At 35.8% G+C, this 990,000-nt stretch overlaps 25 protein-coding genes and 1 long non-coding RNA gene across 57 annotated transcripts in view; 14 read left to right on the top strand and 12 right to left on the bottom strand.

The window, feature by feature from the left end:
- The window catches only part of LOC105145055 (uncharacterized), a 108,618-nt gene extending 89,455 nt beyond the window's left edge, over positions 1 to 19,163 (top strand). For 5 of the 7 annotated variants that reach the window (XM_011054380.2, XM_011054382.2, XM_011054381.2 and 2 more), the window contains 9 exons: positions 1,696 to 2,071; positions 4,978 to 5,238; positions 5,702 to 5,852; positions 6,204 to 6,321; positions 6,486 to 7,539; positions 12,274 to 12,327; positions 12,408 to 12,448; positions 12,555 to 12,698; positions 12,775 to 19,163. In XM_011054380.2, coding sequence (XP_011052682.1) covers positions 1,696 to 2,071; positions 4,978 to 5,238; positions 5,702 to 5,852; positions 6,204 to 6,321; positions 6,486 to 7,539; positions 12,274 to 12,327; positions 12,408 to 12,448; positions 12,555 to 12,698; positions 12,775 to 12,867 — 2,292 coding nt within the window. In that variant the 3' untranslated portion in view covers positions 12,868 to 19,163. Of the gene's footprint in view, positions 1 to 1,695; positions 2,072 to 4,977; positions 5,239 to 5,701; positions 5,853 to 6,203; positions 6,322 to 6,485; positions 7,540 to 7,969; positions 8,707 to 11,241; positions 11,350 to 12,273; positions 12,449 to 12,554; positions 12,699 to 12,774 lie in introns of those variants that run through there. The other 2 variants (XR_846036.2, XM_087414009.1) reach the window with 2 other exon arrangements.
- A 194-nt stretch (positions 19,164 to 19,357) lies between these two features.
- On the bottom strand, positions 19,358 to 30,286 carry Aplip1 (JNK-interacting protein Aplip1). 4 transcript variants are annotated; one of them, XM_011054378.2, is made up of 8 exons: positions 30,063 to 30,286; positions 27,265 to 27,477; positions 25,670 to 25,890; positions 24,466 to 24,741; positions 23,805 to 23,957; positions 23,063 to 23,346; positions 22,420 to 22,598; positions 19,358 to 22,026 (listed from the first exon to the last, which is right to left on the bottom strand). In XM_011054378.2, exons 1-8 carry the CDS (start codon positions 30,143 to 30,145, stop codon positions 21,954 to 21,956), a joined length of 1,482 nt encoding a protein of 493 aa, XP_011052680.1. In that variant the 5' UTR covers positions 30,146 to 30,286; the 3' UTR covers positions 19,358 to 21,953. The 4 variants fall into 4 exon arrangements, with proteins under 4 accessions (XP_011052680.1, XP_011052679.1, XP_011052677.1 ...); XM_011054377.2 differs by having other exon boundaries at positions 27,253 to 27,477; XM_011054375.2 differs by having other exon boundaries at positions 25,670 to 25,911; positions 27,253 to 27,477.
- A 4,176-nt stretch (positions 30,287 to 34,462) lies between these two features.
- Trhn (tryptophan hydroxylase) lies at positions 34,463 to 41,188 on the top strand. Its single transcript, XM_011054374.2, has 12 exons — positions 34,463 to 35,098; positions 36,237 to 36,338; positions 36,678 to 36,891; positions 38,093 to 38,196; positions 38,293 to 38,360; positions 38,428 to 38,478; positions 39,394 to 39,492; positions 39,685 to 39,731; positions 39,815 to 39,950; positions 40,111 to 40,237; positions 40,303 to 40,532; positions 40,672 to 41,188. The coding sequence occupies exons 1-12, from the start codon at positions 35,000 to 35,002 to the stop codon at positions 41,009 to 41,011; spliced, it is 1,617 nt and encodes a 538-aa protein (XP_011052676.2). The 5' UTR covers positions 34,463 to 34,999; the 3' UTR covers positions 41,012 to 41,188.
- Positions 41,189 to 42,729: 1,541 nt separating this feature from the next.
- LOC105145052 (suppressor APC domain-containing protein 2) lies at positions 42,730 to 45,609 on the top strand. 2 transcript variants are annotated; one of them, XM_011054372.2, is made up of 5 exons: positions 42,730 to 43,871; positions 44,361 to 44,507; positions 44,583 to 44,795; positions 44,907 to 45,054; positions 45,131 to 45,609. In XM_011054372.2, exons 1-4 carry the CDS (start codon positions 43,035 to 43,037, stop codon positions 45,051 to 45,053), a joined length of 1,344 nt encoding a protein of 447 aa, XP_011052674.2. In that variant the 5' UTR covers positions 42,730 to 43,034; the 3' UTR covers position 45,054; positions 45,131 to 45,609. The 2 variants fall into 2 exon arrangements, with proteins under 2 accessions (XP_011052674.2, XP_011052673.2); XM_011054371.2 differs by having other exon boundaries at positions 42,731 to 43,871; positions 44,907 to 45,049.
- A 926-nt stretch (positions 45,610 to 46,535) lies between these two features.
- Positions 46,536 to 50,097, top strand: LOC105145050 (uncharacterized). The gene is made up of 4 exons (XM_011054368.2): positions 46,536 to 47,060; positions 49,228 to 49,368; positions 49,485 to 49,616; positions 49,891 to 50,097. Exons 1-4 carry the CDS (start codon positions 47,015 to 47,017, stop codon positions 49,953 to 49,955), a joined length of 384 nt encoding a protein of 127 aa, XP_011052670.1. The 5' UTR covers positions 46,536 to 47,014; the 3' UTR covers positions 49,956 to 50,097.
- A 550-nt stretch (positions 50,098 to 50,647) lies between these two features.
- On the bottom strand, positions 50,648 to 57,543 carry Unr (cold shock domain-containing Unr). 2 transcript variants are annotated; one of them, XM_087413767.1, is made up of 12 exons: positions 57,434 to 57,543; positions 55,973 to 56,228; positions 54,882 to 55,775; positions 54,612 to 54,788; positions 54,344 to 54,531; positions 54,031 to 54,241; positions 53,503 to 53,732; positions 53,149 to 53,410; positions 52,816 to 53,043; positions 52,511 to 52,716; positions 51,772 to 52,359; positions 50,648 to 51,699 (listed from the first exon to the last, which is right to left on the bottom strand). In XM_087413767.1, exons 3-12 carry the CDS (start codon positions 55,266 to 55,268, stop codon positions 51,531 to 51,533), a joined length of 2,646 nt encoding a protein of 881 aa, XP_087269893.1. In that variant the 5' UTR covers positions 55,269 to 55,775; positions 55,973 to 56,228; positions 57,434 to 57,543; the 3' UTR covers positions 50,648 to 51,530. The 2 variants fall into 2 exon arrangements, with proteins under 2 accessions (XP_087269893.1, XP_011052671.1); XM_011054369.2 differs by having other exon boundaries at positions 54,882 to 55,828.
- Positions 57,544 to 59,231: 1,688 nt separating this feature from the next.
- On the bottom strand, positions 59,232 to 61,521 carry LOC105145049 (ataxin-3 homolog). Of its 3 annotated transcripts, none has more exons than XM_011054367.2 (5): positions 61,271 to 61,521; positions 61,018 to 61,182; positions 60,667 to 60,803; positions 60,198 to 60,352; positions 59,232 to 60,074 (listed from the first exon to the last, which is right to left on the bottom strand). In XM_011054367.2, the coding sequence occupies exons 1-5, from the start codon at positions 61,292 to 61,294 to the stop codon at positions 59,497 to 59,499; spliced, it is 1,059 nt and encodes a 352-aa protein (XP_011052669.1). In that variant the 5' UTR covers positions 61,295 to 61,521; the 3' UTR covers positions 59,232 to 59,496. The 3 variants fall into 3 exon arrangements, with proteins under 3 accessions (XP_011052669.1, XP_011052667.1, XP_087269894.1); XM_011054365.2 differs by having other exon boundaries at positions 59,232 to 60,125; positions 61,271 to 61,512; XM_087413768.1 differs by having other exon boundaries at positions 59,232 to 60,125; positions 61,018 to 61,201; positions 61,271 to 61,512.
- A 147-nt stretch (positions 61,522 to 61,668) lies between these two features.
- On the top strand, positions 61,669 to 63,494 carry LOC105145048 (uncharacterized). 2 transcript variants are annotated; one of them, XM_087413770.1, is made up of 5 exons: positions 61,669 to 62,143; positions 62,249 to 62,385; positions 62,467 to 62,799; positions 62,883 to 63,147; positions 63,244 to 63,494. In XM_087413770.1, exons 1-5 carry the CDS (start codon positions 62,097 to 62,099, stop codon positions 63,323 to 63,325), a joined length of 864 nt encoding a protein of 287 aa, XP_087269896.1. In that variant the 5' UTR covers positions 61,669 to 62,096; the 3' UTR covers positions 63,326 to 63,494. The 2 variants fall into 2 exon arrangements, with proteins under 2 accessions (XP_087269896.1, XP_087269895.1); XM_087413769.1 differs by having other exon boundaries at positions 61,673 to 62,143; positions 62,880 to 63,147.
- A 1,542-nt stretch (positions 63,495 to 65,036) lies between these two features.
- Positions 65,037 to 68,411, top strand: LOC105145047 (ubiquitin-conjugating enzyme E2 W). Its single transcript, XM_011054363.2, has 4 exons — positions 65,037 to 65,383; positions 66,273 to 66,623; positions 66,694 to 66,769; positions 66,929 to 68,411. The coding sequence occupies exons 1-4, from the start codon at positions 65,339 to 65,341 to the stop codon at positions 66,940 to 66,942; spliced, it is 486 nt and encodes a 161-aa protein (XP_011052665.1). The 5' UTR covers positions 65,037 to 65,338; the 3' UTR covers positions 66,943 to 68,411.
- A 2,217-nt stretch (positions 68,412 to 70,628) lies between these two features.
- LOC105145045 (peptidoglycan-recognition protein LC) lies at positions 70,629 to 76,707 on the top strand. Its single transcript, XM_011054361.2, has 4 exons — positions 70,629 to 71,457; positions 73,549 to 74,158; positions 75,688 to 75,837; positions 76,143 to 76,707. The coding sequence occupies exons 2-4, from the start codon at positions 73,558 to 73,560 to the stop codon at positions 76,655 to 76,657; spliced, it is 1,266 nt and encodes a 421-aa protein (XP_011052663.1). The 5' UTR covers positions 70,629 to 71,457; positions 73,549 to 73,557; the 3' UTR covers positions 76,658 to 76,707.
- LOC147907207 (uncharacterized) lies at positions 74,175 to 79,869 on the bottom strand. Its single transcript, XR_015547536.1, has 2 exons — positions 79,195 to 79,869; positions 74,175 to 75,847 (listed from the first exon to the last, which is right to left on the bottom strand). It is a non-coding gene; the product is annotated as an uncharacterized LOC147907207 (long non-coding RNA).
- Positions 79,870 to 79,928: 59 nt separating this feature from the next.
- Positions 79,929 to 87,470, top strand: LOC105145046 (TBP-associated factor 4). Of its 2 annotated transcripts, none has more exons than XM_087413740.1 (10): positions 79,929 to 81,177; positions 81,542 to 81,820; positions 83,716 to 83,832; positions 84,005 to 84,337; positions 84,550 to 84,726; positions 85,006 to 85,271; positions 85,430 to 85,596; positions 85,686 to 85,816; positions 86,023 to 86,205; positions 86,340 to 87,470. In XM_087413740.1, the coding sequence occupies exons 1-10, from the start codon at positions 80,161 to 80,163 to the stop codon at positions 86,607 to 86,609; spliced, it is 2,940 nt and encodes a 979-aa protein (XP_087269866.1). In that variant the 5' UTR covers positions 79,929 to 80,160; the 3' UTR covers positions 86,610 to 87,470. The 2 variants fall into 2 exon arrangements, with proteins under 2 accessions (XP_087269866.1, XP_087269867.1); XM_087413741.1 differs by having other exon boundaries at positions 81,542 to 81,757.
- Positions 87,471 to 91,897: 4,427 nt separating this feature from the next.
- Positions 91,898 to 123,815, bottom strand: twz (BTB/POZ domain-containing protein twz). Its single transcript, XM_087413742.1, has 5 exons — positions 123,169 to 123,815; positions 110,029 to 110,115; positions 109,286 to 109,489; positions 98,637 to 98,842; positions 91,898 to 97,934 (listed from the first exon to the last, which is right to left on the bottom strand). The coding sequence occupies exons 2-5, from the start codon at positions 110,055 to 110,057 to the stop codon at positions 97,438 to 97,440; spliced, it is 936 nt and encodes a 311-aa protein (XP_087269868.1). The 5' UTR covers positions 110,058 to 110,115; positions 123,169 to 123,815; the 3' UTR covers positions 91,898 to 97,437.
- Positions 123,816 to 136,129: 12,314 nt separating this feature from the next.
- LOC105145044 (hypothetical protein) lies at positions 136,130 to 138,237 on the bottom strand. Its single transcript, XM_011054360.2, has 3 exons — positions 138,090 to 138,237; positions 137,200 to 137,319; positions 136,130 to 136,410 (listed from the first exon to the last, which is right to left on the bottom strand). Exons 1-3 carry the CDS (start codon positions 138,220 to 138,222, stop codon positions 136,286 to 136,288), a joined length of 378 nt encoding a protein of 125 aa, XP_011052662.1. The 5' UTR covers positions 138,223 to 138,237; the 3' UTR covers positions 136,130 to 136,285.
- Positions 138,238 to 140,143: 1,906 nt separating this feature from the next.
- On the bottom strand, positions 140,144 to 181,610 carry LOC105145043 (discoidin domain-containing receptor 2). 2 transcript variants are annotated; one of them, XM_011054359.2, is made up of 16 exons: positions 181,476 to 181,610; positions 162,997 to 163,099; positions 160,452 to 160,683; positions 157,700 to 157,847; positions 152,053 to 152,217; positions 151,466 to 151,599; positions 150,230 to 150,437; positions 149,337 to 149,432; positions 145,286 to 145,461; positions 145,033 to 145,207; positions 144,651 to 144,913; positions 144,255 to 144,392; positions 143,048 to 143,355; positions 142,693 to 142,927; positions 141,992 to 142,141; positions 140,144 to 141,534 (listed from the first exon to the last, which is right to left on the bottom strand). In XM_011054359.2, the coding sequence occupies exons 1-16, from the start codon at positions 181,564 to 181,566 to the stop codon at positions 141,385 to 141,387; spliced, it is 2,772 nt and encodes a 923-aa protein (XP_011052661.2). In that variant the 5' UTR covers positions 181,567 to 181,610; the 3' UTR covers positions 140,144 to 141,384. The 2 variants fall into 2 exon arrangements, with proteins under 2 accessions (XP_011052661.2, XP_087269912.1); XM_087413786.1 differs by lacking the exon at positions 181,476 to 181,610 and adding an exon at positions 164,864 to 166,948.
- Ddr (discoidin domain-containing receptor 2) lies at positions 175,520 to 488,351 on the bottom strand. Of its 5 annotated transcripts, none has more exons than XM_087413785.1 (21): positions 487,203 to 488,351; positions 486,247 to 486,286; positions 398,093 to 398,153; positions 341,942 to 342,187; positions 337,150 to 337,252; positions 321,549 to 321,780; positions 308,249 to 308,396; positions 305,888 to 306,067; positions 301,278 to 301,417; positions 300,361 to 300,568; positions 296,862 to 297,017; positions 293,726 to 293,901; positions 285,412 to 285,535; positions 284,078 to 284,229; positions 282,661 to 282,974; positions 279,552 to 279,743; positions 274,127 to 274,219; positions 271,140 to 271,281; positions 266,674 to 266,823; positions 265,547 to 265,688; positions 175,520 to 181,610 (listed from the first exon to the last, which is right to left on the bottom strand). In XM_087413785.1, the coding sequence occupies exons 4-21, from the start codon at positions 342,120 to 342,122 to the stop codon at positions 181,591 to 181,593; spliced, it is 2,853 nt and encodes a 950-aa protein (XP_087269911.1). In that variant the 5' UTR covers positions 342,123 to 342,187; positions 398,093 to 398,153; positions 486,247 to 486,286; positions 487,203 to 488,351; the 3' UTR covers positions 175,520 to 181,590. The 5 variants fall into 5 exon arrangements, with proteins under 5 accessions (XP_087269911.1, XP_087269909.1, XP_087269907.1 ...); XM_087413783.1 differs by lacking the exon at positions 175,520 to 181,610 and adding an exon at positions 257,865 to 257,987; XM_087413781.1 differs by lacking the exon at positions 175,520 to 181,610 and adding an exon at positions 258,032 to 259,211.
- On the top strand, positions 488,299 to 672,725 carry LOC105145040 (discoidin domain-containing receptor 2). 6 transcript variants are annotated; one of them, XM_087413789.1, is made up of 12 exons: positions 489,446 to 489,591; positions 490,355 to 490,437; positions 494,651 to 494,733; positions 641,536 to 641,663; positions 651,442 to 651,547; positions 654,810 to 655,041; positions 661,254 to 661,712; positions 664,538 to 664,745; positions 665,205 to 665,756; positions 665,974 to 666,071; positions 666,374 to 666,590; positions 669,683 to 672,725. In XM_087413789.1, exons 4-11 carry the CDS (start codon positions 641,555 to 641,557, stop codon positions 666,539 to 666,541), a joined length of 1,932 nt encoding a protein of 643 aa, XP_087269915.1. In that variant the 5' UTR covers positions 489,446 to 489,591; positions 490,355 to 490,437; positions 494,651 to 494,733; positions 641,536 to 641,554; the 3' UTR covers positions 666,542 to 666,590; positions 669,683 to 672,725. The 6 variants fall into 6 exon arrangements, with proteins under 6 accessions (XP_087269914.1, XP_087269913.1, XP_087269916.1 ...); XM_087413788.1 differs by lacking the exon at positions 489,446 to 489,591 and adding an exon at positions 488,299 to 488,366 and having other exon boundaries at positions 666,374 to 672,725; XM_087413787.1 differs by lacking the exon at positions 489,446 to 489,591 and adding an exon at positions 488,573 to 488,674 and having other exon boundaries at positions 666,374 to 672,725.
- A 13,485-nt stretch (positions 672,726 to 686,210) lies between these two features.
- On the bottom strand, positions 686,211 to 965,133 carry LOC147907208 (uncharacterized). Its single transcript, XM_087413991.1, has 6 exons — positions 965,060 to 965,133; positions 962,500 to 962,701; positions 962,094 to 962,140; positions 796,445 to 796,488; positions 753,347 to 753,420; positions 686,211 to 686,871 (listed from the first exon to the last, which is right to left on the bottom strand). Exons 1-5 carry the CDS (start codon positions 965,082 to 965,084, stop codon positions 753,403 to 753,405), a joined length of 336 nt encoding a protein of 111 aa, XP_087270117.1. The 5' UTR covers positions 965,085 to 965,133; the 3' UTR covers positions 686,211 to 686,871; positions 753,347 to 753,402.
- On the top strand, positions 790,053 to 944,607 carry LOC105145036 (discoidin domain-containing receptor 2). 2 transcript variants are annotated; one of them, XM_011054345.2, is made up of 16 exons: positions 790,053 to 790,557; positions 861,560 to 861,741; positions 866,777 to 866,882; positions 876,213 to 876,444; positions 891,458 to 891,605; positions 892,519 to 892,823; positions 901,722 to 901,929; positions 915,596 to 915,935; positions 917,427 to 917,611; positions 917,896 to 918,074; positions 922,221 to 922,343; positions 924,920 to 925,029; positions 929,635 to 929,835; positions 931,669 to 931,761; positions 938,630 to 938,771; positions 938,898 to 944,607. In XM_011054345.2, the coding sequence occupies exons 2-16, from the start codon at positions 861,639 to 861,641 to the stop codon at positions 939,243 to 939,245; spliced, it is 2,823 nt and encodes a 940-aa protein (XP_011052647.2). In that variant the 5' UTR covers positions 790,053 to 790,557; positions 861,560 to 861,638; the 3' UTR covers positions 939,246 to 944,607. The 2 variants fall into 2 exon arrangements, with proteins under 2 accessions (XP_011052647.2, XP_087270115.1); XM_087413989.1 differs by having other exon boundaries at positions 917,899 to 918,074.
- Positions 945,561 to 947,693, top strand: LOC105145037 (uncharacterized). The gene is made up of 4 exons (XM_011054346.2): positions 945,561 to 946,103; positions 946,282 to 946,544; positions 946,615 to 947,180; positions 947,274 to 947,693. Exons 1-4 carry the CDS (start codon positions 945,904 to 945,906, stop codon positions 947,514 to 947,516), a joined length of 1,272 nt encoding a protein of 423 aa, XP_011052648.2. The 5' UTR covers positions 945,561 to 945,903; the 3' UTR covers positions 947,517 to 947,693.
- LOC105145038 (magnesium-dependent phosphatase 1) lies at positions 947,208 to 948,639 on the bottom strand. The gene is made up of 4 exons (XM_011054348.2): positions 948,427 to 948,639; positions 948,231 to 948,288; positions 947,933 to 948,154; positions 947,208 to 947,859 (listed from the first exon to the last, which is right to left on the bottom strand). Exons 1-4 carry the CDS (start codon positions 948,461 to 948,463, stop codon positions 947,694 to 947,696), a joined length of 483 nt encoding a protein of 160 aa, XP_011052650.2. The 5' UTR covers positions 948,464 to 948,639; the 3' UTR covers positions 947,208 to 947,693.
- Positions 951,206 to 956,698, top strand: LOC105145039 (uncharacterized). 2 transcript variants are annotated; one of them, XM_011054351.2, is made up of 6 exons: positions 951,206 to 951,530; positions 953,013 to 953,281; positions 953,393 to 955,306; positions 955,792 to 955,993; positions 956,081 to 956,245; positions 956,319 to 956,698. In XM_011054351.2, the coding sequence occupies exons 1-6, from the start codon at positions 951,356 to 951,358 to the stop codon at positions 956,360 to 956,362; spliced, it is 2,769 nt and encodes a 922-aa protein (XP_011052653.1). In that variant the 5' UTR covers positions 951,206 to 951,355; the 3' UTR covers positions 956,363 to 956,698. The 2 variants fall into 2 exon arrangements, with proteins under 2 accessions (XP_011052653.1, XP_011052651.1); XM_011054349.2 differs by having other exon boundaries at positions 953,013 to 955,306.
- A 1,918-nt stretch (positions 965,134 to 967,051) lies between the features above and the next one.
- On the top strand, positions 967,052 to 969,831 carry Pabp2 (poly(A) binding protein nuclear 1). Of its 2 annotated transcripts, none has more exons than XM_011054343.2 (7): positions 967,052 to 967,203; positions 968,442 to 968,578; positions 968,672 to 968,786; positions 968,914 to 968,981; positions 969,104 to 969,345; positions 969,504 to 969,596; positions 969,758 to 969,831. In XM_011054343.2, exons 2-7 carry the CDS (start codon positions 968,444 to 968,446, stop codon positions 969,789 to 969,791), a joined length of 687 nt encoding a protein of 228 aa, XP_011052645.1. In that variant the 5' UTR covers positions 967,052 to 967,203; positions 968,442 to 968,443; the 3' UTR covers positions 969,792 to 969,831. The 2 variants fall into 2 exon arrangements, with proteins under 2 accessions (XP_011052645.1, XP_011052644.1); XM_011054342.2 differs by lacking the exon at positions 967,052 to 967,203 and adding an exon at positions 967,210 to 967,484.
- Positions 969,832 to 972,611: 2,780 nt separating this feature from the next.
- LOC105145033 (protein zyg-11 homolog B) lies at positions 972,612 to 981,432 on the bottom strand. Of its 3 annotated transcripts, none has more exons than XM_011054339.2 (10): positions 979,590 to 981,432; positions 979,179 to 979,411; positions 978,874 to 979,048; positions 978,601 to 978,795; positions 978,116 to 978,513; positions 977,829 to 977,974; positions 976,618 to 977,006; positions 975,393 to 975,762; positions 974,933 to 975,272; positions 972,612 to 974,721 (listed from the first exon to the last, which is right to left on the bottom strand). In XM_011054339.2, the coding sequence occupies exons 2-10, from the start codon at positions 979,312 to 979,314 to the stop codon at positions 974,576 to 974,578; spliced, it is 2,295 nt and encodes a 764-aa protein (XP_011052641.1). In that variant the 5' UTR covers positions 979,315 to 979,411; positions 979,590 to 981,432; the 3' UTR covers positions 972,612 to 974,575. The 3 variants fall into 3 exon arrangements, with proteins under 3 accessions (XP_011052641.1, XP_011052639.1, XP_011052640.1); XM_011054337.2 differs by having other exon boundaries at positions 978,874 to 979,117; XM_011054338.2 differs by having other exon boundaries at positions 978,874 to 979,111; positions 979,590 to 981,431.
- A 422-nt stretch (positions 981,433 to 981,854) lies between these two features.
- Positions 981,855 to 987,490, top strand: U2af50 (U2 small nuclear riboprotein auxiliary factor 50). 2 transcript variants are annotated; one of them, XM_011054335.2, is made up of 8 exons: positions 981,855 to 982,014; positions 982,496 to 982,725; positions 983,182 to 983,442; positions 983,606 to 983,756; positions 983,873 to 983,928; positions 986,417 to 986,698; positions 986,787 to 986,951; positions 987,011 to 987,490. In XM_011054335.2, exons 1-8 carry the CDS (start codon positions 981,993 to 981,995, stop codon positions 987,140 to 987,142), a joined length of 1,299 nt encoding a protein of 432 aa, XP_011052637.1. In that variant the 5' UTR covers positions 981,855 to 981,992; the 3' UTR covers positions 987,143 to 987,490. The 2 variants fall into 2 exon arrangements, with proteins under 2 accessions (XP_011052637.1, XP_011052638.1); XM_011054336.2 differs by having other exon boundaries at positions 983,606 to 983,744.
- A 92-nt stretch (positions 987,491 to 987,582) lies between these two features.
- The window catches only part of hoka (membrane protein hoka), a 3,677-nt gene continuing 1,259 nt past the window's right edge, over positions 987,583 to 990,000 (bottom strand). The window contains exons 1-3 of the mRNA XM_011054333.2: positions 989,675 to 990,000; positions 987,942 to 988,025; positions 987,583 to 987,881 (exon numbers count right to left, since the gene is read on the bottom strand). The exon at positions 989,675 to 990,000 is cut by the window's right edge and continues 1,259 nt beyond it. Of these exons, the coding sequence (XP_011052635.1) occupies positions 987,718 to 987,881; positions 987,942 to 988,025; positions 989,675 to 989,717 (291 nt within the window). The 5' untranslated portion in view covers positions 989,718 to 990,000 and the 3' untranslated portion in view covers positions 987,583 to 987,717. The remainder of the gene's footprint in view (positions 987,882 to 987,941; positions 988,026 to 989,674) is intronic.

Here is a 990,000-nt window from a genome sequence, read left to right on the forward strand (position 1 = left end):
TCGTTTCAAATTCTCGCTTGAATTTCACGAGATTGCAGTTTGCAACGAGGGTGGAAGTTCCGCGAACGTGCGATATCGCTTCTTATCCCGGCTCCCCGCAACTCCTGAAGGTTTCCTCCATGTTTCTGCGAGAAAACAACGAGACGGATGATAGTGGGACGATCGTGGGTAAAATGTAAAAAATGTCCCTTGCGCTGTATCGATCGTTCGCTGGTGGCGCTCCAGATTCAGGCGTAACGATAATTCGCCATTCTACCATAACGAACGGCGGCTCTTGGAAGACGACCAAGTGCCACCTCTCTCTCTCTCTTTCTCTTTCTCTTTCTGTCTCTCTCTCTCTCTCTCTCTCTCTCTCTCTCTCTCTCTCTCTCTCTCTCTCTCTCTCTCTCTCTCTCTCTCTCTCTCTCTCTCTCTCTCTCTCTCTCTCTCTCTCTCTCTCTCTCTCTCTCTCTCTCTTGGTTCTACTTGTGCAAGAGATACCAGAACTGACGACGATAGAGAAGGAACAAGAAAGGTGTAGGTGAAAGAAAGGCAGACAGGACGAGAGTTGTTTGCGAGCGCAGTCTCTCGTTTGCGTCTTGCTCTCGTTTTTTAAGAAGGCACTCGCAATCAGGCTGTATTGTTCTCAAGGAGAAACCGCCTGCCGTGAAAATGAGCTTCGTCGCCAACATGGTGCACCGCCGCCGTCATCGTCGTCGTCGTTGTCGTCGTCGTCGTCGCCGTCGTCGTCGCCGTCGTCGCCATCGTCGTCGCCGTCGTCGTCGTCGTCGTCGTCGTCGTCGTCGTCGTCGTCGTCGTCGTCGTCGTCGTCGCCGTCGCCGTCGCCGTCGTCGCCGTCGTCGTCGTCGTCGTCGTCGTCGTCGTCGTCGTCGTCGTCGTCGTCGTCGTCGTCGTCGTCGTCGTCGTCGTCGTCGTCGTCGTCGTCGTCGTCGTCGTCGTCGTCGTCGCCGTCGTCGTCGTCGTCGTCGTCGTCGCCGTCGTCGTCGTCGCCGTCGTCGTCGTCGCCGTCGTCGTCGTCGCCGTCGTCGTCGTCGTCGTCGTCGTCGTCGTCGTCGTCGTCGTCGTCGTCGTCGTCGTCGTCGTCGTCGTCGTTGACGTATCGCGACGCGATTCGCTGCACGAAAGATATTATTCAGTCTGACGTGTGTAGAGTTCTTCACGAACGGAACCTTAAAGTATCTCTATTCGAGGAATAAACACGAAGGTACTCTATATATATGGAAAATGGATAAAATTAAATACATCAATCGCGCTACATTTTAACTTTAAGAAATCATGATAATAATTTCCACTATGATAGCGAAAATTAATGAACAATATTTAATTATATTTTTTATAAAAAATTTAAATGCACTTGTACAAAAATCATGAAAGACACCATGTTGTTTTCGAAGGTGAGAAAGGAACATCGATTCTCCTCGCATTCCAAAGTATCGTATTATTTATCCTGAAAATAAAATGGCTCAATGATGAAAACAAGAAGACTAAAGTTTAACGTATGCTCGCAACTTCTCTTGTAATTCTAACTAATTTTTTTCTTAATATAATCCCTATTGGGAGACTATTGCATAACTGTATCATTACCGATATACAAGTCACGAGTTAACAAAGGTCATCACCGGTAGTACGAGGTAACTTCATCTAAACTTCGGAATTAGACTCTCTCATCTGAACTTCGGAAATTGTGTTTCGCAGAACGAATTGCTGGGTCAGTGCCTGTTCAATTTCATCTATCCCGATGACCTTGATGAGCTCAAGCGTAATCTTTTGCCCGATGGGCAGTCGATGTCATCGTCGACACCGTCGCCGATGAGCATCTCGCAGGTGTCCGAGTTGACACATGATAACAGTTCCAACTCTTCTGAGGAATCCTCGACGTCAAGTCAACGGTCGAACGAGAAGCCGAAACGCTTCTTCGAGCAGAGACGGAATTTCAAAATCCGCATAGCGCAACGCACTAATTCCAGGCGTGATCATACGCAGTATGAGTGTTTCGACGTTTCGGGTCTTCTCCGGCTCGCAGAAGCCTGCAAAAACGTGGACATTCACGGGCACAGAGGAAGACAACGAGGTAAGTTTTAACCGTCCTTATATACATAACTATCATCTTGTAACAGCTTGAAATAACTATCATCTTGTAACAGCTTGAAATAACTATCATCTTGAAATAGCTCTTTTGCAAAATTGGAATTCAACATCGGGTAAATTAATTTTAGAAGATAAATCTGAAAAAAATTTAACGTTAAGAGAGCGCCAACTAAAATATGAACTTAACTTGTATCATATTTTTTACTTCGTTCTTGTATTATTTTATTTATTGTGCCGTAGTCCATTATCGTAATTAATTTGCATAATTTAAAACATAAACTATACATGTTGAATATGATACATAAAAAGTGTAATGACTGCACTTCAGAGCGATTGTACAAAGAACATTTTGACATGCTGATTCAGATACAGATCTTATTGTTAGTTCTGATTTCAAGCCTTTGTTATTCTCCTTCAAATTACATTTACTCTCTGATTTATCCATTGTATGCAGTTGTCAAATAAGATGTTTTATTGAAATATTGGGGGAATAGAATAATTGCACTATAAATTTTAAGGAATTACTATGAATTTAGAAAATTGATTCATAAATCAGTTTGATAAAAAAAGTAAATTGGCTGTTAAATAATGTAGATCCTGATTTTAATAGCTTTTAATAGTAATTCACGGACTGATTGCGAACAAATATCTTGCTTACATTACTATTTATATGGCATTTAATTCAGTTACGATTCGACAATCAAGTTTTTCGATTACACCGTTTTATTGTGTGGCATAGCTAACAACAAGTTTCCACCGCGAATCGAATAATCCTATCGTGACTATATATTATATATTATGTGTGTCGACAATCGCATACTCTCTTTTATGAAGGACTTCGGAGCAATTATCACAGTTCTTTAACAATTTTTTGTAAAATTTTAATGTTATGTACATTATAATATACCTACATTCCTAAGATATTAAAAAATTTTAAAAATATTACTTTTTAATACATCATATATCGTATAAATAAGTTATTTAATTTTAAATAAAATTGCGAAAATGTGACAATTAATTCCATACTCAAAATTGATTGACACGTTCCAGGATTAAGTGACATATTTTATGGATTTAGTGACATATTTTTTATAGATAAAATACATGAAAAATATATTTTTATTAATGTCAGTTTTATATTTCAGGAAATAATAGTAATTACATATACGAGTAAAACAATTATTTTAATCATAAAATACACAATAGTTTCTATAGTACGAAAATTTAAAAAATATATATGTCTATTTGAAATATTATATTTGTACGTATATTTGTAAACATATTCTTTAAAGGCATATAAAGAGATTTGAATCAACTGTTAAAACCTTAATCCGACTCATTAATCTACTTCACATAACCGTTTTTAAAAAGTGATTGTATTCACATACTTTGTTGCAATATAACGACTAAATACAATAAAAATTATCTAGAGACGTATCATTTTCTATGATTACAGAGAAATCGCAATTAATAATTCCAAAAACTAATGAAAAAATAAAGAAACTAAGAAAAATTTCCTTACTAGCTTCATTTTCTTGCAAATCGTTGTAAGTAAAATATATGACGTTTCTAGCGTAAATCATTTTACGCAACACTTTATTAAGTCAGAAATCTACAATAAAAAGAAGAGAATTTTCTGTCACTAGTTGAGTGAGTTATTAACTTGAGTTATTAACTTTTTGACAATCAACCCCGTATGACAACGGTTTTCTCTACAAATCAGCCATATCGAACTTCATTATGTATTCCATGTCGAATGGTTCATGTAGTGAGTTACTCTCTCGCGCGTATATTCCTCGGATCGATGGTCTCGTTTTATCGCGCGACACGGCTGAAAACCTGTAGTGCTGGTTTCGAAACGAGTATCGCAAATATTTACGCTACTCCTGTATTTAAATTTAGACCTTCGCCATCGCGGACGAAAATATGTAGGCGCGCAGCGTCACGAGTGTTTAGCGTAGATTTCTTTTTCTTTTTTTTTTTTTTTTTGCTCGTCTCTAAGATGAGAATCGAACAGCGAAAAATACCGTTTAAAAAGACGTGTTCAAAGAAATGGACCCGATGAGGGTGGGCTTCAACCGTGCCCAACGATCCTTATTATACAGGATATTCAGATCTGTCGCGCCACTTTTCTGTTCGCGAATTCTTTGATGTATGTATTTTGAATTTTTCTCTGCCTGAATATTTAATAGAAAACCAACATCCGACGTAACTTTTCGCTTTTCGGCATTAAATAAGTAAACTGGTTGAAATTATATTTTCGTCATGATAGAGCTTTCTCAGGGGAAATAAAATATGATTTATGTATTTGCATTTTGAACCTTTCACCTTCTCAGTAACTTATCTTACGATTCAAGACTGATTAAAAGACTGATAAAATCCCAAAATCAAATATCAATTACTTTTTCATTGATTTATTCAATAAGATGAAAATTTAAATATTCACTGAGAGAAAAAAAGTTAAATTTAGCAGCTATAAATTAACAACTCTAAAGTATTTGAAACTAATTATACAAAGTAGTAAAGAACTAAAGTAATACTGAATAGTATAAAAATATAGTATTTAGTATTACTTTAGTTTTTGTACTTTGTAAAACTGTTGTTACAATTTTAGAATTGTTAATTTATAATTGTTAAATATTTTTTTTCTCAGTGCAAGTAATAAATTGACATTTCGTGATCATTTCGACATCAAAATACTATTAAAAATCTCTTTTTGATGTCAGTTTGTTATTCGAGTATCGCTTCTCCTTGAACATTTATTCTTAAGTTTTTATGATTGCCGCTATCTAAATTCTCTTGGAACAATCGAGTTTCACCTTCGATTTTACCTTCGTGCAATTGCTGATTGTTTTGCTAATAATAATACATTTGAAATGGCTTCAACAGAGGCGACGAGCACAACCAACGACATCGTTTTTGCCGGCATAGCGACCCTGCCACAGAAACGGCCCATCACCGAATTGTCGATAATGGACGCCAATAAAGACGAATATGTGACGCGGCATCTGGTCGACGGGCGTATCATTTATTGCGACCATAGGGTATCGGTCATTGCCGGGTACCTGTCGGAGGAGATATCGGGCCTGAACGCGTTCGGTTTTATGCACAAGGACGATTGTAGGTGGACGATGATCGGCCTACGGCAAAGTAAGCATTTAAATGTAACTAGCGTTAAATTTTCGCATTGATGACAATATTTATCGCATCACTTGACAGCCATTACGTTTTACAACGATACCAATATCTTTTCTCTTTCCTCCCTTTCCCTCTAGAATTCAACGAAAAATATCTAAATTATTCGAATAATATTTATGTATATTTTATCATGTTCGATGATTAAATTATTAAAGTTATATCGTATATTTACGTTGTATCGTATATTTACAAGTCAGTTTAATAATGTTATATTATGCATTATTTGCCAACATTATTTTAATGCATTCAAGCTTTACGACACGAGCGCTTATGAGATATTTTGCATGCTATTTCCATAACGAATTGTAATTTAGATGTGGCAACAAAGTATATGTAAAACGACTATTTTGAATTTGTGATGGGTCAAATATCGTTTTGCTTTCGTAATTAATCATAATTTGTTTTACATTCATAGTGTACGACCGTGCCGAAATGTGCGGCTCATCGTGCTACAGGCTACTCACAAAGAACGGTGAGTTCATCTACTTACGGACCCACGGTTATTTGGAAATTGACAGAGATATGAATACGGTGGAATCCTTCGTTTGTGTTAACACCATGGTGACGTAAGTATAGTTTCGCTATTTAGGATAGATTGGAGCAAGTGACAAGGCGGTTTTGATGGATCCGAATAGAAATATTAACGAGCAATAAAACACTAAATGATTCAATTATTTTTTTCAAATACTTGTACATTTGTATCACCATACAAAAGTCACTTTGTTCAGCAATTAGTTGAGACCGTGAGACAATTCTTGAAGTAAAATCTCCCTTATACACACTTGCCCTGCTTTTCCACTTGCTCCAGCCTAAAAAAAACTGTTCTTTTTGTTCTCCAAGTGCTAAAACAAACACATCGGTTACGGTCATGCAACATATATATACAATATATAACAATAGGAAAATTTTGTATGTAGGGAAGAGGAGGGCATTCAACTAATAAAAGAAATGAAAATGAGATTCTCCGCGACCGTGTCTGCAAGTAGTAAAAGTCTAATTCCAGATATCGGCAATAATGCACTACCAATCGACATGGTAAGTCAAACTATATATATATATATATATATATACATACATATACACACACATATATATATATATATATATATATATGTATGTAGATCTAACGCAATGCGCTTTCGTTTACATTATGAAACTACAAGCAAAAAGGTTGTTTAATGAAAAAAATGATTTATTAGAACACTCAGTCGTCGAATTCAAAAGCCAACGTCGAAGATCCATCGCAGCTCGAAGTTGCTATTAATCACCTAATCAGCGACTTACCCTCGTCGGTTATAACGGAGGATTGTTTGTCTCCCTCACCGATACCGCATACACAATACGTAAAGGCTGCTATATTCTCTTCTCGTATGCCTCCAGTTTCCGCACAAGCCAATAAGATCGGCATCAATAAAATCAACCGTTGCATTGTCATCCAAGGCAAAGGCAAAGGCAAAGTATCTCCGAAGCAAGAGTCCAAACAAACCATTGGAAAATTGATTAATTCCAGTAGCGCGGAGCAAAGCCCAATATCAGATTCAGAAAGCGTGATGCCGTCCGGCAAGCCTTTGTCAATGTTTGAAATGATGAACGCTAGCCATAGCAGCCATGACAATATCCAAAACGTTGACATGTCTGCACAATCGAAAGTTCTTGCTACTCGCAAGTCTGGTAAGAGTTCCCGCGCGCCTCGTAATCATACATCATGTTTGGATAGTTCTCCAAGTGCAAGTGTTTTGAACGAAGGCACCGCATGCAATATTAAGGTGGAACGTGGCACCGAGGAAACGTTCAATTGTGTGAAAAAGCAGGAGGTACAATACTTTGATGACAGCGCGAGTGATAATTCTATCGCCTCGTCGGGGATTGAAATGCATAATCGATGTCCATTGAAAAGGATATGTAGCGATGAGGATCTTCTGGTGATGCATAGCAAAAAGAGATCTAACGATGTGTACACATCGACGAATATAAACAACGAACAACAGCACATCTACTTGAAATGCAGATCTTTCGCATCTGAGTATCCGACATTTTCAGATGAATTTAATCAATACAATGATGTCAATTCGCAATCACTGACAGTGGCGGAGTCGCCTAATTCAAGTTTACATGAAGTCGGAACTGATTATCAACAGTTGGTAGATCCCGCCGTGCCGTTAGGCGTAACAAATCACGACGAAGAACAGTTTGTTGATTTGCAGGATCTGAAAGAGGACACGTTGCTAAGTTCGGAACTTGACGCAAGTCCAGGTAAATTACAGTAGTAATATCTTTGGCACTATTATATCCCGAATTAAATCTTTGTTTTCTAGAAAGTTCTACGTAAACCTTAATCTCTTAATTTCATTATAATTGCAATTTTTATAGTCATGAGAAGAGACTATAAACATCTTATTTTTTACTTTAGAAGATCGAGCTTTATTTTTGAAGACGATTTATTATTGTTATTGTAATTGAAAGTTGTCTATGGGACGAATCGAATATTGCTTTGTTTATTCTTAGTTGAAATTAAATATGTTTTGGATATTTTGTTTCACAGTGTAGTATGTATTTTCCCACTGAAAATTTCTAAATATATACGCGGTAATGATTTCTGGAATAATTGGTTAAGAAACTGACAAGTGTACACGTACAAAATTGCCATGGGAAGAGACTATAAACTTCTTACTCTTTGCTTTAGAATAGTGATCGCAAAGATTTGCACATTTTGGGCTGATTCCGGCGAGCGACTCCCACCATCGTTCGAGGCTCAGCAGGCGAGCCGCCGATGCTCACGCCGAATGCGCTCTGGCTCAAGAGCGTCCCTATACCAGAAATATACTGGAAACGCATCTTCCGCCAAATTATAATTAAAACATGTTTTTTATTAAATAATTTATTTCTATTAACATAAAATTTTCTATTGTTAATTTATTCATTGTTCCTGAGGGATCCTGAGCGTCACGTGAGCGCTGAGTCTTGAGCGATGAGTCGCTCGCCGAAATCAGCCCGAAATATGCAAATCTTTGCGAGCACTGCTTTAGAAGATCGAAGCTATTTGAAAAATTATTTTTGTTATTGTAATTGGAAGTTTTCGATTTTACACGGTGACGAGTATTACTTTGTTTATTCATCATAACACTTATAAGAAAATGACCGAGCGACAAACAATTTAAGTTAGGATCTGACGATATCACAGTCAACAGCCTAAAATTTAATATTGCCTCTATCTGAATCACCAATGCGACTTCTTCAAAAATCTCCGACGCTATTTTATAAAAATAGTTTTTAAATAATTTTATCGCGGACTCTCACAATCCAAAATGTGACTCGCGCTAATATGAAGTGCTATTTTATCCCTTCATTTATAATTTTTAGCCTTTTTGTCTCTTGATGAAAAATCCCACTAAACTCCGCCCACGATTAGTCCCTACAAAATTAATGCCATTACCTAAAAATAAATCCGTTGGCCTATATCTACGACCGATAAAGTGCTTAAGTGTCCCAAAAAACGCGTCCTTAATTATATCTGATACCATTTCCAAATGGATCGCTTTAGTGACCATGCATATAAACAATGCGAGTAAGACTTCATTCGTCTAGCATTCTTTTACCGACCTTCACACACGTAAATCGGCCCACAAAAGTTCACTCCTGTCTTACTGAACGGCTTTGTCGGTATCACCCGTCCACTCGGCAGACTCTCCCCATGATTTGCTCCACGTGGCTTTGCTCTGAGACAGATAATACATCATCGAAGTACCCGATGCACACTACACGTCCTGAGAGGCCAATACCGCTGGCGTACGGCTGCAAGCGTAGTCTCAGCCCCCACATGTAAATTTCTCCTATGTTTATGCTCTATAATCAACTTCTTGAACCGTGCGGGAACGCCAGCGGATGTCTCGCACCATGCAGCTCCCCATGTCTCAATCTGCTTTCCACACGAATTAGTCCTTCTTTATCAAACCATGAATCAAGATACCTCAAGCTGCTTTCTTTTGAGACCGGCTTGCCACTCAGGGTCATTTCATCACAAGTGGGCTGTTTGCAGTTCCTCCGGACCACAACCTCTCGATACGAGATCAGCAGGGTTCTCGTTGGATCCAACATGGCACTAATCTTCGACCGCCGCCTATTTCTGATCTCACCAACTCTATGAGCGACGAAAACCGACAACTTTTTGTTTGTTGCCTTGATCCAATGCAGGACTATAATAGATAAATCTGTCCAATAATGGACCTTGTTAATATTCATCTCCAATGCCGCCTTGACTCTGCCAACCAGCTGCGCCAACAACTGTGCTCCAACCTTGATAGTACCTTGAGCGGTGTGACTCTCGATTTTGCACGCAGCAGCCTCACTTGAATCGAACCCATCCGATCGCTACTGCGCAAATAGATGCAAGCGCCGTAAGCAGCTCGCTGGCGTCGCAAAATCCATAAAGGTGGACCTCCGAATTCAGTCCTCAGCTACGTATGAAGCCATCGCTCTCAGTTCACTAACCGAAACATGCGTCGGACAATGCTTGAAGCCCAACGTTCTCAATACATTCCCTGGTTATAAAACACGATTGTAATTCGCCATCCAGCGCACGACAGGATCTTCCAATGCCCTTGCTATCCAATACCTGTACTCCGTCGCGAGAAGCACATGCCTATTTCGAATAATGCGTGACTTACGCTCGTCGTCATCATTCAGTCCGCATCCGAACCTACCATGCTTGTTGCAGCAATCACTGTTCGATCCTCGTGCAATAATGTGTTATGGCGCCTGTGACACCTGCGACATGATCTGTCATGTACGACCCGAGAGCCGATCCGGAGACAATTCAAACATAATCTACGTGACTTCGCTTTCTTTGTTCTATCCTTCACACTTAGCTGTAGATAACTCAGTAAGAATTCGAACACTTGTGACTCTTGTCTCTGCAATATGTGTACGATGAAGTCACGATGGCCGCGCAAGTCACCGTACTCCTAATTCGCCTTGAGTTTTCCTGATTGCAGTAACCGGCCGCTGATTATGGGAAGATGCCTCCAACGCTTTACAATGCTGAGTCAAAAAATCAGTTAAATCGCCAAATGTAGCATTTTCCTCCTGCTTAGAGGCCACTTCCCATGTTCGGTTTATTTTTGGATCCAACCAACTCGTCAGCAAATGCATTATCAAATCATCCCAGTGCTCCGTGGGCCTCTTCATAGCCTTCAGGGCATGCAAATGCTTCATGGCCAACAATCGTCGCAATGCCACATGATCCTCTTTTACCAATGTTGGTAATTCGAATAATGCCTTTATATGTTTCTGTTTTATTGCCTTTGTATCGTCGTATCCTTGAGAAACTCCCAGATTTCCATATAATTCTCTTCAGATGCCTCCAGAGAAACAATCACGTCGTCGCGAGCCTCTCCCTTTAGGACCAACATCAAATATTGAATTTTTTGAATAACTTCGAAATATGTTTCGAATCAACCAGTGGAATCCACTGGTCAAAGATTCCTGAAAATACTAACAGATTAACTCTAGGCAGTTTTAAATGTTTGCTTGAAGAGCCACTTATCTGATTGCTAGCTAATTCCTAACGCCTGAAAGCTCGATCCGTCATTCAATGTAACCATTGGCTGCGTATGACCTGCTTATGTCGCCACCGCCTTTTCTTCTATCAAGGTCTCCAGTTTCGATGCAATGAAGAAATATCTGCTTTCGAATGCAGTCCTCTCCTCCTCATGCTGCTCATGCTGATTCTCGTCATCAATTCGTATCTTAATTTCGGATTGCACGGCATTGAAGAAGCTGTTCCATATTTCCTGAGCTTTCTGCATTTTCTGTCAAAGTTCAAATATCGTTACTGCCTTTTTAATAATTCTCTAATATATTAAGATAATTAAAACGAAACCTCGTAAATTGACTTTTTATCTGAGCTTGTTTGACTTTTAATGGTTTAATTTGAGCCGCATCAGCTACTGCCCGTAGGTTGCACTTGTCTTTGCATCGCGCCAGAATTACTACATCCCGGCTGAATATCCAACTCCTTTGCGGGAACGAACGGCAATTCTCAACGCAGTAAATTAATATACTAAAGTAAGTAATCACGGATTTAGACTTTCGAAAAATCGATCGTGACCTCTATTGAGAGCTCGCAGATTCGCGTTTTTAGAATGTACGATATGACATTCAGTATCGACCTTGTCAAGTTACGCTGCTGTTGTTACGGAAATTCAAATGTAATCCATTACCTCTTATCGTATTATGATGCCAGCAATCAGAATCATCCAGGCTCAGAATATATGCTGACTTTGTTCTGTTATGCCTTATGCATGATTTATGCGCCGATGACGATCACTGGTTGCGCCTCTTTCACTCTCTTGCTATGTGTCCAAATTCCTTTAGCTTCCACCACATGTCTCACGTTACTCATTTTAATAGATTTTCGATCTTAATTCTCTTTCATCGTCGATCCGACTCGAAGGATCAAAAAATGGCTAAGAAACTGAAAAGTGTACACAAAAAGAATCACAAGTTTATTGAATTTCGACTTTTACAATTCGAAACGCTCTCAGAAAGAATGTCTGTTCACGTCGCTACCTAGTCACGAAGTAAACATTTGCGACAATTGATACCATTGTTTGCGAGTCGAGCAACGACCTAGGCGTTTTTGAGTCGCGTATCAAAACAATAAATACTCAGCGGTTTAGAGCAATCGCGCCTAATATAAATTGATCGTCATAAGTGCGCTATTATTATCAGTCATTTATATTAACAATAATCAATCATTTATATTAACAAACATCGTTAACGAAGAAGTAAAATATCCAAACTTATTTTATAATCTTTGAATAGTACATGATATAATCTATATTGAATATATATTGTATTATATACATATCTCAGCTATTTTATTTAATTTTTCTATTCTCATTTAAAATCACATTGTATGTGATGTTATCAAATTAATTTATAATAATTGATGTATTCTTGAACATATTCTTTTCTTTTTGTTCGCAGAACTTATGATGAAGATATTTGGCGGTCTACGTAATGGAACTACAGGTTTCGAAGGTGAGTTTATATTTTATATAGCATTTATAAATATTTTTGGAAACGTATTCGTGGAATTCATTCCGGTTTAATTATTTCAGATTTTGACGAAGCAAAAATACAGCAACTAACACCTGATGATGTAAGTATATAATGTGATAGATTTATTATAAATTAAAATAGTTTTAAACGCGCTTATGCAGCTTAGAGTGATCAAGGAGGAATTAAATTACATATTACATTTATAGCAAGTGGTGAATGACGAGTTAAATCGCACATATTACCAATTAGCAGACAGCATGGCATTGCATGAGTCCCAAATCAACGTACTGGCACGTGATCTCAAGAACCCAGCTCTCCGTATTCAAAGGAAAAACCTGTCACAGTTACAGGTACATAACATAGGTTGATACAAAAGAAATATAGCACAATGTATTGAGATATTACTTTTTGTTCGTCATTTTCCAGGCTGAGCATAATATGCAGAAGCAAATGCTTAAAACCTTACAACAGGATCACTGTAAAATGCAAGTGAGCGCCAAGCAAAAGCTTGGAATCTGAGAAACGGAATGGTCTCCGAGTCACTTCGCGAAAGCCACTTTCAAGAAGCGAACTTAATATGATACATCCCGGAAATTGTTGTAATTGTTGTAATTAATAAGAAATAAGCTTTAAAAGTTATCCTTTCCTCGAAGGATTAGAACAAAGCTTTTGACATACGCGCAAGTTGCATAATATTTCTCGATTTGTGTTGCGATATCGTATTCTGAGATTGCTCTGTTTTGGAATTACTGATATCATCAAGATTTATGACGAAGATAAGATCTGGATAATCATTATCAGTGCAGCAATGGAAATTTGCGGGCACCATATGTAAAACTGCTCAGCTTACGAAGAAGAAGGTATTGGTTAAGTTGACCGCAAGTGATTTATCTATTACTAAGTCTGTTCACTTCGATCCACATTTTCCCTCGATCGAGTGGAAAAGAAACGAAATGGAAAGACAGTGAGACAAAGAACTCACACAATATAATTGAGCGATTAACACATGTAAATTATTCTTTTTCTTTCCTTGTCGTTTTCTTAATTGTGGGATTAAGATTGACTTTAATTGACTTTAATTGCGCGCTGTGTAAAAGGTTGCGCGCTTTGCTCACTAACTGATTATACAAAGATCGTACAAAATCGCATTGAATACTGTTATTTAAAACGTTGATACATTATAAATAACAGTCGTTACTCAGGCAGATTTCCTGCGGCGATCGAGTGTTATGCAGTTGGCAATTTTCAAATTTTATGATATAATAAACTTGTATATATGATATACATTCGATTTTAATACAGCACGGCCGCATGCGGCACTTCCTCGTGCTAACTCGCTCGCCGCGAATTCGGTCGAGCTTAAATACTACCTCTGCGATTACGTATTTGTATCGGATGGATACAGAACCAGTCTCACTTATTTCTTTATTCTATTGGTTGTAATTGCGAACCTATGATGTTAAATATTAATAATACTCATAGTACTGACATCTTTTTATAATTATAAAAGGACGTCACTGAAAATATGAAAAGACAATTTGGTAATTTTAACGAATGTGAGATATTTTAACTTATCGCGTCTCGTGTAAATTTCATTGCGTATTTATGTGGAAGAACAAAAAACTAAATTTAGGGATATGTCTATAAGGTTGCCACACTATAGACCAGACTTGCTCTATTTTTAGTGAGACAGTTTAATAACTGCATGTACCTGAATTTCATTTATGTTTAAATGTTCTGTAATGTTTGAAAATTGGTAGTTCAATCACGTGTTATTAAAAAGCGATGCAAATATAAAATTAGTCATTAAAAATAAATCTCATTTTTTACTTGGTTATCCCTTCCTCGTTACCACGATTATTTGCTTTATACACGATTCTGCTCTTTTTATAATATATATTCTACTTTTAAATTGTGGTAACCCTAAATATATCTCTAAATTTTATTAAATTTCCATAAGTGCAATAAAGAACCTCTGAGAATATATTTTAATTTTACAACATAGAAACATTAAATATAATATAAAATAAATATAAACGATACATTTTTAAACCTACTCGTATTATTATTTAATTAAATTTCTTATAAAAACATATCCAGCTGTACAATTTCATTATATATGAAATTTTAATACGTTTTTTTTTATAATTTTCTTGAATGACTTTTTATGTCCCACTGGCCTTGCTATCCATCCAATATCATGTTACTACGCAAACATATATATTAATAAACGATATTTTTATTCCGCTGTTAATTGACTTCCGCATTAATGATTATAGTTGCGTGGAAGTTGACACGGTTGACGTATATGTGTGTTAATTATTGAGATAAATACATATTAGCCAATCGTGTTGCTACAATTACTTAAGCGGGTCAGCGTGAATATAAACAAATTGTATATCATAAAAATGTTTAAAATATAAAAGATATTAATATAAGAGAGTGACGGAAACAGTACACTTGTCAACATATTCAGCACTGGCACTTAACAGATTTACAAATTTGTTTGAATCCTACATGTATAGATAATGTAAAAGGCGGGTCTGTAAATAAAGATGTTAAATCTGATCTCAGATCGCAACAGCATTTTAAACATTTCTTTTTTTTTTAATAAGAATTACTCATCGAGCATATAAATCTAGAATGTACATATGTTACTTGCAATCACATGCTGTTTTTCGTATATTAGGTTAATAAAGAAATTAATTTTTTTCTACTCTAAAAAGACGCACTAATCTGAAATATACAAATTTGTTTATTAACTTAATACATGTAGAACGAAGATGTTGAGTTAGGATTGTTTTTCGACTAAAATGAAAAAGTTTCGAGATGTACAAATGATTTATCATACTAAAGGATTACTTAAGAAGAATTGAGTGATGCATCGTTTATCTTAGAGAAAAATTGGTAACATGAAAGAAATCGTGATGAAAAGTTAGTAAAGCTAATGTTATCACATTTATTAATAAAAAATGGATAATTGAGATTGATCGGGAATAAAGCAACAAATGTTATTGTTACTTAAACATATATAATTTAGAGGAGAATTTTCAATATTAATTTTCTGATACAAAATAATCATTTGATTTCGAATTCTAATTTTGAATAATAAACATGCTTAAATTATGCTATTAAATTGCCGTATTTAAATAATAATAATATAGTTTTTGTTTCTTAATTCGCAGAATATATTGACATCTTATTTAACAATTTTTTAATTTTATTGTCTTTAACAACGATTTTTGCCGACGTTTTTAATGTTTCTTCAAGATAAGCTGTGTACCACTCGACTGCTTAAGTCTGTAACACAACATATAATTTGTACATCTGAAAACTTTTTCATTTTAACCGAGAAATAACCTAACTTAACATCCTCCTTTTTCATGCTCCTGAGTTCTATTATTGTCTTAATATATATATTTATCTTAATATATAAATTTTTCATGCTCTTGCGTTCTGTTATCATGCATCTACCTGTGGGACTTGGAATTTCATTGTCACTTGTAAAAAATGCAATGTAACAACATATATACATACATATGTATGTATGCATGTACGCATACACACAAATGCCATGTATATATATATAAGCATATTATATTCATTGTAAAAAGTTTTGTTAATTTGTTTTTAACAAATTACATTGATGTCGAGTGAGAAAGTCAAGATTATTAATCAGTAAAGGCCTCATAATTACGATCGTGTGTAATACTAGCATTGTGAAGTTTAGAGTATAGCCTACTTCTCTTGTCAGTTTTATCAGCAAAAGAACTTGACTATCTCCTCGTACCGAGCACTCGTCATTGATGTGAGAATCTACGTTTTTATGCGGAAATCCACCGCTGGAAAAAAAGGAGTATCTAATCGACCTGTATGTACGAAATTGACATTCGCATAATTGATGACCGTATCGTAAAACGAACATCAAGTCGGCTTAACATCGCCCTTGATGCCCAATTTTTCTTGCGGTCTTATAGTACAAAGGACAAATTTAAACTGTCTGTGTTCAGTGTACCTCATCCTCTTCTCTCTTTCTCTCAAACTAACTCTCCATACTGTCATCAGTCGTACCGATAATAACTGGTATTAATGTCGTATGGCTTTGAATATATCAGCTTGGTTGTGAATATACATGATGGGATATTTGAAACAAAATCTGTTTAAATATGGATTTTAATTGCATACAGTTATGAACATACGAGAAAGTAATAGCAAAAGTTGGTCCACTCAAATAGGAAAAATGACAACTATATGAAAAAAAATTCTGATTGAAAATGAATGAATCAGATATTTCTGATTAAATTTATTGAAATTCTAATTGAGATAATTGAAATTCTGATGTAATATTTCTAATAAAATTTACTGGAATTCTTATTTTTGCCAGAATATCAATCAGAATTCTAGTAGATTTAACTAGAAAATTCGCCCATTTTTCATCAGATTATTTAATTCAACCAGACCGTTTTTCTTAGTATAAAGATAATATTTTTGGAAATCAATATTTGTTATTTTCTGTACGTTTATAAAGAGAAATATCACTCAAAAGATATTATTGACAAAAAGTCATTGGAAAAAATCGAATATTATAATCATTAATTTTTACAATATACGCCATACTATTCTACAGTACCTATTATAAGTTCTGAAAAGACAACCAAGCGTCACTGCACTATTTGTACGGCACATTGTGCATTGTAGCCATTTAAGAATTCATTCATTCTTACGGAATGGAGTAGAGGCATCTAAATCTTTCCGGAATAAAATTATGCACATAATTTTATCTCGGATATGTATACCGAAAAAAATTAAATTATGTGATTATGATCGCATATGTCAAAAGGTATTATTATTACAGTGATTGAGAAGAAAACAGATTTGATCCTCTAAACTCCTTTATATTAAGATAACTAAGAAAGAGATATAAAACGGACGGCTGCTCGATATTTACTGGAAAGAAGTGGATACTAATGCAACACAGACGGCTCTACAGTTCATTATACGCTAAGATAAAGTTCAACTTTATATACCGCTGTAAATATATATATTGCGTTATTATATTTTATACTCTGCTGATTGCACATAAGTGGCTTTTCGATTTCTTTCTATAAGAAGCAAAAGCAAAGGCGATTAAGTGTGGTTGTGTACCTTCCTCTCATACGCCTCCATACATGTATAGATATATTAAATACAGAATGTGTGGTATGCGTCAGTGTCATTTAAACTTTCATAGAATCGAATTGTATAATTCGACTGTTATTGCTTTTTAAAAAACGAAAATTTTGGAGATTCTTACTTGGAGACGAGAAGTATCTCTCTCGTACTATTTTTAATAGTTGTTATAAATTACATCGAGAGTCCAAATGTGCTTTTTTATCTCTTTAATTTATGTTAATTTGCAGCATTCGGGCAAGATATACGTGCAGGATAAGCTATATGATTATTCGTTCAATTACAAAGATGAGATAATTAATGTTATATTGTAAATGCCCAGATACTAATCATACTTGCACTAAGCATACCGACACAAGGATTAAATTTTCACGTGTATGGCTCGTTGAAAATTGCGCACAATAAAAGAGTTGCGTTTTTCATAAAATAATAGGACAACAAAAAACAGTTTATACTTACCTCTCCTGCAGATTGCTCACACATTATTAGTTAACATTTCTTACACATTAGCTTTATTATTTTTAATGGAACGACCCATATATGAGCACGTGAATTATTTCGAATGAGTCTCAGCCGGCCGATAATTGTAATGAGCGAAAACGTTTGTAAAAAATTTTCTAATGTATAATCTCAGTGTTTTTTGCTGTTAAGCACTATGTAAATTCCGATAGAAAAACGTCGAACGTAATTTGCGTTGCGAACTACTCCGGTAAGAAATCCACCGCCAAATTATTTTATAATTTCATCATCGCCTTCATGTAGCTTTCATTTTTCATTTTATGTTATCTTGGATTTTATTTTATTATTTTATTTTTGTAATATTTGTATATGTATATTATATATAAAAATAATACATCTCACCCTGATCTTATCATGGTTCTATATATTGTATTTTAAGTTTGGCATTTTTTTATTTTATATTGTAGTATATTCTGCCAGAAGGCACACAGGTTCAGAATATTTTAATATATTTAGAATTTTTTATAAAGAGTGGATTGTATTAAAATGTAAAAATAGATTTATAATATTATTCGATTATCGTTGGCTTATGACGTCGTAACACAATGTATATGGGTTAAAAACAGGTATTCTATTTCTCTTTTTTCTACTTTACCTTGGAGGTGGATAATTCTTGCCAAGAGAAAATGTAAGATAACGAAAATCATAAAATATACATATGTTGCGGACGAGTTCAAAGAAATCGCGCAGAGATTTATAAAAATGTTTACGGTCGAGTCGCTTAGGAATGGTACAGGTATTTATTTGGCTCAGGAAATATTAATTGCGCATGATAAAACTCGTCAAAGAAAATTGTAAATAAAAAATAATTTGTTTTTCAATTGGATGAATTTTTCGTTTTTGATAAACGAAGGGAATTAATAACTTAACATATAATTTGCATAAATTCGGCTAACTTATTCTATATTTAATATATAGCAAAAAAAAGTATGCGTGCATACATGAAAAAGAGAAAAATATATAATTGTAACAAATAAAGGAATATAATGATGGGGGACGATCATGTACATGTACAGTTATTATGTCAAGACTGAATTATTAAGACTTCAGGAAGGTGGAACATTTTTGTAAATAATACTGTCTCTGGAAGAAATATATGTAGAAATTATATGAATATTGTGAAAGTATCGATCATCGTTTAATTTATATTTAACCCTTCTTGTCTTCGCTTACAAATCTACAAAAGAATCACACCGTGTTTCAAAATATTAACGTCACAAGTTTTTCTTTTCTTTTCATTAAATTAACAGACTTGCAAAAAAATAATTATAAATTATTGTATAAATAATTGCAGATTAATTTATATAATCGCCGAAACAACTTCTTCCGTTAGATTCAAATTTTTATTATGCTAAAAAGATAAAAAAATTATAATCAATCAATATTTCTAATATGTTTATGTAATCGCTATCATTAATTATTTAATGGACAAAAAACTTGGACATAAATTTATTAAAAATTCTCGTTCGTTTCCATCGCATACCTTTTTTATTCCATTCAGTGATGTGCCTTAAGAGATTTGAAAGGAATTGCTGTCAGAGTAGTGGTGATTTGTGAGTGATAGTGATATCGTAGCTCTATGAGAAAATAATCGGAAAGGCACAGCATTTCGAGGCATATTTAAACGTTTTGTATACCGCAACAAATAAAAGCTTCCTAAAATGAGAAATCACTGTAATTTGTCTCTCAATTTTTATTCAATATACCGTATAATCGAGGCGTGTGAGTCGTACTTATCTAACATGCACCAAATCCCAAGTAAGACATCGCACAGAGCTCATATTGTCAAGGAGATATTCATAAATTGACAAGACCCTGCCGCGCGGATAGGAGATCCCAGTTATGAAATCGCAAAATTTTATTGCAAAATGATTCTAATGATTATTTTAATTCATTAATCTCTAAAATATGCCGTATTGGTGATAATAAAAAAAAACTAACATGGAATCCATAAGTCCTTTCGGAATAACTAAATATTTGAGAATGAAAAAACATTTTAGAGAGTATCAATGTTTTGCTAAATTATTGAAACAGTTCATGCAGCGATTTAAAATTAATTGTAATACCATCGATCGATTCTGTCAATGAACTGCGCTTTAATATTAAAAATTTAACATTAATGAACGTTGATAATAGATAATTCATGCTGGATATTCGACTGGGACATCGTATACGCGCTCTGCGTACGCAACGTCCTGATAAAGGCAGTGTGAAATAGCAAACCGAATTAAAATGGATATCGAAAGCGGTAGGGCATCGGTTATGATACTGCTCGTCTCTATTGCACGTAGGCGATATCGCTTTCCGTTTCTACTTTCCTATCGTCTCGCATTTCCGGCAATGAAGCTGTACGTACTTGCAATTTGGTTCATATTCTGTATAAGTCGCTAGAAACGTTGCGATGCAGCGCAATAATGATACTTCAAATGCAGAGGCCCATGTGCGTTTTTCGATAATATTATAATTTTTTTTTCCTTTTTTTCGCGCGGAGAGATTCGAGAGTATAAACTTTGAGGGATTCGTCTCGTACACTGAAACTTATTATGATCGGTGAGTCTCTGCCGCAAAGAAAGATAGAAAAATATACGAGTTTCTAAATAACGGCGTGTCCACGTCGTTTTCTAACAATAAGAACAATACAGTTGGAGATCGTTCTAGATGACTATTCGTTGCTACGGTGAAGAATGTCATCAGCAAAAAGCACATCCGCGACGAAAGTTAAGCATCACTTCTTTTCCCAAATCGCTCATATCTAACTACGATTTGTCGATTTTTCGCTAAACTCCGAATAATACAACACTCTCTCATTTTCTATTGTCATTCCCGTCTTCCTATGCATCACTAAGCGGATTAACTTGGTCGTGGGATCGGGATTTTAGGAATTAATTCGCTATTGATTACCAAATCTACTTATTAGAGAGTCTTTAACGAAGTCTTCTTTGGGCACTATGATTATATGTATCATGCTCTCTTCCGATCTTAAACAGGAACGAGGTCTAATCAAAAAGGTATAATACCTTTCGATTATGCGATGGATATTTAACACGTCATATTTAACCGTCTAATTGCCAAACTATTGTTGAAATTAAAATTAGTTTTACACCTCCCAATTTCTTCATATTTACTTTCGACTAACGATTGTTTCGATAAAACTTAGGTATTTTAAATATTAATTTTTATAATATTTTTATTATTTTCATTATTTTAAAAATTAATATATACAAGTATATGCACTTTGAACAAGTATATAGTAAAAAATAATATTTTATACTTAGGTTTATATCAGAAATGATATCCTTGGAAACATTGGCGGTTAAACGGTTAAAATAATTTGCGGAAGTCGCTCTGTTTTCAATTGTGAAAAAATATAATTTCGGCAATGAAACTTCGCAATTGAAAATAGATCAATTCTCAACTATTAAAGCGTCAACATTTATCTTCATTCACTTAGATAATTTTGTTTTCGATCTACCACTGTTCGTTAACATAAAGGCAGACATTAAAAAGATATTATATTTTAATTCAATATTTCACCAATTTAATTGATACGATGTTCGTAAAATAAAAGTAAATTTTGTAATTAATATTATATTATTTGATAAAAATCATTTCTTCTCGCTGTTTAATATATGTAGAATTCATATTGAATTACACGCACAAAATTGAAAAGGATCGCTAATGAATGGCGAATAAAAAAATGATAACAAGATAATGCTATTAATGGAGGCTCATCGTGGCACTCCCAATATGTTCCGTACACATAGATATACATATGTTCAATATATGTATAAATTGGGTGTTTGATTCGCATTTATTATTTTATATCTACAACTAGCGGGCGATATATACAGGGGTTAAAAGGGGAAGTGAGAGTTAACATTTTCTTCGCAGCCACTATAAATGAGACTGAGAGTAATTTATTCAATGTAGATGTCCTCTATCGGAAAAGCAGTCTCGATGAATTTCGTGTAGAACCGATGAAAAGCACGTCTAAAAGAAGAGAATCTCGAGTTATCATCCACATAATATGAACAGTGAATTATTCGTACTTCTAGAATTTTTTTAGAAATTTAGAGAAAGATATTTAAAATATTTAATTTTATTTAAATTTATTTAAATAAATTATAAATTTATAATTAAAAAAATTTATTTAAATTTAAAATTTAATATATTACTAACTTTTAATTACAATACAATATTCAAATATAATAAAATGATAATATATGTATATAATATTGCAATAATATAATATTGATTATAATTTTAAAAGTTTACCATAAAATAATCGGAAACTTTAACATTAATGATTTTGCGCAAAGTGACATAAGAATATGTCAAGTTTTATCGATGATAATGAAAAAGTTTTTGGAGAAAAGAACTCACCCGACAGCTTCGGCAACGGGTCTCGTGGATTCTTGACCAATGAACACGTGGCAAGCGAACCTCTGCAGAGTGGGGTGCTTCGTGATGAAGCCGAGGTAGCGATGATCGCGAGGATGAAACGCACAAAACGATACATTCTTCAGCGAGTAGAAATAATCGTGACAAGGACCCTGATTTTTCTAAAAATATATTGGCAATTAAAAACTTGTTAACGACTTCCTTATTTTTCTTTCAGTATTCATGTCTTCTTTCATCTCTTAATGCATATTAAATATTTAAAAAATTAATAAATTAATAACTAATTGTATAAATATATATATATATATATAAACTCTATTTAAAAAAAAACTTATCACATTTTTTAATAAAAAATTTATAAAAAAATTATGTATATATATAAATATATATATATATAAATAATTAGTCATGATTAAATAATGTTTTGCGCATAAGATATAGTGCTTTATACATAATTTTTTTATAAATTTTTTATTAAAAAATGTGATAAGTTTTTTTTTAAATAGAGTTTATCGAAAGCTTATTTGTTACAGTTGGAAGCTCTTGCTGAGATTAAAAAAAAAGTTAATTAAATAATATATTGCACATGTGAGTAAATTTCTATCGATCGCAAAGAGACACTTACTCGCGATTTGCTTCTATCGACCATTCGAAGACCCTGATCGGATACTTCCAAAATGCAACTCTGTGAAACAGGTGGATCCTGCAAGGAGTTGCGAAGGATTCTCCGCACCGCCTGACAAACCACTCCCGTACCCTTATGTGCCAAGGTTTCCACCGAACCTAGGTAACCTAGGAGATATCTTTCTCTCTTCACTTTAGGCGCGGTGGGATCAAAATCACTGTAATCCATGTCGACTGCGTAAGCTGACGGAAAGATACCTTGCCGGCCTGTCCTTAGATTCACACCTAATCGCGAAGAACAGAAGGATAGAATTTGTCGGTACTAATTCGAGTATAGCGTTAATTTCATATATTTCTCTATTTTATTTTATTTTCACTTACTTTAACATATTTAAAAAATTGACAGCTACATAGAATAAAAATTCAGAATATGTTTAAATATATTTATAAAATAGCTGAAAAATGAAGGCTTCCTCTTTTAAATATCTATATTTTCTAGACATTTACTGTTTGAGAATAGTTATCTTTAATGTGTAATATTGAATAATTAGTAATTAGTAATATTATATTATGAAATAAATCCTTACATACGTATACACGTAAAATATAATTAGATTGTCATTGTTAAAAATCCGAAGAAATTGTCTCAATTTTTTTAAACAAGAAAAGGAAGTATATACCGATTATTGCTGAGTCAAGCTGAGTCAAGTTCGACATCTTGTGAAATAAATATGTTTACGCACCTTCGCACCAAAGGTCATCAGCCTCTTTTTGCACATATATGGGGTCTCCAATTTCAAGATCAATTTCGTCGTGATGCCGCGATATGAATTTGTGCAGACCTCGATGCGTTGCCTCGAGCAGTTCCAGTTGGGTGAATGGTACGCCTCCGCTTCCTTTGGAATGAAAAAGCGAGCTAGTATTGATTCTTCTTCGAGAGTTACTCCGATTAGAAAATTATGACATGAACAACAATTCCTGACTTTCATAACTTTTCTGAACTGAGACAATAGAATCATCAGATCTTAATTTCTAAAATAAAGAAGACATCGATCCAATATCTGATTATTGATTATTCAAATCAATAATAATAATTGTGCCGTTTATCATTGCTAACACTCGTTAACCTACTATATTTATCTTTTTATATTGATTTGTTTCAATTATTCTGCATATAAAAAAGTACTAAAATAGAGATATATCAAAAAATTAATAATTTACAAGATATTTATAAATCTAGCAATTATAATTGTAATATAATTTCTTTAATTTAGTAATTACAATATTGATATTAATACTTTGTCTAAGAAATGTGTATTCTGTGTCGTAACTACGTTTGAATCAGTTAATTTGTAAATTGACATAAAGATGAAAATACAATTTCTCGAGGATAATCGTAATTACCTGGGGTGCTGCTGGGCGACACTGAGTCTGTATTCTGCAGGGTATTACATGGTATGGGCGACACACTCTTGGGGCCATTGTCAGGAGAATGAGCGGTAGAATGACCGCTGTCTGTGGCCATCCTCTCGCTGTCGGGCGAGCTGTCCTCGTGACGGAGTCTGGGATGACATTTCCTTAAGACAAGATGAGGCCGGGTCGATGTCGAGCCAGTGGCGGCACTCAACTCGTCTGCTAGCGAAGACGACGTCTGTATGGACGTCTGACATACGGGCACAGCTGAAACAGTAGGAGAATATCAATGTGCATTTTGCACGCAAAGGTGATATTTTTTTCCTTTTTCAAAAAATTCTAACACTACGTGAACACATAAACGTTAACACGTTTATGAAATAATATTTAGATAAAAAGTATCTCTCAATCTCCATGAAATAGAACGGTTTATCGAAATCGCAAATGAAAAATGCTACTCTATTACGTATACTTTTTGTAGAGTTGACATGATGCAAGCAGACATCTGGATTTTTTTCTCTGCAGTTGCGACAAGGTGAACAGTTTCTTGGTTTCATTTGTATATGCAAAATGCATGCGCGACCCGATAACAGATGCGACAGATAAAAATGATACAGCTGTTATCATACTACTATTCATTATATATATAAATGATTTCGCGTCAAATCAAATTCTCAGATATATCGTGAAAGTTATGATTACTTCATTTTATTATAATTAAGGTAGATCATACATTTAATATTAAAATTATGTGGATATAACTTTACATAAAATATGAATATTTTGTACATAATCCGTGCAAATCAAGATAAATTATGTAACATAATATCTAAAAATTATAAAATACTAATAGAGAGATTTCTAATAACGGAATAAAGTTTTTAATGTATGATAAAAATCTAATCGATCTCTGTGATTTTTAAAAAATTTCATTAATAATTCGACAATACATCGTTGAAGGATTCTTATTAATAAATTTTTCATTATTATTATTATCATCATTAGTAAATTATCATATGAATTGTTCTCTTTCACGTTTCGTATTTTTCTAAAAATTGTAGTGATTAAGTTACAACAGTTCAGTCATCGAAACTGTCGAATGTAAGATCGAAATGTAATGCAAAGGAATTCTGTATCGGTCAAATCTCTTGTTATCAATATCATTAAATAAGTTATGCATTCGAGCTTTCCTTACATTTTTTGTTTTTAGGAATTTCCGGCAGTCTTCGACGTCTACGTTCGGTGCCGCCACTTCCAGGTCGATTCGATGGCACGTGCTCCGGCGTAGGCCAGGAGCTCAAACTGGAACACGAATCCCCAACATCGCTGACGACACTATCTCGACCTCCGTTACCAGACATAGTAGTACCACCCCCGCCCGGTCCTGGTCCGCCACCGCCTACCGATCGACCCCTGCTGCTCAGTCCACCGAACAAGCTAATGTCATCCAAGGTTAATTGTACAGTGAGCTAAACTATTATTTTCCATGCTGCCTATTTTAATTCTTCGAAAAAATACATAAAAAATAATTCTTATACTCTTCATTGAGGTGGTGATAAAAAATTTATCTCGTGCGTAACACGCTAAACCACGTCAAGAATTTTTATGACTAAATTAAGAAAAGAAGCAATAAAATATAAATGTGTTATTTGCATACAAGGTTTTACTACTGTGTTTCATATACTTAAAATTATTTTAATAAGTTAATTATGATTAATAGAGAAAAAGAGAGAGAGATTTAATTTAATAATTAAATAAAAATTAAATTGTTTACTGCGAAAAATTAATAATATATGTTTTAACAATAAACGTTGAATAATACAAATTATCGTATTAAAATTATAAGTATCGTATATATAAAATTGTAGGATGCATGCAACGTGCAATCTGGATTCTTTGCTATACAACAGTATTATTTATTTTAATAAAGATAATCAAAAGATTTAAATTTTCTTAGTATGTACATAATTGTTATGTAATATAGAATAGAAGACTTTAAATTAATGTATATTGACGCAGCAATAGATAAGATAGATACGAAAACCCACGCATAATTAGAACCCTCCGAAAGTATTAAAAGTTCAAAAAGTGCCATATTAATGCGCGTCAACTATCCTCCGCATGCAACACAGTTTCCAACCGCTATGGTTGGGCGACGTTTAATTAATAATTACGAGCAACGCTGCACGTCGCGAACTCTCCCGGAGACTATTTCTGAAAGCTTCAGTTATTTTTAACAAGGTCAGACCGATGAGATTACGACGATACTATACTGTAGATTATTATGGATGCGATGATGCACGTCGCTCTGTGTGTGGGTGATACCGACGCGCAAATTAATGATGCAGTACAATTGCATCTGAAAACTTATAATATAAGCGAAACATAGTCTAAATTATAATAACTGTACTTGTCATAAAAAAAATTCTTATGAAAAAAGTTCCCTCCCTCCGCAAAAAATATAATTCTGTTCTCGGCGAGAACTTAAATTGCCGCGAATATTCTATCCCTTTTAATAAATCTGTGAACTCATTTTTTTTATCTCATGCTCTAAATCTTTTAAATATTTTTTGTCTTCTTTCCTCGAATTCGTGGAAATCTTTTATCAAAATGCAATATTCAAGGTATTACAAATTTTATACAAGTTATATAATATTCAACGTATTACAAGTTTTATACAAGTTAGTTATCAATAAAAAATAAAACTCTTCGCTAATCTTTCCTTCGTATTAAAAGTTTACAAAGGTAATAATTAGTGATAAAGAAATAAACACTTACGACGTTACCAACCTAAAATCGCTGTCAGCTATGATAGAGCAATGATGATCCAGCTCCTCACTGTCATCAGGAGTGGTGTGCCCGCTTTGGTTGTCGTGACGATGGATGACGACGACTTCTTCGTCCTCGGAATCGCCGGTGACGACGTCGCAAGATCTGCCGACCTCTCCATCGCTTCCTTGCGAGGATGTCGGCGAGTCATCGATCATCACATCATGTACGAGCCTATTCAAATGTTAAATACGCGAAAGTTACATGAAAATTATGAACAGCCATATAGAGATAATAAAAAATACATGAACTGTATCTGACAAGTCGTTTTTCTAATTATACGAGAAGGCAAAATACTCGCATAATAACAAATAATGATTTATTTATTTTCTATAAATAATATGTGCAATTATTGCAAATCAATAGTAAATCTTAGTATTTAAATCTTTTTTAATTTTCAATAAAAAATAATAATGAATCAAAATCTTACCAATAATATAATATCAATAGTCACAACATATAAAATAGAACTAATGAATTGACTTCTTCTCGGTTTGACAATAATAGTACAAAAAAAATTATTTATCAAAATTAATTTATGAATTTATGAATATTTTTTCTTATTATATCTTTTTATTTTTGTCTATTGCTCTATTTATTATGTAAATAAGTATATGTATAAATACAAATAATTCTATATCATGTTCGTGATAATTAATTCATTATTATTAAAAAGTGAAAATTACAAGTAACACTTGTATCTCATTCATACAACAGAATAAAATTTCATTTGTGAAAGAATGATTCAAAAGCATTGTAATGTCGAAACTCTCATTAGGAACACGTCTATTTTTTCAAACACTCTTCAGAAGAAAGGGAATGTTTGCGTTACATTGACAAATGAGTACATTTCGCATTCAGTTACATTAATGTTATGAATCATAAAAGTTGCATTTAAATAAATTTTGCAGATATTAATTAAGAGAAGGCCCCCTATTAATTTCTCACTATGTTTATAAATGTAATCAAACTAGATTGAAAATTAAACCGGAAATAGTTGTAAATGCGAGACTGTCGCTTATTGATTTTGCTTTATTTTTATAGAATCAACTGCGGACAGTGACACGTCTAATTTATTGCAAACATATTGCAATCAGAATATGAAATTGTTAGGAATGGATTCGATTAGAATTATTCAATTATTCCTTAGATTCTATTATATTTTTTCTTCTATTATATTTTTTCTATTATATTTTCTCTCTCTCTCTCTCTCTCTTCCCTCCCCCTCTCCCTTCCCCCTTTCTCTCTAGAAAAACGGAATAATTCCTATTGGAATCCATTCTGAATAATTCTATAATACGTGTGCTATCACACGATTTAATGTAAAGAGACTATACAAAAATGTGAATAATATGGAAAGATCTTTGTTATCAATTATATTACCACATTTTTTTGAATGATAGAAAATGCATTCGTAATTACGCGTATTGTTTATGTTATTTTTCTATTTATGAATCTGAAATATATATTTTCATTAGGATGATCTAAATCTCATGTTTAATGCGATCAAAGTACGTAACTATGTTATGTTGTAACAGCAATTGCTATAAGCAAAGTTATGCAATTACATCTTATGCAGATATAACGCTCTAATATACAACCTAAATAGGATTATCAGTTGTTTGCGGTAATAGAAGTAACATGTATGTACGCATACATCTACGAAAGCTGTAGATCACACCCGTCAAAATTGTCTATACATACATCGCATTGCAGTCTCATGTCGTATTCGTATTCTTATGTCACTTATGTTCCAGGATCAATAATTTTAAAGACATAATGCCGATGCGCGACTTGGCGATTTTATGACTTTTTCGGCCTGGTAGTGCATCGGATGCATTCACGAATTCTCATTTTACTATGCTATTTTATGAGTCCCTTGAGTAGTGACACGAATGTACATATCAGAAATGTTTGTGCACTTTGTAACACTATATGCATAGTGCAGCGTTTTATCATTATTCTAAATAGAAATAGGAAACGATCAGACGATAACGTTGCTCTTGTATAGCCTCACATTCTTTAATACTCTATAGTTGTCTCATATATTCTATATATATATATATATATATATATATATATATATATATATAAGACGTCTTATCTAAGAAGAAAATTCTAGACTGCTATATTTATATAAAAACATATAATATTCCTTAAATCAAAATATTTTATGATAATACAAAAGTAGGAACATTAAAGGATGTCACATTAAGTTACTTAGTGACGTGGGAAATTCCTATTTAAAATGACTCATCTTTAAACGACATTTAAGTTATCTTATTAATTCTATTAATAAGAAGTTATGACTCCTTGAATTATCAATTTCGATTGAAGATTCTATCTTATCACTTATTAAAGTCAGTCCATTAAATTAATTTTAGTCAGATTATTTAATTTCGTCAATTTTATAACATATCTGGAATTAAAAATATTTTTCAAACATTAGTCCCGTTTATCAACTTTCGATCTTATCAACATGATTTGCTATCTACAATCTACATTATCACACCTTTCATGTTTCGCCAAGTCTACACGGTCAAGATTTGATCTGCGATACATTTTTTTCAGTTTCTAATGAGTTCCTAAACTGATCTTCATAATTCGTACTCCTGATTTTCCGTCCAAATTATCTTCTCGGCCTGATTCTCGACCGCCGTCTTTCTTGTCGCGACCTATGTGTGTCACCGTTGTGGTTCTTATCATATCGCATATCGTGTCATCTGTTCCGAAGGCAGATCCGCTACGGGGGTACTCACGTGTAGTTGGACAGCGGTGCTTTCAGATGTTGGGGTAGCCTCTCGAAGTAGTGCCGGAATTCCTCAAATTCGCTGTCAGCCATCGCGATGTTCGCAAAGATGAGCGAGGTTCAGAACAGGGGTCGGTTCCGAGGGCGGCCGTGACGGCCTGCAGGAGAGCTCGTCACAACCCCCAGGAAATACAAGATGAGATGTCGCTTACGTCGTCGCCGACGTCGCTTCGACGCCGCGCGAACCCGACGCAACCCCTATTGATTCCTGCGTGGTGAACGTCGCGCGCCTGCTCATTCGCGAGGGTGGACGGGGGTTGATCCTGAGTGAGAAAGAAAGAGACAGAGAGAGAGAGAGAATTGGAGGGTGAATGTTTGGCTGCGTATTCTCGTCTTGCATTTACTTCTAAATGCAGCGTCCACAATATATAAAACATGATTTATACATTAAACAAATAGAAGTTAAAATCCAACGGTTGTTAAATAAAAGTTATATATATGCAAATCAATTAAAAGATTTAATTGTTCTGAATTCTGAATCATTATATTCAAACTGAGATAATTAAAACACGATTATTTAATCAATATATTCCATTTTTGAAACGAGAATTTTATTACAAAATTATATGTTTTAGTGTGATAAAAAGATTCTTTAATTAATTTTCGAATATTTATGAAAAGCATTGTAGAAATTATGAGGTGACTACATGTATTCTATGAAAATGTACCAAAATAGGTCTCTGTCCGAACATTTGTGGGTCTAGCGCGTCGCTGGTTGATAATGAAACATTGCGCAATGAAACATTTATCAGCTGGGCACATAAACTCTCGGCAGTTTACACTCGTATCTTCTGGAGTAGCTTGGAATTCGCATCGGAGAACACGCGGAGCCACTATATAAAATACCGGAGAGGCGGCTAAATATTTTACAACCATCTCGCAATCGATGTTTTGCGCTTATACATTCATGCTGCAGTAAAGATTCATCTTCTACTAGCATTCGGATTGATCGGAAATATCCGTTTTTAATGTATTCAATTGATATTTTTCAAAACATCAATCAATAAACTCATGTTATACATTAATCCCAAAACTCTTTACGATTAAAATAAATCAAACTGTTAAACTAGATTGGAATAAAATCAATTTCATTTCACAGGTACATTTTATAGGTATTTTTAACAATCATTATATATAACAACATTTTGGCAGCAATAAATTTGTTGCTGTTAAAAATGCCCATGAAATATTGACATAAAATTCTATGTTAAAGTAAAAATACTTATTATTTTTTAATTATCAATTTTATTGAAATAATTAAAATATTGTAGCTGAGTTAATTCCAATGGAGTTGAACAGTTTAAGCAACGTTTAGATTCAATGAAGTTGAATGTCTCGCTCTTTTGAATCGCAGTTGAATACATAGTGACGTATCAAAACGAAATAGAAATATTGTTAATTGTAATTATATTAATTATTGATACTGCTGAGGATGGCTTGAATTGGTGGCTGAAACAAATGTGATTTGTATAAATCACTGTTTATTGCACTGATCCTTTTATTATTGATATTTTCATTTGTTAAGAGACAATAGAGGTATCCTTTGCGTAAAGATATTTTTATTTATTTTATTGTTTGATATTTAATTTATTTTGTAATTGTAGAAAATTCCGAGACAAGAATTGAAGTAATCGACGTATCACCAAAATCAAATTACATTATGATTACATTTTTCGCATGTCTGTTCGCAATTCCACCAGCTGCGTCGTTTTACAATCCCTCACAACTATTTTTCTTACATCCGCTCTTGGAGAATCTAGAATCATCGATCATTTCTCTTATTATTTGTACTGAGAGGCCGTTCGGAAAAGGTCTTACTGTTTGCTGTTCGAAATAGTCATTATATTTTCCTTCGCGAGAACTTTCTGTGCGCTTGGCCATTTCGATCGATTAAAAAATTTCAGCCGATTTTCTCGAAGAGACATATCCTTGGAAAGCTTTAAGGAAGAACGCGTCTCGCGAAAGTGAAGCAACAGGCTATCGATGTCAAAAGACAGCAATATAATGAAAATGTAATAAAAACGTAGGACAGAAAATACCAAGAATAGAAAGCATGTTAAAAACCTTCAGATTGTATGTTGAAGATATAATATGAATGTGTAACAGATTGTATAATAAATAATAAATAATAATAATAATAATAATAATAATAAATAATAAAATGTAATTATACGAGGAACAAAAGAAATTATAAAATAATAATTTGGAATACACATCGCAAATATAATTGTATGTCTTTTTAATAAATAATATTTCCATTTGTAGCTTCTAACCTAATTATTAGATTATAAATATTTAAAAGGAGAGATCAATGTATATCTGGGTCACATGAGTTGGAACAAAAGTTCGTAGCGCTATACGAATTTCAAAATTCAAGTAACTGTAATTTTATTGAAAATAAAAGAACCATGCCTATTTTGGGTCCCGCTTGAATAGCCATGAGTCATATATTAATCGACAGAAGAGTGAGACATTCACTGAATAATAAATGTTTTAACTGCTAAATTGAATTCTGGCGAAGATATGAACTTTATCTCTCCTTAGCTTCCTATTCCTTATTGAAGCTTTCCAAAACTGGAAAAACATTATTAACTGCTCTTGTTGGCACATTGTTGTCTTCATCAAGATACTGGACATAATCCGGATATGTTCATCTTTCGCGAACTTCAAAAGCATCTTCATTATCACAATCATTCATTTTTTTAATATAACGGCTGAAACTTTGTTTTATCAAATGGTATATTGTTAATTTTTTTTTTAAACATATAGGTCTGTATTCACATAGTCAGGTCTTATATTTAAGGCTTCCTTAAATTTATCTTTAGATGCTCAGTAGTAAAAAAAAATAATTCGTTGAACGCATCTGAAGATAAATTTAAGGAAGCCTTAAATATAAGATCTGACTATGAATACGGACAATAGACATAATGCAAATGAAATAGGGTTACGAACTTTTATTTCGACCCAATATATAGATATAATTTGAAGCTGCAGCAATTAAGTTTTTATTACACAATAAATAAAATAACTTTGTTAATATACCCTCAAGGAAAAATTCAGATAATACGAGACAAAAAAATTAATAGTATCGACTGCTTTGACTTGATCTAGTGCCCTTTGTAACAGGATAGGAGATAGAGACTAAATTAGTGTTATCTGGCATATCCCATTACAAATTTTCTGTTTGATTCTATAAGCGATCTCTTGTCGTCAACATATTGCAGCTAATAACTATGTCGTACTCTTTCAACTTCATTGTCATCGCGGCAGTAAAGGATATCTCGTGTCATCAGTGTCACGAAATGCGGGTGACGTAAGATTGCGTTATGCAGACCGGTCTTGCAGTTTCACGAGGACCGAGGCTCTCCGAATCTCTCAATTCTTAAATACTAGCTATCTTTGTAGCGTTGTCATTGATGAGAACAAAAAATTTCACAACGCATTCGGCAATAGGGTTAACAAAATCGTTGGTGAATTAAATTGATTGAATAATAAATGATTACCAGTGCCAAAAAGCGTCCCCTCTCGCGAAAAACATCTTCTAGAAATCAACCGTCTGCAAACGCATTTCGATAAAGGAGTATCACAAGCCAGGATCGAACGATACTCTCAATCTCGCTTAATGCCGGTGAAACACTTGGTATAATTTTCCGAGGGTGGAACTGCGTTGCGGCAGCTGATAGTGGTAAGTGATGGACCACTCGTAATGTGCCGCATCTACTTTTCTCGAGTGGGAGTACTCCTCGAACGTTTGAGCTTTTATTAAACAGTCTCTTTGTTTCGGAACAGAATCTGAAGAATGAGAAATTACCGTCGAAAAAGCTTCTTCCCTGGATAGGAAGTCTGTCCCTCGACAGCTTTCTATTTGATATTACGATTTTTTTATTGCGGCATGTATAATTTTGCTCTGCATGCATTAAATATATTTTAATGACAGAAACGTCAATGCACTATAATTTCCACACAATATTTTAAAAAGAAGGCGCTCTTATTAATGTTCTGTTTATAATATGATGAAATCTATATTTTAAATATTTCTGAAATATGCAATGTATAGTTTTTATAGCAAATGTAGGTATAATTGAATATTTTTTAAATAATTTTAAAATATAAAAATAATTTACAACTATAATATATAGATACATAAAATATTTCGTTCATCAATATGTAATCGGAATTACATTGTCAATGTAATAATAAAAACGTAATATTTAAAATAAATAAAATTCTATGGTTGTATTTTATATAAATTATATAATTAATAATTATAATTAATAAGTATATTTCTCAATGTTAAATGTTTTTTCGGTATCAACTTATTGTTAATGAAATATATATCTCATTCTTTTCTATCTGTTAAGTAAACGAGAAGAACGCTACTTCTTGTTTCTTGAGTAAAAATTCATTGTAAAAATAGAAACGTATTGTGTTGCATTTCATTTATTGGAAACTTTGCAATTCTTGCGCGCTTATTACCGGTGCTCGCATCGTCCGCCCCGTAGGCTCCAGTGACGTCACTCATGAAGAATACATTTGAAGATGGGCACCACTTACTAAACGGGGGTGAGCCAACACTTGTCTTCAACCCCATGAGAAGTTTTATCCGACCAATGAGAATCGCTGATGCCGCCGTGCGCCGCCCAGCCACGGCGAGATCGTCATTGAGAAGGACAAGCGCAAACGGGGAGACCGAGGTCTTAAGAGGATCTTAGAGATGGTACCGGCACACTGTTGCTCGTTTCTTTAAAGACAGCGAATCGTTAATCGCGAAACTATCTATCGCGTCATCAGAGCTAAACATAAGAGCTAAATCTTATTCATAAACGAACATCGACAAAAAGTATCCTCTCTCGGTGATTCATAAATTCATTTGTCACAAAAGTCATTATGAGTGGATCAGGGAAAAGTCTTCTCGGGGTGTGGCTATACAGAAGAGGCGAAAGTTGGGCTGTCAAGGAAGGAAGTCCGCTACACAAATCGCGCGACGTATGTTGTATATTTATTGAGAAAATATAGATTGACAACTAGTGATTTCAATTAAAGTTACAAACATTACGACAAGTGAAATCGTGTATAAGAATAATTTAAAAATTATCTTCGTTTTTTTACAATTAATCTTAAACTCTTATATAGTTTGATTTTCCATGCCATTTTTAATGTTCAAGCCATTTATTTGTTTCTCCATGAAATGATTTTTATCTTGAACATTAAAAACGATACAGTATTTTGACTCTATATATTTTTGAATTTATTTATAAGGATTTGATGCTTCTCTTTTCTTATCATCTTTGTCAGTATCTAGTTTTCAATTGCGTCTTTTACATGAGTGCGATAGAACTGTTGCGTTTATTGAGCGACTTGTTCTTGCGTCTGTCATGTAAGTCTAATCATTTACAATAAAAGGAGACTTTATTTATTTGCATTTGCAATTTTCAGGAATTTATTTCTATTGTTAATCGTCTAATCACTTATTATTAATTATTTATTATAAATTGTTCAATTTGTTGAAAAATTTTTCATAGTTAACTTAATAATTAAAATGAAAATGCTCTTAGACATTATACTTTTAATACGTTTACATTTCATAAGACACGTACCTACATGTCGCAGAATTCGTTTCCTCTTTTTTATGTGCTTTAAATTTGTATTTTTAAATTCTAAATAATTTTTTGCGATATTGAGAATAATCCGCAATATAGGATCGAAACGTCTGTTAATTGATTGAATAAATTCACGCGTACATCCTGTATTTGGCTCTATAAACATTATTATTCTGATTTACATAGTCTCTTACATAGTCTTTAAATGTGATTAGAATATTTTCTTACTTTTGAAGAAAATTGTATATGCAAAAGTAAATATAATAAATATTAATTAATCTTAGAAGAAAAACATTAATTCATTTATAATTATGATTATATATATTTCTTATAAATACTGATTGTAAATTTAATATATATTTTTTTTTGCCGATACTTCTCAATTTTTTTCGGAACAATTAATTCAATTGGAATTAACCCAAAAAATTGAATTTTATAAAAGTCCTAAAATCAATTTTATAAAAATAAACGTAAAAATTCAGACAAACAACTTATTAAACAGATACGGTCTCTCGTTCGTTTAGATCCCTGAGAATGAGAATAAAACTGGTGACAACAAGAATTCAGTGATATTTTCCTTAAAGAATCAAGTCGGTGGTTTGGCGCGAGCACTTCAAGTATTTCAGGTATGTTTTATATTTTATGTTTTTAATAGGTTTACACCTACATCAAAATTATATTATCCGCCTTAGTTTTTTTTTTATAAGTGTTAAGTTTAATAAATTTAACCGAGTGAACAATCGGAAATCTGATGATTAAAAAATACTGTAAAGTTCGCTAAAAAAATTTTTTTGATTGCCTTGTTGATCTTCCTCCTTTCTATCTCATTAATATGAGATAGATTATAAATTTGCGACAGTTAGTACAATGGGAAAAAGTTTCTAAAATTTCAAATCGTTTATGATACCACATCTACGCACGTTTTGATTATTGAATAGAGACTATCTTTCCCTTATCGCATAAAGGATTTAGGTATAAACGTTGTGCACATTGAATCGAGGAAGTCACTGCGCCGCGGGTCCGAATATGATATTCTCGTGGATGTCGAGTGCGATCCGAAGAGAATGGAACAATTGATGAAGATGCTGAACCGCGAAGTAGCGGCTATTAATCTCGCTCATTACGAACAGATTGGAAATATATCACGCGCGCCTTCTCTTTCGACTGCGACAAGCTTCGGTGAGTCCTCCACAATATGTGCACAGTAACATTGATCAAATTCATCGAGCCAAGTTAAACGCAATTGCAATAACCGCGTGTCACTGTAAATGTATTGTTATACGTACATCTTAATATACTTAAATTCCGATACGACAAACTGCAGCTTTGGTCAGAAAAATATTTTAACTTTAATCGCATTAGAAAAAATTTCATTATATTTGGATTCATTTATGTTTCTTTTCGTAAATTGAGAGTCACAGCTTTCAATTTTAAATACCTAAATAAGTAATGGAAAGAGAGTCACATTGATACTAACATAGATCTTTTAAAAAAATATCCTTTTATTTTTCGGAAAAATTAATTATTGCACTTTATTAATACTGATAAAAAAACCAATTATCTGTTTAGGTATTAAAAAAAAATAAAAACTTATAATTTATATATTTGTGGCTTGTTTCTATACAAAATCAGCTAAAAATGAATTCTACAAACGCGAAAAACAAAATTCTTACAATTTTCTTTTGCAAATTGAGTAGTAGTTTAAATAACAGTAGTTATATTATTGATGGTATTACATATTTTACATGTTTATAATTTCTTAAATCAGTTTTATTTACATTTTTTTTTCTTTCTTATTTTTTCATAATACAATTTTAAATATAAAATCGAAATGTAGCATAAATTGACACAACTGCCTGTAAAACAGATCGTAAGTTAATTTAGTAACAAAATATTACTAAATTTATAATAGAATAAATTAATAAAAACTAATTTAATAATAAAATATAATTTATTTATTTGCTACTCTATTTTAAGTCAAATACTTAGTTACTTAACAATTTAATAATTTATTAAATTTTTTCATCGTATTTTCATTAATATAATATTTATGACACTCTAAGAATTTTAGAGATTTTCTTTATTTTAAATCCCTTCTTCTCGTTTATTTTAAAGTTTCTAAAATAAAGTATTTGGTTGTACGTACGATCTCTCTTTCGCAAAAGAGGAATCAAAAAGAATATCAAATTTCTTCGAGTGTTATCAGTTTATTGTTACAACTTACACTTCAAAATATTTCATCCCTTTAGCAAAAGTTAAAATTGCAAGTCCGGTAGAATTTCAAAGTTTTATTATGATATGCCTTTATCGCTTCTATCTTTCCTCAAGATTTTTGTTGATGGAATATTATATAAGCAACACGCTTATATCGGATTTAAAGATTTTAGCGATGTAGACATGCCCTGGTTTCCGCGGAAGATATCCGACCTCGATCGGGCGCAAAAAGTTCTCATGTATGGCTCGGAATTGGATGCGGACCATCCCGTAAGTTTACCGCATGTTTTCGTAAACATGTTACTGCAATTACTCCTTCTTGTGCTCTCGACTGCGTGCTTTAACAAAACTATTCGACAATTGTAGGGTTTCAAGGATACCGTGTATCGTAAACGCCGCGAGGAGTTCGCCGACATCGCTTACAATTACAGATAGTAAGTAAAGTAAAAGGATTTCTCCCTTCCCTTTTTCCTACAATTACAAGCAATATGATGATTTTAGTGGTCAACCAATACCGAGAGTGCAATACACGTCGGAGGAGATCAGAACCTGGTACGTTTGCAAAATTCTTCGTAAAAAGGAAAATACTTTTCATCAAATCGCCATTTTAAATTATCATAAAGATTTGAAAAGTATCGTATTGGAATATAAAAGATTTATAAAAGTTTTCAAAAATTAAATGTTTAACATTTTTTGAAGAAAAGATGAGAGACTAACAGTAAGCAAAACAATTAACGAAAACATCGTGCAATCGTATAAAAATCGTTTATGATATATTTTAAGTCGCGCGAATCAATTCTATTCTCTTTCGAGATACCATATATAACTTTTTCTCATTAAGCTACGGACAGAACTGCAAACGTGCCTCCGTGTACATGAAGGCAATTGACACAGATAGAAGAATCATTTCTATTTCTCGATACTTAAGTTATACATTTGCTCAGTATCTTCCTTGCAAACTCCCACCTTTTGAAACCTCATTGAAACGAGAAAGTCAGTTTATCTTTTTCTTCCTTCCTCTTCCACATCTCTCTCTCTCTCTCTCTCTCTCTCTCTCTTCCTTCATGTGTCTCTTTGTAAAGTACGAATCGAAGTAAGATTGGCACATGTTGAATGCACCCTTAATTGCGTCAATTTGATTTACCCTCGGCGTGAGAAGAGATCGAGGAGCAACTCAGCTAATGCAATCTCTCTGACTTAAATGCAGCGACGCATATAGCAAACATCATCACACTTCAGCAAACTTAATTAAAACGAAAGCTTTTCGGTAAAAGCCAAACGTTTGAACAATTTAATATAATTCATTAATTTATCGTTTAACAATGCTTTAATAATAATAATAATCAACTAATTATAAAAAAAGTATACTGAAATATATTGCAAAGATAAACAAATTAAACGTAACAATATTATCGAAATGTAAAAAGATTGCAAAATATAACAAAATTGCTATTTTATGTATCTTAGGGGAATCGTTTTCCGCGAACTGCACCAACTCTATCAAAAATACGCGTGCAAGGAGTATCTGGAAAATTGGCCGAAGCTAGTCAAGTATTGTGGATACAGGTACATCTAGCAAATATTTAACACGAAATTTGTCCATAATTAGATTTAAAAAATTAATAATTATCCAAAAAGTGCACGTACATTTTCAAGAATAACTTATATTTAAAAATATCTTTTTTTAAATAAATAAAGAGAAATATCAATTTACAGAAGTAACATAAAAGATATTCGATATTTTTATCTTTTAATTAGAGAAGACAACATACCACAACTGCAGGATATAAACATTTTCCTGAAACGTGAGTAAAACTATTACATAGTTAATCTATTATTTCACGGAAATAATAGTAACTTGTGTAAACAAGAATCGATATATTTGCAGGAACGACAGGATTTCAACTTCGCCCAGTCGCAGGTTATCTGACACCGCGGGATTTCCTCTCCGGCCTCGCTTTCCGAGTGTTTCATTGCACGCAATACATTCGACACTCTTCCGATCCATTTTATACGCCGGAGCCGTAAGCTTCTCTATAAGCGTTCTTTATAAAAAAGGTCAAACAATGTACTATAAGACCAAAATACAAACATTGATGATGAAATACCATAAAATTCTTAAACCATTCTTTCCTTCACTGCTATCGACATTTTAAAACAATTGCAATATTCCACAATTTGCAGAGATTGCTGCCATGAATTACTGGGCCACATGCCGCTGCTTGCGAATCCAAGCTTCGCACAATTCTCTCAAGAACTCGGTCTGGCTTCTCTCGGCGCGTCCGATGAAGATATAGACAAACTGGCAACCGTAAGTCTTCAAACATAGAAAAATATTTCTTTTCTCTTCCATGCATTCGACTTCTGTCTTTCCAGCTGTATTTCTTCACGGTGGAGTTCGGTTTGTGTAAGCAAGATGGTATGTTACGCGTTTACGGAGCCGGATTACTATCATCGGTGGCGGAATTAAGGCATGCTGTCACCACCCCCGAGAAGACCATGAGATTCGAACCGGACATCACTTGCAAGCAGGAATGTATCATCACAGCATTTCAGAATGCGTATTACTATACGGATAGCATAGAAGAGGCAAAGGAAAAGATGCGGTGATTATCTTCTTTTTTTACATCTTTACATTTCACTGGTTTCCGCCTTATCATTCTCCTTCTCTTTACATTCAAAGATTTCAAAGTAAAGAAAATGTATCTTTCATGTTGCTACTATATTGCCGCTAATGTTTTCCAGCGCGTTTGCTAATCAGATTCAACGACCCTTCGGGATACGGTACAATCCGTATACTCAATCGGTGGAGGTGTTGACGGATGCCCAGAAGATTTCAGCAGTGGTTAGCGAGTTGCGAGGCGATCTATGCATTGTATCAAACGCCCTGAAAAAGATTCATGAGCAGGATGATACTGTCGATGTCGAAAGAATAACGAGTCTGCTGACGCACGGCATCGACATGACGCATGATAATTCGTCCTCGGATAGCGATGACCAGGATAATAGTCCCAACGCCGAGGAAACTCATCCTCAAGATCAGCAATCGCATTGTGATAATAAAGATGTTACCATGAAGAATTAAGTGACATCGTCCTTATTATTGCATGCCTAGTAACGTAGAAATCTTTATCTTACATGAAGATGTAAAATCTATAATTATAGTCATATACAATATCCAAAGATATAATTATTTTGAAGCGTGAATTGATAAAATGTTAAAAAAACGTACTGTTGCGTAAAATAGATGGATTAAAGAGAAGACCATCTTTATTTATTTAGTTCGTTAACCTAAGAATAAATAATTTATTGATAACAAATAATCTCTATTAGATTCAAATATAGAAAAGAAAAAATACTGATATATATCAGTATTATAGTTAAATCATGTTATTTTAGAATATATTTTAGTGTGAATAATTAGATTAAAATGGTAACTGTTTATGTAATAATATAGAAAACATAATGATTTTTGAGCAGAAGCTTCTCTCCTCAAAAAACAAAAAGGAAAATTTTACAGGAATTAAATTTTCAGTAGTCATTCTACATTATACATTCAACACTTTTAAATGTATCTTTTAATCTTCTCACATATTATAATATAAACGCTTTGACTCTGTTTCTGTTAAATGTACGAATAAAATGTTATGTAGAATATTATCGAGATATATTGTGTGAGACTAAAAAATATATGCAAAGATAATAAAAAAATCTTGCTAATCCAACTTATATTCCATCCATCTTCATTATTTCTTAGCCAGAAATGATTGGTCGCTCGACGTTGAATCAATATGATCGATTCGAATGTCGAATGTAAATCAGTATTGAAAATAATTATATATATATATATATATATAAATATTACATAAGTTTTAATATATTACATTTGATATATTTTAATGCATTGCTGTTTTTATATATAAATATCCTATTCAACAGGAGACAATCTATCCTAATTCACCATTTTATCTTTTTTTTTTAAATAAGAAGTTATCTTAATAACTTGTTATATAACGAATAACAGTTAAATAAAATTCTGATCTTCCGATAAAATTCCTCAATATGCAGCTCTAACATATATGTATATGTGTGGGATTTAAACTCAGATCTTTAGCACAGAGAGCAGCCACGTAACTCTCTATTGTCTATGCCATAATCGCCACATCGATTTAACATATGCATGAAAACACAAAAAGAATAAGTGTTCTTAACGAATAATTATTCACTTATTACATTTACACAATGCATTATAAATGTAGCCCATGAATTAAATATTGGCGCAATGATAACTTTGATTATTTTGTTATGTATTTTAACATTTTCAATAATCAAAGAATATTGTTATAAAAATTCGAGTTAATTAATTTTAATTTATTATTAAGTTTCATAACCTTGAAAGAATTGTTCTATCTTTTTTATATACCATTATCATAATATTTTATTAAAGTCTATATATTTTATTTTAAAAATTTATTATTATATGTATATATCACGTATATTCTCATATATACATATTTATTTGATTTATACATTAAATATATAATATACATTGAATAATTATACATATAAATATTCGTATCGTATTAAATGTATATGCATTCATATTAAATGCATAAAATAGAAGTTATCATTAGTTAAAAGTAGATGTGCAAAGTAAAGAAAAATTCGCGTTTCTTACCAGAAATTAGAATCGAAAGTATGATAAGTATCCAACAATGAAATATGGATGTAAGAATAATGTGTGTAAATATTTCCAGCTGATGTTTCTAGTACGCCATCTAGCGGTATATTATACAACTGATTTTTGTAAAACGCATGATTGCATATGGCCGCATGAGAGAGTCAAGAGGAGGTTAATCTGCGAAGGAAACAACCTGTGATTGGGCCACCTGTGACAATCGTAAACCTGCATGACAATGTGATTGCTGGATCCTAGCAAGAAACAACAATAATTTATCAGATATGTGTGCGAGGAAGAACGCAGGGAAAGCACATCTATAGAGAACAACCAGTTAAGTAGTTACTTCTAATCGTTCTCAATGATGTAGCTGCCGTTATCTAGGAAGACACATAACGGATATCGTTCTGAGGTTAAATCCTGAATAAATATGGCGCAAATACAAACGTCGGTAGATGGACTACCAAAGCATTTTGTCAATGCGATGCGTACTTTGTTCGATATAATGGACGATCAAAATACTGGCTTCGTCAAGTTTACTGACATCGAGGGTCGCTGGCAGGACGATGGCACGCAGGGTCTACCCAAGGGTGTGCTGGACAGTCTGAAGAAAGTTACACCGCCGAACGGGATGCTGTCGTTCGAAAGATTCTGTGCTGGTCTTAAGATCTGCCTGCTGCAGATACAGGCAGAGGCAGACGCGAAGAAACACGATGGTCAGCCCAACAGGCCGCCATCCGCGCCAATACTCATTCCAGACAATCAGAACAAGACGGCCTGGACCTCGTCCAACACTGCTGCTATAAGACCGAACAATGCTATATCCCAGCAACGTACTCTCAGTATGCCACAGTTGCTGGCCAATCGTAAGGACATGAATGCGCAATTGGAGCTGATGGATGGAAGGAATATCGTAGAACCGAAGATCAACAAGGTATATGGTCCACCGAAACCACCACGAACTGGCGCTGCACTGGAAGGTAGAACGACGGGCCTGGAACGTAACTTTGACAAGTCTGAGATTAGGACTGCGCTGCAAAATTGGCAGATGGGTCTCATGATGAGTGATGAGAAAGAAAAGCGTCAGCTGCAAGCTATAAATTATAGACCAGATGCTAGAACATTACTGAGACCAACCAGAGTCCTGGGTGATGGTAAAGCAGTCGATATACAAAGTAATCAACTCGGTCTCCAATCCAAGAAACTGTTGAATCGTCGCAGAGAGCCCAGGCGGCACACGTTGCAGAATGGTATTGATTACAATATGGTAAAGATGTTATCCTCTAGGACTCCCGATTAACTCTTGGTGATTGGTTCTGGGTATGCACTAACTGAATATTAACAGTGATACATATCTCTTAAGAATGAAAGACATGTATCTATAATTTTAATTATTTTTTAATTAATGTAATATATCAATTAAGTAAGAAGCACCAACTACTAATCAAAGTTAGTTGTTGGAATAATAATTCTAAATATATTTAAAATTTAAGTTATTTAAAATAAATTACATATAGAATTATTATTCCAGCATCTAATTTTGATTATATAGTTGACACTTCTTCTCAATTAATTTATTCATATGTCGGTCTTGTCTTGAATTGATTACAAATTATATATGTATATAATTTATTATAAATACACACACATACACACACACACACACATACACAAACACTATTATTTTACACACATCACTATTTAATATCTTTTTGATATTTCTGAAAAATGTTTTCACGATATGTAACACTTTCAGATGAAAAGGATGAAACAAATTGAGCAAGAGAAGGATGTATTGCTTCAAGGTTTAGCTGCTGTTGATAAAGCTAGAGAATGGTATTTGAAGCAAATATCAGCCACTCAAGAAAAGATTAAGCACCTCGGACGAATGGGTTCTCACGTGGTATAGAAGATACTTTTTATTTTCTGATCTCATGTAGAATTCTATACAAAATATATATGTTTATATTTCACATAGGAACAATGGACAGAGGCACAGCAAGAGCGTTTGGAACTACAACGCGCGCGTGTCTTGGAAGTAAATCGACATCTAGCCGCTTTAATAAGCAGCTGGGAACGCGGAGGACTTCCCCTTCATATGAATCTCGCGTTTCTGAGTGCTCCGACTTCGGCTCAACTTCAGCAAGATATGCTATCAAGGCTTAAACAACAGAATCACAGATTAACCGAAGTAATGTATAATAATATTAACAATAATGTGCATTATATATGAATAATGCATTATATATGAAAAACAGCAAATCATTGTAATCTATTTTTTTTCTATGTAACACCAAAACAGGAAGTAAGTAAAAAGAGTCAACGAATAGTGTTACTTGAACAAGAAAAAGACAGTCTGGTTAGAGAATTGTATAATAGACAATCGGGTCTGATTCAATCCCGAAGGGCAACAATGATCCACGAACAACACGATCAAACATTTATGTAAGGTACTAATATTTTAAAACGTATCATGAAAATGAATAAAAAAATTAATCTCTAATTTCACTTAAAAATTCTTTTCAGAATATGAACACTCCAGGCTTTAGAAAAATGTGCCACATATAAATAATAGAGAAAATGAATTAAATAAAATAAAAACAACAAAGAAACTGATGCGACAGAATGGTCAATTAGTGTTACCAAATGCCATGTCATATAAATTTATCAATACTACCTGATGTTTCAGCTGAAATATTCTACAACAATGAATCGATAAAATCGTGTTTTGAATCCTCCAGAATGTTTATAATAACATGTAGAATACATTTTTAAAATATTTGATATATTGTATTAAAATAATTATATATTGTATTAAAATAATTATCACTGCCTTATTAACTTGATATCTTATATTAAAGATGTAAAATATTCAATAATAGAGTATACAATTGAGTACCATTTAAATATAGTAATAGATAAATAAAATGCCTTTACATTTTTGTAATCTATTTTAAAAAGAGCAAAATTTGTTTTAAAATAAATTATTTTAATTATGTAATAAATGTGAATGTTTATTTTTTTGTTAATACAATCTTACGTCGGTTAAAATTATAAATGTATAATCTTCTACATTCTGCAAATTATTTGTGCAATAAAATATATGATACACTATTCATATATTGATTTTGATCTCATTTTATGAGATGAGGAAATTTTATTAAATTTTTTTTTGTTTTTAGAGCTGTAAATTTTAGAGGTCTGTCGCCATGACATATTTCATCAATTTCCGGACTTACAGCTGCCAGTGTCAAATGTTATCGAATTCTGAAGACGATAGCATATTATTTATGATAATACGTCATTAAATCTGTTAGTTAAAATCTTGTCCGATAAAGATAATCACTCATTGGTAGAAGAATTTTATATATATATCATTCAAAAATGAAAGTAATGTCATAAATTATCAATGAAATTTATTCTTTTAGTTAAAAATGAATAATTGTATAGCTGATTGGTTTGATCAATTCGACAATTGTCTGCGAAAATTGTCAATTCTTTAGAGCTACTTTTTTGTCTCGACGCAGTCTTTTTTTCATGACGAAAATAGACACACTGTGTTGCAAAGACCGATAATTTCGTAGCATACACACAGTCGCACAGTGATAGCGGACAAAAGCTGAAGTCGTAAAACTTTATCAGGAAATAAAAAAATATATAAATGTTAAATTATGAGAGAGAAATCATAATAAAGACGTTACAAATAATATCTTTATACTGCATTTTAAGTAATCATAAAATGCAAATATAGTTCCTCACGTTAGAAAATATTAAATTAACTCCAAATATGATTTCCATAAATATCTTTAAACATTCTTGATTGCGATACATGTTAAAAAATTTAAATATAAAATTGGCAAGAAAAATTTACGGATTATTAAATTTTTCTTCTCTTACACAGTCTATAATTTTACGAGTGCATATTATATTTTGAATGAACAATTTCAATCTTATTAAGCCGTGTTTAATTAACGTTACATAAAAATTAAAGAATTGCATGATTCGTGTCTTAGGCACCACTGCGAACGTTGGCGGACGTCGAGTTTCACCCCACGCATAATTCTTCAGCGATTGGACGGTTTCCGCACGATCGTAACTAGTTTAGCGGTCCACGACAGTTAGCTGCCACAAGTCGGCGGATTCGGTCGATTTGACCGCTACATCGGCTCTGAACGGTACCGGCGAGCGCTTCTCCCGTTGCAATTGACAAGAGAACGCGCGAAGAGAGACCACACTGACCCCGTGTCCCCTGTAGAGTCTGTCGACCTTTGATACTGGACCAGCGACAAAAGCCTACCAAGAAAACGCTAAGCGGTCGACGATCTCCCCTCTTCTCTTGGATTATTGCTGTTTACGATATCCTTCGCGGGACTTTTTGACGTTTCTTGTCTCCTCTCATCTGGGAACATCATGCTACCAAGATTGACGCTCTCAGTTGCGCTACTCCTAACAATGGGTATGTCATATTATATTTATAAATAAAGACATTTTAAAATGCTAGAGATTTTGATAAATATCTCATCAAATATACTAAGTATACAATAAGATAAGATAAAATTTAATAAGATAAACCCAACAGATAAAATTTATCAAAAGATAGAACAACCGGGCCTAAATGCACGGTATAAACGTAGCCAATGTCCCAGTAATCGGACATACACTTATATCTGGACATTTATACAAAACTTTGTTTATATTATTATTAATTTCAAACGATTTTAAAATAATCTTTATTAATACAATTAAATTGTAATATTACAATAAAAAGAGCAAGAGAGAGAAATTAATAATAAATCTTACATAAGTATACATTAAATACATGTCCGGTTACTGGGACATTGGCTACGTTTACACCGTGCATTTAGGCCCGGTTGTTCTACCTTTTGATAAATTTTATCTGTTGGGTAAGTAGCAAGATTAACCAATTACATGCGCGGATTGCCAATTTACCTAACAGATAAAATTTACCAAAAGGTGGGAACAATCGGTCCTTAGGCCGCGGCCTAATCCTTGTTTATCCTATAAATTAAACACTTTGTATAGGTCGTGGTCTAAGCGCACGATATAAACGTAACCATTTACTTTACTTGTGCATTTGATTACACGCCAGAGATTATAATAATTAGAAGATTTTAGAACAAAATATATCAATATACTCATCAATGTATCAAAAACCTTTCTCAGTTAAAAATTTAGTATTTAGTATATCGCTTAACGATAGTGTTCTAACTGATTTTTTCTTGTTATTATATTTTATTCTCTGCGATATAAAATATGATTTTTCTTTAATGTTATTTATTCCTTTTTTTAGATAATAATTCTAAAATTTTTCTTCTAACATTTCTATAAATCATCGAATCAAAAACAAATTTTTAATTTTTAAAGACTATAATATTTCGTGGAATTCGGTCTCTTCAGCAAACTTAATCTCCCATAGGATGGGAGTAATGTATGTGTGATAGCAGTAATATATGTATAAAACGCACTCTTAGTTTATTTTTTCTGAGTAAGCAAATGATAAACCCATCATACCGATAATGAACAGCGCTCTCAATGATGAACATCCCACACACGCTTTTATTGCTGATTACGTCGCTATAATAGGCCATATATTGTCTGTAATTAATAATTACTTTTGAATGAATCAAATAAAAAAATACGTGAGCGCAGAATTCATTCTAAAAACATAAAAAAATTACTGGATATATGTCGCTGTAATATATCAGCATATTGGCGAAAAAGAAATCACGAACGTCATGTCATTAGGTCGAGAGTAAACGAATCTAAAAATCGATTAGCCCACGCACGGTATCCTCTATCTCGTGAAACACTTATCAATTTAGACAAGTGGGAAGTGCAGCCGAGCGCATCCGGTCGCAAACATTCGTCTTCGTTAAAACGCCACTATCTCTCCCCGGGGTAAATAAACCGTAGATATTTCCACTACACTCTGTGGTACATTCACCTAAAAATAATGTAGATAGTTAATAAATATAGAATCCAATTTAATTGAATCGCATCTATTAATTCTTCTGATAATAAGCATTAAAATATATATATATATATATATATATATATATATATATATATATAATATATATATATATATATATATAATAATTATTAATAAACATGTCAAAGAGTTTATTCTTATTATTCCTCCTTTATTCTTTTATTTTTTCAAAACTCAAATATCTTTTTTATTGAAATTTCTTCGACTAATGTACATATAATTTTTTTAAGAAAAATGTCGAAGGCATCCATTATTTATCTCTCGCATTATTTTATATTTAAAATTATTATGGTATATCTTCGTATATCACTTAATTTGAAGTTGAAATTCTACTAAAGTTAACTTGTGAAATTGATTGAGAAACAGTATTTTATTTTCTCTACTATAGATATTGAGCATTAGAAATTTTTTATTTTTAAAATTACTTACATTACTTGATTACGTCAATTATTTGAAAATCATATATTTAATATTTTTATTAAAAAATTTAGTTCAATCAAATCAAAACATCTATTTGTTAGAAAGATATCAGAGGTATTGCTCGATTAAATAGCTCAATAGCATTGTACTTGTTCAACGCAGTCTAATTAATGCCAAACTTCTTTGTCAGGAATTATGTTGTCGAAGGGATGCGAGTTGGATCAGATGCGATACGGATGCCGCATCTATAATGCACAATGCAGTTGTGGCTACGGCTGCAAATCCGAATACAGATATGACAACAATGATGATTGCAAGTTAGCACTGAAAGGTAATGATAAACGAATACTTGCTCTTGAACTGTTAAATTTAGAATTTAGAATAGAATAATAAATACATTGACGATGTATCTTACATGCTTAAGAATTTTAACGTGTCTCGTTGCAGGAAGACGTAGCGACATATGTTCTCGATCGAAACCTTGCCTGAATGAAGGCTCATGTTCTCAAATATCGTCGGAGCCCGGATTTAAATGTCGCTGCGAAGGAACTGGATTCTACGGCACTTACTGCGAGACACGTTAGTACCTTCAATGACAGCAGATAATTCGACTGAACTTTCAGCCTACACAACGCTTAAATTGTTTTTAAACATTAAATTTTTACATGCTGAATCACTTGAATGATTGAATAAAATTAGAAAATGAAGAACATTTTGGTAGAATAAAAAATGGTATATTATTAAATATTAAAAAATTCTCGCATTTCTCGAATTTTTCATTCAACATATAAAGTATATTACGATGATGCAAATGAAAAAGAAAAAAATTAATATGAATAATTATATGTTACAGCTTGTCCACGATCAGACAATACACTTTTCCGAGGACAATTCCCTTACGAGTGTGTGGTGATCTAACTCGAATCTCTCCTTTTACTTTCATCTGAAATACAAATTTGTCTTAATATGATACATACATACATACAGGGAAAGAAACGCGTTTCATAAAACATATTTACACACATCTTTGTACATACATAATAAATATTAAAACACACAATCGTACGCCGTTCCATCTCTCATTTCCATCCCTATTCAGAATATTCTTGGGACCTTCGTAACCACAATCTTGGAAATAGCTCGGTAAGTTACACCGCAAAATAACTTTACGGTTTTGAAAGAGCTCTGACGTTTTATAGAAGGTAGATATATTTCGATGCTTCCACTGTTTATTCATCAATAATTTTACAATATGTATGCACATGATGTGTTGGATCCATGAGTTTTGGGACAAGCGCTTAGTTTGTATCGTGCTTGTGTACTTTACCTTATTTACGTTATTTCTCTCATATCTCTACAATAATGCCACACGTACTTCGCTTACCGTTTCAAATGGCAAAACTTATAAAACGTCTTACTTTTTACATATTTTTTTTTTGTAATTTCCATTGTGTATGTCCACAGAATTAGTAATACACACTAATTTGATTTTACAACACTGCATTAGAGGAACTTAACGACATGTATATATATATATATATTTATGTATATATATATATTTATATGTATATATATATTATCTAAGATAAACAGTTGGCCAGTCATAACTCTTCTTTTTCTTTTTTACAAATTTATAGACACCGTCTTAACAGAGTGACTCAATATCGTAATTTATTACAACAAAATACACTACTCATAATAAAATTCAGCAAATTCCGGTAAAGAATCTGTACTGCAGGATGTTTTCCTTCAATCTTGTATCAATATCACTTCGCGTGTAATTTCTTTTTCTTTTTCTTTTTCTTTTACCATTGTACATTTATATCACATATAATGTACATAATAGATAAAACGAATTTCAAAATAAATCATATAAATTGTAAAAGATTGTATATCAACATGTATAAAGATACTTTTTATAAAGACACAAATACAAGATCTCAAATACAAACAGGTAGCTAGCAATCCAACCTGTAAATATTCTGAGACATCTTTGAGTACTTCGTTATTTTTAAGTAATGAATTGATATATTTACCGAACATGCATGAAAATAGAAAACTAATAAAAAATTTCGACAAATCTTATAAACTATCCATTTTACGTTCAAAAAAATAACATCAAATAGGTAGCTTAGTAATAAATTCATGAAGATGTGGGAAATTAACTAAAGAGAGAAACCAATTACGTATTAGAATAAAATCTGAATGTAAGACAAATCGCCTTTTTTTCTCCCGTTTCCTCCCTTTATGAGGTGATAAAATGAATCGTTGTTCATTTTTTGTTTTCATTTTACTTTTATATTATTTCGGCCCTTGGTCACCATCCATTTTCAGATTATTATCATTTATAATTATTGTTGTCACATTAGTCTGAATTTGGCAAACGTTTACGACCATGTTTACGATAGTAATCTCGAAGTGTATGGACTAAAAACAATTGTAGATTACAATTTGGATAATTAATAGCCCAATCTCATTAGCTGCCCAGGTGCATTATTCTTCTATGGCACCAGGAATACGCTGATATCTTTCCTGGTTGAATCCACGCGTACCATCAGGTCCTCTTGGTTGCCTGACCACAGTTAATTTTGGGCCTGAATCTTCTAGCGATGTAGTACGTAATCGACTTATTAATCGTTCGGGTCGTTGCTGGACTGTATCGCTATAAACAATAAAAATTTGTAAATAAAATTATACTGCCATTAGTATAAAAAAATTAAAAAAATTAATTTACCTTAATCGAGTTACATTGCATGCTGATGATTTGCCAGTGCGTTGATTAGTAACCAAAACGAATTCTACTTGATCTCCCGGCTGCAGCGTAACATGATCTCGAACTTCACTTACATGGAAGAATAATTTTCTGCCCTCATCGACTTCGTAAGCGAGAAAGCCGAAAGGACCCTTCATCGCATCCACAGTAGCTCTTCTTTTTTTCCTGACGGCTACGATATTACAAGCATGACCTGCTGAATCGACCTGTAATTGCACAGGATCGCCAGCCTGCAATAGCTCCCGTTTGTTAGAAAGTCCCATGATTCCGAATTCATATTCTGGCGTCTCCTCATCTTCATTAGTTGGATTAATCTTGATCAAACCAGCGTATTCAACTTGCTCGGGATTTGCACTTCGCAGTGGTCGCACCACAGTACCGTCGAGTACCTCGCTAACAGGTGTTGGCCTGGGAATACTTCCACGAGGTACCAGTTTAACATGATCAGCAGCTACACAACCTCCAGAACCTCTTCCATTGCTCGAACTACTAATTGTACATTCGATATCGGCTCCTAATTCCAATGTACTAGCGTCGCCTTCAAAATTACTGCGAATAAAATGTTATTTTATACACACGCATGCACACACACACACACACACACACACACACACACACACACACACACATGTGCGCGCGCGCGCGCGCGCGTGTGTGTGTGTGTGTGCATCATTCGTAGAAATTAAAGTATATCTCTCACCTGTAGTGAAAAAATATTTCTCTATCATGATTTACTGTCTCAATAAAACCAAACCCGTCTTTAAGGGCGGCAATAAATCCTTGACATACTTGTCCATTTGATTTTTTGTTAACATTTTGAATTTTTTCACCAGCGGCATTTACTAAAAATATGTCTTCAGCAACAAGTTCTTTATTTCGTTTCACTTGAACAATATTGAACATTACCTATAAAGTTAAATAAATATTTACAGCAAAACATATAGAGCAAGTTTTTTTTCTAAAAAAATGGATTGAATTTCTTATATAAACTTTATATTAATTCACCTTATCACCCAATTTTGGAATATGTTTAGGGTCGCAATCTTTGGAGAAGAAAATAATGCTTTTCTGCTGCCCATAATTAATGAGGCCAGGTTCCATCGAATTTGTGTCTTGTGCTACAGTACCTAATATATCTTTTTCTATAATAGTTTGAAATGTTACGGTACCCATTGGCAAATGTTTCAGTCTAATAGCACTTTGTCGAGTATTAGAGAATGATGATGATGGGTCCTTATGAAAAAGAACAAAATTATAATTAAAACGAAAAGGAATTATATATATATACAATAAAAGCATTTTTTTTAACATTATACTTTCATGTTAATTTGTACTTACTTGTACGACTGTAAATTCAACTTCATCTCCTACACTAATTTCTCTATCAACATCAAGAACCTCATTAAAATGAAAGAAAAGTCTGGGTTCTCTTTCTACACAACGAATAAAGCCAAAACCATCCTTGAGAGATTGTATTACACCCTGCTCCCGTCTTTCTCCAGACACAGTGAAAGATTCTGGTAATAACATTATCTCTGTAGCTCTTTTGAGTTGATCTCTAGTATCTGTTGCAATACGAAATTGGACCCAGTCCCCATGCCTATATTAAAGAAATTAATTTACATTATATCACAGCGATGTGTATAACTATGTAAAATTAAAAAAATACATTTATTAATTCACATAAATTACCTAAGAGTAAAGTCTCCCTTTTGATCTTTATCGCCAAAGGGCACTTCAACTTCAGAATGATCACTGTCTCTGTATCGAATACGACCAGGTAATGGATCATTTTGATGACGAGCAGCATTACCTCTCTCCAAAGGTTTCAACACTTGGCCTTTTACCACTTCGTTACTGACTTCCTCAAATACAATTGAGCCGGGTGGTAACTTTGTAATATTGCAAGCTACCTCTTTCCCCTACAAAAAAAAAAACATTAAATTTTAAAGTCACATGTAGAAAAATTTTAATCATAATCATAAGGCCATAAGCAAATCAACCAATCATAACCAAAAAAGATTGCGATCTCACGTTTTAAAACGTTCGAATACAATTAGTCGATATACTTTTGGACTTACGGTTACAACTAAATTTTTTTTACGTGTGATTAAGTAACGTAATTTTTTACGTGTCTTCAGATTCTTCATTATTTAAATCATATGTTGCTCATGTACGTATCTTTTCAAAGAAACATTTATACATTTTTATTTTACTTACATTGCGCGTTTGTATTATAAACTCCACATCATCTCCTAGCCTAAGTTCTTCTTTCATAGATTTAGCTTCGCTAAAGTGGAAGAATATTTCTTTGACTACATCAGCACGCTCGATAAAACCAAAATTTTCTTTCATTGAGCATACCACTCCGCGATAACGAACTGGATGTGCTGGATTTTCCAGCCTTACATTACATGCATTCAAGACTCCTCTAGAATATAAGCGTTGCGTATGTAAGAAAAGAAATAACTACTTGTATAAGTTCTTATTTCACTGATAAATACTATGTATATAATGTAAAAACATATCATACCGTTGATTATTTGCAACTTGAAATGATACTTTATCACCAGTACGTAAGGTGACGTTTCCCTCAACATCATCTTTGGTATATGGCAGAAAAAAACATTCTCCACGGTATTCGAAAGTGATACGTCCCGAATCGCCACTTGCTTGTAACTCTGTGGTTACATTACCGATGCATCTTTGATCACCTAATGACTAAAAGAAATGTGCGTACATTTTTTTATAATATTCTATCATTCCTTTATTATTATTACTGTTGTTGTTATTTTACTAACCACTGGACCAATTTTGCTAACGGTGCTTGCAATGGGCTTGCCTGTTCGTCGATCGTAAGTCATTTCAAACTCTACCGCATCTCCAATCTTCAAATGTTCAATATTACCGCTAAATTGGCTAAAATGAAAAAACAATCTTGCCTGTCTTTCACAGCACTGTATGAATCCGTAAGAATGCTGTTGAATAAAAACCATGTATAAATTAGTTTGTTTATGTATTTCATAATTATAGATAAAACCCGTAATATCTGTAGTACCATCTGTACTCACCAATAATTTCTCAATTATACCAGTTTCCCGTGTTCCTTGATTCGCAGATTGATCCTGATAGGTGGAATTACTGGTGGCAGGTTCGTTTGTATACCCAGCATTTGTCTCCATACCCGTAAATTCAAACGGGAATCTTGTAGCGCCATTGCGTGGCGATGACTGTGTACCAGGATAACTTCCATAAGAGTTAGTAGAGTTTTTACATTCAGGAGGTGAAACTATATGATCACCACTGTAATTGGTACCATTTCGATAATTATTAGTTGTCGGCTGATATTCCGTTATGGCTTTAGGACTTGGTATAGCCATAGACTTATAGTCGAGTATTGCTGGGTCAGAGTTCATGATTGGCGGCTGGAACGTTTTCCACTGAGGATTGTTGGACATTGTCTTCTCAATTTGCGCAGTGTTATGTGTAATATTTACGTATAATTCAACTCTTCTTCTCTTGAAACAATTACTTAATTTCTTGTTTACACTTTTGTGTTTCACCCCGCAATATATATACTTATATTTAGAAATTTTTAGTCTTTTTCAATTATTTAAGTGTTTAACATAGATATCACAGAACGGTTCTTGGTACCTTATATCTTTGTTCACTATTAATAATGTTACAAGAACTTAATGAAGAGGAAGAGTGGCTCCTTGAAATGCTGCAGAAATGCAGGCTTCTTCGTGACCAGAAAGTGGAAGTGAGGTCTCTTCAGAATACTTTAACGCGTTATTGTGAGAGAATTATTTATTAGAGTACCACGGTGGACTCCACACAAACTTGGCACTCTTTGAACGCAGTTAAAGATGTTCTAATAACCAAGCGGAGCAGCACAATCTCAGCAATCGCCGCAATCACAATCACGATCACTGTATTTGCTCACCTATCTCTTGCTCACAAGGCTTGTTGTGTATATAATATACAAATGAACGATGCAGTTAATGCTGATTTATGACTTAATACAAAGTACAAAATCTTAGCACACCATATACTGTCAATACTTTCCATACGTATATATATATATATATATATAAATATATATATATAAATATATACATATATATATGTTTGAATATTATAACAATTGTTTGATAAATACTCAATTTAGCGTGCACTAGAACAACTGTGTTTCCTTTTGAACATCAGTCATCCCTTATAAAAGGAATAAATCAAAAACATAGGAGATTTTAAAGGATAAATGTTGACTTGAAAATCCTCAGATGTCTTCAATGCGTGCTGAGTCTGATTGTGTTCTTCCAATATTTCTATAGTAACGTTTCCTTCTTCAGCTTTTAAATGTAGAATTTACAGTGAGCCTTGGTTTCAGAAGTGTCCTAAACTAACAATGACACAAGCTGTAAAAGAAAAACAAAAGTTTAAAAAATCACTTTGCAAATACAACATATATATTTAAAGTATATTGTTTGTCGTTTAAAAATTGCGAGCTTTGCACTAAATATTAAAATATATAAAACACACGAATATTAATTTCTATATTTTGTAACACAAATTAAATAAAATTTATATCGAATAAATATTTTTAAAAAATCCCAAAATTTTTCTATACGAAACAGATCGATTTCACAAATAATATCAAAATAAAACTACAAAAAAAATATAGAAAAAATAATCGCGATGTATTGCATGTGCTATAAAAAAATATTAACGGCAGAAAACATTAAGAACATTTTATATTCCGTCATAACAGCTTTTCATAGGCACGCATTCAGATAAAAATTTATTTAAAATCATCGAAACACTACGCAGAAAAATCATCGAGAATTCATAATCAACATAATTTTTAACACGCATTTCGAGCACACGTGACTGAGTAGGGTTACTTCACCTCTACGAGACATAAAAGAATTTTCCGGAATCAAAAGGAAATACTCGAGGCGAAATAACAACGCGTTTATTTATAGTACTCCGCGGCGCGAGACAAACACGCTGCCCGATTATCTGATAGTTTGACATTGACACGAGGGGATAACGAAATCTTACTTTCCGTTACGCGCGATCGCGTGAAAATTGTGTCTGACGTGAGGGCGTCGCGCGGCGCCGCGGCATGCTGATGATCCACGGATACGTGATGACCCACAGACCCCCGCTATCATCATCTCCACCTCAATCCTCATCCTGCTCGCGCTATCAATCGACAACATTATCGGACCCGATTACGCGTGAAACATTCACGGAAATTCGAAAAGAGGGTGGCGGATCGCGACGACAAACGGTGTCTCTCGTGGATCACGGACGTGTCGATCTCCCGAGCCATGCTCGCGATCCATTTTGCGGCTTCTTCTGCGTGCCAAAACGACCGGTGATCAAGACGTTATCATATATACTCTCCATAGTTTTAAGAGGTTGATTTTTTTATGAGGTCGCGGAGCGCCTTATCTCGCCACGGTGGTCATCGCGAAACCGCAGTATGCTCCAATCGGCTTGTCCCGGACGCCAATTCGATCGGCGAACGTTAGCGAGGATCATGCCGATCCGGATGGCACGCGTTCCCGCACAAAGCTCGCAATTGTAGAGCGTTGAGAGGATTTACGAAACTCACCACGACACAGCACAGCACTGACGACATGCCGCCATGTTGAATGTCAACATTCGGCGTTCGCATACATCCAACGGGAGCGACCACGAGTTTCCTGTGCGCGCGCGCGCACGCGCGCAGCTGAGAGCTGGGATCCAGGTTGAGCGCGATGTCGCGATGGAAACGGGCTTAAAGTGTCATTACTGATTATGGTTACGTTGGCTTTGTCGCTCACAACGCTTGTGAGCATCAATTGTCCTTGTTTAATATTTAATATTTGCTAAACAACAAGGATGAAACGACGCTTAAAACATTGTGAATGCTAAAACGAACACAGCCTATATGGGAGCATCAATAAGCATTTGCGCAGAAATTTATTGCGCACGATTCTGAATCTTCTGACCTCAGTTATATTATATAGAATTTTTTTGGCATATGTCTAATGTATTAAACATTAATTAATTATATCTTAATTTGCATTATTAATCGTTTCTGCATTTACTTTGTTTTGCTTCTGATTTCAGTTTTGTAATGCAAAACAATAAATTAAAAGAGGTTATATTTTGATATGTACTGTTCTAATTAATACTGAAAATTTATATTTGTTTACATTATATAATGTAAACTACAAGATTCCTCTGTCAGCAATGTAATTAGATCCAATGCATTTCAGTAAAATTATTTAACATATTACTGCGCATGCTCTGATGCTCAACGCTCTCATGTGAAAGTAGCTTAAAAGCACTTGTATATAAAGTGTGATTTTTCATACGCAGCATGCTGCAACATATGATTATTGACAGCAAAATATGATTCAAATTTTCGAAAAACACGATTTGAAGTGAGTCACCTCAAGAAAAATTTTTAACCAATAATAGCAGCATGTTATCGCAACATGCTGCGCATGAAAAGTCAGTTGAAGATTTTGTAGTTTTCTTGATTTTTCTTAAATCGATACCACGTGCTTCTAGACTATTCTAATGAGGAATTAAGGGAAAGACCAATTATATTAAAGAATTTCACAACAATTACAAAACTACTTTTTCTGCTGAACGCAGCTATTGGTTATCGAATGTTTCCTGAAGAATGTTTTGAACTAAACTGTGCGATTAATTTAATCAGCGATTAACGCTCGGTTTCACCAATAAAAGATTAACTTTAATGCTGGTTTATCTTCTTCTAATTCTAAAAATTAAAAAAAAAGAAGCAAATTAACTTTTACTTCTTTTACAGACGAGATTAAAGTTAATCTCTACATGATAGAAACAGGCTAGAATTGCTTAAAACAAATTTGCCAAATTATACAATTATACGATTTATTGTGTTCCTATTTAATGTTTTATATTAATAAAAAATTAATAATTTATCTATATTGAAAAATAATGTAAGTTAATTGGAGTTTGGAAGACATCATTCTAATTAGAATAACTTCGAGATCAAATTATCTTAATTAAATTAACTTAATCAGTACTTTTATTAAGTGACAAATAAAGCTATTAAATTAACAAAATTATGTTTAATGTGTCGATAAAAGATTAAAACAATAATTTGTACATTAAAGATTTTGTCTTAAGTGACCTATAAATTAAGTTAACTGCTGATTAAGTTATTCAAAATCACTGTTACTGCAAATATTTTTACCAACGCAGATTAACTTTAATTTCGATTTAATTTACTCTTATCTTTCTCTAATCCTTAGTACTAAACTTTTACATTAAATCGATCATTTTTCTGAAATATATTTTATATTTTAAATATATATGTATATATAAACACACATACACAAATATATACATATTCAGAATTGATTAGTAACGGCAGATTTGTTGCTCAAACGTTTTTATTCCGAGAACGATTAGTATAACAAAGTTGAGAGGGAGAACGAAACGAGAGCACCAATTAATTTCGAGGAACCAAAAATGTACCTCAATCTTATTTGACATATATTATGACTCTTATTATTGTGGTTCTCTCATCATTAGTATACAAAGTGACATACCTTCTCGAGCTCAACTATTCGATCATATAATTTACAGTACGACGGTCAGTTTAGTAATAGATGATTTGTGCAAAGTTTGCGCTTATTGTTAAGTGTTCAGCTTCGCTGGAGCTTCATTGTTGGATGTCCTTGCATAGATACCAAAGTGATTTAACCGACGCCAACGTAGATCTTCGGGATCGGGTGTTGGTGGGGCAGTAACACATTCGAGACTCAGCTGCAAAGCTCGTCTCAACTCATCATCTTCGTCTGTATCATTTACCAAGTCTGTTAAATGCGTTGTTTTATCGTCAGTGTGAAGATCTAATCTCAATTTTAACGTCTTGTCTACGTCATCCTCGTCACTTTGCAGACTCATCTGCAGGGCTCTAGCTAATTGCATATTTTCATCCTCTTCCTCGTCACTCTTCTCTTCTCTACTCTCGACTCTTATGGGGATTATCCTTTCACGAGGTTCGTCTGTGGATAGTCCAGGTTTATGTAAAAGCGAGGACACATTTCTGCTTGCACTCGAAGATTGTGGGACCTTCACTTCTCCCATCGCAAGAGCAGTTTTCAAAATTTCGTCCTCCAGCTTGGTGCCTAAGCGATTGCCTTTGGATGTGATTTTTGATTCCGAGTTTGGATTGCTTTTAGTTGCGACTATAGGATTTTTCAGAAGGACATCTTCGGCAGGACATTGTGGAAGGGTACCAATAACGATAAAAATAGAATAACCTGTAAGATTAGCGGTTGATTGATATACCTTTGATTGACACACTTTTCGTTAGTGTCTCACTTTGTCCTTACCTTCTTGTAACAATTGAGCTAGATACATTGTGAGATAAGTGTCTGATATAAGCTGGGGTCCACTGAGCATTGAATTTAAATTAAACCATTGACTTGCAAGTTTTCTTATCGTAAACCAATGCCCTTTATAATTACAAATATATGCTCTCATCCGTCTGAAAATTATATTGCCATTACATGTATTATCTTATAAAATTATTATAAATAAAACTACTTATTTTATATCATTGAAAAGTGAACACCTGATATAAATAATATGATATAAATAAATATATAATATAAAAAAAAACAAGTGTTAATTTGTATTATGATGTTGTAATTGTTGTAAAAACAATGAAATCTTTAGAAAATATGCTCTTCTACGAGCAATAGAACAAAACATATCAGGACACAACACAAAATAGACTCAAAATTTTTATTTATGTAAGTACTTATAGTCAAAACTCAAAATAAATTATCAATAACCTACGAAGGATCATTCTGTGCCAATAACGCTGTTGGTTCCGTGCTGTTATATGGAATCAGTTCTAAACCCCAAACTTTCAAAGCACTGCTAATAACTTGAACTGAAAAGTATCCACTGTCATCCATGTTTCCCGATGGTTGCTAAACATAAGAAGCAATTCACTGTTATTACAGAGAGTATTTGCTCAGCTCTTGGTAAGAAATAATAGCAAGGTCAAGCGTTTATGTCTATCAAAAAGAAAATTTTCAAAGAGTGTATGTTTTTTCTATAATATGAATTTTCGTATGACACTGCTATCGTCGAGTATTCAGTAATTGTATGCCGAAAAGCTTTGATATGCGACGTCGTGTTTACCTCGAGAAACAGCTTGTAGTCCTCACTGTCGACGCCCGACTCGGCCATCCGGATTCTTTCCTCCTCGTCCATTTGATGACCAAAATTTGCTAGGTCAACGGCGTTAAAGTACGGGCCTTGCAAAAGCGCGTTCAGGCAGTGCTGGGCGCACAGGTATCCCTCTTGCTGCGAGGAAAAAACATCACTAAAGAACATGAACACGATCTCCGTCGCTCGCGATAGAATTGATCGCCGTTACGGCGGTGTCTTTTACCTTCTCGTGAAATATACTCTCCATTGCACAGTTTGCCCGGTGATATCGCGGATAACGCAGAACCCCGCGTCCGTCAGACGCGTAATAATAATCGTAAATATAATGTCCCTCCGCCGATCTCGGCCGCAGGTGAGAACGTCATCCACAAAAATATTTTCAGCCTACAGTCATGAACAACAGATAACCATTGTGTCGCGCCAAAGAGAAACCTGAGAGAGGCCATGCCGGCTTTTTTTCCTGTTACCGTCGAAATTGCCCGTACACTACCGCCAGTACATCCATTTTTAATTTGAGAACTACGTGCCTACATGCATTTCTGATACTATCGATAAAATCATATCGTCGAAAGTAGATGTGATTCGTGTCTGTACTAAATCCTCAACCTGAGAGAGACTGTCAGTCTTTTTCATAGAACTTATATCGTATATGATTATCAATCATATTAGCTGTTCAGCACTTTCAGCAGAATTGACCAATTCAGCAGAGTTGACACTGAATCGACCGATTAGCTTAATCAGAGTTTGTGATCGGGCCTAAGTTAGTATACAATTGCTTTAATGTGCATTGAGTGCGCACTAGTTCTGTCAGTGAAAAACACTAAAGTTCCAAGGGGTTAGATTCTGTTAAACAAAGAAGAATTATTTATACTTCAACGTACATACATCTCATCACATTGACGTATTCGTATAGAGGTGACAGAGTTAAAGGGAAAAGATAAACAGGAAATACACAACGGGTAAAATAACAGAAAACTAAACGGCGAGAAGAAAAGTTTCTACAATAATAAAAATATTCAAATCAAGTGTCAAGTCTGTGGCAACAAACAATGCAGGAAGAGCAAAAAAATACTCCAAAATTAGGAACTATTCGAAAGTAAAATTATTGTTTTGTTGCAAATTATATTTAAATTAGATGAAAAATTTCATCAAATTTCAACAAATACATACATACAAATTAATACAATGCATGTTTTTATAGAATTCGCAATGCTGCAAGTACACCAGATGTTGCAAGAAATCTGTCGGATACTACCTTATCTGCTTTACATAATATTTCTAGAACCACTTCTCGTAATAGAGTAACTTTGATGCCAAGTGACATTGCACAGTTACAGAGTAAGAGTTTTATCAACATCTTTTTTTTTACTTTTCTTTGATAATGCTTTATTTATTACATTTTAATATTGTGTTACATAGAAGTGCCAAGAAAGAAGATTGTTGTAGACAAACAACCAATCATGCCATCACAGATAATATTGGATGCACAAAAGAAAACGGACAGTGAAGAATTAGAGCTTGGACTTCTTTACGATGAATATTTACAAACTATGATGATGGATCTCATAATGAAGAAGAAGATTCTAGAGAAAAAGCGTCTAATGATCATGCAAATGGCTGCCATGGCACAAGAGATTGATCAAGATACACAAAAATTGATTAAAATTAAAACAAGGGAACGTGATATAATAAATTTAAGTTTAGCACAAAAAGAAGCAGATGTTCAACTGATTGCAATGACAAAATATACTGGTAAGATATATATATATATATATATATATATATATACATAAAATTAAACTATTTGTTATTTACATTTACATTTTTTACAGAAGATGAAACATTTAAGATTGTAAAAAATATGTTATCCAAGTTGTATTTTCTCTTGGAACCTCTAGATGTATTGCGATGTAACGGCATAATACTTCCTGAAACACAAACTGAATGGAAAGAGACTCAAGAAATATTAAATAAATGTTCAAATGTTTTAAGAAACACTGCAAATCTAATAGGATCGAAAGGCGAAATGTATTGTGCTGTTAATGCTGGATTGAAGAATTTTACTGAAACATGTGACGAAATAAAAAATCTTCAAAAAAAGTAAGTTGCAAATCTTTTTTAATTTACTTATTTTGAATTAATATATATTAATACTTATGATTATATATTATTTATATTTATATTTGTATTTTTCAGATTGGAAGAAGCACTGTGCAATTTACAAGTATTGATGCTAAAAAATGCTTCACTTTCATTGGCATGCGATGACAGTGGGTAGAGACATGTTGGAATTGTTGTTTGAAGAAATAGAATTACATAAAAATATGAAAATTGAATGAATTGGAAGCTTTTTTGTACAATTATTACATAAAATGTACTATGTGTTGTTGAAATTTACGGAATAATTAAATTTAGTTGAATAAAATCTATTTTATATTTTTGTAGAATGGTGTCAAAGTTATTTTCTTTCTATGAAATAAAAGAGAGAACTTAAGATTTTTATGCTCCATTCCATAAATAAAAATATAAAATTTCATAATTATTTTTATTTGGTTACAAATGATGTAGCATCATCAATTAAGTTTGTTAAATAATCTTTTTAAGATATTAGATCAATGTGGAAAGGATAACATGAGGAGCTTTTCAACAAGCGACACTATACAATCGATGATTACCCCATCTTTGTTTAACATTGACGAACAACAAGGATACAATGATTTACCGTGCCATCTATACAAAGTTCTCATGGTGTATGCAATTGGACAATGGCCTAGTTTCCATCGAGAGTTTAATCCGGATCAGAATGTAAAAATCAACCAACTAAAGTCGAGTATTCCCCTGTTACAGTCAAACGACAGGGGAATGCTCGACTGTAGTTGGTTGATTCTTACATTCTGATCCGGATTAAACTCAGGGTTTTGGAAAACCCATGGCAGAGAGAAAACTGAAATGGGCCATGCCGGCCTTTTTCCTGTTACCATCGAAATGCCGAGTGTATGGCAATTGTCCATGATCCAATTGCGCACAAGCTAATCAGTGCTAAAAAAAAAATAATCCAAAATTCTCTACGTAGAAGTCACTGTGATTGGCAATTGCTACAATGTGCAATTGAACTATTCCCCCGAAATATTCATACACTACCGCCAGTACATCCAGTTTGAGAATTATGTGACTACAGGATAGAAGCGTGCCGATTATCTTTCAAAATAATCTACTAATATGAATGGAGCTTTCCAGACACAATTGATACAAATCATCCTGTCTTTGTTCGATAATTAGTAAGAAACAAAGACAGAATGACGCTTGAGGCTCGATTTATGCCTTTGCTGGAAAACTTCCTTAGGTCTAGAAAAAGACGAAGAGTAAGTTGAACCGAGATTAAAGTTAATCTACATTGATAGAAACGGACATAAATCACTTCAATATTCACAAGAACGTGAACTCCCGTAAGGATGTCGGTCTTTATTAGTATCTCGTCGGTGGTTCAGCTAAAAAGAACGAACAAGCCTTTTAATTAAAAAGAACAGACCCGTGCTGACGTTCGATCACGTGATCTGTCAACATCCGGTCAGCCGTTTCCGGATAGAACGCGCGCACATTTTTGAAGACCGGATCGTACATTTCGTATTTTGACGTCTGCAAGACATCGATTTCTCACCGTCCTCACCTCGGACTCGCGGCGAGTTGTTATAAATTATTGAAAGAATCTCTACAGCGTGTCGATATTGCGCGCTGTTTTCCATTGACATTTGAGGGAAATTAAAACTCCATTAATTCCGTGCGTCACGTATTTTTCATCTTCTCCGACGTGGCCACCGTCTTTTATTTTCTCACGGACGTTCCGTCACCTGACAGATTCCTTTTTATCGAAATCAGACGATCACGTACGACCGATCGCGGCGCTATCCGCTTCTATCCGCATCCTTGTATTGTAAAAAGTACCGTTACGCGTCATACGTATATACGGCTATATACACGTGAGTTTCACACTGTGTATGTGTGTGAGTAGTGCGACTACGATCGTGCGCTGTGCGCTTCGCGACAGCTCGGCTCATTCGGCTGTATCGCCGAATACAACTGCCGACACTTCGGAGGCTCTAGCAGAACTGTCAGTGTCCGGTCCGTTTTATTCTGTTTCTCCCTACGACGGTTTTTGTTTCACCTCTGCCACCCTTCTGCGCGAGAATGCGAAACCGCGGACGAACGTAGGACACGAGTCTCCTTCCGAGGAAGGTACGGCGGCAGAAAGACGTATGCCTGCTCCGCGAACAGGCCGCGGTTATGTTTTTCGATGGAGAGTACTTTAGCGACAATGGCAGCAACGTCCCCGTCGAAGGTACGTTGAAGGTTTTCCATCCCCTCTTCCCCTGTAATTTTCCATCCGTGTAATCACGGGGACGCCAGCCGTGTAATTGGGAAACAATCGAAAAATTGAAAGAAAGATTAGATAGAGTATTTACTTCATTTACGACTCGCGAGAGAACCGAACAAGCATAATTCTGACGGACATTGCGAGACAAAATGGAAAACGTACGGACTTGACAAGAACCTGTTCCCTTATCGTCAGATCGTTATCACTGAATAATATAAATTGTCAATCGCGCTCATTATTGATGCAGTTGTTCTTGATTTAGGAATTGAACGAATGTACTTTGGACGAAGAGTTTTATGAACAAAGATTTTTATTGTCATAGTGCGATTGTATTCATCTTTAGACACATATTAATTAATAATTTTTAATTTTTTGCTATTTACCATAAATGGCTCAGTCAAATAATGCAGTTTCATTTTTTGTGCAACAACTTTGCAACAATCTCTGTTGTTTATATTAACATATGTTGTTTATATTTAACATATGCCAATAATTTATATTACTTAACATATGCTAAATAGAAACCTTTATAAAAATAAAATTGTCGACATAGACATTAATATATATGTCTCTAATAAAAACATGTTTGCATTATACCTCTTTGAACAAAGTAGTTTTTTCCAATTTTAAGATTGTTTGATGTTTGTTGTTTTTTATAATAGCTTATATGTAGTTTATATTATTTAGTATATGCTGAATAGAGCATCTTTATGTAAAATTATCTATTTATATAGACATTAATACTTATCTCTAAAAAAAACATTTATATTATGTCTCTTTAACTAAAGTTTCTTCTATAAGATTATTTAATATAAAAAAATGTTACATTCAATGAATTTGTTTAATATCCTAGAGGAGACTGCAGAAGGAGTTGATGTCTTTAATACGTGAGCCTCCACCAGGTGTACACGTTGATGCAGAGTTGGCTGGACAAAATTTGACGCAATGGATCGTCCACATGGAAGGTGCCAAGGGCACGCTGTACGAGGGGGAACAATTTCAGCTTCAATTTAAGTTTAGTTCAAAATACCCGTTTGATTCGCCAGAAGTGACTTTTATTGGTGAAAATATCCCTGTACATCCACATGTCTATAGTAATGGTCATATTTGTTTATCCATATTAACGGAGGATTGGTCTCCTGCTCTCAGTGTGCAAAGCATCTGCCTGAGTATCATTTCCATGTTAAGCAGCTGTAAAGAAAAGGTGTGAGATTTAATTGTTAAAACATATGTGAGCTTTAATTCGATACATAACGTATGTACTTTCCATGTAGAAGAGACCACCTGACAATACATTTTATGTGAAAACTTGCAACAAGAATCCAAAAAAGACAAAATGGTGGTATCATGGTAAGAAAAATTGTTTTATATTACACATTTCAGAGTCTAGTATTTTTATTATATTGTTAAATCCTTGTCCTATATAACATGTGCAATTAGTTGTATTCTAACTAATTATATGTAAAAGTACAACTTTGTAAAATGAATAAAATTAATGTTTTTTTTTAGATGACAGTGTCTAACATTGAAGATCATATAAAGATCTTGTCAACTTGTCAACATTTGTTGGACCAAGTGGGATAACATCCAAATATGGAACCTGACACATTAAATCAATAGAATTTTTGCATATAATATTACATTATATAGTAAAGTCAATATAACAAGAAATTAGTACTTTTAAGGAAAGACAAGGCTACAACTTACTTATTATTATAATTATAGAATTAATGCAAACTGCGTGAATTGTTTAATCATAAATTATTGCAATGTTGCTGATAGCGAAGCATATTTTAGTTATAGAATTATTATCAGGATCAGTAAATTAATGCTAAAAAGACAGATAAATAAAAAGGTATTATTTATTATTAAATAAGATATTAATATATAAAGTTTTCTCTCTTGTTACTCCGAATTTATGGAGATTCCTGATGTACATTAAAATCATTTAATAAATTTAGAAATTATGAAAAACATGATAAATATATATATGCATACTATATTACAATAGCTATATAATTTAGTAATTTACTTTCTGTTGCTTTTAATAAAACTTAAATATTGAATTATAATCTTGAATTATAATTTTATACATTTGGCATATTTTGCTTAAAATATGGTGGTAAATATACTACTCTTATACCTTGATTTCTATTTACAATAACAAAATGTGATTAAGCGCAATATATACTTTTTTTAAATAAGTAACTTAAATGTTTTATCTTTTTAAATATGCAAACTATATTTTTTAATACATTCCTCTCTGTTGCATTAATTTGTTTCTTTTAAATTTTTTGAGGCTACCACTTAGATCTATCGGGTCTGTTCTTTGTCGCTGTATTAAAACTTTCTTCTTTAAATCAGCTAAATTCTACTAAAAAGATCATGGTACTAATAGCAAATATGTTAAATATGTTAAATAAATCCCATACTGCTACTAAAATTTTTCATCTCGTTTTCGTCAAAATTTAAATATATATCTATTTTTTTAAGTATAATACTATATATTAGTTCAGATACAAAGATCAGGCCTGTTAATAAATATTATGTATTTAATAAAGTAAATATCGTATTTAAACAAATACAGTGAGAGTTGATATATAATAACTCGTATATTACATTTTTTAATATTAGCACTTTTACAACCTAGTTGTGATTTTATTTAAATATATATAATATATTTAATATGTATAAGATATTGTCATGCTATGTTCTTTTAAATAAAATTTAAAAGTTGTAAAAGTTTAATTTACATATATATAATAATAATTTATTAGATGTGCTATTTTATATAAAATAAGATGGCATTGATAATAATATATAATGTGAGATTAATTAATGACACTGCAAATATCAACAATTGGTACAGTCTGTTTTAAAATTTTTGTGTCATGTAATTTTATAATTACATCATTACATGTATTAGTTAGTAAAACATTTTGTACATTTATTAAAAATGTAAAGTGACGTGATATTAAATTTCTTAATAACATTTAATGGCTTTCTTCAATCATTGAGTCATCGCGTCTTACATGTGTGTGCCTGTGTGTATGTGCGTGCGCGTGTTGCGTATGTGTGTATTATATATATGTAATTTGGCTATATAATGTATGTGCGAAGCACAACTCTCATGAGAAAATAAGTTTTAAGAAAGATAACTGATATATAATCAAATTGGAACGTACAGAAGTAACTACAATAAAATAATTTATTAGAAAAATGTTTTATGCAATTATTACTTCATATCTTATCACATTGCAGTAGTGATATTTTATTCTTTTTGCTCTATTAGAGCACTGCCGAATATTTATCCTTTCAAAACTATTAGTCAATCAAAAATAGTTAATGTTTCTGGAAAACATATTTTGTACACGCATGATCTTTTAATGCATAATCTCTTTCTATAATAAATTATTTTTATCTTCGATATAAATATTATTCCTTAACAATAAATACAATACAAGAGGATATAGTTGATAATGAAGATAAAAGTTTATTTTGCGTTTGAAAAGAAAACTCTGCTTTTATCTTAAGAGCATGGATCTTTTATTAATCGTATAATTATGAAATCAATTTTGATATTAATATCAATTGATCTACGTTAATATAATATATGACAAGAAAATTGATACTGTTATTTTTATTGTTTGAATAATTTTCTGTGTAAATTGATGGTAATATTTTAATTAGCGATAAGATTTATGTGTCATTTCTACTTTTTTAATCTCCCTTTTCTATAATTGTTAACTGTTGTAAATTTATTTTTAGTTTCATCTTTATCAAATCTTCAGTAAATGCTAATATCAATATACTACTTTCGAAATCTATAATTCCAAGAAACGACTTTATTTGTGCTTCACAGTTATTTTCGTGATCAAATATATTTTCAGAAACTGCTGAGAAGTGAATATTTATTTTGTGTAGTACATAATACATTTACATGAATTTTTAATAAAATACAATTTTTATTTAAAGTTTCTTTAGTCATATATATATATATATATACATACATATATATATATATATATATATATATATATAGTTATACATGTGTAAATATTAAATACAAATAAATTTTAATCGCAGCTCAATAGCATTTAGACTGAAAACCAATAAATACCATAAATCTTGCATTTTTTATATAATTAACTATTTTATAAGCAAATAATACGGTTATATTATATATCTGTCTTTTTAAAATATTTAACAAAAGTATTTTAATTTCTAAAATCGATTCTCCCGAAATAATTTAATCTACGTTTTCGATTTATTTTCTGGTTATATTATAATTTTTGTCATCTTTTTATATATTAATTAAATTATAATAATTAACGATGTGTTAAACGTGTTTAACTCGACGCTAATTATGATATGTTTTTATCTTATTAACAAGTGCAACAACAAGAAGGAAGATATTCTGATTGAAGAATTATCATTTTATATATATATTCACACGTGTTTATCATATACATACATATGTATTTTTATTGATGTTGCAAAACCATTATCAGCACATTTTAATCACATGCTTTCATTTATTATCAATTCGCTGTAATTTATATCGAATATTTATGTAGGATTAATATTTTCTATTATTCAATATATATATAATATATATATATTTATATAAAGATATCGATATATATATCGATATCTTTATGTAAATATATTCACTTCAGTTTGCAATCACATTTTATCCAGAAAAATCTGATATATTATCTGCAGGTTGAAGTGCTATTAGATTTTGCAGAGATATGAAAAAGCTTAAAACGTTATCTTTCGAAATTTAGTTGTAAGATATACACACGCAATACTATTATTTTAATTCCAAATAGAAAAAAATACGCTGTTTCTCCTAATTCGTGACAATATAATTGTATACGATGTGTACACAATATCTCCATAATAATCCGATATACATAATTCTCCACAATATCTCTATAATAATCCGATATATATAATTCTCCACAACATAATTAGTGCGAAACGCACTCATCTTTTATTTTTAATCGCAAAAAATTACAATATAAACATAGATATTTTGTATATGCTATTAATTTGATAGAAATCTTCGATCATCAAAAGAAAGATACATTAAATCATTATTTGGCTCCACGAAAAAGACTAAAGTTATGTCATGACGTTATCGCATATACATGCATATTGGTGCTGTATCGTTAAGAGAAAGAGGCAAAGAGTGGGGCCAACAATTTCCGAGTATGTCTGACGTCTGACAACGCGACAGCAGTCCATTTCGTATCAGAATGAACGGAGATAATACCGCCATTACGGATACTGGATAATTGATTCCGTCGGTAGTTTGTTTGCCAACGAGTACTTGACAAGTGGCTTGCTGCTTCTAAAATCTATTCTTTTCGATAAAAAAAAAACGACCGTCGCGTGCATTTTGAAATATATATACAGGAAATATCACATTATATTTACGATAGTTTTGTTATAAAATACGCAGTGCAGTTTGTAGTGACGTAGATTCAGTGAAAATACTGTGCGATATGGTAGTGTCATTCGCGTATCATCACAGGAATCTATACTGGTGTTATTGTTCGAATTAAATACGGGAATATTATACAAAAAGGAATATCGTGAACGTTGTACCAATTCTCTGCTTTTCTTTCCTCATTTTGTTAATTCTTGCGAATGAGCGCTCTTTATGATTCCACCTCCATCGTGTGTCGTCCTTCGACAGTCGTGTGGCGTCATCGCTGAAGCCAGTATCTGTCTGACTAGTCTGACAGTGTCGTAGGATCAACAAAGATAACTGATAGTGACCAGTTGAATCGAGTCTTGTCTTGTTTGGATTATATATATTTTGTTTCTGCGGATCAGTGCATTTTTCAATAGCAAGTGGAGTCAACGAAGTGGTGGAGTCGAAAACTGTTGGGGACCAGTTTGAATAAAATTTTCCTTTCCGAGAAAACATTTTCCATGGTGACGGCATCATGTCGTCATAGATTATTGTTGGTGGATTTAGTGTTGGCAAAGTGACCGCCGCCAACACAAAAGATGATTTGTGCGAGGTAATCTTAGTATGAGTCAGTTAATCCTTAATTTAGCGCATAATGCGGATTGTTGCCGACCGGCTACACTGATTTGGGACATTGAGTTGGGATTTTCCTCGGGATTTTCTGATCAAGCTTACTATTTGTTTTTTATTTTACCGAGTTTAATAAAATAGTTACACTTTACTTTTAATAAAATAAGATTCCTTATATTAAAACAATTAACAAATTATAAATACGACGTGAACGATTATTTATAGATTATTATTTATAGAGGTTTGTTTTAGATCAATCGAAATAAACGCGTAATTATTACAGCGCCAATTCCTAAAGGCCAATTTGTAATTTGTTAATTGTTTTAATAAAATACTTTAGATATGTTCTCTTCCATTCACGATGAACTTTGTTTCTACAGTTAATGTATAATTTTTCAAAACAAGATATGAAATTATTAGGTCTGTTCTTTTTAGCTGAACTTTTTGTATGGTTTATCTTTTTTCTTTTTTTTTCAATACGGAGAGAAAAAGAAAGATAAACCATGTAAAAAGTTCAGCTAAAAAGAACAGACCTATTATCTATTATAATCGAAGATTAAATAATTTTACCTGAGCAAGAGTTACCATGTTAATTAGACACTTGCCATTGTGATATAGATAAGTAATTGATCAATCAGATTTGAGCGTAACTTATATTCTGCAATAAAATATATTTTAAACGATAAAGATATGATATTACGACGTTTAGTCCACGTTCCTTCACCGTGTTAGTATAATCAATGTTCATAATTTGCTTACGAAGTAATCAATTCGTTATAGATGTTTTGTACGCCTCATCGTTTTTTAATTTGCCGTTCGCTTTTATTATACATACTTTATCTGAAACACATCTCATTGTGATTAGCGTGAATCTCCATCATCTGTAGAAACAGAGTTAAATAAATATATTATTAATATTTATACAAGATAATATAATTTTACTGAAACATTTACGTATTAATCGCGACGTATTTTTAAAATAACGATTACGATAAAAAATTCGATATCAAAAGATATTGACGTACATTAGTATGACTACACAGTATATATTCGCAAAAACGTGTTCGTGTTAAAAAAAACACGCTCGTGATGACACCATGACTCATCAGAATATGATATCTCATACATTCCAGCAATATTACAAGCTTCTGTGCTGTATGAGATTATTTATTTACTAAATCTTTATAATGAATGAAAATATTTAATGTAGGTATGCATCTAATCGACGATTAAATATAAATATTCGTAAAATTAAAATTTATAAGTGCGATTTCTATCTCGTATGCAGCATGTATAATATTGGATCCTTGTTTCATTAACAGCTAACGAAGTTTAAATAAATTTATCAAATACTAGATTTTCTTTTTAATCTGTTTATTTAAATTTCTTATCAATATTATTTACACTGTACTTTAATTGTACTTTAATTTGCGAAGTTTCGATCTAATTTTGTTTATTCTCCACTAATCGCGTTTTATAATTTACATAATTTTCTTGCTTGAAGTATTCTATTGCTGTATGAAACAAAGACCCAGCAGACACATCCGGTAGTGTTGATTAGAAATGAGTTATTACATTCCTCAATGATTTTAATCAATCATATGAATTGCCAGTTTCGACATTAGTCAATTTTAAGCATAATTCAAATTATTCTGTTTTTTTCAAATTTTACAAGAATTGGAAAACACAATGTTTTCAATTAAATAAAATTACAAAGCCTGATGAAAAATTTTGAATTTGAATATTTTGAACATGAATAACTAAGATGAATCATTTTTAAGATAAAAATCCTTTTCGCAAACTGTTAAAAAAAAATCCTATATTAACATAAAATCATATTTTCTTTGTGCTATATCTCAATCTGATTTTTTTCTTATACGAGAAGAGAGAAAAATTAAACTATTAAACAGCACATTTATATTCTAATACAGAAATGAAAGGATCATAAAAAACAAATTTGACAAATTTATCTAAAAATAACTATAATTATTTCTCCATAAGCGCATTCTGCTACATGTGACGTTTAGCATTTTAAAACATATTCGATGTACAAAAAGATGAATTTTCCGCGTAGCGCATTGGTATGGTGACATTGGTACAACAGCAGCAGCCAACGCTCGACGGTCATCAGTGTCAAAAAGATCAGGACCACGTGGTGAACGATGGTGCTGTTGTGTCTGCCGAGAATCACGCAATCGACAAGTTTCACGGCGAAGCTGCGCACTCGGCGAGAGAAACCGCGGTCGTCGCTCCGGGCAATGGTAGTGTTGGAGATTCCTCTACGCAGTGCAGTGACGTAGACGACGATGAGGAAGAGGAGACGGACGTCGAAGAAGGCGGCAGCTGGATTACGAATCTGCCGGTATCCTCGACTATCGTTCAGCAACATCAAGCGGTTGCCACTACAAACGGCGATGTCGTCCTACCGAATGCCGATCCGTCGAATTTTGGTGATGTTTGTGTGAAAAACTCAACGAATGTGCATCTAGGTAACAAGATCTTCTACAAGAGTCCGGTTACCATAAAGCAGTTCGTTTATACGAATCCCACTCCCATCCAGGATGCGGATAAATTCGACGCCAACTGCGCCTCCGACGTTAACAACGTCTCGGATTTGTCGACGAATAAGGACAATAGAGCCGCCAACGGACCCATTTTTCCGCAAAATACTGAATTAGTTAAGGGTAATAATCAATTAGATTGTTTAGATTCGTTGTTTTTAATTTATTCTATCGTCTTTCCTTTCCGGAGCACAGATAAATACGAAATCATTAGGTAATTGAAAAGGATAAGTTTTGTTTTTAGATTTAAAATAACAGGATAATTTTATGTAAGAAATTACGCGATTTTCGCACACAATAAATTCAATTACAATGTAAATATGTTTTAAATATTTTTTGATATCATTGCAACAAGTATTTTAGTAATAAATATCTAAATAATATTAAATCGAAAAAATCAATATTCGCCTTAAAAATGTTCAATTTATATATCAATATAGAACTTAACGCATAATTACTTGTGAATTGATTTTAGAAGTAATACATCGATGAACTTCAAACATTGTAAGATAACGGTTTAGTAATGTCTTATAATAAATTCAATTGGACGTACTTAGCACACTCATGCATATTAAAATCGTTACACACAAATTAACGTAAAGATGTATCTAATATAAATGTAAAAACAGGTTAAACTGTGAAGTTCTTAGTACATTTTAATGTGTTGTTAAGTAAAATATTTGTTTTATATCCGATTAATTTATAGATAAAAAACTAATTTAATTCTTAATGTATATTATAATAAACTAGTTTATTATAATATACAGTTTTTTTAAAGATCTAATAAACGTTGCTCGCGTTTTTTGATCTTTCTAATTTTTGTAATCTCGAGCTAAATATTTTACGTATTTTAATTTATTTGCATTTTATTTTTACACTGATTAGATTAAATTAGTGTACAATTTTAATATGCATCAGTGCGCACTAATATGCATCCAATCGAATTCGCTATTATTTTATTGTTAGAGATATTATTTGATGTCACTTTGCTATGACGTGATCGATATAGCTTCATCTGATAGACTCAAAGACGTTATCAAATCAAATTCTCTTTTCATATGTAACATTAAAATGTGTACCGATAGTTATTTGAAATAATGTATACATATAATTGCATACACATATATAAATAAAGATAAATATCGTATTTTCATTACCAATTAGGTGAATCTAATAAGAATCAATGACATATGATATCATATATATCCATCTCAAAGTACTTTGATAGTTTTTTTGAAGCATACGAAGTATAATAATCAATCAAGCTGCAACAATTTTTAAAAACCATCTTAATGATATAACAAATATCATTAATTCTTTTGACTAATGGTTTTAACTGTCACAACTATGCCAGAATATAAGCGAGTTTCAATATTGTAATATTAATATATTAAATTGAAATTTGTTCTTACACTTTTAATTATTATAAGAATTAAAGTTTTACATGACTGTGAAAAGAGTGTAGAGTAACAGAAGAGTGACATCAAACAAGAATTATAAAACACGAAAGATTTAATGCAATTATACACCTCTCGCTAAACACGCGCTTTCCAGCGTAATGATCATGTAATTTTATCCAACGCTACGTAGCTCATAAACTTGTTCTAATAATCGTTCTAAATAATACAGCACTTTATAATTATATATTCTAGTGACGCAATGGCTTTGGACGTGGAGATGTGCGACTTTATTATGCGTTCTAGCTTTAATACTTCTAACTACTATAGTGGTCACATCTGTATATTTCATTCATCATCCGGACGCACCGGTCTTCCCGCAGATTCCAGATTCATCAGTCGAGGGTAATTTCATCTGGAAATTTTGCAAGCATATAAGAACAAACATTATTTTAGCGTGATTACAAAATTTAAATGTGTATCTGCGTTCTATATTTATTCTAATCTGTAAAAAGCGTGCCTGTGTTTGCATGAATCGCATATTAAAATATTTTGTATTTCCATATACTTTGCATAGTAATATTCTAGATTTCATTGCAAAAACTGGCGTAATTGTCTGATTAAGATTGTTACATTTGATATCAAATTAAAGAGTTTTTAATTAATGTATCTGCATCTTGAACGATACATTTTATTTTCCTAATTTTCAGGTGTAACTTCGGTACGCTTTGTCGAGAGAAATGAATGGGGTGCGCAGCCGCCCTTGGAACCCCTTAGAAAAATGAAGCTGCCAGTACCATATGTAATTATTAGTCACACCGCAACGGACTTCTGTAGTACGCAATCAGAGTGTACATTTCACGTGAGATTTGCTCAGACTTTTCATATAGAATCTAGAAACTGGTCGGATATCGCCTACAATTTTCTTGTCGGAGGCGACGGTCTCGCATATGTTGGTAGAAGCTGGGACTATGTTGGTGCTCATGCCTTCAATTTCAACAACAAGAGTATCGGTATTTCCTTTATTGGTACATTCATTTCGATTGTACCACCGAAATCGCAATTACAAGCTGCGCAAAAAATTATAGAGATCGGCGTCAAAGCCGGGAAAATTTCACCAGACTATAAACTATTAGGTCACCGACAAGTGTCAACAACTGTGAGTCCAGGAGACGCTTTATATAATGAAATTAAAAAGTGGCCTCATTGGTCACCTAAGCCTTAACTCAATTGTTTGGAAGTTTAAATCGTGAATAAAATACAATTTTGAAAATATTTACATTATTATTTTTTTTAAATATGTAGTTATGCATTTGTCTATTTTTTCAGCTAAACTTTTTACATCATTCAGTTTTTCTTTTTTTTTTTCATGAAAAGAAAATATGAATCGTGCAAGAGATTGTCTGTAAAGAACAGATAATAATTCCGAGTTTAGATAACAGTTGACTGAAAATATCTACGAGTCTACTACTTACACTGTCACAAACTGCTTCAAAAGTAAATCTTTTTGAAACACATAATTCAGTCTTTACAGACTTATAGTATAAATAAGTTCAATTATTGTAATGTGAGCCAATTAATGAAAGAAAAGAAATGTATATATATATATATATATATATTAAAGATACAAAAAAACATTGCACTGATCAAACTTCATAACAAAATTAACACATTGGTGGTTAAATAAATTTGTTAAAATTAAAAATCATTTTAGAAATAATATGTACAGATATTAAACAAAATATAGAAAATGTTATAATAAAATAAAATTGAAAAGTAGTCCATTTTCAAGTATCTAATAAGGAAGAAACATATTAGAATATTCCAGCAATATTGCAGTAACGTCGTAATATTACTGGAATATTATTAGGATGTTCCAGAATGTTTCTTGCTTACTTGCATACATATTTATACATTCATTGATTTATTAATATGTCAAAACACTAGATTATTCAATTCATTTGTTTACGTAAAGAAATGAAGATGCCAATAGGTTTGTTTTCTGTTTCTGCATTAGCTGCATTAATTCAAAAAGTGTACATACATGGAAGCGTTTTTGTTCTCAAAATGGTATCAGCGACGCTGGTTTTTGTTTCAACAGAATTCAGTGCACGAATTCACTGAACCAGCTACAAGATCTGGAGTACAAGTACTAATGTATGTACGAGTACAGTTCAGGCACAGAATAAAAACAGACTTGTAAAACAAATAGTGCGAGAGTTTACGAGTAATAAAACAATAAAAATATATAAATAATGATAGTAAAGTCTACATACGAAAATATTTTGTGCCATTATTATCTTCAATGAAGAAATTCTTAATGGTGGAATTTCATTAATACTTTTATTTTCATGTGAATTTCTAATATTTTCATGTAAACAATATGGAACATTTTTATCTTGCACTAGAACGTTTTTTACTCGTCAATTCTGAATTATACTAGTTCAGTTCACTTTTAGTGCAGTCTTCATGCAAGAATAGAAAACAAATCTAATGTGACAATTAATATATATATATATATATATTTTATAGTATGCTAAATTTAACAATTACATCCATTTAAAAATCCATTTGAATCTTAAAAAACTTGTATATATTATAAAAAAATATATTGTATATATTTAACGAGTCTCTAATTTTTTTAAATAAAGAAATATGTACATGTCCTGCTTTTGCTCATTTTTTTCCACTCTTCCAGCATTATTTTATTTTTATTCGTTCCGCATTACTATAATAATTTTATTGTAACCCTTGTAGAAAAGTATTACTGAGCACTAGGAGTATTTTGAGCAGTGGTAGGTAAGATCTCTTAAAATTTATCTAGATACAGATACAGGTATATGTACGAAAATTTATTTAAAAATGCAGATATAGATACACATAATAAGATGTATATAGATATAGATATCAGATATTATACTTTGAAAGTATCTTCAAATCATTTAAAATAGAAGCCATAACGCATAGTGCACAAGAGAATCAACCAATCAGAATCCTTTCTTTCCTTTTATTTCAAAAGAGGAATTTTTTGAAGAATTCAAGTGGACTGTAGCAATCGTAGTCAAGAACATAATAGGCCTTTTTAGCTGAACTTTTGCTGAAATTTTTTTTTCTTTCTTCCTTTTTTCTTCAGGAGAAAAGAAGAAAAGAAAGATGAACTACAAAAGTTCAGCCAAAAAGAACAGGCTTAGTGTAAATATATATAAAGGTGAAAAGCATTGTGTATAATTGCGACAGCATATTGAAAATCATATTTGTACTTAAATGCACTTTTCTGAGTATCACAGCGCTGGAATACTGGAACAGCCAATCAAAATTGCGTTAAAAATTATGCCCAAATCATTCTCCTACTGCAGCGTATCTATAGGAGCGCTTCACCTTATAATGTATAATATATTTACATCATGGCTACGAATGAGTGTACATATTGTATATTCACTGACTAAAAGGTTACAACACTTTTTTTTAATGGTTTTGGAATGTAGTCTGCTCATCGAGCGATTGGTTCTTACTTATGGATCCGTAAATAAAAACCAATCGCTCGCTGAGTAGGTTGCATTTTGAAAATCATAGAAAAAAAATCTGTTACAAACTTTTAGTCGGTGAGTGTACATTAGTTGTCCACATCGCTAATTGGCTAATTTAAAATAATCTCATTGGTGAAACAACGAAAAATTACTAGGAATCGGTAAGTTGCGTATACAATTGGACTGTGCAAGTGCGCCGCTTTCGTCAAGAACATTAAAATGGAGTTTGACTAACCAAAATGCGAGGGACGAAGGCTGGCTTCTTGGTCCCGATTGGTCGCATGCTCTGTAAGACCGGAATTGTGATGACACAAATTAACATAAGCATCGTTTTATCCTTCTTGACATTCAGAGAGTGACAAAGATAGAACGACACTTGTTCGACTTGTCATCAAATGGAAAGCACCCAAATTTTTCAAGCCTGATGATTGGCTATAGAGATTCAAGGATCTTTCTGGTTTGCACACATTTGTACGACAAATGGTATCGACGCAATAGTCGATCAGCTTTCATCACGTATCATCGTTTCCGGTTTTCCATAGAAAATCGAAGGATCGCGAAGTTTTGCTCGCGCATCGCGTCCTCCACGTTTTCCCGCGAAGCCACGCACGTGTTTTTCGAGGCGTAGCCGCACCGGCGATCAAAATCATCACGGGAAGGGGGGACGAGACGCGAGGAAACAATTTTGAAACGCATTTTTTTTTCTTTCAAGAGAATACAGGAAAAATCTTTATAGGTTTCCGATTTTTCTTTACGTACGAAATTACGTGAAAGAGCGAGGATTGATAGTGTACAGCCATGCGGCGGGTATCGACGCGTGCGGTATGTGTGCGTAAACGGCGCGTCGATTGCGCCTTTCGAAGATGGCCATTTTGGCGGGTGACGTGTTGCGTGCGCGCTGCCGAGCGGCCATAACACGTATTCACGGCGTGAACGACGTGCACGTCACTCCGTCGTTATGATAAGTCTGCGGTTACGTGTACGCGACCGTCATGGACACCTAGGACCAAATCAACGTCATGGAATGTCGAGGAAACTTGATCGACGAATGTACCGGTTAGACCGTGGACTCACAGTCGCACTCGTCGCGTACGATTGCTAGAACACGCTAGAAGGGCGAGGGAGAGGGGGCAAGGCACTATGGGAGCAATTTGCGACAGGCGCATGCGCAGATCAGTTTACAGTTGGAGCTTGAAAGAAAATGGCGTCAGCTAAGTTTCTGGAGGAAGCTCTGAGCACGGATGTCGATGAATCCGCAGTGAACGCGATAGTGGGCTCCCTCGAGACGCAGCTTGTTACGTCCACGCCGACTGTCGCCGGCCATCAAGCGAGTTCCGCATCGGTCAGCCAGCAGAATCACCAGGTGAACAGCGCTATTTCCAACGGGGGCACCATCACCGCGGTACAGCCACAGAAACATGGGGTTTCGAACGGCGGCGGTGCGACTACCGTGAATAGTCTAATGACTCAGGAGGTCACCAAGTCGATTACTACCAGCACTCTGCTGCCTGTGAACGTGGTTACCTCGAACACAGTGGCGCCACAGGTCATCACCACGCAGCAGCAGCCGCCGCCGCAGGTACAGCCACAGCAGCAGCAGCAGCACACACAACCGCCAGGAATATCTCCCGCTACCTATATCAATCAAGTGACGACTAATCAGGTGTCCAGTAATCAGACTACACATTTACCAAGTTTGACCAAGACGCACGAACCAGTGAAGCTTATCTATCCCACAGTCGGACAAGTTATTGCCACTACGGGGGTGGCAAATGCTAATAATAAGCTCTCCTTTCCCGCTCAAACTGTCGGGCAGTTAGCAAACGGTACTTTAGGTATAACGTCGCAGGCAGTGCTGCAGACTACAGCGAACGTTGTTACCAATGTTGGCTCTGTTAGCCAGGCGGGGAGCCAAACAGTGACTGCAGTGAATAAGCCAACAGGGGCAGCTTTAGTGATTAAGACAAGTGTAGCGCCTGGCATGGTTTCCGTTCCAATGTCTGTACCAGTCTCTGTGGCTGGCAATACAGTCAGCACAGCGTTACAGGCTAAGGGTGGGGTTACTTCGACGATAGTACCCAGTAATGTTCAAATCCTTAATGTAAATACGATGCGTCCTGCAACGCCGGTAGCGGGACAGCAAGCTAATAAACAAGTTACGCCAAGAGTGGTGATTGGACAACACCAATTGGTTGGAGCTAGAGCTGGAGGTCCAGGGGTAAGACGTTCCATTTAGCATTTGTTACGATAAATGATAAAGTTTCTCTTCTCTTTAATTTACATACATTTGTATAGTGTGTACAGAAGTGTATTGGAATTTATCTTGGCAATTTTATCTGTATTTGGATTTCTATATCTATGTGAAATATATTTTTGTTAAACTAATTTTGTATTTAAAATGTTATTGAGTTGTATTTAAAATGTTTTAAATATATAGAATTTTAGTACTCATATTGCTTTTTTTCTACTATTAATTTATATAATTAATTGTTCAAAGAACTTTTTATTTATTTATAATAGAAGATAAACTGTAAGAAAATATTCTGATAATATAATTAATGATTATTATCTTCAATTTTTAGATAACGTTACAGGCACTTCACAGCCTTCAAGCTGGTGCTCAAGGTCATCTGTTATTAAAAACAGAAAATGGACAGTATCAGTTATTAAGGGTGGGTCCAGCTCCAACTGCGGGTACTCCCACTGGTACTGCTGTTACACCGAATAGTATAACTGGCAATGCAGTAGTTGCTGCACCATCTCCAGGCACTACGTACCGCCTAACTTCAGTGCCGACTGTAAGTAGGCTGAATACTCAGTTCACTGGCCCACCACTCGCCACCCTAAGAAAATCTGTTCAGGTGACGCACTTTTATACCTCTTACAAGACTCGTTGTAGTGCTACTGTAGATATTTATTAGTTTGTGATTTTGTTTTCTGTGGAATGATGTTATCAGTAAGCCAATATATTTTATGTTTACTGTTTGTCCACACTAAATTTAATTACGACATAAAACTTTTACTATTAATTTATTTATTGATTGTTTGCAAACATTTTGTGCATTATATACTTAAAAGGCACAGTATATTATAATTTTTATAAATATTCTACATGCAAATTCTTTTCTGAATGCAATAGTTTTATGAGCAATTTTGTTATTGTCATCTTTAGTATCTATTTTTGTCTACATTTATTCCACATTTCATTGTAAAAATTTAACATAATTGATAACATCTCAATATTAGCTTATTTTTTGGGATGCATTTCTCTAGTAGTACGTCTAAGTTTTATGAAGTAAATGCGTTAAAGTTCAATGTCTATCCAATTTAATTGCATGAATTATTGGTTAAAGGTGTTACGTAGAAACTGCTATGTTAGATAAAAGATAAATTATTTTAAGAAAGAATATAATTGAGGACATCTATATATCTTTTATATTTACCCTTTATTCTATATTCTTATACATATATTTTTTTAAATTTTATTTTTCTTCCTAATGTTACAGTACAAGCATGTGATTTTCAAAATTTTTATGAATCTATTTTTCATAAGCCTATTTTTTAATTGGTATTAAGAAATAACAGTAAAACAAAAAAATTTTTTTTCATCTATCTTTCTCTATCTCTACTATTATATTATATTATATTATATATTGAATAATGATGGTATATAATAGTATAATTTGGTTAAAAAATTGGCATATTGCACAATTACTTTCAAAAAGGTTTTTATACATATTCTTATATATTCTTACATAATTTCTAATCGAAATTAGATAAAACTTGATATAATATTGTGTGAATTATTAAAGTAAAACAATCAATGAATATTGGTATATGTTTATTTTAATAATAAATTTTATAATATGTCTACACATAATTACAAAAAATTGCAAAATATGAGTCTGTACAAGGTACAAGTGCGTCTAAAAATATTTTAATGTTATATATATATATATATATATATGTATATATATATATATGTATATATATATATACACACACACACATATACACACATATATATATATATATATATGTGTGTGTGTGTAGTAATTAATTATAAGTATGAATATTGCTGTTATATGTCTTGAAGTCAAATTACTTATTAATGCAAATTATTGATTTATATAAAATATATTAAAAATAATGTATTAAAACTTATGATTATGATTATCTGCAATAGCCAGCGAGTTAAAACTTTGATAGGACTATTCTAAATCTTGGCATGCATGTCAGAAAAATAGATGCAATTTATCACGAATGTAGTAATATAGAATTTTTAAAAGTTCTAGTTGCATGCAAATTATGAAGATAGTAATTTTATATATTTTTACCTTATAAATTTTTGAAATTTTAACAAATATCCCTTTTTTATTTGTTTATATTTGTGATTTTAAATGTAATACATAAAATTAATCAATTTTATTTGAGTGTTATTTCAAAATTTCATTAATTATATTAATTACATTGTTAATGTTAAGCAGGAAAACTATTATAAGTGTAAATATGTGTCACAAATTCTCAATGCTTCACTTTACCTTATATTGCAAAATTTATTTTAAATATGACTATATTTTAAAATTAAGTTTATTCTTTTATTTACATTTATTATTTTTGCATGTAAGTTTTATTAACTATTCATTTAACATGAATGTAACATGAACATAAATTTTTATATAATATTTTATGGTTTATATATAATTTTAACATTTCAACGACATTAATGTATTGTAAAAATATTACATTGCTACAGACTGTTGCTCCTACTATTACTACATCTACTACAACCCCAGGAACAGTGACTACTGCACCTACAACTACTTCTACACCAACGGCTACCACTGTTCAAACAGCTCAAACTTCTACACCGGTATATTTCATCTCTATTAAGCTGAAATCCTTACAAATTACAAATTAGTAGCAATGTCTATTTTATTTGAAAAGTTTCATATAAAATTACATTTTATAGACTAAAATGATTTAATTTTATATGCTATTTGTAAAATAATTTGTAAAATAATTATGTCTCTTTTTTCTTTTAGCGTCAAACTACTGATAATACCAAAGAAAAGTGCCGTAAATTCTTAGCAAACTTATTAGAGTTATCTAGTCGAGAGCCTAAAGCAGTGGAACGCAATGTTCGAACTTTGATACAAGAACTGATTGATACTAAGGTCGAGCCAGAAGAATTTTGTGACAGACTTGAAAAATTATTAAATGCTTCACCACAACCATGTCTCATTGGATTTTTGAAGAAAAGTTTGCCTCTTTTACGGCAATCACTCGTCACGAAAGAATTGGTCATAGAGGGAATAAAGCCTCCTCCAGCCAATGTCGTTTTTTCTATAGCATCGGCTGTTGTTCCAACTATTACGGTAAAATAATTTTTGTATATGATATATGAAAAATAGAGTGAATATTAATTCATTTTTTGTATATAACAATAATAGCATAAGTATTATATAATATTAATAATATAATAATAATATATTAATAGTATAATAAAAATTAATTGTATACAAATAATATATTGTTATAAGATTATCACATCATTTTCTAACTTGTAATTATATATTGTATATTGTAGCAATCACAATACAGACCTGCAGTAGCAGTGGCAGCGGCAGCAACCGTTCCAGTAACAGCAACTGCAACAGCAACAACACAAGTGAGAGTAATGACACCGCTTCCAACAGCAGTAACGACAGCAACAGTAGTTACAACAACAGTTCCACGACCTGTTCAAACTATTCCACAGAGGCTGGTAAGATTTCGATTTATCGTTTAGAAACATTAATATATTTATTATATATATATATATATATATATTATATATATTTATATAGATAAACAATAATTAATTTGTAAAACAATTCTAAGTAAGATATATTTATTAATCTTTTCTTAATTAAATGGGACACTTAGTATAATAGTATAGGAATAATTATGAGGAATTGTTTTAATAACATTAAAGTATGCGGTTTTTTTGTAATTTTTTACGAGTGCAATTTTTACGTGTACAATAACAATTACATCGTTTTAGGTTCGACCAGTAACGACGGTGGTTCGGAGCCCTACTGCAGCATATACAGTAAAATCGACAGTAGCAACAACTGGAATTCGCCCCACTGCCCCTGTTGTGCAAAAACCACCTATAATTACAACCACAGTTGTAAAACCAATCACTACTACGCAAGGAAAAACACTCAATACCACCACTACTGTTAATAAAGCCGTAGTGCCTTCTCTTGTTCAAAAACCGGCTGCGAAAGAGAAAGAGAAAAAGACGTTTTCATCAGCAGGATATACGTAAGTTTTATTGCCTAAGGGTGCTGTAAATAATTCATTATTGTGAGCAAATTAACAAATGAACGGAGATACGAGAAATATGAAGTTAATGCATACCACAATTATTATAAACTTGCAACATGTGATGTGATTTATTATATATTTATTATATTATATAGGGCGGATGATGACATAAATGATGTAGCAGCTATGGGTGGTGTTAATCTTGCGGAGGAATCTCAAAGAATACTCGGTTCTACAGAATTTGTTGGTACCCAGATACGATCTTGTAAAGATGAAGTATTTTTGCACATGACGTCATTACAACAAAGAATTAAACAAATTGGTAATTTAATTCCATTCTTTTTAGCATGACTGATCTTTACTGATAGAATAATATATAAGTTAATTCTAACAACGATATATATTTTATAGCATCCAGTCATGGATTGGAAGAACCCAATCAAGAAGTAGCAGCATTAATTTCGCACGCTGTTCAAGAAAGGTTAAAGAATTTAGTAGAAAAGTTAGCAGTCATCACAGAACATAGGATAGATCTTATAAAGGTAAAATTCATAGAGATCTTAAAATTTATGGAGAGAGAGAGGAACGTTATTTATTTTAAATGTTTGTATTTCTATTTATACAGATATTACTATTTATACAGATATAATTCGTAGATATCAATCTATTAATTAAAATTTTTTAAAATATTAGTGGATATTTTAGCGGGTTCTCTTTTTCGTTTTTATAATATTCTATCTGATTACAGGTCGATCCTAGATATGAAGTAACACAAGATGTAAGAGGACAATTAAAATTTTTGGAAGATCTAGATAGAATCGAACGTAGAAAACACGAAGAACAAGAACGAGAATTACTTTTACGTGCTGCAAAGAGTCGTGCAAAAACAGAAGATCCCAAGCAAGCAGAATTAAAAGCTAAGGCCAAAGAGGTAATATATAAATATTTACATTTCTGCATTCTATTATAAATTATGTTACGTAAATTCTAATTTTTTTCTAATAGTTTCTGTGAAGTTTATCTTTACATAATTTATTTAAAATGAATTTTTTAAAAATATTTTAGATGCAACGCGTAGAGATGGAACAATTAAGAACAAGGGATGCGAATATAACAGCTTTGCAAGCAATTGGTCCTCGTAAGAAGCCTAAACTCGATACGGCAGGATCGACCAATAGCACTCCTAGCGCAAATGCATCAGTGAGCGGATTAAATAGGCAAATGCCTATGAGACCACGTTTGAAGAGAGTGAATTTCAGGGATTTGATATTTCTTCTCGAACAAGAGAAAGAAACATGTAGAAGCACAACACTTTATAAATCATACTTGAAGTGATGCACTGTGAAGGGCAGGAACTTTAGTGACCCGCCCAAAATTTGGCGCTCTATCTGCATGGTCTTGTATGAGCTGGCCTCGATGGATCGTGCGACGTTATTTTACGTTGCAATGTATAGTAAGTTATTGGAAATTGCATATTATTGCAATGAAAATTATTGGGAATTAGCTTGGGAGTCTGCGTATATTCAAGGTAAAATTGTTTCCATCATGTCGATACTAAGCTTCCCTATTGTAAATGACTGAACATTTTTTAACTGTAGCATACGTTTTTTAAATGTAATATAATAGATCGCTCTTTATTTTTCAACACAAAATCGCATCGATGAAAAGAGTAATGTGTATGAGCACATGTCTCGTGATTAGTCTCTACGTAGTCCTTTCGTGGTGTGTGTGTGAGAGAGAGAAAGAAAAAAAGAGAAAAAAATCATGTATGTGTGACCATAGAAATATTGTTACATGAATGTGTGAATGTACATTAAATGAATGAATGTCTTGTCACTATGTGTAGGTTCGCTGCATTGTAATACTTGACCTATACTTTTGGACACTGTAGCGTTAGTGTAAAATAAGCAGGTTTTGTTATAATAGTAAATCGTATTTTTGCAAACTATAATGTAATAATAATACCGCGAGCACACTGTCCAAAAAGTATGGAATAATTTGTACAATATCTTACACATAATTACTAAATAGTGATAATTTCAATGTTGGTACAACAGAATATAGCTACTCTCCACCGGAAGTTGGAATTGTTATCAGTATATTATGTTGTATATTGCAATCAACATTTTCAGTGTTTATAAAAAAAATTAGCTGTTACGTTTTTTATTAAAGAAATATTTACAAAACTAAGAATAACCAATATTTTTTTGATTGATGTTAATTTAATTATTTATATTTCCTTCTCGGAATTTTGGTGCGGATTCTGCTAATAATGAACTTTTGCAGAAATACTTTGCATAATAAATTAAAACAAATTCAAAGCGAGTACCTGATTTACATGTAAAAAAGTAGCCACAAATGTACGTGGTGCCTGAGATCATAGAGAACAATGCTTATAAAATATCTATTTTTTTGATTCTTTCGTGATGTCGGTTTATATTATATTATTTATATGTCTGTATTTTTTTCGACGGTCAAGAAAGTTATATATATTAGTCATAATTAATGTTTTATACACATAAAACATATGATTAATCTTTGTAGCTTTACATCATATTGTTTGCAACGTAATGTGAAACTATTTGTGCAATACAAGCACATTTTTAGTAGATATTTTTCCCTTGTATCACAATTGTTTTACAGCTCTCATGTTAATCTTTCATATATTTTGATAATACCTTTATTAAAATATTTTACTTCATGTTGCTTTAATTATCAATTTTTGATATAACAGTTTATATCATCAAGATTTATATTACAGTAAAAAGAAATCTCACGTACTTTCGAGTACTGCCAATCTTTGAAATGCCTCTTATGAAATAGTATAATGTCGCCTTTATTACTAATCCATACATAAGTGTTGATTGAATTATTTGGTATAAGATATATATTGTTATATGGAATATGTTTATGTATTCTATGCTCAAAGTCGAGAGAAAATAATTTATATCAACATTTAATATTTAGCAATTTCTGTGCTTCCAATTTGAATAGAAGAGCACAATAAAATAACATTTCTATTATAATATATTCCGACGTATGATGACGTTTCTTAGCTTTCAGGTATCAATAAACAGAATGGAGAATGAACGCGTGTAATAGTCACAATTGTTAATTATTGTTACACGCAACAATTGGTTTAATTGGTCAACGGTTTCACGTAGAAAAGACTGAACAAATATAATGTGTAAAGAAGATAAGTTTGGACATATGAATTGTAATGTATTATAGCACAAAACTTATGTGTAATTGGAAAAATATCGTTATGTAGAATTTCATACATCTGAAGCGTTAATATGGGAGGGATAATCGGAGGCGACATAATTTACGTACGTATTTGTATAAGTACTTCAATTACTTTTTTTTCTGTCATTACAATTGATTTGATCATTTTTGAGAAAACTATTGCGATTGAGCAGCATTTACATATGCTAAAATTTAAACTAAAAATAATACCCACCTGATCTATCTAATTAATATTCAAACAATCTGTCGTGACAGAAATGGCAATGTGTATACCTTGTGTAAATAAGTCGTTTTTAATAATTGCATACTTTATTTGGGAAGCGTTTGAAATCATTATGTACCAATTTTTGCTGAGCACATCGCGTATAGAAATCCTCACTTAGCTATATTGTCCTCTTTGCAATTATTATAACGTTTTTTACAAATTCGAAGTAAAACATAAAACGTGCATAAATCGTAATGTTCTCTTTACTGCCAGTAGGTGGAATATTAATTAATATATCTATAAATAGAGAAGAAGATTATGAAAAGATAACAGTACATTACAATTTTGGTACATTATGATATTTTTATAAATTGTACTGGGTAAGCAGAGTAAGCGTGAGATAATAAAATATAAGAAAACAAATCTCGTCGAAATGCAAATCACATTTCTTTATTTTTTAGTGTGATATTATCTTTAGTTCTATAATGTATTAAAGTGATTATTAAAAATAGAATTTTCCTTTTTATATTTTTTATATTACAGAAATATTTATGTTGAATATTTTTTGGAAAGAGCAAACGTTTAATGATAAATATAACCGTAGGATTTTAGCCAAGTTAATGATATTCTAATTTGCGTCAAACAAATCTTTAATTTTTTTTATGAGCTTTTAAATATTTTTGAAGTTTTTTTTCAACAATGACTATTTATGCACAAATGCGAATTTTGATATTTATGATATTGGAACATATCTGGCGCGAGTATATATCTGTAGTTTATATTATTTCTTTTTGAACATATCCATTTTGGAACTTTACGCGTTTCCAAGTTTAAATAATGAACGATTTATCTCCAATGTTATAATGTTAGCCTAGGTCATTAGCCTATTACGCAATAATCTTCAAAATTTTTATTAACTCTCTCAGAGTAGATAGTACCATCACTTCACAAAACATTTCTCTCTTTCTATGATATTTTGATCTAAACTAAATAGGAGAGAACAAATGTATGCGAGATGATAATGATAGTTACTTCTTTAATATAAAGTGTAAAAAAGAATCCGATGTAATTTTATTACATACAATTTATATATAAATGTATATATATTATTGATCGTAAAAAAGAATTTTAAATAAAAAGATAATTAAAGGTAATAATTATAAATGAAAAGATTAGAGAATAAGTTTTAGAAGAGATGGTAAAAATTTCTCGCATTTATATACACTTTTCCTGATGTTCACTCAAAACAATTTTCTTTTCAACTTATGTAAATTAGTCTACATTTATTGTATCATTAATTTGTTATATCTATTAATTTAAGTTCTTGAAAGCTCTTGAAAACTTTTCTTCATGTGTAACTGAAGTCGAATTAATTTTGCAAAAACGAGAGAACGAGATGAAGATGAAAGTAGTACGTGATAGAATAAAGTGTAAGATGTTTTGCAAAGTATTGGCTGCAGACTTTTTTAAGTGGATCAATGACGATGGAAGTTGAGGATATCTTTGAATTTCATATCTATCTAAAAAGCCTGTTTTTCACGTAGCCTGTGGCTTCGTGTTGTGTATATTGGAAAACTCGGTATTAAGATGGCCAGGGCGATCCAGAAATGGAATATAATCAGTTCAACAAGGGAGAGAGAGAGAGAGACATCGAGAGAGACGAGACGCAGAGAAACAGAGGAAGAGAGAAGAGTGAAAGAGCGAGCAAGAGAAAGACAGAGAGAGAAGAACATTTCACCGGATGGATTCGAGGGATGACAGCCCTAGGCTAGTGAAACCCTCGGGCGACTCGGATATTGAGTTCATAGTAACCATGGAGACGGGGCCCGAGGGCACGACGTTTGTGCGCTTTATCCCTTATTCCCGCTGTTATGTGATCAACGCGGTCCCAATGAGTCTCTTACTTTGCCTCTCACGTACATGCTTCATTCTTGCTTAGCTGCGTCAAACTGATCAAGCTATATATATTTCCTAAATTTTTTTTAGTGAATTTTCTCTATTTCTATTTTAGATTTTCTACAGTATAAAATAATAACGGTAGTTATATTAAAATATTGATACAATATTACGCTTTAGTATGCTTAACGTTACGTGCAGTCAATTCTTTTAAATAAATATTTTTTAATTTATGAAAAGTTTTCGATGCATCTCCTTATCGTTTTCTCTTGCTCTTTTTTTTTGAATAAGGCAGCAGAAAAATAATTTTTTTATGATTACGCTTTATCATGTTTTTTTCCGCTCTTTTCCCGAAATGGTCAGTCTTTTACGAAATTATTCAATTCCTGACTTTTGGGTGAGATCCAGGAACTGTAGGATTGTCGTCGCACATTCTTGAACAGGGTTCCGGTTGATCGTCTAGACACCGTAAACCAAATGCAATTTCACCAGGAATTTCATGTGGAATTTGTGGTCCCTCGTCGTTGCCAGACGTAAGCATGCGTTACCAGATCTTTGAATAGAGCTTGACGAGAAGACAGCCCTATTTAGAGGTTTGATGAGAAAACTCGATATTGCTTGTAGCATTGTAATCTTGTGCCATTACGCTGAAACGCACGATAGTCATTACGGCGAACGAATGTTTAATAATATATGTCTATCTATATAAAATAATATAATAACGATAATATAATAACGATACTTATTAAAACTAATTACGTTAATTCACGCCACACATTTGAAATTACAAGCCAGTTGATATATCCTTAATGATAAATTCTGTTTATTTTTGCCAAGATACGAATTTCTTATATTCATTTCTACCAATGCAGATTAACTTTAATCTCAGCTTTTTTTTTATTTGTTTCTAATTTTAAGAAATTCGAAGAATAAGAAAGAAATAAAAGAGTAAATTAGCGAGTTAATTAAAGTTAAACCTTATTGATAAAAGTGGATATTATTTTTGGAGAACAGTTTGTTCTCCAAATATAAAAAAAGTCGATTTATTTTTTTATACTTCATTTATTACTATTTTTTTTTACAAATACTTGAATTAGATTCGCTAATCGCCTTTTGAATTTTGCGCCAGATGTAATTTGAACGTAATCTGTTTGCCACCTTCACGCCGAACGCGTAGAAGAAATACACGGATCAAATCAAATCGAGTAGTTCAATTAACAACAAGTCATCATTCCTTGATAATATTGATAATATATTTAATAATACATAATTCCTATTTTATTTATATTTTCGAAATGTCTTGCGCTTGGATTACATACTTTCGGATAATTAGTTGCATCCTTTTTAACTGTTAATTTGACTCGCGTTGTGGCGTGCGTATTGGGGTGAAGTTGCCGTCAATTTCGTAAATTTTCCGTTGTCGTTAACGGATCGTAAGCCGTGGCATCGCGACGCGTCGTGAAGTAGTGAGTATAGTCGTAAATGTAACAAATATCGTAAAAATCGTGAATAGGAATAATCGCGCAATGTAAAAAGTGGTAGAGAGATCCAAGATCTATCGAGAATTCGTTAAAATAACGCATATTTCGCGAGATTGTTTGGTCGAGAATCGTTGCGCGAGTGCGTTGATCGATGGAGACGCGATGTCTTCAGATATCGTATCTTGTGGATTTAGTGCTTTTTTATTCATATATTTATTTATGCTACTCGTGTTACTTAATCATCAGAATGTGTATATCATAAATATCGTTATAAAACATAAGTGATGTATTGTGATGAAAAGTGCGAAAAGTGTGTAAAGTGCTGCAGGGAACAAGTGAGCATCGTGATATTGGTGACGATGTCGTCCTTGACGCGTGAAGTTGGCCGCGAGATCTACAATTTCCCGCCTCCGCCATATTAAATCCGTTGCGTCTATTCGTGCGACATCGCGGATCGTAATCGATGTCGAGTGGATCGTATCTCTATGCGATCGTATCTTGTTAGTAATATTCTTCCACCGCGGTCTCGTGAAGTGCACGTTGCGTGTGAGAGTGTCGTCGGAAGTGCTGTGCGGAGTATTGTACGAGTGTAAGATTTGTTTGCATACTCCAACAAGCTCCAACATGCTCCTGCCATAGTTCTCACTTTCTACTCACTCTAATGAGTACATTGGAGTAGGAGCTATGATAGGAGCATATTAAAGCATGTTCCTTTACATTGAGTATCTCTATATTGAGCTCTAACATGCTCTAAAATGCTCCTATCATAGCATTTATTGCGCTAACGCGCTTGTTGAAGTGAGTAGGAGCTATAGCAGGAATACATTGGAACATGTTGGAGAATACAACGCGAACAAATCTCTATATTTTGCCAATCAGTGCGAGATTGTGTCTATCATGTTTTTGCAAGTGAATATTGTTAATCATTATCCTCGAGAATTTCGTGCAAGTGCCATAAAGGAATAGCAAGGCGTTGAAGGAATAGTGGAGATGCTGTGAGAGAAGAGACCAGAGGAGTACCAGTGGAACAATTGTACGGTTAGTGTAATTATTATTTATTTGTTTATTTAGAAATATTCCAAATAAATAAAGAGATGCTCCTATAAAAGGAAATGTCTGATTGTTTTCAATTTTTTAAATTAAATTATGTGACTTTGGGGGGGAAAGGGGGAAGGGGGGGGGGGCAAGGAGAAAAGAAATTGAAGACAGAAAGAGGGAGATAGATAATGTGTAAGAGAATTGAACAAGATTGAATTGAATAAACGTTCAATCAATGTTTTTTGGAATTTGACTTTATTACTCAGCGGTAGAGATTATCATTTTAAAGATTTTTGAACGCGCCTTTTCATAATACTTTGCTATTAATAACGAAAGAATTTGTTATCAGTATATCGCATTGGTAGTGTGAATGAGCGACAGTTTTGTCAAATGAACTCCGTGCGACTGTAGTGTTATTTGTCCAATGAATCTTTCACGGATTATTGATCGGTATTCATAGTCAGATCATATATTCAAGATCATCTTAAGTTCTCAGTCTTGAGATGTCATGAACCAATCAAAGGGTTGCATTAGCGTTTTAAGACATTTAAGATGGTCTTGAAATAAGAACTGACTATGAATACCAGCCATTGCCTTATGCTGGTTTATGCTTTGGTTTTAACCCTAAGATGTTAAAATTCAGCCAATGGAATATAGATTTCGGTTAGGACTGGCAGCATAATTGGCTGAATTTTAGAATTTTAGGACTAAGATCCGAAGCATAAATCCAATTATATATTATAGATAACTTGATTAAAATATACAATATATTGTAATTAATAATTACTAGTGACTTCAATTATTTTCCACACAGTAATATTCTTTTAAAATTAAATATCCGTTTGTGAAAGATGATAAAGATATTAGTGTGTGTGATAATTATTTTTTAAGATGTTATTGAGACACTGTTTTAATTTGTATATTATAGGTTAGTGTATAATTACAGTTTCGCTGCTATGCGTCTTGTGCTGGTGAATTAAGTTATTATTTTATTTTCTTATTTTATTCTGAGATAATGGAGTTATATATCAAAGAAGTTAATATATCAAATGTATGTATAAGACATGAATATCATGAAACAACTGCAAAGAATTAAGTCTTTTTCTGGCAATCATTTAGCCAGATTATTTAATATCTTAATATACATATATATTTTATATACTTTGAATTCTCGTATGTTTTTAATCACGATACGTATAAAATTATACATATAAATTACAAATTGTAAAATTTACTTACAAAATAATACTTACAGAACATTTAAAGTAGCTCTTAGTAGTTTCTTAGGGATATAAATTAAACTTGTATTTTATTGGTTACTTGAAGCAGTAAATTTTTATGTTGATTTATTGCAATAATTAGTTTTTGGTAGAGAATAAAATATAATATTGTTTTTATTTTTATTGTGTGGCTAAATAAAGAAAAGAAGCTCCTAGAAAGAGAAGCACGTCATTATTTTCAATTTTTTTATTATTAACTTATTATTTGATTGTAAAAAGAAAAAAATATAGAGAATGTATTTAAAAAATTGAATATGACTGAATTAAACGAACGTTCGATATAAACAATATTTTTTTAGAATTTGAATTGTTTTCATTTCAATTATATGGCATTATTAATCTGCAATTACGTAGCAATATATGTGCAGAACGATAGTATTGACACATCAAAATAGAAACAATTTAAATTGGTACATCAAAATAAAAACAATATAAATAATTTAATTCAAAAATTCAATATTAAGCAAACATTTTGCGTTTCTATGTTAGCATTTCAAAATTTTATCTTCTCTATTAAACCATTAAAAATTTCTTACTCGGTCTATCCTCTAATACCAATGGAATGGAATCTAAAGAGTAAAATCTCACTTTAAAAAATTGACAATTGAGTCATTCTTTTTCAACACTGTCTCAACTGTCGCTCTTTGTTACTTTTTAGAATTAGATTTCACTTCAAAGATTTTAGAGAATAAATGGAGATAATTAATAATCGAGAATTAAAAAATCCCATTGTTACAAGACATCCCGTTGTCTTGTGACAAATTTTTCTGATCTCCATGTTATGCTAGCTATTTTGTTCAACTGTTAATTTTATTGTATGAGTAAAACTCTTTTGCTTCGGGCGTGACGCAACATCCATAGCAATCGAGAATTGATTGCGAATGACAATAATTTTGCAGTCTCTGTATCTATACGCGGTTCTCAAATAGAAAATTTATTGTCTGTATTCTAGAGAAAAAAAAATATCGATTGTCCTGTATTGTTCAGTCTCTCGGAAAATAGGCAGTGATAATTAAACTATTTATAAAAATCAGTAACTGTTGTAAAAAATCAGAATGACATATTTCATTGGAGTTTCATCTTGGACATTAAAGAACATGTGTATGAAACAATAAGATTGCTACATCTTCCTGAAACGTAAAATAAATATTTTATTAAATCAGTTATGATATTTATAAGATTTCTTAGCAATTATAGAGAGAGTTCGCTCTTTAATTCTTAATAATTAAAAGAGCACGTATAATTTCGTCAGTGTTTATCTCAAAAAGATTTAGGTAATATTTTTTCCTGCTGTTTTCCTTTCATCTTCATGGTGAAAGATATAACTTGATTATCTCTATGAAGATTTTAATTTAACTTACTTTCAGTATAATCAATGTATATCGATTATTTCGTTGTTTTTTGATTCTTTCTCACACATGATTTTAGGCAGAATACCATATGTATATTCATGTTTATGCTACATTTATATATGTATAAGTGTATTTAGTTCTATATGTGTATGTATATACACGTTTATTCGCAATATTTACAGTAATTAGTACGGCGTTTAAATACATATAGGTACACTTTATTAAATAATAACAATGTTAAAAATCAACGCATCTGATATTCTCAAACGCAAATCGTAACACGAGGAATGGACAACGATGTTTACAATTGCGCGTACCATTCCTAATAGCGTTAAAAGCGTGCAGAAGACAGTACGACATATTGTTGATTCACTTTTTCAAGCTGCGTAATGGCTACATCTCTAGTTTCTGTGACACGTGCATTTTTTACAATGAATGAAAACGGACATGGAATTATGTGTATACGGTTAATATTGGTGGCTTAGGCTTTCTTGTGGATCACATGGTACATCGTTGCCATTATTTAGGCTCGCTATACACTGTTGACTTGCCTATATTTTTTAGATGTGACTCAATGTGATCGTTGTTATCATAAAATATTTCGAGTCAAATAATCTATATATACTTAACTATCTATATACTTAATTATACTTACTTTAAAAATATTCGCAATAATTTATTTGATATCTTCTCACGATCAACAACGATCCGTTTAAATCACATCTAAGCGTGAAAGGTCGCAACTGCAGATAAATGCCAATGTAATACTTAAATGATTTTTTTAAAAACGGCTTGTTATGATTAGAAACTTTTTATAAATTTATAAAAACTCATTCCAGTAGAATATATATATATATATATATATTATCATGCATATATAATTGTTATATATGTAATAATTACATAAAATATACATTTATAGTAATTATATACGTATAATTACTATATTATATATATTATAAAATATATATATATATATATTATATATACATATAATATACATATTTTTTGCGAATACATTAAATATTTTTGATATTCTAAAATACATTGACTTTAATTGTCCTCAAATTTCTTACTAAAAAATCTATTCTTTAATACATTTTTGAAATTTTATGCTGATTATTAAATTTACTAGTATACCGTCAGAATGTAACGAGTTTTAAATTTGCATATCAATAGTTTTTATGATTATTTTATTATTAAAATAATCGATTAAGCGCCTTCAACGTCAACTATTTCAGATTCAGACTATAATACATGCAAATAATTCTTTTAACTTACGTGTGTATACAAAACGAGACGTTGCTATTTGACAAAGTTAGTTTGTAAAACGAATGTAAATTGATGTAAATTGCAAAACTCATTTGCACTCTTTTATTCACTTATTCACTTTTTCATGATTCGAGATACAGTGTTGAGTGACTTTAATGCACGTTACGAGATCTTCATATTACTATAAATATTTCGGCATCAAACAGCAGTTGCGATTGGCAGGCTTCTATCCTTGTACCGAGATGCTCCGCTCTGTTTTGTTAGAATAATCAAAATATCCGCGATGCAGTCTTGAGGTGTTCTCCTGGACAGTTGCACTCACTCTAAGTCGTAGTCACGCTGCAGGCAGCGGATCGACTTGGAGATCGTTTTGCGCTGATGCGCCATGCTCCGTCAAGTGTTGACGGCTTGCCTGACGAACAGGTACTCCGAGAATTGTTGGCCTTCTACGCCGCCGCCGTTGCTTGCCACTACCCGGAAACCGGCATTCAGCAGTCTGGTGATCGCCTGAACGGAGTTCAATTTGCAGTAGCCGTTTAGTGGAAACCGGATGACATGACGGGCATCCTGTTGGTGCCAAGCAACGCCGGATCGCGCATCAATCACTGCTTGTGTCGTTTCCGGAAATACCTCGTCCAGCAGCGCCCGTCCTCCTGACAGCATTACTCGCTCGCCCAGATCCGGGCTTACGTGTAACGCTACGCACTCGTAGCTGCAGTTCCCATCATTGCCGCGCATTTTTTCAGAATCACGATTGCAAGGCGCGGTAGTGCAGGCAGTGCCACGACTACCGAGCTGACCAGAAGGCGGGGGACTTGGCGAAGTTGTGGTCATTGTCGAACCGTTCTTTATACGCTCCTTCTTCATCTGCTCCAATTGCCTGCACATAGCTGAAATAAAAAAAAGATGCGCGTTACATTCGGGGAGAATATTTTAACGCGACAAAATGATCTTGTTTTTTTTAAATAGGATTATTATTTAGGGGGGGGGGGAGAAATTATGGGATAAACTATAATTTAGGTTAAAATTAAAAGATAAGAGGTGTAGGTTAAATTAATATTAATAAAAAAAGATGATTTCGCAAATAATGGTAGTTTGCGATATTGATAATTAGATCATGGGAGCTCAGGAGATTTCGTCTCTATTGACAATATTATAGTCTCCTTTGGTTATATAATAAATGGGTTTAATAAATTATTGAGTGTTTGAGGAAATTTTGCACGTAAAATGCGATTTTTCTCAAAATGTACATACTGATTAGTGTCCCGAGGGAGTATATTTCATTACCTCATTTTTTAAGTATTCACAATTCTATATTATTCCAGCAATCGAGTAAACGACTACTTTAGAGTTTGTTATTACTATTCCATTATAGTTGAGCATTGCATAGACGGTTCGGAAGTCGATTAAGAGATTATTATAGAAGAGAAATGATATATCGCGATTTATATTAAGAACGAAAGGCAAATTCATCATCTTTGTTTTATTATGCGATTGAAATCGTGGTTTCCGTATCTTTCTTGCACGTAAACAATTCAATTACGGGTGTTGAAGTAAAAAAAAACACAAGAAATGAAATTAACGAAATTTACGCGCAATATCGAAGTATCGTGCTTCTTCCAGCAGTAAATCTAGGTCGGCAAAGTTGTCGGGTATCAGCAGCCGGGAATTTCGCATAAAATTCAATATGTGCCGGAACATGCCGCCGTCTCTATCGATGAAGTAGTGTTGTTTTAGCGAGTCCAAAACGATAGGGATGCTGCCGTTAAACAATTTTGCTAGCCTGGATTCCGGGTATCTGGAAAAAATCACAAGATTTTTTTTTAAAAATAAGATTGTCATGTGTGAAAGTTATAACTTTTATAACTCATAAGCATTAATCAGTGATTGAAAGTATGAGAAAATTTCGAGAAAGTATTATCGTGTTTGATTCATGAGACTTCAACTTCGAAATTGTTACGTGACTGATGCATACGTAATCATATATAATTGACATTATTTATAAAAATTGATCTGATATCTGAAGTTATGAGAGTTCGATGTACACGGATTGCATATTTAATGTCATGAAAATTACACTTTCTATCAACTAACAGCTAACTAAGTGTTGGGCAGGTGCTGACACTTTGGTCACCTGCCAAAATCGCTTCAGGTAGCTGCGTGCTGTTTTCGCGATTGATGGTTGTGTACAAGCAGCTGTTCATTTAATAAATTCCGACTCGACGCACTGACTGAATTAAGTTTGAGCAGTAAGTTATAGTTATTATGAGAGCTCGAGAAGTGAATCATGATAACATTATCTTAAAGAAATTGATTAAACGCCTTCTTGAATCAAAAATATATTCAGATTTTTAAAAATAGATATTCAGATTTTTTAAAGTAAATATTAAAAAAAATCTGAATATGTGAAATATTCGAAAAATAGGAATTGAATATCTTCATGGATAAAAACGCAAATGTAGAACAAAAATGACATTTCCAATCAGAAAAAAATTCAACCATTAATAAAATCCATTAGCCGATCATTTATCGGAAGGTTTCAATTTAATTCAGTTTAATTAAAAAAGTCGTTCATTATTGAAAGAAAACAACGAAATAGAAAAGAAATATAGATAGAGAAGAATTGAAGCGGGAATTTGTTACGCGTGAACGAGGACAGAGCGGTAGGATCGTAAAGACAGCATAAGATACGCGCATGAAATCTACTTTAACAGATATGCAGATGCACGTGTGTGTATGGTTCTCGAAGTAGCAAGTCCATGCACCGTATGTATCACTTTTTCCGGCTTCTTTAGAAAGTGCCCGTGACATTTTCGAACGCGTTTCACAACATGTTCGCGAATGCTGCATCGTTCAAAGTAGGCTGCAGCTAATCTTCTTACTACATCTTTGCGCTCTACCGTTGCCGTTACGATATCCCTTCCGTGCTTCGCAATTACATCTCGAAGATAATAAGAATAATGTAACGTTTCGTTACGCATTTAATCTCGCTATAAATTAAAGCTATGAAATTATAGAAAAGATGGGCCCTGACAAGGAAAAATTATAATTCTTATTCTTTTTTTATAGCGAGATAAATTTAATTAAGTGTCTTAAGAATTTAATTATTAGCAACGATATAGAAAATCATTGTATATTTCCGAGGAAAAACGTGTACTATTTCTGATCCCCCTCCCCCTTATATGTAATTTTCTTAAATGGACATCTAATTTAGTTCTTATATCAATTTAATAATGAGAAATAATTATTTTTCTTATAGTATTTCACTTTATTAATTTCGCCTGGTTTTTTTTTAGCGCTCATTATTCTAACACTAATGATGAAAAATGATAAGCTTCTTATTTCTTCGATAATACTTGACATAATTTTTATATAAAATTAAAATTCTCGATATGCATGTAAAAGATGGTTATACCGTAAAAGTTCGAAAAATTTGAAAAATCGTGGATTGTCCGATATCCTGTTGTCTGTAACGAAGGTTAATAATGTCACGACCTCGTAAACGAATCACACTTATGGAATCCGTGTCAATCAGCTTCACGGCGTTTGTTCGCATGCGTTCTCATACGTGCCGTGAGCGATGCTGTGTTCTGCATGCACCGCCGAAGGTCGTCGTAATTTAGCATATAATAGACGAATGATCTGGGAAAAGGACGAGATGGAAGAAGAGAAACGGAGGGGGGGGAGGAGGGGGGACGTAATAGGGAAAAGGACGGTTGGAAGAAGGTTGACTCTAAGGACCACGATGCGACGAGAGAGAAAGAATCGGCTCTCCTCTCTGTGTATCTCGTCGTTGTGCGTTATGGCACAACGAGGGGGAAATACCGAGGTAGGTACCTGGTACCCCCTCAGGCCGGTTCCCATACCTTCCATGGCGATAACATATAATAACGACGGCCTCATGGAGCCTGTGGGCGATCTGACTTCAGCGAGGAAGAGAGAAGACCGCGGGGTAGATACAAAGGTATACATATATGGAGACTCTCTCTCTCTCTCTCTCTCTCTCTCTCTCTCTCTCTCCCCCTCTCTCTCTCTCTATCTCTATTTCTATCGCTATCTTATTCCCTCTTTTCATCCTTCGCCCTTTTTCTTTCTCTTTCTCCCTCATGATCTCGCTTTCTATCGACTTCCCACTGATACTTTGGTGTAAGAGGATAGAGAGAGAATCGCTGTTAGAATGGGGAAATGAAAATCGCTGGATTTTACCTCAAAGCGTGCGCGAAATTTTATACGGTATAGTTAATTTTCTATAGAATATCGAAGCGAGTTATTGTAAGGGAAACTTCACTCTTCCTCGGTGAACAAATCCCTTCTCTTTCTTCGCTGCAATTGCCGCGGGTAAATTAAAATTCACACTGTAATTTCGGCCAGTGAAGACGTGAAAATGGTATACTCTCTACTATTTAAATGAATATTATTATTATCTCTTTTTTTCTTTCATCTATTATGCGAGACAATTTCCGAATATTTTTTTGTATTAATAATAGATTGAAACATTTTAAATGCAATAATAAACGTTATAGGATATATTCTTAAGAAATCGAGACACAATCAAAAATATCAATTTATATAAACTTCTCTCTAGAACATAGAATTAATTTACTTTCAATTTTCAAAATCCTTTAACTTTGTGTTTGATTTTCTCAACAAAGATGTAACAAGTATGTTTATAAAAATGGAAACGGATGGAATAACTTGTATTAAGAATCAGAAAACAAGAGAGAAAGTGCGAAAGTGATATCGTCAAGAGAAGCGAGAACAAGATATGTGTGCTCGTAGGCCAAGGGCCATTGTTGTTTGTGGAGGTCTGAACGACTGAAGAGGGGTGATAGGGCGGGGGAGGAAATGGTACCGGGGGCGGAGGACGAGCACCGTGATTACCCGCGGCGATTTCTTGGGCCCACCGACCAACCGAGGTCCGATCCCGGGTCAGATCCGTTCGCTATGGGAAAACGCTAAACGATCGGCTCACATCACTCAGATTCCGCTCTGCTTTCGATGTGTATAGAATATGTTCGGAGTTGTGTGCATTTTACTAGTTATTCCTCGACAAATTTCGAATTGACTTTCCCTCAAAGATTCGTCGCGAGATTTAATTTTGGAGACTTATTAAACCACGGTAAATTAATTACGTAAGGGAGACTGGGGTCAAAAATACAAATGCGTAAGAAAGAAATAGAAGTTTATAATATATTTATTACAAACTTCTGTCTTCCTTATTGCATATACTTGCATATTTTGTTTATAACGTTTTTTTATATAAGTGTTACTTACCCATGTTTACCCACTTTTGACCCCAGTCTCTCTTAAAGTTATAGAAAAATAAGAAGATATTTTTGATAAATATTTAATAAAATAAATTTTATTTTAACAAAATTTTAATGTGATATATGAAGATTTTTAACTAACAATTAAGAATTTCGATTTATACAAATAAAATATTTATCCTTGTTTTCGCTTAATTATCTGAGCTTTTTTAATGACTAAAAAGATTGTTGTATATAGAAGTGTTTTCACCAGTTTGAAATCTTGTGCGATAAATCGTACTTTATGAACGAAAATAAAGATAAGCGAATGCGCTCATGTGTGGCTGACGCATATGCAGAGATACGTGTGAGTTCGAGAACGAGACGGGCGGTGTCCGCCGAGACATTCCGTTATATCCCACTAAATTGCACGTGTCCGACTAGAGGGCGAGGAAATGACGACTTGGTACTTCACCATGGGATACCCTCGAGGCCTTGTACAGCCTTCTCAACCGGCAGGATGATCGACGATGTTTTAGGGATTATGTGATACCGGAAGCGTGGACTAATGATCGACTATTACGTCATTCCTGTAAACGCTTGGTAGAAAATGCGATACGTAACGATTAATCTTTCGCAAGGCACGTGGAATCCGCCTTAGGAGTCCAATATGGTTACATTATGAACTAAGGATTGTACATGATGATTAAAAAAGTAATTGTGGATTTCATAATTGAAATTCAATTAGTAAAGTGATTCATTCAGAAATCATGATATTATCTATACTTAAATTTAAATAATACATTTTTGTTATAAAATTTTCAAAGGAGAACTTAAAAAGATTACAACGTTGAGAATAATATTTTATCGATTAATTACTTAATATTAAATTGTTCTTTAAATAAATAATTATTGGCGGATGTGTTTTGTTAAAATATTATTTCAATTGCAGAATAATAATTGCTCTAAAACGTAATTTACTAAGATTTGATTTAAACTGACAGATTGATTAAGCGACAAATTCAAGCAACACAATTACGTTAAAAATACGTTTAATAAACGTTAGAAATTGTGTAATAAACGTATAAACTGAAAAATAAATGTTTAAAATTTGATACGTTTTTAAATTATTCAATAAACGTTATTAAAACATTTATAAGACATTTGTAACGTTTAAATGTTTTATACTAGTTTAAAATAACGCTTTTATGAGACACTTCGACGGTTTAATAAACGTATATTTAATAACGTCCATTTATACAGCATAAAACCGTTTCGGCTAAATGTTTTTTAAACTTGAATTATCTGTTTGGAAAAGTAATAATGTAAGAAAACATAAATAATATAATCACAGCATAGAACCAAAATAAAGCATTAATAAATTTTTGAACGCGTAATATACAGTGCAAGAATTGCATTTTCTGTTTCGAAAAATGAAATCATACATATTTTTATATATTAAGTAAAAACAAGTTAATGAATATCGCGTTTTCGGTATACAAACCTGCGGTTATCGCATAAATAGACATTTACTAATTAACATCGTGCTAGGTTGGTGGGTTGTTACGGGATAATAAACGTTTGGCGTTATTTTGAAATTGCCGATTATACACCGACGATTGAACTAAATTAATCAGCAGCATGAATTTATTATTCGTGTGCATTATATTGACCTGTTTACTTCATCTATAACGTCGTATAAACGAGGCACCTAAATATGGGCAGTCTAATAGAAACTGTTCTATCCATTGCGTTTATTAATGCAAATGAATCACGAATATTTAATCATTTATACCGTGTTTTAGAATATATGTGTATTATATACTTAACCAATATTCTACATCCCTTAATTAATCGGAATTTTTTTTCTCTTGATCGAAGAGAGAAGGTCGAAATCAATTTGAGGAAATGTTAGTCGCTTCGCTTACAATAAAAGTAAAAGGAAAATAAATTCTTATCATTATCTAAGAACATCAAATATAATCTTATTATACGGAAAGCGTTATTGATGCCTTTCCATTTGAAATTGATCCTTTAGATGATTTATTTGCTACAACAATAATATAACTAAATAATAAAGAGTTATCATTTTTAGTTGCTCGCAAAAAAGAAATGGAAACATAAAGAAAAAAACATACTTTAAAAATATATACTTGTATTTCTCTATTATTACATAAAAATTACAAAATCTTAATATGATGATTCAAAATATTCAAATTTATTTTCTAGAAAATTTTGTTTTTGAGTCTGTCTTTGTAACAAATGAGTGATATTTAATATATACATATGTTATGTACATATGTAGGACTAATTTTTTAAATGGGAAGGCATCAGTGACATCTAGGCGTTCAAAATTTAACGATTCAAATTGAATCTGTCATTCAGGATCATGATATTGACATCATATATCAAGATTAAGGCCTTTGGAGGTTGTTTTATTTTTAATATAAAAATGAGAATAAGAGTACAACCTCAAAGGCCTTGTTCATGATATATGATGTCAAGATCATGATTCTAAACGACGTTTAGAAGGTTTTAACCATCAATTGGATAATTACATCTTAGATAATTAATGCTAATATGATGCCGGTAGTACTGTAATCTTTAATCTCGAAAAGTGCTTGAAATAATATTTTGTTATAGTATTTTAAAGAACTCTCGAGATAAAAATATGGAATAAAAAAATAGGAGTTTCAGTTTAAAAAAAAATCGATTTGACCTGACTTTGGTGACGCCACTTAAGATTAAACTGACAAGATCAGTAAATAGACCTTTTTAAACCCAACAACTTTTGTCCGAAATATTTTTCTAAAAAATGCATGCTTTCCAAGATATTCTACTAACTTTTGTTCATTGTATGCTTGTTTTTCGAAACTTTTGTTGAATTTTGTTCATTATATACGTTAACGTTAGACATCTCTTATAATTGTTCAACCATTTCAAGTTTTCTTAGAATGACTGGTGGATTATTATTTTAGTTCGAGGACATGTCTTCCGGCAATCATTTCGCATCGTATTTATTATTGTTATCTTCTTGTCGCATGATTCTAGAGCACATCGTTAGCCAGCCGGCGTATAAGCATCAGCTATAGTGCTAGGAATCCTAAGTGTAAACTGCGTCAATATTAAATGACAGCGATGATGTAGCTGCTGTAAATCAGTTACTGAGTAATATATCATGGAAATATATGGTCTCTCTTGTGAAATAATTTTAATATCGTTTTAATGCGAGGGAAAGCTCCGATCGATGCGCTTATTCCGTTATGAGGATAATTAAATACATGCTAATGGGTAAGCAATGTGACGCGATGATTGTCAAACGCAAAACAGAATTGTATAATATAGAGGTTGCAAATCTGCTTTGTCAGATAGTAGTCTGTGCATGATTTTTGTGATGCTGATGATATTTCATTATCGATGTAAACGAATAAGCGGAAACTCATGTGTCATTTCGTTAATTAAATTTATGATTCATTTGAACGGAAAGAATGATGGTAGTCACCAGCGTAAACCGTAAAGTCCATTTTAGATATTGTATAATTTATGACCAAATTTGGGACAGAATTCTATTTATAATATTGCGTGTTATGTAACATCGAAAACACTTGAAGAAATAAAATACATATATAATATAGAAAATATATGTAGATATATATATATATATATATATATATCAATGATATATATTTTCTATATATATGTATTTTACTTCTTTAAATATTTTCTCTGTTATACGACACGCAATATTATAGATAGAATTCTGTTCTGAATTTCTATCTGAAATTAGTCACGAATTATAAATCATCTAAAGTGGACTTGCGATTCGAAAAACTGATTGTAAATAGAATTAGCATGAATAGAAAAAAATTAGAACATGTTTAAATTTAATTTTTTTACTAGAAACACGTTGTCGAATGATACCGTTGTTATCGTGTTGATGTATGTTTGCGCGATATTCTCATTTGTGACGCACGACGCAGCCGAGCTAGTATCGGTTGATACTTTCGACAAAGCAATAAGGTCACGTCGTGTAATGAGGGAGGAAAGTGCAACGAAGTGTGACGACGGAGATGGTGGAGCGGGGCGGGCAAGTTGTCGATTTTACGTGATATTCATTTTGCACTCTTGTTGGTTACTCGATACGTCGGCGACACTTATCCTGTCGACATTTTCACAGATTAAATCACGGATGTGTTCACGATGCGCGTCGTAACGGTTCATAGAAAACGGACCTGCGCTCCACTAACTCGACTAACGATAATCCATGCATCGCGTGTAAATTTGTCTATCGCATACTATTGTTAGTTTTAGCTCAGTTTAGTTGCCTGCCGATCTAACGATTTTCGAACTATTTCGTTACAGGATAGCTATTACATCAAAAAATGATTCGTCATTGTTAAATGAGCATTAAATTGATTACATGACGAAATTAATATAACTATCTTTTTTCACTCAGAAATTATTATAATGCTATTGTTTGTTTTAAAATTCTTTTTCATTACTTTTCGGAGAATATAAAATTATTTGCTAACTCTTATTTCGACATTTAAAAAAAACAGTACGAAATTCTTAAATTTACAAGTTTATCTGTTAAAAAGAAACAAATTTTTGAACAAGAAAAAAATCATATAATAATATCTCTTAAATTACATTAATAATATGTATATTAAAAGTAATAAAGAAATATTTTAAAACAAAAGTAGCATTTTAATAATTTCTGTAGTAATGAAAAATGTATTATATTAATTTTGTCATCATATAATCAATTCCGTGCTTTAACAATTATTATTTTTGGCGTATATCTTATCTCTCTCTTACAAAATAATATATTACACAAATTATCGATTAAATAAATCTTATTAATTTTATTTTGACTTTAATATACTCTTTACATATATTTTTAAGATAAATTAAAATTTTTTTGTAATTTTCTTTACTTTGCATTTGTTTTTTTACTTGAATTGTTTGATAAGAAGTTTGACAATATCAGTACGAGGGAGTACGAGTACATCCATCAAGATTTTCTCGCTCATTCATTATGGATAGTCTCGATAGAAACATCTTCGCAGCAAGTCAGAACTCATTGCCTATTCAGTTAACGAGACGAACGATAAGACTACCTGTCAATTATGATCAGCTTTCTCACGAACGCATCTATCGCGGTTTACTGATGCTATACCTACGTATACTGTAGTCTGACGTCGTGCACTCGTGATCTCCTTGTGAAAGGAACGATTTTCTTCGCCGCTAAGCGCACTGGATATTCACTCGCGTCGAAGTCGAATAATGTATTAAGCTCACGTAACAAGCATTACTTGAAACGAAGATCATGAGGTTGCGGTGACATTTAACAATTTAGATATTATGTCTAGTAGCCATTAAATCGTTGCCATTTATATCAATTTAAAATCTAATCTATTATGCACAAGTGAAATGTATGACATTATTAAATTTAAATAATTTAACGATTAATAATTTATTCTTCTTGAAAAGATGGAGAAGAAACGATTAAAGGAAAGAGAAGAATAGATAGCAAAAAATTTAATGTTGCGAGTAATACATAATACTCGCACTGATCATTAAAATCTAATTATGTCCATATATGATTTTAATTTAATTGTACATTAGTATCATTAGATTTTACTCTTAGTGTCAGAGATTTATTTTATACCAGTTGGAATTATGCGGAGCATAATACTCTTAGATTTTTCTTGCCAGGGTAAAGAGGATATCTGCGGGGTGATACTTCGAGGAGATTAAAACCCTCTCTATAAGCAAAGCGCAGTTGTGCTTTTACGTTACGTCTCTTTTATGCATAAAGTGCACGGGCATACCGCAAATAGCCTTTGGACACTGACGGGCACGGTAACGGTGTGCCTGATTGCGGACGATATGTTCTCAGAGATATTGCCCAGTACGAACATCCTGGAGCGTTGTCGATGGTCACGTTTCCGCGATCCGGACATCACGCTCCCTTTCTACTCTCTCAATCGCTAGAATTTCTTCATGCTGTTTAAAAGTCACACTCTATGCTTTCGCGGAAGACTCGAAAGATATCCGTTCCTGATATATAATTCACTCGATTCATCATTGTCTTCTCTTTATTAGGACGGAAAATATTTTCCTGAATATGTACATGGAAAGAATAATTCTGCTGAAGTTTAAAAATTTAGCTGTATAAGATCTAAATAATTTTGTTACATTATCGAAACAATTATATAGGAATTTCCAACATAATGTATAATGCAGCAAAAAGTTTTGACATTCTAGCAATCAATTTGAGGATCCTACTTATTTTGATAATCTAAGATTTGGTTGCATCAACGTTACTTTGACTTTACTTTCTAAATCTGAATCTGTGAATAGTCACTAATTACCCAGTGACATACTTAATACTGACAATCAATGAAGTTCAACTAAAAAAAGAAAAATATTTGAGCATTAACTAAAATATTAATATTTATATGTTAATTTCAATCTTCTAATATCATTTATTGAATTTAAGCACAAAACAAGGTTAGTTAGATCACATAATAAAGATAGGTTAAGAATCTCACATTTAATTGATTACTAGTGGCATACTTGGCACTGATATCAGTGATTATCCACTGATTCAGATTTAGAGAGAAAGAGAGAGAGAGAGAATTTTAAATCTTGCTTGAAGTTAAAGTAACGTATAATCTGGCCTAACAAAGTTATTTTCAGATCTATACTCAATTAAATTTTTAGATACTTCAGCAAAATCGTCTTTTCCATATATATAATTTCTAAAAGTAACACGCTTTTCTTCGAAATATGCACACACAGCCCTAATAAGAATCAACGGCATAAGTTATTCCATTTGTAAATCTCAGTCTTGAATCGTTGACATTTAATGCTTCTTAATGATAGAAATTAAGTTTTTATGGTGGCACTTATTAAGTCGTGGAAATGCGTCGTTTTATTCTCGACCTATGAATGATTGTTAAGAATTTTTTAAGTGAACGTATTCTTACTTCGTTAAAGTCTCGAGGGAGGACGTGTATATCGTGCCACCGACGTCGATGTGAACCGGTGCAGTGTACCTCGAAGCGGCTGCTACGCAAGGAATACCGGTCATCTTCTGGTTGTAAGTCGGGGCCGCCGGCGTCGGTGGTGTTGGCGACGAGGAATTCGACATCGTGGGCGAGGTGGCCGGCGAACTGCTTGGCGACAGCAATCTAAAAAACAAAGAAAAACACTTTTGATATTAGACATGCTAAGATTACAGTTTGCTAATCAGAATTTCTCGCAGAAAATTTTGCATATCACGTCGCAATCGAATAAAAATCGAAGAAAATTTCCATTTTTGTGCTATCATTATTTAAAAATCTCAGAATAGCCATATAAAACTTTTTCTATTTATTAACTGTTAACTGCAGACTTAATATATTTCTACCTTTGATACGTACATTTTATAGAAAAGCTATACATAGCTATACATAGCTATTGTAAATTAAGTAATTGGCTCTGTTATATTTCATATTGCGTGAGTTCTTGCGTTACATTCTATATAATTTTATATGCAACTCTAAGCACGACCAGGAAGCTAATCAAACGAAGGCGAACTATGAGTTATGAAATCGTCGACGTTGTGATTTACGATGTATGAAATTAAATGACGCTTACGGAGAGAGAATTTTACTGAGTTATATAACTCTTTCTCAAATGGACTATTCTGGGACGACTTATATTGGAACTCGGATGTAGACTTATTTACCTCATTTTAATTTGAGCGCTAGGGAACATATTGCGTTGCGCCGTCAGCTCCGCCTTCGCCTCCTTCCCATCGGCCTCACATTTCCGTCTGAAATGAAAAACATATGAATATTAGTTGTACGTATTATCAATAAAAGTTAAATATAAATTTTACAACAAGTTAAATGTAAAACGTGCGCACAAGCCATTTTTCAATGTAATTAATATAAATTAGTATATATCTTTAATTTCCTTATTTTCCTTCTTTTCTCTGTGGAATTATATTTCGATTGAAGGATTTCATGTAACATTTATCAGAAATTAGAGTCGATTGTATGAAATTTTCGTTATGTATTCAACGGTTATACCTTTTAGGCGTAACATAGGTGTCGATTTAACGTATCGATCCTCACGGCTAGTCGCGGACGACGATAACACTAGTTTAACGAGCTATTGTTTTTGGTCAAACATCGGCAATGCTGAATCGACTGAGAGCTTGGAACATTAACGCGAAATTCTCATATGCATTAATAAGGCAATTAGCGGCGGGAACAATATTTGGTGGGCGCTAGGTACCGGCCGTCCAACGGTATTCTTTTAAGCGCGCTTTCAGTGGAAAGGGTTGGTCAGTTTGGTTCACGAGTTAGAGAGGCACCCCCTTCCCCCTCTCCCCTCGAATTTTCATTACTACGTGCTCATGAAAGGCCAGCACATTATGTTACCTATTATCCAGAGGCCTGCTTTGCATAGTGTAATGCATGGTTTTTGCGACCAAGAGGATCTCGCGCTGTTAAGAGGAACCAACAAGAAATAATAAAAACAAATTCAAAGTTTATATAATTTCAACATAAACTACCGTTTCCATCAGACTGCTGCTTGTATAATAAAAAAGATATTTATTTTTTTGAGCTTTTTAAATATCGTATCTTGGTTGAATAATTCAATATTTATCTTCGCATATATATGTTTTTCTATAACTTGTTATGATTGACCCCGATTAACAAATTACAATTCAATATCGAAATATGGATCTATCTTGGTTTTATCTCAGTATTTTTCGTCCGTAAAATCTCAGGGTGCGTCGTAACAATTGTGAGACTCGAGACGGGAAGAAGGGGCGCGTTTAGTCATCGCGGTATACTCGTTTTCCACCGTCCAGCGAAGAATTCGCGATGGTCAGAAGACACGACACGTGAGGGGGTACCGGTTTTCTCCTCCACCCACCCACCCTCGCCCACATCAGTCCGCGCCGTTGCGGTGCATCGCCGCGGGAGACGCCGCGAAATGCGATGCAGCGCCTTTTCTCGGCCGCGCTGCGAGAGGTCGCCGAGCGATGCGCCCGATGCCTCTCTTTTGCTCGAAGCTGCGAAGGTGGGGAACCGGCGCGGCGGTCGTCGCAAGTCGGACATCGGGTAAAAGAGTAGAGTAAGAGATGGTGTGGAGTCGGCGGAGGCGGACGAGCAACAACGGCCATCACGGCCGCGCTGCTGCCGCGGGCTAATCGAGAGATTTATGTGGAGCTATGCATTTACGAGTATAGAAACGAATACTTGCGTACGGGATTAATTCGCGTTATTGTTGTGATCTTTAGCGCCGATGAGAGATCGATCATTGTCGCGCTCTCGCGTGGAAACACGTGTCGTCCTCGATGATCGCGTATTGACGGTATTGCGGCGAAATTAATGGGTTTTGACGGCACTTCAATCATATTCTCCGTATTTGAAAGCATGTTTGAATGTCAGATGCGGGCGAGATGAAAAATCGAACGGTAGCGTTATTGGATTAGAAAAGGTAACGGAAGGGATAATGTTACTATTTTCTTCTTTTTGACCATCTGAATTATTTTACTGTACAATATTTGCTTCTTCCGGGAACTGTATCAATTTTATATTGGATCTACTTTTTGTAGTTTTTTGTTTGCTTATGTATCTTTAAATCATTTAATTTGACGATACACGATAAACGAAAAAAGAAAATAGTAGAAAAATATATTGAATTTTATATCAATATATGAGAGCGGATGGGATATAGTTTTGATTCAGGTATACTCATAATACAACGTTGAAATGACCGGCAGCGCCGACGAAAGAAGAATCTGAAGCACGATATAGCTATAACAATGGCGATGATCATCATGGTCGTTCGAGTACCTCGGGGCGATTGGTCGGTGTACGAATGTACATTACGGTCGACGTACTGAAGCCACTCGCTTATCATTATGCATAATTACATGCGTAAAATCGACAATTAATTCAATACAGAAATTAGTATTTACGTATGTAACAAACAATTTACGTAAATAATTCGACACGTTGCAGCACACACGTACATTTCGTAGTAAGATTAATATTTAAAACATTTATATGATCTCGACTGAAGCGAGTCTGGCACATTGAGTGTTGTAAAGAGATTTTCAAGATTCTCGCATTGCGCGTTCACGAAGAAATCCCGAAATATAGAAGCTATCCAGACGAATGCCGTAATGATATCCGCGATAATGTCCATTGCGACGTGGCGATGCCTCGAGCCAATTGTATCTCATACGCAGATAGTTTTATTGCATGCATACATCCGCGTATGCGCCAACGGGTACCCTCACGGATAAAGATAGATGGAACAGAGGCTACACAATTATAATGTACTATCTGTACAACTGTCTGCGGACTAATACGACTTTCTTGTTAATGTGACATTATACAACGTATTAGAATAATCTTCAAACGGACAACTTACGTCTGCGATTGAGATATTCAAAAGGGAGATGTTAAAAAGGGGGGGGCCGATTTTGGAAGATATAAATAAAAGAAATAATATTTTTTTTTGTAAATTTTGACCTCCTGGATACGAAAAAAAAAAGATTAAACAGTTCGTAGGGAACTCTTCAAAAATTGAGCATGATATATTTATCCAAATTTTAATATTTTTGCTCAATTTTCGGAGTGTTCCTTAAACTCCACAAATTTTTAATTTTATTGTATCCAAGTCTACAAAAAACATTATTTCTTTTATTTACATCTTTTTGAGAAATAGGTCTTTTTTTTACATCCTCTTTTGTGAAGCAAAATTTGCCTGGTCATTTGGATTCTAATGTATCCATCTGACCTTAATAATACCGTACGTAGAGTATAGACTGCATGTAGAAATACAAGCTGCAAGTGGTAGTTCATGTTGGCAGGCACGCGTCCGACGTCGCGAAGGCGAAAAGCGTTTCACCGGGCGTGAAGATGCAACGTCGTCGCCTCTCGAACGTCAAATTAGAAAGGATGGTGAGGAAGAGGCGGGAGACGGGTAAGGTGATGCGAGACGCGACGTCGTCCGCAACGACACCGTGATATCCGCGTTATTACCCGAGGCCATCGGAGCCTTTTACCCAGATACAATTCTGATACGTGTACGCACGAGTGAACGAGCGAGCGACCGACCACCGACACACGCTGCAAAACGTATAAATTCGCGTTAAGGTGATCACAGCCCGAGGACACGGCGAGGCGGCTAACACGCGCTAAGGACGTGCGCGTGCACGATGTCGTGCACAGAAGAAGAGCACTACTAACTTTACGTGGACGTTCAATGGCCCGAGGACGTCGGCGTATGCAAATTTGAAAGCGATCTGTTACATTGGGCGACGATGTATCATCGGGAAAGTCTGCCAATAGACGTGAAAATGAGCCAACTATGAGAGGACCATTTTGTTGAAAAGTTTAAAAAGCTCACGTGAATTAGGAGATTACACAAAGGGGTGTAATTGAACGAGTAAACTTTGAACCAATTTAACAAATATTGGATCATTTAAAAAATATCCGCGGTTTTTTCATTCAAAAATTGAACAAAAAACCGCGGATACTTTTTAAATGACCTAATATAAGAATCAATATTCACAAGTGATAGAAAAATTTTTTTAATTACGTTAGATTAAATAATTTGAAATAACTTAAAAATAAACATATATGATGTAAGCTTGTATACACATAAAGCATATACACGTACGAGAGAGGAATATGCATCATTTTTCATCTATTTATTTGGAAAACAGTTTATTTGGCCAGGAAATTTCGTTGGGCAGAATATCACATTATACGTGAACTAACATTTGAGACAAAATATTGGACTTTCCTATATATTATATACATATGCGAATGATAAATTTTAATTATTAAAACCATTTCTATCGATTTTTTTGAAAATCTTGTCTGTTTATACTCGTGCGGGTACAAAGCTAAAATAACAGAGACATCAGACGAAACCACAAAGTGATGAAATGATACCGCATGTGAATTCATTTAGACCAGTCGACTGGATTTCCCTCTGGTGATTTCATTATGAGGGCCAGTCAGATCGGCTCTCTCTGAATAATATTTGTAATGGATCCATTTGCGAGCGCATACGAACGTTCGAACCGCAATGTTATTAACATCATAATCTAGAGAACGTAATCTTTGCACCAGCTAGTACATTGGTTTTCTCGAAATAATATGATATTGTGAATAAATTTTAGAAATTATTAATCCAATCTCTTACATTTATTTAGATATTCTTATATTTGGAGCAATACAGTATTCCATACAGTTGTACCTGTATTCCACGGAGGCTTTAATTTACCAAGATATCTACTGTATTTATATCGTGATATTTGTATATGTAGGCCGGTATGTCAAGGTTTCAAATACGATTAAATCAAATGAATTTAACCATCTAACATTTCAGTACCAACACCATAAACTCATATACTTTGATTGTCCATAGATAAGTCTATATTTTCAAGGAATGTACACACGTACCTTGACACAGACATAAATGTAAACCAAAGAAACTGGCTCAGGTGGTATTGCATTCCCATGAAAATTGAGAACATACTTGAGAATCGTAATGGATGCGAGTTCTAAAATATCAAGTTTTATTTTTTCACGAAGAGAGAGAGGGAAATAATAGAGATTAACCAAATGCTCAAAATGTTTTTAATGCCAAAGATTGGAGTTGCTTCACTTGATGAAATATTTTTTATTATATTTGTAGAATTGGAAAGATTATTGCAAAAATTGTACTAGTGAAGAAAACTCTAACAAATGTTAATGACATAATCTGTATAGTATGGCATGGAAATGTGCCTTTTTAAGAATATTATTCTCTATGCGAAAACACGTGCTTATTCAGCTCTCATTCGTCGCTACGCGAATGTTTCGTAAGGCTTGTGCTAATCTATCACGTTTTGAAACAACATCTTACTTATAGCTTTGCTCAGCCGCACTTTGCAGATTGTATAACATGAATACTTTCCATTTAATAATCTCTAACAAACTCTTAATAATCTATAAATTCATATTATTATACCAAAACTTAAGTTCTAACGTAATTTGTAGTGAGCGTAGCAATTAAGAGATTGTTTAGATAGTTGTTCGGAACTCTTCTATTTGTTGAAGAAACAAGCATTAAATCACAGTGGAATCGAACAATGGATCTACGTTTTCACCTTTCCCTCCTTGATTGGCTATATAGTAGTTGTATCTACTCTCGAGACTCGTGGCATTCTGATAAGTGCATTAAGCTACCACAATTCAGTTGATTGATGGATCGGTTCATTTATTCGCGGCGATTAACAACTTCGTCGGTGATTTTAAACATGTCGTGACGCTCATCATCTTCGTTACTTCATCTCTCAAGATAAACATTGTACAAAATGCATTTGTAACACAACGTCATTTCTGTTTCAATGACGCGGTACAAATTGTACTTTGCATTTTAATTAGCATTTAACAATATTTATTGTATGGCATTATATAGAATAAAGAAGAAACATAATACTTTTTTCATAAATACATTAAAACTAAATAAATTGAAATACGCGAATCAATTCGATGAATATTCATATTGTGATGCTGTTTTAACATTTTATCCAACATGCAGCCGATAATAATAATTTATATTATATAACATGACGCACGTAAAACAGTATTGAAAATAAAATGTTTAATATATTAATGTTGCTTAATGTTTAGGCTATGGCTTTTTAATTGTTTTGAGTAATTTTAGCATGAATCGAAGAGTGCGTTTTGTGTCTTATGTATTTCGAATTGTATTTATGAACAGAAATAATCTGAAATAATCATGATGAAAGGATATTATATATTCTCGAAATTAAAAAAATAATAACATAAAACAAAGTGGGCACTAGGAATCGACGCAAAAAACGATGTGTATTTTATCTTCAATAAATTTTAATTTTGAATAATCTGTTCCATTAAGTGAGAATCAGTTAAGTGATAGCATAGAGAGTTGAGACAAGTAATCATGAATTTTACCAAACAAATAATATCTGTATTAATGGCTTCGCATTACCTTTCATTATTTATATTTCATCTTTTCATCTCTCCCAGTCATGTTTATTTGCACTTAAAATTTTTTGTACTTTTATGTCGTTATATTGATCACCGTGAATTGCCTCGCGGAAATTTAGTGTAATTATCGCTAATATGTTGAAAGCCGTTTGAACAGTGGATTCAACGAATAATCGCACGATGGTTGCCGGAGAAAGCTTTTATAATATTAATTGCTATCCCAATCGGATGCTACTCGTATAACGGTGGTCGTCATGCTGCAAGCCGCGCGATTGTGTGTGCCTTGTTAAGGTTTTCAGTTGGAACGTTGCGCCGCTGCTGTTCCCGCGCGTCCTTTTCGTTACTCCTGTATTTACCACCTGGTACTTCATTACCGGAACGTCACTTGTCGGATACAGACGATAGACAGACGTGAATAGTTCCCGGCTACTAGAGAATCATTACCCGCAAAATTATGCGTACTTGTTTCAATGCACGGCCACTTATTGCCCTGTAGAGGCTTTAACGATCGTTAGCGACGCAACTGTCGTTTTTCAAACGATAATTGCACTCGGTATTTAGCACTTTTCTCGCTGTTTACAAGCATGTGTAAGCATTTTCAGAGTTAATCAGGAAAATTGCAGTCAAACGCTGTTGAACTCGGATAATATGTTTTTATCGAATCGTATCTTTATATTTATCTTTTACAACATGCGTACTCAATTCTATTTCCGGGTCAGGAATAAGCTTGTGGAACTTGTTCCGCGAGGATTCGTCGAAAAAAATGTAAAACACGTTTGCAGTGAGCGAAATAATTATTAGACGAATTCCATGAGCGTGGGATATCATCGCATTCATTTCTTCGTTATTTGATGTTCACGGGAATAAATAAATCCGCAATGTAAGACATTGGTTCTCCCGATCGCGATTCTTCGTGTACATTTTAGGTACACATCATTCATCGATATAAGAATCAAGATGCTAAATGCATCGTCATACGCGCCGTGGGCGTTTTTATCTTGTCGAATATTATACGTTCGCCCGAGCTTTTTATAATATTTCATCGGGTGGGTACAAGACACGCAAAGGATACACAGAGAGAAGCGCGTATACCAGCCGCGATGTAAATCTCTCTCTCCCTCCTCTCTCTCTCTCTCTCTCTCTCTCTTTCTCTTAGGCTCTGCTCTCTCAGTGTGCTTTGACGGTACTGGCTCGTATGCTGAGGCAGGTATGTGCCTATCTACCTACCTACGAGCGATTGTTGCATATATCGTTACGTACGTCGGGCAACGCAAGGTATGTAGGCACGTACCTGCCCACGTAACGCGAACCCGCGGCCTATTCCGTTGCCGCGGAGCCAAAGAGGCACTCCCGACACGCGCCAATGCATGTCTTGCTCCATTTCATCCTCGCTTATTCCTACCACTTACTCACCTACTTACCCTACGAGACGGAAACTCTGACCGAGACGAAGTGCATAAGCCGCGGCGGACAGGAATTTCATGCACTGCAACGCCAGTATATTGCAACACGTATATACTCCGTAGTATGACCAGGTGTGCACCTAGCGCGGGCAGATTTTAAGAAACGAACCGCTCGGCGCGGAAGCGCATTGGTGCGTAAGTTCCGTACAACGGTGCTTCATACTCCTTTTTTTTCTGAGAATATTTTTAATTTGAATTTTTTTTTCAAAAATCTGAAAAAATATACGTATCTTATTCTTAATTTTCAAACGATAATACGATTGATATGGAAGTCTTTAAAATTTAAACAATATACTTGCAAAAATTATTATGGTTACGTCGAATATTGATATAATGTTAAAAAGAATAAGATACGTATATACAGAATGTACAATCTTTAATATTCTCGACATTATTCTTAGGTTCTTGGATATTAACATTACGAAAATAGCAGCACTTAAGAAAGGCTAAAAATAATAATAGATTAATCTCTTTCAGTTAAAATAAATGAATTTGAACTATGAAGCTCTTTTTAAAATCAAAAATTTTTTATAAAATTACATTATTTGAAAATATTGCATACTTGATCTATTAATAGATCATATTTATGTTTTATGATAATTTTATGATAGTTTTTTCACTTATATAATTATGCACATAATTAGCTGCAAGTAATATGCGACAATATGAATCTTATTTGAATAATAAATTTCTCTTAAAATATTGATAGATTAATAAATAGGATTTCTTATAAATATGTTTATACATATAAAAATATGTTTTCATATTTTTCTTATTAACTCTTGTTCTTTATTCTTTTTTTATTTAGAGTTATTTATATAATTACTCATACTTTTACGATTCATATTGCATAACATGTTTATCAATACATACTGCTGTGCAAATAATTGTTTAACGACGCAAAATGTACAAATTGCTAAATACATGAAAAAAATAAATATTTAAGCTTATTGTACAGTCTTGGCCAAAAATATTAGGCACTTTAATCATTTATGGAATTTGTTGTAAATTATCTTTTGTTCGAGAATTCTTTAAATTTATGTATAATGCCGTTAATCAATGCAGGTAAAAGAATTCCAAATAAATGAAAAAATATAAGTGCCTAATATTTTCGGCTAAGACTGTATATCGCGAAGCATTCATAAAGTTCATAATATTAATAATTTTATGAATTATAAAATATTGCTTTGTTCAATTTGTTATCTAATTCTTTGTTATAAATGCACGATGCAAAAATAAGCACGGTATTAAATATCGAGCGCGTTATAATGTAATTGCTAAGTATTTTAATTAATTTAATTATGGAAGGTAATTACATATCGTTATGAATTTATTTTCGCTGCAGGCTGTATCCATAAATAACGCATTTTCAGAAAGAGTTGATATTTCGGGTTTCTGTGTATATTTTATTTACATAAAATGTTCGACATACAAAATATAATTGCAGGCTTAATATAATCAGCGATTGGAAAAATTTTATATATAAATTCCGCGCAATAATATCGCGTGTACGTGATGGGCACATGCAGCGTATAAAATATTCCGACATTTTTTTATTTTAAAAACGTGATATTAATTTACATATCATAAATGCTAATCCCTTTAACATATATTTTGTAATATATTCTCATTCTTAAATGATGATTATTATGTTTATGGAATTTGAAAATACTTAACAAAAAATACTTTGTATACCGACGTAAAAATAGTCATATATTTTATCGATACAGCTTATGCTTTTGAGGCATCCACTGGTATCTTCTATACAGAAGCTATATGTTTCGCAGGTTATCTCCTGTCCAGATTCATTATTAGAATGGCATTCTAATAATGGATCTGGACTGACAATAACCCGTGAAACACGTAACTTTTGTACATGATATTGATATAACTTATGTCACAATTTCATTTTACTCTTTTCCTTGATGCATTGCGAATAATCATAGCTATACGCCAACTGATAGTAGCTATATTAAATGATAAATGTTTGCTACAGAATATTTATATATCTAAGATTTAACGTAAAATCAAAACGATCAATTTTTTTTGCCATGCAATCTTTATTACAACATACATAAGAAAAAAACTGAATTTATTACACGCGCAATTAAAATCTTATACGTGTGGACATTAAACGCGCGATGAAATAGCCAGTTTGCGGCTTTTGCTACTGGTTAACGATCGTTTCTTTCGATTTCGATTTTCGCGTTAATGATGGAGGTCACCGGTTGTGAGAGAATTGCGACGATGCGGCATGAACGGTTCGGTACGTGGTCGATTGGGGTGGTCCAAACGGGGCCAAAGGTAGATCGGAACACACTCGCACGGTCGGTCCATCCATTCGTTCATTTGTTCGTTCGATCGTCGTTCGCGCAAACATACGTACGTACGTACACGTATATTCGGGGCGATATCTCGGACGAGGCAAAATATTTACGAGAAAATTTCGCCGTGGGTGGCGCGGCTTCATGAATAATTTCGGTCCGCAGGAGACTCGTCAGCCGCGGGCTATGTGCTCGGGGCGCACGGTTCTAATTACGGCAACTGCAGAGCGCGCGTCTGCGCCCCCGGCCATCCCTCCAGCCGGTTTCCAACCTCCCTTTTCCTATCCCAGCACAATTTCCACAGAGCCCACATCCGTTCTGAAATGCCAGCAATCCTCCTCCCCCTGCGGCCCCTTGCCTCTCTCTCTCTCTCTTTCTCTCTCTCGTTTTATGGTTCTCTCTTCATCCATCGCGTTACGCGTACTCCTTCCCTCATCCCTTCCCTCTCTTTTATAGCTCGAGGTGCACATCGACTATTACGTTGCAACCAATTTTTGAAAAGTTGCTGCAATATATATGTATATATACATATATATATGTGTGTATATATATATATCTAATATTATTTTTTCTGCGCCTATACATTCGCGCGCTTATGGAGAAGCAAACAAAGTTTGCCATGTTAGAACGGTCGAATTCGTGATTTACGCGATGTATAGAATTGGTGAACATTTATTAATGCTACATATGAATTTTATAGAATTTCGATTAAAATTTTTTTTGTTACTACTGGAAGTTATAATTATACGTAATTAAATTATGGTTATATGTAATTAAATTGTGTTATATGTAATCATGTTTTTATAATTACCGTTTGTATTATGCTGATTTAATGTGTGAAATTGCTTACCTTAATCTTACAATTACTTGAGTTCATTAAATGGTACTAGATTCCATCATGAACTAAATATTAAATATAACTGTACATTGTAATGCGCGATAGTCGCGTCGAGATACTTAAAGGTGAAGGATGAAATCCAGAAGAAGCGTATAGAATCAAAAATTGCATCACGTTCTCCATGTCAACTATTTAATTATAAAACTACAAATTCATTTTAATTTGTTTTCAATTAATTACACGATCGATTATATCGTGTTAAAATCAAATTTTTTAATTTTATTTATATCATATTTGTACTCTGGCTTTTTTCTGCACGTCTCGCGCGTAATTATGTAGTCAATTATTTTAAGTATTTAACTTTTAATTGATATTTTTCCTCGGATTTCGCACTCATTATGTCAAGACGAGAAGCGTACTGATTCGTCAGTTACGAGTTTTACAACTTGCAGCTCAGTCTCGCACAAACGCACTAAAGAATTAAATGTAATTTAGATTACAGACATAATTTATGAACACGTAATTATAAAAAAATTTAAATTTTACAATATAAGCTTTAAAATCTAAAAAATGGTAGAGCTCCATTAAAGAATTTTTACATAATTTTTTTTTACCATTTAAATGAAGTCTTTTTGTGTGCTCATCTACATTAATTTTGCCATTGTGAAGTCACAATTTCTATCTTTGGTTATAACAGGTAATTTGTTTTGATATAGAATGATGTAGCGATTTTTATATAACCATCTTTATCCAAAGCCTCTTTGCATCGCATATGATTATTCGCGACGTGAAGTATATAATTGATTGTAACTATTGTTTGATGATGGCGGAATGCGATGAGTGATTGAACAATTGCATTGTCCCGTCGTGTTTCTACATATTCGTTTCTGGAGGCAGCGACACCCTCTCAAACGTCTGGCACAGATTAAACTTTCTTTACCCGCGGTGTCGTGAGATCAGATTGACTTTCTATTGATTTCATTGTAGCTCAATCATATAAAATGCTCTACGGACGCGTGCAATTATTTAGTATCCAGAGATTTATAGTGTTCTTTCCGAAGAGAAATTTACTATCGTAATGAACAATTAAAAGCTGACACAAGGATGTTTAAAAGATTAAGGTTCTTAAGCTTAGTTTCCAGAAGGAGGTCTTGGAGGGAAATATCTAAGGAGCATGAAAAATATGTACAACTCACAACGTACAACTTCAAAACATTGATGAATACAGAATAGATTAGATTAAACGAATAGCAGAGTGACTTATATATCTCTGTGTGCAAAATTATTATGCAAGATCGCTTGATTCCCAATTCGAAATGTCTGTCTGTTTCTATTACTAAAATCATCTGTACTTTCGTTAGATAGTACTTCCCGTACCGGAACGCTCTTGGCCGCGCCTCGCGGGTTACAAGCGACATAATTAACTATGTGAAAGTACACTATTTCCATACATGAATATCAGTTTGTCACGCGACGTTTCGAAGGTATCCTGTACGAGAGAGAACAAGCGAGAGAAATAGATTTTTCTAGACACTTTCCGTATCGGCAATATTATGATAACATGCAGTTTCTTTACCCGGAAGACTACGATCAGTAAAACAACAGCGAAAGGTACAAATAGTGTATCGTAAAAATTTTGAAGTGTAAATTAGTCTTGTAATAAGTGAATGTTCTCTTGGAGCGAGACTTCGCGTAATAACGCAAATACTCAAATAATTGAGATAAATCTTTCTATAAATTCACATGGCGATAATTATGTATATTCCTGGAGTATACTTGACGACATAAAGAGCAAAACGATTCGAGTTATGTCCTTGTCAATATCTCACGATAATAATCCCCGAGGTTTAATTATCACATCTAAGGTTTATATCAGAAAGCAATCATAACTCCGGCCGATGCAATCATCGGCATTTTAATCACGTTATTACGTTAACCGCGCGATCAATCTGTTCTTCAATATTTCCTCATACGCAACGTACGTATTGTAGATTTATATCGATGATTTATTATGGTTGATAGTTATTCAAAACATTTTATAGTTTAACAATTCGAAAATAGATCTCATCTAATGAATTTTCACAAGATTTATCCGATGCAGGCTTGTTTATGTCATTCATATAGAGAAACATGATGTAACTCGTCGTATTCTGCATACGTTTCAATATATTTCCCGATGGAATCGAATAATTATAAATCACTCACCGTTTCTGGCACGTGGACTCCAGGTTGACGGTTATTCTCGTGTCCACGGCTGCGAATTTGAGAACCCTGGAGTCCCGTCGCGCTCGCGAAAACTTGTCACTGTCTACGAAGCACCCGGTCGGAATTCTCGTGAATATCTCCAGCTCTCGTGTCACGCACTGGACCACGTGGTTGCATTCACGTGTCTTCTCGGCCGAGGGACAAAAGTGGCGCGAGCCACCACCGCGCACCACCGCGGCTTTCGTTAGACTGCGTACACTCTCCGCTGTCACGATCCTCGCTCTGATTTCCTCGCGCTACCACCACCACCATTCTCCACTACCACCACTATTACCGGCACAGACATCGTCCGCTGGTCCACCACCAGCGACCATCGTCATCCATCGTCGTCCTCGTCCTTTCCGCCAACCCACATCGACTCGTCTTTGTCCCTCGAGCTCGCGGCGTTTCGGCAAACGCCTCGAGCTTGTGACGATTCTCTCTATTCGTACCGCACTGACGTACGCCGGTTTCAACCCCTTCCGATCGTGTATTTTGGCCGTTTGTGTAAGATATAGCGATTGTACCTGATACGCTTTCTATACATAGATCATTTCTGTACGTGTTTCCTCTTATTGTAAAAAAAATTTACTAAATTCTATTGAATACTTGTTTGAACAGTACACACTAACGAAATATTTACTTACAGTAAATAAACATTTATACTAAAATTAAATAAATAATACTTAAATTAAAAAAATAAAATTATACTTATAATTAAATAAATATATATATCATTTACATTTAGTAAATATTTCGTTAATACTATTTATTTAAATAAATATTTAATAAAATTTAGTAATTTTTTTTCAGTGTACGGATAGAAATTTTATCGATATTTCATATTGATTTTTAAATTTATTTATATGATCTATTTATTTATATAAATTTATTTACATTTAATCATGCTCTATTACATGATCCCTATATAGGATAAATTGTTAGATACACATAATATTATGCAAGATGGATCCGCAAGATCGATTTTCAAAATGAAATGTCGGATATAACTTAAATATTAATTTCTTATTATATTTATTTTATATAATATATATTTTATATATTATGATATTGGTTTTTTGTTATATATAACAATAGGAAGTGAAACGCCATTTGAATATATTTAAGTAATGACTGCGTTCAACAAATAAAACAACTCAGTGAGCGCTTAGTAATTATTTTAGAGAGAGAGAGAGAGACAGTTTCTATACTTATTATTAAATTTAACGAGTTAAAGGAAGAAAACAGATTAAGAAAAAAGAATTATTGAGCGCATGTTGAGCTGTTTTATCTGTTGAGTATAGTTATTATTCAAATATACAGATATATTTGAATGACATTTGATATCATATTGTTATATAACAATTAAGAAATTAATATTTAAATTAAGGCAAGGATTTAGAAGATAATAAAAATATAATAATGGAAAAACATAAATTTAGAGATTAAAATTAAGAGCATAATATAGTAGCCTTTATAATCGATCAAAGTTGGAAGTTTCAAATAATATAATATTCTTGGTTCATGCATTTAATTAATCTCAAATGTGGTTGTGATTTTTCTAAAATTAAGAGATTAAAATTTTGATAAATGTCCACGTTTGAAGAAGTGTGTCTTAAAAAAATAATGACCTGCTTACAAGTATTGGATCTTTTAGCTATTATAAAACCATTGATCTATTATAAAACCATTGATATTTACATTTACGATTACATAAGGACTAGAACAAGAATAGATATATTTGATTAACCTTTTGACCACACACTATGATCTTTGCAAATGACATCCATTCACGTCGACTGTTAAAATAATATTTCCGCTCACATTGACCGTTAAAGTAATAAATTTTTCTTTGAATGATCAAAATTATTTTCGCCTTAAGAGCGATGGTATAGTTCGGTCTATTGAAAAAAATGTAATGTAAAGATAATATCTATATTAATTTATGAATAGAAATAATCGCGTTTGATAAATTTAACAGAAAAGTTTTGAAAAATTTATTTCTCTATACTACAATAAAAGTATATTACAATGAAATTTAGTACGAAATGCTCCGAAAATACCTTCGCAGAGTGACGGCATATTACTTACAAAAATGATTTCCAACACTATTAAACACTATTAAATCGTGGTAATATCTTTATATTAAGTAAATATCTAAAGAGGGTCTAATTCAAAGACCGAAACATGTAATATTTTGTTTTTTAATATATCATTTAATTTATTATTGACTCTTATATACTCTATTATTATATTTATTTCGTATTATTATCAAGAGTTCTTTATTATTATTGTTAATGATTTCCAACGTTATTTATAAGAATCGTTTTTAGGAAGTAATTCGGTGCATCTGTGCGTCGACATTATTGTCGAATAACTGAAACATTTTCGACGTTGGCCAGGGATTTCGTCTTCGTAAAACTACAATCGGTACCTCGTTCATACGATTGGCCATCGGCCATCGAGAATAATGGAGCAGTTGGTGAGAGCCGATATAAGGGGAACCAAACGCGGCTCGGGCCTCGGTCTCTGTCGTATTCGAAGTGCCCCGCGGCCAAAACGGCCACGGCCGACAACATCGTTCCAGAATGCCCCGGGCACTTCCAAACCCACCGGACGATGTTGCTCGCATACATAAACGCCAACTTCGTCAGGGACAAAGTGACGCTCGTATATATGTTGATCCGGCCAACGCGGGTCGCGACGGGAGAAGAGCGACTTTGCCATTTCGAGACTCATTTTAACGTCCGTCTGGGTCGCGTTCGCGGCTGGTTCCTGTCGTTGACCTTAGGCATATGCCTGCTGGCCAATTACAGAATATTCTAAATCTTTTTGAACAATAATCCCTCGCTTTTGGAAAACGCATGGCACAAACACGTATCCAAATATTTTTTCTTCCTTTTGCACAATACAATTTCATGTTCGTGTATATGTATTGAACTATTGTACATTGTATCGCATATAAAAGACAGAAGATTTATTAAACTGAATTAAATTTTAATAACTATTTTTTAATGAATTTTAAAATTAAATTTTCTTTGAGTGAAAATGTCAAAGTAAAAATATCAAGTTTTCTCTAACAAAAAATGAAAATGTTAAATAAAAATTTATTCATCTTCAGTAACAGTTCAATAAACAGTAATGGAAATGATTTTAAGCAAAATTTTTAATTAAATATTATGCAGTAATAAATGTTTTTTTTTATTTAATGATTTTACTAAATATTTGACACTGGAAAAAGAATATATACAACTGACACACCAGCAAGATCTTTATATTATGATTGATAACATTACGTTTCACGCCTGAATTTGAGAAGACAGATGCTCAATTCGCAAAGTAAGCACTGCCTAAACATGATGGATAGACAGATAGATCGATCTTCTGGAGTAATATATTCTGAAATGAATTTTAACGTGACAGGATAAAGCAATCATTCATAATATTGCATTTAACTTTCGTTCTTTGTCTTAGCTTGTATCCAATTAGTTCGTATTTAAGCTATTAACTCATTTCTAATTAATTCCTACAGTGTTTCATATTTTTCGTACTGTCTTTCGTGTAGAGCAAAGTTTTATTGTCGTAACGCGATAATGCCTTTCATACTACGGCAAATTAATTTCTGAAGAAAGAAATCGGAATCCGGAAATACGTAGGAGAGGAAACCGTTCCAAGACGAATATTGCGTTGTAATTAATTAGTTGATCGCCGGCAAGCATCGCTTTCGTCTCGTTTAACGGATACGTAATTTGAGGCAGAAGATATCCTAACGGCGAGATGGGAAGTGAACAAGACGAAGGAAGGAAGGAGGTTGCGGAGGAGGACGAGAAGGAGAACGAGGGGGAGATCGGGACAAGAGAGAAGGAGGACGGGCATAATGGTGGTCACATGCCCGCGGGCGCCTCGCGGAGGAGATGAGTAAGAAGGAGGCGGGAGAGACTGCGCGCTCCGGTCCAGAGAGAGAGGAAAATAATGCGATGTTTTTGTATCATACGATATACAGACTCTCTGCCGGCATGGCGGACCGGTATATGCCTGGAGCATTCAGCGGGATGTAACGAGAAGAGTCCGAGTATTGCCCGTGGGTCCACATATTTTAGGGTGAAGCCTTCTCCTTCTCTCCCTCTCCTCCAGCTCTGCTCTTCTTCGCCCTCTGGTTTGAACCTACGTGTCTCTGAAACGGGTCGTGCTATGCCGAAGGCGAGAGTTTCGCGCTCCTCCACCTATCCGTCCAGCTCTTATTCACTTCCCTCTCTCCCTTCTTCCCTTTCTCTTTCTTCGCCCGAGCTGGCTTGCTTTTCGTTGTCTTCCATATCTTTTATTCTGCTGTATAGATGATAGTTTTTACAAATTGCTGCGTAGCGCGATTCTGCAACTGCATCTAAAGTATACATCTTGAGTCAAGAGAGATGCTCTCTCTATCATGATTCTCTCTATCCTGTGACAAGCTTTATCAGATTTGTCTCACAACTAGCACAAAAGGAAGAGAGAAAAATCCATTCTTTATTAATGTTTTCCAGTTTTAATATTGAATATCTTGATATACGCTGAGTTTTAACTGATGAAATTTTTGTTAATATATAATTGAGATAAAGTTTAATTGAGAAGTAAGATTTTTCTCTCTATTTATTTGCGTTTACTCGAGGGAAATAGTAATATTTTTAAAAATGAGAAAAATCTCAATTGGTACTGTTACAAGCGAGAGGACTTTGCGATCGATAAGTTTAAACTACTTTAAACGCAATAACTTTGCTTTTTGTTCGAATCAATTTCCGTAAACCTCTTACGCGTGACCCGCCAATCAGTTCAGACTCCAAGTGGGTTTCTCTCCTTCCCTTTTGTCCTCATGGCCCATGCATCGTTCTGCATGCGCAAAGTACACGTACACGACGGCCGTAGGTTGTGCTCTAAAGTGGGGGAGGTAGCCTGAGTGGTCTTTCTCTTCGATGGTTACGTGACCTCTGGTGGGTGTATGTTTAACCTTTTCGATGGCAGTCGGCAGAGAGGAGAATTTAGCCGGCGGCCTCCCCTATTCTTCCCCACCGCTCCGCCACGACCCTCCCCGAGTCGACGATCACCCACGCAAGCGAATGTAAATTACCGGAGGCTGTGAATCATTTTTAGAAGATCCCAGACGACCCCTGCGGTCTTTCTCTCCTTCGACATAGCTCACCTTTCATTTCTCCTTCCACCTCCGGCCGCGTTCTCTTTCTCTACCCTTTCTTTTCTTCCGCTATCCACCTTCTCTCGTTCATCCGTTCTTCCCGTTTCTCCGATCTCGTTCTACTTTCCTCTCTTTCCTCTACTTCGACTATCGCATTGTTCATCCTCGTTTATCCTGCGCAAACTTATATAAGGCAGAGAATGCTCCTTGAGAAAGGCAAGCAGTTCGCGTAAATGGCCGTGGGATGTGCTTCGGGCCTCGACTCCCACCTAGGCGCAATCGGGCTTCGCCAACAATGCCTATTAAACATCTCAAGTGGACCTTTCTGCCTCTATGAGTCCATGGAATACGCGGCCTGCGTGGGGAACTGATGTTCTTGGTCGACCGCGACCTTGCCATCGAATGCACTCATCATTAATAATACGTTTGTGTGAGCTTTTAGATTTAAAACAAATTTGAAATATTGTCTCAATGTGTTCTGTTCTATTTGCATGCAACTTCATTAAAGTTGCTTTCTACTACGAGAATATATATTATTTATCTGATTATATGATTTATTTGATTACCGAATTATTTTGTAGATACACAATTTCAGTAAATTTTATAGCAGAAATTGTAAAGTAATTGTAATTAAATGTTCAACGAAGCATAATTGGCTCTCCCAAGGGAATTATTTTATAGAATTAACTATATAATAGAATGTTATAGTATGTTTTTAATAAATACGCATCACTGAGTTTTCATTGATCTTGCAATGAAAATTATTTCAATATTATTTCAATATTATGTGTGCTGGTTGAATTGTAAAATTTTAAGGACATACAATAAATATATTAATATGTCACTGTTTTATTGTTGCACGCGTTTAATTACTTGGACATTATTCATTGAACAAAATGTTTGATAAATCTATTTAAATTAGCAATTTAAGGATGTGAATTTTTACAAAAGATTTAATAAATATGAACATTTGAAAGTATGCGAGAAAATTCATCCACACACGCACACACACATACACACATACAATATTTTAATTTTGATTTGCTTCTTTTCACCATTCTTGGAGACTTAATTAACATACTAGATAAAGATTTATCTAGTGTATAAATTAAACGGTACTATATTTCAATATAGTACCGTTGGTACCGTTGATGAAGATTTTCGTTAAAACATGACTCCACTTGAAAGATTGTATAGGGGAAACGATGTTTATATGCGCTCGCGACTACAATTTAATAAAGAAATATTCTTTACGAGTGTGGAAATTATAGTGTATTAATACAACATTGCTTTATCATCACCGTGGGCTATATTTCAATTCATTCGGACGGCTTTAACGAGGAGGTTTAACCGCAATTAATCTCAGGCTCTCGTCTAATAATTCTCCTATAACCACTCCATTAAGTGCCATTGCTGGCCCACCGCGCTCCCTTATACCGTAGCGGTTTTATGCCCTCAACACTTTTGCGCACCTTTCGTTAATAAGATTTACGTGCGAGCGTCAAACTTATGCTTTTTCCTGCGTAGCATTCCGTGCAGTAAAAGTCAGCGCACGCTCTTCGCGCACAGCAATCAAACGCCAAAAGAAAAGTGTTCAGTAATCTAAGCTGTACTCGCGCTGCCCGCGAGCGTCGCAGTCAGTAAAGCCTTCCGACGCTGATATTTTTTTGTTTTTTCTTCTATTCTAATTTAACGCGAGCTGATGATGTCGATGATTCGTACCATTATCGCGCCGTACGGCCGAAAACGTGCTATTAACCAATGAAAGGTAATCATGCCGCAAGTTCATGAAGGTACAAAAATTATCGACATTGAGTGACGCGGTACTCTCTACCGCTTTTGATTAAGTAACGTCTGAATTAATCTTACTTAGTGCTAAATTATGCGTGATGAAAGATCAGATTTTCTCCTGTAATGTGAATTGCGAAAGAAATGAAATATAGTTCAGCTTATAAGCCGATGATTTTCCTCGTCGAGAGAGCGCGCGCTTATAGATTCAAATTGGAATTAAATTAATATTACGTCTTAATTTTGCGTACGACCGTATCAATTATGATGTATCTCTGGAATTATTTATATCGACATAAAATATCGAGAACTGCATCCACGTGTTCGTATATCGTTGGATCGTTTTGCTTTCCTCTTTCGTCCATCGGCGAAGTTCGCTCGTAGGCAACGAGTCCCGCGGCGACTCGTGAGGATCGTGGAGATCGAGCGAGACGGCGATACGAAGAAGGTGCTGGTCCATGTTGGCTCGCGGGGGCGTTCGACCGCTTCGAAGCACACGTCCGCGCGCACGGTCGCACACGACGGAGGAGAGACACACACGGATTATCGGGCAAAAGAGAAAGAGCGAGAAAGAGAAACAGAGAGGAAGAAAGGAGTGGCGGGGGCGGGGGAGGGGGAGGGGGGAGGAATGGGATAAGATGGAACGAAGGTGAGTACATGGTATACTGCGGAGATATACGAAGCAACGGAACGTCGAAGGTGAAAAAGAGTGAGAAGGAGAGCGCTGGAAGCGTTGCTGAAAAGAACGAATAGATCACTCTTCCTCCTTCCCCCCCTCCCTCCCCCCCGTTCGTTTCTATCTTAGTTTCTCTTTATAACTTTCTCTCTCCCTCTCTTTCCCTCGTTTTATTCCCGTTTTTGTCTCTCTCTCTCTCTCTCTCTCTCTCTCTCTCTCTCTCTCTCTCTCCGTTCGTTTGCCTCTCACTGCAATTAGGGAATTGCCCCGGGTATTTTCGTATTCATTGCAATGCAACCAACGCTGACATGCACCGGCGGTGGCGGCAGCGGCAGCGGCGGCGGAGGCGGCGGCAAAGGTGCGCAATGGGTTATTTTCTATACATTGTTTCGCGAAAATGTGGCGCTCGAATTCCGCTGAAGGGCTAAATGCAAGCGGTGCGTTATTACCGGCCAGCTGTAATCGGGATGTGATCGTTTTACTTTCGCAACAGTCGGAGTCATACTGTCATAACATAGGCGCACTTATAATATTCTCGTTATGCGTCGTATACATAGGTTCGATAATCATATATGTTAAAAAGAATATGCAAAAACTTTACATCCGATGCCTAATTTTTCTTTAAATCTCTGATGTTTAATTTGGCCCACTTCTTAAAATTATATAATTTTTCAAATATCCTAATTATAATTAAGTGAACAATAAGCATCTTATTGGGTTGTACTTCTAAATACATAACCAATAATAAATGAAGTCTATAACGATCAAAATTGAATGTTTAATGCTTAAATAATTTAATATGAATTTATATATTGAATAATTACTATATGTATTGAATCCTGCTAAACTGCGCGAATTAATTTTTCGGTCTTGAAACGCTATACAGAGAGAGCTATCGCAGTACAAATTACATTGCTGAGCAATTTAATAATTTGGTGCTCATAGGTATCTTAGAAAGGTCTGAATAATAATACTGATAAACATATTAAAATCTGTAAAGAATTTATTGCGAAAAATATTACTTCAGCTGGAGATCGAATTTCTTGCATTCTGTGCAAGCGTTCTAAGTCTTTGATTTAAAGGCATAGTCTAAGTTTTAGACTTTGTCTTTAATCCAAAACGCTTAGTATAGAACTTGATCTAAAGACTTAGAATGCTCGCACGGAATGCATCTTGATTCAATTCCCGGCCGAGATAATATTTTTCACAATAAATTATTTACAGATTTTAATATGCTCGTCCACATCATTAAGATGCTGATAAACATTAATTATTCTAAGATTCCTATTCGTATCAAATTATTAAATTGTTAAGCAATTTAATTTGTGATAGTAGTTCCGTTACAGTAGTTCCGTTGATATAGCATTTCAAGACTGAAAAATCAATTTAGTGCTCAGTTTGACAGGATTTGATTTGCAGTATATAAATTCATACTAAATTATTTAAGCTCTGAAGATTCCGCTTTGATCTTTATTTTCTATTGATTATAATAAAGCGTACTTTTCTTTATCATATTCATCTTTTACATTTTTTGTATAATTAAATTAAAGCATAATTTTGGACATTTTTCAATTTTTAAATAATTTAGTAGAAATATGACGAAAACATTAAACATACAAAACGAAAGAAATTAGTAATGACAAAAAATCTTATACTTTGTTAATTGTAAATCTAAAAAGTTAAGATAATTAAAATTTTTCCTTGATGAGTCAAGGTTGTTAACTCGAAAGAATACTGCAATCTAGATGTTACAAGAAATGACATAGCAGTCGTTTCTATTATTCTTCTATTCTCTAGCGATTCTTTTACTTCCGATGAAGCGGCCGACTTTTTCTTCGGCACCTGGGGCGTTGGTGGTGAGACGCTCGCGAAAAATGGACGTGCGCTCAGGTACTTCATTAATATTTCATTTCGTTGCTTATCGTTACCACGGTGCCGCGCCGTGGAGGCCCGCTCCGGGGCATCGTTACTCCCTCCAAGCGAGCGTGCACTAGGAGAGAGAACACCGCAGAGGAGGTGAAGAAGGAGGCTGTGTTAGAGAGGCAAGAGCGGGTGAGCTGGCAGCAAAGAAGGACGCTTTATTGCAATTGGGGTGACATTCTAGAAATTTTACGTCGTGGAAACACAGCGGAGACAGCCGCGGAGATTCAGAGAGAAGTAATGACATGCCGGGAATGCCGAGAGAAACAAAGTGAGCACCGAATAAGGCCACCGAAAACGACTCGTAATAATCCAACCGTATTTAGATGTGAGATTAAAGAGACCATGTGTCGTTAATAGGCAGGCATCCTCTGTAGAAAAAAAATTAAGTAACGCTTTCATTCTTCTTTTTACGAGTTCTCTCATGAAAATTAAAGTAAATGTCTAGATTTATAAATCAATTATTCTAATTATATATGTTAAGTGATAACCAACATTTTTGTTTCCTCTATTCCGCTGGATATGGTCATTTTAAGAGAGAATAAATTTCTCCAGGAATTATACGCATCTTTATATATATTTTATAGAATAATTTCAATATCTCAACAAAAGTTTATGTAAATAACGAATGGAAAGGGTCTCAGTGTGGGCGAGGAAGAGAAAGAAATTGTGAGAAGAAAGCATGGTGGATGGAGAGGGAAAGAAGCGAGACGGAAGGGCGAAGAATCGCCAGAGGCCAGGATGGAAAGAGGGAGCAGAAAACGAGGGAGAACTACGGTCTGCCTCGGAGTCGCCCGAAGCGTCATGGAGCGCATTGTCTCGCTGGATACCTTCGGGGCAACATAGATCCCTCTCTTTCTCTCTTTCCCCACCCTTCTGGCTCGCCTTTCGACCACCTCTCTCACTGGGACACGAAGGTGGAGAGGACGAACTCGCCGCTATCTCCTCTCGTTTCCGCGCCTCCAGCGAAACGACCGTGCCTCCACCGCACCACTTCATAGGTGGGGTGTAGAGTACCGCGCGTCTAACCCTGGGGGCATCTCTCGCGCACAACGATAGGGATGAACGTGAAGAGAAGAAAGGGGAAGACCGCGTCCTTCTTCTTCTTTCATGGCGCACGATCCCGCACCTTCGTACACCCGCGGGCCAACCGAAACGACTCGCGTATACGTATATACATATTTTAATATGTGTACATGTAGGTAGGTGCACGAGTAAGCGCACGCGCGCGTACATGCATGCATGCACTCGTGTTACGGTGCATGCATGCATGCAGGGCAGGAAAGGCAGGTACGCGCTACGCGGTACCATCACATCGCCAGCATTTGCCTGTATCGCTCGCGGCGGGGCTGCGCCACCTCCTCCCCCTTCTTCTTGAACTTCGCATTCTACTTGCTTGATGGCATCATTTATCGCAAGAAAAATAATGAGATTAGGATAATCTACCCACCGCGGGCGTTACCGTGCGCTTTGCGAAATTTACTTTCAAAGTTCTTCATCGGTACTTTCCGTTTCGCTCCTTAAAGCACGCGCGCGCGCGCGCGTGTGTGTGTATGTGTGTGTGTGTGTGTGTGTGTGTGTGTGTGTGTGTGTGTATATATATATGTGTGCGCGCGAGAGATAATATGTTATCGCCGTTTCGTTATCGTAGTCTCGTTGAAGTTGCTGTGCTTCTCGTATCTTCCCCGCCGAGTAAGCCTGAGGGTGTCCTTCTTGCTGATGCTGCGGGCGGAGAATCGTGGAAGGGATGAGCTTCTTCTTGTTCCACGTAATATTATGCGCTTTTACCCCCGGGCCAGCCGAAACAGCTCTTGCGCGTGTACGTGCGTGTACCGTCATATTGGCATCTGCCCGTATCGCCTGTGGCGACACAACTCTTGCTTTTTCTTCTTGCCATCGCATATTTTTCAATTGCGCTCGTTATGAGAGAAATAGAAAGAGAAATTTCAAACAAAATTGAGAATGGCGATATTGCGGTCCGATGGAAATGTCAACGACTCTGTTACGACCTTTTAACGTAATTTATTTTCCAACTGTCTCTTTCGTTGCCGTAATTACTACGTTATCTACTTCAGCTTTACACCTGTTTTCTCATTTGCCACATACTCTTCAGTATAGAATGTGTATCTGACTGTACTAATTTTATAAAATGTGTATCTGATTGGTATTGGAAAGATAAAATGTGAAAAATACAAAGTTACTTTTATTTGCTTCATTGCACTGCAAGTTTATATGATTTCATCTTTGGATTAAGTCAAATGATTTTTATACATTTCCGTGTGCGATTGCGTATATTTGTCATATTCAAATCTCGTCTCTTATACTTTTTATTCTCTTAACCTATTTGTTCCAATTTATTTTTTCTAAAAATGATTAATGTGAAAGAAAACAAAAGAAAAATGTAAAAATGACATTATTATTATTATTATGTAAGTAAAATGTGAGGCAAATATTACTATTGTTTTGTGTATTTCATGTTGCTTCTTCTCTTTTCCTTTTCTACATGATTCATAGAGGGCTAGCCAATACGATTTTGTATATGCAAAGATATATACATATTATCCTACGTTCTCTCTCTTTGGCTGCATTGCCCATGGCGAAGAGTATACCCTTTCCCCTGTATACCATCTTTCTTCTTCTTTTTTTTCCTTCCCTCACTCGTTTCTGTCCTTCTTTTGGCCGCCTCTCTTGTACATGTTGTTCCTTGACCGACCTCTTGTCAACCGTCTCAGCTCACCTCCGCTCCAGGCAACTTTTCTTTCCGGATAAAACTTCACGGTATATCCCACTCGCCTTCTCTCCTTTTCCTTGTTTTCTTGCCCTTTCCCCTTTCTGACTTGTCTTTAAAATTATGATTGTTCGAAGAATATAAGAGGAATATCCTCTTTACCGAAAATGGCTAGTTTTTCTAATAACACTATCGATAAAAAGCTTAATTTGATATGAAATTTAATAATTTGTATAAAAATAATTGTATAAGAAGGTGACGAAAAATGCAATTATAATTTCAAAAAAGTTATATTAAGTTTAATTTATTATGATTTATGTATTAAAATATATATAAGACATTTAAATGTTGAAATCATATACCGCAATTTTTAAAAGAAATTTATTAATTTTGATATATGGAATTATAATATATATGGCATATATTTTTTAAATATTTTATTCCATAAAACCTTTAAAATAAATGATTTATATACGGATGACATAAGTATATGTTTGATTTTTTAATTTTCTCAAGTTTCAGATTCAATCTTGTTATAATTAGAAATCAAATAAAATTCTCTCTATGTTGCAAAACATGGAGATAATATATACGCTTTCATTGAGGACAGATTTTTTTCAACGACAATTAGATAATAAATATATACTTATTGTGGTATTAAAAAATATTTTTAATGTTAAACACTAAACTATTCTTTTCACATTTTATATTTTTATATTTTATTGTTAATTGAATTAGGACTTAATAGTTGTGATCAGGATGAGATTATGGATTTGGATACTAATGTATTAGTTAGTTTTATCTAAACCAAAACGCAACAGACTTGATTGCCTGTACAATCAATTGTGTCCCGTTGCAGGATCGGATTACATTTGTCCATGCAGATTCCACCATGGTGACGGCAATAAGTTTTGAATTCTGACTTAACTGTAATTATAAAGAATTTAATTAAATAAAAAAATTTGTTGAGTAAAATAATATTACTACATAAAGAGAGAGAAACTTTCAAAGTAGTTAATTTGAAATATATTCCTTACACATTGATAAAATATTATTATATTTATAGGAAATATACATGTAAAATATATATACATATAAAACGTAAATACAGTTGTATACATATTTAATAATTTATTAGGTAGTTTGTTTAAAAATCACGATATTATTAGATACGAATTTATTCAGAGACCTTATTCTAAAAAAATATTGTATATTAAAAAATGTTAGGAAAATTTATAATATATTGTATTACTTTATGTATATTATAATATTTTCATACACTTTCGTATGTATATATTTTTTAAGAATATGGCCCCTGATGATGCCGTAAAGATGTCATTGGATAGAAATCGAGTAAAAATGAAAAATAACGTATAACTTGGAGCGTGAAAGTGTCACATACATAAATTAACATGCCAAATGTTTTCGAAATTTGTGACAAAGAGAATTTCATGAAAGTATATAGTCAGATGCTGATCTGCCTGCCGTATATCGTGAAAATATTTAAGTCTTATTGTGAATTTTATTGTGAAGTTATATAATAAATCGTAAATAGAATAGTAGTTATGAAAGGAAACGATAGAGAATAATCGTGGATTTATGTGATAATGTTTTATTAATTCATAGCTATAATTAAAAATGATTTAAACGATTTCCTATTGTTTTTTATCATTTTTTAAACAAAGTTTAGAAATATTTTACAAAGTGCAAACTTACCTACGCTGCAGCACGATGTACCCTGTTGATAGCATGAGTTTTCACCTCCTATAAACATCTCACAGTGATCGGGCACAACACAGTTCTCTTGATGACATATTTCCTTCGTATTGGCATATTCTGAAAACAAATTTATGATTTTGTTATCCTTGAACCTTAATATATTTATTTTTCTTGTACTAAATGATTACAAAATAAGTAACGTCAGATACAAAAGATATTTCAGGTATTAAAAAAACGAAATATATATTTTACTCATTGGTATCACACAGTTAAACATTATTTCACACAAAGTTAGTCACGCAAGGTTAAATATTAACTACATAAGATAAAGTTTTTATTATTTTCACTATATATATAAGGACATAAGAATTCTAGTTACAAAGAAATAATATTACATAAATTTTAATTTTAACTTATCTAAAAAATATGAAAGCATATAAAATTACTGTTACTATATATTTGTAAAAAAGGTTAACTTTCTCTTTTAATGCATTGAAAAAATTAATAATTTAGTTTTTAGTAATTTAATTTAATAGTAATATTTTAAAACTGAAAAAAAACAAAAGAAATATAAAAATAAAAAATAGTAACAAAACATTTAAATGATTTATACATATATCTTATGAAATTTTACAGCATTTTAATTTTAAAACAAAAAGGTTTTGAAATCATGAAAAAGTTCATTAACATTATATTTAAATAATAGTTTCATATTTACATACAATAATTTATATATAATAATTTAGTTTGTATGAAATTAATTTCCTTTTCTTTTAAATCTCATTTGTGTAGAATAAAAATCTATGATACATTTATATTAGAGAAGAGTGTTCTAAAGATATATATTAGCATGTTATAATTTTTCATTTTACAAGATTATCACTTACCAGTATAGAGAAGGATGGTCATGAGAACAACAAATACAAGCGCTTTCATTCTTTCGGCGAGTAGAGATGTCGGAGTAGCGTATGATTCTGACAGCCGGCGATTCAATGGTCTCACACTCCCGGATGCTACCATTATATAAACGCAAGCGATCTCTTGGCGCGTTACACGACACACGCACACGTCTATGTAAATGATACGCACACACGGTCGAGAGATATGTGTGACGCGCGCTCAGTTTACCTATTTTTATCGTCATGTTAGGTAAAACTCATTTATATCTTGATGATTCATTATTTAATAAATAATTATATGCTCTTGGGATAGAAATAGCGAGACTTTGAGAATTTGAATTCATTGCACTTGTTGCATTTACTTCTATACTCAAAATATGTAGTACCAGCATCGTAATGCTTTTTTCACGTTTTTGTGCAATATACTGATAAGTTGGTTGGAGATAATCGACGAAAGTCTGTTAAGTCAATTGTGTCATAGGGAAAAGAGTTTGTTGTAATGCACAGAACGATGTTTTATATGTAATTGTGTAATTAGGCTTTAAAATTAATGCATATACACTCTCTTTTTCTTTAATCTTATTGCTAAGTCTTTAATGATGCACATAGTATTGTCAATTTAATTAAACACATTTTTACAATATAGTCAGACATGTTTCTAGATACAAGTTCATATTTATATTTCATATTTAAGGCTAAAAATATACCTATTACATAGAACAAACACAAATAATTTTTCTTTCTCATTAATTACCAATGCAACGAAATGATTTTTTATAGAATTTGTTTGATATACTAAGATTAAAATCATGATGAGTTAATTGTATTTTTAACACGTTAGACAAACGTGTATTTTTTGTAATATTAATCCAAGGATTTATGGAACAAATTTATCAGTCTCATTTATCAATTTTTTAAATCTGGTATCGTCTAATAACACACCAGAAATTATATATCAGTATTTTACTCATGGAATTTTTTACGCGTATTATGTGTAAAATTATAAAATTTAATTTATAGTAATAGCGTATGCAAATATAATATAGTACATGTTTTATGTTGCTGTTCGAAAGAATGATTAATTGCATTGGGAAATTTGCAACATTTTCATTTATATTGGAAGTAAAAATATGAATTATTTGACAAGCGGGTAGAGAGAAACATTTTTTTTAAATAAAGAAAATGTTTATAGTGTGCAAAATAGGAATATGCCAGCTGTATTACGTTACTCATTATACAGGAGATTTTTTTAATACATGGACATAATTTCAGAGTAAAATTTATGTATAGTATGCAAAAATAATAAAAAATCTTTACATAAGCATTTGTCTCATCTATTTCAGAATTTAGTAGTATGTTTCATACTTGTCTTATAAAAAATACTTAAAATGACCATCTTGAGAGTGAATATAAGCTTCTAAATGAGTTATTAATAACTTTTATGTTCCTGCAAATAAGAGCCTGGAAGATTTAATCTTCATAATCGATTAACCTAACCAAATCAAATGATGTGGTAATAGATCTTTCATTAGATCTTTCATCAGATGAATGAATTTATTGAAAAGATTGACTCGTTATCAAGTACTCTATGAACAAGTACTCTATAAACAATTTTATCATTCATCGAGATTGATATCAATTTTATTCTCGTTTACATATTTTAATCCGACAACCAATTATAATAAATTTGAAAATTTATTTAGTCTTTTTAATTTTGAAAAATAAGGGCTGGGACGTTTGAACGTTTCTATTTTTTTGTTAAAATTACTTTCATATTTACTGAATTTCATTATTAGCCAACTTATTGGCATATTTTATAACAGTAATTATATAAAAATATTAATTATGAATCGAAAAATAATTACAATGGATATTATATAAGTAAATAAAATTAATACAAATAAATGAAATTATTTTGCAGTAATAAGACAAATACATATTGTTATATCATTATTCTATATCTTTTTATTAACATTTTTATTTTGTATTGCTATCTTGTTGATACGCTCAAGCGTCCGTAATTTAAAATTCCAACAAATATATGGCATTGTTTAAATTTTTATTTATTCCTTCCAAAGCACGATACGTTGCTAGATGTTTTCAGCATCTTTTTCTATTCTTAAATAAAAATGAGCGAAGATATGTTCACGTTACGTCTTTAGGTAAATCTTGTAATCTACACCTCTTAGCGTAGTACAATTTCAATTTAAATGAATAATGGGATTGATCTTGAAATCTACACTTTTTAGCGTAGTACAATTTCAACTTAAATGAATACTGGAGTAATAAGTACTTACTATTGATGAGCCTCAATTGTACAAGATGACTAAGTTGAAATTTTTAAGGCGTAGTAAGACGGTAAGCTAATAAGATTATCTCGTGGCTTTATTTAATCGACTAAACATCTGACTTTGTCGAATATTATTCAATTTTATTTTTATGGATATTTTTTTATACTTAAGCCAACTTAATTCGTTATATATTTATATATTTTTATATATTTTTGCAATTTAATATGAAAAAGAATTTTAGTGCCATTTTCGTATATCGTCAGGCTTATAGAAAAGTTGAATGTAATAATTTAACGTGTGAAAGGAAAAAAAAAGGAAACAGCCGTCATGAAACTTACTGCCATAAAAATTTCTCATTTACCTAGCGTTAAGACCTAAATTTATATGTACAAATGGATAGACTTTATCAGTACTGAGCATATTAGCGTACATTACATATTATTAATGTTAGAATACTGTACACGATAGCACTTTCGTGAGAATTAAAGATTTGTATTGACTAGAAAATGAACTCTTATTAATCGTCCAGACAAAAGTGACGCGATTATACATTCGAGTTGAAGAACGAAATTATCGATCTTGATTATCTGAAGAAAACAAACTTAACACTTATACGTCAATTATACATCTCTCCTTGTGCTCGTTTGGCATTCGCTCCATTATCGCTATTGCTTGTCCGACTAACAGATTACGCGCAATAGAGTCCGCGGAAAATCATTTTCGATCACTGCTGAGCTTTGTACTCGGCGTGCGATTTTTCATTTGTCAAGTTTTTTCTGCGCAAGGAAGGAGACACAAGATCTAGTGCCTCCGATACATATATCTAAAACTAACGATTGTACATTTCTGGAGAATCTGATTTCACTCAAGGCATCATGCCCGGCGAGTACGATCTCATGTAATGCTTTGTCCTACTCGAAATATTTCCGACGATGTCGTTCACATTCCGGGAGATTAGCTGTCGATTTCGTATCACAGTTAACCAAGGTTATTTATGCACCAGGTCGATAGTCCGCTATTATATTCTTCAGGAACGTGTAGATATCCTTGAAGGTTGGTCGCGATGTCTCATCTCTTCTCCAACATGAGCACATCATCCGATAGACTTCCTCCGGACACATTGTTGGTTTCGGTAAAAGTACCTAAAATACAAATATTCGAAGTGAAATAATAAATAATACACTGAAAAAAGAGTTTGGTAATAGCTACCAAATAGTATTACTATTTCATAATATTTATTAAACTATTTAGGAAAGTAAAATAATTTCTGGCTATATTAATCAAACATTTAATTGGCATTATTTTACTAAACATTTAGTAGCTATTATTAAATTCTTTCTTCAGTATAATAAGTAATAAGTAAAAAGTTTTATTCAATTTTTATTTGTGATTATTGCAATATAAGTTGCAATTGTATTAATATTTCGTACAATTATTTTTAATACACAATTAAATGTGATATATTCAATTTGATTGCTCTTAAGATTCAGTTAATTTGTAATGTGTTAAAATTCCATTTCCAAACAAGATTTAATGATTAATCGATGAATTAAAGAGTGATTAATTGTAAAGTGATTGCCGATTAGATAATTTACTTACTTGTAGCTCCGCTCCGTAATACATATGCTCAGCGTTCTGAATAACTTGATCATTTGATAGATGTTGAAAAGGTTTTTCTCTAGCCAGACTCATTACCTCCCACAGTGTCACGGCAAATGACCATATGCTACTCGAACATGTATACCTATCCTGAAATTTAAATATTTAAGTATTGTTGCTGTTCGCTCTTCGTGCAAATTTATCTCATAAATTCTCAGCGAGAGATGACTGTCGATTAGACGTCAATTCGACGTCTAATTGACGTTAAATCATTGATATTGGATTTTATCAATGTCAATTTGACATTAATTTGATGAATCATTTCTCGCTAGGTTACGGCTTTAATTTAGTAACAAATTTTGTGATGAATCTGAAATAAACTTTTTTGTTAATGAAACATGTTTAATTTTAATAACAAATTGTGATAAATCTAAAACTTTTTTTTAATTGAAAGGTTTGATCGAATATTCAAGTTGAAAATTATTCGAATAAAAAACACTTTAAGAATTTAAATATTATATAAAAAAATTTGTTTTAATTTTTAGTTTGAATTTTCTGCGTTCAAAAATGTTAAAAATTAGAAACTTAATTTAAATTAAATGACAATCTTTTTGGATATTTTTGCTTTTGATTGCAAATTTATTAACAATTTTAATAAAGAAAATTGTAGAAATATACTTGAAGAAAAGAAGATTACTTACCAATAAAATACTTTCCCACGGTAACCATCTTATCGGTGCGGGTGGTCTACCTCCTATATCGCTGTAATCTTTCTTGTAAAGATCGCTGCACATAGCTATATCAGTCACTTTCACGGTATAAGAACGACCTACCAGACAATTTCTGGCCGCCAAGTCTTTGTGCACCAAATTCTTCGATTCAAGGAATCTCATTCCCGATGCTATTTGTGTTCCCATATACAGCAGACAACTTTGACTAGAAATAGTCAAATAAATTATATATACGAAAAATTCGTAAAGCAAGCAATGCAAAGAAAATTTAATCTTTGATAGTTAATTGTCAGGTAAAGGATTTCTATTCTAAAAAAGATCTTACCTAAGAGCTTTTAGATTGCAATTTGGCCTGAGCGTTCCCGTAAGAGGTACACTGTATTGAAGATAATGAGCAAGGTCACCGAGTTCCGTGTACTCTATGATTGTCCACGGCACTGGCTCGACAGTGCAGATTCCTAAGATACGTGCCACATTTGGGTCAGATAAACATGATAGAAATTGCACTTCTCTCATCTGGTCTACTGCGTTGTTAGTTCGAATGTCGCTGGTACACAGGGGTACACGAGCAACGACTAATTTGGGAGCGCCAGATATGATTTCATCTAGACCAACAGCTTCGCATACTAGAGCCTGCAAATCGTACAAATAATACTTTCTTTAGGGTATGTTTAATGAAAAGTATTACGAATATACTGTAGTGATTCTTTATCTCTTTCTCCATAAATGGAATTTTATGTTTTCAATGAGGATAATTCTTTCAATGAGGATTCTTTACTTTGATGACGTAAATTACTAATTTGTATTCAATTTGAAATTTGACGATAGATGATAGAAAACAACTGTCTTTATTTGCTCAATACTTTTTTTATCGTCTAACGTTCAAAAGATGAATAAAAATATGTTTATTTATATACTGTTATTTTCACATGTTCGAAAAATTACATAATATTGTCAGAAAGGAAAGCAAATATCAGGATTGTACGTATCAGGATTGTAGAATACATACATATTATTTAGATAAATATGTAAATTACATTTCGCCACCGCCCGCAACTGCTAAGCTCAAGTAGAACCAGAAACATGCATTCATCAAATGCTGCGGGCACATTTATATCCGTCGTATCTCAAATACGTGATAAGCTAAGATCATACTTTCCGACAATTCTTTTTAACGTTTAAACTTTTCTTTATTACGGTATGACACGCTGAAAGAAAATTTGTGGACATTTTGTGGAATGTACAGTGAATACCAACTAATAACATATCAATGTTATAATTTCATATTCAACAATTAATCGTTACGTACAATATATCATATTACGTTTATATCGTTGAGTGTGAAATTAATTAACATTGATGATATTACTGTTAATATTTATTGGTTTAAATTTCGAATTGAATACAAATTTAGTATCGTAGTTATTGTAATTGTGACGCAGTTAGTCATTGAGATAAAAAAAAATAGCAATGTTTTTAAATGACTTTCATTCAATTTGTACATTACTTATATTTTTATAAGTATATCGTACCTCTCCTATGGTTCTCGAGCCAAGTTTCTCTGTCGTTCGTAGGCACTGATGTGGTATATTGGTTGGCTCTATTTCCTTGCACTTGTACGGTTTGTTCATACTTGGTGCGATGTTCCAACTTACGACAGGTGCTGGTATCTATAATTAAATAATACTTTTTTAATTGTTCACAGTTGTTATATTTTTCTCTATCTTTTTTTTGCTGTCAAAATATGATTCTTTTACAACATGATAGACGAATCGACATAAATTACACTTTGATGTCGAAAATCTAAGGTTTGAAGTAATTTGATTTCCAGTTATGTGACATAATGTACTTTTCCTTTGCCCTCGCGTGGCGCAATCAGTCAAATGCGTCGTCAAATTGTACACGTACGATATATAACTAATGTATACCTTGTGCTTCTCCTTTGGTGCTGTATGCCAACGTTTCGAGTGAACCTGATCGACGTCCCTTTGGTGATTGGGCGTAACCGCGATATTGAGTTTCCTAGTTGGACTGCTATAACTTTGAAGGGTTCTGTAATGTTGGGAGTGACGAACCGGCGAGTTAGTCGGTGACGAGGAACAGCTGGATGGACCGACTGTGGATTCCGGTCTTGCATCCAGCCGTACATTTTCTTCTGAAATTTCTATGTTTTTGAAATCCTTCGGGGATTCTGAAAAATATCATTGTTTTATTACTTGCATTGTATTTGTTCGATAGCAACAATCATTTTTAGCACAGCAGCGTGCTATTCTCAAATGCGAGTGCACAATAACGCTAATGCTTACTCACCGGAATTAGCTACGATAGCATATGTGGATTTGTATTGGGGACTGACGAGCGGCGAGTTAAATTGCTCCATCGTGAGTGACTCATGCATACTGACGTCCTCCGGTATGTCAGGTGAAACATGATTGGCAGTTTCTGCTGCCAGCATCCCACCGGGTGTTAAATTCAAGAGGAGACCCTATAAATTTCAGTTTATTTGAATATATCTTATAATTATTTATTTCTGAAAATCTAAGTGAAACGTAATTTGTCCTACCTTCATATTTATGGCGAAGCCAAATGGATTTTTTAACACCGTCGGAGAACTCTGCAGCTTTTGTCGCCGATTTAAAAATAGAATGATGAAGAACACCAACAGGAGCAGCAATATAATAGCTGTGAGAACACCTATCAGTACTTCCAGATATTCTTGACTGTCTCCTGGTGCTGTAACTATACATAATTTATAGGGATAAAGAGAGTATACAGAGAATATAGAAATATAGAATACGAGATAGAATACATCGAACAACTTGGCAAAATATATTTTTTGTTCTAACGTACATTCTATCTATTTTTAAATTCAGACCGTATTTTTCTCCAAGTTAATAAAGGAAGTTTAAAAACTCTTAGAAAATCATTTTATCGTTCATGAAAGAAGCTGAATTCTCTTTCTTCACAATCGTTGTTAATTTACATTGCAAAAAACTATGATTTTCTTTTGTCGTACGTCGTCGTACTGTTCGTGCCAAGTGCCCTGGAGCTACAGCAGGATGACTGTGATTTTTTGCTATAGAAATAAATAAGTTAGTCGAAAGTGTTCGCGTGATGCTCAAGATCGTCTATCGATTTTTCTTCGATCAAGTACAGAATACGCCAAGATGAATGATTATTTAAAAACCGTAGCAAATGATTACTAAAACATCAGTTTAATTCAAGAAGGCGTCACCGTACGAGTACCAATGCGCGGATGAGGAAATCTAGATTTAAAATGACGCTTCCTCTTGGTCGTATAGAAAAAGAAAATTGCCCCAAGAGAAGCGTAGAAACGCTTTTAATTCCCACTTTTATGCTCACGCGTACCTTCTTTGCTCGTGTTCCCGTTTTCCTCGTTTCTTGCTCCTTTCGTGGTTCTGTCTTTTGTTTTTGAGAGAACAACGGATAAGAGATAAAACTGTGTGCCGTGAATCCATATTATGCACATGTATAGCGTTTCAGTCTGTCATTATCTATCTTTTTCGTTATAATTTTTAATATTTCAATGTGACGTATTGTTTGCCTACACATCTACGGCCTATTATACTTTTTCGATCGAGCAATGGCAGACAGCTTACCGTTGCTTTATTTGCAGCCGCGCATTGAAACGTATTCATCGAATTTCATATCGTCCGTTTTGGAGCACTATTTTGGCGTTGCGCTATTGCATCCGAATCGATTACTTTAGTCCTCCTCTTATATTTTTTGATCTTGTTTAAGCTCATATTTCTTCGTTTATTTAAACTTCTGCTTTGACTGTGTATGTCCTTCTTTGCTTATTTATATTGTTCATTTATTTCGTATCCATTTATATGGAATCGAATATGTTGCATATTTTAAAAAGATTTTATATATATATATATATAAGAGTATATAAGAGTATATTTATAGCAACTACTTTTACTTAAGACAGAAGAAAAAAATATCTACTCTTTTGTTCTGCATGTGTTTCTTTTATAACAATTTTCAAAATTATACACTTAAGTCATTTTTTCATCTCGTAAAATATTATTATGTCATAATATTTGTTCATATTTAATAATATTATAGTATTCATAATATTTATTTATTAATATTGGATATTTATGTTATTAATACTCTCTTTGTGAGAAAAATGGTGACAAATGATTTTATAAGTAAGGTAACAAACAAGAGTTTTTTAATTTTGAACAATCGGTTTTATATGGAGGGTATCTCTCTATATCTTCTCTTATTTCCTCAAATGAATAATTATATTTGCTTCTTTATTTGCAGCTGACTAGAGAAAATATCTGTAATCAGAAGAGAATGAAAAATAAAGTTCGGCATTTGCACAGTCTATCAGAGATATGTAATTATAGAGTCGCCTGCTCTCTCCGTTCAGGTTTCCCTCTCTTGGTTGTCTTATTTCATTCGTTCTTTTATGACTCTAATCCTCCCTCTTCCGCTCTGTCGAATCAGACGTTGGCTAATCCGCATAATCGATCGCGCGAATATCGCTTGAATTATGAAAGCGCTGTGCTTTCTTTGGTTTACCCACTTGTGAACTATGTAAAAAATTACGTGCAAGAACTATATTAACTACGGCACCACCAACGGCTGCGTCCTTTTGAATGCAGACCACCGTAAAGCGAACACTCGGTTTACATGTTGTTTTTAGTTTAGTAACTCTGTTTTTTACCCTTTGCTGCCCTTCCCTCGCGTTGCGCCATCTTTTTTAGCGCACGTGCTGCATTTGCGCACGGTCGGACGATTTCGCGGCTGCTTTATTTGAGGACCCGTTCGCGTTTCCTTTATTTATAATGGAGAACCGGGAAAGTGCTCAAGTCTATTTTTTCGACGAGGGTGGGGGAGGGGAAGGGATAGGATTCGTGGATAGCGAGGTATATCAGAGAGCCGTAATTATGCCACAGTCGAGTATTCTTCCCAACATCCTCCCGCGTCCTCATTTATCTGCTGCACTTCCTGTTATCTGCATCTTCCTCGCTCTCATCTCTGTGTTATAAGTTTTTACCATTTTTTATTCTCATTTCTCGTCCTCCTTTCGTAATGTAATTTATTTCTCCGTATTCATGCACGCTTCTCTATCTATTCGGGCGACAAATTATGCTCTATTTGTTTTTTGTTCTAACGGTTGACGTGTCTTTCCTTTTATCATACGCTTTGGGATATATGACGTAGAGAAAAAAAAACTAATTATTCATTGTTAATATCGGAAAACTGTGGTATAGATTAAAACTGTACGTATATATAGAAATATGTGATTCCACTAAAAATACTTCAATATATCATTATAGAATTTGCCGCCTACACATAGTACTGTTGAATTGATATTCTTTACTCCCATTTACTTTTCCTTGCGCTGCGGCTTTTAATTTTTCATCTGGATAAGCAATTCCTTTGATTATACTCAATGATTCAACCGGAAAATGCATATTTTTAATTTGTTTTGCGACCTGGAAAATGCAGCGTAGGATTTGTTGTTGGCACAAACTATGAGATATACGTAATTATGCCAGAGTCGACCTTACTTTTCTTTTTCTGTTTTCTTTTCTTCTTTCCTCAAATGCGCTACCTCTTAACCCGACTAATTGTTTACGTTACGAGGAAGTTGCTACGTGAATTATAAAGTGCAACCGCATCTCTTTCTCTTCTATGTCGGACAATGACTTTTCCTAATCGTATCTTCTTCTTGGCAAAGAATAACGGCCTCGTTTTGCTAATAAAGTTAGCTGAATAAATGTCGCTCATTTTCAAAGTGGACTGAATACACATGTTACATAAAAGTTGAAGATTATGAAATTATAAGTATCATAATATAAATTTACATCAAAATATAACATAATTACGATAAGTGAAGGTCATTAGTTGTTAAATATAAAGAATTCAAATTGTTTTTAAATTGTTAGTAAAGGTTCAACCAACATCGGATAATATAAAAAAATTATAAATATTATCGAGAATGCCAAAATATAAGAAAATATTTAAAATATTCATTAATAAAAAAATAAGAACATTATAAAATATATTTCTTTAAAAAATCAAATTCTTTACGGCAAAGTTCAATTAAGTTATTAAACTCTTATTGAATAATTAAATTTATTTGATGAGTAAAAGCTTATCTTCGTTATACTGACTTTTTAGTTAATTAAGATTTAAATTTTCAAATGCAGTTAAGTTGAAAGAAGAAATGTATAATATAATGTTGGTAATAAAATAGAAATGTTAAAACGAAAATAACAGTGAATAATCAAGATTAATGATCGCTTTCACTTATAACCATTCGTGCAAAGATGCATTCAATAATTAAAAATGAAATTGATTTTAAATGCCGTTATCAAATTGGTTACATTTGAAATTAAGTAACGTCTAAAATAAGCGCTCGTGTGCAAGTAAGGCATTATTACTTAACTACGTGAGAGACGCCCGAGATAGGTGTGCAAATAAAACGTGAAATATTAAATATATAAAGTACTCTTATAAATTTGGAGCTGTGTTACTTAAAGGCATGCGATACGAGAAGTGAAAAGTAGCCAATGCTTAATTAGAACGAGATTGATACGAATTAATGCCACTCTTGGCAAGTTACTTACTCGTTTGTAAGTTGAGATCTACTTCGGGGTTGACTGGAATCTCCCGGTTGCTAAACTCGGACGCTGCTTCTTCCGTAGTGTTTTCGTAGGGATTTGCTGAAAGCGGAAAATAGCTGTAGCTAACTTGAATCCACGGAAAATTTCTAAGATTTATGAAGATTATTTTAAGTGCAAATTATCAAAAGGATGAAAGAAATGCTATTATAATATTTACTTTGTTTTGAAATTTATACACTATTTATATAATCGTATTAATTTTATATATTAAAATCATATTTATATTAAATAGAAAAAGAACGTTGCTATTTATATTCGCACATGAATATAAATAATTTTTTACGTAATTTTTGCTATTGCATTAGAAATGAGGAGCAGTACAAAAAATTTTATGTTGATTATTACATATTTCTGCACAGTGAAGAATATTACATATTTCACACATTCGCATAAAGATTTAAATGGGATTATCATATGCGATCGATGTCGTTAACTCAAACGGTCATTAGTGTGATAAAATTAAAGAAATGTGATATTCGAAACATAAATGTGGAAGTTATTAAAAGGTAATTGAAGTCGGTAGATACATGCGAAGCAGAGCGAGATAATCCAATGGATCATTATAACTTCGTTCGTTACAATATTTCTTGAAGCAGTACGATCTGCAAATTACAGTTAAGTAATTCGCCCATTTATTTGAGCAAGTTTTTCTTGTTGTCTAAGTTGATATTTAGGTCAGGTAATGTGCAAGATGTCCAAAGAAACCCGCGGGAAATCTAAAAAGAACGCGGCAAATTTTTGTTTTGTGGAATGACATCGAAAGTAATGTAAAAACTAAATGCAAAAAGAACAGGTTGTCTCCACTGGGAGAAAATAAGATACGGGAAAATGCTTACTTGCGTCGAATGTCACTTCGCTGATTATGATCCATCGCGCGGCGAAATACAGATGCAATTTAATAAGTTTTCCTTCCCGTCCGTGTAGACCGATTGAAACGTTTCGAGCGTTTTCTAGCACGACGTCCGGTATATAAGAATAAGGCAAAAATTCCTCTTCATAAGTTTCGCCATCGATACTGAACCATATCACCGCCTTCGAAAATACCTGTTGTGTAAATCAAATTCAAATTGAAATATATGTTTTTTTTGAAGTTTAAAATAAACAAGAAGAATGTATTCAATTTATGTTTCATGAAATGTTCAAATTATTTAGAAATAAAATTATCACGCGAGAGAAATATATTTTGAAGAAACTAAATTTTAAATAAAACATTACTTGTTGTAAAAAAACAATACAAATTGGCAAATATTAATAATTCTGTTTTTAAATTTAAAATTAAAAGAAATAGAATAATTTCTATATACTATTTCTATCCTCTGAAGAGGATATAATGGCTGACATATTCCAGAAAATTGCAGACTCGTGATGCGCTTAAGCTTGTTTTTATCGTGTAGTTACATTCGTTTTTATTGTGTAGTCGATGCACTTTGATACATATGCAAAAACTGTTTTATGTTATGAACCGTATGAGGGCATTGACATCAAAGAAATGTACATGCATGTTGATAACTATCGACTATATAATCAACAAATCGTTAATCATGTCATTTATGATACATGTTGCGGATTGATATCTACAAATGACATCTATAATATAAAAGGGAAAATATTTCTTGTCATGGATATTCTGTTTCATCTTCGAGGATATCTGATTGGCATTTCCTGATTGACACGTTCATAATGATACGTAGCGCAATTATTTCATTTTGATATACAGTTTGGCAAAGTAATCATTATTTAAATCCCTTTAATATTGCTTTCAATGCAATTGGTAGGAATCCTGATATCACATATATTAAATTTCGATTATGTTACAAAAATATTTCCTCAGTTAATATCGTGCGTAGTGTTTCGTGTTTAATTCAGAATTAGAAATTAAAAAAAAAGACATAAATAATTTTCAATTATATTTAAAAATCTCACGATTATCGATAAAAATTTGCATTGTTGTAAAATTAGTGACTTATCTTGTTAGATAATCATTTTCATCTGCTTTGTACAAAGAAAAGTTCATGAAAGTACTCACTCACGTGAGTGGAAAATATATTACGCAAAAGTGAATTGAAAATTACCTGAACGTCTCGTGAGAAATAATTGTTGGTATAGATGTGTACCGCTTCGAAAATCATCATGGCTTCAAACTCGAAGATGAGCTCCACAAACTTCTCTTGAAAAGTATCACGAAGCCAAGCAACCCAACCTGTGCCTATAGCCAACGGAGAAAAAACTTTTATACAAAACGCAATGAATTGCGCTATTTTGTTGCGGTTTTCTATCGCAGCAAACAAATATATTGTAATTGTTACAAACATTTACACGCGATAATAATGTTGTGGGGTTTATTTTTTATTGAAGGTAAAATATGAAAGAATAAAGTTTCAAAAGAAATTTATTATCAAGAAAGATAAACTCTTTTTGTTTTAATATTACGCGATAAAGTTGCGAAACACGATTATATAAGAGCAAAGTTTTTTGTTTACAATAAAAAATATTGAATATAATATTTGCAATAATTCATATAAAATATAATAATTGCAGTTGTTTCTATTATAAAGAAATACACAATTTGTCTGAAATTGATTTACTAGCGAAAATTACTGAAATATTATCTATGTTTCGACTATTTAACACTCCCGCACGTTGTTCACCCACCGATTACCTTTTCCATTTCCCATGTCCAGTCTGTAATTATCTGCGCCGACCTCACCATCGATTAGACAACCTAAACCATCGGTCAACAAGTTGTCCTGCCTTTTACCATCGTATGAGATGTCACTAAACTCCGGCAGGGAAGCATCTGGTATAGTGTAGCTCATGACACCGCCTGAAACAGACGAAAGTTTTCGCGTGACGGACCTACTGTGTAACTGTAGTTTTCTTTTAAAACACACTCGTCTCTCAAACTTCTACGTTACACCTGACTTTGTTGTACTATTAGCTGTATTTTGTCTCTAGTTGGTACTCTTTTTCTTTTATTTCTTTTTAGGTTCTATTAAATTACGTTGTTTTTAGATTTTCAAGTAAAAATGTATAAAGTAATGACATAAGTTTGTTATAATAAGTGTACAAGTTTATTATAATAAGCATATAAAGTAAAAATACATAAGTTTGTTGTAATGCCTACGAAGATTACTAAAATAGGATATATCTCGACGAAAATAACCTCGAAAAATATTTATTATATCACATGTATCTTCAATTAAAATATTTTTCCTGTATTTTTTCTCATGCAGATTATTATGCAGTATTATTATTAATTATTATTACAACGGTTGAGAGTAAAAATTATTTCGTGAATTTTCATATTATCTCACCGAAATTTATCGTATTTTGCAAACAGCAGCACTTTGCTCCAGTTCCCGGATACACTTCGAAAATGAAGTGGCGCTGCTTAATAACATGCCGTGAAGAGCGCGGTGGCGGAGAAGGCGCTTAGTTAAAATTAATCAATTAAAATTAATTAAAACGACTTGGTCGGTGGCGGCGGATGGCGTCCGCAAGGGACGGACGGCTGGATTTTCGTAGCGTAGGGAAAATTAATAACGGACCGCAAAAATGGCGCGGTGCGCCCACTTTGCCATGTCGTGTTCAAAATCGCTTAACTACTCTTAATATTTCACGGTATATACGGTCCGCGGCCGGCCGTCGTTGTCACGCGATGTGGTCAAGCCAGTTTTGGTCAACGTACCTTTGCCTGATTCCGTGTCACGTGGATGACGCCGAGGTAATAATTTTACTTAGAACAACGTAACGCTTCGTCGCTACGCGGTTGTTCTGCAACTGGCATCTACCACACCGTACAGGAATTATACGATCGTATGTATTAAAATAAGAGGTCGACCCCATTCTCGAATAAATGGTCGTCCTTTTAATCAAGATACTTGCGCACACCCAAGAAAAATATGTTAGTTAAAAGGTTAGTTAAAAGGGATTAGTTAAACGTGATAAGATTTTAGTGCTCGGCTTATTATAAAGTATATATTGCATTCGTTGAAGAAATATGCAAACAGAAAACGTAAATTTGGAATTGTACGGGTGCCGTGCAACACGTTCACAATAAGGGAATAAATGGCGAGTCAAATTAATCCGCAATTGAAGCAACGAAGTCACTTCTTAGCGTGTACTTTTTACGTGCTTGAGAATCGTTCGTGTAAACTGGTGAACATTTCAGCGATGTGTCGCTGATATTCCTGCCATTTTTTGAAGGTACGCATTAAAAGACGCCGTATTTCAGTACGCGTCAGAAACATTGCTCTTACAGGGACTCTACTCTGTAATCTGGCAATCCGCTAATCTAATCTGCACTGGCAATCTCCTTCCCGTCTACAGCTTGAAATTATTGCGAACTTTCATTGGAATTGTTGGAGCAATTTCCCAACAGAGTGCAATTCTTAACAAGTCTTACGCTAATATAACTTTTCGTAGGCACATATGAAGAAATATTGAATTGGAATAAAAGATCATAAGACTACTTTATTTGTATTGCAATTTACACGGGTTTTTTTTAAATTGGCATTTACAATATATTATTTGATAGAGGAATATTTCAGTTTTAATTTGTTTTGTGGTACGCGATGATTTTTGACAGAATTTTAAATAATCAAAATTAAAATGCTCCTTTTAGGTCCAATAATTCAATAACAAAAAAATCTTAGAGACATTAAAAAAAATAATTTTGTAGGGAAAACTTTAAGCTTTCGTGTTAGAAAGTGCAAAATTTTCCATTTTGTTCATTTCATAGTTTTTTAAATGTAAAAATTACCAAATTCACAGAAACTCAAAAGACAGTTATTTAAAAGTAGAGATTTTAAGCTTTAAAACTCTTTTTTAAATTTAAATTTCATTTATTTTTTATGACTAACAGCTACTTGAATTTTGAAGCTCGTAATACTACGAACTTTTGTTTCAATCTAATATTAACAATTAGAATATAGATTATTGTTAATTGAGTCACTTTTATCAACTAGATAGATCGAAACATAATTTATTTTTATACATTATATTTAGCATATAGGATGTCTGCAATAGCTTTCAATCTTAATTTTAATAACAACTAAAACCTTTTACAAATAGCAAAAATAGGAAAACTGTCATTTACTTTACATTTTTAATATTATTTATATAATCAGAAAAAGATTTCGGAATAAAATTTTATATTTAAAAAAGTTTCAAAGTTAATTAAATATGTAAATTCGGCCTATTTGTTTCCTTTGAAAGCAGAAAATCTCTCTTTTTCAATCTACAATTTAAGTTAAGATCGTAAATGTAGTGTAATATTTTATATAACGCTAAATTTGCCACGTATCCTTATATACAGGATACAGATCGCTCGAACAACCATGAGTAAATCGCGCTTTAATAAATGATACGTTGGTTGCACCGTGCTTTATCAACTGAGGCTTAGCACACTTGTATTCTGTCAGACCGCGAATGTCAATACCAGGAGGACAATGTCGTGGATTCTGTACCGCGTTGACCGAGTAGGCTGTGTTACTCGCGATCCGTGGGTAATCGTTCGTGTTCACCGGCTCGGGGCAGGGCATCAACGTTGTTTTAACCCGCTGCCGTGCACGGCTGCCATAAATCCGGCATACCCGCCCAGTCGGGCTCGATCTCACACGCTCCGAATACTTCTTATAACGCGAAAGCTCTCATGTCGCCGTTTTACCGACTCTGTGCCGCAGAGCTAGCTGTACATATGTCATCGCCCGAACATGTGCGGCCTCGTTGTTGTTGGATATTAGCGACCTAGAAAAATAATTCATGCAAATACCCTTTTTCTGGTTAGATGTTGGTAATAAGGATGCAGACTGTCAGGATTATAGAAGTCTTTGGTAATTTCTGTAGATACATTTCAAACAGGATAATTTTATAAACTTTTTATAGAAGTTCAATATTAATTAATCAAAGCGTTAAATTATAGCATTAAATTTTATTATATGTTTAACACTAAGCATTTCCTTATACATAATTAACTTGCTTTTCATGTTTTGGAAAGCAGAAATAACAATTTGTATTTTATATTATACATAATGAAGAAACAAATCCCTTTTTCGTTTAATGTTTTTGTGTTTCTCATTTTACTTTGCTTTGTATATAATGTTACTGCTGATTATACGGTTCCTCTTTCGTGTAAAACATGTATCCCAACAATGCTTAGTACTTTTGTTGTCAGCATTTAACGAGAAATTTTCCATTGGATTCTTTTTTGTGTTTTATTATTATTTCAAGATAACAGGAAATAAAAAATAAAAAGATATATGTTTATATAAGCGTAATTGATTAAGCAATTATTAAGAACACATTGAACATACTTAAATATCATGTTTAAAGATTACTTACCTAAGAGAGAATAAAGAGCTTATTATATAGAGAATAAATTTTTATTTATTTATTTTTGTAAATATTATAATCTAATTAACATGAATGCTTATTAGTGCATAAATACATATTGCTTTTGTTTAATCTCTACAACCTCACCCCTGACGTTTCCTTAGAATTTATATAAAATTATGTCTTGAATTTAGGGGCCCGGGAAAGTAAACTGGACGAGAAAAGAAACTGTATGCAAATTTATGTAAATAGCATTGTGGTGTAGCGCACAGCATGTTTGTTATACATAACGCACGCACCTGTATATAAATTATGAGAACGGGTTTCATATGCGTCACGAATACTTAACATTCGTTATTCTTTTAGATCATGACTGAAAACTGGAAGAGAAAATAAATTGAAATGTTGGCATACTCTATAGATATTAATCAGTTTTGAAGCAAAAATGGAAAATATTAGACATTTTGGTTAATATAAAGATAATTGAAAAAAATTATAAAAATTGTGAGACTTTTTTTTTCTTGTGCTTCTTGTACTTCTATTTCATGAAATTCATCTCAACTTAATCTTTTCTAAACTTTAATCTCTTTCATGGAATTCATTTCAAAATCTTGAAATTAGGTAATTTTATAAATAATTAATATCATTAATTATCATTAAATATCAATTAAAAGAATAATAAAGGTACACCTTAAAAAATAACCGGGTGAATTCAACACTCATACGGTGTCTATATAATACCATATTCTCACTGTGTTGATATTAATTTAACATTGATATGGTCAGAATTATATAGACACTGCATGAGTGTTAAATTCACACTGACATTTTTTAGAGTGTAATGATTATGATTCTTTTTCGATATATTTATTTATTGTTTATTCAGTTTTTTTGCGGAAGGTGTCTATGCATTTAGAACAATACTTGAGAAAATTAGGAGAAATAAAGGAATTTTCAAATTTTCTCGGCAAGTTTGTTGTTGCATCAGCGTAACATGTATTTATATTTCATGAATGCTAACGGCATTGATTATATAAGAGACATTAAGTACTGGAACTAGGTCGAAAACAAATGTACGAAGCCGAGCTAGCAATGAGATCGTCCGTATAACGTTGTTACGAACGTTAATGGGATCTAGCACTGTAGTTAGAGTCAACGACACCCTGCCTTCGCGTAGCCATCTCAACGATGTCTCGGCAAATTGAACGAAATTGCAATTTGGAAACTAATCGTCAGATGTCCACTTGAACAACATCATCGTATCATTCTTCTGCAGTCACGTGCAACGCGATTACATGTATAATTCGGGTCTCAAATATATTTATGATTTAAAAAATATTTCTAATTAAACTGATGGACCATAAGCGTCATGTTGAAATGAGAAATGTATTTATGAACTATTTAACGTTATTTATGTGTTGTGTTTATTGATTTGTTAGCAATACGCACGATATAGTTATATTTCAATACGATTTAGTAATAATATTCGATATGAATAATCAGTTATGTCATTTTCAATGATAATTTGTTTATATAATATCTAAATGAATTTGCTAATGAGAATAGCAATAGATTTATATGTAAAAATTTATTTGACGGAAGATGATGGCTAATGAAAACATTTTCTTATCCTTGTAATAGAATTTACACATTATTGACGAATGACATTATGTTATTATTTCAAAAATTATTCAGTTTATAAAAGTAATATTACAAAATATGTTTATTTGATAAAATTGCATATATATTTAAATTTATTCTGTGTATTTATTTTAATAAAATATTAAATGCTGAAACTGTAGTAAAAATAAGAAAACAAATGACTTCTTGTGCAACACATACAACAAGTTACAAAAAATATAAATAAAGTACGAGGGCTTGTCTTTGAAAAAATCGTTTTTGAAGATTGGAAAATTAATAATAAATTAATTTTTGAAAGTACATGGCTGTTCCTCGAATGTTATAATACTTACTCGTATCTCGACATCCTTTGAGTTCGATGCGAAGACAAACCGTACGTCGATGTTCCGAGTGCGGTAAGATCCGAATTTGGCTGGCGAAAATAGGTGGAATCAAATTATGCGACACAATGGTGGAGGTATCGCTGTTGCCGGCTAAAACCTGCGGATCAATGTCATGAATATTAATAAAACAGTAAACACGAAGAAACAAAAAGACAGACAGTGATTTTTCGCTCGTCAATTAATGTGAAACTCGATATTGTCATTTAACTATCATTGTCATTTAAAATAAGAAAGTTCTTTTTACAATGTTGACAAGAAAGATGAAATTTTCTTTTTGAATGATTGTGGATTCTATGATATACCTTTTATCGCGTGAACTATATAACATTAATACGATTTAATGGTAATGGACATTACGTCTGGAAATTTTCCAGTACTTATAGACACCTCAATTTTGGATCAGTTGATATTATACGAGCGAATGTATGCGTTTTAATGTGCTGCACCATTAATTTTCCTGGATGGAAATATCTGAATATCCGTCTGCTATTGATGACAGTCGAGCTATCTCCGCAATAATACATTGCGTTTAATACGAACTTTTCGCCAAAATTCCATTTCGGTAAATTTCCGTTGAATTGACATTAATGTAACGAGGTGTTCGTGAGTTTCGTGAAAGTCAATTATCTACAAAACTTATTGTGGTACCACGCTTCAGTTCATTTCATCTTAATTTAGTCCCGTTATTTATCGTGTCATATGAATATATGATTGAGTGATAAGGTATGATTCGGCACAAATATAATACAACGACTATATCATTAAATTAGCCACCGCTTCATTTTACATTTTACGATCAGCTACATTGATATCGCAGTGAATTATTAATAAGAGAGGATTTAACATTTTATATAATGAAGTAAATGTTGCGCGATATAAAGCATGCATATATCAAAATATGAGGGAATACAAAAGTTATTCACGTTTGTCATGAAGTTATACATGTAATTATTATTATTATTCATCTCCTCATTTGTTATAATATTATCTAGTAATAAAAGTTACTACGAGGAGATAATAAAAAATGTATACTAGAAGTTACACTGATCGTGATATAAGAGATTATGATAGAAATTATTCTATGATAGAGATACGCGCAATATCTAAGACAACGATGTATGATTCAATCTTGAACGCGATATTCGAGAAAAGGAAGGATTCAATGGAATGGGAAAAAAGAAAACTCGAAAACATTTAGTTCTTGAAAAGGGGAAGTTGCACTTTTAGCGACGCTTAATCATATGTTATAGTACGAAGACATTACGTGCAATTCTAGCACAAGAGTAGATCACTTATCGATTGCCGCTTCTCTATTTCACAACTGAAGATGGTATAAGGGACTGCGCAAAATCGAACTTGAAACTGAGAATATTGTTTGATTAACCGTGAAACAAAAGGATTTTGATATTACAATGGGAAGATATGTTTTATTTAAACTCAATATACTGTTTGAGAAATAGTTGGTAAATATTATTAGTTTCCTATAATACATATAATGTATACACACACACACACACACACACACACGCACGCACGCACGCACGCACGCACGCGCACACACACACACACACACACACACACACACACACACACACACACACACACACACACACACACACACACACACACATACACACATGTATATATAATAATAAAAGAGAATATCGAATTATATTTCCTATGCGTTTCAAACAGTAGTTAAATTACATATTAATTAAATTATTAATTAAATTACAATTTTATGAGTATAATGATAATCTAATTTTGATAAATATATATATGTGTGTATTTATGTAATTTAATTTTAATATATTTATATAAATCTTGAAAAAAATTGAATATTCGCTTTCTCAAATTTCTCTTACAATTTATACAGATATATTCTAATATTTGTACACAATTATTGACGTCTGCCTAGCTGGCCTTCCCACTTAATCAAATCTTAATGAATAAATTATATATATATATATATATATATATATATATATATATATATATATAATAATGCGCTATTTATGCGCTCTTAAAATCCGATAAAATTTTCTTACTGATAATTGACACGGAAAAAGTTCCATTAATTAAGCATCGTTAAGCGAGTGCCAAGTTCTAACTGTGACTTTACTAACAAGCAACTTCAAACCCTGCGTTTCAATGGAATAAAATTCCAATTTGACACCAGGCGCGTGGGTGATTCCGATCGGTTTTGTAGTTTTGTTCTACGTATCGTTTACGTTTACATTTGTTTGAGTCTGTTCCAATTGAGACATGGTACAAACTCTCGATAGCTTGCGTATAACACTTCTACAATCGAACGTTTGTTGTAATCAAATTCCGTAATTGTTCTCTTCTATGCAATACACTATTCAAACCGTAGTTTTTGTATGTACTAATTAATACAAAAATACGTTGACCATATTATACATATAATCATTATTTATATCGTAAAATGCATTAAAAAGTTACTACCAAATTTATTATAAAAAAATTTTTAATGAAAATTATTAATTTCTTTTTTATATAAGGACTACTTTTTTTTATATTAAATAATATTGTATTTATACCAACTTATGGAATGATGTATTGCATCGAGTCTATTAAATACAAATTAACCAAAAAGCGAATAAATTAAAAATGATGCATTGAACTTGACAAATTGTGCTCTCCTTTCATACAAATATCATCGACAGACGTTTTATCTTACCTCATTGTTGTCCCAACGCTTATATCGGCGCCATCGAGTGAAACCGGTACGTCGATATTCTACAGTGTAATCCTCGACGTATTCCTGACCGCGGCCGTGATCGTAACGGCCCTGTGTCTGCACACCAGTAACGACATGAGTACTTTGTAGGTCAACTTGAAGCCACTCACGAACTCCTTTCTCTATTTGACTTTTCGGACACCAAGCACCGCCAGCAGTCTCCTTCCTGAGTCTATTTGAAATATGATTATGCCAGAGATAATCTCTTCATATAGCTTATGCTTATGAGATAATTTCAGGAATGTGATCTTCTCTCTCTCTCTCTCTCTCTCTCTTAAAGACTTTAGAAAAAATTTATATCTTCTAACGTACAAGGACTATTCGTTTTTTATTACAATAAGCTTAAGCTTGTTTTGCTTTGAAGTTAATACGCTTCATTATGACTGTTATATTAATAGACAAATACAAGTAATGTAATTTCTACTCAAATTTAACATAATCTAAATGAAGGATAGTAAGTTATTCGCAAGGAGAGATATTTGTAAGATGACAATTTCGTAAAGTGTGGCGCATAATTTACGACCGCTAACAACGGGTGAAATTACTGAATCGTATTACTACGCTTTACAAACGAAGAACTTTGCATAAGAGGGTCGTTAGACTTTTAATTTCAAAAATGCCACCGAATTATCGTTTTACTGTCTTCCCGGGCATAAAAAAGTCTGCCAATTATATTGTACAATTCAGTTACTATCCTTTCAACTAAGAAGAACAATTCACGAGACCATTTCTAGGTTTTAAGAACTTCCACCTTTTTAAAAGTGTACTTAAACAGTGAATCCGTGATTTACTTGCGCTTCTACTTCTTCGAGCCGTTCCGCTCACGTTTTCTCTTTCTCCGTCGATTATTTACGTTTGTGTTAAATGGCGTTAATGAAAGTCTTACTACCTCAATCACTTCTGGTCGAGAGGCATCTCGTACTTAATAACAAAGTTAACTTCATCGTAGATCGAGAAGATTCTCGCTTTTTCCGACCACCTTTCGCTGACGATTGATTTCCAGACGGCGTTCGTGCCGCGTTAATTCATTTACCATTAACAGTTTTTACGTAACTTTAATATGAAAGGATTTCATTGTTAAAGGAAGAAATTTCATGTAGCAGTCGATAGAAACTTTATATTATTAAGTAAATTGCGTTCTTATGGAAACTTTGTACGCGTGAGAAGTGTCAGCTAAGCATGAACAAAGCTCTCTATTAATATTATTATAGAGTTGCAAACGTCGAGAACGCTTTCTCGTGCTATTATGTGTAATATTGAGCTATTTTTTGTCTTGTTAAAGATTATATTCAAGGATTTAGTATTGAAACTTTAACTAAACGATGAATGTACATTGAATCTATAGTACAACTAGATAATTGAATTTATAGTATAATCTTATTATACAGGATCTCTCCATCTATTCATGAACAATATATAGAGACTACATAATAACTGTCTTTGTGTATGTTATTGTATGTGTTGTATTGTGTATGTTATATACGAGCTATTCTCAGACCGATGATTTGATGTATTTAAATACCCTTCAGACGGGTACTCATTTATCAGGCGCGTCTGGCGGCTGATCAATGATCATCTTTACTGTTTTAATTATCAGCTACTGGAACGTAATAATCTGGCAGAAGAATCCATTTCTCAATTTACATGCTGTATATATTTACATACTGTACATGTTTCGTTTAATTATAATGATAATGCATTCAACTTGTGCATTTTGTGATAAATTTTTATTCTGCTTTAACGAAAAAATCAATCGACTGCGAAATGGTGCCAAATATTTATTATATGTAGCAAATAAAAAGTTTTAATTTTTTCCACTTCCCTAGTTTACCCGTTTTCACATCGATTGAACGAGCCGATTAAATAAATAAAATAACAATGATTGATATACAATGTATTATACATTTTTTATGCGGGTGTTATACTATTTTTTTAATTGTGATGCAATAAGTGAATTATTATTATTGCAATTTTCTTAAATAAACGCATTTAGAAAGTATCACTCTTTAATAACTTTGTAGAGTTTGTAGAAATGTATCTTTTATAAAACGCAATTACTATTTCTCCGTAATTGGATTGCGCGTTTGACAGTCACAAGCGTATTAGGCGTGTAACTTCAAGGAAATTAGGTTTGAATAAGTTAAAATCCCGGTGGGCGTTAAATCAATATCACTACTGCTCGGAAAAAGCAAACTTTCGCGATAGATAGACAGATAGATGAATGGGATTGTTGAGTTATAAACAGAACGTGCGCGACAGGTGTGTAAAATATAGGATTAGACACGAGGGGGGATGAGAAATGACGCATGGCATATCCATGGATGATAGTGCGTTAAATTCGTGGTCTGATAAACGATTGGATCTACCTTTTCAAAGTACATTAAAAAAGAGAGGGAGGGAGGGGAAGAGAGAGAGAGAGAGAGAGAGAGAGAGAGAGTCTTTTAACGTTGCTGAAAGCGGTGGGTCGTAAAAGTAACGTGCTTACCGGCCATTTCGCGGCCCGACGTTCGTCACATACGACGAGGATGCAGTAATAGCTGAATCCGGTATGTCACCCGATTCCATCCCCAAGGACTGGTTGCATGATCCTGGAACATGATAACGCTTTAATGTAATAGATAAACTAATGGGGAGGATTTCGTAGATATAATCTTCATTACTAAATTCAGCAGTGAGATTTGATTATAAGTTTCACATTTCTTTAAATTAATTAATTAATCATCTGTAGAAATTTTCATCTAGAATTTTTAAAACTAAATTGACAATTGTTTTGTGTGTGTTGTACGCACTAACATCAAATATTCATTAGAACAATTTTATGACTAAGTTATTTGAAATGCAAAGATACATAGATCTTTCGAGGCTTTCCTGATGTTCTATCATATAAAGACGACGACGCGTCATCTGATGCAATGCCTTTTAAAGACAATAGTAAAAAAAAAACACAATAGTGCGTGATATCGCGCATTATTGTGCCAGCAGGCAAAACTCTTTAAAGTTGGAGTGTATCTGCAGGAATCACGAACGTAAACAGCAATTACGACGTCGTCGTCGCAATCGTTGTTCGCGAAGTTGGGATAAGTGGCAAGTGGCTCGAAGCCTCGAGGCGCATCGCCGTCGGGATATTATCCAATCACTATACTTATTAGTCTTTCAGCGATCTCATTCACGTTTCAATTCGCGTTACGTTTACTGTCATTCGGTTGTAATCTTTCCATTAAAGTTTTCGTTAGACAACAAAAAGCTGCGGCGTGCGAACGAAGCTCCGTCCGTCGTTGGAAAACTTCATACTGCCGCACGAGGATCAATCGCCCTGAATAAATTTGTTCTACGAGATCGAGCGGCGATCCATCTATCTCGCGATTTTATTTGCAATTAAGAAAAGATCAATCCTATATATATATACAATGGTGATGGTGACATTTGTTTCATCGTACAGATTAAATTCATCTGGTTTTTTAGATCCTTTTTCGTGAAATCTCACCGATCGAGAAGCGAAAAGATTACATCGTTCCCATTTATATCACATGTATATTAGTTACATTTATATTTGTTATGACAATTTAGAATAAAGAATATATATATATATATATATATATATATATATATATATAGTCGGAAAGTGAGAAAAGCACAAACATCGTACAAAGAAGTTTGATCTTCTTGATTAACAAGTGATTGCGTTCTCAATCCTATATAACACTGCAGTTAAGTATATTACAATCTTAGACGTGAAACAGTTAAGAACATTCGATATATCTTTTTAAGTTTCATCACAACATGTTTTATATAAATCTTCTCATTTACTTAATATTATAATATACTTAACTGCAGACGACAGGCAACTTCTTTATATGATGTTTATGCTTTTCTCACTTTCTGACTGGATAGAAGATATTCTTTGTTAATACATGTATATTAATTACGTATTGAAGATAGCTAAAACCGATAGCTGAAACAAATTAACATCTTTTAATACATATTATATTATTAATGATTATATAAGTGTAGATTGCGCACCTCTTACCGCGCTGATTCCAAAGTAGCCCCTTAAATCTGTATTATATTTTTATATTTGTTATGTTATTATTATTTATGTTTCCGATACAAACGAATGTGCTAGGAAGCATTATAGTTGTGCGATTTATTTGCGGATTTACGGATATACAGTAGCATTTACGAAGAATAACGATTAGTTTAAGGGAAGCGGAGAAATGCGCAGAAACGTATCTTCCGGCTCTCAAATCAGCGAACAGGAAGAATCGTTCGCGTACGAGCCTGTTCTTATTGGTCTCAAGCAGCATACAATCGAACATGAGTGCGCGTATGGTCGATTAAATCTTTTCACATACCTGTCAGCTCTGCGGTTTATGTTGGTTCGGCAACCCTCTTGGAGAAACCCCGAGAAGTAAACGATCGGCTAAACTGTCCGGGAGAGCGGAAAGGAATTTCTTCTCACGAAGGTAAAATCAGGAAACTCAGGCAATAAATATTGTGATTGTTGTTATTGCCGTGACTCGCTCAAAAGCAGTTTTACGAAGAAGGTGCTTCTATCAAAATCTACTAGATACCGTTACAACGAAATCCACTAAAAACTTCATAGATCTTTCAACAGTATGAGTCGAAAATTCGCGGGAGAGAGCTTTGCGGTGTTAGGAAAGCGCGAACATCGCCGGGAATGACAAAGGATCGCTATGAGAAACGTTTTCACGAGGATTTAACCGACTAGTTTGTGAAGCCAGACGACGCTATTTACAGCGGAAGTATTTTAATAACGTCAGTTATAGTGTAGTTATCTTCTCATCTGTAACAATAACTCTTCTTTCGCCATATAACTTCTGCTATAATTATTTTTTTACGTGTTCTGTGAAAAGTGATGAAATAATACTTAATAAGATGAATAAATTGCTTCGAGCAATATTTTTATAAAGTAAATGTATCAGTTATTGGATAGTTAGTGGACATGATCCAATTATTAGACGAAATCACAAAAATTTTAAATATCAAGTTTTTAATTAGGTATATGTACGACTCTAAATAAATTCGTTGTCTATAAAAATTTTATAACCAATTTATTTAAAGTAGTACACGTCTTAAAAGCATATCTAAAATTTTTATGATCATTTCGTCCAGTAATTAGGTCATATTAATTGATATATTTATTTTACATGTGTAAAAATGTTTATCGATTTATCATCATCATAGTTACAGCACTAAGGGAAATATATTACGCGTATGCAATGCGAAATTACGTTAAAAAAATTATATTAAAAAATAATAAGTCAAAATTAACTGATATATGAATAACACAATTAAAGAAGAGAGCCATATTCTGTTAAAATGAATTTTGGTGGCATGGAAAAAAAACAGTTTTACTGTAGTAACTAAAAATTTAGGTAGATACAGATCTAAAAATTATTTTATTCGACCATGAAAATAATTATGTAGGACTCATACTGGTTCGTTAGAATGACAAAACTTTTTGCAGCATTACTCATGCTTGAGTTTTCTACATAATTATTTTGATGGCCCAATAAAATTATTTTTAGATCTGCAATTTTTAGATCTGTTATTTTTAGATATTTCAGCGCGCGCGCATACACACATACATAAAATTGTTCTTTTCGTGTAATAATATTTTTGAATGAATTTTTACAATTTCCAATTTGTGTAAACTGCGTTGATTATTTGTCGGTATTGAAACATAGTTTGACTGTTTGAATAAAGTGAAAATTGTAAAAATTTACATAAATATTATTAAGCACCAAGATCCACTTTGACTATGAATATGGCTCGCTTCGTTGCTTAAAACATTAATTTGACTACGTACGGCGCTCACAGCACTTTTCAAGCATCATTTCATCCTTGTTATTTTTAAATATTAAATAAGGATAAATGATGCTCACAACCGTTGATGTGAGCACCAAGCGAACGCAGCCTAAATTAAACTAAAAGAGACTTGAGATTTAAAAAGAGTGTACAATTTATCATAATAACTTCTTATCTGATATAACTTTGCATTAAGTTTCTATGTGCTCGGATTGTTGCGCTATAGTAGTAACAAGAGGCATTTTGTAACCACTCCACGGATACTGGTAGACATCCGGTGCACCTGCGAGACGCATGGAAATCGCATGGGCATTTGGACTTGGTAACGTATTCATAGAATTCTCGCGCTCCATCTTTCCCTCCAGTTTGTGCAAATATTCTTTCGCTTCGCGCTTTGTTCCAATCCACAAATAGAGCAGATAAGAGAAAAGAAACACATGTCAAACGTTCGATCGAAAACAGTGGAAGTTGACGCACCAGTCACAAACGACGTGAAATAACGCAAACCCCGAGAGAAGCGGTACGCTGCCGCCATTTGTCGTTTATATCGTTTCGCGCAAGTTGCGGAACAGAATAAGCATCGAAAAGATGATAACTTTTGTAACAAAAAAAAATTAGTAGTGAATATGAAAAATGACATGAGAGTCACAAAACGATAGATTACAATGAGATATAAAAGATATAATTATATAAAAAGATAAATAGAGTTATACTGAATATTAAAATGTGACTCAACTTTTTGTGCCTAAAATATTTAGAATTATGTCGAGCCCCTCCCCCCCATAAAATACAATAGATCGATACTGCAGATACTCGAAAAAGTCCGGCAAACTTGTTCGTTAAACCACCTACATATTTCAAGTATAATCTTCCGGAATCACTTTTTGTTTTCTATAATTCAACCTCATACTTGTCGGAATGTTCGAGCATCTCTCTCGGGTCAGTAAGTAACAACCTTCGCACCCATTGTCCGGGTAAGAGAATCCTGACGCGAGGTCGGTGGTATACGAGGCGTTTCGTGGATTCATTGCGACGCATTCCACGTCGAACTATTCGTCTTGCCAGGTGGCGTGCAATTTGGCGAACCCGGGGACACGACAGTCGGAAATCCGGACACCTCGGCCGCAGTCAGCGCTACGAAGACACCTTCAGGACTGGCGGATGCGAATCTTGGCGCTTCCATAGTCTCACAATATTAGATTCGTACGATGTATTGAGGCAGTTTAAGCTGTTGTAATACTTAATCGTGTTCAAGTACATATTACTTTTATTTCGCGAATTTCTGTAAAATTTCCAGCATTTTCGAGCTATTATTTCTGATAGAGCTGATATTTCTCGGTGAATACATTTATATAATATGCTTTGCTTCGATTATTTCTACGTCGTACACATAACAGTAGTTTTTCGTTAATTCATAGAAAACTCTTTTCATTTTTTATCATCAGTTTATTTATACATTACGCGAAACAACCATTTTTAAGAATCAAGTCTCGAACAAGTCGGACGTTTTACGAGGTGAACGCGCTCGTCGAGTTAATTCTGTACGCGTACACACGTTAACATTTTACACGAATATTGTAAAGCTCCCTGCGAGGTGTTCTCCGCGTCACCTGGTCCACTTTGTCCCCTGTTACTACCGAATGAAAATCCGGCTTGGAAACTTTCCTGTCGCGATGCTCTTTGTACAATCGGCTTTCTCCGTTCTTCGGGTACGTTTGTCCGCACGGATGAACAGGGTACGGTGACCGACGCGACGGGTCTCGTTTTTGCACGGCAACTCCTCCTGTTTGTCCTCGTTTGAAATAAGGATTCCGGATTGGAGGGTCGATGTTACCTGTTCGAACTCAACTATGCTAGGGTGAAATCTTTTTTTCCTCCCATTCCCCGGTAGCTTCTCTTGTTTGTTTCTGTCTGGTTCTCGATTCGTTCGGACCGATGGGAGTACGTCAGGTGTTCCGCCTATAATCCTTCGACTAAGCACGAATGGAACTGTAGGGATAGTTGATCCTGTCCGATAGCATGCCCATGTTTCTCTGAATCGCACTTGACCTGCCTCCCTCATTTTTACGAGTTATCCGATTTCTGTTTATAATTACGATTAAAAGGAACATAGCATTATTTAAAAATTACCGCACAAAGGATTCATCAGATGATTTTCTAACGATTTTATCGCATTGTTATAACAATTTGATAAATATTGTTGACGATAGAACGTCGATGGCAACGTTGTTTTGTTTGTGAGCAAAATTTGCCAAGCTTATTACAAGATAATTGCTAGTCGCTTCATCGGCTCGTTATCGCATCCGAGGCGCAATTCGAAAATCGTGTTAGCGGTGTACGTCGATGGACTGGACGATTATTCGTCCATTATCATCGCGTACATGCTCTCGTCCCGGTGTCTGGATTACAATACCAAATGATAGCCATCAGAAATGCACGACAGAACTTCGCAACAGCCCTTGGTCGCTCGTGGTAGGGGATCGGATTTACGTGCCGTGAGATACGTAGATCGCCATCTGCAAGTGTATTTGCGGCGACGTTAACACGAAACACGTTCACGTTTCCGTTTTCCACCCATCATGCCCTCACCGTCTGCAATTCGATGGGAAGACAGGCACTGCGTGGCACTGCGAAAAGGGTGGTTCGTTCGTACGAGAGTTTTCAAAGAAAACGCACATATACGTAAATATAATAATATATAAAGTAGCGTTTTATGTACGTGTATACACACACACACACACACACACACACACACACACACACACACACACACACACACACACACACACACACACACACACACACACATACACACGCACATCGTTTAGGCTCTCACCGATGTCGCGGGACGACGCCATTCGGAAAACCATCACGCTACTAGACTATATTTTATCTCGTAAATGGATGTGTCTGACCGAATGTGAATTTCTTACCTGATATCAACTGTCGATCCACGAGGATATCGATGAATAGAATGGGGAACGCGACGTGTATTCGTACAGTTCGCAGATATGCAAGCATCCGGTTCGTCAGGATTTTTATTATACCATGTACGTGCTCTACGTTTTTCATATATGAAATATCACATGTCTCCCGTTATACACAAGCAACGTTCTATAGTTTTTCGAAATTTGCTTCTTTATTACCTCCTACCATTTTTATTTATTTCAACGGTTATTATCATTGTAATGCGTACACTTTTCATAAGCGAGGTTGAAACTGTGAATAATTATAGGTAATTTAATTAAAATGCGCGAGATACAATGATATATATATATGTGAATAACAATCAGATTATATAACGAACTAATAAGCTGATTATGGATTTTTTAATGCGTTTTATGGATACTTTATATTTATTTGATTATAAAATGTTGATTGTTATATAATATGTGTAAAATATTTCATTTTAGGAAAAATTCTTGCATGTTAAGTGAATAACTTGATATTTGGAGCTTATAATCCTTTTCAAGATGTGCATATTTTTAATGGCTAACAAATCTTTCATTAAGCTTTAAAGAGTTACGCGAACGTAGTAACGTACATTTTAATATGTCACGGCGTTAGTCGCGAAATTGTTCCCGGCCACTTTGTCGGAATATTAAGGCCAGCGAGAGTCTGTGCCCGTAGTGGCTTCTGAGGCGTCCATCGTAACGGCGTGTTTATTGTAATGAGCGAGTCGGAAGAACGTCGTAAAGTTAAAGACTAAACGCGCGCGCCTGTGTATTACAGAGAAACTACAATAGAATTCCAGACCGAAGTCGTCGTATAGCAATTCCGGACCAGTTTTCAACGGGACAGTTAAATTTAAACTAGTGACACTAATTTAAGGCCCGTTATTAACGTTATTCGCAAGGAACGTCCATGTTCTTTCAGGGAGAATGGTCCGGATTACACGGCAATACGTTTGCAGATAAAAATAGTTTCCAATCGAATGTTGAACTATTACCTATGTATCCATAAAATCCCGCTTTGTTGGGGATTACTCAGAGGAAGCGACAAAAATCGAACAATATTTTGGATTCAGTACGAAGATTTGAAATTCTTCTCTGATATATAGGAGCATAAATTTTTGTAATTTAAGAAATTCTATATAAAATTCTGTTTTATATAAAAAGTACAAAATGTTTTATGTAAAAAGTAAAAAAAGAAAAAAAGAAGATTATATCACTTGTAACTCTGATTCGTCTCTCAAAAATAAACAAATTCTATACAGAAAAATAAACAAAAATGTAAAATAAATAAAAAAAAATGGTAATCGACGATGGCGTTCAATTAAAAAATGTCTTCTTGCACGAATGAAATAGTTTGCGGTCCTATATATATTAAAAATGATATTTTTTTTTAATCTTCATGTACCACACATCATCTATTGACATGTCACTCATAACACAATTTGCATATTTTGCCGTGTATATCAGCTTTTCTACGCGCCTCCCAATCTCACGCACTGTTTCTGGTTGGCAGAGCCCGTATCATATTGCGTCACTCGAACACGAATACGCGAACGCGAGTTTACGTGTTACGTGTTCCGCACATCGTAAATCGTGAAGTTACGAAATGGACATACGGTCCACTCCCGGAAAATGTTTCGAAGCTTTCACCTGTTCACAGCTTTATGTTGAAAGGTATACGCGTGACGCTACAGATAATACGTACTCTCACAAATCTGAATAACAATTAACGTAGAAACTTTATATGTATTACTCGAGATAAAAATTTAGTCTTGTCTCTTAATGTAAAAGAAATGATTGCATATTATAACGTGGAAGAATTTGACAAGTGCAATTTTTGCTGATAACGGAAGACTAACGTCTCTTCGAAGTTTTATAAAATAAATCTCTTTCAATTTACTATTCCAAAGCCGGTGATTTTGTTTAAGCATGCACGCCGTATTTCTCATCTTCTATCTTTCCTCTTTATGCGTGATAAGAAAAATAATCTTCGATATAATGGCTCGGCGAAACGGCAAACATCTTTTACAATGAATCTCAGGCTGGAACTCCTATCACCGACACTGCGAGAAAATTCCTTCGATCTATATGACGGAATTCTATTAGCTAGAGCACATAAAATCTAGAAGAAGGTAAAGCGACTCTCGCTGATTAAAAGAGTAAATTTGCAAATCATATAATTGTACTTGGCCAAATACTCCAGATATTCATGTTTCGTGTTTAACTAATTAATTCGAAATACATTTATATGCACACATCGTTTCTTATTAGTAGTTTTATTCCTTTAGAATTATTTTCCTTGCTCTGCTCGTGTCAAATGTTATTATCTGATGTTTCGATTCTCATTACGTTTCATTACGTTACTCTACGTATCGGGAGTAACGAACCCATAGTTTGGCACTGCGTAGTTCATTGTGAGAAAAGACACGCGATCATAGAGTGACAGACTTCCTATCGTGTACTTTAATTAGCGCCAGCGAAACACCCGGATGAAATCAGTAGCCAGGAAAATAATAGGAGGGTATGTTGGGAGAGTTTACGAACTAACAGGCATATCGCCGTAGTGATGACGAAATAGCGAGAGGCGAATATACGTGGCATGTAAATACCCTCGTGAGAAATAATTTAAAAAGTAACGCGTGAGTTTAATAACATTTTCGCGTATTAATTAATTGCGTTCGAGCTATCGAAATTCTAAAACGCTAAAGTTATTTTACAAATGTCTTGAAGTGATAGAACAAGATTTACATATGTAGTAGAAAAGGCATTGTATAATAAAAGAAAAAAGGAAACCGAAGGGAAAGAAAATGGAATAAAGAGAAGAATTATCCTCAGGTGGTTGCTTTTATAAGAGACTTAACGTATACGATGGGTCGCGGGATTGACGTGTCTTTTACGAGCTAGTATTGAAAAATGCGATGAGCAGAATCGATCGACGTGAAGCAAGAAGCACAAACAAGATATTCCCTCGACTATTATACCGGAAAATATATTCCACGTTTCAGTTATCTTAAATTCCACAGAAAAATTTAAGACGTTTCAAGAAATCATCTTTAAATACTTTAAATAAATATTAAGAAGAGTTTTTCTGTTAATTGTCCATTTATCTGATTCATATAAGACGATATATAAACGTAATACATTTTTTTAATTAAAAATTTTCTTGTGAACTATTTTATTAGGTGTTGGAATTAATTCGTAGCGTTTTTAAATGAAAGAATGTTATTTATTTCACATGAGCATTAAAAAATACATTAATGAAAGTACTTCCCATCACTTGTAAAACGCTACGAATTAATTCCAACACCTAATATAATTTATTGTTTTACTTAAATCGCTATTGTTGACGCATTTGCGATACATATATAGCATATTTCGTCTATATAACGCGTGTAAGATAGCATAGAATATGAATATTCCATAAAGTGAGAAAGAGGAGGCGTTCATGCGCGCGAAGCTCGATTGTTGGCGAGGAATGAGAATGGAATAGGATGAGACTTAACGTGCACGACGGGTCGTAGGATTGACGTGTTCCTTATAAACCAGAAGGGCGAGGCGAAGATAGTAACGGAGGAACCAGACGCGAAAGTGAAGGAGGACATTGCGCGGGTGGAAGGCAGGTGGATGGTGGATGGTAAGGATGACGAATAGAGAAGGAAGATGGGATAAGGTAGGAAGGCACGTCGCGGCGCCTGCACGCCGTGGAAGCCCGATTGTTCTCCGCAACCGACTGTGTCTCATTACTTCGAATTGGCTAGCCGTAGACAATGCCAGCGGGTAATATGATTATCCGGAAGATGGTTTTCAGCGGCCACCCCTTCGTTTCTATCGTCCCCTTCCTCCGGTCGGATGTCCTTTTACGCTCTTACGTTTCAACCCGCGCCATCGTATAAACCCTTTTTCCAAAGTATGTTGAGAAAATTCTACGGGGATGTACGAGACTGAAAAAGAATAAGGCAGCGCGGAGATGACGGTGACTAAAGAAACAATGGACCAATGTATACGGAAGTCCATCTTAAGACTTTAGACGATATGGCTAATTTACGTCAACTTTACGCATATTTATTAAATATCGACTTACATTTATATTGGTAATTATGCATGTTATGTATGTGTGTGCACTACAAAAAGAGTTTGCTAATAGCTATCAAATGTTGAGTGAAATAATTTTAATCAAATGGTCGATTGATATAACTAAAAATAATTTTAATTTACTAAATATTTATTAAATATTACTAAATATAACATAACCAACTGATTGATAATAATTACCAAATATTTTCTAATTAAAATATAAAGTAAAATTGTTTTTAGTTATATTAATCGAATATTTGATTGAAATTAATGTATTTCACTTACTATTGGGTAGCTTTATTATCAGACTCTTTTCAATGTATGTATAATATTTGGTAATTTGACATACATTGGCCATATCGTTTGAAGCCTATATTTATCACATAGACAAAAATCGAAGATTAACGTCTTTAGATCGAAGACAAATGATTTTCGAAACATGCGGAGAGTGCCCGCCGAAACTTTGAATGCGAGGAAAGGGACGAGTGCTTTTCGCTACGCAACAAACAGAACAGCTTTTCAAACGTATACTGCCAAGCTCTGGTTACATTTCGTCGGTCGCCCGAACATTTCAGCGCGTTTTTACTTACATCAGCGGCACGGCAACTCCGCTCGATTCGACTATATTCCGCGTATTTCTAGTATTCAAGAGGCAATTCAGCCAAACCTATATTCTGCGTCTGGTTTCGAAATTTTGTGGCTAGCAAAGAATTGAAATGTTTTTCTGGTATTAAAAGTTACAAAAGAAATTCCTGGGCTATGTACAGAAGGAAAAGAAATTTCTTTGAGTTTGCAATATTATTGCTCATTCAATTTTGTCCTTATTTGAAATATTATTCTGGCATGTTTTGTTAGAGATTTTCCATATGACGAAAATAATTTGTCAGCTTAAAATTTTTGTTACGCAAATATTTTTGTTGGATACTGTAAATGGTATTTTTTGATGCATGAAACCGTAATGAGTTATCATAACATATAATGAACACGTTTATATTTATATCTCTCTCGTATATAATATATGAAACTAAAAAGATGTTTAATATTTCAACAGATTTCAAAGATAAATTCAGTCAAATCTCCATGTTTTTAAGGATGACTTGGTCTTTTTTTTTTATTTGCAAGCATGCGACTGTAACTTGGCTTTCATCGTGTCGCTCATTTGAATTCCCTTTCCAAGTTGCTTCGCTTAGAAAAGAGTTGCTGAGCGCGTTGGATAAAGATTAGACGAGAAAGACTGGACGATGGAAAGAGAAGACAAGTAAAGATGAGTTGAAAAGACAATGAGCCACTAGAAGCGTGACGTTTTCTTTCATCCACGCTAAGATAAAAGGCAAAGACTGATCTACGAAAAATATTCTGTCATTCTTTCATTGACAGGACATCTATATGCAAACAAAAATCGATTTTCTACTTAAAATAACAGAATAAAATCAACCAATTCTCATTCAGTATAAATAAATAAGATTTTTGAAATTTAAAAAATGCTTATATTATTTTTTTAAATAAAAGATTTAATAAATTCTGATCGATTATAAAATTGAGTTTATTTAATATAAAACGTATATTTTCTAGTATATAAAGTATGAAACACGTTATAATATATATTTACCAAAATTTTGCAAACAGAATTTATAATCATATAATTATAATTAAGTATTAGATAAATATTAAAGTATACTTTGTTTATAATTCAGTTTGATAAATACTTTTCTCAATAAATTTCAAGTATTATCTTATTTTTCAATGTTAAAATTCTAATCACTTTTTCTCATATTAGAGAAAATGATTAAAAGGTAAAAGGTAAAATTACTCATCAGGTCATAATTTTTATATCTCAAATGCGGTTAACATTTTTTCTTCTTCATTTGCATTATACTTTGGGAGTTGATAAAACGAACAATTTTAAACCTAAGTATAATTTCTATATCAGTTTTAAATATACAATTATGTTTATCTAAATGATTTAATAAGATTAATAAAAAGAAAAATAAAAATAATAAACGAAATTAATTAAAACTCGTTAATAATGTTATTGCTTTTTCATACGAATTTTATAATATTAGAAATGCATTTAATATTTTTCTTTTCATTATTTTCCATTTTTTTCTGAAAGGCAAATTATGTATAAGTACATTTCTAACATTTAAATAATTTTTTCGCTGTAAGATTTTTATTAAATTCGAATTCGGATTTTAAATGTTGCATTACGAATTCTCTTTTCAATATGAATTCGGGGAGGAATAGTTGATTTAGAGGTAAAAAGGAATGGTACAGGTAAGCACGAATAAAGATGCCGACTAAGGAGACAATGAGCCACATCGTGGGCAAGTTTTATTTTATTTCCGGGAAGATAAGACTCAAAGATATTAACCGGCAAAGCGACTTAGACTTGGACAAGACGACGTTTCCACCTCACTGTGGGTTTTCATTCTCGAGGAAAACTGCTCTGCATTTCAAATCCGAGGAAAGCCAGGCTGCTTCTTGTCGCAGATGGTCGATTTAGCTGAGCGATGGTAGAAGAAAAAGAGGATGGGGATGCTCGGACAAACGAAAGCTGAGAAAATGTATTTACATTGATTTTGCTTATATCATAAAATATATTTTATTGCTTTTTATCTAACATTCGATTATTATGCAGTTATAATTTCTCATCGCAAAAGCTGAATATAAATAACATGTTTCATATTTTATATACAAAAATATATATTTCATATTAAATAAACTTAATCTCGGCAACTTATAATTAATTTTGTCAATTAATAGTCTACATCAAGTCATTTATTTGATATAACACGCTCCAGTTTCAGAAATCTAATTTAGATAGATATGTCGTGTTAATCACATCCAAATATTACTAATTTGAAACAAATGGTTAAATATTAAATTTAATTATATAAAATCAATATCATCACTCTTTTCATGTGAGCTGATCTCATTCAAAAGTAACACGAAGAATTGACAATAGAACAAGCGATGTTACGCGCGAAAAATAGCACGCTCGAGAATTAACCGACGACAACACGAATCCGGATTTAGTCGGGAATGCTTGGAACTCTTCTGCATTTCAAATTGAAAGGCTAGGCGGAAGAATCGTCTGGTGGAAAATGGGAAAAAGGTCGGATGCGATATCGGACTAAACGGGGTGACGAGAGAAAGAGGGTGGTTGCGAGAGGGAGAAAAAAAATAGGAATTTTTCTCGGGGCATCAAAGTCACCGCCAAGGTGTAGCGAACTTGATCTATCGGCAATAATTTGGTAGGCGGCGAAGAAAAATTGGATTTTAATCGAAGTTAGAGAAATGTACGCGAGAAATTGTAATATCATCTCTCTTTCTCATTATCTCGTCTTAATTCATAATTTTCCTGTAATTATTGGATCATCTCTAATTACATATTTGACAGGTTAAATCATCCTTTGATCAGTCTCTATAACATAATCGTGTGTATATGAAAAATAAATGCTCGCGTTGAATATTACACAAATATGATTTCTCTGTTAATAATCGCTGACAATGAAATCAATTAAATTTTACAAAGGATAATAATGGTTATAAGCGGCTAATATTAATTCGTGGAGTCATTTGCTGGTTCACGTAATAAAAGTGGGTTATATAATATTGAAGAAATCAATCAATCATTGATAAATAATTTCATACTAATTAAACATACGGAATATTTTAGTATTTAGATAAAAAATCTTGTCTATTAAAAAAACAATTCGATTAACTTTTTGTGTTCTCGATGCTATACAAACAAGATTTTTTAAATAAAAGTTTGCAATTTTTAAGATAGATATGTAATTAAATAAAATTATAATATTAATAATTTGATAGATAAAGTTAAGCTTAGATTCTCGTTTATGAACTGCTAATACTCATTGTGATTGATTTTCTTGTAAGCTAGGTAAATTGTCACTGAGCGCTATGTGTCTATATGGATAGGCCATGTAAGTAATGCGAGCGATGCCGAAATCATTACCAAGTCAAATATTGAACTTGGCTAATTTGTTATCGGCGAGAAAGTAGAACGACGTGTAGAAATCTCCTTTGCCGGCAAATTTGCCCTAGTTACCGAAGTTATAACGTTGTTAAACGTTTCTGGTCGACTTATGAGAGGTAGCCCCGTTGAAGAAAATGTATAGATCACTCTCGAACGGATTCTCGTGCATGGAAATAGGCGTTTGGAATAATAAAGGGTTTTTTCGGAAGTGCTTTGGAATGAAGTTTAAACGATCACGCTTGAGGTACTGCAGTCGAATATTAAATCGGATAGAACTACGGTCTATACAATGGATTAGAAGAAAATTTATAAATCATTAAGAGTTTGAGACATTTTTTTCGATTTCTGATTACCGTTTTTGTCTTTTACGATGTGTACCATATTCTCACGAGATTACTTTACAAATTTACGATCGTTCACATATTTACATGAAACATTTTTTAATGTATTAAAAAAGACTGTGAAGAGTTTCATTAAAAAGTTTTATTACACTCTTGCATATCTTTGCTAAAATAACCCATTGTGATTTGCATATTCAAATCATGAGTTTGTATCATGAGTATCGTAAGTTTCTTCAGTGAAATGACAGAGCTCGTAATAGCGTAAAGTATACACTATGACCTAGATCTATTTCGTTTCTTATTTATACATTCTATGAACAATTTGAAATCAGTTTTTTGATACCTAATTTAAATGGTACTTAATTGAATACATAATTTAATATTTAATCTATATTTATCAATTAAATGCTTAATTGATTATTTAATTTAATTTTATCAAAATCACTAAATTGCTGTGATGTATAAAAAGATAGTCAGATATTGAAACTGTAAAAAATCTGTTGGACGACTATTTTTACTAGAAAGTTACCGAGATACATTATATATCTCTCCTTTATCTTAAATGTAACATTAAAAGAATTAAGTTTCTCAAAAAAAGGAAAAAACTATTTTTTAATTTAACTAAAAATTATTGATAAATCAAATAAAATTGGCAAAAAAAATATATTCTTAACATGATCACAAATGACATTTTATCATTTTTCATTTTATAACTCATTTTGATAAAAACCGCCCATTTATAGTTGTGACGATTGATTTTTTACGAAATTATGTTAATTTCATTTTTGATGAGATTGATATAATAATGTTTAATCACATATATTCATCAACTCGAAAATGACATTTTTTTTTAGTTGTGTCTTTTTTAAGAGAACCATATATAGTTTCCTATTCGTTTACATATCTCACATATAGGTAGCATTACGCTAATATTCCAAACTTACATTACAAACCATGTATTCTAAAGTTAACCTTCCAATATAAGTTTAGTTGTTACTCCTGACATGTATCCTCTTTGTTCATCTCATTGCTCTGTCGGTATGCCGAGACAGGTACATCCCCGAAGTAATAACGCGCCTGTACTTGTACATTTCCAGTGGTGTGGAACGGAATGATTTGCTCGAGGATAATGGGAACCTTTGTGCATCTTTAGCAGTCATTCGGAACTCACACCGGACACCTTTCAGAGAATCTCAGATACGATAGTCACGAAACTACCGTTCGTTCAAAGGACTGAAGAACAGAGAGCAAAGGTCCTTGAAACTGTCTCGAGAAGGTAACCGACTACACCCGACGCTAGCACTTATCGTGTGTAACTGTTTGCTCAACCACGAAGACAAGACCATTTACCATAACGAGGAAAACGCTAGCGGAACTTAGTGCCGGTGAAAGCTCGCAACAATAGTCGTCTGTTTATCCTATCCTTTGCCCTCCAAATCCTCTACTGTCCTACATACTCTTCTTTCATATCTGCTTACAATCTTCTTTTTACCGGGTTTTTTATCTCATTTCCGGTAACATAATGTTTGGCGAAAGCCTTGGAATAATGTTAAAGATTTAGATTTTGACAAATCAGTAGTTCTGATGTGAGATGTGCTACTTTTCATTGATAGACGTGTTATTTTGTCGAATACATACACTTTAAAGTTAGATAACTATTTCCATAGTTCCGAGTGGAAAATATCTTTAAATAATAGTCAGAGCATTTGTGTCAACGGTGTTCTACGTGCTAGGCGTTCCTCGTCGTTTCCTCCGCTTCTACGACCTTTCGTCCATTAAGTCGTCTCTCGAGGAAGTCGTTACCACGAGGAAGGTGTAAGAGTAATGGCGCTGACCTTTCGTAAAATATGACATAGTCGTACATGTAACGCGATGACGCAAGTGTACATACATTTTCTATATTTAGCGTGATTTAAGACTGGTACTTCATTTGATTAATAAATGATTAAAAGAAATATTCGATGGCTTACGAGGATGTCGAATGATAGTCAGAAACTAGAGAAAAGAAAAGAGTCTTTAACATATTCAAGCGAAAGTGGGACTTTTATATAAACTTGCGTCTCATTCTAAAGAAATAATATTTTGAGCACGTACACCATCACGGATCGTATTACAGCGAAACGGAAATAGAGACACGAGCGCCTTTATTGCGGTCTTCGCGGAAACATCAATAATCTTAGGAACTTCTTAAGCGGCTTGAACGTTCTTTCGGTAACCATAGCGCTTTATATGCCGATAATCGATTGACGAAGAAAGAATTTTGCTGAGTTTTATACCGCAAAAAAAAAGAGCGCCGCTCAAGTATCTCAACGCAAATCAACGATCGTCTTTGATAAAAATCATCGAAGCGTTTCGATCCGGATGATGTTAAATATACTCTGAAAAGCTTTTCGATTTAAATTTCTTTTCAATGTCTTCAGCTCTTTGATATTTGCTTTATTATTTGTTCTTTTTAAACATTCTTATTTAAGTAAAAATATCAAATTTATGATTCTAAAGTCAAGAATCATATGGCATTGACATATTATTTCAATAGATTTGTTGATAAACGATTTTCAGTGTCAATTTATACATTCAACAAAAATTAATTTCATTATAAATTATTTATTATTTAGATATTTATAACTCAGTAAAAAAACTTTATTGAATTCATTTTTATATTGAATAAGATAAAAAAATTTATAAAGGAATACTGTGGTAAATTATAAAAAATATTAAAGTAGAATATAATAAATAACTTTGTATGCATTATGTAGTCCTTAGATTTTGAGCATATCCTTTAGATTTTTGTATCAGATTTCTTATTATGAAATTCTAGAGAATTTTCTAAATATTCGGTATACATGGAACAACGTAAAGCAATCGATACACGTTGGTTTCTGACCAATTTGTCGAGCTACAAGGCGGCCTGCTTGGTTCAGGATAATGAGGGAATTGTTTTCCGAAGGTGGCGCGCCTTTTAGCGCAAAATTGCTCCGCTGGCGACCGATGTGGAAGGGATGAAGGAATTGAGGAAGAGAGGGTGGCGCAAGGAGACTTCGGCGGGATGCAATTTATCCTGTCGCATTAGATTCAAAATAATTGATCCCCCGGGCGGATGGAGAATAGCGAGTCATTACTTCAGAGTGATAGCACCCCATCGTAGTGCAGGCCGGAGGAAAATAAAAACTCGGAAATCACCTGCTCCCGATGAAAAATTTGACAGCCGAGAAAGAGCGAACTAAGGAGATGGAGAGAAAGCCGCGGATGCGGCATGGAGCAAGGTAAGGATAGCACCTTTGCAGAATGGGCTTTCCGCAGCTGCAACAGCCCGGAATTCGCTCGAAAACACATCGTTTGACTTCTCGCGCAGCTGACTGCACGAGACTTTTTTTGTTATTGCCTGTCACATTACCCACAAGAACTACGTAGTTATTATAGTATTTGAAGAATATCAACGTTTTTTTACAGTTAAAAATACCATTTTTAATTAGTGCTTGCTACGTTCTTGCGTTAAAAAATATTGCGTTATATAAATGAGAATAAAACGCGAATGTGCTTTCCGAGATAGAAGTAAAAATAATTTTAGATATACAATTTTACTCTCAAAAGTAAAGCTGCATAGTATTAGTGTCCTATATAAAGCATGCATAATTTTTTTACGTATATTTAGATTGTAAAATATATTTTATTTCAAAAATTATAAAATAAAAAATATTTCATATAGTTTTATGCATTTTATATTCGCAATCATTAAATTGTGCATTTAATCGTTTCGAGTTGTACTTACGTATATCGAGTGAATGGACATCCGTCAGTGGTCCAAACAATATCAATAACGTACAGAGCCTAGCGATTATCGATAAATAATCGGTCTTCATGTTCTTCGTTGAGTGATGACTTCATCAGAGCATTCGACAAATAGCTGTAAACATAATTATAAAATAATTGTATTAAAATGTGTAAATATTTTTTATTGAGCCTGGTATTCTTTTAATTTTTAATATTTATATAATTAGCATTTGTTGCATTGCAATAGGAAAAAAAATCGATTTTACGAGAGAGAGAGAGAGAGAGAGAGAGAGAGAGGGAGGGAGGGGGGGGAGAAAGAATTCTAGTTTGATTTCGCCAATCTCCGGAATCAATATTTAAAGCAGAGAAGACAGACTTGGCTGCTTGTGCAAGGACGTGCTTCGGAAGTCCATGTGATATTGCCTGCCTTCCAATTTGCTGCCATTGTTTTCGGTCTGGATAAAACCTTCGATCGCTATTCGGTCACGTTTCTACACGAAGCACCCGAGAGATTTTAAAGCCGCCTCTCGAAATATTTTCTGTCCTAGCGCCTGAAGTGGAGGGTCAAGTAAAAAGGAACTTAATCGACTTAAGAGTAAAACTATACGCGTCTACGTATTTCTTTTTCTTGGCATCCTGGACGACCAGTCAGCCCTCGATGGTTTCCGCGGTACGTGCATCGCCTAGAGAAAAAAAAAACACAAAGAGACTCTACTCGAAATCGAGTCCCTGCTCAATTAGCCCAACCTTGCGCCTGCGTATCCTTCTCGGTGAAGGAAAGCGTGATAAGAGAGAATGGAAGAATGAACTTATTATGTTTTGGGAAAAAACTTTCGGAATAAGTCAGTTATATATTATAAAAACAATTACGTTGCTAGAAAAATGTTCTGGCTAACTAAAGAAAAATATTTATAAAGAATCGGTAAAAGAGAAAAAGAGAGATATTACTTTTGCGTTTGTTCAACTTTGAAAAAATTGAACGAGCGTTTGTTAAAAATGTTGAAAGTTATGTTAAATCATTTCACGAAAGATGTGTAAGAAATTTAAAAGAAAAATTTTATTACATTATTTTATATGATTTCTGACGGAATCATGGAAAGAATGATTTTACTGAAGTATCTAAAATCTTAGCTAGATAGAGATCTGAAAATAATTTGGTTAAACTATTAAAATTAATCTGTAAGATGCTCAAGCATATGCAATGTTGCAAAAAGTTTTGAAATTCTGGCAATCAGCTTGAGTGTCTTATTATTATTTTGATAGTGTGACAAAATTATTTTCTATACAAATCTGTATCGAGCTAATGTTTTAGCTTAACAGGAGTACGATGTTTTGAAATTTATGTAGATATCGTAAAGTAGTACTTTCCCAATCGGTCGCGAGAATAAGGAGAGTAACGCATTGTGCTAGAAGCTAGACAAAGAGTAATTAACTCCACGAAGAGTAATTGATCGCAGATAGAAGGTTCGAAACTAAGTTGTTAGACACTATCCAGCTTCCAGTAGCACTGACTACGTTTATATCGTAGCTGGGTCGTGAATGTCCACGCGAAAGGTATATCACATCAATCGACATTAATTAATTGCTTTCGCTCGAAAGCGACGTTACGCGATTTAATATCTCTCGCGGGGTAACTCAGCTGGCAATTTACCTATAATAAATACCTCGAATTTTTTGGTCTAGCGACCATCAGGAGAGTGATATGACACGATTCACACACGACACATACGGAGACAGTGTTCCAGTTAGTTACCATCATTCACCATCCGAATCTGTGTACGTTGACTTTTCTACATTTAACGAGCGGAAATGAATAAAAATTCGAATGAACGTTAGCCTAGAAAAAAGAGTAAAAGTTAATCCCGGAATGAAAATAGATATAGTGTATGTATAGAAAATTTCTGTAAACTAAAATTGATCCGCTTACATTCGAGATGATGTACGAAGGGATTTTATTTGCGAATGTGTAAGCAAACGTGAACAAATCGCAGATATAATCGCAATTCCCAGTCATTGTATTTATGTATTTACAGATATTTATTTATGTATTCCACTATTAGAGAAGCGGATATTAATAATAATACACGAGACGAAGAATCGATGGGGTAATAAATATTAATATGACAATTTTGCGCCATATTTTTATACGAAAATTGCCATGGTGGTACGTTATCAAAAATATCATTTCGGTAATTATCGCGCGTTCTTGCATTTTAATAAATTATAATTATAAATGCGAACTCATATGTATATGTGTAATGCAAAATTTGAAGCTATATAATTTTATGAAATTTTATTCATAACAACACTCTGTTAACTTTTTCTTTTCAAAATATTTTTTCTATATAAATACTCTCTAAATCTGAATCAGTGGATAATCACGGATATCAGTGCCAAGTATGCCATTGATAATCAATGAATTAAATATGATCCCTAATCTTTATTATGTGATCTAATTGACCTTTTTTTAATGCTTAATTCAATGAATACGGACAATTAATTCAATGACAATGGATTGGAAGATTGAAATTAACGTCAGTATTTTAGTTACATAATATTCAAACATTCTTCCTTTTTTGAATTTCATTGATTGCCAGTGTTAAGTATGCCACTGAATAATTAGTGACTAGCCACTGATTCAAATTTAGAGAGTAATTTGCGATACTTATAACAAATATAGTGAAATTCTGCAGTGCTTCAATACTGTCATATGAAGATTTTGCTGTTTGCGAATAATTTCGCGAGCGATTTATCGCGTTTTGATAGATTGTAAACGCAATGTGACGCCACGGTTATAGCTATACACCTATGTGTTTCTTGGTATACCAGGATGTGTAGCATTGCTATCGACACAGCGTTAATTAGTGCACACTTGCGACCTGATGTTACCGAAATACCATTAACGATCCTCGCGGAGTGCGCGATGCGGTATCACCCGTTTAGATCACGTTTTCTGCCTACCGCAAATAATTAGCAAACGGCTGGCCCTATGACTGTATGCCGCTATAGCGATTTGGACATTGGAGGCGCAAATTAGGACGGCGTCTACCTAGACGCGTTTGCCGATAATTTAATTGATTATTGACGTATGCGTATACACACGTGCATCCATATCGATCTGTCGCAGAGGACGCTATTTGCTCTCTTACGCTCTAAGATGTACGGGCAAAGCAGCTGCTTTGTTAGAGAATTTCGATCAAAGCCGAGCGTGCATCTGTCAATAGCAGAGGCCTGATAATTAAATCGGTGTCAATTTATATATGTAATGAGTCCCACAGCGTGCCGGACTAATAAATGTATCACTCGAAAATCGTGATCTCGTATTAATATATTGTGGAAACGCAGCTAATTAGTAATTATACTTCATAATAGTTGCAATTTACATTCACGTGCGCAATTCAAACAATTAAGGAATATTGAACGGATACTTAGTACTGATAAAATGTGAAAAAATATTCATTATGTGTTTTATACATAAAAACATATAAAATAAAATTCGCAGTTCTTATTGTTTGAGAGCGTATACTTGCTCATTCTTTTAAAGTGTATAAAAACTTGATATGTGCAAAGTAATATTCATGCTATTTGTATGTGTACAATGTAGTAATGCAGCCACACATTATTACGTTTAGTTTATTGCAGCATAATTAGCCGCATAATGATCGTCTAATCCGCACATAGGTAATTAGCAAGCTAATGCTAATTTACATTTCAACATGATGCCATAACTGCATTTATCTGCGAGTGATTAGTTAATTTTAAATTAGCCCGCTTGATGTTTGCTCATACGCACTTCATTCCTCAGTTATATACGTATGCGTCTGTATGTGTATGTATGTTCAAAGGGACCTCTGGCAGCGTAATATCGATCGCTTCATATGACGGCTGTGCCTCGTTATCTTGTACGTGATATGTCGATACCTTGTGATACACTTAATTGAAGACATTTTGCCTCATTAGCTATGCTGGTTGGACGTTCCGGATATCGTGATTAAACATTACCATGTCATCCATTGCGACGAATCATTACACACGATACCCTGGTAAATGCCAGTTTGCTTAGTGAAAGAAACTAGAGAGAGAGGGGGGAAGAGAGGAGAGAGAGAGAGAGAGAGAGAGAGAGAATATAAATATGCATTATTTATTTTTATTTTATGGGCAATTAATTTATATCTAATGATAATATAATCATTACTGATGATTATACAATATAATATAATTATATACAATATGATTATAATATATAAATAATATATATAATTATTATATCTTTGTTGTAAATTCATTATTATAGAATTAGATTACTTATTTTGTCATCTCTTTACATTTTCAAGTAACTTTTTATTAAACTTCTAGTATTAATAGATGGCACTAATTAGGAGTACTAATTAGTTAAAGATTTAAAGCTATAAAACTGTTAAACTGATGTTGTAGCAAAACAGTTTAGTCGTTAGAAAATGACAAGGAGAACCTCGTAAAATTTTTCGAGACTCAGAAGTACTTTCCAAGGACTTTTCCGTAATGACAAGAACTCTAGAAGGACAAGAATTTCTTCCTGCTGCCGTTGCAAAATACATTCGAGATTTTATGGACCTCGATAGCTAGAGTCAGTGAAATTTGCGGATCGTATGAAACGAATGTTCGAAATCCCGAAAGACGAGTCGAGGTGAACGTTTGTTTTAAATATTGAAGAATTTCAATTTACGTATACAGTTGATTGTGTCATTGTTAGCTACATGTAATTAAATATTCATGATGCTTAAATATTATATATATTATTTTTTTAATATAGACAAAAAAGCATAAAATTGCAATGCAATATAATTAGTATCGTGACCTATAAAAGAGTATCAAAAGTTGACTTATAAATTGATAATTATTTTATTTTTAAATATACGATAACGTAAATATAATTTCAATATACTAAGTCCTCATCATGCTCATAAATGAGTAACTCTCTTCTTTTTTCATGAGTATTGATGACGAGGATTGTATTTATATTATTTCTTTAAATATATAATATCTGATATTAAATTTCCTAGATAAAAATGATTTATTGATAAATAATATACACATGTGATCAAGAAAGTCCAGTAAAATATGATACTAAGTTATTATAACTCGGCTGCCTACAAAATAACGAATCGCTTGTCTTAATACTGATATGAGTTTGTGCGGTAGAAAATTGTAGCGAGGATAAATTACTTAACTCTAGTTAGCCACCAGTTACCTAAGGTTACCATAATTCCCATAAGAACCCCATTTAAACTTTCAGTGCTCATTTATTCTAATGCTGCGGCAGTGTACAAACCTCCTGTCCTCAATGCAACGCCTCGATGTACACTTACAGTCTTTAGTTCCGTATGCAATAAACTGAGAAATTTCGCTTCGCAGATGGAAGCAATCGAAAATAAACTTTCTAATCATCATAGGTTTTTCAACGGTTAGAGAAAATTAGAGAAAATTAAAAATAATAAATCGCGTTTGTTTAAATTCTATCTACAGCTATCCACAAGAATAAATAAACAACATAAAAGGATACCACTCGGGTATAGTTTTGTGAAAGCTATCAGTTGTGCAAAGAAACTCTTGACGCTAGCTTCCGTAAAAGGATACTCGAAAGGACTCGATCGGAAGAATAACGAAAGGTGTTTTCCGCGTGGAAATAGCAAGTTGGCGTACGTGTTGCAGAGGAAATCGTAAAAATATTTTCACCGGATATTGTATCGAAAGTGGACATCTACCGCGCGGAATCGTGTGATCGGAACTACTATCGCGAAGATGCGCAATATACGCACATATCTTTGCATATATTGAAGTGAGAGTTGATTCTCTAGTATACATATATTGGAATGATTGTTCGCGTATAAGACACAATCCCAAAGGAGACTTTGTCCTGAATGATCAGCGGAAAACCGCCTACCCTGATGGACCTATCGCTGGCTATTATCGCGTATCCTGCGGTTTTAAGCTATCGCAGCATGTAAGAGTGCCAAGAGAACTTTTGGTCCTCCCTGATGGTATTGCCCACCTACTCTTCCCATATAAGTATATATATCCGGAACCTTCCGACATCGCAGAATCTTCCATTTACCATGTCCTGCGGCCTCCATCGTCTACCATCTCGACCAAGATAACGCGAGCCTGTTTGTACAAGGCGTTAGGCATTTACCAGTGTATGGAGCGTATTCCAAAGACTAGCACGATGCAATATTTCACGTAGTCCATTGCGCTTACAGTTTAACCTGGACTACATCCAGGAAGACTAAGACACACTCCAAGGTTAGTTTCGGAGATTCTGTGCTATTCTCGTGCAAGATTAATTTTCAAGTGTATCTTAGCATAAGCTAACACACGATTACGATTTCCATATCTGAATTACAAGAAAAGAGTACATGTGTACACTTTTTAAAAAAACATAATCCGGACGCGAAAGGAGGGGGTTTAATTTTTTTTATGCGTAATGTAGGTATTTAATAAAATAAAATTTCTAGAACAAAAATCATTTTTATTAATATAATTTTATAAATATAAAATTTTAATTAATGATCAAAAGAAGTTTCGCTACCTCAAAAAGAATACATGTATCGATTTTTGAAAGAGTATGGCTGGTAAACCCTATAAACGATACTAATATGTTTGAACAATAAATATCTGATAAGGTATTCAGGAAATTATTGTATTTATCGATTTCATGGAATAATTTCTTTTTTTCAAATACATCCAGATTTAACAACATTAAATCATGTAAAGCAACTTCGGAGAAATACTCTGACTGGACATTTATCGAAACCCATATTGCACAATAGACTTCATTAGCTTGAGTGTTTCATTATTTCACGCGATGTCGATAGACTATTGGCACAATAGATGACCTGAATAGCTTCAATTTAATGGAAGCTAACTTCTTCAGAAATAGATAGAATATCCGTAATGGTTTGCAATACCGTTACGATAACTTTTCTTTCAAGCGTCATAAATTTATCGTAATACGTAACGTTGCTAAAAATTTCGAACAAATACTAATTTTTTACCGAACAATTATATATGAATTGATAGTTTCAAATCCACGTGTCGTGATATTGGCGTCTTTTCGGCTTCGCGTATCTATTTTCTTCTGCATGACACAAGTCCACGTTCGTTGTGTATTGCGATCATAGTGTACGATATTGTTAAACGATATGTCCGATATATATCTTCTGGTGGCGAGACATCGCTTATATGGAACAAAGCTACGTCTGTCAAGCCCATTTATTTCGTCTCGCGTACAATCGAGGGAACCGTCTTCTTATTTCAATGTTATATTCCTTGGAAGGTTTTCAACAGGGGAAAACACAAATATACGTACACGGCATCTCCGTTACTTTTGCGGTGTTCGTTTGGCTGGCGTCAGGTATTACGTCTCGAAAGAATAATGGTGTACAAGCTCCAGCGATTTTTGCAATATTCGATGCTGTATATTTCTTGGCGCAATGCATATTTATACCGTGATATGAATCACACAGTTTACATTGGGCACTTTTCCACGATTCACATTAACCACGATTACATTCATAACTATGTACTCACGCATGCAAATTTTACATGTAAATTCACGTGGCAAAAGTCGAAATATTAAGACTTTTTTAAGCAATTTTATTGTTGGTTACAAGATTTTTGATAGAGAATTCCATATGTTATAATTTATCGTATACAGTAGGAGAAACATTTGCATTTTTTAAATTATTGTAAGAGAAATTATTAAGAATTCTAGCTTTGTAAATAAATAGCGTGTCAAATATGTATAGTACACTAACAGAGTTGAAATGAAGCTAAAGATTTTGATTACATATAAGTTATGATAATGGTGCGATAAATCAGTGTCGTTATTATAGTTAAAGTATCGAATTTTTAATAGTTCTTATTTATACAACTTTGTTGGTATATTATATTTTTGTGTCTAATACAATAATCATATAGTAAATTATAAGAATATGTATTATTTTACGTAATAAAATATATCATTCTTCCATGTAGTACAAACATTAGTTAATTAATAATTGCAAAATTAGATGAAAATATCATTGGTGTTACTCCAATAAAAAAAATTTTATTTACAATGCATATTATATACAAATGTACAAGACTTACCCAGGAAGCAAGAAATATTATGAAACATTCCAGCAACATTCCAGCAACATTATAACGTTGTTTCAATGTTGCTGAAATGTTTCCAAATATTTCTTGCTTCCTGGATAATAATAATAAGATACAAGAAAGCTTCAGAAGTTAGCTCACACGTATTAGAATGTATTACGGCATCATCTTTTGTCAATTTATTATATTAGTGATGTTTAAAAATTTGATAATTTTGGTATCATATATAAATTATATAAATTATATATAATGTATACATCGATGTGGTATTAATCCTTTTGCCGGTGTGGCTGCATGGATACATTGTGAATCAAATTTTATACACCAGTGAACTGACGAGGGTGATCATTTTCTAGTAGAGTAATAACGGATGAGAAGCGAGACGTCCACATCGCGTCGCGTCGCGTACTTTTACATCGTCGCGGCAAACCCGACGACGTCGACGTATTATCGCGTATCATTGATGCATCCCTCGCGTGCCCAGTGTTGAAAAGTATCGATAAACGATATCCTCGATAAGTTCCGTTGTTTCCGCTTCAATTGTTGTAGCGCAAGGTGCAGCATGCGTTATTATCCGGCGCAGTGACGGGCTGCGCTTGTCTGAACACGATTGGATTTTCCTCTGGAAAAAAAAAGAGAGATGGTATTCCCTACAGAATGGACCATCGCCGCGCGTCTACCAATGAATCATCTGCCGCGTGGCCATACATCGCGCGTCATCAGATAATTAATTATTCTGAAAGTGTGCGAAAGGTAACGAACATCCTGCTTATAAATATTTCAGCGGAGGAGGTTTGCATAGTATTCGCACGCGCGTGCATCGAACCGTCCTCCGGAACATTGCATTATCGTATATTGCACGTACCATTCGAGCGTTATCTGCGTAAAGCGGAAGCGCGGAATAAAACGACTTTCTGCAAAGGAAGCGTAATGGACGCGGAACTTCATCGCGAATTCAATGCGCGAAATTTATTTAATTCGATTTCCGCGTACGCGCCCGGACGCGAACGAAATTGCGGGCGGGCTCGTCTGTCCCGTTTAGATATTCAAGACGCCATTCGCGTCATTGCACTACATTTTTTTTCAGACGCGCTCAACGCGCAGATCGCGATGAGGTGCAATGCTATGGAGTTCCGATTTCGTAGAGAAACTTTGTAAATGAATGTGATAACATAATTAAATTAGAAAAATCGTGAAAGGAGTTCTCGTATCGCGCGTATGACACACACGCGTCAAAACGGAGTTCATTGTTGCGCGAACCATTGAACTAACACGCGTCCCAAATAGCTAGTGTATCGTTAAACGATACCCTCGATGCGTCACTCTGCTCTCGTTCCGTAGCTGTAGGAACTCGCGCGTTTACGTTAACATATAATAAGCTATCTGACAATATACGTCATCGAATGGCTTCTTGCCATTCTCGTCGCGTCCTTATATCGTCAGCTGAAATCGTCCTCAATTCGCGACGTTCACCCTAATATAGCTTTTAACGTATTCGTGCCGCTGCATACCTACAATTAACGCGCTTCTGTATTAAACCGCTGTCGCGAGACCTTTTAAATTGCTCGAGTTTCAACGATTTTCTCTTAAGAGCGCGTAAAAGATTTAATGAATTAATCGGCATGTCGACGAATCGAAACTTTTTGTGGCGCATCGCGCGGACATGTACGATACGGAAACGAAATCGCGATGATGTCGCCGCGGTATTGTCATCCTCCTCTCACGTCATGTCTACGGTACCTAACGTTCGATGCTTTCTAGCACTGGTAATGTCGCTGCCATCAGCAGCAGCGGCACCAGAAACGATACACCGGCATCGTTACATTGTTCAGTTAACCTCGCGTTATTTGAAGGGATACAATTTTCCTCCTTCTGTACGAAGTATGTCATTGCGATAAGAGCGCGTAATACGTTCCACTACCATCACCATCCCTACTACCACCACCATCATCCGCGTCTGTACATCGTACGTTGTTCTTCCGCGATGTCGGATATACGCCATCCCTTTATGGACCACAAAGCGCGGCTCACGTTCTCGGCGAGATCTTGTTTTCTTGCTGGGCACCGCCGTGACTGTCAACGAATTCTCCGACCGGAAGGTATCTAATAAATCTCTGACGGAGACGAGAGTTCTTCGTCACACAGACGCGTCCGCCATGCGGAAGGAGCTTTCGGGGATTTTGCGGCGACAATATTACTTTAAAACCATTGCGAACAAATCTCGTCTAAGATGGCGACCTTTTCGTGTTGCTCACAAAAACTACTTGTTTAATTAGAATGTTTGAAGCAGAATGTTTGTAGTCACAAACGCCACGTCGAAATAATCAACGTCTACTTTGACAAAATCGGCAAGAGGTGGACAAGAAATTGTGGAGATTAAAAGAAATAAATAAATAATACATCGAGTTAAAATATAAATGCCTGTAAATCAAATCAATTTAGTGCAATGTAAATTGCTGACTAAAAAAAAATACATATATGCAACAGTTTGTTTCTTTATCATGGAATAGTTAATTATTTTATATTGATACGTCAAAAGATACGTTAGAAGCAACAGCTTAATTTCAAAGAAAAAAAATTCTCGTTATTTTAATGATACGTAAATGTGATTTATTTATAAAAGTCAGGAACATCAGAAAAATATTTTTAGCTCTCGCACTTGATTTTTTTTTTAATCCTTTTACGTTCCTTTTACTAATTTTTTTTGCTCTCTTTCACATATGGAATATTTATTCTTTCCGATGTTTAATATGTTATTACAATCTGAAAACATCAAAATATGTTTTTAACGTTTTGCGGGATTATCTACACTTCCACACACATTTTTCCTGGCATATTATTTTCTTTAATCCTCGCTTTCTTTCACATACAAAATATTCCTCTTTCCTGATGGTTAATAAATTATTAAAGCCACGCGATAAACTCCTCATACCGTTAGACGAAAGAACGTGGCCTCTTTGTGTATGCGTGTACGCCTTTTCCAGCAGAAGGTAGAATCGAACGGCGCTTATCAGCGACGCCGATACGTCTGACCGCCGTATCCGACCGACGCGCGGCGTAGTCGGAAGCGGCGTGCATATGTTATCGTTCGACCACTCGTGTACCAGCAGCACCTCTGACCGTTCGATCCCGAGTTATGATAAAGTGCGAGAAACGCGTGCGACACGTTTCGCCCACCTTGCTCATTGCGTTTTGTCCGCCTTGCTCCCCTACCATTGTGCTTTATCGCAATTATCGGCGACCCTGGTCGTGTTAGAGCCGATCATTAACAGATACTGCTGCGTGTGAAAGCAAGTTGCAAATTTATGAAAGAGAAACGGGATTATATAGGAGATCGTCAGATTAATAATATCGTATTCTCGATTAATGAAAAGCAACGCGCTATCGCCAATCTATTTTTCAGTTTTCTATTTTTTTTTTATGCTGTGTAAAATAGATTTATACAATTTTATATATATAATCGTACAAATCTGATTATATAATTGATATAATATAATATATATATATATTGATTATGTAATTTAATAATTTATATATATATATATATATATATATATATATATAAAATATCAATTATTAAAAGAATATTGCTTGCAATTGTTACTGCTGTAACGTATAAATAATCCGGGGCGTGAAAAACATGAATAATCGTTGCCAGCAATCTGCGTAATCGAAAAATATTCGTGTGTGTAATATATATGGGAAACAAATTTTAAAAATGACGCGAGATATTCCGTGCGTTGCATTTCGTGTCACTGCGCTGTTAGACGGCAGTACTGCCGGAAGCAACCTGTAATTTACTACAGTTACATTTAATCATTAATGAGGCATATATACGCTGAAGATGTACGAATCGGATAACACAACAGCGTCAACAGTTGCAGCGAGGGTGTAATATGTCACACCATTCGTAAATTCGATATTGATTGTGCAATTTGCTTTTATTTTGTACAAAAGTTTGGGATCAAAACGATATTCAAAGAATTACTTTGTAAACTTATTTAGCTACAATGGCATGGTTAAAAAAAAAATAGAACAATATTGTTTATACATCATGTGTGCAGCAAAGATATAATATGTCACGCCAAAACGATATCGATTGTGCAATCTATGTTTATTTGACACAAAAAGTTCGTACATTAAAATAATATTCAAAAAATTATTTTATAAATTTATTTAGCTATGACACAGTTTTTAAAAAAATTGCTGCGATATTTATCGATTTGGTGAATCAGATTTTCTTATACAAGTTGCATATATATGTGCATGTATAAATAAAAAAATTTTATTTACTAAGAAACATATACCACTTCATAAGACAGTCATTAAGAGAAAAACACATCGGCAAAAAAAAGAACGAAAGATTTAAAGAAAGAATCTCATACATTCCAAGTTATTCCTATGTAAATTATTTTCCTGAACTATAACGTCTACGTATATCCTTTTCTAACATCATCAAATGATAGCAGCACTTTCCTTTGAGGCCAAGTCAAGTGTGAGCAAACATCTTTTCATCGACAATGAGACGCTCTTGAAAGCTATTTCGTGCCTTGTAACATTAATGAACGTTGTTGCATCTTGGCGCGTCGTTAGCATCTAACGTTGTCGAAAGTGGCGCATAAGTTATCATCCAAACAAGACGTTCGACCAGCTACTTTGCCCTGAACGAGCGAATCTTTCTCGAGTACGAGCGACCATTACGATAAGATATGAAAAATGTGCTCGGTACGTTTGGCCACTATCGTTGCGCTCTTTTTTATGCTTGCTTAGTTTAAATAATGGTTTTTACTCTTCTCATGACTTTCTGTGGTTTATAGAAACACCGTCAGCCTAGTCATCTTGTATCACGAATGGTTTTATTACAAAAAATTATCGATCCTTTTTTCCGTACGTACATTGGTCGACAAAAATAAATAATGAAAACACTATAAACACAAAGTCCTTTTCAAGCAAAATTATGTCGTTGAAATATGCTTTAGTTTCAAAATCTGTAGGAATAACGACTACAATTATATGAATCTCGGAATAATTTTTCTATTGTTTTATACGCTAACCAAGATTTTAGATTACTTTCATAGGATGACTCCACAGATTCTCGTGAAAGAGATAGCAAAAGAAGATGAAATTCAATCTATGAAAAATTGTTTCTTTGACCTACTTTGATATCCTTTTCGTTTTCTTCTTCATAAAGAACTCGTGTTTTATAATATTATGTAACGAAATAATTGATGAAACAAAATCGACATCGCTTCTTCGACTTTCTATTTTCAATTATTTAAATTAATGTCCGGAATCCTGTAATAAACCTTAAAGTATCCTTTTATAATTATTTATACTTATTATTATAGAATATTAATAATGTAGAGAATATTAAATATGTAGAGATATCTCTTTTATATTTTACTTCTATTATAAAGTAAGTGGAATTATAATAAATGTGCGTATATATTATATATATATATAAAATACGGATCATCATCATATATATATATATATATATATATATATATATATATATATATATATATATCGTATGAAGCGGAAATTTAATCGCTTATTTTTCTTAAGCCTAGTTTCCGACTTCTTTATATTTAGGTCGAAGTGTATGGATTTCATGCTTTAATCGCTATAATTAGTGCTTTACATCTCCTGCCATCGTTTAAAACGTTACGCCACGATTATGACACGCGGTTACGAAACGCTTGCACTATCATCGGAGAATTTCAGTAGCAGGCTGATTAGATGCAGGATCTAAGCTCGGAAATGAGGAAGAAGATTACGGTAAACGACGGTGGCGGTATTAATTGAGGTACAAGGAATTAACACGAATAATGTTGCCGACATAAAATTGAGTACGTCTAACGTAAGCATAAACGCGAGAGATATTTTGAGATTGATTAAAGTTGACGTTGTACTGCTTTTACATCTTGCGCATCTCTTCTTCATACGATATACACGCGCGATTTTAAAAAGAGAAATTTATGTTTATCTTTCTTTTAATTTTTAAATTTCGTGTTAATAAATTTACGTGATAAGTTTCCCTCTTATAAATTGCTCTTAGTGTCTTACCTACTCTTACCTACTCTTTTTCTAAAGCTTTCATTTCATCGCTATCTGTCTGTGCTGGCAAATATTTATTTCTTCAAACTGTTCATAAGTCAACACATTAACGCGAGCGTATTGTGCGCACGTCTCACGTAGTGAGATTTTCACAAAAACGGCGACCATTTCCACGCGATTTTTCTTTATAGAAGGTTGAATGTGTGCTGGCGAAAAGAATTAAGTTCCGCTGGATGTTTGAAGTATTCTCACGCCGAAACGAATAAACTCGTTGCAACTCTACAAAAGTGAGGAGCGTGAAATACGCTCGTTGTTATTTTTATCTATATAAAACTGTTGCTGCGTGCTCAAGAGAGCCACGTCGTGAGTAGATGAGAATGAAATGCAGTGCGAATAAGACGAAGTAAGTGGAAATTCTAACCGAATATATTTTTACAATCGTGTCTTTCAAATTGTTATTGATTGCCGTAAACAAATTTTTCTTTTATTTATTCGTATCAGAAATCGGATTACGTTGAAACATAACGTTATAAAAATAATGTAACATTTTTTCGTCCTGTATATATATATATATATATATATATATATATATATATATTTCTTTCGTTCTATCAAAGTTCCATCTTCCTTTACAAATTCTTTTTAAAAATAAATTGAGTGGACGGAAAGATATCTATTCCGATTTAACGGAACAGGAATAAAACCAGCATACCACTTTCCGGTGTATCTCCGTTTTCTCCCGCTTGTGTCCATTTCGTCACTCGGTCGAGCACGCAATATGTTCACATGGAGCATACATACGTGTAAGTGCATTTCCACTTTGAAAAAAGCGCGACGCAGGTGGCAGGGCGTTCTGTACGACGGGGGTAACAGGGAGGATAGGGAGAACATTACAAAAAAAAGAAGGATAAAGAAACGGGAACGCGATTCCCCGCAATGTATTTCAGTCAGAAGCGGCTTTTGAAATTCTGACGCTTCGTCAGTTCTCTTTGGATGCATTCACAGAGTGGCATTATCGTCGCTGTAGTTACGAGTACATCGCGCACGTTTTTTTTTCCCGAGTTGCAGCTGCAGTTTCGGCTTCTGACGTTTCATCGCAGCAAGTGGGCATCGTGTACCTATATGGCTTTAGCTCTTTTTTTAAGGACCACTCGGTGCTAAAAGTCCAATATTCCTCTTTCTCTTTCTCCGTTTCTCTTGCCCCTCCCTCTCTCTCTCTTTCTCTATTGTTTTATTTCTCTGTTCTCTGATGCTTTTTCCTCTCCATCAACGTTACTCACATTTCTACGTTCTGCCTTCAAGAACTTTTCGTTGAAACTCTCGTGGTTGCACTTAGCAGTTAGGATATATATAAATATCGTGATTTTTTTTAAATATTATATTTCAAAAACTTTTTCAACTATGTATCTTCTAAATGACTGTTTTTTATGCTATGCATTCGAGCGAACTTTATATATGCATATAAGTGTTTAAGTATCACGACTATTCATAGCTGTGTTCCGATTTCCTATCCGGATATATTCTTGTTTAACATTCGGTGAATAACAAGGATAAAATACTATCCGAATGCGGGATTGAAAAGCACTTCATCATAGACGATTAGTTTTTCATTTTAATATAGGTTAATCAATATTAGTTGCTTATTAAAATCGATGTGATTAAAAAATTATAATCATACGAAACTGAACGAAATACTCATCCAACTAATCGTAAAAAAAGCATCTTGCTATTATCCAATAATGATAAATGTTCCGAGCTCTTTCGCAAAATGGGCGACTATTTGGTAAATGCTTCTGTGACTATGTCGCATCGTTCTCTTTTTCTGTTTTTACAGATGAGTTGCACGAAAAAGGAGGTAGAGAGAAATGCATATCGAATGGGGGAGGCATAATCATCGACACTGACGACGATGGTGACGATGAGGACGAATACGGCGTGGTAGGAAGCGAGCACGTCGATAGAACATTGTTTACATTCGATCGAGCAAATCGGTTCGGCGCCGCTTCTTGTTTCTCGGTTCCACGCGTGAACGCGTAAGTGCGGGTGCTCGCACCGTTACATTATATCCGCCGCTATAGAGAAACATGAACGAAAAGGGGATGGAGCGATCGACGCTTGCACGGTCAACGTTCTCCGCGTTGGTCGCATAGGAGCAGCGATATCGGAAACTTCGCTTTGCCGAGCGCTAAGGATAGCAAGGCGTAACCGAGATGCTCTGCGTGATATAATTAATAAATTTCATTCAAGCTCGAATTTAAATCACTCGCTATTATAGAAAATAATGTAAGGGCAATTAAGGAGAAAACTTCTAGTTAAAAATGAACAAACCAACAAATTTTGATTGTATCAATCAGTATTCTGGCTATCTCAACTAGAATTATAATATACCTAATAGATTCAATTACAGAAAATTCTGATTTATTCATTTTCAATAAGAACTCCAATTGGTGCAACCAGAATTTTTATTGCAAAAGTATTATAAATCGTTTTAATTTTACAATTAAAATATTATACATTCACTGTTGCTCACAATTAAAATAAGGTTTAAGGATTTGCCTAATCTTTGTGACAAATACGTCATTTTCAATTAAAAAAAAAAAAGAGTTGATTTATTCTTTTATGTACAAGAATTTGATATATACAAGAATTTGATGAGATACATGAAAAGTAGGAATATAGTAAGTTAGTATAGTTGAATATTTCGCTATGTACCGCTCTATTAATTCCGTATCTCGAGAGGCGAAGAGCGCAGCTGCGACCGCGATACTCTGTAACACTATCAATTCTGTGGCGTGGGAGGTTGAAATGTTTACGTACGATCGGACTGCCATTTGTTACACGATAAAGTATCAGCCACAACCCCAAACTGCGAGGAAACTTCGGTAAGCGGTCGAAGGACCACTAAATATTCCCGCTGAAAATCGACCGATATTTTCTACGTTCGGTCATATCGTTGTGGCATGGGATGCTCAACGATTAATACGGATGAACAAACTTACGAAATTAGTAAATAAATCAGATACAGTGAAAAATATTGCTGTCAATAACAGACAAAAATATATAATAACATTCTTTCACTTTAGAGGATATTTGAGAAAAGATATAAATTATGAAAAACAAACTGAAATGAAAATTTGGGAATAACTATTAAATATTGAGTGAAACAATTTCAAATATTCAGTTAATATAACCAAAACTAATTTTACTCTTTCAAATATTTAATCTATTACCAAACGTAACAATATAATTTGGTAACTACTGAATATTTAGGAAATTAAAATTATTTTTAGTTATATTAATTAAACATTTGATTGAAATTATTTCACTTAACTTAAAATTATTTGGAAGCTAATCACCAAATTCTTTCCAGTGCATAAAGATTGAATGAAACATTTATATGTTAATACGAAGTTTAATTTCAATGAAGCATTTCACGATATTGTAATAAGTGTAAATTTATTTTCGCATAATGAAATTTTAATGTCGGTGTTTTGCTTGCATGATAGCATTTTAGAAAGGAAAAGTCGTTTATCTGTCATGTATGTTAAATCCAGCCTAGTATTAAAGTAGGTACTTATATGTTAATGTCATTTATCATGTTTTTATGATGCATCGCGTTTTACATGATTAGTTTCATTGTCGATACATGATGTACATACGAGAAAAAAATTCTTGCAAAGTGGGAATGGATTGTGTGTGTGTGTGTGTGTGTGTGTGTTCGGACCATTTTTAGATTTACAAAATTAGTTTGAAAGAATAAATTGAATGCAAATGCAAAATATTGCATAATTACAATATCTTTATAATTCGAGATTGTCCAAAGTTTATCATGAACGTACAATAAAATAATGTATTAACATAATGGCAACATTAAAGTATTAGAAATATCGAAAATTAGAGAGCTGTTAATTATATTATTTTACAAAAAGATTTTACAGTCTCCTTTTAAATCAACGATATACATATATTTTAATATTATTACATCAGAATTTATATTAATAAATTCACGGTAAATTTAATCATTAAAAGATATTAAAAGAGATTAATATTTTATTTGCATTTTGCATTTAATAATTGTTACATAAATGTAAAAGCTTTGTAAAAAGCATTTCGTTAAAATATGGGTATTGCGGATGAAACCTTTCAAAACAAGCATTCGATATAACCGCAGATATTTTATTTTTTTGTAATTTTATGTTAAATATGCTTTTCCGGTATTTTATGAAAGATCTGAATATGAAAATAACAACGGCTATATGCAAATTATGCAATGACATGGTGATGTACAAATCATGACCGAGTTTCTCACGCTTGATCGAAATAACCGATAGTATAACAACATACAGACATAAGAATAAGACATCCTATTTTCGTAACAAATAAAATGTGAAGTCTGCTGGAAACAGTCGTATCAAGGGAGTTGAAAGCAAACCCACAATTGTGGTGTTGTGAGACTGGTAGAGGGTGAAATAGACCAGGAGAAGCTTTTTTCCGGTGTCCCACTTCTCACGGCAATACAAATACAGTGATCGAGTCCGTGAGGGTTGCAGGATCAAAGGTTTCTCCGTCGACCTCAAGCTTCCTCCCTTTCGCCGACTCGCTCCTAGCCGCGGTTCTTGGCGGTTAAACCCGATGGTGGGGTGGCAGTGGTCTGCCGCTGCCAATAGTGGTGTAGCTACCACCACCACTACGTTAGTACTAAATTATGTAGTATAATGGTGAAACGAAGAGGGAACGCAGAAGCCGCGGAAGGAAACGAGGGAGAAAGCGAAAGAACGAAGGGCACAGAGGTGCTTTTCTCTGCTCCATTCGTCAATGTCGTGAACCGCGCTTCTTTTTAGAATATCACAATAATGTGATCCTCTTAATTCAGTATTATTAAAGTGGTCCTTTTAAGTATCTCAGTATTATTTATTTTTACATGTTTTTTTCTCGTCAATTATCTTCACGTTTAATTACATTATTTTTCCAGTTTGTGGAGAACAAAAAAAAATTTTGAAGCCAATTAATAATTCTTTAAATCCAATGGCTTTTAGTATTTGCATGGTTTATTTCTTATACGTACAGTTAATATTCTTTTTCTTCTATTATTCGTAAATTATTTTAGATTGTACACAATCACAGTCACGTATAGATATATCTAATTAGAATTTTATAAAAGCAAATATATTATATATGTCTATTTCTGATACGTTATGGACGTAAATAAGGATCAGTTGTTGGTGTCGCCTTGTGACTTTATTTCATGATAAGAAAGCATGAAAGAAAAGTTACGAAAGAAGAGGTACGGAAGAGATACCAAAACGAGTGCAGGAATTCCTATTCTTGTGTCATTTGTCTGTGTCAGGAATCGTGCCTTTCCGTAAAGCACTGCTTTGGTAGTGCAAATAGTGTCGCGAATACAATCCTATTTACTTCTACCTACGCATTTTCCACCCTACATTTTATCCACGACAGGTTACAAGCTCTGGCGTGATTAATTTTTTATCGTTACGCAGAATTAAAGATTCAATTGCACAGAAAGAGGAAATAGTTATCTTTCAAATTCGTGTTGTTTTCCCTTATGTTTTACAAATTTTATATTCTATTCGAAACAAGCGAACGATCATGCTACTTAATTTTTATTGTATAAAACTATTAACTATTTTTTTAATTAGAACAGAAACAAAATTTATTTGTCGTACTATAAAAGTAAAATGATGCGATAAGGATACGACAAAATATAAAATATAAAATATAAAAATTACAGTGGCAATGCGGTTAGAATAATATTTCGGTATCACAACATTCATTTCTTTTCAGATTCTCATCGGTTTTTGGTTTCATGAGTTTTGCGTGCGTAATTAGCGAGATTGCTATCAGTTGAAATTCGTGTCCCGACGGGAGAATTCGTGTTGCGATGCTTCGATGTGCATGATACGTTCAGAGGGTGATACGATAAAGGGTTGAGTGTCGAGGGGTCAACTAACTCGATTAAGCGGGGATATTCGAAACTTACACAAACATAAAAAAGTCATTAAGATAACTTTGCAACAGTTGAACACAAGCCCAGTCGAATGGATAGAGAATGGCCGAGCGGATAGAATATGCAACAATTTATCAGATTTTCTCATTACAATACCCAAACTTGAATTAAACAAAAATATGTCAGTGTAGTGATAGCAACAATTAATCTCACTCGAAGGTCCGCAAGGAATTTCGCCAGTTATTCCGAGCGTTTCATGGTCATTTTCTCATTATGCCAACGGAAACGTGCATGAAATTTGGGAATCTCCAGCATATAGATATTTCTAACCGTGATTAATTATACGGGAATGAAATTTAGATGGAAGATATGCAGGTAGGAAAAGTATTTACAATATCAAAAAGAGAGAAATAAAAATAGCGTATAAGACAAACTACATTTAAAATATTTGCTCACTCTTCTAACTTAATTACTTAAGATAATGATATGTTTCACAATGCCGTACATTATTACATTCAACGCAGTTTCTTGCTCGTGCAATTTATGCTTTTGACCGAGATCAGATATGCGAAAAGTTTAGATATATTCTGTAAAACAAACGATGAAAGATAAAATGAATAGTTATGTAGAAAAATTATATGTGAATTATATTCGGTTTTATCAAGTTTACGAATATCTGATAAAAAATTGTGCCAATATGATTTACATGATTTTTTGGTAATAAGTATCTTTATGAATTATAATTTGAAATGACAACAGAAATATCTGTGACATTTTAAAAAATTTTTACCATCACATTTTTTATTTTGCACTGATTAAAAAAAGTATATATAAATTGACTTTTTTACAGCATCAGTTTTAAAAGGAAATGCTGTCCCACATTTCTCGAAATATACAGAGATCCAATAACTTTTCCACGTCCTTATTTCGGATAGTTATGCATTCCACGAGAAAGTCACATAAAAATTATTTCTTTTAGAAAAATTAATTAATTTAATGAGTGTTTAAAAAAAGAATTTCTTTTCTATACTGTTTGCACATCTTACATTCTTTCGGATATTTGGAATTTATTAGAGGCTATTTTTCGATATAAACATATTTTATAAATATTCAATATTGTAGAATATTAAAGAAATTAATTAACTAATAATATAATCAAAGAAAATAACATAATCTTCATTAGATAACAAGATTACACGTTGCTATTTTAGTCTGCTTTGACTTCATTTTACAATGTTACAGGACAATTCATTGTTCCTGTCTGCTTCTAACCGCGTTTAACCGTCACTTGTCACTTTTTGCTCCACTTCTGCTCTGCTTTTCCCACGTAATTAATTAGGGAAGTAATATCAGTAAGTATGAACTGCGAGTTGTTTGCACCGGTTACACAATCGGCGAAAATCCTCACGAAAGTGGCGAAACTATATTGCTAAGTTTGCAAGAATTTTTTTTTATTTCAGTTTACATTTGAATGCGCATAAAGGTAACAGCTTTTTCCTTCCATTTCCCTCTTTCTTTCTCTTTTTTTTTAACAATTAATATAGTCGGTACTAAGAAGTAATCTCCTTTCGTACATTATCGAAAATACTGAACTTTTGATGTTACGCATTTTCTTAAATTGACCATCCTGTCCTTATTACAAAACTGACCTATAACTTCAGCGGCAAAAACCACAGATTATACCGAGGCCATTAATTTTTCTCCGCTCTCCCCCATGTTTTTCTCTTCCTTCTCTCCTGCATCGTACAATTCCTCCCCGTACCAGCCTGGTATAATTAATTTCGGGAATTACTTTGCTAATCGCTAGCATAAACTGTAATAGCGCGTGTCAGTGGCACGACTGTAATCAACGGAAATATTTATCTCCGGAACCCTTCGCTTCAATTTTAAAAATAAATAATTGGTAAATGTTTGATTAACTGCACTATATACATACATATGTTATTAACTGTGTAATATTACAAATTTTATATAATTAATTCTATATATTATAGATAGAATATATTAAAGAAATTATTTATGGATATTACATATTTCGTGTATAAACTAGTATTTCTGCTTTAGTATATATACGTTATTCGTAGATTCTTTTTTAACGATATTTATTAGATTACATGTGAAACTTATCACGAACGTATGAAAATGAAGTAATGAATTAATATAGCAATATTAAAGCATTAAAGATTTTGAAAATTAGAAAGCTTGTTATTAATTTGTTTTACGAAAAAATTTTATAAACTATTTTTACAAACTTAACTTTTATAAACTCAAGATATGAAAATTGTATGATAGAAATTTTGAAAGGGAAAGATCAATTAATATATGGAAGAAGCAATAACATTAAATATTGTATTTGAATATCTCAATTGGAATAATATCTAATTTAAATTATATTCTTATGTTAGAGTACATATTGATTATCATTGTTCCGTTGAAGTGTATATAGATATAACGTGTAGATCTCAAAAAATAACGTCTTCAGAATGATGATCAAGGTCGCCTTACCTAGGCACCTTTGCAACCTACAATATCACGATTGAGAAAGGAATACGAGCCGCGTTCTTGGAGGAGATAAGTATTTTCGCGCATTTTTCTAAGAGTATCGCTCTAAAAGTACCGACTGCCGCGTCTGAAAGTATTTTCCTCCATAGTAGTAATGAACATTACGTCTTTTCAGACGTCATTATGGGTCTACGAGATTAAAACCGAGGAAGAAAGGCGGTATATGCGCCGGTGTTGAGGCGGAAGGGTCTGCATGGTTCGGCGCTCGCCAGTGCCATTAGTTCACGTCAGAAGCCGCGTAATTCGTACAAAGTATCCCGTTATGACTATTTACTTTTCCCCACGCACTTTTCCAGCGTTTCCACGTCCGTGCGCGGATGATTAATCTTGCGGGAGTTATGCACCTCTAAATATGGATCTCAATTTGTGTCTGTCACTTACAGAGACTTAATCGTTCGAAATTTAGTCAGATAGATGATCAGCGGCAATATCGGAAAAAAAAAATTTAAAGTCTCCGAGCAAAATCAAGACTATCACATGTATATATCGCAAATTATACCTTAATTTGTAAATTTTTAATATAACTAAAGGTGATTTTTTTGTATCATGGTTATGCATATAATACAACCTCAAAGTATAGTTTAAAGTATTTAAAAATAAAATTTAAAATAATTAAAAATAATTTGTAATCTTAAAATAAAAAAAGCAATTTAGAAAAATGTATAAAATTAATGAAAATAAATGTTTGGTTAAATATTTTTGTCTGATGAAAAATGTAGAATGTATATTATATTGTTCAACGCACATGTAATTAATTCGATGCATTATGCAGTTACAAGTGCATGAGCGTGTTTTCTTTATAAGCTCGAAAGTAATTATTGCACGGTAACGTTATATTATGCTGCATAATTATAAATGTGCAAATTATTATAAAAAATATGAGCAAAATTCAACAAAATGTGTTTTGAATTTATAGAAACAGAAGATGCGGATCTCATATTCATGCAATTATTTTATTTTAATAATATAGTATTTTGCTATTTCGAGAATGAAGAAATTTATGTTTCCGAGAAACCCATGGAAATGGGGAAACCTCGATCGATCGTTATCACACCGGCAGAGCCCGAGTTTGTCGAAAGACGATTGGCGAACAAATTTCGCGGTGACTAGCGTGGTTCAAATCGAGTTTAAAGTTTCGACGAGTAGTCCCACGGATGTTAAGTACGTCTAACTGGCGCTTAACTCCCGGAAGGCGCGACGGCTCTTCCTTCCGTCAGATTAGAGCTGCTGTGAAACATCGAATTAGTATCCCGTCAGTTTCCGCGTTTCCTTCGCATATGATAAATATCTCATATATGTATATTTCCTTCGTACATATTTGTTGTTACGCGCTATTTTTCTCAAAGCTTTCTACATTTTTTAAACAATTTTCTGAGCCTATTATACACCCGTTATATTTATTAAAATTTTAATTGAATTCTGAAGTTCTATAAAACAAATTTATGTCACACTAAAAATAATAAATATATTTTTGGATATTATTAATCACTGCACAATTGTAGATTTTCTTGAGATATTTAATGTCTACGTACGTTTCATTATATATGTAATTTTTCATTCAATTTGATAAAATATGAAAACACATCATTTATTTTTAAATAAATTTGTTTATCTAAAGTATGAGTTTCTTAATGTAAGATAGCACAAAAATATCTGCAATATTTTATTTTATGCAAGTCCATACACGTACACACATTCAATTTTAAAATGGTATCTGCGATCGTGTAAGACGTGTTGTGATCGAGCGAGAGTAACAAGGAATATCAAAATATAAAGTTTTGACCATCCTTGTTTTGTCGATACATCAAATTTATGTAGTTGATATTTTAAACTATCTTAGACTTTTACTTCTGTAATGGTATCGATTTTTGGTTTAGCACTATTGTACATGTTAAAAACATATATGAAAATATACATGAGAAACTATCTATGAGTAATATTAATATTTATAAAATTATAATGACATTATGTATATTTAAGTGTAGTACGTCATGCATGTCTTTTAATGTCTGATTGAAAGTCTAAATTAAGCTACAGATTAATAATCATAAGCAATTAACATATGAAACTTTTTTTTGCATCAATTTGTTTATTAAAACAGGAGTTGTACTTATTGACTTGAATCTTTTTAAACGCTTATAATTTCGAATAAGTTGTCTTTCCATTCATTTTAAACAGAAAATTGTAGAAGACGTGATATATAAAAAAGAACCAACGTAGGTATATAGGACAACTGAAAAGATACTATCTTAAATATAAAATTTTATTTGATATAATATATTACAGACTGACTTATTTATTCAATTTTTGAATTTGAAATTAAGAATAATAATAAGTTTCTTGAATAAATAATTTTTAATTTGTCAATATATTTCTCCAATTAAAAATTATTTTAAATATATACATCTTTCTAAGAAATTTTTAAGAAGTATATCAAATTTTTAAGAAACTTTTACATTTATTTACTTTTAATTATATATTTTCTAATTATATAATTATTATTTTTATAAATATATTTCTTAGGTATAAAAAGAATAGAAAATAAAAGATTTATAAAATGTTATATACATTTTTCATGATCGATTTCGTTCCACAAGTAATATGGTAAAATCTACAGTAAAAATCTGTCTTAATTTTTTCCATCTATCCCATCATATCGTTTGCTGTGTTACACTACATCAGCATAATCGAGGTGCGAGATATAAGTTCTCCTTTCTTTCTTGTTTTGCTTGGGAGTATTTGGGGATATTTATATCATCACCATAACACTATAGGACGGCAATTCGTGTCGGGCGGCTGGTCGGGGGAACTTCGTTATTGCATATTATTACATTTTCTCGGACGGATACTAGCAGTATATTGAATTTAAAGTTTAGAGAACTTCTCCAAATGTTAAATTCGCCTAAAGCGCCGCTTCAACTCCTGTAAGAGGTGTGACGCTCCTCGTCATCGTCCATGTCAGATTAGCGACGTTGCGAGACACCAAATTACTTCGTGTTACTTTTCGCAGTAGGTAACTCACAGCAATCGTGCGCACTATAGAAATAATGCACGCGTCTGTCATGTATAGACGCGGAAAAATTGACATCCCATTGTCCGTCCGGCATGTCAGAGGCGCATAACGTGCGAGCGAATATGTGTTTTCCAGCCAATTAGGTCTCTCTACTATTTTTTTTTTTTTAATTTACTGCGGCAGGATTTTTTTTATTCTTGTCGATGAAATATCTCCAGCAAAAGAAATTCGCGAGATACGCGAATGATTTATAAATTTTCTTTTATAATTAAACATGCGTAACATTTAAAAGAATTTCATTTTCAGATCATTTTGTTTCTTTACGTTACGAGCGGAAAGGTGGCTTTTAGCGACTTTATTTTGAAAAAATCTGCCAGGGATTCTTGAAACGTGAAACTGTAAATATTTTCTACAGCAACATTTGTATTGCTCAGCGTACGGTGCTCTTGGAAAAATTGTTGTTCCGCGGACTAGATAAGCTATTCTATATTTGAGTACTATTTTGAACTCGTTTCATCTAGCGATACGATGTTAGGAATCAGAATTGCTAAAATTGATAAAATTGATTAATATGTCTCCGTTTAAAATTTATTCGAATGAATTATTTGAATCAAAAACGATTTTTAAATAATTTCGTAGTTTTAAAAGCTGCGCCGAGTACTTCTTTCTTATTTAATATTTAGTTTTTAAAAATTATATTTATACACATCTAAAAATGATATCCGAGAAGTACGGACGTTTTTTTCTATTTTCATTTTTATATGTCTGCATCATAGTTTGTTATATTTGCTTGCAATGATGAATTTAAATATTGGAATGATACTAGTATGCTGACATAAATATAGCTAAAATAAAAAATACCATTCTTTTTATATTTTAAACAAATATATATAACACTTTGCTATTAAATACTTTGCTATTAAATGCAACATAAGTAAACGTTTTTATACTGGCATACGACGTCGGCGTATCGCATTATATCATAACGCATAACAAATAGAATTATCTCATGACACATGACATCTAACAATATTTTTCTATTATGATTGACGTGAGTGTATATTAGAGTGCACCTTGCACTGGCACAAAATCTGAAGAGTTTCATTCACCATTCTGCTCTTACGTTTTCCGTACCTTTATCAGATTGTTTCCGATTGCAAGTACGCGATCGATCGTATCCGACTATCGTGATTCTTTGGCCTCGGTGGATAGATATTGGCGTCGATAAGGCCGCTGCAGATTTCGTGCCGCGGCGTGATTGCCCGAGGATGATATCGGATCCATCTTCTTCGGGCGTGAAGACCTCGGAAGAGCAACCGAGCTGGCTTTTGCCCCGTATATGGAACGTTTCGCGTGAGATTTTACGAAGATTCGCTCCAGAAACGTCTCAGAGATCATATAACGTCGAAGACGATTTACTTTGCAGAAAGATCACGTATTACGCTCAATATTTTTCATCTTGCGATTGAACCGTTAATTAGCTAGCTTCTATATACCGAGTTTTATGCGCAAGCTGTTCAAATATTGTCCCCACATATGATGTAATAAATAGTTTTAAATATTATTTAATGTAAGTCTATACAAACGATAATTCCAAATATTTCGCATCACTATATTTACTAATGCAGTTTACTTAGCGGTAAATAGATTATTTTTATTGCGTTTGTCATGGTACGGATTTCTATATTTGCTAAGCAATCGTATGTTCTTTATCCTTACGGTAACTATTTGAGAAAACTCTCATAATAAGATTTTGACTTGAAAGAAAATTCTCATTGAAATAGCAATTTACGTGGCTTGCAAAAACTTTTTCTTTGCAAGCGTATTACGTTACAGAATGCCCATAGTCTACTACACTAAATAGTCCAAGTTTTGTTTTAGGATAAGGATATAAAAAACGGCAATAACTGGAAATTTACGGTTCCTATAAATTTTACATTCATGATTCTAATAGCGATCAACTTTTTTTACACAAGCTAATTGTAAGTTAAATTAATATAGAAAGGAAAATTATAAAAATTCAACTGTGTCAGTAAAAAATAATATTCAATATTTTATTTTACGTATCACCGTTACTTCTTTCGATCGTATTTTGTACGTGTTTAAAGCAAAGTTTAAATGGGGATAAAAATAAGGGAAAAATTTGCGTACAATTCGTAAAATGTATTTTCTCTTTGTCCATTTTTGGAGCGGTTATGTATCATGTGGTATGGGTTTTACCACCGCCGACAAAACAGTTATTTTGCACTCATAACTAAAATTAAATCGGCTTCGGCGTTTAGTTAATGCAGATTCATGCTCACCGGTTTTCGCGGCTGCGTGTGCGTTTTTGCCGGCGTAGCGTATTCTAGATTGCTAATAAAATTAAGTTCCGCCGACCAATACTTTCGCGTCAGCCGTGAAATATTTCCTTGCGCCGAGTTTCCAGAGGGGATGGGAAAAAGGGGCATTAGCGTTGCGCGATTCACCGATATGATTCAAGCATTTTTCAGCACGAGGAATATCGAGTTAAATTTAATGCAATTTCACGTTACATTATTCCGATAATCTTATCGCGCGTCATTGCCCATTAAACTTATGAGGAAGGCTTTTATCCTTTGCTCGTCCACGTCGCGCCGACTAATTAATTTATTACATTACCTGGCAGAGCTGAGAATTATTTATATAATATCGTTACCGCGTATAAATATATGCTATCGATCGCAATGTTATTATTACAAGAATTGTTATTATATAATACGTAGACTCTCTTAGAATCACTTATTTATATCTATTTTTACTCGTAGTTTTTTTCGAGAGAAAGAAAAAGAATGCAATTTTATTTTGTTCCAATAAAACTGCAGTTAAAAATATTATTTTATTTAATCGAACGAAGACGTAACACAGAAGTTATATATAATTTTCGAATTTTGAATATCTAGCTTAAATATTTCTACTCTTTCAATAGAGAAATGTTTAGTTATATATAAATTAAAATTTGTCCTTTTCATGTATAGCACTTATAAAAAGATATTTTTACGTTTATACAATTCGTATATTTTTGCTTTTACAGATTTATATTCTTTAAAATGTGTGTGTGTGTGTGTGTATGTGTGATTCAATTTGATATAAAAATTTTATGGAATATCCTAAAAAAATTATGTTAAAATTAATATAAATTTAAAATAATATTTAACATCGATCATCGCAATAATGCATAGTATTGAATTAAAACGTTATTTATAGTGCGCATATCAGTACACTCAATACGCTCGTGAGATTCTGAATTTATGTATTATCTACATCTGCTTGCAGATATTAATAAAAATACTAAGCATTGGCCATTAGCCAGATCAGACTCAAATGTATTTGATATGTGAATGTATGTCAGCAATAGAAGGGAATGGTCTCTTTTATGCAATTCTATGCTGACGTCTTGAAAATGGACGCATGGCTGTGTCTATGTTAGAAAGCAATTTAGCTCGAGCGACGACTATTCTACACCTAATTGAAAGCAGACATTGTTCAGAGATGGTTAGGCGTGATGGATTAAACGCTCGCGAGGGATTTGATGCATTGGATATTTTATTCTAAAGATATCGAATTGAATGTTTTTATTAATGTTAAAATAGATTGTAAATTCATTTTGTGTGTGTGTGTGTGTGTGTTAAATAATAAATATTAATTAGAATAATTTTAATAAATAATTTTCATAAATTGATGTTGACGTACGGCATACGCTTTATTATAACTGTTCTATAAACGATTCTATTAACGAAAATTAACACACTTTTTAAATTAATAAAACTCATTAATTAAATTATTTTAGTAAAAGATAATATAAAAGTCTTTTTCAATGTAATTAATTTAAAAATTAACGTCATGAAGAGAAAGGTGGAAAGAATATTTAGCGTGACGTTCAATGCTTTGCCACTGAACTTTTTAATTAGTAATGAAATCAACATTTAAACTTTGCGCTTGGTAGGAATATCTAGTGATTGCTCTTTTAATTGTTATGTGATGTAAGAATCTTAACGTATAATGAACGCTCGGATATCGTGAGCAGTTTGGCAACGATTGGGATGAGTCGACAAGAGGAGAACTTTAGTACTCTTGAGTGAGCTTCAAAGTTGATTTTAAATTATTGTTAAAGGACGCGTATTACGGATGATATTGAATGGTATTTGACCATTTGGAAGGATTTACACAAAAGCATGACTGGCAAAAGTTTATTTGGAATAATATAGATATATTGCGAAAGTAGTTCAAATGCGATATTTTTCACGAATGTACTAAAATAATGAGTTATTTTGACAGCAAATGTGTAAAGTTTTAAAGCACTATAGATTTCAAACATTGGTTTTAACAAGAGCTTGAAAATTCAATTTTCCGCATCGTTTTTAAAATAAATAACTCGTATAAACACATCCGCATCAAAATTTGTTTATGAAAATTATTGTGAATGATATCATGTATTTTTATGTATTACAAACAACTCTACACTCTGATATTCGTTTACATGAACATTTATTTTGGAGACTTAATTCTCACGCGGATAGACGAGTTCGCAGATCGTTTTGCGGCTGCAGAGTGCCATTCCGATTTCCGACATAAGTGGATATCGTCGAACGACTTTAACGAGGTAGACGATCACTAGCCCGAAGTACGGAAGTTCGACATACTCGAGTGAGCCAAAGCTTGTCTTAAGCCGCTATTACTCGATTCGCCTTACACGGAGCTTCCAAGTCCACTTACATGGAAAGTGGAGCACGAGTTGATTCTATGCAATATTCCATCCAGAAGGTCTTATCACACATGTGTGTCGCGATACTCGGCGATTGACCGTTCAAATTGTCACGATAACGACGTCGCATCATGACAGTCAGCTTTTACTGCGCGTGCAATGATGAGATCGTATTCAAAGCAGTCGAGATTCTACAACGAGCGCTAATAATGATCTTTGAAGACGTACGACAATGAATGCACTGAATGTACATTATACGGGAAATGATGTAGATAAGAGACCTCTAACTAATTTCGCAGATCGTTTTACCGGAACATCACGCTGGTCTATAAGAGCCGAATGATAGTCCGGTATCGTGGAACGGCTTTAACGAGGCAGACAGGCGCTTCTAGTTCGCAAGCTGGGAAGTTTAACAACCTCGGAGTGAGCTTCTAGCGGATCTTAAACCCTTATTACGGTACACGTACATCGGTAAGACAGCTTTCGAAAGTCTGACCTCTCGAACAAAGGCTTTATCTGTCGAGCACAGAGCAAGTTGGACGTAGATCCATCTGGTTGGCCATAATCTTACTGGTCAAACTTGCCTTTGCGTACAATATATTCGCTTATAAAATTACTCTATGTTTTCTTATTATTACTATTGCACTTAATAATTGTGAAGAATTGATCAATTAGATTTTTATAAGACAATATAGTAAGAGAGATTCTAGAGAATATTAATCAAAGAGATGGAATGCCTATAAGAATCTATATCAGCTTTTCGCGTTTTTCTAAAAATTTTAACGAATCTAAATATAATTTCATAAACATTTTAATCCACAATTTTGGGTCATCTTCAGTACAAATGATCGTCTGTTCAAAAGATTGCATATCAGCGCATATCATTGTGAAAGTCGCGTATAGTATATCGTCATGAAATTTTATATATATATAAATGTTATATTCTCATAAAAATAATGTATAGGAGAAATTGGGAACAATTAAAAAAAATCGAATCATTTATGTATGATATATTCGCTTTCAACTAATCAACAGCATACAGGAGCGAATAATCACGAAAACGATCGCACGATATCTCATCATAATCTTAATGTGATTTTTACAAAAATCGCTCAATTGTAACAACGGTTCAATTATTAACTACGCAAATCTTGCACGCAACATCGCATGATAGTATTTAAAAGGCGCTGGCTTATAATGGATTTGCTGGTGGCAAACGAGTAAGAGGAGTTTATTAACTTTTAGCCATCTAATCTTCTCGCACTGAACTTCTGATGAGAACTATAACGATGAATAGACCGTGGAAAATGAAAACCAACGAGGGAGTAGTCGTACGTGTCGCGAATAATGGAAAAGCTCGACTGCTTGTTGCCTCGAAGCGGACTAATGACGCGGCAAGTTGGACTAATCATTGGGCTATTGTGATCGATGGATAAGGAAGTAATACAAACGGAAATCGAGAATCAACATGATTATTAACAACAGGGAACAAAACATTTCCTTAATTATTCACATTGGGGATGTCCAGCTACTAGAAATTTAATTATCTTAATTTATTTGAGAAGCACACTGTAGAATATACCTTTTTAGTCGTATTATAAATATAATTAATATTATATTTAGCTTCACAATCTATACTTATTGTTTATAGATATAATCTTTTAATAATTGCTTGAACGAATATATTTTAACCTTTAAAGACACACGTGACAATCAAACTGACTCAGACGTATGAACAAACAAACGTTTCTCCGTTGCATTTTCATTTGCAACAACACTTTTAGTATCTTACCCTTCACAGTTTTATTCTTGCATCTAATGAAGTTGCACCGAATGCTCAAGAATTTTAACAATAGCAGTTTTTGTATTCTTGGGTCACTTGAACACGTACGTAACTTTCTATGGTTTATATCAGTATATTATTTAACATTTAACTTGTATATTATATATTATTTTTATGAAATCATAGTAAAGATTTTTTATAAAATCTATAGTTAAGGAAATTTTGTGTCTATGTGTGGGTGCAATATTGATGTAGTTATCTTAAAATTATCTCATGTATCAATTTTAAACATTCTATTCATTTTAACTTAAAAAAAAAAAAAAAATTTTTTTTTGACTCAGTTTAATCCGCTTTACCTGTTCATGAGCATTGTCAGAAAAGTTATTAAACATCCAGTATAATTATGAAAAATATGTTTTTATATATATTTTAATAATATTTTACGTAATATTTTAATTTTCCTTGCTTAATTTTTAAAACAAAAACACATATTTAGTTTCGAAATAATATTTATGATATTATGAATAATTTCCAATTTTTAAAAATAATAATAACATTCTTCCTGTCGTTGATATTTTGTTATTTTTTAATAATAAAAATGTTTATTGATATTTTTATTTACTTTTAGAAGAATTATTGTAAAAATTGAATGTGCAAATAAACAAATAATTTACGTATAAGAAAATGATGTGACAATATATTATGTTATTTTTGGAATTATTGCTTGTTTTAAACAGCCATATTATTTAAATAATATTTACGTATTTTGAGTGTTGTATTTATATTTTAAGTACAATAATAACTAAAATGTATAATATTTGATCATTTTTTTTGCATAACTTATAAGCTATGAATTTACGGATCAAAAGAAATATTTATTAAAAGAAATTATGCAAAGAAATATTTTAAAAAATATGAATTTCTTTTAATTTTTAACTCTTGAAAATCATTATTTTATTCTTTTTATGATATGTTTTAGTTTATAACTATTTATAGGTTTACAATATTTACATATAAAAAATGAATTAATTAAAATACAGGTCAAATTGATTCCCACGTGAGCACTTGCGTCAAAAAGGATCACGCGTGCCCTTAAGGGTTAATTGTGAAATTTACTTAAGCATCTTTTTATAATAAAATCAATTTGATCACCGAATATAAATATGATTTTTTAGAACATATATAAGTTTGAAGAATAATTGTATTTTACTAATCTTATTAATTTAAACTTTAATTTGATTTAATCTCTTAATGCGATAACTAGCACATAATGCTACTAACAGTAATAATCCATTCATAATAAATGCTACTTTTATATACAATGAAAATAGTAATTATCTCATCGATATGTTAAGAGGCATTATTAATAATTAGGGAATAGGACGAGGTTTGTGTTCCACATACTGTATTGACGAGCACAATATCTGGATATTTACGTTTAAGCAAAATGAACTGCGCCAGTTATCGCAATAGTTAGGGATCGTGTTTGTCAGTCTAACGGAGTAGACTAGTCACGGTCGAACAGTATTTGTTCACGTAGTTATTTATACAATCACGAGGCTCATGTGGACGTTTCTTGTTAATTGTTGTTTTGGTGAAAATAAAGATGCACGATGCAATTATGCAGATAAAATGACGTCTAGTCGATATACGTGACGAATTTCGCTATGTTCGTAATTATCGATTATATATCGATTATAGCTGGTACGAGATACCATCATCGTGTCTTAAATTTTATTTACGAAGCAATAAATTCTACACGCCAGTAATGATCGGCAGGCATTACGGAATCGATAGGTGCAACAGATGGCGTCAATCAAAATCAAACTAGCACGTGCACAAATTTACTTTACAAGTCTATGGTACGTGTGACACTTTGAGGAAATAATTAAATGACGCGCCGACGATAAACTATCATGTAACGAATATGTTTAAATGAGGGAATTAGTTAGCATTATCGCTTTCTGCCGTTAATGGTACTTAGAAAATTACAACAATCGCGAATTTCGATTAGATTGCAAGGGCATTCAATTGTGCGTATTTTCGTATTAACAAAATTATTTAAAAAGGCAAATATATTGTACGAAATTATTATGCGTAAAAATAAAATCTATAATTGTATTTCTTCACAATTTTTGTATGTTATAATTATTAATTTTCAAATTTTGTTCCCAATTTTCCAATCAACATGCAGCAATATCCAAATAATCAGCAGCATGCGTTCACATCGATGAAACGAACATGAATAGAACATATTTCACGTTGTGTAATTGGCGAATTGCATTTTTGCACGAGTAAAATAATATCTATACATATCCGCAAGCAAGAGAAAATGTTTTCTGGAGTAAAAAACAAATTTTGTATGCTTTCTCATATGCGAGACGTATTTATGCAGGAGAATATGAATAAACGTGTAGCACACGACCCAGTTTTTTTTTTAAAGCAATTCCGTTGTGCGGGGCATTATGTTATCGCTGTATCTTCGTATAACACACTCTAACAGTCACGTTTAAAACTGGGTAAAAAAACTGCGCAATCAATCGTGCTGTTGGATGACAAAATATGATGCGTCCATATATATTCAAAAGGGAAATAATAATAACAATCAATCATTAAATCGTGCAACCGTGACATTGCCTGTTATGTAGAAAAGAAATTCTAAATATCTCATTATATTTAATATCGCCACATGATCTGCAATCCTTTGCAAAATCAGAAACTGCTTTCTGATTTTCCAATTTGCTAAAATAGAGATCGCCATCCAATTCGCGATTGTACATGACAATAAATTGCATTCGGAACTGGCTTGAAACTTTGTACATTCCGTGGCGTGACATTGGCATTAAATGCCATCGAAGTATACCGCCATTCGCACGTGTGCGCCTCGTGCACGAGTACGCAGTTACCTAGGACATTGCTGACTCTGTGACACGGATTGAAACGTTATTTGCCGCGGTAGGCGGTGTTCTCGAAACATCGCTTTAAAGTCGTACTCGCGGCTAAAGTAAATTTCGCGTGTCCCAAGAGCGGCACCAACTACGACTGGATATTCAGCAATGAGTAAGCGATGCGTGAAGCTACGCCGTACAGACGTCGCGCCCGGGAGCAACCCCTATTTGTATTACCGCACCGCACAGCCATAGTGCATACCGCATACTAAGGTTAGACATATGTACAGTCACGAATGTACAAATGTCGCAATCTAATATCGCGTTCAAGTCTACGTGTGTTTCGGAAGTGTAGCCTTTTATTCTTTGCGACGCGAATGCAACATCTTGATCATTCGCGTCTTGGTTTACGCACGCGTTGATTAAACGAATTACATGGTGTGTATATATACACACACACACACACACACACACACACACACACACACACACACACACACACACATATCTATGCGCGTAGGTAAGTATATGCAATAATTTGCAAGGTTTGAAATTTGCTATTGTTTGCCGCTAGATGACTGTGACGGCTAAATTCGCAATTGTAGTTTCGCAGCTCCCGTTGGTATCTTCTTCGCGACAATCGAGTAAACGTTTTAAATAATTTATGTGAGAAGTCCGTATATGTGAGTGGACAATACAATGGAAGCCTGCGGCTTTTAATCGTAACTGCTAGCTTAACCATCCGGCGAATTCGTCGACATATCCGATACTGAAACCGTTTTCATGTAATCCTCGAAACTCCATACCCCTCGCTTATTCTATACGCACGTCCGATTACTTCCCATTGCTTGGTGCCAGTTATTTATCGTTTATACTCATTCATCTAGATATTGCTTATTGCCTATCTAGATATTGCCCCTTTTCTTGAATAAATCGAGACATCTTAAAATCGATAAAAAAAAACTTTTCGATTCCTCAATTTGTATTCCACAACGCTGATAAAGTCGTATCATTTTTTCTATTGAAGCTCGATTTGGTTATTAATATCAGTTTAAATGAAAACGATCCCGCTGGGAATGAAAGAATCTTCATAAGAGAGCTAATTATGTATGTAATTAATACGGGCGATGTTGAATATTAAATGAATATTAATACATATACCGTTATATTTATGAGAATCATAATAGGTTCGCAACAGTTGGCAATTTCAATCATCCTTTTACGCCAAATATTATTGGATTTTCTCCAGATATAAACAAACTTTAATTTAGGATTTCAAGATTTACAATGAATTATTCAAATTAAATATGCTACATTTAAATTACGCTATTAATTAGCGTTTTATTGTTCTATATCATAATAATTGAATTTTTGATATAAGACAAAATATTAAATTTTTTCTATACGAGACATGCTACTTTTCATATATCAATTCAACAATTAACTTGAAAATAATTTTGAAGACAAGTTTTTTTCGACAAAGATTGACAACTGAATTTATGATATGAAAAACGATTGTAAATTAGCTTTTTAAGCAATATAAGCTTTAAGAAAGTAAAATATTACTTTTTATTAAATTTTGATTCGATTTTATTTAAGTAGACTTTTTTAAGATTACAAAAGTATTTAAAAATGGCTCGATATTCACTGAAAAAGTCGTCTTCAAATTGGTTAATTTTCATATAAAAAAAAGTTGTTTTCAAATTGATAAATAACTGTATACGTAAAAATACATTTTTGTGATGTACACAAAATGATCTGCATAACTTATTTAACGCCTCTGGGAAAAATCCATGATGATTTATAAAGAACACGTCAGGCTAATGCCGCGTATCTGCATTGTGGCGTTTACCAGCCGATTTGTTCATCCTCATCGAAACACGGCCGATAGGCGAGCGCGTGTTTCCGCAACGGACTGCTCCGTTGGATCCTTACATGCGAAATCCAGAATAGCGATCAATGAGTGGCACGCGGCGAGGGTCTGGCTTGAAGCGGGACTGGCACCGAGGGGGAGGAAAACAGGCGGCTGAAGGTTGGCCGCGGCATTCAACGGGGCTAACTCTATCCTGGCAAATTACATTTCCATCCCGCTACGTGATAGGTGCAGCAAACATGCCCGTCAACGTCCGACCGAGTTTCTCGCTGATTAGTTACACTCGACGTGGATTATATTTCCAAAGCAATTAATTAACAAAGTTCCGACGAGTCGCGTATGTCCGTATCGTACCGTACGACCGTACTCGTGGACTGTGCCTGCGATATGGAGGTCGTAAGCAACTGAAAGAGAATGTCGAGGTATACAGGAGGTAGGAGAGGAATGAAATTTCTTGCGGTGGAACGTGCGAGGGAAACCACTATGGGTAGACTTGTCGGAGTATTACGGTTCGCCCTAATGGAAACTGTCACTGAAATGTCCACGGTAAAGCCGTCCGGGTCTGACCAATCACGCATTTGCCTACTTGCTGATAATACGGGTGACATAGTACTCTTTATTGGATAATGGTTACGCTTATCTACGTAAGTAAAGGTATCTTGATAAAGCACATTCGACTTTTATAAGTTTCTTAAATTTTTCTTTTTAAATTAGCGAGTTTATTTTATTTAGAGCAGAGAACTTTCTCTCTCTCTCTCTCTCTCTCTCTCTCTCTCTCTCTCTCTCTCTCTCTCTCTCTCTGGAAATAAAAATGCTAAGAATATAATAATCAGCATCTCAGAGCGTAGTATAGTTTTGTAAATATTCCATCCTACATAAAAAAAAAAATTATGGATAACTTTACGTTTATGCAAAATATCAAATTGAATTTTAATAGAATTGATATATTTGAAATGAGATACTAGATATTTTAACTGACGATACCAGTTGCCCTTGATTATAGTTTTAAATTCATAGCTATATTCTAGTATTCTACATGTTTCAAATATGCATTACGCATCATTTGAAATTTCAAGAGACTTCATCCACTTTTACTCACCGAATCAGCAGTTCTGCCGGCGTAAAAGTACAGTCTGTCCGGAATCGTTATCCTTCGCGTCGCTGCACATTCAACCACCTCAAGATCGCTCCAATAGTGCGCAATGATGATGCATCTGTCGACGAAAAATCATCACCGACACGATATCGGTTCTCATCTTATCTCACCTTATCTCACGTTTTCTCTCCTCTTAATCGGTACACCGAAATTTTTATGGCGACAAATAATCCTCGTCTTCTTTTTCTCTCAACGTAACTCAAAAACTTGCGCGATGCAACATGCGGAAAGAGCAGGAGAATGAAAGAGAGGGACAAGAAAGAAACGATGTTACACGCGCGGTTGCCAGTCGCAGACTGAACTCGCGATCTGCGAGTAGCATCGATTTCGGTGGAGGGGGCAGGTCTAGGGCGAGGAGGAGGGAGCACCGTGGAACGTAGTAGGGACGGACGCTTGGCGTCAGACAGGTGAATCGAAGGACGAGGAGTGCGACGAGAGGTATAGTCAGGCTATCCTCGCATCGCGCCAAGCGAGCGGACTTGTATCGCCTAGTCGGCCGGTGACTACTGTGAGTAGTAAGTGTCAGGATAAGCTCCGCCGAGCGACTACTGCCGGTCGCGTCGGAGCAAAAAGGGTTAACACTCCGCATAAGCGATTCAGTTGAGTGGCTGACCAGGCACGCACAGTAACTACTAACCGGGGAATACTTCTATACACCGATACGATTTCTGAGGAAAATATCCATTGCTTTCTATCGATTCTTTCGCGTCTTGCTATCGATATTCGTTCTCCCATACCAGATAACGATGAACGATAAGCCGCATGCCGTCTGCATTCCATATTCTTCGCGAAATTGTATTTTTCGCATCGCGATTATCCGATACGATTACTAAAGAATTTTCATAATTCTTTCAAATTTATTTGCGAGATAGATTACTTTTTTTTAAATATTATGTGATTAACAATTATGTATGCCCTTCTCGGTGAGGAGAATATATGCAAACTAGTATTGATCTTTTCTACTGCATAAAATGCAAGAATTTTTGCAAGTATTTTTTACATATCCTAAAATTTTATATTAAATTTGTCGATTCTGTTTATATATTATATTTTTTACTTTTATTATTCAGTTATTGTAATAAGTTTTGGTTTATGTTGACATTTGTTATGAAATATTGAAAAACTGTAATAGCAATAAATGTTGTTTTATTCACTAGCGTACATTTAAAATTTATTTAAAATACACAGTATTTTACATTGAAATATTGGTTAGTACTAAGCACTATGATACCGAATCGAGTCAATTATATACATAGATTTATATTTCGGAACGTCAACATTTTATGCAAAATATCTATTATAAAATTATGAAATGCATTTATATTAATTTGCACTTATAATCTTATTTTATTTTATTTTCAAATGCGTTCTAGAAAAATACTAAAAATATAATTGGTTGATTCTAAATATGCGTAGCAGTTGAACGTCCACTAATGTAAGAGTTTATTCGTTACTATTGTTGATCAATGCATGGTGACGATAATCATCTATCAAGCATGAATTCAATGTTGTACGTGGATGTAACAGCAGTAAACACATGAATCGTGGATTTAATGTTACTACAGAGACGTCGAAATTATGATTTCATAATACATTAGAATGGTACTTTCTTATTCAAAGATCCTCTGTGACGTTCCTTCAAGCTTTACTTTTTAAATTTAATCGTTCACAAGAGGTTCTTCACCTCTAAATGTTATAAATGTTAATTAAGGATTATTTTCTTTAATATAATCCAATTCATAATGCTCATTTTTCGTAAATTTTTGAAGAAAACATATAGATTTTTTGTTTACGCGGCTTGATTTTGCATTCCATCTATCTATTTCTTCTTTTTTTTTTCGAGATCGGTATTGAGTATGTTATCCGCTTGATTCCCAGTCGTTATGAAGAAGAATATATCGACAGGAGTATAGCGGATTGCGCACACTGCAGTTTCATCTGCCGATTGCCGTCCGTTAACATTCGCCGTATCCATGCGAGACGCCGAAATAACTTTGCAATATCCCAAACGCGCCCTGCGTTCGTTTTGCGTTGCGGCACGCCGATTAAAATGGATGTAGATATATGCGAGAACGATACTGCAATTGCAATGCTTTGTTCGCCATCGTGTTTACCATACGCTTTATTTTCGCCGGCTTTCAACGCTACGCGTTCAATCGCAATACGTTATACCAGCGATCCGTTTCTCAGACAAGCTTCACACGCAACTATTCTTACTCGATTAATTAGATTTTATTAGTGATATCGCACCACGCGGACATGCAAATACAATATAATCAAGAGTGAATGAACAAGCATAAAAGTTACTTTGTGTCACACCTCTTTTAAGATCTACCTCGCCTTTGAGGACCGTCATTTTTAATTATATATTTTACTGAAACGAAAATAGCGATTCATGGCTTTCTTCAATATGTTCTTCGATCAATAGTCGTAATAACTTGCTGAATCGTATGTTATTATGGTGGTTATGGATTTTTATACGATTCGAGTTTTAATTTATTTTCTTCCATTTGTAATCCTCGAGGTTTCTCGAATTATACATAGATAAAATTACGAAACGATTCTATGACTAATGAGTCCTTTTCATTTTCTTGCTTCAATCTTTTATATTGAAATTATTGTTGTGTATAGCATCGTAAATAAATAAATAAATATATATATATGTGTTTTGTGTGTGTGTGTGTGTGTGTGTGTGTATACTTTATTAATTAAGTTTATATAAGTTAGGTGGAGAATATTTGTCCTTCAAATATGTTTTTTTGCTTTCTCTCTCTTGTCTCAGAAATTAATGATAAATCGTTCATAAACACGCGATTTCCAGTAATGGTTAGACGCTGATATGAGCTATGTATATGCGCTATATGAAGCATAGATACATCGTAACTTTTATTCATCAGTCAATTGAATTATTAAAGCAAAGTGTCTCTATCTATAATCGGTGGACAAAAATAAATACATTTATTTAAGTTTTAATCAATTCGAAACAGCATGTCCCTATTATATTATTTATCATAAGCATTGTCTTTCTAAATTATTTAGAGCCACTTACTTTTTAAAATTATAAACAGCTAATTTTTTACATCGACAAGAAAAACATTCGATTGTTAAATGAACGGTACTATCATGCATTATTTATCGAGTCGAGACGACGTCCATCGACTCGTAGTAATTTGGCTCCACCATCAAAACCAACAAACGAAGCACGGCACTAAATCGTGCTAGCAATATGGGTGCACCGTATAATCGCCCTATAATTCTCAGATCGATACACGACGGAAAGAGACGGGACGCACTGACATCAGCCGATCAATTAGGTATAATGCGAAGAAAATTGTACGTAATGCCGCAGGATCGTACAAGCCACCGATTAAATGCTTTACGACACAATTGGATCGTTTAATACGAGAGAATATTAAAACTGGAAAATTATAACGGATGTATTTTTTTTTGGTTGGTTATAAACATAGACGTGATAGGTATGATTATAAAATTAGACGTAATATGTATTCTATGATTAGAAAATAGATTTAAAAAAACAAACAGTTGAAAAGGAAACAGCTACTATAAAAATAATGCATTAAAGCATGACAATCTGATAAGTTTAGATCTATTTACGTTGTTTGCACTTCTTGCACTCAAAATCTTCGCTTTCTTTCTTTTCAACACTTTCTAACCTGAGTATATATTTATCTCGTTTTAAGTGGACAACAATTTTGGAGATTTCAAACAATACGAGCAAACTTTTTATCATATCATCTTGTGCTGGCGTCTCATTAACTTTTATTACTGAAAATATTATGCATTGTATTATTTGTATTAATAATATTTTTATCTGTGAAAGATAAACAAATGTTATAAAACTCATTAACTATAGCGTTTATAATTGGTAGTTACAATAATATATTTGTGCGATATAATAGCAAAAGATGACTATTATTTTATTGATGTAACGAAATGCTCGTAAATGATGAGGTAGTCATTATCGATATTAGATGTTACCATCAGTAACAAAAGGCTAATATTGGTTTATGATCTAACATTGAAAATTAGCAGGGAAGTCGATTAATTTTAAAATATTATGCAAATTCTTGTCATCGACACGTGATGACCGTACAGCGTGGCCTTTTATTGATCTAAAGTAGCGTAATAATGAGCCTCTACATAATCCACGGCAATTATTTTTTAATTGATAATGCAAAATTAATCAGGACGTCGGGTGACTTCGACATATCGCGTAAATCCTCTTAATAAATTGCATGATAATTAATTCAAGCGGCAGATACAGGCAAGCGGTGTCAAAGCTTTTAATACCGTTCGTAATATGAAGTGGTGAACATTTCTGAATTGTTAATGAGATTAACATATAAACTGTCGAAATATTTCATTGCCTCCACGATTTGTTTCCTATTCTGTTTTCTATTCGGATGAGGTACGCAAATATCGAGAGTGTTCTCGCAAATAATTTCTCACCTGATAATAACGGCTCATCTTACCTATCACTGGCTTACTTACTACGAGAATGTGACACTGCGCTTTGCCATTAAGAGTGTAGGTAATCATTAAGCCTTGTTCTGGCATCGCGTTGCTAGTATCCGGTGAAATATATGAATGAATATTAATTATATTAAGATGTGTGACAGAAACTGTTTACGATCGACGAATGTACGCTTTTTCATAAAATGATTACTAAATCACGTGTATCTATTCACATATCTTTATTATTGAAGCTAAAATAATATTTGATTTTTTCTAAATTTTTTTTTATTACAAAAAATTTAATTTGTTTCGTTAACCCCTAGCAGATTAGAGCGTGATGCTAAACAATTTCCTTCTTTATCCGGGATTCTCGTTCTTGTCAGGCGTAGCAACGTGAGACAGCTGATGAGTTACCATTGCTCGTACAAACTCTTGGATTTCTGTAAAATTTACCTTTTCTGAAGAACAGTCGTAGTAAGAGCGCATTTTTTATCATTTATTTCGAAAGATAGTCGGAGGTACTGATTTAGATAAATAGAGCACTTCACGGTCCAGTCCGTAAAGAATGGGATAAGAGAATCACTGACAATGAGTGTATCATGTATCTACGAAGAAGCCGAAGAAAATAGAGGGTAAGATCGGTCGTAAGACAGGAGGGTTTACGTGTTGGTGTGAGGACGATGGACGATAGTCCGTCGCACCATGTGCTAACTTAACTGAAGGGATTACGGGCTTAGTTAATGGATGCCCCTCGTATGGTCCAGGGTAACCACTGTGTTAGCCTATGCCGTACTACGATGGCCCTTAGCGCTCGATGGATTTCCAGAATCTTTCGTAATAAATGCCGGGTTATGTGACTGGGGTTACTGAAGCGTTTCGTGGCTCTCGGGCTGTTTATGGCTTTTGGAATTAACGGCTTTGGCTAATATCGATTTTAGATTATCTTCTAAAAACAAGTTAACATTTTCTACGTTTGCAATTTTTATTATTTATTGGAAAAATGTCGCGGTGGAACATAAATCAATTAGTTCTGAATGTGAGTGATAAAGCTAAAAATGTTTTAATATAAGACGAAAGTTTTTAGTAATGCAATTAAGTTTTTTCGAAAAACTTTATATTAAAATATAATACTTACATTAAAACATAATACCTTTTTAATAAAAATATTCCATTATCCTTTTACACATAGAAGATTACAATCAATATCAGATATCAAATAATAAAATATTTAAAAAATTTGTTAATTAATAACATTTTAATTTTTAATCACCTGCTTCCTTGAAATGGATGCAGGGATATTCTTGGAAGTTAAAGTTTCAAGCGGAAATGCCGCGTCGTTCGTCCTATTTAGAAGAAAAAATACTTGTTCCATTCTTTTGATAAATCATAGAAGACTGATACTAAATTCTACGTAAGTTTTTGCAGAATCCCGTGCGCGTTAGGCTTGATCTAGGCGACCGAGAAAGTCGACGAATAATGCGCACTCGCGTTATTTATCGCCGGCAGGTATGGTTGGTGAAAAGTTGCCGTGATATCTCGGCGAAGAGGCAAAGTAGAAGAGGCCCTCGGCACCCACAAATCTGCAGAAAGATATTGGCAGTTTGACTGGACTTGTTCTATTTCCACCTTTTTATCGCGGTTCAATTCTTAGTCAGTTACTCGCGTCGCGAGTATAGACTTTGTGACACGCGCAAGGATATAAAAATTGAATTTCTACTGCAATTTTGATTAAACTTACTTAATCCAAACGTTTTTTGGGTCATCAAAAATCAAATACGAAGTTAAAACTCTGATATTCAAAATAACAAGTTTAATATGATGGACTAGAACATAGAAAAATTCTCTTATTTGCATAAAAATTGCTTACTGTGAGTTTATCCACGACAGCAAAAGCTTTAATAAGGCCGGCTGTGTTGTTGAATGGGAATGCATATCACGTACTGTATGCAGTGAATTACAGAGAAATATAAACCGGGAGGTACATGGTAGAGGTTCGCGATCTAAGAGATACGAAATATGATTCTCTGTGCGCTAGGATTTAATAAATGCTTTGCAAGAAAAGATCTCAGCTTGAACGCGAGCCGTTTCGATCACACGTACGATCCCTTCAATTTCAAATCTTCGGTTAATGTATATACGCTAAAATTTTACATCGATATTTGGTCGTGCGATCGTGTTCATTATTTTGCCGAAATGCGCTTTTCTCTCCCATTATTTGTGTTTTGAACAGCGTAGTTTCCATACAAAACCGCGTTTACGTCGCGAAGTGCTTTCGAAATTGATACGTCCATCCAACCATGGTAACCCGTAATGTACACATTTTCTGGCATCCGATCACCTATATCCCGAGTTACACGCAGATCAATTTTTATCATTAGTATCCGAGCGCTCTTATGAATGTTTCATTGTCGTTCGCGTAACGCTTACGGCTTGCCGCGTTTGTTGCTGTTGCTATTGCTGCTGCTCTGATGTGCGCGAATTCTTGATTTCACTCGTATCCTCATTGGGAATAACTCGCCAGAAACTGACCGTGGCAGTAGGTAGCGCGCCAATGAAATCCCGCGGGTTCAATTTTTTTCCCCGACCTCGTTTCTGTTCGATCTCTCTTTCCCAACGAGCGATTCTTCCGCATTTTACATTCTGCCGTCCACGTTGGCCGCCAACACAATACGCACGCACGACCGACCGCAAAATTGCAAATGCATCACCATTCTCTGTGTGCCCCCCCTCTTTCCCCCTCCCCCCGCCTATTTCTCTCTTTCTCTCTCTATTTTTTTTATTTTACGCGCGTCTCTTTATCTGGAATCATAACTTTTTCAACCAGTCGATAAACTGCGCGTAACCATGCGTGTACGCAACATCGTTTGTCGCACCACAGGTGCAGCAATACCGCAGGTGCTAGAGGCGCAAACCCCGTGACGTAACAAATCCCTGGAAAATGGCAGTCGCCGTGATTAACTTGTAATATGCCAAGGGAAAGGATACGTTAATAATTGAGTCTGTGAGCGCAGGTAGAGCCAGAGTCTCGGCAATAGTTGTCGGTAATACAAACTTCTCATTACGAAAGGTAATTAAAATGCGCGAATATTAAAATGATAACCTTAATTACAGCTCGCCATGCATTGTTGTCAACGCAACTCTAGAAAATGTCTGTTCTGTACGTTTTTGCATTAACCCAATCATAAGAATTATTGCACGTAATCACGTATATTTAAATGTTTCCGATTATTTATTCACGATATTTATTGAGACAAGACTAATACATGAGCAGCGTTAATTATCGATATGGAAACGAGCGGTACAATCAATAATTCTAATATGCAATCAATATTATTATTTAGTTATAAAAAAAGTTATCATTAAGTCGAATTAAAAGAAGAAACAATGTTAATTTCATAGAAAGTAATTCTGTTGATTAATATAGACGGAATAGATTTCATTAATTGGCGTTTTATATATATATATATATATATATATATATATATATATATGTGCATCGTCAGAGCGTATATTAGATATTGCGATTGTCGGCGTGTTAGGTCACTGTCATGGAAATATTTTCGCGGTGAACGGACGATTGCGTGTCACGCATTGGTTGCACGCGAAGAATTTTGCGGCTACTTCGTAGCCATGAACCGCACCGATGAAGTAAAGATCGTATATTTTGACGTATGCCGCCGACGTCGGTCGATCGATCGATCGCTTTATTATTTTATATGTCACGTCTTCCGATATCATTGAGGTGTCGCAACTGCTCCGTGTTTGACAGGTAATAATGATTTGGACCATCAATAAAAGCAGAAGGATATAACTGTGATCCGATGAATCTTCCGAGATCAATTCTTTTCGACGCTGTATGACGTTTTCAATTATAAAAAAAAAAAGATAATAATAAGATGATATTTCTGTTATTTAAAGCTTTAAAACTATTTAAAGTTATTTTAAGCTACAAATATGTTATTCAATGTTTTTATTGCCATTGATTGCTGCCTACGCTTTCTTTTTCAGATAAAAATTAAAGAAAAATAGATTTGCTTTTGTCTAGAAAAGTTTTTGATATTTTCCATGTTAAACATTAAAGAAACATATTTTATGGTTTCTTCATTAACATTAAATATACTAGCAAGTTCTCTGCAGGCTAATTTTGAATTTGTCTCGATTGCAATCCTCAAATTCTCATCATTCTAGGAAAGTGATCTTCTAGATTGGGGTACATCCTCAAGGCTCTCATTACCTGAAGTAAACTTTTGGAACCAATTTCGAGCAGTTCTTTCCTTTACTGCATCTTCCTCAAATGCCATACAAATTTTTTGATGCGTTAGAACCAAGTTTGAATTCGTACAATAAACACGTACGAATAACTTGTTTTTGTCTAGCTGTTTTGAGGATATAAGAAAATACACAACTTGAAGTTTATTGCTTAAAATGTGACAATTGAATGACTCGGGAGGCATAGTTCGAATAATTTATCGTATATGCACATTAGTTGTCAATTAGAAAAATCCCTAGAATCGTGACCAACAAAAATCAGCAAGAACTTTTCTGGGCATCTAATACAAAAATTATTATTGAACAAAAATTATTAATAGGTTTTTTTATAAATAGACGCACTATTGTAAATTTTAGATATTCGATCTATGCAAAAGATTGGTTAAAATAGAGTAAAATCCAAGCGACTATCTAACAGATAATCTAATATTCTTATCTATTATTCTAATCTAATATTCTTTTATAATTCATAAAGTATCAAGTGGGGTGTCACTAACATCGGGCTATCGATCAAAACTCGTTACCTTATAGGCGAGGGAAGGAGGAAGATCCATAAAGGCACTGGCCGATGTCTCACCCCGAGGAAATAATAATTCATCGTTTGATGCGCGATCGCGGGTGAAGCATCAACGCTTCGATGAATTAATAATAAACACGGTGCATCCGCATAGGATGTTGCTTTGCTAGGCGTGCCGATGCTCGTCGCAGCTACGTTATTCCGGCTTGGTCGATCGATGATATTAACAGCTAAATGGAAAATACACGCCGAGGTGAAACGGCAGTTATATATTTGGTCAGCTGTGGACAGATTCTGACAATGTTATTATTTAATCATATTATTATATTTGATAAAAGAGATTGATGCAAAATTCCTGCTTTTATATGGATTCTGAACGCGATATAAATAAGATTGAGAGTTTCAAAATAGCTAAAAACGTACGAAATTAGATGTTTTTCGTTTTCAATAATCTGTAAATGTTATTTTGTGCTAATAATTAACAAATTTAAGAATGTGATAATTATCGAACTAAACATAGCGACGTTACACTGTCACAAATGTAATCACGAGCTTTCTTTACATGAAGCTCGTGGTTATGAATGAAATTAAAAGTAATGATTTAACTGAAAATTAAGTTACAATAGTTATTTAAATGAAATGAACGTGTACATTAAATTTATGAAATTTAATATACTTTTAAAATTTTATGAAAAATATATTAAATTTCATAAATTTTCATAAAGAATACATTAAATTTTATGTACATATACATAAATATACTTTTTAGTTATAAATACATTAAATTTAATGTAATGTCATGAAATTAAATTCAAATTGTGTAACTTAAAAGTTGATAAAATTTAAGAACATTTCTAACAGTGTATTTATTAATCTCTTGATTACGTTTGAATTACGAATGAGTTGTGGCTTCGATTTATCGCTATATAGGATCAAAATTAGATCATACTTTAAACGATAATAAGATAAGAGATGCATTTATACATTGAATTTTCATGATGCGATTAATATCATATATGTATTTTAAGCTTTGAGATTTTTAATAAAATAATTAACGCGCATATGTATAAAAAGCGTTTGATTTTATCGGAAATCACGATAAATAAAAGCATTCTTCCCAAATTTGTTATTTAAGCTTTGAGATTTTTAATAACATAATCAGTACATGTATATACATATACATATATATATATATATACACAGTGATTTGATTTTGTTGGCAACGTTACAACGAAAACAACAAAAAGTGTTCTTCCTAGTTGGCTATTTTAAGTTGACATTAAGACCTACACACTTTCGTATCTGTCGCCTCATTATTTTAAGTGTAGTGATATCCATGTGCGATAAGTATACGAGTCGTTGAACATTGCAAAAGCGAGCAAAAGATGTCGAACAAAAGATACCGGACTGCACATGAGATATTGGATAAAAATAATGTCGTAATTCCGATAAAATTCTCTATTTTTACTGACAGTTTCCTCGCCGTTGAGTTTCTCCTTAAATCTTCATTTCTATAAATCCATTCTCTCGTTCTTAGGAGCACAATGGTGCTGTCTTGAGAGAGATTCGTATTAATGATCTTCTCTTTTCAAAACCGGTTGCCTTAATTTACTGACTACATCGTGGAAAGACAAAATAATTCATGCCCCCCTCCCATTAAAGATTCTTGATTATCACATTTTAACTTACTTGAAATATCGTATTTTTTGAAAACTGATTATGCCATATCTTTAAAGATTGATGGCAAATGAGAAATATCTTATTTAATATTTTTACTTCCGCTTTTTAATAGAAAAATTTTAACAGAAAATATTGCAAACTAGTATGCTTTTCTTAATAATAATTGATATGATATTAGTAACAAAAGTAAATGTTGTGCATATCTAATATCACGTACAGTAACGATTATTCTCTTTGTAACCTTATCTTTTTAGACTTAAAAGGAATCGTTTATCTCATTTTGTATCGTAGTTGATCGCACGTACAGCTCGGCTTATCTATCGGCGATGGAGTACCTTGAAATTTACTTCTGCGTACTTACACGTACACGTTTGTCGCGTTTCGCCGAGCAGCTGATCGATCACACGCTCGACATCCGTAAAACGTGTCTTTTGTGCCCCTTCGAAGGATATCCGCGTCGAATCATCCTCTCCGCGCCGAGCACAAAAGTATTGGATAGGCTCTGCTATGCCTACAGGTGTAAAACCTGTAAGCAGGGTTTATTAAATCAAGATTCTGTTTAAGATTTACGAGAATCCTACTCCTTCTCTTCGTCCTCCATGATTCCTTTCTTCATCGTTTTTCTTCTTCGTTTTTCTTTTCTTTTTCGAAGGGAATTTAAAACACGCGGAATCTCTCTTCTGTACGGTACAAATTAATTTGCTACAAATAGTAATTTCACTTGTTTCGAATAAATCTACGAATTCGACAAAATACACGCTACTTGCCTCGTTTATAGACGTCCTCAAAATGTCGTGATCGGAAAGTAGCTTGTATCAACTCTTTGCATTTGTCATCGTTTTAGAAGTTCTTCCATTTTGAAAATGAATTGAAAATGAATTGAATTACCCTTAACCCTTTGCCCATCAAATTTATATATTTAACTAGCAATTGGGATGATAATCACCCAAATTATAACGAAATGCGAGGGATAATAAAAGTGAACAGATGGGCTCCGTGGGACATTTAAAATGAGGGAAACATGACTTATAGACTTATTACAGTTATTACTTAGGAATTAGTTACCAAATGTTCTGAATATTTTACTTTTATGATTTTTTTTATTGATGTTTGAAATTAATCCTTTTGATAGGTAGATTGCGTGATAGATTAATACAATTTTATACTTAAATATGTATTTTGTTTTTTTATTAATTTAATAAACACAAACATTATCAAGCCATTTGCGTGCAATTGATCGTGGGACGCTTTGTTTTAAACGAAACAAAATACACGTGCATACTATCTCTGTACTATGGGATACTTGCTTTCGGTTGATCGAAGGATTTCACGTACCCCGCACAATCCACTCGAAATTATAGTAGTGGCGCATTCATCGTGTAATCCGCATACATCGTTATGCGATTACGTAAATTCATGCTTTTGAAACATGACAAACGATCGGCTACGTAACGGAATATATTCCGCACGTTGCAAGTATACAATTCAATTTTTATTCCCAAACGGATCCCGTTAGCCGGTATTTCGATGAGACAACTACGATATACGATTTGGTTCAGACATAATTTATAGTTTTCGCACGTTATCGCTTTCGTCTAGCTCGAGAATAATACCATCTTCAAAGTTAACGATATTTACAGGTTTTGCAATCCGTTGTCGACTCTTTTTGGGTAGAAGTTGAGACTTACCATAAGATTAGTTACCATATATCGTTTAAATCGTGGTTAGTATAAACTTATATTTTTTTACTTATATGTATTTATATTACATAAATTAAACATTACAAATAAATGAAGAGAGCCATATTCAGTTAAATGGATTTTTGATATTTAATAATGTTTGCTGTAGAACGATACAATTTAAAAAAAAGTTTCAGTGCTTTTTTTAATCATTAAAATTATATAGTATTAATATTTTGAATGCAATTTTTTGATGTAATAACTGATGATTGTAGAGGGATGAAATAAACATTTTCTTTTTTAATATGATTTTCCTTTCTTTCTTTGTTTCCGTTTTTTTTTTCGGCAAGCAATTAAAAAAATTACAAGTATTTTAATTATGTCGTTGTACAGTATTTTTAGCATGAAGATTTGCTTTGACCAAATACAGCTCTCTTGCTTTATTTGTATTATTCACATATCGGTCAATTTTTACTTATTATTATAAATTAAAGAGTTTTTGCTTTTTAAAAAATAGTTTTATTTTCACTTTTTTCTTGCAGCAGTAAATATTAAATGAAAAGTTCTTTTAGATTAAAAATTGAAATTTATTTCAGCTAATGGCATACAATGTTTAATTATACATTCCTTTCAGCTTATGAGTATCTCGTTTCGTGACATTTACTTTTAATGTAATTTAATTGAAACGCGATAAAATCATAGATTATATTCAATATAGTGATATTTATATATATGATATTTTAAATCTTTTTTGGTAATTGAGGTATATAAAATATTAATAACATATTTTAGATTGCATCTAATCCAAGTTGATTATTAAACTTGTATATTTATATACATGTATTATGGAGAGAATGGTCTGTAATCGACATTGTTTACCTAATTGTCTATCAAGTTCTTCCTTGCTACCCAGAGATAATATATCGCACAAATTTATGCACGATCACGCTACGTCATGAGTAAAGTACTCTATAATTTGTCATGATACTATCAGAAAATATACGATATCCTATAATAACAATTATTGCAACTTGTCATTCGCCGATGATGGAGCGTGAAGTACAGAGATTATCACGCGAGATGATAAACTGATCGATTATAATTAAATTTATAACTTACTGCTCAAGAATAACTGAAAGTGATACGTGATTATGACATAATTTAAGATTTCGGTGTGTTTTCTAATAAATAAAAATCTATTCTTCGCGTTCTTATTTTTTTTTATTGTAATATATTCGCAATATCTTTGTCTATTCAATTTCCGACGGATTTGAGAGGTTGAACGCAAGAGACTCCAATCACCGCGGATAGTAACGAGGACCGCTATATGGCAGTTTATCGGCATCAGTGATCCGTAATTATAATTAAACGTTAATCACGTAAAACCAGAGCCAGTATGCCGCTGAATTCGATTGCCTCGTATTAGAGGATGAGGGATGGAAGGTAGGGGTCGACCGGGTTCAATGCTGGAATACAGAAAACGATTGTTCTGCCGAACATTAATAATATAACTCAACATTGTCCACTGTATCCCTATGATCGAAGTCTCACTTAATTATCACTGATTTATCTCGCTTTGACAGTTTATAATGTAGTTTGCATCTGATTATTATGCTTGATTAGATTCTGCTTATTACGTAGAATCATAAATAGTTTTTAATAATTTATGCAAAAATTATAATATAAAATTATAACATTAAATAATAAAGTGGAAACGACATGTAAAATGAAAAAAACAATTATAAATTTGTAATTTATTATTAATAATTATATATTTCTATAATTATAATTTTAATTATTCTATAAATTTATAAAAATAATCTTCTTTTTTCTTGTGTATATGATACAAAAATTTGTCCAATCTCCTTATATATATATATATATATGTGTAATAGATTAATTCATATAATATTGAATCGCTCGACTAAACATACAGTATCTATTTATATGAGAGAAATTTGAGCGCCCCATAGGAAACCATTCTGCGTTGTGCAAAATAATAATTATGATTATAATTAGGATGGTAATATGTTGTTGCAGTTAATTATAATTGCGAACGTTAATTGAAGGTATCAGATGTTGATACAAAAGCATGGAAATAATTAAATTCGGCGGATATATGGAAAGGAAGATGAACGGCCGCGGGTAGAGAAAACATCTGTCGTGGGCTGACATTAAGTACATACGTTCGACATCGTCCCGTTTTCGGGATCCTACGATCCTGGTCGTTAGAATCGAGCATCCGTCCTGTACGAGAGAAATTATGCACGGGTTCCCGAAGACGTCGCCATATATTATTCAGGATTCTGTTCGTGGGAGTTCAACGACGGCATCGCACGAATTCATTTTACCTTTGCTCGTCCTCTCACGGACGGCTTTTTAAACGTTCTCTTTTCAATCCTAGACGATAAATTAAATATTACTTTCATATTTGTGGTTACCAGCTGCGCCCGTGAAGCTATACATACATTCATATCCCTTTCATGAATGCCCAGAGGAATGTAAAAGCTACGTAAGCTCACGAGTCTTTCAAAAATTCTACGGGGCGGTCATTGAATTTAATTTTAAGTCATTTCCTTTGAACATAATTGCAGATAACACTCAATCGAGGTAATTTTTCTTCTTTCTACTTTGTATTTGTATACAAAAATATATATAATATATTTAATTAATAAAAAAAGAATAATCAATTTTATAACAATTGATATACACATTTATTGATTTATTAATTAATATATAAATTGTGTGTAAATTATCATAAAGTTGAAAAATTACAAAATCCTATTTTCTTATCGAATTTGACAAAACAATTCATAAAAATAGAGCCAGTAGATCTGAATGATCATCAGTGCAAAAAAAGAATTACATCAAAAGTCACAGAATTGCAACAAGTTAAATAAAGAATAGCCACGGATTGAGATTCTTTTAATGATTTCCGATACAATCGAGAGGATTAAAGAACATGCATACGGTCATTGCGGAGCAAGACCGGGCAATTTATGAATTATCAATAACTGAGGAAACCGACACGTGTTCGTCTCACCGCAAACAGTAATAATCATTTAATTGGATTACATTATCCGCGACACTGTGACCACAATATTCCACCACCATGCCAGATATGTACACACATACGAGTTACCATCGAAGAGGATCGCGCGGACTGTAGTGGATTCATCTGACGCAATAATCCCGAATGACGTACTTTCGCGAGTGCCTCAGAGTAAACCGATTACCACGTCGGTTCGTAGAAGGGAGGAACGGAAGGACTGCGCGAATCGAATAAAGTTATTCACGCGAGCAGGGTGAGGGCATTGGCCAGGAATCGCTCGCCATTCCATTCCATCCCAGAGATATACGTATGTGGGTACGTGGTATGCATCTGCCTTTATTACTAGGAAGTCTTTCCTCGCTGTATCGTGTTCGATTCATGGATGCCATTCTTGAAAATGTATTGATAGAAGTAATAAAAAAATTGCGAATAAATCACGTAGCGACCAATAATAAGTAAGAGATTGAGGAACTCAAAAGGAATTGATAGAATTGAACAAAGTCGGATGAGAAGAATTATTACGGAATGATACATTCTATTTATCAAGGGCAGTAGTCTATCTGTACACCAGCATGCGTTACATAACTTCGTTCGTCGCTAATTTATCAGAAAAGAATATTCAACAGCATTGTGGAATGTAATTCCGCGTGGAAGGGTTATTCAGTAGTTAACAAATGGCGGGGTCTTACGCGGAGACAATGAAACGTCTGGAAAATGCACAAGGGCGAGGTGACTAAAGTTATTCACGCGTAAGGGCCGGGAGCAGCGACCAGGAATTGCCCGCCATTCCATTTCGAAGTGGTACCTAGATGCACGCGAACATCGGGTGTACCGGAAATATCCTTCCTTAGCGTTAAACCTGGCAGTCTTTCAGGGGCAAGAAAGCTCCATGGTAATTTTACATCAAGTCTTAATTATGTTATCAAGCGATTCTCTTTATGCACGGTTATCATGTCAACCTTTTCATTCCGTTGTTCCATTTGTTCTTTTCTAATCCAATTACAAATCTCTACGAAAGAAAAAGAATCTTGCCTACGTCAATGAACAAAAATAATACATGCGCGGCGATAATTTTCTTATCATTATTGCTTTATTGGATTTTAATTCGGTCAATGTAATTCGAATATTCCCTTTTCTATAGATAGATATTATATTTTTAGTGGACAAGATAATATTATAAAAGAAAAGGAATCGATTGACAGATGTATATTTAGGATACATTTATAGAAAATTTTTATTCAATTATTTCGCTTCTGATCTTGGTTTGTTTTATTTACAAATTACAAATTACGATTAGTGTATCTCCATCCACAGACATATACTATTTTATATTTGTAATTATATTATTTTGCAACCTTTCTTAAAGCTTATTGTTTCTAAAATGGTTCCTCGAATTTTCTGTACACCCTGTGCACGTAGCATTCGCACATGAACGCAACAACCGTCATGGTTCTCGGTCAGGACAGGCATGCAGACGATGCGTCGCGACTCAGGAACAGTGTCCTGAGTGCCCGCACGTCACCCAATTCGGATTCCTATATATTCTAGGACCGAGTCGTCCCTCGCGATACTCGTTTCTGCCGTCCAATAAAATGGAAATGTCCCCGCTGCTGACATGCGAAACCTAGGAGAGGAGAAGTAAGGTATCCACACGGAAAGCACGGATCGCTTTTATTGTCCTGCTGTAGTAAGCAGCATGCTAGCATCACGCGTAACGTATGTGGAAACACGCGTCAGCGTGGAACACTCCTTTCGATGGAACGCGTGTCGGGAGTGCTTTTCATGGGGTCCATGTCTCGCGTACTTTTGTATCAAACAAATAGGGAACGATGGTCTGAAACGGAAAGGGGGAGAGTAACGTCGCGCACGTGGAACAATGTTATTGCATGGCCCTCTCGAAGAACTGAGAGACTGCAACAAGATATAAATCTCAAGCCAATTTTGCGAGATGTTGCAAGAACAAGTTAATATATATATATGAGACTACATGAAAATATCTCTCTATTATAGATGACAATTTAAGCGACGAAGTACGATATCGCGAATATAGAATAGCATGTATTTCCAAAGTTATCTTTGTAGTCGAAGCTTTCTAGGGATGAGCAACAGTGGGTGACAATAGCAACAGCTTAATTGAATTACATCGACCGCAACATCGCGGCGCATCGGGAGGGACGTATCCAATGCGCTTCGTGACTGCTACTATGTCTCATTTGCTATAATTATTGAATCAAGCTATATAGGAGATCACTGGCTAGGATATATATGTATATCACAATTTGGAAACAAATTATTTTTATAAATAAATTGACAGATTTCCATTAGACATTAATCTATAAGAGAATTTATAATTTTCAAGCTATGAGATATTTCTTTTGAATATATTGTATTTGTGCATGTGTGCGTGTGTATGTGTGTAAAAGATAACATTGTATCGCTTAAATAAACAACAAATGCGATGCGTTTGATAAATTTCAAAACAAGTAGACACGAAAATCTGCACCTGTTTGATCACGAACTGGTACTACCCTAAGGGAGTTGTAAATGGGATTAAGGGATGATGTAGAGGGTTATCCATCCTAAGTGTGCATGACACCATCGTTCTTTCACACACACAGCTGTCATTTTTTTGATAAATCGAAATTGAAAGATATCCATACTTTACTTGGTAAATGTTGAACAATCAGTCAAGAGAAAAGGGAAAAAATTTTTCTAAAGATAGGGTAGCATCACAAGCTGGATGAAAATAGCAACGCATATAGACATTTTCTACTATATGCACTAGATAAGCCACGTAGTCAACATATTGGCACAACACGTTCTCCTTGTTTAGAAAAATGATATGTTACATAATCATCTCTTTTTTCTTTTATAATAATAATTAAACATAATCTAAAAAAAAAATAATATTCTAAACTTAATAACAATTTTAATTGACGATGTCACAAATGCAGAAATACGTTATGATATATTATATCAGTAATTCGTAAAAGACTTGTATTGTTCAGGTAAAAGCGGAAAGAGATAAACAGTGTTTGATGCGAGAAGAAAGACGTATATGAAGTTATCTTATCGGGGAAGAGCTAGGTATAACGTGAACTACTAGCGTCGGGAAGTGGTTATCTGGTACATGCCCATCCAGCAACCAAACAGATCCATACCACCGACTAGTCAGCACGCGAACAGATATACGTCACTTTCCAACCTTCAAGTTGAGATACGTTCATTGGTCGCTCAATGAAAACGTGTCTTCGCATACCAATGAGTGCCCTACGTAAGGACGAAAGGCATGCGACTATATTCCCGTTTGTGTTTGCTCGGACGGGGGATGATTTTTCGAATAAAACAAGGCAAATCGAATATGCACTCAGTTCGAGAAACTATCGATTTTCGTGCGAGCGCCACCGGAAAATATGGGTCACACGTGCGAACGTTAGCTCCGTGTGAAAATTTGTTTCCGGTATGTTTGTCGGGATCGTAGCCGTCATACCACGAGCGTGAAAGCGCGAAGAAATTCCGGAGGTTAAGCGTGGATGCACTTTCGAACACTCATCTGACTTTATGAGTAACAGAGGACAGGAATACCGTCAGCTCGTGTGGGTGAATATACGTAGGGTATATGTATGTGCTTTCCGGATAGCCCAGTTATTGGCTGGCCTCCAGAAAACCTTATTGTACGTTCTTCTATTACACCGTGGTAGATAGCAATAATTTACTTTGTATACGTCGCATGTTCCCTCCCCTTTCCGTCTTTACGAGATTCCTTGGTGTGCTCCAGGCTTTGATTTCGCATATAGAAACTTGTTACGCTGTCGCAATATACACGGCGACTTTTCTGTGTCAAGGATGATGAAAAATGCTTGAACGACTTAAGAAACGTACGCGCAATATTTCGCCTTTTTATTCACGGTTTTATTTATGTTTTTCCGAGACATTTCGATAAAAAATTGCTACTCGAGCACAAAATATTGGAGGATTCTTCTATTGTAAATATGGGAGAGTATTTAGAATTACATATTTTATTGGTAGCAGATTGGAGTGTAAGTACTCTCGGTTTGGCTTATTTCCAGGGAATATCGTAACACGAGTCTGTCGTTTATGTAGAAAAGCAAATTACAATTTAGCACAATTTGGTCAATTGTATTCATCTATGGTACAAAATCATATTCTTTATTCTACTGTAATACCTATTTAAAATGTACCCTACAAACAACTAGAAAATCTAGTTAAAAATATTTTCCATCTTTCCCTATAAGTAATTAATAAATTTTCAATAAAATCAAGTCTCCAGCTTTCATGGAATCGTCAAAACGCATTGAGCTATATTAATTTCCATTGAAATAGATGAAAGGATACGATAATATCGCTGCTGTATATCAAGCGAACCACCCTTGATATATGCACGAACTAAAGCACGGCGGTATGTAATACGTCAGTCTCTATAGAAAATCTATAGTCTGGAAGATAGTGTATATGCGCATATATATATATATATATATATATATATATATATATATATATAAGCTGCAAAACGTTGCATAATATGGAAATATAGTCAGGTAGGAAGATTGCTGCCAGATGAGCATCGGTTCCACTCATTCGTAAATCCGTGGGACAGAAGTACAGACATACACAAGCGAGTTTAGTAGAGCAGACGAGACGGTAGTACATACCGAGTGCCTTCGGGTTACAGCGAATAAATGAGCGGCATTAAGCTGCGCTGTTTTAAAGGACGGTGACTCGTTTGCACCACTGAAACGCATCTCGTATTTAAGTCCAAGAATACTCAAACTTTTCTACGTTTGTTCTTTGACTATCGCTCTGCTAATTACGATTATAAATTATGCTGTTCACGTTACGATAAATAAATGTGATTATATATAGAGAGATTATTTATAATTATATATTATTAAAATGTATTATTAATATATTTATATTTATTTTTTAATATTAAATATTATTTCGCAAATTAGTTTAAGAAAGGAACATTCTAATTAGAAAATACTGTGTGCATCTTTTATTTCCTTTTTAAGTACGTAATTGATTTTGTAAATTTATCGATATTTTTGATAAATTAAAGCTAATAATGTAAATTCGCTAATAATATATGCAATATTTTGATTTTTTTATTTAAAAAAGAGATTCTTAAAATACAGTATTAACATAATACGAAATAAATAAAATTTATTCATTCACAAATAATTATTATTGATATTTTGTAAGGTTTATTTAAAATAAAAAGAAATTCACTAAGTTATTATTTTTATAGTTTAATTCACTTTTATAAATTAAAACATTGTAAACGCAATTATGCGTAAAATGTTAAAGTAGTTAAATAGTGCGAAGGTTTGCTCATTGTTACTAATGAACGGCTAAAATAACGCTACTTACTTAGAGTTAATTTAGTGATAATAACATATGCGTGTGCATGTGCACGAAAGGAGTTTCCGCTGAAAAGGTATTTCAAATTGAATTTAGTTACCGCGGCTAGAACCGGTATCGTATAATGCCGCTTTAGTTGCAGAACGTTGTTGCCGAAGCGTACGTTTGTATAATGCTACACTACTTCGTAACTGGGTACTACCTTTACGTAGTCTTCGTGCAGAGTATACTCATGTTATGTATGCGCTTTAAGACTCGACCTTTTCCGTACAACTGACACGCAATTTTCCCGACTTTCCATAACAGTGTAATATCATATTACATCGGATCAAATAAAAAGAACTCCAATATTTCCCGACATCGAGAGTCGATATTACCTCATTACGCATGTCAGTGTAATGTATATATTGGCATATTAACAGCCAGTAGATTAAAAATGAAACTTTATTACTTGACTTTACTACACTGATTTTATGTAATTTTATCAAGACTAAATTATATATTTATTATATGAATAAAAGTTGTAATAGAAATTTGGAGCAATATTTCTTTTCTTAGAAACCAATGAAATGTGCACCTTAACAAGAAGAACAATATTGGAAATTTTAATTATGTACGTATATCCTATTATAAAAATGACGTCTCCATATTTCCTGGAAAGTCCCTATATTTTCTAAATTGATTTTATGTTATCCAAAAATAGGTTTGACCATTCATGATGTAATATAATATGACTGAGATTCTTTTTAAGAAAGCTCTGCCTTTCCTTCCTCGATTTCCTACCTCAACAAGTGTTACGCGTGCGCGCGACAAAGGGTTATACCACGACTCACTGAGCTTTAATCGAGCACAGCTTCCACATACAGGTTGCTACATACATATGTAATACATGCGTTGCGGTAAAAGATGTTTTTGCCGATTTGATTCACTCTTCATAGGCATTTACGAGAATGGTGCGGATGTCGATTTATAACTCTAAGGTCGGAATCCATAGTCCGTTCTTAATCTCAAGCAATGTCTTAAGATGCTAATATGGCTCTCTAGTTCATGCATTAGCTTAAGACCATCGAATCTTGAGCAATGTTTATGGATTCTGTTCTAAACATTAAGCTAACCTGAGCTTAATCATTCACATTTTACCCGGCGTTGCTTCTACATTTCGAGTGTTCTTTACTCATCTTAGATGGCGGTGGGAACCGATGAAACGCAATACCTTACGGGAGAAATGAAACGAATCAAAGAGGAACGATGCGTTACTATCTTCAGTATGAAAACGCGCTTTACTGAGATGCTGAGTGTCGTCGCTTGTACTTTAAAGCGTTTTACTTCCACTTTGCCTCTTTAATGAATATAAAACGGAGCGACATAAGCACGCTACCTCTCTTAAATATTCGAATCAACTTTTTCGCTTGTATACAATTGTTTCTGGTCCTCTAAATAAATGTTTCGATCATTGAAAAACTACTTAAGATAGTATATTTATTATAAGATAATTAATATAAGATAATTAATATATAAGATAGTTTTTATAAAACATATGTTCTATAGATATATCATAATACTGAATAAATTTTCTATTATTATTATTTTCAATTTACAAAGCTATACTTACTAATTCTATTTGACGTCACTACCTGAAGAAGCTTTTCACGCAAGTTTAAAAAGGATTTTTTTCTAATTTTGAAATATTTACGTAATAATATTTGACATTTTTTTTTAATCTGCTGTTTTGATAAGGTTATACACGTGAAAATTGAATTAGAAAATATTTTAGACGATAATGTGAGGCGAATCATTCCATATAATATTTCAGTTATTATGGAATTAGTAACGCTTTATTTCCACATCCGTCGCTATGTCAATGATGATTACGATATACGTTTCCTGTATGATATTATTATGAGAACTATCAACAATGGTTATTGCATAGCGTATTATTATGCATTGTTAACAGGTGTCAATTAGATTACGTTTCAGTTGAATGATATTTTGTCGATAAATGCAGTTACATTTACTGCGACGTGGAAACGAAGAGAACAATGTTTTCATTTAGCCGAAAGCGACGAAATATCTAACAATGTTCCTTAACTGGCCGTTCACCAGTGCGTCTGGCCTACATTGTGCAGCTTAATGTATGCGCTTTGCGTTTCACATTACATGGTATTACCGCATTACGTGCGTGCTGTACGGATTCGTAAAACAAACATATACCTACCGAGTCGAATGTAGTTACAGGTTGCCCTATACGTGACAAAATTAAGGGAAAAAGGGTCATACGTGGGTGGCCACATCTCGAAATTTAATAAGTATATGTGTGTGTGTGTGTGTGTGTGTGTGTGTGTGTGTGTGTGTATTATGCATATATATTTACGTTGAGGTACATTATTGTGCATAACAAGTCGGCGCACTGCAGTGTTAAAAGGCAACAATGAGTGCCATGAGCTTTTCCTGGTGAGCCCGTGATTTAATGCGCGATCCGCTGCTCCCTGCCGGCTCTCACATATGTTACTCAAGCACACGCGTGTACGACATCACGGCACGATGAAGGTACGAGGTGAAAAAAATAAGGGAGATCTACTAGCCGTTGGTCAGTAGTCTTTATAACGAAAAGCCTTTGCGAATGCTGTAAAGATCGAATGTTATCGATGACCTCATGTTCACACAATGTATTCAATCGTCGACGAAGAGAAAGATGTGTTCGTGCTTGGATTTAGAAAGCTGTTCAAATGTTTCGAAAAAATCATTTATCTGAATGTGATTTTACATAAATGACTCTTTGCAAGTAATCCGAAATATATATACTAATGTTGCTGTTCGATATGACAGTTCCATATCCTACATTTACTTTTGTAATGGATATTTTTTCATTCGACATCAATATCATGAATTCAAATTTATAAGGGTGGAATCTCGAATTTCAGGTTCTCGTGATTAAGATTCAAGAATATGAAAGCGAATCGTGCCAACGAGTCGGTCGCTTTGAGAGTAAATGCTTTCATTAGTTTTGATGGGGCAAAGAGTAAAGTGGTCGTACTATCACTGAAGTAAATTTCAAAGGTAACGAATTACTTATAGAGAATGTACTTTCGGCAATTATTTTGTACCATTATTGAAAAAAAGAAGTCTAAGAAAAATAAAAGTCTAATAAAAATTTCATGTTACACGATAATACATTACAGATTTCCCAGATATGAATGATGTATTGTGCATAACACAAAGCCATCGTTTTCCGAATACAAATGTATTTTTTTGTACGTCTTACTTATGGACTTGTGCGGGACGCGTAAAGTGTATAAAAGAACGAGACTTGGGGCTGTTAGAAGGTCATCTTATACATTTACAACGAAAAATTCTCTGTGCTCGGGGCCATTTAGGAGTGCGTACGCATGCTGAAAGTAAAAATCGTGGACGAGTAGTATGACGCATAGGAGGAAATGGAATTTTCACACCTGCACCCCATTTCTCGAGGGGAGTGGATGGACAGAGGGGACGTTAAGAGCGTCGTCTCGATTCTCGCCCCTTCGCTTAAGAAAAAAAAAAGGTTTAGTCACGTTCGCTCGAACATCGATCGGTCGTCGGTTACGAGAACTCGACTCCACTTCGTCGTGTTCCTCGTCCTGTCGTACCTTTCGTTAAAAATTCCCTCTCGACTGGGATTAAATTCATGTACGCTGCGAGACTACCGACTGCGTTCACCGGTGAAAGCTGCGATTTCCCATCTTTTCATCTTTCAGCGTTTCGCAACGCTCTAAGATGCCGTTCAAAAATCATTGGTGGCTTTTAGCTTAAATCATTCTGCTTAGCGATGTGTCGCGTGATTCGTATTTCCGTCGCGGAAAGATGGAAAAATATACGGACTCTTGGAGAAGATTTAAAATACGATGAAAGAAAGGAGTAGCAGTTTCTGCACAAACGTAGCGAGTCACGGATGATTTGTCTGCTTTTCGTTGCTCTTATATACGCATTATTCCTTTTGCTTGCACTGTCAAAAAATTTTCCCGTTTTAAAATGAAATCGCGGTCTACTACGTGTCGCGGCATTTGACGCGGATCTTTTTACTTTCCTTGCTTTTGTCGTGAGGGTTACTCTACGCTTCACCACATAGTGGGCTACTTTTGCAATTGGGGTTTGACTTTAGAAAGTCGACCATGGGTCGACTTGCACGACTTCCTGCCCGACAGCTTTTTCAATGAAGGCAAAGAGGCAGTACGCGAAATAATTTTCTCAAAGGTTAAGTGCATATCAATAAATAGATAGCTTTTATGTTCAATCCATTAGCTTAAATAACTAATACTAATCATCCAGGAATTAACTCGATTTTTAAAAAATAAAGAATTCATAATACAATATATTTATAGTAATATTCGATGACTATACATATGAAAATGAAACGAATGCAAAGATTATAAATTTTAATTAAAATTTCTTAAATTAAAATTCTTTAATTTAAAGCGCAGAGAGAATCTTAAAAATAATAAAATATACTATCATATTTCTTGTATGCAAATGGCAATAACACAAAAAGAGCTTTTATATATATTTAAAGCGAAAGACAGAGAGAAGCAATGGAGGTAGAACGATGCACGACGTTGCACTCAGTGTATTTGCTCAGTGTATTTACAGATAACAAATAATCGTTCAACAAGAACATCGATATCTGCGAAAATGACAGTTCGATTTTATTTCAGAAAATTATAATGGCAAAGTCACTTGTCGATATCAAATGGAAATGGCGCGGAACGAATTGATTGTCAATATGATCGGAAAAAATTATATTAATATTATCTACAGCATAATATCTATATAGTTTAATACATATTATTTTTTCAGAATTGATAAATCATGTGTCAATCGTCAAAGAATATAAAAGTTAATTTTAAATGTATATCTAATCTTAGAAAAAATATTAGGAATTAATTACACATATAAATATAACAATTATATATAACTGTTATATGTATATACATATATAATTTTTCTAGCATTTTTTTCTAAGATTAAATGTATTTAATATTAATTAATAACTTTTACTGCCGATATTGAATGTCTTCCATTAATTGTGTTCATTTAGTAATACAAGTCGATACAAATGTTCTATTGTGTTGACTTGTGCCATTAAATTGAAGGCATTCAATTTTTTTCTTTGATACATGATTTATCAATTCTGAGAAAATAACATATATTTTCTTTCTTTCTTTCTATATGGGTGTATGTGTGTGTGTGTGTGTGTGTGTGTGTGTGTGTGTGTTTTATATATATATATATATATATATATATATATATAAATAATATATTCTATACATATAAGTTTTATCTCTAAACAATCTTAATATCTGGCATTATGAATCAAAGTGGTGTAAACTGTGTTATGAGAATATTAAAATATTTCATGTCATATACGATATCATATTTGCAATGTGTTTTTGAATACGAAATTAAATTTCAAAAATTTTGCAAGTGGTATAACGTACACAAATATTTTCATGCAGCTCTTGTTTGATTTTAATCTGTGTAGAGTGGAGAAAAAGATTAAAATATATATTTGTAGGCTCTGGAAAGCTTCATGGTGCGCCAGAAATTCGATATGTGGCGTGTTTTTACTGTGCGCAGTTTTAAATCCGTTATATGTAATGCAGACGTTATTATAACATACCGTTAAAAGTATCCAATTTCACACGATGGAACGGTTTTAGTTCAACTGCATTTCATAGAATTACATTCAATTCTGTGTCATAATTATATTTAACATGGCAATCACACTGTGCTATTCGGACATAAAATTAATGTTGGTTTCTTTCGAAATTCTCGTGTCGATTATTATAAAATGAATACTACATAAAATACGCGAGAAGTTTGATCAAATTAAAATTAACTCGTTACATATCTATAGAATTTTAATACGCGATCGTCTCTCTATCGTTACACATAGCAGAAGATATCTAATTTTGATCATATATCTCATATATTTCTCATATATCATGTAATTGATAATATCGAAATGTACATATATACAAACATAAATGTACTTACAAATACAAATATATATGCAAAGCTGTTCGAACTAAATGTAAGAATGAGAAGGGATAATAAAAATAAAGAAGATATTTTTTTAATCATCGTGATTAACTGGTTAATTTCAATTTGATTTGCAATTAATGACAAATGTAACATCGAAATGTATAATATATCTTCTATGTCATTATTTAATTTTACTGATATTTAGCACGCAATCTAGCCCAATATATTCATTTTGCAATCCTACCTGGCTTACTTCGTGGGAAGTAACTCGAGATGTACGTTTTCCAAAATTGGTAGCATTCAGTTGCATTGGCTGCAACAGTTTTGCTCATGTTCGAACTATAACGGAGGTATTCGATTCTATGATTTTGTCACATATATATATATATATAAAATGACGTTTTAAATATTAATGAAATTACTCGAGTTCCTTTGTCACGTTTTTTCACGCATAGTCGATTTCATATAATTATAAAATGTTGTCTCAATGGGACATCAGTCTATTCAACAAAATTGCATTTTAACCGACGAGATAATAATTTAATATTATTCATATAAAAATAATTTTATCTCATAGCGCGCTTAGTAATATAAGTAAAGTAAAAAACAATTGATAAAAAGAGAAACATAAATTTTCTTAATAATTTATTAAATATTAATACACAGCGACATACAATTTTATATAATTTATTTATTATTTTTAAAATTACTTAACACTTTCCAGAAAAACCGTTCCAATTCAAATTTTAAAATGAATTTTGCCTTTCATCTCTTTCTCTTCTTCGCTTTTATACCGTTCTGCTTTTAGATCATAATTCTATCTCTTTCTAACCTCAGCTGTTCTTTCCGACTTCTCTTTAACTCTTAAATTATACGAGTATCCTACAGTCCTTATACACGTCATGGAGTATCTTTTTGGTCTTTTTGTGTGCATGTATGTCACTAACGCGAGCAGAGTTTCAAGAAAGAAATACTGTCATGATGTACTTGTTGGCATAAAAATGACTGAAATATCTTTCAGGTTTATATCTCTTTTAACATTTTGAAGCTACGTAAGTTGAATAAAAACAATTACAAAATAAAATTGGAAGATGTATTAATCATCGTAAAATCATATTCTTGAAAAAATGTTTGCGTGTGTACTAGAATCTCTTTTCAGATATTTTAAAACTCAAAAATTCTTTAAAAAACACAATTAGACACCAATAATCTGACTGAACTAGGAAAACAATGAAAAATATTGGATCACGGAGGGTTAATAATAAGAATAATAAAATGTCGAGAAGACTGCTATGTGAATAATTTATGTTTTGTCTCTACTGAAAAAAGATATAGTTGCATTAATTAGAAATCTGGCAGTTTTAACCTGTAAATCTATTCGAAATTGTACGAATCAAAATTCTTGTTAAGAATTACCAGATAAGCATGATTAATACTTTTTTTGTTAACTATATCATAATTTTTTATTAATTGATTCTTGATAGTAAGCTCTAATTATTCGATTACGTGATTAGCTAACGTACACATAACTTCATACAAGTTTTACTGTTTCTGATAATATTTCAGATGCCATTTTGGCACATGTAATTAAAATTAGAATAAAAATTGTACAATCAAGATACATTTCCCATTATTTATTTTAATTTTCAAACAATTAGAGGATGGTAATGGATCCCATAATGTTGTGCCTTTTATTTTATCTCGTGTGATTTTGAATTATGAGATATTGACCTCCATCACGTTCATCTCACAATCGGTGTTGCGTACTGCTCTCTTGGAGAATCTTTTATTGAATATAACTAGAGAAATTTGATATATCTTACTGAAAAATACTAATCAAATCCGTATAATTAAGTTTATCAAACATTCTAGTCATGAAATATCGAGTTCTATCATGATAACTAGAATATTGTTTGGTTTTATCAAAATGTATTCGACCATATACATTTTGTTGATATAATCAAATCATTTTTCTCAGTGTACATATATTTGCAAATAATATAAATTTATAAATTTAATAAATTTTCAGTGAAAATAAATGGTTTTTAGCAATTCGATACTGCATGGCAAATTGAGTTGCTTTTAGCAGATTGGAGTTGATGTTGCGTAGATCAACGCTTGATCTAAAATTAATGGAGCATAGTACTCATGTTCATGCATTTGAAAAAAAATCTATTCTAGTCATATACGAATTTCATTAAGTTATTTCCATTATGGAGAAAAAACTGATTTCATCTTTTCATTTAGATATATTGGTTGGAACTTTGCTAAAAGCAGCTATTGTCGATGTTGTAACTTTGTTTCGTATTCACGTATATACAACGTATGCGCAACTATACGCAATATATTCGACTTCATTGTTGAGTACGCCGGGCCTGTAGAAACTTTGCGAAGATCTCCACGCGATCCGGCGGATCGACAGTGGGTCTTTGTTCGCCTTTGTTAGGTATCATATCAACATCCGCATCTCAGGCAGCAGAGATTCCTTTATAGCAGTTTGCATTACATATACACTCGATGAACGGAATTCACAGCTTTCATTTTCTATGAACGCCATTCGCAGTAAGAGCAGTTTCGTTTATTCGCGGATGTACTATTTACTGCTTGGTCATTGAGCAACAAACTCAGAAGCAGACAATAGCCAAACACATTTCGCCGATGTACGCGATGAATCGGAGAATAGGCGCAAACTGGCCTTTAAATTGTTTTCTTTAAAGTTGGTGCTGTCTGCAGACAAAGGACCGTATTTGATTCTAAGTAACAAACTTTTCATATCTACATATATTTATACTTTTTTTTTACAATAAAACATTTTAAAGATTCGTTTATTAAGTAACTTCAACTATTTTGTCGCTTACAATCCGTATGTATTCTGAGTTGTATAAATTTCTTGCAAGTGTAATACGATTTATTGCAACATTTTTAGCACACAATCAATACTTGTATGATATTTCGTCGGGCAAAGAAGGAATAAGTTTTTCCAAGAGATAAAAGAGATTGGCGTATGGCATACGGATTGAGTTAATTCAATTGAGTAATCGTGAATAGAGGGTGAGGCGGAAAACATTTCGTTGTGTGGGAACACACGGTGCATACCTGCCTCGTTGTTTTCAGAGAATAAAACAGTCGTATGATATTTATTCGTGATATATCGTTTTAATTGAAATTTACATGAAGCAAAAAACTATGTTGTGTCCACGCAATTTTCGAATTGACGGGATTTTATGTTACTGCTAAAATTTACGTGTCTATCATAAAATTGTTTGTCTCATGCTTTCCTCTTTATTTCATCTTTCGTGTATTTTGCATACGTTATATATTATTTCACAATAAAAGCGTATTTTGTTATATTTAGATAGTGCTGTATTATATTTCGTATAATGTCTGAATTCGTCTTTTATTAACGTTATAATGTCAGTGTTACATATCAATATCGTTCGTTCATAAGATGTTCAGAAAAAGCACAAAAAGTGAATAAATGACAACAATTTATATGCACTGAAAAAAAATATCTTAATTTCAAAGAAATATTTCTTTGCTCGTATTTAAAGAAATTATAAATATTTTCATTGATCCAAAGAAATAATTTTTTTGAATACGAGCAAAGAAATTATTTCTTTAAAATTAAGATTTTTTTTCCAGTGTACCGAATAAGTACAAGATCTAAAATGTAAAATTCACTCACTGCTGCGATTATTAATTATTAATATTACTTTACATATTGATAACATTATTTTCCAAAATATCCAAAGTATTATTATAATTGCAGCAGCGAATAAACTATATATTTTGTATTCGTCACTGATATCTCTTTTTAGTTTTTATATGTTCACAAAAGCATCTCGTATATTATATAATTTTTCAAAGTTGTCTTATATATGTGATATGTTTTATACATGTTTCAATGTCTGATGGAAAAGGGATTCTTTTATATTGTGAAAGTCGATTGGTTGCGCGAATAAGATTTAGCAGCACGAAGAAACGCGATATTCGATCCGTTGATCATTCCTGTGACAATTCCGCAGCTTTTTAAAGTTCGGGAAATATAGCCGAGTGGATAGCGCACGGAATGAGAACTTCCGTGTCTTCCGTTTATTTCTGCGGCATCGAAAGTCTGCTCACGTTCTCATCCGTTAAGCTACTTCCCCGACGAGCAAACATCCAATAATTCCGTTCGTGCTTTTTTTCGTACGACGAAGCGTCACGGTTAAGATAGATTCGATTGCTCTCTAACAATGTCGGGAACTTTAGCTGATATTTCTAAGGGATGCGTACGAAATATAAAAATGCAATACGAACAATAACTCAATAGCCGTAGTTAAATCGATAATGCAGTCAATGTAATTTTTGTTTATATTAATATTTCTCTCTTTATACAATATAATACATCGTACATTTACAAATAAAATAAAATATATAATGTATAATGCCCCGTACGCACCTCTTTTTCTCTATATTACACAGAAGTAGCAGGTGCAAACGGCACTAGCCGCCGTTGTTACTTTCAAATTAAGAAAATTAATGTGAATGCGAGTCTGGTATTTCACAAAATTCCCTCCCCCCCTCTCCCCCTTATTCTATAGTCTCCGATATAGTATAATAAAACCCGCGGGTGCAGTTGGCCTGCACCGAGCTAGCTAGGGTCATTACGGATTATTATTGGGTCGGCGATGTTTAATATAATTTATTATCGAGGGTATATGTTTATACTAAATACATATACTAATATTAAATATATTACCATACAACCTTCTCTCTTGCTTTTCCCTTTTGTGAATTTCTCATTTCCATTAAATATCGAAGAGGAATATGATGCAGGCCGGTTCCGTTCCTCCGATTTTTCATCATACATTCGGATATACAGGAAATCGGAAAAACCAAATGTTTACGTTGAAATATTTAGGCGGACGCATTACATTTCTCTTTTAATAGAAACAAGCGCGTCAAATGTTTCGTCATTCGTAGAGATTGAGCAAATAGCATTATTTAGAATCTCTTCAAACAGCGAATATTCGAATGCATAGTATGTGAAAGCACGTTTGCCTGGAAATTTTGGCATGTCGTTATTTAACCACATCGAAATAAATTGGAAATAACACCGGCCGTATGATGCGACTTTGCGTGTCACTTACTTAGCGGAGATTAGTTAAATTTAGCGCGTTTTACCGGTGACTATCGCGCGCATTTCTAACAACCCGATTGTATATTATAGCAATATATTTAACGGCGCGACCTTCCGTGCTCCCGCTTTCTGGCGACGGGTGGAAATGAAATTTTCCAGCGTTACAACGAATTGGTTATTGCCACGAGCGATATTTCCTACGGTACACGCGCGGGAATTTACAGCCGCTATAAACGATCGATTATCTTTCGGTACAATGTAGCAGCAGTATCCGTTCGTACAATTGTATGAGTTCGGCAGTAAATAAATATGGTCCAGGTAGATAATCTTCTAGAAAAAGGATTTCAGAGAGAGAGAGTGAGTGAGAGAGAGAGAGAGAGAGAGAGAGAGAGAGAGAGAGTATGAAAAATTTTGAAAAATGTCAATATCAGCCGTTACACTTTTAAATCTGTTTGAGACATGTTGAGTAGTATTTTTATTTTTGTCTACTCGATAGTCGTCACTTCTATACTGTTATTCAATATCGAATAATGTAATATTTCAGACAGTTATATTCCCTGTTGCATATCAGTATGACTAATTTAATTATCTAGATATTTTTATCGAGTTTGGTATGACTCTGTAACTTTATTTATCGTTGCAATATTACATTATAGAATATATATTTTAAGAGTAGAGCTGCATTATATAAATATCTCGGGAAATATACACAAATGTAACAGAATTTGATTTAAATTGATTAATATTTTTTACCGATGTCAGCGAATAATTTGATAAGTAACAATATATTAGTTACTTTCTTATGGTAAACAAAAATAGAATAATGTATAAAAATTTAAAAAAAAGAAATGGGAAATGTACATATATAGGTAAATATATAAATGAGTGTAAATGTAGCAATGTATGTAATTTAAATTGATTAATATTTTTTACTCGTGTCAGCAAATAGTAAAAATTTAGTAAAAATTATAAATATATACTAGCTATTTTTTTTATTGTACTGAACAGCAACGCAATAACATATGAAAATTTAAAAAAGGAAAAAGGAAATGTCAAACAATTATATTTGCCAGACTGTATATCCGGAAAATAAGAGTAATTTAATAATAAATTGTCAATACTATTGTTACGCATTTTAAACGCTCATATGATCAAAATAGCATTCGAATACCATGTCAAGAATCAACAAATTTGACGCAGTTTTTCCCATTTGTATGAATGCCATTTTCAACATGAATAACAATTCCCATTTATAACGAGAAATTTTCGTTGGTAACGATAACGAGACACGGATAATAGGAGAATAACTAGTATCGTGGAAACGTAACAATTTAGGTAGCCAATCCATCTTCGCGCATGAATACATTTTATCGTGTTTACTAATGATTATTAGCCATTGATATAAATGTTTGATAATTGATTATTTAATCGTTTATACTAAAGGGTGTTTTTTTAAGCCCGATAGATTTTTTTAAGCCCGATAGAACTTAAAATTGTAAAAACTAACACAAAAATTAAATTATAATCAAAAAATTTTTTTTAGTCAAAAGATCAATGCATGGCATTAACATTTGAAAATGATTTCGGGCATATGGCCTCCGCGGCTGTTTAATTTAATTTTTTGTTTTATTTTTTACAATTTCAAGTTCTATCGGCTTAAAAAAACACCCTTTACATCATCTTGGAGAAAAATTCGAAATTCATTGATCAAAGTAACTTCTTCATATTTTTGTTACAAAATATTGAATTATGTATTTAGGATATTCTACAAAAAACTAATCAACTGTATCGGCCGTAATTATTGCTCGTAAAAATTGTAACAGAACGGCAGTTAATAATTTGCATTATCTATTGCGTCGAATTCTGATCAAAAATGGATAAATCGTGCGAAATATCCGTTTTCAATAAATAGTCGCCTCGATACACATACGAATTATTAATTGCGGGAGTTAACAAATCGCTTGAATTGACAATCGCGAATTATAATAATATGTAGAGAACGATTACATTTCGAAGAGAAGTAGGAGAGAAGTGGGTGATAACTGTTTTGAGCAAATGTAAAAATATAGTTATCAATAAATATAGATGGAAATGAAATTAGAATAAAATTGAAGCTTTATATAAGAATTTAATTAATATAATCATTATAACAATTAATATTCTTTTATAAAAGAACATTATTTTTGAAATTAAGTTTTTAAGTAAATTATTTATTAAAATATTTTGTATTCCTCTTTTTATTCATGCATAATGGAACGAATGAAATATGTATGATCTTTGAGTTCCTTTCTTGCACCAGCTTGTACGATATTTAACTTTAGAGAAATTCATATGAACGCAGATTTCAGATTCTATTTGAAAATATTTGGTAGAAGAAAAATCAAATATTATATTTAAATATTTCAATAATTTTTTCCTACTCTGCATACAACAATTAATTTTTTCACACATTTGATATATATTTTGTTTCATTGTCCATGGAATATGAACACAGTAAAGAATATCAATTTAAATAAAAACTTTAAATTTTAAGAATGTTTAAGATTAAATTTTTTTTTATAATTGTACCCTTTTCTACTTATATTTTACTTTTTGTTATTTAGGATAACTTATTTCCAGTATATACGCCGCACTTATAAAAAATTTAATTTATTAAGTATTATTTACTATGTTTATAGTAAATGAACTATATCAGTAAAAACCTTGTACTGTCTACTACTATGAAAAAAATATTAAAAATCTGAAATATTTATTTTTCATATTAAAAAATAAACTTTTTGATATCTTTGCATTTTTGCCGTATATTACATAGGGGAGATATATGGCTATTCATAGGGAGATGGGGGGGGGGGGGTTATATATGGTTTATGAAAAATTTACAGATAATGCATATAAATAGGATATATAATGACAACTTATAAAATATGTTTATAAAGCTTCATTAAGGAATAAGAATGGTAAATATGTATATGAAATAATAAATAATAATTACTATCTTCCTACATATATTACAAGTGTTATGACATGAAATATATATTTCATATAATGCGTTTATTGCATTTAGTGTATTAAATTCAATCTGCGCACTTTGCTTTTGGCATAAATCGCTCGCTAAAAGTGCTATATATCCCAAATAAGTAGGATATACAAGATAACAAACTAGACAAAGAATACGAAAGCAAAGCACTTGCATTTTTGCTACACAACATGCTTTACTATTCCACTACACATTACAAAATAACAATTAAGTCTTTTACACGTCCTACAGTAATCATTTTATGTAGATTACAATTTATGATGGCGTTACTTATTACAGTGACAAATCGATTCAACTCACAATAAATTTATTAATATTAACAGTAAGAAGCTAAAGTCATAACACAATACTAATATAACATAAAGGCATGTAACAGAGTATTTGCGGGAAAATTACCTCCATTCTTTTTATTTTTTTTCTGACTTCTGCAGCGTAAATTCCAGCGTGGCGTATTTGCCGGGGTTACCCTATCTAAGTACTGAATAAAAAAATTTGAGAATATAATTAATTAAAAATCACTAAGATTGATATTTATTTTTCTAATAAAATGTTATTTAAAATAATTCAGATAATCCAATTAAACGGAATGGACGATTAATTTGCAAATAACAAATAATATATAAATAACAAATTACATACCTCGAGGCTGCTTCACCATCGCCTGATGCCTCCCAGATCTCCTCTTCCTCCTCTCAGTTTCCTGTTGCGCGCACACGCACACACATACACACACACACACACACACACACGCGCACGCACGCACACAAAACACTCGTGAAAATAAGATAATTACGATCACGCGGCACTTTATGCAACACTCCTGATGTTAATCGTACTTGTGATTCTAATAAGGAATATATTAATACAGAAAATAAATTATTATGGAATAAACAATTGATAGAGACTGCAGTATTTCGTTAATTTAATTGTTCGTTTCGACGATTTGTTACTCCTCGATTGTTACTCGGCATTCTTGCTCCCGAAGTAACGGATGAATTACATTTAATAATTTAAAGTCAGAGAAAGTTCTAAGTGCGACGTGGGATGAATGAATCATACGAGATAGTAACCAGCTACTTTTCATAAGTAACCGTTCTGACGCACTTAAGAATTGTTTATAGTTATAAAATTAATTAAATGTGCGAGATGACGAGCGCTAGTTATTTGGAAGGTGCGATGATATTTCCGAAAGTTATTAACCGCGGCACTGACGCAGCCGACCTGCTCGAGTGTCGCTACGCAAATGATAGCGTGGCGACCTTGTATATACAACGGCTCGAGATTGATATGAAAACAAAGTTGCCAGGACGCGACAGTTAATGTACCAAAATACTAAATTTTATACGATTTATTCACGCAGAATTTTCTATTAATGTAAAAGTAAATGTAGAAAATATTGCAACCGACACTATTAATAGAATTAATTAAGATAATCACGATAATTTGACTAAAAATGTACATCAAAACTCAATATGTATTGCACTTGCTTTTCGAGAGCCCGGGAAAAATACATTATTATTTGTAAGTATTATTAATAAATGGATAGTATAACTTTTTTACATCATACTTGAATCTCGCAATCCAGTGAATCGTACATTATTTCGTGCTTATTGTACAATTTGAAAAAGCTAAGTTACATTTGAATCAGCAAAATGTTTAATGTTCAATGAGATATTAGATTACTTCGATTAGATTCGAACTCCCGTCAATTTATTTAATAAATAAGTCAGGCCGCTTCGACAGTTATTATCTCGACAACGTTTATGCAATTAATAATTATTGCTAATCATAGATATAACTACATTAAATGGAATTGAATGGATTATTGAATATTAGAGAATAAATAGTTACTTTTTAAAAGTTAGTTTCTGTTACTCGTTATTAAATCAAGTAAGTATTATAGTTATTATCGTTAGTTACTGATTCTCAAAAGTAATTTTTTACCTTTACCATTACTTAAAAGTAATAAACTTCATTACTTTTTTAATGTTGAAATAAGATCAGTTAAAAAATTGTTTGTTTAAATATTAATAAAAGTAATAAACAATAATATTAATGTAACGAAGAAGTGAAATGATTTTTCAAGCTAAAGCTTTATATATACATAACAATATTAATAATATTTCGTTACAGAGTAAATTTATATATATATATATATAAATTTACTATCTATCTATATATATATATATATATATATATATATATATATATATATATACATACACTCACATCTAGTTTTTTACTGTGAATAATTTGTTTCCGTAAATAGGTCTTGCTTTGATATATTTACGAATAATTAATTGTAACAATAAAATCAAACTGTAATATTGTAAATAATTATAAGTTTCGAGAGAAAAATTAATAATATTCGAGAGAAGAATAAATAATAACGTACAATAGAATTTTGTGACGAATAGTATCGAGATACCGTATTTAAATATGTATTTGAATATTCTAGAATATGCGATAATTTGCATCTAATTTCCTTGATTATGTTTAATTGGGTTCGAGGATGTACAATTACGTAAAGCTATATTCTCTGTCGTAGAAGGAGGAAATCTATAGCTGTGTATTGATTATGCTGGACTCGGCTGGAGCAGAGCAATCCTTCATTCCCTCGTCGCTACCTTGGGGCCGAGTTTCCGGGTTGTTATCGTACATTGTCAGGAGAATGTAGTATCCCACTGTTCATAATCCCACAGGACGAGAGATTCGAGAAGCTACGGATGAAATACTTCATTCGACGGATCAATATTGATTGCGCTCTTCTGCTTTTTTTTCCGAGCAGCTAATCATAGCGCACCATCGTAAAAATATCACTGTATAATAGACAGCTAGTTGAATCCGACAGAAAAACACAGAATATGCTCTTTTTAACTGAAAATAGAAATTGAATAAATTTATAGTCGATTTGCTGCAATAAATCGATATATATATACATATATATATATATATATCTTGATACGTGCCGCTTTAAAAATTGACTTACCAATTAGTATTGGCATTTTCATCATATCTGCTCTTTTTTTAATGTATGCTTGTACTTTTTAAATCTACATAATTTTTTAATTATGGAAATCAAGAACTGGTTGACTATTCTTTGACCGTTACTTCCGTATCTATTAAGTAAAAAAAGACATTTCTATTTTATACATTATACTCAATTAGTTTTTTTGTAAAAAAAAAAGGTAATTATATCATAGCAAGGGAAAAAATAGATATTACGAGAGTATCTTACTGAAGTGAGATAATAGAAGAAATTGAATTTGGAACAAGGGAATCCGAATTCCCATAAGAATACTCTATTCCTTTGACGCGCTTGTTAGACTTGTTTGACATAATTATCATACTCTCTATTAACCATATCACATCGTTCGAGATCCCCTGTGAATATCCCAGACGTAGAAGTTTAAGAAAGTTTTGACATTTTTAAATAACTTCCTTTGCTTTCGACAATGTCAAGACGTCTTTTCAATTCTACTTTGTATAAGTAAAATCTAACCCAAGCAAACGGATAAAGAAATTTACTTTAACAAAAAAGTATGGATAAGTGCTGTAAATACGAATACATTCGTACCAAATTCATACCGGTGAATATTTCATTTCTTTCTTCGATGTAGAAACATATTACTTTCGTACGTAAATGTTTATTTATAATAGTTCATTTTTTCTAACTTTGTCTGGATTTATTTTAAAGTGTAATGTATTAATATAGCAATCGTAATATTTAATAAATATAAATAATAAAATTAATAACAATTCGAGAAATTTTAATGCTTCTTATGCTTCATACATTTGAATTATTAACGCTTCTTCGCCTTGCGGATCAAAGTGATCGAATTGTTTGGGGGGGAAAACGAGCATTCTGTCGTACATAATCTGATTGGACAAGAAAATTTCGAAGGTACGAGCGAAGCATTTCGCATCGGATTAACACCAGCGTGATCCAACAACATGAGCTTTCTCACATCTCACCCTTTGAGCTTTCAATGGTTGTAGATTGTGCAAAGCACACGCGATACAGGTATTGGAGTTGCCTCGCTCGCTCCAGTTCTTATCAGATGCCCAGCCACATCGTGCAAATCCATCGTGATACTATCTCGATAAGAGCTATTCGTAGAAATAACTACATGAACGGAGTCCAATTATACACGCACTGTGTCGTGGGTCTCTTTGTCGGTGGTATCGCTTGGTGCGTGTCGCCGCAAGGAATCGCCATGTCGATGGTTTCGAAACGCAATTCGTTTTCATTAACCGCTCGGCAAAAAGTTTACGATGTCAGGCAGCACGAGAGAAAGTAATGATTTATCGTATATCCTCATCGATACAGCGACCGAGGTAGTCTGAAAGAAACACGATATTGTGCCATTGACGTTGATCCAATAGAGTTCGTTGAATCAGTTTGATTGATTTAAAGTTGTTTGAAGCGAATACGGACATTTTTCATGAAATTTCGACAATACGCGTAGCATGAGCAATTTACGTCCGAAATAAAGTGATTTGTCGAAAGAAAGTGTTATTTTAATTCTGAGGAAAAAACCGCAAATGACGAGCGATCGCGGCGTACAGAACCAGTAATTCCGTAACCGTGAAGAGAATCTTTACAACAGAATTTAACGAAACGACAGCTACGTCGCATGCCTACGTCAGTGCAACGATAATGAATCGGAGCGACTTAATTAAAGGATGTTTTCACGGGAAAAAAGAATGTACCGACGAATCAAGAAACTCGAGCGTGCTACCCGTTTAAATTAAGGGCGGAAAGGGAAAAGAAATAAGAGGAAGTAAGAGCGAATGCCTCGAGATAATGGAAAGGTTGTGCGTCTGCGGGTATATTTTACAGCGTAGCGACGTATTTTGGAAATATTTCCGGGAATATTACTCGTGGGTGGATACTTCACCTAATTTATGTAATTACATTTCCACCCCCTGTCCAGCGCGGAAATAATATTAAAAGGATATTAAAAGAATAAGTAAAAACGGAATTATGTTGTTAAAGTACAATGCCGTTTGTGCACATATGGTAAATGTATTTATCACGCTCGTGTTGCGGAAGGTGAGCTTTCTTCCACGATATTATCGCGCGTATCTCTGACAAGGTAATTTGAAGCCATCTCGAGGGAAACACGTTATGACTAATGTACTTACCTTAGCTCGTAATATCTCGTTCTGAACATATCGGGTTGTGGTGTGTAAAAGAATTTACGAGCCGGACAAGAGAAATCAAAGCGTTGAATATTTATTGAAAACGAATCGCTATGTACAAACGTATTAAATACAGATGCGTGACATTTATACAGGATCGCAAGGGAAGAGGGACAGCCGGAAAGGTACATCTGATCGCGTACAATAGTCAATATGTCCGCCGATAACAATAGATAACTGGCCCTATACTAGCCACTGTGTGCAATCTGCTTATTTACAACCCATTTCGCAGTTTATATTTGCACGCAGAGATTGGCATGTGCCGTTTCGCCGTGCATGTCTAGCAGCCTGGAACGACGATATTTATTTGTTTAAAGGCTATTGTGAGCATAAGAGAAAAAGAAAGAGGAGGGGGGGAGAGAGAGAGAGAGAGAGAGAGATAGAATGAGCATGCTCTTTACGTAAATTATTTGACAGACAACGGTAATATGATAGACGAGTGTGAACTGGAGATATATGACGAGTTCTCTACACAAAATCAATAAAAGCATTGCTTTATACCGCGCAATGTTTCAAATAACTTGAAATTTTACGAAACCAAAAGCGAACGCGAATATTTTGAAAGTAAAATCATAGAAATATTAAATTCATGGATTACTAATTAATTTTCTGTATTAAATTTTATGTGATACAGATTTTTATTTATTCATAATAAATTTACAAAAAATATTTAACAAAAATTATAATTATAAACTTTTCCCATACGTACTTTATTCGTGCGAGCAGTGGTTATCTGAGATCAAAGAATTCGAAATTGGCATGCGATGCATCCGAGCAATAACGATGTAAACGTGATGCAGGAATTTAATTCGATTTGTAATGCTGTTCCATCTCGTTCGATTCTATTGCGTATTTTAAGCAAAGATCGTGTCTCTCTCGGCTGATACCTCCTCGATCGTATTGAGAAACGAGCGCGAAGAATGAATAGTGAGGGATGAGGCGAACGAATGGGGAAAGGGATGAAAAAAAAGCATGGCCGTGTGTTTCGTAACGAAGGCAGCAGATATTAAATTCCATCGGCAAACGCGGAATCCGCGTGTACTCGGAGCGTCCGAGTTTCGACTTTTGTTTGCGTCTAACGGCGAGAGGCGAGTGTGCGATCGGGCCGCTGCCATTGGCTGCGTACGCATGAAAAATAGAGCTCGTTTGAGCTGGTAAAAGAGAGAACGCGTTGTTCAACGAAAATCAGACTCCAGCGAACGTGGTACGCTCGAGCGATGCCCGAATAAATTGTGTAAATCTTTTTCGTTCGCCAGAGAAATGGTAAAGTTCTTTTCTCATTGAATCGTATTTTCGTACCACTGCCGAAGCACATTTCGCGATATTGTCTTCTTCGACATATTGGTCGATGCATTGAATTGTGTTACGTATTAGGCGATTAAGTGACGTGTTTCGTCCGAGTTTCGAGACAGTATAAAATCCCATCATATAAATTTTGCAAAAACTTACTGTTTTTCTCACTCTTTGCTATAAATCTTGCTTACCATTCGTACTATTTAAAGTATCTTAACAATTACGCTGTATATCAGTTTGTAAATATCACTGTACGTGATTTACAAGGCTCTTAATTTTGCAGCCTAATCCACTTTCGACCATCTCGCCGACGCGCTCATTGGAAGAAATGCGTATAATGCGAGATCAGAGTCGATGCATTTACAACAGTTAGAGTTTCGTTATTAAAAATTGTACAAAGTGTTTTGTTTTCCGTCCGCTTAATAGATTATCGCTATGTTGAGAATAAATAGTCGGCGGAGTTAATTCGATTACGTAATAATCTACAATAATTTTCACACTTACGGTTTTCTCTGAACGTCAAGGAGAATACTTCCTACAGAAAGAACTGTCATTATAAATTGACTTATTAAATTCAATCACCATTCGAAGTAAATAGAGATGACGATATGTATACGATATGTCGAATTTTCAATGATAATTATGGAAGATCTGTCATTAGAAAGATATGTCATTATGTTTCTTTTTTATATAAAATAAATTATATTTTCGTTAAATATTAACGATATAATCACATATTTTATGCAATTTTCTCTTCAAATAAATAAAGCGATTAATATAAAAAGTTATACGCGGAAGATTCTAATTTTACATTTCTTTTTGTAGGAAGAAGTATATATATAACGTAGTTTAAATCACGTTCGATCGGACAGGAAGTTTCAGTCTAAAATTATCATTACATATTCTCTTCCAAATGATTATATATACATCAGCCCTGTAAAAGATACATCCGCGAGTCTTGCAGGATCGAACGCGTTTGGATTCTTCTGGCAATCATACCATTTACATACATTTGAAAATGTTGAACATAGATATATAAAGAATTAAGTTAATTCATAATGTATTTAATCGTTGGATCTGGAATTAAAAGGTCGCGACCTATATCACTCGATATATTCGTTTTCGCTAACGCAGTGGCAGTAGTCCTTACAATATTCTTAACTTTATATATATTAAGTGATCAACATAATATCAACATTAGAGACTTTTCATTGTTACAATTAATCAAATTATAATCGAACGAAATTACATAAAATGTTCTTGATTCGTCATTTATTTGTCATTGTCAATTTACATAAATCATGATCTACATATTAAATTTTTAATTAGTTTTTTCTGAATAATGTTTAAATAATGAGAAAGGAGAAATAAAAGAAAAAAAACAACACTATTGTTAAAGGATATAAAAATAAAAAAAAAAGATATTTTTATTATTGGGCTCACGTTTATCTTTTAAATATAATAATCTTTTAAACTTATTAAAATAAATTCCGCGAACATAAAAAAGAACGAGAATTCTTTTCCATAATTGTTTAATCGTACACATTCATCATTTATATATATATATATATATATATATATATATATATATATACATATATATATATATACATATATATATATATATATATTTATTCTACTCTTAATTATCTTACAGATCACGAGCATGAGTCCCTTAGCCTGTGCGAGGCAAGGTACCTAGACAACAATCGGAATTTAGGTGACGTGTACAAGTTTTTGAACGTCGGAATATCTCTGCCATGTTTCGCACAACTATTGTTTTCCTTTCGCTACACGTACAGAACCATTCTAACAAGTATATAAGTCTTTCAATATTTCATACTAACGATAGCTATTTACCTGGAAATGTCTTACTGCTGAAATATGTGAAACATGTCGGTTTGAATAGAAAGACAACAAATTCAGAGAATAAATAATAATCTGAAAAATTTGATCGTCAAAATAAATAGTTCAAATCAAATATTTATTATCTAAAACATTTATAATCATATTCAGAGAGTTGATTGGATTTTTACGCGTATCAAATCAAGCAGAAACATTTACCGGGTAAATCGCCCATCTCTATTCCACACTATAAACTTAACATCAGGTCACATGTGCTCCTTTTTTCCTCCTAGAATCACGATACATCCGTCTTACGGCTTTTGCCGAAGTCGAACAACGGGGCACGAGAGAAGTTTTGTGTACCGATAGAGTTAACGATCCTAAAACGATTATGCGATACAACCGCCAATAGAATGACGGTCTTATAATAATCTAATAATTTACATTGTCGATTAATCCTTCAACATTCTTTACACACTTTATATGAATTTATACTGCAACCTCTAATGGTATTGTCAAACATTTATGCACTTCGGCTAAGCGCATCTTAAGCTTAAGAGTAGTTTAAGGGAACTTAACGAAAACTTAACGCGGCTTAAGATTACCTTTTCCCGTACTCTTTGAAAAATGCTTCTTGTACGGTACAATGATTAATTTTACAGAATGTTCCTTTTAACCCCATTTCATAATTTTTTGTGCATTGATAAGCTCCTTGAAGCGACGTTCGTATAATTCTTTCTACGTCACTATGGCGAGTGTTCAATTAAAAAGTTAACGAGAAATCTTCGTCCAACTGAATTGGAGGGAAAGATATTGGTCGTGCAATTAAACGGTTGGAGGAACGATAATTAGCCTGTTTTTATATTTTGTCTTCTTGAAGACGATAGCTTGAAAAATAAAATGGGGCAAAGAGTATACAAGCAGTTAAATATCATCGGAAACACATTGATTTATTATAATCAACTCGATCGTATACGCTTATAGATTTTGCTTTCCTAAAAACAACTCGCTTAATTGTCTTAAAAATGGCATATGTATACGTGTATATATTTGTATCTAGATTTTTGAAAAAACAAATTTTTTTCCAGGACACGTTTACGAAACTAACATATAAAAGGCCCGAGAACGGATAACGTAATCCCATCATGAAGATCAGCAAATTTCGATCTTGGTTCGATAAAAGTCCATTTTTTCGAGGATCGAAGTTTAGAAATGACTACGTTATTCGTCGGTGGACATGTTACGTACAGCTCGCGATTTTCAAGTCCGATCCACGTATATCCCGAACGTGACACGAGTGCCGTTACGGCGCGAATATCATAAGCTTGTTTGCTGACAGTATCAATTTCGGAACAGCGTATGTGCGATTTATCGAACGTGCTCCCCTCGTATTGCCAGCACTAGTAACGTTCCATTTCGTATCGAATGCCACGGATCAAAATCATAATCTATCCATTTCAATTGCGCGAGCGTGGATATGGTATCGTAGAGACTCGGTATCATTATTATGGGGCTATCCGTTTTGGTCAACGCGTAACTTCTGTAGGCGATTGATAAAAGAATAACGAGCCAAGAAATAAAAGAGAAACGAGAAGAAGTTGCACGAGAATTAGCCAGAAGATCGAGTACCTATCACTTTATATAGTTAAGCGTATATAATAGTTCATAAATTTTCAATAATACGTCAATTAAATGATATATATGTACAAAAATTAATATCTCGTAGATTAAAAATAGTGCTTATAAAAAAATTAATATTCTATTGTCAAGCACTGCGCATTGTTATGCGTATTTCGGAGAAATAGTTGTCGATCTACCCGTAGTAACGGTCTGTAGATTATATTCGTGTAAAGGAATCATTAAAAAAGCGAATTTTGTAGACAATGTCTTGTAGTTTGCACACGGACAGTTTGCGTTACGGCGACAGTGATTTGTGCGGTTCATACCGGTTATCGATTAAATTCACAGCGCTGTTCACAATGTATGGCGACCAATGTACGGCTAAAAAAAGGGATATTAATATCGTGAACCGTCAAAAGTCTGGGCGCGATCAGCTCATATATCAGACTCCTATATCTTCTTCTCGCACGTAAGTGTCACCATACGATATAGTTATCATCAGCACGATGGACGCGTCCGACCATGCCATCACAAACAGTTTACGTTCGTTATAGCCGATTTATGGATCGTCATCCTAGATACTAACTTGGTCTGACTTGGTCTAGCTTGGTCGATGAAGGGCAGTTCCACCAATTGCCATTTAATTCGCCAATCATAGAAAGCCGGATAAGGTTCCAGCCTTCCAGTTCTCTATATCAAGTATCGTTCGACTCACCGGGTTTATAACCGAGATTTTTTCGTTGCAGGAACAGGTGAATCTCGCGAAAGTTTGGTCGGTCGACGTCGTTCCTCTGCCAGCATTCGCGCATCAGATCGTAGATCTCTTTGGGACAGTTTTTTGGCAGTGGTAGTATCATCTGTATAAAAATAACCGTAAGTCGAATCTAACGTTATCAGTTATGTAAAGTAAGGTACAATTTCAAACATGGTACAATTCTAAACGAAATAAAAGTTGAATCCAATTTTCGAGATTCAAATTTGGTAACTCTCTCATTGTGTGGTGAAGGGTATTGAAGAGTACCAAGCAGGAAAAATCAAACTTCAACCTCGAAAATTCGATTCAAATCTTATTTCAGAATTGTATCATGTTTGAAATTGTACCATCTTATCCTATATATCGTTAAACGTATTTTGTATATAATACATAATCAAAGCGTTGACATATTTTTGCGTTATACCAGAATAAAAAACAGATTGCTCGCGACGATTTCATTATAAATTTAACACGATATTACAGAAATAAATGGCACAGACATAATAAAAATATTTTGCTCACGTAATTAATCACAATATTTGTTATACAATGAACTGTTCGTAAATATTAACAAACTCTCTCTACAACACCGAGAGAGTATACAATAACAATTCTTACAATGCGCGTGTTGGTTTGAAGCACTCTTGATGTTGGGAAAATGAACGCGTCGGGCTCGAGTGCGACGCAATATTTATTACATTATATGAATTACTAAGCAAGTAGTTCTGCCATTTTCATGGAAACACACTCGCGTGACCCACTTTTATAATTACATGTTCGACACCGTGCGTTTATTTAAACCTGTTTTTTTCAACGATGTTAATTGTCCTACAGTTAGTCTTAGAGAAACAGGACACGTTCAGACTACTCTTGAAAGAAGCTACGTAAAGAACAGAAAAAAACGTAGTAAGAATCTAACGGAGTAAGGTAATCAGAAATCTGAAAGACGGAATAAATAGCGACGTTCAAAGCCTTGAAAGCTTCGTGAGGCACTCAATGCGAAATCAAGTACTCACAGTGCACTCATTACATTAAGTACATCGGACACAATGAGGGAAAGAAGTCGAAGAATTACTCCGCGCACTTACCCTTCGCTCATCCTCTTGATAAAAGTAAGTCGCATTCTCCACTATTCGATGATCCGGAAACTCCTCGAATGGTTGCTCCCGCGCGAATGTCAGTATTTCCCACAGCGTGACGGCAAACGCCCAGACGTCGCCCTTGCATGTGTGTCTTCCCTGTACAATGTAAACACATCCAAGAAAATTTTACAAAAGTTCGTTTACTATATTCATTAGCTCTGGCAGCTTTTACTATTTGCAGCTTAAGAGCGCTTGGAATTTGTTGAGCATTCTGATATAATTGGATAAGTTTATTTTACGATGCAATAAATCTGGAATGTATATATATATATATATATATATATATATATATATATATATATATATTGTATATATGTATATATACATACAAGATGCTCCACTTAAATCTAACATCTTGAATATTTCGGTTATTTTCGATAATACAAAAAAATATTTCAAACGAAAATGGAACGGTTTCGAGGGGGATGTATTTTGATCATGTTGTTTTTTTCTAGGTGGAGGCATCAAAAAGATATGAAAGTCACCTCCACTTTTTAAAATGGAATTGTATGATTTTTTTTTACACAATATGATTCCTCTAATTATTCTGCATATGTAAAAGTATTAAGGTAATAATATCAAAAAACCAATAGTTTATGAGATATTTTACACTTTATTCTGGCACATATTGACATAAAATGTTAAATAATTCGTAAACTATTAACTTTTTGATAATCATACTTTAATACTTTTATGAACAGAATTCCATTCCATTGCATATAATTCCATTTAAAAAAGTGAAGATAATCTTCATATTTTTTTAACGCCTCTACTTAAAAAAAAAATCAACATGACTAAAATACGTCGAAACCCTTCCACTTTCATTCAAAATATTTGTTTATATCATCAAAAATAAGCGAGATATTTCAGATGGTTTAAGTGGGTCACCCTGTATATAGTATATATGTATGTATATATATATATATATACACATATAGAATCTGCATCGTTTGTATAAAGATGATTTAATGTAAAGTAACATTGCGACAATATAAGTATAAATTTTGTTTTTTCTTATACGAATTCAAGTTAATGTCTGTTTTTTTGTAAGCCGCAAAAATAATTAAAAGCGCGACATGCCCGACGCAGAAATCTAATGTTTGAGCGTGAAGGAGTAATTTATGGAAACTGTATGCGCCTTCGAGTTTCCCAAAGTTCAACCGAGTAACTCAGTTAAGCCCAAGCTTCGCGGAAACGCCATAAAGCAGTTACACAATTTTACTCTTTTCCTTACATTGACGGTTGGATGTATCTTCCGCTCCCATTGGCATGCGTATGACCCATCAAGCAAAATAATTATATATATATTAACGGCAAGTTGTATAAAAGCTTTAGTAGCTCCAAGTTTTAATTAATATCAGCGCTACGTTTATACAAACATAACGTTTTCTGAGGAAATATATAGGAAATAAATGTGTATATATAAATTATATAAAGATGTAAATAATTATATTATTATTATCAACAAAATTTAAAATAAGCTTGTGAAGAAGAACGTTTCAAATTACTTACGAGAAAAATATATTTTAACAATTATAGAAAAAGTCAATGAAGAAGACATAAAAATAAAATATTAAATAAGAGAAGCAATCGTGAAAGACCTTGCTGTGTAATAACATCGTAATTTTAAATCGATTTGCGATTAAATGATTGTGTACTTGATGTGAAATTACCGCAACTTAGGTACTTAAATTACATAATCTCTGCTGCCGGTAATACGCTGAGAAGATTGCACATGTGTGCAGAGTTTGTAGTTTGCGCATGTTCAAGAGGATCTTAAGACATGATTCGATTATTTATGAAGTACGTGATACAAAATTACATGCGCATCATTACTTGTACGTTACTTCAAATTGTTGAAGCTAAATAATGTGCGCGCGATAAATAACGTTTTATGCACAAGCAAATCAGTAATAACAAAGTTATCCTTCATCGTTTAATATAATAGAAAAAAAAATGAAATAAAAAAAATGTTATTATATCCTATACATAATAATAAATTAACGTTCTTCTATTAAAAATACTGTCATGTTTTATTTGACACTTCTGTAAAAAATATTCTGAATAACAATAAATTAAACATGGTGGAATCGCGTTTTAACAAACTCTGTGATGCGTAATCTTATAAAGAATGATTTCCATGATCACAAGATCGATATGAAACTATTAAATCGACGGTAATCCCGGATAATTTTTGAAACGGTATTTCGCGCGTAGAAACGGGATCGTTTCATTAGCGCGGCACAATGGTGGAGGTTGGATAAATGATGGGCAATAATGAAACATTAATGGCGCAGTCAGTTTGAAATGACGACGCCAACTAGCTATTCAATACTATATTTCCCAGCCTCATTTCTGTTTCGTCGAATGACCGTTTTGATATTAATTTGCCATTACACGCAGGTACAATAAATATACTATTTCCGCAAATGACGACAAAGAATAGAGTAGCGATATAATAATCTATGCACAGTTAGATACTAAAATTAAATTTTTTTATTATAATTCATTTTTCAAATGAAAAGATACTGAATCGTAAAAAAAGTGTAATATTTGATCTAACAAATTGAAACAATATAAAAGAATAACTTTATAAGTTTTAAAAGTATTAACCTATTCGCATCTTTACCTTTGCATAATTGTTTCCTAGAGATATATATTCCTAAAATTTTTCGTCATTAAATGGTCAAGTTTATAAATCTTTTATATTTTTAGATGCTTAAATGATTAAATATTTAAAGATCAGCACGTTAAAATCTTTATGAATTGAAATCTCACAAGTCGTTTTGTACAATTTTTTAATATTTAAATTAATGCGTCTCAAATTAAAAATATCTTATATTTCATGCTTAAATTATTAATCACACAAATATATTATTGTGATATGTTACTATTAAATATATAATAATAATAATAATTATTTGTTGCAATGTCTGATTACAGCCTGACTATAACGAGATTACTGATATAGCGCGCTCATAATATTTTTAAACATTAGCAAAAAAAATTTGTTTCTTTCACCAGGTCGACGCGTATATGTCTGAATTTTCGTGAAAAGTAAACGCGAGTATCTTTCATCGTCGTCCACATTGTAACGCCAGCGAAAACAGCGGGAACGCCATGTTCGATGCGTTAGTTTACGAAGCGGAACGATTGTGTTTGGATTGTCGAGCGGTTAAGCTGAAAAAGCCGCTCAACATCGAAAATGAATTTCCAAACGCGTATCGCATATTTTCTCCGACACTTTTATAGCTCAATGACGCGTATCGCGCAATGTGATGGGGCAATTCGCTAATACCAGCGTGACCGCAGACGACTCTATCAGTCTGATGTCGGTTTCGCGGATCGGCAATTCGATATTGGCAAGGACAATTGAGAAATTAAAAGCAAGATGTATTAAATGTATTAAATGAAACGTAAAACTTAATTTCCAATCCGGAAATAAGGTTTATTAGAGAGAATTTTTCTTACCTTTTATAAATAACAGACTTCGAAACTCTTTATTTTCCAATGGTTGAACAGAAATGCGACTCTAATGCGATTTATTTTGCGTAATGGGAAGGACAGATTAACAAGAAGAATAATCAATTACAATTTTAAATTAATTTTATCGCACATGGCTTGGCGCGTGGTATTAATACCAATTAAACGACATAATTGGCGAATTCGTTTAAAAGATGGAGAGATTGGCAGATGTATCATGTAATCTCGTTGGCAACAAAGTAATGCGCGTTTTTATGACTCATTTTATAATATACAGATCTTTGATGATTCATGAGTTGGAATATTTTTTCCGACTAATATTTCACACAACGCTTTCCATCTGCACATTTATAAATCTAAAGAGATGCTTCTTCATTACAGTATCTAACGATGATATGCATTTCTGACGGATAGCGAAAATGTCGACTTGGGTACTGCCGATATGTAATGGCGGATAGGGGTTTTACTTCCGGATGTGAAAAGCAACGAAAAAAAGTACGCATCGGAACAAAATCGAATTTCATCGCGTGGATGCGTAGCCGTAGTTCGTCAAAACGCCGCGTCCCACCCATGCGTAGATTTTAAAATCAAAGCGACCCGACACACGTTCTCGTTTTGTCTCTCTTGTCTATTTCGCTCGTTTACGAGCGAAAGTCGTTTGCGCCAATTTGATTTATCCTCTCTTTTTTTATTTATAATTCTATCGAACTTTCGCATCGCTGATCTTTATTGCCACTAACGCGCGAGCGCCCGTCTAAATCGGAAGCTTCCGGAAAAAGCGCACACGCGGAAAGCTATGCCGCGCGCTAAATCTTCTCATGCCCGAAGGTGAAAAATATCGAGAGAGGGAGGAAGCGAAAGAGAGATAAAGAGACAAAGTTAAAATATATACTGTTTAAATGTACAGTAAGCATTTATTGTATACTCACCATTAGCATTGATTCCCATGGCATCCATCGAATCGGTAATGGAGGACGTCCTTCGACACGGAAGTAATCCGCCGCATATGCGCTTCGTCCGCTACCCAAATCAGATACTTTAACCGTGCATCCGCGGCACACTAAACAATTTCTGAAAAAAATTCACAAATACTCGTCTCTTAATTTCTGTGAAGCACCTTTTTCATCCTACTGTGTAATATATACCGAAATATTTCCACTCGCGAATTTTTAACTGGAAAACAATAGAATTATTTTTTGATCAAATTAACACTTCCATTCTTTTTATTAACGCTGGCCATGAGATCTCTGCTAACTGTACAACTATGCAATATTCTATCGGTTCGTATCGGTTCGTATACTGCTAAATGAATATGTGTTTGTACGTTCTATTTTTTATATTCTGCATGTGGCAGCCATATCAAAAACAAACAGAGTAGTTTATCGAAATATCGTGCGAGCATAACTAAACGCTAGTTTTCCAGTTTATGATTTTTTTTTTCTGTACAATTGGAAATAGATTTTAAATTGATATTTTTTTAGTTTAATTCTTTATATCATTATAAATATATTCTACCTTTTAGTACATGTATCGACAAGACGTATCATAAAAAAAATTATAAAATAATTGAAGAAAATTAAAGAGATGAGAGTCTTTAAAATGTTAGAGAAGAAATTCTTCAATAATTAACGGATGAATTTCTTCAATAAAATACGGTGATTGTGGATGCGTGAAATCGCTTCTTGGAAGCTCACATTTAAGTAGTTCACAATAGGTTCGTTGCGAGCATGTTCCAAACGACGGTCGTTCCAAGTTTCGCGCTGATTTGCGCGTAAACCTCGTCGTTTATCGCGCTCTACGGTAAAGGGGTGATTCGTGAGACGACGAGGGGATGGTTTAGTAGCTGCCACGACGCTTTTATTTTACGCGCACCGGTGGGTATTTTCACACCCATTGTCAACGTCTGCGCCTTCCGGCTGATTTGTTGGCAAGTTTTCTACTTCTGGTACCATAAAAATCTTGCTCGTTCTTTTTTTGTTCTTTCGAGTATTCATATTTAATCAGACTGTTTTACAATTTTTAGAATCGCTTCGAAATCGTGTAAATTTGTGTATTAGTTCATACAATTTCAGTTACACACACACACACACACACACACACACACACACACACACACACACACACACACACACACACACACACACACACACACACATTTCCGTTTGAGATACATAAGAAAGACTGCGTGGGAATACGAAAAGAACAGTTTTGTTGAAATATTTAAAAGTTTAGACAGATATAAATCTGAAAATAATTTTCTTAGACCATCAAAGTAACATAACATGCTCAATATAATTGCTTAGAATGTCAAAATATTTTGCAATATTCATTATTCATTATCCTTGAGCATCCTACATAGTTATTTTGATAATCCAATGAAATTATTTTCAAAACTGTATCTATCTAAATTTTTAGATGCTCCAGTAAAATTCTCTCTGTACAAGATACATGGAAAAAATTCATAAAAATGATAAAAGATATCAAATATCTATTACGAGAAATCTGTAATATTCTAAGGAAATATATATACTTGAATTTGCGACACAAAAATAGATTTATTTTGGATTTATTATTCTTCATTCCCGTTCTGCCATTAATAATAATTCTCAGATATAATATCCATCGTTTATTTCTCAGTAGTAGAACTAGTATTCGCCGGTTGCCGCATTCACCATTAGAATTCAACCCTGAACCCACTTCTATAAATCACGAATAAATTGCGCCCCTTTCGTCTAGCTTCTTGTACCCTCGCTAAAGTCGCGACAACGATCGCGCCACGGGGCATGATAATTAAGGTTTACGATTAGAGTTAATAATTCGAACACACGGTCCAAACCCTTCCAGTCGTACCTATCTCATTCCCCCGCTTTTAATAGCTCTACCTACGATATTGGTTGTCGTGCCACGCTGCCGGCACTGCTGGGTTTCAAGAGTTTCCAAATCGTATGGAGGGTGGAAAAGCACGGTCTAGGGGTATGCGGAATCCATTACGTATATGGAAAGAGAATGAGACGATAAAACAATCGGCCGCCGTAATAAAGCAATCCCATTGTAATGCCCAGAGGCATGCTTTCGTACGCTTACAAAAAGATCGAATAGAGTATGCATTTGTTTGTTTGTTTGCTTGCTTGTTTGATACATGAAACGATTCCGTCTAGCGATCATTGCGAATCACTGCAGACAAATTAAAGCATTCGTCTGGAAACGAAATTAAGATTGGTGAAATTCAATTGATTTTCAAACAAAGGATGCAGGTGCAGTTATAATTGAATGTATTATTTTTAATTATTTCACTGAATATATGTAATTATTGTAATTATAAATATGGAAAAATATAGGAAAAATTGCATGAATATATGGAAAAAACTAATGTTATATTAACAGATGTTGCATTAGTTTAATTGAAAATAATTCAATAACAGCAATAATGAAACAAACAATATTTTATATTAAAATAAGAGCATAATATATTTATTTCATTAATATTACTTTCGTGTGTGTGTTTTTTGTATCTGAATTAACAAGATTATTTTCAATTAGAGTAATGCTGTTAATACAACATCATTTTTTCCATTTATCAATTTTTCTTAATTTTAAAAACCAACATATAAAAAGTATTAATGTCATATCTCAACAGTCTATTTGTTCGCTATGTATGAAAATGTTAAAAAATCGTCTCTTTCACATTTGTTGTAGCAACATAAAAAAAAAGGAATTAGCTATAGTACATCGGGAATATCATTTTATTCTACACATTTGCTCTCATATAAGCTTATCGGGGCGAAAGGAAGATTGACGAGTTCTGTGGTATATGTATTTAGTTTCGCTTTCAAGGCTGCAATAATATGGCAAACAACAGCTTGCTCATTAATGAGCAAGCCCTCAAAGCAACTTATGGGAAACAGTGCACGCTTACCTTGTGGCGAGATCCCGATGCACGAAGTCCATTTCCTCGAGATACTTCATGCCGGATGCTATTTGCGTGGCCATGTAAACCAATGTGCCGAAACTGCAACACGAAGAACGGGGTCGGTTACGCTGTGAAGTTTACTTGGAGAAACTCCTCAGTATACATAGAGGCGTTTGTAGCAAGCAACGCCACAAACAGCGGACACTCGACCGTACTAACTCAGCCGTAGTCAACCAACATTTTTGACGCAAGCAAAATAAGATACTCCCGTTACTTAAATTACTTTATAAAGTAAATCAAGGAATCCAAATTAACTTGTCATGCTCTTTTCTTTTATACATGAAGACATTACTTTGCCTTTTATAACTAAGAATGACATGAATTATTACAATGGAAAATATTTTTAAATATAGGTATATTTTTCCCATACTATTAAATTTATCATGTCAAATATTATACTCAGTTTAAGTAATTTTTAATCATCTGTATAGATCGCTATTACTTTTACTTAATGTCATTTAATTAAACTAAAACCACAGTCAAACAATTTAAATTAAGAAAATGTATTAAATTTGATTAAAATTTAGTTTATTATTTGCTAAGTGTATACGTTAATATGAACGTTGTATACTTTGAAACTAACCACAGAAATGGATTAATTTATATCTTACACACATAGAAATTAAATAATAAAATATTATTTAATTCAAGAAATTATTATCATTACTTCTAATAGTGCAAGTTGGAAATAAATAAGACATAAGTGTACATTTGATCAGTGTTAGAATTATATATATATATATATATATATATACATATACATATAATATATATTTTCACTTGAAATTTGTAGCAAAAGAGATTGAAGAAGTTTATTCTTCAATATTTGTATACAGCAGATTTATTTTTGTATTGTTCCTATTTCTAACAAAATTGAATTTGAAAATGGGGTAAAGTGCGACGTAGGTACGTGTTGGTTACGATCGGGCGTTAGCATTCGTTCGTACTCGTTGAGGACGACGGTAGGTACTACGTTTTTAGTATTTACGTTTGTAGAATGCAAACCATTTACATCGAAACGACTCTGCGTGCTATTTCTACGAGAGATACGCCAATAGAGTCGTTTCGGTGGTAGCATATCGTCCTACACTTAACGTTGTTACGACATAACTGTAGATTTATATGTATATATATGAAACAAGAGCAATAATATGTAAAAAAGATTGCAAGAAGAATCCATATGTAATTGGTTAATGCGTCAATATATATATTTATCTTATTGGACAAATAAACGTTTGCTTTAGAAATTGGAGTATTCGAGCTCCCTGCTTACATTATAATAAGTACCTAATGTTTAATCGAACAACAGCATATGTATGAAAAGATTTTGCTGAAGTATCTAAAATTTTAGCTAGACACAAATCTGTAAATAATTTTGTTGAATCAAAATAATTGGACACTGATTTGCTAGAGTGTCGAAACTTTGTGCAATATTACTCATCATGCTTGAGATTCTTATAAAATTAATTAAAATTCACTCTTATAAAATTATTTGAATGGTTTAACAAAATTATCTTTAGATCTGTATTTAGTTAAATTCTTAGATACTTTAATAAAATTATTTTTTTCCGAATAAATCTCGCAATATTCGCGCTTTATATTAATAGAGAATACATAGATTATTGAGAATATATAGGAGAGAATTATAGGTTATTGTGTCATTATATATCTTATTTATATGCATTATTTTTAAATTTTTCATGAGCCGTACATACCCTCTCTTTTTCTATGAGTAGCCATATATTCCATCTCTATGAAATATACGGCAAAAATGCAAGGGTTTCAAAAAAATTTATTTTTTAACATGAAAAATAAAGATTTCGGATTTCTAATATTTTTTTCATAGTAGTAGACAGTACAAAGTTTTTATTGATATACTTCGCTTACTATAAATATAGTAAATAAATATAGTAAATAGTACTTAATAAATTAAATTTTTAATAGGTGCGATGTATATACCGGAGTTATCCTATGCTCATTTAATACTGAGTGATCATATATTATTCAATTATATGATACATATTTTATGATGCAAAACATGTATAACATGTTAATTGCATGAATTAAACTTAATTCTTGTATATGATCAAACAGAAACAGGGGCGAATTTTCAATTTGTACGATATGTTTAATACCGCGCCGTGTAAAAAATTTTCCGGACGACTTAGCGTCGTGATTCTTAAAGCTTCATTTGCGATGTCGGCGAATGCAATTCGGTTACCGGCATAGAAAGCGGCTGTACTGAAAGCTAGGCTATTCTGTTGGTCCTGGATATTGGATTCGTTCATGCGACAAACTGACTGCAGTTAAAACGGCGGACTTGCGAAATAAATGAAAACGATTTCGTTTATGAATGACAGTACATATATCAGCAATTTAATTAACTACTTCGATACTGTCGTAGCTATATATTAAGAGCTATTAAGTTGTTGAAATATGACATAATAAAGTTGCACATCGCATGATTTGTGCGAGCAAATTAATTATTAGATATTTTTTCCGAATTTTTCAAAAAAATCAAATTTCTGAAAATATCTATTCGCGTATTATTGTCATAATTAATAAATTTTGTTTTATGTCTTAATTATAGGTATAGTCTTAACGATGTGTAGTGTTACGAATTGTGAAAGAAAAGCTGTAAAAAAAAGAACAAATTAATCTGCAAACAATAGAATGAGAAAACGTAACGATAATATGTGTATAACTATTTTTTTTTACTATTACAATTGCAAAATAGTAAATGGTGCTATTCGTATTGCATAGGCACGAATGATTGAATATCCCCGTACATCAATATTTTCCGCGGCACTCGATGGGAACAAAGCGTGATCTCCGGCGGCTGCTTCATCTCGCGCGAAAGCTGAAAACGATCGCGCGGGAAAACACGCTTCGCCGACACCTGTCACGAGCACCGATGATCCTCTCCGTCGCTCACCTCTCATTTTCAGCCGATTTCTCGTATTTCGAGTACTTTCCGCGTAGTCCTGGTCATCGTGCGTTTTCACGCGTCCTCGGGACTGATTGGAACTGACGTTCTTCGCGGCGACAGAATAAAACAAAAATTCGCACGATCGCGTTCGACTGGGAGGGCCTATTGTGGAATTGCTCGAATGCTATCATCCTGCATTTACAGCAACGTAAAAAGTAATCATTCCACGTCACGTACGCATATACACACGGGAATTATTCATCGTACATTTGACGTTTTCACGATATTGTAGCAGTATTTCGTGTAAAAAATTTTGATAAACAACTTTATAATTATATAACATGACACATTACAATCTTGATATTTTCATTATTTTAATTGATTTAGTCAATTGATGAATATACGGTATTTCAATTCGTTGTTAATTAATTAAGTAAATTTTATTTTATTTGTTTTAATTAAATGGATTTATTATCTGTCGATAATGTGAAGGTGATGCTATAATAGGCACAACAATTTACGCGGAAGTACGGTGATCGTATCAACGTGAAATTTAGGGCATGTCGAAATATGGTTCATTGATTTTATGTCAAAATGGTGATGATCACATAATTGCGTATCTATTTCGGATGATATGTTATTTACTTCGAGTGTCGCAATGTCGATTGGCAGTGTGCATTAAAGCGGACATCGATAATGTATCGCTTTTAAAATGATACGATGGTACCGATGTTACAAATTATTCCACGCTGTAGTATCAAATTTCTGTTCATTAAATTATGTTAATTATTCGAATAACGATCATGTATGTCCAGGATATATATACATTTTTTGTTATATATACCTTTAATCATATACGAATCGAATTCTCCAACGATCTCTTAAAAACTTAACGGCACGTATTTATGAACAATCAAGGACTATTATGGGATGTATTCTTTGATGATAAAGCATGCATTACATCTAAAATGTGATGTAATGACATCGATACATTGTCAGTGAACAAATACACAGGCACACATACATTTATGTATATATATATATATATATATATATATATATAAATACATTTAAATGTACATATATAAATACATTTAAGTACATATAATGGACCTTATATGTCTTAATTTTCATGACGTGACCTACTCACTGTTTATGAGTAATTACATGTGAATGTGAAATATCTGTCGAATTACATGTGAATTCAACAGATAGTACCATTAAGTCATGCAGGTTGTTTGATTCAATTGCATCAGTTTATCGTTCAGTTTGTTCATTCTGTTATTATCAGTAAAGCAAAATGGAGAATCACATCTAGGTCATGATGTAATATTTCATAGGTAAATAATTGCTTTCTATAAGTACTAAGAGATGGTTATTAATTTCCATAGTACATTATTGTAGTTCTGTATTCATACTTTACAACACTGTATTCAGTTTATATTTTCGGCACAAGGTTTTGTTTACAATCAAAGAGAAGAAATTCTTTGTAAGGTAGAAACAATATGGTCAATCTAGGTATATTGAATGTACACGCGTTTTTTTCTATTTTTATTCTATATTTTATATTTTTAATTCACCTGTTAAACATCGTGGAGTTAAGCAGTAAACGAGTAGAGGATTAGAAAATAGTTCTTTGTGATGTGTATATATCAATATATTAATAAACTAATATATTAATAAACCTATAATTCATTATCTTATGAAAGTAATATTGGATCACTTTATTTTTCAGTTTCTCTAATATATATATATATATATTTTTTTAATAAAAAAGAAATAAACGTATACTGTATAGGTCATATTGAGAATATATCACTGTTAAATATCAAAGGAACAATGATAATCCAATCTTGATTTAAATAACATTTTATTATTATTAACTTACATATGTGTCAAAATATAAATCAATCTTCTTCTGTGGTTAGTTTCGAAGTAAATAATGTCCATATTAACATATCTTTTTTTAATATATAATAATAAATTAAATTTAAGACATTTTCTTGAATTAAATTGTTTAACTTTATTGTTTTAATTAAATTAACTTAATAAAGAATAGGAGCAGTAGCGACCTATAGAAATAATTATAAATAATTCAAATTCAATATAATTTAATATTACGAGTTTTTAACAGTGATGTATTCAATACGAAAAACGCTCCTTTTTTTACGCTGCATCTATGTAAATAATTGAAAATATTTTATATTTTTTTTAGTGTTCAGAAATCCTCTAGTAATCAATTTTCAATTTTGGATTCATCAAAAAATTAGAAAAAAATTACAAAATTTAAGTTAAACATGTAGTCTTCGGTTTCTCCATATATAAATTTTACGTAAACTATAGTATACATATAGATACTTTATTTTAGCGCACACGTTTAAGAGGCAATAATATCAATTAAACTGTGAAAATTAAGTTAGAAAAGTATCGTGTTTATCATACCTAAGGGTCTTAGCCGTCTGCAAGTTTGAAGTTTCGGCGATGTGACTTTGCAGATATTGATTCAAATCCCCGTACTCGCCGTTTTCCAATACGATGCACATGGGATCGTTCTCAAGGCTGGCACCGAGTAGCCGCGCGACATTTCGATCGGCGAGTCGTACCAGTCTCTTTGCCTCCTGTTGAAATTCTATCCTGGAAAACACATGGAGCATATCCGGAAGTAATATCTTTATAGGTGCCCGCGATACCAAGGCCATGAGTATTGAATACGGATGCGGATATATATATTGGAAGTAATGTAGATATTCCGTTCTGGTATCGCTCGCTTGTCTCTCGGAAGTTTTCGTTGTCTCGCGAAGAAGAAAGAAAGGCAGGAAAGCAATACAAAAATGCCAAGGATAAAAGAGAAACCTACCTACGAGGGTTATAGCGCGAGTCACGAATAAGGACAACCGCGAATAAGGGTTGCGACTATCCACTATTGTGTTACACATGTGAGTAAATTCTAGCAAGAGCAGACGATGCAGAACATGATATAAACTGCCACATCGAATGGTTTGTGAATTCGATAAGAACTCAATGGACTATATGAAAATTGATACCTATATTCTTTACAATTTTTGATATAAAATTATCTCCTCGTATTATAAATCAACCCAATAAAAATTCTAATTAATGAGAATGAATTCCAATTTATTATTCTATAGTCGATATATAATCAATTTTATTGGTACGAAAAAGAGACTATTTCATAAACATTTTGACACAGTAATAATTTCTAGTAATTCTATGATATCTTTGAAATTATTAAAAATTTGCATTTTTATACGATTTCAACATATTTGCATAGACGAGCACGCTTTCATTTAGAGAAGTAAACACGAATGTATTTCGAATAAATGCGATGTATTATAATATTGAGTTCCGTTGATGAGATACGTATTTGACCGACCAGCACGTTTTATTTTATACATGATATTAATTTTTGGGAAATATTTTAAAATTCATCAGTACATTTTTTTCATAGAAACATGCGTATATGCGCAACATAAAATTACTTAATTGAAAATGTCAACGCGGAAAATGAAATTCCTTTTTGCATCGAAAAATTCAATCATCAGACGACAAAATGTATAATAGGATCAAAAAACGAAAATCTATCAGGTAGATTGGTTTGATAGACTTTTTCGCGAAACGCGAGTTGATTGTAGCCAACAGAAAGAAAGGCGTGGAAAAGAATAAAGGCCAGCGAGAGAACGATTGCGCTCTAACATGAGTTGCATCCATTTCGCGCGACAACACGGGTTTCGCGAGCTTTTCCCAGTTGGCAAAATGTGTTTTGTAGACAATGCCATCCGTGATCCTGTCTGCGGGGATCATCCTTTTGCTACTGCGACGACAACGCGTCGTCGGGCCGGTGCAGTGAATCCGGTACGACGCGCTTCGTTGCTCGTTCCTATCCCTATCAGCCTATACCGAAGGAAAATCGTGATCGTCCGAACAAAACATTGTTATAGCGGCATCGCGAATGCAATAAAAGAATATCTTTTATTGGCTGATGTAGTGTCCATGGTTGAGATACAAGAGTCTTCGTTCAAGCATTGATTCTAGATTAATTCTAGATTTTTCTGAAATGTACTTTATAGAAACAAATACGCTTCGACGTGAATTGGATCAGTATCACGTGTGGAACTGCGCATGTAATTATACATGACGCATAATATGAGATATTACGAGGTACAGTTTGTAATTTTTATTCATTGTATTTATAAATTATAGAGTGCGCGGAATAATTATTTTCTTTATATAATATTATCCAATTAAGCATATTGCGCAGTATCGCTCTGTAATCAGTGGATACTGATTTTCAAATATTTCACTGAAAAAGCCACGATGAAGCACGTACAGCGTATACACGCTGATTCGCTAAGTAGGTCGTAATGGTGGATTTAGACGTGGACGGGATTTCGAAAATTGCGAAACATAAATAACGTTCAGGTAAACAAGATTATTGACGAATATTTTATATTGCCAATCGCTAAATCGTATGTCCCGTAGAAAGACGCTTTGAATACAGAATAGGATTTTATGTTTCCAATTTTCTAAAAGTGAGAGAACCCGGCTCTTTCACCGCTTTATGAAAAATTATATTGACGCAGACATGCGTGTGTGAGCACGGACGAGTTATTCGATTACATGCCAATCATCGATCGCTTAAAGCCCTTCCGCATTATCCGGCCACATCTACTTAATGCGCGTAGCGTGTCATTACATTCGGAATCACTTTGCGCCGCGTTATTGAATTACGCCGTTAACGCGACGCTCTATAATCTATTGGAATAATTTTCTATCGTTGATATAGATAGGCACTGCTTTCGCTTTCGGTTTTTGTTTGCTCTAGGAGCGGTTGTCTCCCGAGATATTTAAGCTTTGTACAAAATATATGTTTGAAAGTTAATATTTTGATCCGTACGATAGCATCTAAATGCCCAGTGATTATATTTAATTAATATTGACGATAATTGCTAGAATTCAATTGATGTGAAATTTTATGTTCTCACAAAACACATTCTCAATAAAACGTTCTGTTAAATATTATATTATCATTAAAATCGAGATACAAGAATAGAATATAAAAGGATGACAAGATTACAAAATAAATAATACATTAAATTAAAAACTTTAGAACATAAATTAATTATTATTTGCGATTGTTGCTGTTTTCGATTACTGAAGATACGATTAATCTCCTCAAAAAATAAAGCATTCAATTTCCATAACTTGTTTTTGTATACCTTTACGTAAATTGAGAAAAATTTAATCAATGTGAAATTTCACGCTATCGCATAACGTTATATTAAATACTAGACATTATCAAGATATATTTATCAAGACACAAAAATAGAATATAAAAAAATGACAAAATTTTTCATTATAAAATGAATAATATATTAAATACTTTAGAACGTCAATTATCATTTGCGACTACTGCTATTTTTCAATTTTTTAAAGAGATTATTTTCCTTAAAAGATAAAGTATTCAATAGTATAGTTATAACTTGCTTTTATATACCATTATATAAATCGAAGAAAATTACATGGTTCTTACCTAAGAGCGTCAGAAGATCCTGGTTTCAAGGATTTAACAATAACTAAATCGCTGGATGTATTTCTGAAAACCTCATCATATCCAGGAAACCTGTCAACTTCGCAGAGGTGAACATCGCCAAAGTATCCACAGCCAAGATTTTCAACGATGTTGAGTTTTTCCCGTGGAAAATCAAGGACACACTCAGGTATCTCCTCCTCTTCCTCCGTTAGCATATCTTCCGGACTGTAGCTAGTTACACTGCTAGAAGCTTTCGCACTCATTGGCGGTGGTGTACTTGGTGTCGGCGAGGGTGGCAGTGGTGGTAAAGGACTCTGCGATGACACATACACGAATTCAAAATTATATTTTCTCGAATTACGTATAAATCAATATATAATATTAATACATGTAATATGAATATGTGAGGCAAATAGTTGTGAGTAAATATTTGTACTTTTATTCACTGAACGAAATTATTTGAAAAATATGAAACAAGTATAATATCGCGAATATGAATAAAATGGGATAAATATTTCTTCCTTTATATATATATATATATATATGAAGGAAAAATATTTCGATAAATATTTAAATAAAAGATAATATTAGGATTCATAATCATGATATACCTTTTGCAATGTAATTTTGCTTCCACGTAAATTAATCAAATCTGATAATATAATCAAACAGAAACACATGTACGCTACTCTTCATAGAACTACCGTAATCAATAACCACGCCCTTTTACATTATCGCTCTATAATCTGTGTATGCCCGCGAAAGATGTTTTCTTCGCAGTAGTTATGATTGATAGTGCCCTGTTGTTTCGTTTTTCGGTCATTAATCCTCATAATTCACAAGGTGAAGTATTTTGCGTCGTGCATATTGTATAGAGAAAACAACCCTGGTTGAAAATGAAATTAAGTCGGAGTCGAGATATGCAATACAATGATATACACCATTAAAAAATATTTTGTACAGTATATAATTAATAATAATCACAGCCAATAGAAATAATCTAGTACTGTGATTATCAATAATACAATGACTTCAAAAGTACAATTTAATAATATTATTACTTTATACAGTGTTTTAATTCTTCATGAAAAAAATATTCGATATTTATGCGAGCAATATTCACAACTTCATGTTGCGTGATAACAGAAATATTAGATACATATTCAAACTATCTTAAAGCGTAGAAAGCGAAAATTGAAAAGTCACAAACGGTATAATATTCGAATTAATCTCGCAATTTACATAAGCCCTAGTGGCCGGTTTTACAAGGTTGCCTCCCTTTCAGCGATCGTGACGGAGATCCAACGATCACGAGACGGCGTTTGACACAGTTTCGCGCTCGAAGTACCCACGTTAATGCTAGAGAAAGGCTTAATCGGCGCGGATCGCATGTCTACCGTACATTTTTGCGACTCACCTTACAGATCTCCGTGCTGGCGTAATACTTTTCCGGCGGGGGTGGTATGGGTGGTGGGTTAGACGGATATTCTTGGACCGCCGGAATTGGCCTGGCAAGATTGATCGTCGAGTTAAGCAGGAGCGGAATAACCGGCTGCACCTCGTTGATTCCTGTCCGAGCGACGAGGAGTGAAACGGGAAAGAATCAAGAAATTCGACAAAGTTAAAAATATAATCACGGCTAGCCGTCGACGAAAGGAATTGCCGTCTGTAATGCCTTCTCTCGCGTCGAGTTTCCAAGTTTCGGAAGATCGTTACCATTTTTTAACGAGACTCCGTGCAGCGCCGCGAAACTCCAACGTCATCGGAGTACATCGAATGAAGTTCTTCCAGAAACTTGAAGGTAATGACGAAAAGAATGTCTATTTCAATTTATTACGATATTGCTATTGTAATATCGTTCGTCTCGCATAGGCTCGCCCGCACGGTAATGACATTTGTGGAGTCGCAAAATTAGTGACCTGTTAATGAGTCATAATATGCTGTTTCTAATAGTTAATTAATCAAAGACTTTAGTCTAATTCGATTAAACAAGGTCGCACGACGCGACAAACAGTCTCTTTGCGGACTGTGGTTCTCTCTCTTTCTCTCTCCCTGTGTCCAGCAAGCTGTGCCAACTACGAGACGCAATGGAATAGTTTGTCGACTATTCCAACTACGTTGTGTGGCCGTGGTAAAACCAGGCGCAGAGATTCGAAACCTCGGCTTGACCGTCACTCGGGACAACCCGTTAGAATTCCCGCGATAACACGAAACTATCCATGTCGAGACAGGGTCGAAGTCAGCGAATACAGAAGTGGAAATGTCTTTGGTGAAATTGAATGGACTGGGATGTTGATCAACTTTTGATATCGTCATTGTTTGAAAATGATAAATTAACTTCTTAAAGATAAAATTTATAGCGGCAAATTATCGAAATATATCGGAAAAACGAAAAGGAGAAATAAGAATTTGTACAAAAATTAGAAGTAAGTACGTAGAAATGCTAAAAGATATAATAAAAAAATAAAATAAAATAAAAATGGAAATTGAACTATGAAAATTAGCGAAGCAGATTTTTAAAGTTAAGCACTTAGCATTCAACATCGGTCCGATACAATTTCAACGATTGCATTCTAAGGAAGTAAACTTGTAACAATTAGAATTAAAAGAAATCTGGATATTTGTACGTTTGTGTGCAGTATTTTAACAACATTTCAACGACTGTAATCCCAGCTAAAAGTGAACCAAATTCGGAATGTAGACGCAAAAGGAAGTATTTAAGCGTATGAACTTTTAAACGTTGGTACCAACCGGTGTAATCCGTGACGGTTTTGTGTAATTGCGGCGTTGTCGTGCTGTAAGTGGCTGGATGGTACTGCGCCGGAAGCGGGGGGCAAATTGGTCCTTTGTCCTCGCCCTCCTCTGGCACGGAGACCTGTGGCCAAATATCGAGCGTTATCATTAATGCACCTGACATTTATGTACACGCCGACCATGTATATCACGCGGTAAAAGCGATACACCGTCGGTTTATCCTCTCCTATTTTCCAGCTCTCCCTCGCGACCCCCTGCTCTTACACTCCTCAGAATATTCATAGCCAACGAAACGAGGAGACACTGCATGGGCCCTGAAGGGGTTGGCGCGCGCGTGCCTGGTTATTGTGTCCTGAAGCGATGAATACCCGTTGGCCTACTGACTTATTATGTATTGCCGATTGCGTAATTTTATTTTACAGCACTCGGCACACGCTACCGTAGACAGAGCATGGAAAGTAGCGCGAGCTTATTTTCGTTACCGATAGAAAGGATAATGTTGGAACGACTCCCTAGCTATTCGCGAAGTTCCATAAACTTGTCTCTCCCCAACGTCGTTCGTTTCGAGATAATTTAAATTTAAATATTACAGATACGGATTTCCTTATCGTTTAACTTTTAATTTAAAAAACCGTTAATGCATTTTTTCCGTGAATAGTATCGCTTTCGTTTGTAATACGTTAATTTTATCTCAGGAATAACTAGTATAATGTAAAGTAGGCTATTGCAGATAAGAACAAAATCTCTTTCTATTATAGCTGATTTATTAGGTTTTCGCATAAGGAACTTTTTATAGCCACGCGAGAGAATGGTTAAAAAGAGAGCGCGATGAAAACTCGGCGCATCTCAAGTATCTAGCAAAAACCACGACATAGTATTAACGGTAACGTATTCTCGCCTGGCGTAAGTTGCATTTGCTTTTCTCCATTAACGGGATTCGTCATGGCAGTGCGCTTTCATCTAAAATGCGATGGTAAAACCGCGCGGGTGCCCACCCGTAAAGCTCTTATCTCGCGTCACTTCCTCCCGACGCCTTTATCTTGGTTCGCAACCGTGTAAAAGTACACGAGGGTCTAGACGATCGAGCCCGACATGCCACCTCAGGAAATTAGCAGTTTTATTATAACAAACAATCTAGGGTACCCGAGACACCGGAGGGGTGTCGGATGTTTACGTTGCGGCTCCTCGTCACTTTTCTTCGCACGATAAGACAACTCGCGAGGGATCGCAGGAACACGACGAGCACCGTATGTATGTGCGTATGTGTGTGAGACTCGCGATATAATATCCATTGATTTTTGCATTGCTCCAGGCAGTGGATGCCGAGGCTGACTTGCGAGGACGTAGGGATGGGTATTAATTTCCGTTTAGGGAGCGTTAGAGGGTGCCAGACTGGTGAGATGCTGCGGCGCGGCCGTTAAGATAAGATAACCACTTAACCATCGGGATTCTACGCGAATCTCACTACTCTCGCCCTCTTTTGCACTGTCTCGCCATATACACATATATGTACACATACATACGCATTGGTATTATACCATCCATGTCGCTTCTATCTTTCTCGATCACTCACTTGCTAGCATAAGGGCTCGCTTCCCGCCATCGACCTTAACCATCTACCATCTCTTTCTCCATTAGGGCTATCTCTAAAGTGTCCTGTCTCGACTTCTCTCACACTCTTATGATCGGGCATTCAAAGCGATATCGACAGCTCGTTCTCGTTGGACGCCGAAATGGTCGCGACACTGCGATGGCAGTTTGGAAGTATTATTGTTGCCCGAGAGATAGCGATCCAATTTACAGAACGGCATTACCTACTCGTCGAGCAAATTGTCTGCGAATTGTATATAACGACGTGATTCTTGATGCGAAAAAGGGAAAAGTCTAAATATAAAATCGTTGCTAATGAGGCAATTGATTTGGATCGATGTTTGTTTAACTATGCAAACAGTCTGAATACATGATTAAAAATTTGCATGACTTTTGACATTAACGGGATGGAAAGTTTATTTTTGAATCATCGGTCTAGCGTGAGATCTTGTTTGTACGTCACATATGCTCGGTAATGGAGAAAATAGGCAACTATTAAGAATTTATTAATATACAAAGTTATGAAAGCCGTCGTTAACGAGTCAGCAATATGTAGAACAGCCTGAAATAACTTAGCTTATTTTTAACGATAGAAAATAATGTTCCAAAAATAAATAGCTTAGTAATGGACAATTTACTCATTGTTTCTTTTTCATATTGTTCAGTTTAAACAAACTCAAGAAAATAAATTTTTACAAAGTTCGCGGCTGTAATATTTTTAAACGTATAAGCTACGTATATTTAATAGGCGCTATGAAAATCGCGTAATGATATAATACATTACATGATCATAATTAATAACATCATTACGAAGGGATTACGAAGAGAAGATTTAAGCTCTTTAAGAAAACAGATTTTTATTGTTTTTACGATTTCACAGAATCTCTTCATGCATTATTGACATGATCATGAAATGCGTAAGTAATACAGCGCCTTTTCTTTTGATGTATGATATATCAATCAGACAAAGGACCACGAATGTATAAATCCAGACACGTTCTATTGATCGTAAAATGATTCTATCAATATAGCAATCGTCGGGCATCGTTTAACGTCAAGAAGCCAAGCTTGATATCTTTTCTTTATAAGTTTGGTATTCTGAACGGAATACGCCTGCCGAAATAAATTACAGCGCTATAGGTAACAGCGAGAGAGCTTACGTGCACACGTTCCGTGGGATTTATTGAAGTGGCGTATTTGTTTAGAGATATTACGTGTTTGTCCGCATACTAATCGCATATCGAGTTTAACCGCGATTACGAGATCGGCAAACGATAGCATCGAATAATCTCTTAACGAGGCGGTTGAATTAAAGGTGCATTTGAACTAAACAGTTTATTATCATAGATAATTTACATATACTAATTCCCGTCAATTTCCCTTTTTTACACTTATGGCACAGAATATGAAATCTGATTTCAGCACAGTAAGAGCAATGTTGCTGAAGAATCTACAAATTTAGCTCCAGATACAGAAAATAATTTTATGGACCCTCAAAATAATTTTGTAAAAATCTTAAGTATGATGAGCAATGCTCTAAAATGTTTCGATCGATATATTCCAGCAACCATATTTTTTCGTCCTACCTAATTATTTTGATGGTCTAGTAAAATTATTTTCAGATCTGTTTTTTAGCTAAATTTTTAGATTCTTCATTAAAATTGCTCTGTGAGGAGAAGGAAAACAATGTCTTATTTGTTTCATCGTACACGTGATTCAAGCAATATGCATAGGCACGTGTTAAAAAAATTTTATTACACAGAAAAACATGTATAATAAAATTCTAGAAACTAAAATTTTCTGACGCGCGTAATGCATTTTATATATTTATGTTTATACGCAACGGTGCTCGGTATTTACGTTATTTTTTTTTTTACATTCGTTTGCACGCCATACTAATCTGAGAAAAATGTTAAACTTGTTAATGCAGTAACCGGAAATACAAATAGTGACGTGAAAGGAGCGTGTTAGGCGTAGAGACGAAAACGAGAATCGAAATCGTGAAACGGGTTAGCCCGACAAAATCCGTGAAGTGCTAGCGAAAAGATTCCGGGCACAAAACGATCCTCCATTAATTAGCACCGGAGTGCTTTTTGCCATTTCCATTACCATGAGTACATCTTCGCCTCTTTTCCGCAAAGGCTGCGCGACCTGTCCCAGCAAGTTTACACATTTCCCAACTCTGTCCAAAAGTGTCTCCCATGCATTTCACTTGTTTCATGTTTTTTATTAATTTTTCATGGCGCTGACCTGCTTTTAATTAACGCATTCCCGTCTTCTTCCTACTTTGGCATATTCCGTTGTTATAAAACGTTCCACGTCCTTTGAATATTATTATAATTATTATATCTAAAAAATTTTAGCATATTTAGCTTTTGCAACGATGCTTTTTAAATTTTCAAATCAATTCTAACAATTCTGAATTATCTACACAAAATTGCCGTTTCTTGTCCTTTTTTTGGAATTCTGTTTAAATGTCGTCACTCTTTTTCAACAATTTAACAGATAATTTTTCAAACTGGGAAATGGAACTGTCGCACAACGTACATATATATATATATGTGTGTGTGTGTGTGTGTGTGTGTGTGTGTGTGTGTTCAATTCGCGGTTAGGATTACAACGCAGGAAAATCAGAGAGTTTGTTGCTTTAAATTAAAATAATCTGTTTTCAGTCGACTGTCTCTCGTATCGCCCTTTCTATTTCCCTCCTCCCTCGTTCGAGCTAAACCCGGTAATCACATTACCACTTACTTTTGTACGAAATCCTTGCTGCAGTTCTGCTCACCGTGCTCTTTTCGCACGAACGCAAAAACATACAAAACGCGTATTTATAGAATTACATCACAGAGCTGTGCTACATTCAATAATAATAAATTCTATGGTTCGAATAAAATCACGCTCGAATCTGTTATTATTTGTCCGATACGTTTTCCGCATAACGCATACGATTCACGCATGTGCCCTTCAGGCAATGTCGTAAACGGGTTATTTATTGCAACGCACTGATATGTGGATAATTGAATATAATTTGATTTGCTAATTGGTAAAGAATAGCTTGATCTGTAACGCGTAGATGGACGTTTACGTAAATTAAATAATCCCGCGCAATGAAATCTGGAACAAGAATTTGCTGCATCGTAAATTCCCGGATAAGAGGAGGGGAAAAAAAGCACAACACTTCGCGGGGCTTTAAGCGATATACTATCCCACGGAACTTCCCTCCCAACGCTTTAAAGCAGACCGATGCAGCTAACGTGTCAAAAAAGAGCGAGTCCTCCATCATATTCGTTCTAAATGGAATCAGACAGATCGATATGTCATCCACGAAACAAAGTTTAGTTTTCATAGTTCATGTGCTCGATAAATTGGAGAGGTCTTGTGTAAATCCTGTAAATTGTCCTCCTGACTACTTCTCCTAGAAAGAGAAGAGAGATAAGATAAGTTCTATGGAATGGATGTCCGAACGCATCAAAATTTGATGCTGAAAAATAAAGACGTACTGAATAAGGAATGGTGTTTTTAAGCACAAAATCACTCACGATCGAGAACAATGAGCTGCAGTGATTAATAAGTTGTAGCCTACAGTCATGAAGAGATTAATTAATTAAACGTTGGTAGACGATAATACGATATTTAGCCAATGAGAGACAATGAATAATTATGCAATAAATTGCTATTTATTTAATTAATGAAAATTCAAGGATAAACAGATCTCGGAGAAAAGTGTCAGTATTCTCGACATGATTGAGTAGCTATGTCGGCTCAACATCTCGTTGAATTGAATCAGGTACGCGAGCGAAGTGAGGACAAGTGGAAACATTGTTTTTCTCGACTTGTATTGCTCGATAAATTGACAGCGGTTTCCACCTGACAGACATAATCTGCCGTTCTCTGGAGATCCTGACGTGGGTCGCAGGTTGCACGAAGGGCAATAGGGTCATTTCGTGGAGAAGGAGAAAACGGGGTGGCTCGCGCAACTTCAAGACGGGACAAGTAGCAGGTGGCTAATGTCAGGAACGTGGAACAGAAGGGAAAGGAGAGCCAGCGAGGCATCCTGAAGATGGGCGAGGAGAAGAAGGCGTTTGGAGTGTATATGATGCCGCTTAGCGGCGGGTGAACGACGAAGATAACGCACGTCTTCTCGACGACGGCGTCGCAATACGGCCATCTCGGCAGCTCTTTTAATTAAGTGGAGTCAGCTCGACTATCCGTGCACTTCTTCGGCGGCTGGTAAAAACTTAGCCGGGGAAGATATTGGGTTGTCGAAGAATACCTTGAGTGATGTATGGTAAAAGCGAGAAGGGGATACGTGCGACGAGTCTGCTCTTGAGCTTCGCCAGATAAACGAAAAATATTACATAAATGTGCTCTTTTTGACCCACGTATTTACAAGCAAAACTGATCAAAAGCAATTAATTAATTCCGCATCGCACATATTTGCTGAATATATGAATATTATGTTTATTCCCGCGTATATATCAAATGTAATATAATATAAATTATTATTTAAATTATTATTTTCAAATTGTAAACTTTAGTAAAAGAGGACAGTTTGGTAGCTTCTTGATTTTGAAAAACTTTCTTTCGCCCGATCATTTATCATTGTTAATAATGAGCCGAATGAAATATTTCGAGTGACTAATTAGTCACCCTGATAGCTAATGTCGCCATCGCGAGTCTTCAATTTATTTCGATAGGTTGTTAGCGTCATTATTAATTGTCGACTGTCGCTTCGTACGTTTCTCCAGTTGCCTCCGTCCGTGCAAACAGTTAAGTTAGGAAAGCTTCAAGGGTTTGCAAGCTCAACTGTCTGGCACTCATTATTTCTCATCGTTCAGCAAGTCGTTAATTACTGTCTTCCGCTATATCCCGCGAAAAAGGATGGGAAAGCGCCGGAGCTGTCCATTTCTACGAACGAACTTCACTTTGCTATTAATCCGGTTAGAACAACAGTGGCTTGGTAAACATACGCGAAGTTCTCAGAGTTCTTTCTTTTCTCTGTCAGCCTCACTTTCTTCATTCTACTCAGTCCAAGTATTAACTTTTTGCATAACATGCTCAATTCTCTTCTAACGTTTTATTCCTCATCCTTACTTTCTCGCCTCTCACCAACAGCACTTTTATCTATAGAGATTACTTACTGCAGAATTCACTTCTTACCTTGTTACTCTGCGCCAACCATCACAAATCGTTGGTCTGATTTCTTAGATAATAGCCGGCTAATCAAGTAATGAAAGTTACGTGTGTACGTTTCCTTCTTCAATTTTTCTTTCTTCTGCACAATCTTCTTCTTACAAACGTATCGCAATATTTCGAGCGGGTAAGATTTGATAATTGATTGATTAATTAATTTTTAATTTTCCACTTTATAACATGAATCCGATTTCAAGAAGCGAACCATTGTGCATAATAAAGAGCTGGGTTTAATGTTATAGACCATACATCGTGAAAGTCGTGTAAACTGTCCACCGACGAGGACGGTAAACGCGCGACGTTAATAATTCTTGTTGTTCCGTAGGACAGGAGTCGGAGCGGAATTTACGACAAAGTTAGACATTCCGCGTTAGAACGAGGTGCGAGACATCTCTTTCGCCGGAAAACGTTTCTACCGGGTTCTCCCGCTACGATGGAATGCGACGTCAGAGAAAAATAGCGTCGCCTGTACATGCATTACAAGATATTTCTCGTTATTTTTCGTATTCATTCCGAGCATTGTATTGTAATGGGGAAAAATTATACGATGTCTGTCATGCATATAATTTATTTATCACTGTAATATAAAGCCGCTTACTAATTATCTCTACGAGCTTTCTTTTCATAAGCGTAATTATCGTTATAATTACGCCAAGTAATTAACGTGTACAATTTCCACGGTTTGTGTGAAGGGCCGGATAATCGTTCAAGAATTCACGAATAAGAGCGCATAACGAACAATCTCGGAGCGTTCTTTTAATCGCCCTAGCACGATCTCGTTTGCGTAACGTCTCTTCCTTAAAGGAAATATTTGATCGCCGTATTTTCTCCTCTAGTTACGCGCGCGTTCGTATCTAAACCGACGTACGTAATAGGTAGGTATAAGCTGTTTTGCGCGATTGCTCAAAAGCGCCCTGGAAAAGTGACCTGAAAGCGCAGAGTAAATAGATGTGCACGTTTGGTTTATTAGAGTTAGAGACGAGACTTTGGTATTAAACTAGGTCGGGAGTCAGGCAAAGAAAAATCGCGATTGGAGAACAAAATTATCGTCATTTATCAAATTATTAATATCGCGATAATTCGCATCGATGCGCACAAGATTATCTAGAATATTAAATTTTTGACTTTCAATTTTTGTCGTCACATTTAATGACATCTAATGATTGAAAAGAAGCAAGATACTTTTGTATGTTATACTGAATTGTACGGTAACATTTTCTGCAAATCATATACCGGAATTATATATTACTTTCCTTATAAAAAAATAATTTTCCTTGTTATTATATATCCATATATTATTTTAAAATATCGATATACTAATGTATTGTATCATCTCAATGTGCTAGATGAAAAGAAATGCCGTATTACGAAGTAATTTCTAATACAATAAATTTACTTATAACGTATATGATAAGAGAAAATCATTTTTCCGGAATATTTAACGATTTATATTATATATGTGAATATATAGACAGTCTGTAATGACTTAATATTACGGCGATGCTTAATTATGTGATATCTTTACAACCTTGAGATCACCCTGTTGATCATAGAAGTTTGACGGTGCGAGAGCAGCTTTGAGCCTACGGTTCCTATAGAAGATGAACATGATCGCCGCGAGCAGCATCACAATTACGGTCGTCAGGATGCCGATAACTAAACCGACAAACTGCTTCGATTCCGGCTCCTTGCTCTTATCTGGAACTGAGAAGGATACATATATGTAGAGTATCTATCTAGTGTGTGTGTATATATATATATATATATATTGTATATATATATATAAATGAGTGGATGTGTATATGTAGTAAACAGATGCACCCGTCATGTTCGGGGATACGGAGGGATTCGATTAGCTCAACGATTAACGGTTACACTGCAAGCTCAGTGATCTTGCACATTGTCATTGGTTTAGGGATTGCACTCTAGAGATAATTTAATTAATCGTAACATCAATCGTAATTCCTAAGGATTTGAAACTAGCCTTTAAATGTTTAAGCAATTATTTAATAGAATCTTTTCTGTTTTTTCTATCTAATTATATTGTCCGATAAAATTTGACTTTTTTCTTGTCTCTAATGTGAATAATTATTTTATGTATATAAATTATTATATATAATTATGTATATAATTATTTCCAACGTATTTCTGTCTATTGAATACGAATCTGTTAGTAAAAGTTGACTATTGCGTCAGTTTTGAGAAAAATTATATCAAAGAGGCAAAAAACGACTATTTGGATGACCAGTTTTCAAAAAGTTATACCACTGGCAACTATTTTTTTTTTAATTTCATACTACATGAAAGTATCAACTTTTAGCTTTAAAATGCATTTTGGTTCATTTCAATGAATTTTTTTCCGCGATATAACAATTTGAATATAATGCTTTTCTCATGTAACATATTCCATCCAACAAATAAAGTTTTTAATCGAAAATAATTAGTCTTATTCATTTTATTACAATTGATAAACTTTTAGATAATCGCGACTGTCATTTTGAATCAAGCAAGTGGAATATCGATAGTAACGATAACTGTACTGATATAACAAAAGAATTTTCCATTAATAATATTTCGACGCCGCTACAAACAGCTGAACCGCGAGTGTACGTGATAGCGGATTCACTCGTCCATGATGCTTGCATCAAGCAACACGACCTATCACCGTAGATAATACCGCTGAGGTAACCTCACATAATGTACGATGGGACGATAATGATGATTGCGTTCATCACGGAGCTCGTAACTAGATCACGGTTGATCAGTGCCTGGCTGAACAAAAACAATATCCGCTGATGGCTTTCGTAGTTCACCGCAACAGTCTGATCATCGCTTGAGTATTTTATGAATCAATAAACGCATAAGAGAGAACAATCTAATAGTCACATTAAAACTTTTTTTTAATTCCACGATCGGCAAACATTTGTATTCATAGTTTTAATATCATCGAATAGTATCAAAATGAAAATATTAAATGCATTTGATTTTTCTTTGAAATAGAGGATATTAAAGTCAATCGATCAATAAATACAGTCAATCGATCAAAAAATAATTATCCAATAGCAAGAAAGGAAATACATTCATCTTAATATTTCTTTATAAGAGAAAGAGTTATTCGCGCACAGATATCAAAACTAATTGTAAGCTGTAAACTTTATTTAACAAACTCTGATAAATTTTTCTCCTTGTTTTTTTCTCCAAATAAAAACATCAGAGAGAAGAGAGTTTAATTTTTCAGATAAAGATATATCCGCGACAAAAAAATTTCCATTTTGCTTCATGCTCTTTTTGAATTCTCAATATTTCGGTCTCGTTTCTTTCGGCAAACCAATTTTGGCATAATGTTATAGAACACCAGCCGACAAGAAAGTATAACGTTATTCTTCCTAGTATATCGTTGAACGTCTGTTTCATTACTTCGCAGATTATTACCCGCGTTGGCGCACATTTGTACCTTTCTGCGCGGTGTAATATGTAATGAGTATTCGTCGTATACGTCGCGCTTCAAGCGAGAAAACATAAATACCTCGTCCTGTTTTCTTGCGCTTTACCTTGGGCGAATTTAACAAGCGGACACGCAAAGAGCATTTCGCGCCAGCAATGTATACAAATACAAACCTACATTAAACGAGCACGCGAGCTTGAACCTAGCAATAGTTACGAAGAAATTTCAGCAATTTCAACATCGTCGCTGTGTGATCGAAAAATTTTGCGCTCTGTAATGCGAGAAACGTCAGTAAAAAGAAAACACAAATTAGTTCAATCAATATGTTCATCTTTAAGAATATTGAAATCAATTAGCATTAAAAGTTTCGTTAATGAATCTTGATCTTTTTAACGATATCTCGATACCGCGTTTCGACATTTCAGTCAAAGAAAGTTAAAGAATTAATCAGGTTAATTGCGCGGCTTTTGTGAGAGTAAAAAAAAGCATTTCGTTCTATTGGTTAACAAACTCAGCGTAGTCAAGGAACAAAAGCGACCGCTCTTTTTCTTCCGTAACGTTTCTTTTGCAGGTAATCGAGGACGTCCCTGGGACTACTCGATGTACTTTTTCGCACAGTTCTTTCGATCTGATGGGGTTTTCTAGCCTCATCGTCACCGTTTTTCCATTAATTGCGGTGTAAGGACATCGCGTCATCAGAAAGAAGATTTGTTGAAGGTGCAAGTTATTGACTTTTTGACTATAATTACAACTAGAGTTCCAAATGTAGGATCAAACACAAACTATTTAATATATTTCAGATTTCTTAAATATTTGTATTAAAAAAATTTTTATATTTCAAAAACATGTATATTTATATTATATTTGCATTTATTTTTATTAATCAAATTCAGTTTCAAATCTGTTAATTAAATTTACAATTTCTAATAATATTATTAGAAAACTATGTTAATTTTGTACTCGTTCATGAAATATAGAGAATTTCACGATTGACACGTATTATATAAAATATTCCAATTAACATTTTTTCATGTAAATATATGACTAGTAATAATCGTAATGATCCTTTTTTTGACACAATTCTTTTGTGATATATCGAGTTCATTGTTATAAAACATGACAAGGGAAAAAAGCGTCGGTGAAAAGAACGTCAATTACGCGGAAAATTATGAACGTAGTTTACCGGTATAACAATGGAAAAATCGGACGGTAGACTTACAGGTGTTATCTTTGCTTTCCTCCTTATTAAAAGTAGCCTTCACTTCGTCTCTCTGCAGTGGACCCTCGTTATTTTGATAGGGGCTGCCGGTCGCCAGTACAATAGCGCTCTTGTTCTTCGCCTCCTCGTCCTCGGTATTGTTCCATTCGGAGATAACTGTGCATTCAGGATTAGAGGTAATGAAATCCGCGCTCGTCAAGCTCATATTAAACATTCAGGCGTAAAAAACATTTATATATATATATAAAAGTATGTATGTGTGTGTATGTGTCATATAGTGAGAAAAGCACTTGAAACTAACTGAACTAATTAATAACTCGGTAAATTTTGTGCTATAAAATCATCGATAATACACAACTAATCTAATAATTATTAGAAGCGAATCTAATTTTCGTAAAATTAAAAAGAAACATGCAATATTCAAAAACAAGTTGAACGTTACGCTTCATCTTCTGACAATTTCTCATCAAATCGTACAAATGTCCTTTGTGGCCGGTGTCGATATAAAATTTCATTTGTATGTGGGATCGTTTTCTATGACATCGATCGTTTGAAAACGAACAAATATCGTGACCAGAATTTAATTCGTGTCACACGCAGCTGGAATTTCCCGTTAGGCAAACTGAAAATTAGTACCGCGGCAGTTTATCGACTAATGGACACCAGAAAATATTCCAATTTTCGACCCGTTAGACGCGGTTTATACGCGCGATTTATAAAAAGAAAAATTAATCGAAGTGGGACCCGAGCTTGCTTTCGGAGTTTTTGGCGCGGCGCGGTTCGCTCGGTGGAAAACTCGATGCCGCGCTAAAGGGAGGAACGGGTAAGGGGAGTGATATATTTTCCTATCGATGACGCGGCTCAACGAAGCGTTTGTGCGACGTGAATACGAGTTATGTGGTATACAGGTGACGAGGAACATTGGTCGCCTCTGGGCCGGTCGGTCCAACTTATCGCTCGTAGTCGAGGACGGGGAGCACCGGAGTACGTCGAATGATTAACGACATACCCACTCCCGCGGTTGGCCCTGGTGCAACGAAGCGACACGGAACTTTCGAAAGCTTGCATTACCAGAGACCAGCAGCTAAGTTCCGTCTCTCGGATCGTTTGAGACGGATTAAAAGAAATATTGGTGATCGATATGCGGTTTTGGACGATGTTGGATTAAGGTAGCCATTGGGCAAGTTGTCGTAATAGTTGCGTTTTGCCGCTGCGGAACCGCGGAATCGACCTTCTTGACTGAACTTGAGAGATTATACGGGAATACCGGTTTCACGGTGCTACGAAATACATTGTCTAATTGTAAGCTATATCACACGGCGATGAGAAATGCGCTTTTAATTCGTGAACAAAATTTATGGACTTTTTCGTTTCTAAAAGTTACAGCGAACAGAAGTGATTACAGTTTTTATCCTAACTGTTTGTATTTGTATTTAAAGATCCTAAGGCTCTCTCTTAAATAAGCTGCAGTGTAGTCGTAATAGCTTTACAAACTCATAAATGTTTAATAAAGTTTCTTATATATATACAATTCTAATTCAGATCATTTCCTGATTATCTCTATTGGTAGCGTATTTTTCGTTCTGTAATATTCCGTGTACGAATTATCTCCGATCTTTATATAAAAATTTAAGTTATTTTCTATCAAAGCCTTAAACAATTTAGCTGGATCTTAATGCTTGTATGATTCTTGTGTAAATTTATATACTGCGTATGTAGTCCCCAGAAACGCGCGCCAAAATGGTTTTTTGGTCTTGAAACATTAACTCTATTAAACAACTGCAATAATATCACGAATTGATTAACAATTTAACAAATATCTCTCCGTTTCTGAGAACTACATATGTAGTATATAAATCCTACCGTTTAAGGCTTTGATTTCTACAATTTGTGATATCACATATATTATTCTGTAATATATTATATTGTTTTCTATCACTTATTTTCTATCAATTATTTTCTGCGCAAACACAACCACTGTTTCTAAATTGCAAGAGATAGAAAAATGTTATACATTGAGAACAATTGACAATCAATACTTTGTTCTTGCTTGTAAGGTTGCGAAGAAGTTTCGAAAATAATTGGAAATAATTGAAAATAATTAGAAATTAATTGGAAAGAATTAATTGTTGTTCGATAATATATTGACATAACACATTAACAGGAAATTAATGAAAAAATTATATGTTGCATGTCAGACACGTATAATTTCGTACAAATAATTTTGAAAATGAAATACGTGCAAGTTTTATGTGCCACTTGATATGGTGACAAAGAAAATCACTCGCTTCAGCGTTACGCTGCCGAAGTTATCTTTCTCGTGAAAGGAAAGAACAGCGCACTGAGAGAATGATTAACGACGGCTTCGCTCGTCTGGTTCGTGCAACATTCCGGCTTTTCGAGACAAAACTTTTTGAGAGTATATATTCGAATGTGTGTGTATATGTGTATGAATGTGTGTATGTATGTGTGTGTGTGTGGGGCAAGTAAGTTTCGTTTCCGGTTTGCGACCACGTGCTCTCATTCGCACAACGTGCCGTGGATACTTCTGCTTTTTGCTTTTCGCGGTGCTTTAAAGTCGAGCAAACAACATAGGACTAAACGATTTCAGAAACTTTAAATGTTTCTCACGGTCTTTTCTTTGGAATACTATTATCCGAGCAATTCCGATAGTAAATATGTATAACTGCGACAGATATTTTCCTCCCTTAGCGATCATGTTATATTTATTGTTAAGATCTAAAGAAAATAAGAGTAAAATAGAAAAAGGGAGAAAGAATTTTGTTAAATTTATAAGCAGCAAAACTGTGTTCATGTATTGAAAAGTAATAAAATATATTTCAATACATTTCCATAACATTTCTGAAATATTTCTTCCCGTTATACTTCTGTTTAATCGATACTAAGTACTTTTTTAATATCCATTTTACATTCTAAATCAGCGAAACTCTGACAACTCTGAATTTTAACATCTAAAAGAACAGTCTCTATGCAAAATAAGTTTATCTTATATCAATTTAATAATTGTATATACCTATCATTTTCTTGAAACAGTTTTCTTGAAACTACCGTCGAAATAATTTTTCTCTCCGAGCTTCGTGCGCACGAGCTTTGGGACCATTTTCTTTCTACCATCTGCAGTATCACCGTGCTCATATCTTCGACGAAAGTGTGTCACTTAAAATTGGAAATCGCGTTGGATCGCGCGCTCGTGATAAGACGCGCTTCGAAACTATTCTATTTCTAGATTTCAATTTTCTGGACCGCCTACTTTGATTTTCCGTTTAACTAAAAGTGCGTCTATAAATGCGAGAGAACCACGGGGTAAAAGGCGTACCGCCAGACAATGTTTTAGCTTCGCCATTACTCTCGGTCGTTCCGAGACGCGACGCGAGAAACGCGCGCGAGTGTTATCGAAAGAGTAACACCCAGGAGATAAATTTCGACCCGCGCGTGGGATGGCAGGAGGGAGGAGACGGTGAATCGATCTTTCTCTTACCTGATTCGAAGATTACCTCGCTGAGCATGATCCACCGCGCGGCGAAGTAGAGCTGCAATTTTAGGAAGCGGCCGGCGCGCGAATGCAGCTTTATGGTAACCTCGCGCGCCTGTTCGAGAACTTGATCGGGTATGTAAGAGAAATGGACAGGTTCGCCGGTAAACTGGTTGCCACCTGTGCCGAGATAGACCTTCGCGTACGAGAAAACCTGCGAAGACATTATGCGATATGTGAGCGGTTAACGGGAAGGTGACCAACTTTTTAAAAAAGGAAAAAGGGATATATATAACAAAAATTCAATGTGTTGTAATTGAATTTTAATAGATAAACATTTTTTATAATTGTTTTGTAATGAAACAATATTATATTATTATATTTAAAAAATCTTTTAAAAAAGGATACATCATAATCGTGTCTTTAATTTGGGACAAAATTTGGAATGCGTTGTGAAGCGAGACGAAAAGATAAAATTTGGGACTGTCCTTCCTAATTTAGAACGGTTATCTTACTTTACGGGAATGGAATCAAGGGATTGGATGATGCCCGAATGAGGGAAATAATCATGCATGATTGTATTGTTTCTTAGCTTCGACAATGTTTCTATCGTTCGTAAGGTCATATATACGGACATATATGAAGTATTGTTATACAGCAAGGGAAATGCATGCTCGTTTTTAGAGAGATAAGCCGCGCAGATGAAAATAATTCAGCGAGAGACATTTAGAAATTCGCTATCGATGAAGGTATTAAGCGAACAGACGGCGCTGCAAAAATCGCACTGTAAATCGTAAGGAAAATGTTTTTAAAACCGCGTAAAAGCACGGAAGCATCGGCAAAGATGTGATCGTGAAATTTACGGTAGTTCCTAGAGCTCGTAACTTCCGAAATAATACCGGTAACAGCGCGAATGGCGATACCTGCACGTCCTTCGTGAAGTAATTGTTCATGTGTAGATGTATGGCAGTGAAGTTCCTCGAGTAGTCGAACTCGAAAGTTATTTCCACCGGACGTCCAAGCATGTTGGGTGTGTCGTTTCTCCATCCGACCCATTCGTATCCTTGAATACATACAAACGAATTATTCATTATAATACTTCAGAGTTTTGGAGAATCTTGAAAAAAATCTGGAGTTGTGCCTCCTCCTTGTCGTTAGTTAAAATTATATAATACGATTATAATCTGTTTTCACAATATAGGATTAAAAGTTGTCAAGAAATTCATGAATTGATGAATCTCTCAATAACCTTTAATCTTTAAGTTTAATCACACTAAAGAAAGTACTGAATTTAGTAAATATTTATTTAAGTAGTAATATAGTTCTAAGTAAATATTTATTAAATGTACTTGTGTTTATTTGGTACATTAATTTAATTATCATATTTTTTATTGAGTAAATATTTATTTACTGAAAGTAAAAAATTTACTTATTATTATTTAAAGAAATATGTATTAAAATTTAGAACAATTTTTTCAATGCATATACTGAAAACAAGTTTATAACGCGCTTGATTTTAAGTTAATAAAATGTTGAGAATTACTACTGAATTTATAATGAGAAGACGAACTCTTTCGGCTATTCAAATCTCTCTTTAAAAAGATCCATTAAAATCAATTTACTAGTGAAAAATTCATTCCAGCATGTGTATATTAATATATACGTAATTTTTATACGTTAAATTTGTGCTACGCTTTTTGATATTTAACAATAATTGAAGGTTGTGTGTGTGCTATATATTAAATTCATCTTTTACGCTTCATAGAGGGAACATATCCAATAAAAATTGTAATCTATATATGTCACGTAGGAAAGTTCCGATATTTGAATTTAAAAAAAAAGTTTTATGTTGCGGGTTGTATGATACGGTAAACCATTTATAGGTGCGGTGCACGCACCTATAAACAAGACAATAAAATCTGTAACGCGAATAGTGGACAATTCGTGCGTGACATCGAATTTATTTGAATGTAGCGTAAACGGAAAACATATGCATGAAAAACAAATATCTAACATTCCTATGGTAAATACATGTCATATATATCATGCATCAAATACATATATAATGAGAAATATGATACCAATTCTAAAAAGTTACAACTTGTTAATGTTTAAATTCCAATTAGAGTTAAATAAATCACACAAAATACTAACCAGAGAAAAGAGCAGAAGTGAAAGATTTTATTTTTTCACAAAAATCTAATAAAAACTGATTTTCAATGAGGTAATACTAAAAGAAGTTTTGTATAACTTAAAGTCTTTGGGGAAGTACCATGCTGTGCTGCCGTTTTACAACGAAGATAATTTAATATAGGTAACTCGGTAACTTAAATAATTTGCAAGCACGTGACCTTCGCAGTTTTCTTAAGATTTAAAGACGTTTCTTGTTATATAACGCTGCCAGAAATCGTACAAGAGGGTTCGCTTAATAGAATTTAAATTACCCGTTTCAGATTCGCAAGTTAAGCTTTCACGTGGGACTCGTATGCTTTCTCGAAACGTTAATTACGTTTCAAGTTTGTTTTCGTGCTTTCTATTCCTCTCGCTTCATTTCTCTCGGAAATGTTTCGCTTGGTGTATAGCAGCGCGAGAAGCGTGGTATGCGATACGGAAGAGTTTCGAGCTATGGAGCGGCCATGGCAGGTTATTGCGCGAGAGTCTCGCCATTAGATCCCACTATATGAGTACATGTGGAAACACACGTGTCCCGCGGGAATATGCGGATTGAAAATGGACTGCAATAATCCTAAAGCCTGGCCGGCACGGCGTGTTATGCATTTCTCAGAAACGCTCCTGTTACTTTCAACATTCGCTCCGAAATCTCTAGCTCCACCGCATTTTTCCATTTAAATGTCTACGTACAAACATGGCTCATGCTATACTTACCAGAATTAATAACGAAAAACAAGTTTTGAAACCATATTTTTACGAAAAAATGTACTGCGATATGATTAATATTTTTGAATATTTGATGAAATTTTAGATATTTAATATTTAATATTAAATTTCATTAATATTTTGATTTTTTAAATCTGATTTTTAATAAATATACATGTTTTGTATCAATCAAAATGCAAGAAAAATAAAAATACCTCGCTGTATTTATTTAACAGTACATTCTTTAAATATTCCTTCGTTTTTATATTTCTCTGTTTTTGTTTGGTATTTATAAAATGTATGTAAACTAATAGATCCTAAATTCTATAATATTACTTTAGAAAAATATTTCTGTAATTTTTTAAAATCATTCCTTTTCTTCTCCATGAAATCTCTGAAAAAGAAACGAGAGATGGAAAGAAAAAATAAAAGAGATCTTCTAGTTCTGAATCCGGTGTCGTCGTTTCTGCACTTTGACATCGTCGGAAGGGAATCGTGGGTTCGCCGTAGCGACATAAGAATCTTAGAGTATATTAAAACTTACGAGAATTTCAATCACGCAGTTTGCATTGTGTGCCCGCACGCGACTTTGTGTTTGGATTCCTGTGCAACAACTACTGCGATCGTCCCTTCCGTTTTCAACAATATACCGGGTCCGCGCGGTGGCGTTATATCGCCCTGACCTATCCGCTTTCATACAACCCCCTTCCTCCCTTAATATCGTCCCTCGAGTAAATAGTTTCCAGTTTCCTGTCGTCGCCGCCTTCGGCCGCTATCTACCATCAATTCTGAACCTTCACGAGGATCGTAAGATAACCACGCTGGGCGAATATATATCTTACCAACACCTTCGTTGGTTGATGATTTTCTCCTTTAAAGCGTTTCGGGAAAGACTGTATAGTTACGAACATACAATGCTCGTAAACCAAAAATAAGGACACGAGTTGTCAACTGTCACAAACGTTTCACTGATACTTTATTAAACGAGGCAGAAGTTTGTTACGAGAACGTTATGATGTTTTAATCGATATAGTTAATTATAGTACGTAAGTTTTCCGCAGAAAGTTTTTGTTATGATATTCCGAGAATAATATCTCATAAAATCATAAATCGCGCGCGTTGTTGATCGCTTTTCACAAATTTTGATTATACTCTAAAAATATGATTTATATACATATATATATATACATATGAATATATCCTAATAAATAACTTCATACATATTTTATAATTTTCTTCTTTTTTCGCTGTTTGCGAATTCTCTCTTGCGTATAATATTTTTGAAGTGTTTTTAAAAACTTTCGAATGAAGGTGCCGGTGCAAATATCGATCTCGAGTGAAAAATTTGTTTCGACTGCAGGAATATCGGACGACGGCATTTCCTGGTTTAAAGAGAGTCGGGAGAAGTTGTACGCAGTTTTGCTAGGTTTAAAAGTTTAAGAAGGCGGAAGCACGACGGTGTATCCAAGTGTAGCAGCAGCGGTGGAGGGTGTCTCGTGGTATAAATGGAAAGACACAAATGTATCCAGAAGGCGAGTAAACAGCACCGACTGGTTGCAGCCTAGCTCGCGGTTCAATATAAATGTAAATTGGAACAGATTCGAGCGGGCGCTGTGAAACACGTTTGGCTCCGAAGCCCAAGCTCTTCCACTGGCCCTCTCGGCTTTTCTAGACTCTGCTGACCCTTTCGACTTTCTCGTTTACACACCTACACACACCTGGAGTAGACGGGAAAATTTCATTTTCATTCTGGCGTACACGCTTCGAAAACGGACGCATCTCGCATAGGCGACGACGAATATTGCGCTTGATCAATCGTTCGAAAAACCGTTTCCGTACACGAACACATCCTTCTCAATTAAATTTCGACGGTCATTCGATTTCCTGAATAAAATTCATGGATATCTGTAGAATAGGTGCTATTGATACCACACGCGATGAATTAGTTCCAGTCGGTATCACGCGCATTAATCATTGCTTCATTAAATAAAAATAAAAAAAAAACATACATTTCGGATTGATCAAATGTACCGAACAAATCGTCCAGAAGGTAAGCATCCATAAAAAAGAAGGAATATTGGCAAAGTAATGTGTGCTTTTGATACATAAAATCAAGCGAATAAAATACGTGTAAATTGAAAATTCATGAAATAACGAAGCGAATATGTTCGTTCTAAAGCGGAAGCTATCCAAGATATTTTAACAGAATTCTCGTCGCGCATTCACATATTTGAAATTATATGTGCTGCGCTACGAGGAATGCATTTTATACATAACAACTACGTACAGGATACTGATGCAGTGTTTTAACATTATTCAAGATACGCTTTGTGCACGCTCTTATTTCATTACTTTCTTATTCCACCGCATGTGCATTAATAGTGTGTAAAGCGTTCTGAAACAAGAGCGTAATCGCTCGAAGAGGCGCGTGTAAGTCCACGTTGCAAAATTACAACAGGAATTACGGGGCCGCGAGCCGCTATTTAGCCCGGAGAAAGAAATTAACGAGTAAGATAGCGTGAGATACCGATAGATTAAGAAGACTAGACAGTTGGCGGGCAGGATATCTCGCGGAGACGGCTCTATCACGCTAATCTAGACACGATCTAGCGCCGGCGCTAATCTCATTCCAACACGAAGCAGTCCCGTGCCTTACCCTTTCCGTTACCGCTGACGTCCAATCTGAAGTTGTCGGGACCCTTTTGCCCGTCGACAAGTTGACCAAGTCCCCCGGAGAGGTAACCCGCTTCTTCGCGGCCGTCGTACGTCCTGTCGGAAAGGTCAACCTCGGAACCCCTCTTGATTCCTTGGGGCATGGAATACGAAACGAGACCCTCTGGAAGAATAAGGAGAAGCCGGATATAAAGAATATATAAGCTTCTGAACTATGCATCATCACGTTGCTACGTGGTCGGGCCGTGAACGTTTTCTCCCGACAGTACGTGATAAGATTGCGGACGGTTACGGGTAAAGCGCACGTCGTCGGGAAGAAGTAACGAGGGTCAACATTTTTAATCTCGGTGCACTGAGGATTACCGGGATCGATCTAAAGCGCTGTCACGCAATAACTAGACTAGAACTTCGTGCTGTGATGCGGATCTCACCGATCACGACGTCGAGCTCTCTTTCGTTCCGCAACGTATCGCACAGTTTTCGTTAAAAATGCGACGAAGTAAGCGACTTATGTCAGAGCAAAAATGTACTCCGAGACTGTCAGGCGTCAATAAGCACGAATGAGTTACACGGTTTGGTACTTGGGAGGGAAATGTCGCGTCGCTTCCTCATACCAATCGAGTATTTTTCCATTCAATGGCGTTCAAATGGTAAATTGTTTTCACAAATTTCAGTATGAAATATGTGTACGAGATATATACTTCTACATACTAGTACATTTTGCAATGTTTACGTGAAATAGTTGAAAAAGATCGTTTTGATTAAAACACTGATAGAATGAAAAATCAATTCCATTTGCACAGCTTTTTCATCGATGAGGCCGGAAATAATATAGTATCGATTGTAACCATCTATTTGTTTATTGTATTTATTATAACCATTTTGTAGTTTTGTTACAGTCGGTAACAATAACGATAAAGCCTTTGTCAAATGTAAAAAGTATCTCATTACGATAATTGTAGAACATAATTCTACGTCTTCTCTCCTCTATATATCTTCCTTTTGTCATTTGCATGGTTACGGTCCTTACTTGGTAATGGCCTGAACGTTTGCTAATGCCATTCGTAAGTCACAATTTATTTTGCAAGTCAATATTATTGGCAGCCGCTGTAATTGTGCGTTTAAACGATATAACGATGGTCGGGGCTATGTGGATGGCACAGTTAGCGGCTGCCGCATAGTTCGTCGTGGTTGGATTAATGTAGACGCAGCTGTGGCTCACGGCCCACGGTGATCGTAAATCTATGTTAATCTCAGATTCAGGAGAGACTGACACGTTACATCGGCGTCTTGTCAGATAGTCAGCGAAGGTTGACGAAAATTCAAGTTCAAAATCTCGTGGCGAACAAAACGCGAATTAATTACGTGCGTTTCAATTCATCATATGTCTTCATAAAATAAATGATGTTAAATAATACTGATAATATTATTAAGATAGATATTATTATTTATTACGTGCTCCAGGATTGAATCCTCTAAAGCGCCTCAACGATATATTACGAGTGCTACATAGATTAAAAAAGAACAGTATAAAGCCTAATGATCTGAGTACAATGAAAAGAATAACAAAAAGAAAAAATTAAAAAGATATAAATATACATATGTAAGGTTTTCTTATCGTTTGAAGTTTCGTGAACAAAGACGAAAATAAAGATCTTGAACTTTACGGCTAAATCTGTATCTGTTGAATTCTGGTATTGTATAAAAATTTCCGTTGTGTTCTTTTTTGATATACCATCTATTCTGGTTTCAACCACTAGACTAAAGTACAAATCTAAGTTACTGTTGAGGTTGTGACAATTGCAGTCTCTCGTCAAGTAGTTCTGGGAAAGTCGACTACGAAACCAATGTAAAATATAAAATGCATGATGACACGCAAGCGATTCCAAAGGGATTTCTATCGCTCGTTTTCAATTTTATTTTCATAAGTGTTATGGTAGTGCAGGTGTTGATGAAATCACATATAATTGATTTTACTTATATATAGCGTGAAATAATTCATTTGTTACGGTAGCTGTTAACACGAAAGAGTAACGATTCTAATTTTATAAAAAAATATCAAATTATATCTTTTTACATTTCGAATAATTTTATATATTGCATCACCAGTTTGCGTGCAGCGTGTTAGTGGTAAAATTTTTTCAGATCGGGCCGTAATATTTTTTCATTTATTTTCAAACAGTTAAAATTGCAATCAAAAATATATGACAAACATTATGAGTTAAAATATATTGATTCAAATATATTTTCCTCGCCTGCAAGCGAAGTGAACAACAAGCTTGCAAATGAATAGATGATGGGAGGAAACGTGATAAAAAGGACTATGTCCACATATTTCACTCACCTGTCCATGAACAGCCGTAAAGCTCTACGCGCATACATACTGTGCGCATATGAGAGGTGTAAGGGATAAAACGGATTTTTGTTGCGATTATAGCTGGATCGAAGATTTGTTCCTCCTCCGAATATGGATTGTTATTGCCCACCAAAAGCTGCAACAAAAAGGAACAACGCAATTGTTAATACGCCGTATATAGACAAAAATGGTCACGATAAAGAGAAGACAAGAAAAATATGGTAACGTTACCGAGAAAAGCTGCAATTTGTATTCAACAATTTGTATCACTGTTACATATGATATTTTTGCTGAAACGAGGGGTTTTTATGTTATCATGTATACACAATGGAGACGCACGATGAAATAGTTAACTTTAGTCACACCCAGATATTTCTATTCCGGTTGAAAAGCAGGAAAACAACAAGCGCGCATTTCATAGCATCTGGTACAAAACCTGTTTTTTACACACTGTACGTATTTTTTTTTAGTTTATTATTCAGAGTATCGCGAATTTTTTATACTATACAATTTTCCAAAAGATGGTATTGAAAAAAAAAACACGGTTTTAATTCTATCGCTACACGGACTACGTATATTTTCGAATACTTTAACAGTAGCGTTTTTTTTTCAAAATCTACTCTACTGTTAGTTTAAAAAAAAATGTAATTTTTTAATTTCACATACGGTTTGAGACATGTCAAAATAATGTCTTTAGTTCGGTGTTGTAAGTTGAATTTAAAGAAAGATATTGTCTGTGATTTGTTCATGACGATGCATGAGAACATATGCAACGCGTAAAGGTTGCGTTTAGGGATAAGGCTGTCCGATATTCATTGGAACATGTTTACTGCTAAGAACGAATCTCACGGGCCGGAAGCGCCATTTTCCGGATCCGATTAGTAAACAATCGTTCGTCGTGAACCTCCTCTAAATGTAAATGCAAGCGTTAAATCTAGCCTGGAAGCACAGGCCTCCCTTTCCTCTCTTCTCTCTGCGCCGTATACACATTCGCATCCTGCATGTCGTATCGCGTCGCAGAGACGTACATATATATAGGTCGTCGCCATCGACGAACATGAGATTAACATTGAAATACGAACGTCAGGGCGCGTCCGAGGATCACATCAAGCTCGTCGATAGGATCGACCAGGTTGTTTGAGAAACAAGGTCTTAAATTCGACATACGTATATTAGCACGTGTACTGATAGACATGTTAGGGATAATAATATACTGTATCTGCATCCATGTTCGCTTGGAGCTATGTAATTCAGTAGCTATGTCTGTATCCTGTTCTGTTTTGCATTCTGAGCATTTGGACGGATTAGCGGTTCTCATCTCCCGTTATATTCGCGTCGTAAAATTTTATCTGTAATTACAAGCTTATCTCAGCAACCTCTATAATGATAATATGCGCAACGAATGGATAATATTATTAAATAACATAGTTGTGAACTATAAAGGAGATATTGTCTATATGATAATATATCATTTCATCAATCATCATTAATATTTGTCTTACAGAATTATCTGATTTTTTTCCCTTCCCTGTGTTAAGAGATTGACGACTACAACAAAGGTTTTTTAAACTCAGCTAATCAGAAGATTGATCTAGACAAATTAATATATTTGTTTTTACATCGTACTTTATAAAATAGACAGAATAGATTGAACTTGATAACTGTTCTAACGATCATTTATACTAAATTTCATATGATGCTTCTGCTTGAAAAGATTGCTAACACCTTATTTTTTTATGCTCTGCAATATATTAGGTTAAAACAGAAATACATAGCACTACGAACTTTAAAATTCAAACAGCTGTAACTTCGTTAAAATAAACAAAATTTAAATTAAAAAAAAAAAGGTTTTAAAGTTTAAAATCTTTACTTTCAAAAGGTCCCCATGTGAGTTTGTGTGAGTTTGGTAATTTTTGCATGTAAAAAACTACGAAACGCGAAATTTTCTTCTCACTTTGCCTATCACGTGCCCCTAAAAAAACTTGCGAAAATTTTTGACTTTCCAACGTGAAAGCTTAGTTTTTCTTATAAAATCATTTCTTAAATATGTTTCTAAAATTTGTTGTTACTGAATTATCATAGATTAAATAAAAAAAATATTTTGACTTTGATTGCTTATAACTCTATTAAAATCATCAAACCGCAATTTAAAAAACAAATTTAGAAAAGCTGAAACTTTGCTTTATCAAATAATAAAATAATTGTCAAATTTTTTTTTAAATATAGAGACATGATATAAATGAAATAATAACTCCTGTACCAATATATATATATATCAATGTATTGTCTATCATTCACGTTAGTACAAAATAATCTGTATTTCTGTATAGATTATAGAATCGTGTAGAGAGCGAACATGACACGTTGGATCGTCCAAACACGCTGACCGTCGTCATCCCGGAGAGCAACGAGCTCTGCGTTGAAATATGAATATTCGCGCGATACTAGTCATGTCTCTCTCTTTCTCTCTCTCTCTCTCTCTCTCTCTCTCTCTCTCTCTCTCTCTCTCTGTACCGAAAACCGAGTGCGGTCTAAACACCGTGCACAAGCGGAGTAGATATGACACAAACGCTAATATGCTCTATACACAGAAACGGACCGTGGCTCGAGCTGGACATCAGCGACCATTGGCCTTTGCTTTGATTTGTGTTACTGGCGGTGCCGCGATTAGAATTTCTAACCAGGAATCTGTTATTTCGCGTTAATCGTATAAAGTACAGTATCTGATGTCCATAGTTGCATAGTAGAGCAAAGGTCGAAATTCAGGATATCCGAGCTAGTAGAGTTTCGTTTTAGAGTTATAGAATATAATAGAATATTTCATATATGTGTATATATATATATATATATATATACACACTCGTATTGCGATTTTGTAATTATTTATTCTTCCTTTATTTATTTTTATATATGCAGCTTGCGTTCTTTTTTTATTGAAGAATAGGGCAAAGATTACAGATTAATGGAAGTATTATGTAAAACACAAACATAATAAAAATAGAATATATATAAATCAGAAAATAAAATAGAACTTTTAAAATTAATTTAAATTTATCTAAATTTTATTCTTACAAGCACTATCAAATGAGCAATACTTAATATTAGTAAAATTGTGAGATTAATACGTTCATAGATGATATAGAAAGTTTGCAGCTGTAAATGGCCCACGAGTTGTAAACGGCACGCAAATGGAACGTGCCTCTTCAACGGTGGGCCGCAACGGTAGAGTGGAGTTTCCGCTATATCGGCCGTCTCGAAACGACCGACCGCGGATGCATTACAACTGCAACTGTAACGTGCTGGAATACAAGCCAGACCAGGGTCTACGCGATAGGAATAATTAATACACCTATATATAAGGACCGCCACGGGGTAAGAGACGCTTCTACGATATCGTCTCACCGACACATAAAATTGATGTCTACGCTAGCGGCAAGTAGAATCTCCTCCTGAACGCTTTGCCAGAGTCTATAATTTGTCGGCACGAAGCTGAGAATAGTTTCGATTATAGACATCACCATATCTAAGTGACATTTCTGATAATATATCAATGAATAATTGAGGAATGTATGAATAGTATATCTATATAGTCTCTATTGATATCACACTCTACTTCCTTTTATATATTTCTATATTATATACTTCTATATTTTCTTCTATATTTCCTTCTATATTATATAATGATACAGTTTTTAACTTTTAGTTGTCATTAGTCACTAAAATAATTTTAAAATAATAGATAAAAATATATCTTAAGTTGCATATTTTCTGTATAAATTGAGTTAAAAATGGCACTGTTAAAAATTTTCTTTATTTGCTTGTTTATCGTGGAAAATGATTTTTGTATTTTTCGCGAAAATATTGCTGACCATATCAAAATACGTTTTTAATAACTGTTGCGATTTTGTTCACATATGGCGATTATTACATATAATCGAAGATAAAAATTGCGCGGTATTGTGACGCTTATTGTCGAAACCCCAAAAGTACTTCATTCGTAATACCGAATAATGCGATTGTGAAGTGACAGCTGTAAAAAATGTTAACGGCTGATGTAGGAATTTTATAGGATTTCACGCCGTTACGATTATACATATATGTATATTAAATTCCACGCGTAGTGCTTTTTAATTTTAGTACATTTCAGCGTTAAAATTCGCATCATATTACGATACACTACATGGATGGATTTTAATAGTGTTTTTTTTTATTCGTACAATTAATGTTATTGATTTCGTTTATATCGCAGGACAGTCGACCTCGTTTCGCTTCAGTAATAAAAAGTCTCGCACCTTATCCTGAAATCTCCTTCCATTATAAGCACAAAGAAATGGTTCTCAGGAGAGAACCTGAGAAGATTAGTGGGTCGATCGAACGTATTTCGGTGCAAGACAACGAAAGAAGGAAAGTTATGTTACACTTGCGCATTTATGGCCACCTTGCCTTAAACCGCTTGTGATTGCTCTGTTTTAAACCCGACCGTACCACTTTAAAACAATTATAGGTATACTTTGCGACCAACAATCCCTTAAAAGTATAATTTCCCACATAAATGAGAATTTTTCCATTTACGTAGTTTTTAACATGCGTCGTAATCATTCCACGCAAATCGTCACAATCTTCTCTATTAGAAAAATTGCTCTGGTAAAATAACAGAAATGTCAATTATATTATTATATTTCAAGTTTTCGAAAAGTAATATTACAATAATTTTATCTATTTATCTTAAATAATACATAACTTTTTATACATAATTGGGATATATTGTATTTGTAATTACATCATGTTACTTTCAATCTTAATACATTACATATCATTGATCTTGAAAATTGACATAGAATTACTATTAATAGAATCAATGATACTAACTTAAGATGGCTTTCATTAGCTTGCCGAGGTTAGAAGGTCGAAGGCAGGTAACTCGGGCAGATGGATCGTTTTGCGGAGGTGAAAAAGCGAAACGGGCTTACGCCGCGTGTCCTATTTCCGTTCGTCCGACGTGTAGGCAATTACTTCCCCAGGGCGCCCTCGTAGAAAGGAGACCGCCTCTAATCTGTTTGCGGCCGAAACCAGGCTTTCTGTATTCCTCTAATGAAGACTGTTTCATTTTAACGCCTTTAATTCTACACCAAAGAATCGTATTTTGTGCCGCTTCATTAATATCAATATACGACGTCATTGCTATTGTTCCGCATATTGATTTTCTTCGTAATGTTGAAACGTGGGTTTTTATTTGCAATCAATCTGATTAGATCAGATAGATGCTTGAATTATTAGATAAATTTTCTTTCAGTAACCGCTGGAAGTCTCATTAACTATATAGAATTACTATGACTTGCAACATTGCGACGACGCATGCCCCGCATTCTAATCTGTCTGTAGCTGACATTAGATTCTCTAATACTCTACTAACGAACAAGTGTTTAATTGTAACATCCCTAATTTAAGCAGGAAGGAACCCTTCCCTGCAGGTTAATGCTAATTAATTTAATGTCAATTAAAATAGGATCTTCTCTACTAAGCGTGTTATTCTGACTGCACTACTAAAATACGATTTAGTGGAAATGGTCTAATAAAATTAACATTACTACACATAGTGTACAAATTATGTAGGCACAATTACGGTAACATTGTACACAACCGAGGAACTGGGGACTAATCCGTCCATGAGTGAACAAAATTGGCAGAGCCAATTTCTCTTTCTCTTCTTCTTCTCTCTCTCTCTCTCTCTCGTGTAAGCGAATGCTTCAACCAGTATAAAATCGAGGAAACAAACCTCCTAAATAATAAGAAGAAGGAGACTCGACCCTTTTCGTGCACTAGTCTGAGTGCTCTCATCCGGATTGAAACGCTCTTCTATCGAGACCGGATTTCTAACGAGGCTAGTAAAGAGAGAGGGACAGAGGAAAAAAGATTGGTGCTGTATAAAGAGAAGGAGAATACGTACAATGTAACCGTGGAAAATTGTCGCCGATTCATGCGGTAATCCGCTAATAGCATGTCCGCGTACGACTGTATGCACCGATAATCCATAATCCATCGATACTAGATAGAACCGATGTGCATATGTCCACATGGTGGAGAATATATGTTTTATCTGCACATATTTATGCCATACCTGCGCGGATTAAGAGCAGTTTTATGGCGACCTTCCATCTATGGCTATCGATTATTGAATTTCCATGAAAAATGGGAAAGAGAAGCGAACCAGATAGATATGTATACATGTAAGAGCTTTCTTTTCGTGTAATCGTATTCTTTAATTCTATCGAACTGAAACAACCAAACGGCATTTTCTTTCTGTTTGAGGAATATGGTTGATTTTTTTAAAAAACGGTGGCTGTTCGCTTGAACGGTTTTTCTCCTTGATTTGTCTGACTAGGGACGGACTTTCACTACTGACAACGTTAAGAATCAAACTTTTCGTTTTCAGATAGAATTACTAAAGTTTGGATTTCAAACGTACACGTGACCAAATAATAAATTACACAATGCTGCTATTTCCTACAGTTCCTACGCCATAATATGTTTAAATTTGATGCAGTATAATTACGTAGCTGTAAACACGAATTGTTTAAAGTTCGTCTTAAAATTTATTAGGTCCAAGACATTATTTACAGAATAAGTTCCGCTCGTTTGTTCCGCTGAAATTGTTCTCTGTAAAAATTTTAATGTAATAACGTAGTGATATCAAAATTCGCTGCGTCATTGGTTCAGCTGGTGGTTATACTAATAAAGGACGGTTCTTAACTATTTCTTTTTTTTTTCGTTTATTTTTTAATATTGTACATCCAAGCAATTTTACCGTGCGCGAATACCACGGTAATGACCACCACGTAATGACTGGGGAACTAAACAGTATTTCGTAATGGTGCTCGCCATATTGCAATTTGAATTTCGCTGAAATTGGTAAAAAAAAGGGGTGCCGGGTGCCGCGGAATGAATATGTTAATTGGCTCTGGAATTGGCTGTCCCTGTCGGTGATTGATTAAAATTCGATACGTCGTGACGCCGCCGCGTTGGTCGACCGAACGATGGACGAGAGGGTGAAGAGAGGGCGAAAGGGCGGCGAACACGATCGGGTGGGAAGGGAGAGTTAGCATGACTGCAACGAACCGGCCGTTCAGGGAAGTTACTTTGCGGATAAACGAGATTGAAATTTCGATGGAAATTACCGCCGATACTTGTGGACTTAAGTGAACTGTCACCAAGTCAAACAGCAGTGACGACTTGTCGATTACGTCAGGGGGTGTGTCATCATCCAACATGCCAGACTAAAAGAAATGGAAAAACGTTTTCGGTGTTCACGCCTTAGTTCACTTTCTGGTATCCCGCGTCTTGAATTGCTCAAGAAGTCGACTATGGAACTGCGCAAGGATCGAAGACATTCAAGAGGCAGAAACACAACACAACGGATGGTTATTTAAATATTATTACATTTTTTATAAAAGTTATAAATAACAGTATTTCTCAATTATTTTTTAAATATTAAAAAATTTAAGTTAATTATTCAGTTAAATAAATAAATTAATTTAAGCAACTATTTTTTTATATAATAAATTAGTCGATTAAATATGATTTTGTAAATTTCTTCATATTGCAAGGATTTACATTGTAAATGTTACAAATGATTAAGTTTTCAATAATTTTACCTGTATACGTTTTAAAATTTATATATATATATATATATATATATATATATATATATATATATATATATATATATACATACATACATACATACAATGCAGGAATATATTTCGCATAGCAATGCGGATGTAGAATTCTACTATGCAATAAATCTTATGTATAGGATTTATCGTGTATCTCTGGGAATATTATCGTTGAGAGAAACTGCCGAGTCTTGTTTCTTGCACGCGTCATCAACATTTCGCTGAAATCCAAAAAGCTCGAGTATACAGAGCGTTACCTAATTCGCGATATAATAGAAAAAAATATATAATTTGTAAAAGTAAATTTAGAACATTTTTTTAGATTATTATTTTTTGAAGATAGAATATTATTCTTCAAAAATTATTTTTTGTATTCTTTTAAAATTTAAAAAAGATTAATAACTGTTCTTATGTAAGGAACAATCTACAAATTAAAAAGTTTGTTTAATTTCGGGCTTTGTACAGTTAATTTAAAAACAGAATTTAAAAACGGAATATTGGCACTGTTTCAATCCTAAAAAGTACCAAAAATGTAATTTCTATAAAAGGTAAACCGAATAACACAAAGATGAAAAAATGTGAGAAAGAATATAATTCTAGCGTGAAAGAATAAACAAATTCATTTAGCTCTCTCGCGACAGGTAGGTATGTTCAAGAGCCGCAGCGAGGACTGCTCGTATTACAGGGAAGACGTATACGAGTTACCGTGGGTGTACCTCTCTCACAAAGCCTCGTCCGTGCCGGTGTGTCGGCGTTAATGAAACACGTCCACCGTTGGCAATTGTCCCGCCGCAGGCACGACAGCGGCCGTCCGAACGTAAAAGGGAGAGGCGCTAGCTGGCTGGATGCTGTATTTCGCTCCGTTTCCATCAGGTTGCATCTAGCAGCCCGAGGTCCGGCTACTCTCCAGCGTTTCGTGAATTTAGATGAGCCCGGCCTGTCCGGCTTAATTCGCGTGCACCTCATAAGAAGCGAGTCATAATCTCCCTCTCGCACACACGCGCTCTTTATTTTTGTTCCGTTATTGGAGTAACGTCGCAGCCGGTGACCGTCGCCCGCTTTTTTCGGTGTAAAAATGTAACTGGTTCGTTGCACGCGTCAGTTTGGCGAATGTAAAAATATATCATGTTTCTATATTTCAGACTTTCTGTAATATTCATCGTGTTTATTGTCCTACGTTCGCGCAATCGTACAAGTACGAATAATTGTTGCAGATTATATCTGCAGACACAAATCATACAGTTTTGGTCTTTAAATTTTTATAAAGATTATACGATAATTAGACAATATCAGATGCGCGTACCATTACGTGATACACTGTTATTCGCTTTTTGTTTATTAGAGCGTACAACACACTTTCATGGTTTTCTAATTGTCACATACATTTCTGCATTAGTTCTACTTGAGCTTCACTAATAAAACGAGCAAATGCGTCATCGGATACCAGAAAACCCTCTTTCGCGTTACGTGTTTTGTCTGAGACGTAGGAACGACGACTATGCTGCTGTAGAAAAACGCCTGCGGAGAGCTCGGGTCACGTACAATAGCGCGATAGCGTAGTCGCTCTTCCCATTTTCTGTCTTTCTTTTTCTTCCCATCACGCGTTCACGCTCATCCCCTTTCGTTTCCTCATTCAAGTCTCGACTGTTCGTTTTCCCCGCCCGTATTCAAAGTGTAAAGAGTAAAAGGAAGACGCGCATGCACAAAGATCACATGCCGCCCAGATTGAGGCTGCAGGGTAAACGTTCTTGTTCCCTCTATTGCTTCTGGGTGTTTTGTCTCTCCTCCGCCTTTGGATCTCCGGCTTGCTCTCTCGCTTTGAGCGAATCTGCGTGAAAATGAGAAGAACGTCTAGTACGAGCCACGCTGGAAGGAGGGCGAAAAGTACGTACATTGAACGTGTGTTGTACGTGCACGCGTGCATACGATGTGGACAAGTGAGAGTCTGGGTGAGAAAGACAGAGGGAGAGAGAAAGAGAGAGAGAAAGAGAGAGAGATTAATGAGAGATAACCATGACGCGAATATCAGAGTCCTTCTGATGACGGCGAGGTCGAATAACGAGGCTTCGCCATCCACGATAGGACACGGTTTGGAGTTGAAAATTACTTCCGCGTCACGGAGCTTTTCCTGCGAGGCCAGACGACGACCCTCTGACGAGTACCAGCCGGAGGTGAGTTATGATAGTCTATCGAAGTAAGTTCGTTACCGATGAGATTCTTGATTTTCTATTTATCGAGAGACTGTAAGGCAGCTAGGTAATAAGTCTCCCGTAGCCGTTGCTTCTCTTTCTCGGACGAAATTAGTTCTTGAAGGAAATATATTGCGGATGCCGAGGTAAATACTGAAAAATCCTGGCGCTTCAGGTAATCTTTTTTCTATTACGACCGGCAATTTGCGACGGGGCGCGATAAATTCGCGTGAGCGAGTGAATTTTAACACTTATACGTGGTAATATCATAATGCGGGCATTGAATAATGTTCACGGAAAGATAGAGTGTTGGACGATGAAGCGTCCGCGCGCGAGAATTTAAGATGATTACTGCAAAAGCAAATAAACGACGTTTATAAAAAATCATAAAATCATGGAAGAATCAACATAATTAGAAATGAGATTTGGATTTTACTAGAAATGGAAGAAAGAGCCAACAGTAGATTTTACTGAAGACAGGAAATGCAAATAAGTTAATGCGTTTTCTCGCTTGATCGTAAAATTCATTCAGCTCGCGTTATTATATATTAATATAAATATACGTTTGTACGTGTGTACTTTCATCAGTATGGAATAAAAATGTAATAGCGAGCACGTGAAGAAACCAGGACAATGGAGAACGCGCATCTATCGGTAGTATTTGAAAAATGAATCGCGCTCGTTACAATTGATTATGACTTACCGCGCCGTTTCGGTAAGCGGAATAAATGCACTCGCTTTATTGTACATCCATTAAAATTCCATTTACCAATGGCAGCTTATAGTTCGTAGGATAATAGCTGCAGCAGCACTCGATGTCCAATAGAATAGCTTTAACTACCGATTTACCGTCTTCAATTATGCTGTTTGATCGATTTAATATGAAATTTCTTCTGCCTTTGTGACAATTCATTTTATTAAAATTCTTAGAGATACAAGAATCTATATTACAACTATTATATTATACAATTGTTTCCATTTGGCAAGTTTTGCTACATAAATTCGTGTGACTATCACAATATTGTCTCATCGGTACTTCTTCTTGTGTATTTTTCTACGCTTTTTTTATATCATAGAGCACAATGAAGATTGTAACATACTGCATTTTATATTTCTTAATTATCTATTTCTACACTACTTCAATAATTTTGGTGAGAAATATATGTTTTTTATGGAATGCGAAAACCAAAATCGTTCATGCGAAACGTACTTATCTAATATCAATTTAAGATTACGTTCACAGAATCTGCGTAGTTTCGTCGCCACAAGCAAATCGCTTAACCGCCGTGATGTATTTTGACAGGCTAATGGATATCGCGTACGGATTATCATGCTAAAGAGACGTTAATTAACACGTCGCATCCAGTAATGGCCGTTCAACCGGTACAGAGGTTCTCATATATGCAATGCCCGTATCGTGTACAGCGTTTTGAAGAGATAAAAGGAGAACGGAAATTAACACCAATACTGTGGCTATCGATGAAATAAATCTTATATCTTCGCAAATACAGTACGTTTGATAGAGATAATTAAATATGATGATCTACAGGTACATAATGCAAATGTTATGAGAATAAAATAATTAAGATATGTCTTATGTATAAAATTTTTATATTTTTTTTTATTATTATATTAATAAAATAACTGACATATTGATTTTTTAATTATTTGAGATTTGTCAATCAATTGATTATTATCTTTACTTAGGTTAATACATGTAATATAAAACATAACACTAAGAATACATAAAGGCAGTTCTCTCCATAAAAGGTTGTAATGAATATCCAAGATGATTAAAATAATTATATAAGAAATTCAAACTGGTTGCTAGAACGTCAAAACTTTTTACAGCACTGCTCATCATACTTGAAATTTCTACAAAATTATTTTGATTTAAATACTTAAATAAAATTGTACACGGAAAGAACAATTTTGTTGAAGTATCTAAATCAAAATAATTTTGTAGAAATCTCAAGTATGACGAGCAGTGTTATAAAAAGTTTTAACGTTTTAGTAACCAGTTTGAATTTCTTATGTAATTATTTTAATTCAACAAATGTCCTACATAATTATTTTCATCCACTAAAATTATTTTCAGATCGATATCTAGCTAAATCTTTAGATACTTCAGCACAATCGCTCTTTCCATGTAGAGTACTTTGAGAGTCTGTTAGATTAGATATACGATCATCTTTCTACTTGTTAAAATAGAATTTCAAATTTGCTTTTATTTAATTCGGGCATTAATAGAACTCTAAAGTCGATATTCAAGACATATTCAAGAAAATCATTTTATGTGTGTGACATTATTCTATAATCAAAATTTATAAAAGTATGGTGAAATAATTATAGTACGTGATAACTATAGGAATCATTTATGTTTTTCGCGTGTATCCATCGGATTAAAATCAGATGGTAGTAGCTGTATCAATTCGTAACTTACTATGCTGAATAAGCCAGAAGGGGGAATTTGAGTTAAATCCAGGAAATCGAGTCGTTTCGTATGGAGTTTCCTAATTTCCCCTCGCATATGTAATATATATATATATATATATATATATATGTACACATATAAAGATATATACATATATAAACTGAAATAGGGACATTAATATTTAGCTACGTAGTAATTATAAGTGAGTCGATAGATATTCCATTATAACTAAAAGAGCGTCACATGTATTCGTGATGGCAAATGGAGATTAGTACAATGATATATACGTAAGATTAGCACAGCGCAAGCTGCATTGAATGCCATATCGAGCAATCCGTCTTTACAATGTGACACGAAATGACGAGATTTATTGGCAGAAAATAAATTTCGTTGTTGGATTTTCCAATATTTCATCTTCAATTCCAACCGTATAACGCCTGCATAAAATCCATGCGAGGCGTCGAAAAGAATCGAATTTTGGCATACCACCACAAACTTAAAATGAAATTCAATTGAAAAGTCTGATAATTTTTTTACAGTATCGTGCATCAAAATAAATTACAATATCGTATATTGTTGTGTAAAATGAAAATGTAATCATTTGGCAAAAGTAAAAATGCAGAAGAGAAAAAAAGAAAGAACAATTTCTCTTCGAAGATTTTTATATGTAAATTAATCAAAATATATATATTTGTAGTAACATAAGTAAAGTATGAATGTAATAATATAACAGTTAATTTTACAAATTTTAAAATTAGCGTAATATTATATTAAAAATTATAAAATATTTATTTCATTGGCAAATTCATTTTTAGCTATCCGATAAAAGTATATATTCACTAAGTGAACTTAAATATTCGTATGTAAATATCGATGAAGAAATTTGGAAAATTATCTAATATCCGCAGACGTGCAGTCAATTCAGGCTTACAGTATCCGAGAAAGAAATCTCGGGCGCGATTCGATCGATGACCTAACCAGACGGTACCTACCTCTATGCCACGTCGATTCCTCCATCGCACCCACTTGTTGAACCCTGGCCGCCAATACTCGACAAAGTACTCCTCGGTGTACTCGACCCCGTTGCCATTGCCGAATCTGCCCTGCGTTTTGGTAGACGTCAGTAAACGCGGAGTATGCAGATTCACCTCCAGGTATTCCTTGCCTTCCTTGGTTACCATATTTCTCGGGCACCAAGCGCCGCCACCCCTGTCTTGTCGCAGCCTGAGAAACCGAGGTATTATATCAGGAGTTATTACAAACGCTCTTGAAGGAAGTACGTCGCGTGAAGACACGCGAAGTAACGCACACGTAGCAGACGCGACGTATATATGCTTGCGTGACAAACGCACGTGCGCGTTCTCGTTATGTTTTTCCTAGTCGCATTTTTTTAGTCGTGGTAACTATCTTGTACGCATCGAAAAGAAGGTAATAAAAGTGATATCCAAATGGAAGATATATGTTATACGTATATACATAGGTATACATCTCGATTATCGTGGATTTATTATGTGGATGACATAATTAATGAATTTTCTGTCCTAGTTTCTTTTCAAGATCAACAGCCGCCGCCTGCGTGTAAATTAATGGCGCGGCGATTGATTTACGGGCGATCTTTGAATCTGAGCACGCTACCTCGTCGAGGTTCACGCGGTATTGATTATGAATAACTTATTTTGCAACGAAGCTTTTATCGTGATAACAGTTTCTTGTGGACAGAAGAAAATGGAAGTAATTTTTTCAGGGCTGTTGGAACTCGTAGAAGGGAGTAGGGAAGAGACTGGTGGTTAATAGATTCTGGGAAGAGAAATTGTAATCATAACAAATTTATGTACAATTTTAAAAAAAGATAAAGCATTAAGAATTACAATAAAGAATCTATAGTTATAACTCCATATCAATTTCGATATTCAATTTGTGCTATAATATAATAGTTTATTTTGAGATGTGTTTATGAAGATGGGATTTAAAAAGAGAATTTATTAAGAATATTCGATATATATAGAAAGAGTATATAATATATAAATACATATAGAAATATATATTTGAATTTTATTGATTCAAGTAGAATTAATAGTCAAAGTGAACAAATCTGCAAGTAGTTATTCTATAGATAAATAATCAATTTTTTCCCAAATATATTTCTGCAGATTAAATTACACCTTGAGACTTTTGTTGTTTCCACATGTGGCGTACTTATGCGTATCATACTTTATAAATATATATCTAATGGATAGTCACTAATTACCCAGTGGTATATTTGGCATTGGATAATCAGTGAAATTCAACTAAAAAAGGAAAAATTTGAGCATTATATAACTAAAATATTGATATTTGTACATTAATTTCAATACCACATCTTCCAATACCATACTCGTTGCATTTATCCACTAAAACAAGGTTAGTTAGATCACATATATAATAAAGATTAGCTAGATTAAAGATCTCACATTTCATTCACTGATTAGCAGTGGCATACTTTGCACTAATATCAGTGATTATCGACTGATTCAGATTTAGAAAATATGCTACAAGATTCTGTACAAATTGATAATCTTACTTCACATAATAAAATCGGAGAAAAAATAATGAAAGTGGTTTCGATTATTAAATTTACAACATAATCTATGGAGTACGCAGGAGTTGTTGGAAGCGCAAGATGTATTCTGCCAAGCACCTTAATTCCCTGAATTTTAAAAGCTAGTTGCTCTGAATCCGCTAAATTAAATTCCGGAAATATATCTTTCGTCAAGAATTTCGTGAGGCGTATCGGCTCGCTAATTAAATCTTAAAACGAAACTCCGCGCGAGTACGATGATGAAGTTTATAAGAGACCGATGCGTTATTATCAGGTGTTATTTCCGACATGAGCTTGTCACAAGCACACATCCCGGAAATCTATTGAAATACATATATCTACGTACACGGTTGTGTCACAAAGGGAGAGAGAATCTCCATGGAAATATTTCAGCTGGTTCAGTCATGGAGGACTGCAATACATATAGGCGGTATGCCCGCATGTAAACAATAGACCAAGCGAAATCCACTGAAAGCGTTTGCGGTTAATTAGGCAGCAATACTGTTAACAATGTCCTGGCTTCAGCAAGGCTCTCCGTAACCTTGCTTAGCAATCCATCGCAATCCGTAGTTATGCGGCTCGATGAACACAGGGTTTCGTTTAAATAAAGTCACTATATATATATACACTGCTGTGGTATTCTCGCAACCAATTTCACGAAGAAGACGGTATTTATTTGACGTCCGTTCGCAATTGTGATAAAGATAAAAGGGATATAGAAATTGAGAATTTCCACAACAGTGCTGATTGTCATAAATGCATACGTACAATTAAATAGAGCGGATTGTTTTACAATACAATGCGTAAGTCATTTGCTCTGAATCACGGTTGATTTATCGAAATTTCTATTTATCGTTATCTGCCCGGTTACACATCGATAATAATCGTTTTCTCCTCTCTTCACGTTTATTCGTGGTCGGTATTTTCTATTTATTTCAATTCATGATAAAATTCAAATCAAATGTGATTCAATTTCTGAGATAAAATAAGCTGAATTTCGTTAATTTTATATATTAATATATTTTATTATTGTAGTATTTTATTATTATTAATATCTACAATAACAATAAAAATTTTATCGAATTCCGTTTTATTGAAAATAATTGAAAATTCAAAAATATATAAATTATTTCAGAGGTTTTGTAATAAGATCGTTTTCGTTATTTCATTATTTCGAAAAGTGACTTTTGGTGTAATAGGTACAATATTGACCATGTTGCAGTACTTCCGCCCGTTAATTGCACCATCAACGTTTCCAGAAGTTCCGTAAGTTGAACGTAAAAATAAAAGAAAAAGGCGTACCGGGAGTCGTAAAAATTCCCTTACGTGCCTTCTTCGAACTTGAAGGATTCATAGCGTAGAAATGTAAGACTCCGTTGTTAAACCAAGAAACGTAAACGTACATTCAGAATGCATTACTTAGAGAAAGTATTTAATCAAAAACCTCTCGTTGAAAGAGGTTTTTGTGAACATTGATAATGTTACGTAATGAGTTTGCTAGGAATATTGGAAAATTTTGCGATTATAATTCACGGTTTATTGTCTCGCAATAATTAATTTGAATCATTAACATCACCTATATGATTAAAATAGCTTATTGAAATTTTTACAATTTAAGAAAGACAACTAAAAATATGATGATACCATAAATTTTAGTTTAAACTAATTAAAGTTAACAATGTTACAATAGTCATTTTTTTCAGAAAGTAAATTATTCCATCTGTATAAAAAATATAATACTCGATATTATAAATATAACACCGAATCTTTTATAGTTAAACGATAAAATGTAATAATATTGGAACTATTAAAATAAGATCCTCACTAGATCCTCACTATAAATATTCTACCTCACTATAAGTTCTGCGAAGGATTTAATTGAAAAAACAATATAGATTCGATGTGGCATACCGATGAGCTTCAGTTTTTTCCCACAATAGATGGAGAGTGCGATCTTAATAGGAAGCCAATAGTCTCCTCAGTGCAATTTACGGCAGCCAACCTACAAGCCATCCTATAGTATAGGACTTTAAAGTGGTCTTCTCGAGAAATGTACGAGAGGTAAGAGAGCTTGGCCCACGGGCCGACCAGAAGCATTACGCCGCCTCATCAGTCGAAAGGTGCATTAGCATTGCTAATGACCCGCGATCGTTACCGCCACACGCCGCAACTACTATCCACGCTGCTTCGCGCACAACGTGTTTGTTATTTGGAAGTGGGCCACGGTGAAGCTAGAGAGAGAAACAAGATTTCTAAAGAGGGTGAGAGAAATGAAAGGCCAGCATCCCCGTTACCAGCAATAATTTTCGTATGACAATATCTTGCAACGTCACATAGATATGCATCCATTGTTTCATTTGACTAAAACACTAACGAATACATCATTCAGCTCGGCCGACCATAGAACAGAATTTCCCGTTGCCTTTTACGCGAAATTCCCATGGCTATTAACAAATTGATGCGTCAACCTTTCCCGTTCTCCCTCGTTTTTGTGGATTTCAAGCGCTTCTTGCGAAATATCTTCCGTAATTCTGTAAAATGCCCGCGCGTAATCCATTCAATTAAGGTTATTGTTTTATCATGATAAATACGATAGAAAATTTACAGTGAAATGAGCGATTCCCAGTTATTAATGTGAATGTAAGTGAAGAAATATACCGCGTACGTTTGCAAATTTGATATAATGTGTGCGTACAGTAAATATTGAATCACAAAGATATTACAGAGCTGAATTACTTACGATCAATAAAACCATTTTGTAATTTGCACATCCCTTTGTACGCGTTCTCATTTATAATTTTTCGCGATGATGAAACCGATCGTTATTTCGAACACGTTTGCGGACGTATGCATATTGTATCCCACAACAGCTACGTCTGATTTCACTTGGAAAACCTGAATTTTCCAGCCGCAACAAAATATTGCGCCGATCACCTTCTATCTCTTCTTTAAAGGGATATTTATATTCAGGGCGCGCACGAGTCTGCTTGCTTTCTTCTATTATCTTCCAGCGTGCCCAGCTTTATCCTCTCGTCTCACCTCGAGAATAGCTGGTAAAAAGTAATTAAATTTTCCCGTGATGCGGCGATTTCGATGATAATCATTATTATATTTTTCAAAAGATGGTGAAGAGCAACGGAAACGAATAAAATAGTACCAGGCGGCCGCACGCATTGCGCGACATTTTACAACCATTTCGAGGCTAATCCCCGCGCTAATTAGACATGAAATGAGCAACGTTACGTCATCCGGCGAAAGACAAAAACACCCGTTATGCGAGTAACACGGGCTATTCTGGAAACAAATGCTCCACACGTACTACAGAAATCCAGCTTTGAAAATATGTCACTGGTGGGTGACGATAGGCATGCTTTCAGAGATAAAAGATTAGAAGATATGAGCAGATGCTCGTTGAATATCTGTTTTTTTCTTTTTTCATTATGTACCGCTTTGTTCTCAAGAGAATAGCTTCAAAGGGATAATGACAGCACGGTTGTATAATGAAATAGCTTCACCGCGCGATAATAATATAGTGAAAGATATCAATCTTCAAATTAACATTTGTGATTAATTTGAAGATTGATACCTTTCACAATTATTATACTTTCGATATACAATTTAACAAGTGGACTTGATAAAAAAAAAATATAATTGTAGTTTCTTATTCTTCTTACTTACTTCTCATCGCACGAGATACGATCATTTTTACTCGAGTTTGTGTGCGTTCTAAAAATGTATATATATTTTACTTTCCATATTTTGAACATAATTTATTTTATCTTAAACTTTAATTTCACGTTTTTTTCTCACATTGTACCAACTAATCGTTACTGCAAATTGAGATTAACTAAATTTTATCAGTTAAGAAAACGTTATTTTTGTTGTAAAAGTATTCTTGCAGATCAAAATAGCTTCGCAGTGTAATTAAAATTATAAAAATAAAAAATATTCATCTTGAAATTAGTATTTGTATTATTAGGTGTTGGAATTAATTCGTAGCGTTTTACAAGTGATGGGAAGTACTTTCATTAATGTATTTTTTAATGCTCATGTGAAATAAATAACATTCTTTCATTAAAAAACGCTACGAATTAATTCCAACACCTAATATCATTCGATAATCTAGCGGACACAGTAAAAAGAAATAATTGTAGCTGCTTATTTACTCTTACTTACTGGCATGAAAGACAGACAATAGTGTTATAATCGCGCTTGAACGTATTCTAAAAATTATATTTATATATGTATGTGTGTATTTTTTATATATATACTTTCTACATTATAAACAATTAAATTTTCACGCCTTCCTTTATATTGCACCATCCAATCGTTATCTGTCATTACTATTTAAGATAAAGTAAATATATCAATTAAGAAAATGTCGCTTTCGCATTGGGAAAGTATTCTTGCAGATCGAACTCTAACCTTATGTCCTCGAAACGGATTTACAGGAGACTTGGTCCTCACGGTTCGTTCGCTTGATCGAGCTTTACAGATAACGTGAAGGACTATCATGGACTGCATCTGCAGTCAGTGCACATAGACATGCTCTACTATCGCGAGTTACAGCGTGCCGATGTGAGAAGAAACGACGCATATTCGCGCGTTCGATCACACACACACATACGCACACACATCACACATAGGCATTATTCTACCTATCTTTCGAGCTTGCGGGCATTGTTATCGAATATGCCGGGAATGCTGCTGCCGAATATGCCATCAGCCAAATGATCCGTGAAAATTCCAGCTGGCCTGTCCGATTTTACGCGGGTGCAAACTTTTTCCTTTTTTCGTACGCGCCACGATCGAACGGACAGCACCATCGTGGAAAGAACGGGGGATGGATAGGGGCGAGATGGTACCATACGAGCAGGGAATGTCGAGCCATCGATATTAAAACGTTTCCGAATCACAGTAACGTTCGAGAGTGGTGCGCGGAATCGCGCTGTGTTATTATTCCGAGCCAGGGAAGATAACCAATCTTGAACGCGAAAGCTCATAATGAACGCGTCGAGGAATTTTATGAACGATATGCTGCTCGCAAGCAGATCTCTAAGTTTACATGGGATTAAACTTGCGTTAGATGATTTATTGCGATTTTACAAACGTGCTAAAAAAGATTATTATCTTGCAATTAACTTGTAATTAATGATATTTTGCTGCTGGAAAATATGAAATGTAAAACAATAAAAAGCTAATTTTTTTTAACGAAAACAACGAATCATGTGATTAAAATAGTTTCAAAATGTTTTAAATTGTCGCATTTAATTTAATTTGCGACTTGATCTTAAAGAAGCGTCTGTATTTGATTTTATAATCAATAAGCTTTTATTGTATATAATTTAATTAAAAAGTGAATATATAATTCCGAGGCAAAATTATATCACTTAAAAGGCTTCTCTGATTTCAATTACCTCAATCTATTCTGAATTTCTTGAAACTATAAGCTTCATTAAAATTTTCCAATTAAAACAGTTAAATTAAGATACTTTGTATTTTTTGATTAAAATAATCTGAATTAATATTCCAACGCAATTGCTTTGTGCGCCATCCGTTCTGAGAACTTTTCCGCCACTTGTTTCTTCCAACAACAATGTAATGTTACATTAAACTAAATGTGATATGTCAACTGTATATTGTGTTTATATACATAAATTTAAACCATTCTAATACTTCGATATAAAATATCCGCCTAACAATAAAAAAATATTTGATAAATGTTAACGACATGTACATAAAGTCATCATCTAAATTTAGTAGCAGCCATTACATTATAAATTGCAGCTTCTATCTTTTCTCATTTTTCTCTATCTTTAATATAATCTTCCATTAATTTAAGATTTTTTTCTTTTTTTTTTTTTGCCTTCCATAAAAGCTACTATGCATGTTAGCTACAATGACACCGATCGAAGATCTTTTTTCACCGTCTGGCATCAAGAGCGATAACTGAGATAAAGTGATACCGGCATGTACATTTATAATACCGCAGCATCACCTTATCTCGTCGCCCTTGCTTAAGGCGAGTAAATGGGAGGGAGAGTCAGGGTCGATCCCATGGGACGCCTTCGAGGAGTCAAACTCAATCTGCAAATGGTACAATCCCATTTTCGGCGTTTGATCACTCTCCTTTAAAACTAGTCCATAATGTGCCTCGTATATTTTTCTTTACGATCAAAATAATGTAAAACGATGTGTTTCATTGTCGTGTTAAACACTCACTTCAGATGAATATTATTCACAGCTCGGGGATAAAGATGGGTCGAGAAAGGATATAAGTTATATGACGATATTAACATTTGAATTTTCTCTTGAGATAATTAAAACGTTTCGACTACTAAAATACAGTACATTTCGTAACATTCTTCACATACGAGATAAGAATTGTTATTATAGAGAATAGAATGGTCAGTGTACATTTTCATATATGATTTCTACGTATAATCGGATAGAGTTGAGGATTATATTGATTCTTTTTGTTTAATATTGGTAATTTTTTTCTATTTTGCCAATCTCAGCCGCGAATAATTCAAGTATTATAAACTGCATACACCGCGTAAGTAGTAATAATTTAATCAATTCTTCAATTCTAAGAAAGAATAAGGGACTATTAATGTCCACAACAATTTAGAAACTTTTCTACAAAACCTATACGGCATCGTCCAGAATAACGATGAAAATTGTCTGGACGATCATATTTCAGCGCCGACAGCCCGCACAATTCGCCGTCGACTCGACCGGAAACTATCTCGGGCGAATATTTGTCTCGTGGGTCATGTTAAACGACCCAACGTTTTTTCGTCGCGCTGCACTGACAGAATTCGGCGTTGTCAACGAATCTAAAACTTCGAGTCATGTAGTGAATGTATCGATATCCAGCGCGGCGCTCGGCGATCGTTAGAGAGAGAGTTTCGTGATTTTTCGGAACAACGAGAACTGAAAAGTTCCTCTAACAGTGGCAGCGCATGATGTACAGATATGAAAAATCGAGTTGCTAACGAATAAAAGTACCTATATTTTTATATTTTGACCAGCATTGTTTTAACAAATGTCATCATATGTGTATATCTGATCAATATCTCTTAATAACTATTATCGGAAAATACGTTTTCTCACAATATTAATAACGTGTTTCCAGAAATTACATTTTCGAAAAAAAATTGTATGTGCAACTAATCTATTTACGATATAAGTGTATTGTACCAATCAAATACAATGTTTTTGAAAGATACGATTTTTTTAAGCCGTTTCTGTCGTTATGTTATACGATTCTTTTTTGGCAACACGAAATGATACATTTTTATTTATATGAATGACCTTTGTAAAGAATCAGAAAATCATCGTGTGTACTAATTTTTACATGGGGTTTTACACTGGATCAGCACTGGCTGCCATAGTTCAGGTGCAATACTGGTATACTACTGGCCCAGTACTGGCTAAGTACTGGATGGTAACTTGGACCCAGTATACTGGCAGATACTGGCCCAGTCATTTTTAGTCATTTCTCAAGTGATGGCTTAGTATTGATTGACAGAACCTTGGCCATCATTTGTCAGTGATGGTCCAGTACTGATTACCAAAATCTTTGCAGTCAGTTGACAGTCGACTAAGCGTTGGTTTCGTTGTAACTCCTGATGTTCCAACTTCCTATATATGGCTTAATATCACAATTAATGATACTGAATGTAAAAATATAAATTTTTTTATATCGTGGTGAAAAATACGAATTGCTTCATCTAGTGCAGAGTATTTCGCATGATCTTTTAACTACCTTTTCTCACAGAGAAAAATAAATAAGCATGTTATACGTAGCAAGCGATCGGAAAATGTGCATTTGTGCGCTGATGTTCGTGAAAGTTGATAGGAAAATTTGAATATACTTGTCGAATCAAGCGCGCCCGTGAAAATTTGAAAGGTGAGTCACGCCCGCATCAATGACGATTTCATGGGCGAATCTCCGCGATCGTTAACGGAGAATTCGTTTCGGTTGCTCACGATTTCCTGACAGTATGAGGAATAGAGAAAGATAGGAAGCCCCGATATGTCAACGTCGTTGATATTCGATGAATCGGGACTGAAAATCGCGCCAGTGTACATGCACGCATACTGAGGTATCTGTATGCACATAAATGCATATATATCTACGTCGCGTAGATATATGTGTATTACGTGCGATGGTGCAGGTGTTCATGCATATGGCGTGTTCGTGTGTGCAACTAAATATAGGGAGCAACGTTCACACGCTCGACACGGAACGCGGAAGCGGCGAAATAGATTTTCGTTATCGCCACGTTCTCTCCGATTCGCATACGACAGAATAATATCTCTCTGAGGCAGATCGACTGCCGAACTTCTCCATGGGAATTCGATATCGTGATACAGCCTTGTGCACTGATATTTTAAAAGACGCGAGATGTTTGATATTTTCATGTGATCATCAGAAGCATCCTATAGAGAAGTTGGTAGAAGGATCCTTGGGTTAACTTTTTCACGAGGAGGAGTTTGTTTAAATCGTAGGTCGTGTAAAATGTGAACTTTGAGAGTTGCGATATAATATATTCCACTATGTGAAAGAAAATATAACACCTTCACTACAAACAGATAAATTAATAAGACATAATCTTTGTAGCGACTTAGTTGTATTTTAATGATTATATTAATGCAACGAAGACAAAGACTTCTTACAAAGGATTGTTATCGCTTTTATCGCGAGGGACAATTTGTCTTTCGTCTTTATTTCATCTATTTTAAATCATTCTATGAGAGGAAAATCTTTGTGTTATTAAGAAATGGATTACATCAATGAGATTAAACGATCCGCGAGTAACAAAATTACGAGAAGACAGACTTCTTGAATCTGAATAAGTAGAGATAATTCAATACCTGTTAAAAGTTTCAGTTGATACTGAAATATTACTTATCTAAACGTCACAAATATCTAACGTAAAAAATACAATTTATAAGATAATAAATATCGTATTATGTAAAAAAATTTTTATTAATTATTATTTATCCTATTTAATTAAATAAATACAATATAAATGTATATATTAATGTTATCGAAAATATCATTGACGTATTTTGATGTCTAATTTTAGTTTAAACGAGCAGCGTTTGTTTTCTATGCAGTCTCTTCTTTAAACATGCTTACGATCGACTTTTGAATCATGCCCTAGAATTCATTCACGGCATACATCCTCACATCAAAGAATCTGTTTTGCGCGCGTTGCACGTAAATACAGCGTGTCACGCGGAATGTTTGTTTCGTTTATCAAAAGAATTCTATTGTTCTTGGCCCAGGTCGCAGAAGAACGGACGACCGGAACTAGATATCAGCGCCGTAAGACAGATCGGTCGCTGCTCAGGCAAGTATTCTCGAAACCTCCCGAAGATTTATACCACGAAAGTACGTCACGCGAACGCGAGGCCTAAGCCACGAAACGCGCAGCGCATTTCCGGTGGTGCGATACGACGTAGCCAAATGCCTGTTCCATCAGACGACGACAACGACGACGACAACCACAGCGGAGGCGTATATAAGCCTCCGATGCTCGAGCGATACAAACTCACGAGAAAAAACGGGCGAGATACTAGGGGAGGAGACGGTGTTACATAAATCACTGAAACGGGAGAGCTACCGGAGGCATGGGGTTTTCGAATCGTAACAAAGTGGAAGATAGCCAGGCTCGAAGGCTAGGAGAATATGGCTACCATTTTTCCTCGGCTTCGACTGCTGAAAGCACACGTAACAGCGTAGGACAGTTTATGTCCGCGTGATACTGGCCTCCTCTTACCCTGGCGATCCCTCATCCTCCATCCCCTATTGCTTCTTCGCGCGTCGAAGATTTCGGCTTGTCACGCCTGGGGTCTTCGTACTCCCTTTCTCGTTTTTTCCCGCCGTATTTCTCATTCTCTCGCGTCCCGTTCCACGTTCTCTCATCGCTTCTTACATCGAGCTGCCACCTCGTACGCCTCCTTTTCGTGCCAACTCTAAAGCGATACGAATGGCCATCGGCATTACGTACATGAAAACGAAAAACTTTTTCGTTGCACGTACCGGCACGCCCGTCCACTTTTCTGTCCGGGCCTTTATCGATCGTGCCTCTTTGTGCGTGGACGCGCTTTCTCGCACTGTCCTGTGACTTCCTTCGTCCTTTTGTATTTTGTACACTGCCTGCTCCTCCATTGTCTGTCCTCGAGTCGTTATTTACGCGGACGTTGTCACGTACACTTATCATGACTACGTAAAGCGAATATTAAAAGCTAAAAAGAATGTGACTTAATATGATAAGCTTTAGCACTCCAAGTTAATTACGTATAAGTAAGAATGGAAAATCGTAAAATAAACTGAATGATATACGTTTTATTTAACTGAGCGTATTATTATACAAAGGAATGAAACGTCGCGCAGAACTAATTGACTTGCGAAAAGCATTACGTCCGGCTAATAAATGTAATTACGTTTTCACATTTATTTACTACGTATATTCTACTTATCCGTCTGGCGGAATGGATGACAATGACCTTAAAATGTCGCGGAGTTGCCTTGTCGCAAACCCTCTCTAATAAAATATACGATGCAATTTTGTTACGCTGAGAACCAGAGTACGTGTACTTTGAAATGCAGTACTTTAACGCCACGTTGTACATAACGTTGTATCATATTCCGTGGAGTAGCGCACGATGGGGTAATATCTTACCCCGAGTCCTTTGCCCCTCTAGGATAGCCCCGACCTCTCATAATGGAAATCTATCTTTCATCTATAATTATAATCGTGCGTTGGCGTGATGCATTTCGCGTTATCACGGATCACGACGCGATAACACGTGTATCGCGATAAGCATCAGTTACCAAACTACCACGGCTGAAACTAGATTCAAGGCTAGAAGCTCGTGAAACATAGAGCCGAGTGTCTTCACTTGAATACCTTCACGCTTCGTGACATCGAAAAGATTTTATCGCGATGAGAGCTTCCAAGTGATTACTAACGAGAACCGGGAATCCTCCAATTATACAATCGCAATTGATAGTTACGGCTGATAAGTTTGCCACCCTCGCAATGTTAACTCTCTAAACGCATTAGGATCTTTTCTCAAGCAAGTCATTTTTATAATGTCTCAAAATATATAGATGTATGAAATATTTCATACAATATAAAACTCAAAGAATATAATAAAAAAATTATGGATATTCGGATAAAATATTATATTAAATCCATGTAATATTATTTATATGTATTCATAAATTCTTTGGAGTGGAATTTCATTCTAAAAAGTAAAAATTGAATCAGTTTTGAAAAAGAGTTTGGTTTTCAATCTTTAATAGAGAGATTTCACTCTTTAAAATAACAATTCTTTAAAATAATAATTTTTTAAAACTTTAAAAAATTCTAAAACTTAAAAAAAAAGTTTTAGAGAATATTTTCTGTTGTAGTCTATTCATATAAAAGTTAATAGTTTATGTTGAGTAATATGAGAGAAATAGAAATTATAAAAGAAGCGTAAAGAAGACGAGTTTATATTCTAAATTAACGAAAAAGAAAAATATCTAGTATAGTCATTGAAACGTGGTGGGCAATATTGCAGACAACATGGCGGACGAATCACGGTCTTGAAAAATTAACCGGTCCCGGGTGTCGTACCCCTTTTGCGAGTGGGAGCGGCGCCTTGCTCTAATACAGATTTATTGCCACCTAAGAGCCGGAGCCAGGCGTTCTAATACAGGTATTATGCTGACGCAGGCACGAGGAATTTACACGAAATTGGAGGTAATTTGTAGGGGTCGAGCGCAAACCCCTTCTACCATTGCCATTGCCGTCGACCCCCCTTTCGGCCGCTACTACCCTACCCCACGTTACATCGTGCCGGACTTGTGTGTGGCTGTGTATCCCGAAACTCTCCGAGTAACGACTTGCTCGAAGGACGTAACTTTCTAGCAAGGGCTATCTACCTCGAAATATGCAGCCGCGTAGGCCGCTTTTTGATTTACGGAGTAGATCGTTAATTAAAACGTCACGGCTGATCGGTCGCGCGTATGGCGGTTTAATTAAAATTTTTTAATTGCCAAGCGTGCCTACGATAGGCGAACGATCGTATCGCGACGGTCTTCCAAAAAAGTAGTCTTGCTCTTTTTTTTTTTTTTTTTAGCATCGCCGTTGTTTTTCATGACACCCTAACAATGGTATCGAAACACGAAACCGGTTATTATCGGAGATTGTGTCATGGTTTTCGGTGGGCGCAAAGAGCCTACCGTAAATTGTCGCGTATCGTTGACGAGATCGATCCGCTCGACACAGTTCGCTTCTGCGGTCTACGTGTTCTGGATAGGAAACTCGTTATTAATGATGAGAGCGCGAAGAGACTATATGCACTAATCGCGGATGATAATCCTTCAATTTCATCGGAGCGATCAATCTTAGTTTTTTTTACTTCGTTACCGATCACAGATGGATTATTATAAATTGATTAGAATGATTATCCTGTTTTTATTTTACAATGTTACTTCTTTCTGCATTTCTCAAGAAATATGAATAAAAATTTTGCGAGTTTTAATTATAACTACCGAACAAAGAATTATTATACAAGGCAAAAGATTACTATCGTGAGCGAGAAGAATAATAATGATGCTCATAAAATTAATTTGTCATTTTGCGCAAACGAATCAAAAGATTTTTAATCCTTTATCCTTTCATCATCCCATTCGTTTCTTGATAACAAAGTTTTACAACCGTGCTTTTGAGACCGCGTGTTATTTAAAATTTTAATACACCTAAGGCGCGGAACGCAAACGCCGTACTAGCTAGTGATTTTAATCTTGCTGTTGTAATAAGAAATAAAGTGAACCATGTAGCAGGTTCGCGCTAATGCCATTGCTCGAGAGACATTCTTTCGTGTCACGCGATTTACATTGCGAGGTTAAAAGAATTTCGATAATACAGTGTGATGCGAATGGCAATTACCTAATTTAATTCTAACGTGAGATGCGTGATATGTGTATATGTGTTGCATTATATCTTACAATCTGTTTTGAGAAGTAAACTATATAATTTTTTAATTAATTATAAAATGTGTAGAGAAAAATTATTTTATATTTTTAATTATTGTGTAAGTTTTTGTTTTTTATATTTTTTAAACAAATCGCTTCAAATGTACGTTCTGAATTTAATGAAAATATTGGGTTGCTACAAAAGTGCTACGAACTTCAAAATGTAACGCAACTGTAATTTCGTTAAAAATAAATGAAATTTAAATTAGAAAAAAGTTTTAAAATTTCTACTTTCGAAAGATCATGTCTTTTGAGTTTCTGTGAGTTTGATAACTTTTGCATATAGAAAACTACGAGCTGGACAAAATGGGAAATTTTCTTCTCACTTTGTGAGCCTGTGTATAAAAGTCATCACGTATCACGTGTATAAAAAAACTTATACAAATTTTCAATTATTTAATGTGAAAGCTTAATCTTTTCTCTATAAAATTGTTTTTTTTTTAAATATTTCTAAGATTTTTTTTAAAACTGCGTCATCGCGAATTAAATAAAAAGAGCATTTTAATTTTGATTGCTCGTATCTCCGTTAAAAATCATCGCAATTCAGAAAACAGATTTTTAAAGCTGAAATTTTGCTCTATTGAATGGTATAATTGCTAAATTTTTTTTTAAACATGTAGACATGATACAAATGAAGTAGCACTATGAACTTTTATTCTAACCCAATACAATTCAACTATTTTTAATAATATAACACAAAATAAAAAAGTATGATCAAAAGGTACGATAAAAAAGTATGATAAAATAAAAATTATATGAGAAAAAAGGATATAAAGTTATAAATTTCGATAGTATTTGTAATCATTGTAAAAAATAAAATGTACTCATATTTTCTATCGAAAAAATATAACAAGAGAATAATAGAAAATTGCTGTGACGATAAACAAACTCAATGATTACATTAGTCATATTGTTGAGAGAAATAGTCGACCCACTTGACAGCAGTTTCATGATACGATTGTTCTCTTACCTGGCATGTTTCGGTCCGAGGCTGGGATCGTACATAGAACTTGCCGAGATGTCTTCATCGGGGATTTCTCCGCTCTCCATGCCTAACGCCGTAGTGCATTGTCCTGAAAACAATTCACGACAAAATTAGACAAAATTTGATATCAATCTTCATTTCATTAATGTCGCGTATTAAGATGAAAACTTAGAGTGGAAAATGGTGACATGGTGAATAATAGATTATGTCATCATGTCACCTGCGAGGATTCAGCCGAATGACATCATTGAATAGTTAATTCTACACATTTGCATTTGCAGTCAAAGATTCTCGACGATTTTATTCTGGCATACCTAAGAATTTCATTTTCAACAATCTCGTCCGACGCTAACAGCACTATCGCAGAGATGTGCAAATTCTCCAACGAAATCCCTGGAAACGCCAGTCGCCACAAACATGCGACTTCGTATTCCGCTGGGTACACACGAGAAGCAATTTACAATCGTAGCGAGTACGCTCGTATTGCCTCTCTTTTCCGGTTTCTTTTTCTCCATGAGAGTTATCAGATATTTTCATGGTCACGAATAAAACGAAGTTATAGTGCAATAATGTAGAATATAGGTATCTAACTAATTCTCTACTTATTGTTAACTAATACGTTTATATTCACTCTTCCTTTATTTTACTATAACAAATGTTAGTAAAAACATAAAAAAATGAATCTCTTAAAACACCTTATTAGCATTTTGGTTCGATGTATAAGCGAAGATTCTTTCAATTTTTATTTCAATATCCATGAATCGGAAACGTTGAAGAGACGAGGGATATTCATGTAAAATAATGTAGAAACATTGTCGACTATTCGCGCAGAACGGCAATAAAACAATGCTTTCCGATATCTTTTTTCGCTGTTGTATAAAATGTCTGCGCGACGTCATTGCGAAAAATCGATAGCAGGAATATTAACTGGCAATGGCCAATGACAATGTCGGCATGTACGTATATGTCGGTATGTACGTGGAACATGATAAATTTTCGAATCTACGGGAGTCAGCCTGAACCAGTACATACCTCGCCGCCGCGCGCGTGCGACGTCGCTACGCTTAAACTACGGTACTGCAGTTACGGCGGAAAGTTTCAAAACTGCAGAATGCAGCGGACGTGGGATTAGCCCAGCCTCCGGAGCTACTACCGGCCGACCATGGTCTCCATGAGCCGGCATTACAGCGAACAAAACTTCGTTTGTGTTTGTAACTGTCCCCTACGTTTCACCTATCGTCCATTATACCGGTGAAACCTGGTCCAGCGGTAGCGCAACTAAAATCTGCGCTCAATACGTCGAAAGATGTCAAACGCGAGATTACTGCGTTCCTCGTTTATAAGTCTTCTATAGTAATAGTCACATCAATGAATAAATCTACATTTTTCTTACATGTATCAATTTTTCTTTTAATTCATTGTCAGAGGATTCAGAGAGATAGGGAAAAATTTACTCGAGCGTGCAAAATCAATAAACTGAAAATTTTATCTATTTCTGAATTGGTAATCTTATAAACACTCAATCAAGTGAACAGTAGCTAAACAATTCAATATTTATATTCAGCGTATATATATATATACATATAATGCTCACAAATACAAAAAAAACTATATAAAAAATATATATTCATCATGATGTTGTCAATCACGAACAAAAATAAATGTGAGAATTCATTATTGCAAACACGCGATGAAATGACTGCTGGAGATTAAGAAGATAAATATTACAAAATTACATTTCGAAAAATGTTTGAAATACTGAGGATAGTTAATATATTGCACAAATGGCATATAATTCATTTAACGAGGTCCATTTAGCAGAAGTTCTTTCCATCATGTGTTTGCTGTTTTATTAAAAATTTTACAAATGGAAGTTATAACTTTTACAGTGCACTATCAACTGGCTTCTTCGCATTTTTTCATAAAAATGGCATGCTTTTCCTTTATTATCAGAATTTATTACATTTTCTCTTTATATTGCTCTTTTTAATTTAATAAAAAATTATTACACATTTAATGCTTGAAATTATTGATCCAGTTACTAATATATTTTTCATTAATTTGTCAGACTCTATGATATATCAAATTTAAAGACATTATTATTAAAATTATTTAGTTCTATCCATTATTTGAGACCACACATATTAATGTATATGTTAGAAAACATAGTCTAAATTTTGAAAAAAATTAATATCTTAGAATGAATTACTTACTAAAATGTAAAAATGTGAAAAATTTTTTTTAACATGGTTCCACTAAAATTCCTTCAAATTTGAAGGAATTAATATTGTGCGCTCGAATATGAAGAATATAATATTGATTGGGACTCAAATAAAATTCAATAATTAGATTTAGTTTCTAAAAGATTCGAGAGAAAATAAATTTGAGAAAGTTACCTTACATTTCTGCGGCGCACGTGTGTATGTATTTGTGTGTTTATGTGTATAAAATTATAATATTATCTAATAAACATTACAGTTCCTCTCTCTATTCAGGTTGCGCATCTCGATCGTATTTGCATCTAGTATTCGCCTTTATACTGGATCCATTAATGCGACATTGTGTGTGTGTGTGTGTGTGTGTGTGTGTGTGTGTGTGTGTGTGTGTGTGTGTGTGTGTGTGTGTGTGTGTGTGTGTGTGTGTGATTGAAATGAACTATACTGTAATTTTCAAGCTAACCTGGATTTAGCGAGCCACATCGTTTGCATCCGATGTTTCGTGTCCGAAAATTATGCAGCAAATAAAATCCTCGTCGTAGTTAATCAACCGTTGCATTGTGTCTTTCCAACAAAACAGATGCGATACGAAGAGTATGAAATATCGATAGTATTATTTTAATAAAAGGATGATTTCTATTTACTGAATTTCGAGTAGAGTTAATATTTCCTCATTTGTTTGTAATATGTAAAATATTAATGATAATTTCAAAAGTACAATATCTTCGATGGGGCAATTTGTATATTTTTACATTTGTACGTGTACTTTGTACAAAAGCGTGTGACGCATCGTATACAATGTACATATACAATGATAACGGCTATGAACTCGAGCTTTAGTGTCATGCCCAAAGCAATAAGTCAAGCTGACATATTGGGATATCCTAGATGCGATGTGTTTTCACGCAGCGTGCAGGATAATGAACAATTTCAATGATTCGTGACATGATTGACAGTCCAATTCACCAGAAGCTCAAATGTATTCGATAATGATAGTCAATAATTAATAATTAATATTTATACGATATTATTAATTATTCCATTTAAATATTAATTATTAATTAACATATGGAAATTAAATTAGTTAAAGAAATAGATATACATGATGCTGGATAAAAGGCCCAAATAAATCTTTAAATAATGATCTAATAATAACGATCTAATAATAATTTAATACTTTATAAACATAAAATGTATGAAAGAAATAAAAAATGTTATATATAAATTTATAGCAATTTTTCTACAATACATAACTTTAAATTTCAAATTATTTTTATTTTGTAAATGACATAAAGCACAAAAGAAGATTCATGGATATCAATACGAGCAAAAATAAGCTAATGTGTTCTCTTTGTTTTAAAGTAAATACTTCCATTTAACGCAGCATCGTCTTCCAAGCAACAATTAATTTGCATAAAAATATAACGGATGAGCGGTAAACAACGAATCAGAAGCGTGGCACGCCAGAACGAATCGGCACAATAAACAGGTTTCTCGCTCGTCTGCATCTGAGCAGCTATTAGATAGTATTGTTAATTCATCGTGCGGCTGACATTTCATTTACGAGGGTACAATACCTCAGTGAGGCCAGGTGTATATACGAAGGGATGGTATTATTGCGTATGCGCTTCAGTGATGGAGAAAAAAAAATCATTACGCATCCTCGGTTCTTGTCATGCCTTTTCCGTTTGCGCAACAAAAAGAACCGGCATCTTCTTGTCCACGAATTTCCTTATCAACATGTTGTATTTTGAATTTTTTGAACAATTTAGCAGTACAATAAAAAATAATATTATCGTTCACGGCGATCGTTCACGTTTTAATCATTGCCCTTATAAAAGTGTTTCATTGATGAAAAAAATACTGATAATTAAATGCGATTGTGAATAAAAAATATTAAAAAACAGAGTAAAACAAGAGAACGATAAGTAATAAAGCAATCTTTCAAGCAATTAAAACTGATGATGTTGTAATTAACTTATAAACACGTTGCCGGCGGCAGTCAGTTTATTATAGAGTTTGATTTACTTCATATTTCATCATACGATTTATTTTCTCTTCATTCTTATATAATTTTCAATAACACTGAGTTTGCAATAAGAATAGCGTGAATCCAATTAAACCGAAATTAATAAAACTAAAAATTTATTTATAAAATTATACTGAATATAACATTAAAAAAAATCTTGTTACACATTGACATTTTTATATTAAAGAAGTTTTAAGGATTACAAATTTGATGTAACTTTGAATAAATTAAATTTTAGTGAAAAATTGTTTTTGAAAAATTATAGATATTCGAGACACATACTCGTACTTGTTTTGAGGCTATAAGCATTTTAGTTCGGAGAAACTTCTTGTGGTTGTCTCCACGGGATTGCTTCGTATAAGATTTTCAATCGCAACCTCCTGACTTCGCGCGACGACAGTGCGCTCTGGGACAATGGAGAAGATTGTAAAGAGAGTGACGGAAGTTGAAAGAGGTCAAAAGAGTGTCAGCACTTTTCGGAAGTCATAAAACTTGGGTGTGTGACGCGTATGAGAGTTCGAATTCGACTTACCTAGATCTGTGCAGCGACAACGCGGCAGGGACAATAGAATGAAGATGGCGATCAGAAGTCCTCGAAGTGAAGTTGAATCGGCGCTGGGACCAAGGACTGGCATGTTACTAGTGACCTGGGCCGTCGGCACGCCGATAACTTGCTCCTCCTCATCACTAACTATCCGCTGTCCTGACCGCATCGGTCATCAAGCACGTTCCTGGCATCGTGATGGTCGCAAGGTGGTTACAGGCTCGTGTCGATGTCCTGAGCACAGAGTAATTCGTGTTAGTTGTCCGCAGACACCTCGGCAATGTCGTGGAGAATGATATAATGGAAGAGATAATATTTACAGACTTGAAACAAAAATAAACATTAACGGCCATGTCAAGCGTGACTTCCTTCACATATGTTCATTTAATGTAAGCATAGCAAACGATTGTGTCCCGTTTCATTGATAAATTTATCTTCGTGCAACGACTCTCTATGAAAACAGTGTCGGTTGCTATCGCGAAAATGTATTGTAGCTAGGACGCTACAATGGAATTAACTGCCAAGGTAAATTTACCGCCACGGAATAAAAGAAAGTAACTTTTGCCATTAAAAAGTGAGGAAGTTCTTATATTTATGTGTTCTTATATTTATATATATATATATATATATATATATATATATATATATATCTAGGAACATTTCTCGATTTAATCATTAAACGTACATTTCTTTAATTAAAAGAAAATTTGATTAAAATATATGTAACAATTACAAAATAAGGTACATATTTTTCGTGTGTTAGATTTGAAAGATTACGAATTAACATTTAATTAATAAATGTAAAATAAAATGTGCACTTTATATTCCTATCAACAAATTCAAATCGTTTTTCCGATGTAAGCTGACTGCCACTGGGACAATATAACAACCATATTTATGTAAATATCATCGCTGGAACTTTCATTTGTCGTGTAAAGCGGGACTCTTATCGCTCTGCTACGGAAGCGTAGACATTTGTTATCATTTTTGCAAATAGCACTCTCCACCCGCCCTCTCGTCCGTCTTCATTTTACGTCGCGCACAATCTGCACGATAAGAGGTCTATTTTGCACGACAAATCGGCCCCCTAAATATTGCGCTTGTGAAATAAAATCGCTTACAATCGTCCAACTGGCACTTAGTTAAAAAACGGTCGTTATATTCAAGATTAATCACGTACTGTGATATCAACGACTAACCCATGTCATCCTCGTACATAGAATATGCACCGGCTATATGGATCGTCGACGAATAGTGGAAACATTACTATGCCATGGGCCATGAAATTTTAATTGCGCGAGTGCTATTAGTAAACGCGATCGTTTTCAGCGAAGAGGTCGAGAGCGTCTACTACTACTGCTGCTGCTGCTGTTGCTGTTGCTGCAATTGTATCGTGCTCATATGTACCGCACAGGGATACAATATAAGTACGCGTGTTCCATATGCTGCAATTGCAACTGCAACACCGCACGGATTTCGCGTCACGCCTCATGCATTATTCACACCTCGCCGGAGGTGAAATTATTTTTCCCCCTAGCGTTAGTATTATTAATTTTAGGCGGTAATCCAATGTGAAACTCCAAACCGGGAAATAACCACCTTGACGCCCGATGCGTTTGAGTGCATTCACACAATCACAACAAAAACATTCGCGTTTCTGAATCGAGATCATCATCGTCATTTCTTCGAAGTTATAATAGCACAATGCTCGACTGTCGAATTTCTTAAGAGATATAATAAAGAAATGATTTTTTAACATTTAAATATGTTACAACTATGTAATTGTAGAACTATGTTACTGTATAAAAAAACATAATTTAATTGTATTATGCTGCTGTTAAGTAATTTCTTGCTTTAGAAAAATACGTTATAAAATAAAATTGTAAGTAATATACTGGCATGTTCCGACTGCATAACAACTCCGTATGCTCTACCACGTTTAAGATATAGGCACAGAATACGAACGAGGCCCTAAAGCCGTCAGAAACAAGTGTTGCGCTCGGTATTGAAGTTGTAAGATACGGCAATACATGCACCAAAACCTATAATGGAACTCCAGATAGGTCGCTTTGAATACTCGATGGAGCTCGAGAAAGCTATCGGTACGTTGTACCTTTCAGCAAAACCGAGCAAAACTCAACGAGTACACGTATTATGTGAAACGAGTAAAGCACTGACTGAAGTTACACGAGTAAGCAAGATAATAGAAACCTTATACCGGAGATGACTCAATGTTGAAAAACGAGCAGCCTCTCGACACGTGGGGTCATTAATGCTTTTCGCGTACAATGCTTTTTTCAAGATAAGGTATACATATCCACGGTCACTGAGCCCTTGTCGAGCACCCACCATCGAAGGGACATGCCTCGCTTCACTAATTATTTATAATTATCGATCACTAACGAGCAGTGTCCAGGAGAGATCGCATTACGTTCGCCCTGCAGCCACAGCATCGCAGTAACGTCTACTCTGCCTTTTCGCTCGTGGAGCTATTATGGCATGGTTGCATGATTTTATAAAATTCGTCTAAGGGGAGAAATAAAGAGAATTAGAAAGATGGACAACCATGTACGGGGCGTATTTATGATCAATCACGTCTGTATGACATAAGTAACATGGAACATTCTCGACGTATTATGCGAATGTTATGATGAAGTTGAGATTCATTCGCGGAGGAAAATTATATCTGGTACTAAAGTTTCGTCTCGGATTATAGCTGGTAATGTATACGACATGACCTGTATAGCGATATCATGATAATTTACATTTTAAATATCTTCTTAATAAGCGGACTAAATTGGAGATAGAATATCTCTCTTTAAATACTTACACTCCGAGTTTCAACTTCTTGAAATCAGTACACTGAATCGCGATGCAAAAATATAAATTATATTTTATAAATCATCATGAATACTGAATTTATTAGATTATTTACGTCTACAAAATTTTCTTTAAAATTACGATACAGTTAAGCGAAGCATTAATGTGTATATTTTGGCAGCATATTTCGGTGCGTAAGAAGACTGCAATCTGTTAAAAAGTGCGTGAAATCGGTTAACAAGTAAGTATCAAAGGTAACTACTCAATTGAAACAGTAGCTTGTTTACTTGTTTCCACTACGCAGGCGTGATAAACGTTTCACGTGCAGCAGTTAAAGCCCTAAAAATTCCTGCTTCATAGGTCACTACCTTGGTCCCTTTTCTTGTAACGGGCGAGCCACAGTGGCTGAAGGAAAGAATGTGTGTGTGTGTGTGAGAGAGAGAGAGAGAGAGAGAGAGAGAGAGAGAGAGAGAGAGAGAGAGAGATTGAGCGAGGGTTGGGATCTGCGAAGTGGAGGAGAGAGCTCTGGGTCTTTTGTGTGCATTCGATAGCCCGTGCAAAACAAACAAGCCTACGAGACACAAAACAGGATCCACGATGCAGACGCGAGTCCCGCTTGTCCAATGGACGTTCCTCCTTTTCTTCACAGAATACCGAACACCGTCATTACCTCGTATATATACGAATAGCTCCACGCTTCTCCTTCGCTGAGTGAAAGAGGGAAACGACGATGGGGAAACACGAGAGGGAGTACGGGAGAACGGGGTAAACGGTAGGATTTTGCGATGCAAATTTCATTCCGCTCTCTTCTCTTCAGCTCCGTTTCTGCCCGACCTTCCTAGTCAGCCCTTTCCACCTATCTCCGTTCTTTTATTTCCCACCCCTAGTTTTCTTTATCTACGACCGCCTGTGTCCCTCTTTTTAAAATCACCTCGCGGGAGTCCTCTCTCGTGTCGTCGAGCACCCCGACAGAATTATCGCGATCGCCTCGCTCGGACGGACACGCTTTTTCGCGGTTCGTCGCGATTTTCACGAGGGAAAAGCTCAGCAAGCCGATGTCGAGGAGGATAGCCTAGAGGACTTGTCGTGGATACGGCGGTTGGAACTGGAAAGAGGTGACGGTGCTGAAAGAAACGGAGATGGAGAAGCGTCGGCGGAATTAATTAATTCTGACGGGCTGCTATCTACCCGTCTTTTTGAACGACAACGCGTCGTCACGTCCGTCTTCATCGAGGGAAGATGTTCCCGTCTCTGGGACGGAGAAGAGCCATCATCACGATTTGATACATTAATTTCAACCGAACAATTGTCAATTCAATAAAAATAATTAAAAATGACGAGCGGAACGATGCCTTTTTGAAGTTCCAGCTATAGCTTCAAGAGGAAACATAAATAGAACAGTCTCGTCTGGAGATTGGAAGTAAAGTTTCTGGAGATTGGAAGTAAACTCATCTGCACGATTACTATAAAGTAATTCATCAATCCTGTGCAACGTACATTTCGTAAGAAGCTTAGTTGACTGAAGTGTCGATGTATTATATATCTCCTGCATCTTGCAAGATAGCAAAACATTCCTCTATGACTTTTACTTTCGTAGTTTGAAACTAATTTGAAAGTGTCTAACTCATAACATCTTTTTATCTACTTTTCGTATCAATATTGACCGTTATCCTTGTCAATTTTCTAATTTGCAGACTTTCATAAAAATTGTGATGAAAAATATAAAAACGTTAATTATCTTCCACAAACTTTTAATAAATATAAAAAATGTTTAAGAAATAAAATTATTATTTTATTAATGTAGAACAAACATTATTCTATATCCATGAAAAATTACTTAGATTTTTTATAGGTTTTTTCCATAAACGCCACATTACTCATCTTAACTTTATTTATCATAATAAGTAGCTACACGAATTAATGTAATCCTCGTTAACGACCGCAGAAACGACGCCAGACATTAAACTCATTGCTCTTAGGGGTCGCAGCTAATCCAGTATGGATTAGTTGCGAGAGAAAAAGAGCGGATAAGGAACACCGGACAGGCTTTTCTCAAGAGAGAAGAAAGCGTACGGAAAAGAAAAAGTGTATGAAATTTAAAAGTCCGCCGAGTCGCTCGTCGTTAAGCAAGGGTTTAGCGATTCTTCCAAGAGGATAAGAAGTGTATATAGGTGCGATGGATAAACGTATACTGGGATATGCTTACGTCGCTCCGCAAAATCTAGCTTCTCCGATAATGCAAGCATCGTTGCTCGTCTCAATGAAGACGATTCAGGTGAGGCTTCGCTTGGAATTATTCGGTTTGTACCAATTTCGAGCCCATCTCGTTTTCCCTCCGCATTCTCCTACTACTACCACTTATGCCGCTACCACTTCTACTTTTATTCCAGTCACTACCCCTACCTATCCGTCGCTCTGAGCCAGTTCCTACGTAACTGAACAATCATACCGTCTCCTCAGGAGGAACCGAAGGATTTGGAAAAACATGGTTATCGGATCGAACAGCGCTACTTTGCTACCAGCAGAAAATCTCGCGGGAACCTAAAGGCTGACGTTTACACCTCAAAGAGAAAACTAACGGGATTTCTTTTCAGAGCGGAAAAATCCGATTTAAAATTTTGATTCGTGTTATCCATACCCGTATCGTTATATTAATATAATTAGAGATTTGTTTATTATCATACATACATATTGCATAATTTTTATGTAGGATATATATCGATGTTCAAATAATTTTACATGTTATATTGCATAGTTTTTTATTTCCATCTGTATATATCTATTTATTATTTACAGCGTACATGTATCTCAAATTTCACAAAGGTAAAAATAATAAAAAATGACAAAAGAGTAAAAAACTAAGCAATGCATAACATGATAATCGTACAGGAAAATCGAGTAGTATTAGACAGGTATTGTTTGAAATTTTGGACACGTGTGGCAGCATTTGTCAAGCTAGTAATAAATCCACTTGCACGTTCCAAGAACTGGAACATCAAGAATAAAGACAGTATTGTGTGGTAGTTATTGTGTATCTTGTTGTGTAGAGTTGTTACCAGGACGAAGTTAACTTTCAACCACAATCACATTATTAATTATAAATCGAATCTAGTTTATCACGATATAAACAGCATCTATTATTCTTTAAATCGTAGGTTGAAAAATGTTTTTATTTAAAAATTGCTCGTTTCATATATTACTTTTCCGTTGCGTTATTTAGGTGGTATCGAATAATGGGGTGAATCGGCGTAAGCCAACAAGACTTGGCTACTGATGATTGTGCTTTGTTTTAGATAAATGTAGGAAAAATATGAGATAGGAAGAAGAGAACATAATATTAACTATTAAGGAAGTAAGAACTATGGAAATGACGATGAGAGAGGTGAGCAAGCGATATTCTGTTGCAAAGGTTCATTATAAAGGTTCAGATGATAGATTAAAAGTTACTGAAGCAAGGCAAAAGTGTTAAAATTATACATAAATAATAGTTTAACCTACCAAAAACATGTTAAACATATTTCTATTCGATATCATCGACTTTTCAATTTAGAAAAACAAATAAATTTTTTTTTTTAGAAAAATACGAATTTTGGTGTAAGAACAATGTTTAAAAAAAAAATGAAATCTCCTAAAAATAAAATCTCCTAAAAAAAAACTTAGGAATCCGATATATAATACGACCTTCCCTGATTGTGTAAATATTTATATATATCATATGTATAAAAATTATGTATTATAACATATAAACATATAAAAAATTTTTTTAATATTATTGCACTGTTGAAGCAAAAGAATTTAGTGTTTTGAAGACGTTGATGTTTGTGAGACTGGAGAAGTTGGAACTATCTCTACTGTCAAGTTAAGTACGCCACTTATCGCCACTCGTCGCGGCCCTTGGAAACTATGAAGTTTTCAAGAGCTTTCTGCTTGAGAAGAATTTCGCATGCAATGGCATAGCCGATATTGAATGCGCTATTCTCGTAAAACTTGTTGGGCGTTTCGGATTTCGTTATCGTGGAGACGAAAGAATGCTGCTGATATTAGAAATATCATTTTCATAGAGCCAAACAAAATCCGTAGCAAGCAAAAAATAATAAAATTATATAATGATGTGAAGTGATATTATGATTTTATAATGTAAATAAGGAAAACTGTGATACTCCTAGGACATGTTGTACTATAGACACACTAATTATTTTTTAACAATAATGAGATTTTTTAAATGGAACTTACTAATTGTAAAAGTAATACAACTGAATATTAAAAATTTCGTTATTATTAAAAAAAATAATTACCTAGTGTATGCCAATGTGTATGTCCCTACGTATTACAGCTTCCTCTAATTGATATAGATATGCTTGCATAATTTAAGGATGTATGAAGTGTACACCTATGCAAAAAGTGACTGGAATTGAAAATTTATACTTTCCACATAAAAATAAGTGTTATAGCCATATGAAAGAGTTTTTAAATCGCTATCAAACTTTTTATATTGCTTTCAAATACACTATAGAAAATTTGTTATTTCTTCATAATATTTTCATTTTGTTAATATATTAACACACGCTTAATACATTATTACACGCACATTGTGTAATACATTAACATACGCTTTTCAGTTATTTAATTATTTAGATTTAGAATGTGTACCTAAATAATATAAATCATTAAATTATAATTTAAATTATAAATTAATTGGCAAAACTGAAAGCTAAACTTTAATATTCTGATGAAACAGAAGAAAATTACATCCATCGATGAATATAAAAGAAACAGACTGTTTTTCACAGATGCTATTTCACGACGCGTCATATTTTTATGCAATCTTTTCCATAAAATGTTATTACTCTTCAAAGTAATTATTCTATGTTTATCGTTTAATTGTAAGACATTTCTTTTACTTTAAAATGGCTCTTTGTTACAATTACGTTTACTTACGAACGACGCTTTAGTACATCTTTTTCCCTTTAAAATGAAACTGCGTCTGAATATATCTCAACCGAAAAAAGGGTTAATTATTTCATAACTTGAAGAGAGAAAATAATAATAAAATGTCTACAAGAGATATTTCTTTTAACTGAGATAGAATGATATAAAAAGTTTAATAAGAATTCAGAAAAAGGTCTTTCATATTGAATTACAATTTGACGAAACTATATCAGAAAAATGCTGCTGGCATTTTAATACCGATATCGCTGAATTGTAAGAATATTATGTAACCTTGATTCTTATCAAAGGTACATATGTATATATCGACAAAACCAATATACAAAGACTTTTGAGCACGTTAATGATCAACATTCACTCTATTCGACCAGACACGTTGGATTTCCGCCAATCAACGTAGCAATTAGCAGGATTCACTGAACGTGCTTACTCCGTAATCGGGTGACACTATCTGCCTAGTACTTCGCAATATCAACAAAATTATACGGCACAAGAGAAAAGTATGTTTATACAAGCTAATCTACGTGATTTACGCGTCGTTCTTAAGTTAATAGCTTCCGTAGATTGTTATCATTTAATAAAAGTAAAATAAATTAAATATTTCTGTTTAACAAAGAGCAAAATAAAAGAAACAAAAGAAATGCGATATATATTTAATCAATTATCAGACTGTCTCAAAAGATCTGTTTCATTTTTATTTGTAGATATTATTTGCATAAAAATACGCGAGCAAAGAATGAAACTACACCCCGATATGTCCTAGTTCGAATCAAGGTTTACCTTTAGCCGTGGGCTTTATTGTTATCTCACGGAACAGGAAAGTAGCCGTACAGAGACCTCTCTGTATTTTGCCTAGAGCGTCAAAATATCTGGGTTTAGCGGCCGTCCTTTGTGTGTACTCTGCACGCTACCGATATCTGCACATTGTATACTATAAAGCACTCGCGAATTCACGATATTTTAAATTGCTAGTTGTTTGATAACAACTATCTAAACGGCTTCAGACTAAAGCGTCAGATGGGAAATGTTTCAATGTCTTCCGGTGTTATTCAATGTATCGTACCTATTGTTTGAGAAAACGGTAGCATTGCAATTGTACTTGATGTGAAAACGTTATCATAAATCTATTCTCAGGGATTAACATCTCTTTATACATTTTTTTAATCCGCATCAATAAGAATGTGCAAATTGTAAATATTTAAATCGGAAATTATTTAAAAAATAAAAAGAATATATAGGAACTTTAGAAAATATCTCACTACATATACATGCATATAACATGAGTTTTTAAAAAAATTATCACTATCATAAAAAAATGTTTTTATTCAGGCATTTTGCTATCACTCTTTTGTGTTATTTTTTTATATAATTATAAAAAAAATATTTACTTTTTTTGCACAGGCTGTAAGTTTTGAGAACAAAGCTGAAAAATATATTTTACAAACAGGTTAACTCGCATGATACCGTATTCGTGAGATAAGCATGCTTTCGTGGCGAGAAATGCCGCTTGTTGGAAAGACAATGAAGACGATAACTCGTGAAACTTGACATTCGGACATCTCCATCACTAAGCCTTGCAGTGCGACAATAGAGCCCATTTGACGTACTCTGTGCTTTCGTAAATAGCACAATCCGAGGACACCTCGTTTTGATATTTAAACGGTGTCTGCCCGTCTATGCCCTCCATGCGAGCACGCACACTTTGATTGAAGTATTCATGGTAGCCATGAAAAGCGACCCCGGGACATTTGCTCGTGGATTTCCTCGCCGTGCCGCTCTCGAGGAGAATGGCAACGCGCGGAACAATAAACGCCGACCAGGTGGAGGAAATATTTTAACACGGCATTCTGCCAACAAAGTGAGCAATTATCCTCTCTTTAGAAACGCGCCAGCGTGATTTTACACTTAAATTGCATTCGCTTGGATATTTTTTAATCGACGTATTATTGACAATTAGTTCGTGATACTGAGCGAATTGTAATATAACAGAAAACTCTGAAAAATATTTGTGTATAGGTACAGATTGTTATATTTTTAGAGAAAAAATATTTTTCCACAAAATACAAAAACTGTTATTATAAAAAACGAGAAATTTATCCATCGATTAGATCGCGAAGCTGAATGTATTGAAGTAACAATATAGTATTTCCGTATTGTTTAGAAATGAGTAGCGTAATGGTAGTAGGGGAGACCAGAGTTAATAGATTTAGTTTCGAATTTTTGCAGACGAAATTAAGAAACATATCGAAAAAATTAATTCTACATAACAGTTACTACATACATTTGACTACCTAATAATATTTTAATAATAAGGAGAAACTGATAACTAATATGAAAAAAAAATTTTTCTAATGTATTCCATCTGATTCAAAAACTATCCCTGCGGGACCGGGATAATTTGACTAAGATTATTAAAATAAAGATTAATGTATTTTAAGCTACATCTTTGGCTACATATTAATAAAACTTTTATAAAAATATATTTTAAACACAAACATTCGCTTCGCAGGACAAAATGCTTCTTTTTGCAAAATTTGTTCATTTCGTGCAAAAATACATCGAATGAGCCTAGTTTTTGAGATTCGACATGAGAGAACTAAACTTATAACATTTATCACTGAGGAAAATCTCTTTAAAAAAATAAAAGTTTTTTTTTTAAGTAAGTACTATAAGAGTCGTCATTAAATGAGTCATACAGTCCCATGCTGTGATTAGTCTACTATCCCCACCCCCATCCGTTCATTTTTTTAAAAACATTAACAATATACGATAACAAAGGCACATAAACAACAAAATCTAGACTTTATTAAATAAGAACTACACTTATTATCTCAGCAGAAATCAAATATCTCAGACAATCATATACGATGGTAAAACAAAAAATTTAAGAATAAAAATATTTACTTAGTGTATGACTTTTTAAAATTGTGGCATAACTTCTATCATAGATGTGTTCTCAACAAGATGTTACAGCAGACTGAGCTTGCTGCTGCGTATCTCGTTTTATTTTTAATATAGCCTCGATTATTCTATTTACCTCTATAATCAACTGATCCCGGTCCCTCCCCTAAAATATTATTTTAATGATAAATAATTGCAAATGACAACCGTGCCTGGTACTCGTGTATGTGTGTGTGATATAACAGAGTGCATCAATAACATATACAACAATAGAGCGTTATACCAAAAAATCGAATATTAAGCTCACTTTGATGTTATTTGTTTCAGCCTGATTTAAAATCACGGTATAACTGCGATCAATAAAGTCGGGATCCTAGAACACAAGAGAAGCGTATTCATCGCTGGGGAAATGCAAGATACAGCGCCTCATGGAAGTCAAGGAAGCGTAAGGATCTAACTTAGAGAATGGAAGGCTCTTCAAGGAGTAGACCACGGGTAGTAGAAGGAGATTGTCGGGAGCGGGTTCTCGGAATAATCTCTTTAAGAGCTCCAGGTATTGAAGCGCAATTTGAACGGAAGTCTCTTCTACTCGACCACAACCCTTCTCGATGGTTGTCGCGCTTACGAGCATAATCGACACGATCCTAGTTTATACGCGACCGTTGATACGCGACGATATCGTCGTAAAATAATTTTTCCCTCAAGCATAATTATTTTGTGTGGGCGTCGGGCACGATTCGATCAGCACATATCTCACAATGATTACCTACTTTGTTATTTTAATGATACGAATATCGTGTTACCCAGCGACAGCGCGTCCATGCACTGAGCTGAGAATTAATTATGATAGATTATCTAATTAGTTACAAGGAGAAAAATGTTTTATTAATCACTCTTTTTAAAGCGCCGGCGTACACGCGGATTCTTATCGGCGGGCGACCTCATTCCGGGTTAATTGCGTGAAAAGTACACCCGGTACATTGTGCAGGGGCGACTTGGGAAAGTGGCATCCATCCGGCGTAATTTGGTAGATGATGGGCCTATTAAGAGCTCGTTGAAATGTTGCACCATTCTGAACAATATATAGCCGTTTCCGTTTTATCCTGTCATCGCTATATTTCGTACGCTTGGTGACGTATCTTACATCGCGGCTCATTAATGCCGAGCACGAAAAATGTAACGATGAATTTAACGAGAGAAACGCGTTAACGAGAGAAATGCGTTAACAATGTTTTAGCATATTAAAAAAGGCTGACGTTAGCTCGTGTCGGGAATGTCCGATTCGTGACCACGCGTTTTTTTTTTCGCGAATGCGAAAGAACGGAAACATCCCCAGTTTATACCTTTAATCGTAACGTTTCTTGGAATATGTTCCAATTCTATTATGTGCTTGCGAGCAGTGAAAATGGCGCTTTATGACGACAGTCTGGAAACTTCGGTAACGTCCACGAAGCGACACAACTCACCCTATAAAGTCAACTTTATGGGAAAACTAGTGTCTTTTCCTGCCGGTATACTTCTTTTTCGCGAAGAAGTTTCGTGGCAACTCTAAAGCTTGTAAAAAATCGTTTTGTTTATCGCAGTCAGTGAGCAAACTACTATCGAAAACAGGCTATGGTCGATTAATGGTGGTTTACGAGGGTTTGTGAAACGTTTGTACGTCGTGTTATGCCGATAGTAATTACACGTACAACACTGCAATCTCGTCCTTTTTTTGTATTTTATCAGCACGAAAAGCAGAAGGGCCGTACTTAAATTTATTTCGAAAGCAGCGCGAGGTATTTCGTAGCGTGATGACCTCAATCTGGGAGTTATCAACGCAGATCTCCACGGAGAATTGATTTCGGTCGAGAAGGACGAACGCTACTACCATTACTAGAACTTTAGCATTGTGGGTAGTTGGGAAATCGAAGACGAGCTTCGAGAAATCAACGCGCGCGACAGAGAGTCAAATTAAAATTTGCGTTCTCGAATAACAGGAGTTCCGTGCTCGTTCTCTCTCTCTCTCTCTCTCTCTCTCTCTCTCTCTCTCTCTCTCTCTCTCTCTCTTCCTCTACAGCTTCTCTATCACGTTTGTTTCTGAGTCTTCCGTCTCGGATCGCGGCCGGTTACCAACGTTCAATTTGACTCCGAAACTTCTCGCGGATGGCATTCCGCATTCCTTTTATTCGGAGAAACTTGCGAAACTTGAGCGGTACGGGATAGAACGGGGTAGAACGACTTGCGGTTAGAACAGACTTGGTTGAAGCGCAGAAGATGAATAGCGCGCGAGAAGGAACGACAAATAATATGAGAGACGGGCGGATAGCGTAAGAAAGAGCGAGGGACGGTGTGGATAGGAACAACCTCGCAAGGATGGCTAAACGACACTTCATACATGAGAGATTATCGCGTCTGGCGGGCGCTGATACCAGGGATGTTTCATCCCTCGTCCTCTGCTATCTCTTAGCTTTCCTTAGCGCAGCCACCACGACCATGTCCTGTCTCATCTTCAGCCCTATCATGCTAGGTTCATTACTCACATGCAAATAACGATCCTCACTTGAGAATTCCTTATTTATACACATCAACGCGATGTCTTTTAAAACTGCCTCCCTTTTTAACATTAGAGCACTTCTCTTTAGGTACTCAAGCTTTCTTTCTCGACCGATCCTTTGCGCGATCCCTCCTTTCTTTCTTATCGAGGAAAAAACCAAGACTCTTATAACAAAGAGAAGGGAATGAGCGTTATTAGATTTCCAATATTTATGAAGCGCTCTATGCCATGCAGAACCTCCGAGGGAAATACAATAATCGTTTCCGGAACGACGAAGTTCGCGGGTTTGTAAAATCTAGTTACGCGGTCCCGAGCGTAAGTTAGATTAAATTAAATAAGACCGGCAAGAGCGGTGCCGCGAATCAACCGCGAGCGCTTCCTTGCGCACGCGGAAGAACTTCCATTCCATAGAGATCGAGAGTTACGCGAGTCGAAAGCCCGTCGGGATATTCTTTGTGCTGAGATTCGAAGTATATCGTATAACCGTCGGCGTTATAGTCGATTCTCTTTTCACGCCATCTTTTTCTCGAGTCGCCTTGACGACCACGAAGAAAGAATGATTTTGGCGACCAGAGTCCATAAGGGAAAATTCAACCATGCCGATCTTACGGCGGTCACATTAACTGGTCGAGATAGGAATGCGAGTCACGTAAGAGTAGGAGAGAAATTCGTCGTTTAGCTTTCGTCGACGCAGCCCTGTCACCTCATACGTACAAGGGCGGAGAGGTGGCGAATGTAGAGAACAAAAAATATAAAAGGAGATAAGAAGGGGAGGAGAGGGAAGGGGAGAGAGAGAGAGAGAGAGAGACGCCGGTATGGCGAGAAAATAAAAAGAGCAGACATCGCGAGAGGTAAGAGTGGGTGCCGTGAAAGAAGAACGAAGGAAATGCGGCAAGGAGAAGGGTAGGCGAGACGTCGTGCACGGTACTACTAGTCCTGGGAAGGCGAGATCTCTGTATTCGCGGCAGGAACCCGAACACTCGATAGTGTGCTTTAGAAAAATTCGTGACAGAACTGCTAAAGCGAACGGCGCACAATTTACGTTATTAAATCGGCGGAACGGCTCCGAAGCACCGGACGAGTGCTGCCTATTCGACGTTATTCCGCGTTTAAGTTCCTTTCGACTCCGCATTTGCCCTCCCCGCTTGCGCGTCCCCGCGACCACCATCGACCGCTTATACTTCAACCCCTTCGTCGCCGTCTAAGATGGCTTGGTCTGGCCGTACGTACCGACGACGTTCTGCCTCCTTTGCTTTTCACTTCGATAAGATTTTCCGGGGTTCCAGCGTGAGGCCATAAGGCGACCTGGATTTCCGCCGAAATTCAGAACTATACGTCCATCGGTGGTCACGTCCGCGCAACGGGATGAATTCGAAATTATTCTTTAACGCTATCCACCGACGGTGGATTTGCGCTATCCATCTAGTAGATTCTGATGATTATGGACGCGTTCATGCGAGTGATTTACTTGACTTTTATTATTAGGGAAAAAAGTATTGTTTTATATATATATACATATTATTTATACATATAGCATATGTTAAACGTTAAAGTTTCTATGACAGATTTCTAAAATTATCTGAAAAAAAAATATCACGTTTTCTTTTTTATCAGTTACCTATATAACTACTTTCATTACTTTTTCTGTGAATAAATATAAAAAAATGGCTGCAGCAAAGGTAAATATACAAAATATATGCACGAGTGAGCAATGTGTAAATATAGAATTTATTCTATAAAACATTCTGAAAAATGTCGATTTATCTTTTTTTTCTGCTAAACTCATAGAAATTATTCATCAAATATCTGTTGTTAAGTTACGTTAGCAATCATCTACGACAAATTATACAATTAAATCACTAAAATGTCTATACAAATTATTCAAATTACATTACATATTAAATTATATATGATACCTAGAAATATTCTCATTTGTAAATTTAATATCCCATACAAGCTAATCATGTGACGAAATATGTATATACATAGTATATTGCTATTACATTGATTGGAATTAGTATATTCTTTGGAAAATATATTCTCCATCGTTGTGAGCAGATCTAAAATAACATTTGAACAATTAAATAAACCCAAAGAAATATTCGGGACGCCGCCCATCCCAGAGCACCCTCTCAGCGATATATTTCCGGCAACCAGAAAAATCCCTATTTGAGTTTCCAACAAAACTATTTGCCGCCGTCCCATTGTACCGCGAGTATACACAGATATATTTCAGCGGTAAACAGTTCGTCGCGACGGTGATAGAAACAAAAACAAACGCTAGCAAGGATGGATTGTCCCCATAAAATATGATAACGCTCAGAAACCTTATAGTTTCCGGTGGATGTGCCGTTGCAAAAACGTCATAAATATGCAGTACGGCGATCCGATGCGACAGGTTCATTCTCAAGAGGTGCTGGTTCGATTTACTTTGCATAAACCAGTGTATAAGAATTGTTGCTCGATGGTATCGTATTACATTGTTTAGAGTTTTTTTACGGCACTCGCGGACATTACTGTTAAATTTAGTTGACGAGTATATAAGAGTAGTAAAAACACAAATTGTTATACACAAGTACTCTTATGAAACAAATTCGCAATATTTATCCGCTGCTTTTGAAATGTACAACCACAAAATAATTGCGTACATTCATCGAACCAATTTGAACTTCATCTTCAATAAATCAAAGATTTGAATGTAAAAACAAAATAAGTATTCTTTAGAAATGTTACAAAATTATTTTAAATGATAAAAATTAATTTTAAATATTATCTAATTGTTAAATTAAATGCATGTCTTTCAATATTTATTAAAATTTCTTCAGAATAGAAATTTGACTAACACATTTTTTTATTTATTATTGTGTATTTTTTATATTTGTTAGTCAAGTTCTCATTAAGATGATTACACAGATGATCATGTGATGTAAAGATGTCCAATACTTATTAAGACCTATAATCTTGAAATGATATACTAATTTTGGATCAGTAATTTGATATATTGTAATATTGCGACAGGAATGGATAAATAATGTTAATTCAATTTAGCTTGATACAATTCAAATAAATTTAATTGCAATAATAATGTCTGGAATTGCAATGGTAATTAAGTAGACCGTAACTTAGTGCATCCAATTATATCACAAGAAATATGTTTTGTGCACATTATTGCAATACCTATTTTACTACGATATTGCCGAATATATATAGCACGTTTACAATTTCCGCAAATAGTTAAACCGTTCAATAGTATTAAATGTGTTGCGTGCATATAGCTGTATTATATGATCTCTCATACATGTGCAAACATTTGGCAAAATCTATTTCGTCGCAATTCACCGTACTAACCGCAAGCAGACTATGGACCGGTTATGGACACGACACGTAAAGCTGAACGGTATTATTGTAATTTCGCACTCAAAAACAGCCGTTGAAATCGATCGGAAGTTCAAATCAATATAATGTGTAAAATACAGAGGTCAAAACATGTAGAGAGATACGCCAGACTCACGCGCGTATTCCTTACCCTTCGTTTCTTATTGTCAGTGCAAAAGGCGATTTCTCTGCAAAACGACGTTACTCCGCATTCAGAGAATTTAAAACGAAGTCACGATTTCCCATATAGAATGCCGGGTATCTACTCGCGCGAAATACTTCAGGATAAAGGCGTGTAGAGGATAGCTCGTGTCGATATATAGGATCTGTGCGATCTCTGCCTTCTATGGAAGATTTTTACCAAAAGCAAAAATAATATACACCCTTCACTGAAGTTCTATGTGATATACAGCAAGTCAGCTTTATTTCGTGTAAATTTCTACACATTTATAAAATATTATTGTAAAAATTTGTGAATATAAAAAAATTTAAGTAATAAAAGAAAGATAATAACAAATATATGAAAAATGCTCATTTTCAGATGTTAATATGTTAAATGATTATTATTAACGTCTGAAAAATATTCTTGATACATATTATGTTTTCTCACATTATATAATAATATGTTGTTTATATATATATATATATATATATATATATATATATATATATATATATATATATACAAAATTTCATTTTCTTGGAATTTTCAAGATTGCTATATTTCATACAACGTAATTTGGTCGCCTTGCTCTTTGAAAGATGGTTGTAAGCTCAAAGTACATAGTAACGATAGCCCCATTTAATTTTCATGCGATTCAAAGCGGATGAAACGTAACTAAAAAGAAAGTAAAGGGTATACAAATTGCGAATTTCGTAGCTTGCCCGCTTTCTACAATTTCGTGGCGCTGAAGACCAAAAGCTCGCCAAATCCTTTGACGCGAACAATTCGGCGCTACACGAGAGAATAATAGTTTAATGCGTAGAACTTACTCGTACCAACCAAATAGTTATTTCGGAATTATTATTGTTTATGTATCAGCTCTGAAATATTTGTTGGATGTTCCTGTGTATTATATCATATTAAAATACAATATGGGCTAATAAAAAATTTAATTATTAAGCATAAAGCATAATAACAATTATTTTAATATCCGCGTTATTCTTTCCCCAGTGGGAAAGAATGCTAAATTTATATGCTGAATATCAAATTAATCTCTTACTTTCTAGCAGATATGAAAATTTTACCCAATATTAACAAACACAATTGCTCCATTATTCAATTTCATGAATAGAATCGCTGACATTTTATTATAAACAGTTTTTACAGCAATTTACAGAAATGCACAAAAATTTATATAATATTAAAATTGGAGATGATAAAGCGATTATAATTTGAATTTATTTAGACATACTGTATTATTGGCATATAAAGCATTAATAAGCAGCTATTACGACTTGTAACTTACTAACAATAACCAAATGCCGATATTTTTCTCTCAACATAATCTCCATTTTTCAATGTCTACAAACGATGATGCGATCGATTGGATTTTATTTGAATAATTTATTTCCAATAAAAAGTTTATGAAAATGTTCTTACTATGGATGACTTATTTCTGTTTTTCATTTTGAGTATTTAACATGTTCAATTGTAAATAGGAGAAATTCAAAAGAAGTGGATTTAATGTGATGTGTTTACGATAAGATAATATCTGCCTTATCGAATTTAATTAATGGATCAACATATAGAATCTTATACAGCGTACATGTAGTATATGTAGAACTGTGTAAATAACGATTATATAATCAAATTCATAGAAAATTAATGTATTTATCCTTATAATATATAAACGCACAGGTCAATATAAAATAAAACTGCTCCGTGCATAATGAACTTATAATTATTCAGTATAAGTTCTTCAATGTTTATAAAAAATAGCCGAGTACACAAATCTGATCAAAGTGAGTCTGCAACCTAAAAATGGATACATTCACATATTGTCTAACGAAATGAAAGGTTAAGAGATTGCTTGTCGGATGAGTGAGGATGAACGAGTTTGAACGGAACTCTCCTATTATACTGTCCGAGAAAAACGATTCAGAAATTTAATTATCTTGTTCTCTCTCTTTTTAATTGTTCTAATTAAATGCTCAATTCCATCTCGAATGTGTTAAACATTTCAGAGCATTTCGCGTGATTTAAGCTCGAATGTTAATTTTTATATCACTAATTTATATATCAACAAAGAAAATATGAACCAACTGAACCAACTAAATAATGTCAATAGTTATTGTAATAGCCATTTTCATATGTAAAATTTGTGACAAGTGTAATGAAGTAAAGAGTATTGTATGTGTATTTAGATTTTATAATAGAGAGAATAAAATTAGATCACAGAATAAACTAAAGATTAGATATTATTATATGCGATATTTATAAGTATTATACATCAAGTAATGATACGATCATATCGCTGCAAAAGAAATGAAATAAATTCTTCTTTTGATAATTATTTTCGTAGAAAATTTAATAATATACTACTTGTGTCTATTAATAAAATCATTTTGCAAGTTATCTATCCTATAATTTTATAAACAAAATACACACGCAAATAATAAGATCTATCGTTCAATTAAAATTAAAAGACATTCGTTTAATAATACAAGTAGCATTTTGTAGAAGCTTTAGAAACGAATTCCTTCACAAATGAAATGTTTTTCTGGTGACAATATCTTCGTGATTAATGTATTAATTATTTATAAGTGGAAAGGTTGGTATGATGACCAAAAGAGTAATTTCAAAACCGCTACCAGAGACTGCAAGTTTAAAACGAATACGGAAATTTTCCGACAGCGTAACAACATCAAGCACGGAATGAAGCACAGTGTGTGCGGCTAGAATTTGAGCGTTCCTTTGGGATTTTCACGCTGCATCGAACCACACGTAGCTGCTGTAATAACGCTCGAATTTTTGAAGCGAATACATAGAACCATCATGGCACAATATTGATCGCGCACGATTTGTTCGTATTGTTTATTCTACTGCATTTTTTAAACACGAGAAATCACTCGTTGCTCATGCATGATTTGTTGCCACTTCGCTTCCCCAATTTTCCGCGTTATCTTTCTAGACATTTCTTTTTTTAACTATAGCTTTTGTAAGATATTATTGAGAAATGTATGTAAGGTATAGAAAATATATTTTAGACCTATTAGATTGGAACTAAATTAAAAATGTCGCTTCCGCGTTCACAATCTCGTCCGACATTACAATACGAAAAAGATTCATATGAACCTTTGCATCGCAACTAGCTTCTATTTTTTTTTTATGACCAATCGGACATTTGCAGTTCGCTACTGGCCTTTTGCGCATTGCGACCTGTCCTATTTTTCTTTTTTTTTTCCGTTCTGTCATTCGATGTATCTCGCAATTTACAATTGCATTCTCGCTTTACCCATTTTTTTTCTATATAGATTTGCGTGATGCAAAATACGCGCGTTTTGATTATAAAACTGTAACCTATACGTATCTTTTTGTGAGCAAAATGTAATTTACATCTCTTTCTGACCTTTAAATTTAGTACTTGCATTACATCAATGTATGTATACCGCTAATTATTACTACCTAATGAAATTAGTATTATGCTTTTGCATAATCTGCACAAAGAGATTACATGACGATGCTATAATCAGACAACACATGAAATTCCAATATCGTGGCACAAATAAAAATATCAAATTAGCACAGAATAATTCATTATAAAGAAATTTAATTTAATATGCAAATAATTATTGTAATTAATTATAATTAATTAATCAAATAATAACTTTATTATTTGGATAATTTAAAAAAAAATTGAGGATATTCTACAAACTTTTTCTCGCTTTTGATTTTTATATTTTTATCGTGTATATCATACATACGAAGGGAAAAAGTTGTATTTGAGGGCTACTTTTTTGCAATAGCAGCTCAGTTTTCATAGAAGATAAATAATCAGTCCTATTCGCGAAAATTGTAAACGTATTTAATATTTGCGCGCGTCCAATAGGATTTTCCGCCGCATTGCGTGTATAGCCTTGCCGCTTTCGTTCCGTTTAATAGCCGTCGAGAGCTACCATAATCCACGATGATAAATAATTCCTATACCGGCGAAAATCCTTTTCAGCTTATTCACCACGTATTACTCGTATATACGCGGATTAGAGTATCTCTCTCCGCGAATGGTACGTATTGGTCGCTATTTTCCACATTTTGCTATCGTTTCATGACCTAAACAGCTAAGAAACTCCTATCCGATTTATAACGGTAGATTTTCCATCAAAACTTACTTTTCCAATCATTAGTTATAAATGGCCTTCCAGACGAAGACTTTTCATTTTATTGTATAATGTAATATGATTATATTCTTTTAAATAAATGATTGTGCACGATTAATCGGTGAAATACATTTCTTTTAATGTTTAATCGCAAATGTTAATTATTAATGTGTAATCATATTATACAAAGTATGTACGTTGAATCCGTAAATCTTTAAAATCGAGAATCCAGTTAATGCACAGGAATGTTCAGCCGCATTAATGATTCTATATTTCCGCAAAGGATTACCTGCCAATAATCCGTTATTTCCGCCGATGCATAGTATCTAATATGAACGTTTTGCATATTCTATCGCTATATGGATCCGTTAATTTTTTAATAGCACTTCCGGCGATTCTATTGTCGCGTCAAATTACTCAATATTTAACATGGTACTTCGTTCATTTGAAAGTAGATTGACGCCCATGCGCGTGTTCTCGACCATTTTATCGAGTGATTGTGAACAAAAACCTGTGGCTGAAGGCATTTTTATATGTGTATGTGTGAAACAAGAACGAGAGATAGAAAGGAAGATGGAAGAAATGACAAGAGTCGAGGCGTGGAAACGTTCATTAATCTTTCCTCAGGTCCTTTTCAATTTTCCTTCTCTTCCCTTTGCGTACGAATGTACCTGTGGCATCCGACAATATATACACGATGCTTGCTCCTTGTACCCTGGAAAATATTCCTCCCCCAGAAGGCAATTCTTGCAATTTATTAACGTCTACATCTCGGCATTTAACGTAACAACTCGGACTTTCTACGATACGGACGGAAGACTCGGAGATGAATTTGTCGTGGTGCATCTTGAATCCGCCAAGACTGCTTTTACTGCGTAAAGGATGAATGTTATATGACGTCATAAATTTATAACGTTTTGCATTTTCATGATGATATCTCTCTCCGCGAGCTCAACGGTAAAATAAATTCTTCTTAACAGCGTTTTGAAATATTTGTGTTAAAATATCAATGCTAAATGTGTGTGTGTGTGTGTGTGTGTGTGTGTATGTATTGTACGTATGCGTATATAATCATAGAAATTATCTCTTACAATTTATTATAAGAAAATATGGATCAATTAATACAGAATAAATAAATATTTTTATTTCATCAGATGGGATTTTGTATCTAATAATAATTTTGGTGAATTTTATTCCAAACTTCAATTAACTGAATTTTATTTTTATACTTTAAAACCACGATTATTATTTGATCTTAAAACACAGTTTTATCACTAAAACTGAAAATGCAGAGGAGAACTGTTAAATACATATTAATTGCCTAAAACGTATCGCATCAATTTACTATTATTTCTTAATATAAGCAATATTTAGCAAAAAATGAAATAAATGAAATAAATAAGTAATATAAACAAAAATGTAACAGATTACATTTTGTTTTGTATTTATTAACTTAATGCTACTAATACTTTACAAAATCAATTGATATTAATTTTTGATCAATATATATAATGTACTGATAATGTAACTGATAATAATGTAATCACGCCATTTTATTCTAAATTATTATATTTTCAAAAAAGTTTATTGTAGAATATTTTACATTTATTGTATATATATATATATATATATATATATATATATATATATATTTGCTATTATAAAGATTAAATCGATGTTTTTATAAAACCTATCAAGTTTCTCTTAAATCGTATTATTACAAGGTGAGACTGTTAATTGACAATAGTAAAAAACTGATAATTGGTATAAATATAAATGTTAATTATAAAAAAATAAATTCAAATGCCCATGTTATATTAACATAATTATTTTTTCATTATTAGTACTTTAAGTAATACCGTATTCGATAGCTCTTTCTCATTCACATTATTGAATTAACTTAATATGATGAACACTGATGTAATGAATCAACTTAATATTACTGATGTAAATAAGCGTTTCAATCAAATTATAATCATTAATGCACTACAGATACACGATTCGAAAGCATATAAAAGACGAAATATAAAATTTACAAATTTATTAGGCATACAATTCGATGACGAAAAATATCAAATTTATTATATTTATCGTGTATCTTTTACGTTCTTACAGTATATATTTTATATCCTCTAGTAATTAGCATGTTATTTCTAAAGCTAATATGCTAAAAGTCATAAAAAGGCCAGAATAAAAAAATAAAAGATTAAACAATTTTATGTGCATGTGCCATACAAAAATGATTTTTAAATTCAACTTTATCTAAAGTCGGTCTATTCCATTGGATTGAAAATAATAAGGTTGCGGAACAATCTTGGCTGGAGGGTGAAGAAATCTCACGGAATGCAGAATAGGAGATGGGGAGGTGGATAGCGGAAGCCGGAGGGAACGGAGCCCCGATGCTCCTCCACTTTTAATGAGCGGTGAATCTACCTGTCCTATAATTGAAGCGATGTTGCGAGCGCAAATTGCAGAAACCCGCGACTGTGGCGCGGCTGAGAGAAACTACGGCAGCTAGAAATGCAGCCAGCTGAAAACTTTTCGAGTGGCCAGGTACTCGGAACTTACAGAAAAGTTCAAGCAGCCTTCGCTTTTCATTTTTATTTATACACTCTTATGTGTCTATCGTTGAAGTTTTTTTTTTTAATCGCTTCTAATTGATGACATGTTAATTCGTGCGCATTTTTCTCACTTAAGAGATTATTAAAGAAACATGCGAAATTCAATTTTAATTTAAAACAATAAAACTGAGAGAAGAAATTCTATTTTTCATTATCTAATCGAATCTAAATATTACTTTCAGCAAATTCTTTTACAGAAGCTTATATCTATATACAGAAAAAAGATAAGAAAGATAAAAGAAGAAAAAGAACACAAAAACTAAAAACGAAGAAATTATATTAGTGAAGAAAAAACCAATTTGTCTCTATTCGTAGTTAATACGTGTAAAATATGCGAAATATGTCGTAAAAAAGAATTCTTCAATCGACTTGTATTCTTGGTTATGGAAAGATTATATCGTGCATTACTTAAGCCAATGTTATGGGATAAATTTGCATATTCTCAGAAAGTTTATTACTTTATGATCCCATAGTGTATCTTAAATTTTAAAAGCACCACGTGAGTATAATTTTAATTAAATACCTTCCCACTCTCTGGAGACTTTTAAAAAGAGTTTCAAATATACATATTTTTTAAATTTCATCAAATATAACACAAGAATCGTTGCGCGTCATCATTTCTCTCCGCTTTTCCTCCTATTAATAATATAGAGTATTAACTAATATTTAATTTTTTTTATCAAGAATTGTGGTGACAATAGAAAAATCAGACGATTGTTTTTGAATAATGGATTCAGCACGTGGAACTCATCAAAGATTACGGCGAGTCATTCAAACCGACAAAATCACCGTTGAAATGCCGCAATAAAAGGGATTTATCGCATCGTGAGCTAATGTCGTTTATATTCTCGTAAGAGATGATATTCACATCTACTCTATGCAGTTTGTTACTGTCAAAAAAGTGACGATTCAAAGTATAAAAGAAATTAAATTTATTACAAAATTAATTACGACATATCGTGTTATTAAATAGCGTGATTATTAACATTAAAAAAATTAAAGAATCAAAGCGGAGCCGAAACATTCGTTTATGTAAATTAAACTTGAATATATTTTTATAATTTCGCACAGTTTACTGCGTTTGACTTTCATTGGCCCAATCATTGTATTATTTTATTTGTATTAGAGTAACTTACAGTAATAATACAATAATAATAGTTGTCATTTTTTCTTCTAATGATAAAATTTAGACTGAATTCGGTCTCTGAAATGAAAGGATTTCGCACGCTGCGAATGAATGATACGAATGATAAGAAAGGACACAGAAAATCCAATATCAAATTCATATACTCGCAGCTGCAGTGTGTAACTGTGACATGTAATATCCTGCAAAATGCAGCAAATATTAATAATATAGTTTTTATCACACGTTGTGTTCCGCGCATATTACTAAAATGAACTTTTCGTGAAAAAAGTCCCCGGTCGGTATGCAGTATACACACGTCATTTGTAGAGACAATATTGTCAAATAGATGGAATGGATCGGCGAATAATAAACTATATAGATTCATTCGCTAAAGGTGAAAAAGTGATGTGACTGGTTGACGGTACGACAGCGAGATGCAGCGTACAACTGATTAAATTGGCGGTGAGAGCTCGTGGCAACATGTGCACAGCAACTCGTGCGGAAAAACGTTCGGGTAACACGAGCTATCTATCACAATCAATCAGCGCAGGAGGAATGTCGGTTAAAAAAAATGAGCACTCTCCAATATCTTTGCAAGCTTAAACTGCAGTATCCGAGCTAATATTGCGACACGAGAGTTCTTATGAAATTTTCTTGCCGGATAGCCGGATAGCCTAATCATGAAAAGCTCATCTAGTGTCCTTCTCTACAGAAATAGAAATTCATTAATCCTTTTTCTTGACGATTTTATGTCGCAAAAAAAGAAACGGAACTAATAGAAATAATTCTTGAAGGATAAAGGAAAGTTAGAAGTCTAATCTCTTCTTTGTTTATTACGTAATTATACTCGTAGCAATTTCTCAGATTTAATTACTTTAATTGACTTATATCTCATTAAAATCACGTATGAATACTTGAAATTTTAACAGCAAAGTTTTATTACGTTTCCATTAGGGAAATTATAATTTCTTTAAAATTTGTAAAATCTTCGTGAACTTATCGAGCCACAAAGTTGTATGTGGCTACGGTACGACGTGACGTACGATATCGCGTTGGAAATATCGATCGTGCAATTATTCTGATATGAGTTACGGTGGACAACGATCGTGAATTAGATTAAGCCGGTGACACATGGTGATATGAGTTACAGGATCATGTCCGACGTAGACCAAAAGCGCCGTGAAGATAATATGGGAAATGTGGAGTGCGGCGCACTATCTCATCCTTTCTCCCTCTTTCGTCTCGGACACTTCTCTCGGCTTACTCTACTAGCTCGCTATGAGCAGTTCAGTGTAAACGGCTATCCGGAACGGGTCAGCAAGATTAGCTGAATCGCATGGAAGCACGAAATGGTTGGTTGGCAGCATAATAAATTCCATCTGTTATGAATTATGATTTCTAGTTCATTATAAACGAATTTGCTGTCGCGAGGGATGTCGAATAAGTTTCGATAAAAATGTCTTGATATTGGGTATCAAACGGAATAATAGAAATCACTTATTGTATATATGTACAGATCTAATATCAACATATTGGATATTGACGTAACAGTACAACAGACAGAGAATAGACCGTCGTCATACAAACGACATAGTATGTCTCACGAAAACTCAACATCGTCAAATATTTGGACATATTAATACATCATACCTGATCTACATATATTCATAATATGAAAAATATTGAAATTCAAAGCTTCTGGAAGAATATTTGTACAATTGCTTTAAATTTTGATTCTTAATAAATAAAACAATCACGATTTTTCTATAGTATAACTATAGTCTTTCTTCGAAGATATTATTCATACATTTTGCTCATGTTTTATTTATTTCATTATACCTGCCTTTAAGATCAGCTGATAAATAGCCAAGTCAGAAAACTTAAAGCAGCACGTGTATATATGTGTGCGAATAAATATAAAAAATACAACACGGAGAGAATTTTTCATTATATTTTACCACAAAATTCGCTACAAATTTTATCATGCTTAGTGATAAATGTGGAATAATTTAGCAACCTAATAAATATTATCGTAAAGATAGGAATTTTTGTAAATATATAAAGGCATTTTATAAATTATATAATAAAATTTACCAAGCACATTGTAAATTGTTTTAATGCAAAATATTTACGAAACACTTCGTAAAATTTACACATTACATTTTAATACAAATCAGTTGTCATTATATCATTACATTTTAGCATATATAATTTCTAGGAATTATCAGGATTCCCCTTAATTAATTTTTATATATAACTAAAAAACTGTACTGTCAAAGTCTCTCAATTACTTTCGTCTTCGAACTCGAGACTTCAGTCGCCATGGCTTTAGCCTTGTGAACGATCCTCATAATGTTGCGCCTTTTATTCTATATGGTTGTTTTTTTAAATATAAGAAATTGAACTCCGTTGCGTCCATCTATCGAACGCGTACTATTGATCGTTAATGAGTGTCGACTTTAGCATCGTTTTAGTAAAGATAACGTTATCGGATATAATCATCAATCAATTACCATGCTGGTGTAAAATTTTCATAAACGTCTGAGCCAAGTTGAAAATATCATGACAAATTTAATAAAAAATTTATACAAAATATTTTATACGTTTATGACTTAGCATCTTTTCTTCTATTTAAAATAATAAAGAATCATAAATGTTTAATATATTTTAAAATTATTGAAATTGTATTATTTTTAGTCAAATAAATTAAATTTATTCTATACTATATATATACTTATTATAAAAATATTAATATATCAGAAAGAATCACATAAAATTTTTTGAAATATCATATGTTGTCCACGATTATCACGATTTTCAGGGTAAATTTGAAGAGAAAATTCTCTCCGTGATAAACTTTATATATCCCCTGATTTCTCATTGTATTTTCTAAAATTAATATTGCAACATTATTCGTAAAATTAACGTTGTAATATTATTCGTAAACAAGCGAGAATATTATATGTAATAATACAATAAATTAAATTAAAAGGTAGCATAATGTAGTTCGGTCTGTTTTTCTTTCGCTTCCCAAGCGAAAGAAAGCAAATTCTATTGTCTTTCTATATAACAATTTAGGAGATAACACCCTAGGGCATAATACCTTGGTCGGTTTAGTAAGATTATCCGGATCATAATGAAAGCATGAAGTTGTTTTCGATATTAGAACTATAATGTTTTCTATTCTCCGCATCAATTTCGACAAAGTGATTCAAAGCATCGAGTATCAATTGAAATTAAATCAAATTGTAATTAATCATTAAAATATTCTTATATATTTTAATGAATAACATACACACAAGTATGCTAAAAATAATAATAATGCTCTCAAAAGAATAATGCTCGTATCAATTTTTGTTTATCATTATCATGAAATAAAGTCAATGGATAGATAAACAGCGGAAAAATGTATTCATGTCATGTAGAAAAAATATATTTCGTTATAAATATCGTGCAAATTCGTTAAATCATGCCATTTTGACTAACAATAAGATATATAATGCACGTCGACTTTCAACTTTATTTTTTTGTCCCATGGTTGAGTAATTTTTTCTCCTATCCTAGATCGAGACACTATATACTATGTTATTTAGATCTGTTTGCTAATATTTTTATTCAATATAATTGGTCTATTGATTAGTCTCGACTAATGTAAAAGCTAAAGGAAGATTTACATTCACAATTTATATTTATAATATAAACAGACGATTTTAGTTGTAATTGTTCCTCTAATAAATCTCGATTCGATAGCTTTAAATCTACAATTAAACTTGTTTTTATATGTACTATTGATAAATACGGTTAAATTCATAATTTCAAATTATATCAATTTCAGTTTTTATCATTTCTATAGGTCAGCCACTGCTTTTACTCAATATGTCGTTAATTAAATTAAAACAATGAAGTTAAACAATTTAATTCTAGAAAATGTATTAAACTTGGTTCAAATTTAGTTTATTATTTACTAAATATATTAATATGGATATTGTTTATTTTGAAACTAACCACAGAAATAGATTGATTTACATTTTGATATGATATGGAAGGTAAAAATAATAAAATTTCGTTTAACTCAAAAGATTGGTTAATTCAAGCTATTGCTCTTTTGATATTTAACAATATACTGTTATACCGTTAGTGCTAAATTGTTGAAAAATCCTTATTAATCACTAGTTATGTTACAACATCAGAAAATTGTAAATGTGGTAGATATATTTCAAAAGAACGCGAAATGCATAAAACATAAATTACGTACATTTTCTGTACGTATACAATCTCATTGATTTACATTGATTAAGAGAAAAATGTATGAAGCGCATAATAACGTAATTGAATACTCGGTTGAATAATTGCAGAGAAAACTTACGTAGATTTATTTACAATGGCATTAATGGTACGAAATAGTAGCGCATCTCATCGAATATCGATCACATGCAATCTAAGTGAACGCGTTCCCTTTCCTCGTTTCTCGCGTCATAAATTAGCAGCGAATTCGCTTCAAGTAAACCGAAAGAGGAATCATGAGGACTTCGACGATTAGACTCGTCGGTCGAAAGTTGCCCAAGTTTTCTTTCCCCCGGCCCACTTCGGCACCTTCTTCCAACGTTATAACCAACCATCTACCGCACGCTTCTCGTGAGCTCCCGAAACTTACTTCCGTCGAGAGCACCGAAGAGCGGACGAGCGAACGAACGAGCGGCGTGTCCGCAAAGGAAAGTGGAGCGCATCCACATTGAAGAAAGAAGGAAAAGAAGCCACGGTAACTTCTCGCGTACCTCTCTTGATCCTCCTTTTTCTTCCGCTTCTTCCTTCGAAAACTGCGTCGGCAACGAAAAGCTGATCGTACTCGTCGCGGAATCGAAGAGATGAAAAGCTAACTTCGAGGCGCCATCTGATAATATACCTAGGGCAACGGGATCGAGGCTGTAATTGGCTTGACTTCCTATCGATGCAGAGTCGATGGAGCCCACGCGACGGAGCCGACGAAGAAACTTGGCTCTATCGATTGCTCCATACTGGTGCGGCGCGGCGGCTGGGCCGATCCGAGGGGTCAGCGATTCGAGTACGTTTCCCTTTCTCGCTTTGACTTTGGTACTTACTCCCTGACTTTACTATCTACTGTTTCTATTCTCACCTCCAAAATTTGATCCCTCGATATACACTGCTACTACCTTGCCCAGAACTCGAAGACTCGAGAGGGTGTTCGCATAATTCATAGGATTTTGGCGTTAAAGCGAGAATGGAACTTTCCCGGCTGGGTCCCGAGTAGCGAGAATTCAGCTAAGTGATACGCCGTGCATTCCCGTCATAGATTCTCCTCGTTGACAGCGACAGCGCCAACGAACTGGGTCGACTTTGGAGCACCAGGGGTCTCTGTCCCTTGCTGTTCTCTCGGTTGTTTGTACATTGTTGGATGCTTTGTAGCGAATTCCGTAGATAACATCACTCGTAACAGCAGAGAATCGTTCCAAAATCAAGCAAATCAAGTAGTTATTTCCTTGTTTAACGATTGTTTAGGAACCTCACTGGGATTTGCTTTCAAAGTTCGCGGACAGTTGTTCACAAAATTAATATATCCTAGTTTAGTATAAAATCAGTAAAGATTGTAATAACAATTTTCGAGTTCTTGCTGCAGATTAACATTTTAATTTCGAGTATATTACAAATAAATGTTTTTTTTTATTTTCATGTGATATTATTTCAAATATTTTATTATTCTTAACAATGGTATTTAAACTAAACCAACTTTTAAAATACAACACGCGATTTGTAATCCAATATTGAAAAACTAAATGGATTTCTTAATAGTTGATTGTGATCAAAAAAAGAGCAAGCATGCAACTGTTTAACAATTACTGTACTTATCGCATTATATATTCCGTATCTTGAACGAACGTGTTCTTTATTATTTTACAGCAAATATTGCAGACTGCAGCAAATAATACAGAGGATCAAGTGAAAACAAGACATTTGAGTAATTATTTATCAGACCTTGGTATGCGGGATCGCAAAGTCTGTAATTATCAAAGATAGGAGATTACCTAAGCATGCTTACCGCTGGACTTTCGACCAAAGACCTTCATTAAGAACAATACCGCCAATAAGCTTAGTCGAATTCAACACTCTGGACTATTGTCTTATCAACGACTGAATACATGCGGTTTACTGCTGTGTAGTCAATGCTGTATATAAGTACACAGTGCATTACAGAGAGACCGCTGCAAGTGGAATAATCAAGTTTTGAGACTTATGCATGCTTTTGAAATAACATAGATATTTTAAAAGCAATACAATTATAATATTGCAAAAAGATATTTTTACAGTTTTATACAAAATGAAGTGTTAATAACAATCAATAACTTTTATCAAGATATTATTGAATCTTAATTGTTGCTCATAAATGTTCTGTCGCATTGAAAACGCAAGAATAAGAAGCATATTCTTATACATTTTCAATGAACAATGTTTTCATATATTTTTGATTGGACACTATTCTAAGATACATTCTACATTTTTTCCTTATTTAGGAATTGAATAAAATCGTTATTGAGAAACATCAAAGTAATATATATTTGCATTTTTTAAATTTAATCTCGATTTCTAAAAACAATACATTCTAAATATAATAATAAGTAGACTTTCCTGTCTGTAAATCTGTCTACAGATATCAGTTTAAATAAAAATTAAAAATATTTTTAATCATTATTTTAAAATTATCGAAAAAAATAATTATCATACAAAGTGGGAAATAGTCATCTATTGGCCAATTTCTCAATTATCTATCAAGAGATTTTAAGAGATACCACTATAATATCAAATAAGTATAACTGTAATTAACAAAATAAATAAAATAAAAAAACAAAATAAATATAATATAGAAAATAAATATAATTTAATAAAAATTGTGCGCTAACTTATAAATATAATACGCAAATAACATTCTTCGAGAAAAAAAAACTTTTTTTCAAACATTGGAACAAAACAAGTCATTTCCTGTAGTTTTTTTAGATGCTAAATATGAATTCAGTTTCCAAATTGTTTCATCACAATTTTGAGAAATTTGCAGTTAAAGTTGCAAAAACGGGCTATTTTCAAGTACTTTGTCATATTATAACTGCGATATGTGACGCTCTGGAAAAGTTTTATTGCAATTAAAATAAAGAAGAAAATTCCATATGATAATCATTAGAATTTGCTATCTAATAGGAGAGGTATTAAGAAGAGCCATTATATCTACACCGGCCATAATATCACCTTCTCCTATATAATTGAAAGCTATTTGATATTAAATCATCAATGACCTAATTCGCAATTTTTCTACAAGATCCCATATTTAATCACGAATATCTCATTAACCATAGCAGATACTAAAAATTTCTTCTTAGGACTTTCAGCTCTCAAAAGAAATTTTTAGTATCTGCTATGGTTAATGAGATATCATGATTAAATATGGGATCTTGTAGAAAAATTGTGAATTAGGTCATTGATTTATCAAATAGCTTTGAATTATATAGGAGAAGGTAGTATTATGGCCAGTGTAGATATAATAGCTCTTCTTAATATCTCCGCTATTAGACGGCAAATTCTAGTGATTATCATATAGAATTTTTTATTCAGTAATTCGCTGTTACATTATGATGCTAATATACCAATACATTTTACCATAGCATTTAATTACACATATTTCCTTATTCTTATTAAACTTGAATGTATTATTACATGAATATATGTATATTTATTTGAGTATGTTGTTTGTTATTTAACATTTTATTTGGCTGTAAATTTCGAGAATTATGTGAAGTTAAACAATAGCATTTTGCTCAAGTGGCCCTCTAAGCGTGCTGATTGCTAACAGTCTCTTTTCCGAAATTTTCACATCAAAATAATTATTTTATAAATTGATTGCAGCTTTACTATTAATCTATAGTTTATGTATTACAAATTTTTAGTACTGAGCAATCTATATACAGAAAAAGTTATATATATAATACATACATATATTTGCATTTTACAATAATTTACTTTTTTGTTAATTTGTAATAAAATACTGTTTTTTTTTTAACAAAACCAATTTTTTAAATGTACTTTTATGGAAAGCTATATTACCATCCCTGTTTCTCTTCAAACTGTTATGCAGTATCGTCACTTTTTTAAAGTGATGACATGAAATAATGCCCAAAGAAATAATTGTTTCATAATTTTGAAACAATACTTTAAAACAATACTTGGATGAATGTAATCATTAAGTGTTAAATATTGATTATTAACTAAATTATTGTACAAAATGTAAATAAAGTGCCACAATACCACCTTTGCCTCTATTTATTTAAACATAAGGATTTATTAGACCGCTAAATACAAATCCGATGACATAACTAACAAATTCAAAATGATGGATATATAGTGGATATCAAAATTGAAAAGTATTCGAATTGTTGCAAAAATTTATATGTATATAGAAATCTTTCATAATTTTTAACTTTGATTCATATGTAGTCTAAGAATTCCTTAATTTTAAATATAATTAAAAGTATTTGATGTGAGACAGAGATGAATATGCATAATATATACGTATAAGTATATATATATATATATATATATATATATACATACATATATATATATATATATATATATATATTGTTATTCAAAGTTCTTATTAAATCTCCTATTTATTGATACTTCATACGTGAAAAATTTATTTCGCCGATCCTATACATATCGTAGTTATAATATGACAAAAATGTTAATATGATAAAAATAGCCTTTTTTGCAACTTGAATTGTTAATTTCTCAATTGCGATGTAATGAAACAATTTGGATTCGTATTTAGTTTAAAATATAATATCTAAAAATCTATAGGAAATGATTGATCTCATTTTAGTAGTTTATTTTTCAAATAATGATAGAATTAAGTAGGGAATAATAAATTAATAGAATAAATGTGTGTGTATGTGTGTGTGTGTGTGTGTGTAAATTAATAGCATTAAAATAATATTATTGAGATTCATTAACAATTTCTCGGATTACTATTGCAGTTTCTATTTAGTGCGCTCATTAAGCGGCTTATCTCTATTTGATACAAACTTATGTATTATTATATAATTATGTATTCTCTTCACTATCCTCTAAATCTCCTTCGTTGACAACAACACCACGAACGAACTGGGTCAACCAAGCTTTCAACTCACCCCGCCATCCTTGTCCGTATCTCATGGATTGTTCCACATTGCCGCTTCGTAGGAGATTCTGAGCACGACGGTCGATATCATGGAGAAATAGTGAGACGTGCATATACAGAGGGAAAAAAAGACGTAAAAGAACTCATTTATCTGATTTTTAAATCCCTGCGCGTCTGTTACATTCGATGCAGATACATTTGATTGAAACTAGCGATGCAGATTTAATGCGGATTTAATGTGCACACGAATACAAGTTCTACAATTTACGGATTTTATGTCATTGTTCGGCAAATTTATTATCCTTCTCTCTTACTTTACTTCCGCTTCTGATAATCGATGCGATAAAAATATGGTTCGACATTATATGCGCGGGGACAGCTATTGCATGTTCACGAAGAATTACATCGTATTTTAAATTGATGAATACCTCGTCCGTCTCATATTGGTACAAATTTAATTAAAGTTCAATTAATACCCGTTAAATCCGTATTAATTCGGAAAATCAATCAGATTTAATTATCGCGAATACTATTGTACAGTTCAACCCGCCAAAGCGAAATATTAAATGTGTCAGCAAATGTATTGACGTGAATCATTACTACACGTTATTACATTTTCTTCGCAGATTCCAATGATAAATTCTCTGAAGAAAATAACGCGCATTTATCTCAGCTGTAATACACTGTGTAAAAGTCGATTATTATTTCATACCGCAAATAACGAGATAAAAACCTATACATGGAATCCTAACGTAGTAAACTACACATTGTGATTCGACAGATAATCATTATTTCGCTTTGAACTTTAAAATGAATTAAATGCATGGTATAAATTGTGTGTTTCCGCATCCTAATAAAATTTGTCAAACATGTTTGTCTTCGCGGGACGTTGTCAAGAGTGGCAGACAAGTTTGCGTGCCGATCGGCCGATCGGTATTGCCAGTGTTATACTCGTGAAACGTGCATGGTACGCGGCAGGACGGCCTACGATGCGAGCTCGTAAAATTGCCGAGAGATTCGGACGATAACCAGTGTTTTCCAATTTCCGCCACGTCAAACAACCAGTCAGATATAGATGCACATGGCGATGATACTCGCCAATAGCTCGAAATCTCTGGTTCATAAAGAGACTGCATCATTTTGTCGACAATAAACAGCAAACACATTCCATGAAATTCTCTAATTTCTGTCTCCTGTCTCATCTTTTTGCTTCGTACTGTTCTTACACGATGAAAAAAGAGAGATCAAAAGTAGTGGTAACGTATATCGCAAAATAAATGAGCACTATAACAATTATAATAACAAAATAGCGAGCGAGTTACACATTCGAGAATTTTTCATAAAAATCAATTTTACATCGAAACTAATTAGTCAACATTGTTGTTACAACACGAAATCAGAATATTATTTTATTATAATATTACAGCGTTGAATTATTAATATAAATTCGCGAAGGACTGATCGGATGTAAAAATATTAACAAAATCTTCTTAGCGCGCGATAATAATATTATCAGACCGGATTTGCGAAAATGATGAAGTTAATGAAGATGTAAATCGCAGCGGAAATATTCTCCCACGGCTTTCAGACTTTATTTCTCCGAAAGTAGCAAGCGGTTATAATATGGTTTATAGTGTGGTCATACTCGCAGGACGGTATCATGTAATAGTTGCCGTGCCGCTGTCAAGGTACGATCTGAAAATTAACAATAACCGAGGATAGCAGAATTACAGTGCATGCATCACAATGACTCGTTACGCTTTGCACTCAGACTTTGAATGTTCGACGTATAACCGATTCACCGTACATCTCTATAGAGGAAATGAATACATTGAGCTGACTCAAGCGAGAAAGAGACGTCAGAAAGTTGGCTACTTTCCTAGCACATGCCTCGCCTGTGCCTCGCTTATATATCACGATATACGGAAGGATATACGGTATACGAACATTATGCAACTTACTTCGTGAAGGGTGCACACGCGCGTACTGCGAAATCAGAACGGGTTATTTCCCGGTGACAGGTGATACGGGACCTATCCGCGTTGTATGCAACCAGTGCCAGCGATGTGCCATTGCGATGCCACTGGTATACAAAGACTCACGAGTGTGTAGGCACATGACGAAGGCATGTAAGTAACATTGGACAACCGAGTCGAACGACATGAGGGGGTACGGTATTGGATGGAAACTGAACTTTGTGTGTACCGCAGAAATATCCCCATGAGGGCATCACTGAACCATTCTGTGTCACGCTGTGAACGCGAATTCTCGTTTCAACGACAGGTGACAGAGTTACAAAATCCAAATGAACAAAATTACGAAGAACATGGAGATTTAGGAATGTGTGATAATATCTAACAATATCTGTAATACTACAATTTAATGAATCTACAATATTTATTAAACTTAATTAATTTAATAAGTTTAATTAATAAACTTAATTAAATAAAATATGAAATTGTACACAATAATAATAATTAGAATTTTCTTGAAAATATCGCAAATAGAAATTATTTCAATATAAATCCTTGTCTATTACACTGCTATAAATTAAAAATTGTCAGTCATAAAACTATTGTATATGTATATATGAAATGAGTATATTTTTAAAAATGTAAACTTATTTCTGCGATTTATGAGCCTTATTACTAATTAGATATTTTATTTCTACACGAGTTTAAATTTACTTTTAAAATTACACTTACTTAAAAATCACTCTATACATTATACGGTATTAGCATAACTGTAAAATAACTTTGATCGTCTTTACGTTTAAAAAATTTCTATAAAGTTTGAAAAACTTCAAGTACTCCAATCCTTCAAACTATGTGTGCGGGCAATTGTTTAAATCACGTACTCGAGAAAGAAGAAAATTCGCGATCTTAAAAGAAAGGAACTACTTAACTTGGTAGCTCTGAAGGATGATAAAGGAAATGACCCCTTCCTAAGAACGAACATTCTCTTTCTGCCAATATTCTACAAACTGCGAAATAAACGAACCAGTGATAAAGACAGATTAAAACTAAATTTATTTAGCCGATACTTACAAGAACAGCAATATTGTAATAAAAACTAGAAAAAATCTGGTTGTTTTAATTGTAATTTTGATTAAAAATGGATAAATTAGAACTTTCAGGTTGAATCTATTATAATTATAATTGAAATAATCAGAATTCTGATTAATTAGAATTGTTTGTTCGTGCATTTTCAATCAGAAATTTTTCTCAGTGAAGAAATAAGAATAACAGTTTAATCTAAGAAAATGAGATGTGAAATCTTATTAATTTTAAAATTGATAGAGACGTAAAATAAATAACTTCAACGTGATAAAAGCAACGCAACACAGAACGTCCAAGAGTTATTAATTTAATTGTTCATGTGTATTTATTCTTATTTTTCCAAAGAAAATTGCATTCAAATTGTATGCAAATGTGTACTTGCATCATGGAAGAGATCTCTTATTTTTCAACACTACTTTTTAAAAAAAAAACAAGAAATAAATTATCTAAACGAGATCATTCATTCTCATATATAAACATTTAAACAATTCGTATGAGATGGACAAGTTTCACCAAACGAAACTGAGAAGAGAAAGTATATAGTTATCAACATAACTCGTTCAGACTATAATAAATCATGCGCGGTATATGTATCGCCACCTACGTATCGTCCAATACATGCGCGTCCAACGCACGCCACGCTAAGTACCACCCAGACGTTATTTAGCACTAAAATATTAGCATGGCGAAGCCGCTGTACGACGATTAAATTACGACGCCGCAAGACTGCACGCCTTCCGGTAACGCGGAATATTTAATTTTCACGGTTGGTTTCGATGGTGAAACAAGGGGATTAAGTAATCTCATTTCCCAGATTCTGAAGAGACAGGCAAGCCGCTTGTGCCTTAGACGAAAGTAGATGGATAGATATACGTAGGTAGGTACACACAGGCGACGAAAGATAAAGCGACTTTTGTGTACAACTCCAAGTTCGGATAGGAGAGAAGACGGTGGAATGGAACTTTTCAGTCTTATACCGTGCAGAAAACGCCGTGGGAAGTGTCGAACGATCTCGAATCGCCGGCAAATCATTCCGAGATTAACCAAAGAGACTCGCGTTTTCGATTCCAATCTTCGTGTCCGCTTATCCGGTTGAGCTCGTTCGCCGCTTTCGGCGAGGAATCGATTTGTACGATAATGAAGTTCTAATCTCTGACATAGAACAGGCTACGGCGTGGAAGACGTCCGGCGTAATATCGGAGACGCGTTTGCAGGAGCGATCTACACGTAAGGATGCTTGGAAATTGAATTATAAATTATATTCAAAGGCGTCACTTAAAGCCTCGGCGGGGCAAATGCGCGGCGAATAATGTTTCGTCCGCTGGGATTTAATTACGCTGGCGTTTCGAAGTAATTTAACGAAGGGTATTGCCAACTTCGTCCGTAAGAGAGAGAGAGGGAGAGAGAGAGAGGGGGGGGGGAGCATAAAATTACGCCGTACATCTCTCGCGCTTAATGCAAGTATTTTACGGCGGAAATATCAAATAGAAGTTGCTCTCTATCTATGTGGAAGTGTAGTGATTGTCTATTTTATATGCTTCTACATTGTTCTTCATAATAAATATAATCGATGAAAGACTTCTCAAGAAGAACGTTTCACTATAATCTTCAATTATTGATAATTTTTTTGTGAACGATTTGCAAATTGCATGATAAATTTTCTTCAGAACGAGCCCAATAAACGTGAAATAATTTATATCGAGATAGAATTGTCCATAATGTATCGTGCTGTTATTTTATGATTTCTCGATACCATTCGTTAATTATTGTCCATCGTCTCCGTTCCAATAACCTTGCCCGGTCCGCCCTAACAACGCAATAATGAACTCCGTCCTTCTCAGTTCCCGATTATTAATGTACATTCCCTTCTCACTGTTTTCGTTATAGCCGTAGTTTGCAGTAGTTTGTTAATGTCAGCCCTAAACGGCAGGCGCGATGGTTCTATTATATCGTAAAGTACGACGCCTGTTACGCGCTCGAACCGCGCCATTAGCGCGACGTCTTCGTAGCGGCGAGTAGCGGAAGAAAATCGCAGCAAAGCTACTTGAATTTAGTGGAGACGTCGGTGCGAATATTTCATCGCTCAAAGAACTGAAAATCAGAAGCTCTTACCGTTATGATTTTTTTCTAAAAATAAATTCTCTTCGTCCAATCTATTTTTCTTGGTGCACCATTAAGAAATCTGTTCAAATTATTCTGCAAATCATCATCCAATTATCTGATTATTGAGATACGATATTTTTATAATTACGAGCTGTTAAACTATTTATTTGTTCTGTCTAGGCTATCTAAAATATCTAGGTACGCTCTGTTAACGTTCGGACATCCTTAAGAACACGAGATTCGATTCAGTGAAAATATCACCGCAAGCAGTCTTGCGGCAGTTCTTGTTAACGGAGGACGAAGAGAAACGATCAGCCGTAACTCGAATTGCCGAGTTGCCCAAGACCATTCGAGAACAGCGGCATCGCTCGCCCAGTTTGGGGATAACAGGTTGCACCAATGTAGCGCGTAAAAGGGACCAGGGAGAATCGAGCGACGTATGCAAATCGAGTGGGCGTAGCTTTTAAATCAATGTTCTCGCGCATTATGTGACCACTACGGACGTTAGCCGGCTTGCGTGATGGCACAATGTATGCGTTCTCACCGAAATAGCCTCGATACGTCGATATGGTATTCGTAACTCGCCCGGTGGGCAATGCCTGGTCGCATGGGACTTGCGGGATGACTTTTCGTGCCTAATGACCGCCAACGAGTGCTCAGCGTATTTAGAAAATTTCATGAAAAGTACACGATCGCGTGACTATACGCCGACACCATATCGACATCGTCATTTCCACCGATCGTACTTTCATCATTACGGACTCTTCAGCACGTTAACATTGAGTGCTTCTCCGCTTATTAGATTCTATCAAGGATTCGCTTTTATGTGGAAAATGTGTTCTGCGTAATGAAATGTTTTACTGAAGTACTTAATGGATATAGATTTGAAATAATTAATGGAGTCGAGTAATTTAGATATAGGTAATAATCATTTTGTTAAATCATCAAAATAATTATATGGAATGCTTAAATGTTGATGACAATGTTACAAAAAATTTCAACAGTTACTTTGAGCTCTAGATAATTACTTCGATAAGCCAAACAAAATTATTTTCAGATCTCTCTCTCTCTCTTTCTCTCTCTCTCTCTCTGTACATAGCTGAATTTTTACACTCTAAAAAACAGCGACGTATAATTCTCATTGTGTTAGTGTTAATATTAACACTAATATAATGTGAATTTAACCAAGGATTTTAAATTCACACCATGATAACATTGACATAAACACCAGACATTTGAAATCCATGCACTGAAAGGAAAGATTGGCTGCTGCAGCCAATTTTTGATTGTTAATCAAATCCTATACTGACATTGCGGATAGGCTAACACAACGAAAAATTGGCTGCAGCAACCAAAAATTGTGTATCAATATTAACACCAACATAGAATTAGGAAATACTCTAAAAAATATCGGTATGGATTTAATACTTTGATGTGGATTTAACATCCATGCGATATCTCTATAAGGATGCAGATACAACAAAGGAAATAAGGAGTAATGATTTTAATCTATCAGAAACTATATGTTCTGGTGTATTCGATTTTGATAGGTTAAAATCGTTACGCCTTATTTCTTAATTCCTTTTGTTGTATCCATCGAGATTTGATGATAGGACAAGGAATATTGAAATTGTTACAAAAGGAAACATGATGAAATTTTATACAAAGAAACAATATTTTCGAAGATAAATTTTATCGCACACAAATTTCTTTGCAGAAACGTTACCCTAGTTTTCATATATTGGCCGTTTTCATTTACGCAAAACGAATTTTTACAGGTGCGCTAGGACGTCAGGAGAATCGAGTTTCCACCTGAGCGAAAGTTACTCGACACCGTTGGCATAGGTATAGGACGAGGGTGAGGGTGAGGGCGAGGGTGAGGGTGATGGTGAGGGTGAGAATGAAACACAGAAGCGAAGCAAAAGAGCAAGAGGGACAGGGAAACGCGAGCAGCGAGGAAACCTTTTGCAGTGGCATGAATCGTCGACAGTCCTTTTTCCACCTACTGACGCCGTTGCGACATTCAATTTCCACATTCCGCACGCAGCGGGTTCACCGTACAATCTATGTACTTCTCGATACCGTATGTGCGTACCTATGTATAAATAGATGTATATAACTATCAACAATAATTCGAATACGCCCGGTTAAGCATACGCGCGGTGAAGTTGCGATAAACTGGGTTCCTGGTCGTTCGCACGCATACACGCAAGCGGTCGGATGCGTGCAAGAACGACACACGCACACGCACACGCGCCCGCGCACCATTGAACGTATAACGTTCTCGATAAGCTTGTGCAACGCGCTCACAGGGTCGTTACTTCGTCCGGCTAACAGGTATGTCTATGCATTCGTGTTCACTACATTGCGTGTCGGGGGGCGTGGGGCGATTCACCGCAAGTAATTAGGTGATGTGTTTATCGCACATCAGTTATCCGCCGGCACAACGTGACGGACTAACTAGTGATAATCGATTATCACCCTCCGATCGAATTTTTCACAGTTCGCCGACATCGCGTTACTAACGCGTTACCAACGCGTGTGCACGCGTGTGCACGCGTGTACATATTACCGAATCCGGTAGTACACGTGGTACTACAGGCAGTTATCTAGCCGCGAACGATCGTGAACGCGAGCCATTGGTGCCGATGCTCTTTATCCATTTCAAAGAACGCGTTCGAGTGTTCAATTATTCGATAACGTAATCTTCTTGAATTTTAGACCGATCGATCGTACTAGATTACTTAAATGAAATTTCAAGAGAAAATGAGATTAAGTACACGAAAAGAGAACAATTTTGTAAAAATATCTAAAAATTTAGCTAGATACACTGAAAATATTTTGTTGGACCGTCACAATAATTATATAGAAGACTCAAGCGCGACGAGCAATGCTGCAAAAAATTTTTGATATTCGAATAATCAGCTTAAGCGTTTTACTTATTTTGACAGTTCTACAAAATTATTTTCAGATCTGTATCCAGCTAATTTTTAGATATTTCAGCCATTCAAAGCCATTCTTTGTATGTAGGTACTCATTTGCTATTTACATTCATTATACTCTATTTGTGCTATATCAGCCATCATTTTTTATTCAAAATAAAAGTTGCTTTAAAAGTTATTTTTATTTGAAGTGAAAAATCTTTGCAAGTATAAATCATTTAGATTGATCCGTAATGTCAAAATGCAATGCAGAGAATAAGTAAGCAATTCATGAACGTTTTTAAACGCGAATATTCGAAAATGAGACTCCTCAGGTATAACTGCTTCTCAAGATGGAACGCAGTGATCGATAACTTTAAGATCGCGGTTTCTCTGGGTCACGTTGATCCGCACTGATAGAACTACTTTAGAAAAACTCGAGTCGAAGAAAGAACTGGTTATCTCTTTCTATCTCTTCAATCCTTTCGGTTACGATCGCTTAAAAAGCGGAAAGAAGCTGAACACCCAGCTAGGGCGAAATGCGTATTAGTTGGAAAGTGTATGTCGTTCCGTAACCAAGACGGAACTTCAGTTGGAAAATTGCGGTAAGTGGGTAATCCCAAAATCGATAGGGAAAGGCTTTCTGCACGGCGAACTTTAATATCGCGTTTGACGTCACAGAAAGGCATTGCAAAAATTATGCAAATTAATGGAAAACAGAAAGTCTTTTTAATGCTTGTATACTCGTCAAGGCAAAATTCTTTTGATTCCTTTGAATCCTCTAATATCTCGTGATGCGAGAGTCTCTTTAATTTTTCCCTTTTACACTTCCTCTGAAATAACGAGCAGACCGTGTACACTAGCAAAATGCTGTATGACAAGTATTCACAGCAGACAGCTTTAAAGCTTCAAGAAAAACTTATTTATACCGTTATTACCTAGATGAAGTGTCGTATAATTAGATTAACTAATATTAAAATGTTGCCTTTAAACGTACCTATTCGAGAGACTTTGAGAGGGGCGACGGATGCTATCTTAATTTTCGTACAAAAACGATCGACAGACAATAGTCCTCATTGAAAATTTGTTATTCCGGTGGTATATTAAAATTCAGCTATAGTCAAGAAAGCGTGAATGCCTGAGTGAAGGTAGTTTCAACATCTCGTATTGTTTAACTGGAAAGTTTCTCCTGCTTGAATACTCGCCATGATTAAAGAGCTGCCTCGTCGGTGTTCTCGCAATGAAACTCACCGTTTCCAGGACAGACATTGTTCTCAAACTCCCTGCCGCACGACGGACGCGAATCGACTGTTAAACGTTGCGTTCGCGCGGGGCGACATAATGCGGAAAAATAACCCGGTTAGCCTGCGCGAATACGCAATGGACCATTTGCAGAAAACGCTAACCTAGTTTTGCATTTTAATATTGCTGTTGTCAGCGATGTACGTACTTTAATTGTCAACTGTACCTATCAAAAGCAGACAATGCGATTGTGTTTTAACAATAACGCATTAAAAGATATGAGTGTTTAATGGAGTGATGAAGTTACAAGAATAATCGATAAAATTACACGTTTGTAATATATAGAATCACTCAAATAATTTTAATAAGAAATATTAACAATATAAATATATTATATACACTCGGCAAATACTTGAAACATTTTTGGATAATCGCAAGCTTCGTTTAGTTTTTATATGATTCTCGATAATAAAAGAGAATGAGGCAGTAATAAAAGATTATATTCGAGTCATGAAAATTTTACGTAAGATAAGTAAGAAAAAAATGGAATTTTTAGAAAGATAATATCCAAGATATACGAGAAGTGTATCAAGAAGTGATTGAGCTTCACTTCTTTAGTTAATTAATGTGACTTTGTATTTATAAAAATTATTTAATAATTATTATTATCGAATATTGTAAATGATAAAATGTATACGATCTACAAATCTAATTCACTAACATCGCACGCGAAGAAAGAATTTTTGCGGTTCCGAAAACTTTCACGAAGAAATTCCTTTTTTAGCCGTTCCCGCAAAATCTCCTCGTCACTATTCAGGAACTTCACTCGAGTTTCAAAGCTTAGTACGTGAAATTTTTTAACACGGATATGTTCTGTTAAGGTCTATCTAGTCGATGTGTTTTTAATGACGTACCGTGTCGATCTACTTTAAAACTGAAGCTTCCAACTTTGACTTGACACAATTAATAAATATTTTCTTAGAGCGGACAGGAATCTAATTATTTTCTACTTATTACTGTTGTCTCCGAAAATATGTTAAAAAGAGACCCATAAAAAAATCATAGTATGCAGGGCGAAATGTTTCACAGAAATATATAGTCAGGTTTCCCGCAGCAATTTTCACGATTGTACAATAAACCATAATTGGTAGTCGCGTATTTGCTCTCGCCACCACCGTGCCGCAAATTCCTATAATATTGCAAAAGGTGCGAGTATTGCAGGGATATAAATTGTTCACCGTTATTTTTCACGTTCTATGTCTCCGATATGGCTGGGAATGCTTGTGGTTCATTTCAGCGCAACAACATTTATGATCTTTCCACGACTATATTCGATTGGATATTTCGGACGAAGTTATTCCGCAGAGACGCTGTGCTACTTTATTGATGCGCGAGCCAATCCGACGATTGGTGTTTTTTAATATCTTATTATGAGAGTTGAGAAAAGTTAACCATTATATGAACCAATCCCATATCGATGAAATTGACGACTATTGTGAACAAATACACGAGCTCGCTGTAATCATTGGGGGGTTGGCGGAGGATACAAAAATGGCGAGACATTGTCGCACCAACACGACATATAATTTATGTACACCCTGTCGCGACGCCATGATAATGAAAGAGTCACGATGCGAGTTAATTAACTCGGCGAAACCGGAAAAAGGGACGCCGGAGTCGATTAGAGTTGGATATACTTTATCTGCTTACTTGAGCGCTCTCGCTTTTTTTCCTTTTCTCCCTTTTTGCAAACGGGACGCGTGGAAACTTTTTGATTTATACCGTGCAGCGTTTGTTCGTATTTCTTTAGAAGTTTTTCTTTCATAATGCAAAAGATACACCGGCGCTTAAGTGTCGTTTCGAACAGTTGCGTTAACGTTACGCTACCTTCGCCTACTGTTTTTCCATTTCTCCGTTTAAATTTTAAATTACATTTTTCTTCAGGCAGCGAAATATTTTTTTACATCTACATATCGCGCGAGATTCGCAGTCGTTCCATTCGAATGTTCGAATGTTCGCCAAAACAGATTCCAGCGCACTATTTGAGCTGAATTAACCGAGACTTTGCATGAGCCCTGCAGTTTACAGTTGAGAGACACTCCTTTGGAACACACGCACTTCTCCAATTTCGCTATTGCGGATTGTGAATTCAGCTTAACTAACCTAACTCAATTTCTCTCAGTGCACTGGGTCATATCATAGCAAATTGAAGTTACTTGTCTTTCCAACACTATGTCGCGTCTCTCAATTAGTTGGCGCACAAGAAGCCTGTGACCTTCTTTGGTGCACAAGCGCACGACTTTCGGAAGAATCACAATGAGCTGTGGTAACATTCTATGGTTACTGTAAATTCTCCGAGAAAACTTCTTCGTCCGAGCAACGGTCTTGGAAATTGTGACTTATATTATTAGAACGCGGGATGTATTTGAAAACATATAATTGTATCTTTTAATTTTCAAATAGCAGTAATTCGTCAATTAAAAAAAATTTTTAATTTTACGTATTCGTTTTTTTATCTCATTAGTAGTATTATTAACGAAAGTAACATCTCAATCGTATCGCATAAACAAGATAAGCAGCGTGAAAGTTGTAATACAAAAAACAATTTATTTTAGCCTGTAAGGCAAAATGTAGATAAAGACAATAGGAAGCTTTATAAGCTGAATCGGATTATGAATAATTAACAAACTGTCTTGGCCGTTATATAAATCACGTCTAATGGATTTTGTATAGCTCCCAATGCAATTGCCTTCCGCTCTGAGAATCTCTCCGCGCTTACAAGCGCTACCTGGATACCCACACAATCCCCCGGTGAAAATTCCATCTCGCTCGAGGCATTGCTATTCCAGCGAACAAATTCCAGCGCCGCAGCAATTAAATTCTAAGATGGTGGCGCTGATGAATCGAGCTTTTTTTAATTACGGGGAACGAGTGCGGAATAAATTCTAACGAAGCTCTGAGGCGTGTCTGACGCCCTCGCGATAGCCGGTAACAACGCCGAGCCGATGGTGAAGGCGCGTTACACGGATAGAATGCAGACGCATTCCAGACAGTGATTTTAACAGTGCTGTTTCGCGAAACATTAGGATTACTCGCGTAGCGCTGTCGCAGTTTAACGGCTTCCACGTTCGAAAGTAATTAGGTTAATTCCACTAAAAGCCCGCGTGGCCGGAGGCACGTCGAAATTATCAACAGTTTTACTCGAGTTCGAGCGGAAAAATAAGATTAACTCGGAAACTACCGAGGAACAATGAACGCAAATCAAAATAAAGAAAAAGATTAACAATTCACCACGACTAGATGGACACAATTAGCCGCCTTTTATCCGTCGCATCTATATCCCCGTTCCCTGAATATTCCGATTTAGGAATGTGATTCGCGTTCGCGTGAAATATGAAAATTTTCACGTGCGTCGAAACACTCGGCACCGCTTGTACTTCCGTGGCTTTCGCGGTATTCTTTCTGGACACGTTTCGATCGGTTGAATTCCTGACACGTTTTTATTCGAAGTACATTCCCGTCGCGCTACTCGAATGGATTTCACCGTGGAGGGATGACGTGGTACCACGGGAGAGGACGGAATTATCGATGTCACGAATGTACTCGTGCACGACAGCTACTTCCTAGCCCCCGCATTACGGCCGGTCACTGCTACTGCGATGGCAAGTTTTTCAATTTCCAAGCCTCGAAACTCGAAAGCCGCCGTTATCATCCAAAAGGCTGCGTGCCGCTCGCAGGAAAGGACATGAAGGGCACGTCACGCTAATCCAGGAACCGTGCCCATGCAAGTGAGTGTAGCGACATCGTCTGTAATTAGTTTCGCCATTAAACGACTTTGAAGTTTGCCCGACGATAAGCGCAGCTTACATCGCGCTGGCATCTTCGCCCATGTAATGCCCGAGACAAAAGCTCGAGCGAAATTCAACTAATTGCTTCGTCGAAAACACTTATTCCTAGCGAAAATGCATAAAGTTAGAGTGATAAGAATCAACTAATGTGGACTTTTAATTATGGCAAATCATTACGTCGTGAGAATTTTCGTGCTTCCCTGTAGCTGTTCGCTATGCTCGGCTTTTCGCTATTTGATAATAGCGAAAATCGATGGCAATAAAACGCAACGATATGCTAGAGATAAGGAAAGGAATTATTGTTAGATGACTGTCAAGTGTATCAATAGTCATTAAAGAATCGCTAAAGAACCCTGGGTCACAGTATTATTAATATTACATATGTACTAATAATACGACGTATCTCTACATTAGCAAAACATGTCACGCTCTTCTACACAGAACAGAAGTAAAATAACTTTCGCTTCAGTGCATCTCCGCCTCCTACAACATACAATAATTCTGCCACGACACCGGGACGTTCTATCTATTCGCTTAAGTTTGCCTCGAGCACTACGACGAAATGCTCAAATAAGTATCTCGGTGCTCGTTATAAATCTGATCACGATTTGTCTCGGTTGCGATGGTTACATTGCGATGACGCACACCAAGACGAATGCTGCGAAGACTATTCGAGAGATTTATCGGAAAAGAGAGAGAGAGAGAGAGAGAGAGAGAAATTTAAAAAATATCCACGAAAGGACGAATAATTAAAAAATTATAAATGATATTCCGCGACAAATCTTGTTACGAGCAAAATGCTGTAAACTGCTGTAACGAAAGGTAACATGCCAATATGTAGGTATTCGCATCGGTGATAGTCACTGTGCGAAATTGCTTCTTATGAAAAGTTGTTCGAAGAGAAGGCGTTCACGGTGGTCGGGGAAAATTGTCGGTTGGGCAAAAGAAGATTGCAACGAGACCGATAAAGTACGTGGGTTGGAAGCACGAGCCGCGCGCGGTAGTAAGAAAGATGAGGACAAAGAAAAAGTAGATGAGGAGTCAACTGAATAATATCGCAGCGGTTTGTGTGTTTGCTCGCCGAGAAGTTTCGGAGTAGTCGGTCGCTTCGTTACGGCCACAGCTCCGCTTACGAGTAATTAGTCTAACAAGCATCGAACCGAAGGCGAGGGTTAGACTGGTAATCCAGTAAGCGATCGCGTGAATCCCTTGATGCTTTGGTTACGCTTCGAGATCGATCGATGGATCGTAATCTCGAACTCGTATCGTTTATGGTAAAACTGTGAAAGTTTCTTTTCCTGGGGGATAAAACAATTCGAAGATATATATTTAGGAGTCTCGTTAGGTGATAAATTATTGCGTGATTGTCATTCGAAAATTTATTGCCGCGTTCTATCGCTCATCCATCCAACAATATGCCGCTAACAGTGGATGTACTTTACTGTAGAATTTTATTTTATCACTGGAAATGCTTTTACTCCAAACACAAATAAATCAACATAGAGTCAAATGGATCACGTCGCTGCATAAACGTTTCGTTTTTATACCTGTATACGTTTGCATTCCATTACGCGTTGAGATCAATATTACGCGATTACATTGATATTCGATTTAACGCGCTTGAGAATACGCACATTGTAAATGAGATTCGGACGATTTATTTGATTCTTTATTGTTCAACGTACATACAATGGAAGAAGCGCAGATTTTTAAGACTCTTCTGAGCCGACGATTCATTATTGGAGAATTCATATGCTCTCATATGTCGGTGTATAGATATAATACGGTAAAATACGGGACGTGCAATTTGCAAAATTTATCTCACGGACAAGCCAACTATAACGACGGTGGCGAGATAGTAGCGAGGGGATCTGGGCGATTCTCCTATCCATGGCGATTGCTTCGTGGTGAAAGCTCATGTTGCCAAAAGCTATGTAATCTTCAAGCCACACTATTAGCGCCACTGCTGTACGACATATTTTGTGGATTTAAAGCTTAATGTATTGCAAAATATATCACAAGTAAATAGCGGTCTAAGTAGTTCAATTTTTATTAAACTTGACAAGCAAATAAAAATATCTAATAAATATAGGATGTTAAGAAAAGAGGTCGATTTTTACTCAAAAAGATGTGAATAAAAGGAATAGTATTTTTTAATAGATTTTAACCTCCTGTGGATACGATAAAATTATTAAAAAGTTCGCATCGTTTGGAAAGCACTTCAAAAATTGAACATGAACATGGTGTGTTTATTTCAAATTCTCAAATTTCTTATTCAATTCTTAAAATGTCCCCCAAACTTTTTAATAACTTTAACATATTCAAAAAATCTATTTAAAAAAACACTATTTCTTTTATTTACACTTTTTTTTAAGGAAAAAATAGGATCTTTTAAATGTCCTTTTAAGCACATGATGAGAATAAAATCGATCGGGGTTAATAGAACAATTAACTTCCGCTTGTATTTGAATCTTTTTTGGTAGAAGTAAAATTTTACTTTTAAATTTCTCCGAAGTAAAATTCGTTCTCCGACGAAAAAAATTCGGTTTCTTCTCTTAAAATAATCGAGATAATTATTTAACAATGTAATATAGAGATGTTGATACGTAAATTAATTTTTTCGCATTTCTTTGAAATCCTAGAATAGTAAAAAAAACTTAGACTGCGCAAAAAAAATTCAGATTACAGACAGAGATAAAATTAAAAATATAATTACAAAGGAAGAGTTAATTAATTAGAAGTTCTAATTAAGTAAATTTGTGTTTGGCAAAATTTGCTATTGCAAATTTTCAGAAAATACAAACTGCTCTTTCCTTCTATCGATCGTGCATCGGTCAGACACGAGCTTAAAGATATGCACTTTAGCGTTACAAAGAGATTGCGATGAAAACTACGGTGCTGATATCTCGCTCACCGTATGTTCGGCACGCGAAAGCTCCTCCTCGGCATTCTCTCAGCAGCACTTTGCGTTGTACGGCGATGCTAAACGCGCGCGAAACTTTACGTCGGCACATAAAGTGATCGAACGAGAAACGCGAACGTCGAGTACCACCACGTCGATCCGTACTCGTTGCTCTCAAGCCTCCGAGACGACCTAATAATCAGCCGGCGGACATCCAAGTCGAGAGGTCAATCGAGATGGCGGGTCGGGATTATACCCCGGAGGGAAATCGCCGAGAAGGAATCAGCACGATCGCGGTGAACGACCTACATGGGCGTATACGTACAATGCTACCGGAATCATTCCGGATTACCTTCGGAGATCGGTGATTTCGATCTCGACCAGCGGCGCCGACTACCACTGACTATACTCTTACATTGTGAGAGAACTCCCGTACTCATTGTAACTGCATCCCGATTCGTGTGCGATCGTTTCGATTTCTTTAAAAGGCATAGGATGCGCGCGCGCGCAATTGTTTTCTGTTTTCTAAAGCGCACCTGATATCGTTTCGCTGTGATTTCCTCGATCGTTTTGATGTTTCAAATAAAAATTTTTTTCTTGTAGCATGAAAGAAAAGTTTGCTTTAAGCATAACATGAATGCATTTACTGAATTGATTTTAGTTAGAAAAAATAAAATGGTATTGTAGAAATATAAAATTTATATTTAGTTTCTGTTGAATAATCTGTAAATTTATGTGTTACATTATAATTTTTATTCTGTAATATTTTTTCTTTAAATAAATATTACTTTGAAATATGTATAAAAATAGCTATAAATTTTTTTAACTACCTCTGACCTACTTCTTCTATAATAAATAAAGCGAGAATATTATCATTTACTCAAACTTTTCTTGAATAAGAAGTAAACTTCATAGTCTCGCACGTGTATTATATCATAGCGCTTATCTACAGCATAAAAGACGCACCTGCTTTCTTAACTTTCTTTACCGCGCTACGTCAATATTAAGAAACTGTGTCATTTATAAAATTAATTTCTCCTTTACACGTGCATTACACGTAAATTATGATACCTTCTTTGAGTGCTGTTAACAATACATATAGATAATAGAGCTGACAGAAAATAAAGAAAAAAAAAAATATATATATATATACTAATATCTTTGCAAATTTTTACAGAAATTATTTAATGAAACATTTATGAAAATTCTATTCAACTCCGTTCTATTCATAAAAAATAATGATCATCAAAATCTCAATAACAATTTATATGTTTTTACATGTTCAAATAATTGCATAAAATTAATATAATATTAATCATAAAATTAATTTAATATTACATTATTCATATTGAGATTATAATTCCCATTAGATTGTTTATATACCTAACTATTATATTTAAAAAGCTTTGTAAAATATATATATATATATAAAATTGTTATATATATATATATATATATATATATATATATCATTTAATATTATACTGTTTGTCTTTCACTTTTCAGGAAAACATTCCTAATCGTAGCAGTGCATTTGCACCAAGATATTTTAATCGTGCAACAAGATCCACTATGTTTCACGCGAAACTCTAGTTTATAGCATGTACTTGTCACTCGATATTGTGCTTTTCGCTCAAAATCAAAAGCGGATGAGATCTACAGTAAAATCACGCTATTGTACGGAAACGGATCTTAATTATTTAATCAGGAAAAATAGATATGCATCTGTGCGTCTGGAAACTGAACGTTCACAAACTTAATTACTATCCATCAAATTCTCTTGGCAACTTATATTTAAGTAACACGAAAAATCTCATAAAAACTCATAAAATCATTAGAAATTATTACCGCAAATATTAGTGCAAGTTAATTAAGATTAAAATGTAATTATCTCTTACTTAAGTTTTCATCTGCAGAAAAAAAGCAAATAATGAATTAAACTACGATTACGGTTAACCGACTTTAGTAGGAAATCACAGTATCTAGTATGGGTGTGATATTATCTTGGCAGCCTGTCTGGCTGGTCAAAGCTTATTCTCGTAACATAGCGGCTCATCTTGAGGAAACGGCTTTTAATTCGCATGTTTCTCGCCGCTCGGGCGGCGGCTTATAACCGTGTAGCGGAGGGTGTAAGCTGAGAACAATGGTGCCAGTCATATCATCCGCTTGGTATTCGTGGCACCTTCCACTCCCGAAGTACAAGGATAAGAGAAGAAGAGATTTAACACGGAAATAAGACGATTATGGCTTAGCTTAACGCTGCTGCCGCCGCTAAAATCTTACGCCTATTCCCATCTTACTTTAACTTTAAAGCGATATCGTGAACGCGTTTTACTTTAACTCTCTGATTCGTTAGAATAGAATGTCTATTCATCAGATGGAATTTAAACTGTTCAACTGTTAAACTTCTCGATATTTCAATCACATCTCATTATCATGAATAGAATATAACGGAAAGGCCTATCTATACGTACAATGGAAATTGTGTAGTCAACGTTATTTGATTCATACGTCAAATACCAAGAATACTTGAAATCAATAGTAGATTCTTTTTTAGGATACAGTAACTTTGTGCATCAATAAGCGAACTACGGCGGATATATCTACTATTGTGAAATAATATAATTATAAGTTCGGAATTATGTTAAATATCTTTATAACTTTTGATATTTAATCTTTCATACACATGCACTTTCCTAGTTACATTTCTGTAGAATTCGCTGAATATAATTATAGAGTTTCATCTACAGAGAATCAAGCACTTTGTATTAGCGAAAACTTCACGTTCTCACTTTTTTATCGATCGTCTTCCCTCAACCAGCGTTTCCCACGGATCGTTGCATCCCCGAGGCGGTCCTATGGTCACTACGTTCCGCGAGATATTATTGGTCTGTGTGGAGAAGAGTGAGTGAGTGAGAGAGAGTGAGAGAGAGAGAGAGAGAGAGAGAGAGAGAGAGAGAGAGAGAGAGAGAGAGAGAGAGAGAGAGAGAGAGAGAGAGAGAGAGCTGGACTGATGTCCGATCGGATAAGTTTAGCAGGACCAATTGGAAAAGTCGGTCAAGTGCTCTCGTGCTGTCCGTATTTGCGGTCGCAAGGGAGGATCGTCATCGGGTGTCCAATAGGGTGATTCCCACGAGGAACCGCCGGTCAGCTGTGAGCTTATTATTTCTGATAATAACAGGTCAACCGATATATCGAGGCGAATAGTTCGCGCGAGGGATTCCCGACGTGAATTCCCCCGTAGACATATAATCCGTTGGTCCGCGGCTTGATTGGACCAGCATCGGTAGGTCGCTCGATATATTTCTATTTGAATCCGCGTGATCGTTCTCGTTGGTTGAATAACGACGAAAGAAATTCTCTCATAAAGTATGCTATCCGTGGAATCAATTTTAATCACAGTTCTGTCGCCCGAATCTATTTACTTGAGAGATTGATTGCAATTTATAAAAAGAAAAAAGAATGTGCACGTCGCAGTAACGTGTATGCAAAATATAATCGTAACGAGAATTATACGTAGTAGAAGTCAATACTTTAAAAGGTGTAAAAAAACTATAAAAAGATTAGAAATCTTTTCCAGTCGTAACAATAAAAATTTCATGCTTACATGAAATTATCTTTCATCGTTAATATTTGATTTATTTGAAAAATTTTAAAATAGACATAATATAATATTCATATTATTCCATTATTATATTTTTCAAGAATGGATATATATATATATATATATATATATATATACATATACGTACTCTAATCTTTATTTTAGGAGAGTTTAGTATGTATTTCTCCATTTGTGTAATAAGGCTGATATAATTTATTGAAGAGACGCAGAGCGTGCAAATAAGTTTCTATTCATGATATCGCGATAAATTAATGCGTTTCCATTAGTCCTAGAAACCGTGTTTTAGCTCGGCAATGTCCACGGAGCATCCGCGAAACGGGAAAATGCTGAAAGGATTTCTCTCCGGTTCCGTCACTCTGGTCGACTCTTTTCGCTCCAGCAAAGAACTTCCGTAATTCGCTTACGCATTCGCAATGGACTTATCCTTGCCTCCGTTTTGCACACTTTTCTGGGTTAGTTTATCCGACTAGAAATCTCAGAAAGAACTTATTACGTAAAGGGTGAACGGAAAGAAAGGAAAGTATGAATAGCATAGAGAAAGAGATCATTAATTGGCTTCTTCGATTTTCTCTTATATGATATAAGCACCATTGTTTCAGTTTCCCACCTTCGTCTTTGCTCCGTATTCTGATTTACTACTTTCTTACTACAGCCGTTTATTCTTATCTTTTATTTGAATCGCGTCGTTAAGTCACGTTCTACCTATAAAACTGCACCTTCATATTGAAATAAGAGCAAGACTCTACTCGTTCCCATTTATAGAGTGTTAGAGTTTACATACTTATATAAGAATGGATTTAAATAAGACAATGTTCAAATGATAATTTATTCGGGCCGAGTAGAAAAGATTGAGCATTGCATTTTACTTCCGGTACACTTATTCTGAAAATCGTATAATCGAAGCCACATGATATATCTTATTTCTTGTTGCGTACAAAGTATTTGAAATCGAGAGGTAAATAATGAGCACGATTTATCTGCGTTGCATTTGTCATGTCACAAAATCCAGTCACGGATATTGGAAAAACATTCGGAACCGGCGGGATGCTGCCAATAAGATCGATAAAACTTGAGATGCGGTAACGACGTGAGAAATCTAAGTAAAAAAGCGTAGCGCGGGAACGACATTTGCGTTTCTCGTAAAGTTGGCGATGGTATCCGACGGTGGTGGTGAAGTTTGAGGGATTTTTAGTATTTCCTCATTTTCTGAAAGGCACTTCTATCCTCTCGGAAAATGCGAGACTTACCCGGACTAATGCACGGTAATCGCACGGCAGCTGACGAAGGCTCCACAAGCCTGACCCCACGTCGTCATGAATGATTCAGTGAGCGGACGTAGTACGGAGGGTCATTATCGTTATAAAGGGGAATGAATTTTACACGAAACACCGTAGACATTGCGCAATAACGCGTGACATTCATCGCCAGGGAATAAACTTCATCACATGCCAATGAAAAAAGCTTGGTTAATAAATAATGAAAGTAAATCATTGATACTATCAAACTATGCATAATATATGGCACAAGCTGGATACTCTCTAAAAGTGTGGATCAGTGTGTATTATTACTCTGAAAAATAATAAATATTTTTACTGATGATTATATCAGTTATAAGCACTGAAGTCACTGATTCACTTATTTTAGAGAGTGAAGAATCCGATATAAAGAATTTATATCGTTTTTTTTTGGCTAAAATAGATATTAGCAAGATTATGGAAAATTAAATAGTGTAATTAAAATATAATATCCAAAATCACATTTGTCAAAAACTAATTAAAAAATTAAGTCTGCGATTATACTTATAAAAACAAAGCTATCTAGTATAGTCGACTGTATTTTTAATCAATTGCATTAGCAATTCAATCTCTTTTCGCTGCGAAGAAGAATATGCAATTTTTCATATAATTAATAATTTATATTTTAGAAGTAACTGTCATTCTCTTTAATTCAAAATCGCCGAAAATGAGACGCGCGGATATTGAAAATAGCGTGATCCTTTGAACTTCTATCCCTCTTATTTCCGCACGCTTAAAAGGTACCTTCCGTTCTCGCTTTATGAAATTCATGTCATAAGTCTCTCAAGTGAGTTGATTGGATTGGCTCGTGCAACCGCATGGCGTAACCCCATTTTTGTGAACGCGAAAGAGATTCATAGTACTACGGGCTGTGGTATACGAACACCATATCTTAGATTTCGATTTTGACGAAGCTTTACGCGAGCGTCGAATGGCACCAATTTTCGCGGGCCTCGTGAAACTCCCGATGTACAGGACGGATGAAACTTTATGAAATTCATGAGGAGGTCGGTGCACTTATCGACTGAAGTAGCTCAGCACGAATATCTCTTGAAAATCGTCGCAGGAAGTAAGAAACTTTTCATAGATTTTTATATATATAAACATCCGATCTTTGATTCAGTAAAATTTTCCATAAAATTTTCAACTGCGAATGAGCGACTGTATCGAGTACTCAACATTTTTAAAACATTCTAAATTTGTACATAGTTTGTGCGCTTGCGAATAATTTCGTGTATTTAAACCTACTTTCCATTTTATGTTATCATATTATTAAAATTATTACGTGATAAATTTAAAATTACATAAATAACTCACCGAATGTGATAATTGTCAAGAGCTGAGCCTTTTACTGCATCTTCGATGTGCGTAATTAATCCTGCAAGCACATAATTACATACGTTACAATACATACAATTACATACGTACAATTACATAATAATGTAACACAATAAATTAGATACCTATAAGTCTATATTAAAAAATACGAGCTCATTCGAAATGATTGGAAATTTTCAGTAAGTTTTAGTAAATAAACTTTTTTCATTTTTCATTAACACGATTGCTCCTTGTATCTGAACGATCAATGATTCGAAGAAAAGACTAAGGTTCGGACAGTTACAGCTTTAGAAACTTTAGTGTGACGAAGTACTTGAGAACTAAGAATGACCAGCGGTAAGAAGTTTTATCCGCAGAACACACTTGAAACGAAGAGGAAGTGAGTTTGCAGTATGAGTGCGAGCACAGCAGGATCTTCGAAAGCGATCGCGACTACCGTGGGAAAAAAGGGGTAACGGGGGTGCGCATTGATTTCAAGCAAAAGACGTCGGATGGTGCGTTTCCATATGTATTTCAGCATTTCAAGGTGGTTGGGCAGTCGATACCCTTCTTTATCATTTTTATGGTCGAGTAGGAGACCATGGCGGAAATGTCCGCATATTTATTCGCCGGTGGTGGCAATAAAACACAGGCCTGCGCGCATATCCGACTGTCGTGTCGGTGTTTTCCCGCAGCGTATAATATCTCGCTCAGAAATTTCACGGCGGCAAAAAGTTTAGGTACATGAGCGTGTGTAAAAGCACATCTGATTCGAGTAAAAAATGAGGATGAACGGGTCGGATCGCGCGGCGCGCCTAGCAAACTTGATGAAACGTTGGTAGACTATTCCCGGCAGATTCATCGGCTAACTTTAGCCGCCTTCTTCGTCCGCTTCTTCAGTTCCCATCGAAGTTGTCTAACTTCGTAGTGGATGTGTCTGATAATGGCATACCTTGGAGTACTGAAGTTGGTCCACGTACTGCCGAGAAGCGACTCGACGCGTCTGTACTTTTACGTATACAAATACTTTGATAAGTGAGGAAAAATGGCGAACGCGTTTCCGATACATTGACTTGTACGCATTGTAGCAATGTACAAACATGGAAGAAGAAGCGTACGTAAATCCATAGAAAGATATTGGCATTTAAATACATGGAAGAAACTATTGGACACGCGATATTATGGCTTACGACGTATTGAAACCTTTAGAGTTCGGATCTATCTGAACATCTTTCTCTATTTTTATTTGTGATGACTACATTGAAGATTTAGCCAGATAAAGATAATCTCGATGTAATGGTTCCGAGAATTGACATTCGAAGGTGACACTTTGACAGACAGCGAGAACGACTGCCTTATGATATTCTCTAATTTTGCTGGACCGTCAGATCGATACTTGAATTATACGTAATCAATTAGATTGATAAAGGTTTTTATTTAAAATAGTAGATGTTTCGCGATATTTACATTAACATCCAGAGAAAAGTTTCTTCGATTTAAAGAAATGTTTCTTTGCTATACGATTAAAGAAAAAATTTCTTTGATTTAAATATTATTTTTTGAAATAAAAAAAAATTATTTGATTTAAAGAAATTGTGTTCAAATCAAAGAAATTTTTTCTTTAACCGTATAGCAAAGAAATATTTTTTTTATTCGAAGAAACCTTTCTCTGGGTGAATGGCACTTCATGATTTATTCAAGTAGCAAGACAATAAAATCTAACAATGGAAGATAATGGGTCATGGATACATTTATCGTTATAATTATCTCCAAGGTAGTAGCAGATATGCACTTTGGGATATTCTTTACGGTAATGTTTTAATGCAAAAAACGATTGGATTGATAAAAAAGATATTTTCGTAAAACGCTCATTAAAACATTAAAAGATTGAAAAATTTTCATTGATTAAAATTTAATGCTAACTTTTTCAAGCTTTTAAGCTGAAACAAAAAGAAAAGAATTATTTATATATCAGTTTTACCATCTTGTGAGAATTTCGTCACAGTAGAATATCTAACACATGTTCTATATACAGGATCTATATGTTATAATATCCATATATTACATATTATATAAGTTTTCATATTATATGATTTATAACATATTTTGTCTCAGTATTCTGTCTTACATTAAATATCGCGAACGTCGCTGTACAGTTACCTATTCTTCCCTCTACACCCTCTGGGACTTCCAAGTAATCGCAAGTAGGCGGAAGTACGGATCTGGAGACTAGAGACAGACAGACGAGTAGAAAGCAAGCTATCGCAGTACAGTAATCCCAGCCGTGTTTTCTGGGTCGGTTGCATCCGGGATTGCGGTACCCAGGGCGCATTGTCTTCACGAAATACGGTCGCGGAAGGAACGAAAATTATGCCCCCCTACCGCCCGAAATGCTTTATTTCCGCCGTCGACTGGTGCATTCGCACATTTCTATCTTCTCTCTCTCTCTCTCTCTCTCTCTCTCTCTCTCTCTCTCTTTCTCTCTCTTCGCGCGGTCGAACGCGCAAGAAGGTAACAGAAAACGTTTGCCATTGCGATGTGTCGTAAAGACCAGAGACTTAACGTCAGAAAAAGATCGTAAAAAAGCAGCGCAACATAAAAACAGTAGAAGAAAACGAGCGAAATTGAAACGCGAACGACATCAAAAATAAGGGATCAAAGAAAGACGGACTGAAATAACATATATCGGTGTTGATTCTTCGTTGCGTAGAAGGCAAGCATTACGAATTAAAGGTATCGTGCAACGACACGGTAGCAGCAGGAAGAGTGCAAGTTTAAATAACGTAGATCAGACGAGGCACGATAGAAAGAAACAGGAGGAGAAAGTCGCGTACCATGACTCTAAGATATCCTTTCCTATCTCATTTCGATCTCAAGGCACGCGTATCCCTCTTGCTCGCTTGTTAAGTGGATATCCTTCCTTTCCTCCACATCTACACAGCCGGCCTCCCCTTGCTATACTCGCCCTAACTCCTTTCTTTATGCCGTTGCCTCTCATCACCCACTATTCGATTTATTTTCTCGATCGAAACCTTTGACCAGCATCAAGCAGAAACCAACTTGGCTCATCTGCTACCATCGGATCCGATGGAGTCACGAAGAAAGTCCCGAATCAATTTCAACTCCCACGATATCGACGAAACTTGTCAGGTTGAATTACGTTTGATAATTTTTGAATCAACGCGAAAGATATTTCATTTGCAAGTATAATTCTATGCTAAATGCTATAATATTAAGCGCAATAATTAAAATCGCGATTTCACTTCGGAAGCTGGAAGAGATTCTACGGAAGCTAAAGACGGTTCGGCAAATGAACAATGCAAATGACGAGGATTACGTATTGCGAATTCTTAACGAGATATCTTTGTTTCATAAATCACGAAAAACTTGGCGAATATTTCTCTCATCGGTAATCTATATATATATATATATATATACCTGAATTGTAATTCAATTTTTTTTTCTGACATCGTACAATAATGTTGAATTTCGCACCGCATTCGTCGTATCGCGAAACTGACGAGCAATATCTTATGGTCGCCTCTCTTCGTTAATGCATTAAAGCTTTTGTTAATCATCATTAACAGATCGGTGCATCTGACCATCTGTGCATTCGTAATCGGCTACGGCATATCCATAATCTATGCGCGTATGCGAGTCGAAAAGTGATTGTCGATATCAGCGTGAGAATTCCCGGCTTACGTGCATAATTAAGCACAAATATCGTCGCATAATTGATCGTGTACGTTACATTATGCAACATTATGCGGAGCACGATAACGATGTAATTCAATGTATTCTGATTACAGCCTCTCTCTAACCCAGTTTCGGATTCTGATTGCGGGCCTGATTATATTTCACAATGTCCACATGCGCACATGCGCTTTTTGACAATTGAACTGAACTAGTTATAACCGTAATCGATACATGTGCTTCAATAATAAAATACCTTGCGATTGTTTGACAAAGTAGGGAATGTCAGAAGGATCCATTTCACATGAAACGGTCAGTGACGTGGGATATAAATGCTGAAAACGTGTAAAAGCGTATTAACAAATATTGAATTATGTGATTTCCGGAAATGTTTCATTAATATAAATTTCAAATCTCGTATTTGAAACCATCAATATTCTCTTTTCCTTTTTATCAGAATATTTTTTTCGCTAAAACAATCAATATTAGTTAATAAAAAGTTGCAATTGAATAATACTTTATGTTAATTTGCGAAAGATCTCTGCGTAGTATTTCTTGATATTGTAGCTATACTGTTACTATAACAATGCAACTAAGAGACCCCATTACATAATAACTTGATACTGACAGCCTATAGAACGAGGCCCTTGTGTTCTTGCCGTCAAGCAAAATAACTAACGTCAGAGTGAGTAATAATTTGAATACATCGAAACACAATGCAAACCGACGCGAATGTAAATCGTGCATTTACCAGCTTTCATCGTATTGTATACCGTAAACGTATCACGTCGTATCACTCAATCTCAAATTAGCATTAACTTACGTCAATACAACAATCTTTCTTTTTCATTTCCATATTCCATCTTCCTTCGTCGTCATCAATTTCGTCTAAATGCAATTGCACGCGCGCGATTGTGGACTAAGAAGTGCATTTTTCAGCGCTGCCTTCACAAAATACGTTGATCTATGTATTTGTTGTATATACTTCAGGCAAGCCTTCCAGCGAATCGCATGCCTGTTTCAATCTACGAAACGCAGTGAAGCGGCCCGATCCATCTCGGCAGGCTCGTTGAAACAAACAAGCACAAACGCATACCACATCTCGGCCGACTCAGAGCGGCGACGTCTTCGCGGGGCGATGCGAGAATCTCCACGCGAACGCGATTCTCTTCCCCTTGGCTGGAAAGCCATCGGCAGGCTCTTCTCTCTTGCCGACGCGACGAAATAAGATACTTCGTGAAAGTAATTTCGCCGAGAAAAGTAAGTTTTCGTCGAGTAATAGCTTCTGCGCCGTTCCCACCGACAGCGACGGCACTCCACGCGACGCGAGCACGCGAGGAAGAGAAGGAGTACGAGGAGTCGAAGGTACATGGAGGTGGCCCATCTCAAAGACAGGCCCGTTGATATTGCCGGAAGAGACTCCGCACTTCGGGCATCGCCGGTGGTGAGTCGAGGGCTGAGGTTAAAGATCAGAGTGTAACTTTAATCGAGGGGAAGTTTTCACTCCCACCATTCTATCGTTGGTTGCCTTCTAAGCTCTCCCTCGACTATGATGTCGTCTCTGATGTCTTTTCTAGGGTAAGTATACTGGCTTAGTGATTGTAATATCATCGTAAGATATTTGTTTGACGAATGTTAATTTAATGGCCTGATAATTACGCTATTATGAATATTAATAACTTTGTAAGTATTTAAGGATTATTCATTTTGTAAGAAAATATCATTACCTATATATTGCTGTTTCAATACCAATTTTATTTGACGACGTGATAGATTATCGTAAACAAAAATATATATAAATCGTGCTATTTCGATATTTATTTGACAACGTAACATATCCTCAGCTTCGTCAACGCTGATAATTTTAGTCATTTAGTTTAAATAATTTATTTATAATTCTATCTCTAAAGAGGAAATTTATATTCTATTCTCTAAAGAGAGAATCGATTAAGTTAATTAATCATCGTGAAAAATCTATCTAGGGAGAAAGTTAAATTTTCTTGAATTGTTATTTTCGAGAGAGATTGCCGATTTATTTAATAATACGATAAAAATAAATATATCTCAAACAAGAAAAATCAATACCTAAGCTCGGTATTATTTGTATATAAACAAAGTAAGGTCAATGACCAGAAACGAACAAAATTAAAAATTAATTGAAGTAATAAATAACTTAATTAAACAAATTTATATTGAAAAGAACGAACAGCAGATCGTAAGATGTTTCATAGTTCAATTGCAAAACATGAAATATCCATTAGAACATCAGCGAGTATATTTACATATATTTAAATAAAATCAGTAAAGTTTAAAACACATTTAGGTGCACATTATTGGATACGAACGAAATAAAATTTCTAATCGAAAGTTCCAAAGAGGCTACAATTGAAACAACAAAGCTTTTCACTTTTCATAATTATAAATAAATTATTAAAACGCATACATTTCTCCATACATCATGGTGTATCGTATACAATAAGATCATAAGTGCTTAGTTACATAACTAGTTACTCCATAAGAAAACTAAATATATCTCTATTGAAATCTACACGATGAGAATATACCGTAAGATTGACGTAGGATATCGAGTTTACATAGTCTATCTTATCTGGATACTTCGACGTTCCCGATCTGTGCATAATGAGACAATGTAGATCTTGAACGATATCACTGCACCCTATGAACCTGACTATGAGTGACCATTGATTACTGATTACTGTTTGAATACGGCAAACCATTAATTACTGCCTGAGCGTGCCCGATAATGCCCGATTGTGTGCTAAATCTGACAGCCTGCTAGGACAGAATGTTCATCCGCGCCCAAGCAGGCGTAATCTAGAGCAACCGCATCGCCATCGTCCGGCTTGGCGAAGCGTTGTTCATTTGAAACATTATCGATCCCGACACCAGTCATTTGGGCAAGCATAGAACAGTGAATAATTAAATTATAGACAACATCGTTGCTCGCTGAAAATTTGGCAAGCTCCAGACTATTTTCATATTTAATACGTATATAATATATGTTTGTTCCAATTGCCTGCGAGGAAAACGGTAGGGACACTCATGTGCTTTTTCTAGCCGCTCACGGTTGAAAGTGGGACGTAAACGTGAATTTTGCGATGCTGTAAAAATAAAAAAATATGGGAAGTTTACACATTCTCATTTTAAGCGCAGACGCGAGGGATGAAGGGAGGGAAGAGGAGACGGGGAGAAATGTCACCGTACGCGCACTAAATTTTGCCCGAAAGGCCGCACTTTTTACTGCTTTTCTAAGCATTGTGCCGGACAGAGTTAACGTACAATAGCGCGGAACGTGCCTGCGACGTAGCAACGCGCGTGCGGAGCAAGGTGTGCAAACCGCTGACTCATTCCACCCTTCCGCTGTCTCCCTTCACGCGCATCGTCCACAGCAGATAATAGCGTAACACACGAAAAGAATGGCGTGAGAATGTATGGACGACATGTATAAGGATGCCGTGCAGTCACGTACAAACGAACACGTATATACATTTGGCATTTTTTGTAGTTAATTACTACTTTATCGTCCAAAAGCTCGATATATCGTAAAACAATAATACTCTTGCACATCACATTAGCCGTTCTAAATTCTAAACTATTAGACACGTAACATGCAATATCGTCACGTTAATGTGACACATTCGTAGTTGATATTTTGACAATTTTGACTACGAACTCAACGAAACTCAAGGAAACAACGGAGGACTATACGAGAAGTTGAATGTTCGGTATATAGTCGACTACGCTATTTGCCGACATCACACAGTGAATGTAACACGAAGCTGGAATTAGCGTGCTCGCTACACTCCTCGAGTCCTGATTACGTATTCCAATCAGAGCAGCTGATGAGAATCCTCACTTTTAGCGCGAGGGATGTAACGTAGACGATATTAGAAACGTCCGCGGATTTGGCTGGATCTAATTTATTACGTTGATTATATCACGTGCGCAGCGCGATAATCCACGGAAACTCGTTTCTGCCGAAGCAGGACTAATAATACATTGCTATTCGGACGACGTTTTATTGCGTACCCTACGGCCATTACTAAATCTAGTCCAAGTTGATTTATGGTGAATAAGATGGATGTGAAGTACAAATCTCTCTCTCTCTCTCTCTCTCTCTCTCTCTCTCTCTCTCTCTCTCTCGCGGAGATAGCTTTATAATATACATATATTATTTCGTATGTAATCATTTAAAACTGTACAAACGTTCCTATCTATGTGACACACATATATATATATATATATAATATATATATAGATGATATTACTTCAATGTATACATTTTGGATATTATAAATAAAGATTTATGATGAAGCATATTTCCACAATAATTTTTAACCTGACATAAAACAACGTCACTTCATCATTTGCAATTGGCAGTGGAAGCATTTCTAAATTCGTTCTATAATATAGTGAACATATATAGTTATTCAAAAGAATTTATTATTTACTAAAGTAGACTAAAATACGTAGATATAACCAGACTATTTTGATAAAATATCAACGTAGTATATATACACATACAATCAAATCTATCTAGTTATTTTAAAATTATGGATATCGTTCATATTTTATATATATTTTGATTATGGTAATCAGACACATTTAATGAATTCTGATAAAAATAACGAAATTTTGGTTAAAATATTAGATTATTTAATTATAAAAACCAGAAATTCTGCTTACTTTTACTAAAATTTACTACACACATGCGCGCGCGAAAAAAAAACAATCACAAGTGAATTAATAATATATGCTTGGTTAAACAAATTTTAGTAAAAGTAACCAGAATTTCTGGTTATTATAATCAAATATATTCATACACTGAGAGAAAAATGTACTAAATTTTAATAAATAATTGTTTAAATGATACCAATATAATATTTATTTACGGAAAATAAATATTTGTTGAATATAAAATATAATAATTAAATCAAATAAATGGTTCTTGTATCAAATAAATATGTTTACATTTAGTGAATATATTCAACCGACACTATTCAAACAAATATTTATTAAAAATTGCATTTTTCTCTCAGTATATACATAAGTCACACACACACATATCAAATATAATATATTTAACTTAAAACCTAACATATTCAATTTAAATATATTATAGTTATATCAAATGTGACATTAACACAAAACAAGTATAAAAATTTTGCATGGATTATATTCATTTCTATTTTCTTTATTGTACGACTACTTTTTTTATTATACTTCGCGTAATTGATACTTCCGGCGAATTTTCGCGATTATATATGACTCAGTATGTGAATGATTCATATTTCTCGTCTGCATCATGATATAACGGAAATACGGTAAGGTACATTAAGAGGTACATTTGAAGAAAGAGTTTCCGTTTATAAAAAAGTCAAGTAGAATACATTAATCTCGTAGAGTCAAGTTTTACTTTTTGCCACTGACTTTTCCGCTAATTCTTGAAAGTAAAACAATCAACGAAATAATTCAACTTGTAATTTACATTTCTATTTCACTCCTTATAATTAAACGTGGAGTTCAAAGATTAACTAATAACGTAGGATGATTTATTTTTTAAGAGACTAAAACATTAAATTGCAGTCGAAATAATCGATACAGTCTATGCAAACACTTTCTCAAGGTTCGACAAACTTTTTTTTTCCAGTAACGTCATATATTTTAAAAATCGATCCGTCGAGGATTCGTTTCAAGACGTAGTGCCTCGGGTTAAAGGTATGCGTGCTAAGCAAGACGCGTGGTGCGTGCAAAGCTGGGATTTTCTTCTTGCCGGCGGGAAAAATTTTCATTCCGTGTATCCTCGTGATCGAAAGATTACCTTATGATGGTGTGCGTACCGGCAATACATCCGACAGGAACATAAAAAGCTACAAGGAAGAGCTTCCGAAATCCTGTGCTTGGGTTGAGCGTAACTCCTAAGGTTGGATCTCGCATACCGTGGCCGTACGTTACGACGCAATAAACCTCCATCCCAGGAATCATGCCAGACATCTTCGAGATTAACCTCCTCCCCAGGCTCACCCCATTCTCTCGACAGTTTCATTCACCCTTTATATATACGTACCACCGACGTTGTCCGGTCCATCTTGTAATCTCGAGCTCATTTAGCGGTCGACACGCCACGATCGCGACGTCTCTACAGGTCGATTTTTACACCAATGGGCTATATGTACCGTCCTGATCGTGTCGAGATTTATCACGCAATGGATTTCGGTAGCAAGGTGTAAACGGTCCTCCTTAAATCGGCTCTCGAAAAATGAACGAAATGGCCAGGCTATACCGAGTGTCGTAAAATTTGAAGCGTTGCGCGCACGCGCCTGTGTGTAAGCCTGATTACGTTTTACTTTTACATCGCGAAAGTCATGCTTCGTGCAACGCCTTTCCAAAGCCTAGTTCCAATTATCGGAGAACATTTTTTCGTTAGCGACGCGTAAGCTTATTTCCGGTGACGGCTACCAACAGTTTCATTCGTGTCCTCGTACAACGGCAGTAGTAAAAACTAACGTAAACTTTGAGGACCATGTGTTTCGTGAAACAAGGCTCGCAACACGTACTGTATTTTAGTATCGCTTTCATTTCCAGTAAATTGCAGCATTGGGAAATAAGGTAAAAGCGTTGTTCCCATGGGTGATGCTTGCTCAAAAAGGAGTACAATGCGGTGATCAATCTTCATAATACACGGTAACTCTAACAGGCATTTTGAAAATAATGCAAATACTCGAACGAACCATTACCCGGATTCGAGTAAAACGAATATATGATGTCGCGTTCGAAGAGCGGAAAATTGAATGATAATTTCAGGGAAAGCATAGAGAAAGAGAGAGGGAGAAAGTGCGCGAGAAAAAGATAGCGAGCATAAACCGTGGCATGATGTTATAGGATCGTAAATCACTCTCTTAGCGAAAGTCTTTGTTGTAATTTATGCGAAGGGAGCCGGTAAATCATTTCGCGAACCAATGGGGCAATTTATAACAATTAAGCCCACGACTGGCGTGGTGCTGCGTAGTGGAAAAGGGACGATAACCTTGCAGTGAAAAGGATGCTGGCTCCGGCCGTAAGAGCAATAATAAGTCTTAATAAACACAACAGTTCCGTGCTTTGAGGAGCTCCGAATCATTTTACCTTCGTCATTTTATAATCTCGCATTATTTTTTTTATAGCCTGATAATCGAGCTTAGTTAATTGAAATGTAATTAAATTTCAATTTTCTTATGAAATATTAATCTTATTCCGGACGACTTAATAAGTAAATTAAACTATTATCTAAGTCTGCAAAATATATGATTGCTCCATTAATATTAGTTACTAAGTTATTTTTGCCTCGTCTTAATTGAAAATGGAAAATCGAAACAAATTATGACGTAAATTTGTCATAGGTAAATTAGATCAGGTGTCTCTCGAGATTGCAAAAGTAGTTCAACGTATATACGGAGAAATTGAGAAAGAAGTTATTTCCAACAAGTGATAGATTACGATAGCTCGGATTGCGCATTTCTACGTTCGCCAATTTCGAACTCACACGAGAAAGCTGTGAAGGTCGACGCAGGGAACAGTACATTCGAGGATAAGCTTCCACTGAATTTTCCGAACGCATCTACACAGGAGAGTGTCCAGATTTATCGGGGTGCAACGAAGGGAAAGGTAGCTAATGGAAATGTAAATCGGCCTTAGTGACTCGTTTGCATCGTAGGCGGAAATGCACGGACGGAGGAAGTGCACCGGCGTGCGTGAGTGCGCGAATCAGAGAGTGAAAATAAATGTCCAGAGGATTCGATTGCGGCGCCAAGTGAGGAATGGTTTGTGTAGCAGTTACAACGTCGTTTCGCTGGGATGGCTTTCCGACGATCGCCAAATGAAAGAGCCCCGGGTGTACTTGCGGCAGCGGAAACCGCGCTTTGAGCTTTTACGTGCAAACATACGAGTATAAATGCCTATTGAAAGCGCAATTTCGTTTTCATGTTAACATTTTAATCGCGCAATAAATAACATCTTCGTGTATTCAATTCATAGAAAATTCTTTTAAAATAAAAATTCTTTTAAACACATATGAGATATCAATATTTTATAATAAAATATCTTGAGATATGTATACGATATGATTATATATACGATTTTTTAAATTACTTTACAAATTTCGTACAAGCACAATTTGACAAATATTTTAGAAAAAGATTTTATTGGTTTTATATTTACTCGTAATTCGTATACCGTTTACAAGTTAAAAGAATAAGAGACTTTCTTGGTGTTTCTTAGCTCAACTCATGCGTCTATTTATATCACTAGATTCACTCCTAGATTCACTCCTCAGGGACAGAACGGAAAATGGTGAAGGCGGCCTTGGTGATCTCGATGTGGTCGCGTCAGTGGAAGAATCAAGAAGTCGCTCGTTTGTCAAATACTTTATCTTCAGCATTGCTATAAAAGGACTAGTAAAGTTCTCGAAAAGTACACGGACGATTCAAGTACCATCGTTTCCATTAACTGACACTCTCGCGTCGTCGTTAGACTTCATTCACGAGGCTCTCGAAATCTTGAATTAACGAGAATCTCTCACCGTGATCTGAGCTAACACGAAGGACACAGATTGGTAAAAAGAACAGATAGAATATCTGTTATTGCATTTCTAGTATCTTTTATAATTTCAACTTTATTATTTACACGTTATTTTATGTATTCAATTATTGTTAAATCAGTAAATATTTAATAAATTAAAGAAAGCAATTTTTAAACAAAATTTATATATTTATATATTATATATTACACTTTATCCCGAAAATTTAACGTCACGACATTTTCGGCGGAAGATACATAACGTAATCATTTCTATTCGCTGTCCGAAATAAAATGTTGGCAATTTTTTCTATATTATTTGTTTTTACGCGTACTACTTTAACCAACCTTTATAGCGCGGAGCTTTTCGCTCAGGTCGCAAAATTGCGAGAGTAACGAGCTAGCGCAGCATAAAGTTCTGAAGCGTCGAGGTGGAATAAAGTAATAACTGTAATTGATCTGATAAGTTATTACGCTGACCGACTGGCGGACGCCGCACACAAACCCATCGCGCATAGCTCTTTGTTGCGCCTATGCGTGTGAATGCGCGACGAACAGCGCGACTGCAAAAACCACCCTCTCCGATGCTCTCCCTCTGCGGGAGTGCACGCTGCAGATTATTATGCAATAACGTTGCCGCTCTCTTTTCGTCCTTGCGTATCGGCTCGTAAAATCGTTAACGAGCATTCTTCCGGCCACTTCGCTTCTTATCGACCCACCGGCATTTTACCTATCTATCCACAGCCAGGCAGCGCAACTTCAGTGGGGCTTCAGAATACCTCGAAGAAAATTAGGAACACTTCGCCGCGAGACGCGAATATCGATATTCTTTGGTGCGAAAAAGCGCGGGCTATTAGTCGACTCGGAGCACATCGGAAATTCGCATTCCGATGTATACCTCCTACCAAGCTCTTCCGCGACTACTGTGATTTATTAATATTCGATTTTCTTTAATGAAAGAGGAAAAGAGGCGAGAAGAGAATTACATTGTACCAAACTAACAAGAGAACCTTGCTAAGTAGCAAATTCTGACTTTAATAAAACTTTGTATACTTATAGCGTACATAAATAGATGAGTTTAGAAAGTAAGTTTATCAGTAGTGGTAAATAAACAGTTTTAAAGGGTCAAATCACACATCTTATATACGTAAAGTTTTTTTCATTTCTAAAAAGTTGTTTGAGATATCATAAAATGTCTAGTACAAAAGTTTTATACTAGACATAATAAAATTACCTCTATTTATCTATATCAATAATATTTTTGAAAAATATTATTAACATGGATAAATAAAGGATTTTATTATAAAACTTTTGTATTAGACACATTTTTTATATCACGAATAATTTCTTAGATATACAAAGAAAGATGAAAATTTTTTATATATTATAAGAAATGATTTTATCCCTTAAAACTATTAATTTACTACTATCGATATTTTTTATTTATTTATTTATGTAAGTTATAAGTATACAGTCTCATTAAGATCAGAATTTGACATTTTGCAAAGTTCCTTTATATGTAATCTAAATCAAAAGAAAAAAGTTTACTGCGAGGTTAAAGACAAGACACATATATTATGTGAAAAGTAAAAAATTCGAAAATGGCTAGAACAAATTATTTCAAAAGAAGTGAAAAGTTAACGTTTATTTATATAATATTTTCTGGGGAAAATTAAAAATCCCAAAATTCTCAAACTTTTTCATGAATAAATTTTGCGAGTGCAGCAAAATGTGTGGATCCCAACATTTAATTTTCAGAACGTAGTTTGCCGAAATGTAGATACAATCTAAAGCGTGTACGGCAATGCTTCATTGTAAAGCGGCAGTTATCGTCCTGGGGCAAATTTGAAAATTTCGTTGTGTTACCTGCAACGAACGATACTCCCATTAAGGCATCCCTGCCTGCAGCTACCCTATCTATACAGCGTACACACATAAATCCTCGTTCGATCGACGTTACCTTTAGCTCAATTAGATATCCGCAAATCCATCGTTTTGCGCCACTGCGCGTTGGCCGTGTACGGTTTTGCACAATCTGCGGTGAAACGCGAAATAACACCCGAAAGCTCGACCATGATGGCTGCCGGTTGCATTATATTATGCGCTAATTGCTCCGAAGTTTTCGGTACACCACAAGGCACACATAATTTTCTTTCACGCGCTTTTCGTTTCCATAAAAAAAAAATCAACTATATTCTGTTAAAAAGATGGCAAAATTTTATCGCATATAACAGCACAATTTTTATTTTTCATGAAATAAATTTTCAATTTTTAATTAAACAAATGATCATTACGCTATTCTGACAATTGTAATTTCCTATCGCAATATTTAAATAATATTTCTATTTTTATCATAAACTGTTTAACTTTTTAAAAATTAAAATGAACACAATTGAATGATTACAATTTTATGCTGAACAAATGTATTAGGTGAATGCAAAAGTTCGTGCCCGATTACAAGCAAATTTTATAAAAGCTTTAGCTTTAAAAATCTATTTTTTAAATTGTTATTTAATAATTTTTAATGGAATTGCGAGTAATCAAAGTTAAAATGTAAATATGTCAAAATTAAAATTCTTTTTATTTAATTCGTGATAATTCAGTAACAAAAAATCTTAAGATCATTTTTAAAAAACTATTTTGTAGGGAAAATTTTAAATTTTTATGTTAGAAAATTCTTTTAGGTACATGACAGGTTCAAATTAAGAAGAAAATTTCCCAGTTCATGATTTTTTTATATTTATATACGTGTAAAAATGATCGAACTCACGGAAATTTAAAAAAAACATGGTCACTTTTTGAAAGTAGAGATTTTAAGTTTTAAAATCCTTTTTAAAAGGTATAGGGAAAACTTTAAATTTTACATGTCGAATTACTTGAGTTTCAATAATAAATCGGGCATGAATTTTTGCACTCACCCAGTACGATTCGTGATCCTTTTATATTAGATTGATATCAAAAAGATAAAATTTTTATTTTCTTACAAATTTGTCTCATATTAGATTTAACAAAATGGATCTGTAATAACGTAATTAATATCTACTAGTCAGGAGATGCTGTCGTTACCGGTTTCCCTACGGTCGTTCATAAGGAAAGATTAGTGCGACGAGGAATCTCAATCAGGCGCAGCCAGCCTGCTGGGAAAGTTTCTTGAATCGCGTCTACTTATTCATGCTCGGAGCGAGATAGAACTTAGGTAAGAAAGAGGTTAAAGGGTGAAGGGATGAGTATTCAAGGCTGCAGCATGAAGCAATGGCGTATAGGAATACTCAACATTAGGATGAAGGACGAATAATCTTTGACCTATATTACGCAAAAGAAAAAAAAATGCGAATATTGATAACGTAGAAGTTTTTATCATATTGTTTTATGATTATTTGAATAATAAAAGATCATTTTGGTAAGAATAATCTGTGCTCATGTTTTATTATACACACAACTTCACTCATGCATGTGTATAATTCGTGATCTTTATTATTATAATTCTACAAAATTATTTTTTATTAATCTTATCACATCGATAAGATTAATAAAAAATATGAAAATGTAGATATTTTGATTCTATCTTATTTTTTACTTTTGATATATAATAATTTCATTTAATAAGTTTAATAATACATAAACTAATTGTTATTCGCTAAGTAGTCTATTAAGTAACTAACTTTCAGTGGACACAACATAAAGTAAAAACAAAGAAGAATCTCGAGGGTAGTTCTTCCTTGTTCGTTTTTATTGCATAAAACTTTCTGTTTAACTTGTGTTGAATTGAGCGACGACGACACAAGAAGGTTAAAGTGAGTTAATCTGTCCCATGGAGACAAACGTTTACTTTGGCACGTTAGTTTGGGGTCATTCATCTTGACTAAGAATGAATAAATTTATAAACCTCCTTCCAACACATGGAATCTCGATCCTTGTATAAGTATGTAATTTCAGACGCGGTGGTGGACGACTATCGGTTTCTTGCGATCGTTCTCAAGCAGGAATTAACGCGATGAAGAATCTCAATCAGCGGTGAGCCGTCCAATGAAGAACTTTCCTGAATCGCATCCACTTATTCACGTCCGCTGGATGAGAAAGAACGGAAGATAGGCAAATGGAAGGAAATGAACTTGAGGAGAGAGGCACCGTGCAGCAATGAGGCCAGCTGCGCTAGCAGTAAAACGGCACACGAATAAAACGACTATTCTGAATATCTAAAACGAAATAGACTGTAGGAAAACAATACGTGCTAAACTATCGTGCGAACTGAGCAGAAGATCATTTAACAAACGATAATTAATTCTCAGCAAATCCTTCCATAATTTCGCAAAAATTTATTTTTGATTTTGAAAGTGATTGTGAGGTGACTTGAGGAGAATGACTGTCCTATTCGTATGCAAAAAAGTAAAATTTCCACGATATTAGAATATATTAGAAGAAAGCAGACTGTCGAATATGTAAGAAAGAAGATATATATGAATTCAATAGAACACATACATACGAGACACGAGGTTGTGGATAAAGAGAACGCCAAGTAAGAACGTAGACGAGAAGCGAGTGTGGAGAACTCGTGCCGAAGTTCGCAAGAGTGTCGTCTGTCCCTCGTGATTTTCCGAAACGTAGTCCGGATAGTATCAGTAAAATATACACGCGTATGAGTGCGCACGTAGACGTCGGCATCCTATGCGCTTCCTCTCTTTGGCGCCTGTTCCCAAGATCCTGTAGACTTCTCTCTATCGCTTTTCATTCTCTAAATCCTTCCTTGTCTGACAAACTTATGTCTTCAATAGCAGGTCTGTAAATAAATCTACGGGCCTCCCGGGGGAGATTTTACGGCTCTTGGGAGTATAAAAGAAGAAATTGAGAAAAATCGCTGGTGTATCGTGGCGTATCGATAAAGTAATTACTGTGAGCGGAGCTTTCATTACGACACAGTAGATATCGATATCTCGTGTTTAAAGACGGGCAAACCGAAACCTGACCCTGATTGAGAACTCTCCGAGGAAATCTTATCGCTTCCTCTTTATCAAAAGTCGAGCAACGTCGTGCTATAGCGTTAATGAAACGTTCTTGTATCTCGACCCGTGACAGCTCGTGAAATTAATATACGTTTATTTGAATGAAATTTGTAACAACGATGGAAAAGCGACCTAAATGTAATGTGAATGTAATGATATGATAATGTCAAGAGTTTCGATCCTCAACTTTGAAATACGAAACTTAATGCGAAACGCAGAGGCCGAAAATTATGCAAGTTTCTATCCTCAGATTAGGAATTCGCGATGTATCTAATGGCGTTATTAGGGTCGTTGGTAGGAAGTGGTGCGCTTCTCGAGAATAGTTGATCCCAAGGTAGCACTAAATTTCTAGCTTATAATGCGAGCTAACTGAAGTATGAGGGGAGAACGTTGTTGCACTTCCACGTGTTTCTCTATATTCGTCCCCTCGTTTCCACGCCGCTCTGCAGCAGCATCTTCCCGCTGTATCTTCCTTTTCTCTCTCTGTCTCGCTATGGTTGTGTGTAAACCTATGGGAATGACCTTTGTCTAACACGCAAACAAATACAATGCCTAAAGCATATACTGCACTCTGCACGCGCAAAAGCGTCATAACATTTCCACGGCGTTCCGCCTCTCGTACAAACACTAATTAGAATTTCCTCCGTTCTATGAAATTCCGACTTATGGATCTGACTACAAAGATTTAATTAACCTGTCACGTGATACCGGGCCGTTAAATGCACCAAATAATCAAAGTAATCCAACCTGTATTCCGTATATTCTACGTAAATGTTGTTGTGACTAATACTAATTATCTCGAATAAGAAGGAGCCAAAACGAAGCCATATTACAAACTTGCTATTACGTGATATTTGCATGATTGATTTATAGTGGATTCTCAAAATTGCGCTTGATTTCTATAAGCAACTTCAGAATAAACTCTCCAATACCCACGTACAATTCATTCGATTACAATCACCACGTTCGACGAATCAAGAAACTATATTCCGTAGCATGCGCGCACGGAACAGACTCGAATCATCGACTAAGTTCATCCAATAATCGGTAGACCGCCGCACTACAAAGTGCACGAGGAACATAACGAGAATTCGGTAAAGCTGGTATGAGCGTGGTCCGACGTAACAGGTTCATTTCAGTTCTGTGCTACCAGTAAATGGGGCAGACCCATTTCGCGCAGAAGTCGACCGGACGACGTACAAATATATAAGAAGGAAACGAGAAAGAAGAAGGCTGTCGGGTTTACCGAACTGAAGCACACAGGAAGGGTGAGTGAAAAGTACCAAATGAGAACTTGAGAAGAGAAAAATTCTTAACATTGCTGCTTCTGACGATTAATAATGATTGTAGCAAAAATGATGCATTATTTTGGAAATAGACTTTCGTACGGACGCAGTGAATCGACATAAGTACACAAGCTTCTGTTAAATCGAAACTTTCACAGCGGGATATGTCCAAGGAACCGGAAACTTGCCATCCGCCATTCTACTTAACTGTGTTGCTCTCGGTTAGACCCGGCCCGGCTTTCACAAATGCCGACCCAGTCACTCAAACTAGAGAGATAGAGAGAGAGAGAGAGAGAGAGAAAGAGAGAGGTGGGGGAGGAGATAAGCGACGGTAGAAAGAGGAAGTTAAAGGGTCGACTGTCAGACGGTTACCTCGAGTCATAACGCCCGTTTGCTTCTCGCGACGAAGCTGCGCTTCTTCTACTGCGAAGGAGAGGCTCACGGAAAGAAATAACTGTTCGTAATAATGCAAAATAGCTTCGTGACTGCCGTCTGACTCTCAGGGCAAGAGCTTCGAATATTACGCCAGTCTGTACTTAGTCCGGTCCATCGTCTTATGAATTCATGCAGATGCCACTTTTATTACGCGAAACATATTCCACGCTATCTCACTCCGAACCAAAATGGAAGCGCTATTAGTTTATTTGCCAATGCATTAAAATGATCAGAATGCGCTTCGAAATACAAAAATATTTAAGTAATTCAATAATGTTACAATGTTTGAAAACAAGATAAAATAGATTGTATATAATAAATTATACAGAGTGTTCTTAAAATTCAGCATTACCCATCCTGAACTTTACAGAAAATAGCAAGAGATAAAAATTGTTTATTTTCTTCTTATAAAGTTCTGAGAATTTTTTTCAGAATTTTTTAATACTGTATTTTCTCATCGTGGTAAAAATAAGAAAATGCAGTACTAAAAAGTTGATAAAAAATTCTAAAAAAATTCTTAGAGTTCTATGAGAAGAAAATAAATGATTTTTGTCTGTTGCAGTTTTTCTGTAAAATTGATAGTATTTAAGTAAAATTATTGAAGAACAATATTTAGGGACTTTTAGTAATTAATATTTCGTTGCGAAAATTACAAAATGATAAAGGACTTTTCGACTCAGTTTAGTCCGTTCTACCTGCTCGGGATAGGTAATGCTGAATTTTAGGGACCTGTACAATAGCATAACATAATAGAAAGATAATGTAACAACATAATGTAATAAAAATTATTAAGCAAATTATCATTTTACTTTCACATTTGTATTGATAATTAATAATGCATTTTTTTATATTAATCAGTTATATTAACAATATAACTAAAGTAGTTTTTGCATGCTCGTTTTTAAGCGTAGTATTTAATAATTTAATTTCTGTGTGAACAGCATCGTAAAGTACCAACAACTTCATTATTTGATGATCTTTTTATTTCCAATTTCGCTTCTGACATTTACGTTGTAAGATACGTTGGCTCATGCTAAACGAATTAACGCCGTTGCACGAGTCTGATCTCTTCATGCTGTGTGAGCGTCAAAGGGGATAAAAACGTAGCTAGAGAGTATTACTGGATACGTTAACTGCATAATTAAGCGGTATATAGAAGGGGAGGTCAGAAATAACTATCTGTCCAACGCTTTTGTCGAATACCCTTTTGAGAAAGGTCGCAATTAGATATAAAGCACACGAGCGTATCGAGACCCGAGCAGTGTGGGTGGATTAGGTGACATCGTAGCGTCAAGTATAGAGTTAGCTCGACTTATCGTGATGTACATACTCATTAAACTGCTCGTACGATCGTACCGTCAATGTTGAGGTGTTTATTTCGTCCCGTTATCTTCGTCTCTGTGGAACTTGTCTCCCATTTTCACGTGCTTTCCTTCAGTAAACCACTATTGTGTAACTTGGCGTTTACACTTTTGACGTACAATATCGATGACCATATCGCAGTTCATTTACGCGACCGCGTAGTAAGCACTTCTACGTTATACACACAATTATTCTGTTTTAACAAAGATTGTTGAAGACAATGAGATATAAATTGTACAGTAAACTGTTTTCAATAATAAACTGCTTAATATTTATTTCCTCAAATCACAAACTTTATCTATCTTTAAAAAGTATCGACTAGCGTTAAATTTTATTTTGTTTATAACACTCTCTTTCCGCAATTATTTTTTATTTTTTAATCGTTCTTTTTGATTTAGTACATTACACAATATGCAGTAAAACTGAATTATCGATGAGCAAAGTACATAGCCTCTGCACACAAGCGACTATAATTTGTCGAGAATATGGGGGATATGCACAAGCGAAAAATACCGGATCGCAGCTCGTACATATCGATTGCAATGTCACTCATGGGAATCGTCGAAGATAAACTCGCGAATAGTGTGGCACAACGCATTCGTTTTGTTTACCCTCTCATCTCCCGTCGCTATTTTCTCTCCCTTGGAAGATGTGTTGGTTTGAAAATGCTGATGTTTCGGCTATCTATGATAGGCGACCATGATTTCCCAGCCGCACCACGTTTAATGTCAAAGACAAAATACCTAATATTCTCGCCGGAGCACGGAAGTGGAATTTCTTGCTCGCGTGGAAGGAAACCGCTAAACCTCGTGTACTCAATAGTAGCTTAAGGCGCCTGCCTAGGTAACCTTATCGTACCCCGAGGTTCACCAGCGAAACGTGAAATTTAAACTCACCTCAGCTACCACATAATCAACATTGTAAAATCAATGAATTGTTTCAAAAACTATATTATGATCAATGGACAGAACAATCCAACATTAAGAATTTTTCTGTTGATATCATTTTATTCTCTTTCTTATTGCGACACTATGTATACACCAAAAAAATTGTATTCTTGAAAGATGTACTTAATATTTCTTCTTAACAGATATAAGAATATTTCCTCTTAAATTAATAATATATTTTTGATTTGCGAAGGCGATCGTCGCTACATGCGCGCTTTACGCGATTTTTGATGTCTCCCTTAAAACCATGCAATCTTTGTCTGAATCAGAATTTTCTCTAAAATGTATTGTTCAAAAGATATTTGAGATCATCGTTTAAAATAGAACATTCTGTACATTTTTATATTAATAATATGATAATTTAGATGATTTCCCTTTATATATAATTTCCCATTATAAATATATAATTGTAGATTGTGTTTTTAAATAATTTTATACATAATAAAAATAATTACATTTTAAATAGTATATGTTGTTAATACTTTATCATTATTCCGCTTGCGAATATTACTTATAATTATTAAATATACATATATATGACTTGTAAATTAATTTATATATAGAGGAAAGCCCCCTATTATGAGATAGGCGCCTAATATGAGATAACGGCGTTTCTGCTAAACTAATAAACGCTATGTATTGGTCCCACCATGAATTTATTGTTCTTGGATTGAAAACTACTTAGTAGAAAATTCATTATTTGATCATGCCTGTAGTCATTGTAAAATAAAATTTTAGAATTTGGATGTCTTCAAGTTCATTAAGATGAGCCTTTAAACCCTGTTTATTATTTAATAAATAAATATATATATATTTATTATTTAATAATAAATAAATAATATTTGATAATAAATTCTTCATATAGTGATAGAATAAAGTCGTACTAATACGGGAATTTTAAATTGTTTAATTACGAATTGGTAATAAATTCTTCATGTAATGATAGAGTAAGGTTGTACTAATACGGGAATGTTAAATTGTTTAATTAACAGAAATTTTTTGACTTTGCGATTTGCTCATTTTTTACATTTCTTTAATTTAAAAAAAAATGGAATTTGAATTAAATTTTATATGTTATCTTAAAGCTTATTAAATTCCCTTCAAAATGACCAATTATTTTTTAAATTCTGCCTACTGGACTTCTAGCATTTATCTAAAATGAACTTGGTATCTCATAACAGGGACCTTTCCTCTACATATAGTGATCTAAAGAAGTTTCGGACACACACAGAACATGATCGTGCATTAATTAGAAACTTTTCATTCGATCATTAAAATTCTCATTGTGAAAATTAATTATGAATAGCTTTATGTAATCTAGCAAATGTGCTCTAAGCAAATTTATTAGAAAGTAGTTTAGATTCATTAAATATTATTAAGCGCAAGAGAATTTATTATAAATTACTCGACGAATTTATAGGCACCTGGGAATATTATCTACAAACTACTGCAATTAAAACTGTTCAAGTTCCTCAAAGTAATAATTGAATCGGCATGAAAATAATCACATTTTATTACTCACTTTTCTTTTTTTCTTATTATCGCTCATAATAAGAATATGCTGCCCATAAAAAAAAAGATATAGTTTTAACACTTTCCAGAAATAAAATTGTACTACGTGAACTACACATCGCGAAACCCATTGGCTAAAAGTAGAAACAGAGTTAACTAGTCAGCCATAAAGTTCCGCATGTAATATGCTTCGCCTCGTGGCTTCCGACGGGTCTTTTCATCGAGCAGATTCTGACACTTGGACATCTCTTTTTCGCATGAGTTGTTACAAACATAATTTTTCATTCCGAATATTAAACATTTTCAAAAACGACATAAAACGCGCAAATGTAATTATTTTGTATTCATTTCTTATATAAATTAATATTAAAAAATGTCTTAAAAATGTTCCGTTCTCCATACCTCATTCTCTATAAAAAATATAAAACATTTTTAACATTTTATAACTATACTGATTTTTTTTTGTTTAATGATTCTAGTATTTTATGACAAGCGATGGAAATGTCGCTTTCGTATAAATAAATGTATTCTATTATATATAAACCAGTATATATAAGCATCCAAATTTAGTGAAATATTACCAAAACCAAATCGAGATTAGCTCAAGAGTGGATACTGAGTCGTCGCTTGAGAGTAATTCGAGAAATGAAGCTATAAGATTCCCACGTGTGGAATAATAGGAACCCTCGACTGGAGTTGCCTTCACGAAGCCGTTTATCAGTGGTTAAGGGTTAACTAATCCGTCGTAAAGTTCCGCACCCGCACATGACCCAGCTTCCATAATTCACGAGAAGATGAGATCTGACTTCGGTCAGATCTGCGTTAGTAGCATTTCATGCATGATATAATTTAATGTGACTGTAACGTTACTGCTGATTACGTACGTCATATATTATACAGCTATTATGTTCTGCGTAATTCTTGATTTTCGCAACAAATGTAATATTCTCCCGTCAAGTTGATAATATGAGATAATATATATTATAATAATGTTCATATTCTGTATTGCCTTATTTTTACTTCCAATAAAATCACCATAAAGAGCGAAATAAATTTAGATGAAAAGCGAAAATGACATTCTCACAATATCATATGTAATAATTCAAAAATCTGTTTATAAAAGGATATTTTCATTTTTATAACGCAATATTCTTAAAACATTTTACCGCAAGTTCGCACAATACTGATCAGAACGGTCCGTTATTGACCTATCGATAAATCATGAGAGCTCCTCAAGGGACTTTAAGAACCGAAATAGTTTGTTCAGCGAACTCTGATCCGCTGTAATGCATCAAACATCATCCCACGAGAAGCCTCGGCGCTTCTTCGATATGAGGAGTTTCTCCTTTCATCTTCGGATTTATTAAATCTTATCTTTCAAAAAATGCCAATACGAAGTCTGCGATTTTAACTCAAAGTGTATTAAAATTTTATTATGTGGTAAACCGGAGCAAGGTAAGTGACAGAATATAATATAAAAAGAAAATGCATTATGATATGTAAGATTAATACGATATATTTTGACAAAATTTTACGTTTCCGATGACTATATTCTTTAAGACTATCTTTGGTCAACAGATTATTTCATCACGTAAAATTTTTAAACGCGCGATCAAGTATTGATTTTCTGAAGGTAACCGCGAATGCACGCGAGCTTAGATACCGTCAGGATAACGAGAAAGTTCAAAAATAGACATTCGGAATTCAGATCAATGCAGGTACTGGTTAGTTCTTGGAACGGAATTAAACGAACGAAATATTATTCTATTTCTTTTTTTTTGTTTTTTTTTCCTTTTAAATTCCTGCATCATTACATTTGCAATAAAAAAAAATTTCAATTTATGCAAGTTAAATAATTTCGCCAAAAATAGGCTATGAAAAGAATAATTAAACTGTATGTCATTTATTGCTGTGTATGTCATTAAAAAAATAGTTTTAAGGTTGGGAAACGAAAGAAGTTATATATATGTTCATTTCACCTGTCCATTAGCTGCTGTTACTTATTGCCTTCACCATCACTGTTCATTATTGTTTTTATCGTCAGAACTATCTGCAGAAAATGATATAAAAATTTCTTCAATATACTTGACAATTTTATTCTTGATGTTTAGCGTGTCTTAATTAGATATCACATTAATAATACCACGTCATATCACATTTACTTATTACTGCCGTCATCTTGAGGAGGTATTCTGGGCGCAATAATGTTTAGTGATTTATAAATACACACACACACACACACACACACACACACACACACACACACACACACACACACATACACACACATATATTAGTAATATTATACAATAATTATATAATGCAATAATATTATATAATAATTAAATTGAATTGTGAAAGTTTTTAATAACAATTAACTAATATCACATATGTAGTGTTATAAGTATCTACATAAACAATATTCTCTATATCGAAGTTTCTTTCTTCCCATTTTTGAGATTCAACTATATTATATTATATTATATATTATATTATTATTATTTCTCTCAATTTCCTCTACAAATACATATAAAAATCAAGTGTGTTTGCTCTAAAATCCATAATAAAATAAGAGACTTTTTAGCTTCACTATGTCAAACGTTATGAGTAAAGCAATTATAAACGAATTGTTATTTTAACCGTACACCGATTCAAAAAAGATAAGTAAATCACATTTGTACCAATTCGAAAGTATATAAATGGATAAGAATATAACCATGTGATAAGACCATTAATATTTTTCCTATTCTCTCTTAATATAACGTTGTTGATAATAAATGTTTTATTTTTGTTTCTGAATACCATGGCAAAAAAAAAGAAAAAGTTAAGTTGAGAGGAATTTTACAGAATGACGTTCATTAAGGTGAGACGACAGTTAACCAGAAAGGGGAAAGGGAAGAAGCAAGAGACCTTCAAACTAAACCACCGCCACAACCCCGCAACCTAATCCAATATAAATCTCTAGGTATAAAGCTGTTCCGATTAATGGCTCGACAAACCAATGTGGTGGAGACCAGGCTACGGCTATATAACCAGGACCAACACCCCCGAAGCGCAACCCCCCAACACTTCCTTCCTTACACTATTCGCTCTTCGCGAGCCACTCCTACCGCCATCACCATCAGCGTCGCCACCGACACGACCACCACGATTCCTGGCTAGATTCTGAGGTAGTTCGATCGTAAGGAAGGAAGAGAAAGTACGTCGGGAGGAGGAATCTACACTCTCAAGACCTATCCCGCCAACTTTATTCGGAACTTAAGAAATGGCAGAGCTAATGAGCTTTTAAATTATTCCGTCGTGGAACGAAGAAGGGGCGTCTACAGAGGGCCAAAATTGTAGTAAGTAGAAAGAGGTAGAAATAACGATAGGTAATGTGGAATAGTCAAAGATATCAGGGAAAAAGCAAGAAGCTGAACAACAAGAAGTCTTTCAACAATATAGCTGATTCATAACACAATTGAACATAACAAGTGATCATAATTAAAATCGATTTAATCAATTAAAAATTAAATCATTTCTCATTATGAATATTATCGATACGTGGCACTTTTTAATTTAATTGCACTGAGCATCTCGATAATAATAAAATTTTTAACGGATGAATGTAGTTCGAATATGTACAGCTATGTCAAAGAAAAATGATGAAAAATATAACATACAAAAATATTGACATCACACGAATAGGTCATATACATAGAAATCTCTGCAAGCGAACGGTCGTACGGGTCATCCAGATGACGAATCGCTCTAATAACCGTGAAAGGTAGCCAAAGAGCTTTTCGTCTCTTCTTTCAAGGGATGTTCTGCCTCTCTCGATCATTTCATTGGATATCATCGAAATTTCCCTTCGAATATCCTGCTGTGGGGTGAATAGAAAATAGAGGCGGATCGATTACTCAAAGCTAAGATCGCAACTGGCAGTCTTATTTATTAAGAAGACTACGAAGCAACTAGTCGTCACGATGTCACGACGATATTTTACTGTCAAAACGAATCTGCGTGTTTATGGGTGATAAAGAACTAAGGGCTGTACGTGCTATAAGTCGTTGATGATTTACCGCAAGTGGAGCTTGAAACGGTCGCTTGTTGGTTAGATCGAACTACAAATACCCGTATATCTTTTTAAAGGATCAATAGTAGGAAAGATTTACATTCGCATAAAATAGTTGTTGATAATAAGGGTATTTGAGGAATGTATTTCTTGTTTATAGAACGTCAATTTTGCAATTTAATTTTACAATTAGATTTTTTACATATTTTATTACACCTTAGAATACTTAAATTAAAATTTAATTAATTAATTAATTATTTAAACTTTAATTAATTTCTATATTACAAAATATTTTAAAAAATTTAATAAATTTATTAATTCTGCAACATTTTTTGTTAATTAAAAATTGTACAATATCTATTATAAATTTCAAATCCATCTTACACGATAAATCGAGAAAATAAATTGCGAAATAAATTCAAAGAAAGTAGACAGAATAGTCGTATCAAACTACTACCTACGTAATTCAAGTATTGGAATAAAGATTTTACTCGTAGGTAGAAAATATTATCTTGTCACTTAGATATACGTTTATAAATCCCGATAGTACGAGCAAACGAGTGCTTGCCGCTCTTTAAATCCGGAGATCAAATACATGTCTGTCAAGCTAGCATGCTATAACACGAGTATAATTCTAACTTTTTTTAAAGATTAACATGAAAACAATTTTTTGCTAAACGACTGGAGTAATAAAATCAGGATTACAACAATAAATTAGCATAAAATAAAAAAGCACCAAGTCTCCGTACATGAGATTGTGCTCATGTTAGCATGATAGCGTAATAGACATATCGAACACAATAACAACAATCTACAAAACTGTTTTCCAACAGAAAGAGGAAAAGTTGCGTAACAACTTCAGTAAAGACACAGTCACCGAATACAAAGGATAACCCCGAATACCGGTAGAAACGAGAAAAGAACCACAACGTGAAACCAGTGAGAGTGAAAGGCAAGAGAAAGAGAGGAAATAAATGCCCGACATCGAGGAGAGGTAAGCTCGAGATGCAGTTATATACATCTATGTATCTCTGAATATTGGAATAACTCGAATACCGCTTTTCCGACGTTTGTACCTCAGCGCCTCTATATACAGAGACATTCGGACGATTGCCAGGAACACGACATTCTTTACGGTTCGGAGGTCCTTTTTCGCCACAGAAAAGTGAAGGGGCAAACGCGAACGGTGTACAGCAAACGACGACGGCTAAAAGCGACGGTAAGGAATTCCTCACCTTTTGTCAAGTATCAAGCCGGTGGGAATCGATGTCTCCAGCTTCGTTCGGTAACTGAGATTCCGCACAATCCGCGGCTACCCCATCTTTTTTCACCGTCTCGCGCTCTTTGTCTTTATCCGATGGCATGAAAAGCGGCTGTAATCTCAATTCAAAGAACGAGCACGGAGGACGGGACATATTCGATCGATTTCTCGACGAATTCATCAGTTCTCCACAACCAGTGACTGCGATTGGTGGGAAAATTGCGCGCGCGAGAATGAGCGAATCGAATTCCGTCGGCGTTTACATTTCGACATCTATTTCTGAACATTCCGCTCAGAAAGCTATGCGTTGCAACGGGACGGAGTATCGCTAAATCATAAAATCAAAAAAAGTCGATGAAAACTTTAATAATCGTTGGTATAAACAACAAAAAAATGACCTCGCACGAAATATAAAAATAATCTCGAAGCGTGATGAAAAGAGTGCGACTTCCACAAATATTTTTTTCAATACTTTTTACAACATATTTGATTGTGTCCTATATTAATATTTTTTTAAAGTATGTTTCAAATTGGTATATTATTGTATTGCACAAAAAATATTATGAGTAATAAATATGTAATATTTATATATAAAATACGTTCTCAATAAAGAAAAATTTATAAAATTTTCTTCGTAAATTAATACTACACATATCACTCTATATATATACACACACACACACACACACACACACATATACACACACACACACACACACACACATCCGTATTTATTTCTTTATATATCATTTATATGTGCATCCTCATACGAGCAATTATATTATTAAAGCATTAATATCCTAAAAATGTAACTTTGTACATACCACGAATATTTAATTAAATTAATATAACAATATTAGCATATTTTAGTCATAACAATTTTTTCTAATTTCTCTGCTATTACAAGTATAATGTAATGATCCTTTTTAAGGCATTCTAATATTATGCATCGTAATTACGTAATTACATATTCATACATTTAAAAACCGCAATTATATAAGTATAACCGCAGCATTAATATTCTCATATATGAAATTATTAGCATAAAATGCGCAGGAGAATAAGTAGAAATTAATAGCAAAAATAAATGACAAAACAGTAACATGAATAAATGTTTATTGTATGCATCCACGTAACTTTTATTTTTTTATCGAAAATACGTTCTATGTCTCGGTTTTATTCATGGAGTAAAGTTCTTATTGAACACGTTATGACGTTTTGATGTTGAGTTTATGTAGTTTCCTCTAAAGTCCTTTTTCATTATCTGAGCTGCTAGATACAATTTTTAACTCGTTAAAGCTTATTGTTCCAGGACTTTCGTATACTGAATTTTGATATATAACATCGAATATTATACAAAGTAATAGTTTAAAAAGTACAAATATTAATTTATATTCGATAACTGATAATATTTAAAGCAATACATTTTAACTTTTATTCGTATTATTAAAATTTTTAATACAAATATAGCTTTATAACGATTGCTAATTGCTATTAGCTTCATTTCAATTTTCATAAATGTAATATTTAAAATAACAATTGTTTACTTTTATAAATTTTCGTAACATATGTTGAAATTACGCTAATGTAACTCAATTTAAATCGCGTTTATATTGGATTATATTAAAACGTTATATTTTTTTTTTGCAAAATATAATATGATAAGGTTCTTTATTATATTTTGAGAAAAATTTAATTCTTTATATGTTAATTCTTATACGTGCTAAATAATAATAATAATAATAGTTCGAGATAATTGTCATAACTTCATAAAAGCGATCATAATTTATTTCATAACTTACCCTAAAAGAAGATATATAAAATTGAAAAATATCGTTGAAAATAAGTTACTGTCACTACCGCTCTACGTATTCTTTGAAAGCGATTTATGCCCATGATTTGTCCGTAAAATTCCATATCCAAGCTATCGACAGCTTCTTCCCAGGATATTCCGTATTCTAACGTCAGATACTACTTCCGGTTTCGCGTGATCCGACGACAATTCGTGTTGGATTCGATTCGTTCCCCAGTATAAGTCCGCGGTTGACCTCACCTTCCGCCAAAAGTCTCGAACGTAATATGCGAATTCGACGCGATTATTCATAGTCGGAGACAGATAATCGATATTACGTCAGGTAGACGGGTGGCGGTCGGTGCGAAGTCTCGCCGACGACGTCGCGTCGGGATTCCAACGTCGGAACGTTACGAAAATCGATAATCGACGAACACACAGGTGCGGCTAGACGGGAGCGCCATGTCGATGTTTGAATTATTCCCACCAGTGAGAATGATCGACGTTTGACGCGATTTGAAGAGCGGCCATTGTTTCGGATATGCACTCGATGTTCGATTAAGACTGTAGCACCTATCATAGAACACATGGCAAGAGAATTGCACATCACGGTGATTGGAGACATCAAATCGATATCGATTGACCAATCATTCTCGTACTAAACCCGTAATGCCTGATAAAAAACGCGATAAGAACCGTCAATGTGCTCGTGAAATGCACGCTAAACTACCGGGATATACCGATCACGCATTAGAAGCTTTTTATTCTGTAATATATACCTTGCTACGATATAAATATGCGAAGAGGCAGCAGAAATTGAGGACAAAATGGAATTTCTTCGCTCTGTATGACGCTTGGTACATCACGCGCTATTGTTGGCAGAGCTGTAATTCATTCCGGCAGAAGGAGCAATTAAATATTGTCGGATAGTACGCTGCCATATTTCAGTTCGGCTTGACAAACGTTTTCCGGCAAGCGTAAGGCAAGTGGAGAACCGGAGTTTCTTGCATTTGTCAAGATTGCGAACGTTCATTCGTCTTGTTGTTTGCTGTGCCGTCTCGTCGTCACGTCAACTGGAAACACTGACGAAATTATATTTTATCGAGCCTGCACAAACGCTTTGTAGCAAAGCGACAGGCGGATCAAACCTATTCTAAATGATAAAAATTATAACGATTTCTTACAAAATTATAGATCGGCAAGAATTTGTAGCACGCAATTAAAATGTAATTGAAGAATATAATCAAATATCATCACGAATTAATTATATTTCTCTCTACAAGTTCTATTCCATTTTCGTATTAACATTAGCACTAATGTTATAAATATATTGTTATATATTATATGCACTAAGAAAAAAGTATTTGGTATTTGTGACTATAATTGTATGATAAAATAATTACGGTTAATTAGCTTCATTTTTGTTATTACTGTTATAATGTTAGTAATAATAATCATATAATATATAGGTTTTTCAAACATGAAAAAATTGTACTAAATTAAGATAATTTTAAATATCAGTAGAGTAAAGTATCAATTATATATCAAATAGTAAATAAAACAAATATTTTTATTCAAAATGCAATCGCAATTATAATGAATATAATAATTTTTTTTAATTTATTTACTATTTGTGTAACACAATAACTAAAAAATATACTTTAAAAAAACTAAAAATTTTCAAGTAACATTAATAACATTATATTTCGACTGACTATATTTATATGATTAAAACAACGATACAGTTGTCTCAAAAAAGAACTGTAAATTATAGTTAAATTATGGTAATTGCAATTATCCTTTTTTCTCAATGAAAATAAAATAAATAAAATGAATAAAATAAAATAAATAATATCAATATTAAACAAATAATAATAGTTTGAAAAGCTAAAGTAATTAAGTTATTAAGATAAGGTTTATAATATAATATCATTACTTAATCAATTTTAAGATTTTATATTCGTAAATTATAATGTCTCTACAATCAACTCTGTATTTCTATTTATAATTTTTTAAATTAACCAACATTTAATTATATAATTAGTTTTAATTATAATATATTATTGATGCAGATATTTCCACAATAGATAAAATTATAATTTAATAACAAAAAACAATGTGTGTCTTAACATTTTCCAATTTTGACAAAATGGAGATATTTCTTTAAAACAATGAAACAATCAAAATATAAATTAGATATTGTTTTATTAAGCTAATGACGGTCTTTAATGACTGTTTGATGTTATTTTCACGTTGCATTACTTTCGCAAGGGACGTAATTAGCAAGTTTAATAGTTCAAATTGTGAGAACGCATGTCGCGTATTATTTTGACACCAGAAGGCGGAGATAATCTCACAGCATCTCCGATATACCCGTGATTATACGTATATCAGGCGCGCTGTGCGAAAATAGTTCCCAAGAGCATAATGCACGAACACCTCGAGTTTCTGCCTTCAAAGCTCATATGGAAACGTTGATACCATACATTTACAGCCATGCATGACATGCAAATGTACAAATTATCATTATTTCAAAAATGAAGGAATTATTCTCTTACTCACAATTGATGAACGATAATTGTGATGCAAAATTATTTGATAAATGCTTAAACACTTTCTCGATTAATTTCATATCTCATATAATTGTTTTATTCATGCTGGTCGGAAACATTCACTTGAAAGTTTCTATATAATTTCGCTTGCATTTAATCGCTTCAATGTCGGTTTAACACGTATTTCATAAACAAATGTCCTTTTCTCTCTGTCTCTCTCTCTTTCTCTGTTGTCTTTTAAGGTTTGCACAGTACATACAGCGAAGTAATACAACTTCACTGTGTAATTATAATTAGATGTAATATGCCAACAGGTTACGACGAGTTGTATTATTCCGTTATTCAAAGGGAAGCTCTTCGCATGATATAAATGTGACATTTCTAGATGTATTCTCAATTGCACAATCAACGCCTCGCGCATCGACGGAAATTATCGTGAGAGCGGTAATTACAAGTTTCTGCTTTGATAGGATGCATTGTGTACGCGTACATATTCGCCGTACGTTGTCACTATAATTATTACTAAACAACGCAGTTCTCGCTATTGCCAGAGCGACGGGTTGTGGCAACAATGCCGCAACAAAGCGATGTCAAAATATTAGCTGGTAGTTGCGTTTGAGTGCAATGATCACCTATGCAACAGAAACAAGGTTCCCCGTTGCAAATTGTGACAGTAACTCGCGTCAGAGCGTCAGCGGGAAACGTAGGAAAATTAATCGGTGGGATTATCACGAGGGAGTGCGGGGAGATAATGCAAAATTTCGTCAAATCATAGGCGACGATGCGGGATAAAGAATGGAATAAAATCGACTTGTCAATAGCACAAGGCAAATTAATGTGAAATCGAGCAAAACGAATTAGCGATCGGTCCTGTCCCACAATATCATGATGGACAAAATAATTTAGTAAATTGGTTAATCGATTAATCCATTCAGCAAGTTAACCGGTTAACCGGTTAACCGCAAAACATCGGATATATCGAGCGCTGTGCAGATGGCTAATTGTAAGCTAAGCTACTGGCAAAGTTCCGGCTTTAAATATCCGCGCGTGTATCGGCGCACCATATGCATATGTTACACGTTGATGTACGTGGAAAACGACGGTGTTATTATCGTTAACCGACGTGCCTGCACGGTTGTAATCCGTCAGTGCGTTGCAGCTGACGCGTGGATATGACGAATTCCCTGTGCGCGAGCTCGGACAATCTAGCCAAGCCAGTAACAGCAAAATTTCGGCGTCCGATCCAAACAGCGTGCAATTAAAAAGATAATACGCAATAAATCTTACTACTTCACTTATTGTAACACGGCACTTGATCATTTTTATCATCAGTATCATCATCACTCAAGTGTCTTCATCTTTACACTTATTCTTAGGGAAATATTAGGGAATTAAAATTACAATAATTCTATATATGTATATTTAAAAAAGTAGGACAATTCGTTTGTGCAACTTACGTAACATTGTCTTTCAAAATTATACTTTGTTCAATAATGACGAATGCGTTCGGTTTGAAAAATTTCAAAAATTTAAATTTATTGAATCGAAATATATCACTATAAATCCGATATTCGCTTCCTACATGGCTGGAAATACATAGTTCGAATCGGGGATATCGCTATCACGCGTATGTGTCATAACCGCGAACAAGCATCGAATTGGCGGTGTTATAATTATCGTTAAACAAGCCGCTTCACGTAGTTGTACCGTACGGGCGTCGCGCAGCTGTCGCAACGAGCCGACGATTCCGCACCTGCGGGCAAAGCTTGCGCGTCAAAGCCCTGGTGAAGTATTACCTTGTGCATTCGAGTGCAATGATTACCAATGCAACGGAGCGAGCCGGCCTCGCTTTGGAAAATTTTGACTGAGTGCTGCCGCGAATGCCAGTAAAAGCTCTGGAAAAATGGATAGTGATGGAGAGACCGTTACGGTAGGTATAAATTCAGTTTGCTCCACGAACTGAATTTCATCATATTAAAGTTTCGTACAAACGCGGACCGGTATGACGAGTATCACACAAATATTTTTAGCAAAAAAACCGGAGTTCGTAGCTGCCATTTTATATCAGCGATTTGTCCGTCGAACAATTCTAATTTACTTTTTCTCTAATAGTTTATGACAGTGAAGCGATATTAGAAACGAGAAACTACTAACGCACTGATGTACTGAATCGGTTTTAAAATTTTTATCTGATAAAAACAGAAGCATAAATATTCACAACAGAAACTCTTCATTGGCTTATCTTTACTTTTTTTAATACGTCAGATACATATCAAATTTTTTAGATAAAAAAAAAGATTAGTTATTCTTCGTATTGAAGATTCATGATAAATTTAAACAGACATTTCAAATATTTTCGTCGAAAAAAAAAAAGATTGTCAAAATGAATATATTTGTGCGCGTATAAGTTAGACTGTGACGTGACTTAAAAGATAACAAATGGTTAGAAACGTTCCGAGTGAAACCGCTCGGCAATTATTGTTGAGAAATGTTGATTACCCTATTGAGCGAGAAGCTTCAGTATGGCTAGGAGCTTGAAATATCTATTATCTCTTTAGAAAATTCCTTTACTACGGCATTTTTACAAAGAATGTGCGCTTATAGATATTGATCGTTAAATTCATTCTAAAAGTATTTGTGCAGCCAATGATAAATTTTCCGCCCGTAATCCGGGAAAATCATAATTTTACGAGCCTTCCATCGATGCCACCTTGTCATACAATGCATATAATGCATATAATACATATATTAATTCTTTAAAATGAACCGCGAACAAAGCTGAATCGTGGCATGTTACATGATATCGAAACGCATAAATGCACCATCGGGATCAGAGAAATACGTCCCTCGAATTTATATTTTGTTGAATTTTAGTCGATATGAAAACTGTTAAAATTGATTATAATCAATAATCTATAATCTAAATTAATTCACACTTGATATGAGTTACCGGTTATGAAACAAATAAATATCACTACTTCGCTAATTATAAGTAAGTTGCTTATGTAGGTTTGCAGGCACGGCGAGATGATTGGCAGGTTAGAGAATAATTTCATCTCCTTCGATATACGGTTGGATGGCATGGGATGCAGGTGCATCTTCCATAGTATGAGAGACGATTAGCGTGGCGAAAGACGTTGACGATGTCGCGAGAGAAGCAGGGGAAGCACCGGGAAGTATCGGTCGTGCTAAGTAGCGTTTAATTGAACTCCCCATTCGAGTTCGTTAGTATACGGCAGCAGTTATAACGTCGTAGAGCAGCTTCAGGTCGACTATTAGTAAGAGTTTAATTATAATTAAACGAGATGCAACGTAATATCGGCGAGCTTATCGGTAAACAGCACAAACATTCGCAGGTAATCGTGACGAAAAGTACCGGTGTCGTCTTGATAGAAATGACAAGATATAAAGACGCTTTTAAGAGATAACAGGCTGAAATGACCAAGCCGCTCGTGAAAGAATCCGCGTCACCAGTAGCGTGATCTCTTTGGAAAAATTCGAGAAAGAAAAGGACATATAAGAATGTATATACAAGTCGCTTGGACGAGATCATTTTATTGATTATAAATGAAAACTCGCGTTTAATTAGCAAAACTATCTCTTAAAGAATGCCCTGTCATATAACTAATTAAGTCGTTAGACTAGTTAACATCTGGACGTGATTCATTTCGCTGTAGATTAAAACTAATTAAATATCCAAGTATACTGATACGAAAAGAGACATGCATACAATTAATTGATTTTATATTTGTTCCTCTGTATGTATGACAAATCGTATGATATATTAATAAAAAATGTAATTGTCTATCGTTCATGCGCAAATGTTATTTCGTAATACTTAGCGAAGAGTTGTCGTATCTAAATATTATATATATTATAATTACTTAAGCAATATTTAGTAACAAAAATGTAAAATAAATGAGAAATGAGTAATATAGACAAAAATTTAACATCTTGTTTTGCGGATGTTAACATTTTAAAAAATCAGATACAACTGATTAATTCTTGCCTAATTTATGTAACTGATAATAAATATAACCATGCAATTTTATTCTGAATTTTCATAAAAAAAGTTTATTCTAGAATATTTTTTTTACGTACAAATCAATAACAAATGAAAAATATAAAGAAATAACTTGAATGATATTCAGTAATTCTCCTCTAAACAAATAATAAGAAAAATATTAAATAAGTGTGAAAATAGAAAAATCCCAATAATTGTCCTACAGTTAAAATTCGAAAATATATTCTGTAACTTTATATTTCAATGATGAAACAATCCAGATATATAGGTAAAGCATAATTTTTCTCTTCATTTTGTAAATTGCATCATGAAAAATAAGTCTGCCAATAGAAAAAAAGAAAAAGAATTCACAATAAACTGACTATGGAAATATTAAAAAATTTTCACGAGAAACCAATAATTCCATTTTTAACATCTCTGAAAATCGCCTTTAATTTCTGCAATCTACAGTTTGCTGTTGTCACATGAGTTGGCGATTATCAAAAGAAAATGAATATTTTTTTTCAAAGAATTTACCGTATCTCGCCAACAAACAGTTTTAGACACCTCGGAAGAAGCTTTTAGAAAATCACGGTTCGGGGTGAATATGAGAGAACGTATGTTTTACAGTTCTGGAAGGAGAAAAGAACAAAGAGGAACGAATCCGGCGACCGAGTCATGAGAAATAAAGAATGGAGAACAAAATGTATGAGAGAGTCAAGAAGAAGTCGCCGAAGAGGAACGCCGAACGGCGAAGACGGCAGGACACGAAGTGGTAGTTCGGCCATTTAAATCACGATTTTTCTGGTCGCACCGTCACTCGCAGAACTCGTCGATATGTCCAATCGATGTCGAACAAGGCCACTTGCATGAATCGACTATGCTTCGCGTGACAATTAGAACTACATCGAGCGCGATTAATTCATCCTATCTCCTCACCGCGAATTATTCTTACCTCTACGTTTTTACTTCGCACATCAGGTTTCTTCCGCAAGAAAAATCACAGGATTACGAAGCCGTCAAGAACAAAATAAGCCGCCTACGTATCTGTATTGCGCGAGAGGAAAAATACGGAGGAAAAAAGCGACAGATTACGAGAAAGGTTGAGCCACTTCGCTTAAGCTGGTATTAAGCACATAAATAACACAATAAAGGTAGACACAGGAGGAAAATAAACAGAAAGAAAGGGTGAAAGACGGGAAAAGGACGCACTACTCACCCTTTATAGTTAATGTACCGTAACTGCACAATGCGCACCACCACATGGTAATGGATTAATTTTAAAAAGAGATTCTACCGTTGTTTAAATCGTACGAGAAATAATTTCTATTTTAGAACAGCAAGACGTACTCGGCAATTAGTGAATTAAATTATTTTATTCAAAATCTTCGGGAGTATATTTCAGAGGTATACTTTTAGTATTTATTAGAATCCCAATATTTAATTAATAGACAGATAAAATAACCTGGCGAAGTATGTATCAATGTATAATATTTACAAGTTTAAGTTCAATGATAAAAAGAAAAAATGTTTCTTTGATGTTTCTTTGTCATTATTTATAATTAATAATGAAATAAACAATGAAAACAAAACAGCAAGAAAAACAACTCACTTGAAAAATTTGGGAGAAAAATTAAAAATTTAAGCTATTTGTATATATCACTCTTTCAGCAGTTAATGCAAGGCAAATATGATTTTTAGAATGTATAAAATGTAAATGTAATATAAGATATGTAATGTAAAACTAAAAATCAATGTTTTCGACTTTCCAATTTTCATTTATCTTAAATTATCTGGAGAGAGAGAAGTATCGATCCATTAGATATTTCATATAAAAGAGAGTGTTTTTATTCAACCAATAACAGTTAATTCCCGAAACACAGCTGATATGATTTACAGGATAATTGACTGTATAGGTATACGGTATGTGCATGGATCTATCCATTCAAATCAACAAACGAATACAAATAGCATTCTTTGCGCCCGATGTGATTTATCGCGTAATGGAGCTTCCTTAGGTTGGAAAGGTTCGTTAGCGACTGAAGTATTGGCAGCTATCCATGTACTGTATTATTCACTTGCGTCCCAATCTGGCCGTTGCCCCGAGCCATTGCTGCAAACCTCATATTGGTCCGTTTAGCTCGGGCAACCGCGAATCGATATTTGGTTTAATAGCCGATCTAGTTTTTGAAGGAAAAATTGAATGATTTGAATGAATCTACTCAGATGACACCGTGAAAAAAATATCGAATCACATGTCGGTCATTCTCCACAAACACGCAATCATCAGCGAATTAGGAAACAAATTATTATCCGATTGTACAAAACATCTATTATGACTTGTTGGATTAATCGATTCACCAAAGTACTGTAGACAATCGAGCATTTATAATGCTAATTGGGATGCTAGAGAAATCAAGCGAATTAATACCATTATAATTAAATAATGCAAAAAGCTACATATGCGTATGCAAATCAATGAATTCATTTATTTACTACTTCGTTCTAACGGTATCAGCTCTTCGAACGGAAAATATGGGCTGCTCGTAATTGAAGCTCGCGCTTACCTGCTTAATTGACCATAATTAGAACAGCGATAATCATTTACGATAACAATCAATTTTAACCGAGAAAGAGTTTATGAAAATTACATTCCATTTTCCTTATCGATCCAATACACGTGGAATTTTCTCATCAGCGTAAATTTACTTCGTTGGCTCGCGACCCGGCCTCACCATCTCGGTTGCTTAACCATAACTCTCGCGCGTGCGAGCAACCGTGTAAGCTCTACATCCGGGCAGCTTTGTTAAGAAAAATAACGTATTGTGGGATATGAATTTATGGTAACAAAGAAATAATTTTACAAACATCGCAGAGAAACACGTAAAAAATATCACGCTAAAAAAAGATTTATGTATAATTGATATTGTAATAAATTATGATTAGTAGTTTCGCGACAATTTCAATGTTTAATTTTATGGACGGTTTCAGCAATTGTTAATATGTACGTAGTATTCTGAACTTCTAATAATATAGTGTATTGCAAATTAATCATACAATTGGCATGATATAATTCTACATTCAATTGTACATGCCACTCTCATTGTTAATAGAAGGGAACAAATGACAAATTAAACGTCACTGTACGGACTTGAAAGCCGTCGATTATCGGACGTAATAAAGAATAGAAAAGTGAAGACGAGCGATGGAAATGTTCCATTAGACTATTCAACGAATAAAGTGAATATTCGATCCATCAAAAGCTTTAAAATTCGAATGCAACAAAGATGTCGATTCTCTTTTATGCTGCCAGTTTGAAGACGGAAATTATTCGGCTTAATTTAACGACAACTATATACGGTTGTACCTCCTGAAATACTTGTGTGAATATTGTAATTTTTTTAAGGAATAAGACGTATGAAAATTTAGCGAAACGAACCAGCTATTTATCCACTCTATCATGAGAAAGAGACGAAACCTTATGAGGTGAAACCCTGGTTTTTCGCGCTATCATTCATGCCGCTGAATCGTGAACATGCAGCGTTATCCATGCAGAATCTTTATTTGCCTCGCGATGCGATTTATGCACAAAAAGATAGCAAAGACCAGGGTCGAATAGAACGCTGTTGCTGATCGAATGTAGCCGCAGAAATTTATTATAACTGTGCATCGTTTATCGGGCGATATGCGTGACACGTCCTGTCCAGAGGCAATCAATCACGATGTTACTTTGATTACCATCAGGAAAATTAACGATTTGCACGATATAACAATAACAACTATATTCAATTTATGGATATGAAGTAATTTTTCTATCTCCCTCTTCTTTCAGATATACATCTCTTGTTCGATTAGACCAATTCATCGACATTTTTCTCTCATTGCTCTTCGTATCGCGCCGTTTAAAAATCTTTTTAAAACATTTTATCAAAATAGCAGCGAAATAACGGGAAAATTTATCTTCAATGTATCTAAAACGAGCCTTCTATTTCTCGGTATATCCGGCTGCAAAAGGGAAGCGGCATCTCGGCGAAACATGTTCGCGCTATCATTTATAGCGCCAGCGCGTGTATGTTGTGCTGGTATCAGTTCGCGTAAAATATTTGTGCATCTCTGGGTACGTCAAAAAAAAAAGGGACAAAGGAAGAAAAGAGGAACGCAAAACGGAGAAAGAGCTGCAAAGGCAGCTCGGGAAAATGTCTGGCCTAGGAATGGCTATGCGAGCGTGCTCTACTTTCCACGCTGATACGGCATGTCCGCCGTGTAAAATAAAACGCGTACACGGCGCACTTTGCCACGACCGAAATTCTCAAGCGATCCACGATGTTTTTTACTCTCATTTCGCTTCCGTACCAAATTGGCCAGCTAGCACCGCGTTTATATCGCGTTTAATATTGGCCCGCACGGTGAATTAAAATGCGATAAAGCTTCAAGCTGGTAGACACTGTAATTTTTCGTTACACGTCGCGTAATGTAACGGTTGTACAAATAGATTAGATAGAAAGAGAAAGAGAGGAAAAAACGTATAATAGTCCATGGTGACTGATAATCTCACTCTACCTAGTTCCGAGCAAACTCTTTTACGTTTTTACGCTCGTTCGATTTGTACACGCTTTGCTCTTTGCTACGATATCCGTTAAAATCTTCTCACGTGCCAAATCAAGGAACAGAGTGCAGCGTGATACGAAACTTCGACAAGTTTCGGTCTAACCGACTAATTTCTACAGATCGGAATCCCGGGCAAAAGTTTCGACTATACGGTACTTTTAAAGCTATGATTGTCAGTTTAGCTTACCTAGTTTACTGACTTCGTCTACCTTTCCTGTCCGCCGTCAAACGAGTATACCTACTGCGCGTACTAACTAGTTTCAAACATAAACAATAAGAGATCGTTGGCACGAATTCTCTTCTAAATTGTGGTGCGTCCAAATCGTTATCACGAATTTATTTTATCGATTGCTATTAATCTTGCTCGAAATCTTTACATAGCCACAAGAATTATATGTGTGTATGATAAATTAAAAATAATTTATATTAAATGAAAGAAAGCTGTTCTAAAAACATACATTTATAAATTTAAATAGGACAAAAAATGTGTCTGGCATTATTTTTAAAAAAATATTAAAGCATAATATATTAGAAATTGCATTAGAAAAAACAATTTCATCTAGTTATTTTAATAAATACATAATTCTAATTTTATAACTTCAAATTCTTTACAGAACGTTTCATTAAAAAAAATTATTTTGCAAGAAAAGATTTAATATTTAAAAAATTAAAATAAATATCTATATTAAAATAAATAAAATTATGGTATTTCTCTTCTTCTAATCTCTCTTCACTCAAAATTTACTACTTATACGTGCTGATATATTACGTTGCAAGGTGAACAATATTTCAGACTTAACGAAAAAGGTCGTGTCCAATCCTTAGTAATAACTACCGTACAAGAACGATGACGCGACACTCTACGTTCGCTGGATGACAATAAACGTTCCGTACCGGCTTGTTCCTGAAGTGAAGCGTGCACGGCGCAAAATAGAGGAAGCACGGAAGAGAAAAGCGCTTATCCCAGGAGCGATTCCGGTCGCACGTGACAAGGACACTCTCGTCGGTCGCGTTGCGGTCACAATTTCCAAACTCGCGCGACTACCCCCGCGCGAGTCCCTTATTTAGGAGGAAGTGCTGTCCCTTCCCACGGGAGCATCAATTTCTCGAGCACGCGCGATGTACCGCAACGTTTACGCGGAAATTCCGTGCAGCGCTCTCCCAACTAACTTGTCCCCAGGAGCCTGTAAGACGTATCTCAATCCTTGCGACGCGGGCGACCGTTTCGCTTCGTGTTAACTTATTTTTCCAATATCTGCTTTATTACAAAATGCCAATAATGATATAGACGGCTGCATCGGTATCGATTATTTTATTGCCGTTGATTAAACGCGCAGCGCCTTCCGAGCAATATTACCTCGTTATTTACCACCTAATACATACCACGTCATACCCAGATTTTCCTGCATTAAATGCTTGCTCACAAATAGCTCTGCTTTTTAAAGTATATTGACCGAATAATCGTTCGATTTAATTATCTGTAATACAATTTTTATTGCTGTATTGATTAAGTTAACAATATTAGAGAAAAAAATATTATTTTTTACAATTAGATTACTATTATTATTTTTTTATCGTTAAGATTTTGAATTTTTATATTACAATACTTTTAAATACAATAGAGATCCTGTTATATAAAAATAATGTCTCGAAATAAGTGTTTGTAAATAAATAAAGGAGAAATTTTAGACTTAATGCACATATGGCGCATTTCATGTGTCGGAGTTCACCTAAAAATGAAATACTTGGGATTTTAAATAATCATAAAAATAAGCATATATAGGTTAAAGATAAAAAAATATTTACATACTTTGCATCCAAGATATTGGAGACAATCGTTTAAAATCTTTCTTTTTTTTTTAAATTGTGACTAAAATTCGAAAATATACTAAATTTTTATTTTTACACGAGAATTTTCAGGATTTTTCAAATAAAAACTTTGAGATAAAGAGATAATTTCAAAGAAAAATTTAATATGAAAAAATCAATTTTTTAGTTCAATATAAATAAATAAGAAATTATATCCTTTTTTAAAAATCTGAAAAAAATTCTTAAAGATATTCTAATATATGTAAAATATGATACTATAAAGAAAATTTTTAAATTGCAATGGAATCCATTCGTAATATTTTTTCCCAAAAAATTTGAGCCAAATAATAATTAAAAAAATAGATTTTTTAAAGATATTTTCTTATGTAAATAATTTTTATAAATGTATTATTTACTAGCGATCGTAAAAAATTTTTATTAAAAATTTTCATTTATATTTCTTTTCATTTTTTTTGTGAGGAAAATGAAAATTTTTTATGATTGTTAAGAAATAACTAAGTAATAATAAAAATTTAAAAATTCTATGTAAAAAGAAGTACTCAAAAAATTTGTTTTATAATAATTTAGTTGAAATTCCAATTTCGTTTTCAAAAAAATATTTGTTTACGAGTAAATCCCATTACAATACCAAAATTGTGTTTATGATATAATATTCTACATTCTATTATTTTTGAGAATATCTTTTAGATTTTTAAAAGAGTGTGTAATTTCTCTTTTTTAGGTGAACTTCTTAAATTATGCTATATGTAAGTGTAAGATATACAATATCATTTTGATTTACATGGAAAAAATTTGATTGAATTAACTGGAATTATGGTGGAAAATGGACGGAAATGATCCAGAATTCTAGTTAAGTTTACTAGATTTCTGGTTAAATCTGTCAGAATTCTGGTTAAAATAACCAATTCTCAATCTATCAGAATTCTGTTTGAAATAATCAGAAGTAAGTTTAGTAAATTTAACCAGAAATCTAATAAACTTAATTATTCTGGATCGTTTATTTTCCACCACAATTCCAGTTAATTCAACCAAATATTTTTTTCCATTCTATAACGTGACAAATGTAAATTAATACTAAGTTATTATATCTTATTGCACAGTTACACAACGAGTTACACATATTTTCTAACAAAAAATTAATCATAATAAACATTGTTTAAGCAATAGTTTTTTACGCTCTTATTATATCATAGGAAGTTATATCTTTTCGACAAGATTTTTTAATTTTGTATTTTCTCTACATGGAATACAAGTAATTCTTCCTCATTTTTTCTCATTTTTCCTTAATCTTCTTCCTACTTCCTTTAAAATCTGAATACTTTCCTTTATTAAAATACATAAATAATTTTTCATGCAAAAAAGAGAGAACTTCCTCGAAATTACGAGCACGAATGGACAAATAACCGAGCTGTTTCATTTGCTAACTTTACTAAATATGATCTTAGCAGAAAGTAGAATCACATGAATTTCACGGACGAACTTTACTGTCAAACTTGTTCTTACATCGACTCCGTCAATATTCTCTCTAAGAAAGGATTTCTCTTTTGCACGATGTTCGTGTCTGCTACTTTCAACCAACGAGAGAGACGAAGATATTGACGCGGTTTCTAGTTGGTTACAACGGAACTCAACTTGGGGTTACACGCTGTATGGCCTCTGGCACTATTGCAGGAATACTTAAAAGGGGTAGCTAAAGTATGCGCGTCCTTGGTCGGGGGTTAAACACACGAGCTGTTGCGACGTCGTCGGGCTCGTCGCCGTGTCGTCTCGCATACGGATTTTCAATAACGCTTGCCTGGATCCTTGCCGGTATTAGAAAGAAAAGCACGCGAGCGAAACGCGCCCTCCTAGGAAGAAACGCGTTGGTACGATCAAACATTCACACGCGCCAATTCTATCTCGGTCTCTGGAATTTTTCCGTTCTGCGTCGTTCAATATTAAAAATCGTGAGATAAATAACTTGGCATTTTATTGAAGAGAACTATAATTTTATTCAATTAACGTTACATTTTGCATTATACGAGCTAAAGTTTAAACTTGTGCGAAAGTTGCGCTTAAGTTACGTATTGGCATGTTAACTTAGCCAATCCTAAAAGTTAAATTGACAATAAATCAGTTGTTAAGCCGTTGGCAGCTTATCGTGCTAGACACGAAAGAAAGGATATTCTAGAAGAAAGAATATTCTATCGCCGAACATATAATAACTTTAAACTTCAAAGTAAATTATGTGATAAGTTAACATGTGTACATGTGAATTTATTTAATGTTGTTTAGAAAAAGATCTTCCTTTCAACGCATTTTTAAAATAATCAAATATTAACAAAAATAATAGAATATTCATGATTATGTAAAATAATTTTCTTCACCGTATTATAATATTAATACGTGATACGTAAGGTCCGTTTTTTTATTCATGTACCTATTTTCTAAACTGGTACATACAATACAATAAGTTGAAGTGAAACGAGCATACTATATTTGTTCCACTTCAACTTATTGCACTGTGTGCATCAGTTCAGAGAGTGTAGGAATAAAAAAACGGATCTATAATCTAACTATATTCTGCGAATGGGATAGAACAGCAAAAACGTTTTCTTAGGAAAGGGTCTTTCCAATTTTCGTCACCTTATCATGCGAATGGCTGATCTTTAGCCTTGATTACTGTATTAACCACTTGGCTACTTTTCTTGGGTCGTTATACACCACCTTCGTAATGGGAATTCAACCTAATGAGATCTAGCAGAGCTAGAGAATATAAGAAATTTAATGTAGGGACAAGTAGCATAAAAAAATAGACAATATTCTTATCAACTTTGCGATTGCTATGGAAAAGTTCACCAAGTTTGATAGTTTTTCTGATATTTAAACAAGAATATTCTATGGAACAGTACTCCAAAATGTTTGCGTTATTTGAAATAATGAAAGAGATAAGAAAAATTTCATTCAAATTAAAATAAAATAAAAAAGAGGTTACTGTAATTATAAAGATATAATTAAAATATTTATTTTTAATTATTGCGGCTAATAATTAAGCGAAAACTTTCCACTTTTAATAGCTATTGCCAGCCGACAGTACCTTCGGGAAAAATTCTTTTATTTTGGTCAAGTGCTGCCATTATACTTCAAAACACTTTTATCGTCCCTCTCGCTCGTAACAATGGCGCAACGAGATAGTAGGTTTCACTTGGTCGGCAACCCCTTTCGTGCGAGGATGCGTTCACGCCGATACGAATGGCTGCGTGCAGCAAGTAAATGGGAATTTTAAGTGCACTCGCCGTTGAAATGTACACAAGTTGCTGTCGGCTTTCGTGTGGCCAGTTGTAAATGTAGTCGTCTACCTAGTATGGCATACGCTAATGGCGTCAACCGCGACAAAAGTCTTTCCCTTTGCCCTGTAAAAGCAAATGCTGTCGGATTTGCGATGCAACGTGCGCAATTCAGGATCTCGCAAAACGGCGGAAAAGAAATTCCCTGCCGGCTGCATCGGCCTAATAAAAACGTCGCGCGAAAATACCGTTGGCTGGCGGTCGTACTATGCAAATGGGTCGTCGGGGCAATGCCGGAGCAACGGGGTATGTCGCGAGAAATTTTCGCGATATTGGTATTCACTCTGAGTTTAACATTGAAAATATGAAATTGTTTCGCGGATAACTGACGGATGGCTGTGCGCTTACGATGAAATTTCAAAGCGAAGAATGTACGCGAGCGCGGATATAATTACCGACGAATTAAGCATGACTACGCGGCGAATAAATTCACATTGGAAACGAGAAAGGAATTTACAACTTCGCATTCCATCATTCTGATGTAGGAATGCTATTAATTTCCCATAAATATAATGGATTTGTATTTGATGTCGTTCTTACAAAGAGCGATGTTATTGGTCAAAATACTCGCCGACCGTAAACTACAATAATATTTGAAATTTTGTTTGAAATTATCCAAGCGATCAGTCGTAATGGATAAATGTAAAATGAACTATAAACGTAACACGAACGCTTTATTAATTATAATTATACATATCATAATTAATTGATTCATAGCAACGCCTCGCATTAGTCATTACTCGGCACGCACGTTAAGGAATAAATTTCTATCACAGCTGCATGTTATATTTAATGTCCTACTTTCATATAAAAAATAAAATAAAATTTATAAGACTTAAGTTCTCAACTCAAAACAAACCGGAAATGGTCCCTTATTCCCATGTCTACCGACATAGGTTAACTTTAATCTCGGTTCAACTTATTCTTCATCTTTCTCTAATTCTTAATAGAACTAGAAAAAGAAGAATTAAGTTAAGATTAAGATTTAAGATTAAAAGATTAAAATTAACTACATTGATAGAACGGGCATCAATGGAGAAAATCTGTAGAAATTAAATTATTAACATAGCTGTCCTGACATGTTGAAATTGGATTAATAGAGAAAGAATCATATGGTGTGTGTGTCGCTCAAAGACGCGTACGATGCTAGTTTAACATCTTATCTAGAATTTTTCAATCTCGCGAGCCACTTGCGCGAAAAGTACGGCTCACGATAGCGGAAAATGAATGCCCTGGCGCATAAGTGTATTCTCGTGTAGTAAAGACGGGGATGTTAGTCATTCGGCCTCACGTGACTACGAACTTACATGTCGGTGGCGAGCACCGCTGCGCCCTATCTGGAATCTTTCAATTTCTCATACTTTCTACGTGCGAGAATCGAATCGTGGTTACCGATCGTCTAGAATCGTGCTTGTACGCAAGATTTGAAACCATGCTTGATAACGGCGCTTTATATTTGTAGTCACGTATAGAGGATATCCCGGAAAAACGCGCTGCAAAAATTTGAAAGACCCCGAGGCGCAATATGTTAAGATAAGTATAATGCACAACGATATTTATGACACAGCAATAAAGCCATAATCGTACTGTGCTTTGAAACTCTACATTTTTTAAGGAGAATGCGTGCTTCTACTCTCATTATTTCGTAATCTTCAGTTAAGTCGTGGAAAACCGCAATTTTGAATTCCGTCGCATACATTTTGCATGCACGCGTATTAAGTCCGTCCCAGCATATAAAAGCGTAATTACTGTAATATTCAGTAAATACGCGTACAATCCAAACAACGGAACTCTCGGTAAGCTGATCATCGATTTACTCGTATTACGTAAATTACAAAATTGCTTGTAGAAATTAATTAACGTAGGTTCAATACAGGTAAGTTCTGCAAATGAAATTTAATAATGCAGTATGCGCAAACGTTCATTGGGGGTAATTTTGGGTTATTTTAATATAATCTATTTCGAAATACTTTATAAAATTACGACAAGTATATTTTAGAAATTAAATTTAATTATGGAGTGGAATGGAAGGTCTTTAGATTTGAAGTAAACTTTTTTTTTTTTTTTAAATAATGGAGGAAGACGGCTTCCCTTTGTCGCCAAAGTAAACGTCGACTACTGCTAATTACGGGATCACGTGCTTCGAGACCGAGGGATGTATTCACGATAAAGTCCTTGCATGACCTTAACGAGACCTCTAGACGAGCAAATCCAACAATCGTGCGAGAAAGAACACGCGTGCGCGATTAACATCAAAACGGCAAATATAATTTCGTTGACTCCATAATTGTTTTACATCTATTCTAATGAATAAAAAAAAAAGTGATATTTCTTTTTACAAGAGCCATAATATGATATATCTTTTACATCTTTAAGAGGTTGTGCAAATGAGACCGCAACAACCTCGTTATAAAGATCGCGGAGGAACTTTTTTCCCCTGGTTCTTCCTTCTCTCGCTACGCTGGTTGATAGCTGGTTTTAATTCTCCCTTCGCCTCCCACGCCAGAGAGTATAGTAATGACGGACATTAACCAATTAGCGCCAGCGCTGCCCTCCTCATCTTTCTCCGCCAGGTTACTCTTAAACGGTCCGCAGAAAGACGTTCCAAAACGACCGACTATTTTCGGCGCCATATGCCGACGAAATATACGCGCGCCGGATCTACCGCGGTTCGGCGAACCTTTAAAGCGCGAGCGGATATATTATTTCTCTGACGACTGCGCCTTTTTGCAGTGTCCTTTGCGGACGCAATTAATCTCTACATGGTTTAACTCTTTACCGTACCTAGACATTTCGAATATCGTATTTCGTTCCTCGAAATTCTGTATGCAGATGAATTCGAATTGAAATTCTATCACATTAATATTAGATTGCTTCATTTACGAGTTCATATTATTTAAACCACGTTCCCTCAAATTTCAATAACATTTTTTAGCATAAAATGGTTGTGAAAAATACACTAACTTATAATTCTCTAATGTAATCATATTAAATAACTTTTACGTTAAGCTTATGGCTGTGTTAATATGAAAATAGAAATAAAATGGAAAAAACAGAAATATGAAACCGTCATGACTCACAAATAATAATTCTACCAAAATGCTTTAGGTAGCAAAATATAGAAAAATATTATCTCTATTAATATGGTCATGGAATATATATTCCGCGAGACAAATAATTTTTGAAGAAATTATCTACTTCAAAATTTATCTATACTTTTAAAAATATATCTCTTTACATTTTCTTATTACATTTTCTTTTCTTCTTATATATATATATATATATATATATATATATATATATATATCAAAGAAAATATTAAATACTAAGGAACATAGAGAGACAGCAAAGGGTTAAAGATGAATATTTCAAACATACTGTCCGTCCCAAAGGCTATGAGACTGTTAACTAAATTACATGCAGATCAACTCTGAGAAATCTCATGATTGAAAGCATAAGTAATAGCTAAAAATGTATTTACTAGTTCAAAGCTCTGTGTGACGCTGGGACGCTTCTTTACTGATGGTTAAATATTCATGTACGATATATATGCCTATACTATGACGAGTATAATTGAATATTTATAGATGTTCGAGATAAAAGGTTCAAAGAGAGAGAGACTATATTTCTATGACATATTCTATGCCCTTTAAATCCATTGAAAAATTATATATGTGCCGAACAAATAAACCGGAGAATTCGGATGCCGTATTTTATAATTTGGTACGCTAGGCATTGTGCGATAGGCACACAATGAGCTAACTGCATAAAATGCTGCGATTTTTGGTGTTACAAACGATCTAAAATAACTATGAAAAATATTATAAAAAAGAATTGCAATAACAACTACATCGCAACGTTATTGTGAAATGAAAGCAACTACTCTCATTTTGTATGACGAATACGTGAAGCTTTTCTGGCTCATATTAACTTGATTCCGACCCTGTTTCTCTTTATTCCAAATTAAAACAAACGTTCTCATGCTGCTACACAATATGCTCTCGCCTACGTACTTTTTCTTTTTCCGCCAAAATCCAATTTACAACAAAATAAAATGAATTCAAACTGGACGGTGTTAATCAAGATTTCAAAACGCTTTGAAAAATTAATCATGAAAAAAATTCTCGCTGGAATTTAATAATACACGCTCACGCTCAACATTTAATTAAAATAGTCTCAAATTACAATTTTCCGCAAACTCATTGCATTATTACATAGTATCAGGGCTTTCCGAAGTATTTCTTCCATAGAGAAACTACTGGCCGATAATTTCTCGGCGCACTGCTTCAAAATGTTGTATGAGTAGTAGTATGGTATATTACTCACCCCTCAGCTAATGCGCAAAGTTACACCTCATCCGACGGGACACAGTTTGGAAGGATGGCCGCGCGCGCCGTTACACACACTCTCACATACACGATAAGCCTGGAAGAAGGGGGTACGAAGACCAGGTGGAGTTCGAGCAAAAGTTAGGCTAGGTCACGTCAACGACAGATTACGTCGAAGACGATCTATCTCTCTCCCGCCGTGCGCACATCCGCTGAAAAGGATCCTCCTCGTACACGCGAGAGGACGTCTGCACGCGTGCGAATTACAAGCGTTCTAACGTCGTTGGCTGGAGCCCAACTCCGCCCAGTATATCCCTTTGAACGTCAATCGGTATGCACTCGATCGTCGGCGATCGTCGACGCGTAGATGACGAATTCGTGCGATCGTCTTTTGAAAGAGAACGCGCCACCGTTCGATCTCGCGAGGTCAAGTGAACTCTCTTTCGCGTTTCGTCGTCCTCTCGTCGTCGCGACGTTTCTCACGAATAGAAAATGATCCGCCTTTATCGGATTTTTCATTCACTCAAGCGTATCGTCGTGCGTTTATGCGGCAGTGGATATCGAGCTGTGAACTTCGATTGTGAACGACAGTTTCATCGCGTCACTCCGTTTAAACGTACGATAGTTTCATGTGACAGCTCGAAGCGGCGTGCGATTATATGGATATCTGTCATACGTCAATCGGTCTGCGCGTACTGACGAATAATTTATAATTGAGCAACGCATCGGCAACGATCTTCAGTATTCCGTATTCTAATTTCGTCGCGGGCAAAGAATCGATAATTTAAAATCGCGGTGCGATTAGAGATCACGATAATTCAAAATATCGTCTATGGACTCACTCTCACGCTTCGTATTTGTCAACGTATTCGAAGCACAACGTTCAGGAATGTACGTCACAACGTGGTACGTCTCGCATGGCAAGTTGACGTATGCGCACACGCACACAACGGAGTCGCGGAATTGCGAGAGAGGGTAGCACACCACCCTATCCGATGCGCGGTTCGAGTACGACTGAGCGAGCCGACTCGAGCTCGGCGAGCCGAAAGCCACGAGCCGCGTCGTCAACCAACCGGCGACGACGGACCAATCAGCGCTATTCTCCGCGCAAGCAGCCAGATACTCAATGATTGACCATATGCTCGCTCGCACTATCATGCGTACGGAGTCTAACGTATAAATGAAGCAACAAAGAATTATACAAAGAAAATAACATCTCATTAAGACTTGTGTCAATGATTCGCTAGAGAGGAATCTCTCATTTGGACTATTAAATAGTTTGGAATAAATTTTATCATATAAATAAAACGTACAGAAAAGCATATGTAAATAATAAGCTTTCACCTTCAGCAAATGAATTTTTCTTATATTTATAATTAACAAAAATACTGACAATATCTCATTAAAATTTGTGTTAATGCTTGCTAAAACAAATCTCTCATTTGGAACAGATATTGTAATGTTATTGTAATTTTAATCATATAAATAAAGCATATAGAAAAGTACAAATTATAATAAGTTTTCATTTTAGCGAATGAATTTTTTCTGTGTTCATAATTTAAAGCAATATGATAATATATTTTCCCAAAAAATTAAGATGTTATTAATTTCCTTTTATTACAGAATGATTATACATACAATATATAAAGATTATGCATATATAAATCTCACACTGCTTTAAATTCTTATAACTTCTGTTTTATATGTATAATGAAATTAATCTGTAAAAGAGCAAGTAAACGAATTTATTTATTTTATTCTTAGAATTAGTTTCATACGTATTATTATTGGGATTATTTTCCAACCGTCCATTATTATACAAACCGTATACAGAAACTGTATATCAAAATATGATTTAAAGCTCTACAAAATCTGATTTATCGCATTAAATAAATTATAATTAATGTAATTTGGGATAAATCGATTGCATATTTCAATCTTAATTCGCATTTTATCTAAAAAGCGAGATTAAGTTAAATAAACAATAGTCTTAGTATGCATCCATAGATCCAAAAATCTGATGATCTTAATACGGTGATCAAAAGATGATTTCCAATTCTATCTATTAAATGATTATAAATAAATCATTTTTAATACTAAACTTCACTAAATTATAATTTTAATGTTGTTTATGGATTATTTATATCATAAATAGAATAAAATATACAGAGTGTCTCAAAATATCACAATACAAAAATTTTTAAAAATTACGGAAAAAAAAGTTATTCGCAAATTATTATTTTACGCAATAGTTTGTGAAATAATGAGAATTTAAATATAGTCAATTATGGATTACGTTTAAACGGAATACGTTTAATATATATAAAAATATAAACGGACTATATATTTCTACAGTATCCGGTATTACTTTAGTTCTTATTACTTTTTAAAATTAGTTGCAAGTATTTAAATTTTAGAATTGTACTTTATAGTTGCCACAACTATTTTTTTTCTCTCAGTGCGCGTTTCTTTGGTAATGAATAAAGTAGACTTATTTAAAATATAAGTATGATAGCATATTCTTTAAGCTTATGGAATGTATGAACAAGATTGTATTTATAATTTCTACTGTTTAAAAAAAATATTAAAAGAACTATATTATTATGATAATACAATCTCAATTTATCTTATTATATGTAGTAACACTCCAGTGTGCATTTAATACTATCGCATGTGCGATTCATGGACAAGTAGCCATTTAAAACGTAATCAGTAATTGCCCTAATTAACTATTACCCTTACATCTTGAAAACTATTATTTGAAATAAAAATGTACATGTAACTTTTTTTAATTTTTAATCGAAATCTTTCTTGCTGTGGTATTTTGATTCGCGTATTTCGAGATATTCTGTATAAAGGTTTAAAAGTTACACAATGATTCATCTATTCAACTTGTATTATTAAAGCAAGAGATTATTCATTTAAATCTATTTTATATTATATAAAAAAAATCTGAATTGCTCATTAATCTTTTGCTCATTAATCTTTCGCTTAACTTTTGCTTCTTTCAAATCCGTAATCAAATGACATTAACTCGTAATTCTCTGTACTACTTGCTCGTGTTTATAGACTGTTTTCTTTTGCGTAAGTAAAAAACGACTCGTGTATGCAAGTCAATATCGAGAGTGCCGAATGAAGTACCGTGTGATCGCTTAGCCTGTTTCGTTGTGTGTACGATCGTATTTCACGTTGGCATATTGCCGTATATTCTGAATGACCGGCACGCATACATATGGTGTACGCATTTCGAATCTAATTTTAAGATATTAAATATATCGTCTGGTATAAGTATATAAATGAACATATTATATAAAAAGCTTTCGTTTGTGAACTTTGATTAAAAAATATAGAACATTATATTATTCTAAATATATATATATTCTAAATATATATGTTTATTATACAAGGAAAAAAAGTATATGTAATGGTTTTTTACTTTACTTTTGTACAACGCTAAGAAAAACTGAATTATATCTTTTAATGTTTTTATTTGCTAATCGAACATGAAAATAAATGATAATTACAATATTACAATGATATGATCATAATATATTATAAATAATACAAGACCGCATACTAGCCAATATTATAATGTATTTTTCAATATTTATATTCGTATAAAAGAGCGTCTATACGAAGTTGAAGTAAAAGAGTTTGGAGTAGAAGTTGGTACAAAGGATGAAACAGCTGACGGCGATACAGCGGCTGGAGAGTAAATTTATTCGGTGCATGCAGATGATTTAATTATAATTTTGCTTTAGCGAATGAAAAGTAGAAGTTGCGCAATCTTGGGAAACAATAAATTTTGTATGATTTATATAAACAACATATTTTATATGAATAAGAAATTTTCTTATAAAAATGATAGCAAATTATTTTAAAAGAATCTAAAAAAATTATATAATTTTAAATATTTCTCCAATAGATTAATGTCAATATCAATCACTAGTTATTGCAATATTATCGTTCATATTTATTTTGTATATAAAAGATTTTTTTATGTAAAATTTTGAATATAGAACTATTTTTTTAGTAATATACATTATTCAAATTTATTCTTTAATCTTTCTATATTAATATTAAATTTTAGATTTAATCTGATATTAATTTTATTTATATATTTTATACCATATCATTCTATTTATCTTTGATCTATTTATATATCTATTTATATATCTCTGACTAATATTTAATTCTATTGTAATATTTACTTATAAGAAAAGCTAATTCCGTTAATGTTAAATTATTTGCTTTTTGTATGAAGTGGTTTTTCGATGACTTTTCGTTGCCACGTACAGAGAATTATATCAGTCAGAAAAGGTGAAATAAATTCATAATCAGATTAGTTTCGCATATAATAGAATCGTTGAATGTTGAATGATATCGCAATCAGTAGAAACTAGTAGAAACTATTGAGTATCTATATATAAGTATATTATTAGATACAAATGCTGATTGTCGTAAATAATGTAACAAAAGCTTTGAAACTTGAATTTTGTTTAAGTTATCTGAATCTTACGTCTTATCTAAGTCTTATATATTATGCTAGCTGAAGATTTTACGATACATAAAGCACATACTCCTTATGACTCCAGCACGCGCGCAACGACGAATGAAAGGAGCACAATCTGTGGAAGCTATTTTGATACTTTAAAATGCGGTCGGGAAACTAGATAAGGGATTTTACTGTAGCCTTACGAACGACAATGTAGCGGGCGAAACGAATCAGGGATTTCTAGATTCTGGAAAGAAACCGATATCACTGGCGTAGAGTTTTGCGGACGCTCATGTATATGTACATGCGAAAACGCGCAAAATACGAGATACGCCGTAATGAAATTCGAGGGAGGATACGGTGTCCCGACGACGAAAAATACAGTCAAAGGAAAAAGAAAACTTTCCATTAGGGATACGGTCGCGTATATGGTAATGTCAGTACACGTTTTCTACGTGACGACGAAGGAATGGATTATCGGAATATACGGGAATTTCTTATCCGATATATGAAAATGTATCCTTGCGAAGGTCTCTTTGTCATCGATTCATATTCGCTTTTCAATATTCGTACTCGAATTTGATCGACAGTATACCTTACGATATAATTTAAGACGTCTCAGTGCCTCTTATGCCTCTTATATTATGCAAAAAATATAAATATATCTTGTGATACATATATCTTTCTTGCAATTCTGAGAGATAAATATTTGTATCAGTGTGACGAGACCATGCGCAGTGATTTATTCGCGATAAATAAAAGCATTATAAGCATATATTTTACGTTAATGTCAAATCTATAGTTTGTTGAATCGCGTATTTGGTATTTTATTCCATTTAAACGGAATGTGGGGTTGCATTCGTGACAACATGCTTCAGCGTTTTTACCTTCCATGTCGCTGAACCGATAATCTATTTCCAGAAATATATTTCACGCGCATCTCGTGCACGACGATCGGATTGATATCGCGAAACACGCCGTGACGCGTCGTTTATCGTTTTCCACGCGAGTTTTTTCGAGCATAGGTTACGTGAAAAGGTCCGCTTTCCGGGTAAATCTAATATCGTTCTTACCTACGTCTTACGAAAGAATGGAGATACGAAAAGTAGCAGAAAATCGTGAGTTCTGAAGACTCGTAAAATATCCTAAAAAATTCTTTCTACAATTCGCATCCAACATATGTGAATAGAGAGATAGAGAGAGAGAGAGAGAGAGAGAGAGAGAGAGAGAGAGAGAGAGAGAGAGAGAGAGAGAGAGAGAGAGAGAGAGAGAGAGAGAGAGAGAGAGAGAGAGAGAGAGAGAGAGAGAGAGAGAGAGAGAGAGAGAGAGAGTATTATATATTATTTTATTAAAGTAATCATATCAATATCGTTACTGCATCTGGCAATTGTGCTATTGACACGGAATGAAAGCTAACATTAACATATATAATTATATTCGCCAATATTATCAGTGTGCACTGCACATCTATTGCCCGAATAATAAGTTACAAACAACAAGTAATGTTGTTATGTGTTAACTCAACATGATTATTTTGCTGTAAAGGACACCGTATTAATTAGATAGAAAATTGAGTCTCGATGAAATGAGTTGATTTTCACATATGTTGTAGTTTATAACGTATTGAAACAAAAAATATTACATGGTTCATTCAAATAATAGATAGTTCTTGATTTATGATTCTATCAAAAGTGTAAAAGTTGTGCTCACAAAGATAGATCTTAAAAAACTATCCATTATTTTAGTTATGTATTTACAATATAAAAATCAACTCATTCTGCTGGAGACTCAATTTTCCCAATTTCCTTGGGATCCAATATAATTAGTGCGGAGACTTTTGGTATGGTCTTTAGTATTTGCCTAACGAAATAATTCAACAAATAGAAAAATGTGTGTATTACATTGAAATGAAAGACAGTCAAAGATATGGGTACCTTTACTGTAATAAATTTTCATCGTGTTTGTAAAATATCGCTCGATATTTATCATTTGGTAAATGTAATAATATTGAATTCATTCAGAGAATGTCAACAGTGAATGTCAGAAGACACACATAATTACAGTATTTTAACAAGAAATGATTCGTAATAAACCAGTGCATTCTAACTTCAACCGTGCAACTCATTCTTTCTTTATCGCATCCTTTTACGACCCAGTGTTCGACAATTAGATTTTACAAATGGAAAAAGTGAATAAAGTTGCTTTAATGAAAATATAAGCTTTGTTTCACTTCCATTTGTACTCTCTTTATTCTATCTTCAAAGGAGATACTTCAAAGGAGATTGAAATAAATAGTATCTATATGTCACATAAATTCCTGTTTCTCCTATTTATCAAAACTGAAAGCACAAATAAGTTACTTAATATATTAAATAAAATCTTTTACATTTGTTTGTGTTTTCTTCACATTTTGCTATTTCGTTTGCTATTTTCGTTTACAATTCCCCTATTCGATTCTTTTAATTATTCAATTATATTATTGTATATTCGAATGCAAATTCGTACACGGTAAAGTTAAGTATCGTGGAAAACTATACAACGGAAACAAGAAGGAAACGATAAATGCCAACGCCTATGTACAATTACCTATGTGTACACATATCTGCGTATGGTTTTCGCGTATATACTGTACAATGCATGCATACGAGTGCACACGCGAGGCTCCAGGAGTAGAAATCGACGGCCCTGTCAACATACGAGCATTCGCCTCGTTGATTAGCTGTTCGCTTGTAGGTACGCCGCTTTCGCTTGCTTGTTTCACCTAAATCCAATACACCGCAATTAATTTCAACACGTTACGCAATCGTGATTGTTAATTCTTTTGCGAAAACATTTTATAATTACGCAAAAATGATGAAGAGCAACTGAGCGAGTTATCAAGAGAAGATCGATTTTAAGTTAATCAAAATTCGAAATTTATAAAATAAAATTATCTAATTAAATTAACGATCAATTAAATTATCAATTAAACGCTATTGTTCCCGGTAGAAATGTATATAGTCTTCCTAGACGTCTAGTTATCTATCTAGTATCACTGTATTCTCATTAGTTGTGTAACAACTCTGCGTAAGAAATAGACTTAATAGAGTTTTATTCAATGATTGAAACACTGATTTTTCTTGATAAAAATATCTGCAATTTGTGTAGGCACCTGTCCATTCATTGTCTAATATTAATATATTATTATTAGTTAATATTATTATATATTATTAAAATATTATGAAGTCCATTTATCCCCTCTCTATTTTTGTTCAGTAAATGGGTTACGCATCTTTTGTGCGCAGTAACTGGTAGGCAAAGCGTTGATTAGCATTCCAAGTAAAGTAACCAGACTCTATATGGCTTAGTGCCCAATATGCCCTACTCACTGTTTGTGAATAATTACACAGTGAATTTGTGAATTAAATTCAGCAGATAGCACTAGTAAGTCGTGCAAGCTATCCGTTTAACTCGATTGGATCAGTTTATTGCTCAGTTTGTTCATTCTATTATTGTCAGTAAAGCAAAATGCAGAACGTCATAGAGTGATGTAATATTTCGTAGGTAAGTAATTGCTTATTATAACTACCAAGAGATGGTTATTAATTTCCGTACTTCATTTTATTGCCGCTATGCATTTATACTTTATGACACTGTTTAATTTATATTTCTGTCATAACGTTTTATAACCAAAGAGAGGAACTCTTTGTAAAATAGAACCAATATAGTCAACCTATGCATACTAGGTGTGTACACACATCTATTGTAACATTTTTAATACTTTTTTTTCAATACTTTGTTATTCCAGACCATAGATTCTAACTTGATAAATATTAGAAGTACATAAATCAGTTGTTTCAAAAATAGTTCTTTGTGTATTCTTATATATAAATGAACTTGTCAATATGTTAATAGATTTATAATCTTATAAAAATAACATGGACATATTTGGATCACTTTATTTTCCGTTCTTCTAATTATTTTTTACAAAAAAAAAGAAAAATATATTTAGTATATTTACTTTATCTTAAAATCTTCCCTGCACCCAGTAGATATTTGAAAATGTCTTATACTTTTTTAATATTCAATAATGTTTCCTCTTTCAAATCTAACTATCAGTTTTCAATTTTGGTCTTAGCAAAAAATTAAAAAAAATTGCAAAGTAGCTTAAATAAGCGATATAAGATCCGATTATTTTAATTTTATTCTTCAGTTACTATAGAAATTAAGAAACTATCCAATAACCGACAAAAAATGCATGAAATATGCTTTTACCAAGATTTAAATTTTATGCGATTGTTTTAACCATTTATTTTTTTTATTTACAATTCCTTATATATTTCTTAACTTGTGATATTTAACTTATGATTTAAGCTAATGTTCTAATCTTTTAATTGAAGGGTGATATTTTAACAAATATAAACATTTTTTTTTATTTTACTTATACGACCAAAATTTTACAAATCTCTGTCAAATGTGCGAAACCATATCGCGATTAACGAAATACCAGTTGATACATGGAATATTTATCGTATACGATAATTGGTATGTAAGATAATATAGATATAATTGAGATATTATCAGTACACGAATTCCGATCAATTCGATTTCTTGATGGCAACTACATCTTAATCGAATTCGCATAACGTATTCGTTAGTCTAACTTGCCGTAGGTATACACCGCGACTTCGATATCGAGCTTTACCAATGATTGGTTCACTTGGAAGTGGAAACTGAACCACAACTAAATCCATGCATGATGGTTTAACCGGGTCGAATAGCATGGTATCCTATAATCGAAACGTTACAGCCATGCGCGGAAGTGTAGATCATGTTATACGATCGCCTCCATTAACATACATATATACTTCTACGCAGCATATGCGTGATTCTGTGAGCATGTATCGTGCCGCAAATGCTTGCACGATCATAGGTGCATGCCATTCCATGTGGCGGCGAAGGCCGTTTTTGGCTGATAAAAGGGAGTTCATAGAACACGGGGACTCATCAGGATGTCCGAATAGCTCGTCTGGCTATATCGACATTCCGCGCGTCTCTGTATCGTAATCGATTCACTGAAAGGATCAAAGGAGATCCATGCAAATGCGTTATTATGCGAGACGCTCTGGTAACCAGAAATTGATAAATATGCGACACCAGGATGCCGCATGCTAATCAATTTCCCTGCATGTATTTGCAAGAATTACATCATGTAGATACTATATATATCAAGAACTTATATGATTTGATAAACAACAGTATAAGAGAAAAAGAAAATAATTTTATCTTTTCCTATCTTTAGACTAGAGTATCATCCTTTATTTCTTTAGCTATCCATTTTAGACGTATCTATTTTCTATTTTTCAACGAAACGTCAGTTAGAAAACGATCGATTTTAGAATGTATTAAGAATAATATATATAAATATCATAGACAAAATTTGTGGTCGTCATTTTTAAAAATTTAGTTTCAGAACTTTTGAAGTGTCCATGTATATTTATACAAATCAATGAAAAATACTAAAGTCTATTCTAGTATGTAAGTATGCATAGCTATCATATTTTCTGCTATGAAATCCCAACTTTGTCTTATGTGTAAAAGTTCCCTTTTAATATTGAAAATTATTTAGTATTAGAACAAAACAAGAATTAATATGCTAATAACTGCAACTAAGAATAATGACGAGATGCTAGAACTCAAAAGATTTAAATTTTACAATTTAAATATCAAAATTGCAATAAACATCTAAACCTCGCATAAGCGATATTCCGTATTTTCAATATTATTTAGACTAAGTTAATTGGGATTCTACGACAACGGGAAGTGCTAGAAGGCTAGTCGTCGAGCGTGTATCGCATCAGAATGGGTATGCGTCAGGAATACAGTAATTATGATTCTCGGACGCATCGCATTCAGAGGGAAATGAACTTCACGCCTGGACACGCGACTTCATTAAGGAATGACTACGCTGAATGGACCTAAACACTTATTCCTTGATTCAGGATTCCTAGTTCTAAAGGGAAAAGGGGGGATAAAGGGGTCAAGAAGCATGATTAATTGCCCGTCGTCTAATTACCAATTACGACGACCAACCGAGACGCCATTGAATGTTCTTACTTTTCCACCACTTTTCTCTCCGCGATTTATTAGACTAATCATTGTCACACGATGTTGCCATTCAATTCGTTCGGAACACAAGTTCGGAATTCGAAGTTTTTGTCGATCAAATGTACATTAATTTATTTCAATTGGAGAAGATTACACGGAGAAAATTAATCCGGAATAAATTCACTTGGAACAATGCCAAGATGGAAGGTTCTTTTAAATCGATCGACGCAACATCACTGACTTGTTACGCTCTTCTCATGAAATATATTCTTGCAATAAATCTAAGAGAATATATATCGCGAAGAAAAACTCGTACAAAGTACTTAGAACAGCAGCGGTTGTTATATGCTAATGTTTATGCTTGTGCATGTAAAAAGATTAAATTTGTATACGAGCACAATGATGACATATCGACTAAACTAAATATGTGCAATCACATGAATTTATAAAAATCAAGAGAGAGCTTTATATGTATATATATATAGCAAATATGAAAGTTTTCTCGAGAAAAAACATTTTATACAAAATACCTCGTCGCAACAAAGATTGAATGGTTATTTAATAATGGAATAATGAATAATGATGTACGTAATAGGTACACAAGTTCATTTTAAAGATTCTAAATGATCTGTATAAAACCGATTCTTTGTATATTTCATTTCAATACAAGTGTTCTGTCAATACTCGAGTTATAACTACGTTTATAAAAGATTAATCAAATGATTACATTAGTAAACAACCATTTAACATTTTAAGCTGCTTTAAAAAAAGTGACATAAAGTTGTCACGTCCCTTATTCTGTATTCAAATCAATATTATTGAATATTGGTAGCATACGCGATCACCTGAGTACAGGGGAGGGTGCACGATAGGTGCCCAGGGCAAAGGGCTGCTCTTCTTGAAATATTTATGCGTTTGCCACGGAAAGCGTAAATATTGTATGGGCCTCGATACCGTTGGATGCGATAGGATATACGTTCCGGCGAAAGGGAGGATCGAAAACACAGGCGGCAGCTCTCCCCTTTCGGCTGAATCAATTTTCCTTATTTATCACCGGCAATTGTTTTTCGATATCGCTCCCTACGGAGAACATCGGCACATTTGGCTTACGGCGGGTGTCTTGAACATCGCTGTCCATCACAGATATGATATTAAAAATATATATAAATGTATTTTAGATCTTGGATATTGGAACATGATTTATCTTTTCTAACGCATTTCAAGATTAAAAAATGTATGTTGAAATAAACTAATGTACATTGATTAATGTATCTAAATTATTGATAGAAATCTATAATAAGCATACTGTGTCACATGTATCATTATATTTTCTCTAATTTATTTTAAGCTCTGGATTTCCCGGGTTTAAATATTATTTATGTGCTAATTGTATATGATTATTGCAAATTAATATTTTAGTTATAATTTTATTAATATTTTCAATCACATGATTCGTTATTCAAATGATGTAATAATTATATATTTTTTGAAAAATTGAAGAAAAAGAAAGAGAAAAGAGAGAGAGAGAGAGAGAGAGAGAGAGAGAGAGAGAGAGAGAGAAATGTTATCAAGTATTTTATATTTAAAAGCTTCGTTCAATGTTCGCTTAATTTTCAAAGATGTCTCAACACTACAAGCCTTGGCACGTCGCGCACTTTTCCATAAGCTCCAGCTCCAGAAAATCCCTACTGAAAGAAAAAGATAGAGCTCCCCCATTAAGTAAAATGCCGAACAAATAAGGATTTTCCCTTGAAGCGAAGTACCTTTAGCTTTATCGGAAGTCAAACGAAATTCGAGGAGGCGATGCGGAATAGCGTGCACTAGTAGTGTCTTACTTTATTCATCGCAAAATGTTACTTACGTGTAACACAATCCCATTTGTACTGTAACACTTTACATATATCTTTGTCATACATATACTTTTTTTATTAAACACCACTGTTGTTCTTCAAATAGAATCTAGTTTTTTCAAAAAACCTAGTCTTATATTGACTTTGATCGTAAATATAATTTTTACAATGTAGTTAATTTAATATAACATAATGATGCATGTTATATTACATTTGTCCAATATTTAACAGGAATAAATGGGAGGCATACATTAAAATTAACGTTAAACGCGTTAATTATGAATAGCATATTGACATATGGGCGTATAGCTCGTTATGATAATTAAGTGGACGCTTTATCATGTCCTGATTTGATGTAATCGGGTTTAGCTTATGACAAAGCTATATTACGTTAATGATTATTTTTTCTTTCTCTCTCCCCTCTGTCTCTGTTTCCTCCCCTTTATAATAAATATAAATTATTCTCACTATTTTTATCTTACGCTTTCTCACCATTTTCTTTTGCAAGGCACTTTCCTTTGATAGAAATAACAATGCCACGCGATAGACAATACAGAGGTAAATGTACCAATAACATATTTTGAATGCACGAACACACTGTCTTGTGTAGAAGATGACATCGTTCAACAAGAATTTTCTCCAGGTTTATTGTCTCACAGTTTACGAACGAGCTTCGTTCGTTGTGTCTCCACAACGACGAAATACAATGTACACAATGTTGGTACGTATATATTTATATATAAAACGTACTTGTGATATTCGCTTGAATGCAGGAGTACTTCTACGAAATAAAAAATCAATTGCAAAGAATAATGACTAAGAATACCATTATTTCTGAGATCTAACAAAATTCAGAAAAACAGAATTTTCTCATATCATAGAACCATATATAAAATGGAATATCTATAAATCTACTGGAATAATATCATCTTTCGAAACAATTATTAGATACGAATATGCATAATTATAAATTTAATTTTAATGTAATTCGCTAGCGCTCTCTCTCTCTCTCTCTCTCTCTCTCTCTCTCTTTCTCTCTGTGTATTACACTGATTATTTATTATTTTCAAATTGATAAATTCTGCAAGTTAAGTTGGTATTTATTTTTATGCAGAACACGAAAACCGACAAAAAGTGAACAAATATATGTGACTTCGTAAGTGCTATTCCATTTCGTGTATCGTACGAATTCGGCCCTCGCTACATAAAGTCTAAATAACTCTCTCTTGCTTTCACCATTTTCCATCAGCGCACGTTCACCTTAGATGTCGTCTCGCTAACTAGTTGGCTACGAAGTCATGTCTAACTTGATTAATGGAATACTTGACTTATAGTTACGTAATAACCGAGCCTTCGTCCTTTAACCATGTACTTCATCACTCTCGTCGGCACTCGACATGTCAATGATGATCACGTCGAAAGTTCGTCCGGAGACTAAATTAAAGATCACGAAGGTGGATTTATGTGCCCGTTATACTTTGCGTGACGTCTGTGAAAGTGTTTAATTAGTTATACGAGTTATACATTGCACATCAACCAATTTTAATGCGACAGAATTTTATCTTCTCAATGTACAATAATCAATGATATAACTAGTAACGATTCATGTTAAACAATCTCGAAATATTATAACGTAAAGTTTCTGTAATCGAAAATGTGAATATGCGCGATTGTTATAAATTTTTTTGTACTCGTGTGTATCTACAGCATTTTGAGCTATTCGATGATATTTGTATCATCAGCGTTGCTGAGAAGGAATCTCCAAAGAGAGTTGAAACATTCAATCTACATAGAGAAAACATCATTCAATCTGTAGAGTAATCATTTTTATATAATCTACAAAATTCGATTATCCGCTCTGATTCTCATTAGTCCTGTTGCTTGTTGGCTTTTTTGTATTTTAAACATTGAGAGTCCGTTTTAATTATTATCGTTTATTTCTACAGCATGTTTTATGAAATAATTATTGAATTTAGCAATTGTATACAAATTATTTATAATAACTGTGAAAATATTTCATTAATATCCTGTATTTCTTTAAAACATTATGCATCGTACTTTGCATACTATATCTAAGCTGAGTTTCTTCCAGCGAGTGCAATGTAACTTTAAAATCTCTGAGATATATTCGAAGTTTACGGTCTCGAAATAGTCTCAGTTACTAAGCTATGCCTGAGCCTTCCAGTTTTCACAATTTTGATACGTTAAGTCGCCAAATAATATTAAAATTAAAAACTTGGCTATTTAAAAGATATCAATATTTTTTGTAAATAATTCATGACTTCGATTTTTAATCATATTACAAACATGAAATATCTATAGATTCATCAAAGAAGCGGATTACATATAAAAATGTTACAGCAGATCTAAGACTTTACGATAATAGTCATCATAAAAACGCGAACATTCGGCTTTATTAACCCTGAGCAATAAGTCACTTTATCTACTTATATCTACTTAAGAAATTGGTCCTCCAACGCTAAAATCCTGACGATATTTAAACCATGAAACTATAGCTTAACTACTTCCTGACCTTGAGCCCTGAAGCTTTGTCGGAATTTTCTGACGCAGATGCTACCGGTTACCGAAGCAACCGTCGCGGCAATTTGCTACCGATTTTTCAGAGCGTACAGAAGGGTATTTCTCGTTAAATTTAAATTCAGATAAATTAAGAGGCGGCGCCTTGCGGAAAAATAAGATTGGAGCCGCCGTGTAGGTTGGTAAGAAAGTCTTCGTTCTCTTCTTTTTCTGTGCATTCGGTCTTTTTTCTTCCCCTTATATTCTTCTCGAGTAGAGGGAGTAGAGAGCAATGGGTAAGTTCGCTGGAGAGAGGTTGGGCCATCGGATACAAGGGGTATTTTTAACAGAGTGAGGTAAGGATTTGCATAGACAATAAGGGCTCCGCGATATATTGCGAGAACTTTTAACGTGCGAGCCTCTTCTCTAAGCTTCGCTTACGGTATGAATAAGCCGTAAATAATTTTCCATTCGACTTTCCCTCTCGAGAAGCCTGAAGGAAGTTGATTCGTATTGCGAATGGGCTCTCGACTGAACTGAATGCCTATGCAATACTTTGTAGTTTTAGATTTGCGCGAATCTCTTATGAAACTCTCAAAAGCTATTTCACTTTCTATTAAAAAAGTATATCTCTATTCGCGAAATGATATTATTTATAAAAAAAACATATTTAATAATAGCTCTAATATAAATTTTATCTTTTCTCTCTTTCAATACACACACAATATTAAATTTACTATTTCCCTCGTTATAGAAAAAAGATGTTTAGTATCTATAGTATGAGTTATAACTATTATAAAAAAAAATATTAACGTAATTATTAATTATATAATGACTCATAATTGTAATATAATAAACTTAAATTATAAATTTAAATAAAACTTAAAATTTCGTGAATGTTTTTGTATATTATAAGAAATAATTATTAATTTGCTCTATATTGTTTATAAAATTAAAGCAATAATAATTTGCAATCTTATAATAGCATACTCCCTCTCGTGCTGAATGAATGTACCAATAAATGCCTAGAACATTTTCGCAAATCATCAGAGCAACTGTGGAAAAGCCCGACTTGATTCTAACCAAGGGTGGAAATCCTAGACAGTTGAACACTTTCCCGAACGGCGGCGCCACGAATCATGAGGGGTGAAATGGTAAATTTCATCCCTTCAATCATGTCACCATCAATCGACCATAAATCGTAAATTTTTTTTTAATCATTTAAAAATATAAATTGATATAAAACATGTTTTTAAATTATAAAAATTTTTACGTGTAATAATTGATATATTGAAGAAAATAATATTATAAAATTAAATTGATCGATAGTCTTTGAAAAAATGTATTACGTTACTTGAAAGAATAAAATTTTTCTTTTTCTCGTACATTGTTTTCACCTTTAATTTATCTTTTTTAATACTAGTGTAGAAGTTAACAACATCAGATAATTAACAAGCCAAGTGTGGATTTATTTAATCTATCGCGCGTACGTTCAATTTAAAATTCAATAAAAATTTATGAGGCCCATTCGCTGCTCACGATTACCCCCATAATTACTGATTCGAGCTACACAGATTGCAACGCCGTATGTGTCAGTATTAGAGAGGTTTGGCGGAATTATCGATCTCCTCAGATCCCGCCAGTGGCACAACCTGCAAAAGTACATCGGCCGATTCGCCGAGAAACGGAGAGGACGGGTCGCGAGAACGGCGTCATTACTCAAATTCTCATTAGCAACGCTAGAGCCGAGCCATCCAGCGAGTTTACTAATTAACGCAACCAAGGTGGTCCCTTAATATTAGGAGGAGGATCTCTAGAGAGAGAAGACATGACAGTAGGATATATCGCTGCCGGTTTTCATTAGCAGGAAGACAAATTCTCGATCGACGAGGCTGATTGAAGGTTCCTTTGTCTATCTATTTTTTTCTATCAACTTGCAAATGCATAAATCTCGCGAGGTTTTTTCACATTTTAGAGATATAAATTATATATAAAATTTATGAATCTCTGCAATAAAATTAGTTCTTATAAACAATGTCACCATGTTTTTAAGCATTACAACAATATAACTAAGCTAAGAAATGAATAAAAGATCAATGTAAAATATGACTAACAAACGTGAGTCATGCGCAGTTAAGATGCAATAATATTTCAATAAAAAAATTCATTCATTATAATAAAAATATAATAATGTGTTTTGGTTCACTCGTTGAGTATACTCAAATCTTTACAAATAATATACAAAGCTGTACATACTCCACTATTGTGAGGCAATAATGTACATTTTTGTATATTATTTGTAAACTTTCGAGAATGGCTCAAAGAACCAAAACATTACACATTATTATATACTTTTATTATTGAATTAATTTATTCATTGAAATATTATTTTAATATTATTTTAATATTATTACATCCTAACCATGCATGATTCTAATTTCCCATTCTTATACATTAATTTTTACAAGTAAATATATTATACATTTTTTCAATTGGGAAAATAGTTACGGTTAAACAAAACTTTTTTTAAAATGAAACATAGATAAAATTTCAATACGTGCCAAGAAAAGATCGAATAATTAATTTATTTTATGATCGAATATCATCATCTTTTCTAAAAATGTTAAGGCATTCTATTACATGAGAGAAATACAGAAATTTCTGCGTGTCTGCTGTGAGAGTTTGTAAATAAAATTTCAAAATGAGATCTCATTTAATTCATTACAAACTGAGCTACGCATGCTTCTTGTATGTAATTTACACATTTGTATACTATCTTTTAATGAATATCGCTTTTAATTTCTACCGCTTTCACACGTCAAAAACTGTATTTAATTACTTTAGCGATTAATCAATATTATTTTTGCGTGTCATTTTCAACATCGTTAATTATCAAATATTTTTCACATGAAACACTACCGTTCATAAATTCCAGAACGCTTATGATATTTTTGCATTTCACTAAAACGTAAATATCTCAGTGAAAAAATATTTATGTAGAGAGAAGTTTTTAAAAGTATCTATTTTTTAAAGAAATAAGATAGAGTTTTAAACCGACATTAAAATTTTATCTTTACAATATTTTGTTTCTAAATACATACATTTTAGTTACACCCTGCACATATCTCATTAATATACTTTTGAAATCTTAAACATTTATATATTCTTGCTTCTCTATTACTCTCTCTTTCTCTCTCTCTCTCTCTGATAAATAAATTTTTACAACTTATTAAAGCGACTTTAACAAAGAGTTTACAGACTCAGATAAAAATAAAAAATAAAAAATAAATATCGATTTCTTTACTTTTTCCCATTTTTAACACAAAATGCAGACTCAAATATATTAGCATGTAAGTTTTAATCGTAGAAAAGAAATTTTAATTATATGTGAAACTAGTGGAAAAAAAGTATTTAGCATATAATAAAAATGTAAAATAAATATTTTTGTCGATAAACAGATGACGCCAGCATCTCCTTAAATTGGAAATAATGAAAATATTATAAGCATTCTCGAACGTTAGTGTATATTATCTTATTAGCGTACATTAGTGTATAGTATCTTATTTTTGAGATTTTAAAAACAGAAAGAGACATGTGAGATTTAATAGAATTAATATATCTCTAACAATAATATTTTATATCATATTCTACCCTCTTAGTTATTCAAGAGGAAATAAAGTTAATCTCATGCCCCGCGACTATCAGCCTCAAAAAAAGTATAGCATGCCGCGGAGGTGTATTTCTCTTTTTCCGTGTACTCGACAACGTCACAGGCATGTATACGATGTCGTAAAAATCGCGCGGCGCAGAGGATTCTCAAGAATGGAGTATTGCTTTCCAGATATCCTATACTCGTAAAATAGCCTTAATGCACCCCGCTTGCGACCGGTGCTATCGATCCTCGCTCTTCGGAGACGATGTTACTATACGTATATTGCCGTTGGCGTACCGTAGATGACTGTGCATTTCGTGTATGGTAACACATATTACGGTAGTTACTTTGTCACAGCGTATCTTACTCTCTGCCTTCTCGTTGGTTTTCGCACGAATCTAAATAACATTGTACACACCCGCAAGCAATGACTTAAAGTCTTGAAATCTTATCGGAAAAGTAAAGACAATACAATGCTCTCGAAATTAATAATCGATATTAACGCTTTACAAAAACTGTTTTTCAGACATTAAGTAATATAATTATTTAAAAAATAATCACAAAATAGCATTTAAAATTCAAAGTTGGAAACGCTACTTTATAAAAATAACGCGTTACCATTACCGTTACTTTTTGTAAAAAATGATTCGTTATTTTTTAATGTCAAAAATAAAATTGGATTTTTAAAATTATATTATTTAATAATTAATATTAATTGCAAAAGTCAATATTAAAATTCTAAGCGCTACTCTATATATATTCAATTAATGATATATTCAATTAATGATATATTCAATTAATGATATATTCAATTAATGATATGCTTATCTATATAGCGATAAGCTTTTCTGTACATTAAACTTATATCTAATAAATCTTTGATAATTCTTTATATTAAAATATTTTTATTTTTTAATATATATTTATCTTTAGGAAATTATTTATTTAAAAATGTCGATTTTATTAAAAATTTATATTAAATATTGTTTTTAAATTAATAATGTTATTATTAAGAATACATTCCAATATTCACTGCTAATACTAAAACACTATCTGTACATACTACAGATTTTCAGTATTGACAGTAACTCGGAATAAGCATAATGATGCACAAGATATGATGCACAAAATATTTTTTCGATATTTAAATTTTTTACACACATTTCTTGTTTTACACATATTTCTAGTTAATTAAAAGTAACATATATATATATATATATATATATATATGTGTGTGTACATACACAATCTATTGAATAGTTATAAAGAGTAACGATAAAAGTAACGACTGTTATGACAAGAAAAAGTAACGATCGTTATCGAAAAAGTAATGAAAACGATAACATTACAAATAATGTGTTACTTCCCAACCCCATTAAAATTAATGCATGCAAATATTTAGTATAAAATGTCAGAATGGTTTGAACTAAACTTACAACAATATTCATATTAGAAACAAACGACGATTTCAAGTATATTAATTATCCTCAACAAAATTTTTATCAAGACAAAATTATATCGTTTCAGTCTCTACTTTTAAGAAGTAGATGCAAATTCTTTCGTAGCGTAACAACGATACGAAGTGCGACATGAGCAATAGCACCATCGGTAGTCCTTACAAATGTGCACGTTTCCGTCGCACCGTACGATATCTAGACACCTGAATAGCATCATGAACAGTCTCATGAGGTCGCGCAACATGTTTTCTACGGCATGATGCAGCGTTCGCCTGAAAAATACCTCGTTGGATCACTATTTTTTCCATTTATAGTTTTTTTTCACTCCGTTTTTTCTCCCTTTTGCCTCCCCCCTCCCCCTCCCTTCCTCCTTGCCACTCTCTCTCTCTTACTCTTTCTCTTATACCATAGTGAATGATTAACGATCGGTGGCATAGAAAAGGAACGGACGAATAAAAGTGTACGGTCTCCACCTCGCCTGCCCGCTCGTATGGAATTTTGCTCTTTCGCGTGTGCCTGACATGTTTCCACCGTGTTTGCTCGACTATTAATGCTTGCTGTGAAATAATAACGATATAAATCATCCAGCTTGGCTGAAGAGCGATTTGTCGCGGTGAAATGGGATCCGTCAATATATATTGTCTTCCGGTAATGTTCTCAAGACAAAATTACATTTTTATTAACGAAAACTAATGAGATTAATAATCATAAAGACAGAAAAATTATTTTCCTACAAATTTCTGGATGAATTTCTAATCAGTATTAGAGATTTTACGATATCTGTTAAACTTATGTTAAATTATAAGTAAATTTATCAAATGAAATCTTTGTTTTTGCGCATTTCTTATTTTTCCGCGTGTATCGTGATCTAACATACTTCTTAAAAATTTATAATACTATGATATGCGTGATTTTTGAATTAGATATTCAGCATATTCTGAATAGCTTTTGCATGCTTAGATTGATGTTCTCCAGAGCAATATCGTCATAAAGGGTAACCCATTAATCATTACGGCGGCGTTAACTTCACCCTCAAAACAAACTCTAGTTTCAAGCTTCGCAACCTAGGATACTATCATCCAGATTTATTCCTAACTACAGAACATCACCAATGTGCAATTGGCCCCCCCTTTTGAGAAAATTAATTTTCTATAGCTCGTTCGATTGCTCATCGTTTGCACATTTATGCACACTTTGAATTTTCGTTACTACAATCAGAAATAATTTTCGTTCATCAATATATTTGATTGTGATAACCATAAGATGAACATATCGTAAGAGTCATAGCCATTAAGATATGCCAATCTTACGGTCATCACAATCGTATTAGAATGTTTATAAAAGCATATTGATGGGGCGACTTTAATCATGGCAATCGTAACCGTTTTTTTTCATGTGAAAATATATCAAATGTAATAACATAAAATTGAGAGAAAAAATATTAAGAAAAAAATAATTAATTTACATATAATAACTATTCATAAAACGTACAAAAATAAAAAATAATATCAAGAACTAATTAAATAATCATAATGATTAATGGATATTAATTACATATTTTCAACGACCTATGTGATATCAATAAAAAAAAGGCAATCTATTTTTTTTTAATTCTATTTATAATTTTAAGTAAAAGTAATATAGTTAAGTAATAATATATTTAAGTAAAAGTATATAATATTATAACGTATAGATTTTTAGCGTTAAAGAGTTTTTAGAGTTAGCAAAATGGATGGTCCGCTTGAAAATCATTAGGCCGGTGTTACTGATAATGGAACCCCGTTAGCAATGGCATTGCGGAAGGAAGATAGCAGACGCGATTCTTTAGTGTTGGTGGGTGAAACGGAAAGGAGGTAAAAGGGAGGCTCACACCTTCCTCACTGAGATAAAATGTATAGCCTCCATCAAAGTGCCCCATTCTTTTTATGACACATTTTATTTAAGCATTTCAAATGCGGCTGTGGTGATTTGCGTTTTTCTCTTGATATTGCTTTCCTCCAGCGTTTAGTCGACTGATTTCAAAGATTTTAATGCACGGGAATAATAACGTATAGTAAAGTTTAAGCTCCTTTCATCTTTTGTATACAATCATCTTTTAAACAAGTGATTATTACGTCAAATGTATGTCATAACGTAAATAAATAATGAATTTGATTATATAGCTAATTAGTTCTGTTTATGTAGCTGATTAATAGCTTTAGCAAATTAAATTTTAACTATACAGAATAAACGCTAAGTACTCTAAAAGAGTTTAAGAAGTTTCCTCATATAAATTTAAGATACATGTACTAAAAATATATAAAGTTTTATCAAAATAATCTGAGTGGTTTGTGAAATTTTTAGAAAAAACGAAATTTTCTCTTTCAATTTTGACACCCTATCTTCGAAACTAAACCATTTCGTATATATGGCTATATGAAGTGTTTATCCTGAATTTATATGAGGGATCATCCTCTTGAAATCTTTTAAGTGCTTGGTACTTTTTGTATTTCTAAAAAGTAAAATAATAAAATACGAAATAATGCGAATGTTTTCGAGATATTCGATATAGAATGCTGCAATGTATGTGTTATGAAATACTACAATAAAAGAAGTTAATCGATATAGCAGCATCTATACTTATTGTTAGTGCATCGATAGATAGAACTAGAGAGATGCAATAGCATAGAGAATTTCTAGAGAAAGAACGAGACAAAGTACGAGGATTGTGCTGGGCTACCAAGGGGTGCCAGCAACCAATAGGAGTTGCATAATTCATAGCCCCGGCTACACCCGTCCCGGAATTGCGCTCCGCTTTCGTTGTGTGTTTGCGTAGTGTCAGAACAATATCGTCTCGCGAAAGTTTTGCGGTGCCGAGAATGCGATTTACGTCTAAATTGGCAAGGTTACAACGCGGTTACCACAGTTTATACGCGCTTGCATTGCAATCGCGCAAGCACAAAAGAATGCACGTCGGCGACGTAATACGTACACGTAACAGGGTGCAACATAAAATCATCAAATTTATGAATTCATGATACTACCAGAATATATCAGCAACTGGAGATATCCTTTATTATCAACTATAAAAATATTTCACATAAATAATCCACCTATCTCTCTTATCTAATAATATTATTTTCAAGAATAATAAAAAAAAGTAATAATAAAATATCTTAATATTAATGTATTCCTATTTATAACACCTCACCGCAAATGAGAAAAAAATATTACGTTATTAACAGCGTTACACACCTATCAATATGATACTGTAATATCCGAAATGGAGGTGACTTAAATCCCCCACGGTAGTGATAAAATTCCCATTTATGGGGACAAGAAGATAAAGTCCATGGTCGAATAGATATATCTTGTATACATATACAGTAATAATAAGATATCGATTGTAACACTACAGTGCGAGAATAACATCGAGTGGTCCCGGTTCACAAAGAGGATTTTACACTCTATGTATGTATAAAGCGTTCTCACGCTGGTAAATGCAACTACCGGAAACGTCAAGCTAACTTAGTAACAGCTAGCAAAGCATTTCTTTACAACACGTATAAACGATACTGGAATTCGATATCTCAGGGGAGCGAATATTCAATTATAAATTAGCTATTTAACAAAAAAATTATCCTGTCAATATGAAAAGAGCGACTTTCATCAGTTATAAAATTACCGAATGTGTAATTATAATAAAATTATAAGTTCGATCTGAATGAACAATTTTTTTGCAATACGTATTTCACTTTAATATATTTATGAATATTTATATAGAGTGCACTAAAACACCGGACAAGCTTGTTTTAGGACAATTAAAACTGAAAAAAGTCCTTTGCCGCGGCACAGCGTGATCGCATGACGCGATGTCTGCGGTAGCATTAGCGGAAAACTTTCATCCCTTTTGTGGCACGTTTGCCGGATAAATCCATTCTGCGGTCAGGTTTCGCTTTCATCTATATGTCGAGAGGATAATGGTTGTATTCCCAAACGGCCGTAGCGAGAGACTCGCTAAGAGAGCGTAGCAAAGCGAGCCCCACAGACGCCAATATATGTGACCGAAAGACCGAACTCGCGCTGTTCTAAATCTTTTACACCAGATGCGAAGATGATCAAAGGATTCCTACGTCCAAGTACGTACACTTACACGTCGTAACTGAGATATAAGGGAAAAAGATGTTATATATTTTTTTCCTAAAGCCCTTGCATCGTTACAATTTTATTGCCCGTTTTGTGTGTGTGTGTGTGTACCCACCCACATACACGATATTTATATATGCATATAATCCATTTATAAAAATCACAATTTTTTATTTTATATATTTAACAACATAAAAGCTTCTGTATCATAAAGGGTACAAAAGTCCAGATCGTGAGTGACGAATTAATAATTATAATTTCGGTAAAATAAAATAATTTTTATACTGTCAAAAGAAATAGAATGGAAAACAACTTGCTACTTTGTGAGTATAATAGTCAATTTGCCGCTGTGTTATAAAAAATAAAGAATAGTCTTCTTTTCATCTCTTTACGAAAGACTAAATAATTCAAATCTTATTTTAAAATAAAATTGAAAACAAAAAATTTAATATACATCAATTTGCTACTACAATATGAAAAATAAAGGATAACTTTTTTTTTATCTTTTTATGGGGACTAGTACATATTTTAAATCTTATTTTAAATAAATATTTTAAATAAACATTTTTTTGAAAGCGATTAATATTCTATAGCAATGCTATAAATATTATTATCATACAATAATTCTAAAAAAAATATGCATGTGGAAGTTTATTTTGGCCTACTTCCGCACCTTTATATTTCAGTAGGGAAAGATGTAAAGAACCGACGCTTCTCTCTCTTTCAAAGTTTTGGTCCTCTTTACTTATAAAATATAAAACATTCCGTCAACACTCGTGGGAACAAGAATTCCATATATTATTCAAAAACATAATCGAAACATAAAATATCTATTATATGCGAGTTGAACTACAGCAAATAATACACTCATTCAAATGTTCACAATACATACATATATTGCAAATAATAAATATATTTAAATTTGTTATTCAATTAGATGTTATACTACCATGAATATTAATTTATTATTTCAATGTGTGTTATATGTTGGAAATATTATTCACTATTAAAAAAATGTAGATATTTCCTTTTTTTGTAATATAGCAATTAATTTAAGTCAACTATAAGCAAAAATTACTAATATTTTTATTTCAAATAAATTTAGTATTTACTTTCTTTTATTATAAAAGAGATTTTCAGTCATTCTATATTCTATGTTTGCGACATGCAAATTCATTCTGTTTTCGCTCTCATATTCTTGTATAAAATTCAACAACGAAGTTCGCGGTTTAGTTTTCTGAAGTTTTTCACGAATAAAGTAATAAGAATAAATCGTCAAAGATATGAGCAGATGTTGGCTGACAGGGATGCTGCGGAAATGAGATGGGATGGATAATCCCATGGGTGTTGACGGAGGCCCAGCAGATATACGGCTTGTGTTAGTGCCTGCCCAGATCGTATTTGTTTTTGGCTAACAAGTCTACATCCCGATAAAGATTTCTTCTGACATATTCCCTGCTTACTGCTAACTTCCATGTAGTGACTTGATCGAACATTTCTGAACGATGAGTATGTTAGAAAAATTATTTGTAACAAAATCCGTGTATTGCAATAAATATTTTAAAATGCATGCAATCTACGTATCTATATGTAATAATTTTTAGTGTATATATCGAGTTATATCTTGTTTTAAGAACATTCAACAAATTGACCATTATATTTCAGAAATTGCAATCTATCTCTCACTCTCTGCCTTTCCTTTGACAGCGAATGTAATTGTCACTCTAATGAATTCATCAGTCGCGATTTAGAGGATGGATTTTTGGTGCAGTCAAAGCATTCGCCGTCATCGACATTGTTCTTGCTTTACGGCCGAGTCTAGCCACCCTCAAGCTAGACGAAAGTTTCACGACGTCCTCCTCTCTCCTATTTCCAACATCCCAGAGAACCTTCGTTCCCTCCACCTTTTGTTTTCAGACCGTGCCGCGAGAGCAATAAAACCTTATTATACCCGGCTGGAATTTCAATGGCGCTAGCGTAGTGCATGGTGGACGTGGAAACGCGAGCCAAAGAGGGCTGCGAACGATGTGATCGATGGGGACATACGTCAACCTAGCGGGACGGACAGGACGTCGACGTGGAGACAAGATGAGAGGCACGAGGGAGGTGAGAATGTCAGAACGAAAGGAAGAGAGGAAGAAAAGGTAGATGCGAGTCGGAAAGAGGGGTGCACGGGCTGCCAGGTGGCGGGACAACACCTAACTTGAATACAAATTACCCTACCGCCCTTCCATTGCTAATCTTACGGCGCTTCATCCCACGGACTGATGCTGCCAATCATGTCGACCTTCGTGGATTACCGTCGTCGACGAGGCATCGTCAAAGCACGTAATTCGCGATGGATTATTACGTCGCCTCAATCATATCGTCGATTCCTTCATCGAAATGTGAAAATCACAAATGCAATCGTAACTTCTAAGAGCAGATTCATACTACACTTTTGTTTTGAAAAGATAGATTTATTTGTATAATATATTTTTAAAAATTAACTGAATGTTTATAAATAAAATGTAATTAAACAGGGAAATGAATGTATTAACATATTTATAGCTAATATGATATAGTACAATAATAAATAATATAAGAATTTAGTGAAAATTATAAAATATACAAAAATAAATTTAAAGCATTCTGATATGTAGTATTGTTCATCGAAAGAAATGCAAAAGATTTAATCAGCATATGTCCGTAAAGAAACTGCATCGTAAGATGAGATTAAAATTAAAGCCTATTCTACAATGTGCTATTTGTTTCCTGTTTCTTGTTTTTTACCTTTTGCTTTTTTCGCCTTTGCAACCGTTTTATCGATAATGTATTTCTTGCTATTCCTTGTTTCTTTCGAAGTTAACGTTTATCTCACGTGATATAAAATAAAAACTCGGATAAGAAGCAAAAAGACAAGATATAAAAAATAGCAAAAAGCAGAAAACAAAAAGCACATTGTAGAATAAGTTTTAAGATCGAGAAAAACTATGGCGACTTCTATCGAAGAATTTCTTTTGGCTTATAAATACTGAGAAAAATGCAATATAATTACGATATTTATGATCCAGAAAAATTGTAAGGAAAATTATAAAATTTTTAAAAAGAAAAGCAAAAATTATTCTGATATTTCACTCAATCTGCAATATAATACAGTTGAAGTGCAAACTTTTGTTTATTATAATGTTTTAAGAAATTTCAAAGAGTAAAGAACTGATGGCATCATTTATATATTAATTATTTAAAACTCAAATTGTAAATCTGGCTCTATAAAAGTCTTCATAGCTTCGTAAAAAAAGGTCTCATGGCAAAATATTTCTTCTATGAGACAAAGTACAGATATGTATGTATCTGCAATTCTACACAACAGATACAAATGAGATGGCCTATTATTTCTGCCAATCCTTAATGTAAATTTTGTTGTATTTAAATTTTTAAATGCTTATGTAATAATAATAAAATTACTGATTGAAAAAAAATACAATACTTTGCAAAATATCTCATTTACTTTAAATCGTATTACCGTGTCATGAATTGCACGGAGAAGATTATCAGCGATATTATAAAGATTCTGCAGGCACATGTATCATTTTTAGTCACGTTTTGGAGAGAAATTAATAAAAGTGCATAAAATGTATTACTAGTGCCATATGACATCGATACGTGACCCACTGAATGGTCGCGTAGTAGAAATCGAAATCTGCCTTTCATAAATCTCTTCTGTAATCTGACAAATCCGGTGCTAATACGTCAAGAGACTCGTGCCGTTCGCGAGATGGTGGTGTATGTCGCGCGCATATACGACGCAATATTGTCCGCGAAGCTTCTATTGTTCGACCATTCGCATCAATCGGTGGCAGAAGCCAATATAGCCGCTCAGCGTATGTGTGCGCGCGTGTCTGTGTCAAATGTTCCGCCATAGATCCGAGCATTGTAATGGTTTGTTTAATACGACATTAGAAATTTGTTTCCGCCGACAGCTGCAAAGGCTGTGGCCATTGTGACGGCACAATGGAAACGCCTCGAATTCCCCGCGGTGTCCGGGAAGGGTGGGATAAAGAGAGAAATTTTCGTATGTATATGTCGGACAGAGAGGTGCGGCGGGATCGGCCGAGATGCAGAATGGAGGATAAATGCCTTGATCCGACCCTCGAACGAGCCCCCGAACAACGCTTAGTTCCTAGAGTGCACGTGTGCCATTTTCTCCATCTCCGCGATACCGTTCCTCGGAAATCTATATTTAAAAATTTAAGGTACTGCTCTCGCATCTACGTCTATCACCATTTACGTATCCTTCGTCTGTTCGAAGAAATACATGCTATTCTCGGATCGGACAGGAGCAATCTGTTTGGTTCAATGGAAGCTATCAAACAGCTGTCGATGACGACTTTGAATGAAATTGAATTTGAATGAAATTAAATGTATCTTTTAATAGAGAACCTGAAGCAAATATACTTCAGAATTAGCAATGAAAAATATATTCGAACGTGATCAGATTTGAATATAGAGGAGGATAAAAGTAATTTATACAAAATTATTTTAAGCGACGTGAAGATTAAATGAGGAAATGAAAAATGGATAAATGAGTTACACGAGATCTAGAGCTCAGCCAAAGCACATAGAACTTTCGTGACTCCGTCACTTCGTATAAGTTTCGTAGATCGATCGATATCTTTCGCAACTTCCTTCGCAACGCACGCGAGTTCCTTTTACACGGTCGCGTTCTAGGCCGCTCGTTCTCTTCGGAGATAGACGCTTTTCCAATTTTCCAGCAGCCATGAACGGGCTGGAACAATTTAGGTAACGTCGAGTCTGATCAAATAATATGGAGAACTCAGTCTGCGATATGGAGAGCGCAGTCTCCTTTTATGATCGTGTTCCAAATAGGTTCACTCAAACGAGCATCGCGAGACGATAGATTTTTCTTTCGGAACGTGCCTCTATCGCTGAATATCTCATCGAGTTTCATCTTTATGTTCTATAAATGATTCATTCTCGTCGACTACATCTTTTGGCGTCTTAACGCACCCTTAAATGAGAATTCGGAATCGATGATACATATTCAACGAGTAATAAGTAAAGAGATCGTTAGCGCGTTAAAAATATACTTTATGGCACGTCAATACGCTCATGTTAAATCTTCAAAACAATTAACATATTAACTAGCCGAGAACATCGATGAGCGAGAGGAAGGAATACAACCGCAGAAGCCAAGAAGGGTCTCTAAAGTATGCCAAATGAATCGGAGCCTGGATGCGATGGGAATGATTATCTAAGGAGAAATCTTGATTTAACACTCCCGGATGTTCAGTTGGAATGCAACCCGTTAGCCTAACGAGTCGTCAATGAATTAATTGATGCAAATCGCGTTAGCGAGGGAACATTCGGGCGAGAAGAAATGCATATATCCGTCAGAATCGAGATAACCTTAACGCGAGCAGTATTTCTTATCGATTGAAACACGTTGGAGAAAACGTCATTATCAATGGGCGGTGCAATGAAACGTACAAATGCAGCAGCGTTTGTATCTGAAGTTTCGATCATGTATAACGCAACATGTGAATATTTAGTGCACGGATTATTTGATGCAGAAACAGGTCCTTTGATATTTTTAATCACATCGATATAATCACATGACGAATAATCAAATATGCACACGTGGCAGTTGGCAGAGGAATATAAATCACGACAGTCAATTAATATACCGATGTGAACTATCTTTATATATCGAACTCGGCTATAAATTCAACGTTATAAATTATCACGCGCAAATAGCTGAAAGCTGCACTAAATATCTTTGATATCTAATATAAAATAACGTTTCTATAATAAACGTTACATCTATTCTAGAATATTCATTGAATTTAATAATTCTTACTATTTTTATTTATTTTAGTGATATTATAAAGACAATTCTTAGCACGGATGATAATTTTTTTTTTTACTATTGCACATGAGAGAAGTATATTTTCAGAGAGTTTAAAAGCGACATTTCAAACACGCGTTATAATTTTTACATACGGTAGCCCAACCCTCTCTTGCAACATGATATTCAAAATCTGCTGTTCATCTGTTGCTACACGTGACACGTGACGTATCGTCGTTACGATGCCTTTGAACGATGTGTTCCTGTAATCTTATACCTGCAGCGTTGCTGAGATATAGTTGCCGGTATTTTTTTATAGCCATCGATGAAGAAATATTCATGAGGCAGCATTTTTTAATCTCAATATTACCTATTCTTTTCGATATTTAATTAGTCAAAAAAATTGAAAGAAATTAATAAAGAAAAAAAAACAGTGAATCAAATGTGTATTCGGCTTAGGGAGTTTTTTAAATCTTGCGTGACAATTCCCTGGAGGTGGAACGCTATTAGCAAACCAAATCGCGGCGGTACCGAATATAAGAATCTCGAGGGCGTCACATCTATAGGACCAGCGAATCGTCGATAGAGCAACGAGAGCGAAAGAGATAGTTTAGGACAATGAGATTATGCAAGGCGTCGCCGTTCTGTGTACGCGCGCGTATACAGTTATGTACTTGGTACATCGTCGCGAGGTACGCCCTGATGAGACAATGAATTCAAGATCACGTCTCTTCTCCGGTAGGCGCGAACTTAAACCGAGTTACGAAATTAAGTAATTTATATTTATGTATTCACTGAGAGTGTAACGAGATAGGTGCGCGCGCGAGCGCGAGTTCTTGTCTTGTCGTTTGTAAAACAGGCAGTCCGCACGGCTTTCGTGTTCACGTTGTAGCGAAATCCCGCTGAAAAGCCGGTTGATTCCAACTTGAACTCGAAATCCATCTCAGTCGTATCGTGAATCCGTGCCATGCAAAACTTATCTTGACATGGATCACATCTCGAAATCACGCGAGGTGAAAAATGCGCAGCTGTACTCATGCACAAAATCTATGTCACATTTATTTAAACAATGGCTAAATAGGTATTCATAATCAGTTTTTATATTTAAGACGATTTTAAGTAGTCTTAAGATGTCCTAAGTCAATCACAAAGCCGCACTTGTATCTTAAGACATTACTTAAGACAGTCTTAAAATAAGAACGGACTGCCAATATCAGCCACAATGTTGAGGATGCCGAAAGCACAGTGTCATACGAATGTGTGTAAAAAGTTCGAATCCACGCACGAAATGTACAATAAGTTTATCCGAAATACAAGTATAAATCCAACTGAACGTATCACAGAGAAAACCTAATAAATCCAGGCGGATCAAACCAATTTCCTTTGTCTTATTTAATAACGTGTTGTAGTAAAGCTCCATTTGTCTTTGACAACGTTTTGTACATCAGCGAACGAAATTAGGAGATAAAGACACACGAAGCGTTATTTTCTCTTTTCGACTCCCCTTTTTCGCGAAAGTTCTTAAGCGACGTGAAGACGATCCCACGGGTAACTCATCGAGAGAGCCCGATGTGAGAAATTCGCCCTCGTTCGTCACACCGTGAAGGTATCGTCCACGTGGCTATGAGAAAGAGGATCACGTTCGTTGTGTTCCCCTCTAGGGGAGCACAGAAATACCCTGTCATCTCTTTCGTTGTCCTTGTCTTTCGAAACGCGTGCTTTAACGTCGTACGGATCGTGCCAAAATTACGTGTCGGAAAGCAAACCTGAGACATCATTACTCCTGAGAGACAAAAACGTTACACCAGCCGTAGGCATCCCAGGAATAAATGCGCCTCTAAAAAGGAAACTTAAAACTTGCCGTTGTCATTGAACCGTGAAATACATTGAAAATTTTGAGAGTCGAATCGATTGTCTTAAATTAGAGAGAAATTGACCCCTAAGGAAATTCCCTAATGCACATTTGGATTTGCGATCGATTATGCAGCTTGCAACTTGAAGCATCAACCGAATGGTGGCGCCAGCCATCGCGAATTTACACACAATGTTTAATAATGATTTTTTAAGTAATGCTTGAACAGATTTGTTTGTTCATATTAACAATATAATAATAAATATATGAATATAGCATAGAATACATTTTAATTGTATTATTGACATAATGTTATGTTAAAGATAATTTCTATCTAATTATTGGCAATTTTATGTGTTTAAATAAACATGCTAAAAAAGAAAAAATATAGACGGATAATTTTTAAAATTAATTCAAAATATAAAATAATAAAAAAAAATATAAATTATAAAATTTCATAGTTGTGATGGGCGGAATGCCAATAACGATCGATAACGCGTCATTTTATTTTCTTTTATCCCGCAAACCAACGGGCGGAATGAGCTTCAACGTTATTAATATCGCTTGTCCCGCGAACAACGCACTCTTTGTAACCCTCTCTCACCGGCTTTACCTGGTCCGGTATTCTGCATCGAATACCGGCCGCATAATTCACAAAACGATATAAGCCACGTAATAAAAGTTGCGTCATAGCCGATAGACGGGCGGGTTCAAAGAATGAGTGGAGATGAGAACAGCGAAATTTTTTCCGTTTCTCTCTCTCTCTCCCATCATGTATATAATCACGCAAACGTGATCGTGACTCGGTTTGCCAGTTTGGATTATTTACGCAACGATGTCGATGCGCGTCGGAGGATGGGCTCGTACATATGTACCGCATACACGTAAGTCCGGGCGAGTATATGCAAAACATGGGCGGAGCAGGCACAATCTGCACTGTCATCAACATACGCCAGAACACGACGTGGCTCTTCGTGACACATTGTATAGACGTCGTCCTATGTCGGTTACATTTAACCGTAAATGAATAATCGAAGTACTTCGTGCAAATTTCTCAAGAATTCCATCTTTTAAAAAAATTAATCATTAAGAGGAAATTTTTTAAAACTGCAATTCTGGAAGAGTTGTACTTAACAATGACACAAGACTGGATATCATTATTTTAAAATGAGATGTTTGAAAAAAATCGTCTGATTGTAGATTAAATCTGATTGAAAATAGAGACGAATTAGAATATTTTCGGTTAAATACATTAGATTATATCAATCGAGATTATAGTTATCTCAACTACAATATTTCTATAATCAGAATACATTCTGCTTGGTTCATTTACAACCAGACATTTTTCTTAGTGAAAAATTGTATTTTATTCTAATATTAAAAAATAAAATTGATAAATCAATTAAAAATACGCACTAATTATTTGCTAAATAGTACTCTTTAAATTTCTCGGAATAAAATCTCACTTCACAAGAATTAAAATACTACCACTGTTAAAAAAGATTCATTCCAAAGGAAAAAAATCTCACTTCTTTTTTTTGGAATAAACCTCATTCCAAAAGTGTAAAAAAATCTAACTCCAAAAAAAAGAGTGAAAATCTCTTATTCAAAAGTGAAAATATTTCACTCTTTTTCAATAGTAGCAATACTTTGACTCTTGTGGAGTGAGATTTCACTCCAAGAAATTTAGAGAGTACATCAGAAAAATGCAACGCACGTTTATAGCACAAAAACTAGCATGTCTACTACTAGGTGGTAACACAAGAAACGAAAGCACGTGCGAAAGGAAGGGTTTTCGTCCTGCCTGATGCAAAGGGACGATTTCTCGTAGCTCGCCATTATCCATGAACAAAACGTTAGATCTTGTATATATATTTACACACATTTAATTTTACCGGTATGCGTGCGTACAAACTCGCGTGTGAGGCACCTCGTCGCGCTCGCACATGCCCCACCCGTTTATCTTATCTCGAGTCTCTTATCAACGGTATATTTGCTCCCCCGAGGGCTCGGCGACCCGCGGGATTAAAGCGTCGAGCGACCAACAATGAACCAAGAAAATTCGTGCCTGCCGATGGGGCGATACTTCACGCGACGCGACGCGCAAAGGTGAACGTACACCCGATAGGAATGAACGATATGAAGCTGACCACACGCGCATGTCAACGAATCATGTAACGTGCTGATGCGTCCGACAATTTTTTTTCTTCTCATTTTTTGTGGCTGTCGCTTCTGGCGTTCGAAGCACGCTACGATCTTGAACGCGCGAAAATGTTGAACTTTTTATATAATCGCAATTTTTCACACGAAAATCGGACGGTCTAAAAAATATACGTAAACACGATTGGACATGAAAAACAGTTTTTCTAAATTTTCCAAAAATTTAGTTAGATACAGATTTGAAAATAATTTTATAGGATGTTTAAACTGGTAGCTAGAATATCAAAATTTTTTCAGCACTATCATATTTGAGATTCTCGCATAATTAATTTTGATGATACAAAATTATTTTCAGATCTGTAGCTAGCTAAAATTTTAGGTACTTCAGCAAAATTGTTCTTTCTGTACAGCTGTAAGAATAATCAGACCTAACATTAAAGATCTATTAATTGTAAGTGTTGTTACCCAGTGGAGCATCGTTATAAAATTTCACAAAACGCATACGAATAAGGGAAACGGTAGGAAAATGCGCAAATAGATTTCACAGCTGAGTCTTGCTCAGCACGCGAGTTATTCCCTCCGGCAAAACCCTTTGGAAGCAATAAAGATACCGCGCGGATTTCCGCCAGCGCTGCGAATCGCGAGACGCGGCTGAGTCATCGCAGCACAAACACTTTCCTCGATTCCGGCAAAAGCAAAAGAAACGCACGAGCGGCTAAACTGCTTCTCGTGTTCTCCATCGGACGCGTCGCGTCGTGAAGATTCGAACGTGTCAATTGCAGCCAAAGTAACGGGGACGTATTGCAAGAAGGACCGACGCGTGAGTAGATAAGCAAGCGAACTCGGCTCGTGCGGCCATTAAACTAAATTCTCGCTTCGACAGCTCGTTAGCCGAGTGCACGAAAACGTCCTCGAAAAACCAGCTTCAACGAGTTTCACGATTGAAAGTCCGTCGCTCGATTCTTCTTTCTTTTATGAAACTTTACTTCAATTGACCATCGAACGATTACACTTCTCTTCAACACGTGCAAATAATTTCCTTAAAAAATCATACCGATCTATCTATTTAGCTGAAAACTAAATTATAAATTCTCTTTGTCTCTAATTTCGCGCCCTATGATTCTAGATTTATAGCGAAGTGTTTTGGAACGAATTATATAAATTATTTTTTTAAACGAGATTTACATTTGAAAAAAGTAAGATAGTACTATTTTCTAAATTTTTTGGAGTGGAATCTCACTCTGAAGAGTGAAAATCTTGCCCTTCTTGACAAAGAGTAGCAAAATTTTCAATCTTTAAGAGTGAGATTTCACTTTAAAGAATTCAGAAAGTATTAAATGTATAACAGTGCCTCAATAAGTTAATACTTTAATATTGTATTTATTTTTAAGAAATAATGATATCTATTCAAGGTCTGTCTAAACTCGATTTTAATTGGGACTTCGTAACGTAGCCGAAACTAACGAACTCACGGTTTCCAATTCGAATGATCGTCAGAATGGTTACGTTGTTCTCCAACTCAAACTCCACGTTTTCGTACCTCGTTAATGGGCAACCACGAAGAGGAAGAAGAAAGACTCCGAAGATGGCACAGACCGATACAGAGTGAGCTTATGCCCATCGCGAGTCTTCTTCGAGAGAAACTGGAGCTTCTGTTTTCCCATTTATCAATGAAAGTACCGCGAAGGTAGAAGATGGGAGAGAGAGAGAGAGAGAGAGAGAGAGTAGCAACATGATAAAGAAAGAGTAGGAGAAAAGGCAAACAATTCACAGAGAAGAAGATAGAAAATAGAACCATTGCAAACTCATTCGATCCTAGAATAGCTACTACCTGTTATTTATTAGTTGTTTTGGTATAGATCCGGATCTCTTTATCTATAAAGTCACACTGCTTCTAGATAATTGGGAAGAAATCTTCTAGCAAACGAAATTGAGAAACGAATCTATGTTAATCTTGCAAGAGCCTATTAAATTTTTATGCTATGAAATAAAGTACAGAGAGAGAGAGAGAGAGAGAGAGAGAGAGAGAGAGAGAGAGAGAGAGAGAAAAAGTTTCTTGTCTTTAATTATATTGCAGAATTTTTAGTTTCTTATTATATGGCAAAAATATTGTCTAATAGCAATTTTTTTCTATTATAATAAATAATTAAAAAGATAATTTAGCGAGATTTTTTAGAAGAAAAATAAAATTGTTATTAGAAAAAAACCGAATTATGTGTAGTAAGAGAAATAACTGAATTATAATAAGTTATAAATAGGAGAGACTGGAGTCAAAAGTAACACGGGTAAGCTGTAACATTTAAACATAAAAAAATATTATAAATAAAATACAAAAGCATAAGGAACAGATAGAAGTTTATAATATATTTATTATAAGTTTCTATCTCTTTCTTATATTTGCATATTGTTTATAACATTTTTTTATATAAGTGTTACATGTTATATAAAGTTACATAAATTGTACCCCAGTCTCTCCTACTTATAACTATTAACTTATTATAATTCAATTATTTCTCTTACTACACATTACATTTTGGTTTTTTCCTAAATAAACAATTTTATTTTTTTTTTAAATCTCGCTAAATTATCTTTTTAATTATTTATTATAATAGAAAAAAATTGCTATTAGACAATCTTTTTTGCCAAATATATAAGAAACTAGAAATTCTGCAATGTAATACATATATAAGAAACTCCCTCTCTCTCTCTCTCTCTCTCTCTCTCTCTCTCTCTCTCTCTCTCTCTCTCTATGCTTCTCCCCCCATATAATAAGTTACAAGTATTATTGAAAAAAATTAATTGTATTAATAATAAAATCGCAATTACAAATGATATATGTTATTAAACAGAAGAATAATAAGAAATGATCGCAAAAACATTTTTGTGTAACGAAGCACTTTGCTTCGATTGACTGCAGGCTAGCTATGTTTTACGAAGCACTTGATCGTAAAGAGAATCTGCTTCACAAATTAATTTATTGGGATAGGTTCACAGCTGCCTCGATAATTTTTTTTACTCGCGCGATTTCAATGATCGCATGTCTTTACTACTAAAGTATTTTTCTGGATCTATAATCTCATAAAACTCGAGCACTATTGATTGATTCGCGCATTTTTTAATAATGGAATATCGTTTAAGATAAATCTAATAATTAAATGAACCGGGGAAAGTCTTTAAACATGAAAAAATAAAAAGAATAAAATAAATGGAATAACTAGAATGGAAAAAATAGAATAAGTAGAATTACAATCTTCAATCATTATAAAATACGTATAAATAATACATTCTCAATTCAAAATTAATTTGTTTTGCAGTAAGTATAATTGAGCAATTCTAATTTTAAGCAGATCTATATTCTCACAAAAAATTATTAAATAAAAAATAAGAATTAAATCGCATTTCTTTAAATAAACGTAACAAATGTATATATGTGTGTATATGTAATTATACGTCTTCTATTCCTTCAATTATCGAATTCCAATAACGAATCCTGAATTATACATAAACTCACTCATTTAATCCCATAAATAAATAATCATGTGACTCACCGATACGATGCGCAGCAGCGAAGTTCTGATCGTGATGTAACTGCAAAATACAAATACAAAATACAAATTATAGCAGCAGATAAAATAATGTTTCGAAAAATAATTATGCTTTGTCTGTCACATTTAAAGATACGGCAAATGCAATATGTAAGAATTACTTGAAAAAATTATAAAATAAATAATCTAAATTGTATTTAAAAGTAATACAAAAAAATTAGAGACAGATGACCATCTGGATCAAACATTATTTCAATAAAAAGTAATATTTTTAAAAGTAAAATTTATACTCTAATAGAAACATATGAAAATGTATTATAAAATAATGATAAAAATTTTTTAATATAAATATTTTATGAATTCGAAAATATTTATGTAAAGTTACATTGAGATGCAGACATTAACAGTAAATAAATAAAATATTTATGTTATAAATAATTAGTGAATCTCAATGAAACTTTGCATAAGTCATTTTTAGTACTTAAAATATTTATATTAAAAATTAGATTTTTGTTATTATTTTTAAAATTTTTATTTATAACAATAAAACTAATATCAAATAAAATAAATCTATAAAAATGTATGTGCTCAATAAAAAAAAGAATATTATAAACACAATTTTCATATGTAGTTTGTTTAAAGCGTATATATTAATATACATGTTTTATGCCTTTACAACCTCCTTAATAAAATATAATAATTATATTTTTTGTTTTGGATAAAAATATTAAAGTGATTATAAAATTTCTCTGATTATAAAATTTTTCTTTTTTCTTTTTACTTATTTATAAACTCTTGAATACTGTATATACGTGTGTATGTATGTGTGCTTATATTTCTTTAATTTTTCTTTAAGAAGCATTTACTCATTTCACACAAACTGTTTGGATCGAAATTCAAATAAACGAGAATAAATTGCACAAACAGTAAATACTAGATAAATAATAAATTATATTTACCCCAAGGTTGCTTCGCCGTCACCCGATGCCTCCCAGGCCTCCTCCTCCTCTCAGCTTCCTTCAATGCACACATTCACACACGCACACTCGACACTCGCGAAAACGTGGTTAATTAATCGCGACGATACTTTGCACGGCATTCCCGACATTAAGACACATATACGATGTACATTTCATTACGTTGCCGTCGCGAAAAAGTAAAAAACAGAAATCGCACGAGAAATATGATTCACTCGGCGAACTCGACAGCGAATGAATTTCGAACGACAGGTAGCTTTACAACAATTTACCGATGTATAAACGCGTCACAATGTCTCCGCTCCACATGTCGTAACTTATGGAAATTCAGACACGAAATTATACGATTACGTTATACTAATTATACTTATCATTTCAACGTCGTGACGCCATTCAGAGTACCGACCTGTCTGGTATGTAACGTAAATATTTGAACGCCGCATCCGAACGGCATCACAACCTTACCGCGATATCATCCGACACTGACCGAGTCAAATTTATTAGTTAAATAAGAAAAGTAAAGTAAAATAAGTAAGAATAAAGAAAGTATACTCGCACTCATGAAAAAATACGCGAAAGTGTATCAAGATCGATATGAAAACTCAATATCACTCGCGCGATACGTTTCGTGTGTGTCAACGCCGTGAATGTCGGTGCAACGAGAAGTTGGCTGTGCTCCGTCCGTTGGAAAATTCCATACTGCGCCGCTTCGATTCCCCCCCCCCCCCCTCAAATTCACTCACGTAAGGCTAAACATGATATAAGCGATGCACGTTTTCTGTTTGATAATTGCTTGAATTTTAGTAAATTACTAAAAACTATGCTATATTCTGTGTTGTGCAATTCTAGAAAGCAAGTAATCCAATAAAGCCGGATTTACGCAGAAAGCCGTATCTACGCGAGTCGCAAAATTAAACGCAACGTGTCGTACTTCAGGTCGTATAGACTACAGGATACAACATGAAGTTGGACATATTGAAGTGAGATGAATTTAAATTTCCGCATTCTGCAGTCGGAAATTGTACATCTATCTTGCATTCCTGTGTAGATCCGACTTAAGAAAACGTGCATCGTATGCGCAAGTTTAAGATACGTGTCGAATAGAAAGTGTGAACTGTTCATCTCGATACACTCGCGAATAATCAGGTAATTATAGCCGATTAATTGCGTGAACGATAATTATGGAGAGAGATTGCGTTGTTACGATTACGGAAATTTACGTCGCGGAGCAACGAACTACGTACCAACCTTCTCGAGTCTTGCCGTGCGAATAATAGCGCGGTAACCTTGGTAACCTTGGTAAGTACGCAGCTCGGCACGGCACGCTGTGACGTCACGCCGTGACGTGTTGTTTATGCAAAAACAGGCGAGCGTTGTGCGTTGTACGTTGTACGCCGAGGGTCAAGCGTCGTGCAAATAATCAATTCAAAATAAGTCGTCGTATCAGTTACGAAGTAAGTCAAACAGGTACGAAGGTATACCGTTCTGATTATTCTGATCTATTGTCTCCATTTCACTTCGAGCTCATCACCGTCGTATAAGATAATATTAGAATTTAAAATGATAAAATTAAAATACCGGATTCTATAATTCGAAAGAGAGAACAATAGTGCTCATCTAATAAGTGATATTAAATTATAATTCAGATAGCAAAGATAAGTTGGCATAAAATATTATACCATTTGATTTAAATACAATATATTAATTTTTTTTAAAATTGATATGTAATTGATTACTAAATAAACTAAAGATATCGTTCATAGTTTTTGGAAATCAGAAACTGATGCTTTAAGAAAAAAGAAATTTATGATTTAAAATCACGTTAGAAATAATATATTAATTAAAAAAAAATGTATATGTATCTTTATATAAAGAATATATAGAATATTATTAATCTTTATTTAAGTATGAGAGAATCATTAAACGGAATAGTGAAAATTGAGACATAATTTTGGAATATTCTCACGGGAATAATTACTAAAAATACTTCACGCGAATAATTACTCATTACTTTTAAAAGAATCGCGCGAGTAATATAAGATTGAACAAGCGCCAGAGATGGCAGAAAGCAAAACGCGAAATATACGACGATACCCGTTTGTCAAAATTATATAAAATAATAATTGAATAAACTGTGAATATTTTTCATACGCGACAGTTGGGTACCCTGCGGCGTGACGCGGCGCCCGGGGGAGCGAGGGGGAGCGCAAACTGAAAACTGAAGGGGGAGCGCGCTACGTCATCACTTCGGCATTTGTTTCGCGAGTTTGGAAGGGGACGGCAGTGGTACGAGTCGCTTCGAGTGGCGCATTATTTTACAAAAATTAGATATCTACGGACGCGAATTATGTAAAGGTTGTTCCAAACTAAGGTGTGTAATAAGAAATAGATCAGAAATTATTCAAAATAATAGATTCTAAATAATTCTTTTATCTTTTTATTAAAAATATATATATTTTAAAAAAATATATATTTTAAATATCTTTATTTTTTAAATACAATCGAGCCCCGTATATTAGCATATTGATAATTTGATTTTTTTATATTATGTATAATAAACTAAAATCCAATTAGTATTTCGTCGCGGAATTATTGAAGTAATTTGTTGAATCGATTTTTCTAGAAATCAGCAGTTTAGTTTTAATGGCGCGAGTTATTTATTTTATAATTTCAAATATTTCGTTTAAATAAGCAATATATCAAATAAATAAATTATATTATTGAAAATAATAGGTACTTAACTTTTTATATCATTCTAATTGCGTTAACGTGATAAATTTAATAACTTTCCATACACGAAAACGTTAAATTAAATGATGCTTTTTGTGTAGAGTGAATAAAGGATTATTTAATCTTTTATTTAAAAAAAGGAATTCGATATTTTGCTCATAAAAACGAAATTTTAATAACAGACTTGTTATCTAATCGCTATATAATGTAATAGTATTTATATATAAAAATTGAAAGACTAAAATAACTGAGTAAAAATATTAATTTAATTATTTAAAATTCTACTTTCGATCTTAAAGAATGAATTTTAATGTTTAAATATTTCCGTGTCAATTAATATATAAATTTATATACATATTCAATAAAAATTAATATCTAAATTATATCGTAAAAATTAATTACAGATAACGGTGTGTGTGCAAGTATAGTGTTGTTATGCGTCAAGAGAATCGTATCAACAGCCTATTCAGAATATCTCAACGTATAGGTGAGTACACATCAAACATTGTGTCTTTGTATTTCAAAACTTTGTATATGAGCAAGTTAGTTTATTGTGCGGCTTTCTATTTTATTTTACAAACTTAATATCGTGCAAGTATTATAGATAATTGATAATTCTTTTTCTACATCTTTACAATAATGTTAAATTAAAATAATGATTACCTTTACATTAAATGAATGATAAATCATTAATTTTTTTATTGAAAATTGGAATTTGCTCTTTACAAATGTTTTAATAATTAACTTGTTAATGTTGACTGACTTATAACCATTATATTATAGTTATAACATATGTGATATCTATTTATATGTGAAAAAGAGAAAAACAGCTGAACAGAGAAATCAATGTCTCTAAATTGTGAAAATTTTTAAAAGTTATAAATAATAGAACATATATAACATAAGAGTTATTGATCTTAATAAGTAAACTGTTTGGAATATCATTAATTTTGATCATTTATAATTACATTATTTTTTGCTCAGAATTTGAAATCTTCAGAATTTAATTCATTTTCAAAATACATTATTAAACTCATAATCATGAGACATTGTAAAGTGAATTTAGCTAAACTGCGCCGCACTCAACGCAATAGTCCGCTTAAAACGCGTTTTACCCCAGAAACGTTGACTCAGCTATTTGCAAATTATCCGGGTTCCATTTTATGAAATGGCCAGAGGTATTATATATAATTAGATATATCATAGACTTAAACTTTAATACACATCTTTGGGTTATTCGTGTCCTGCGCATTTTTTTTTTCTTTGAAATACTAAGTCCACCTGATCAAATACCGGTCTTTTTTCTATTTTTAAAAAAGTTTCGCATCTAGAAAACAAATTTTGTGCGTTGTCGGCCTCAATTCGTGCATATCTTTTAACTGGCATAACTCTAAAGTTCTTTTCTGGGTCTCAACATGTGTATAGAGTGTACATTTTTGTAACAAAAAATTTTTATTTTTTTCTTTATTTTCAATTAATTCTCATTTGTATTGCGGAACTATTTCGCAAATTATTTAAAAAAAAAACTTAATCCTAGATCGACATATTTGCACTTAATAAACACGATTTTTGGTATCCTTGTTCTAAATGTTGTCAGTAATATTATATATTATGTTGTGTGTTTGTAATAGTTATAAAGAACATTTGCCTAATAGATTATAAATTTTTTTAACACAATACCAATGTCAAATTTTGTGCCAACAAAACAGCATTTGCGGCAAGTTTTGCTGCATTATTTTATTTTAAAGAAAATTGCTGCTAATAGTCACCATAAGCTTCTACAAGCAAACGGTGATTTTCAGCAGCAGTTTTCTTTAAAATTTGCTGCAAATGTCATTCTGTTGGCACAAAATTTGATATTTTCAATGCAATAAGAATTGTTTACACTGCACTCTAATGTCATATAAATCTTAAAGCTTAATTAAGTACCTAATACTTAGATATGTTACAATCTTAAATTACACAGTACTAGTAACATCTTAGAAAATGATAGAAACTTATTGGATACCAATAAAACTCTGAAACAAAAATGTTTAAAAGAAAAATACAGTTCAGTATCTTAAAATTGACATTCTTAATATTCAGTATCTTAACATTTCAAACTACAAGAAAAAAAATAGTTCAAATGTCGGCTGTCCAAAAAATGTAATTATTGAATAACTTGAAAATGATGTTTTTTTAATATGTATGAATGGCTATACATTGGAGATATATTGCACTTACATTTTAAATAATGCATTTTATTATTGCTATTGTATTAAAAAAACTTATAATTTATTAGGAAAATGTTCTTTATAACATTACAGACAACATAATATATATGATATTACTGATAACATTTAGAACAAAGGTATCAAAAATCTCATTTATTAAGACTAATATGTTGTTTTAGAGTTAAATTCTTTTTTTAATAATTTGCGAAATATTCTCGCAATACAATCAAGAATTAGTTGAAAATAAAGAAAGAAAAAAAATCAAAAAAGTATAGGCTAAGTATAATGATGTAATAGTTAAAAAGCTTCTATGAGCCGAACGCTAGTTTTTAGTTACGCACAATAATTTTATTTTCCAATTCACACATATGATAAAACAAATAAAATATTACGTTTCGACCCGCGTTTTGGGTCTCTTCAGTAGAATTAATATTGAAGAGAACCCAAAACGCAGGTCAAAACGTAATGTTTTATTTATTTTATTATATGTATGAATTGGAAAATAATAAAATTATTGTGCGCAACTAAAAACTAGCGTTCGGCTCACAGCGGCTTTTTAACTATTATTGAAAAAATAAAAAATGTTTTAGTTGCAGAAAATATACATTCTGTACATTCTGTACCTGGGTCATTTGTGATCCAAAGGTGAACTTCATAGTTATGTCAGTTAAAGGATACGTATGAATTGAGGCTGATAACGCACAAAACTTGTTCTCTAGATACCAAACTTTCTTTAGGAATAGAAAAGAGACTGGTATTCGAGTGCTCTTAAAAAAGAAATGCGCAGGGTATGAATGACCCAGAGGTGTATATTAAAGGTTAAAAAAACATTATTTTACACATTAGGTTACATTCAGTAGCTAAATTTTTTGGACAGCCAACATTTATTTTTTTTTTATTATTTAGAATGTTATTAGAATGTCAATTTTAAAATTGAACCATATTTTTCCTTTAAACATTTTTGATTCAGAGTTTTACATTTTTGTACGAAACAGTGCATTTTTCTCATTTTGTTTAACTATATTTAATTATAACAATTTATCTACAATTTGTTATGAATATATACAACTGTACAAATATTTTCTAAAGATATCATCAAAATATAAAAATCATTTAATAATTTGTATACTTGTAAAAATAATGAAAATTAATCCAGAACACAAATGATCGAACGTGTGTAATAAGGGTGTCAAAAAGAAATATATACTAAGAGTTAGAATATCGGATTGTATAATTCGAAAGAAACACTTCTCATCTAGTGGTGTTAAATTGTAATTCGGATATAGTAAATATAAGGTGGGGGGAGGGGGGCGCATAAAATATTATACCATTTGGTTTAAATATAATACATTCATTTTTTTAACAAATTTGATATAGAATTGATTACTAAATTGGATAATTGCGTATGACATTTCCTGCATTATTCTGTAGATACTTACCGTGCATATAATATTTACAATTATAAGTCAGTTTTATATGTTTCATTATTTCCATTCCGAATTAAAATCGAGTGTAAATCAGCAATTACTTATTATCTCATTAAAAGTACATTTTAAATAAATATGGAAATTCTAGATATTCAGATGATTGTATTATATATGTATATAAATTCAAACTTGAGCATTGAAACATGAATTGCTCCAGTTACATGGAATATATGCATTGTGTTTGGGGAGAACTGCATTAATGAGCACACAATTCAACGATGGTTCAGCAAATTTTGTATTGGATAAGGTACATGGAATTTGAGCACATTTGAAAGGACATCGTCTATGAAAGGGCGTTTATCTTATAGTTTTTGAAGATCAGAAACTGACACTATTAAAAAAAAGAAATTTATAATTTAAAATCAGTCAAAAAAAATATATTAATTTAAATAAACAATATATCAAATAAATTATATGTACATTAAAAATAATAGATCCTTAACTTTTTATATATATATAATTAAAAAAAGAGCATAGCAAAGTATTTGGCAAAACGCCACTTATTCGTCGCGATATCATATATTATACTTAAAATTATTATTACAAATTAAAATTCATAAACGTTCCTTAACTTTTTAATAAAATCATTCTAATTGCGTTAACGTGATAGATTTCATAAACGAAATCTTTCTATATACGAAAATATTAAATTAAAAGATTCTTTTTGTGTAGAGTGAATAATGGATTATTTAATTTTTTATTTAAAAAAAGGAATTCGATATTTTGTTCACAAAAGCGAAATTTTAATAATTAACTTGTTTGTCTTATCTAATCGCTATATAATGTAATAGTATTTATATATAAAAATCGGAAGACTAAAATAACTAAAAAAAAAACTCAAATAAATGAAAATATCAATAGAATTAATTAAAATCCTATTTTCGATCTCAAAGAGTGAATTTTAGTGCTTAAATATTTCGGTATGAGTGAATATATGAATTTATATACATATCCAATAAAAAAACTAATATCTAAATTATATCGTAAAAATTAATTACAGATAACGGTGTGTGTACAAGTGTAGTGCTGTCATGCGTCGAGGAATGGTATCAACAGCCTATTCAGAATATCTCAACGTATAAGGTGAGTACACATCGAACATTGTGTCTTTGTATTTCAAAACTTTGTATATGAGCAAGTTAGTTTATAGCACGGCTTTCTATTTTATTTTACAAACTTAATATCGTGCAAGTATTATAATTGATAATTCTTTTTCTACATCTTTACAATAAGTTAAATTAAAATAATAATTATCTTTACATGATTAAAATTATGACTAAAAGTAATCACATTAATTAAATTAAATTATGATTACCTTAAATGAATAATAAATTATTTACTTTTTTATTGAAAATAGGAATTCAGTAATTTGCTCTTTACAAATGTTTTAATAATTAATTTGTCAATGTTGACTTATGACCGTTACATTATAGTTATGTTTTAATAATTAATTTGTCAATATTGACTTATGACCGTTATTATAGTTATGATGTGTAATATGATATCTATTTATTTGTGAAAAAAAGAAAAAGCTGAACAGAGAAAATCAATGTCTCGTCTAAATTGTGAAAATTAGTAGATAATAGAACATGATAATATAAGAATTACTGATTTTACTAAGTAAACTGTTTGGAATATCATTGACTTTGATCATTTATAGTTCGAAATTATTTTTTGCTTAGAATTTGAAATTTTCGAATTTAATTCATTTTCAAAACACATTATTAAACTCTCAATCGTGAAACATTGTGAAGCGAAGCTAGCTAAATCGCGCCGCAGTCACAGTAATAGTCCGCTTAAAACGCGTTTTACCCTAGAAACGTTGACTCAGCTATTTGCAAATTATCCGGCTCCCATTTTGTGGAATAGAGGTATTATTATATATAATTATATACTGAATATATTATATACTGAAACCTTAATACCTGTGGGTCATTCGTGTCCTGCGCATTTCTTTCTTTTGAAATATGAAGAGCGTCTGATCAAATACCGGTCTCTTTTCTATTGCTAAAAAAAAGTTTGGCATTTAGAGAACAAGTTTTGTGCGTTGCCAGTCTCAATTCATGCGTATCTTTTAACTGGCATAACTCCAGAGTTTTTTCCCCTTTGGATCACAAATGACCCAAGGTGTGTAACATTTTCTGTAATTAAAAAATTTTTATTTTTTTTTATTTTTAATTAATTCTCGGTTATATTGTGGGAATATTTCGCGAATTATTAAAAAAAAAATTTAACCTTAAAACAACATATTAGCCCTTAATAAACGCGATTTTTGGTACCTTTGTTCTGAATGTTGTTAATAATATTATATATTATGTTGTCTGTAATGTTATAAACAACATTTTCCTAATAAATTATAACTTGTTTTAACACAATAGCAATAATAAAATCTATTGTTTTAAAATGTAAAAGCAATATATCTTCAATTTATAGCCATTCATGCATATTAAAAAAATATTATTTTTAGGTTATTCAATAACTTAAATTTAATGTTTTTATTTTTATGGAGTAACGGATGTGTACATTAATTTGATTAATATATTATATATCTATAGATGCATATATGCATTAATTTAATAAAATTTATACTAAATATAGATAATGTACAATATGTAGCATTCCATACATCCATTACCTTACCTTAAAATAAATAAATAATAACGGATTAGGAGATTTTTCTCATTTTCGAATCTCTATTTGTAAAAATAATAAAAATTAATCCATACCATGAATGACCGAACGTATATAGTAAATGTGTCCAAAATTAAGGTGTACTAAGAATTAAAGAGGAATATTTGAATTTAGATTTCTATATTTTACGAAGTGCTAATTCTGCATATTAGGACAGACGGCCCTCTTATTTCTTATTTGTCGATGTTTTTGCTCTTTTTCTGCACTGCTTGCGCTTCATGGCGGTTGTTAATAATCGTTAATTTACATCGGACAAAGAAATACGTCAGCGTCGTAACTGCAGAAAAGGGAAAGGTGGCGCACAAGACATTACTCAAATACTCATTAGTACGGTCGAAATAAACGCGCGGTCCTGACTGTTAATTAACGCACGAGACGGCCGCCGTACAGCTTAGTCTCACAGATGCGTAAGGGCTGTCTCTTTCAAGATATTGTGTCGCATGTCGAAAGAACGTCCATGAGATTCGGCTCGGTGTGCGTAAACGCACCAAACAGGCATTACCTGTTTTAATTAGCCACGAGACTAATGCGAAATCGACGTGGCCAATCCGGAATTTCAGCGTACTGTGGTCGCCTTTCCAACTCACAGACAAGAAGATGGAAAAGGCAAAAGGTGCGCGGAACGCAGATGAAGGTGATTTCTGCGAGATAAGAGCGGATATCGTGTCGGAGATTGCGATGCAGCAACTTTTCAAGCGAACGTTTATATTATCGATAATAAGTGTGTCTGTCTGCATTCGAAAGCGTCGGTAGCTTTTAATGTCTTTTTCATTTTCTTGCATTTGTACGTATAAATTCGTTATCTTTTATTTAAATCCAGGATAACGTCAACATCGAAGATTGCGACGTACGGTGTAATCATTTTCATAATTATTAATCTTTTTCGTCTTTTAAACTGAATTCCATTTATAGTCTTGTTTTATCATATGGAAATTATTTTTATGATCATGATTAGTTTTATTACTTTAATAACTGATAAAATGAAGGAGGACTGATGATATTCGCGAATTTCACGTTATGGGTATAATTACTAAGTTATACACAACTGGCAAGCTATCTTTGTGAAAAAGATTTTCTAACGTCATTCACGCCTTTTTAAATGACGGCATTAAGAATCATGAGAAACGTTCTCAAACGCGATTAGCCTGACTGTTAAAATACGAAAAGAAAACATTAATTAGAACGTTGCTTAAACCACTTCCCGGAACTGAGCGATCACAGGTCTGATGCATAACGCCCTCGAAAATTTATGACGGAGAACTTTCTTAACAACCTGTAACTGGTGCTGGTGCGGCTTAAATCAGATTTCAATTGATAATACTTCGTGCGAATCGATGCGAGGGGAACAAGTGAGATCTGGCAATGAAGAATCGTCGTAATTTCTTCCGGATAAGACTACTTACTCACTCTCCGCGATTGCTCCTGATTCAGGAGGAATATCTTGGCGCGAGCGCAGCAGAAAGATCATGGATTTGCGGCAAATGAACTGAAAAGCGGCGGAGTTCCCATGAAACTTAAATATATACCGAGAAATGTCTTTCCATCATGGATAACCCGATCGTTGAGAAAGAGGAGGAAGAAAGGAGCGAAACCACAAAAAGAAGGAGCTTGCGAGCGATGGACAACGCGAATACAGAGAAGTGATAGAAAGGCAACGTGGAAAAAAGGGAAAAAATGAATGCAGATAAAGACGAAGAAGACGAAGCGGTTTGAAAAGCGCGACAATACAGTCGTTCAGACACACGAGATCCTCTCATTAGCGGATCTGCATGTCTCGGTCCTCAATTATCTCATTTCTCTTGACGGTCGCTACTCTGTTTTCTCTTCGAAATTCCAGGTGGACGTCTAATACAATATAACAGAGTTCATTTCGTGCCAATTTACATGTACCGCTGGCTAATTTCACGAAATTGAATTTGTCGCCGCGCCTTTCTTCCAGCACGTGCTCTCCGTTTGTTGGTTTGTCCGTATTCCAATCCAACAAGGATCTGTCGCCTATTCTTGACGATGCACAACGAGCTGGACATACACCGTCCATTGTTCTTGAGTATTTTTCGATCTTCTCTATAATCAGGTCGATTGAACTATGTTCGCCTTTATAAATAAATTTTAATATTTATCTCTATTTCTATTTATATCTTTCTTGGTTTTTACAATCGATATCGCATATATTATTTATGAATTTAAATTGATTGCGAGAGAACGATCCACATTGGGATTTGTACACGAATATTTGTGGTAAACTCGACCTCCGTCGCGAGAAAACGATCGATAAATCAATTGCATGCAAGACCGCAAGCGCGTAGGGCAAGTCTGGGTTCACGTCGCAGAACTCTCGCTGTACTGTAGGTCGCACAATAATATTTCAAACAACAATAACAGCAGATAATATATTTTTATAATTATTTATTAAAATTGTATGCTACAGATAATTATCACAGACTAGATCACAAAACAATACTTCATATATGAAAAAATATGTATTCACACAAATAGCGAAAACAGTTATTATACATATATTTATGTACATATAAATTATATATGTATTATAGGTGGGATATATGTACAGAGTCCGGCAAAATGATCTTCCACATTTTTAAATTATTAAAGATTAAAATGTGGGAGATCATTTTGCCGGACCCTGTATAATATACTAATTACTATTATCAAAGTTTTGTCTACAACAAATGTCTCATACATATATGCCAGACAATATATAATATATAATACCGAAAAATATGATATTTTTTTTTAATTTTGAATTTATTATATTGCATAAAACGATTTGAATTTAAAAAGATTTTATTATATTGCATAAAGCACGATTTATTTGAAAATTAATTTAAAGTTAATTTCGGAAAATTTTTCAAGTCTCAAGAGAAAAGACGTTTAAAGGTATAATAGATCCCTAATTTAGATTGTATTCTAATGAGCTTTTGAAACGCTATTAGGTCGATAGTGCTTGGAAAAAGCTCTCGTAAAATGTTCACAAGGTATCCGCGAAAAGTTACGAATAAAATTTAAGACTCACAACCGTTTCCCACCTGTTTCCACCCTCTCAGAACCTTTTTCCCCCTTCTCATCCGTTCTCTCGTACACTCCTCGGTATTTCACCGGTCGATACAATGCATGGGTCTCGCACTAATGACGTTAAAACGCTGAACAAGGGTGGTAGGACCTGTGATTTCTTCGTTGGTATTTCCGGAAGAAATTTAATTTGCTTAATCGGCGTTGGACTAACGGGATGGGAAATCACCGGCGCAAAGTTTGAACGGAGTTGTACTCTCGAAAGGAGAAAATTCATTGGCGTAACACCGGTTTCTTCTACTACGCGTAAGTCGATCTTCGCAGTCAATATTGCGCAATGTTAAATACATTAGGGAGAAAGTATCACTATCTCTTTAAAAAATCTTCTGACGCATTTTTTTTCATGGATTTAGCTTTCTGTTTGATTGAAATTTCCACTTTCGCGGTTTCGGCTTTCTCCTCGGCCATTGCTCTGACTTCAATTTTTTAAACATTCGCAGTTTGTGTCTTTGCCCCGAATATTTCTGTAACGAGCGAAGCGGGAGGGATTGATTCGGTTTGCGTGACGTTTCAATGCTGGTGTGGTGTCGTTAAAATGTATTGTGAAATTAAATGCGGCGAGCACGTAAAAGCTGTCTGCGCTTAACAAATGACTCACCAAACGAGACAGCAAAAGCAACCGAGACAAGCTATGCTTCTACAGAAACTTTTGAATGCGGTCGGCTATGAATCGGGCAAGACGTCGCTTTACACGCTTAAGAGCAGTCTAAGTACGCGATGATTTTCAGAACTAAACAAACCATAGCATCGTCCCTTTCATTTTATAACAGCTGATAAATTTTCATCTCGTTAGAAAGCATTCTCATTCTCTCATACAAGTATTATGTTTAATAGAAGCGTAATTAAAAGACGTCAAGTTTCTAGTCCTTCACTTATTATTTGCAAGATATTATCATTAAACTCTTGAATTATTACTAGTTACGCAAAATAAATTAATTTTATTGATATTAATTATGAAAAATAATTATAATTTATACTTTACTTGTAAAAATGTCCATGCATTTTTAACTTATTAGTAAATTGAATAAAATAAAAATGTCCACGTGTAATTGAATAATAATAACGTTGTTTTAAATAATCTAAAATTTATAAATAAATTGTCTTTCTTCAGATAAATTTTCTTTCAATGAAATCATAACATAAAGCCGTTCATTATCTAAAGGCAGTGCATTCCCCTTTATTAGGTCGCCACGTTTCGCTCCGGTGAACATTATCCCGTAATAACACGTCAGAAAAGAGCAACGAAATAGTTACGCCCATGGTCGTCGAGCTGACGCGCAAAATGCTTTTCCTTGCGAGGGTATAGAAGAGGGGGTATGAATGGGTCTAAGAAAGCGTCGGCGGAATACAATAATTACTTCACCTCAGATTTACGAGGACCGGGAAATTGAAATTTTCGTGCCACGCCGGGCACAGAGGGGCAATGTGCGCCGTTCGCACGCAGTACAGAACATTTTCAATTATGGCATTATAATTTGTTGCCTCCGTCGTGGTAAAGCTCGAATGCACGGCTGTGCTGCCAGTACGGATTATATTAATTTAATTTCGTCTTCTTTGACCATGTTGGCCGACTCCGTAGACGCGGTCTCTCGCATCGATATGTATATACACGAAAGCTGTATTGCGTCGAGCGTTGCCTTCTCTAAATGTTTATTAAAAATTCATTTCATGTTAAATGTATCAAGAAATGCTTATATAGTTTAAAAGAGAATTCAACGCTTCTCACATTACTTTTTAATTTCATTCACATTCTTAATAATTCTGAAATTACGTGTTACGTTCGATCTTGAACCTGCGAAACAATTCACCTTCGGGGCTCTATCTTTGATCGAATTGTCGCATCGCTCTTGTAAAAAAAAAAGAAAAGAAAAGAAAAGAAGAAGAAAAAAAATAGCTCATAAAAGTAATTAAGCTGAACCGATATTGCCGGCAACTGCTACGAGCCACGTACACTCTCGGACGGCGGAGAGAAAAAAGATTGGAAGGACGGCTCTCTCAGAGGTGAGGGGGGGACTCCGTCGGAGCTTTTGCTAGGGGCGGATGTGGTCGGCGGCTAGGGGTGGTTTGCGCCGGCGGCAGAGGTAGCACGGAAGGCGCAGGGCGCAGACTGGAAAAGGGTGGCTTGGGTAGAACGGGACAGGATGGGTGGGCACGAGGGGGAAACAGGGGTGGGTGGAATGAGCGGCTAGTGTCAACACTCGCTCACTTTGTGAACCCGCCAACTCGCAAACCCGGTAGCGCGATATTAACGTTTCCCCCGCACGTAGCGTCGAAAATCCACCCCGGCCTACCACCTCCTATCGTCGCGCTGCCACCCCTTGCGTCCTCGGAACGCTCGCGACCACGAACGACCACTTAAACAAACATTCCGCGCGTTTTATTTGATATTTTACACATGAGTCGGTCGAAAATGAAATAACTCCGCGCGATACGTTTATTGAACGACGTGCTTCGTTCAGCGTGCTGGCTCGTACATCAACACATAGATACAAACGTACAAACACACACACACACACACACACACACGTCGTTATACGTGCTCGCAACCACAAGCGCCCGGTCTGTATATAGAGTCATCTCAAACAGACGCTTCTCTTTGACGTCGGTACTTCTTTCGCGAATTGTACAGTCCTGAACATAGCGTATGCGATTCGATATCCGGACGCTGCTCCCCGAATGACACGGCAATGCCATGGAGGGAACGGTCGAGTGCATTAGCTTGAAATGTAACGCGCTAGCTATTTGTCTATTGACGCACTAGAACGGCTCTTCGTCGCAAGTAACGCGAGGCAACGAGATGGCGGTTGTTTGCCAAACAGTGAAACGTCTGCTCGTCTGTTTCGTTGCCCTGCTGTCAGGTAACAAACAAATCGATTTACCCGTTGCACCTCGTTGGTCACATCGACGAACGGGTAATACATTCGAGTTTAGAGTGATCGATTTCTTGTTTTAGGAACCATTTTTCTTTGCAGTTGCACATCTCGCTTTATTACCTTCTATATCAGTTTATTTCCCCATACACAAGTAAATTTTTACAAGTTTTATATATAGACGCAATAATAGACTTATTCATAAAGTCGCTGCTGAAACTACACTGTAATATACTCGTAATATTGGTAATAAAATCCGATAACTCGTAAAGTAACTATATTCTTTGTAACCGAAATATAAAGTACCGTCATTCGGTTTGTGATCGAAGTGACATTAATCCTGGATTTTTTATCCGAGATTTAATGGAATTCTATTTGTATGACCGGTAATATTCTGGTATTTAATAATCGGCCGTTCTCTTTTACGCTTTTTTCGTCAGGCGCTGAAGCTTTAAATTCGGATGAGAGAACGCATCGGACGTTATCGACGATCCACGGTGTGTGTGGGTGACGTTACACTTTCATCGCGCCTCCCGATACACGGTATTTGGATAAAAAGCGTAGCACACGGAAAAAGGTGCATACAGTATGCGGGCGTTAGACGGTCAATTTCCGCAGCTTTGATTGGCGGTAGGAAAAGAGGGGAAACGTTATAACACCGTCTGGCATGACGCTGCAACGCGCAGTGCAATTTACTGCAAACGGTCGCGGTTTAAGCCGATGATAAACGATCATGCTTGACCATGAAGGGAACAAAAACAGAATGACTTTCCAACAATTATTATCCGCTTATCAGCGACAAATCATTATACAATGACGAAAGTAAGCAAAGTCAGTAGCATGGAAAATCAGTACATTCTTTGAGTATACCTAAGATACCTAAGATAAATCTTGAAAAAATTATATACCAGGCCTATCCAGTTTTAGCTCTGGAACCAAACACGCGCGCGCGCCATTGAGGCAAAAAGATCAATGTGGATAACATTTCAAGAACTGTAAAATGTTGTTACGCGTCTGAGCGACGCTTATCAACATTTTTTACAATCTTTCTGAAATCTTACATTGATTTTTTTGCATCGATGGCTTTGCATTTTGGGTCCAGCTCAAATCGGACAGGCCTGTTATATGCAAACAAAAAGGAAGCAGGAGATCGAACGCATCTAAACGCATGCGCGCGCGCGCGCACGAGTGTACATCACATTGATGAGTGTCCGAGCTTGCACTCACAGGATCAAAAAAGGAGCCAGCACGAAATTTATTTCCAACCTGTCAAGACGATTCTGCATGCACCGTAGGTGCCTGTCCCGATCATTACCAACGCGCAAAAGGGAGGATTGCCTCGATCAAGGCGAACAGAATGGAAGAGAGGAGAAGAGGGATGTTAAGAGTGTGAGTTCTCGCGTCGGGGTTATCGTTCTTTATTTCTTTTCTCGTTGCTCTTTCCTTCCGTTCTTTCCTTTATAATCCCTCTTCGGTGCGAACGTCGTGAAGGCGAGACACGTGTGCGTGCTCGATATCCGTCGCTCTACCCACGCATTTGCCATGAGTCCATAGGGATCGACGAGCGACGATCCTGATACATGGAAGGGATCCGACAAGACCTTGTTTATTCCCAAGTTGCGACGAATAGCGTATATTTTAGCGAACACCCTAATCGCTAGTTATTAATATTGCATCCACATCCGTGAGGTCCAGAATTATTAGGCATACATTTTCGACTTGGACCCCACGGCTGCATCGTGATAATTGATTGTCGCGGATTCGTCATATCTAGCTTTCCCATCTAACGCGACCTCGGCCATTGTCATAGCATTGTTTCTCCATCTCTCTGTGCACTGTGGGCGGGTCACTACTGTAATTGTTATCCAGTCGGATTATGCGAATATACCAATGGTTCATGGGCTACTATTAAGCTCGCTATTGTATCCCTGTATACTCTATATCCTACAAACTTGTTTGCTAAATATCCGAATATAGTGCAATTAGTTACATGATATATAATGAAAACATGGAGTATTCCTTTTCCAAACGTATTTCTGTTTATAAAAGAAATAAAATTTGTTCCTCAAATTGATTGTGACCGTTTTTGAGATACTTTCGATGAATTGTTAATAATGTAGTAAAGAATTAATAGCGTAAGAAAAATTTCAATTGTTAAAACGATAGATTGTTTATGAAATCGATTACATAATTTATGAAATCGATTACATTCTTAAAATTATATAAAAATTTTAAAATACAAAAAAATTTCTTTGATTTTCTAAAGTAAGAACTATCCTTAGACTCAAATATTATATTGTTTTTATAATCTTGTATAAAAATTTAAATGAATAAATAATAGTAAACTAGAGGTTCAAATAAATATAATAAAAACAAAATAAAAACAATAAAAAGTTATGAACCAAACTGGATTGCGGTGCTACATAATTGTGTACCAATTGTTAAAAAATACATAATCGTTATAAAATAAAATATATATGAACATTTAGTCATCTGCGCAGGGAATAATTTCAATTGATTAAAACAATAATAGAATTCACATTATTATGTCCGGTTATATTAAAATGTCAAAACTGCTCGCAAATCTTATGGCTGATATACGTATGTGTATATGTATGTAAGTGTATAAATCATTATTTTTATAGAACATTAACATATCGTTCAATTTATACTTAGTTATATACAACCATGAGTAATCCATAATTACTCAATTATCACGAGTGCATAAATTGAAGAAAAGCATAATTAATAATTATTATGCTATATTACAGTTTTACAGTCACTTTTCAAACATTTCAACTACTAATTTTGAAAAGTAACTGTAAATGTAATAAAATATAATGTCATAAATCTTCCTGTAACTCGATATTTGATATATCCTCTCTCAGTATCAATAAATTGTTATTTATAGGAAAATGGTAAATATCTCGATTATTATACATCGATCAATGTTCCGTTTAGCGTAACGTGCATGATATCAATTCGCTTTCGATGATCGGCCGTGAGCATCAACGTATATGCCGATAGGAATCATTTATTAATTTTACGATTCGACGATTCACTGCGTTTGGAAGGCAACGTGAGGTATTAATGGTATAACGCCGGCGCACGGGATCATTAATCACATGGGCGATCGACGATCCATTTTTCGCACATGCTAATCGCGGTTTATTAATATTGCATCGATTACTGCCTACCGTCGTACGGCTTACGCGAGGGGAGAATAATCGATGGTCGTTGAATTCGTCATTTGGTTCTGCCTCTATCTGTTATCCGCAGATCCGTAAGGATTATGTGTATGAGCCTTTATACCCCGCGATCGGTCGTTGAATAATCGTGCACATGTGCGCCAGTACTTACGTCTAAGCTGGATATATCTCATACACATTATCCGAACGCTGTATCAACAGAAGTGGCGGAAACTATATGCGAAGATCCTTAAGATAAATTTATTTTCAAGATTGAATTCTCGTGAGATACTCTTAAACTAAGGAAAAAAATCTGCACCTGGCGAAGTTACTACATCTTAGTGTCTTGCCATAGATAGATATATGTACAGTTTATTCCCGCATGATGTTATTCATTTTACATTAGCTGCAAAATAATTCTTACTGATAAACATCTTTAAAATATCTACTAATGTAGCAAATATCTCTCGTGATATAACAAATGCTATTGCAAAGGAAAATGCTTCTCACTCGTTGCGAAAACAAGTAATTAATCAACTTCGCACGCGATATGTCACGAAAGGTCCACTCTGTCTACTTTCTGATACAAAATCGAGACATATGCTCGGTCGCAGGCGACCTCGAACCTGGGCCGGCTCTTTGGATTCGCGCGACCCTTCGTGATTTAATGGATTGGAATGGGCCAAAGGTCGATTACGTAATTGCTGCGAGTACGACGCGGTTCCAGAGAAGAGGAAAGAGAGAGGAGAGAGAGAGATAGGGGAGGGGCAGGGGGAAGGATAGCCGAAACGATATCTCGAACTTTCGCGAGTGCCATGCCCATTTGTCCATGAAGAATAGGACCCCACATTCTGAATCGTACTTCACGAATTGGTTGCTCTGCGCTTACAATAGCAACATCAATTGATCTGAGAGACAATAACGGTTCATCGAAGCCGAATGTAAAAGGCAATCTCGATTTTCGTTTATTTAAACCTCACAATACTCTTAAATTTTACTGTGAAATCTTTCTCTAAACACTTAATATAAAACAATCGTTAAATATTTAAAATTCTGCGATTAAAACTCATTTATCATTCAAAATTTTGTATTTCACCTGGCACAGAAAATACATATTCCCGGTAAAATCATGATTTCTAACATGTATTAAACGAAAGCATGCAGGAGCGAGTATACGGGCGGAGAGAAAATATTTATGATAGTCGATAATATCCGGCTCGAATAAAGACGCAATTTGCATAGAATCAATTTTATCCCGTAAAGCTCCGATTTTGATTATGCGACCAATCGATTCGATAATTGATAAACTGTTATTAGTCCCCCAATATGCTCAGGGGCCGCCTTTCACGCCGCGGACGTGATTTATGAATAATCCTGTCCATAATCGACGCAGAGGGTGGTCTCTAGTGACGAGAAAGCATTAAAAAAATAGCGAAAAAAGTACATACACAAACGCGGCATATTATTTTGTGAACGTGACGTCTTTTAAAATTATGGTACGTAGATGAACGTTGCCTGACCAAGACTTTAGCACAATGTCGCACGGGCATGCTTGAATCTGCGCTAATCGTTGTCATTAATTATTGGATTTATATTGTAGTGTACATTACATTATGTAAGAAAGGCGGCAAGGTACGACGGGCGATCCATCATTCCTAAAGATACGCCTCCTCGATCTGCCGTCACGAATGCATGTATACGTCATGCTACCGCGAGTGTGTGCAGATGGTACTCAAATTTTCATGAAAAGGCTTTATCTTTCGGGCTTTGTATAACTCAGATATTGTATAACTGAAGATTAAAAGATATATATATATATGTATATATACATTTCTGTAATTAACATATGCATGCCTCTCTCATTTATTGTACAACTGTCGACATAATTAATTATCTAGTATAAGCAATAATAATGACGTATTTATCCCAAATATTTTACTTCGATATGTAGTAAAACAGTTAATAATTTCAAGTGTGTTTATTTAATAATTATACGGAAATTGTGGCTTTCGACATATCGAGACATTACCAATGTTCGACAAGCGATTAACCGGCTGATAGATTGTCTTCGACTCAGGTCCGTAATAAATTGACTGTGCTTACTCATTCTACCGCGTACCAATTTTCTCTAGTCACCAATTATTTTGTTCGAAGTGGATAGGATAGTTAACTAAGTGCCGGAAGACGCTGCCAGTCTCAGATAGTTTTTGTAAAGACATTTTGGATGACCGCCAACACGCGACAGGGAGACGTAAACTTGGAGCAAGCTGCTATATATTTTCGCGTGCAATCTTTGTGCATCTTTCTCCATTGCAAACAAATTATATAAATCACACGAAATTTCTTAAAGAAATATTGTGTGATATTATTCACATCAAGTATGAAAATTAATTAAAAGAGAAGAAGCGTTCAATTATTATTAAAATTACATGTTGGATAATAATTCTATATAATATATATGTAATTTATTTTAAATGTTTTTTATCTCAGATTAATTTAAGAATTTTTATAAAAACGTAGGTATTTTATGATTAATATATAGTCACAAATTTATATCATAAATTCATGTTTAATATCCGAATTTTTTGTCATAAATATTAATGCTTTTTTAACAAAAAATTTGTCATTACATCGGTATGTCGTTTAAAAACATCGAATACGGATTTTTGTATAATACGTGCGCGAGTCTGAAACGACGCAAAACCCCTGAACGAAAATTGAGGGACGTGTAATCGGGAATGCGACCAACGAACTGCGCGAATAATTTCAGTGAAGCTGGTATCGCGAATGTAAACGGCTACTCGGACCCGCCGCCGACAATAATTGAAACCGCATTCTCCGTGCCCATTAATGTTCCCTCTCTTACCTCTTCCAACCATTCTCTACCTCTGCCATCCTTCTCACTCTCACTTTCACGTCTATCGTTGTGGTCGTTTGACTATTGTTCTCTTTTCCTCTTTTAACAGCGAATCTATGATTTGGAAATCCTCTGCAAACGGCCGGGTAGACGGTCGCGTTCCAGAGATATATGGGTTACCTGAAGCATGAGCTTCATACAAATTGAATTTGCGCAATTACGAGAGTAATTACATCGAGATTAGAACTATTACCAGAGCATCCGCCATATCAACGTATCTCAGTTACCTTATTTCAATATCTTTATACGAGAAATACGAACAACTTTGTCTTATCAATTTATTCATTATTAGTTATTATTTTGTAATCCTGATCATAGATTTATTTAAATACAGAATATAAATCAAACGGGAAATTTTTTCTGCAGTATTGGGAGGGTCGTAGATTGTGTTAATAGGATTGGATACACATCATTGCGTAATCTCATTGATGCTATTTATTAAATATGCATTAGTGCATAATGCGTTGATGTAGTAAACATTGTGAATTTGAAATCGTACTATAAAAATAGTGACTACATCCAAATTGCTTATTGCTTGCTAAAGAGTTTCAGCATCAACTTCACTTAGTCGTCATGATCCTGTCATGACGATGTCATGATGATGTCGTCAGGTTTGAATCGCATAAGCTGAAAGTTATGACGAAACTCTGTGTGAACAGCTTTGATGCAGTCACTATTTTTATCATATGATTTTAAAACAAATCACGTTGTTCATCACTCTAATGCTTCATGTTTACTAAATCAACGAGGCTGCACAATGATGTCTAAATCAATCCTACAATACAATTCGCAACCGCCAATTGATACGATGCATATTAGTGAACTTAATAAAGTGATTTATAAATAGCATATTATATATTTTGATTAAAAGTAATTTAATAGAGTTTCTAAATTTTCATTTTATTCTTTTAAATTTTCCCGTTTCTTTGGCCCATCTTATTATTATACGCTGTTTTGGAAAATGCTGCAGTAGAAAATGTTTTACAGAGGCAAATATATATAGTTATGTTTAGATAACTTTACTCTGCAAGCGCCTCAGAAAATTGAAAATTCTGGCATACATCAGCTACGTTATATAAATATCTGAGGTTACTCAGGAAATTATATTATTCGCGACTATATGCACCTGCGCCATTTTTAAAATTATACATCTCATAATCTTGTCAAAATCTAGATTAAGATTATATTTTCTTCTTAAAATTTTCAACAATATCCTCTTGCAATCTTATGGATAATTTTGTACAAAATCTTTCTCGCGCAAGATTACATAGACAGCTTGTTGAAAGATAAAGCTTATAGCCCTTCCGTTTCAAGTCTTCTCAAATTTCAGCGTGTCAAACCTCGTGTTGTCAGAAGACCACGGTCGTTGCAGCGTAATGAAAATCAGTAGGGTAGTTTCGTTGCACCATCGGGCGAAAGCATGCGGCGGATCGTGAAAGAGGATATCGATGTCTGGTGGAAAACCCTTCGCGGCGAGAAGGGTTGCGGCCACGTAACGCGACGGCGACACTGCGTGTTCTATCTCGTCGACGAGATGCAAGGTGTAACCACCACCGGCAAACAGTTGTAAAGAATTCGTGCACCTAGGTCCGTTGGTATATGCCAGAGCGCTATCTACCCCGAGCAGCACCCCCGCTAACTACCATTTATCGCGCGCCACGTCGCTGCGTAATCAATTCCTCCACCGCGTAGCTCCATGGCCGGAATTTCAAAACTTTTCAGTCTTCTCTCTTCTTCCTCTTTCCCTAAACGTACCCTGCAAACGTTCCTCAAACATGCCTTCGACCCCGCCTACGAGTCGCGCCTCTTGATGGGCAGCCATGGATGAGGAAGACCTCCTGCGAGGTTTCGTCAAGTGGCTTATATCAGATTAAGCTGCTGTTTCCACCCTCTACTAATTCCCAATTAATTATCTCCGAGCTGACGCACCGTAAGAATGTCGCGCGATTATATTTTTAAAATATCGCAAAACTTAGAGACATTTCCTACAATGAAATTTCTTTCAAAAATTGACAAAGACAAATGTGATATTCTTTGCAATTAATTATTAGCGTATCTTACATAAAAACTCGTATGTTATTATTTTATAAATTGGATACTTATATTTTAAAATATATTTATCGCAAAAAAATCAGTATGCACTGATGTTTTTTTTTACGGATGAGTATATTTTAAAAATTGTTATAACCAATTTAAATTACAAATCTATTGATTTTGTGAGTTTTATTGAGTTTAACGAAAAATAGGATTATAGAATTAAAATCTAATTTAGATAAAGTATTTTCGATTTATAAAAAATGTTATTGATAAAACCGTAATACATACGTGAATTGAAATCAACTTAATGGGGATTTTATTTCATTTTGTGTATAGAATGATGATTTCTATGAGATACCGTAGCGTTTGCGCTGCACAATTTTGTAGTACAATTTCGTGATATCATAATCTGTAATATCTCACAGTGAATTTATCTTAACTAACGACGCTTGAAATAAGAAACGCGGTAGAATTGCGGTAACGGAACGAGTCACAGCGAGACGAGTCGATATCTGAGAAAAGGTTTAGAGCTAAGACGTTTTCCTCTACCCTCTACTTAAAAAGTATCACCCCACCGTGAGGTCGCGCTTAATGGACGCGAAAAATATTGCGGCTGGTTGGGGAATAGCAACTGGGGTGGCTATATACCGCTTCGTGGTCGCACTTGGCATGGTCCTAAAACGAAAAACGCATTTCACAAGTTCCAAGACCCTTCGTGCCGGCTCATTACGTCCTTTCCATTATTCAATTAATCGCGGGCATTTATTATCAGGGAAAGCGCGAATTGAACGAAAGATACGCATTGTTGACGCCATATTATTACTTGGTATAAAAACAGTCTCGGTTCTCGAAAACATATCTCGGTTATTGTTAGTAAAATTATAGTGATAAGCACAATTTATTCTTTACGAGGCATGTAATTGATCAAATTTATTGAGAATAAGAGAGGGAGGGAGGGAGGGAGAGAGAGAGAGAAATGAAAACATTTTATTTTTATAAACAATTAAATTATGTTTTAATGATTCTTTTATTTATTTAAATAATGAGAAAAGAATCTGTAGAACTTGAAATTGAAATGGAACCGATTTATGAAGAAGTGGGATATAATCAAAACGTGGAGCGCAAAAGACAGGAGCGAATTCCTTTAGATCCTTAATTGTTTCATTTCATATGTATCTTTACTTCGAGGTTTCTTCCTTCGACTGTTCTATATATTTCGAGTCAACGTTCTGCCTCAACGGTACGACAAAATGGAACGGAGTTATGCAAATGAAAATTTGGAAACGTTGCTCTTAGTCTACTCTCGTCTTTGGAAGGATGATATATTCACGAGTAGTTCGCAAGCGGGAGCCACGCAAAGGGAATTATAACAGTTGTATGTCGCTCGGAGACAAATTGTATACGAAATATTATTAACTTATATTTGATACTGCTGTGCTCTAAATATATATTTTGTTAATAATCTTATATTTAATCATATATTTGTGATGTTTATATTTAAATTTTTCCGCGCTATTCAAATATTATTGAATTTTTCTTAACGTTTCATCTTGTTCTTATGAACACAATTTACAAAAAGAACATAAAGATGTAGATATCTGATATTTTTTATCTACTGTTCAAAATAGATTTGATTTATCAATCGATATTCATAGAGCGCGATCGGCAACGTGCAGGAATCAAGATATGGGTGGCCATCTCAGGAAGCATATCAAATTGGAAGTATCAGGCATGGAACACACATAGACTATATGGCGTCACGCAAAGGGCGAGAAGGGTTGAGCGATGATATGAGAGACTAGACTCGGCCGCGAACTATACTGGGAGGGCAGGAACGGAGGACCGGATTGATTAATAGGGGGTACATCTGTTACCGGCGAGCGAGAGGGTGGATGGCAATAGTCCGGAGAAGGGATAGCTCGCAGTTAGCATTAATCACTGCAACACGCCGCGGCCTGACTGTCAGGTCTCGTATAATGCCCATTGGCGCGGAACTAGTCTGTATTTCCACCTGGGACAGAAAGCGCGGGGTCCCGTTCGAGTACATCGGAGCGTATAAACTTGCCGCTTTCTCGTAATTAAGTCTCGAATTTCAGTAGCGTCTTGCAAGTGTTTAGCAAACTGCCGCGAGTTGGCTAGTTTCGTCGAGCATTCAGTGAATCGCTTCGCAACAGACAATATCAACAAGATGAGAAATGTTCCGTGTAGTTTAACATTTGACGCTGTTGTCTCTTGGTTAATGAGGTTACAGAATTATGTACATGAGAAATCATTGCCGACAGTGAGATGTATCGGTAAATACGTAATTTACTTCAAATGGAGCACAAGTTGTATGAAGAAAGCTTCTCTTTTCTAATTCCATAATATAAGGTCGTTTTAAATAATTATTAATATTGTTACAAATACTGATTTTTTGCGAAAGTCAATTATTCTCCCCGAAACAGACTTGGACAGATGTGTAAGCCCCCCGCTGAGTACTATACTTAAAGTATTCGAGATTCCTGACATATTGCCCCCTCGTAGTTGTAATTAATGAAGGGGGGTATCTCTCCAGGATACGCACGATTATTTTCCGAAGGGTGCTAACACCAGCTCAAAATTTTGTTTCCCCTCAATGTATCCCAACCTATCTATTTATTATATTTAATTCAACAGTCAAGTGTATGTATAACGTTACGCGTAAATCATGTACATTGTTCCGTTAGATCACGCATCGTCCATTCAGAAATTGATTTTACCATACGAAATAGTATGTATCTACGCAGCATACAAATCCCTGCATGCATTTATAAAGTGCTGAGGTTATTAGATATTTCATATTGCCGACCATTAATCTCACTGTGAATTACGATATGTTCTACTATGTGCATTGCATATTTAACGATAACCATAAAGAGAATGATAGAAATGCACATCTTATATGTTTTTTTCTGAAATTATTTCTAAATCGTTAAAATCATATATGAATTAATTAATTGTTATTTGTTTATTCAGAAATATTAATTGGAAAGTGCTGTTATAATTACCAACCGGTACAGAACAGTGCTGCCCATTTCCATAAACCTCAATTACCGTGGGTAGTTCGTCACGTGGAAGACGTACAGATGGAATATTCGCGTTCAATTCAAGCCGGGTTGATACAATACGAATTTGCGGTTGCACCATTGTGCGTAAATTGAAATACGGCAGACCGATCGTATATCCAGAAATCAATTAACGTCTTTTACGCTATCTAAAACATCCCTGTTATATCGCACACAATAGCATCCTGTAGTATATTCTTATTCTTTTTTTATGTATTGTAGTTTGATTTTCTTCTCTTTCAAATGCTTAATTAATTACTAAAATCGATATACTTTTATATATTAATTCAAAGATATACAATATATGAGTATATTTTCTTAAATTTTTTAAATACATTCTTCTAAGCTCTTTTAATTTAACCTAATATTTCTATACAAATTCAGCATATACATGTACTTTATATCTACTACATATTATAAAAATCTGTTTCGTACGGGAAAAAAATTAATTATTTTGATAAACTTTGATGTAATCATTATTATGTTTTATCATTTGAAGTAGAGTTCTTTGTGTATAAATTACTATAGATATTCAATAATCAACATGCTTATATTTGAAACATTAATGATAGCATTCATGCTTAGAGCATAATTGTTCTATCCTGGCTTCAACAGAATACCTGTGAATACAGAAGCAGAATAAACTATACATATATTCGTGGGTGAGCTCATCACATTGAAGACGCGCAGATGAAACGTTAGCGCATGAATCGAGCCAGAGTGGTACAATACGAATCTCTCTGGTCTCGCTATTGTGCGTGAAAAGCCGTAATACGTCAGAGGTCCGTAGTCATGGCCGTCGTAACAACGTGGCGTTTACATCGGTCCCGCGGAAATTACCCTAATTAGCCACGCAAAATCGGCCTACGTTTACAATTTCTATGCAGCTAGCAATTATGCATATACCCATGTAAAAATAAAATACAGAAAATAAGGAGCGTTTTTATAGCTGTTAAAAGAAAAGTAACGATTTGTGTGAGGCTGTCAAAGATCGTTGTGCAAGTGTAAAAGTTTTTTTTAATTAGATAAAGATGCTGGAATTAAAATGTATAATCTAACCATTAAAATATTTTTTAATAGATACATTTTTAATTTTAAATAATATTTCTGATTTTGAATAATATTAGGTTTTTAATATTTTAATTCATTCTTTTAAAATATGTGACGGACGTATGAAAATGATGAAAACTGTGAAAGCGGAAAATAAAATAATTGGATGCTTCTTCTACTTTCACTTTTATCTTCACTATCATGATCTCTATTTTTTTATCCTTTTTCTCGTATATATTCACAGTGATTATATATGATATGTATTAGGTGTTGGAATTAATTCGTAGCGTTTTTAATGAAAGAATGTTATTTATTTCACATGAGCATTAAAAAATATATTAATGAAAGTACTTTTAAAACTTATAAATACTTTGTAAAACGCTACGAATTAATTCCAACACCTAATATATTAAAATTGCTTTCACATTAAAACTTTCTTTTGCGAGCAAAATGATCGTAATATAATGTAATAATTTGATATTTTGTAAAATTGCTAAAAAAAATAGCAAAACGATAAAACTTCCGGTTAATTATTTTGCGATAAATAAGAAAAATTCTTTACTTTGAAGTTAACATTTGCCGTATTCGTATAATTGTCAGTAATTTAGAAGAAAAATGCTTTTTTCCTTTGAGCATAAAGTTAACCACTACGTTATTTGAAGTCTTCAAGATAATTTTCAGCAAATGCCTGGTTCGTACTGTTCAGGAAAGTTTCTCGATTAAAATTTTTTTTCGTTCCTCAGCTGAATACGTAGAATAAAGAAGACGGAAGTTATTGAACGTAAATAGCATTGAGGCATCGTCTTGAGTCGTGTAAATTTTTAACAAATTTAACACAAGTTTATCTTAGATCTTTTTCTTATCGTCTAAAGAAATAACTTTAGCATTATCAAGATACCAGAAACTAAAATTATTACATTATACTACAATTATCAACTACTATTGATATGTTTATTGATATGTTATCAATAAACGTTATAATAAATTTTGAATGTTACGCGTATACATATGTTTATATTATTTAAATTCTTATTTTAATAAAAATTTTAATAGTTGATTAATAATTTTTTTTTAATTAAAAAATTAGATCATCTATTATAATTTTAAATCTAAATTTAAAAAATAAAATTTATATTTGTTTTATGACTGAAAAATAAAAATTAAAAAATTGATTATTATTTATGTTTCATTTTTAATCTTATGTATTGAAAATAGTAAAACTGTAATACTTTATATTTTGACATGTGCCAAAACTGACATAAAAAACCCAGGAAATTAGAAAATATCACAATATTTATACTAAACTCGTAAAAATTATGGTGCAAATTTGACGTTAAATAAACTTCTGCAACGATGATCAACTCTACAACGGATATTTTTACTCATCGTGTGTGATTACAGAATTATATAAAATTACAACAGTCTCTGAAAATAAATCTTAATTAAATATAAGTATAATAATGTTTGAATCTTGGAGATGGTTCCATGAAAGAAGCGTTGTTGTAGTTATCGTTCAAAGTATTTCCGCTAAGAAAAATTCTCGTTGCCAAAAGATACACGAGAGTAAACGGCGAACCGGTGGTTTAGTTGAAGGATGGCAAGTAGAAGGAAGAACAGCCGAAGTGTGTCGGGGTCTGTATATAAGTTTAGTCTGCGACGACGTACGGGCACCATGTGTCCCCCGTCAGAAAACATCTACAAGAAGCTTACTGACAAGTTGTCAGCGCGGCGTCCACGTTTGAGGGCCGACGAGAGATGTCAGGACGACGCAATGTAAACACAGGAAGCGACGACGAGGTAGAAAACAGCCCTCCAGGAAGCAGTGACCTCTTCTGATCGTTTTCCCCGTAATTTTTTTCCCACGTCGGTACTTCCACGTAGTGCAGTTTCGTTGATCCGGATCCATCTAAGTAAGCCGGTGAATCGTTGATAATTCACATCTGGGCAGCACGGAACGTTATAAATTTATTCAACATCTCCACTCTTGTGGAAGAACTTAAAACGTAACAAACAAAGATTGAAGAAAGATTGAAGAAAGATAACCGCTTGTCTGCGAGCACGTTGATATCAACTGATACTCGTGGAACATCAGTCAAGCGCTAATTGCGACAGACGACGTGAGTGTTAAAGACAACATAGAACATAGCGTGAGATTATTAAATACTATTCAACGTCTATGTACTTTACTGGCATAGCAAATTGATCTTAATCTTAAAAACTGATTATGATGTTTACAATCAAGAACAAATCTTAGAGAAAAAAATAATCTAAAATAGTCTATGTGATTATTTTATTAATTATTTATATAACTTTCTTTTATTCGCTTTATCATAATATAAAATTTTACACATATGATTATTGGATTTAAAGAGAAAGAACGGAGATAGAAAGGCAAAACAGTGGAATAACATGGCACGCAAATGTTCATCTATAAAGTACGCTCTTCAGATGATGCGAGTTGATAAGCACATTCCCGTTATGCGTGCATTATGGCGTGGAACTTCACATCGACAGTGCGTTGTTACAATCTGTTACCAGCCATCCATCGAATCTCCATAGCATTCAGTGAAAATCGCCAATTGCACTGCGTGGGGTCTACCATTTCGGGATCAGAGGTTCAGCGATATCGCACCTTGACCTGTGATCTTGTACTTCCCATGCAGTTCCATCTAGATATATGTAGACACTCACGTATTATTGGAATTCTATGTTAAATACTTACTCTTATGTTAGAAATTTACGTTTCATGAAAAAAGTATCACGTATAATCGCAATAAAAATAGAAATTTATTTTACTTAATGCGATACAAAATTAAATATTTTTATTCGCGAATATTAATGGTATTTTTCATTAAAAGATTTTTACACGAAAATACAGGCATACGTTTGCGCTGGTGTATTTGATATATTTAATTTTGTCATATGTTCGAAGTTATATCACTCATTTTCTACAACAACGGCACATCTAAAAAAAATTGTCTTTTTTTTAATTGCTTGCAAAAAAGAAAAAAATAGATTTATTCCTTTATAATCAATTACATTGTATTTTAAAATTAATGTTGCAAAATTTTAATGACTTAAAATATTCAAACTTATTTTCTGGAAAATAAATGTTGAATTATGTCATTGTTGCTAATGAGCGATATGTTCTGATGCTGTAGTTGAAATCCATAGAGATCAAGAAATTTCTGTTCAGAAACTTAGATCTGGGAAATTTTAAACTTTCTCATGCGTGAGCTGCAATCGATGAGCAACATACCGCTTAGAATTCACAGTTATAACGCACTTTTCGCAAGAGGAAACACGAACGAACAAACTTGAAAGTGGCACAGTGGAATGTAATAGTCACTCAGAACGCTTGTTATATAACTGTCAAGAAATAAAGAGGATAGAATCGAATATAATCTGATATTTAATTCTACAACACGTATATAATCAGCATGATACTTAAAAAAAGAATTGTTCTTAATATCGATCATATCAATATCAATCTAGTATATACAATACACAAAACTAGACACAGAGTTTCTTCGTTCGTTACCACAGTACAGATCTCGTAAAGTACATAAATCAATGCATCCGCAACGAATATTTATTGCTGATAATTTATCATCTTGACTGTCTAATCCGGAATTGTCTCGACACAGCGAAGCGCGCGAACTGTTGCGCAAGCATTGGAAGGCAACGGAGGTCGGTTTCGATCGCTCGATATAATCCGGATCTGCGTCGGTCTAGAGGTCACAGGTCGTGGGGTCAGGTCGTCGCCAGGTGCAGTCGCAGGTATACAGGGGGTTGACCTGTAAGGGTGCAAACACGAGCGCCTTGCAGTCGAAACGGGAACTATCGCAACTTAATATCGATCCGGTAATTCTCGCGGCGTAGTCTGTGCATCTCCTTCTCTTTCCTTTATCTCTCTCTCTCCCTCTCTCTCTCTCTCTCTCTCTCTCTTTCTCTCCTCCAAGTTCCCTTCACCTTCAGCTCTGTTCGCTCATTCCGTCCGACCATCCGTCTCTTTCTTTCTTCAGCTTTCTCCCTCTTTCCTCTTACCGTACATATATTCTAACTAGCCGCCTCTCCCTATCTTCTTCTTCCTCGAAGTGGTTAGTTCCTCACTTTCAAACTCCCAACCACCACAGGAGAGTCAGTCGCAATCAATATGGCATCCTACTTATCTCTATGCCAAGAGTTTTCGCTTCTATCCACTATCCTCTCGACCATCGCTCTGACCTATGTCCGAAGTTCTGTTATTAGTTCGTGCTTCAAACTTCACTCTATACATATATTCGAAACGAAAGTAAAAAGTATCGAGTTTCCACGGACTACTTGAAATGTTCGAATTTCCTTCTTTTGCTTTTATTCTCTGTTGTGTCTCCCTTCATCGAACTGAGACTACTCACGAGATCTATGAATTTTCTTTTTAAAAAAAAAAGTTTCTATAATCTATACTTTAAATGGAAATTTTATTGTAGTAATCAATGATTTAAAAAGTACGTTGTTAGCAAAAATTATGGCATTCTTATTCACGATGAGACTTCACACTTTAATAAACGCGCTACTAGATTGCGGTGATTCGTCGTTCAAAATAGACAGCAAATACCATTCGGAGCATCCTCAGGAATTTTATCGATCGCTTCAGATAGACGTGTATACGTGCCGGGGAAGAGTCCTGTTGCCGCGCGCGGTCGCCTTTAGCTTCACGTGTTTCCGGTTGACGACCGATAAAGCGTGGCCGATTTGGATTGCGTAACACGCCGCTGCTCGCGCATCTACGCACTCCGCGGAATGTTGATCGAACACCGATAAATACCTGCGTTCTACGTGCACACACAGTACATTCGTTCGTGTAGATACCTTGATGTTCAATTTACGAACGAATAGTTGAAATTATAAGGGATGATTAAGAATGTGACGGTAATTATATTGGCATCCAAAAACAAAGCGTAGCAATTTGTAAAAATTTTTACACTAAATTGCTAAAAAACGTAAAAGAGATATTTTATACAATATTTATAAATATTTAAAAAAATAAGCAAATTTCAATTCATTGTATATATTGATATCATTTATCTAATCTGACCTTTATCTTATAAAATCGAAGCTGAAATTATTTCGGCCATACTTGGTATCTTTAGTATTAATTTCCTTTTTTTCTTTATTGATACGTGCTGTCTTTTTTTATTTGTCCTGTTTGGAAGAGATAGATATTAGATCGTTAAAGATATTAGATCGTTAATAGATGTTTAATGATTACCTAAGACGAGGCCGAAACGTGACACCGATTCATTTACCGTATCAATAAAAGTTTATGGCGCGATAAATGTTTCTCATAATCTTTGTCACTAATATCACAAAGTATTACTTCTGCGACGTATTCGTAACTGGGTCTTGCATGTAAGCTTCTAATCTTCCCTCTAGACAAAATACGTGCAAGTCAGCCAAGACAAATATCTTTTCGAAATGCCCTTTCTCCTAAATTTACTCCTTCGCTAATCCGTCATTTAGTCCACTGTATTAGAAACGTAATGAATCGTCAGTGTTAACGAACCCTTCCGCGTTTTCTAACCCTCATGAACGAGAAACGTGAGCGATGGGTCGGGTCACGCGGGACGTGGCGTCGAAGATTAGCACAAAGTCTACAGCAGCGCGCTGCGAAATAAATCAATTAATGCGATGTTGGGCGAGTTGGTACCGTTGGTCTCGTGCGTTGCGTTAAGCTGCCGGATGGATTGACATTTTTTTTTCCTCTCCGAGTCTGACGGCATCGTCCATAATAAAAGCCTCGACAGGATTTTCATGTCAGTCGACGGCTAAATAAACTTCTGAACGGTTCGGTGCCAGTCGGTATAGGTGAGAAACACTTTTTTGCTTCGTCTACATGTATGTGCACGCGAGAACGTAGAAGCGGACCGGACGCGTCGGAGATAAAATGACGTGCGTCTGCATCGTCATTCGTGATAATGGCGGTGCAACGTGCATTGCGGGCAAAGGGGCGGGTTTAGGAACGGGCGACGGCTCATTTTCGCTGTCATTTCAACGGCGACGTGCGTTATTGTTTCGTCCGGCATGAGCACGTCGACTTAAAAAAACGTAATCTATCGTAACTCGCGACATGGGACGTTTTGCGAAACTTGAATTCGTTCGCGCAAAGGTGTCAGAATTTTTCCTGGATTACTGCACGTTTGTTTCAGGAAATATCAACTTTATGAGTTTATTGGCATCGATATCCTGCTCCGTCAGTTAATCCGATAATAATATGAAGTACGTATATTTTTGCAAAGAAGTCACTGAATCTTTTATCAACGATTGAAATTATTACAATAATTTTTTAAGTGTTAGGAAATAACAATAATATATAGAATATTGAAAATTTTTCATATTTATTTTTCGTAACTGAAATGTTATTATGTAATATTATTTGAAATTGTTTGACAGTGTTAATATAATTATTAATATGGAACTGTATCTTAATTGTACAGGATTGAAATAATAGTAAAATAGTTTCAAAATTATTTTACGGTAAAGAAAATTAATTTTTCTTCCAGGAAAATTATTAACCAATTTATATGTAAGGGTGTTAAAACTTCTGAGCGACAGCTTGTCAGTATGAAGTTGTATCTTAATTCAGACAAGATTCTAATAATAGCAAAACAGCTTTAGATTATTTTACGATAAAAAAAATCAATTCTTCATTCTAGGAAAATTGTTTAAACCAATTTAAATGTAGAAATGTGGAAACTTCTAAACGACAGCTTGTCTCAAATATAAAAAACGGTAATTACAACGTATCAACTTATCCTCGAAACTTGGTTAAAACCCTATTTTAACATATTGACAGGAAGTTGCCATTTGCCATGGTCTCGTGATGCTTTACGACCCTATTGAAACCTAGCAGACTACTAACTATACACGCGGAAGGAGTTAATCGACGATATTCGCTCGAAACTTTACAACTTTCGCACCGCCTGCCACGCGATAGGTATATACACATTACACCTAGTCGACGGCGGTAAAAGTGTCACGAACTTCCGCATTATTTACGATAGAATTTCCGCTATACAAATTCCCTTGACGCCTGCTACTTCGTGATTCGTTCAGCGTGATACGAACCAGTTCACGTTTGATCACGAAGCGCTTTCTATCAAAGGTCCAAAATATTTTTCGAGAAATAATATTCACTATCAATAATCTGAGACTTGAAATACATGATGCATTATTTATCTTGTTTTTATCTCTGATATTTTTCTTTATCTCTATTTCTTCCACCAATCCATCACCAAATGGAACAGCGTAATTCTAGCCATAAATAGTTGTCAACATTTTAATCGCATGTGCATACAGATCAATGTCCTAAAGGTCGCACTTTTCGCACGTTCGTGACCTCTGTTTTGCCAGAAATCCATAAATACACAAGATTAAGGGGATACATTGTCGGGTAACAACAACGACTTGAGTACGCAGATTTGCGCGTTGAACTTGCCCGTAAACAGCATTGATACAACGAGGATTTACATTACGCTCGTGTATTTGCAGAACGTGCGTGAACATCGAATATCTCTGTATTCTTAACAAATACTAGCATTTGACAAAAAAAGACAAAATTGCCCTTAATCAAATGTTATCATAATATTACGAGAATATCTCGTTATTGTCTCTAAATATTTAAAAACTAACAGCAAGTTTAAATTAATTTTATAAATTTAAAATTAAACTATATTTTCTTATATATTAATTATTACCATACAAGTACATTTCAATATTATTACATATATATTTAAACTGTATATATAAACTATTTATCCGTTTGTCATTATAATATGTTATAACAAGGTAGAAAGTAAGTAAATTGGGGGGGGGGGAGAGGGGAGTGCAAAAGATTCGACATAAAACGTGCAAATTATAGCAATGAATATCGCGGGGGCGCAAATCGTCATGTTTATATCAACGACACTCTGGGGTGTCGCCTTCGGCGCGCCGACGGTTTTCGCGTTATTTGCGAATCGTGCATGCTCGTAACGTGCAACGTGGGTCAATTGCGATGCAGCTCTTGTAGGAGAGGCACGAGGTAGTGCATAGTCGAGCGAAGTCGGAGAAAGAGGGAAGGATAGAGAGCGAGAGAGAGAAGAGAGATAGAGACGTATGTCGGTGAGTGTAGCGCGGGAGGAAACTAGATTGGCGAACAGATGCGCAGCACGATCGCGAAGCCCGATGTATTGCGTTTGCTAATCCCCGACATGGCTGACAGTATAATACACCGCTTTGCAAACAGCAGCAACATCCGTGCCGGTGCTACTATTGCTGCCTCGCAACCCCCTTCGGCATAGCTCTCGACCTAGGCGAGTACGTATGTATTACTGGGTTCCGCGTGGGTGTACCATCGTTTACGCACGCATATCCGCGTACTTACGTGAATGGTCTAGATGCATTTGTACGTGGCTCTGCACATTTACAAATGCGCACACGTGTAAAGCCGTCGGGTGCAACGGAGTCGAACGAGACTGCGTTTAACCTTCCAATCGACGACGACTTCGTTCAGTATGCCCTTTCTCTCTTACCCACGTTCTTCCCTTCGTTCGTCTCTTCAACGATATTCTAGAAACTACTACCAATTGTCTCGTATAACGGAAACCGCATCGTGGTTTCCAGGAATGTTTGCACGTCTTCTCGATTCTCTTCCCATAAGTAATTGAACATAAAAATATCAATGAGCTATAGGAAGAAATATTTATTGGTGTTCGAATTACGAGATATTTCGAGTCTTCTTGAATGTCCATGAATAAATCAAAACACATAGAGATTCCTTCGTACATTTTTTTTAATCGGTAAAATGCAAGTCCATTTAAAGATTCATTCAAAGATTCAATATCTTATTTGATATTGAATCGAGTAGTAATATGATTTACAATTATATTTTACGATTTTGTATAATTTATATAAATTTGAATCATGCAGAGAATTACACACACCATTTTTTCAATGTTTTTTTCGAAAATTCCTTGCGTCTAGAATACTGCTATTCTTAAAGAGAAAAGCGCTTGGTATCCGACAAAATGCATTCAATGCGCACAATAGCTCAGCGGCAAACCTGTGCGCCGCGAAGCATAATAATTTCATTTTCCCTTCCTCGGGGCATAAGACAAGAGTAGAAAAAGTGCAAGGCGACCGTTGACAAAACCGACGGCACGTCCCGACGGTTCTCGATCGTGTGGAACTCGGAGATCCTCTCCGGTCTCCTCCGGGCGCGTTGCGTGAATCAAAATAGAACGGGCGACATTCGGAAACGCGATTGTACAAAAGCCGGCACAATGAACCATTGAGGGTAGGAATCGAGATGAATGTGAGCCAACCTTGGGGCCTCTTAACGTGCGTACGCAGGCACTCAGTGCCTATTGGGCACGAATGGAGAATGAACTTTTCTGGGAACCAGATAATCTCGTTCATAGAATATGAATCTCAAGTGCCTAGGGACTGCGAGCATCGAGTGCACCTATCATTAATAAAAAATGCATCTTGCGGTGAAAAAATTTCAAGTGAAAAGGGCGATCATATCCTTCTTGATCTCGCTATATTGGGATATGCTTACCTGGATAGTAGAGTATTTCTTGTACGCATCTGCTGATCTTTTTATACTTAATTATTTAAAGCACAAATTATTGCACGTGTTATATAAAAAATAATATATGGAAAAAATTTATAAGCTATTATGTTATATTGTGTATTACATGACACAGATTATACAATAAATAATAAGCATTATTGTTTAAAAAGATAATAAGAGTAAAAGAGTAAATCGATATTACGGAATTTCACGATGGTGCTTCTTGATCGACAAGGCGCCGAGTGATATAAAAACTCCAGCCAGACATTATCAACGTTATTTCAAGTCGAGTAAATCGTCTGATCTCAGCTGCTGCCGATCAAAGTGTGCGATTTCTCCTTTCTTTTACTTCTCACTGCTTGACGTGTATTGTCTTCAATTCAAAAGCGATATCGAGATCGTTCATCGATATATTATCTTACTGTAATCCAAGTTCCCCGTTGCAAAACCTTTTGTATTTTCAATAAAAGCATTCGCTTATCTCGGTCAATAGTTATAAAGTTCAGAATTCGAAACTTTAAAGTTAAACATAGAAAAATACAATTCTCAATGACAATTGGGGAACACTAGCAACTGTGATATATACGTATTAAATATGATATAACTTATGCAAATTATATTATTAAACGTAAAATGATATATAATACGATATATAATATAATTTTATATTGCATTATTAATAATATATTTATATTAATACAATTATACGTCAAATTATATAATGATTAACTGAAATAGACGTGATACTACGCGGAAATAATTAATGTCTCGCTAGCCGAGCGTCGCTTTTTGTGACATAAGAGGTAGCGACCGCGTAAAACTAATTATCCCCATGTCTGGATAGTTTTAATAGCTCAGAATATGCGAGGGCGTTTGAAAAATATGTAACTTCGTCCTTTAACTGCCAACGGTATGTTTCTAGAATCCTTTTACTCCGTGCTACGCAAGTACGTTAAGTGACTGATAAAACTCCGTGAAATCCAATTAGGATCTTTTAATATTTATCGACGTCTCGTTGATGAGAGCCGGCCCGTGGCAACAATATTTTACGCTTTCTCCGTATACGGAGGCCCCCTTGATAATTACGAGCGTTCACGACGATTTATCTCCCTTGACATGAACATCCCGTACGCCGCGCTGGCGTGAATCGCTCGTAATGCAGACCTTCAAAGAGCGTATCCGACCGAGCGCGCGTATGATTTTTACGACTGCATTAATACGTGAGTGCGCGTGTGTGCGATGAATGTCGGAAGATTCTCCGAACTGAATGAGACATAGGCTGATACATAAAGTACGGCATCGTTTGATAAACGGACGTCGAGAGCGATGAGATAATGGTGCTTGTAGAACGATAGCGTATCGTTTCGACTGAATCGTGCTGTTGTCTACGGATCGGCATCGTGAAAAAACGCTTTAGCGAACACGAGAGGCTAATGACACACGGGCATTGCATATCAGCCTATGTGATTATAATAACTTTATTGATGAGTAAGATCTTTAACAGTACATAATGTCTTTATAAGAAGTGTAATATTCATTTCGTCTCATAACGAAATAATATTTTACAGTCTTGCAATTATTAAGAACGATTAAAAAAGTATTTGAATTAATCTTTCCAGCATTAACCTCTTTCAACTTTTCATTACCACGTTTTCCAAGATTTCCATTAAAAATGTAAAAATAAAAAATGTTTATTAATATATTATAGTTGTCCCAGAAAGCTAAGAGTTCAAATTTTGTCTGAGATAATATTTTTTGTAACAAAATTTACAGGTTTTTAAGATGTTTATTAGCTTCACTATTACAATGGTACGATTAATCTAATTTGATATATTAATTTCAAGTTCAATAAACCTTATTGGCGTGCAGTTTAAAATTGTAATAATATATTTGCAAAAATTTGCATTTAGTATTATGCACTAAGATTCGCTTTGACCGAAAATAGAATTATTCCTATTAATTGATTTATTGTCGTTGATCTAATTTCAATTTATAATTGTTTATTGTTTAAAATTCAGTATGAGTACCCATGCATTGACAGAAAAGTTAATTTGCAGAAAACTATGCATGTAGATCTTATCTTAATGCATTCATAAAATACAAACAGAATGACAGAAGAAGTGCTCGACAAATGTCAATTCCAGAAATCATCACTGGAACGCCAATCAGCATTAGCGTACCAGAGTAGAATTTATAGGTCTTTTATGGAAATCTTGATGAGCGCGTTCTTGTGTAAAACTCCGATAAGTAAGAAAACATTATAATGCCGGTAACTTATTTTTTGTCTACCGACTTCTTACTCTGCTTCAGTTCGAATTTCTCAGAGCTTTTCTAGCACTAATTTCGAATGCGTCTTGCAGTTCCCTTATTCGCAAGATTTCCATTTCTTTACTTATAATTGGATATTCTTTACAACGTGGTAAAGTCCGAACTATTATCCGGATGAACGATGCTCCGTCGCTCAAAGAGTCGTTTTAACGAGACCACTGATGGCTTAAATTACCATGTACGGCCTTTATAAAAGGAAATTTTATAAAATAATCATTGCGGCATAATAGGATTTCTAGTAGCTTTCGATTCCTGTTTATTTTTTTCCTCGCGGTGCTACTTTTGATGTTGCGCAATGGAAATGTTTTTCCCTGGCTTTTCCGCGAGCGACGGCACTCTAATTGTCCGTTTTGGTATATTGCGAGCAAGGTTGTGAATTGTAGCCGAATACGTGCGATAAAATAAAAAATGCATCGTTATTTGGACTGAGCCAAAGGTGAGAGCGTTTGCCTGAGTTTTACGTAAGGGCGAATTGGACCACCAAGATGTTAGGAAATTTCCCGGAGGACCATTGGAATTTCGAGGGCCTGCTTTCGCTCGTTGCACAGATACTCGTGGGAGTCTGATATACTAAAACTTGTATGTGATTGTACGGCGAGCTCGAGACTTCACCTTCTTGTTTCCCAAGGAATGTGCGTAAGATGGTTATTCGCAGACGGCAGGTAATCCAAAAGGCGCGCGTGTGAATTAAGTTTTGCGCAATCCAACGTGAATTCGCAATGCGATTGCGGAATATAGAGTCGATTCGAGATTCTTGCAATAATCCATTTTGGTCCATCGTGAATCTATTCTGCAAACACCTCTAGGCTGCTCGCTAGTCTCTGGTGAACAGATACCGGCGCGGAGCCAAGTACGTTAATCAATTTGCTGAAAAGATAATGGTAGTATCGTCGCTGCATCAGAACTAGCGTCGTCATCGTCGTAGTCGATGAACGACAGCTTGTAGAGCGATCGAGCGCCGAATGATCGACAATGTCCTCACGTTCCCTGATACGAGCAAGTGCCTCTGCATACGGCTTTGTCGAAACTTTCGGTCTTGTAGACGGGCATGTGTATGAGTATCCAACTACCGAGCCGGGACACCCTTGAAAGCGTACGTTTCCCGGTGCAGAGGGCTGCCTGGTTATACACTGCAGGCAGGATATTACGGAAGCAGGTGTGTACGCCGCTTAACAAACAAGGAGTGATTAATAGCAGCCTCTCGTTGCCCTCGATAACGCGATGTCGTCCCCGGCGAACCATCCCCAAAGGCGTCATAGCCAGGTAACTGCGTTCAACGTTATGACACGTTCCAGACTGTTTTGCCAAAAGCGCATGTGACAAATTGTCGCCGTTTACAAAACAGTACTTCGTCGCCGCTTTCGCATCGAGTCATCGTGTTCATAAATATGCGGAGTGCATAAATATGCGATCCAACGTAAAATGCTTTGATACTTGCTTGTCATGTCGCATCATTGTCGTAACATTGCAGCATATGTATTTACACAGTATAAAGTCATAAAGCCATAAAGCAAATTTCTGATAATTTAAATATTAGCATACTTCTGCAATTAATAATGGTATTTGTACCATATTTTGTATATAAATAAAAATACAATGAATTAAACGAAATATTTAATATTACATTATACAAAAAATAGATAATGATAAAAAAATTTCAATTTTTATTTTTTATTCACTGTAATCATACAATTACATTTACATTATATTTTAAAAAATATTTTAATGGAGTAAATTTATAATGAAGGTATATCAAGTCATAATAAATAATTTACTTCGAAAGTGTTTTATTATAACATGAGTAAAGCATCAAGATAATGAGGAAAACAATAGAAATGAAGTAAATTTATAATGGAGATATCAAGCCATATTAAATAATTTATTCCGAAAGTGCTTTTATTAGAATATGAGCAAAACATTAAAATAATGAAAAAAATAATAGAAAATGTTATAAAATTTTAATTATGTTGTAAATATTATATGCTGTAAAATATATGATAAATTGCGGTAATTTTATACGATAGTAAAGTTTGAATAATATCGATTACAATGATTACGAGGATTCGTCGACAGCGACGTTCCACGAGTAAAGACAAGCGACAAGGACCGATCTGGATCCTCGTTGACGCGCCGGAAATTACATTCCACCGTTGGTGCTGTAATAATGGGGCTAGTGGACGCGATAGGCGAGATTTTAGGGTGTGCCTGTGCGTTTCGCAGGGTCCAGCAGATAGGCAAGAGAAAAAGGATGACGATCTTGTTTTCGATAGCGATCGCAACCCGATCTATCATCCGACATCCTGAAACGCCTCCATGACAGTTTGCGACACTGTAGGGTCGAAGGGCCGTAATCGACTAAGAGGGAAATTATAGCAATGAAGTTACTCGACCGGTTCATGGAGGGTAAAAAGTGTCAACTCGTTAAACGATGGCGGTGGATCCAAGAAAATCTCCGATATTTTTAAGTACGGAAATTGTGGATGAAGCGAAGCATTAAACTACTTTTACATTATTCTTTAAATTAACTATCATGAGCGTTACGTAAAATCTACAACGTGACGAAAGGATTATTATTATTTCATTAATCTACAGAGAACGGGATGGTTTTCTACTTCTATAATTTTCAAATTAAAAATTTTAAGATATATGCTATCTATAAAAAAAATTGAAACCACTCCAATATATCGGTTTTCCTTTTGGAATGGTACGGAAAATTTTTTTTATCTTCAAACTATGTATATATATTGCTGAAATATTTTATTAAAATAATTATTTTTACACCTTTTATAGTGGAATATATATATATATATATATATATATATATATATATATATATAAAACTTTCATATAAAATAAAATATATTTCTTATATTACATATATAAGAATATATCTTATATATATATATATATATATATATATATAAGATATATTCTTATATATGTAATATAAGAAATATATTTTATTTTATATGAAAGTTTTCAAGATTGAGAGGCAAGAAATACAGATTATTATTAACACATTGTATAATACACATAGGTACAATAAAATATCAATATAATACAATCAAAGAAATATGTGTACCAATAAAATTATGACAAAAAATGATAATTTATTATAAAATTTAGAAATTTTTTTTTATATGTAAACTTCGAAGTAGGTTATAGCACGAAGAAGTTTATCATATACTCGTAAATAAGGTTCTTTCGCGAAAATAGAATATTTTTAAAATAACACATTGATCACACATAAAATTTATTTGAATCATTAAAAGCCAATAAATCGACTTTTCATTCTATAAAAGTTAAATACGTACAAAAAAAATTTTATTGTAATTTAGCAATAAACTGAATAAATTAAGGCATGACAATCGTTTAAGTAATCATTTATTTGACAAAGAGAATTCTTTTGCCAGGCAAATTCTATAGAGCTTTATATGATGTTGTTAAAACTTTCATATAAAATATGTATCTATTCTAACGAGAAATGGATTCGACTCATTGAATACATGATAAAGACACGTCCAATTTACTACATTATTCTCTAGCGAAAGGTCAAGTGGATCAATATGCGTGTATGTAATATGTGGTACATCAGAGGTAATAACGCTCCCGTAGGTATTTGCTTCCGCATGTAGAGGATAGCGATCAATCGATTATCTTCCTTTATACGGATATTGGACTATGCGTCGTGCGCGTTTATCCGCTTCCTTTAATCGCTATTAAATGAAGGCATTTTGTTATCTATCGTTGTTCATATGTCATAATCGTTATTTTATAAAAAAACGTAAGATGTTAACACGCTGGATAATCTCGTTAATATAGAAGAGTGTCGCAAAATATTTTAAATTATTTTACGAAGAATAGTCTTGTATGGGTATATATGTATTAAAGAAGCCGTGAGGAGCATTAAGTATTTTTCGGGAGTAAATGCCGTGAGGCCACGAAACAATGATCGTCTGAAATTCCGTCCCTTCTTTTGAGATGGAAAACGTTCGCTGCAAGGGGAATATACCGTGAAAGACTCGATTCACCCAGCTGTAAATATAGCGAGAAATATAAGCACCAAGGGTCGCCAATTCGAATTCATGTTGATCAAATTCGTCTTTCTACCATTAGCAGATTGTATAGCGCTTTTGACTGTTCTTAATTAATTTGATGAAGTTCCAGTGATCTGTCGACTATTTCTTCAATTACTCGAATGGCCTAAGTACGATCACGTTAATGACGCTCGTCGATGCACTTTATTATCTAAAATAATGACTCATGTAATATGTAATATTTATAGATGATAAGTACAACTACAATAATGTAGATTTGTTTCGAGATAATTTCTGCAATAAATCGGGATTTGTAAAGTTTACGAGGAGTGAATAAATCCCATTCGCACACCAGTTAACTTTACCAGAGCAGAGAATTGATCACAATCACCAAACTCCACAGTACTATGAGTGCAAAAAAAATTCAGCGGTGGATCCATAGTGGTATATCGTCAGTTCAGGAATCTCGTGAATCGATTACCGGCGTGGGTAACAGCGATATCGCATTCGCGTCATAAATCAATGTCGAATGCGTGGTAATCGAGCGCGATATGCTCTAACTATGTCGGAGGTAGCGGGTATTAATTCGATGACCGATTCGAGCGAAGGTTAAGGCACGTCCGGCACTCGCCGAGTGAAGGACTCCTCCAAGCGAGGACGTATCGCGAAAAAGAGCCACGTGCAATTTTTGCCTGTTTTGCAACCACCCTACGCGCCATTCGTCCCCATTCCATTTCATTCCTCCCTTCGAGGGTTCTTTCTTCTTACTCTTGCTATCGAATCACTCCTCTTGCCCCGTCGGTCGTTCTGCTAAGTGCACCTCGTCTTCGTCACCCTGTTCCGCTCGTCGTCGTTGCTTCTTCCTCCCTCCTGCGTCGTCCAGTGTGCCTCTCAATGAAAAATTCCTGCCACGGACGAGCAACTCTCGCGCGATAAAAAATAAAAATCCTGACCTCTCGCATTTCGATTCCCGAGGAGACCAAAAATTCGCTGTTATTTTTCGCTGCTTCCGCACGATTTCTAATATCGTAGAAATCATGGATCTTATCATTCTTTTATTGCTGAGAATATTCTAAATTGTTTTTTTCTTAATGTAAAAAATTCAATACCAAATATGCTTGATTTGCGTAAATAATATGTTCTTCCTTTTATCAATGATATGGCGCCACGTATACGATGTAACTTTAACGAAAAGACTTTTACCTAAGCTATGTGTCACCAATTGTACTCAGGACGATCCTGTCAGTATAAAGGATAGTCCTGGATAGTTGGAAACGGTCCAAGTTGAACAGGGTCGCTGTTGTGTGCCACTAGCATCGCGCAATGGGCCGTGCTAATCGCTCTACTCAGAGCCCCTTTGTCCCCCTCCTCTCCCTCCCGTACTCTTTCCCTCGTCCCTCCGCCCTTGCAGCCACTCCACCAAGGTTCCACAATGTTCCTCTGTCCCTGAAATTGCGTGAAATCATATCGGGCGCTCCCCCGAGCGTGCCATACTTTGCTAACTGCCGACAGACGTCCTATGAACGGGCACGCCCTTTCGCCATCTGAGAAAAGTTCCGTCGATCTGACTCGAAGTTTTCTCAAGACAATGGCACAGTTCGGTTGTCGCGGTCGTTAATTCCCGACTTCACGGATTTATAAATGCTCCGCATCCTCTCTTGTCGACGGTCGCGAATTCTAAGGGACGATTCTACAAATATTTAATCGCGCAACGTCGCCGTAACCAGCAACCCTTCGTTTCTTGCTACGAATGTTGGAATCTTTCTCAGTTTTACAGAATCATTATCATAACTTCTTTTTTAATTTGCGTTTTGCTGATTTAATCGCTATCCTAAATTTTCTTTTTATCTTATTTAATATTACAGAATAATATCACAAAGTAATAATATTCGAAATTATCGATATTTTTTTATCTCAAAAAGAATAACAAAATTGCCTTGGTTTAACCCAGCTATAATTGGTTCCTTCCGATCTTAGGAACGAGAGGTCACCGGCGATTCTCTTTTTTGAGTCATCATTCAATTGTCGAAAATCACTGATCTCCGCGCGGCTTCAATAACGAATGAAAGGTGTGTGCCTATTCCTAGAAAGAAAAGGGAACCTGCCGGTAGCGATAAAATCGGTAAGGATAAATTGAATCGGGGCAACCCCATCGATTTGAGGTTTCCTTTGATCTTCGAAGGGTCAATCCTGGTGAACCTCTCCGACGAAACTCGCTAACCTTGTGGTCGGCCCTTGGCAATACTTTGAGAAATCGATGCGACGATGTCGTGAGTTCTTATCAAAGGGAATTCTCTATGTAAAAGACCTTTAACTCACTACAGTAAACTTTCCTGTCACTATCGAATTCAGTTTTACGATGTAAAATGTCGCGACAATGAAATACAAATCCGACTTAGACTGTATCAAGAATAATAATACGCTTATACGCCACTCATAACCCTCCGCTAGTAATACGAATTTTAATTCTTCCGTTCAGCAATATCTTCGTGAAACAGAGCAAATTGTTTCGGATTATATAAAAATCTAAAAAAATTCTAATATATTTGTCAAAGCTTTAACAATTAGTCGGAAATTTTATTTATTTTTTATAAATTTAAATTTATATACCATCACAATCAAAATATCGATGATACTTTTAAAGATTTCAGTTTCCGATAAAGAAAATATATCTCAAATATATAATACTTTGATCCTCAAACTCAATATCATTCTAATTTGATAAAGTATCTAAATTTAAAAATGTTTCTATATATATAGAATTAAAATATTAATATCTGGTTAAATACTTAATACTTAAATAGTACTTAAATAGTAATATCTGGATGATTCTATTATCGCCAGTTTTAATATAACTTATAAATGCGACATGTTATCGACAAATTATTGCGCCATGACATGTAAAATAAATGGTAGCCAATAATGTATCGATATTCTGCAAGATTAAATATTTATCATTCTCCGTGGTGACTTCGATAACACTTCACATAGGTTTATTATTGTACCACAATTGTACAAATTGTGCACTCTAACTAATCGATACTCAAATAAACACAAATATGTAATAGAATGATGACAATCAAAAGAAAAATATTTAATTTCAAGATATTAAAATGTTTTTTATCCATGTCTTCTTTTTTTAAATACTTAAAGATATTTTAATTTTAAACTTTTTCAATAAACAAAACAGTATGAGCTAGTGTCCCATCTTCAGATAAATAATGTGATAATTTATCTATTGAATAAATAAAAGAGTAAGTAAAGTAGTAAGAGTATAAGAGAATAAAGGTCATCACACACAAAATGACATAAGTTGCATAATCATAATATAAGGCTGCTGGACGAATGAACATCCGACATAAAAATATTAATATATATTGATTTACATAAGATGTTTATGGGTCTAGCAAATTTATGTTATGTTATGGTCCTAAGAGAGTAAGACAATGAACTGAAGTTTACCGAAAGATAGAATGACCCAGTCTAAATGTTTGGATTTTAAACAGTAAAACGTTTAAAATTAAAATATCTTTTATTATTAAACGTTTGTTTTGCAAAGATATTTTAAACGCAAACATTTTAAACACTGCACTTTTTACAATAAAGAGGAATTTAATCCATTGAATCTGTTTTTAATACAAAAAAATGTTTCCATTGCGTATTACAGTTTGTATTGATATTCTAGACGATATTTTTGAGATGAAATCCATTATTTTTTGTCGCTTCGTAGCTCTCGGAGATTAGTGTCGTTTTTGCTTTGAGTACCAACGACGACGATGGTCCATCCCTCTCGAACGACGCTATTGTGACGACTGAGGAAGACAGTGGTGGCTTTGATTACGATATTGTGCGGAAGAGAGGCTCAGACGCGCCTTGACTTTGCCTGCTTAAATCGCATTCATAACGTCTAGCAGTCGCAAATACGCCCGCCAAATCTTATCGTCTTGCGCAACACTGTGTCGCGATTTCCGTAATATGCGAAAGCATTAGCAACGCGATGAGAATATTTGACGTTTCGTCCTGTTCGAGCTTTGTTCCTTCTTCCGGAATTTCCATATATTTGCATCGTCAGCGTCTGCTTTGAAAGAAAAAATAGATCGAAATATATACGAAAAATATTGGATTTTTTCATCAAATATTTCTTTACATATATTTTTAAATGTTTTGATTTTTTTTTAATATTTTTGTACTTGCAATTATTGTACTTGTTTTTATTAAGTATAATACGTATATTCTATTTGACAATTTGACCGGTTTTGCGATTGGGCGATTCGATAATAAGAATTATTAGTGTCCTCTCATTCCTGAAATAAAAACAATTAATTACTCATTAGAATAAACATGGGTAATTTTGTTTATTATGTATAATTAAGAGAGAAACCATCAATCTTTATGCTAGTTTGTGATATTAAACCGTAATATTATTAAGTAAACAGCATTGATCACGTTGCAACTGCGTCATTAATTAAATATATAAATAACATAGCTTAATTTGAAATCTACTGTACGTTGGCGTATTTCCTTGCGGAAAAAGCCATTCTCTCCATTTTTATCACGTAATTACGGTGCCCGAAATTGCGAGTCTCGTTCCGATCGAGTCAGTTAAATCGATCACTAGTCTCCGCGCGAACGAGACTTTGCCGATTGGAAATTTCGGCAATTTAACACAGTTTATTCGATTTCTTCAGCACCGATATTCCTATACCCTTTCGTGAGAATTTAAATGGTATGAATATTATTACGCACAAAATTATCACGTGCACAACGGTAGTATTTTGTAAAAAATAGTATATAAGATATTATTGTAAAACTTATTTTGTCTCATTACTGTGTTAAACATTTGTTACGTGCAACAATTTCTAACAAATTTTGTGTTTCAATTCCCTAGAAAATATTGTAAATTATATAGTTCGTATTATATATACCGTCGTGTGCGTGTCGGCAATCAGAAAAAGTTGGAAACGATAATTCTGTCGAACACGTTCGTCATCGGTCAACGAATATTTCCCATAGGACTAGTGGTACTTTTAATTTGAGCTCACACGAAAAGTTTTATCCAGTTCGCTGGTGGCCGAATGCATCTCGAACCAATTTCCATCGGTGCTTCCCTTCCAGTTTTCTCGTCATCCTCGAATTTGTAAAATGGCTTCGTGAAATAAGAGAAAGATGAGGAGGAAAAGAGAAAGTATAACATGAAAAAGAGCAATGTACTAGAATAAAAAAAAGGAGCACGAAACGGATCGTTCTCGAGGGACAGGCGGAAGCGATTGAGACGAGAAAATTACCTTCGATCGGTTGACCTTGGACCTGATAACAGGAAAAGATACGGAAAGCGAATTATCGCGAGAAAAGAGAAAACATAGAAAAAAAAACGAAAAAAAAATAATATAGCCACGGGAGAAAAGAAACAGGACCAGAGTCCTGTGAACGCGGAGGAGCAGCGCGAGAGATGTGGATGGATCGTTCCCGGGAGGACGTCTATGGTAGACGTGTTCCATGGCGTGCCGCAGGACGTGTCCATGGTGTGTTTCATGTCGTGCTGCGGCGCACCGATGGTGCGGGTACGGTCGTACCATAGGTGTAGGGTACGTAGTTGTACGGGTGTATACATAGTTACGCCAAGCATAGAAATGCCTTCACCTACCCTCCAGGCGAATATCCCTCAGGGATTCCCCCTCGCGCAATTAGTGGCCTCGTCGTTGAGTGGTGGGTTGGCCCTTAATTATATCTTTTAAAATATCGGAGTTAAATTGAAAAGTCGCCTTAATTATATCTCGGATACCAGGCATTATACTTCGAAATCCCGCGAGCCTCCCGGCATATCGTTCTGCACGGCCCGGTGCGGTGTATTGATTCACGGAACCCTCAATTATCCTCGACACGGAGGATCGTAGGCCTGGTTTTTCTTCCTCCGCTGGTATCGGATCCTTTCTTCTTCTCTGTTTAGTTCTCCTCATTGGAGCAGTCGGACTTCGCGGATACAAAGCCGATCGTGAATCATAAGCTCCCAGCTTAACGACCCGTATCTTTGAGAAGCGTCGGCCTCCGATGATGAATTTAAGGGTTCCCTTCCTTGTTCCAGAATCTTTCTTAGTACCGTTGCAAGATCGAGGATGAAAAAATGACGGAAACTTTTTGTAAGCTAGCGGCAATATAATATCTATATGCGGCGTTTTGTCGGTGTGTAATTGCAATATTAGATTCATATATTATATCTATTTCTTCTTTCTCTTCTTTAGACCTACAATTTTTTCCGGATCGCGGTTTTCGGTATAAATTAAAAGCGAGGGTGATTCCTCCAAAAGAATCTCACATCTCTCTTCTTTGTAAACGCAGCAAAGTCGTTAAAATGAAATGCGTAAAATGGAAAGCATAAATATACGCTTCGAAGACGCGCGAAAGGATTAAACTAACGTTATTAACGCGGAACTTTTCTCTCGCAGTAAAATCGATGCCTGTCATAAATAAAAGATCAGGCAGCCAATTAGAAACTCTGCCCAAGAAATTAATGAGTCCACCGCCAACGCAGGTCGAGCGTCTGGACCTCTCACTTCATTATTAAAATACCGTATAAGATTTTCGAGAGCTCAAAGATGGTCGGTGCTAGTTTGAAATTTTCATTATACGTCATATTTAACACTGATATCAATTGTCATGGATCGATAACAGCCGATTTACAAAATAGATAAATGGCTATTAGAGATTAAAGTTTAATTTTAATATTTATCTGTATACCTTCAATTTATATATTAATCTCATGGTATTTTTAATATTCGAATATTTCACTAAAACAGTTTTTAAAGTTAGTTTTGGCGATGTCGACGAAGTTAGGAGAGCTTAACAAGATTCCATCTTGTTAAAAGTCCACGGAAAGTTTGAGCCATGAGAAACAGCGTTAAACGCGGATGTATGAGTACCCGTTGAAAAACAGTAAGTGATTAATTGTGGCTCCTTATTTAACTCAGCGAAAGTTTCTCGAAAATTTCCTGAAACCGCTTGTCTGAGAAAATAAAAGAATTTAAGCGTTTTATAATAATAGCGGTATGCACGAATTATTGATCTTTAATTAAGTATTTATTGCAACTAATAATAAAGAATGATTATCTCTGCTATAATTATTTCAGCAGTATAACAATTTTTATCCATAAATAATGTATACATGTATTCAAAATTTACGTATATAATTATTAAGCTATTCTTGTAATTAAAGACATTTATTAAATTAGATAATATGACAAGATAATATTAAACAATAATAAGTAATGATATTATTAAACAATAATAAATCAAAAATAATATTATTTTCAATTTTATATTTAAGTGTAGAAGTAAATTTATTTTATATGAAATAATCGTTGATTGTACGAGTAGATAATCACGAAGCAAACACGAATGTTCGGTAGTGATGATAATCAGTCGGCTCGATTGTGCTTAATCTTACTAAAACACCTTCGCATATCTGTCGGTACACGACGTCTGTACTTCCTTCAAATTCGTATCTCGGAACGGTCATCGTCGCCGACGTGACACCTGCTACCAGCTACTCGCTTATCTGGTCGACTTAAGTCTTAAAATCGTCCCACGTGCACAAATACGTCTACGTTCGCACATATCCCTGGGTGTCGACATCGCACATGTACACGTACAAACTGTAATAGGTTTGATCAGATAAGCTGCCGACAAGTGACAGTTATTCACTTTGTTCAAGTTGCTTCGTATACTTTGTGCGGTCGAAAACGATGATTAGTGCATCGGACTTATCGATCCATTTGTACGTCTTAAAACGCGTGATAAACGCTGGTCAAATACTTACATTGCACAATTAATATGTTCAACGTTTTTTATCCATTGGTTTATCGGAAAAACCAGTGATAACAATTTAAAATTATTGTGAATTAATTTAATTTATCTTTTTGGTATCTCAATAATAATTAATCTTCAAATAACTTCGTCAGTCGTTAAAAAAGTGTTAAAAAATAAAGTTTATTTCGGATCATATAATTACTTTTATTAAGTCCCTTACAAGATTAGTGAATAAAAAGATAACGTCGAGAACACAGAATGTGGATAGAGACATTTATATGTTTTATAACATTGCGAGGTATTTATATAGGAAGGGGTGTCGCCATCGCGTGCGACATGCACTTTTATCCCTCTTCTTTCCCTCGTATATTTTTTCTTCTTCTCATTTTGCTCGTTCTACTGAAGCTTATATCAAGTATCCGACGCGACGCTTTTATTCGCTTTCACACTGAAATGACGGACACGCCAAGCGTGCGTATCGCTATTATTACGCTAGTCGTCGATAAACGATCTAGGCTGTAAAAGACACTGCAGGTCCGATTATGCACGTCGTCGATTCTGATCACTTTGTTTCTATCGAACAGGCGCACAAGCACTAGGGTGGTGGTTTATTACTTGCACAAGGCGATCATTATATCGCGAGGCACAATCTGCCTTTTTTTCGTAATTTATTGTCATCATTGTGGCATGAACCGTTGTCGAGCGTGCCTTCACGTATCCTCGCGTGCACATGCGGCTGAAACGAGCAGATATTGATGCGCGACCGACATTATTTGCACGAACTTTAACGGATTGCAAACGTGCACGCGATACGCAAGGCCAATTTGCCGATATATCGAAACATGGTTTTACCACAATATTTTAACACGCTTATGATATATGCGTGTGAATACAGAGATTACTTTTTAATTAGCGTATGTATAATTACCGCATTTAATCTCGCTGTGAGCTTATATGTGTGTTTACATATAATATATACACACTTACGAATAATTTTATTTTACAATAAAAATGAATTTTATGAAGATGTACCTTCGTAAGCCATGATAAAAAAAACCATGATAATTATCATAATTAACAGCCTGAGTAAGCACTGAGTAGGCAATTAATAGGTAGTAAGCTTTGCTCAATGTATGCCATGTAACGCAGTCAATTCATCAAGACAGACGGCTTTAAATTTTGTAAAAAAAAAGGGGGGAGAAAAAGGTACATTTTTCGCGTAAAGTCCACCGCACGTATAGCCAATCAAATATTAATGCTCGCAGTTGTTACATGGTCGGGCAATTTCGAAACGAGCTCGCCATCAAGCGCGGGTTATATGCCTCGGCCATAAATTCGTTTCAACCCTCTTGCACCTCTCTCTCTCTCTCTCTCTCTCTCTTCTCTCCACCCCCAGTCAGTCAACCTGGGAATAGCAATCCTAAAGGGCGGTGGCGGCGGCGGATACCAGCGAGCAGACGAGCGGAGTGGTTGCGAGCACCTTCCAGCCCTATACGGCGGACGTGTCGTACCCGATATTCTGGGTATTGATAAAATAATGAGTGCATTATTAACTCGGCTCATTCGTGCCGGTGTGATGTGTGTCGGCATGCGAGCCTTCGTTCATACACGCGCGTGCGTTCATACATGCTCACGCACACGCGACTCAGTCGAATGCTCGACGCATGCACATATCCATAGGATGTCGGGAAATATCGATCTTTGAAATCTGAAAGTGTTGCAAACATTCCCACTGTGCCATGTATGTGACTTAATTAAAATGGGTGGCGAGGAAACGCGAGAATCGCGTGAGATAATTAAGTGAGCAAATTGGTACCTGTCAAATCTCGCGAATAAATATCGCGTGTGTTTTCCGTGGACATTTATTTAGCGCCGTATGCTTCACTTTATAAATTTCTACGGGTATTCTCAAAATTTAAAGGATTGTACGTACATGCAGTATTTTTACAAAGAGCTTCTAATTTAATTTTTAGACATCGTATATTTATATCTATGCATCAACGCCTTTCCTCATGCACTTTTCTTTGAATAGATACGATAAGGCAGGAAAACGAAGTTGATATTCGTAAGAGGGTGACGGCACATAACGTGAGGATGTGCGTGCACGCACTATATTGATCTTATACGAGTGCGTGTCGGCAGGTAACTCTCACGCAGCAAGTATATAAGTTCGATCTCGCGTGCGTCTCTAAATGTATAATCTTTCTGCTTGTGCACCATCGTATATAATTCCCCATCTTTCGTTTTTGGATCCGACTTTTCCATAGGGTGACTTCGAAATTACCATTAGCTCCAAACACGCTAAGTATTTATATTTTATGAATCATACATTCTTCTCTTATTATATTACATATACTTCTCATACTTGTAGACAAAGACAATTTACTAATTGTCTAAGTGCTTCAAACAATTATATTTATCTTCGTCTATAATATTATTAGACGCTTAATAATACATATTACAAGATATGAAATTCATCGCGCAAATCTAACGTTTGTGAAGAACACAAAACAGAAAGTTTATATATTGGCTTAACGTAATGCGATATAGAATATTTTCCAACCAAATATTGAGCAAACTCTCTCAATACTTAGGCATATTCGAAGATTATCTACTCCCATGGGATCGTTATCGTTGAAAAATGCGCTACCCTGTACATCACGTGGCATTCCCGCCACGTGGGGGACAGGCGAAACGAAGGGATAGCACCGAATGAAGGAGTAGAGGGTTAGTGGTTGGGTTTCGCGAGCACCCCCGACATAGATGCACCTGAGGCCCTCCGGTTTCCAAGCATGCTAATTCCCACAGACGGGAGGGGGTGTTTTAAGCCCGTCTGTGCCAAGCGCTTATTGTGCGCCGGAAATGCAAGGACGGTACGAGAAAAAAAAGGTAGACTAGAACGGACAGTTCTTTCTTGTTAGTAACAAGTTTTGGTTCGAAATGCGTCGATGAGATCACCATTTGGAAACGTTTTAATTGTGTATTTGTGGTCTATCTATAACAAAACATCCATTAGACATTAGAGACATTAGAGATATTAGAGAAAAGTAAGTCCGTTTACTTTGCAGGAGCATGAAATGTAAAACAATGCAAAATTTTATAAATTATAAAATTATCTTTATTAATATTATAGTTTTACGTGACAATTAAAAAGCGACATACAAAATTTTATATATTTCCTCAGATAAACAATTCCTTTATTTTCCGCAAAAATTACATATAAAAATACATACTTTTTATATAACTACAATTTATTTAAAATAGCGATCGTAATATATAAATAAGTTGAAATAAAATTGCCTTAATGATAATTGAAATATTAATAAGTGAAATATTCTGTCTTTAATAATCAAAATTGGTGACTCTGGATTGATTGTGTCTGTGAAGTTATCACGGCATTTTATTAATTTTCAAAAATGTCCCAAATTATCGGATCGACACGTTTCCTTGGAGTTCGAATATTCTAACTTGTGCGTGTCAAAATGATTAATTGTTTTTGTCCTGAAATCATATAATAATCAATCTAACTTAAAAGAAATGGAAACAATTGACAGATGTCATAATGTTCAATGGCATCTGGTACTTTAGAGGAGAAGTTATGCCGTGCTGGAACATGAAGTTACCACGGCATTTCTTTATTTTTGATTTTGTGATATTAAAAATGCAGAACATTTTGTTATTAAAGAACAGTAAAACAATGGAAAGTGCTACCGAAACAATCACTAATTTTGAAAATTAATAAAATGCCCTGCTAACTTCACAGATACGGATTGATCATGTCCATATCAATAAATGAAACATCATTGATTCAGAATAAATGATTGCTATTTGATGCACACTCACGCAATTCCAAAATACTCCCAGAATGGCCGTATTCGTTTGAATATGAAAAGAAATTACTCACGCATCCGTGCAGTCTTTGCACTGTAGTAATAACAAAGATAAAGCTATTTTTATGAAACATCATTAGTCATAAGGAACACAATTTTGCAATTTTAAAGGCAAGTCCTTTGAACATTTCTTTATCATCTCTTCTCTTCCTTCATCTTTCTCCCCTCCCCCCTTTCTCTCTCTCTCTTTTTCTTTGTCTTTCTCTCTGTCTTTCTCGCGATTTGCTGTCGGCGAATGGCCAGTATTTCGCGATAAAATTATCGCTGAAGAGCGAGTGTTAAAATGAGCGCGCACGATAGAGGCGCTCGCGAGGCATCAAAGAGCTATAATTGGACGTCAGGTTGTAAGGGGGTCTATATTTAGGACGATGCCCGCAAAACCATATGGGAGGCCGAGCGGAGTTCCTACACGTAGGGCCTACGAACGCAAAGGGCAGACCTCTTAACGTCACGAGAGCCACGAATTATTGCGCCATTCCGGTCACTTAGGGTGCGACTAGCCCTTATTACGCGTACACCCGCTACTCCTCAATGTTACCTTTCGCTCACTCCTCTGTCGATCGGTCGAACACTCGCTTTCTTTTCTTTTTCTCTCTTTCTTTCTTTTTCTTTTTTACTTATCCGAATCTTGCTCAAATCTGAGGCTTTCGTTTCAACGTCGATCGTGCGATTTCTCGGATATCTCGTTTACTTTCAATTATTTGTACTGTACGCAATTTTCTATGAACATCAATCAGAAATTGTTTGCTAAAGAACTTTGATAATCGAAGAAAATGGACGATTCTCGCTCTAAAATATTACGAGCCGAATGATTCATTTTCTTGGTGTGTATTTTTTTTTCCAACAATCTTCTGTCGGCCTTTATAACAAACGTATGCATAAAACAGTTAAATATTAGCTCGTACATCAAATAATTAGAAATAAACACAAAATCTCTGTGTTAACTTAAAGATGGATGTTTGCTCAATTTTACGCTGTTTCTGTTTTTAATTAAGCGCGGGACCAAGAAAGATTTTATAAGAAAAGAATTATAAAGAATAATAAAGAAATTTAATGTCGTCAGTAGGCATTTCTACCCTAGTTTGGTGGACGAGATGAGGGTGAATAAAATCAAATTTACGCTTAAGTACAAACGGGACATGATTAATGTATGTCACGTAGACTCTCAGATAGGAGGAAATGAAATGCCCCGCACATTTACGGGTGTTTTTCGAAATTTTTTATGACACGATGTGCATAATACGGGTTACGAACACGGAAAAGCGAATAAACGAATAATATGCATATTTTTATCCAATTTTTGTTCACTACGCAGAAACAACAAAATATGGCTACGCATAAAAGGTAATCAGGATCATGAATTGCGCGACGTAGAATTATTTCCAACGTCCCCAGCTTCGATCTAACTTTATGAAAAGAATCTTGTATTCAATTTAGAGAGGATTCCGAAGAGACATTTTTCCCCGTTGGCAGCACATCCCCTTCGCGAATATCCGTAAGCCTATAAGTTCATCAAAATATTTACGAAGAGCCCTTCTTTTCTTCAAACCACCTGCAGTATTTTAATGCAGATCGATGAAGGACGCAGATGTACATCTAAGGTTTCCAAAGCCGCGCGCGTACGCCTTCCTTCCTAATGAGCTCCAATATATATTACTTTCTGAATATACATAAATTTACCTTGTTCTCTCCGGAGAATTCGTGAATCCATATAAAAAAGGTACTCGGCATTCTAATATTTAACTTGTTATTTAATATTAGAAACTCTTGAGAAAATTTATCTTATTATTAAAAAATCTTAAAAAAAATTTAAACTTATTGTAGAGAAAATGTAGTGTATTTACTGTAGAGAAAATTTAAGAGAAAAACCTAAGAAATATGAAAAATAAATTTGGACATTTTAAACTTTTGTTTAAAAGCACTCTTCAACTTATTTCTAAAAAATTTAAAGAAACTATAGAAACTTGTGAAGAATAAATATCAATAATTTTAAAATTTTTCTTCAAGATAACAATTGTAAAATCATGAATTTAAATTAAAGCAACCCTCTTTATTTATAATGAAATTATCAAAAAATTATTTCATTAGAACACGAATGAAAAATCTCATAATGTTTTTATTGTATTCAATATAAATTTTACTTACGAGAAAATGCAACACCACTGCGTCCATCTAGTGACGTGTATTGTTCACGGATGAATTGTATGTTAACTTACTTTAAAACTTAGAGCATTAAAAAAATTTCATATTCAATGGAAATAATAAAAATCTTCGTATTTCCTAAGATTATTTTAAAGTCAGTCTTGAAATATTTTAAAGTTCTCAAGTTACTTTAGATTAACCTCTTACATGCTTTAAATTATTTAAAAATTTCTTAAATAAACTTTTAATTACCTTTAAAAACCTTAACTTCATATTTGAAGTAAATTTTCTCAAGGGAAATTTTCATCATTTTTATTAAAAAATTTTTAATAGATTATCTATAATGTATATTTCATAAAACCGATATAGATACAGACATTGTTCCAACAGTTTTAATTTTTAAAATTAATATTTCCATTTCTCAGCGATCTCTACATAAATGATATGTGCCAATAAGAATGGCTATATATCTTCGTTTGGGTAAAAGGCTTACCTAAGAATTTCCCGCTGATCAGCAATTTTCTGACCCGAGTACCTCAAGTACTCATGACTCGACATCACCCTTGAAGTCCTCGACGGTTCCTCGAGTACTTCCGCACACTCTCTGAAAGTATAGTTCTTCGTGACTCGAACCTACACATCTCGATTTCCGTCGAACGCAAACGGTTAGTAACAAGGATCGATGATAATGTGAATTTCCTTTCCTTTTTATAACATGATCGACTGCATTAACGCGTCAGCGGACGCATTGTTTAAACGCATACGAGACGTGAGCTACGTATCAAATGAATAAAAGAGCCAGTGCAACATTTGACGCGAACAAATTAATGCAGTCAAGCATCACACGCTGTGAAAAAGAAATTGATCGCGTCCCGCATTTGTATCCCTCTTTATTGGAAAAATTCTACCTACTCATGTTTGCGTTTTTTGTGTAAGGTTTCTCACTTTTTTAATTAATTGAATAATGCATTTTAAATGCATTTTATATACATATTTTTTTTTAATAATAAAAACTATAAAGCCTTTCTCTAAATAAATTACTTTAACACAATAATTCCAGCAAATAAGTTGACGTTGTCGTCATTTTGACGTCATAATGCTATTTAATATCACAAAATAACGACAAATAGAGTCTTGTTTACTAGGAGTACAATTTAATTATTTATCGCATTTTATACATTAGGGAAGATAGAATATAATGTCAACGAAATCTTTCGCAATTCTCTCTTTCTTTCCATGCGTACGATAATAATATTACTTTTAAAAAATTATTAACGCCATATTATAATTTTCCTGACAAACGGCGCTACCGTACGAATCCATTAAAAAGCCTAACGAAATTTTGCTCTTTTAGGATTCTCATCTTCTTTTATTCTGCCAATTTCCATTTTCGCCGCACATGTCGTCGCTTCTGTCGCGTCGTGATAAAAGTGTGGTGGCGAAAGTGTTGTCCCGGGCATGTACGAGGGATATGCTAAACGCCAAGAGCATTCGAAAAGACTGGACCGACCCCTTTCGCAGAGGGATTAACAGAGTCATGGTACGCATGGCGTAAACACACGATCCCGCCGCGCGTCACGACGTGGGTTCCGGCGGCATCTGACAGGGGGTTGAAGACGGCTCCATTCTAGAACAGGATTAAAGCCGACAGGAGGAATTCGAAAAAGCAACCCTTGACAGCTTAATACCGATCAGAATCTAAGCCGGCCATTTAGCCCTAGAAACCATCGCGGGCCTACGCAGAGCCGATTCCGGCTACCGCCCTATTTGCCTGCGCTTTCGAAAACTTCCTCTATCCTTTATTTCCCCTTTTTTTCTCTTTGTATCTAAATCCTCCGACTGCTTCATGGTGAGTTTACACACAAAAATGTTTTTCAGAAGCCGCGCCGCGACGCCGTAAAGAACGCTATTGAATATACGAACATGGCTGAGAAAACGGATTTGCTTTCTTCAACGGTTTCTTCGCACTCCTTTTCATACTCTGATTTTTCGAAATCGTGAGATCAGAAACCAGGATTCTCATGAATCAAAGACTGCGATGTTTATTATCAAATTCAGGTATATGCATTCGTGGAAACGACCATACCGTTTTTACTTGATACTATTTGAAATCTTCTCAGTCAGTTTACAGTAGATAAAAGTAGATATCACATTAAGCTTTGCTTTCTTATCTATAGCTTCAAAGGCGGTATGTTTTGAATCCATTTCTATTTAAAGATATGTCATTGAACTCGGATATCTAGGTTCCTTTCACAGAAATAATTTCTTTTTATTTGTTATTGAGGAAATTCAATATCTTATAATTATAATAAAATTATCGTTAAAAGTAAGTGAAGACTGAACTAATAACTGAAATTAAGAAAGAATTAGATAAATTTTATATTTAGTGATCATATTTACAGATAAATTTATATCTATTCCTACAGTTTCTTACTATATATATATATTAAATAAAAAAAGATATTTTATTTAATACGTTACAATTAATGCGTATAAAAAGAGTATTATTGCTTGAAAAAAGCCGTTTAAGACTAATTATAAGATGGGAAGATAGATTACATAAATACATTTAGATCGCATAGAAAAAATTTTTGCAAAAATGTATTTGCTTTTCTCGAAAATAAAAAGAGATTCGACGTATTAGCATATACACCCGACGACACCATCCTATTCCGTGAAAACGTCGGCATTTTAGCTGAATCACAGGTGGTGGCGTTATACGCATATTCGAAAACATTGAGACTAGCATACGCACGATCTGGGTGATCCTTTGCGCGTATACCTCCCAGGATTTAACGAGGGATGGCTAGGATCTGGACTATACCCCAAAGGAACAGCCGGGATATAGGAAATACAGGACCGTCGATCTCCCGACGCGGAGCAAAGCCTGCGAGCTTACAGGTCTAAGCTCCTCTCGCCGACTGCCTCGGCCACCTCTCTTCGCTCCCGAGAAGGCTTTCGCCAAATCTCTGGCTAGCAGCTGCATTTCTCATATTCGTGCCTCGCAGTTGAAATTGAAGATTCACAATACAATATGTCAGAAGTAACTTGCGTCGGTCTTGACTTTCCTTTATTGAACATGCTCTTTGTTGTGTTCGCGCGTTACTGATCTCAGATTTCTCATTCATAAATAGTATCTGTTTAATGAACTACTGATGAGATTACACTTTCAAAGTGTATGTTTTTGGTGAAACATTAATAAAAGTGTAAATTAAAATAATCAAATAATAAAAAAATCAAATATTCTAAATTTATGTATAAATATATATACTGTAGTATAATAAAATAATAAAATAAAATATAAAAGTCTTTTATCATTTCATGTTTTGCAAATGTAAGCAATGCAGAAAACAAATTTTTTTGTCTACCAACCATGAAAAATAATCTGAACACTTTTATATTTGTTTTACTCAAAGATACAGAATCAGCTGGCTAACGATCCTTTTAGTAGTCTGACTCATTGCATGCATGAGGGTGAACTTCTCAATATACATATTTCAAGTATGTATGACGCTTTTTACGATAAGATATTTCAATATTGACCCCCTGTCAGTATTTACTAGGCGGCGCAAGAGATTAGGCGAGCAGTCGGTACATATTTGTACGGATTTCACTTTAGATGATTGTACTTCACCGATTGTCGGTGAAATGCCAAAGATATGCGCTCTAATGATTTCAGTTCAATATAGCATTTCGTAACTGGGAACTATCTAAAAGATCCGTCGAATATTGTCGTATACGCTGAAAACAATGAGTTTTTGCAATACCATTTATCCAGATATGATGAATGCTAAAGTCAGGTTATCTTCTTTTTAAAAACTAATTAAGAAAGGAATAACTTTATCGTTCACCGTATTTGAATTCACGTAATTGCAAAAACTCCCTAATATCTACGCGCAACAAACGTTATCTTGTTTAGACTAACTAATGCAATATATGTGATAAAAAATATTACAGAAGCATGCATTTCAATAGGCCTTATTTATTTAATATGCAATTTGAAAGAAAAAAATCTTTCTGCAATATCTGGTTTTGAAATAATTACGAAGCAGATTATTTAAAAACTTGATTATTAAAGTCGATTAAAAATACGATGCCTTCTAAGATTCGAAACTTTTTTCGTTAATTAAATACAAAGGGATCCCAAACTTTTTTTCGTTAATTAAAGGAATCTCGGCAAAGGAATCTCGGCTGTTCCCCGTATAATCAGTTTACAGTCATTCCACTGGCGTAAGCTGTGTTTAAAGTCGGTAAGCATAGATGATGACCGCTATTAACGCAACGCAATTAGTGGCTATACGCTACCTCGAGAACCCGCTGGTACAGGACAAATTTCTTTTCTGCAAAATTACTCTTCACCGCAAGCTAAGAGGCTGTTCTTACGGGTCTGCATTGTACAGAAAGAAATCAGAATAAATTTCTAATATAATAATAAATATCACGCTGACTAATATCGATGCTTACATAACTCTCGTATGTTCAAAGTGTTAGTGCAATTTGGTTCTCATATAGTATAGAACACATAGAAAGATTATAAGATAATTTGTATCAAAGCTTATAACTATATTCAACAATTATTTTTATAACGTTAACGTTTTAGAAGCAATTACCTCTTACAAATTTTTTTAATTTTATAAAAGATATATTATTGTATTTGATATTTTTATATGAAAAGTTTCAATATAAATGTAATAAATATATAAATATATATTAATACATAAAAAAGAGTTTAAACAGTAAGAACTGGCAAATTGTTTCGAATTGGCGACCAGAGGTTATCATCGTACAAACTTTTGAAAATTCGGGATCCGCAGGGATGACTGATCCGTACAGTTATTTGGCTTAGCAAGTTCTCAGAGCCAAGCTCAATATATTGCGAACATTTACACATATTTACACATCATATACACTCAAACACAAAGTTTTCACTGCAATAAATATTTGAAAGAAATGGAAATAAAATACATTCTAATTTAAAAATGATAAAAAGAAGAGAAATAAGAATATAATCCACATACACTTTATAAATTCGAGAACGCTTGAAATATTTTTACATTTCACGATAGCTCGAGTATTTCGATGAAAAATAATAATTGAAGAAAATTTTTTTGAAGATACATTTTACAGAAGAAAGATACAGCTTTAAATTGGCATTTGAAATTCTAGATATCTTTCTTCTTTTTATCTGTATATTTTCTTAAATTAGAAAAAAATTGAAGATTAATATTTTTGAACTAAGATGTGCTAAGATCATTGAAACTTTTCATACTAATTGTAAAAAAGACAAAATCCAATAAAAAGATTGAATGTATATATTTTATTACGTATATATTGTAAAATAAAATATTATATAAATATTTTATTTGAAAATTAGAAATTTTATTTTAAAATTGTTTGATTATGAAGATTTAGGAGAAAATATAAACGAAAGAAGAGCAAGAAATAATTCAGACAGTACAGGTAATAGAAGAGTTCAGTAGCAAAGTTCGCGTGTTTCGCGACATTCTTTTCCGACGAATGAACAAGAACACAATTCAACGAGCGCGATACCATTCGCGGTGCAATATGTATGTCTGTATTATCTATCCTAGACTATGCGAGTTTCCGAAGTCAGCCATTCGCCGAAGGCAGAGGTCGTAGCTCCGTCGAGGTATCAACTTTGATTATAACTGCAGATTTACGTCGAGGAAATTGATAGGGGAAACAAGGTATATCACTAAGAACTTTTCTATTCTCTAACTGGGCGCCATTATTTGAATGAGAACAGCGCTCAGAACAGGCGTTGTACAGCATTGTACAGTGCGTTTATGCAAAGTGGCTAATGAAAATGAGCTTTTTTTAATTACCGCAAGTGATTTAACATAATCTGATGTAATCCCACTGCCCACAAAAATGTATAATCAGTGCAGCCACAAGAGTGTAATACGTTTCTCCCTTCTTATGGTATTATCGTAACACATAATCTAGACGAAGGAATTAATTATTTAAATCGATCGCATTCTTTAACCTACATAAGAGAAAGTTTTATATACAAATGTAAATATATAATAAGAAGAAATAATAAAGAATACAGGGACCAGCACTTTTGTCATACTGCGTGACGTATGTCTTACACAAGTTCATATTATGACCTAAAGTGGCTCTTTATTGTCCCACGTTAAATGATCCCATAAAACCGTAAACGCGATAAAACTGTATACGACTCACGTGTATAGTATAAATAGTCCGCGAAGGTTCTTTCACCGCGAAACGAAAATACGTTCGCACCCATGCAAACGTACCAATCTCTCGTGACGTTCCGCCGCGCTTAAATCAACAGTCTAGCCGGTCGCACACACTCCACTGTGTGGATATTCTTTTTCTCTTCTCTCTTAACTTAGATACTCGCAAAGAAACTCCCCGTATCATTCGCCATTTCGCGCTGACACATTCAAGCACGCGTTCGTATTGTAAGGTGTACAAGAACGCAAAAAGATCTCGTCGAGACGCAAGGATATATCAAAACACATGTAATCTGACGAATGACAGCACCCACCGTCAAAGTATTTATACAAATAATTACTACGGATCAGTGGTTTTCAGTTACGTACTTTGTAAGATTTCTTCGTTAAATAAGTAATAAATAAAAAAAAAATTAATTAATTAATAATAATATATTTAAATATATTCAATTATTAACAAATATACATATATATTAGGTGTTGGAATTAATTCGTAGCGTTTTTAATGAAAGAATGTTATTTATTTCACATGAGCATTAAAAAATACATTAATGAAAGTACTTCCCATCACTTGTAAAACGCTACGAATTAATTCCAACACCTAATATATATCTTGTCATGAAGCTAATTATATCCAAATTGTGCATTATTATATCGATAATTTCTTCAAATTATTGCCGAGATGTTAGAAAATGTGGTTTTACGCACATATATAATAATTACGACACTAATAGTTTATATTTGGATAATTAATTATGAAACTACCAGTAATGCATATGTGGAACCACAATTCATAACACGGAGAACAATTTGAAGAAATCATTATAGCATATTATCCGGTTAATTAGTTTCATTATTGTATATATTTAGTCAACAGCCAGTCACGGCTAGACGTATATTTAAAATATTTTTATTTTAAACTCAATATTTGTAATACAATTGTATTTAGTACATTGTAATTCAAATAATAAAATTGATTGCCAATCTTATTTGAAACACAAACACAAAATCTACTTTCAATCTTATGCTTTGAAATACTGAAATACAAAATATCAAATACAATCATATTACAAATACTGTTTTTCAAATAAAAATATTTCAAATATTTGGGCCCAGCCCTGACAACAGCTAACTTGACTAGACTTGACTCGAATTTCGTTTAAATTTTTTTTACGATATTATCAGTTGCATTTAAAAATGTAGCAATTTAGAGAGAGCAAAATAAAGCGGAACGCGCGACATGATTGAGCGGTGTACCATGCCGACGTCCGGCCGGATCGAACATGACAGCACCCCAAGGCGTTCCAATGCTAATGTATTCGAAGATCTCAGAATGAGATACTTGCCTTTCTGCGTGAATGCATCGCGCATTGCTATTTATGTAGTAGATATAATACGTGCCGGCGAATACATCTGAGAAGCATGCAATATTAAACGGACAGTAGGGTACGATCACCAAAAGTGGTTAAACCCTTTCGGAGCTCCTGGGGATTTCGTACAACGCGACAGGAGTATAGGACCAGAGAAACTCTGCTGGCGCGAGTCAATGTGCCTTCCGAGGTGGCACAGACGGTGAGAAAGGCAACGGCGATGGTGGTTCAGGTAAGATAGAGGCTTCGTGGCACCTGCAACACCTGCTTGTTAGCGCCAGCGCGCCAACTTTCCGCAAGCGAGCTGAACGCTCTCTCTCCCTCTTTCTCTCTCTCTCTTTCCCCCCTCCCTCCCTCCCTCTCTTTGTACTCTTCTTTGTGTGAGATCCGTGCGCTTCCTAGACTATGGCTCGTGTAATCGTGCTATCTATACACGTATATATGTCGCACACATACGTACGCACGCCGTCTACGATTGTAACGGAATCGGCTGGGAACTCGACTTGCTGACACCAGTCGATGCAGAAGTACACGTGGCGAAAGAAGCGACCGCGGAATACAAGACACCGCGTTCGAGTCAAGTTTTGCATGCGCTTGAAATTCTGCTGCGGGAGAAGTTTTCGATGGCATAAGCGTGCAAAAAAAAAACACTGTTATTATTATCGATATTATCGATTCAGAAGGAAATATCGATTATTCAAATATATGAACAGCAATATTTCAGAATGCTGGTGGCGAAACTATTCTTTTTTGTCGTTTCATTATTAATCGCCATACTTTTTTTATTAATTCAACAAGATGTTTTTGCAATATTATAAGATATTTCTTTTCGAAAGGAAAAAAACACTTACGATGAATAATATTAAACTTTGCACATAGAAAAATGCTTACGCAAGTAATATTTACTTGTTTCAAAAGTTTAGATTGCAAATCTGTCTTAAGTTTATCACAAGTATCAAGCATTCAAAATATATTCTAAATCCTATTAAGTTTAATACTTCAATCAAGATTATTAAATTATAAATCGAATTTGTTTTTCAGTTTGTTTCTCTATAAAGTCTTTTTCGATCAATTTTATAATATTCTTTAAAAGAAAATAATTTCTTTCTTTTAATGTAATGAGCTATAAAATTTGTAATAAGTATATTTTAAGATTATTATAAAAAAATATTCTTTGTTAAAGATAACTGTTACCTAAAAAGAAGAACATAAATTGAATAATCACTTTTCTTAGCAATTACATAATGATGTTTTTCCGTATGGGTTCTCTATAACTCGTGCCATAATGTCACGACCTATTTAAAGCCTCAAGTCTGCAAAGTTTATTATTTACACTCAAATTAATAATTCCATAATCACATGATGTAGCACGTGCCAGCTGATATTAACTCCGTAAGACGTAACTCATCGACCGTAATAAACCCGCGGCAACATAACGTAAAGCGTAAAACGATAGCGGCGCGCACCGAATAGCGGCGAACAAAGAACGGAAGTTCGCGAATCGATTGTACGCGTTTCCTCCGACGCGACGCCTTCCACAGGCGGAGGTGCGTCATCTATCGCGATGCACACGCTTCCTGCGCGTGTGTGCGTGCGTCGCGGCGGAACACGAAACGGAAATCCTCGCGCGCGTGCTTACGCGGCGCACGCGACGAGCACACCGGTAACATAAAGTCCCCGTTTAATATCTTTACGAGAGCCGGCGAAAATGATGAGGTTTCTTGTTTTTTAATAATGTAGCCGCGCGCACCTGAGCCTCGTAACTCTCGGCGCGGGGTCGGGGAAGTCGCCCTTCCCTCCCACTTTCCTTCGTGGTCGTCGTGAAAAAGCTGCTCGATTCGACCCCTTCGCTTTGCCACCCCACATCCGACGCTTATATTCTTTCTTTTCCCTTTTTTTTCCTCTTCCTTTGCGCGCAAACGCTAACCGGCTCGGGGCTCCTCTTTCTTCCTCACTCTTCGTCGCGGATGTCGTGCTTTCTTTACATTCCACGCCTTCCACGTTACGTCTCTCTTTCCGCGCCGCTATTTACCACCGCGATTTTGTTCTTGTTGTTTCTACCGTAGCTGCGTAGGCGCAGTCTTGTGTGTTACCGCCACTAGTACTTTATCACTAGTACTTTTCTTCTAGGGTTCAGTAATGTGATCTTTTACGCAGACTTGATCGTCTTCATCGCCTTAATGATGTAATAGTAATACCTTACGAATTTTCATCGACTATTTCAACAAAATTATTATAAGTATTCGAACATGTGCGTTTCTTGAGAGAGAGAGAGAGAGAGAGACAAGATCTCTTAAATAATATAATTGAAATACTAACTCTAATGCTTTAGAACGTTCATATTATTACATGTTTCTTTAGTTTTGGAATTTGTCCTGTATTTTTTATTTTTCTTATCTGCTATATACATGGTACTTTTTAGTACTTTTTAAAATACTTTTTTCAGCAGTGTCTTTTTTCGTATCTGTCGACTATTGTTCTTATCCTCCATCGTTATTTCTATTGCCTCGTAATCTTTATATTCTGCTCTACTTTATGACGCATCTTCATGTCATGTAGGTTCCTTTCTTCGAGTAGTCTGCTCTTAATATATATGTCTAGCTTCTAAAAAAGAATAAAAAAATAAAAAAAATAAAAAAATTAGCGTGTGGTAAAACTTCAGAGGCGGAAATATTTCGCGGAGGTGATGTCTCTACTTCTTTTTTGCGGGCGACAGTAGCACAAGCAGGGTAGAAAAACAATTTCGCTGCGTCCTCGCATCAACACGCGGTGGAGCCGAATTGTGTGAAATTCGATTCTTCCCACTGCGCTTTTCGCTTTGAAAGCTGCTACGCGATGGCGGGCTGTAAAACGTTCGTTGGAACGTTGGCGCGCGGTTCTCTGTGATGCTCGATATTACTCGGTGTCCCGCGTGTAGCCATTGTGCACCGCCCGGTACGATAGTAAAAGTGACAAAGGGATTTCCTAGTAAATAGGGAATAAAGTATCGGCCGAGAGAGAGAGAGAGAGAGAGAGAGAGCTTTCTTGCGTCGCGGTTGTAAATTTGTTAAAAACTTTATTGTCGCGCTCTGTCATTAACTTCATTAACAGATCTTTATTGCCCGCTCTCACCGACAAGAGTGTCAGTGAGAACAATGTAAACTCATTACAAAAGAACAATACACGTTACGGTTCGAAATTATCGTTAATTGTTGAATTTTATGGCCGCAGCATTGTGTAAATTGCAAAGTTTATTTGTACAAGCAGGGTGCTTTAGCGAAATGTTTGTGCTCAATTAATGGTCGCAATTAATATGCAAAAGAGCTCGCGCGTAAAAATAATGTATTTACTTTAAAAACAAATACATTTCCCTGCGAGACTTTTACGTGTGAAGTTAGTACAGAATTCGAAAATTAGTTTATAATTTATAACTCCGAGAGAGCTACAAAATAACATTTAAAATAGCAAACAAATTGAACTGTCCATCAATATTTTGTTATTTGCTAGAACATTTATTCTACTAGTAAATTTACGATCGAATAATATTCAACGATGCGCGAGATGCAACATTGACGATTCTCGAAAAGCTTCACAGCGCGAGCGGAAAGATTTAGCAACGTTGGATCGACACACACGTGCTCTCCTGAATTTTTTGCGGAAATCTGTCACGAGCCGGATGAGATTTATCAACGCTCTCGCAAAGTTTGCGCATCACTGGCGCAAAAGCGGCCGTGCGTGCCTCGTTCCTCGAGTTTTTCGGCGCAGTACGAGCATTTTAATTGGGCCGCCCCAACCCGGCGCCGCGCCGGGTCTGGACTGTCGGAAGAGATTTTCCAAGACGCGCCACCACCGTCGCGAAGGGACCGCCGCATGATTTACAGCGTCGGCCAAGTGGGGAAAAAAAGTGCCGCAGAAAAATCCGGAAGTCCGTCCCGCCCTTAAATCGCCCGGGACCGTCCGGGAATTCCTGAAGGATATACGTAGCCCCGATATATAGCTCGGCATGACGAGGGACGCGAGCGATAACGTGGAATGCACTCGTATCTCCCAGCACTAGCGCGCCGGACAACTGACATTTTTTTTTCGCTGACCCAAGCACGCGTTAAACTTTAATCACGTTGGCTCGCCTCTTCCGTCAGAAAGAGCTGCGTGACTTTGATAATGTGACTCGCATGGTTAGCCGGTTAACTTTTAATTCCCGCGCGTGTTATCGCTCGCTGGGGCAGCTGAAATTTACATAGTTTTGAGTTTACACGCGGCGCCTTTTGTTGCATCCCTTCTCGCGCGATGGTTGAAAAATATATTGTATATAAAATAATCCGTTTAAGAGAGAGATGTTACGGTTCTTTTCGTAGCTTCCGCCCTCATAATCGCTCTCAAACGCGCGATGACTTTGTTCTTTCGACATTCCCAGAAAGAATTCTTCGGTGTCTCCCACAAGTTCCACACGACAATACTAATCCACATTTTCACGGTTGTTCCGTTCGAGATCCGTAAAGCATGGAAAGCAACCGCGCTCGCCGAGCGAGTGGTCCTCCCCTCGAAAGTCAAAACGGATGATTCATTCATTCGGTCAAAATCGCTTCTCATGGCGATTAATGGTGATGGTCAGCGAAGCGGGCGTCAGATTAAAAGCGGTCTAAACGTTGAAATTTTCACGAGGCGGTGCTCGGATCGTTGACACGTAATGCGTACCACCGCATGCGGACTGCGGAGTACGGGGTTACAAAGCTCCGGCGTTTCGGATTGTTCTTCCCGGTGCACAAGCGGTGCGTGCCCGTGGGGTGGGAACTCGTGCGGTGCACACAATGGCATTGTGTCCGGGTAGCATAATGGCCAGCGGTATTATAAATGAAACGTCTGCAACTAATTTGGGACAGGGCGTAGTAACGCGACCGGTACCGTTCCGAATGTCCGAGATGTTCGCGCGACATTGTATTCACACGTCATGTAGAAGCGCATTCCTGCTCACGGATATAAGCATGTGCGATCTCTGCATGGTAATCAGGATACGGTAGTCGTGATCATCTGCCTTATTCCGATTAATATGCTTTTGAGAGCGATAAAAGGAAGAACGATTGGTTTTCTAGGCTTAGGTTCGTCTTTTCATTGTTTTCTTCTACAACATCTTTTTATTGTACAATATTATCAATTATAGTCTTATTTGTACCTTAGAACATTACTTAAGACGATCTTAAAATAAGAACAAACTGTGAATACCGGCCTAAATGATAGGATCTCATTATGTGTACCGTTATAAAAGAAATGAATCGTATGTGATATAAAAGCTTTAGCAATAAGAATTCTAATCGTGATGCTTCTTTTCCATTATAGAATTCGTATTAAAGTTTACGGGGAATACGTAATAGGCAGGATCAAGTGGATTTAAAATTAATTCGGTCGAGGGAAAGAAAGTTTCCAGACTACGGACGAGTGGAAGAAGTTACACGGGGAAACGAGATTAGTTTATTTTTACCATCCAATTTAATAATTAGATATCATAATTGAACTAAGGTTCATCAAGGGGAGTACCGGCTGAAAAAGTTCGTTTTGGCTAGCATCCGCGTTTCTCAAAGGTAATTACGAAACGAACACTTAGCCATGTTCGTTTTCTTACCGACTTCTGCGGCAATCCTGATGCTTCCGCTGGGCGAAAGTCAGATCTCGGGCCAAGGGGATAGCTTTTTGTTGTCATAGGTTTTTTCGTTTATCGACCTTCCAATGTCATCCATTTTACGGCGAACCGAGCAACAGTACACGCAGCTGAAAAAAAGATCTCATGGGACTGTTAAAATAACGACCGCGACAAACGTTTGTGGAATAGATTTTCCACCCTCCCATACTACCTCTCGCCACTGGCTTACCAGACTAGACTTCCGTTACTCGCAGTTGATCCCGTCGCGAAAGCAGAATCTAGTAGAAACATGGAGATAAAAAATTGATATATTGACCGCGGTTTTTTTTCGTTTTATCTCAATTACGTTATTTTGTCTAATCTACAATAATGTTTTTTTTTTACATCATGTTTCAATTATATTAGATTTATAATATTCATTAAACAGCTTCTTAACAAAGCAAATAGTGATACAAATAGATTATAAAAATGTTCTATCAGAAAAAAATTAAGCAGAACACGAATGATAGAATAGTTAAATCTCAAAAAATTGATATTTATCATGTTTGTACCTTCTCTTTTCAATAGCGTCTTCATTAATCTCGGTCTGTGGTTCCCACTTTTTGCATTAATCGTTCAAAAACGTCAGGCGTTTGCGCCACGTGGCGGTTCAGTTCCGGATTCGTCGATCGATCCTTCATCCATTTTCCAGCTCAAACGGCGAACGCCCACAGACCGAACATCCACGACCTTATTCAAAACGTGTTTCGCCGGTGGTTTTCACAGCACCGGAAGGCCATTCGACGCGATGAGCTATACGTGCCTTCCTGTCAGCGGCTAACGAGACCCTCCCCTTTCATCGTCTTATATATACGCACCGCTTTTCATCCAGTTGGCACCCCGTCGTGCTTTAGCCAAACAGTACCGGACACTTCCACCGATTCTCGGAAGAGGAAACTTGATTTACTACTCACGAATCACTGAACATTTCTTTCTCATCGGCCCAGAGAACTTTTCTTTCACGGTCGTTATCGAGACAAGTTGCTCTTGTTTCTAAAGTAGCTGCACTTTGTTCTTCTATTTCGAGTACTGTACATTAGAAGATAAATCGAGATCGATAGCTCTTAATTGAAAATATATCCATAACGAAAAAAAAAAAAAGAAATATGTATCATATCATTTTGGAATGATTATTCTGGAATGGCAATAATTAACAAATAAAAACAATTAAACGGGCAAATTAGAACAATTGGCAAATTAGTACAAATTAACAAATATGATCAATTCTTAAAAATACATTTAATTATTTCAATTCATATCTTTCGGCTCCTTTCTGAGTCATCCTCAATGAACAATGTCAATGTTTTAAATTTCAAAGGTTTTCTCTAATCTGACAGTCAGAACACATGTCGCTGACAGATGAGTGTGTTTCTCTTGCACAAAGAGTAACACCAAGCGAAATGGAAATGGATATAAATATCCAGTCAGAGTCAGAAAATGAAAGCACGAATCAGCCACACAATTTGATATTGCATAATTTAATCAAAAGACAATCAAATGAACCTTTACAAATGTTAAACTAAATATAATGTTGTCGCTAGGAAAATCCAAGTCACAATGATTTTTTTAAGAATTAATTATATTTATTAATTTGTGCACTGACAAGTGCGCGTAACTCTCATTTGCCCGTTTAATTTTTATTTTTATTCGAATATTGAGGATCTATAGATTGTTGTTATGATTAAAATTTTAATTTTATTTTTAAACAATAACATAAGAATTATGAAACATTAGAAATACTTTATTTCAATCAAAGTGACGAAATGATATCAAGTCAATCAATTTACTTCAAATCACTTCCACGAATCATAGAGCATTTTCCTACCCATCATTTAACGCGGTGTCACTGAAGGAGCTCTTTGAGACATTCGCGTGAAGGCGCACGAGATCGTTGATGGCCATTGGCGTTAATTAAGAACGCAAGTGTAATTGGTGCTGGCGTGCAAGTAGATGCCAGTCGGTTAAATTTAGAAGTAGAAGGCGAGAGAAGAGAGAATCCAATCGCACGACGCAAGACAATGGAACGGAACAATGAGACCACTCTTTCCAGATGGTTATTACCTCCCCGGAGTGTTTATGGCAGATTCGCTCCAGCGTGAGAAATCATCCCCACTTCTGGCGATGGTGCTAACCACCTTCGTCAAAGTGGTAATTAACCAACGACTCCCTCTCGTCGACGTCTGCTCGCAGCACTCTCTGCGGCAGCTAAGAGGTCCCGCTCACGTGCTTTTCCTAGGCGAACGCAGTGTGTGGCCGAACCGACAGGTACTTCTGGGAAATCGAAACGTGTCTGGCCGTTATTAATCTCGCATCGACCGACATGAAATATGATTTCAGCCGATCCCCCACCACCATCGCACTCCACGCGATACCGCTCCAAGATATCGCTGTCTAGGGATGAAACACTTCTTATAATGCGAAAAACAACGTTTCTCCGATATAAAGCGTAACAGGTTGTCCAATGACGCGTTTCGAAGAAGTAATATTATATTAGCCTGACCAGGGTCGACTTCACAAACGATCCCTAAGTGGTACAGAATTGTTCCGAGCAGCATATGGCTCCGCCTTATAAATCCAGCTATATTACATTTATATAAGCATTTTTAAATGCTGAGTGTAAATACGTCATCGTCGTGAGCGAAGGCGCGCGGTTTCTTATTTGCTGTAATCAATCATTCGACTCTCTCCACCTACCGAAAACGCATTAGCTTCCGAAGCGAACGCCAGCAGCACGAATCGTCGAGCATACATCATTTTTTACCATCGTACACGATGTAGCCGTGCGATTACCACCCTCATTAATAACCGGATTACACGCTTTACCGAGAATGGCCTCTTGCGGAATAAAATGCGCGTACGGTACGCGTCACTAAGCTTCGCGGCGGGGCATCGAGTGAGTTATTGCTTCGTGCGCCTGTAGCACCAGAAATCTCGAATTCTGCGTTTCTCCCAAATTCTAAGCGCCTATTCCCTCCACACACCTCTTACACACCGGTTCGCCATGCTGACCTTTCCCAAAACGTTCCTTCTCCATTGGCTATATCACGTGAAATTCGATCGTTATCGGACGTAAACAGGAGGAGAGGGATTTTAGGGTGTCGCCCTTTCTTGCTGACTAAATGTCACGCGTTTACTTATGTGCATGCTCGCGAATACAAAGTTAGCGTGTGCGTGCATATATAGACGCAAAGCGGCCGTTTCCGAGCATTCCCAAGTGGCATGCGTCAGGAGCATTCAAATATACAGTGGTATTATTTACGAGCGCTTGATACACGGGGTGCCGTAGATTCTTCTCCGTAGAACAACACGTGTCTGCGGTGTGTGCGGTCCCCTCTTTCGAATCTTTCTCTCCCGCGGATTCGACCCGCGTTGCGTTTCGCGGTAGCGGAACCGAGCTGGATTTAGAGATAATATTACATTCCGGGGGAAGTCTGTTTCGAGAAATTTCAGAGGGTTCGTTTAATGGACCTATTTTGTGGTCGCCAGTGCGGATTTATTGTGTGGCAGGCTCGATGGAAAACCGGCGCTGTACAACAAAATAATGATCTACATATATCTGACGAAAATAACCGAAATTTATTCGTCGGTCTATAAAACTTTAAAACGCTATTTAATGCTTGTAGATTGTGCTAACTAGTGTAGCGCTTATGTCCTGATATCTATGCTAAGTGCTGTATCCTTCATAAAGTTTCCAACATATGACGTTGTAACATCGTACGCTTAGAGCCACTTAAAGGATGCCTGATACATCTTGTCCCAAGAAATTATCCTTTAAACGTAAAGCTCATTTAAACAGGATGAGTTTGGAGGTTTCAACCTTCCTTCCTGGATTCCCTCTTTAAATACCGAGCAAACAAACAGCGATATTTATATGGGTTTCGTGTATTCACAGTGGCAGCATATCGTTCGAAAACTGTGAATGATTCTAATCATGTCAATGTAGCTAATGTCATTCACAAAATTAAATTACTATCAATGCATGCGAGTAAAAGTCGTTTGACTTCGATTTCTATAAATTATTATTAGCTTCGTTGCTGTTATGATTTTTAACTTCATTCTGGATTTTAGATTTGGAGAATATCCATTTTGCTTGGATTTATAAATGTCAGTTGTCGATAAAATATCCGTGCTTCCCAGAATGAAAATACAACAATTAAGAGAAACATGATATGTTCCATTCCAAGTTGAATTCGATATTAAGTAAGATATTTTATTATTATAATTTGAAATTTAATTTAATTTATTAACAGCTAACTTGTATAAATCCATGCTGAAATGGATGTCTGAATCTAAAATGCATAACATGTTTCAGTTGCAATTATTTTTTGTATCGAGCTTCTGTTTACAATGAATTCTGAATAAAAGACAGTCTTTTAAATAATATCCAGATATAATATAAATTTTATATTTTTAATTCATCTGAATAATAGCACATGGTGTTATTTGTAACATAAATGATATATAAATAATTTACAAATCTGTAATATTTCCAGCAGATTTAAGTATCGATATTATTATTTGTCTAGTATCTCATCTATAAATTAAACACAATATTTGCTAGTTAAAATATTAATAAATCAGAATAATAGAATATAGAGAAGAGATAATATATACCACTATTAAATATAACTAGACTGGGGTGGAAAGGGAACGCCGCAGAAATCTCTCTCTTTAAGCACTTCCATGCCTGTGCGGACAAAGACGCATCGAGTGTCTAAGCGCCCTTCGACAGCCGAAACAATTAAGCGGGCAGGCGTAAGTCACGAAATTAAATGGCAAGCTCGACTCCCCGTCGAACGGTTGTATGCGCGCGCTGTCGGAAAGCATATGTCCGTGCACGTATATGTCGTAGAGACCGAACGAGATCGAACGGGCGAGTTCGCTTTGGTAAGTGCTGGACCGAACGAATGAATATCCATCCGTTCCCCGTCAGTGCCGAGAAATTTCAATAAGCCAATTCGGATAATGGATTGGCACGCACGTGCGCGCGGTAGGACGAAGTCTTCGTTGTGGCGTCGCGTCGGCGTGCCCGCTCGTGTCGAAAGTGCAACGTTATTGTCTGGATCCCGATTCGTCTCGTTCAGGGTACAGCGAGAGGGAACGTCACGAAGTTCTAAGTGGACCGCTGTTTCTGACACGGGGTGCGCGTCGGTGCGTGTAGACTCGCACATACGGCCATGAATCCGTCACGGACTATGTGTTTATCGGTCAGCACCGCGATCGTTACGCGATCGAGGAATCGCGCAAATCCGGCGCCGAACTGAGTAACCGATCGCCTCTCGATCGGTTACGAACTGATTGCAATTCTCGCGAAACAGTAACGATGATAGGCTGTCGGGATTTTGGACGGGGTTCCCGAAAATTATGGCCGGCTGAATACGGGTTACGAAGTCAATATGAGGAAGAGCGCCCGGAGGGTTGAATGGAATGGTGGGTACGGAACGAAGGATATTGGCGTCGGAATTCACCTGGGTGAAAGCTATTGCGATAAGTTACTGTCGAACTATGTAGTTATATTTTATTACATTTAGGTGTGCTTGAAAAATGTTGATTTATTATATCCGATTCTCTTTTAAATTTATTAAATGTAATATCCAGAAACGATGAATTTAATTGAATTTGTCACAGTAATATACAGGGAAATGTAATCATTTCTTAAATATCTTTAAGAATGTCTTATGTGTTGAATATCTTTATGAAACGCATCTCCCATTGTATTTATAATAGCGCGAGAAGAAATGTTGCATTTATCGTAAACATATCGTGTCTGTCTTCTTTCGGATAGCGGATCTGAAAATTACGATTCGTTTTGATTTCGCTAAATACCACAAAAAGAACTATGAAGAAGCGTGAGTTGAGAACACGATGAAATCATGCTACATCTTTTTGCCGGAGAATGGGAAAACTAACAGTTACGCGTAACTCAATACTACAATCGAGTAATATCGTGAATACGCGCTTGGAATGTAGTTATACTTCGAGTTTGTATTTAAAGCGCCTACTTTACAAATGATTTGCATATCGCTTAAACTATCCATTTACTACCCTGCGATGTACGAATTCTACGTTGTCCAAATTACAACGTGTATACCTATACTTGCGAGATAAATTCCTTGGTAGCTACGTATACGTAGGTATGTATAGATAAACATACAGCGCAGGTAACACATTGCCAGGACCAATGTCGCCTTTATATGTTATCTTCAAATGTAACTTTGTACATATTTACACGTAATTTTGACTTCTTACTGTATAAGTACCTTTTATTGACAAATTATATTTCCCCTATCGAACCGAGCTTTTGCTACTATATTTCATATCTCGAAATAGAAACACTTTGCATTAATAGGCTGATATCCCGTAGCCTCTCGTAAATTAACCATATTTCAACGTTCGATTATACCCGTCCGACGCCGCAAGGCTCGTTTGCATAGGAAATAAAGCGAAACGCTACGCGGCGCACGAGAAGACCGCTTAACGAGTAACGCGATTTAACAGTAAACGCGCTCTTTGTCACGTGCACACATTCCGTTTATTACCGGCAAGCGCAAAGTTTCATAAAAAAATTCTTTCGAGGAGAATCTCCGTCGATCGGGTCCTCCGTAAGGCGTGCAATTTATTTCGAGCCTCAACCGACGGCACCCACGCGAGAGCGGATTTCCGTTTTCCAATAAAATCTCCGTCCGTATACCGTTCTCTGTACGCCGTATACTGCGATGCCGCGTACACGTTCTGAGACACGGGTGAAATCAGATTCTCAGTGTTGCTGCGGAAAACATCCCAAAGCCCGCAATAATAGTTTTTCGAGTATCGCATTGCATTGTATGATCGCCTACGCGCAATTTTAATCAATAAGGGAATTTATCTCGCGTGAAATGTAATAACCGTACTTTATTATCTTTATAAAATTCTGAAATATATATGGAATTATTATATCACCTAAATGTACATTTTGGTTTCCCTTACATCGCGATGAATCGGCGAAAATATATGTGTATGTACGGAGAAAGAATGTCTTAAAATTAATTTATAGCCCAACTATAAATTCTATAAGAGATTTCGCGAGTAGATTGTTTCAAGCAAAGATTTTGTTAATTTATTATTCATTATAATTTACATTTTTAGCTGTAATAATGACATTCAATACGAAAAAGTAATTGTTAATAATAATTAAAATAATTTTTTTACTTCGACATAAAAATGATAATAAAAATTTATACTCTAATTCAATTAATAAAGAAAAAATATTAAATATCGAGTACATAAACAGATTCTTGTATGAAAAAATGAAAATATAATTAGATTAAGAGATTAGTACATTATATACGTATATGACATCATCGGAATTCACAGAGAAAACCAATAGACTTTAATATTTCTATGCAATATGCAACAATAGGTTGAAACAGTTTGATGTTTCTTTTAACTCGATTTTTCGCACGTAGTCATACATCGCAATCCTTTTATAAAACCCTGTCATATAAAAAATTTCTTTTGAGGCTTCCCTTCATATTTTGAAATCAGCTGGTGGCCGAGAATTTTTATTTCTTCTTCCATACAGTAGTGAAGATTTACAGCACGTAAGACAATAGCATTCCGAGGGTATACTGTTGTAGTGTGACACGTTATGGGAGGTAACGTTAGTTTGTCCTACTGACCGACTTTTTCTATATTTTTTTCTTGCGAAACCTAGGTCAGAAGGTCTAAAACCTTTGAAAACTCACGAAAGGATATTAAAAGGATCTCGTAACGGGACGATTGTTAAAAGACTCGGAAACTTATGTAATCTTTTCAAGTGTTACCGCCCATAGATTTGGGTTAAAATATATGTTATTTGTAACAAATTAGGTGCATTGTTATAGAAATAGAACACCCAAGAACTTATAAGTGTGTAAATTTCCGAAATAGTATATTCTACATATTTTAAACCACTAACGGAAACTTTTTTCTTGACCTTTCTTTTATTCTTTTCAACTTTCTTATTTTTTTCTCACGTACCTACCTCTAAAGGATCAAGTTAGTATTTTAGAAAGTCGATTCTGATTTTCAGCCTGTCTCAAATAACGTTTTAATATTCTACTATAATTCTACTATAACGTTTTAATATTCTACTATCTCTCTGTGATTGGTTTATAACATCTTCAGATATATTATACACTGAAATGAAAACTTACTAAATCTTAATACATATTTCTTTAAATAATACTAAGTAAACATTTACTCAATAAAAAAATGACAGTTAAATCAAATTGATGATTTTTGTATCAAATAAATATATGTAAACATTTACTTAGGAATTATTCAAACAAATATTTATTAAAACTTAGTTTTTTTTTCAGTGTTCTTAAGACGTTTTTAAATATAAGAAATGACTATGAATACTAGTTTTAATCCTTTTTCTAGTACAATTTGCACGTATTCTATACACACCTCCAAGGTACGTTTTAGAGAATGTCCAAAGGACATTCCTGAATTTCCTAAAGACATTCCCAGGACATCTCTCACATAAAGTGTATTGTGTGGGATAGAAATACTTTCAATACATTCACGATCTTGAATCGCGGCATAAACGTTTCTTTCCTCTCGTGGGAAACGAAGAGATCGCAATTTCATAAATAATAAGCAAAGAAGACACAATCGGCAAACAACGCGCATGTGATAACGACGGACACCGGGAACTTTAGCCGATAAATCTTTTTTGCGCTGGTCTAAGGAAGAGTTCATACGTGACTCCAATGTCCGGCGCGATTATTCAGTAGATCGCGAGGAACTTCGTTTCCTCGACACAGTGACCTCGTCAATTTTCGGTAGAGATAGTCAGTATCCTCGAAAGGATTCGAGCCTCTTCCTGCGGCAACGAAGATTTACGGATGTCATAAAGCACTAAAAACGGTTACGGTAACTTCGCCCGACGTGGCAGTTTTATTTGCGCCATACATTCGGCGGCGACGGCGGCTGAGCGTCTACCATATCGTCGCTCAAAAACGTACAAAAGTAACAATGAAACGTGCGATTTCGCTCGGGCGCGTCGAAAGTTTTCCGCGGCACTAGGAACAGTAGGAATCCACGGCGCGACGCGCAACTTTTCGCGAACACCTCGTGCCTCCCTCGCGCTTACGCGTTACGCAAGGATGTATATTTCCACGGCAGGCAGACAAACCGTACGCCACTTCCTCTCTCATAAATAAATATGAGCTTAGCCTCGTCTGTCTCTCTTCCTCTTAGACTGTCGTATTTGTCGACGTATGAAAAAGAAAGGCGACCGAATGGCGGGCAAACAGCAAGTCACGAGAGGAAATATCTCGACATTCTTCCAACGCATCAGCTACCCACTATCTTCGTTTCAAAGAAGATGTCTTCGATCTTCGACGATGTATATTGATTTCAAAGTGAAGTGTGTGTCGATCGTTAAGTGGCATTCCAAACTTTAGCTGGGATGAACTAATAAAAACTCCGGGTACTGCTGACCAGATTGAACGTGGAGAGAGAACAAAAAGTGAGGCAGAACGAAGAAGAAGGACAATTTTTTTGCCATTAATGAACCTGTCTCTCTTCTGAAATGGTCGAGCATTAGCGAATACTCAGTTAGCTATGGAAAGCGGCGCTTTGCTCGCTCGCGACAGAGCAATTACAATAAATGGTGTCTCTCGCTACCGCACGTATCCCTACCTTTCGTTCGTCTCTCTTTCACCTTCTTCGTCAGTTTATGCCGTCTCGAAGGGTTTCCTTCTTCCCGAGCTAACGTGTGTTCTCTGTAGGCAGAGAGCATAAGCGGCACGCTTATATAGTAGGGTTGGAGCTTAAATTAAATCCGGCTAATGTAACCGACGGGTATATTAGATCTCTTGTCTGCGGGCGCATGTCCTCTCCCTTTTGCGTACACGGATTGGTCCGCGGAAGGGCGAGTAGGCAGATGAGATTCGAAATGCGATGTTGAGGGGAAGACGAAACATCTTTCTGGTGAAGACGAAACGCCGCGTAATCCTTTACTTTTTCATCCCTTGTACTATGCATTTTGTATTCATTGACTTTTGCACCGCATTTCCTAATCCTATGATATAATTACCCAAGAACAATTCATTTGTTGTCTCAGGCGTAATTTAGTTGGTAGATTTAATCTTGCGAAATCAGGAAATGTGCAATAATTCATGAACACTACATAAACAGGTAATTTAGAAACACACACACACACACACACACATATATATATATATATATATATATGCATTTTATGTAATGTATATTTGAACAAATAATATTTTTGTGAAATAGGATTGATAGTACACATAACTTTTAAATAAAATATTTTATTTTATGCGCATTATTTCAAAGATAATTCTCAAAGCAAATAATATACAAATATCAACGAAAGAAGATTTTTCTTTGTGCGTTGTTACTCATAATGCAATCATATTAGCTTTATCATATAAATCTAAGTCTCTGAAGAACAAGAGAGCGTGTTTTTTGTCGAGTAAGTTGCTTTTTGACACGCTGCTGCGAAAGTATATGATCTTGCTGCATCTAGATATCTGTGTATGTGCCATCTATATATGATATCCACAGCATGACGACAGAAAGGTTAGCGGAGAAGGGAGACGCGAATAAGAGAACGAAACGGAGATAGGAGAGGATCAAAGAGAATCCGGTGGAGGTGACGACGTTGTCTACCGGCGTCGGAAGCTTCGTGATCGAATCGCTAATTAGCACTCGCTCCCAGCCGGAGGACTCTTTGAGAGTAGCAACTACTTCTCTCCCGTCGTTAATGCATTCGGATCGAGTAAATCCATTTTAAGCTCGCTACGCCGCGGCTGTGAAGGTTGGGACGTAAACTTGTCGGGAACGATTAATCGTGTTTATTTAAAGATTTACAGCGTGACCGATTTCCCGATTAGGACAGAAAATATCGGACAGTTGGAACGCATGCTGATGCATTTAAATCCCCCAAAGTGCAATTCAGCGGTTAGTTGATCATTATATAATAACAAATGTATGAGTTCATATGATATGATATATGTATATACATGTGTGTGTGTGTGTGTGTGTGTGTGTGTGTGTGTGTGTGTGTGTAAATCATATTTTTCCCGCAAAGTAAACTTAAATATCTATCAAAGTGGTATTACGAAAAATGATGACATCGATGTCTAACGTTTGTTGGATTATTGCAACCGTTCCGCAAAAAGAGATTTTGTCGCCCATGGGTGCCATAAACACTAATTCGAATCCTACTGGTTTGCCCTCGGGATCGAACGAGATGGAACCAAAAAGTGATAAGACACAATATCTCACAATTTCACGTAGGTCTTATGGATTTTCACGTCCAAAGTGCTAATAAATTATTACGAATGATGACGTCCGAAAATTTACGATCAGCCGATAATGTTCCGTCAGTCAAAAAACGGATGACGATACATCTGTTTTCATTACGTTCTTATCCTACTAATCATTTACGTCAATTTATATCGATTTAATATTGCAGTGATTTATGTTTGTACACCGGCCATCAATATTTTTCACGTTATCATATACAATAGACGGACTAAATAAAATTAATTGCTCGCATTTGCTTGATTCGTGAAAAATTTATTGCGGCACCTAAAAACGGATGCAGAAACTGTACGTGCATGGAATGCATTTCTATCAATTGTCCGAGCTATATCGCGAGCTGGGTCGATCGCGGTCAGACTATACACTATATCAATTGTTTTCGGAATAACAACCAAAAATTGTTGCGAAAAGTTAACTCATTAACCAACGCCCTTGTCGAAATACTTGACCAAAGGTATACACGACCTTAGTCCGGTCGCTTAATTAAGCGAGCCGTGCGTATATACACGTCTGAAGGGTGGAAAAAAGATCAATAAAATCGCTAGTCTACAGGCGACCGCATTCATCCGCCACCCCATTTCTACAACATATTTTGCAACCTCGCCCCCATATACGGGCCTCGACTGACCCCCCACGCTCCGTTCGCCACCCCTCGCTCTTTACCAGCCTCACGTGCTCGTTTCGTTCCCTCTCTTCCGTTCGCCACGGGGGTGGAGTAGGCGCGCGCGCGCTCGCCAGGGTACGCCGATTTACCACTAGATGGTGACGGAGGGCGAAAACTGTAAACGGGACGAAGAGAACGCATACGATCAGACAAGGATACGAGAGAGGACTGTGTGTGAGAGAGGGTCGAGAGCGCCGCGCGGGTTATTTCCCCTCCCCTTGGCCATCTCGCCGTCGACCAACTGGAGTTTCTCGTCAGCCTGTCAGTTAGTGCCGTGGCGCCGTGACGGTACGGTGTTAGTTGGGTACGTTGTTCCTTACCGCGTCGCGTTTTCTCAATGGGCACCTCGTGGACCCAGTGCGAGAAGAGACGCGACTGTCGATAGCTAGTGATACCGATATCGCCGCGATCGAGGTGCCCACCGATAGTTTTGCATTTTTCTAAATAAATATTCATGTAGCGCATAGCACGTAGCACGTAGGATTGTGTGAGCTTAGAGGCTTGTAAATAGCGTCTTGTCAAGAGAGGTGTACGTGTGAAAAAATTTTTATTTAAATTTGTATCAATATTGTACCAAAAAGTGAGGAACATATATATATATATATATATATATATATATTTACGGAGAGATAGGATCTACAGAGACCACAACAGTTGTGATCGATGATTTCTTTGGTGGTCATTGGTGTGTGCGCGTACAGTCGCTGATAATAGAGCATACGAGCGGATATACGTGATACATTAACGCACAAGGTGAGCATATCTCCTTTTCTCTCATAACACACAGCCCTTTTAATTACGCGCGTTCGTCAAGTGACAAACGAGATTGGAGAACGGACACGCGAACGCAGCTGCAACGTGAAAATTGTCAAAGGGTGCAGTGCGCGGGCGCTATCGATACCGTTCAAACCAGCGTGTAATTTCGCCATGATATCTGTAATTACATCGGGAAATTAGAATATAAATCGCCGACGGGAGAGCAGTGGATTTCAATTATACTGTCCGGAATTTATATTAACGCGTATCCGTCAAACAATCTGCACTTTCACAAACTTTTGTATATTTAAAAAAATATTGGTGAAAACATACTTGGTAAAAAATTATTGGTAATAATTTTCTCGTTTATAATAATATCTTAATACCAGTTATAAAGTCATAACCTCAGTCATAAAATATACGATCAAATTTTATCTTCAATAAGAATTAAAAATTTTTTGTTAAAAGAAAAGATATTCCTTTCTCTACTCTTTGCCTTGTGACTTGTAATGGAATTAAAAAAGTATTCAAAGAAATTTTTCTTGCTTTAAGATGTCTCTCAATTTTTATACTCGTACGAGTCCATTCTTTTCTAATCCGGCTCCGAGAAACGTCGGACGAAATCTGATTTCCCTCTTCATTCGTTGTCATTCATTGTCGCCTCGTCCCTCACTGTGGAAATGATCGCGATGAAGCCGTGAAACGATTCCATGCATTTCGGCCGAGGAGTCAGGATAGCATCGATTAATTCTGTAAGCTCCATTTCCGACGAAAAGCGAATACGACGAAGAGCCGAATGGAAGAAGATAAAGAGTGAATAAGGTGGATTAGCGAGAAGAGACCCTCGAAGGGTTCGTCGACGACTGTTGGCACGCAGAAGGAAGGGGACAAATGAAATTTCGTCGCGGCAAATTGTCCGAAAGCGACGCCACAGAAATCACCCCGACGATTAACAGGAGCTCTCCTAAGACTTGCTAATTTCCTGCTCGGGGCGCCGGGCTAGGGAAAGGCAATATCGAATCGGAACTCCCATCCATTAGCGCAGCGATCTATTTGTTGGAGACGCCTTAAATCCTCCGGATCGAGACGTGGACTGGTTCGCCAAGAGTTCTTTAATCCTCGTGGCCCTCAAAATACGACTCACGTTCCGGATCCACGTAGTTTCGAGGTAGCAAAATAACGCAACAGGCAATGACGGATGAAAGAGAGCGGAGGAAGTCGAGCAGAATTGGAAATGGTCCAAGGAAGTCTCCGATCCTCCATTTCTATGCGATTTCGATTCCTACCGAACCGGTGCCAAGTTCGAGTAAATTAGTTTTACGAATGTTTACTACCATTTACACAGAATCATTAATGTGTTTGGACGAGATCCGAGTAGACCATTTTTTTCGTAAAAATACATGTATATTCATTATGTTAAATGTATTCATATTTCATTGTGAAAAACAAATATAGAAATAAAAGGAGAGCGAGCAAGAAAGAGAGAGAGAGAGAGAGATCATCATATCAAGATTACATCCATATATCTCAACGCTTTTGGGAATGGGAGTATGAATTGAGAAGACATAAACTGTCGTTATGAGAAATCGAAGATCGTGCTTCATTCCGTCGAATGCCGAGCGTGTTCGATGTCGCGCGATTTTAGTGGATTTAAGCGCAGTCAGGAAAATAGGTTCTGAATATTGATGAAGGGATATGAATATATTCATAGGGACTAACAGTTTTTATTTCTGCAGCCAGGTTGAATCGATTCGCATTGATCACTCTTCCATTCGTGCAGCAGCCTTTCGGTAGACGGTCGAACGATTCGAACGATTAATATTCGTAGATCCATGTTCTCCGTTCCGTCGGGGGGTCACAAAGTTCTCCAGCCCGAAAATCCTTCAATTTCCTTCTTTCCATTATGTCCATGATTAGCCGACGTAGATCTCCGACGGTGTGTTTGACAGTCTCGCAATCTTTAGTCCCGACTTATAATATCTTCATTACGAGACAGAGCCTCGCAAATTTTACAACTCTCTTGACGATTTCGCAGCAGGATTGACTGCTGACAAACCGGTCGTATTTTATTATCTAGTTATTAATCCACACGGTTCGTTTCATGATCGATACTTTATCACCCGACGTGGATCGTACCGTTTCACATTATCGCGATGATAATGATAAATTCCGCTGGCTCGGGTCGGGCGTGCGAGAGAAAAACAATAAATTAATATCGGCGCGATAAATTTTCCGCGACGTAGACAGTGACGTTGCCGAAATAATCGAAATGCTAATTATTCATTTGCATAATTAACGCGAATGCAGTAAAGCGACCTCCGGCGTACCGCGAGCGGTCCCACATGCCATTGGAGATTAACGGTAGCGTGCGTCCTGTTAATGTTCATTTTGAATATTAACTCCTCGGAAATGAACGTGCACGATCGTCGAATCATTATGGCCAAATTTAACGCAGCTGAGTGAACCGCGCGTATGCAGCAGCCGCTATGAATTTCCGGTGCTATCATTTTCAGTATCGCTTGCTACTGCGGGTATCGTACAGAATCGCGATGACACACCATCATCATTGTAAATCTCCATCGTCATTCTGGGTATCTATTTAATTGAAATTTCCTATGTGTCATGCATTTACGCCGTCATTATTACAAGTAATAATTGTATGTATAAATTGTATGTATAAATTGTATGATATGTGCTAATCAAAAGAATCGAAAAGATCGATAGACAAAGTAATGCAAGTTATTGTTGATCATTACCGTATGATTAATAATAGTTAGGCGGAAGCATTACTAAATAAAAGGTTCTTTTAATAATATACTGAATAATACATTATTAAATTAGAGATCTTAAAATCGTTTGCTTTACTAATTCAGTAGGACTTACACACATACGATTTATGTGTCATTGACACATCAGTATCATTATATCAATATCGCATGCACACAACGTACAAATTTTTTAACTAACTAATCTTTCATATTAGATGTCGAAGTCTAATTCTAAGAACTCAACATTATTTGTTCACGTAACTTTTAATCTAAATTAAGATTGTTTTAAACATACAAAATATAAAATTTGTATATGAAACAAATTGTTACGAATCGCTATTAGAAACCGGTAATAAAATTAATTTTTCAACTTTTTTTCTTTTTTGGCATAATGTGAACCGACACATTACCGTTTATACTTCAATTGTGAAAAAAAATATTTTATATTTGTAAAGACAGTTCGAAAATTAATTGATAAAACTGACGATTTTAGAATACCTTTAAGGCAACGAATGAAATATTTCTCTGTCTTCTTAATATAATCGACAAACTAAAAGCTGAAAAGTTCTTGGTCTTAAATAAAAAATTGATCATAAGATGAAGGTCCTTTTGAATTTATGAATCATAACTATAAATCTTTGCTTGTGACTACTTTGCACACACCGCCGCTTTGCCTGGAACGTGGCGTACGTCGTTCACGGTTAATTTAAAAAAAATTCCTGCTCCTCTATTTTAAAGAGATTCCCGTTTCGGAGTAGCTTCTCTCAAGCTCGTTTCCCTCAGTGTCCAAACATGAAAACGAAACAGCGGGAGGGCCGTAGGCACGATGATGGCTCCGCGTCAACGAGAACGTAACAGCCAGCTGCCGGCGGATAGTTTCAGAGGCAGTCGGGGGTCTCTGCACCTGATTGCTGGACATTCATCTACCCCCGAACGTAGAAGGTGTACTAACTCCATGAGAATCTACCACTCTTCTTCCACCCCCTATGTGTGTTTGTTGTACAATGGTTGAACGCGCATCGCCGCGCTCCGTGAGATAATGGCTTTCTAATTGCCGCGCGCGACTCTGTGTAGCTGTACGCCTCTCTCTTTCTCTCTCTCTCTCTCTCTCTCTCTCTCTCTCTCTCTCTCTCTCTCTCTCGCTCGCTCTTTCACAAAAAAAAGATAAGAAACTAGGAAAGGAAAAGAAACGATGTAGAAAAGAAAGGAACGATCGGGTGATGTTTTTGTACCTATACATCTTACGATTTTCTAATAAAATATCCGTGAACACGAAGTTGCACGAAGTTAATTAAGAACGGAAAATAATTCATAGGTTGTCTATAAAATGCTGACTCTCTCTCGGCAGACGTTTAATTATGCTTCGTATAACACACATGTTTTACATGATTATACCATTTTTCCGTTAAAGCAACACAAACCAGTTTAGCGGCGCGTTTTTTTTTTTAGCTGAATTAACGATCGTTACTCTTTAGAACTGCTCGACGGCGATCTCTCGGCATTCAGATGACATCGGACCCCGGAATGATTAATAAAGTAGGAACGCGCCGGGTCCGACCACAGAAACGAGCACAAAAGTGGATTAATCATCGCATTCTGGATTGTAAGAACGCGGGCGCAACGGTTAACGGCGATTTCGCGACCTGAGTCATTTGTCGGGTCAGGTTTTAACGATCGCCGCACACGGGCGTGTTGCGCCTTAATACTTAACGGCGGCGGTTGGCGCTCGCATATGAGCCACAGAATCGATCCTCTAGCCTCAGTAAACTGATCATAAATTCGAGCGGCTTAGAAAGCAGGCAGAACGTCGTGGGTGAAGGAGAAGGAGGAAGAGGAGGAGGAGGTCGTGCACCTTCTAGACCTTCTTGAAAGGTGCAACGTGGCAGCGGCTCACGTTGCACCTTTCGCGCTCATAATGTCGCGGTTTTAAGTGCCCACGCGTGCTCGCTTCTTCTTCTCCTTCCTTTATCTTTCTCTGCTCCCTTTCGCGACGAAACGCGTCAGGAGATCGAGAGAGTGAAAGGATGAAATATGCAAGACAACATAATGTTACCTCCTAAGGGATACACCTGACGTAGGAAGAACGCCCGGAGTGCCTGTACCGAATATATCCACCCTCGGGAATAAGCGACCTGGCCCATAATTCATTCTAAATACTTGTATGCTAATAACGATGCCATGGTGCAGCGGAAATTTACTATTCCCAGGCATTCCCCGGTAGCCTTCCTGCTGCTTGCCCTCCTTTGCCTCCGTACTTCTTTCCGTACGCCTTTCTGTTCTTTATCCCTTTATTCCCATCGCTCTGTCTCCAACCGCCAACCATACCTATGTGCTCCCCTTTACCCGTTGCTACCCCCATCCCAACCGCGAGGACTTGAAGAACTGGCGTATTAGCTTTACATTATACGCGCGATAGAATTTATGCAACGGCCGTGGGATCCGTAATCCTATAGAATCATAAAGTCCGTTATCTCGATCGTTTATCCACGGTGCTGCGTCTCCGCATTTCAGTACCGCGACTCTCTTCCTCTCACTCTGACTTTCTTTCTAGCTGCCATGAAAAGTCAGTAGAGAAGCGAAATTGAAATCCTTCTCTATGAATGGCCCGCGGAAAATGGACGACGCGCACGGATCCATCCACTGAAACAGTAGATACACTTCGAAACTTGGTGGTATACGATCATATTTCGAGCCTTTATATCTCCCCTTTCATCCCTCATGTTAGTGCTATAAAGAACGTCCGAAGCCACGGAAGGCCAGTCTGTTATACTTTGAAACTACATCCGTTCCGTGATTTCATTCTCATTTCTAGCACATCTTTTATATCTTAAATATATTAAACTTCTTGAACATTCTTGAAACTGGATTAAAACTTTATTATGTATAATTATTCTTGAAAATTTTTTTAATTGAAAATTTCTTAAATTCAATTAAACTTTTAAAGAAATTTATGAACTTAGTTATAATAAACTTATATATCACAAATATAAGAAAAACAATATTAATTTATGCTTTCAGAGTGAAAATTACAGAACGTAAGACAATTCTCACAGTAGTCTAAATACTTCGTATTAATCGGTTGAAAATGTAGAGCCATTTCGTAAGTGATACGACTAACATGAGACTTTCTTAAAGAGAAAACTCCAAGGGATAAATTAATTAGTATGTCGTGACTTTATATTAGAAACTGCAAACAGAAGCGAATGTTGCTTTTACTCGCAACGCTTTTACTCCCATTAGCGCTATGAAACCATAACCGTTTTCTAAATTGCAGAAAGCTTTTAGTCTTGCTCATGTTACGAATTTGGAGTCTTTGTAGAAATTTGAATACGTTAAAATGTATTATTGAGAAGTAGTTCATTTTTTAAGTTAAGTTCTTTTGCTCTAATAACACCTGTTATATTTTTACGTTCTAAAATAAATAGATTATAAAGGAGATATTGTTTTAAATAAAAATATAATCTTTTTTCTTAATATCTATTTAAAAATTTATATCTAATAAAGGTAGGATATAAAATGAAATAAGAATGCAATCTATTTAGAAATGTATAAAACAGCTTTTGCATATATTTATGATAAATATCATTGAATTCACTTGTTTTTAATATACTATAATTTATATAAGAATCCGAACATTATTAGCTAACTATTACGTTAATTGAAAGTCATCAACCAGCTTCACACTGCAGAGGATCACGCGATAAGAAATATTTTATGCTTCGAAAAATTACACTTTAAGTTCAAATGCAGCCTTCGTTTTTTAAAGTTCGATTGCCTTCTTTAATGGCATATCAAATTTGTTTGTGAATCCTGCAAATAAAATTCTCAGTACAACCGGTATTACGCGCGAATATTTAACGCCCGCTGTCCCAGGATATGCTAATCACGTAAGAATATAAGTATTCTCGAAATTACAAGGCGCGAATATCAAATAAAATGAAGAATATATATGGCATTTCGAATGTTGTTGCGCCGAAACTTATTAACGTTTCCCGAACGTGTCAATTCGCGTGACCGTTTTGGCGACTATACGATGACTTTATGCAAATTGCAGGTCATCAAACGAGTCGTGAGAAAGAAGGAGGAGGAGAAGCGCGGTGCAGTAAACGTTTTCCTTCTCGCCGAAAAATCGGTGACTCGACCAAACGAAAGTGGTGACCAAGCACGCGTGGCCTAACAAGGCTCTCTCCTTTGCGTCTCACTCTGAATGCTGCGCTAACGAGTCCAGCCGGTAAATTATTTCGTAAAAGGCGGCATTTTACGTGGTCCGCCGCGGCATCCGAGTTATAATTTCCGTGGCGACTTTATAGAGCCGGTCGCCTCGACACGAAGCTCTAAACGTTACCCACAAGCTGCAATCAATTCCGCGCGTAGCCGTACCTTAGTGTGCCATGAAATTCTTTGATGACTGTGCGACGTTCTCGAGATGCTTTTAAAAAACACTTTGTGCATATGATACTTTCGGCATTACCTGCTATTATTTAAATACCTATTATTTCGCCTTGATATCGTCATTAGATGGCATTTATATGAGTATGTTCTGTTGTATATTAAAGTAACTGAATTCATTGTTTTTGCATCCACGTTTATGGAATGTTTAATAGATAAAACTCTCTTGTAGAAATTGATTAAGATTTTTTTACTAAAATATACTCACATAATACAGTAAAATCGCTATATCAAAAAGAGTTATTTGTTATACTTATCTACATTTTATTCTTTACATCAGAATACCATAACGTGCTGTATAAAGGTTAATCGATAAGAAGTAAAAATGCCAATTAATAATTTTGTGAGCTTTTTAATTTCTTTTTTATCAGCGAACAGTTAAAAAATCTTCGATCAGACGAGACTTTTACAATTTAATTGAATCTAAATCTTACAGTCACATATTCGAATTAAAAAAGATGTTGATTTAATCAAATATAAATGAATTTAATTACTTTTAAATACACAGCGTATACATTTAAATACATTAACACATACGTATTCTTTAAAATTGTTAATATTAGCATCATCGGCTCGTAAGTTTTTCTCAATCAGACATAGACTTTAATTTAATAAAAATTTATATTTAAAAATGAAAAACATCGTTAAAAGCGGCAACGATTTAATTAAATGTAAATTAAGTTGACAATCGTTTACACTATATACCGGATTAATGCTATTACGGCTCGGTGGTCGTCGGCACGGAATACTGAATATCCAATTTAAAAGTCTTAAGAAACTTAAAACCCCCTTCGTGAGAAGCACGGAAAAGCAGGTATGCGCTCTTGTCCCTCAAATTTATCCACGGAATAATAGATAAAGCGTACTTTTGCCTCGACACGTTCACGGCACCGGAAGGGAAGGAAAAGTCTCTCCAGTTTATACCGTCTGCGCGAAATTAGCATGCAAGTCCGTCCGTCGTTGTTCCTAAACGCCGCCATGAGTAAAACATTATACCTCGCTCCACGAAGAACGTCTGCAGCGGCGGCGTCGCGTGGCAGGACGAATTTTCAAACGTCAAGCGGGAAATCGGCTACCACAACCCAAACCACCACCATCACTATCACCACCGTCACGGAGGCATCATTACCCTTTAATGCATGCGGACGTCCTTTGTGTCTTTTGAGGACTTTTCTCCCTCTCTTTATATCTCACTCGCCAGCTGCCCACGTGCCGCTCATTGGGCATACAAAAAAGCGAGAGCAAAGGGACGAGTCGGACATACAACGCGTGTCGCGTGGGGTCCATGGGTGATGATTCAAGGGAAGAGAGACGTGAGAGGACAAACGCACAGAGGTGGACAGATGAAAAGAAAGGGAAGATTTTAGACAAAACGAGAGGGAAGACTCTACGGACTGAGTATACTGATAAAGTAGACAGGATAGATAGGCGGTAACCAACCTTCTTGGTGGACGCCACTATCATGTGGACGCAAGAAGCCTCCCTTCATTATGTATTCTATTTCACTCTCGTATTCTCTTTTCTCGTATTACCCGCCTCGTCCATTGTCAACTTTTCCCATATATCTATATACTCAGTTTCTATAGCTTCCTTTTTTATCTCTATAACTATCCCTTTTAATTCATAGGATCCGATGGTTTGTTTTTCATACAAACTGACCGAAACTGACCAGGAGGAATAACTCCGACACGTGTCATTGTGAGATCACTTATGACATTCATCCGTGAAAACATCTTGTTCCTTTTTGTTTATTTTATCCTACAAAATATCTTTGTTTTATGTTATCTAGTACGTTTCTTAAAATGAATTATTCTTGCATATATAACAATAATAGTAATAATATAATAAATAACAGTAGTAAAATGGCGCGACTTTTCGATAGGGCTACAACCTCTTTTCAGAATATATTTGAAGAACATAAAACAAATCTGAAGATAAAATCTCCAGAATCACTAAAACACTTCGCTCTGTCTCCATCGAGGATCGTGGTAGCTCGAACAAGGTGAATCCGCTCCCCAAACAAGCGTGAAGTACCACCAGTTTTAGTAGGACAATGAATTATTCTGTCTCGGCGAACGTTTTCATTCACCTCTCTTGCGTCCACCGTCGAAAGGGAAGACGGCAAAAGAGCGGGCGAGAAAGCGACGGTGTGACAGACCCTTTTATCTCTGAGAAACCGCTCAAGGGTCGTGGTAAAATCGTCATTTCGCGGGACAGTTTTATTACATCGCGAGATCACATCGCATCTCAGTCGAGCCACATTGTGTCTACATTCGTCCCGTATTATGCGCCACATAGAGAGAAATTTCCGGAGTGACGTACATGCATGATTATGCGGAAATTATCCCGAATGACATCGCGTCCTAGCTTCGCTTGTCGCGCATAATGGGAAGCATTTGAGCGCTTCTCGGAGCAAACTGCCAAATACATTTGTGTACCGATCCGCGGTTAGTCGACGACGCTGTCACTCATAGCTAAACGAGAAACGAGAAACGAGAGAGAAACAGTTCACTAAACCATTCGAGGAATAAAAAGTATATTTATTCTGGAATTTAATCGTGAGCCAAGTAATATACTATGGATAATGCAAAGTAGCGTAGATGAGTATATCCTCTTTTACCTCTCTATCATTATACATTTTCGTAGAAAAAAATCTGTGACGGGGCTGATGCGTATGATTATATAAAATTGTTGAGCGTTCGCATAGGACCCTTTAATCTTTCCTCTATGCGCAGGGGCGGCGCATTGACGCACTTTTCGCCGAAGCGAAATCGTTTTACTAGAGCGCCTCTGATCGGCAGACTGCTTACGGATTCAATTACGCCGGGTTATCGACTTTGTGACTACGATCCAGTCCAATTACAGCCTTGCGCGAGCAAGGAGAAGCGACGATTAATGGAAAAAAAATGGTCGCATCCGGCGATTATAGATCGGCATGGGTCACAGTTAACTAGCTCGTTCGATCGCGAAAGGTAGTAATCTTGTGATTTCACGTCTCAGAATTTTATGGCGCTACTTAAGAAAACGGCGGTTTTTCTCACTCGCTTAACTTGCTTGCCGTTATTACATCGTTTTCTTTCCGAGATACGAAAATAATTAGTCGATCATCGCTTATTTGCTTTGGTCCGCTTCATCTCGTTCCAACATTCATTACCATTCGCGCGTATATGTACATTCCTTCTATTTGAATACTTCGCTATTAATTAAGGCACTAATTTATTTACCGATTCGTGTATTTCCGTCCGCGTAGTAGCGTACTTCCGCACTGCACGCGTTGCACGATCGCACAGCATTGTCTCACGCGTAATTAGCGTGCACGAAACGCGTTAGCCGATCCGGGTACTCGATTACGCACGCATCTTAATTTAGCAGTGCACTCGTAGAGCCAATTAATGTCCGTATGAGTTCCCGTCCCGTTGATTTTAGGAGAGGCGTGTGCCACCGCGCTGCTCCCCGTTTCACCTCGTTCCCCTCGTCTAACATTATGGATGAACGGTTGAGCCTTTATTAATCCCGTTATACGGTTCGGTTACTGAGAATGAAACGAGGAGGTCAATCAGTAGTAATTGCTCTTCCGGTTCGGAGATTTTATGCAGAGGCGCGACGTGAGGTTTAATCCTTGACCCTCCCTGCCTAGGTTTAGATGACAGACTGACAGATATAAAAGATATTTGACACCATATTATCTTAATCTTACTAAAACAAGGTCACTTGATCTTCTACAATCTGCATAATTATGCTATGAAATTGCAATGTTTACTTTTAACCAAAATTAAAAATGTAACAAATTGTAAAATAATTGATTATAAGTATATTTTACGAAAACTATTAATTTAAATCAAATTCTCCGTCTTTGACAGTCCATCTCTATCTCAGTCACATTCGACGCGAAATTCGATTCACCAGACTATAAAACGCGAAGACACCAGAATCCTAATCGTGAAATGTTTTACGATTGATCGATCGCGCTTCATCACGTGAGGTAGACTAAAGGAGCACGAGAAAAAGAGAATCGGAAGCTACCTCTGCTACCAGTCGTCGGCGCTACCCCTGTTCAAATAATAAGTCCGAATGGAAGTTAGATTCCAGCGCAATTGCCCGGGGCAATTCCACTGCGGCTCGCAATATCCAAGCTCCGAAGGGTTGCGCGGGAAGAGGGAGGGGTAAGACAGGCAAAGAACTCGGGAGGCTTTCTATCGCGTTTCGCCTCTCGCCGAGCTTTCGGGGACTTTAATCGCTTTAACTGCTTTTTGCGCGCCGGGGGACTTCTGACGGACGGGCGAGTGAGCGTGCAGAGCAGAAGGAGCTAGAAAAATAGAGGAGGTAAAGGTGGAAAAAGGGGAGGATATGGGATAGACGCTCATTGTCGGATGTGCCGCGAGAGGAACGACTTTTCTGCGGATCCAGCGACAATAAGATCGTCATACGTTTTTTCGTTTTTCCTCTTCATACCACCGCGCTTTGGCGCGTGCGCACGCTCGAGAGAGAAAGAAAAAAATCTCTTTCTCTCTCTCTCTCTCTCTCTCTTTCTCTCTTCTGCTCCGTCTTTCCAGTTTCGGTAGCAGACCGTGCCACGGAACGAGCGTGACTCGTTATTTCCTCGAGATCCCTCCAGAAAACCTCTTCTGGAAGTTCTTTCTTCCCGGCCAAACTCAGCTCTATTGTCGGATCATCGTGACCCTATTGAATTGAAACCCTCGTGAAGGAAGTCATCGTTGCCGGTCGACGGGGCCCGACCGTCCAACTTTTCTCCTTCTTTTCGACATTGCGTCGTTGTCGGCGTTGTTGCTTTAGTGTTGTCGTTATTGTCATCTCTCGTTCTTGAGCCGAATAACTCGAAGGGAACCGCAACGAGAGTTAAATCGATACCATCTTTTTGCTATTCCATCGAAATGTTGAGGCTCAAAGTCGCAAATCAGAGTAATTAGGGAGACTTGTGTGGACAAAGAGAAAATGAGTATAGAAATGGAACGTACCAAAAGATATGATACAAGAATACACAATGTGTTTTGGATAATATTTTAATTTTTTAGTGTAATGTACGTTACATTTGATCAAAGCCCTTTATTTTATGCAATCGATATAATAATGACTAATAAATTTTGTATAAAATAATGAGTTTCGGTCAAAGCGGACTTACAGCTCAGTAATACTAAATGCAAAGTTTTGCAAATATATTTTAATGTTATAAACTGTCACTACTATATATATCGCAATAAATTATTTACAGATTTTTAAGATACTCATTAGCTTCACTATAAAATGGATGATTAATCTAATTTGGAATACATATTAATAATGCATTTCAGCTTCAGTTTATGAAACGTTTACTTTAGTATATTGTGTTTCTAGTCCGACAAACTTTATTGGTATGCAGTTTTTAAAACAGAAATATATTTACAAAAATTTGCATTTAATATTATTAAGCACTAATATTCGTTTTGACCGAAAATAAGATTATCTTATTTTCTATTAATTTCTTATTTCTATTAATTGATTTATTTTAGTCGGATATAATTTCAATGTATAAAATATATAAACTACATACACGCACACACACACATATATATATATATATATATACATATATATATATTTATTATTATATAATATTAACAAAATGTTGCTCGATAATTAGCAATTTAAAATTAGATTTATATAAAGAATCATACACAAAAAAATTAATTTTTATAAATGTTGAATTCAGAGATCTCAAAAAATATAATCATGAATATTTTTATAAAAAAGGCTTGAATACGAAACAATAATTTCTTCCTGCATTTCACACTTTTAATGACAAAGGGCTTGGAATTCCTTTCATTTTGTTCACGTAGGGGATGAAACCTCGAGGCTTTTCATGTCCTGTTTCCCGCCGTGCTGTCAGACGTACAAAACGGAAGGACTTAACCGCTACACCTGCAGGAACCAGTAAGACATCCCAAAGTTTATCCGGCACGGCCCTTTCGGTCGACAGATCAAACGGATATCTCTGATAATCCACTTAGACGAGGCAGGGAGTCGCGAAAATGTAGGGAGAACGAGGAAGGGCGGTAATAGGACATCCCGTGGTGATGGATCTGACGAAGGTGAAAACCGTAGACCTCGTCGAATATCCTACCAAGCGTGAGCTCGCATCGACCGGAATAAAGCAGCTTCTTTCTCTAGGGGCCCTATGGCCCCAAAAGTCAGTTATCCTCCTGAGGCAACATAAAACTGGGTTCACGACAATGAAAGAGAAAGATGCCCCCTTTAACATGAATGTTCCTCGGTCGCTTCAGCTGCGCCGTTTTATGTATGGCCTGACGACCCGTTCGATGTACCTCGAGGGGGGGCATATACGCTACTCCTGTGTTTAAAGCTGGCTTATTAATTCGCAGCGTGCACCTTTTGTCCTCTTTCTTTCTCTCGTCGACGAGCACGCCGCTCGCACAGTTTACGGAGGCGACGTTGAACGACGAGACGCGAATCCGTGACTCGGTTTATGTGAGATCAAGCGGATCACGATGGGACCTCTACCTCTGCCTGCGCTCGTGATCGAATCGATTTCGCGCCGATTGCCTCCGTCCTGTTCCCATAGCGAGAAACGCGGCGTGCACGATCGCGTCGGGTACACCCTTGACTCATGCTCTACACGAACATGCCTTGCTTTTAATAGCAGTCTCTGGTATATTGCGTCATGAAATGTTTTAGCATCAAATATAACAGCTACTTGTAATAGCTTATTTGAAGGAAAAAAATTATAAAATGTTATCTTTTCGAAAAGATACGTATGATAAAACAAATGATCGCTCTACAAATTGAAGATATATAATCATAAACATTTCTTGGAAATATGAAACATACATATAATATATTATGTATCTTCCGGAAGATCGTATCGAAAGAGTTACGCATTCAACACGGACAGCTTAACGGAGCAAAGAAAAGTAACGTACGTAAAATATAGCGGAGATCGCTATCGTCAAAGTGTAACGAGGACAGAAGGAAATATGAAGTTTCGCCCTGAGGGCGCGGTCTAACTCAGAAACGCTCGTTCGACGATTTCTCGAGGCTCCTAATGCTCCCTGAAGCGTATCTAACATCGATTCCAGCCCTGCAAAATCAAGGGGGATTTCGGGGCTTTGTATATGTACTAGTCAGACCAATTCAATTCCACAGCTACATCTGCCTAGATAAAATTCCTAGGAACTTCCTCCTTTATCGATCCAACGTCGTTTTTCCATCAAATCTAGCTTGTCCCAATTACGATAGCACAAAAATTACCGCGACGCCATGATGCCATGACCTCCAAAATCGCTCAGACGTTACCGTGAAAAGATCGTCTTTATCATGATTTAATTTAGCAATAAATATCATTCAAATACATATTATAATGCTAATAACTGATTTTTCAGATACAACGCAAATTTTTCCATAATCTTTATTTCGATATATTGTATAATATTAGAGAAATCGTAAAAAAATGAATTCTATGTTTTGCGTAATATACCAAATAATTTTGCATCGCCCTCAGTTGAACAAAAATAGCTACAAGTTACAACAAAATTATCGCATCTTCAAAAGCGCGACTATGAGACCATCTCACAGAAATTACCGTGAAAAGCTCGTAATGGCCGTGACACCGACAGTCAGCCGTTGAAGATGTTCCGTCTGGATGTCCTGAATGCATCGTCAGTCGGGAAGCACGTTGAGAATTTTATTGACGAGGACAGGGATATTCATGAGTTGCCACGAACGTATACTCATTCATTTCGAGAAAAAAATGTCAAATAAAAAGTCTCGTGACGATAAAAATGGTTGGCCCGATTCCAGATGCTTGAGATTTCTGCGAGGAGTAGCATTCTCTTATACATCGTCGGTGATTCTATAAGTAACGTTGTCACGAGACGTCCACTAGTAATATACCACGATATTTTTAATAATCGAGCTTTCCTGTTTTGTTCTTCTGCTTTCACCGTATGATGCATGGAGCTTTATTCCATATCTACGAACGCTGAGATATAAGAATGCCGTTGGAGAATAAATATTTCCGATATATTCGGATTGCGTACATATAGCGTGCGATATTATTAATAAAATGGAAGAGGAGAGAGAAAGCATTCTCCAACACAAAATAATAAACTAAATTATCAAAGTTGTAACGATGTGAGTACATTTGTAAAATGTGTAACGAGGGCCACGCGTTGCATTATAATCCTTCTACTTCCGCTTTCTACTACAGCAACAAAGTTTCGCGCGGCGCTTTCGCCGCTAGAATTATCGCAGCTTCTGAGTAAATTGCAAGGCTAAACGTTGCGGCTCCAAAGTTCGCCGGAATTCTGCGCTCATTATTAACGTCCGCGTAGCGACGTGACGCGCGCGATACTCGAGAGCCCGAGCGTTGTTACCCCGAAATTAACTGCAGGCCAATCCGGAATTGCGCCGCGCAGGTGCGGTTTTACGGGGTGAATTTGTATGTAAACAGGCTTCGATCCATCTCCATCAGCAGCCGGGCGCTCGGAATTGGAGTTCGAGAACCGTTTGGCTGCGCCGTTAACGGAAATTAATGTTATGAACTCAATGTGCCACCGAACCGGACGTGAATTGATACGACTTTGCGAACTGCACTTATTCTGCGATTATGAATCCCATGAGCCAAATGCGTTCCTTGGCAATTGTCGTATTCAATTCTTGAACATCATCGAAGCCTCGTTATGAGCCAGCCTAGACTATATTTCAATCTTCCTTATCTCTTACGATCTAACATTTGTGAACGGATATCTGTGAAAACATTTGTGAATATTCAGCCGCAATTTCTTATACTTTATAATTCATGAACGCACTCTAACAATATTTCGTTTTTTTTTTATTTACTCTTTAAATCTGAATCAGTGGATAATCATTGATATCAGTGCCGAGTATACCACTGATAATCAATGAATTAAATATGAGATCCTTAACCTAGCTAATCTTTATGTGATTTAACTAACCTTGTTTTAGTGCTAAAATTCAACGAATACGGTATTGGAAGATTGATATTAACGTGCAAATGTTAGTATTTTAATTATATAATATTCAATTATATAATATTCAAATATTCTTCCTTTTTTAATTGAACTTCATTGATATCAATGCCAAGTATGGGTAATTAGTGACTATTCACTGATTCAGATTTAGAGAATATCTATAATTTGTTAATTTTTAGCGAGATAGAATCTCAACAGCCACTTATCACAAAGCCACGACCAGGCTCTCGTGCGATTGATGCCGCGCGAACAGAAAGTGGCTGACGGCAGATTAGATGGAAATTGCATCGTCGAGAAACAATTTAACTGTTCGTATTTGTATGTAAACAAGCTTCGATCGGTCGCCGTCCCGCATTCGCCATCGCAGCTTACCCATCGCGACGGGCGCTTACCCCTAGCAAAATCGTTGACGGAAATTAACGATATTAACTCAATACGGTGGGGCGCCGGATGCGAATTGATATAACTTTATAGACCGCGTGTGCGGCAACTCGCACCCCGGCGATAATCTGCAGCGAGACAAATGTACCTCCGCGAAATTCCGACCAGTTCCCGACTGCCGCTGTTGAACCGAGTGGAATACGGCAACGGGCGGGCACCAGCTGTCCCATTTAATAGAGCAATAAAGACATGAATGGAGCTTTGATTTATATGCCTCCTATTATATTATCAGTTCTGACTTCCCGGGATAACGTAACGTTCGTACGCTACAGATTTTAGTTACGGATTCGGTACGACACCTGATTGACTCACAATAGCGAGCACACGGGGTTTTCCCCCTTTTGGCTCTTTGATGTTTTTCCCCGTAGAACCCCGCTCGGAAAAAACGCTCTAGGGAAGAACTGCTACGTAAAAAGATAAATTTATCTTCTCGCAATGCGCAAACTATACGTGCAATATGTTACGCATTTCGCGACACGCTGGCTAAAACGCAAAGATATCCCTTCGAATTAATCTTGTCGCTGATGTCACCACGCGTCGTCGTTTCTATTCGAAAACTGCTGGAGCCTCCCCTAAATTTTCCGCGACGTGGATCATCGCACGCACTTTGAGAAGAGTGCGGAGTGAAGCACGCGGAGACGTATATAACTGGTTCCCTATGGCGTCCCTAAATACCTCATACATGGTGCTGACATTTTCACGCAACGCGTGGTGACATCCGTCATCGTCGACTGCACGTAGAAAGGAGAAAAAAATGAGAGAAAGGAGAGAGAGAGAGAGAGAGAGAGAGAGAGAGAGAGAGAGAGAGACAGATGTACGCTCGCAAGACCCTGTCGTTTAACGATCCACCTGTCGTCGAGCGAATATTAGGTATGACTTCGTACGGCACGTTCTAAAAATATGATGCCACGTGCTGCGACCGTGGTGGAAATACCGAACACTTCGGCCGTTTACGCCATTCGGGATCGAGCATTACGATCCATCGTTCTTACATGATGCAACGGAATCGCTTTTCCTTCCTGGCGGAATCGCCTCTCCGTCTTCTTCCCGCTTGTTTACCCGTTCATCAGTTCATTGCTGGTGAACTACCGGTTCGTTTGCGTGCTGGCGCCTCCGCAATGATTGGGTCACTGCTCGGAAGTCGTGTGTCTCGACTGTCTCGAGTCGAAGTCTGTGTGTACGATAAATGCAAACGAAGGAACAAGAATCTCCTCATCATCTGAACGCTCTGCGTTATCCCACGCGCACAGGAAACTCGATGCGCTCACGTTTGCAAATAGACGAATCGGTATTTCAATAACGCGGAAAGTCAGCAAACGAAAAATCTTCGCGTCGTGCATTTACGAGCGCGATGCACTCCGGGACAGATGGAAATCGCCGAATTATTTAAATCCTTACTTTTATGGCCAGGACGTGTACTTAAACCACTCGGGAGTTTCAACTTTAGTTCCATGTAGATTAGCAGAAAAATATTTCCACTCCTTTCTTCTTCCATTTCCCGTTCTCGGACAGTTCTGGTCGTACAGGATATTTTCCAATGTGCTATTACAACGTTGTTAATAGTATGTTATTAATTCATGTTCTCTAATCTGCGATCACCTGTGCCAATCAATAATAACAACCGGTCCACCTACGGGGTGACCAAGTACCACCCCGTAGAGACTGTAGAGAGTGTAATTGATATTCGAGTCATTACCGGACTTACCATACCGGATTATGTAGTTACACGTGCGCAAATGAGAAATATTGTGGGCAGTTTTCACGCTAGATAAAATAATCGGTCGTTTTATTATAATTGTAGGAGAGAGTTAGATGGATAGATATCGTTTATTTAAAGCGCTCTAGAATCGGATTCTCTCAAGCGGTAAAAAACAATACATAACTAAACAAAAAAATAAGAAAAATTGAAAGCAAATACATCAAATAAAATTACAAAAGATAAAAAAAAATAAAATATAAAAATGGCAAAGATGAACATTGAAAAACAGAGTAAACATGCACAAAGTTGAACTATAACATACTAACAGAAAAATAAGCCGAAGTAGAACACAAATACAAGATACGTGTCATTATTTATTAAGTGTTTTGGAATCTTCTCAAGCGCTGAGAAAACAATATAAAATTATACATGCAATAAAATAAAATATAGTAAACCTAAATACATAAAATAGAGTTATACAAATAAAAAGATGTAGAAACTAGAGAGAAAGAGAAAGAGAGAGAGAGAGAGAGAGAGAGAGAGAGAGAGAGAGAGAGAGAGAGAGAATAAATGTCTAAGGGCACTCCACGCGGTTTGCGCGAAGATTATTGCTGCGTTTAAATTCGTAATAGACTGTTAATTTTGAGGTTTCGTTTGTTCAGCTGCAATCAATCGCAAACTGTAAGGCGAGTCTCGACGATCGATCCTATACAAGCGCGAGTATATCCGCCCTCGAAACCTTAATCGTCGACGGTTTTTCTTTCCATTTGCCTAAACTAACCCCTGTACTTCAAGTCATCAGTCTCGCGCAATCTCATCATTAAAATGCAACGAAAGACGCGGCATATACGATGAAAAGGGAAAAAATATCGCGCGTCATAACGTCGTCCTTTCACCACGCTCCCTCGTTGGAAAAATTGTGTAGACTGCTGATGGGGAGAGCGTAGAGAGCGCATCCCTTATTATTTACTCTCACATTATGAGCTTTTGTAAAAAAAAGAAGAACGGTAAGCATGAGGGATGGATGATGTTTAAACGTATGCGCATTGTATGCAGATGGATTTAATTAATGACATGAGTAATTGAAGGGAACGAATGTGTCGCCGCATCTCGTGCATATTTCATAAATGAAAAACGACAGGACTGATAGTCTCAAATTTATTTATATCCCAGGAATTAAAAATGATAAAGGATACCGAAGAGTGCTTTTAAATTCGATAATAATCCGGCATTGCGAGTAGAGCGTACTTAATAAATCTAATTGATATTCCCCTTTCGAAGGAACGTCTATATTCGCGAAAGAAGCACGAAATGGTACGGTACATATTATAATTGAGTTATAATTGTCTGGTTCCTGTTGGGTTTGTCCTAAATGCACATAAAGTTTACGCATTCGGATCACGTAAGAGCCACCACGCTTCCTGACGAAAAAAAAAGACTGGCTCTCACTGCTCGTGGAAGATTTTTTCATAATCCCATGATGCGCGTGTACGCCGTGCAACAGCGACGGGCACGTGCCGGCCGTTATGACTTCCTTTGCAACCAAATTTAATTTACAACGGCCGCCCGTGGTGCTCAATTTTCGTTCCCCTTTCGGTTCATACTCTCGAGAATAACCTCCTCTTGCTGCGTACAACGCGCCTATGATTTCCGAGATAAATAAACACATACGAGTAACAGTTTGTAAACGAACTAATTTTATGCTTTGCTTCTGTTTTATATCTACTCGTGAGTCGTTAGCAAAGCTGGCCACGTGTCGATGGTAGATTATCCATTTGTTAGTACGTTAATCCTTGTAACGAGACCGTTGCAAAATTAAAATCTGTTCATGAATACTAGATATGTCAGACACTCGCAGACAGTGATTGTTACATACTGTAAATTTTTCCGACCATATCGTTGGAAAATAATCTATCGCTAGAAATATTTTAAAATTTTATTCATTTATTCCACTTATTATTCATCCGTTACATTTGATTTTTAATAGTTCTAAACTTCAATAGCTTAATACCAACAATCAGAGATCGTGTCGTCGCGTCACATGGTGATATTTAAATGTGAATGACCGTGTCGCGCGCCGTACATTCAGTGATCACGTATTGATGGTAGCGTGGTGTCACATCAGGGTTCGATGTGTCCCTCCTCCCAGTGTACTTACCGGTTTGTTCGACCGTACCCTTAACGGCCTGCCACGGATCGATTTCCGATAATCAGGAACCGAACACCGGCAACGAGTCGCCAACAGTTCGCAGGGAATAGGAAGGGAAAACTCGAAGAATCAAACTAGGGAACGAAAGAACATACGACACGGTCCAATGCATCTCAGTTGCTTTATTCGGTAAATTCGAACATTACAGGATGCTATAAATCTGCGAATTTCGAGGCAAGGCGAATCGTTCAGCCAAAATGTAAATATCTAATGTTCTGCTTTAAACTTTTATAGACAATTTTTCAAGACTTTATCACAAATGTTTATTTAAATTATGTCACAGTATTTGTCTCGTGATAATTTAATGGATCTATTATAAATTTGTACATATTTTTTTCAGAAGATTGCAATATTTTCTGTAACAGCGTAAAACGAATGATGAAATATGTATAAGACAAAGTGTTTATATTAAGTATATTTGAAATTTTGAGATGTGTTGATGCCTGGCAATTCGCTGATTTATCGGAGAAAATATCGTATATCCACTAATCATATGTTTGGTGGCCCATGGGAGAGAGAGAGAGAGAGAGAGAGAGAGAGAGAGAGAAAGTGAAAGAGTTCCAACCAGCTTAGTCGACCGTGCCCTTAACGGCTTGCCAGGGATCGATTTCCAATAATCAGAAACCGAACACCGCCAACGAGCTGACTGCGATCGGAAGAGAAGACTGAAAAAGAATCAAGGAGGCAGGAAAACGAAAGGAGGGAGGGAAGAGATATTGGGAGCCGATGGATGTGCGAGCTTGGTTATACTAGCCAACGAAACTCCCGCACGCTTGATGGAGAATCCTTTTAAATCGTCCTTCTCGTCTCGATTGTCGATATGACATGGAAGTTAACGGTTGAGTTACTCCGATTTTCCCCTGACAATTTCCAATAAAGATATTGCCGGCTGCACATAACGAAAATCGATTAATTTAGATAAGTAGGAACGCTAGTAATTAATGGAATCGAATAGAAGTTAATTTTACAGGCTATTTAACATGCAAGGGACAAGTTCACGATAATGCATTCTTATAACAAATAGATTATTGCGTTCGAGGTTCGTATGTTCTGTATAATCTGTATTGCCTGCTTATATCTTATGATTGATCTCGTACATACTACGTTACGACACCACCATCATTTTTCAGCGCTCGATCCTGTAAAATCGAATCTCGAGACACGCATAGGCTTCCTGAGCCTCGTAGGAAGCGATAATATTACACTTAATCGAAAGTCACTGATCCGTATAACGGACTCTCGCAGGTGTTTAGAAAAAAAAGTGCAACGGTTGGAAAATTAATAAGCAGTATCGGCAAGAGGCGAGAGAAAGAATTGATTGCAGCAAAATGCTCTCTCTCTCTCTCTCTCTCTCTCTCTCTCTCTCTCTCTCTCGTGCGCTTATTTATGCATTCCATACGCAACGTTGCAGACGCTCATTACGTGTCGACCATATATTCATTATGTTACCAGCGTCATATCTACTTACCTAGGCAGCGGTTTCGCCGCGTTCGTGGAAACGCCGTTGTAACGCTTATTTCGCTATGCAATACACGTTGGGCGTTACAACGCGACGCAGTTTCGATGAAATGAAATTTATTGCTAATTGCTTTTTATTTACACCGAGCATCCGGGGCATTTATCAAGGCAAAGTATACTAAAAAGTTGTCGGGTTTTATGCCCTGGTGTTCGACGGATTTTACGAGTGGACATTATTTACAGTCGGATTGATTCCTGCAGAATGCAGATATCCCTTTAAGGCCATCCATGTGTATCTTAAAGTGCGGAGCGCCGGTGTATATCCTCGCTAGGCACTTGCTTTTGTGAACGACGTCGGGTTGTAAATCTGCGTGACGTTGTAACATTTGGCCGTCCACGTAATTCTTTTGAGAAGCCGTAACTCGGTTTCCGTTAACTTCGGTTTTGCAAACCGAAATTACATTTCTGACAGAAATCATATCCGCGATTCATCCGTTCACCGCTACTTCCGTACTTTCATTTAGAAGCTCCGTCGCGACACGCTTGACATTTCCACTAATTAACGTCAAAAACGATTCAGCCACGCTTGGTGTCAATCCGCGTAATCGAAGTGACAGGTTCTTCGCGTGCGCGAATGAGGCGCGGCTGAAATTCAATACTTCATATTGACACTTGCCGTAACGCAATCTTTGCTCGCCTGGCTGGTTCCAACGGATATTGACAGTTAACGCAAGACTTTAGCAAGGTAGAATATCTGCGAATCTCTCGTTATATTATGATACGACCATTGTGAATCGGCATTCACGATTATACATGCCCATAACAATAATTCGAGACATTAAGTTATCCGCTCTACATGAAGACATTGGTATCATCAATAATTTTCATATCGGCGTATCATTCTATTTATCGTATTTATATATACTCTCCTAACAATTCTCACAAACCCGCGCGAATAGCGATTGCTATTTTCACGAGATTTCTTATAGCACATAAAAAGTACTCGCGCGCTAATAAGGAAACGACATTCGCGTGGAAGTAACGCTTATATCTAAGCTTGCAGATGTTTTCAATCTTCCTTGACAGCCTCTGCAAAAGTACGCTTCATGGCCGCGCATAGCATGCGATAGATCATCGTTATGATGTATCGCACGCTGGCCGCAATGTCACGGCCTGGTGGAACTTTATGAGACTTTTTGATTAAAACGAGGAGATTCGAAACGTCATCTCGGTCGCGAGACGTCCGAGCAATACTGGTGGTGTATTCCGGTCGCGACAATATAGCCAGCCGCATCCCTTTTTTTCCACTCCGTACACACATCCGCCGGTTATTAGCCCCGTCTTTTCTGTCATTAACACGCCCGGTGGACTTTGGAGAATTGGTCTGAGCCGGACAAAAAGGCGGATGGATAAATGCGAGTCACGTGCAAGGAGTCGCGACGTGCGTACGCGCGATGATGAAACTCATCGTAGGTGATCCCGGCTCTTCGTATACTGGGCGTTTCCGAAAACAGCGACGACGGGAACACCACCAAGGTGAGAAGGTGTATAGAAGGTTTAGAAGAGAATACCAGTTGGACGGATACCAGACAGGAAGTGTTCGCATGTCTCTCGTGCGAAACTCCGTCTCGTATACGCGTATTTCCGCCCATCGGTCAACTCGGTCGCACCTGAACGTGACGTATTTGCGGGCATCGAATATTAATTAGAGGATCTGCTGATTTCGCTTTCGAAGGAACCCTAGCGTGGGAAATTTATCTCTTATTCTGATTTATTTGCAGTTGCACATTGTCTTTGATTTATACGCGAATCATTATTCATATTACATTATTTATGTCACATTTCAATTATTTTATATTATTTGTATCACGGTGAATCTTTTGCAGACGATAATTTTTTAATTCTTTTGAAATTACATTTATCTACATTAATCATTCTTCCTCCCGACTTTAAAAATAAAGCTTTTGATCTAAATTATTCCATCTCCATTAAATATTATAAAATATAGAAATTAAAAAATCGTCACAATAAGTTTTTAAAAAGAATACATAACAAATACGATAACGCCTTTCTTTCTAAAGTAGAACGAAGACTATACGACATATTGAATATTTCATTGAAATTGGCCAACATCACAGCCAAAGACACTTCATCGGAAATTATTCATATGTCAGAGAACTACTTATCTGCTGCGCGTTGTTTGACACGTCAAGCGGTTTGATCGAGAACGTTGAGAGTCTGTTGAACCCACTCGATATTGATTTTCGAGATTTCTAGCCGCGAAGGGGCACTCGGCTCTTTCGCGAGAGTAAATATTGGGTCGTCAGGTCTGACGTTGATTGCGCGGAAGGGAACAAATGTAATTTTAATCGCTATTCTAGGGCAACGTACCACTCCGACACGGCGTGTCGAAGTGGAAAATTTTTCCCCGCTTATCGCAGTACCATGGTCTCTCCCTATTCGATTGCGAGTATAAATATCTGTTAAATCCAGCGAGATACGCGCTACGGATGACGAGTAAACCAGCCCGTTTCATATATTGAAGTCAATAGACACGTTACTTGCTTACAAGCCACGAAATAGAGATATCAGTTCTGATAAAAATCGATTAGCTCGTTTTTATCATTGCCAACGATAAAACTTTATCGATTGTTTCCATGGATTCATATCTCGAAACTTATCCTCGAGCTAGTCGAACTTCCATGTGTACTCCAACAATAAGATCTTGTTGCGTGATCGCCCAATCCACTTGTGGTTATGTCAATCGCATTTGTGTTTCTATATACACATACATACGATTTACGTAACATTGTCACTAGTAGGTAGAAATCTTGAAATAGAACAATCACTTGATAACAATTTTGATTGTATTTATAAAGATGACACTAATCAAATAAAGTAGTGCTAATGGAAATTTATTTTCAATCATTGTATTATACAATACTATATTGAACATTGAATATTATTTTCTGAAAAATAAAGAAAGAATTATTATTATTATATACGACTGAGTGTGTGTTTTAATTAAGACTATACATTTATTTTCATATAAATATTTCTTTAAAACTTTTAACATATTCCTTCCGCAAAGTAATGATATGCTTTACTTGAATACATTTATATAATTATTAGATGTAAGAAAAAATGTAATAAACAGTCTAGACATTCTAGATGTAGAGTGCAATTCAGTTAACTTGACATGTAAATATTTAGTTTCGCTTGCTCAAATATGTTCTTCTTGGCAAACGTCGTTGCACTTTGGTTCTTCCATTTTATAAATTGAGTCGGTCCAGGCCATTTTCCTGTACTAGGGTGGAAAGATGGGAAATACGTTTACCCTTACGCACGTAATGCGAGCGCGTGTATCGAGAGAAACTTGGCAATGTGTAGAAGTGGGAAATGGACGGAAACGGTTCTCGTCATTCCTCGAACAAACAGATAGAATTCGATTTGTCGATTGGTACACTCCGAAATCGAGCAATTGGCCTCTAAAGTAGAACACACACCTTTAAAACAAAATGTCCATATGTTACAATATCTGACAATTTGAATTAAAAAAACATTTCTTCAATTTTAAAATAGATTTCTGTACTTTTATGCAATAAAATTTTAAAATTGGTTTCTATGACAATATTAATGTTATTTAACAATATTAATGTTACAATCTTAAAATGTGATCGCGAAAAAATATTTTTCAAAAATACTTAAAAGAAAAATTTATGCGGCAGTAGAAGCGTATCGAACTGTCACGGAAAAGTCACATATTTCTCATGCAATTCTCGTGCTAGACTGACAGTCGTGACATATTCTTGATAAATATTTCGGCGCATCACTGAGGAGCATCCTTTTTGTAGAAAAACGGGAAAATCGTTTTGCACGTAACATATATAAAATTTTCTTCTTTCTACATAAAAACTGGTGACATCGTGGTACGGAGGTGAGACGGTATATGGCGATAAGCGAAGGATGGAGTTCAACGGTAGCGCACATTTTTGCGTACGTGCTCCACTAGAGCACAATAAAGCAGAGTAAAAAGACGAAAAAATGGATAGGAGAATACGCATAGAGAGCGAGACACGTCTTTGCCAGTCGGAGTTATAGTGATAACGCATCGAGAAAGAGTCGAGTTTATTTTCGTTCCTGCGTTCCTCTTGGGTGCTTCAACCTGTAGCTCCGGTTCTATTTGCGATTTATATTTCGTGCTATGCACCCGATGACAAATGCTTCCGTCGTCCTGGCGAATCTGCGAATCGTTCCCTTCCCATGTAAGAAAAAAAAAAATATAAAATTCCACTTACTGTCTGCGTTCGAGAGAGAGAGCGTCAAATTATTTAGATTAGAAAAATGTCGGAGTCGCTATATGAAATTTTACGAATTCTGTTGAGAAGTGCTTTATCAATATTTTGAATTATCGCGCGTATTTCGTTTCTCACAACTTTTCTTCCGTTATCCATGCCTCAGCGAAGAAAAGAAACCTTTATTCAAGCCTTTAAAATATTCTTTTTATCTTTCGATTTTTATGATGATTTTCTGTGGAAGCTAAAAAGTTTGATATGTTTTCTTTTTTGCTTTGAATAATATTTTACAGACTTAATAGTAAATTGTTTTGTGTGGCAACTTTTATACTGCTACTTGAACATTTGACAATTATTACAAACAAGTATTACAAACAAAGTTAATAAATCGAGCTTGTGATGTGACATTCATTAAATAATAAAATAAACAAGACTAAATTAAAATGATCAATATAAGGTATCAAATGTAATATTTATTTCAAAATATAGAAATTAACATTCGATGATTAAACCTATCACATATTTCGAGCTACATAGAACTTTTCATTATCGAAAAAAATAAGATTAATAATATAAATATGCTATTAAAAAAAAGAATAAATAATCTAATATAACACGTAATACAGCATAATGTAACAAAACGTAATGTAATATTTACAATATTATCTCCTTTTCCTAAAAAAAACGTAAATAAAACGTGATTGACATAATCTCGGACATAATTGTACAATGTATTTGAACTTTTTTCTGCGTTCAGTCAATTATATAGCAATTATTAATTTTTCTCTCAAGAGTGATAACTTCTACTACAATTTATTCTTCAGCATGCCTTCGGTAACTCTATTTAAGTTCTTCGAGCCCAGGAAAAATACCGGATGCTTTTTGCCTGGAGGCGAGTTAACGAGTCATCCGCATGAATGCATCGGGTGTTCGCGATATGACAGTAATCGCATAAACGGGATGAGATATGACGACCGAAACCGAATCTCGGACAATCTTCTCCTCAGCGAGAAATCGATTACGCGTATGCAGCTGAGACTACAAAGGGCAACGGTCGCGGTACACAATAACGCCAGCCATTAATAACGATCAAGGCGTGATCCGCGTCCGCCGCCGAAATCGTGACGCATTGTACCACCGCTAAAAGCACGTGGGCACGATATTTGTAACGCTCGGCACGGTAGCGGACGAACGTGTTCAAGTTGGCTCCCGCGTTACCTTCCTTAATCTTGTCGAACGTACGTACCCGAAAATGTGTTAGGAACCGTACTAAATATCAATTCTTTCGCGCGCAGTTTATTGTCGGATCGAAATAAATTTTTCAGCACGCAGAGCGATTTTTCTCGCAACGGTTCTCCTTCGCGAAGAAATCGATTTATTCCTCTCAACGTCTGAATCAGCAATCGCGCGGGATCGCGTCTGTAAATTATCGTGATCGGCGCATGATATAGCCGCTGAAGGTCCCTCGTTAAATCTTGATGCATAAATACAGTCCACCTTGCTGGTTTTGCAGTCCGGGTAAATAAGTCGATTATATTGTCACGCTTCCCGCTGCGGATAACATATCAATTTCTATCGAGCAGCGTCATCGATTACGCCTGTCGCACAGAACCGCGTCTCTCTGGTGGTACCGGACACGGCTTGAAATAATCCGCCTGTGACAAAAAGCGCGTGCTCACGTGAAGCGAAACATAACTGGTGTACAACCACCGGCAATTATCATAAACTACTATCAATACTCGCTCGCTCCTGCCCATTAACTTTGCTTGAAAGATGCACGCCTCGGGATTCACGTAATTGGATTCAGAGAAAAGTCAGCGTGCCTGATATCGAGATTTACGGTAACCATCTTGCTCGTTAATGACATCCAACTATCTGCTCCCGCATCCATTGATACCAAGCGAAACAGTAGGTGACGATTAGAGATCCTCAAATAAGAGATTAAACAGCATATGTCCGCCATATTTTTCAAGACGTATTTAAGATAAAATGAGATGCGTGGATATCTCATTCTACCTTAAGCACATCCTGAAATACATGATGGACCAATCAGGAGTTGTCTAAACGGTGTCCAATCTCTTACTTGAGAATCTCTACTGACGATCAGACGGCAGCGAATGCGAGGACGAAACAATGCAATTATGCACGTCCAAAATTGAGCGGACGTAATAATTCACGCACGGCGCGACTGGCTGCGTGGTATCGCACAATGACCGGTCCATCGGGCTTCTTAAAGACGATACACCATAGCCCGAGGCTTCTCGCTCTCGTAGGCGTCGCGCCTCGTTCTCCGGAACGCCTAAAGTGTCGGCAGCAACAGCTAGAGGGACCATTACGTCCATCTGCCAGCATAACGAGCCGTAATTGAAATCTCTCGTATATGAGCACGGCCTCGGTTTCTCACGTTAGGGCCACAATTGGCTTTATTGTCGCGGCTGCTTGACGCAGCCATCTCCAGCTCGTATTGCGCGCTAACCAACAACGATCACGAAGACCGAGGCGCCGGTCTTCCTGGTGTTCGGGACGTAGCATTCCTCTTCCTCTTCTTCTCTCCATTCTCTGTCTTTCCTCTGTTATCGTTGCGTTCTGCTATCGCGGAATCCGATACAGCTGGAATCTTTGGCCGCGATGATAATTAACGATAATCCTCGGCGCATTTGATAATTCCAGGCGTCACGACGCCGCATCAGCACCATTTTATGCGTCATAAAACAAATATGCAGAGTAGTATTCAGTTACAAATAACTAACACATATTTATTTTTGCCGGCTATGAATAACAGAGGTCTTAAATTCTTAAATGTTCCCAGATAACATGTATTGTCTAGAAGATCTCTTTATGATATCTTTTAAATATCTTTTAAATATTTATATCCTAAAAACATCTTTATGATGTGTCTTTTAGACACGCATGTTGTCTGGGTTTAAACTTTAGATCCTGTTTGTGTACTGTGAAATTAAACTTATAGAGGAAAGTAAAGGAATTACGGATTTTCCTAAAGGAAAAGTTAAATAAAAAAAACTACCAATTAATTTATCAATTAATAAAAAAAAATCTTTATTCAAAAGATATTCAACTTATATATTTTTAATTAAAATAATTAACATTCATGTATTATCAATATAAACTGCAATAATTTTAAACAAAAAACAAAATCTTTACGTCCGAAGTTACCCATCGCCATGCGAGATAATACCGAATCAGTATTGTTTTTTGTTTAAAATCATGATTTACATTAGTATATAAATATTAATTATTGTCTAAAGTTAATATTTTTTTAACTAAAGATTTTTATAATTGATGAATGATCACCAGCTCTATTTAACTTTTCCTTAAATATTCGTAATTACCCCATTCTCTCTCTCTCTCTCTCTCTCCTCTACGTTGAAATCGTCAAAAACATATCTTAGGCAGGATGTACGTTCCATGTCATGTGTTATAATATGATACTAAATATATATATTGGATTATCACTGTATAGATACACGAGAAATTAGAATAACATTACTCTAATTACTGCAATAATATCATCTGCGTTTACTTCGTGTCCGCAGGGCATTTTCCACTTTCTTCTATTTTAACTATTGTTTCCAGTTTTTAACACTTATTGTAGAAAATAACGTATTTCGGAAATACATATAATAAATCTTTCTAGCTGTTTATTATCTGAGTTGTAAAGTATCTTCGTATCTTCTGAGATATCTCGATATATTGATAAGAAAACGACACTGGCCAACGGTATTTTAGTTCCATACACAGAGTGTGTCGTTATTGTGCGTTGCTGCGCATCATTACCGTACCTACAGAGAGCACAAGAATGTCTCGTTAGGCCTGTCGAAATACGTGGAAGGAGTGAGTACCAGACAACCGCGTACACGCATTCGTACTTCGGACTGATGATTGGGTATATCGATACACATCGCTCGGCACGTTCACATCGCGGTGACAATAATCTCGTTAAGGGCGGAATACGCACTCCGGGGAAATAAATGACATCATCGCGAACCGACGAAACTTTGCCAAGGAAGGAGTCCTTTCAAACGTGATTTTGGGGAACGCATCAAGGGAATACGCGAATTTGTATAATTCTAAGATTGGTTTAATTAATTATCATTGGTTTAAAATTTACATATTATTAGTAAAATGAAAAAGGAAGTAAAAAATAATTTATTATTAAAATTAAATGAAGTGTATACGTCTAATAGAATCTAAGTTTAATAAATGTGTGAAATTAATTAGTCAGTTAAAAATCATTAAATATAAATAGTTTGTACAGTAATTAATACAAGAATGTATATTTATTTATAATATGTATATATGGTTTGACAATGAATTTTTCGGACTGAAAGAAAAAAATTGATTGCTGCAATAATTTAGTAAAATATGGCATAGTATTTTTAATCAGCTGCAGCAACTAATTTTTGGTTGACCACGTTTTACTATCTAAATTGTTACAGTAACCAATTTTTTTTTTCAGTGTAGCAATAAAAAAACACAGACATCACACACACATACACACATACGCGCGCACAATAAAATACTTTTATTTTTCAAAGTAGTCCATCATATCAAAACACTTCACACATCTTTCATACAAAGTTTCAAAACTTTTTTTTAAAAAGTCCACAGTTGCGATGTTGTTTAAAACACTCGTCACACTTCTTTGAATAACCTCGACATCTTGAAAATGTTTACCTTTCATGATGTTTTTGAGCTTTGGGAACAGCATGAAACCCTACTGAAAAAGCTACTTCTGGCGAATAAGGTGAGTGGCTAATCTCAATCTCTTTCTTAGCCAAGAAAGTTACATGACAGCATCCTTACACACAAGAAAATCATCGTTTTTAGCCAAGAAACGGATTGTTAAAATTAGCCACTTACGTTATTCTCTGGAACTAGCTCTCTCTTTTTCGGGTTTTACGCTATTTTCAAAACCCAAAAACATCATGAAAGATAAACATCATTTATTTTTCAACGACATTGAGGATATTCAAAGGAATGTGACGAGTGCTCTGAATAACATTTTCAGCAAATGAAATTAGAAAAAGTTTTGAAGTTTTGTAGCAAAGACATGTGAAATGTATTGATGTCTCATAGGGGATTACTTTAAAAGATAAAATGTAACAATTTTATCTGAATGTTTGTGTTTTCTTATTATTGCAGTTCGGTAATTTTATTATCAAACCATGTGTGTATATGTATATATATATATACATATATATATATATTTTATGTATATATAAAATACAATATAATTTTATATACTTCCAAGTAGTCAAATTCTTCATGAAATGTTAACCAGATATCGTACCTCGAGTTCATCGACGTAGAAGGCATTAGTTCCGCCCCATGGTACTCAAGGGCCATTATACCTACGCCCTTTTCTTCGATTACCATGCTTATTCATGTTATCCACTTCCCTGCGGTTTTGGCAATTTTTCAATATTGGCCAATATCCTTTGATTTACTCGGTATTTTCCCCGACCCGATTAATTTTCTACTCTTTTAAAACTTCTCAATTTGTTTTAAGACTGTAATTATTTTCCAGAAGCGACCGCTTTTAAAAAGATAATATACTAGCAGTTATTACGTATAGCAAAAAAGTATGTGTAATTTGAAGGAGAGAAAGAAGTTATTAAGAATATTGTTAAGATACTGGCATGTAAGATTTTTCAGTTTTCATGCTTGATTATAAAATCATATGTATAATCTATTTTAAAATATATAATTTTTTAAAATCTTTTCCATTCGTATTCGTCTTTTTCATGATCTCTTTAATCGATCATAAGTTATAATACATTCATTAGATATGAATCGTGGTCAATTAAAAAAGCATGCCGTTAATGTAGATTACAATTCTTCCACTAATCTAATCGGATTATATTCTCAGTATCGTATCTCTTCTGAATGACAGCCACCATAATGGTATTCCAGCGTATTGCGAATTATTTACGGTCACAATTCCACATACACACACACAGACACAGACACACATACATTGCTTCGTAATTAATACTCTCTTACCGAAGCGCGTTGACGGATCGTTTTAACGCACCGTCGAGACGACGATCGTTATGTCTGTTAAAATATAGAGGATGTTCCGAGAATATACAAGCCTTTCTCTCTTTCAATATCTCTTTCTCTATCTTCATGCACAGCGGTTCATCGATCAATCCGAAACCATGCCACGCGTTTATACACCTGCGTACCTGCGCGACTTGATTGATGATATCACATTGTAAGCGTCGATCAGCCGAAATCTACGTCCGTGCAATTCAATCTACATAGCGAATGTATGCCTTCTTTTCAACGCGGAAATACCGGTGGTTGTGTTGAGAAAATTGTAGGCGATCGCGTGGGCTGCAGAACACGATGAACGACAAACTCATTATCACGTTTACCTTATCGACGAGAGGAAGAGTATAGTCCGAGTAAACTGATTAATTCAAAAATGTACTTTCACTCTGCCATGATATGGCTACTTCTTTACATGAACAACTTCAATATTTTGCTTATACATAAACAATCGGAATATAAACAACAAAGAATATAAACAATCGGAAGAATACATTTCGTGGACTTAGAAAAATTTCTCATCGTGTAGATACATTCATCGGTGCACTCTTATCCGCGAATGTTATGAGTGACACCGTTAGTCGGGTTTTGATTCCATTGCTAACGAAATTCTTACTTTATCGAGGAAACTCGCGCCTGATTAGCCCGCAGAAGGAAGCAAGAGTAATTTCAGGACCGTTAGCGCAGCTGAATCCAGCAGGGTAGATAGCTATGACAAGACGAGAGTTTACACGGTAGACGGGAGTAATTACATCCAAGTTTCGGCCCGAGTTCTCTCTCTCCTTGCTCATCTCGCGTTCCCCCCCCCCCTCACCCTCTCTCATATCTCTCCTCTCTCTTCACTATCGGACCCACCGCGTTTCCGTATCTCATCATGCTCTTCCTCCACCATCTCCCAATCCGCCTGACGCAAGTAGTGCACCGCCACGTTTCGCTCTAGAGATAATACTCTCGCATAACGTATTATCTACAACCACAAGTCTATCCGAAGACATACGTTTCATGTATCAGCTACGAAAGATTAATCAAGGCAAAAGTGCTACATTTGCAGCAGCTAAGACGACCACGATTTGACTTGCGCTTATCATATGTAACGAATAGCAGAGAAGGAAATTCATTTCCGTTAAACCCGATATTTAATATTTGATTTGAATGTGTCTTTCCTGATAATGTTTCATTTTGGTAGTATATTAGATTGGCTATTTCCCAATGATAACCCATTTTTCTTATATTTAAATTTCATTTTACTTTTACTCGCACTTCGTATATAAATTCTGTGCTTTACAAATGTTACCATCGACTGCAAAACGCATACATAAGTAAAATTTGTTCGCCAGATTTTTATGTGAATTAAGCTTGATTTACGGTTCACTTTGTATCCGTTATAATCCGTTATAATTTAAAAAAAGGAAACAGGAAACATAAATCAATGCCTCGTTGATCGTTTAATGGATCGTTTCAGTTCTGCGAGGTGAGACCCGAACGTATTTCGTCACGGTAATTATGCCAGATCTGTTCAGCGTCCCTTTTTAATCTAATTCATCCCAACGATTTCTTCTGCTTCTTCTTTAATGTACTTAATATTGTGAATTGCATTTATTAAGACCGAGATTTGTGTTATTATGCAAGTTTTTTCAAGACAAGTGTAAAATATGATGCGCAGCGATTTGCTTGCTCAATATCTCAAATTCCCAAAATGTTACAAGATTTATATATTTCCACGATCCTCTCTTATACGGAATAATAAATGACAAGGCTATGACAGGATACGAGACGCGAACCATGAGAATGGTGATAAATGACTATCAAGACAGCAGCAGTATCTCCTTTACATGGGATGACTGAAAAGAAGCGTCGTTAATTTTACATGATATCAATTTTCCGCGTAGGTTGTACGTGATGATCATTACCATTTGCTATTTTGTGATGCGTCACTGAAAGTTATTGCAAGCTGCCGAGGTAAAAATTTGTTTGCAATATTTTTTTCTCATCTCTATCATCCAATCATTATTAACGTCATATAAAATTAGTTATAATAACGAATGAAGATTTACAGCGCAATTTATCACAGAGAATCAATCTAAGCAATTAATAATAAATATTTCTACATAATTCCACTCAGAGCCAGATTAAATTGAAGCAAACAAGTCGCGAAAGACGAATTGCTTCGCCAAGCCGAAACTTGATTCTTCTCCATTCTCTGTCTCCCGCCTAATGTTATTTTTTTTTATTATCCATGAAAATTGAGTTTCGCTTTTTTCTTTCTCGTCTCTGCACAAGTAGTCCATTCGGATGGTCTCGTTCGATTTCCTCTTTGCGCGCGAGCCTTAACACCTCTTTTCGAACTTTTCGTCAACGCAATTCTATCCTCGCACGAGGTAATGAGATTTCTTCTGGCGCGAAGAGAGTCACCCTGTAATAAGAATTCTTCGTTGAACTCCATGGTGCACAATAAGAGCTTCTTCCTTCTGGCTTCCGTGTAAGGAAAGAACTCGTTCGCACGAATCTACCGAAAGAAGAGGAAGATCGGCAACGAAAAATCGACGAGAGGAGAAGAGAACGTAATACTGGGTACACGCGATCGAGGGAGACCTGTCTTCTATATTACACGTAGGATCATGAGGGGTAGAATGATTTATATATAAGCGAGACGACCAGAAATGCCATGAATGGCTTCATGCAGCCTTGTGGCAATGCTCGTAACTTCCAATTAGGCCCCGTACTTGTGTACCCAGTAACTTCCGTGCTTACAACAGAGATTAAATGTAGTTATATACGTACGACACGATGTAGCGTTTCCTCATAAAATACGCGATAAATCTCAAGAGGAACATTTTCAAAAATCAATAATTGAAACTGCAATAAAAAATAGAGTGTAATCAAAATAAAATAAAAGATTACTCAAAGACCAAAAACTTTGATTAACTGCAAAAAAATCTTCGAATCTCTACTGCAGACTATTAAAACCATCGTATTGTAGTTGATGCAATTTTTTTTAAATCAAACTAAAACGCCTGGAAAAGATGTTTGATGTCAGTTGTTTTCAAATAGGGATTTCGATTTGGCGGCGATGGAGAAGGAAACTTTACGAGAAACAATTCTTGGCGTCTCTTTCGTCGGATTTCATAAAAAGAAACACAGGTGTGTCTGCGGTCGGTTGCGATGCGCAATCTGTGGCACCTGTCGGCGGCAAGAGAATGAAAGAAATTCAGCAACCTCTTCGGTACGATGCTGAAAGCCATGGCTGGAAATACAAGACGTCCCTGGGCCATGCTTCATTTCAGACCCCACCTTATATTCTATCACCGGCGCTCGGAACAGCACGAATAGTACCGTGTTGGAGATGTTCTTTCCAGGAGGAGCCGTTCCAGACATCTGTTGCTTGCTCTCTTCTTCCCCGCAACAAGGCATTTGCATAATTATAATCTCGCCTCGGCCATCTCGAAAACTCGCTGCACGTTTCGCGACCGGCATCCACCGTCGTGCTTCCACCGCCTACATCCGTTTCTGAGCTTGTTAGCGAAAAAGAAAGAAGGAATTGCTTCCGCCAACCAGCATAACTGGGGACACGGCCTCTTATTGAGACAGGATCAAGTTGAAGAATAGCGGTCCGTAACGGTATGCGGTAAATTCAAGAGAAATATTATATAATTTGAAATTTTTCTTGCACTGAAATATTCTTATATTTTCCCTTAATTTTAAATTATCGAATATTACTTCTCTATGAAAGATATTTTGTTAATTAAGAAAAGTCAAAGAATTTTAAAACTATAAATAAATGGCTATCCTAGTACAAAACTGATTCAATAGAATCAGTTTAACATTTCAAAACTCGCGGTTACTTTTCTCTCGCTCACGACAATACCTGTATAAGAACATACATTTCTCATTTCTTGCGGAACGCATTATGGCGCGGTCGCTTACGCGCGAACAATACCAAAGAGCGATCGTGAAAGTGGTTCCATCTAAAAGCGAGAACGCGAGATCAAGGAATTTATCCCCGGCCGACTGGAAAAATCGCGCGCGCTTTGAGAAGGATCTCTTATAAATCGAGCATCTTAGGGTCGTGGAAAGTGATGAAGGGCCACGGAGAGTTGCAGAAACGATCGACAATGCTAAGCTGAGAGCATCTTGCGGGAGAAGCCACAGGGCTATCAACGGCCTTGGACTTGTATGGATAGGATTACAGGGTGGTGGCAAGGTGATGAGCGGAGCGAACGGAAAACAGGAAATGAGTATGAACGAAGGTATTTTCGCGAGGATTTGACCACTGTCAGGGCGCATCATGATCACCACCGTTCAAGAACGAAAGGGATGAGCGTGACCCTTTATAGAAAAGAAAGCGCGATAAAGGAAAAAGAAACGCGCATATAGCGCCGGTTCGCTTCTCCCTGGCGTGGCAGATCTTATGGGATTCGATTCTCGATATAATTTTTCTTTCTCACCCTCAGAATCGTCTCATTTTCCACGATTCCATCGTGTCATATACCGTCCCGACAATGGCAGTGATTCCTATCTATTGAATCCCACCTCTCGCTTTCTCACATTACCTTCGATCTGCCTCCAGCAGCCTCGCGGTTCCTCGCTTCTTACGTCTGCCGGGTGTCAAATGATGCGTATAGAATGAACTGGAAAGCTAAGGTCGGATCCATTATCGATCGTCCATGGCACGAGGAATTCAAGCAGCCAGCTTGGAGGGAGATCGAAGAGGTAGACCAAGTGGGGACGGAGATTGGGAGGGCGACGAGGAGATCGATGGCGAGGAAAAAGGAGGCGAACCCCCTCCTGGAAGCTTCTATAGGAAGAGACCGGCCCTCGTGTTGGGAGCTGTTGGCTGCCGTGCCACCCGGTGATAAGCCGTTACCAGCCACGGAATTGCCCTGAAACATCGACCGGACTTTCCGATGACGCGGGATTGCTTCGAGGTTTCGTTCCTCGAATTACTCGATCGCAGGCGACCATCTACGCTCCCCGATCTCGTTGGATCGATGATACTTTATCGTCCCTGTATGTGTGAGCAATAAAAATATTGTTTTCCATAGATGCATATAGAGCGTACAATTGAATATTTTCGACATGATTAAATATCTAGAGTACATTAAGTGTTGTTTCGCAAGATAATCATAAATTAGATATTCTTATATTAGATATTCCTATAATTTGAAGAAATCTTCTATTTTCGCAGCTATTGTTTTTACATACAATTGTCATTGGATAGCTTGGAGACGGGGGGGAGGGGGGGATGCATTTATCTTTGTTTCTAGTTTAACTGTGCAAAGACAGTAATCGCGATAGGGTAAATTGGACTTCAGTATAAGACAGCGAGGCGTATCTCGACGCTCTTAAAAGACGACCTCCTTTTGTTTGCCATTTTGCGCCCGAGTATTACATCACGGCGAAACGCTTCTTGGAAGGCTCGACGAGCTTAAAGGTTACAATTCTGACGATCGTTCCCCTCGCTCTTATCTACACTCCGATCAGAGCAATTTATTATAATTGTGCATGAGCTTCAACGTTCGTATGCCGTTGTTATTTTTCTTTTTCCCTCGTTTTTTTTTGTTCTTACTTTATACCATATATATTTCCGTGGCAATCTGCAATGACCGCCGACGTCATTTGCATTCGATGTTGCATGTCCCATCAGTTTACCCTAGGAAAACATGCAACCAAAGCGACCAAAGCATTTACATTCAAATTCCTTTCTTGCCTGAAACTCACGGCGCATGCAAAGCAAAATGCAAGCGTTAATAATTGACCTCGTACGTCGTTGAGAAACATTTAAGGAGGAAACAAAGTGAGTGCAGCAGGCGCGAAGTAGGAAGCGCGCGCGGAGAATTTGAAAATAATTATGTCATATCCTTAATATCCTAGGCTGCTTTTATGAGCTTTTACGAGTTGCTCTGTCTTACGACGACGTAAACTGTAACGAAACTTCGTAAAATATTCCCAACTAACAGTATCCTTAAAAAAAGAAAGCTGTTTGACCATTAGACATATTTCTTCGCTCTCGAGTTCGCCGTGCTTTCATCAACGAGAACTTTCCTTTGAAATTTGCTGACTTGCTATTTCGTGATGAATGAAAGAGCCTAAAATAGACATTCATTGTACCAGCAAACGATTCTTCATGAGTTTTAATTAAACGTAAGAAAGGAGCGCTGAAAAGGAGAGGAAATTTGAAGAAGGTGCAACAGAAGTTTAGAATAATAGCGCCAGTTCCTTAATACTTTCCACTGTTCCGGCGTTTATGTTTTACATTTATTTCCACTATGACCTCAATGTGCATAAAATTGAGTTCGTCTCGACAAGTTATTTCCGACGATGGATATTTTTAATCGGTTCTTATCGGATTTCAGTGAAGAATGCTATTTCTCTCTAGAGAATCTTTATTCCTCGAGATTTACATTTCTACCTGACTCAATTGCTCGCATCCCGTAAAAGCAATCATCGACCGGACTTGCACGCTACCGATCAAACAGTTCTTCGCGAGTTTTAATTGAAAACGCGAAGGCAGAAGAAGAAAGAAGGACGTTCGCGAACAAAAGGAGACGCAAAAGTAAACAGACGCTAATTGGAGCTCAACCGCCGATGTTTACCGGATTACCTGCGAAACCGGCATCACTTGCCAGATGGCCTGCCTCGTAGGCGAAATCGTGGGGGCTAGATTTCCCCATAGGCATAATAAAAATAGGGGTTCGGACCAGTTAGGACAGAGAGCGGTCTAACAAACGGCGCGGCGTGGACCTTCGACCCCCAGCCAGCTCGACATCAACATATATTGGATTATGTAGATACTCTGGGAGTCGTGAAGGGTACTCGTAACTCACGATAAGCTGTATACAGAGTGAATTCGAAAGAACAAAGTAGTCTGAATGAAGTCAGAATGCATAAAGCTAAATGTTCATTCATGCGGCAAAAAAAAAACGAATGAAGAAATTCAATCTTATTGATTCGCGATGAGATTACATTCGTAGTTCGCTCTACAATGAGTGATAAACAATCGATTGTTTCAAACTGCATCAATGAAATATCTAAACTATAAATATGATCAATATCGGGTTAATTTTCGTAATGGAGCTTAACGAAGGCTTTAATTGAAGGAGCTGTTTCAAGACTTGGAATTCTCAACTTGGTTAAAATCGTGAAAGCGTTTAGAACTCTTGGATGGTAAATTAACCATTTCTATTTCCCGTTTCGCTTACACGATAAGATCGCCAGCGCCCTGTTCTCGAGTTGCGCACACTTTAAAAAAGTATTTGCATTGACTATAGTAGCTCCGGAAACGCAAAGCCATTCCTACTTGTTTTTCCCTGTAGGCGCACGCGGCTCTATTTGCGATCTATTTGCATAGATCTTCAGAGGCCGGAAGGGGTCTTGTGCGACCGAATTGAATTTGTAATATTATTTTGCTTCGAGCCCCACGTATCTCGTGAATTCCTGGCGCCGTTTGGCAAAACGACCTTTACGCCTTCCATTCTGCCCCGAGCGACTGGTGGGGTATACGCGCGGTCCACGTATATTTTATTTATGGTACCGCGATACAGCAGATGAAAACCAAGGGAACACGGTGGGCCGGCCTCGTGGAATAGCCGCCTCGCTGACGGATAAAATGGAAGAGGGGCCCCGACGAAGTTTCCGTTGCGTGCAGATATACCGACGCGATGGGCGCGCTTTGCTCCACATTCGAAGCGTCCGGGAATAAAACCGGGAAAAAAAAAAATTTGCCCAACGATTATCGCCACTCTGCGGCTTACCACGAGCACGGCGATATCGTTACTTCCACGCGCGTTTTAATGCGCCGCGGTGCAGCGCGGCTGCGAGATACGCCCGAATGCCCTTTATAAATTTTTTTCTATGCTGACCGTTTGAGCATAATTAACGTTAAAACCGTTATATTTTAGAACGCGTCGCAAAAAATTTCCAATATCGCTTTTATGGCGTACGGGCGTACGTTTACGAAGCTGAATGGTGCGTTCGAGAGTCACGATATCGCATGTCCGTTTTAAGTAAGCGGATAATAATCAAGCTTTTACAGCACATTTCTGATATTCTTAATTAATATTAAACACATTGTCTGGTTATCCAAAAGACTAAACAGTTAATTTGATCTTCATTTGCGCAACGTAATTTGCATGGAAAAGTTGTTGCATATTTTAGAATTTTCCCTGATATTTTTGGCGTACCCGTTGCATTTGGTATTCATGACGTACGCGTACATACGCGTAGCTAATAAAGCTGCGAAAAGTTACAATTTTCCAGTTAAAACTTCAGACAAATTGCATTTCTGATGCGTCATCATGAAGAATGCGGCAAAATTGATCCCTGCTGGGGAATTACCATTACGGTCATACATACGCGGGAAAGTTTATCACATCATATTAAACTACTGTAAGTTTTACTTACCTTGAAACTTTTTCAACTACAGTGTACCTGTCAGTTAATAAGATAGGTACGACGAACGTAAATATGATTACTATGACGTGTATGCAATTGCATTTGAGGATGACGTTTCTTTCTAAATTTTTTTATGTTCACGTATAATTTGTATAAATTTATTCAATAGAATACCTCTTTCGAGATAGGTAAAAGTTGATAACTGCAAGAATTTTGTCAGAGACATATATTTGTAATTATTTCTAATAAAATAAATTATACATATATAATAGACAGTATGTTTTTGTTTTAAAAAAATGTGTAATATTATACTTTTATTTACTATATATTAAAAGAAATAGAAGTAATAGTTTACATTAAAAAAAAATATAACAGAGCTCGTTGAAAAATTCCAACGCCTACTTGCGTCAGAAGCGATTGTACTCGTAACTTGTAATAAATCGGTGCAATATCAGAAAATTCCTTCTTAGCCTTATAAGTGTATTTACTCCCGCATTATATCCAGAGCGCAAAAAGAACGACAAATTCGACGCACGCGATTGCCGACCAATCGTTATTCCGCGCCCGACGAGGTGGTTAAGTGTGAACGCAATTACCGCCGTAACCACCTACGGTGGTATCGAATAACACGTATTAAGAGAGGCAGTAGGGAAAGGAAGAAGTCGTGAGAGAGAGAAGGAGAGAAAGAGAGGAGGAGGTCGGCGCAAAAGGCTGGCACTAACGAGCAGGCCAGAATATCGCCAGGTAACGCTTGCAAAGCAACCTCCTTAGTCGTTTCCTCCCCTACCATTATTTCCCCTTCTCTTTTTCTTTCTCTTTCTCTTTCCCTTTCTTGCTCCAGTTTTCTATCCTTTGGCGCTATCTCTTTTCTGTTCTACCGTGCGAACGCGTTCATCTTCGGTCATTGATCGCAATCTCTCGCTAACGAGCTTACCGCCGGGTGCGAAAATCTTACCTGGGGCATTGCGGCCTCGACCTGTGGCTCCTCCGTTGCCGTTGCCGTCGTCGTCGTCGTCGTTGTCGCATCGTAGGTTACTTTTTGTTCTTGTTTCTTCGCTCCTTGTTCCTCAGAGCGAGATTCCTTCAGCATCTACCTGCATTCTCGTTAATAATCGAACCAGCGGGGCCGCTGCTGCCGGCGCCGTTGGTCCAACAGTGAGAGCAACGCGATCTTTATTTACAGAATCGATCAACGAGGTAAACGCCATTTTCATTTATGTCTTACCGACCTGCAGGTGCAGCCGCGAGACTGGCGCTAATCGATCACGTTCACTCTGGCATATTAACTCCGCCCTTAATACGCGTTTTATATAATAATAGCCTGTATATCCTCGACGCGTAATATAAATAATAAAATATTTCTCAACGTGCATTGCAATATGCGATACATTAAGGATTATACTTGTAATTACACGAAAGATTTTTCAGGAGTGATTGAAACAACATTATTACCTACTCTTTTCATTACGTGGAAGTTCATTGCATATTTTTTTTATTTGTAGAACTAACCATTGCATGATACACGAGAGTATTATTTACGATCGGATATCAGCTTTTTATCGTGAGTGAATGTAGAATTCTCAGATCGATATTAATCGATCGAAGATTACGCGTTATTTAATGCTCCTAATAACATGTTTCGATCTCTACGTGAATTACTACGTGTGAATCCTTCGAAGAGTTAGATCTCAAGAAACAACAGATGAATTACGTGAGAAGACAAGTGATTATTGCTTCGGTTGCTTTGTTGAAATTCTTCTATTTTCTACCCTTTTTACATCGCATTGCACATTATTTTGTACAGAGACACAGGGTTTCGTGTCACAATCGATTGCATTTCCCGAAAGAGCGTCATAAGAACGCAATCAAATACACTGACCCTGGGGTTGCGTCTAATCACGGAAATGGCGATGTCACCGCCGACGGACGACCCCCCTAGGATCGGTTTCGACACTGAATTACATTGCCCCGAAATCTTAAGGGGATGCCCGCGACACAATGTCGTGCACGCCCACGCAGATGGCGGCGCCCGGGGTGTAGTAGTTAATTTCCTCTGTCCAAACAACGCTAATCCCACGTGACATGAGCCAACTGACGGCAAAAGCCATATACCCCTAAACACGGAGGATATGCATCGACGAAGAAATAATGCGGGCAAGAGCTAGAAAGCTAGTTTCATACTCGGAAGAGCGAAGAGCTGCCACTATCAATTCTGCCTGTCTTATCCGTTCTCTCCATACGCGGTGGTCTCCAGGTTAAACTCATTAACACGCTTTTCGACGATCTTGCTTTCCTAAAGTATGAGTCTAAGACTTATAGAGATTTATCGAATTCGCTTATTATACATATTATACATATTATCGTTTATTATAATAATTTACAATTAATATTAATATTAAATTTATCGATTGTACTTATAACTGTAGTTTAAGATAGTAAAATCTATGTTCTTTTTTTAAAATTCGTGATTTTACTTTAAGTCTTAATTGTAATAAGAATTATTCCAGCTCCGTTCATCATTTATAAGGTCGGCACTTTATTAGTACCCTTTCTTCCCTACCAGGGAATATATACATCGTAAACGGATTTATAGAACGTCGGTGTGACACGCCGTCATCCCATTGCGGATCATCGTAAGCCTATTTGTTTAGGATCCGAACAGGCATGAGCTTAGATCGTCGTCTAATTGTTTGACTGATGCAGCCTGCAACCTGACGTTGCGATTGGCCAGCTCCGCCTTTACCCTCGTCCTTCCCGACCACTTTCCGTGACGCGTCACTTTTGTTAGCGTCGTGAGAAGCAGATGCACTAACGCCGAGCCGTACGCGATGGTATTTACTTTGTTAACAAGGCGAAAGTAGACTCTTTCTAGAAACCGTACTGATAGAGAGGACACGAAAGTGAAGGGAGGATGCGGAACGGCCGAGAGAATGAAAGAGGGAAAATGGGGAGAAGCTGAGTGATGGGTCCACTCTAAATATATATCTTCGCGCCGGTTGTACGAGAAAGTGACGAGGGGAAGGAAATATCTCCCTCGTTTCATGACGATGAGGGAAAAACGATGCCACCTGCTCCCCCGGCCACGCGCGCTTTTAATTAATAGGCACGAAAAAGCGACGTTTAGTAAACTACGTGGGCCGGACGTTACTATGATCATCACTGGCGTCGAGTCACGTTGAGAAGTTAATTGAGCCAGAGGATTAATTAGGTAGTAAGATAGTCTAGTGTGAGGAGAGATGGATAGCGTTCGAGGTAACTTTGTGAGAGACTCATGTCAGTGTATCGGACTTGCTGTCATGTTGCGCTTCAAACTGACACTTGACATCTCCACTATACGATCCATTTTTATTCCTAGACAGATAAAGTGATATATCAAGCTAGCTTCTTGATCCTGTCAATTTTACTAAAGCATACATGATCTTCTTTTACGTGTTCATCGACCGCAGGTACTCGGCATGTTGTGGTTGCGGCGATCACGATGCACATGCCGAAGCTGACGTTACTTGTCAATGGATATTATCGAACATCCTACGGGATTAATTGATCGTGTGTCTAACCAAGATGATTGTGTGTCTAACCACGTTCGTTATCTATCAAACGATCGACGCGAGATCGATGGATCTCGCCATCTTCACTCATTTAATACAGGTCGATTTCGTGTAAGATGCGATCGCGGAGTACGACATACTGTGATTTCCCCTCGATGATAAAACGAACGTGCGAGAACGTATTTTCAACATGGGTCAATTTACATATGAATCCGATTAACTTGAATGAAATAATTTGCTGGCAATCGGATCCAAAATTCATTACGCGATTAATTAAACTCAAACGAAATCAAGTCATTAACCGAGTTTGTTTCAACCCGAATGTCGAAACGTTGCCGCAGCGACGTTCAATACAAACAATTTACGGTCGACGCATTTGCATACACACGCGAGAATTTTGTCGTTGTGAAAATGCACTCGGTCGCGGCGGTAAGTAGAAGCTTCGCTGTGCGAGGAAAATTCAAAAGTAAATAAAAGTTTGCTTCATTAAGGACTAGTTACCATGAAGACATTGAACTGACGTACCATCTTCCTCCGACTTCTCTCCCTCTCCGCTCTACTTCGTACTACCAGCATCGTTCCAGTTGGTAAACTCTCGTCTCTTCTCGATGAAAAAGGAGAAAAAAAGAAAGAAACGAGAAGAAATTCTCGAGTCGGAAAGTTCCGCTGCTTGCGGCACACGGAGGCCCGGCTCGAAATTACAGTTGAACTCGGTAGGGTAAAAAATCAAGAGATTCACCTCCGCCTCCGAAATCATGCTGCCGATCTTTTAATCGATATACTTGGGAAACGGGTCCGTTCTAATCGGTCATCAACCTGGCAAGAGGTATTCACCGTAATTAATTCCTTAATCATAAAACTTTCTCAAGAGTGCTTACGTCTGAAGCGGTTTCGCGTCTCTGTTGGAGTTTCTGCTCCGCCTCTCGAATGTCAGCGATTCTCTGGAAACGCGCACAGGCGACGATGCGTCGTGAACGAACGCTCACATGGCACGGTTTCGTTGAACTTCGTGCTTGTTCTCTCCTCTCTTTCTCTTTCTCTCTCTCTCTCTCTCTCTCTATTCTGTCTCGCCTCTTTAAACCTCATTATCTTCTGCAAACAACGCTTTCGCTAAATGACGATGGTAAAACAGATATTTATTAATGGCATTCATTATACCTCGCCAGTATGATAGGAACGAAAGACAATTAAATAATTATTCTTATTTTTCTGATTCATTTCATCATAAAGATCTTTGTCACTTATTTAATACCAGCAAGTGGCGATTTTTTAAGACACATCAAAGACCAAATGAAATTACAGTCATGTTCGTTCCAATCGCTTATCGCGAGTCTAATAATCATCAATGATTCGCATAACGAAACATTTTTTTAATCTGCCTGATAAACTCGACAAAATCGCTTTACGATTGGCGGCGTAACACGCCACGTTCGCACACTCAGATGCTTGTTGCCGCTCACTAAAAGGAGTTACTAAATTTAAACCGCTCCGTCGGTCGTTTCTCAAGTTTGCACGCTTGTCTGCCGTCCGTGAGTCGTGCTCTGACGGACCAGATAATTGTCCGCTGTCGGATTAGCGAATATCGTTTCCAGAGTTCATCCCCGTTCCGCTTGCCAATTATCTTCTTTTCGCCCCCTCACCATCCTCTACGTTCGTCCTCCACCAAACAAAACGGCGTCTTCAAGTTCGAGGGAACACTTAGCTGAAATGATTAACAGAGTGGCGGCGTAGAGTGACGCGAACTATTTGGCCGGCCTAAAATTATGCTAGAAAAAAATATACCGGAACGGACGAATCCAAGCGAGGCTTTGAGGATAACGTCGAGTGCCGCTGATCTAAATTTACTGCCGACCGTGTAAACGACATGGGGACCCCTCGACATACCGTAACATTCACGACCAGACTGTTCATATGAGTGCTATGAACGAGCTGTAAGTGACGGCAGCTTATCTATGCTCCGATTTCTCTCCATTCATCGCTGCTCAGTTGTCATCAGTGCAATGGCGTCAATCGTTATTTGATGAAAGGAAATATCTCGTTAAAATATCATTTCTGTAGCTATTTTCGCGTTCTTTTCCTACCTGTTCGATGTTGATATCGATCTATAACGAGCTACCAACTTACGGGAGATTGTAAGATAGAAACGTGATACCATGTCCGAGATAAAGACGACGATACGTCATCGGTCTTTTGACAACACTCTACGAATCGTTCCACTGGATCATCCTCTTCCAGATTTTCTTTCGAGACTTATCTGAAAGTGGCCGTCAACACCCACCTGTTCGTGAAGTGGTCGCATGACGGATATATTTAGTGAAGATAAAAGCGGAGGGGAAGCAGAAAGCAGAAAAAGACCTTCGTCCGGCATAAGCAAGATGATAAAGAGGCGAAACGAAACGCATTACATGCACCGCGAGAGAGAAGCCCTTTGAAAGAGACCATGACAAAATTGTTCCGACATATTGTTAAAATTTCATACAGGTACCAGTTCCAATTAATCGAGGTACGGTATATTATTTTCATTTATATATAGGCATTTAAAATACCGACAAAATTTAGAACTCTAACGAATCTCTCAGGGATCATCGAAATTTCGAATTTAGAACCATTGTCGAAAAGAATGTAGCGTCCATCTCGGTAACGGCCGAATGATGTAGACAGGAGAGAGGGGAGAATAGAGGGAAAGTCGAAGGTGGAAAAAGAGGTGGAGTGAAAAGCAAGAGGGGCCCAGCTTGGAGTACGCTTTCTGTTCGCTCATGCGAGAGAGCGCGAATGAGATTGCACCGCGGCGACTGGTACACCATCGCCGCCAATTGTAGCAACGCCGAAGAGAGCGAGGCAATTCCTTTCTTCCGCTCGTCCACTCGTTGCGCCCATTGCGTTTCCATTGTATCTCCCTTTTCTCTGCGTGCGGCATTTTTATTGCCGACGCTCGAGCTTCCGTGCGTAACGTCTGCGGCTCGAGCCGACGCAATATCCGTCTCTCGCCTTGCACCGGGCCAATCGCGAGCCTTCGTTTCCGCGCTTGGTCGAGCGCGGATGCAATTGCGTGCCAGAGCTTATCGTGATTGCCGATAGCGCCCAATTTCTTTCAACCCCGTAAAGCCTATTGAAAGTATCGGTGAGCGTTAAAATGTAAAAGCCAGTGTACCAACTAAAATCTGATTTATTCGACTGAATCGAAATCGTAAACATTCAGATATTGCTAAACGGATAGAAACACAGTCGCAAAGCTTTTCCTTTTATTACAATGATTTTTCCTTCTATTTAAATGGTATAATGATTGTGGCGTAAAGAGGTTGCGCATCTCTCTGTTCTGTGTATCAAAGATCCAAGTTCAAATCCATTCATAATACACATACAGATTTTATTTAATTCGGTGTTATATTAAGATGCTAAAATGTGTTACACGGTTAATTTTAAAAAGCTAATAGCTTTTATGGAATGGCAATTTTTTAGTATAGATAATCTGATAAAATAAACCACTAAGACCCAGTTCCACAACTCACAGTTAACTCTTAACCGAGGTTCAACTAATTTCTCATCTCTTTCCAATTTCTAGAATTGGAAAGAGACAATGAATAAGTTGAACCTCAGTTAAAAGAGTTAACCGTGAATTATGAAACTGAATCTAAGTGATTTCTTTTATATATAAAGCATTTTTATTTATTTTAATGTAAAACATGTTTAAAACCTTTGTTTAAAATCATAATGTTTAAAATCTTTTGTGTTATTATGATCCAGCCTCCATGATATTCATTGTTAATCGTCATCTCTCGAAAGACAATGAAAGTATCTTTCCAAGACAATCTCCTCTGATAAATCGACTTAACTACGTAGATTCTATATATCTGCGGTTACATGCAAAAAGATCAACACATCTCTAACAAGAGACTACGGATTTTTATACATAAAAGAAAAAACAATGGTCTTAAAATAAGCGCAAGTTCGATGCATAAAGTAATATAATGTCAATGTCGACATGTAGAATTGAAATTATATTCGAAGACATATCCTTGACGGCCCACTCAAACGATATTTATTCCATGACAGCTGGCGATATAAAAATGTCGTTGCAGCGAGAGATATTTTATTCCTGCCCTCAGAATATATTTCAAGCATATAAATCAGAAGAGCGCGGAAAAAGGAAGGTAAAAAAGAAATGATATCTTCTACGGCTTGTTGCCTGTCAAGTTGACTGTGACGTTGCCATCGATTGAGAAGAAAATTGTTGGAACCATCGAGCGTTAAAGTTTTCTGAAGCCGCGAGGATATTCTAGTATATAGAGAGGATCGGATTATCCTCGTCTCTCGTGAGCGGAGAAACTAACGAAGGACTTTTAAAACGTCGCTTCTCAGTCTCGGTACCTGCTTGGAGATAAAGGCAGCGACCAGTATTTCCTCCGGCCGAACGTTTTTCCTTTCTTTTTTCGTCAGCTCTTCTTGGACTACGAGCGGTCTCTGGATCGTGATCTCTCCAACGAGATTAGTTTTACTTAAACAGCGATATTTTGTTTGATTCTTGCAATTGATCCCATAACAAAAATAGCTTCTTAAAAATTATCAATATTTAATCATATTTTAATCTATCATCGATATTTTTGAAACAATATATGAATAAAAATAATACCTATTGCCAGTTTGTATACTTCTAAAGATGGGTTTGCGATGATTCATAGTGTGAAGCTTCATGAAATTTATATACATTACATAGACAGACATTTAAACGGCTGCTTGTCCATGAGTTGCGCGTACAACAGTATTAATGACTGCAGTTGGTGAGCGCTCACTTCAAATTTACAAATAACTTTTTTATTTAATTTTTCGAAAACTTTCTCATTATAGTATTTAGAGTCGTGAACATCCTTATATACATATATATGATTGCAACACTTGTACTGAAATTCAATGACATAAGAATCTTAAAAAGTAATTTGCGATAAGGTTTCGCATGTCATTTTTTGGTGGTTTCTTTTGCTGTAAATTTTTATCGTATTCGATCAGAACCATGGTTTCCTGATCCGTAAGTGTTGGCATCGAGTTTCATGCGGTTCGACGCCTTTGTTCACTGAAATCGCGGTAACGTATCAACACTTCGAGTCATCGCCCTACCGGCGATCAACCCCCTTCCATCCCTTAGTTGTCTAGTAATTCGAGTCTCCTCATTCTACCCCTGATTCGACTGAATCTCACGTTGCGTTCCGTTTCAGATGAACACGTGTCCATCCACATTTGTCCGTTTGAGGAACGTACAAAATGCCGACAGAATATGCGAGCAGACTTGTTCCGAACATTTCCCTTTGTAATACGAGATACGCGCCATCATTACGAAGTTATTTCGTTCCGTTATAGAACGATAAATGTAAATAATATTATTCTTTTCTTTAAAATCGACGTATATTCGGTGCATAATAAAAAAATATTACGTATGCAAATAAATCAATAAAAATCTTACTTTTATAATTTATAATACAATCAATATAATATCTTTAAAAATTATTCTGCATCTATCAAATATAGCAGAATAATAAAAATATATTATAATAATTTATTGTAATAATATTATCGTTGAAATTTTAATGAATCGTGTGAAAATGTATTATCAGAGAGGATAGCCGACAGTGACGGCGAAGTTCCGAACTGACACGGTTTCGACCGGTTTTCTAATTTACACCTACGTATTAACCGATGCGTTTCAGTTTAGATTACGCTTTAAAACGTAATTAGAGCCTTGCAGTTTGCACAGTCCGCGTAATCACAGCCGCAGCGGCAAATACGGTGTACGTACCTTGCCGACCACAATACGTTAATTATCGTCGGGCCGAAAGTGAGCGCATCGTAATTTACAATTCCGTTTAACGTACCACGCACGAACGCAACCGGGCAGCTTTAGTGAAAACGTCGACGCTTTCACGTGAAAACGAGCGGAACGATTTACGAAAATCAACGTCACGCAGCAATAGATCGCGCGACAAGGCAGATGATCTATCCGTCATGGATAGCTCTGTGTTATGAGTCGAAGGGGCGTAATATGGCTTTTTACTATTAATGTCATGACACGGTCCGAAAATGCAATCGTTCGTCGGCGTGGACGCCGAGAGATGCAATTACGGGGGGAATTCTAGGCACGCCGGGTTTGATACCGAACAACCCGCACGCCAACAGATACGTCGTGCCTTTGCACGAAAACAACCCCTCTGTCCCTCGGTCCGACGCCCTACGGTGGAAGGAGGTGCCGGCTGAAATTCCAGCCGGATGCAACCCCAAAAAGCGTCTGCCTCTGCGAAACACAGCTCCCGGCTATATCGGGATGCGTCCCTTTCTATCATAAGTTATTACTCGCCGCCGATCAATCGCATAACTAGATTATAAGCGCGTGTGCCAATCAATTTACATCGATTTACTTCGTTAGAATTGATTTGAGGCAAGAAATGTAATTTCTCTTGCAATTGAGCAGCTTGAGTTATTTCAATATACTACCCTTATGTTTACCTATAAATATCTTATATTGATATATTATGAAAACTTGTTTAACTTGTGGTAAATTTTATTTTATTTCACGTAGTATAAATATATGACTAAGGCTGGGTTGTTCCACCTTTCGATAAACTTCATCTTACTGTCTTCATCTTACTCTGTTACTCTCTTATGCTTTTACTCTTTTACTCTTTTGTGTATCCAATATTTAAATTACCACATAGTTTATTTGAAGATGGAACAACCGGCCCTAAATGCAAATTAATTACATAATTTATCAAACTTGCAAAAGCTGTATGATTAAAATTTTGCGATACTCGAGTCCGAAAAATTTCAACATTCAAGAACTTCAGTAGAATGCACATACCTATGTTATCTTATTACATCGTGCAAGGTATTCTGAAGAGATAGCACCTGATATAGCACAGCTCTTAATATAAAAAATATAAATAAATTGTAATCAAAATACCCGGATCAAATCTAAACCACGCGTAATAAAAACCATGCACAGTTCTGTGAGAACAAGACGAACTCTGTGAATTATATTTTATTCGGAATGAATCATATAATTCTGAAAGGAAAAAAAGAATAGTTGTTAAAACTCGTGCTGTACTCGTGTGGCGAGTCTTGAGGTAACATTAGTCTTAATATGGAAAAAGTTTCATGCTACGTCTTTCATGCTTGTCTCTCGAGAGATCTTGTACTAAAATGCTTTCCGGCACACGGCGCAAAACTGACGCGAAGAATAACGCAACTCGAAACGATCGCGAACTCCTAATCTAAATGGGAAGTTAAAAGGTGGTCGTTCGCATTTACACGTATATGGCGCGGTCGGACGAGGATCCTCTTACTCCGCGTGGAAAGAACGCGAGAAAACGAAGACGAGGAAAGAGAGAAAGAGGGCCGAAGGGAAAACGAAAACCGTCGGAGGCGAGTAAGAGAGGAGACGTGTAATAAGAATACCAATCGCAATAAAGTAGGATTTGCATTTGATAAGCATCGTAAAAAAGCGCAGCGTAAGGTCATTATATATACATCCGCAAGCTACGATAGCTTACACCGCCCTGTTTCACGGAATCTACCTCGTTTGCCGTAGCTCAAGTCGAAACTCCGCACTCGCGACCCCGTCTACGACCAAATCGCGAAGTAGCTTAAGAAAAAATGACGCCAGGAATGGTCGCCGTATTGCTGACTACTGCTCTTTAGATTAGTTAAGTTTTCAGTGAAAATCCGCAACGAGAAGTAGATAGATAGGTAGATTGACAGATAGATAGATAGATAGATAGATAGATAGATAGAGAGAGAGAGAGAGAGACAGCCATAAATCGCCAAGTGTCAAACTTTTTCACTTTCGTGTCGTAACCGACAGATATAGCGACGTTAAAATGTAGTGTAATATTATGTGACGGCAATGAGTCATGGGTGACTAACTCTGGTAAAATTATTGAAGACACATGTATCTCTCTCGTGCACACAAGCTCGGCTGAGACGTCGTTTCTCAAAGAGTCAAGCTTACTCGAATATCTAAATGACGAAGGATACGCGGATTAAGATGTCGCTGGTTACAGCGGTTCTGTCAGAAAACTGGAAAACAGACACAATGCAGTCACAAAACGATTCATTCACGCGATCGTAGCCCAGACAGACAGCTGGACACCCCGCAGGGATGGAACAGGAAACCATTGTCGCTCACGATTCCGAAACGTGTGGGGCGAGCGTGTGCATTTTTTTTTTTTAAGTTTCAAGCGGAACGCATATGCACGACGCATCGAGCCGCGTCGCGTGCAAATGTTGCTTTTTGAGCGACGCCGACGCGTAGCGAAAAGCAATTATTGCGCACGCGACCACGCATAGAAACGCTGCTAATATACAGCCTTGCCTGCGGCGGATATAATATTGACCGTTCATTCTTTGTAGTTTAAATATATGATTGTTATCAATGTATAATAACACGTTTAATATCCGTATTTTATTAGTATTTATTATGATTAAAGCTGGAATCAAGGTTAGATATAATATAACAGCGATAATAAAATAATTAAGACATATAACGGTGTATGTAAAGAGTTACTGCACGCATACGTTATCAAGATGATTAACTTCACCCTTGCTAACGAACTTCCTTTAAACGTTCCTTTAAACGTTCATCTGGTATATCTTGTAGCATCTCATCTACAAGCCGGAAGTTCTTCAGGGTCCTAATAAAATCAACCGGAAACCTATTCATCTCCTTCATTCACGACACTCGACCTATTACGAAAATGTCGAAAATAAGCGGGAGATAAAAGGAAGGGACAGTTGTTTCACGGTGGAGACCGGTAAGGCTCGAGACACTCCTTTTCGCTAATAGCATGCACGCGACCATCCGGACCACACGTGTGTAATAATGGGTAGTGCGTGGGTGTGTGTTGGTGCCAGAGTCGAACAGATCCAAGCGGAGTCGAGCCAAGCCGGTCGACCAAGCGTAGCCCAGGGGTCTGGTTCCCAAGTTTCTACCGCTCCATCTGCTCCTTGTTACTCGCGGTTATTAATTAGCCTGGGCCGGTGAGAGAGAGAGAGAGAGAGAGAGAGAGAGAGAGAGAGAGAGAGAGAGAGAGTGCTCGAATTGCATCCACTGTCGAAATTATGCGACTGCGCTCGAACATCGGTAGTAACTCGACAATCGTTTGAAATGTCGGAGCTGATTGGTCGATCTCGATGAAGATGCATGCTCACAAATCTTTTACCGCGTGCGCTCCTTCCCTCGGGGCCTCGCAGAAGCCGATGTACCAAACGCCTCTCGCGTGAGCTCGCAAGGGCGCAATTAACTCTCAGAACGGAAAGTACATCGGTGCCTCGAGTATCGTAAACGTTTCTCTCGCGTGTCCCGCCTCCGGCTTGTCCACCCGACACGAGATAAAACGTGTCCGCGTTGTCGAGCATCGTCGGACGAGGCTCGGGTGCGATAATTACTAGTTGTATTCCTCCTCGAGTGCGAGTCCAAGAGCATTCGCCTGCGGAGATTTTAATTGGAGGATACTACGTTCCTTCATGATGTTTAACTGCTCTTCTGCTAACTGAAAAATTTCTTCAAGAAGCATCGGAGTAATTTTCCAACTACGAGATGTATTCGTCCCCTGACATTATAATGATATTATATGTATAACGTTAAACCTAAATTATTGGCGACAAATTATTTGTCTGATTACATGTAGTAGACTCTAAATTTGCTACATTCTGTCGTTGGCATTTTTTCTTTTTTTTTTTTAAGTGAATTACAATAAATTTATCAATTATTAGCGCAAATGATGTTAAGAGGAACGCGATGACAGTACATAGGATTATATATTCATCTTTCTCAGGCACGAATCAAATAATGCGATCATCGAGCACTCAAGTTCAAATCGAAATAGTCCCCGCATCATCGCGTAGACGCATCAGGAGAGTTTTGCACGGTTGCACCGACACAGCATCGTATCTGCCCCGCATTCTCTCCAAATCTCCCGACGCTAGTGTAAGCGGCCTCGAGCGGCGGGCTTGCCCGCAGAAATGTAAATACCAACCGGCCAATCAGTCTGATTGGTCCCATTCGCTCGAATGCCCGTCATTCACCGACGCTATATACCGTTGCCGTAAGGTACGGCGGCGTTCCTGAATCGTGGCATTGTTCGTACGGGCGTACATGCACTCCTATGTACACTCGTGCGTATGTACCGGCATATGTGTACATGCGGGACGCTTTGAAAAAGGTATCGCGAGCTTTTCGGGCTGTTCGGGCATCGCGTTCAATTACGAAAGTAAACGGCGAAATCGATAGCCTCGTAATGTGCTATGTTACTTTCGATGGATTATCTGATAAAAGTCGCAAGTTCTAAGTGCCTGTACGATTTAAGTGCCTGTAACTTTTAAGCTCAGTTCTTCATTATCTGTTTAACTTGTGGTTAAATTTAACCTAATGTTTCAACCAATGGTCCTCACCCATGACATCGTCATAAATGAGCTCATTAGATAAAACATCAAGTTAAACTTATGTATATAATCAAAAATTAATTATAAAAACCGACCCTTAAGAGCATTCTACAATGTATTGCATCCCATCGGCTAATCACAATACGCACTTTGCAATAATCAATTAGAAATATCAATTACTTGTCGCGAAGCATTACGACTGGCGGCGAGATGTTTATAACGTATTGTAGAACTTTAAAAACAGTGTCGATATCGTTATATTGTCATTGTGCAGATAATATATGATAAAAAAGCTGCTAATGAGTTAATTAATGTACCGAAATATTGTTATAAAATTGGGATACTAGTTGTTACTAGTATATAATTGCAAAATTAATATTTATGTCGTATTTTATCTTAGCCATTACGAGATTGCCTGTTTCAAGGTTGGACATTTAGACAGCGACATTAATCTTATTAATGTAGGTATTGCGCAATTACGAGCTCATGATTCATGCAGCCATGCACATGCATCTGATGACTATTCGGCTACTCGAAAGCACGTCGACACGACGCGATGCAACACGACGCGACGATTCCACGTCCTGATCCGTCGCGACATGAATTGTTGCGTGCCGACAACCCATTGTTATGGCAATGAAAGAGAAAGCGTTTCTGCTTTTATCCTCCAATTTTGAAAGGCATTGCAAATTGGCGTGCTAATCCTAATGCGCGATTCACTGGGTAATTTCCCAGAAATGTAATTCGAGAAATTTGTGTTATAAAGCTGATAGAAAATTTTGGCCAGGACCCTCGCTACCTCCGTATAATTTGTTCTTTGGCGTGGATGCTTTCGTGACTTAGGGTAACGCGTACATCATGATTTCGCGACCACGCAATATCGTATGATCAGAATTAAATGCAGTCATTACGATAATTACACGTCTGCTTACTTTCCACGAACTTTGTTACCCTAAGTGATCTTTGATTAGGTTTGCGATTTAAAAGCAATTGCATTGTCACCGTGGACAAGACAATTCTTATGGAATGGAGAAATATCACTTGTAGATACATTTCTTGAAGAAAGGTTTCATTAAACGCTTTTAGAAATAAGTTCATAGATAAAGACAATATCTATCGTCGCAGACTGGATAACACTCTCAGTCAAAGTTGTTTACACGACGGTCAAAACTCGCTTGAGACATGAGTGAGAAGAAAGAAACTAAGAGTCCTACTCGAGAAGATGAAGCGCAATGTCCTTTGGCTCTCTGTACGTTTGTTTGTCCTCCTCTTCTTCTTTTTGACTCTATTTATCGTCGCGATCTTTTCTTCTCCTCACTCGCCATAGAAAAGAAGAATAGTCGCGGGGAAAGGGTCAGAAGCGGAGCTAACAGACACAGACAACACTGGTTACAGACAGCGCGCTTCTAATCTGGTTTAACTTGTTTACCAGTTCTCGATAAAGGAGCAATGCAATCCCCACGCGGGCGTGCGAATTTCGTGTCTGCCTCCTTACACCGACAGTCTGAAATCTGACGTGAAATTTATTACGGCGGTAAATATAGAGGCGGTGGATGAACGGATTCCGGTCGCGGGGGTATAAAGGAAGGAAGACGGAGGGCAGTTAAGAGGCGGGAGGAAAGGGAGTTCTGACGTTAAACCACAGCACGCCCTGTACTTGTAGCACAACCGATGTTCACTGTGAGACTTTTCGAAGGTTCTTTGAAAGTCTTCGTCAGTCGAGACACAGCTGGTCTTTCTGTGACTGCCGTTCGAGGTCGCATAAACCTTGACAACGACAACGACGACGACGACGACGACGATGAAGAAGATGACGACGACGTCGACGGTGACGATGACGAAGAAGAAGAAACAGAAAAGAAAGGCGAAGAAGACGACAGTGTCAATGTCGGTGTCGCAGGTTCCGTTTTAACGAGACTGCTCGAGGGGATTCATTGAGCACCGGCTGCTTCTTCGATGCGCCACGTGACTCCTCCTTTTATTCTTCCTCTCCCTTTTTTATAGCTGTTCCCGACTTTTATTATTCGCCTCTTACTCCCTTCTTTCATTCCATTCGCCGTTGCGCCCTTACCATCGACCTTCATTTTCTTCTTCTCCGAATTCTCGGCATTATTCAGCGGGTGCACGTCCCTCATCGAAGATGCATGCACGTACTGACTACCTACTATGGTTACGATGACGACGACGATGACGAGGACAACGACGACATCGACGACATCGTCGCCACTGTGCACCTCGTCGAAATCCGCAATAAAAATGTCAATATCGAAGTCTGTTGGTTGCATAAAGGAACCTCGACTACATATTGTGTCGTTTGATAGGATATTACGATATATTTCGCTTATTTCTTATTTATACATTCTGCAATAAATATCATTTTCAAAAAATTAAAAGGGTAGGGTTGATGGTTAATGAGAATCAGAGTGCAGTAAGTAGAGCGTTAATGTAAATGTTTTTTATTTAAATCTTTTTAAATGAAATATATAGACTGAGAATTATTTAAATAAAAGAGAAGAATGTCATTTTCGGTGGGTCTTGATGCTTAGTAATATTCATATAGTATATGAATATACAAATACAATTATCAGCTCTATAAACTGCGCGCTGATTCTGTTTGTCAGATTTAAAACTCAATTACAATCTGAAGTAACATGATTCTTTAATTTAATTTGCTTGAACGTTTTAACTCCACTTTGTGAATCATGTTCAACAACAATTAATTAATAATCATTAAAAGTACGTAGTATCATCAGATTTTACAGAATATTGATAAATCTCTTAGACACTTGTTTATCGTTTCGTTGATCAATATATCAATGAAACATCGCATCGAGAACATAACTGGGTTTGAGGATACTTATTCCTAGATAAGATTTTTTAATTGTTCCTGAAAATGTGACTTGAAACGGGGTCGAAACGTTCAATCAAATAAATAAATTAAATAAAGGACGTTTACATTTGTAATTAGCGCTCCACTTACTATACTCTGACTCTTTATTAACTTCTACGTAATAATTTAATTTTTTGACAATTTCGAGAATCTTTTAGAATCTTTAAATATTATTTTATTAGTTAAACAAATTGAATTAAACATCATCTTATTATATATGTTTGATTTTCAGCATCGAATATATCAGTAACTAATTCTTTATAATTGAAAAATAATATGTGAATATACATATATAATTAATCTATGTAAAATCTATATAAATCTATAACATAAGTTAACTTATACAATATCATCAGTGAAACCACAGAATGAAATTTTCTTTTTGCTGCACGTTTCTGCGTGGTTTTGATTTCATAGAATAATATAATTTAACAAAGTGTTAATCGACTGATGCGAATTAATGAAATTACTGACATATGGCGATAATAACAGCGAATATGAATGGAATCATTGTTGAAACAAAATTTTCATTTCCTGCTAAAATGCATGGGATTATGCATATGCGATACCATCTCGTTAAAAGCACGAAACGGTCGCGAAAAGCTATCGTTATAAAGTGCTCGTTGTAACGGACATACGCTTGTCCAATCGAAATTTTGATTACGCTCACGTTACTGATTCGCGTCGCATTATAAGCTTTAATCACTTTAATTACTTATTGCATGTAATTAAGCACGGTTTATTGCACTCATGCTGACGAGAGCGGTCGATGAAACCCGCTCGTTGACGCGTGACAGCGCATTTGCGTCCGTCAGCGGTACGTGTAATGAAACTTGCGAGTCGCAATTCTATCAAATCAAAGCCAGACTAATCGTCAACATTATTTCGGTGTACGAAACCGGCGGTTTCATTACGCGTCGCTTATTGCCGTGTTTCAAATACCAGTATAAATATTTATTAAATGATTTGCGAGGTTTCACATTGTTACCGATCGCTTTATGCGATCTGCGGTTTACATTGAAGTGGTACGGTGCTATTTCATTTGTGCGTTTTTCGTACAACTAATATGTGCAGGATAGAGAGGATCTCTGTCACTCTATTCTATAGCCAATCAACAGGCTTGAAATTTTGTCGTTTGTGGCGAAAACGTACAAATGAAATAGTGGCCGTACAATGTAATCACGTCACTATTTCTACGCGTTATAACCTCGGGCATCTATATTAGGCAAAATGTTTGCAAGATACCGTACTTTATAAACCCACGTGCAATTTTACCGGACATGTTTGCGCGCGGTAATGAACGGCTTCAACCAAAAAGTTATATATGCGTTAACCCATTCCTCACCGCTCTCTGACCGTTCTTTATGTGTTGGTCCTAACGAGCTCCACCGTTTTCTCATTAAAATGTCGGCTGACGTCTTATTATGTGTCGCATTATTATCACTGAGACATGCAAACTGCGCCCATATCTCTGTACCGAGCAATCGTAAAAAATCATCGTTATGTTAATAACATGTCTGTTCAACTCGCGTCTCTCGAAAAATTATAGCAGTTACAAGAAATTTTAAGTATTGTAGGCGGATGAAATTCACTGTCATAAATTTAGATAATTTTCTCGAAGATTCTTACATTGAAATTATTTTTTGATCAAAGTGTAAAATTACTGGTGATTTTCAAATATTAAGTATTCGTTGTTCTTATGTTACAGGTGAGTCAGCTAGAGACGATCACGAAATCAAAAACTGTTCAAACAGTAAGTCCAATTAAATGTAATTACTCGACATGACGAAGCGAGCAGTTAGTCGTACATTTCATGTATACACATCATAAGAATTAAAATAGAAACGATAGAGGCCGAATTCAGTGCGTGCGGTGGAATGAGTCCGAAACACGAACATAGGCGCGGTAACGTTTCGTATAAAACACACCCCGTATATCTCTTCCTTTGTATATTTTTTTCTGGCATGCGCAATGCTGGCGTGTTTGATTGTCGACGAAAGACGCTGGCGATGACTGTTCCAGGCCTGGCGCGTTCGGACTCCCGGGAGGGATCCCTCCTCACGGAGTAAACTGTTTTCTTAGGTACTCGGGACTCTTCAAAAATTCCTAAATATTTACTCGAATGGAGGACTCCCAGACGGACGACACTTAAACGGTATTCTCCGAGAAGGGTACACGAAGACGGGCTTAAGCCCCCTGAAGAACGGATTAGAGACTCTTCCGCGCATTTCTTTCTCGTTTTCTCGTTTTCCTCTCTCCTCCTCATTTTTCCTTCAAATTTTTCTTCTCGCGTTTCTATCCATCTGACTAAAATCCGTACAGAATTCGCGCTGAGGGAAATCATTCTTTGAATTGTAAGTCGAGCGTGATTTTTCTGAGTGTATACTTATCATATAAGGTGATAAAACGTGCAGAGATTTGTCATTGGAAAATAGAGATCTTCCGTGGGCGCTGCATTCATTTTATTCATTGAAATACGATGAATTATATATGAATTGATTCCATTATATGGAACTATCTCTGTAATGGAAAAAGCGACAACTTGATTTTCAAGTTAAAAACGGCTTGCATTATATTTTGTTACAAGCCCTTAAACTTTATTCAGATTTATCATTATTTTTTCTTCGTGAAACTTTATTGAAAACGTGGGTTGTTTTTTAAAAGCAAAGTTTTTCTTTAATCACAAGAATTTATCCATAATTTAGCACGAAATCGGTAACTCGACCTAACAATCCACTTCTGCATAAATAATGTCACATACTTCAACCACTTTTTACAAGTCTCGAAGTACTCCTTCATTACTTTTTTATCACTCACATTCATAAAAACATCGCGACGTTCCTTGGTATGTTCATAAAACTATACGATAACTAGCAATTGCTAGTTATCTTATCGCCTGCCATAAATATTTAATTCGACCGACTTAACTGTTGTCTCCGCAACGTGAGAACTTTCCGAGTAGTCCGAGAAGTACGAAACTGAGCAATCGAATGAATATCGTAAATCGACCATCTCGACAAACGTTTCCGTACATGTATGGCGAAAGATTTCACGGCCGAGGGAGATCGTCTTCTAGGCAGACGGTGAAAGACCGGCCCAACACCGGGACTCGATTCTCTGCAGTTACTCTTGACTTTTTTTGACTGGTTTCAGGCGTTGCCTCGATGCAAAAGCATTCCCTTGTTCGAAGTTCCCGTGTCCCCACCCACCGATTCTCGTCGTAGTCGCGCTTTCCGTCTGAGAGCTTCGAAAACTTTCGGGTCTGAATACCAGGCTGCATTAAACATGAATAAACGATTTATGAGAACAGAACGGCTGTAACGGGTTGGTGAAGGGTTGATGGCACAGCAAAGCAATGGGCTAAAACGAGGCCGACGATATCATTGACGAGATTCCTCGGAACATACGTACGCGGGATCGCGATCCGCCTCGTTATTCTCTGATAATTAATAATCGCCTCCAACGACCATATATACCAGCGAGCTCTGAGCTTCCTATCTGCTTTGTCATCGCTCCGGATAATAATTCTTTGACGATTGGCGGGTGTGGACCAGACATTCGCCTCGTGGTGCAAGCTGATTAACTCTCTCGGCCATTTCGCTTCTCGGAACCTTTGATTTTCATTCTGCCCGATCGATTATGCCGGTGAAGTAAAACGAACAGGGGGGTGTTAAAGAGCAGCCTCGAAGCTACAAAGTGAAGATATGCAAGTGTCTCATACACAAAGCGATATGGAAGAAGTTTCTATTCCAAAAATAGTCTGCTAAGAAGGAAAAACAGATTATATTTTATCGCGTTCTAATACATTTTTCTCGCTGTTCAAAGTGCAGAAGGATATACTGCAAAAAAAAAATACATTAAACTGATGGTGTGCGCGGGGAACGGGAAATAAAAGGATTCAATTGAGCGGCCGCGAACGCAGCCTGCTTCTTGCGAAACGGGTTTCCGACGGAAACTTCAGGGCTTCAAAGCGATCTCATTTCATGCGCTCGACTCCGCCGCGGATTGCCGCAAGCTAATTTGCGAGCGTCAGCTGCGTATTTCTGCAACTATTCTGAGTTCCTCGCGGCGTTAACCCGCAGACGACGAGACGTTAAAAACGGCCGATACCAAACGCGATATCGTTTTTTCTCTTGGAAACGTGGGTACCCAGTTACTTTTCGTCTACGGAATAATTAATCCGCGCGCTCATAAAACTCGCCGTCAGGAACAACAGAACCGGGCGGAGCAGTCGCCTTCTTTTACGATTCTCTGAAAAAGGTGTCTTCACTGGCACGTATCTTTGTCGGAGCTGTGCATTGCTATAGGAGTCGCATAATCTAATCAGCACATTAACAGGGCGATAACGTCCGCTCGTAAATCCATGACTCGACTAACGATCTTTCCACGTGAACCAAACGCGTACATTTGACACATCCAACGTCGTCCGACGCGATGTTTTGCTCGTATAGGTGTGAAACGACGCGAATTGTGACCGGCCATTAATTTCACCCCGCGTGTGCTGTAAGATTTCCGAATAAATACTCCAAGTTCGTAGATTCGTGTCGTAAAATCGACAACCGTGCACGGAGTGCATAATCTAAGAAGGTATTCAATTGCAATAACTCTCCGCGCATTGTACTTCGTCTCAAATGAAAAAATTGCAGATCAAATAACAGTCGAAAATATCATGCACACATAACTAATTAAATAAAAAAAAAATTAAATTTTAAACAATTTATAACAAAAATGTATATATATCTATTTTAATAATAATAATAACAATTTTATTGACATGCTGTACAAAAAAAGAACAATAGTGAAATAAGACGCAATAAGTGAACAAGCACAGTCAAAAGCTGAGATATGATATTAATAGTGCTGCCTAAAAACCTAAAACCTGAACAATCATTAGATAAACGAAAATTAGAAACGCAATAGATAACAGTGATAAAAATTAAAAAATACATGTTACGGGAAATGCAGATAAAAAATGAACTTTACACGGCACAGAAACATATGGTAAGATATAAAATGGAAGTGCTACAGAGAGAGCAATACATATAATAATAATATAATAAAGCAGTAACCCCCTAATAAGTTTGAGAATAATTAAACATTAAACGCGATGTGCTGAGAGACAGCAGACTTTAAATGCAGAGAAGAAAATAGAGGAACGAACATCGACAGATAAAGATTATGAGTATAAAAGGGATAATTTAATATCAATTATTGCATTAATTATACACGATCGCTTTGTAACACGATAATCGTAATTTCAAATAATTAAATTAAATTTGACGCTAATATTTTCATAACTCTAAGTTCAATTTGAGCATTACTCGTAGAAAATAAAAAATTTTACGATTTTCCGGGTAACATCTTTTATCGAGTATTTAAGAGTAATTTCACATGCCAATATATTCTGTGATGGTTACAGCTATCACTTGGCTATCGAACTCGTGATATCGTTTGAGGCTCTGTTATGTTATCAACCATGTAGATATCACTCTCTACAATCTTTGTCAAATGAAGCGCTATCGAATACCGATACTTTCGACTTCGCTTCGACTAGGACGAACCAAGTCTGAACTGGATCATTAACATCCTTTCGTCCAATCGCGTCATCGTTGACGCGCCATTACACGAGAAGCTAGCGCTGAAATCTGCATATTAAAGTATACAGCAAAAGCACCTTCAAGAATATCAGTACGATTACAATTCGCCCGTTACATTAGCACGAAGACAAAAAAAGGAAAGGATATATCTCTGATTCGACAGAGGAACAATGAAAGGTAAATGTCCTGTAAACAGAACAAAGGAAGAGACAAAATTAAAATAAAGATTCGATCCGTTTCTCTCTCGATTGTTAACCCAGACGGGCAGACGGGCTGACATGAAAATTTCAGTCGATCTTGGCGGGGGTGATTCTCGCCTGTTACCATGGGGAGTTGAAATATTTAACGATTCGATTGTTCATTCGTTCGGTGCGTGTCAAACAAATATAAAGCGGCGCTTTTTTCCAATATCGCGAAAAAAAGAAACGAAATGGAATTGATAGCCGCGTGCCTCGCAAAGCAATTGTAAATTTGTCGTATCGGACGTATCATAATGTACATACATAACAACACACCGTGAAATCCGCTAGATAGAAAGGTAGAAAGTGTAAGTGCTCTTGAGGATATCGACGTTCGCTCTACCTCGCTGGTTATCGCTCAGCGTGAGGGATCGAGCCTCTCATTCCTTTCGAATCTCTTTCCTTCATAAAGAAAAAACTGAAGAGAGTTTTTGACGTGGGTGAAGGAAGAGAAACGACACGGAGGCCTCCCTGCTATTTGTGAAGCGTAGCAATGGCGGGAGGAGATGGAGAATGGCGTGGCGGGAACTCGATGCCACACGACGGTGGCAGTGCATTTCACTTGTTCGAGGCATAAACTGGGACGGTAGACGTGCCGGTATGAAAATTTCAATCGGCTGGAGTGAAGTGTCGGCGTAGCGTGCGAGAGTCGAGGAGGCGGCGTCGGTGAAGGTGGAAGGTGGATGGTAGTGGCGGAGAGAGCTCAGGTGGAGGCACAGGTGGAGACGGCGAGGAGGAGGGAGATGGAACCCGACGCGAGGGAGGATGAGGAGGGTAAAGTGGCTCTGGACCGTATGGGTATATCGTTGTCTCTCTCCCAGTTTCTCGCTGCTTGATTCGCCGTACGGCAGTCCTTCTCCATCTTCTTCCCACTTGCTGGCGTACGAAGCCCTAGCCCGCGGCGAACTGCATAATTCATGGCCTTACTACACACCGACCGCCGCCACCCCGGAGGACTCTCTTCCAGAGGGCCGCCGCCGCCGCCCTAACCCTCCTTGCACCACCACCTTCTACGCTTCAACCTCCTTGCCAGGGTCAGCCTTAGTCGCGTGCATTATACGTCACCATGTATGCGCGTACTTGCTAACCCTATGCATACAGAAGAACTTACGAATATACGTACGCGTACACATGCATATATGCACAGTGTGGATAAAGTTGGCCCTACGACGAGGTATATATACGCGCGTTCCTAACCTCGTACATCACGCGCAGAATGTAGGCGAATATTTCGGCTGAGTTATGAACGGCACCCCCCGTTGAGGTAGCGCGGACTTAACGAGAGAAACGCCATGGGCGCTTTGACCAGTCTCGATCGTGTCGGGATGCCTTTCTTGACAGAGAACAAGATTCGAAGATTGGAATAATGGATTTTTACGAGACCACTGTCAGTTTGAACAAGTTTACGCACACCATTGCTCCTTTGTAGGCTTTTGTAGCCTCAGAGACTGCTCTTTTTCTTCCACGTTGCATCTTTGAAAGTTATGCTGCTGCACGCAACAAGCACCGAGATTTCCTGCGGCAATAATACATTAAATCGGAACCGTTGATGTAATTATGGAGTTTTTTTAATTATAGAATTTTTTCACGAATGTGCACGCGCCAAAGATAAAGATAAAAACGTTAATCGTTATTCTAATATTTAGAATTTGAAAATGTCCCTTTCTAATTCATGTTCGGCTTGTATAGAATGTGTACCACTTGATACCGGTTGGGATTGTAGCGGAATGAAATACTAGGGTATAAATTTCAAACGCTAATGCCACGTGAAATATATATCTCAGTGATGCGCGGATCCTCTACATTTAGATAGAATGATATATATTAAAAGGAACGTTTGTGAATAACAACCCCGTTATTTTTGAAGTTACGTAAAATGTACCAAATAAATATTTGTGTTTTTAAGAAAACTATATATTTTTCTGCAGATAATAATGGAAATAATCTTAACATCAATAATTTTAAGATGACATTTTTACATCTTTTCTTTTTATATCTTTTTGAACTAATTCCTTATTAAATGCTTGTAGCATTACATGTTTTGACAAAATGAGAAGTTTTTTAATTTTAGATGGATTTCTTTCTTTTTAATCTCGAATTAAGACTCGTACAGCTTCGGCCAAAAGTACTAGATATAGGTTTTTTTATTTATAGGTTTTTCGTTTATTTGAAATTCTTTCACCTGTATCGTTTTCTATTAATTACCGGCATTATATATAAAATTAAAGATTTTTTCTTGAAACAAAAGATAAATTCACAACAAATATTATACAAAAATTATTAGAGATAGGAGCATAAAGTGTCTAAAACTTTGATACCAAGGCTATGTATACCGCATGTCTTTTTTTGATGATATTTTAATTAATAATGATTAGTACAGATTGGACAATTCTTGAACGTAACGAACTGAATAGATAACGCGGTGATGTCGTCGTTAAAGTCCATTGCATTAGGACGCCGAAGGCATCCTCGCGCTCAGGGTGCGATTCGTCCAGTTTGAACGTGTACACCAATCGGAAGACAAAGTGTACACCCGAAGCTACAAGACTGCACGAAATTAATACAGAACCGGCTTTAATCTACGGACGCATTGCGGTTCGAAGCTCAGGAAAGGTGGAACGAGATGCAGATATCCCGAGGCAGGCACGGCCAGCAGCCACAAGTCGTTTTCTCGTCCTACCGGAGAAGCGTACCGGTTCTTGTGCTGAATAAATGGAAGATACTCTGCCATCTTGGGTTCCCATCGCTCGCAAAGATAAACATCAGTAGCAGCAACAGCAGCCACAGCACCAACAGCGCACAGTAGCCAGAGGGACTCTCGTAATTAGTCGGACTTGCATGTCTTTTCTTTTTCTCGCGTTAGAAACGCTTCGAGGACTGCAATGCTTAATGGTGTCTATTTATGAACGAATGATCGTGCGCAAGTCGATCAAGACGCTCTTTGAAGACCACCGGATGACCGAACGATTTCATAGAAATTGCCGTACGAATTCCGGACAGAAATACGCGAACGGAAGGAGATACGGATCATCACTAACTTCTGCGCTCCGAGCAGAAAATATTGGAGTGTCAAAGACCCGAGACTTATTACTGTAACTTTGTGAATTAATAAGATTCAGGTAACAAGTTGCGTATCGGTGGCAGGGCTTAAAGTTCATCAAAAGATGGATTCTTTGATAAATTTAAAAAGTAGCTAACTCCCTCAAGTAATAAAGTTGTGTTAAAAGCTTGATAAAAAATATGCTGTAGATAATAGCACGGAAACCAATTTAATACAAAGCTGCTATTCAACTTAGATTTTCAATAAAAAAGTCTAATAAAATATGTACATGATACCAATTACGCGGAATCATAAAAAATTTAAGAAAATAATTAACTAAACAAATTGTATTTGCTGTTTGCATGTTGAAAAACAAAAATATTCAGATATATCATTATAATGTAGTAGAACGGTAATTCTTCAAAATTTGTCACCGTTTTAAATATTTCTTCACCTTCAGTTATTTTATTAAAATGATGGTATAAAATAAACACCGCTTCGTAATTTCTTTCGCGTCGACGACTGCGTCCTTAGGAGAGGGTCTACAAAAATAAGTCGCGGCGCGCCCCGGCAATTACGCGAGGACGACTTCGCCGAGTTTTAATTTGCGCGAGCTCTCGAGACCGTCGTCGCATATTCGTGTACGCGGTACTTTCCACGAATTCGCGCGCAAATTTATACGCCCAAACGATGGAAACAGCGCTCAAAAGAGCACCATGCTTGCCTCTTCTACACCCACCGTAAATCTCGTCAGCTAAGAATTGCAAGTTTCCTCGGGAAAGACGGGAAAGGCACTTTGAACACAAATTTCTCGCTTAGCCATAGGAATTTCTGTAAAAGGCAATTTCATCGCCCGGAAATCCGTGAACGCAAGACATACATTTTTTTTTAATCTATTAAATATTTCTTGAAATTACATTTATAATTACAATAAATAAGCTTATAACCGTAAATATTGCTTATAAACAAAACACAATTTTCATTACATTTTATAAACCGATACATACATATCGATGTTAAATGAAAGAATATCTTTTTCATTTTTATGAATGTTTTTAAACAAATTTTAACGAATTAAGTATATATCTTTCAAAAACTTTATATTTATCTCCTGTCATCTCTCAAAAAGAAATCTTTGTACACGTGTATGCAGAATTTTTTACTTTCTAGTTTTCCAAACTTTTTTTTCTCTACATCGTCGAAAACTTTTCGACGAGAAAATGACGCGTTTTCCACCAAGGCTAAAGCCGTTCGCGAGCGGTGAGATCGAGCTTGGATGTGAATTTTTCGCCCGAACTCCAGAGTTCGTCGACGAATGGCGTTTAACGATCCGGAAACGTTGTAAGTGTGGAGATTAAAGTGTATTCGTATACGTAGTTGCAAACCTGTGCAGCAGCGCACTTTCCTTCTCCTATTCTCCCATTCACACCACCTTCGAAATGACACGTTGGGAACGGAGCCAAGCCGACTCTAAGAGAGAGAGAAGAAGAGAGAAGAGAGAACGTGCTAGAGGACTTCCAAATGGGAATACTTTTTCTGGCTTTTAATTTAAGTTTGAATATCAAGAAAAATAATTATCTAGCCGAATAACACGAAACGTGCAAACAACATGCTTGTTAAATATTGGTTTAAAAATGTATACATTTTTATTTCATTTAAATAAATACGACCTACAATTGTTTATAAACAAGTAAAGACGTAACGATCTAATAAAAATGCATGATAGTTAATTTTACAATAATTGGTCTTTATAAATCGTGGTACAACTTAATTATAACTTAATTGTATAATATGTAAATCTTAAAAAATTGTTTTTAATGTAAATTGACGATTAATTTTTCACAAAAGATAAATTTACTTCTAAGTCTTAAGAATTATATCTGTCGATATTTGTTTTTTCTTAACAAAGCTTAAGAAATTGCATTGTTTATTTAACAAGAATATATAACATAATAATGCAAGACTTTTATTATAAATCTTTATAATAAGATTTATAAACAGAATTTGATAGCTCAAAGAAATAATCTAATAAAAATACATAAAAAGAATACAATATATTTAAATCAAAAATAATGTGAGTGGGAAATACGCAGGTTTTTATACTAAAATCATAAATCTAACGTTGCAAATGTCAGATTAATTTTCAAGATTTATCTACTTAATCGTATTCTTCCTCTTCTCTCTCTCTCTCTCTCTCTCTTTCAAAATTGGTTTCAGTCAAGCTTTTTAATGGAATTATTATATAAATATGGGCTACTATAGAATGCTGAGATTTAAAAAATCCGCTGTTACAAGCTTATGCTTTGTACGTATATCGAACGTAATCGAAGCGGCATGATTGATTCGCTGATTCGCTGAACAAATTCATGTGTATTCACTCGTAAAATACGCTCGTGAGCCTGTACAGGCGGATGTAGCTTTATCTGGGCCCCATCATTCACGTTAATTCCACTTAAGCACCGATGCACCTGGCTCGCGAGCTCAACACGACGAGCGCACGATACACTCGGCAAAAATGAAGAGACGAATGCCATGCAAATCGAGCATTCGAAGTGCGCACAAGGGCACCTTATGCAGCGGCACACAGTGGAACCGAGTGGCCGAACGAGGTTGCGTGGCAGCTCGAGCGAATGAAAGATGGCAGTGTGCGTATTGTAGAAAGCTGGAACAAACGGGGCACTAAATTCGTATGATTTCTTCGTTCCGGACGCGAAGGCTCGCGTGGTTGCGCTGGCGCCGATGCCGATGTTTGCGTTGGAATAAATAATCGACCAAAAACAGTTGAAAGAGGATTTAATCCGAGAAAGAGGGCACAAAAAAATCTACCGTCTGCACGACGCGAAACGCTGCTACGTTCTTCCTCTTCGGAATGACGATTATCCCTTCCAAAAAAAAAGAAAAAAATTAACGGACTGAGATGAGTGGCAGCGTTATTAATAAATGCATAACACTTTTTGCCTCGAGCAAAAGCGCATATCAGTTCAGAAATATGGACATAATCAAATCTCCGTAATTAGGAGGAAGTGATTAACTCTTTCTATTTGAAACATGCCTGCGAGGTATTAAGAGTAAAGTCGTGCGAAATGCAGATCGATAAATGCAATTAAACTCACGCGAGTGCACGAGCGACTTCTTATTTCTCATATAATTTTTTATCTCTAATATATTACACTTGACATACGTAATATAAGGAAAGACTTTCGAAACGTTGTACGAGGTGACGCAGTCGCTGCAGGAAACGTATCTCGCGACGGCGAGAGGCATGAATGCCACCTTAGATCGCGCGTGTACTTACGACGAGATTATCCACAGACCTAATGATTAATTGTATGTCACGATTGATCTAATCATCTAAGAAACGAATGCCGTGTCTCGAACACAATCAGCCGACCGAGCGGTTAAAGGTTGGCTGCATTCTGTGACCTTAATTACTATGTCGACTAATCGATCGCGTGCATTGTGATCGTATGTACTATGCTTGACACGGGTACCAGCATATACGCAACCGCTTCACCGCTTGAATAGCGTCTTAATTACCGGCTGGATAATCCGATTCAGCCACTTGTGTATGTATCGATAGTCTCCGCATCAGTTGAGTATTGAGTCGGGAAAGATTACAAAATTCAATCATTGAAGTGTTCTCCGGAAGTAACTTGAAAAGAGACAGCGTTTAAAAATATCCATTTTCTTTCAGTTCTAACGTAAAATTCATTGAGAAAGTTGAGGCTTTGTCTCAAGAAGGCTTTGTCTTAATACGAAGTTAGATCTATTTGAAATGATACACTTGTCATCAGTTACGAAGATATTGTTGGCCTGTAGTCGAAAATTCGAAGTAAGTTCCTGAAATCCACGAATCCATGATCTTAGAGATACAAAACGCCGGTCGTCACGTTTATCGCCACGGATATTTTCGTCGTGAAATAATGAGTCGCAGAAAGGGTTCTCTAAGCTCGGCAGATAAGCATCGGGGAACGGTAGACGGTAGTCGAGGAACCCCATAACCCCTCCCCCCCTGTTAATTAGCCAAAAAGTGAAATCTCTCGTATGGTCCCCTTCGCTTTTCTTTCCTGCGCTACGCGCCACAACGGCACCGTCGTGAATAAAGTACGGTCTCGCGTTCCCTCTCCCCCTCGAAACCCCCGGTATCGCCCGACTATCCGGTACGTACGAGCTCTCGCCCCCTCGCATACAAGAGAAGAACAGCCAAAGAGCCCCACGGCGTTCTCCGTAGTTCTTTCTCCGCCTCGCAGCATCCTCAGTGGGCCTCTCTCTTTCCGTCTTCTTCTTTCGCACCGAACGGCCGATCCTAATCTCGATAATGACGCGTAATGGCTGCTGGCGTGAATGTAGCTCTTTGTCCGTAGCTCCTGTACCGGTCGTATATCTGTCCGGTACGAGAACCGCGCCATTTCACCCCGGCGAAAAGCACAGGGAGGCCGAAACGGCCGTTTCCAGACTCTTTTTCTACGTCCACGTCGCGTCTCCCTGTCGGCCCTCTCACCCTTGTCCCCTTCCAACCCTCTCCTGCTCCAATCTCTATGCCTGGCAAGATGCCTTCTCGAGAATCGCGCTTAATCACTTTGTTCTACGTAATTCTAAGACTGTTTTGTACGTGTATGTGATTTTCTTTTGGAACTTTATTTTTGCAGAAGCGGTTATGAGAGTTCGATGACCACAGGCTCGCGGACCATCGACGCTACCATGGACTACCTGCAGACGTGCCTCATCTTTTACCTGCTGATCCTCTGCTTCTGCGGCGGACGTTCCATAGACATATGTGAGTAGACATTTCAATCCAATTGGATATAGCTTTAAGCTCTGAATCGCATTCTTATATATATATATATATATATATATATATATATGTATATATATATACAATATATATATATACACACACACAATATATATATATATATTTTCTTATTAATATTAACGATAGTTTAAATAATGACAATCAAGCCAACAATTATTAAATTAACACTTTCATTACTATGTGTATTAAAAAAAATACACAATTAATTTGTATAGGTAAATAATAAAACTATATTTCTTCATATACAATCACAAACACTGATCAGGTTTTGAAAGATGATACACTATAAGATCACATTATCTACTGAATTATTATTATTAAAATCTGAAATGTTTTGTTCATTTTTGTTTATTAGACTAAAATAAAATTTTCTTTAACAAAAGTGGGTTAACTTATCTGAATTAAATTAATTTAAAAGAAGCAGTAATTAAAGTGTTAGTTCTAGAAATTACAAAGTTGCGGAATAACAATGTCTCATAAAATTAATTATAGAATTATAGAATAATTAACATTTTAAACATCAGATAATAAAATTAGATAATAAAATAGAAATATAGCATACTATGATATTTATTGATTAACAACACAGAATCGATTCCTGTTTTGCAAAATCAGAAGATCGTAGTAGGATCATGATTGAAACGTGTTTACATCCAAGATATAATTTTACCCTAAGATGCTTCTTCTTCCCGCAGTTTTACTCGATAAAAACAGAAAGGCATCCCGGTGCCTTCCCTCGTACAACGTTGCCCTTTGCCTTACATTAAACCTCGGGCTCGGTTTCTACTCGGCTTGGTTTCCATCCCATTGACTCCGACGGCCCAAGCCACCCTCGTGTCAGGTAAACAGGGCGAGAAACTTGCAAAGTATCCACCAAGAGTTCCGAAGTCAGCTCCGGGAAAGGCTTTTAGGTACTCGTTCGTGAAATCGAGCTCGAAACTTACGTATACGGGACGTATTTCGCACCCGAAGAATTTCTCGAGCAGGATCGAAAGATGGATCATGATGGTCTCGATTCGGTTGCACTGTAATGCGTACCATCCTTTTCCCTGGATGAATGAGTAGATTCGAGTTATACCGAGCGCAAAGTTTTCAAAATACCGTACTTTACATTACAGCATAAAGCTATGTAATTTTGTCATATGACTTTAACTTGCAAAATTAGATTCGTAGAGTCTATTATATAATGAATATTTAATATGAGTTATAAACAAGAGTTACAACGCATGAATCCTGACAACTTTATCAGTGATGGTACAATAAAGTTTATAAGTGTACAGTAATCGGCTTATACTTATACGCTAAATATAGATATCCGTACAACAGGAACATACTAAATCAGGAAAGTCGATGTTAACTCTTCTAACTCTTGGAACCTATGCGGCATACTATTTGACCTCAAAGCCGATACTTAGGCTACCTTTGATCCTGCTTATACTTATACTTGAGCATGCCAGTGTAATCCGGGAAAACAACTATATAGCACAAACTTCGCTAATTAAATTCTACTGGTTATCAAAGCAGCTCAACAGAATACTTTGAAATAACAAACAGAATAGCAATGATTATAAAGTAATATTTTCTCGCAGAAAAAAGTATATCTTATTTATGAATACGTTTCCAAATGCAATTTAACAAAATAATTCAAATAGCAGTTTATCAATTAATTGTAACTGATAATAAAAGCATTGAACTATTTAAATAGATAGTCGGCAAAAGTACATATCAGTTTTAGTCAGGTTCTTTTTTATTCATATATAAAAGAAGCAGGACATGGCGCATTTCGAATTCAGTCGACCATACTTGGAATAGAACCGCGCTTCGAATACCGGTCACCGAAAGATCCATAGAGGCGTCCGAGCGTAGGTGGGATGGCGTGCTCTGCATAAGAGGAGCACTGAACGAGCGCCGAAATATAAATAGCTTCGTACGAAAGTTGGAAGGAGACCGAAGGGGAGACGATTGTGGACCCCCCGCGGTGACTGAACTTGTACATTGAACCGCGTCGGTAAATTCGCGGTTGTGTTAAGCGAGCCGGTCAGCTGTGGCCGATCGGGGAGAGCTGAAAGGGGTCTCCGAGCAGTTGAAGCGTGCATAAATTGCAATGTTAATGTTACCGGCGATACATAAACATGTTGCACGTTGGTCGGATTGCCTGCGCGTCCTGCACACCCTCTAGGTGCTTGCCTGCGTCCGTGCATACGAGGGTGAGTTCGATTTTGTCTATACGACGAGGATGGTTCGTGTGTACGTATAGATGCGTGCATAGACGAGAGCAACTCGTGCGTTCCATGTCGGTGTCGCGTAATTGCGGGGGTAAACGCGAAAGTGTACGTGCACGAGCGGACGAGAGTGTGCTGGAGAGTCGGAGTGATAGGATAGGCAATTGTACAGATGCGTCATCCGTGAGGGATGTATCTGACGTAGCGAGATTTAACGCGAGCGACACATGTGGTGAACGATCGCTTTTTTTTTTGCATTCCGTACGAGACTCCATTGTTAACAGCAACTGCGATGACGTAGTTAGTGCTGAAACAGAATGTACAGATACGCCGATGTGACTCAGCCTTTAAATAAATTACAAATGTACACGTGAATGCATTAATTTTAATAGTTGCAAATTAATACGTGTATATACGTAATGAAATGCATATAATGGTAACACGCTTATCTATGTATGTTTGTCGCATCGAGGACACATCGAAAACAGACGGTAGGAATGTATTCGGGGAGGAAAATCGTCACGCAACAGAGCCCTCCCATGTTATGATATTGTCATCCCTCTGTCACCCTCTCGGTCCTCAGCCCTCCTTTCCAATTACCTACGGATCCATTAGGCCCTAGCGTGATGGTGACGAAATTATTGCTGGAGTCTTCAGCGTATTAACATAACAATGCGGCAATTAACACGTTATTGCCCTTCGTCCACGCTCTGTCGCCAACCCATGCGACGATACGAAGTATAGGATATCTTGTTTATTAAAAAAAATTAAAAAATTATTTTTAAATTAAAATAATTTAAAAGTCTGCTTATATTTTAAATTTTTACAATAATAAAAAATTATAAAAAATAATAAAATATGTCGGAACTTGTACAGCACAAAGTTTGCAGCAACGTTGCAATGTTACTACAATAATGCTAAAACATTGTAATGTTGTAATATTGCTAGAATAATCTGTGCTGTATAGGGAAAAATTTTACATGTAAACTGAAATTCAATATACGTATCACATGGTGTTGTATATATTTTAAAAATGAATAGCATAGCATGCATTAAGCATCAACAATCTTGAAGTCGAGCCTAATCACGAATATCCTGTATTTACGAGAAGAATTATAATTGAGATGACCATGCAACTTGTATATGCGGATTAACTGATTATTTGTACAGTCACCTATATACAAACGCACAAATATACTCTCATAATCGTATACCCTTCGCAGATACAGTTATCAAAACATACCCCGGTTATCATTACAACTTGTCACTCCTTTGTACGCTCAGTGCAGCCGTTATACTAGCTGACAGCTTCTGTAAGTCTTGTTTGAAAGACGCGATTATTCGTACGACAAAGGCACCGCCAACACTTTCTGCACGTGTACGTCGTATGTCTCTCGGATATAAAATCCCCGCGACGTAAACATTCCCAAGCTAGTATTCCCAACATCTGTTCTTTACCCTCACGCTGACTCCGATCTCCACGTTCGGCTTGATCACGCGCCAGAACCGACAGTTTACGCTCGCCCGCGTACACGAACTTCAGATCTCTTCGCCCCTAACGACTCCGGATAAATCGCCTTGAGTGCAATCGACTTAACCCCGCGTCTCAGCAAAGGCGCAGCCTTTGGATACATCGGCGAATGAGGATGAATCGGGAGAATCAAGTGGGATTGACACGTTGAAAGGGGCGTCAGTTCGGAAGACGCCGAGCGAAATAATCCTCGGCTTTCCGCGTTCCCTCGATCGCGAATCGCTATTTTTCGGCGATATATTCGGATATTCCCCGGGCTATCGAGATCTTCGCTTCGAAATGTACGCGAGTGAGAATGATTATTGTCGTTTTTCACCGCGTCGCGGTAAACTCTTTCGTCCCAGTGGCATCGCGGAATGTATCGAACAACGTGGAGACGAATCCGGGGAGAATCCGAGGGATGTCTCGCGCTTGACGCGCTGAAAGGACGTCAACTGTCAAACGTCGACTAGCGATGTCGAGTGTAATAATCCCCGACTTTCGGATTCGAAGGGCGTACGTCAATCCGACGAGCAGATCTGTATTTTCATAAGGCTAACCCACGAAAGCAAACACCACGTGCCCAACTATACGAATGTGAAGGGTTCGTGCCCTAAAACTCTTCGCACATTGACATCAACTGGAGCTATAGAATTGGACGATGAGCGAAGGAGTTCTTCATTTGAGAAAGAATTTATATTATTAGTTGACACACTTTTTTTCCATTTGCGTAGAAAGAATTCACAAAAAAATTACAGGCAGACCAATGTCTATATAATAATATTACTAATACATTTTCTATATCTTTTATTTTAAAATAGAAAAATTAAATTACATTACATTAATACATTTTACATTGTAAATAATATTTGTGTAAATTTTCCGTGATTTTATTGTTGATTTCTAAAAATAAAAAGCTATTACAGGAAATATTCCTACGAAACAACGTCACTATACAGCGTCTGCCTCTCTTCGTATCTATTAACGTCAGACACGTCAGAGAATAAAACTGGTTAGTTTTGATAAATCCAGGCCACGAAGGCACGAACCCCGTACAAAGGGGTTGCACTCTCGACCCTCGAGGTCTAAGTAACGCACGCAACTCGAGACGGTGATTTCCAACCCACGCCTAGGGGCCTCCAAGGATGGAACGGTCGCGGCATGGTAGAAAAAGATGCATGTTCGCTGGATAGGACGGAAAGAATGAGAGAGAAGTAGGACCTTGGAGAAGTAGGTGGGACGAAAGGGCCGATGTAAAAGTAGTACTTCCGTTCTGCCAGCCGTCGCGGCGCCAGAAGGACGGGCATGCGCGTTTTCGTCGACGCGAGTTACCTTCCACCTAGAACGAATGTTTGTTTTCTCTGAAAGAGGCGAAAATGGCTCCCCAAGTCTGATAATACCCGAGGAAACCGCGCCTCGGTTTTCATGGTCCTAAAGGGTGCAGCGCATTATCTAGGGAGCAAGCACGAACTTCTTTCGGGGTCGACGCTCTTACAAACATTCATTCTAATTTCACCGATGCCCAGAAAACGGGCGTGGCGTTACAGTCGAAAGGCGAAAACCTTGTGGCAGGTGTCCACCTGCTAATTCCGTTGAACAAACATAACGAACCGAGTTCCATCGTGCTGAGAAGCTGATTATCACTAATACACAAACGAGCAGACAATTTCCAAGTTACATCTTGCGTAGAATTTAATCTGGATTAAATCTCTATTGCGGTCACGTTGGTAAAGATATACATAAACCACATAACGACATAACAAATGCGTCTAGTACATGAAATGAAATTTGTATTTTCTTAACGATCAGCAATTTCATTATAACGCTTTGCAAGAAAGCTTAACATATTAATATTTGAGAATGCACAACGTAATAGAAATTTTTTCTGACTCTTCATAATATTTAAGATACGTTATGAGTGCATGAGGCAGCTCGTACATTATAATTTGTCGAGACATTTTGACATAAAAAAACAAAGATTGAGTTAATCCAAGGATTAGGTGCGAGTCATGATTTATGCGCTAATATCGCGCTACAATGAGATGGGGAAGTTTAATATGTTTTTCGTGAAAGTCCTGGTGCGTAATTAATTTACATTCGCGCCTGAGAAGAGAAGTGCGAGTAAGTGTACCGAAAGCCGACCACGACTCTGCGCCGTCATTAATAATAATCCTGGAATTAACAAAGGAAGGGTGATGCGAATTATTAAATTCTCCGAGATAGAAAAGCCCGTTGTTGGTGTCTACCTTCACCACACTTCCTCTATTTTTCTTCCCTAATTTGCCGAGAGATTCGTTAGTCTTCTGTGCAATTTGCTTTGCTATTATTATAAAAGCCGCGTTAATTACTCGTCGTACTCGTCTACCAAAGGCGATATCTTTGACTTCATCCGGGATGTGGGAATAAAATTATACGAGACGTGATGCGTGTAGATCTACAATGAGTATCCGCTTGTGTATTGTAGCAAATTATATGCGTTATGCATTTTTTTAAATTATAAAGAAAATCTGAGATTCTACATAGCCGTTTGTATAAGCCAGGCTATGCAGAGAATATATTAAATTATTAAAGTTCGCCTCATCTAGTAGATAAAGACGTGACTTACGCTGTGTTAAAGGTTAATTCAGAAACCATTCTCAGTTGCCTAAAGAAGGAGTGGTTCGCTACTCGAGTGCGACGTGAGTGCTTCACGAGAGAGGACAAACGACGGCACAGAAGGAGATCCGTTCTTGTAAAGGAGGAGATTTACGATATTGCGCAATTCGTAGATCTCTAACAAATCGCGCAAGCCTTCATCGCTGCCTCAACTTGTAACTTAAGCGTGGAAGTCTGATTCAACGCCAAGACATTTCAATTACCATTTCGGTATTTCAAGATTTGCGGAAAATCGTTTATCAACTCGACGTGCGCGCAGATATATGTTGCATATATGGGAACATACAAAATGGAGGCAGAGAAAGACGGTACTCTCAGACTATCAAGTAACAACAAATACAAAAGCAACGGTGCTGGATATACGGTGGAAGAATTTCTCCACGAATTTATTACGATTTTTCTATTACAATCTCTCTTACGTTGCCTCGAACGTATTGCGTTCTCCTTCAGGCGCGGCTTGTTCGTCGACCGTTTCGTGGTCGTCTCGGGTTTCGCGGAGAGGAGCCGTCTCTGGAAAGAAGCGGTTATCAGTTTGACAGTGACGCGGTTAAAGGAGGAGAGCGAGAACTAGCGAACGAGAGAAGACGAGAGAACGACGTTGGGACGTTAGGTGAAGAGGGGTTGCGAAGGCATTCAATTTCCCTCTTCTCGCGGATGGAGGGCGGCACACACCCTTCCGTTCGGAGCTGTCACTCCCTGAGAATTATGGTCGCCGAATGAGTGGCTGGGGCGGGCCAAACGTCGCATAACTTACTTCTTCTTCTTCTTCTCCCGTTCCTGCACTCTTTTCCAGGATGTCTATAAATACGAGAATCGAACTTGTCTGCCTACTCCAACTACTCGGAGGCGACCTCAAAGTCTAAGCCTTTCGTTGCTGGATCAGATTCGAAGGGAACGCGACGTGAAGACGATCGATCTCTGGGAATCTTTAGGTCACGTATTGGATAGCACTGATTACGAAACTTATTTGTCTCAATGCGTGTTTTGTCGTTTCAACGAAGCTCGAGATGGTTCTTGAATATTTTTAGACGACATAGGGCTGCAGATGATTACCAAAAATTCCTCTGCGTAATTGTTTCCTGCTCTCCCGGAATAATGAAAATGAAATGAACGAATAGCGAAAAATAGAGACATTATTCTCTGTGTATTTTTATATCTTCAATTTTTGTTGCACATGTGTACATGATGCTTATTTGAAGAATTGAAAAAAAAACATATAAATTAAAATTTTTAAAATATTTCTTAAAATCTTAATATTATCGGTAAAATTTTTATTTAAAATTTCGATAATTACATACATCATCCAGCAATCTTAAGAAATTTAGTTTTATTACATCTTTTTTATTCTTATAATTTTGAGGTCGATAATATGCTTTAAAACTTATAATTTGCTAGAAGTTAAATACTCGAAAACATTAAATTTGCTCGTATATTGTTATTCTATCATTAATTAACTAATTAAGAATTATTATTTAGTCAAAAGTGAGTGAATAATTTTTATTGAATAATTTTTATCTCATTTCTATCTTATTCAAAGCCGAATCTCCGGCCATGTTTGGAAGAAGTAAGGAATGTTTACGATCCTCTTATTTATGCCAGACATCTTTTCGGTGCCAGACATCCGCGACGATGAAGAAAGCGGTCGGAAGAAAAGTTTGTGGATTTAAGATCGTTGGACGAATAAACGAGCTCGATAATCGTTGACGGTTTCGACGATGGCTCAGGAAACAGCTGTCGTTAGAGTCATTGGAAGTTGAATTTTCCACACGGATTTATCAAGTTTACCGAAGCACCGCTCCATTTTGCCGCGATTTCTTGCTAAAGAGCTATATATCATTCGCTCGTTTCCCGAGAACCCTGACGTGATCTTATATTATGCCAACAGATCTGCTTTGACTTCTTCTCAAGGTACGATGGCCGTTCTCGTTCGCGAGTGCCGCTTTGATCGTCAGTAGGCCTGCAAGGATATGTAATTTCAGGTCATCCCCAGTACTTATCTTTCTTCGATTCCAAATGGAAATCCGTTCTCGGTATCGTGTTAAGCGTCGTAATTATCACGGAACGCGCGATTCACTGAGCGATAAATACGGCGCTCCAGAACGGCGCCCGTGATGCCTTTTTCATCGTTTTCGAGCAGCGCGCGCGGTTTACCCGCGTTGGCCTCGAAAAAAGTAGCCCCAGGACGTTCAAGCGCATAATGAAAACCTGATAAACTCCAGTTCTCACTGAAAATAACGGCGCAAACGGCGCAACACGACTCTCGCGAGAACCCGGCTTGTTTAAAACAACTTTTAATGACGACGAAAAGTTCAAGCTGAAAAGAGCATATCGTTGATGCGAGACAAACGATGTATCAACTTTATTATATATGACCTTTGGTGGTTATAAACCTATGTTACATGATATTTTTTGTTAACCTTATTTTGCATTTAGTGTTAAATAGTCTTTTCATTTTAACTTGATATTTAACTGTAAAAAATATAGTGTTTAAAATGTTCACATTGCAAAACAAACGTTTAGTAATAAAAAATATTTCAATTTTAGTATTTTAAATTCAAATATAATATTTTGCTTATTGAAAAAGTTTAAAAATAAAACATCTTTATGTGTTTAAAAAACGGAGACTAAAATAAAACATGTTAATATCTTAATTTTAAAATTAAATATTTCTTTTATGTATTTATATTTAATTAAATATATTTAAGTAAAATATTTCTTGTTGATTATTGTTGAGTAATTAACATATTTATTTAAGGTATAATTTGAAATATCGTATAATCAATAAAATATAATTCGTAAACAATTGAAATGTATCTACCAATGGAATTAACTGAATACGTTTCGACTTTGGATTTGAGTCCTCTTTAGTACGGAAGACAAGTATAAATAAACTTAACTTCCGTACTGAAGAGGACTCAAATCTAAAGTCAAAATGTTTACAGTTAACTTCATTGGTAAATACAATTGTTTGTGAATTATATCTTATCACCTTATAAACATATTATTTACGCATTAACAACTGCGGAGGTTCATATAAACATTTTACTTATACTTGATTTATTCTTCAAGTAAAAAGCCTATTTTTTAAAAGTATAATTTTTAATGCTAAGAAATTAAAAATGATAATGTAAAAATTAATATCCATTCAGATTATTCAAGAGAAATTGTCTCCAAATTCAATTGAGAGAACGTCATGTTAGCTTACATTATTAAGGCATTTTGCATCATATATGTATATACATGGCTAATTTTAACATCTCGTCTAAAATGAGCTTTACATCCGAAGTTTATATCGTTCATTTGTTTTTATTCGAGACAAACATATAATTGAAGCAATTTCCTTTATTTGCAGCACAATGCATCGCACCTCTGGGGATGGAATCGGGCGCGATTCCCGATGCGGACATCACTGCGAGCTCTAGCTTCGATAGCGGAAACGTCGGGCCGCATCGCGCACGGTGAGTGAATTACTGATTCGTTTACGCAGCGTATCACATACAAATCTGACGCAATACAAATCCGGAAATTTGATCATATTAACTCCGCTGCGGACCGTGAAAAACGCAGCGGCGTTCGCTCGCATCGCGAGATCGACATCGATGGCGTAATGCAGCGAATCAACTTGACCATTTATCGGCTCCATACCTCGTCGAGCGCTGTCTATTAACTGAACGCCTATTCCGGAAGTTCTCGATCTGTCTACTCCTAACTGGCTCTCGATTATAGGCTATTTAAGACGTCTAGCGTGCGATCGAACGGCGGTAGCGGTGAGAAACCGAAGAGGCAAAGTCATCATCTCCATGGAATGCGATAGATCATCTATAAGTTCATCTATAAGAGCAATTCGATAAGCTACGCGGGCGACACGTCCGTCATCTTGTCTGTCTTCGAGATAGTTGACGATCGACCGGTCGACTGGTTGCACCGTATATTAATCATGTCCTACTAAACCGCAACGTCTAATTCGGCCCTCAGCCCGCAATGAGGATTAATGACGCGCAGTGTCCCGGAGCCATTTGTATCGGCTATTCCGAAGCTCTTAGACGTCGTTAACGTGCCCCGTCGCATACTCCTTCGATTATGCGTGTCAGCTAATTACCATTCCAGCGAGACAAACACACGACGAGGTGGACGGAACGGAGAACAGCGACGGCGAGGGACGAATGTTCAAACACAAGGAATCATCGGGACCACCTACCGCGCTAATAATCTCGCACTTGCAAGACATTAGTCGCTCCACCAGTGCCCTTTCGCCCGTAATTGAAATTCTGCTGCATTAACCGAGCCGTGCGTGAATTTTCAATATTCCGCGGGATGTAATCAACTCTCGTCACTATTAATCAATCATTGAAGCGTGAACATAAAACAAATTAATGCATGAAATTAATCCCGGCGTATCGAGGCGTAGGTAATCAGTTGATAGATAAAACGGAGATAAAACGGATATGTAGTCAATTTCGCAATCGACAACGTCACGCGAGAGTTTCTTCAGTGCAACAACACCGATATCGCTTCAGACCGCATTGTCGACTAGAACTTCTTTGACGGCATTTTCGAGGCTTCGTGGTACATTTTCGGGCTTCACGGCGAATACCCTATTTACCTATCCGCTTACCATACTCAAATACTCTTATGAATTCCTATCTAATATGCTGTAATCTCGGAATAACAGTTTACTTTATGTAAAATTTAGATTTTTGAAATCATGAAATCTTACAATTTTTCAATTTGTAGATAACACACATACACACACACACACACACACGCAGCAGGTTTCTTCCACACACAAAAGATATATTTGATTTACAGCACTCGTACTCGCACATTAATCGTTTTATAGTTATTTGATGTATTGCAACGAAATGTATTGTGTATCGATAAATCGTAAAGTATCCTCAGAAAGAAATCCTCTCGATTATTCGACAACGACGTCGCTCGAGAGGATCTTATTCACCTTAGCAACGGATCATTTCCCTTCAGACGGTTCCTAAGTCCGATCTCGAAGCAATGCGCATCCCTCCAGTTCGACAAACCATTCCTCTCAATAATCGGTCCCTCCGTCTAAGGACGCGCTCCGATTCCGCCGACGTGGCAGCTCGCCGTTCAAGTCGACGTAATCGTCCGTTCCGAGATTTATCGCAGACCAGGAGTGCCGTGCGCGCGGAATGTCTTTGATGCCCCGGACTGTATCAAAGTGGCAGCCAGGCAGTTCGAGGTCTCTTAATGGGCTATGAGTTATGATCTTTGGCGCACGGTGGTGGATATTACTCCTTTCTCTTTCTCGATCTTATTCCCTCCCGCGTCCACGCCATTTCCACATCCGTAAGTCTCGGATTTTCTTTTGCTCGCTTCGTACGTTCCGCCTCTTTGCCACTCTTCTTGTCTCTCCCTGTCCTCCATTTCATTCTGTATTTTCCTTCCCGTGTTGCCAAACCACGTTGTGAGGCGTCCCTAGACAGACACACGGCAAATCCTAGTCGGCCGCTTTTACTGCCTTCCACGTCAAAGCAACACTTAAAGTTCTGACACTTCAGAGAGGACGGTAGCTCACCTCTTTATTGCACGAGAACATTTTTGCTCGAGTTCCGCCGGCGGATTCATTTGGCACCGCCACCCGCTTCTTCGGGATCTCATCTCTTGTTCTTCCCTTTCTTAAATTTTTCTCCGCCGAACACTCGTCCCTGTCGTGTTTCGTACAAGGAGGCACCCTCTCGTTGCAGACGAGAGATCCCGCTGGGAAATTCCCGAAGAAATGCTTTCATAAACTTTTCATAGTTAATAAACACGCTTACGATGACGATGCATGCCATACTCGGTATAATACGCTTTATTAATAAATGCCTATAAAATAATACTGCTTCATGGATTATCACATCGAGAATAGCAGCGTAATAATTTACGACGTCAAAAAGAATTCGAAACAGATTCTCTCGTCGGCTTTACGAGATATGGAATTGTATATTGCAGCATGCGTATTTCACGGCCATATCGCAGACGACAGAAAAGCTTTTTAAAGCCATAGACAAGCCCGCGAAAGGTATATGCGAATACAATTATTAGCTAACTTGGGGTAGCTTCGCTGCCATTCCCGCGACGGTGTCAGCTCATCTTTAATTCATGTCATCCGGGACTTGGTTCGATCGATAAATTATAATTTCATCCCGTATCGCGTTGGCGAGCTGACGGTTATCCGTCAGACACGCGGTCGATCACGTATTTATACGATTTCCTCCGAGTAACGATACCGTGTTTCCGCTCGCTCTCGGTATTCATACACTGCGATATGTAACAACATTTTCTTGTCAACGAATATGGGCGCGAATTCTTTGCACGTTGCAAATCCCGACGAACATTCAAAAAGATTTCAATATTACCGCACTACATTTCTCCGTGCATTCCGCATTCAGGAAGGTTTTACGTAATTTTGAAATGCCATTTCTTTAGACATTCTTATTCGAAGCTATAAACGAAGAATATCGCGGATCGAAATATGATAAACCTTTCTGAATTTACATGCAGATAAGAATGTATAAGGTCCGTAAAAGCATCACGCAAGACGAGAAAGTTCGGATCACGCGCATTGGCGACTATTTTTCCTTTTCACGAGCTAGGGATTCCCCGGAGAAGTTCTCTTTTCCCCTCGACGATTGTAGCGCGATAAGAAAATGGGAGAGGGAAAATAAAGGTCCGTAATCCCAGAGCAAATATTTATTCTTCCAGGCTGAAGCAGGAGAGCCACGGAGGTGCCTGGTGTCCGAAACAGCAGATCACGGCGGAGCCGCGCGAATGGTTGGAAATCGATCTTCACACAGTGCACACGATCACGGCGACCGGTACTCAGGGTCGCTTCGGTAACGGTCAGGGTGTCGAGTATTCGGAGGCGTACATGCTGGAATACTGGAGGCCGAAACTAGGAAAGTGGGTCCGCTATAGAAACTTCCGTGGCGAAGAGGTAAATCTTAATATTACTCCGTTATTCCGATTCATATCTTTACGTGAATAATAAGCGACGTAACGACATGCTAAAAGGATGATATATTTCTAAGGCCTTTTATCAAGAACGATAAAAGTCCAGAATAATCGAGGTCAGGGATATCTCGAAATAGCGCGGTGCAGAAACAATGTAATCAAGATATTTATAGATTATGAAGTAAGTACAGGTTAAAACGTACGAAGATTCCCATATTGACAAACCCGCGAAATTCATTATATATAATCCGCTACCTAGAACGTGCAATTTGTCACGATCGATTTAATCATGTGAATCGGCAGCGCTGTAGAAAGACATTTCGTTGGACGTTTGATTCGATATGGCGATTGCGGCAATCCAATTCGCTAGGTTACGTACATATGAACGTAGTCACGCGGTTAAATTTAGTCGCGAGCAATACGCATAAAGCCGTGCGCTCACGCAGATTATTGAGAATGATTTGTAGTTGTGTTCGCGAATGTCTGTGCGGCCACAGGCAGTAACTAAAGCGTGACGTTAACAAGACGTAAATCTCCGATGTAATATGCCGCGTTGGAGAACTCGGATGCACGGTACGTGATGTAATTTATACAGACATACTGGTAACCGTGAACCTAAGTCTTTAATTAGCGTCGTCCGCAATAATCACATTGCTACCGGCAATTTACCCGTCCGGCGAGAATAAATTTCGACAGTCGTGACCAGCGAGTTTCGCGAAAATGGTAAGATGTTCTTGGTCGAATAATCCGCATTAATCCACGGGAAACGATGGGCCTTCCTTCCTTGGAATTTCCTTTTTAAAAACTTCCTTTTTATTGCAAAATGTTATATGTATTTTATACGCTGTTAAAAATGTCATGAAATTTAATGTATTTTTTCTAATATTTTATGAAAGAACCCCGCACTAATCTTATGTAAAATGGATCCCAGTCGAATTGGCTGAAATTTTACTATAATGTAGATCATGTTCTGATCGAAAGTCCTCTTGGGCGCAAGGTCGAAAAATGGACAATTTTTGGCTATAATGGAAATATGGCTAAATTCCAACATTTGATTACAATAAAATTTCAGCCAATTCGACTGGGATCTATTTTACATAAGATTAGTGCTGGATCCTTTAGTGTACTTTCCATAAAATTTTATGTGAAATTTAATGCATGAATATTAAATTTATTTGTAATTTCGTTTTCATTTTACAACATTAAAGTTTTTATTTATCTGCTTGAAATTTATTTTCTCCTTTTAAACAGTACATAAAAAAATATACGTAGATTTTATTATTCTAATTCTTTTTTTTTTGTGTTACTGTAATTTTAAATAAAACGTTTTATGAATTACACATTTAAATAATATTTAGTTTTACAATGTAATGCCAATTTAAATAATTTAAATATTTTATCTTTTTATATTTAACTTTGAAAAAAATTTTGCTTGCGCCGCAATGGTCCTCCATTTTCCAAATTTCTGGATCCGCCAATGATAAATCCATATCGTAATTCAACAGACTATCTGATGTAGTCGAAATCAAGGAAACGTCCACCTCATAAAATCACTCATGTCTTCGCACGACGCGTGTCTATTTAACGCGTGCCTGCTCGTGGAAATATATCTCGAGCGAACTCGAACTCCAACTCACGAGCCGGAGAATGTCATCGATTTCCGAAACCAACGAAAGAGAGGCGAGCGTCCGGTGGTGTTGGGGTAACTTTCCTTGGGAGTTGGCAGGCGCGGTGGTACTGCGAGCTTATTTGTATAGAAGGGAGGATCAATAAAATGAGGGACGAGGTCGTAGCGTGCAGGCAGGTTAGACGATTCCAACTCACCTACATACAGACAAGCGTACCTATCTGAATATGCGAATCCTTTGGTAGCGCGTGCATCTGACGAAGGTCGAATCCGTAGGAGCGCAGACTGAGTTACATTTGCATGCAACCATGAAGAGCCTTGCTTTTCGTATATATGTATTACGTGTATTCTCCTTAATACGGAGGCTACGTACATACCTAATATTTCATTTACATATTCCTCAAAATAAACCTATGTATTTTAAAGCAAATGTATTTTAAGATATCACGTCTGATACCAGACATTCTGGTACCAGACATCAAGCTAATTTTGCACATTGAGTAACGTAATTCTTTCTAAGCATTACTATTATTAACATCTACGTATAATTTATTCTAATTTTCGTGCAAAATTCATCAAAAAGTTGGGAAATACTGCATTCGCCTCTCAGTTACGAATTATGAGTCATAAGGTAAAAAAACGTATAATTCACTTTCCATTTGGACAAAACATGAAAAAAGATTTGTGGGAGTATTTAATGTAAAAATTTAACTAATTTTTTGTCTTCTTTCTAAACTTCGTAAAGAGGAGGGTCTTTTCTCGGAATTATAAAAAAATCTTGATTTTTGTATAATTATTATTTCACAGAATCTCTCAATACGATTCTCTAGATAGAAAACAAATAAATAAAATATCTGAGAAATCTTTCATCTTGTAACATTTGCATATCCCGTATAATTCGCTCGTAGCGCGATGTAAAGTACCTGTTGGGGAACGGAAGGGCCCACCCAGAAAACATCAGCGGTAGGGATAAACCTGCAGAAATTTGTGTCTCTTCTACCCGCTGTGCTCTCCGCGCTGTCCCTCGCTTAATTACACAACGAGACCCGGCTTATCCAACGCATAATCTTTCTTAATAACCCAGTCCGATACGGACAACATCGTCGATAGAAACCACGCGGCTGTCATCATCTATATTTTACAGCCAATGATCTTGAACGGAATTAAGAATAGTACTCTAAGAGAAGATAATTCTTTTTCTAATAAAGTAAATTATATATATTATTATCTCGGTATCGGATCAACTAATTTCCATTTGAGCATATTATAGATATTAAATATTAATAGATATTCAGTATTGACAGTAATGCTATCATAAAAATCTCAGTAATATATATCATATGTAAATCCGCATGATCCGTCGTGCGTCATCATCTATCGAAAATTTCCATTTAAATAAAGCTATAAGATATCTTATCTTCGTGTGATCTTCCATGACGCATAGCCATCAACACCGCCTCTAAGACGTTCAGCTACCAACGGTAGCAGCCTACCGCGACCGATCCAAAAGCAGCACAAAACATTAACATAAAATGGGTGTTGCTCTCTGCCACGCCCTCGCACCACTTCGAGTCGTCCGTTGGAATTCGCCTGCCACGAAAAATGACGAGAAATCGCGGCGACGGTCGAAGAATAATTTGAGAGACGATCGTTCGCCTCGGCGCCGCAGCGTGCTTGAGAAAAGTCTTTCACGACAAAGCAGACCGGCGAGTGCTGCTCAGGCCGGTCTGCAACGCGCGTGGGCGCAGAAGATAAATATCAAGATTACTTATTTTTCCCGGCGCACGTCTCAACGGCTCGTAAATGCCGTCGTAATTTGGTCTCGTCGTTCGGTGCAGCTCGGGTCTTTTAGAAATTAAGATTCGCCGCCGCATTGGGAATCGGATATCTGAGACCGCACGCGAAACCGGCCGCCGAATTGTGAGTCATCTTCATAAAAAAATCCGATAGCTGGTTGCGTCGCATTGTGCCGCGAGTAACGAATCTGGATTATAAAGTAAGAACGTACAATGTAAATAGTATGAAATATTCAATGTAATTTTCAACAGCCAAGTTAGAACATTTTGATAGGGGTTCTTTGCAAAAAAATTACTAATTATAATGCACGTTGTAATATATAAATATTTAAAGCCTAAGATATTCCAAGTATTCATATATGCTAAAATCTTATCAGGTTTTCTTACATGATTTTTTAAATACGTAATTTTTTAATATTCCATGTATTAGGTTGGATTAAAAGTTTGTAGTGTTACAAATTTCAAAATTTAAACAACTGTAACTTCGTTAAAAATGAACGAAATTTAAATTTAGAAAAAAGGTTTTAAAATCCCTACTTTTTAAAGATCATTATGACTTTTGAGTTTCTATGAGTCTGATAATTTTTATGTACAACAAGCTATAATCAACTAAACAAAATAGGTAATATTTTCTCATTTTGTGAGCTTGTCAAGTGCCCCAAAAAGAATTGCGAAAATTTTCGACTTTCTAATATGAAAGCTTAAAATTTATCCTGCATAATCAGTTTTTTAATGCTCCTAAAATTTTTTGTTACTCTTATCTCAAATTAAATAAAAGGGGCATTTTTATTTTAATTGCTCAAAACTCTGTTAAAAATCATCGTATCGCAATTCAAAAAATAGATTTGTAAAACCGAAACTTTGCTTTATCAAATCGTATAATTGCCAAAATTATTTTACATTTTTTGTAGATACAAGTGAAAGTACATAGTGCTACGAACTTTTGTTCCAACCCACTTGGATGTTCCATATTAAATTTCGCGACGTATCAATACAAAGCTTAACTTCTTCTCGCTTTCCGACGTGTAAAAATAATTCTAAATACAATCATCGAGGAGAGAAACAGGATGCTATTACACTCGGCAAAGCTATACACGTAACTGTCAACCTCCGGAAACGCCCACTATGTGGTTCCGTCGCCTGGCAGAAAATTTCTCACGTGTCGGTTCATTGTATTGGCCCATCCGACGCCTTGGTACCGTCCGTTTCAATGTGCTAAACATCAGGTACCGCGTCGCGGCGCAAATAAAACGGTGTCAGCTACCGGTCCCAATTATCGCGCCACCCAGCGCGGAACGTGCCGGTTCGCGCGGTCACGAGAATCATCTTTAAACGCATTTCCCATAGAGCAATCGTGAGTTTACTCTTGGTGAATAAAAAAAAAAATCACGAAATAGAAATGGAACCGCGAAAGGATAAATGGCTGAATAATTCATTTCATTATTACTTATTCATCCTCCTTTCTGCAATGATTAGATCTCTCGAAATCCACGAGTTATATATGTTCAACGTTCCACAAAACGACGTCAAATATATTTTAAGGATGCGTTTATGATTAATTGCAACGCGCTTTAAAAAGATAATACATATTCGAATTATTTTCAGAAACATATCGAAATTCAAAAAATTTCTATACGTATTTATTTTCTATACTATAAGATATGTGATAATTCTATAAAGATGAATAATGTCCCCCCTTTTTTGTTTTTTTTTTTTCAAATAAATAATAAAATTAGGCAGTTTAAGTTTTTGTTGTCGTTAAATGCATTGTTTTTTGTACATTTCTGAATCATTTTGAATCATTTTATTAAACAAATCCTTTGAGACATCAAATATTTTCTTACCATCCATCCTGACGTATTACAGATGAATGTTCATAATTAAATTTCATCGTAATGCGTAGAATTTAAACATATCAAATTGATGAAAATCATGATATATAATAGAATTGTGAATGAACATACTATTTAAAGTCTGACGAACATATAAGCATAAAGGAAAGAAGGAACAAACGCGGAAAGGATAAAAATAGGAGATAAAGAAGTGTTTGCACCTGTCGGGATCGCGATGGTGATGGTTACATGGTCACGTAACCGACCATACGTGAGAATCTCGTACGAGCGAGTCGAGAGGCGCTGGCGAGCTCATAAGTGGAAAATAAGAGGTCCTTTGTTCCGAAGGGCCTCTTCCCTCGACGACGCCGTCCGAGAAATTCCCGATCCTCCCCGACGATATACGTTTCGACGGTCGACCGATCGAATAGAACGAGCCTTGTTCTATGCGAGAGAGCGCACCAAGCCTGAAATCACGCTGCGTGGAAATACTACGGTGCGGCGTGGCGCAATTTATATTGCGCACTGGCGAAAAATTTCGCTATCTCGCCGCCTGAGAATGTCCGTAAATGAGGCAAGGGTCAAGATTTTACACGGACGTTGATTCATCTCAGGCGTCGGGCCAATCATCGCAGACTCTTGTGTCTGTTTATTCATCAATAAGTTTACACGACACGTGCGCGTAGCATGAAAAGTATCGTTTAAACATATCATATATTAATTCATTCTGTCAATCACAATTTGATATACATATCTACATTATATATCGCCTGCGTGTGATAAGTTTGAATTTATCAATAATCAATACGACCATCGTTATGCAACTTGATATATAACTGTCGGATCTTTAGAATGTTAAAAAAAATCAGATTAAACGGAAAATATTGGAAAACCACGCTCGACAATATTGACATTAATTTTCAACATTTCGTTTGCTCAGGTTATCGCGGGGAACAAAAATACCTACCTGGAGTCGAAGCACGAACTGGAGCCATCAATATGGGCGAGCAAAATTCGTTTCCTACCCTACAGCTACCATCGTCGCACCGTTTGCATGCGCGTCGAGCTCTACGGCTGCCCTTGGAACGACGGCATCGTCTCCTACTCGATGCCCCAAGGTGACAAGCGCAACAATTGGGAATTCTTCGACGCAACTTACGACGGTTATTGGGACGGACAACTTCTTCGCGGTTTGGGACAACTGACAGACGGCAAGACCGGACCGGATCAGATTAAGATGGGTTACTATGACAACTACGATAGAAGTCAGGGATGGGTTGGCTGGAAGAACGACACGAGGTCCGGGCATCCGCTCGAGATCAAATTCGAATTCGACCACGTCAGAGAATTTTCGGCCATTCACATTTACACTCTCAACCAATTCACCAGAGATATACAGGTAATTCAGATCTATACAACATTTTACATTTTACATTTTATTGTGTAGCAAAAGATTTATAAAGGTTTTATAAGTTTATGATACAGAACTGCGTGTTTCTTAAACTGTTATCATTGTACCTACATACTTTATATCTCCCAGAAATATCTTTCTTATATCCATTTCCACTTACGCAAATTAATTTTAATCTCCGTTCAACTTACTCTTCATCTTTTTGTAATTCTAAGAATTAAAAAAAGATGAAGAGAAAATTGAACCGAGAGATTAAAGTTAATTTACATTGGCGGGCATTATCTCCGCTTGTACATACACTTTTTTTTCACAAGTAAACTTAAAGTACTAGAAAAATTTATTTAAAACTGGTTTTATGATTGATGATTGATTTCGGAATTCGTGTCTGCCACTGCCATTAGCTACTTATGTCCATTTATCATATTTTACTATAATTCAAGAAGATAACCGTGACGAGACCATATTTGTACGGTAATAAGCGAGAAAAACTGTAAACGGATATACGTATGATATAGAGAGGAAATTGGAATGCCTCACGGCACTGACTTGCCGGTGAGAACGAAACGGCTGCTGAATAAAGTAGGCGGTTGGCGAAGGACGGAGAAAAAGATGTAAAAAAGGAAAGACGGACAGTCGCGGCAAAATGTGCGCGAAGATCTTCCGCTAGCCTTTAATCCACATTCAGAGAATAAAAAAAACAGAAAGAATCCATGGGGTTGAGGAGACGGTGTACGGCATGAAATCCAGTTTTCACGTTGGAGTCAAGGTCGGACGTAGGATGGGTAACGAGGCGCAACAACGGTTAGCCCCTGGGTTCGGCTGAAACGGACGGAAGGAGAAAAAGGAAACGACTCGCGGCTTGCTGGATCCGCGTTACGCTTCAAGCGACGGCACGGCGTAGCTTTGCCGGAGACGTCAGTTTTTCTGTAAAAATTTTTCGCCCCCACGGTCTCTTTACGCCTGAGTGTTTACATAATGGCTCGCTGAACACTTGGCTAACGGTAGTATTTTAATAAAATAATTCGGCACTTAGACGCTCGAGATAGCGAGACATAATTTCAAGAAAAATTACTGGACTCTAATAAAACCTAAACGGCCAATTGAAAATAATTTATGATATGGCGGAATATCATTTTTAACTTTGATTAGTAAATTTTATCAATCGAGGCTAAATTATATTGGAGTTAATTGCATGTTGAATGTAACCCAAAATGTGAGAAAGAAAATCTAGTTAAATTTATGAATTTCTTGAACGTCACAGGTGAAGCAAATCGTTATCGAATTTATTTAAGTCGGAAGTACAAGCAATATAAATTCGACGAGATATGTTATAACTATCTTAATTCATTTAGACCAAAACATGATTTAACTAGACGAGAATCACTGAAAGTCACCATTTTCATCGCGGGGAAATATAACTATAAATTTTCATAATTAAATTAAATCGCGTTCTGAAAGCCTGTTATTTCAAAAGCTCATATAAGTAAAGTTATTTAATATACATGCTGTTAACACTTACGTAATTCTCGTTGCGCATCAAGAAATTGAGTTCCGAAATTTAATACGTACGCTGGTTAACCACGAAAATTTTGCGCCCCATTATCATTCCGCGCGAGAATCCCTATATAATAGGCCACGAAACACTCTCTTACCGGTATCAAGATTTATCTGAATGGAGCGCCTCATTACCCGGCTCGAGCCCGATTGTGCGTCCGCGATCAAGCGAGTTGGAGTACTATGCGGCAGACGAGAGGCAGTCAAGGCTGAGACTATAGCTACAACGGCGATTCGTGAAAGAGACCAATGAAGGATTCGCGGAATAGAGACGGAAGGAGATGAAGATCTGACAGAGATGAATATCTCTGAAGAGAGCAGGATGTAACGTTCTTTCTCCTCTTCCTTCCTGTTCTCCTCTCTCTCTCTATTTCGTAAATACAATGAAGCGCAAGCGACGACCGAGAGAGAGACAGATACGTATTCAAATACAATACCGACAGTCTGGCAAGTCGGCAGTTCGGCGAATGGGGCTACAGAGTGGCAGAAGCTACCCCTAAACGACCTCTCCTATTAACAAGCGCGCGCTCGCGCGGATAGGACACGTCTCCCAAAAGACAGCGCTTCAAAGCATCGCCAGCTACCCACCCATCCCTCCAACTCGTCTTTCTCTCCACGACTTCGCGGCTGCCACTTCCTCTATGCCGACTTCCTCATTCTCCCGGCGCATCCGCGGGCGGTAGGCTTCAGAACGTCGAAAATCCATACATCCCTCGTCTTTGGGTCTAAGGGAGTTAGATAATCTCGGCTTTGTAATCTTCGTCCCTAACTCCTACGCTGTCTTATCTCTCTCTCAAGCTCGCTCCCTCTGCCGTTTCGTCCGTTTCACACGGTTCTCGACTGGATTCTCCTCGCTGAATTGTCTTACGCCTTCGAAGGATGAAATTAGCATTCCACGCGTCCTCACTCGCTCGGAACACGTTTGTGAGGTATTCTGTATTATCAAAACCGTCGATGTCATCTCGCAATGCGCCGTTAACTAATTATCTGTTACCGATGATAATAACAGTGATAATACTGATTACGTGAACGTAATCGAGTACCTGTGGTGTGTGTGTGTGTGTGTGTGTGTGTGTATGTGGATGGGTATGCTTCCGATCAAATTAATTCCGCACGTTAGCTCTGAACACATAGCGCTTTATCCGATCAAATCGCATGCGGTAATCAGGCTCGGTAGTTCGGAATACATGTCCTCGTTACAGAACGCCACTTGTGGAAATATTAATACATTGTATTTTTTTTTACTTATTGTGTTTCAGATATTCTCCGAGGTCAGCGTTATGTTCAGCATTGGCGGCAGATACTACACGGGTGATCCTATCGTGTATTCCTACATGGAGGACAAAATCTTCGAGCAACCGAGAAATGTTACAGTCAAGTTACACCACCGAATCGGCAAGTTCGTCAAATTGAAATTCAAGTTCGCCTTACGATGGATTATGATCAGCGAAATCACCTTTGACTCCGGTGAGTTGTATAACGCTCGGCTTCTGCAATTTTCTCTACTTTCCACTTCTGTTTGCCTTCGGAGTTCGAATAGGAAGTTCGTAGTCGTGACAACACGTTTATCGAATTTCGTATAACCAGACGCGATTTCTTTGAGAAGAGCGTCATGTTCAAAACTTTTTCCGTACATAAAACGTAAAAACTAACAGAAATATATATTATTATTCTACTTAATAAAAATGCAGAAAAAATTAAAGAATCTAATAAGAAAATATTTTAAATATATTATACCGAGACAATAATATATTAAAAATATTAACACTATTATAGATAATTTCGAAAATGGAGCGATTTACGAGATTTATCATGTTGTTGTCAACGTATCTGTGTTACTGCTTTACATTTTCAATTAATAAACGTCATCAAAGTTAGCACCTGAAAATGCCGTATTCAGCAGCACGTGTTTCTATCGTGTTGCAGACATTGCTCACGGTAACTTCACTCCAGAAACGCCGCCCACGACCGAAGCTCCGCGATTGCGGGATAGAACTTTGACTCGCGACAATCCGTTGCAAGCCGAAGTTCCGGTAGCTAAGCAGGACGATCCGACTTACATGGCTGTGATCATTGGCGTCTTGACCGTCGTAATTCTGCTACTGGCGGTAGCCATATTCCTAATAGTCACGCGTCACAGACAGCGTAAGAACTTTGCCAGTCCTCTGGGCGCCAAGAGCGCGATTCCGACGGGCAATCATCAGCATCTGTCGCCAGAATCCGCGTACGGCACCACGGAGAAGGATCCCTCCTTGATGACCTACCGGGTCGAGGAACTCGACGACCGGTACGCCGGTACGAAGCTCACGACCCTACCGCGAGATCTCAATGATCGTCTTTTGGGCGATGTCAGGCTTGACGAGTACCAGGAACCCTTCCATGAGAACAAGTATCGAGAATCTCCTCATGCGGCGTACTACGGATACAGCACGGTTGTTGTAGACAACAAGGACCTTCATGACAACGTCGAACAGTCTGGTGAGTTCCTTGAACTTCTTCAGCATGACCGAGGTGCTTCAAAGTACAAATACGAGATAGACGAAATAGTCCAATTGTACCGCGCGTTATTTAATAACCCTTTGTATCATATATGTCTCAACCACAAATTCAGCATGAGTCGCAACCGTCAAGCAAACAATAATAAATATTTCGCTTGACAAAAGGGCAGTGAAAATAAATATTTTTTGCTGCACAGATGCCACGTACGATTATGCAGTACCAATGCCTGTGCCTAGTGTAAGCAGCGATCAGGATAGCGTATTCTCGAAATCGTCCTCCAGGGGTAGCGCAAAGGTGAGATGTAAAAGCATAATATAAATTTGTCGCATTAAGAGTTAAAATCTCTTCAAAAATTGATGAAATTACGAATCTTTCACATTTATTTTTGACATAACTCGAGTTTCTCGTAAAAATGAAAAAAAAAACATTATCGATATCCTTTATAATTATTTAAAGTGTGTCAATGAATTACAAGTATTAGAGATTAAAGATTAGAAATTGTTGTTTTTCTAATTATTCTTAAAACGAATATATTTTTTATGAAACGTGTTTGCTGGACACACGAAGGCGTTTTATATACTTTTCCGATGCATTAGGCGTGCTTGCAGAGCTTTTTTCCGCCGCCTCCGCCCCCGATGAGCGCACCACCTCTTCGAGGTTCCAACAATTTGACGTACTCGAATCCACCGAGTCCGGAACCAGTTTGCGAGCGTGAGCGCAGAAGTAGCAAGCGCCGCGAGCACTCCTTGCACAGATACGCGTAAGGACTTCTCGCAACCCGCAGGATATTCACGGAAAGCGAAAGGATCGAAGGTATGATGGATGCTTCAAGCAACGAGATCGCGTGATCGAATGAACCCTCCGGCACTGGTTCACCTTCCAGAACTCTGTTCTATTTAATGTTCCAACAATAATTCTTTCATATTTGTAACATTACACTAATTCGAAAGTTATATTTAAATAATAATTCTTTTGCTTTTCTTCGCGCTAGAAAAAGATACACTTTTCATTGATCCAGTTTCTCTCGTGTTATCGTGCTTTGTCCAATAATTATTCATGAGTATGCTATTATCAACTTCGTGATCAAATTAAACTGTCGTCTTGTGTGACGAATTCTCTTTGCAAGAGAATGCTTATAGAATTAAATTATTCACACGTATACATACGTGGTCCTGAATTTTACAAATCCATTCCACACGCTTTATTCCGTACGCGTGTTTTACAATATTTATACGGAGGGAAGGAACGTAAGCATGGAGCAGAGTAAAATAGCTCCAGTGCCGTGAGGATGCTGCGAGAACACACCCGTTGTTAATCCCAAGGTAAAGGGCGGTGGCAAAAGTAACACGTTGTATATTTCGAAGTAAACGCTGTGAGCGACCGCGCGGCGAAAGGGGTCGTAATCCTGCTTGTTACAACGACGATATTTTTTCCCCCGAGTTTAGCGCATCGCGAGAAAAAATAAATAAATAAATAAACGACGCGATCGCAGCGCGGTCGCGTCCGTCGCGAAACAGACCTTCTTCTCGACGAGCACTGCCATCGACGAATTACGAATTTTCGAACATATTAATTGTAGGCGCAATCTCGAGCAATCACGGTCTTTTAAAGAGATTCGATCTACGCAATTTCTACGGATAAGTATAATCTCGTAATCGAAGTTGTATTAAATTGGCATATCAGTTTTTTAATGGTAAAGTGACCTCGTGCAAACGACTCTTCCCGAGATTCGCCCGCAAGATCTGCACGAAAGTCTGTAAAAAAATCACACATTCTAAAAAATATTGGTGTGGATTTAATTTCACGCAGTATTTATATAATTCTCACTTTGATATTATGTAATAACCCCTGATGTGTTAATGTAACGTGTGGATGTAACACCACATGATGTGGATTTAACATCATGGATTTTAAATCCATACCATGATAGGGTTGATATAAATACACCGAGGATTAATATTAATATCAACACGATAAAATTTATATACATACCATACGACGTTGAATCCATACTGGCATCTTTTTTTTTAGAGTGCAGTACATATATTTCGACGTCCATGGTTTTCAGATTATTCATTGAGAGTCAAATCTCAGCATCCGTCGCGTTTCAGCGTCTCACACTGCCAAATCTTTTCGTAGTACTCGAAGTGGAATTTCGTGAACGAGATGTAACGTGTGACGTTGCGAAATGCCACTTCCGCCTGTCAATCTCTTCGAATGGCATCAGGCAAACGATGTGTAATCGTTACGAGGAATATACACATGTCAACGTGTGCGGACGAATTTCCAAGGAAGAGTCGCGTTAATGATTTGGTCTGTTCGGCGCGCATGTGCAACAAGATCGAGCTCGCTATCGATCCAAGAGGAACGCGTGGCAACCAGGGAAAAAAAAAGGACCGGGGCGGATGAGATATTTATCCGATGGCGCGATCGTCACGTCGGGTCGAAGAGATAATTAATTACTCGCTTGATGGAATAAGCGGGCGTTTCAATTATTCGCGCGCATGAACGAACGCCAGGCGACGCGACGCTTGACATCAGGAGGAAAAAGCCGCGACGAGATCGACGTAACGATATTTAAAAAGGAGGAACGATAGCGAGCTTCGATCCCGCCTCACACAAGACTGATGTCATATAAATAATTCAGTAATCCGACTTGCGCCATGCACGCGTATGTCATATTATTTATTGTCCCGTGACGGATTTTTAATTTATATATACATATATATATATACATACGAAAAAAATAAAAAATATATATAGATATATATATATATACAAAAAAGGTAAAATACGTATTATCGTACGACGACGAATTTTAAGCATATAATAGATTATATATAAGTCCAATTAACTTTATTTCTCTATCTCTACCGACATCGCCTTCATGCAACGAGGAGAATCGAGAATTACCAGCGTTAAGGAACCGACAATACAGGGATGAGACAACAATAACTACATGTGTACGTAATTGAACAAAAGAGAAAAAAAAAACGTAGAGAGATTCGGGATATCGGGTGCGCAAGGATGAGAGAGACCCTCGACCATATTGTGATATATAATGAAAAAGAGCCCGGCTCTCGCGAGTAACATATATATATAGGCACGTTATATGCTTAAGCGTGCCTTGCGCGGTGGAGCTCTCCCTTGAATTTCACCCTGAAAGAGCAGCCGTAAAGTGCACCGACTCTCTTTCTCTCTCCTAGGTCGACGAATGGCTGTGTGCACCTGTGTGCGCGGTGCGAAATTTATTACCGGTTTAAATATCTGACGTGGAACGTGGCATGAAATTTAAGGCTCGTTCGGCGCTTTTACCGCGAGTCGTTCAAATAGTTCTCCCGTACGTATTATTTGATCGTCCATTGACCGCTGCACTTTCTTTGATTACCGATCGTAATCTATTAAGCTCAATTTTTCTCTCATTTCATCAAATCGGTCTCTACGGCATCATTTCGAGTCTCGCTCTTGCAATATCATATGTCCCGAGACCGAATATACTAATTGACATTCCGCTATTTTTTATCCGAACGAGTGATTCGAGGGATGTTCGCGCACATATCGGTTTTTCGATTAAGCGTGAGACAGTTTGGCTCGTCGAGGAGAAATTTAATCGAGCGTTCCCCCGCGCAGGTCGCGCCCTTTCGCGGCAAGAGCGGCGCGTAGCGTCTACAACGATTGGAACATTGCTATGTATATTTAGTGTTTAATCGATATCGTCGCCACGTAGGATGTTAGGAAATTTAAAGAGAAAATTAACAGTGACAGCTTCGAACGCTTCTCGAGTGTAAATATTAACCGTTAGGGACCTCGTACATATACACACACTTTCTTCAAGCGCCTTAAGTTGGGGGGGGGGGGGGCACCAAGCAAATAATTTCGTCGCAATAATAATCGTCGTCTTTTAGGAACGGGAGATATCACGTACAAGCGGTTATCGTTATCGTAATAGAGCGACGACGGACAAAATGATCCGCGTCGCCATCAAGGTCCATGGGAGCTCGATCTTCGATTTCGTCGCTTTTAAGGGACCGACGCGCGATCGTGCTCGCCGAGTTTCCTCTTCGTCGATGGTTCTCGATAATTTTCTCGCTCAACGATCACTGTGATCGATTCGCCGAGCTATCGTTACCACGACACGGAAAATTCGAGTACCTTGAACCCTCTCTCGTACTTCCAACCGCTGACAGTCCGCTCCTGGCAATAATCGTCAATTTTGTCTCCTAAACTAACATGAACGTGCACGTGCTCCGCGTGACGCACGTCACGAGCGAGCTAGATCAGTAATCGGTAAGAACGAGAGAAAGACAGCGAGATAGCGGAAAGTTAGTTTGTGTAAAAAGAAGTTGCGCGCGAGTTAAGGGAGATCCTCTCCCCGACGAAGGAAACGATAAAGATGACGATGGAAGACACTTTCGTATCTGCTCACGGCGTACTTCGTACGGGATATTTTATATCTCTTTTATACTTGTATGAAACCGCACAAACTGCCGACAGTGCCAGTTGATATTCTCTATTACAACGTGTGAGACCGTTCTCTAGTATCATCTGTAATTTTCTCGTCGTTTTTTCATAACTTCTCATTAACATTTTTATACTTTTATATGGTGTTGTTACTTTCGATTTAACCATCCAACTGCAATCATATTTTTACTTTCTCTGTCCAGCCCAAGTTTCTGTGCTAGGTTTTCAAAAAATGTGGAAAAATTCAACTACTCTTCAATATCCTTATTATATACTTAAAGGGTAATCTATATTATACACTTAACTAAAAAAAAGATATTTAATTTATTTATGAGAAACATATTTATTTCACTGAAATAAATATTTATATGCTTAGCAAATGAGTCATTTATATTATTTTTTTTACAATTAATGAAATATGTTTCACAAAAATGTATGTTTCATTATCACAATGAAATTTTTTCATAACTAATAAATATCGAAAAGAACGTAAGTAACATTTATTTGGACATTTTTCTCTCAGTGTTAAATAATTTTTTAACAAGATATTTTAAAAAGAGCAACCGTGCTCAGTCCTTTATTTCGGAGAAATGGATTTTAAAGGTAAAATTTCGCTTATATGCCAAAAAAGATCTAAATTGCAGATGGAAGGTTAATATTACCGTGACACGTTTACCCAAACTTATCACTTTTTGTAAATTACTCTAAGCTAAGAAGAAGTTTCTCTAATCTATTGTTCTCTAATATAAAATAACCGAACAGTGAGAATGGCGATTGCTAAAGACAATGCGTGCAGATTATCCGAGCTCTCGAATAGCATCAACGTACAACAAAGATCCCTCGAAGACATAAATAATGGCATCTATAGTAACTGGTCGATCCGTTAGAAACTAGTTCAAGCAGAACCGGATACCATTATCTACATCCTAGGAGTCAAATTGGACATGGTCGTAATTTCAAGTTATTCTCATCAGCAATGAGAAGCGTTAATAATCTCGGGGGCTTAAAGGGGATTCGTTCTTCCGGATCGCGCGCGCGCATGTCATACAACTAATTCTTATCGCCGCTCTCACAGTATCGGAAGATAGCACGGAGATAGCACTGTCTTGGCACCGTATGGGTTCCTTGCCCTCGATATACGTATGTACTTTTACGCCAGTCGTAAGTTTTCTTCCGGCCGCTATGTCGAGGGCGATACAACGATACACGAGCACGGCCCGCCGATATAACCGAGATACGACATGATCGGTTCTGCATCGGTACGTACAATGTGCACAGGAACACGGTGCAGCCGGTGCGACCGGGGAAAAGTCTCGGGCATAAATCACGCATGCAGCCCTTTTTCTATCTGACATGAGAAATGCGAGAAGAAGCTCCGGTTGAACCGACGACACGGGGTCCGACGGAACGCGCGGCAGACGGAAAGAGGGGAAACTGGCCCATCTTTTATACGACGACACGTAAGTGCGTGCGCGTACATGCGACTCTACGAGGAAGCATGAAAAAAGAAATGGACCAACCTGAGAGGTCGTTTGATCGATCGACCTTCGGAGCTGCATTATGCTCGCGGGTACATCGCAATTAATACGAAACGTGCCGAGAGAAACCGCACAAAAATTTATTTACATGATTCTCCTTAATTAAACAGACAGCAAGTTTCATAAAATAAATTGAGATAATAATCTTTTTCCTCATATTTATGCTAAAAGTACTTTTAATGTATATGATAAGATCACTGACAGCTACTTATTATCTCGCAATTCTCATGAAGATAATAATTCTTGTACGTATCACTACGACATTTATAACTGCACGATGAGTTCGGCCACGTATATGATTTCTGTACGAGAGACTCGTCAAGAGCAGACACCGTGTACATAAAAGATCGATCGTGAAATACCTCGCGTCTGGCTGTACTGTACTGTATTGTAGAAAGTCGAAGAAAGCATGGTGAGCAGATACGACGACGACAATGACAACGATGATGGTTTATCAATAGATTTAGCACGAGCGATAATAGGAAACTTTCCGCCACCCCGAAGGTATTAAATGCGCCGCATAATCTCTCGATGTATATAGCGACTGTAATTTATACATACATATGTGTAAACGTATTATAAATACGCCCGTCGATGCGCGGGAGCGACCATTTGTATATATCTGTATTATATAATGTAAACGACGAGTACGGAGGGGCGGTACCATTGTGAGTGTAATTATATTGATCAATAGCATAACGCGAGTACCGGATGCATATTTGATATTTGTGTGCCTGTATCCTTTTGTATGCTATCGAGATAGATAAAAACAAAACTATACATATTATATTGTATTAATTGCGACGTAGGTGACTACGAGGTGTGTAACGTAAACGCATACAGTACACGAACAACAAGAATACATACACGCATGCGTACACAAAGTCATACACACAGATTCGTCGGATTAATTGGCCGACGAATAAAATAAAACTTTTAGCGAAGCGAACATGATTTTATGAGATTTTTTTTATAACCTTGGAAAAATCATCTTATCCTCTTATTTTATCAAGATTTCTTGCTAATCTAAGAGAAAATATAGTTCCTATAATCCTATTCAATACCTTTCTTAAAAAAACTGCTATATATCAATATCGTGTGTCAGCCTTGATTACGAGAATAATTATTTTAGTCAGTTTCAATAATTGCGTTATCGCGTATAAGTACAATAAAAAAAATCTCAGACTGCAGCAGCTATTGAGGATCAATTATCTAGGTAATTGCAGAATAATCCAATGAACAGTTCGTTTAATTGAAAATCTCCGGAGATTCCATAAATACTCTTTAATCTTCATAAATGAATATACATTTGAAGGTACGAGGTATTACATACTTAAAATCAACTGGGAATTTGTTTATTAGCTATTTTGTAAAGTGATTTATACTTCTAGAGTTTTGAAAATTCAAATTTATAACTAACAAAATGTATTTCAAACTGTTTATGGACTAGATTAAAAATTTTTATAGATATTAGATAAATAAATTGTAAATTTCTTTAATTTAGTTTGGATCACAATATAGTTATGCAATAACTCATGTGAGAAGTCTATGAACTATATTAAAAATTTTTACGAATACTATAATAAATAAATTAATAAGAAAATTTAATTTTTTTTGATCATGATGTGAAAAGTTTAAATTTTCGTTTTTTCTTTTTAGTTTTAATTAAATTATTTAGTTTTAATTAAATTAACATATTTTTACGTAATTTCAATATCAATTAATTTCTATTCTTAAATTGGATTAATTTTCAAAGGCAATAACCATTATTGTTTTAGTAACGGGTAACACACAAAATATACATGGTAAAAACTTTTATATTAGAAGTGTTACAAACTCTGCCTAACGTACCCACGTATAGGTCACGTCACGCTGGGCTTTCGCAGTGTCTGTCGTCCTTTCATCGTACTAATTTGGCACCGTCAACGACGTCATTTGTCATTCTAATGGCTAGAACGACGACCGCGTTTTTAATGACTCGAGGGTGAAAGCGGCACTCTGTGCGTTCCCTTCCATTTCACCACCCTCCCCTCCCCTTCATTCTCTTTTTTCGCAAGTTCCTCTTTAATTTGCCCTCGACACGCTGCTTTACGCTTCATCCTCCAAGTCCTCCAACTCTCTCCATATCTCTCTCTCTCTCTCTCTCTCTCTCTTTCTCGACCCTTCCTCATCCGTTCAACCATTTTCTTTCGAGAAAACGTAATGTAAAACCGAGAAAGAAACTCGTACCTCTTTCCCCTCCTTATTCTTTCCCTTTGTATATACACTCTTCTTTCAGTAAGTTCGTATTTTGTCTAACCAGTATCTCTTAAAGCGTAGATGCATAAAAGCACCATTTTGCCAATGTATTTCTTTGACTATAATACTATTTCACAAGATTGCAACCTTAGCGTTTTATCTTATCCTCATTGATTCTTTTAAAGAAACGTGTTTTGCAAATATATTTATCTTCTCCTAAAAAGATATAATACACAAGAGAATATATATTTGTTATTTATACTTTAGTGAAGTAATATACGTATATAAATATAATTATAATATAAATTATAATAAATTCGAAGATATTGCAGTTGATAAATGTAAGTATTTTCAAAATATTAAGCATGCTTTTAATTGCACATTTCATAAAATTTATATACCTTTGGTGCATTTGTGGTTTTAACTTTTGTTTTTTCAAACGAATGATTTTTCGAAAAATTAAGCTATTATGGGAAGAATAGATACAGTCGAGTCCTTTACGCGAGCAAGGAAAAAGGAAGGTACGCTAATGAGCTTCCTGAAAAAGCCCTTGTAACCACTGATTACTGTTTCTCATCCATCAAAGTGTTACCGCGTAAGTGTTGCAAATACAGTCTTACCCTCGAAAATACTGCTGCGTCATATTCGAAACTATGGTCAAATCTTACGCAAGGGGTGGCACGCACGGAGGAGTTCCTTTGTGCCCCGTCGCGTCGTGTTCCGCACTGGCGCCGCGGTTATCGCTCGCCCTAATTTGGGCCTCGATTAGGTGTTCACCTTCCACTTACAAAGTTGGCGAAGTACGGGCACCTTTGTGCGCAGGGACGCGTATACATTATCATTCGCGTTCGCAAAAAAGAAGCTCAGTAAGCGTTGGCTTACCACTTCGTTCACACGTAACAAAATTTGTAAGTTATAGACGATCATCTGGAAAGGACTTGATGTTGAACATTTTCCAGCAAGGACATAGCGTAATACAATGAATCCTTGTTTTTTGAATAAGGATTATTTAAAATTATTTTTGATAAACAAGGATGTAATGATTCACTGTATTACACTGTGTTCTTGCTGAAAAACGTCCACTATCTTCATCATTCCAAATACAGTTTAGTACCGAATTAAACGGTGATAATCATGCGAGCGAATTTCCGTTAGAAATTCGAATATCCATTCACGATGCGATAATTGTTTTCACTGCATCTCACAACTCGAACGAAAACAATTGTATCAACCTCGATTCTCATAACTTCGCTGCCTCTGAAAGCTGTAATAATTGTTTGTAATCACGCATCGCGATTAGTAGAGAAATTTTGGTGACAGGCTCAAGCATGACGATGTATTCTGGCGGTTGTCGCCACGATAAACCAGCGGTTTGTTGTAGCCGCAGGCTAGTAGGTAGCTGTGTCGAAGTAAATCCATCCCTGACGTCGGTTCACGGCGGAACTTTACCGACCGGATGCCGACCATGGGGTTCAACAATCGCGTGCTCCTGGAATTCTGTGCGTGTGGGTGCGTGAGGGACGTACATGGAACTACGAAATCACGGGGTTCGACGCATAATGTACGACGTGAACACAATTTGTGCCACGGTACCTGAAATTCGCCTAGGACTCTGAATTATGAGGAGGAATAAGCTTTACTACGCAATCATGCTCTGAGGTCAATTTCGTACACCACATTTTATCGATCCGTCGACGCTGCCGGGGTCAGAACGATTAGAATACAGACCGAAGCTGCTTCGCGAGCAATTAAACGATAAACGAGCAAGTGCTTACAGTGGGAAAAAAAGGGAAGTATCAATTACGCCTCGTAACATGAAAGGATAGAGAATTAAGAGGCTTAGCCTCACATCGTGTGAGCTTTAAAGACATTAATCGCCAACTCGGAGCCGCACGATCCCTTAATCTGCCGCCGTTTTATCCGAGCATTAAAATCCAGATCGCGTAAAATTTGTGAGAATAAATCCTGGCCTATCTGCCTAACAATTATGCAAATAATATCGTAAACTTGTTTTCTAATATCAGAAAACTAATCATATAGTCACAAATTGCAAACATAATCAATTTGCCTAGTCAAAATGTATCAAATGTAGTTCTTTTTCTTTATCATATATAAATGTATAATTATAATCTAGTCTGCATTTTTAAGTGGACATGTTGGCACGAGGTCCATTTAGTGACACAAGTCGACACAAACATTGTTCTATCTTTCTCGACACTCAGAGAGTAACAAAGACAGAACACTTGTATCGACTTGTATTAATAAATAAAAAACATCCACGTTATATGTACGTATATTAGTATGTTAGGATTATCCAACAAAGAAGATAAAAAGTGGCATCATTTTCGTCGCGAGTATCTACGGGGAAGCATTGGATGTTCGCGTTTAGCAGGTGCGCAATCTTAGTCCTTCAGAAGGCTCGTTGAGAAAAATGGACGACAATTCGAAGCAGACGGTGCCCGAGCGGAGGCACCAGCAATTCTTTACGCGACGTGTCGGTGTCAAGAAGTATCGAGTGTCAAATGGGCAAGTCCAAAGACAAATATTCTCTCATCGCTGAAGCAGGATGCGTTGAAACTCGTCGTTGTCGCCCTCAATGGATCGTTAATGCTTCGCGTTCGCGCGAGCTCTCGCTCGCATCTTTTTTCGCTCGCATTTTTGTCCGCTGCGCAAAATTGTCAGAAGGAAGTTCTCGCAAGCCGCGTTAAGCCCCGGTATCACGATATTCCACTGCCTAGGTATATCGCGTACGCGCGGCACGTTTTCAAAGCCGCCAAATTGCCCGGCAAATTCATAATAGCTTTTATAATTGGGAAGACAGCGCGCAGCCGCCCGCAGACGATTTATTCTTGGGTGAAGTTGAACCCACAAGCGCGCGTTGATCCCCCGCGTGTCTTATTCGACGAAGCCTGAATAAAGTGGGAAGAATAGAGCTGATGGAATACGCATGACGAGAATTTCATATTGCGATATTGTCAACCATTTTGCAAATCACATTTAAGAACTAACTGAAGGATTGGATGTAGGTGTGCAGAATTTATGATGTAAATCATTTTACGTAGTTCGGAATTTTCCTGAAGATTAATTTACTGTTAATCAAATTAATTCACCAAATTATTATTTTAATTCTATTGAACATATTTATAATTCTTTGTAAGAATAAACTTGCGAAAATTCGCAAATTTTTCCTTATCTATATTTCATCATATATTTATTATTACATACATTTTTTCTGTCCAATCATATACTAATATATTAATCTCTGTTCTCATATTCATTTTGTATTTTGTATGTACAAACGACGGCGTATGGTATACCAGCTTTGCGTATACTTTTGTTTTTTCTACTTCACTTTCTATAGTGTTCTGAGTTCTGATATACACTGATATACACTGTCAATACTGAAAATCTATAATGCACGTTACGTACACTGTAGATCCTCAATACTGGCAGTATATATCGAAAATGGCTTATATTATATGGTTAAGTTTTTTTTCTCTAGAATCTTTTATTCTTTCTATAGCTGGCTTTATCTTTGATGTATGTCTCAAGTGTAAAGAATCTGTGTAAAGATTATAAATTTTGTCAGTAAATAGCGAGTAAAGAATTAAGACGAAGAAAGTCATTTTATTTTTTATTCTATCCAAGCGAATAAAATTAAATTCTTAATTATTTAATTAACTATTTTGATAGCAGAAAAATTAAAATTTGTTTAAATAAGAAAAATCCATAACGTACTCTCATACATGATGGAAAATTATTGTAGAACATGAATCTATTTTTAGTGAATATATCAATCTTATAACTATACATAAGAAGAACCGTAATAAACCCGAACTTTCAGTTCATCTCGAAGATGCTAGTGAAATGTATATGACACGAATGCACTCTCACAGACATAAAGCGCGAGTGGATATGGCACAAACAAGAGATCCCCGTGACATCCCTTCATCGTCCCGCCTGATCTTCGATGTCCCGACCTTCCTGGCGATGACATCTAGGGCTCAGCCACGATGAGATCCGATGAAATCGAACCAACGAGCTAATCCTCTCCAAACCACTTCGCGAGTTGTGCCGGGACGGCTTGCACTCGAAAATGACGTCGCGACGTCGCGATCGAATTGGCCAGCTGAATTACGCTCGGACAGACAAGGGTCGACAATAACGATCCTTTTAATCGCTGATCGCACATGATGGTCCGCGTGGAATCATGCCTACTCTTCATCCCGACGACCGGATGATGAAGCCTGAAGTGATTGTCGTACAAATGCGCAATCGTGTTTCAGTGATGCACTTTTACGCAACAACTGCAAGCATCCAATTGCAGGCACTTTGCTCTAGGCTCGATTATATAATTGATCAATTTGGACCCCCACTGTGATAATGAACGTTCACTTTATTACTCAGAGGCATTAGCTTTTTGTCTCTTCATTGTTTCTGTTACGTATTCGTGTGCATCCGGCTTATGTAAAAAAGATTACGTGAAAAAAGCTTAAACGGTTCTTCAATCAAAGGAAAAAAAAGCCAAACAATCGAGAAGTATTTATTAGAAATAATATAAATGCAGTATTATACATCGTATTATACATCGGTGATTTGTATCACATATGTATATAAATTTATACAAAAATATTTAAGTACTAAAATCTGCTTTGATCGAACATAGAATTTATTTAATTAGATTTATTCTCATCGATCCAAATTTGTATTATAATAATATATAATAAAGTCACCACAAGAAACGATATATATATATATATATATAATTATATATATATATACGATATATATATATATATATATATACACACACATACATACATACATACATACATACATACATAAAAATTCACACAATTGACCGATATATAGGATTTTTTTTTATTTAATTAGATTTATTATATACGTCACTCTTAAGTAATAAAATCGTATTGAACATTAAATTAAATTATATTACTTTGTTGTTGCAAAGTTTTATTAATAGGGACAATTATCAAGTGCAACTGTGCAGAGAGAAACATTTGTACAATGACCGCAACGACTATGTCGCATCTGTCTGTGGATACTTTGTTGCGTATGCTCGATTATAATTGATCAATTGCCGCAGTAATGAGCAGCTATTTGATTATCCGCTCTCGATAGTATTATATCCTTCCTTTCAACAGTTTATTATCGATATAACATTGGATATTCAGTTAATTCTGTAACCAATATTTATTTTGCTATCATTAATTGTTAATATGCGATTGTCTCCCCCCCATAATATGATATTATCATTGTAGAGGGAAACACAATTGATTTATTAACAAGAAATTTTAGAAGTTTTAAAAATATTTTTAATAACAAATTTTGAACGCTGTAATTTTACACCATGGAAATATAAATATAATTTTAATTTACACAATCGCACAAATTTTTCATCAACGATATCACTGTAATTTAATAAAACATTTTTTTAATATGATAGAATCTCTGCTGTATTAGTTTGACATATTGCCCGGAAATATAAAATAATTAAAAACGGGACAGACGTCAAAACAAACGCTAAAAAAAAGTGGTTTTAAAAAATATGTCTACCTGATATATTGAACTGATAGCAGAATTTTACAAGCTCGCTTTATCTCGATTTAATTTATAAAAAGTTATTTGTGTACGAATGCAACTTGAAAAATTATTGTTATTTGGCAATCATTATTATTTCATTTATTGGCTTTTCAGCAATTATTTGTTTATTGTCTACAAACACGAATCTTATTAGACTTTGATAATTTGTACCCGTTGTAATTTCAAACGCGAGATGATAATTTTATTTAAATTTCTTACTCAATGAAGAGGCTGCAAAGACGCGTGAGTTTTTTTTACAAAATACGAGAAAATATTTTTAATTTCGCCACAAGAACGTTTCGACTCTTCCTCCGCGAACTGAATCGAGGTATTTCTTAAACTAAAAATAAAGAGAAACGTGGATCGTGTTTTACGATTGTTTACCACGAAAGGGATGCCTCCCTGGATCTTATGAATTCTTTAGATTCCAATGGAAGAGGAGGGATGGAAGCAATCTAGCGGAGAAGGGCGAGAAGAGAAACAGCGCGAAGTTTATCTCGGTTTATCCGAGGCTACCGTTGTAAAATTCAACGTTGCCGGTATCGAAGGAAGGTACCGAATTCAACTCTGTGTTTCGGATAATTCGAGAAGTCGCGTCACGTAGCATCGGTGTAAACTAACGAAGATATACGAAGACCTGTCGCCGTGCACGAAATAAGTCGAAAAATATAACTCTTATGGTTAGAAAATCGTTTCGAAAAATTATTTAGCAAAAAATGAATCGTTATTTTTTGGGGATATTTTTTTGAAATATTTTTTTCACGCACGTACATTTCCTTTTCTTTCTTTGCTATAAAACTATCATAAATTCAATAAAACTAACTTTCTATTTGATTTAATGTAGAAATAAGTGCATAAAATTCAAGAGTTTGGTCACGTAACGTATTTTAATTTATTCCGTATATGCACCGATAAACTTTACTTCATTATCATATTTCGCATAGAATACAACGTGCAACGCACTTATTCATCCTTACAGCGCCCAGAAAAGAACGTATCGTGTATTTCCAATGTATGTCCGTCACGTAACGTAAGGTTACGACGAAAATTTCGCGCGAAATTTTCTGCGAAGCGCGTCTGCCTGTTGGCTGTCGGTGCTTTTGATATCGTCAGCGTCGAGACTTGCCAAAGTTCCTTTCGCGCAGACCGGATACGTCGTTATGTACGCGGACACGTAGCGGGAAATCGCGTAGACGCCGGAGGGGGCACGCGCAGCATCCGGTGCCCAGGGTGCATACGTGCGCGCGCGCGCGTCTGAGTATACGCAAAACAATGCAGACAGCCATCGCCATATATTATTCATCGAACAAAGGGCGAGCGCTGGAACAGCGGGTAAGGCGCGAAGGAAATAAGTTGTCACCTCCAGCTGCTGGTGCACCGGACTCTGTCATGTGACAGGCCGCGATACGTGTTCGTTCTTTTCACCCTTGAGCGAACGCGTCACTGTCCTAAGACGTATCGCGAAATGTCTTCTCGCAGATCGATGAGAACTTACCTCACGATGCAGGGAAAATGCAGGGAAGAGAACAGGTGGAAGAGCCGCAGCTCTCTTTACGACCTCATACTTTGTTAAAAGTTACCGTTTTAAATCCCATTCGACATAACATATAAATGAAGGTAAAGATTACATAAATGTGTAAGTATGTAGCAGCGTGACATATAAGTTCATGAAACAAATAATGTGTGACTCTAGGCGACACTGTTTCTCATTGTTGATGCAATTTTCTTGTAGCATATGGATTAACTGAACAAAATCAGAGAGGAACTAGGTAATTATCGTATCGTTTCTTCCGAGATCAGACGACGACGGAGACTTTCCGCAGACTTATGCTTGCCTCGTCGAAGATAAAGACAAAGAGTGGAACCAGTTAAGGAGGGTTGCTACGCTTCACGGGTCATCGAACTTTATGGGAAGACGCGAATGAATCGTGGGAATATCTAAATGCGGTGGATTTAACGTCCCCGGGACTATTTCCCGTGGGCAAATAGATCGCAAACATCGACGGCTCTAAAATAAATTATGACTCTTGTTTGTAACCAATAAAAATTTTAAGATGCTTTCCGAAATTGCGACGTTCCGTACATCGAAAACTTTAACGACGACTTCGGCTAATGCGTATCTCAATATCGTAATTTTGAACTGCTCGCTTCATCGCGCCCTGGAATCGTTGTTTAAGAACAATCCTCATTATGTTGCATCGTTACGGTGCGTTCCATTATTCGCTATTAAATTTCAATATTATTGCTCACCATATATACTTTGCTAAAGCCTATCGAATTTCACAAGCGAAGCAATTATCATCACTTATATATAATCGTTGCAAACTTCCCATCGACCCCTATTACTTTTAACGGTTAAAGTTACAAACGACCTGCAGGCGATCGTCGGACCGACGCAAATGAAACTGTTAATTAATAATCTAATAAAATAAAGTGCGGTGGGTGCGGGGTATTCAGGACCGAGACACACAGCTGCCGTTGCAGCCATCGGCAGAGATGCCGTTAAGTACTGACACAGCCGTAGTGAATTACTGCCGTTTATAAGTAATAAAAGCTTTAAGGTCCTCGAGCGTTACGACGGTTCGTCGATCAAGACGCACCTATATGTAGGTGCCATTTTAGAGTGATGCAGGAGAAGCGGTGTGCTTGAATTATGAATTCATGAATTATAAAATCGACGCGAGCGTTATCGATCTTACGCGTCTCGTCGTTTGCGCCGGCGGCGGCGTCTCTCTTCCCTGACATTCGCGCTCGTCTCGATTTCATGCAAAGCAGGATCGCCTCGCTAAGTGTTAATGGCTTTAGTCTATGATCTGGGAAGAAGCTGGGATCAGAGATAAGAAGAGGCGCAGCATCCCTTTGCGAACCCGGCGGATTACACACTGATTGGATCAGCTTTAAAAAAGAAACGATCGGATCTGTTGTAAAGTGATATCGCGTATAACGTGAGCGTGCAAAATTTCATTTCTGGATCTCACGGGGCTCTATACACGCGCGAAATATAATTTTTTATCGCCTCCCCCGTTGTAGTATCAGCCCCGTAATTCGATATAAATGACAAATGACATACGACGACGGTACCCATCAAATTGATTAGCAATTTCTTATTGTGCCGCTGCAAACTAATGGCATCGAAGTAATATTGCCGGGGCCCACGCAATTTCACTTACGCGACGAAAATGGTACATGACGGATATAATGCGGTTAGCATTTATTTGAACTTCAGCCGAAGGGTAGTCGCCCTTCGGCTGGTCGATGTTAGTGCGGAAAACGTAAACAGAATTGTAGGGGATAACGGTGCTTACTAAAAAGGATTTATTCGTTCTACAATTCCTCCGGGCGTTTATTAGTTTCCTGTCACTATATTTTGTATAGATAATAACTAGTATTTTTATTATTACATAATAACATTCATAGACTAAAGATGATTTAAAGTTTCCGCCGAGCGGAAACGTTTGCTTGTCAAGGTATTCTTCATTGTTATATTTATGATGTTTAATTAAAAACACGCAATATGAATAATTTGCGCTCGGTCAACTTCATTTGTCTCTTATATACAACCCCATCATTATTTTCGACATTTAGGTAATCAGAAATAATATTTTCTTAAGAAATTACTTCTTTCTTCCTCCTTCTTTCCTCTTCTCTATATTTAAATAAAATATATATTCCATTTAATAAGCGATAGGCATCTTCGTTGGGAGCTATTCATTTAAGGTTACGCGCGAAATGTCTCTGGGTTAATAGCCTGGTTGTGAAGGAAATAAGCTGGCCTCATACCCTGACGTGCTTCCATGATATTAACCAGCCAATTTAATGGGAATACACATCAACTCTGCAAAACCATCAGGATCTACTACGTCAGGTGTTGTTGTAATATTATTATAATAAAGCTTGAACTTCCGAAATATCGTTTGTCATTTATAATGATGGCCAGTATAATAATTAAAATTACGTCTTACATAGCTGGCGCTATTAAATTAATACACGGAGAAATATATTTGAAGTTAAATATATAATTAATAATAAAATATGCAAATATTATCATATATCTATAAATAGTAAATGAGGAGACGGCAAGTTTAGTTATAAGATAATATTCTTGATTTAAACATATATTTTCTCATACAGGCACTATTTTAATGAAAGTGCCTAGTCTAAAAACTTCTTCCTAAATAACACCTTGTTTTTATTACAAAATCTAATTTTATCACAGTTAAGAAAGTTAGCTGAGTTAACTGCTTAACTTTGTGATAATGACCTATTATATCGACCCACTAATGAAACTGTTACTCAATCGTAGTTTTTATTCTTTATAGGTCAATGGCGTCGCGAAATCTCACTTCTACTTTGTATTATTTCTCACGAGACGATTAAACTCGGTTGCAACTTTTCTCTGCATACTTTCTTGTCGTTAATAAGTTCGATTTTTATACCTTAAGTTTGTTTCAAACTTAGCCGTTTCTTGAAATGTATTATTCTTGATTTAATATAAGATACACGATTTTAAAGACTCCCTTCAAAGTGCAACACTTCTTAATGCATCGCTCACTGTTCTTCGCGTCAAATATTTACAGCCTCAAAAAATCAAATTGTACGATGTTCAGAAACTCACTCCTGCGGTTCCAATGTAATACTTTTAGATAAATACCAAAGTATCTCCTCCCATAAGATCAGCAAGTCAGCGGGTGGTGCCGATTTCCGAAAGGGACTCGACAACTAACTCGGAAGGGTCTTTGCGGCTAGTGTCTACGCGAAAGGGCAAGTCAGACAAGTACAGGCGTCAGGAACGAGACGGGACTCTAACTTTTCTATGAACAAGTGGTTGGGGCACCCCCGCGGCGACACTGCGCATAATCTAATTTGTACTTTGGGAACTAAGCGCCACTACCCTCTGTCTTTCTTTCCGCTCTCTCTCTCTCTCTCTCTCCCCTCCCTCTTTCTTCTTCATCATCTTTACCCTCTCACCCTCTAATTCTCTATCTCTCTCTCTTCTTCCTTCGACACTTTATACTCCTCTCACAAATACTTCGTTGTACCACATCGTTGCCACTAACAGAAGTCTATGCTGGCATCTCAGACCGACGAGATACTTCCACAACTAACAAACAAATTGCCTGTGGTTGACGAAACAAAGCACCCCATGGACCACTCCGGGAAGCGTTTGACAAGAAGGGTTTGTCTTAGATTTCGAAACGCGCTGCTGGACGCACGTTACCCGCAGTGATTCTCGTCAGATGTAACGACGTCGTCATTATTCGAATGGATTTAAGGTGCCGGTAAAGACAAAGCTGCATGGTAAATATCCATGACCGTGTATAACAAGCAATTTAAACTGGCGGATTGAACTAAGGCATATATCCGCTGCATGCAAATTACGATGCCATAAATATCAATAATGCCCAGTTAAAGAACAATATGTATAATAGTAACTCATTAACTACAAAATATAAACAACAGTTGTTATTTATGAGTATATTAAAATAATATAATTATATTATGTTGCTACGGATAAATTTTTAATAATTCTTTATTAGTACAATTATTTAATATACAATCACAGTTAATCAAAAAGTTTCCTAGCTGTTACAAAAGAGATATTAAACTTGATTTTCTTTTAGTAAGGTAATAAATTAGTAATACGCTGTATCCAATTTATCGATTAGCAATAAGACTATATGTGACATCCTAACGCGACTTTCCTTTCCAGCAATTTCATCCTCGTCACTAAGCTTTGCTCTCGGCTCTTTAATGTCGGTTGTAGTCAAGCATTCACAGATCTTACGATCTACTCTAAAATTAAAACGCTGAGATGAATATGTATGAGTTGTAGCTCAAAGAGATGAGATTTAAATTGCGCTTTTGAGATACATCGCCAATGATTTAATAACAGGTATCAACAAATTCCAGTATCGTGATGTTCTCACGCATCTAAATATGTGTTAACATATCTGATAGCACATATGAGTGATAATCATAATAATTTTCGTATATTAATCGCGCGTTTTATTATATGTTTAATATTATATGTCTACACTAATACAATTAATAATTAAAAATAATAAATCTGCATCACACAGCGAAGAATAAAATTTCTTTAATTTCAATTGCTAATTTCTTATGTAATATTATAAAGATTGAGTCGAAGTCTATAAAAAAAATAGCTAGGTAAGACAAAATGATATTCCTAGACCTCCTAGTATTCGACTGGACCTACGTCATTCATTCTCAATCCTGTCAGTGTGTACGACGTCAGTGTTTAACGACGTCGTTATAATGTCGGCGAGATTTTCTAGCCATCAAGAAAAATAAAGGTTGTTATAAAGATAAAGTACGCGCATAAATATACCTAAATCGTCCCCATCAGATTGATATCTTATGATGTTTGAACTACTGAGAACAAGGTTTTATGTCACAAATAAATCCTACTGCGTGCTATCTTCACAAACTTAATTCTCCTTAAATAAATTAAATATTATTCATTAATAAATATAATTTAAAATTTAACCAATAAAATCTAAATAAAATTTCACCGTAGAAAATCACTAATTGTATTTAATAAAAAAGGTTGATAATATAAATAACACACACATACACATAATTAAGACACGTTTTATTTTGTTTAACTTTGACAGACAGAATCTTACATCGTTTTAAATAATAATCGAAGGGAAATGATAGAGAATCTGAAATGATAGACTCTTGATAGAGAATTGTGAATCATGGGATAAAAAAGGTTTAAAAATCTGTCGCGTAAACTTCCATACGCTTTACGTCGTACAGCGTATATTACCCATTTCACCGTGAGATTTGCATAAGGGGTACGCGTTCGTCGACTTTATAATTTACGAGCCGATGGTCAAACCGATGTGAGCGTAAAATGATATTTGCACCTAACGCATGAAAGAAAAAAAAGGCTGTCCGAATAGGCGGAATGTAATAACGATGTGCGCTGTCGTGCTCGTTCATGCCGGCACACGTCCATCGGTCGTGTGCGAAACTACAAGCAAACGTCTACAAGCGTTATACGTGAATTTAACGATTCGGCCCGTGCGATACTCTATGTATAGGCCGTAACGTTTTGATTAACGGGAATGGGATTCAGTGTGTGCGACGGTAACAGCTGGATTAAAGGCTAATAACAACGCGAGTCCACGAGAATCACAGTTTAAATGATTTTATTTTTGTTCCTGCGGTTTATAGACTTCGGTTCGATTGGCTGAGTAACCCGACCACCATTCTCTGTCCACTCTCTGAAAAAAAAAAAAAAAAAAACATTAGGCATGTCATAAAATAACACCTTCACCGTTAGCTTCCATGCGATAAATCGACAATTGGAGTATTATAAAGTATTGTATATATGTATATCAGTAATATATAATGTTTTATATAATCAACAGGAATATCCTGAAAAAATAATACGAATTAAATCTTTATCATTTTCTCTTTTTCTCCACAATGTGGAACTCACTCTCTCCCCTCTCAGCATTAGAGAAATGTAAGATACTTAAGATATTTAAACGCAAATTCATCTGTCATCTGCATTAGCATAAGATAAGTTAATTGTTGCAATTTGTTTTTGCTTTTAACATGCGTCTATCGTCAAAAAGATTCATATATATATATATGCGTAATTGTACGCGCCATTACGGAAATCAAGCAAACATAAAGGGTTATAGTATTTATAATTTGCTGCATTCAGTATAAAACGGGCGTATAATAATGTTGCAGTTTCAAATTGCATTTAGGCAGAAATGAAGTATAGGTACGTATATATTACAAATCTCAATGACACACAGCGAACTCTCTTAATGCATTTCCCATTTGCACAGAATCGACATCTCCCCCTATAGTTAAGCTCAAACTCACTCATATTACTCTATGTGTGCAAATTGTCGATCGAGGGACAGGCTTTGCGGTATGTCACGACCGTGCGAGAAGCTTGAACGGGGTCGAGTTGTAATTAACTCCCTTTCATTGAATTTTCCCGCGATATCTTACTGTCTATTTCCGGCCTGCAGTTTGAAAACCGCAATGCCAGTTAGCCGTTCGTACAGAATTGTTTTCGTAAGGCCACCGACCGACAAATTGCGTCGACGAAAATCCATATAGGCCGGCAATTAAAACGATTCGATGAATTACTCAAAGCAAAAGGCAAAACGCATATTTTTATCCTGCAAAATTTCAATTCAGAAATTTGCATAGAAAATGTATTATAATATCAATTAGAAGAGAAACTCATCAATTCTCTGTAATAAAAAAATATCATATTAGTCTCCAAAATATTTCTTTCGTAATAAAAAATGTACATCTTTTTATTTAATTTCTCATTTTGTGAAACAGTTATATAAACACATGCAAAAAATAACCCAAAGAATACGCGTAAAAGAATAGATAATTTATCTTTAATTTTATATACATACATCGTGACATATATGTATATACGATAAAATGCTTTACAATGCTCGAGGTACGTATCGCACCTCGAGAGGTGTGTCATTAAAAGTTTCACAACGCTGCATTTTATCGCTGCTCACCGAGATTTCACTCGGTCAATTACTGCAGCTCATCCACGAACTCATGCCTTGTCTCCGACGAGATAAAGATAAGTCGTAATAAAGATATTTAAAAAATTATGCACTCTGAAGCACTTTATGGCTGTTGCAGCATGCCTCCTACAACCAGTGTATGCATCGGAGCAGCATCCTCTCGCCTCTCATGCATCCACCTCGACCACCCTTCACCGTCATCCTCTCGCTTTTTCTCTCCCGCAGCAAAAGCCGCCAGTCCGGTGAGCAACACCCCCTCGTTTTATAACCCGACGAGTTTAATGCTCGCATCAAACTTTTAATTATCCGACTCGTCTTACAAATTACTAACAGATGGCCCGACGTTTATGCGTCGCGTCCGTTTCCCTCGTAAAAAATATCTCTGCTTTATATTTTATCTCTGCGCGAAGAGAAAATTTCCTCGTGTTCGCGGAGGTATTTGTAATACGGTTAACACGATATCGAGCCGTTGTGTAAAGTCAATTTTCAACGATGAGAGGGTGTATGAGAAGAAAAGTACCGCGCGCTACATTCTTTTATCTTTTATCACCAAGAAAACGGTGTCTTATACGCGCAAGAATTCGCAGGTTGACTTTCTATCGGAATGCGCGAGTCAGAAGTTGCAAAGATGTCCGACACAGTGGATACACTTTCCGATGGGATGGCTATTTCCTCCCTTACGCGAAAAGATGAAGACGATAATCTCGATTGCGACGCGCGGAAAGTGCACTTCCGTGGAAGTTCCATTTGTACCGGCGGACATTACGCCAAATGCATTGCATACGGAAGCATGCTGGCGGATGCAACTTTTATACTTATTCGCTTGAGTTCAGCCTCGAGTACTACCGCCTGAAATAACCGAAAATAAGACGCGTTGGCAGTAACATTAAACAAACATTCCGTCTGCGTTGCATAAGTAAAATTCTAATGACTACGAAATTATTAGATCACTGTATTTTGTTATCCAACCGGATTTAAAGAAAATTGCACATGCGGGTGCGTGCACATTACTTTAATGGAATATCTATGTATCACACAAGATATATGTTTATGTTTTCGTAGACGGATCTCTTCTGGATGTATCTTATCAAACAATTAATTGTCATGTTGTTTATGCCATATTTTATTTAATCGAGCATTATCATTTTCGCGACACAATTAGTGACAGTGTTAATGTATCGGTATATATAAGAACGTGTTTCGTGGATATCGCCGAAAACCATAAATCACAGTGGTATCCACACCTTAGGTTCCCTGCGGTGCAGAATCGCTTGGCGCTGATATTCTAGCAACGACAACAGACATTATTCTTAAAACTAGAATTGCGACAGAGAGAGAGAGAGAGAGAGAGAGAGAGAGAGAGAGAGACATTGTTTGGAAGAAATATGAGCGATATGAAAGGCTGCGACTTTCAAGCTTGTAAACCATTAATACCTTTTCGCTTTTATAACTCTGCGTAGATCATACTTCATCGAAATAAGCGGTGACTTTGGGAGATACGAATATTAGAGATTCGCTTGTGGCTGCAGTGTCGACATTCCGGAAACGACAAAAGAGGAAAATGATTTTTATCGATATCCGCGACGTGGTAAATCAACTGCGGGAAAGATCCTGTTCGGGAGATTTAAAGTGACAGAAACTTTAGCGAATCTGTGTCTTGGAAGACATAAAACATGCACGATGCTTACTTAAATAGCCATCTTTTATCTCAAGGAGGTCACAAATCTAAATAATATCTGTTATTACTGTCAATTATATATTTTCTTTTTTAGCTCGTTAAGTCCGTTAATGAAATATGATAAAGAATATATGTATAGAAAGTACTTGACGCGAATTATCTCCGGCGTCAAGTAAAAAAGTCAACAAGAGGGATCGCTTTAAGTGGATCGCCCTATACATATTAAAGGCTAATCAGTGAGGATATTGAACCAGTGACTAATCGTCAACGTAGTTTATCTCAACATGAATAAACAGACCAGTTTGATCGAAATAATGTTAATGCAATTTTTATCTATGGCCCTTCCGACAAAGTCCCCCATCCCTTTCGATTCGATCTACGAGCCGAGATCCGCGGGAGGTCTTGCCCATCGAGAGATTAGAAGAAGAGGGAAACCATAGTCACGAGAACCTCCATAGGGCACGCAAGTCCCCATCGCAAGTGGTTCTGGATATCCTGGAGCGACTTCGACGCCCTTTCAGGCGCCGGCTCTCGACACCGATCCCCCACTCTTTCTCTCCTTCTCTCTTTCTCTCCTGAAGTCCCCACCGATGTGGCAGACTTATCGTAAATTAGAAGCGCCGCGGGGAATTCCGATGCGGATAAGGTAATGCGACGTTTGGGCTCCAGAGAGCCTGAACGACGTCGACGTCGTCGACAACGACGACGACGACGACGATCGCGCCGCGGAATTTATGTATCACCGGCAATTAAATGCTCGCGCGAACTTGCCACAGACTTACGCCTTTACGACGACAATTAATATCCGCGGCGTTAATTCGATGATGGTCGACACGGTACATAAAATATGTTTCAAGAACAGCGAGTTTAATTTTTAGATTTAAAAATCTTACCTTACTTAAAAACAATTTAATTGTTGTTTAACAAATTGTTAAAATTCGTTAAGTCAACATTAGAAGAATAAACATTTACACAAATCTTCTCGTCATAAAAATAAACAATTAAGTAGTATTTTAATTTATCTTTAGATAAAACTTATGTTTCGTCGCACTTTTGTAATGCTAAAAGCACTAACTGTACATGCAGATATATTTACAGAAATATTGGTGAAATGGAAAATAAAATTTATGTACAGGAGATCTAAAGGAATGTAGCCTTGTCTTGCGAAATGTAGTACCATGAAAGCCGTCCGTCTCTGAACAGTACTACATCGCGCACAACGCGGATCAAAAGGAGCTGCCGACGTGGTTAAAACTTCTCTGATTCGCTCTTTAGTTTCGCTTTAGCACGCCAGTGTCCCGGCCGCATGCGTGAAACGCCATGAAAAGCCTCTAATTACGGGACTGCATTTAACTATGCGAAATTACGGATGGGATTTTAGTAAGCCGCCTATACAAGAACGATTTCGAGATTCATTGTTTTGATTATAATTCACTTAGAAGAAATTTAACTTCGACGAAAGAGAAAAAATCGTTTATAGCCGGTGTAACTCCCGCTGCATATATTCTATGGTTGGATTATTATGACTAAGTCAGCATTTTATTACAGCAAATTATGCAGCAATATATTCAGATAAATAATAGGATATTTAGTTGCATTATAATTTATAATGAAGGTTACTTTAGAATATTCCTGAATTGTTATTATTATCTGCAAATGACTATAAATTAAGATAATTTTTTTTATTAATTCAGAGATTATCAGCATTTGAATATTTACAGATTTTTACGTAAATTATTTTAAAAATATTATAATCAAAAATCTCATTCATATTGAACGTAATAAATAACTATGTGAAGAGAGCAATAATAACCGAATGTATGAAGTCATAAATGAAGACAGAATTCTTTTAACGAAAAAAAAGCATTTTGCGATCTGATTTGTCCTAGTAAACAATTCTAAAAACAAATCGAACAAATACTCTACGCGTAACAGCAAAATATGCGGACGCTGTTTAGATCTTAACGCAGGCACACGCGATGATCGACATTCAATGCACAAACTCACGTTGAACAGTTTAGACGTATTCCATCTTACGGTCCGTATCGCCCCATTCTCGCGATCGCTTGTAGACGATCGGAAAGGTGATCGCGTACGTCCGATCTTGCCTATACTTTATGCATGCGCCAAACGTTCACCGCGCAAATTCGTTTCCATCGCACGTATTGTAAATTCGTGCTTTACGCCGATCTCACCTCTCCGGTCTCCGTGCGAAGAGAGACTTGCCGCGTGGACGGTCACCGGTGGATCGTACGTGGCAAAAACCGAGTTCGCCCATTCAGCCGGTTTTCCTTTATTTAGACGGCCCCGCCGGTCCTCCCGCGAGGTGAATTGCATCCTCAATTTTTAATAAAGCCCCGGAGGGGCCGGGAGGCTTTGTTGAACGTCGGTATAAAGTGAACTTCGACGACAGCCAAGTCAAGCGGCGTGCATCGCGAGGGAAAAGAAACCAGCATCGTGAAACCAGCGGGGTGAGAGGAACGATGAGACGGGAGGAGGAAAACGTCGCCGGAGGAAGACGGAGTATCCTTTCTTCGTTTCATTGTAAATGCCAGGCTCAGGACCTTCGCCACCGTACCTTCGAGTCGTTTCGACTCTGCCCTCGCCGTCCACCTTTCCTGCAATATTGATTGCGGGGGCCGTGGCATAACGATAGAACCGTCCAGAATATTTCCCCGCCTTCATCCTTTTTATCCTCTCGCTCCTGCCCTCCTTCACTTCCGCCGTCACTTTATCCATATACACCGTTACCCTTCAGCCCCTCGTCTTTTCCCTCTGTTCTCCTCTCCTTTTTCAACATCGCGTGAGGAGAAGATATCTTTCGTTTGTAATTTATTCATAGAAGAAACGACTTCCTCTCAGGATGGTTTATGTATTCGATCGGTACGATTGTAGTTAATCGTCAGACTCGACTTATTAGTAATTGTTGCCGTCATCCTTTGATTCTACACGTTATTGAATATTTCTCGGAGGATACTTCCTTTTATCGATGTATCAAAGGGATATCTTTTTTTTTTATAAAAGATAAATAGAATTGGAACATGAAATTTCAATCATTATCTTATGTTATATAATTCGTAATTCACAGCTTTTGATATTATTTAATTCAGCAAACACTGAATATATCTGCCACATAACATAAATATAAAACGTGTGTGTTAAATAGAAATTATATTCTGTTTGGGATATACAATGGCTGCCAAAAGTTTCCGATACATATATAATTTTACGATAATTTTTGTCAATATGTTTTTTAATTTATATTATAGTATTATGTTTTTTAAATTATATTATAATAATTTATATTATAAAAATTTTGTTGAAATCAATTTAAGAGCATAACATTTCAATACTAGAATATATTAAGTATTTGTGTATTAGACTTTTATTTGTAAAAATTCTTAACCTAAGTAATATAATAAAATTATTCATATTGATCGAAAACTTTTAATAACTATTGTATATTTATACATATACTTCTACAGAAAATCACTCCTAATGTAGCATTATGTATTTAATTTTTATTTGTTTATATTTATAATTTTTGCACGTTATTAACCGTATAATGAAAGCGCTTGGATTAGTCTGCTTCTGATCAGGGAAAGTTGCTAAAGTATTTCAATTATAAACACAACGCCCGAAGCGCCGGTAATTTACATCGGCGTCTCATCCTCATTAACATTTATCGACTATTGATTCATTTCTAATGAGCTCTTACGATCGAATTGCTCGTTAGCAATCGTGTATCTTTAACGTGCGCCACATGTGGGATACGTATCGTATCCAGTGTCGTTTTTCTTTTCCATGCATTATACATTTCAGCATATTAATATACGCAGCAAGATGATATCTTCTGTACAAAGAGACAAAACGGTTATACCGCTTGCGGGCTACGACCGATCGATCATTTCAAAGAAGGTTGGAAGATGCATGTTCTCGAAAGCAGTATCGTATAGTGGCTGAGACAGGAACAGAATACTCGATGCACATTAAACTGCGTGCATAAATTTGTCTCAAAGAGAATAAATTAGCTTGTATTTATCTACAAAATATCTTTTCGTACGGAAAAATATCAAGAATTAAGACGTATCTTAGATTTATGTGTATACTGTACATAATGTCAATTATCTCGTAAATTTTCGAATAAAAAATCCATTAAAAATTTGATCATCCGCTTTGCATTTGTAAGTATTGCTTTCTGTATATTTAATTAATATATCCGTATAAACGTTATATGTTCGTGAGATAATATCAACTGTACTTCGCGCAACAGCATGTCGATTAATCATTCGATGAAACCCGAATGTGGATAGGATCAACGATGTCGAGACTTCGATGTCGACTTCAACCGCAAACGAAAGTACGAGGAAAGCTCATATAACAGATGATAATTAGGTATAACAAAACGATAAAATTCACAAAGCTTCTTCGTCGAGTTCGACATGTTCTCTGGGCGGAGGATTCTTGTTTACGAGCCGCGGATCATTGCGCGCTCGTATTTCAGCGAATAAATTTTCAATAAGAACGCCATTACGATGCTTATACCCAAAGTTCTGCGGCGTTTCGAAGCATTTTAAAATATACAGAACTCCCTTCGGTGGCCCGTATTGTTTTGTTGGCCATAGTACACCGTCTCCTCCGAAGTGCCGCTCACCACACCCTCCCTGTTCTCTCCGTTCCTCTTCCGTTCTTCGAACCATCGACATTGCGGAGAATAGTCAGACCACCATTTCATTCCCTTGCGAAACAGCTAAATGACCAAAAAAATCCGACTACTTCGTGGAAAAGTTACAGAGATGATATCCGCGACTATTCGAATAGGTTATTTCAAGACTACGTAGAATAGCTTATAGAATGTAGCAAGAAATTCGTAACAAATTCTAACAGGTACTATATGTGCAAACAGCTGCAAACAAAAATCAGTTATACATTCACGTCAGAGTATATAATAATTTTATCTTTCATTTTCTCTCTCTCTCTCTCTCTCTCTCTCTCTCTCTCTCTCTCTCTGGAGACATATTATTTTTTTTAAATTTATGTCAATTAGAAAACCGAAACGTAATTAATTTAAAAAGGAGAAAAGAAAATATTTTCATATAAAAGAATATGTACTATTTTAAAAATTATATGGCATTTGTAGCTTTAATTTTTATAATTTAAAAAAGTAATAAGAAAAGTATCTATAACAGTTAAAGTTAAATGCTGGAATATTATTATTTCAATTTAACTGTGATGCAATTCCGAAATCGACGCAGTCATATGTCTGAAATTAAATGATGCGATAGCGTCGCGACGCCAAGTGCATAAAAATATAAAACGAGCCGTTTGACGGCTTGACATGTGAACGTCATTCCGTATATGTTCGTGCTAAATTCGCGACGCTATATTAGCTTTATCTGGAGTTTTGACATCAAGAAATTTTAGATTAAAATTACTCAAAAACTAAAACCGCAATCAAAAATCTAAAAACACTTTTATTATGTAACATCATCGGTATCTTTCGATTGCGACCAGTTCGAATAAAATCGGTACAGCCGATACCGACAACGATGACAACGACGATGACGTCGAGTGACGCCGGATGACATTATAGATAATGAATTTACTAGATTAGTAAGCAATTATTAACATCTCTTATTTATTGAATTATTTTCATGTATTGTGTATATCTGCAGAATATATATGTAAAAATCTTTTTACTAATATGTATTGCAAATAATGACCGTACTATAAAGATATTGCCTAGAATATTGCGTTTTAATACAACTCTAGTACGCCAAATTTTTTTTCACTATAATCCAGTTGACCATTTTAGTCTCAATCTATCTTATGTGTCTTGCGAAATACTTAACTAATTGAATTTATTTCATATCCGTTTTTTCATTAAAAGGATTGTAATATTCGATATCTTTTTTATGCACTTGGCATACATTTTTTTCTTTTTTAAAGAGATTTTTTTTGGGTAGTATTTATATAAAATCGAAACCAGAAAAGTAAGGTAGAAGTCAATTGTGCGGTTCTAAAAAATTCTAAAAAATTAGTTTGTAATATAAAATAATTATATAGTTCAAGAAAACTATTTACATTGTTATTATAGTATTTATATGAATGTTTCATATACATACACATTATAGTGAGCGAAGTTACAAATGGATAGCTCGCAAATAATTCTAGTTAAACTTATTGTGAACTAATTATAATGGAGATAAAGTAACCCGAGGGATGTGTGTATCATGTTTTACCCCGGACGACAATATTTTCCTGCTTTAAGAAGCAGACTCACTGCATGGGAGTAAGTCGTTGCATAAATATTATTCCTAGAAGCGGAGTACTGTCTAAACGGATGCTTTTCGAGAAATATTTACTCCATTAGTGTTCATTTCTACCAGCTTATGTAACCCATTAGCTTGCTTTCTTTCGATTTCGGCAGCTGTAACTTGATTTTAAAAGACTTGTTAATGCAGATTGCAATTTACATCGTTACACCGTCGTGCATTTCACACGTCTCCATTAAAGCGATATATATATTACATCGTAAAAATTTTATCGCATTTACGCAGTATATCGAAATTCCATTAAATCGATATGCAGGAGACGGCAAACAATAACGAGCAAGTCGGGCATGGCACTGATAAGTCGCGTAATGCTATCTGCTAAGCTTTGAGACATTCGAACGCGATGGAATCCGGCACCGCTTTATACGATCGATAAAAGAAAAAAAAGAGATCGATGCGAGAATTTGTGTCGAATGCGCGTTCGCTATGTCTGAGAAATCCCTTGCTCATCTACGCCTCTCGCAGAAGCGCGTGATGCCGTCTGCCCGTTCGTTAGTAAAAAAAAAAGGAAGGGAACAGAGTTCTCGAGCAGTGCGGGCCTTTGATTTTGCTTATCCGACACCGAGAGAGAGAGGTAATGGTGCACTTCGTTAAATTAATTGGCTCCTTGGAGCGCCACGGCAGCGAGTTAGTGCCACTAAACTTCAGCTCCGATTATACGAAAGAACTTACCGAGTAATTTCCCGTCGGGATTACGACCACATCGCGCTGTCTTACGTGAAAATATCCTAAATAAATAAATTTAGCTAATTAGTCAATAAACAAAAAAAGTTTTCGACAACTTCGTTCGACATTCACGGCGGGTTGTAGATCGGCTAAAGGCGGTTATTCAGATAATAATCAGAACAAATAGTACGTACGTTTTAATACAGAAGGTTTTGTATAAATTTTGTATTTTTTGCCACAATAATTACAGCAATCATTTTAATTAATTGTTTTCAGTTAGTACGTTTCTAATTATGCTTAATTTCCATAAAGAACAGATATATGATGGAGTATGGCGTAACGAAATATAAACTATGATCGTATTAGCTTAATGAATATTCATATTACATATTCGTTCATGCGTATTCATAACTACAAAACATCTAATTGTAAGAAAAATAAATAGGTAATAGGCAGTCATTAGCTTTATTAATTATTCGTTTTAAGAAATCAATTATTTGTGCGTGCGGTAATATCGTCATTGAGTCAGAACGTTTCATGAACAAAAACGCAAACTGCCGTCCGCACGAAACGTATATTTTACTTAATTTGTGGGTCACGAATCCGAAGGGCTTTTTTTGTATAGCAAGTACGAACGGAACGTATCTCAAGGGCTTGTTAAGAATTTCATTCTTAAAATCGGTGGCCACTTACCGGCAGGTGGCCCACCAGCACACACACACACACACATCAAATCAAACGCGTTACGTTAACTGAATTTAAATTGTTGGAGAGCCGCCGTTGGGCACACCGGAGGATTACCATAATTTATGCGCCCTCGCGCCTCTCCGAATGAGCCACGCTCCGATCCCGAAGCTCTTTATTATAAATCCAAATCGAGCGCATAATTCCATGAGATATAAACATCTCACGGGAGCAAGAAGGAAATTAGTTTATATCCGATGAAAGAGCCAGCGCGTGATGTTCGTCCCACGAATCCCATCATTCAATATCCTAACAATTCTTGTCTAGTCAAATTATAATCTGGCTGATGTAATAATATATGTGTACATATAATTTAAACTTATTTAAATATTTATTGTTCGATTTTTTTTGTTAAATCATTTTTTCATATTTATGTGTTCAACAGAACACATCATAGAAAATTGATACAAAATGCCATAAAATTGTAAAAATGCTGCACCAACTATCGCAAGTTAAGACGTTAAAGGATAACTATAATATCGGTAAATTTTCGAAATTATGTTTTCATGTCAGAGAAACTTTTTCCAAGCGTATTTTGTCCAAACGAACGAGTGCAGAGTTACCTTAATGTACTCACAAAACCACAGTAAGGCTTGAATCCCCAGTAAAACAGTAATTTATCGAGTAAACACAGCAGTAAAACGGCTTGAAAAGACACCGCTGTTCTGTGTTGTCGTAAATAGAAACTTGTAAAATAGAAATCAATTTTCGAAACGTTTTTAACACGAAAGCTTCAACAATTTTTGCTTCAACAAGTCATAATAGTAAAAATATTTGAAGCAATTTATTGTTAATCATACAAAAAAAATTCTGCAGAATTTTATAATTAATTTTAGAGCTCTAAAATCTTTTAAAAATGTAGAAAGATTACGCTACTAATTTATAAAGGTAAATGTTGAAATTGAAAGCTAATATTTCTAAAGTCTCCAAATGCAATGTTAACTAAAAATAATTATCAAAAATAAATAATGTATACCGTTCAATAATGTAAACCGCGAGGTATTGAAATCTTCAGGACGAGCAATTATTTGTAAGGGAGGCAACTATGATTATCGCGCTCACTTATTCACAGGAACGTCTTCGTTTACATAACAAATGGCTCTAAAGCCCATTAAATCCTGTACAAATTCAAATGCGTAGGAATGTTGCAAAACGATTCTTTCAAGGTTCTTGCAAGATTAGTAGCTTGCTCAAGCATGCCGACCATTAAGGTAATTGACTATGAAATATGTTTCTCAAAGGATCCAATTAAGATCTATTACTCGGAGATCTTACCACAACGCAGTAGCAGCGACCCATTGTCGAGGAACCCGATTCATGCTCCGACCCAGAGCTTTTCTCAAACATTCGCGTCATCGTTCTCTTGACGATTTATTATCATCGTCAAGACGACTTGCGATTGCTTGTTCGCGAGTTCTTCTCCCTACGTTCGTTATGCACCGTCACCATGATTCTGCCAATGAGCCCTTCGTATAAACACGTTCGTCGCGTACCAGCTGGTCCCGAAAATAAAAATCAAAACTGTTTGGGAACTTACCGAGTTACCTGAATAACCTGCAACGTTCGAGAATAAAAGAAAGAAGAAAAAGAGATGGTTATTTTAAATCGTCCAAAATGTAGGGTCGTGTTTACCGTATGACGCTGATCGTCATCGGTCGAGGGTGTCGAGTGACTAATGAGGGTTAAGATCACGATGCTTATTCACGCCACACAAGGATGAGAATCTTTGCTTCCGCGCTCCTATACATACTTTTTTATCTTTTTGTTAAAGCACCATTCGCTGATACAATATTTATTATGTTCGATTTAAATAATTTATCATAAATTATTGTACCGTTAAACACAGGATTTTATCACAATATTTTTTAGAATTCTACAAGAATCTTGATCACAATCTTCAATTTGATAAGACAAATAATTATAATTAATAATAACGTCAATAAAATAAAAATATCAAATTAGTGTTAAAAAATTGCTTCAATCCAATATCAAATTATCACTTCCAATACAATTAGTTCACCGTAATTCCTTAAACACGTATTTAATGAAGTTCTCTCTTGTATTTTAGGTAAATTTATTCGTATATTAACATAAATGCCATAACTCTACTACCCTAACCAGAGTTTATTTATAACTTACACGAACATTATCGTTTGCTTTACTTCCTACATATCAGAGTACATCGCCGTAGGGTTCATGTTGTACAAGCTGTATCCAGGGACGCGCATACATAGTTTGCGGTGAGGATTCATAAGCGACGGGAATAACGATGGGATGACGCTCGAATCAGGTATAGCGGAAACTCAGACAACTATCCCGAATATGCGCGTGCTTGTGGGTTCAACAGCTTATTCGTTCTTGTCATTATTTAATATTATTATTTCTTCATAGTCAGTTTGACCATCTATTGCAAAATCAAGTACATAAAAAATTTATTATTTGCAACAGCAATTAGGAAATAAAAATTTGAAAATAAAGATAAATAATGTTCGCAATATTCATTAAATAGAAACTACTCGTGAGACCTTTTGCAAAGAGCAAAGATATTATTTTGAATTGACCGTGAATGATAACTAGCGCAAGTCAAATCACAGATCAACAGAATATTCTTGCACTTTGGAGACCAGTTTGCTCGCCTTACCGCAAGATATGCAAGACCGCAGAACCGCATGGGGTTGCGCTTCGCACAAAATAACTGAGTGAAGGGCGTACTGCTAAGAGGGCGTCGAACGTCGGTGGTGGCCGGTGATCCAAACGACGACGAGCTCCAGGTATCCGCGGGGATTGTACGGGACAAACAACAAACTCCCGCTCGTCGTTATCACGTTCGCTCTCTCTATCTAGCAACCTTTCTCCCCGGGGGCCATTTCTATTTGTCCTTCTGAGAGCCAAACCGTGTCGCAGCTTCCGTCGGCACGCGTTCACCAACGTTGGAGAACACGAGCGACCGGGCTACTCGCCATTTCGAGAGTATCGCGCGCGCAGAAAGAACAACAGGGAAAAGCGTGTATCCTCCCTCCTCTCCTATCTCGTGTCGACCGCCTGTTTTACGACCGCAGAAGCACACCGCGCGCTTACGACGTTACCTGGTAATGCAACGAGGGTCCGTTAAAGCTGCAAAGAGTCGTTTAATGCTTATACGGAAGCACTGAAAGACGCAGACAAACATCTACGGGCTACGCCAGGGTCGTTTCGCGAACCCCAATCTGATTTAATCTTTTCGAGACTCATCTTTGGTTACTTCGCTAGAGAAGCAGGATATCGTGAGTGCAGTAGAATATAAAGTGATAATGTAAAATTGACTTCTCTTCCTCGTAAAACTAAGCATCTTGTAAAATGTCGAAATAATAATTTTAATATTTAATATTTTATATCTTTTATTATCAACTATACATATATAAAATAAACATGTATATAATTATATTCAATATATACAATGTTATTAATTTTTTCATTGGCACATTTGTTTCGCTTGTAATGTATTTGATATAAAAGTTTTACATGACACAAAATATCTGAATTTCGGTTATAAAATAAATAAAACAAATTATGAAAGAAACAGTGGAATAAAAGCGAAGGAATTATTTGCCTCATCATCGTGTGGCATTGTTCATGATGAAGGTTGTTTATGCCTCCTCGTGTCAATTGGTCGTTTTACGAGTGCGAGGACCTGTCGCGTGTTTACGATATTACGTGGTAATGTTCGAAAGGTGCCATAAAGAGCGACGAACGGTGTAACGATGCTGTGGTGACGGGATCGACGCGTGTGAGTTATGTACGCTAATGATATTTCTTTAAGAAAAGTCTTCCTTTCATTAGTAATAAAGTTGTGCATATTTACTTATCTTAATGTTACATCTCTCAGTATAAAGCAATGATGTAGTGTGTATTATATATATGTATTATATATATGTAGGATGTAACAAAACGATCATATTAGGCTGATTTCTCGAAAATATGAAAGATACAAAAAAATATTTCAAATAAAAATAGGAAGGAGACATATTTTGGTCATGTTGTTTCTCTTCTAGATGAAGACATCAAAAAGATATAAAGGTTGCCTCTATTTTTTTTTATGGAACTATATAACTTTTTTATACACAATATAATTTCTCTAATTATTTTGCTTATATAAAAGTATTAAAATAGAAATATGAAAAACATTAATTGACGAGATATTTTATATTTTATACCTTACTAACACATATTAACATAAAATATTAAATATATCATAAATTATTAATTTTTTTTTATAATAGTACCTTAATATCTTTGAGAATTTGGAAATGTATGCAATACATTCCATGTTGCAATATGGTAAACGGTCTGTTAGATCACAATCCTTTAAACCTAGATATTACAAATCTTTGACAAGGATATGAAATTTTTCAATCAACCAAGGTCAACGACGAATTAGTAATCATTAAACGGTAGTCATTAGGCGCATGTACGAAATACTAATGACTATGGAATGAGAGAATGTCTCTTTCGTAGGCTGCTTCGATAAGTTGCTCATACACAAAGACGTTTTACTCACACATTCACACTAACTGTGTGACTGATTCGCAATCGCGACACGGCCGTGATTATCCGATTGAATAATTCATTATCACCTGGCTTGTCAAAGAGAGAGAGAGAGAATGTACCAATGCTACCTTCCCTTTTTACCTTCCTCCATCGCTGTCGTCTTTATTCGCTTGCTTTTTTTCTCACTGAAAAACGAATTATCGTCTGGTATTTCACGAAAAATTATTGCTTTTCACTTCTATCTTTAAAGACCCCGAAGTGCGAAAAAAGAAAGTGAGCCGACAGAATCGATCCAATCGCGAGAAACAAAGGTTGCCACACTGCTGTAACTGAAAGACCATCTTCTCGACATTATTTTCTAAGAATAACCCGACAGTCGTATCTTATTGCTCCATGAGTATATTTTTGATCTTCAACATGTATTCTTGGTCTCTTTGATATATATTATAGTCTTTTCCAAAGTCTTTTCACAAATCAATTTTATATCCTGCTCCTTTTATTTATTAAAAAAATATATAATATATAATATATATATATTTAATAAAAAACGTATTTAATGAAAAAAGTAAATCAAATGTATCTTACCGAAAGATATAAAATATTATTAGATACTGTCGCGCAATTACATGTATAAATAATAGAATGATTATTCGAACACTCGAGAGTGCCTCGTTAACGCTGAATAAATATTAAATGGAAATAGAAACTGATATATCCCCAAGAGAAAAGTATAATTTAACTATCTCTATATTTGCTCCGCAAACTACCGACTTTCCGAATAATGGTCGTATAATTTTTTCCATCGGGCGAAACGACCGCCGTATTTGCGGCGTGATCGGCGAAACGTACGAAACAGGCTCGACACCATCTGAGGCTTCCTGAATGAGTCATCAGTGCATTGGGAGCATTAACGTGTGCAACCTGGGGCCCCGGCGGTGACTTCCAACGTATAATAAATAGCTGTGGCTTTGCCGAGTCCCGTTATCCTCCCCATGAGGTACTACGGCACTCAGGTTCAAAATAACGAGAGGGCAAATCCAACTCCCCGTGGACGAAAAAAGTGGTATATCGAGCAGACAAAATTAATCTTGCTTAAAGTAAATTTGATAAACTTGTGGGGGATGCATCTGGCAAAGTAATGGAAATCTAAGTTTCCCACAAGAATGGCTATTTAACAAAACGAGTTATGAAAATTATACAAACTTATTTCTTCATTCTAAAACGTATAAAAACTAATCATTTTAATGATCGTCGATAAATCTTGCATTACATTATGGAAAGTTTTTTTTTCTCGGTGATATTTAATTTTAAGGTTAAAATGTAATACGTTTTGAAGTAAAAATGATTGTGCTAAAGCATTTTCTTTCTTTATTCATCTGTTATCATCCGTTTTATCTCCATGGCAGTAGTAAAATAATTTATAGAAGCATTTATTTATTGAAAAGAATTATTCACGTCGTCACTCGTTCGTCACGTGTGCATGATGAAACGCATAATCATGCACGATGAGTTTAACCATACGATGCGATCAATCCGCATGGAACATAACATCTTCGTCCTGCATGGGTCATCAACCATCGTAAAATCATAATCATGTCACTCTTAAAGCGCTGGTACTTCGCGGCTCGTAAAGCCATAAGTGATGGGGCCCATTTACCATATTATTATGGAACATGAGGCCATGAATATTGACGTGTTCTTTCATTATAAACGCGCCACCGATAATTGGTATACGTACCTTCGATCACAACACGAATTTCTTATTCATCAGAGTAGCCAAGTATACCAATTTTGAAATATATATATAAAGAAAAATTTTAATAGCTAAACAATTATTTATAAAATATGTTAAACGCAGCGTATTCATAAATAAAGATTCATTATTTATTTTATCACTTAAAGTGTAAAATTTATGCAAGATATATATGCGAGAGTGATTCTTTAAAAGTCATATATCATGTAATAGATATCAAAAAATTGATACAACATACTGTAATTACGCATTCAGATGCGTAAGAGCTCTTCGACGATGGTCCGATATGCAAAATAATTATCATAATAGTCTTTTTAACTATCAAATAACTTCTCATCATTAAAATATTATTTCTTGACGAAGGCACTGTAAATAAAAGTGCAAATTAATGCCAAGTGATTGATACTAATATGCAAATTTACCGATGGTCTGTTTATCATACCATTATGGTACAGTCATGAATATTGACGCGCATAACTGGAGTGGTATACGCACACGCATAGTGCGTAAGATCCATATAATAGCACATCACGCGCTTCTCGCTTAGTGGGTTGCGATGATTAAACCGAATTGGCATTCCTCGGGGAGGAAGCAGTTATTAACGACACCTTACACCTTCTTATCCTACATATTCGAGATAATATCGATACTGCCTTCGACCAGTTCGTTGTTACGAGACGTTATTGGCATTATTTATCTCAGCCGGATCCATTATCCAGGACACATACATCGTACACACGAGGTAACAGGAATAGTTTCTACCCGTGTAAAATTGATCTCCCAACTTTTAAGAAAATTAATTTTCTATAACTCATTCGATCACTCATTGTTCGCAAATTTATGAACACTTTGAATTTTCGTTTGCACACTTCTAGCAAGAAAGTTATTAAAAAATAATTTTGAGAAGGCTAACTTCACACTAAATCTCCCAACTTGGAGCAAATTGAATAAAAAAAATCTTAATCGATTTTCGTTTGCACACATTTAGTTAAAAAGTTTAACAATTAAAGTTTCGAAAAGAGTCGAAAGCGACAAATAAGTTCAAATCACATCTACTACAAAATGGCATGAATCGATAGGTTTTCATTTGCACAACTTTAGTAACTTAAGTTAGCCCTCCCAAAATTGTTTTTTTAATAACTTTCTTACTAGAAGTGTGCAAACGAAAATTTAAAATGTGCAAACAATGAGCAATCGAACGAGCTATAGGAAATTAATTTTCTCAAAAGTTGGACCAACTTCACACGGGTATAGTTTCTGTCTTCGTGCTCGAGATACCATTCTTTTCTCATATGCAGCCGGTTAGCAGCAAATGAATACTCGGCGACAGAGAATAACGTAGAACGTAGATTGAGAAAAAAATATTTAAAAATTCATTTCTGAGAAATTTATTATTTATTTCATTGAGATAAACATTTATTTAAATACGGCGAAATAAAATTTTGTTCCTAACAAATAAATCATCTATTTTACTTTTCATAATTAATGAGATATAAATATTTCACAGAAATGGGATATAAATATATATTTTATAGAAATATATATTTCATCATCTGCATAATCAAATTTTTTCATAACTAATAAATATGGAAGAAAACGTCGTAAGTAATATTTCCTTCGTAATATTTCGATATTTTTCTCTCAGTGTATATATTACACACAATTCATGGGATTTTCCTTATTGGTAATATAGATAATACAATGGATACATATTTTATCTTAATTACGTTTACCGAGAATGTAAATCAGAGGCGCTAATGGCACGGTAATGGCTCTCTCTCTCTCTCTCTCTCTCTCTCTCTCTCTCTCTCTCTCTCTCTCTCTCTCTCTCTCTCTCTCTCTCTCTCTCTCTCTCTCTCTCTCTCTCTCTCTCTCTCTCTCTCTCTCTCTCTCTCTCTCTCTCTCTCTCTCCTCCTCCTCTGGCATGCCTATAATCAATATATTAATGTGACCTAATGCGCGCTCGGTATATCAATCTCTCTCGCATGCTCGATAATCATTCGTCAGCCTAGAAACGTGAAAACGCCGATCTCAAGAGGAACTCATGCGGACGTTCTACGCTGCGGGGAACTCAGGCTTCAAGATAGCTAAGCAACTCCTAAGGAAGGTGCAACGCGCGAGGACAATCGAGAGATTGCATCGCGGAACTATAGTCTTGCTGATTAGAATCCGAAACTTTCTGTGCTCGATAATCACGCGTTCCTACAGTACGCCGCTCTCTGTATGTACGTGATACGCGCTTATCGCTGCGCTGCGAACCACAATCTATCGGGTAGACAAGTACACACGAAGTTTCGGCAAGTTTCGCGGCGTATAACGGCGGTGGGCGCGCATACAGGAGAATGCCTCGATCGTTTCCCTTTCAATTCGCACCCTACTCACGACGTTAGAAGCGGATCGCCTCGGCACTCTCCGGAATTTCTAAGGAATTTCGTTGGAGGATCTAAACAATATCCTACGAAGCGTCGCGGCTGAAGGCGTTATATTGGGATTAGGGTGTAGGCGTATCCCGACGCGGTAAAGGAGGGACCGGAGGTGCGATAGTCGGTGAGAGCATCTGTTGCGCCTCCATGAGCAACATTTACATAATCGCCAGGTTGCACCGCGAAATGAACAGTAGCACTACGAGACTTCCCGCCACGCTGAGCGTCGCTTTATAGGTACAATCAACCACGAGTAAAGACTTTGTAAGTTGGAACAAGGAAGCGGAGTCGATTTGGATATTCTCATTAAATAGGTATGACATATGCGAATAAATTCATTATACTATTATCGTTAAAGTAACAGAAAAGACGCAGATAAACTTCACGCCCAGAGATATTGTACTTGGCATGAGAGCAATATATCCATAACCGTAGCGACGTATGTACATCGTCTCTTCCCACGCGTTCTCCCGATCTTCGGAGAAATGCATCAACGTGGAACACTGCTTTCGTGAGTAAGACGGAGAATTATGTGTGCAATTACTTAAAAACCGTTCTCAACTTTGTCATTACATTCAAGAGAAACCAACGACATTGATATCGGTACAAACAAAGTAAGAGTAACCAAACAAAGAGAGTAGAGGGAATGTAGCTAAAAAAAGGAAAAATGGTGAATCTTTTCATTGAAAAAAATTTCAACCGGTAAAAATTTCTGTACAAAAATGCTTAAAAAAAGCGTTTTAATATTCTTTCACATTACACGGATCATTATACTTGGCTCGAACTATTTTACTCTGAAAGATTGTTGCGTGTTCTGTATATAATGGTGTATACATTGGTTCTTTTTACTTGATAAAGCAAGTGCGGATGAAAAGGCGAAGAATTTTCCAAAAGGTAGCATTCTTCTTTTAATAAAAGGTTCTAAAGAATGTTCTCTTCTTAAAAAGAGAATATACATGATGAAGAAAGAATATAGTACGAAATATTTCACTGCCTTTTGATTAACTGTCGAGATATATTTCTTTAAATCTATGAAATTGATATAACAATATACGAAATACGATTTAATGTATAGCGTGACTTTAAGTCTATCTTAAAACGCTATCGCGTCGTCAATTTTTCTTGCAATCATACAGTTGTCCGGTACACCGCTTCCGCGTCACGTCACGATAATGAATGAAATTAAGTTCGATCAACGTCGCAGCTTATACATATTCGTGTACGCCAGTTATGATATCACGCTCATGGCTCTGACAGAGACGCACAGTAGACGGCAGTGATATGATTTGCATGTCGTAGAGCGTCTACTCCAATGCCTGCTAACTTGCTCGCGTCTCGTTCCTCTCTAGCATGGAAGGTACATGACACACGTATTCGCAATACAGACGCGTACAGTCTTCAAGTTACACCTACGGATCCATGGAGGTGAACGACGTGCCACACTGAATACGTAACGATAACATTCTGTATTAATCGTAGCTACTCTGTATCAGACATGTCACCTTTTTTGTTATTGAAAATTGATTACAGAGTGTAGTAAGTGTTAAATAAAAAAGTATCATAACTATTGTTCTCCAAAAAAATTTTATCTATTATCCTTTACTTTGTAATGATTAAAAATCATTTCTCCTTTTAATAAAAGGTTCTAAAGAATATTCTCTATTTATATCGCTGAAGATGACTATAGAATGGAGTCGAAATATTTGATTTTGTTTTAATTTGATGTAAGTAATCAAAAAATATAATTGTTAAATAATATAGCAAATAAATAATACTGCACAGTTATTATTCTCATTCATTTGTCCGTTATTTGAATATTAATTAATTTGTTGTTAAATCTCGAAAGTCCATTTTTATTTTGTTAAAGACATTTTAAGTTTATTATTATTATTATTATTATTATTATTATTATTTTACAGTCTGTTTCTCAATATCTCTCAAAATACTTTTTTATTATTTTACAAAGTAGAGAAAGCAATTTTTAATCTTATAACTTTCTATAATCGATTTTATCTTTATAGTTAGTTACTTTATAGTTTTATTATTATTCATAATACTGAAAAAAAATATAGAATGTAAAATAATTTCATCTCTCGAGAAAAACTATTATCAATAAAACAAGAGAGTGACTAAAAAGAAACATAAAACTATATTGCAGCAGATACTGTGACAAGTTCGTTATATATATATATATACTCGTCTCTGACGGGTCATCGGATTAAAAACACAAGGTACAGTTTAACGCCATTTTATAATTTTGCGCGCAGGATTAAGTCTGTGTCTCTCTCGTGATATTAAAATAATATTCTAGCAAACTGCTTCTTCAAACGTGACGTACGTCATAATTTATTAACAATGTTTTTATGGATTGTTATTCTTTCTTTTTATTAAATTATAAAGTATAACTCTCGGAGCTATTTGTTTTAATAAGAAAAAGTTCGGAATGTGAAAGTTCATGTATGCTTTAAAAAAAAAATGAGACTAGTTATGAACACCTGCTTATGCTGTTTCCGCTATCTCCAGACCGGAACTTATGACATTCGGCCAATTATAATTTTGAACAAACGAGCGGCATACGTTTAAACTTTTACGCGAAGCGTAAAAGCACCTTTATCGAAGCTTTTAAAGTTTCTCGGGAAGGTTCGACAGCATCCCAGGCTGCATCCGTGGCCGAGTTTTATGAGCCCTTTTGCTTCTCCATCATAATCATGTATTATCGATCAGTATCGATCAATACTGTGAGGTGATGAAGTCTTGCACGAGAACGAACTGCTGCCGAAAACAAATTTCCGGTATATTGACCCGGAAAGTACGCGAGAAATTTATAGCCGATGTAAGCTGCATATTCAAGCCCGGTTTTTCATTTCGGCGAAAGAATTTCATGCAAATCAGAGATAGGTCCACATTGTTTTTTTCTCATATCATATTCTAATTCTTTTCATATATTTCATCACGAAAATCTATTTTCTCGACTCTTTTTGCAAAATAAATTGAGATTGAGATAACATTAAAATTTACATACAAGAATTTCCTATTAAAGTTCATTTTATCGTCTTATTATTAATCAAGAAGTAAAACTAATATAATAATAAAATAATATAATAATAATAAAGCAAAGAGAATAAAGTGAAGAGAAAAGAAGTTTATGAGAAAAAGTATTTTAGAAATAATCATGGTTATTATTGAAAGAGTGAAGAGTAACAAATGTTTAAAAGAACATTTACTTTGAACGTCATACGCTAGACGTAAATATCATATGAGAGCTTCTCTTGTTGGCTGACGTAGATTAGGCGTGCTTATTAAAGCCACTATCGCTTTTACGTGGCAAAGTTTCAATGAGTCAGAGATTATGTTGGAGAGCATCGTTGGCGAGATATTAACCAAAGTAGAGAAGATACCAACCGCAATTACCGACGTATATACCGTGGATACAATGGGATGATTAAAAAGCGGACAACCAAGCGACAATTTTTGATGAACTGACGAATGTGTTGGGATTTGCAAAATGAATGACAGATGCATTGAAAAAAGAGATATTGTAGCGCTGCCCATCTACCGTTACCGAAATAAAAATTGTTATTCGAGTTACAATGAAATAATAAAAGGTTTGTAACTCCAAAATTACTATTTAATAGAGAGAAAATTCATTTTTTTTTTTTAATTTAGCTTCTAATATTCTTAGTATAGAAATATTTGCGCAGTTTCCTGAAGCATTTAATATAATTTCTCAAAAATCAAATATGCTATGGAAAAAAGAAACTGTCTGTAAGTAAAAAAGATTATCAAAAGTAAAAATAAAAGTGACGAACAACCAATCGCGATCTGTAAATGTCAGTGGGAGCCTTCTATCTCCTCCCCTACATCCTGAATATCCAACATTCAAATGCATTGTGCATAATCGCAATCGGTACTCGCCTTCAGCCGTCGAACATCGTTTGCGGCGTAGGAACCAGTTTGGGTGCTTCCGCATATATTTGCCCACGTGTAGATACATCGGTCGCGCGGTAAGGATACTAAGGATACGCCCAGTACGTAGACAGGATCTTCCATGCAGAGAGGTGCGTGCCGCATGGACGGCGTAAAATGAGCAGTGCGGTGGCTCTACCGGGTGTAATCCTCATGACGTAGGCGACTTATATACACAGTAATAATCTTATTTGCCGAATAGCTTCTGCACAATGGTTGCTATGTCTGCACGAGGAATGGAATCTCCGGAATCAACGGTGGCGGCAGCGGCGGCTGTGGATACCCAGGAGCGATACCTAGCAACAACAACGACCCAACAACGGCACGAGAGGCTCTGCCGCCTCTCGTGTGTACCGGAGAGGAAATGCGATAAGAGCGTGGATAGGGCCACGATACGCGGGTACGGTCGCCGTGATCATTAGGCAAATGGAAATGCTATTAAACCGAGGTTCGTTCGCTTACGTCAAAACCGCACTTGCGGGAGCGGTCGCGCGGCGTGTCGTTCCTGCGACGACAATACCACCCGCCCTGTAACTCTAGCAGATTACGACGAAAAAGAGAAGTCGTTCGAGCGAAAAGCAGAAGATGAACGAGTTGCGATATGCACGACAGTTGCGACATTTGCAACAAATTATGTTGACTGCGTGATCTTGACGGTTGAACATTATTTATTTATAGAAGGATGTACATATATTTTTATTTTATAGTTAAGAGCTTGTCAAATGCGTAAAAAATTGATTTTATATTCGTCCTATATATTAAAGAATGAAATCTCTCACTCTTTAGAGTGAGATTTCATTCCAAAGAAAGTGGAAAAAACAGTTTTGCTGGAAAATGTAAAAGATTTATGTAGATACAGATCTAGAAATAATTTTGTTAAACTATTAAAATAATTATGTAAGACGCTCAAACGTGCTATATAATCATAATGAGTATTGCAAAAAATTATGACATTCTGGCAACCAGTCAACCACCATGTACATAATTATTTTAATTCAAAAAGTCATTTTCAGATCTGTATGTAACTAAAATTTTAAAAACTTCAACAAAATTATTTTTCCATGAAATTATTTTTTCATGAAATATTCATAGATCTAGCTATTCTATTACATCCGTATCTATATTAATTTTTGAGTGATGATTTGTTCCATGCAGCTTATATTGCAAAAATTTTTATCCAGAATAATATTTGGAATCTATATTAAAATGCAATCGTTTAGAGATTGTAAAACTTGTGAAAAATTAAAAGTCGATAATGACAAAATGTGAAATAGTCGAAATAGCGGGAAATACATTTCCGTACCTGAAAAATTTGCGACGCGCACGGGCGAGCATGTTTTACGTACATTTCACATTTTCGCGTGTATAGGTTTTCAATTAACGCATGTTTCGCATATTTTACAAGGATAATATATTTACTTTGGGTTGAACAATTTATTTGCGTGGTTCGTAAATAGAAATTGAATCTATTAAATTAAAGTGAAATCAAATTTTTAAGAAAGAGATTATTAATACTATAATTATTTAACAATCTTAATCAAGTGTATTGTATTTGTCGAATTTTACATCAAATAGGATTAAAAATTTCCATTTATATCATCCAATGTAGCGAAAATCATTTCTTGACAGTATGACAAATAATATGGCTTTAAAAGCACTTTTTTACATGTTCGTGCGCATATTTGCATGTGTATGTTTGATGCAAACACGGTTTCGTATTCGCGTTTCCGATTTAAAAATACGATCGTGTAATATTGTGTTACCGCCGCCGCATTGTTTTTCCGTCGTGCGCGATCAATATTCCTATGCAATTTCACGTGCACAAACGCATATTAATTATTTCATCGAATGAATCGTCCCATTCACCGGAAATATCGGCATTTCCCATTACCGTGATTACTTTTTCATTGAGGTAGCTTGTATCGTTTTGTAACGGCAGATCCTCGCTGTCGTAATATCTTTCATTTCGACTCGCAAATAACGCGACCAGTCGAGTTCGCTTAACTATCCGTAAGCTGCTTATAAATTATTAGAACAGGTCAACACTGCTAGAGATATCTTCTCCCCGCTCTGTTTTTGCTCGCATTCACATCGGCGAGAACCGAATATTTGAGAACCATTACTATTGAAACCGATGCAAATTCATGAATCACATACTAAGCATCCATGTTCCCTCCTAAAGACACAAGAAGCATTCGTGGTCCTCACTAGAATTAACCTTATAAATTATACATGTCATCTCTGTACGTCTCTTGACGAGCAAAAAAATCCAACCCGTTCAGCCGATCGGCGAGATGTTGCTGGGAAAGCTAGAAAAGACGTGGGTCTTGAAATGTTCGGGCATCAACGACGGTGGTCGCTCTAGCAACCGGAAGCAACTACGCGCAGCATTTCCGTTTTCACGACCGCCCGCGGTATCCGAGTACAATGAAGTTTTTATAGGAGAGTATTCTCGCACGTTCTACCACCCTCTTCCATCGGAGACACGTAAATGTGTTTACACCCCGCACACACAAAACCACGCGTACGCACATTCACGTACATTCACGTAAGGGCAAGTATGCACGTGCGTGCGCGTGTATATCGACATATTAAATTACATCGGCGTCGGCGAAGTTAGTCCAAGCGACGCCAGTGCGACGACGCATCGCGAAATCGCTAATGGAATACTCTAGTCCGGCATATTGTCGAATTTCGTCGTTCCACCGGATAAAAGCCCGTTAATTCGTGACCCCCTTAACGGGTCACGCTAATGATTCCGTTTTGGTTTGGTGGTTCGACCTGTCACCCGACCGTCACGCGCAGATGCAGCTTGCCCAGCTTTGCTGTTTCCCACCTCGGTTCTGCCGACCTCGTCTATCCTCTTCTTCATCGGTTCTATCTGCCCTCTCGTCATGCTATATTTTATATGAGTCTATATACACGGTTATGCGACCAAATAGCTCGGTATCGATTCCTCTCAAAACCGACTGCAATTATGTCGAATCAGATCTGCGAGATGGAATCTGGTTTTCATGCATATAACACGGAACTTCTACATTGCAGAGATATTCAACGTAAAGTTCAACAAAAATACAGTGATAAAATAGTATTCAATCAAATTTTCATTAAACAAGTATAAATTTTGCAAGATATTTCTTAATTCACTGATCCTCGTTTCTATCATTGTAGTTTAATTTTAATCTCGGTTCAATTAACTCTTCATCTATTTTTAGTTCTAAGAATTAAAAAATAATGAGTCTTAAATTAAGATTAAAATTAATCTACGATGATAAAAACGGGCATAACTGTCTTAAGACTGTAATGTGAATACACAAATATATAAAAGCTCATATGATCTAAACTGGGTTTTATTTAATATTTAAATAATATTTCTCAGTGTAGTAATATCGTTGTCTTTATTTCTTTCGTTGAAAAATATAATGTATTTAAGTCAAATATATATTTAACTTAAATATACATACATTCTTCATTGAAAGAAATAAAGACAAATTAAATTAATTTAGTCAAATCAACAATTTTTTTCTGAGTGTGTAAATTCACATTGAGAAATATTATCCAATTCTGTAAACTGCGCGATGAAATCATTTTCAGTCTTAAAGCGCAATCATACACCGAATGAAGGTAGTAATATCACAAATTAAGTTAATTGTTGAGACAAACAATTTAATAATAATGATGCTAATAAATTAGAGTTTTCTTAATTCAATTTGCAGACAATACAGTATCAAAATAAATGATCAGACTTAGAATTATAATATATTATAATTCGACTGATAATGAGTATTACTACAATAGATATCGTAAACGAAATAATTTCCGATGCAAACATATACGATACTACGTGACTCGTAGTGTGCAGAAGTATGCGCTAGCTAGTGCATAACTACAAATATGTTAGGTGCTGTGTTCCCGCGAAATTAATGTTTCCCTCGAAAGCATTCGAATTAATGAAGGCACTCGCAAACAGAGACCTCCATATATATTCATTTTAGAAATCGCGCGGTTGCGAATCAGTTCGAGGAGCGAAACAATGCTGATAAACGTTCGTACCAATGTCACAACGAAGCTACATATCCTTCGGACGTTCGCGTACGTGTCGTCCCGCAATTACGAAGTGTCTTGGCGTAAAGCCAGGAGCGATATTTCCAACTTCGAATGCGTTCGGAGTTCGGTAAGCATTGTCCAGTCTAACGGGTTACAGCGGGAGATAAGGTCGGTGAGGTCTCTGGAAATTCAGGAAATAATGGTACCGAACATCGTTGTCGTTGTCGTCATGGTATTGCTTCCTCGGGAGGGTTAACGATAGGCCGCAGTTCACGACGTTCTTGCGAGTCCACCGGGCCGAATATATCGATCCCCGCAGCACGAGGTGCTATTAATTTGCTCGTTGTGACTACGTAGAAATAGCAAGCGGCGAATACCAGGCGCAAGAATGCGGGAATTGCTCAGAGGACGCGGATAATGCGCTTATTGTTCTGGACTTTTGTTATTTCTTGCACATTATGCATTCGCGAGTATCAGAAAGCGTGAATTATCGCACTCTCATAATTCGGTTGATCATAAATATTATATTAAAACGAAGAAAAAGTTGAAAAAAGAAAATCTGATTGTATTAATTGGAATTCTGATTGAAAATGGACACACCCAAATTTTCTGGCATTTATTATGATTTTAGTCGAGATAATCAGAATTTTGATTGATATGATCTACCTTCCGATCCGTTTATTTTCAATTAGAATTTTTCCTCAATATATCAATAGTGGAATTCAATTCCTCGTTCATTTTTATCCGCTAAAATTTTAACTCGTCATTTTAACATGGTCGCATTTCTATTACTCTTGGATGTTGGATGCCACTGAAAGCACTTTGGTTATTGCGCCACTCGCAATATTTGAACAGCCGATCGGTCTTCCGCCCACTGCCTTTTCCCGGAAGAAAACTCATTATCTTAGGCAATAATACGACGATTCCCGAAACTCCGTAGTCGGCCCTTCCTCGAAGGAGCAATAACGCCTCGGGGAACATCTTATTTCGGGGGTTAAATCGTTCTACCAACACGAGCCGTATCGGCGTTCCTGTCTCTCACATTAAAAATATCAATCCATCAACGACGCGACAAAACGGGAGGATGCGCCATCTGAGGTCTCAACGCGCGAGAGACAACACCAGTTACTTCGTAGAGAAGAAGAGGGGTGGTGACTTCAGCTAAGCCACCTCCCGGAAGCATATCGGAGGCCACCCTCCAGTCCTGACTTTTTCCCGAAGCAACTTCGCTCGAGAATAATCCAATTTGCGCTCTTCTTTCCGAGCGAGGAGCCGCGCTCGTCGCTAACAGCCGACGTGAGACGACTGGTGGATGAAATGACAATATTATTTTTTTCTCCTAAGATACCTGTGTTGAATGAGACAGCGATATGCCCGAAACTTTCGCATCTGTCGCGATTGCAACTAATTGAATTACAATGGTAAATAGAAGATACATCAAGAAAGAAGCTTGAAATAGTTATATACATAAAGGTTGTCGATGAAAGTTAACAAGGTGGCGAATGAGTGGAAAATCGTCCAATCCTTTCAGTCGGCGGAGTTTCTTAGCGAAGATCAAAATACATGAAGTGTACCTATATCTTTATACCACGCAAGTACGTAAAGAAATCAATCAATATAAAAGTTCGGTGATAAACACATAATAGATATTTACGTCAATTTCTTTTTTTTCATATACTATTCAAAATTTCATATACATCCTTAAATATCTTTCTACGAGAAAATTGAAATTAATTTTATGTACGTTTGCGATGTTATCCGTTTAGATATGTCATAAATCTTTAAATTCTATTTATTGCAAAACATTATGATAGACTTTCTTTTATAAAAATTAGCAAATACTTTTGCGTTATAGCAATATACATAAATAATAAAATATTATTATTGAATATTGATGAAGTAATAAATTATTTATATGCTGTGAGCAAACATCATATCGGTTTATATTAAAACATCCCTAAGAATTACAAGAAAAAAAAGAAGTAGGAAACGATAAATGTTTCGAAAATCCTACAATAATAAATAAACTATTTTTATTCAGATAAAAATTCTCAATTGATCTACTTACAATTAGATTGGAATTTAGCTTAATAATCATCGGTGTAAGACACGATGACGCATGTTAAAATCGCGATACAGAAATTGCTGGGAGTAAGAGTCGAAGAGGAGGCTAGAGAAATGGAAACGATATAAAAGGGGATCTTGGAGTCCCAATGTCCGTTCCGAACAGAATGCAGTAGCCATTGCGCAGTCCATAAACTTCTCTCTTGCCTTAGAATGGCGCTCTTTTCTCCCCCGAGCGTTAAGGTACACCCTACAGCTAGCATCAATAGGAATGCCATTTGGGACCGCTTTAAGAAACTGCTAATAGAGCTTCGGGTTTCGGAATGAGAAGGAAGCGAAAAGAAAGAGAAAAGGGGACGAAGGGAAAAGTGAACGGGGAAGCAATGGTTGAAGATACTGGTGACGAATAGACCGAATCCCAAATCTTATCTCGGGACGGGACAAATTTAAACCGCTGTGATGTAAGATGGTTATTCAATCGATTTCTACTTCATCATTTATACAAAACTTCACATGAATTTTTCAAACTAAATAAATATTTGCGATATATATGTATATATCGAACAATAATTATTTATTTTTGAATTTATATATTTGTAACATTTAAAAAAATGTTATTTTATATATATATTTTTTATCAAAATTGTTTCAAAATTAATTTTTTTGAATGTTATTTAAAGATAGTAAATTTTGTATCGAAATATATTTTTTTTTTAATAAAATCTAATTATAATATTTAGATATTAATGAATTTTATTTAAATTCGAGGATGTGTCTTTTCGAGAATAAAAATGGAGAAAAAAAGATCACAGAAAAAGAAAAAGAAGTGGTCAAGCAGTTTTGCGCTCAATCCTTAAGTTGATCGCAAGAACTCGTTTCTTTTCCGTGTTTTCTCGTTGTGTTCGCACAAAAGACTGCGTTATACGTTTACCGCTAGAGTCCTCATCCACGTCCTTTCATTGCTCGTCCATTAATGGCAGTCGATCGACCCCTGTGGGGTCCATCGACGACTGCCTCGCTTCTTTATTTCTTTTCATCGAACAACATACGTAAGAGGCTGAAGCTCATTTCGAGGGTGCTAACACGTGCCGAAAAAAGTGGTCCTTCATTGACCACTAACGATTGTGGACCGACTATTTCTCATTTTTGAAATTTTTTTTAAATCATGGATTACACTAATATTATTTTCATGAGTTACCCTAAAACATGTGTGTGTGTGTGTGTGTGTGTGTATATATATCTATTCAAATAATATAATTATACATTAAATATAAATATCAACAATAAAAATCGCTTTAAATCGTTGTAGTAAAAGACTATCGATAATAATTTTAGACTTCTAATTACGTTAATTAAGTGCCAACGATATAAAAATATTCTATTAATGAATATCGTAGAAAAAGAATAATGATAATGATTAAAGATTTTAATGAAGCCTTAATTATCCGATAAATTATTTTTAAATTAAATAATTATTATTTTTACACTTTGCGTCTCTATGTATAAACTATAATTAAAATTAATTTCTTAATTATTTGAGAAAAATAATTCTTCTACGATGATTTATTTTTTTCTCTCTTTGGATATTTGATACTCGCTTATTTGCTCTCTACTTGTTGTTGCCTCTGGGGGTAGTTACGCGCAAGGGGTAAAAACAACCTGGCGCCATCTGTGCGGAATAGTCGCAAACCGGTCACCCTTAAATACTTACCCTTGTGAATCCAGAAGCAGGTTGTTTAAAACGGATAATTAGCGTAAAACTGGTTGTGAGTCGCTTTAGTATCTGCTGCCATCTAACGAATCTATCGTTTCTTGTTACGTATAATACTGATTTAACTTTTGCTAATAAATATCATCTCCGATGATATTTCTTTTTCGATAATTTCAAATTAATAAAGTTATAATACTAATTGAAAATATTATATATTACACGTTATATATAGCATGCACATAAATGATCGTACACATTGTATAACATTAACGTGGACAAAGATAATGACAATCCAGCGATCGATAATATCGCATTACAGCAAAATTTGCGTTCAAAAAGTTCAAAGACATCCCCCTTGGAACTAGGTGTGTTTATCTAAATAATATTATTTATGCGCAATGACTCTCGTAGATCTTTTCTTTGTAAAGAAGGGATCGTTGAAACATGTGAGAGATCTTGATCTCTTACAAAGGCTTCGTGAATAATGGAATCGTTTCTTTCACAGACACGTTCGGCAAATACACGCGTGCACGTGCATTAACTGTCGTGACGAGTCGATGACACAAGGCGCTCCTTTGAGATATACGTCTCTTCGCACAATCTACCCGTACTTTTCGCCTACTAACTCCTACGGTGAAATCCCCCCGGATTTCGAGTGGAAGTCGCGTACGCGTTCTATCTCCCCACTTATCTACTTCTCCTACCTTTTGTTTCGCGAAAGTTAGAACAGATTTTTAAGGCACATCGACAGCGTACATAATTTAATCCTCTGTCGACCCGCGAATCAAATGATAAACATCAAGTAGCTGACTGACTGAAAGCCAGAAGAACACACCTTTTATCCCTAGAATGGATGGGGAGAAAACGTTTAAATCTGCACGCACACGCGAATGTCTACATGGATTATACACGCACAAGTACGCGAGGTCGACTCGAACTTAGCTCTGTTTCGGATCTCCTAAATACCAATTAGAGATAGAAACTTCCCCTTTCATGTTGATTCCCGCGCTACTCGAAGTTATCCCAAAGTTCGCATTGTTCTTCACTCTTCAAGAGAGTGCCGTGAAGACGTTGCTTTACCTACCCATCCTCTCTTTAACTTCATCCCGTGCTCCATTGCCACGTACATAACCCGCTACCCATCCGCCAGTCGTCAAGGTTGGCATTAGGGTACGCAATAATTGTAAAGCGACTTGCCAACTACTTTCGAAATATAGCTCCGACCGCGTGTTAAGCTCCGCCACAAGGCAGAGTTCAGTTACATCTATTAAATGCTGAATTATTAAAATAGCTATAGAATATAGAGAATTAGAATTATATAATATCCATTAAAATTTAAAACATGACTCGACTAATAGTCGAATAATGGTAAGCCAAGAAAAATAGAACTCAGAGAGATCATGTAAATTGATTGTAAAATTGATTGTAAAATTGAATAATATATTATTATATTATAATATTGTATTACAATATATTATTATATAGACAATAATAACATAGCAATAATATTCAATCAATTTACATGATCTCTTTGAGTTTTATTTTTATTCTTAAATCTACAGAACATAAAATATCATATTTATATATAATTATAATAAATTCGGCAAATAGGGAATTAGCGCTGTAATACATGCGCGATCAATTTCAATATTATTAAATTGTATATATCATATTTAATTATTAATTTGTATACATGTTTCTAACTTTTTAACCTCAATACAGATGATTCGATGTGATAAAATAAGCGTTGAGATATTATATAAGATTAAGCTCGCACACATATTACAGCGCTAATTCCCTATTTGCCGAATTTATTATAATTATATTTTTATATCAGGGAATTTATTTTTATATTATCATATTTATATTTTTTTTACACAAAAAAGTGTGAAATATATGTAACAAAATAATGAATAATGTCTTAACTAATTTCCTCGGTACACGCATATCTGCTTTTTTCTCAAAACACGATTTTGGCTCTTCGAATTCAATTCAGATTTGAACAGCTTATTTCATGTATGTATTCGATCAGGTGAAATTACGAGATGCGTGTTGCCACGGCAAATTGGTCGTACACCTCGGCTGCACCATGTTATCGAACGCGATCGGGGGCGAGCCGATAAAATCCGGGGAAAGCGAATAGCACGCGATGCGTTAAAACGCTGAGGCAAGGTAATCCGCGCAGGCGATTTCCAAAGCGCAGAACCAGTGGAGGCGTTAAATTCGATGAAGCCGCTTGCTCCCTGCTCCGCGCTCGGCCGCGCGAATTGAATTAAATCGTTTAACGGCCTTATGTTCAGCTGGGGGAGGACCCTCCGGCCGGTATTCGGGGAGGACCGCAGACCCAGGGAGATAAATGTAATGAACGTTGTAGCTCGAACCGACGCTTAACCAGAGCTCCATTAGTAGTGCTATCCGTCTCACGAGTCTTCTCTTTTTCTCCTATTATACCGACCGTCCCGTCGCGCCACCACTGTTGCGTCCCTTTTTCTTTCGAGAATTTCAATTATATGGACGGACGAGAAAAGGGAGACACGCGTGTCGTTGGCGACTGGACTGCCAAGCTCAGGAACCGGCGGCGACGACGACGACGACGACGACGACGACGTGCCTGTCGCCAGGCAAATGATTTCAATTCCGTTCCATTAAGTCGACACAGGCCGAGGGTCCTTTCGTCTTCTCTTTCCTCGTTTCATCCTTATTCCGTCTAACTCGATCTCTTTTGCAAAAGCTTCTTCGAATGGGTTTCATCGCGACGAGCGTCGCGGAATATTTAAACTCCCAACGCAAGCGACCACCGTGTTTCGACATGCTCGTACATTTCGCAGGTGGTAGGATGCTGAAGTATCGCGAAAATTGGTGGTGAAGTACCCTCCGCAATACAGCGATATCGAGTGCCATTTATCACAGTGAAAGATAGACTGCCCGTGAAAAGCGATGGTCTTCTCGTGATCGAGGGACGAAAACTAAATTTATCTGTGGAAAGTATCACATGTGCTTCTTCATGGTAATTCCATCGTATTGACTGCGCAAACGCTTCGTTGCTGCTTCAATAGATAATTTTTGATGCAAGCATAGATCGAAATATGAAAGACGCTTTGTCGTTTGGTAAACAAGCGCTGATACGGCTCAAGATCTTTGCAGAGTTCATTTTGTCTATCGAATTCACTTTCCGCAGACTGCACGAGAACCATGAAGATTAGAGGGAAGAGAGAAGAAAGCGTATAAACTCGTTCGAGCGAACGAACGCGAGTGACTCCTCCGAATACTTTCACCCACCGCGAGGGAAATCGCCTCCGGTGGGACCCCTAGATATTAAACTGTTCAACATGGCCGGAATCGTTCGTTTCGATGCGTTTCCCTGCGACTTTCCAAAGATATTAAATTTCGGTTCCGAAATGTTACCGCTGGGTACACTCGTCTGTGCAGGCTAGACGTCTTTTAAAGTTCACCTTGACATTACAGCCTCCGATATTGACGTTTAGTCGTTGTCCCCGGCTGTTGCATTTTTATTATTATATCCTTATCATGATTTTATTTACCGCAAATGTAAATATACAGATAAAATATACATATTCCATAAATATGGAAAAAAATATTTCTGGCTATAGCTAATTCTGATTAGCTGAAATTGCATTAGCTACTATAGCTATGAAATTTGCTAATACGTGCAGAAGATTTGTTGCTGTAGCTAATATAAGAAACGTGATAACAAAATATGCATGTCTATTACAGATCAATTTATTTAGCAACATAAAGTTAGTTGTCACAGTTATCGAATATATCCGTGCGAAAAAAAAATTTCTATCATAGCTAAATATAGTTTGTTGAAACTGTACTTGCTACTAAATTGTCTGCTACACAGAAAACGTTTATTGCAATGATCAATACATCGACACAATAGCAAAATGCTTGTTTGTTACAATGATAATTTAAACCTCGCAGACACGACGTTAACTGTCCATATAATGCTACTGAATTAGCTACTTATTATTATTAATTTTTTTTTAATTTGTTTCGTTTAATTTTTAATTGACAGCTAATCTTTTTTTTTCTGTGAATCTATTAAATCTTTTTCTATCAACCAAAGAGCTTTTTTTCAATTAAAATCAAAGGAAAGTATTATACATTTTCCAGTAAGATTAAGTTTCTCCAGTTTCCTATCTTTTGTACCTGTAAAGCAGTTATTTTACAGGGCGTTGCTATGTTTAACGAACCTGTGTCGCGTACGCAATTTCCCGTGCTACTCCAAAACTTTCCGTTGTTCGTCGCGTAGAAGTCTTTCTAATCAAACAGAGTCGTCTCTAAGTTTATTTAAACGTCTCCAGTGACAGTTGGATAGTGTTTCGTCGAAAGACGAGCTTCCTCGTTTTGTTCTCGATGTACCGAGGACACGTCCTCGTCCGGAGAGAGGACGGTAAGGTGGTCGCTCTGTAACCCTCTGACCTCCACATTGCACTTGTGTGAGCCCAAACCGTGGGATTGGCACCACGTGGCAACCTCGTCACGCCGCACATCCCTCCTTCGTTCTACGTTAAATTTACGCGGGAGTATTTTCCTCTTCTCCATCTTATTCTGTCTCAACCCCCTACGGGGCCGAACCGCCACGTTGAGCCTGCTCCTCTTTCCTCGTATTGCATCCGACGTATTCCGAAAGTAGCTCGAGCTGGAAAGCCCTCGCCCCTCGAAAAGCAGCATATTTCATCCAGCCACGGTGCTTTTCTTTAATGGACGCCCTTAATAATATATCAATCACATTTATGTTGTACCGAGGGAGATCAAATGATATCGCACGTCTGTATAAGTAAGTGAAAACGCATATGTATTCGACGTATATTGTTAAATTCTCTCGCTATGAAACCGTCATTTCTATGGACTCGTGTTGATAATATTTCATAGTAGTTACATGTATACAGAAGCAATGAACCCATAAAGCTGTGCTCAAATTATTCAGCGTCCAGATTTTAACTAATTAAAGCTACACATTACAGTACCACATCAGTCTGTTCGTAATTTTCCTAGACATATATTATAAAACTGTTCGAAATGGATTTGGAGCGAATCAAAATTATTCCGTTTTCCTTTAAAAAAAATAACACAATGGAAATCTAGGAAATAATTAAACGGTTTCGATCGGAATCCACTCCAAACAAATTCGTAATTATACTTTGGCAATAAAATGGCATATCGAAACAAAAAATCAATTAAAACGATAAGATTAATTATGAACAATACTTAAAATCTCATTTTGGATAATATTAAAATACAAAAATATCAAAATTCATATTAAACAGGCAATCAATTATTGTAAACGACCAATGAAACAATAGTAAAGAAAGTATGCATAATTTTGTAAAAAAAAGTGAACAGAAATCAATGAAGGTAATATCAATATTACCGAACGTGCTAGAAGGAATGAAAAGGTGGATCTAGAAGAGATCTGGAGGAAAGTCGCGGTCCCGTAGTGTCTACCACGAGGGTAGTTTCGAGTAACCGAGTTAATCTTGTCGCTCGTACTAGCGACAGCGGGGCGCCGTACGGTGCAGCTCCGTACGCGGCAATCAAACAAGTAATTCCGAACAACCGTAATATCCTCGGCTAAGCGCGAGATGCTTGTAAACGTGCGCTAGCACTAATACCGGTAATTCGGTTTACAAGCGCCAGAGGTACGCCCTGGCTATCTCATGTTGGCTTTGTACACAGGAATTCACGTTGATGTAAACGCTAGCGAAGCATCCAACTCGAGTCAGTAGAATGACCCTACGTTGTTGAAAGAAATCCAGGATAGCGGAAATAATCGAGCCGTTGATATTACGTAAAACTTGCGTTCCTCGCTCGTCGTGCGAAATCACGACAAATACGTACAAACGTCGTTATAAAAAATATCGGATAATGCCGAGAATGTTAGGAAGACACATTAAAACTGCATTTAACGCAAACGTTACGCTACCTCGTCGATACATTATCGATTTCGCAATAATTTCGAAACTACGATTTCAATTAATGTGTTTTGCAGACCGTAATGACCGGGATTTATATTTGCATGACACCGTCACTGATCGCGATAGTGATTCGTCATTGAATATCGAGACGAGAAAAAGCTAACGACGTCCAACAGTCGCAGCGGCACCAAAAACCGGCCGCCGCCATGACGGTGAATGCTTTTTCGGCGTAGTTTTGGAAAGCGATTAACCGAGCTTGCACCTAACACATAGTTGCTGTCCAGGCTGGTGCCAAAACGTAACGAGCTTTCGTGACAAAAAACCTCTTGAAACGACGGATCGCGTTGAATGTCTCCCATCGTGTCATTCATCATCGCGGTCAACGCCACCGCCATTAGGCCACGTCCGTCCACGATCGTCCGACAACGTGAATAGACGAAGAACGGGACGTTTCGTCGAAGAAAAACGGAGGAAAGACCTCACTTCCATTAGAAAGCTTTTTTTTATTAGAGACAGCGCAACTAATGTGCACGGCATCATAAGGATGACTTCATTTATACATTATAGATAAGGAAAAAAAAACTAAGGCAAACTGTCACATCAGAAATATAAAATTAATTTTGAACAAAACACGATTCATTTATACCTACATATGAGATTAACGTTTTTCTATACTTTATCGTTGATGTCGCGTCAGCAACCTTAGCTTCCTAAGAAAACACGCTCATCTCTGGGGACGTGGATGTTGTTTAACCTGCATCTTCAGTGGTTTACGCAGCTATTGTGAAAAAAAACAATCTTGCACGCAGCTAGTCCATCACTGTCGCGCGAAGATCACCAGAATATTTAAGAGTCACGGATCCAATGTGACTGTGAAGCGTGATAAGTCGAACACGGGACGCCGAGGGCCGCGAGATTAATTTCCATTGTCGTATCGCTGGGGCGTCTCGTATAAGCACGAAGATCGGCCAAGAGACCAGACCAGACCCGGAGGCGATAGATACGGGCACCATCGACTTGTCACTACGTCCCTGCTTCACTTCCTATGGATTACGAGTGTTTTCTTAAGGCAGTGGCCCTCTCAGGGCGGCAATTTGTATGCGAGATAAACCGTTATTGATGCCGTCGATATTTCTCAGTCCTATAAAATAGATGCTGGGTGCTTCCCCCAGAGGGCTACTTCCGCTCGCTGAAAACTACCCTACGAGGGACCAGTCGGGAAGACATCCAAGGAAAAGAAGAAAAAGGAGTCTCCTTTCATGACTCTCTGAAGTCGCGCGGACTTCATGGGACAACGAACGTTATAGGTACATAGGGCTTTCGTTATGGTCTACATTATCCTATGCTGCGGTCGCGAGTGAATGACGATTTATGCTGAAAACTTTAAAGACAAAATATCATTCGCACTCGGATACGCATCCCCGCCTGCCGTCTACAACCGGCTGTTTGGGCGTCGGACTAAGTTTTCTTCACGTCACCCTTGGGATCGTCGGGCCACGAATAATACAGAGGTTCGCATTTGTAACCAAGCAACACCGTAGTGAAACGTGGCAAGGAGGCAAGTCGCTGGCGAGCGTATTCAAGAAGTCAAGTGGATGATATGAGCCCCGGCGAGCGTAAGTCTGGCAGTTCTGCAGAATCGCGAAGTTCAGTCGTGTGGTTAAATAAATGCAGCGCGAGAATATTTCATCGGAGCATCGGACAAGGCAAATGTCGGCCATGAGTTATTTCGCGTTCAAGATCGTGACTTCCTACATTGTTTTATAAAAGAGATATCAAAAATGCTACAAGCTGTTTTACAGATTTTGATATCATTTTGACATTTCTTGTCTGTTTCTTTCCTGAACGCCCGTACGTCATATCATTCTTTTCTTGTAATTATATATTAAATTTCACGAGAAATCAAGTTTCTTTTCTTTCCTGACTGATTTCTCATTTTCATCTTATAATTAAAATTTAATATTAGCCACGCAGAATGCAGTGAGTCCAAGATTGGGAAGTTACTTCTAATGTTTCATCATTATTATTATCGTTACTTTTTTCGGTAACGATCTTTTTTTTTTGTCTGTAATGATAACAGTAACGTTTCTTATAATGATGGTAACGAATTCAGCTGTTACTTTTATTCTTACTTTAATTCCTTATTATCTTTATATCTGTTAATATATTTTTTATTAAATAGAAATTTGAATGTTAAAAAATATTTTATACTTTATAACTGCAGGCTGCATTCCGATAATTACTGCCAATACTGAAAAAATTTATAATATGTATATAACGTAAACTATAAATTTTCAGTACTGGCAATGAATATATCGGAATCCGCTTTTAATAACAACATTAACGTTTAATAACAATATATAATATAATTAAAATTTTAATAAAATTTACGTTTGTAAATTACAATTTGGAAGATAAGTTTATATTAAAAATAAAAAATAAAAATATTAGTATAATAAGAGAGAAGAATGCAATTTTCGTCAAAGCGAATGCTTAGTAATATTTATATGTGAATATAATTTTCAGTTCCATATGTAATTTTCAGTTCTATAGACTACTCGCCAATTGATTTATCGGACTTGAAACATGATTATGAATTGAAATAATAATCTCACAATTAAATTAATTAATCGTCGATTGAACAATAATGCAATTAGCATCTTAAAAATCTCTAAATAACTTATTGCAAAAAAAATTCTGAGAGGTGATATTTTTCATGATAAGTTATTTTCAGATTTTTAGGCTAATTGCGTTATTGTTAAATAGATAATTATATAATTGTGAGATTATTATTTCAGTCCATAATTATCTAAATATTAAAGTCTAACAAATCGAATCGGCGTGCAATCTGAAAATTGTATTTGTATATTCACATATAAATTTATTACTAAACGCCAAGACTCTGTTCGCTTGACTAAAAATGCCATTTTTAAATTTGGAAAGATTTTTCTTTCGTATTTATGTTTAAACATTTCTTGGTCTATCTCACTTAATAAAAATATTAATATAAAGAATTATAGAAAAATTACATAAATTTAACATAAAGAAGAGCTTGCTATATAGAAACTACTACTTTAGAATTTCAAGTTAAATAATCAGTTATAAAACTGATTGTTATAATATTGATTATTAAAACAAAAAAAATAAATTGTTACTTTCAAAGTAACAAAAAACGGTAACACGTTTTTAAAATCAGTAACAAGAAACGGTAACGCATTTTTTAATAAATAATATTCCCAATCCTGGCGGACACACAGAAAAGACAACGAGAAGATACGTCCGAAAGAAATTGCTATATTTCTTTCTGACAGAACGAATTATTAGCTCGAATGTGCGCTAACGTCTTCGCGTTCGCTAATAACTTTCGTCTTTACTGCGCTGTTTCATCGTCGTTTATTTTCTCGTCGGCGTGTCGTAAAGACGATAGTGAAAACGGCGCGTGGCTAAGCCGTAAATACCTCGTCGCGGCGAACATCCCTGTCGGTCGTAATAAAGCGACGTAGGAAGACCTATGGTGTACGTTTTGCTATGTACGGATACGCGGGATCCCATAGGGAAACAATATGTGGATTTCGGCATGTATGGTGTCAGTGCGGTTTGTCCCGGAGGGTGAAGGGTCCCGTAAGCGTCGCGATCCTGTTATTGCAAGTCCGTCGCGGTGCTGTCTTATTGGTCGACATAGGGGTTTCATCGGCTCATTGGGGGTGGCACAATCTTAAACGGGATCTGCGCGACTTTACGTCGCACCTCCCTCTTGGCAGGAATATTGGATTACAGTGATTTTCAATTATAAGCAATGGCATGCATCCCCCTCCCCTTAGAAAAACCACATTGACAATGCACGCGTCTCCTAGTTTTAAGCTAAATATTGTTATTGTTTTTTTAAAAGAGACACCTGCACATGCTATCGTTTGAAATATTCCACAGAATCCTTGTATGCAATAAAACTGCGTACTTTCACTGTCGCAAGAATCAACTAAATTATTCCGAGGTCAGCGCCGTTGCCAGAATTTCGTCGAAGTTCAACATGAAATTTTATTACAGAGTAGGAATATATATGTGAAAGATAATGCAGAATTTAGAACGCCGCTATTTGTTCGTTAATATATGTAGTCAGATTTCATTAGTAACTTATTGATTAAATTATAAATTATAATTAATAATAATTTAACATAACTCGATATAATAACTAGGTCGATGCTTGCTCGACATTTCTGGTTTGGACGAAACCGTTGGAATATCAAAAGAGTAAGTGGTAAGATAAAACTGCTTACATATCAAATGCGGTAAGGTACATTTTGCGACAAAATATTCCGGCAAAAGGAAACTTCTCCGTTTACAGAAACTTCGGAGTTTAGCGGACGTTCGTAGGGTGGCAGCACCCTTCAACGTTCTTCGAGGGTTGCTACAGTGATTGTCGAGTCAGAAACATAGTTCCGTAAAACATTTCCATTTGTATAATTATTTATCAAATAAATTTTTTATATTGTGTATGTATCTAACACAATACAAAATATAAATATATTTACTTACATTATCTTATATTATTATATTTTATCTATGTAAAATATTAATTATTATCAATTATTTATACTTATAATAATAGAAATTAATAATAGAAATGGCAGTAAATTTGTTACAATTTTAAGGAAATAATATCTATATTATTTCTTTTTTTATTATTTCTGGTACTGATAACGTAATAATTGGCACAAATATATGTAAATAATATGTAAAAAATTATATTAGGTGTTGGAATTAATTCGTAGCGTTTTTTAATGAAAGAATGTTATTTATTTCACATGAGCATTAAAAAATACATTAATGAAAGTACTTCCCATCACTTGTAAAACGCTACGAATTAATTCCAACACCTAATACTATTTAATATTATCGTGTGTCACTGTTCTCTTTCTTACCGTCGATTGAAATTGAAATTCGTGTAAGAAACAATTTATCATTTTCGGCTTCAAAAATTTACTGACAAGCCATATGACCATATAATAAACTTTGAATGAGAACATTAAAAGATTAGAGAAAACTTTGATGAAACTTATGGACACGTATATGATATAACTATCTCAAATAATATTAAATATATCGTTTGCCACTGCAACGATCGATCATCCTTTTAATTTCTTAAGTTCGTATCTTGTCCAGAGCCGAATAATACAGACGAATACTTTCAGCATTGCCGTGACATTTTCGCACGTTTTTTCTCGATCGATCATTTGTGCGATTGCACAGCTAACAATATAGAAAACGATGAAGAATACGAGCGTTCCGCAAAAATGAAAAATTGAAGACGTCGCGTTGGAGACTTCCATTCAAGCGATATCCGAGCTGCACCGTTTCCAAAGACGGACAATGGCATCCCATGGGTATCTTTTGAGTGCTGCAAACATTCAATTTGTCCAACGTATCGTCTTTCCTCCGAATTTTAACGCCGACTGGAAATTTCATTGCAAGATGGATCTAACATCGATCCATTTCATGTACCGCAATCCGATATAACTGTACCTCGATAACAATTTTCATTCATACCTAAACACATATCTTTTATACGTTCCCCGCTAAAATCACGATGATAAAACGTGAAACTAACTGTTAATTAGCAAAAACGAGAATTAAAATCGATACGGTGTCGCTTTAGTGTCGCGCAAACGACAGCAGAAAATACGTTAGTTATCGTACTAAATGTCATTAACTGTTATAACCGGGAAACGTGCGAAGGGAAATAATTAATTTACTCTGCCAGCGAATCGATAAACGGGACGGCGCCATTCTGCCTGCGAATGCATATAATAAAAGTATCACTTATTGTGCCGACCTAAGAGAAAATATTTCATGGCCGACCGGGAAAGCCGCTTTAACCGGAAACGTTCTGGCCGTTGATTAAAATTCCAAACTATTTTAGCGGCCTGACATTTCTCTCTATTATTATTATTTCCCTCGTGCGCGTTATGCTCATCAATGTTTTGTACTTTCCTGAAAACAAATCGGATGTATGTATGTACCTACACAACTGTAACACATTCGATATAAAAATATTATAATTATCGTGCAGAAAACTAGAAATATGTGCTTCCAATATGATGAAGAAAAATCAAATAATACGTTCGATCAGTCAAAAAGTTTTAAAAATAAATAAAAATTTGTGATATTTGTGGTGTCTTAATTACTTGTAATTTTCGAAGAGTCAAGGCGTACCTTCTCGCATGTCTCTTAAGTATACATAATAATTTAATTATCTTAATTATTATTACCGTAAACATGAAAACAATAATAACAATAATTATCAGCTAGACCCATCAATCTGATCCTACGTATCTGATCCTTCCTCTGATACAGATTGCGTCCTCACTCGGCCTCTTTTTCGTCCTAAGTCATACCTCCGTCAAATTCGCGGTCGGTCGACGGGGCCGAGGTAAGTGCAATTATGCTAATCAAATCAGAGAGTGGGCAAGACGCTCCAGACATGGAAAGGTGATGAGAGGTTACATCGCAGAGGGTCTGGAGTGCCGGTATTAGTTGTGGGTAACCTCAAGGTTCCACGTCAGAGAGGAGGTGGAAGATGGTACTGATGGTCGCATTGCTGGCGGTGGTCGTGAAGGCGGTAGAAGCAAGGAACGAGTAGAATGATCAGGTTACTCGTGTCTCACTCCGGAGAAAAGAGTAGAACCGACAACGCCTGAATCACCATCACAAACGTCGAAATCTAATTTCGAGCGCGGATTTCCGTCATTATTCATCGCTCAGATTCGTTTCCGCCCACGTTTATGTAACAATCCCCTGATCCTCTTTTCTTTTTCTTTTGAGATGCGTAAACAAATAGGCGCATAGTATGCAATTGTCGCCGGTACCAAATTGTCGAAACATCACATGGCGTCTGCCAGACAGATTACAGGGCACGATGACACTGGCTAGCGTCGGAAAGAGACACACCTGATTCCCGACGAATAATGCTCCGTTTAACCCCGGAACAACGTGGCAATTTTGGGTCGACCCAGAACGGTCGCGTTTTCGCACCACGAAACGTGTTATTACTCGATCGTATAATTTCAGGTTGAGTTTTTCATTGAGCCCGCAAGCGGACTGCAGTGAAACGAAATAAAAATAGAGCATAAGTGCTGGCGCGAGAATTCTGCGGCATCGAGTTTATCGACGTGATGTGACAACTGTGCGAACGCATCAGGCGATGCCCGACAATTTGGGGTGTCATCGGTACTATCGTTATTCGCGCGTCATAATTAATTTCTCCCAACTGCGCGAGTCGTCGCATTCGGCGCGAAATACGTAAATTATTTTCCATAATTAAAACGCACTGGGTTTATACGCCGCGTCATGCTGTACCACGCCGAGCCGCGTACGACACGTGTAGTGAAAATTTCATAGAATCTCTGGAAGCCGGCTACGTAGCTACTGGGAGTCTCTGGGTTATTGGTTTCTCAGTTGTTAATTCGCTATGTCGGCACGCCCAGCAGTTGGAAGTGACCGTGCGGCGTTCAAGCGTACGTGAGTCGTTGGCGCAATCAAAGGGTCGAAGGCGAGAACGAGAGGGCGGCAATAGGCAAGATCTGAGGAAAAAGGGAGAGAGAAAAGCGGGAGGAAGAAAGCACCGTGTTTCGAGTGGCAATATAATACAGCCGCGAAACAATGGAGCACCGTGTAAGCCCGGCCACGAGGGCAATAAAACCACGACCGCGTTGGCGTATAAGCCAAGAGAGCCGTAGGAACTTCCGTGGCGGATGAGGGATAGAAAATTAAATATTAATTTCGCCAGAGCGACCGAGAAAAGCTCGCAGCTCGCAAGCTCTCGGCTTCCTGACCCGCCAAAAGGTAGCGCCAATTCGAAGGGGTCAAATTCTTCCAGCAATGCCCGGATTCTGACCAAATTAACTTCGTCTGAATTCGAAATTCAATTAACCTCAGCACTTACATTAATAATCCAGTACCAAAAAACGAATACTGCATTATCCTTCAGGCACGTACTGCCAAACGATTAAATAGAAAATGAAACGATTGCTTTGGAAATATCTACGAGAAGATATTATGTCAGCTCGTTCTCTACTATTATATGAGTATTTAATCGATCGTAGCGGAAATTCAAGCTTATCTCCGGCTAGAGGGATGATAATACATTAGCGAAAAATTTATTTCGCTGCTCTCAAGAGCTCGTTGTAACAGGAAATCCTATGAATTCCCAAAGGAACCTGTCATCACGAAACTAGTTGATGCAATCGGAGATAATTTCCGCAAAAACATAGTAAATGGTAACATCTCGTTATCTTTGACGTGGTACCTGTTATAGCGACTTCCATAAATCATCGAATCCAGCGCAAGCCGCTTTACCCTGATGCACACAATTTCACTCATCCACTATTCGCCATTGCAAAGGGATTATTATCGCGGCCATATTTAGCCGGGTGCGGATTACAATCGCGACTGGGTATTATAGCATAAATTCGCTATACGCGACAAACCAAAAAATAAAACAAAAAAGGGAGAGAGAGAGAGAGAGAGAGAGAGAGAGAGAGAGAGAGAGAGAAAGACAGAGAAAGGAAAACGAACAGCTATGGCAGGCCACCAAATGTTTCCTGTTCGTAGCACGCGACGCCCGCCAATGAGGGCGTCGGCAAGGGGTCGGGGACGCGGTGATGTCGACGACGGAAATGCAAAAGTTCGATTTATGCGCTAACACGTTCGTGCGTACGTATACATGAACGCGCGCGTGCAAGCCCGTACGTAGATAGCTCTCCTACGCGACGGGGGATGAGGCGCGAACAATGATACATGGGCGTTCCGTATGCAAGCGTGAAAACCCTCTGGCCCCCTTTCTGTCCCCATTTCTCTCCCCTCCCTCCCCCCTCCCCATGACTGCCAGACTATCAATGTTTCATAGATCGCACGATAACGTCACGAGGCGCCCGTAAAGAAAAAAAAAGTACACCCGAATTCCCGGATATGATAGCGCGCAACCTGGGGCACCTCCTGACGGGGGGCACCTACCCTCGTGAAATCTACACCAGGTCACTGTATCGAGTCGCCCGTCGACGACGACAGGCACGTCCTCCACGTCCAGGCGCACACCCGTCTAATATCCGCTTATGCGAGAATCTGAAATTTATGTAAACGATCCTTCATCTAGCCGCTGATAGATCCGGGAATGTATGCGCGTTGCGTGTGTCGCTGCCGCGTCAAATGGAAACTCACGCGACGTAGTTCGAAGTTGCCCCAGACGACGTGGCGTGCGAAAGTGACACGCCTGATTAAAAATTATTCTCGCCTGCTATTTAATTCCCGTACAATCTAACTGTTATCCAAAACACAAATCTTTTTATATATATTATAATACTTATACATATATATTATATATATATTAGGTGTTGGAATTAATTCGTAGCGTTTTACAAGTGATGGGAAGTACTTTCATTAATGTATTTTTTAATGCTCATGTGAAATAAATAACATTCTTTCATTAAAAACGCTACGAATTAATTCCAACACCTAATATATCAGATAAACAAATCATTCAAAGGGATTATTATGGCGGTCATACCCGGGTACGGAAATAGAATGGAATAGAAAATTATGAGAGAATACAATTAAAATGTACAAATTGTAAAAACAGTATACGGAGAAAAATGTAAAGTAATATGCACTAGAATTCTAGTAAATTTTATTGGCGGGTCCATATAGAGACAAGCATCCACTTGTATAAAATTTACTTTTCTGATAAATGAATGATGGTCGTATAGGAAGAGAGCCATATTGTAACTTTTTACATTTCGTAAAATAAATCTATAAATTACCATACACTTCAATAGACTTTATTTTATCGACGAATATTTTTTGTGCTGACCAAATTTACTTTACTAAAAAAATACAAGTGTATATAAAGTCTGAAGAGTTATTCATGCTTACACTTTAAAAGTATAGTATGATTTACTTTATTGTAAAGTAAATCACTTGAATGGATTTACTGTAAATGTATCTACATTTTACTTTACACCTCCGGTTTTTTTTTTACTTTCAGACAGATAAAGTTAGTCATAAGTTTGGCAAAAATAACCAGAGTATTTTTACTGGTAAAAATTATTCAACAAAATTTTTCTTTGCATAGAAATATATATAAAGATGTAGAGGGAAAAAGAGGGAAAAATAAAACAGTGCAGCATACAATACAAAATATCATCTACATAGGAGGCAAACCTAAATATCAAATACAGTATCGTGTACATACATGGTTGTCCTATAGGAAATTTCTGAAATTGCTCTGACCAAATATAACGGATATATGAGATATTCGGGCGTCGAGACACTCGACGACCGGAAGTATATCTTGATACTTTTCTGTTTGTAGCGCCAACATTTGTCTTGCCGCCCCGAAGGTACACGAAGGCGAATCCGCACAGTGCCGTACCGTAGCGTCGTAGCCCGCGGGTGCAGTATATTCATGCCAGGTTAGCCGGGCCACCCTCGCAGAAAGAAAGATACCCGGTCGGGATTGAAAATAAATTTCACTGAGGGCCTAACCCGTACAAATAGCCCCGTGCTGGTTTTAATGGACGCGACGCCGTGCCACGGCTACCGACGTTTTATCACCGCAGCTTCGAGAGCACCTACGGTCGTTCGATTACGACTGTCGATATTGTTCCGGCTCTTGTCGCCGTGGGAGAAACATTGCTGCTTCCTGGAGCAATCGGCGGACTTCTTGGTACTTTAGCTGGAAATCGTGCCCCGCCATATCGGAGAAAAGTTTAATTTTTGGTCTTAATACGATATTACGCTCGGTTTCTCCTCGTACCGAACGAGCCTACAAGACGCTGACATATTATTCCGTTACGACCTGCGTCTCTTATCACGCTATTACAGTGACCAGCTACGCTATATTACTTGCAGCGAAAGATCTCCGCTGCAAAATCGCCTTTCTTCCTCTCGATTTCACCACTAAACACGCAACACAAAAATTATGTCGACCGTAAAACCGTGATTACCGCACGGCGATAAAAGGATTGCAAAAATATGAAGCAGTATAATTATGCGTAATGATTCTCGCTAAATTTATTACGTGCCCCATATTTACGCGGTCGCCATGTATCGCGCGCGACACGTGAGGCATTATCGTTAGCCAGTATCGCGATAATGTAAGCAGCTATACTTACAAGCGAATATTTCCCGAAGTAATTACGAGAGGGAAATTATCCCCGCTATCGCAGGGACGAACTACTGCGCTGGAATCGGAAAGCTAGCACAGGACAATTAGAAGGAAACTTACTGGAACCTTGTCATCATCGGCAACAAATGTATATATATTATATTACGATATCGAACGATAACGAACGAACAAGAAACTTCAGAAAATAACAAGCTGCAAGGTAATTATTTCGCTGCACATGAAACGTAATTAGAATAAGCGCTTTGATTACAGCAGCGACGTCTCGGAGCGCAAAGGGAATAGATGAAAAAATTAGTATTTCAGACCTATCCTATCATTATCAAGTCAGAAAGTACAGTCCCGTATCTACATTTATGAAGCTCGAGGAATTCCAATTAATATTTATTTCAAAAAGGAAGGTCCAGCCAGCGTCCCTGTCGGCTGGAGCATCAGGCATCTGCCAAAGGGAATGCAGAAATAATTCTCTGCATTATATATACGTACTGCTTTAATCATTGTAATTTGTGATTCCAATATTAATGATAAGTCTCATATTAATATAACAATATATTTCGCGAATACGATTGAATTTAGCTCTGCAGCATTATATATGTTTCAACAATTATTTTAGCTCCATTTATTAAGTTTAATAAAATGCGATATCTTGATAAAATAAATTAACTTCTCATCCACGATATTTGCGGTCGATGATACTTTTTTTTTTAATTCATTTAGATTTCCATCCACTATGTTTCAAAAACGAGCTTTGTATTTGGGAAAATAAATAAATCGATGTACGTTTTTATCCTACCCTCCGTTCTATTGCTCTCATATTGCCCGGTCGCAGGCAACAGCGCGAAAACGCGAAGAATTTTTAATTCACCCAGTATGCCGTAGAAACGCCCGCTTTTCTCTGCATCCGATCAAATCGATTTCAATGGATCGATGAAAAATGAGCGGTTCGATGAATCCGCACCGATCCGGTGTTTGCTGCCGTGAATTCGCATCAGGCCAGTAAAACGGTTTAAAGCACATAACCGGCCGCGCGCGTTCCCGCGGCTACCCCGCGAGACGCGTTACGGAATTGCATTTCCCGCGGGCGCATCCGCGACCCGCTATTTCATCGTCGGTTATTATTGCTGACAGGGTATCCGTGGTCCTGCGAGGCCTGCGAGGCCTGTGTCCGCAGGATGGCGATGACGCCGTGCGACGTTTCTCAGCCCGGCACCGCCGCGATGCGATGTCGAATCCACCACGATGCACGGTGTAAACCCCAGGCAAATACAAGTAGAACGAAAACAGCACGGAAGCTAGTAGAGAGCGGTAGAGAACGTACGGTATCGGAAGGAAAAAGACACTTCTCGTCAATCGGAGTCTCCAACTTGTCGAACTTGTTTCTTCGGTTGATGGTACAAACGGCCGATTGTCGATCGTTCGAGGCACGAGGGTATACGAGGGTCTTCGATATCGCAAACGCGTCATTACGTTTCGACTTTCGACAGGGAATATGGAACAACGTGACACTTCCACCGTAAGTGTTCCAGCACTTTGCGCTCTGATGTGCACTTTCCGAAGATGCACGTATGCAGTTTCGTCTCAAGTACGTCCTGTCTTTTCTGATGGAACCTCGAGAAATTCATATTTTACTATACTCTTGAAAGTTATACACAGCACCTTCCACGTGAATTCTTCAAAATATTCGCCTAACGCTATCACATAAAACTTGTAAACTAGTGAATTATTAATATAAACATATTCCCGCACCGCAACAGATTAAATCAGAAATAAATGAAAATTTTGAGGAAAAACAATGTTATAATATTGTATAATATATAACGTTACTTCACATCTGCCTCGGAAATATTAAAAGTTCATGAAAGCAAATCATCGGCAAAGTAAATGTTTTATATCGCATCGAGAACAGCTCGGCGAGTCGCACGAGCATTATTCGTTTAAGCGTAACGCGCGTTATTATTACGAAATCCGCAGAAGCGATGCCTGCATGTGAATGAAATTATTTCGCACGAGCGGCAAGAGACTCATTTTTCATACGCGAGCCAATAGCGATGGCGTGTGCACCCCGTAATGCGATGAATGTCCGTTGTAGCGGATAAAATGAAGATAATACGTGGACTCGTTCGCGTTTCCTATCTCTCGTGATGCACGATGCGTTCGCGCGAGGTAAAATTATTCCTAACGCGCAACAGGAGACTCATTTTTTGCCGAGGAACCCGGCCTTCGTACGGTCACGGCCGACTTAATAAGCGCATCCGAAAACGTGCAGGCTGGCTGCACCCGGAAAGTGAAACAATCTCGTGATTGCGAGAACACGAGGACGAGCCAGGCGGGTCAATACAAGGCGGAAATGCGTGAGATAAAACGCAGGGTGTGTACGCACCGCGAGTGCCACGTCGTTTCGGTCGCGAGACGATAAGAAATGCCTCTAGTCTCGCGTGTCACGTTATTTCGCATTCCGTTCTGAATATTTATAAGGGCCGTCCGTCAAGGGTGGGCCGTAAAAGGGAGAGGGGAAGGGGATGGTAGACCCACGTGCATTTTCATTTCCAAGTTACAGAGCTGTCGCTGCCAGATTGGAGACGAGATACTATAAGTGAAATATTAAATCCCTGTCTTTCTCGGGCTCTCTTTCCGACACACCTGTCGCTCAGGTGGACGAGCGTAATGTCCTTCGAGATTTTCCCCAGTAGCAATTAGGTTGTTTTTAGGGACAGCGGGAGTCTGCAGGATGGACCGAATAATTCAATCGTCATGAAAATACTATGCGAAACGTCCTTACGGGGAGCCTCGATAAACCGCCAGCTCAGTATACGTGATTTAATATCGACTTGTATATCGCGTCTCACAATACGACGATCTCCCGACAACCGATACATGTCGTATCGCAATTAACGCTCCCCACTCGACTAATGGTATATATCATCTTTCACTGAGCAAGAGTTACTATCCCGCTCTCTCCGTTTTCCTGCTCACGTCGCCGTTTCTCCGAGTGACGGAGAGAGAGAGAGAGAGAACCATGAATTGTTAGAAAAATATTCCTCGGGGAGGGTGATTCCAATTTCTCTCGCGGGCGCGTTCAATTTTCGCGCTTATTTTCTGTCAAAACACGACCGGACGTATTCACGGTATTCGCCAAGGGTTACGAAAATATTCAAAGGTGGCGTTTCGTCAGTGTCACCGAGTGTCGGCCGAGTGTGGCACGGTCCGGAGGAAAAGAGAGACAGAGAGAGAAAAAAAAGAGGTTTTAAAGAACTCTTGATTGCCGAGGAATAATATTTGGAAGGGCGGTTAAAGTTACCCGCTGCGGGACGTAGATCCGTTGGATGCCGGGCTCTGCTCCCTTATGCGGGGTAACGCTCTCCCTTCGTGTTTTTTCTATTTCGCGACGCGTGAGGTGTCCGCGTGGCGGGCTCCTCCATCTGTCAGTATCCTTCTAAGGTTGCACTTGCAGCAGCATCCGCCCCTGTCGCACGAACGGAAAATTTCATTACGGATAAATGCGTAAGCCGAACAAGTGTCTCTCACCCTTCGTAAACGTACCGACTGCAACGTATCATCTGATACGCCGCGCATCCGAAGCCGACTTCTATGTTTTCCGTTTTATTTATACAACAACGTAACAACGCTTAATGCAACGCATCCGTACGGATACCGCGTGATCCATTAACAGAATTACATGTGACTCGGACAGCGGAAAACGCAAAAATTATTTTATCTCTCCGGCAACAACGGAAAGAAAAATTAAAACATCTGTTTACCCGTTGGAAATTTACAGCGGAGCAAAAGAAAACATGATTAAGCATAAATCCTCAGTATATATTTGGCGAGCCATTTTGAGGTCAAAATTGCGTTCGTTCGTCGCGCTTCAGAGGACCGATCCGAATAAACCTTCGGTGAGCGCACAGGCCGCGCATCATCATTCGTCATCATTATTCACGGTCACGATACACGATCGTAACAGGGAAAGAGAGAGATGTGAAGGGATACGAAATCCCCTCGCAATCCACTCCTGAATTGCCAACGTCGAAAGCAACTATTGTCGACATGGCGACGAGGCGATTAAATTTCACACGATCATCTCGAAACACGCCCCTTTCAGAGAAATTCTCGCTGTATGGATAGTCGATATTTATAGTCAATTTTTATATTTAATGAACTTTCTGTAATAACTATTATCTGAGCTTTATCTTCCTTACGTTGTAAAAAATTGATCAATCATAGTCGATTATTCTTCTTACATTCGACTGTGATTAAATTTCTTACGACTTAAGACTTAAAGCTTAGATAATACAATAGCTTATTGTGTTATAGATAGCCCAGATTTTAGACTATTCTAAGTACAGTCTTAAGATGCCACAAATCAATTAGAAAGTTCGCATTAGCACATTTTAAGATATTATTTAAAATAATCTTAAAATAAAAACCGACCATGAATACCAACCATAGAACTACATTAGCATTTTAAGACATTATTTAAAACGGTCTTAAAGTAAGAATTATGAATACCGACCACAGGATGCTTTCCAATTACAAAATCAGTAGATATTTTCGTGCACACGACGACACAAGTTGCGTTCCAATTGCTGTAATCGTTAACACAACACTACACGTCCGTACTCAGTCCGAGAGCTATTAGTCGGATGAGTATAGACTTGTGTGTTCTGGTGACAATTACAAGTTTTACTAATTGCGGTGACTCTAAATGAGATTGAAGGACACTGGATGGCCGCAATTTTTTTTTTTATTCAACATAAACGGAAAAAGCTACATTTAATCTAACTTCATCCAAAACCGTGCACAACGTACACATTCTGTTTCAATTAAGTCATGCACAATGCTATCCTTTGTGCATTCCTGTGTATGTGTGTTAAAATGTGTTAAGCAATTTAAAAACCCAGAGTCGATCTCCTCCAGTCGATAGATTTTCGGTCAGGGTGGTCGTAAATGGCTACTTGATAGGGATACTTCACCCCGTGACACAGCATCATTTTCCATTTTCATTCACGTAATCTCTCGCAGACGTGCCTCGTGAATAGCTCCACCTGTCGCGGTATTATCGTTCGGCACGAGAGTCGTTCGAAATTAATGGATTCTAACCGTAAGTAATGCTTAACCACGAAGAATCGAACTGGTGAATGCTTATATGAAAAATATTTGTGCACACTACGGCAAAATGGCGTACAGAAAGCCTGATGCGATTAGCAACTGACTGGCGCAGTCCACGTTAAAAGAGATATACATAATGAAATGCACTGTGCAATTTGAAGTAACAATAGCATATAGGAAGCAACGCGTTACTTCTAATTCCATTTTTGTTACTTATTTCGCTAATAATCTTTTTTTTTTTCTATAACGATAACATCGTTATACTTTTACAGTAATGATAACGAATTCAGCCGTTTCTGTATCGATATTTTAATCCCTTTTTATCCTTATAATTATTCAATAAATCAAATTAATTTAAATTAGTTAGAAATAATAGAAATTTGAATATCGAAAAATATTTTGTACTCATTTCTTAAACTGTATTTCGCTCACTGTCTGCAAGAAATCTGTATGGTATATGTAATGTAAATTATAAATTTTTAATATTGACGGTGGAATGTATATTGGAATGTACTCTTAACAATGACTAATGTTTAAAAACAATGTTTAAACATTTTAAATAAAATCTATGTTTATGAATTACAATCTAATTTCCTAAAGAGAAGCGTATATTAAAGAATAAAAAAAATTAATTTAAAGAATTATCGAAAATTTGTTAGATATAAATTTATAGATAAAGAAAAGCATTCTATAAAACTGGCTTACAGTTTTAAGCTTTGCTATTGACTTTTGCAATTAATGTTCTCTAAATCTGAATCAGTGGATAATCACTAATTACCCAGTGGCATACTTGGCACTGATAATCAGTGAAATTCAACTAAAAAAGGAAGAATGTTTGAGCATTATATAACTAAAATACTGATATTTGCACGTTAATTTCAATTTTCCAATATCATATTCATTAAATTTAAGCACAAAACAAAGTTAATTAGATCACGTAATAAAGATTAAGATTAGGGATCTCACATTTAATTTACTAATTACCAGTGGCATACTTGGCACTAATATCAGTAATTACCGCTGATACAGATTTAGAGAGTACGAATTACTTTTTACAAAAAGTAATGGTAAGGTATTGCTTTTACTGTCGACTGTTAAAAAATGTTTAAAACTAGAAGTTTTTTTTTTTTAAAACACTAAGATGAAATCATAATTTTGAATTCGTCTACAGGTAGAATATCAAATTACCATCTAATATCTCTTGCAAGATATCTTGTGAAAATGAAACATCATACCGTTGTTATAACGCGTTCCTGACGTTGAAGCTACAAGATCAGTATTAACAGAGCCGAGCTATCGTAGTCGTACCGTTGGGTACCGTCGACGTAACGTCACATAATCTCGCAGTTCGTATTCGGTGAAAATCAGCGTGTAGCGCACGATACAGGCAACCCTCGCCGAGAGAAGGGCTCGACTACGGGCACGATAATGGCTGCTGTCCTCGCTGATAGTTCCGGCCGTTTTGAATAATTCAATGAGAGCAACTAATTGTGTTTATGCAAATTCGAGCGAGACGAGTGCTCAGGGGGAGGAGGGACGAATCGCCTGCCGGGTTCTGCGCATGATTTCCCTAGGATGCGGGCTTGGGCAAGATAAGACGAGCGTGTGAAGGGTCGTAACGAAAAACGACCGATACACGAACGGCCCACTCGAAACACTCTCCCCCCCCCCCCCTTAACGAAAAAGTAAGAAACGCATCGTGTTTCGAGACAGGGATGGTGCAGGGGTGCTGAATGAATCCGGCACGCGCGCACGTTGGCCACACAACCCGGCGGCGAAGCATATGCACCCTCTCGGTCGTTCCACGGTCAGGAGAGATCCCGCCCCATGATTAAGCGAAACACAACCTCCAAGGGATTATCTAAATTGCTTCGCGAAATGAATTAACGGCGCACGTCGATGATCGCGCAGCCCTTTAGGCAACTCCCTGCTTCCCTCCGCCGACATGGAACGAAGAACATATACATAGACTCGCTTAATACCAGATAGCGATAATCAGATCGGCTGAATGTATCGTTTTTCAACGTGACCGGCTACGATATCACCCCTACTAAGTACGCTGTTATCCTTTTTCAGTCAAGTCGCGACGGTGAACGATAACGAATTGGAGAATTGGCAAAACATGATGATTAAATTAGCTTTAATACAGAGCACATCGTGACGATTAATTTCAAAATATCGCCTGGCACTTCTTCGAACGTGTCTCGACGTAAGGAGCTGAACACTTACAACCTGAATCGAACTCCTTGACATCGCGGCCTCTCAACGTCACCGGCAGTCTACCTCCCTTTATCGCGTCAACGCTCTTGAAAGCCGGAGAGAACTAGCGGCGCGAGTTGATAATGTTGACGACGGCCGCTTTGCGGGCTATGAACTAGTAGTGGCCGTGATACATTACAAGAGTGGCGCAATTTTTCACATTTATCGCATTCCTGTTGCGGATCCCGAGCCGATCCGCGCAGCGCAGTGCGTCGCGCGCAAAACGAAGGATAATGTGAAAGGACGCTCGAAATTAATTACCGGCACGTCGACGGCGGCCCGACTATGCGAGTTCATAATTCGCCAGCCGCATTTGTCTCTTCGAGGGAAACACATTTAACGTTCCTGCGAGAGAACGCCGTTTACTCGTATGCGGCCGGTTAGCGCGCACCGTCGATCGTCGCAAGAAACCGGTGTAAGTGCATTGTCTTGTAAAAAAGGGTACCCGGTCGTGGGTTCAATTAACTTAATGCAAATTACCTGTCGCGTCCATGCCTGTATATACGCACTCTGGTAAGGAGCAAAGAGAGGAAAAATTCATGAATCATTTTGTGCGTGCTCGATAGCCACGCAGCGCCCTTAGCGAATAAAATTATGACGGATTGGTTGGTTTGTACTGAAAATTATCGTCGGAAAAAATCTTCAGCAATTCGTTGAAGACCAGAGGATCGATTGTGTATTTTGAAATAAGGTGAAAATTACAAAAGAGCAAATTTACTATTCTCTAAAAATAGATCACTGACTTTGAAATGCATTTTAATCTGCAGAAATCATAATCTCTAAAAGTGAATCAGTGTGTTATTACTGAAAAGCAGTAAATATTCATCGAGGATTACATTAATTATAAGTGTAGTACTGAAATCAGTGTAATAATAATACACTGATTCACTTTTAGAAAGTAAACCAATGAAATTATAGACATTATAATAATTTTGCTCACTTTTGTAATTTTCATCTTATTTCAAGATATAAAATCGATCCCTAATTTTGATAGTTTGATACTATTTTAAATTTATAATTTTGAAATATCTATCCTAAATATTACAATATATAATCTTTCTAATTGCGTTAAAAGCATTCTGTCGAACAATATTTCGTATTTCCTTGCATGAAACACTTTCATTTGATCGTAAAGAATCCACAAAGGCAAAGGCACCGAATATTACTTTGCCGCCTCGGTGCCGAGTCGACGCTCTTCTCCGTTTGAACGAAAGTCCCGTAGGATCTACTCTTCATGTTTCGCCTTCCTCACGACCGTCTATCCCTCGCCCATTGAGGAAGTAGCGGAGTGACGGTATATGTGCGTCCCGTCATTGGAGATAAATATTGTAGAGGCCAAGATTGTGTATCCGCCACGAAGGTGGACATTGAACGTATTTGCGACATTGGCAATACTCGCGTCTCATGGATTCTAACATGAGAAGGTCAACAACGGCGTCGATATATGTGAACGTTAAAGCCGGATCCAAAGCAAGCAAACAAGCACGAACAAACAAGAATGAACCATTTACTTCAATGAGTGAGAGAGGCGTCGCGAATGTATTTGAACCCCGTCTGGGCAAGAACCGCTCCTGGCGGCTCAATTAAGGAGCGATAATTATTATACCCCGCACCAACGTGACTACGGAGAATATCTTGAAAAATTCCTTCCCTCCCTACGGCCGACGCACTTAATTACACAAAAGTACATTGACGCAATTTTTCTTGTCGATTTATCGTTCCTCGAGCGATGGGCGATCTTTGCGTGCAGTATCATCCCAGAAGATTGTTAATTAAGATAGAAATTTAATTATTGATTATACTTAACGTCGGAAATTAGGGTATTTAACGCCTAAAGAGTATCCTTTCTCTTAATTACAGATTCTTCAACGAGTTTGAAATCGACTTTTTCCTTTAATAAAAATTATTATCGTTTATAATTTATCTGTTAGATTAATTTCATTTAAAACTAAACAAAAAAACAACTTGATTTTCTATCAATCCTAAATATTTAATGTGTAAATTATTAAAACCTTTTAACCCTTTGTGGTTCACACATCTTGAAAGGTTTGTAATGGTCACATGAGATCAAAATAATTCTAATAATTAGAACGCATTTAACAGGTTGCCTAAAGTTCTCATTCTTTAAAATAAAAAAATTACTGAACATACTTTAAACATTAGAACATAGAAATATAGCAGCTTTATAAAAATTTTAATGTTAATATATTTCAAAAAATCGCGAAAATAAAGTATGAAAAATTCATAACTTTTTTAATTTTTAATATTTTTGATAAAAATTTATGACTATACTCTACACATATGACACTTTCCAAAAAATAGTGCAATAGTTTCACGTTCTGAAAAAGATATTTACTCTGAGAAATGAAAGCAATTTTTGAAAAAAACAACATATGAAATTATTATAAAAAAGATTGATTATTTTATTAATCAGAGATACGCTAATTAGAGATATAGACCCTTAAAATTATTTTGTAATCTGACTTGTCATATTGACTTCAATGATCACAAAAGATTAATATTCAATTGCTCATAAAATAATAAATAATCATAAAATTCGATAGTGTAATATTTGTGATTTGGAAAATGTGGAGTTACTTTTGAGACATATCGTTTTCATATAATAAATAAACGTTCCTTGTCGGGGTTACGATCGCGGTTCTGTACATGAAAAGGTGGAAAATAGAGCCAGTAGGTTTATGAGGCGTTATGTTAGATGAAAATTCCATTCTCTGCGACCCTCGGAATATCATCCGCCAGCGAATAACCGCGGGACGAGATGCTTGAATTTTCAACGCGCCCCTGCAAAGAGAGCGTCGCGGGGGGAGGAAGAGGAGAAGGTACAAAACACGTCAACATTTCGACAACTCTGGCGACTCTCCCGCCCCGCGCTTCTTTTCCCATCCACAACCGTGTAATTCGAAATGGTGCGTGTTGCATTCCCGTGTCCGATGCAATATAGCCACGTGCATACGTCGCGTACTCCATACAGGGAATTACAAATGGACAAAGCCCAGCTGCCGGCCGACACTACTGTGGTGCCAAATCGAATGGTGACACGCGAGACACGCGACTCTTTCACCCTCACCCTCCCCCTCCCCCTTCCCCGCCTCGTTTTTCACCCCCAACCACGAACACTTGATCGTCATTACTATTTCTCTTTCATTCTGTATCTTTCATTCGCGATCCCTGACGCACATTTGTACTTGTAAAATAATGATATAGACACGCGCGTGATATAATAATAATATAGTCACTCGAACAGAAAACGTATGTATACGTGATATTTAAGTGCTCATCTAGAACTGTCCAAAATCATAAACTATCGTTGGGACGATAAAGCTGAATAAATTCAATTATTAATAGCATTGCTAACGATATCGTCCGTTATTTTTTTTTTTTTTGCAAATTTGCATAACAGCTAATATCTTCATTTTTCTTCAAATATTTGTGATGCAAACAAGAGCGCTTGATTATACTTCGATATTCTATCTCGCAATATTTATCATGCAACTTCTCCTTGTTAATTTTCGGATCTGCACTGTCACAAATAACTAGTATTTTTCAGGTATTAATCGAACCATGGCTTTCCGCTCGATGCAATTGCAATTGCGCACGGTTGCCGAGAGCCATTTCGAAATTGTCCCTTCGTTCGCGCCCATTAATTACGACCATGGTGTAGCAGCTTAAGCGATATTGCCCGATCATCGCATTAAAGAGTCACGCGTTACCACTTACAAGCGTCCGCTTGATTAACGCCGCACTTTGTTCAGGGAGAGAAGATATTTTCCGGAAAAGGGGACTGTGTCAAACTAATTTACCTTTATAACTTTAATGCTAATTTAATTATTTACTTCATAAAAGTTTGGCTTTTAAAATATCAAATACAATTATTTAAATAATAATATACGTGCTTACTGACGGATCATAATTTATTAAATACGCACAGCGTTAAATTCATAACGTTAAATTATATTCGCTATTCCAATATATTATTAATTTGACTAAAATAATAAAGTTAAACAATTTAATTAAAAAAAATGTACCTATTAAATTTCAGATTCAAATTTAGTTTATTATTTACTAAATATATACATTAAAATGTGAACGATGTCTAATTACAGAAATGGATTTACATTTCAGCACAAATGGAAATTAAAAATAATAAAACGTTATTTTTCAAGGAATTGGATTGTCGCGTTGATTCTTTGATATCTAACAATGTATAGTAAGTGCAAAATGTACAGAGAAAAAAAAAAGAGAAATTAAAAAAAAATACTTTATTTTTAAAATGTTTATATTATCTAGCGAGAAATAAGTCATCGAAATGACGTCGAATCGATATCGATACGATGATTTCAATAAATTTGTCGTCGATTCGACGTTTAATTGATTATCATTTCTTGCTGGGTAATTAACAATTTATTTATAAAGAATAAAATAGACCGTATGTATCTTAAAATTATATATACAAAAAAGATGTGTATTAATTATAGATAATATATCACCTGAAAAATAAGCGAAAATTAAAAATTGTATTGTTTGGATGCTCAAAAAGTATTCGTACAATCAAGAAATTTAGCTTCTAAAATTAGGAATACATGGGAAGTTCGTTTGTTAGAACAGAATGTATTCATTGTAAAAATAAAATTGCTAATTAATGTTTATTTTCTAGAAATAAGATGTTTTTATAAAAAATTTCCTTGTACGAATACCTATTGCACTCACTGTAATTATTAAAAGGACCTTGAATTTTCACTGCCGCATTTCGCGGCAAATCTCTTGCGTGACGCCTACCCTCCTTCGAGGGAACGTAATCACGGCTTTAGCCTCGCAGTAGTAACAAACAAATATTTTCAGGGTCGTTGGTTAATATGCTAAACATTTCATACCGAGGCCCAGAATAGAGACCGGGAAAACCCTTGTCCCTTTTAGTCCCAAAGTAATGTCAGGTATTACGATTCCCGAGAGAATTCCTACGCCCCTTCTGTCTCACTTAAATTATCGCTGTAATTACGGCGTATGCGTCGTAAAACGCGGCCGCCCAGCACAATGTCGTCATGCTCGCGAGCCGTACCGAGAGAAAAGTGTGCTTGTGATCAACGCATTTCCTTGCCGTAAACGCGCGACGAATCCTCCCTTTTATCGCTCGTACTATCTCGCGAATTACGTATTTTACAATCATTGCGCCTCTAATCTCTGTGATGATAACGTAAAAACGTAAATGACAGCCGGTCCTTTCAAGACGCGTTATGTCAAACGCGACGATTTTGTGCGACTTTCACACGCGCAAAGCGCACGCACAAGTAGAGTTAAGAGAAAATCGTGCGAGACGATGGAATGCCACGTATACGCGATTGTCGGCATTATCTCTCTCGATGCGAAACATTTTCGTATTTCGTGAGTTATAGGAAGTTCGTGCGATGCTCCTTCCTCGTACCGGCACGGATAAATTATCGTCGTGTCACGGATCTACATCACATGTCTACTTTGTCCGCGTGTTGGTGGCTATCTCGTGTGATTCTTTCTCAACACGGGGTCCCCGGATCGCGTTTCGTAATCTCACGCGTGTACACGACCTTTCACCGTACCTTCCTTCGGCAAGTGATTAATGATACCGTCGTCGCCTTATGGCTAGATGAGTGTTACAACATTTTTGGATTCCATTTGCACAATTCCCTTCATGGAAAGAATTTAATTCTGCCTCGTCTCACTCGAAGGAAGTCGGACACGCCGACTCGTCTAATCACGTGCCTATTTTTCGGTTATTTCAATCATGCGTTATGATAACATGCCATCTAATCACGATAATTCAATATTACATGCGATAATATAATTCCTTTTTGATATCTAATAATGTCCATTTATCGTAGTCATAAATTAGGTAATAATTATAGACTATGAATAACAGTCATAAATAGTAATAGAAAAATATATTATCTGTCTTCGAAAAAGTAAAGTTATTAACAACAGATTCTAAAATATATGCTCTCTCTTAACAAAGTTTTTTTATGAATCACAGATTTAGATAGCAATAAGAAAGGATATCGTGACTCTGAAAGCTGGACCCTATCGCCTAGTCGCGTGTCATAATTTTTGCCGGACGTCGAATTAATTCCATTGCTTTTAATTTATCATTTTTCACGTGACATCTAACGCAGATGAAGAATGACAAGCACGCAACGTACTGATTAAGTAAGAAACTTCAACATTCGACTTCAACTCCGATACGCTTGTATTTATGAAAATATCGTGCACGAATAACTTTATTTCGTTGAAATCTTACGCGATCAATACCTTATATAACGCTATAAAACATGCAAATTTTAATAATGCATATAACACGTTTTCTCATATGATATCGTAACAGCCGAATTACATCAAATTTTGTCGATCTATACATCTTTCTTCGGATTCACGGGATTCTGATTTCAAGATTTTCACGGTTTTTCGAGCTACACCGTTGAAATACGCGCGTACACTTACACAACGACGATTATAATCGCGCGAGGACAAATGCGGATGAAACGCGCAGTAAAGAAAACAGAAAGAAGAAAGGCCGCAGTGGCAGAAAGCGAGGAGCGTAGTAAAACAGTAGCCACGATTTTTTTATTATCTCAGCGGTGATTAAAGTAATGCGATTTCCATCCTTTCATCGAGGCAGAAGCACAAATGAGCGGCCGAGCATTGTTCGCGTCTCCCACGCGCGGTCTAACAATCATCGCTCCTCTCTTCTCTACCGGCTCCGCGAAACCGAATAATCAATCCACTTCGCCGTGAAACATTTCCCTTTGTATCACGAAATATCCGTCTCTCGAGATTCTCACGACGCGCGAATAGTATTTCGCTAGCGATGTAGTCGCGGATGCCGCGCCGCTTCACGCCGAAAGAGAGCGAATAAAAGTGAAAAGAGAGAGAGAGAGAGAGAGAGAGAGAGAGAGAGAGAAGAAGGAGAAGGAGAAAAAAGTAAAGCTAAACGGTGGGAGAAAGAGGACGGAAAGGGCGGAAAGGGCGGACTTCAAACAGCCGCTGCATAATGCATCCGACCGGGCTGGCAGTACCTACGGCCGTTTCCTCATGCGTGCTCTTCGAAATAAAAAGCTTTTCTGTCAGCGGAGGGCCAACTTTCGCCCCAACGTCGCGTCAGCGTGGCGTTCTCTTCTCTCAGCGCGTTCTCTTCTCTTCGCACTTCGCGATGAAGACGTCATTCCCCGTCGAGTGACGAGTCGTCGATGGTGAATTATTTCTACGAACAGTAGACACGTAAAACGCCCGGTGAATTTTAGCGGGATACTTCTCGCGGAGAAACACGCAAGGTGGCTCGATCGGATCGGATCGGATCGGATCCGCTGATGTGCTCGACACCGCTCGTTTGTAACTCGCGTGCCTCACGCGTCGTGTAATCGCCGATAATTACGTCGGAATGACGCTGCCGTTCTTACGGGTATGCCCGTTCGACCGCAACGTATTATTCTATCGTTTGCATCGACTGTGCACGTCGATACAGACCATAGCCAACGGCCTCGATCGATGTACTCTCGTGCGAATGTTTTTCGCACGGTCACGACAGGCCAGTGGTTTTATTGAAACCGAATTTCCGCCGGTTGCTCGTTACTGCAAAATACCAAGGCATAGAATCCGTTTTAGAACATGTTTAAGTTAATGAAATGTTGAAAACTTCACGAGAGAAGTGGGTACGTAACATTTTTTCCTCTGAATTATTTCTTGTGTCTATTCACTGTTATTGAAATTGTAAGAAATAGAAATTTCCAAATGTGGTAATTTTTAATTATCCACTCTTTAATTATTCTTAGATTTAAACGTGAGTAGATTTCACAGTTTGTTAAATCTGATTGAGAGATAGCCTATTTAAATTTAAAAAAATATTTTATGTCGAATTTATTTCAGTTTATTGATAACGATAAAAAATGTCTAGAAAAACTTACAGAAAGATTTAACTACACTAGGAAAAAATTTAGTGCTTTCAATAAAACTGTTCAGTTGAGGTATTTTTTAACAACAATCAAATATTTTGTTTACGTAACAAAATTTAGTTGCTTCTGCATCTATACATTTTTCTGCTTTAAATATTAAATATTTTTATAAATAACTTTTGTAAAATATTTGTTTATACCCACTAAACAATTTAGTTCGCATTTAAATGTATTTTTTAATCAAATTTTTGTTGTTCAATCAAAATTTCGATTCATAGAAAAAACATTTTTTCTAATTTAATACGTTTTTTCTAATTTAATAGTTTTTACATTTTTTCTAATTTAATAGTTTTCTTAATATATTGTATATAATTACAGAATAAACTGATCACAATTAATAAAAAAAAAAAAACGTATCACAGGAAACCACTCCGCAAAAAAATTTCTTAATCGCGGTTGTAAATCACTGCCTATACCATCAAGAAGAAATTTTAAATCCATCTCCTATCACAATTTCCTTCATACATTTTTCTTAACAACATTTAACGCTAAACAGAAAACAAGGGCGGCGGTTTTCGCAGAATCTACGCAGGACATCCTCAATGTTTTCCTTCACGTTCTGAGGGTTGGTGTCGACGATAGGGGGTCGCGAGGGTGAACTTGCGCATAATCTAATTTGCCGGCACTCGGCTATAGTGTTACCATTTGGCACCGATGTACGATGCCTCCGACAAACCCTCTCCTCGCGCGTCTCCAACCTTTCTCTTCACTGAGAAAAGGGAGGGGATGAAACTTTCAACCCTTACGCCAGCGCCCCTTCCTCGTGCTAACGCATTAATACGCACGCTACACGCGTACAATACGTCCGTCCGAAGTGAAGGAGCCGCAATGTTGGCACCATCATGTATGTATATTGTACCCACGTCTCACCCTTCGCCTATGAAGTAGACGTCCTCCACTATACCATTTCTCTCCCTCCATCTTTTCCTCTCTCTCTCTCTCTCGTCCCAGTCCCTCCCAACTACCCTTGTCGCGTCGCGTATCGAGGTACGTACACGATTCTCGCATTACGTCGGTGACCTTCCAAGCTTTGGTCACTTAGCAATTACTTAACGAGCTTCCAGACCGGCCTGCGTTTGTCGACTGCAAGGGCGCGAGACACATTTAAGCCCCTTTTTTGCCGGAAGTAATATGTTTGCAGCTCGGAAGCTCCCCCTCATCGCGGAGTCAATGAGGAATGTCGCAGGCTGTGGAAATTTTTGCGGATTTGCAAAAGACTGTAGGGAAAGGGTAGGTTCAAGAACAATCGTAAAGGAAGCCGAGCGAGATTCATCATTTTTGCGGTATTTTCATGGTCTATTAAAGTTTGAGAAAGATTTTTAAATAAGGAATTAATGGAAAAAAATTACTTTACTCTCAAAATATATATATCATGCATTATTCTTGTGTTCAGGAATAAAGTATCTATAACTTTCACAGTATAATGTTGAGAATTAATAAGCTTCCTATGAAAATATAAATTGAGATATATTTTTACACTATAGGGAAAGGATTTGAGAGCTATCACAAAAGAAGCCGAATAAGATTAGTCATTTTTGCGGTACATTTATATGATCCATTAAAATTTGAGAAATATTTTCAACATAGAATTAATAAAAATATTTTATTCAAAAAATATATGTGGGTATTATGCAATTTTCTTATTTCGGAATAAAGTATTTATCTAATTTTCAATATAATTTATATGATATTAATAAATTAAAAGCTTCCTACATAAGTATTTACATGTGGTATTTCCATTATAAAGTTTGCAAAAGATTTTTAATGGAACTAATAAATTGGAATTAATAAAAATATTTTATTCAAAATATATATGTGCGCATTGCACATTTTTCTTATTTTAGAATAACGTATTTATAACTTTCAGTGTAATACTGAAAATTAATAAGCTTTCTACGTATAAATTATAAAATACATTTTTACAAAAATATTTGTTTTAAAAATATTTCCTATAAACGAGCATCAAGATATTACAGTAAGAAAAAAACGTAATATTGTTGATATTATCAGACGAGACATAATGAAATCGACAAAGACATGAGTGGAAAATATAATATTTCTGATATTAAATTATTGGAACCCATTAAAATGTCATTCTTTCACCAAGTATGAATAAGAATATCGTCTGATGAAAATAAATACGAATCTTAGAACCCAAGAGAGTTAAAGTGTAAGACGGACGTCAATGAATAAATTATCAAGATATAGTTGATATTCGACGACTAGAAGTGGTATTAATTAAGTTAGTAAAAACTGGATTTCCTATAGCATTAATCAGTGACTGATGATGGAACCAGTAGTTGCTTAACCGAAACACACACAGCTTTCGTATAACAATATTTGTACATATGGTACATTTATCATGGTCATGAAACTCTTGTAGCAATTAAAGCTGATGCATAATTTCATCATATCAGTATTTTACATACCGTTTCTATGTACAGAAATAAACACTGTGCGTCTTGTAATTACAAAAATGTTAATAACGTAACACAATAAGCAATAAATAATCCAATAAGATAGTAATAAAATTTTATGAAAGAATATTACATAAAAATTGAGATGACATATATAAAAATTTATCTATTAATTCTTTATTACCCAATAGCCAGTCCCTTTTTTTACGGATTATTACTCGAATTTATGATCAACATTGATAATAAAATCACATAGAGAACTTTAATAAACGTAAATCATAATTTTAGCCCGTATATACTTAAACGTTCTGTCCGTTTTTGCGCCGCAATAAAAAATTATTTTGATATTACACTAAAAATGTGTTACTCACCAACCCGCTCCATCTTCGTGTATATAACGACGGATGTTGATGGGGATCAACGTCGACTATGTTGTCGTGGTTGTCTGAAAAAAAGAAAAAGTAAGGGTAATACATTTCAACTCTCTTACTGGCAGTAACCCTTCGGTAGAGCTCAATGTTATGGCGAGTTCGTTCGCTTCTGAGATGGCTCTCTCATGTGTCCTAAGGGATCAACAGACATCCTCCCTTACAAGCACCATCCATGAACGTACAGTACATAAAAGCATTTGTAAATACGTACTATTAATATTAGAATGATATATGATCTAAAACAATGTAAACTTCTTTTTTTATTTCTCCTATTACATATACATAATATAATTAATCAAAATATTTTATCGATATTTTATTTAGTAGAACATCATCTAACGTGACGTGTAAAATATCATATATATATATATATATATATATATATATATATATAAAGTATATCTTATACAAATTATTTTTTTTAATTATAAAATAACAAATCATAAAAGACTAAAAATGATTTTAATATTTTTATCAAGTTGTTTTTTTTCTATGATTACGAGTATTTTTCATCAATCTATATTTAATGCAGATAGATTTTACATTACGTTTTTGCATGGTATGCTTCACTGAGAAAATTTGTTATATATTTGTTACATTAACGTAAATACCACACTGTTAGGCTCGTCTGGAAAATAGACACGATACATTTTGCATCCCTTAGAGACGGTAGTAACCCTTCGATAGAAGCCGACATTATGTCGGGTTTCTCCACTCCCAAGATGGGTCTCCTGTGTGTCCTATGGGATTACTAGGCGCCCCTACCATCCACCGTTCGCGGACGTATTGAATATAAAAGTATCTAAGTAGATAGTTCGCTGAAATAACATACCGAGCCCAATGTCGCACGCGGCTGTGTGTAGCAAAGGGGAACCCATTTCGGATATCACATCTTCGACCCTACCGGTTCCGTGTAAACGAATAATAACCACGAATTGAGTCCCAACCCCCATCGCTATCTCTCTAAACCGAGAAAATAAGTACACCATTTGGATTCCTTTCGAGACACGCATAGCGTACCGTCGTAGAAAGATTTTTATGGGGTTCGTTGCAAGTGTCGGTGTGTAAACATGTATACACAACGTTGAAATATCGCATTGTATGTAACAGAATTCTGGGATCAACTGGGAAGAATTATGTGGGTGAGGAGATTTGCATAATACATTAATAAAAATACTTTGCGCATCGATTTAAAAATGAATTACAAACGGTTTACAATTTGCGGAATGTAAATCCCTGTCCTTGTTATATCTTCCGTTCAATTATCTTTTTCATTATTTGACATTCTCATATTCATGAGAAATGCAAATAAGCGAAGAATAATAATAGACCGTCAAGCAAAATTATATGAGCACGATAATGAGTGATACAATCGTTTCAGCGTACTTGCATGCTATGATGAAAGTCCGCGTTGTATTGCTGATATAATGCATTCGGTTATCATCGTTGATAAGTGGCATCCGTTACTGGATGCGCGGGTTTATGGCAATTTGAAACATTAATTGCAGATTAAACAGAGGTCGCAGGTACACAGTGCGGGGGTAATTATGCCGCGGTAATCTCCGGCCGACCACTCGCGCGCTATGGCCAGCAGTTCTGAACGTCGCATGGGTTTCGCCATGCACCCATCCGCAGTTGATGCGAATCGCACGGGTGTGTGCACCGATCTCTAAGCCTCGGCATTATGTGTATCAACCATAGCGATAACCTGCCATTCGTGATTGGCAGTAAGCGCGTGCCGACGTAATGCACGTTGACATCTGCATCGGACACCAAACGTAAAATCATCAACTACTGTATTTCGCCTTTCGTCTATTATACCGTAGCACAAACACGGAGGACTTTGTAGAGGCGCTTCGCCGGTACGAATCGTGCACGTTTTTTTTTTTTTATTGAAGTTCTTTCTTTGCATGCACCGCGAAGCAATCTCGATCTAAAGCGGTGCAAAACTACTAGCTTTAATAAAAAAAGAGGTGCGTGTCAACGATTGCGCGAGTGACGGTGGAAATTATACAGCTATACGTACTAAACAACTCGCGTGGCATGCAAACTCACTCACGTGACTATCTTCTCGAAAAAAGTTCACCTTTCCATACATATACATATATATTTTTTTATCGTATAGATCTTTATTGCATAAATTAATACGTGCAAAAATATTCTATTTCTCAACAAAAGAAAACGTTCCGTCGTTGATAGCGCTTGTTTATAGTATTTGCTCATAGAATCTCGCGAGAGCTTCAAGAGGAAATTGTATATCTCCCCGTATCCTTCTTGTTTTGCTTTTAATCGTCTAGTATCGAACGCAGAACGGGCTCGCGTAAGATTACAGAAACGAGGTGTCTCGAACAACATCTTGTATTAACGAATTCCATTATGTGAACAGTTATGGCAGTGTGCTATCGTTACTGATGAGCTTAGGGAGCTACGGCACGTACCACGACCTCTTGGCGACTTTCACGTTTACCTTCATCCTGCTAAAAGCTTCGAAGAGACCTACCCAAAACTTTGCTCCTCTGAATTCCTAAAGAGGGTTCAACTCACTAAAAAGCTGTGTTAATTAAATCAACGATTTCAATCGGTTGTATTCATTCTCTGCAAACCGATTAATTTGATTTTTTTTTTTCCCCCTATAAATGTTTCGTAACTCTTCCTCTTTAGCAGAAATAACTTTAAGAAATTGGTTTCTGCGATAAATGCGCCAGTAAATGTCTATGTAATCCATTTTAGCGCAAATATCTGACTTATACCATCGACTTAAGAAACCTCTGTTAAGAAATTCTAATGCAACGATTTCATTATTCAAAACGTAATCAAAACTTGCAAAATTTAATGACGCTTATGATGTCTGTGCATATAAATAGTACCCTGAAACCCAAAGTAACCACGCTAATCCAAATAATAGAATAAGCATCGTGGAAACTTGGTCAATATTACGATCTATATGCAAATTGTGCCCCAGTAACTTCTAGAGCGCGCAGATAAATCATGTCTCGCGCAGGAATCTGTACTCCTTGTCGAGTTCACGGTTCGTAAATGTAATGAAATCAGCGCGTACCCGATAAAGGTTGTAAGAGCGAGCACCAGATTAACCATACCGGTACAACGGGAGTGTTCTCCTTCGTGACTTCAGAACACATTGCCCAGTCGTGGAGGCAAAGGCAGCCCTCCGTGTCGTAGAAGATAACATTTAGCCGAGGCCCCAGAAATATTCTAATCCGCCCTTTCTCGACGTTACGCGCCTCGTCCGGCGCCGTGGCAGCTGACGTCCTCACAAAAGTTCCGTCTCCCCACCGTACCCTCCCTCTCGCGTTCTCATCCCTTATTTTCTTCTTTCTCTGTCCTGTCAGTCGAAACGCTATGCATCGAGCTACAACCTAGCCGGGCAACTCTCTCACCCTTTCCTTTCCTCTCTTTAACTGTCTTTCTCTTTCGAGCATGCTTTGCTGCGCAACAATGAGGGGATTTATTTTATAAACACGGGATATCCCCCGCGAGGCATTGTGCTGTCCAACAGGGAAGGAAAATGAGAGAAAACGTCGGCTGCGGGAAGGGGAGAGTCAGAAGGGTGACGCGAAAGAGCTATGGCCGCCGTGACTAACGTGCCACTTCACGAACTGCCTGCTTGTCTTTCATGAGCGACTCTGATGGACCGCTCGAGAGCATCCGCGTTCTAACCAACGGCCCAAAGGTAATCCCATTTCGGCGGGAGTCCCGCGACACGGAAAAGACCGAGTTTTTTGCAGCATGACCAAGTCCAAGGAATCACTTCTCGGGTCGAGTTTTCGCTAGACGCTTGATGAAAAGTCAAGACTGATGCGTCTATTCGCAAACTGAACGGAAAAAAGTCGGTTTAAAATCTTTCTTTGATAAAAATGTTTAATAAATAATTTTTGTCTAATACTCGCTACCATTAATGAAGAATAATTTTGCACAAAAAAAGTGATAAATTGTCTAGTTATATTTTTCATGAAAAATCGAAAATCATTTTTATGACAGTCTTATTGTAAAATTTATCTCATAACTCTATTCTTATAACAAAACCTGTTTTTTATCAAAGAACAGCTCTCTGAACTGATGTTCAACGATGCAATAAGTTAAAGTAAAACAAACTATATAAAAAAAGAACTTTTTTATTCTTTGGAAACTGTTATCATCCTCGTATCGATATTCAATAGCTTTATATATCGGCGCCTATAATCTCTTCACTTTTCACAGCTTTTTCCTTCATTATGCCTCTAGTCTGTAATAAACCCAGACAGTTGATTGACACGACCATGACCCAAATGCTCGACTTGGGCTCAGCTATCGCGATCACAGGTGCCTGAACAAAGTTGGTTTAACGGGCCGAGTTATCGCGGAATAATTTTATTTCAGCAAGTATCTCATTCATTTAAAGATTAGATCAAGGTTTGTCGGTCCTATCACGGTCGTATGCGTGATCGATGACTTGTGACATTAAAACGTAAAATTTATTTCCGTAATCGAGATTGAATGAACTCGTTCTTCTACAAGCTTCGAATTAGAAAGAGGTAAGGAGTAAGTTAAGCTGCCGTTAAAGTTAACTGACGTTAGTGAAGCAGGTGACACCGGATAAACGCTGCGAGTTTTCTATACCCGACTCCGGCTCTGGAAAACGAGCGGTCCATTACGTTCTACATGACACGTTTACGATCTCTCGAGTACGAGCGAGAGACACTCCGTGAGATTGAGCATTCAGCCTCAGCGGTTTAATCGTTGAACTACGAGTAATCTCGTTTCGTCTCCGCTCGCTGCATCAAAATATCACGCTGCGTGATGCCACCATATTCGCCCGCCGAGATGTTATCTCTTTTCCTTCAGCCGGCAGCTTTCCCGGGCGCAACATTAAGAGTTGATCGGCGCACTTCCAGCACGTGCCGAGCTGCAAACTGCCATTGCTCTCGGCACGTGCACGACACGTACGAGCAAACGCATTAGCCGTTAGTTTCCATTGCAACGTTTAATAATTTTCTCGCGAATTTCTGTTTCGCAGTAAATTTAATTAAGAAATGCAGGATTACAAAGATAGGAGAAAATAGTTTAGCAGAAAAATATTATGTATTAGACACAACGAAAGGAAACCTTACATGATAATAACTAAAAATTTGTCGATATAATGATTAAAATATTTGATTAATAAGATAAGAATGGATAAATGGAGAACAGGTCCAAATTGTCGCGAATTGTAAATTTCATTTTACGTAGCATTTTGATGGGATCATAATTTTAATGAGATAACGTTAGAACTTTCCGCTAACAACACACGAGGAACTTCTGCGAGTGACGTGGAAAGAGAAAGATTATTAACTTGTCTGGGCTGTGGAACTACGTTGGATCTCTCCATTTTCCATGTGCCAGCGGACACGCAAATGAAATCACACAGACGCAGGGCAATCAAAGTATCAAGGAATACCCTGAAGGCCACTGAGATATGACGCTCTACATATCTAGTATTGAAAACACGCGAGCACTGGAGCTTATCTATAGTAACTTCACTGAACGTTACATTTAAACTGGATGGCAATGTGATCTCTATAATAAAAATTGTTATCTCTTTGAATATTATATTTCGCTATAATATTAACCCTTAGTACAAACGATTCCTGTTTTTTTCCTCAAAAAACTAGGAGCACATCAAGTAATTAATCATAATATTTAAATACAATTTTTTTTAAATACTTTCTAAAGATGTTAAAAGTATATGTAAGAATCACTTAATAATTTTTGTATATTTGTTAAAGTGATGTACCGAAAGAAAAAAATGGTTATAATTATTATAATTTAACTATAATTTACAGTAATTTTTTGGAATTACTAAATATTTATAGTTAATTTAATCATACAAATATTTAATTGTGCTATTAATAATAGTCTCACACCCACTACTTAAAAATGTTTAGTTCTTTTTCGTAATATATTTTTTTATTATTACTACCACATAAATAATAAATAAATTTAAGAAAATAGTTATGTTCATTATAATTACTAAATAAAAATGTTTATTTTATTTACTATTTATATTTTGAAACTATTATAATTTATGGTACAATTTTTTCACGTTTGAGATAACTATACATATGATTATTATTACTGATATTATAGCAGTAATAATTATAAAAAAAACTCCTAATTATTTCCATGCAATTATAACCACAAATATCAAATACTTTTTTCTCAGTAAAATTAATCCGAAACACGAGTGAGCCACCATGTATTGTAAAAACTCAAAAATTGTCGTGTTCTAAAAGTTAAAAAAATGATTTTATTTGTCGCTAATGTTGTAAGGATTAAACTAAAATCTTAAACGAATCTATTATCATCTTATTTTGTTTGCTATTACTGTCATTTATTAATTTAGTTATTTGCTTTTGGATGTTGAATGCTCTGCCAACCGCCGTCGCTGATAATACTTAGCGTTTGAGATCTTAAGTTACGCCGAAGAATATAAATTCCTAAGCGAAGTTAAAATGAAAATTAAATAGCGAATGCGCCATAAAGTCGGGAGAGCGGCCTGCTTGGTTATTAACTGCTCCAGGTAACTATTTGTCTTTCCGAAAGTCCCTTTAGAGTTCCAACTAGCACTCGGAGTACCCTTTCTCCCTTTCCCATTTAGCTAATAAATATTGCAATTGCATTGAGCCGAAGGTACAGTTGAGATAATGGCGTTCTTAGCCCTTCGTTTTCCGCATTTCGCCCTTCTTGATACGGCCGCGCCGTATCTCATCCTTTGGTGATGTGGCAGACGCGTGCAAGGAAATACGCATACGTAAGATTAAAATCGAAAAGTGCCGGATAGACAGGGCGACAGAGATCTCCTTGGATCGTTAATAATAATTATGAATTAACATGCCGCCCTAAAGCCGTGCCGGGGGATTGAAATCGCCACAAATGTAAAGTTATGACGAGGATTTATAACGCCGGGCTTAAATTTGGGGCGCGCTGCGTTTCTACGAGGTGTAAATTGCTCGCGCAAGAAAGAAAGCCTCGCGCTTAAACAGGATAGCCGGGAATTATGTGAGCCGCGCGGTATTATGTAAAATTATGTTTCTCTACGATGGTCCATGTACGTTCCACGAAGATGGTTGAGGAACTCCCGGATTGTTAAAATCCGAAAAATATAATATGTAAGCAACGCACGTGGATCACATCGTTAAGATGTGATTCTTCGTAATGATCTCACTATAACCGTAACACAGTGCCTGAAAAATTGATCTGCGAGGACTCTCAGGCAAACACGACTACATCTCGGAGACACATTCCTTGTTTCATCCGAGTAATCGGTGAAACGAAACGGCTCGCTCTTGCCAGACATTTCGTCTAACGTTCACAATTTCCAGCAACATTTTCCACGGACGTACGACGAATGCCGGTGGATGAAGTTACAGTTTTATGAGACCGGGTTATGGTAGCAGTTACTACTCGGTACGCCGGGAAACCCTCGGTACTGGCATGTACCAGTTACGTTTGTTGTAAGTTGCAGCCGCTAATACGATTAAAGAAGAAGAGGCAACGTCCACCTGGCAATATAATCCTACCGAGCTAAATTCAAGCGGCATTAAAACAGAGTCGCTCGCATTCTCGGCCTATATCTACGATTACACAGCCAACCAACTCTCTTGGTGGAGATAGAACCGATTATTCTACCAGCGCACACCGGTTGCAGTCGAAAGTTCCATCGTAACGTGACGACCGAACCCGACAGGACCGAAAGTTTTCGGCCCGAAACTCCTGCGGACGACTCGCCCTCGCAAGTTTCGCGAAATCTCTCTACTTGTCCGTCGCGAGCACCTCGCCGTGATTTCATCTTCCGCGGATTTCTCCGGCCGCATACGCCATCAATGATGAACGATCGCAGCGCGATCGTTATTTGCGTGTGCACGGTCGCGGTGTATTTTCCTGCGTTTCGTAAAATTTCAACTATGAAACAAATTGATACTAGTCACAATTTATGTTGACCGTAAACTATAGTTTTGACTTTCCGTTTTGGAAGATTTGGCAAACATCAATATTTCTTGATGTAATAAAAACGGCACGTGTGCTGATTTAATACGAATATCGAATCACACAAACATCTCTGATTTATTTTACTTTTAATAGAATAAAAATTAATGTACGATTTATTATTAATACTGATAGCCATTTCTAATATTTGAAATATTTATGCACGTCGTAGTAATCTGCCGATAATTTGTTCCAAATTAATTAATATTATTATTCATAAAGTCTAATAAAATTAGAGATTAAATTTTATTAGTTACATTAGATGAATCAAGTTTAATTTTCTTGGCCGTCTTCTCATTATATTTTCATAATCTCGAATTTAATCAAGTATTAGAATTCTGTTATGACAAGCAAAATAATCATTAATCAGCGAAGAAGGTTATCCAGTCAAAGCGGGTCTTGGCGTATAATAATATTTTTGTGTAAATTTTATAATTTCCAGTTCAAGCAAACTGCGCGCTAATTAATTATTTGTCGGTCTTGAAATACAGTTTTCTAAACTGAAACTTAAGTACGTAATATCACAAATTAAATTGACAAGCAATTTAATATTATTGACGCTAATAAGTATTTTTAAAACACTGTAAAGAATTTATTGCGAAAAATATTATATTATCTCAGCCGGGATTCAAATCTGATTCTTTCTCGTTCCATGCGGACGTTTTACCAATTTAACCACCGAGGTATATACCACCAAGTTAATCGCAATAATTTCAATAAAATAATTATTGTTCTCTACGATATACATTTTGTCTCTGTGTGTGTCATATGTGGCATAATATCTATCACTATACACACACATGTTATAAAAAAGAAAAAAAATGTTATAAATCAGTAGTGTGCTAAGTATGAAAGCTTCAAGTAGGAGCATTTCACTTAACGACATCATTTAACTCAACCAGATACGTCAAACAAAACAACGTTCGTTGCAAAACAGAATGAAATTCTGAGTGATTTATATTCGAGCTATTCGCTATCGGTTATATGTACCCTTCACTAAAATGTAAAATACGAATACGATCGACACCGGACGCATTTTTCACCATTTGTTCACATCCTGCCTGTGAATTTTTTAAACGCCCGACGAGGATGCGCAATCTAAGGGCCGCCATCGGCGCGAGCCAATATTATTTGACCTGACAGAGTCATCCAGCCGATAAAAAGCTCAGTCCGACATCGCGCTAGACGGACAGCTCTATCGATTTTCAACCTGAATGTTTCATACGACCACGTTTGGTACTCTCTATCCGGCTAATCGATTTTTCCATGAAATTTCAAGTAGCCTATAACAAATTAAACTTTTTATACCGGGCGAGCTCTTAATGTCGTATCCTTTCCGGATGCATCACGTCCGCTGATCTATACGTTACTTGATTGAATAATTAAGTCTATTCGGGTGCGAAAGATAGATTCTGGTGGCTTGACTAATTATGACCTCGTAAATAATGGGACCGATCTACTGCACCGCAGTTCACCATCAGCCGTCAAGGGGTAGTGCAGCCGCGTGGCAGGGAGACGAAGGGTCCAGTGCGTTGAGTGCCCCCTGAATAAACAAATACCGAAGCTTGCTCATTATTTATGACAATACCGCGTTGCGGACTTCGTTGCGGACGCTTGACGGACAGAGGGTCGGGTTGGTTATATATCCGGCTGCGGTATGAACACGGGACGTCGTTGTGGTGTGAGCCGGGGGATGAATTCCGGTGACCTCGCCACCCTCAGGTTGGCGGCAAGGCGCGATGAATAACGAAAATATCCGCGTCCACGCGAGTTCCTCAGTTCCCGGTCCGTCTAACGCGCGGTTTCAACGCCGAGAAAACGTGGCGTGGCGCAAGTTTGTTTTCGCTGTCGGCACGGAGAAGGATGCTGTTAAATCCTCGAAGGTTACCCACAAAAAAAAAAATCCGACATCCCCGTCCGCGTAAACTGGTTCGTAAATCATTCGCGTAAACATGACGCGGACGGATTAATTATTTTAACTATAACAAGCAGACGATACTTAAATCTTGCAGATTAATTTTCAATATGCGCAACTATTACAACAAAATAAATATCAACAAGAAATGCGAATTGATTATATAACGTTAACTACATTTTCTGTTTCTCGCTTTTATAACGAATGAAAAACAAGCTTATTATCTACGTTTCCTGCATGAAATTAACGGTAAAAGAGGATATACATGCGTAAATATAATATTTTAATAAAACATTTGATAATTATTCCCCGTAACAAGGATCAAATGTCAGTAAGACACGTACAATTTGTTACAATGTACATCTCTTTTCCCAAAAATTTAACGAGCGTAAACGCAATGCAATTTTACGTTATTAAACATTCACAAACGAATTTTTCTCGTATTCTGAAAACATGAAAAATAGATGATGGCGTCGAAAAGGTCGGTCATATCAATTAAAAGAGATGTCGGATATCACTGAATATAACGGAAATAATTATACGTATAATGAAAATCCGGAAACGTATCGGCCGCTGTTCACGGACGAACGGCTGCGCCCCCGCATATATTAGTACAGCTTTATAATTATTTCTTCCGATTAAACTAGTATAAAGCCAAACTTCCATAAACTCTCCCTCCTTTTCCTCTCCATATTTTTCGCGAAAGTATTGGAATTTTTTCAGCCCCAGTGGATATCGGGTATTCCTGGAGTTCGCCGATACCTGATACCGAGGTATCTGGAAAGCAGACGAAAGCTGGCTGTTTTTTTTTTTTTTTTTTTTTTTTTACGAATAACGTGATATTATTTTACGTTCATTTACGCCGTCGCGGCTGTTCCAACAAAACATAAATATGCGTTAAAGCAAACGAGACACGCCGTGCCAGGCAAAATATTAATTGAAAATTATTGATACTCCGACGAACGCTTCGTTCCGGCAAACGCGAGGCACGTTAACATTATTTTTCCGCGGTATATAATTACCGTTATTTATACTCGATTATATGCGCTTCCTTTTACGGCGCTTTCGCGTTACCGTTGAACGCAGGCCAAGCTTGGTCATTTTTTTTTTTTTTTAATTCAATCGAAGATAGCAAGACTAGCCACAGGTAGAGCGAAACCGCCGACCGCTATGAATTACGAGAGTCATTAAAGGAACACAGGGTATCGATTAAAATATCGCGTGTCATATATTTTCTGCCCGACGGCGGAACAGGCAGCAAAGATTCTCGTATTGACCGTCCGCTATAATGTGTCAGCCGAGCCGTAAAGACGATCGCGATCGATCTCGAAGGAAACGTATATTTCTATCACGCGTATCTGCGACGCGGAAAAGCCCCGCGCGTTGCAACCTCTCGGATACGTATAACCGAAACAGGCATCGCGCACTGTAAACACGGAAAGTCCATTAACAATTTTAGGATCGTATTTTTGCAGGCCGCTGCCAGAATACAGATGCGTCCGCCATCGCGCGCAAAATACGTCGATATAATGGATATAAATATATTTATATATGACACACCAGGGTGCCGGTGCGCCCCGATAAATCACGTGGTTGTTATATTAATTACGTTTCGAATTGAAAGCGTGTTTCCAATGTTACCTCGGAGAAAGTCCAGATTTGTATGCAACGGTTGCTGTAATATTTATTGAGGATATACAGTTATATGCAGACGATTGCGTATACGTACAATAATATAATATTATAAATCCGCCAGATTACACCATATACCGTTTCAATCAAAAAATCAATTGTGACTAATGGGATCTTGTAGCCTGATATCGTTTAAATTAGAGCCGCTGTGCGAAGCGAGCTTGCTCGTATGTGTACTCATAGGTGTTACGTATCGTGTATTCTCGTAAAAACCGGCTCCGGAACGCTTAACGTGCGACGGACTGAAGACATTTGTTAGTCGACGTTGAGATTTACGAGTTACAACTTACTTTCGAGAAACCCCCTATCAGGACGTTCACCGCAGGTAGCAAAGTCAGGTGGAGCAGAATGGCGAAGGATAGACCCCCTCTCGTGTCTCTGAAGCAATCCTCATCGGTTATATGTATCTCTTATGACTCAATAATGAAACATTGCTCGTATTAAATGACATTTATTTACTAAAAACGCGACGAAATTATCACTAGATTGTATCGGAAATTTTTTACATTCAACAATATTGTTACTGTTATGTAACTATAGTAATTAATCATTAAAACAAGATATACATAAATGTATATCGTAAAATTATTTCTCTTGAATATAATTCTAGATGACTTGTAATGTTGTATTACTCGCTTACGCGAACACAATTAGGGGGAAGTCCCCTATGGCCGAACAGCGCCTATAACCAGACAATATTAAAGTCGCTAGATTTCTAAAGTACCGCAATTGATTGCAAAAATATCACGTCAAAATGGCCGACACTGAGAGAAAAGATTTTGTTAATTTACTGGTAGCAAGCCACCAGTAATTTTTTTACTGCTATCTTTAACCGATGATCGGTAAATATGTGACAACATATTTTGTTGTTGTCATTGCTGCTAATTTGCTATACCAACCAATTATTAGTAACAGAAGCAAACTATATAGAATCTAATCTATTTTTTAAATAGACTTTAGGTTCGTTTATATAGAATTCGTAGATGATCGTGGAGTCTTAAGTCGTAGGAAACCGACCAAGCACAGTTAAATATAAGGAGAATACTTGATTAGAATTGGTCAATTTCTTATGATTTGAAACTCTGCAACCATCTACGACTTTTATATATATATATATATGTATATATATATATGTGTGTGTGTGTGTGTGTGTGTGTGAGCCTCTTATTTGTTAGCGATACTATTGATTATTTGTTACATTAACAATAATTTTCAATCATAACAAATCATAACAAATCATTTTTTAGCAAATATCACATTTGCTTTCCCTTGGTTTGTTTCTATAACAAAATTATTTCTCTCAGTGGAAGTGCACATAGTACACGATTTCAAGCATAGTGTGATTGACGGTTCATCTTTTAAACTGTACTTACTCGTCTCTTCGCGCATTTTCTTCTACTACACTAAACTTTTACAACAAATAAACCTGTATTAAACTAAATAATATATAAATTAAGCAATTATACATATTTTTTAGTCATAAATAAACTAATTACAATTTAAAAATTTATTTACGTACTTAACAACTTTATTTTCTAAAATAAAGTACGTATACACAAATGCATAAATTTGAAATGGTCGCGTTTCGCGACAAAATGGATGTGAGTTGCGGTACTTTAGAAATCTAGTAACTTTAGATAGTATATACAGTGTATATACATACATCGAACTAAAAGTTAAAAACATTTATTGCGAGCGTAGCTCGATTCATTTATTTGGGAGATGCGCGAGGAGTGTGCGCCGTTCGTCAATCTGCTGCCACCGACTGATAAGAATAGTTGTTATATCTAGGGCGTATTTTTTGTGCGTCATATATATATAATATATAGATAATTTTGTGAGTGATAAATCTTAAAACAGTAAAAAAAAATAAATTTCGTTTTTTCGTGAGAAGATTATTCCTTGGTATGTATACTTGTAATAAATTCGACTTAATTTTCAAAATTGTCACGGATTTTGTCAACTTTTCGTTTGATTTTGAATGCAGTAAAGGTAAAGGTGTCCCTGTATGAACACTAAAAGAGTCCCCTATTACCGAACACTACTGTGTGTTTCATTTATGAACTATGTACTCTCTGAATCAGTGGATAAACTGAATCACTGATATCAATGCCAAAAAAAAAATAGTAATCGCTGACATCAAACTGTCCAAAATGCAAAAAGAACATGTATAATTTGCCTTGAAAATAACGAGGAAGATTGAATCCAGTGCTGCAGCTATATGGAATGGGCATGCGAAGCATGTGCAGACATTCCTGAAACCAAACAAGAATTGTGATCGATGCAAATTATTTCAAAAATATTTGTAGCATTTTCTGATATGTCCGGTTATAGGGAACCGTCTCTAAAACTGTAATTCAAAGTGGCTGTAAAAAAATATCCTGTAATAAATTAATGTTTATTTCTACTTACAGTAAATAGTCATCGAAACTTTTTATTTTCACACGAAATATGTCAAATTTGATTTAAAAATTAAAAAAATATATCATATAGATTTAGTTGTTTTGTTTTCATTGATTTTTCAAAAAACCGGAAGTGTCTGATAGTAGAGATCTTCCCCCTACATCACTTGCATAATATCTACTGACATTTCCGGCATGGCATCGTAATAATCTCAGCCTAGGACAATATCGACAAGCATGCGATTATATAACGAGAGATATAAGCGTTTCCCGTATCTAGTCACCATTTAAGCCCAGATCGCCCCGTAACAGTACAAAGAGTAATTCGATTTGACCATTCGATTGGAGCCTCGAGAGCACGCGAGCGTCGATCGCGATTGTCACTTGACAATGAGCCATTGTCAAGTCAATGCACGAAGCGAGATTAAATCTGACTCGAGGTCATTGCAGCTGGCACTTTAGCGATCTCGATCCCGATCAGGATGAAAACGAATTCCATTGACCCTTTTTGCACCCTATCGCCATTTATATATCATTGTCTCCGTCGACAATGATCTACAGATGACACGTGCGGCTATTTGCGGCATAAGCCGTTAAAATTTAGACAGCTCGTATACTAGCTTCGTGGAAAATTCAATTAAATATTATTCCGCTACAATGCACCGCGCGTACAAGCCGCTCGCGCACGCGAGATAATATATAATATTTAAAATTCTCTACAACGATTCGCGAATTGCGCGCATTGCAATTGCTAAAAGGTAAAAAATTAATTACGGATGACACGTGCGGTCACTTGCGGCGTGGGTCGTTAAAATTTAAACAAAGCGCAGCTCGCAACAGCAGGGATTCAATTAAATATTATCATGCTACGGTGAACCGGTCGTTTATCATATTTGCGAGATAATACAACGTTTCGCGAATTCTACGCATCCGACGATCGCCCGAAGGCAGAAAGTTGATTACGGCTGTTGCCCGTTTGTAAATACAAAAGTACGTCGTTACGTAAAAACCGCATGAAAGCGCGGCCCGCAATATTCGAGCAACAATACCGGGATAGTTACAAAGATCATCGTTTATTTGAAAATTTAAATGGCAATTACTATTTCTCTAAATTACCTTTCCGATTTCCAATGTAAAATGAAAAATTGGAAAAGTGCAATATGCGCAAAATTAGGAAAGATTTGTGTGCAAAGAACGTAATTAGTGATGCTTATAATTGACTACCGTGCACAAAAAGAATACGTGACGTATTATCGATAATAATGCTTTTCTATATATAAGCAGATATTACATTTATTAACGTTATTGCACGTTTGTAATAAAAATGTCTTCGCATTTTACTAAATATACACTTTAATAATGCTATATGTAAATCAACTTAATTTTTTTTATTTAAAGATTCCTGAATCTTTCAATTAGTCGAATTTTTTGTGAATAATTGACAATCACTAACAGCATAAGATGTTCTCAGGATGATTGAATACGTTCTGAATATCCTGGGAATATGTTTTAAGACATTATACTAAGATGTTTCAGAGAACATCATGAGAGCTAGCAAAAAAAGTGCTTTAAAACTGTTCTACATGTTGTCATAACATTTTACTCCAAAATCTTAAAGATGTCCATTTGTAATTTTCGGGATTTATTTTTGAATATTTCTGATATTCTAAGACTGCCGCTAAATAGTATGGTAAAATTTAATCAAGTATTCTACATATATAATCAAAGCTCAGGCATATTATAATTAAGGCATATTATAATTATTTGTATTATACATGATTTTCGCATGCATTTAATATAAAACATGATTATATATTTTCGTATCAAACAAGCAAATGAATATAATGTTTTGTGAAATGTTTCAATCTCGCAAAATAATAGAATTGTCCCAAGGATTACGGATGGACATGTTTTTTAGGACTATGGATTTGAATGTATGCAAAATATAATGAAAGCTCATTTGACAGTCCACAAGATATTATAAATAAATTTCTGGATTATAACAGACAGTACCCATAATATTTCGCCCGGGAGTGGATGTCCATAGGACGTACTTACTCTTAAAAACTTTTAAAGTTAATCTCATTCTGAAGAGTGAAATCTTACTCTTAATGATTGAAAATTGAGCTACTCTTAGACTGACTTAATTTTCATTCTTTAGAATAAGATTTTACTTCAAAGAATTTAGAGAATGTGCTATTAGAGAATCGAAAGACTTGAATAACAAGGACAAAGAAACGTTCGTGTAATGCGAATGGAGATATGCAATCTATCAAAATAAATCATTAGAAGTTGTATATCAGCCGTGACGTTACACAATCTCCCGATTAAGAAGTAAAGAGAAACGGATAGAAAGGTTTTTTTTAAGTTACGACAAGTTCCAACTGGAGGAAGAGACTTGTTGAAGGGGAATTCGTTGGCGACGTCGTTGCGCTTGTCATCGACGTCATCGAGTTTCCCTTGAGGATTCCAAGAGAGAAAGAGAAACAATTCCGTTTATGCGCGGCACACATGTACTTGACAACGAGCTGCATAAACCAAGGTTCTCGAAAGTAAATTAAAAGTTTCTGTGAGTCTTCTGCGAAACTTTCAACGGCTTTCACAGTATAACGCGCCGTCTGTGTGGCGTCTATGTATTTTTAAGGAACGCCATTAAATTTAATCTCGTTTCTGTGAAATACGTCATAAAGTGCGAACATCTTAAAACGACGTCAGCAACTTTTTTATTTTATTATATAACTGCTGGTCAGAATTGTCAAAAGTACTAAAACGTTAACCATATATAATTAATTAATTATAATTAATTACACAATATCCATATAATGCGCCCTGCTGTAGAGCTACAGACAAAATGTGAACGAGAATCCTATATCCACGAATAATATAGAACAGCCGGATTTCTGTTACGCAACTTGCTTTGGGGACGAGTGTATAGTGACATGCGCATCAACAGCACGGCGTATTCGTTGTGAATGAAGGATGACCGATCACTGAAAAGCGTCATCCTTCCAGGTGGATCGTGCAACACTCACGGAAATTTAATGCAAAATATCGAACGTGAAGAAAGCGAGATCCGTTCTCGCACCGAGTCTTGGAGCACACTGAAGAATCCGAGGACTGTAGCATCCTTTTCGCGGACGAGTTCACGGCGAATACACGTCGGCCGAACGAATTATATCCACGTCCGTGTGTATACTTCTATGGAGAATCGTCTTCCGCTTCGGCGCATCGAAAAATAAATCTCTCACCGGTGTGTTACGGTGGCCCGGACTGCCTGTCGATACATCGGCATTATGCAATACGTTACACTGTGACCAAGAAAGCGACAAGGAGGAAAAAAGGAATAAATATTCGCAGATGAACTGTACCTTCCTGAATGTTTAGATAAACGACGAACGTGCTCATATAATGTATAAGATCTATCTGTTACGCGCGTGCATCGTAGCGACGAATCCCGCCGTCACTGTGACAAAATCTGACTACTTTATCCGCAAGCTCGAAGTTGTATTAATTCACTTTGGATGCGCTGCGCTTTGGAGAAAACGCGAGTACACGGCGAAGGTATCTTGGATTTAATGCTCGCGGAACTATCCGTCGATACCGTTCACGAAGCTTATAATGCGATACTTAAGTTGGTAAATATCGGGTTTCCGCGAGAAGCTCGCCTGAAGCGAACTTGCAAATGGTTGATTAGCGGAAAATGCTTTGACTTTATTATTAATTAATAGTTAGTACCCATTATCGCATTTTCTTCCTATCCTGCTTTACCGCAAGACTTCCTTCTATCATATTTAAGTTTAACTTTAGTAAATTGCATAAACGAAATAGTTAGTTGTATGAATTTTCATGTAACAATATCCAGACAGATTCATGTTGAAAGAAAAATAAAAATAGCTACTTTTGAATAAGTGCAGTTGGGATTTCAACTATACGTTGTTATTTTACAGATATTTTACAGTTCTTTACGGAAAGAATGGTTTTGTTAAGGAATCTAAAAATTTAGATAGATATAGATTTAAAAATAATTTTGCTGGATCATCACACAAAATAATTATCTACAATGTATAGACACTGATAACAAAAAGGTTTTAACATTCTAGCAAGTTTGAATGTACTACATAATTATTTCATGGTCCAAACAAAATTATTTTCAGTTCTGTATCTAGCTGAATGGTTAGATATTTCAGCAAAACCGTCCTTTTCGTGTTTTTATCCTTTCTTTTCGTGACATTCATTCTTGAAACCGCGGTGTACAGCTTATCAATAATATCCGCGGGCATTTTGTAGTGTCGAAGTAAGCACGGCATGATCCACGAAGGTGGACCCGCCATCGTAGTTGCAGCAGCTGGGTCATTTGTCGGTGACGGCACCCACGGGAAATCACGTGATCGAGTCTCACTCTCTGTGTGATTGCCACTTTGTGGACGATCGATTCCTCGAAACGCCCACAATGCTCCATTTAATATGAGCCGAATGCTGCAGAGGCACAATTCAATATTAATACCGCCGGACTCTCCTTGTACATCTCTATATGCCTGAGTGTGCCAACTTGGTACAAGTATGCGAAAGGTTGGACGACACCGATAAATTTCTCCGTCCCGGAAGACACAAGATCATCAAATATACCTATCTAATTTGCATATTTTATTATTTCCGCACCGCGTTGCAACACTCCCTCATTTTACAGAGGCTCAAGTAACTTTTGGACATTAAAAACACATGAATCGCATTAATTGTTGCGTGAAGAAATTCGTATAGGTATTATGATACTTTAATTTCGGCCTTATTGTGACATATTCATATGAATGATTCTAAAAAGACTTAGCCTTAGAATACGCTCTTGCATTTGTCATGATTTAATACTAGAAGGACCGTTGGACCTAATTTGGATCTCTTCTATCTGATATTTTATTTATAAATTTTATAATTTTAAATGTTCAATAAATTAATGATATTATCGTTAAATATAATTATCTATACGTTTCACTTCTTTCTATTTACGAAAAAATATGCTTGGAGGCAAAGCCGATTCTTCTAGTGTTAACACATTGCGTTATCCACTATCTTAGTCACTTTTTCGAAATCCTATCCTGATAACAGTCGAAAAGCAGCTTGAGAAAAAAATCTAATGCTCTCTAACTCATCGCAAATGCTTCTTATCGAAATGTCAGGTTCATTTCAAGCGCAGTCTTAGCGGATTTGGTGGCGGTAAGTAGCAAAAAGCTTGAGGAAATTCGGCTTTGAGATGAATGAACGATCTGACAGAATGTATGTGAATCCTGAAGCGTCGGACTTACTTCGAGAAGAGTAGTCTAGTAGTAATCGCGGAGCACACTCCGGAACATCAGACACGAATCAGACGGCATACGGAACAAAGTTTACCCTTCCGGATCAGGATATTCGAGGATGTGTATACGTGCTATACATGTCGGAAAAGAGGAACGTATACATGAAAGAGCGAAACTCGCGTCACCATTCCCGTTGAAAGTGTCATTCAGCTTGTGATTGAAGTACTGAAGTCGGAAAATCCAGAGATGGAGTTCCACAAAAGCCCTTAATACTTTTAAAAGAAAAAATACCGAAGAAAATCATACATTTAATTTATTAATTTTTGAAATATTAATTTATTAATATTTCGAAATAATATTCTCATTTAATTTTTAATAATATACGTATCATAATGGTAATTTATAGCTTTAAAATATTAAATACAGAAATTTTATTATTAATTAAATAAATACTATGCACATCGATATCGCACACTGTTATTATTTAAACATTTCATAAATTAAACAAGAAATATTATGCGCTATTTAACTTCATAAAATTAGATAATTTATATGAAATATATATATTTAAATATGTATATATATATATTTTTTATATATCAATATATATATTCTCTACGAATTATTCGATGGTTATTTGAGATATATTTTATACTATTATTATAAGAGAAAAAACGTGAGCAAATATTGATATTACTCCAATTTACGCTGTGAATGACAGTATCGTCGATATTATTACCGATTACACGAGCAAGTTATGATAAACTTAGTCGCCTGTTATTATGAACAACCTAATCCCTTGCATTACTTTGACCTTATTTCACATGTATTTGCTAAGACAATCGTAACTTTACCTTTCCTAACAACGGCAACTTGGTGTTGAAGTACGTGACATCGCGATGAATATTTTATCTTCACACCAAGTGCACTTGAAAACGCGAAATTATTTATGTATCTATCTAAAGAGTAGACCAGCGAATGCTTTTTGTAAGTTTTTGCCATGAAACGGAATGGAAAATAAATCAGCTTGCTGCGATGTTTTACGCCAACTGAAGGAATTGAATGATGAAAGTGGCAAACGCAAGTGAAATATGACATACGAATGTTCTTGTATAACTGTGAAAAATAACTGATGAGTAATATGAGTGAGAGAGACTCTCTCAGTGTAAAAAGAAAAATCATAAAAATTATTTAAAAAATATATACGAATCTCGTATATATATCATCGGATAAAATCGAAATATACTTTCAAATAGATATACAAAGCACAAGTATTATATCAAGTTCAAAAAATCCGAAAGCGAATTCTTTTTCTATCATTACGGAGTTCTCAGCGAACATCAGTTCTGATCGTAATTACACTCGAAAGTTAACCACTCGAATACGACTATCCTCCACGTATATTTCCCGTTGACACTTGGCATTAGGACGTTCCAGGGGATCAATTCTGGATTCCTGCACACGTCATCGGGAGTGGCAGACACAATAATGGATTACACGGTCATCGGATAAACTCACCCTTCGTCATTACGCACCCCGTGCCGTTTTCAATGCGCGCGTGTGCTAAGCCGCAAGAATAAGACTTTATGATCAGCCGGAATGAGAAAAACACCCACTGCGACTGCAGCATGACTCACTGCGCCACAAATGTATGTACAAACGTGCATTCCCAGCTATGATTCCCCGTCGGGTAACACGACGGCATTCGAAGGGGAGGTGTTTGCCTCTGCGGGAGCGCTCATATCCGTCAATATCACCGAGTGTTCTTAAATCCATATTACGGATCCCGCCGCACCTGCGTTCCGTTCTCAGGCTGAAGCCGGGGCTTTGACGAGACTGAGAAAGTGAGAAAGATCGGAGGGATCGGGATGCGGTGAGAAAAGGGAGAGAATTCAATTTCTAGGGTGCATATTAAAGTCGGCCGACTTGTCCACCGCGACGAGAGCCAACATCGTGGACGGTAAAACGAACGAACTACGAGTCTTCCTCTTTGTATGTCCGCTTTGACCCTCAACCCTATTCGTCTTATTTCTTCGCTCTTTTTACATCAGCCGCAAGTGGGACGCCTTTCATCTCGTCGCTGACTTTTTGATCGGACGTCATGTGGAACGTTTAGATTGGGTTTAGACACGTCTTGAAAAAGCGATACTTACACATAATATTAACACGAATCCATCTACGGTATAGCAGCACAAATCTTGTCTAAATTGAATTAGGACGGGATATATTTTCGAATACGCCCCAACTGATTTTTTTCAATTTGTTACAATCTCGATCAAATTTCTGCGTTTCACTCTGTAATCATCAGTCATAAGCCATCCGGTTTTACCACGGTCTATACCATCGGTGTTACCTCCACCCTGTTCAATCGATATCATTTTCAAGCCCGGTCCAGTCTGTGCCTTGATTTAATTTATTGATCCACCGGCTGTCCGCCGCTCCACGTCTCATCTATCATCGACAGAGAGAGCCTCAAGGAAACTTAATGGCTTAGCCGCAAAATTTTTTTGACCGTATTAAAGGGCATATGTATTTCCCACGCCTCAGAACTCGTTTCCTCGATATCCTCTGACTCGACTCGGAAAATTGATGGATCGTTTATGAATGCATCAGCGTCAGCTGTATATATGTAAACGTGCATAAAATGACACGCGTTGCAAAAAAATACTCTGTGTCGTGTTTCATGTACCCGTGTTTCGCGGACCCTCTGCCAGTGGTCCGCTTGACATCCATCGTATCTTTCCATGTGCCAAGGCTAATTATTAATTGTTTGGCGTGAAAACTGTGAGACCATTATTTATAAGGCATTGTAATATCCGCTTGCACGAGTTCCTATCCCTTTTTAGAAGATCCGATCGTATGAAAGGAAACGCGCACGTGCGACTAATAAGCATTTTTTATCGCCATCCAGCCGATTGAATTTAATGGACTGTGCAAAGAGGGTTGCAGCCTATATTAGTTACATTTTAAACGACATGATACATTTATTTTAATTTAACGTGCAGTACTGCCAACATCGACTTCCGTTACGGTTATATTGATTTAAATGAATAAATGTATTGGAAAATTTATAAATTTCATACAAGAATGATCTTTTCGTAAAATACAATTAAAACTAAAAATTGTGTTTCAGGCTACATATTATAACAAATTTTACGTTTCGGTAATATTTATCTTTCAATAATAAAATATTCTGTGCAAATTCCACGTCACTGAAATAATGGTAAAATGCTATTAAAAAATAATCATTTCGGATTTTAGAGAATAATAATGAAAATGTATTGCTCAATGCGGACAATACATTTTCATTATCGCTCTTGTGCCATTTGGAATAACGTTAATAATAAAAAGGTAATAGCGTATCAATTCTCAAGAACGACTTCTGGTTATTAATATTCCGGCAACGGCTGTGACGCCTTATTTTGAATTTTAGTTTTGCGCGGCGAATCTTAATTCCTGCGGCTGTAATTGAATCACTTAATTAGCACCCTTGTAGTCCGTTCCGTCGCGAAAGTTAACTGGCAGACGGCCGCAGATTTATATTGAGTTATTTGAGATTATTAAATTAATACCCGAGCCAAGAGAGAGAGGGAGAGAGGGAGAGAGAGAGAGAGAGAGAGAGAAAAGTTATGATTTCAGCTTACCGTACCTAAACGGGATTGTGATGGGCACGTGTTCACTCACCACGATATATAATCGCCACTGTACTAAAACTTCATATATTAACATCAAGAAGCGATGTGTGCGTGTTGTTAATTATTCACTTATTACCATATAAAATAAGTAAAAGCAGAGCGCGCCCAATCCGGTGAGAATTAAAATTAAGATCCATTGTGTATTACCCACGAAATAAATATATCAAAATTTTATTAATAATAGTGAGTTCTGAAATTCAAAATTATAATTACTGAATAATTGTTTCCCATTGGTAGCAATCATACGGTTGCTTCAAAAAAGCTTACTAAATAAAATATATATAAATTAAAATAAAAATCACAATTGGTTTTTTAAATCATTTATAATTAAAGCAATAGGTACATCATGCAATTAATTTTAAAAAATAGGAAAAACCAATCATGAATTGTTTCAATTGTAACAATAAAAGTTACACACTACGATTGTTACATTTCACATAATATTGTCTTTAATTAATGTTACGCTCGCGTCCTTGAATAAAAATTTATTATTGAAAATTTTTATAAGCATTTTAAAGACATTTCTTGCGTAAAACAATCAGCAACAAATAAAGCTTGTAGAATGGAATAAATGAAGTGCACTGACCATATAACAAATTTACACTCTCATAATCCTCACGTGTAAACCGAGTGTCAAACATCGATGCCCTTTTATGAAAATTATATCGATGACAAAATTAATCCATTCCGTCGCGTTAATTCAAAATAATGAAAGCAATGGCACATCAATGAAGTTAATTGCTTTTTTTTCGTACGGAGTATATCGCGCAGCCAACTACTTTAAGCGTTTAGTATTTTCATATCCAGTATGATTATCATATTTCATTATAGATGCAGTAACTCTGCAGTATATCAAAATTTGTCTCTCATATATTTTTAATTACAAATTTTAATTTTCTAATTACATATATGTACACATGTAGTTTTCATGTATTTAAAAATAAAAAAAGACTATAAATATTGTATTAAATTTCTTTCTTCAAAAATAGATTGAAATAATCTTATTGCTCTCTAAATTCTTTAGAGTGGAATCTCACTTTAACGAATGAAAATTGAACCAGTTTTGAAAAAGAGTGGCTCAATTTTCAATCTTTAAAAGTGAGATTTCACTCTTCAGAGTGAGATTCATTCTAAAAGTTTTAGAAATTGAATTAAGTGTAAAAGAAAGCCTTGATAAATTAATCAGAGAGCATAAAAATCTTGTAACTCGGCAATCAGTTAAATATAAGTATAATGTAGTTGAATTATTTCCAACAAGTAATGTCAAATATTTATATACCTTGGATCTATATCAGATCATCGAGTTAACGAGCTTCTACGCAATTGTTCGCGGTTATCGTAACTTCTAATGATAACGATTAACCGAGTGCAGCGAATGAATACAACGAGTGCATATACATGATTACTTATGAAAGGAAGAATCTCGGTGCAGCGAGACGGAGAAAAAGGTAAACGTTTTAATCGCAAATAAAAACTTGAACAAATTTAACAAAGCCTTTAGATATAGTACGGTTAAAGAGTGATATTCCTCTGATATTCCTCTGCATAACTAATACGCCAGAGTTCATTGAAGCTCTTTTAGCAACTACCGCGTGCGCATATATTGAAATTTCTATATCGTATGAAAAAGCACGTGCAGTAGAACAGCTTCGTTTTCAAATGCTGCACTTTTCCACGGAAATATTCGTGTATTCGAAATAGGCAAATCTCACGGGAGCAAGAAAAAACTCCTTTAATTAGGACGAAATTGGTCTGCTAGTCAGCATGTTTCAATTTCCCATGACAGCGCAGCCATGTATTTTGGCTTTTTTTCCGAATGGTCGGTCGTCGAAAAAACGACCGTACTCCCAATAGAATCGGAAGAATTCGGTATGGTTCAGCAGGTAAAATTGAATCTGTGGCCTGTTACCTTCAAACTTGGCCATATTAACTGGAGATTAAATTTTATAATTTGGCCACTGTTATGTGCGTTCAATCCATTGTATCGTTTGTTTAATTCAAATTCATTGTAAAATGTTAACAAATTGTAATCAAATGTAACGCAAAATGTTTGCGACTATTATACGCAGTACTATATCGAGATCTTCTAAAAAGAAATAATTTCATTGCTTTTGTGTAAACTCTAGTTTCATTATAAGCGTATTATAATTAATAATTAAGAACTCGGTTGCCTAAAAGGATTGAAAAAGAGTAAAAAGCATTAAGTGCCATTTTGTTAAAATTGCTTTTACATTAAAATAGACATTACGTGACAAAATTAATAACATCGTAAAAGGCTATGATGAAAGTTATGGATTTTTATGAGATTTATAATATATAAAATATAAAAATAAAATACAAATATAAAAAAATATATTTTTTGAAAGCAATAAATATTATTTTAAAAGATAATTTGATCTAAAATTTTTGATTCTTGTGTACTTGTAATATTTTAGAGAGAGAGGGGGGGGGGAGCAGTATTCAGTTCCTAAATCTATTTCGTACGTGTCGCGCAAAATTTCGAAAAAAAAGGCATAAAGCTGCGACATTTCGATTAGCAACCCTAAATTGAGAAACCCTGTGTTTCGAATAATTTACAGCAAAGCGCACACTTCGAGGGAGCTCTCTAATATTCAACGTGATTAAATATTATAAAAGCAAAATTCCGCGAATGCCACCACTATCGCGCGATCCAGAGGTGTATGAAGAAGGGCGGTTGTAGAGGATGAGTCCTGATACGAGGACGGAAGAGAGAAAGAGAGAGAATGACGCAGGTGGAAAGGAGATGCTGTTAGTCCGACAGAGGGAGATCAGCGAGATTTGCGGGGGAGGAGTAGTTTCAGTCATATCGACCACTTTACCCCCCTATACCGAGCTACGCCGGTGGAAACACCTGAGCCCACAGTCCTCGCCGCCGCCACTCCTCGTTGAAGCTACCGGCAATTCTATCCTTGGTGGGTACCATCGTACAGAGAAGCCGAAATATACTAATATTCCCGCCCCTCTTTATATATATATATATATATATATATATATATATATCGGCGTGGCGCCAAATGGGTTGTAAAACACGAAGGATTTTGTCCGGACGCCGCATTAAAAAGGAAGGGAATTAACGGCAGCTCGGACTTCCAGATAAAATTAATGATAAAGGAGAAACGGGCTTCGGGATGGGAACCGACGAGGTGGCCCAGGAAATGCGGTTTGAAGATTTTTTACGATGCTACCCGTTGTATGACGCAGAAGGATAGCGCGAGAGGATTGAAGAGAGGAACGAAGAAGAGTTATTTCCACCGGCTTTGCCCTGCCGCACCGCGAAAATACTCGGGAACGAAGTACGTTAATGAAAGAAATACAAGTTGCAAAAGTGAGGGGACTTCAAAGGCGAAAGCCTCTTACCTACAGTTAGATATCGTGCCAGTCGGAACAAAAAAGTAGCGGGAATAAGGGGGGGAGGGTCCCGCGGGAATGGGTAAGAGGAAGAGAGGAGGGAGACGGGAAGCTCCGGGAAGCAGCTTTTAATCCGCCTCGGTGGGTCACCGCGCTTGAAAACCTCTGGTTCAGGTTTTGAACTCCGCTCCTGTGGCTTAAGGGGAAGGTTAAGAACCGTTCGGCGGCTTCGGCAACGCGAAAAGTATTAAGTCGGACTGGCAACACTAATTGGAGCAAAGCCGATGGCAATGATCGTAGCGAGACGTGCAAACGTACAGATGAACTTATAACTCCGTCTCGGTAGACGAGCATGCGACAGAGAGAACGGGGAAATAGTTGACAAGAAATGTCTCTTCTCTCGGTTCGAGATAAGATATTAGGGATGGTTTTCCCTGCTAAAGAAAGTCGTGCAGATAAAATACATTTCATCCTTTCTCGAATCATTCCTTCCTAAGTCGCGGTACGCATACGCGGTGTACTATTGTTCCGCTTACAGCTGTTCTATATATATAGGGTGGGCCATCTATTGGTACGTTTTTGAATTTCGTCGTATGGCAACACCGAACGAGCTACAGACCCGAAATTTTGACAGTTTATTAGTCATACCGTCCGCGGCACGAAACAACATGTTTTCTCTTGAAGAGCGTTTTGAAATTTTAAAAACTTATTTTCAAAGTCAGTGCTGTGTCGCCGAAACTGTACGAATTTTGAAAAGAAATATGGAGCACCGAAGGAGCTATACGCAAATTGGTGAGGAAAGTTCGTGAGAAAGGGATGTTAGTGGATGACAGAAGTGGTCCCAGAGCTCGGACAGTGCGCACACCCGAGAATATTGAGGCTGTGGCCCAAAGTGTGAGACAATTCCAGCTTTGAAAAACAATAGTCCAAAATGTCATTAATAATTGGGGTGACCGAATGGCATACTGTAAGGCCAGTAGAGGGAGCCACATGAACGAAATCGTTTTTCATTCTTGACGCGGATACTTTTAGCTTCACAACAAAAAAAAATTAATAAAAAATATCAATGTATGCTCATTTGATCGCATTTTTAAAAACGTACCAATAGATGGCCCACCCTGTATATGTTTCTTCGTTTTTTAATCCCTTTCTATTAAATCCGCATTTCGCGAAAGCCGACGTCTGTCCAATCTCGCTCACCTTACGCGTTTCGCCCGTCCATCGGGAAGAAAATAATCTCTCCGGAGGCGAACAGCCTAGTCGAGGATGAGCAGCTATAGAGAAAGGAAGCGACGGGAATGAAGAGAACAGCCGAGATAGAGAATCCAGAGGCCGGAAGTTGTCTCGCGTGGTGGTTTGTGAAGCAATGCCTCTTAAGTAGCCGGTCAGCCTGGGCGAGAAGAAAGGAAGGAAGAAAAAAAAATGTTTTAATCCACCTCCATCTCCTCCTCGTCACGCTGTTTCGTGGTGACCTACCGCCCTACCATTTTTCTCCTCGCTTTCCCATTCCCAGTTTCCCGCCTTCCAGCTTTTTGCTGTCTCGCCGGATTTTTCGAGATTGTGGTACTAAATCGGCGAGTAAGGGGCATGTATGTGAGTAATGTAACACGACCGCACGCACGCACGCACGCACGACTGTCGCGGGCGTGCCTGCACGTAAATGTCAGGGGTTATGACGCCGTGTGAGCTTCGCGAAACGTGGTCGGGAAATTTTTTTATTTCAACCGACAACTGCGCGATTTCCGTCTCACGAAAGAAAACAATATTCCGTCCTTCGTTTTACATAAATATCCATAACGCTTCGTGTACTTTTGCAAATGCAGCCCGGAATCCGCGTACGATGGAGACGCTTCGCGGAAAACTGTCCAGCTTACGTTCACATTGTTGCAACGTATTCAAATGTACTTGTAGCGGTTCGGGTTTGCGATACCTGTTGTCCCTTACACGCGACTACTTGTGCGATAGTACGGTGCACGCGTATTTTTATGCATTGAACCAGCCACATGAGAGAACCAAGAGCAAAAGAAGCGCGGTAAAAATTTGCATAACGGCTATTTCGCCGGATTCCTCATGAGGTCGGCATTAAATCGTTGGATAAAAGCTGACAACTCGTGTCACTGTCACAATGTCATGTTTAGGCACGATTATATTTACGTGTAATACGCAATCAGAAACGACTAAAAACACTTTGCAAGAATTTCCCGTCACTTGGTACGTGCATTTAAACCGTTCTGTAATCTGTACACACAGATGCCCGATTTAACTGGTCATGGAATAAACAAGACCCGCGACAAAAAAAAACGCAGTTTTAACATCTACAATGCCTCGCACGAATACTTCGACCGCGTCGGCGGCGCCGCACGCGACGCTTCGCGTGGAATAGAATGCTTCGAACGAGCTTATTTTTATACATTAAACTGAAATCCGAGCGCAAAAGGGGGATGCAAGGGGGAGAAAGTCGCGCGGCTGTCGGGGATGGCATCCTCATCCGGCAGAAAATCCCTCCGCTCGTAACCGAGGCTGGCTGAGCGCAGTGGTAACGCTAAGCTCGACGGGAGATGCCGCCTGCGGTCTCCATAAACAGCGCTTACGCCACATAGGTTTCCCGCCTCCCGGAGGGGGTAGCAGCGGCAGTTGCGGGACGGGGTCGACGGGGATGGAACCATGGAACCAAAGGAGGTGGCAGCGGCGGGACGGGCAGCGAACGTAATGTTCCGACCCTTCGTTGTATTCAACTCCACCCTGTTTGTACGCCCGCAACAACGAGAAACACCTCGTCGTTTCACGCGGCATCTTAGCGTGCCATACAACCAAACAGGCAACCTTCTGCCCGTCTCGTGCCGTCGTAGCTATCGTAGCTGTATACAACGGGCTTTAAAGGATGCGCCGGGCGCGAAACAGTAGCGCGCGTCCCTTTCCGACACCTCGACACGGCAACCAACAAACGGATCGTTGCTCGCATTTCGCCTCCGTCACCGTGATCCCAATGGGAGAACCTTTCGATATATTGCCTAATAAAGTCCAGGCGAGACTTCCTCGCCTATCTCGCGCCTATGCACCAGAGCAGCTTCCCCTTTCCCTCTCTTCACGACGTACGTTCTTCCCTATTTCACTCCTTTACGAGAAGCGTCCTCAAGGAGAGACGAAGGCGATCGATCGATCGATGTGCTTTAATTACGGGAAATGCAAAATTTGTGTAATAGAAAAGATACGTTTGCGATTCACGTTCATCGTCGATAACAAGATCATCAGCGACCACGCATTGGAAATCACGGAGAAAAACGGTATGCGGAAGCAACGATAGAATTTAACGAGCCACATCTGTTCTATATATCGACATCCAATTGATACCGTTGAGTAATGAGGCGGGTTCATCTATTGCCTGCCATTACGTCGGACGCTATAGCCGTGCCGGATACAGTAATCATAGTTCTAAGGCAGTAATGCGGGTCTAAACCCCTTCATCGACGAGAGAAAGAGAGAAGGAGAGAGGGGGGGAGGGAGAGAGAGAGAGATAGCTGCGAGGCTACCCCTTCCGTAGAAATAACCTGTCGATACCGGTTACGCGGAATCCCACCGCTGAGGCACGTTGACCGCGTAAAGTGAGCCATAATAGACACGTTATAGACATCGAAGCCTAGTGCCGATATCGCGCATTTGAGAACCGTCTTAGACGACAGGATAGCCTATATTTAATAGAGGGAGAACGTGAATATAGGTCAAATCCCTGCTTCCAGACATTAAGCAATTCAGAAGCCGAGAGAAGTTCGGATCCTAAAGTAGTTCCGGTACTTAAGAGAATTGCTGCCGCGCCAAATGAAATATAAGGATCGTAGGAATACGTGAGTACCTGCGAAGGAGTATGAAGTGTTTTATGATCGGCGCGATCAAATATTCGTCGTTAAATAGATAAAGAACGACCAGTGCAAAAAAAATGCTATAATAAGCTTCTGTTCTCTTAAGCTTCATTAAAAAATCATGAAATGAGCCAAGTTAGTAATAGTTAATTACTTACTTGGCGCCATCGAGATGACAGTATCGATCGTAGTAGTATATACCATATAATAACATCAAGCTGGTTCGATCTATCGTGCATATTCGTAATGTAACGAGTACAAAACGTTTCGTCGAATTAACATAAGAATGACTCGCCGCGTGATTCAGTCTGTATGTCGTCTTACGACAAGCTTCAGCGGAATCTCCGACGCTATCCGACTGCAGAATTCGATTCGCTGAACTCCAATTCTACGATAACGCTAACCTCTTGATTTTCCTTCCCGTAACAGGCAAACCAAGCGAGCGAACGCGAACAATAGACGAGCTTGTCGCTCCACGGTTTGCCTGACCCAGAACCTCCAAATCCGCACGCGGAATTCGGAGCCTTTTATGTGGTTCGAGGGCGCATGACCAAGCTAATTGGAATGTTCGGTCGGAATATCTGGAGCAGGTCGCCGCGGATAGATGGAACGCTCCCAAGTGCGGATACAACGCCGACGTATATTCCTGTAGGCCAAAACCAGCGCAAACAGGTGCGGAGCGCGGTGGAGACGCGTGCGTCTCAGTATAGACATAGTGACGGAATGCCAATCAATTATTTTTGACAATAACAACGCGAGACAAAAGCATTTTCCCGCAAAAGCGAGCCTTCAATGACGAGCCTTCCGACAAGCCGCCATGTCTTGATATCCTTGAACATTGCGTTAGCGAACATGGTTCGAGCTCGGGCTCGATACCTTTGTGCCTTTATTCGAGACTTGACTGGGTCAATTGGAAATATTTGGCGACGATGGTATCTGGAGCGAAGGCCTTGGCGAGCTCCCCGGAACGCGGATACAAAACATCAGGGAAGTTTGCGGCTGGCATGAGCGCAAGCAGGCGCGACGCAGGGGCACAAACGCGAAAGAGGAAGCTAGGTTTCCTACGTGGAGAGTCCGGATCGATCCGACTGCCAGGTCAACCCTCACCGCGACTCACTCACCCGGCACCAGCCAACTAGGAGATATTTTGCGCTTATATATCGTTACGCTATTACTTATTGCAAATTGCAAATACGTGCAAAAATATCCGTATTATCGGCCAAAAGGCTATAAAAGGAGATAAAATGAAATTAATAAATCCATAATGTTTACGTATAATAAATATCAATATAGCGTTAATGCCACGTACGTCAGGCATATTGTGAGCAAGTATTTTCGTGAAAAATAGTATCTAGAAAAATATCGCTTGAAAAGCGAGCGATGCAAAAATCGAGTGGCAGTCACCAGCAAATAGAGTCGAGAAAGTTTAAATGGAGTAAACGTGAAACGAGCATGCGATGTCCATTGCACGGGGAAAAAAATTAGGACCTACGAGGTCGTTTGTGTCCACAGTTGGTACCGATTGCAACTCAATGGGCCTTTATGAAATTCCAACAACAACCGCGGATTTACCAGTCTCTCGCTCTTTCGTCCTTTCCGTTTTGTTGCTCCCACGCTTTACGTCCGTGTGTCTCCCCTGGTGCCATCCGCACCGTTCCGCGTCGATGAACAAATTATTCGACTAATTTCAGCCGATAACTGACAGTGATGCGCGTTAATATGGAAATATCGTGGCTCATCGAATGTACGAAGCCCAGCGGTCGTTCGCGAACACAATTCGGTTGACAAAGATGCGTTTAATGCGGAATAACAGTCGATCAAGTTATCCAGGTGGGTACAGGATTCGCACTGATCATCGGAATTAAACGTCACGTTTTATACGATCGGACATTAAGAATGTACAACGGTATAAAAACGATATTCGTACAAAAGCATTATCGGGGCGATTGCAAACTCATCAGAGCGATGTGAATATTTTAATAACATGTGCCGCAATTAATATTATCTGAATTATTTCATAGCGGTCTTTTAATCATTGCATTAATTAATACTACTGCCATATGCAATCTATGTAAATCAAACGAAGCCTCAATAATATTCCACCGCGCAGCAAAGCGTTAAATAACCCGAATTATGAGAGGATGGGTATGAATATGAAATGCTTTACGAATTACAATTTTGGAAACGGTCCATTGTTTGGAAATTGAAGCGAGTGTAAGAATCATAATAAATGAATCGTGATTTATGAGTTATCCGACGATCGCTGAAGATTGCTTACTGTGGTAACAATTCGTTTTCGTTCACGCGAACCCCGCACGTTACTTGTACAAGGTGCAAATAACGTGCACGCTTTGCTAAAACGAGTCGTGAATCCAAGGTAAAGCAGCGACACGTAAAAAAGCGATCCGTTTTACCGGGCCTTCTGCGGCCGGCAGTTTTTATACGAAGTCATTCATTCGAGCGGACACCACATTAAAATTTGCAATGTAACTTTTCTCTCTCGTGCGAGTGAAAACCTACCGTGACTCATATAACTCGATTCTCGGGGAAGAAAAAGATATTTTCTCGTTTTCCCATCAACGCGTAACATCGACGCAGTGACGATTTTCTGCCGTCTCACATGTCGCTTTTAGTTTAGTGAGTCAACAATTTCGTTGTTTGAACGCGCCGTGTCAGAAACAAATAGTGCAAAAAGAAACGTTTCCAACATACGACGGATTAATCGAAGAATCGAACTACGATCGCACGACGCGGACGAATTTAAACGAGGCGACAAACGAGTTCACTTTTCGACAATTTTCGTTGCATAACCATCCGTAGAAGCAATTTACTGGCATAACGCAAATTGTCGGTGAAACAATTTCATTGGACGCGGCACAAAGGTTTGCCGCGGTGCGAAACAATACGAGGAATACCTACACTGGTATCGGATTATTCGACGTTTTCATTAGCTATTGACATCGCCATGTAAAATATCGATTCTATACCCGTTCTACGAACGGCATGGATTTCTCTGCTCCGTGCATTAATATTAATTTTCGAGCTTTTACATTCCCCCTCGCCATTCGGCACACTCGTAACGTAGATTAATTGAGAAAGCCTGTTACCGAGGAGCGAGACAGTGGTTATTAATGGCATAACAAAATATCGAGCGGGCCGCGCGCCGCCAGGCCTTCGAAACCCGACAAATATAAGACGCGAAAACTTCCGCGAACGAAAGACGCGGTCGAGATTTATGGTAGCTCTCGCTATACAGAAACATTGTTTCTGATGAGGGAGGAAGAGACAGGAGAAGGGGACGATTTCGCGTTATCCGGTTAATGGCGGGTCAAAGAAAGTCTGCGTCGCTTCCACGATGTTTACCAAATTACAGGGGATTAATCTGCATCAACGCGATTAATTGCATCGGTATTCGGCCGACGCGGCACACAAAGATATTTCATTTCGATGAAAAGGGCCGCGAGTTTTTGTCCGATGCCGAAAGAGAGAGAGAGAGAGAGAGAGCTCCGAGTTTCCCATTCGCCCGAAGAAACCTGTCATTAACGTAACGAACGATTCTTGTTGTTCACCGCGGCGAAAGCGTTTATTTCCACGTGGCACTAAATCTAAGCTTGCTTTAGGAGAGCGGGGTGCGGTAACAACGGTGCAGCTCGAGGAAACAATCCCACGTTTTCTTTTGCTCGTGGCCGAGTAAAGCCGATGCCCCGAGCCACTAATCACAAAGGAATTACTCGTCGGAAAAAGCCCTCTTTAGCCGCGAAGGATTCTACTGCGCTACGCTGGATATCCGATTCTTTCGATTCACCATGAAACGAGTACTTGTAACGTTATTTAGGCGCGAATCATAGTACCTCCTATTATACGTAGATCATCGCAGGCCACGTGGGCGACTAGACGAGAATTCAACGTTCGTCGCGACTCATTGATTTACGAGTGTCGTAAAGCGGACTGCCACTTGTGTAACAACACAAGTCTCGAAACGGTCGCGAGTAAGCAATGCTCCGGTGGAGCTTCTCGGAACAAGTTAGGAGAATTGTCAAAGGCGATGGCTCGCCGAGACAAACGGAGTCGGGGACGCCAGCGACGGAGGTCAGGTCGTCGCTTAAGTGCCTCGTATTTGGCCTCGTACGAGATCGTTCCGTTCCGGAGGGTCGCGCTCCTCTCGTAACTCCGGCCGAAAGCAATAGTCCCCCCCCCCCCCCCCAAATACATTACATGCTCAGTTTACGGACGCGAAACGCGAATCGCGAGCGATTGTCCTCGAGGCCCTCTCTCCGTATACACGTAGACATCTCGGAATGAAGCAACCCGCCCTCTCCGCACCCGCGATCTGAACTGTGAACTATGTCCATTCTAGACGGACCCTTGCGGATCGCGAGATGTATCTGCTGATTGATTTGGTCGACCGATTCCGCACTATCGGTTGACATTATCGTACATAGGCCAAAGCGGATCGACATCTCGAGTGGAGGGTATGCTTGATTCATGGACACGCGATATTGTTCTCGATCGTGTCGCCACAATGCTCGCCGATGTTTCCGACCAGCGTTTAGTACCTCGGCCGAATGGATGTCGACCCAAATCGGAGAGCTAAATTACGCCATGTGTCCACATCCGCGAGTACCGAGAGATTTGTAGGTTGAAAAAGCGAGGAAAAACCGTTGGAGATGACCCCGAAAATCTAGGTCGTTTCGAGGAAAAGATAAAACACGATAAAAAAACGATAAAAACAAAACTTAATAAATATATCGATATGCAAAGTGCCTTCGACAATTTAGCGAATTACAAATTTTCGTTTTCAGTAACGAGAGTCTTCATTTTTATTGCATGATATTTCAAAGTTCCCTTCCGCGGCAAAAGTTATCTAATCACCCACTCTACTCTTGGAGGAAAGATTCATCTGTTATAATCGAAATTTTAACTTGCAGTTTCCGCAAGCGAGGAGAAAGAATGAGTTTCGTATCTCTTAAATAAAAGCGATACCGTCCCCGTTAAGGATATATTCTTGCTTTTCTCTCTTTTATCTTTAAAATTTCCCTTTCTCATTAGTGCAGAACCGTGGAAGAGCGTGCAAGTTTAACGTCAGGTAAATAGAGCCCCGAGAGCCCCGAGTCTCGAAGAAAAGTGGTAATGTACAAGCAATACGGTAAATGGCGTAAGCAACCGAACCGAGCAGCGCCGGAGCGCCACGCCAACCGATAATTGCGTCTTTCGTTCTTCGAGTACCACCGACGATCTCCCGCGCGACCTACCGCAACGATATATTTCGGAACGACGCGACGGTGCCACTTACATGAACGGCGCGCGGGCGTCCTCCGTCCCACTCGGATTCCCGCGTCGACGTTTGCCGCTCGTCGAACGAGACGAACCACGTCGGACCTCTTCGCTCCACCGTGGCCCGTAAAACCCTGTGGGAAAGAGCAATACGAAACCGCATCGCCAATGTCTTGCGGCGAGACGCTGGAAACATTAGAAAACACGATGGAAAATAGCCAAGTTTGAGCCCATCAACGTCTACGACATATGTATTGTATTATGCAAAATGTCTCTGGTTTCCCCGCACTTTTTTTCCCCCCGTCCGCAGATGGCGGTGTCTTGAGTAATTTAAAGGCGATTGTTCCTTAGGAAAAAAAAAATTAATTCGCAACGCCACCAGCTTTTCCCTGCTACTTTTTAATGCTTACCTCGAAATAACTTCTTAACTAGAACGTTTAGATTATAAAGTTCTGTTCAATTAAATTTATTTGAAGAATACCATTTTGCTATTATACCTTTCTCCAACTTTTTCGCAACGCAAATATTATCGTTAATATTACAGTACGTATAGAAAATAAAAAGTTCATTTTATACGGATTAAAATTGTATAATTAGTAATTGCATTTTTTTTCTCCTCAATAACTTTGGCTAGCTACTTCGTATGGGCATACTACTGCATCGTTTATTTATAGTGCATGTAAATTTTAGGTATTAATTACCAGCAGAGTCTGTCTCGTAATATCGCTCCACTGCTGAAACATTTTATTCATTTTGCAAAGTGTACACATAACTACGATAATGAAGTCGTATTCATATTCACTCTGCTGGGTAGTATATTTACGGTCTCGGTAACAGAGAGCAGAAACAATGCAAAAACTACGTCGGTTCGACGGTTGCAAAAACTCGATTACTTTACGTTCCACGTTGCAGCTGAAAAAAATGCCGCATTTCAGCTCGTTTGTTTTGTCCAAATATCGAATCTTTCCTTTTTAAATGAAAAAACATATAAACTTCACACACAAAGCATCTAAAACCAAGATGACGAGAGCGTATAATAAATAAAATGTATCCCGTTTATTTATTCATTTATTTCTGGCTATTCATGTGTATCCGAAATTCAAAGGGGGGGGGGAGGATGGAAAGCGTCCAGGTACCAACGAGAACCGTCGGTGTACCCAAAGGGTTAAAATTGAGCGAGAGTCGAGAGAGAGGACCCAGATCGCGAAGCGGACCGCCACCGCGCCGGTGATACTCGGCGGCGCGTATGTGCGGGCGCGGATTTAGTTCGCGGTGTCGCCACGGGTCACGGCGGCGCTGCACCGTCGACGAGATCCTCAGTCCGTCACGGGGTCGCGAGGGGTACGCATTGCTCTCGTCGGTTTGGTTGTACCCGAGCTCGAAACGTCGCAACGCGCGAAAAGCACGCGCCACATTGACGGCCCGGCCCGGCCGCGTTCCGACTGTTTTTTTCCTCGCTGACGCGCGTCATAAAAAAAGAGTGTGGTGTGCTCGGTGAAATGACGGCACATTGTGGATCACGATAATCGGACGGCGATCGTGGGGTGACAGTGCGAAGGTGGCAGAAGAAGGGGAGGTCACCGGTGAGCATTGCAGCACGAAACAGGACTTGCGACATACGTTTACTGTCACTAAACGTGAGTGCTCCTTTTTCAATCGTTTATGAATGAAACTAATTTTTTGCACTTCAAACTAACATTAATTTCTGCACGTAAAGTCGATACTACACTATTCTCTATTTAATCTTGACATACATTATTATGTCTGATAAAAATCTAATTTTTTTAACTGATTAATTAATTAATTATTCAAGCATTTAATTTTTATACTAAATATGCTTTGTGACTGAATAGAGAATATCGCAGTGGCTTGTCGAAAAAAGGGATAGATTGCCATATTATTTAAAAACATGCTCCGTCCTTGTATATATAAAACCTTGCAAATTGTAATATGATAATATAATTAAGCTGTATTGATTGTGCAATAATATATTGACTAATATAACTAGCCATTTGGCTTTGCTCTAATTAATTTAATAATATGAAAAAGATATGTCCGCATTTTTTAAAAAAATTAAGAAAAAAAAAAAGAACTATAATTAAGAAAAGAAGAGAGTTCGTTTTTTGCTGCAGATATACGACACGATTACATTTCTACATTATCCTTTTTCGGACCAATAATATATTTATTAACGACAATGCGACAAGAGGATTTAGAATTGAATAAAAATTACTTCATAAAAAAAAGTTACATCATACGAAAAAGGCAGTTATTATTTAATCCTTCTGTCTAAGAGAACATTCCAATTTTCCGGAGCGACACGAACAATCGTCACACTCTAAGAAAAATACATACGATTAATTTTTCACAAATGAATACGTTAAATTTTTTAAAGGGCAAATAAATGCAATGTGTTTAAAGGGCAATATTTACGCGCATCATAGAAGAAAAATACAGACTCGTAAATGTCAAAGAAATACAGCTGTCACCGTGACAGATCGAAGCGTGCGTTCGCGTGATCCTGAATGATCATTGGCTATTGTAAACACGATGCAGTTTGCGTTCCATTATTCCACGCTCAGAGCTCGGTCAATCGCGCAGAACGTGTTGCCCTTTCAACGACAGTGGTAGCTCTCAGCAATGTCACTGATGCAGTAATCGCGTCACGCGTCTCTTTCGTCGGTGCTTTCCGAGATCGCTTTGTGCCGACAATTTCTCGGCAATTGAGCAACTCCGCAGGCACGTAATTAATAATGCGGTCTCGCGAGATAGGACTGAGATAAAGCGCGCGCTTACGTTATCGAGCTCAGCTCGGGGAGTTAAATGATCATGATAGTGACGATGCGGAAAGTCCATCCCTCTGCGTTATCCGCGATTTCATCGTGCATTATGCATAAACGACACACGCTTTCTCTATACGCCAACGACTCCACTGTACGATTCATCTCGACACGTTCTAAATTTCGTTCTCGCGCCATTCATTCTCGACGGAGATTTAAAAAAAAAGATTTAAGTATAAAATTCTGCAGACACGGCTATTGTAGTCGTAAAGGTTTTTTTTTTTTAGGGTTACTTTATGAACGTTTATCGGAGGTCTACGACATAATATAACCGCATGGGGATTTACGCCACTGGTTGCTTCCACGCGATAACTAATTCTCGTCACGTAAGCTCCTGTGCGTGGCACACGTCACATTCTAGGTAGAACGGGTAGCTCTGCTCTACGTTGAACGACGACTCGTCCAGCTGATTACTTACTGACGCTCGATCGATTCGCGATATTCTAGAACCTTATTCTGATTTATTGTGCCGTATCGGAACTCGATAACAACCAGTCGTGTATTTCTCTGAATTTTAACTCCATGTAATTAATCGGTCATAACATTTTCGCGATAAATTCACTGTGTAAATAATTAACTCGGCAATCGTTTACCTGCACGTAGCGCGTTCCATCAAAATAGGTTCTCTTTGTGAACAAACGGCGAATTGTACGCAGAACCGGGCGTATATTTCGAAATTGTGTAAATAGCACGTAGTGCTTGCTCCCGTATTCATATCGGGCGCGGCTACACCGCCGTTGAATAATTCTATCACTTTAATTACCAAAGTTTATAGTGCAAATCAGCATGATGGGGAATAATTAAATCTCGCGAAAGGATGAAACGTGTACTGCACTCGCTTCTCACTCGGCGTGATTCGGCGGTACTTTTCTTCGATGATGTACAGGGTTAAGCGGATTGTTGTAAATATAGTACACGTTGGACAGTGACTAAAGGCGAGAACATCAATCAGCAGTCGCGAGCCATTGTGCCCTACGAGACTGATAATAAATAGCACCTTCCGTTCTCGTCGGTTATAATTCCTCTTCCCGATCGTTCCTCGTGTCTTGTCTCTCTTGTCTCTCTTGTCGGCGATGCCTTTTTCCCATTTTCCCCGCGCAACAACGATCGCGCACGCTCGTACGTCTGTATGTATGTCTATATGTATAGTCTGTGCCGCGAACAGGTGTCTAACTACCGACTGCCGTTCCTACAACTATAGAGCACTCCGGCCGAGTACCTTTATTGTAGCTTTATTGTACTTCTTGCTTCCTGCAGATCGCTCGAATCCGTACAATTACACGTGAACTGCGACCGTAGGATAGTACCCACAACTCGCCTGTCTATCGATTAACCATTAGCGAAATTAATGGTACCCGTAGACAATAGAATAGCGCTATAAAGCTTAAGAAAGCGAATTAGATACGAGACATCGGTGCAGATTGCACTAGTCGCGCGCATGTTTATGTCGGTCTACGTGATCCGCTTTCAATGAAGCGATAGCAAAAAGATAATACCACTCTAAAGCTACCGTTTCAATTTATTTTGTTCAGCGACGCGATGTACTACGTATGTAGAAGTAATTCAGGAGGTTGACAAGAAATTTTCTCGATAATTTTTCTCCGTTGCTTCCACCATCAGAGATTACATCAACTAAACATGACGACCTACTGGTAAATTACATGTTTCCAGAAATTACGTCTCGACAGAGAGATATTCGGTTGACTGGACCAGTCCACTCATTTTATAATGGACAGAATGTTAAACAAGCGAGATGACAGTCCTCACTACTGGGAAAGCTACACTTGACTATTTTATGCGTCGCGCTTCACTCGCCTCGAGAGTACCGGAGAGAGTGCTCTCTCTCTCTCTCTTTCCCTCTCTCGCATGCGCTTTCTACTTCAGTTTCAAACTTTAATTAAAAAGGTGGAGTCGCGCAGTAAGGTCCTTCTACCTTCTGGACTAACCCTTACCCATCCCCATTTCGCGAACCACCGCTCATCCCATCCGTCAGGAGACCCTCGTGTCCGAGAAGCTATTTTAATTTCATTCACGGGAAATAAACAGAGCAATGAAATTAACGAGCGAGCGTGCACGTTCGCGTGTGCCTTTAATGTGTAAATATATAGTCGAACTATATATTTTTCCGGTACAAATGACACTCCCTTGACAACGGTTCATTTTCGGTTGGATACGGTAAATACGGGTGCAACCACAATGAAAGTATAAAAAGTAGCTAGCGATTAAAAATCAACTCGCTGGCGCAACGTTTTTCATCTTGCGCGCGTCGCTTGATTAAAATTAATTGCTACGTTTTTAATTACGAAATGAAATGTAAACATTAGGACGGACGTTTCCAGCAGGAAACCTTCATTTCGTCCCGCGATATCTACTTCGTTTTCTATGGTATTGTATTGAAAAGAGATGGGATTTTTTTATATGTAATTTTATAAAATATCGGGATGGTAATATAATATACGAAATTACTTTATCGTCATCGGCTCACAAAAGCTGACTGAACGAAAATTCGGAAAATTCTGCGGTAAGTCTTTTCGGTTGAAGAGAAGCCGACCGACCCACTCGAGTGGATGTTCAGCAAACCGCGGGATTGAGGTGGCTGTTACCGAGGTGCACCGATCTTTGATTAAGAATTCAAGTGGAATAAGTTGAGTCTCTGCGATAAAAGGTGACCGAATTTTCGATGGCTCGATATTTTGTCTCTCAAATTACTCCGAGCGGATTAACGTAGCATTTTTTATAATAAACATTATTACGATTAGATTTTATAAAAGTTATACAAAAAAATATGGAATTAAATTAAAACGTTAAAGTTAGAAAATCAATAACATCATTTTGATGTTAAAATTATTTCGTGTTCAAATACTGCATTCAATTTAATATAATATTTCTGCATTAACACACGCACACGCATACGCACACATTAAATATTTGTTTTATGTGTGCGTTAAAAAAATTATTATTACATTTATTTATATCATAATTACTTTTTATTTTTTTATTTCGTTTTATTATAAAATCACTCTACTACATGAAAAGACAGTTTTACTAAAATATCAAATACAAATTTAAAAATAATTTGATTGGACCATCAAAATAATTATGTGGACTCAAACTGGTTGCTATTAATATTTTTTTTACAACATTATTCATCACTCATGCTTACGTTTCCTATATAATTATTTCGTTGATTTAACGAAATTTAATCTTTATTTAAATTTTCAGATACTTCAGCAAAATCGTTCTTTTCATGTAATAAAAATTGTATTCCAACATTATGTGACAATGAAGCTTAAGATTTCCTTTTAAAAAGTAATAATAATTAGAATTGGAAAATAACGTGTTATTTGTAGCTTATTACTGTTAGTGTTACTTTTTTTCCGGCAACATCGTTACATCTTGAAGAATCACGATTCATGAATAAAAACTATTGGAACAGTTATTAATGATTGTATCTGTGCGGCCGCAATTATAAGGTCGGTCAGCAAGCGTGACGACACTGGGTCATCGTCGGCACGTAATCGCAATCACTCGCAATTCGCTGCAGCATTTCATGCCGGCATCATGAACCGCATCACGGCGTCATACCAAAACTTAATCTAATCTCGCACCTAGGAAATATTTATCGCATAATCAACCGATCGGCCATCGTGAAGTGCCATTGCGTGCGCCGCATCGTCACGTCGAAACGATTCATAGTGCTCGTATAATGAATAATCGACTCGTTCCGCATGCGATCACGTTCGCGAGATTACGCTCTCATTTTCTATTTGATATCATCGGCGTGCGATTAAAGTATCGATTTCTAGCTAGAATCAATTCATTTTTGCAACTATCTTTACTTTGCTCATGAGCAAATTTTTTTTAATTTATCTTAGAAACTCTTGGCTTAATTTCATGTGCTTATATTTTCTGCAGATAAGATACGATTGCATTAATTATATATATATATATATATATATATATATATATATATATATACTACAATTATATATTTTTCTCTTAATTACATGTCGCAATCGTTTTTCACCGTTATACCTAAAAATATTCTGATATCTAATTTCCTGTAGAAAATTACGTTGAGCATAACGATCAGAGATAATTCCACTTACGCTTAGGAACTATTTCAATTACACGAGGTGTTTATATATCTCGTTTACGATAATATTACATTTTCTACAGTTTTATCTTTCACTTCGTTCGCTTATAAAATCTGCATACCATTCACGTTTCGCTGAATTTATATACGCCGTATCAATTTTACTAGACAGTTTATGAAAGTGGAACGATAGTTGCATGTCCACACAACGGAAAGACTAGTTAATCCAAATCCGTGAGGGCCTATTCGTCGCGCAAGATTAGCAGCCCACGTTAGTGATTAGACGAAAGTCGTTGCTCCAGTTAATCTCCCGTGAGGCTGCCCGTATCCGCAAGCTACCTTCCGGATAATCTGACAAGCGCTCGCGCATTCGTTCGTCACGGTTTATCGCCGTTGATCTCGTCTCCCTTGGGCTGTCTTGAGTTGTCGTTCAAGTTCGAAGGAGCGTAATGCAGCTCGCACAGCTCGCGGAACGGCCAGTAAAGCGATTCGTTCCACCAATATAAAAGCAACTGAGCCAGGTAATGGCGTGGCGTTACGTACCTTTAAACCGGTGCCCTGCCATCATCACTTTTCGGAGTTACGTACCGTTGAGTTTTGGTGCGAAAGATTCGCGTCGCCGTGAATAAGATCTGAAAGAAAGAGACGCCGCTGTTTCATTAAATTTCCATCACTGCACACGCATTTTCGTACAACGCAATTTGCAGATCGCGTATCGATTCTTTTGCGGCAAATACAATTTTCCCGAGACGATGAGCTGTCGCAACACTATTTCTAAAATGACGGCTGATCGGATCTAATTCTTCTCCGGGACATAAATCGCAAACCGGTACTGCACGTGTCCGCCTTCTCGTTGATATCGTTAGCATGTACATAATGAGAACGTTTCTTTGGTATACATTTTAAAGTATATACGAACGCGTGGTTAGCGTATTACGAAAGTGCGTGTTCGCCGAGGATTACGTCATCATAGAAAGCGTTCGACGGACGCGAGTAGGTGCGAACTTCTGGCTACTAGTAGTTCTGTTTCAGAACGACATCCCCTGCGACACGCAAAACTTATTGTTAGCTAATCATGTTTATGGTATAAAGAGTAGTCGCTTGACATTCCGCTGATATTTGTCTCAATTAATCTCACGTGAAAGTACGAGTTACGTATCATTAAGAAATACGCGACCAAGCTGTTATAGGATAACGTTCCCGACAAAATAACACGCAGCGGATAATTAATTTCTGCAGACAGTTACTTTGTCCCACGAACAATGAAACTCTTTCCTCTTCCTTTTTCTATTTTTCTAAAGTTCGTAAACTTTTTCTCGGGAAAAATGCAGTTTATATCCTCGATGTATCTTTGCTTTTTTCAATACTGAAAGAAGCAATTTTCTCAAATGTACGGTAATTTCACGTAACTTAGGTCCTTTCTGATAACAATAGTACGACACCCACGCGTTCGCTTATACGGGTCCCTTTGTCGACGTAATTACCTACGATAATTTCCCGCAGAACGCATTTTCCCACATAGCCGTCGACAAATCATGCGACGATAAAGTGTACGTGTATTTATCTTCATTACCAGGTGACAGCTCGGTCATAAACATAATCAGAAAGTTCGTTTAAAGCTCACGTAATATATTTATAGCTAAAACGATAGCGTATTATGAATGCGTATTATAAATGTACAAAATGCTTCTACAGCATCATCGTGAAAATAGGTGCAAATTTCCGTTAACGCGATACAACTTGATTTAATTCACAATCTTCCCTACAAAATAATCAAAATCGATATCTTTCTCCATTTTGCTGTTTCTAATTTCAATTGCGTCCAAATATTTAATTGGTATAAACTTTCCACAGTAACTAAATTACTGTAAATTTTCACATTACGGTGTAAATGTTTTCAGGGAAAATTGAAAAATAAATTGAAAAAATGTATTTCCGTATTGCACATAATGTCTATTGAATTTCAATGAATAATTTCCATAAAGTTAGTGCAATGTATTGCAGAAAGATATATGATACTTCCACAAATCTTGCCACAGAATATGCGTCGATGAAAAATATGAATATTCATCTTCATTATTACGAAACAGTTCACACATAAAGTTAATCAGGAAGTTTACTCTAAGCGAGCCTTACGTATATCAACGATAGATTATGAAAGTGCATATCCATCCTATACCGAGGCTGCATCGGAAGTCTGCAAGCACAAACTTCCGAAGCGTGATAACTCAGCGTAATTTAATAGCATATAGTGCGGAAAAGTCTTGCATACTTTCTCTTGTATATTATAATAATATTATATATATATTATGCAATATTTTTCAATTCTATACCTCGTGCAAATATAATAGAGATTAAAAAGAGAGTTAACAACGATTAAAGTAAAATCTTTAGATATTAATGCTTACGTATTAACCCTTCGTGTGCACCGTTATTTTTCGCTAACATCATCTGCACCGGGGATCTTTCATGCCAGTACTAAATTTCTCTTACTATTATAAATCAATTGTGAAAAATTGGAAAAAAATTTTTTATTGTTTTACATCTCTAGTTTGTATTCTAAACGTTTTTAAACTCAGATATTATATTGTTTTTTATATAGCAAAATATGGAGAGAAACTTTGTCTGTTAAAATTTTGTTCCTTAAAAAACCCACAGTGCACTCGGAGAGTTAGTCACAAACTTATTCTCAATATTCGATCAAAATCTTATATTCTGTTAAAAAAACTGAAGAACTTCCTTAAGAATAGTTAAGAATCTCTTCGTTTTGAAAAATAGTCAAATTCCTGTATGAAAAATGGGAGTTATCTATTACAAAATAATATAGAAGCTGGCAAGAATATTTGAATGTAATTCGATAAAACGTACATGTTTGTCAGACCCATTAACTCGTTTAGATAAGATGAAGAAGTCAGTGCGCCGTTTCACCTGTCATATTACGAAAGCGCATCCCCCTTAAACCTGCATTGTCGTAGGAAGTGTTCGGTACACGCAACGGATGTAAATTTCTGAATGGAGAATAACTGACGCCCGGATAGCTTCTTTCGAGATCCACGTGAAATCGCGCGCGATCAGCGCGATGTTGTGTCACGTATGCGCGTGTGCGTGTGTTTTGTGTGTGTGTGTGTGTGTGTGTGTGCGTGTGTGTGTGTGTTTTGTGCGTGTGTGTGTGTGTGTGCGCGTGCGCGCACCCCAAGGCAAACAGGAAGCGGTTCTCTGCAGGACCAGTCTTCGCGCCGCTATCTGTTCACAGCAGCACGGTGCAAACATTTGTTCAGGATGGGGGAGGAAAAGCGGTAGTGAAGGCGCAAGTGGCGATGCGATATCGATAATAAGATAACGACTGTCCGATGAACTGCACCCGTCTCTTCTCTCGACTCCCCAGTTGTTTCAGTTCTGTTTCTTCTTCTTCTTCCGTCCGTGACCCTTCTCTTTGTTCTCTTCAGCCCGCCGGCCTGGCTGTACTCTTTGTACTCCGTTCTTCCTCTTTGAAATAACCTGGGCTTGAAGCAAGAACCGCTCCCGCTCATTCGTTCGAACTTCCTCTATTGAGGATCCTTGGGGCTTCGCCCCGGGTTCTGCAAGCTCAACCTTTCAGAACGTTGATGTTTCTATATCAGTTAGTTAGCGGTTGAATTTTTGCCGAACAACAATCACGGATCATTAAAGTGCACGGAACAAAGTGCGCGCTCTTCCGAGTGGCAGCCATCAGAGTGATTAGTGATTAGAGATCAAGCTCGGAACCATTCCCTCCGGTCTTCAACGTCTCACTAATTACTTCTACGAACACTTAGATTAGCCTCAATGCATTTGGATCTGGATTTGGAGAATGTTATTACGAGCGATACTTTAGTTTTGCGGATTAAGAGAATGCGCACTCGTTTTATCCGGATGAATCGCGAGCGGGTCTCCCTTTTTAGATTCGAGTTCGTAATGCTGACGTCGATCGAACGATGACGATTATGGCACTCTTAATCGAGATCCTTTCGGAATCGTGATCCTCGAAAACGTCTATATTGCGTTTTTATGATTCTCATAATGGAGTCTGTCTCTCTCGAAAGAAGATCCTTCGCTCCATATCCTTCCTTTGCAATGTCCACAAAGCGCAGAGAGAGAGAGAGAGAGAGAGAATATTGCACGTATTCTCCGGTAGTTCAATCCAGCCTACATAATGCCAGCGAACAAAAGGAGAAAAGGAACCTCTGTACTTATGCATTGCACGTGCATTGTGGGTCCACATTATTGGATCCACGCGTGATCCAGCGGGTAATAAAAAACAACGGTTCATTCCTGCTCTCTTCGAGGGTGGTCGCGGATTTGTCCGTCCACACAACGATGCGTGTGTACGCACGCTACGCGAGACACGGTCGGAGGGAAGGGAAATGGACGCCGCGATACTGATGGGCGAAGGTCGGCGGTAGGGTGTCGATAGAACCGGCAGCAACCCCATTCCGTACGGTGTGAGAGTCGAGCATGTGGCAATAAACAATTTGTTACGTCGAGAGGGTCGAAGCCTGCAACGGCATACGCTCGCGCGCATTCTCTCTCGTCGTCTTCGTGCCTTGTTCTCTCCCCCCCCCCTCCCCTCTTCCTCCCTCTCTTTCTCTCTCTCTCTCTCTCTCCTAACTCGCTGGTCGACTATCCGTTTCCTCTCTTTCTCACCCTTCGACCACCCCCTCGGCGCCTCATTCGTTCACGCACGACGTTACTCCGCCGCCGTAGCTGCGGAACGACGTACAATCAATAGCGGCGCGTCACGTTGTTTTCTCTGCGCTACCTCCGTCCACGCCGCACACACGATCGTTAACCTCTCGATTATCGTTGCGGCGACCGCGACGATCGCCATCCCTCTACCCTTCAGCCGGAATACGTCAACGACAACATAGTTATATCAGCGAGCGTATCGTCGTTCCATGGATGATGTAATAGTTCTAAAAACAATCATGGATATCGCTATAAACCCGAGTGAGTTATATTCGAATCTCTCCCAGCAGTTATCGTGCTCTTCGAATTAGTCGATGCCACGTCGAAAAACGATATCACCCACATATTCTAGGATATACAGAAGATATATAGAAGCTAAACTACTATTTTAAAGGATAAAAGGTGCCTCGGTACTTCTTTTTTAATTTTTTGCAATTTTTTTAATTCTCAATTTTATTAATAAAATCGAAAAAATAATCGAAAAAATATTATATATCTCTAAAGGGATGTATTTTTTTTTTTGCTATACAAATATATCCATCGTGATTAGCATAATTCTATTATAAAGTAAACATAAAAATAATCATCGTGTAGAAAGACAGAACTAATTCTGCAATTCTCTCAGAAGCTTAATGTTTGCTGCACTTAAAATACGTTGAATGATTCAATCTGTCACGATATACCGACTACGATTGCAGTGTTTAAACAAACCTTGTTTCAACGTGTTCTCTCGTTTAATTATATACGCGTGTAAGCGAAATGCTCGCGACTGGATCGGTGATAGAAAACGCACAGTATCGCGTAAAGTTAACGAGAATCGAAGCTAGCTAGAGCAAGATACGGACGGACGGAATACCTGGGAAACGAGGAAACGTCGGAAAAGGCTAGAAGTTTTTTTCCTCTCGCTGCGTAGCGCCGTCCGCCTCCGCCGACATTATACGCACGCAGACGATAACGGAGAGGTTCCGGGAAGGGAGGAGGGGATGGAGAATAAAATGAGATCGCATTATATGCACTCGTGAAAAGGAGCCGGAGGGGTCCCGCAGTCTCTCGGTTGCTTGCATGTGGATCATACATTCATACAGCCACCGATGCGCACACTCGCTCGGAAGTGTTTTATACACGTGCATGTGCGCCTGTGTGCATTTGCATATCTGACATATCTGTGCGCGCGCGCGCGCACGCACCCACGCACGCACGCACGCACCCACACCTGTCTATACAATCGCCTACACAGAGAGACGTTCTTTGCCCCCTTTGAAGGAGATATATGTACGTGGTATGCGCGCATCGATGTGCTCTCTTTTTGCTGGAGAAAACAAACGCGAATTCCGTTTTTGATGCGCACTGGCGCAAAAGTATTTTATAATGTTGGGGAAGATGCATATATTCGCTTTTGCTATAAAACGGATTTTAACGTATCGCGCCATCCCTTTTGCAAGAATCGTACCTGTCGCGCTCGCTACGCGACGTTGATCGCCAACGTTGACGTTCTCGTTTTGCAAATCGTTCATGGACCCGCGTATTTATCTAGCGTGCTGGATTCACGTCAACTTTTTGTACGAAAACTATGCGGAAACGAGAATCGCGATGACGGTTATTCTGCGCGTCGGTTCATTCCCACGCGGTAGAAATATCTTTTACATAGAGGTATTTTATACACGAGTCGAGGATCGCATTTCGTTTTTTGGTATAATGCACTTACGTACCCTCTCACACGAGCATTTTTCATTAGTCAGAGTTGTGCACGCGCACAACCGTTAATTGCATACACGCGCTTTTATGTATCATATATATATGCGAAAATGAAATAAGCATCTAGATATAAAACTTATGCATAATTTCACCTTTTTTCGAGCGTCCGGCGTTTTTCCGATCATTAAATCGCCTTTGACATGCAGTGATCTCTAAGTAAAAGCAATTTTATACAACGAGGCACGCGCTATCGTTCGTCGCTTTTTCACAATCCAGTATGCATTTCATTTACGTGAAATACAGGATAAGCCAATATCTCTTTCCTTGGCACTGCCACATTTCGCTAGAAAGCAATTCTAAAAAGTTTTTTAATAACTGATGGTCAAAACTAAGTCACATATATAAAATTTTATATTATCTTTAGCAATCCCGTATTTAAAAGTATGATTTAAAAGTATGGTATATATTGTATTTATATAAGATTTCTTTTGAAAATGTATATTATTACGTGTACTGTGATATTTAAATTTTAAGTTTTTCACGTGTCATATACTTTCCATTCTTTCAAATTTGAAGAAGAAATGATATAATATCTTATTAAAACATGTAATAATCAACTGATGGGTCGAAAGTGGCAAGTTATTACTTTCATACCCTTCTCTCCAAGTTCTCTTAGTGCACCTTGTAAAACCGCTCTCTCCGTCATGTGAAAACCCGTTTCGCCAACTCCGTCACCAATCCACGTCGGGGATTTCCGCTAAAACCTTCGTTTCTACCTCGTTTCCACAAACTCCAAGCGCGGAGTGACTGACGCGTTTGTCGGCTCGCGGCGATGGAAACCAACGACAGGCGCGGTAACCAAACTCCATTAATCAAGCGGCATTCGTCGCTTAATGAAAAGGCCAAATATCGCCCCACCGTGAATGAAAGATAGCTGCTCGCGGAAACGATTCAAACTGTCGACGTAAACTGCCAAAGCGGGCAACGTGCAAATTTCGCCGTGACTGGCGAGGGTGAGTGAACGTATCGGATTCCACACGCCTCGACGAAATAAATAACGTGTCTAATAATCGGTATTATCACAAAAGTAATACAGCTATCGCAGACTACTGCGAATATGTATTACAGGTCTTAACTCTCCGTCGGTAATGTGAAATTTTTACCCTTCGTTTGTAACCCCTTAGATGTTCTTCGAACTTCAATGCAGAACTTCAATGTGCAGAACTTCATGCGATTACGTTATTCTGTACTGTATAACGATCTGAAAGAATTCTTACATGTGAAAGCTTTAACGAGTTTTTACTGTTATGATTGTATTTTATTTACTTTTTTTTTACAGATTTAAGTTATCTATCATAATTTTTACGATATTAAAAAATTGACTTTAAAATCCAACATTGCCAACGATGAAGAATTCGATGATAGAACTGATAGTATTCAAATAATATAGAAAAAAAATAATCATTTTAGAAATTAAATATAAACTAAAAATCTACAAAATTAATATTTTTTTATCTTAAATTGAAGTATCGTGTATGGATTTAAAAGTGAAACATAATTTTATTGTTAAGAATGTGATAAGGAGGGACCTCTATGTAGAAACTCGAGCAATATTTTTAGTCGCACTAACCATTTTTCTTATAAGTTTTTCTTATGCGCCACTGTAAAAACTTAGTTTCGCGGTACGTAATAATAGACAAGAAAGGTCCAGCTTGTATCTCAGTTTCTATTAAAAAACTTGAGCCCAAACTATTCTAATAAAATGCAGGTTGCACGTCGAAATACACGCGTATTTAGTTTTTTTTGATACACTTGGGTAATTGAGAAAAGTTATAAGAAAAAAATTATTTAAAACCAAATATATCGTATTAAAACATATTAATGTAAAACGCGATATGCATATAAATATAAAGCAGAAGAATTAAAGCTTTGTTCAATGAGAATATCAGCAAAAAATTAATACAATCCTGATCGTTGTAACAATAATTATAACAAGATAATAATGTATGATCAGTAATAATAATTATCACTGAAATAATTAGAGATAGGTGTGATGTGCGATATTAATCCTCGTTGAATACGACAAAAAGATAGAACCGCAGGGGGGAGGGAGAGAGAGAGAGAGAGAGAGAGAGAGAGAGAGAGAGAGAGAGAGAGAGAGAGAGAGAGAGAGTACATTAAATTGTACAATTTACGTTTCGAATAATAAAGGCCAGGTTTATCAACAAAATCGTTGAGCAGCAGGATTCAGATTACATAGAGAGAAATAAAAATCAAAACTAATAATTGCTGCGTCATAATCAGCGCTAAATTTATTAAACTATATGTGTATTTTATTTCTGTTACTACGAAATTTTGTTGTTCAAGTGTTCGAAATTAATTTTTATGGTATTAATGGAAAAACGTATGCTTTTAATTTGCAACGTGCAGAGATATACAATATATCGACGCACTCCAATATGATACGTCGCGCTGCGTGCTAATTGTACAATAAAACTGCGATTTAAATTTAATTCCTCCGGCTCTTAACTCGACGTTTACCGCGCCCGTTACCGATGTACCGCGATACTTTGAATACGCGATACCGCGCGTTAATTAAAATTCGATGTATGCCCCAGGTTTTCGCATAAATAAAACAAGAATTCACGCGACATCCCTGCGTCCACATTTGAATTTTACCAACGGCTATCCAAAGACATCTTACCACAACGTCGTAGATCGCAAAATCGCCCTTCATATACATAAATGCCCCGTCATATGCATATGCACATGAATCCGAGCTGATGTGCGCATCCTCGTCTCCCGTCGTCGTCGTCGTCATCGTCGTCGTCGTTGTCCTCGTCGTTGGGAATCAATTAGCCTGACATGCGCCGGTACCTCTTGGGATACGTGTAACACCTACCCTGCCATGCGCATGGAACACTTTTCGGCATTTAACACCAGACGACCAGACGGCATACACAAACGTGCGCGCGTAAGCACGTTAGGAATTATTTTAGTAGCGCTAGCTCGCTACCCAGCATGATAATAGGATAGCACCGCTTCTAGAATTACACGCGGCGAATCTCGGCGACCGCACCGATAACTTCAGCTCTTAATTACCGAGATAATGAGTCGGAAAAGTCGAAGTAACCACTTTTCGATAATACGCTAACGCGGCTAACGCGATACCGCAAATTCCATTCGTTATATTCAACACGCGAATTAATATCTCGCAGTCGCATTAGTTTCACATCGAAAACATACTCGACTCGCTCGCATTCGTTTGAATAGTAAGCGAAATAAATGCTAAATATAGATATGAAACTATAGATTAGTTATATTATGTAGATAATATATCGATCAATATATATATATATACAACAGCGTTAGCAACAGCTTCATGCATTCGTGATAATACATCTAAACGCACTCATTGCTTAATATCAGCAATATTCCAACTCCATTATCATTGTACCACAAAATGCAATTGCACCCTGACGTAGTTTGATTATAGTTTGATTATAGTTTGACACACACTCTAATAGTTTCATAAACCTTCTTAAAAGCTATAAATTTGTATAACGTTCATCTGTTTATATTATAAATAAAAGAAAAAAAAAATATTGTTACCATTTATTTAGGTACCATTTTGATATTTTATATTATATTTCACAGCTGCAAATTTTATTTTACTGCGTACTTTTCCCACCAAATATTTCTGCTAATACCAACCTGCTAATCAGACCTCGAAATGGAATTGCGGGCCGCTATTTTTCAGTCGGAATTTGACGAACGAGAACGACGAGCTCGGCGGCAGTGCTCGTCACGCGATGCTTTCGGAAGTCCGCGTACACATAAATGGGCTTGTCCGTTCATTCGCACATTGCCGCAACGGACGGAATAGCTACGGGCCGGCGTGGCGCGGCATCCATCGGCCATTCAGCTTCGGGTTTACGCACGTATGCACGTGTAATCCCCGCGGGGGTTTATAGGCCACCATCGCGACGTACACAGCATTACATATCTCCGCGGTGATCACCGACGCTGGATTCTCGCTCTGTGTCGGAGTCCTCCCCAACCGTCCCTCCACCGTGTCGTTAATTAAAAGCCACCGCATCCTCGCAACTCGAACTCGACGAGACCCGGCTGCATTTTTAGTAGCTGTTACCAGTGTGTTCAACGACGGGAATATCTCTCGATCACGAAACTTATATTTTACGATTCTCACCGGTTGAGTGCACCGATAGAGACGTTATCGCGTCGACACATATATTCTCTCTCGGTTTATTTATATACCGAACGAAGCGGTATACACGCTCAGCGAGGGGGAAAAAAAAAATGAGGTAACGCAACGTTCATTACGAAATCGTCGAAATGATTGAATTTGAAAATGAAATGAAATAAAAACAGAGCTGGGAAGCTTCCAAAACGAAAACGTGCCGACAAATTTGCCGCTGTGCAGGTGGGAACGCGTGATTTCCAGTTTGCATGAGACCGCGCGCGTGCACGGTGGCACTGCATCATACGCCACGATAGAGCGTTACGCGGCAGCGTCGAGGGTCAATATTATCCGGTTCCAAAATCGATCCATAATTATTAAGCAAACACGACGGGACGGCAGGTTCCCAAAGCATGCCTGGACAAATATGATTACATCGTTGATGTGAACATTCCGATCAATATAAACTGCATGCGGTGGCATTCTCTACCCAATTAAGCTCGTACAGATCTGCCCGCGCATACATGAAAATCAATCCTCATTGGCCGCGTATCGATGATATCGCCTAATTAGCTCAGAAGCCGGCGGCTGCGTGCAGTATACGCAGTATACGCAGTATACGCAGTATACGCCCATGCATAGCCGCCGGCAAAAACAGCCATCTGTATGGTTGTACTCCGTCTGCGTAACTAACGCGTGCTCCTGTTTGTAGTCGGGTCTCTATACCGGACTCGGGTTATCCAGTTCAATTTTTGCATTGTTGAAAATATTTGCGAGCGAAGCACAAAAAGAGAACAATACATGTACATGTTATTATCTGCCAAAATACCAATTATATAAAATATTGTAGAATCGTATGAATTACACAAATTTCCATTGTATGTGTTAAAATTAATTGCATGGCGATTTTTTTCTACTCTCATTAAGAAGTCTTTGTAATACTTATATTTCTATAAAATTGTACGAAATAAAAGAATGTTATTATATAAACTTTATCGAAACAGGAATCTCAATTTTTAATGAATAAAAAATAATATATCTAAAATAATAAATTTCTCGTGTTTTTCGGTGTTATTTATTATTATGATTACGTATTTACAATTACTCTCTTATTTTAATTCTCGTTTTTCTCTGCTATTACGATTTTTCCGTTCATCTTAAATCATCTCTGAGAACGTATAATTTTATTTAATATGTACGAGCGCATCGAAATTACACAGGTTCTCTAGAATTGTACTCGACGCCAGATGGACGACGGACGCCGCCGTGACGTTGACTAGAAGTGTTTCCGGATGTATATCGCAATGCCATTCATCGCGTGCCTAATTAACAGTGCCCCGTGGCATTCTGACCCCAGCATTGTGCCGTGCGTCGTGGGGCCCTTTTGCGGTCCGCGCACGAGCGGCGAGAATTTAATTAACCTGTTCTGCATTTGATAGCCGGTGAAAACTTCCGGTCGGTGTCTTTTGTAAGGCAGTCGTAATTAATATTCCTTGAAAGCAGCAAAGAGCGGAAAGCTCGACCGAGAGAAAGGCAAATGCGGGTCGGACTGTGGGGGGTATCTCGAAAAGGGGCTGCTCCTAGCAGTATCCACTCGAAAAGAATCAAAAAGAGTTATCAAACCACGAGATTATCGCCACTATTCAAAACGTTTGTGCGAATGAATGCTTCCTGAATGCAGCAGGCGCCGCCTTGTCTTTAAAAGTAGTCACTGGCAGTAATCAAGGCATTCAAACCGTTGTCAAATCATTTATTCGCACGATACGGTCGTGAATATCGAAATAATATTATACAGAGAAGAAATACAAATGTTATTAGGTATCGTATAACAATGCGAGATTTCCACGGATCAGCATTTCCACGCAATTCAGCCGTGCAAAGTAAAATTTATTCCGTGATACTAAAAGTTATATCGACAGATTGTATCAATGTTGAAAGTCTAAGCACGAAGGAAACAAGCAACGTAATTAGACAAACACGGAGAACGCGATGTACTCCCTCGCAAGCTGCAAATATATTCATGATCGCGTCGATGTTATCGAGAAGTGCGGTGTACGTTGCACGGAATGGATTGCGAATGATCTAACGTACGAGTTCGTCTTCGTAGGAAATATCGTTGGGCGCAAGCACGATCTTATTACATTTCCGCCATGAATCCCATCGAGATACGCGGCCCAGAGAATAGTGTAAGTCACCGAAGTAAGATAATGGAGAGGAAAAAGCACGGAGGATAGTGGTAGTGAAGGGAAGGGGCAGATCGTATACGCGGGCGAAACACGGCAAAGCAATTTCTGTACAACCACGTTTTCTCGTTTCCGCGAAGGAGGTCTTCGTGAGGAAACCGGGAAATTTACATGCGCGCTTACACACATGTGTGCCGTCCGTGAAAAAGAATGAACTCTCATGAATGGTCGAGCGATTTGCGATTTCGCTCTGTCTCTCTCTCTCTCTCTCTCCCTCTCTCTCTCTCTCTCTCCTTACCTCTTCCTTATTACGAATTATGCCATGCCTCGGATAGCTTATCGACTGTTTCCCTGAAACTTGACGAGTACGCGCTATCGATTTCCCCGTCATTAATGATAATCAATGCGAGGCACGATGAGATTTCGCTAATGGAACATAATATACCGGCCGTGCTATCACGGTATTATTATTACCTCATTTCCCGAACGAAAGACACTTTTCGCAGAGCTCTCATCCGACCGCACTGAGTCCGAGAGATTTTTATCATAGCGCACAAATGCCTTCTCTGCCTGCTATTAACGAGGGAGATTAATTTTACTCGACGTCATATTCCGTGACAGCGAATCGTGCGGTCCATTTTCATTTATGATAGAGAGAATCGATATTACAGAGCGGTAATATGTAAATGAAATATCATATAAAAATCAATTCAAAAGATGCCTCAGATTGCTCCAATTTATGTATATATAGAATAATAGTGTAGAATAATTCAATTGAACAAATCTCGAATTGCATTAACGGACGTAAAAAATATATATCTTTGTACAATGTTATTATAATAGCTGATATGCAATATAACGTTCATGCGTGTAGATTTATAATATCCGTATCACTGTGGCCGTTCATCGCAAATTACAGGTGCCAACTAACTTTCTGTATCCGCTTATCGGTTTTATTAATTGCCTGCTAATCAAGAGTTCGCGAATAAGGCGAACGAAATAATCACGTGTGTCTTTTAGATTATCGTCGAAGCCACATCTGCCTGTTCTCCTTAATAATACTCGCTTACAATCCATATTCCGTCATTAATTACGTTTATATAAATTAATAATGCGCTTTATAGCTGACCTAATTTCGCTTCCAGGTTGATCCCTATTATACGGACGTAATATTCATAAACTCCTATTGACTGTAATTATTGTATGCGACATTCGTGCACTTTCATTAACAAGACATACGGCTAATAAAATTATGATGTGATAATAGCTTATCAAAATCAATCTCGACTCTGATTACGTAATAAATATAAAGATACTATTTCTACATAATATTTTTATTCGTACAAATTAATTCGATTATTCTTAATTACCTACCTATTAAATGTATGAAACAAAATTAAAAAATGATAACGTCGTCCATTATGACGCATCGATAGAGTTCGAAAGGAAAAATTTTAACCAAAGCGCATCTATCTGTCCTCGAAGGAAAAAGAGGGGAAAACAGTCAAATCCCACGTGTATAGCAATGCGCCACGATAAAATAATCTCGTGTACACAGATACACGCCGTTGCTTTTTCCGTCTTATCGCGAAAGCCGACTTGAGCTGTTTTATCTCGCGAACGGGAGAAGGAAGCGAAGAGAGAACGGGAGAGACTAAAAAAAAGTAGAGGAAGAACGGGAGAAACACAGTGGAAAAGGAAAGAAGGGAAAAAGAGTAAGGAAAGAAACGTGCGACAGCCCGATTCGCGCGAAGAATCATGACGTTCTCTCGCGAACGCCCATGCATATGCATCTCCTCGTGCAACAGGAGAGGAACTTTTCTCGGTAAGAGAGAGGCCAACGACTCTTTACATATTTATCTCTCCAACTCTCGTCTTCGATGGGCGGAAGAAGTGAAAAGGGAAAGAGCCGCGTTCCAGCCATCATCATCTCGTCACTGACCCGAGACAATAGACAAGGATTTTCTTAATGACGTAATGAGTAATAATGTGGAAAACGAGCTCGGTTCTCTCTTTCCGCAGCAACTTTACACACAGATGCTGTCACTCGCCTTTAAACGAGATCCAGCGACATCACGAGGTCTCATCTCGACAGTCTATTGCGGGATCGCTGATTGCTCCCTTCGTTCGTCTAATTTACGATGAATCGCGCATGGGCGACTCCAAGCCACGTAGCGTCGTCGAATAAGACTGGACGACTCGCGACGTCTTGTGCTGTGAATGCATAGAATAACGAGACACCGTCGCATCTCTTCGTACAAGTGCGAGCACATGGCTGTCGCGTAACTCACGACGAATCCAATTCACGAAGGACGATTACGCGAGTGCTCGTAGCTGAGCCGCGCTGCTGTAAGAATGAGTTATCACCTGACATTAACTTCGAGCTTCTACTTGATTAATTTCTTTTCGAGCCTGTGACAGAACTTGTAAGGTCATCCTAAAACACGTCGCTCTCGCGAGAAGACAATGTACTGAGAGAAAACTTTTTGTAACTATAATTATCAACTATATTTTATATGGTTGTTCCAAAAACTGTAAATTATAGTAATTTCGACTATTTTTTTATGATAACTATAATAATTTTCGATTAATTTGCAAAATATACATATATATATATATATAAAATATTTTCTAACAATTTCTCTAACAATAAGCAAAACATATGTATAATTTTTGATGTCCGTGGAAAACGACGTTCTTCTTTGATTTAGCAATTTTTATAGAACAAGAAATGTTGTAAATTTCTAAGAGTCTGCGAGAAACATTTAAGATAGCCCTAGAATCTATCTTATGTATGACTTTCATGTCATGATCGTAACACTTGCAACTCTTTCTTAGAAGAAACAAAATATGCTTGCTATCTCATTCTCTATTCTACCTAATTTGGTATGCAGCGATATGTGTTGCAGCTTGACCATTTGAATGCGTCATTCTTTCACATTGCGTGTTTCTTAGACAGGCAACAGACATATTTCCAAGATACTGTTCTCAGAACACGGTGGCAGGCAAAACGCCAGTTCGAAGAGTCGATGTTTATTCAACAATATGATTAAATAATTCATATTTCTGACGCGAGTGAAATCGGTCGGTCTAGATACGCCTCGTTTCCGATCCTTCTCATGTTTCCAATCATATGTGTCATACTTAAGGCCGTCCAAAATGCATTATCGTGCCGACTAAAAAGTATAAGTAAAACGTCTGAATAATTATCCAAACTCATGTCATGATTGGAGCTGTGATATGTGGGTTGCAAAATTCGCGATGACTTTTACAACGAGTCGTCACCTTTCAGATGGCGTGCTTTCAGATGGCATAAAAGGATGACGGGGAAAAGATTCGAGAACGCATCGGTCTACGAGAACGACGTCATAGCGTCACATCGCATCTCGCGCCTGCAGGCGTCCATTTACATAACGAGATTATTTCATTTAGGCCGCGAATGGAGACGTAACCCTATATGTAAATTCGAGGCACGTGAAAAGCGTGCGATCGCAGTGTTTGAATGCAACGACCCTCGATCGTGATCGCGCACACCCTTTCGATGGGATTTCACAGTGATGTGCACATGCGCAGAATGGGGGCTTCGCACGTTCGTCGTGACCGAGAAACTCGATGACTGTCATAATCGCTTTCACTTTTCTTCGAATGCCCGATGACTGATAAGAGAATTGAATCGTGTCGCTCCCATGTGACGCCACGACTGAATTAATCACTTACGACACTCTTTCGTTATATATATATATTATATATTTATATTATATATATATATTATATATATATATACATAAATAATTAAAAGTAAATAATTAAAATAAATAATTAAAGTATAATAAATATTTAAAATAAAATAATTAAAGAGAATAATATCTTTTATCGTATTATATTATAATGTACAATATATAGATATTTGATTATAATTTTCCGCGAAAATTATATTTACTCTAAACAAGATTTTCCATCATGTATATAGTTATTATCTCTCTCGTTCACCATAATATGAAAATACACAGATACGGTAGAGTATCGATCCGGTAAATTAAGAGAACGAATAATTCAACGTAACATAGGACATAATCTAATCGTGCAAACTGATTCACAGCGAACTCAAAGAAAGCCGGCAATAATCCATAACGATGATTTTATTAATCAAATGCCGATATTTATCCATTTCATACACAATCGCAAATACAGGTGTATCGGTAACATGTAGGGGCTTCGAATATCGCATTACCTAATTATCCATGTAAATGAAGCAGCCGTTATTCGAATAATAGAATCAACTACTCAACATACACTAGGATATGCAATTAACCCCCTCATCGCACTAGTAGCCATAAATTTGTCGATGTGATAAATTATCTCGGACCAGACAATGCAATCGGGGACAATCGTTATCGCCCTTATTGTTCGATCAAAATATTCATCCCAATCTCTACGCAGATATCATAATATTATAATATTACCGATATCTCTAAATTATATATACATTGTTGCCTCGTAGTGATCGGTATAATGGAATAAAAAAACAAGAAAGGCATGTATCGTTGAAACCGATAAAATCTAATATAAAATCCATGACAATATTTGTATGCTCGTGCGCAAACAATATATTTAATCCGAGATTTATTCTATACAGGATGTTTTTAAATATTGTTCAATATGTTAGAAATTGATTTTTGGAATTATTTTATTAAAAAAGATCATATAAACTATATAGCCAAAGCGAAAACCAAAGAGAAAAAAAACCAAAGGGGAAAAAAACGAAAAGAGGAATTAAACGAAAAAGACGAACGAAGATGGACCAATAGTGAAAGAATCTTTAACTGGACTGTAATGCAATAATATAAAAATCTACAAAAAAATTTGATTCTGTCCATTGTACAAGTTCGGGGAAGTAATGTACTATCTAAATCTCGTTTCTATGCCATTGATTTCTTACAAAACCGATTATAGATAAAAAATACAGGTAAAAGAATAGATACCCTATTTATTTACTTGCAAGTTCGAAAAAGGAACTTTTCTTTATTAAGAAAAACGATAATTTTATAAAATTTTAACACTTTGTATTTCTGAAACGAGTTTTTTTCTTTGAAATCATATATTTAAATGAACTTTTCTTCAATGACCTAAAAATCAACTCCTAAAATATTGAATATTATTTTAAAAATATTTTATAGGTATATAGCAAATTTACTTTACGTCAACTCTTTAACAAGGTCGTGATATAAATACATTTGAGTTGTAGAATTTTGTTAATTTTTAATTTCTACACTCTTTTAGAATGTGCTTTTTACGACTTGGACCTGTACTTCTACTTTACGCTTCGATCTTTGAAGTCGGTAATATTATATCCTGTCTCGCGCGGATAGCCAGATTTAAACGGTCGAACAGTATGCCGAAAGTTATATGAAAGTAGGCCAACTGGCCAGAGGGTTTCGTTGGAGGGTTTGTAATCACGTGTAAGCCCCCAATCCTCATCCCCGTCAGTCAGAATCCCCCAGTGGGAATGAGAAAGATTCATATATCGTGATACAAGGGACTGCACGCGGTGCTACCGCTATAGTTACACGAAACGTAGGATGACAAAAGGTAAACTCGATGGCGATGCGAGAGAAAAAGCATTCCGCAATGCAGCAGTGCATTTAATCAAATTTCAGAGCCAATGCACTTCACTGATTAAATCATACAGTGATAAGTTTGAGAAATCGAAAAGGGGAAGCATTTAAAATAATATTATCCCATTACACGCGAGATACATGTGTAAGTATGACAAAAACAATGTAACTATTAATTAATTGCATTAAAATGAATGTTCTGTTTTGCAGGATAAAAAATAAAAATGACAACTTTTAATTAATTTTATTTAAAGTTTACTTTATCTCGATAGTAAACTTAGTTTTTGTTTCACAGAAACGTTTTCAGTAGACATTATATGTAACTATATAGATATTTAAAAATGAGAACTGTTGTTTGATTTTTTAATGCATTTTGTGAATATTTGATATATCGTATGCACATAGAAACAGGACTCGAAATTTTCGGAACCTATATTCGTCGTACCCTTTTTGCTTACCCTTTGCTAACTCTCTCCTACGAAGGCATAAACAAATTCAAGCACCGTATTTTGTTCAGCTCGCTGAATCATTAATGGGCGCCGTGTCCTAAGAGCACAGTTGTTGCATATCCAACGTAACGCGAAGGGAGTCGGACATCGAGCGTGACATAAATATGTAATATAACGTGCTAGCGTGAAAAATGTACTCTGGATTATAAGGGCGGGGCGCGTTCTCTTTTATACCGCGCAGTTTTCCGTCATCCTGCTCCGTCCAATTTTCCAACGTTGCTTGCGCACGAAAAAGGAATATATCACACCACTTTACTGCGGCGGCGAGCGTTTAAACAGTTAACAATTTTTACCTGCGGCCACGATGACCGACGGAGATGAACGATTTTTTTGATCGAATTAAATGTAAAATTAAATTTCAACGTGGATAATTTGCGTCAGCAACTTCGATCCGAATTCGATGGGAATAAATAGAACGCAATCGGATTAACGATAATATCATATGCAACTTTACTTGACGCAAATTTTATTTGCTGACACACGATCAAATCTCCATACACATTTCGAAATATTAAATAGAAAATATATTCATTGTCTTCATTTTGAAAATATTTAATTTACATTGGAAAAATTACAGTTTTGTTATCAGCTTCAGGCGTCGAATCTTAACGTTTGCTTTATATAAAAACAAATTGATCGGTGAAATCAGCGATGCTTTGGAATTCGGTCGTAAGTCCAGCATCCCTTGAAGGGTTAAATAGCTCAGATCTTAAAAGTATTTTCAAAGAAGCCATTCATTACGTCGGATTCAACATTTTAAGGTTACGTGACTTTTTCTTCGGCTTCACTCATGGTAGATAATCGTGTAACCAATATATTGCCGATATTTTTTCATCGGATCTACTATTAATTCCCTCATAAATCTAAGTGGGTACTTCGCCGAAAGGGATCGAGCGGATTTATCGTTCAGCAGGTAGAACGATATGACGATATAACTCTGGCACGAGGACGCAAAGGAGGGGCGACAACTTCTCTCTCCCTCTACCTTCTCTCGTTTCCTCTCGTGATCTACTTCGTCATTTCGCTCGCTCTTTTCTTCTCAAGGGCTTCGAGGTTGCGTCAAGCAGATCGGATGACGCGGATGAGTGCAGTATGCGGCACAATGCAACGCGGCAGATGTGCCCCCACTCAATGGAATCGTAGGTACCCCGGTTTTTCTCTCTTCTCGAGTAGTCGCACTCCAACCTTCATCCCGAGCTTCATCCCTGCCCGATCTCTTACTTCCTTTTTCATCGATTTTCATCCCTTCGCTCTCGTGTTCTCTCCCTTTTTCTTGTATCTATCCAGAATCCGCTCTTCCCTCTTTTTCCGCGTTCGGCTTTTACCGCTTTCCGCGCTGTGCCCGCGCGAATTAACGAACTCAGCCATGGATTTCTATTACAGAGAGATCCCCCGGCTCTCGGGCCTCACCGGCTCGGATATAATAGATTCGAGGCGACAGCAATTTCAGATATGAGAGTCCAAACGAATCGACAGTATTCGCGCGCGATTACACTCTTTTCCTCTCCTTTCCGCGACAGGCGCAATAAACTTGCCTCGTCTCCTCGCAGGGATTTTCCTGAACGAACGGTATGCACCTGAGCTCCAATTCCAACGCTCGATGTGCTTAAAAACCCGGGATGCTATCCGCGAATGCAATCATTTCCGGCGCATGTGCGACGTCTCGTTAATTTATTGAAATGTGTCGCGCGGATTTTCTATTAAATTCACATGCTCCACGCTTCGCGCCACGTTCGTCCCGCGTACAAGCAATTTAAGTATCATAATTAAAAAGCGAGTTATACACACCGTATCGTGTGTGAAACTGTAATAAATAATAAGATAATAAAGAAGAGAAGGTGTGAGAGAGAGAGAGAGAGAGACTAATAAGATTTAGTGTATAATCGAATATTTAAGTTAAATAATTTTACTAGTATTCAACTTTATTAACAAATTCTATTTTATTTCTTTTTTAAGGAAGGTTCGTAAAATCTGTGTTATTATAAACTGTGGAGAGAGTATAGAAACCTATCTTTCGTATCAAATGGTGAGATCGTTACTCACTTATTCTTCTCGCTCAAGAGCCCTTTCTCACCCTTATATAGACGTACAAATTATTACTGGCAACGCGAGTAGCACGAGAGCGGTTCGGATACAACAGACAACCGAATTTTTTTGAAAGTATGCGCAACACTCGAAACCAATTGTGCGTAAGTGCCAGTGTTTCGATACTTCGAACACACTCTTTGTCGAGGGTTCCAATTGAAAAGCTGCACGTTTCAATTGAGAATACTTTGTGAGTCTGTCACTCGTGTCTCGTAAATTAAGACTCGATGCGCCCATAGAATAATACATAATAACACGTAATTGCAAGCAATTAGATATATTATTATGCTACACAGTGTTATTGTTAATAATACATATGAATAAATTTTCTATTTTCGTTTAATGTATAAAAATACTCCCATTTCTGTGCTATTTTCTTTTTCAAAAGAATCTCCGTTTATCACAGCCCCAGCGTTTTCACCAGTTAATATAGCGATCGAGACAGTTATCACGATTCAACGACGTCAAAAAGGTTTGCGCGAATTTTTGCGAGACAATAGACAGCCGCGCGTTTTCCACGGAAGAGAAAAAAAAAATCAAGTTCCTCGTGGCCGATATTTTCTGAAAATATTGTCCGTATCTGTGGTAACGATCCACCGTTCATAAATATCGAAAATGTAGAGAGCGCCGCCGAGAGCTGTTATTTTATAAAACTGCACGACTAATGAACCGTGATACGGAGTTAATCGCTTAAAGCACGTCGCGTGTTCGCGAAGCCTTCACAGTGCAGGTAGTGAGCGTTCGAGAAGGGCTTAGTTATAAGACCATGGATTTGCATCTCGGTGAAAAGCAACGTTCGAGGCTTTAATGCCATGCGACTCTCTCTCTCCCTCTCTCTCCCTCTCTCTCTTTCTCTCTTTTCTCGATAGGGATGGCGACGCTTTCGGTGAAAGCCAGCCGGGCGGCAGAATAACTCTTTTTCGCAATTACTTCGGTGCCTTTGACGCAAACCGTACGTGTGCGCGTATATACACGAGATGGCACGAACCGCGAACTTCGTGCACACTGAATCGAATTACGTATCGAGGAGCACAATCGAAAAGCACCGTCTGTGAAAACACTGTGCGATTTTTTTGTTAAAAATTATATTCGGTTGAAAATTAATTTAATATAAAAAAAAAAAAATGTTTCAGTTATCCGTTACGATGATACGCGCTAATTGATAGTAAGAAAAAGCGTGCTTTGTCAATTAAATAATCGATTTTGTAATCGAGTTCGAGTTGTGCTATAGTTACTGTCATATCCGTATATCCTCCAATTTTCCGCAATGATCGCAATTTATGCGATACGCGCGCATGGCCGCCTTTACTGTGACACTTCACGCGTATGTTGATTCAATCATACACGCGAATATATGTAGTATATCGTTGAAATACGATACCCTCACTCGAGTACGAAGCTTCACCTTTCGCATCTGCGACCCTCTCATATTCGAGCATCTGCGTCTCGCTTTGGCGAAGTGTGCACACAACGTATATACGTAGTATATACAGTTTATTATCTCGCATCGGTAATGCGGAAGCGACAGTGTCGGGTTTGTCTCTTGCATAAATAGCGTTACACTCGAATAAGGATTTTCACATGATCGAACGGATTTTACTGGTCAAATAAACTCGATAACCGTGTCGCGCTCTCTCTCTCTTTTAGGAAATCGGCCGTCGAGACGTCAGGCTCAAAAGGCTGGAGATTATTTCTGGCCGCAATCGATTCCCAACCCCGTTCTGCTCGTCGGACATCCGGAAAAACCCGGCATATGACGGTAACGTCTGTGACTGTCGATATCGGTTCCGAAGTCGGTGGTTTTCGGCAATATCGGAGACCGCTCGTAGTTGGCGAGGACGTGCGCACGTCTGTTCCGATCTTTTTTCTCTCTCTCTCTTCCCCTCTCCCTCCCCCTCCCCTCTCTCTTTCCCCTTCTTTTTTTATTCGTTCCTCGTGTTTGCCCAAACTGGATATCCACGGTACTTTTCCATGTGGTCCTTTGTAACTCGCAATGACCACTTTTTCGTTCTTTTGTGCTCGCTAGTTTTCCATTGCCCGTATTTGCTTTCATTGTTTCTGCCGGACGCAGCCGCGGCTCCCCCGCATTTTCATGCTTTTGATCTGACAACGCATATACCTCCGCCCACGTAGCTTCGATAATAAAAAGAGGTGGGAGGAAATGGAGAAGACTGAGAGGGATGCGAGGGATCGGCACGGGAGAACGAGAGTGACGAAGCGAACAGGAACGATTCTATGTGAAACGAACTATGTCGTCAAACGTGCCATATCAGTAACTTTTTACATACGCCAATGTCGTTCACCGCTCTATGCCGTGTGCACGATTTTCGGCACTCACGGCAATTTAATACAGCGACTTTTATTCGCCGTCAACAGCCGGAAGCATATTAAGCTCATATGATTGTCGGAATTGCAAAAAAATTATGCCCAGCATAAGCAATTCGCGTTTTTTTTTTATGTCAAAATACGATAAAACTGCTCTTTCGTTATAATCCATTATTTTGCAGGAATATTCAGGATAGGATTTTATAAGATTTTAGAAATAGTCGAAATCTTCACTATTTCGCTTGATGTCCCTTTCCCTTAATAATTACTTTTAATATATTCTTCTGTGCAAAATGACGTACGTAAGAATAGTCAACTCGGATATTTTTACACTTTCGGCAGCGAAAAAATATAAATTATTATAAAATATCGTTTTATTGATATTGTTTAATAAAAATACATATTGTATTTTGGAAAATAATTATTCTTTACGAATTATACGTAATTCTAATAAAACATCCAATAAAAAAACATATTATTGTAATTAAAATCTTTATTTTTTTTTTAAATAATATTTACCGTGCTCATCTGTTTAATATTCGTTTGATTCCTATTTACTTTTTTCAAAAAATTATATAATAATTAAATCCATATCCATGATGATATCAAATATTAATAAATCAAAAAAATAATAATGCACAATATGTTATTAATAATAATAATTTGAATTGAAGTATAAAAATATTCTAAATAATTGTTTACGTAAACAAAATCAAATGACTACTCCCATTAAATTTTAAAGAGAAAAAGTGGAAAAGAGAATTAATAAAAAAAATTTTAAAAGGTAACTTCTAGAGATAAAAAATTTATAGAAATCTCAATAAATATTTTACCTTTCGGAGAAATAAAAGTTCAGAATTACATGTTGGTCACAGACCAGACAGGATTAAATATGCAGATCGTAAATGCGAATATAAGGAAAGGAGAAAACGAAAAATATACGAAAAGTACGTTTCATAGCTTGGTCGTATAAAGTCCCCCTTAAGGTTGCTCACTCGTAGATGGTGTGACTGCACCCCTCCGTCAGCCGCCCTTGGTGCACTTAAAGCATAGAAGGGCTTGGAAGCACGCAGGACACCATCCACTTATGTCGCGGTTTCCCCATTGGCATCATGCTAAACTAAGTGAACGAGAGAACGAGTATCGTCATTAAGCAATTCCGCTTGTAAGCGTGTTGGAGGATGAAGGAGGGCGGCGTGAATTCGATATTCGTCATGCACATCCCTGGCGTTATGCACTCGTTATGCGATACAACGCGAAAGGCCTTGTTATTCCGGGAACGAGGGTGAATTTTCACCCGATACATCGATATGAACGCAAACAACACGAGGAACTTATACAGGACTCTATATAACACGAATTTAATATTGAACCGCCCCGACCGCAGATTTCTCGTTCATATTTCGAGCTTGATGGTAATAACATATCGAATACTAACAAAATCACATCTCCTTTTATTATTGAATACATCAGTGACAAATTCTCTAAAAAGTTGATTGCAGATGTAATTAAATTTTATTTACAAGCGAACAGGATTTGTAAGTAAAATAATATCTGGGTTTTGCTCATTGACATCGACTATTATTTGTTGTAACTAAAGAACTCATTTGCCGACCACCCTGCGCGGAAATACCGGAAATAGCTGATTGAGACAACGGACAATTACACTTAGCGCGCGCTCGTCGCGGTGCAAACGGAAGTTGGCATTAATCAGTAGTAAAGCAAAATTACACCGGCGAAGGCATTTAAGATCTCATCCCACTCCGCCATGATCTCATTTTGTTCCCTCTGAACCGTGAAATAAGCAGTGAATTTTTTATGGAAGCGAGCGGATTTACGTTTTTCGCGTGTATCCCCAACAACAAAATAATTAACGAACGTAATCACGTCTTCCTCGCCAGTAAACGCCATAAATCTCACCGGGTATTGCCTCATCTTACGCGCATCTACTACGATAGACTTGTACAGCCTCGAAAACCGTGAGCGAATAAATACCGAATCGTACAAAAGGGATTAGAGTTAATGCTGTTGCATGTCGGCGCAAAAATCAAGTTGCTGCTTTGAGCTCGAAAATGCATCCGGCTACCACATTCGTCAGTGTTTACGAACGACGCCCTGCTACGATGATTCGTGCAAGCGTTACGTATGAACAATGAATAGCATTCTATTGAGATGCAACAATAGCGCATTGTGGCGCGACACAGAGAAATGAATATTCAAGATACACGCGGCGTGCGGTAAGTCGTGATAATGAAAACGTTTTCGACTGACGAGAGCCGCGATTCGATTTTCGTTTCGTATATAATTCACTCCGACGAAACGCGAATCTAATTTCCACCTACAGAACACACAGCTCTATTGCGCATTATCCGCTAAGCTTCCTTAAGGATCGCGAGCGCTCCATAGACGAGAGCGCGAATTAGTGTACCTCGTTACGTGAGTCTATAGCCTGTTCGTTAAGCAATTTCTCATACACCGCGGGATGCACAGTTAGATAGGCGGATATTCAATATCGACCAAGTATTTCCTTGCTCGATATACGGAGTTCGTGCACGTCAAAGCACAGACGCCCTTTCCCCCCATTTACAGGAAGAAATTAATAACCAAACGTACGTGCTCTTTGTACATATCGTCTCGCACATTATGCCAAGTGTAATTACTGCACCGCACCGTTCAATTTGTAAGCGCCTCAACCCCGTAATACGTAAACCTTGATTGCTTACGTAAAAAGTTGCTCAATCCGATATCAATATTGAAATATTATACATATATACGCTTATCGACGATTGCGTCGCTACTATAAAGCAATTTTCTCATTTATTTTTCATCGGCTAGTTCACATTCAGTGATAGCAATCATAGTTGTTGCGACGAATAGTTCAATATTAAAAAAACAACGTCAACGTACGTATATATTATCGCGCGTGACTATATATTTATTTCCATCGTTCATTTTTAACAAAGATTTTTGCAATCACACTATAATCCACTCGATATCAATCATTCAATAATATCGGGGACGAATGAGTCTGACAATTTAGATCTGATGGCGTCAATCACTGTCCATCAGTTCGCCTGAGTATAATTCAAAGTTCATTTTTTCTCGCGGCGCGCTTCAACGTGCACAGAGATACGGTCGTTGCGCATATCTCAGCCGTATCTCCGCGCTCGAAAAGGGAAGGAAAAAAAAAGAATACGCTTTATTACTTGTCAGACATTCATCCTCCCGCGTGACGGTCACACACTCCGCCGCCCGACGGAGCAACAATCCGTTCGTTAAGCCTTTTCCCGGTATTGCGGCAATCAGCCCAAGTCGGGACATTCGATACAGCCCGTTCCACGTCTTCACAGTCATACCCGTGAATGTGCAGATAAAGTAGTGGAAGTATCTTCGAGATTGCCTCGTGCTTCCAAGAAAGGACAGCTGAGTCGTGCCGTCGAGTATGATAGTACGCATGCATACCGCACGAGACTTCCTACACACGTCATAAGCTCGTTTAAGTCGGCGCACGTTTCCGTACGCGCCTCAAACTTAACGTCGTTTTTGGCCGTAAACGTCGCTTTCGCATTATTCCCTTCTTTTTTCCTTTCGAAAGCATTGAGATGATCTGAGAGTTCTGAGAGTTCTCAGAGCTCTTGACGCGAAATTATTTCGAATCTTATTCTACAGAGAAGATACCGAAGGCATTGAAAGATATTACACACAAGGTGTCCTAGACTTTGCATGACATCCATTAATAGCAGATTCCTGAAATCACTTCAGGACGAAAATTATAATACCAAAATATCGAGGCTGTAATACATTTGTTTTTAAATAAGAAGAGTTCAAAATTAGTCAAATGAATTATTCGAAATTTGCGCGCTTATAGACATGGCACGTTAAATTGCAATAATGAAAGTGTTTTCAAGCATCAATTCTCTATTTTCTTCTAAACACATTCATTGTTGTATAATGTATTATGTTTGAGCGCACGAATTTCGGAATTGACTGAATTTCAGACAGCTCAACAACTGGCTAACTTTAAAGATTATTGCAGCCTCGACATTTTGGTATTAGGAGATTCTCGTCTCAAAATAATCTCAGGAATCTGCTATTAACGATCGAACATGCGAATCTGGGATCTTGTATATCAGTAGGTCAAATATATTTGACGTAGATTATTATAAACTTTGAACGGGCATTATCCCAGGTAAGTAAAAACACAATGGGATAAAAGTATAATTAGAGATAATAATTGGCAGAGCAGGTTTTTAATTCGCTCGCAAACTCGAGTAGATATCCAATAATGAGGTAGCTATTAAGATATCCTATCAATTGCTAATTGAGAGGTTCAAGCTGAATAAAGTCAAAATCGAATAAAAAGCGGATTTATAAAGAAGATCATAATCGAATTTCGCTAATGATTTACCATAAATATTATGATGTTGATACGAGCGAGCGGAGAGAAAACAGACCACAGAGAAATACCAAGTGTCTATCATTGGGAAACGTACTCAACCGAGCTGTATTTCAGAACGCCTTGAGACACGCCACTCGTCAAGCCGTTAAGTATTTCCGCAGGGCCAATTTTAATAACGTCCCGAGAGGCACAACAAAGGCAGCCCTTGGCTGTTCTGAAGCGCTTTGACACGGATGTGTACTCATTCCTGTCCTTCCGCTCAGCCTTTCTTCCGGTATGTCTGCACAAGAATCCCTTTTTTACACTCGCCTCGTGTCTTCAATGATTACCCTTGATATAACAAACGCAACTGGACTACTTCAATTTGTTTGGTTTCTCATGTTTTTCTCTTCGTTTTTTGCTTTCGCCTGAATACTTTCTCTCTCACAATACACAACCCGTCTATCGATTATATTTAGACTCGCAAGAGAGTAGGTTCTACAAACAGCATTAGTGATGCGGCTTCTATAGATACTATGTAACGTATGCACGTTTACTATTAATGCCATTCAATCGATTACACGTCATATTGTACTCTATATACCTACGTATTGTCTCTCAAATGGGTGTTAAAGCGTGAAATGTAATTATTGTAAAGATGTCTGAATTCTTTTTTTTTTTTAACTATTAAATCTTTTATCACTTTATCTATTCTACTTGATTATTAATATTTTTTCATGCTCATCCTAAATTACACAATTCTTAAACTCAATTAAGATACTTTCTAAATCAGTGGATAGTCACTAATTACCCAGTGACATACTTTGCACTGACAATCAACTTAAAAAGGAAGAATGTTTGAGTATTATATAACTAAAATACTAATATTTACACGTTAATTTCAATCTTTCAATTTCATTACCATATTCAAGCCATTGAATTTAAGCACTAAAACAAGGTTAGTTAGATCACATGATAAAAATTAGCTGGGTTATGGATCTCACATTAAATTCACTGATTACAATTTAAGGAGAAAAGCGAAATACAAATCTTTTGCATCTCTCGAGTATGTCGCGTAGAATAAAATGATAAATTTATAATCATCTCGCTTCATTCGTTCTCTTCTTATTTTTGCACGCGCCCATTTATTTCGCGTCAACGCGTTAGTTATAATTGACGCGAAGTGAAAAGAATTTGAGGAATCTATGTTGATACGAGAACCCGACCGCGCGCCATTCTCGCTTTTCATTCCTTACTCCTACTTCTTTTTGTCGTGTCTTCTGGATTCACAGTTCGCCTTGCCTCCCCTTGTCCGCGAGCATCTCTTCTTTTTTCCTCGACTGCTCCTTTACTACCGGTCTCCGTCTCCGCAGTCTACGAGGAACTCTAACGAGGACTCTTGGTCGACGAGTAATTAGGAGAGGCACTTGTTGAAGGAAACAATCGTCGAGAGTCAACACCGAGTCGGATGAGCGAGTAATTGTAAACTGAGAGAATCGTGTTAGATCGTTGGTTATCTCGATTGCCAGTGATTGCTGGTATTTGCTCTCTCGAAGGTATTCTCGCAGACAACCTATTTGCTTCCGTCATCCGACATTCAATTTTGCGAAAGACGACAATCGCGCGTCTGCAATTCGTATGATTCATAATTTGTATTTCGGATCATTTCGAGAATTTAACTGAAAAAATCCAGGACTTTCCACGATCGCTCACGCAACTGGCAGTTTACTAAATAATTTTCGTTGAGATTGCAGTATTTTATCCGAAATAATAAATCTCGATATATCCATCTCGTTACACGAGAAACAATATTATAATGGATAATGTAATTCTGTTATTTATGCAAGGGAATCGTATGAAAAATTTTCGTTAACACTCAGCATCGATCAAACGCGTTAATGCGGTACACTTTTATCTAGAATGTCCTCTCTGTCCTCTATATGTTGCACTCGTCTAAAGCTAACGAGGGGACTGACGCAGCAAGTAATTAGTAGGTACACTTCTTGGAGGAAAGCAGACGTGTAATGCGAGACTCTGAGACAACAATGCTGAGTTGTACGCTGTACTTACTCCGGCGCCGAGCAGAAGTTACGATAACTTAAAAGTCATGCCCTGCAGCTAAAAATTACTTTTCTACGTAATGCCGTTTATCAATGTAAGTTACGTTTAATTATGATCACGATTAGCGTTAAAAAGTAGTGTAATTTTTCCAGTGCAGTAAAATGCGCGCGGAGTTGATTCTGTACCATAATATGACAATTCATTTTCTACAATGCAAATTGTTTATATAATTATATGTATAATTGTGTATAGTTAATTTACATTTTAGAAAGTAAAAAAAACCGCGCATTGTGTGTTCCAGAATTCGTTCTATTTTGCGGGCATTAAGAGCTTTTAAGTGCGTGTAATCGCAAAGCGTAAAGGCATTAGTAGATACTCTTTACGAGAAAAGCGTAACCGATAACCAGCGGTTATTGTGTACTAACTATTATTATCAAATGCGGCGAAACTATGGTATTCTTCAATTAGTAAATTAGGTAGCGATATGCTCGATATTACCACTAAACCGCAAAGCAAAATTAATCCCACTGCATTCGAACAATACGTATATCTATACATGTACACAATTGTTTCATAATGTGATTGAACTGATCTCCAGGATTAATATTAGGACATATGATAAAGACAGCTATCTTTTTCTATTTTAATAATACTACCTCGAGGCAAGACATTCATATATAATATATGCATAATCCTCTATTTCGCGATAAAACCATTGTAGAATTTGATTTTATTTTGTTTCAATTAAATTATCAAATCTGGATGAATGAATTACGAAAAATTAGGATAAAATTGGCACGTTATAAGAATGAATGTATTTAATAATCCTTACTATATATTATAAATTTTTCATTGCAATTAATTGAAATATGCTATATAATTATACGATATTTTGTATTATTTGTATGTTTATTTGTATACTTATTATTTAATATGATTATAATGGAAAACCGCTAAATTATTTTCTTTCTTTCTTAAAATAGTTTACATGACTTTTAATGTTGGAAAAATATAAGGCGACTAACCGCACAACTCGTAAATCCACTTAAAAAGTGCTTGGGAAGAGAAAATAAAGAAATGCATATAAAAATGTTAACATATTTTCTCTATTGTTTCACATAAATTTTTAGATTTGTTTGAAATAAATTAGTATAAAATATAAATATTTTGTTTTTCGTTCTACGAGATATAAACATCACAAAGAAATTTGCATAAAAACTATATTGAAAATTTATTATTTTTCTTAATTACAGTCTTATTTTATTTTTTTTCTTTTTTCCTTTATTTTCCATTATTTATTTTAGCAATGACTCTAAAAATTTAATTATATTAATTTTGACACTAAATATTCATAAAATATTATATAATTATAAAATATGTAATCATACATGTAATATTCACAACAAAACTTCTTTGGACAAACAAGTTGTCTTTTGTAAGAATCAATCATATGTCATTATCTATAACTTTTCATCGAAATTACTTGTAAAATAATTTCTGTCATTTTGTTTATTTATACATATATTTCAGAATTAAAAGTTATCACTAATCTATTGGAGCACATCCATTTTACGGTAATGGATCTACATATATTTATTTGCAATATTTTTTTTATAAATCCATTATCACAAATTAAAATAAAAGGTAATTTGATCACGAATATGATGCACAGCGGCAAAGTTATATCTAACACAGCTACGTTAATCTGTAAAATAAATGTCGAAATTACAACAGCATTAAAAATAATTATATTTCAAAAAGCAATCATTACACGTACTTATATATAAAATTTTCCTTTTTTTTTCACAATATTTTATAAAATAATGTTATTTAAAAAAAAACGATTACTTTCGTAAACAACATGAATAATAAATGAATAATAAATATAATATTATACACTCTTATCCGAAACCTTCAGACCTCCTCTTTCTTTCAAATTCCTTAGTTTACACACACTCGAGAAAAACAATTAATTACGATCGCGGTAGGAAATTATCTCGTTTGTAAAGGTGACCTTACACGATTAATATACTGTCAGTATTATCAAATATTACGAATCATGTACATGGAATATTGATGAATTGACGTAGAATACTGACAGTGATGTGGATTTTGATTTTCGTGCATCAGTATCGCTTTATTAGGATACATGTCAGTCCAATATACCACAATGCAGTAGAACAATGCAGTAATGTATGTAAAATTAAAATGAAATATATTATCAATAATACTGATTGTGTAAAAATATTAAAGATATTGCCATATACACGGAGATAATTTTTTCTTAGAGTTTACCCTGAAAATATAATCATGGGACAACATTGTATTTCAAAGAATTTTAATGAATCTCTCTCATTCATTAATAAAACTACAATAAAATATAAAATAAGTTTAATTTTACTGAAAAATCTTTAAAATATTGTACTACAACTACTATATTTTTAGAGTAAATTTTAAAAGAAAATTCTCACCATGTACTGTCAGTATTACTGATTCAATATTACTGAACAGTATTATCGACCATGTAGGATCTACTTAAGCAGTAATTGTCGCGATAGCAGTTCGGAATTCACAATACGAATGATAGTACGATAATTTCATAAACACAGTAAAGTCGGCGCGCCGTTTGCCAGCTAAGATTTCTTCCAAGAAATATAGACCACAGTATTATTAATTAATATACTGAATAGACTCTATTACGAATTTTAAATTTCAATGTCTATTATACGTTTTATGCTTCGTTTTATAGATATATTAACTTTATCTATGATATGAAGATATCGATTGAGTATATTTTGATAGTTTTACATTTCGAGACTTCGCTTGAAAGGAATTATTAAATTTAACGTTTATTTAAAAAGTAAATTGTATTAGCTTTTCAATTAAGAGAAAATGTACATAAACCAATTTATGATCTTTTTTTAAATTATTATCTTCAAAAATTCCCATAAATTAATTTTTATACTTTTGAATATTTTTTTCTATACTTTCCAAATATTTTATCAATCAACGTCATTTTTTCACAAATAAATATATTATGTCTTAATAAATATAAATGTTAGATTTAATAATATTAAGTGTTTAAACACAAATAAAAGAAAAGAAAGCCATTTTCAATGAAAGCGGATATTAGTGTTTAGTAATGTTCATATGTAAACACGAATTATCAGTTCTATAAACTGCGCACCGATTTGTGTTGTCGGACTTGAAACACAATCATAAATTGAAATAATAATTTCAATTAATTAATTGTTCATCAATTCAATATTAATGGCTGATATTTTTCGCAATAAGTTATTTACAGGATTTTAAGACGCTATTAGCATGAATATTAAATCGACAATCAATTAATTTAATTATGAGATTATTATTTTAGTTTATGATTGTGTTTCAAGTTCGACAATCCAAATCGGCGCACAGTTTATAGAATTGATAATTGTATTTATTTATTCACATATGAATTATAAGCACCAAGATCCGCTTCGATCGAAAATGGCTTTCTCTTATTTATCTTCTTATTTAGATAAATTTTTTTAATAGAATAATTAATCAATTTTTAACATAGAATTGTTGATCAAATTTGATCACTTAAAATTCGGAAAACTACTGTGATTTCTATACTAGAATTTTTTTGTGCAATTAATGTCCAAAATACGCCTTTAAAATATTGTATTATAATTAAAAGGCTATTTTATGTATTAAAAAAAAAAGCGAAAAGTGAATCTAACTATAAACTCGATTTTCGAGTTGATTCTTTCTCAGAAGAAATATCGATACGATAAATAAAGATTTTGCAAATATGGGACATACTATCCGATGATATATGTATATATGAAAGACACACTTGTTAGCACAGTTCTCATATGACAATAAAAGTGACAAACGACGGATGATCCGATCACGTATCGTATGCGCAATTCCCATATGGACCTCTCTCCTTGCATCTTCTCACATGTCGAAGGTAGCCATAAAAAAATCTGGGTCTCGATGAATTTGATTTATCGAAAATCCTACCATAACGTATAGTATTTTTATCCCGACACTAAAGACGAAAAATCTCCAATGTGTACTTTCGTGAGTACATTTTTCCACGTATTATATCTCATGTTGTCACCATCATACACCGTAATACAAGTATAATCGCTGCCGGAACTTATGTTACGCGAGGTGCGTCATAAAATATTGAAAAAAAATAACGCTCGTTCGACGTGTCGCATCGATAATTGCCGATCCGAGATATCAATTTAGCAGGGAGCAATTTTCACTATCGCGCGACTCATCATGCGTCATGAAAGCGCGCTGAGAACGCTCGTTCGCGTAATCGCCCCGTCGACGCTGTAGGATTTTTTTTAACGGCCGCTTTAATGGGGTATTATTACCATTATACCTGCTCGTCTATCATCTGGTCGTACGGTTTCCACGACGGTCACCGGTACCCGTAGCCTCCGGGCAAAGCCGAGGCCGTTGCTGGGCGCACGTTGCTGGGTGCTTTTAATGCCGGGACCGTCGCGCATTACTCACCGGGATGTAAAATAGGTGAACATGCGTAGAGAGAGAGAGAGAGAGAGAAAGAGGATCTTCTTGCTCGTATCCGCGAGCAGGTACACAGGCGAGTACCTGTGGGTAGCACCGAGCGTATATCGCATATATCATACGTTTAAGTATGATGGCGCGAACCATCTCTCGGTAAACCTAACAACGGACCCTCGACCATCAAACAAAGACGCACGATCAAGGGGATTCGATCGGCTGAATAAAATCACGCGGATCACGTTCGCTCCTGTCCGCGGTGTAATCAGAGAAATTTATGTGAAAACGTTTTTACAAGCTCGCGCGTAATTTCTTGCTGCAACGTACGTGCGCGACGACGGCGACGGCTGGGGAAAAGCGCGCTCGGGAAACGTAATACGGATAATATGAAAAGATTAAAAACGATGCCGATCTATATCCGCAAAGCGTACGCATGGCAAAAAGCACGAAGAGTTTAATCTTCGATACGCGATAAACGAGAGTCGTTTCTTGTGATTTGTATTTTATATATAGAACGAAATTGTAGATGATTTATTACAAGGTGAAACTTTAATTTATCGTTAACTTTAGATTGAGCTGATTTTGGAATTATGATTGATTAGAGTAGCGTAAAAGTAAGTTCAAAGTCCATTAAAAGTCGAGCCAACGCGCCGGCGAGTTTAAATTGTTGGAATAAGATTCGCTTCTTCGAATGTTGTATTAAGTATCGCCAGGCAATGGCGCTATTAATCCTACGGAGGAAGTTGAGACACTTCGTCGTAAAGATATAAGTATTCGTTTCTATGACACTTGGTCTTGGATAACTAGCAACCGGAAATTAAATTCTACGCGCATCTCCTTCGACTTGCCGCGAAACGTATTCGTGTGTTTCTGTCATTCTCAATAGGGCACAACGACAACCAACGAGTACCATGGCGTAAAAGCTCGCGCGTTATATTTTCCGTGATAGCGCGAATTATGCATCGTCACACGCGCATCTCATCTAAATTTGTAATGGCATTTTGCACGTGCAGTGTACCCCATTTAATTACCAAGAGCATCGCTCGCAACGAACTATCTGCAGTATCTGCACTCACAGTAAACGTAGAACGCAGTAGTCGCGTACGTGAAACACGAGATACAGGAGACTTATGTACGCAGAAATGCGCCGGAAAGTCAATTCGACTGTGCTACGTAGAATTCTATTTTATAAAAATTGTGAAAATGTGAAGTTTTTTCTCGTTGATCTTTCTCTGATAAAAATTTCATACATTTTTTTATCTTTAGTCTCTAGACGCTTATATTAACTCTGGCTAGTAATCGAGAAGTAAAACTTTGAATCCCAATCAAGATGTAATGTTTTGTTTGCAGTTATTGTGCACCAAAGATGCGCAAAATCTGAACTGACGGATCTTTACTGGATAAAAATAAAATTAATGGAGTACGCAATATTTTAATTAATAATCTTTTTCTCAGGAAAACTCCTTCAGCCAGTGAATAAAACTCTTGTCCATTTTTCATGTACAATAATTATTACAACTAATGAGAATATAATAATACTATAGATAATAGTCATGTTATGCTTTTCTTAATTAATTAAGAAGAAGTTAAGAAGAAGATAACCCTTTAGCGTTCATCGTATCTGAATAAATGGTATTACAAAAACTCCCTATTAACTGAATTGATGTTTAGGAAAATTGCATACATTACTATCAGGATTTTATCTATCTATTATGTTAGAAAATATTTATCTGATATTCGACAGAATATTATTTCATGAAAATCTAAATAATAAGCCAACAATTAATTGTCCCTAATTGAATGTTGATCTCTCTTCAAGTCAATCCACTGCATGATGGTATAATTCCCGTGGATGCGGTGACGGTATTCCTATTAGATATCATCATTGGGTGCGATGCTCCCAAAGCTCGCATCATGGGGCGAGATAATGAGCCTCGTTAAGCGGTCGGGGTAAGGGTCTTTTCGCCAAGACTCTTGCGGTGAAACTGCAACTCACAGACACGTCGGGGGTCTCGTACAAACTCGTACGGGCGAATTGGAGCGATATTTAAAGGCCGCATCGTACCATTCACGTGTCGAGATTTCTTCCGGCCCCGGCAAGAAGTTTCTCGCTCTCGTTATCCGGGAATCGGGCGAACTCTTCTCACCGAGTAAGGCGTAACGACCAAACTGGTTGCGCCAAGTGGATCGTCGATTCGAATACTTTTTCCCATGGCCTTCTTGCGGAATTCCGTCTGCGCCACATAGTCATAAGCGCCACAAGATTCTTGAAAACATTCACTTCGCAAAAGAACGAACAAACAAGCGGACGGTGAGAAATGCGACTATACAATACAGGCGAGAGCGGAGACAGACTTCTTCCGTCTTTTCCCTCAAGACTTCCTCCTCAACGCGGATTAATGCAGCTATTGCGAGTTCCTCCCAACATTCTCTTCTCTCTCCGTCTGTTTAAAAACTATGGAAAAACCATACCGCAGGTCGCCGTACGGCCATTATTCCAAGGGGAATGGGAAAAAGGAGAGTATGAATAAATGAATCATTGGCTTGTGTAGTGAGCCGTACTAAGCCGCAGGACAGCGAAGTAAACTGGCGGGAAAAAGATGAAGAGCGAGCGAGCGAGCGAGCGCTCGTACTCGCGCGAGAGAAAACGAGAGGAGAGGAGGGGGCAGGATGCAATGGGTGAATAAAAGCTATGCCGAGCAGATGGCTGGTGCGGCCATTAGCTAATGGATCCCTAACACCAGTCTACGAGAGTCATCCGCCACGAGGCACAAACCGGTAGGTGGATGCAGCCATAGGTGGTGGCAGTACCTACACCCTTTCGCCAACCGCCGCCCGACCGCGTCAAGCTGGTAGGATCGCGCGATTGCAGCCGTGCTAAATCACAAACGGATCGGCGAATGGTGCGAGAGAACTTTTCCAGCCTCGGCGCCAGTCCCAACGTGGCGATGTGTCGAGCGAACGCTCGATTCGAGAGACCTTGCTGCAGAATAATGTTGGTCGACGTTAAATCTACCACACATCCACATCCCCGTACGATTCCATATAATTTCTAATCACTTAACGTATCGTCCCGTGTCGCTGATGTATCGAGGTCTTGTGAATAATAAAGGTACCGTCGCGCGCGAACGAACGAGTGTTTCTAAATAAATGATATCCAACCGGATGAACGTTTCCGCTACATCCCAGGTAAAAAGGGACCGCCTGTCGGGGATCGATAAACGAACCTAGCCTGTCATTACTTGGGAATTATTGGAGTATCCTTTCTTACGTCAAATGGATATCGTTATACTGTCTTATTTGTATTGTTGAGATAATTTTTGAAATTTCTCGCATATCATTTACATATTTGAGAACGTTATCCGTTAGCATATTATAAATCTCGTAAAGCATTCAGATTCTATATTATATTACCTAGTCTTGAATTTTAAATTTACTTAGAGAGAGGGAAGAGTTTGGAGATGCATTTTAAAATCAAGTCATTTACACAATAAATATTTAAAAAATACAAGATTGCTTTTCTCAACGTTCTGCGGATAATTTAACACACAGTGTTAAATTATTCACTCTTCTCCTTCATATATACATTTCTTTTTGACATCTAAGATATACAATAAGATATATCTCGAAAATGAAAGAATAACTTTGAACAAATATCTATCAACTTTGCGTTGATACGAAAAATGAAGATGGGAACAATGCAGAAACACTTCTCGATCCAATATTGCTTCGTTGTCGCTTCGTCGCCATTCTCTCAGGTAGACATTCAGGTGAAACACGCATGCACGGACACTTTACAGAGGCGTGACGGTGGTGTAAGGGGTGCGCGACGATTCCGGCAAGCTCCCAATTACCTAAAATACACCCAACGCAGCGTCCCTTGATCTGTATAATTAACGCGTTAATCGTACCGCGCGGCCACCGGCGCATGAGCGTGAAGCGCGTCGCTTTCCAATTTGCGAACGGCTCTGCATTGTCGCGCAACGAAAGCAATCGTTACGCGCGATGATACGGCTGACGCGTCACGGCTCAGCAAGCGTTCGTTAATTGAACACCGCGGATTAAAATCCGCGACGGCTCGACGGCTCGCCGGCTCGTCGGCTCGTGTCACAGTTCCCAAGAAAATCGATTGCAGTCAGTGACTTTTTCCGCACCGCGACTTGCGTATCTATCAGATTCGAAGAGCGACAATTAAAATCACTTGTCGATTATTGGCTAATTGAAATCATATGACTTAGAATTTTGATATGTTTAATTAAAAAAAGATTGTCCTGAATATTATTTATTGACTTTATAAATCATGTTTGTTAAAGAATAATTAGAGAAGTACTTTATAATTTATTTTTTCAAAAAGAATAAATTATCGACTTTTCAAATCTTTAAATCTGCTTTAAAATTTTTTGTAAAATAAAAGCAGTAAAAATTAATTGTATATTTGAGATATTTATTTGCAACAGATAAGAAAATATTTAAATTTTTTTTCTCCTTATATGACTTAAATGTAATTGAAATAGAAAAGATTAGGAAGGTTACATAAGATTAGGAATAGACTAATGTTACCAGAAAACTAATATTTTGATTACAATATTTTTCACTTACGAATAACTAATATTTTTATTTAAACTCCTAACAAAGAAAGATTAGAAATAGACAAGAAATTAGACCGTAGTCATCCGCAAAAAAATGAGTTTGATGAAACATCTAAAATTTTACTGTGTATACGGATTTGAAAATAATTTTGTTGGACTATCGAAATAATTATCGAAAAAAATTAAAAAAATAAGCAATGCAGCTTGAATTTCTAATTTCTAACAAAATTATTTTGATAATACAATGAAATCATTTTCAGATCTACCCAACAAAATTTCAAATCTTTCAGTAAAATGATTTTCTTCCTGTGCACGAATGCTTTTCTCAACAATATTCTAACGTTACTAGGAACGCCAGAAATTTTCATTGTTATTGCGCAATGAGTGTTTTCGTAGTTAGTGTCGTGTAACTAAAGCAAGTAGTATCAGCAGTATAAAGCTGCAATCGTCATCCGCGCTGACAGCAATTCGCGTCGGAACGTTAATGTGGAAATGTACTCCTTTACATGGCGCTGCGAAACACCCTCGTAGGTGGAGATAGGGTTAACCTTGGGATTCAGTAGTTCGTCTGCGAGGCGTCTTAACGTTTTGAAGCGCCGCAGCTAAATATTCATCGTTTCGAAACGTAAGCACTGAACACCAACGTGCAGTCAACAATCGTCCTTAAGCCGCTCTAATCCGACGTTTCACGAGTAGTGGAATTAAAATTACACCATGATTCTCATCCACGACGAGTGTCTTCCTCTTCTCGAATCTCGTTCTCCGTATGAAAAATTTCGAAAAATCTATTTGCAAAATTTGACTAATTTCTTGTCTTCCTAATCTTTCTTAATTTTTTGTAAGAATTTAAAACTATGTATACACTTCTAAAAGATAATATATGATAGAAATATGAAAATTTATATGTGAAATCTTTAGAGGCTACATTAAGAAAAAAATTATTTTTGAAAAAAAATTGTTCATTTGACTGAATTGATTTAATTCGTTTTTATTACTTTCATTGAAGAATGTATGTATTTAAATCAAACATTACATTTGACTTAAATACATTCTTCAACAAAAAAAAAATAAAGATAAATTAAATTAATTTAGTTAAATAAATCATTTTTTTTTTCAATATACCCTTTCAACACATTTGTCTACATATATTCCTTAATAACAATAATAATCTTGGATGAATTTTGAATCAAGCTTTTCCTTACAATAGAATTAATATAATATAAAAATATAATTTTTTGATATTTTATAATCTATAGTATTTTTAATATTTTCATAATTTAAATCGCAAACTTTTTTTCGGTAAACTAAAAATTCCGTAGCTGTATGATCTAAAGTTAAAAGACAAAACTTTGTTTTTTGTTAAACTTTATTTCTCAGATTTTCAATTGGATCCGGATTAACATCGATCGAGATAATTCCAGCGTTGAAATAATCTCTCTTGTAATCTTTCCTATTCGAAAGGAAAAGCGATGAATCTGGGACAACCTGCATAGTTAGGAGAAATAACTTCGTCGCCACGTTCCTAAATTAATGCCACGAAGCGGCGGCGTATTTCCAACGATACGGGTCCGAACAAAACCGTGCGGTGATATGAGTAATTACGGTGTGGAGAAATTTGCTAGACGGAGGACTTGGATTCGCTTTTAAACTTTCCGAAATGCGAGTGGCGTGGTGCATTGGCGTAACTCCCGGATTAGTTGCCGCCACAATTCACCTCGGCATCGACTGCCTCCGTCGCATTGTTTCCATTCATTCTAGGTATGCGTGCGCCCTTTGTCAGGGCTTTTGAACGTCATTGTGCCGAGAATACCGAGCAAACATACTCGCATCTCGAAGTAGCCGTCTAATCTCACTCGGTAACCAACGTCTAAAAGATAAGTAAAACGGAGCAAACACTCGCGACTAGAATCGGATCGTTTCTAGATGCCGAAATTAAATAATATCCCTTGAATTCCTTTTATTTCATATCAAACGACAAAAAAAAAATGTGTTGCATCCTCACGATTTTGCATAATTAATTGGGACAGCTCAAGTATCTTACAAAAACTGTCATTCGCGATAATTAAGTCGTTAATCGTTAATCGATAATTTGCCACGACAATCGCTTGACCACGAGCGAAAGTAGGACAGCTAATAATCGAACGACGAAGAAATCGCGAGAGGCACAAAGCATCCTTGAATATTCAGCCAAAAGCAAATCGACGTAGTCGGTAGCCGGTAGGAAGATAAATACCGGAATGGATCTCGAATAAATCAGAGAAACGGGAAGGAGAGTGCACTGTGCGTCGAGGCACTGCACTGGCCGCGATCCAAGAATTTATTCGCCCATGTCGGCGTATAAAAATTTCAACGTTATTAGGATTGGATGCTCCAGCCTGGCCTCGGCCTGGCTCTTCCTCGTGTTTCGGGATATCCGATGCGATGTGTAGGTACGAGAGCGAGCGATGTCTCGTCAGCCGACGCCCATTCCCCCGGACGCAAGATTTTTTTGCTCTCGCCGACTAGCAGAATCGTCGGATACGAAAAGCAGGGCCGTTCGTGATGCACAAATCAGCATCCACGCTGCGCTTCTGCTCGTCAAGTTTTTTTTTTTTTTTTGCCGTGCCACTTATACCTATCTGGGATTTAGAATCGAGCTCCGTGACACGCGGCAATGGCTAACGTGACGCATATTCTCAAGTTGGATTAGTCGGCGTGATCGATGGCTCGGGACATCGATTCTACTTTAAGTTGACTATACGAATATCGGGATATTTTTTTTTTTTTTCTCGAGAGCCGAGAGCACATTCATTGTATCGATACGTAAACGTAACGCTCGTGCCAATACTTTGATCTACTGCAAATTCGCAATTGTTGTTAAATTTGACAAATATAGAATTGGCAAGCTGTGAAAATTTAAATAGCGCAACGATATTTTTATTTCTGACAGTCGGGCGACGTATGCAGGTCAAAAATACACGAGCGTAATCTAAAACCCAGCCGATGGCGAAGCGCTGTCGCCATCGTCGTGTCGCGTCGCGTCGTGTCGTGCATGCAAACTCACCGGAAATAAAAGTTTAACTCGCATATCCCGGAAGAGTCGGCTTGATCCACGGCTCTCCGCCCTCCCGTAAATCTTCCTGCCCTACGAATTTCGCCGCTTGATCTCCCGTGAATATCGACTGACCCACGAATGTGAGGTGTATCGATTCGAGGTGTAGCTATACGTATCTGAACGAAAGTTCAGAAACGGTGTTTAAGGTCGAGCGAAAATGGTTGCTCTTAGACATCAGCACGTGGCGTTTTCGACCGAACTGCTGTAACAGTCGGAATTGAAAGAGAAGAGGAGAATAAAAAGAACGCGCGAGAAGGGAAGCAGTTTATTACGCTCTAAAAGAGTAATTCCCTTAACTGTAATCATCGACGGTAGTTACGAAGTTAAATACAACTGATAGTCAAAAAGAAAAATGTACAGAATTATATACGAGATAAATGAAAGCTGTCCGTATTTACATATATAAAACTAAATAATGCGCATCGATACTCTGAGAGAAATATTTGGTCGCTATAACCATTTATTTTGTTGATACATGACCAACAAAAACTTTTTTACTTTTTTATTCAAAATTGTATTTTCATCAAAATTTAATTAGAATAATCAAAATTGTATTGTTTCAATCAAAATTTGATTATTCTAATCATTTTGCTTAATCCTTTGCGGCACACATATGTTATCCCTTTTTAATATATTACCTCAGTTTTTTATGTTTTTTCACACAGTTTCTAACATATTACTACAATGAAAAGAACATTATCAGTTTTGTAGAATATCAATTCTTATAAAAAAAAATCATGAAAACCGTCCTATTGTTGATGAAAAATATTTTATAAATAAACAAACTGGAAAAATTCCTCACTTTTTAACAATATAAATGTGATTGTGACTAATCAACAATAGCTAATTAGCCGAAAATGAAGTCCGAGAGGTTTTTTGGATCGCTGATTACGAATCTGAAGTCAAAATTTTTTAATTTTTTATCTGCCATCTTCGAGCCGCCATTTTGAATTTCGAAAATTTGAGGTCAGATTCGTAATCACAATTCCGAAAACCTCCGAATAACAAATTTCAACTGAATTCTACATAAAGAAAAATGTAAATGCTTCAAAGGGTTGAAACAACAAATTTGTGAAAAATTAGAATAACAACAATTGTGTTATTCTAACTAAATTTTTATTAGAACAACATAATTTTTTAATGAAAAAATAATAAAGTTTTTGTTAATCAAACATATCAACAAAATAAATGGTATTATACGGTAGCAAACTTTTCTCTCAGTGTATAATTTAATCGATAATACACGATAATGAAAGATCGACGAGTTAATTGATATCTTAAGTTGCAGTAGTTAGCGATAGATAATAAAATTCCAGAAATTCGGCGAAACAGATTTTTAATGCGTAACATTCTGACAAAAAAAAGAAATCTTATCTTTCCGCACAGAACAAAAGGGTAGGAGAAGAAGGTGAGAGAAATAGGAAAGTGGTAGGAAAAGAAGAAGAGATTCGAAGGGGACGGATAGGTCGCTTGTGTCTGTCCCCGAGGGCTCAGCTGCGGCAGCACCATGGTGATCGATGTCTCCACTCTCCGCAATTTGAACAATGTCCCGCTGTCTTGGGCCACACCGTTCACTCTTTCGCCCTCTTTCGCCCTCTTTCGCCCCCTTTCGCCCTCTTTCACGTCGCTAGACATCCCCTTTTCGCTCTTCTTCTCGCTGTCTCCGTTCTCCTCCCCGAACCATTCCCTCGCCATTCCCGGAATTCCCTGGCAAAATGAACGTTATACGAACGAAAAGGATGCGAGCCCATTCTTATTATTCCAGCGGTGACAGCGAACGGTAAAGAAGCAAGAATGCGTGTACGGAAATCGGCGGGGTAGGAAAATGGTGGACGATGAGAACCGCGATGAGATGAGACTTACCGTTCGAGCCGCGAAAGTCTACACAATCGGAGGGAAGTGCCCCTCTCTCCTTTTTCTCCCAATGCGAGCTAAGTAAACAGCGGGGATGAAAATTTCCGAGACGTGCTTCGAAAGCGATCCGCCGGAGACCTCTCTTGCTCGCTCCTTTCCGTTGAACCGAGCAAATAACGGATAACTAAAGGCAATCGAATATTATCGATGTCTATTATTGATATTCTGTGTAGATTTCCGTGTTCACAGAGTTCATCGTTTTAAGCGATTAGTGAGGCCATTGTCCGTTATTTAAAAACGTACGTCGCTAAATGCTTCCTGAACAAAATAGCATTTTTTTTTCTTTTTCAACATGAAGGCATGCATGAATCGGCCGCTCACGTTTGGACAGAGATAAAAGGGCCACCTTTGTAGCGCTCTTCGCGAGCTCGCGAATTAATCACGGCTCGGCTTTTCCGTCGTACGATGGATTCAAAAAATTGAAGTAATCTTCCACCGTATAAAAAGACTAACCTGCATCATTTCGGAATAATATGTTATAAGTATCTCTCGCGCGTTACCTCTCTCTTGCGATTTCTGCAAAAATATACTAAGAGAAATATTGTAACCATTTATTTCGTTGATATGTGACTAACCAAAACTTTCTTACTTTTTCATTTTTTAAAATTATGCTGTCCTAATCAAACTTTAATCAGAACAACATAATTTTTTATGTTTTTGTGATTACATATCAACAAAATAAATGATTATACGTACCAAACATTTTTCTCAGTGTAGATTTTAAAAGGCATTTCTCCAATGTTCGTGATGATTTCATATATGTGAAATAAATGTTTCATACACATCTCAAAGAAATAGTAGATCGCAGGCGAGCATTGAAACCCCTTCCTCGTAGTGTCCTATGGATCGTAAACCGACCTCAGAATATGAATGTGCATCCTTCCGCAATTGAACTTTCCCGTAATGCGATGAGACGCCTCGGCTAGCTAGTAACATCCCGGCAAGTATTAGTTCTCAAACCGCGAAGCATACTTAACAGACTGGAATTGGCTGTCCCGACACTGAGCCGTTCGGCATTCGGTTCGCCCGCTTTAGAGAGTACTTCAGCCGTTACTCCTGCGAGGTATAGGTACAAGATACTCGAGTTTGAGTGGTTCTTGGCAGTATCACTTTCGCAGGGAGGCAGCATATTTGGTAAGATAATACCTGAGAACTTGAGATTGACAATAGGTTGACACTACAATAGCCAATGCGCAATATAGTGTATTTTCGTTGTTATCACGTTATACTGTGCGTTGGACAGTTCGATGATGGCGGCCAGTATTATTACGGCAGCGAGAAATACGCATGTGACATTATTAACGTTTGAAGTTTAGTGGTATCGAGGTACGATTTTATAAATTGATGTTTGATCACGAGTTTGATTAGTAAACACAAATATCAAGAATTTTTGAAAAGATATACATAATATATCGCGATACGTCTAGCTTTCCTTCTCCTTTACAGTTATTAATTTTCCTCGAAATATCTTTCGCAAAACATTTGCAGTTGCAATTGATACGACTCCCAACCTATTCGCTCGGAATCAACTGTCCAAGTCTCCAAGCTTCGGGCAGCGCAAACGAACCCCTAACTTTAACCGTCGACTCATCCCTCTTCGGCGAAACTTTCGTCTCGGCATAATTCTGTGCCGAGCTTCGGTGTCCTCGCAGAAGTACGTACTACTAATTAATCCTTTTAACAGCGCTTAAATTTAATTAATCTCAAAGTTATGTGGTCGATCTCAGTCGCAAGGATACCTTTCCCTCGTGCTCCATCCCTCGCTTTTTGCCCGGTAATTCGCCCCCTGGAAATCGTATACATTAACTGAGCTTTGAAAATCCGATTTGATGATCTCCGGCCCCTTTTCGAGTACTCCCTACTTCCCTCATCGCAGTTTTCCCTCTCGCTATTTCTGGAGCACATATCTCTATCGCGACTTATCAACGTCATCTTCCACGATACGTGTCTCAGGACGAGCATTAATTTTTCCACTGACGTTTATACTGCTCTCTCTCGAAATTACATACAGCATAAGGTTTTCGAAAGGCGGAGGAAGAATTCCTGCGTATCCCTCCGAGCAATTATCCGTCTCCCTTTGTCGCTGCTTTCTCGTATTACTTCCCATCCTGTCCTGTCCAGTCAAGCGGTACGCAATAAAGGTGAAGTTTCGTTTTTCCTTTTTTTTTTCCCTCCCCTCTTTTTCTAGAGCATCTCCTCAGAAATGTGGAGTCGAGAGATTTGTTTTACTCGCGAATAACTTGATTGTACCGCGGAGGACTCCGGTGAATAATAACTCGCGTTGCGGCGGAAAAGGGAACCGGTTAGCGAAAGGTAACGAGGAGTTTTCGCAATAAAATCTCGTAAAGGTTTACACCACGTACAATAAGCTGTTTATTTAATAAAACGCAAGACCGATTACAATATCTTGGAAAGTAATTACCGCATAACTGGTAAAGCTTCCTCGCTTGCTTCTCGATAACGTGAGACCTTCGCGACGGGAAGTTAAACAAACTGTCTGAAACTTTTCGAAGAATGGAGAAGGGAAGTGGAGAGAGGGCCGTCTTACGGGAATAGTCGCCGATTGATCGACCGTGTGCCACAAAAGGCCTTATCCGACCTGGTATGCTCGCTTTGTATATCCTTGGCGCAGGATCTATGATCCTCAACCGAGGGAAAATTTACGGTCTCCACACTTCCTGTTTACCCGAAACCAGAAACAACTGCCTGCCCGCCGAAGCACCGCCGGTTGTGCACTCTCTGCATTATCGATGCCGGGGGCCGCTAAGTTTCGGCCGGGAGGAAACGCTGCACGAGCCGATAGGGGATAATCAATCTCGAAACGGAACGTCTCCCCGGAGAGGTCGCGGGTTGGCTCGGCGGGGTCGTGTGCGGGGTCTAACTGGTGTGTGTTTGGGTTCGCGTGCTAATTTGCTCTAACCTAATGAGAGACTGGCTTGCACAAACTCTTCCCCGGTTTATTCGACCGTACACCGGACCGCATACATGTAGGCATGTTTACCGAGCCATGGGCGTAGCCGTCGGGTATTCGAACGCGAAGTCTTGCGGAAGCGATCACCCCCCCTCCCCCCTCCCCCTCCCCCTCCCCTCTCCGCGATTATGCGATCGTATTTACGAATAATCATGAAAGTGTATGTTGTTTAACGGTGCGCGCTCGTGCAATATCCTTCTCTTTGCTTTTTTACGGTTAAAAAAAAAATCTCCGTTAAATTCAAACACTGGCGAGCCTCTACCGTTAAATATCTCAGAAATTATGTATAACACCGTAGCCGTATTTTGATTTTACAAATATAGCGACCATAACCTATGAGCATATTATTCGCGAATGCAAATTTGGTCTAGGTAAACTGGCTTTACAGTGTATTAGCCCTCGCACGGGGCAACCTGAGGCTAATGAACAAATTTTTCATTATAATCAACAAATATGACGGTATTCATAGACTTTACATTTATAATATCGTATAAATTATTTATCTTAAATAAACATTATGTTACACCAACATTAATTGTAGAGTTAATTAATAACTACGTTCAGCACATGTATAGCTACAGTAAATTAATATTTACTTCATTACTATTGATGGAATTAGATCGACTTCATTTACGTAATGGTAAAAAAATCTAATTGATATCTGCAAGTTTAATATGTTCGACTAGAAAAGCGAAATACATTTATTCCATTGTTATGTAAAATATATAACACACAATTCCCTTAATATAAGTAATATTCCTAGTAAACGAAATAAATATTCCATTAAATTGAATGTTTCGGGTAAATCGGTGGCAGACACGAAATGGCGAAAGAACCATTAGCTTGACGAGACGACTACGAATCGATACGCGTTACCTTAGCCGTAATTGTATTATTTACGTGACGACGTTCCAAGTCGATACCCGCGAGGCAAATGTTAATGCAACAATTAAACCGCCGGAAGAGGAAAAGACGGAAAGCGACGCAATGTAACGTGGTACACGACATAGCGATGCGTCCTTTCCTCTTCGTGAATGCGACTATGGCTGCTCCATAGACGCGAGACGTCATTATGCGGAAGCCCGAATGAATCGCGACAAAAGGAAGGACGAGCAAACGGGCAAATGTTTTCAAGTAGTCTCACTTGCGCAATCCTATTGCTATTTAACACAGACGACACTCGCTGACACAAGGCGAACGAAGAATGGTGAGCAAACTGCGAAGAAGAACGAGAAAGGGAAAGCATTGTTGAGAGGAGTTCCACCAAATGCCATTCTTCCTTGGGTCTTTGCACGCGTACCTGATGTTTAATCTCTCAGCTTTGGTATCTTGATTATCGATATGCCCCGCGAATTACAGGGAACGTTCGGTAATGTCGCCGATAAGATTCCTTCTATGCAGGGAAGAGACCTTCGATGCGCAATGATCGATTGGATTTTTTTTTTTTTTTTTTCAAGCTTTCTTAGGATGAGACAAAAAGAGCAAGAATGAAAGAAAAGCTCGTCATCTTGGACAATATTTTCTTTTATCAGTATTTTTTTTTATTGAACGAAGGAAAATGCAAATTTCAGCTTAATCTCTTATTAGTTGGTCGATGAAATATTTTTCTACTCAAATGTTTAATAAATAAATATTAATTTAAAAACTTTAATCAAATATTTTTACAACCTTTGGGGTAAGATTACTGCTTTTATAATCCACAAAATGTATGAACCTTGTATTTAATATATACCGAGCGCGCGCACGAAGTGTAGCTTTTATATACTCTTCGCAGACGGGACCATGATGCACGTTGTTGCACGAGCTTGATATGCGTCAGCTAAATGAAAATTTGTTGATGTGCACGCCGCTGACGATAAATTTTATTTTATTGTATTACACCAGATGAAGTAACGAGAAACGGTGGTCGCACTCATCTAAAATAGACGTACTCGTGTACGCCACTAACGTAATAAAGATATCGCGGTGGCAGCATTTAAAGATTTAAACACCCGCTTAATTATCCGGTTGTATTCATTATCGTGTAAAGCAAAACTTTTTATTTCATTTCTCATGTGACTATCATTCTGTGTGTCATTCGAGCATCTCCGCGTGTTAGAAGCGTCACTAAAGCCAGACGTATGTATACAGATCGAGATACATGATCGTCGAGTTTTCTCGGATCTCTCGTCTCTTATTCAAAGCAGTTTGCGAAACTTTATCCGTCGAAGGATCCTCGGCATTCTCGGTCTCAATAGTTCCTCTTATGCCATGCTTTTCCCATCCTGTCGCCCGAATGATTATATGTGCAGCTAAATAACTGGTGGTCATTAAGCAAGCGGTTCTTTTTATGAGGATCTACCCTGGTGTGCAACATTGTGACAAAACTCGCCAAGCTTGTAGTCGACACGTTCCTCTCTGCATCCTTCTGACTGGTCCTCGCTTATCCGCCACGCTTACAACGATAATGAGCGCCATTTCGGTAATGAGGTCGCACGCCATTGAAAATCGCGAAGCAACCGTCGCAGAGAAACACCAGGCGAAAAGCAAGAACTCGCTCGAGGAGGAAGTCCGTAAAAGTTAATGAACGGGGAAATAACCGTTTCGAGAGAATCCCTGGATCTACTCCCGTCCAAGCGTCCCTTATCACCCCGTTCGTCTCTGAAGAAATGGCTACCGGTCGACTTTTCAACGGCGTAGATTTGCTTCTAGCCAACCGGAACGATAGCGACAGCCAGGCGAAATCCTCGCGTTTCCCCGAATTGTAAAAACGTTGAACGGTCGTGTAAACCTGATTTCCGATTTGGTCCTGTCCTATTTCCAGATTCCGCCCATCCTCTTCTCTTCCCGACCGCTTACTTCATCCATTTCACGTTTTCACCCTTTCCCACCCCGCGATTATCCTCGGATGAGGGAACCGTGCGCGTGCCGAAGAATAGAACATCCATCACGGGCATAAAAGAACGTTGTCGAATTCAAAATTGATTGTCATCGGCAAATGGGACGTTCAATTAGTGTTAATAACTGAGCTAAACGAAAGCGCGTCATCTTTTTCAGATTTGATAAAAAAAATTCATCTACAAAGCACGAATTCAAAATATTTTAAAAAAAAAACTATGAATATATTATTTTAGAAAATAATTTTATAAAAGAGTAAGATCTGCAAATGCATAATATTAATTTAACTATTGATTTATCTATTTATTTAAAAAATTATTTAATTCTTATAAAGAAAATGCATTATTACTGTAATTTTTTTTTATTACGATGATATCTAAATATAATCTGAGAGAGAGAGAGATTTATATTCTTAAATATTGATCGTGATGAATAAATATGGCATTCATGAATTTCTAGTGATAGTTTTAACGGGTAGAAAATTACGTCGAATCCGTCTTATCTAATTTGCATTCTGGTTCTGCCATCCCTTTCTTTCCTGAATAAACGACTGCCAGTTCCGCGAGCGTTTTAACTGCCAGAATTACGATCAGAGTTACAAACCGACAGAAATGATGTCGGCGTCCAGGAAAATCCTCGAAATCGACAATCGCCGGAATCGCTGATCGCCGCAATGTAAAATCATTTTCGATTTCATTCTAGATGTTCAACCTGCTTTCTTATGATCGTTCCGTTTCCGGTAGCTGCGCTGTAAAATCAGAGCAGAGCGAATAAAACCAGGAAGAGATTTCTCGAATTCTACCTTATATTCTGGAATTTTGAGAGGAAATAACCGTGCTGGAAAAAAAACAATACCCTAGTCCGATTCCTTTTATTTTTCCGCCCTCTTCTCTTCCGCCCAAGAACCGATTGTTCGCCAACTGACCGACTTTTCGCCAAGACGCAGACACCGTTTGACCGACTGGAATGATATCGTCGGGGAATCGGAAATTCCTAAGTTCGACGCCAACGAAATACTGTGCGAGGACAAAACTGTGCGAGGCTCATTCCCGGTCACGATTGACCCACTTCTATTCGTTTTCCTACTATTTTTGTCCTCGTTCTACATTTCGTTTTCGTCCCGATCGAAAAGGACACTTGCGTTCGCGACTGGAGGAAAGTTCGAAATCGGAAATCACTCCGGACGCGAACAACACGAAAACGCAATAATCAATACGATAGAAACCGTACACACTTGACGCAATTTATCTTTCGTGTCCAGCATGCATGATGCATAGACCGATAATGATTTCAAATCAAAACTAATTGGAACACAAACGACGTACAAACCCGGGCCAGTTTTCCGTTAACGAATAACGAATTTAAGATAGTTACAGAATCCGTTCAAATTAACATACGGTTAACATACAGATCGATCGAGTTTCCAGCGCAAATCTCGAATCTATATGCCGCAAAATAGTTATCCTATTCGTTTACATGCATAAATAATGTTTCCGCGAGTTTATCTCTAGATCGTTGATCTCGATGAATGTAACCGTATAATCTATATGTCTTTCAAGACATAGATTAATTGCACCGGTGACTCAACGTTATACATCTTGTGTGCGGCGATGTAAATTTATTACTTCGTTGATACATCAATATTTCATGATTGTTCCGCACTCTGTGTCGCGTTACAAAAAACATAATAGAAATTTCATGAATTTAAAAGACTTAAATTTTAAAGACATTTCTCAGCATCGCTTCAAATTTTATTAAATTTTTATATTTTATTAAATCTATTCTTTAATACCTAAGTGACTTATATTTTCCTGGAATATACATAAATTCTAAGCTTGAAAGCCCATAAACTAATGGAATCCATGAGGAATCCACATAACTCAATTTACGACATTTTAAACGATCCGCGACCTTCGTCGGCATCGAGGGTGAAAAGTCGGCGCGTGGCGCACCGGATATGTCGTCTCATCGTAGAGCCTTCCTATCGGTGTGGAACGAAAATAAGAACAGGCGGACGTCGCGGTCGTAGAAAGAACGGAACAGTGGGAGAAAAAACCGTAGGAGAAAAAAAGAAAGGAGGCCCGAGAGGGCACAAAATGGTGGAGAGGAGCAGATGTGATAAATGGTAATTGCGCAAAAGTACCGCGACGGACACGAGTAACACCCGTTCCTCATTAGAGGCTTGTTAAGGCGCCCGGACGCGGAGTGATGGAATGCGAGGAGCGAAACGGAGGCGCACAGAAGTCAAAGTGTTCGCGAAGGCGCCTCTCGCCTTTCCTGCCCGACGTGCTTTATCTATCTTTCGCTTCTTCTTTTAGACCAACTGTGCGAGGTCTCCGCTTCCGTGGATTATAATAGCTTTGATTTCGCCATCGTGCCGCGCGCGATTTCTCGTTTTCGGGATGCAAAAAAGTTCCGGCGACAGATTTCATACGTTGTGGACAGGAATATTAACCCCTCGCCTTCGTAATTCGCGGCTGGCACTCGCTAATTATCGGTATGCGACAGATAATAGCGCGTCGAGAAAAAACTTCGAGTCATTCTTAATCTTACAATTCGTACAATATGGATTCCCGAGAATCTCAACTTCTTTTATACTGTGATTAACGATTATCAATTCAAGACAGTTAAAATAAAATTGTTAGCTTTGTTGATATTAAATCATCAATTTTTATTTAAAAAACAATTATTATTATTTAATGTCATGAATTTTATTGAACATAAAAATATGAAAAATATACAAAATAATAAGTGATGACTAAATAAATTCAATTAAATCTACGATATTTTTTATGGAGATTTAATTTAATTTTTGTGATTTATTAAAATCAAGATTTATTAAATACAATATTTCACTTCTGTTTTATATAAAAATCTAAAAATAATAATTGTATAATATAGGAATTAATTTAAAAATATAAAGACGAAAGGTACATTAGGTAACTATTTCGTGAAATTTTTTAAATATTTATTTAGCCGCGTTAAATATTTTATGGCAACAAGACTGGTTGTACATTGAAGTCTGTTTGTTTAGTAACACACAACACGTTACAACGTATGCTGTTGCGCGCTGTATTATCATTTACAGTGAAACTCGAGCGAGTAGATAGCGCCGTGAGCCATTCCGTGTTATATAACTAATTTAGAATTGGAGAAACGCGCGCGAGGTATTTCAAATACATTTAATTCAAAATACGTTAAATCTATTCTACGACGAGAATGCCTAGCTGGCGTATAGAGCTTTGGTGTTTGTGTTATGGTATACTGCGCGTGTAAGCAATTTCGCCGTGCATCCTGTTGTCATTTGGGCGACGCCATTCAAACGAGCAGGTAGCGGCACGAGCACTGCGTATGTCGTCGTATTACCACTCGAAACGCGATCAGTCAAGAGAGAGACTGCAAACGTGATAATTCTCTTGATGAATGAGAGCTCAGCCTGTAGGTACAATTGACATCCGCGCTTAACAATTCGTACGCGAATTAAGAGAAGACGACGGTTACTTATTTAACCTTTAGACAGCTGGCATTAGGCAAAGGTCATCAAAACCTCATTGAAAAATAACAAAAACATGTGTTTATATCAAGGATATATATATAATGTTTGCATCATCGGCTTGAGTCGATATATCGACGAGGAAGATTGTGAAAAAAATTAAAATTTTTTTTATTTGTAAATAATCTGTATATAATGGTTCTTAAAGCCGCTAAATACTGTGGTGAGGTCAGAAAATGATAATTTTGAATGCTGAAGCCATTATTGCATGTAAAACAGCAGCGAAATAAATCTTGGATAGAACTCTTCTTTGACTTTACCCAGAGCTAACGTGGACGTAGAGAGTTTGAGAGCGATTTGTCTATATATACATTCAGAATGGTATAATTAAACTCAAATATAGCGTTTCAGGTTAACTACATCGTGAAATTAAAACGAGCTGATATATCGGTTTTCCGGCGACCTAAAGGTTAAAAGAATATTTTGTGCAATTTAATTATTTGACCTGAATCGACAAAGAATGACAAATCATTATTTCAATATTCACAATAATTATTAGAATTATTTGGAATATACTCTACAACGCGCTTTGAATCTTTCGTTGAGTTAAATGTAATTTGTTTATCATTAATCTCGGAGCAAATGCGGAGTAACGTACGAATAATCGGATCGAATAATAATTAAAATTACGGAAAATTCGTGATGTATCGGACGTTTAGTAATAAGTAATTTGAAACGTGAAGAACGGAATATTCAGTGTAAACATATTTTATAAAACGTTACATATTTCGGAACGACAAAACAACCACGGCACGGCCACGGTGTTTGTTTTTACAGCGTATGCAAGATCGTCGTATGCAAAGCCCGAAGCTACGTTGTTATTCGAGTGGGACTCGAGAGAGCCGTTGTGTATTGTCATTACCCATCGAAACGCGATCTCGTCGAGAGCTAAGAGAATACGCGATATTCCTCTGCATGCAATTAACAGTTATCGCCGTTGTCGGCTACGATAAATTAACTCTCTCGATTGATTCGATTGTCCATCGTACTAATTTGCGAACGTTGAACAGATCATGTAATGCACTTTCGTATTCTTTTCGCATTACATGCCGTCGCAACGTACAATAGTAAAGAGCATGTCGCGTGTGATTAACGAGGAATGTTGTACAAAGTTCCATGTAATTATTCTATTCTGGTAATTAGTACGCGCGATCATAATAAACCGTGTTTTCGCGAGTGCTGTGTTGTACAACGAATGAATCTGAGAGGAGTAAAAGGAGGAGAGCATCGAGTGATGCAACCATGAGTAAATTATCATGTTTCATTTTGTTTGCGGATTTGAGTATTTATAAATATAATAATATATAAAAATATATAAATATTATTTTACGTGCGGGTAGATAATTATTCCTGTAAATATTAATTAGTCTGGGCATTGCTACAAATTTCATCTATTTTTATTTTATAGTTCAACGTAGCTTCCAGTCACAACTCCGCTACGTATCTATGACGTATTTATGAGTGAAACATTATTCCACTTCTCACAATCAGAGCAGGTATATTTTTTTGTGATGAACATATGACTGTCATAATGTCTATGTTCCAAGAGTTTTTTAATTCAGAAAAATAGTCACCTGGAGTATTTTTATATCCCTGCAGCGAAAAAATATGAATTGTAAAATATTGTTTTGTATACTAGATACTGTTTAACGTTTTTTTTTTTTCATTTTTCCAATAACTATTCTTTACGAAACTTTAGATATTCAATTCTAGTCTCAAAAAAACCCCGCAAAAGTGTTGCATAAATTTTATTTTTTTTTAGAAATATTATCATAATAATCTACTAAACGTAGCTAAACGTGCTTAATCTATTTATTATTTGTTTGATTTTTACTTTCTTTTTTTTACAAAATTGTAATTAAATAAAAAATGAATAATATACAATGTACAATATATTAATAATGTGATCAAAATATATTAACAATTAATAATTTCATTAATGATTTTAATTAGAGTGTAAAACACTCCACCATTTATGTTTATAAAAAAAATCAGGCGAACACCTGGGTTAAGAGATTCATATAACTATCGTAAGTGTAGCTTGCATTACAATTTTGAGCAATGTAAAGGGATAATCCTATTCCAAATTCTAAGTAATAACATTACATTGGTTTTATTGCTCTTATTTTATTATTCCCACTCTCCGTTTTAATAATAAACGTAAAATTTCGATAACAACCTGACAAACGCGTCGTCTTTTCTAAAGATAAACTTAATCCTATGAACTGTTTGCGAGATCCTTCAGACATCGAGCTGTGCTCCAACCACTCGACGGCACTTTGTTCGTGTGTTTGCTTGTACACGACGACGTTTAAACAAGTGTTTCAAGCCAGGGATACACCGCGCCGTCGAGAACGCGCGAGATTCCGAGGGCGCGGAAATATTAAGACGCGACGGCGACATGAAAAGCAGAGTTTAAGAACCGCGAGTCCCCGGCTTCGGTTTAAGTTTTAACCCCCTTGCTGCTTCTCCTCCCTTTGAAACGTCGGTTCTCGTTTCGACTTCGCCGCCGCCACGGTCTTTCACTTTGTTACTTTTACGCGAACGAGACGTTGCGCGCGTTAATCTTCTCCCTCGCGTTACGTCTGATAGAATTTCTCCCACGTTTTCGCGTCACTTTCCCTTTAAAAAATTCCGCCGTCCATGTGAGTTACGCGCGCGAAGAGATCACAAAGCAGGAACGCAAAAATGCGTTCGCGACAGATTTCTACACGGTTTCAATTTATCACAGGGACAGATTCACAGGGCAACGTATACACTTATTATATCTTCGTCTTGTGAAAAGGAAAAGACACACTCTCTAACAAAATCTAACTACTTTTAAGAACGCACGAAAACTGCAAAGAGCACGATCCCGAGATCTTGTAACACCCCTTCTGCTTCGCGCGCACTTTATCTTCCTTCCTCCCGGCTACACCTTGTTCTTCTTTTATTCCCTGCGCTACTCCTTTACTAGAAGTCAGAGACCGCTTTGATTTTATTGCTTCTCGCTTGTCCGACATCACTCAACTGGCTCTTCTAAAGGGCGTTTGAAGATAACAGGCTGTTCCGGTGAAATACTACGAAAGCTAAGGACGTCTATAAAATAAACGCCAATACTTGCATGCACGCGCTTGCCTTTTGATTAACGACTTAAACAAGTCTTGTTAAAGAGTTACTTATTGCACGGGGACGTTCGTTTTTTATGAGCTATGCGTTACCTCAACGATTGAATAACAAATTTTTTCGAAAGTAAAAGCAGTCTGGCAACGATTATGGCACGGCCGATAGAAAAGGGACGGCATGGGATAGACGAAAGAGGATTCGAGGGTTTCAGTTTATGCATGTAAATCGCCTCGGCTTGAGTCGTTGCTTGTTGTTCTTTGCTGCTTCCCTCCCGGACGCATCGACGTTTTACGCGCGTCACTGTATTTTATTGCACAAAGTAGTGATATACGTATAGAAACGGACGTGTACAGGGTGTCTCGGAATTATCCTTTTAACGGTAGATATTCGGAGGTAACGAAAAAGATATTTTGCACCAACTATCAATAACTATTTTATTAAAAGCAAGCAAAAATGAGACTTTGAATAGAATTCAAGATAACTAAGAATTCACAATTTCGAAAGAATACTAAAAGGGATTCGATTTATATTCTTGAAAGTTTTAGTAATTGTTACCAATAATATCGAATATTTTTAACTCCTTTCTTATTTAATGAATTTCCGTCCCAAATCTCTAAATAGTCGAGTTTTATTTCACACTCTCTCTTATTACTCTCAACTCGAAATAGCTTGAGAAACTCTCATGGATAAAAGTGTAACGACAGTTCTGGGACACTATATATATATGCATTAGATGCATAAGCGGCGTATACATGTATGTGCATCGACGGTTCGATTTTCCACCCGCTTTTGTGTCCCCCGCGGCGCATCGATTCGCGGTGTCTGCACTTTTCGGCTCACCCCGTTCATCGAAAATCCATTTATTTGCATTAGGTTCGTTTTTGTAAATAGTAACGAAATCGATAGGGGCTCATACGCGAATATTCTTTTCATCCCTGTATATACGGGATGTCTCAAAACCACCAGCGAATATTTTTGATCTTTTTTAATAATTAGAATTGTATTCTTTATTAGCGTTTTTCATTAATTCGTACATCGACGAGATATTGCTTTTTCGTATTTTTTATGCTCTTAGTAAAGAAGGGAAAAAATAGATAACATTCTCGCACAGTGGATAATCTTTCTAGATAACTACGGTTCATCTGGATGATCGTTTTTCGTTCGCTCGTTATCCTTGCACATTCATCACGCAATGATAAATCACATCAACGACTAATACGTGCCGCGAGCATCTACGGATATAAAGAGAGAATGTGAATCGAGCATCTATACAGTGTACTCGTAAATAAATCTACGATCCATAGAAGTGATTAATTAGGCGCGAAGGGATTGTGTACACGACTCGTAAGTTGAAGAACATAAAGACTGATTGACGCTGACAGAATTATCGGCTTTTAGGCGTCCCTTAACGTGCGACATTGAAAAATGTCGGCTATTAACTCTGGTAACGTAAGACATTTTTTACATCGTACATTACTATGGCAGTAAGGAAAAGTAACTCTACCGCGTGAGATTCATTAATATAACTTATATTACAAATGTTGGATTTTATTTTTTTATGTTTTCATATTGGAGTATAATACTCTGACATACTTCTGAAGATGCTTTTCGATAGTAGACCTTCCTATAAAATTCGAGATTACAGCCTCCTTGATATCACTAGAACTAGAAACAACAGCTCGAAACGTGGAAACGATATTGTATGCATATGCAGTAATTCTAACGCGCGTTACGGAGTCAAAGCGAATTATATTAATTTGAATAAACGTCAATTTGTTTACTAATCGTGCATGAAAGCGAGCATGCGGTGCGTGTTCTGTTAACATAGTATAACGCAACTACGTTACGATATTGCGTTTCACGGTTGAAGCTCGTAACGGGACTAATGATTAGAGCGTTCCAGCATTTGTATGTTACTGCGCATTCGTGTTCTAAATATTTGGAGGAAAATTAAAATTATCGAGCCAGGTTAATTAAACACGCGACGGTGGTAAAGATCGTACGCGGGTACGCGGGTTCAACGCGTAATTCAGCGGACGTAAGGGTAATTACACTTGGAAATGTCCCAACTGCGAATTATGCCGTGCTTTGTTCGCCTTTTCACTACGTCAGCCGAATGATTCAGCGCGCGTTTCTTAGACCGACGCGGGCATATGCTTTGAGAAAGACTAACGACTCGTTTAAAGAGCGAGATTAGAAGCCAAGATGAACAAATGCCGATGTCACTGCACGCCATAGCCGCGTCCTGATAGTTATGCTAATGCACTTTGTACGGACGATCGATCATTTGGAGATCATCGGGTTGACCTGACCACATCAACCGCTTGGTAGCAGAAAAAAAAATGCATCATGCATACGGCTGTCTAATTACCGATTACGTCATCAGATAAATCTGACACACGCGCCTTCTCTAGGGAGAACTTTTATATATATATATATATATATATAATGCTTCTTTGACGGTGATACTTAAATAAACGCCGCGTAATAAAAAAGAAGTGTAATATTCTTGACGTGCCCTGTCTCAACGGAGACAAACGCGCTATTCGGCCCGAAGAAATATTGACCCTCCGTGCATACTTTTCATGCGTTCCGGCTGCATCATCCGGTAACTTTGAAAACGTTTCTTTAACGACCAATCCTTTCCTCTTGCCTACAATAATGGACTTTAATGGCACCTCTGGAACGTCTAAACAGTCCTCTCGAGTGTTTGCGCGCGCCTTTCCTTTTCAACTCGGTAATCCGAGGGTCAAATAAAATCGTTTACGAGGACAATGAGGAACGGACCTGTCTCCTTCATTCCGTCACGAAAGTACTCGGCTTAAGTGCTGATTATGATCCGTTTCGAACTATAAAGGTGCTGGATCATTCTACAGCATTGTTCTCCGTTACATGATTGGACATAATCCTGAGTGGCGTGTGATGGAAACGAGTTCAGTTTGATGTGTGTGGCTTTCGGTCTTTTCAAAAAATTTAGAACACGCGAACATGCCAGGACCAATATTCGAATAAGTATCTTGTCATTATCTTCGAGAAAATATTTTCTAAGGGAAAATTCGTTATAAATGAGACTGGGTCTCCACTTGGCGCTACAAAGTTTCAAGGAATGTGTTTCAAGGAATGTGGTTAACCAATTGGAAGAAAGAATTTCACTAATTGATCAATCAAAAAATACTTCGAAGCATTTGTAGCATCGAGTGGATCATAGTTATATCAGCGTTAGAACCTTTCATATATTCGGGGAAAAAATTTCATCCAAATATAGATTTTTTTTTTATATAAGTTACGTTATGTAGAGAAATATTGTATTCTTTTCTACGGAAAAGAATTTCGTAGTCTAGTTTTGACATACGTGTAGCGGTGAAACGAGATGTACAATGGACGTGCAGACAACCAAGGATTTATTGGACGACTTTACTTTAGTATTTTTATAAACCAAAATCTCGGGAGATTCGTTGGCAAAGGTAAAGAGAGACATCCTAGAACGACAAGAGTTGCATGAACATCCCATATAGGGTCTTCTTCTCGACGATGAACATCTTCTAGCTCTTCCCACTCGAGGGACATCGAGTGGTCCCACGTTAAAACAACGAAGTCACACAAATCAAAACCGTGGATATCCACTTTCGACTATGGCGAACAGGCGCTTGACTGTTGTACCTTTCATCTTTTTTTTCCAAGAAATGTATCTATTTGAATTACCGGGAATTCTTCTCAAGGATACTTCATATTTTTTCATATCTCCGATTTATCTCGTTTCATTCATACAAAGAAGAGTTCACGTGAAAAACTTGCGTAAAACATTTTTAAAAAATCATAGGAGGAATTAGAATATATACTCTCTAAATCCGAATCAGTGGATAGTCACTAATTACTCAGTAGTACTTGACACTGAATAATCAGTGAACTTTAAAAAGAAAGAATGTTTGAACAGTTATGTAACTAAAATATTGATATTTGCACATTAATTTCAATCTTCTAATACTATATTCATTGGATTTATGCACCAAAACAAGATTAGTTAAATCACATAAAGATTAGCTAGGTTACGGATCTCTCATTTTATTCACCGATTATCAGTGACTATTCACTGATATAGATTTGGAGAATACATTATAGAAAATTCTATGTATATATATTTTACATTATATATAAATATAATATCATATTTATAATATTAATAGGATCTATAATCTTAAACACAGTATTCCTAAAATATATTATACACGTTATATGTTATTCATTGTATCCATAAACGGTTGGGATATCATCTCGGATGCAGCCAGAATATCTCACGGTCTCTTTAGTCTGGCTGCGATCAGTAAAATCCTCCTTTCGTCAGCATTGTTACGGAAAATCAGCGCGCATTTTTCACAAGTCGTCGGACAATAGGAAGGGAATGCCGGAGCATCCGACGCTGCCTTCCATTGTGATTTTTCCGTTTCTTTCGCGAAACTCCGTCCATTTGTTCGCGGTAGATCGAAGTTTGCGGTTGTTTCGCACGGCTATCCACGCCCGAAATGCTACAGGTATCGTATTCTGATAAATGGAAAGTCGACCGGTCACTACATACAGCGTAATAAATCCAAACGTCGCGTGATAGACGATCCTCGAATAAAGCCCTCTATAATTCCGGGTTATCTTATCTGCGACGTCTGTCGATACAGTGAACGGTGAACATTCAGAAAGATTTCTTATATTTCAGTTTCTCTCAATGAGTAACTGAATTCAGTAAAACAGAAGAATAGAAGCAAATTGAATATCTCATACGAATTTTACACAATTTTTAATCTCCGTTTTATGCAATCAGTTGAATAAAAAAAAAAAGTACATCGTTATATCGTTTTGTACATAAAAAATGACAATATATAATTTTTTTCATTTGTAAAAGTCAAAGCTAGAAGAATTTATTTATTTTATTTTATGAATGGCTAAGTAAAATTCAATCGTATAACGCAGTATCTGTAAGGAAAATACAAAATGCACGCTGCTCATGTTTGCGTACAGATTCTGTTGCTTCTGCTCGTCGAGCTAAGGATACGCGAAATCCTAACTAGAATGGATCTGAGTCATCGAAGCGTGCCTTCGAACGCGACACGAGGATCATGGCTGAGATCAATCCGTAAATTCGCTCGCGTCCTCTACCACGTTTTGCTCTTCGCGTAATACGCTATCTTCTCGGATTTACAATTTTCATACCTGGTGGATACTTCAGAATAAAAATGATGTGACAAACATTCACGTGGAATCTTGCAGGCAAATCCATGTAATCTTTGTAAGTTATGATTTTAAATATACGTAAATATACATCTTTAAGAGTGGATCCCAAAATTACCTGTTATAATTGTTGTAATTTTGCATGTAATTTTTTTACAGTTTATATATAATACAATTCTATTGACTAATAATATTCGTTATTAATATTTGTTAATAATAGTACTGCAGTATTGTACTGCACTATTAATGTATAACGAATGAAATTATATGCTATTAATGAATAAAAAAATTACGAAATAAAATTGATATTTTCGGCTGGACTAACAAAGAGTCTATCATTCATCTGGCTCGACAACGAGTCTCCCGTGAGCTAACAGTCTCTCAGGATCCGTAAACAGCGGCGGCATTTTTTCGATGACAAAATCGAGGGGAGATGCACGTCGTTCCTGTATTTTCACGAGCGTGTCCGACTCGCCCACGCTTTACGACCGCACTCAAAAACGAATCTTCTCTCTTTCTCTCCCCAAGACTTTACAGATAATTAACTGACACATTAACGTTCCATTCGTCGGGCGTGGGTTATGTTCGCGGTTAGCTCGTATTTCTCTACGACAGTCGGTGCATACATGTTTTTACGACTGATAAGGATCGCTTTTCCACCGAGACATCCTGCTTCGCGTACCTATCCCAGCCCTGTCCTGGACAACGACTTCGCCGACAGAGCGGATTACTAAATTCATTGGCTTCGTTTTGTACAGAGGACTTCGCCTCCACGTCGTCGACATGGTTTCTCTTTGGCTTCCACGCAATTAGGGTCAACTCGACGATTTGTCGGGAGCGATTTCTTTCAGAGAGCTCGCAACAGGAAAAAGGCAAACTATATCTCGTGAAACTCGTACTTATTAGTTAATAGTAATGCGTTCTAAGTTCTATTACGTGTCATAAAAGATACTTTTTTATGTGTCAATTAAATAACATGTTATTCGATATGCAATAAATTACACCAATCTGAGATACCGTGATATTATTCTTCCATAAAAACATATTTTGCCATAAATTCATAAATAATATTGAATTAATTATAGAATTATAGAAGCTGTCAAACATACGAGAGGCTGTTCGGAGCTGCATATTGGAAATGAAATTAATAACTACTTAGCAATACAGACAACCCTTAGAGACAACCCCGTTACAATGTTTCGCGTTTCTATATCGGCATTAGAAATAAATTAAATGATATTAAGTAACAGAGATTAAATCGAATCGAGACAGGTATACTGTTAAATATCAGAGCAGCAATAGTAATCTAATCTCTTGAATTAGATATCATTCTGTTATTTTTAACTTCCATGTATATCAAAATGTAAAGTAATTTATTTCTGTAATTAGTTTCAAAATAAACATATTAACGTCCATATTAACGTATGCACGTATAGTAATAATAAACTAAATTGGAGTCAAAAATACATTTTATAGTAATAATAAATTAAATTGAGTCAAAAATACATTTTCTTGAGTCAGATTGTTAAACTTCATTGTTTCAATTAACGACGATATTGTGCAGGAGTAATGGCGACCTGGAGCAATGATTAAAAATAACTCGGACGGATCATTGGATGCATAATTTGGCAATTAATAATTTGGAATTTAAGTGTTAACAGAGGCTCGCGAATGGTGGTGAATCGCGTCGTGTGTGGCACGCGTTTGCGCGATTGGAAATCCGTAAGTGCAATGCCGTCAATAAAATATGCATATACACTCGTAGCCTCGTGTAGGTGCATCCCACGCGGCGTACTCTACACGGACGTCTCGCGTGTATTAATCTGCATAAACTCATTCCTATGCAAACGAAGAGATTCGACGTTGAACTAGGATATCGCGCGAAGCCTCCGTGGCTTACGTCGCGGCTTAAACGAGCTCGTATACATGCGCACGCGTGTGCGGACGCATGCCGTCCGCGTGCACGAACCACGGGGTGAGTGCATGAAATATATAGACGTACCCGGGTACGTGTGCGTGCGTATCGTAAACGATACCGATCGTAAACGGAATCTCCTTCGTCGCGTCGACGGCATAATAATTGCGAAATCTCTCGTTTTCCCCGTGGTAGACGGCGCTGGCCGGCCATTCAAAAGGATCACGACGACGAGAAAATGGCACCTGCCTGAAACGATCGCGCGATAATCTGTCCCCTCCGTAGTCCGCGAGATGAAAAGAAAACAATCGATGAATAATTTTGTGGCCGCCAGAGTACTTACCGCGTCCAGGGGAATTGATTTCGACGGAGCGCATCGCGAGCGTTAAGTCCCTCATGAATACAATCAGGAGATAAAGCTTTTATGGCGACTCGATGTATAAACGATACCGTTTTCCGATAATTTCTAATTTAACACTTAGTGCTTAGGGAGATTAAATGTTTATGCGAGAAACGGAGTATTTCGTCATGACGTTTTACTAATCAACGGGTCTTATAGGGTATATCGTTACGCTTAATGTTGCGGCAATAATTATGCTCGTTGAGAAACTCGCTCTATCATTTGCTTAATCCTTCTGCTACTACAGTTTCTTTTGCCAATTACGCTAGAAAAAAAATATATTCTCCCACCGTATTTCACCTCAAATAATCCTCACCGTGTGTATATTAATTTCAGATATAAATTTTCATGAAATAGCGAAGAAAAAAGGATATTTACTTGTAAACTAAAACTATAAAATCGCATAATTTAATTAAAAGATTAATTTCTGTGAAGAAAGAAAAATATTCGAACGTGACTCGTTTACTTCATAAATATTCCATCGCACGGTTGCAGAAAATATAAGCTTGATATAATCATCAATGATACTTGGAGCGTAACGTATCATTGCTATTTTGGAATCGAATAAGACCTACAATGAGTACGACGATCACGCAGCTGTGAAGGACTTTGCGAGCGAATGCTCTTACCGGTTCGTCTTACAACAAGAGAGAGAGAAATGACGACACGACGCGCGCCGTAGGACAGATTTTGCACCGTCTCGCGGTCTATAAGCTGCGATATGTATGTTTAATGTGGAACACGCGAGGCCTACGACCGAGCGACTTCTTACTACCGTTCTCGCACGTTACTTATTCACCGTCGTAATTACCGACGGATACTCCATCAAACTCGAGACACCTTTCTCACAGGTATCGAGAGAGAGAGAGAGAGAGAGAGAGAGAGAGAGAGAGAGAGCTGCAACCAAGTTACACTGGTGCAAGTTACATGTCTGACGTGTATCGGAGATACACATTTGCTTGCGCAAAATGGGAGTAACGCATTATCGGCTGATAGGCTCATAAGCCAATAACGAGCTGTTACCGCGCTACTCTCGAGCGCGTTCCTCGTTGCTTTCCGAGTTCGATCTCTGCTCACGAAATAAACTTGGTTGGATCGCGAATCGATGCGAGTTAAAAATTACTGACTACGATCAAGACATCTTTACGTAAAACTAACGCGTCGCAATTCTCGTGCTGTTCCTTCCTGGAAAATACATGACATGGAAGTCGCAGGAAGTTTAGCTCCGCCCTCAGATCGTACAGGAAGGAAATGATTCCACGTGCAGCGAATAATCGAAAATTGAACAAGGATTACAGACTAGATTTACATGAAGACGTAATGTCATTCGTGCATCATTCTCTGCAGAATTTTTAAGTTAACAAATTATTGAGCTAAATAAACTCGACTGTTACGAAATTCGATATATGATAATATAATATGAGAAACTATTTTATATAACAATTATATAAATAAGATAGTGTACGGTAGAAATCTTAATAGAATAGATGTCTTTACGTAATAGATTTCTTTTAATAAAAATATCTTTCAAATGTATCTCTTTCAAACGTTTCTCTTATTCGCCATAGTTACGATTATCAAATACACGAAATCAGTTTCACATTTCAATGTAGCATTCAAGATGACACTCTCGTGCGATAATTACGCGCGTCGTTACGTTTCTCCACCAAGGTGAACTTGTTCTTCGGGAGCAGTGAACGAAACGACTCGCTTTGTCGATCGTCTATCCATCTCGACTATCAAGTATGACATAATGATTGCGCTCTTTTTTTTTTGTTTCAGGTTGACGAGGCAGAAATGGCACGGCGGGAGTCTCGGTGAGGAAAGGGCGAGGGTAAAGCCCTCGCAGGAAAAGGGAGCTATGGTGAAAAGCTTGGGTTTCCTCGCCAGAAGGGCGCCACCTGCTGTCCACCTTTTCGTCGTTTTGCTCGCGCTCGCCCCCGCTTACCACGGCGTGGACCTCTGTAAGTAGTTTCCTAAGCTCTAATCCGCAGGCCTTATAGTACCCGTCGTCGTGCGTCTCGTCGTGAAACTTCGTTCCGACTATAGTTCCTTGGTTTGGAGTCGCGCGCAGGTTGTTTCGTTTATAAGTTATTAACGACGCGGAGGTAGCGCGACCCCAGAACTTACGCCGCCGCAGTCGACGAACTTTCGATCCAGGATCGGCTTTGACCCTGGTCATTAGATATCTTGTGTACCTATCTCAAGACATTGCGTCTTATCATTTGAGTTGTGTGCGTTTATATTTAGCGATACCTCGGAGGCTTTCGAGTGGGTGAAACCTGAATCTGAACATTATATCGCCGACAAGAAATATATTGTCTATTGATAATGTAAATGAACAACGAACTATCGCAAAGATTTTGAAATATAATAAAAGATTAATATATATATTATTAGAAATATTCTTAAATCTCATTTACTTTTAATGTATACTGTATGTAAATAAAATTGAAATTCTCTAGAACTGAAAAGATTATTTATGTTAATGAGATTTAAGTTTGTAATGACTAAAAAATTAAGTGTATTGAAATTTGATACTTGAATCTTAATTAACCGTAATTGAAATAACCGTAATAATATACACACGATTAAAAATATCATAAAATTTAATGTACACTTTTAAGTTACACAAGTTAAATTTAATTTTATGACATTACATTGAATTTAATGCCCACGTTCATTACATTTAAAAAACCTGTATCTTAGATTTATATCGCTCATTATTTTTCAATTATACGTTTCTTACATTTTATTAACTCGTAAATTAATTTTTATGACATTATATATTCGTTAAATTTAATGCACATTTAATGTTCATTACATTTAAGACTACTGTAACTTAATTTTCAGTTAAATCATACATTTTCCACAAGCTTTCGTTATATATGTTATTTAAAATTAATTTAAAAATTTCTAATAGTGTAGATACCGTTATCTCATTTAAATTTTAACTATATTCATATTTTTTATAAAAAAATCGCAATCAAAAATTGATATTTGTTTAACAACTTCAATCAGCGTTATCAGAATTTTAATTAATAATAAATCTACATAACTAGTTGGAATATATCTGCTTTAATAAAAAAAAAAGAATAGTCTTATTAAAAAATCAATGGGAATCACATAGGAAAATCTCACTTTCAAGATCGTGCGGAGTATTCCATTTTATCGTATTAATAATAAGTAATCGCTCTCTTCCAAAGCTCTGTTCGCGAGAAGCAGCTTAATAGAAATAGATTTCCGGACGTAGGAGAGAAAAATCGCATCGTAGCCGTGATAATGGAAAGCTTAATAATTGCGCCCTCACGAAACCCTTCCAAACTGTATCCTTAGCGATTTCCTTTCTTTCCCCGTAATTTATCTTAGCGCCAATAACCGGAAAATAATCGATGGTGTTTTTCTTGAGTAGAGATCCGTTAAAGATGAACCATCAAAGATGAAATCATGCGAAGCGTCTTGCGCGTCAGACGTCTCGAAGATTAACGGACGGAGATTGGTATCTCGAAAGAGTCACGAGGGTGTCGTGTTTATTCACCCTTATTCACGATCGATTTACGATCAAGTGTGATATCTCACAGTGATTCGTTAGACCGGACGGGCCGACAAAGGAAACGGATTCTACCAGTCGAATTTTATCGAGGACGGGCAGTCGTGAGAATTCTGGCGAGGGTGCACGCGATATATATCAGCTGGACCTTCATTAATAATAATAGCGATTCGCTCACCATGTTGGCCAGCCAAAAGGATCTCGATCGAGCATTCCCTCCCTTTGTTGGCACGACTTTCCTGCCATTGATTCAAATCGCCCTCTCGCACTGCCCCCGCTGAATTCGTAGACATACATTAGCAACCAGAATCGCAATGTATCGGGCTGACCTTCATTAATAATAATACCAAGTTCACCATCGCATTGGTTCGACCCACCGCGACGATCTTCGTGTTCTCGCTTGGACCGCGAGACGCGACTTTTCCACTAACGATGTCGGCGCACTTCGCGGAATCTGAAGACATATATTAGCGATGGACATATCAGAAGAACCTTCATAAATAACAACAACCAGTCCACACGAGTACCCGCGCCGATCGCAGTTTCCTCCCTTTGTCGACTCGACTCTCTTGCCGTTGATTCTAATCGGCCAATGCAAAGGAAGTTGAACATACATATATTAGAGCACCGGAATCGCGATATGACGAGGAGAGCCCTGTTAGTAATAACGGCGATTAATCCGATCGGCCATTTTGCCGATTCCCAGCGCGACAAGCGTCGCGTTTGTAGGCGTGCAATTTTCCATTTGTCGATTACGATCGAAATCGCGGCGTACATTAGCTACGCGTCGTATCCCGATGAATATTCCTCCAATATCGTTTCCGACCATCTCTCTCCGCGGATTGCAAATAACAGAGCTCGCCCAAGTTATTCTAGTTATAAACTATCTCATAAGAAGACCGATCGATCCGACGTGTACATCATAGAAATGCGTGTCGCACAAATTGCGAGCATTACATTCTTAAATCGCGTCGGCGAATTACAGAGATCACGCTTTGCAGAGATTCCATTTCGGTAATAAAATACGTTGGATTAAAACCTAAGACCAAAATACACATTTCACAACGGCCGACGCCGCGTCGGCCAGGCACAGAATTACGAAGCGGGGTGGTATCGTCGGAAGAACACTGCAAACTTTCACCGGTATTAATGGCCACCTACATGCTCGTTCTGTTCGTTGGCTTAGCGGGGATTCCTTCCGTTACACTCCCCGGTACGAAGCTGCATCCTCCCTCACGCCCCGACCGACGATCCCTTCGAACGCCCAGCTATATTCGCGCTGCCTCTGCACTCGATATCCGGGCATTAGGCATTATCGTTGCCAGCTACCGTGTACTGTTACGTTGTACGACCCCTGCTCGGGCTACTTCAAATTTTAGCAATTTCCGTATCGCGTAATGGGTATCGTTACTTGGACGTGTAAACCGTAATCGATGCTGGGTTGCATCATGCATATACGAGACATGCTCTGCAAGCATAGCGGACGTTCGAGTTGTCGTATCCGGAATAGTTACGCTATACAATATGCGCTCCTTTGTTGAATTACAAGAACCCGGTATATACCGTATACACGTGTCTGAATTTACCTAGCTTTGACTTTGTACACGCGACGAAGCATCCGGTCTGCGTCGAAGTGAACGACCGATATGCTCGTGGCCGGATAATCGTGGCTCTGTCTCGCGTTCTCGAGATAAATGGCCGATAAGGCGTGGGCGGTTAATGGTGCCTTAAAAACAAGAAATGCGAAATGTCGCGAGTCCTTACTGTCGTCCCTAATGATACCGCCCTGATGCGGACGGCACGAATACGTACATGCGTCATACTTTGTATAAACTTTACTGCACAACCGGATGACCGCCGTAACGCCTCTTGAAAATGCGTGCGCCGGAGAGGTCGAAGTAATGTATGCAAAGTAGACGGTATCGTTTGTTCGATGGCCCTTAACCCTGTCATTGGTGCTCGTGGGGACGAAGAGGCTAGCCGATCTGAGAGCACGGGAGAGGATTCCTTTCAGATATTAAATCTCCGGAAGATAAAGCATTTTATGATCCTCATTAGCGTGCAGTCACGACGATGAGACAGAGCCTGTAAAGTCGAATGACGACCACGCCTAAAAACGTTACAAATTTATAATCACCTCGAATATACATGGCAAGTACGGTTTTGCTAAAGTATCTAAAAATTTAGCTAGATACAGATCTGAAAATAATTTTGTTTGAACCATAAAAATGACTCTATGTAGGACGGTAGGTTTAAATTAGTTGCTAGACTATTAAAACTTTTTACAGCCTTATCATCGATATTTAAGCGTTCTGTAGAACTATTTTCATAGTTAGACTAGTATTTTCAGATCTAGCTAAATTATTTTATTTATCACCCATCTTCTTGAAATACGTTTGCGTACTAACTATTGATTGTTGCGACAAATATTATCGCAACCTCGGTAGAGACATTTTTTGCAATAAAATTATTCGGATTTAAGATTTTCATTAACATCTGATTATTAATATTCTTATAAAGATGTTTCTTAGCATCGAAAATTATTAAATTGCTTGTCATTTAAATAGAATAAAACGAGATAATTAGAATAGTTTGATAGAAATTTTGAATTGTATAAAAGCGATCGCATAGTGTATTTAATTAAACATACAAAACGTACATTATGGATGGAATAGTCTATGTTTTGTATGTTTGGTTCAAATTACTCCGCTTTACGCTAAGTAGTACTACTTCGGTTCTGCTCATGATTTTGTTTCATAACTTCGGCGCGCAGTTTACAGAATCAGATATGTAAATGTATATAAATTCATAGAGCATTAAAGGATTCGCTTTAACTGAATATAGGAATTCTCTTATTTAAATAGGTTTATTCTCATCGGCCCAAATTCGTATCATATTATCAATTATTTTAGATATTTCATCAAAACTATTCTTTCCATGCAAAAATTGTAACATTGTCGCAATTCACGCTGTTTCTCAGCTTTGCACTGTCGACGTCATTTTTCGTCGCTGTCCCCGAGGATGCAATACGCGATCGACGTTATACACAGCGGTACAATAAATATATTCCGCTCGAGCTATCTCGCGTACGCGAAAGATATCCCGTTCCCAGCGCCGACGATGCAGACGGCAGCAGTACTCGCAAGGCAGCTGTGTTCATCTATGAAACAATTAGATCGGACCAGGAGATACGAGAACGTTGAGACGGCCCTCCTTTCTACCTCCCCCGTTCGCAGGTACTCGCCCTCGAACCGTAACTCCACCCGCACGACAGGCAGCCGTACACCGAGAACATAAACCGGCTATCGTATGGATCCATCTCGGTTAGCTGGTTATTTAGCCGTTTATGATCCGGCCGTGATGCACGCCGACGTGGCTGTAGGATAGGCTGTAGCATATAAATTCAAAGCTCGCTTTAACCTCGGCGACGCCACGTTCGTTTGTTGCAGCCCAATGCATCGCACCGCTCGGCATGGAGTCCGGGACGATCCCGGACACGGATATCAACGCCAGTTCCAGCTTCGACACCGGAAACGTCGGACCCCACCTGGCACGGTAAGCGACAGTTTTTCATTCGGATAGTCTGCCGAACCGCCATCGATCACTCGTATCTACCGGCGCCTTCTGTTACGCTCGATCCACCCGCGACTGGCATAACGCCGCCGATATCGCAGGACACTCGCAAAAATTGATCCCAACCGCATCTTTCGCCAACAGTCTTCCCCTACGTAAACTAGGCTTCAATCGGAATATTCGTAAAGACGATAGAAAATCGGTTTTATTCATAACGTAAAGATATATAAATTTTTTATTCCTATTTTTTATTCCTGCATTAGACTGTATTAGAACTCTCTTTCCTCGCTTTCGCCAAATACCAAAAATATATCTATAATATCTATATATTTATTTCATTTTAAATTCCAAAAGTGTATACTACATGGAGAGAATTTTTTCTTAGAGTTTACCCTGAAAATATGATAGTCGTGGGACAACGTTGTATTTCGAAGCAATTTAATGTAAATCTCTCTCATTTTATTATTAATAAAACTGCAATAAAGTATAAAATAAGTTTGATTAATTTTACTGAAGTGCATGGTAAAAATCTTTAAAATATTGAATTGTACACAACTACTATATTTTCAGGATAAATTTTAAAAGAAAATTCTTTCCGTGTAATTTAATCATAGAAAACAGACCTATTGTATTTCATTATATAATTCATTATATAATGGCATTGAATATAATTTTAGGGTGAATTTCTTATTGGTGGTAAATTTTTAATAGCGGCTGTAAAAGGTAAATGTTCCAGTTAATGGACAGTTAACGACCCAATTATTGGACGAAATTATAAAAATTTTTTTAATTAAGCTTTTAATGATATGTACAACGCGAAATAAATTCGTTATTTTATAAATTTAATAAGAATTTATTTAGATTCGTATCATTAAAAGCTTAAGATTTTATCATTTTGTCCATAATAATTGAATCATTCACTAACAGTTACCTAACATTTACCTTATATTGGCTTATTTATATTTTGAGCTAATTTCCGATTGATCATCGCCTAAGCCTTCACGGGAATGAAAGACGTGGTATTCTTACATCATGGTTTTTATTATCAAGATGTCCGGGCGCCACGTTATATTTTTAGAGAGTTTTTAAAAAGAAAAATAGAGACTCTGTGTCTAGACGAAGCAAATATATCACCTTTTGTGTTAATTGTGACGCCATCGCGCACACGTGATTAGTAAAGGGAACGCCTGGCTGTTCGTTAATACGTAAAATCCGGAATATCAGGTTTGTAAGTCTATGGCGAAAGACGTTATTACGCGCAAACAAAGAGAACAACGCGGTTGCGAACGTAATTATTTCTAATCTAACAGGCATAGCTTTAACCCCATTTATGCGCGCAGGCCAGGTAACAGAGATTAGTCGACATCTCTTATCGTCAAGCCACGTAAAAAGAAAAAAATTTAGCACTGGCAACGGGTGGGCGTACGAGAAAGCTTATGAAGTCTAATTATAAATTAACGCCTATCCTCCGCGAGAATAAATTCACGGTGCAACAACGTATAATTAAGTAATCCACGTATCTTTCCGATAGCTATCGTTTCTCGTTTGGCACTTGCTCTCGTGCGGAATGAATATTTATAGAGCTATTAAATTGATCGTTCTCCCTGAGCGCCAGTTTATTCCTCGGTTTAAAAACGAATTTATTTTTAATTGCGGCTGACGAAAATTATTCAACATGAATTTACGGCCGATCGGGGATTTACATACTGCCGTGCGTTCTGTTCTGCGTTAATAATTTCTACATCATTATTCGATGCGTCCCTTGACCGTGCTGTTTGCGCTTGTAATTATTTACGACAACGACAACGTTACCAGCCGCCGAAAACTTAAAAACTTCCGTTAAATATCCCAACAAGTTAATGTTCCAGTATGAGTTTAATTACGAGTACACGTTTAACGTAATTTTTTGCTTATAGTTAATAAACGATGAAGCGCGACGGTAGAATTAATTTCATTCTCCAAATTAATTTCCACCTGCATTGCCCTCTACATTTTGCCTACTGTTTCACCACATTCATACCCCTCCTCCTACCTCACAAACATTTGCAAAATGACTATGGCGCAAAACAGAGAGCCTTCAGCGGACATGCCTCGCAGGAGCCTCCCGTTCTCTAATGCAATTATCACAAAAGGACCTTTGACGTATCATACTTGAAGTAAAAAGAATATTACACCTGGCCAGTGGTAAAAGGGTTGGTCGTATAACGCCTCTGGTAGCCGCTGGTGCAACGCATGAATACGAGATGCAACTGGCAGAGTACGTGCGCCAACTACCTCCTCACCCTCTCGACCTCGCTCTCTCTCTCTCTCTCTCTCTCTCTCTCTCTCTCTTTGCTTCTCACTCTCGCGCTCTCGCGTTTAGATATTAATGCGTGGGGCCCGGTATTCGCTAGCGGTTTGCAGTGCAGCGGCGGTTTATACGAATATTCCATCCCACGGGACGTATCCCAGCTCAGCAGACCGCGGTTGTAGAACCGAACGGGTGCGCGCGGCACCAAGCCGGGGTATATACACGGAGCGTTGGTCGACGGCCCCGCGGGCTCTCCGATATTAATACATTCCATTACCGCAGACAATGACCGGCTGAATGGGCCTCCGAGTCTTGATGAGCTCCGCTGTGCCCCCGCAGCATCGCGCGCGCCGCAGCATCCTCCGGGCCGCGCACGTCACCATCTAATTTAATACAGGCCGGCCTCGGGCGCGCGAGGTGCTGCGAATGCTTACAACAGTGGTGAGCGCTCCTTTGTGCTGCTTGAGAAAAAAAAAGAGAGAGAGAGAGAGAACTGCCCCGCCATTTTCTTCGAAATTTCACGAGATAATAGGCCGACGAACGTTTCGCTCCGATACGAATTACCACCGTATACGGCGTATTTTTCTTTCTCGCTCACTGCGGACGTCGAGGGTGTACGTTTAAAAAAAAAAAGAAGAAAAGGAGAAAGAGAAAAAATAACGTGAAGCTAGGTTCCGCGCGCGTTTCCCAGATTCTCGTTATACTGAAAACGTCGCGAATTAAAACAACGCGCCTGGGGATGCGTCGGTTACATGAGAAAAATCATCCGGAATGAAAACAGCGGAAATATAAAATAGTATATAAATGGCTCATAGCAAACATTGCGTAAAGATTGACGTTGATGTCTGGTATGGAAATGTATTACAGGATAAGATTCACTACAAGATGTGCTCTGATGATCATTTCGACGCAGCTAGAAAATTTTTTTGCAAGTTATCGAACGAATATTTCTGACAAATAGGAAAGTTGTAGCATATAGGTACATATACACATAAAATATACGAGAAAAATGATTCGTTTTCCTATAACAAAAGTGATTTCAATTAGGAACGAAAATTCCCGAGTTACTACAACAGCCGTGAGCCATGATAAATCATCTGTGAATAGAAGAATAAACAGTTCTCGCCGATGCGATGTATCGTGAAAGCTAATGGAGCGCGTTTTTTCCAATTATCGAGTGAAAAATTTTTGACGTACAATCGGCGCGAAAAAGCCGGCGCTGTATTTCGTACCGCATACTCCTTTTAGGAATCGTGCAGCTGCAAGTTCTTTCGCACGTTTCTGCCGTTCCTTTTCTTCGTGTTTCCGTTCAATGGCATTTCTAGAATGGGTGCAATTAAGACGCCAGTAGGAACATAGAACGGGCGAGATATCGCTCGAAGAAATTGAACGGGGTTGAGAAATCACGAGACGATTTTCGCCGCGTAATTTCGTTCGAAACGAAAATAGCACGCGTTTCAATTTATCTGCCGAGTGAACTGTGATTATGTGCTAATTACGTCGATGCATACTATTAAGCTCGCGAGTTTATTTTCAACGCAAAAGCGAAATATTTAGTTATTATTGTTTACGTGACGTTGTAAATGTACATCGTTAATGTTACCATAGCTTTGAAACGATAAGCAATGATTATTTCCGCACACGAACTTCCACGCACACGTTCGAATTGTTGTTCGAACAACTGGAAATATGATACGAACCATTTTCCTAAATAGAGGAACCGGAGGAAACTGCATGATACAAGATATTTACTTCGGAAATAACGTGCTAGCGTTGAGTTAGCGAATTTTTACAGGCTCGTAATAGCTCTTACTTAGAGCCATTACTTGATACACTATAATTTAGAAAAGCACAGACAAGACGGCGGTTAAAAGAGACAGCCGGTTGTAGTCGCGGCCGATTACGCTTACGCGTCAAACGACGCCAAAGTGGACCTCATCTTCGATTTTACTTCATCTGAACATCGAGTTATAGAATGATTGGAACAGAGACGCCTCGAGCATCACAGGCGAAGAGCTCTCTCAAAATAGCCCTTTGATCCGTTTGATGTTTCAAACGACGAATCAGTAAAATAATTTCTGATTCATTTTCCCTTCGAGAAAACAATGCGCGCGAAAAAAATTTTTATTGTAAAAAAATGCTCATAATATTATGACAGAAATATAGAGAAATTACAAATCTTAACATCTATTATATATACACTGTTGGATATCAAAGGAGCAAAGATAATTTAATTCTTTGAATTATAAATAATATTTTGTCATTTTTAACTTTCATCTCTGTCAAAATGTAAATCACTCCATTTCTGTGATTAATTTTAAAATAAACATCCATATTAACGTATATACAACTTAAATAATAAACTAAATTTAAATCAAATTTAATATGTAAATTTTCTTGAAATAAATTATTTAACTCCATTGTTTTAGTAAAATTAACGACATATTAAGTATAAAGAGTAATGGTAAATTTTATAGATATGATTAAAAATAACTCAAATTGGGGATAATCTGATACATCCAGAGAAAGCTTTCTTTGAGAGCATTTCTTAAAGAAATGTTTCTTTGCCATACGGTTAAAGAAAAAATTTCTTTGATTTGAACATCATTTCTTTGATTTAAACATAATTTTTCAAAATCAAATAAAAAAATTTATTTCATTTAAAGAAATTATGTTCAAATCAAAGAAATGACATTTAAATCAATGAAATTTTTTCTTTAATCGTACAGGAAAGAAACATTTCTCTAAATTAAATGAAAAAACCTTTCTCTGGATGTACTATGAATCTAACATTGTAAAAATATCGAAATATTTTTTTTTAATTCTATTTAAATTATCATTTTAAAAACGTTTAATATCCATAATTTGATACAAAATTAATCAGAATATTTTTCTTTCCTCGAAAAGAAAATTATGATCAGACAGATTTAAAATCGCGGTCTTAGAGCTCGATTTAGTTCTGTGATATTCGCACTCTATGGATGTATCTTCGTAGAAATAACAATGACAGCCAGTAAAGATTCGATTGGTAAGTGGTCGGTACCGTCTTTTTCCAATTTCGCGACGGAGAAATACAACGATTCTTTAAAGAGATACTTTCTCTCGACTGCGGTCTACCGCAATAACATTTATTGAGAGACAGGGCTCATCTTACACCTGCAAAGATATTGCAATCATTCTGCAGGTTCATTGCCGCGTGTTTGGCACGAAGATGATGTAAATATATAATATATTTTACATTAACAAAAGAGGCTAATCGTACTACGGCGCTTCACTATTTACTCGTTCATAGAGTATTATATAATTCAAAAATGTCATCACTATACTTATTTAAATTGCGAAATCGGAATTCGTCCAATAAAAGCAAAATTTTTTTAGGTCAACTTAACGAGCAGAAATCAAGAAGATGTGATTAAGAGATAAATGTAAAACAGTATACGTCTGAAGAATAATTTCGTTCAATGAATTCGTCCAATCATCACGAACTGATATTCTTCTCTAATCTAAATATCTAATTGCGGATAAGATCGTCCAATACAACGCGTGCTATGTAATTAAAGATATTTTAATTTAATTAACTAGTGCATAACATGGACGGATTCTTTAATACTAGGAGCGCTGATCCGAGATCGTTGAATTAGATTAGAAAAATAACTTCTCTTCTCCGCAAGAACCATTCAATTCGTAACGATAACGCACGATAAAAATTCTACCGCGTGACAGATTCAATTTTCCCGTGACCGACAACGTCATCGTCGAAACGCTAATAACGACGACTTTTTTTCTCGCTCTGAAATTAAATTCTGACCGCGGCTGACGGGACGGTGCTTTTGTCATACGAAATCGCGCGCGAATCTTTTTCCATCGATCGCCATGCTCCGCCATTCGCCGGCGGCGTGACGGTGAGATGTCCGTCAATCTTCCCGATCGATGGTTTGCATAATGCGAGCGCGTTAACGCGCGCAGATAGCGAGCAATCCTGCTGTCACGTGCCCGTTAATACCGGCGAATGCAGAATCGGCGGGGCGGTTGACGCGATGGAAAATTTAAGTTCGCCACGCCATCCTCCTCTCGCCTCGCTCGATTTAATGCCATCCGTCCGTGCCAGTCGTGCGAAGCGGACGACATGAAGTTTTCGGTGGTTCTGCGTCGTGTTTCACCGCCAAGAAAACGATTATACCGGATCGTCTTTTTGGTACATGCCGAGACCACACACTTCGATCCCTTCCTTCCCCTTGCGACACTCATGGAAAGTCATTATAAATAGAACCCGCGAGCCGGTTTTGAACACCATCGCGAATTTTTGACGATATAAAAGAGACGCGTAAAGCGAGATATTGTCTTCGCAGAAATAAACCCGCGTTTGCATGCATTTACATTCAATTTAGGTAGGTAAAATTTTGTAATTTAGATGGGATTTCTATTAAAAAATAATATCCTAAGAGAGAGAAAGAGAGAGAAAGAGGTTAAATATTTTTACATATTTTAGATTAAATTTTCGAAATTTATTTTTTCATTTTATTTATTTGATGCCCGAGATCTTGCAATGAAATTATTCGTATTAAATATATATATATATATATATATATATATATATATATATATAAAATAGCAGTTTGTAACTATTTGTAATTTAAATATATTTATAAACTTATTGTTTATTCTAATAACACGACGCAATGTTTTTATCGAGTAAAAAACCTACATTACGATACAACATTTAACATGATTGAACATATTTCTTTTAATTCATTGTTCATTTCTATCGAATTTATATTATTCATTTCACTCCGATTGAATCCTTATCATTAACATGCTGCAAGTACGGAAATTAAAACTCAGCATCAACGTTTTAAATAAATAGCATCGATCGGTATTTGTTGCAAATTCGCAAACAATTTTCCGGTTAATGAAAAAATTCTTTATTCATTAACATCTATTCGACCATCTATACTATAAACAATATCTCACAATATATAAGGAGAAGTAATATCTTCTTATGTGATCGATATTCATGATTATTAAACCACTCAGTTCTTTCTTAAAATTTTTTATGAAATTTCATGATTTATTCGCCAACGGGGAATTATTTACTTAAAATAAGCGTTTCTCGTAACGATGTAAAATTACGCTGCAGGATCATAGAACTCACGCCTTGTCATTGCTACTCCACCTTCAGCTAATCATCCCGAACAAGCCGGTTGTTAACGATAAAGAGGCACCTCCACCACACAGGTTGTAAATCTCGCGAAAGCAGCCATTATAACGATGATCAGCCGTACTGCCGCGCCGTTGAGAACGCAGCCGTGTTATCGTACTCGATTAATGATGAACGTGAGGCATGATTATTAGCACCTCGTGGATCAGTCGCGACGCAATTCCTCGATAACTCATCGTACATAGCTCTATTTTATATTTCTCATTATCGAGAAAGATTATTATAATCCTCATCTCGCGCCGTAATAATGCAGTTTATTGTGTCATTTCGTTGTAAGTGGTATCTTACTTTATCGCAGTAAACGTCTCGCATAACCAACAAGCATCCCTTCGTTGGCGCAATTGTCGAGAAATATCATCCCTCTGAGACTCTTTTTCGCACGCTGAGATATTGGTATGCCGAGAGCGCTACTCGCGCCCGAAACTGCGAGAACGTTTCACGCGGCGATTCCTAATCTGCAATTTGAGAAGAATACACCCGCCCGTATATATAACTATACGTATCCTCGGCGTAACGCCGAAAAGGAGCAGCACTCTTACTCGAGCATTTAAACGGTCCACGCAATTAGAGAAGGCGCTTCGCGCTTCATGTTTTATTCATGCCGGCCTCGGCGCAGAACTCTCTCCTTGCTTTGCTTTCGACCCCTCGAAGATTAAAACCGAAGCACGAGGCGGGCACAGCTTGAACGCGTATTCTAAATGGCTGCGTATTCCTATCCTACCCATATCACCTGCGCGAGATGATACGTGGTCACTCCGAATATCAGCGATTTCCCGCCTATGTAAATTCGTCGGTAAAATCGAACCGGACTTTGGGAATCTCGATAAGCTTCCGGATTTTCGATGATCTGAGTGAGTCGGAAAGCCCATTTCTGCGTTTACATCTACGATTATTCATCATTTCTCTCGTATTCTCTTACCCCATTGACAAATAACATCTATTTTAACTCACGCCACATAATAACATGATATAATACGGTAATTTTATAATGATTTTATAGTAATTTTACACTATTTTCGTCATATTTGTATAAGTAGTATTCTACAAACACCTTGAATTATTACGAATGTGCGTTTTCTTTCAAAACAAGGAAGTTTGAGGCACTATTTTTTATACTAATTTCTAGATCTTCCCAGCTTCATTAAAATGCAATTCAGATTCACATTGCGCGCGCAGCTCACATGGCGTCAACGAAATAACATTCGAGAAAGAGCACGAAATCCTCGAGTTCTTGCGCACGTAAACGCGATAATATCGGAATTTGGAGAGAGGACTTCGATGGTCGACCGCGCATCGGTTGATCTTCTGATAGCGTGAGATGAACAGTACTGGCGAGGAACTAACTCGATACTTTCACATCTAATTAGATCGTTACTTTTATGAGCGGACGAGATCGAACCGCAACGTATATACGCGACTACTCGAAATTCGATTTCTGAGAAAAGAATTCTTCGATAGTTTTATGTGTTTTCAAGTAATTTAATAGTTATTTAATAATTTTATCAAATTCTTCGTGACCTTTTACACTTTTGAATAACGATTCATAATTTTCAATTTTTTTTTTTAATGAAGATATAATAATAGATAAAATAACAGAAAATATTTTTCTGCTATTTTATATTTTTATTTAAAAAATTGAAAATCACAAATCATTATTAAAAAATCGGAAAAATTGGTTCTCCATATATATGAAAACGAAATGAAAATTTATGTATATTTAAATATATTAATGTTTCTTTTAAAGGTATACCACAAAATAACCAGCGCGAAAGTTAATTTGATACTCGACTGTCGATGGTTATAGATTGAAATCGGAGAACCTCGGTGGTGCCTGGTGTCCTAAGAACCAAATCACCCAGGAAGCTCGAGAATGGCTGGAGATCGACCTTCATACTATCCACTTGATCACGGCCACCGCTACCCAGGGCCGTTTCGGAAACGGCGTGGGTGTTGAATTCGCAGAGGCGTATCTGTTGGAGTACTGGAGGCCGCGACTGGGCAAATGGGTTCGGTATAGAGACATCAAAGGAAAGGAGGTGAGCGCCTTAACTTAATTAAAGATTCTCTATCGTGGCGCTAGATTACGAACACTGGTATAGAACGCTGCCACGAAGTTGTTCGACGTTTTCCAACCAAGTTCCTAAATCGGACTGATTGGATTCTCCATTACTTACCTATTACTCTAATGGTCCAATCTGTATCCTAAACTATTCCAACTATCGTAAACGTTAAATGGTAAGATGCAAAAAATGAAAAAATTATACTAAGTTCTCTTACAACCCGTCTCTCTTATAATGCGTGCAAATTTTGTAGTTTTTCGATTTTAATTCTTAAAATAATCAAATCAAAGTAAAATAACGAATTATATATATCTTTTGAATATAATTTGTAAATATTTTGCAATATATAGAGGAAATAATGATGAAAAAAATGGAGACTCCATTCAATTCGAAGACTTTTTCAATTTCTCGCGTATTCTTATATCGAATCTCAAGGTAGCATAACACGAGTACGAAAAACTGTGCGGTTTTTTTAATAACTGACAGACCATCGGATCGATGCACGCAAAGACCATTTTGGCAAAAACATTCGCCGCTATCGTGATTTATGACGTGATGCCGACGTCGATTCGCACATTTACCGACGCCAGTTGATGCTGCAGCTGCGATAGCCAGCCGCGGTTACAGCGGAACGATCGAAATAGGCCCGATCTCATTGATCCAAAATAATCGCGCCATCGTTCCTTCGGCTAAGCTGTTGAGATCGTTATTCCGGAGCTAGATAGAATGCAGTCCATTCTATTTGAGTGCAGTTAAAGCAACGCGTATACGCCTGAGCGAGATTCGACGAGCGCGAGTTCAAAGTGTTCGACGATCAAGAATCGATTGCGAAGCGCGGGATTATCCTTGCTTGAAACGTAAGCCGCTTATCGCGAATCCGTAAGCTAATTTCGTACCGTCGGTGCGCCACTTTGTCGGGCCCGTCCTACGGCATGCCTCGAGCCTTCCGCTCGTCTGCTCGTGAGAGAATCTGCTACGAGTCTCTCGACTAACGGCGAAGCCCACGTTGAAGTATTAGCGGGAGCAGCTGCGGTAAGCGGAACGAGTTCGTGATGGACGCCGTAAAGTTAGGATACCGGCATTACCGTGTACTATGCATTAGCAGCAGTATATTTCGTTCATATCCGTAGCGATACGAACCGCGATCGATGCGCCACTACCACGTTTAGGGTATTTTCCAGATTGAACCTCTCATAAACGTAAGGACTTCCAAAGTTTAACTACTATTCCGCGATTTACAATCATTTTGATAAAACAAATATAGATATGTCTTTACAAAGACGATTCTTTCTAGGTTTGAATCCCGCTGAAGAAGTATTTTTTGCAATAGACTATTCGCAGATTTAAAAGATTCTCATTAACATCAGATTATTTTTGTAAAATGCTTACTACTTTGACTAACGTCAAAGATTATAAAATTGCTTATCAATTTAATAATTACTTTGATTCTATTCATGAGTGTGTTTCAAGACCGAAAAAGATTTTGGTTTGCAGAAGAGATACGTATATAAATTCACACCGAAATGTTTAAGTCCGCTAAAGATCCGCTCTGATCAAACATAGAATTTCTCTTATTTAATTAGGAAATTTTTTCCTCTTCTCAGTTCCTCATTGAATAAATAACCGAAAAAATCCAAAATACAGATAGAAGTTTGAATAGGAAGACACCCTATATATTCGTTCGCAAACGATCAGCCAAGATCACTCGGAGTAGATTCTGTCCACATGATGACGACTGCAAACATCAAATGTGCCCGATACCGTTTACCTTTGAGGGAGCCGCACACGAGTATCGCCGACGGCGACGGAACACGTTCCCAGTGAACTCAATGTCGTCTACCGTCGGGCAATGTTTATGGACCACGTCGCCGTCGCTATTACGACACTTTAAGCCTCATTCGCCGGCATGTCCCCTCGGGGGATGATTCCGTAGCGATGCGACGCGTACCCGTTCATTAATGCGACGACGATCCCCGTCTCGCTTTACGACGTTAAGAAGAGGCGATACACGTCCTGAAAGGCGAGACGAAAAAGCTCGCCTAACCGCTAGGCAAATTGGCCATTCGATCGGCCGTCTCTATACATCCACGTTCGTCCGGTTACGATCTTATTAATATTGATGGACCACTCGCGCCGGCGCTAATGCGTCGAGGGACTGCGTGACTTTGCCATTCCCCTTCGCCAGCAAGAAGACACCTCGCGCGTCACACGATTAACTTCATGATTATTCAATACTTAATGATTAATCCACTCGATTTTCTGCTTCGGAGGCGACCCTCTTGAAAATACGTTCGGTCAACAATCAAAATTTTATGATTATTCAATTTGGCAACGAATCTGAAATGTAGCAATTTGCATAACGTGTGAAACGTCACGATCAAACAGCTGAAGCTTATATATCTGAATATCTGATTTGGAACTTAAATAGATATTTAATCTATTTAATTATAGTGTATTTTCTAAATTCCTCCTAAATAAACCTAAGTTAGTTCTCGATATATGTGATGTTAAAAGAGATTAATACATTTTTTCGTCCTATTTTATATTTTTACTCCAATTAACTAAGTGCCTTTGATATATGTATATCTTTCAGTAATCTTTCTGCCGAATAATTTAATATGCTGCACTTCATCTTAATTCGATTACATCGAAAATATGTCAAGGAGAGAAAAACGATCGAAAAACATTATTAACTTAAACGTAAGATTAATGGCGGTGTAATTGGACAGGTGCTAACGTGACGTGAATCTAAAATTCCATGCCGAGACATAGTTTCTCGAGTATGTGACATATTCCGACTCATCACTATTCATGGCCTTATTATCAACTCGGCGTACTTAGTCCTTTTGCAAAGCGCGCGTAAAATTTTGCGGTGCAATTACCAGTCAGCGGAAAAACGACAATGATGCTGATAGGACGCATTTCAGTATTCTATCAATTTGTCTCTCAAGAGAGCAGTTATCCGTTATAATCGATCGAACGTGTCTCTACATCTGGCATCCGATTACTATCTTGTTAATATTGATAGCCAGCTTGCATCGGTGCTAATGCGCCAGAGGATTGCATCTTCGTCCTACATGCCGAAGACGCTGTCTACCGTCATCGGCGCTCAACCACGTAATTTCATGCAAACACTGTATAGCCCCTTCGATCCTATTATGAATCCTATGATTATTCACCGCTTTATCATTAAACGTAATCTAGTTACTAACCTTGATTCATTTTTCCCAATTATGGACGAAATCCATTAACAGTTAAGATTTAATTTCCAACTTACCGCATCTGAAAAAAAAAAACAAGAGAATTAATCGTTAAAATGGCTACTCTCCCCCCCCCCTCTCTCTCTCAAGCTTTAAATAGCTTTATATTGATGGAATAGCTTTATATACGCGTTGACAAAGAGCCCCGCCACAAATAAAACCGCGAGTTTTTGGCTCTCGGTAAAATTAACTTAAATTGTAATATGTTATAGTTTTTAATTCACTGATCAAAAGTCTCCTGGGGCAAAGTATAAAAAAATGAATAAATTTTGTCATTTGAAAGTTACTATTTTCCGCTCTAATCGAACGAAGAAATATCTTTATCTATTAAATTAATTTTTATACTATTTTAATTTTTACTTCTATGCAGTAATAATTTAATACTTCTATGCAGAATAATTACATAAACTAATTGATGTAATGAAATAATTGCTTTTAAAAAAAATTATGCAATTTGCATACAATATATAAATTTGCAAACATTTTTTTTAACAACTTCTTTACATCAGATTCATCTCATTACTTTGTGCAAGTATTAAAGTATTAAAGTACAGTCATCAAAAAATGAATAATTTAGTAGATAAAGATATTATTCAGTATAATTAACGATTAGACCAGAAAATAGCCATTTTCAAATGATGCTACAACAAATCCATTTTTTATGGCTTTGTTTGAACAATCTTTTAATCAACGAGTCAAAAACTATAACACAATATTACAATTTAGAAAATTTTACCGAGGGCCAAAAACCCATGATTTTATGCAGAGTCCTTTTTTGTAGAAGTTATTTATCATTACAATATGTAAATAATTAATCACACATTGATGTCACTTTGAAAGATAAAGATACTTAATATTGTTATTTCCTTAAATTGTTGCGCATACAAAAACAAACGAATACTTAATATAAATTTTTCTAAATCAAGGAAATATCTTTTCTCTAAGGATAAACGCGCAGTAGTTGTATTGAGAAATCCGATTAATTATTGTAGAAGGAAATGAGATTAACTCGGTAGACGCTCGTAGAAGGAAGCGAAATTTTTGCTTCCGCAGCAAATATACCCGAGACAGCAAATATTCCCTTTCCCGCGTCACGCGCTGTGGGAAGTTTTTCCAGGGTTTTGCAGAGATATCCGAACGAAAGGGAGAGAAAGACAGAGAAAAAACATTCTACGAGACTCGTGCAGAGGCAGACTGCGCCGAGGCGATAAGAAACCACGAGGTCTTTAACAATTTCGAGGACAAGAGGGAAGCGCTAACGTATTCTGACGTGTGCATTTGTGCGTGTGCAAGGTGCATATGCCGTCGCATAATACGTACACGCGCCAGCGGAAAATGAACGCGAATAGTACCACGTAATGCTAATAATAATTGTCACGCAGAGGGAATGGGAGGGGAAGACGAAAGACGAAGGCAGCACTCCAGCTTCAAAAGGCCGCCAGAGGTAATTAAAGCTCGAGGCGCAACCTTTCTCTCGCTCTTTCTCTCTATCTTTCTCTCGCCTGCATATTTCACCCTCACTCGCACCCGCGAAGAAAGAGAAAACACCTTCCACAACTCCTTCCACCGGCTTCAACGCTCGTCTCAATAATAAATACCCCACGTCAAAAACCGACCCCACTTCTCATTAGTCTCTACGCGCCATAGCGTGCTTCCATCGTCCCGTGCTCCATCGACGGACGGGAGATTAAATAGATTTTCTTGGAATCTCTGACGCAGTTAAATTCGCCCGAGCGCAGCTTGTGCAATCTGCAGCCTGCAGGAAATGGTACGTCCTGCGTAAAGAAGTTTTCTCGAAACGATGATATTTTTTCTCGCTGTAGTTTTGAGAACAGCATTCCGTCATTAGAATATCGCAATTATATTTCGATATTAATCCGCGGGGAAGTTCGAAAGAAAATAATTAGAAACAAATGCGCGATAAAACTATAGCACAATGAGATAAGATATACAATAAAATATACCTAAAAATAATGTTTATCGAAAATACACAGTTTTTTAATGAAATAATTATTTTTTCTTTATCTTATACGAAAATTTTTTTCGCGTCTTCCGGATAACGCCTTATCTTAATTTCCCGACAACATCCGTAATTAATTTTCCAAACTTACATTATCCCGGGTATACTGCTCCCCTAAACTTTTTCTTGAAAGCATTAATTACTCTTTTAATGCGAGCTTTTCATGTTTAGCACATATTTTCATGTTCCATGTGCGACGTCAGCGAATTTATAATCATCAACGTATCAAAAACCATTCATTAAATTATAAACATCATTAGCAAATATTATTAAAATGTTTGTAGATTTTAATTACAAATGAAATGCCTTCTAAATATATGTAGTATATTTCTCATGGTTATATTTTTTTAACTATAGTCAAAGATATAACTGTAATTTGTGTATTATTTATGGTATTTTTTTTGCTAAGAAAATATGAATGTAGAAAATTATTCTGATAGCAATAAAATACAAAAATAATCTTCTAAAACAACACCGGAGAAAGAATAAAAGCGGAAGATCCTGTCCATTGCACAAAGAAGACAACATATGGATATCTTTTACTCCCTGCAGACCACACGTTGAATATACGCCGGAAGAACATCCACAAATTGAGCTTATATTGTTAAAAATGTTCACGTTCGCAACTATTGTATCTTGTTTTCTGTCCCCCCTCCTGTGATATGAAAAATAAAAAACATGACCACTTGTCAATTTTATTGGACGCACGATTTGTGAACTGTTGGAAAACTACTTGAAAATAATCGACAAACAGCTCATTCACGTCGGTAAACATTTTAATAACGTATTTACCAGTGATTTTCGCCAATGATGTTTGCAGGTGTGTGCGCTCCATTCTTAAAATATAAATTACTTGCTCGCAAAAAGTACTCGAAGTTGAAACTGTCCTACTTATTTTTTCCGCCATCTCCATAGTTTTTAATGAACGTCTCGCGCTTGCACTTTCAAATCTTTTTTATCTTTTAACTCGTTATTTTGTTTAGTGCAACGTAAGCAGTTAAAAAGAGACGTATTACTTTTTTAATAGGCGTCAAAAGTTAAAAGCACATTCGAGACGTCGGAATAATGTGACGATGACAAATCACTTTTGCGCGGACGTAAAAAATATGTGTTCGCGAAACTAACTGAAAATGTCGGTGTATATTACGTCTCTCGTGATTGTGATGAAAATATAAAAATAGGATACTACGAGGAAGCGTATGAATGACAATTATCGGATTTGCAATTTCTCTTTCGTATAAAATGATAAAAATCTTCGAAACAACGCTCGTAAAAAGTATGCTTAATCAGAATAGCACCATTTAACATTCAAAGAAGCGACATATCGGTATATACCATCAGTTTTAAAACGACTCTTAATCACGGTCCTCGGCAGAGTACAACGACCCGCGGCAACTGACATGTCACCCCCTTTTTCCACAGATTTTAACGCGGAGTGTTCTATGCGTTACATTTTAAAATGACACTTAATCACGGAAGTTCATGCAGTAACGCGACTATCAGTGGCACGAATAACGCATTTCTAGTTGGCTATCGATGAAACGGATAATATCGATTCCCGCGACATTCTACAATACAAAGAATTTTATTCAATTTGATGTAAATACTCAAAATGTCAAAATTCTTCATCAATATTTATTAATCATAAATAATAATGTATTATTCATAAATGATTTTGATATGTAAAAGCTTAAAGACTTAAGAGTTTAATGGTGATTTGAATAAAGTCTAACGACTCAAATTGTATATACAAAGCTTTTTTAAGAATTAAATATTTAAAATCGCCTAATTTTGATTCAAACATGATAGTTAATTAGTAGAAGAGAGTGGACATAAAAAAACCTAGTATTTTTTAAAATAAAAAAGTACTTAATTTCAGGTTAATGAAATAAAATCGCTTTTTAACTTAAATGTATTTATTAATATACGAGATCAATTTATTTTAAAAAACGATATTTAATCATTAACAGATTTAATCATTTTCTTTCACAAATAGAGGATTCGGCTCTTTCAACATAACATGACTTGAAAGACCGAGTAAAAATTAATATAAACTAATAACACAAATAAAATCAAAAGAAAATAAATGCAAAAAACACGGACATTAAAAAATTGACATTTTGTCGTAATAATTCTATTTTTAACTTTACATAATAATCCTAAATTTACCTTTCATTAAGGAAATGTCATTTTTTTTGTATTAACTGTGAAATGTCTATGCACTAAAAAAAATGTCAAAGTATTGCGAAGCAAACATTATTTATGATATTTTCTCTGATATTTATTAATTATAAAAAAATTATTTGTGATGTGACGAAATATACACTTCAGTGAAATATATATTATTAATTGTAAAAAAATAAAAGAAATAGCTTATTTGCTAGAAATAAAACTTTATTTTGCCGTATTTAAATAAAGATTTATTTTCGTGAAATAAATAAATATATTTCTCACAAATAAATTTTTAATCTATCTTTTTTCAGTGATTTAGTTTCAGTATTGCAAATAAGAATATTTTAAAATTTTTGGCTACATTCAGTTAGTTGGAATATTAAGTAGTTCTTTCAAAACATACTTCTTTCATAGCCATTCTCCCCTACAAAGTCGAGCAAACTATTCTCTTTAATATCTAACAATCGTATATTATGACTTTTTACTACGCACATTAGCTCTTTATGATTATATAATACATTCATTTCCCGAGCAAAGCTCATCATCATTTATAATTAAAGAGCAGGAACGACTTCGATATAATGACTTTCGCAAAAGTGATGATTATAGGGATACTCGGTAGACGGTAGATATAAATGATAGGTCTTGGCCTCTTGATCCATCATTATCCTGTCCGGTGACGAACCGACTTCGCCAGGCTTTCCTTCTCGCATGAGGTCGAGCGGGGGAGGAATTCCGTGCGGAAATCCGATAATTGTCGGGGGATAAGTGCGCCAGTGGGGTGCGTGAAGAGACGGATGCGTGCGTGTAGAGCGGACAGGCACGCAACCGACGCTTGCGTTGATTCCCGGCCCCTGATCCCGGTAAATCACGCACTGTTTCCAGGTAGCCGCAGCGTCGGCAGCCAGGGGGCGTGGAGGGAAAGAAATAAAGAAAACAACGGAGCGGAGCAAACTATTGCCGGCCACTGTGATGATACTGGTTGTAATGGTGCACGCACAGGAAGTCGAGGACATTAGCAAAACGCGCTCTGTCCACAGGATAATTCACGCGTGTCACGACACACGCGTGAGCACCCGGCACTCGGGTATATAATTGTAATTGTAGGTGTGAGACCCGATGCGTGATGCGAGAGCAATAGCTCTGTCATCGAAACGAGATATGCTTACGCATTGGACTGCATCCTGCGAACGCGATATCGCATACCTAATAACTCGAATCGCGATAACGCCGCGCATTAACGTTTCGCTTTTATTGCACATCAAGGCTGAACAGATTTAGAAGATAAAAGATAAGCGCAGATTTTCAAGAGGAATATGATAGAACCGCACCAAAGGAAATTGTAGTCATAGTTAACAGCTGTGTTTAAAGCTGTAGCATTTTTCTAGAATATCTCTTTCTACTTTTATTATACTCAGTTGGAAAATTTATGTTAAATTTAACACATTTCACATGTCACAAATGGTTCACTCAAATTTTTCTGTTAACTTTACATAAGATTTTACATAAGAATATTAGAAAATAACACAAATGTTATGCTAAAGAAATGTAACATTGGTACAGTTTGTAAGTAAACTGTGGAAGCATATTTTCTTAGTAAAACTAACATTTTTGATGTGTTAAATCAACACGTATTTTAAAAAACAATAAGAAGATGTAAAGGGCACATAGGGTAAATGTCCCAATTACTGTGCCTGTTTCTATTAGTGTGCTTTTATATTTTGATAAGTAATAAAGAAAACTAGCACGAATAAATAAGAAAAAATATGTTTTCTTGTTAAGTTAAATTATTAATGCACACGATATATCGAAGATAATATTTTATTTTTTGAGTATTAAAGTATTTTAAATATTTTTCAAAAGATATGAGGAATTTATGCGAATCCAGCAATACGTACTGCAAGATTTTAAGCTTATCCCCATTAATGCGCCCTGTATTGGAGAACGTTGTGTTAGGAGTGTACATTGAAATAAATAATAATTGAAATAATGATTTATGTAATATTAAACAATTAACTTAAATTTATTACCTGTTTTAGTATAATTTTATATGTTAAAATGAATCAAATGTGGATAGGCACACAAATTGGGAGCACATTAATTAATAGGGCCATCGCCGCTTGAAGGACTCACTAATTGAGACAAAAATGTTTTTATTTTTGTCAAAAACATTATAAAGTATTAATTTTATAGATTAAAGAAATATTATAAGAAAAAGAATAAAATAATCAGTAATAAATAAGTTGGCTAAAAGGCAAAGTTACACTAAGAGTCAAAGACAAAATTAAGCATGTTAAAAGAACTATAATATGTTACATTAATTGTATAAAATACAATATTTTATTTATTTATTTTAGATTTATTTGAAAATACGTTTATTTTTATGTTATTTCAATTACTCATAAATCTTATTATCTTGATACTAAAAAATGTTGAATATCAATGTAAATAAAATATTTAAATAACATAATCACATTATGTTAAACCGAATGTGTTAAAAATGCACAAAATTTTAACAAAAACTCGTATGTATCATTTCTAACACAAATATGAAATGTTTTTTTACTATGCATTTTTGATAAAAAATAAAGTTTCGATATAAGTTATTTTTTATAAAAATATCATGATTAAATTATATTATAGATAATGTAAGAAAATTCACAGTTTTCATATATTATATTTTCCTTTATTATTTCCTAAAGTAAAAATTTTAGAGATGAAAAGATAAGAAATTTACAATGGAGAATGTAAAGTAAAGAACGTCTTTTCTCCGTTCTAATAACAAATTTTTCTTTTAATTTGAGAGGATCGAATCAAGTCATATACATTTTTCAAACAATATATTAAAAAAAAAAACGAATATTATTTACGAATGAAAACTCGATAGAAGCGAAGTAATAGACCCATAATCGGTAATAGGTAGGACGTCCTAAAAATATCGGCCCATCGACGAACGAAATTCCAATAGCGTCATTCAAGAGAAGTGCACGAAAATATTCGCGGAGGCAGCCACCGCCACGACATGCATGCGCCGACGCAATAAATTCATTTTATACGGCGCTTCGACAGGCAAAAAACGAACATGGGCATAAGTTATGAACACTTCAAAATCGCATACGAGAAGGAAGCGCACGGTTCGCTTGGCTCACCAAATTTTTTCGTCAATCTCTTTTGGTTCCACGTAAAGCATTTAAAATTGAACCGTCGCAGAGCAAACATTTAATGAAATAAGCTGTAGAAAGTATTGCATAGAGAAGTATAAATGATAATGTAGAATAATATTATAGAATAATATTTATCGACATTAGATGCATATGTTATGTAGCAGAGGGATGTTATTTGTCTAGTATACTGAAAATTGGAGAAGTTTCAGAATGAATGTTGAACATTTTCGTTACAGGATTAATGCATAAAATTGAATTTTCTCTTCCAGTTGATTATTTTTTCAACATTTGGAATGCTTTCTTACCATTTTTAAATAGCTCTCTAAACATTATATTTACGGATGCGTGGAAAAATTGAAACGACCAACTTTTACGTTACGATCGCGATAAAGTCTCGGGAAAGTGACTCACTTCCCAAATGGCATCTGAATTTAGAAAGTTTATAACCACATCTAGCATCCTTGAAATGCACTTCGATCGTGACGTCATCGGAGATGCATATTTACGAGATACACTTCCGCCGTAAACTGCGCGTGCAGCCATTACGATTTGAAGAAGCCGTCACGATAAAGTTCCATCGGGCTGCTGCATCTTCTTGACTCTTTTACATTGTGCACGCCCCTTTCCATCGCCGTGCACTTGTTCCTGTCTCGAGGAAGTGCCAGCTGCATAATTTTGCAACGCCGGTGCAACGCGATAGACGTATAAGAACCGACAGATGTCCCATCTCGTGCTCGGTCACGTCATCCGGTTGTCATTCGTTTGCAAAATGGATTGCCATTTTCATTTTCTGTTCCGTCGATGTTCCTTAATTCTGACAAACAAAAATATTTTACATTCCGTTTAACTGCGCGTTCTCTCATCCATTTTATACCAATAATCCCGATGTATTTTATCAACGATTTATCATAGTTTACCCCGATTATCAACTTTCTGTTTCAGAATATTTCATAAGATAAAAATATTTAATTTTTAGAAATATGGTCACAAAATTTACGAATTATTGTTTACGAATGCTTCTCTGTATATGACAATACAACGTAAATACAACGTAAATATTAAATATGCACATTCTCGTGCGAGGATCTAACATTCCCTAACATTCTCTAAGCTATTACACGATATGATACCTATAATCGTTGTTTAACATTTGACCTTTATGGGCACGCAGTAAAGTACGTGCAGGCACGAAAGATGAAAATAAAAGAAATAGGAAATAATGTTGAAAAAGCACGTGGATCCACAATGGTTATCTCACAATGGCAAATCATTGTTTCTAACCTTTCAAAATTTTTTTTCGCAATTAGAATAATACAAAGTAATAATTATCTCGCAAACGACTCTTTAAATAATACACATAAATATTATGATGCATAATGTCTCATGTACACATCTCGTGAATCATTGTGCATTTGTGTAATGATGCCAGGGTGAAGCGCATTTAATTCGACGATTTACATATGATGATTAGATGATTAATAGCTCGTGAAAATGGTAATTACGCTCATGAATCAACAATCTAATGCAAATTAATAGTACGATATAAAACGAGAATGACAGATATTATATATGTATTAATATTACACAACACATTATAATCAAGTTTGCTGCAATCCAGTTAATTTCATGATTGGTAATATTACCAAACATATGAGATATTTTGACAACATCCGAATTATATTTCATTATATTTCTTATTAATCAGTTTTAGCTTTTCATATACATATAACAAAAATATTAACGGCATTAATAAATATAAATTTTAATTCGATTATTGTTTTAATTGTTATGTATTCAGTGGTTATCAAGTTAGTATTATCAAGTTGTTGCAAAAATAAACACTTTCAAATATTATTCCACCTTCAAATATTATTTCTTGCGAACATATAGATAGACAGTTAACTATCAAGAGTGTAAGATCTTGATACTACCTTGCTGTGAAAACCGGTAGCAACATAACGCGCAGCTGAAATAGGTCCCTGGTTGCCATAAAATGAAAAAGAATCGACCCCCGGACACGGAGAGTTTTTCACCCAGGGTGCAGTAAGCTATCCGTTGGTGAGGAGGTAAGGGCGCGCCTTAGGGACTACTTTCGAAGTATCTGTTTCTGGAAGAAGGGAAACGGTAGAGCAGATCTAGCGAATAGAAGCAAAGGTTGCCAGTGAAAACTCAAGAAACGCTTTTACGTCTCGGTAATTGAACTCCGCTATATGTGTGCCGAAAGCAACTTGGGTTGGTTATACGGCAGCGATTCAAGCGAGGCGAATAGTGTTTTCCAAAAATTGTGAAGCCATAGAAGCGTCATTTGAAAGTAGTAATTGTGAGTGGTAAGTGTTGAGAACAGCTGAGTCGAAATAGGACATAACGTCCAAATCGATGTACGTATAGGGCGAAAACTAGGTCAGCTGTTTATCCTGCGAATATATATAGGGATACTGAGCCCGTAAGGACACCCCCAAAGGACCACGTTAGGGCATCTTGACATAGAGTCCCGCGCGGCAAGCACGTCGACGGTAGCGTAGTAGTAAAGGTCAACGCATGGGTGTACCGAAAAGTGGTAGAAGGTGGCTAAAGGCATGGAATGTATGTTCAACCACAAGACGTGCGCAGAATGCGTCGTCTACCGCAAAATATTCTGTCGCGCGATTGTATTGTGAACTCATTGCCACACGACGTACATTCATATGTTTATATAGATTTAATTATGAATATATATATATATATATATATATATATATATATATATATTAATATATATATTATTTATGTCTACTTTAAGAAAAAGCATGTTTACATATGTGTAGATATGTATTAAGAATTGTATATTTTTTTTAACTAAAGACTTCGATAAATTTGAAACAATTTTGTAACGAAAAATTGACTAAATTGCCATTATGGTAACGTTTCAATTTTTATCATTAAACATCTCATTCATTAAACTTTTAATTAAGATTCTGTTTAAGTACACCTGATTTATAATTACTTCTTATTGTCTATTTGCACTTCGGGTATTCAATTCTCAATGCCCAATGACTCGGTAATTAACCGTGCCGAGGTCCACGAAGAGACATTGCTTTCGAGTCCGTCTAGAAGAGTTTATAGATAATTATAGGAGAGAAAACGCGCATCTTCCGAAACACCCTGTATAATATATATCTAACCCAGCATATACGTGTATGTGTGTGCACTATACGTACCTATATATAAGCGTACCTGGCTATCTACTCACCATGGGCAACGCCACTTCGCGTGATCCCGTGGGACCATGCCACTCGCCCGCACGCCCCGCACCCTCTGTACACCGTATACCACCCTACACACCGCCGTCGGATAAACCGCTTATTTTATTCATAAACCCACAACGTGGAATCAATATTGCACCGTCGCCTCAGCACGCTCGAGGAGAGAGAGAGAGAGAGAGAGAGAGAGAGAGAGAGAGAGAGAGAGAGAGAGAGAGAGAGAGAGAGAGAGAGAGAGACGTCGTCAACGACGGCAACACGTTCGCTGCCTCGACGGGGATCAGGGAATGCGGACGGCGGACATTTAACTCAACCCTCTCTCACCCTCCGTTTACTGCCTGCGCCCGTCGCGAACCCTTCGTCCCTTCTCGATTTGCCCATCCGTGTTGGCTTCTCTGTCTCCCTCTCTGTACGGTCTCTGTCGGACCTAATGCGGTGGAATGTAGAGTGAAATTAGTCCTTAGCCCCCGTCTGATACCATGGAACGCAATGTCCATTCTGTGACAGGACATATTCAAGTCTAGGGAAGGAGAAGAGAGCTACATTTCACGCAGCTGAAACGCAGACGATATAAATGTCATCGGCTACTGCCAGACAATCGCGACGTTCCAATCGGGATATAAAGTAACGCTTGCTCCGATGCTTTTTTCCGATCTGCCGGATTATCTAATTGATACACGTGAGGACGTTGTACGTGGAATTGCAAAGGACGTCATAAATTCATTAATATAACAAAATTTACGACGGCAATTTGGTCATTTCAAGATAACTTATCAATAACGCATAGACTTTTTTCCTTTTACGTATGCATAAGATACCACGCTGAAGTTACAGCTCGAAAATGTATGGTATATTAAAAATTCTTATCTCGCAAACTGTTGGTACATATAAAAGTCCGCTATTTTGCATCCACTTGTACATCGGCATTGTCCGATATAATGGTACAAAAAGCACGGTAGAACGGGAAATGGCGCACGTGCTCAAATATCCGACTGTCTGAGAAGTTAATGTAACGCCGTTGCGGAAAGAGAGCTAATGAGACTCACGTCGACCGGTCTGGTAAAGCTCAAACGCCGTGCCGGACCGAAAACTGAAATTGTCCTATACTTGAACTGACGCTTTCTGTGCTTTCAGGTAATACAGGGTAACACGAACACGTATTTGGAGTCCAAGCACGAGCTGGAGCCGCCTCTGTGGGCGAGCAAGATCCGTTTTCTACCCTACAGCTATCACAGGCGGACGGTTTGCATGCGGGTCGAGCTCTACGGGTGTTACTGGAGCGGTAAGCTGTTTGCACTCGCCAATTTTCGTGAAACTTGCTGCGGACCGGTACACCCACCGGACTGTCCATTAACCCTGATACTGGCGTGCCCAGAGCAAATTTGCTTTTCAAAATCTTGCTTGTATAATTCCGTTTTCGCCCGGGAATCGAATTAGCTACGGGCTTCGAATGGGTGCTTTCAATGCCGGAAATACAGTGACTCATTAGTACGCGTGTTAAACTATAAGATCATTCTTCTCTATAACATTCAAACGCGCTTATATGAATAGTTTGTTCCATAAGTAGCTTAAATGATCAAAGTGAGTTTAAAATATGAAAGAGTCTAAATGAAATTATATAAATGGAAAAGTATTAATCTTTGATTTTTTTATATACTCTCACTGCTTAATGCAATACGTAGAAATATATCATATATAATTTATTTAGATTGACATTAAATTATGCGTGATTTTGACCATTATTGGTACATCTAATAAATAGTTAATTTTATATAGGCAAACTTGCTACACTTTATAAAAAATTTGCAGTCACGTTTTTTAAAAAAATTGAATAAGTTTAGTTTATATTTTATGTTTGCTAGGCGTTACTACTATAAAATTTACATTTATTTATGTTAATATACGCTAATAATTATTAACCTGTAGAGGATCGGAGGTTCCTTTAGGGATTCGACAGTGGCGCTATCTTTTTTATCACTCAACCATGACATTGACAAAAAAGTTCTAGCTCTTAAAATAAAAAAGTCGATCAAAAACATGGACCTCAGAAGGTTAATATATCATACATCTGTATAATAATTAATTGTATATGTCATAAAAAAATAGAAAAAGTCGTATGATTTGCTTTGGAAGAAATTGAAGACAGTATCGTCGATACAGGGTCAACAATCGTATCTTGACTTTTCGTCCCACAGACGGTGTGGTGTCCTACTCGATGCCCCAAGGTGATAAAAGAAGCAATGGATGGGAATTCTTCGACGCGACCTATGACGGGCACTGGGACGGCGAGTTGCGCCGTGGCCTGGGTCAACTGACGGATGGTAGAACGGGGCCTGATAATTTCAAAATGTACTACGATAACGATCGCGCCCAGGGCTGGGTGGGCTGGAGGAACGATAGCCGCGGCCAACCGGTCGAGATCAAGTTCGAGTTCGACAAAGTCAGGGAATTCTCCGCCGTCCATATTTACTGCAATAACGAATTCACTCGAGGCGTCCAGGTTCGTAATTCTACATAAGCGGTATATTTTTATATTTTTTTAAAGCAAAAAGTTTATATAAAACAAAAAAATTAGTAGTATCTTTCAAAATGATTCAAAGGATATAATTGTGTAATAATGTGATAATTATTATAAAAATAAACTTTTAAAAATAAACTCTAAACTTTTGGAATGAATTTTACTCTAAACAGTGAAATCTTACTCTTAAAAATTGAGTCATTCTTTTTCAAGACTAGCTTTTCACTTTTTAAAATTTTCACTTTTTAAAATAAGATTTCATTCCAAAGAATTTATAGAGGATATAAAACTGTAGAATATCACGTAAGTTTTGAAATCATAAGAGCAATCTTAAAGCAGTTACGCAACTTGTTACATTTGTACCGATACTTTAATGTAGAGCAAGTGTATAATCGCTTAACAATAACACATCGTTATCGTTACATAATAGTAGAAGATATATATAAAACACAAATCCTCTCTACTGAGAGATTGACGCGTGGTAGGCCCGTATTAAGAGCTCAAGTACGTCGGGTAGAAAAGCGTCGAGAGGATTTCTCTCGTCCTTCCAAACGAAATACACTTTACTTTAAACATACGTTTAATCTCTCGGGCCATTCGATTCGTCGCGATTTCGCGCCGTATAATATCCCGGAAAAACCTAAAGAATCCATGCGATCAGAACGGAGCACGCGCTCCTTGTATATCGAATTACTTCTCCAGGATCTCCAAGGATCCTCTTCGTGAACTCGTTGACGCCGAGGAATCGTTTACCTTCGCTTTAGCGACGTTATTCCTTAGTCCTCGCCAGGAATGCGCAAGCAGCGTCGATCAACACGCTCGCCATCCAAGGTTCTTCGTGATCCTCTCCACCTTTTACCGTCATCGTCTACCTTAGTCGTCGCAGCATCTGGTCGGCAAGATGCACCCCCTTCCTTCGCCTGTTCCCGCTCCCCCTCTCGCCACCAGGCTTGATTGAATATTCCACTCAACGCTTTATCAGGCAGACACCCGTTGAATATCAATACACCATGGAGCAGCAATTCCGACAGTTTGATATCTGCCACCAGTCTCGGTGCGATGATCGCACTGAGTCGGCTATTAGCCGCGTTATTTCACGAGGAATCTTGCGAATCTCAATGGGGAATTCATGCACACGTTGCAGCGACATACGTTGCTTTAGTTGGAATTCAAACATCGAAAACGTTGATATTCGTGGAATGGTTTTGTGTTTGATATGATAAATTTAATGTAATAAATCGCGTTCTACTGAACACGCGAGATTGTAATAAGTTATTCGCTGATTGCGAATACCAACGTTACTGTCGTGATTCGCGATAGATGCGGAATTTCTCCTGTGAATCTTACACCCCCTCATACCCGAGATGTAACCCCTGTTTCGTAATTTCAACTTTTACTCGCGGAACTTAAGGGAAAGACGGAAAATTCGAGCAGAGATACTTGATGGAAGAAAAACAATTCCCGGATGCTTCTTGAGAGGCAGGTAGGAAACTTTTCGCATCATTCGCCATATCCGTGATTCAGCGCGTTGTAGTCGCGGAAATGAGTTCGCGGAGGCGGCTTATAAAGAGGATTCCTCGTGCTTGCGCCAAGTTATATAATTCGATCCGCCGTGTAATTTTCATTTGTGTGTGTTCACAAATCGCGATCTCACCGCGTCGTCCTACGTAGATCTGACGATTCGATAAGATTATGACAGCCGACCCGCGGCGATTTACATACAGGCACGCGTTTTATTATACCAAAGCACTGTAATGCACTTTTCTTATTGTCATTTGATACTTTGATTATATTAGGAGATAAAATATAACAATGCAAGATCTGAGAGAAGAAATAATACCCATTATTAGACGACGTATTATAAGTTGAAGCGAGAGAGAGAGAGAGAGAGAGGCAGAAATTGGCAATATCTATAATGTATAAACGTTCATTATCGATAATCACACAGCATAACAATCATCCAATAACGGCACACCGAAAATATGAAAACTCGAGATCTCCGACGACACAGTCCATACCGCACATATTGTATGTTTCATCGTACCCGAGACAAATCCGCTTTAAACACGCACGCGTATTCTGTCATATGCTACAGTTCGTTTAGAGGCTCGACGGCGCGTGCGGTGAAATATGCATGGGAGATTATTGAACGTTGTCAGAAACGGAAGCACCAAATTTTGATCCGAGTAAAATTGCCCCGAATAATTCTTTCGCGTTGAAATCGCAGGGGAGAGAAGAGATTACGTTGTAATGCCGCGCGTTATGCAAAAAAATTCGGTTATTAATTTATACAACAGAGAAATATTTAGTATTAACACATTTTATCAAAAGTATTATTATTACTTTTCATAAATTATAAATTTATCATTTTTGTCGAAAGAGTAAGACCAGCTTTCGGTATTTCCACACTGAGAGAAATGATTTTGTTATAGGAACAAATCAAGGGTTATAGGAACAAAACAAATGTGATATTTGTTTAAAAAAACGACTAATTTGTAACGATTGCAAATTAATTCGTCAATATAACAAATAAGTCAGTATCGCTAACAATAATAAGAGGCTCATATATATATAAAAGTCGTAGACGGTTGCAGAGTCTCAAATCGTAAGAAATTGACCAATTCTATAGAAGACTCTAGTCAAGTATTTTCCTTATATTTGACTGTGCTTGGTCAGTTTCCTACGACTTAAGGTTCCACGATCATCTATGATTTTGTATGTAAACGAGCCTAAAATAAAAGATAGATTAGATTTTATATAGCTTATTTCTGTTACTAATAATTGGTTGGTATAGCAGACTAGCAGTAATCACAACAAACAAAATTGTTGTCACATATTTACTTGTTAAAGATACTAATGGATTATTAAATTAACAAAATCTTTTCTCTCAGTACACTTTGACAGAGTTTCTTTTAGATTGATTAACCAGATAAATATGAGGATATCGCTATATCACTTATGCGGACAAACATAATTTTCCAAACGCTATATAAAAATTGAACACAAAAATAAGACAGACAGAATATTACATAACGGATAAAACCGCGAACACGAGTGAATGTTACGTACAGAAAATGTAACGTTACTCCTATGGAAAATTGTAAATAAAAGCTCTTTGATCCAGCAATCTAAACGATAACGAACTTCGATCTACAGTATTTCGAGTACGTCGTTAAGCGCAGGTCCTTCAAATAGGGACATAGGGCGCGTTAGTTTTGCGCTACTGACACCGCTCGGTATTTATTTATTTTTTTTTTTTTCCAGAAGGGTCGTACACATCCGGCTGTAACGGCAATGTTGACGAAACAATTGCCGCGAAAAACTGAAAAAAAAAAAATTTTTGGCGCCTGTCAAAAATCTGTGGGGATGCGTAGTCATGCGTGCGCATGCATTCGCAAACGGTGAATATCTTGCACAAAGCGCAAATACAGCCGCGCGGCGAGCAATCCGGTATAAACGCTCCAGTATAGCTCTTTGATGCTGGGTTCAGTGATCACCCTTCCAAATACGCCCCCGTAGCATTCGTATTACGATTCAACTTCATCCCAGATTCCTGCCGAATGTATATAAACTTTAATAGCCTGTTAAACGTAAATTAGAATGTAGCCGCGCGTTGAAATTCGCTGCGAATACCGCGAGTGGTATTCCTTACGCTCGGCGCGGCGCAGCGCGGCGCGCACGGTGGATAACATATAAAAATGTGTGCATACGCGAGATGGATCATAAATGGATTACATACTTTATAATCCGAACTACGTGGCAAACTATATATAATATTATAACGGCGAACCGGAATCAGCGCGTTTACGTACCGCGAAAAATCATATAAATTCACATGGCGTACGTGTAAAGCTCAATGAGTATTCGCGTGATGTGTAGTGTATAAATAAAAGCAGAATATAAAAATATATACATTACATTAGAATATTAAAAGGGTGGAATACCAACAGATTTCTTGCATGTGTGAAGAGATGCGAGGAATAAGATGATGCGCGTTCGCGAATCGATATTTTATTCAACAGAGCTCGAGCTCGTTTGCGAGAATACTAAAAGCTCGCGCATTGATACATCGAAGAATTATTACTGAATTTATGAGCGGTGCATTCGGATCCTCTTGGTAGGAAAAAAAAAAGGAGTGATAAAAACGGCCGCCTCATCGCGAGCGTACTAATGGGTTTTCGATAACCAATTCGGATAATCGGGGCGCGTTGAAAAATCGACGGAACCTTCGATTAAACCCAATAATTACAAAGTCCCTTATACACACATTACGCTCACCATCACGCGAACACGCAAACGCTACGATGTGGCGGCTACCGCACTGGCGGCGCGCCATAAATGCGCCCGGTCTTTGATGCAGCGGTCAGCGGTCCTCCAAAACGGCCACGTTGCAACCCTTTCGTGGTCGAGGTCTCGACGTAGCGGCACCTAACACCCGATCATCGTTCTCGGAATTCCCTTACACGTTGGCTGGTTTTATGTACCGGCGACGACGCTACGCTTATAAACCTGAGCGCTTCACAATGCAGGTCATTCTCGAGTTCTCTACTCTCGCTTACCATCTCTCTACTGGCGCATCTTTGACTACCCAAATAACATTTTCCCCTTCGGCGCAGCAATCCGATGAAACATGTTCGCCAGGAGCGATAATGAACCGCGATACAGGTTAGGCCATCAAAACAGGCTTCGCCGCTGGGTCTGGAAATCTGTTGGAAATAGCACGCGCGGATCATCCTGGAGTACGTCAGGTAATTTTCTGGAGTGCGCCTCTCGCGTCGTAATGCAATAAGCGTAAAGGGGAGACGAATCTGCTTATTTGCGAAAAATGAATTTACCCACGTTACTCGTTCCATCAGAGAGAATAAGAGAAACGGGACGCTCATCACAGAGATTCTCTCTCGTTGTCTGATATTCCGACTTGCAGTAGGGAAATATCCCCCTCCCCCCTCTCTTTCTCTCCCTCTCGCTCTCTCTCTCTCTCTCTCTCTCTCTCTCTCTCTCTCTCTCTCTCTCTCTCTCTCTCTCTCTCTCTCTCTCTCTCTCTCATTCATTTGCGTGAGAGAGTGCCGCCTCGTCAAAGTGCATAAATTCGCATGATTGCGCGTACAGGTCGATGTAACGGTCTTCTGCGCGTTCGGCGTGCTGATTTTATTTAGGAATGCTCTTTCCTCTTTCGAATCCATTTCAATTTTGCTGACGGACGTTTCCTCCGGTACGTATTTGGTCGAACGAAAGCGCGTTATCTATTCAACGTAATGCATAAAACTCCATGGTCGGCTAATGGAACGAAATGGAATACGCGCTGTCATAATTATTCTAGGAATCTTTTTAATATATATTCGCTACACCACGAGCTGCATCTATAATCCGATATATAACGCTCTACGATAAATTATATTTATTCGCTTCCTGACCATAATATCGATGTGTGTGTGTGTGTGTGTGTGTAAGCGCTTTAAGTTCTTACTTTAATTACATACGAAGTCAAAATTATCACAAATTCCTCATCCTAAAATTCCATAATTTTTTCCTGATTTCCATACAAAATTTCATGACTTTTTCTAAAACTCTTAATAATATTTAATAATTTTTTTGTATTTTCATCTTAATTTAGAAACTGTGAAATATTTTGTTGAAAGAGCAATTTAATTAACAAAGCAATGTAAATTACTATTAATATTGCTAAGTGCTGACACTGCTTGCATTTAATTGTTACGTTGTATTCCAAAACTGCGTAGATGTGATGTATGATATTAAACTTCTTTAAAGCAAGAATTTTAATTTCCTAAAAAATTTTAAAAATTCCCTAATTTTTCCTCGATTTCCCTGAAAATTTTCCTTGACATTTCCTTGATTTCTCCACAGAAAAAAATGAATTCCTGATTCACATATATATTTATTCTTGAAATGCCATTTATTTTCATTTAAGTATAAAATGTTCTCTTCAATTAGGATAATTATAAAGTATAAATATTCACTGACATCAATAATAAACAGATTTATGCAAAGTATATTTTATTCTTAAAATAGTATTCTTGTTTATAAAATCATATGGTTCTAATAAACTCAATCGCATTATTTACAAACTAATTTTCAATTTTATTATTCCAAAAAATTTAGAGTATTTTACATAGGTACACTAAAAGAAAAGATTGACTGCTGCAGCAAATTAGATGGTAAAATATAGCATAGCATTTTTAATTGGTTGCAGCAGCTGATTCTTGGTTACAGCAGCCAATTGTTGGTAGCCTATCTGCAAATATGTAAAGGATTTCGATAGTCTAACACAATCAAAAATTGATTGTTGCAACCAATTAAAAATGCTATGCCATATTCAGCCAATCTTTTCTTTCAATGTAGTATACGTATGTCACATTACGTATAACAATCCACGTGCGCATCCACGCACGTTTACGTATGCGTGTGCAAAAAATATATATCTCTTCACCTTTCCAGAGACTTTCGACGATAACGTATCATGGAAAGCTCAAACGAGTTTTATAGAGACCTATCTTCATGCATCACCTACGCGCCCACCTCGCGCAAGGTGTATCGACATGTCGATACTACCTGCTGTTACCATCGAATCCCGCGTCTTCCCGCCGCATGGTATATCGCTTCCGGCTGCCATTGCCGCGAGATAAACCTCTGGAAATTGGATTTACATGACGCGGATTAGGATAACCGAATCCGATAGGCCGACTCCCCCTGTCTGCCGCATCATTGGAAATGTATTCCGAGTTCTCTATAGTAGTACGGCTACTAACTATCGAACGTGTAAAATGCGAGACGAGAAGATATAGACATCGCGGAGAAATTTATCGACGCGTTATTATCTCACGTGTTTGCACGAGGATAAAGGCATTGTTGAGCTTAGCAGCTTCAGGTGTGACAAATGAAAAATCGCATCTCTGCTTTCCAATTAATAACCTTATTCTGTAACAATGTTTAACGATTGTAACAATCGTTGAGGTTTTTAAAAGGATTATAAATTGATAAGATCGCCTTAATTTTTGAAAGTTTTTCATCCTTTTCTTTCTAATTTTATATTGCGTAATACATTAAAAATGCATTATGCATTATCAAATAATAGACGTAAATTCTTTTTAAAAATATTAAATGTTTTGGAATAAAGATTTTTTTACAGGAGAATTACTATACTTTGTTATTAGATACATTCACCTAAATCATGTGCAGAGGAAACTTGTTTTATCGCGCAACTCGGTAACTTGGTAACTTTTATAGGACCGACACTTACAAACTGTTACATGTGGCTCCGTCGCTATATTCCTTGACAATCAACTTTACACGATATGATACATCCCCCGTTCCAATTCCAGCGAAATACGGTGTACACAGAATTCCTCGACAAATTACTCCGGATTCGGTAAATCCGTAGTGGACTGCATAAGTCGAGATGGGAGGAAAGGCATCCGCGGCATAACGGAGTCCACTTAAGAACCTCCCCAGGAATTATTCAACATTAATCGAAACTTACGGAATTCTAGATTATGCATCGCGTCATCGCCGTCGTGACCGTCGTCGTCGTTGCCGGATATTCGGAATTTCAAATGGACCGTGACTTACGAATATTCAACAGGCACTTCGCACACTCGACACGAAGCACACTTCGCACACGATACCGTTTAGACAATCGCACTGCGCTTTCCCGACACCGGCATTTACGCTATGGAATCCGATTTCGTACGTGTTGGATAACTTCACGAATCGCTATTCTTCGCAAAGAGAAACGGATCGGCGCGCGACTTCATTTCTTCTTTCTCCATCTACCAATGGATTGCGCGTTGACGCGAAAAATGATATTTTTACGTGGACTTTTGTAAAAAAAAAAAAAAAATTAAAGAAAGAAAAAAAAATAGCACGAACGGAAGAATGAACGAATTGTGAAGTCAAGCCCGGTGAACGAATAAAAGTATATTGTATGGATGCAATCTCGATACACTTCCACTAACAAAAAAAGCTAGCGCGACCTGCACGGATAATACCTCGGATAATAGTTGATTTATGATCAGATCATATACTCCATCGAACTTTAGGGACACATTAAACTTTTATAACGTTCTCAAAAGTATAACGGCTTTTCGTGATACTTCCGACCACACGAGAACGATCCGCACTCTACTTTGTCGGTAAATCTTCTTCGAACGGTGAGATTTTCGAGTCGACTCTATCCATCAACGTCGCGCGGTGCACACGGCATCCATTTTACCTAATATCCACTAGCGTAATCCGTTTTATTTCATATCAGCCCGGGCTACCCGCTTAACCGTAGCAGAAATCATTTTTTCCTCGCTGCGACGGGACCAGCCGCAGTTAATCACACAAATTCGACGATCAATATTGGAATCGATTTCGGTAGCGCGATTTTGCAGCGCGATCTCCATCGACTCCAATTTCGCCAGGGAGCAGCAAGTAAGGGCCTGGCATTCCGTGACGACGAAATTCCTTTCCTGTCAGGTCGTCGTCCGTGAATTTACGACCACGAAAGTAGTCAGCCCTGAAAAATGCTATCCGCGGTCAAAAATTTACGGGCATGCGATGCGGTTGTTCAGGAGGTGAAAAAGTAGCTCGGAAGACGGAATAGGAATTTTACCGTTGCGAAATATGTACTGTGTTTCCTCCTTCATGCCGACGAGACACTCATGCACGTAATACGTACGATAAATTTTATTGAAATGCTTATTCACTGCAATCCGTACCTGTGTTATCATTCTCGGCTTAGAGTTATTTATTAATAAATAATTAAAAACCTACGATTAACTACAACAAAACCTACATTACTTTTTTATGGATATTCGTATAACCGATTAATTCATGCTCAGAACACTCCGTGTATTTTCATGTGTTTTCGGACTACAGGTGTTTTCGCAAATTGACATACTCTTCAGTATTGGCGGGAAATACTACACGGGGGAACCCATTACCTACACGTACATGGAGGACAAGATCTTCGAGACTTCTCGGAATGTCACAATCAAGCTTCATCACCGAGTTGGAAAATTCGTTAAGCTGAGACTCCATTTCTCGGATCGATGGATCATGGTCAGCGAAGTTACCTTCGATTCTGGTGAGACAAATATTTGTATCTCAAGATACTTTACTCTTTTATATTTTGTAAAAATATATGTCATTTCTTTCGCCTTTTCAAACGCCTTTCATCAATAAATATATTTGAAATAGTCATCATAATTATAAAATAATTTTTATTATGGAATTTACGCTTTTATAAACATTTAACATAACTAATATTAGATAAAGAGAAAAACTAAACTTTTCCTTCCATTAAAAAAACAATTCTTTCTCCTTTTGAATATAAGACGGAAAAACCTTTCTAAATGAGCAATAATTTTTCTTCTTCCCAGTGTTAAGGAAGAAATAATAACGTCTAATGAAATCGTCGAAACGTAAGGAGCGTACCAATTTAGAAAATTGTACATTATCTTTGAACGCAAAGTCAGCGAAAACACGTAGCGTTTTCTCTTGAGAAATTTATGAAACTTTATTCTACAGTTTACTCACGCGCGCGCATGTTTGATACAAACGTACAGTTTAAATTCAATGTTTCCAAATCTCCATAATCGTGATCGGGGCAACTAGGGCAATAGAAATTTATTCGTTTTATGAGGGTGGTAGGAAGAATGACGAAGTTAAAAAGAGATACCGCGATCCGTCATTTAATTTCACTGAATCCATCATCTCTCGTCCATCCGTCCCGTGACAGTTCCCAGCAATACGTGCCGGTCGAAATTCCGGAATACATTAAAACCCTCGAACGAGGATATATTTCCACGCTGATCCGCGCGCCATAACGGACAAAAACAATGGCCGGGAGGAAAAAAAAAGAGCCATGGGACATCGGATCGCGGACGGAACTAGGGACGAAAATTTCTGCTCGTGACGCGAAATCGTTTCGTGATACAAGCCTTCATCGTAGTTGAAGAGGTCGCGGGGAAGAGATGGCCGATGGAGAATGTATTTCTTTTTGCGATTCTGCCATTTCATTCCAATTTGGCACAACCACGATAACCATCCTTCCGCACCGTTCCACTTCTCTCTCTCTCTTTCTCTCTCTCGCGCCCTCTCTCCGTCTTTACTCCCTCGACTACCGATTGCCGCCTGTCAATCATCGAAAAAATAAATCTCGAAGTTGATTTAAACCGATACGTGCGGTAATTGACAATGGCTTATCGTATATCTGCCAGGCAGCGATTTCAAAACGGACGGTGCTCGGGAATGGAGAGCACGCGAATGGAAGAGAAAAGTAGGTGTATGCAAATAATTTATATCGTGTCTCCTTACGCGGCATCTCTCCGGTTTTGACATCACGCGTATAGAAAAATCGACTGTAATTCGATTTAGTGTTCACTTGATAGAAATCGACTTCCCTCCTCTTTGCGATCGGCTTCCTGAGAAAGAAACGCTGCGCAGCGAAAACGTTAGAAGACAGAGAAATGGCGCTTTATCAACGGAGATATAAATCGCGAGATATGTCTCCATATCTTGAGCGTGCACGATTTTGAGAGCGACTTTCGTCTCGTCCCACCGTTCTCGCATTTCCGTCTGATTTAACACGGATTCGATAGAAATCGCATCTTACGGAGTTCATCCGCATTTACAGTACGATGCAACTGCCGAATAAAAAGGATTTATAATCAAGATGAACGGAGAGGAAGGGGTGCAAGGAACACATCAGTGAGATACAATTGTAAATTGCGCCATATAGAGATTATATTCCAGTTGTCTAGACTTCTACTTGACGTTTAGCATTATTCAGTATTCTAGAATAGCATCATAAAATCATTATGTATATGTATAACAGTATATGCGTATTATATATGCGCATTATATATAAAACAATGGATATACAGCATGTCGCACATTATGGATATCAAGTTGAAATTAAGATCGACAATTCTGGGACAGCTTAATAGAATCACGAGAGTGATATTATGAGAATGTTAAAACAAAAAATCAGGTCAGGATATTTCTATCTTTACCTGAATATATGCGAACTGTTACACATTCAATCAATCAATTTATGTATCACTTACATTTGTCAATTGAGAAGTCACAATATAGAAAATATATAATACTTACAAATAGTCATCGAACAATTATGTTACAAAACTATAAAATCATCCCTCACTCTTTCAAGTTTCTCTGTCCAATCATAAGGCATTTTTCATAAAATATAAAAACAAGAAAATTTCTCAATAAAAAGATAAACGATCATAACTAAAGCCCGTATTTATAATCTACTGAAGAACAAGCTAAAACCAATCTTGAGACAGTCCAATAAAAAACTTAAGAATCAATTTGATATTTGATTCAATATTTGCAATCGCGATGTAATTTAAGAAGTCAGATGAAATTTGTAGAATTTTTTAAATGGTTATTAGCATCGGGTTATTAATATCCTTTTAAGATACCTATTGACATTAATAATGTTATTAAATTGCTTGTCAATTTATTACTACTTTAGTTTCGTTTATAATTGCATTTCAAGACTGAAAATTTATTTCGATGCACAGTTTGCAGGATTGAATATAAAATTCAACATCGAATTATAAGTATAAAATCTAGCTCAGACTGCATAAAACTTTCATTTGTCAATGTATTCATATTACGGTCTTAAAGACTTTGTTCAATATTGTAGATGAAATTTGTCTTAAGACATAGCGTGAATTTTATCTCTCGCGATTCAGTATTCAATTCTTAAGAGAAATGTACGTAAATATATGTACATACATATATAAATAATTTTGTGAATTTATTACTAACACATATTCGACATAATACGGTTTCTCATTACACGAATAAATTGATTCGATGATTAATATATTATCAACTCCAAAGAAATGTTATAAAAGCATAAATTATATTCTTTTAAAACGATATAAATATAATAAATTTATGATAGAAAAATTGTCAAAGCACTGTTCGCTGAATCTAATTTATAAAAAAGTGTATGGTAATTCTACGAGCAACGTCACATATTATGATACATAGCAAATCTGCAACGGAAACGCGACATAAAGCTGAGAGATCACGATCATCCCTCATCCTTTAAAGTCACCCTTCAATTTTTCTTGACAAAAGAAGGGCTTTTGCACGGAAACGCACGGAAAGCTTTTGCACGAGTGAACAAGTCATCGAACGGCAATGACGATACGAAATTTTCGACAAATCCGATACATCGTTCGTGACAAGGATAACTTTAACAGCTTTTATATCGCCGAAAAACTTCTATTGAGGGCAGACCGTTAATGACACGGATTCGCTTTTTCCGTTTTATTCGCGTGAGAGTTCTTTGTTAATTGTATCGCGTAACTATATAGACGAATAACAAGCGATTTTTTTCTCTAAATCGTTTTACATCTTATAAATCTAATCTCCACACTATACTTTTTTAGAAAATAAGTTATTTGCAATACGTAAGAAATCCGAATTAATATAAATATTGAGAGAATCTTCTTTAAATAAAAGCATTCGTTAATTAGGAGAGTAATACTTGCATCATCTACATTTATACGTATAAATAGTAAGATCTAAAGAGATCACGTACTAATGATATTTTTCGAGCGGAAATAAAATTAACTAAGGGAAGAGGTGAGTAAAATTCAGAAATTCTGAGGAAACCGTAATCTTCGCATTGTAATGAGAAATTACGCGACGAACTAATGGGAGATAAGAACATCCCCGCTCTTATTCAAGGTATTTACGTACAAAGGGTCGTTTGTCGAGAGGACTTAGCGACGTAGCGACGAGATCATAAAGCATGCACGAAACTCTTTGCCCGCTTCCTTCTGCTCCGCACCCTTTTTCCACGTCAAAGGATATATGCAAAAATGCATGCCAGACGGCGCTTTCGCAGGCGCATAAAATGCATAGTAAATCGCAATAAAAACAATGAAGTTAACATGCAAAATACCTTTCAACAATTCCCAACGCGGTCATTACGGTAATTTAATTATCGATCGATTCTAGAGACGTGCGTGTTAGACTACTGTATATCGTGGTTGTTTGCCTACAACATAAATCGCTTTATAATTAAGAAGAAACTTTTCGAGACCGCCGCACATGTAGGGAATAAATAAATAGCACAAGCTCGCAGTAACGAACAGACAGACAATCAATATTAATTTAGTTATACTTCACAATCGCGAATTGTCATCGACAGCGATTGATGGCGATGGATCTCGTATATCTATAGACATAAAAGAAATTTAATATTACTATTCTCATCTCTTTCGCGACATTTAATGATGGATTCGTTAAATATTCTCAAATTATGATTATAATTGAAAGTCGAATTGCTAATAATGATCGTCATCGCGGAACGTCCGACATTGTTCGAAGTATCCGTTGATAACAACCTCAAGAAAAGCGTTTCACGGAAGAAACTCGTATGCTTTCGGCAGGAGATGTATTCGTAGATAACTACGAGCTATTACTTGTAGATAATGATGTAAGTAGGCAACTTTTATAAGAGAACATCTAGCTCTTGTTCAAGATATTCGCATATAGAGGGTTGTTTGTCAAGCGGATTTACCAACGAGATCATATAAACCGAGCGAGGGAATCTGAAACTCTTTGCTCCTATTACATTTATAATACTCGTTTGCCCGCCTTGTGCGTCACAATATGCCATCGAAATATGCGTCTTTCAAAGCAGTTGATGTATAGACGAGCGACATTACTGTCATGAAAAGAATATTGAATAAAATTCGTTAATTGATGTAAAAATCGAGAAAACTCTCTTTATCGAAAAAAGAAAATTCATATGTTATTAAATTATATGTATATTAACTCTTTATGAATGACCTTATTTGAAGTCATCCCCCCTTTTCATTTTGTAAACTACTCGTACAATTTTTATGAAACTTGGTCTATGGAGTAATTTGATAATGCTTTATTTAAATCTCAGAACAAAAATAAAAAATTTTAAATGATGACTCCAATATAACGGACAGAGAAATTAAAAAAAAATAATCTGATTATCACACACATGGGATTTGATTTTTTGGAGAATCTTCATTGCGAAGTAACATCAAGTTTTGTTTGAAGCTCATCAATGTTACGCAAAAGTTGATACTGATTTCTAAACTCAAATTATAAGATATTAGATTTTTCTTTATTAGAAGTTAACTCTTTTAAAATTTTCTATCTACATTTAAATTCAATGACATTAATAATCTTCTAAAACCAAGTTTCATAATATTGAGATTACTTTTTGAAACTGTAATTTTAGAATTTTGAAGTCAGAAAATTCAGTGATTCAGTATTTAAAAACAAGATTTTTAAGTTTTTATGTTAGAAAGCATCCATCTTCAAAAAGTTAACAACGTGTTTACGATCATTGAGAAAATTTTCTAAGCATTAAATTTGACATGAAATATTTTGACACTATTGTAGTTACAAATAATTGACTTTTAGTAGTTTTAGAAAGCTGTAATATATAAATTATTTCTTTTTTGAAAAGTTCAATATTTGGACATAATCTCTGTTTTTTTCAAAACTAAACTTTCAAGTTTGTTGAATCGATGCATCTTACAAGTTCGGGAAAGTGCGGCGAATCGCGAATCCTGCACGTTCGACGGGGCGGCGATCCATCGTAATCGCGCCTCGTTCAATCTTCGTTTCAACAGTTTGGTTGCGGTATCTTTAGTTGAACGACAACCGAGGACCACCCTCGGAGCCAGCCCTGTTCGATGGATAATTTCATGCGAATCTCTCTTGTATACGCAGCGTGAAGTCGCATGTGCGTCGAATCGCCCCATTCATTTATGAAAAGGACATAGCTCGAAAAGGGCTGACTGCGGGATAGACAGGACCGGCGGGAGGCAGCAGAAGACGAAGAAAAATGATACAGGCTAACGACACATCCCACGAGTATGACCGCCCCGTGACGGATGTTTGTAAATTACGACTCATGTCCGCGAGGGAGGAAATCATATTCCTGGGTGGGATTTCGAGTTCCCTTGTGGAGATTTTCACAAGGTCGTGGGTCGGAAGAGAAGGATTCCGGTAGCATGTCATTATGATATTTCAAACGAATGCCTGCAGCACAACTGTGAAACGACATTACCAAGATGTAGGTACAATACCGTAGTGCTATATATATCTGTTTCTCGTACGAGTATGACGAGACTTTTTCATAATTATCCTAGTATTGCCATTTCTTTCGCGTTGAAATATATATATATATTGTAATATCATAGTTATATTATGAATTTTATATAAGTAATGGTAGTAAAAGCCATTAATATTTATTCCGTTCATTTAATTAAAGCGATTCTTTTTATAACATTTTCAAAAAACAACAAAATAATACAGAATCTCTACAAGTTGCATTGCAATTATCAAGGAAATGATATTACTAAATTGTTAAACTGCGATTCTCCTTCCCTGCAATTATAATTCATAAGAAAAAAAAACATTCGTTTCAACTTGTAAATATTTTGTGCCTCGAACATTTGATGAGTGATCTTCTTTATGTAAGAATCAATAAGGACTTTCAAATCGAATCCGCGATCCTCGAGACTTATAGATATTCGCGCGGCTGTCGCACCCGACACAAAAGGAACTCGTTAAAAGTTTATCGACCATCATTCGTATATTTTCTCGCAATTTACCAGCGAGTGATATATATATCGTCCGATTCCGCTCTGAGAAAGATAGATAATGGATGCATCTCCGGATGCAGTCGGAAAAGAGAAGATAATGGATGCACCTCTCGCGGCCTCTTCCTCTTCGCATAGGTCCTGCAAGGATTTCCAACCCCATCACCCGCCTCTCCTCTTTCTCTCCAATGTCGACAGACATAATTGGACAAAGAAATACGAGGAGACTGGCCATGGATTTCCTCGTGGAGCTAAAGTCACCCTCTCTTTTTCTCTTTCTTTCTCTCTTTTTCTCGCATACATCGTTTTTTCCACTTCTTCTATCCCAATAATTTAGTCGTAAAAATGATTCACCGCCAACGATCGCTCACATACCGGCGGTTTCTTAAATATTCTAAATATCACATCCCTCCCTATATATCTCGATATATCAGGAGTTCTTACATCCCGCGGATTCGTTGGTTCGAGCGTTATCGAAGGAACTCCCTCATCTAGCTAACTTAAAGCGCTCTTTTCCAGGTAGTCGATTATTAATTGACAAAGGCAGGATCGACGCAAAAAAATGTACTTAAACTTGGCTCGTTAATATTATCCTTATAGACTACTACTTCGCTCTGCGTAAAGGATCGCAGCGCTTCTGGTGAAGTTAATTTATCCTTATCGGACGGGGATTATTACCGCGTAATTATTCGGTGTTCTTGTGCGGCTTTGTAGACCAAAGTATCATGGCAACCGATAACGACTAGCCCGAGCTAACTGTGCTTGTGCTTATTTTTAAACAGACATTGAATCATTACGACCATCCAATTTATCGATCCTACTGTTTATCGGAAAACAACATCAATTGTTTTGAATCCTTTAACTTGCAATATCTATGTAGTTTCATTCAGATCTGCTTTTATCTCATTTTATTATTCTTGAATGTATTAATAACGCTTATTTAGTTTCTAGTTAAAATACTACTTCTAATTAACGGTTTCACTGACATCCTCATATCCTCTGGGTGCGAAGGAAATATACATAGAACGCTGTAATAATGTCGCATAATATGAGTTTAAGGATTAAACTTATGCATGAGTGAGTTTCGAAAATACCTGACCTACTAACAATCGCATATCACTCCGCGCGTTATTTAGCGCATAAATCGCATATGCACCCACAGTGTGGTGACCCAAAAACAATGCTCTAACCATCGCGGTTATCCAATATCAGGAGGAATAAAATATAAAGCGAGCCAAACAAGAGCAAACGAAAAGCGACACCGATTGCCGGTGACGTCTGACGTGATCGGAACACCGACGGTGATCTCGTCGGACAATCGGACTTATCCCATGTCGACGAGATCACCGTCACGATTAAGGTCTCCAGATCGGGAGCGAGGTTACGAGTAAAGCCAAGCTTTGCGACTGCACTTCCATTTCGAACGGTAAATCAGCGGAGTTAAAAAAAGGCGAAGCGATGCCGGCGGCATGGCATGGTGTAGCGAGGTTCTCCAAGTGCGGGATCAAGGCGCGCATTAGTTGCATTTGACGTTGAAGCGTCAGCTGCATCCGCGACGCGCCGCGTCGCGACGCGAATTTGCACGTGCACCACGTCAACGTCCACATCTTGTCGTCGTCGAATCCTTCTCGACTAAGTTGAGAGTGAGGCAAAAGAGACGCGCGAACACTTGCAATACCGACAACGACAAAGTCGAGGGTTCCATGCATTTTCTCCCTCTCTCTTTCTCTCTCTCTTTTCCTTTCGATTTTTTACCCTCGTTGTTATTATTTCGTTTTCTTGTTAAAACGTAAAGAAAGAAAATCAATTTCATTGCGTATTCTCTAACGATGATTTATATACAAAAGATTTGTGTAATTTATCGATCTACCTGGTTGCGATCAGCTAACATCCTGTCCAATCGTAAATCTAGCTAGATACCATTTCCAAGCAGAGTAAATGCAACCAAAATGCATCTGCCGTTCTCTCTCTCGTTCTCTTTCTCTCCAAATAAAGCTGTCTCTATCTATCTATCTATCTATCTATCTATCTATCTATCTATCTATCTACCTCTCTTTCTCTCCCCCCCCTCTCTCTCTATTGTTTTCATAACGAAATAATCGCGGCACGACGTGATGCTATAATTAAACGGGTATTCGGTATCGTGCGAGCTTCAGAAACAATGTGTTTTAAAACACATTTATTCGGGATAAAACAGCACGTTTACTGAATAGTTCGATGTAAATTTCTTCTTTTTTTTATTTCATCAAATGTAACGACAAACTGATCACAGTGATCTACATGTCAAGATAAACTTGCAAAAGTGTTAACGTACTTCTTTTTCTTTTCTAACAATTGAGTATATACCTATAATTTTTCTCTTTAAGATAAAAAAATTTTTGTTAATGTAAGATTAAATCTTAAATGCTTTTTCTCATATCCTATAAACAAAACGAAATTAGTAATCGACCTCAAAAGAAGTTTTTAAAGGCGTTAAAAAAGTTTTTTAAAGTCCAGTAGTAATTTAATCTTGATTACAACTATATTATAACAAAATACGATATTATATTATTTAAAACATTTATTTTGATTTTATATTTCAAAGCTCTGAACAAAATTAAATACCAAAATATATTATGACTCTGCTTGTTATTGAAAATACAATATAAATTCTAATAATAAAAATCAGCCGAAGACGAATTCGATTTTTATTATTAGAGTTTATGTGTAAAATTAAATATATTATATCTGACACGAAAAACAATATATTCTATAAATTTCAATTATTATTGCAAGATATAATAATGATTATTATCATTTTTAATTTCTAGAAAATTTTTAATATTAATCTATTCTTGTGAAAAAAATGTCGCTATTTTTTTGCTTTGATATTTTAACGCAAAAATATAAGCGCTAAAAAATATTTTTATTCGTGATTAATTATAAGGCTCTTTTCGATTACTGCATGCATGTGGAAATATTTTAGCATACGTCAAATTTCATCGGATAAACTTTATTCGCATAAATGTGCATACGAGAATGGCAGGGGTGATTATTCTTACCATTTTTATCTCTCACCGCCAACAATTCGTCAACATTTTACACGCAAATTTCGCCATCACCGATATCGCAACCACGCGCGGTTAATTTTGCGAGATCGCGCGGTGATATCTCGATACCACTGCAGCGCAACCTCCATTTTTCAATTCAAACTCACACGACTACGTACCGGTGCAAAGAATGTTTAATATCAGATTTCATGCGGGATCGTGTCGAGAACGAGCCCCTTTCGTCGGGGGTCGTCTCATCGTCATGAATGATGCCCGGCCAGCCATATCAAACGCGACGACGGCTTTGTTTCCGTCCGGCGTAAATCCCGTCGGGAATTCCGCGACGGAATACCGTACGCGCAAAGATTCCGAGGATGTGAGGCCAGCCAACGAAGCTTCTCCGGCGTGGTTTCTCTTTTCGGACCTCCTATCATCTCCAGCTGGTCTCCCTTCGCGCTCCTACAAGCTACGCTTGCCTTGGCCGTCTCGGAGAAACAATCACGCCGACGACTCACAAAGCGCGTGGCGGGATTGCATCCGAAGAAATTTATATTCTTACGCTAGATATTCCAGGACGACTCTCGCGGAAAATCCGGAGACGAGCGAGTTACGCTTCCTTCTCGAGAGACGTCTCCTTCCTTCCCTCGCGAAAATAAATATGCGTATGCCGCGTGCGTCGCGTTTTTCTTAAATTAGAATCTTGCCGCGACGTGGAAGCGGACGTTCCAACGTTTCTGCAGAAAGTTTTTGCGGGTTGTCAAAAGTATGTTTAATATAATGAAAATAATATTTAAATGATAACGTCGGGAGTATCTTGAAATTACATGACGTAGTATCTCAAAAACGAATTCTAAATTTCTACGGAATTAAAAATATGTCAGTTGTTTTAATACAGCGATGTCAGTCTTGAATTATAGCAACTATAGCAAAAATATTTTAAACAGAAATCACTTCAACGGTATAAATTTTATTGTTTTGATTCAAAAATATAAGCATTAACAGAAAATTATTTTGATATTTATTAATTACTGAAATATATCTAAAATATATGTATCTAAAAAGAAAGAAAATTGAAAGAGGAGAAAACTGTAGTAGTACCTAATGGCTTCCAATCAAATTTTTTATTTTTAATTAAAATGCCAAAATAAACCGTCAATAAAATGCATATCGATGTAGTGGAGAGCTTATTAGTCGATTAAACAAACATTGTTAAATTTAATTTCTTCTCACATTCAGCATGTTTGTAATCGAAATTATTTGCTAAATAAATTTTATACTCGTTACCAATTAAAAAGATGTCAATTAATGTTGTTTATAGGATATTAAATTATTTGATAGTTGAAATAATGTACCTTCTATCGGAAGAATTATTAAAACTACCATTTACAATATGCTTGAATGTTTATTTCATTTACTAATATGCAAAATGACAAACATAAAAACATATCGATAGAATTTATGATTAAGCTAACGCAGTTAATTAATCAATTTAATTAACTGCACAATGCGTTCCTTGCAATATACAGAACTTGCAAAGAAACACATTGATGGAAAAACTGTAGAAAATAGCGGGGTTAGAAGAATAATCCGACCCAATCTTGCAGAAATTGCATCAAAACGAAGTTATTTTACTGCACGTAAAACGGTGAAATAGAGTTTTCGTAGCGCGCTCCCGCGTAAAAAATTCGAGCAAGAACTTGCTGGAGAATTCCATATGCGAATGCTACACAAAAAGGCTCCAACAGCAAACTAGGAAGCTACGCCGTGAATCCGTGCTTCCGTGTGCGTAATCTTCTTTCTTTTTCGTTTCGTTCTGTGTATGTTATTTCTTGTTCTGTCGGCCGGGCGAGTGAAATGCAACGACAGAAACGAGTGACACCGTATTCGTCGAAATAGAAGCACGTCGACTGTGACGAAAATGGGATTTAAAAATCGTCGGAGCATCGAGAAGTTATAATCCAGAATAGCAATAATTCAGATAAAAAGTAATAATTCAGATATACCATTTGGATAGAAACGAGCTAGAGAGGATTATCTTCATGTCCGACGTCCAAATGTTAATCTTGCAAAATGAAAAATCGAAATAGATGGAAAAGAACGTACTTCTCTGAGCGTATATGTATTATCAATGTATCTTTCACATGAAAAATAATCCTTATCTATCGCACTCCTTTCTCCTCTCCTCATAATTATGGCAAGATGAAACGTAATCCCCCTGCTACCAGAACGAGACAATGGGAAAACGTATCGTATCGTTTTTCGTTAAAGCGCATTATTAAACACCATGAGAGTGACGCGTATAATTACGCTGTGAAAGAACAAACAGCGGGGGTTTAATTACGCAATTTTTGTGCACAAAACAGCCCATCGACAAAAGCGTAATATAATATGTTTACACGCTGAAAGCTCCGCCGGTCTCTTTCATACGATATCGCGATGATAATAAATGGGGAACGTTATCTCTCGCGTTTACGAGAGAAGTAAACCAAACGACCTTCTCCGTAACGAACCTTCGTATATCCTCGCAGCATCCTTAGTGAAGTCGTATGTCAAAGTACATATACAGGTTAATTATACGCTCTACATACACTCTGTACATACGCTCTTACGCACCTATATCTATCTCGCGCATATCTGTTTTGTAATCCTTGTTCTTCAAAGGCAGATCTTTGCGCGCACCTTATGCACGATTAGCTTAATCTCCGCGCATATATTAGATGCACCCTTCTGTGAGGGAAGCTTCTTAATGCTCGTGCTGTGTACATAAAGTTCAAGTCAACGATACCTATCCACTCGCGATGAAAAAAACAAACTTTTCTAATAATATCTCTCAAAGACATGCAAAATGCGTTTTAATATGATAATGACAAACACGATACAAATATAGTAACATAATAATGTCAAACACGATATATATATATATATATATAGTAACATTATAATAATGATAGAGATAATAGTTTCGAATATAACAATAATAGCAATTATTAATATTGTACTACCCTAATAATTACAAATGATATTACAAAGCATTACGGTATATCAAATTTCACTATTTATTGTACTGTTTACTGGGTATCTATGCATATCATTTAAAACACATTAAAAAAATTATATTTCAAAATCAAGAATTGTATTGAAAAGTATATACTAAAAAAAAAATTGTCTACTGCAAATTAGATGGTAAAATATGGCATAGCATTTTGAATTGGTTGCAGCAGTTAATTTTTTATTGTGTTAGCCTATCGAAATCCTATACTGACATTGCAGATAGATGCAACTAAAAATTGGCTGCAGCCAATTAAAAATACTATGCCATATTTTATCACCTAATTAGCTGCAGCAACCAATCTTTTTTTTCAGTGTATAAATATGATAATAATTTGTGTGTATATATATATATATTTTAAGAATTTACGAATTTATATAAATATATGGATATCCCAAAATCCGCGACTAAATACTCTAGCAAGAAAATTATAAGTAAAAAAGTTATTTATAAATTTTTACCTCAAGCAGTATTTTTTAAGATAATAGAGTTTAAATATACTGGTAAACGCTCCCTCTAATACTTACAGATGACCCAAATAAACGTAATTTGTATAATCAGCCATATTTAAACCATTATATATTATAAGATTATTATAGCTTAAAATAAAAGTTTACAAATAATTTTTTTATTTAATTTCTCGAAAACTTTCTTGTCATAGTATTTTGAGTCGCGAATTTTGGAACATCTTGTATATTGTATAGATAATATGTATAATAGATTGATTAAATCAATAACTGCTATTCTTATAGTATTATATTAAAAGTCATTATTTCTATTATTATTCTTATTATGTTTGGATTATAATGTTATTATATATCTATATACCTTCTAAAATTTTTAAAGCGAATTGTCACTCTGAAGAGTGAAATCTCATTCTTAAGATTAAAAATTAAACCACTCTTTTTCAAGACTGGCTCAATTTTCACTCTTTAAAGTGAGATTCCACTTGAAAAAATTTAGAAAGTATATTTAATTATTTTAAGAATCGTAAATAAAACTGATCTCTTTCTCTTTCTCTTATTTATTTAGACATAGCACACGGCAACTTCACGCCCGAGGAAGCCCCGACCACCGAATCACCTATCCAGAGTGATGTCTTCGTCGAGAAGAACGGCGCCGCCGAGGGCGAACTACCGGTTTCGACTGCGAAACACGATGACCCCACGTACATGGCGATCGTGATCGGCGTGCTGACCGCCGTAATACTTTCACTCGCCGTAGCGATATTTCTGATTGTTTCGCGACACAGGCAACGCAAGTGCTTCGCCAGCCCCATGACTGGTAAAGCCCCTTCGCATTTAGGATCCACCTGCGCCACCGTCGAGAAAGGCGCAGCTCTGATGGCATACACCTTAGAAGATGATGAAAGGTATAATCGATTACTTGAAAAATAAAAAAATAATCGTAAAAAGGAAATGAAACTGCTAAAGATAATACGATCTTAAATAATGTAAGAGGAATCCAAGATGTAATTTCTTCGATGCGCTTTCGCGTGTATCTTACATTAATATAATTTTTTTATGATTAAAATATGTTAATTATTGAAAGATAAAAAATTGTATGATTTAAAAATACATTATTCGAGCAAAAACAATATTTTTCGCGTTACAATATTCTAGTTAAAATATTTAAATGATGTTTTAAATAGCTTTAAAATAATTAAATTTATTAGCTGTTGGCAATAAGCTCGAACAACTTTGAATGGTCTTTATTACTTTTTACCGACATTTTACATTCTCATTTATTGCGCGGCCATGTCTAGACAGCCGGATATAGGGTCATGCGAATACTCGCTTTTGCATCGCGAAGCATGTTTAATGATAATACACGAGCGCCGTATGGGGCGCCGTATTCCTCATTTCTTCCAAGTTTGTGTCTACAGTACACACGCTCAGATGACGGAAGCAGCCTTCCAATAAACTTTCCATCCACCATGCTCGTTAGTGAACGTCCAATAACGTCCAATAACGGACATCCTCGGGCAATATATCGAGTTTGTGCGGCACGAATGTCTCCAAAGGAGATCCTCCGGCCGCCTCGTAACTCCGAAGCATCCCGCACCAGTTTCGGCATCGATCCCCCCTCTTCCGAGTTCCCTGTCCGCTTTGTGCAATCCGATATTGCAGTTGCGAGCTTCGTACCGAAAGAGAGAACGTGTAACGTGCAACTTCAAGTAGGCATACGAATGTTGCGCTGAGCCTTTGACGGACCGCGTGTTCCGCACATATAATACTAAAATTTCCAAGCGGAAAATATACTGCTCTTGAAAACCGAAGATCTGTACGATCCGCAAAGTCAGAGTTATTTCAATGCATTTTAGATGTGGGATTCTTTTTAAATCCGATTCTTTTTAAATGCGGATTAATAATATCTTATCGCATCAATATATACTATGATTTAAATGAAGCTATTTATACAAGACTGATAAAAAATGCTTATTGTATGATGTAATTTAACTATACATAAATAATAATTTAACTATACGTAAGATGATAATATTGAGTTGCATGTACAAAAAGGAATATACGAAAAAAAATATATTTCGTTATTATCAGAGAACGAATAATATAGGGTAAAACGGGGTAATTTAATAGAAATTTTCAAATTAATATAATAGATTGAGGTCGCATAATGTATTCAATGATACAAATACAAAACATATATTATTGCACCAATAATATACATTTATGGTTGATTGATTACACTATGTGACCTCAATCTTTTATACATTTTGAACATTTTTGTCAATCTATCTAAATTATCTCGCTTTACCCCATTTATATAGCTACAAGAAATTATTGGCCATCACGATCTGATGATAAATGGAATGATGGCTATTAATCAATTGCTTCTCTTTCAGATACGCAGGCGGTTCTCTACCGACTTTGCCCCTCGGAAATCGTCTCCTAGACATCGTGAAGTTGGACGACTACCAAGAACCATATCAGGCGCTAAAGTACGCTCCGTACTACAGCTACAGCACCGTCGTTATGGAGATGAAAGACATGATGCTGAACAACAAGGGCACCAACATCAATCACTCAGGTATGCGGCGCTCGAACGCAACTACACCTACGGAGTCTACATCTACATCCATTCGCGACTATTTGCATACGCACATACTCATGTAGACACGCACATTTACACACGCATACACATTTATGTACGCACTCCGCGTATTCTAACACTCCACACATTCAAACACGCCGCGGCTCCTGTGCCAACGGCCGTGCACCTACATACGTCTCGGCAACAAAGCATTCGCCCTGACCGCAATCAATACACCATCCCCTTCTGCGCTCGCTCCTCCTTTGCTATATCATCCGCAGCAGTGTACGCAAACGGTGCAGTTGACACGTCGTACGATTATGCGGTACCGGAACTCGGCACGGTACCCCTGCTCAATCAGGATGCCGGCGCCGGCCGCGGAGCGATCGTCTCCAACGCCACCGGCGATCAGGACAGCTTCTTCTCCAAGAACTCGCGGACCAAGACGGAGGACAAGAAGGTGACAAATTCACATTTCTTAATCCTTCGCGAGTTTGATTTTATATTTTACGTTAGTTAATTTATATGTATGCGTTAAACTAGACAAACCTAGATTTTAATGCAGGGTTGGCTACAAAAAATCTATTGGGTGGAAAAAATTATAATAAATTCTGAATTTTATCGTTCCAAACCTTGTTCAAATAAAGTAGCGAATTATGAAAATGTATAATATTAAAAAATATGTTTAGACTGTACTTTATGCAGCAAGATATTTTGCTTTAATTAACAATTTATACCAGTCACGATAGTTAAAAAAATAACAAAACGAACTAATAATAACATCTTATAATGATAGTCTTTTTTAATTTAAATTAATATATGAAATATATTTTTTTAAAACAAAGTTAGAGATAATATAAATGTTATTGAATTTTATATTCGTTTTTAGTTTTATAAGAAAAAAATAATAGAATTAAAAATTTTTACCAATATAGATCTGGTTCGCGTTTATTAATAAAGACAATATTGCCTTATATTCAATATCTTGTGACAAAAACGAATTTGTTACATTGATTCCTATTCTATCTATTACTATTTTATTTTGAATGAAGCTTAAATTGAAAAACACACTCTCTCAATTGATGCTCAACTAGAATAGTGAATTAGAATATCGATAAAAAAATTTCTATTTATTTTATTGCCTTTAATTAAAAAAGACCAATTTTGTCGATTTTTTTTCGAAAAACATCGTTTTTTATCACTTTATCACTGACATAGACGTAATCCAAAAAGTATGAAATTTTACCAAATCTTGTTTCGATGTAACCAGAATGCAAGAGAAATGACTTGGCAAATTTTTAATGAACAAAATAAAATCTTTTATTAATTGTAATTATGTCAATACTACTAAAACTTTAGAAATTTTCAATAAAGATCTGAGAAAAAAGATTCAATCTAATCGATTTTTAATATAAAAAAATTATTTATCTTTAACTTTAGAAAACGTTGTTAAAATCTAAAATATTTTTAAAAATATTTTTCACTTTTATATTTATATATGTTATATCTTTTTCGTTTAGTATTTATATTATAAAGTTATCTAATAAAAATACACGATAGATATCTATCTTTAGTTTAGTTGGCTTAGTATAATCGTGAGTATCGCAAGGCAACGACGAAAATTTAAATTAATCAAGAATGAAAGGAAAATAGTATTAAAATTTAACGAATAATGTCGACCGATCTTAATGTGCGCTCTATAAATAAAGAGCCGAGAAAAATGTGCACGCCATTGTCGTACCATTAAACGTAACTTTCCACCGGTCGAAGATAAATTCGCAATTAATAATTTAAATCAATATGGTGGAACGAGAACGGAACATTGGGGCGGATATATCTCCCGTGGGTACAGTATAACGTAGCTCGTATCCAGAGCTCTGTACGAGGGCGGAAAAGAGCACAGGAACCCCTCCGGACCAAGATCGAACACGCGAGACGATCCCCTGGGTTCTCCATCGACAGAAAAAAGAATCACGGGATCGCGGCCGAAGATCAATTTAAAAGCGCGTGTGTAATCTGCACTGACAGATACTTTTTTTCTGTATCAACGATACGGCGATCAACTGGAGACCGACAACGTTATACAGTCGAAGCTCTCTTTGAAATATTCGTTGGATTTTATGCACTTCGAACATACAGGAATATTAGATCGTAAATAAATCGCAATGAAATCGGTATTCTTCCCATCGCGTAATAGCATACACGTCTATGATTTGAATAAAAACTACACGGCAATTGAAACTGTACAATTTTATATCCAGATTATAAATATTTTTATAAAAAACATTTTGTATTTGTGTTAGAAACAAAAGCCCACGCAAATCCTTGTTAAAATTTCGTGTTAAATTTTTAACGTGTTCAAAACGTGTATTAATTTAACATAATGCGATTATTTAAAATACCTGAACTTATTGTACACCTATTCAATTTCTAGAATAAAAAGTAACTTGTAAGTAATTTGTGAAGTAACTGTCCTAACCCTGGCTACATGACTGTATGTTCTACGTGTAGTACAACGGAAATAATTAATGTGGTAATCTCGCGATTGGAGCTCCGCGAAATATCATCCCGGCGAGTGACACGACTTTGGAAAAGGATAATTAGAACGAATCGTCGAGCAAGTTGCGAATGCAAAATAGCCATCGTGACGCCACTCAGCTTAGACAATAAATCGCTATCACGGCTTGTCCCACACGTGCCGGAAACAGAATCGGAGACCGGCATAGTCAACGTTGTCCGCGAAATCGATCGATTGATCGCCGTCGTCATTCGGTCTGTAAACGAACCGTCGACAGGACACGTCGACAGAGTTCTCTCGCGGATACGCCCGCTGCTGCAACCCTCATGGAATGTATCATCATTACGCGGTCCAGCGGCTTTCCCTTCAGTCCGCTCCGTTAATTGCGGAGAGAAAGCGCGTCATGTAATCACGTTTCCAACCGTCCCACCTCCAGTAGTAGGACTCATCCAACCGACATCGCAAAAATATCGCGCGATAGGGGTTGATTTCACCGCTAACTATCCCGTATCGGATGCCGGCAAAGAGTATATGGCTCATACGTACAAATTTTATGTCACGGATGATATCTTGCTTTAGAAGCCACGTGAGCTTCACACGTTTTATAATGGTAGGAAAATAACAATGCAGAGAAGACACATGTTACAGATGAATAATTTTTGCATTGGAATAAAAAAATTGATTTTTATATTATACATTTATATATTTTATATATATATATATATATATATATATATATATATATAAAATATAATTATATATATCTTAGAAATATCGTTGCACAGAACTGTCTATTATATCTGTCTATTAACATATATATATTTTCATAAAAAACTGTAAAGTTAAGCAAAATACATCTCGCGCATATTTCTCGATAAAAATAACGAACTCTGAAAAATTGTAACAATCTTTATTACAAATATTATGAAAGCAAGAGATCGCTCGTTAATCATTCGACGAAGGTACCTGTATCTTTTTTACTGTATAATATTCTGCTTTGTATAGGGATTCTATACGTCCATATCGGAAGGTATAAGGGAGAATACTTGATAAGCATTTGCCGCCCTGTTCCCCGATCGATTCCCTCGAAGCCATGAATGCGAACAGCTTCTTCACTGTCGAGTGAGTCCTTTCTCTACGTCGGGATACGCGTGTGTCCTGTGGATAGACACATCTGGTATCGCGCTTTGCGTACGGTTTCCGCGGCGTGAATCGAGATTGATCCGGGCACAATGCTCGGGACGGGACGCTCCAGATCCGAAAGTGCCCGTGTCTACGTCGAGACGTCTGCGCGTGATTGACACCCGACAGCGCCACTCGAAACAGTCAAAACATTTCACCCCGTGTCGCGTCGAGTCTGGCCTTGACGCTTCGTAGCAACGCCAATCATCCTTCTCGGCAGATTCACTGTTATCCGTAAAACGGGGATTACTCGGCGAGTACCCAACGTGTTCGACAATATTTCTTTTCATGTCACTCTCACTTATGAGAACATCAAGTTTCAGACGACTTCCACGATCACTTACGTATCTCCGAATGAATATAGATGATCGTACACAACGTATTGCTGACCACTGTATGAATGTATCAATTTTCGAATGCAACAATTTAAAATTGACGGGACATTTATGAACCTCGTCGTGTCCTTCGAACCATGAAATAATTTGGCAAGATTTCTATGCCATTCTCCTTTACGAAAACATTATTGTAATGTTTTATAAATCATATATCTCGTTAAAATATCTCATGATCCAACAATAGAAAGTATTATATTTCGATGAAAGTAGCACAAGATATACCTATATATCACGTCGTATCTAACATTCTACAAGTCAGCTTTTACCAATCAACAATGGGATACCTAGTTCGCGACCAATAAAATACTTGTAAGTTGTGTTACAGTTCCGCGTGCTCTTTCGTGCACGATAATCCACGTGAACGCGAGGATCGAAGGGGGTAAGCCGTTTGTCGAATGACGGTCGTAGATCCTGCGATACCTACGATGCGCCCCGGCGCGACTAGCGTGATCATAGATCGTTGATTATCATCGAATAGCCCGCACAATGCATTTGCGCTTTCGTGTTACAGTCGCCGACTCAACAGGAGGTACTCTCGGCCCTGAAGAGACGTCTGGAGCAGACCAGCGTACCGCTCTTCCCACGGCATCGCCTTCGCATGCTCTCCAAACTTGCCGAAGGCGCCTTCGGAACGGTAATGACGTTATTATTACACCCGTGAATATCAAGTATATACAGTAGGCGCAAAAAGTATTTGAGAGAGATGTCTTTTTAAAAAACTTTATTTAAAAAAAAAAAAGATATTAATTAGCAATTTATTAACAAAGAATACAATAGATAATAATATGGTTTTCAAAATTATTTTACTTAAAAATGTAATAACTAAAATATATGTATATTATCTTAAAAATAAACGAAAATGAGAAATTGTATTATTCGGATATGCATATTCCTATGGTTGAGAAATTTAGCTTCTATAGATCGAGAACACGCGAAACTTTTTTGTTCATATTAACACAGAACGTACTCAATAAATATGTTCTTTATCGTGAACATAAACGTGAAGTGAAACAAACTATATTTGTTTCACTTCAACTTATTGCACCGGTGTGCATTAGTTCAGAGTTTATCGATAAAGAATAGATTTATTCTACAAAATTGCTAATTAATGTTCATTTTCTAAAAATAAGGCTTTTTTAAATAAAAATTTCTCCTATACAAATAATTTTTGTACTCACTGTATTTTCAATTAGATAACTCAATTAGAACCCAATTAGAACACTCGATGGACCAACGAATCGAACGATAATGGCTTTGCAATTATTCTTGTGTTTAGTGTATTATTTATATTCTCTAATTCGATTTAAAAATTAGGGTGCATAGTCTATACCTCTCGTTTCGAGAAACACGGAATTCAATGTAACAAAGAAAATTCATTACGTCGTTAGAACAATTAATTTATCAGCATTACCGCTACGATTGTACGCGAATAAAAAGCAAGTTCGTACTATCCCGCGTAAATTTAGGTAATGTGTCGCAACTTTTCCGACATAGTGACGATCGCGAAATCAATCCGTTTGTTGGCCGCGCAGCGTGCACGGGTAATTCAACATGCGCAGGATGCGCAACAATACGTCGATTAATGAAGTACCCGGGACGTGTTATTCTTCGCCGGCACAATGGCACCTCATCGGGGGGTCGTCGAGGATAATCAGTTTAGGATGCGTTAGAGCGGCTAATAATTCCCTTTTGTTTCCCGCTACGGGGACCGACAACGTGTCGTTAATGACAACGGGCGAGGAGGAGGATCGTCGAAACGGTCGTTCGTTTCGCACAGTTTGCCAGTTGCCGCGTCAGGCTTCCGTGGATGCGGATGCATGCAGACGCGATCGTGCGGGACTTCCCATGGGTATACGCGAGATCGGACACGTCGATCTCGAGTCCCGGTCGACTTACGAGATCAATCGTCTTCGTGCGAAATTGCCGGAAGGTCGTCGAATCTCTTACACGGAAGTTACAGAAGAGTACAGTCGTGTTACGCGATGCATACCATGATTGATTATCTTTTACTTCCGTTCTAGACTTTCAGACTACGGTTGCTAAGGCTTCAAGAGTTCTCTGAATGTATTTTCGTGTATTACACGGAGAAAAGTATTTGATTGAATTAATTAGAATTCTGGTGGAAAACGAACGAATCCAAAATTCTGAGATTAGGCTACTAGATTTTCGATTAAATCTAGAATTCTAGATTTAACTAGAATTCCGAGCCACTCATTTTCCATCAAAATTCTAGTTAGTACAATTAATGAAAAGAATATATTCTTTTAAATTGTATCATTGTAAAAGGAAGAAAGTTTCGTTTTTCGGAGCAAACCGTTTTTGGACCTATATCGAAGTAAATCGTATGACTTTCTTTTGATTGTACTTATTTAAATTTTATCGGAAAAGAATCGGTATTTTTTTCAAAAATTATATGCTAAGAACAGAGAGAAATACATTTTAAAAAATAATTTTTTTTAACAGTATATACATTAAATTTATATGTATATAAATTTATAAGTGTATAAATTTTTTCTTTTTTTTCAATTATGCAGCCAAGCGGATTGCACTAAGAACTTTTTTTGTTCAGTCAAAGATAATAACATACTCTCTAAATCTGAATCAGTGGATAATCATTGATATCAGTGCCAAGTATGCCACTGGTAATTAATAAATGAAACGTGAGATATTTAACCTAATTAATTTTTACTATGTGATCTAATTGACTTTGTTGTAGTGCATAAATTACATAAATATGTTATTAAAAGATTGAAATTAATGTCAAATATCAATATTTTAGTTATATAATGCTCAAACTATGCTCATTATTCCTTTTTAGTTGAACTTCCTTTAGTTGAATTTTATTGTTCAGTATCAAGTATGCCACTAAGTAATTAGTGACTATCCATTGATTCAGATTTAGAGAATATATTATTATCTTTGACTGAACAAAAAAATTCTTAGTATAATCCGCTTGGCTGCCTAATTGAAAATCCAAGTAAAAATTAATGTTCTTACAAAATTGTTATTATTATTTACATATGTAAAAAAATTTTAACAAACGATAAACAAAGTTAGCAAAAAGTCAGCTTGTGTAAAATCACGTACAACCGAGATTTGTCAATATTACAACAGATTACAAAATTTCATTCATTTTCTATCAAATTTACCCTGATCATGAGTAGCTTCTATGCATATACATAACGCAATTCAAACAAATTATGCATAAAGGTATACGTGGCGGAAGCTGAAGGGATTCCGGAATACGGGACAACGACTACCCTTGGCAAGCGACTCGTGGCCGTCAAATTTTTACTACCGGAAGCCAGTGAGAAGGAAAAGTGAGTATACACGTCCATATGGAAGCCGCAATTTGCATTCTGTTTCATTATAGTGACGCTCGATTGAACAAGCATGCCTTTCTGCCTTCCTCTAGTCCGTTTCCTCCTCGTGTGCGACGATAAACCTTGTACATTCACATAAAGTCATATTTCTACAACATCTGCTTTCTAGTCATATTCACGATTTTTATACAGCATTCATTTATTAATATCGACCGACATATCATAAACTACCTCCCAAAAAAAATAAAATCGATAGCCGGCATCAAGAAAGTTCAATTCTTATTATCAGACAAATTGATTATTACAGATTGATTATTGTATGACGTTTTAGGACAAAATTCCAACAATTAATAATTTTTATACGCACAGGTTAGAATATTCGACCTCTACGAAAACGTGTCGACCCGATAAAATAAATTATTATCAAAGGTAAATTATACCCCCCGTCTTATAAATATTTTTTAATAAATTATTTTTAGTAATGAGAATTTAGAATTTAGAATTTAAGTAACGTATAACGAAAGCTTGTGATCAAACAGGTATAAACTGAAAAGTAATGAATGATTTAATTGAAAACTAAGTTATAGTAGCTTAAATGTAATGAACGTTTGCATTCATATAAATCCACATAAAATCTGGAAAGTACATGAAATTTTATAACATTTTATGAAAAATATATTAAATTTCATGTACATGTACGCAAATGTACGTTTCAGTTAAAGATACATTAAATTTAATGTAATGTCATGAAATTAAATTCAACTCATATAATTCAAAAGTCAACATTAAATATCATAATATTTTTAATAGTGTAATTATTTGGATGGTATAAAATTATTTTCAGATCTGTATCTAGTTAAATTTTCAGATACTTCAGCAAAATCGTTCTTTCTGTGTAATATCTAACACATTCGAAATATTCCTGGAAAATTATTTCGGTCATTTCGTGCATGGAAAGAACGATTTTACTGAAAAATCTAAAATTTTGCTGGATACAGATCTGAAAAATAATTCTGTCGGATTATAAAAATAATTTTGTTGGAAATTCAAACTGGTTGTTAGAATATCAAAATTTTTTGCAGCATTTCTCATCACTTTGTAGTTTTTAGCATAATTATTTTGATAGTCTAACAAAATTATTTTCAAATCTGCATTCAGCAAAATCGTTCTTTCCATGTGCGCGTTAGTTGAAAGCAGGGGCTTGTTTTCAGCTCGATTATCCCGCATTATCGAAATTCATTTAATTCATGTAAGAGGAAATATTTTCGTGAAATGAAAATGGGAGTTCGCATAATAAGCGTAACGCGCCAAAATGCGATGGTGAAAGAAGAGGGCAATAACCTAAATTATGCGAGAGAGATCCTTCTCGGCAACAGCATATGATACATCGAATTTGGAGATAGAAAACGAGCGATCCACATTCGTGTTCTCTGGTCGAATGCATGCGACGACCTGCGTCGCGGCGCGACGTCCACCAAAGAAGCCCCGCGGCGGCGAAATGTCCGGATATACCGTTCCCGGACGATCGTTCTCGCGGCTATCGCGTCAGACATCAGAAAAAGGCCAGTTCGATTCCACGAATGGAATGGATTTGCATACAATGACCGGGAGATAGGATATCGGGCTGACTTTGGCGCGCACTATGAGCCGATGTGTGCAGCGAAACGAAGGGCGGGAGACCTCGTAGCGAAGATGACAAAGCTTCCCACCAATGAACATCGACGAAAATCGACGGCCCTTTCTATTGAATACCGCACTGCCTGGAACCTATTGCGCTCTGCAGACTCTGGTTCTGACTTGAAGAGAAATTTCGTCGACTCCGTCCGCGGAGCAATCTGTCGGACGTCTCAGATGCGAGGGAGAATAGCAAGCAATTTGGCTGATTTAGCGTGCATGAGTGTATCTACTTGCGCGAGGAGTTTCGCTATACATTGCAATTCCGTAACAGTGCCTGGTGCATGGTGCATCGCGTGCTTGTGTGCGAAGTGATTGCACAAGCATCTTACGAAAGTGATTAATTTATTGTTAACCATTATATCAATCACTTTAAACCTCTCTCATCGATTCCGCTATCTCTGGGAGGATCAATTTTCACATAATCGATTCATTCTTTAAACCTTTATAAAAATACCATTGATATTCAAGTATTTGAGTTAATAAGTAGATCGACTTTTAAATGCCGGAACAATCCGCAAGTAAAAATCACGACAGTTCTGTCGATTCTATATATAACGACTAGATATACACGTAGTCTCTGAGACTCGTCATATTTTATCTTGTGCGAAAAAGATCTTCGAAAGATTCTAGGCGGATCCTCAGCATCCACTCACGCAACAAGCTTCTGTCGCGCGGATGACTTATAGCTTGTCGTGACTGCATCGACGAGTTTGCCCTCCGTGTTGAAACGCGAGCAACTGCGACGTATGAAAAACCGTAAATCCACACTGTTACATACGCATCATGTCTTAAGAGATAAAAGGAATTTCCCATAACAAAAATTTATCGCTCATTATTCTAATATTAATTACATTTTTACTACGAATAACTGTATCCTAACTCCTCTGAATATATTTGAATAGATTTTTTGTTCAAACTAAAATATTTAGTTATTTTTATAAAATAATTTCTCTGCTTTGTAAATAACAAAAATATTTGTTTATATCAACTATTATAATTTAGTTCCATAAGATTACTGTTTCATTTGATATACATTTTAACCAAAAATTTTTATTCGGTATATTTCAACCAAATTTTTGTTGTTACAACAAAATTTTTATTCATAGAATGAAACATTTTTTTTTCTTAGTGATATCATATTTTGTTCTCTGATATCAATACGGTAGAAAAAATGGTTTGCTATAACTAAAAATTTAGTTAGATTTAAAAATAATTTTGTTGAATTGTCAACATAATTATACAGAACGCTCAAGCTGGTTGTTAAAACATCAAAACTTTTTGCAACGTTACTTATGCTTGAGTTTTCTGGATAAATATTTTGATGACCCAACAAAATTAATTTCAAATCTGTATCTAGCTAAATTTTTAGATACTTCAACAAAATCGTTCCTTCTGTAAAAATTCGCAATGTATATGTCGCGCGTAGATTCGAACGGGATCGCAAAAGTCTTCCATGCGATGGTAAATAAGGAAAGTACAACAGAGGATGCTTGCATGTGCAGCCGCTCGTTCGGAGGAGGCCATGCTGACGATAGATAAGGAATGTTTTATGCCACCATGTTCACATATTACAGTGTATGACTCGCGCTGATACTTTATTAAAAATAATGCGTGGGCTCGACTGCTCCGATTTGCATCCACTCGAGGTAAATGACGCATATATCATTTCTTCGAATTATCAAAATCATGATAAAATTTTATCATTATATAAAAAAAAACTGCTAAGGTCTGTTCACTACGCGCAAGTTCCAATTTTATTTATTTCAAGAATTGTGATCTTAAAAAGTTGTATTATAATTAAATCTCGAGATAATTTTTTATTTTAAATGCTTTTATACATTGTTCAAAATTTATTTGTTAACAGTACAGCACTCTCTATAGTTTTTTTTTTTTACAAATTTATATTTATTCCATGATACCATTGTGCTAAAAATTGTTGTCAGAAAAATCAAAGGATGTTTTCAAAGTTACGGATCAAAATTGAAATTAAATTGTGAATTCGGCATCACGTTCGTGGTACTGTGAACACCGCCAATACAATAGGGAACATTCCAACGTAACCGCCGATATCAGCGGTACGAGAGAGGAGAAATTGAACCGCGAATACGAAGTTTCGGCTAATGCGAAAGTCATTAACCTACCTTAGGAGTGGCGGTAACGCTAAACGGGCTATTTTGCATATAGTGGCCAAGAACAGGACCGTATGTTTCGCCCACGTCGGACTCGAAGGTGCGCGTACCAGCGAATTCTTAGTTTACAGCGAATCGATACGCAGGGCGCCATCGTATAGTTAACGGTCGCATTAAGCTATCACGCGAAAGTGCCATTACCAAGCCGATCGTAAGTAAGACCGGAGTAACGATGCTGCGTGGAAAGGCGCGTCGCACATATGTACTCATACGCTGGAAAGCGCTTCTCTTATCCGGAAATACACGACCCAACGAACTGGATGGCGACCGCAGCCGTTAACGTCGTACGAACGTTGGGACCACAATGCAGAAAGCGCGCAACGCGATACGAGAGTCATTATCTAGGATCTAGGACATCAGTGACTCTTGTTACTTTAAAGTTCAAAGCGACATCACATTTACTTTATTTGTTATTTTATATCGTGTTGTTATTAAATATATATATATATATAGTTTTAATATTTACACATATCGTATTTCTCATATTTCTAAAAAATACGAATATATATGTATTTGTATCCTACGTTTTGAGATTTATCTTTAAAATTGGATCCAGGATAGAACGTAAGAGTATAATAATCATGATGCTAATATAATATAATCGTTGTGCAATAATTGACACAAAATCGAACATGAAATTAGATTTCTTTCATTTTGAAATTCTCACAGATTTGATTAATTATTAGTATTAAGTATTAGTGATAACTCATTAAAGAATTGGATTGATCCTACACAGGTTGGACTTTCAAAGAGACGTGAGGATTCTGGCTGCTCTAGAAGATCGCAATATCGCACGAGTTCTGGGCGCTTGTTATCGCGAGGAACCGTATTGCGTGGTAATGGAATATCTAGAACATGGGGATCTTTGTCAGTTCCTCAAGACGCATATCACTGCCGAGGACGCGCATTCCATGCCAATTGGCGTCAAGACTCTCAGGTAACTTTCCAGGGACACATTCTGACATTAATCAAAACCCAGCACGCACAATTCTCTTCGTAAATTATAACTAATTTCTCTTAAAACTATTAATTAGCATTAATACCTACGTTAATTTCTAAATTACTCTCGAATTTGCGCAATGATTTTTTTATTTCACTATAATATAATATTAGAATGCAATTTAATATGGATCGCCTAAAATTTTTTTCTGCTGACTTGTTATTTTATTGATACAGTGAAAGAGCAGTGTTTATTAAAACATTCGCTGTCGTTTTTCCAAAAAATGGCGCGTGCAGGAAGTTTCATTGCATGTAACGGTCGTCGGAAATTGAATGTTTTCAAATAAAAGCAACGCAGTATCTTCAAAAATATCAAATTCGAATATCTTTCGTGAATAAAATTGCCAAAAAGTTATGGAACACATACACCTTCATAAAAGCAATATCTCATTTTGTAAAAAAGTATATGTACATATATATACATATATATGGTATTATATATATATATATGGAACCTCATTAAAGATCCTATGCTCCGTGCAAGAGTTAAAGGAACATATACATATATATATGTAGGCATATACTTGTCTAATATACCTCGCAACATGAAAATTTTCAGTTATACGAGATGTTCTATGAAAACGCAGCTAAATATTAATCCACTCGTTACCTCGCATCAAAGGGCTTGAATCCGCGATCACATCTTTAACGATGATAGGTATTACAAATTCCAATTCTCACACATTCCGGATTTTCTTGTAGCACCAATAAAAAGTCCGGGAAATGTGTGCTCGCTGATAAGTGCTGCGCATTATAGATAAGTATATGCTTCTTTAACACGTTAAGTCGCAGTATCGACTTTTAAATTTTTACATGATAAAATTCTGCTAATATTCTGCTGCAGTGGCAGAGTAAGAAGGAATATTAAAATCATTTCGTATAAAATGCTTTCAATAATTTTGAAAATTCGATGACAAATATCATAAAAAAATTTAACTGTCCGTTGTATGTGCATGCACGGAAAGAATAATTTTCGCTAAAGTATCTAAAGATTTAGCTAGACACAGATCTGAAAATAATTTTGTTGGACTATCAAAATAATTATATAGGACACTCAAGCTAATTGCTAGAATATTACAACTTTTTGCAGCATTGCTCATTATGTTTGAATTTTCTACATGAATATTTTGATGATGAAACAAAATTATTTTCAGATCTGCATCTAGCTAAATTTTTATTTAAGTAAAATTATTCTTTCTGTGTATTCTACTTAAAAATGTAGCATCAGGGAAATTTATTTTCCAAAGTTATTAAAGTTGAAAGGACATCATATCGCGGAAATTGCAATTTTTTTTTAAGAGAAAATTAATTATCTAGTCGTATAGTCCGAAAAAAAAATTCTAATTCTTCATTAATCCAACATTGTTCGATAATTCATCTAGTACATATAATGTTAGTGCTAAAATATACGAGTATATTACATAATGTATATAAACATGACTACGCTGACGTATAAGCGACGCGCTGTTGTTACCGAGCTTAAAGTATTCAAGATTACGGCTCCCGAAGTGCTGCAATCGTCTCTAACGAACCGGAGCTCGGTTTCATTTCCAGCGAACTGCCGTCGCTGAAGTTAACACGCAATAAGTTTCTCCCACGCGAGAGTTTGACGCGTTTATTAATCGTGAGCGACGCACAGCCCTGACGCAGCCCCGATTCCCGACGACCTACACCTCGGAGGAATCCCTCCGAGGCGATGGCGGTCGGGTGTATTCGTGCGAATACCTTAACTTTGTCGCAGCAAACTCACGCCACTTCGTCGTCGTTTCAGTTTCAACTGTCTCATCTACATGGCGGCACAGATCGCGTCGGGCATGCGGTATCTGGAGAACCTGAACTTCGTTCATCGAGATTTGGCTACTAGGTGAGTACAATAGGACTTTGCTGAAACGAATTTCTCGCGGATTCGCTTTCATCTCTCGAGAATAAACTTACGAGCGAGGCTTTATCGTCCTCAACCGGTATTCACTCTGTATCTAAACACTCCATGATTCTCGTCCTCAGCATAATACGCGTACATTTATACATACATTAAGCGACGTCTACAATAGGATTTTAAAGCGTGAAACTTAAGTTTTTAAGCCCTAAGCCGTAAAAAATTGACGCAATCATAATCGATTATTCTCCTCACGTTCGACTGTGATTGATTAATTTCTTACGACTTAAGACTTGAAACTTAAGTTTTACGCCTTAAAATCTCATAGTAGACGCCGCTTTAAGTAATACAAGCTTACAAACGATTAATTAATTCTCGCGTTATTAATTCTCTATGATGCAATTTTAACAGTCAAAATGACTATATCTTGTACATCTTTTTATTACATAGGTCTATATATTCAACAGACAGTAGTATATTTCTGCAGATTCCGTTATACTCCGCGTGCAAGTCTTAGATTAAACGAAATTGGAGAATGAATCGGAGATTTGAATACAGACGTGAATATGAAGCTCTTTCTCGCGCGAGTGCACCGATGCGCGTCGAGAAGATGTAAGATTACAAGGGAATCTTCTCGGTCGACATGACGCGAGGAAAATTACAACGTTTCCGTGGCGGCAACAATATGCGGAGGGTTTTATAATTCCTAACGCAGCCGGGGATGATCCCTGTGTCGCGGGGGAACCGGTTGAAAAACGTGATATATATCTCGCCGCGCGATTTTTATTGAAAAGTAATTTCAAAAGTCGGTCGCGACCAAACGCATGGAAGAGGTATGGTATGGTATGGCGTGGCGTGAATGTCGCGGCATGGTTTTTTACGTTATTGCGGAAGGGATAAATGGATCCGTTGCGCTCTTGATTTATCTCCCGGCGTAAATTTACTCATCCTCTCCCCGTATTTTTCCCCCGTCTCGCTTTCCGCTTCATCGGCTAACAAGACTCCATCCGTGCTATCGACTTTAAATAGTAGCGAATCGAGATTATCTTTCGACGGATGTAGCCCTCACGATTTTGTTTGAGATTGTGCCGTCCGCTTTAATTGGCACAGTCTAATAACTAACAGAGATGTTCTCATGGTGTGTACTTGTACTCGATAACGTGTACGTACGTAGAGATAGGATTTTACCACGTCGAGAGCCTGTTAAAACGGGATGGGGCACCGATATCGATTCCCTCCTCCCTTCCTCCCCTTGTTACACTCTCAGGATGAAATTGAATTATACCAACCCCCGCAGTGCATTTCCATAAGCCCCAAAACAAACGGAGCCGAGAACCGCATGGGAAATCAACGATTTGTTAGTGAATCGTCGCGAGGTATACGAGAAGAGCAAGCAGCTAGTTTGTGAATGGTGACCTCGGTGTAGAAAATTTTGACATTTTATTTACTTTTACTTTTTATCCAATCGCATTCAATCGTCGTAACTATCTGGATCAGCTTATAATTATATGTGTCCTTCGTAGACCGATCGCCAGGTGATTCCTCCGGATTTTTCGCAACCAACCCCAAAGTGCGCGACTTTAAACACACAATAGCCACCTTCCTCAATCCAACATAATGACTTAATATTTGTCACGTTTGCAGTAGATTTTCTTTTCAATCACTACAAAAGGATATCCGCCTCGCATGAAGTATAAATCGAGATTAAGTATAAATCGGGAAAGGGCCGATTATAGTCTAAAAAGAAGAATTTATTTACATTTTTTATATGTTTCGATCCAAACGCGTCTTTAACTGAAAGCGCAGAACTGAAAATTTAAGTAAGCCTGTGCTGGTAAATGAAATTTTAATGCCGGAAATACTTGCCGATTATTCTCCTTGAATTTTCCATCGATCACAGATAAACGCGCAGGCGCCCGTAAATTTAATGATGAAAATATTACATTAGTGTAAAATGTATATTGCCCCGATTCATCTCATAGATATTACAATTAAAATCTATATTACAAATTACATGATTTATTATACTTATATTATATCGTGACATTTTGCATATAGACGTGTGTATCTTTTTCATATGAATTCCATATGTTTTCAAACGATCTCCATTTAATTTCCATGTTTCTAATATTGCATAGATAAATCTTCATGATGATGTTCATGCCACATAACGTATACAGTGACCAGTATCGGTAATCATCGATCTACGAATACAAAGTACACATCTCGTGTATGAAACAAAGTCCATCTACGTGGCTGTTATTGAAATGCAATGGCCATCTCACTGAATCGATAGGACGTTTAGATGCACATATGTGCATACATGTATATCTTCCGCACACACGCGGACGCATATTCGTGCAAACCGCTGAGCTCTCGTAGCACGTGGGACCTAGTTTCCGGCTGGACAGTGTCTCTCAAACCCTCGCTCGTAAATCTTAATGTATAGCGAGAGACACTTCCTGCGAAGCTTTCATGACGATATCAGCCCTGTCAGCATTCCTAAGAGCTTTTGACACGGTTCGACCCATCGATTGCAGAAATATCGTTCAGAACTATTTCTGTGTCATCCCTATCTCATGTACTCCATCATATATAAAGTTATATACAACAAAATATTGATTTAGATGAACAGAATATATATATTATATATATGTATATATAAGTAAAATCCGAAATAATTCACATTATTATATTAATTGTACTAAGATAATAATTTTAAACTTATATATGATTATGAGAAATATCATCATCACTATATTCGATGTTCGCTGATATTCGAAACGAGATATCTTTACGCTGCTCACATTTTCATTAGCATTTTTCATGACAAAATGTTAATAGTGTTGCAAATTTCAAAATATTTTCGAGAGCATTCGAGGGAGTGGAATGTCCGTGTCTGTGATTGCAGCAGCCATAGGTAATCCTTTGGTTAAATTTTTAACATGCCACACACGGAGCTTTATAAAAATTTGCGCGATACGTTATCCTTCTCTGTGCTTTTGTGAGAAAAAAAGCGGGATACGATCCGATCGCGTTGCAAATAGATCGATGCCTTTTGTATAGGTACCGGGATTTAATCAAAATTTAATCAGAATTTAATGGCACCACCGCTGAACTTCCACTTTGATGGCACACGTCAGCGTGACGAACCGACGATATTCAGTGAAATACGCGACCGTATGGGAATTCCACCGTGGGGCATAAATTCTTCGTGACTGGCGGCGTCAAAAGAGAAATGGACATTGCGGGTATCAATGGCGCGCACGCGATACTTTGGAAATGCATTTTTGCCCTTTCTATATCGAACGACCTTTGCGCGCGATTTATCTATCGCGATAAACGAGAAAGAGCGAAGCGAAACATTTTTATTCATTTAAATCGAACCGGGCTCGGAAGGATTCCGAGCTATAGAGTTTAAACGTTATCGAAACCGGTTGGTCGAGTACCGAGGATGTTCTACCGATTCCTCCGCCCGAGACAAACTGCCAATCCATCGTAGGCTCTTATTTCATTCGCGAATGCGCGGTGTAGCTATAGAGTCATTGTCGGAGCCAAGCCAAGTGAAAAAGAAGGAAAGGATCGATTGCTGATCAAACGGTAATGCAATTCAATTGGCTCGAATGGAAAAAGAATACCAACGAATGAGAAGATCGATAGCTCTATGTAATGCTTTAAAGATGGAAAGGATAGTGGATTCGCGCAGTACGAGTGTTTGACCAAACGGAAAAAATATAAAAAGAAAAAGATATTGTATACCAACGAAGGTAAAATCTCGCATTACAGTACATCTACGCCAATAACGCTGATAATGTTATTCTGTTAATGTGCGACGTCAGAGATTGGTGATAGTGTGGGCACACTATGAATAAATGTACGTCTAAAGGAGTAGAAATAGCAAAAGCCTGTATTCTGTATTCCTGCATGTGGGTATTTCGTATTCTGGTAAAAGAGATTTCCTTCATCCTATTTTGAATCACAAATGTACCGGACGAGTTTTCTTTCGTTTTCTTTCTGGCAACAAGTGTAGGTAATACTTGATATTATGTCTAATATTTTTTTTTCTATTGTTCATTCTCACATTCAAAATATTGTGTATAGTTTTAGTTATGCAATTTCTAATTTAGCCAAAAAAAATGCAATATAAACATTATTACGTTTCTCTGTAAAGGGAAAATTTGTTTCTCAGGTAGAAATAGTTTTTGCTAAAAGATCCGAAAATACTACTCGTTCATATCTTCTTTCTTGCGGCAAAATTCTATGCTTTTCTTTGCGGCAAGTATAGGCAAACTTTAATACTAAAGTATTGCGCGTTTAACTCGTAATACAGTCATTCAGTCTCGCAGATCCCAACATTGGATTTAGAATGTAACTTCGAGCGATAGAGGAAGCCACGATTCTCCTTATCCACCCTCGAGAATACTGAAGACTGTAGGTATGCAAGAATTTTATTCTCCGCTGACGAGAGCTTACGTGTTCGAATAACCGGTTAAAAATTCAAAGAAGTCGGCTTTTCTTCTACGCTTACTTCCTCGCCGTACTCCTATCTGAGAAACCTTTCGATGGTTCATTTGTTTCTTTTCCAATGCATATCCAATATTCAACTTTCAATCTAACTTGAGGCTGAACGTCCGACTTCAATGTTGATACGCTGGAATCGACTTCAATTATACAACCGCGTCAATCAGTCAAGTACACTTAACGTTTCTATTCCTATTGACAATAGCGCTCGTGCTTGCGTCAAATGGCCAAGTGATTCCGAGTTTAACTTCGACTTGCAACTTGCACAATGACAGGGATGATTCTCTTTATCCATCGAAGAAGTCGTCGCGAGCTGAATGTAGACATTCTGCTTCCTGCCAAGAAAGCCTGTCTTTGTTCCGATTTCGATTACAGACGCGAAGGAGGCCTTTCGTCATGCTCGATATATCTGATTTTTTTCTTTTTTCTCCTGATTCTTCTTCCTCACATTTTTACGCGTAAAGCTACTGTAATATCATCAATTTCCTTATTTCTCTACAATAATTTTAGATTAAAATTCTCTTGTATAAATGTAAAATAAGAGATGAATAATGAATAAGTTAAGAAACTAATGATTTTAATGGTATTTTATTATTAACTAAATATGATTTTAATTGTATTTTATTATTATTTTAATTGACAAAGTTTAAGTTCCGAATAATAACTCTCGTAATCTGTTGGAATTATTAAAATTTAGATAATAGAAATTAATGATTTTGATTTGCATAGAGAGCATAGCATTTTCTAATCTATTATATATATATATTTAAATAATATTAGGTGTTGGAATTAATTCGTAGCGTTTTTTAATGAAAGAATGTTATTTATTTCACATGAGCATTAAAAAATACATTAATGAAAGTACTTCCCATCACTTGTAAAACGCTACGAATTAATTCCAACACCTAATATATCCGTGTAAAATTTCTATATGCATTAACGAATTATCTACTAATATGTTTAAATCCTTAAATATTTGAAATAATCACATAAAATAATTTTAAATTTATGTTACAATATCATGAATATGTAACGCATATTATTGGAATTAATTATAAATAATAAATAATATATTAGTAAGCATTGGTCTATCTAATATCCGGATATTAGGCAATTAAAATTTTATGAGACATTTTACACAGATTTCGGATCTCCGCGATCAGGATTTATTATTTTTGGTATTAATGCGAGCGATCAAAGTTCTAACCATCATATTATGGAGCGGAGATCATCACACCTGATTTATACTGCAACAGCTTCAATACGAGGCGTGAACGCGGCTTATTGCATTACTGTCGTACTCTACAATATAGGGAGAACCGGGGTCAGCCCCATCGACGCAGTAGCCCGATGGCGAAGTAGCCAATAGCAATGATCGATAAAGCGCCCCTAATTAACCAGGTTCTGCTGCCAAATTGGAGCTTTGTTCCGGCGGCGAAATTAATTGATTCTATCTATTCCATACCCATACTATTCGGATAACGTTTGCTTGGTCGTCTCTCAGATAGCGAAGATTAGTTCGTCTTTAAAGCGAACTGGTCAATGTCTGAAGCTTTGAACGGAAGTTACATGAATGCTTATCCATCTGTAATTGTAAGTTCTCCTCAGGGAAATACTTGAACGTATCTCTAGTAGAACCCGCTCAAAGGACAAACGAAATGAAATATCAGATTCGTGATAAGAGATATTAAGTAATTACGTCTATTACATATTAAGATTAAATATATTATATATAATACAAAACTTCTACTATCTTCGCAGATACTGTCAAATAAATTTTTTATATCGAGCTTTTCTCTTAAAAGAAACGATTTACGATTACTGCTGCGATAATTTAATGTGAAGAAAGTTTATTCATCGCAGTTTACGCATCGAGTATAATTGCACATCCGTGTGTGTTTGGGCAGGAAATGCAGCTCGACCACATACGCGAGTAAATGTTACATGCAGACAACCATTCTCGCTTCCGGTTGACTGCCATGCACAGAATGCGTACGCGTATGCAGATTGGCGGGCACGCTGTGCACTCTACGCGGCCACGTACCAGCGAGAGATCAATCTGGCTTCGTCTCTTTCGTTTTCAGACAAGCCACTCGGAAAAGTATTCGAGTCGGCAAACTTGTGACGAAACTCTCTGTTCAATTCCTAGAAATCGACTATACTCGAGCTATCCTAAAGTCTAAGCGTTTATATTCCAATCGAACGATTTGCGGAGATTATCGAGCAACACACGAAAATAAATGTAAAATGATGCGGATTTTGAATTTTCTCTCGGCATGATTAATAGAAGAAGAAATAATTTCACTTTCTCCATACGTTATAATTTTTCTTGTAGAAACTGTTTGGTCGGTAAGGCTTATCATATCAAAATCTCGGATTTCGGCACGGACAACGAACTGTACGCCTGCGATTACTACAAGGTTGATGGAACTATGCCATTGCCGGTACGATGGATGGCATGGGAGTCAATATTTTTGGTAAGCTGTGGCCTCGACTATTTTATTTCGAACGGCACTTCACAATGTGTCGAGATTTATCGATAATTCTCGAAGCGCTGCAGGCGTCGAAATTCTCAAATAATGTACGTTAAATCCGATTTTCAGGGAAAGTACACGACCAAGAGCGACGTGTGGGCTTTCGCAGTCACCCTCTGGGAGATTTTGAATCTTGGCAGACGTGTCCCCTACGAACATCTGTCCGACGAGGAAGTGGTGCAGAGCCTGCGGCAATTGCATCATGCCGCTGACTGCAGCAACACCAATCCTGAAGACAGTTGCAAGGAAGATCCTAGAAACGGCTTCGATTATCTGCCTCGGCCCACCGCCTCCTCCAAGGACATCTACGATCTGATGCTCGAGTGCTGGCAACGAGAGGAAACTGAGAGACCGACTTTTCGTGAGATATCGCTCTTTCTGCAGCGGAAAAATCTTGGATACGCTCCAACATCCTGATATTGAGCCCCGAATTTCAACGAGCGTGACATTCTTAATAGTCATACAAATCGGAACAGGTTTGTTTCTGAAACGGAACGACGAGTGTGCAATGACGGACAACGTTCTTATCCGAGGTACTGCAACAATCGATAATGATTGAGTGAGAAGAAGGATTGAAAAAAGAAGGTGAGAGATACGAGGCGAGAGATGAGAGGACATATGACGTATCGCGACATCGAAATGATAAGTACAACAAGTATGGAACTTTATTGTCCGTCAACGAAACAAGGCTTTGAAACTTGGAGTTTACGACAGAAATCGATCGTCCTTCTATTTCGTCTCCCCATTCGTACGTGTACTTTTTTCGGACAACGAGTATTAGCAGACAGGAAATAAAGTTAGAATAGTAAATAAAGATAGAAGAGTTAAGTGCGAGTTGAATCTTTGAGAAAATCTTACGATACGGGATTTGTTGAACTACGAATAGTAGTTCAAGGTATATCGCGTGCCGCGTACAACTGATCTTCGTAGAATTCTCAGTAGCGAGACTGTTCGAGCATATCTAATCGATTTAGGACACCAAGTACGGATCTCACGGCAGAGTATCGTGCGAAGATCTATACTGGAATAAACCTATTAGGACTCTTTTCGAAAATGTAAGAAAAGACAAGAACGGATGCGAATTTGAGAACACGACAATCGAACGAGAGCGGAATAAAGAGTTTGTCGTAGATAACCGCTCGGCAAAGAATCTCTGAGGGTATTTGAAGGAGATTGGAGAGGTTTGCGAGATAATGAAGATAATGAAACGAGGAGAATTCTCTCATCAGGAACTTAGGAGCAATATCATATGTAACTGTAATACAGCTGTGAACATTCCTACACGGATGGGTACCTATACTGCGCAATTAGACAATTACGCAAATAGGAAGAATCGTTACTTAAAGATTAGGGCTCCTTCTAGGGATTATATCATTTTGATTAAGGGTTCGATGAGAAAATGTGTAAATCACATTGACGTACGGCAATATAGCAGCTACGATATTAGACGCTACGATTGTTCGAGTTAATATCGTAAAGCATTATAACTGTATTTTATGAACGTGTGGGTGCCTATTTCTCCCTTTCTCTTTATCGCTCTCCTTTACTCTCTTTCAACATATTATATTGGTATCGTCCCCAGACACTCTGGGCCTATTTGTGAGACGAATCTACATGTGATTTACATCGTGAAATCCTTTATCGTCATAAGACATATCGCGAAATGGCGAAATAATTCTTATCGTGATGCAATGACGCATCAATGAATTATCTGATAATAAGAAAATTAAACATTTTTTTAACAATACTTTTGGTTCGTATCTGAATAGAGATTTGTGTGAAACGTAATATATGTGAGAATATTGAATAACTTCAGAAGCAGTCAAGTGACTGTAAAGATTTCTCGATAATACATGTTTATTCGAATGTAACTACTGCAATCACAGTTAATGTGAATGGAATTTGTTGTCATAACTGATGAATATCATACGTCGTAAGCGTAAGGTAGACGAAGGGTAACGTTTTACCTATTCTGCATTGGAAGATGGTAATAGATTACGTATCATGACTATGACACATCATAATTGTAACTTTATATGATAGGCGGGATCAATGAAATTAGAATATTGTATATATAGGCGTATCGTAGTAAGGAACGTTATCATTACATTTTTTCAAGAATGACGAGTGAAAATCGAATTGTCTTTGAGATAGCGAGAACGCCACACGCACTCGCTGATAATTTGATATTAATGTGAAAACGATGGCAATTGTTTAGCTTCCGGTAAGTTATATATCCATAGCAAATGGTAATAGGTTGACGAAAGTTTAACATATCGGAATATACTTTCTTATAAAATTTAAAAAGAGAAAATGCGCGAAGAAAAGTGAAGTCGTAATCGCTTTCAAACACTTCGAAATTAACGGGCTTATATCCGTTGCGCGTTTTCGTTGTACTCGATTTCGATAATATATTTCGATTTATTTTAAGTTCCGTGTATTTATACCAGATGGACTATTATAACTTATGCGATATTTAGCGGATAGACGATGTTACCGTTATATCATTAAAATACTATTTATATAAATTAACATAATACCGCGTAAGGAGTAGAGATGGTACGGAGGCATAGCCATACGTAGTTGAAATATACGCGTTGAATTTAAACGTAACTGGAATTGCTTCTATATCACCGAAATCGAGATCGTCTAAAGCGATAATGGAAGAGAATTATTATAATTAATGCGAATTCGCGTATAAATTTACGAGGTAAGAAATAGGCAATACCAATTTTTGATCTTGCCAGAAATAAATAGTAATAGCCAATCGATTAAGCCTAAGATTGTTAAGTCTAATTTACATTTTACATAAGAGTATCGGATGATCAACAGACATATAATTTCGTGTTATCGCGAAACGTTTTGGCCAATCGATTTTTCGCACCGATTGTGACTGAGTTGAAACAATAATACTACCCATCTCTCTCGTTGGTACATTTTTAGTCCGAAGCAAACTGCCATTATATTTCTAGATGATAATAGAAAATGAATTGTAGTTGCGTTTAGATTCGCCAATATAAGCATAACGCTGCCTTTGGCTATATTGTTGCCCTTTACTGCTAACGAGTAACTTACTTGTCTACTCATGTGATAATTTAGTATATTTCTACGTATCTACCTGTACCTACCAATTCAAAAATCTTCATGGCGAAAGGATTATTCCAAATTACTTTGTTTTTACTATAAATCGTAGTTCAGATAAAATATTATCTATAATCAATTCTATATTAATAAAAAATCTGAAAGGCAGAACAATTATGAAGAATGATGAGAATACAGATCCTACGTTTAGGATTTAACAGCTTTATATAAATCCAAAACGCAGCTGCTCCATAATTTATTAGTTAGTGACGTTAGTGAAATAGGATAATATACTCATAAAGAAAATATGTGTAATCCTTTCTCTATGTAAAGATTCGCTATTAAAATCTAGATAACTTACTTCTACCTAGCGTGCCCTTTTTCCAATGATGATTAATTATATCCTTTGTGAACAATTCGAGCTCTATCAATGGCATCAATGAAGTAAATGTTTGGAACTGCAGCAACAGGGACAAGTAAAAATATTTTGTTCGAGCATTGTGAGGTACGAACACGCTAGATCCTTACGAAATTTCATTTTTTGAAGACCCTATATATATTGATAAGCTCGATTTCAAATATCGTCTTAATTACAATGATATTTCCTTATTATTTAACTATATACATTGCTGATTTCTTCAATATACATTTTAAATGCGTATTATTGACAATCACGCTTGCCTCGGAATTTAGAAAATATATTTAGTATCAATCGCGACTTTTTTAAAATACGATTACAACTAACAGAATTAACATTTTATAATTTATAAAATATAATAATTTAAGACACGATCTCTTCTTTATCATAAATCTTAATTCTCGAAAATAAGTATAATTTTATTAGCATAAAAGGATTTATTAGATTTCTTATAACGTATAACAATTAAATAATATGCTAATAAAAACCATTTCAATTACATTTTCAAGATAGAAACGAACGTTACACTTCATTAAAGATGAACGCTTATAGCTCCATGAAACTACATAATGATCATTAATATCGTCATTAATATTATGCATTCGCGTTATTGTATACCATGCTTAATTTAAAAATCGTTTCAGATAAATTTAAACTGCATCGTACAAAGTGGTATATCATTATGATTAAAAGATTACGGCAATGAAATTAATATATTTATAATCGTTGATAAATTTTTTCTTTCGTGCACGAGCGAAATATAATTTCGATATACCGTATTGTTGACCTCTATGGTGGAATTGCGAGGAATTTACAGGTAATCGTGGGTAATCGTGGATAAACTGAGGAAGAGCTCATCTAGTTGTATTTTCTATCTAGGTAGGGGCAACACACACACGGCTATATCACTCGGCTACGTATTGTACACATTTTTAGACATTTCCTTCCTAAAAAATTATCCGATAGACGAAATTCTCAGGATTAATACAAAAAGTCTTCGATCTTTAACAAGAGAATTGCAGCGAAACTGACCATTGGCCACGGTGGGTTGCCCATGCCTGTTCTATGCTATCAAACCTTGATCGTTATAGTCATAAAATTATTTTGTACTAAGAACTGTTTATAATTTTGTATCTAATCTCTGTAAATATCAAGCAGATTGTCTATGAGTAATAAAGCTTGAACAAACTCGATTTAAGTAGACTATATATAAACGGGGAAAAAGTATATATATATATATAATATATAAATATATATAAATATATATAAATACAAGTATTTATAATACATTTATATTTTATTTAGTCGTAAGGCAGCGAAGAGATGTAAGTAAATTTCGCGTAAGCGGATCGGTAACGTAACAATGTACAACGATCTAGAAATTATTTGTATTATAAAGATGACAATTAAGGGACAAATCATAAAAGTATACATGTTACTCAGTAGCCGTGTATATATATACATATACTATACATCTAGAATCTACCTAGTCATGTACGACACTTTATAACAATTAAAGTGTATCCCTGACAACAAATGCAAAATGCAACGTGTACTGTTCTTTGACGATTCTTGCTTGAATAGAGATAACAGAGAATACTGATGCGATCGACAACCATCGAGGAGAGGTTGAACTTTTCAAGCGAATTATCATTTCAATTTCGCCACAAAGTTCGCTCGTCTCGATTACATTGCTACATATAAGGTGCAGGTAAATTCTACCGAATTCATAAACTTTTGTGCGTCGTAGACCTGAAACACATCATTTATATAACTTACATGTGTATATCATTAAAGAAACAACATACAACTTGTAAGTTCCATTATCCATTATTCATGAAGCACAACGATAAATCTATTTGTATTGGAAAATCAAAGTCATATCATTTATTTCATGGAATTCCTATCATCCCACAAACTCTTTGCATCGTATTATATTAATTTGTATCAATAATTGCATTAAAATACAATACATATAGCTTAAAAAAAAAACAAAGTTTTTTTTCGTCAAATAAGAAAATCATAATTTTCTTTTATTCTTTCTTTACCATATTTTATTTTCTTATAATTCATATTCATTCTGATTCCCGCTTTTTCCTTCAGGATATCTATTCCGGGCGTTAGGTAGATTTGCAATTGTATGACAAATCCCTAGATAATAATATTCATTCGATGCTTGTATGAACGAATGAATGAATCTCATTATCATCAAACATAACAATTATATGTATAATGTTCGAATTTGTTCATTTAACTATAAATAAATTGAAGAAGAGGTAACTTTGAGAATTTTACATTTGAACCGCAAAAATGAATGATTCATTGTGGGGAAATTGTAAATAAAGTGAAGTTGAATTGAAAATTGAACGAAAATGTTGCATATGTAATGCATACGTTGCATATGTAAAAATGAAAAAACAACTATGAAAAATGTTTTCAAAAACAAAACTCTTAAATTCACGAAGAGAGGAAAAAAAAGAAAAAAGTATTGTTCTAACAGTATTGTCTTTGCTTCAAAGAAAAAATTATAAATATTATACATTTACAAAAATTAAATTTAGAACATTTTTACAAATAAAGACCCTACGTAAAATCAGAGTCTAGCCACGACGTAGTCTTGTTTGTGATTGGTCCGACATTTTTTTTCAATTCGCCATAGTTGTTAGAAATGTATTTTATTATCTAGCATTTTTTGACGATGAATTGTTGCAGAAAAATGCTGGCGCATCCAATCATTTTTATTCGGAAAGAAATACTTATATTTAAATATTATGCAAAATTGAGAAAAAAAATTGGACTACACGAAACTACGGCTCCACATAATACTTGCAACGCTGGCGGGCATCGTTTGTCCTTATTTAACATTTGATAAACAACAAGGAAAGGATTCCACGAGTATTGTGAGTTTTATAGCGTTTTCTCTTGGTTGCACTATCGCCCACTATTGCAACACTCAGACAGTGTACCGTGTTTCTATGGCTGGTGATAAGCGAACTCATTCTCGGTACCGTATTTACGTGACTACGGTATAATGCAAATTTTCTACACGAAGTGGGATTTTGCTACACCATCTCAAAGGAACGGTGTAGAGCCAGTGGGACATTTAAAATTTGAAAATGGAACGGAGGTTATTTTAGTGACAAGTCAATACAAGTGTCGTTCTATTTTTGTCACTTTCTGAGTCAACAAGGATGACATGAAAGAACGACGCTTGTGTCAACTTGTGTCATCAAATGGAAAGCACCCAGTGTAGCGCTTACACGCAACTGGTGTGATGCGAGGCTGCACTCAGTGTAGTTTCCAGGAGAAAACGCTATTAAATGGAACGCAGCTTACGTATGTTCACTGCGTGTTTATCCATGTCCGCCAGAAACTATGAAACTTATAGAGCTGCTAAATTTTACAGTGCAGAATGAGTAAGAGAGTAAGAGTGAGATAGATCTTTCTCTCTCACATCTTTCTCTCTCGCACAATTTTGAAGAAAAATGTCGGACATTGTTGTGGTTAGACTCCGATTACAGGGTCTTTATTTACAAGTACATTTTCATATGTAACAAAACTTGAGAGTTATCTGATATGATTGATGTAGACATAGATATGTTTTATATTATACCACCAAATGGCGAGATACCGCTTTATATTATGGAAGATTGTATTTTGACTAGATTAGATTATTTGAGGCTCCTCAGTGAAGGATTTGCTAATGAATTTGATGGGAAATTTGAGTACTTATTAGAAAATTCTACCTATGATAAAATTGGACATTTTGTATTAAGGTAAGTATATGTTAGAATTTTTTAGACAATCTTTAATAATTAAAAATAATTAAAATATTTAAAGAATAAGTAATATACAGTTTAAAAAAGTTCTGTCTAAACTAAAGAAATTAAACGTAGATAGAACTATAAAAATCTGTATTCCTAATTAATTAAACATTGCTGTTTATTTTTTTAGGTTATTAGCTTCTACATCATCAGATTTATGTATATATTGGATTGGCAAAGAATCATTATTATTTAAACATAGATTAGATAGTCTATCACCTAGACGATTACATAAATTATTAAAACAAATTACATGGAAACTGCAAGTATTTAAAGATAAAAAAAGTACAATTGACACAATTCTCATTGAGTTATGCAAATTTTATTTGCAGCCCTTAGTTTTTAAACATCTGACATCAAATTGTCACGATTGCAATAATTTTCGATATGAAAGTATGAATACAGAATGTTATTTATATATAAAAAATTTTCAAATAAACTAATTTTTTATTTCATATTTCAGTGAGATTTGAAATAGTACCAGATTTGGTGAAAGAAAGAGAACTAGTCCTTCATAATGGAAATGTCATTACGCATTGTTCAGATTGGAAAAAAGTACTTCGATTATTATTTAGTAATTATGTAATCAATGAAATGAATATCATGAAGAGACAGTCGCAATATATCATAAAACATGATCTTAGATTCCACATTTTAAATCAGAAAATTCAATCCTATCTCTTCAAGGAAGGTGTTCCTCATGGAAAAGTAACTATTGATAACATAGAAATAGAAGCACAGAAATTCCCATTATGTATGCAACATTTGCATTCTCTATTAAGAAGAAGACATCGTCTCAGTCACTATGCGCGTTTATACTACAGTCTTTTTCTAAAAGAAATAGGAATGACTCTAGAAGATTCAATTGTATTTTGGAAGCAAGAATATTCCAAGCCACATACTTGTACTTCAGTATGTTCACACAATTGGCAATCCAATGAGAAAAAATTCATATATAGCATCAGACACATGTATGGTTTAGAAGGATCGCGAAGAACTTACAAAACGCCTGACTGCAATCTCATTTGTGTAAGTACAAAAATGTCACACAAAAAGTATCTTTTCTAATGTACATAAACTTTATTATTAGAATAACTTTTTCAAACATCGAAACTATTATAGGTTGGTATTAGTGGAGCAACATATGAGGGTGGTTGTCCTTTCAAAGATTTTGATACAAGTGTACTCAGAAATCTTTTACAAGTTTCAGTAAATGAAGATGAAATTGAAAAATTTATAAATAACATATCTACTAAAGATCCAGAAGTTCTTTGCACTACATTTCTGAAACTCGTACGTGAAGATGACATTAACGACGTCGTTATCAAAAGTCCAGTACAATACTATCAAAGAATGATTAATTAATACGATAAACTCTATCTTCATGATGAAAAATGTATATAATTATTGCTTTCATTCGTACCAGTATTTTTTGTTATTCAATTCAAGATCTTATTAATTTCAGATCTTATTAATAAATTTATTTTGTAGATATTACAAAACAATCATAAAGATAAATAAATTATATTAATGTTTAAACAATTATTTGTTATTAAATGATTGCAGAGCATCTTCTATAACAGAACGACTTACACCATCTTCAACTAATACAGCATGTACTCCAAGTTTACCAACTTCCATGATATTTCTAGCCTCATCGTCAAAAAATATCATATCTTTATAATCAATGTGAGAACTCTTTCGAATGCTGAAAGCAATGTAAATTATAATTTTAAACTACTATATAATCCTATCCTTTGTGAATATTACACAAGACTTACTTAGAAAAATGTGTGACTTTGCTGCCAGGAAATATTTCAACATACTTGAAATATTTCTTCCAGCCAAATGCATCTATTAGTTGTTTAGCCCCCTTTATCTCTGCTGTACGTGACGCTATACCCAGTTCATATCCTTCTCCTGATAACTGTTTTAATACATCAGGAACATCAGAGTAGTGGTCTACGTCACGACCACGTGCATCTATTACTTTATTTCGTGCTCTAAAAGTTTCCTTTTTTAAGTTGGACAAAAATTCTTAAAATACTACATAATCTTATCAGTTTTTAATGCACGCACCCTTTCTTAAATGGTGGTTCTACAAAACTGTCTACCCAAAACGGCCACAAGGTATAATCTGAAATGTAATATCCTTTCCATTTCTCCAAAAATCACATTCTAAATAATTCTTATTGCAATATAAAAAAAAGATTATAATTATTATAAATTTGTCATGCATCTAAATCATAATGTTCACAACTTCGCCTGTATATACCTAAATCAAAGATGATAACTTTCGGTTTTTTCTCCATTTGTTCCCTGACTTACAAGGAGACGACAAAGTTAATGACAAAACACTGTCACTAATATGAGAATTTTCTTAACTAAATAATAAATCTACAAATCTCTCACACGGTGAGTATGAAAACCTAACTTGACTTAATTCCTTCCATTACCATCTGCACCTATCGACTAGGAAGTTCGACTAGTAAGTTCTTACTCCAACCGCTAGAGGGTACTAGAAACGATTTTTCAAACGAATACTCGTAGAATTAATTAACGGTCTTCATCAAGTATATACATATAATAATCACATTTTAGAGAAAACAATCATGATTACCACAATTTAATTGCTATTGTTAATGTTAGTATCAGCTAATTATTATTTTGATTAACTCGTTTGCATGATTAGTTTGGGAAAAACCCATCACACAAAAACTTATGCGATTGCACGGAGTTCATTTGACGGATTTCTCACGCATCCACGCTCGATCTATACAAAATATACATATTTACATACAATAACTATTCAGAAGTTTTCTTGATGCTTTCAATATCACGCGCTTAATTGTTTCCGTACGATATTATTATAAATAATAACTTAAAATTGGATATAGTGAGAAGTGACGCTACAGTCACATGGAAGTCACCTGAGTATCTCTCATTTAATGAAGCAAAAAGAGTATAATCAATACATTTAATTATATATCAATGATATATACGTACTCAATGACAATTCCATGATAATTGTGCTTCGCTGCTGCAAGAAGATAATCCAAAAAAGGCACAATTATACACACACACACACACACACACAATAAAAGCACTACACCACACCGCCCGCATCGACCGCACTGATGTTATTCGTTTGTCGCGTATGCTCCAACATACTCCAACGTGCTCTAATATGCTTCTGCCATAGTTCGTACTCACTCCGTTGGAGCATGTTGGAATATATTGGAGCACGTAACGTGAAGAAACGAAGCATTACGTAATGGCCGCCGCAAACTGAACGCGATAACTGACGGAAACGACGCTTCCCCCACGGTGGAAGTTGTCGCACTAACAAATCATTCTATTGGCTCCCGCATAAAAAACGCGGGAACGCTTACCGCGCGGCGGAAATTGTCGCACTGACCAAACATTTTATGTTTTTAAGTCGGTCTTACTTTACAAAACTTATGAAAATTATGCAATACTACTTCCACCGTGAAGCAAAAGTTGAATTGAGTTCAATTTTTGTGAAAATTATATATCTATTACTTTCGAGCAAGCGAAACACTGCAACTTCCGCGCGCGCGGAAAGTTTTACCATGTTTTTTGGGCGGGAATCATTAAGGTATATCCACATAAACTTGTTGCATTATTTCTAAAGAAGTTTTATAAAGTGAGACTTATTTATGCGACCATGTAAGTTTATGTGAATATATACCTTTGAGCTTTTTTCACCAATTTTGATCTGATTACTAATCGATGACTTAAGTCTGCGTTCAGTAGAAAATACAACAGTTTTATAATTATTTTATGATCGCGCATTCAAGCCGGACAAAACTGTCTGCTCGCCGAACGATTGAATATCATTAGTTGGATCTACAAATAACACCAATCATGTTTATTTGTTCGACTAGCTGTTTTGTCAACTTGAAAACGCTCGTTGTCTGCAGAGATAGGACTATTCTTCTAGATCTGAAAGTATAGTCCAATCAGCGTGAAGAAAATTTCCAACAATTGCAAAATAAACGTTCTACTGAACGCAGTCAACCAATAATTGTTTCAGTTTCAAAAGAGCAAGAAAGGGGAGAAAACTACTGTTGGCACTTCTTCGAATTGATTAATTTTATCAAAAATTGGTAAAAAAGGCCCTTAAAATGACATATCTGGACATTGAAAATAGAAAAAGCGAAAATGCTAAGTGTATAAATAATGCGAGCAGACTCTCTTATTTTAGGCCCTGCGCACAATAGAAAGAATAAAGAATTAGGAATAAATGATTTTAATTTATCAGAAATCGGATACATCGAAATACACGATTTTTAATAGATTGAAATCGTTTATTCTTTATTCCTAATTCCTTATTCCTTCTATTGTGCGCAAAGCTTTATATCCGCGTTCATAGTTAGACCTTGTACTTAAGGCTTTCTTAAATTTATCTTTAGATACTCAGTAACGAATGAAAATAATTCGTAGAGTATCTGAAGATAAATTTAAGGAAACCTTAAATATAAGGCCTGACTATGAATACGGGCATTAATATTTGAAACAACTTATCGTCATTAGAGTCCTAGAAACTAAAGATGCGACATTAAAGGAGTATGATCTAATTGGTTGTCTAAATCACGTGATCAGAGCGCCATTTTAATTCATTACTATATAATTAGAGTCCTAGGACCAGATTCTATACAGTCTAATAATGTATGTACTATTAAGTATATACCATAAGTACGTTATACTTTCTTCTTTTTCTAACAATTTAACTTTTCTCATGTAATGCATCAGCTGTCATCAGCTTTAAAAGGTGCCTTTTCATGTCAACGCTCATTTTCGGCGTCAAAATAAGTCAGATAGAAATTGACGAATATCAAGCGTCAATTTTGATCTTGTAATTTATTTTGACGCTGACAATGAGCGTCGAGCGTCAGCATAAAAAGGCACCTTATAATTATAAGTACTTATACAGAATTAAAATGGCAACCTAACCCAAACCGACGCATCACTGGTTTCTAGGACTCCAGTCATCTGTTGGCACGACTGGCATTCGTCATTTCAAGCCGGCTAACGAGAACCAATGGGAATCGTCGTACGCTACTATTCCAACGTTCAGCTCCCTGACCATCAATTTGAAGTGATTTTCAGTTGTGCTGCCGTTAAACGGTTACGTGTGTTCGACGTGTTTACGTTGAATCGTTTTTACGAAATCGTACGAGATGCCGGATTTTAAAGAACAATACAAAAATCCTCGTCCAGGATTCGGTGACACGAATCACAGAAGGTATCTACGTGCTTGTAACTACGATAAATCTCGTAGGGAGGCCAGAACACGGACTTTCGACAAACATCGCAACCTGCAAAATGATTCGTCGCCAACGAATGTGCAGCACGGTAAATTGAAAAAGAATTCTCATTTAACGTAACTTACATGTGATAATTAAATATCACCAAAGCTTTCCTTTCTACCAATATAATTTAATTCCAATCTCGGTTGAACTTATTCTTCATCTTTTTCTAATTCTTTTGCCTATTTTTATCAATATAAATTACTTTCAATGATTTAATTTATTCCTTATCCTTTTTTAATCTAAATTGGTAAAGAAGCATCAATTAGATTAAAAATAAAAAAATACTGAGAACTAAGCTAGATGTTTGATTTTAAAATTTAACCAATATATCAGATATTTTCCTTCTATTAAGGCTCGATTGCACCAACGTATTTTAACTTTAAGGAAGGTTTAAAACTCAATTTTTCTCTTTAAAGCTGAAAGAGAGGAAGAGATAGAGAGTTTTAAGCCTCGCTTAAAATCAAAGTAAGTTGGTGCATGCAACCAGGCCTAAGTAATTATTAATGACAAAACAATTATTTTGTGCAGTATAAATTATACATGTCTGACAAAAGTGTTATTAAATTAACATTGTGTTCATAACACTTATCGGATATTTATAATTTGTACAGTAGAGTAATTCTTTTGTTAATATTGATAATGATCTAATAGAGATTAAAACGTGTTTTATTTGGTCATTCAAAATTTTAGCAATGAATATCCTGTAGTTTAACTCGTAGCTTTTATTTATCATTTTGATCTTTATTTTTATACTCTTAGTTTTTTATCTATATTTATACTCAGTAAATATATGTTTTAAATCTCTCCTTAAATTGTGATAAAATTCATATTTATTTTGTGCAAACTGATCTTAATGAAATGTTATACATTTATCATATTTCTTTATATACAGTTGGTATATGTTTTTTAGAAATTTTATTGCCTTTATTAATTAATTTTTCATTAAAATTAAATTCTATGATATTAATAGATTTATAGAATAATCTGTTATATATTTATGATGTTCATTTATTATTATATGAATGAAAAATTTAACAATATAAAGATCAATGATTTGATGAATTAATAAAATGTGTTACAATATTAAACAATGACTATGTATACAGCATCCTTAATCGGATTTCATAATATCCATAGTTATGAAACTGATCAATTATAGCTATTTTTCTGAAGAATGAAATGACTGATTCATGTAATTACTATTGTTATTAAATCTTATGAAGGATGCTATGTAACATCAATGTGTTCTCGTTTTATAGAAACCAAATATTATTGTAGTTGCATGTGTTCAGCAATAAAATATGTCATTGTTGTATATTTTCTTGTATGTGTGCATGCGTGTGTATGTTCATATAAAAGATACTTACATAAAGAGATATGATTATTACTTATAATTTATGTATAAATTTGTATTTACATTTTAAGTACATATGTTTGAATCGATATTTTTCTCAATTGTTGTATTATATTTATACTATGAAATTAAACAATTATAAAAAGGAAAAATTTCTGTTATTTTTAACAGAGGTCACATCTGCTATTGCTGATGAACGTATGAAAAAATTAATAAAATGGAGAGAGGAACGGAACAGAAAAAAGAAGCTGGAAGCTGCAATAAAAAAACCAGCTTTCAAAGTTGGTGTTGTTCACCATTCTTTATGTTCTCCAATGATCAAAAGTGGCATAGCAATTGCAAAAACACCAAACAAAACCGAAAATTCAAACTATATCAAAAAACGAATTACAAGAGCTACGGAAAAACGATTGCTTGCCAAAGCAGCTGCTCAACAAACGGTAAAGAATTCAACTTCGGTGATAAAACATCCCTTTAAAACCATGACTTCTTGTACTAAGAAATCATTTGCCCCTGCTGATTATTGTTTTAAACCTCCATCTGGTTTGCAGAAGATGCCTCTATTTGGTCTTGTACCAATGAAAGGAACGCCACAAGAGAAATATCCATCATTACAAACTTCTAATATTACAGAGATTTTTAAAACTCCTTCACATCCCAAGTCATCATTATCATTAAATAAACAAGAATCGTCACAGAAATTAAATGAATCGATTATTCGAGATCCAGACGAATTAAATACAATTGAAGCAATAGGAGTGTCATTAAAAGAACAGGCAGAGAATCAAACAGACACACAAGATTCCTTACACGAAGAAAATTCATCAAGCAGTACTGATACAAAAATACAATCAAAGATTACTTCAACACCTTTTGAGAAAGAAAATTGTGATATGGAAGATCTTATTTGCTTTTCGCCATATCTCACACGAACCCGTGGCAAGAGAAACTCTAGAATAGAGGGACAGCAACGGTTGGGTATTGGTCGTCGATCCGATGAAATTCCAACCAAAGATACTGTTATGAAAAATTTAAACATATGTGTGGAAGAGGAGGAACGTACTGCTCAGTATTTCATGCTTATTGTGACTAAAGAAACTGATAGACTTAAGGAACTCTGTAAGAAATGGTTGGATATTGGAGTAAAGAAGGACGTCCCAGAAGATGCTATGTATGAAATACAACAAGCGGTAGGACAAACAAATTTATTAATAAATAAAAAATTTGAAAGATTTCGTAGCTTAGTACAAGATTGCGAAACTGGTAAAGGAGAAATGCTGGTTACATGCAAAGATTTGCAAGGATTTTGGGATATGACGTACATGGAAGTCAAGGATTGTGACATGCGATTTGAAAAATTAGAGCAACGTCAAAACAGAGGATGGCAGGAAGAGGAATATACTGTTGTCAAGCCTGTTGTTAAAAAACGAATGGCTATTAAAAAACGAACTGTATCATCAAAACCAAGTTCATTACGATCGTTAATCCTAGCTGCCAGAAAAAACATTGAAGAAGGAACATTAAATAAAGACATTATTTTGCAGCAAGATACACATTTAAGTGAAAAACCAAGTAATAGAAAATCTTTTACTGAACTTCGTGATGAAAATAATATTCGACGTAGCATAAGTAGATCTCATGATCTTAATGAGAGAAAATCAACTCCTGCTCGACGCGAAAGCTCTACTAGAGTAAGTTCGGTACAGAAAGTGCCATTTTCTGACAAAATTAAAAGAATGAAAAGTCCATTTGCAGCTATGAAAATAAGTCAAATGTGTAAGACACCCGAAGTTGAATTAGATGACACAATATCGTACGTTAATTCTGATCAAACACCGGGCAAAAGCATATTAAAGAAATCAGAAGAATTAGAAAGTAAGGAAGCACGCATAAAATCTGCGCATAAAGTCAATTTTGATGATCAAGTATTTCTTAATAACATCCCTCTTAATGAAGAAATACAGACTAAATTAAGTTTAGCTGCTGCATTAACTAGAGTAGATAGTTCAGATAAAATAGATACATTAATATCGCCACCTATTAATGCCGAAAAACGATTAAACTTTGAAGATTCTGACAGTAACGATGATTTGAACAAATTAGAAATTAAAATAAAAACAGGAAAACGAAATAAACCTAAATCATTTGTTCAGAATACTTTAGATATTGAGTATCTATTTAATGACATACCTTCAGTTAAAGAATTATCATTAGATAATGATGAAAAGATTGTGTCATCTAGAAAAAGCCTAAGAAATCGAGTTCAACATAAGGACACACCAAACAGGAAAAGTGCAGATACTTTGTTTTCACCTTCAGCATCAGTTAACAGAGATGACAAAATAATCATTACTACTGAAATAATGTCAAAAGACATGGAAGATGTAGATTTAGGAATGAAAGTACTTAGAAATAGAACTATCCTGGCAAATAATACTCCTAAAAGCAATAGAAGTAGTAAAATGGTAAGCTATGTTTTTTCTTCTTTCTTTAAGCTTGTACTACACCTCTCATATGCTTATGATGCGCACGCTGATTATTCAATTGCATAAGCATATGGGACTTACAGTTTTAATACCGGTTCCGAATAGCAGATTTTTTGAGAGGCATTTCTATGGGCAAGATAGATTGCCGACTTTTTCTGAGAGGAGGTTACACAAACATAAATATTTTGGTTCCTATTAGAATCGAATTCGGGACCTCTGGCATGATAGACCAATGCACTAACTACTATGCCATGCTCGCGCTCTTAATTATCGTTTTTTAATGATATCTTTTCAATATAATCATTCATAACACTTGATATTAAATATAAAAATAATTATTTCAAAAAATATTTTAGTAAGAACTTTTTGTATAATTTTTTTACATCTGTTTATATATGTATTTAACATACTTATAATCTATTAATTGAATAAATAATAATTAATTAAGAGAAATATTTTTTTAGATGACGCCGAAAAAGACAAATATTGACAAAGAAGAAAATGAGAATCCGGTGAAGTTAAGTAGGAAAAGCTCATTAAAATTACGGAAAAAAAACAAAGATGAACATATGACACTAAATACAAATGATGCAATGCAGATAGAAAATGTAACATTGATAGGCAATACTTCTAAGAAGAGATCACTTCGAAATGTTGCGTTTGATGGTAAAACTTATATATATTATTATAAATATACTTCTCTTGGTACACGTATTTAATATGTATTCAATATAATAATATTTTGTTATATAGAAACTTGTGTAGTATGTGCCGAAAATAAACCAGTGTTACCTATGACTCCTTATTCAAAACGTCGTAGCAAGACCCCCTCAAGACACTCCCTCAAGAATCGGAACAAATCGATTGATACATTTGATGAAGATCTTATATCATGGGACACGCCAGACAAAAAATATCGTAAATTTTAGTAATATATAAAAAGCATAATACTTATGTAAAAAAAGAATTAATCAAAACTCATTTGTTTCAGGTCATCGCAGAGTTACTAGATCATCTCATGCAGATAATTTGTAATATCTTTTCATATATTATAACATTTATATGTTGTGTTTATATAAATTAACTATCATATTATAAAAACGTTTTACATATTACGACATCTAAAATGTAATATATACATGTAATAATTGTATTATAGAATATTTCATTTATTTTCCATACATTATAGAATTTGTTTTACCGTTTTCGATTTCATATCAATATTTTGAATTTATTGGTATTTACATAGTCTATAAACTTTTAAATATTGATAATTCATAAACGATTGTAAAATTTCATTTAAAAATAGTTATAAAATAAAAAAAGAAAAAGACTGTAAATAAAAAAAATAAATAAAACTATGTAAAACTATTTATAAGTGAATGATTTAAAATGAAACCTATGATTTATTGCTAAAATATTGAAAAACTAATGTGAAATATTAACAATAATTATTAAACCGTATTTATCTTTAATTGTTAAGTTGCGATTATATATAAGACTTATTTCATATAACTCGAGCAATATAATAACAAAATCATTAATATATTTGTGTTATTTATATTCGTTAATCATTCAAGTATTATTTAATTGAAATTGAATATTTCCATAAAATTTTTTATAGAAATATTCAGCACATAAAAAATTGAATTTTTTAGTTAAACCAATAATCAAATTAGGAAACAACTCTAATAAAAAATTAGTATTGATCAAGACAAATAAATAGAGACAATATCAATTAATGATCTGTGTTCGCAGCACTATTCAAAAGAAATGTAAAATCTAAAATTCTAGTGCAATAAATTCCTCGTTACAGAAATGAAATTTTTTAATATGATTTTACATTTATTTTTTTTAGTTATTATAAGATTTTAATTTATACATTTAGACCCAGTTAACTTCTACCAAAGAGAAACCTGAGAAAGAACGTGATTTTTAGATTTAATAGAATCTTTGAATACACTTCAAAGTTTCAATTACATATCGTTAAATTTAGAGATTTAATTTAAAACGAATTAGAAGCCCTCCATCACCCCCCGCCGATTTCATCGGCGACTTTGTAAGTATGCTCATCCATAAAAAATGAGCTACAATAAATTTAATAGTTCGTTTTTGCAGGTAAATATATTTTTAATTTATTTTTTATTTTTTATTTCTAATTATTTTATATTTTTTGCTAATCATAATGCAATAACTTTTTTTATATTATCTTTTATTGTAATCCTTTATACAATTAAATACTACAATATAATAATTGTTTAAAATATAATATATAATTACAAATGTTGTGTAATATCTTTTAGTTTCGTTATACTTATTTTTTTATTTTTAAAATAAAATTTAATTTCCCGATGGCGAAATTTATTTGTCATTTTATTTGTAATAATTTAATTTTTTTATTAAACATTTGATTAATAATTTTTTGATTGTTATCCCTACCTATCCATATTTCTACTCCTGTATTCCTACCTACATCACATTATAATGTGTAATAACACCGAGAATATAATACGTTAAGGGCTGTGTTCAGTAGGGAAAACAGTTTTGCAAATGTAAAATTCTTCGATACAATTGGTTCTTGCTTTTGGTTCCTTATGAATTTAAATGTATAAACTATAAATCAATCATATTGAAGAATTTTACAGTTCGAAAGTTGCTTTCTCTGCTGAACGCAGCAGTTACTGCCCATGTCCTATCGCGTACTGATAAATTCAGCGGAAAAACCTAATCGCCACTACTATCGACCATACTAATAATAAATGAGCAATAAACAATAATAATTAAAACAAACTTTCAATTTTTTAAATATAAAAATATTAATAAATAACAGGACTAATGAAAGTTAGCACAGATAATCAAGATCAAGTTTTGTAGATTTTTTTTAATCTACCAAACTTGCACTTGATTATCTGCGCTGACTCTTATTAGTTCTATTGTTTGTTAGTTTTTTTTGTATTTTAAATAATTTAAAAAATATAAGAACTCGCAATTAGCGAGCAAGTTACCCTCCCGAATATTTCATTTATCTTTAAAAACTTAGATTGGTATTACACACCAACCTACGTTCAGATTCTCTTCTTTTTTCTGGATTGAATTCACTTTTTGTTGCTAGCCAATATTCTGGTTTCATATCGACTATAGATCAACAATAAGGAGAATACTCCTTTTTGTTGCTGACGAATATTGTTAACAATAAGCGTAAGATTTTATGCTTTTGTCAAAATACGCGAAACACGAACACGTCGCGAAGGGACCATTATATTAATGAAATTGACTAAATATTAATATGAACAATTATCAATAATAATAATAATAATAATAATAATAATAATTCCATTAATATAAATTTCGCGTTTATTCGAAATTAAAAATATAAATATTCGACTAAAAATAAATCTAAATTAAAAAAATTTTTAAGGATCAACAACGTTTTGATTTCAAAAGTCTCGAATATTATGAAACTAGAATACATTTCTTAATATAAATATTACTATATAAAATATAGTAATATTACTATATAAAGAATGAAACTATAATTTAAAAATAAACTGAAAATTACTAAATTATGATCCGAATAAAATTCAAGGTCCATGTATGTATATTTTTAACGATTCGAACGATTCGTTGCTGAATCTCATCTCAAAGCACGCAGAGATGAAAAATTCAGATAAATGATGCAAGATCCAAAAAAGATAATTTTCCCTCACAAACACAGAAAAATACGCAAGTAATAATTATTCTATGCAAATAATAATAACTTTTTCCAAATATTTCAAAAGTTCATATATCCACAAATCTATCAATTTCATCAGAAGCATTAAATTTATTCAAAATATATTCTAGCAAGTTTAATACTTCAATCACGTTTATTAAAAACAAATTCGATATGTTCTTAAATAGGTTCTTAAATAGGTTCTAGTTAGTTGCAAGCCGATTGCAAGTTTGTTGCGACAGTCAATCTGAAGCTTGCATTTTGAAATCAACGTTTCATATTGGCTGTCACAACAAACTTGCGATCAGCAACTAATGTAGAACCAGCTCTATAAAAAGTTCATTTGTTCAATTAATTTTATAATATTCTTTAAAAGAAAATAAATTTTTGTTTTGAATACATAATAATGAGTTTTTCTAAAATTTTGTAATATATATATTTTAATTAAAATTATTATCAAGAAAATATTCGTTGTTAAAAATAACCGTTACTTAAAAGAAAGAAAATAAATTGCGTAATCACTTTTCTTATCAATAGATTAATAGATATCAATAGATTAATATTTTTCTGTGTGCATCGAATATCTCTTTGTATTTTATAAATTATTAGAATATTTTTTTGTATAATTTATTATTTCAAAATTAAGTAGTTTAAGTAACGCAAAACTTTGAATGCGATTTTAAAATAATTACAAAATAAAATTCTTCTACTTCTTGACAAAATGTATATTGGATCTTACATCATGTTATTTTAACTGATATAAAATTCAGTTACTACTACATATAGATAAGGTGTAAAAGCTTAGACTAAAATCGGTGCATTGAGATAAATAGCAAAAATTAATAATCGTAAAATATCTTTTATAAAATAGCGAGATAAAAAAACTATATAACATATGCGTTAATTAAAATATTTTTTATTTCATTAGTAATACACAAATCGGTGTAAAACAATTGAAAAAATATCTTAGAAAACAATATGTATTCTACATATATATATTTTTATATTGCTTTCCTGTACACCAACTTAGAAAATTTAATCCTGAATGAATAAATTTGAGTATAGAATAGATAGGAAAAATAATATTATAAATATAATTATAAAGAAAAATAAAACAATATCTACTTATTATAATAATGATATGAATATGGCTCTGAAAATAAATTAAATAAAAAAAGGAGACAAAAATGGCCAATAAAGCCAACATGGTGCGCAAAAAAAATTTTTTTATTTGATTAGAGTACGTTTCGGCCAACGATTTCGATCCTTTTCAATGCAAATATAAAAATAAAAAACTATTCCTAACACATAAATGTAACGAATGTTCTATAGATACGATAGTTACATATTAGCAGTCCATAATTTTAATGATCATCTATTTATTACAAAAGTCAAAGTTTTAAAAAGAGATCTATGGTGTTGTATAGCAGTAATCAATTTGATAAATCAACATATAAACGCCAGTCATTTTTCGTAGAGTTATTATGCCTTCAAACGATGTATCGTCAGTTGGATGAACTATAGCGTTGTTAATGATTTTTATGAAAATAATGCGAAGAAATTTAGAAATGATAATAATCGCGAAGCGATAATATTATCGCTCTAATTTTCAACGGACACAATCACAACTTTTTATTCCGTATTATATTAAATTTCTTATAATTCTCAATCGACAACAGTATCATTCTCACATTATTCTCATAAAAATTATTAACGCTATGGTTTATTCAAGTGATGATATATCATTTGAATTAAAAATTTTTTATGCGTAAATATGTATAAATATCTATAAACAATAAGCATATTTAAAAAACATGTAATTATATAATAAATATGAAATATGTCCATACATATTCATACATGCCTTTTTCTTTTGTAAAATTATTTTTTAGTGTAATAAAAATAATAATAGTAATGTGAAAATATTAAAAATAATTAAAAGAGTAATTTTCATACTATTTATTTAAAAAAAAATCAAGTTTGAAGAAAACTTACTTATGTACAATTATACATAAGTAATTTTTTTTCAAACTTGATTTTTTTTTTACACTAAAAAATAATTTTACAAAAGAAAAAGGAATGTATAAACATGTATAGACATATTTCATATATGATTATACACATGTTTTTTGAATATTTATATAAGTTTATACATATTTATGCAAAAAAAATTTTTTACTGGAAAGGTATAATAACTACATGAAAAATGATTTTATATATATATTAGTTTATCAAACAATTGACCACTGCTATACAACACCTTAAAAGTATGGGTCTCTTTTTAAAATTCTGATTTTTGTAATAACCAGATGCAGATCATTATGCATGATACTATGAGCTGCTAATATGTATAAACTATCGTATCTTTAAAACATCCGTTATATTTATGTATCAGGAATAGTTCTTTATTTTTGTATTTGCATTGAAAAGGACGGAAATCGTTGATCGAAACGTATGCACTCTAGTTAAATAAAAAAATTGTTTCTTAACCACGGTGGCTTTTTATTAGCATTTTTTGTCTACTTTACTTATTATACTGTAATAAACTTTTTTTATATTATGATATCAATAGACAATTCCATTTATTCTAATTATTTTCTATGTATATTCTTCATATTTTTTAATTTCCTATATTTTATACATTTAAAAAATACGAATTTTATTACATTGATCTATAAACATTGACAATTAGTAAATAAAATTTGAGCCCTTAATAATTAAATCATGAGTTAAATAGTTTTATTTAAATTAATGATATTGTGAGAATAGCAGAAGCAACTTATACAGGAATGATTAAAAATAATGCTGCTATATGTAACGGGATATTACAAATTTAAAAGTGTATGTACAATAAATTTCATAATAAAGAGATATTCAGGATTAAATTTATCCTAATCTGTTACAACGTATCTATTTTAAGGCAACGGATGTATGGAATGCTATATTTATCCATATATTTTTATTTAATTGATGCACATATGCATCTAGATATATAATATATTAATGAAAATACCACAAATCCATTACCTTAATAAAAATATTAAAATCACTCACCAATCTGATGCACAACGGCGGAGTTCTGCAACGTCGCTACGATGATTCTGTAACAAAAGGATATAAAATTTCAATTAAAACAGAGCAGAAAAAATCAATTAATATTTTATTGATATATATTGACTAAACGCAAAGTTCTCTTGAATAAGCATATAATAACTATATAATTTTTTTAATATATAATTTTTATAAGAACCGAATTTTTTAATTCACCATTCAATTAGATATTTACAAAATTTGCACATTTTTTAAAAAAGATTATGAAAATACATATTTATAAAATTTTAAAATAATTTTAAAATAATCTTTTTTTCTAATTTTATCATTTTTAAATTATTAAAAAATAAAACTAAATAATGAACAGAAGAAAAGTACTGATTTTATATAAGCAAAAAATGATATTTACCGCAAGGTTGCTCCGCCGGTGCTCGATGTCTCTCCCAGACCTCCTCCTCCTTTCAGAATTTGGGTTGACATCCTCTCGCACAGGACACTCGCGCAAAACACTCGCGAACAATGCACTATAATCGCGCGGACTATAAAACTGGAGTCCGATAACTTGAACGACACTCCCGAAACAAACGTGCGATGCCACGAACCGGCTACGGCTATGATTAGGCTCAATGAAATGGACTAAATATTAATAAAAAAGAGAAATGTTTCTTTTATTACCGACAAATAGTACCGACAAAAAGTTACGCTTAATTTTTTATATGAATCGTATAACAAAAAGTGCACGGAAACAAAAAATTAATTAAATTGCTAATTACATAAACTATACTAATTGTGAAAGCAGGAATTGTGTTATTTGTATGAGAGTATTTATATTAATGTTGCTTTTTTATGACTCGTATGATACCGTTTGTACAGACAGGATAGCCGTGTCGCGTGGCTATTCTTCTTCACATTTCTTTTTGAAACGTAATCACGAAAAATGCTAGATATAATACAAAACGTTGTATTTTATGAATATTCATAGTATATGATTACTAGATCGCACGATTAATTAATCATAAAAGGAGAGATACAAGATAACAATCATGTATCACGGAACAAATATTTCGTACGATTCATTCATCCTTTTATGAATAATTAATCATGCGAGCTAATAATCGTATATTGTAAGTATTCACATATAGTACAACGATCGTATTATATCCAGCATTTTTCGCGATTATGTTTCAAAAAGAAGTGTGACAAAAAGCGATACGCGACACAGCTACCTACCTGTACGAGCCTCGGTAATGGAATGACTACGTGATAACTACGCATAAATGTGACGCTCTGTTTGTCCGTCCGCCCGCCCGGCCGTAAAACAAACCCCAAAGGTCACGCGCCGATCGCCTAACTGTCGAAATATTAACGAATATTACAAAATCAATAAAATAATTTATTCGTTACATTTTTAATACTTTTAATACTTTCGATGAATAGATTTTAAACTTATTGCACGATTTGTGCTTGATTTCTTGAATTTAATACGCACACAACTCATCTACATATATCTTAGATATTTAAAATTGTGTTGCAATAAGCGATTATATTTAATTTGTTTCACATAAAATAAAATAAAATTATCAATACTAATGTACGGCCGTATTTCAAAAATGAAGATGTTTATTAAAAATATATTTTTAATAAAGAAGTTAAAAGTATTATTTAAAACTTATTATTTTAAGTAACTTCTCCGGATCTATTTCTTAATTATATTTCAAATAAATTTTTGGAACTTTATTTTATAGATTCTTTTTAAATAGACCGTATCAGTCAGGGATCAGTTGTTAAAAACAATTTTATTTAAAATATGTATTTTAAATAAAAAGCAAAGCATTTATTTAGCATTTATTATTTTAAGAAACTTTTTCTGACTTATTTCTCACTTAATATTTTAAACAAGTTTCTGGAATCTAAAGTACGACATTCTATATTATCTAATATTGATCACAACTATGTTTCAAAGAAAAATATGAAGAAAAGCGGCACGACTACCTGCCTGTACGAGACTCTGTAAGGGAATAACTGCGCGATAACTACGCGTAAAATGACGCGCCGCTCCATGCCACCCCGTGCCACCCCGTAGCATCCCGTGCCATCCCGTACCATCCCGTGCCATCCCCACCCCAAGGTCGCGCGCCACCGTTTAACTGCCGAAATATCAACGCATATTTACGAAGTAAAATAATATTCTTTACATTTAAAATATCCTTTACATTTTTAATGTTCTCTGATTAATGAAACAATTTCTTATGTATCTAGTTTTAGCGGCGCGAGTCGTTTAATGTGTATCATAATTATATCGTGATTAAGGAACATATTTGATGTTAATTTTAAATATTTCGTATCAATATTACAATGTGTTAACAAAAGGCAAGAAGTAAAAAAAGGTTTTTACTAGCGTGATTTTTCTTACATAAATGCTGTAAAGCTTTTAACATTCGAACATTATATCTCAATATTTATTGCTCTTTTTTGTGATTTTTACAATTAAATAAAGATTAATATTGTAATATGTCATACTTCTCATCTTTAAATAAAGATAAATGCAAAATGTATTTTAAATTATGAAACAATTTCGACTAAATAGAATAATACATTCAAATAGCATGCACATACATTTAGAGAGATGTAATTTAAATATAATTTATATTACTTTTCTCATATTAAGAATGCGGAGTAACACGAAAAACAGAATTATTACAATTCAAAGTGATAAAAAGCCGATTTAAAATATATATCTAACAATAAGAATCTCATTTTTATAACGTATACATGAGAATCAAATCAACATCCAATATCTAAAATATATTCATGAGCTGTGTATGTGCGTAATGAATCCAAGAAATAAAACAAAAATAGTGCAATAAAACCTATTAACTCTTAGTATACTTCTTAGTTAGACAATTTTAAACAATTTTATGTAATTCGCGTTCGTAGATATCTAATAATTTAATTAATTAATGTGATACCTAGAGCGACTCGTCGCACATCCATCTGCCTCCGAGAGCGCCGAGCGAATGCCAAAGTGATGACGTAGGCAACCACCGCGCCGCACGGCAAGCTCCCCCTCCCTTCGCCGCGTGACGCGTTACCTCTCCCCTCGCTGTTCACGCGTTCGCCGGGCAAATACCCTATTATTGAGCATGAAAAATATTTACGGTTTATTCAATTATTCGTATTTTACATGATTTTAATAAACGGGTATCGTACATTTTGCACATTGCTTTGTGGCATCTCTAATTTAATCCTATATTACTTGTGGTTCTTTTTATAAACGTAATTGGTAATTATTCACGTGTGTGAGATATTTTTAATATATTTCAACATCATGTCTCAAATGTCTTTATTATACTTTTGATTCATATAAATGATTCATATTTAAATAAATGTTGATAATATTCTATATATGTTTTATAATAATGTAAAGATACATGCAAGTTTTCTTAATATTACGAAACAATTTGCGCTCAATACAGTTTTGGTTAAAAGTATTAAATATCTTGTTAATCATTATTTAATTTTTTCTGCTAATTAAAAAATTAATTTATGACACTACTATTGCTGCAATAAATTATTCTGTTTCAAAAATTCTTTAAACTTACGTATAATGCCGATCATGGTTTGGTAAAATAATTGTTTAATGATTTATTTAAAAAATATAATAAAAATATGATAAAAAATATAAAATAGGTTTGGGAAACTTAATTATTTAAAACACTAAATAAGAAATAGAGCACAAAAGTGTAATTATTTAAAATAATAAATACTAAATAATTCTTTTATAATAATTTTTTATTTATATATACTTTAAATAACTTTATTTAATTCTTAGTACATACTTTTAGTTTTGGATACCCTTACTATTTTTGGATACACGTTGGGTTATTCATGTTCTACATTAATTTTCATCACTTTTACAAGTATATAAAACTTATTAAACAATTGTTACGTATATTTTGACATCTTTAAGAAAGTATTTGTAAAATTAAATTGTATATTTACAACAAATTGTATATGCTTCTTGTGAAAACAAATCAGGTATTGGAAATAAATCGCTGAAATCGCTAAAATAAATCTATCAAATTAATAGAGATTCCAACGATTTCGGCGATTTATTTCTGTCAGGAACACAGAAAAAAAATGGATATTGTTGTGTAGTTTACATCCACTTTTTTAGAGAGCAATAGTGCACAAATGCATTTTTGCAGTTACAGGAAAAAAGCCCTTATACCATGTTTCTCAGGTTTTTCTCTGCTCCTATCCACAGGAATGCCTATTGCACATTGGACGTGATGAATGACAAAACTAACAAACGATATATGAAAACTCTGCTTTTTCTCACGTTACGATACAGTGACGATACAAAGCAAAGCTTTCATTGGATATTGCTCGTCTCTTATCGTTCATAACGTTTGTGCAATAGGCATAAGGATAAAACCAATCATATTAAAGAATGTCGATTTTATGATTTCGAATCGACATCAATTCGATGTCAATTCATTATCATTTCTCATTGAGATTGTTTGTCCTTGTCTAACTTACGTAACAGCATGGAAGAGAACCACAAAATCGTGAGTATTAAGGTTTAAACACAATTGACACAAGCAACAGGGAATATCAAACCGTCCAATCAAAACTCTGGTATGTAAGTTTGATATTACATCCCAGAGCTCTGATTGGACGGCTCATTATTCTCTGTTGCCTGTGCCTATTGTATTTAAGTCTTTACCTACGAGGTTTGGTACAAGAAAAGGATCACTCGAGTTTTTTTCTGATTTCTATTTTACCATAGGCCTGTTATTTTATTGCTGCACTATCTGAACTATCTGGTGCACATAGTGCAATAAGTTGAAGTGAATATACGTTTATTTCACTTTAACTTATTGCACCGTGTGCATCAGGGGGTTTATTCTGTATCTTCAAACAATGTGAAAATTACAAAAAAAGCGAGCAAATTTACTAGATGTTGACCAATGAAATAATCAGTATTCTAGTAAATTCGCTCACTTTTATAATTTTCACCTCATTTCAAGATATAGAATCGATCCTCAGTTCAGAGCAGTTCAGAGAGTGCAGGAATAAGAAACAGACCTCATTTTGGAGCCGCTCTCATGTGAGTGCACCATATATTTTTGACCAAGTGGATACGACGAGATCGTAAACTCCGAAAAAGCGACGATCGCGCTAATCGAAATCGAGCTTAGGTCGAATCTTTGAATTACCTCTTCGCAATCGCATGGTGGTGATGGTGGTCGCGTATTCGCGTCATTCTCTCATATTTACTGATTTCGTCAGAGCTGGTGAGAGCGAATCGACAGACAGTGTAAGGCGATTCAAGTGAATCGCTCTGATATAATTACGTGGATATTTTGAACGCTCGCTACATATATACCTGTACGTTTCCTTTTATCCTATTCTCTGTGAATACCTTAATGATACGTGTCTCTCGACATTTGTGTGTAACGACTCTTTATGTGTAACGAGTAACGTAAGAGAGACTATTATCTCAATAGTCTCTCGAGAATAGAATAAATAGGTTATTTCAGTGCATGCGTCGTTGTTGAAGTTGCTAATTAAATTACTTTCCGGCTCATTTTACCGGTTTTCACACTGATCGCGTTTGTCTTTGATAGAACATACAGTTTTTATTTGATTTTCGAGCCGAGAATATGATTCTCTCGTCGCCATATCTTGAAGAAGATAATTAAATTTTATATATATGTATGTATGTATGTATGCATGTATATATGTATGCATGTATGTATGTATGTATTTTGTCTCTATTTTCTGCTTCATCTACTTGTATGTAATGTACTCTCGTAAATTGTGTGCGAATTAGATTGCATTCTGTTATGTGTATATATATATATACATATATATACATACATACATACGTATGCATACACACACATATATATATATATATATATATATATATATATATATTATTTATAGATTAAAGAAACGCACTCTTAGTTGATTATTAGGCTTAGGCCATGAACTTATAATTCTGACATATAATTAGTACGTGCTGACTATATAATAAAAAAAATGAGCAGTATATGTAGAAATATTACTGTACATTTCTTGGACTATTAATTAATACATATTTTATATGTTTATTATTTATAACTTTTCTTGTTTTACTTTATATTCTTTACAGCAAAGAAAATATAGTTATGTATATATAATATGTAATTACAATTTAGAAATTTATTTTTATAACAAAAAATTCTTTATGTATGTAAGAATATATAACTCCATAGTAGTGATTTCTTGCTTATAAATCTAAAAGTACTAATTTCAATATAATTCTTTTTCTTATAACTTCCATATACCTTCATGTTTCAGAAATGTCTGAATCCGATCTGTTAGCTGGTGACCACATTGATGGTCTAGATGGTCTTGAAAATGGTCAAGATGGAGATACTATTATGCAATGTGATGGCGTGAAACGTGATTTAGGCGAGGCAAATGTTGACGATCCTGTAACTATTGTTATTTTTTACAGTAGTATATATAGTCATAAAATTCCTTTTATATAGTAATACTTAACTTATAAAATATTGTCCATAACTTAGGAATTAGAAGCGATTAAAGCACGAGTAAGAGAAATGGAAGAGGAAGCTGAAAAATTGAAGCAACTTCAATCTGAAGTAGATAAGCAGATGAACATGGGTAGTCCACCTGGTATTAGTAAGTTTCTAAGTTTGTGTTTTCTCTATTAAAAAATATGTGTACAGAGTGTCTGATAAAGATTGTAACAACATACATATACACACATATAAAAACATAATATTCTTATTATCACATCTCATTTCAGCAAGTCCATTAAATATGTCATTAGAAGATAAAATGGAAGTTGATAATCGGTCCATTTATGTCGGTAATGTAAGTTCACTATAATGCATTCGTGATTATTGAAATTTATAGCATAATTTTTTATGTTATTAAAATGTATTTTGTAGTGTATGATAATGTTGCAAAGATTAAAAATTTGATTTTTTTTGCAGGTTGATTATGGCGCTACAGCAGAAGAATTGGAGCAGCATTTTCATGGCTGTGGAAGTGTCAATAGAGTTACAATCTTGTGTAATAAGTTTGATGGTCACCCTAAAGGATTTGCTTACATTGAATTTGCCGAACGTGATTCTGTACAAACCGCTATGGCCATGGATGAATCTATGTTCAGAGGACGTCAAATTAAAGTAATGCCTAAAAGAACAAATAAACCTGGTTTCTCTATGACAAATAGGTAATTCTTTGTTTTATAAATAACATGTTCTAATTATAATTTATGAAATGATATAAATTTATAAATAATTATTAATTGGTATTATATGTATGTAACTCAAATTTCTTTATTTGGATCTTACACCCTCGACACTTGTATTTCATTGCTTATATTTATAGGGGTCCCAGAGGTGCAAGAGGCTATCGAGGTATGGCTAGAGGAATTATTCGCGGTAGTGCATACTTTGGATACAGGCCTACAAGGCGTCCTAGGTAATAATTAATTTCTATTCGATTTTTGCTATCTTCTAATTATTAGAAAAATTGCTAATATATTCATTAGAATCTAATTTTTATAATATCTTTGTTCTTTAAAAAAAAGAATTTGTTTTGTCTTCTATAAGTTCTATTACTTCATTTTTTTTTTCTTATAGGAGTTACAGACGTGGTTACTATATGCCATATTGACCATTTTAAAGTGTGGCAACATTATTTTACAAGTGTCAAGGTAAGTTTTTATTTTAAGTAACGCATATGATAATTCTTATTTATTGCTCAAAGAAAAGTTCTCAGTATAAAAGGGGTAATTTAATTTTTCATTCAATTGTAATTAACAGTTTTATAGTTTCTTAAGAAATTTGAGAAAATAAATTATTTGCAAAAGAACATTTCTTTGAATGTTTTTAAATTTTCTGGAAGTTTCTGAATTTCATGCATTAATATAACTCAAGGAAAGGCCAGAAATGCTTGAATTTTGATGAATTATAGTTTGAATCAAAATAAATTAATACAAATGTTTATATACATATATATTGTATTAAATCAAAGTTGTTTAATTAGATATTTTTGAGTGATTTTTACTCATATTTCTCTTTTGTTCAATCTCTTATTTAATCATGTTAAATATTAAAATAAATTATATTTAAATATCGAGATAGATACAGCCTTATATCTATTAGGACTATTCAAATGATCAAATATTCTTTTAAATAACATTTTTCATAAACGAGTAAAAAAATAATATCGAAGAATATAATTTACTGGTCATTCCTCCACATGACTTAGATTACAAAATTATGATTTAATAGTAATTATTCTTCAACTTCTAATAAACTTAACTTTTAATATAATCTGATGTATCTATATGATCGAATTTAATAATATAACAAAATTAAAATTATGAAGAAATTAACACAATTATATTCTCTTTATTCATTGGATATAATGAAATATGATATCTAGATACATTAGTACTGACACTTGGCCATAATAAATATCTATACTGAAAAAAAATGTTAAAATGTTAAAATATAAAATTACAAAAAAAATAACATCTTCGTTTCTACATATAGCATTTTTAGTCTAGCTCGACTAAAAAAACTTGAATACCAATTAAATATGCACATATTTGCTATTTCATAAATTGAAAGTATAGAATATGGCCTTGTGAAATATAATTGGAAATTGTAAGTTTTTGTGAAAAATTGATTAACAATTCACACAAGAAACTTACAAACATGTATGTCATCATGCATTGTATTAAAAAAAAAAGCGGTTAAGGTATTTAAGTAAATTCTTATGATATGTCCACAGAAAAAAAAACTGATACGAAGGGAAAAAAAAAGAGAAAAACATCATGTCAAAAGAAAAAAAGATTGGACAGATGGGCACAATTAATTATATTTGATTTAATAATTATCACATAAAGCTACAAATGTAGAACAGCGATCATTCACTATTGTAGTTCAATAAATTTTTGTTAAAAAGTTTGATATTATTAAATTTTATTAAATTGAATTTTGTATCCGCCTTAAAACTTTTCCAAAATATTTTTTTACATATTCATATATTTCAATTATTTTATGTATCTGATAGAAATACATTTTGATTAAAAATACATTTCAAAAGACATTTAATTAAATTATTTAATATAAATAAATTTTAAGTCTTATATTTAAATATAATTACATTATTATTATTATTATAAATATTATAATATATATTATAACTACAGACGTTATCTAATTAAGTATTGAAATGTTTGAGTTTAAATTTCAATTCAGTTTTTGCAAATTTATAAAGTATTAATTACTAACAGTCTAACGTACTTATATACACATATATGCAAGATATCTAAACTTCAATAAAATTAATACTACATCATTAAGTTTTCATAAATATATTACATGTGTGTTTATTAAAAACAATCATATTCTTAGTAAGTAGCTCCTACAAATAATATTTAATACAATATTATTTAAAAATATATACTTGAAAATTTTTGTGTACACTTAAAAACAGAACTTAAGCAACTGAAAAGCACTCTATTGATTTTCATATAAAAGAATAGCATATGAAAGCATATTTGTATTTTAGTGTGATCTTATTTTTACATGATGTGATAGACATAATTATAAGGATAATTATATATAAGGATGTATGTGTTGTGTGTTAAGGCTGATACAACAGAATATTATAAAATATAAAATTGAACTATTAAACATTGATATCTGAATATTAATATAATGACACCTGAATAGATTATTATTTAATTAACTATATATATATATATGTTTACTTGATAAAAAATCCTGTCAGTTCATAAAAATGTGAAACTATAAAAAAAATTGAACTACAAAGTGAATGTCTAGAATAATATCACATAACTATAATTTGTAGTCAATTTTGTATGCATGATAACTGAAAGTTGCGCCAAGAAATTATGAATTGTCATAATTGCATTGTACAAGGTGTTTCGATTACATATTGTAGATTTTTTGTCATGTGCAACTTTCATTTACTCAATACTAACTATACATCTTCAGTTTTATCTTAAACATATTGCTACTAATTTGTAAGATGCGTGTAAAATATGTTCCTGCAATATTGATCCATTGTGTGCTAAGGTGTTAGGAGGAGTGCTGACTTTCAACATATTTATGAGACACATTTCGTAATGTTACTTCCATGTCGCTAAGTATTTTGCAGGTGCAGCGCAGCATCAGCATCAATTGAGTGATAATTGATACAAATTTCATGAACAATTTTTACGTTTCATTAAGGAAAAAAAAAGAATTATTAAGATATATGTGTAATATAAAATGTAAAATTAATGAGTGGTAAATAAAGAATTTCTTGGCTAATATAGAATTTTAGATATTTTAATGAAAAGAGAAAGAAAAGGATGCATTTTTACACATCTACTATTTATTTAAATTTTATAAAATCAATACTATAGAGTTGATGTGTAATAATGCAATTACTAATCCATCAAAGAAAAAGCATATATAAAGGCTGGCATAGCAGTTTATTAACATTCAGTACCATTCAAATTGATATTTCTTACATTTTAAGTGTCAACATGTAATGCTATCAGAAGAATAAATTTCGTTTATATAAATTCGTAATATTTTAATAACAGATATAATTTAATATTAATATGTATTTCTCTTTTATTACAAACTCTGATTTTTGTATAATCTCTGAAGGCATATAATACACATGATCAATTTTCAAAATGTTTTTATTAATATTTAATAATGAAAATTCTATAAAGGATATTTATTAACAAAATATATTGAAGATCTGAATTTGAAACATTACAGGCTGCGTTCGGAAATATTGCTCAGATGTTTCCGATGCCTTGGATTTATCATCTTGTTCTTGTTCAACATAATCCAAAGCATCGAAGGCATCCGAACGATGTTTTCGAACGCAGCCACAGTATGACAAAATAATTATTTTAACACTTTATCTCATATAAATGTCCCTTCATTGAACTATATAGCTATTTAACTATATAAAATGAAGGTTAACGTGTTAGCCTAATTTTCTGGAAAATACAAAAAATAAATTGTATAACATATAATATAATTTACTCTTTCAGTTTATGTGATTTCAGATTATATTAGATACTGATCAATATAAATATGAATTTAAAAATAATTTAATAATTATACATCTTTTTATAATAATGTCAATACATAAAATTATTCATTCAAATATCAATACAATATTATTAATTACGAATATTGTATAAATTGTATAAAACAATTAATTTAATACAATCATCTTTTTTTGTACTATCAATCATTAAAATATAAATCTAATGTAAATATAGAAATTTGAATTACAAATATTTTAAATGAATAATTATTTTAATTAATTGTTCTTCCTACGAAAGTAATTAACTAGACTAGAATCTGAGATATAAATCATAAAAATGATTATTTATTAAATAAATTGTAAAAATAGATATCTTAAGATAAACATAATTGATTAATTCTCCTACTTTCTGTAATAATTTTAATGTAATTCTGAAGTAAATAACACTTTAAAATAATATCAATAAAATACAGAATTATATACAAGATGTTGTAAAATTTGTGAATCAGGATACTATAGCAAGAAAGTTTTGGACAAATTAAATAAAAAAATTATATAAATTTTTATTTTAAGCAATAGTTTCTTGAGATATAAGAGTTTAAATATGGCTAATTATAAACTGTATGTTTGAATGGTCTGTGAATATTAATGAACGTGTGAAGTGCGCTCACTAATACCACCATACACACGATTCTTGGACAGGTAATCATCTAAATGTAATCTGTAATTAACCATATTTATATAAACTCTTATTACCTAAAGTAATCTAAACAATTACAGCCTAAAATAAAAATTTACAAATAACTTAATTTTTCTTAGTTTATTGATCCCCTACACACTCCCGAAATTTAGTCATTTAAATTCGGGATACCCTGTATGTAATTAGATGAATTATTCAAAAGGATAGTTTTCTTTTCCTCTTTTTCAAATAAAAAAATTAATTTTTTTCTATAAAATTATATCTAAATATTATTACTGCAAGCTATATAATTTATTTTTCTAAAATAATAAACTTGCTTTAGTTTTATTAGTTTATCTCATACAACTAAATCATTAAATAATTTTGATAATTTTCGAAATTAATTATACATATAACGCTGTGTGATGCAAAAAATATCTATTTCTCAATTCAGATCTTCAATTCAGCCACAATATCAACTCAATTATAATTAAAATTTTGGATTTATGGTTTTTATGTTATGTATTTTGTTGATTGTAATCTGTCTTTACTGTGTAATTATAGTCATGACCATATAATTTTTATATTCATTTGGTCTAAAGAACAGGATATAAGATTTCACTAAGATAAACATTGACTAGTATACCATGTGGTATTTAATTTTCAAATTGGAAAGCAACAGCTATCGTTAAGAGTTTAATTCAAGCGTTTCCAAAATTGATTGACATAAACTTTGCAAATTCGGTTGTGTTGTATATTCTGTATGTGTTTTTTCCAATTGTTTTAAAGTTTCTACTCCTCCCTCTCTGATCAACATCACACAATAACGTTTTGCTGAAAATAAATATTACGATAGATTATTACGACATGATAATGATATTATGGATTATTATGTATAACTTATTTATTTCTATAATTTTCTCAAAATTCTTAATTTCAAAATTAAAAAGTTACAATTTTGTATAGTTAATACATATCTAATTTTTATATAAAATAAACTAATTCTTAAAATTTATATTATATAAAACATTATTTTTAAGCTTACGGTTTTTTGTGCACACGTGATGAATTGCCCATACTGCCCAGAGTTGAACGGGATATGCATCTGTACAACGTAACAATGGGAAAAATGGTTGGAAACTGCGATAAGCAACCATTTCTCCTTGTGGTGTTTGCCAATGAGTTACAGCATGAACCAGTTGATCCAATAATTGTTCCCTGCTCGGTTGTGATGGCATACTACACCAAGATCGAAGACCATCACTAAGTAAATGTGCAGCGATACCAGCTGCGAAATAAGATACATCAATGTGCTCGGAATCAAGCAGCATAGAAAGCATTTTTATAAACCGGGGTTGCATAAGTCGTGGTCTCAAATGATCGACCTAAAATACAAAAAATAAAAACATTACATGTTGACACAAATATTGTATGTTTCACTAAACATACAATATACATATTTTTATATTATAGGATTATATATATTCATAAAGATTGATACAAACCTCTGCTATGTTGTTTAACAAACCAAGAACTTTAGTTTCCACACTAGATTCTCCTTGGAAGCTATCCAACACTTCAAGAAATAACTCCATTCCACCTTCATCAAGAAAAACCTTGCATGTAGCAGCACTCTCATCCGTTAAATTCCAAAGAGCGCTTAATGTAAATTTCATTGTAATATCTACTAATTTGGATTCAACCTTAGATCTAACCATTGCAAGCAATTTCAACATATATTGCGGCTGTGCACCAAGCATAGACGTTTCCAATGTCGATATTTTTGCTGCTAATATTGAGCAAATAGCCACAGACATACGATTCATGGATGCATCATCAAATGTTGACAAGCAATTCATAACTAATCTCGCGCATCTGTTAAATTAAAAACTTGTAAATTAAAATCTTTTTTTGTTTATTTGTATGTCACGAAGAGAGAAAGAGATATAATATCCATATACTGAAATTTCAATATTCATATATATATAAATAGTAATATTAACTTATGTTTCATTCATTTAATATGCGTAAGAAAAATTAAACCTATATAAAGAAATACTTTTTATTTATTTATGCTAGTATATAAATTTATTGTGATTTGAAATAAACTACTCTTTTAATTTTGGTGTTCAAAACATGAAAATGAATGAAGATATAGGAACAATTTTGTGAATAATTATGAATTTAAGACTAGAGTATTTTATCAAAATATGGTAAATCAAAGGAAAGCAAGTTTTATAACAGAATAAAGTATCTCTTTACGCTTTGCGTAAATATTTAAGTTTTACTGCACAAGATAGAAAGATTGAATAAAAAATAATCGATAACCTTTGATATATGTATAATAAATAAGTGAAGACATCAATACATCATATTGCTAAATCCAAGACTATTCAAGTGTATATGTGCACATTCTCTTTTATCAACTTCCATTTACAAAAGATAGCATCTATTTTTATTGTTTATTTAATGTAATATTGTTATTGAAAATTTGCATTTTGTTTTATTACAGCAAATAATACGTAAAATATTGATATAGAGTTTAAAACTAAAGATATTGAAATCTCAGAATACTTAATTTCGAAATTATAGATTCATGTACAGGGTGATTCATTTTGATCAATCCAGTCAATTTTCTCCGAAATTATTAACACGACAAAATTTCGAAGAAAATTGACTGGATTGATTAAAATGGATTACCTGTATATATAAATTTGTATATGTAAATACCTATATTTGTCAAATGCAACATCCTGTAGGATTCTATCACTACACAGGGTCAATAACGTATTCTTTTGAAGTTGATGATTAGTTGGATATGATTCCATTGCTAATAATGTTAATTCGACTATTTGTTTAAGTATTGATGGATGAATCATGAGAGCTAATTCACCCTTTGTAAGATTATAGATACACGCAGTAGCTGCCATTTGTACACGAAACTCCTGTGGATGTTCTCTCATTCCAGGTAACACTAATTTTATCACATCAACTCGTGGTTCAAGAAAATTTGGTGTCAAACGGAATAAGTTAAATAGACATTTTTGAAGATATATTGGTCTGTATGTATACCTCCTAAGAGCTTCCAAAATTTGAGATTCTGTTGCTGTACCACTGATCTGAAGCAAAAGACGAGATAAAATATGTATTATTTCATATGAATTGCATCTATCAAAAGTTTTTTTTTCCTTTTCCTTATCAATTAATTGTTGATGATTATTGTGCTTTAGTTTGCATATTTATACTTTTATTTTTTATTTTATAAATAACGAAATTTCTAACAAAATAGAAAATTAATTTTACAATTAACAATTTTTTTTATATTTGCAAATGGAAATTGATTTGTTATGGAATACATATTTCATAGAATAGATGTACGAACAATTAATATATCAAACACCAATATATTGTAATAATTTTTCTATAACACATACAGACATGTATAGTATACAAGAGAATATTTATCTTTAAAATTTAACACGTTTTAAGAAATAAATGACCAATACATGTGTACACTCATCAGCTAAAAAATTATAACACTTTTTCGATAGATTTCAGAATATAGTCTTCGTGTTGCAACTTTTTAGCTGATGAATGTACAACGTGGAATAAATTTAACATTTTTAATTATCAGGCGGATTGTCGACACATGATTTGAAGTATAAACAAATGTCTACAATGCATAAATTAATATTAAACCGAATGAGAACTACTTTACTCGTAATGATATAATAATATTATAAATTCTCAAGGGAAATAATATAAAAGAGATGAAATATGTCAAATTTTGCATAACTAATAATAATGAATAAGAACACTACTACATATCCATACAAATATACAAATACAATGTAATAAAAATATTCCAATTTTTCAGAAATTAAAATAATAGAAACAGTATAATCTTGCATAGCATTAATATCAATATTATGTCAACTTACAACAAGTTCAGATCTATAATCCTTATGTGTTGAATCTATAAAACTTTCATCGTAACAAGCATCAGAATGTACTAGTCCCAGAAATCTCAAACGTACATGTGATGCAATGAAATTTTTTAAATCTTTCGGATTTATATCATCTTTACCTATGTAATAAATGTTATACTTAATGAAATGCCACATTAGTATAATAATGATGATAACTAATAATTTATGAAATGCAACATGCATTATCAGATTACTATGTACATATATACACAATTATTATTATATATTGCATCACTCACCTGATAAGTCTAAAGTTGTTAAATGAGGCATACAATTCAAAGTTTTTAAAAAGTCTGTTATTTTTGGTTTAGCAGGTGCAAAAACTTCAAAACCATGCGGATCTTTCTCATCGGAAACATCTAAATGCCTTAATTCGTTTAACTCCAGCAACACTGGTATTAAATTTCCACATCCACTTATCTTTAAATTATACATATTTAATGTCCTTAAACGATCTTTACATTTTTTCAACGGTGTTATATCGTCAACTCTTGTACAAGATATATCTAAGCTTTCTAAAAGAGGAAGATCTTCGACTACTATGTCCAAGCCATGTTTATTAAATTCTGTTCCTGAGACATTCAAGGTGTGAAGTGCCTTTAATTTATTTAATGTTGCGATATCTACCATGCGTTGTCTACAACAAGATATACATGAAGATATAAAAAATTATGAATTATCATAAAGAATTTCCATTATTCAATGTCTTAAGAATTATAATAACCTTGAAAAATCCATAAAGCTTCCTTTAGCTACACTTAGCGACCTAAGATTTTGTATACTCCAATCGCCTAAACAACTAATTAAATCATTAACAGTAATTTTCAGACCATTTACTATTAAATCTATAACCTTATGCTGCTTAAGAACACTTAAACCTTTAGCTGACAATGTTGATGCATCTTTCAATCGTACGTGTCTGGAAAAAAATTAATTGTTGCTATAAATCCATTTTTATTTCTTCTTCTTCAAGTATCATCACCTGAAGTCTCATCACCTTAATCTAGTGGTTTTTGAATCGAAAAGTGTAATTGTCAAATCAGATAATGTGTTCTTCTCACACAGATTGGATAATAATTGCTCTGATATTTCGGCCGGCAAGAAGGCATCTGGATATTTAAAGGTAAGCCGGGTTGGTGAGCTGAAGGAAGCATCGTTAGACGATGTTCTACCTGTTGCAGTATCAAAAGCAACTTCTGTGCTATTACTGTTTAGTGTACAGATATCTTGTTGATCTAAAACTTTATGTTGCTTTAATTCTGCAAAGTCTGTGTACAAACGCTAGTTTTATATGTTACTTACCAGAGACGGAACTACTACTCAGAGTATTGGACGACACTTGAGTATTATCACTAAAGTGAATCTCGCACAGGCCAAGAAGATTACCACAGATAAAATCAATGCAAACCTCCTGGAGACTTCTCGGAGACTCAAACATCTTATGTTCCTACTGTCATCCGTGCAATAATCTTTAGTCTTTTGTTCTATCGGCTTTCTAAAGAGCACCAGTGATCCATATATTCACAGTTCTACACCTTGAAAGTATAAGATTAGAAAAAACACATTAGTCTTTCAACAGCAACACTTTGTGATAGTCAAATATTTTAGACAAATTATACCCTCACATCAGGTTATACCGTAATCACGTCATGATTATAAATATATGATCATAAATATATAATAAAAAAAAATTTCCCTCTTCAGGATACATACATGGAAATAACGTCATGTGAACTGTATAACAGGCATCGTGGTCGCATTCCTCGCGCCATCAAGCACTTTCCTACAAGAGTCAAATCATTCCAGCGCAGGTGAGCAAATGTAATCACGCCAGCAACGTTTGGATAACAGGATTTTAAATAACGATTATATAATAATAATAATACAATTCTGCACGCGGAAGCAGAGGAATGCGCACACTACTCGAATACGCTACTTGTCGCGCGTCGAGGTCGGAATTAGATGTGTCACCACGAATACGATCGTGTCGACTGTCAAAGTCCGTATAGGAAGAGCACAATGTTGGATTCTCCGAGGGTATGCAATGTACGCGCGTACGACTTTGCGAAACGATTTCGCTAGGACAGCCACGAGAACTCGCGGACTCTCATCTGTGATGTAGACGCCATTTTGACTCGTCAAATATCAAAACAGACCAAAAAAAGAGCGTGGCCGTATCGTCGTTGTCATCATCGTCATTATTGTCGCTGTCACCAACTGTCACCGCGCAGTACAGCGTGAATGTGGAGTGAGCGTGTCTTTCACGACTCAGCTGATTTCTATCACTGCGTTAGAAATTAGAGTTAACTATCGATTCTCGCGAACGGGACTTCCCGGACTCTTCCTTGATCCCGGATCACGTTGCAAATAGTAATATATATTTACACACCTCAATGAGAGGTAGCGAAAAAACAGCGAAATCTAAATGTGACTGAATTATAATGTCCATTAGCGCCGCTTTATTATCCATGTTAATCGCGGCCACGCGGGCGATGTTCCAATTTTATATAAATATGTACAGATGCACAAAGTGCTATTAAAAACAGTCGATCTTACGGAAGTTCGCGTGACTGTTAAAATTTTAGCGATTTCGACTGGGATACGCTAATGTGCATTGATGCATATAAAAGCCATCATACATAATTGTCGTAAAGATGGATTTAATAACAAATAAATGAATATAAAAATTGAATATAAAATATCCAATATAAAAGAAAGCTCATAAAGTCAAAGCTAGATCTTTAGTGTTTAAATATAATAATTCCATGTAAATTTATATATCATATATGTGTTGTCATTTGAATTGCGCGCTGAATTGATTTTTTGAAATTCGGCGCGCAGTTCAAATAACGTACTTATACAAGGTGTACAGAGAGCGACAGAGTACCAGGCTAATTTCTTGAAAAATACACATTTTCTTGAAAAATGTTTCAGACAAAAGTTGTAAGGTTCTAATGCCCGATTACACCAACGTTATTTTGACTTTAAGCAAGGCTTAAAATTCTCTCTTTGTCTCTGTCTCTCTTTCGTTTTAAAACGAGATGGAAAAAATTTTAAGTCTTGCTTAAAGTCAAAGTAACGTTGATGCAACCGGATCTAAGTAGCGTATTTCACGGTAGTTTGAATATAATCTTAAATAGCATTGTCAAGGTTATATAAAGATCACCTTGAAATTTTTTAACGGGAGCTATCGTTTTTTAGTACATATTCTTGTAATTGATGTCAAGAGCTATTTAAAACACTATTATAAAGTTATTTTTCATTAAGAACTTTATAAGTTATGAGACTTGAAAGTTTTGTTTGTAGAGTAGTTGAACAGATATGCCTACTAATTGGTTATCTACAATAGGTGTAGAAATGGACAAATCACAATCTATTATTCTCCTTCACTCAACTATTCGACTGTAGTTGATCAATTTCTTATGGCTTAAGGCTTAAAACACCTATCGTCTGGACTTACAATCGAATGCGAGGAGAATAATCGATTGCGATTCGTCCATTTCTTATGGCTTAAGACTTAAAAATCTGTTGTAGAAGACCCATTAGGGTCATTCCACACAAACTTACATAGCCGTAAAAAAAAAAAAAACTTATAACCATATGCATAAAGAAAATTATTCAATTACATTTTTGTCATAAAGGCAAACGTAAAATACGATATTTGGATGATTTTCTTTATATATATTATGCAAAGTTATGCGGAACGCGGAACAAAAGCAAAACTAATCACAAGCGTTCTGCAGTTTTCGTTACGCGATTTTGAATCTTTTCATCTCCGGAGCGTATTGGTGAGAAATGGGTAATGGAGGTAAATTTTATCTCCACGACAGACTTTTCACCAATTAGCATTTTGTGTCAAAGCGCTGTTATCTGTATGAGGATTTAAACTCGCCCAATTGTCTAAAGCACAGTGTAACATGGGCTTAATTTGATGGCTCTTGTTGGCCTTAGCGCTCGCCATCTTGGAGTGCGTGATATTTCATGGCCGTGCTTCGCATATATGTTCCAATATTCTCTCGCCATTTTGGAAAAGGAGGTTTGTCAAGTAGTTAATGTTCCTGGAATTCGTTAATTTTCAGCGTCGTGCGTTTCCTCAGGTGAAGTAGTGCATTAAAAATGGGTGAAGATTTTAATGGAGGTGAGTAATTTAATAAGTTGACGCGTTCCACTCAAATCATCCTCGCGATGTTCCCGCGTTATTAACTAGCCAACTGATCTGTTTGCAATAAGTATGTAATGGCCGGACACGAATTAGTAAACAGTTTAAATAATTGATTTTCGAGCCTTCGTTAATTAGACGTTAAATTTATTTAAATTCTTTTACTGTGTTCATATTACAACAAATTTATTACAACGTGTTCATATTACAATGCAATTTGAAATATTTGTACTTAGATATATTAGTACATATTAAGTATATATTATTCTATATATTAAGAATATATTGTCTGTTTTATTAAATATTTGAACATTATGTTTGTTCGATATTAAGCACAGTGATATATATATATATATATATATATATATATATATATATATATATATATATATCAATAATTTGCAGGTAAATTACTATTATAATTTGATGATTAAGTTATATATTAATTTTTTATACCTAGATCGTGATAGACAAGATCGGGATAAGGACAGAGATCGTGATAGAGATCGTGACAGGCGGCACCGATCACGCAGTAGGGATCGCAGAAAGCGCTCTCGTTCTCGCTCCAAAGATCGCAGAGACAGAAAAAGAAGTAGTTCGCCGAAGAAGAGCCGGAGTTCTAGAAGAAGAAAGCCATCTTTGTATTGGGATGTACCACCACCTGGTTTCGAACATATTACTCCTTTGCAGGCAAGATTACTTATATTATACGTTGGATTCTCTTGAAATTACTTTAAACCAGTATTTGTAGTGTTGAGTTTATAAAATTTGCATTTAATCCCTTGTGATCTTTAAGCATCCTTTTTTATTTCAATGAATATAACTCTTTTTTGCATGCCTCTGACTAGATTTATAAATACACTGACGAAATACTATTAATAATCTTATCAATGATAAATATGCATTAATCATGTTAATAATCATATACCTCTTATTAAAAAGTCTCATGTACCAAATATATTGTTAATGCAATAGTCGCTATCTATTGTTTCAACAATTTACAAAATCGTACCACACAGATATGCTTGTATAAAACTATACTATCTTTTATTTTTTTTATATGTTCTAGGGCACTTTAACCCTATAGATAAATGTTGTTGTATATACATTTATATATATATATATATATATGTTTTATTTATACAGTATAAGGCTATGCAAGCTGCTGGACAAATACCTGCGAATATTGTAGCGGATACGCCACAAGCAGCTGTGCCTGTAGTTGGTAGCACTATAACTCGCCAAGCAAGAAGACTTTATGTAGGGAACATTCCATTTGGTGTCACCGAGGAAGAAATGATGGAGTTTTTCAATCAACAAATGCATCTCTCTGGACTTGCACAAGCTGCTGGAAATCCAGTATTGGCGTGTCAAATTAATTTAGACAAAAATTTCGCATTTTTGGAGGTATAACTTATCACATACGTCAGATGCATATTATATCACTTTTTATGTCATAAACAAATATGATGCACACATACACACATATATTACGCATTTTAATTAGTTGTTATTTAAGTAATTTCAGTACTGATAACATTTCTTATTTCTTCTTATCTTTTAAATATAGTTCCGATCAATAGATGAAACTACACAGGCTATGGCATTCGATGGCATAAATTTCAAAGGGCAGAGTCTGAAGATAAGAAGGCCACACGATTATCAGCCAATGCCGGGAATGACCGATAATCCAAGCATGAACGTGCCAGGTACGGTTCCTGGTATGTTTTAAACATACATTTTCTTATATGTTATTATTATCAAGCCTATTGGCTTGACTTCTAACACACTTGACAATAATTTTATACTTATTTTAATCGTGTGTTATCTCTTTCAGATTCTCCGCATAAAATCTTCATTGGTGGTTTACCAAATTATTTGAACGAGGAACAGGTATGCCGGCAAATCCGTGAAATAATTTTATTTATTGCACACCTTTGGATGCAGTTCTTCTCCATTGACGCCTATTCCAATCAGTTGCATTAATCTGTTGAGTTGCATTGCTGTGGCTGGCACAAACTTTTATCAATCATGAGAATCGGCTTCAATGATCGACGAAAAATTGCATCGCGATGTCACAACCACGGGATTAGTATGGAAACGCGCATATACTAATCCCGTTGCGTTGTAAGTTACCCTCAAAGGACTAAATTATGATATAGGTATTTAGCTATTTAGCAGTGAGTGCACTCACATAAACACAAACGACCGAGAACCCCCATCTTACTCAAGTTCAACAGAGGTATGTATGCGTTTCCACCAAGATTTCGGCGTTGATTAGGTTCCTGATTAGGTAGAGGTGTGTTTATTCGGATCGTGTGGCTCCATGCTCTTTTTGTGTTTATCTTCGACGATCCGCTTCTCGTTTTCCTGTGGAATTTCCTTTATCATTCCTCGCATCTTGTCTTTCCAATATGACATATTTAGTTTAGGGAGTATTAGTGGCGTTTACAGCACTTAGGTGGGGGTATGCAGTCGCATCAACGGTTATCCTCTCTCTTTCTCTCTCTCTTACAGCCTTTCTAGGCACATCGCGGACCCAGTCCATCACGAGGAGATACGAGTCTCAAATCTAGGCAATCTTTTTTTTAGGAAAGTCAACAGGAAAGGGGGTGGGGGGCAAAAGAACTTGTTCTGACTGTATTCAGAAATAAATCGAACAAAGGAAATAGACGATCATTCGCGTTTTAATCTGATACGGAAAAATAAACGAAATAGAGATACGTGTAACTTCTTAAAAAAAAAGCTTATTAAAGCTATCTATGACTTCTATTTCCAATTTGAAATGCTTTTACAGAGTCGTCCACTTTTATGCAGCAATGATACATGTTGCAAAAATGGATCTTTTTTAGGTCTACAAGAAAAGCATAAGATCAACGTTTTTACATGTAGCAGTTTTTTTTTCCTTTTCTTTCTTTTTTGGGATTACAGGGTCAACACATAATTTTATGTGCATCTGGTAACAGCTCCAAGTTCTCCGGTATACATTCTTTTCAGGAATACCTTTTCCTTTTTGCAGCTATTCTTTTTACAGGCTTTTCAGGCTTTACTGCACGTCTCGTCTTGTGCCTCGTTACGTTTACAGGTTACCGCGAACGAATGATCTTCGAATATATCAATGCATTGAGAATTTGAAAACAAAATGACAATGCAAAGAAAAACGGAAAATATTAATAAAAAAGAAATGGCAATTTCATTGGACATTAAGAAGTTAAATGTAACGGTATTCTTACAAATGAACTATGTTTAAATTCGTAAGAGAGTAAAAAAAAAAGAAAATGAACGTCTCGTTATTATGTAGTAAACTATGGACTGATACCAGTACCCTTTCTCCCCATTTCTTAGCTTAGGGTCGCGCCGATCAAAAGCATTCGCTTACCACTACCACTACTTCTACCACTACTTCTACCACTACTACTACTACCGAACATGACAAAATACCACACTGCCTGGAGAGAGGCTAAGTCCAGTCCCTCGAGGCAAGTACTTATACCATTCTCATGCCTTCGTACATTGGGTTTATGCGACAATTTTGTAGCCCCCCTTCCTCGATGTGTTCTCGGTTCTCCTGTGCCAATGGTGCGTTCTCTGATTCAATAGTTTCACATCAATAAAAGCATGTTGCTTAATCTACTAAATCGCGTCGAGTAATTAGTTAATTATCAGAATCAAATTCGCAAAGAAAAAAAAGAAATTCTTTAATAAGAGCAACATGCTGTTATCTAAAGTTTTGAGTTTTCAGTTTCCCAGCCCGTAAAGATGTAAGTAAATTTAATACATATATTATAATTTAAAAATATCAGACACACGCAGAGATCGGTATTTGAAATAATGAACGAATGTAAGGAAAGACGTCGGAGCGCAATTAAGTGGAAATTGTTTCGTCGGACATGAGGGCGGTGTGTTACCACCGAGGAAAGAGTGATTAAAATACGCAAGCATATCTATGCATTCATATTTTGTTTTTCTCATATTTAGACTATGCAACTTTTTTTTCTCATATTCTTCTGTAGATAATTGGAAATCCAATTAAATCATTAATTAGATCCAATTAAAAATCATGCAATATTTTCTTTTCTTCTTTTTTCAAAGCTATTATAAAAATCTTTTAAAATCGTTATTTTATTTTGGTATGACTTAATATAACAAAGATAATTAATTTTATTTAATTTTGTAAATGCAAAATTTGATTGTATAATATTTAATTACATAAAAAAATTTTTAATATTTTGTACATAAATTTTTACATCTGATAATCTTCATCTAATTATAAAAATTTTTGCGATTAATTAATATTTATCATAGTTGCATTGTCTACATTTTATAGATTCGAAAATTTTATTACGCGAGTGAGAGAATAATATTTTTCATGATAATACAGGTGAAAGAACTATTGATGAGCTTTGGACAACTCAGGGCGTTCAATCTAGTAAAGGATTCCGCGACCGGTCTCTCCAAAGGATATGCGTTCTGTGAATATGTAGACGTTTCGATGACTGACCAGGCGATCGCCGGTTTGAATGGAATGCAACTGGGCGACAAGAAATTAATCGTGCAACGCGCCAGCGTTGGTGCTAAAAATCCTATGATAGGCGCGCAAGCTCCAGTACAAATTCAAGTGCCTGGTTTGTCAATGGTTGGCACGAGCGGACCTGCGACTGAAGTAAGAGCTAAATCGAACGAAATTGTTTTCGCAAATAACGCAAATTAATAATTTGCAATCGGATTTATAATTGTACAATATCTTTCAGGTGCTTTGTTTGCTCAATATGGTCACGCCAGAAGAACTAATGGAAGAAGAAGAGTACGAGGATATTCTGGAGGACATTAAAGAAGAGTGTAACAAATACGGAGTTGTCCGATCTGTGGAGATTCCTAGACCCATTGAGGGTGTTGACGTTCCTGGCTGTGGCAAGGTACTTAATATCGACACAATGCTTTTACATATTATTTACCACTTTTTATTCTGTTACAGGTATTCGTAGAATTCAATAGCGTGATTGACTGCCAAAAGGCGCAACAGACTCTTACGGGTCGAAAGTTTAATAATCGAGTCGTAGTTACATCATACTTCGATCCCGACAAGTACCATCGTAGAGAATTCTAAACTATAAAATTCTCTTTTCATACCATTTAATTATATATATATATATATATATATATATATATATATAAAATATATATATATATATATATAATATATATATATAATACATTGTATATGTGGTATTTGAATAATCTAAACGTATTTCGAGAGAATTATACATTTACCAATGAATAATTGATGATAATGATAAGAAATTTGTCGCATTTAGCGGCGATTAGAATTGTAAGTATATCGCAACACCGGCAAAAATTCCGATACACAATCGTGTGATTACGTTTTCTCCGCGCTTTAAAGAGTATGAACTTATGTAATAATAATAAATACATTTGGTCGTTAATATAAAATGAACAGTGGTAAGTGATAATTTGATAAACCTATTAAAAGAAGAAAATAAATAGATTCCCTGCAAAGGCAAAGGATAACAGAATAAGACTGCAGGATTAATAAAGCAAGATCACAATGTCATTGTATTTCTACAAAAAGTTTTTTTTAATTCTACATACACATAATTTACGATATTGATAATTCAATATAGCGATAAATGAGGATTATTAGAGATTATGTGGAAAATTGACTCAACTCGTGAGCTGTAACGCTGGTGTGTAGGAATTACTACCTTCCCCGGTGTCCGCGGCGTCCACCACGAATTTCTGCAATAATGCGTAAAGTCCACCGCCGAGTAGCAGCATACCGATACCCGTTAGAAGTACTATGGCCCAGGCCGGTATAGCCGTACCTCCTAAAAATTATTTAACATTCAGATTTCGATAACGCGTTGCGTTCTTTTCATCTCACTTACTGTAATAACGTCTGGTTATTGTTTTTCGGCCTCTCAAAATTTTGCGTCTTGCTTCGACTTCCTCCAGGAATATTCCCATTAGAACTATTTGTTGTTTAGAAAGTGAAAAAGGGATTAATTCGTTTGTATATGGAATCTATGATTTTTTGCATGTTATATTGTGTAATGTCAAGATTTATTGACAAAAATAATATAATTATAAAAATAATTGCGACATCATATCAATTTAATAAAAATGATTAAATTCTTATTTAGAATGGTAAATGTTAAGGATGATTACTTATCCTGATAAAACTCAGTAATTATGGGTATGGGAATAAGTTTCCGCCCATTGCAGAAAGATGTCGTTAGTAGCATTGCTCGTGTGTTTGATAGAACGGCAAGACATGTTTTTGAAAGGTGTGTGTCCAAACTTTTGAGCCCAATAGATAGCATTCGTTCAAAGCGTAACAAAGAGTAACTTTTTTTGCGTTGAAGATGTCGGAATTTATTCCAAAAAAGCAACATTTGCGGGAAGTTTTACTCCATTATTTTATTTTAAAGAAAAGTGCTGCGGAAACGCATCGTTTGCTCGTAGATATTTACAGTGAACATGCTCCATCGAAAACTAGTTGTAAAGAATGGTTTCGGCGATTCAACAGTGGTGATTTTGATGTGCGTGACAAAGAACGCGAAGGTGCACCGAAAAAATTTGAAGATGCAGAATTGCAAGCGTTACTCGAAGAAGATTCGTATTTATCGCTCGATAGGTTGGCAAAAGAGTTAAATGTTGATAGATCCACTGTTGGAAAACGTCTACACGCAATGGAAAAAAGAAGGAAAATGTGCAAAAAGAAGGAAATTGGGTGCCATAAAAATTGAAAGAGAGACATGGAAAGACGTTTGGTCATCTGCGAGATGCTTCATCAATGACAACAAAGGAAGGGTTTTCTACATCGTATCGTAACTGGCGATGAAAAATGGATCTACTACGATAACCCTAAACGCTTGAAGGCATGGGTGATGCCAGGTGAACCAGGTCCATCAACGCCAAAACGAAATATCCATGCTTCGAAGATTATGTTATGCATTTGGTGGGATCAAAGAGGTATTATATATTATGAGTTGCTCAAACCATCCGAAATCATCACTGGCGATCGTTATCGGCTACAACTGATACGTTTAAACCAAGCTTTGAAAGAAAAACGACCGGAATGAAACAATAGGCACAACAAGCTGATTCTGTTACATGACAACGCTAGGCCACACGTTGCAAAACCGGTCAAGAAATACTTGGAAGGAGTAAAGCGGGAAATTCTGCCCCACCCACCATATTCACCGAACATTGCTCCTTCAGATTTCCATTTGTTCCGATTCATGCAATCGGCCCTTTCTGGAGAACGATTCAATTCTTATGAAAGTATCAAAAAATGGCTTGATGAATGGATCGCTTCAAAAGAACCAGATTTTTTCATTCGAGGAATCCGTTTATTACCAGAAAAGTGGGAGAAAGTTGTCGCTTCCGAAGGAGCATATTTTGAATAAACTCACTTATATAGATTTGTTTAAATAAACACATCTTTTTCATTTAAAAAGGGCGGAAACTTATTGCCATACCCAATATTTTTTATATCAATCAGCAACGATCTCTATGATGTAAATGGTATGAAAAATAGAACACGTCTTTATTTCTATTATCGATTATAGACGAGTTTATCGACACTTTTTGCATATTAAAATTAAACGTTACTTACATAAAGCTATAGTTAAATAACACATAAATTTTTTCGAGCACATTTTTCTCGCAAAAAAGGTCAATAGATGAAAAATAAAAGAACAGGTCTAATCGCTGTAGTGAACTGTATAATGCGACGCGCGTACTGAATCACACCTTTGATAAGAGATAAGTGAGTGTACAGCTTATCTGTTTTAAGATAGTGAGATACACTTTCATTTGTACGAATATTCACGTTTCTATACCTGATGATGTTGTACAAATTTAGAACACTGATTGAGAATTATCAATCTATCGTTGCATTATTATATTGCAATCTGTTACATTAATTATTGTATAAAATTT

This window comes from Acromyrmex echinatior, chromosome 15 (assembly GCF_024713525.1).
Source record: "Acromyrmex echinatior isolate Ae372 chromosome 15, ASM2471352v2, whole genome shotgun sequence".
Classification (NCBI taxonomy): Eukaryota; Metazoa; Arthropoda; class Insecta; order Hymenoptera; family Formicidae; genus Acromyrmex; species Acromyrmex echinatior.

Coding starts and splice junctions, on each gene's coding strand:
- LOC105145048 (XM_087413769.1), top strand. CDS start 62,097: ATGCAGGAAGAGCAAAAAAATACTCCAAAATTAGGAACTATTCGAAA. Junction 62,800..62,879: donor TGCAATGACAAAATATACTG/GTAAGATATATA, acceptor CATTTTTTACAG/AAGATGAAACATTTAAGATT. Junction 63,148..63,243: donor ATAAAAAATCTTCAAAAAAA/GTAAGTTGCAAA, acceptor TGTATTTTTCAG/ATTGGAAGAAGCACTGTGCA.
- Unr (XM_087413767.1), bottom strand. CDS start 55,268: ATGTCCAACAATCCTCAGTGGAAAACGTTCCAGCCGCCAATCATGAAC. Junction 53,044..53,148: donor TTGAATTTACAGTCGTACAA/GTAAGTACAAAT, acceptor CTTTTTCATAAG/GACCCATCATCATCATTCTC. Junction 52,717..52,815: donor TTCCAAAATTGGGTGATAAG/GTGAATTAATAT, acceptor TTAACTTTATAG/GTAATGTTCAATATTGTTCA.
- LOC105145050 (XM_011054368.2), top strand. CDS start 47,015: ATGCTACCAAGATTGACGCTCTCAGTTGCGCTACTCCTAACAATGG. Junction 47,061..49,227: donor TGCGCTACTCCTAACAATGG/GTATGTCATATT, acceptor CTTCTTTGTCAG/GAATTATGTTGTCGAAGGGA. Junction 49,617..49,890: donor CGGCACTTACTGCGAGACAC/GTTAGTACCTTC, acceptor TATATGTTACAG/CTTGTCCACGATCAGACAAT.
- LOC105145044 (XM_011054360.2), bottom strand. CDS start 138,222: ATGGTAGCATCCGGGAGTGTGAGACCATTGAATCGCCGGCTGTCAGAA. Junction 137,320..138,089: donor GACCATCCTTCTCTATACTG/GTAAGTGATAAT, acceptor ATTTGTTTTCAG/AATATGCCAATACGAAGGAA. Junction 136,411..137,199: donor TACATCGTGCTGCAGCGTAG/GTAAGTTTGCAC, acceptor TTATAATTACAG/TTAAGTCAGAATTCAAAACT.
- LOC147907208 (XM_087413991.1), bottom strand. CDS start 965,084: ATGGATGTGCGACGAGTCGCTCTAG. Junction 962,702..965,059: donor TGTGCGACGAGTCGCTCTAG/GTATCACATTAA, acceptor GCCTAATCATAG/CCGTAGCCGGTTCGTGGCAT. Junction 796,489..962,093: donor CGCCGTTGTGCATCAGATTG/GTGAGTGATTTT, acceptor TCTTTCTTTCAG/ATCTTATTCACGGCGACGCG.
- Pabp2 (XM_011054343.2), top strand. CDS start 968,444: ATGTCTGAATCCGATCTGTTAGCTGGTGACCACATTGATGGTCTAGAT. Junction 968,787..968,913: donor GGGTAGTCCACCTGGTATTA/GTAAGTTTCTAA, acceptor ATCTCATTTCAG/CAAGTCCATTAAATATGTCA. Junction 969,346..969,503: donor GGTTTCTCTATGACAAATAG/GTAATTCTTTGT, acceptor TTATATTTATAG/GGGTCCCAGAGGTGCAAGAG.
- Aplip1 (XM_011054375.2), bottom strand. CDS start 30,145: ATGGCTGACAGCGAATTTGAGGAATTCCGGCACTACTTCGAGAGGCTA. Junction 23,958..24,465: donor GTCGCCCAGCAGCACCCCAG/GTAATTACGATT, acceptor TTCATTCCAAAG/GAAGCGGAGGCGTACCATTC. Junction 22,027..22,419: donor CCCGTTGCCGAAGCTGTCGG/GTGAGTTCTTTT, acceptor CTCTTCTTTTAG/ACGTGCTTTTCATCGGTTCT.
- U2af50 (XM_011054335.2), top strand. CDS start 981,993: ATGGGTGAAGATTTTAATGGAG. Junction 983,757..983,872: donor CGTGCCAGGTACGGTTCCTG/GTATGTTTTAAA, acceptor TATCTCTTTCAG/ATTCTCCGCATAAAATCTTC. Junction 986,952..987,010: donor ACGTTCCTGGCTGTGGCAAG/GTACTTAATATC, acceptor ATTCTGTTACAG/GTATTCGTAGAATTCAATAG.
- LOC105145038 (XM_011054348.2), bottom strand. CDS start 948,463: ATGGAGAAAAAACCGAAAGTTATCATCTTTGATTTAG. Junction 948,289..948,426: donor AGTTATCATCTTTGATTTAG/GTATATACAGGC, acceptor ATTACATTTCAG/ATTATACCTTGTGGCCGTTT. Junction 947,860..947,932: donor AAAGTCACACATTTTTCTAA/GTAAGTCTTGTG, acceptor CATTGCTTTCAG/CATTCGAAAGAGTTCTCACA.
- Ddr (XM_087413781.1), bottom strand. CDS start 342,122: ATGCGGTCAGGACAGCGGATAGTTAGTGATGAGGAGGAGCAAGTTATC. Junction 308,397..321,548: donor GGAATCGACGTGGCATAGAG/GTAGGTACCGTC, acceptor TTTTTGTTGCAG/CTTTTGGTGGGCAATAACAA. Junction 271,282..274,126: donor CATCGGGATCTCGCCACAAG/GTAAGCGTGCAC, acceptor AATTTTTTTCAG/AAATTGTTTAGTGTGCCGCG.
- LOC105145039 (XM_011054349.2), top strand. CDS start 951,356: ATGCCGGATTTTAAAGAACAATACAAAAATCCTCGTCCAGGATTCGGT. Junction 951,531..953,012: donor GCCAACGAATGTGCAGCACG/GTAAATTGAAAA, acceptor TATTTTTAACAG/AGGTCACATCTGCTATTGCT. Junction 955,307..955,791: donor GCAATAGAAGTAGTAAAATG/GTAAGCTATGTT, acceptor ATATTTTTTTAG/ATGACGCCGAAAAAGACAAA.
- LOC105145049 (XM_011054365.2), bottom strand. CDS start 61,294: ATGGAGAGTATATTTCACGAGAAG. Junction 60,804..61,017: donor ACTACAAGCTGTTTCTCGAG/GTAAACACGACG, acceptor TCTTATGTTTAG/CAACCATCGGGAAACATGGA. Junction 60,126..60,197: donor AGCTCAATTGTTACAAGAAG/GTAAGGACAAAG, acceptor CTAATCTTACAG/GTTATTCTATTTTTATCGTT.
- LOC105145033 (XM_011054337.2), bottom strand. CDS start 979,314: ATGTTTGAGTCTCCGAGAAGTCTCCAGGAGGTTTGCATTGATTTTATC. Junction 978,514..978,600: donor AGCTTTATGGATTTTTCAAG/GTTATTATAATT, acceptor ATCTTGTTGTAG/ACAACGCATGGTAGATATCG. Junction 974,722..974,932: donor TCACGTGTGCACAAAAAACC/GTAAGCTTAAAA, acceptor ATTTATTTTCAG/CAAAACGTTATTGTGTGATG.
- twz (XM_087413742.1), bottom strand. CDS start 110,057: ATGTTCCCTAGCGCTCAAATTAAAATGAG. Junction 109,490..110,028: donor AGCGCTCAAATTAAAATGAG/GTAAATAAGTCT, acceptor TTTGTTTTTTAG/ATTGCTGTCGCCAAGCAGTT. Junction 98,843..109,285: donor TCCCTCGAGACTTTAACGAA/GTAAGAATACGT, acceptor GATTTTTTCCAG/ATACCCGGAATCCAGGCTAG.
- LOC105145047 (XM_011054363.2), top strand. CDS start 65,339: ATGGAGAGTACTTTAGCGACAATGGCAGCAACGTCCCCGTCGAAG. Junction 65,384..66,272: donor CAGCAACGTCCCCGTCGAAG/GTACGTTGAAGG, acceptor TTAATATCCTAG/AGGAGACTGCAGAAGGAGTT. Junction 66,624..66,693: donor TAAGCAGCTGTAAAGAAAAG/GTGTGAGATTTA, acceptor CTTTCCATGTAG/AAGAGACCACCTGACAATAC.
- LOC105145037 (XM_011054346.2), top strand. CDS start 945,904: ATGATTGATGTAGACATAGATATGTTTTATATTATACCACCAAATGGC. Junction 946,545..946,614: donor CAATAATTTTCGATATGAAA/GTATGAATACAG, acceptor TTCATATTTCAG/TGAGATTTGAAATAGTACCA. Junction 947,181..947,273: donor CTGACTGCAATCTCATTTGT/GTAAGTACAAAA, acceptor AAACTATTATAG/GTTGGTATTAGTGGAGCAAC.
- LOC105145036 (XM_011054345.2), top strand. CDS start 861,639: ATGGTGAAAAGCTTGGGTTTCCTCGCCAGAAGGGCGCCACCTGCTGTC. Junction 861,742..866,776: donor TTACCACGGCGTGGACCTCT/GTAAGTAGTTTC, acceptor CGTTTGTTGCAG/CCCAATGCATCGCACCGCTC. Junction 901,930..915,595: donor CGAAGTTACCTTCGATTCTG/GTGAGACAAATA, acceptor TTATTTATTTAG/ACATAGCACACGGCAACTTC.
- LOC105145045 (XM_011054361.2), top strand. CDS start 73,558: ATGGTGACATTGGTACAACAGCAGCAGCCAACGCTCGACGGTCATCAG. Junction 74,159..75,687: donor AAATACTGAATTAGTTAAGG/GTAATAATCAAT, acceptor TATATATTCTAG/TGACGCAATGGCTTTGGACG. Junction 75,838..76,142: donor TCCAGATTCATCAGTCGAGG/GTAATTTCATCT, acceptor CCTAATTTTCAG/GTGTAACTTCGGTACGCTTT.
- LOC105145046 (XM_087413740.1), top strand. CDS start 80,161: ATGGCGTCAGCTAAGTTTCTGGAGGAAGCTCTGAGCACGGATGTCGAT. Junction 81,178..81,541: donor CTAGAGCTGGAGGTCCAGGG/GTAAGACGTTCC, acceptor TTCAATTTTTAG/ATAACGTTACAGGCACTTCA. Junction 81,821..83,715: donor CCCTAAGAAAATCTGTTCAG/GTGACGCACTTT, acceptor ACATTGCTACAG/ACTGTTGCTCCTACTATTAC.
- Trhn (XM_011054374.2), top strand. CDS start 35,000: ATGAGTGGATCAGGGAAAAGTCTTCTCGGGGTGTGGCTATACAGAAGA. Junction 39,732..39,814: donor TATAAACATTTTCCTGAAAC/GTGAGTAAAACT, acceptor ATATATTTGCAG/GAACGACAGGATTTCAACTT. Junction 40,533..40,671: donor GAGGCAAAGGAAAAGATGCG/GTGATTATCTTC, acceptor AATGTTTTCCAG/CGCGTTTGCTAATCAGATTC.
- LOC105145040 (XM_087413788.1), top strand. CDS start 641,555: ATGACCACAGGCTCGCGGACCATCGACGCTACCATGGACTACCTGCAG. Junction 655,042..661,253: donor GAAACTTCCGTGGCGAAGAG/GTAAATCTTAAT, acceptor TCGTTTGCTCAG/GTTATCGCGGGGAACAAAAA. Junction 665,757..665,973: donor TGACAACGTCGAACAGTCTG/GTGAGTTCCTTG, acceptor TTTGCTGCACAG/ATGCCACGTACGATTATGCA.
- LOC105145052 (XM_011054371.2), top strand. CDS start 43,035: ATGGCGCAAATACAAACGTCGGTAGATGGACTACCAAAGCATTTTGTC. Junction 44,508..44,582: donor GACGAATGGGTTCTCACGTG/GTATAGAAGATA, acceptor TATTTCACATAG/GAACAATGGACAGAGGCACA. Junction 44,796..44,906: donor AGAATCACAGATTAACCGAA/GTAATGTATAAT, acceptor ACACCAAAACAG/GAAGTAAGTAAAAAGAGTCA.
- LOC105145043 (XM_011054359.2), bottom strand. CDS start 181,566: ATGAAGACCGATTATTTATCGATAATCGCTAGGCTCTGTACGTTATTG. Junction 145,208..145,285: donor GCTTCGCCATAAATATGAAG/GTAGGACAAATT, acceptor TGAAATTTATAG/GGTCTCCTCTTGAATTTAAC. Junction 142,928..143,047: donor TGCAATCTAAAAGCTCTTAG/GTAAGATCTTTT, acceptor GACTATTTCTAG/TCAAAGTTGTCTGCTGTATA.